Here is a 1,153,433-nt window from a genome sequence, read left to right on the forward strand (position 1 = left end):
CATAAATTCCACATTATTTTAGTTCTGTTAACACAAATGGTGACCACTCCCCGTGGGCACATTTCAGACATTACACTTTATTTCAATTATTAGCTCAAATTGTCATTATTTCTCATTAGTATGTATGCGCAAATCATTAGAATATTGTCATATAAGCATATCAGCTGCAACACTTACTAAGATTATTTATTTTGCATTTATTGCTGGAGCCCCAGCTTCACAGGTCCAAACTTATGCTAGTGATGTAGAATTGTAAAATGAATGTGATTTTTCTATATTTTTTAAATAGAGGAAAAATGATTGTGCAAAAACAACGGTATTGACCTGTGTATCAAACTCATGCAACTCAGCTTCTTTTTGTAGTTCCTTGTTTTGTTATGTTATATTGATTTGTGTAACACACTAATCACCCTAGAGGGTATACAGGTGCTCGGGCAGGTGTGTGGTCCCCAAGGTGCTTATACGAAGACCAGGTCTTCAGCTTCTTGCAGAACTCAGTAAGTAAGAAGGAGGCTCTGCTATGTTGAGGGAGGTTGTTCCATGTCTTGGGTGCGATGTAGGAGAATGAACGACCTCCAGTTATGCTTTTGCATATGTGGGAAATGTGTGCAAGTGAGAATGAGGCAGAGAGTAGGTGTAAGGAAATGGTTCCCTGTTGCAGTTACCCCCCACTTTTTGCCTGATACTGATGCTGACTTGACTGAGAAGTGTGCTGGAACCCTGCTAACCAGGCCCCAGCACCAGTGTTCTTTCACCTAAAATGTACCATTGTCTCCACAATTGGCACCCAGGTAAGTCCCTTGTAACTGGTACCCCTGGTACCAAGGGCCCTGATGCCAGGGAAGGTCTCTAAGGGCTGCAGCATGTCTTATGCCACCCTGGGGACCCCTCACTCAGCACAGACACACTGCTTGCCAGCTTGTGTGTGCTGGTGGGGAGAAAATGACTAAGTCGACATGGCACTCCCCTCAGGGTGCCATGCCAGCCTCACACTGCCTGTGGCATAGGTAAGTCACCCCTCTTGCAGACCTTACAGCCCTAAGGCAGGGTGCACTATACCACAGGTGAGGTATGCCCTTACAGTGTCTAAGCAAAACCTTAGACATTGTAACTGCAGGGTAGCCATAAGAGTATATGGCCTGGGAGTCTGTCAAAAACGAACTCCACAGCTCCATAATGGCTACACTGAATACTGGGAAGTTTGGTACCAAACTTCTCAGAATAATAAACCCACACTGATGCCAGTGTTGGATTTATTAATAAATGCACACAGAGGGCACTTAGAGATGCCCCCTGTATTTTACCCAATTGTTCAGTGCAAGACTGACCGGTCTGTGGCAGCCTGCTGCTGAGACACACCTCCCCCCTGCAGGAACTGTAACACCTAGCAGTGAGCCTCAAAGACTCAGGCTTCGTGTTACAATGCCTAAGGGCACTCCAGCTAGTGGAGATGCCCGCCCCCTGGACACAGCCCCCACTTTTGGCGGCAAGTCCAGGGGAGATAATGAGAAAAACAAGGAGGAGTCACTGGGCAGTCAGGACAACCCCTAAGGTGTCCTGAGCTGAGGTGACTCTGACTTTTAGAAATCCTCCATCTTGCAGATGGAGGATTCCCCCAATAGGATTAGGGATGTGCCCCCCTTCCCTCAGGGAGCAGGCACAAAGAGGGTGTACCCACCCTCAGGGCTAGTAGCCATTGGTTACTAAACCCCCAGACCTAAACACACCCTTAAATTTAGTATTTAAGGGCTCCCCAGAACCTAGGAACTCAGATTCCTGCAACCTAAGAAGAAGAGGACTGCTAAGCTGAAAAACCCTACAGAGAAGACGGAGACACCAACTGCTTTGGCCCCAGCTCTACCGGCCTGTCTCCCCACTTCTAAAGACACTGCTCCAGCGACGCTCTCCCCAGGGACCAGCGACCTCTGAAGCCTCAGAGGACTGCCCTGCATCTAGAAGGACCGAGAACTCCCTAGGGCAGCGGCCCTGTTCACCAAAGACTGCAACTTTGAAACAAAGCAGCAACTTTGAAACAACTTGTGTTTCCCGCCGAAAGTGTGAGACTTGCTACTCTGTACCCTATGCCCCCGGCTCGACTTGTGGAGAACAATCACTTCAGGGAGGACTCCCCGGCGACTGCGAGACCGTGAGTAGCCAGAGTTGCCCCCCCTGAAACCCCACAGCGACGCCTGCAGAGGGAATCCCGAGGCTCCCCCTGACCGCGACTGCCTGCTTCTAAGATCCGACGCCTGGTAAAGACTCTGCACCCACAGCCCCCAGGGCCTGAAGGATCCGAACTCCAGTGCAGGAGTGACCCCCAGGAGGCCCTCTCCCTTGCCCAGGTGGTGGCTACCCCGAGGAGCCCCCCCCCCCTTGCCTGCCTGCTTCGCTGAATAGACCCCTTGGTCTCCCATTGCTTTCTATTGAAAACCCGACGCTTGTTTACACACTGCACCCGGCCGCCCCCGTGCTGCTGAGGGTGTACTTTCTGTGTGGACTTGTGTCCCCCCCGGTGCCCTACAAAACCCCCCTGGTCTGCCCTCCGAAGACGCGGGTACTTACCTGCTGGCAGACTGGAACCGGGGTACCCCCTTCTCCATTGAAGCCTATGCGTTTTGGGCACCACTTTGACCTCTGCACCTGACCGGCCCTGAGCTGCTGGTGTGGTAACTTGGGGGTTGCTCTGAACCCCCAACGTTCGGCTACCTTGGACCCAAACTTGAACCCCGTAGGTGGTTTACTTACCTGCAAAAACTAACAAACTCTTACTCCCCCTAGGAACTGTTGAAAATTGCCACTATCTTACCTCTAAGGGGAACCCTTGGACTCTGTGCATACTATTCCTTACTTTGAAATAGTGCATACAGAGCCAACTTCCTACATTGTTGGATCAGCGGTGGGGTACAAGACTTTGCATTTGCTGGACTACTCAGCCAATACCTGATCACACGACTAAATTCCAAAAATTGTCATTAGAAGCTGATTTTTTAAATTTTAGCTATTTTTCAAAAAATTTAAAAGTCCTGCTAGGGCCTTGTGTTAGTCCCTGTTATCATTTCTTTTAGAGTTTAAAAGTTTTGTGAAAGTTTGAATTAAGTTCTAGAGATAGTTTTAGATTCTTAAAAAGTATTCCAACTTTTAGAAACAATGTCTAATGCAGAAGAGAGTGTGATGGAACTCGACCTCACACCTTACCTCCATCTTAGAATGAGGGAGCTAAGGTCTCTCTGCAAAATAAAAAAAATAAAAGTTGACACAAGCCCTTCCAAAGCACAGCTCCAGGGGCTGCTGGCAGAGTTTGACAAAGCCAACCCCTCTGAGGATGACCTCCCAGAGGATGAAGCTAGTGACTTGGAGGAGAATTCCCCCCTCCAGTCCTAATTAGGGAGATCAGGGCCCCTCAAGCCCTGACTCCAACTGTGATAGTCAGAGATGTTGCTTCCCTCACAGGAGGGTCCAGCACCTCTGTAATCACTGAGGATAAGCCTCAGTGAAGAGGACCTCCTGCTCGCCAGGATGGCCAAAAGATTGGTTTTAGAGAGACAGCTCCTACCCATAGAAAGGGAAAGACAAGAGATGGGTTTTGGTCCCATCAATGGTGGCAGCAACATAAATAGGGTCAGAGATTCTCCTGACATGTTGAAAATCCCAAAAGGGATTGTAACTAAATATGAAGATGGTGATGACATCACCAAATGGTTCACAGCTTTTGAGAGGGCTTGTGCAACCAGAAAAGTAAACAGATCTCACTGGGGTGCTCTCCTTTGGGAAATGTTCACTGGAAAGTGTAGGGATAGACTCCTCACACTCTCTGGAAAAGATGCAGAATCCTATGACCTCATGAAGGCTACCCTGATTGAGGGCTTTGGATTCTCCACTGAGGAGTATAGAATTAGGTTCAGGGGGGCTCAAAAATCCTCGAGCCAGACCTGGGTTGATTTTGTAGACTACTGTAGGAAAGTACCATCTTGCCTGGCATGTTACCCCCATTTTTCACTGTATATATGTTGTTTTAGTTGTATGTGTCACTGGGACCCTGTTCACCAGGGCCCCAGTGCTCATAAGTGTGCCTGAATGTGTTACCTGTGTAGTGACTAACTGTCTCACTGAGGCTCTGCTAATCAGAACCTCAGTGGTTATGCTCTCTCATTTCTTTCAAATTGTCACTGACAGGCTAGTGACCAATTTTACCAATTTACATTGGCTTACTGGAACACCCTTATAATTCCCTAGTATATGGTACTGAGGTACCCAGGGTATTGGGGTTCCAGGAGATCCCTATGGGCTGCAGCATTTCTTTTGCCACCAATAGGGAGCTCGGACAATTCTTACACAGGCCTGCCACTGCAGCCTGAGTGAAATAACGTCCACGTTATTTCACAGCCATTTTACACTGCACTTAAGTAACTTATAAGTCACCTATATGTCTAACCTTTACCTGGTAAAGGTTAGGTGCAAAGTTACTTAGTGTGAGGGCACCCTGGCACTAGCCAAGGTGCCCCCACATTGTTCAGGGCCAATTCCCCGGACTTTGTGAGTGCGGGGACACCATTACACGCGTGCACTACATATAGGTCACTACCTATATGTAGCTTCACAATGGTAACTCCGAATATGGCCATGTAACATGTCTAAGATCATGGAATTGCCCCCTCTATGCCATCCTGGCATTGTTGGCACAATTCCATGATCCCAGTGGTCTGTAGCACAGACCCTGGTACTGCCAAACTGCCTTTCCTGGGGTTTCACTGCAGCTGCTGCTGCTGCCAACCCCTCAGACAGGTTTCTGCCCCCCTGGGGTCAAGCCAGGCTTGTCCCAGGATGGCAGAACAAAGGACTTCCTCTGAGAGAGGGTGTTACACCCTCTCCCTTTGGAAAATGGTGTGAAGGCAGGGGAGGAGTAGCCTCCCCCAGCCTCTGGAAATGCTTTCTTGGGCACAGATGTGCCCAATTCTGCATAAGCCAGTCTACACCAGTTCAGGGACCCCTTAGCCCTGCTCTGGCGCGAAACTGGACAAAGGAAAGGGGAGTGACCACTCCCCTGACCTGCACCTCCCCTGGGAGGTGTCCAGAGCTCCTCCAGTGTGCTCCAGACCTCTGCCATCTTGGAAACCGAGGTGCTGCTGGCACACTCGACTGCTCTGAGTGGCCAGTGCCACCAGGTGACGTCAGAGACTCCTTCTGATAGGCTTCTTCAGGTGTTAGTAGCCTATCCTCTCTCCTATGTAGCCAAACCCTCTTTTCTGGCTATTTAGGGTCTCTGTCTCTGGGGAAACTTTAGATAACGAATGCAAGAGCTCATCAGAGTTCCTCTGCATCTCTCTCTTCACCTTCTGCCAAGGAATCGACTGCTGACCGCGCTGGAAGCCTGCAACACTGCAACAAAGTAGCAAAGACGACTACTGCAACTCTGTAACGCTGATCCTGCCGCCTTCTCGACTGTTTTCCTGGTGGTGCATGCTGTGGGGGTAGTCTGCCTCCTCTCTGCACTAGAAGCTCCGAAGAAATCTCCCGTGGGTCAACGGAATCTTCCCCCTGCAACCGCAGGCACCAAAAAGCTGCATTACCGGTACCTTGGGTCTCCTCTCAGCACGACGAGCGAGGTCCCTCGAATCCAGCAACTCTGTCCAAGTGACTCCCACAGTCCAGTGACTCTTCAGTCCAAGTTTGGTGGAGGTAAGTCCTTGCCTCACCTCGCTAGACTGCATTGCTGGGAACCGCGACTTTTGCAGCTACACCGGCCCCTGTGCACTTCCGGCGGAAATCCTTTGTGCACAGCCAAGCCTGGGTCCACGGTACTCTAACCTGCATTGCACGACTTTCTAAGTTGGTCTCCGGCGACATGGGACTCCTTTGTGTAACTTCGGGTGAGCACCATTTCACGCATCCTCGTAGTGCCTGTTTCTGGCACTTCTCCAGGTGCTACCTGCTGCTAAGAGGGCTCCTTGTCTTGCTCGACGTCCTCTCTACCTCCTGGTCCAATTTGCGACCTCCTGGTCCTTCCTGGGCCACAGCAGCATCCAAAAACGCTGACTGCACGATTTGCAGCTAGCAAGGCTTGTTGGCATTCTTTCGGCGGGAAAACACTTCTGGACAACTCTCCACGGCGAGAGGGATCCGTCCACCAAAGGGGAAGTCTCTAGCCCTTTTCGTTCCTGCAGAAACCTCAGCTTCTTCTGTCCAGTAGAAGCTTCTTTGCATCCACAGCTGGCATTTCCTGGGCATATGCCCATCTCCGACTTGCTTGTGACTTTTGGACTTGGTCCCCTTCTTCCACAGGTACCCTAGATTGGAAATCCACCGTTGTTGCATTGTTGGTTTGTGTCTTTCCTGCATTATTCCTCTATCACGACTTCTTTGTCTTTGGGGGAACTTTAGTGCACTTTGCACTCACTTTTCAGGGTCTTGGGGAGGGCTAATTTTCTAACTCTCACTATTTTCTAATAGTCCCAGCGACCCTCTACAAGGTCACATAGGTTTGGGGTCCATTCGTGGTTCGCATTCCACTTTTGGAGTATATGGTTTGTGTTGCCCCTATCCCTATGTGTCCCCATTGCATCCTATTGTAACTATACATTGTTTGCACTGTTTTCTAAGACTATACTGCATATTTTTGGTATTGTGTACATATATCTTGTGTATATTTCCTATCCTCTCACTGAGGGTACACTCTAAGATACTTTGGCATATTGTCATAAAAATAAAGTACCTTTATTTTTAGTATAACTGTGTATTGTGTTTTCTTATGATATTGTGCAAGTGACACTTGTGGTACTGTAGTAGCTTCACACGTCTCCTAGTTCAGCCTAAGCTGCTCTGCTAAGCTACCATTATCTATCAGCCTAAGCTGCTAGACACCCTATACACTAATAAGGGATAACTGGGCCTGGTGCAAGGTGCAAGTACCCCTTGGTACTCACTACAAGCCAGTCCAGCCTCCAACATTGGTTGTGCAGCGGTGGGATCAGTGCTTTGAGACTACTTACCACTCTTGTCATTGTACTTTTCATAAGAGAAAAATATACAAAACAAGTTCAGTGTGTGTACACATAACTAAAAAGTTTTGCATTTCCTCTTTTCACTCTTTTCTAAAGTGCTGAAAAGTACTTCTAAACTTTCAAAAAGTTCTTAAAAGTTTTAAAAGTTTTTTTTCTGTCTTTCCAAAAAGTTCTGAAAACTTTTTTCTCTTTTTCTATCACTTTAACTCTCTCTAAAAATGTCTGGCACAGGCCAAAATGTTGACCTGTCTAAAATTGCATATGATCACCTTAGCTGGAAAGGAGCAAGGAGTCTCTGCATAGAGAGAGGTTTGAGTGTAGGGAAGAATCCTTCCTTAGAACTGTTACTTAACATGCTTAGAGAACAAGATAAGGCTAAAAGTGCCCCATCTGTTGAAAAAGTAGCTAATGGTTCTCAATCTGATCCAGGGACTACCCCAGGAAAAGGTTCAGGAAAGAAACATCTTAGCCTGCCCATTACAAGACAGTCTAGCATAGTTGTTACTGAGGTGGAGTCACATCATACAGATGATGTTCTCTCACATTACACTGTCAGCCAAGCTGTTAGGGTGCCCTCTGTAAGGGACAGGTCTCCTTCTGTTCATTCCCATCATACCTCTGTATCTAGAAATGTCCCTCCCACCAACCCTGATGACAGATTGTTAGAAAGGGAACTCAACAAGTTGAGGGTGGAACAAACCAGACTGAAGCTTAAAAAGCAACAGCTGGATTTGGATAGACAGTCTTTAGAATTAGAGAAGGAAAGACAGAAGTTGGGTTTAGAAACCCATGGTGGCAGCAGCAGTATTCCCCATAGTCATCCTGCAAAAGAGCATGATTCCAGGAATCTGCATAAGATAGTTCCCCCTTATAAGGAGGGGGTTGACATTAACAAGTGGTTTGCTGCACTTGAGAGGGCCTGTGTTGTACAGGATGTCCCTCAAAGGCAGTGGACTGCTATCCTATGGCTATCATTTAGTGGAAAAGGTAGGGATAGGCTCCTTACTGTAAAAGAAAGTGATGCCAATAATTTTACAGTACTTAAGAATGCACTCCTGGATGGTTATGGCTTAACCACTGAACAATACAGGATAAAGTTCAGAGAAACCAAAAAGGAGTCTTCACAAGACTGGGTTGATTTCATTGACCATTCAGTGAAGGCCTTGGAGGGGTGGTTAAATGGCAGTAAAGTGACTGACTTTGAAAGCCTGTATAACTTGATCCTGAGAGAGCATATTCTTAATAATTGTGTGTCTGATTTGTTGCACCAGTACTTGGTGGACTCTGATCTGACCTCTCCCCAAGAATTGGGAAAGAAGGCAGACAAATAGGTCAGAACAAGGGTAAACAGAAAAGTTCATACAGGGAGTGACAAAGATGGCAACAAAAAGAAGGATGGTAAGTCTTCTGACAAGGGTGGGGACAAATCTAAAAATGAGTCTTCATCAGGCCCACAAAAACACTCTGGTGGGGGTGGTGGGTCCAAATCCTCCTTTAATCAAAACAAAGAAAAGAAACCATGGTGCTATTTATGTAAAGTAAAAGGCCATTGGACAACAGATCTCAGTTGTCCAAAGAAAAGCACCAAGCCTCCTACCACTACAACCCCTACTGCTACACCTAGTGTCCCTACTAATAGCAGTGGTGGTGGGAGCAAACCTACTAATAGCCAATCCAAGGGAGTAGCTGGGCTCACTATTGGTAACTTAGTTGGGGTTGGCCTTGTTAGGGAGGCCACAGAGGCTGTGTTAGTCTCTGAGGGGGCTATTGATTTAGCCACCTTAGTTGCTTGTCCCCTTAATATGGATAAGTACAAGCAGCTACCCCTAATAAATGGTGTTGAGGTTCAGGCCTACAGGGACACTGGTGCCAGTGTGACTATGGTCATAGAGAAACTGGTCCACCCTGAACAACACCTACTTGGTCACCAGTACCAAGTAACCGATGCTCACAACAACACACTTAGCCACCCCATGGCTGTTGTAAATCTCAACTGGTCCAAAGAAAGTTGTGGTAGCCACAGATTTACCTGTAGACTGTCTACTAGGAAATGATTTGGAAACATCAGCTTGGTCAGATGTGGAGTTGGAGGCCCATGCAGCAATGCTGGGCATCCCAGGGCATATTTTTGCTTTAACCAGGGCTCAGGCCAAAAAGCAAAAAGGACAGGGAAGCTTGGATCCTGGAACAATGGACCAAGTGCTCCCTAAAGCTAGGGCTAGTAGAAGCAAACCACTTCCTACTATCCCTCCCTCTACAGTGGATTCTACTTCTGAGGAAGAAGAATTCCCTCCATGTGCAGAACCTACACCAGAGGAGCTTGAAGCAGATACTGCTGAGCTTTTGGGTGAAGGGGGGCCTGCCAGGGAGGAGCTGAGTGTGGCACAGCAAACCTGTCCCACATTAGAGGGTCTAAGACAGCAAGCTGTCAAACAGGCTAATGGGGATGTCAGTGACTCTCACAGAGTTTACTGGGAGGACAACCTCTTGTACACTGAGCATAGGGATCCTAAACCTGGAGCTGCCAGGAGATTAGTGATTCCTCAGGAGTACAGAAAGTTCCTCCTAACTCTTGCCCACGACATTCCCCTAGCTGGGCATCTGGGACAAATGAAAACTTGGGACAGACTTGTTCCCTTGTTTCATTGGCCTAGGATGTCTGAGGACACAAAAGATTTTTGTAAGTCCTGTGAAACCTGTCAAGCCAGTGGCAAGACAGGTGGCACTCCAAAGGCACCCCTTATTCCACTGCCTGTGGTTGGGGTTCCCTTTGAAAGGGTAGGGGTTGACATCGTTGGCCCCCTTGACCCTCCTACTGCTTCAGGCAATAGGTTTATCTTGGTGGTAGTGGACCATGCCACAAGATATCCTGAAGCTATTCCTTTAAGGACCACTACAGCCCCTGCAGTGGCAAAGGCCCTCCTGGGAATATTTTCCAGGGTGGGCTTCCCAAAGGAAGTAGTATCAGACAGGGGAAGCAATTTCATGTCTGCATACTTAAAGGCCATGTGGAAGGAGTGTGGTGTAACTTATACATTCACTACACCCTATCATCCACAAACAAATGGACTGGTGGAGAGATTTAACAAAACTCTCAAAGGCATGATTATGGGTCTCCCTGAAAAACTCCGCAGGAGATGGGATATCCTGTTACCATGCCTCCTTTTTGCCTACAGGGAGGTACCCCAGAAAGGAGTGGGCTTCAGCCCCTTTGAACTTCTTTTTGGACACCCTGTTAGGGTTCCACTCACACTTGTAAAGGAGGGTTGGGAACAACCTTTAAAAGCTCCTAAGCAAGATATTGTGGATTATGTACTTGGCCTCAGATCAAGGATGGCTGAGTACATGAAAAAGGCCAGCAAAAACCTTCAGGCCAGCCAAGAGCTCCAGAAGCAATGGCATGATCAGAAGGCTGTTTTGGTTCAGTACCAACCAGGGCAGAAAGTGTGGGTCTTGGAGCCTGTGGCCCCAAGAGCACTCCAAGATAAATGGAGTGGACCCCACACAATTGTTGAGAAAAAGGGTGAAGTCACCTATTTAGTTGACTTAGGCACTGCAAGGAGTCCCCTTAGGGTACTCCATGTAAACCGCCTGAAACCCTACTATGACAGGGCTGATCTCACCCTGCTCATGGCAACTGATGAGGGACAGGAAGAAGACAGTGATCCGCTACCTGATCTCTTCTCTTCCACAGAACAAGATGCTCTTGTGGAAGGTGTAGTTTTGGCTGATTGTCTTACTGCTGAGCAGAAAGACCATTGCATAAACCTCCTAGATCAATTCTCTGAACTCTTCTCTACTGTGCCAGGTACCACTTCTTGGTGTGAGCACACTATAGATACTGGAGACAGCTTGCCTGTCAAAAGTAAGATCTATAGGCAGCCTGACCATGTCAGGGACTACATAAAGCAAGAGGTCCAGAAAATGTTAGAACTAGGAGTGGTTGAGCACTCTGAAAGTCCATGGGCTTCTCCTGTGGTACTTGTACCAAAACCCCATTCCAAAGATGGAAAGAAGGAAATGCGGTTTTGTGTAGACTATAGAGGTCTCAACTTGGTAACCAAAACTGATGCTCACCCTATACCCAGGGCAGATGAGCTCATAGATACACTGGCATCTGCCAAGTATCTAAGCACTTTTGACTTGACTGCAGGGTATTGGCAGATCAAATTGTCAGAAGATGCAAAACCTAAAACTGCATTTTCAACCATTGGAGGACATTACCAGTTCACTGTGATGCCTTTTGGTTTGAAAAATGCACCTGCCACTTTTCAGAGGTTGGTGAACACAGTCCTGCAAGGGCTGGAGGCTTTCAGTGCAGCATATTTGGACGATATAGCTGTCTTTAGCTCCAGCTGGGATGATCACCTGGTCCACTTATGGAAAGTTTTGGAGGCCCTGCAAAAAGCAGGCCTCACTATCAAGGCTTCAAAGTGCCAGATAGGGCAGGGGAAGGTGGTTTATCTGGGACACTTTGTTGGTGGGGAACAGATTGCACCACTTCAGGGGAAAATCCAAACAATTATTGATTGGGTTCCCCCTACCACTCAGACTCAGGTGAAAGCCTTCCTAGGCCTCACTGGGTATTACAGGAGGTTCATTAAGAACTATGGCTCCATTGCAGCCCCTCTTAATGACCTCACATCCAAGAAAATGCCTAAAAGGGTATTATGGACAGCAAACTGTCAGAAAGCTTTTGAGGAGCTGAAGCAGGCCATGTGCTCTGCACCTGTCCTGAAAAGCCCTTGTTACTCTAAAAAATTCTATGTCCAGACTGATGCATCTGAATTAGGAGTAGGGGCAGTCCTATCACAACTTAATTCTGAGGGCCAGGATCAACCTGTTGCTTTTATTAGTAGGAGGTTGACCCCTAGAGAAAAGCGTTGGTCTGCCATTGAGAGGGAGGCCTTTGCTGTGGTCTGGGCACTGAAGAAGTTGAGGCCATACCTGTTTGGCAATCACTTCATTGTTCAGACAGACCACAAACCTCTACTTTGGCTAAAACAAATGAAAGGTGAAAATCCTAAATTGTTGAGGTGGTCCATATCCCTACAGGGAATGGACTATACAGTGGAACATAGACCTGGGAGTAGCCACTCCAATGCAGATGGACTCTCCAGATATTTCCACTTAGACAATGAAGACTCATCAGGGCATGGCTAGTCTTATTGTTCTTCGTTTGGGGGGGGGTTGTGTAGGAAAGTACCATCTTGCCTGGCATGTTACCCCCATTTTTCACTGTATATATGTTGTTTTAGTTGTATGTGTCACTGGGACCCTGTTCACCAGGGCCCCAGTGCTCATAAGTGTGCCTGAATGTGTTACCTGTGTAGTGACTAACTGTCTCACTGAGGCTCTGCTAATCAGAACCTCAGTGGTTATGCTCTCTCATTTCTTTCAAATTGTCACTGACAGGCTAGTGACCAATTTTACCAATTTACATTGGCTTACTGGAACACCCTTATAATTCCCTAGTATATGGTACTGAGGTACCCAGGGTATTGGGGTTCCAGGAGATCCCTATGGGCTGCAGCATTTCTTTTGCCACCCATAGGGAGCTCTGACAATTCTTACACAGGCCTGCCACTGCAGCCTGAGTGAAATAACGTCCACGTTATTTCACAGCCATTTTACACTGCACTTAAGTAACTTATAAGTCACCTATATGTCTAACCTTTACCTGGTAAAGGTTAGGTGCAAAGTTACTTAGTGTGAGGGCACCCTGGCACTAGCCAAGGTGCCCCCACATTGTTCAGGGCCAATTCCCCGGACTTTGTGAGTGCGGGGACACCATTACACGCGTGCACTACATATAGGTCACTACCTATATGTAGCTTCACAATGGTAACTCCGAATATGGCCATGTAACATGTCTAAGATCATGGAATTGCCCCATCTATGCCATCCTGGCATTGTTGGCACAATTCCATGATCCCAGTGGTCTGTAGCACAGACCCTGGTACTGCCAAACTGCCTTTCCTGGGGTTTCACTGCAGCTGCTGCTGCTGCCAACCCCTCAGACAGGTTTCTGCCCCCCTGGGGTCAAGCCAGGCTTGTCCCAGGATGGCAGAACAAAGGACTTCCTCTGAGAGAGGGTGTTACACCCTCTCCCTTTGGAAAATGGTGTGAAGGCAGGGGAGGAGTAGCCTCCCCCAGCCTCTGGAAATGCTTTCTTGGGCACAGATGTGCCCATTTCTGCATAAGCCAGTCTACACCGGTTCAGGGACCCCTTAGCCCTGCTCTGGCGCGAAACTGGACAAAGGAAAGGGGAGTGACCACTCCCCTGACCTGCACCTCCCCTGGGAGGTGTCCAGAGCTCCTCCAGTGTGCTCCAGACCTCTGCCATCTTGGAAACAGAGGTGCTGCTGGCACACTCAACTGCTCTGAGTGGCCAGTGCCACCAGGTGACGTCAGAGACTCCTTCTGATAGGCTCCTTCAGGTGTTAGTAGCCTATCCTCTCTCCTAAGTAGCCAAACCCTCTTTTCTGGCTATTTAGGGTCTCTGTCTCTGGGGAAACTTTAGATAACGAATGCAAGAGCTCATCAGAGTTCCTCTGCATCTCTCTCTTCACCTTCTGCCAAGGAATCGACTGCTGACCGCGCTGGAAGCCTGCAACACTGCAACAAAGTAGCAAAGACGACTACTGCAACTCTGTAACGCTGATCCTGCCGCCTTCTCGACTGTTTTCCTGGTGGTGCATGCTGTGGGGGTAGTCTGCCTCCTCTCTGCACTAGAAGCTCCGAAGAAATCTCCCGTGGGTCGACGGAATCTTCCCCCTGCAACCGCAGGCACCAAAAAGCTGCATTACCAGTCCCTTAGGTCTCCTCTCAGCACGACGAGCGAGGTCCCTCGAATCCAGCAACTCTGTCCAAGTGACTCCCACAGTCCAGTGACTCTTCAGTCCAAGTTTGGTGGAGGTAAGTCCTTGCCTCACCTCGCTAGACTGCATTGCTGGGAACCGCGACTTTTGCAGCTACTCCGGCCCCTGTGCACTTCCGGCGGAAATCCTTTGTGCACAGCCAAGCCTGGGTCCACAGCACTCTAACCTGCATTGCACGACTTTCTAAGTTGGTCTCCGGCGACGTGGGACTCCTTTGTGTAACTTCGGGTGAGCACCGTTTCATGCATCCTCGTAGTGCCTGTTTCTGGCACTTCTCCGAGTGCTACCTGCTGCTAAGAGGGGTCCTTGTCTTGCTCGACGTCCCCTCTACCTCCTGGTCCAATTTGCGACCTCCTGGTCCCTCCTGGGCCACAGCAGCATCCAAAAATGCTAACTGCACGATTTGCAGCTAGCAAGGCTTGTTGGCGTTCTTTTGGTGGGAAAACACTTCTGCACGACTCTCCGCGGCGAGAGGGATCCGTCCACCAAAGGGGAAGTCTCTAGCCCTTTTCGTTCCTGCAGAAACCTCAGCTTCTTCTGTCCAGTAGAAGCTTCTTTGCATCCACAGCTGGCATTTCCTGGGCATATGCCCATCTCCGACTTGCTTGTGACTTTTGGACTTGGTCCCCTTCTTCCACAGGTACCCTAGATTGGAAATCCACCGTTGTTGCATTGTTGGTTTGTGTCTTTCCTGCATTATTCCTCTATCACGACTTCTTTGTCTTTGGGGGAACTTTAGTGCACTTTGCACTCACTTTTCAGGGTCTTGGGGAGGGCTAATTTTCTAACTCTCACTATTTTCTAATAGTCCCAGCGACCCTCTACAAGGTCACATAGGTTTGGGGTCCATTCGTGGTTCGCATTCCACTTTTGGAGTATATGGTTTGTGTTGCCCCTATCCCTATGTGTCCCCATTGCATCCTATTGTAACTATACATTGTTTGCACTGTTTTCTAAGACTATACTGCATATTTTTGGTATTGTGTACATATATCTGGTGTATATTTCCTATCGTCTCACTGAGGGTACACTCTAAGATACTTTGGCATATTGTCATAAAAATAAAGTACCTTTATTTTAAGTATAACTGTGTATTGTGTTTTCTTATGATATTGTGCAAGTGACACTTGTGGTACTGTAGTAGCTTCACACGTCTCCTAGTTCAGCCTAAGCTGCTCTGCTAAGCTACCATTATCTATCAGCCTAAACTGCTAGACACCCTATACACTAATAAGGGATAACTGGGCCTGGTGCAAGGTGCAAGTACCCCTTGGTACTTACTACAAGCCAGTCCAGCCTCCTACAACTACTCAGTGAAAACACTGGATGCTTGGGTAACTGGAAATGAAGTGCATGACTATGTTGGGCTTTATAATTTGTTTATGAAAGAACACATTTTAAGTAACTGCTTCAATGAAAAGTTGCATCAGTATCTGGTAGACCTAGGTCCAATTTCTCCCCAAGAATTGGGAAAAAAGGCAGACCACCGGGTCAAGACTAGGGTAACCAAAACTTCCACTGGGGTTGACCAAAAGAAAGGGGTTACAAAGCCTTCCCAGGAGAAAGTGGGTGGCACTAGAAATAAAGAAAAATAGTCCTCTGTAGGCCCCCAAAAACCAGACCAGGTGGGTGGGCCCCGAGACACAACCCAAAACAAAGGTGGGTACCAGGGTAAGAACTGGGATGCCACTAAGGCATGGTGCCAAAACTGTAGACTGACAGGGCACCACAGCAAGGACATTTCTTGTCCCAAAAACAAACCCCCTAGCAAAATACCAGGGGTGACCAGTGTAGCCATTGGGGATGACTCCTCAGATGAGGAGGTCTTCATAGCCTTCAACTGGAAAAAGGGCCAACAGGTGAGTTGGAGATCCCAGAGGGAAGTAGACACCTCCACCACCTACTGGTGAATGGAATCACAGCCACTGCCCTGAGACACTTGTGCCAGTCACACTATTGTGCATGACAGGCTGGTGTTCCCAAACCAGTACATCCCAGGTGAGACTGCCAGAATAAGAGTTAGCCCAGACAGGGTCACTGATAGGCCTGTGGCTTTGGTGCCCATAGAAGTGGGTGGAACTTTTAGCTGGAGAAGGGTGGTAGTCAGTACAGACCTCCCCCTTGATTGTCTCCTTGGAAATGACTACCCAGAGGTTAGTCAGAGCCCAAGAGAGGAACTGGTCCAGTGCCAGTCCTCTCCCAATGATTCTGGAGGTGCTACCTCTGCAGTAACTGCAAGTAGGCCCCAGAATAAAAAGAAAAGAAAACAGTGTAGGAAGGGTGGACAACCTTTAGCCAAGGTTCCAGCAAGCCAAGGAGATTCTGCTCCAGTAGGGGAGAACTCCACAAGTGGCACTGGTAAAGTCCAACCTGACCCACAAGAAGTCCTGGCTAGTCAGGCAATTGTTAAGCCTGAGTAGGTGGCTCCTCAGCTAACAGAAGTAAGAGTGGAAGAAGGGTGTTTACTACAAGATGTGGTAACCCCCCACTCTAATACAGCAGACAGGCACCCTGAACCCAAAGAAACCTGTAACTTAGCTCCTTCCCTTGTAGGTGAAGAGCTAAAGGTGTGGTTCTGGGCACTGACAGCTGTCAGTGGCCTCTGCTGGGTGTTGGCCTTTATGGCTGCACTATCCTTGGCATGGTGGTCTGACCCCATGCCAAATAGCAAGTTAGGCCCCCTGACCCTGTTGGTCATGCTGGGGTTACTCCAGCTCTGGGTAACCTCTTTGGGTAAGCTAGGGGTGACCCTGGCTAAGATAAGATTAGCAGAGGTGGATGCCTCTAACCCCAAAATATAGAGAATGCGTGGAGACATTAAAAACACAGACAAGAGGCAATTCAGACTATGTCCTATCACTGTGGAAGTGGGTCAGTTCCCCAGAGGGAATGGCCTGAACAGGAGGATATAAGGCAGAGTAGGCCCTGCAACAAACCAGCCTATTTCTTCTACTCTTCCTCGCCTGGCAGACTAGGAAGACTCTCCCAGCTTTGGCTGAGTCTCCTGGCCTGTGGGCTGGGGGGGGCTTGTGTAAGGAAATGGCTCCCTGTTGCAGTTACCCCCCACTTTTTGCCTGATACTGATGCTGACTTGACTGAGAAGTGTGCTGGGACCCTTCTAACCAGGCCCCAGCACCAGTGTTCTTTCACCTAAAATGTACCATTGTCTCCACAATTGGCACAACCCTGGCACCCAGGTAAGTCCCTTGTAACTGGTACCCCTGGTACCAAGGGCCCTGATGCCAGGGAAGGTCTCTAAGGGCTGCAGCATGTCTTATGCCACCCTGGGGACCTCTCACTCAGCACAGACACACTGCTTGCCAGCTTGTGTGTGCTGGTGGGGAGAAAATTATTAAGTCGACATGGCACTCCCCTCAGGGTGCCATGCCAGCCTCACACTGCCTGTGGCATAGGTAAGTCACCCCTCTTGCAGACCTTACAGACCTAAGGCAGGGTGCACTATACCACAGGTGAGGGCATAGGTGCATGAGCACTATGCCCCTACAGTGTCTAAGCAAAACCTTAGACATTGTAAGTGCAGGGTAGCCATAAGAGTATATGGTCTGGAAGTCTGTCAAAAACGAACTCCAAAGCTCCATAATGGCTACACTGAATACTGGGAAGTTTGTTATCAAACTTTCTCAGAATAATAAACCCACACTGATGCCAGTGTTGGATTTATTAAAAAAATACACACAGAGGGCATCTTAGAGATGCCCCATGTATTTTACCCAATCCTTCAGTGCAGGACTGACTGGTCTGTGCCAGCCTGCTGCTGAGAGACGAGTTTCTGACCCCGTGTGGTGAGGGCCTTTGTGCTCTCTGAGGACAGAAACAAAAGCCTGCTCTGGGTGGAGGTGCTTCACCCCTCCCCCCTGCAGGAACTGTAACACCTAGCAGTGAGCCTCAAGGGCTCAGGCTTCGTGTTACAATGCCCCAGGGCACTCCAGCTAGTGGAGATGCCCGCCCCCTGGACACAGCCCCCACTTTTGGCAGCAAGTCCAGGAGAGATAATGAGAAAAACAAGGAGGAGTCACTGGCCAGTCAGGACAGCCCCTAAGGTGTCCTGAGCTGAGGTGACTCTGACTTTTAGAAATCCTCCATCTTGCAGATGGAGGATTCCCCCAATAGGATTAGGGATGTGCCCCCCTCCCCTCAGGGAGGAGGCACAAAGAGGGTGTACCCACCCTCAGGGCTAGTAGCCATTGGCTACTAACCCCCAGACCTAAACCCCTTAAATTTAGTATTTAAGGGATTCCCAGAACCTAGGAACTCAGATTCCTGCAACCTAAGAAGAAGAGGACTGCTAAGCTGAAAACCCCTGCAGAGAAGACGGAGACACCAACTGCTTTGGCCCCAGCTCTACCGGCCTGTCTCCCCACTTCTAAAGACACTGCTCCAGCGACGCTCTCCCCAGGGACCAGCGACCTCTGAAGCCTCAGAGGACTGCTCTGCATCTAGAAGGACCGAGAACTCCTGAGAACAGCGGCCCTGTTCACCAAAGACTGCAACTTTGAAACAAAGCAGCAACTTTAAAACAACTTGTGTTTCCCGCCGGAAGCGTGAGACTTGCTACTCTGCACCCGACGCCCCTGGCTCGACTTGTGGAGAACAATCACTTCAGGGAGGACTCCCCGGCGACTGCGAGACCGTGAGTAGCCAGAGTTGCCCCCCTGAGCCCCCACAGCGATGCCTGCAGAGGGAATCCCAAGGCTCCCCCTCACCGCGACTGCCTGCTTCTAAGATCCGACGCCTGGTAAAGACTCTGCACCCGCAGCCCCCAGGGCCTGAAGGATCCGAACTCCAGTGCAGGAGTGACCCCCAGGAGGCCCTCTTCCTGGCCCTGGTGGTGGCTACCCCGAGGAGCCCCCCCCCCCTTGCCTGCCTGCTTCGCTGAATAGACCCCTTGGTCTCTCATTGCTTTCTATTGAAAACCCGATGCTTGTTTACACACTGCACCGGGCCGCCCCCGTGCCGCTGAGGGTGTACTTTCTGTGTGGACTTGTGTCCCCCCCGGTACCCTACAAAACCCCCCTGGTCTGCCCTCCGAAGACGCGGGTACTTACCTGCTGGCAGACTGGAACCGGGGCACCCCCTTCTCCATTGAAGCCTATGCGTTTTGGGCACCACTTTGACCTCTGCACCTGACCGGCCCTGAGCTGCTGGTGTGGTAACTTTGGGGTTGCTCTGAACCCCCAACGGTGGGCTACCTTGGACCCAAACTTGAACCCGGTAGGTGGTTTACTTACCTGCAAAAACTAACAAACTCTTACTCCCCCTAGGAACTGTTGAAAATTGCACTGTGTCTAGTTTTAAAATAGCTATATGTGATTTATGTGAAAAGTGTATATGCTATTTTGCTAATTCAAAGTTCCTAAAGTACCTACCTGCAATACCTTTCATTTGAAGTATTACATGTAAATCTTGAACCTGTGGTTCTTAAAATAAACTAAGAAAAGATATGTTTCTATACAAAAACCTATTGGCCTGGAATTGTCTTTGAGTGTGTGCTCCTCATTTATTGCTTGTGTATGTACAACAAATGCTTAACACTACTCCTTTGATAAGCCTACTGCTCGACCACACTACCACAAAATAGAGCATTAGAATTATCTCTTTTTGCCACTATCTTACCTCTAAGGGGCACCCTTGGACTCTGTGCATACTATGCCTTACTTTGAAATAGTGCATACAGAGCCAACTTCCTACAGATCACTTATACAAAGTAATGTTTGGTAATTCATGTGTTTTCCTTCCCTAACCTAACTGCTGCATCTCTTGACCTGATGTTATGATCTGTATCGCTTTTGCTCTGTGGGAATAACAAGTATATATCAAAATCTGTCTTAGATGGATGGGGAAGGTGTGTGTTTATGATGTGAAAAGTATGAGGATGTCTCATATTTACATTCATGATGCTTGTGGTTTGACAAATGCCTGTTTGGCACAATAGTACTGATTCATGTTATTTTTGGTCTAATGATGTGTTGTGCAATACAGTATATTTTAATATAACTAGTTGTGGAGTTTTCCTTGTGATGTATCTATTGTGTCACTGGTGTTGTATTTGTTGTGCAAACTCTTTACACATTGCCTCTGGAATGAGACTGCTTGTGCCAATTACCAAGGGGGTTACCACGGGTTATCTTGAGTGTGTAGCTCCCTTGCCCTGACTAGAGTGGTGGGTCCTGCCTGGCTATGGTGCTAACCTAGCCAACCAGGAACTCCATTTCTAAGAACTGTCAAGAAGAAAGGCCCAATAGAAGAGGGGGCAGTACATGGTAAAGAGTTGACATCAGGATTAATCATCCATTGCACTAATTCATGAATAGTACTTAGTAAGGATAATCACAAAGAGTACTAGGCCTTTGACATAATTAATTCTCCTCAATTCCAGATCATCTTCGGAATTCCATAGTTAGCTAAAAAGTACCCAAGGATTAACAGGGAGCAAGGTACAATACAATTTAAATCATCAAATTGTAAAAATATATGTCAACAAGATCTAGATTGTGCATCAGAAAACATTAGGACCCCATTTACAAATGGCAGTCATAGTGATTTTAGAAGATACTGAAGAATAGACTCATTTGCTTACAAATATCCCTAAGGATATCATAATTTTCTTTCATCGTTATAGTAAACGGCAAGCAAGATATTTGCCTTCTCACAGAGAGTACGATTGTATAATTGACCTTCAGCTTGTGGCCAAATTGCCTTGCAGCAAAATATTTGCATTAATAGATAAGACTGAATATTTGGAACTATGCATAGAGCAATTTCTGGCAAATTGTTTCATTAGACATCTTCTGTGTCCTCACCTCTGTTTTTGAACCTCAGAAAGAAGGAAATCTGCTTACTTGTCTTAACTATCATGCCCTGAACAAAGTTACCATGAAAAATCGTTATCCCCTTTCTTTGATCTTGGTAATGTTAGATCAGATCAGGGATGTTAAGATTTTATGAGATCGACCTTAACGGGGCTTATCATTTGCTAAGAGTTTGTAAGGGACTTGAGTGAAAGATAGCATTTTGTTCTTATTTTGGGTGCTATGATTATCATGTCACACCATGTGGTCTCTGCCATGTGCCTGCAGCATTTTGTTTTTTATTAATGACATCCTCACAGTATTTGCTGACATTTTTGTCACTTTTTACATTGATAGTGTTTTTATATTCTCAAACAACTGACAGGAGCACATTCAGCATATGTGCAGGGGTTTGCAAAAAATGCAGGAATAACATTTATATGCAAAGGCTAAAATTGTGAGTTTAATGTTTCTCAGGTAAAAGTATTAGGATTTCTGATTCCTCCAAAGGGATCAAAAATGGATAATAAAAAGACTCGGGCAATCATTGACCGGCCTATTCCAAAGACATTGAGAGTTTTTTAGGCTTTGCCACCTTCTATAGACGTTTTATAAAGAATGTTTTCCAGGTCATAACACCCATTATCAAGCAGTTTATGAAAGGGGTCCCACTTAAGTGGAATCAGGAGGCAGAAGAAGCGTCGAGGTAATTAAAAAACACATTTATTTCAAGGCCTACAGTTAAACATCCTGATACTAGTCTACCTTTCTATGAAGTTGATACATCAGATGTATCTTAAGGAGCAGCATTATCCCACAGACATCCAGCCACAAGTCAATTACATCTCCAGAGAACTTACTGATACTGAATAGAACTATACTATTTCTGTGAATGAGTTATGGGCTATTAAGTAACATTAACAGAATTAACAAACTATTTATTTGGAACACAAGTTTCAGTCAGGGTGGACACAGATTACCGTAATTATTTGTTGTTGCAATCAGCTAAAGAATTAACAGATGAGGTGGTCGATGTTTTTCTCAGACTGCAACTTTGTAATATCCTTCAAACTGGGAAACAAAATGAGAAAACTGACTCACACCTGTCTCTGGCAGCAGGCATTGTGACGTCAGAACTCAGCTGTCATACCTGATATTAGTTGAGTTGTGACGTCTTTTCTTTATAATCGGCAACTGGATGCGTCACAAGTAGCCGATTAGAAAGAAATTAGATTCTGCCATTTATAGGATGATTACAGAATCCCATGCATCATAAATAAATTGTGTAGCTGCTCAATTGTAATAACATATTACAGTTAAGATCTGAAGTCACAATGGCTACTGCCAGACTCTGTAGCTGAGGGGAAGAAAGGTCACAGATCATAATGAATGCTTCACTTTAAAAAATTAAAATGAAACGTGGCTTTTCTTTCTTCTGCTGTATTTTTATAGTTTCACAGTGACAAGCAGAAAGACATTTATGCAAATATGTTTATTTTTCCACATTTTAGGGAGATATAGGAATAATAGAAGCACTACCGGTTTCTACACATTCTGATCTACAGCTCCTTTAAATCTGACTTGTCCTAAATTGATTCTAATACCTTTTTGCAACAAACATCTAACTGCTCTGGTGTGTGTTAATTCTGAACTAAAGATTCTAATTTTATTCTTCGTGTTTACTAACATCTTCTTTTGCATGAAAGAGCAACAAACCAAGGATTTAATTGTTTTATGTGAAGGGTGCTGATGTGGCCATGTATTATAAGGAATAAAGCAACCCCTGGCACTCGGAGTTCCACAACCTTATACAGCAGGGATACTCAAAGTACATCCCGAAGGCATCTTGTGGCCACCCTGATCTTAACACCCATGGTGAACAGCAACACTGGCATGCTGTTTACTTGCAGAGCACTAAGATACTGAAAACTGATAAATGGGCAAGCATTTATGTACATGTTAACTAAAGTAAAGAAAAAGAAGCAAAGAAGGTTTCTTGTATCACTTATCTTTATGATCATGTTCATTTTTAAAGACATTGCACAACAAACAGGTAAACATATGGTAAACTCTTACCAAAATTCAAAAAAATATATTTCATTAACATGCAGAAGCATTTCACTTTAGTACGCATGATTATATCACCGCACTGGAAAGCATTAATCAAAACAAATGTTAAACATGAACTCAGAAATATTCATGGCACCCTCGCCATCATGACAATCCCATTAGAGAACAGAGAGGCAAGACATTTGCCATGTGCACCCTCTGGTTGTCCTAGGTTGCTATTACACTTCGAATAACATTATAGTTTATTAAATCAAACACAAGAGAAGGTTTTTTACAGAGCACATCCTGAACTTGTGATAATGAAAAAGGAGGCAAAGTGAAATAAAACAATTGCCTAGGGTCACACAATTTGCTCACATGGAAAGCCGGGATTAATTCCCAGTTTTTCTGGTTTCACATTGTGCAATTCAGCCACTAGATGGGTGTCTATTTCCCTCTCATGTTTTACAACAAAAGTTAATTCTTTATCTTTAATGTTTTGCGCATGAGGTTAGAGTGTGGTGGCAGACAGAAGCCATGTGAAGGTTCCCTTAGTTTTGGGCTCCAAGATCCAAGAGAAGATCCAGCTGCGCAAGAGCCAGGCATCTGGCATGAGCCTTCTGTGGCTTGCCCACTTCTATCACATAATGGACAAAGGCATAGGAAGGACTAGATTTGACCTTCAAAATAAGTCCAGGCCTCACTGTCAACATCATATATGTGCTTTATTTTTCCCATGCCCACCTTACACCACCCCAGTCCTCACACTGCTAACATCAATGCAGCCCTCACTCATGCCACAGACCATACTTTTTGGGGCCTGGTAAAACATTTGTGAGTAGCCATATTATAAAAGAACTCTACCTTTGGATCTTTGGATGTGTTTGAGAGAAATCCTATAGGCCTTAAGTTAGCGTGAGCTGTAGATTTAGCTGCCTGGCTCTCATATTAAAAGCATTTTTCTGTTTTTCAGAGTGCTGACTCGCAAAGGGCCATGACCCTGCAAATTTCCTTTTCTTCATTCCATTGTATCAGTACGGATTTTGTTCTCATCCGCATGCTTGCTGCTTTAGTATGATTCTAAATATAAAATGGAAACAAAAGTAGATTAATGTAATGTACAAGGACGTTAAACCATGGACAAAGGAACTCATGACCCGAGAAGACGTGCCAAATGGTGAAGTAACCCCCGGATGTGCCACCTCCGAAGACGTCAATTATGAAGACCAATCAAAATGTTATGAATTATCGTGGGGTGACAATTAGAATTACCTAATGTATAATTTGATAGGTTAAAGATAGTGGGGTATAGCAAATGTCCAATAGAATTTTGGGGGAAGGTATTACGAAAAAGGGATAAAAACCTATGTCACAGAAGGGTCGTCGGAACTAGGTAGGGAATGCTATTGATTTTATCCAGAAACTCTGTCACTCTGTTCGGTGACTTTGAGACTTAATAAACCATCCTCACCCATAGACTGCCCCCTTTACACTTCTCCTCTTTATGAGGGAAGTGTCCCCTGTCCTTTTGACGAGTTTAGACTGATGGCGTTTTGACTGATGTCCTGAAGACGAAGACTGATCCTGAGTGCTGATCTAATCCTTGGAGGGTAATTATGACAACGCAATTTGTAATTTGCCTGCTTGCTTTTCCTTTCTAGGTACCAACTGCTCATTTTGATAGAGACCATAGCTAGATGTTTTCTAAATTGGTGTTCTAAATTTTTTTGCATGAAGCCCAACATGCTGATGCTAATTAGTGGTTAGGATAGGAGTTCACTCTGACTGACGCAAATAGACAAATGACTGACGTTACGCTTTGCTGAACTGAGACGTATATGACATTTGTTATATTCTGATCTATGTTCGCGCCGTGCTATGTTCTTATGTTTGTGATTCTTGCATTAATTAAATCTTATCACAGTTGCCATATCGTGACTATGCTCTTATGCTTCTTGGTATTGAGATTAACTCTTCTACTCGTATATTGTAATCAATAGGGAATAAAATTCATAAAATTCAATCAAAAGGTGTGGTTATTCATGGCTGAAAGGTCATGGTTGCGTCGACAATTTGATTAATGTCTTTATCCAAAGTAAAGTGCATTGTGGTGGTAAATATTGATGACATTATTGATATATTGCTTGACATATTGATCAGTTATCTCGTCCTACGGTGTCTCTCCACTGGGTCACAAGATTCATTGGCCTAAAACGAGTCCTAATGTGTAATAAATTAACATAGAAGGACGCGTTAACATGTTCTTTTATATGGTCACAGAACTCCTAGGTGACTTGCGGTACCCTTATAATGGACGACCGGTGTACTTTATACCACATAAATTACCACTGAGTTTTGCATGCAAGTTAGGTATTAAGCTTTACATTTGTAATTATGTTTTTACTTCATGTACAGATAATGATATTATAAGTTTTTTATCAGTGCATTTATTTGATTGATACTATAATATACATATATAATATGTTAAAATTGTTAAGCACAAGTATTTCGGAAGAAAGGATAAAACGGGGGCTCATGGGTTAGATATGTGTGATTTGAACCGAACTGTTTTGAGATTGCATTTAAATAGCGCTTACTACCCATATTAAGCGTTGAAGCACTTTACCACTCGTATGTATGACTGAGTTGGGATAATAAGTTTGTGCACTACTTGAAGACATGAGATAGTTCAGTTTGTAGTGTGTGAATTATACTGACAGGCTGCTAACCCTGGGCGCTGGTGGCATCCTGCATAATATCGAGACAGTTTGCATCATCCTACAGAGGCTTTTGTACAACTGTAGAAGTATAGCCCATTGCCGAGGGCTTTACCAGTAGTTAAAGGCCCTCCGCCCAAGTCACAGGCTTGGACACAAGGGTCCTCGAGGGCAAAATGTTCCCAATTAAACAGCATTGGAATGTTCTAGCAAGAGGTCTATACCCGCCATTATTGGCCCGCTGCCACTCCATTGTCTCCAAGGGAACTCCCATAATTCCAGTGCTCTGTAAACTTTATGCCACTGGGGCGTGGCGACATGCATAACATGTAGCTAAAGGCAATGCATGGCAGAAATGTAAAGCATTGCAACAAAAACGACTTCGGTGTCGGGAGGGAGGGGAAATGTGGAGGCGCAGTGGGCATCGGTGCGTGCAGCCGCAGACATCTTATCTGTGTTTCTCTGTCTTGCGGAAGGTAATAACTTTTATGGCCCTGAGAAGGAAGTGCAGCGGTGGTATTGTGACGCTCTCTTTGAACCCCAGAAAACTGCCCTTTGTCATGCTAACTTTTACAAAAACCCCGTTTGCTGTCTCTTCACTTGCAAATCAGCTTCCTTTCTGCCCTCTCAGGGTGTACTGCGGCTTGCGACGTCAAAACAACCGTCTGAGGAGGACGCGGGCTTCATGTAGGCGTACGTTCCTTAAAGAAGTGGGGCTTTCGTCAGCGGAAGTGACCTATCATCAGATTAATCTTCTGTGCCGCCCGCGCCCGGCCATGCAGGGATTCAAGACCTGCACTCTGTCTGGTTTTGTGAATGCACTAATAAAATGCACATGCAATAGAACTACTGCAACTTCGTGGTATATATCACATCACAACTTGGTCTGCGTTTTCGTTTAAGTAGAGGTTTGCTTCATATTGTCATACATATACTCAACCGTGTAATACATAATCATGAAAAAGTTACAGGGTGTAAGGGCGGGATCAAGTTGAACACAATTCACATTAGCGCTGTAACCACACACCGGTGTCATCTATGTGTTCTATGCAACACTAGAGAGCAACAGACCCCTCACCCAGTCTCCTTAAAACTGGTGAGAATATTGAGAATGATTAATGAATATGGGGTACATCAGAGTGTGTAAAATACTAACTAGTTAAGAAACAAACTTGCTTTATTAGTGGTTGTGAGAAAGGCAAGAACGTATCACCAAACATGACATCATTGGTAAATCCAATTTATAACATGTTTCTTCCAATCTTTATAGTAACGTAGCGCTGTTATGTCCGGGTTGTACCTACTACCTAGACATCTGTATGTCTGTCTGTATGTTAAATAAAGCTTTTCATACTTAAAAATAGGATAGTCTGTTCCTCCTGAGGAGGAGACGTGGGCGGCGGCATGGCATCTGCAATGGTGAGGTGACATGATAGGAAAGAAAACACATGGATGAGGCACGCGCAGACAGCAGCATGCATCACACCCTCTGTGTATATTGGAGGTGGGGTCTGGTTCCCACCAGCCTCTACTGAGGCGGAGGGGACAGGCTCCAAGGCCGTAGCTATCAATTGTGCAGCAGGTGCAGTGCCACCGAAGCCAATGTTTACAAGGAGCCTACTGCACTCCAATCAGTGGCTGTTTTTCACTGCCAAATTAAGCGTTGGGTGCATCATTTCCTGGCTGGCACCGAGTCCCATTGAGTCCATGCTAGGAGACTCCCCCGTGCAGTCACGCATAAGGATAAGGACCCCCAAACCCCGGCAGAACATCATGTGTGGCCAGGTAGACTACCGCGTCTCACAAATCTTCATTCCTCTTGGGCCTGAATAGGGACCCCCAAAAGGGTTATCCCCACCAACAGCGCCGCAGGAGCCCCTGAGGTTCTTCGTGAGGCCTCAGGTCCCTGGTTGCCAGAGGCTGCCATCGGGCTCCCGGTGTTACATTTCCCGCCCTGCATCCTCCCAGCCCCGCATCACTGTCCACCTCCCCTTCCCCACGATATAAGGGCTGTAAACCAGGACACAGTGCGTGTCCGGCGCGTTCATTCACAAGTGGCTGAGGGGCGGCGAGGGGGGCGGTCCCGGGGCGGGGATCCAGCGGCCTCTGTCTCCCCGCGCTCCGGCTCAGCACATAGAGAGCAGGAGGCATCGCCAGGTTGCAGGCTCCCGGCTCCCGGCTCCCAGCAGCGGGGCCACATACCCGAACACCCCGAGGTACGTGCCGGCGGCTTCATTCCCACCCCCTGCGCGCACTGACCCCTCGCATATGAACCGGACCGGCCTCGCGTGCTCGAGGTCTGTCCGCCCGTCCAAAGCAGCATGAATGGGGCAAAACTGTCCAAACTTGCCTGGCCCTGGCACCGGGCTTCTGCATGGTGGTGTCTGCTCATGTAAGGGGGGCGCGCTCAGAATCCGGGTCATGTGTGCATCTTCTATTAGATCATTGCTCTTGGCATATATGGCATACGTCTTGCTGGGTGAAATCCGGGGAAAAAAAGTGCATTTAAAGGATGAAGAAAAAGTTGCATCTTCGGGAGAGATGCCGCCCCCTCCCCCTCGTCCGTGCCATCCTTTCCTCTCTGTCGAAGGTGCAGCTTTAAACGCAATATATACTGATGCCAGCTCTCCTTATTGAGGGACATTTTTTATTACCCGGAACTCTCCCACACAGTCTCCACGTTTCCCCGCGTTGTATTAGGTATTTTCACCATATATTTTTATTCAGTACATTGCCTGGGTGGATTAGCAAAATTCTACAAGTACAGTCACTGAGGCGCTGAAGGTGGCAACTCCTGTGAAGAAATATGACGTTAAATGCAAGAAAAGGGGGTGAAACGGGGTGCTCGCGCAGCAGCCCCTCTTGCGCTATTTCCTCCTCGTGTCCTCTTCCCCTGGAGGAAATAAACCGATACCCTCTCCCCCTCCAAACAAGGAGTTAGGAAGATCCTCTCGGTGTGAAGGGCCAGCATTGTTCCCTCCCTGGCGGAATGAATGTCCTGTCTCTCTAGTGTTAGTTTGCGGGGAGGAGGGGGCGGGGGGTCAGAGGTCAGGGCATGGGTGCAGCCCGTCCTCACGTTTCTTAGCTCCCGAGAGCTCAAACTAAGTTGCTAGTCTTGAGTGGTATTTTGAGAATTATCTTGAAGCGTGCAGAACTTGTTTTTGGGGGTTTTACTTTCCAGTCAGAACGGGTCACTGCTCGGAGAGGAGGAGTGCCATTTGGCTGTCAAACCTCTGAACGTGATACGCAGAGGGAAAGGTGACCATTTCATTCATAAATCCTTGCCTTTCTTCCGCCACCGCCAGCTGTAAGAGCTTTCTTTTCAGTTTTATGTGTTCTTTTTGTACTAAACGAACTTGAAAGCAAATATATAAAACGGACTGTGTCCCTGTAAAAAGTGAGTGTGTTTTTGTCTCCGTTCCTGTAAACCTCGCACTGTTTATTGGCATGGTGCTCCAGGAAGGGGACCAGGTAATCCCTTGCTTGTAAAGTCGTGCCTGAAACCTGGAAACAAAAGTCACGGGCTGATGCTATCGCTTTTATGCTGGCCCTATAACATGTGGCAAACGCGGCTTGAGTCTTTTCTTCCATTCAACAAAGGGAATGCATTTATTCCGAAAAGATTGCCCTCGCGTGGAAAATATGGAACTTGAGTTGCTTTTGACAACTACAATGAGTTATATGACTAATGACGTAGAAGTGTGATAAGTTGAGAAGACGATCTTTTTATGTTTGCGTATTTTGTGCCTGAAATCTACAGCATGCAATTAGTGGATATGTTATGTCATGTTATAAGAGTTTATGTAGCGCGTTTCTGCCATGTGTAAGGTCCTATAGCACATACATACTCAAGAAGAAGGCCTGTGGTGAGGTGCTTTGTTTCAGGTGTGCTGCTTGAATGCTAAATGGCAACCGATCCCCTGCTGACAATGGAAACCCATGCAAAATGCAACACTCGCCGCCTCCTCACAGTTCGCATGTTGACTACATGAACAGTGGAATCCATGTTGTCCATGGTATGTGCCAGTGGCATGCGTGTTTTCCATGGGCGCGCTGTGCCCGGTGCCAGTTAAACACGCAGATGCTTGAGGCTGCATGGCACAGACCACTCCTATATGTGTTTTTAGGAATGCCCTGATAATTCACACAGGCACGATGGTTACCTTTTGAATGATATTTTCTGAAACATTTTAACCATCACACATATTCTCAGCTGTACAGTGGACATGTACATCCAAGAGTCCTGTGAATACTGATGTGTATATGGGACTCATTCCTAATGCAACACTGTATCACTAGAAGGCCAGGCTAAAAAAAGTCAATTTTTAATTTTGTAGAGGTTCATATTAATCACAATGTTCCATTAAACATCACCATGAGCAAGGAGCGTCCATTGACGTAATAGAAAAAGTTGCCTTTCCCTGATCCCTCCCCCCACCGCAGAATATGATGTGGCCATAGACACCTATATCTCACAGGAATCCAAAGGCTTTATACTGAACGGAGGCTAGTGAGGACCCTCTCGGCTGCAGGGGTCTGCATTAGGTCCATGACAGCGTTAAATTGCATTGGATTGGGCACCACCTGCGAGAGCCATGTGTGTGGTGCTCTTGCATGTTGTGTTAATTTGACTGCATGCACGATGCGGGGAGTGTGCGGTTAAACAGTGCTTTGTGGGGTTTCCTCTACACATCACTGACGTAGGCTGTCTATTGCGCAACTGACTGGTACCACGGTCTTCACTGGTGTAGGTGCGGTCACTGCGAAAGGTGCTGAGGTGAGGTTGGTTGGTGCTAACTTAATGCTCTCTTCTTCAACGCACATATTTGTGGTTCTTATGCGCCCAAGAAGACCCTCAGTTTTTCGTAAACGCCCGTGACTGGCCCATGGTGTGCTTTATAACTATCCCTGTACAAATGCCACTTACTAATAACACCGGATAAGGGTTTAGTCTGAGACCCATGCCAGGATCTCAGACTAAACCCTGACCGTGTAATGACTTCTTTCCATTTAGATTAAGTACATATAAATTCCAATTGTGGGTGTTCTGAAAACGAGGAATGCACCTGCCCCCCTGACAACACATTGGTCACCCCTGTTCAGAGCTCCCAAGTTACCTAGCGTGGGTAGTTCTTCCAGATAAGGGATTTTCTTTGTATGCTGGGATTTGTAGTTCTGGTTTTGTAAAGGGTTAAACAGGAATACAAATCCCATCATGCAGTGGAAAAGAAACCCGGACTGGGAGAGCTACTCACGCATGGAATTGGATAAATTAACATTTCTAGTTCTTTTCTGTAGACTGTGGCCTGGGTACAGGACAGTGCGGTGTGCATGTCACCGACATGGAATATCTCAGGCCTGGGTGAGCTGAGATATAGATGATAGGCCCAGGCAACTTCTGATCTTATTGTGGAAGTGTGTGGAGTCAGAGAAGAAGTGGTGTGACAAAAACAACAAATCAGTTGTGGCCTTTCCCCACCTGGTCCACGCTGGCATTAACACATGGCCGTTTCAGGCCTCTCATGCATCACACACATAGGCCACTGACCACTGTTCAATCATAGGTAGAACAGCAAGGCACAGATCTCTTCACAAAGTGCGTATAGAGGCTGTTCTTTTACCGCCAGGTAGGGCCTTCAGAGCATACATAAGTGTATGTCCAGCAGCCTTGATAGGTGCATGCATGCCCGTACACCGAGTGAAGGCCCATGCTGCACTGAGAGGTACAGATGGCTAGTAGTTTAATAAAAAACACAAAGTCCCTGGTAACGTGTGTGGGATTTCAGGATAAATTATATTGACAAATATCTTAAATGACTCCCTTTGTCTCTGTGAGCTTCAATGCTTGATCTTTCACTTTTCCTTTTTTGCTTTGGTGCTCTTTTGAGCCATTGCTGGTAGGTTTTAGGCGCCTTTTTATGTGTTAGATTTCCCCCCGTTAGGCTCCAGAGATCAGGGTAGGTAAACAGCATGCAAAGGAGAATGCCCCAGAGCATCTTGGTTTGTCTGTTATCATTCGGATACCAGGCCTGGCTAGAGTTTCCCCAGCCTTCTGCGTGAAATGCGTTTTTAGACCTTCTTTCCCGAGGCTGATTTAGTCCCAACATTATTTCATTATTTATTTTTAGGACTTGTTTAAAGATCTATCTTTTATGTTTTATAGACATTCACGTAATCCTCTATCATGAGAGTCAAAAAAGTATAACGCATTTAGAAGCATTAGGGTGTGGGCCAACAAGTATGCTAATGGCATCACATGGGCTCTATTTTACCATGAACTGTCATTTACTACTAATGATGAAGGTGGAATTTGTCTTGGATCAAATTGTAGAAGGTCAGGAGGACGCCTCCTCATGCAAACGAGGGAGGAGTAAGAGTATCTAGGATGTAAGAAAACTATTGGGATCGCATGGAGGGGTGACGACGGAAGGTTATCATGACGTGGACCGATCCCCTCTTGTCAGTGCAGGGGCTGGCCAAGTGCTTTGTCTCTCGCCTTTGTATGTGCACCATGCTAGTGCGGGTAGGGTCCAGGAACAGAGCCTTTGGGATCTTGAGAGGGGCTATGGATGTGAACCCTCGCTTAATGTTTTGGCTTCGTTGGGCGTAGAAGGAGGAGGTGGAATCTGGGACTTTTAAAGGTTATCTTGTTTGTGCTCAGGTTGCCATCTTTGATTGCTCTTGCACTTGCTTCCTTGTTCTTGAGGTGTATTGGTTCAGCAGTAGGCAGTACCCTTGCCTTAAAATCATGAATGGCTACTACTCGTCATCAATTCCAATTCTTGCCCTTTGGCATCCTTTTACATTTTCAACACCATCTCTGCCTGGCACATTTTGCCTAATCGATTACCTTTCCTTCCCTGATTAGCCTTTTTTTGGTGTACGCAGTCTGAGCATGCAGCTGCTGTTAGGATCAGGATGGTGCCTATTTATTTTACTCCTTGTTATAATTATTATTATAGTATTTTTGCACCTCTATTTCTCACATACCCTCACCCATCAAATCAACAGGTGCTGTGTCCCGTACCACAATAACCACACCGCTGTGGTCATCACACATACAGCATGAAAACACTTTCCACATAGGCTCAAAACAAAAACAATAATCTTCCACCACACACACAATACACGGCATAGCATGCTATCAGTTTTGGTAAGCACCTCAGCACCCCACATAGCGGTAGTAAGTGCTATACAAATACTACAATACAATGGACACTTGCTGGGCCTTTAAGTAGAAATGTATCAAAGGAAATGTGCTTAATAGCAGTTATAGTAGTCATCAAACATTTGTACTAGAAGAGAAAATGTTTGATTCTGAATTTAAGAGCTGCTTGATATCTGATAATAAATTCAGAGCTGAATGACATTAGATAATGACTTTAAGTCATTAGATCCCTAAAGCGTCCACCAGACCTGTTACTTCATTCAGTCAGCTGTGATTATTGTCCCACATAGTCGCAACTAATTGACAAGGGAATAGTTTTTTGTCGGAGAGGTGTCTATGTTGTTCAGTATGGGCACTTATTTGATTCAGTGCTGACTTGCAGTAGGTCCGTTGTCAGATTTTCTTGGAAGACATTTTAGCCCTAATAACAGGACCAAGCATCTCTAATTTTGTTTGGTAGTCAACGTTAGTTGGTGCATCAAGTCACGTAATTCCATGACTGGGTGTCTTCAGGGTGATTGGCGTGCTAGCTAGCAATCTTTAAGAGCCCCGAGATGTGGGATAGGACCACCGAGTGACTAATGACACAGCAGAGAATGCATCAAGAGTAAACATTACCATAAAAAGCATAGGAAGTAAATCAAAAATAGAAAAGCCAACATATACATCTACAAATGTAGTAAAAACAGACGTATGTATTCCACCTAAATATGTCTGGGTGGGTCAAAATATTGAGACATAACCTAAAATGACCGTACACCCCGTAGGAATCCCCTTTGAATTAAGAATGGCTGGTCTGTGTTCACCCAGACATCAAGAATAAAGGGCAGTGAGTTAAGGTCAGATACCGCTGAACAGTGACTTCTTCCCTATCATTGATAGGACAAATTAATGAATGTATTGCTATAACACAGATGCTATGCCGATGCAACATCCAAAGAGTTACACAGATAACAAGATAAGAATCACCACAGTTTTACTTGTTTTTGGAAAAGCTCCCGTAAATTGTTAGGCAGACCATTAAGCCACACATCCCTGACCTGGGAATCTTATGTAGGATCAGCAGGTCTGCAGTTTATTGGTGTAACATTAGTGTAGGAGTGTAAAATTTGGGAATAGGTCAATGAACACCGTGATGATACATGAACAGACATTCTATTTTTTTAAAATCATCAATAAATACCTTATTATGACCAACCAGTCGGTTATTCTTCTGAGTTTCGACACCAACAATATTGTGGTAAAAGAATATCGAGGACAGAATATTGAGGGAAAAATATTGAAAGCTAAGTACGTATAGAGAAGTATATATTTACTATTCCTAACTCCACATCTACGTACTTTGAAGATATATGTACAGTATAGGTAGATAAGTGTGAAGTTAGGTATAAAATCTATACTTGCTAACCTGCAGATATTTTATTTTTGATATTCTTTCGTCGATACTGTGTCCGATCGATACTATTGTTTCTATATTCAAGGGGCACACCGATCCTTTCCACATAAACGGTACAATTAGTATACTCAATGCACCTATAAGAAAATAAACTATTAAAATAACCATAAATAAAATGATCAAGACATCACCATATACATCAAAATTCCAGGCTTTCACAAATCCTGCCCTGAAGAATTTTCCATTTAACAGCCCAACTACAGTTGATACTTTAGCTAAATCCATTGCAAATACAGATTTGAAAGCTCTTTCAGCAGTTCTAAAAATTGCCTCTCAGAATAAGGGTTTCGAAAACCTTTTTCTTCTGTCTCAGAATTGGCAAGCGGTTTATTATAAAATCGTGTGTTGTTTTCCTATTGTATAAAGAGCTTTAAAAGACCTATTTTTTTAGGTCGAGCTCGCAATTGCTCTGGCATGTTGTAATCTATCTGTGGGCTCTTCTCCACGCCAGATCTAATTATAGTCTCAAAAAAAGATCTAGCTGAATAAAGTGACTGGCCACATCAAAGGCTACATAAAAATATAATAGGATAAGGACAATCATATCTGTGTCATCCTAAACAAGACAGAGCTCATCTGGAGCAGTGACAAAATACATTTTCATCACTCAAACTGGGAATAGTTGGGCTTCAAGATAGTTGAAATGTTGTTAATGTCCAACCTATATAATGACATGGCTTACCGCTCCTCAGTGAAATATGACGTTGCTAGATGGCTGCTTAAGCAGTATTCCTGCATAAATAAGAGGCAAACAATAAAATATACAAGGGCAAAAGTGGATCCACATCAACATTAAAGAACTATTCAAATATTTTTGGTCAACCACACGTTGAATATATAAACAGTAGGTCATTCTGATAATCACTCTACTTAACTTGGTCCCGGCCTCCATATTCCTCTTGTACTTGAAGACTCAGTAAGGATTCTGAAAACGTAGGTTATTTATGTATCTGAGGAATATAATATTGTCATCCTGTCTGTGTTTTTTTGTTGTTGTATTGATTTCAATAATATTTGAACTAGAAAGTTCAGGCATGTTTTGGATAATTATTATGGTTGAGACAGGAATGTCAGAGTATGTACACCTTTCCTGAGTGAACCAGAAGTGTCGTGATTTAGACATGCACATGCTTGATGACTTGTCTGTGCAAGCACGTGCCTTCAAAAGGATGTAGGTGAATTTTATTTTATTTTGGATCAGTAAATAAAAAAAATACAAGTTCTATAGAAGCTCCTTTTCAGGCAGGCGGGACAACAGCAATTGGTTGTCTTGTCCCCCTATAAAAAACATTTTTGTTAGTTTTTTTTTTAAAAAGGGACTGTGTGGTTAAGAGCTACAAAGAAGTAGGCGGAGGGATGCAACATGGAGTCAGTGCACAGAGGGGAAAAGCAGAACATGATGGAGAGCACGCAGGGAGCGAGTGGAGAAGCATAAGAACAATAAAGAACAGAATTCAGGCCAGAAGCACATAAGGGAGAGCAAATCACAGAGAGATGGGGCAGAAGAGAAGCACATGGATGAAAGAGCAACACCAGGGAGACAGATGGAAAACACATACTCTCATGGAGTGCTTGACCAAAAGGAAAAAAAGTTCCCTAAAAGTGAGTAGTGAAAAGATAAAAGCGGCCAGTCAGAAAGATGGTGAGGATGCTAAGGTCAGGGGGAGGGGACAACAACAAAATGGGCAAGCTAGTACAAGGAAAGCTGTTGATTAAAAAGCAAGCAAATGCGAGTGACAACAATAAAGCCAGTCAATGGTAAGCAATGGGGCCGGTTGTAAGCACCTGTAAGTTCTTGCTAAGCCTGAAATAGATCTTTCAACTAGACAGCTTGCACTGTCTGGTTTCTCAACCTGAAAATGCCAACAGTTGATCCACAGATAACCTAAGGTGAGCTAATGCCCACTAACGACCAATTGCAATGCTGCTGGTCAAGCATCAATGTTGTGACCTTCACGATCAAATCCAAATCAATATATTTTATGACTAATTACATTCCAGCCCAATTACCCTCAAGTGTTTCAGCATAGGTATTCGAAAGATAACTTGTGTCTTGATTTAGAGTTGGAGGGTTACAGTTTGTCTGTGTCAACAACCAATTAAGAAAACGTTTAAATCATAAGGGGGGTCATTCTGACCCCGGCGGGCGGCAGTCGCCGCCTGCCTGGCGGGAACCGCCATTTGACCGCTCTGCGGTCAAAAGACCGCTGGCGGCATTCAGACCTTCCCGCTGGGCCAGCGGGAAGGGGGCCTGCAACATAGAAGCCGGCTCCGAATGGAGCCGGCGGTGTTGCAGGTGTGCGACGGGTGCAGTTGCACCCGTCGGGCTTTTCACGCAGGCTGGGGCCCTGTTAGGGGGCCCCAGGACACCCGTTCCCGCCAGCCTCTTCCTGGCGGTGAAAACCGCCAGAAACAGGCTGGCGGGAAGGGGGTCAGAATCCCCAAGGCAGCGCTGCTTGCAGCGCTGCCCTGGCGGATTCTCCCAGCTGGGGGAAAACCGGCGGGAAACCGCCGGACCCGGCTGGGCGACCGCGGCTGTACCGCCGCGGTCGGAATGACGTATGAAGCACCGCCAGCCTGTTGGCGGTGCTTCCGTCATTCGCAACCCTGGCGGTCTATGACCGCCAGGGTCGGAATGAGGGCCAAAATCTATTAACCCACAGCCATCTCCTTCCCCATGCAAATCTCTCTGATAACACATGACTATCCACTTTCTGGAGAGGTCGCTAAATTGAAAGGGATACATAAACAATTATCTTAAGAGTTATCACATCTGAGCCAGTAATAAAGTGAGGTCTCCCTATTAGATCATTAACTTCACATCCATGTCAAATGGGAGCTTCAATTAACAAAGCCACTTTCTAATCAGAGATATTTATTCTGTTTGTTAAGCCCTTGTGAAGTTAAAAAAGAATGCGTAATAGTGCATCAATGTAGCCACTGACCATAGTAATACACTTTTAATATCTTCCTTTGGCCCTTACCTCTTCCCTCTGCCTGCATCCACCTTGGAAACATATTATTAATTAATGTTTTGGCTTTTCACATATATGTTCTAACGGTTGTATGATGTTTGCTAGTCACCCATCCCGATTCATATATGTAATTGAGGAACACTGTCCAATCATGTCTGACAAGGCAGACTGGACTTTAGACCAGTATGTAGCCCATGCCAAGAGGAGGAAAGTCGCTTCCGGTGCACCAAAACAAGTGCATCTGGGGTCAACATCACATTAGTATCTGACTAGGTCCATTGGGTTGATGCATGCTCTGTGCAAGTATTTGTAATGTATCAATCTGCAATTGGGGGATACCTTCTTATTTTGCTGGCAGCAGAATTCCCACTGGCCATCTGTAATGCCCTACCCCAGATTGTCTTCCCACGCCCTACATATTCTGCTCAGGTGAGAGGCCCAGGAGCCCATTGCTGCGGTGTGCAGCTGGTGTATGAGACCAGAGGGCTGTGGATTAGTTAATAGTATGGTCAGGATCGATCTTTTCCTGGGGCTCCCCCAGATATATAGTGAACAGGCCCTTGGCTTCATGCGCCAGTTTAGCGTATGTAAGAACATCTCTCATATTGGCCGGAGAGTCCCCCACATAGTTCTGATCAGTTTTAAATTTACTGTCAAGAAATAAGTCTTCCAATGTAAGAATATGTTTTTTCCACAATAGTAACATCCCCCCAGGAGCCATGTCTAAGTGTAGTCCACGATAATGCCCAATTTGAACCTGCTTAGAATACATTATTGGGATATTGCATAGATTGGCAAGTCTATGCCATGCCCACATGGTGCAGTACAATGTGTGAATTTCTTGAGTGGGTCTGGGAGGTTTGGTAAATGGGACTGCCGGCAAGGGGGTAGGGTTCCTCAGACCCCTCTCCAAGATCACTTGGGGTGGGGCGCGTGCCTGCTGTTATGGAACCAGTGGTGAATGTACTGTATTTGTGCCACTAAATAGCAAAGTTCAAAATTAGGTGCAGCTAATCCACCCTTATTATATAGTAATTGTAAAGTGTTCCAACTGATGAGAGATTGTCTGCCCGCCCACACCAGCCTAATCATAAGGGAGCTGAGTTGAGCAAAAAATGCCTTATTGAGGGGTAGTGGGATATTCTGGAAGAGATATAACAACTTAGGAAGGATTACCATTTTTATTAGAACTACTCACCTTGCTAACGAAAGAGGGAGAGTTATCCATTTGTTTACACGTGTGCGCAGGGCCTCCACATATGTCACATAGTTTGCCTTCATGAGTGTGGGGATATCTGTATGGTAATATATACCTAGATACCTAACCAGCTTGGTCTGCCATTGCAGATGATATGAGGTATTTGATTTATTGGTTGCAGGTGTTAGAGGAAACATTATTGATTTGGATCAGTTTATCTTTTGGCCTGACCAGGTCCCATGGTCAATTATCTCCTGAATAATAGGGTTTAAGTTAGCTGCTGGGTCTTTAATCGGCAGCATTGCTTCATCTGTATACGTGGAGAGTAAGGTATACCAGAAGCCCATGGTTATACCCCATTTGTGATGAAATTTTTGCAATGCACAAGCCATAGATTTGACAGTGAAAAGAAGAGGCAACAGGGGACATCCCTATCGCATTCCCTGTGCATTCGCAAAAGGCTCCGATAATTCCCGTTCAAGCGAACCTTGGCACTTGGAGCCGTATATAGAAGCTGCACCCACTTCACAAATGATCTGCCCAGGCCCATTCTCCTCAACATTGCAGTGAGAAATGCCCACTTAACAATACCAAAAGCCTTTGCTGTGTCCCAAAAAGTTGCCACCACTGGTAATTTGGGATCCAGCTGGTGTGTAATCGCAAAGAGGGAGCGAAGGTTATTCATCGTAGAACTGCCTGGAATAAAACCTGACTGACCTCAATGGGTTAATGTAGGCATTAAAGTGTATACCTCTAATAATATGGGTGCCAATGCATCCACACAGGCTTTCTAAAACTAAACCGGGAGTCCATCACTTCCTGGCAACTTCCCATTTGCGAGTTGCTTAATGAGTTGCTTGATTTTTGTAAGTGTAAGGGGTTGGCATAATAGTTCCCTATGTGTTTGGTCTGGCCATGCTGCAGTAACCAGCCGAAGATATGTGTCTGTCTCCTCAAGGATGGTATGTATGCAGGAGGCTACAGATACTTGTAATATCTCTTCAGGTATGTGCTGAGATTTCTTGTCAGTTGAGCTGACTGTGTAAATGTAGGTCGCGGACCGGCAAGGTTTAAGTAACATCGCTGGTGTGTGAGTCGAGGCGCACTCAATTCATGGTAATATGTTACTCACAGGGTGCTATGCGGTGGTTCACCATGATGTTCTGCCCCCTGGGCCTCTCCGCTGTCCGGACTGTGGAGGGGGTGACACCTGCACAGCAACAGCTGGTAGAAAGGCTCAGGACCAGTAGGCCTTGGTGCGAGATGGCGACAGTGTGCTCACCCAACCAGGGGTGCTGACCAACCTGCGGCGCTATTTAATTTATTTTCTCAGTGACCATGGCACCCGCTGCTGCCTCAGTCTATTGCGGCTGGCGCTGCATCAAAGCGGTATGTTCCAGGACCCCTCGACCACCCTGTCCGGATACGGGCAGACCTCCTCTGGGCCTGAGCGCACACAGCCGCATCGGGACTCCTGTCCGCTGCTGCAGCGGAATTCCCATCCCCCACTGCATCAGATTTATGTGCAGGTGTGCATCGTCAGCCCCCTGGCTGGTCAAAAGGTGTGGCCGGCGCTGGGTGGCTTGCAGGATCGTGCTCCAACCGCCGGAGCCCTCTCAAAACGCCGCCATCCTTGTGCGGTGCTAAGCCACACCCCCTTGATCACTAGCTTTTAGTGCATAATTATGGCACTGCTGTTCCTTCTTTTTATTCATATTTTGTCCCACCTGTTGAAGCAACCATCACAGCCCATGACTTTTCAAACCACACAATGCATATGTTCTCTTGGGCTATATCCAAATCAATGATCTCAAATTGTCTAGTTCTAAGACATCTTACACCATCCCCCATATCAATAGATTGAGACTGCTGACAGAGCATGAGTATACAAATTTAGCAATATGCACAGTTTTATTTAATCCGAACATTTACGCTGTGGCTGGTAATGAAAGATGTCAGTTTCTATGTTTGTGGTACTACACCGAAAAATAAATATTTTTGTTGTCATTAGATGTCTGCCTAGGTGTGTTATCTGATCCCTTCTTACCCAGAGTCTGCTCCTCCCTGTCCTACACTCCCTTCAGGTTATCTCCCATCTATTGTCTGGACTGTACTCCTCAGCACTTGTATGTTGCTGGGACTTTTTTAGCTTTTTGAAATTGGACAGATACACAGGAACAGATTCACCATAATCTGATCTGGAGTAAACAAAGGCGCACACTACCAGGACAGGCCAGGTCAGCTGAATAAACAAATGACTAATCCTTCTGGGAAGTTTCAAGAGGAAAGTCAGTGTAGTGTGTATACTGCGCTCATATCAGCGTGCAGGCTAAAATGCCTCTGTACAGACATCTCCCTGGCACAGACGAAGCAGAGAGAAACAAGTTTAAGAAGTGTAGATACACAGCTTTTGTAAGCCAAAAAAAGTCAAATGATTGAATCCTTCCATAGGTCCTAATGATTGTTTATTCACCAGCATGTAGGGGGTAATGGAAGTGACATTTCACAACCTATGCCTGCACTCTTAAACACTCTACGCCCTTTAAGAACCTCTCTAGGTTAATAAAGAAACTATTTGCCTTTCTTTAAACTTTTATTTAGAAAAACAGAATCCTTCATCTGGATTTGTGTTTTGAGCGTTCAAATACAGGGATGTGAAAGGGAACTCAGCTGGTTTCGGGCTGCAATGTCTTACTCAAGGTTGCATTTTAAAGGCTCCAGTTTCACACTATTGCTGTTTCGTGTCAACTGGGGGCTGCAGTAGCTAATTCTAGTTGGCAAAACGTGGCCTCAGTGATAATGCCAATTAGAACGGCAAAATAATACATATTATTTTCAGTGATCATAGAAATGAACTTTTCTAGAGGTTAGTCTCCACTCCAAGTTGCTAAGACACTGCGCCACTGAAGGCTCAGGCCTGTCTCTTTCCGTGCTTTCTATTTATTCCTTACCTTATTACCCCAAAGTTCAAATCCTTTTTGGGTTCCTCTAAATGAGTAGTGAAGTTAGACACTGGAGTCCTTCATCTACAAACAGAGCCCTACCAGCATCACTTGACGCCCTGCACAATGCGAGTACCAGCACAGCGTGTAATGTGTTCTGGCACTGACTACATTAGTTGCAATGGTGCTGCTCACAATAGGCTTACGGGTGACTTATTTGTAGAAAAAGGGGAGTTTAAGGCTTGGCAAGTACTTTTAAATGCCAAGTTGAAGTGGCAGTGAAACTGCACACACAGGCCTTGCAATGGCAGGCCTGAGGCATGGTTAAGGGGCTACTTATATAGGTGGCACAACTATGCTGCAGGCCCACTAGTAGCATTCAATTTACAGGCCCTGGGCGCATGTAGTGCACTTTACTAGGGACGTACCAGTAGATCAAATATGACAATTGGGTATGAACCAATGTTACCATGATTTAAGGTAGACAGCATATGCACTTTAGCACTGGTTAGCAGTGATAAAGTACGCAGAGTCATAAAACCAGCAAAAACAGTGTCAAAAAAGTGGAGGGAGGCAGGCAAAAAGTTGGTGGTGACCACCCTAAGGCTGTCAGGTCTAACAGACACCTACCATCACCAGGGCATATCTAAAATCACAATTCAATTTCCCTATGGTTCCTATAAAATCTAAACAAACTGTGTGCCACGGGACACACGGATCACTTATTGCACCCATTGTGGCCTGCTCTCTCACTCTCAACCCCTCCCCCTCTTGCAATCATCACATCGTTCCACCCACTCATTCATCTCCTAATCCAAATCTGGCCACCAAAAATGTTCCTTCAGTCTCCTCTTAGTTGAAGTCTGACTAAAATGACCCTCATGTGCAATTCTAAATAACACATATCTCAGACCATCAGATGGCCCTACTCTATCCCCTCTTACAATGATCTTGTTATCGCACATCATCAACTCAACTATTACTTTTATATATGGTCTAACTGATGAAGGTACAGTACTCTCTCTCCTGCTTCCCTTGATCATCAAGTCCATGACCTGTTGCAAAATTACATCTTTGTCCATAGAGTCAAACCAGGTTTTTTCCTTCACCGATCCTTAAGTCCACTTCATCACATCATCTACACTTGCTACTGCACTCTCACTTTCACATGCTTCCACCTCTTCTTTATCTACCTCATACCACGGTAAGGGTGATCTGGACAAGCTATCAGCCTGAATATTCCTCCACCCCGGAATATATTCCACCATGTATTGGTATTCCTGTAAACGTGCCACCAACCTAGCCAACCTTGCAGACACCTTACAAGCTCCACTCAGCAACAAGACTCTCACTAATAGCTTGTGATCACTACGTATTATTATTGGTGACTTCCACACATACATCATGAAATATTCCACAGCCCATGCTGCTGCCAATGCTTCACTTTCTATAACAGCATAGTTGTGCTCTGTATACGTCAATGAGAGCGAAGCAAACAATACTGTCTTCTCTCCATTCCCATTCTTCTGTGTTAATACGGCTCCAAACCAATTGCATTAGCATCAACAGTTGTTATGGGTGTGCATCTCGTATCAAATGTAACCAAAATTCCTGCCGAACAAATTTCTTTCTTTGTCCTCAAAAGCCTTCTGCTGGTCATCCGTCCATTCATATCTATATCCCTTCCTCAACATCTTTTTTATACTTTCAGTTTTCTCTGTAAAATCTCTGACAAACTTTGAATAGAATTCAATAAGTCCCTGGAAGGATTTTAACTGGTCCTTGTCTAATGGGTGTGGTGCCTTCCTTATTGCTTCTAGTAAGTCTCTCTTCGGCCTCACTCCAGACGATGACAATGTGTACCCCAGATACTCCACCTCTTCAACATAAAATATACACTTTTCTTTTTTGAGTGTTAGTCCTGCTTCAATTACTCTATCCAACATTCTTTTAAAGACTGTGTTATGATTTTTGATGGTGTCTGAAAAAAACAAAATGTTGTCTTGGAAATACACCACTCCATCAATTCCTTTCAAGAGTTGACCAATCATCCTTTGAAAATCCCCCAGCTGCAGATGAAAGTAAAAAAGGCATCTTAGTAAACTGGAATACCCCTTCCCTTCCGTTGGTATAAATGCTGTAAGTTGTTTGGAATCATTATGTAACTTTATCTGATGATATGCACTTCTTAGGTCTAATTTGGAAAAAGTACTTCCCTCCTTTTAACATCAATTTTAGCTCATTAATATTGGAAAGTGGGAAGTTGTCTGTTATTATATTTTGATTCAATGTGCGTAAGTTCACACAAAATCTGAAGGTACCATCTGATTTTTTCGTGATGACAACTGGGGAAATCCAACATGAAGTCTCTATTGGTTCAATTATGTTTTGGTCCTCCATCTACTGAAGCATCCGTTTAACTTCTTGTCTAGCCATTATCGGAACCTTCCGCACTTTATGCTAAATTGGAATTGCTGAAGATTTAAGTTTTATTCTGTGCACATAGCCCTTGAGTTCTCCAGTTTTTTCCGAAAACGCTGCACTTGCCCCTTCCACTATTTGTGCTACCGTAATTTCATCAACTACCATGACTTGGTTTGGTACCTGGGGTTGATTATCAAATGAAGGTGGTATTGATGTTCCCATCCTAGTATTGGAGGTCCACTTTCTGCCACATACACCTTTCCCTGTATCCATTTGTCTTTAAACTCAATCTTAGCTGACATATATACCATTAGTTCTATCTTTTCTTCTTTATAACCTCCCGGATTCATATCTTTGGGAAGTAAACGTACTTCAGGCCAATGTATCTTAAACAAGGCTCTGGGTACAATCATTATAGGGACCTCGAATCTACCATCAACTGAATCTTTCTGTTTCTCACAACGAACATAGTCTGCGTTCTCCTGACTCTTGACAGGAGACAGAAGAAGGCCTGCACTGGAGAGTGCCAGGATGCAAGCAGGCAGCAGAAGCTGCTCAGTGGTCTGTCCCTCTGAGATCAATCAATCAATCAACTTATTTAAAGAGCGCTACTCATGGCGCTGTGGAGGTAGGTCCTCATGATTCAGTTAAAAAGCCAGGTCTTAAGGTCCTTCCTAAATTGAGGTAGTGATGGCAACTGCCTGAGGTGGAGAGGCAAGGTGTTCCAACCATTTGCCGCAAGGTAGGTGAAATATCTTCCTCCAGCCTCTTCCTCTCATTGTCATCTGTATGATCTGTCAATGAGAACAAGAGGAGTGTAGGATCATGGGGGCTTTACTGAGATACTATCAGGGCTAATGCTGAGAAATTGTCTCTCGCTGGATCCTGAAAAAAGTGTTCATTTGGCAGTGCCTGACTCTCACCTCGCTACCCCTTAGACAGTTATTGGGGTTTGCAGTATTAGGTTGACCATGAAGGTGCCATCCTCACAATCCCAGAGTGTCTTTACACAGCTCCTCTTCTGCCAGACTTGGCAGTTTTTATGAAGCAGACCGATCTGTCAGTTTCCTTGATTCTTGAGACTGGGCCCAAACGTCCCTATAGGCAATCCCCATTCATTCATTTTTTTGTTCACTCTCTTAACGTGAAAGTTTCAAATAATACTATTGAAGTGTAATAGCAAGATCTTCCACTAAGGGTCCCTGTACATTTTTTTTTAAATTTCCATTTCCTTTAACTCTGCTTTAATGTCTTACGAGAAGCGTGCTGCAGCGTGTATTTAAAAGTTCTTGCACTCTGTTCAGGGACCTAACAGCATCAGTGAAATGAGCCCTGTTAGTCACCGGCAGTGAAAATAAGGACCTAAGCCGAAGGGAAGGGAGTATAATGAAGGGATAAGGCAGTTCTATCGCCAGCCTGTGGGTAATGAGGCTCTTAGCACCGTTTTATTGTATGTTTTATGTCCCGGCGTCACACTCTCACTCAGCCTCGAATGCAGGCAAACAACAAATGTTCACGCCGGCATTGTAAGCATTCGGGTGGCTCGGCCAACCTTCGCATTCCGCAGAGGGTCGAATGGGCCTTCTATCTCTCTTGTGAGCATCTGTGTGGACATTTCCCAAAAACAGCTCAATGCCGTAGCCAAAGGGCTGGGTCAACGCTGCTGCAACCTCTCTAAAATAAAACAATCACTGTTTAAACTCCTCTCTGTATTTTAAAACGTCGCGTGTTTATTGTAGTGGTACGCACATTCGATGCAATATGAAGACATCCACGATAACACAGCCGTGGCCTCTGCGCTGCATTTAATTAGGTAAAAAGCTTGTCTTCCGAGTTGGACAGCCACACTTTGCTTGTGATGTGCCTTACACAAAATTACACGTAAATACCGAACATCGATTCAGCTTCATTTCAAGGGTTTGTTTTCCTAGTTGAGGAGCTCCTGTAACTGTCTTCTTTGAATTCCTGCCTAATTAGTTACCTTGACAACCAGTTGGCCATGTGTCCCTTATCTCCAGGCTGTTCCGTGCCTGAGCCTTGCGTCTCTAACTCCAGGGGATGGGACAGTCGTGGCTGGGGGAGGGGCAAGGGTCTATGTATGACCATTACTGCGACACTCCCTCCTTAGTCTGTCGTGTTGTCATAACCGATACGAGATGTATGAAACTGAGCGACTGTAAACACTGTTATAGCTGTTGCGTCATTGCTATAATTGTTAAAGATGAAATATATGTCGTTTGTTAATCACCATCTTGCTGACGTGGGTGGCTGCGGAAGGCTGGGGTTTGAGAAGTTATTTCGAGCAAGTAAAGGGAAGGGGTTAGGCCACTTAATTAATTTATTTAAAAACGAAGAACAGCGGTAGCAGTGGAAGAGTTTTAAGGGCCTATTTAATCATTTTGTGCGTGTGGCGTAAAGTGACGTAAAGCCACGTAAACCATTGCGTCAGTTTACTTACCTTTATAGAAGCCTGCGAGCGCCGTGCAGCGTTGACCAACACGACATTAATAAAGTCATAATGAATGAATACATGATTTTACAGCATTTTAAGAGCCATCTAACTAGGCTGCCACCCCCACACCCCCGTGGTTTCAGAATATTGTAACCAAATATCCTCTGACGGAAATTTCATGTCATAAATATCCTAAAAATATACCGCCTAATTGCGATTATTAATTGTAAATCTACAACCAATGTAGAAATATTTTTGTAAGCAATGTTTAGGACTTGGGGGTGGGGGGGAAGAATCAGAATACATGTATGAATACAGGCAGTAATACTGCAGGAGTACACTTTTACATATTCTTTTATGGCTTTGTGAATCTGCCCTAAAATGCCCAACTACTTATTAGTAAACGTTTAACAAGGCACACGCCTTTCTTTTTGTAGTAATTGCATATGAACAATCCCCTAATATTCTCAGATATTCCCATTTTATATGTTTTGGGACCACTTCGAAAATACATGTCATAATACAAAAAAAAGTATTATGGGAGTACTACTTTACTTACTCTAAAATGCCTTTGTGAATACACCCCAGTATTTCTTTCAGAATGTTTTTTCTAGCAGTCTCATTTCCTCTCCTACTTCATTCTTTGCTCCATCTTATTTCTTCTCACCTTCACTTGTAAATTGTTGTGGCTTTACAAGTTGGCATGGTGAAATGATTTTTGAAATGCAAAGTAGGCATACACAGTAGTTTATAAAACAATTTCATGTCAGCAGCAAGGAACCGCTTAATCGTATTTTACAGAAGTTATGTAACAATGGTTTTGAGCAGCAATTGGTGACCTTGAAAGATTAAAGAACAAATCTTCACAGAGTATTACTGTGGAGTAGCAATAACTGTCATGTACAGTGCTTAGAGCAAGTGCAGCAATGCTTAATTTGAGCCAGTGGTTGCAGGTGGGGCCACCGGGACTAGTTTCTGGGGAATAGCACTTATTTTTCCTCAGTAAATTTTGATCTGGAGGAACAGAGGTGAAGGAGGATGAGAAGAATAGAAAAACTGTGGCAAAGTGAGAATGTATAGGGATGGAAAAGAAACTGTAAGAGTGAGATAAAGAGCTAAACCTAATGTTGGTATGACGCTTTGTCACTGGAAGCTAGCGGAGTCAATATTGACTCACGAAACTCTTACAAAACACTACTGATTTTTATGGCTTCGCTGGATAAAATGTGCCCCTTTTCAGGCACATTAAGGCCCTGATTTTGCACTGACTTGCACCATTTCTGTGCACCAGCCGGGCACCATATTTATGGAATGGTGCAAGCCGTTGCAAAGGGTAGGCTAGCGTAAAAAAAATGACGTTAGTCGGGTGGGGCTGGCGGTATGGAAGAAGGGGGTTTTGCACCAAAAAATGGCGTAAGGCAGTTTAGAGTAATATAAAAATGACTCTAACCTGCCTGGAGTAATTTTCTGATGCAAAACCATCCATACCACATGACTCCTGTCTTAGAAAAGACAGGAGTCATGCCCACCACCACAGTGGCCAGCACAGGCCATGGCCATTGCACCCAGTGCCATGTAGGGGGGCCCATTTCAGGGCCCCCAATGTCACTTAAAAAATAAATAAAATACTTACCTGTACTTACCTATACTTACCTGGGATGGGGTCCCCCATCCTCCGCTGTCCCTCTGGTGTGGGTGAGGGTGTCCCTGAAGCCTGGGGAGGGCACCTGTAGGCTTATTCCATGGTGTCCCACCATGGAAATAGGCCCACAGGTCCCCTAACGCCTGCCCTGACCCAGGCGTTAAAAAATAGTGCAAAGCAAGCTTTGCACCATTTTTTGACCCTCCTTCCATTTGTGCGTGATTTTAGCACAGGGGGATAAATATGGCGCTAAGGCCATAGAGTCATTTTTTACATGGAAACGGCTACTTTGCATCTCATTGACGCAAAGTAGGTTTCCATTTCCAAAAAACGACTTTAACTCCATAAGTGTGGCGATAGACGGGTCTAGCACAAAAGTAGGGAGTTAGTTTTGCACCAAATTTGCGTTAAAAAAATTACACAAATTCGGCACAAAACAAGTATAAATATGCCCCTAAATGTACAAACATGCCCTTTCCTACTGAACATGGCTGGATTCCCAGACTGTTTTGCTTTGTGTCTCCAAGCAATCTTCATCGCATCGATAATATATGGTGTTGTTCCATTCCTATTAATCAATCAGTTAGGCCACCTGAGGCATGTATTCTGCTGCCCCGGCTGAATACAACCCACCAGATTTAGAGATGTATGTATGTATTTATGTGTGTGTATGTATGTATGTATGTTGTATTTCTATTGTGAAAGCATAGCCAAAAGGCAGCAGAAGTCTGTACAGAGTCAAAGACAAGTACAAAGTCAACAAGTGATAGGAGACATAGCTGGTTTAGGGATTGTTAATGCATTGTAATTAATACATTGTGATATAGTGTTCATTGAAGTGTCTTCAATTCTTTCATACATTGGAGTAGTTTTCTGATGGATAGAGGGATGTTGTTCCAGATTCTCAATGCATAGATGGAAAAGGCCTGCTGCTTTGTTTTCTCAATTACACTTCTTAGTCTGTAGTCTGATGGTGTTCTGGCTGCGGGTGTGCCAAGTACCACTAGAAATGGGGATTTTGCCTGTAAGATAAGTGTGGGTGCTTGCCGTGATTGCGTTGTAAATTATGGTGTGGGCCAGCAAGTGGAGCCAATGTGGTTCCATCAGGATGGGGGTGATGTGATCATATTTCTACATACCCTGGATGAGCCATACTGTGGAGTGTAGATGCAATTAGGGGTGCAAATGTGGAGTCTTGGAGGCAAGGGTTCAAAGCATTACCACCATCCAGATGTATGAGTACGAGGACTTGAATAGCAGTTCTGAAGTCACTTTCTGAATGCAATTTTTTCACTTTCTTTAGAAGAGAGAGCTGGTACCACTCCATTTTTATTTTATTGTCAATATGTTCCTAGAGGGTGAGGTTGTTGTCCAGGCTGAATCCAAGTGACGTGACAATCAGTGGAAGTTGGGGTTAGAAACTGTCAAGGTTCATGGCATTGTGCTAGGTTTACACCATTTCCTGCTTGTGCCTTTGCAAATAACAGGAATTTTGTCTTGGTTGGGTTGAACTTCAGGTAGCACGGAATCTCCAGCTCTGGCTGAAGTACAGGCATGTTTGAGGCACTGGATATCTGAAGCACAGGAGACTTTCAACAAGGACTTTGCATCATTAGGTTGTTTTCCGTGAGTTGAGCACCAAATATCTCCATAAAGGGGACAGAATGGAACACTGGGGGATGCCACAGGTCACAGGGATCGTTTGGGACCTGGAGGCCTCCATGTGAATAAACTGGTGTCATTTGGAGAGGTAGGAGAGTAACCTGTAAAGGATGTTTGCTGATAAACTCCATGTAAGTCTCCACTGTGCACAGGATGGTGGGATGGTCGACTGTCGAAGGCAGCTGAGAGGTCCTGCAATATCAAGCGACAAGCATCATCTACATCTGTGATCAGGTGGGTATTATCCACAGTGTGTAAGGAAGGTCTTGCCTATCAATCTGCTCAAGCTGTCTGTTTGCAGAAAGACCTACTGTCAAATTTCAGTAGGTTTAGAGCCCACCCGTTGCTTACTTGCCACTCCCATTTGCTTGCTTGTTATTTGTTAGATTCTGTGGGCTTTACTTCCTTGTCTTGTATTTTCTCTGCCCTGGTTCATGACCTCATTACTTGTGTCAATCTTGCTGGATACTGGGGGTAGAAAATAGTGTTTTATTTAGCACACAACAACGTTTAAATGAACCGCACAAGTATTTCAAATATATCAGAATTATGATCGCATAAATGGAGTACATTTGTTGTTATTTCTGAAGTGTGTTGCAAAAAAATACTTTAATATGTTCAAAAAGAATCATGAAACTAGGTGATGCAATTTTCACACATTTTCTTCTGTGCACTGTGTAGTTTTATTAGTAAATCTGAATGTCTGTGCAAATGTAATGGTCATTTACTCTGTAAGACTCAACTCATGCCCTGCACTCTACACCAATCCACTTTACGCCACTCTAATCTACTCTGCACCACTGCACTCTATGCCACTGCACTCTGCACCACTTTACGACATTACACTCTATGCCACTCTATGCAACTGCGCACAACCTTGCACCACTCCACTGTACGCCACTTCACTCGACTTTGAAACAATCTACGCTACACCACTCTATTCCACTCTGCGCTGCTCCACTCTATGCCACTGCACTCTCCACCACTCTACTCTTAACCACTGCACTCTATGCCAATGCACTCTACAAAACTGCACTCTGTCACTATTCTCTAGACCACTGCACTCTACTCTGCATTACTGTACATGACACCATTTCTCTCTACACCACTGCACTCTGATACTGTATTCTGCAACAGTGCCATGCCACTCTACTGTTCACTACTCCACTCTACACCACTGCACTCTATGGCTCCATACTCTACTCTGCACCACTCTATGCTACTCCATAACACTTTATGCCATTGCACTCTTTGCCACTAAACTGTACTCTGCACTCTACTCTGCTGCACTCTATGCCATTCGACTTTACTCTGCGTCATTGCCTTCTGCATCATCCAACTCTATGCCACTCCATTCTACATCACTCTATTCTATTCCACAGCACTTTACGCCACTCTGTTCTGCGCCACTCTATTCTATGCCACTCCACACTGTACCACACCACTCCACTCTGCACCACTCCATTCTACTATGCACCACTCTACTCTAGACTACTGAATTCTACAACGTTGCATTGTACGCTGCTAAATTCAGTGCCACTATACTCAATGCCACTGCACTCTACGTCACTATACTCTGCAACATCTACACCAATGCACGCTACTCCAGTCCACTCTACTCTGTGCCACTCCATGCATGCCACTCAATGCAACTCCAAACCATGCCACTCCAATAGACAGAACTCTCTGCCACTCCACCCTACAACCATCTACTCCACTCTTTGCCGTTCCACTCTAAGACACTCCACTGTCCTCTATGCCACTAACTTTTGCCATGCTGAACAGTATCCACGCTGGTGAACAACATGGCTACAACACATTGGCAGAGCCAATAGCTCTTGCATAGGGGAGACCTATTGGCTTTGCCAATCCATGTTCTTTTTGGTTGAGCACTTCATGAGAATGCATGTGTTTTTTTAGCTGTCTCACTCATGTGCTTCTGTTTCCCCCTGTGCCGTTACGATATCTTTCTCACCCGTGTGCTTATACCCCATTCCCTCTCTGTTGTGGGTTCCCTTGTCTGGTTCTGACACACATTGCTTTCTCTTACTTGTGCATCTCCCCCTGTCGACATTGCTTTCTCTTGTCCATGTGTTTCTCTCTCTGGTCTGCACTCAACATGTTTGTCTCTCATCAATGTTGCATACTTTTCCCTTTGCTCTCTATGCAGTTTCTACACAGATATCCTCAGTGATGTCATTTAACTTGTCAGGAGCGATGCAGTAGGCAATGTCGTAAGTGTTTCATGGCCTGGGTGCAAGTTATAATGAGATCACTAAACTATAACTTATGTGGTTTTTTAGTTTTTATGTTACTTTACACCTAACTATAACAGCAGTTTATCCTTTATTTTTCAGTTAATTTATAGGCTTTTTTTAATGCCAGCTATGATTTTATTACCAACCCTAACTATAATGCCACTTTGACATTTGTTTTCTTCAGTGACTTTCTTTTTTTTTTTTTACATAAGGTAAGTTCGTATTGCCATACTAACTATAAGTACAGTTTAACCTTTAGTGTTTTCAGTGAATAAAGGTGTTTTTGATCAGATTCACCCATCTATCTGGTTAAGCAAGGCCTTTGGCCATGCAGAAAGTGGGAGGTGGGTCGCAGACCCTGGCATATATCCAGGCCCTACTCCCATCCCCCATGGATGGCCAAAACTCCCCTGCTGCGCATGGCCTCCAGACAGGCCTTGTGTCCAACCCTGCTGTGGGCAGCCATGCTCCTGAGGACAACCAACCCTCTGCTGCACACATACTTTGTCTCTGTGGCCAGTTCTCTTTGGCTATGGTCAGCAGGGGTTGGCCACAGGACCTGGCCTCTCGCAAGGCCCTGTGCCCATCCCCATGTGGGTAGCCAACCCCAGCTGCCCATGACCAAGGGGGCTGGCCAAAGGGCCTGGTCCCGAGCCAGGCCCAGCAACCAACTCTCTGCAGATACCCACCCCGTTGCAGGGACCCAACCCACATGTTTTCCATATTACAGAGAGGGGACAAGCATTTCAAGTAAGATACACCCTCTCCAGAAGCATTTGGAGGAGGTTCTGACCTCAATATTTCTTTTTACCTGTCTTACAAAGGAAAGGTCACATCTGACTATTCTTGTGTTTAATTCACTAGACAGAATTATTGGGATAGTCTGATAAATGGTTGTACTACTGAATATCAACACCACCAATATTGTGGTACAAGAATATTTATGGGACAAAATATCAAAAGGTAAGTGTAAATAGAGATTATAGAATCCCCCATGCCCTACTTCCACATCTACATACATAGAAGATATATGTGCCACATAGGTGCATATATATGTGGAGTTAGGTTTAGAAAATCTAGATTTACTTATCTGGTGATATTTTATTTTTAATATTCTGTCCTCGATATTGTGTTTCATCCACATTGTGGTTTCAACAGTCAGGTGACATACCCTGATGAGTATTATCAAGCTATTCTTCATAGTTAAAATACATTTAACCTCATAAGTTTAACTATTGGGACAGATTCAAACGAATATGCTGCCTATTACTGAAACAGTTGCTTCCTGAGATTACAGTCAGGACTAGATCTATGTCTGAGGGGAGGCTGATTGTACATGTCTGAGAGCTTTACTAAATAATTATATGCCACTCTGTGGATATCAGTTGCCGTTTCAGGGCAATGGTTCTCAATCTGTGGTTTGGGGAGGGATCACTGGCGGTCTGTGTCATCTACTCAGGGAATCCGCGAGAGCTTAGAAAATAAAATGATATGAACAAAATAATGTAGATAAGTAAAGAAGCACACTGTCAAATTGAAGGTTTTAAAAATGTTTTGTAAATGTGAAGCTAAAAATTAAGTTGGATTGATTAATGGAAGCAGCCCAAGTGCATCAAACACCATATATAGAGTGATGACTGGTGGCTTCAACTGAATTTAGAAAAGCTCCAACCTTCCCTTTAAAATTTGTGTTTTTTTAAATGTTTGTTTGTTAATGTTTTATCATTTGTGTATTTGTTGAATACATTTTTGTTTCTGTAATTCTGTGTATTGTTTTGCAGTTGAAATCATCAAAATTACTTAGGCCGAGGTCCACAGATTCCGTAAGGACTCAGTGGGATTCCCTGGATTCTAGTATTAATTTAGTGGGCGTCCTTGGATCCCAGTAATAATTAAGTGGGGCTCCACAGAAGTCAAACGGTTAAGAAGCACTGGTTTAGGACAGTAGGAATGAAATATCTTGTAACCAGTCCAAACTACCTGAAAATGTTACCACGTTTGACATAGAAAGATTTGTTTAGTGTGGGGTGGGAGGCTCTGGAAATATCTTTTACTTGCACGCAGATGCTCTAAAGATTAGAGGGAAAGTTTTGGCCGCAAGCACTGATTAAGGAATACTATTCCAGGTTTGGCCCATCAGAAGCAGGACTGTATATGGTACTGTGTGTTTGAAGTGAAAACCTGTTTCCTAAATTGGAACAATTTGAATCAAGACAGGAAATTCTGGGTCACTGAAATTATGGGGTAAGCAGGATTCTCAAGTGTAGAGTGAAGTTTGCAAGTAAATTTGATGGATTAAACTCAACAGTTCATGGAATACTTAAAAAGCCACTCCATGAACAGCATGTTAGTAGTGAAGCTGAAAAAAGATTTGTATCCAAGGTGATTTTGAGTATTAAGTAAGCTTCAAACCTAGTCTTACTTGCCCACTATGCCAACAAAGTATGCTTTTTTTAAAATAGACGCGTAGTTGGAATGTTTATTGTCTTATGACTTGGCAGGTTAATGTTAAGGATAGCTACTGCAGATTTGTAGGTTGGTGGCATAATAGGGAGGGGAAGTTAAATCATTTTTAGTCTAGTGTCACCTAAATCCTATCGTGTCTGCTAACCTGCTTGTCGTAAAATTATGCAAGAGAAAGTCTTTTTGATGGGTTACTTTTTCCAGAGAGTGTGCTGTTTGATAGTAATTCATCTATTAAATATGTTTTTAAGTAACTGCACGAAATCGGTGTATTTCTTTACCTCCTTTTGTTTTTTGTTGATGGATCAATTTTTGTATTTAGTTCGAATGACAACTCATTTGTTGAGTAAAATTTCATTTGTACTTAAATAACTAAATACATAAAGGAAAATCATCCCCCCAGAACATACTTCCTAATGCACTATATACATTCTCTTACATCTGGCACTGATCAGGCAGGCATAGGTCTTCATCAGAACGTCAAAGAATATGTATGTCTGAATGAGTCCCGGCCATCAACGTGCAAGTTGGGGACAGAGTAGTCCCCGCCATACACCTACACGTTGGACACGAGAAGTAATTATACCTGTGGGGACTATAGGAATAGCAACCACCATAGTCCCCCTTTTGCTTGTCCACCTATAAAGGCAAACAAATGTGGTACAAGTAAAGGCAAATTAATGTGGTACAAGTTTTATGTGCAGTATTTTCTATTGCATTAATCACCAATTGTAAAGCACTTATAGTTCTTAATTCAAGCCTTTTGCAGTAAGGAGCCCAGTACTTCAGTGTGCCCTCTGGTCTTATTACCTGTCTCTGGAAATTGGCCTGTTGGGCGATATGCCACAGCTTGTCCTGTAGAATTACATTGATTTTCCTGCCAGTTATCCCTTAGCTTGTGTACTGTAACAGTCTGATCAGCAAGGCTATGCTGAAAAGAAAACTTTGCATGTGGTGTCTCAATTAAAGTTCTCACGGTTATGCAGTTACAATAGATGCAAAGTCTAAAGTGCACACACATATATTTCATTTACTTCATATGTCTTCCATATTCACTTAAATATTCACCATTGCACAGGTCCTGCAAGGTAGCATGTGAAGCTGTGATTAGGGTTGGATGACAGTTTTCTAGGGATGGCAACTGCTTCCATTGTCACCACTGGCTTTCCATTAGGCAGGGGTACCAGATCCAGAACACGGATTCTTCTTTTTGCTTCTTAAACGAGTTAACTATATTAACAAAATATTTCACACATCTTCATGCTACATCCCCAGAGATGTAGGTGCATGTTATTAGAGAGCATGCAAATCATGGACAGATTGAAGAACAGTATGAGTGGATCTCTAGTTTTCTCATCTTATTGACACGTAGCTCTATTTATTTTCGGTGGCTGAGAAATTAAACTGCAACTAGTATGTTTACCAACTTATTTAAGTAATAAAAATAAACTTACACTTTGATGTCTGTAGGAATTATGTGCACTAAACTATACTGTGAAACAGTACGGCCACATAAAAGCCTTAGGGGCAGATTTAAGGAAAGTGGCACTGCACCCAGTGCAGAGCCACTTCCCTTGCACCCCTTAGCCCCCCCACTGCCACCATGTGTGTGCCGAAACCATGGCACAGGGAAGGGGGCAACAACATCAACATTTTTGATGCTATTTGTAGGGAAGTGCCCTCTTTCTTGGCATGGGTACCCCCTTTTTTCTGCCTGTTGTCAGTGTGTTTGACTGTGTTCACTGGGATCCTGCTAACCAGGACCCCAGTGATTATGCTCTCTCCCTTCTAACTTGGTAAATGTACCTTTTTCTTCCCACAATTGGCATTCTGGTCCCCCCATGTAAGTCCCTAGTATATGGTACCTTGGTACCCAGGGCATTGAGGTTCCAGGGGATCCCTATGGGCTGCAGCAGTTATTCTGTCACCCACAGGGAGCCCATCCAAAGGGCTCTGCAGGCCTGCCATTGCAGTCTGCGTGAAACAGATTCATGCACTCGTTTTCAGTACAGGTCACTGCACCAGGGCACTATAAGTCACCCCTATGGTAGGTCCTGTCAGCCCAGAGGACAGGGTGCAGATACCTGTGTGTGAGGGCCATCTTGTTTCCAAGGTTGGCTTGGAACTCTGGGAGCATCTGAGTGGCCAGGCCAGGCAGGTGGCGTCAGAGCCCCATCCTGATAGGTGCCTATCTGGCTAGGTGACCAATCCTCCTTTCAGGGCTTTTTAGGGTCTCTCTCTTGGGTGGGTCCTCAGATTCTGCTTGCAAGATTCCAGCAGGACTCCTCTGCAACCTCTACTTCGGCCTCTGGAACTGCAACTGAATCCTCCAGGACCCGACAAGCTGCCTGCAAGAAGAAGAACCTTTCTGCAACATTGTTTCCAGGGCTCCTGCCAGCAACTGTAACATTTCCAATGGCTCTGCATCCACTGAGGGCGGCGTGTCATCAGACTGCACAAGAAGGAAGAAGGAATCTCCCTTAGAGTGAAGGAGTCACTCCCCTGCGTCATCGGTGGTGGTCCAGAGTAGTCCTCTTGGTCCTCTCTGCCAGCTATTCAACTTTGGTGGAGGTAAGCCCTTGCCTTCCCACGCAGGACAGTACCCCAGTGCACTGCATCTCTTGCAGCTGACAATGCTCCTCCAAGGGATCTTCAGGCGACGTGTAGCTCCAGTCCCCAGCACTTCTTCCTGTGATGCACAGCCCTCTGTGTGGTTCCCCGGCAGCGTGGGATCCCTTTCTGTAGTGCTGCGTGGGCTCCTTCTGCAACTTCAGTATACCCATCCTGTGGGACACCTGTGGGTGCTGCCTCCGCTCCTATAAGTCCTCTGTGTCGCTGAGGGTCCCCTGTAACTCCCCCTGTTGGGTTGAGTCCTCCTGGGCCTTGCTGGTCCCCGGCAGCACCACTTATCCACTAACCGTGAGTTTGCCTTTGCCAAGGCTTGTTGGTGAAATTCCTGCACCGACACCCGTCTGCAATCTTCACTCCAGCATGGGACATTTTCTGCATCCATCAGGAACTCTTCTCCAGGGCTGCAGTGCTGGCCTGCTTTTCCTCACCGTCGACCAACTCCTGCAAGTACAGCTGGGTGGGTAGTGGCTCCTACTCCTCCTGAACTCCACTATGACTTTTGGACTTGGTCCCCTCTCTCCACAGGACTTCTTCTCCAGGCATCCACCGATGGTTTCTCGCAGTCTTGTCTGGGTGTCCTCTTTTCTTCTTTTCCTTCCTTTTGGGTCGTTTGGGGAAATTCCAGTGATTTACTCCTGCTTTCCTGGTCGCTAGGGGGTACTGTGTTACTTACCTCTGTGGTTTCTACTACTCACAGCTCCCCTCTACACATTCCACTTACTTAGGTGGGGATTTTGTGTTCGCATTCCATTTTATTAGTATATGGTTTGGGCTCCCACTAGGGTCACTATTGGGTATTGCTATTTGCACTGTTTTCTAACCTTTTCTATGCCTATTACTGTTTACTAGTGTATATATTTAGTGTATTACTTACCTCCTATTGTAGAATGACCCTCCTAGTACGTTGTGGTATTGTGTTCCAAAAATGAAGTACCTTTATTTTTGTACACCTGAGTGTTTCTTTCATGTGTGTAAGTGCTGTGTAACTACAGTGGTTTTGCATGAGCTTTGCATGTCTCTTAGATACGCCTTGGCTGCTCATCCACAGCTACCTCTAGAGAGCCTGGCTTCTAGACACTGCCTACACTTCACTAATAGGGGATACCTGGTATGAGGTGTAAGTACCTTAGTTACCCACCACACACCAGCCTAGCTTCCTACACTATTAATGTACTGTTCGGGGTTAGCTCCAAAATGTTGGTGCTAACCCTGAACAGTACATAGGGGCCCATTGTAAACAATGGTGTTCCCCCCTTTTAACGCCTGCAGCAGGCATTAAAAGTGCCAAAAAAATGACACAAAGAAGTCTCTTAGATTTATTTGCACCATTTTTTCGACCCCCCCCCCTCCCAACAGGGAATGCCCCATTTGCATACATTACGCCTGGCGCAGGTATAATGTAGCGCATAGGGTTATAAAGTGGTTCAATGCACGTATGTAAATCTGGGCGGGGAAAAGGCCACCTTAGCATAAAAAAATTAAGGCTAAGGCGGCGCTACAGTGGTGCTAGGCCCTCTTAAATTAGGGCCTTGGTGTTGTAATACTAGCACATATACACATCTGCACTTATTTCAGCTTCTTTAGGAAATCTCCTTTTTTTTTCTGCTCTTATTTTACACAGCTATTTGCTGGGCAGCCATGATTCATAGGATAGCGAGATACCTATATGGAGACTTTGGGCCTGATTACAACTTTGGAGGAGGTGTTAATCCATCCCAAAAGTGACGGTAAGCTGACGGATTTACCACCAGCCGTATTACGAGTCCATTATATCCTATGGAACTCGTAATACGGCTGGTGGTATATCCGTCACATTTGGGACGGATTAACACCTCCTCCAAAGTTGTAATCAGGCCCTTTATGTCTGGCTTATTTCACTTTCAAAAACACAGGGTTTTGTACTGTATTTTTAAATAAGTATTAGCAAAAATGAAAAACTGGAAGCTTCAATTGCTAGCAGTAGATTGGAACATATCAGTTTTAACCTGTTAGTATGTAACAGATAAGGAAGTGTCAGTCCCTAGGCAAAAAAAAGTTTACAGTGCACCTGTGGAAATTGAGTGAGTCGTGTATAAGCTTTTCTAGTGGTCTTGGTGTGCAGAAAAAGCATTCATGTTTTTCTAAGAGGCTGCTTGGCCATTGCAACGAAAAGTGCTTTTTCAGAGGGACCACTGATCTGTGAAAAACATTGAAAAATTAAAAACACTATTTGTTTTTACTCGGATTGCTGTGAACGAATAGGTTTTTCTCCCAAAAACCTAAATGCATTTCAACGTGCGTCACAACACAGATAGACCATTGACAGCCAAATGCTACCTATTCTTAGCTAGAACATGCATAATTGAAGTACCTTTGTTCATATTAACTTTACTCAGTAATTTTTTTTTATTGATGTATGAACATAGTTCTAATGGATTATAGAGTGCTTTATAACACTGAAAACTCATTATAGTGCACAGAAGACCAAGGAAACAGCATTTATATCCAAGTATTTGATCAACTATTGCATTGAAAACCGTCAGAAGAGCCCTACTATTACTCCCTTTAGAAGTCTTCAAAATTGTAGGAATTTGGGTGGCATGGTTCAGTTCTCAAAATGAGTATTAAATTGAGAGGGCAGAAGAGCGGGAAGAAAGGGAGTTGTAATACAGAGGGGAAACTCTTCAACATTCCAAGGGCAGCAAACTGAGGCAGTAAGGTAGAGTGAACAGAATCATAGTTATGGTCTAAATTATCTGTGGATTATTATTATTTGTTTAGAATATAATTACAGAACCGTCTGCAAAAGCAGGTCTGTTTGGTCTAGTCTAATCTCTTTTGGTACCCATGCTTTTGGTACGGTATTCCGTATTCTTGGTGTAAATCATGAAGACGCAAGAGTTAAGATGGATGATTTTCTGAAATCTGATTGGTATACCACAGAGGGAGTGATAAGTGCAATGCTTTCTACAGCTGTCTGAGCCTTTGGGTTTATTGTGGAAATATTTGGGAATCGTATTCCATGTTGCTACAGATCACTCTATCTACCACATTTAAAACAGCTTTGACGGGGGCAGTGCGGAAGGCACGCAGGTGAGTTGGGACAGGTATTCCCTAACCTAAACGGCCGATGAATATTGCCTGAACAATTTGTCTAAGATCTTCTTTTGAGATTGATCTCAGTAGTCCTAACTGTTGGTAGCTGCTTTTGGCAGTAGCTACCAACATATATAAATTCAAATCAAGCTTGGTGTCACCTGTGGACCTTAAATATTTGGAATACTTGACTGTTAGAGCATATACCGGAGCTGCAAAGATGTTCTTGCCAAGAGGTTACAATGCTGCCCTAAGGATCACAAGTAATGATGAGGAATTATGTATGTAGGGTTGACTTTCAGCTTCCTCTGTCATTCAGTCTTGGTGAACAGTTCTTCATGCGAGTGATGGATGGTTTCTGGTTTAATATTAACTAATACACAGCTGAACAGAGTATTGTGATCAAAAGTGTTGAATGCTGCTGAGAGAATACAATCAGGACCATACCTCACTTTTACCAAGCATACAGTACACACCTTCTGCAGTTTTTAACATTGTAGTTTTAGCACTATGTCCTTGCTGAAAGCTATTAAGTAATTAGTTGTTATTAATTTGTTGGTTCAGTTACTGAGTTGTTCAATCTGTAGGAATTGTGCTAGAGATGTAGGGCTGGAGATATAGCACTAAGTTTTGTACTTTACAAAAGCTGCATCCATGCTTTTTAGAATATGCTTACTTTAATGGATGTGGTGACCTTGCTAAGCATCATTGAGAAGTGATAATGTTCTTTGAAAGCTGTATAAGGGACATGTGAGCAGCTTTCACCATCTTCAGGGTGACAGTATCTGATATATATGTAGTTTGAGGTTTTAATATTGGAGGATATTTCTAAATTCTTCTGATTCTAGTGCAATTTCCATGCCTTTTTTCCCAGCTATGAAAAGCATCATATGACTGGAATTGGATTGTGCCTTAATTACTTCCAGTTTATTGAACTGTTCTCCTGGCTTTGACTCTCTGTCAATTGAGATTTAGCTTCTTTTGGGTTTAGGCTTTATATTGTTTCTTCCTCTCTTTCAAAGTATTCAACAATTGTACAGAACAGTGTTTTCCCCTTTGAATCCTACAATTGTGTACTATGGTTTTGCTGCAGAGAGAATCACCCGTGGCTTATTTTTTTTGCTGTTTTCATAATAGTGAGTGTGGGGAGACCATTAACATCTTCATATTTGGACATGGCGGGAGAGTGATCCTGAACCAAATAGATAAGTTATGAGCCAGTGGTATGTGTTGTTCAGGAAGGTTGATCGATTTGGATGATATGAAGCAGCCGATTTAGAACTCGGCGGACGGGTTACTCTGTCACAACAGAGACAGATGTCCATCCAATGAAATCTAATTACCAATATATTCTATGGGATTTAGATTTCAGCGGACAGGATATCCAGCACCGTTGTGATGGAGTAACCCATACTCTGAGTTCTAAATCCGTCAATGTCTTTGAAGTATATGTGCATGAGTAAAGTGTGTAAGAAGTATGCAGAGGTGTTTGCCATCTCATTATTTTGAGTATAAATATTTGAAATGTTCATACGTTGGGAAAAATGGAGGGAAGAGAGAGTGGTTTGAATGTTTTGTGAATGTCCTTGAACTTCATCATAGTCAGTGTCACCTGTGCTATCTGGCGATATTGATGCAAGTCTCAGCGGTTTATTAAACCTCATTTTACTACTGTGCGCTATAAATACCATTGCAATTACACCGTGATACATAGTGTCTCATTTATAAGAAACCGGTGCATCGATCACTATGCGCTAGTTTTCTTGCGCTGCCCTGCACCCCCCTAATGACGCAATGGGAGCACTGTATTTACAATACAGTGCTCCAAGGCACAGTGTCCACAACTGTGTCAAAAATTCTGATCCACTTGTGGCGCTAAACCTTAGCATTGCTGGACTAGCGTCAAACATTTTGACACTAGTCCAGCAATGCTAAGGGGGCCCCATTGAAAACAGCACAGTGTCACTTTAACACCTGCCCTGAGCAGGTGTTAGGAAAATGACGCTGTGACAGCGTAGAATGGCGCAGTGAAATCTAGTAGATTGTACTGCACCATTACTGCAGGGCGTTTTGCTGGGAAACGCCTACCTTGCATACATTATACCTGGCGTAGGTATAATGCGGTGCTGCATTACAAACTGGCGCAATGGTACCAGCACGCAAAGAAAGCTGGAAGTGGGGAGCTGGGGACACAGGCCTTTTTAGGGTCGAGCCTGCGTCGCATGTGCTTGCGCATGCGTATCGCTAGCAAGACGCTTTAGGTATTAGAAAAGGGCTCGGAGCCCTGTCGACGTCATGTCAGTGTCTTTCATTGGCACGTTGGCTTGCCTGTTAGAATCTGCTTGCTTTGGAAGGCACGCATACGTCATGCCTTTTCCGGTGGTTACCCCTTCTCGAGTGCGGCGACCAAGTACAGAAAACATGCGAGGCTCGCTGTTTCCCGTCAGGTTTGTGGACTACTTTTTCTCTATTTTCGCAGCGCGATCTTGCTGGGCAGAAGTCGAGCGCTTTGTATACTATCGACCTTGTTACACATTTAATTGCGCTTTTGCCGGTTACGTTCATAATTGCACTTTTGCCGATAGGTATTATTACGAGTGAACTGTAGCAGCACGATCGCACTGTTTGTTTCTTTTAACGCAAGAAAATTCCGGCTGGGAGTTTACAACTGGGAATAGCTCTAACTCCGACAAATGCGAGACCCTAGTGCATTGCAAATGCTTGTTTACTTTTGAGGTGTCTTCGAGGGATTCAGATTACATTATTGATTCGGACAAGGTAAGGCATTTCAGGGATGTGATGTGGGCTGTTTGCTGGATCCTTGTTGAAAAGCATTCAGCTTTGAGGCATCCACTCAGCTCATGCAAAATTTAGAACATTGTTGGCAGTTTGGTTTCAGAAGCGATGACATTTCGTACAAAATTGCAAGCGTTGGCCTAGGGTTTGCAGGGAAAAGGGGGTATTTGTTTTTCTAAGTAAGAATTGAAGTTTGCAGAAAATGAAAGTGAACAGGTGTAGGTTATGGTAAGAAAATCTGCACCCAGTGTAGCAATATTTTGGTAAATGATATTTGGCCCACAACACATACCAGACAATGTTTTTGTTATTGCTATTCTGTCAGACAACAATAGGGTAATAAATGAGAGATGAATCATTATCTTTCTATTTTGATATATTATGTCCGCATTGAGTGTGCGAGCCAGAGATAAGGATTACCATCCTTACTCACATTACTCGTCCCATACCTCACTTAGGGCCAGATGTACCAAACAGTTTTGCCCATTCTGTGTCTATGGGAAAATGTGTTCGTACATATGGCCCTTAATGCAGTATTGAGCCTCACCCCATTCACACGTACCAAGAAACTTTGTTTCATTTCTATGCTAGAACACAACTCCTTTTACTATTAAAGAGGAGAGATTATGCCATTTCTGGTTTTTCTTTTACTTCTGCAATTGCAACAATGTATCTTTCAAACGATAATGTTGTGACCTGTGGTTTCTTTTTATTCTACATCACATGGGTGTTTGTTCCCTCTGTAGGGTAGTGCTTGGTATATAAATGCATATATATATATATATATACTGGTGCATTAGCCCATTCTTTTTATAAAAACACAGCGAAAGTTCAAATAAAGTCACGTTTCCTAGTGTTTTTTCTGTTATGTGTTTATTTTTTTTATTTACAGTGGTGCTTTTCCAAAGTTTTTAGAAAAAGAAGACCACAGAGTGTTTTATAATTTCAAGGTGCTGCGTGGTTGCCCTGACAAAAGCGTCATTTATCTTGTGTGATGGAGTCAGTGCTTTAGCCCATTTTGAACCTGATGTGTTCATACATTTCATGGTGGGTGGGGCTGCCTTGCCAAGTGCATCTTTTGCTTGTCGTTGGCTGATGCTGCCTAACTGGTCTGTGCTCACCGCTCACAGACGGGGTGTTGCCTGCTGTTTATGGTTCTTGGGGAAAACCCCGAGTGGTGCTTGGACCGCTGTTCCATATAAATGCACACAGTGGCCTTCTTTAGGGTACGGTGCTTCGGATGCCTTCCTAAAAAAAAAAAAAAAAATAGAAGCAAAAAACGTTGTTGGAAACTGTCGGAGGAGGATTGTTGGGATTCCGTAGGTTTTGTTGGGAGAAAGTCAAGGACAACTGGGTCACCCCGATCATTTCCACTAATCATGCCTTAGAATTTGTGCAGCTGCCACCTTGGGAAAATAGTGACACTGAGTCAGAATGTTATGATCCTGTGGCAGTGAAATGCAGTAGTTCCAGTACCGTGGGGAACAAGGCCAAGCCTGGCACTCTTGTTTTTTTTTTTTTTTTTTTTTTTTTTTTATAAAACATCTTCTGTGGAATTCCATATGATAATATGGTAATGATATGATAATAGATGTGAAGTAACTGACTGTATGTTTGAGAATAATTAATTTTTAATTTCAGTGAGACCATTTCTGCAAGATCAGGAAGATATGGCCGGTATTACCTGAAGCACTGTAATAGGGATTTGACATTCTTTGCACACTCTGATTTAATTTTCTTTCCTTTTAGGCAGCTGCCTTGTTTGTGGTTCCATGGGCCTGGCTCCATCAGGGTCCGACAGTATTACACATCCTACAGTTTCGTGACTATACCTCAAAGGATTTTGATGCCACAATTCTGGTGTTGGAGAGCCTTACCATGTGATGGCTAGACCTTTTCAATCTGGGAAAGGGATTTCCTTTATCTCCTCAGAATCAGTTGGTGCTAACAACAGATGCCAGCAAGAAGGGTTAGGGGTGTTTATGGGACTACTGACAGCCCAGAGAGTGTGGGCAATTCATCAAGGTACTACATTTCCAACTGTAGGAAATTGAGAGCAGTTTGGGGAGCTCTTCATGTTTTTCAGGGGGGATATGGGGACCATTTACAATGGGTCACCATCTCTCAGTCTCCTGGTCCAGATGATTTGTTGTCAGAGGAAAATCTGCTGTCTATCAGTGCAATTCGTATAATGGGAAAATACAGTCAGATAATTGGATACCCTAAGCTGAATCTTTCCCTCATCCCAGAATCTTAGTCAGTTGTTCTTGACCTTCAGAAAGATTTGCTGGAGGTTCCATAATTCAGAAATAGATCTGTTTGTGGATCATCCCAGTGCTCTTCTACCTCAGGTTTTCAAGGTTTCAGGCCCCTCTTGCTCCAAGGTTGGAAACATTATCATACCAATGGCCAAAAAAGCTGTTATAAGCATGCCTGTCCTTTGCTATATTTCCCCACCTTCTGGCAGAGATCAAGAGTAGGGGAGCTGAAGTGATTGCGGTTTGTCCATATTGGCCGTGAAGGCACTGGTTTTCTTTTGTAGGGGAAATAATGGTGGATCAGGTTCTTAACTTTATCCGCTGGTGCACCAAGCTTCAAGTGAGTTCATGGTGATATCTAATCTGAAAGGTCCTGAGTTATCCCTGGATGAGGTGCGAGAGCCAATCGCCCACAGTGTAGGAGGTAAGGCCTCAGGGTCGGACAGCTTCCCAGTTGATTTGATGAAGTTCATACCTGAGTTTTGGGCACCTTTGCTGGTAAACATTTTTAATGATCTAGCTCATAGTCCTCTACCGAGTTCATGGACAACCTCATAATTGTCCTAGTTTTAAAAGGGGGACCGGACCGTTCACAGCTGAGTTGCTACAAGCCAATCTCCCAGTTAAGGTCTTGGATAGAGCCCTATACAACAGGATAAGGGAGTGGTCTGAAGAGAGGTGCATCTTGCACCCCTGCCAGTACAGCTTTAGGAGTCATATCGGGACCATGGAGCAATGTCTAAAATTGTCTTAGGTGATTAGGAAGTACATAGTTGCTAAACGCTCCACCTTGTATTTGGCTTTTAAGGATTTGACCTCAGCATTTGATTGTGTAAATCGCTCAAAGCTGTGGCCAAATCTTTTAATCTATGGGATGGATGAAGCTCTGGTTCACTTTTTGGTTTATCTGCATATGAATATGAAGGCTGTAGTCAGATTCAATATGGATGGAGCGGTCACAAATGATATAGAGGTCCACCGAGGTGTGAGGCGAGGATGTGTTTTAGCCCCGCTTTTATTTATATATGAATAATCTTTAACCTTTTTTACAAGATCTAACCTCTGATATCCCATGCATTAATGGTTCTTTGTTGGCCCTTGCTGTTATATGCGGACTATGCCGTTTTGATGGCACACACCCCTAGAGCACTGCAGCTTTTAGTTCATGGACTTGTAAGTTTTATGGGTGATTTAGATTTACGGAATAATTTTATTAAATCCTATATTATGGCCTGTGGATCAAAGAAATATTGTTTGTCTACTATGGTGGTAGGCACCAATACCCTGAAATGCACCATCACTTTTCCTTACCTAAGGCTGATATTTGCAAATACCGGCACCTGGGAACCGCCCATTGCTCACTGTTGGGGTGAAGTTAGTGAAGGCAATTTCTTCCTTGTTCAGCCTACCACACCCTAGGGGTGGGGGTGCTGTTATCCCTCTTTTAGTCACCATGCATATCGTCAGTAACTTATGGAGCAGGGGTGTGTGGAATTCAAAAACGTGAGGTGAATCACCTTCAGGAGAATAGGTTTTGTAGAAGGGTTGTGGTGGCCCCTATTTCTTCTCCCAATCTGATTTGTCATAGGGAATTGGGCATTCAGTTTGTGGAAGATTATATTAGTACTCGCCCGCCCCTGTTATGGTTGACAGTCTAGAAGAACAAAGAAGCAAGTCTCACAAGAGATATTATAAAGGACTGCCTCAGTTGTGAGAAAGGTATGGAGATTCCCTGGTTAGCCTATGTGGCATCAAGCCTGCACAAGTTTGGTTTCCAACATGTTTTTAAGCATCCTAAGGGTGATATTAATATCAACAAAAAGCATTTCTGTTCGGCCTTATCCAACTTGACGGAGGCTGAAAAGCGGACCATAGAGAGGAAAAAGCCTAGTGTGGCTACCTATATAGACTCCCTAATGGCTAACCAGTTAGCAGGGTATATGAAAAGACTGATGTGCTGTTGGGAGCAGAGTTTGTTGTTCTGTTTTAGGGCAGGGACAATGAAATACCTATTATGTTTTCCCTTGGGTTTTAATGCCGGTCTTGACTGTATACCTTGCCCGTGCGATAGGAAGTCTGGCCAAACCATGACGCATTTTACATTTTTCTGTAAATATTATCCCATATATTCTAGGCTTTTTTGATTCCCCTTGTTAAGAGATGTGATATTAACAATTTTAGGGTTGCTCTTCGATTTTCTCTCAGCTGGATGATGATGATGTAAGCATCCATGATGGGGCATTTTTGATTGCAGCAGCTCGAGCCCGACGCACTATAACTACAGATTAAATCTGTCATATCATTTTATTGTAAAGCAACTAATTGCCTGTGCATGTTATTTTAGATTGTTTTAAGATTTATGTCACTTTCTTAAACTGATTATATTTATTGTGATGTTAATACTTTTATGGATACCTTCACTATTCAAATAAAGTTATCTTGATCTTGAATTCCCACCTAAAGTAAAAAAAAACATTTTTATCATACACTATTGATCATTGAAAGTGATGTATAGATTTAATTAAAAGTAATTCAATTATATTTTAATATAAAATGTTACATTAATTTATAAATTCATAAGGTTAAAATATTTTATAATTCAATAATAAATATGTTCAACTTTAGAACGTTTAAAAAAATAAATTATATGTATTTATATGTCTAATGATTTAAATAATTTACTTTATTTTAACATCATTTGCTATAGGGTTATAAAACCCTTCCTCCATTATTTTCTATGTGAGGATGTTGCAGTACCAATAGTTTGCCATGTGTGGTGCTGGTCTTACTACAGCTCTGAGCTGGAGTAATTTACTACTATTTCAGGTCCCTATTTGGCTGTAGTAACTTTAGAAGTGCAGGTTGTGGATAGCAATGGGCTTACTTTTTGTGGGGGCGTGTGTGTCCTTCTCTAACCCCTCCCTAATGCTTCTGAGACCCCTCTTTACTTCTCCCTAAACGTTCCAATTTAGAAGTATATAGCTCTTTTTTCTAGCCACTCTTACTGTTCTTCCCACATTAACTGCTAAGGTCCTGATTTAGATTTCGGTGGAGGGGTTTCTCTGTCACAATGGTCACAGGTGTCCCGTCCGCGAATCTAAATCCCATTGTTTGCTATGCGACTTAGATTTCAGCAGATGGGATATCCCTCACCGTTGTGATGGAATATCACCCTCTGACAAAATCTAAATCAGGACCTAAGCAGTAAACTTACATATGTGAGGGTCTCCACTTTGAAAGGATTGTAGTGGCGGAGGTGGAGATTTAAACTAGTAGGTTTGTGAATAGCATTTGAAGTAGTTTTAGTAGTACTATTGTAGTACTGCTAATATTACTACAAAGAGTTCTTTAGGAATAGGCCAAAAGATCAGAGAAAAGCAGTCTCATTTTGATGCTTCTTGGTGATACGTGGTATGGTTCTGAGAGTCCAATCTCTGGTGTCTGATGCACAGAACAGTGGAGTCCAAACGTTCAGTACTCTCCAGACCACAGGGGGGATCATGGATGTATCGGACTCAACCTTGGTGATAGATGGACAGGAATGAGCTTCCCATGGCCCCACGTGTCATCATTTTGTGGATCTTCCTTCCTGGGGTGCCGACTGTGGCAACCTCATGTTCTCTGGTGCGGATGCAGAATGTTGGTATCCTGTACATGTCCCTCTGGGCAGATGAGCTCTGCACTTCACTGAGGGTTGTCAGTCCTCACAGAGGTATTCCTGCGACTCAGACAGGTCATTAGGTGTTCCTCTCCATGGTATTCGGCAGCAGGAGTGATACCAAAGTATTTTCCAGAGACATACTAGTATCCAGGACAGAAAAAGTGGCATCAAGCAGAAGTAATATGCATGGATCATCTGTTCCTCAGATACAGTGGTGCATAGCTCCCAAGATGTTTAGAAATTGCTAAATCACAAAACAGTAACAGGATCTAGACCATGCACCTATCTGAGTTATAAAGGTTTTGTAACACTTTTAAGTTCTTGGGGATTCTGCCAATTCGGGAGGTGCATGACCTTGGAAGAACCCATTTGGCGTTTCAGATCAAAGAATGCTCACACACCATGAGCGTGTCTGCTTTACTTTTGCTGTGAGAGTTATTCCATTTCAAGTTCTAGAATCTTTACTTTCACATGGATTACACTAGGGCATGGGTACTTGCAAACATTTTCCCAGGGGCCACAAAGTGTGGTCTGTGGTGTGCCCGAGGGCCACACTAATGCCAGCATGGTCGGAGTGAGGCTTTGTGAGGGAGCTATTGCCAGCTTGGGAGACTCAAGTGTAAAAAGGAAGTCATTTTACTTATTTTTCCACATTTGTTGTAAAATGTCTTTAAAAATGAATACGTTCCTAGAGTTAAGTGTTGCAGGACACCTTATTTGCTTCTTCTCCTTTGGTTAGTTTAAATAAACGCTTGCCATTCACTTAACATATTTCTGAATGTTACTGCTCGCCCCCAGGCCTTACTTTGAGTACCCTCTGCACTAGGGCTTCAGAACTTCCTTACGCCACGCAGAGGTCTTTCATTGCAAAAGCATTACTGTAGGCTGACCTGAAATCGAGAACTGATATTTGAATGGAAAATAACTTTATCTGATCTGATATGTTCAAATTCAACAGGAAACCAAAGAAATAGGTATCATATTGATAGGACCTCTCTTACTGTCACTCTTCCAGCTCTTTCCTATGCAGTGAACCAACTTTACCTCAGCCTTTAAACCAATTTTCGCTAAATTTGCATCCTTCTCCAATCTTTCCTTAATACAGTACACCAAGTATGTTCAGGAAAAGCAACAGTTGTGTTGTTCGCTTTCTGCTAGCAGGAAATCAAACCAGTTGGATGTGGTTGGCCTAGTAGTGACTTGGGCTGGAAGCCATACAAGCTGTATATTTTGTTTTAAATTCTAAATATAGACAGTAGGCCATTGCATATGTGGGAGCTGGTAGTTTGACGTACGTTTGCAACTTTTCAAACGTTTTCGTTGTAGTAATAACATGACCTCGTTTGCAAGTTGTTCCTAAACTGCTGCCTAGTGTAGTCTTTGGCCACAAAAGTTTGTTTTTAATTTCATCCTTCTCACTTTGAAACAACATAGTCCTCAATAAATAAGTAAAGGCCAGCCAGTAAACTTTTCTTCTAAGGGGGAGTAAGGATTTATGGCGAACAACATGTAAAAAGGAGAGTGTTGGTTTTCTATTAAAACATTAGTCTGTTTGCTAAATCTTTACTGTGCGTATTTTATTTTACCAATGTTTGCATAGTACAGGCCTGTTTTCTGAGGACACCTTGGCACTTTTCAGAACAAAGGGCCTATATGCTGCTCAAAGAAGCAAAAACTAATCTTTATTAAGAATTAAGGATTAAACATGTGCAAGGAGGAAAGGCATCCACCTTTCCAAATGCAACCGAGGGACATATGTGGCTGAACTCACAGCACCGTGGGCAGTGGGTGGTTGGGTGGGCATTGAGAGAAGGCAGAGCTTTTCATTCTTTATTAAGTATATTCGTCTCCGATAAATAGACCGTTGTTTCTGTGTGCCTCTGGAAATTCACAGCAACCTGGAGTTCAGTTAAATTAACTATGTAGTGGTGTAAATATAGAATAAAATATTTGTGTGTGTTTTTGCTCGTTTCGTGACCGGGAGTCAAGCAAACCTATTTGCTCCAATACAAGTTAATAACATAAGCCTGAGCTAGTGCAAAAAGCAGATAAACTAAATGTGGTCCATTCTTGTTAAGTTTCCATAATAACCAACTTGACAGGTATACTATACTCACTGCAGTTTTACATTTTGCAAGATAAAAAGTGTGACACAAAGTTACTTGAGTATTTTTTTGGACAAATAGTATATAGCCTGGCCCCATAATCAAGATACATGTTTACGTGTTATGTATCTTACACGCCCTTTGTTAACTTGTGCTTTACAATGCGAGGAAAATCAACCAAACACCCGGCTTCGCCGGCACCTACGTGCCCTAAAGGCATGGAATGATCAGGTTACTTCGTGCCTAACTTAGTAGACGCCCAGCAGCACTACGCTCTGTCGCCTTTTCATAGCTGGACACCCCTGATTCGGGTAGAATGTTCCATTATTTTGCTGCGGGGGTGTTTGCATTGTTCGATGTTATTGTGCAGATGGCATTGATCCACTGCCCTGCGGTATAAGGAGGTGAAGAGGCTTCAGGACTGCTGTGCGCAGCTCCTTGGCGATGTCCAGCACATCACTGGGGGGCAGGGGCACCGCTGCCTTTTGATGTCCGAGCCCACTGCCCCGCAACGACAATGGAGACCTCTGGGGGATGCTGGGAATCCCGCCATTCTTCTGCCAGTCTTTTGATATCAGGAGGCCTCCGTCCTCTGACCTCTGCACTCCGGCACAATGATCCTTTCGAAGCGTTCCTCCTCAGCGTTGACAGGGCGGTTCTTTCTCCGCTGTCACCAGCTGCGCATCTTCGTTCCCTCGTCCCACTACTGAATTTTTTTTTTTGCTCTCTCACAGTTATGAACTTTTACTTAGCTATCTTTTCGACGGCCTTTTCTGTTCACTCTTATATATAAAGTGCCACATGCTAAAGTAGGTCAATACGTGCCAACTCTTTGGCTTAAATCGCTTTGTTTTAGCTCTGTCTCATAAATTGCCTTCCACTTGAATGGACAGTCAAATCACAGTTTTTTTCCCCAAATCTCACTCATCACTCCCTGCTTTTTCCCCAAATATCGGCTTGTATCTTTAATAGCCAAAACAGCAAAAAAATATCTTATGATAAAGGAACAACATGTCTTTCAGAAACATGTGAAAATAAATGTCTCATTTCATTTATCATTCGTGCTCAACATATCTCCAGCAAGACTGTTTACATACTCTGTGTAAAAGCTGTAGAGTTATTTCTACCACCGCATTTGTTTTGAGCTCCTGCCACTGGTTGCTGATGAGCAAGGTGTCGACATAAAGTAAGACACGAAGCACACCCAGGGTTACATGTACAACACACAGTTATATTAGGAGCAGGATAATTGTGCTAACTAGGGAATTCATTTGTCTCCTGTCTGAACCATAGCAATGCCTTGTGTGCCACGATGGAGCTTTGCTCAACAGTCTCTGCCTTGTGCCCTCGTTAACAGAGTTTAGTTATTATGAAAACCCTCAACACAGCATTAGCTGCTGATTTAGCCCAAACTACATTTAACAAGCATTTGCAATGCAATAGGTCTTGCATTTGCTTGAGTTATACCTAGTGGTGCTGTAAATGCATAAGTGGACTTTTCTTGCCACATAAATTGATCAGCCCTGCAGTATAATTTGGTCTGCTCTAACACATAAATCCAGTGGCCCCGCATATAACTAAAGCACTTCCATTTACCTTCTTCCTCTGTCTGCAGCAAAAAAATGAAAATATTGCCATTATTTAATATATTTATCTAGATGATTATTTTGGGGTTCCCCCCAACCTAGTGTGGGGACCCAAAGATGACCTAGACAGAAGGAGCATGTCCGGTTGACCATTTTGATGGTAGTCTCATTGTTCTACGACCACCACACAGTGAGTTATGAGCAAAAATACTTTGTAAAAGGAATGCCCTGTAAAGCATTATGGGGCGAGTGTCCGAGCGCAGCGAACATTGTAGTATCTTGACTGCAATGCTCAGGACAGCCCCTAGAGGGCACCGCTCTAAAAATAGCATTTGTAAGAAACATGGTCATAGTCAGCCACTAGAGAGCATAACCACATGAAAACAGAATGGCAGAACGTAATGCAATGTAACCATATATTTAGCCCCTAGAAGGCATAATGCATTACACATGTTCAGGCCTAGTAGACCTACTAGAATAATAATACAAACAAGGCCCTTAAAAAACACAAACTGCTCCCAGCTGTAAAACAAAAAGTTCCAACCATGAGAGAACTTAAAAGGACACTGACTGGTGGGAGGGGTTATTATTTTGCCCCCCCCCCTCAACCTAGTGTGGGGGCCCAGAAATGCATTGTCAGTTCTGTATACAGTCATTTCACTGCACTGCAAAGTGACAACAAGGAAAGAACACAAGGATGCACAAATCAGTTACAGCATGAGCAGCAGTTGTGCAAGAGGTCCCAAACTTGCCAACGACGTCCTGCTAAACAGTGATCGTACACAGTGCACATCAGGGTAGTAACAAACCTGCTACATTTAACAGTGTTGTTTCAGTGAGAGGCAATTTGTTCAAAGTGCACCTTAAAGCAGAAATGTGAGGCAATTAAATAATATCAGCCTGACACTTTGAGTAAGACAAGACACACAAATCACATTTTAAACTTGTTGACGCATAGAGCCTGATTTGTTTCACTTTAAATAGCAATAACACAATTAGAAGTTATTTATATTTTCAGGAAACGATACCCTGAACAGGGAAGAAGTCAAGCACTTTAAGTTGATCACACATTGTTAATGTCTGGCAAAAGACCTGTATGGGCCAAATACCAGTGCAGTCAAAGTGTGGGAACCACCTAGTATGTATCAAACAACGCACCAGCCTTGTTTACTGTAAAGATAAGACACATGAAGACAGCTGAGAAGACAGATGGGCAAAAACATACCAGCTAAGCATCAGTGCAGAGAAAGTAACCATGAGTAGCATTAATTGAAAATAGCACCACAAAACAAAGTGATTATGTACGTAAGCTCAAAGCCATTATGTTAAAATCATGATGTCAATTAAAAAAATGAAGCCCAAAAACAACATATACAACTTGTTGTACCTTCAAGGTTGCACATGCAGCTATCAAAGTACCACCTTAAACAAAAACGAAAATAGGCTCATGATCTGAGACAGTACCAGGAGAAGTTAATACACACACCAGAGCCACTCTTCGACACAGGAACATTGTAGTGTGATGGGTACTTTTCTGAGCACAAATGTCACAAACGAAAGCCTCAGAGCAGAGAATACAACCACTGGCAAAACGTAAAGAGATGTCAAAGGGTTGTATTCATGCAGGTGCATATACGACCATCCACACACAATCCTCCCCCACCCCTTTGACCTAAACTACTCCCTTAAAATGGTAATGTTTTGTTTTATTTATTTGTTTTATGAAGAGAAAAACGTCCCCCTTTGGTCACTTTAGAGTAGTATGAGAGAATGTCTCAGAAGCCATCTGTTTGTACTCAGATGGGATAGTTAGAGCCCAGTCAGTTGAAAAAACATCTTCCTAGCATCGTTGCCTGTTGTAGCTATTGCTGCAGAGCCTGGGGCAGCCAGATAGGGCTCAAATCTGCAGCATGGGATCTGCCAAACGATGCAAAATTGTCGCTCCTGGGAATGTCTTGGCCTCCATGCTCTGCACATATCCATCCTTGTTGAAAGATGATCCGAGTAAGTCAGTTTTGAAGGGCAGCCAGAACTGAAAATAGCTGGATGATGAACAAAGCTAAGACTGAAGAGTTTGTTCCTGAGTCTCAGGTCTCCACAACCAGAGATATGATTCAGTTGATACGTTTTTTTAAGGGGTGTTGTTGGATCGAATGTGAGATGACCAATCATAAGTCCCAAGCTGGAATCCACTAAGGTGCCTGATTTTGGGTTTTATGCAGCTTAGGCAACTAGACTTTATACTGTGGTTTCAAATATTTTTTATTCCACACCTGTGGTTCCATCCGGTTCTGTGTGCATGGAAAGTTGGTGAAGTTAATGCAGGAAGTTTTGAGACTATAGATTTTTGTGTTTGCTATGGGAGAGCCTATGTTAAATAAGCATTGGCAAAACCAACAGTTCTTGCCTATGAGAGCTATTGGCTTCAGCATTTCTTCGTAGGCATGTAAAGTAGTGAAGATGCTTTCCAGTATGGCTAAAATTAACTTTAAAAAGTGCTAAGACGCAACCAGGGCTAATATGTTTTTTTTTTAAGTGCTTTAGCGCTGGATGCATTATAGTATTTTTTTTATTATTATTTTTAGCCACGCTGCACAGTAGCCTCGCTGCTATACAGCATGGCTACAAATCATTGCCAGAGTCAACAATGTCCATGCTGTCCTGCTCGAACAAAAAGCAATGGGACATCCAATAGTCTCAAAGGTGAGGCCTATTGACTTTACTCATGCTTGTTAGGTCTTGGCACAACACCCCTGTGATTCTGAGTAGATCAATTAATCTTCTAATGAGTGAAAAAAAAATATGACATCTTGCAAAAATCCTATCACAATCAGAATGCAATTGCACCCATATCCATGTTTTATTGAAAATACATTTGGAAGCAGATAACATCCGTTGTCACAATAAAAGCAGAAAATCTCTGCTGTCACAATAAACATCTATTACAAAGGAGGAAAGAGCTTCTTTGAAGTGTGTGTGTCATAGTACAACATAGCTACAAATGGTATGAGGATCAACAAGGATGACAGGTAAGAAGAAAAAATAGAAGTAATGCCTCATATAGGGAAGTGTCACTTTTTGACATGGTCACCCCTACTTTTTGCTCACGGATACTGATGGTGTTGATCGGTAGTGCATTGCATTCCTTCTAACCAGGCCCCAGTGCCAGTGCTCTTTCCGCTAAAACAATACAAATGTTCAATTGTAACACAATTGGCAAGGACTTTAGCACCTCTGTATGTCCCTAGTAGATGGTACCCCTGGTGCCCAGGGCATGGGTACTAAAGAGGGTCTCGAAGGGCTGCAGAATGTATTATGTCACCCTAAGGGACTGACACACAAACTGCATGCAGACTGCCATCACAAGATGCGTGAAATTGTTAAAACCATTCTGAACACACAACTTGGCACACTCACTGTGTTCCATGCACATGTACACTGCAGGTACTATAGGTAAGTCACCCCTACAGCTGGCTTTGGAGCCCTAAGGAAGGGTGCACGGAATATCACAGTTGAGGGCACATCTGCGTGAGCAGATTTGTCCCTGTAATGCCTAGTTCAATTGCTGGGCATTGCAAGTGATCAGGAAGCTATCCTAGGGACATGTACTGGGCATTGGTCAATACAAGTTACCTAGCTACATGATGGCTTCACTGAAAATAGTGGTGTTTGGTGTCAAACACCTCGTCTTAATAAATCCATGCCGATGGCTGTATCGGATTTATGAAGACAGGCACCCAAAGGGAACCTTAGAGGTGCCCCCGTACCTCTACTAATCACTTAGTGTGCTGGATGACTAGTACAGTCCAGCCTGCCACAACACAAGTTTCTGACCCCCACAGGTGAGAGCCATGCTCCCAGAGGCCAGGAACAATGCTTGCCCAGAGTAGGGTGATTGATCACACCTCCTCCAGCAGGATGGCTTGTAAATTTAGCATATCAAGGCCAGAGGCTTCAAAGCCTCTGCCGCCTTTGAAATGCGACCATGGCTTCCCCCCAGGCCTGAGGAACACCACCCCCTGCCCCGAGGCCCATTTGGCACCACTGCAGGTGTGTACTTAGATATTCAGATGGCGTGTCACATTTGCAGGCTAGGCACACCCGCAAGGTGGGCCACCTGAAGTGGACAGTCGAGGAAGGCTTCACCATCTTGGTCTTGGTGAAGCTAGGAATTCTGGGTCAGGATTATGCCCACTCCTCACAGGAAGTGTTCATATAGAGTGTGTGGACATCCCAGGGGTAGGTAGCTCATTGGCTACTACCCACACTCCCCTTAACACACCTAAACTCAGTACTTAGGGGTCTCCCAACACAATAGAGACAGGTTTGTCTACCTGAGAACAGAATGAAGACAAAGAAGAGCAGACTTAGCGCCAAACCCTGCCTTGATACTGGTACCTCGAACATTGCACGACCTGACTTGGCCAAAAGCTGTGCATCTTCCCAAGCCATTGGAGGACTGTCCAACACTTTGCCAACCATCTAGCATCTCCTTTGGGGTGGAGGAGCCATCTCCTTGCATCTCCAGGCACTGATTGCATTTATCCGGGACATCATTTTGTTGGCCATTGGCGCACTGAGGGAGCATCATGACAGGAGGAGGTTTTTGTGGCTCTAGGAAGTCACCTCGTCTGTCTGCCAAGTGTTGAGATGCTAGACCCTCCAGGTGCCCCCCTGCACCAATGCTCTGGGTACCAGAGTACTTGCAGCAAGAAAGGCTTGTTTGTGCCCAGCCCAGACACCAGGGCTGCCAAAACTGACCTGCCGAACGTGGAACTTCAGGACTGACAAGGCTTACATCAAGAGTGGCCCTGCATCGAGAGTAGCCCTGCTGTTGTGTTTTCTTCCCCTCTACAGGTCAAACCAAGAACATTGAGGGTCTCCAACACAAGTGGCCAGCTGACCAAACATCTCTGCTCCTGAGTCCCACAGCCCAGGTTCACGACTACCGACTGCGTCCCCTTGCTCTAAAGACCCTCATGAGCTGAGCCCCCCTTGGAGTTCTGCCAAACTTGTCTTCAAGTCCCCCCTTGCAGCTTGTGTTCACAGGTGCCTATTGCTTTAGAGTGGTGTAGTGTTCAAGGCTACCAACCTGGCCAGCATCTCTGCACCTGGATACAGCAGGACAGTTAAACTGAAACTGTTGGTGATTCTTTGAACCTTGGCCCCCTAACACCTTAAGTTCCAAAGGGTAACCTGAACTTCACCTACAAGTACATGTTTGCAGCATATGTCTTCCCTCTCATAGGATAACATTACAATGTTCGAGGCTCCCACTCAAAACCGTTATTTGTGCATTTTATACTGTTTTCTTCTGAAGTTCCTAAAATACTTACTAGATATTGATGATCTTGGTATCTACAAATGTATAAAAATATGTGTTATGTTTATAAATTGGTTTTAGATTTCTTTTTTTAGTGTTTTTACCTATTCTGCGTGCAGCAAATGCTTAATACTCCCCTCTGATAAGGCAAAGCTGCTCGACCACACTACCACAATTAGAGCACTTGGGATTTGTAAAGTAAGCCCTGTAAACCAAGCTGAGGTCATCTGGTCTTTTTGCATGGTGTGCCCTTACATTGCCCGATTACATAAAAAGCCAGCTTCCTACACCTCAATCATATCGCAATCAGTGGAAGGACAGCAATCAAGCTAAAGCAATCAGTACTTGGTCCGTCCTCCAGCTAAAAGAAGAGGAAGTGAAGCCAGTGCACTCTGCCAATTAGAAAGCAGCAAATAAGAGCCGCAGTGAAAGTAATGAATGTTAAACAATGGGTGGGCCGCAAACCCTTTATAATATACAATAGCTCTCTCAAGCAGGCTTACATGCAGCGCATGAGCTTTCGCGGGGGAGGCCTAAAAAGAGCTCATAATACAACCTCGAAAGACAAACACATTAAACTTAGAAGTCCTCTCTAATATATAGAATAATGGTTATATGTAAAATATCAGTTTTATCATGGAAAGTGCAATATTCGCCATCTGCTTCTTTAGTACTGTCTACGTGCCGCTGCCTTTTGTGCCGGTCACATCTAGAATTTGTTTCAGTATTTTCTGTGAATGCATTCTACTCTACTCTAGTCTCTAGACTTCAATAGAACCATGTTCATTTAAATATTTTTGCAAAGTGCTTTAAACAGCAGAGGCTCTCTCTAAGCACTTTCTGTGGGGTGGAGAGGTTTACAAGGTACTAGAACTGGCAAAAACTATATGATGCACACACTTAATTGCCTTTGGTTTATGGATATTGCTGCATTGTCTTCATTTTCACCACAACCAGGCGACATTTAAATTCATTTTTCTTTGCATGATTTGGATCTGTGACTTACAGACTCTGTATTGACCACACAGGGTATGTTGGGTACACGGAGGACAGGACACAATAAAAAGACGCAGGCAGCAGGCTATCATATCTGTCGGACTACCTCTTGCGGGTGCTCCGACCACTTAGAACCTTAGTACTCAAAGTAGGGCCTGCAGGCCACCAGCGGCCTGGCAGACCTTTTCTTGCGGCCATCTGATCATCTTCTGGGACTTTTGAGAGTTCGTTATTGTCTAATTTGGCTAACCAGAAGCATCATTTTGTGATTCTGGGCTTGGTTTCTATATTTAGTTCCGCTTGTTTTATGAGCAGCTTTGGCCTGCTCATAAAACAAGCAGAAATGACTGTAGAAACAAAGCCTAGAATGAGAGACAGTAACCGAGGTTGCTAAGGCACATTTCTACTCTTTTAGTTATGGACTTTCTTTCTACAGCCATTTCACCTTCTACTTTCATCAAGGCAGACTTGCTTAAATTCTGTTTAAAAAAAAATAAAGGCAGACTTGCTCATTAGTGTAAGGTTAAATGAAAGGACTGTGAAAGTGCTTACAAAATGATGGAAAATGTTGTTGTGAGTAGAGCTGGGTCAGTGAATGTGGAGCGGGGTGCTAGAAAGGTAATTAAAAACATATATTTTGATCTCATTATAACTTACAGGTACCTGAATATATAATGTAATGCACACACCTTAAATGAAACAAGCATTTGCAATGCAATGGGTCTGGCATTTGCTCGAGTTAGAGCTATTAGCATTGTAAATTCATAACTGAACTTTTCTTGGCACATAAATTGAGAATGAAAAGTAAAACAGTTGACATAAGCAAGTCACTTCAAAGCACCACGGCCGCCATGAGCGTGAGCGCGAAGGAGACACAAAAAGAAAAATAAGTTCACTTGCAGTCAGACGTATCAGCAAATGTCCAATTATCCATGTAACAAGGTTGATGACCAAGGCGGTAACAAAACTGCCCCAAGGAGGGACAAACGTAAAGTATTTACCAATGATAACGAAGGATTTTTGAAAGGCAAGCCCATGAACGATTGATAATGACGGGCATACGATGGGTGTGGTTAAAAGCCCACAGATAGATTACAACATGTCAGAGCTCTTGCACGCTTGACCTAAAAAAGGAGTGCAAGTGAAACTGATCTATAAAAAAGCATTGCTTTTGGTAGGAAGGCACAGTTAGTTAATGCGATCTCTACAAAATTCACATCTAATAATCTATGTGTGGAACTAGAAGGTGGGTCACTAAGTTACATCTTGGTTGGTCCACTGGAGGAAAAGTGATATGCATAAATAATACTAGGAGGTCGCTCCCTGTGTCAGCACTGTGAATATGCCTGTAATTTATTTAAACATTTATTACACACAGTATAATCTAGCCTACACAATTTAAACTAATCTACAGGCTACGCACAGTATAAAATAAACTGCTGAAAAATGTTCAAATAGTGTTTTTAAATAAAACATTTCCTAGTTATATTTTGAAAAGGTACGTTTTTCTTTTCTGTCCGATCACTTCCTATTCTACCCCTCTCCTTGGGAATACCACAGCATCGATGCGGCCCTCGGGCACACCAAATAGAGAACATTTTGCCCCCCCTAGAAAATGTTATTGGACACCTATGACGTAGGACATGGGTCAAATCATGATAAACAAGCCATCCTGGGCCTGGTCAAGGAAAGGCTTGCGTGACGCGGCAGATCACTGCGCAAGTTTTTTTGGGTTTCGAGAGGATTTGGACTGCCTTCCTGACATTGTATTCCCCCTACTAAGTGCAGCTGAGAATTGGGATATATTTGGCTTCGTTATTACCATTTCTGTTTCTTTTCAGTTCAGTAACGCTACTCCCATCAGTCCCATCGGGCGGCAGCGAGGCCAACCGATCTGGCCTCGCCCTCCGAGTGGGAGGACAAACACCAGATGCTAAGTTTGTCTGACCTCCCTTCTAGAGCTCAGTGTCACCTTCATGTCACTCCTGACCCCGCGAGGCAGGTCCTGGCTGTCTCCCAGTTTTCCCACAGTGCCAGTGTCCGCAGACCGCCCCGGTCATTTGTTTGTATGAGGAAAGCTCGTGTATTGTGCACAGAGGCTTACCTCCCCTGGGATGTCCTTGGAAAGAAAATATGCGGAGATAGAACAAAAAGAGAGAGGGCTGATCCTTTCTGTGGATTGCCAAGTCCCTAGCAGAAATATAGTCGGAGGAAAGTGCTCCAGCCATCAATGTACATAAACTCCGATCTTTAAAAAAAAAGAAACTTTTTTCAAGAACAGCCTTCATTGTTGATACCGTTTTTTATTTTAACTGGTTCTTATCAAATTTTACATGTAATTGAATAAATAATATGCTGTATGTGTAATTTTGTCAGTCCTTCTGGTGTTTTGTAGCAAAGATTCCCTTCTTAAATTGAAATGGCTACGTGGAAGCAACGACTATGTGAACCAAACTTTCCCACTTAAGTGTGAAATGTTTTATCGAATTACTTCAACAGTTTGATGGTTGTGCATTGGGTTATAACCAATGTTGAACAAGTGTTAGAAAAGTGTATTTTATGGCAAAGGTTGTCCTAAATTAATACGTGAAACCTTTGAGGTTACATGATGAGGGGGCTTAAGTAAGGAGGTTTGGAATCGGTTTTCTAATATCCATATTAAAATATATTGATTGCTACCACCTTGTTAACAATAACGCATGTTTGAATTTTGACATATAGCTAGAAGAAATTTATCGAGTGGCTTCCATAGATATGTTTTCAGAAAGGGTAATTCCAATTATTGGCATCTATGCTCACATGTGAAATGTTTTTTAAAGTTTTATATAGTCAACATGACAAAATATTTCTTGTCAAAAGTTTACAACTATAAAAAAATCATTCTTAACAAAAATGTTAAACTGTTGCATAAAAGTGTTACACAAAAATACTCCTTTTCTTTTTATAAGCCGAGAAGATTTTTTTTCTGCTTGTATTGTAAACCAGTGGTTCCCAACCTTTTCACATATGTGGACCCCCACTTTACCATTACTGGAACCCGGGGACCCCCACTAAATCATTATTGGAATCTGGGGACCCCACACTGAGTCATTACTGACAGCTGGGGACCTAATCTGTTAATATTATTGAATTTTCTAAGCAGTCGTGGACCCCCTGAGGAGGCTTTGCGGACCCTCAGGGCTCCGTGGCCCGCAGGTTGGGAACCACTGCTCTAATAGAAATGTAAATGGATGTTTCACGTTATGATTTGCTGTGTTGTATATGACAGTCAGTACAGCCAAAAATAGTGTGTCTCTGCATCTTTATTCATTCCCGTCTGGAGTGCAGACAAAGTATGCAGGTGCTCATCCACTGATTGTGCCTTAGAGCTCAATCATGACCACGTCTTTTTATGGAATTCTTTATAGACCTGGAAACTAAAGTTTTTACAGAGTACATTAGCAATATCATAATGTTCTTCTAGATCCGGCTTCTCCAACGAGTTGCTTGTGAGCTACTGGTACTCAAGCTACCTGTAAGTTGCTCTGCTGAATGCAGCCCAGCCTACTAAATTGAAAAGATATTGTTTGCCTGAAATATATATCTATATCAATATTGAAAAGTGGGTATTTGAGACAACGATGTGCATTTTTAGAACTCCTAAACTGAAGCTTGGCGAAAAAATGGTTACATTTCCAAAATATATTCTAAATATATTTAAAGCGGATATTTGAGTGATAAATTATTTGTTGTTGGGGAGACTTACTACCCGTGCTTTAAATAGAAATATAAAAGTGTGTGTACTCACTGAGTACCTGTTAGCTCAGGAGAAGTGCCAGTACTCTCATTAAATGTATTGCAGCAGTGCTGGGAAGTGCAGGTACTACCCTTTCAAATGTAAGAAATGCTGGTACTCAGTACCAGTCAGTATTTGCCCATCTAAAGCACTGCTTAATACTAACATTATTACATTGGTGCCACTGGTGTTTCAGCAGTGACCAGTATGTGTGACCCATGTAAAGGCATTCAGATTGATAAAACCTTTATTATGTTCCTGCTTGTAACTCTGCCTAATGTACAGAGGTCATCACTTGTGCTAATCATGCATAGAGTGGCCACTAATATAATCTTGTCTGATGTGGTGATTATTACAACTTGGCAGCTCGGAATGATTTTCATTAAATATAAATAGCTCTTCCTAAAGAAAAGGTTGGAGATCCTAGAGTCTTACGTCTCTTTATGAATATTACTAAAATAGTTTTGTGCCACTTGTTTCACTGATCTGACAGTGCTACAAAACTAAGCCAGTTTGCAAGAACATATGGTTATTCAGACAACTATATTACTATTGCAGGTCTTGGAATCACAAATACAGATGTTACATGAATCTGTAGTTAACCTCTTTGACTTTGTTTCGACCTAACTTGCAAATGTTGCAACTATGATTACAATATGGAATGTTATGCAAATATCCTCATCATTTCAACTTTGCATAAGAGAAGATACTAGATATTGGATCTTAGATTTACAGTGTTTCCTGCTGCCCTTCATCATACAATACACAAAAGTATGCCTGGATAACATTTCAACTCATCTAAAAAAAACAAAAAAGAGTAGACAGCAGTAGCTTGAAGAAATCCATCCAAAGATTATACCTTTTTTGACAAAGCGGATACAATGCCCTGTGTAAAAAGATACTTATAAAAATAATATACAGTATTCCTGTATGAAACACAATGATATTAAAATATATTTCAATCAAAAACAACCCATTATGTTATGAATAGACTGCCTGTGACTGTAGAAATGTAGGTTGTGTGAAACTACCTAGCTACTGTGTGACATTACAGAGGATGAGTTCAAAGGCTGAATTCCATTTATGTCATAGAACTCCGAGGCAAATGGTAAATAGTTATGCGGTATGGTGATTGGTAGCTTACCCTGTCTAATATCCGAGCTGCAGGTGCTCACAGTCTGCTTAAGCAGACACCAATGGAGTAGCAGATTTGTAGAAAGAATGTCCCATGTCCTGCAGCCCCTCCAGAATTGACAGTGTTGGACAGAGGAAGCAGCACTCAGTTAGCTCCTGCTTTGTTTATAATGTCAGTTGGCTCAGATTGTGCAACAGTGGTGTATGAATATCTTATCATGTGCAGACGACACGCATCTTATGCTGGCATTTCAAGAGCTCGATGATTCTGTGGTTGGTGACTTCCAGGGCCGTCTTCCTGCTGATGCCCATTGGATGTACACCAGGTGTCTGCAACTTAACACGGATAAATTGGAAATGTTGTTTTTCAGTACTCCCTCTCCTGTTGATGCTACAAGATTATGGCCTCCCAAGTTGGGGCAAACACCTACTTCCTCAACAGTTGTCGGCAATCTTGGGGTGTTGTTGGATACAGCCTTATCTTTCAAACCCCAACTCCATGCTAGGGTTGCTACCTGTTTTGGGCTTTTAAAATCTCTGAAATGTTTTTTTAAATAGCTCTCTTTAGGCACCCAGAAGAGGATTGTACTTGCTTTGCTTCCAGTTTGCAGTTTGCAGCCCGGCCGGAACTAAATATATCCAAAAGACACTCTGTTAGGCTAGGCTTAAAACAACTGCATTCGCTGCCAATTAAGTCTAGAATTAAGTTGAAAATACTCTTGGTCAGGCACAGAGCATTCCATCAGAATGGCCCATTGTACATCCAGAACAGGTTTGTAAAATAGCTCCCACCTTGGGCACTCCCTTCAGCAAATCACAATCTGCTGTATGTCCCTAAGGTGCGAAAAGCCAAATCTGGTGGAAGCTGCTTTTTTATTTAGCCCCCGCATTTGGAACGCTTTACCACTGTATCTTCGTACTATTCCCAGTGAAAGTCTGTATAAGGCTCAACTGAAGACCTTCCTGTTCAGCAAACTGTAGATCCTGTGCTTCACTCCCAGGCTCGTCTCAATGGCAACACTCTTCTTATGAAGCTTGGAGGTAAAGGTTGGATTGGAATGTAAGTTGTGGAGGGGCTACCGCACCACATTACATTTTCGGAATAATGATTGATTATGTAAATGACATCGAATCAAATTTATTGTAGTTTTTTCTTTGCACTGCAATTCTGGAAATTAGCATAGAGCGAACTATACTGGATAACGTTGGAATCCCCTGTCTTAATCCTAATAAGTTTTTGTCTCTCATAAAGATATAATAATGATTAAACATCACTCTTCAAATATGGAGCTTTATGTGGTCACCAAGCTAACTCACCAAATTACAAACACGTCAATTCAATTTCTTCTACTGCTGGGCTCAATATGAGAAGTGCATTCTTAACAGCCTTTGACATAAATAGATCAGTCGTTTGGTACATTCATTAAAAAACACTGACGTCTCTTCTTTTAATATATTCAGTGTGTCATTTAGCAACTTAAAGGGGAACGTATCATGACATTTTGAATCCATTAATACAGAATGTATTCCCTGCATACACCAAAAATACATTAAATCTTATTTTATGTTTGTTTTCTTTTTTTAAATACTGTATTATCATCATTAGTTTCTTAAACATAACATTGATAAATATAGTGTTGCCTTTTTTGCTTTTTTAAAATTTTTAACAATATGCACATATACAATTTCCACCATCTGCATACTGTATTGTTAATAATATTATTTGAATTATCACTTGTATCACAGTTTTTACCATTCATAAGAAATGCAAATAGGTGTTGCTAACAGCAACTTAATGGTTCTCGGTTTATCAATCTCAGGAGGAAACAATGCCGAGTGAACCTACCGGGATTCCTACCTGTGATCTGCAGATAACACCTCTTGTCAGCAGCAAGCATTTTAAATCATTAAGCCATTTTACTTGATCTAAAAAAAACGTAAACAATATTAAATAAAGCCAGTGTTTAAAAATCAGTCTTGAAGAATTTCAAAACATATTTGAATATATTTCACATTTAGATGTGTGTTTATGTTAATGATATTATTAATGTCTTATTTTACTGGAGTTTAACACTATTTTCATCTTACTTTCAAAATTATTTTTTGTACAACTATGAGATGAAGAGCTGGTAATAGATGTAAAAGTACTCTAAGGTCAATTCACCGAATGTGTAAGTGGCCATGATGTGAATCTGTGATTGCAAATTGCACTCCACAATGCAAGAGAGAGGGATGGATACAAAGAGAGTTTGGTCTATGAAGGGAGATTTGTTCCTCCTATGAGACTGCTTCTGATATTGTAATTTTTTTACACAGTCTTGCAAGGGGCACGAGCAGAAGACTGGGACGCTGAAGAAGGAGTGTGTCTTTAAGATCCTGTAGATTGATTAGATCCTTCGTTCATAACACCATCATAAAAGATCATCACTGCATAGGGAGTATGTAGAAGTAGTGCATGGCACAGCATCAACACCCCCTGATCCAAACCATTGGCGTTGTTATGCTCATTCTTTGTGTTAGAAATAAAAGTTCTGCAAGGATAATTCAGTAACTTATGGGTAGACAGAACGATTCAGCATTGTACTTTTATACAGCGGTTGTTGCACTGAATGTTTTACAGAAGGCACAGAAGAGCCTGTCATGACTTGCGTGGCAAGCCAGTTATATATGTTAATGAGGTAATGCTAAATTGAAACATTGTATTTGAGTGCAAATGTGTGCATTTTCAGAAAACGTAAATGTGATCTGGGGACACTGTTTGCATTTCAAAAATACAATAAATTCTGATATATAAGTTGATGAGTAATAATTCTTGCTGATTTGGGAACGTGTATTACTGATGTTACTCCCAGAAGACCCTTGCTACTTGCTTTCGCTTTTATTTGGTTACTCACTGGTGGTATTCCATCATCGATGCCTCGTCAGGGGTAGTAAGCGCCATATAAATCAATACAATATATACACTGATAACACTTGTTATGACATTACTGTTGTCTGAGGCTCAAACCTGTAAGAATGGTGAAAACTCAGGCATATTCTACAGTATTCACAAATGACAGAAGAGTGGTATGGAACACTATATAAAAACACCAGTTATTATCATTATTAATCCAAACAGTACCTCGGGCTTCTGAACCAGTACATTCTTATAAACCGATGGGTCGCTCTGTTGTATGTGGTATGGAATTGTAAGACTTATTTCTCAGTACTCTTTTCAGTCTTAATATATGACCGAGTTTACTTGAATAAGTAAAGTTGAAGAATGGAAGCAGTTTATAGTCATAAGCAGTTTTATATTTTACACCCAGATGTTTTGATCTTCCAGTAAAAAAATGGCTTTTCAGACATATTTGGGTGCGGGTGAGGTGCTAAAAATGAAACATTATGTCTCTGATATTCTTTTATGTTGGGGAGGGGGTGAACTTTGTGTGTGGAGTGAGGCTTCCCTAATACATATATTTTATATGTAGTGTACTCACCATCTTTTAGCCAATTTAAGTGAACATTGCTATGTAAAGTGAAATATTTGACACTATTTATTTCAGATATTTTTCTCCGGTGGTGGAGTAGTGCACAGACCTTCCTGGAGAAAGTAGGGCTCCCTCAGTGCAATTCTGGACAGGCACCTATGTTGCACCACTTTCTAAGTTTACCAACAGATGCTGTCATTATGTGTCAGTTCAGCCCAACACCACTTAAGGCTACAACACCTCCTCCCCGGACATTGATTGAAAGTATTTTGGGAAATCTTGGAAAAGTAAGAGTAGTAGCATATGGCAGAGTCGATGAAGAAGATGTTTTTGGGTTCCGTATATCTGTGTTTGTCACACTTTCATAGATTTGTGCTTTACGTTATATGGGAAATGTTGTAAAACACAGCAATCCACAGCAAGAATGGCTTTTCTCTGTTTGCGGAATGTAGAGCAAACTCTGAAAATATCTCTGGTAATTTCAAATGTTCATTTGCGCGTACCGAGTTGTGGCCCCTGGGGCTTACCTTAAGAATGGTGCATAGTACAGCTTTCAAAGTTTGTTAGGTTTTATGTTTGTGCGTGTAACAGTGGTTTTGTACATAGCTGTACGTCACAGTACTTAAAAATATAAATTTACACATATACCGAATCCACAGTATCGGACCACATATTGCCCGAGTGGGCATACATACACCAGTGCAGGTTTAGTAGTCTTAATTCTATAGGTACTTGGGTTAATGATATTGTGGAGTCAATATACATCCAAGTCGATATTTAAACTTCTATATTGTGCTAGAACACCATTGTACATAAAGTGTTAAGGCAAGAACTCTAGTGGCGAAGAGTGCAGTATATATATTCTGATAAGTTCATAGAGGCTATTGTACCGTGCAGAAAGTCAAAGTAATGTAGTAGAATGTAACTACAACTGTATGCATAATTGAGTAAACAATCCGCTGTATAGCGCCAATGGAAAAGAATTGCACAGCAAGATGGTAGTCACTCATGTTACTCATGGCAGAAGTCTACGGGTCAGATTCCTTAATTAATCCTTTAGAAGAGCAGCCCTTTGGAGAAAGAAGTCGTTTGTTGCTCGTATGGTAAGAAGTGCGTGACGGAGGGTGAAGAAGGAAGATAGGGGCATATTTATAAGCTCCTAGCGCCACTTGCGCCACATTAGCGTCATTTGTTTTTACGCTAATGTGGCCCAAACAAGGCCAAAATCCTCGCGCCACATTTACATACATTGCACCACTTTGTAACTCTTTGCGCTACATTATGCCTGCAAAGGGGGTTTTCCCACTTTAGGAGGGCCGAAAAAATGGTGGAAGTAAATCTAACAGATTTCCTTGCATCATTTTGTGTGGCACCTTTAACACCTGCTCAGAGCAGACGTTTAAAGGGGGTGCATCAATAGGTTCATGAAAAATTATGCTATTGCCTCCGACCCTGCACCATGGTGCGCCGTAATTTAAATACGGTGCTCACATGGTGGCAGTAGGGGAGCGGTAAAGGGCGAAGAAAAGTGGCGCTGCACACAGTGCAGCACCACTTTACTTAAAAATGCCCCACTGTGTCTGTGGGTGAAGGTTTGTTCAGTGAGAGCTCTTGTAACAGTGGAATATTGGGGGTGTCAGTTTTGCACAGCTGCACAGTATTGTTTGTGTGATTGATTGTTAATTCTTGAATACCTGTGCCCGTATTAACTAACTGCAGGAGGTGAGCAAAGTACCAACAATTGGAAATATTTCAGGACTCATCATTGTTGGCTTGTGAAAAGCCAGTTAATAAACTCTGGAGACCAATGGTTAATAATATGTTCTGCTGTCAAAACACATCGTGGGAGAGGAGGCAAAAGTTTTACTAATGTTTGATGTTTTTTGCCAGGAGAAGTCATTGCGTTGTTGGTAATACTTTCAAAGTCACAGTGAACTCATGTTTTCCATCTCCAAACTTTTCTAAAAATATAAAGGGGTAAATCAAAGTTTGGTCCCTTCTCAAGTATTTACAGTTGTTCTTGTTTTACAGGATGTGGCAAGGCTGTGATTTACACTCTAAATAATTCCTCATGTTTCGATTGTTGTCAGAACTGCACTTGAATTGTCACCATTCTGCTGTATTTCCAGAGAGAATTATTGTTTTTTTTTAAATCCGCTTTACTCCATGAGTTAGCAACTCTGTTTTGGATTGACAGATTTGTACAAAATATTAATCTCTCTTTTTCATGTTTTCTAAAGAAAACTTCAGTTGTTTAAAGGATACACTCTAGGGTTTTTTAGTTGACCAGTCACCTGCCTCTATAAAATATATGCGCACAAATTTCTTTATATCACTTAAGATAGAATAACTGGCACAAACCAAAAGAAAAATCATTATTTTGTGCGATTTAAGCTTGTGGGCCATCCCACTCCAGCTAAAGACTACCATTTGCTTCTGTGTAAAACATGCAGTCTTTTGGGTTTAGCAAAATTGTCTTAGTTTGTGCTCACTTTTCATATAAATTTACGACTAGTCCGTACATCCACAGTGGTTGCCAGGTCACCCCCTTCTTTCTACCACACTTATCTGCTGCACCACCCCCATCTGCACATCAACGGAACACCATAACCTGTCTCAGTCAGATATTAATTTGTATGAGGAAGGGGCAGTGTGAAATTTTGTGGTCAATTATGAACGCATAAGCACTAGGAGGAAACCTAAAGCAAAATCAATGTATAACCCCCAAAGGCGTCTAAACCCGAAGTTTTGCCAGATTACGCCTCCTGTAATATTTCATCCAAAGCTGATGAATTAGCTTCATTTAGAACTTGAAAATCAAAAGCATAGATCAGCGGTCCCCAACCTGTGGTTCTGGGACTCCTAGAGGTCCGCGAAGCCTCCTCAGGGGGTTCACGACTGATTAGAAGATTAAATACTAATAATAGAGTAGGTCCCCAGCTTTCAGTAGTGACTCAGTGGGGGGGGGGTCCCCGAATTTTAATAATGATTCATGGGGGGTGCCCGGGTTCCAGTAGTGATAAAGTGGGGGTCCACAGAAGTCAAACAGTTGGGAAACACTGGCATAGATCACATGTACAACCATTTGGTATATTGCGGAACTAACGGGTATGAAGCATTGCATCTGTTACCTTAAACCTTACTGGTAAAAATTAATGACAGACAAAGACAAAATCTGATGCAAAAATCATAGTATTAACTATAATGGATATGACACATCAAAAGACTGAAGATGAAGCTTCCTCCATATTGGCTAAGTTGTTAATTTTGTTTAAGCGTAGTAACAGGTATCTACACACAGGGTATGCCCTCAGAAAATCTCCAGCCTTCACCACTAGAATCTTGCGGACTTAGGTTCTAAAACAAGAGTACACCAACAACGAAGGCGAGGGGAGTGCGGGGTGCAGGAAGAAAACTCAATTTGAGGAGGGAGGTTGGCAGCAAGGGGAACTGTAGGGGAGAAATATATACAAGAATTACTCATACAAGGATATAACGCTATCTATCAAAAATCTGTTGAGGGGGCCAAAACTGCCTACCTTGCCAAAAGCATTATTAGATCTTCAGTATTTATCAGGAATTCGCCATTCTGGATGCCCTAAAAGAATCCAGGTGCAAAGCACCAGAACTTCTCCAATCGTTTCCCTCTTCAACCTACTTTCAATTCTTTCCACTCAATTACTGAGGTAATAAATTGGAGTTGTCAAGTCTGGTACAAAAACAAGGGTCCAATCTTCCTGCCAAGCCCTGTGCAGCTGCTTGCATGAAGCAATCTTTCCATCTCTCTTGAGGGAGTCATCACCTGCATAATTAATATCTTCTTTTTTAAAGGAGGCCCCTTAAAGATTGCCATAATTATGCCACTCCTGCATAACCATCAGTCGACCTGACAAACTACCAAATGACCTCCACCTATAAACGCATCTTGTAAGACTGACCGCCCTTGAGGGTCTAGCCCATAAGGTGACAACATTAAAATTGCAAGAAAACATATCCACAAAAATTAGTGTTTGTGGAAGAACAGTCTTAGTGAAAATTGACTTTTAGTCTTAGAAGCATGCAAATGTTTTCGCAAGAGAAATTTCATTCTCCAAGAAGTTTACGTTTCCTGCTTTATCTTCTCATTTTCTTGAGCATGGTGTTTCTGGGCACTGCAAGATAATTTAATGTTAAATAATTTTCACTTTAGCATAACCGAGCTACGATGGAAAATGCATGCATACTTTTCTCTTGGGCAGTGTTTCTATGCTGAATATAGATTCTTAGGCCCATATTATTACTTTTTTTGCACCGCATTTGCGTCAAATAAATGCAATTATATTTTGTAGGTTTGCGCCACTTTTGGATCAAAAAATGACACAAATTCGTCGCAAAAAGCAAGTATAAATATGGGCCTTACTGTCTGCAAGCTGTCTTTTGTGACATAAATGTCGCTATAATCACGCAAATGTGAGAAAGTGTAAAAGTTTGAAAGATTTGTGAAGTTGCACAGATTTTATAGATCTTTGCGAACGTTGCAAATAAAACTGCTTGCCTTTAGTCTCACAAAGAGTATGTGTTGGGAAATTCTTCTGCAGTAAAGTTTTGAGAATTTTAAAAAGCCTTGCAACCTTTGCAAAGTGTGAATTGAAGCTCGTGAAATTTGCAGAAGAAATGTAAATTGTATCTACCGTCTGCCTCAGAACTGACAGGAAACATTCAGCAGGACCTTAATATTATGAGTCAATTATTGTTTCAGAATAGGTATTCCTTCCTGATAGGATATGCTACTTTTGCAGCAATTGCTGGGTTTACAATGTTTGAAGTGAAATTTGACATGCTTACTGCTTCATTCGGCTTCCAACTTTGGAGTTGTGGACGCAGTGCTTAATTTGTAAAAAACAGAAGTGACAGGGCCTCGTGTATTATTTAGGAGGGCACCCTAGCTCATTCTGCCCACTCATTGCCCCTGCCAGCTTTTCCAATTGCCAGATCCACCGCTAGCTGCTACCCATTAAACTCATGCATGTGTGACATTTTGGACTAGCCATGCTACCTGAAACTGTAAGAATTAATTTGATGTGCTAGTTTCATTATATAGTTGAAATTAAATAGAAGAAATAATTTACACCCTGCTTACCTAAAAAAAAAAAACAGAAAAAGTGCTACCATGAGGTGGAATGTTGTAACTAAGTGCCCAGGTTTAGAAATATGTTTTGGTACTAAGAACTGGCAAGCACCAGCACAAACTAAGCACTTGAGTGACAACCTGCCAGTCTTGACGACCCAGTTCAAACTAACACAATACTTTATACCGTGTACAGCATTTTTGTTGAGGTTTTGTATGGCTTCTGTCTCGTTTATACACATATTTGAAGTGGCAGAAAATATTTCCCATACAAATTGTAACTCTGACTGTGCTGGACTGACACATAGGTTGGAGCCTGGCCAGGAGCAAGCTGGACTGGTGGAAAAAACAGGGTTATTAAAGCATCAAGTCAGGCGTATTTCATCCTAGAGGCCAGGAAAACAAGAGATTTATGCATAGCCATGTGGCTATATTGTACTATGTTTGGGTGTTGTTGCAGCAAGAGAATATGTCTTCTTTTCCACTGGGACTGAAAAACATTCATGTCATGTCGACCTGACTGCATATTTAGCCATTTGTCCACTGAATAGGGAGCTTCGCATTCTTTATAAAAAACACTTGGACAGAAGGCCATCAAATCACAAGAAGCAAAACACATTAAAATAATTTAGTTACCCTTTCTGTAAATGCATTAACGCATCTGACGCCCACACAAATACTACCTACATTTTGATTAAGTCAATTACCAGGTCGTACTTCGGTGCATAGGTAAATACTTGTTTATTCCAACTATAAAATAGATAGTCTGCCTATCAATTTGAAATACTTCAAAGTGCTATTCTGCGAAAATGACAATTTCCCACTTATTGTCTTGCAGAATCTTCCATTCTGTGGTTGAGCCGCTTGATGCACCTTTGCATAATTTCCACAGTCATGTCTCTTCAGTGTTTCCTGCCACATTATTTTTCTCCCTTTGGAATCTAATTTTGTTAGAAAACCTGTTGAGGACTATTTGCGTGTCACTGAAAAACAGCCTCCAGAACTAACTATCTTACCCCTCCCACAGTTTTCATATATGTACGGAACTCTTGTGGAGTACAGTAGATAAAGGTGCGGAGTAATGTGCTTAGAGTTCCCCTTATAAGAGGCCTGCAAGGCTTTCAGGGGTAGGAACAATTCTTAATTTGTGGTGGTGCTTTCAGGTGATGAGCACTTTTTAGGACGAGGACTTATTTTGCAGTATTTATCACTAGACTTAACATAAGTGAGTGAAAGGACAAAGAAGGTGAAAGAACGAAGAATTGACCTGTAGGAAAAATAAGAAAGAAGAGAAAGATGGAGTGAAAAACCTGCAATAGTGAGGTAAAGATGGAGGAAATATATGGTGACAGAAGAAAGAGGCGTGAGGTGCAATCATGACTAGGCGGCCTTATTATTTGACAACACTGGCACTTGGCTGTTTCGGTTGTGGGCTTTTAAGAAAAACCTTAGACCCTTGCACTATTTTTTATAGATTAAGTACTGATACTGTTGCTTGGTCATCGTGTATGACCCAGTATATTCCAGCGGTAGGTCCTCTTAGCTTGAGTGACTCTTACACTAAGATTGGCTTCAAGGCTGTATTAACTCAGTGTGAGGGCGTTAAGCTTATGGCTACTGGAGTTCTCCTTCAGGAAGCCATTCTCACTGGAATTGGAACAGGATGGTGCTCCCTTACTTCATTTGTGCCACAGCGGACACAGAGTAGTATTTTTTGGAAATAAAATCATGTTCCAGCCTCACACCAATTTACTGAATCCCCACTGCACAGCAAAGTAGTGCATTCCCCATTCACACCAAAGCACTGCTGAAAGGACTGGAATGGGGGTAGCACAGGAGGTGTGTAAGCCAAAGACTTGCCAAGGCTTAGGAAAAATTTGAGCAGAGCTTGATCCAATACAAAGGTTGGCTGAGAGGAGATACAATGCCAGCCACAGTCCAGCCACCTGGGGCTGACAGGCACTGGAGATGGTAAGATATTTATATTGTAGTAAACCTCTCATACCTTTTGGCTTGGTTTGCTTCAAATAAATACCACGTACACACATACATAGCTGACACTGAATGAGCTGCCATTGTCTTATGGTTGGATTTTCTTGTCAGATGCACTCATCATCATTGTGAGGTCAGAAAGAAGAAGTTTTAACTTACCTTGCAAAAGACATATAAGTTAGCTTATGAATTCCCTCATGGTTATAGGAGAGGCCACTGTGAGATAAGAACTGTATGTTGTGCTCCATTGGAAAGCACCCAACCAATGCCAGCTCTCGTAGAGACCGGTGCTCGACATACCTCATTCATCTTGTTCCTTTTGCGATCCTTACTAACAGGCTTTGGCAAAGCCAATAGGTCTCCGTAGGAAGCTGGGTTCTGGTTGCAGCATCCCCCCACTTTTTGCATGTTTTTTGATGCAACTTTAACAGAAGTGCACTGGGTCCCTGCTAGCCAGGCCCCCAGTGCCAGTGTTCCTTCCCCAAAACAAGACACCTGGCCACTTGATCCCCAGGTGGCAATGCACTTTAGCACCTCTGTAAGTCCCTAGTACATTTTAGCCCTGGTACCTCTGCATGGTTCCTGAAGGGGGCCTCTAAGAGCTGCAGCACAACATGTGCCACTCCAGAGGTCCCAGCACCATCCTCATGCAGACTGCCATTGCAGACTGGGTAACCAGGTGCTCCCAAAAGTGAAAACACAACATAGCATACAGCCTGTGTGCCATGTCCCCTAGACACTGCGGGGCATATTTATACTCCGTTTGCGCCAAATTTGCGTCGTTTTTTTCGACGCAAATTCGCCGCAAAACTAACGCCATATTTATACTTTGGCGTTAGACGCGTCTAGCGCCAAAGTATGAGGAAAGAGCGTCATTTTTTTGCGTGAACGCCTTCCTTGCGTTAATGAGATGCAAGGTAGGCGTTCCCGTCCAAAAAAATGACTGCGACACAAATGCGTCGTATTTATACTCCCGGGCAAAAATCACGCCCGGGAGTGGGCGGGGCAAAAAACCCCGCATTTGCGCCTCTTTTTAACGCCTGGGTCAGGGCAGGCGTTAAGGGACCTGTGGGCTCAAAATGAGCCCACAGCTGCCCTCCCATGCCCCCAGGGACCCCCCCTGCCACCCTTGCCCACCCCAGGAGGACACCCAAGGATGGAGGGACCCATCCCAGGGACATTCAGGTAAGTTCAGGTAAGTATAATTTTTTTTTTTTTTGTTTTTGTTTTTTGGCATAGGGGGGCCTGATTTGTGCCCCCCTACATGCCTCAATGCCCAATGACCATGCCCAGGGGACATAAGTCCCCTGGGCATGGCCATTGGGCAAGGGGGCATGACTCCTGTCTTTACTAAGACAGGAGTCATGTAAATGGCGTCTGGGCGTCGTTAAAAATGGCGCAAATCGGGTGGAGGCGATTTTTTTGCATCAACCTGACTTGCACCACTTTAAGACGCCCTAACGCCATTTTCCCCAACGCCGGCGCTGCCTGGTGTACGTGTTTTTTTTCCACGCACACCAGGCAGCGCCGGTCTGCTAGCGCCGGCTAACGTCATTCAATAAATACGGCGCCCGCATGGTGCTTCAGAATGGCGTTAGCCGGCGCTAAACTTTTTGACGCTAAACTGCGTTTGCGCATTTTAGCGTCAAAAAGTATAAATACGGGCCTGCATGTCATATTTGTAAGTCACCCCTACAGTAGGCCTTACAGCCATGTGGCATGGTGCATTATATTACATGTGTGGACATATCAGAGTCCCCCTTTAAAACCTACCAACTGCTGGTGGGCTCACTGACTAGATTTAGCCAGCCTGCCACAACAGAAGAGATTCTGACCCCCCAAGTGTGAAAGCCTTTGCTCTCTGGAGGTCAGAAACAAGGCCTGCTCTGGCAGGGGTCTTACTTACCCATCCCAAGAGGATGACCTGCAAATCTGCATTCCAAGGTAGAAAGCTTCAAAGAAGACCACCGCCTTAGGTTTGGAGATCTGGCCTTCGCAGAGGAAAATGCCGAACACCCCGTCCCAGGGCCCATCTGGCACCTGTACAATTAGCTACGCAGGAGGTGTGTTGCATTTCCAGGCTGGACACACCCCTAGGGTGACCAGCCTGAAATGAACACATCCTTAGGAATTCCACCATCTTGTGTGTGGTGGAATTAGGAATTCTGGGAAATGGTGATGTCCACTCCCCACGGGAAGTGATCATCTAGGGGTGTGGTGACCCCAAGGTTAATGAGCCCATTGGCTACTACCTTTCACTCCCCTTAACTCCAATCAAGTGGAGTATTTAGAGGACCCCCTAATACCAGAACCTCAGATCTTCACTGGACACAAAAGAAGGAGTGGACAAGACACCTGCAGACCCGATAACCGAGGAGCATGACTGACTTGGCTCCAGCCTGCCTGTGGAGCAACTGGCCTCTCCTGCCACTGCACCCATCAGGAAACCAGGGGAGCTGCCAGTGCTTCGTAAATCACCAAGCAGAACTCACTTTGAGCAGAGGAGCTGTTTTCCTGCATCTACAGGCAACCCAAGAAAGAAGTGTGAGGACCGGGAGTGCTGAAACTTGACTCCGGACATCAACACTGCTCCTGCGCTGAAGTTGGCCAGTGGTGGTAATGTGGTCCCCACACCCACCAGAGAACAAGTCCACCTTGAGTTTGCCCACTGTGGACGTCTGGATGGCATCTGCAACCTCTTTCTGCAGACACCCTTGCAACCACGAGTGACCTGGAGATGAGAACCAATGCCTCAGGACACCTCTGCAACTGTCCACCCCGGACTGAGGAGAAGAGGCCCTCCCACCCCCTGCCATCTCCCAGCATTGTGAGACCTGAGCCCACTTGTTGGCTTAGTCGGGCTTGACCCCAAGTCCATGCTTACAGTCTGGTTCTGTAGGCCCTCTCCACCGGACCTGGTGCCAAAAGACACATCTCTGCCCTAGCCCCACAACCCGAGGAGAAGTGAACCAACAGTGTCCCCACATGCCAGAGGACCTCAAGGGTCAAGCCCCTGTGTAGGTTCCACCGGATTGGCCTAAGTCCCAACTTACAGCAACTTCCCTACTGGACCGTTTTCCATAGAAGTGAAAGTGACACCCAGTGTTGTAACACACCTCTCACCTGGATGCCCCAGAGAATCCCGAGGTGACCTGTTGGTGTAGCCTTGGACCCTGCTCCATACTCACCTTAAGTATCAGACAACAGTCCCATAAGTTGCTGTGAAGTGTCCGAATGCAGTACGTTTCCCCCAGAGGATAACAATACAGCACCCCAAAATTCAATTTTCAACTTTTAAAAACTGTAACAATTCCTATCTCAAAAAGTACTCACCTGATTCAAGTGATCTTGGTATCAAAGTTTATATGAAAGTACATGTTATTTGTATAAATTGGTGTCGGATTTCTTTATTGAGTATGTGTCTTACTTACTGTATGAGTGTGTGCCTTACATGCTTAGCAATATCCTCTGAAATGCCTTCCTGCTCAACCACCCTACCACAAACCAGAGCATTTGGGATGTCATTTGTGCCTCTGCGATACCTCTGGTGTTTCCCTGGACTTTCACCTATGCAAGAGTTATTGGCTTTCCAATGTGTTTTAGCCATGTTGTTCATGAGCGTGACTGCTGTTCAGCATAGCTAAAAGTTAGTGGCATAGAGGAGAATGGCATGGAGTGTGATAGTGTGGAATGGCAAAGAGTGGAATAGAGTATTGTAGAGGGCAGTGGCAGAGAGTATCGTGTATTGGAGTGGCATAGTGTGGAATCGTGTAGAGTGGCATACACTAGAGTGGCACAGAGTAGAGTGGACTGGTGTAGAATGCTTTGACGTAGAGTGTTGCAAAGTATAGTCAGGGCCACTGGAATTATGCAATTGTGCAGCGATTTTTACATATTTATAAATTTGCAGCATTTGCCACAAAATCCATCATCTGCCACATAATCTGCAGGTTTTAACAAAAAAAAGGTGTTTCTAACTATAATGGTTTTAAAGTTATTAAAAACGCAGCAACATGTGTTGCCGCACAGTGGAAGGCCCTTTGTAAAGCTGGACTGGTACATAGAGCGAGACCAAGTTTAAAAATGTCAAAATAATGTAATTATACCATTATAAAATGTGCCACTTTATTCCACATTATTTGGCTTTCTTTATGCATAATTGTAAAGAAATGGCTCCCTGTTGCAGTTACCCCCCACTTTTTGCCTGATACTGATGCTGACTTGACTGAGAAGTGTGCTGGGACCCTGCTAACCAGGCCCCAGCACCAGTGTTCTTTCACCTAAAATGTACCATTGTTTCCACAATTGGCACAACCCTGGCACCTAGGTAAGTCCCTTGTAACTGGTACCCCTGGTACCAAGGGCCCTGATGCCAGGGAAGGTCTCTAAGGGCAGCAGCATGTCTTATGCCACCCTAGGGACCCCTCACTCAGCACAGACACACTGCTTGCCAGCTTGTGTGTGCTGATGGGGAGAAAATGACTAAGTCGACATGGCACTCCCCTCAGGGTGCCATGCCAACCTCCCACTGCCTGTGGCATAGGTAAGTCACCCCTCTAGTAGGCCTTACAGCCCTAAGGCAGGGTGCACTATACCACAGGTGAGGGCATATGTGCATGAGCACTATGCCCCTACAGTGTCTAAGCAAAACCTTAGACATTGTAAGTGCATGGTAGCCATAAGAGTATATGGGCTGGGAGTCTGTCAAAAACGAACTCCACAGCTCCATAATGACTACACTGAATACTGGGAAGTTTAGTATCAAACTTCTCAGAATAATAAACCCACACTGATGCCAGTGTTGGATTTATTAAAAAATGCACACAGAGGGCATCTTAGAGATACCCCCTGTATTTTACCCAATTGTTCAGTGCAGGACTGACTGGTCTGTGCCAGCCTGCTGCTGAGAGACGAGTGTCTGACCTCATGCGGTGAGAGCCTTTGTGCTCTCTGAGGACAGAAACAAAGCCTGCTCTGGGTGGAGGTGCTTCACACCTCCCCCCTGCAGGAACTGTAACACCTAGCAGTGAGCTTCAAAGGCTCAAGCTTCGTGTTACAATGCCCCAGGGCACTCCAGCTAGTGGAGATGCCCGCCTCCTGGACCCAGCCCCCACTTTTGGCGGCAAGTCCAGGAGAGATAATGAGAAAAACAAGGAGGAGTCACTGGCCAGTCAGGACAGCCCCTAAGGTGTCCTGAGCTGAGGTGACTCTGACTTTTAGAAATCCTCCATCTTGTAGAAGGAGGATTCCCCCAATAGGGATAGGAATGTGACCCCCTCCCCTTAGGAGGAGGCACAAAGAGGGTGTACCCACCCTCAAGGCTAGTAGCCATTGGCTACTAACCCCCCAGACCTAAACACGCCCTTAAATTTAGTATTTAAGGGCTCCCCTGAACCTAAGAATTGAGATTCCTGCAACAACAACAAGAAGGACTGCCTAGCTGAAAACCCCTGCAGAGGAAGACCAGAAGACAACAACTGCCTTGGCTCCAGAAACTCACCGGCCTGTCTCCTGCCTTCCAAAGAACTCTGCTCCAGCGACGCCTTCCAAAGGGACCAGCGACCTCTGCATCCTCTGAGGACTGCCCTGCTTCGACGACGACAAGAAACTCCCGAGGACAGCGGACCTGCTCCAAAAAGACTGCAACTTTATCCAAAGGAGCAGCTTTAAAGAAACCCTGCAATCTCCCCGCAAGAAGCGTGAGACTTGCAACACTGCACCCGGCGACCCCGATTCGGCTGGTGGAGAACCAACACCTCAGGGAGGACCCCCGGACTACTCTACGGCTGTGAGTACCAAAACCTGTCCCCCCTGAGCCCCGACAGCGCCGCCTGCAGAGGGAATCCCGAGGCTTCCCCTGACCGCGACTCTCTGAAACCTAAGTCCCGACGCCTGGAAAAGACCCTGCACCCGCAGCCCCCAGGACCTGAAGGACCGGACTTTCACTGCAGAAGTGACCCCCAGGAGTCCCTCTCCCTTGCCCAAGTGGAGGTTTCCCCGAGGAAGCCCCCCCTTGCCTGCCTGCAGCACTGAAGACATCCCTTGATCTCTCATTGACTTCCATTGCGAACCCGACGCTTGTTCTAACACTGCACCCGGCCGCCCCCGCGCCGCTGAGGGTGAAATTTCTGTGTGGGCTTGTGTCCCCCCCGGTGCCCTACAAAACCCCCCTGGTCTGCCCTCCGAAGACGCGGGTACTTACCTGCTGGCAGACTCGAACCGGGGCACCCCCTTCTCTCCATTGAAGCCTATGCGTTTTGGGCACCACTTTGAACTCTGCACCTGACCGGCCCTGAGCTGCTGGTGTGGTAACTTTGGGGTTGCTCTGAACCCCCAACGGTGGGCTACCTTGGACCAAGAACTGAACCCTGTAAGTGTCTTACTTACCTGGTAAAACTAACAAAAACTTACCTCCCCCAGGAACTGTGAAAATTGCAGTGTCCACTGTTAAAATAGCTATTTGTGAATAACTTGAAAAGTATACATGCAATTGAAATGATTCAAAGTTCCTAATGTACTTACCTGCAATACCTTTCAAACAAGATATTACATGTTAAATTTGAACCTGTGGTTCTTAAAATAAACTAAGAAAATATATTTTTCTATACAAAACCTATTGGCTGGATTTGTCTCTGAGTGTGTGTACCTCATTTATTGTCTATGTGTATGTACAACAAATGCTTAACACTACTCCTTGGATAAGCCTACTGCTCGACCACACTACCACAAAATAGAGCATTAGTATTATCTCTTTTTACCACTATTTTACCTCTAAGGGGAACCCTTGGACTCTGTGCATGCTATTCCTTACTTTGAAATAGCACATACAGAGCCAACTTCCTACATTGGTGGATCAGAGGTGGGGTACAAGACTTTGCATTTGCTGGACTAATCAGCCAATACCTGATCACACGACAAATTCCAAAATTGTCATTAGAAATTGATTTTTGCAATTTGAAAAGTTTTCTAAATTCTTTAAAGTCCTGCTAGGGCCTTGTGTTAGTCCCTGTTAGCATTTCTTTTAGAGTTTAAAAGTTTGTAAAAGTTTGAATTAGATTCTAGAACCAGTTTAGTTTCTTAAAAAGTATTCCAACTTTTAGAAGCATAATGTCTAGCACAGATGTGAATGTGGTGGAACTCGACACCACACCTTACCTCCATCTCCAGATGAGAGAGCTAAGGTCACTCTGTAACATAAGAAAAATAACAATGGGCTCCAGACCTACCAAAGCACAGCTCCAGGAGCTGTTGGCAGAGTATGATAGAGCCAACCCCTCTGTGGATAACACAGAGGAAGATGATAGTGAACTGGAGGAAGAATCCCCTCCACCAGTCCTATCTAGGGAGAACAGGGCTTCTCAAGCCCTGACTCCAAAAATAATAGTCAGAGATGCTGGCTCCCTCACAGGAGGGTCCAACCTCTCTGAAATCACTGAGGATAACTCCAGTGAAGAGGACATCCAGTTAGCCAGGATGGCCAAAAGATTGGCTTTGGAAAAACAGATCCTAGCCATAGAAAGGGAAAGACAAGAGATGAGCCTAGGACCCATCAATGGTGGCAGCAACATAACTAGGGTCAGAGATTCTCCTGACATGTTGAAAATCCCCAAAGGGATTGTAACTAAATATGAAGATGGTGATGATATCACCAAATGGTTCACAGCTTTTGAGAGGGCTTGTGAAACCAGAAAAGTGAACAAATCTCACTGGGGTGCTCTCCTTTGGGAAATGTTCACAGGAAAGTGTAGGGATAGACTCCTCACACTCTCTAAAAAAGATGCAGAATCTTATGACCTCATGAAGGGAACCCTGATTGAGGGCTTTGGATTCTCCACTGAGGAGTATAGAATTAGATTCAGGGGGGGCTCAAAAATCCTCGAGCCAGACCTGGGTTGATTTTGTGGACTACTCAGTGAAAACACTGGATGGTTGGGTAACTGGAAATGAAGTGCATGACTATGTTGGGCTTTATAATTTGTTTATGAAAGAACACATTTTAAGTAACTGCTTCAATGAAAAGTTGCATCAGTATCTGGTAGACCTAGGTCCAATTTCTCCCCAAGAATTGGGAAAGAAGGCAGACCACTGGGTCAAGACTAGGGTAACCAAAACTTCCACTGGGGGTGACCAAAAGAAAGGGGTTACAAAGCCTCCTCAGGAGAAAGTGGGTGACACTAGAAACAAAGAAAAAGAGTCCTCTGTAGGCCCCCAAAAACCAGACCAGGTGGGTGGGCCCAGAGACACAACCCAAAACAAAGGTGGGTACCAGGGTAAGAGCTGGGATGCCACTAAGGCATGGTGCCATAACTGTAAACAGACAGGGCACCACACCAAGGACACTTCTTGTCCCAAAAACAAACCCCCTAGCAAAATCCCAGGGGTGACCAGTGTAGCCCTTGGGGATGACTCCTCAGATGAGGAGGTCTTCATAGCCTTCAACTGGAAAAAGGGCCCAACAGGTGAGTTGGAGATTCCAGAGGGAAGTAGACACTTCCACCACCTACTGGTGAATGGAATCCCAGCCACTGCCCTGAGAGACACTTGTGCCAGTCACACTATTGTGCATGACAGGCTGGTGTTCTCAAACCAGTACATCCCAGGTGAGATGGCCAGAGTAAGAGTTAGCCCAGACAGGGTCACTGATAGGCCTGTGGCTTTTGTGCCCATAGAAGTGGGTAGGACTTTTAGCTGGAGAAGGGTGGTAGTCAGTACAGACCTCCCCCTTGATTGTCTCCTTGGAAATGACTACCCAGAGGTTAGTCAGAGCCCAAGAGAGGAACTGGTCCAGTGCCAGTCCTCTCCCAAGGATTCTGGAGTGCCTGCCTCTGCAGTAAATGCAAGTAGGCCCCAGAAGAAAAAGAAAAGGAAACAGAGTAGGAAAGGTGGACAACCTTTAGCCAAGGTTCCAGCAAGCCAAGGAGATTCTGCTCCAGTAGGGGAGAACTCCAAAAGTGGCTCTGATAAAGTCCAACCTGACCCACAAGAAGTCCTGGCTAGTCAGGCAACTGTTAAGCCTGAGTGGGTGGCTCCTCAGCTAACAGAAGAAAGAGTGGAAGAAGGGTGTTTACTACAAGATGTGGTAACCCCCCACTCTAATACAGCAGACAGGCACCCTGAACCCAAAGAAGCCTGTAACTTAGCCCCTTCCCTTGTAGGTGAAGAGCTAAAGGTGTGGTTCTGGGCACTGATAGCTGTCAGTGGCCTCTGCTGGGTGTTAGCCTTTATGGCTGCACTATCCTTGGCATGGTGGTCTGACCCCATGCCAAATAGCAAGTTAGGCCCCCTGACCCTGTTGGTCATGGTGGGGTTACTCCAGCTCTGGGTAACCTCTTTGGGTAAGCTAGGGGTGACCCTGGCTAAGATAAGATTAGCAGAGGTGGATACCTCTAACCCCAAAATAGAGAGAATGGGTGAAGACCTAAAAAGCACATGTAGGAAGTTGGCTCTGTATGTGCTATTTCAAAGTAAGGAATAGCATGCACAGAGTCCAAGGGTTCCCCTTAGAGGTAAAATAGTGGTAAAAATAGATAATACTAATGCTCTATTTTGTGGTAGTGTGGTCGAGCAGTAGGCTTATCCAAGGAGTAGTGTTAAGCATTTGTTGTACATACACATAGACAATAAATGAGGTACACACACTCAGAGACAAATCCAGCCAATAGGTTTTTATATAGAAAAATATCTTTTCTTAGTTTATTTTAAGAACCACAGGTTCAAATTCTACATGTAATATCTCATTAGAAAGGTATTGCAGGTAAGTACTTTAGGAACTTCAAATTATCAAAATTGCATGTATACTTTTCAAGTTATTCACAAATAGCTGTTTTAAAAGTGGACACTTAGTGCAATTTTCACAGTTCCTAGGGGAGGTAAGTATTTGTTAGGTTAACCAGGTAAGTAAGACACTTACAGGGCTTAGTTCTTGGTCCAAGGTAGCCCACCGTTGGGGGTTCAGAGCAACCCCAAAGTCACCACACCAGCAGCTCAGGGCCGGTCAGGTGCAGAGTTCAAAGTGGTGCCCCAAAACACATAGGCTAGAATGGAGAGAAGGGGGTGCCCCGGTTCCGGTCTGCTTGCAGGTAAGTACCCGCGTCTTCGGAGGGCGGACCAGGGGGGTTTTGTAGGGCACCGGGGGGGACACAAGTCCACACAGAAATTTCACCCTCAGCAGCGCGGGGGCGGCCGGGTGCAGTGGAGAAACAAGCGTCGGGTTCGCAATGTTAGTCTATGAGAGATCTCGGGATCTCTTCAGCGCTGCAGGCAGGCAAGGGGGGGATTCCTCGGGGAAACCTCCACTTGGGCAAGGGCGAGGGACTCCTGGGGGTCACTTCTCCAGTGAAAGTCCGGTCCTTCAGGTCCTGGGGGCTGCGGGTGCAGGGTCTCTCCCAGGCGTCGGGACTTTAGGTTCAAAGAGTCGCGGTCAGGGGAAGCCTCGGGATTCCCTCTGCAGGCGGCGCTGTGGGGGCTCAGGGGGGACAGGTTTTGGTACTCACAGTATCAGAGTAGTCTTGGGGTCCCTCCTGAGGTGTTGGATCGCCACCAGCCGAGTCGGGGTCGCCGGGTGCAGTGTTGCAAGTCTCACGCTTCTTGCGGGGAGCTTGCAGGGTTCTTTAGAATTGCTGGAAACAAAGTTGCAGCTTTTCTTGGAGCAGGTCCGCTGTCCTCGGGAGTTTCTTGTCTTTTCGAAGCAGGGGCAGTCCTCAGAGGATGTCGAGGTCGCTGGTCCCTTTGGAAGGCGTCGCTGGAGCAGGATCTTTGGAAGGCAGGAGACAGGCCGGTGAGTTTCTGGAGCCAAGGCAGTTGTCGTCTTCTGGTCTTCCGCTGCAGGGGTTTTCAGCTGGGCAGTCCTTCTTCTTGTAGTTGCGGGAATCTAATTTTCTAGGGTTCAGGGTAGCCCTTAAATACTAAATTTAAGGGCGTGTTTAGGTCTGGGGGGTTAGTAGCCAATGGCTACTAGCCCTGAGGGTGGGTACACCCTCTTTGTGCCTCCTCCCAAGGGGAGGGGGTCACAATCCTAACCCTATTGGGGGAATCCTCCATCTGCAAGATGGAGGATTTCTAAAAGTTAGAGTCACCTCAGCTCAGGACACCTTAGGGGCTGTCCTGACTGGCCAGTGACTCCTCCTTGTTTTTCTCATTATTTTCTCCGGCCTTGCCGCCAAAAGTGGGGCATGGCCGGAGGGGGCGGGCAACTCCACTAGCTGGAGTGTCCTGCTGGGTTGGCACAAAGGAGGTGAGCCTTTGAGGCTCACCGCCAGGTGTGACAATTCCTGCCTGGGAGAGGTGTTAGCATCTCCACCCAGTGCAGGCTTTGTTACTGGCCTCAGAGTGACAAAGGCACTCTCCCCATGGGGCCAGCAACATGTCTCGGTTTGTGGCAGGCTGCTAAAACTAGTCAGCCTACACAGATAGTCGGTTAAGTTTCAGGGGGCACCTCTAAGGTGCCCTCTGTGGTGTATTTTACAATAAAATGTACACTGGCATCAGTGTGCATTTATTGTGCTGAGAAGTTTGATACCAAACTTCCCAGTTTTCAGTGTAGCCATTATGGTGCTGTGGAGTTCGTGTTTGACAGACTCCCAGACCATATACTCTTATGGCTACCCTGCACTTACAATGTCTAAGGTTTTGTTTAGACACTGTAGGGGTACCATGCTCATGCACTGGTACCCTCACCTATGGTATAGTGCACCCTGCCTTAGGGCTGTAAGGCCTGCTAGAGGGGTGTCTTACCTATACTGCATAGGCAGTGAGAGGCTGGCATGGCACCCTGAGGGGAGTGCCATGTCGACTTACTCGTTTTGTCCTCACTAGCACACACAAGCTGGCAAGCAGTGTGTCTGTGCTGAGTGAGAGGTCTCCAGGGTGGCATAAGACATGCTGCAGCCCTTAGAGACCTTCCTTGGCATCAGGGCCCTTGGTACTAGAAGTACCAGTTACAAGGGACTTATCTGGATGCCAGGGTCTGCCAATTGTGGATACAAAAGTACAGGTTAGGGAAAGAACACTGGTGCTGGGGCCTGGTTAGCAGGCCTCAGCACACTTTCAATTGTAAACATAGCATCAGCAAAGGCAAAAAGTCAGGGGGCAACCATGCCAAGGAGGCATTTCCTTACACAACCCCCCCCCAAACGAAAGAGGATGAGACTAACCTTTCCCAAGAGAGTCTTCATTTTCTAAGTGGAAGAACCTGGAAAGGCCATCTGCATTGGCATGGGCAGTCCCAGGTCTGTGTTCCACTATAAAGTCCATTCCCTGTAGGGAGATGGACCACCTCAACAGTTTAGGATTTTCACCTTTCATTTGCATCAGCCATTTGAGAGGTCTGTGGTCAGTTTGAACTAGGAAGTGAGTCCCAAAGAGGTATGGTCTCAGCTTCTTCAGGGACCAAACCACAGCAAAGGCCTCCCTCTCAATGGCACTCCAACGCTGCTCCCTGGGGAGTAACCTCCTGCTAATGAAAGCAACAGGCTGGTCAAGGCCATCATCATTTGTTTGGGACAAAACTGCCCCTATCCCATGTTCAGAGGCATCAGTCTGCACAATGAACTGCTTAGAATAATCTGGAGCTTTTAGAACTGGTGCTGAGCACATTGCTTGTTTCAGGGTGTCAAAGGCCTGTTGGCATTCCACAGTCCAGTTCACTTTCTTGGGCATTTTCTTGGAGGTGAGTTCAGTGAGGGCTGTCACAATGGATCCATATCCCTTCACAAACCTCCTGTAATACCCAGTCAAGCCAAGGAATGCCCTGACTTGAGTCTGGGTTTTTGGAGCTACCCAGTCCAGAATAGTCTGGATCTTGGGTTGGAGTGGCTGAACTTGGCCTCCACCTACAAGGTGTCCCAAGTAAACCACAGTTCCCTGCCCTATCTGGCATTTGGATGCCTTGATAGAGAGGCCTGCAGATTGCAGAGCCTTCAAAACCTTCCTCAGGTGGACCAGGTGATCCTGCCAGGTGGAGCTAAAGACAGCAATATCATCAAGATAAGCTGTGCTAAAGGACTCCAAGCCAGCAAGGACTTGATTCACCAACCTTTGGAAGGTGGCAGGGGCATTCTTTAAACCAAAGGGCATAACAGTAAACTGATAATGCCTGTAGGAAGTTGGCTCTGTATGTGCTATTTCAAAGTAAGGAATAGCATGCACAGAGTCCAAGGGTTCCCCTTAGAGGTAAAATAGTGGTAAAAATAGATAATACTAATGCTCTATTTTGTGGTAGTGTGGTCGAGCAGTAGGCTTATCCAAGGAGTAGTGTTAAGCATTTGTTGTACATACCCATAGACAATAAATGAGGTACACACACTCAGAGACAAATCCAGCCAATAGGTTTTTATATAGAAAAATATCTTTTCTTAGTTTATTTTAAGAACCACAGGTTCAAATTCTACATGTAATAGCTCATTCGAAAGGTATTGCAGGTAAGTACTTTAGGAACTTCAAATCATCAAAATTGCATGTATACTTTTCAAGTTATTCACAAATAGCTGTTTTAAAAGTGGACACTTAGTGCAATTTTCACAGTTCCTAGGGGAGGTAAGTATTTGTTAGTTTTACCAGGTAAGTAAGACACTTACAGGGTTCAGTTCTTGGTCCAAGGTAGCCCACCGTTGGGGGTTCAGAGCAACCCCAAAGTCACCACACCAGCAGCTCAGGGCCGGTCAGGTGCAGAGTTCAAAGTGGTGCCCAAAACACATAGGCTAGAATGGAGAGAAGGGGGTGCCCCGGTTCCGGTCTGCTTGCAGGTAAGTACCCGCGTCTTCGGAGGGCAGACCAGGGGGGTTTTGTAGGGCACCGGGGGGGACACAAGTCCACACAGAAATTTCACCCTCAGCGGCGCGGGGGCGGCCGGGTGCAGTGTAGAAACAAGCGTCGGGTTCGCAATGTTAGTCTATGAGAGATCTCGGGATCTCTTCAGCGCTGCAGGCAGGCAAGGGGGGGGTTCCTCGGGGAAACCTCCACTTGGGCAAGGGAGAGGGACTCCTGGGGGTCACTTCTCCAGTGAAAGTCCGGTCCTTCAGGTCCTGGGGGCTGCGGGTGCAGGGTCTCTCCCAGGCGTCGGGACTTTAGGTTCAAAGAGTCGCGGTCAGGGGAAGCCTCGGGATTCCCTCTGCAGGCGGCGCTGTGGGGGCTCAGGGGGGACAGGTTTTGGTACTCACAGTATCAGAGTAGTCCTGGGGTCCCTCCTGAGGTGTTGGATCGCCACCAGCCGAGTCGGGGTCGCCGGGTGCAGTGTTGCAAGTCTCACGCTTCTTGCGGGGAGCTTGCAGGGTTCTGTAAAGTTGCTGGGAACAAGGTTGCAGCTTTTCTTGGAGCAGGTCCGCTGTCCTCGGGAGTTTCTTGTCTTTTCGAAGCAGGGGCAGTCCTCAGAGGATGTCGAGGTCGCTGGTCCCTTCGGAAGGCGTCGCTGGAGCAGGATCTTTGGAAGGCAGGAGACAGGCCGGTGAGTTTCTGGAGCCAAGGCAGTTGTCGTCTTCTGGTCTTCCGCTGCAGGGGTTTTCAGCTGGGCAGTCCTTCTTCTTGTTGCAGGAATCTAATTTTCTAGGGTTCAGGGTAGCCCTTAAATACTAAATTTAAGGGCGTGTTTAGGTCTGGGGGGTTAGTAGCCAATGGCTACTAGCCCTGAGGGTGGGTACACCCTCTTTGTGCCTCCTCCCAAGGGGAGGGGGTCACAATCCTAACCCTATTGGGGGAATCCTCCATCTGCAAGATGGAGGATTTCTAAAAGTTAGAGTCACTTCAGCTCAGGACACCTTAGGGGCTGTCCTGACTGGTCAGTGACTCCTCCTTGTTTTTCTCATTATTTTCTCCGGCCTTGCCGCCAAAAGTGGGGCCTGGCCGGAGGGGGCGGGCAACTCCACTAGCTGGAGTGTCCTGCTGGGTTGGCACAAAGGAGGTGAGCCTTTGAGGCTCACCGCCAGGTGTGACAATTCCTGCCTGGGAGAGGTGTTAGCATCTCCACCCAGTGCAGGCTTTGTTACTGGCCTCAGAGTGACAAAGGCACTCTCCCCATGGGGCCAGCAACATGTCTCGGTTTGTGGCAGGCTGCTAAAACTAGTCAGCCTACACAGATAGTCGGTTAAGTTTCAGGGGGCACCTCTAAGGTGCCCTCTGGGGTGTATTTTACAATAAAATGTACACTGGCATCAGTGTGCATTTATTGTGCTGAGAAGTTTGATACCAAACTTCCCAGTTTTCAGTGTAGCCATTATGGTGCTGTGGAGTTCGTGTTTGACAGACTCCCAGACCATATACTCTTATGGCTACCCTGCACTTACAATGTCTAAGGTTTTGTTTAGACACTGTAGGGGTACCATGCTCATGCACTGGTACCCTCACCTATGGTATAGTGCACCCTGCCTTAGGGCTGTAAGGCCTGCTAGAGGGGTGTCTTACCTATACTGCATAGGCAGTGAGAGGCTGGCATGGCACCCTGAGGGGAGTGCCATGTCGACTTACTCGTTTTGTCCTCACTAGCACACACAAGCTGGTAAGCAGTGTGTCTGTGCTGAGTGAGAGGTCTCCAGGGTGGCATAAGACATGCTGCAGCCCTTAGAGACCTTCCTTGGCATCAGGGCCCTTGGTACTAGAAGTACCAGTTACAAGGGACTTATCTGGATGCCAGGGTCTGCCAATTGTGGATACAAAAGTACAGGTTAGGGAAAGAACACTGGTGCTGGGGCCTGGTTAGCAGGCCTCAGCACACTTTCAATTGTAAACATAGCATCAGCAAAGGCAAAAAGTCAGGGGGCAACCATGCCAAGGAGGCATTTCCTTACACAACCCCCCCCCAAACGAAAGAGGATGAGACTAACCTTTCCCAAGAGAGTCTTCATTTTCTAAGTGGAAGAACCTGGAAAGGCCATCTGCATTGGCATGGGCAGTCCCAGGTCTGTGTTCCACTATAAAGTCCATTCCCTGTAGGGAGATGGACCACCTCAACAGTTTAGGATTTTCACCTTTCATTTGCATCAGCCATTTGAGAGGTCTGTGGTCAGTTTGAACTAGGAAGTGAGTCCCAAAGAGGTATGGTCTCAGCTTCTTCAGGGACCAAACCACAGCAAAGGCCTCCCTCTCAATGGCACTCCAACGCTGCTCCCTGGGGAGTAACCTCCTGCTAATGAAAGCAACAGGCTGGTCAAGGCCATCATCATTTGTTTGGGACAAAACTGCCCCTATCCCATGTTCAGAGGCATCAGTCTGCACAATGAACTGCTTAGAATAATCTGGAGCTTTGAGAACTGGTGCTGAGCACATTGCCTGTTTCAGGGTGTCAAAGGCCTGTTGGCAGTCCACAGTCCAGTTTACTTTCTTGGGCATTTTCTTGGAGGTGAGTTCAGTGAGGGCTGTCACAATGGATCCATATCCCTTCACAAACCTCCTGTAATACCCAGTCAAGCCAAGGAATGCCCTGACTTGAGTCTGGGTTTTTGGAGCTACCCAGTCCAGAATAGTCTGGATCTTGGGTTGGAGTGGCTGAACTTGGCCTCCACCTACAAGGTGTCCCAAGTAAACCACAGTTCCCTGCCCTATCTGGCATTTGGATGCCTTGATAGAGAGGCCTGCAGATTGCAGAGCCTTCAAAACCTTCCTCAGGTGGACCAGGTGATCCTGCCAGGTGGAGCTAAAGACAGCAATATCATCAAGATAAGCTGTGCTAAAGGACTCCAAGCCAGCAAGGACTTGATTCACCAACCTTTGGAAGGTGGCAGGGGCATTCTTTAAACCAAAGGGCATAACAGTAAACTGATAATGCCCATCAGGTGTGGAGAATGCTGTCTTTTCTTTTGCTCCAGGTGCCATTTTTATTTGCCAGTACCCTGCTGTCAAGTCAAAGGTACTTAGAAATTTGGCAGCACCTAATTTATCAATGAGCTCATCAGCTCTTGGAATTGGATGAGCATCTGTCTTGGTGACAGAATTGAGCCCTCTGTAGTCCACACAAAACCTCATCTCTTTCTTTCCATCTTTGGTGTGAGGTTTGGGGACTAAGACCACTGGGCTAGCCCAGGGGCTGTCAGAGCGCTCAATGACTCCCAATTCCAGCATCTTGTGGACTTCCACCTTGATGCTTTCTTTAACATGGTCAGATTGTCTAAAGATTTTGTTCTTGACAGGCATGCTGTCTCCTGTGTCCACATCATGGGTACACAGGTGTGTCTGACCAGGGGTTAAGGAGAAGAGTTCAGGAAACTGTTGTAGGACTCTCCTACAATCAGCTTGCTGTTGGCCAGAGAGGGTGTCTGAGTAGATCACTCCATCTACTGTACCATCTTTTGGGTCTGATGACAGAAGATCAGGGAGAGGTTCACTCTCTGCCTCCTGATCCTCATCTGTTACCATCAACAGATTGACATCAGCCCTGTCGTGGAAGAGCTTAAGGCGGTTTACATGGATCACCCTTTTGGGGCTCCTGCTTGTGCCCAGGTCCACCAAGTAGGTGACCTGACTCTTCCTCTCTAGTACTGGGTAAGGGCCACTCCATTTGTCCTGGAGGGCCCTGGGAGCCACAGGCTCCAGAACCCAGACTTTCTGCCCTGGTTGGAACTCAACCAGTGCAGCCTTTTGGTCATACCAAAACTTCTGGAGCTGTTGGCTGGCCTCAAGGTTTTTGGTTGCCTTTTCCATGTACTCTGCCATTCTAGAGCGAAGGCCAAGTACATAGTCCACTATGTCCTGTTTAGGCTCATGGAGAGGTCTCTCCCAGCCTTCTTTAACAAGGGCAAGTGGTCCCCTTACAGGATGACCAAACAGAAGTTCAAAGGGTGAGAACCCTACTCCCTTCTGTGGTACCTCCCTGTAAGCGAAAAGCAGACATGGCAGGAGGACATCCCATCTCCTTTTGAGTTTTTCTGGGAGCCCCATGATCATGCCCTTTAATGTCTTGTTGAATCTCTCAACCGAGCCATTAGTTTGTGGATGGTATGGTGTAGTGAATTTATAAGTCACTCCACACTCATTCCACATGTGCTTTAGGTATGCTGACATGAAGTTGGTACCTCTGTCAGACACCACCTCCTTAGGGAAACCCACTCTGGTAAAGATACCAATGAGGGCCTTGGCTACTGCAGGGGCAGTAGTCGACCTAAGGGGAATAGCTTCAGGATACCTGGTAGCATGATCCACTACTACCAGGATATACATATTTCCTGAGGCTGTGGGAGGTTCTAGTGGACCAACTATGTCCACACCCACTCTTTCAAAGGGCACCCCCACCACTGGAAGTGGAATGAGGGGGGCCTTTGGATGCCCACCTGTCTTACCACTGGCTTGACAGGTGGGGCAGGAGAGGCAAAACTCCTTAACCATGTTGGACATATTGGGCCAGTAGAAGTGGTTGACTAACCTCTCCCACGTCTTGGTTTGTCCCAAATGTCCAGCAAGGGGAATGTCATGGGCCAATGTTAGGATGAACTCTCTGAACAGCTGAGGCACTACCACTCTCCTAGTGGCACCAGGTTTGGGGTCTCTGGCCTCAGTGTACAGGAGCCCATCTTCCCAATAGACCCTATGTGTTCCATTTTTCTTGCCTTTGGACTCTTCAGCAGCTTGCTGCCTAAGGCCTTCAAGAGAGGGACAGGTTTCTTGTCCCTTACACAGCTCTTCCCTTGAGGGTCCCCCTGGGCCTAAGAGCTCAACCTGATAAGGTTCAAGCTCCAAAGGCTCAGTTCCCTCAGAGGGCAGAACTTCTTCCTGAGAAGAGAGGTTCCCTTTCTTTTGCTGTGTTGCAGTTGGTTTCCCAACTGACTTTCCTGTTCTCTTGGTAGGCTGGGCCATTTTTCCAGACTCCAGCTCTACTTTTTCACCCTGTGCCTTGCACTGTGCTCTTGTTTTCACACACACCAGTTCAGGGATACCCAGCATTGCTGCATGGGTTTTTAGCTCTACCTCAGCCCATGCTGAGGACTCCAGGTCATTTCCAAGCAGACAGTCCACTGGGATATTTGAGGAGACCACCACCTGTTTCAGGCCATTGACCCCTCCCCATTCTAAAGTAACCATTGCCATGGGATGTACTTTTCTCTGATTGTCAGCGTTGGTGACTGTGTAAGTTTTTCCAGTCAGGTATTGGCCAGGGGAAACCAGTTTCTCTGTCACCATGGTGACACTGGCACCTGTATCCCTCAGGCCCTCTATTCTAGTCCCATTAATTAAGAGTTGCTGTCTGTATTTTTGCATGTTAGGCGGCCAGACAGCTAGTGTGGCTAAATCCACCCCACCCTCAGAAACTAGAGTAGCTTCAGTGTGGACCCTGATTTGCTCTGGGCACACTGTTGATCCCACTTGGAGACTAGCCATACCAGTGTTACCTGGATGGGAGTTTGGAGTGGAACCTTTCTTGGGACAGGCCTTGTCTCCAGTTTGGTGTCCATGCTATTTACAGCTATGACACCAGGCCTTTTTGGGATCAAAGTTTTTACCCTTGTACCCATTGTTTTGTGAAGAGGCTCTGGGCCCACCCTCCTGTGCAGGTTTTTGGGGGCCTGTAGAAGACTCTTTACTATTTTTAGTTTTGGTTGTCTCATCACCCTTCTGCTGGGGAGTCTTTGTGACCCCTTTCTTTTGGTCACCCCCTGTTGAAGTCTTGGACACCCTTGTCTTGACCCAATGGTCCGCCTTCTTTCCCAATTCTTGGGGAGAAATTGGTCCTAGGTCTACCAGATGCTGATGCAGTTTATCATTGAAACAATTACTTAACAGGTGTTCTTTCACAAATAAATTGTACAGCCCATCATAATTACTTACACCACTGCCTTGAATCCAACCATCTAGTGTTTTCACTGAGTAGTCAACAAAGTCAACCCAGGTCTGGCTCGAGGATTTTTGAGCCCCCCTGAACCTAATCCTGTACTCCTCAGTGGAGAATCCAAAGCCCTCAATCAGGGTACCCTTCATGAGGTCATAAGATTCTGCATCTTGTCCAGAGAGTGTGAGGAGTCTATCCCTACACTTTCCTGTGAACATTTCCCAAAGGAGAGCACCCCAGTGAGATCTGTTCACTTTTCTGGTTACACAAGCCCTCTCAAAAGCTGTGAACCATTTGGTGATGTCATCACCATCTTCATATTTAGTTACAATCCCTTTGGGGATTTTCAACATGTCAGGAGAATCTCTGACCCTATTTATGTTGCTGCCACCATTGATGGGTCCTAGGCCCATCTCTTGTCTTTCCCTCTCTATGGCTAGGATCTGTCTTTCCAAAGCCAACCTTTTGGCCATCCTGGCTAACTGGATGTCCTCTTCACTGGAGTTATCCTCAGTGATTTCAGAGTTGTTGGTCCCTCCTGTGAGGGAACCAGCATCTCTGACTATTATTTGTGGAGTCAGGGCTTGAGAAGCCCTGCTCTCCCTAAGTAGGACTGGAGGGGGGGAATTTCCCTCCAAGTCACTATCTTCATCCTCTGAGTTGCCATCCTCAGAGGGGTTGGCCTTTTCAAACTCTGCCAAAAGCTCCTGGAGCTGTACTTTGGTAGGTTTGGGGCCCATTGCTATTTTCTTTAGTTTACAGAGTGACCTTAGCTCTCTCATCTGTAGATGGAGGTAAGGTGTGGTGTCGAGTTCCACCACATTCACATCTGTGCTAGACATTATGCTTCTAAAAGTTGGAATACTTTTTAAGAAACTAAAACTGGTTCTAGAATCTAATTCAAACTTTTACAAACTTTTAAACTCTAAAAGAAATGCTAAACAGGATCTAACACAAGGCCCTAGCAGGTCTTTTAAGAATTTAGAAAACTTTTCAAATTGCAAAAATCAATTTCTAATGACAATTTTGGAATTTGTCGTGTGATCAGGTATTGGCTGAGTAGTCCAGCAAATGCAAAGTCTTGTACCCCACCGCTGATCCACCAATGTAGGAAGTTGGCTCTGTATGTGCTATTTCAAAGTAAGGAATAGCATGCACAGAGTCCAAGGGTTCCCCTTAGAGGTAAAATAGTGGTAAAAATAGATAATACTAATGCTCTATTTTGTGGTAGTGTGGTCGAGCAGTAGGCTTATCCAAGGAGTAGTGTTAAGCATTTGTTGTACATACCCATAGACAATAAATGAGGTACACACACTCAGAGACAAATCCAGCCAATAGGTTTTTATATAGAAAAATATCTTTTCTTAGTTTATTTTAAGAACCACAGGTTCAAATTCTACATGTAATAGCTCATTCGAAAGGTATTGCAGGTAAGTACTTTAGGAACTTCAAATCATCAAAATTGCATGTATACTTTTCAAGTTATTCACAAATAGCTGTTTTAAAAGTGGACACTTAGTGCAATTTTCACAGTTCCTAGGGGAGGTAAGTATTTGTTAGTTTTACCAGGTAAGTAAGACACTTACAGGGTTCAGTTCTTGGTCCAAGGTAGCCCACCGTTGGGGGTTCAGAGCAACCCCAAAGTCACCACACCAGTAGCTCAGGGCCGGTCAGGTGCAGAGTTCAAAGTGGTGCCCAAAACACATAGGCTAGAATGGAGAGAAGGGGGTGCCCCGGTTCCGGTCTGCTTGCAGGTAAGTACCCGCGTCTTCGGAGGGCAGACCAGGGGGGTTTTGTAGGGCACCGGGGGGGACACAAGTCCACACAGAAATTTCACCCTCAGCGGCGCGGGGGCGGCCGGGTGCAGTGTAGAAACAAGCGTCGGGTTCGCAATGTTAGTCTATGAGAGATCTCGGGATCTCTTCAGCGCTGCAGGCAGGCAAGGGGGGGGTTCCTCGGGGAAACCTCCACTTGGGCAAGGGAGAGGGACTCCTGGGGGTCACTTCTCCAGTGAAAGTCCGGTCCTTCAGGTCCTGGGGGCTGCGGGTGCAGGGTCTCTCCCAGGCGTCGGGACTTTAGGTTCAAAGAGTCGCGGTCAGGGGAAGCCTCGGGATTCCCTCTGCAGGCGGCGCTGTGGGGGCTCAGGGGGGACAGGTTTTGGTACTCACAGTATCAGAGTAGTCCTGGGGTCCCTCCTGAGGTGTTGGATCGCCACCAGCCGAGTCGGGGTCGCCGGGTGCAGTGTTGCAAGTCTCACGCTTCTTGCGGGGAGCTTGCAGGGTTCTGTAAAGTTGCTGGGAACAAGGTTGCAGCTTTTCTTGGAGCAGGTCCGCTGTCCTCGGGAGTTTCTTGTCTTTTCGAAGCAGGGGCAGTCCTCAGAGGATGTCGAGGTCGCTGGTCCCTTCGGAAGGCGTCGCTGGAGCAGGATCTTTGGAAGGCAGGAGACAGGCCGGTGAGTTTCTGGAGCCAAGGCAGTTGTCGTCTTCTGGTCTTCCGCTGCAGGGGTTTTCAGCTGGGCAGTCCTTCTTCTTGTTGCAGGAATCTAATTTTCTAGGGTTCAGGGTAGCCCTTAAATACTAAATTTAAGGGCGTGTTTAGGTCTGGGGGGTTAGTAGCCAATGGCTACTAGCCCTGAGGGTGGGTACACCCTCTTTGTGCCTCCTCCCAAGGGGAGGGGGTCACAATCCTAACCCTATTGGGGGAATCCTCCATCTGCAAGATGGAGGATTTCTAAAAGTTAGAGTCACTTCAGCTCAGGACACCTTAGGGGCTGTCCTGACTGGTCAGTGACTCCTCCTTGTTTTTCTCATTATTTTCTCCGGCCTTGCCGCCAAAAGTGGGGCCTGACCGGAGGGGGCGGGCAACTCCACTAGCTGGAGTGTCCTGCTGGGTTGGCACAAAGGAGGTGAGCCTTTGAGGCTCACCGCCAGGTGTGACAATTCCTGCCTGGGAGAGGTGTTAGCATCTCCACCCAGTGCAGGCTTTGTTACTGGCCTCAGAGTGACAAAGGCACTCTCCCCATGGGGCCAGCAACATGTCTCGGTTTGTGGCAGGCTGCTAAAACTAGTCAGCCTACACAGATAGTCGGTTAAGTTTCAGGGGGCACCTCTAAGGTGCCCTCTGGGGTGTATTTTACAATAAAATGTACACTGGCATCAGTGTGCATTTATTGTGCTGAGAAGTTTGATACCAAACTTCCCAGTTTTCAGTGTAGCCATTATGGTGCTGTGGAGTTCGTGTTTGACAGACTCCCAGACCATATACTCTTATGGCTACCCTGCACTTACAATGTCTAAGGTTTTGTTTAGACACTGTAGGGGTACCATGCTCATGCACTGGTACCCTCACCTATGGTATAGTGCACCCTGCCTTAGGGCTGTAAGGCCTGCTAGAGGGGTGTCTTACCTATACTGCATAGGCAGTGAGAGGCTGGCATGGCACCCTGAGGGGAGTGCCATGTCGACTTACTCGTTTTGTCCTCACTAGCACACACAAGCTGGTAAGCAGTGTGTCTGTGCTGAGTGAGAGGTCTCCAGGGTGGCATAAGACATGCTGCAGCCCTTAGAGACCTTCCTTGGCATCAGGGCCCTTGGTACTAGAAGTACCAGTTACAAGGGACTTATCTGGATGCCAGGGTCTGCCAATTGTGGATACAAAAGTACAGGTTAGGGAAAGAACACTGGTGCTGGGGCCTGGTTAGCAGGCCTCAGCACACTTTCAATTGTAAACATAGCATCAGCAAAGGCAAAAAGTCAGGGGGCAACCATGCCAAGGAGGCATTTCCTTACAATGCCCATCAGGTGTGGAGAATGCTGTTTTCTCTTTTGCTCCAGGTGCCATTTTTATTTGCCAGTACCCTGCTGTCAAGTCAAAGGTACTTAGGAATTTGGCAGCACCTAATTTATCTATGAGCTCATCAGCTCTTGGAATTGGATGAGCATCGGTCTTGGTGACAGAATTGAGCCCTCTGTAGTCCACACAAAACCTCATCTCTTTCTTTCCATCTTTGGTGTGAGGTTTGGGGACTAAGACCACTGGGCTAGCCCAGGGGCTGTCAGAGCGCTCAATTACTCCCAATTCCAGCATCTTGTGGACTTCCACCTTGATGCTTTCCTTAACATGGTCAGATTGTCTAAAGATTTTGTTCTTGACAGGCATGCTGTCTCCTGTGTCCACATCATGGGTACACAGGGGTGTCTGACCAGGGGTTAAGGAGAAGAGTTCAGGAAACTGTTGTAGGACTCTCCTACAATCAGCTTGCTGTTGGCCAGAGAGGGTGTCTGAGTAGATCACTCCATCTACTGTGCCATCTTTTGGGTCTGATGACAGAAGATCAGGGAGAGGTTCACTCTCTGCCTCCTGATCCTCATCTGTTACCATCAACAGATTCACATCAGCCCTGTCATGGAAGAGTTTAAGGCGGTTCACATGGATCACCCTCTTGGGGCTCCTGCTTGTGCCCAGGTCCACCAGGTAGGTGACCTGACTCTTCCTTTCTAGCACTGGGTAAGGGCCACTCCATTTGTCCTGGAGTGCCCTGGGAGCCACAGGCTCCAGAACCCAGACTTTCTGCCCTGGTTGGAACTCAACCAGTGCAGCCTTTTGGTCATACCAAAACTTCTGGAGCTGTTGGCTGGCCTCAAGGTTTTTGGTTGCCTTTTCCATGTACTCTGCCATTCTAGAGCGAAGGCCAAGTACATAGTCCACTATGTCCTGTTTAGGCTCATGGAGAGGTCTCTCCCAGCCTTCTTTAACAAGGGCAAGTGGTCCCCTTACAGGATGACCAAACAGAAGTTCAAAGGGTGAGAATCCTACTCCCTTCTGTGGCACCTCTCTGTAAGCGAAAAGCAGACATGGCAAGAGGACATCCCATCTCCTTTTGAGCTTTTCTGGGAGCCCCATGATCATGCCTTTTAATGTCTTGTTGAATCTCTCAACCAAGCCATTAGTTTGTGGATGGTATGGTGTAGTGAATTTATAAGTCACTCCACACTCATTCCACATGTGCTTTAGGTATGCTGACATGAAGTTGGTACCTCTGTCAGACACCACCTCCTTAGGGAAACCCACTCTGGTAAAGATACCAATGAGGGCCTTGGCTACTGCAGGGGCAGTAGTCGACCTAAGGGGAATAGCTTCAGGATACCTGGTAGCATGATCCACTACTACCAGGATATACATATTTCCTGAGGCTGTGGGAGGTTCTAGTGGACCAACTATGTCCACACCCACTCTTTCAAAGGGCACCCCCACCACTGGAAGTGGAATGAGGGGGGCCTTTGGATGCCCACCTGTCTTACCACTGGCTTGACAGGTGGGGCAGGAGAGGCAAAACTCCTTAACCATGTTGGACATATTGGGCCAGTAGAAGTGGTTGACTAACCTCTCCCACGTCTTGGTTTGTCCCAAATGTCCAGCAAGGGGAATGTCATGGGCCAATGTTAGGATGAACTTCCTGAACAGCTGAGGCACTACCACTCTCCTAGTGGCACCAGGTTTGGGGTCTCTGGCCTCAGTGTACAGGAGTCCATCTTCCCAATAGACCCTATGCGTTCCATTTTTCTTGCCTTTGGACTCTTCAGCAGCTTGCTGCCTAAGGCCTTCAAGAGAGGGACAGGTTTCTTGTCCCTTACACAGCTCCTCCCTTGAGGGTCCCCCTGGGCCCAAGAGCTCAACCTGATAAGGTTCAAGCTCCAAAGGCTCAGTTCCCTCAGAGGGCAGAACTTCTTCCTGAGAAGAGAGGTTCCCTTTCTTTTGCTGTGTTGCAGTTGGTTTCCCAACTGACTTTCCTTTCCTCTTGGTAGGCTGGGCCATTCTTCCAGACTCCAGCTCTACTTGTTCACCCTGTGCCTTGCACTGTGCTCTTGTTTTCACACACACCAGTTCAGGGATACCCAGCATTGCTGCATGGGTTTTTAGTTCTACCTCAGCCCATGCTGAGGACTCCAGGTCATTTCCAAGCAGACAGTCCACTGGGATATTTGAGGAGACCACCACCTGTTTCAGGCCATTGACCCCTCCCCATTCTAAAGTAACCATTGCCATGGGATGTACTTTTCTCTGATTGTCAGCGTTGGTGACTGTGTAGGTTTTTCCAGTCAGGTATTGGCCAGGGGAAACCAGTTTCTCTGTCACCATGGTGACACTGGCACCTGTATCCCTCAGGCCCTCTATTCTAGTCCCATTAATTAAGAGTTGCTGTCTGTATTTTTGCATGTTAGGCGGCCAGACAGCTAGTGTGGCTAAATCCACCCCACCCTCAGAAACTAGAGTAGCTTCAGTGTGGACCCTGATTTGCTCTGGGCACACTGTTGATCCCACTTGGAGACTAGCCATACCAGTGTTACCTGGATGGGAGTTTGGAGTGGAACCTTTCTTGGGACAGGCCTTGTCTCCAGTTTGGTGTCCATGCTGTTTACAGCTATGACACCAGGCCTTTTTGGGATCAAAGTTTTTACCCTTGTACCCATTGTTCTGTGAAGAGGCTCTGGGCCCACCCTCCTGTGCAGGTTTTTGGGGGCCTGTAGAAGACTCTTTACTATTTTTAGTTTTGGTTGTCTCATCACCCTTCCCCTGGGGAGTCTTTGTGACCCCTTTCTTTTGGTCACCCCCTGTTGAAGTCTTGGACACCCTTGTCTTGACCCAATGGTCCGCCTTCTTTCCCAATTCTTGGGGAGAAATTGGTCCTAGGTCTACCAGATGCTGATGCAGTTTATCATTGAAACAATTACTTAACAGGTGTTCTTTCACAAATAAATTGTACAGCCCATCATAATTACTTACACCACTGCCTTGAATCCAACCATCTAGTGTTTTCACTGAGTAGTCTACAAAGTCAACCCAGGTCTGGCTCGAGGATTTTTGAGCCCCCCTGAATCTAATCCTATACTCCTCAGTGGAGAATCCAAAGCCCTCAATCAGGGTACCCTTCATGAGGTCATAAGATTCTGCATCTTGTCCAGAGAGTGTGAGGAGTCTATCCCTACACTTTCCTGTGAACATTTCCCAAAGGAGAGCACCCCAGTGAGATCTGTTCACTTTTCTGGTTACACAAGCCCTCTCAAAAGCTGTGAACCATTTGGTGATGTCATCACCATCTTCATATTTAGTTACAATCCCTTTGGGGATTTTCAACATGTCAGGAGAATCTCTGACCCTATTTATGTTGCTGCCACCATTGATGGGTCCTAGGCCCATCTCTTGTCTTTCCCTCTCTATGGCTAGGATCTGTCTTTCCAAAGCCAATCTTTTGGCCATCCTGGCTAACTGGATGTCCTCTTCACTGGGGCTATCCTCAGTGATTTCAGAGGTGTTGGTCTCTCCTGTGAGGGAACCAGCATCTCTGACTATTATTTTTGGAGTCAGGGTTTGAGGGACCCTGTTCTCCCTAGATAGGATTGGTAGGGGGGAATTTTCCTCCAAGTCACTATCCTCTTCCTCTGAGTTGCCACCCTCAGAGGGGTTGGCCTTTTCAAACTCTGCCAAAAGCTCCTGGAGCTGTATTTTGGTAGGTTTGGGGCCCATTGTTATTTTCTTTATTTTACAGAGTGACCTTAGCTCCCTCATCTTAAGATGGAGGTAAGGTGTGGTGTCGAGTTCCACCACAGTCACATCTGTGCTAGACATTTTGCTTCTAAGAGTTGGAATACTTTTTAAGAATCTACAACTGGTTCTAGAATCTAATTCAAACTTTTACAAACTTTTAAACTCTAAAAAGAAATGCTAAACAGGGACTTAACACACAAGGCCCTAGCAGGACTTTTAAGAATGTAGAAAACTTTTCAAATTGCAAAAATCAATTTCTAATGACAATTTTGGAATTTGTCGTGTGATCAGGTATTGGCTGAGTAGTCCAGCAAATGCAAAGTCTTGTACCCCACCGCTGATCCACCAATGTAGGAAGTTGGCTCTGTATGTGCTATTTCAAAGTAAGGAATAGCATGCACAGAGTCCAAGGGTTCCCCTTAGAGGTAAAATAGTGGTAAAAATAGATAATACTAATGCTCTATTTTGTGGTAGTGTGGTCGAGCAGTAGGCTTATCCAAGGAGTAGTGTTAAGCATTTGTTGTACATACACATAGACAATAAATGAGGTACACACACTCAGAGACAAATCCAGCCAATAGGTTTTTATATAGAAAAATATCTTTTCTTAGTTTATTTTAAGAACCACAGGTTCAAATTCTACATGTAATATCTCATTAGAAAGGTATTGCAGGTAAGTACTTTAGGAACTTCAAATTATCAAAATTGCATGTATACTTTTCAAGTTATTCACAAATAGCTGTTTTAAAAGTGGACACAGTGCAATTTTCACAGTTCCTAGGGGAGGTAAGTATTTGTTAGGTTAACCAGGTAAGTAAGACACTTACAGGGCTTAGTTCTTGGTCCAAGGTAGCCCACCGTTGGGGGTTCAGAGCAACCCCAAAGTCACCACACCAGCAGCTCAGGGCCGGTCAGGTGCAGAGTTCAAAGTGGTGCCCCAAAACACATAGGCTAGAATGGAGAGAAGGGGGTGCCCCGGTTCCGGTCTGCTTGCAGGTAAGTACCCGCGTCTTCGGAGGGCGGACCAGGGGGGTTTTGTAGGGCACCGGGGGGGACACAAGTCCACACAGAAATTTCACCCTCAGCAGCGCGGGGGCGGCCGGGTGCAGTGGAGAAACAAGCGTCGGGTTCGCAATGTTAGTCTATGAGAGATCTCGGGATCTCTTCAGCGCTGCAGGCAGGCAAGGGGGGGATTCCTCGGGGAAACCTCCACTTGGGCAAGGGCGAGGGACTCCTGGGGGTCACTTCTCCAGTGAAAGTCCGGTCCTTCAGGTCCTGGGGGCTGCGGGTGCAGGGTCTCTCCCAGGCTTCGGGACTTTAGGTTCAAAGAGTCGCGGTCAGGGGAAGCCTCGGGATTCCCTCTGCAGGCGGCGCTGTGGGGGATCAGGGGGGACAGGTTTTGGTACTCACAGTATCAGAGTAGTCTTGGGGTCCCTCCTGAGGTGTTGGATCGCCACCAGCCGAGTCGGGGTCGCCGGGTGCAGTGTTGCAAGTCTCACGCTTCTTGCGGGGAGCTTGCAGGGTTCTTTAGAATTGCTGGAAACAAAGTTGCAGCTTTTCTTGGAGCAGGTCCGCTGTCCTCGGGAGTTTCTTGTCTTTTCGAAGCAGGGGCAGTCCTCAGAGGATGTCGAGGTCGCTGGTCCCTTTGGAAGGCGTCGCTGGAGCAGGATCTTTGGAAGGCAGGAGACAGGCCGGTGAGTTTCTGGAGCCAAGGCAGTTGTCGTCTTCTGGTCTTCCGCTGCAGGGGTTTTCAGCTGGGCAGTCCTTCTTCTTGTAGTTGCGGGAATCTAATTTTCTAGGGTTCAGGGTAGCCCTTAAATACTAAATTTAAGGGCGTGTTTAGGTCTGGGGGGTTAGTAGCCAATGGCTACTAGCCCTGAGGGTGGGTACACCCTCTTTGTGCCTCCTCCCAAGGGGAGGGGGTCACAATCCTAACCCTATTGGGGGAATCCTCCATCTGCAAGATGGAGGATTTCTAAAAGTTAGAGTCACCTCAGCTCAGGACACCTTAGGGGCTGTCCTGACTGGCCAGTGACTCCTCCTTGTTTTTCTCATTATTTTCTCCGGCCTTGCCGCCAAAAGTGGGGCATGGCCGGAGGGGGCGGGCAACTCCACTAGCTGGAGTGTCCTGCTGGGTTGGCACAAAGGAGGTGAGCCTTTGAAGCTCACCGCCAGGTGTGACAATTCCTGCCTGGGAGAGGTGTTAGCATCTCCACCCAGTGCAGGCTTTGTTACTGGCCTCAGAGTGACAAAGGCACTCTCCCCATGGGGCCAGCAACATGTCTCGGTTTGTGGCAGGCTGCTAAAACTAGTCAGCCTACACAGATAGTCGGTTAAGTTTCAGGGGGCACCTCTAAGGTGCCCTCTGTGGTGTATTTTACAATAAAATGTACACTGGCATCAGTGTGCATTTATTGTGCTGAGAAGTTTGATACCAAACTTCCCAGTTTTCAGTGTAGCCATTATGGTGCTGTGGAGTTCGTGTTTGACAGACTCCCAGACCATATACTCTTATGGCTACCCTGCACTTACAATGTCTAAGGTTTTGTTTAGACACTGTAGGGGTACCATGCTCATGCACTGGTACCCTCACCTATGGTATAGTGCACCCTGCCTTAGGGCTGTAAGGCCTGCTAGAGGGGTGTCTTACCTATACTGCATAGGCAGTGAGAGGCTGGCATGGCACCCTGAGGGGAGTGCCATGTCGACTTACTCGTTTTGTCCTCACTAGCACACACAAGCTGGCAAGCAGTGTGTCTGTGCTGAGTGAGAGGTCTCCAGGGTGGCATAAGACATGCTGCAGCCCTTAGAGACCTTCCTTGGCATCAGGGCCCTTGGTACTAGAAGTACCAGTTACAAGGGACTTATCTGGATGCCAGGGTCTGCCAATTGTGGATACAAAAGTACAGGTTAGGGAAAGAACACTGGTGCTGGGGCCTGGTTAGCAGGCCTCAGCACACTTTCAATTGTAAACATAGCATCAGCAAAGGCAAAAAGTCAGGGGGCAACCATGCCAAGGAGGCATTTCCTTACAGCACACACAAGAGGCAGTTCAGACTAGGTCCTATCACTGTGGAAGTGGGTCAGTTCCCCAGAGGGAATGACCTGAACAGGAGGATGTAAGGCAGAGTAGGCCCTGCAACAAACCAGCCTATTTCCTCTACTCTTCCTCGCCTGACAGACTAGGAAGACTCTCCCAGCTTTGGCTGAGTCTCCTGGCCTGTGGGCTGGGGGGGCTTGTGTAAAGAAATGGCTCCCTGATGCAGTTACCCCCCACTTTTTGCCTGATACTGATGCTGACTTGACTGAGAAGTGTGCTGGGACCCTGCTAACCAGGCCCCAGCACCAGTGTTCTTTCACCTAAAATGTACCATTGTTTCCACAATTGGCACAACCCTGGCACCTAGGTAAGTCCCTTGTAACTGGTACCCCTGGTACCAAGGGCCCTGATGCCAGGGAAGGTCTCTAAGGGCTGCAGCATGTCTTATGCCACCCTAGGGACCCCTCACTCAGCACAGACACACTGCTTGCCAGCTTGTGTGTGCTGATGGGGAGAAAATGACTAAGTCGACATGGCACTCCCCTCAGGGTGCCATGCCAACCTCCCACTGCCTGTGGCATAGGTAAGTCACCCCTCTAGTAGGCCTTACAGCCCTAAGGCAGGGTGCACTATACCACAGGTGAGGGCATATGTGCATGAGCACTATGCCCCTACAGTGTCTAAGCAAAACCTTAGACATTGTAAGTGCAGGGTAGCCATAAGAGTATATGGGCTGGGAGTCTGTCAAAAACAAACTCCACAGCTCCATAATGACTACACTGAATACTGGGAAGTTTAGTATCAAACTTCTCAGAATAATAAACCCACACTGATGCCAGTGTTGGATTTATTAAAAAATGCACACAGAGGGCATCTTAGAGTTACCCCCTGTATTTTACCCAATTGTTCAGTGCAGGACTGACTGGTCTGTGCCAGCCTGCTGCTGAGAGACGAGTGTCTGACCTCATGCGGTGAGAGCCTTTGTGCTCTCTGAGGACAGAAACAAAGCCTGCTCTGGGTGGAGGTGCTTCACACCTCCCCCCTGCAGGAACTGTAACACCTAGCAGTGAGCTTCAAAGGCTCAAGCTTCGTGTTACAATGCCCCAGGGCACTCCAGCTAGTGGAGATGCCCGCCTCCTGGACCCAGCCCCCACTTTTGGCGGCAAGTCCAGGAGAGATAATGAGAAAAACAAGGAGGAGTCACTGGCCAGTCAGGACAGCCCCTAAGGTGTCCTGAGCTGAGGTGACTCTGACTTTTAGAAATCCTCCATCTTGTAGAAGGAGGATTCCCCCAATAGGGATAGGAATGTGACCCCCTCCCCTTGGGAGGAGGCACAAAGAGGGTGTACCCACCCTCAGGGCTAGTAGCCATTGGCTACTAACCCCCCAGACCTAAACACGCCCTTAAATTTAGTATTTAAGGGCTCCCCTGAACCTAAGAATTGAGATTCCTGCAACAACAAGAAGAAGGACTGCCTAGCTGAAAACCCCTGCAGAGGAAGACCAGAAGACAACAACTGCCTTGGCTCCAGAAACTCACCGGCCTGTCTCCTGCCTTCCAAAGAACTCTGCTCCAGCGACGCCTTCCAAAGGGACCAGCGACCTCTGCATCCTCTGAGGACTGCCCTGCTTCGACGACGACAAGAAACTCCCGAGGACAGCGGACCTGCTCCAAAAAGACTGCAACTTTATCCAAAGGAGCAGCTTTAAAGAAACCCTGCAATCTCCCCGCAAGAAGCGTGAGACTTGCAACACTGCACCCGGCGACCCCGATTCGGCTGGTGGAGAACCAACACCTCAGAGAGGACCCCCGGACTACTCTACGGCTGTGAGTACCAAAACCTGTCCCCCCTGAGCCCCCACAGCGCCGCCTGCAGAGGGAATCCCGAGGCTTCCCCTGACCGCGACTCTCTGAAACCTAAGTCCCGACGCCTGGAAAAGACCCTGCACCCGCAGCCCCCAGGACCTGAAGGACCGGACTTTCACTGCAGAAGTGACCCCCAGGAGTCCCTCTCCCTTGCCCAAGTGGAGGTTTCCCCGAGGAAGCCCCCCCTTGCCTGCCTGCAGCGCTGAAGAGATCCCTTGATCTCTCATTGACTTCCATTGCGAACCCGACGCTTGTTCTAACACTGCACCCGGCCGCCCCCGCGCCGCTGATGGTGAAATTTCTGTGTGGGCTTGTGTCCCCCCCGGTGCCCTACAAAACCCCCCTGGTCTGCCCTCCGAAGACGCGGGTACTTACCTGCTGGCAGACTGGAACCGGGGCACCCCCTTCTCTCCATTGAAGCCTATGCGTTTTGGGCACCACTTTGAACTCTGCACCTGACCGGCCCTGAGCTGCTGGTGTGGTAACTTTGGGGTTGCTCTGAACCCCCAACGGTGGGCTACCTTGGACCAAGAACTGAACCCTGTAAGTGTCTTACTTACCTGGTAAAACTAACAAAAACTTACCTCCCCCAGGAACTGTGAAAATTGCACTGTGTCCACTGTTAAAATAGCTATTTGTGAATAACTTGAAAAGTATACATGCAATTGAAATGATTCAAAGTTCCTAATGTACTTACCTGCAATACCTTTCAAACAAGATATTACATGCTAAATTTGAACCTGTGGTTCTTAAAATAAACTAAGAAAATATATTTTTCTATACAAAACCTATTGGCTGGATTTGTCTCTGAGTGTGTGTACCTCATTTATTGTCTATGTGTATGTACAACAAATGCTTAACACTACTCCTTGGATAAGCCTACTGCTCGACCACACTACCACAAAATAGAGCATTAGTATTATCTATTTTTACCACTATTTTACCTCTAAGGGGAACCCTTGGACTCTGTGCATGCTATTCCTTACTTTGAAATAGCACATACAGAGCCAACTTCCTACAATAATCTACTCAACCCTTCTGCGCAATTTGCCCCCCTCTTGGCGCATAACTCCAGTGGCCCGGAGTATAGGGGCATAGAGTGCAGTGGAATTGACTGCAGTGTCATTTTATTCCGTGGTATACAATGCAGCATGGTAGAATGTAAAGGCGTAGATTAAAGTCGTGCATAGTAGAGTGCAGTGGTGTAGGGTGACACAGAGTGAAGTGGCGCAGAGCAGTGTGCCGTATAGTAGAGTGGTGTAGTATGGTGCAGATTGGAGTGGCGGAGAGCTGAGTGTTGCAGAGGGCAGTGGCGCAGAGTAGAGTTACGTGGCATAGAGTGCAGTGGTGTAGAGTGGTGCAGAGTAGGATAGCATGGAGTGGTGCAGCATGGAGTCTAGTGCCATTGAGTGCAGTGGCGTAGAGTGGTGCAGAGTTGAGTAGCATGGAGTGGTGCAGTTTAGAGTCTAGTGCCACAGAGTGCAGTGGCATAGTTCAGTGGCTTAGAGTGGAGTAGTACAGAATAGAGTAGCAGAGAGTTCAGTGGCGGAGAGTGCAAGATGCAGAGTAGAGTGTCAGAGTGCATTGATGTAGTGTGGAGTAGCGTGGTGTAGAGAGCCGTGGCATGGAGTACAGTGATGCAGAGTAGAGTGCAGTGGAGGAGAGTGGAGTGACAGTGCCCTTGTGTAGAGTGCATTGGCAGAGTGTGCAGTATTTAAGAGTAGGGTGCTGTAGAGTGTAGCATCATGGTGTGGACTGGCGCAGAGTGGAGTAGAGTGGCATAGAATGCAGTGGTATAGAGAAGTTTGTTTCAGAGTAGAGTGGAGTGGCGTAGAGTGGAGTGGTGCAGGGTGGAGTGCAGTTGTGTGAATTGGCATAGAGCGTAATGGCATAAAGTGGTGTAGACGTCAGTGGCATAGAGTGCAGTGGTGCAGAGTAGATTAGAGTGGCATACAGTGGATTGGCAAAGAATGCAGGGGCAAAGAGTTGAGTGTTACAGAGTAAAGTTCATTGGTATAGAGTCTATTAGTGTAGAATGCAGTGTTGCAGAGTGCTGTAGAGTACAGTGGCATAGAGTGGAATAGATTGGTGTGGCCTAGACTAAGTGGTGTTAGTTGCAGTGGTGAAGAGTGCCATGGTGTAGAGTAGAGTGGTAAAAAGTACATTGGCATAGAGTAGAGTGGTACATGGTAGAGTACAGAGGCATAGCATGAAGTGGCGTGGAGTGCAGTGCATAGAGTGGAGTGGTGCAGAGTTTAGTGCCGTGGAGTGGTGTAAAGTGGAATGTTGCAGAGTAGAGTGCAGTGGTGTGGAGTGGTGCAGGGTAGAAAGGAGTGGCATAGAGTGGAGTATTCATGGTGTGGTAGCACACTGCCATTACCGACAACACTTTTTCAATTGAAATGAACATTTCATTTGCACAGACATATAGTTTTACTAATAAAACTATACCGTGCACAGGCCAAAATATGTGGAAATTGCATCACGTAGTTTAATGATTCGTTTTGATCATATTAGAATATTTGTTTCCAAAGTACTTCAGAAATAACCAAAAATGTGCTTCATTTGTGTGTTCATAATTCTGATACATTCTGAAATACTTGCACAGTTCATTTAAATGTTGTTGTGCTAGAAAAAAACTCTTTCCTATCCTCAGTATCCAGCAAGATTGTCACATAAATCCTTTCACTTTGAAGTCAGAGAAAGAAAAGTAAACAAGCGCCCTTGGAAGACAGCACCTGACATTTGACCTCATTGGCCACAGCAAATGTGACAAGATGAAAATAAGATGTAAAGGCCTGTTAAAAGAACGTGAGTTTGTGGAAGGATATAGAAAATTTAGTTTAGGCAATGGGAGGGATGGACTGAACCTGGAGATCCTAAAGCAAGTAAAGCAGCAGAAGCAAATGGAAAGGCTAAAAGTGTGAGTTACAAACCACAAACCCAATTGTAATCAGTGTACTAATTGTATTCCTAGGTCAACTTTCTGAAAGTTCCTAAGATGTCTCTAGCAAACCTGACAGCTGTGCCGTCCGGTAGTATGCGACCTAAAAAGGACTCAGACCCGGCAAGTGTTATAGTTCTTTTGCAGCGAGTTTCAAGGCATCAGTGGCAAAAACACGCAGCCTGCTTTCTGTGTTTGGTGAAACCTCTAAGGCCCATATTTATACTTTTTAGCTCCGCATTTGCGTCATTTTTTGCAAAAAAAGTGGCGCAAATGCAGCACTAAAAAAGTATAGATATGGGCCTAGGTGTTTTTTACCAAGGCACTTTTAAAGAGGTTTAGTAAACATCATCATTGATGTTACCTTTATAGATAATAGAATCTATTAGTGTAAGGCTTTGTGTGCCAGGGGGCTTTATTGAGAACACCCTGGTGGTTCTATGGGCCCCTGTGCCTTCGTAATAAAGATCCTCATAAATGGAGATGCACTGAGTATTTGTGTACTCACTGGTGTACTCTGCCACTTGACAAAACCAATCTCACTGCAGAATGGGAATAGAAGGAGCATGTTCCGGAGGAAGGCCTCAGTCTCAATGACATTTGAATATTATCAAACTCTGCTGCAGTAGACTGTTAATTCTAATATTCTCCTCACAACTCTTTCTCAAGATCGATTATTTAGTGATACGTGATGGGCTGATGGACAAAAGGGTACTGCAAAAAATTGACAATGTACTGTTGATCTGTGTTTTGATGTAGCTGACAGCTGAAAATCATGTTTAAAAATAAGAATATTAAAACGGTATCGAAGACAATGAAGGCTCGGTACTTAGAGATATAGGGGGTCATTCTGATGTTGGCGGGCGGCAGGAGCCGCCCGCCAAGCGGGAACCGCCAGAAGACCGTACCGTGGTCGAAAGACCGCGGCGGTCATTCTGGGTTTCCCACTGGGCTGGCAGGCGACCGCCAAAAGGCCGCCCGCCAGCCCAGTGGGAAACAGCCTTCCCACAAGGACGCCGGCTCAGGATTGAGCCGGCGGAGTGGGAAGGTGCGATGGGTGCAGTGGCACCCGTCGCGTATTTCAGTGTCTGCAAAGCAGACACTGAAATACAAGGTGGGGCCCTCTTACGGGGGCCCCTGCAGTGCCCATGCCATTGGCATGGGCACTGCAGGGGCCCCCAGGGGCCACGCGGCACCCCCTACCGCCATCCTGTTCCTGGCGGGAGACCCGCCAGGAACAGGATGGCGGTAGGGGGTGTCAGAATCCCCATGGCGGCGGAGCGCGCTCCGCCGCCATGGAGGATTCTCAAGGGCAGCGGTACCGCCGACTTTCCGTTTCTGGCCGCGGCTGAACCGCCGCAGTCAGAATGCCCAGCGGTGCACCGCCAGCCTGTTGGCGGTGCTACCGCGGTCATTCGCCCTGGCGGTTTTTACCGCCAGGGTTAGAATGACCACCATAATGTTTAGTGTTTCTGCTTCTGAAGCGAAATAAAATGCAGGTGAATTCATATGGCTGAAAACAAGTTACATTGTGGGAGAGCAGTCACATATGTAACTCCGTGGATGAAGTATGAGAAAGGAAGCAGTTTGTGAAAGATACAATATGTTTTTTTCTCACTGAAAACAGAAGGTAAGACTCCATTAAGGATCAGACAGTCATTCTGAATGGAGGGGAAATGGGAATTTCCACCCCCGGCAAAGCTAATACCAACTGTCAGACGGTGAGAAAAAGATCAAGTAGTGTCATTTGACTCCCACAGACTGGGAAAATCACCAGGATACGGTGGGCTTACAGACAGTTTTTATGAAAATGTAGTTGGGAAAGCTGTGTGTGAAATTTCTAACAGAATCTTTGAAGATTTGTTTTCCGGCTAATTGTCTGAATAATATAACTGTCATCCCTAAAAAGATAAACTCTTGCGTGACTGTCCTACTCGCAGGCATGTTTTTATGCGTAATGTGAATAAGAAAACCTAATCAAAGGTTAAAAATATTAGAATTAGTGAAGTTGCAAAGCACTTGATGGGCGGATTAACATCATGCAGGTTTTAAACATAGTCAATTTTACTAAGAGTGTGGAATCCAGTGTGTTGTACAGAACCTGGAAAAGTATTGGATAATATTGCTTGGAAATTCAAGTGGCTTCATTGTGGGTGAGTAACCTTTAAATATGATTTCGACTAAGGTGCTTTGTTTGTAAATAGAACACACTAAAATGACAAAAATGCTAATTTATTGGTTTGAAAACTTAGATCAATTGTAGTCTAAATAAGCTAAGCTGACAAATAAAACTACAATTAAGCACCCATACTGGATCATAAAGAGCATTACTGTAGGAGGCTAGCCTGGTTTGTAGTGGGTACCTTGGGTACTCACACCTTACACCAGGTCCAGTTATCCCTTATTAGTGAAATGTAGTAGTGTTCTAGCAGCTTAGGCTCATAGAGGTAGCTATAGCAGAGCAGCTTAGGCTGAACTAGGAGACATGCAAAGCGCCTGCATTACCACTTATAGTTACACAGTACTTCTACACAAGTAAAGACAATACTCAGTGTTACCAAAAAATAAAGGTAGTTCATTTGGGTGACACAAGGCCAAAAATATCTTCGAGGCAATACTCCTTCTGGAGGTAAGTATTATACACAATATATTCACTAGACACCAAAATAAGGTAAGTAATTAGACATAGGATGGTGCAAACAATAGAAAATGCTATAGAAAGCAATGAGAGAAAATAGGTCTAGGGGCAACACAATCCATATGCATAGAAAGTGGAATGCGAATCACAAATTCCCCCCTAGACAAGTGTAGTGTGTAGAGAATTGCTGGGAGAGTAAGAATACAGCAGAGGTAAGTAAATTACCCCACCCCAGCGCCCAAGAAAGTAGGAGTAAAGTACTGCAAGTTTCCTTAGAACACAATGCGAGTTGTGATTAGAGTTATTGCAAGAACCAAGCAAGGCTGCAAACAACAAATGGTAGATTCCTGGTCCTGAAGACCTGCAAAGGAAGGAGACCATGTCCATAAGTTGGAAGAAGTTCCAGGAAGGACAGGAGCCTCTGCCAGCCCAGAAGAAGGTCCAAAAGAAGAGTCCCCGGTTGGACGAAGACTGCAGAAATGCACCCAAGGAAGTTGTTAGCAGGTTCCTGCATGATGCAATGGATGTCCCACGAAGAGATGTTGGAATCAGGCGAGTTTTGGTGCTGGATTTTCCAACAAACCTTGGTTCTGGCAAAGTCGCGTTTTGTGTCAAAGTGGTGCTGTCTGGACCCAGGAGGGACCAGGGGGCCTCAACTCTATGTGAGGAGGAAGAGAGGGCTCTCAGCACTTCAGAGAGCCCTCAGTCAACCAGACAGCACCCACAGGAGTCCCAGGACACGGGGACAAAGGAGGTGCAAAATGCAGTTGGTGCTGTACTACAAAGGAGGGTCCTATGCCGCTTGAGGTCAACTGGGGACCTGGGACAGGCTGTGCACGAAGGAATTTTGCAAATAGTGCACAGTGGCCTCGGGAGGTGAAGAAGACGCGGTGCACAGGGGTACTGTCATACTCGGGGAAGGCAAGCTCTTACCTCCTCCAAATTGGGACAGCAGGACCTTAGGACAGTCTGTGTCAAAGGGGTCTACCACCTGTGTTTCAAGGAGCACGCTCGTCGCCAGGAGAGGAGTCCAAGAGAACTGGTCGTGGACTTAGAAGGTGCCTGTGTGAGCAGGGAAGTGACTCCGTCACTCCACTGGAGATTTCTTCGGTCCTTCTGGTGCAGGGTGAAGACAGGGAGTCCCCAGAGTGTGCACACCATGGAAACTGTTGCAGTTGCTGGCTGGAGCTGAAGTTGCAGAGGAAAAGTAGCCCTTCTGAATACTTTGTTTCTGTTACAGTGGTTCCTGGAGCAGTCTGTGGTTGATCCGAGGTCAGAGGATGAAGTAGTAGTTGCAAAAGATTCCTGCTGGAAACTTGGAAGTAGAATATGAAGAGAAACCACCCACAGGAGAGACCCTAAATAGCCCTGAGAGGGGGTTTGGCTACCTTATTAGGAATGGACCTATCAGGAGGCGTCTCTGACGTCAACTGCTGGGGCTGGCCACTCAGAGACCTCCAAACTGTCCCCCCACCATGGAAAACAAGACGGCTGAAGTCTGGGACACACTGGAGGAGCTCTGGGCACCACCCCTGGGGTGTTGATGGACAGGGGAGTGGTCACTCCCCTTTTCTTTGTACACTTTCACGCCAGAGCAGGGACTGGGGGTCCCTGAACCAGTGTAGAGTGACTTATGCAAGGAGGGCACCATCTGTGCCGTTCAAAGCATTTCCAGAGGCTGGGGGAGGCTACACCCCCCCAGCTTGTAACACCTATTTCCAAAGGGAGAGGGTGTAACACCCTCCTCTCAAAGGAAATGCTTTGTTCTGCCTTCCTGGGACTGAGCTGCTCAGCCCCCAGGAGGGCAGATCCCTGTCTGTGAGGTGGCAGCAGCTGTAGCTGCAGTGCAAGCCTCAGAGAGCTGGTTTGGCAGTACTGTGGCTCCATGGTGGAGCCCCCAGGATGCATGGAATTGGCTCCCCAATACCAGATTTGGAATGGGGGGGCAGTTCCATGATCTTAGACACCTTACATGGCCATATTCGGAGTTGCCATTGTGAAGCTACATATAGGTATTGACCTATATGTAGTGCACACATGTAATGGTGTCCCCGCACTCACAAAGTCCGGGGCATTGGCCCTGGACTGCGTGAGGGCATCTTTGCTAGTGGAAGAGGGCCCTCACACTTAGTAACTTTGCACCTAGCCTTCAGTAAATGAAGGTTAGACATATAGGTAACTTATAAGTCACTTAAGTGCAGTGAAAATTGCTGTGAAATAGTGTGTGCACTATTTCGCGCAGGCTGCAGTGACAGTCCTGTGAAAGGGTTTGTCTGAGCTCCTTATGGGTGACAAAAGAAATGCTGCAGCCCATAAGGATCTCCTGGAACCCCAATGCCCAGAGAACCTAGGTACCATATACTAGGGACTTATAAGGGGGGGTCCAGTGTGCCACTTGGAATTGGTAAATGAAGTGACTAGCCAATAGTGACAAATGTAAAAGCAGAGACAGCATAAGCACTGAGGTTCTGGTTAGCAGAGCCTCAGTGACACAGTTAAGCACTACTGACAACACACACATTAGGCCACAAACTATTGGGGAATTGGAGAAATTGGGGTATTAACTTGGAAGGAGGGTACACCTGCCAACTCAATAAATCCACTTTGATTAGGTCAAAACAAAGCTCATCCTCTGGGAGCTATGGCACAAGCAGCAGGCAGTCAACAGAGAGATATATTTCAAGTTCTAACACAACCAACAGTTTTTTTAGTAATGAACACAAAAACGAATTATCATCCAAATAGGTTAAGGGGAACACAAGTCATGAATTTTTAAATTTTTAAGGCAGAAAACACATAGACAAAGTCAGTTACTGTGGAAAAACGAGTTAGTGGAGAACTGTGACCTAGGTGCAATTTCACACCAACCACAATAAAGCGGGATTTACACTTTGGGGGTTGTCCCAGTCTAAGATTTTACCTTCATACTTGGTCTCCAACTGCTGAGAAAGCTTATTCTGGTCAGTCCTGCAGCCTCTATTTCCTCAAGACAACCTATTGGGCACCTGGCCTCTCTTGCCAGGTCTTCTGCTGTGTTTAGTCCTCTTAGTCAGCTGGGCCCTCTTGGATTCAGAAGTCCTTCTGCTTTTTCTGTCCGAGAAGCAGGTAACCAGGATGCCAACCACTTGACCTTAGAAGACCTGTTCTAGTCCCTGGGTGCCAGCGGGTTTCAGGGTCCTAGAACCTCTGTGTGAGTTCTTCCAGTTGGAGCCAGGACTGAAAAGTCAGGATTCTTTTTTCCAGCAGGGCCTTCTTCAGATGGAGTCTTCCCATGTTCAGGAATGTTGTGAGGAGGAGGTGGTGGTGGAGGTGTCCAATTTATCTTGTGCACTAGCCAGTGATTGGAGAAATTCTACCACCCATGCCTAACAATTCCTGTCTTGCTCTTTTTTGCTTTCTACTCTGCGTGCCATTACAAAGAGGCACAGGTGAACAAAAGTAACTGGTGGAATGCTGAAGTGAATCTCAGCCACTGGTAGTTGCTCCTGGCTGCGTTGTAGAGCATTGCTTTTTGCTCACTGTGATACTTCAGATAAATGCAAAAAGGGCAGTTCAACGTGAACTGCTTTTGGTTAGTACCTCTCTGGAGTGGCACAGGGCAGGTAGAATTCTGACCCAGTCAGTCTGCAGGACCTATGCAATGTTTTTACCTCTTATCATTCTTATTTGTGTGATAGTAGGTGTGATGATGTCTGATCATTATAAGAAAAACTAAAACAACAAACTTTGCTAATACCAGCATGTCTGGCTTTGGCTAGCAGGTATATTTATTTATGTATTTATTATTTGTTTTGCATGCTTAGGCAATCTGCAAGGAAAATTGGCAAATGTATAAATAAATATACCAGACCTAAAAATGATTATGTTCCAACAGTGATTAGGGAAGTTGTGTTTAATTTGGTAGATATGTAGCTAAATGGGTTGCGACTTTTGGGCTGGGTTGGCTCTCCCACTGAATAATAAAATCCAGTCAGATTTTCAGACTGTCCCCAGGGAACATGTCTGTGGCAAATTTGCATATCATAAATTTCTGGAAATCATTTGCATATTTCTTGGTAATTTAGAAAATTCCACTGGATTTTTCTGTTGGGCAGTGGTAGGGGCCCATTACAAAGTTTACCGATCTGCTTTCTGCATCTGGTTAATTAAACGCAATAGTATGATACTATATACTTGCCATATTTTCTTATCCATGCATGATGTCCAGTTCTACCCATTTCTGCTGAGACTCAGAGCACATTGCCCTCACTTAGAACTGCACTCCAAGGGGCATATTTACATGAGAAACAGTGCTGTGCTGCGTCAGTTCTGAAACACAGGGATGCACTGTATTTATAACAATACAGCGCACCCCTGTGTTTCCCCTAGCACTGGAGCTAAATATAGCCACTAGCACCGCAGGCATCCTTGCACCATAGTTCAGGGGTGTCTGCGTTGAAGGGAATGATTGTTTATGTGCAGTAAGATGTCCTTTCCTGTACATAAACAATCTACAAGGGCGATTTGGCACTTCTATGTGTGCTGCATTGTGCACACATAGAAGTAGCAAATCATCATTATTGAATGATTGTTTATGTGCAGGAAGGGACGCATTACTGCACATAAACAATCATTAATGGCCTTTTGCTTTTTCTGTGTGTGCTGCAGAATGCAGCACACGTAGAAAAAGCAACAAGTATTTGCAATGCTCGAGTTAGAGTTATTAGTGTTGTAAATTCCTGACAAGACTTTTCTTGTCACATAAATTGAAAATGAAATGTAAAAGAGTTGACATAAGCAAGCCTATTCAAAGCACCATGAGCGTGAAGGAGAGACCCAAAAGGAAAAAGAAGTTTGCTCACAGTCAAACATATTGGCAAACGTGCAATTATCCATGTAACTGGGTCGGTCTTCACGGTGTAACCAAACCGCCCCCAGAAGGGACAAACGTAAAGCATTTATCAATAATGATAAAAGATTTCTAAAAGGCAAGCCCATGAACGAGTGGAAGTGATATGCATGTGGTGGGCGTGGTTAAAAGCCCACAGATAGATTACAACAGGGCAGAGCGCTTGCGTGCTCAACCTAAAAGTGAGGAGAAATAGTTGCGCAATGCTTATGCCACCCCTGTGGTGACGTTAGTTTTTGGCGCTGCTTCAGATTTACGATTCCTTGTAAATCTAGGGCGCCATCAAAAACCGTGGGTGTTGCGGTGAAACACCCACAGCAACACCCGTTGAACACCCCTCTGATGCAGACAACTGCGTCGGAGGGGGCCATACTTTCAAGATGGTATTAAGCCACAAAAAGTGACTTAGTGCCGCCCTGTAAATATGGTGCAGTGCACAGCGCCGCCAGTGCGTCGCTAAAAGTGCCGGTCTTGGCGCTAGGGGCTTGTAAAAATGCACCTAAGTCTGTTTTCGGTGCATGTTATCTGTGGCGGCTCTCTGTACGTTGGGGTGGCAACAGAAGCCTCGCTGGTGCTGAAGTGCGCAAGGGGGTTAGGGTATAGGACAAAGGGAAAGGGGCGGTCGGGGAGAGGGACTCTCAGGAAGTATCCCAGACACAGGACACCTTGCATGCATTCATAAAACAATTAGCGGGCGAGGTCTGGGATTGGGAACCAGACGGGAGTACTGAAAGGGAAACCTCCCCTAACGTCTAAACTGGCCGTTACCTTTCCAGCTGGAACTGAAAACAGATTTATTAATTCATCCAAATAAGCGGTGGCCATTCCTGTTCTCTTTCCTGAGGGCAGAGGGTGACAGGAGACGTCGTACTCCAAGCAGCTTTTTAAAAATACAGCTGCTGATTAGCAGCTCTTGAGTGCATTGTCTTGCTGTCGCGGTGTTAGCAGAGCCCAGATTTGCATACCACCCGCGCTCCTTGGAGAAGGCCCCAGCAGGCTCACCTGCAATCAGGGCATCTGGAGAAGAGAGGCATGTGCCCTCCTTTTCAGCCCAGTGCTGGCAACCTGCAGCGTCGAGACAAGGGGGTGAAGGCAAAACTGCAGGCTATCACAGTGCCCGGACACATATGCCGACTGCTCAAACGGGTCTGACCTGAATTGTGAGGCCTCTCTCCAGGGTACCCGTTGTATTGTATTATATTTATGATATATACGGGGCTATTAGAATTATGTGGCAAAGGAGGATCAACTTATGTTGCAGGGTTTACTAAATTATACGGCACGAAATGGCAAAGTGTGCGACGTAATGCAGCACATTTTGTGCTAGTAATATTGTATTATTTTGTCATTTTACACAGTATTGTGGCCTGGCCAAAAGTTTCACCTTATTCGAACCAGTTTAACACCCAAATACAGCAATTAGCAACAGAATGGTGACCAGTTGACGTTTCTAAAGGGCCCTTCACTGTACGTGTCATATTTTTAGTAACTTTTGATCCTGCATCTGGCAGATCTTTCCTATTGAACTTTTCTAACTTGACTTCATTGTTTTACTGTTTTATTTAACTGTCTGAATTAGGCTGTGTCTGAATTAGGCTGCTGGGCTTCTCCTGCAATACTGTGTTTATGTCACAGTAGACCATTGATATTAACATTAAATAGCGCGCTCTGTCACACACTTAACTGTGTATTGCGTAACACAGTGGAAGGATATGTTTAATCTGTGAAGTTTACTGCAGTGCCTTAATTACATGTTAAACAAGTGTCCTGGTTGTGTTTTTGCCTCCTTTGGGTTTGAATCAGTCAGTTTGCCTAACTTTTACCTAGTAAAATGTCTAATCTAGTATCAGATTGGTTTGGCTTATGGTTGGTGTATTATGCAAGTTGAGAGTTATCGAAATAAGTAACTTATGTCTTGAAAGGCCCCTTAGTAGATAGTGTTCTTCTTTTATATAAAACTCGAAAGAGGAAGTTATATTTTCAGGTGTCTGTATTGTCGACTGTGTGATTGAGAGATCTGGACTCACACCCAGGCAATCCCATAAGACCCAATTGTTTGTTGGTAGGCATATCAGTTTGCCTCACTGTTCCTCACTTCCTTGACAGGTAAATTTGGGAGCACCTAGAAGTAATACATTTTGGAGCGTGAAATATACAAAAACAGAATCCTTGTTCGTATATGATTTAATAAATTATTGTATCTTTCCGTACTATTTATGAGGTGTACGCCACATCAAATTGTCTCTTGGCCCACTCATAGTAACCTCGTCCAGACATTCTGGGGGGAGCATAGTTAGATTATTTCTTAGTCTGTCTATAAATAAAATCACAATTGTATTAAATCGTGCGCAATACAATCATATATGTTAATGTACTTGAATGAAACGCATACAATTGTTTTTACATAAATAGGTTTATAGTGTTTATGTAACTCTTCTGCCCATTAGCTCAGGCATATTTTACTGTTAGGGCAAAGCCCAAAATCCCGACTTGGCTCTCCTTAGTCTAGTTATAAATTCACTGGTTTGCCCACTTCTAGAAAGTTGTCTGCATACATCCATCCCATTACAGGTTTTAAAATGGCGTCCAGCATCAATTTGTAGTCGCCACGATTGCAGCCAGATCGCTGGAATTTTGTGATTATGTTATTCTGTGACTAGGGTGTTTTAAACAAAATTATGGATTTGACACCCACATAAATTGCAGATTTAAACAAAAATTAAATTCTAGTTCAGATGGATCATAAGTTGCCAACACATACTTGCCCCATGTGCTCCTGTGCAGTCGCAGGGCCTTTGCAGTGTAATAAGAGGTCGCCTTTTTTGCTGATTGCTACATTCAAGTGATAAACTGATACTGATGAGTAGCAACCTCTGCCGAGATAGTATTAACATTGTAAAAAAAATTATAACATTGTTAAGTAATACTGCCACAAATTTAGCTATTTTATGGCTCCCATTTTTCCTTGTTGCCACGTAATTTAGTTATCCCTGCCACGTAATTTCTTCCACATCTGACGCATAATTGCAGATACCCAGATTACACCCTGCGTCATTTCCACAGAAACGACTGCTGCTACTTTCAGTTCTGTGGCGCGAGGACACGGTGCCCTCGGGGAGTGCTTGAATAAGATGAATAGGTCTGACCCGACAGTCCGTGGTGAATTATTGAGGTAGTTTCCCGGGCAGTAAATTCCTGTAGTGTGCTCGCTTTGGCTGCTGAAGTGCTCGGTTTCCTCGGGCCTCTGCACAGCGCGTCCTCCTTAGCAGCGGGCAGCACTCGGTGTGTCAACCTGACATTGTCGAACGGTTTGTTTCGTGAACGAAAGCTGACATATAATGTGTCATTTTTTTCTCTCCTCTTGGACAGATGGGAAATTCGTATGCCGGGCAGCTGAAGACGACGCGCTTCGAAGAGGTTTTGCACAACTCCATTGAAGCCTCCCTCCGCTCTAACAACCTGGTGCCCAGGCCGATTTTTTCCCAGTTGTACTTGGAAGCTGAACAGCAGCTGTCATCGCTAGAAGGTACAGTTGTTCTTACTATGAATATATGCAGGGCTGCAGCTAAGGGGGCCGGCCCGGTTTGGTTTCCAAGAGTCCCCCCAAAGAAATGAGGGTCATATTTAAAAGGCGCTTGCGCCGTCTCTGCGTCACATTTTTTTTTTACCACTGGCGACGCCATGCTTCATGTTTACAAACTGACACATAGAGCCCAATGCGTTAGTTTGCAGAGGCCTGGGTCACATTATACCTGCGCCAGGTACAATCTATGCAGAGTAGGCTTTCCTACGTAAAAGCCATGTAGAACTCATGCAGTAAAATTGGCAATTTTTCACTGTGTCCTCTATGACTTGACTGCATCAGAGTCCTTATGCCTCCTCAAACCAAGCATGAGGATTGACGCAGGCTTTTAAAATGGGACTCAACTCTGTGTTCTGACTCACTGCTGGATTTGCGCCTGTTTTGTGAAGCAGCTCCAGCAATACGTCACTCTAACGCCAACAGATGCGTCAGAATTTCTGATGCATCCGTGAAAACTTGCACCATGGAGATCTGTATACAGCGCACCCATGGAGTCATTAGGGAATTTGCAGCATGTGCAAGAAATCAGACGCATCAATGCCGATGCATCAGATTCTTGTAAATATGCCCCTGAGTATTTAAGAACAGAGGTCGGCAAACTGTGGTCCGGTGACCCCTGGGAGTCTGCAAAGCCTTCTCAGGGGTGGTGTGGGACTGCTTAAAAAATTAAATAATATTACCAGATTTTTAAAGTATATATAAATAAAAAAAATGCATAATGGAAAAGTTTAAAACATCCTGTAACTGTGAAGGATTTTGAAATTGGAGTCTAAAAATTAAGTTAGTATCCTCAGATTGATTTGTGGGAGTAGTGCAAGTGCATCCAACAGAATATAGTATGGAGAATGAGTTGCCTCAATTGAATGTAGAAAATCTCCAACCGCCCTATTAAAATTGACCTTTGATTTTATTATATTTATTTATGAATTAAATAAAATGTTACATAATTTCTTTGTTTTATGAAAGCCCTCCCTTCCCGTGGTCTATTTAATGTTGATGCCGGGGTGGATGTGCTGCCATTTTTCCAGGCAAGAGAGCATTCTGTTTTTCTATGCCAAATACTTTGTGCTTTTCAACATTTGCTTTTTTTCACTTGTGCCATCCCTGCTTTCTGGTCCACTGCGGTCTTCCATTTGTGTGGCAGTAGCTTCTAGTGGATGATAATTACCCCACATACGGTTTTGGCTGCCACAGCGAAGTTCAGCAGTCTAGCTGCTCACTTCCTGTGGGCTATTTAAGGGCGATGCCGATGCAGATGTGCGCAGCGGTGTGCCAAAGGCCGCCTCTTTTGCACCTGAAGCCAAGTTCTCTACCAGAATTACTTACTCTCTTGAAGAGCTATTTATAATAAAAAATCAGTACAAAGCAGTCACTTCCTTTGGCTCTCTATGTAGGGTTACATTTTCCCTTTCACTAGAAGGCCCACCTTCTGTAGATATTGTAATTTCAAATGTCTCCTCAACACTTGGAATGTTATGCATGTACCTAGGCCACCGGTGATCAGTTACATACCTAGCTCCCCTTTACCTTCCCTGCCTCAGATATCTCTGCATCTAGACAGCTTTTTTATGTAATGTTAGATCCTTGCCCAAGTATACCACTGAAATCTGGGATTTGTTTTTCTCACTGTCAACCGAAGTTGGTTTCCTTCAGAAACCTGGTTAAGTCCTACCACTCTACCAGCTATGCAGGACAGGTGGAGGTATAGCCATTGTTTTTAAGGACATCCTCAAACTTTCATTGATAGACACTCTCCATGTCAATTGGGCTTGGATTTGTATTTTTTTTTTTTATAAATATTTTTAATTGGTTTTCAACAGGTGCATAGCATATCCAGTTAAAAATTACATCATAGTATGTCTTCAAGCAGCCGAAATAAGCAAATATGATGAACAATCCCCCCCCCCCCAAACCATCCCCAGACACATAAACCCACTGGTACTCCGAGCGATCACCAATTCCATTCCCCCCTCTGCCCACAGTATATTCCGGAGGGCATTCAGAGTTCCATAACATATGTCCCTCCCATTGGCCCATGGACCAGTACTCAACAAGCGGCTACACATCTAAGGAGTAGTATGCCAACCAGTCTCCTCACACCTTTTTGAACTTCCATGGGCAGCCTCTATTTATATAGGTCACCTTTGCCCCCATCATGAACCCATCCATTCCTCTCCTCCACACTTCCACAGAGGGACACATCTCGGAGCCCCAGAGGCGGGCAATATCTCTCTTTGCCACCATCAGTCCAAGTCTCCAGAGCAAAAGCTTCCTTCGGCAAATCAATGTCATTGGGTATTCCTAGTAGAATAAATTTGGGGTCGGGGGGATCTGCGCCGATACCACCCCTCCCATCTCTCCCATTATCTTATTCCAGTACTCCTGGATCACCGGGCACTTCCAAAGTGTATGTAGGAAGGTTCCAATGTTCCCTCTGCATCTAAGACAATTTGGATGCTGCGCCCTTCTCATCATATGTAAACATTGTCTATCATAATATACCCTGTGGAGGATTCTGAATTAATTTAGCCTTGATCGGATAGCCACCTTTCTTGGAAACATCAATGCTGCCTCCCAGTCTATGTCCTCTAGTTCCCCTAATTCAACCTCCCACCGCCTCCACAGTTTCAGAAGTGAGTCCTGCATGTTATTATTGATAGTCTTATACGTAAAAGTGTCCAAGCCTTCCATCAATAATATACCTTCTAGTGGGGCATAGTCAGGTATTCCCTCTCCCGGGAGACCCCCTGCCCTCCACACGTGTCGTAAGTGTACGTAATGGAAAGATTGAATCTTACTAAGCTCATACTCAGCCTGGAGGGATGCAAAAGGCATGATATCACCCTCCTCCAACACATCCCCCACCTTTGAGATACCAATTCGGTCCCAACTCTCGAAACCTGCCAGCTTCCCAATTTCTGGCAGCCAGCCTCCCTCCCAGAGGGGGGTCTCCTCGGTGGGGCAGCGGTGCCATCCCATGAGCTTAATGGCCCTAGTCCATGCCCTGAGGGCCACTCAGGTAGCCGGCAAGAGATGTCCACTCCCCCATATAGGTGGATATTACAGGATTTCCTTTCCCACTGCAATCTCTCAAAGTGGAAGGTAGGATGATCTCCTGGTAGAAATAGCCAATCATTTACGTTAACCAAGTGCGCTGCCCAGTAATACACCTCCGGATCTGGGAGGGAGAGTCCTCCCGCATAGTGGTTGCGCTGTAGCGTCTTGAGGGCTATTCTCGGGTGATTCCCTTCCTACAAAAAGAGCCACGTATCTCAATCTATGGTTGTGACAAGTCCCGAAGGGATCTGATAATATGTGTTTTGCATAGCATAGAGGAGCCTCGGAAGTTGGATCATCTTAACCATGGCTACCCACCCCATCAACGTGAGAGGAAGAGTTCTCCACCTCTCTAGGTTAGCCTGGCATTCTCTCACTCCCCTCCCCAAATTATTGGCATGACAAAGTTCTGTCCTGTGTGTCATATAAATCCCAAGATATTTGAATCCTTCAGTAGAGCTTTGCAGGTGTACTGGGAGGGAAGGGAGTACTACGTCCCCCTGCGAGGCATATAGTATTGATTTATCCCAGTTAATTTGATACCCCGAATGCTTCCCATATTCTTCAAACATATGAAAGGGTATCGGTAGGGATACCTCTGGGCATGTGACATAAAAAAGTATGTCGTCCGCACACAAAGAAATACTTTCTTCTTCCACCTCCACTCTCAGCCTAAAGCCATGGAGTACAGAACATGCCCGGACCCTATATGCCAAGGACTCCAGATTGAGGTCAAATAACAGGGGGGACAAGGGGCATCCCTGTCTAGTACCCCGGGCTATAGGGAATTCAGAAGAAAGGACCCCATTCACTCTTACTGCCGCCACTGGATTACACTAAAGCAGCCTCACCCATTCCCTGTATCAAGGGCCAAATCCAAATTGCTCTAATGTGGCCTCCAGGAAAGGCCAATGTACTGCATCAAATGCTTTCTTGGCATCAAGGGCTAAAAACAAGTGTGGATCTGGGTGGTCCAGTATGGTATTCAGCCAGTTATGCGCTTGCCTCAGATTGTGTCTTGAAGAGCGTCCCGAAATAAAGCCAGATTGATCCATATGGACTAGTGGGCAAATGACGCCATAAAGGCGGGTTACTAATACCATGGTCAGGACTTTCACCTCCACATTAAGAAGGAAGATCGGTCTGCAGGATGCACACGACCATTGGGGTCTCCTTCCTTGTGTATAACAACTATTTCAGCCCTTCTTAAATCCGGGGGGAGAGTTCCCTGTCTTCCGGCCTCTATAAACATATTTAAAAGATGGGGAGCTAGGACATTGCATAAGCTTTTGAATATCTTAGCCGGGAACCTATTGGGGCCCAGGAGTTTGCCCGGTCGGAGCAGTGTCAAAGCAGCTCTGACCTCCTCTAGGGTGAGATCTCCTTCTAGTGTTTCCTGGGTCTCTGCATCCAAGACGGGAACTGCTATATTTTTTTAATATTCAGCAATTCAGGCAATGTCTTCCAGTGGCCTCGCCCTATAAAAGTCCCTGTAGTAGCAGGCAAAGGTCTCCACAATGACTTTATCGGAGGACACCCTAACCCTCTCCAGGGTCTCCACTTCCTGCACCCACCTCGTTTCAGTCTCCTTTCTCCAAAGCCAAGCCAGGAGTTTTCCGGACTTGTCCCCTGCCTCATAAAGCCTATATTGAGTGGCCCGTAACTGACTCTTAGCCTCTCTCTCTGCAGTTTCTCAGTACTCAACTCTCACCAATTCCAGTTGGCGGAGTGCAGAAAGAGGATCTCCTCAAGTGCCAGCAGCTGGTGCTCCAGCTTGCTCCGGGTTTCTGTCTTTCTATTTCGCTTCTGGGCTACTAAGTTCTGAGCATAATCCCGAAGCACTGTCTTGTATACCTCCCACAGCACAACTGCAGACCCGACTGACCCCACATTGTCTCTAAAATATAACTCAGTGTCTATCCGAAGCCCACGTGCCATTTCACAGTCTTGTAGGTCCCAGGTACCCAACCTCCACCTTCTGTCCCTCCCATTTTGACTACCTAGATGCACCATTAGAGGGGAGTGGTCCGACAAACCTCTCGCTAAATAGTCCACCAGTTGTATAGTGCCTACCTCTCCTGCTGGGGTAAAAATATAATCCAGTCTAGAAAACACCTTGTGGGCCCCAGAAAAATAGGAATACTTTCTGTCTACGGGATGGGCCCTTCTCCACAGATCCGACAACCCCAGTGCTGTAACAAATTCATAGGGTGGGGTAGAAGGGCATGAAGGTTTCAGCATCCAGGATCTATCAATATCCGCCACCATCAAATCATTAAAATCCCCTCCCAGAACATGAATGTCTCCAACAGGGGGGCCTGGAGCCTAGGTGGGGCATATGCACTCATCAACAAAACCTCTCTCTGCCCCCAGAACCCTTTCACTCCCACATATCTGCCCTCCGGGTCTAACCATTGATGGGTGATGCGGAAGGGGGGGACCTAGAAATCAGGATCGCCACCCCTCTAGATCTAGGTGTATATCCTGCATGTGCCAGTGTGACATAGGGACCTCTGCCCAAAAAGGTACACCTTGTGCCCTTCAGGTGTGTCTCCTGAAGGAGTACGACGTCCGGTCACGGCCTCTTTATATATTGGGACACTAAACCATGCTTAACCTTGTCTCCCAATCCATTCACATTCCAAAGAGAGGACCGTAAGGCCCTGTGTGTCCCCCAAAGTAGACCTCGTCTCACCACTCGTGGGGCCATGTGGAGCTACAGGCAATAACTGAGCGGTTCCTCACTCTCCGGGACCCCCAGACACATAGAGGGGAAGCTCGAGAACCAACTGCATAATGAATAGTCCGATCAGCTACATGTGTCTGTAAGTTAACTTTGCAAACCTGAAACCGAAAAGGAACAAAACTCCCTTGAATGAAGCTCCATCCCACCCCATCCCCTCCTTCCCTTCAGAATCAGATGAATCTGTGCCCCCGCACTCCACTGGGGCAGCTACCATGGCGTGTCTTTTCCACCTCTCTGTCTTCGCCGTCCCATGAGAGACCACTCCTTGGGCCTCGCTCCCTCCTTTTCCTGGGGCCCATCATCAGTCCCTCTGCTCCCCTTCCCGGTGAACTGAGGGTGCTCCTCTAACCACATCCAGGCCTCCTCCGGGGTTCGAAAAGAGAACGCCCTCCACTGAAACAGTACCTTTAGCTTGGCCGGAAAGAGAAGCATGTACTGCATCTGGAGACCGCGAAGCCTGGCTTTGACAGAGTCAAAAGTGCTGTGTTGTTTTTAAACTTCGCTGGTATAGTCCGGTAAAATCTGGATCCTAGAGTTTTCATATCGGACTTCCTCCATTTTACGTACCTCCGTTAAAATCATATCTCGGTCCTGATAGTTTAGAAAGCGGCAATCACTGGTTGGGCGGGGGCCCTGGAGGGGGCTTCTCCCCCAACGATCTATGGGCCCGCTCAATAACAAAGCAAGTGAAAAACTTTTCAGGCGAAAGGACTCTCCTTGGCCATGTATCCAGAAACCGGTTCATATCTGTACCTTCGAGCCCACCGTCACACAATATCTTTATTAAGGACTCTGTTCTCTGAAATCTCCTTTCGCAGGTCTCTGATGATGTCTTCCAAATCTGAGATTCTTGTCTCCACTGTTGTAACTCTTTCTACTACATTTCGCAGAGCCTGTCGCAGAAGGGAGACCTCCGAACGTACCTCTCTCACTCGCCCCTCCAGGGCCTCCCTGGAGGCCTGTATTGCACAGAGAGGCGCAGCATTGTCTGGAGTGGCAGGAGGGTCAGAGGCCGGCAGCGGGGGAGGTCACCACTTTCGTATAACGATCCATTTTGCCCTGCCTAGGCGGCTTGGGCTCCTTGTCTCTCGCCATCTGAAGACTCCGACAGTCTTTCCAACCCCATTCGGCTGCAGCCTCCCAAACACTGTGCCTTGGTCACTGACAAGGCGGCCCCCTCAGGGTGTCGTTTTCTGCCCCCGGTACCTTGAGTCTAAAGGTCTTTTCACAGGGACCCCCCAATCTTCCTCCTCTCTCCAGGGCAACCCCACCATTCAAGCAACTCTTTCAGCCCTTTCTACCTCCCCTCAGCACGATCCCGCCGGGGAATTTGGGGTCTCACCCACATGCTTCATGCGTCTTTTATGTGGGGCCAGGTGGTCTCCTGACCAACTCCAGCGCTCGCCCCGACACACCAACCAACGAGGAGGGAGGTAGTGGGGGAAGGTGGGTGCCCTCCAAGCCGGAGCCCCAACCCTCCCCTCAATCCGCAGTGTGTATGCTGATTATCCCTTCCTGGGATCAGATCCCATCACCAGCTCTCCCCAGCACCCTTGGGGCTAAAGTCTTCAGGCGTAATCAAGCCGCGCAGGTCTCACGGCCGCCCAGGGGCGCTCCAATCTCTCTGTGGCTGCTTCTCTCTTGCCGTGATCAGCCGCTTCCCTCCACACAAGCACTTCAGAGGGCACTCCCCTGGCCCCGGGTCAAGTTGGGGAGCTGAAGCAGACGTGTTCAGGATTTGAGGGCCGGGGACCAACCCGTCCCTTAATGCACAGTGTCCTTGTTTTATACTCCTTCTTGGGGTCGGATCATGTCGCCAGCGCTCCCCAGCTCTCTTGGAGGGGGGGTGAAATGCTCCACATGTGGCCCAGTGGTGGGTCTACCTTCGGGCGGCCCACAAGGCACAGACCATCTTTGCCTCCGTCATTCCTTTTGTTGAGGCCCGCTTCCAAGGCGTCACGGGCCGGGAAGCCGCGTGGGTCCTGCAGCCGCTCAAGGAGCGCTCCTTTTGCTCAGTGTTGCTCAAACCGGAGAGTTAAGGATACTTAATCAGGATGTTTTGGGCAAAGGCAGTACGGAGCTCTTTCAGTGAGCATCCATCCCCAGTGCCATCTTGGCTCCGCCCCCCCATTAGATATGTATTTTTAAACTTGAGATCTTTCCCATTGATTGCAGGAAAGGTGCCTTAATATACCATCCCCCAGAACCAAAAGAAGATTTTAGTCACTGCCTTATGGAATATATAGCTACACATGTCCTGGCATCTCAACATTTTCTTTTACTTAAATATTTTAACTTTCATGCAGAGGACTCAATAAGTGTAGAGGTGGCACTGTTGGTTTATGATTTATCCACGCTTGGTCTCCCTCAGAAAGTTTCTGGACCTACCCACTCGGTAGGCCATACGCTGGATCGAATTTTTACGGATACTGCATCCTTGATCTGCGAATCCCACCAATCTTTGCTCTGGAAAGATCATTCTTTAATCCATTTCCAGATTCCTAAGAAAATTGTGATGGAGAATATGAAAACAGTCACAAAAAACATATCAAGACCTTGGTATAAAGTCACTCCGAATCATCCGAGAAAGTGTATGAATCCAATTCAGCGTCTGCTGACTTAGGTCCTGATTTAGATCTTGGTGCGAATGGTCCCGCTGTCATTTTTCTGACTGAAAACCCGCCAGATTTAGATATTGGTTGTCCCATAGGTGAAAGCCCGCACTCACCCCATCATCTCTGTCAAGAAACTTCACCCACATCGATGACGCCATTGGAAGAAGTGGCTGCCGGAAGGACCCCATCCACCTTTACCATTGTGCAGAGTTGGAAGTTGGATGTGCCCTAACCCCAAGCCAAAAGTGTTGGTCCATTTTCTACACTTGAGTTGGCAGATTTGGGGGGAAATGAGGTAAAAACATACCTTTCCCCCCGCATTAACTTCCATTTTCGACTAGAGGTGAGTGGACAAGACCTGCCATCACTGCTGCCAATGACCCTTGTAGAAAACATGGCCCCACCGGCAGTGGACTCGACAGTAAGGAATTGGAATTGCCACGGTATGTTGGGTAGGCACTGCACATGAGGTCGGGTCCACTACAGGCATATACATGTCACTGTCATTTTTTTAAATTACTATGACATGCATGTGTGGGGAACATGAGGTGGCAGACATGGATGGGTACACACTGGTGCATGACACATGTCACACCCATACACAACTGTCATTTTGATGTCAGTATTCATTGGCACCACAATGATGGTACATTCCAACCTGCCAACTGTGTCCATGTGTGCACATTGCAAGGGGACCTGTACCTATGATGTTGTGCATTCTGTAGTGCATGTGAGTCTGTACGTATATGTATGTGTGCGGTGCGATTGGCTGTTTGTGGTGGATGGAGCTGGAGTGGGTGATGTGGCTGTGTCAGTATGTGTGTCACGTGCATATGGGTATGATGTTATTGTGTATTGTGGGTTGTGTGTTGTATTGCTGTGTGTAACCTTCAGGTGAGTGTCACTGTTCTGTGGCGGACGTCATGATATGTGTGCCTGATGTGAGTGTGTTTAAGTAGCTGAGTGTTTAGTTGTGTTGGTTGTGCCGTGTGTGGGTGCAGTGTCAATGGTGTGTGTATGTTGTGTCATGGATGTATGTCAATGTGTGTTTTCAGCATTCACAGGTTGTGTCATGCTAATGGGTGATGGTGTGTATGTGGTGTGTTGTGTTTAGTGCTGGGGGACATGCATGGCTAAGGTACAGAGTGTACGTGTCGCTTACCTCTATTCCATAGCCACTGTCATTGTACAATGTCCATTGGGTCCTATGGCGATCTTGCTCCGTCAGCAACCTGTTGCTAATACACCGCCTGCAGAACAGTAACATCTAAACATGGCAGGCAGAACACCGTCTACTTTACGGTGTTCGCTGGTCTGTTGCCGACGCAGCTTGGCGGTAATACCGTCAAGATCTAAATCAGGCCCTTAGATGTGGATCAAGCATTACTACACTATCACAAAACCTTAACAATGGCGCTTGATAAGGTTGCCCCCTTAAAATCTTGTTCCTCATCTAAACATGGAGATCACACACCATGGTATACAGTAGATTTGAAAGCTGAGAAAGCCTCTTGCAAAAACTGGAGAGACAATGGCGTTGGACTCATAACCTAACCGACAAGAGACTTATTGAGCAGCCTTAATGATCTACTATCTCAATGTCAAAAAAGCCCAGAAGAGTCACATATCTAACCAGGCTAGTAACTCTTCAAAAGAGTTATTTAAAGTGCTTATTGACTTTGTCACCCCCGGGCCTGTTCACAAGCAATACCCGCATCACAAGCACTATATGACTCTGTTTCCAACTATTTTGAAAAGAAAGTTAATCTGACCTACCAGAATTTCTCTGACTCATTAAACCAAAGCTGTGAGGAGGCCAGTTTGAAACTACCTCCTCATAACTGTGATTGAGCAAGTTAAACGCTTTTACACCTGAGTCAATTAAGAAAGCACTTGCTACTGCAAAATCTGGTTCCCTGCTGGACATGTGCCCCCCAGGATCGCTGCCATCCTGTCCAATCAGCTTGCTCCTACTATATGCTCCCTGTTTAACTTAACTGGTAACGCAGGATGTATTTCCTCGGTCTGGAAAACGGCCCAGGTCATGGCAATCCAAAAAAGGCCAGTCTGTCTCTGATGAATTTAACCAGTTACTGACCGATTTGCCTGCTTTCTCTTCTAGGCAAGCTGTTGAAAGGTTCAGTTAATAAGCAATTTATGGATTATCTTGAGGCCAATAAGATTATGGGCCCATCAGAATTTGGGTTCAGGGCCTACTCACAGCACAGAGACAGCATTGGCTGCAGTTATTGGCCACATCAGATGCTCTTTCGATGCTCACCTTCCTTCTTTACTTGTGCTGCTGGACTTATCCACAGCGTTCAATACTGTGTCTCATTGCAGACTGATGCATAGCCTCCAGGAAATTGGAATCCAGGGCCTAGTGCTAAAATGGTTCAAGGATTTCATCAGTAATAAAACCCAAAATGTATTCTGGGCACTTGCATATTCCGGACCATGACACTGGACAAGGGGGTGCCACAGGGCTCTTGTCTTAGCCCTACACATCAGTGTGACGCCCCTGGCCAACCTTATCAAAGCCTTCGGTTTCAAATTTATATCTTATGCGGTTGATACTCAGCTAATAATCTCCTTTGATGAAAGTCTGGCCAGGGCAAAAGAACGGTTCTCATCTGAAATTAAAGCAGTAGCCAGCTGGATGACAGTGAATTATCTCCAGTTGAATACAGATAAAACTGAGATCATGCTGTTTGGAAAGGCCTAATAATATTGGGACACTGACTGGTGGCCTCCTGAGCTCGGTGTAGCTCAGATTCCAAGACAAGCTGTCAAAAACGTGGGTGTCTGCCTAGACCATACTCATTCAATGAAACAGCAGGTATAGTCAATCATAGGCACTTGCTTTCACACGATGCGTTTGCTAAAGAGAGTCTTCACTTTCCTCCCACTCTAAGCAAAGAAAACTCTAGTACAGGGGTTGGTCATTAGTCATTAAGATTATGACAGTGCCTTGCTGGCTTCTGCGAACGAAACGTTGCTATCAAAACTGCAAGTGGTACAGAATACTGCTGCCTGTTTCATCTTCAGCCTACATTTCTGGGCTGCATCTTCTCCCCTCTTACGCTCACTCCATTGGTTACAGGTCCGTAAAAGGATTATTTTTAAAACGTGTTGCCTAATACACTAGTCCCTGATAGGGAAAGGTCCCAACTACCTGTCTACTAAGCTTACCTTCTGTCGTCCATTCAGATTGTTAAGATCTAGTGAAAAAGCTATGCTAGTGGTCCCAAGAGTGAAAAGTACCCGAACAGGAGGAAGGTCCTTTTCCTACCTAGCCCCCTTGTATTGGAATATGTTACCTCTTCATATTTGAATGTGCATGGACTACTTTAAATTTCTCAAATCACTCAAGACAGTTCTATTCTAATTCAGTAGTTTTCGCTTTGTCTGGGATTTTTGCCATGCGCCTTTCAGGGATGATTTTGTGTTTGCTATAAATCATATTAACATAACATACAATGCTTGTTTTTGTATTTTTTGTGTTTTTTATTTTGTGGGTCAGACTATTGAAAATGCTTAGGCAGGGGTCCCGGCTTCTAGTAATTATTTAGTGGGGGGGGGGGGTAAGGGGATCACTGGATTCCAATAATGCTTCAGTGGGGATACACAGAAGTCAGAAGGCTAAGCAGCACTCTAGACTACCCCATGCCCTGCTTTTTTCAGTGCCACTTAAAATATAGAAACACCGCCAAGTACACATCACCACTTCAAGTACACATTACAACTTCAAGAAGTTCACTTCACCACTTCAAGAAGTATACATCACCACGTCAAGTGCACATTTCCATTTCAAGAAGTACACACCATCACTTCAAGTACACATCACCACTTCAAGTACACATTACAACTTCAAGAAGTTCACTTCACCACTTCAAGAAGTATACATCACCACGTCAAGTGCACATTTCCATTTCAAGAAGTACACACCATCACTTCAAGTACACATCACCACTTCAAGTACACATTACAACTTCAAGAAGTTCACTTCACCACTTCAAGAAGTATACATCACCACGTCAAGTGCACATTTCCATTTCAAGAAGTACACGCCATCACTTCAAGTACACATCACCACTTTAAAAAGTACACATCCCCACTTCAATAAGTGCACATCGCCATCTCAAATTCCGTAGCAACTCTCTAGCATGACTGCAAAATCCACAACTCACATTCCATAGTGCCAGACACATGACAATAATAAGCAATAGTCCTGGGTCTTTTTATGACAACGTTCTGCCGTAATGAATATTCCAAATTCACAACATGGTCCCAGTGATTGTTGTTTTAAAATTTTGCGTGCCTCTTCAACACAGATCTCAACAACAAACATGTTTTTCTCCCGTGTCCGTAACCCTAGCCCTAACCCTAACTATGTCCTAAACAGTTAGTCCTGTCTTAACATTACTGTAAAGTGCCCCCTGTCCTTAATCTAAACCTCATCCTTACACTACCCTTAACCTAAGACATAAAAAACCTGCTCTAAAATCTTACCACTACCCTAATATCTACATTATCCTAACCCTAAAAAAAAAATTCCCCAGGCGCATGGGTGTGATTACTCCATAGAGAAAGCCCCATTCTAGGCTATTAAAGGCCTTTTCGAGGTGAAATGCAAGCACAGCCGTCTCCCCCGACCATAGGTGGTAGCGTCCAATTATGCCAGAAGCCGTCTGGTCTGGATGTATCAGTTTAGTCATCAGCAGGAGGAGTCTGGAGGCTAGGATTTTGCTTAGAATCTTGTCATCGATGTTAAGCACCGGCAAAGGCCTGTATGCTTTTGCAATCATATGTGGGTTTCCTCGGCTTGGGTAGTGGTACCACTAGTGCCTCCCGGGTGGAATTCGGGGGACTACCTATATCCGTGGCTGCCCTGTAGAGGTCCACCAATATAGGAGCCAATTCCTCTGTGTAGATGGCATAAAACGCAGTTGGGAATACATCAGTTCCTAGTGTTTTACCCTGGCTACTCCCTTAATTGCTCCTTGACCTCTTGTAATGTGATGTCCCCACCCAATGTCTCAGCCTCTTCCTTAGTTATCCTTGGGAGAAGCATTGGTGATAGGAAGTCATGCAGGATCACTCCGTTCTGTGGTGTAGTGCTTCTATATAATTCACAGAAATACCTAAAGAAGCGGTGATTGATGTCTTCCTGAGAATAAAGCCTATTTCCCCCCTCAGATGCTACTTCTGCTATGACCGAGCCCCTCTTTGTGGGGTGTGCAAGCCAGGTCAGGAAAGTCCCAATGCTGTCACGCTTAGCATGCACCTTCTTCATGTAAGTTCCTTAATCGAAATACCTGAATCTCTTGAAGCGGTGGTTGATGTCTTCCTGAGTTTAAAGCCTGTTTCCCGTCTCAGAGCTACTTCCACTATGACCGAGCCCCTCTTTGTGGGGTTTGCAAGCCAGGCCAGTAAAGTCCCAATGCTGTCACACTCAGCATGCACCTTCTTCATATAAGTTCTATAATCAAAATACCTGAATCTCTTGTCATGTGTCACCACTTCCTCCTTAGTGTCTATTAAAGCCTGTTGTAGCTCAGGGTGCCCCGATTTTTGTTGTTCCACCTCCTGTAATTCTTGATCTCTCGCAAGTTCCTCCCACAGCAGTGTATTCTGAATTCCCATCGATTTGGCTATGCACTGACCCCTAATCACTATCTAAAACACATCCCACTCCACCTTAGAATTTGCCCCAGGGAAGTGGTGGTCTCCAGGGCTGGGGTCCGCAATGGACCCCGCCCCCCCTTTTATTAAATTCAGCCCAGGGGAGGTGGTGGTCCCTGGGGCTGTGGGGTTGGGCCCCCATTTTATAAAATATTTGCCCTGGGGAGCTGGCGGTCCCCGGGGCTGCAGTGGGGACCAATTAGTCCCCCCACATTCCATTTACTGTTTGACCCGGGGAGCTGGACGGTCCAGGGGGCTGCGTGGCCCCCACATTACTATATTATAACCTTGGAGATTGGGTGTTCCCCGGGACTAATCTATGCCCTAGGAGGAGGGTCCCGTGCCTCCCCTCCTTTTTCAATGCTCCTGTGAGCTGGCTGACCTGGGTGCTGTTTACAAAATAAGTGTGGTAGCTTGCTCTTTTTTTAAAAACTTTTGTCGAATCTACCGGGACTTTCTCCAAAAATGTTTAAAAGATGTCTTTTTGCTCTGAGGGTCCACCTGGGACACAAGCACCAAAAAGAAGGGGTCAGGATACCCTGGCCCCTTTTCTTGTTTTTTCTTTTTTTCTGGGACTCAGCTGAAGCAGAGTCCCAAGATGACGTCCAACACTTCCTTGTTGAAGTGTTGGCAGCAGTCAGATCTCAGCAAAAGATCGGGAAGGTTCCCGGAGCCTTCGCTTCCCTGTATATACAAATATGATTTTCTTTCATTTCTCAAAACAATGGAACGGATTTACACCAAATGACAAAAAGGGCGTTTTCAGGACCAAGAGCTACCTTTCTGCCAAATTTGGTTTAAATCTATCCAGTGGTTCGGCCACTATTCCTGTTCAAAATCCCAATAGAAAAATGAATGGGGAAAAAGCATTTTGGGACCCCGCTTTTTCTCAGCCCCGCTTGACAGATCACCCCAAAACTTTCCAGACAGCAGCTGAAGTGAGTATCGTATTTTTTTTGAGAATTTTGTGAAGATTCATCAAATGGCACCAAAGTTATTAGCAAAATAAAAAACGCTTTTTCTATAGAAACTAGGTCCTAACTATAACTACCTAGTGGCAACTGCCACTACGTATTATGTGTAGATAAACATTTATCTACACATACAAACATGATTGGTGGTTGCAGGCGTGCAACCTGAATGCTAATGGTGCCTCAGACATGCCATGAGCGCTGTCAGCGCCTCCAATCATTAAATCTCCAATGCCCAAATGCAGTAAAGAGCTATTATTGAGATTATTTCAATGCTCTGGAAATTAGCCAGGGAAAAAAAAACTAAAACATATTAAAGGTTGGAAATATTAATTTGAAAGGAAGAGGTGATTATTTAAAACTACAAATTTTGATTGAAATTAGTATGGTCATTTGAACAGTTTACTAATGGAAATGATTACCACGGGACATGATTCAGAGTTTATCAATGGACTCTTGAAAGAAACAGATTATGTCCCAGCTCTACAGATTATGAAACAGGACAGTATTCACTTTTACACCACACCTTCACTGCACCTCACCATTCACATCGGCAACCAGAAAAGATCTCTGCAAGGAGAACCCCAGTGGGGCCCTTTGGGCATTGCAGCACCATCCCAAAGTGGAAATGCCCGATGATGAAGCATGACACCCTTTGGGGTTTACTAATGGAAATGATAACCACGTGACATGATTCAGAGTTTATCAATGGACTCTTGAAAGAAACAGATTATGTCCCTGCTCTACAGATTATGAAACAGGACAGTATTACTGGTTAAAGATTTGGCAACACAATGCCTGTCATACATTACTCACGTCTGTTAATTAAACCTCTTTTATTTCTCTATGCCCAGCATATTCACGTCAGATATCTGCAAACCAATTTTCCAAATCGTATAGCAATTTAACCTGTTCTAATAATTCCTTGATATATTTTTTTAAAAAGTACACTTACCCTTGTGGGCATCTACATTATTTGCAGTAATAGAGAATGCCCATTTTGAAGAAATGATTAATATCTTAGTAATTTAAATGTAAAATCGGAAACACAGTGGGTGAAGACACAGAAACGTGTATTGTGCATGTGAATCAAATGTGCAGAGTCGCTGAGCACATACCCTGCACTGCGTTTGAGACACTAGGAATGTGTTCAGTACCATATCATTTATTGTAATTGCATTTATATAGTGCTTGCTAACCTTCGCAAGGTGTTGATGCACTTTACTGCAAGTAGCACTCTACCTTGGAACACAAGGTTAGTTGTTAATCAAGTGGTTAGTTATTATTTGATTAGTCTTGTGCTCTCAAGGGAGCCAGTCCATGCATTTACACCAGTTTCTTTGTGGTAGATTAAGTTAGTAGGAATAGGGTGAGATCATTAGGGTGGGGGGTTCATGCAGATAGCTGGTGGGGTGAATAGAGAGCCTAGAGGATGTTAAGGGGCATATTTAAGAAAAGTGGCACTGCACACAGTGCAGCGCCACTTTCCTTGTGCTCCTTAGAACCCCCCCCCCACCCCCACCATGTGCACGCTGTATTCAAAATATGGCGCACCCCTGCCCAGGATGGTGGCAATAGCATCATTATTTTTACACTATTGATATACTCAGCAGGAGCAGCGCCAACATTTTGGTGCTACTCCTGCACAGTACATAGGGGCCCATTGTAATCAACGCCGTGCCCTTTTTTAACACCTGCTCTGCGCCGGAGTTAAAAGTTCTGAAAACAATTACGCAAGGAAATCGCTTAGATTTCTTTGCACCATTTTTTTCGGACCCCCTGGCGGTGGAATGCCCCCTTTGCATACATTATGTCTGGCACAGGCATAAGGTAGCGCAAAGGGTTACAAAGTGGTGCAATGCATGGGCCACTTTGTAAATATGGCGCAGCATTTTTGGCCTTCTAACGCCACATAAGCGTAAAAAAATGATGCTAATGTGGCATTAGAATGGTGATAGGGGCTCTTAAATATGCCGCTAGGTCTTGTTAGGTTGCAGGGATATAGTTTCAGAGAAGAAGTTGTGATCTATGAAATGAGGCGTGGGCAGCTTGCAGAAAGACGGGAATGTCGTTTAAAGTGACTGCACTCAGATAGGGCATGCAAAGGAAGGAAGGCAGCGAGAAAGTCATTCGAAAGAAAGGCCCTGTAGCCTAAACAACTTCAATTGTTGATTGTTCACTAAAGAAGTGGTATTTGTATACGCATTGCAATTCAGGCCTGTGCAGATCTGCACCACCAAAGGAAGGAAAATGCCTTCACATGTCAACCTTAACTAACCCCTCATTGTGCAATGCTCATCCTACCAGGGAAGACATTATTAGTGACACCAGCAATCACAATAGCCGATGAACACAGCCTTAATAGCTATACTTTAAAAGTAGGTGACCTGCTGATTTGTTGAGTGTGCTCACCACATTCGCTCTCGGCATCCGCATGTCCATTTATCCCTGGTACCAGTATTCTATAAAGCCTCCTCCTTTGCACAACACGGGTGACTAGATAACACAGGAGCTAAGCACACCATGAATGAGAGATATTGGTGTACTGTGAGAGCAGGTCATGCTAAAGCCCGTATCCTGATGAAGATATCCCGAGTGGCACTTCCGCATGTCAAAAGCTGACTTCAAGATACAGAGAGAGAAAGAGAGCCAGAGAGAGGAAAAGAGACAAAAGAATGTGAGTAGACTTAGCCACACGATTCCTCAAAAGGCGAGTAAGGAATCAGCTGAGAATACTCCCTGCGTTATCCTCAAGTCAATAAGGTTTACAACAATAATCAAATATGCCCATTCAGGGATCCACAAAAAAATATTTTCCCTTAGTACATCAATCGAGACTGTGAAGTCAAGAACAAACGCACCTAGAGATTAAAATATGCTTAAATTGACTGTCACGTGCTGGTGGGACTGTAATTCACAGTTGTCATACAGATCCTCACTGTGACGGCCTAGAAGGAGGGTACTATCATATTTGATGACTTTAACCTTTAACCCTACAAGAGTCGGAATTTGTTGATTGTGATAAATAGTACATATTACAAGTTTCCCCCTGAAAATGAGGCATAACACGCAGGTTTCAAAGCCTTCAGCAGGTTGCAAGCAGGTATCACCATGTTATAGTAATTATTGGGTCTTTTTTCGGATTAAATCCCAGTAGGTTTCCTCTGACTATTGACCTTATCACATCCGATAATTACCTGTGGGATTAAGCCTTCGCCGCTCATAATTCCAACCCATGCGCAAAAAAACTGCCAGCCCACATGTAAAGGGGGCCATAATCTGGCTTTATTTGTATCTAATGCCAAACATTCATGTTGTGCAAGTATTTAAAAACATGTACTATGAAAAGCGTGAATTTCCATGTTGTTAATTGATGAGAAGAACTAAATAACGAATGTTAAATTTCATTGTTGAATTAAGTGAAGGCATAGTTTATCAGTGATGAAATATAGGCCAGAAAAGGTCATTGTAATGTTCTGTGATGTATCTATTTTTTTTATCTGCAATAAAGTGAAGGTTTGTCGCCTTTAAATTGCATTTATAAGTCCCTCTCCTACTGGTTTACACAGACCTTCATCTCATTACACCTACCACTGTACATGGTGGGATGTCATCAAGGTTACCCTTCTCAAAGGTGATGCCAATTTCCGATGTAATCAATGATGCCACTGGGAGGCTTTAGTGGAAGTTATTAATGAAGTCATCGAAGATGTCTCGGTATTGAAAAATAAAGTACATGGTCCTGGGTGCTGGAACTGGATCTCAAGTAATCGCTGAGAGTAACAACTTGCATGTTTTGATTTCACAGTGATAGGCGCTAATCTTAAAAGCTTTCGCCTCGGTATTTGACAGAACATCTCTGAGATGAACCAGACATAGTGAAATTTGGCAGAGTGAAGTTAGTTTTTTTGTTTTTTTGGCAGTGAAGTCTGCACCCTCCCCTTCGCACTGTCTCTTCAAGCTCTGAGTCTGTACACACTTCTGCTGCCTGTAAAAATGTTTTACATAAGTTATTTCACAATGCAATTTCTGCCAGTTTGGCCGCTGTCCTGACCAGAACATCTGAAAGATTGCAAGTGTTTGTTGCTGCAATTAATATTTTCTACAGTGATGCCTTTTCAAGCCAAAAGGTTTGTTTAATAAAATAGAGCTGGAGATAAAAACACAAACACACAATCATTGCCAAAGTCTGTAGGCCTGGGTTTAATGTGTTAAAAGCATGCAGCCTGAGAGCTAGCAGAGAGGACAATAGTTGTAAAATTCGTCACACAGTGCATTCCAAGCAATCAAGTGGAGACAGAATGGTACGCCAAAGCGTCCAATAGCATTAGGTGAAAGATGAGCACTCTATTGGGGCTGAGCCAAGATATGATTGCCAAAGTTTGCAGACAAAGGCTGCAAACGGCTAGTTGAAAAAAGCCAATAGTTTAAAGGGATGGATCCAGAACCTACTCTGTATATATTGGGCCAGTAGGCAGGGCCACTGGAATTATGCATCATGGGAGGAACAAATTATGTGGCAAGGCTAAGTTATGCAGCAAGAAAATGAAAATTGTGTAGCATAATGCAGCACATTTTGTGATAGTATTGAGTCATTTTTTAAAATATATTTACTCGTTAACACTGCCTGGCACATCATTAGTTCCAGTTTAACACTCAAATACAACAAAGGGCAACTGAAAGGTGATCAGTCCAACTTTCTTGAGGGTCTTCCACTGTGTTGCAACACGTATCACTCCATTTTTAATAACGTTTGATCCGATTGGGCTACAATCACATTTTGTAATGTTAAATCTACAAATTATGCAACAGATGGTATATTATGTGGCAAAAGCGGCATATAAACATTTATGTGCAAAACGCCATGGCCGGCGAATTGGATCTTTTCAGTGACCCTGGCAATAGGTCTTTTTGACAGGTGTGCTGTAAAAACAACAGCCCTAAAAAAAGTAAAATGAGCCAATTTATTTTTGTGTTTGATTCATCTGTGAGTCTATGAAGATATTTTATGTCTTAGAAAGAACTGGATTAGTAGCATTATGACGGCGTGGACATGGCAGGGGGTATGTTCTTTTTAGAATATCTGTGCTTTCAAATGTGTTTTCTGAACATATTATGTGTTGCTGTGACTGAAGTAAGGCATTTAGTTCCAGATTATGGATAGCACCCCTTTGGTGTTCTGCTTCTGACATCTTAAAGGTTTGTCGCACCATTCCTGGCTTCCTAGATATATGCTGGTTTATGTTTGAACATCCTAGGATGTTTAAAACTTGGGAGACAGATTAGGCTTTCAATGTCTTTTGTACCAAACCTTTTGTTTGTAATGTGGGGTTTATCCTGTGCCTCTTTGCTCTTTCAGTGAAGTTGCCAGCTACTGTGTAGATTGTATAGTTTGGTGTTTTTAGTACCAAGAACACACACACTGAGAATTTGACAGGTGGTTTGGGCCTTTTTCACCAAAATTGCTACTGTGACACAGTTCTAGCAGTTTCAGTAAAATGAAGAATGCTGGGTGTTCCACTGAGGCATGGCTGGCCAACTGCCATTTTTTATTGTACAAAAACAAACCACTTAATCAAGAGCATGTTTTTCGAAAAACAAAAAAAACAATGTCCCTTATGTTTTGTGACGTTTCTCTCAGTGCATGTGTCTATTCCGCCTGGCTACTCTAGAATGATGGGCATTTTTCTGTTTTAAAAAGGAAAACCCCCAAATGAAGGTTTTTGTTTCCGAAAACACAAAAAAATAGATTTCACCTGGATGTATGGTATATTGTTTTTCCTGTCCAGTACCACTGTACTCTGCTGTGAATAGCAGACACAAGGAGGGAAAAAGACGTCGAATAAATTGTCTGAAGTTTACCCTTACACCAGTTGACACCAGCTCAGCTTGCAGAGGCAAAGAGAGTGTTTCTGACATGGGGGTCCATGGTGGCTCTGCTGTTGGAAATGCAGCTCTTCTGGTTCCCTGAGGGTGGGTAGATTAAACGTTCATCACTTTTTATGGATACCCTGTGCATGATGAATCTAAATGAAACTATAAATGCGTCTGTAGCTTTTTGATACAGAGATATGGTCCACTGAGAGAAAATATAAATTCGAGATTATTGGCGCCCTCTGAAGCTCTGAGATAAACTTTGAATATGAGTGGTCAGTTTGTTGGAGTCTAACGGCCACTTTACTAGATATAGGGCCTCATTTACCATGTTTTGGTGCAAGACAGCTCTGCAAGCCTTTCTGCTGTGCTGCCCTGCGTCAAAACAAAAAGGCAGGAATGCGCCGTATCTATAAAATACAGCGCTTCCTGTTTTTGTTTCCTGAGCTGGTGTACAAATTGCTGCCTTGCGCCAATCCAGGCACCTTTTCATTGTGGTGCATGGGTGCCTGCATTGCAGAGATGATTGTTTATGTGCAGGAAGGGACACCTTCCTGCACATAAATAATCATTAATGGCGTTTTCCTCTTTCTATGTGTGCTGCAGTATGCAGCACACAGAAAGAGGAAAAACGGGGAGGAGCAATGTTATTTCTCCCCGTAGCCCACTTGAACGCCACCCCTGAGGTGGCGTAATCTGATGCATTCCCAGACTTGTAAATCTTCCGATTCCATCGGATTCCATGGGTGTTGCTGTAGGAACACCCAGAGCAACACCCACGGAATGCCCCTTTCTCGCAGTGTTATGCGTGGAAGGGGTCCATTTTTGCAATGCCATGAAAAGCCACGCATGGTGGCTTTGCATGGCCTTGTAACTATGGGCTGACTCTGAACCACCTGAGCGTCACAAAAATGACACTCTGGTGGTGCAGTGGGCCCGCTAGGGCCTCATAAATGAAGCCCAGAGTGTAGCCCATTTGGCTTATCCAGTGTTCACATTTACTTTTGGTAGAACTGTGCACACCTAGGGGGACTAAGGGTAGGGCTAGAGGAAAAACAAAGATTGTCTCCTCTGAAAGAATTACAACTAAACCCCAGGTATGAGGAAAGATACTTGTTGCTTTGGCAACATAGGAGAGAGAGGAAGGAAACTGACTGACACATTCAGACCCTGCCTCCTATTCCCTAGAGCTCCAAGTCCCGCTGACTCCTTGTTAAAGAAACGATCTTCAGTTCACGCAGAATGCCGAGAGCAGAGGCAAGTGCTAGTTGCTTAGTGTGACACTATCCTTCCTTCAAGCATGGAGGGCAAAGTCCCTCTGTACAACAAAGAACTGGGCAACAGCAAATATGAGTGATGCTCTGAGAGATGAGTGCTGCCAGAGCCATACAGTCCCAAAGTCTCTCAGCTCTCGGTATCGCAGAACAGCACTGCTTGCAATAACCCAGTCAGCAGTTCTGCACCCAAAAATGTCTAAGGTTTGTTCCAGATGCTGCGACCTCCTTTGTGCACTGCAGCTCAGTTGCAGTGTATGACACGTTGATGTGGCTTGCTTGAGTCATAGACCCACCTCCTGCGCAGATTCCGGAGAACCATCGGCCCTGTCTCAGTGTGGCGTTCAGGCAATTGTAGGCTGCCTGATCGTGTCCCAACTTCGCTGAGAGCCAAAGGTGCTCCAGAACTGCCATTGGTTGCCTGATTACAACACCATACCGGGACTTGAGTGAGCCCTTGAATAAGGGGGGGCTAGCCAGCCAGGTCTTCCTCCCAAGCAAGAATTTCGTCTGTGTCCAACAATCATTAACTATTACTTGGCTTCGGTATTTCCACGGACTAGAGCAGTAGTTAGAAGATTGCATAATTACTCTTCAGCTACACAAGTCCAAGAGAGCAGGCATGAATGCACATTTATACTACCATCTTGCAGGATTTCATACCTGGGCTGATGGAAAGCTGAATCCTTTTAATGGTGCGTATATTCACATCCCTGTACATCTCAAGCACAAGAGGTAGATCAGAATTATCATTGGTGCTAAGCGTCATCAGCTGAAAGTTTTACACATTAGGATAATGTCTTCCCCCAGGGTTTGTCTGACGGTGCTTGCCCCAATCTAAAAAGGCAAATTGAATGAGTTTTTTTACATATCCGACAGGATGCTGTAAGGAAATGCCTCCTTGGCATGGTTACCCCCTGACTTTTTGCCTTTGCTGATGCTATGTTTTGAATTGAAAGTGTGCTGAGGCCTGCTAACCAGGCCCCAGCACCAGTGTTCTTTCCCTAACCTGTACTTTTGTATCCACAACTGGCACACCCTGGCATCCAGGTAAGTCCCTTGTAACTGGTACCTCTGGTACCAAGGGGCCTGATGCCAGGGAAGGTCTCTAAGGGCTGCAGCATGACTTATGCCACCCTGGAGACCCCTCACTCAGCACAGACACACTGCTTACCAGCTTGTGTGTGCTAGTGAGAACAAAATGAGTAAGTCGACATGGCACTCCCCTCAGGGTGCCATGCCAGCCTCTCACTGCCTATGCAGTATAGGTAAGACACCCCTCTAACAGGCCTTACAGCCCTAAGGCAGGGTGCACTATACCATAGGTGAGGGCACCAGTGCATGAGCACTGTGCCCCTACCATGTCTAAGCCAAACCTTAGACATTGTAAGTGCAGGGTAGCCATAAGAGTATATGGTCTGGGAGTCTGTCAAACACGAACTCCACAGCACCATAATGGCTACACTGAAAACTGGGAAGTTTGGTATCAAACTTCTCAGCACAATAAATGCACACTGATGCCAGTGTACATTTTATTGTGAAACACACCCCAGAGGGCACCTTAGAGGTGCCCCCTGAAACTGTATCCAACTATCTGTGTAGGCTGACTGGTTCCAGCAGCCTGCCACACTAGAGACATGTTGCTGGCCCCATGGGGAGAGTGCCTTTGTCACTCTGAGGCCAGTAACAAAGCCTGCACTGGGTGGAGATGCTAGCACCTCCCCCAGGCAGGAGCTGTAACACCTGGCGGAGAGCCTCAAAGGCTCACCCCTTTGTTCCAGCACCGCAGGACACTCCAGCTAGTGGAGTTGCCCGCCCCCTCCGGCCACGGCCCCCACTTTTGGCGGCAAGGCCGGAGAAAATAATGAGAAAAACAAGGAGGAGTCACTGGCCAGTCAGGACAGCCCCTAAGGTGTCCTGAGCTGAAGTGACTCTAACTTTTAGAAATCCTCCATCTTGCAGATGGAGGATTCCCCCAATAGGATTAGGGATGTGACCCCCTCCCCTTGGGAGGGGGCACAAAGAGGGTGTACCCACCCTCAGGGCTAGTAGCCATTGGCTACTAACCCCCCAGACCTAAACACGCCCTTAAATTTAGTATTTAAGGGCTCCCCTGAACCTAAGAATTTAGATTCCTGAAACTACAAGAAGAAGACTGCTGAGCTGAAAAACCCCTGCAGAGGAAGAACAGAAGACACCAACTGCTTTGGCCCCAGACTTACCGGCCTGTCACCTGCCTTCCAAAGAAACCTGCTCCAGCGACGCTTTCCAAGGGACCAGCGACCTCTGAATCCTCTGAGGACTGCCCTGCTTCAAGAAAGACAAGAAACTCCAGAGGACAGCGGCACTGCTCCAAAAGAACTGCAACTTTGTTACAGAGGAGCAGATTTAAAGACCCCTGCAAATCCCTGCAAGAAGCGTGAACTTGCAACACTGCACCCGGCGACCCCGACTCGACTGGTGGAGAACCAACACCTCAGGGAGGACCCTCCGGCGACTCAGAGACCGTGAGTAACCAAAGTTGTCCCCCCTGAGCCCCCACAGCGACGCGTGCAGAGGGAATCCTGAGGCTCCCCCTGACCGCGACTGCCTGAACTCCATTTCCCGACGGCTGGAAAAGACCCTGCACCCGCAGCCCCCAGCACCTAAAGGAACGGAACTCCTGTGCAGGAGTGACCCCCAGGAGGCCCTCTCCCTTGCCCAGGTGATGGCTACCCCGAGGAGCCCCCCCTTGCCTGCCTGCACCGCTGAAGAGACCCCTTGGTCTCCCATTGAAATCCACAGAAAACCCGACGCATGTTTGCACACTGCACCCGGCCACCCCCGCGCTGCTGAGGGTGTACTTTTTGTGCTGACTTGTGTCCCCCCCGGTGGCCTACAAAACCCCCCTGGTCTGCCCTCCGAAGACGCGGGTACTTACCTGCTGGCAGACTGGAACCGGGGCATCCCCTTCTCTCCATTGAACCCTATGTGTTTTGGGCACCTCTTTGACCTTTGCACCTGACCGACCCTGAGCTGCTGGTGTGATAACTTTGGGGTTGCTCTGAACCCCCAACGGTGGGCTACCTTGGACCCAAAACTGAAACCTGTAATTGACTTACTTACCTGTTAAAACTAACAATACTTTACCTCCCCCAGGAACTGTGAAAATTGCAGTGTGTCCACTTTTAAAACAGCTATTTGTGTTTTATGTAAAAAGTATACATGCTAATGTAATGATTCAAAGTTCCTAAAGTACTTACCTGCAATACCTTTCACATGAGATATTACATGTAGAATTTGAACCTGTGGTTCTTAAAATAAACTAAGAAAATATATTTTTCTATAACAAAACCTATTGGCCTGGATTTGTCTCTGAGTGTGTGTTCCTCATTTATTGCCTGTGTGTGTGTACAACAAATGCTTAACACTACTCCTTTGATAAGCCTACTGCTCGACCACACTACCACAAAATAGAGCATTAGTATTATCTCTTTTTGCCACTATCTTACCTCTAAGGGGAACCCTTGGACTCTGTGCATGCTATTCCTTACTTTGAAATAGCACATACAGAGCCAACTTCCTACAGATGCTAAAGGGAAATCCTATGTTAATACTCTGAAGGCGTTCAATCTTTCACATTAATTGGGTTCACAATCATTAAGACGTTTTAATTCCCAGCTAAAAAATACTAATTGGGGGTAATTATAGATACACAGAGATCCGTTGCCTTTCCAACGGCGGAGAGTAATTTCCCCGTCTTGAAGAAGCCTCTCTTTTACCAGAGGTCACACTTTCTGACTGTGATTGAGGTATGAAAATTAGGGATAAAGACCTCCTGAAATTATCTAGTCCTGGTTGCGCGTCTGTTCATCAAAACTGCACAGGAATGGCTTCCTGGTCAATGGCTACAGAAGACTGTGAGTTAGGAGGTTCTGGTGCTGGTAACATGGGAGCTATAGAATTCTGGAGTCGGGCATCGGGTGGGGCAGAACCTTTCTGGACCAAAATACAGATTACTCTTGCTATATATGCATCGCTCCGAGATCTCATGACCCTTTACAAATGGTCAGTTTAAGAAAAATAAATGCACAGCACTGATTTGTATTCTCCTAGCCAGGCACTCGGCATCTCTAGGTGAAGATGCTGTAATCATTTGCCTTTCTCCTTCTTCTTTTGCTCCAATAAAGGTGATTTTTCACTGTGCTGCAGGTTTAGTAAGCAGGTCCCCGAAATGTGGCCATACTACACCAGTTTTGTTTAATATTCGTTGGGTATTCTTGGATTTTAGATTATTGTTTTTTTGTCTGCACGCTCCTGCACTTTTCCTTCCAGGATACTTAGCTTTTTGCCAATGGTTCCAGGGTTAATAGAATACAAAGTTTCTTGAAATGAGACAACCTATATTTCCTTATGGCTTAGTTCTTGTTTTGTATTTTTGTTCTATATATATTTATTGAATTTGTTGTTGCATGTTTAATTGTATATGATTTGTTTTCATTCATTCTAAGAACTTTGCTTTCAAATGTGAGGGCTGTGCTGCAGAAATAATGAAAACAAAACACAAATATTTCAATATAAGTCTAAGTTCAAGTGTGGAAGAATGATGAACAAGGCAGGGAATGGCAATGTCGCACCTTGTGTACAATTAAGCACGTCCAGTTGTACATAACCAGGGTATTGCAAGACATCTTGAAGATCTGAGAACTTCAGCCACTGAAGTTGGTATCTTGCATTAGTGTCTTGTACACAGGCTTATGTCCATTGAATAACAGCCAACTTTGTATTTTCTAACAGGCAGCAGAGTAGACCATGAGGAAGAAGAAGATGATGATGATGATGGCTCAGAATCAAACAGCCCTCCTCTCTCTTATCAAGTGAATCCCCCACCCGAAGGCTGCTGCACCATGGATGGTGAGTCTTTAGGTCTTACCTGCAGACACTTATAGCTGTCTGTTCTCGAAAGGCCTGCTGTAGACCATAGCAAAAACTTACTGCGGGATGTGGAAGATCCCATTGCTAATCCAGTAGTGGGCTTTCTTGTCACTCCATTATTTGCTTCTTATTTGATGCCTTCTTTCCTCTTGTGTGTTTGTCCCTCCCCTGGATTATAGATCCTTTACCATCCTTTTAACTGGATGACTTTTATTTCAGCACTCTATTTGAGTGCATGTTTGTTCTTGATCTCTCCCCCATTTCCTTCTTCTCCCACCAAATGCTTATCATCACCACACTTTTCATATTGCTCCTGTTCCTAGTTCATGCATTGCTTCAATATGCCTCTTGTGTGATTTTTATTTTTTAAAACCCCACACTCTCAAGCTTCTTGTTGATCTCCCACTTTGCAGTGAAAATGCACCTCTCCCCCCACCACCTCAGCAGGTGACATTAACCTTTTAAACCCTCTACTATCATATCTTCCACCGTTGATCCTCCAGTCTTCTACTGCTACTCTTCCACCCTTCCCAGCCCACTGGCCACTTTGTGGTGCATACTTGTCATTGTGCTGTTTTTCTTTCAAGAAGCATTTTATTTCTCCTTTTGCTATGCAACATCATCAAAAAGAATTGGAAAAATCAATAGGTTTGAAGTAATAGCCAAAATGGAGGAGATATTGGCTGTGCTAACACAACTAATATGGTTTTAAAATAGTGGTTAATTTACAAAGGGTTTTAATGACTTGAAGTAGAATATACCACCCAAAGTATATGTAAAACATTGATGGGAAACGTGCAATTTAGACAAAAGAAAGTAGAGATGCAATTTACATGCAAAAGTGTGTGGTAAATGTGTGTATTCACGAAATGCAACTATCGATTAATCCCACATTAATTCCTAATGGCGATGAATAAATAGTCTTTCCCAAGAAGTATCAGAGCAGTGGCTAACACCATGTCATGCCAAATTGTTTTCTAGCCAAAAACTGAAAACTTTTGGAACATTTAATAATAATCACAAATATATTTCCTGTGTTTATTTAAGCACTTACCTTACATCCACATAGACTCACCATACTTTGTGTATAATGGATGTTTGTAGGCAGGGCTACCCTCAAAGTACTGGTGTACGGTTAATTACTGTACAAATATCATACTCGTGAGGCGTTTTCAGAAAGCCCACTTGATGAAAAAAGTGAGTGACAAAAAACATTTTTAGCAATACAATTGTCATCTCAGGATGCAAAAGGTGTTTTTATATTAGATCAATTGATAAAGCAGACAGTCGCTGTTTCAATTCTTCGAACAGTCTGTGTAGTGGATTAACATCAGGACAAGTAGTTTTTGATAAAACTGCAATGAGGCCATTCCATGCGCCTCATAGATATAGGCCCACACTGGACAGCTAACATCAACCCCACAAAGGGTCTGATTTAGAGTTTGGTGGAGTGGGTTACTTAGTCACAAACATGACGGATATCCTGTCTGCCGTATTACGATCACATAATAGCATATGGAGATCGTAATATGGCGGACAAGATATCTGTTACATTTGTGATGGAGTAGCTTCTCCACCAAACTCAAAATCAGGCCCTAAGTTTCCATTTCTGGTACAAAACCTTTCTGACCCACAAATCCTCATATAAGGGCATTTTGGAAGAAGATAGGAGATTGCCTATTAAGTATGATTGTGACCTTGGTGAAGTTAATGATACAATTAACAGGGCTGGGGATCTGGAGAGACAATGATGTGTCAAAGTATAGGACAATAGTATACAACATTGGGCTGGTAGTAACAAGAAGAGATATTGTGGGACTATGGAGAACAGGGAAAACACCAGACTTGGATTCCTAGTGTGACAATATGAACTGTGTATTACTTCTGAGAAAGTTATTATGAAGAAAGGGGATGGGCAAAGAAATTCACTAACATTGGAGGTAAATGAGAGGAAGATCAGGTCGGATAATGAGATATAGAAAAGGTCAAATGCGCTATTGCCTTAACCAGTCAATGGATAAAGACAGGCGGGCTGAGATGTAAAAATACTTTATGGATAAAGGATTAACCCCTCCGTAAACAGTTGCTAGAGTGGTAATTAATAATACCAGACCAGGGTTTGAATTGTATGGCCTTCCTGCAGGAGGGAGGTAACACCTCTCTCCCATTCAGCCACTATTGTATCCTTTCCTGGGAGTTGTTCACGTCTTCTCAGGAGGGTAGAAAGCTGTCTGCAGGACAAGCCCCATGTACATCAGTAAGCAAGCTAGATTTAGCAAGAATCTTTCCTCACTCGTCTTTAGTTCTGGCTGTGGGGGATCAATTCGGAGGAAGTCTGCTGGATTTTTGTCATGTTTGGGTGCAATCCATTGGGGATGAATGGGTACTCAAGTTTCGTTAAGAGAGGATATGTTATAGAATTTATCAGAAAGCCTCTACACATGGGTACCATCGCCGCATCTATCCCCAAACATATTGTAAAGCAATGTTTTGCAATGCAGAGTTCAGGCTCTTCTGGATAATAGGGCAACTGTGGTAATTCCTCTGACAGAAATGAGGAATGGAGTCTATTCCATCTCTTTTTTGGTGCAGGAGGTCATTGGAGTGTACGCAGGGTAGTACTTCACTTCAGGATGTTATCCTTTCAGCAGGTTATTTCTTTGGTGTCAGAAAACAACTTCTTCTCCACAATACACTTACAAGACGCCTATCTCCATGACCACATGTGCCAGAGCCATGAAAAGTTCCTTCTGTTTGCAGTGGGTTCTTCACATTTCCAATTTTGAATGATGTCCTTTAGCCTAACATAGGCACCCAGGGTGTTTATGAAAGTCTGGCAGTTCTGGTGGGTGTGCTGCATCAGGATGCCATTGCCATTCTAGCTTACCTGGACTACTGTCTAGCAATCTTGGTATTTGGGTGAACATGAGGAAGTCTCAGCTGATGATGGCTCAGGACCAAAAGTTTGTTGGTGCAAGGTTTCAAACCAGCAAAGGGTCAGTCTCTCTGACAGAGAAAAGAATCACATGCTCCATACTCATTTGATGGAGATCATGGGTCAGGACATTCCAAAACTGGCAGTCTGGCTTCAGGTGCAAGGCACCTTAGTAGCAAACAATTTTCTAGTGCCTTGGGCCATGATTCATCTGAACAAGGCTGTGAGGTACATTCTGGCTCAGTGGACCCATCTGATGAGGAGCTGACTGTAATGATTGCTAAGACATTGGACAGAAGGAAGGAACTTTTATAGTATATACATTCATTATACATCTGGACTGGAGTCCAGTTGTTACCTTCGCAGCACAATACCAGTGCAACAGGATTTAGCATCTGGATAGGATGTCAGCAGGTCCAGGGCCACTGATCGAAGGTCCCACAGTTGAGGTCCTCCAACTAGAGGGAATTGTAAGAATTTTGCTGGCAGTGCTGGCTTTTGTTCCTCATCTGATGGACGGAGCTGTTCTAATCAGAACAACAAAGCCTATTGATACCTCAACAAACAAGGGGACATGAGATCACTAGCATTGTTGAGGATCTCAGATCAGATATTATAATGGGCACATGACAGGGACTTAGATTTGAGTGCAATCTCCACTAAGTGGAAATTAAATACCCGGGCAGACAGACTGAGAAGGGAGAAATGTACTCACAGGAGCTGTATCTGAGCATTCATGCATTCGCCAGGATTTGTCCGAGGTAGGATCTTCCAAAGAGGTATATATTTCTGTCTACGAGGAACACCCTGCTTCTGTTAAAAATTGAGGGAGGAGAAGGTTTTGGCAGTGGATGTCCTCTCTTGCCCTTGACCACAAAGGATTTCACTATGCTTTTCCACAATTCTCTCTTCTCAGGTTTCTGATCAGGTTAAGGCAGGAAAGGTCTATATTTATTTTGATAGCCAGCACGGCCCGCTCTGCTTGGTTCCATCTAAATCATAACATTGAAGATTAATTAGGCGTTTCTTCTTTCTGTATCCCCGTTTCCCCAAGCATTTCCCTGTCTTCAGAGAAAGATCTTGAGAACCATCAGGCTGACGGCCTGTAGGATGAGAAGTCAGGCATGACAGAGAAGGGTGTTTTGGATACAGTAGCTTCCTCTATTCAGGCTTCTGCAAGGACTTTCATGCTGTCTTCTTATGCAAGGCATTGGGGTTCGTTCCAAAGATGTTGTGGGTCCAAACACTTAATTCCTCAGACTGTTGAGTTGTTTAAGGTGCTGGATTTCCTGCAGGATGGGTTTGCTCTAGTATTGAAGCTTTCAACCATTACAACTCATTGTGCAGCCGTTTGGGTCTATAGACCCTCTTGGGGTTAATCTTCAGGATGAAAAAATGTCTTATTCAGAGGTCATTTACGGGGGTTTTTAGCTTTGGAATATGGGAAAGCAGGGATATCCTATCCAGCTGGTATAAAAGGTAGATTAACCAGAGATATGTCTACCTCTTTTGTAGAGTTGCAGAGAGCATTACTGACTGGCATTTGTGGAGCTGGGACGTAAGCTGTGCCCTCTAGTGTTGTTAGACATTGCAGGGTAATGCATGAACTTGACCAGGCACAGGTTTGGGGATCAAAGGTACTATCTTCGATTAGGCAACAGAGATAAAACTGCATTACAATTCAGTTGTCCTGGTCTATGTCACTGCTTGCTACATCTCAGTTTGTAATTAATTGTGGCAAAACGCGTACCGGTAATTGCATTACTTTGAGTGTATTTTTGCCTAGATTAATTAACCCCTCTCTCTCTCCCTGTTGTGACGAGGCCATCTGAATTATTTGGGGACCCGAGTCAACTAAAGCAGGAAATGGTGAGGGATGGAGGGGGCTTTGTACAGTATTACTTGTTACTGCATGCGTCTGTGAGGCACGGTGGCCTCTATGTAACAGATCTAGTCAAAAACGCAGTTGGAGTAATGCAATTGCTTCTCAGTATCTCGAACATTAGACACAGAGAATAGAGAGCTTTTTGCTCTCCCTTCTGGCCAGGTTGTAGAAATATATTGTATATACAAGAGCTATGCCTCTGCACAAGCACCAACCAGATGATAGGTATTTAGACATGCCAGACACAGTTTGCACATTAATGTTTCATTTTATAATTCTTACAGAATGTTCTGACTGTCTTATGGCCATATTGCTGTTGATGCGGGATAATCAATTTCTTTCTACTGTGATAATACACTGGGCAAAAATAACAAAAATTGAGTGTAGGAAGTTGTCTCTGTACATACTAGTTCAAAGTGAGAGATAGGGTGCACAGAGTCCAAGGGTTCCCCTTAGAGGTTGATAGTGGCAAAATTAGATAATACTAATGTTCTATTTTGTGGTAGTGTGGTCGAGCAGTAGGCTTATCAGAGGGTAGTGTTAAGCACTTGTACACAAACAGGCAATAATTGAGAACACACACTCAAAGACGTAACTCCAGGCCAATAGGTTTTTATATAGAAAAATATTATTTTCTTAATTTATTTTAGAACCTCAAGATTCAGAATTTAGGTAAGTACATACATTGTAAGGTACGTCACACAGATAAGTATGGAACTTTGAATTAAAACAGTAATGTACACAGTTTTGGCAAAAATGACAATAAGCTATTTTAAAAGTGGACACTGCAAAAATCAACAGTTCCTGGGGAGGTAAGTATTGGTTAGTTTTTTCAGGTAAGTAAAGCACTTACAAGTTCAATCTCCTGGGCATAGGCATCCCACCGTTGGGGGTTCAAGTCAACCCCAAAAACCCAGCACCAGCAACACAGGGCCAGTCAGGTGCAGAGGTCAAAGTAGGGTCCAAATAGTATAGGCGCCTGTGGAGAACAGGGGTGCTCCGGTTCCAGTCTGCTAGCAGGTAAGTTCCTGCGTCCTCGGGGAGCAGACCATAGGGGTTTTGTAGAGCACTGGTGGGGACACACACAGGCACACAAAATACACCCTCAGCGGCACAGGGGCGGCCGGGTGCAGTGTGCAAAGTAGGTGTTGGGTTTTGCTTTGAAAGCAATGGAGGGAGGGGTCACTCTGGTGATGCAGGCAGGACACCGGGGGTCTTCTCTGGCCAGCCACAGACTGGGATGCCTGCTGGTCATTCCTGCACCCATAGTTGGTTTCTCTCGGTCCTGGGGGCTGCGGGTGCAGTGCTTTGTCCAGGCGTGGGGTTCCTTTGTTACCAGGCAGTCAGGTCAGGGGGAGCCTCTGGATCCTCTCTGCAGGCGTCGCTGTGGGGGTGCAGGGAAGTCAACTCAGGGTGTCCAGATCGTTGGAGTTGCCTGGGGGTCCTTTTTGCAGTGTTGGTTCTCCTGAACTCGAGCCGGGGGCGTCGGGTGCAGCGTGTGAAGACTCACGCTTCCGGAGTGAGGCGGGAGTCTCTTTAAAGGACAGAGCCGCTGTCCACGGGAGGTTGTTGGTCCTTAAGGTGCAGGTCAGTCCTCTGAGTCCTCAGAGGTTGCTGGCCCCGCTGGGTGCGTCGCTGTGCAGGTTCTTTGATTCTGGAGACAGGCCGGTAGGGCTGGGAACAAGTCATTTGTTGTCTCCGTCGTCTCTGCGGGACTGTCAGGTCTGCAGTCCTTCTTCTTTCTTCGGGTTGCAGGAATCTGATTTCCTGGGTTCAGGGTCACCCCTAAATAATCAATTTAGGGGTGTGTTTAGGTCTGGGGGCTACTGCCCTGGAGGGTGGCTACACCCTCTTTGTGCCTCCTCCCTGAGGGGAGGAGGGCTCATCCCTATTCCTACTGAGGGAATCCTCCCGAACAAGATGGAGGATTTCTTAAGGCAGGGATAACCTCAGCTCAGGGCACCTTAGGGGCTGTCCTGATTGGCGGGTGACTCCTCCTTGTTTTTCTCATTATCTCCTCCGGACTTTCCGCCAAAAGTGGGGGCTGTATCCGGACCGGTGAGTATCTCCACTAGCTGGAGTGCCCTGGGGCACTGTAACACCAGGCTTGAGCCTTTGAGGCTCACCGCCAGGTGTTACAGTTCCTGCAGGTGGAGGTGAGAAGCACCTCCACCCAGTGCAGGCTTTGCTCCTGGCCACAGAGTGACAAAAGCACTCGCCCCATGTGGCCAGAAACCCGTCTGGATGTGGCAGGCTGGCAGGAACTGGTCAACCTAACACTAGGAATTGTACTAGTGTACAGGGGGCATCTTAAATCTCTGTGTGTATTTTTCAATAAATCCCACACTGCCATCAGTGTGGATTTATTGTGCTGAGAAGTTTGATACCAAACTTCCCAGAATTCAGTGTAGCCATTATGGAACTGTGGAGTTTGTGTTTAGACAGACTCCCAGACCATATACTCTTTATGGCCACCCTGCACTTACAATGTCTAAGATTTGGCTTAGACACTGTAGGGGCAAAGTGTTCATGCAACAATGCCCTCATCTGTGGTATAGTGCACCCTGCCTTAATGCTGTAAGGCCTGCTAGAGGGGTGACTTACCTATGCCACGAGCAGTGGGTTGTAGGCATGGTACTCTGAGGCGAGTGCCATGTTGATTCACCAGCACACACAAGCTGTGAGGCAGTGTGCATGTGCTGAGTGAGGAGGCCCCAGGGTGGCATAATACATGCTGCAGCCCTTAGAGACCTTCCCTGGCTACAGGGCTCTTGGTACCAGGGGTACCATTTACAAGGGACTTATCTGTGTGCCATGGCTGTGCCAATTGTGGAGACAAAAGTACAGTTTAGGGAAATAACACGGGTGCTGGGGCCTGGTTAGCAGGGTCCCAGCACACTTTCAATTATAACTAGCATGACCAAAAGGCAAAAAGTTAGGGGGTAACCGTGCCATGAGAGGCATTTTCCTACATTGAGCATCAGTTTAAGATGGACCTTGCTGTAGGGACAGATTTTGGAGCAATTTGCACATAATCACCATTTTCTGCAAAACCTTTTAACATAAGATTCCAATATGAAATTCCATATATAGACTCAGTTGGCTCTATCTGGTCCAGGAACTGTTCAAATACCATTGTTAAAAAATCTATGAACTTCTTGGTCAGAGAACCCAGATTCAAAATCTAACCACCATCTGGCCTGAGTATACAGACAATATCCAACAATAGCAGTTATTTCCTTGGAGATATAGTCAGGGTTACCCCTTACTTCATGGAAGTCCAACGTATAGAACGAGGACTTACATGACTTGAGCAAGACATGCTAATTTGCATATTTTAACCGTTTCTCTAATTTATTCAAAAGTCTTCTTATAAGAATATAGATATTTGTTGGACCACAATATCACCCAATAATGTAGGAACATGAGATTTGCTATACCTGCTACATACTTAAGTTTCAGATCCCTACGTATACACGTACCAGGATCATAGTGGTGCACTTTGGGGTAAATTAAGAAGTCCTGTCAGAAATCTGTTTTCTACCCCAAGAAGATCGGTTAAATTGCCATTGCTCCAAAGCTCAGGACCATAAAGAGCTGCCACAGCCCTTAAGCATGATATATCGTAAGTGCTGGTAATATAGTGCAGTAGATCAAAGATTGACGAGGCTCTCTGCTGGAGGGTCTGTTATCTTCTTAATATCTGGGGTGCCAAAGACAACACATTGGCCAAGTGCACCCACAGATAAACAAAATCCTATTCAATAAGACACTTTTCCAAAGCTATATGATAAAATGAAACATATGATCAATGGTGCTGGCGTGTATTCGAAACCCCGCCTGGAGATGTGATAAAACTTGTGAGTCATTGATGCATTCATGTACTCTGGCCGATAACTGACTGTAAATATTTTTTATATTTTGCCAATTAAGCTAATTGGTCTGTAGTTCCCTGGACTGTATCTACTTCCTTTAAAAAAAAATCTGAATAATCTTGGGCCCTCTCCAGGTCTCAGGGATACCATCTCCAGGTAAGATTGCATTGTAAAGAACATCTAAATATGGACCCCAGAAAGCATGCTCAGAACGATAAAGGCCCTCGAGGTTCCTATCCAAGCTAGGGATTTGCCAGCTTTCATGGTCTTAATATCTGCAAATGTTTCTTCTAGCATAAAGGAAACCGGAGACCATAGACCAGCAACAGCCAGAAGTTTTTTTTTTATCATGATCCTCAGTAAGGTTGTCTCTTCTAGCTGGAATAGAATAAAGATCTGAGAAGTATTCAAATCAGGACTATGGCTGGATATTAAATTCCTCATCCCTGGTTGTTTTTTAGATTACCATGTGTAAACACAGGCCAGAAAGATCTGGGGGCATATTTATACTCCGTTTGCGCCGAAATTGCGTCGTTTTTTTAACGCAATTTCGACGCAAAACTAACTCCATATTTATACTTTGGCGTTAGATGCGTCTAGCGCCAAAGTCCATGGAGTTAGCGTCATTTTTTAGCGTGGACACCTACTTGCGTTAATGATATGCAAGGTAGGCGTTCCCGTCTAAAAAATCGACTCCGAGGCATGTGCGTGGGATTTATACTCCCGGGCAAAAATCACGCCCAGGAGTGGGCGGGTCTAAAAAACCCGCATTAGAGCCGGATTTTAACGCCTGGGTCAGGGCAGGCGTTAAGGGACTGAATGAGCCCAGAGGTGCCCTCCCCTGCCCCCAGGGATACCCCCTGCCACCCTTGCCCACCCCAGGAGGACACCCAAGGATGGAGGGACCCACCCCAGGGACATTAAGGTAAGTTCAGGTAAGTATTTAAAAAAAAAAAAAATTGTGGCATGGGGGGCCTGATTTGTGCCCCCCTACATGCCACTATGCCCAATGACCATGCCCAGGGGACAGAAGTCCCCTGGGCATGGCCATTGGGCAAGGGGGCATGACTCCTGTCTTTGCTAAGACAGGAGTCATTTCAATGGGGGTTGGGAGTGAAAAAAAATGGCGCAAATCGGGTTGAGGCGATTTTTTTGCCTCAGCCTGACTTGCACCATTTGTGGACGCCCATATGCCATTTTCCCCCTACGCCGGCGCTGCCTGGTGTACGTCGTTTTTTTTACCGCACACCAGACAGCGCCGGCGGCTAACGCCGGCTAACGTCATTCAATAAATACGGCGCCCGCATGGTGCTTCAGAATGGCGTTAGCCGGCACTAATTTTTTTGACGCAAAACTGCGTTAGCGCAGTTTTGCGTCAAAAAGTATAAATATGGGCCCTGGTGTCATTGGTTTTCAGGGCGATAGCCAGATCTCGCCAGTGTCAGCGCTTAATTATCTCAGCCCTAATGTTGCTTTTTATTACTAAAAACAATGTTGATGTTGCCTTCCTGCAGCTACTATCAAATTGAGCTCTTCCATTTTTGTTAGAAGAGCTGTGACTTCATGATCCTAAGAAAACAATCTCTCTGCACATTAAACAAGATATGGTGAATATTCTGTATCGTGATCCTTAAAGCAAGGATATTTATACAATATTCAAGGGTGTCAGCAACAGTGGTATAACTATTGGCAAATATATATTTTCTTGCCTCTATTCAAGACCACTTCACACATCTCCTATTAGTATGCAAAATTGGCGTATCAGGTATATTGGTTGGTGCTGCCAGGTAAGGGTGTTGTTCATTAAAAGAGTAAGTGCATTATGATCACTGTCGTTTTTGTCAACCACTAACATATCATGTAGACTAGACCAAAGAAGTAGGTCAGGTTAAGTATAATTATTTTAGTAGTGTTTGTCCCCCTCTGAAATGTATGCACAGCATGCAAATCTGAATTAGATTGCCCGTTACAGGTTTGTAATCTTGAGTCAGGATAAGTGTTGCCAGCTGCAGAGCTGCGACAGACCAGTTCTTCAGAGGAGGGGCCACGAGTGCTGGAATACCCCATGCTTCATCTTCATCATGTATTATACTAAAGGGCTCATAGGTCTCTGTAAAATCACCAGACAAGGGAAGGCGGCAATTGCTACTACTCTGTTCCAGATGATCATCCATTAAAGTTATAGTGGAAGATCCATTGTTCTGGGTAAAACTGTGATTATGAACATTGATTAATCGATGACAGGGACCAATGGCAGAGAACAGGAGAAGCACTAAAATGTCGGGGGACCTTATGTCAAGCGATTGGATTTTAGAAGCTAGAAATGTTTACTCCAAATGGCTAATCCACTGGGTGGGCAAACAGCAACTGAAGGCCTCACTTCAATACTAACCAGTAAGCATCCTGATCTGTGCAATAGAGTTTATGCCCAGGTTTCTTGAAAAACACATATGTGGAATTTTATATGAAGGCACAGCATACTAGATCATTAAGTATAGAACTCAATTCCGCCACATTTCTTGATAACAGCCACATCCAGGGGTATTCGGTAGGCCATGCTGCAGATGCAGATGAACATTATCATTAGCCAAGCAGGACACACCGGGAGACCCTGGAGCATTGGCAATTTGGTTCTCTGTAGTGGTAATTAACAGGTTCCCAAAATTAAATTGAGTAATTACCTTCACTACGTAGATGTGACCAATGTTAATAGGAACTACTCCATGGGCAGCTAGAAGATGGCCATCGACATGTCAGTCTACCACAGCCATCGCTGAACTCAAGCTGGGTATTGATGAAGCTGCACTTAACATACACCTACAGGTATGATGTAAAACTTTATTAGGTTCATCAGATGGAGTTTTGGAGTATATTGTAAATGGTGGGTTAAACTTAAAATTAAATTGCAGAGCCATTGGGAGGGGTAGTCACCAGGCCTTCAGCTAACTCTTCACAGACCAGTCTCAGTGCTATATAATGATATAGCCCATATAAAAGATTGGATCCTTTGACAAAGCAGCAATGCTGCTATGTCTTATGCAGAAAATCACTTTGTTCCTCAATGAGTCATTATCTTCCCTTGCATTAAGTGGCAATTTAGAGTCATTGACCATAGGTAACACCCTACTTTTATTAAATACAAGGCAATGAGATGCAATGTGTTCCCCAGTTTTCCCTATGTACACAGGTTTTAATCGTGTGTTGTAGAAAATTATGCAGACTCGCTAGTTATAGGTATATTGGCTTTCCTTCCCTGGGGAAAGGTTTAGGATGAGGAATAGTTGGAAGGGTTATGACTATTAGATGATTTAATAACTGTGTAGCCGCAGTCTTCTCCCACCTGACCAAAGTTTGCTTTCCTCCTTATTTCTGGGTGGATATTGGCATTGCTATCAAAGTACATACTTGCATTATGTTGCCCAGTAAAGGGTGGCTCCTCCCCTTCACAGGTCTATTTTTTTTCTAAAATAAAGGCAGGACCACCTTGCAACAGTTTATTGATTTTTGTGGATAGCGCCAAGACTAATTCTTTTAGTGACTGATTTCAGACCTTATTGACTGGCTTATGCTTAACTTGTCAGCATTACTGTTAGAAATGGGGTATTTGGTTGGCTGTCAGGTTACCCCCTGTCCAAGCTACCCCAGACACACACCAGAGGGTTGAAGAATGCATTGTGTGAGGGCAGGCACAGCCCTTTCAGGTGTAAGTGACCACTCCTCCCACCCCTCCTAGCACAGATGGCTCACCCCAACTCCCTTTGTGTCACTGTCTAGAAAGAGGTGCAAACAGCCCAACTATCAAACTGACCCAGACAGGGAATCCACAAACAGGCAGAGTCACAGAATGGTTTAAGCAAGAAAATGCCCACTTTCTAAAAGTGGCATTTTCAAACATAATCAATCAATCAATCAGGAATTTGCAAAGGGCACTACTCACCCGTGAGGGTCTCAAGGCTCTGAGGAGGGGAGGGGGCAGAACGAGGATAGTAGGGGGAGGTATTTCAGCTACTGCTCGAACAGCCAGGTCTCGAGAAACACATAATCTTAAAAACAAGTTTACTAAAAGATGTATTTTTAAATTGTAAGCTCAGAGACCCCAAACTCCACGTCTATCTGCTCCCAAAGGGAATCTATGCTTTAATCATTTTAATAGGCAGCCCCAATGTTAACCTATGAGAGGGACAGGCCTTGCAACAGTGAAAAACGAATTTGGCAGTAATTCACTATCAGGACATATAAAACACATTACTGTATGTCTTACCTTAAACATACACTGCACCCTGCCCATGGGGCTACCTAGGGCCTACCTTAGGGGTGTCTTACATGTAGGAAAAGGGAAGGTTAAGGCCTGGCAAGTGGGTACTGTAGGAAGTTGGCTCTGTATGTGCTATTTCAAAGTAAGGAATAGCATGCACAGAGTCCAAGGGTTCCCCTTAGAGGTAAAATAGTGGTAAAAAGAGATAATACTAATGCTCTATTTTGTGGTAGTGTGGTCGAGCAGTAGGCTTATCCAAGGAGTAGTGTTAAGCATTTGTTGTACATACACATAGACAATAAATGAGGTACACACACTCAGAGACAAATCCAGCCAATAGGTTTTGTTATAGAAAAATATCTTTTCTTAGTTTATTTTAAGAACCACAGGTTCAAATTTAACATGTAATATCTTGTTCGAAAGGTATTGCAGGTAAGTACATTAGGAACTTTGAATTATTTCAATTGCATGTATACTTTTCAAGTTATTGACAAATAGCTACTTTAAAAGTGGACACAGTGCAATTTTCACAGTTCCTGGGGGAGGTAAGTTTTTGTTAGTTTTACCAGGTAAGTAAGACACTTACAGGGTTCAGTTCTTGGTCCAAGGTAGCCCACCGTTGGGGGTTCAGAGCAACCCCAAAGTCACCACACCAGCAGCTCAGGGCCGGTTAGGTGCAGAGTTCAAAGTGGTGCCCAAAACGCATAGGCTAGATTGGAGAGAAGGGGGTGCCCCGGTTCCGGTCTGCTTGCAGGTAAGTACCTGCGTCTTCGGAGGGCAGACCAGGGGGGTTTTGTAGGGCACCGGGGGGGACACAAGCCCACACAGAAATTTCACCCTCAGCAGCGCGGGGGCGGCCGGGTGCAGTGTAGAAACAAGCGTCGGGTTTGCAATGTTAGTCTATGAGAGATCAACGGATCTCTTCAGCGCTGCAGGCAGGCAAGGGGGGGCTTCCTCGGGGAAACCTCCACTTGGGCAAGGGAGAGGGACTCCTGGGGGCCACTTCTCCAGTGAAAGTCCGGTCCTTCAGGTCCTGGGGGCTGCGGGTGCAGGGTCTTTTCCAGGCGTCGGGACTTAGGTTTCAGAGAGTCGCGGTCAGGGGAAGCCTCGGGATTCCCTCTGCAGGCGGCGCTGTGGGGGCTCAGGGGGGACAGGTTTTGGTACTCACAGTCGGAGAGTAGTCCGGGGGTCCTCCCTGAGGTGTTGGTTCTCCACCAGCCGAGTCGGGGTCGCCGGGTGCAGTGTTGCAAGTCTCACGCTTCTTGCGGGGAGATTGCAGGGTCTTTAAAGCTGCTCCTTGAAACAAAGTTGCAGTCTTTTTGGAGCAGGTCCGCTGTCCTCGGGAGTTTCTTGTCTTTTTCGAAGCAGGGCAGTCCTCAGAGGATTCAGAGGTCGCTGGTCCCTTGGAAGGCGTCGCTGGAGCAGAGTTCTTTGGAAGGCAGGAGACAGGCCGGTGAGTTTCTGGAGCCAAGGCAGTTGTCGTCTTCTGGTCTTCCTCTGCAGGGGTTTTCAGCTAGGCAGTCCTTCTTCTTGTAGTTTGCAGGAATCTAATTTTCTAGGGTTCAGGGTAGCCCTTAAATACTAAATTTAAGGGCGTGTTTAGGTCTGGGGGGTTAGTAGCCAATGGCTACTAGCCCTGAGGGTGGGTACACCCTCTTTGTGCCTCCTCCCAAGGGGAGGGGGTCACAATCCTAACCCTATTGGGGGGATCCTCCATCTGCAAGATGGAGGATTTCTAAAAGTTAGAGTCACTTCAGCTCAGGACACCTTAGGGGCTGTCCTGACTGGCCAGTGACTCCTCCTTGTTGCTTTCTTTGTTCCCTTCAGCCTTGCCGCCAAAAGTGGGGGCCGTGGCCGGAGGGGGCGGGCAACTCCACTAAGCTGGAGTGCCCTGCTGGGCTGTGACAAAGGGGTGAGCCTTTGAGGCTCACCGCCAGGTGTTACAGCTCCTGCCTGGGGGAGGTGTTAGCATCTCCACCCAGTGCAGGCTTTGTTACTGGCCTCAGAGTGACAAAGGCACTCTCCCCATGGGGCCAGCAACATGTCTCTAGTGTGGCAGGCTGCTGGAACTAGTCAGCCTACACAGACAGTCGGTTAAGTTTCAGGGGGCACCTCTAAGGAACCCTCTGGGGTGTATTTTGCAATAAAATGTACACTGGCATCAGTGTGCATTTATTGTGCTGAGAAGTTTGATACCAAACTTCCCAGTTTTCAGTGTAGCCATTATGGTGCTGTGGAGTTCGTGTTTGACAGACTCCCAGACCATATACTCTTATGGCTACCCTGCACTTACAATGTCTAAGGTTTTGTTTAGACACTGTAGGGGTACCATGCTCATGCACTGGTACCCTCACCTATGGTATAGTGCACCCTGCCTTAGGGCTGTAAGGCCTGCTAGAGGGGTGACTGACCTATACTTGCATAGGCAGTGAGGGGCTGGCATGGCACCCTGAGGGGAGTGCCATGTCGACTTACTCGTTTTGTTCTCACTAGCACACACAAGCTGGCAAGCAGGGTGTCTGTGCTGAGTGAGAGGTCTCCAGGGTGGCATACGACATGCTGCAGCCCTTAGAGACCTTCCCTGGCATCAGGGCCCTTGGTACTAGAAGTACCAGTTACAAGGGACTTATCTGGATGCCAGGGTCTGCCAATTGTGGATACAAAAGTACAGGTTAGGGAAAGAACACTGGGGCTGGGGCCTGGTTAGCAGGCCTCAGCACACTTTCAATTGTAAACATAGCATCAGCAAAGGCAAAAAGTCAGGGGGCAACCATGCCAAGGAGGCATTTCCTTACAGGTACACTTTGCGAAGTCGAATTGGCAGTTTAAAACTGAACACACAGACACTGCAGTGGCTGGTCTGAGCCATGTTTACAGGGCTACTAATGTTGCATGCCCACTAGTAGCATTTGATTTACAGGCCCTAGGCATCTCTAGTGCACTGTACTAGGGACTTACCAGTAAATAAAATATGCCAATCATGGAAAGACAGTTACATACACATTTTATACAAGAGCTCTTGCACGTTAGCACTGGATAGCAGTGGAAAAGTGCCCAGAGTAACAAAAACCGCAAAAACATAGTCCAGTACACATCAACAACCTGGGAAACAGAGGCAAATGTTAGGGTAGACCACGCCAAGGATGCAAAGTCTAACAATTACCATTGAACTTAACTGTGGTGGTCATCTGCTTTGCCTATTATGTCAGTAGACATATTATTCACAGATATAACATCATATGGTTCATCAGCCAATAAGAGTGCAAAACTATTGGGAGGTACTTTTTTGGGGTGGATATAACTTGGAGATTGTGCTCCTGTAGCACGTTACTAGAAGGAGATGGTGCGGTGTCACACTGTGAGTGATCCGTATGGGCAATAGGCCCCTTATTCATAGGACTTGGAAAGCCACTTACCCTTTGATGTGAAGATGTAATCTATGTAATTCCCCCTTGTCAATAATCAGATATTTGCTTTGGTTTTTAAAAAAATACTAAGGACCTTGGGAACTGGTTTAGAGCCAATAGAAATCCCTTCAGTGATTTTGTCAGTAGTTGATTCAACCTCCTCAATGAGGTCATCGATTACCTCAAGCATACGATTCTCAGTAGCATATTTTGCAGATTTCTTATTCTTTCACGCAACTTGCAGGCTCTTTGCTGCTTTCCTTTTCTCCATCTTCAAACGCTATTTTTACAGAGAACCTTCTATATCCCTACTCGATGGACTGGTCAACCAAGCTCCTTACAGCAGTTATCAAAAACAACTTGCCAGTTGAGTCAAGGTTCATGAGAAGCCATCTGCAATGACCAGTTAGAACCAAATCTAAAGAAGGGATGTCGAACGGCAGTGTTCTTTGCTGCAAAACAGTTCAACAGGGACTATGCCATGTCTCAATCAAGCGAACCAGTTCACACAGGAATAATCACAAAAATATTGTACTCGGGTATACTCTATACATAACAGGGCCAGGATGTCAGTAAAAGTACTTGTTTTGCAGCATAAATATTTTCTGGATTCACACGCTGTGCATTATTCCTCCATCCAGAATTCTCCATTGTGTTAGTCCTTTCTCTTTCTTTTTTTTGGGGTGGACTGCCCCAACTTTTTTGTGCCTAATCCAGCCTCTCCTTACATCATATGTCCCTCCCGAAATCGTTCACGCATGGTAGCCATTTTCAGATTCTTTTTATCCACTGTTGGGTCAGGGAGCATTGCTGAAGCTTCTCCAACCACTGAAAGGAAGGTTTGCTTGAAAGTTTGTCGAGGAAGAAGCTAACCCACTAGAGAAATTCTGCCAAAGTGCCATCACCAGTTTGCACAAAAAGATAACTACCAGGTGTGCAACCTTTGTCTTCTGATAGACCACAGAAGTGACAACTGTGAGACCTATGCAAAGTCCCGTCACTAGTTTGCACATAAAGATAAACACCAAGTGTGCAACCTTTGCCTTCCGTTAGACCACAGAAGTGACAACTGTGAGGCCTGTGCTGACTTCAAACCGAAGACCTTAAAAGCGAGAGCAAACAGAGGCAAGCACGCTATGCCATTAAATGGCAACTGAGATGCTTGTGCAGACTTCAAACCGAAGACCTGAAATGCAAGAAGCAAACAGAGGCAAGCACACTACACCATTCAAGGGTAGAAGGAGACACCATCACGGAGAGACCTGAGGTTGTCAATCTAGGAGGAAGACAACATCGCTGAAGGAGAGGGCTCAGACACCGAAATAAGAATCATCAATTTTGAAAAAGAACAACAAAAACAGAAGGAGAGATGGTTGCAGGTAACTCTGAAGAAACAGATTGGGGGTGAGTCTCGAACAACAGACTGAAAATCAGAAAAATCTGCCCTGGCAGTGAAAATCTTGCCAACCAAAGGTAAGCAAAATGCCACAAGAGCCCCTCGGGTCCCACAACAAGGACACTGCAGGCAGACCAACTTCTAAGAAGCCAACGGTTTCGGAAGACGACCGAAGTTGAGAGAGGGTAAAAAAAGGGTTGATTGAGACACAGATGCCAGAAGCCTCGACATCGAAGATAATATCGACACCTATACTCAATGCCGAAGAACGCTCGACCGAGATCAAAAGGAGGAAGAGGTGCCTCGAAGCTGAACTGGCCGTGCACCTGCAAAAGAAGAAAGAGTTTGATACTACAGAATTTACCCAAAACATGTGATGGAGCAGACACAAAGGGCCAAGGACTAAGAAGATCTAGAGCCCCCAACGACCCCAGAATCACAGGATGAAGAGGAACAAGAAATCTTCGAAGAAGAAGATCCGGAGTGTTGGGGGGCGTGGCCGGCAGCCGATGAGGCTGCAAGCGTAACGCGGGGCTCTGGGGTGGCGAACGGGGCCCGGCCGTCATTAATATCCTGCAATGCACCCCGAGGTGGAAAATGACCGTAGGCACCTACTTTAATAAGCGGACAGCACCTGGGGAAGCCGTTTATTTTGAGCTTCCACCCTGGCAAACTTGGCAAAAAGTGAACTTCTCCGGAGACCGGACCGAAACAAAATGGCGACCGTATCCTCCGGAGCTGCCGATCGAGGGAGGAAAAGAGAAGCCGTGGAGTAAAAGACCCGTGACACATCAAAACTGATGCGAGTTGCCGGGGAATCCACCTGGCTTGACCAGACTTCCGAGGGGACTGGTTGAGTGGGGGACTCCTGTGGGAAGAGACCTGTGGCCCCACCTGGGTGGAGAGGAAAGACCCGGAACTCACCGGCGTGAGTGGCAAGATCGAGGGAGCGCCCGCGGGGCCGTGGCCCTTGGGCACAGCCGAAGATTGTTTTTGATCGGCTAAGAGACGCTGAGGCGGAGAAAACGGTGCGAGTCCTTGGCGGTGCCGGGGGCCGAGGGGCATAGCGGGAGATCGGTGGTGCCCCCGGCCCGGGCTTCCCCCCTTCTGGCTTGGTCCTGGGGGGTCCCGACGGCCTGTGAGCGGTGGACCGGGGGGGAAGTGCCCCTGCACCTACACCTACGCTGGACTGGGATGGGGCCGGCCAGCTTTAGTGATGCCCCACACTGCGATGAGGACAAAACAAAATATAGGAATATAAAATAACAGAGATCCCCGAGCGGGCCCGAGAACTGACCGCGTCTCTTGGGGATTTGGAGATTACTGGTGGGCCCTTGACCGGGTTACACTTGTTGCCTCCGGGTCGCGAACGGCGCTTGGGGCTTCATCCAGAGAGCGGAAATACCTCTGTCTCGGCGGCCGGGGGGCGGAATGGAACTCTGAGCGCGGCCACCTCCCTTGGTCCCCTAAGAACTGAGAGGCTCATACAATCATTACCTGAAAGTAGGGAACATAAAGCGGGGGAGGGGAGGTGTCCCGCCCGTCACCCCCGATCCACATCTAGAGGAGGAGGTGAGATCCCGGATAAGACTAGAGAGTCTAACCGAGTGGGCTCCATTGACTGGGACCCCCTCCCCGCTTCGACTGCCCATCTAATCACAGCTCTAGGTCAGACATGGGGAAAACCCAAAAACGCGAAGACCAGAAACAAGTGGAGCCCACGTTTAATCAATCTATTAACCCTGCAAACTTAGAGAGTCGGTCACAACAGGAAACAACGCTGGACACAATCCTCCTAGCCATTAAGGAGTCACGTGAAGCACTCGAACAAAAAATTGACAATCTATCATCTGACCTCTCACTGCTTCGAGATGACCACCAAAAGCTGAAGGAAAGAGTAGGAACAAACGAAAAGTCTCTCACCACGGTTTCTCTAACTCAACAAGCAGCAACCAAAGATATGGCGCAAATCACTTCTCGAATTAAAACATTAGAAACTAGAGCAGAAGATGCTGAAAATCGAGTGCGCGGAGTCCCGGAGGGCGCAGAATCCTCAGCAGATAATATGGAATCCTTCCTGGAAACTTGGATCAGGAACACGATAGATTCAGAGGGTCTATCAGCTTACTTTGCAATAGAAAGAGCCCATAGGATACCCAGTAGGAGACCCCCTCCGGGAGCAAGACCTCGTCCTGACATAGCGAAACTACTACATTACAAAGATAGAGACTATGGCCCTCATTCTGACCCTGGCGGTCGGCGGAGAGACGGCGGTCGGACCGCGAACAGACCGGCGGTATTAAAAATGGCATTCTGACCGCGGCGGTCCCCGCCGCGACCGACCGCCACTTCTCCACTCCGACCGCCACGGCGGTCATGACCGCGGGGCTGGAGTTTGCGCACTCCGGCCCGGCGGTCGTCCCAAGACCGCCAAGGGTATTATGACCCTGCCTACCGCCGCGGTTTCTTGCGGGCGGGAACCGCCGTGCGAACCATGGCGGTAAGCACTATCGGGGCCAGGGAATTCCTTCCCTGGCACTGATAGGGGTCTCCCCCACCCCCCACTACCCACCCGAGTCCTCCCCCCACACCCTCCACCCCCCTGCCACCCCCCAGAGGTGGTACGAACCCCCTCCCCACCCCCACCCCGACATGCACATACATGCACCGCGACATGCACACACCCCCAACATGCACATATACACACCCCCTACACACACATACACAACGGGGACACATACCCGCACACATACATGCAGACATGCGCACCTGCCGAACAGCACACATTACCCATAGACACAGCAGCACCCCCCGCCCGCATACACGCACTCACACACCCCCTCTACACACTCACACGCACACCCCCATGCACGCCCACATCACACAACACCCCCCCACCCCCTCCCCTCACGGACGGTCAACTTACCTTGTGCGTTGGTCCTCCGGGAGGCGACGGGAGCCATGGGGAGGTGACCGCCAACAGAAGACCGCCAACAGAAGACCGCCACACAGAAATGTGGGTCGTAATTCTGTGGGCGGTGTTCTGCTGGCGTGGCGGTGGAGGTTGACCAGTCTCCACTTTCCCGCCGACCGCCAGTGTGGCTGCTGGCGGTTTTCCGGCGGAACGCTCCCAGCGGTCAGAATGCGCACAGCGGCATACCGCCGCGGTCGGCGGTCTTCACCGCGGCGGTAACTCGGCGGTCTTGCGAAAAGACCGCCAAGGTCAGAATGAGGGCCTATATACTCTCACAATCTTGGCAACTTGGGGAAACCTTGTGCAATAATCAGCGGGTCATGATATTTCCAGACTTCACCAAAGAAACCCAGACGCAAAGGGCCTCTTCCTACGAACATAAACGCACCCTGCGGGAAAACAGAATAAAGTACGCAATGCTCTTCCCTGCTAAACTCAGAATAGAACATGACGGGAAAACATACTTTCTTTTGTTACCTCAACAGGTGGAGGAGTGGCTGGAATCGTGGGGCTTGACCTCCGCGGCCCCCCCCAGTTCATCTCCAAAGATGAGGAAACAACGCAGCAGATCTTTGAGGCGAATAACGGAAGCGGCCCCACCAAAGCACCAGTCCCTTCGGCAGATGCGGGACGCCGTAGATGCGGCCGTGGCCCTGAGTGGGGGGATGGGCCATCGACCCCGGACATCAGGTAGCCTCTCGGATTTTGACACCAGTTGCGGGGTCTCGTCCATTTCCTCACGAGACACTACTACTAGCTTACCCAAAATAACTCCTGGAACCTCGGAAGAAATTATATGATCCGAATGGACGAAATCTAACCCGTTCGTAAGTACCATAATAAAGTTAATGGCTTTTGACTATGGACCCAGGGCAACCTTTTCCCCATCTGGATAAGTAAAATCTTGGACAAAGTAGACGCTTCACAGAACTGAGCATGATGCGGCCGGGCCCTGTCTTTACAGTAGAAATGTTAAAGGTTTGGACGGGAAGAATTTTAGTTACTGGTCCTGGGGAGTGGGAGTTGGGATATCAGTTTGTTAAAGTAGTTTTAGGGTGATATCGTGCACTAGTTCTAAGTATGTTAAACAGAACTCGAAATAGATACCTGAAAGGTAATCGTAACAGAGGAAAGTCCCTGAGACTCTTCCCCTATAGCAACCAAAAACCAGTAAAAAAGATACTATGGCCTCAAGATACAAAGTGTTGACCTGGAATGTCAGGGGGTTAAATAATCTATCCAAAAGGTATAAAATATATAACTTCCTTAAACGCAGAGGGGCACACATACCCATACTGCAAGAAACCCATCTACTGGAACAGGAAGTAAGGGCACTCAAGAAAAGATGGAGAGGCCAAACATACGCAACTAATTACTCAGCATTTGCAAGGGGAGTTCTGATCTGGGTCCGCCCTGGTGTCCCATTCCAAGCTCTACACACAATCATTGATAAAGAAGGGAGGTATGTTGTGGTTATGGGAAGGCTAGATGGAAGAGAAATAACACCAGGGGGCCTATATGCCCCGAATTATGATCCAAAGAAATTCTTTGATAGACTTTCCCGGGAACTATGTCCGTATCTCACGAGCCAGAAAATGATAGGAGGGGACTTTAATTGTATAGCTGATATTAACATGGACAGATCACACCCACCCCTTTCACAAACACAAACACTAAAAGCTACTAAAGCATTCACAGAATGGCAACAACACTGGCAATTAGGAGACTGTTGAAGGGACCTTAACCCGCACAATAGAGAATATTCTTTCTATACGTCAATACATGATCTACATGTAAGACTAGACACAATACTAATATCCCCAGAACTACTAACCACTGTAGCAACAGCCGAATATCTCGGGCGCACTATATCAGATCATAATCCCCTGGTGGTCTCATTAGCTTGGAATAGAGAGTGCGCATCAATCCCTACTTGGTGACTTGGAACAGAGGTACTAGAGGACGAGGCCTTTAAACTCGCACTACACACTAGTATTGTAGATTATTTCAAGTTAAACTCAGGAACGGCTTCCTCCGAAGCAATATAGTGGGAAGCCTTTAAAATAGTAATCCGAGGCAACTGTATTGGAGAAGGTGTGGGAGTCTGCAGATCCATTGAATCAGAGCTCAAAAAACTTGAAGATTCCCTGAGAAATATTGAATGTAGGCTACCCGCTCACCCGGAGCTGACCCCCCTTATGAATGAAGCAAAAGCTAAAATAACCGAGGAGAACATAAGACTGTCTCGTTTCGACTATAAACAATACATTTGCAGACAACACGCTGAGGGTGACAAAGCAGGCGCCCTTCTGGCATGGCTAGTCAAACCCTCGAAACAACAAACAACCATAGTCGAAATTGAGAGAGTCCCAAGTGACAGAGTACTTACCCAAAAGGAAATAAACTCCTGCTTCTATGAATATTATTCTTCCCTATACGCAGCCCCCACTAACATTATCAGTAATTCCCAAGTTGAGGAATTGGAAGTACTTGCCCTCCCTAAAATAGGAAACAACGAGAGCATGTCTTTAGCGGGCCCTATAACAATAACTGAAATCAAGACAGCAATTCAGGGCATGGCAAAGGGTAAAGTGCCGGGAGCAGATGGACTATCCACAGAGTTTTACTTACAATACCAGGATATACTAGCTCCTGGACTCTGCACACTATATGTAGAAGCATGGCATAATAACAGATTACCCCAATCGACCAACGAGGCCATAATGATCCCACTATTAAAACCAGAGAAATCCCCCACAGAGGTCCGGTCCTACCATCCGCTATCCATGTTGAATCTAGACGATAAAATATTAAGTCGAATCCTAGCTAATAGACTCTTACCCCTTATGTCCTCCCTAATTCACCAAGGCCAGTCGGGATTCATCCCACAGCGCAATACAGTGCAAAATATCAGGCGCTTGATCACAGTACTCCATTCTGTACCCCCTACCACTCTACAAGCAGCAATAATATCAATAGACATAGAAAAAGCATTTGACAGCTTAAGATGGGACTACCTAGAACAAGTTATGTTGAAGCTGGGACTGGGAGAAGGTTTTACTCGCTGGACCAGATTATTATACACTAACCCCACAGGTAGAGTACGCACAGGCAGCACATTCTCCGAACCCTTTTCAGTGGGAAGAGGGACCAGGCAAGGTTGCCCACTCTCCCCTCTTTTATTCGCCTTAGCGTAGAACCTCTGGCGCAAACAGCTAGATCAAAAAAGTATTTTGAGGGCATCCCAATAAACAATTGGACACACTACATTGCCCTATACGCAGATGATATGTTACTCTTTCTCAAGAACTTGGTAGCGGACCTACCAGGAGTGATAACTATGTTAGAGAAATTTGGAGCAACCTCGGGCCTATGGATTAACTGGAGCAAATCCTCACTTTTCCCGATATTTAAGGACACTCCGAGACCCTCTGATACTATGGGGTTACCCTGGTGTCCGAGTACATTCAAATATCTAGGAGTGAACATTTATCACTCAGTGGATGACCTACTAGAGGGGAATGTGCATGGAGCAATTAGGGGAATTAAAACTAGCATGCACTTCTGGAGTACCCTGCCTCTAACAGTCGCAGGGAGAGTTGCCCTACTCAAAATGATTGTAGTGCCCAGACTTCTGTACTATTTCGCCACGCTTCCTCTCATAATCCCGAAGGCTGTATTTAAGAGCTTAGAATCTATAATTGCAAGCTTTATCTGGGGAACAAACAGACACAGAATAGCGCTGCAAACCCTTTAAAGGCCCACCACGGAGGGAGGCCTAGCCGTTCCAGACTTAGAAATATATTATTGGGCAGGGCAAATACAATGGTTGGCTAAATTAATTAACAAACCCCCAATCGCAGAAGAGTTACAGATTCCACTAAACTGTACACTAGAAAAACTATTACATATAGTTCTGAAACCTAGAAAACCAAAGGTGCCATTTCCATTTGAGTGGGAGGCTACGAGAGACTGCTGGGATCAATACTTAAGACGTTCACACATTAATATCCCTTACGCAGCCGGCATCCCTTTAAGAGCAATGAGTTGCATCCTGGGTAACCAGAGCGTCAGACACCTCAAAAAGCTAGCTCCATATAATATTACAACACTAGGAGACTTATATGACAATGGAAAGTTGCATTCTTATGCAGAACTACAAGAACGTTCTGCCCTCCCTCCCGGTTTATTTCTCACCCACAGCGCCCTCATTAGAACTATTCAAACAACATGGAGCACAGGTATATGCGAGCCCCCTACCCATGAAGGATGCAGCCTCCTCTGCACTATAGGAGACCAGAAGGGAGTAATTTCAGGGATTTATAAAGCAATACAGAACAACACTCGCTCCCCTCTAACTAAACTCAAGTCCAAATGGCAGTTAGATCTTAACACAACATTGGACGACTCTCAATGGGCCAGAATCACAGCTCATATCTATGCAGTATCTAGGAACGCTAGATTTAAACTGATAAATCTGTAAATTTATCATAGAGCCTATTTAACCCCCCACAGGATAACCAGAATATATAACACGAATAATTCCGGTTGCCCCCGGTGCGCAGAACTAGCAGCAGACTTAATGCACATGATATGGAATTGCCCCCCAGTTACCGCGTACTGGGTAGACGTTTTCAGGAAAATAGCCACCAGCACTGGAAGACCCCTAATTTCAACCCCACTAGTGGCAATCCTAGGGGATTTCCCTCGCCCTTCGGCGCATAAAATCTCAAATAAATTCACTGATTTGGCATTGATTTTAGCAAAAAGAGAAATAACCTCACATTGGAAAGACCCGGGCGGCCCACTAATAAATAGATGGCAGAGTGCACTGGAAAAATGGGCTGAAATAGAGGGCGCATGTAGGAAGTTGGCTCTGTATGTGCTATTTCAAAGTAAGGAATAGCATGCACAGAGTCCAAGGGTTCCCCTTAGAGGTAAAATAGTGGTAAAAAGAGATAATACTAATGCTCTATTTTGTGGTAGTGTGGTCGAGCAGTAGGCTTATCCAAGGAGTAGTGTTAAGCATTTGTTGTACATACACATAGACAATAAATGAGGTACACACACTCAGAGACAAATCCAGCCAATAGGTTTTGTTATAGAAAAATATCTTTTCTTAGTTTATTTTAAGAACCACAGGTTCGAATTTAACATGTAATATCTTGTTTGAAAGGTATTGCAGGTAAGTACATTAGGAACTTTGAATCATTTCAATTGCATGTATACTTTTCAAGTTATTCACAAATAGCTACTTTAAAAGTGGACACAGTGCAATTTTCACAGTTCCTGGGGGAGGTAAGTTTTTGTTAGTTTTACCAGGTAAGTAAGACACTTACAGGGTTCAGTTCTTGGTCCAATGTAGCCCACCGTTGGGGGTTCAGAGCAACCCCAAAGTCACCACACCAGCAGCTCAGGGCTGGTCAGGTGCAGAGTTCAAAGTGGTGCCCAAAACGCATAGGCTAGAATGGAGAGAAGGGGGTGCCCCGGTTCCGGTCTGCTTGCAGGTAAGTACCCGCGTCTTCGGAGGGCAGACCAGGGGGGTTTTGTAGGGCACCGGGGGGGACACAAGCCCACACAGAAATTTCACCCTCAGCAGCGCGGGGGCGGCCAGGTGCAGTGTAGAAACAAGCGTCGGGTTTTCAATGTTAGTCTATGAGAGATCAACGGATCTCTTCAGCGCTGCAGGCAGGCAAGGGGGGGCTTCCTCGGGGAAACCTCCACTTGGGCAAGGGAGAGGGACTCCTGGGGGTCACTTCTCCAGTGAAAGTCCGGTCCTTCAGGTCCTGGGGGCTGCGGGTGCAGGGTCTTTTCCAGGCGTCGGGACTTAGGTTTCAGAGAGTCGCGGTCAGGGGAAGCCTCGGGATTCCCTCTGCAGGCGGCGCTGTGGGGGCTCAGGGGGGACAGGTTTTGGTACTCACAGTCGTAGAGTAGTCCGGGGGTCCTCCCTGAGGTGTTGGTTCTCCACCAGCCGAGTCGGGGTCGCCGGGTGCAGTGTTGCAAGTCTCACGCTTCTTGCGGGGAGTTGCAGGGTTCTTTAAAGCTGCTTCTGGAAACAAAGTTGCAGTCTTTTTGGAGCAGGTCCGCTGTCCTCGGGAGTTTCTTGTCGTCGTCGAAGCAGGGCAGTCCTCAGAGGATTCAGAGGTCGCTGGTCCCTTTGGAAGGCGTCGCTGGAGCAGAGTTCTTTGGAAGGCAGGAGACAGGCCGGTGAGTTTCTGGAGCCAAGGCAGTTGTTGTCTTCTGGTCTTCCTCTGCAGGGGTTTTTCAGCTGGGCAGTCCTTCTTCTTGTTGTTGCAGGAATCTAATTTTCTAGGGTTCAGGGTAGCCCTTAAATACTAAATTTAAGGGCGTGTTTAGGTCTGGGGGGTTAGTAGCCAATGGCTACTAGCCCTGAGGGTGGGTACACCCTCTTTGTGCCTCCTCCCAAGGGGAGGGGGTCACAATCCTAACCCTATTGGGGGAATCCTCCATCTGCAAGATGGAGGATTTCTAAAAGTTAGAGTCACCTCAGCTCAGGACACCTTAGGGGCTGTCCTGACTGGCCAGTGACTCCTCCTTGTTGCTTTCTTTGTTCCCTCCAGCCTTGCTGCCAAAAGTGGGGGCCGTGGCCGGAGGGGGCGGGCAACTCCACTAAGCTGGAGTGCCCTGCTGGGCTGTGACAAAGGGGTGAGCCTTTGAGGCTCACCGCCAGGTGTTACAGCTCCTGCCTGGGGGAGGTGTTAGCATCTCCACCCAGTGCAGGCTTTGTTACTGGCCTCAGAGTGACAAAGGCACTCTCCCCATGAGGCCAGCAACATGTCTCTAGTGTGGCAGGCTGCTGGAACTAGTCAGCCTACACAGACAGTCGGTTAAGTTTCAGGGGGCACCTCTAAGGTGCCCTCTGGGGTGTATTTTGCAATAAAATGTACACTGGCATCAGTGTGCATTTATTGTGCTGAGAAGTTTGATACCAAACTTCCCAGTTTTCAGTGTAGCCATTATGGTGCTGTGGAGTTCGTGTAAAACAGACTCCCAGACCATATACTCTTATGGCTACCCTGCACTTACAATGTCTAAGGTTTTGTTTAGACACTGTAGGGGTACCATGCTCATGCACTGGTACCCTCACCTATGGTATAGTGCACCCTGCCTTAGGGCTGTAAGGCCTGCTAGAGGGGTGACTGACCTATACTTGCATAGGCAGTGAGAGGCTGGCATGGCACCCTGAGGGGAGTGCCATGTCGACTTACTCGTTTTGTTCTCACTAGCACACACAAGCTGGCAAGCAGTGTGTCTGTGCTGAGTGAGAGGTCTCCAGGGTGGCATAAGACATGCTGCAGCCCTTAGAGACCTTCCTTGGCATCAGGGCCCTTGGTACTAGAAGTACCAGTTACAAGGGACTTATCTGGATGCCAGGGTCTGCCAATTGTGGATACAAAAGTACAGGTTAGGGAAAGAACACTGGTGCTGGGGCCTGGTTAGCAGGCCTCAGCACACTTTCAATTGTAAACATAGCATAAGCAAAGGCAAAAAGTCAGGGGGCAACCATGCCAAGGAGGCATTTCCTTACACAACCCCCCCCCCCCAAACGAAAGAGGATGAGACTAACCTTTCCCAAGAGAGTCTTCATTTTCTAAGTGGAAGAACCTGGAAAGGCCATCTGCATTGGCATGGGCAGTCCCAGGTCTGTGTTCCACTATAAAGTCCATTCCCTGTAGGGAGATGGACCACCTCAACAGTTTAGGATTTTCACCTTTCATTTGCATCAGCCATTTGAGAGGTCTGTGGTCAGTTTGAACTAGGAAGTGAGTCCCAAAGAGGTATGGTCTCAGCTTCTTCAGGGACCAAACCACAGCAAAGGCCTCCCTCTCAATGGCACTCCAACGCTGCTCCCTGGGAAGTAACCTCCTGCTAATGAAAGCAACAGGCTGGTCAAGGCCATCATCATTTGTTTGGGACAAAACTGCCCCTATCCCATGTTCAGAGGCATCTGTCTGCACAATGAACTGCTTAGAATAATCTGGAGCTTTTAGAACTGGTGCTGAGCACATTGCTTGTTTCAGGGTGTCAAAGGCCTGTTGGCATTCCACAGTCCAGTTCACTTTCTTGGGCATTTTCTTGGAGGTGAGTTCAGTGAGGGCTGTCACAATGGATCCATATCCCTTCACAAACCTCCTGTAATACCCAGTCAAGCCAAGGAATGCCCTGACTTGAGTCTGGTTTTTTGGAGCTACCCAGTCCAGAATAGTCTGGATCTTGGGTTGGAGTGGCTGAACTTGGCCTCCACCTACAAGGTGTCCCAAGTAAACCACAGTTCCCTGCCCTATCTGGCATTTGGATGCCTTGATAGAGAGGCCTGCAGATTGCAGAGCCTTCAAAACCTTCTTCAGGTGGACCAGGTGATCCTGCCAGGTGGAGCTAAAGACAGCAATATCATCAAGATAAGCTGTGCTAAAGGACTCCAAGCCAGCAAGGACTTGATTCACCAACCTTTGGAAGGTGGCAGGGGCATTCTTTAAACCAAAAGGCATAACAGTAAACTGATAATGCCCATCAGGTGTGGAGAATGCTGTTTTCTCTTTTGCTCCAGGTGCCATTTTTATTTGCCAGTACCCTGCTGTCAAGTCAAAGGTACTTAAGAATTTGGCAGCACCTAATTTATCTATGAGCTCATCAGCTCTAGGAATTGGATGAGCATCTGTCTTGGTGACAGAATTGAGCCCTCTGTAGTCCACACAAAACCTCATCTCTTTCTTTCCATCTTTGGTGTGAGGTTTGGGGACTAAGACCACTGGGCTAGCCCAGGGGCTGTCAGAGCGCTCAATTACTCCCAATTCTAGCATCTTGTGGACTTCCACCTTAATGCTTTCCTTAACATGGTCAGACTGTCTAAAAATTTTGTTTTTGACAGGCATGCTGTCTCCTGTGTCCACATCATGGGTACACAGGTGTGTCTGACCAGGGGTTAGGGAGAAGAGTTCAGGAAACTGTTGTAGGACTCTCCTACAATCAGCTTGCTGTTGGCCAGAGAGGGTGTCTGAGTAGATCACTCCATCTACTGAGCCATCTTTTGGGTCTGATGACAGAAGATCAGGGAGAGGTTCACTCTCTGCCTCCTGATCCTCATCTGTTACCATCAACAGATTCACATCAGCCCTGTCATGGAAGAGCTTAAGGCGGTTCACATGGATCACCCTCTTGGGGCTCCTGCTTGTGCCCAGGTCCACCAGGTAGGTGACCTTACTCTTCCTTTCTAGCACTGGGTAAGGGCCACTCCATTTGTCCTGGAGTGCCCTGGGAGCCACAGGCTCCAGAACCCAGACTCTCTGCCCTGGTTGGAACTCAACCAGTGCAGCCTTTTGGTCATACCAAAACTTCTGGAGCTGTTGGCTGGCCTCAAGGTTTTTGGTTGCCTTTTCCATGTACTCTGCCATTCTAGAGCGAAGGCCAAGTACATAGTCCACTATGTCTTGTTTAGGCTCATGAAGAGGTCTCTCCCAGCCTTCTTTAACAAGAGCAAGTGGTCCCCTTACAGGATGACCAAACAGAAGTTCAAAGGGTGAGAATCCTACTCCCTTCTGTGGCACCTCTCTGTAAGCAAAAAGCAGACATGGCAAGAGGACATCCCATCTCCTTTTGAGTTTTTCTGGGAGCCCCATTGTAAAGAAATGGCTCCCTGTTGCAGTTACCCCCCACTTTTTGCCTGATACTGATGCTGACTTGACTGAGAAGTGTGCTGGGACCCTGCTAACCAGGCCCCAACACCAGTGTTCTTTCACCTAAAATGTACCATTGATCCCACAATTGGCACACCCTGGCATCCAGATAAGTCCCTTGTAACTGGTACCTCTGGTACCAAGGGCCCTGATGCCAAGGAAGGTCTCTAAGGGCTGCAGCATGTGTTATGCCACCCTAGAGACCCCTCACTCAGCACAGACACACTGCTTACAAGCCTGTGTGTGCTAGTGAGAACAAAATGAGTAAGTCGACATGGCACTCCCCTCAGGGTGCCATGCCAGCCTCTCACTGCCTATGCAGTATAGGTAAGACACCCCTCTAGCAGGCCTTACAGCCCCAAGGCAGGGTGCACTATACCATAGGTGAGGGTACCAGTGCATGAGCACTGTACCCCTACAGTGTCTAAGCAAAACCTTAGACATTGTAAGTGCAGGGTAGCCATAAGAGTATATGGTCTGGGAGTCTGTTTTACACGAACTCCACAGCACCATAATGGCTACACTGAAAACTGAGAAGTTTGGTATCAAACTTCTCAGCACAATAAATGCACACTGATGCCAGTGTACATTTTATTGTAAAATACACCACAGAGGGCACCTTAGAGGTGCCCCCTGAAACTTAACCGACTATCTGTGTAGGCTGACTGGTTCCAGCAGCCTGCCACACTAGAGACATGTTGCTGGCCCCATGGGGAGAGTGCCTTTGTCACTCTGAGGCCAGTAACAAAGCCTGCACTGGGTGGAGATGCTAACACCTCCCCCAGGCAGGAGCTGTGACACCTGGCGGTGAGCCTCAAAGGCTCACCCCTTTGTCACAGCCCAGCAGGGCACTCCAGCTTAGTGGAGTTGCCCGCCCCCTCCGGCCACGGCCCCCACTTTTGGCGGCAAGGCTGGAGGGAACAAAGAAAGCAACAAGGAGGAGTCACTGGCCAGTCAGGACAGCCCCTAAGGTGTCCTGAGCCGAGGTGACTCTAACTTTTAGAAATCCTCCATCTTGCAGATGGAGGATTCCCCCAATAGGGTTAGGATTGTGACCCCCTCCCCTTGGGAGGAGGCACAAAGAGGGTGTACCCACCCTCAGGGCTAGTAGCCATTGGCTACTAACCCCCCAGACATAAACACGCCCTTAAATTTAGTATTTAAGGGCTACCCTGAACCCTAGAAAATTAGATTCCTGCAAACTACAAGAAGAAGGACTGCCTATCTGAAAACCCCTGCAGAGGAAGACCAGAAGACGACAACTGCCTTGGCTCCAGAAACTCACCGGCCTGTCTCCTGCCTTCCAAAGAACTCTGCTCCAGCGACGCCTTCCAAGGGACCAGCGACCTCTGAATCCTCTGAGGACTGCCCTGCTTCGAAAAAGACAAGAAACTCCCGAGGACAGCGGACCTGCTCCAAAAAGACTGCAACTTTGTTTCAAGGAGCAGCTTTAAAGACCCCTGCAATCTCCCCGCAAGAAGCGTGAGACTTGCAACACTGCACCCGGCGACCCCGACTCGGCTGGTGGAGAACCAACACCTCAGGGAGGACCCCCGGACTACTCTACGACTGTGAGTACCAAAACCTGTCCCCCCTGAGCCCCCACAGCGCCGCCTGCAGAGGGAATCCCGAGGCTTCCCCTGACCGCGACTCTCTGAAACCTAAGTCCCGACGCCTGGAAAAGACCCTGCACCCGCAGCCCCCAGGACCTGAAGGACCGGACTTTCACTGCAGAAGTGACCCCCAGGAGTCCCTCTCCCTTGCCCAAGTGGAGGTTTCCCCGAGGAAGCCCCCCCTTGCCTGCCTGCAGCGCTGAAGAGATCCGTTGATCTCTCATAGACTAACATTGCAAACCCGACGCTTGTTTCTACACTGCACCCGGCCGCCCCCGCGCTGCTGAGGGTGAAATTTCTGTGTGGGCTTGTGTCCCCCCCGGTGCCCTACAAAACCCCCCTGGTCTGCCCTCCGAAGACCCGGGTACTTACCTGCAAGCAGACCGGAACCGGGGCACCCCTTCTCTCCATTCTAGCCTATGCGTTTTGGGCACCACTTTGAACTCTGCACCTGACCGGCCCTGAGCTGCTGGTGTGGTGACTTTGGGGTTGCTCTGAACCCCCAACGGTGGGCTACCTTGGACCAAGAACTGAACCCTGTAAGTGTCTTACTTACCTGGTAAAACTAACAAAAACTTACCTCCCCCAGGAACTGTGAAAATTGCACTGTGTCCACTTTTAAAGTAGCTATTTGTGAATAACTTGAAAAGTATACATGCAATTGAAATGATTCAAAGTTCCTAATGTACTTACCTGCAATACCTTTCAAACAAGATATTACATGTTAAATTTGAACCTGTGGTTCTTAAAGTAAACTAAGAAAAAGATATTTTTCTATAACAAAACCTATTGACTGGATTTGTCTCTGAGTGTGTGTACCTCATTTATTGTCTATGTGTATGTACAACAAATGCTTAACACTACTCCTTGGATAAGCCTACTGCTCGACCACACTACCACAAAATAGAGCATTAGTATTATCTATTTTTACCACTATTTTACCTCTAAGGGGAACCCTTGGACTCTGTGCATGCTATTCCTTACTTTGAAATAGCACATACAGAGCCAACTTCATACACCCATGATCATGCCTTTTAATGTCTTGTTGAATCTCTCAACTAAGCCATTAGTTTGTGGATGGTATGGTGTAGTGAATTTGTAAGTCACTCCACACTCATTCCACATGTGTTTTAGGTATGCTGACATGAAGTTGGTACCTCTGTCAGACACCACCTCCTTAGGGAAACCCACTCTGGTAAAGATACCAATGAGGGCCTTGGCTACTGCAGGGGCAGTAGTCGACCTAAGGGGAATAGCTTCAGGATACCTAGTAGCATGATCCACTACTACTAGGATGTACATATTTCCTGAGGCTGTGGGAGGTTCCAGTGGACCAACTATGTCCACACCCACTCTTTCAAAGGGGACCCCCACCACTGGAAGTGGAATGAGGGGGGCCTTTGGGTGCCCACCTGTCTTACCACTGGATTGACAGGTGGGGCAGGAGAGGCAAAACTCCTTAACCTTCTGGGACATATTGGGCCAGTAGAAGTGGTTGACTAACCTCTCCCACGTCTTGGTTTGTCCCAAATGCCCAGCAAGGGGAATATCATGGGCTAAGGTCAGAATAAACTCTCTGAACGACTGAGGCACTACCACTCTCCTAGTGGCACCAGGTTTGGGGTCTCTGGCCTCAGTGTACAGGAGTCCATCTTCCCAATAGACCCTATGTGTTCCATTTTTCTTGCCCTTGGACTCTTCAGCAGCTTGCTGCCTAAGGCCTTCAAGAGAGGGACAGGTTTCTTGTCCCTTACACAGCTCCTCCCTTGAGGGTCCCCCTGGGCCTAAGAGCTCAACCTGATAAGGTTCAAGCTCCAAAGGCTCAGTTCCCTCAGAGGGCAGAACTTCTTCCTGAGAACAGAGGTTCTCTTTTTCTGACTGTGTTGCAGTTGGTTTCCCAACTGACTTTCCTTTTCTCTTGGTAGGCTGGGCCATTTTTCCAGACTCCAGCTCTACTTTTTCACCCTGTTCCTTGCATTGTGCTCTTGTTTTTACACACACCAGTTCAGGGATACCCAGCATGGCTGCATGGGTTTTTAGTTCTACCTCAGCCCATGCTGAGGACTCCAGGTCATTTCCAAGCAGACAGTCTACTGGGATGTTTGAGGAGACCACCACCTGTTTCAGGCCATTGACCCCTCCCCATTCTAAAGTTACCATTGCCATGGGATGTGCTTTAGTCTGATTGTCAGCATTGGTGACTGTATAAGTTTTTCCAGTCAGGTATTGGCCAGGGGAAACCAGTTTCTCTGTCACCATGGTGACACTGGCACCTGTATCCCTCAGGCCCTCTACACTTGTCCCATTAATAAAGAGCTGCTGCCTGTATTTTTGCATGTTAGGCGGCCAGGCAGCTAGTGTGGCTAAATCCACCCCACCCTCAGAGACTAGAGTAGCTTCAGTGTGGACCCTGATTTGCTCTGGGCACACTGTTGATCCCACTTGGAGACTAGCCATTCCAGTGTTACCTGGATTGGAGTTTGGAGTGGAACTTTTCTTGGGACAGGCCTTGTCTCCAGTTTGGTGTCCAGACTGACTACAGTTTCGACACCAGGCCTTTTTGGGATCAACGTTTTTACCCTTGTACCCAGGATTGGTTTGTGAAGAGGCTCTGGGCCCACCCTCCTGTGCAGGTTTTTGGGGGCCTGTAGAAGACTCTTTACTATTTTTATTTTTGGCTGTCTCACCATTGATGGGTCCTAGGCCCATCTCTTGTCTTTCCCTCTCTATGGCTAGGATCTGTCTTTCCAAAGCCAATCTTTTGGCCATCCTGGCTAACTGGATGTCCTCTTCACTGGAGTTATCCTCAGTGATTTCAGAGGTGCTGGTCCCTCCTGTGAGGGAGCCAGCATCTCTGACTAGTATTTTTGGAGTCAGGGCTTGAGAGGCCCTGTCCTCCCTAGATAGGACTGGTAGGGGGGAATCTTCCTCCAATTCACTATCATCTTCCTCTGAGTTGCCACCCTCAGAGGGGTTGGCCTTTTCAAACTCTGCCAAAAGCTCCTGGAGCTGTACTTTGGTAGGTTTGGGGCCCATTGCTATTTTCTTTAGTTTACAGAGTGACCTTAGCTCTCTCATCTGTAGATGGAGGTAAGGTGTGGTGTCGAGTTCCACCACAGCCACATCTGTGCTAGACATTTTGCTTCTAAAAGTTGGAATACTTTTTAAGAATCTACAACTGGTTCTAGAATCTAATTCAAACTTTTACAAACTTTTAAACTCTAAAAGAAATGCTAAACAGGATCTAACACAAGGCCCTAGCAGGTCTTTTAAGAATTTAGAAAACTTTTCAAATTGCAAAAATCAATTTCTAATGACAATTTTGGAATTTGTCGTGTGATCAGGTATTGGCTGAGTAGTCCAGCAAATGCAAAGTCTTGTACCCCACCGCTGATCCACCAATGTAGGAAGTTGGCTCTGTATGTGCTATTTCAAAGTAAGGAATAGCATGCACAGAGTCCAAGGGTTCCCCTTAGAGGTAAAATAGTGGTAAAAAGAGATAATACTAATGCTCTATTTTGTGGTAGTGTGGTCGAGCAGTAGGCTTATCCAAGGAGTAGTGTTAAGCATTTGTTGTACATACACATAGACAATAAATGAGGTACACACACTCAGAGACAAATCCAGCCAATAGGTTTTGTTATAGAAAAATATCTTTTCTTAGTTTATTTTAAGAACCACAGGTTCGAATTTAACATGTAATATCTTTTTTGAAAGGTATTGCAGGTAAGTACATTAGGAACTTTGAATCATTTCAATTGCATGTATACTTTTCAAGTTATTCACAAATAGCTACTTTAAAAGTGGACACAGTGCAATTTTCACAGTTCCTGGGGGAGGTAAGTTTTTGTTAGTTTTACCAGGTAAGTAAGACACTTACAGGGTTCAGTTCTTGGTCCAAGGTAGCCCACCGTTGGGGGTTCAGAGCAACCCCAAAGTCACCACACCAGCAGCTCAGGGCTGGTCAGGTGCAGAGTTCAAAGTGGTGCCCAAAACGCATAGGCTAGAATGGAGAGAAGGGGGTGCCCCGGTTCCGGTCTGCTTGCAGGTAAGTACCCGCGTCTTCGGAGGGCAGACCAGGGGGGTTTTGTAGGGCACCGGGGGGGACACAAGCCCACACAGAAATTTCACCCTCAGCAGCGCGGGGGCGGCCAGGTGCAGTGTAGAAACAAGCGTCGGGTTTTCAATGTTAGTCTATGAGAGATCAATGGATCTCTTCAGCGCTGCAGGCAGGCAAGGGGGGGCTTCCTCGGGGAAACCTCCACTTGGGCAAGGGAGAGGGACTCCTGGGGGTCACTTCTCCAGTGAAAGTCCGGTCCTTCAGGTCCTGGGGGCTGCGGGTGCAGGGTCTTTTCCAGGCGTCGGGACTTAGGTTTCAGAGAGTCGCGGTCAGGGGAAGCCTCGGGATTCCCTCTGCAGGCGGCGCTGTGGGGGCTCAGGGGGGACAGGTTTTGGTACTCACAGTCGTAGAGTAGTCCGGGGGTCCTCCCTGAGGTGTTGGTTCTCCACCAGTCGAGTCGGGGTCGCCGGGTGCAGTGTTGCAAGTCTCACGCTTCTTGCGGGGAGTTGCAGGGTTCTTTAAAGCTGCTTCTGGAAACAAAGTTGCAGTCTTTTTGGAGCAGGTCCGCTGTCCTCTGGAGTTTCTTGTCGTCGTCGAAGCAGGGCAGTCCTCAGAGGATTCAGAGGTCGCTGGTCCCTTTGGAAGGCGTCGCTGGAGCAGAGTTCTTTGGAAGGCAGGAGACAGGCCGGTGAGTTTCTGGAGCCAAGGCAGTTGTTGTCTTCTGGTCTTCCTCTGCAGGGGTTTTTCAGCTGGGCAGTCCTTCTTCTTGTTGTTGCAGGAATCTAATTTTCTAGGGTTCAGGGTAGCCCTTAAATACTAAATTTAAGGGCGTGTTTAGGTCTGGGGGGTTAGTAGCCAATGGCTACTAGCCCTGAGGGTGGGTACACCCTCTTTGTGCCTCCTCCCAAGGGGAGGGGGTCACAATCCTAACCCTATTGGGGGAATCCTCTATCTGCAAGATGGAGGATTTCTAAAAGTTAGAGTCACCTCAGCTCAGGACACCTTAGGGGCTGTCCTGACTGGCCAGTGACTCCTCCTTGTTGCTTTCTTTGTTCCCTCCAGCCTTGCCGCCAAAAGTGGGGGCCGTGGCCGGAGGGGGCGGGCAACTCCACTAAGCTGGAGTGCCCTGCTGGGCTGTGACAAAGGGGTGAGCCTTTGAGGCTCACCGCCAGGTGTTACAGCTCCTGCCTGGGGGAGGTGTTAGCATCTCCACCCAGTGCAGGCTTTGTTACTGGCCTCAGAGTGACAAAGGCACTCTCCCCATGAGGCCAGCAACATGTCTCTAGTGTGGCAGGCTGCTGGAACTAGTCAGCCTACACAGACAGTCGGTTAAGTTTCAGGGGGCACCTCTAAGGTGCCCTCTGGGGTGTATTTTGCAATAAAATGTACACTGGCATCAGTGTGCATTTATTGTGCTGAGAAGTTTGATACCAAACTTCCCAGTTTTCAGTGTAGCCATTATGGTGCTGTGGAGTTCGTGTCAAACAGACTCCCAGACCATATACTCTTATGGCTACCCTGCACTTACAATGTCTAAGGTTTTGTTTAGACACTGTAGGGGTACCATACTCATGCACTGGTACCCTCACCTATGGTATAGTGCACCCTGCCTTAGGGCTGTAAGGCCTGTTAGAGGGGTGACTGACCTATACTTGCATAGGCAGTGAGAGGCTGGCATGGCACCCTGAGGGGAGTGCCATGTCGACTTACTCGTTTTGTTCTCACTAGCACACACAAGCTGGCAAGCAGTGTGTCTGTGCTGAGTGAGAGGTCTCCAGGGTGGCATAAGACATGCTGCAGCCCTTAGAGACCTTCCTTGGCATCAGGGCCCTTGGTACTAGAAGTACCAGTTACAAGGGACTTATCTGGATGCCAGGGTCTGCCAATTGTGGATACAAAAGTACAGGTTAGGGAAAGAACACTGGTGCTGGGGCCTGGTTAGCAGGCCTCAGCACACTTTCAATTGTAAACATAGCATCAGCAAAGGCAAAAAGTCAGGGGGCAACCATGCCAAGGAGGCATTTCCTTACAGCGCAGTACTACTGAGAGAACCATTACGGGGCCTAAGACCCAGAGACAATGCGACACAATGGGACTTGATGTTGTAGAGCCTAAAAACAGCAGATGCCCCCTCCGAAGAGGAGGACAATTCAGCGTCGGACTTGGACCCCGAACAGTCAGCTACAACTACCACATAGAATAACTGGGAACAGAGAGCTAATGCAGGACTTTGGAGTTTTGTTGCAACATGATCCTTATATGATGTACTAAGTGCATGTAGGGGGGTGGGAGAGGTTGTGTAGTTGGGGATTTTCTAAGTAACTTTCATGACTTTTGTGAACACTTTTATAAAAGCAATAAAATATATATATTTTTTTTAAAGAAGACCCGGAGTGTTCTAGGAGAAAGAAGGGTCTGAATACCTCAATACTCAATGGCAGGACCTCAAAGCTAATTCCCATGAGCAGGGGATAGAAACTAACCCGTTGAGGTCTTCACCTCCGGAAAACATGGCCATGTATAACCAGTTAATAAAGAGGGCTGCAGACAAGTATCCTGTACATCTGGAGGAAGAAAAACCTCAGTCTTGTTTTCTATTAGAGACATTGTTACCATCTCAAAATAGGCGTCAGTACTTACCCATGCTCCCAAGCATACTGGACCGAGGAAGAGAGGCCTTCAGGGAACCTGCAACATGAAAGTCAATAAAACCTAGGGCTGAAAAGAATTATAAGCTCTCCTCATAGGACTCTCCATACATTTGAGGGACTGCACAAGCAGACTCTATTATTGCTGCTACTGTAAGAAAGAGGGCAAACATCCCAACTGCCTCCGGACCACCCCCGGATAATAAAAGTAAGAAGATGGATATGGTGGGGAGAAAGTCTGAGACAGAAGCAGCAACACAATGGTGCATGGCCAATTCAAATGCCTTACTCAACAGGTATGCATATCAGCACTGGTAGGAGATGGCAAAGCTGATGAGACATCTACCGGAGAAATACCAGAGAAGAGTAGTGTCTCTTGCAGAAGAGGGGACAAATATTGCGAACACCTGCTTAAAATCTGCACCAGATGATGCAGACACAGCAAGTAGACAGATGATGGCCACTCTAGGAAGACATGCCTACCTAAGGCTGTCAGGCTTGAAGAAAGAGATACGAGCAAACATCGTTAATACTCCATTCAATGAAGAACAATTTTTTGGCAGTGCATATGATGAAACTCCGCAGCATTTTAAAAAGGATAATGACACAGCCAAATCAATGGGAACCCTGCATTTTAGGGGGCATCTAAAGTGAGGAACCATACCTAAAATCAGACCAGTTGGTAGAGGGAACTTCCACGGTACCACCACACACCAAGGTTTTCAAGTTGCAAGCCAGACGCAAATGCCAACTCAACAATGTTAGTACCAGACACCACTGAGTCAACCTTTTTGGGGACGTGCAAGAGGAAGGTAGCAGCCACAAAGAGGTGTGGCTGCACCAACCAGTAAGTGACTCAAAACAACAACATTGCCTCACAACACCAGTAGGGGAAAGAATAAGAGCCTTCTTCCAGGAGTGGAGGAAGGTCACTTCAGACAAGTGGATACGTAACATCATCCAATAGGGATATTGCATAGAACTAGTTAAGCAACTGCCAGTGAAGTGATCCTCACAAAGTAAGAAAAAACATAACTACAACAAGAAGTAAAAGAATTGCTACAGAGGAATGCAAAACAAACACTGCCCAAAAAGAAGAACAACCATGGAAGTTACTCTAGATATTTTTAGTACCAAAGCAAGACGGATCTCTACGTCCTAAACTGAACCTCTGTTTCTTAATCAAGTCCATAAAGATTACAAAATTCAGAATAACAGCACTGCAGGATGTCATTCCACAGATGCAACAAGGTGACTACCTAGCAACAATAGATCTAAAAGATGCATGCCTACACATCCCAATAAATCACCAAAAATGATTGCGCTTTGTTGTAGATGGAACACATAATCAATTCAAAGTGCTAGCATTCAGAATTAAGGGCCAGATGTATGACCTTTTGTTTTGCAACTCGCAATTTGTGATCCGTTTGGGAATCGCAAATTGTGATTTGCAAAACAAAATGTACAACAGTGTTTAGTACACTGTTTGCGATTCCCAATGGGGTCGCAAATGATCTACCTCATCAATATTCATGAGATAGGTTGCAGTTTGCGGCCCCATTGGGAATGCCCACACTCACAGGGATGGTGGCCTGCAGGGGACAGCAGACCACCATGTTTGTGACTGCTTTTTAAACAAAGAAGGTTTTTTTTAAATGTAGCTAATTTTCCTTAAAGGAAAATGAGATGCATTTCAAAAAGAAAAATGTTAAGTTTTCTTTTCAGTTTTTCAGAGTAGGCAGTGGTCCATGGGACCACTGCCTGCTCTGAAAACATATTTTTGCTACCATTCACAAAGAGGAAGGGGTCCCTTGGGACCTTTCCCCAGAATGACTGAGGTATGTAGTAGGGTGTGGTAAGGTACTTCTCTCCTCGCTGAGACCCCCCCCAGGATATTGGTGTTTGTAGTAGAATGTCAATTAGAATCTTCCCCAGGGTGACTGGTTTGAATAGTAAGGTGTGTGGATAGACTGGACTGTATGCTGAGACCTCTTCCCTAGAAGATGAATGTGCATAGTACAGTGTTGCAAGGGACTGGCCTCTCCACTAAACCCTCTTCCCATGGCGATGACTGTGCACACTACAGTATGTGGAGAGACTGACCTCTCCATGGGACCTCTCATCAGGGTGACAGGTGTGCATATCAGGGTGGGGTAGGAACTGGCCTCTGCACTGAGAGCCCTCCCCAGAACGACCAGCATTCCAACCAGGGTGTAGGATTGACTGGCTTTTCCACTGAGACCTCTCCCCTAGGCGATGAGTGTGCATAGTAGGGCATGTGGAGGGACGGGCTTATCCATTTTTTTCACAAGCCTGCAGGGTTCTCTTGAGAGTTTTCTACATACTCTTGTGGGATTGCAGAATTTCTTTCAGAATTTACAGCTTGCTTCATCATGCTCCTAATGCCTCATAGACCTGCTCTCAGTTACTCTTGGATCAGGATGGATTTTGGCTGCCTCCTCCTTTTTTCTGATAATTTTCACACCAGGATTATTTCCCTATATTCTGTAATGGTGGCCATTTCATTTCCATTTCTCAGGCAGCCAATCAGAGCGCAAGCTCATGTGGACTTGTAGGAGCCTCTCGCTCCCGTGAGTGCAAGATGGCTGTCAGGAAAACAAGCCCTTTCGGTCAATCAAGTGGCTCTTTTTTTTATTTTTCACGACCGCTGAACTCTCGCCAGATCCTTGAAAACCCAACCACCCAGATAACTAAACGGATTTACACAAGATCACAAAAAGCACTCTTTCTGCACCAAGATCTAGCTTCCTGCCAAATTTGCTGTAATTCTGTTCTGTCGTTTTGGCTGCAGGGCGTTCCAAACGTTTCTATGAAAATTGCATGGAGAAACTTTCCAGGAAGCAGCTGAGGTTCACCGAAAAAGCAAAGGTTAAAGGAACATTATAGTTGGGTGAAAATGTCAGTTAAAACAAAACATTTTAAACTAACATAACTACTGAAATTCGCTGTGCTCAGTGTTGTTATCATAGATGTAATTTCAGGAGTCATTAAGGATATTATCAATACAGTCACTGACCATGTAATGACTGATGTGCTCTATGACGGGACAAGCAGTGCATTGCAAGTGGGCGTGAGTTTTAGTCACATGCAATCTGTGAGAAAGTAAACATTGTTTTTCGCAGGTCAATTTTGCAGTACTGTGGTAATAAACTGGAATTTGACAGAAGTAATAATAATAGGCATATAATAGGACAGTTGGTCTAAAAAACGTTTTATTTGGACATATTTACTTTCACATCAAACACTATGAATGAGCCTTTAATAATGACGTAGTAATTGTCAGACCATTTTTCAATGCAAGTGACTAGATGACTCACCTTATAAATGATGTGTTGTGTTCTTTTCCAGGCTTTTGTCAAGCTGGCAAGGATTTGCGCCTTGTGTCAATTTGCTGTGATCCAATTGATGTGCCACCAGGGTTTTTACTTGTTGGTGCAAAATCACCAAACCTCACCGATCATCTTTTAGTGTGCACAGTGGACAAACGATTTTTACCCGATGACAATGGACATAATGCTCTATTAGGTAAGCTTACTGTAGCAAGTAAATCTGGCTTACGTGTATATAAAAATATTTGCTATTATGCTTTGTTACGCTTCTTTTGATAGTCAGTTGAGCTTTAAGGTGTTCTATATGTTAAGGAAATCTTTAAAGCAAATAATCTTTGAGAAAGGCTAAAAAATGCAAGTTCAAGAGGCATAGGATAGGATTTTCTCTGTTAAGCATGTATTGGGAACCCTTTAGCATAGGGCCTTCTCTCAGCTCCTCGTAAAATTTTCCCAGGTGCCCACTCAATTTGTATTACATCTTTGTGATATGCATAAAAGAAAGTTAAGAAATGTGAAGGAAGTCGGACATTTCAACCAGTGAAACAGTTAAATGAAGCAGATTTATGATGTTCTGGTAATGTTCATTAGAGCATAAAGGATGCAGATCTCTGATCATTGTGGATGTAGCAAAGACGAAAATGCCATGCTTTGATGGGTGAGTGGATGTTGAGTTTGTACGACTTGGCTTTTGGGAAACCACCACTCAACCTTCTGGGACATTAGTTACAATGTCAATAAAGTTCTCTGGATGGCATATAGTGAACTATGTCGGTGTAATTTTTCACATGAAATTCCTTGAAGATCAGTTCATTTTTCCTAAAGTTATAAGTATCAGAAAAAATTAATTTGTCATGGCACTGATAGTCTGGTCTTAAGTTTAGTCCCAGTAACAAGCAAGTATGTGATGCTGTAAAAAAACCCATCTACCCTTAGCTCCAAATCGAAGGAAGGAAGCTGTTGTCCTCGACTTTCTAAGATCTTTTTATCAAATGGTAGATTTTCTCCTCTGCTTGACTAGTTCACTGGAGGCCAAAACTGAAGCGGTTTGTTCGGAGGTGATGCTGTTGCGGCAAGATCTCTGTAATGCCGTAGAGAGGATCACGGAGGCAGAGTCTCGAGTCTTTGGGGTAGAAGACTCTATTGTGCTCTGCAGGCCACTGTCTCCAAATATACCTCTGTTACCAGGAAGTTGGCAGCACTCTTGGAGGACTCAGAAGGCGCGGCACGCCGCAATAACCTAAGATTTGTTGGTTTTACAGAGGGCTGTGAAGAAGCTTCTTTGGAATCTCTTTTGTATCTGTGGCCTGAGGGTACTTTCAACACCTGTTTTATGATTGAATGCACCCACCGGGTGTTGGTTCGTAAGCATCCTTGAGGAGCCCAGCCTTGCCCAGTAATTGCCAAACTTTTGAACTACATGGACAGAGACACTATTCTAAGGTATGCCCGCTCACAGGACAAATTGATGTATCAGTCTAATGCTATCATGATATTTCCTGATTATACGCGGCTGGTGCAGCAGCAGCGACAATCATTCCAGGATGCAAAGCAGCATCTCCGAGAATTAAATGTTAAATATATGCTTCAGTACTCTGCCAAACTCAAAGTAATATATCAATCATTGACACTCTTCTTCAACTCCCCAAAGGAGGTATTCCAGGATAAGTGTTTTTAATTAAGCTGCATACCCCACCGTGTCGAGACTCTTTCCTCGCAGAGAGACAAGCAAGCTAAATCCACAAAGATGTTGAGATTCCATCGCCATCCTTTTCATTCATCCTGGTGGAGCTGCATGAGGTTGGATGAGGTGCCTGTGGGCCGGGGGGGGGGGGGTGAGGTGGTAAGGGGGGACAGGTGTGTCTGTGTTTGTGTGGTGGGGGGTTGGTGTATCTCTCCGTCCTTCCGGGCCTCTGAGACACATCCCCCTGGTTGATCAAGGGGGCACCTGAGACTGGTACAGTTCCCTGGGGATATGAACATCCTTGTCTTCAGGGTGGACATACAGAGTGGTGTTCTCAAACCCACGCCCTCCAATATTTAGTTGATGTTGTGAAAAGGGATTTATTGGTGTGGGCCAGGGCTGACCCAGTGTTGGAGTCTGCAACCATCCCACTCCGCTGTAGATACTTCAGGAATCCGGAACAAAGGTTTGAGAAATTTGAAGTTTGGGGGTGGGTGGAAGAGTTGGGGTTGCTATTGTTCTCATTTCTTCTTTCTTTTATTTCTACACAAGGTGCCACCATGCACTTATTTCCAGGGTCTTGCACACCAGTTGCAGTTTATCTCCCGCGGCTCCTGATGGGTGATGTAGATTCTGCTTCCCCCATGGGGCATCATTGTGTTTTATCATGGAATGTGAGGGGGATGCTTGTTAAGGTTAACCGGGTAGCAGTCCTGGAACATGCCAAGCGTCTAGGCACAGATATCTTATTGTTACAAGAGACACACCTTCTTGGCACCAAAGCACCCCTGTCTGTCTCAGTATGGTTATGTACAGATTTTCAAATCTAGGTTTGCCAGGGGGTCATGGGACACTTGTATCTTGATTCAAAGTCACTTTTGTACCTACCCAGACATGGATAGATAACTATGGCAGATACACATTGGCCACAGTCTCTCTTCATGGTGTATCTCTTACATTATGCAGTGTTTATGCCCCTCCTTTGGGTCAGTCCTTTGTAGATCTTGTGATAAGACTGTTGGGGGGGGGGGGAGGTCTGCCTGGAGGCCTTACTCTTATCAGGGATGTAGGAAGTTGGCTCTGTATATACCTTCTCAAAGTGAGAGATAGTGTGCACAGAGTCCAAGGGTTCCCCTTAGAGGCTGATAGTGGCAAAATTAGATAATACTAATGCTCTATTTTGTGGTAGTGTGGCTTATCAGAGGGTAGTGTTAAGCATTAGTTGTACACACACAGGCAATAAATGAGGAACACACACTTAAAGACTTAGCTCCAGGCCAATAGTTTTTACATAGAAAAATATATTTTCTTAATTTTTAGAACCACAAGATTCAAGATTTGAGGTGAGTACATGAAATGCAAGGTACTTCACACAGGTAAGTATAGAACTTTGATCCAAAGCAGTAGTACAAACAGTTTTAGTTAAAATGGCAATAAGCTATTTTAAAAGTGGACACTGCAAAAATCAACAGTTCCTGGGGGAGGTAAGTTTTGGTTACGTTTCTCAGCACCAGCAACATAGGGCCGGTCAGGTGCAGAGGTCAAAGGAGGGCCCAAAACACATAGGTGCCTATGAAGAACAGGGGTGCTCCGGTCCTAGTCTGCTTACAGGTAAGTACCTGCGTCCTCAGGGAGCAGACCGGGGGGGGGGGGTTTGTAGAGCACTGGTGGGGGGACACAAACAGGCACACAAAATACAACCTCAGCGGCAGAGGGGCGGCTGGGTGTAGTGTGCAAAGTAGGCATCAAGTTTGCTATAGGAAGCAATGGAGGGACCCGGGGGTCACTTAGCCGATGCAGTCAGGGCACAGGGGGACTTTTCAGGCCAGCCACCGACAGGGCTACGAAGAGGGTCACCTGCTGATCACTCCTGCACTGGAAGGTGGTTCCTCTTGGTCCTGGGGGCCGCGGGTGCAGTGCTTGTTCCAGGCATCGGGTTCCTTGTTACCAGGCAGTCACGGTCAGAGGGAGCCTCTGGATCCTCTCTGCATGCGTTGTTGTGGGGGTACAGGGGGGCGACTCAGGTTACTCACATCGTCGTAGTTACCTGGGAGTCCTCTCTGCGGTGTTTGTTCTCTGGAGCTCGACCTGGGGGCGGTTGGGTGCAGAGTGAGAAGTCTTTAAAAGGTTCTAAAAAGTTGCAAGGTTGTTGCTGTTTTTAAACAGTGCTGTTGTTTTCGGGAGTTTCTTGGTTTGGGTTCAGGGCAGTCCTCTGAGTCCTCAGAGGTCGCTGGTCCCTGTTGGATGCGTCGCTGTGCAGGTTCTTTGAGTCTGGAGACAGGCCGGTAGGGCTGGGGCCAAGTCAGTTGTCGTCTGCGTCGTCTCTGCGGGGCTTTCAGGTCAGCAGTCCTTCTTCTTTCTTCAGGTTGCAAGAATCTGATTTCCTGGGTTCAGGGTCGCCACTAAATACTAAATGTAAGGGTGTGTTTAGGTCTGGGGGGCAGTAGCCAATGGCTACTGTCCTGGAGGGTGGCTACACCCTCTTTGTGCCTCCTCCCTGAGGGGAGGGGGGCACATCCCTATTCCTATTGGGGGAATCATCCAATCTCAAGATGGAGGATTTCTAAAGGCAGGAGTCACCTCAGCTCAGGGCAGCGTAGGAGCTGTCCTGACTGGTGGGTGGCTCCTCCTTGTTTTCCTCATTATCTTCTCCAGCCTTGCCACCAAAAGTGGGTGCAGTGGCCGGAGGGGCAGGCATCTCCACTAGCTGGGGTGCTCTGGGATGATGTAACAAAAGCCATGAGCCTTTGAGGCTCACCGCCAGGTGTTACAGTTCCTGCAGGGGGAGGTGAGAAGCACCTCCACCCAGTACAGGCTTTGTTCCTGGCCACAGAGTGACAAAGGCACTCACCCCATGTGTCCAGAAACTCGTGTGGTTGTGGTAGGTTGGCAGAAACTGGTCAGCCTAGCACTAGGAGTCGGACTGGTATTCAGGGGGCATCTCTAAGATGCCCTCTAGGTGTATTTTACAATAAATCCCACACTGGCATCAGTGTGCATTTATTGTGCTGAGAAGCTTGATACCAAACTTCCCAGATTTCAGTGTAGCCATTATGGAACTGTGGAGTTTGTGTTTGGTCAAACTCCCAGACCATATACTCTTTATGGCTACCTTGCACTTACAATGTCTAAGGTTTTGCTTAGACACCGTAGGGGCATAGTGCTCCTGCACATATGCCCTCACCTGTGGTGTAGTGCACCCTGCCTTAGGGCTGTAAGCCCTGCTAGAGGGGTGACTTACCTATGCCACAGGCAGTGAGCGGTGGGCATTGCACTCTGAGGGGGTGCCATGTCGACTTAGTCATTTTCTCCCCACCAGTACACACATGCTGTGAGGCAGTGTGCATGTGCTGAGTGAGGGGTCCCCAGGGTGGCATAAGATATGCTGTAACCCCTAGAGACCGTCCCTGGCAACAGGGCCCTTGGTACCCCCAGTGTTGATCGCTTGATGCTTCATCAGTTATGCCGAACTGCCTGCTGTGGTGACTTTGTGCCGCCGCTGCGGGATGTAGGGGAATGCTTACTGTCTGACCCTCACAAAGTGGCCCAAAACTTTGCCATACACTTCAGGGATGTACGTGCCAGCCATGAAAACTTGTCTCCAGCCCAAATTGCTGAATTTGTGGATGACTTACCTCCCCGGGCTCTCTCGGACTCAGTTCGGGCTCAGTTGTAGAAGGCGATTACTGAGGGGGAGCTCTCCTTGGCTCTGGCTGCTAGGAAGGCCCCTGGCCCCAGTGGTTTTCCCAGTGAATTTTTTAAAGCATATATGCATCGCCTGGGTTAGCACCTCTTAAATGTAATTCACTCTTCCGTTGGAAAGATGTCGCACCCACCGGATTGGTGCCATGCGGAACTTGTGTTTCTTCCTAAGCTGGGGTGTCCGCTGGAGAAGCACTCTTCATATTGCCCAATTTCTCTGCTAAATTTGGTGCTGAAACTCCTTGCTAAGACCCTGATCAACAGCCTAGTGAAGTTCATGCCAGACCTTGTTCACCCTGACCAGGCGGGTTTGATGCCGGCTCAGCCACATGTCATAATATCAGACAAGTCTATAATGCCTTGGCTTTGATGGGCCGCCTAGGGAGGTCAGTGACGGTGCTCCTGGCAGATATTGATAAACCATTCATCAGTTGGGAGTATCTGTTTGTACTTCTTCAGCAGTTAAACCTAGGTCCCGATTCTTATCTTATCTTTAATTGTTAAATACTGATTTATCGGCAGCGGTGTGGGTGGCAGGCATGGTGTCTACATCCTTCCCAGTTTGTTGGGGCATGAGGCAGGAGTGTCCACCCTCCCCGCTGTTGTTTGCGCTGGCCATGGAGCAGCTGGCCGCCTGGGTCTACATAGATGCCCAGAGGTGGGGTTTTGGATGTACTGTGGGCTTATCAAATAGAATTTCTCTTTACGAGGACGATGTACTTTTTTTCTCACAGATCCAGAGCTTTCGGTGCCCTGTATTTTACTAATTAAGCGAGTCTTTGGTGACGTATCCCGTCTATACATGAACCTGTCAAAATCAGTGGTGTTTTTGGTGGATGGTCGCGCAGAGGGGGTGGAGAGGACCTCAGGACCGACCTTGGCAGATGGGGGTTTCAAATGTTTAGGAGTATATATTTCTCCAGATGTGACATTCTCTTGGTCTTGTAATCTTGCCCCGGTACTGGCATGTGAGGGTATTTTTGCGGACATGGTCACTTCTGTCGCTATCGCTGATGGGCAGATCGGCAATTTTTAAGATGTTCTCTGTGCCCCAGTTGTTATATCTCCCAGTCATGTTTTTGTCTGATTAATTCTATTCTTAGTGAGTTCTTATGGAGAGGGGGTGTCCTGCGTATCCCCTCAAGACGTGTTTTCAATCCACATATTATGGGGGCATTGCTGCTGCTGATCTATTTTTTTACTACTGTGCCTCCCAGCTTCTTATTATTAATGAATGGTGGTTCAGTCAGCAGAATAATCCAGCTTATGCTGTGGAGAGATGGGTTATGAAACACATTTCTCTGTTAGATTACTTATACGGGGGAAGAGCTGTCGGTCCCTCCTACCCACGATGTGAACTGTGTGGTTTGCTGGAGTTCCCAGCAACGGATGGGATGGTGGGGTAAATTAATCAGGGAGACACAGCTGTGGCGACTTATGGTGCTTTAGTAGGTTGCACAACTTGAAGGCTTTCATATGTGGGACAATATTGGTATCTCCACTCTTGGGAATGTGATGTGCGGCTTAGTCGTTAAATTGTTTCAGGAGCTGCAGTTCGAATACCATCTACACTGTAGTCAACTCTATCGCTGATTGCAGCTTCGCCACGCTATTGACCCTTACATCAGGGATCTTCTGGCTCTCCGGACTTCAGTCCACCGGAGGGTAAACTCCTATGGGAGATCTTGGAGACCATAAAATTGCAAAAATATATCAGTCCTTAGTCACGGACAATACAAATACAGCACTCACTCACACTCAGATTGGCTTGGGAGGCTGACCTAGACACACTTGAGGATGATGACTGGACCGAGGCTCTGGGTGCCTGTCTCTGTCTGATCCAGTTAAAATATCTCCACAGGGCTTACTATATGAGTCGTTGTCTAATGTCTGCAATATACTGTGCTATGTGTGATGCATGGTGATCGGGGGTGTGATGGGTGGATTTTGTCGTAAATGTTTTATTGTTGTCGTGCCTTTCCTTTGAGTATACATATCTCAACATCCTATGTGCAATTTGTGGCCTCAGTGGCCAACTACATTTTTCTGAAACTCAATAAAATCTGTTATGAAAAAATGGAGTAGATCTGGCCCTTCTGTAGGTGCATTGGACACCCTTTTGCCTTTTCCAGAGCAACAGGAAGGTCACGAGTCACTTGCTACAATGAGGATGATCGATCTCCCAAATAAAGGATGTCCCACAGAGGTCCATCAGTGTCAAATGCATGCCAGATTTTAAGGATTTCTATGTAAGATATTTCTATCTATAGTAAATTTAGATTGAACATATTTAAATAGTCACTCGTGATATGGAAATTCTAGCATTGTTCTGACATTCCTGGATCTAGTTTGGATTTTCCTGCCCCATAACAGTAAAGCATTTGCTTAACAAATGTGGCAGCTGATGTTCAAGAAATAAAAATGTGCATTTCCTCAGCACATTAGTTTAGATTAAAAGTGCTTACGAGTGCGCACTAGGACAAAGTAATTAAAAAAAGATTGTGGCCTTCCATAGTAAGATATTCCCAGCAATGACTTTCAGAAGAAAAATAGGGTGCCCAATAGGAGTATTAAATAATTTTGCAGTAATGTTGAGTAATTCCATTAGAGCAGTTTTCTAAAAAAATATATATATTACGTTTTTTTAAATTATACATATGTGCGTGTTGGAATAATTGTGTATTATGTATGCTTTATGTTGAGGACATGTCATTCAATCAATCAGTTTTAGTTAAAGCGCAGCTACTCACCCGTGAGGGTCTCAAGGTGCTGGGGATAGGAGGGGCCTCATCCGAAGAGCCATGTCTTGAGGTTCTTCCTGAAGATGGTGAGCGATGGGCTTTGTGGTGAGCGATGGGCTTTGTGACTCTCGTTGAAAGTTCAAATACTGTATAATAAAAATCAATCAACTTGAAAAAAAATATTGCAAATATTTTCATGCTAAATTTTAATGTGAATTCATTTTATGTACTTTAAATGTAGAACAAAATAAAAAATGCTACAACACTATTCGATTTATTTTGAAGTAAAACATTTTTTATGGAAATATAAACGTTCTCAAAAGCGTAAACGTGTTCCAAAGTGCAGTTTATGAATCAAGCGCATGATGTTCTAGTGCTGGTCCGGAGTTATAAGCCATAACACAAAGGCAATTGTTGCTCTTGTGTTTGTCTCGTCGAGGTGTTCTGTGACTTGATCTTGGACTTTCTGTTTCTTGATTTGTGGAACTTGCAGAGAGCATCTAATTCAGCCTTACATTATCACATTCCCACATACTATATTTGGTCAGGATAGCCTATCAACAAAAGAGTAAACGTGTTTTTTTATTTAATTTTTGTGCACTATCTGCAGCCTTTCCAGTTTTTTTTTTTGTCACATGGTCAGTAAGCAGAAGGCTGAGAGCTGACGGATATCCTGAGGCTTGTTGATAAAGCCAGGTTATTTTGACCTAACAGAGTCACTGCGACCTTTAGCAACCTGTACACTGGAGCATGTGATGTGATAGGCCTGTTCCCTCAGCATCAGCCTGCATCACCGTGTCCTTACTGAAAGGTCCTGGTACCCATAGAAACCAGCCAGATGGCCACATGAATGGGGCCATGGGCTGCTCAGTCTGCCGAGCCTTTCTGAGTCAGAAATAGAAGGGTTTTGCAGTTCCAGGGAATGGAATCTGATTGTCATGTTCGCTTAGATTTTCCAGATCTGTAGTTTTCCGTGTTTTATTTCGAAAGGGGGTTATCGTTGCTTCATTAAAATATGAATGTAAGTACAGACCGAAGTAAGTCATGGACAACAATGTTCAAAAAGCAAATATATAGTTCACAAAGGAGTTAAACATGATGAAAAGGAGGTGTCGAGTCAGCACCAGCAAACAGACAGACAGTGCAGTGATGTTTTAGGATATATTTTGAACTATTTTAACAACGTTGACTTCTGAGTTTCTGTTAGAAGTCACTCGTCGTGAGACCAAACGAAAGACAAAGGTTATTTCCCAAAATGGCGCAGTGAAGAAAATGTGAAAGACCATCCAGTTGGTTGTTTCACTTAAAAATCACTTCAGATGGATGATTAGGCAGTTCTTTTGTCTCTTCGGCATAGCGAAATGTATGTGCATGAGTCTGTTCTAGAAATGGGCACCTCTTATGGTGGATGATAAACTGTATGGTTGCATCTGTCCCTACACTGAACACCACTCCTGGCTCAAGAAAGGATGTATGTTTGTGTCTGCCCCAAACTGAACACCTGTCTTGGCTCAAGAGGAGCTGTATGTTTGTGCTCGCTCTTCTGCCCTGTGCTCCTGTCCTGGCTCATGATGTGCTGTATGTTTGTGCTCGCTCTTCTGCATTGAGCTCCTCTCCTGGCTCATGATGTGCTGTATGTTTGTGCTCGCTCTATGTTTGTGCTCGCTCTTCTGCACTGAGCTCCTCTCCTGGCTCATGATGTGCTGTATGTTTGTGTTCACTCTATGTTTGTGCTCCCTCTTCTGCACTGAGCTCCTCTCCTGGCTCATGATGTGCTATATGTTTGTGCTCGCTCTTCTGCACTGAGCTCCTCTCCTGCCTCATGATGTGCTGTATGTTTGTGCTTGCTCTTCTGCACTGAGCTCCACTCCTGGCTCATGACGTGCTGTATGTTCGTGTCTGCCGCTGCACTGAGCTCCTCTCCTGGTTCAAGAGGTACTGTATGTTTGTGCTCGCTCTTCTGCACTGAGCTCCTCTCCTGGCTCATGATGTGCTGTATGTTTGTGCTCCCTCTTCTGCACTGAGCTCCTCTCCTGGCTCAAGAGGTGCTGTATGTTTGTGTCTGCCCCTGCACTGAGCTCCTCTCCTGGCTCATGATGTGCTGTATGTTTGTGCTCGCTCTTCTGCACTGAGCTCCTCTCCTGGCTCATGATGTGCTCTATGTTTGTGCTCGCTCTTCTGCACTGAGCTCCTCTCCTGGCTCATGAAGTGCTGTATGTTCGTGTCTGCCCCTGCACTGAGCTCCTCTCCTGGTTCTAGAGTTGCTGTATGTTTGTGCTCGCTCTTCTGCACTGAGCTCCTCTCCTGGCTCATGATATGCTGTATGTTTGTGCTCGCTGTTCTGCACTGAGCTCCTCTCCTGGCTCAAGAGGTGCTGTATGTTTGTGTCTGCTTCTTCACTGTGCTCCTCTCCTGGCTCATGATGTGCTGTATGTTTGTGCTCGCTCTTCTGCACTGTGCTCCTCTCCTGGCTCATGATGTGTGGTATGTTTGTGCTCGCTCTTCTGCACTGTGCTCCTCTCCTGGCTCATGATGTGCTGTATGCTTGTGTCTGCCCCTGCACTGTGCTCCTCTCCTGGCTCAAGAGGTGCTGTAGGTTTGTGCCTGCCCTACACTGAGCTTCTCTCCTGGCTCATGATGTGCTGTATGTTTGTGTCTGCCCCTGCACTGTGCTCCTCTCCTGACTCGAGAGGTGCTGTATGTTTGTGTCTGCCCCTGCACTGTGCTCCTCTCCTGGCTCATGATGTGCTGTATGTTTGTGCTCGCTCTTCTGCACTGAGCTCCTCTCCTAGCTCATGATGTGCTGTATGTTTGTGCTCGCTCTTCTGCACTGAGCTCCTCTCCTGGCTCATGACATGCTGTATGTTCGTGTCTGCCCCTGCACTGAGCTCCTCTCCTGGTTCAAGAGGTGCTGTATGTTTGTGCTCGCTCTTCTGCACTGAGCTCCTCTCCTGGCTCATGATGTGCTGTATGTTTGTGCTCGCTGTTCTGCACTGAGCTCCTCTCCTGGCTCAAGAGGTGCTGTATTTTTGTGTCTGCCCCTGCACTGTGCTCTGTTCTGGCTCAAGAGGGGCTGTAGGTTTGTGCCTACCCTACACTGAGCTTCTCTCCTGGCTCATGATGTGCTGTAGGTTTGTGTCTGCCCCTGCACTGTGCTCCTCTCCTGGCTCAAGAGGTGCTGTATCTTTGTGTCTGCCCCTGCACTGTGCTCCTCTCCTGGCTCATGATGTGCTGTATGTGTGTGTCTGCCCCTGCACTGTGCTCCTCTCCTGGCTTAAGAGGTGCTGTATGTGTGTGTCTGCCCCTGCACTGTGCTCCTCTCCTGGCTTAAGAGGTGCTGTATGTTTGTGTCTGCCCCTGCACTGAGCTCCTCTCCTGGCTCATGATGTGCTGTATGTTTGTGCTCGCTTTTCTGCACTGAGCTCCTCTCCTGGCTCATGATGTGCTGTATGTTTGTGCTCGAACTTCTGCACTGTGCTCCTCTCCTGGCTCATGATGTGCTGTATGTGTGTGTCTGCCCCTGCACTGTGCTCCTCTCCTGGCTTAAGAGGTGCTGTATGTTTGTGTCTGCCCCTGCACTGAGCTCCTCTCCTGGCTCAAGAGGTGTTGTATGTTTGTGCTCGCTCTTCTACACTGTGCTCCTCTCCTGGCTCATGATGTGCTGTATGTTTGTGCTCGCTGATCTGCACTGAGCTCCTCTCCTGGCTCAAGAAGTGCTGTATGTTTGTGTCTGCCCCTTCACTGTGCTCTATCCTGGCTCAAGAAGGGCTGTAGGTTTGTGCCTGCCCTGCACTGAGCTTCTCTCCTTGCTCAAGATGTGCTGCATGCTTGTATAATTCCTGCCTCTCCTGGACAGCAAATGCCATAGGGTGTATCTATCTCTTTCCTAGTTAAACGGGTGATACTGATTGGATCTGTTCCTGTGTTTAGTACCTCTAAACATACGTCGAGTTGGCTGTGTGTCTCTGTGAACGTTCCTACTGCTTAAACAGGTGCTACTGGTTATGTTTAGAATCTTTTCTAAATAAAGAGATGTTGTATAAGTTGGTGTGCGTCTATCTCAGTTCTCCTCCTAGTTAAGTAGGTGCTGCGTGGTTGGATTTGACCTTGCATTGATTTTCTCTCCTAGATAAACAAACCTTGAGTCAATGTCACTGTGCCTGTATCTTGACGTACAGCCCAGATATCTGTGTATCTGTGTTCTTAGCAATGCCCTTCTGTTTGGGTCTGTACTATGACTGATTGCCTCTACACCATAAAGAGATGCTTTATGGTGCAATATGTTGCAGTATCTGAGAGCTGTCCTGCACAGGGAGGTTCTGTACAGCTGCATCTGCCCCTGCACAAAAGCAAATCTTATAGCTTAAAATACACTGTATGGTTGGATCTGCCAATGCACGCGGGGATAAAGAAGTCATCTGTACTTTGATGTGTACCCCTTCTGGCCACATAAATGATGTATTCCTCCGTGAGCCCTCTTCTGAATAAACAACTTCACTTCCCATGATAAAGAACTGCTGTTTGATTGGATTTGACCCTGGCACCAGCACCTGACCTGAGTAAAGACAGTTTTGCAGCAACCCTTTTCTGGATTCACTTACTGTGCATTATTCCGCCATATAGTCGTTGGGTACGGAATATTCTTGTTAGTCCTCTTTTGGGTGCCATCTGTAGCTTTTTCGTTTTATGTCCATCCTTCTATGATGTCAGACGTGCGCCTCAGAAGCCCCTGTGTGTTGTCACCTTCTTCAGATTCTTTTTCTGCCATTGTGTCTGGACGAAAGAGATGAAGTTCTACTGACACCTAAGGAATCACCGGAGATAGTATTTGGACTGTCAAAAGAAATACAGAAAAATAAAAGGAAAGGAGGGTGAAAAACTGAAGATCACAGAAAACCGCAGAGCAAGTTACCGAGCATCATCGAAGAGAAGAACTGGATGTGTATATTGTCGACCACGCGGTTGGATGATGCATGGAACGGGTGAAGGAGCCACCAGGGCAATAGAAAACACTCCTGTTAGATTCTGCCATGACAAAGGTTGCCCAAAAGGACAACCATGAGGTTTGCAACTTCTGCCTACCGGAGGAACACGACACAATGAATGTGAAGCGTGCTCCGAGTTCAGACAGAAAACCCTGAGAGCAAGGGAGAAGCAAAGGTGAGAATAACAAGCAACCATGCAGACGCAAAGCAAAGGCAGCCATCAATAAAGGACATTGGTTTGTTGAGGGAGGAGGAGGACACCGCTGTGAAGACAGAAGTTTCTCAAGCAGGAACCTCTGACTTTGAGTGGAAGAGGTTGGCGAAGTCGAGGAAAAACAGCTGACAAAGAAACTCAGAGATGGGCAACTTCAAAAACACCAGGCAATGTTGAAAATATTAAAATGTTGGAAACACATTCTGTCTCAGTGGAGGACTTCGGACTCGAAAACTCACAAGACTGCCTCGGCAATGAAGCACTTGGTGACCAAAGAAAATCAAGAGAGAAATAACCCCACGGACCCTGACGTGGGAGAAACCTTTGACATCCAAAGAAGATCAAAAGAAGGAGATGTACAATGCCACGGTGAAGAGAGCAGCAGAGTAGTACAGAGCTCCATTAGAGAAAAAAAAAGACACAGACCTGTTTCCTTCTGGAAACATTCCCACCATCCCAGAGCAAAAGGCAATGCCTCCTCATGCTGCCAAGCATCCTAGGTCAAGGGAGGGAAGTGTTTAGAGAGCCAGCGTCTTGATAGAGGATAGAAAAGAAATACAAGCTCTCCTCGAAGGACCTTGTCAACATCAAAGGCAGTGCAGTGATGAACTTCATCACCGTGACCACATCAAGAAAGAGGGAGAATGTCCCAACATCTATGGCACCCCTGTCAGAGAAGGAAAGCAAGAGAGTGGAAATGGTAGGCTGAAAAGTAGAAAGGGGGCAGCAACACAATGGAGGATCACAAACCCGAACACGCTTCTCAACCACCATGCACACAGCCACTGGGAAGAGGGTTGAGAGCTCCTGAAACATCTTCCAGAACAGTAACTAAAGAGAGGAGCTGCAAGAGTAGATGCAGGCACAGCCATAGCCAACAAATGCTTGAATTTAGCTTTAGCTTCAAATGCAGCAGACACAGCCAGTACTGGTAACAGGAAAATCTATGAGGAGACGCGTTTGGCGAAGGGTTTCTGGATTCAAAAATTAGGTTCAAATTAACATCATAAACACACCCTTCTCAGTGCAGTGGACAACCTACTGCAGCAAACAAAAACCTGTAAACGACACAGCAAAGGCCATGGGGCATCGTAGTTTCACAGTCAACCAAGGAAGGGAAAGGAACTGGTGGGGTGGCCCACAGGCCAAGGCAGTTTCCAAGGCACAACACCGCACTCGTTCTTCAGCTAACTCCACACCAAGGAATAAAAAGCAACAGTGGAAGTTCACAACACAACAATGCCAGTCCCTTTCAGGGCAGAGCCAGAGGAAGGGGACAACCTTCCAGAGGAGCCAGCTCCTCCCAACAAGTGACTCCACTTACCAGCTGCCCCACCACATAACACAACTGGGGGGACAGGATCAAAGCCTTCCTCCAGAAGCAGGGGAGTGTCACATCAGAAAAAATGATCCTCAACATCATCCAACATGGCTACTGCATAGAACCAGTGAAAACACCACCTGATGTCAAACCAAAGAAAAGAACACATCTGGAGGAGTAAAAGTGCTCCCTGCTAAACAGACTGCAGGAGCTACTGCAAAAGAGGACAAGATAGAGAATGCCCACAGCAGAAACAACCAAGGACACTATTCAGCATACATCCTCGTGCAAAAAACACACAAATCACGAAGACCAATCCTGAACCTTCAGTTCCTAAACAAGTACGTAATGACACTAAAGCTCAAAATGACCACACTGCAAGGGGTCATCCCGCAGTTGTGGGAAAAGCACTATAAGGCAACCATAGACCTAAAAGGTGCTTATCTTCACATTCCCATGTACAGCAAACACAAATGGTATCTACAGGTTTTTAGTTGACAAGACACGCTACCAATTCAGGGTGCTTCCATTCGGGATCAAGTCAATACCCAAGGTATTCACTAAATGTCTAGCTGCAGTGATGGCCCACCAAATCTGTAAAGGAATACATATCTGCCCATACTTAGGCGACTGGCTACGTCACTCATAAGCACCTTTGTGAATCAGCCACAAAATGTCTATGTCCTTATTAGGAAAAGTGCAAAGAGGGAACAGCCCTTTCTACTTGTACTAATTGTTTATGAAAATCCCCTGACTATCACTATTTTATTTCCTTTTCAGACATTTTGGAGCCAACTCAAAGGCATTTAAGAGTATTTAAAATAGTACTATTATTATAAAAGTACTACTCCACATACTATTAAATGCCTTTGTGAATTGGCCCCTAAGTGTCTCGAGTGATCACTCCTACACTTAGGTGACCTTTTGAGAAGTGCAATACTCAGGGCCACTAGAATTACGTGATTCTACGGCGGTGGCATTTTTCATATAATTATGGATTCGCCGCATTTGCCACGCAATCTGTCATTTGCTCCATAATTTGGAGATTTTACACAAAATGTTATCTAGCTCAAACAAATCAAAAGGTATTAAAAATGCAATTATGTATTTTCGTTCTCTGCTACCTTTTTAGGTCTTGCCTGTGACAGCGCATGCGCTGCATGTGCTAGTTTGCAAGAGATATTGTATGCAACAAGGGGCTTTCAGCCCACCAGTTGCTTAACATTCTTTGGCTTCATTGTCACTCGTATTTGCTGCCTCTTAATTGGCTAGTGTGTACGCTTCTTTTTGCTGGTGGACGGACTAGGTACTGATTGTGTCAGCTTGATAGCTGTCCTTCCGCTGATTGCTCTGTGATTGAGGTACTCATTTTATTTTTTCTTCTTCCCTGTCCTTGTTGAACCTCGTGGTATTTATAGCCTTGTTTTCCTCTGCCATGCGCACTTCAAAGAAGCAGTATTCTCCTTTGAAACAAATGTTTATTGTGACATCTGATGTTATCTGCTTTCAAATGTTTTTTCACTAAGGGGTGCAATTGCTATGGGATAGGACTTTTTGCCAAATGTCATGTTTTGTTCTTTTTCACACATGGGGAGATTAAATGATTGGCTCAGAATCACAGAGGTGTGGTTCCAAGACCTAACAAGCATTGGCAAAGCTAATAATTCTAGTCTTTGAAATTATAGGATCTGCCATTGCCTTTTGTTCATGCTGTACAGCATGGTCATTGCTTACTTGGCAATGATCTGTAGCGGTGCTGTAAAGCAGTGTGGATGCTGTGCAGCATGGCTAGGAATAATAATAAAAAAAGGACTAAGTTGCATCCAGTGCTAATGCATTAGCGCTGGTTGTGTTATAGCGCTTTTTAGGTTGAAGCCTACCAGACAGAACAGCTGTCTGGTTTGCAAATGGCTTTTTGGGGATGTTCTGAAAGCTTCCCTGGGAATGCATTCTGCCCATTTCTTACCATTCACTTTGTGTTTTGTAACTCACATTTGCTTGCTTTTTGTTTGCTGGTTTTATTTGTTTTACACTGTCCAGCTTGAGTTTGTTGCTCCTGCGGAGCATAACCTATTTACTCTCCTTCTCTAAACAGACCTTTAAATCTTGTTCTCATCTTGTCACATTTGCTGTACATCCAAAGACAGAGGCCAAATGCCAGGCTGTCTTCCAAGAGAGCTTAGTGTTTCCTTTCTCTGACTTCAGAGTGGGAAGATTTATATGACAATATTGCTGTGAAAAGAAAGGCTTTTTTCTAGCACACAATAAAATGTAAATGTCTGTAAATAAAGTGTGCAGATATTTAATATTATATCAGAATTAGAATAGCACAAATGAAGCACTTGTTTTGTAATTCTGAAGTGTGGTATTAAAAGTATTTTAATATTATGATGGCCAACCAATACACTATGTGAAGACATTACCACACATTGTTGTGCGCTGTATACTTTTATCAGTAAAACTGTTTGACTGTGCAAATGTAGTGATCACTTCAGTTGAAAATGTGTTGTCTGTAATGGCAGTATGCTACCATACCATGCATACTCCACAATAAGCCACTCCACTCTACTCCGCTGTATGTCCCTCCTCTTTACGACACTCTACAACATGTCACTCCGTTCTATGACACGCCACTCCATTCCATGACACTCCACCCCACCCCACCCAAAGCCACGCCACATTACTCAACTCCACAGTATGACACTCCATGTCAGTCCGTTCTGTGCCATTCCACTATACAGTACGCAACTCCACTCTACAACATGCCACTCCACTCTACAATATGGCACTCAAATCGAATCTACGCCCCTTCACTCTAAGACATAGTACGAAACGGCGCACAATGACACACCACTCCACTCTGCTCTATGACATCCCACTCCACTCTACTCTACAACATGTCACTCCACTTAATGCCATTCTCCTCTGCACTCCTCCACTCTAAGACACTCTGGCCCTCATTCTAAGTCTGGCGGGCGGCGGAGGCCGCCCGCCAGACTTCCCCCCTCCAAAATACCGCTCCGCGGTCCAGAGACCGCGGAGGGTATTCCAACTTTTCCCCTGGGCTGGCGGGCGGCCGCCAAAAGGCCGCCCGCCAGCCCAGGGGAAAACAACCTTCCCACGATGAAGCCGGCTCGTAATCGAGCCGGCGGAGTGGGAAGGTGCGACGGGTGCTACTGCACCCGTCGCGTATTTCACTGTCTGCTATGCAGACAGTGAAATACTAGCGGGCCCTCTTACGGGGGCCCCTGCAGTGCCCATGCCATTGGCATGGGCACTGCAGGGGCCCCCAGGGGCCCCGCGACACCCCCTACCGCCATCCTGTTCCTGGCGGGCGAACCGCCAGGAACAGGATGGCGGTAGGGGGTGTCAGAATCCCCAAGGCGGCGCAGCATGCTGCGCCGCCGTGGAGGATTCATTTGGGCAGCGGGAAACTGACGCCCAATGGAGCACCGCCGGCCTGTCAGCGGTGCTCCCGCCCCTGTTGGCCCTGGCGGTTCTGTACCGCCAGGGTCATAATGAGGCCCTCTATGACATGCCGCTCTAAGACAAGCCACTCCACTTTACTCTACGACATGCCACTGCAGCCACTTCAGTCTACTTTACGACACACCACTCTAAGCCCCTTCACTCTATGCTGCTCCACTCTACATCACTCCACTCTGCGCCTCTCCACTCTACAGCACTCCACCCAATCACACTCTACCCTATGCCTCTCTATGGCACTCTACGTAACTCCCTCTACTCCATTTTATGCCACTCCTCCCCTACACCACTATGCTACTCCTCTCTATGACACTCTAAGCTTCTTCATTCTAAAACACTGTATGACATGCCACTCTGCACCACTCTGTGCCACTCCATGACACTCTTTGCCACTCCGTTCAATGACACTCCACTCTACAGCATGCTTCTCCACTCTGTGCAACTCTCTAAGCTACTCCACTCTACAACACTCTACTGCACTCTGACACTCCACTCTATGCCCCACCACGCTACACCACTCCATGCACTCTCTCCACTCTACTCCACTCGACCACTCTACCCCACTCTAAGCAACTGCATGACACTCTACGCCAATCTACAACACTGTCTTACACTCCATTTCATGACACTGTACTCCACTATATGCTACTCCACTCTACAACAAGATACTTGACTCTATGCCACAGCACTCTTCTCCACTGGACACAATGCCCTCTATGCTACAGTAAGCCACTTTACTTCACTCTTCGCCATTCCATTCTTCTCTGTGATGCTCTACTCCACTCTACACCACTCCACAACAATTTCCACCGTACAACACTCTACTTCACACTATGCCTCTCCACTCTACGCTTCTCCACTCTACGCCCTTCCACTGTTTTCCACACCAGTCTAGTTACTCACAACACTCCATGACACTCTAGCCACTCGACGGCACTCCACTCAACTCTTCGCCAATCCATGACAGTCTATATCACTCCACGACACTCCGCTCTATGCCACCTCACTCTACTATACACCATTCAGCTCTGCACCACTAACTTTTAGCCATGCTGAAAAGCAGCCACACCGGTGTACAACATGGCTAGAATCCATTGGCAAAGCCAATAGCTCTTGCAGAGGTGAGACCTGTTGGCTTTTCCGATGCTTGTTTTAGTTAGTTCTAGCAGCACTACAAAGCATCCACTCTGCTGTACAGCAAGTCTACAAAACATTGCCCAAGCTAATTTCTCCCAAAGGCAAGACATATTGGCTTTGCCAATACTTGTTACATTTACCTCTTACTCCCTCTTATGCTTACCAATTCTAAACCTTATCAAACCCTTAAAACACTTACAGCCCCTTACCCATCCCTGAGCCCTAAAAATGCCTTACTAGCCCATATCATTACCCATTGTATTGTATTGTAATAGTACTTATATAGCGCTTACTACCCCTGACGAGGCGTCAAAGCGCTTTTTGGCGAGTAGCACGCTACTCCGGAACCCAACTAGAATTAGTGATGGATTAGTATCGGGAAATATGAGTACAGTTTTAGTATTATTATGAGTTAATTTGAGCCGTGGATATGAGAGTTTGTTAGTTAGATTGACAGGAGTAATGGAGGGGTGGAGGAAGAAAGAAATCCAGAAGTGTTAATTGGGAGTATATCCCTCATTTACTCATCCCAGGTGCTTGGGATGAGTAAAGTGAGATGGAGGAGGGAAGATTCTGTGGAAGGGTTAGGGAGATCATAGTAGCAGGGTGAGATAAATGAGGGCGAATTTAGTAGGGTTATTTGGGAGGTCATGGTTGTAGTACGTGCCCGTCATCACTGAAGCACAACTAGTACCATTATGAACTAGGTAATGGAAGAGAGGATGATTAGTCCTGGGGTGGCGGGTAACCGATCAACATTGGGTTCACTCTGAACATTTTAAGAAGTGACTAGATGCTGTGTAAATAAAGTTGAACTTTTATTCCACTCAGTTACAACAACCCCTGGCTTGTCAGACATCATATCATTGTTCTCTTCTCCTCACCTCCATCATCATTGCAGAATCTTCCCCCAACATTCTTAAAAGTAATCCTTAACCACCCTCCACCACCTTACCAGCATTCCTTAACTCTCGTAGAGGTATACGTTCACATGTTCTGCATACTTCTGCCATCTAGTGCTGGGTCCGGAGTTGTGGAAGCTGTTTTTCTCCTTCGAAGAAGTCATTCGAGTCACAAGGTAGAGTGACTCATCTCTGCGATATTGCGCATGTGCATCAACTCCACTGTTAGATTGTTTTCCCACAGGCAAGTGAGAGAGAAGAAGTGAAAGGTATGTGTAAGAAAATGTGTTCTTAGCACTGCCTGGCCCACACTGGCGTGTTGGTGTGCTAAGACAACCATTCAATAGTCAAGGTGTGTGGTGTAGACCATGAAGCTGCCTTACAAATGTCCGCTAAGGGAAAGTTAAAGAAAGGTCATAGTGGCTCACTTTTTACAATTAGGGTGTGCTGTGGGCGAAACAGGTAAAGGTCTTAGTGTAGCAAGTGTGTATACACCTGTGACTTAATCTGGATGTGCTGGATTTGCATTTAAAGTATGAAGAGCTCTTTGCACAACAGAATTTGTTTGCAGGAAAAAGACTGGGAGCTCAATGGACCGATTGAGGTGAAAATGTGAAACTACCTTGGGTAGAAGTTTAGGATTAGTGCAAAGAACCACTTTGACTATGTATTTGGAAAAAAGTTTTTTCTAAGGCTAAAGCCTGGAGCGCACTCACATGCCTAAGTGAGGTGATGGTGACTAAGAATGCCACCTTCCGTGACAAACTGAAGTCGGCATGAGGGAAGAGACTCAAATGGGTAAACAATGAGTCCAGTGAGAACAATGTTAACGTTTGGAGAAACCAGAGGCGGAATATTTCATAAAAGCTTCAGTGCCTGGAATTTTGAATAGTGAGAGATGCTGTTATTCTGAAGATAGGCAGCCATTGCAGCAAGTAGTGTATGCTACATATGCCTTCTGCAAATGAAGCAGGTAGCAGGCAACGTCTTGCACCGCGGCTTTCATAGGATCAATTTGTTTGGGTTGGCAGTAGCAAACAAAACGCTTCCATTTTGCTTTCTAACAGGTTCTAATGGTAGGTCTGCGGGCTTCCTTGAGAATGTTCATACATTCTGGTGGTAAGCCAAGGTAGCCAAACTATAACCTCAGGAGCCAAATTGCTAGGTTGAGCATTTTTTGTGTCTGGGTGTCTCATCAGGAACTACTGCGAGATCTAGTAGTGTTGTGAACCTGGGCTGACGCACCCAATTGGGAACTACAAAGATCATGGTGAGACGTTTGCCTGAGCTTCCAAACCAGAAATGGAATGAGAGGGAAAGGTGTAATCATGGTCACCAGGCCCCAGCACCTGTGTTCCTTCCCTAAACTGTACCACTGCTTCCACAGTTGGCACACCTCTTACACACAGCCAAGTCCCTTGTAAAAGGCAACAGTGCTATGCGTGCTTCTCATGTGGCCAGGGACCTTTCTCCAGTTGTGCTGCATGGGCTCCCCTGCGACTCCTGGTTCCTCTTCCAGTGGGTCTCCTGTGGGGGCTGCCTTTTCTTCTGTGGGCTCCGTCTTGCCGAGGGTCCCCATAGGACTACCCCCCATGGGTATGCTACCTATGCCTTCTGCAAATGAAGCAGGTAGCAGACAACGTCTTGCACCGCAGCTTTCATAGGATCAATTTGTTTGGGTTGGCAGTAGCAAACAAAACGCATCCATTTTGCTTTCTAACAGGTTCTAATGGTAGGTCTGCGGGCTTCCTTGAGAATGTTCATACATTCTGATGGTAAGCCAAGGTAGCCAAACTATAACCTCAGGAGCCAAATTGCTAGGTTGAGCATTTTTTGTGTCTGGGTGTCTCATCAGGAACTACTGCGAGATCTAGTAGTGTTGTGAACCTGGGCTGACACACCCAAGTGGGAACTACAAAGATCATGGTGAGACGTTTGCCTGAGCTTCCAAACCAGAAATGGAATGAGAGGGAAAGGTGTAATCATGCTCACCAGGCCCCAGCACCTGTGTTCCTTCCCTAAACTGTACCACTGCTTCCACATTTGGCACACCCCTTACACACAGCCAAGTCCCTTGTAAAAGGCAACAGTGCTATGCGTGCTTCTCGTGTGGCCAGGGACCTTTCTCCAGTTGTGCTGCATGGGCTCCCCTGCGACTCCTGGTTCCTCTTCCAGTGGGTCTCCTGTGGGGGCTGCCTTTTCTTCTGTGGGTTCCGTCTTGCTGAGTGTCCCCATAGGACTGCCCCCCATGGGTTGAGTCCTCCTGGATCTTGCTGGTCCCCAGCAACTCCACTTTTGCTTCACTGCGACTTCTGCCTTTGCCAATGCTTGTTGATAGCTTTTCTACGCCACTGACGACTGCAATCATCCATCCAGCGTGGGACGTCGACTGCATCCTCCAGGAACTCTTCACCGACGCTGGGGCTGCATTGCTGACCATCTTCGTCCCACCGTCGACCAACTCCTGCAACCACAGACAGGTGGGTAGTGGCTCCTACCCACACTGGACACTTCTGTGACTTCTGGGCTTGGTCCCTTTCTTCCACAGGTCTTCCTCTTCAGGAATTTACAGCTGATTTCTTGCAATCCTGTCTGGTTGTTGCATTATCTTCTTTTTCGTCCTTTTGGGTGGTTTGGCACTGTGGTACTTACCTTTGTGGTTTCCTAATTCCTCCAGCTCCCCTCAACACATCCCACTCACCAGGATGGGGGTGAAGGGAGGTGGGGGGGGGGGAATGGGGTTCCTGCATTTGCATTCCATTTTTTTAAGTATATGGTTTGGGTTCCCCCTAGGGTCACTATTGCCTATTTTCTATTGCACTGTTTTCTATTGCTTTCGTTTGCCTAATTCAAATTATTAGTGTATATATCTTGTTTCCTACTTACCTTCTATTGGAGGGTTGCCTCTAGTATGTTTTGGTAACTGTGTCACTAAAATAAAGTACCTTTATTTTTGTAACACTGAGGGGGTGATTCCAACCCTGGCGGTCGGTGTTAAAGCGGCGGCCAACCCGCCAACAGGCTGGCGGTCAACAAAAATGGAATTCTGACCCTGGCGGGAACCGCCAACACAGCCCGCCAACTTAACACTCCGACCGCCACGGCGGGACACACAAACAGGTTGGCGGTCACCGCCAACAGGCAGGCGGCAGACAATGTAACGCCCACCCTATCACAACGCACCAATCCGCCACCTTTTCCGGGGCGGGAGCCCCGCCGATAAAAACACGGCGGAAACAGACTACGAACGGGAAAACGCTCACCGAAACACACTCCACGAGGACGGAGAACAGCATGGAACCCGAATTAAACATCCTACCAGCTATTGTCTACCTGCTCATCTACCACGAGTACGAACACCGGCGCAGAAGACAACCGTGAGTACTGCACCTACGACACAGGGGAGGGGGGAGGACGAAAGGTGACGTGCACACACATATGCGACCCCCCCTCCCCCCCCCCCCCCCCAAACTATCTACACACCAATGCAGAGCAACAAGTCACAGTGACACCACCCAAACCCACCGGAATAATGCAAAGACATAATTAAAGTGAGAAACAACATTTATGTATAAAATAGGTTCATTGAAGTCATGGTAAAATAGCAATATGAATTGAAATAAAATCAAGTAAGAACATTGCGAAACCGATAAATAGAGGCAATAAGTCCTGCACAGTCACTTAAATTTCCACTGTCCGTGGGCCAAAGTGTATCAACACACGGGCAAAGCCCACACAGGAGACCTGAGTCCGTTGGAGAGAACACTGCTGGGGCATCAGATGACAAAACTACAGGCACCTCAGGGGGAAGGGAAAGGGGGTCACCTCAGCCACATGAGTCCACGACGCCAGATCCACGAAGGGTCCACCATGCCCACTGTGCCATCCTGGGGAGTGCAAAGCCACAGTCTCACAAGTCTCTACAGTGGGTGGGCTGCCCACTGTGCCATCCTGGGGAGTGCAAAGCCACAGTCTCTCAAGTCTCTACAGTGGGTGGGCTGCCCACTGTGCCATCCTGGGGAGTGCAAAGCCACAGTCTCACAAGTCTCTACAGTGGGTGGGCTGCCCACTGTGCCATCCTGGGGAGTGCAAAGCCACAGTCTCTCAAGTCTCTACAGTGGGTGGGCTGCCCACTGTGCCATCCTGGGGAGTGCAAAGCCACAGTCTCTCAAGTCTCTACAGTGGGTGGGCTGGCCACTGTGCCATCCTGGGGAGTGCAGAGACATAGGCCATCAGGTGGATTACAGACTCCACAGGTATTGGAGGAGGCATCGTGCCCAGAGTGCAGCGTGAACACTAGCTCGACACAGAACCGGCACTGTCAATGGGCCAGCGGTGCTTGAGATGAAGGGCCCAGCGGAGCGGTGCTTGACAGGAAGGGCCCAGAGGAGCGGTGCTTGACAGGAAGGGCCCAGCGGAGCGGTGCTTGAGATGAAGGGCCCAGCGGAGCGGTGCTTGAGACGGCGGGGCCCAGCGGAGCGGTGCTTGACAGGAAGGGCCCAGCGGAGCGGTGCTTGAAATGAAGGGCCCAGTGGAGCGGTGCTTGACAGGAAGGGCCCAGCGGAGCGGTGCTTGACAGGAAGGGCCCAGCGGAGCGGTGCTTGAGACGCCGGGGCCCAGCGGAGCAGTGCTTGACAGGAAGGGCCCAGCGGAGCGGTGCATGAGACGGCGGGGCCCAGCAGAGCGGTGCTTGACAGGAAGGGCCCAGCGGAGCGGTGCTTGACAGGAAGGGCCCAGCGGAGCGGTGCTTGACAGGAAGGGCCCAGCGGAGCGGTGCTTGAGACGCTGGGGCCCAGCGTAGCGGTGCTTGACAGGAAGGGCCCAGCGGAGCGGTGCTTGAGACGGCGGAGCCCAGCGGAGCGGTGCTTGACAGGGAGGACCCAGCGGAGCGGTGCTTGACAGGAAGGGCCCAGCGGAGCAGTGCTTGAGACGGCGGGGCCCAGCGGAGCGGTGCCTTTCTGCACGGTGGGGCCCTCTTCAGCGGTGCCTATCTTCACGGCGGGGCCCTCTTCAGCGGTGCCTATCTTCACGGCGGGGCCCTCTTCAGCGGTGCCTTTCTGCACGGCGGGCCCTCTTCAGCAGTGCCTATCTTCACGGCGGGTCCCTCTTCAGCGGTGCCTATCTTCATGGCGGGGCCCTCTTCAGCGGTGCCTATCTTCACGGCAGGGCCCTCTTCAGCGGTGCTTGTCGTGTCTTTCAAGGGAGCCAGACCTGGCCAGGACTCCCTGCTTAGTCGCCCTCCGACCGTGCAGTTGCTGGACCCTTCTGTGACGGAGTCCTGGGCCCGTGGGTGTCCTCCGTCACACCCGGGATGGGGCTTGTGGGGCCCTCCTGGTCCGCGCCCCTGCTGGCTGACTTCTCCGCCCTGCTGCCCTTGCCCTCCTTAGATGAGGCTCTCTGGCCCTTGCCTCCCCTGGATGTTGTGGCAGGTGACGGCCCACGACTTTGCTCCTTGGGGGCAGCCGTGTCAGCCTTCTCGCGGCGGCCCTTGACTTTACGGGTCCTCTTTCAAGGGGGGGGGGCTGGCTGTCCCCTTGCTGCTGGCCGATGTGTCAGTGCTGGGAAAGGGTGGACTCCAAAAGCCCTGCACAATGTTGAGACTTGAAGCAGGGCTGGTGGTGGCTGAGGTGCTCTTGGGACTCTTCCCAGATGGAGGGGGTGGGTCAGGTGGGGCAAAGAGGTTAATTTTGGAGAGGTAAAGTTTTTTAGGACCAAGGTAAAGGGTAGGTGTAGTGGTTATGGGAGTGGAGGAAGAGGATGTGGTTGTAGGAGAGTCAGGTGTGCTGTCTTTGGGTGCAGGTGCTTGTGACGTAGGCTGTCGTGAGGTGGTTGGCTGTTGGGTGGGTGGCTGCCTGCGTTTGTGTGTCTTGGAAGAGGGGGTGACAGACACAGTGGGAGAGGACACAGGGGACGTGTAAATGGCAGTGGGGGTGGTGACTGCACGTGTGCGGACTGTACTGGAGGGTGTGCTGGTGGTGGAAGTACTGGCTGATGGTGGTGTGCATGCAGGTGTGAGTGGAGACGTCACAGGGAGGGAGGAGGGAGACGAGGAGGAGGGGGACACAGAGGTGGTAGTGACTGTTGGCATGTCTGCATCTGGGTGTTGCTTGGGTGAATGTTTGTGGGATCTGTGGTGCTTATGTCTGGATGAGCTGCCCTTGGGTGTTGAGGTGTGTGCAGGCTGGTCTGATGGTGTGGATGGGATAGGCTGAGGAACAGGAGACAGAGACAGGGTGGAGGCAGTTAGAAGAGGGAGGCTGGAAACAGGGACAATGGCTGCCGTCAATGCTGAGGCCAGAGCAGTGAACGATCGTTGATGGGCAGCCTGACCCGAATGAATGCCCTCCAGGTATGCATTGCTCCGATGCACCTCCCTCTCTACACCCTGGATGGCATTCAAAAGGGTAGACTGCCCAACAATGATGGTCTGTAGGAGGTCAATGACCTCCTCACTGAGGGCAGCAGGGGTAACAGGGGCAGGGCCTGAGGTGCCTGGGGCGAAGGAGATGCCCGCCTTCTTGGGCGAGCGGGCACGGAGCGAAGGCTGAGGGGCTGCTGGGAGGGCGGAGCTGGTGCGCTGGGTGGTGGCTGTACCTGTTGAGGCGGGGGGCCCGGATGTTGCCGCCACCGCTAGGGAGCTCCCATCCGAGGACGTGTCGGTGTCGCTGGTGTCACCACGGGTCCCCGTTGTGGAGCTCCCCTCGCCCTCCGTATCACTGGTGACCTCGGTGTCTGTACCATGGCCCACCGGGGCCTTGTGAGTTGCAGCTCCCTCGTGCTCCGATGCCAATTCTCCTCCGCCTGATGATGCTAATGCACACATGCACAAGACGATAAAGAAAAAGGGTGGGGGGAGACATAAAGACAGGTTGAGTACATGCATTGTCAACACCGTTGGCGGAGAGGACAGATACAGTAGCCTCATGCACTACGCCTCGCAATCGCGGTATACTACTCAGTACTTGTGACTAGGCCAACAGGTCTATGGACAACAAATGCGCACATGGGTGATGCTGGACCATCGATTGCTGTACTTGGCACCCTACAGAGGTTGGGGGCGGGGGCACAGGGCCATGCCTAAAGGAGGGGACTACACTACAGAAAGCGCCCTGGCCTAATGTCACCCACAGCCCTCCTCCCCCACCCAGACGCCTCCACTGCATTTTAAAATAGCAGAATGTACTGGTACTCACCCCCTTGTGTCTGCTGTGATGTCCTCACGCGCCCATCCAAATCGGGGTAGGCCACCGCCAGGATCCGGGACATCAAGGGGGTCAATTGTCGGCTGGCACCCCTCCTACGTTGGGAGGCCATCCCCAGCAGAGACTCGGCGGTCTTCCTGGTCCCGCGGCGGATGTCCTCCCACCTCTTTCGGCAGTGGGTGCCCCATCTGTTGTGGACCCCCAGGGCCCGGACTTCCTTGGCGATGGCACGCCAAATGTCGACTTTCTGATGGGCGCTGACCTATTTGACATGTACAGGGTGGAAAAGTAAATATCATTAAATTTCTGCATGTTAGATGGGATTGCCCCCCCCTCCCCAACCTTGCCATGTGGCACATGCTCTCATCTGTCGTGCCTTGCACTCCTCATTCTCTCCCCACCCCACCATCTTACATCCACCATACAAAACCCAGGCATAGCCCATTCAACGTGCACCCAGTGTACTTACCTGTTGGTCTGGAGGACCGTAGAGTAGCGCATACTGGGGGGGGACCCCATCCACGAGTTTCTCCAACTCTTCAGAAGTGAAGGCAGGGGCCCTTTCCCCAGTCGCAGCATCCATTGTCTCTTCCAGAACAGATTTCACAGCAGCACTTGCAGTATAGGTCCTCTCCTGTGGATGATCAGGTCTCGAGTGATTAATCAGATAGAAAATGGCGGTCACGCCCGCGGCGGTGCGTACCGCCGCGGTGCGTACCGCGACCGCCGGCGCACCTCGTCATTGGCTCATGAAACCCATAGGGTTCAATGTTAACCAATGCGGCTTCGCACTGCGGTCTTTGACCGCCTACCGCCACGGTGTGCCACGCCAGCGCATTGACCTCACATCCCATTGTCGCACTTCACAGGTCAGGCAGCCGCCATTTCAAGGGCCCACATGGCTTAATTTCTACTGCGTCACACAGGCCTAGGCCTTGCATGGCCACTTATACAAGCCTTACAATGCATAGCGATTCGTGTACTGTGCAAGCTGTGGTTACGTACCTGTGGGTTTCTTGACTCTGTACTCCATGTTGTCCTTCCTAAGCACCGTCCGCTGGGACTTGCGAGGAGAAGGAGGAATCCTCCTGTGTACCGACCGCTGGTGGACCTGTCGACAATGGAGGAACGTCATATAATACTTCGATACCGACTTGACAGAGCCACTATACATGAACTGTGTGCCCAGCTGGAGCCAGCCCTGATGTCCCCCATCCGCCAACCCACTGGAATTCCCCCTCTGGTGCAGGTTCTGTCAGTCCTCCATTTTTTGGCAAGTGGGTCATTTCAGACAACAGTGGCCATGTCATCAGGGATGTCTCAGCCTATGTTCTCAAAGATTTTGTCCAGAGTGTTGTCTGCCCTGATAAAATACATGCAGAGCTACATTGTTTTCCCTGAGGAGGGTGATTTGGCCACTGTGAAGGGTGATGTCTATGCCCTTGGACATATCCCCAACATCATTGGTGCCATTGATGGGACCCATGTGGCTTTTGTACCCCCAAAAGACAATGAGCAGGTGTACAGAAACAGAAAAAATTACCATTCTATGAATGTGCAGGTGGTCTGTTTGGCTGACCAGTACATCTCCCATGTAAATGCCAAGTTCCCTGGGTCAGTGCATGACACGTATGTAATGCGAAATAGCAGCATCCCTTATGTGATGGAACAGCTACAGAGACAACGTGTGTGGCTAATAGGTGACTCTGGTTACCCCAACCTGCCTTGGCTATTGACCCCAGTGAGAAATCCCCGGACCAGGGCAGAGGAACGGTACAATGAGGCCCATGGGCGTACTAGGAGGGTGATCGAGCGCACCTTCGGGCTCCTGAAGGCCAGGTTTAGGTGCCTGCATATGACAGGTGGATCCCTAATGTACTCACCAAAGAAGGTGTGCCATATCATCGTGGCCTGCTGTATGCTTCACAATCTTGCATTGCGACGCCAGGTGCCTTTCCTGCAGGAGGATGGTCCAGATGGTGGTGTTGTAGCAGCTGTGGAGCCTGTGGAGAGTGAAGAGGAGGAAGACGACGGGGACGACACGGACAACAGGGACACAGTTGTACAACAGTATTTTCAGTAGCACACAGGTAAGAATCACCCTCGCCATTTCACTTTTACTTGATGCCTCCTGCATCTCTACTTTCTGTGTTTCCCCCCAGTTCCTTTTAACTGATTTTTGACTTTCCCTTCCCTTTTCAGAGCTGTATGACCCACTGCGTGACTTTTGCTTTTTTTGCCCATGGAGTAAAGCACATTGACATTGGTATGTTGTCATCACAATGTAACTGTACATTTTTGAACCGTTCTGTGTAATACATTTGTTAAGAATACAAGCAGACTCCTGATTTTTGAAGTGCAATTAGTGATTTATTTTGAGTGCTACATATAGGTCCATGATAGTAAAACGGTGATGGGTGGGGGTGGAGTAATGTCCATGGCAGAGTCCAGTTCTCAGTTTCACAGGTGCATTGTCCATATGCCTGTGGAAGGATGGAGCAGGGGCTGTTTAAGGTTGGACAGGGTGACAATGTGGGACAGTGGGATGACATCAGGGGGTATGTTATGCTGGCGGGGGTCTTGGCATCCTACTCTGTCTTCTTTTGTGATCTCAGGTTCCTCTTGCGGGGTGGTTGGTCTTCAGCAGGAGGTGGGGTTCTGGTGGCCTGTCGTTGTGTGGGGGCCTCCTGTCCACTAGCGCCGGCGGAGGTGGTAGGCTGTTCCTGGTCCAGGCTGGTGACAGGGGCCCTTTGGGGTGCCACATGGTCCCGCAATGTGGTGACTATCTGGTTGAGGGCCAGGACCATGTTCCTGAGTTCGTCTCTGAACCCCATGTACCGTTCCTCCTGCTGTGCCTGGATCTCCTGGAACCTGGCCAGTACCGTCGCCATCATCTCCTGGGAGTGGTGGTAGGCTCCCATGATGGTGGTGAGGGCCTCTTGGAGAGTGGGTTCCCTGGACCTGTCCTCCCCCCCCTGTCGCACAGAAGCCCTCCCAGTTCCCCTGTTTCCCCGGGCCTCCGTCCCCTGGACCGTGTGCCCACTACCACTGCCCCCAGGTCCCTGTTGTTGTTGGGGTGTTGGGTCAGCCTGGGTGCCCTGTAGTGGTGGACACACCGCTGATTGACGCGTCCTGGAGACAGAGGCATGGGCCCGCTGGGTGGGAGCTGTGCTGATATTCCCAGAGGGGGTTAGGTCTGCTGTGGCCTGTGTCTGTGTGTGGGGAACCGACTGTCCAGAGGTCCCCGATCGTCCGGGCTGGTCATCAGGTTCTAGGTCGACAGAGCTGCTGTCCTCACTGGGGGCCTGTTCTGGGGGTGGGATGGACAAATCTGGACCCTCCTGGCCGGTGTGTTGGCGTTCGGGCCCTGCAGGGGTAAAAGAGTATGGTTATTGCTTCTGTGTGTGCCATGGCGTGCGATTTGTGGGTGCCCTTGTCCCCCAGTGCTGGCATTCCCTTGTGGGAGGAGTTGTGAGGGTGGTTTGTGGGGGGGGATGGGTATGTGCAGTGGTCATGCATAGGTGATGGGTGTCCATGGTTTGTGTTGGCATTCGGGGTTTGGTTTTGGGTTGGGTGGGTTGTGCTGGTGAGACATTGGCAGGGAGGATGTGTGCTGGGGGGTTGGGGGTGAGGGTGGGGGTGTGGGTTGGCATGCTGGTGGTTGGGGGGGGGTGAAGTAGTTGAGATTAGACTTACCAGAGTCCATTCCTCCGGCTACTCCAGCGAGGCCATCAGGATGCAGGATGTTAAAGACCTCTTGCTCCCATGCTGTGAATTCGGGTGGAGTGGGTGGGGGTCCGCCGCCAGTCTTCTGCACAGTGATGTTGTGTCATGAGACCATCGACCGCACCTTCCCCCGTAGGTCGTTCCAGCGCTTTCGGATGTCTTCCCGGTTTCTGGGATGCTGTCCCACAGCGTTGACCCTGTCGACGATCCTTTGCCATAGCTCTGCCTTCCTGGCTATTGTGGTGTGCTGCACCTGTGTGCCGAAGAGCTGGGGCTCTACCCTTATTATTTCCTCCACCATGACCCTGAGTTCTTGGTCCGTGAACCTGGGGTGTCTTTGGGGTGCCATGGGGTGGTGTGGATGAGGTGTGGGGTGGTGTTTGTGGTGATGTGAGTGGTGGTGTGTGGTGATGTGTGCGTAGATGTGGTGTGGTTGATGAAGTTGGGTTCCTGTGTGTGTTGTGCTTTGCATTCCCTGTGCTCTCTCTCTGTGTATTGCGCCTTCTCTCAGTAATTCTGGTCGTAGGGGGTTGTGGGTGATGTGGGTGTGTGTTTTATATGGTGATGGGTGTTTGGGAGTGTTGTTTGTATGTGTATCAGGTGTGTGTATTTCAAATTGTCCAATGTGGCTGTGTTTTGTATGGGTGTGTGTATTTTGAGCGCGGCGGTGTGTACCGCCAATGGAATACCGCGGTTGAAAGACCGCCGCGTGGATTTGTGGGTCGTAATGGCATGGGCGTGTTTGTGTTGGCGTGGCGGTGGAGGTTTGGTCATCTCCAGTTTATCGCTGCCCGCTGATGAGGCGGCCTTCCGTGGATGTCGGGTTTTTGGCGGTTTGGCAGTTGGAGGTCAGAATGACCGTGGTGGTTTACCGCGGCCGCGGCGGTGTAATGGCGGTCTTCTGACCGGCGGTAAGGGCCTTTTACCGCCGAGGTCAGAATGACCTCCTGAGTGTTTTCTTCCATGTGTGTAATTGCTGTGTGACTACAGCAGTATTGCATGAGCTTTGCATGTCTCCTAGATAAGCCTTGGCTGCTCATCCACAGCTAATCTCTAGAGAGCCTGGCTTCTAGACACTGCCTACACTACACTGATAGGGCATACCTGGCCCTGGTATAAGCTGTAAGTACCTTAGGTACCCAACACACACACCAGGTCAGCTTCCTACATATGTCCTGCCATCTTCAATTTCGAAAGGGGCTAACAGCTTGGCTCTTCAGTGTTACCTTTGTTGCTTAATTACCGCCTTAATTCCTCAGTGCCAAGGCATCATCTTTTGGGTAACAGAGGTAATACACAAATCTCTTTTCTTTATTCATTCATTCAAATACAATGCCAAAAAAATTGGTTTTCTAATTCCTATTCGAATTCCACCCCTAACTACTTGTTCAGGCTGCCATCTTGGAAAATCTATGAGGATTGCTTTGTTGCTGGAGCTGAGGGAGGGAGTTTGTATGCAAAGTTAGTAGGCTAAACTCTATGCAACGAAATACTGCTTACGTAGCCTCTGTCTTATAAATAAAATCATTCTAAAATAATTACCTTTATCCCGTGGATGCAAAAGTATGTGTGCTTTATTCTGAAGGGCAAAGTCACAACAGTGCAGCTGTCTAGAAGGGTTGAAACTTTTTTTTTTGGACTGAGCCCACTGAAATACTTATCTCTCAATACAGGGTAGATACAAGGCAAGAACGTAGAACACTAAAGTGAAACCAGCTAAAAAACATTTAATAGGAGTTGGCTTACACCAATTAACCAGAAAGTAAAATTCACCAGTCTATTTTGTCTACCAATAATGTTTTCAGATGTGAAATATCTGTTTTTAAAAAACTAACATGAAAGGCTAGAGTAATGTGAAAATAAAATATGGCACTCACACTTACCAAAAAACGTAGAGCATCGTCTTTTAATGTGCCACTTCGATAAATTTGGGTAGGATGCCTTAATTTAAAAAAAAGACTTCACCTAACATCCCTCTGTGATAAAAACTAAGTACCAAAAATGCCTGCGTGGTACTTACCTGAATGGAAAAGGCCCTTGTGGTAAGGTCCTGTAGGGCCAAGACAGTGGGGGTAAACACTGCAATCTTTCCACGTATCTTTCAGGCTTTTAAAAAATAATTCAGTGTGATGAAAGGTAGCCCTTCTTGATGACATCTTGGGCATTTAGCTCTACCTCCATACAGATTTTACTTAACTGTAATGTGGTTAAATAAACGTGATGTAAGTAATTAAACTGGATACATTTTAGTTTAGCAATCCTGGATACCCTGACCATGCACACTAGCATCATCGCAGCGCCCTGAGACCCTTACGGGTGAGTAGTGCTCTTTACAAATCCCTAATTGATTGATTGATCGCATCTCATATTCCTCATACGCCACAGGTCCATTCAAGTCTTCTGTCCATTTACTGCTCAAAGTGTCTGGTACAATCATAGTGGTACTGTGCATAAAAAACTGTCCTTTCGATACCACATACGCACCACCAATATTCTCAAACTTGCGTATCATCCGGATTACAATTTTGGCGGAGGGGGTTAATCCGTCCCAAATGTGATCGGTATCCCGCCCACCGTATTACGAGTTCCATAGGATATAAAAGACTCATAATACGGCGGGCGGTAAATCCGTCACATTTGGGACGGATTAACCTCCTCCGCCTAAATTGTAATCAGGCCCATAATCTCCTGGTGACTCCAATGTGTCAGATGCTGGCTTCTCCCTGTATGGCAAGATTCCTGAATATGGGCAAGCACCAAATTGTAAAATCTAAAGCATAAACTGCATTTTCTCTGCAAAATCTTTAAATACCTTGACAAGCGCTATTGGGCTGGTAGTAAAAGTCAAAACTCACGACTTTCTTATTTCACTTTTTGAATACTCTTTTACCAACTTTGGATTCACAACTGTCACCATAATTTGAGCCTCTGCCGAATGGACCACCCGTTGTAGCTGAGCAGCTAGGTAATACATTTTTAAATTTGGTACACAAGTTTTTAAAAACTTATGTAATACTACCTTCTTCACCTTGTGCCCTATGATAATCCATTAGAAATGAGCAAATAGTGAATGGACAATTAAAGTATGTTTGTTAATAAATAAAGGAGTCTTGGCAATATAACAATTTTTGGAATTCATACCCTTTTTATTATTGATGATGTTAACTTTTTCTTGATTCCCAACAAACCTTACAATGTTCGCAGTGCCCTGGATATATTGCTGTGTAGTGTATCATCAGATTTATGGTAAATATGTAGGATCAGATATTTAAACATACTCATCTTCCATTTTTAGCAGGGTAGTTTTAATGACTTGCAAATGTGTAATTGTTTTCTGGGACTAGCAGGAATAAAAACAATTTGTTCCAGTTGATTTTGCACCCTACATTTATGCAGAATTGTTTGACAATTGCCATTGTAGGTTCTAGATTCAACCCTACATTTCCAATATACATTTCCAGTGTGGAAGAGTACATTATCAGCATTTAGGAACATAGTATGCCAGCCTCCGGTTACCATGATTATTCTCTTTTGCCCTTCTGTTCCCACTATGCAGGACAATGGTTGCATGACTAATGTGAATAAAATGGGAGCCAGGAGGAAGTTATGTCTTGCTCCAATCTCCACTGTCCATTGTTCTGATATCATTTCACTGGTGCGGACAAAGGTTGTGGGAGTCATGTTCAGCAACCCAGTCCATTATAGTGCCCAGCATGGACACAAGTTGTTGGAGTTGTGCAAAACAGTCCTCAAGGATATTAGCTGTGACACAGGAGAGCCTATACAATTTTCGGGAAGTGTTGAGGGCTGGCATAAAACTGTTTGACCTACCTCTGGCTGTCTAAGTAGAATTTTCTGAAGACTGCTTGCTATAATGTTTCCTAATATTTTAAAATTTAAATTCAGCATTGGTAGCGGTTTGGAAGAGGTCTTGTCTCTGGCATCTTTGCCTGGCTTTTATAGTATAAGCATCACAGCTCATTCATTTGGTTGTAGGGGAACAACTGCCTTTTTCTCTAGGGGGTTTGTTAATTTAAAAACAAAACAAGGTTTTAGTATATCACTATAGGTATTGTACAAGTCTGTGGTAAGGCTATGTGAGCTAGGTGTGCTACCCATCTCCAGGGCTCTTACTAGCCTAAAGATCTTACCACAGGAAGTGGACATGTAATTTTCCCCTTAACTTTACTTTGAGTACATTTGTGCCCACAAATCTAACAAAGTAGTCAATTTTTTAAGCATATAGTGATGGTGGAGTAGTATGCAGGCCTTGTGTGTGGGTAAAGTGCAGTATTTCATGTGCAGGGACATTATAGATTAAGTACACACATTTGCTTTCAATAACCATGCTAGCAGGCTTCTTTATTCGTCCCATTTCTGTGTTCTTTTGTGATATTTTCCTTATAATTTCGACAATGTAGCATCTCTATTGTGGCTGCATGGTTTTTTTATATAGTTGTTTCTGTCAAAATTAATGTAGCCAACAGTTACTGCTGCCAGATTCTCCCACTGTTTAATGTTTTCCAGCGTGAATCTATTCTGGATTCACATGCTGTGTATTATTCTGCCATCTAGGGGTTGGGACCGGAATACCTTAGTCTCTTCACTTTTCTCTGTGTGTGGGAGTTGTCTGGTTCAATTTCATGTAAAGTCCAACGCCTTCTGACATCAGACTTGCACCCGTAAAGTTGTGCGTGGTCACCATCTTCAGATTGTTTTTGCCGCTGTTGGGTCTGGAAGCACTAACAAAGATCTTCAAATGTCGAGATTAATCTTTCAAACAAAGTCCTTGGATAGTCAAATAAAAACAAAGAAAAGAGTAGTAAAAATAACGAGAAAAAGTTGAAAGCCACATAACACTTGAAAACCACTGGAGATGTAACCGAAGATCACCAGAGAAGTAAGTGGACTGCGTAAAGTGTCAACTATGCAGAGAATGCACAGAAAGGGAGAATCACTATGGGAAATGCAAAATACTTCCTTTATATTCCGCCTTGAGTCACACAAAAAGTTTGCACAGAAGGACAACCACAAAGTCTGCAATCGCTGCCTGGCGAAAAAACACTCCATGAAAAGCTGCAAAGTATATGCAGAGTTTAGGCTGAAAACCTTAAAATCAAGGATGAAGCAGAGGCGGGACCACCACACCATTATGCAGACACGGAAGAAAAGGAACCTCTCACTGAGAAACCTAGGACTGTCGAGTGAGGAGGAGCACAATTCTGAGGACGCAGATTTGGGCTAAGTAGAAGGCTCTGATGTCGAAGTAGAACAAGTTGGCAAAATAGAAGCAAGCCAACCAGCAAAGATGCCTAAAGAGAGAGAACATCTAAACATACTCATGTAACTTCGCAAAAACATTCTAGGGCTAAGCTGAAAACTTCAGACTCAAAGCCACCTCAGCGACAAAACATTTGTTGACCGAAGGGAAGTTGAAACCAAAAGAACCCCACCAGTATTGAAAAAGAGACACCAGTGGTGGTCATCCCTTGGGCAAACCTTCAAAGTTAAATGGCCAAGGAAGACCCAGAAAGCATGCCAGACTTTAAAAAAAAGTTTGTCGAAGATGCTCTATGCCGAGTGATGAGCCCTCCAAATTAAGAAAAAGAAGAGGTAGCAGAATGCTGAAATGGCAGCGATCCTGCAAAAAAAGAAGTATTTTGATGGATTAGTGACGGATTGTTCTTCTATGAGGGTGTCACGGAGGACCAGGGGATCTTCCAGGATGCCAAAACCGGTGACAGCCTATGGCAGGTCCTTGAAGTAGTTACACTAGAGAGCGAGTTAATACAATCTCCTTGAGGCCATTGCCACCTGATGACATTGGGGTGTACAATGCTGTCTTAAAATGAGCAACATATAAGTACAGGGTACAGTTGGAGTATAGGGCATAGGCCTATTTCCACCTAGAGATACTTCTAACATCCCAGAGCAGAAACCAGTAACTCCCCATGCTCCCAAACATCCTTGATCAGGAAAGGGAAGCTTTCAGGGAACCAGCATCCTGCAAAGCAGTAACACAGAGAATTGAAAATAAGTATAAGCAGTCCTTGAAGAACCCAGTAAACATCAGGGGCAATGAGATGGCTTAGTCAGTCATAGGGGCCACTGCGAGAAAGAGAGCCTGTTGTGGGTCCATTTGTAGTTCCCTGTCTGGGCACAGTGATGACTTAGCTTAGGCCCGCGGCCTATGCCCTTTTACCCAGATAACATACTCTGAATTCATTTTTTAATTTTTATTAATTTTAGTTCAGCTTCTTTAGTGGTGCAGTTTTTATTTTCATAATCGGTCATTATTCTGCAAGAGCGTCATTAGCAGTGTTATGAATGACATACTTTGCATCATGTTCTTTTCCTCAGGTTCACAAGAACCGAATGCGAGGCACACAGATAACATTTTGTATTGCCACCACAAGACTACGTAAACTGTCCAGCACTTAGGTACATACTTGCGTCAGGCTTCTGTGCAAGACCATAAACATGTCCCTTATAAAAACAACTTGGAGGACAAAGGGTGTCAGGGGGGTTCCAGCCAGGACTTTCTATCCATACTTCATACCAGTTTGTGACCAACCTTAGCCTTTGTGTCTTCGGGGAGCCTGATCTCGAGACTGAAGGCCTCAACTTGTACCAAGGTAACAGGGGTGGGGCGTGCTTCTCATGGGACACTGCACGGACAGATTTGGCTTACAATGCCATGCTCTCGCTAAGGGGCTAGAGGTCAGGCTTTTAGGTAGAAATTGTATATCCACGTCATTGCAATATGTTGGGGTTGTTCATATTTACATCTCTGATTTTCACAATCCTTTGATTATCCTAATCATTGCAGGTCATGTATTTTATCGTAGATTGCAGTCTTTTCAATAAATGTAATGAAAACTGTCCTACATCTCATTTCTTGCCTATATGTGTTTGTGTAAGAGACTTGCATGTGGAGAGAAAAGGTTAAGGCTCGTTCCTCCAACGCATCACCCCTTTTGGGGAAGAGCTAAAGGAAAGGGACTACCCTCCCAGAGGAGCGAGCTCCTCTAGCAAGTGACTCCGCTCAGAAATGCCCCAACACAACGCTGGTGGAGGGCAGGCAGAAAAACAGACTTTTTCAAGGAAAAGTTGGTTTTAAACATCATACAACAATGCTTCTGCATAGAGCTAGTAAGAACACCACCAGCTACATGAGCAAAAAAGAACCTCTATGGAAAGAAGCAATAGAAAAGCTTCCCCACACAGACATCAACCAGGGAAACTATTCCACATACTTCCTGGTCCCAACACCAGACAAGTCACTCAGGCTAAATCTGGAATTTCGATTCCTAAACAAACTCACAAAGACACAAAAATTCAAGATGACTACACTTCAGAAAGTCATTCCACTGCTACAGGAAGAGGACTACAGGTCAATGATAGATTTGAAGGATGTCTACTTACACAACCCCATGAAATGAAGGCAAAAGTGAATTCTATGCTTTGTCATGAATCAAGTACGCTACCAATTGAAACTACTCCCATTTGGCATAAAATCAGCACCAAGACTCTTTACCAAATGTGTATACCCCTAATACATGACTGGCTAGTAAAGGGAATCTCATTCTCCATGTGCAAAAGGAGCATAAGAATGGTCATAAACACGTTGCCCAAGCTGGCATTCATAATTAATCTAGAAAAGTTATTGCCACTTCCTGAGCAAGAAAAGGCGTTCCTAGGAGCCAGGATCAACACTGTGGAGTCTTCCTAACCCTCAAGAAGATACAGGCAATAACTGAGCAAGCTCGCCTCTACCACAAAGGACAGTCTCTGATGGTGAGGGCAGTGGGATGGATAGGCATGATAGCCTCCTGCATTCCTCTGATCCACATGCACAATTACACATGAGACCACCCAGAAATGGATCCATAACCAATGGTCACAGGCAACAGACAGTTGGGAAAATTCTAGTGGTTGTAACACAAAGAGTGCGGTGGACCCGACGGTCAGTAAAACAAGAAACAGGGCAGTCACAGTTGATGCCTACTGGTGCATGGAAGTGGCTCCTCCATTCCAAGGGAGATGCAGAATGGTTGGCGAAGTGCTGGCAGGCCTTTGAGGCTGTTGGAGGATGCACAGCTGCAGGACAAGTTGGGTCTTTGAATTATCTATGCTGGAGCAGGTAGGCAGGGATTGGCGCTAGTCCACCATTGTTGTGCTGGTTGGCTCTTGCCGTTCTTCTTCAGTCCAATGAATCTGAGTTCCTGGTGTCAGGGGGCTACCTAATTAAGAGATGTTTAGGGGAATGTAGGGTAGAATCCAATGGGCAACTTACACCTGGAGTGACTACACCCACTAGATGACCACTTCCTGTAAGGAGTGGGTACAACCCTGTCCGGAATTCCTAAATCCACCAAAACCAAGATGGTGGAACCCTTCCTTCGTGGAGCACATCAGGCAGCCCACCTTAGGGGTGTGACTAGTCTGGTGGTGCAACACACCTACTTGCATATCTAATTTCCCACCAGTCCTGGTGCCAAATGGGCTTAAGGGCATGGGATGGCATCTCCCATGTCTGGGGGAAGCCAGGATTGCATATCAAAGGTAGCAGGGACTTCAAAGTCCCTTGCCTTGGTATACAGATTCACTATCCATCCTGCTGGAGGAGGTGTGAACACCTTACTGCATTGTTTCTATCCTCAGAAAGCGTGGGCTGTCAACCCCAGGGCATCAGAAGTTGTCTGTTGTGGCAGGTAGGTCAATACCTGACAGCCAACACACTAGAGGACTAGTAGGTTTTCAGGGGGCACTTCTAACGTTCCCTTTGGGCGCATGTCATAATAAATCTTATACTGGCATCAGTATGAATTTATTAAGACACAGTGTTTGATACTCAACATCATTATTTTCTCTTCAGCCATCATGTAGCAGGGGCTCTTGTGATGGCCAGTGCCCAGTACATGCCCTTAAGATGGCTGCCCAGTCACTTGCAATATCTAGGAATGGAACTAGACATCAGAGGGGCATATCTGCTCATTAAGATATGTCCTTACATAAAATATAATGCCCCCTACCTTAGGGCTTAAAGACCTGCTGTAGGGGTGACATACAGATATTGTATGCAATGATTTGGGCATTGGCACACAGTGTGTGCCATGTCATGTTTTCACTCATGGTTTTCTTAGATGCTCCCAGAATTCCCTGCCAACCTTGAAAACAAGATGGCAGAACCCAGGGACCCTCTGGAGGAGCTCTGAGCACCACCCCTGGGGTGGTGATGGACAGGGGAGTGGTCACTCTCCTTTCCATTTTCCAGTTTCATTCCAGAACAGGGACAGGGGGTCCCTGAACCGGCGTGGACTGGTTTATGCATGGAGGGCACCTAACATGGTGTTACCTCCCTCTCTCCCAAAGGAAATCTGTTATTCTTCCTTGCTGGGCTTGATCAGATCAAGCAGCAGGAGGGCAGAAACCTGTCTGAGGGGTGGCAGTAGCTTGGGCTGTCCGGAAAACCCTGTAAGACTGATGGTAGCAATGCTGGGGGTACTCTAAGGAGCCCCCAGAGTGCATGGATTCATACTTTCAATACTTGCAACGATACTGGAGTATGATTCCGACATGTTTGATACCAAACATGCACAGGTTCGGAGTTACCATTATGTAGCTGGACATAGGTAGTGACCTATGTCCAGTACATGCATAAAATGTTATCCCCGCACTTACAAAGTCCAGAAAAATTGATCTGGAGTTTGTGGGGGCACCTCTGCTAGTGCAGGGGTGCCCTCACACACAGGTACTTGCACCCTGCTGTCTGGGCTGGGAGGGCCTCCCCAGGGGTGACTTACAGTGACCTGATGCAGTGACCTGGTAGTGAAAGGGTGCATGCACCCTTCATACAGACTGCAATGGCAGGCCTGCAGAACACATTGCATGGGCTCCCTATGGGTGGCATAATACATGCTGCAGCCCATAGGGATCCCTTGGTACCCCAATGCCCTGGGTACCTAGGTACCATGTACTAGGGACTTACATGGGGGCACCAGTATGCCAAATGTGGGGTGAAAAAGGTTCCAGCAACCAGGTTTAAAGGAGAGAGCATAATCACTGGGGTCCTGGGTAGAAGTACCCAGTGAACACAGTCCAACACACTGACAAACATGCAAAAGGTGGGGGTAACCAAGCTACAAAGAGGCTACTTTCCTACAGGCATTTTCCTACACACTGATCTTTGTTGCTCCCCAGACAAGGCAAACTTGGTTTTCATGTCTGGCAGAGATGACTGAAAAAAACATAACAAGGCTACCAATATGCCACAATCTCAGTGAAAAAAGGGGGCTGTACTCCATCCAGAACCAGGCAGCCTAAGCTTAACAGCACGACTCCTGAGGACATAGAGTTTGGGCACCTAAATTTACCAACAAGATTAATGGAATGTCTGAATGGGGCTCGAAGGACGACCACAAGAAAAAGTTACACGGCTAAGTGGACAAGACACGGTTGGTGGTACAAAAAGCAACAGGTAGAAGAAAGCAGAATGCAGGATGCTGCTGTAATCAGATACTTAATTCATCTGTTGGACAAACATTTTATTACGCCTCACTTAAAGTACACCTTGCAGCAATAATGGGCAACGTAAGGGGTCATATAGGTAAACATTTCTTCACCACGCCAGTAATTAAAAGTTTTCTGGAAAGAGGAAAAAGAGTATCCCGCCCAGAGTGGCACTTGCCTCAATATGGAACCTCAATCTACACCTAATGAGGTCAATGAAGGAACCTTTTGAACCATTACACAAGGCAGAACTCAAGTTCTTAGCCTTAAAAACAGCAATCCTAATCACAATAACCTCACTGCGCAGGGTAAGCAAGTTACATGCATTACAAATCCAGGAACCCAACCTACAAATACACAAGGGCAGAATAGTGAAGAAAACAAACCTACACTTTCTTTTAAAGGTAATTTCACAGTTCCTTGTCAAGCAAGCAGCTTAACTATTGAGTGTTTTCCAAGGTCCAAGGACTAAAGCATAAAATACACTGCACAAACTAAATGTACGAAGAGCAGTGACAAATTACATAGAGAAAACAAAAAACTTCAGGAAAGGAAGCCAAATCTTTTTTTGCAGACCTAAAAAGGGTTTACTACTAAATAAAAGCACCATTGCAAGGTAGGTATTACAGAAAATCCAAACATGGCACAAAAAAATGAGTGTACATCGAGAGACAAGACCTAGGGCACACTCAACAAGAAATAATGGATCATCATCTGCCTACCCAGCATCTGTCCCGCTAAGTGACATATGTATGCAGCCACATGGTCATCGGTGCATACTTTTACCAAACACTACTGCATCAGCATTCAAATAGATAAGAAGTTGCAGATGGGACAGAGAGTAATAAAAAATGTGTCTGTCAGTTTATGCTCAGTTCAACAGAGTCTCCAAGGGTGAGCAAGGATACAACTACAAAATCACTGCATAGCATGAGGATCCAGAAAAGATTTATACTGCAAAACGAAATGGTTTCTTAGCTGTAGAAGTAGTTTTGCAGCTTGAAGAATTTTATGGACTCACATACAACCAACTCACATCCACAAGAAATGAGGCGCAACATGAACATGTAAACAAGGAGCAAAAGGACAAGAAAGAGCATGTTTAGCAAGTTAAAGGGAAGCCACAACAAACAGGAAATCAAGTTTCCAAGAAAGGCAAACAAGAGCGGATTTTGAAGATGGCTACCATGCACAGAGGCTTCCAGGGCGCACATCCGATGTTGCATGGGGATGGAATTGACAGCACCAGACAATACAATCCCCCCCCACACACACACACACAGAAAACGTGGTAAGACTAAGAAGTATTCTGGACCCAACCAGTAGATAGCAGAATAATGCACAACATGTGAATCCAGAAAACTCTTCACTCTGCAAAACTAATCCTACAGATAAGTAACCCTTTAGTTGTACACATTTTTCCATCTCCTGCCTGCGTACCATCTTGGCTCGACATGTAATTTTCATGCAAATATTACAAGTCATCACGTTGAATTCTTCCATTCAATACCAACACCCATACCGAACCTGAGATTCTCCTAAAATAGTCTAAAATTGCAATCCATACTTCCCCTCTGTGCTTCTATCATGTAGGTTTGTCCGTTGTAAAAGTCATGTCATTGTTTGGGTTAGTGGTCATACACACGTGGGAGTAGTAATAGGTTATGGTGAAAAAGTGTATTGCCCAGATATTCTATATCATACATTGTCTGTCTTATCTTTAGTGTGCGGAGAAACATGCATGTGTGGGTGGGCAATTCATGAATAGGTGAGTCGAGCAAGAGTTTTCTGCCTGTGAGTGAACTCACCATGTATTTAGCAATGCCCACTGTCCCATCTATATTTTGAATTCTTTCATCACTTTAATATTTTATCATTTCTGAATGAGGTAGGTGAGATCTTTGTGGTGTAATAACAGTGATATGATAAAAGCCGGAGGCCCTACTTAGAAGCTCTACTTGTGTTGAGTTTGGGGCAAAGCATAATAATATCAAATACTACCTAACCGTCCACCCTAAACAACCACATAACATTCTTCCAAGTCTACTGTCTCTGAGTATTTTTCAAATGGGCCTCCAGGTTTCACGCACGTCAGTGCTCCCCTTCAATATGTTGAGCAGGCTGTACAACATGTTTATCTCCCCCATTGTATTTATTTAAAGGTTTGTTGTCGTTTTATTGGTTCAGGCATTCCTCTTACATCGAAAGTCAGGAACTTATATGGATTCCACATGTTCTTCATGCCTAGTGAAATTTGTCTTGCAGTATATGATTACTGCCCATCATTATCTTTGGCCCGAGGCCCTATCAGCATAACACATTTTTGACATGTAGGGTAGAACAAAGCCCATTGGTGGTGTGGAATTTCTACTTAGTGCATGGTTGGAACTTTGATGCTTATTTTAGCCTTTTTCTTTTAGCCCTTCAACAACTCCCTCACTCCACCATGGGCCAGAAAAAAACATTCTACTCATAGAGAAACAGTAAATGGTGTTAGTTTGACTGATCCTTGAAAGCAGCAATGGGGGGAGGGGTCTGAAATGCAAGTACGAACACCGAATGTTCACATCCTTATAGACCTATTAAATCATCATTGCAGCATGCTCTTCGTAGTGTAAATACAATTTTACCCTATGCCATATATATGATTGAAGAGTCATGCGTGCCTAGAATATATGCATCTGACCAGTTAAAAGTCTCATATAACTTTGTCTGACATCTTGGGTGTGACTGGGAAGGTTCTGGTCCTCTCCCTGTGATTCTGTTTCATCTCAAACAAAAGCTATTAATTTGGTCACTAGCCTACTGTCCGAATTCATAGGTTTTGTTCCAATCTCATTGTTTGGGGGGATTGTAATGTCATGAGGCACTGGCTGCTTTTTGTACTTTTGCTCTTCTCTGTACTATTTGGTTTTAATTGCTGCCCCTGGTGTCCTGGGTTTGTGATTCACCTTCTACATTTAAAATGTCTGTATTCACGCTCTTCTGCCTGTCAGTTTGTCAGTTATTTATTTTAAATAATAATATATATTTTCATATATCGCATGTTACAAACTGAATTTCTTGTTCACACTGACAACTATTGTTAATCTTGAAACTTATTTTATCAACCTAAAAGACTGAGAAGCCGAGTTGTGCCTGTAAAAGTTCAAACCTGTGACAGTCAGGTCTAAGTATCAGCACTCTACTCGGCTATTTTATTGATGTTGGATTCTTCACTCTAGTTTGATTGCTGAGGTAGACTCCATAGGGGGCTGTATTATAGAAGGTGTGCTCCAGTTGTTTGTACCCCTTGGGTGCTTTATGATTACAGAACAGGCAGTCCCTAAAAATGTATTAGGTGTCTGCTGGGCCAGCAGGCATCTCTAAATTTGGCAGGCAGAGCAACTACCATGGTGACGATATAAACACAGTCTGACAAACTCTAAGTAAGGCCCTTAGTGGCCAATTCAGAGAGTATTTCTTTCAGCCAGTTGTTAGGTTGTACCAATGGAGAGGCATAAATAAAACAGTGTGAGGGGTAAGGATATTCTGTAAATTCAAAGTGCCCAGGGCTGACTCTATTTGTGATGCTTCCTCTTGTCATGTGGAGGAGGACCTCACAGGCTTTGCTAGGCTGATAAGGTCACTGAACACAGGGCTGTGAAATCTTCAGCCCGGTAAACCCTGATTTAGGCTGCCAGGCACCTGCACATTAGCACACATAAAGCTCCAGGTTGCCTAATCCTGACAAAGTGAGTGTCTCTCAGCCTGACCTTTCCTCAGCCTAAGATACTCATCATGCTTTGGAAAATGGAGGGGGCAAAGCCTGCCGCCCATATTGACTGGCTGGCCCTGCAAGGAAGATTCTGTTATCCCTTTCCTTAGAAATCCTAGTTCAGATGCAAATCACCTAACAAATTTCCTCCAGTATCGAATCTCCCTTACCCTGCAAAATGTGTTGGATATGCAATTCTATCTCAGTTGCAACTCTTTATTGGAAAGATGTTGTCACTTTAATTTTCGGTGACTGGAGATGGGAACTAAATGATTGCTAATCTGGTAGAAATGAGTATTTGGATTAAAGGCATTAGACTACCTAAGGTCCTTTCTTGAAGGATCCATCATTTAACCAATTCCTGTCTTCTTTTCAGGTTTGAGGTGTAATAGTGCTTGCACCATTCATGGCAAACATATAATATTCCATAATTTCTCAAAGAGGTTTTGGTTCAGTCTCCTTCAGCCACTGTCTTCTTGCCTTCCGCCATTGGCTTGAGAAATTGCCAGTCACGTCTCACATTCTTTCATTATGTTTAATGGGTATATCTTTTTGCCCCCAGTGGGATGACTGAGGGGCTATTATACCTCTAAAAACTACTCTCTATCATCAAACCTTTGTTTAGCTCACCTTTGAATTGTATTTGCAAACCAACCTTTTTTTTATTTGCACTGCCACCGGGATTGTTTTTTAGCTTTTATCAACGTTTGAGTGTGAGCGTCAAACCTATTGGCTTTGGTAGTGTTTGCTGTTCTAGAATTCAGAAGCTCTCTTGTGGTTTAAAGCATGCATCTGTGCGGCAACCATTACTTTTTAATTTGTATATTTTAGAATTGTCGGTCCTTTTGGCCTACGGTTTTATAAATAAACACATGACGTCTAGTTGATACTCAAGTGAAAATTTTGCTGTTTGGAATGCAGGCATTGCTTTTTTCACTAAGATAACTTGTGTTTTACTTTCTGGAAACTTTCAGTTTTGGATTAAGCTGGTATTTTCTCTGGTTGCATCACAACTAGAATATTCTAATACTGTATACCGGGGATACCGGTCTGTTTATGATACAGGCTTCTGAGACTGCAGCAGGCCCTGTCTCTCCAGCTGGGCACTTCACTGGTCCCTGCGAAGAAGCGTGTCCTCATTGCATGGTTCACGAGACACTGTGTGGGAGGACCACAATGTTCTGTGCAGAAAAAAAACAGCCTGCACCTTCCGTAAAAAACTCTTGCGATTAGGAGACCTTGGCTTAATTACAAACTCAAAGACTAAAATGTGTGGATACAACATGGAAGTGCCTTTTCTTTTCTGGTCGCCTGGGCTTGGAATAAACTACCCGGGGGCTTGAGATCGAAAGAGAATCTTTGTAGGTTGAATATGTCAGTGAAATTCCAATTATTTCAGATGTTTTGGGGGTAGTTCGGTTAACAGTGGAGTTATGTATGTTGGATGAATTGGTGTTTAGTGCCAAGAAGCCTTATGATATTAGCTCTACTTAATAGATTTATAGCACAACACTACACAACTATAGTGTAACAGAAACAGCTGCTGTGGAGTGAAAGTGGGTGTGTCGTGGTTCATGTTGTATGGAGAAAAGTGCTGTAAGATTTTTATGTTATAAAAATGTGTTTATTTTCTACTTGAAGCCTTGTGTTTTTTTTAACAGATGGATCACAGCGTTTTTAACCCTGACCTTCTTTGCATTTTGTTTCTCATTAATTGTAAATTACTTGTTTTTCTCCCAGGCTTCTCCGGCAATTGTGTTGGCTGTGGAGAGAAAGGTTTCCGCTACTTCACAGAATTCTCCAATCATATCAATCTTAAGCTGACAACACAGCCGAAGAAGCAGAAGCATTTAAAATATTACCTGGTCCGGAATGCTCAGGGAATGCTTGTGAAAGGATCCCTTATCTACTGGAAAGGCACAGGTAGGACAATTAATAGTGCTAGAGCATTTAATCAACCGACCGAAGTCACTAAAAGGCTTATACCGTGCCTAAAGTTAAGTGTATATATTTTTTAACTCTCGTAAAATTCTAGAAGTATTTCTGAGCACACAGGAGATTCACAGGAGTACTCATGTAACTATTTTCACTTATGGAAATGATGATGTGTATGTACATTTCTGCATACAGTAGTGTCAATATTAAGTGAATTGGTACTTTTAAACTTTGTTTGTTTCTCTACATGGAAGATATCTTCCCTGTGGAGAAATCGTGTCCACCTACAAGCATCCACGACAACGTATTTGATCCCACCCTTAGCAAAAGTTTTTGAACATCAATAAACTTGCTGGTTTGTAATTGTTCGTCAACTTTGACAGGAGTCAACGAGCTGGAATGCTTCCAAACATGCCCTCGTGAACAAATTTGATCACTCAGCACATTCTACCATAGTCTTTTATTTTTTTCATGCAAGGAAATCAATATACAGGTGCACTTCTACATTCTGGAGGTTTGCACTTGTTAATGGGGGTATTTACATACCTAAGTGTTACTTAAGTGTGAAAACGCTTTTATGGAAAGGACCCAACATTACTTATTCCAAGGATGCCCTCACTTCTGTGGAGGTTCACTGAATATGTGATTTTCAAACATGGCATACGGTTTATTTTGGTAAAATGGTGTAAGATTGTAGTTAAATATTTTGTGAAATACAATTCTAATAAAACTACATGTTCTGCACAACAGTCTAAGGGGGTCATTCCGACCCTGGCGGTCATGGACCGCCAGGGCCGGGGACCGCGGATGCACCGCCAACAGGCTGGCGGTGCATCCAGGCCAATTCTGACCGCCGCGGTCAGAAAAGGAAAACCGGCGGTTTCCCGCCGGTTTTCCCCTGGCCTGAGGAATCCTCCATGGCGGCGCTGCAGGCAGCGCCGCCATGGGGATTCCGACCCCCTTACCGCCAGCCTGGTTCTGGCGGTTTTGACCGCCAGAACCTGGCTGGCGGTAACGGGTGTCGTGGGGCCCCTGGGGGCCTCACCAAGATTTTCAGTGTCTGCATAGCAGACACTGAAAATCGCGACGGGTGCAACTGCACCCGTCGCACCCTTTCCACTCGAGCCGGCATCCTCGTGGAAGGGGGTTTCCCGCTGGGCGGGCGGGCGGCCTTCTGGCGGTCGCCCGCCCGCCCAGCGGGAAACTCAGAATAACCGCGGCGGTCTTCTGACCGCGCAGCGGTATTCTGGCGGCTCCCGCCGGCCCGGCGATTACCGCGGCCGGCGGGAGTCAGAATGACCCCCTAAATTTCTTTAGTTCTGTAGGGGCATCATGATGTTTTTTTTTAAACCTTCATGGATAAAGTTAAATCAGTCAATACAATATCTAGGGCCTTATTTAGAGTTTGGCTGACGGGATTATCCTTTAGAACATGCTGGATATCCCGACCCTTGTATTACAAGTGTCATAGGCTACAGTGATCTTGTGATACTGCAGGCGGGACATCTGCCACGTTTGTGGCAGAGTGTATCCTCTGTAACTCTAAACAAGCCTGTTTGTTAGAGTATGATTATTGTCAATCATGACTCTGGGAACAGTATTGGCAAGCATGGTGGTCACCATTAAGTGAGAAAGCCTCAGCGTCCTGTGACTTTTTTTTATCACTGTGAGTGGAGGGGTAAATAAATGCAAAAGTACCATCCAACTCCTACATCTCTTCCTCAACTCATGGTTGTAGTAGTGGTGCCCCATTGCTTAGCTTTAATGTCAGCTCTGTTTCCTTTTATTTACATAACTTTTCTAGAAGTATGTAAGATACCAGCAGTTTGACACTTTCAGTACTTTATCATTTTTTAACTATAGTATATTTTGCAATTTATATTAAATAAATGAGAGATGTTGACCTTATGAATTTTATATAAGTACTTTTAGGGAAAATGTAATTCATCGAAGAGAGTTTTGTTTCCCCAGAGATCAGAGGCCGACCTACAGCACCCAACGCTGGACCTATCATACCAGTCCAAGCTTCCAAGGGACCAGTATCGAACCTGACCAGGACCAATGACCCGGTGAATGCAGTCTATCCAAATGTTGTAAATGGCATGCAGCCGACAGGTAACAATTGCAGTTGACGCTCCATGATTTGTTTTCAGTAGCGCTCACAGGTGTTTTAGTAGCATGGGGACGCTTGCCATGAAACTATCTCTACGCAATTCACATTACTGTTAAAAGGGAAGTTCCATGGGCCATAGTATAAAATCTCAGAGCCATTATTTTTCCATTGTAACATTTGTCACTTTTTTCCAATTTAAAGGGCTGAAAGTTAACTCGTGGCTGTCACCATCTTTTAATCTCCTTGTTGTTTTATGACACATTACAAGTAGAAAGGAGGCGCATATTACTTTGTTACTTTATGTGGAGAACTCATTGTAGAATGACAAAGCATACAGACATTAAGTAACAAAGTAACATGGTCCTCTTCTCTACTTCTAATGTACCAGAGAGAGGCAAGAAAGAAGAAAGACTGCAGCTGCCAAGTGTGCCAAATAAACCTGCAAACAAGTGTCAAGATTTACAAAGTAACTATATGATTCAGGGGTTTTGTATTGTGGGCCATTCAGTACCCTGCAGAACGTGCTGTCTCGAACTTTCATTCTAATAAAACTAGTGGTTGTGACCCTTTACTCTGTATGTTGTATGCTAGAGCACACTTGCTTTATTCAGACACTCGATTTCTGCACTTGCTGCCAGTGGTGTAACAAAGGTTCCCGAAGCCCCTGCAGTGCACAGCACCTGGCCTGAGTGAGCCCAGAAGGGGGCCTCCTCCATGTTTTTTGCACGGAAGCCATCCACCAGTTTTGTTACGCCACTGCTTGCTGCATACATGTTTTTAAAAACATGGTCACCAGTGCTGTACCATTTGGCATTGAATATTCAGTTGCAGACCAATGTACCAGATGCAGTGTGACTGTCTCTGATGGAGGAGTGCTACCACGGTGGGGGTGTCTAAAGGGGGTGGTTGGGCATGTGAATTGCTGGGCTATTTTGAATGTGGAGACTGCTGCATCACACATTCCTATCACATATATAAGTTTGCTTGGAATTCATGCACAACAGCACCTAGGGGGTGGTTGAACCAAATTACATTCTTGATTTCAGAGTCTGCATGCTGTATTTGTTCAGCATTTTCTTTATTGTTACGCTGTTTGAGGCCAGAGATATACATTTCAAAGATACTTATAACAACCTACTACACATTAAAATAGGGGCTATCCTTCCACAGTGTCCCATCCTGTGGGCTTCTGACAATAGTCACCAGTGAACTGTACCAAAACCTAGACATGCCCACAAGCTGTCCCCATTTATTCTCATGTCATCAACACACAAATATTTACAGAACTCCCTTTAGTTTGTGTCTTCTCATAGTAATTTGGTTTTGTTCCACGGGACATTAGTATGAGCAGAATATGTGTTGCAGAAGACATTTTCTCCTTGAATGTTCTCTTGCCTTTGTTACGCTTCCCTTTTAAATGGAAAATATGCCTCATGTCCTATTTTTGGATGAGATGCTATGCAGAACTTTTCATGAAATTTTGAGAAATGTCACATATGCCTAATCTTAATCTTCCGTTAGACATAATAAAGTTAATGATAATTGTGAAGTATAACAAACATGATGGTTAATACTTTTCAGGTTTGACTCTTGACACTGGTTCTGTAACAGCATCTATCAACACAACAGTGTTAAATGTTAAAGACCCTATGAAGCAACAGCAACCAAATAAGAGCAACTCTACGGCGCCAACAAGACCCACTGTTTTAGGTATTTTCTCCGATTTTGCTGACTGTTAATGTTCTTTATTGTGATTGTATTTCTTTGTAAGTCTATAGTGTGGATACCTTTTTAAAAGTAAGGTAATGTCCTGCCATAGAGAGAAACTCAAGGTTAGAACAAGGTGTGCACATTGAGGGTTGAATTGCAGAAAATGCGCAATGGAGCGGCATATATTGAATTATGAGGAATACAGAGCTCTATTCACTTGTTGTGATCTCGAAGGATACTTATTTTCTTATAATGTTTAAAGGGGTTGAAATACTAGCTGAAGTAGCAGTGACAAGAAACATAGAATTATAGGTGGTTAACTTGATTTTCACTGGGGCTTCTAAGGGACATCAAATAAATTATGGAGAGTGAAGCTTAAGTTTTCGATGTTGACACTCAGAACCCTGAGGTGAAAAACATTCCTGTTATTCAACTTTTTCCTCATCTATAATTGTATGTCATGTATTTCCCTCCCAAATCCTTTGCCCCTGCTTTCAACTAATACCCAGGAACTGAGGAGTAGTAGGGCCGCCGTACAACATATTTCTTCTCCTTTCCGTCCCATATGTGAAAAAACACACCTGGCTTCCTGCCACGCACACCCACCATCCTTTGTACCTCCCCCCCTTCCCAAAGTTGTGCTTTCTGCTCTCCATCAGAGCCGAACGCAAGTGCTGCACTAACAAGCTCTCTGAGAGCCCAGTTAGAGGAGCCTGGAATTCCAGGAATACAACTTTTGGTTCCACTGTTGTTACACTATTGCAGTGAATAACCATAATCTGGAAGTGCTATTCATTCTAGAGGCACTAAGTGAGAGTGAGTCATAGATATCATAATGTTTGTGATGTGTGCTAGATAGCATATGCACTCCCTACCAAGCTGGATGAATTGGGTGTGTTATGCTGTTGAATAATATGCATACTGGGGCATGATCAGTGTGATCCAGAACTTATAAATGTTGAAATTCTCCAGTAATTGTTTATATGTAATGAAGAAATTATATGTAATGAAGAAGTACACTAGCCGTCCTATGTAAAGCTGTAAAGTTTGTGCACCCATATAGTTCAGCTTTAGGTCGCCTCACAATTTGCATCCTATACAATACTGCGAGGTATAACGTGCTATATATGCTCTCAGCCACTGACCTAGGGCCCTGTTGGTTTCACACACTCGGGGGCTTATTTATAAGCCCTGTGCACCGCCGATGCCTCGCTTTGTGATGCACCGGCGGTGCACAGTGCAGGCCCATATCGGCAAGGCTACACAAAGCCACTTTGCGTGGCTCTTCATGGCCTTGTAACTATGGTGTAAGGCAACACAGCGCAAGTTTCTGTGTTGCTGTACTGCGTCAAGGAGGTGTTGCCGTGGGTTTTCCCACACAACACCCATGGGCTTTGACACATTCCCAGATTTACAACGATCTGTAAACCTGGAAATGCGTCCAATCTTACGATTCACCAGGGGAGGCGCAATGAGGAGAAATATCGTTATTTCTCCTCATTTTTTCCTCTTTCTATGTGTGCTGCATTCTGCAGCACAGCAGCCATATAGCCAGAGGCAGAACCCTCCATGGATTGTTTTTGTGCAGGAAGGTGTCCTTTTCTGCACAGAAACAATGTGGTCTTCGATGCAGGTATTCTTGCACCATGGAGCAAGGGTGCCTGTGTCGACGTTAGGCAGCCCATTGTGCATCAGCTCATGGGGAGAAGACAGAAATGCATTGTATCTTTTAGATGTGACACATTTATGCCGTTTCCCTGTGGCGCAGGGCAGCGCAGTGAGGTCACTTGCTGCACTGCGCTGCCCTGCGCCACGGGGCTTGTAAATAAGCCCAGTAGTACTTTGGTAGTTTTGTATTTATTGATAATGCGCAAAAATACCAGGAAAGTCTAATTTCAGTGTTAAAAAAAAGAGAGTCACACTGCTTTTCTTGGTAGGTTGTCGGTCATAGAGACATTGGATGAAAATATGACTTTATGCTAATGAAATATAAATGCATTAATTTAGGTCATGGTGTTTCTGCCTACAGTATCTCAGGACTGATACTCAACCTAGCGGATGTGAGAAGTACTACTGTAACATTGTTTAGCTGTCTATGACTGTTGAGCATTTAGCAAATATGCACATATCAAGCCTGCATGTCATGTGGGTAGTTTTTGCTTTTTATGGAAGAACTCATCCTCCTTCATGGATTCTGGGTCATGTATAACTATGGGTCTGATTCAATGGCAGAGCACCCTGACACTATATTTTCAGTTGGACGACGATTATGTTTTTAACGATGGTGCCCAGCTTGGAGTGGAGTCCATCAGTGTTAGTGCATCAGACTGTCCACCCTATGAAACTCTGGGGTCTCTTAATATGATGGGCGGTAGTCTAGCCAGGGTGGCAGAGGAAAGTACCTCCGCCACCTTGATGGATGGCAGGCTGTCCACCGAAGTATAAGTTAGGCCCTAAGTCACGTTTAGCTGATCAAAGATTTTTTGTATGTAAAGTACGTTGTACAGAAAAATTGGAAACAGTGACCAAAAAAGAAGGTTTCAGGTTTCAATGTAAGTAAAGCAGGGGCCCTTTTTCACAAAAGTAAGACTCTCCCACAGGAGGTGAGTCTCAGCAGCCTTCTGTGGCTGCTTTGAAGGTTCACTCTTGAGCAAATATTAAATTTTCTGAGCATGGGTTGTGAGCGTGAACCTCCCTACCGCTCTGGGGAGTCCAGGTGGGCCTGTGACAGATGTTCTTTTATTTATCATTTAATGTAAATAAGTGATAAACACTGTTTTAAAAGCCAATTAACTTAGCTATTTTGACATGTAAATAAATGTGCCTCATTGCATTGGATTGGATTTGATATGGCATGGGTCTTCACTGAGACTGAGTGGTCTGTTTAAAGTAAGGCGGTTTTTGCTGTGTTAGCGAGATTTTGTGCAGGCTGTATTTTGATTTCTTCCACAGGTTTGGTGCTTTTGTATTCCCTTCTCCATCTTGCTTCTCCTCACCATGCTAGCAGGACCTCTCATAACATGAGTTTTCCACCCATGTCAGATGCTTTCCTGGACCATCCCTGCTTTGCTAGCGAGGATCTCACTCATGCACACCTACCGTGTTTAATTATAGGAGGTGCTGTGTTAGATCCATTGTGTCCCCTTGTCAACCTCCGTGAGTATTTAATCCTCCTCCCTTAGCATCCAGGTAAATGAAAGGTTTCTTCACCTTGCATTTTCGTTGTTGGGCTTGTTAGGGTATGGAAATGGCCCAAATTGAGGGTTTCCGCCTTCTCCCCTCGGACCACTCACTCCTGGATCCCTTGTTACTCCTGCGTGACCTCCGTAAAGTATTCTGTCTGTGGTTTACCAAAGCCTCCAAAGCATATAGGGTCACAGGGACCCTTAAACTGTAAACACAAACAGTCCTGGCAAAGATGCTCATATCAATCTCAAGCTGTACCAAATTGTGACTAGAATGGAGTCATGAGCGTATAGTTGGGTGGTGGTATCCATTCTTTCTCTGGAAGTAGCCCCCTAGCCTGCAGCAGACCTGGGAAATGTCAGAGTGCCACAACCGCCAGAACTTTCTTGGCTCTGGCACTGCGCGGGGTAACAAAAAGGTTCTTGAATTTGATTGATTATTTAAAGACGACAGCATCTCTTCTGGGCTGCGCCTCAGAAGCTCCTGGGTGGACTACCCGTGTAGTTTGCCAGTGCCTTTAATGAGAGGGGTCTCTATTGCTCCTGGTTTGACTCAAATATCACCTCCTTGTTGGTTAAACAACAACTCCAATGGGTGGAATCTTCTGATATGCCTGAGTGGATTATGTGTAGTACTCTTTGGGAGTATTCCATGTGCCACAATTGTTTGGGTTTTTCTGTGCAACTCATTAGACTTCATAAGCGCAGTGGATCTCAAGTGCTAAACCTTAACAACAGGCTCCACATTTGATTCTGTCCACCTGAAAGTGCGACAGTCTGTATTTCTCATACTCTCCACTGCACACGATTCTTGCGCCATGTTTCCATCACGTCATTCAAAACTCAAGCACCTCACTCATCAGACCTAGTATAGAAGAAAATGCAAGCAGCACCCTTTCAACCATGCAATCCAGTGGTTGCCAGAAGCACGATTCAAATTGGAGCACTTTGTAAGCTCACCACAGGTAACAAGTGCTGTATAAATAATGCAATCAGACCAGAAAGCACCTCTGGCCTTGCAGAGAGTATGACAACGGTATATAAATTGAAATACAGTGCACTACAGTGAGTAACTCTCACTCGTGTGTGCGGGCTGCTTGCTGTCCGCTGTTTGGTGACTTACAGGCTGTGGTGTGTAGTGCTTCCTTAGGAAGCAGCTTTACTGTTCTCATGTGAGCCTTGCACCTTTGCACTCTAATCTGATACCCTGCATGTGCAAGGAGTTCATCCACTGTCACTCCTTGGTGAGCTCTATGGAATTACTCCCTGTTTACTTAAGAGTGACTCCAATGGGTTTGGGCACATTACTGCATTGTTTGCTTAGCAGTGCTGTCTGTCGCTCCTGACAGCTATCAGTATAATTCTCACTGATAGCTTAATAGTGCCCCAGTGAGTTTGGGCCCTGTCTCTCCTAGGCAGGCTCATTACACTACTCCCTCAACTGGCTTAACAGTACCTTTGAGATGCGCTTCAGCCCCTCCTGGTATAGGGGCAGAAACCCCTTCGCATAGTACACCCTGACGGCTTAACTTTGCCGCAGTAGGTTAGGGCTCTGTCCCTTCTGGATAGATGCCATATAGTACTCACACTTGTGGTGGCTCTGCTGTGCGTCCTGTTGCTTCCAGGTGGATTCTGTTCAGTATATACCCCAGTTGACCCCAATGATGCATACCAATGGTGAACTCTACTTATGATACAGTCCACCTCTAGAGATGTTAAATAACTGCATGCACAGCTGCATCTATTCTCACATTTTCTGCAGCACCACATACATTTGTGCAGTGATATTTCCACAGCATGAAAGCTCTGCACCTCACCCTGATCCGAAATTACATCGCATGACACTGAGGTGAAAGCCTCCTGGGAGCCCAAGCACAGACAAGGAACCAAACTTGCTAGCAACAGAGCTGTTTCTGCAAGCCATTGTTCTTTTTGTTTCAAGAAATAAAAAAATGGCATGTTGAAATGAATGCCTTAATTGATACCGCCCTCAAAATTCTAATACCAATCCCATAAGGAGTCTGAAATCAAGACATGCCTCCTCCTGGTAGAGTAGCTTCTTCAGCCCTGCCACCAAAATAAATACAGGTGGCACCTGGTAGAGGATGGTCCTTTCCCCATGCCAGGAGGTACTTCTTAATGAAATCTGTGCCTCATGGCTCAGGGGATCGTGCCTCTCAAAGTGAACTGGAAGGTATGCCTTGAGCCAGGTTGCTCTATACAGAGCCACATATATCCTTATGTAAAGCTCTGAAATCAGACCTGTTGTTACCCATTACCGGGCAACACGTTCCCGCGTTTAATTGACAGACCCCTCGAATTAGGCTAGCTGTTTAATTTTTCTGTCAAATGGTTCCACAAATGGGAGAGCGGGTGAACCAAACATCAAGGACTACCCAGATCCTTTTCCCAGTTAGAACATTCTGCACCCTCCATATTAAAAATCCCCCTCTTTCCAAAGCTTCAGATCCCTGCTCAGGAACCTTCCAGATGAGGAGCTCTTGCCCCGCCTGTCTACATCACACTTTCAAGTTGAACACTATGGCCCTGATTCTCACCCTGGCGGTAATTACCACCAGGGCGGAGGTCGGCGGTAGCACCGCCAACAGGCTGGCGGTGCTCCGCCGGGCATTCTGACCGCGGCGGTACAGCCGCGGCCAGAAGCTGAAAGCCGGCGGGGTACCGCCGACTTTCCGCGGCCCGTCTGAATCCTCCATGGCGGCGGAGCGCGCTCCGCCGCCATGGGGATTCAGACACCCCCTACCGCCATCCTGTTCATGTCGGCTCTCCCGCCATGAACAGGATGGCGGTAGGGGGTGCCGCGGGGCCCCTGGGGGCCCCTGCAGTGCCCATGCCAGTGGCATGGGCACTGCAGGGGCCCCCGTAAGAGGGCCCCGCAAAGTATTTCAGTGTCTGCTTTGCAGACACTGAAATACGCGACGGGTGCAACTGCACCCGTCGCACCTTCCCACTCCGCCGGCTCAATTCTGAGCCGGCATCCTAGTGGGAAGGTTGATTTGCCCTGGGCTGGCGGGCGGCCTTTTGGCGGCCGCCCGCCAGCCCAGGGCAAATGTCAGAATCACCGCCGCGGTCTTTCGACCGCGGTGCGGTGTTCTGACGGCGGTACCTTGGCGGACGGCCTCCGCCGTCCGCCAAGGTCAGAATGACCGCCTATGTGCTCTCAGATAGTTACTACTTTGTGTCAATCATTCGCTGCCATACTTAATTATTTGTATTATACAAAGTCTTTAACCTCCCACCCCCACTCATAGAGTCTGCATTTTTCTTCTGCCAGTTACTTACTGTAGGAAGTTGGCTCTGTATGTGCTATTTCAAAGTAAGGAATAGCATGCACAGAGTCCAAGGGTTCCCCTTAGAGGTAAAATAGTGGTAAAAAGAGATAATACTAATGCTCTATTTTGTGGTAGTGTGGTCGAGCAGTAGGCTTATCCAAGGAGTAGTGTTAAGCATTTGTTGTACATACACATAGACAATAAATGAGGTACACACACTCAGAGACAAATCCAGCCAATAGGTTTTGTATAGAAAAATATCTTTTCTTAGTTTATTTTAAGAACCACAGGTTCAAATTTAACATGTAATATCTTGTTTGAAAGGTATTGCAGGTAAGTACATTAGGAACTTTGAATCATTTCAATTGCATGTATACTTTTCCAGTTATTCACAAATAGCTATTTTAAAAGTGGACACAGTGCAATTTTCACAGTTCCTGGGGGAGGTAAGTTTTTGTTAGTTTTACCAGGTAAGTAAGACACTTACAGGGTTCAGTTCTTGGTCCAAGGTAGCCCACCATTGGGGGTTCAGAGCAACCCCAAAGTTACCACACCAGCAGCTCAGGGCCGGACAGGTGCAGAGTTCAAAGTGGTGCCCAAAACGCATAGGCTTCAATGGAGAGAAGGGGGTGCCCCGGTTCCAGTCTGCCAGCAGGTAAGTACCCGCGTCTTCGGAGGGCAGACCAGGGGGGTTTTGTAGGGCACCGGGGGGGACACAAGCCCACACAGAAATTTCACCCTCAGCGGCGCGGGGGCGGCTGGGTGCAGTGTTAGAACAAGCGTCGGGTTCGCAATGGAAGTCAATGAGAGATCAAGGGATCTCTTCAGCGCTGCAGGCAGGCAAGGGGGGGCTTCCTCGGGGAAACCTCCACTTGGGCAAGGGAGAGGGACTCCTGGGGGTCACTTCTGCAGTGAAAGTCCGGTCCTTCAGGTCCTGGGGGCTGCGGGTGCAGGGTCTTTTCCAGGTGTCGGGACTTAGGTTTCAGAGAGTCGCGGTCAGGGGAAGCCTCGGGATTCCCTCTGCAGGCGGCGCTGTGGGGGCTCAGGGGGGACAGGTTTTGGTACTCACAGTCGTAGAGTAGTCCGGGGGTCCTCCCTGAGGTGTTGGTTCTCCACCAGCCGAGTCGGGGTCGCCGGGTGCAGTGTTGCAAGTCTCACGCTTCTTGCGGGGAGATTGCAGGGTTCTTTAAAGCTGCTCCTTTGGATAAAGTTGCAGTCTTTTTGGAGCAGGTCCGCTGTCCTCGGGAGTTTCTTGTCGTCGTCTAAGCAGGGCAGTCCTCAGAGGATTCAGAGGTCGCTGGTCCCTTTGGAGGCGTCGCTGGAGCAGAGTTCTTTGGAAGGCAGGAGACAGGCCGGTGAGTTTCTGGAGCAAAGGCAGTTGTTGTCTTCTGGTCTTCCTCTGCAGGGGTTTTCAGCTAGGCAGTCCTTCTTCTTGTTGTTGCAGGAATCTAGCTTCTAGGTTCAGGGAGAGCCCTTAAATACTAAATTTAAGGGCGTGTTTAGGTCTGGGGGGTTAGTAGCCAATGGCTACTAGCCCTGAGGGTGGGTACACCCTCTTTGTGCCTCCTCCCAAGGGGAGGAGGTCACATCCCTAATCCTATTGGGGGAATCCTCCATCTGCAAGATGGAGGATTTCTAAAAGTTAGAGTCACCTCAGCTCAGGACACCTTAGGGGCTGTCCTGACTGGCCAGTGACTCCTCCTTGTTATTCTCATTATTTTCTCCTGCCTTGCCGCCAAAAGTGGGTGCTGGGGCCGGAGGGGGCGGGCAACTCCACTAGCTGGAGTGTCCTGCAGTGCTGTGATAAAGGGGTGAGCCTTTGAGGCTCACCGCCAGGTGTTACACCTCCTGCCTGGGGGAGGTGTTAGCATCTCCACCCAGTGCAGGCTTTGTTACTGGCCCCAGAGTGACAAAGGCACTCTCCTCATGGGGCCAGCAACATGTCTCTAGTGTGGCAGGCTGCTGGAACCAGTCAGCCTACACAGATAGTCGGTTAAGTTTCAGGGGGCACCTCTAAGGTGCCCTCTGTGGTGCATTTTACAATAAAATGTACACTGGCATCAGTGTGCATTTATTGTGCTGAGAAGTTTGATACCAAACTTCCCAGTTTTCAGTGTAGCCATTATGGTGCTGTGGAGTTCGTGTAAAACAGACTCCCAGACCATATACTCTTATGGCTACCCTGCACTTACAATGTCTAAGGTTTTGTTTAGACACTGTAGGGGCACAGTGCTCATGCACTGGTACCCTCACCTATGGTATAGTGCACCCTGCCTTAGGGCTGTAAGGCCTGCTAGAGGGGTGTCTTACCTATACTGCATAGGCAGTGAGAGGCTGGCATGGCACCCTGAGGGGAGTGCCATGTCGACTTACTCATTTTGTTCTCACTAGCACACACAAGCTGGTAAGCAGTGTGTCTGTGCTGGGTGAGGGGTCTCTAGGGTGGCATAATACATGCTGCAGCCCTTAGAGACCTTCCCTGGCATCAGGGCCCTTGGTACCAGAGGTACCAGTTACAAGGGACTTATCTGGGTGCCAGGGTGTGCCAATTGTGGAATCAAAAGTACAGGTTAGGGAAAGAACACTGGTGCTGGGGCCTGGTTAGCAGGCCTCAGCACACTTTCAATTCAAAACATAGCATCAGCAAAGGCAAAAAGTCAGGGGGTAACCATGCCAAGGAGGCATTTCCTTACACAACCCCCCCCCCAAACGAAAGAGGATGAGACTAACCTTTCCCAAGAGAGTCTTCATTTTCTAAGTGGAAGAACCTGGAAAGGCCATCTGCATTGGCATGGGCAGTCCCAGGTCTGTGTTCCACTACAAAGTCCATTCCCTGTAGGGAGATGGACCACCTCAACAGTTTTGGATTTTCACCTTTCATTTGCATCAGCCATCTGAGAGGTCTGTGGTCAGTCTGAACTAGGAAGTGAGTACCAAAGAGGTATGGTCTCAGCTTCTTCAGGGACCAAACCACAGCAAAGGCCTCCCTCTCAATGGCACTCCAACGCTGCTCCCTGGGGAGTAACCTCCTGCTAATGAAAGCAACAGGCTGGTCAAGGCCATCATCATTTGTTTGGGACAAAACTGCCCCTATCCCATGTTCAGAGGCATCTGTTTGCACAATGAACTGCTTGGAGTAATCTGGAGCTTTTAGAACTGGTGCTGTGCACATAGCTTGTTTTAGGGTGTCAAAGGCCTGTTGGCATTCTACAGTCCAGTTTACTTTCTTGGGCATTTTCTTGGAGGTGAGTTCTGTGAGGGCTGTCACAATGGATCCATATCCCTTCACAAACCTCCTGTAGTACCCAGTCAAGCCAAGGAATGCCCTGACTTGAGTCTGGGTTTTTGGAGCTGCCCAGTCCAGAATAGTCTGGATCTTAGGCTGGAGTCGCTGAACTTGGCCTCCACCTACAAGGTGTCCCAAGTAAACCACAGTTCCCTGCCCTATCTGGCATTTGGATGCCTTGATAGAGAGGCCTGCAGATTGCAGAGCCTTCAAAACCTTCTTCAGGTGGACCAGGTGATCCTGCCAGGTGGAGCTGAAGACAGCAATATCATCAAGATAAGCTGCACTAAAGGATTCCAGCCCAGCAAGGACTTGATTCACCAACCTTTGGAAGGTGGCAGGGGCATTCTTTAAACCAAAGGGCATAACAGTGAACTGATAATGCCCATCAGGTGTGGAGAATGCTGTCTTTTCTTTTGCTCCAGGGGCCATTTTGATTTGCCAGTACCCTGCTGTTAAGTCAAAGGTACTTAAGAATTTGGCAGCCCCTAATTTGTCTATTAGCTCATCAGCTCTAGGAATGGGATGAGCATCTGTCTTGGTGACAGAGTTGAGACCTCTGTAGTCCACACAAAACCTCATCTCTCTCTTTCCTTCTTTGGTGTGAGGTTTGGGGACTAAGACCACTGGGCTAGCCCAGGGGCTGTCAGAGTACTCAATTACTCCCAATTCCAGCATCTTGTGGACTTCCACCTTGATGCTTTCCTTAACTTGGTCAGACTGTCTAAATATTTTGTTTTTGACAGGCATGCTGTCTCCTGTGTCCACATCATGGGTACACAGGTGTGTCTGACCAGGGGTTAGGGAAAAGAGTTCAGCAAATTGCTGCAGGACCTTCCTGCAGTCAGACTGCTGTTGGCTAGAGAGGGTGTCTGAGTAGATCACTCCATCTACTGAGCCATCTTTAGGGTCTGATGAGAGGAGATCAGGGAGAGGTTCACTCTCAGCTTCCTGGTCCTCATCTGTTACCATCAACAGATTTACATCAGCCCTGTCATGGAAGAGCTTAAGGCGGTTCACATGGATCACCCTCTTGGGGCTCCTGCTTGTGCCCAGGTCCACCAGGTAGGTGACCTGACTCTTCCTCTCTAGTACTGGGTAAGGGCCACTCCATTTGTCCTGGAGTGGCCGGGGAGCCACAGGCTCCAGAACCCAGACTTTCTGCCCTGGTTGAAATTCAACCAGTGCAGCCTTTTGGTCATACCACAACTTCTGGAGTTGTTGGCTGGCCTCAAGGTTTTTACTTGCCTTTTCCATGTACTCTGCCATTCTTGAGCGAAGGCCAAGTACATAGTCCACTATGTCTTGTTTAGGCTCATGAAGAGGTCTCTCCCAGCCTTCTTTAACAAGAGCAAGTGGTCCCCTTACAGGGTGGCCAAACAGAAGTTCAAAGGGTGAGAATCCTACTCCCTTCTGAGGCACCTCTCTGTAAGCGAAAGGCAGACATGGCAGGAGGACATCCCATCTCCTTTTGAGTTTTTCTGGGAGCCCCATGATCATGCCCTTTAATGTCTTGTTGAATCTCTCAACAAGGCCATTAGTTTGTGGATGGTAGGGTGTAGTGAATTTGTAAGTCACTCCACACTCATTCCACATGTGTTTTAGGTATGCTGACATGAAGTTGGTACCTCTGTCAGAAACCACCTCCTTAGGGAAACCCACTCTGGTAAAGATACCAATGAGGGCCTTGGCTACTGCAGGGGCAGTAGTCGACCTAAGGGGAATAGCTTCAGGATACCTAGTAGTATGATCCACTACTACTAGGATGTACATATTTCCTGAGGCTGTTGGAGGTTCTAGTGGACCAACTATGTCCACACCCACTCTTTCAAAGGGGACCCCCACCACTGGAAGTGGAATGAGGGGGGCCTTTGGGTGCCCACCTGTCTTACCACTGGATTGACAGGTGGGGCAGGAGAGGCAAAACTCCTTAACCTTCTGGGACATATTGGGCCAGTAGAAGTGGTTGACTAACCTCTCCCACTTCTTGGTTTGTCCCAAATGCCCAGCAAGGGGAATATCATGGGCTAAGGTCAGAATAAACTCTCTGAAACCCTGAGGCACTACCACTCTCCTAGTGGCACCAGGTTTGGGATCTCTTGCCTCAGGGTACAGGAGTCCATCTTCCCAATAGACCCTATGTGTTCCATTTTTCTTGCCTTTGGACTCTTCAGCAGCTTGCTGCCTAAGGCCTTCAAGAGAGGGACAGGTTTCTTGTCCCTTACACAACTCTTCCCTTGAGGGTCCCCCTGGGCCCAAGAGCTCAACCTGATAAGGTTCCAGCTCCATAGGCTCAGTTCCCTCAGAGGGCAGAACTTCTTCCTGAGAAGAGAGGTTCTCTTTTTGGTGTTGTGTTGCAGCTGGTTTCCCAGCTGACTTTCCTTTTCTCTTGGTAGGCTGGGCCATTCTTCCAGACTCCAGCTCTACTTTTTCACCCTGTGCCTTGCACTGTGCCCTAGTCTTGACACACACCAGTTCAGGGATACCCAGCATGGCTGCATGGGTTTTCAGTTCTACCTCAGCCCATGCTGAGGACTCCAGGTCATTTCCAAGCAAACAGTCTACTGGGATATTTGAGGAGACCACCACCTGTTTCAGGCCATTGACCCCTCCCCACTCTAAAGTTACCGTTGCCATGGGATGTACTTTAGTCTGATTGTCAGCATTGGTGACTGGATAGGTTTGTCCAGTCAGGTATTGGCCAGGGGAAACCAGTTTCTCTGTCACCATAGTGACACTGGCACCTGTATCCCTCAGGCCCTCTACACTTGTCCCATTAATTAAGAGCTGCTGCCTGTATTTTTGCATGTTAGGGGGCCAGGCAGCCAGTGTGGCTAAATCCACCCCACCCTCAGAGACTAATGTAGCTTCAGTGTGACACCTGATTTGCTCTGGGCACACTGTTGATCCCACTTGGAGACTGGCCATTCCAGTTTTAGCTGGATGGGAGTTAGAAGTGGTATCTTTCTTGGGACAGGCCTTGTCTCCAGTTTGGTGTCCAGACTGACTACAGTTTCGACACCAGGCCTTTTTGGGATCAAAGTTTTTACCCTTGTACCCAGGATTGTTTTGTGAAGAGGCTCTGGGCCCACCCTTCTGTGCAGGATTTTGGGGGCCTGTAGAAGACTCTTTACTATTTTTATTTTTGGCTGTCTCACCACCTTTCCCCTGGGGAGGTTTTGTGACCCCTTTCTTTTGGTCACCCCCTGTGGAAGTTTTGGACACCCTAGTCTTGACCCAATGGTCCGCCTTCTTTCCCAATTCTTGGGGAGAAATTGGTCCTAGGTCCACCAGATGCTGATGCAGTTTATCATTGAAACAATTACTTAATAGGTGTTCTTTCACAAATAAATTGTACAGCCCATCATAATCATTTACACCATTTCCTTGAATCCAACCATCTAGTGTTTTTACTGAGTAGTCTACAAAGTCAACCCAGGTCTGGCTCGAGGATTTTTGAGCCCCCCTGAATCTAATCCTATACTCCTCAGTGGAGAATCCAAAGCCCTCAATCAGGGTACCCTTCATGAGGTCATAAGATTCTGCATCTTTTTTAGAGAGTGTGAGGAGTCTATCCCTACACTTTCCTGTGAACATTTCCCAAAGGAGAGCACCCCAGTGAGATTTGTTCACTTTTCTGGTTTCACAAGCCCTCTCAAAAGCTGTGAACCATTTGGTGATGTCATCACCATCTTCATATTTAGTTACAATCCCTTTGGGGATTTTCAACATGTCAGGAGAATCTCTGACCCTATTTATGTTGCTGCCACCATTGATGGGTCCTAGGCCCATCTCTTGTCTTTCCCTTTCTATGGCTAGGATCTGTTTTTCCAAAGCCAATCTTTTGGCCATCCTGGCTAACTGGATGTCCTCTTCACTGGAGTTATCCTCAGTGATTTCAGAGAGGCTGGACCCTCCTGTGAGGGAACCAGCATCTCTGACTATTATTTTTGGAGTCAGGGCTTGAGAAGCCCTGTTCTCCCTAGATAGGACTGGTGGGGGGGACTCACCCTCCAAGTCACTATCATCTTCATCTGTGTTGCCATCCACAGAGGGGTTGGCTCTGTCATACTCTGCCAACAGCTCCTGGAGCTGTAGTTTGGTAGGTTTGGAGCCCATTGCTATTTTCTTTAGTTTACAGAGTGACCTTAGCTCTCTCATCTGTAGATGGAGGTAAGGTGTGGTGTCGAGTTCCACCACATTCACATCTGTATTAGACATTATGCTTCTAAAAGTTGGAATACTTTTTAAGAAACTAAACTGGTTCTAGAATCTAATTCAAACTTTTACAAACTTTTAAACTCTAAAAGAAATGCTAACAGGGACTAACACAAGGCCCTAGCAGGACTTTAAAGAATTTAGAAAACTTTTCAAATTGCAAAAATCAATTTCTAATGACAATTTTGGAATTTGTCGTGTGATCAGGTATTGGCTGAGTAGTCCAGCAAATGCAAAGTCTTGTACCCCACCGCTGATCCACCAATGTAGGAAGTTGGCTCTGTATGTGCTATTTCAAAGTAAGGAATAGCATGCACAGAGTCCAAGGGTTCCCCTTAGAGGTAAAATAGTGGTAAAAAGAGATAATACTAATGCTCTATTTTGTGGTAGTGTGGTCGAGCAGTAGGCTTATCCAAGGAGTAGTGTTAAGCATTTGTTGTACATACACATAGACAATAAATGAGGTACACACACTCAGAGACAAATCCAGCCAATAGGTTTTGTATAGAAAAATATATTTTCTTAGTTTATTTTAAGAACCACAGGTTCAAATTTAACATGTAATATCTTGTTTGAAAGTATTGCAGGTAAGTACATTAGGAACTTTGAATCATTTCAATTGCATGTATACTTTTCCAGTTATTCACAAATAGCTATTTTAAAAGTGGACACAGTGCAATTTTCACAGTTCCTGGGGGAGGTAAGTTTTTGTTAGTTTTACCAGGTAAGTAAGACACTTACAGGGTTCAGTTCTTGGTCCAAGGTAGCCCACCGTTGGGGGTTCAGAGCAACCCCAAAGTTACCACACCAGCAGCTCAGGGCCGGACAGGTGCAGAGTTCAAAGTGGTGCCCAAAACGCATAGGCTTCAATGGAGAGAAGGGGGTGCCCCGGTTCCAGTCTGCCAGCAGGTAAGTACCCGCGTCTTCGGAGGGCAGACCAGGGGGGTTTTGTAGGGCACCGGGGGGGACACAAGCCCACACAGAAATTTCACCCTCAGCGACGCGGGGGCGGCCGGGTGCAGTGTTAGAACAAGCGTCGGGTTCGCAATGGAAGTCAATGAGAGATCAAGGGATCTCTTCAGCGCTGCAGGCAGGCAAGGGGGGGCTTCCTCGGGGAAACCTCCACTTGGGCAAGGGAGAGGGACTCCTGGGGGTCACTTCTGCAGTGAAAGTCCGGTCCTTCAGGTCCTGGGGGCTGCGGGTGCAGGGTCTTTTCCAGGCGTCGGGACTTAGGTTTCAGAGAGTCGCGGTCAGGGGAAGCCTCGGGATTCCCTCTGCAGGCGGCGCTGTGGGGGCTCAGGGGGGACAGGTTTTGGTACTCATAGTCGTAGAGTAGTCCGGGGGTCCTCCCTGAGGTGTTGGTTCTCCACCAGCCGAGTCGGGGTCGCCGGGTGCAGTGTTGCAAGTCTCACGCTTCTTGCGGGGAGATTGCAGGGTTCTTTAAAGCTGCTCCTTTGGATAAAGTTGCAGTCTTTTTGGAGCAGGTCCGCTGTCCTCGGGAGTTTCTTGTCGTCGTTGAAGCAGGGCAGTCCTCAGAGGATTCAGAGGTCGCTAGTCCCTTTGGAAGGCGTCGCTGGAGCAGAGTTCTTTGGAAGGCAGGAGACAGGCCGGTGAGTTTCTGGAGCCAAGGCAGTTGTTGTCTTCTGGTCTTCCTCTGCAGGGGTTTTCAGCTAGGCAGTCCTTCTTCTTGTTGTTGCAGGAATCTAGCTTCTAGGTTCAGGGAGAGCCCTTAAATACTAAATTTACGGGCGTGTTTAGGTCTGGGGGGTTAGTAGCCAATGGCTACTAGCCCTGAGGGTGGGTACACCCTCTTTGTGCCTCCTCCCAAGGGGAGGGGGTCACATCCCTAATCCTATTGGGGGAATCCTCCATCTGCAAGATGGAGGATTTCTAAAAGTTAGAGTCACCTCAGCTCAGGACACCTTAGGGGCTGTCCTGACTGGCCAGTGACTCCTCCTTGTTATTCTCATTATTTTCTCCGGCCTTGCCGCCAAAAGTGGGGGCCGGGCCGGAGGGGGCGGGCAACTCCACTAGCTGGAGTGTCCTGCGGTGCTGTGACAAAGGGGTGAGCCTTTGAGGCTCACCGCCAGGTGTTACAGCTCCTGCCTGGGGGAGGTGTTAGCATCTCCACCCAGTGCAGGCTTTGTTACTGGCCCCAGAGTGACAAAGGCACTCTCCTCATGGGGCCAGCAACATGTCTCTAGTGTGGCGGGCTGCTGGAACCAGTCAGCCTACACAGATAGTCGGTTAAGTTTCAGGGGGCACCTCTAAGGTGCCCTCTGTGGTGCATTTTACAATAAAATGTACACTGGCATCAGTGTGCATTTATTGTGCTGAGAAGTTTGATACCAAACTTCCCAGTTTTCAGTGTAGCCATTATGGTGCTGTGGAGTTCGTGTAAAACAGACTCCCAGACCATATACTCTTATGGCTACCCTGCACTTACAATGTCTAAGGTTTTGTTTAGACACTGTAGGGGCACAGTGCTCATGCACTGGTACCCTCACCTATGGTATAGTGCACCCTGCCTTAGGGCTGTAAGGCCTGCTAGAAGGGTGTCTTACCTATACTGCATAGGCACTGAGAGGCTGGCATGGCACCCTGAGGGGAGTGCCATGTCGACTTACTCATTTTGTTCTCACTAGCACACACAAGCTGGTAAGCAGTGTGTCTGTGCTGGGTGAGGGGTCTCTAGGGTGGCATAATACATGCTGCAGCCCTTAGAGACCTTCCCTGGCATCAGGGCCCTTGGTACCAGAGGTACCAGTTACAAGGGACTTATCTGGGTGCCAGGGTGTGCCAATTGTGGAATCAAAAGTACAGGTTAGGGAAAGAACACTGGTGCTGGGGCCTGGTTAGCAGGCCTCAGCACACTTTCAATTCAAAACATAGCATCAGCAAAGGCAAAAAGTCAGGGGGTAACCATGCCAAGGAGGCATTTCCTTACACTTACCTTTAACCTTTAGCCTGGGAGTCCTTTATTGCTTATACTCCCACGGTGTGTGACTTTTATACCTGCATATTTATATATATTCCTGTGTCTTTTGTAATTGTACTCTGATAACTGCACCCCAGTCCTCTACTGCTGCTACGCTCCTACCGCAAGGGCAGTGGGTCCTGATGCACACTGCTGCTTTGTTTATTTATTTGTGTGATGTATCCATACTTCAATCACTGCCAATCGAAACTATATCCCTCTCTGCAATTATCTATCCTTCTATAGGAAGCTGGCTCTCTATATAGTGGACCAAAAAGAGGTACATTGTGTAAAGAGTCCAAGCAAACCTCAGAGGAATTACAGCGGCACAAATGATACCCCAAATGCTCACTTTTGTGGTAATGTTGGCAAGCAGTTAGGCATATCCGAGGGTAGTGCTAAGCATATATTTCACACACAAAGGCAGTAAGCGAGACATACACTCAAAGAAATCCGACACCACTTTATAAAAATAACACACACTTTTATATAAATTTTGATACTAAGATCATCGGAATTGGGTGAGTACTTTTCAAGTTATGATTTTTTTTATCGTTTTCAAAAGATGACAGTGCAATTTTTTGAGCGGTAATGCTATCCTATGGGGGAAATACATATACTGCATATGGGTACCTAGCAGCGACTTACAGGACACATCTTCTGGAGTTAAGGTAAGTATGGGACAAGGTCCAAGGCAGCACCAACAGGTCACTTCAGGAGGCACTGGGGCACCCGGGTTCAAAGGTGATTTTCAGCTTCGGATGCTCTAATGTTATCCTATGGGAAAAGAAACATATACTGCATTTGGGCACTTAGCAATGACCTATAGGACTACTATTCTGGAGTTAAAGTAAGTATGGGGCAAGGTCCAAAGCAGCACCAACAGGTGACTTAGGAAGGCACTGAGGCTTCTGGGCCCAGAAGTGCTTTTCAGCCACTGGTGCTCTAATGTTATCCTACAGGAAAGAAACAGAAAATGCATACGGGTACTTAGCAACAACTTACAGGACTGTTCTTCTAGATTTGAGGTGAGTAAGGGGTAAGGTCCAAGGCCACACCAACAGTTTACCTGGGGAGATCTGGTGCATCCAAGTGCAGGCGTGTGCTACAGTGTTGCGTGTCCGATTCAATGGAGATTAGTCCGGTCAGAAAGAGACTACAAGTAGGGACTGGGCGGCCAGTCTGGGGGAACCCCTAAGGGGGCTCAACCCTTGAAAGCCTCGGGCACATAGGTACACCATTGGCCCACTTCTCCTCGGGCTGTGGGGCTTGGGTGCAGTGGTGTCGGGTTCCAGTGCTGGGGATATTCGTGGTTGGAGAGGGCCTGCAGAAAGAGGCTGCAAGCACCATCAGGAAGTCCACAGTGGATGAACTCAAGGAGGGCTTTGTCTCTGGAGGGCCTGGGAACCATGTTGACACCATTGACCCACTTCAGCTCAGGCTAGGCAGCTCAGGTGCAGTGGTGAGGTCCAATGTCAGGTTTTTGGCAGTCCCGGTCCTCACAGTTCTGCCTTTGGTTGCTTGCAGATGCAGGGAAACAGCTCTTGGCAATTTGCAAAGCACTGGCACTTCTCACAGTTTCTTGGACAGGTTAGTTGCTCCTCCGGGGTGGGTGCAGCTGGCCAGCTGGCAGGGTTGGTGCCAAGTCAGTTGTGCTCCTCTGTTCTCGGGTCAGCAGGATTCTTTCTCCATTCTTTCTCCATTCCTTCTTTTGTGTCAAGCGAAGATCTAAAGTCCTGGTATTGGGAGTCCCCTAAATACTCAATTTAGGGGGCGTTAAGGAGAGTTAAGGGTAGTAGCTAATGGGCTACTTACTCTCGGGGTCACTACACCTCCTTGATGTCCTCTTCCTTTCGGGGGTGGGCATCACCCTGTTCCAGGATTCCTAATTTCACCACACACAAGATGACAAATTTCCTAAGGCTGTGTTTGTTTCAGGCATGTCACCCTAGGGTTGTGACCAGCCTGGAAATGCAACACGCCTCCCACAAAGCTAATATTCCCGCCTGTCCTGGTGCCAGACTGGCCTTGGGACAGGGGGTTGGCATCTTTCTCTGAGGAAGGGCAGATTTGCATACCGAAGGCAGTGGGCTTCTCCCTTGGAATGCATATTTGCAGGTCATCCTGTTGGGGGGGGGGGGGTTGTATAACACCCCTGCCAGAGCAGGCTTTGTTTCTGACCTTCAAAGAGGGAAGGCTCTCACCCTTATGGGTCAGAATTTGTCAGTTGGCGGCAGGCTGGCTAGAACTAGTCAGTGAGCCCATGTAGGAAGTTGGCTCTGTATGTGCTATTTCAAAGTAAGGAATAGCATGCACAGAGTCCAAGGGTTCCCCTTAGAGGTAAAATAGTGGTAAAAATAGATAATACTAATGCTCTATTTTGTGGTAGTGTGGTCGAGCAGTAGGCTTATCCAAGGAGTAGTGTTAAGCATTTGTTGTACATACACATAGACAATAAATGAGGTACACACACTCAGAGACAAATCCAGCCAATAGGTTTTTGTATAGAAAAATATCTTTTCTTAGTTTATTTTAAGAACCACAGGTTCAAATTCTACATGTAATAGCTCATTCGAAAGGTATTGCAGGTAAGTACTTTAGGAACTTCAAATCATCAAAATTGCATGTATACTTTTCAAGTTATTTACAAATAGCTGTTTTAAAAGTGGACACTTAGTGCAATTTTCACAGTTCCTGGGGGAGGTAAGTTTTTGTTAGTTTTACCAGGTAAGTAGGACACTTACAGGGTTCAGTTCTTGGTCCAAGGTAGCCCACCGTTGGGGGTTCAGAGCAACCCCAAAGTCACCACACCAGCAGCTCAGGGCCGGTCAGGTGCAGAGTTCCAAGTGGTGCCCAAAACACATAGGCTAGAATGGAGAGAAGGGGGTGCCCCGGTTCCGGTCTGCTTGCAGGTAAGTACCCGCGTCTTCGGAGGGCAGACCAGGGGGGTTTTGTAGGGCACCGGGGGGGACACAAGTCCACACAGAAATTTCACCCTCAGCAGCGCGGGGGCGGCCGGGTGCAGTGTCGAAACAAGCGTCGGGTTTGTAATGGAAGTCAATGGGAGATCTAGGGATCTCTTCAGCGCTGCAGGCAGGCAAGGGGGGGGGTTCCTCGGGGAAACCTCCACTTGGGCAAGGGAGAGGGACTCCTGGGGGTCACTCCTCCAGTGAAAGTCCGGTCCTTCAGGTCCTGGGGGCTGCGGGTGCAGGGTCTCTCCCAGGCGTCGGGACTTTAGGTTCAAAGAGTCGCGGTCAGGGGAAGCCTCGGGATTCCCTCTGCAGGCGGCGCTGTGGGGGCTCAGGGGGGACAGGTTTTGGTACTCACAGTATCAGAGTAGTCCTGGGGTCCCTCCTGAGGTGTTGGATCGCCACCAGCCGAGTCGGGGTCGCCGGGTGCCGTGTTGCAAGTCTCACGCCTTTTGCGGGGAGCTTGCAGGGTTCTTTAAAGCTGCTGGAAACAAAGTTGCAGCTTTTCTTGGAGCAGGTCCGCTGTCCTCGGGAGTTTCTTGTCTTTTCGAAGCAGGGGCAGTCCTCAGAGGATGTCGAGGTCGCTGGTCCCTTCGGAAGGCGTCGCTGGAGCAGGATCTTTGGAAGGCAGGAGACAGGCCGGTGAGTTTCTGGAGCCAAGGCAGTTGTCGTCTTCTGGTCTTCCGCTGCAGGGGTTTTCAGCTGGGCAGTCCTTCTTCTTGTTGCAGGAATCTAATCTTCTAGGGTTCAGGGTAGCCCTTAAATACTAAATTTAAGGGCGTGTTTAGGTCTGGGGGGTTAGTAGCCAATGGCTACTAGCCCTGAGGGTGGGTACACCCTCTTTGTGCCTCCTCCCAAGGGGAGGGGGTCACAATCCTAACCCTATTGGGGGAATCCTCCATCTGCAAGATGGAGGATTTCTAAAAGTCAGAGTCACCTCAGCTCAGGACACCTTAGGGGCTGTCCTGACTGGCCAGTGACTCCTCCTTGTTGCTTTCTTTGTTCCCTCCAGCCTTGCCGCCAAAAGTGGGGGCCGTGGCCGGAGGGGGCGGGCAACTCCACTAAGCTGGAGTGCCCTGCTGGGCTGTGACAAAGGGGTGAGCCTTTGAGGCTCACCGCCAGGTGTCACAGCTCCTGCCTGGGGGAGGTGTTAGCATCTCCACCCAGTGCAGGCTTTGTTACTGGCCTCAGAGTGACAAAGGCACTCTCCCCATGGGGCCAGCAACATGTCTCTGGTGTGGCAGGCTGCTGGAACTAGTCAGCCTACACAGACAGTCGGTTAAGTTTCAGGGGGCACCTCTAAGGTGCCCTCTGTGGTGTATTTTACAATAAAATGTACACTGGCATCAGTGTGCATTTATTGTGCTGAGAAGTTTGATACCAAACTTCCCAGTTTTCAGTGCAGCCATTATGGTGCTGTGGAGTTCGTGTTTGACAGACTCCCAGACCATATACTCTTATGGCTACCCTGCACTTACAATGTCTAAGGTTTTGTTTAGACACTGTAGGGGTACCATGCTCATGCACTGGTACCCTCACCTATGGTATAGTGCACCCTGCCTTAGGGCTGTAAGGCCTGCTAGAGGGGTGTCTTACCTATACTGCATAGGCAGTGAGAGGCTGGCATGGCAGCCTGAGGGGAGTGCCATGTCGACTTACTCGTTTGGTCCTCACTAGCACACACAAGCTGGCAAGCAGTGTGTCTGTGCTGAGTGAGAGGTCTCCAGGGTGGCATAAGACATGCTGCATCCCTTAGAGACCTTCCTTGGCATCAGGGCCCTTGGTACTAGAAGTACCAGTTACAAGGGACTTATCTGGATGCCAGGGTCTGCCAATTGTGGATACAAAAGTACAGGTTAGGGAAAGAACACTGGTGCTGGGGCCTGGTTAGCAGGCCTCAGCACACTTTCAATTGTAAACATAGCATCAGCAAAGGCAAAAAGTCAGGGGGCAACCATGCCAAGGAGGCATTTCCTTACACAACCCCCCCCCAAACGAAAGAGGATGAGACTAACCTTTCCCAAGAGAGTCTTCATTTTCTAAGTGGAAGAACCTGGAAAGGCCATCTGCATTGGCATGGGCAGTCCCAGGTCTGTGTTCCACTATAAAGTCCATTCCCTGTAGGGAGATGGACCACCTCAACAGTTTAGGATTTTCACCTTTCATTTGCATCAGCCATTTGAGAGGTCTGTGGTCAGTTTGAACTAGGAAGTGAGTCCCAAAGAGGTATGGTCTCAGCTTCTTCAGGGACCAAACCACAGCAAAGGCCTCCCTCTCAATGGCACTCCAACGCTGCTCCCTGGGGAGTAACCTCCTGCTAATGAAAGCAACAGGCTGGTCAAGGCCATCATCATTTGTTTGGGACAAAACTGCCCCTATCCCATGTTCAGAGGCATCAGTCTGCACAATGAACTGCTTAGAATAATCTGGAGCTTTGAGAACTGGTGCTGAGCACATTGCTTGTTTCAGGGTGTCAAAGGCCTGTTGGCAGTCCACAGTCCAGTTCACTTTCTTGGGCATTTTCTTGGAGGTGAGCTCAGTGAGGGCTGTCACAATGGATCCATATCCCTTCACAAACCTCCTGTAGTACCCAGTCAAGCCAAGGAATGCCCTGACTTGAGTCTGGGTTTTTGGAGCTACCCAGTCCAGAATGGTCTGGATCTTGGGTTGGAGTGGCTGAACTTGGCCTCCACCTACAAGGTGGCCCAAGTAAACCACAGTTCCCTGCCCTATCTGGCATTTGGATGCCTTGATAGAGAGGCCTGCAGATTGCAGAGCCTTCAAAACCTTCTTCAGGTGGACCAGGTGATCCTGCCAGGTGGAGCTAAAGACAGCAATATCATCAAGATAAGCTGTGCTAAAGGACTCCAAGCCAGCAAGGACTTGATTCACCAACCTTTGGAAGGTGGCAGGGGCATTCTTTAAACCAAAGGGCATAACAGTAAACTGATAATGCCCATCAGGTGTGGAGAATGCTGTCTTTTCTTTTGCTCCAGGCGCCATTTTTATTTGCCAGTACCCTGCTGTCAAGTCAAAGGTACTTAGAAATTTGGCAGCACCTAACTTATCAATGAGCTCATCAGCTCTTGGAATTGGATGGGCATCTGTCTTGGTGACAGAGTTGAGCCCTCTGTAGTCCACACAAAACCTCATCTCTTTCTTTCCATCTTTGGTGTGAGGTTTGGGGACTAAGACCACTGGGCTAGCCCAGGGGCTGTCAGAGCGCTCAATCACTCCCAATTCCAGCATCTTGTGGACTTCCATCTTGATGCTTTCCTTAACATGGTCAGACTGTCTGAAGATTTTGTTCTTGACAGGCATGCTGTCTCCTGTGTCCACATCATGGGTACACAGGTGTGTCTGACCAGGGGTTAGGGAGAAAAGCTCAGGAAACTGTTGTAGGACTCTCCTACAATCAGCCTGCTGTTGGCCAGAGAGGGTGTCTGAGTAGATCACTCCATCTACTGTGCCATCTTTTGGGTCTGATGACAGAAGATCAGGGAGAGGTTCACTCTCTGCCTCCTGATCCTCATCTGTTACCATTAACAGATTCACATCAGCCCTGTCATGGAAGAGCTTAAGGCGGTTCACATGGATCACCCTCTTGGGGCTCCTGCTTGTGCCCAGGTCCACCAGGTAGGTGACCTGACTCTTCCTCTCTAGCACTGGGTAAGGGCCACTCCATTTGTCCTGGAGTGCCCTGGGAGCCACAGGCTCCAGAACCCAGACTTTCTGCCCTGGTTGGAACTCAACCAGTGCAGCCTTTTGGTCATACCAAAACTTCTGGAGTTGTTGGCTGGCCTCAAGGTTTTTGGTTGCCTTTTCCATGTACTCTGCCATTCTAGAGCGAAGGCCAAGTACATAGTCCACTATGTCCTGTTTAGGCTCATGGAGAGGTCTCTCCCAGCCTTCTTTAACAAGGGCAAGTGGTCCCCTTACAGGATGACCAAACAGAAGTTCAAAGGGTGAGAACCCTACTCCCTTCTGTGGTACCTCCCTGTAAGCGAAAAGCAGACATGGCAGGAGGACATCCCATCTCCTTTTGAGTTTTTCTGGGAGCCCCATGATCATGCCCTTTAATGTCTTGTTGAATCTCTCAACTAAGCCATTAGTTTGTGGATGGTAAGGTGTAGTGAATTTATAAGTCACTCCACACTCATTCCACATGTGCTTTAGGTATGCTGACATGAAGTTGGTACCTCTGTCAGACACCACCTCCTTAGGGAAACCCACTCTGGTAAAGATACCAATGAGGGCCTTGGCTACTGCAGGGGCAGTAGTCGACCTAAGGGGAATAGCTTCAGGATACCTGGTAGCATGATCCACTACTACCAGGATATACATATTTCCTGAGGCTGTGGGAGGTTCCAGTGGACCAACTATGTCCACACCCACTCTTTCAAAGGGCACCCCCACCACAGGAAGTGGAATGAGGGGGGCCTTTGGATGCCCACCTGTCTTACCACTGGCTTGACAGGTGGGGCAGGAGAGGCAAAACTCCTTAACCATGTTGGACATATTGGGCCAGTAGAAGTGGTTGACTAACCTCTCCCACGTCTTGGTTTGTCCCAAATGTCCAGCAAGGGGAATGTCATGGGCCAATGTTAGGATGAACTCTCTGAACAGCTGAGGCACTACCACTCTCCTAGTGGCACCAGGTTTGGGGTCTCTGGCCTCAGTGTACAGGAGCCCATCTTCCCAATAGACCCTATGTGTTCCATTTTTCTTGCCTTTGGACTCTTCAGCAGCTTGCTGCCTAAGGCCTTCAAGAGAGGGACAGGTTTCTTGTCCCTTACACAGCTCCTCCCTTGAGGGTCCCCCTGGGCCTAAGAGCTCAACCTGATAAGGTTCAAGCTCCAAAGGCTCAGTTCCCTCAGAGGGCAGAACTTCTTCCTGAGAAGAGAGGTTCCCTTTCTTTTGCTGTGTTGCAGTTGGTTTCCCAACTGACTTTCCTGTTCTCTTGGTAGGCTGGGCCATTTTTCCAGACTCCAGCTCTACTTTTTCACCCTGTGCCTTGCATTGTGCTCTTGTTTTCACACACACCAGTTCAGGGATACCCAGCATTGCTGCATGGGTTTTTAGCTCTACCTCAGCCCATGCTGAGGACTCCAGGTCATTTCCAAGCAGACAGTCCACTGGGATATTTGAGGAGACCACCACCTGCTTCAGGCCATTGACCCCTCCCCATTCTAAAGTAACCATTGCCATGGGATGTACTTTTCTCTGATTGTCAGCGTTGGTGACTGTGTAAGTTTTTCCAGTCAGGTATTGGCCAGGGGAAACCAGTTTCTCTGTCACCATGGTGACACTGGCACCTGTATCCCTCAGGCCCTCTATTCTAGTCCCATTAATTAAGAGTTGCTGTCTGTATTTTTGCATGTTAGGCGGCCAGACAGCTAGTGTGGCTAAATCCACCCCACCTTCAGAAACTAGAGTAGCTTCAGTGTGGACCCTGATTTGCTCTGGGCACACTGTTGATCCCACTTGGAGACTAGCCATACCAGTGTTACCTGGATGGGAGTTTGGAGTGGAACCTTTCTTGGGACAGGCCTTGTCTCCAGTTTGGTGTCCATGCTGTTTACAGCTATGACACCAGGCCTTTTTGGGATCAAAGTTTTTACCCTTGTACCCATTGTTTTGTGAAGAGGCTCTGGGCCCACCCTCCTGTGCAGGTTTTTGGGGGCCTGTGGAAGACTCTTTACTATTTTTAGTTTTGGTTGTCTCATCACCCTTCTGCTGGGGAGTCTTCGTGACCCCTTTCTTTTGGTCACCCCCTGTTGAAGTCTTGGACACCCTTGTCTTGACCCAATGGTCCGCCTTCTTTCCCAATTCTTGGGGAGAAATTGGTCCTAGGTCTACCAGATGCTGATGCAGTTTATCATTGAAACAATTACTTAACAGGTGTTCTTTCACAAATAAATTGTACAGCCCATCATAATTACTTACACCACTGCCTTGAATCCAACCATCTAGTGTTTTCACTGAGTAGTCAACAAAGTCAACCCAGGTCTGGCTCGAGGATTTTTGAGCCCCCCTGAACCTAATCCTGTACTCCTCAGTGGAGAATCCAAAGCCCTCAATCAGGGTACCCTTCATGAGGTCATAAGATTCTGCATCTTGTCCAGAGAGTGTGAGGAGTCTATCCCTACACTTTCCTGTGAACATTTCCCAAAGGAGAGCACCCCAGTGAGATCTGTTCACTTTTCTGGTTACACAAGCCCTCTCAAAAGCTGTGAACCATTTGGTGATGTCATCACCATCTTCATATTTAGTTACAATCCCTTTGGGGATTTTCAACATGTCAGGAGAATCTCTGACCCTATTTATGTTGCTGCCACCATTGATGGGTCCTAGGCCCATCTCTTGTCTTTCCCTCTCTATGGCTAGGATCTGTCTTTCCAAAGCCAATCTTTTGGCCATCCTGGCTAACTGGATGTCCTCTTCACTGGAGTTATCCTCAGTGATTTCAGAGTTGTTGGTCCCTCCTGTGAGGGAACCAGCATCTCTGACTATTATTTGTGGAGTCAGGGCTTGAGAAGCCCTGCTCTCCCTAAGTAGGACTGGAGGGGGGGAATTTCCCTCCAAGTCACTATCTTCATCCTCTGAGTTGCCATCCTCAGAGGGGTTGGCCTTTTCAAACTCTGCCAAAAGCTCCTGGAGCTGTACTTTGGTAGGTTTGGGGCCCATTGCTATTTTCTTTAGTTTACAGAGTGACCTTAGCTCTCTCATCTGTAGATGGAGGTAAGGTGTGGTGTCGAGTTCCACCACATTCACATCTGTGCTAGACATTATGCTTCTAAAAGTTGGAATACTTTTTAAGAAACTAAAACTGGTTCTAGAATCTAATTCAAACTTTTACAAACTTTTAAACTCTAAAAGAAATGCTAAACAGGATCTAACACAAGGCCCTAGCAGGTCTTTTAAGAATTTAGAAAACTTTTCAAATTGCAAAAATCAATTTCTAATGACAATTTTGGAATTTGTCGTGTGATCAGGTATTGGCTGAGTAGTCCAGCAAATGCAAAGTCTTGTACCCCACCGCTGATCCACCAATGTAGGAAGTTGGCTCTGTATGTGCTATTTCAAAGTAAGGAATAGCATGCACAGAGTCCAAGGGTTCCCCTTAGAGGTAAAATAGTGGTAAAAATAGATAATACTAATGCTCTATTTTGTGGTAGTGTGGTCGAGCAGTAGGCTTATCCAAGGAGTAGTGTTAAGCATTTGTTGTACATACACATAGACAATAAATGAGGTACACACACTCAGAGACAAATCCAGCCAATAGGTTTTTGTATAGAAAAATATCTTTTCTTAGTTTATTTTAAGAACCACAGGTTCAAATTCTACATGTAATAGCTCATTCGAAAGGTATTGCAGGTAAGTACTTTAGGAACTTCAAATCATCAAAATTGCATGTATACTTTTCAAGTTATTTACAAATAGCTGTTTTAAAAGTGGACACTTAGTGCAATTTTCACAGTTCCTGGGGGAGGTAAGTTTTTGTTAGTTTTACCAGGTAAGTAGGACACTTACAGGGTTCAGTTCTTGGTCCAAGGTAGCCCACCGTTGGGGGTTCAGAGCAACCCCAAAGTCACCACACCAGCAGCTCAGGGCCGGTCAGGTGCAGAGTTCCAAGTGGTGCCCAAAACACATAGGCTAGAATGGAGAGAAGGGGGTGCCCCGGTTCCGGTCTGCTTGCAGGTAAGTACCCGCGTCTTCGGAGGGCAGACCAGGGGGGTTTTGTAGGGCACCGGGGGGGACACAAGTCCACACAGAAATTTCACCCTCAGCAGCGCGGGGGCGGCCGGGTGCAGTGTCGAAACAAGCGTCGGGTTTGTAATGGAAGTCAATGGGAGATCTAGGGATCTCTTCAGCGCTGCAGGCAGGCAAGGGGGGGGGTTCCTCGGGGAAACCTCCACTTGGGCAAGGGAGAGGGACTCCTGGGGGTCACTCCTCCAGTGAAAGTCCGGTCCTTCAGGTCCTGGGGGCTGCGGGTGCAGGGTCTCTCCCAGGCGTCGGGACTTTAGGTTCAAAGAGTCGCGGTCAGGGGAAGCCTCGGGATTCCCTCTGCAGGCGGCGCTGTGGGGGCTCAGGGGGGACAGGTTTTGGTACTCACAGTATCAGAGTAGTCCTGGGGTCCCTCCTGAGGTGTTGGATCGCCACCAGCCGAGTCGGGGTCGCCGGGTGCCGTGTTGCAAGTCTCACGCCTTTTGCGGGGAGCTTGCAGGGTTCTTTAAAGCTGCTGGAAACAAAGTTGCAGCTTTTCTTGGAGCAGGTCCGCTGTCCTCGGGAGTTTCTTGTCTTTTCGAAGCAGGGGCAGTCCTCAGAGGATGTCGAGGTCGCTGGTCCCTTCGGAAGGCGTCGCTGGAGCAGGATCTTTGGAAGGCAGGAGACAGGCCGGTGAGTTTCTGGAGCCAAGGCAGTTGTCGTCTTCTGGTCTTCCGCTGCAGGGGTTTTCAGCTGGGCAGTCCTTCTTCTTGTTGCAGGAATCTAATCTTCTAGGGTTCAGGGTAGCCCTTAAATACTAAATTTAAGGGCGTGTTTAGGTCTGGGGGGTTAGTAGCCAATGGCTACTAGCCCTGAGGGTGGGTACACCCTCTTTGTGCCTCCTCCCAAGGGGAGGGGGTCACAATCCTAACCCTATTGGGGGAATCCTCCATCTGCAAGATGGAGGATTTCTAAAAGTCAGAGTCACCTCAGCTCAGGACACCTTAGGGGCTGTCCTGACTGGCCAGTGACTCCTCCTTGTTGCTTTCTTTGTTCCCTCCAGCCTTGCCGCCAAAAGTGGGGGCCGTGGCCGGAGGGGGCGGGCAACTCCACTAAGCTGGAGTGCCCTGCTGGGCTGTGACAAAGGGGTGAGCCTTTGAGGCTCACCGCCAGGTGTCACAGCTCCTGCCTGGGGGAGGTGTTAGCATCTCCACCCAGTGCAGGCTTTGTTACTGGCCTCAGAGTGACAAAGGCACTCTCCCCATGGGGCCAGCAACATGTCTCTGGTGTGGCAGGCTGCTGGAACTAGTCAGCCTACACAGACAGTCGGTTAAGTTTCAGGGGGCACCTCTAAGGTGCCCTCTGTGGTGTATTTTACAATAAAATGTACACTGGCATCAGTGTGCATTTATTGTGCTGAGAAGTTTGATACCAAACTTCCCAGTTTTCAGTGCAGCCATTATGGTGCTGTGGAGTTCGTGTTTGACAGACTCCCAGACCATATACTCTTATGGCTACCCTGCACTTACAATGTCTAAGGTTTTGTTTAGACACTGTAGGGGTACCATGCTCATGCACTGGTACCCTCACCTATGGTATAGTGCACCCTGCCTTAGGGCTGTAAGGCCTGCTAGAGGGGTGTCTTACCTATACTGCATAGGCAGTGAGAGGCTGGCATGGCAGCCTGAGGGGAGTGCCATGTCGACTTACTCGTTTGGTCCTCACTAGCACACACAAGCTGGCAAGCAGTGTGTCTGTGCTGAGTGAGAGGTCTCCAGGGTGGCATAAGACATGCTGCATCCCTTAGAGACCTTCCTTGGCATCAGGGCCCTTGGTACTAGAAGTACCAGTTACAAGGGACTTATCTGGATGCCAGGGTCTGCCAATTGTGGATACAAAAGTACAGGTTAGGGAAAGAACACTGGTGCTGGGGCCTGGTTAGCAGGCCTCAGCACACTTTCAATTGTAAACATAGCATCAGCAAAGGCAAAAAGTCAGGGGGCAACCATGCCAAGGAGGCATTTCCTTACAGCCCACCAGCAGTTGGTAGGTATGCAAGGGACACGTCTAAGGTGCCTTTTAGGTGCATGTAGTTATAAACCTATCACTGGAATTAGTGAGGGTTTATTAATACAAGATGTTTATTACCACACATCCCTAGTTTCAGTGAAGCCATCAGGTAACTGAGGCACTCATATTGACAAGTGTCCAGCACATGTATTTAATATTGCTTCCCTGCACACTTGCTATGTGTAAAGAAATGGCTCCCTGTTGCAGTTACCCCCCACTTTTTGCCTGATACTGATGCTGACTTGACTGAGAAGTGTGCTGGGACCCTGCTAACCAGGCCCCAGCACCAGTGTTCTTTCACCTAAAATGTACCATTGTTTCCACAATTGGCACACCCTGGCATCCAGATAAGTCCCTTGTAACTGGTACCTCTGGTACCAAGGGCCCTGATGCCAGGGAAGGTCTCTAAGGGCTGCAGCATGTATTATGCCACCCTAGAGACCCCTCACTCAGCACAGACACACTGCTTACAAGCCTGTGTGTGCTAGTGAGAACAAAATGAGTAAGTCGACATGGCACTCCCCTCAGGGTGCCATGCCAGCCTCTCACTGCCTATGCAGTATAGGTAAGACACCCCTCTAGCAGGCCTTACAGCCCTAAGGCAGGGTGCACTATACCATAGGTGAGGGTACCAGTGCATGAGCATGGTACCCCTACAGTGTCTAAACAAAACCTTAGACATTGTAAGTGCAGGGTAGCCATAAGAGTATATGGTCTGGGAGTTTGTCAAACACGAACTCCACAGCACCATAATGGCTACACTGAAAACTGGGAAGTTTGGTATCAAACTTCTCAGCACAATAAATGCACACTGATGCCAGTGTACATTTTATTGCAAAATACACCCCAGAGGGCACCTTAGAGGTGCCCCCTGAAACTTAACCGACTGTCTGTGTAGGCTGACTAGTTCCAGCAGCCTGCCACACTAGAGACATGTTGCTGGCCCCATGGGGAGAGTGCCTTTGTCACTCTGAGGCCAGTAACAAAGCCTGCACTGGGTGGAGATGCTAACACCTCCCCCAGGCAGGAGCTGTAACACCTGGCGGTGAGCCTCAAAGGCTCACCCCTTTGTCACAGCCCAGCAGGGCACTCCAGCTTGCTGGAGTTGCCCGCCCCCTCCGGCCACGGCCCCCACTTTTGGCGGCAAGGCTGGAGGGAACAAAGAAAGCAACAAGGAGGAGTCACTGGCCAGTCAGGACAGCCCCTAAGGTGTCCTGAGCTGAGGTGACTCTAACTTTTAGAAATCCTCCATCTTGCAGATGGAGGATTCCCCCAATAGGGTTAGGATTGTGACCCCCTCCCCTTGGGAGGAGCTACAAAGAGGGTGTACCCATCCTCAGGGCTAGTAGCCATTGGCTACTAACCCCCCAGACCTAAACACGCCCTTAAATTTAGTATTTAAGGGCTACCCTGAACCCTAGAAAATCAGATTCCTGCGACAACAAGAAGAAGGACTGCCCAGCTGAAAACCCCTGCAGAGGAAGACCAGAAGACAACAACTGCCTTGGCTCCAGAAACTCACCGGCCTGTCTCCTGCCTTCCAAAGAACTCTGCTCCAGCGACGCCTTCCAAAGGGACCAGCGACCTCTGAATCCTCTGAGGACTGCCCTGCTTCGACGACGACAAGAAACTCCCGAGGACAGCGGACCTGCTCCAAAAAGACTGCAACTTTGTTTCAAGAAGCAGCTTTAAAGAACCCTGCAACTCCCCGCAAGAAGCGTGAGACTTGCAACACTGCACCCGGCGACCCCGACTCGGCTGGTGGAGAACCAACACCTCAGGGAGGACCCCCGGACTACTCTCCGACTGTGAGTACCAAAACCTGTCCCCCCTGAGCCCCCACAGCGCCGCCTGCAGAGGGAATCCCGAGGCTTCCCCTGACCGCGACTCTCTGAAACCTAAGTCCCGACGCCTGGAAAAGACCCTGCACCCGCAGCCCCCAGGACCTGAAGGACCGGACTTTCACTGGAGAAGTGACCCCCAGGAGTCCCTCTCCCTTGCCCAAGTGGAGGTTTCCCCGAGGAAGCCCCCCTTGCCTGCCTGCAGCGCTGAAGAGATCCGTTGATCTCTCATAGACTAACATTGCAAACCCGACGCTTGTTTCTACACTGCACCCGGCCGCCCCCGCGCTGCTGAGGGTGAAATTTCTGTGTGGGCTTGTGTCCCCCCCGGTGCCCTACAAAACCCCCCTGGTCTGCCCTCCGAAGACGCGGGTACTTACCTGCAAGCAGACCGGAACCGGGGCACCCCCTTCTCTCCATTCTAGCCTATGCGTTTTGGGCACCACTTTGAACTCTGCACCTGACCGGCCCTGAGCTGCTGGTGTGGTGACTTTGGGGTTGCTCTGAACCCCCAACGGTGGGCTACCTTGGACCAAGAACTGAACCCTGTAAGTGTCTTACTTACCTGGTAAAACTAACAAAAACTTACCTCCCCCAGGAACTGTGAAAATTGCACTGTGTCCACTTTTGAAATAGCTATTTGTGAATAACTGGAAAAGTATACATGCAATCGAAATGATTCAAAGTTCCTAATGTACTTACCTGCAATACCTTTCAAACAAGATATTACATGTTAAATTTGAACCTGTGGTTCTTAAAATAAACTAAGAAAAGATATTTTTCTATAACAAAACCTATTGGCTGGATTTGTCTCTGAGTGTGTGTACCTCATTTATTGTCTATGTGTATGTACAACAAATGCTTAACACTACTCCTTGGATAAGCCTACTGCTCGACCACACTACCACAAAATAGAGCATTAGTATTATCTATTTTTACCACTATTTTACCTCTAAGGGGAACCCTTGGACTCTGTGCATGCTATTCCTGGCGGGCCCTAGTCATACCTTAAGGACTAACAGACAGTAAGTAAAGTTAGATGAGTTTTATTACGGATAAGGGCCAAACTAATGCAAATGAATGGCAAAAACATTCTGTATAAGTACAGAATCACCAAGGGTGAACCACAGTGTCTGTTAAGGTTAAATCGCAATCGCATAAGGCATAGAAGCATTTTAGTGGATGTAATAAAAAAGGCAAGAATTAAAAACTGATGATCAGTGTTCACGGCTTGATACTCTTTTCTATGCATGAATAAATCTAAAGTAATCTAGATTAATTTTGAAGTAAGTTAAAGTCAGGAAACCCTAGTTAAATAGGAAGGTGTCAGCATAGTGGAAACTGCAGTAGTAGTTCTCCAGTCGAGGTGTTGCATAGCATAAAGCCACACAAAGAAACTAGGGGCATACAAGTCTGTACATCTCAAAGTCCAGGGAAAATCTCTTCTCTCTCGACAAACAATGTGAATACCAAATTAGACCCATTGAACCTTTGAGAATTTCACATCACAAATACCAATAGTTTTCCGTCTTCCCACAGTTTAAATAGGTGACTCCATTTGATTCTCCCATCCCACAGTCTGAACATTAGGGTGACCTTAAGTGTCTCCCTGCTCCTGATACAAAGTGAACAGGAGTCTTTTCTTCTTAGTTTGTTAGCGCCTCTCGTCCTGGCCAAGTATCCTCCAGGGCCTCACTATCTCTTATACACAATGGGCCTGATTCTAACTTTGGAGGACGGTGTTAAACCGTCCCAAAAGTGGCGGATATACCACCTACCGTATTACGAGTTCCATAGGATATAATGGACTCGTAATACGGTAGGTGGTATATCCGCCACTTTTGGGACGGTTTAACACCGTCCTCCAAAGTTAGAATCAGGCCCAATATGTCTTTCACTAACTGTAGAATCACATGAGCACACCTGCAAGGAAAGAACATTGCAGCGCAAACAAAACTTCACTTTGGAGGTTAAGAACTGGAAACCAAATGATTAAGGCCTTTGGTCATGATAACTTAGTAAAACAATAAATGCACATTTGGAATACATGATTATAAACACACCTCTACAGACAGAGAATGAATGCAAACATATATGAATGAAAACATGAGTACATAAAGGAAACTTAAATAAAGCAGTATAACTCAAAATGCATAAGTGCAAATGTGAATGAGAACTGCAACTTTCATGTTAAAGCTAAACTGTAAAACACACACATATATGAATCTCTAGTCTTCTCCATTATTAATGTGTTTAGGTGCTTCACATTACATTAATAATGTTACGGTCACAGTACATATGATGTTGGTTACATGTTTATATGATTTCTGTAGCATACAAGAGTGTAACCAAAACTACGCTTCTCCATAACCAATGCTTTATATAGCTTTTTACTGAAAGCCTGCGTACTGTACTGTACATAATATTTGCTTTATTATGTTTCCAGTCAGCACTTGGCTTGCTTATGCCTGGAGTTGACACACCATGATATGACAGCTCTGTGAATCCCTTTTGGGTGCAGTTTACACTATGTAAAATTAGCAAACAGACACAGGGACACGTCCAGGCCGCACTGTAACTAAAAGAAGCCCTGGCAAAGATGTTCATACCAATCGTAAAAGTAGGAAGTTGCGAGTAGAAGTCTTGAGGGCATAGTTTGGGTCATGGCTGTCCCTCTTTCTCTGAAAGCAGCTTCCTAGCCTGCAGTCTACCTGGGGAATTTTAGAATGGCACAATAACCAGTTCTGCCTTGGCTCTGTTGTGACTCTGAGTAACAAAGACGTTTTGGAATTTGATTGTTCTTAACTGCATCAAATTTGGATCAGGGCACTGGTATCATAACAATTTCATTATCTTACAAGTATTTTCGGACATGTTAAGCTGAAAAAGAAGAATGTATGTTTTTTTGCAGTACATCTGGGCTCACATCAAGATATGCACCACAAAGCTGTCTTTGATTTCACAGCAAAGGGCTAGGTGCGGCGTATGAGTAACGTCCTGATGTAGCAATGTATAGTGTGCACTTTTCAAGATATAGTATCCTTTGGATCAGCCTCCTTGCTGTTTTTAGGGCTGAACATGTGAGTGTATGCGCTAGTGCATGCGTCTTGCTTGAGAGACTCTATTGTGTACAGTAAAGGGCTTAAAGACCCCCCGTTGCTCACCATTTGTTGGCTTTCATGGCATTTCTTTACAGCCTCATAATTCGTCAAGGCAGGCCTAACATAATTTCCGTTCCACTGTGGAGCAGGGACCAAGCACTGATTAATTCAACTTAATCAGTGGCCGTTCTTTTCTCCCTGTGTGATTGAGGTACTGTTTTGGTCTTTTTAACTCCTATTGTTCTGCAAACAGAAGGCTTATGACTGGCATAAACGTGCCCAGCAGGACAAACAAAATTGCAAACTCCAAAACAATCTGCTGCACTCCAAATCCAAAACAATCTGCCCCTCATGAATCTGTCCCACTCCAATCCCAAACAATATGCCCCACTCCAACTCAAAGAAATATGCCCCTCTCCCATCTACCCCACTCCAATCTGCCCCATTCCAATCCAAAACAATCTGCCCCACTACAATCTGCTGCAGTCCAATACAAAACATTCTGACCCAATGCACTTCAAAACAATCTGCCTCACTCCAGTCCACCTCACTCCAATCTGCCCCACTCCAATCCCATACAATTTGCCCCACTCCAATCAGCCCCACTCCAGTCTGCCCCACTCCAATCCAAAACAGTCTGTCCCACTCCAATCAGCCCCACTCAAATCCAGAATAATGCGCCCACTCCATTCCAATCCACTCCCGGCTGCCCCACTCAAATCCAAAACAATCTGTCCAAATCCAGTCTGCTTCACTGCAGTTCAAAACAATCTGCCCCACTCCAATCCAAAAGTCTGCCCCACTCTAGTCTGTCTGACTCACTCCAATCTGAAACAATCTGCCCTACTCCAATCTGCCCACTCCCATTTCCTCCGCTCCAACCCAAATCAATCGGCCTTACTTGAATCCGCCCCACTCCAATCTGCTACACTCCAATTCACCTCACTCCAATCTAAAACAATCTGTCCCACTCCAATCTGCCTGACTCCAATCTGGCCTACTCCAATCCAGTCCTCCTCAACCCAGTCCAATCAACTCCAATCCAGTCCACCCCACTCCGTTCCAATTCACTGCGCTCCAATACACCCCGCTCCGATTCAATTCACCACACTCCTATCCAGTCCACCTCACACAATCCCAATCCACCCAACCCCAATCTTCCCATTCCAATCCAAAATATTATACCCCACTCCAATATTATCCACTCCCTTCTGCCCCACTCCAATCCAAAACAAAGTGCCCCAATCCAATCTGCCTCACTGCAATTCAAAACAATCTGGCCCACTCTAATTCACCCCACTCCCATCTACACCACACCAACCCAATCAATCTATTCTACTTGAATCCGCCCCACTCCATTATGCCGCACTCCAGTCCGCCCCACCCCAGTCTGCCCCACTCAGACCCCCAAAACAATGTTTCCTATTCCAATACGCCCCACTCTAATCTCCCCCACTCAAATCCAATCCTCTACACCCTAATCCAATCCACTCCAATCCAGTCCACCCCACTCCCATCAATCCTCCCCACTTAGATTCAGTCCACCCCACACATCCCATCCCATTCCACTCCTTTCCAATCCAATCCACCCCATTCCGATCCACCCCAGTCTCCTCCACCTTAAGTCTGCCCCACTCCAATCTGCCCCACTCCAGTCTGCCCCATTCCAATCCAAAAACAATTTGTTCTACTCCAATCCGCCCCACTCCAATATGCCCCACTCCAATCCAGTCCACCTCACCTCAGTCCAATTCAGTCCATCCCACTTCACCAAACTCTAATACACTCCACTCACATCCAGTCCACCCCACTCCCATCCAGTCCACATCACACAACCCAATCCACCCCTCTCCAATCCAATCCAATCCAATCAAATCCACGCCATTCCAGTACACCCCAATACAGTCTGTCCCACTCCAGTCTACCCCACTGCAATCCACAACAATCTGTCCCTCTCCAGTCCACCCCAATCCAAAGAAATCTACCTTACTCCAACTGGCCCAACTCCAATTCAAAATTATTTGCCCCAGTCCAACCTGCCGCACTCTAGTCCAAAACAATCTGCCCCACTTCAATCCAAAACAACCTGCCCCACTTCAACCTGCCCCACTCCAGTCCCAGATAACCCACTCCAATCCAAAACAATATTAGCCACTCTATTCCAGTCCACCCCAATTCACCCCATGTTATCCCAATTCACCCCATTCCAGTCCACCACAATCCACCCCACTAATGTCCAGTCCACCCATACCAATCTAATCCATCCCAATCCAGCCCAGTCTAATCTACCCCACTCCAATCCAATAACCTCACCCCAGTCCAGTCCACCCCACTCCAGTCCTATCCACCCTGCTCCAATCTAACTCACTCAATCCAACCAACCCCACTCAAATCCATCCCCCCAGCTCCAGTCCAACCCAACCCACCCCACTCCAATCAAGTCCACCGCTACCCAATCTACCTCACTCCAATCCAGTCCACCCACACCATCCCAGTCCATCTCACTCCAATGCAATCCACTTTCATCCACCCCACTCCAATCCAATCCATTCCAGTCCATGTTAATGCACCCCACTCTAAACCATTTTAAGCAACTCACTTCAATCCAGTCCACCTCTCTCCAATCAATCCACCCTATACCAATCCAATCCATCCTATAACAATCTAATCCACTCCACTCCATTCCATTCCAATCCACCCCACCCCAATCCACCCCACCCTATCCAATCCACCACACTCAATCCAATCCACCCTAATCACCCCACCCAATCCAATTCAACCCACTCAATCCAATCTACCTCACCTCAGTGCAATCCACCCCAGTCTAACCCACCCCAATCCACTCCACCCACCACACTCCAATCCATTCCACCCACCACACTCCAATCCATTCCACCCACCACACTCCAATCCATTCCACCCCTTCGAGTCCACCCCACCCCACCAATTCACCCTACCCCATTCAGTCCACTGTACCCCCCTCCAAGTCACCCACTCCAATACAATCCATCCCACTTTATTCCAATCCACCCCACTCTACCCCTATTCGGTCCACCACACCCCAGTTCAGTCCACCACACCACACTCCAATCCAATCCATCCAGCCTACCCATTCCAATCTACCCCACTTCAATCCAAGGCACTCCGCTCCAGTAAGCCCCACTACAATCGACTCCACCCCAATCCCATCCACATCACCTCATTTCAATACCCAACCCCAATCCAGTCCACCCACACCAATTCGCTCCACTTAATCCTCCCACTGTACCCCAATCCAGTCCACCTCACTGTACTCCAATCCAATCCACCCCACTACCTCAGTCCACTCCAACCCACCTCACCCTATTCCACCCAACTCCACTCTACGACTCTCTGCCACTGAACTCAACTCTACAACACTACTCCTCCTACTCCAGTCTCCGACATCCAAACAATCCACTATAGGACGCTCCTCTGCCCCAGTTCACTCCACTATCTTTTAACCATGCTGAACAGCAGTTAGGCAATGCGTTCGTACACGTTGCTTTGTAAATGAGTGGCTGATAAATGAATATTTGCTGCCACTACGTGGTGTAATTGCGAATAACACACAGCACTGACGGGAACGGTTCCAGCACGACCTGGTTTCAGATTATTCAAATAGGTAGCAGGGGCCGGAGCCATAGTCATCAAATAGGAAAATGAGGAATAAAATGCACAGTAGATTTTTTAACGTGTACAGGAACGAAGCGTGAAAACAGGCCACGAGACGGAACTTTATGAGGAATTGGCTGCTGAACCTTTTTCACTTCATACGGACCACGTCTGTTTTTTTCGATGACGGTGCGCACATGAAAGTCTCTGTGTAAAAATTATTACCAGCTGAGCTAACTAAATGTAAACTAAAAGTCGGACAAAGTAAAAACAGAATAGTTTAGAGAAGCATTTATAACATATATTTTCTGTAAGGAGGAATATATAATGCATGTACATATTTTCTGTTCGTATTCATGAAAGTGCAAGCCATTGTAACAGTAGTGTTTGTTTCCTGAATGGGCAGTAGGAATTTTACATACCCTACACTATAAACCCAGGGGAATATTTAAGAAAAGTGGCGGTGCACTGGGTGCAGCGCCACATTTTTTGCGCCCTTTACCCCCGACACCCAACGCCACCATGTGTGCACTGTATTTAAAATACAGCGCACCGTGGCACAGGGTAGGGGGCACTACTCCTGCAGAGTACATAGGGACTCATTGTAAATAATGGAAGCCCCCCTTTAAAAGTGCTGTACAAAATGACGCAAGGAAATCTTAGATATCCTTGCGCCATTTTTTTGGCCCGCCTAACAGGGGAACACCCCCTTTGCATACATTATGCCTGGCACAGGCATAATGTAGCGCAAAGGATTACAAAGTGGTGCAATGCATGCATTGGCGCTAGATTTTTGGCCTTGTTGGGCCCCATTAGCATTAAAAAATGACGCTAATGTGGGGCAAGGTGCCACTAGGGGCTTCTAAATATGCCCCCCCAGAGTCTTCTAGGCACCACAGCGTATTTAGGGCTTGACCTGGTGCTTGTGGTAAGTGCTGAAATAAAAACAGCTGATCTTAAAGTCTTCCACCTCGGTTCAAACTTCCCACATCACCCATTGCTAGCCAAGGCAATGTGTTGGTGACTGTGTGGTAAAATGGTCATTCGCTGCCTTGCATCTTTGCTGAGAATGCAAACAGGAGTAAGAATTGTAATGTAGCTTTTTTAGATTGCTATTTATTTGTCCTTTTTTGCAGGTACTTTAACTAATTCTGGCCCACCCAAAAAGCGTCATAAAGGATGGTCCCCCGAATCGCCAACAGCAGTCGATGCTAACAATGTTCTCAACACAAACAACAGAAACAAACCTGGTAAGTGTTTTATCAGATGCTTGAGTTGAGTAGGTCTATTACTGTCAGATCCATGCCAGAATCCAGGTAGCCACAAACATTAATTTACATTAGGAAAAGACATATTTGTCAAGGTTTTGTGTCGCCCTTGTGCCACGTAAGGGGACACAAGGGTGACGCAAAGCATAAATGAGATTTATCGAGCCACCTTGTGTGGCCCTGTGTAGCTTGATAAATGTAGAATAATGCCAGGCAGTGCATTTTGCTGCCTTATGCTCCTCTGCGGAAGTGAGGCGTGCTATGGGTGGAGTGTGGGTGTTCCCACAGATCCCCCCATGGATTCTGGCACATTCCCAGATTTACCAACATTGGTAGACTTGGAAATGTGTCCCCACCAAAGGCGCAACAAGGAGAAATATCTTGTTTTGTCCTTGTTGTTTCCTCTTTGTAAGTGTGCTGCATCTTGCACATGTGCCTGTGTTGGTGCTAGGCAGCCAAAAGGACAGGACTGTGCTGCATATTGGTAAATACTGCACATTCCTGCCCTTTCACACAGCGCAGCAAGGTGGCTTGCTGCATTCTGTTGCATGAACTTTTGATAGCTATGGCCCTTGGAATTTGGGTTCACTCCTGTAGAATTTCAGATGAGCATTTTACAACACTCCTCTGATTCTTCCATTTAATTTAATTCTTCGCTTGGAAGACCCTGCAATTGACCATTAGTCACAATTTTCCCAACACTTTATGAAGCAGTTAAAAGGATGAAATGAGATTCATTAAAAGTCCTTTAGCCACTCTTGACTGATAAAAATACTTAATCTGGGTCTTTAAGGTAAGCATTTTATAGTACACTTATTACCGCCCACATCACAAGCGAAAAAGGCCTTGGTTGGCAACCACCAAAGGTTGAAGCTGAATTCAAAACTCTGTTTCTTCTCCCCCATTCACATTACTTTGTCTGAACTGAATATGAGTGAGTTAGTCCACTTGCACTGGCACTGAAAATCTCTCATATTCTTAACTTTCAAGTAGAGGTCTCATCCACAGAGTTTGCTCACAAAGAAGGATATTGTAAGAAACTGGGTTATTAGTTAAGAGGGATAAGTACCCACCTCAAGTAATAACTGCAGTGCTTGTCTGAGTGCACCACGGAAGACACTAAATAAACCTGAGCTCAACCCCTGAGTAGCTGTGGCACAGAGCAGACAGGTTTAACTTAGAGGCAATATGTAAATTATTTATGCAGTATGTAGGAAGTTGGCTCTGTATGTGCTATTTCAAAGTAAGGAATAGCATGCACAGAGTCCAAGGGTTCCCCTTAGAGGTAAAATAGTGGTAAAAAGAGATAATACTAATGCTCTATTTTGTGGTAGTGTGGTCGAGCAGTAGGCTTATCCAAGGAGTAGTGTTAAGCATTTGTTGTACATACACATAGACAATAAATGAGATACACACACTCAGAGACAAATCCAGCCAATAGGTTTTGTTATAGAAAAATATCTTTTCTTAGTTTATTTTAAGAACCACAGGTTCAAATTTAACATGTAATATCTTGTTTGAAAGGTATTGCAGGTAAGTACTTTAGGAACTTCAAATCATCAAAATTGCATGTATACTTTTCAAGTTATTCACAAATAGCTGTTTTAAAAGTGGACACTTAGTGCAATTTTCACAGTTCCTAGGGGAGGTAAGTATTTGTTAGGTTAACCAGGTAAGTAAGACACTTACAGGGCTTAGTTCTTGGTCCAAGGTAGCCCACCGTTGGGGGTTCAGAGCAACCCCAAAGTCACCACACCAGCAGCTCAGGGCCGGTCAGGTGCAGAGTTCAAAGTGGTGCCCAAAACACATAGGCTAGAATGGAGAGAAGGGGGTGCCCCGGTTCCGGTCTGCTTGCAGGTAAGTACCCGCGTCTTCGGAGGGCAGACCAGGGGGGTTTTGTAGGGCACCGGGGGGGACACAAGTCCACACAGAAATTTCACCCTCAGCGGCGCGGGGGCGGCCGGGTGCAGTGTAGAAACAAGCGTCGGGTTCGCAATGTTAGTCTATGAGAGATCTCGGGATCTCTTCAGCGCTGCAGGCAGGCAAGGGGGGGATTCCTCGGGGAAACCTCCACTTGGGCAAGGGAGAGGGACTCCTGGGGGTCACTTCTCCAGTGATAGTCCGGTCCTTCAGGTCCTGGGGGCTGCGGGTGCAGGGTCTCTCCCAGGCGTCGGGACTTTAGGTTCAAAGAGTCGCGGTCAGGGGAAGCCTCGGGATTCCCTCTGCAGGCGGCGCTGTGGGGGCTCAGGGGGGACAGGTTTTGGTACTCACAGTATCAGAGTAGTCCTGGGGTCCCTCCTGAGGTGTTGGATCGCCACCAGCCGCGTCGGGGTCGCCGGGTGCAGTGTTGCAAGTCTCACGCTTCTTGCGGGGAGCTTGCAGGGTTCTTTAAAGCTGCTGGAAACAAAGTTGCAGCTTTTCTTGGAGCAGGTCCGCTGTCCTCGGGAGTTTCTTGTCTTTTCGAAGCAGGGGCAGTCCTCAGAGGATGTCGAGGTCGCTGGTCCCTTCGGAAGGCGTCGCTGGAGCAGGATCTTTGGAAGGCAGGAGACAGGCCGGTGAGTTTCTGGAGCCAAGGCAGTTGTCGTCTTCTGGTCTTCCGCTGCAGGGGTTTTCAGCTGGGCAGTCCTTCTTCTTGTAGTTGCAGGAATCTAATTTTCTAGGGTTCAGGGTAGCCCTTAAATACTAAATTTAAGGGCGTGTTTAGGTCTGGGGGGTTAGTAGCCAATGGCTACTAGCCCTGAGGGTGGGTACACCCTCTTTGTGCCTCCTCCCAAGGGGAGGGGGTCACAATCCTAACCCTATTGGGGGAATCCTCCATCTGCAAGATGGAGGATTTCTAAAAGTTAGAGTCACTTCAGCTCAGGACACCTTAGGGGCTGTCCTGACTGGTCAGTGACTCCTCCTTGTTTTTCTCATTATCTTCTCCGGCCTTGCCGCCAAAAGTGGGGCCTGGCCGGAGGGGGCGGGCAACTCCACTAGCTGGAGTGTCCTGCTGGGTTGGCACAAAGGAGGTGAGCCTTTGAGGCTCACCGCCAGGTGTGACAATTCCTGCCTGGGGGAGGTGTTAGCATCTCCACCCAGTGCAGGCTTTGTTACTGGCCTCAGAGTGACAAAGGCACTCTCCCCATGGGGCCAGCAACATGTCTCGGTTTGTGGCAGGCTGCTAAAACTAGTCAGCCTACACAGATAGTCGGTTAAGTTTCAGGGGGCACCTCTAAGGTGCCCTCTGTGGTGTATTTTACAATAAAATGTACACTGGCATCAGTGTGCATTTATTGTGCTGAGAAGTTTGATACCAAACTTCCCAGTTTTCAGTGTAGCCATTATGGTGCTGTGGAGTTCGTGCTTGACAAACTCCCAGACCATATACTCTTATGGCTACCCTGCACTTACAATGTCTAAGGTTTTGTTTAGACACTGTAGGGGTACCATGCTCATGCACTGGTGCCCTCACCTATGGTATAGTGCACCCTGCCTTAGGGCTGTAAGGCCTGCTAGAGGGGTGTCTTACCTATACTGCATAGGCAGTGAGAGGCTGGCATGGCACCCTGAGGGGAGTGCCATGTCGACTTACTCGTTTTGTCCTCACTAGCACACACAAGCTGGCAAGCAGGGTGTCTGTGCTGAGTGAGAGGTCTCCAGGGTGGCATAAGACATGCTGCAGCCCTTAGAGACCTTCCTTGGCATCAGGGCCCTTGGTACTAGAAGTACCAGTTACAAGGGACTTATCTGAATGCCAGGGTGTGCCAATTGTGGATACAATGGTACATTTTAGGTGAAGGAACACTGGTGCTGGGGCCTGGTTAGCAGGGTCCCAGCACACTTCTCAGTCAAGTCAGCATCAGTATCAGGCAAAAAGTGGGGGGTAACTGCAACAGGGAGCCATTTCTTTACACAAGCCCCCCCCAGCCCACAGGCCAGGAGACTCAGCCAACGCTGGAAGAGTCTTCCTAGTCTGTCAGGCGAGGAAGAGTAGAGGAAATGGCTGGTTTGTTGCAGGGCCTACTCTGCCTTACATCCTCCTGTTCAGGTCATTCCCTCTGGGGAACTGACCCACTTCCACAGTGATAGGACCTAGTCTGAACTGCCTCTTGTCTGTGCTTTTTATGTCTTCACCCATTCTCTCTATTTTGAGGTCAGAGGTATCCACCTCTGCTAATCTTATCTTAGCCAGGGTCACCCCTAGCTTACCCAAAGAGGTTACCCAGAGCTGGAGTAACCCCACCATGACCAACAGGGTCAGGGGGCCTAACTTGTTATTTGGCATGGGGTCAGACCACCATGCCAAGGATAGTGCAGCCATAAAGGCTAACACCCAGCAGAGGCCACTGACAGCTGTCAGTGCCCAGAACCACACCTTTAGCTCTTCACCTAAAAGGGAAGGGGCTAAGTTACAGGCTTCTTTGGGTTCAGGTTGCCTGTCTGCTGTATTAGAGTGGGGGGTTACCACATCTTGTAGTAAACACCCTTCTTCCACTCTTTCTTCTGTTAGCTGAGGAGCCACCCACTCAGGTTTAACAGTTGCCTGACTAGCCAGGACTTCTTGTGGGTCAGGTTGGACTTTATCAGGGCCATTTTTGGAGTTCTCCCCTACTGGAGCAGAATCTCCTTGGCTTGCTGTAACCTTGGCTAAAGGTTGTCCACCCTTCCTACTCTGTTTTCTTTTCTTCTTCTTCTGGGGTCTGCTTGCATTTACTGCAGAGGCAGGACTTCCAGAATCCTTGGGAGAGGACTGGCACTGGACCAGTTCCTCTCTTGGGCTCTGACTAACCTCGGGGTAGTCATTTCCAAGGAGACAATCAAGGGGGAGGTCTGTACTGACTACTACCCTTCTCCAGCTAAGAGTGCCACCCACTTCTATGGGCACTAAAGCCACAGGCCTCTTAGTGACCCTGTCTAGGCTAACTCTTACCCTGGCAGTCTCACCTGGGATGTACTGGTTTGAGAGCACCAGCCTGTCATGCACAATAGTGTGACTGGCACAAGTGTCTCTCAGGGCAGTGGTTGGGATTCCATTCACCAGTAGGTGGTGGAAGTGTCTACTTCCCTCTGGAATCTCCAACTCACCTGTTGGGCCCTGTTTCCAGTTGAAGGCTATGAAGACCTCCTCATCTGAGGAGTCATCTCCCATGGCTACACTGGTTACCCCTGGAATCTTGTTCTGGGGTTTGTTTTTGGGACAAGAAGTGTCCTTGGTGTGGTGCCCAGACTGTTTACAGTTGTGGCACCATGCCTTAGTGGCATCCCAGTTCTTACCCTGGTACCCACCTTTGTTTTGGGTTGTGTCTTGGGGCCCACCCACCTGTTCTGGTTTTTGGGGGCCTACAGAGGACTCTTTTTCTTTGTTTCTAGTGTCACCCACTTTCTCCTGGGGAGTTTTTGTAACCCCTTTCTTTTGGTCACCCCCAGTGGAAGTTTTGGTTACCCTAGTCTTGACCCAGTGGTCTGCCTTCTTTCCCAATTCTTGGGGAGAAATTGGACCTAGGTCTACCAGATACTGATGCAACTTTTCATTGAAGCAGTTACTTAAAATGTGTTCTTTCATAAACAAATTATAAAGCCCAACATAGTCACACACTTCATTTCCAGTTAACCAACCATCTAGTGTTTTTACTGAGTAGTCTACAAAATCAACCCAGGTCTGGCTCGAGGATTTTTGAGCCCCCCTGAATCTAATTCTATACTCCTCAGTGGAGAATCCAAAGCCCTCAATCAGGGTACCCTTCATGAGGTCATAAGATTCTGCATCTTGTCCAGAGAGTGTGAGGAGTCTATCCCTACACTTTCCAGTGAACATTTCCCAAAGGAGAGCACCCCAGTGAGATCTGTTTACTTTTCTGGTTACACAAGCCCTCTCAAAAGCTGTGAACCATTTGGTGATGTCATCACCATCTTCATATTTTGTTACAATCCCTTTGGGGATTTTTAGGATGTCAGGAGAATCTCTGACCCTATTTAAGTTGCTGCCACCATTGATGGGACCTAGGCCAATCTCTTTTCTTTCCCTTTCTATGGCTAGGAGCTGCTTTTCCAAAGCCAATCTTTTGGCCATCCTGGCTAACTGGATGTCCTCTTCACTGGGGTTATCCTCAGTGATTTCAGAGGTGTTGGTCTCTCCTGTGAGGGAACCAGCATCTCTGACTATTATTTTTGGAGTCAGGGTTTGAGGGACCCTGTTCTCCCTAGATAGGACTGGTAGGGGGGAATTGTCCTCCAAGTCACTATCCTCTTCCTCTGAGTTGCTACCCTCAGAGGGGTTGGCCTTTTCAAACTCTGCCAAAAGCTCCTGGAGCTGTATTTTGGTAGGTTTGGGGCCCATTGTTATTTTCTTTATTTTACAGAGTGACCTTAGCTCCCTCATCTTAAGATGGAGGTAAGGTGTGGTGTCGAGTTCCACCACAGTCACATCTGTGCTAGACATTTTGCTTCTAAAAGTTGGAATACTTTTTAAGAATCTACAACTGGTTCTAGAATCTAATTCAAACTTTTACAAACTTTTAAACTCTAAAAGAAATACTAAACAGGATCTAACACAAGGCCCTAGCAGGTCTTTTAAGAATTTAGAAAACTTTTCAAATTGCAAAAATCAATTTCTAATGACAATTTTGGAATTTGTCGTGTGATCAGGTATTGGCTGAGTAGTCCAGCAAATGCAAAGTCTTGTACCCCACCGCTGATCCACCAATGTAGGAAGTTGGCTCTGTATGTGCTATTTCAAAGTAAGGAATAGCATGCACAGAGTCCAAGGGTTCCCCTTAGAGGTAAAATAGTGGTAAAAAGAGATAATACTAATGCTCTATTTTGTGGTAGTGTGGTCGAGCAGTAGGCTTATCCAAGGAGTAGTGTTAAGCATTTGTTGTACATACACATAGACAATAAATGAGATACACACACTCAGAGACAAATCCAGCCAATAGGTTTTGTTATAGAAAAATATCTTTTCTTAGTTTATTTTAAGAACCACAGGTTCAAATTTAACATGTAATATCTTGTTTGAAAGGTATTGCAGGTAAGTACTTTAGGAACTTCAAATCATCAAAATTGCATGTATACTTTTCAAGTTATTCACAAATAGCTGTTTTAAAAGTGGACACTTAGTGCAATTTTCACAGTTCCTAGGGGAGGTAAGTATTTGTTAGGTTAACCAGGTAAGTAAGACACTTACAGGACTTAGTTCTTGGTCCAAGGTAGCCCACCGTTGGGGGTTCAGAGCAACCCCAAAGTCACCACACCAGCAGCTCAGGGCCGGTCAGGTGCAGAGTTCAAAGTGGTGCCCAAAACACATGGGCTAGAATGGAGAGAAGGGGGTGCCCCGGTTCCGGTCTGCTTGCAGGTAAGTACCCGCGTCTTCGGAGGGCAGACCAGGGGGGTTTTGTAGGGCACCGGGGGGGACACAAGTCCACACAGAAATTTCACCCTCAGCGGCGCGGGGGCGGCCGGGTGCAGTGTAGAAACAAGCGTCGGGTTCGCAATGTTAGTCTATGAGAGATCTCGGGATCTCTTCAGCGCTGCAGGCAGGCAAGGGGGGGATTCCTCGGGGAAACCTCCACTTGGGCAAGGGAGAGGGACTCCTGGGGGTCACTTCTCCAGTGAAAGTCCGGTCCTTCAGGTCCTGGGGGCTGCGGGTGCAGGGTCTCTCCCAGGCGTCGGGACTTTAGGTTCAAAGAGTCGCGGTCAGGGGAAGCCTCGGGATTCCCTCTGCAGGCGGCGCTGTGGGGGCTCAGGGGGGACAGGTTTTGGTACTCACAGTATCAGAGTAGTCCTGGGGTCCCTCCTGAGGTGTTGGATCGCCACCAGCCGCGTCGGGGTCGCCGGGTGCAGTGTTGCAAGTCTCACGCTTCTTGCGGGGAGCTTGCAGGGTTCTTTAAAGCTGCTGGAAACAAAGTTGCAGCTTTTCTTGGAGCAGGTCCGCTGTCCTCGGGAGTTTCTTGTCTTTTCGAAGCAGGGGCAGTCCTCAGAGGATGTCGAGGTCGCTGGTCCCTTCGGAAGGCGTCGCTGGAGCAGGATCTTTGGAAGGCAGGAGACAGGCCGGTGAGTTTCTGGAGCCAAGGCAGTTGTCGTCTTCTGGTCTTCCGCTGCAGGGGTTTTCAGCTGGGCAGTCCTTCTTCTTGTAGTTGCAGGAATCTAATTTTCTAGGGTTCAGGGTAGCCCTTAAATACTAAATTTAAGGGCGTGTTTAGGTCTGGGGGGTTAGTAGCCAATGGCTACTAGCCCTGAGGGTGGGTACACCCTCTTTGTGCCTCCTCCCAAGGGGAGGGGGTCACAATCCTAACCCTATTGGGGGAATCCTCCATCTGCAAGATGGAGGATTTCTAAAAGTTAGAGTCACTTCAGCTCAGGACACCTTAGGGGCTGTCCTGACTGGTCAGTGACTCCTCCTTGTTTTTCTCATTATCTTCTCCGGCCTTGCCGCCAAAAGTGGGGCCTGGCCGGAGGGGGCGGGCAACTCCACTAGCTGGAGTGTCCTGCTGGGTTGGCACAAAGGAGGTGAGCCTTTGAGGCTCACCGCCAGGTGTGACAATTCCTGCCTGGGGGAGGTGTTAGCATCTCCACCCAGTGCAGGCTTTGTTACTGGCCTCAGAGTGACAAAGGCACTCTCCCCATGGGGCCAGCAACATGTCTCGGTTTGTGGCAGGCTGCTAAAACTAGTCAGCCTACACAGATAGTCGGTTAAGTTTCAGGGGGCACCTCTAAGGTGCCCTCTGTGGTGTATTTTACAATAAAATGTACACTGGCATCAGTGTGCATTTATTGTGCTGAGAAGTTTGATACCAAACTTCCCAGTTTTCAGTGTAGCCATTATGGTGCTGTGGAGTTCGTGCTTGACAAACTCCCAGACCATATACTCTTATGGCTACCCTGCACTTACAATGTCTAAGGTTTTGTTTAGACACTGTAGGGGTACCATGCTCATGCACTGGTACCCTCACCTATGGTATAGTGCACCCTGCCTTAGGGCTGTAAGGCCTGCTAGAGGGGTGTCTTACCTATACTGCATAGGCAGTGAGAGGCTGGCATGGCACCCTGAGGGGAGTGCCATGTCGACTTACTCGTTTTGTCCTCACTAGCACACACAAGCTGGCAAGCAGGGTGTCTGTGCTGAGTGAGAGGTCTCCAGGGTGGCATAAGACATGCTGCAGCCCTTAGAGACCTTCCTTGGCATCAGGGCCCTTGGTACTAGAAGTACCAGTTACAAGGGACTTATCTGAATGCCAGGGTGTGCCAATTGTGGATACAATGGTACATTTTAGGTGAAGGAACACTGGTGCTGGGGCCTGGTTAGCAGGGTCCCAGCACACTTCTCAGTCAAGTCAGCATCAGTATCAGGCAAAAAGTGGGGGGTAACTGCAACAGGGAGCCATTTCTTTACACAGTACTAAAACAGTAATACACCTGAAATGGAAAACAATAAAATCCCAAAAACAAATTAGAGAAGTAGAGTAAAATGTAATAAACAAAATGATAACCAAACTAACAAAAATCCAATAAAGGAACCAGAGATGTGAGTTTTCAAAGTTTGAAATAGAACTAGCGCCAAGATGCACAATAATAGTCAGTGGTCACAGTAGAACAGGACCTAGGCAACATTCGATGCTAGATTGAATGAGAATTGAATACACTAACAATGTTTGTCCTGATCAAAGATGTTCGCTTCTTACTTTAGTCCTTTAAGTCCCAATCCACCACAGAAGTACCCTTCTAGAGCCCCCAGGACCTCACTGGATCACTTAGAGACTCACAGGTGTTGCAGAGACCACAGCACCTGTCAACTTGCCACTGGTCAGTTGGGCAGTTGCAGGAAAAGGTATTTTTGACCCTTGTAGTCCACTTCTGTGTCCTGGGTTCAAGAGAGAGAGCAGGTCCAGTCTTCTTGGCTATTTTCAAGTCTCAGATAGCAAGTGCACTCCTCTTCAGATTTCCGACAGTTCCCAGAGTGTGCTGAAGCAGGTGCCTGGAGATGCCACATTTATGCCTGGCACAAACTTGTGGGTGGGAACGACTCCTGGAGACCCCCAACCAGTGAGGTAAAGGTCCGGGGGCTAACCCTACCCACGTTGGATATTTTCAAGCTAGCAGAAGTCTTCAGCCACACTAAACCTGGGCTCTGTGGACTGGGCATGTGCATAGGGAGTGTACTATGGTACTCCCAGTGTCCTCCCACATCCAACACTAAAATCCAGTTTTAGGCAGTCTATGTACCTGTAACAAACTCAGGGACAGAAGTTTGGTAAAATCAATGCTGAGTTCTTAGCAACCGGACAGTGTATACAAAGAAAGAACCCCATTTTCAAAAAAGTGCCACAGTGCAGCAAGTCACTTTGCTGTGCTGCACTGCATTACTTGGAAAGGACAATAATGCGTTGTATTTAAGGAATACAGTGCATTCCTGTCCTTTCCTCTTGCACTGGCTCACTATGGGCTGCCTAGGGCCAATGCAGGCACCTTTGCATCATGGTGCAAGGGTGTCTGTGTTGCATGCAGGATTGTTTTTGTACAAGAAGGGGCACCTTCCTGCACAAAAACAATCCTGGGAGGCCTTTTCCTCTTTCTGTGTTTGCTGCAGATGGCAGCACACATAGAACGAGGAACAAGTGAGGAGAAATAAAGCTATTGCACCTCACCTGGGGAGGCGTAAGGTTTTGGCGCATCCTCAGGTTTACCTGGGGTTGGTAAATCAGGGGATGTGTCAAAATCCATGGGTGTTACATGGGAACGCCCACTGCAACTCCCATAGAACACTTCCCTACTACAAAGCAAGACAACGCAGCGAGTTGCACTGCCTTGCCTTACTCAGTATGTATGAGGCCATTCAAAGCATCACAAAGTGGCTTTGTGTGGCCTCATAGATATGGTTTCAAGGAATACACTACCGTTGTGTCACACAAAATGATGCAACAGCAGCTCAAGGGGTTCATAAATATGCCCCACTGTGCTTTGGCATTCCGTTTAGCTCCTTTGAAGTGTGCCCTAAATGTGATATATGAAACCCCAGCAGACCTGTTAAGATGGATGTGACATTTAGGCAGGATTTGGCACTCTAATCTCAAGGAGGATGCTCACAGCTGGATCCCAGTGCTCACTCTCAACCATTTCTTTGGCAGCTCTCACTCCCACAGGCGATTGCTGCCTGGCTGACTATGAGGACAAAAGGGGAGACAGAACCAGGTGCGAGCTACCTCTGCTTAGGACAGGACGGGCCCTTTTTTATGTGCTCCAGCGGTCTAGGCACAGCCCGCAGACCATCCTGTCAAGGGGACGACAACAACTCTCCATGCCCACGTCCGGGAAGTAGTTCACACCTCACTACAGGGTAGCCACAACGCTGCCAGGTGACAGTTGAATACTTACAGAAGGGCCTTCCAGGTTAAGTTTCCTAAAGTACCTTATTTTTACAAATTTGAAATTAGCATCATAAAGTGTTATAAAGGAGCTCAAGGTTTCCGTATGGAACCTTGCTATAGTGAAAATAGCTTGTATACTTTCACTGTAAGGACATGAGAAGTATTAAATTCTACATGTCCTACTTTTAAATACTGTGCACTCTACCCTATGGGCATTAAGCCTAACTTATTATTACTTAAAAGAAAGGCTTAAGCCTTTCAAAAGGGTTTATTTTTGACAAGTTGAGGTGGAAGTTTAAAACTGCACAACCAGAGACATGCTTTACTCTGTCACTGTATTGGTTGGCAGAAATGATGCTCCCTCATGTTCCCCCACTTCCTCCACTGGTGACATTTAACTTACCATCCCTGGGTACACTTTGGTACCATATACTAGGAATTTAGAGGTAAGTTAAATCTGGAAATGAATTTACTAATTTTACTGTGTTGAAAGGAGGAGCACAGCACATGCACTTTACTACTGGTTAGCACAAGTAAAGCCTGCACGGGCTCTATAGCCAGCAACAGTAGGGTTTAGCAAAAAAGCAAAAACATTGGAGTGACTCTACAAAAAGTGCACATTTCTAACAAATATAAATGCAAATATTTTGAGACTTTGCCAACATTTGTTTTTATTTGAGCTAAATATGTGATGTTAAATCTGTTTTGCCAGTGTTTTTGCCTATGAATATGAAAAGAGGCATCTTTTGAATTACTCTATGTCAATTTTAGAGAGTATTGGAACACCTTATGTGCAACATTCATCTTATGCTCAAGACATCACAGGATCAACTTACACACAACCTTCATCTCTTGGAGCATCTCTCCCATCACCAGTGGTTGCCTCTGGAGAGCCTGTTTCAGTACCTGACAATCTTCTTCAAAAATGCATGTGCAAGCCAGTCATATTTAAAGGTAAATTTGCTTAAAACTAGAAGTTAAGTGTTTTCTATTTTAAAGAATTGACATGTGACATACACTAGCACTGTATGGTGTTTGCCCTCTATTAGACACTGCATTATTAAATGTAAACATGTTTAATTTCTGTGTTCTGTTTATGCGTTTTTTATCTGCATTTATACGCTCAGTGTGTTTACATATATATTTTAGAAAATTGTCACACAGTTGTAGGCAATACCTATAGCAAAGAAGGTTCAGCGAATGCACAGAGTGACGAGATACATGTTTTGGATCACTTCTTAAGCATGGTGGGATTTGGAATATGTTCTAAATATCCTAGGAGAGATTTGGTACCTGATCTCATAACCTATTTATTCAATATGAATCCGTTATAGATTCTCCAATTTTGCAAACTCACGGCAGCTTCATGGCAAGACATAGAAACAGCACCTTGCAGCATAAACATAATCTGAGAGTGACTTGTGATTTATCACCCTTTTCAAGACTGTTTTTTTTTAAGTGCAACCACAAATGAGACAGTGATTCAGGACTGCAGTTATCTCCTAGTTTCAGTTTGACATTATGGGCATGTGTTACAATTGTAAACATTTTAATTCATTTTGTATGGTTTTTGAACATTTGCCAAGGCACAGGCATGTCAAACAATCAAATTAGTTTTTTTTCAAAAATGCAATCATGATTGTTTATTAGGGAACTGTCATAGCTGCTGTAATCATTGCTTTCCATTGAATCATGATTAGCTAACCCGGGGGAGCTATGGAAAGTTAGTATTTAGGGCTTGCTGGAAAGTGGTAAAGATATATTTGGAATGGAACATCATACTGCTCAAAGAGAATGTTTTTCTCATCCATATCCTTTGACCAGAGGCATGATGGCTACAAGGCACATCACTATCCTCCAGAAAGCAAGTCATGTTATGTAATCTCCATATTTCGAGTAGTGAGCCAGGACACCCAGACAAGATCAAGTCCACAGTGAAGAACATCCTCCTCCACAAACTGGTTGTAACAGAAAAAAGGTGTTCGGTGGCATGAGAAAACAGATTGACTTTTTTGGGAAAAAGGGAATTCAGTAGAAAGGCATTTTCAGTGAAGTGTGTGAGTGTGATTGAGGTTGGGGTAGGGAGAGTTATTGAGACAGGAAGAGAATTCGGAAAATGCTTAATCATTTTGAAAGGATATTACCATTACATTATTAAGTATACTAAATTTAATTTACTATGTTAAATGCCCTTTTCACTAATTTCACTTGTCACCTTAAAGGCAGAAATCTCTGCAGAAATACTGATGTGTAAATAACACAATTTAAGTGTTTCTTCAGTATCTACCCCTGTAATAATTAGCTGTAGAGAAAAAAAGGTGGCAAAAGAATACATTTGTTCAAAAAAGCTTTTTCACAGGAAAGAGATTGAAACTGAGCAACCTTAGTAGCTTAATTGTTAAATGTAATTGTAGGTATGTAAGAAAATATTGGGGGATTGTCTGCTTTATAGTGTGATAAAAACAGTTCATCAAAATTCATTAAAACAATGTAGAAAATGGCAATGAGCCTGAAAGCATGCCTTGATGGTAGTACAAATGTATATTTCAATGTCTTTGGTGTTAATATGATGATGTCACAGGATGGTTGTGCCTGAAGGCATAGATGAGCTCAGGAACACAGTAGTTCAATCTGGTTAATTATCTATGTTTGTCTGTGTGTTGTAGTCATGATGACTGAGGACTAATGTTCTTGTAATGCGAATATATATAATTGTAAGAATGTCTTATATAGTTGTTGCCATGTGCGTCCTAATTTTGTCTTACTGTTTCTTCTCTCAAATTGGTTTGGCTTTTTTGTTTTTTGTCAACAAATTGTTTTTCTGTCATATTATCAGCTGGTGTATTTGTCCTCTATTCCTGTGGTCCAATCTACATAGAGAGAGTGTGGAATGTGATTGCTAGTCTGTGTGCCAAAATTCATAAAAACAATTGTCCTTGACTGCATGAGGAAACAAGCATTGGCAAACCAATAGGTCTAGCTTATACAAGAGCTATTAGCTTGGCAATGTGTTTTGCCATGTTGTACACCTCTGTGGTTGTTGTTCAGCATGGCTAAAGGTTAGTGGCATGGAGTGTCATAGAGTGGAGTGAGGGTAGTGTTGTAGAGTGGATTTGTTGCAGTAGAGTGTCAAAGAGTGAAGTAAAGGGAGTAGAGTGTTGTACAGTTGAGTAGCAGGGAGTAGAGTTCAGTGGTGCTATGGCAGAGTGATTGTTGCTGAGTGCAGTGTCAGAGTGGAGTGCTGTAGAGTGGAGTGGGGTATAAACAGGGTGGAGTGAGTTGAAGTGGATTGAGGTAGAGTGGAGTGGATTGGGTGGATTGGAATGGGTCGACTATATGAGGTGGATTGGACTTGAAATGGGGTCAGGTTGATTAGATCGGGATGGATTGGAGTAGGGTGAATTGTATGAGGGTGGATTAGATTTGATTGGGGTGGGTAGACTGAATTTTAGTGATAGGACTAGGGTGGAGTGGTTTGTGGTGGGGTTGATTAGATTGGGGTGGTATGATTTGGAGTGGGGTGAACTGGAGTGGGTGGATTAGATTGGACTGGAGTGGGGTGGACTGGATTTAACTCGAGTGGGGTGGATTGGAGTGGAGTGGCTGGGACTGGAATAATTGGATTTGAGACGGGTGGATTGGACTAGGATGGGGTGGTTACGACTAGAGTGACATGGATTGGACTAGAGTGGGGTGGATTGGAGTGGAATGGATTAGACTGGAGTGGACTGGATGGATTGGATTGCAGTGGGGATTTACTGAACTTAGGTGTGGTGGATTGGACTGGGGTAGAGTGGGGTGGAATGGAATGGAATGGAGTGCAGTGGACTGGAGTGTGGTAGATTGGAGTGGGGTGGACTGGTTTGGAGTGGAGTGGGATGGATTACACTGAGGTGGGGTGGATTAGATTGGAGTGGGGTTGATTGGAGTGGTGTAAAATGCAATGGGTTGGACTGGAATGCAATAAACTGGATTGGAGTGGGGTGGGTTGGAGTGGAGTGGATTGAACCACTGGGGTGGATTGGATAGAAGTGAGGTGGATTGGATTGAGTGGGGTGGATTGGATTGAGATGGACTGCATTGGAGTAGATTGTATTGGGGTGGGCTAGATTGTATAGGGGTGGGGTTGATTGAAGTGAGGTGGATTAGAGTAGTATGTATTTTTGGAGTGGAGTGGATTGGAATGGAATGGGTTGGAGTGAGGTGGAATGGAGTGGTGTCGATGGGATTGGAGTGGAGTGGACTAGATTTTAGTGGACTGGATTTGAGTGGGGTGGATTGGGCTGGTGTGATGTGAATTGGATTGGAGTGGAATGGACTTTTTGGAGTGGGGTTGATTTTTGGAGAGGGATGGATCGGAGTGGGCTGGATTGGAGTGGGGTGAATTTGAGTGGGTTTGGATTGTATTGGAGTGCGGTGGATTAAGTTGGACTGGATTGGATTAGAGTGAGGTGGATTAAGGTCAACTTGATTGGAGTAGGGTGCAGTGGGTGGATTTGAGTAAGATGGATGAGTTGTGGTGAATTGGATTGGATTGGAATGGGGTGGAATGGATTTGAGTGGGTGGATTGAGTGGGATTAGATTGGAGTGGGTTGGATTAGACTGGAGTGGGGTGGATTGGATTGGAGTGGGGTTAATTGGGATGGAGTGGGGTAGATTGGACTGGACTGTGCTGGGTTGGTGTGGAGTGGACTGGAGTGGGTGGATTGTGGTGGATTGGAGTGGGCTGAAATGGGATTGAGTGGGGTGTATTGGATTAGGGTGAGAAGGATTGGATTGGAGTTGGAAGAATTGGAGTGGGGCAGATTAGTGTGGAGTGGATTCTTTAGATTGCAGTGGGGCAGATAGGAGTTGGGTAGATTGTTTTGGATTGGAGTGGGGCAAATTGTTTTGGATTAGAGTGGGGCAGATGGTTTGGGCTGGAGTGGGGCAGATTGTTTTGGATTGGAGTGAGTGTAGGAAGTTGGCTCTGTATGTGCTATTTCAAAGTAAGGTATAGCATGCACAGAGTCCAAGGGTTCCCCTTAGAGGTAAGATAGTGGCAAAAAGAGATAATACTAATGCTCTATTTTGTGGTAGTGTGGTCGAGCAGTAGGCTTATCAAAGGAGTAGTGTTAAGCATTTGTTGTACATACACACAGGCAATAAATGAGGAACACACACTCAGAGACAAATCCAGCCAATAGGTTTTGTTATAGAAAAATATCTTTTCTTAGTTTATTTTAAGAACCACAGGTTCAAATTCTACATGAAAGGTATTGCAGGTAAGTACTTTAGGAACTTTGAATCATTACATTAGCATGTATACTTTTTACATAAAACACAAATAGCTGTTTTAAAAGTGGACACTGCAATTTTCACAGTTCCTGGGGGAGGTAAAGTATTGTTAGTTTTAACAGGTAAGTAAGTCACTTACAGGTTTCAGTTTTTGGTCCAAGGGAGCCCACCGTTGGGGGTTCAGAGCAACCCCAAAGTTACCACACCAGCAGCTCAGGGCCAGTCAGGTGCAGAGGTCAAAGAGGTGCCCAAAACACATAGGCTTCAATGGAGAGAAGGGGGTGCCCCGGTTCCAGTCTGCCAGCAGGTAAGTACCCGCGCCTTCGGAGGGCAGACCAGGGGGGTTTTGTAGGGCACCGGGGGACACACGAGTCAGCACAAAAAGTACACCCTCAGCAGCGCGGGGGCGGCCAGGTGCAGTGTGGGAACACGCGTCGGGTTTCCAATAGTTTCCTATGGGAGACCAAGGGGTCTCTTCAGCGATGCAGGCAGGCAAGGGGGGGGCTCCTCGGGGTAGCCACCACCTGGGCAAGGGAGAGGGCCTCCTGGGGGTCACTCCTGCACAGGAGTTCCGTTCCTTCAGGTGCTGGGGGCTGCGGGTGCAGGGTCTTTTCCAGCCGTCGGGAAATAGAGTTCAGGCAGTCGCGGTCAGGGGGAGCCTCAGGATTCCCTCTGCAGGCGTCGCTGTGGGGGCTCAGGAGGGACAACTTTGGTTACTCACAGTCTTGGAGTCGCCGGAGGGTCCTCCCTGAAGTGCTGGTTCTCCACCAGTCGAGTCGGGGTCGCCGGGTGCAGTGTTGCAAGTCTCACGCTTCTTGCGGGGAGTTGCAGGGGTCTTTGAATCTGCTCCTTGAAACAAAGTTGCAGTTCTTTTGGAGCAGTGCCGCTGTCCTCGGGAGTTTCTTGTCTTTCGTGAAGCAGGGCAGTCCTCAGAGGATTCAGAGGTCGCTGGTCCCTTGGAAAGCGTCGCTGGAGCAGGTTTCTTTGGAAGGCAGGAGACAGGCCGGTAAGTCTGGGGCCAAAGCAGTTGGTGTCTTCTGTTCTTCCTCTGCAGGGGTTTTTCAGCTCAGCAGTCCTCTTCTTCTTGTAGTTTCAGGAATCTGAAGTTTTAGGTTCAGGGAAGCCCTTAAATACTAAATTTAAGGGCGTGTTTAGGTCTGGGGGGTCAGTAGCCAATGGCTACTAGCCCTGAGGGTGAGTACACCCTCTTTGTGCCTCCTCCCAAGGGGAGGGGTTCACATCCCTAATCCTATTGGGGGAATCCTCCATCTGCAAGATGGAGGATTTCTAAAAGTTAGAGTCACTTCAGCTCAGGACACCTTAGGGGCGGTCCTGACTGGCCAGTGACTCCTCCTTGTTGTTCTCATTATTTTCTCCGGCCTTGCTGCCAAAAGCGGAGGCCATGGCCGGAGGGGGCGGGCAACTCCACTAGCTGGAGTGTCCTGCGGTGCTGGAACAAAGGGGTGAGCCTTTGAGGCTCACCGCCAGGTGTTACAGCTCCTGCCTGGGGGAGGTGTTAGCATCTCCACCCAGTGCAGGCTTTGTTACTGGCCTCAGAGTGACAAAGGCACTCTCCCCATGGGGCCAGCAACATGTCTCTAGTGTGGCAGGCTGCTGGAACCAGTCAGCCTACACAGATAGTTGGATACGGTTTCAGGGGGCACCTCTAAGGTGCCCTCTGGGGTGTGTTTCACAATAAAATGTACACTGGCATCAGTGTGCATTTATTGTGCTGAGAAGTTTGATACCAAACTTCCCAGTTTTCAGTGTAGCCATTATGGTGCTGTGGAGTTCGTGTTTGACAGACTCCCAGACCATATACTCTTATGGCTACCCTGCACTTACAATGTCTAAGGTTTGGCTTAGACACTGTAGGGGCACAGTGCTCATGCACTGGTGCCCTCACCTATGGTATAGTGCACCCTGCCTTAGGGCTGTAAGGCCTGCTAGAGGGGTGTCTTACCTATACTGCATAGGCAGTGATAGGCTGGCATGGCACCCTGAGGGGACTGCCATGTCGACTTACTCATTTTGTTCTCACTAGCACACACAAGCTGGCAAGCAGTGTGTCTGTGCTGAGTGAGGGGTCTCCAGGGTGGCATAAGACATGCTGCAGCCCTTAGAGACCTTCCATGGCATCAGGGCCCTAGGTACCAGAGGTACCAGTTACAAGGGACTTACCTGGATGCCAGGGTGTGCCAATTGTGGATACAAAAGTACAGGTTAGGGAAAGAACACTGGTGCTGGGGCCTGGTTAGCAGGCCTCAGCACACTTTCAATTCAAAACATAGCATCAGCAAAGGCAAAAAGTCTGGGGGTAACTGTAAGGAAATGCCTCCTTGGCATGGTTGCCCCCTGACTTTTTGCCTTTGCTGATGCTATGTTTACAATTGAAAGTGTGCTGAGGCCTGCTAACCAGGCCCCAGCACCAGTGTTCTTTCCCTAACCTGTACTTTTGTATCCACAATTGGCAGACCCTGGCATCCAGATAAGTCCCTTGTAACTGGTACTTCTAGTACCAAGGGCCCTGATGCCAAGGAAGGTCTCTAAGGGCTGCAGCATGTCTTATGCCACCCTGGAGACCTCTCACTCAGCACAGACACACTGCTTGCCAGCTTGTGTGTGCTAGTGAGGACAAAACGAGTAAGTCGACATGGCACTCCCCTCAGGGTGCCATGCCAGCCTCTCACTGCCTATGCAGTATAGGTAAGACACCCCTCTAGCAGGCCTTACAGCCCTAAGGCAGGGTGCACTATACCATAGGTGAGGGTACCAGTGCATGAGCATGGTACCCCTACAGTGTCTAAACAAAACCTTAGACATTGTAAGTGCAGGGTAGCCATAAGAGTATATGGTCTGGGAGTCTGTCAAACACGAACTCCACAGCACCATAATGGCTACACTGAAAACTGGGAAGTTTGGTATCAAACTTCTCAGCACAATAAATGCACACTGATGCCAGTGTACATTTTATTGTAAAATACACCACAGAGGGCACCTTAGAGGTGCCCCCTGAAACTTAACCGACTGTCTGTGTAGGCTGACTAGTTCCAGCAGCCTGCCACACCAGAGACATGTTGCTGGCCCCATGGGGAGAGTGCCTTTGTCACTCTGAGGCCAGTAACAAAGCCTGCACTGGGTGGAGATGCGAACACCTCCCCCAGGCAGGAGCTGTGACACCTGGCGGTGAGCCTCAAAGGCTCACCCCTTTGTCACAGCCCAGCAGGGCACTCCAGCTTAGTGGAGTTGCCCGCCCCCTCCGGCCACGGCCCCCACTTTTGGCGGCAAGGCTGGAGGGAACAAAGAAAGCAACAAGGAGGAGTCACTGGCCAGTCAGGACAGCCCCTAAGGTGTCCTGAGCTGAAGTGACTCTAACTTTTAGAAATCCTCCATCTTGCAGATGGAGGATCCCCCCAATAGGGTTAGGATTGTGACCCCCTCCCCTTGGGAGGAGGCACAAAGAGGGTGTACCCACCCTCAGGGCTAGTAGCCATTGGCTACTAACCCCCCAGACCTAAACACGCCCTTAAATTTAGTATTTAAGGGCTGCCCTGAACCCTAGAAAATGAGATTCCTGCAACTACAAGAAGAAGGACTGCCTAGCTGAAAACCCCTGCAGAGGAAGACCAGAAGACGACAACTGCCTTGGCTCCAGAAACTCACCGGCCTGTCTCCTGCCTTCCAAAGATCCTGCTCCAGCGACGCCTTCCAAAGGGACCAGCGACCTCGACATCCTCTGAGGACTGCCCCTGCTTCGAAAAGACAAGAAACTCCCGAGGACAGCGGACCTGCTCCAAGAAAAGCTGCAACTTTGTTTCCAGCAGCTTTAAAGAACCCTGCAAGCTCCCCGCAAGAAGCGTGAGACTTGCAACACTGCACCCGGCGACCCCGACTCGGCTGGTGGCGATCCAACACCTCAGGAGGGACCCCAGGACTACTCTAAGACTGTGAGTACAAAAACCTGTCCCCCCTGAGCCCCCCACAGCGCCGCCTGCAGAGGGAATCCCGAGGCTTCCCCTGACCGCAACTCTTTGAATCCTAAGTCCCGACACCTGGGAGAGACCCTGCACCCGCAGCCCCCAGGACCTGAAGGACCGGACTTTCACTGGAGGAGTGACCCCCAGGAGTCCCTCTCCCTTGATCAAGTGGAGGTTTCCCCGAGGAACCCCCCCCCTTGCCTGCCTGCAGCGCTGAAGAGATCCCTAGATCTCCCCTTGACTTCCATTACAAACCCGACGCTTGTTTCTACACTGCACCCGGCCGCCCCCGCGCTGCTGAGGGTGAAATTTCTGTGTGGGCTTGTGTCCCCCCCGGTGCCCTACAAAACCCCCCTGGTCTGCCCTCCGAAGACGCGGGTACTTACCTGCAAGCAGACCGGAACCGGGGCACCCCCTTCTCTCCATTCTAGCCTATGTGTTTTGGGCACCACTTTGAACTCTGCACCTGACCGGCCCTGAGCTGCTGGTGTGGTGACTTTGGGGTTGCTCTGAACCCCCAACGGTGGGCTACCTTGGACCAAGAACTAAGCCCTGTAAGTGTCTTACTTACCTGGTTAACCTAACAAATACTTACCTCCCCTAGGAACTGTGAAAATTGCACTAAGTGTCCACTTTTAAAACAGCTATTTGTGAATAACTTGAAAAGTATACATGCAATTTTGATGATTTGAAGTTCCTAAAGTACTTACCTGCAATACCTTTCGAATGAGATATTACATGTAGAATTTGAACCTGTGGTTCTTAAAATAAACTAAGAAAATATATTTTTCTATATAAAAACCTATTGGCTGGATTTGTCTCTGAGTGTGTGTACCTCATTTATTGTCTATGTGTATGTACAACAAATGCTTAACACTACTCCTTGGATAAGCCTACTGCTCGACCACACTACCACAAAATAGAGCATTAGTATTATCTATTTTTACCACTATTTTACCTCTAAGGGGAACCCTTGGACTCTGTGCATGCTATTCCTTACTTTGAAGTAGCACATACAGAGCCAACTTCCTACATTGGTGGATCAGCGGTGGGGTACAAGACTTTGCATTTGCTGGACTACTCAGCCAATACCTGATCACACGACAAATTCCAAAATTGTCATTAGAAATTCATTTTTGCAATTTGAAATTTTTCTAAATTCTTAAAAGTCCTGCTAGGGCCTTGTGTGTTAAGTCCCTGTTGAGCATTGTCTTTTAGAGTTTAAAAGTTTGTTAAAAGTTTGAAATTAGATTCTAGAAACAGTTTTAGATTCTTTAAAAAGACTTCCAACTCTTAGCAAAATAATGTCTGATACAGAGATGAATGTGGTGGAACTCGACACCACACCTTACCTCCATCTTAAGATGAGGGAGCTAAGGTCTCTCTGTAATACAAAAAAATAACCATTGGCTCCAGACCTACCAAAATTCAGCTCCAGGAGCTGTTGGCAGAGTTTGAAAAAGCCAACCCCTCTGATGATGACCTCACAGAGGAAGAAATTAGTGACTTGGAGGCCAATGTCCCTCCTCCAGTCCTAAATAGGGAGAACAGGACCCCTCAAGTCCTGTCTCCAACTGTGTTAGTCAGAAATAGTGAGTCCCTCACAGGAGGGTCCCACATTTCTGAAATCACTGAGGATGCTCTCAGTGAAGATGACCTCCTGTTAGCCAGGATGGCCAAAAGATTGGCTTTAGAGAGACAGCTCCTAGCCATAGAAAGGGAAAGACAAGAGATGGGCCTAGGACCCATCAATGGTGGCAGCAATATAAATAGGGTCAGAGATTCTCCTGACATGTTAAAAATCCCCAAAGGGATTGTGACAAAATTTGAAGATGGTGATGACATCACCAAGTGGTTCACAGCTTTTGAGAGGGCTTGTGTAACCAGAAAAGTGAACAGATCTCACTGGGGTGCTCTCCTTTGGGAAATGTTCACTGGAAAGTGTAGGGATAGACTCCTCACACTCTCTGGAAAAGATGCAGAATCTTATGACCTCATGAAGGGTACCCTGATTGAGGGCTTTGGATTCTCCACTGAGGAGTACAGGATTAGGTTCAGGGGGGCTCAAAAATCCTCGAGCCAGACCTGGGTTGACTTTGTTGACTACTCAGTGAAAACACTAGATGGTTGGATTCAAGGCAGTGGTGTAAGTAATTATGATGGGCTGTACAATTTATTTGTGAAAGAACACCTGTTAAGTAATTGTTTCAATGATAAACTGCATCAGCATCTGGTAGACCTAGGACCAATTTCTCCCCAAGAATTGGGAAAGAAGGCGGACCATTGGGTCAAGACAAGGGTGTCCAAGACTTCAACAGGGGGTGACCAAAAGAAAGGGGTCACAAAGACTCCCCAGGGGAAGGGTGATGAGACAACCAAAACTAAAAATAGTAAAGAGTCTTCTACAGGCCCCCAAAAACCTGCACAGGAGGGTGGGCCCAGAGCCTCTTCACAAAACAATGGGTACAAGGGTAAAAACTTTGATCCCAAAAAGGCCTGGTGTCATAGCTGTAAACAGCATGGACACCAAACTGGAGACAAGGCCTGTCCCAAGAAAGGTTCCACTCCAAACTCCCATCCAGGTACACTGGTATGGCTAGTCTCCAAGTGGGATCAACAGTGTGCCCAGAGCAAATCAGGGTCCACACTGAAGCTACTCTAGTTTCTGAGGGTGGGGTGGATTTAGCCACACTAGCTGTCTGGCCGCCTAACATGCAAAAATACAGACAGCAACTCTTAATTAATGGGACTAGAATAGAGGGCCTGAGGGATACAGGTGCCAGTGTCACCATGGTGACAGAGAAACTGGTTTCCCCTGGCCAATACCTGACTGGAAAAACTTACACAGTCACCAACGCTGACAATCAGAGAAAAGTACATCCCATGGCAATGGTTACTTTAGAATGGGGAGGGGTCAATGGCCTGAAACAGGTGGTGGTCTCCTCAAATATCCCAGTGGACTGTCTGCTTGGAAATGACCTGGAGTCCTCAGCATGGGCTGAGGTAGAACTAAAAACCCATGCAGCAATGCTGGGTATCCCTGAACTGGTGTGTGTGAAAACAAGAGCACAATGCAAGGCACAGGGTGAAAAAGTAGAGCTGGAGTCTGGAAAAATGGCCCAGCCTACCAAGAGAACAGGAAAGTCAGTTGGGAAACCAACTGCAACACAGCAAAAGAAAGGGAACCTCTCTTCTCAGGAAGAAGTTCTGCCCTCTGAGGGAACTGAGCCTTTGGAGCTTGAACCTTATCAGGTTGAGCTCTTAGGCCCAGGGGGACCCTCAAGGGAGGAGCTGTGTAAGGGACAAGAAACCTGTCCCTCTCTTGAAGGCCTTAGGCAGCAAGCTGCTGAAGAGTCCAAAGGCAAGAAAAATGGAACACATAGGGTCTATTGGGAAGATGGACTCCTGTACACTGAGGCCAGAGACCCCAAACCTGGTGCCACTAGGAGAGTGGTAGTGCCTCAGCTGTTCAGGAAGTTCATCCTAACATTGGCCCATGACATTCCCCTTGCTGGACATTTGGGACAAACCAAGACGTGGGAGAGGTTAGTCAACCACTTCTACTGGCCCAATATGTCCAACATGGTTAAGGAGTTTTGCCTCTCCTGCCCCACCTGTCAAGCCAGTGGTAAGACAGGTGGGCATCCAAAGGCCCCCCTCATTCCACTTCCAGTGGTGGGGGTTCCCTTTGAAAGAGTGGGTGTGGACATAGTTGGTCCACTAGAACCTCCCACAGCCTCAGGAAATATGTATATCCTGGTAGTAGTGGATCATGCTACCAGGTATCCTGAAGCTATTCCCCTTAGGTCGACTACTGCCCCTGCAGTAGCCAAGGCCCTCATTGGTATCTTTACCAGAGTGGGTTTCCCTAAGGAGGTGGTGTCTGACAGAGGTACCAACTTCATGTCAGCATACCTAAAACACATGTGGAATGAGTGTGGAGTGACTTACAAATTCACTACACCATACCATCCACAAACTAATGGCTTAGTTGAGAGATTCAACAAGACATTAAAAGGCATGATCATGGGGCTCCCAGAAAAACTCAAAAGGAGATGGGATGTCCTCTTACCATGTCTGCTTTTCGCTTACAGAGAGGTGCCACAGAAGGGAGTAGGATTCTCACCCTTTGAACTTCTGTTTGGTCATCCTGTAAGGGGACCACTTGCCCTTGTTAAAGAAGGCTGGGAGAGACCTCTCCATGAGCCTAAACAGGACATAGTGGACTATGTACTTGGCCTTCGCTCTAGAATGGCAGAGTACATGGAAAAGGCAACCAAAAACCTTGAGGCCAGCCAACAGCTCCAGAAGTTTTGGTATGACCAAAAGGCTGCACTGGTTGAGTTCCAACCAGGGCAGAAAGTCTGGGTTCTGGAACCTGTGGCTCCCAGGGCACTCCAGGACAAATGGAGTGGCCCTTACCCAGTACTAGAAAGGAAGAGTCAGGTCACCTACTTGGTGGACCTGGGCACAAGCAGGAGCCCCAAGAGGGTGATCCATGTGAACCGCCTTAAGCTCTTCCATGACAGGGCTGATGTGAATCTGTTGATGGTAACAGATGAGGATCAGGAGGCAGAGAGTGAACCTCTCCCTGATCTTCTGTCATCAGACCCAAAAGATGGCACAGTAGATGGAGTGATCTACTCAGACACCCTCTCTGGCCAACAGCAAGCTGATTGTAGGAGAGTCCTACAACAGTTTCCTGAACTCTTCTCCTTAACCCCTGGTCAGACACACCTGTGTACCCATGATGTGGACACAGGAGACAGCATGCCTGTCAAAAACAAAATCTTTAGACAATCTGACCATGTTAAGGAAAGCATCAAGGTGGAAGTCCACAAGATGCTGGAATTGGGAGTAATTGAGCGCTCTGACAGCCCCTGGGCTAGCCCAGTGGTCTTAGTCCCCAAACCTCACACCAAAGATGGAAAGAAAGAGATGAGGTTTTGTGTGGACTACAGAGGGCTCAATTCTGTCACCAAGACAGATGCTCATCCAATTCCAAGAGCTGATGAGCTCATAGATAAATTAGGTGCTGCCAAATTCTTAAGTACCTTTGACTTGACAGCAGGGTACTGGCAAATAAAAATGGCACCTGGAGCAAAAGAGAAAACAGCATTCTCCACACCTGATGGGCATTATCAGTTTACTGTTATGCCCTTTGGTTTAAAGAATGCCCCTGCCACCTTCCAAAGGTTGGTGAATCAAGTCCTTGCTGGCTTGGAGTCCTTTAGCACAGCTTATCTTGATGATATTGCTGTCTTTAGCTCCACCTGGCAGGATCACCTGGTCCACCTGAAGAAGGTTTTGAAGGCTCTGCAATCTGCAGGCCTCTCTATCAAGGCATCCAAATGCCAGATAGGGCAGGGAACTGTGGTTTACTTGGGCCACCTTGTAGGTGGAGGCCAAGTTCAGCCACTCCAACCCAAGATCCAGACTATTCTGGACTGGGTAGCTCCAAAAACCCAGACTCAAGTCAGGGCATTCCTTGGCTTGACTGGGTATTACAGGAGGTTTGTGAAGGGATATGGATCCATTGTGACAGCCCTCACTGAACTCACCTCCAAGAAAATGCCCAAGAAAGTGAACTGGACTGTGGAATGCCAACAGGCCTTTGACACCCTGAAACAGGCAATGTGCTCAGCACCAGTTCTAAAAGCTCCAGATTATTCTAAGCAGTTCATTGTGCAGACTGATGCCTCTGAACATGGGATAGGGGCAGTTTTGTCCCAAACAAATGATGATGGCCTTGACTAGCCTGTTGCTTTCATTAGCAGGAGGTTACTCCCCAGGGAGCAGCGTTGGAGTGCCATTGAGAGGGAGGCCTTTGCTGTGGTTTGGTCCCTGAAGAAGCTGAGACCATACCTCTTTGGGACTCACTTCCTAGTTCAAACTGACCACAGACCTCTCAAATGGCTGATGCAAATGAAAGGTGAAAATCCTAAACTGTTGAGGTGGTCCATCTCCCTACAGGGAATGGACTTTATAGTGGAACACAGACCTGGGACTGCCCATGCCAATGCAGATGGCCTTTCCAGGTTCTTCCACTTAGAAAATGAAGACTCTCTTGGGAAAGGTTAGTCTCATCCTCTTTCGTTTGGGGGGGGGTTGTGTAAGGAAATGCCTCCTTGGCATGGTTGCCCCCTGACTTTTTGCCTTTGCTGATGCTATGTTTACAATTGAAAGTGTGCTGAGGCCTGCTAACCAGGCCCCAGCACCAGTGTTCTTTCCCTAACCTGTACTTTTGTATCCACAATTGGCAGACCCTGGCATCCAGACAAGTCCCTTGTAACTGGTACTTCTAGTACCAAGGGCCCTGATGCCAAGGAAGGTCTCTAAGGGCTGCAGCATGTCTTATGCCACCCTGGAGACCTCTCACTCAGCACAGACACACTGCTTGCCAGCTTGTGTGTGCTAGTGAGTACAAAACGAGTAAGTCGACATGGCACTCCCCTCAGGGTGCCATGCCAGCCTCTCACTGCCTATGCAGTATAGGTAAGACACCCCTCTAGCAGGCCTTACAGCCCTAAGGCAGGGTGCACTATACCATAGGTGAGGGTACCAGTGCATGAGCATGGTACCCCTACAGTGTCTAAACAAAACCTTAGACATTGTAAGTGCAGGGTAGCCATAAGAGTATATGGTCTGGGAGTCTGTCAAACACGAACTCCACAGCACCATAATGGCTACACTGAAAACTGGGAAGTTTGGTATCAAACTTCTCAGCACAATAAATGCACACTGATGCCAGTGTACATTTTATTGTAAAATACACCACAGAGGGCACCTTAGAGGTGCCCCCTGAAACTTAACCGACTGTCTGTGTAGGCTGACTAGTTCCAGCAGCCTGCCACACCAGAGACATGTTGCTGGCCCCATGGGGAGAGTGCCTTTGTCACTCTGAGGCCAGTAACAAAGCCTGCACTGGGTGGAGATGCTAACACCTCCCCCAGGCAGGAGCTGTGACACCTGGCGGTGAGCCTCAAAGGCTCACCCCTTTGTCACAGCCCAGCAGGGCACTCCAGCTTAGTGGAGTTGCCCGCCCCCTCCGGCCACGGCCCCCACTTTTGGCGGCAAGGCTGGAGGGAACAAAGAAAGCAACAAGGAGGAGTCACTGGCCAGTCAGGACAGCCCCTAAGGTGTCCTGAGCTGAAGTGACTCTAACTTTTAGAAATCCTCCATCTTGCAGATGGAGGATCCCCCCAATAGGGTTAGGATTGTGACCCCCTCCCCTTGGGAGGAGGCACAAAGAGGGTGTACCCACCCTCAGGGCTAGTAGCCATTGGCTACTAACCCCCCAGACCTAAACACGCCCTTAAATTTAGTATTTAAGGGCTGCCCTGAACCCTAGAAAATGAGATTCCTGCAACTACAAGAAGAAGGACTGCCTAGCTGAAAACCCCTGCAGAGGAAGACCAGAAGACGACAACTGCCTTGGCTCCAGAAACTCACCGGCCTGTCTCCTGCCTTCCAAAGATCCTGCTCCAGCGACGCCTTCCAAAGGGACCAGCGACCTCGACATCCTCTGAGGACTGCCCCTGCTTCGAAAAGACAAGAAACTCCCGAGGACAGCGGACCTGCTCCAAGAAAAGCTGCAACTTTGTTTCCAGCAGCTTTAAAGAACCCTGCAAGCTCCCCGCAAGAAGCGTGAGACTTGCAACACTGCACCCGGCGACCCCGACTCGGCTGGTGGCGATCCAACACCTCAGGAGGGACCCCAGGACTACTCTAAGACTGTGAGTACAAAAACCTGTCCCCCCTGAGCCCCCCACAGCGCCGCCTGCAGAGGGAATCCCGAGGCTTCCCCTGACCGCGACTCTTTGAATCCTAAGTCCCGACACCTGGGAGAGACCCTGCACCCGCAGCCCCCAGGACCTGAAGGACCGGACTTTCACTGGAGGAGTGACCCCCAGGAGTCCCTCTCCCTTGATCAAGTGGAGGTTTCCCCGAGGAACCCCCCCCCTTGCCTGCCTGCAGCGCTGAAGAGATCCCTAGATCTCCCCTTGACTTCCATTACAAACCCGACGCTTGTTTCTACACTGCACCCGGCCGCCCCCGCGCTGCTGAGGGTGAAATTTCTGTGTGGGCTTGTGTCCCCCCCGGTGCCCTACAAAACCCCCCTGGTCTGCCCTCCGAAGACGCGGGTACTTACCTGCAAGCAGACCGGAACCGGGGCACCCCCTTCTCTCCATTCTAGCCTATGTGTTTTGGGCACCACTTTGAACTCTGCACCTGACCGGCCCTGAGCTGCTGGTGTGGTGACTTTGGGGTTGCTCTGAACCCCCAACGGTGGGCTACCTTGGACCAAGAACTAAGCCCTGTAAGTGTCTTACTTACCTGGTTAACCTAACAAATACTTACCTCCCCTAGGAACTGTGAAAATTGCACTGTGTCCACTTTTAAAACAGCTATTTGTGAATAACTTGAAAAGTATACATGCAATTTTGATGATTTGAAGTTCCTAAAGTACTTACCTGCAATACCTTTCGAATGAGATATTACATGTAGAATTTGAACCTGTGGTTCTTAAAATAAACTAAGAAAAGATATTTTTCTATATAAAAACCTATTGGCTGGATTTGTCTCTGAGTGTGTGTACCTCATTTATTGTCTATGTGTATGTACAACAAATGCTTAACACTACTCCTTGGATAAGCCTACTGCTCGACCACACTACCACAAAATAGAGCATTAGTATTATCTATTTTTACCACTATTTTACCTCTAAGGGGAACCCTTGGACTCTGTGCATGCTATTCCTTACTTTGAAGTAGCACATACAGAGCCAACTTCCTACAGTAACCATGCCAAGGAGGCATTTCCTTACAGTGAGGCAGAGTTTTTGGGGGTTGGAGTGGGGCAGATTTGAGTAGGCCAAATTATTTTTTGTTGGAAGTTAGGCAGTCTTTTTTAGATTGGAGCGGGCAGATTGTTTTGGGATGGCATGGGCAGATTGGAGTGGGATAGATTGTTTGGGATAGGAGTCGGGTAGATTGGAGTGGGGCACATTGTTCTGGACTGGAGCAGGTTGGAATGGAGCAGACTTGAGCGGACAGATTTATTGGGAGTGGCGTGGGGCAGATTAGAATAGGGCAGATGTGTTTGTATTGGGGTGGTGCTTATTGGATTGGAACAGATTGGAATGGGGCAATTTGTTTTGGATTGAGTGGGGCAGATTGTTTTGGATTGGAGTGGGGCAAACTGTTTTGGATTGGAGTGGCGCAGATTGTTTTGGATTGGACTGGGGAAGACTGAAGTGGGTCAGATTGTTTTGCATTGGTGTGGGTCAGATTGTTTTAGATTGGAGTGGGGTAGATTCATTTAAATTGGAATGGGGCAGATTGATGTAGATTGGAGTGGGGCAGATTGTTTTGGACTGGAGTGAGACATACTAGAGCGGGCTAGACTGGAGTGGGGCAGATTATTTTGGATTGGAGTGGGGCAGATTGTTTTGGATTGTACTGGGGCAGATTGGAGGTGGTTAGATTGTTTTGGATTGAAGTGAGGCAGATTGTTTTGGATTGGAGTGGGGCAGATTTAAATGTGGCTGATGATTTTAGATTGGAATGGTGCAGATTGTTTTTGAATGGAGAGGGGCAAATTGAAGTGGGGCAGATGTTGCAGATTGGTGTGGTCTCGGTTGGGAGGATTGAAGAGTGGTGGATTTGGGTAAGTGGTTTGGGTTGGAGTGAGGTGGGTTAGAGTGGGGTTGATTGCACTGGTTTGGGGTCAATTGGATTGAGTGGGATGGATTGTTGTGAAGTGAGGTAGGGTGGATTAGTTTGGATTGAAGTGGGGTGGATTGGATTGGAATAGATTGAGGTGTACTGCACGATTATGTGTTAAAGCATAATTTCAGAAATTACACATAAGAAAGAAATAATGTTGTTTTGCAATATTTAGAACAAGATAATCGTCATCTTTTGAGAACAGCACCCACAAGCAATAAGAAACAAAACATGAGTGCAAAGTGAGAAAAGAAGATGTGGCAAAAGAAAAGAGTTTAGTATACAAAATAAAACTTTCCAATTTTGTTTGTCCTGCTGGGAATGTTTTTGCCAGCCACACACCTTCTGTTTTCAGGGCCCTAGGAGTTAAAAAGAAGTACCTTAATCACGTCGGGAGCAGCAGATGGGCACTGATTAAGTTGAATCAATCAGTGCTTGATCTCTACTCCACAGACAGGAACAGAATTGATGCTTGGCATACAGTAACAAATTGCGAGGCTTTACAGAAAATTGAAATGCAAGCCAACAAATGGTAAAGAATGGGCAGGCTCCAAGCCCTTTTGAGATAACAACAGAGTCTCAGTAGCGAGATGCATGTGCTAATATATGCTCTCGCAAGCTCGACCCTAAAAATGGATCTCAGTACAAATGTGTGATTTATGTTGTCAGCCAGCCAATAAAACGAAAATATTATATAAAATGTATAAATATCTGCATGCAGTTAATTGTGAAGATGAACGTGTTGTTTTTGTTATAATATCAAATATTTTTTGTATCTATTGCAGGACACGGAAACTTTCCTTATCTTTGTGGGAACCTAAGTGACATTATAGTGAGCCCACTTTTAAGTACTTGCTACCAAAACTCACAATGCATTCCTAAAGCTTACGAACAATACGGTGGCTCAGCCATTCTGCCAATATCGGAGGAAATGCAGCTCTTGCTCACGGTCTATTACCTGGTACAACTTGGTGAGAGTTGAAATTATAATCCAAATAATTATAATACAAATATTTGTTCTTGTTCTTCCTGCACCAAATATGTACAGATATGATCTATCCTCGAAATATGTTAGGTGAAAATGGAAAAAACTTTTTTTTTGCCTAGTTCTTAATCTTGACTTTCTGTTACAAATCCATGTAAACTATGCAAAACTAGTTTTTATACTTTATCAGATGTCCTAAAACTGATAAAGCTGTGCTGTTTATGATCAGGTGACTTAAGATTTGTCTGAGCCTTCAAATCTGGCATTACTGGAAAAACATGTTACTCCCTTGTTCATACTAGTATTGGCTGGCACGCTTGTCAGTTTCTGGAGTGAAGTTAAAGGTAGTGGATATCAGCATTTATCCTGAAGGTAAGAACATTTTTGCAGTGTGAATCTTTTCTGGATTGACATGCTGTGAATTATTCCATCATCTAGTGGTTAGGTCCGGAATTCTCCCAATTTTTGTAGTCCTTCTGTTTTGTTGTTGGTGGTGGGTGTTGATGAACCCCCATTTGGTGCCCTTTGTGACATCGTACTACTTCCTCCGGAAGCTCCCACCTTTGGTCACCATCTTCAGATTCTATTTTTTTGTGCAGTTGGGTCTGGATGTTTAATTGAGGGCCCTCCAACACAAGGAAGATTTGAGAGAAGTTTAGGGGAAGTTCGCCAAAAGTTCACTAAATTGAATTGAGAAGTGTAGGAAGTTGGCTCTGTATGTGCTATTTCAAAGTAAGGAATAGCATGCACAGAGTCCAAGGGTTCCCCTTAGAGGTAAGATAGTGGCAAAAAGAGATAATACTAATGCTCTATTTTGTGGTAGTGTGGTCGAGCAGTAGGCTTATCCAAGGAGTAGTGTTAAGCATTTGTTGTACATACACATAGACAATAAATGAGGTACACACACTCAGAGACAAATCCAGCCAATAGGTTTTTATATAGAAAAATATCTTTTCTTAGTTTATTTTAAGAACCACAGGTTCAAATTCTACATGTAATATCTCATTCGAAAGGTATTGCAGGTAAGTACTTTAGGAACTTCAAATCATCAAAATTGCATGTATACTTTTCAAGTTATTCACAAATAGCTGTTTTAAAAGTGGACACTTAGTGCAATTTTCACAGTTCCTGGGGGAGGTAAGTATTTGTTAGGTTAACCAGGTAAGTAAGACACTTACAGGGCTTAGTTCTTGGTCCAAGGTAGCCCACCGTTGGGGGTTCAGAGCAACCCCAAAGTCACCACACCAGCAGCTCAGGGCCGGTCAGGTGCAGAGTTCAAAGTGGTGCCCAAAACACATAGGCTAGAATGGAGAGAAGGGGGTGCCCCGGTTCCGGTCTGCTTGCAGGTAAGTACCCGCGTCTTCGGAGGGCAGACCAGGGGGGTTTTGTAGGGCACCGGGGGGGACACAGGTCCACACAGAACTTTCACCCTCAGCGGCGCGGGGGCGGCCGGGTGCAGTGTAGAAACAAGCGTCGGGTTCGCAATGTTAGTCTATGAGAGATCTCGGGATCTCTTCAGCGCTGCAGGCAGGCAAGGGGGGGATTCCTCGGGGAAACCTCCACTTGGGCAAGGGAGAGGGACTCCTGGGGGTCACTTCTCCAGTGAAAGTCCGGTCCTTCAGGTCCTGGGGGCTGCGGGTGCAGGGTCTCTCCCAGGCGTCGGGACTTTAGGTTCAAAGAGTTGCGGTCAGGGGAAGCCTCGGGATTCCCTCTGCAGGCGGCGCTGTGGGGGCTCAGGGGGGACAGGTTTTGGTACTCACAGTATCAGAGTAGTCCTGGGGTCCCGCCTGAGGTGTCGGATCTCCACCAGCCGAGTCAGGGTCGCCGGGTGCAGTGTTGCAAGTCTCACGCTTCTTGCGGGGAGCTTGCAGGGTTCTTTAAAGCTGCTGGAAACAAAGTTGCAGCTTTTCTTGGAGCAGGTCCGCTGTCCTCGGGAGTTTCTTGTCTTTTCGAAGCAGGGGCAGTCCTCAGAGGATGTCGAGGTCGCTGGTCCCTTTGGAAGGCGTCGCTGGAGCAGGATCTTTGGAAGGCAGGAGACAGGCCGGTGAGTTTCTGGAGCCAAGGCAGTTGTCGTCTTCTGGTCTTCCGCTGCAGGGGTTTTCAGCTGGGCAGTCCTTCTTCTTGTAGTTGCAGGAATCTAATTTTCTAGGGTTCAGGGTAGCCCTTAAATACTAAATTTAAGGGCGTGTTTAGGTCTGGGGGGCTAGTAGCCAATGGCTACTAGCCCTGAGGGTGGGGACACCCTCTTTGTGCCTCCTCCCAAGGGGAGGGGGTCACAATCCTAACCCTATTGGGGGAATCCTCCATCTGCAAGATGGAGGATTTCTAAAAGTTAGAGTCACCTCAGCTCAGGACACCTTAGGGGCTGTCCTGACTGGCCAGTGACTCCTCCTTGTTTTTATCATTATTTTCTCCGGCCTTGCCGCCAAAAGTGGGGCCTGGCCGGAGGGGGCGGGCAACTCCACTAGCTGGAGTGTCCTGCTGGGTTGGCACAAAGGAGGTGAGCCTTTGAGGCTCACCGCCAGGTGTGACAATTCCTGCCTGGGGGAGGTGTTAGCATCTCCACCCAGTGCAGGCTTTGTTACTGGCCTCAGAGTGACAAAGGCACTCTCCCCATGGGGCCAGCAACATGTCTCGGTTTGTGGCAGGCTGCTAAAACTAGTCAGCCTACACAGATAGTCGGTTAAGTTTCAGGGGGCACCTCTAAGGTGCCCTCTGTGGTGTATTTTACAATAAAATGTACACTGGCATCAGTGTGCATTTATTGTGCTGAGAAGTTTGATACCAAACTTCCCAGTTTTCAGTGTAGCCATTATGGTGCTGTGGAGTTCGTGTTTGACAGACTCCCAGACCATATACTCTTATGGCTACCCTGCACTTACAATGTCTAAGGTTTTGTTTAGACACTGTAGGGGTACCATGCTCATGCACTGGTACCCTCACCTATGGTATAGTGCACCCTGCCTTAGGGCTGTAAGGCCTGCTAGAGGGGTGTCTTACCTATACTGCATAGGCAGTGAGAGGCTGGCATGGCACCCTGAGGGGAGTGCCATGTCGACTTACTCGTTTTGTCCTCACTAGCACACACAAGCTGGTAAGCAGTGTGTCTGTGCTGAGTGAGAGGTCTCCAGGGTGGCATAAGACATGCTGCAGCCCTTAGAGACCTTCCTTGGCATCAGGGCCCTTGGTACTAGAAGTACCAGTTACAAGGGACTTATCTGGATGCCAGGGTCTGCCAATTGTGGATACAAAAGTACAGGTTAGGGAAAGAACACTGGTGCTGGGGCCTGGTTAGCAGGCCTCAGCACACTTTCAATTGTAAACATAGCATCAGCAAAGGCAAAAAGTCAGGGGGCAACCATGCCAAGGAGGCATTTCCTTACACAACCCCCCCCCCAAACGAAAGAGGATGAGACTAACCTTTCCCAAGAGAGTCTTCATTTTCTAAGTGGAAGAACCTGGAAAGGCCATCTGCATTGGCATGGGCAGTCCCAGGTCTGTGTTCCACTATAAAGTCCATTCCCTGTAGGGAGATGGACCACCTCAACAGTTTAGGATTTTCACCTTTCATTTGCATCAGCCATTTGAGAGGTCTGTGGTCAGTTTGAACTAGGAAGTGAGTCCCAAAGAGGTATGGTCTCAGCTTCTTCAGGGACCAAACCACAGCAAAGGCCTCCCTCTCAATGGCACTCCAACGCTGCTCCCTGGGGAGTAACCTCCTGCTAATGAAAGCAACAGGCTGGTCAAGGCCATCATCATTTGTTTGGGACAAAACTGCCCCTATCCCATGTTCAGAGGCATCAGTCTGCACAATGAACTGCTTAGAATAATCTGGAGCTTTGAGAACTGGTGCTGAGCACATTGCTTGTTTCAGGGTGTCAAAGGCCTGTTGGCATTCCACAGTCCAGTTCACTTTCTTGGGCATTTTCTTGGAGGTGAGTTCAGTGAGGGCTGTCACAATGGATCCATATCCCTTCACAAACCTCCTGTAATACCCAGTCAAGCCAAGGAATGCCCTGACTTGAGTCTGGGTTTTTGGAGCTACCCAGTCCAGAATAGTCTGGATCTTGGGTTGGAGTGGCTGAACTTGGCCTCCACCTACAAGGTGGCCCAAGTAAACCACAGTTCCCTGCCCTATCTGGCATTTGGATGCCTTGATAGAGAGGCCTGCAGATTGCAGAGCCTTCAAAACCTTCTTCAGGTGGACCAGGTGATCCTGCCAGGTGGAGCTAAAGACAGCAATATCATCAAGATAAGCTGTGCTAAAGGACTCCAAGCCAGCAAGGACTTGATTCACCAACCTTTGGAAGGTGGCAGGGGCATTCTTTAAACCAAAGGGCATAACAGTAAACTGATAATGCCCATCAGGTGTGGAGAATGCTGTTTTCTCTTTTGCTCCAGGTGCCATTTTTATTTGCCAGTACCCTGCTGTCAAGTCAAAGGTACTTTGGAATTTGGCAGCACCTAATTTGTCTATGAGCTCATCAGCTCTTGGAATTGGATGCGCATCTGTCTTGGTGACAGAATTGAGCCCTCTGTAGTCCACACAAAACCTCATCTCTTTCTTTCCATCTTTGGTGTGAGGTTTGGGGACTAAGACCACTGGGCTAGCCCAGGGGCTGTCAGAGCGCTCAATCACTCCCAATTCCAGCATCTTGTGGACTTCACCTTGATGCTTTCCTTAACATGGTCAGATTGTCTAAAGATTTTGTTCTTGACAGGCATGCTGTCTCCTGTGTCCACATCATGGGTACACAGGTGTGTCTGACCAGGGGTTAAGGAGAAGAGTTCAGGAAACTGTTGTAGGACTCTCCTACAATCAGCTTGCTGTTGGCCAGAGAGGGTGTCTGAGTAGATCACTCCATCTACTGTGCCATCTTTTGGGTCTGATGACAGAAGATCAGGGAGAGGTTCACTCTCTGCCTCCTGATCCTCATCTGTTACCATCAACAGATTCACATCAGCCCTGTCATGGAAGAGCTTAAGGCGGTTCACATGGATCACCCTCTTGGGGCTCCTGCTTGTGCCCAGGTCCACCAGGTAGGTGACCTGACTCTTCCTTTCTAGTACTGGGTAAGGGCCACTCCATTTGTCCTGGAGTGCCCTGGGAGCCACAGGCTCCAGAACCCAGACTTTCTGCCCTGGTTGGAACTCAACCAGTGCAGCCTTTTGGTCATACCAAAACTTCTGGAGCTGTTGGCTGGCCTCAAGGTTTTTGGTTGCCTTTTCCATGTACTCTGCCATTCTAGAGCGAAGGCCAAGTACATAGTCCACTATGTCCTGTTTAGGCTCATGGAGAGGTCTCTCCCAGCCTTCTTTAACAAGGGCAAGTGGTCCCCTTACAGGATGACCAAACAGAAGTTCAAAGGGTGAGAATCCTACTCCCTTCTGTGGCACCTCTCTGTAAGCGAAAAGCAGACATGGCAAGAGGACATCCCATCTCCTTTTGAGTTTTTCTGGGAGCCCCATGATCATGCCTTTTAATGTCTTGTTGAATCTCTCAACCAAGCCATTAGTTTGGGGATGGTATGGTGTAGTGAATTTATAAGTCACTCCACACTCATTCCACATGTGCTTTAGGTATGCTGACATGAAGTTGGTACCTCTGTCAGACACCACCTCCTTAGGGAAACCCACTCTGGTAAAGATACCAATGAGGGCCTTGGCTACTGCAGGGGCAGTAGTCGACCTAAGGGGAATAGCTTCAGGATACCTGGTAGCATGATCCACTACTACCAGGATATACATATTTCCTGAGGCTGTGGGAGGTTCTAGTGGACCAACTATGTCCACACCCACTCTTTCAAGGGAACCCCCACCACTGGAAGTGGAATGAGGGGGGCCTTTGGATGCCCACCTGTCTTACCACTGGCTTGACAGGTGGGGCAGGAGAGGCAAAACTCCTTAACCATGTTGGACATATTGGGCCAGTAGAAGTGGTTGACTAACCTCTCCCACGTCTTGGTTTGTCCCAAATGTCCAGCAAGGGGAATGTCATGGGCCAATGTTAGGATGAACTTCCTGAACAGCTGAGGCACTACCACTCTCCTAGTGGCACCAGGTTTGGGGTCTCTGGCCTCAGTGTACAGGAGTCCATCTCCCAATAGACCCTATGCGTTCCATTTTTCTTGCCTTTGGACTCTTCAGCAGCTTGCTGCCTAAGGCCTTCAAGAGAGGGACAGGTTTCTTGTCCCTTACACAGCTCCTCCCTTGAGGGTCCCCCTGGGCCTAAGAGCTCAACCTGATATGGTTCAAGCTCCAAAGGCTCAGTTCCCTCAGAGGGCAGAACTTCTTCCTGAGAAGAGAGGTTCCCTTTCTTTTGCTGTGTTGTAGTTGGTTTCCCAACTGACTTTCCTGTTCTCTTGGTAGGCTGGGCCATTCTTCCAGACTCCAGCTCTACTTGTTCACCCTGTGCCTTGCATTGTGCTCTTGTTTTCACTCACACCAGTTCAGGGATACCCAGCATTGCTGCATGGGTTTTTAGCTCTACCTCAGCCCATGCTGAGGACTCCAGGTCATTTCCAAGCAGACAGTCCACTGGGATATTTGAGGAGACCACCACCTGTTTCAGGCCATTGACCCCTCCCCATTCTAAAGTAACCATTGCCATGGGATGTACTTTTCTCTGATTGTCAGCGTTGGTGACTGTGTAAGTTTTTCCAGTCAGGTATTGGCCAGGGGAAACCAGTTTCTCTGTCACCATGGTGACACTGGCACCTGTATCCCTCAGGCCCTCTATTCTAGTCCCATTAATTAAGAGTTGCTGTCTGTATTTTTGCATGTTAGGCGGCCAGACAGCTAGTGTGGCTAAATCCACCCCACCCTCAGAAACTAGAGTAGCTTCAGTGTGGACCCTGATTTGCTCTGGGCACACTGTTGATCCCACTTGGAGACTAGCCATACCAGTGTTACCTGGATGGGAGTTTGGAGTGGAACCTTTCTTGGGACAGGCCTTGTCTCCAGTTTGGTGTCCATGCTGTTTACAGCTATGACACCAGGCCTTTTTGGGATCAAAGTTTTTACCCTTGTACCCATTGTTTTGTGAAGAGGTTCTGGGCCCACCCTCCTGTGCAGGTTTTTGGGGGCCTGTAGAAGACTCTTTACTATTTTTAGTTTTGGTTGTCTCATCACCCTTCCCCTGGGGAGTCTTTGTGACCCCTTTCTTTTGGTCACCCCCTGTTGAAGTCTTGGACACCCTTGTCTTGACCCAATGGTCCGCCTTCTTTCCCAATTCTTGGGGAGAAATTGGTCCTAGGTCTACCAGATGCTGATGCAGTTTATCATTGAAACAATTACTCAATAGGTGTTCTTTCACAAATAAATTGTACAGCCCATCATAATTACTTACACCACTGCCTTGAATCCAACCATCTAGTGTTTTCACTGAGTAGTCAACAAAGTCAACCCAGGTCTGGCTCGAGGATTTTTGAGCCCCCCTGAACCTAATCCTGTACTCCTCAGTGGAGAATCCAAAGCCCTCAATCAGGGTACCCTTCATGAGGTCATAAGATTCTGCATCTTTCCCAGAGAGTGTGAGGAGTCTATCCCTACACTTTCCAGTGAACATTTCCCAAAGGAGAGCACCCCAGTGAGATCTGTTCACTTTTCTGGTTACACAAGCCCTCTCAAAAGCTGTGAACCACTTGGTGATGTCATCACCATCTTCATATTTTGTCACAATCCCTTTGGGGATTTTTAACATGTCAGGAGAATCTCTGACCCTATTTATATTGCTGCCACCATTGATGGGTCCTAGGCCCATCTCTTGTCTTTCCCTTTCTATGGCTAGGAGCTGTCTCTCTAAAGCCAATCTTTTGGCCATCCTGGCTAACAGGAGGTCATCTTCACTGAGAGCATCCTCAGTGATTTCAGAAATGTGGGACCCTCCTGTGAGGGACTCACTATTTCTGACTAACACAGTTGGAGACAGGACTTGAGGGGTCCTGTTCTCCCTATTTAGGACTGGAGGAGGGACATTGGCCTCCAAGTCACTAATTTCTTCCTCTGTGATGTCATCATCAGAGGGGTTGGCTTTTTCAAACTCTGCCAACAGCTCCTGGAGCTGAATTTTGGTAGGTCTGGAGCCAATGGTTATTTTCTTTATATTACAGAGAGACCTTAGCTCCCTCATCTTAAGATGGAGGTAAGGTGTGGTGTCGAGTTCCACCACCTGCATCTCTGTATCAGACATTATTCTGCTAAGAGTTGGAATACTTTTTAAAGAATCTAAAACTGTTTCTAGAATCTAATTTCAAACTTTTAACAAACTTTTAACTCTAAAAGACAATGCTAAACAGGGACTTAACACACAAGGCCCTAGCAGGACTTTTAAGAATTTAGAAAAATTTCAAATTGCAAAAAATGAATTTCTAATGACAATTTTGGAATTTGTCGTGTGATCAGGTATTGGCTGAGTAGTCCAGCAAATGCAAAGTCTTGTACCCCACCGCTGATCCACCAATGTAGGAAGTTGGCTCTGTATGTGCTATTTCAAAGTAAGGAATAGCATGCACAGAGTCCAAGGGTTCCCCTTAGAGGTAAGATAGTGGCAAAAAGAGATAATACTAATGCTCTATTTTGTGGTAGTGTGGTCGAGCAGTAGGCTTATCCAAGGAGTAGTGTTAAGCATTTGTTGTACATACACATAGACAATAAATGAGGTACACACACTCAGAGACAAATCCAGCCAATAGGTTTTTATATAGAAAAATATCTTTTCTTAGTTTATTTTAAGAACCACAGGTTCAAATTCTACATGTAATATCTCATTCGAAAGGTATTGCAGGTAAGTACTTTAGGAACTTCAAATCATCAAAATTGCATGTATACTTTTCAAGTTATTCACAAATAGCTGTTTTAAAAGTGGACACTTAGTGCAATTTTCACAGTTCCTGGGGGAGGTAAGTATTTGTTAGGTTAACCAGGTAAGTAAGACACTTACAGGGCTTAGTTCTTGGTCCAAGGTAGCCCACCGTTGGGGGTTCAGAGCAACCCCAAAGTCACCACACCAGCAGCTCAGGGCCGGTCAGGTGCAGAGTTCAAAGTGGTGCCCAAAACACATAGGCTAGAATGGAGAGAAGGGGGTGCCCCGGTTCCGGTCTGCTTGCAGGTAAGTACCCGCGTCTTCGGAGGGCAGACCAGGGGGGTTTTGTAGGGCACCGGGGGGGACACAGGTCCACACAGAACTTTCACCCTCAGCGGCGCGGGGGCGGCCGGGTGCAGTGTAGAAACAAGCGTCGGGTTCGCAATGTTAGTCTATGAGAGATCTCGGGATCTCTTCAGCGCTGCAGGCAGGCAAGGGGGGGATTCCTCGGGGAAACCTCCACTTGGACAAGGGAGAGGGACTCCTGGGGGTCACTTCTCCAGTGAAAGTCCGGTCCTTCAGGTCCTGGGGGCTGCGGGTGCAGGGTCTCTCCCAGGCGTCGGGACTTTAGGTTCAAAGAGTCGCGGTCAGGGGAAGTCTCGGGATTCCCTCTGCAGGCGGCGCTGTGGGGGCTCAGGGGGGACAGGTTTTGGTACTCACAGTATCAGAGTAGTCCTGGGGTCCCGCCTGAGGTGTCGGATCTCCACCAGCCGAGTCGGGGTCGCCGGGTGCAGTGTTGCAAGTCTCACGCTTCTTGCGGGGAGCTTGCAGGGTTCTTTAAAGCTGCTGGAAACAGAGTCGCAGCCTTTCTTGGAGCAGGTCCGCTGTCCTCGGGAGTTTCTTGTCTTTTCGAAGCAGGGGCCGTCCTCAGAGGATGTCGAGGTCGCTGGTCCCTTTGGAAGGCGTCGCTGGAGCAGGATCTTTGGAAGGCAGGAGACAGGCCGGTGAGTTTCTGGAGCCAAGGCAGTTGTCGTCTTCTGGTCTTCCGCTGCAGGGGTTTTCAGCTGGGCAGTCCTTCTTCTTGTAGTTGCAGGAATCTAATTTTCTAGGGTTCAGGGTAGCCCTTAAATACTAAATTTAAGGGCGTGTTTAGGTCTGGGGGGTTAGTAGCCAATGGCTACTAGCCCTGAGGGTGGGTACACCCTCTTTGTGCCTCCTCCCAAGGGGAGGGGGTCACGATCCTAACCCTATTGGGGGAATCCTCCATCTGCAAGATGGAGGATTTCTAAAAGTTAGAGTCACTTCAGCTCAGGACACCTTAGGGGCTGTCCTGACTGGCCAGTGACTCCTCCTTGTTTTTCTCATTATTTTCTGCGGCCTTGCCGCCAAAAGTGGGGCCTGGCCGGAGGGGGCGGGCAACTCCACTAGCTGGAGTGTCCTGCTGGGTTGGCACAAAGGAGGTGAGCCTTTGAGGCTCACCGCCAGGTGTGACAATTCCTGCCTGGGGGAGGTGTTAGCATCTCCACCCAGTGCAGGCTTTGTTACTGGCCTCAGAGTGACAAAGGCACTCTCCCCATGGGGCCAGCAACATGTCTCGGTTTGTGGCAGGCTGCTAAAACTAGTCAGCCTACACAGATAGTCGGTTAAGTTTCAGGGGGCACCTCTAAGGTGCCCTCTGGGGTGTATTTGACAATAAAATGTACACTGGCATCAGTGTGCATTTATTGTGCTGAGAAGTTTGATACCAAACTTCCCAGTTTTCAGTGTAGCCATTATGGTGCTGTGGAGTTCGTGTTTGACAAACTCCCAGACCATATACTCTTATGGCTACCCTGCACTTACAATGTCTAAGGTTTTGTTTAGGCACTGTAGGGGTACCATGCTCATGCACTGGTACCCTCACCTATGGTATAGTGCACCCTGCCTTAGGGCTGTAAGGCCTGCTAGAGGGGTGTCTTACCTATACTGCATAGGCAGTGAGAGGCTGGCATGGCACCCTGAGGGGAGTGCCATGTCGACTTACTCATTTTGTTCTCACTAGCACAATCAAGCTGGTAAGCAGTGTGTCTGTGCTGAGTGAGGGGTCTCTAGGGTGGCATAAGACATGCTGCAGCCCTTAGAGACCTTCCCTGGCATCAGGGCCCTTGGTACCAGGGGTACCAGTTACAAGGGACTTATCTGGATGCCAGGGTCTGTAAAGACTCTGCACACGCAGCCCCCAGGACCTGAGGGATCCGAACTCCAGTGCAGGAGTGACCCCCAGTAGGCCCTCTCCCTTGCCCAGGTGGTGGCTACCCGAGGAGCCCCCCCCCTTGCCTGCCTGCATCGCTGAAGAGACCCCTTGGTCTCCCATAGGAAACTATTGGAAACCCGACGCGTGTTTGCACACTGCACCCGGCCGCCCCCGCGCTGCTGAGGGTGTACTTTCTGTGCTGACTTGTGTCCCCCCCCCGGTGCCCTACAAAACCCCCCTGGTCTGCCCTCCGAAGACGCGGGTACTTTCCTGCTGGCAGACTGGAACCGGGGCACCCCCTTCTCTCCATTGAAGCCTATGTGTTTTGGGCACCTCTTTGACCTTTGCACCTGACCGTCCCTGAGCTGCTGGTGTGATAACTTTGGGGTTGCTCTGAACCCCCAACGGTGGGCTACCTTGGACCCAAAACTGAAACCTGTAAGTGACTTACTTACCTGTTAAAACTAGCAATACTTTACCTCCCCCAGGAACTGTGAAAATTGCAATGTCCACTTTTAAAACAGATATTTGTGTTTTATGTAAAAAGTACACATGCTAATGTAATGATTCAAAGTTGCTAAAGTACTTACCTGCAATACCTTTCAAATGAGATATTACATGTAGAATTTGAACCTGTGGTTCTTAAAATAAACTAAGAAAAGATATTTTTCTATAACAAAACCTATTGGCTGGATTTGTCTCTGAGTGTGTGTGCCTCATTTATTGCCTGTGTGTATGTACAACAAATGCTTAACACTACTCCTTTGATAAGCCTACTGCTCGACCACACTACCACAAAATAGAGCATTAGTATTATCTCTTTTTGCCACTATCTTACCTCTAAGGGGAACCCTTGGACTCTGTGCATGCTATTCCTTACTTTGAAATAGCACATCCAGAGCCAACTTCCTACAGCCTCTAAAAGAGGTACTCCTGCAGTTGATGACGACGCCCTTCAAACCTATCCACAAGGCATCGCTAGAAATGCATACTATAAAAAAACAGCATTTTTGATGGCAATTACATCCCTGCGCAGGGTGAGTGAATTGCAGGCACTTGCACTTCAAGACCCATACTTTCAGGTTCACAAGAACAAGATTCTGTTGAGGACAGACCCACAGTTCTGGCCAAAGGTAATAGTGCAATTTCACATGAATCAAACTATACAAATACAAAGTTTATTCACACGCAGAAACAATATTACACACATTGGACGCTAGGCTTGCCATAAAGTATTATATAGAAAAGACAAAACTAAACAGAAAGACAAAGCAACTATTCGTCTCATCCGCAAAGACACTCAACCACAGGATAAAAACTATGTGCAAAACCTAGAGAACATTCCTCAAGGAAGACTGGAGCAACCATTGACGTTTTAGTGAATACACCCTTACGAGACATTTGCATGGCAGCAACATGGTCATCTGTACACATGTTCGTAAAACACTACTGTATAAACATTCTAATTAACAAGGAAGCCCACTTGGTACAAAAAGTCTTACACCATCTGTTTACCGATCAGTGCTTATCTTCAACCCAACCACCACAAAGTTAACAAAGCACTACAAAATCTATGCACAGCATGTGAATCTAGAAAAGATTCATGCTGCAAGATTTATAGTTTCTTGCCTGTAGGTGTAGTTTTGCAGTTCGGAGAGCTTTCTAGGTTCACAAGCAACCCATCCACCACCTCCACCGAGAAGATGGAAGGAAGGAACAAGATACAAAAAGAAAAAAAAAACATCTGAAGATGCCGACCAAAGGTGGGAGCTTCCAGAGATAGCATTACGACGAAACAAAGGGACATAAAATGGGGGTCCTCCGATGCCCACCAAAAATAGAAGAAGGACTACAAAAATTGGGCGAATTCCTGAACCAACCACTAGATGGGGGAATAATGTGCAGCATATGAATTCAGAAAAAATTTAAGCTGCAAAACTATACCTACAGATATGAAACTATATGTTTCTATACATTGTACATATTTTAGAAAAGAATAGTATCTGTGGCTGGTGAAATTTAGTGTAACGCTTGCTGTTAAATACAACAATTGCAGTATAACTATCATATGCATGGTGAAAAATTGGAACTGAGATCAGAATGTTTGCTTTGTTCACTGTATTGTTGCATCCATGCTATGATTCACTATTTTCAATAGTTTGGTCGTTCTGTGTGCAAACCTCTGTTCACAATTCTGCACTGAATTTGCCCAGCAAACAACATTTATTTGGGGCAGAGCAGCACTGTGCTTACCAGTATAGCATTTGTGAAGAGTTAACATGTTCTACAACAACATTAGTCATGTGTTGGTAGTTTTGCAGCATGAATCCTTTTTTTGGATTCACATGCTGTGCATTATTCTTCCATCTAGTGGTTGGGTCCAGAATTGTCATTTTTTTCTTCTTTTTTTTTGTCTGTGACAACAATTTAGTGGTAAGTCAATCCCTTCTGTGATGTCAGACTGCGCCCGATGTTCCTGTGTCTAATCGTCATAATCAGACTCTTTTTCCCGTCGTTGGGTCTGGAAGCAGTGGATGAACTTTGAAAGTTTTGTTGAAAAATCAAACGTTTTTGGAAGAAAACCAACCGATTCACCGAGGAAGAAGAGGGAGGTCAGAGTGTCAAAGTCATCTGGGATGAGGAGGGCTCACAGTTGACAGAAATTAAGTGGTAGGATTTATAGACAGACTCTTCTGAAGAGGGTATTGACAGTTACCCATTAAGACTATACCCACCTGATGACATCACCATGTATAGGCAGATAACACAGAGAGGAGCCGACAAATATGGTATAAAACCGGAAGAAGAAAAAAAACAATCATATTTTCTATTACAAACTCTTCTACCATCACAAACAAAGAACCAATTTTTGTCCATGCTCCCAAGCATTTTAGATAAAAGGCAGAGAAGCCTTTAAGAAGCCTGCAACATGCAGGGCCATAACACAACAAGCCGAGAAAAAATATAAACATTCTACCAAAGACCCAGTTTATATTAAGGGCACAGTGCCTGCTGGCTCAATTTTAACAACAACTGCAAGAAAAAGACCCAACATCCCGGCAACTTCAGGGCCACCCCCTGACAAAGAAAGATGGACTTGGTCGGGAGAATATTCAAAAGCGGTGCAGCTAATCAGTGGAGGATAGCTAATTCAAATGCCCTCCTTAACAGATATGCCTATCAGCAGTGGGAAGAAATTGTGGAATTAATGAAGCATCTTCCAGAGCAATTTAGAAAAAGAGCTGCAACAATTATAGAGAAGGGGGCAAATATCACCAATACATGCTTAAATCAGCACTAAATGCAGCTGACACAGCAAGTAGACTGATGATAGCTGAAACTACTCCAAGACACCAAGCATGGCTAAGAATTTCAGGCTTCAAGCTAGAGGTGCAAGCAAACATAATAAATTCACCATTTAATGCAGAACAACTATTTTGTAGTTCAGTAGATGACACACTTCAACAAATTGAGAAAGATGACATTACAGCAAAAATCAATGGAAGAATGACAATTTAGAGGCAATATAAGCAGAGGAAATCCTGTCATGAGAAGACCTTCAGGAAGAGGAAGATTTATTTCTGCTACCTCCCATCAAGGATTTCAAACCACTCCACAAACAGTCATCATCATGCAGTGGCAGCATATATGAAAAGACAGGGCATACATGTATTCCCTACTTAGACGACTGACTTTTAAGAGCAAATTGTTACAACAAATCCAAATAAGATATCCTAAAAGCGGTATCAACTCTATACAGTCCAGGGTTTTCAATAAATGTAGAAAAATTACAAAACCAGAACGAGAGGAGGAGCAAGAATCAACACAATAGAGGGAAGAGCTTACCCCAGCGAAAAGAGAAGAGAATCCATTCTACCATAAGGGTCAGTCTCTGACAGTAAGGACAGTGGGGAAAATACTAGGAAAGATGGCATCTTGCATACCTTTAATACCAAATGCGAGACTACATATGAGACCAATCCAGGAATAGCTCCAGTCACAATGGTCACAAACAAAAGGAAGTTGAGAAGATCTAGTGGTTGTAACTCAGAAGATACAGGAGGAAATGACATGGTGAAACCGAATTCACTTTCCAGAGGGAAGATTATTCCTACAACCAACTCCAACAGTTATCTTCACTATGGGCACCTCTCAGTTGGGTTGGGGTGCGCACATGGGCATTTTGAAAATCAGTGTAATTTAGAAGGAAAAAGAAGCAGTACAACATATCAACATCCTGGTACTTAAAACAGTGTTTCTAGCCCTAAAAGTCTTTCAGAAGCAGTTGTGGGGAAAGGTTATTCTAATCAAGACATGCAATACAACAGCAGTGTTTTATATCAACAAACAAGGGGAACTCAATCTTACCCTTTATCATAACTAGCACAAGAAATGTGGATTGGGGCACTAGAAAGGAAGATACACTTACATTCATCTTCCAGGAATTGACAATGTTGAAGTGGACAAATTAAGCAGAAAGGCTACATCCAGTCACAAGTGAGAGTTGAATTGATCAGTACTCAGATTTTTCATTCGTGGAAAACACCAGAGAAAGATCTATTCACAACATACACAAATGCAAAATGTCAAACTTTGCATCCAGGCACCCGCACCATCGGTCCATGGGGAATGCCCTGTTGATAAATTGGTCAGGGACATTTGCATACGCTTTTCCCCCAACTCATCTATGACACAGAGTAATCAACAAATGCAAACAAAAGAAAGTAAAATAATTCTGATTGAGCCACAATGGCCAAGACAAACTTGGTACTCAGAACTAATACAAATGTCTCAAGGAAACATTCTAAAACATCCAAAAAGACAAGATCTGCTATCATTGCAAAAAGGCAATGTGCTCCATCTGGAACCAGATTCCTTGAAACTAGCAGCCTGGCTTCCTAAGACATAGAATTTGGACATTTAAACTCGCCTGAAAAGACAATGGCAGTATTAAAAAAGGAAGACGATCAACAACCAGAAAGTGTTGCAAAGCAAAATGGCAAAAATACTCAAACTGGTGCAAAAATTCAGGATCATTACATCTGATCACTTCAGAGGTGAGAGTGCTTAAATACCTCTCACATCTCTTAGATTACAAACTTGCATATACCTCAGTAAGGGTACATTTGGTGGCAACTGTAGCATATACAAGGCGTTGTACAGGGAAAAGCTTCTTTACATCCCAAGTCATAAAACAATTTTTGGAAAGAGTAAAGAAAATAGCGCTGCCCAGACAGGTGCCAGTGCTAGCATGGAACGTAAATATAGTGTTACCTCAACTCATGACTAATCATTTTGAAACCTTTTCATGAAGCTTCTTCAAAAATGCTTACATATATAACTGTCTTTTTAGTGGCAATGACATCTCTCTGCAGAGTAAGCAAACTACAGGCACTTACAATACAGGAACATATTTTCAAATACATAAAAACAGAGTGGTCTTAAGAACAGACGCCCATTTTCTTCCAAAAGTAATTTCTCAATTTCATATTAATTAATCTATTCAAATACCAAGTTTTTTTCCAAAAAAACAAAAACTAAAGCAGAGAAAGCATTGCACACACTTGATGCAAGAAGAACAATCATGTACTATATTGAAAGAACAAATGCAGTTAGAACCCTCAGCGAGAACACAATCAGAGCTGCATTCAAAGAAGCTGCATTCAGTGCACTGCATAGCAAGACACACTTCTGCTGCATGTTCAAATGAGCACCACAACATTGAAAGACGGCTGCATGCAATTCAGAACCAGTTTGAATGAAAATGACCAGTTCAACTCCAGTTCTTCTAGGAGTGGTACTCCAAGGTACTGCGTTCACAACCCAGTTCGGCTGGTGGAAGCGCCATCATTTCTCATTGTTGTGATGTGACAGCCATTGCAAGTGAAAAACAGCAACAGTAGAATCCCACCAATCATTGCCAAAGTTTTTGGGAATCCCCCAAAGACACTTGAAAATAGTGAATGTATGGTTGAAGGTATTACGTCAAAGACAGTTTAAAAGGTGCTGACAAAACCAGCACCAACAGCCTTAAAAAAGTGTACAATCCCAACAGTGTTAGACACTATGAAGATGTGACAGATCAATTCACCAAGATGTTTTGGAAAGTTGTTTTTTAAAAGGGACAGTTTTCTCTGCCGACGACCTTGCAAATTTTAGATCATTGGTCTTGGGGGCAGATGTAAGCGCCACATGTTTTTGAAACAAAAGATCCTTAAGACTGCTCAACTTGTCAAAAAGCACATTCCCGAAACAAGTCACAATTTGGAGAGCAAAACCATGTAGGCGATTCCAGCCTGCATAGCACAACAGCTTTCATCATTCAGTATCACATAACTTCCATTCAAGAGCACCTGGAACGCCTCATGAATCAAAGCGACAGGAACACCCTTCAGATAACAAGCTAAGTTAGCTACTGAAGCATTGCATGCTCTGTTCAAAGACAGCTATTTACAAAGCATCGAATGGTTCACAGAAGTCTTGTTTTCACTTCCGCTAAGACTTCCTTCATGCCATTGAAACATTTGTATGTAAAGGGTAGCTCCAACAGCTCATGAATGTAACTATCTCCTAGCTGCTCAAATCTGCCTACTGGAATGTGTTTCAAACACAACGTGAATTGAAAGGTTGAAATGGGCAGAATAATCACTCCATGTATTAAATATACTCAGCCAAAGTAAAAGGCAACTTTTCTAACTTTTCGATGTTGAGCATGATGTAAGTTGCTTCTTTCTTAGTCACTGTCTGTTGTTTCTAAGTCATGTTAAATACGGCAAACACCTCCCTGGAGTTTTGATGTATTACCAGGGCACGCAGCCACTTTTCAGAACTTGTAATGTCCAACCCAACTGCATAATGGACCTAAGCTGACCTTGATGTAAAAAGACATGTTGTTTTGAATAATGTTAATTGCAGATGACACAATGTTTTTAGGGTGTAAATGCGATTGGATACTGTGTTCAGACCATTGTCAACAATGGCTAGAGCTTTCTGCAAATTATCTTGATCTATTTGCCTCAACCGGGCGACCGCTTCTTTTTTTAAAAACTTCCAAAAATTTTTTAGGATCGAACAAGAAATCTTTTCAGTCTGTATCTTTTAACAGGAGACTAAGGTGTTCTTTTATGGCTGTTAGTGTAGAAGATTTCAACCATTGTTGACATAGTTTGCCCACGCTATTTATGGTGATGATACCAGAGTATTGTGCGGTGACGTAACGAGGATCAGGTCAGCTCGCTCTGAAACCCTCTGTGGAGTTTACAAAACACGCATGACAACCATTTGTGCCCTGATGTGGGAACACTGGGCGCATTCAATTCCTTAATTTTTGCCAAGCCTAAGCAACTTGTTTGTTGTACAGTTTCAGTGAGAAATATAATTAGCACTGGAATAAGGCATGCTCTAAATAAAGCTTCCCTAGCCTGTATATGCCAGTCTCTAGTTTACCATACACTTTTTAACTCAATCGACTTCAACCAATATTCATAGCCTTCTATAGCCAACTGGGAAACAAAGGAATCTGAATAGATTAATTTTCTATCAGTTAACATAATCTTCCACAGCTTTGTAGGTGGCAATTAAAATACTAAAACTTTTCTACGTATGTTTTGGAACTCCCCACTGGCAGAGTCCGACAGTGTTCCCATTGTGTGTAATTATAAGCGGTTCTTGTGTGCTATTTCTGTGCACAAAAAAATGTCCGTAATGCTGCTATCAGAGCCCTGAAAGCATAGAATCAACTGTCTTTACATCCCAATCATCAGAAACAATCCCTTTCGTTATAATATAATTCATAGAAACTTTTAATACATATGGAATTTAAATAATTTTCGTCGGACCAAAGATACCTAACTGCACTTTATCCCAAACAATCCCACCTGGAATTGGAATAGCTGAAATGTTCACTAGGGACAAGTCTCTTCGGACCTTATGTGACGACAGGTAAGGTTTTAGAACCTCATCCACTAGTTCAACAACAGAGAATTCAGGAAGATAATGACCATGTATCAGCAGAAAGAAAACAATGACAAAACCAATCCAAAGAAGGAAGGCAAGCAAAGTCAGAAATATCCACAGAAAGTTCCATGGATGACTCAATTATTTTAAGCCAGTTGAAAAGCTTACATGTTCTTGATACAGGTACTGCAGAAGACACTGAAGAATTTGTAAATGAGTCGTTGATGTTGGCAAAATAACCAGAAGAAGTTCTTGCAAATACTGGAGCTATTGCAGGATGTATCCCTTGGTGGTTCTCAGTAAACTATTCCATCCGTTTGTGTTGAATTTGAATAAAATAAACAGAATTTCGGATAGTTCTTGTTGATGATGTGATGACAGGAACCAATGAAAGATCGCTTTCTACCCTCCCTATGCTTGGGGAAGTTTCTTTTTCATTGTTTAGTTGTTGCAGAGACACATCTTGATGGGCAGTGAGAGAGGTATGGAAACTACCCAGGAGTCCTCTTGACGTACTCTGCAGGGCTGGCCACATGGTTTAACTTGACATTGTTAATTGAAACAAAGCTGATTTCTTTAGAACCAGGCAACGGTGGTAAAAGGAAAGTTCTGGTACAGTGTATTCCCAGGATTGTAACCTATGCTCTATATGCTGAGCCACATTGTTTTTTTACATCAATTTTTTCTCAAACTAGATCCCAACTTTTGGAATCCAGCTGTTGACAAGTTCCTCATTCCCAAGGTTATGGCATGTGCAGATGAGTTTTGCAGCGTGAATCTTTTCTGGATTCACATGCTGTGCATTATTCTGCCCTCCTGTGGTTGGGTCCAGATTTTCTACTATTTTCCAAAAGTTTTTAGTCATTCTTATATTTTTTTTACCTTAGTTTATTGGTGGGCGTAGACAGAACCTGCATTTCATGTCTCCTTGTGACATTGTGTCACTTCCTCTGTATGTCTCCACCCTAGTTCGCCATCTTCAGATTATTTTTTCCTGCTGTTGGGTCCGGATGTTTTTGTGGAGACGTATTTGACTTATTGAGAAACTTCCAAGAATTACTGGAAAACTGCAAGGAAAGTCGACCAAGTAAGAAAATACATTCACAGAGCACCTTGGAGGATCGGGCGAAGGGAAGAGCCAAAGCATATTTATTTATTTTTTTCCTTTCTCTGACGGATCATTGAAAATGCCGGAACAGGGGGCTCCCTGGGTGGCGTGATGGAAAAAGCACTGTTTCAATTCTGTTACAATTGCCACCATAAATACACCCAAAAAGACAAACATCCAGTGTACAATCTTTGTCTTCCTGTTGACCACCAGAGCAAAAAGTGTAACCCCTGCTCTGTATTCGCACCAAAGACACTCAGGCTGAGACAAAAGCAGAGAAAGGCACGCCACATACCACAGGGACAAAAATAGGCACTGTTGCTTCGTGATCTGGGCCTTTCCAGCAACGACAATGAAAATATCGCAGAGGGCACTGAAGGAGAAACTTCAGAGGGTGATCAAGACATCTTAGAGGTCAGAGAAGAGGTGCTGGAAGAGAGCCAATAGGAGGTAAGAGAGTCCCCTATAAAGATACAAGAGTCTAAAAAAATCAGACAACGTTGAAACGATCACCGTCTACAGACAAGGCCCATGAAAGGGAGTCCCACGGAGCCTTCAAAGGGGTTTGTGTGGAGACAAACATGAGCTGTCAAAAAAAAGAAGGCAAAAGACACTGATTCCTCATCAAAAGGCCTCGACTCACCCACAAGCCATTGAAGCTCCCAATCTGAACAGAAAACAAAAGAAACTTCAACATCACCATAGAAAAGAAAGCAGTTGTCAACTAGTCCCGAAGACCAGGCCATCGAAATTGATAATAAGAGGAAGAGGCTTGAAGCCGAAATGTCTGTGCTAATCCAGAAAAAGAGGGAGTTCAACAAAAGTCTAAAAGGTTTCAGAATCCCACAGAGAACTTGGACCTCAAAGGAGTTTTCTGAGTCAGAAGTTGAGAAAATTCAACCCCCTCACATGTCTGAGCCTCAAGAGGAAGAGATCTATTATGAAGAGGAAGAGGAATAAGGTTATGTTCAACCTTGTGAAGAAGAAGAATACGGGGAGTGCCAATGGAAAGATCTGGTAGGGGACTCTCCTGGAGAGGATGTCGAGACCTATCCTTTGATGCCATCACTCACAGAAGATATTGGAATGTACAATATAGTAATAAAAAATGCAGCAGATAAGTTTAACGTGCAGTTGAAGAGGATAAACCCCAGTTCTGTTTCCTCTTAAAAACACTTGCCAATCTAGACAAGGAACCAATATCTGCCTGTGCTTCCTAGTATTCTGGACTAGGGCATGGAAGCTTTTAAAGAGCCAGTGACTTGTAGAGCAGTTACACTGAGGAAAGAGAAGAAATACAAGTTCTTGTCAAAAGATTCTCCCTACATAGAAGATACTGTCCCAGCAGACTCTATTATTACATCAAATGCAAGGAAAAGGGTGGATATCCCCTCAACACTGGGGCCACCCACAGATAAGGATAGTAAAGACATGGAGCTCATTGGTCGGATTCCAATGCTGTACTCAACAGGCACATACACCACCACTGGGACGAAATAGGGGAGTTAATGAAGCACCTCCCTGATCAGTATAGAAAGACGACAGCACATCTAGTGGAGATTGGCAAAAATATAAAAACACTTGACTGAAATCGGCCCTGGATGCAGCAGACATGTCAAGCCGCCAATGAATGATGGGGGTTACTCTAAGGTGTCTTTCCTGACTGACAATTATGGCATTCAAACCTGAGGTCCAGGGGAATATAATAAACACCCCGTTTAAAGGACAGCAGTTTTTTGGGAACTGTGGATGAATGCTTGAATCAGTTAAAAAGAGACAATGAGATTGCAGAATCTATGGGAGCTTTACAGTTTCCAGGATGATTTTGAAGGGGCTCCTTCCTTACAAGAAGAACAGCTTCTAAGGGTAGCTTCCAATCAGAAAATACTTATCAAAGTTGTCAGGGGAGCACCCAAAAAACACCTCCTCACAACAGAATTGGCAGTACCACCGACAATGGAGGAATTCCTTTAGGGGAAGAGTTAGAGCCAGAGGACAAAAAACAAGAGAAAGTTGAACTCCTGCAAACAAGTGACTGCACTGCAGCACCAAACAAAGCTTCAGTGATTCAAATCAACAACAAAACAAAGTTCTATCACAATTCACCAGTCGATAGAAGATTAAAACTTTTTTCTTTTAATAAAATTTGAATATTGCAAAGAATTAAAAAAATACCCGCCAGTGAGGGGGCCAAAGGAAAGGATACATTCACAGGAGGAGACAATTCGACTCCTTAAAGAAGTCAAAGAGTTGCTAGCCAGAAAACTATAGAACCGGTACCAAAGCACTAAAGCAACAAGGGAAATTACTCAACATATTTCATAATTTCAAAAGTGGACGGATCCTTGAGACCAATTTTAGTCCTCAGGTACATCAACAAATTCATAAAAACACAAACATTCACGACGCCAACTTTGCAAGAAGTTATACCTCAACTTCAAGAAAGGGACTACATGGCAACTATAGTCTTAAAGGATGACTACTTGCGCATACCAACGAATGCAAACCACAAGACGTATCTGAGATTTGTAGTAGACATAAAACATTACCAATTCAAGGTTCTAGCCTTTGGAATACAATTGCCACCATGAGTGTTTACAAAGTGCCTAGCTGTGGTAGCAGCACACCTCAGCAGGGGGATGGATACATATGTATCCGTACTTGGACGATTGGTTAGTAAGAGCACACTCTTACTAAAAATGCAAGCAGGGCAATTTAAGGGTGATGAAAACTCTGCACTCTCTAGGTTTCTTGTTGAAAATAGAGAAGTCATCTCCAGAACAGGAACAGGAGAAGTTGTTCTTGGAAAGGAGATTGAATTCCATTCAGGTGAAAGCGTTCCCCAGTGAGAAGAGGACTCAGTCTCTATTGGAGGAAACTCTCCATTACCAGAAGGGGCAAGCTCTGTCAATGAAGACTGTGGGGAAGTTGTTAGGAAAGATAGCATCATGCATATGGGATGAGAAGCCCACATGGGTTCTCTGAAGCTAAGAGGACTCTGGAACAATCAGGACACGGTACAACACATAAATTGGCTGGAGTTAAAGACTGTTGCTCTAGCATGAAAGCATTTCAGAAACACATTCTTGGATAGACAATATTAATTCAAATGGATAAACAGCAATGTTTTACATCAACAAACAGGGAGGGACTCAATCCCTGCCCCTCTTAGAATTAGCTAACAACTCTGGAAATGGGCATTTCAAAGAAACAGAGATTCAAGCGATTCATCTACCAGGGAATGAGAATTGCGAGGCAGATAAATTAAGCAGACAGGCCTCATGCTCACTTGAATGGGAGCTAAATCATAAAGTAGTGCAAAACATTTCCAAAAAGTGGGGAAGACTAAGAAAAGGCCTTTTTGCAATGCCCTGAAATGCAAAATTGCAAAACGTTGCCTCCAGGCAACCACACCCTCAATCTCAGGGGAATGCCCTTTTGATAAAATGGTCAGGGACATTTGCATACACCTTTCCACCATTACCACTGTTACACAGTGATCAACAAATGCAAGAGGAGCCACATTACACTGATTCGAATAGTGCCACATTGGGGAAGACAAACGTGGTACTCGGAGATAGTACAATTGGCTCAATGACATTTTCAAACTCTACCAAAAAGGCAGACTCTGCTGTCAATGGAAAACAGAAAAGTACTGCACCCAGAACCAGAATATTTCAAATTAAAGGTGTGGCTCCTGAGGACTTTGAATTCAGGCACATGGGGTTGCCAGAAAGTACAATGGTGGTACTAAGAGAGGCTAGAAAACCAATAACAAGTGTTATAATGCAAAATGGAAAAGATTTTCACTTTGGTGTGTGAGAAATAAATTAAACAAAAGGACCACAAGTGAAAAGACAGTTTTAAAATATTTAACTCATCTTTTACAAGAGGGGCTTACGTATTCTTCTTTGAGGGTTCATCTGGCCGCTATAGTGGCTTATACAAGCAGTCAAATGGGAAGATGTTCTTTCATAGCACCAGTGATGAAAAGATTTGTAGAAGGAGCAAAGAGGATAGCACCTCCAAGGAGGGTACCAACACCTACATGTAACCTAAATGTAGTTCTTACACAACTCATGAAAACTAAGTTCGAGCTATTATATAAAGCAACTTTGCAAATGTTAACAATAAAAACTGCTTTTTTAGTAGCTATTACTTCCTTACGCAAGGTCAGTGAGTTACAGGCACTCACTATTCAAGAACCTTTATTTTCAAATTCACAAAGACAGAATTGTCATGAGATCTACATTTCATACCAAAGGTGGTTTCACAGTTTCATATTAACCAATCCAAAAATTCAAGCAGAAGGAACTTTACACACACTGGATGCAAGACATTGCATCATGTATTACATTGATAGGACAAAACCTTTTTAGGAAAACTCAACAATTGCTTGTAGTGTTCTCAAAAAGCTATCTGAGAAGAGCAGTGTCAAAGAACACTATTGCAAGATGCATTGTGCAATTGATTCAATTATGCCACTTCAGTACAGAGGAAGCAGTACCTATGGCACAGGTAGTGCACTCAACACAGACAAAAGGAGCCACCATTGCCTTTATGTTAAACACTCCTTTACAAGAAGTATGCATGGCAGTAACTTGGGCATCAGTGCACACCTTTACAAAACATTATACAAATGAGCAAAGAAGCTCAGGTGGGACAAAGGGTGTTAAAGCATCTATTTACGAATTGTAGGAAGTTGGCTCTGTATGTGCTATTTCAAAGTAAGGAATAGCATGCACAGAGTCCAAGGGTTCCCCTTAGAGGTAAAATAGTGGTAAAAAGAGATAATACTAATGCTCTATTTTGTGGTAGTGTGGTCGAGCAGTAGGCTTATCCAAGGAGTAGTGTTAAGCATTTGTTGTACATACACATAGACAATAAATGAAGTACACACACTCAGAGACAAATCCAGCCAATAGGTTTTGTTATAGAAAAATATATTTTCTTAGTTTATTTTAAGAACCACAGGTTCAAATTTAACATGTAATATCTTGTTTGAAAGGTATTGCAGGTAAGTACATTAGGAACTTTGAATCATTTCAATTGCATGTATACTTTTCAAGTTATTCACAAATAGCTATTTTAAAAGTGGACACTGCAATTTTCACAGTTCCTGGGGGAGGTAAGTTTTTGTTAGTTTTACCAGGTAAGTAAGACACTTACAGGGTTCAGTTCTTGGTCCAAGGTAGCCCACCGTTGGGGGTTCAGAGCAACCCCAAAGTTACCACACCAGCAGCTCAGGGCCGGTCAGGTGCAGAGTTCAAAGTGGTGCCCAAAACGCATAGGCTTCAATGGAGAGAAGGGGGTGCCCCGGTTCCAGTCTGCCAGCAGGTAAGTACCCGCGTCTTCGGAGGGCAGACCAGGGGGGTTTTGTAGGGCACCGGGGGGGACACAAGCCCACACAGAAATTTCACCCTCAGCGGCGCGGGGGCGGCCGGGTGCAGTGTTAGAACAAGCGTCGGGTTCGCAATGGAAGTCAAGGAGAGATCAAGGGATCTCTTCAGCGCTGCAGGCAGGCAAGGGGGGGCTTCCTCGGGGAAACCTCCACTTGGGCAAGGGAGAGGGACTCCTGGGGGTCACTTCTGCAGTGAAAGTCCGGTCCTTCAGGTCCTGGGGGCTGCGGGTGCAGGGTCTTTTCCAGGCGTCGGGACTTAGGTTTCAGAGAGTCGCGGTCAGGGGAAGCCTCGGGATTCCCTCTGCAGGCGGCGCTGTGGGGGCTCAGGGGGGACAGGTTTTGGTACTCACAGTCGTAGAGTAGTCCGGGGGTCCTCCCTGAGGTGTTGGTTCTCCACCAGCCGAGTCGTGGTCGCCGGGTGCAGTGTTGCAAGTCTCACGCTTCTTGCGGGGAGATTGCAGGGTTCTTTAAAGCTGCTCCTTTGGATAAAGTTGCAGTCTTTTTGGAGCAGGTCCGCTGTCCTCGGGAGTTTCTTGTCGTCGTCGAAGCAGGGCAGTCCTCAGAGGATGCAGAGGACGCTGGTCCCTTTGGAGGGCGTCGCTGGAGCAGGGTTCTTTGGAAGGCAGGAGACAGGCCGGTGAGTTTCTGGAGCCAAGGCAGTTGTTGTCTTCTGGTCTTCCTCTGCAGGGGTTTTCAGCTAGGCAGTCCTTCTTCTTGTTGTTGCAGGAATCTAAATTCTTAGGTTCAGGGAAGCCCTTAAATACTAAATTTAAGGGCGTGTTTAGGTCTGGGGGGTTAGTAGCCAATGGCTACTAGCCCTGAGGGTGGGTACACCCTCTTTGTGCCTCCTCCCAAGGGGAGGGGGTCACATTCCTATCCCTATTGGGGGAATCCTCCTTCTACAAGATGGAGGATTTCTAAAAGTCAGAGTCACCTCAGCTCAGGACACCTTAGGGGCTGTCCTGACTGGCCAGTGACTCCTCCTTGTTTTTCTCATTATCTCTCCTGGACTTGCCGCCAAAAGTGGGGGCTGGGTCCAGGAGGCGGGCATCTCCACTAGCTGGAGTGCCCTGGGGCATTGTAACACGAAGCTTGAGCCTTTGAAGCTCACTGCTAGGTGTTACAGTTCCTGCAGGGGGGAGGTGTGAAGCACCTCCACCCAGAGCAGGCTTTGTTTCTGTCCTCGGAGAGCACAAAGGCTCTCACCGCATGAGGTCAGACACTCGTCTCTCAGCAGCAGGCTGGCACAGACCAGTCAGTCCTGCACTGAACAATTGGGTAAAATACAGGGGGTATCTCTAAGATGCCCTCTGTGTGCATTTTTTTAATAAATCCAACACTGGCATCAGTGTGGGTTTATTATTCTGAGAAGTTTGATACTAAACTTCCCAGTATTCAGTGTAGCCATTATGGAGCTGTGGAGTTCGTTTTTGACAGACTCCCAGCCCATATACTCTTATGGCTACCCTGCACTTACAATGTCTAAGGTTTTGTTTAGACACTGTAGGGGCATAGTGCTCATGCACATATGCCCTCACCTGTGGTATAGTGCACCCTGCCTTAGGGCTGTAAGGCCTACTAGAGGGGTGACTTACCTATGCCACAGGCAGTGGGAGGTTGGCATGGCACCCTGAGGGGAGTGCCATGTCGACTTAGTCATTTTCTCCCCATCAGCACACACAAGCTGGCAAGCCGTGTGTCTGTGCTGAGTGAGGGGTCCCTAGGGTGGCATAAGACATGCTGCAGCCCTTAGAGACCTTCCCTGGCATCAGGGCCCTTGGTACCAGGGGTACCAGTTACAAGGGACTTTCCTAGGTGCCAGGGTTGTGCCAATTGTGGAAACAATGGTACATTTTAGGTGAAAGAACACTGGTGCTGGGGCCTGGTTAGCAGGGTCCCAGCACACTTCTCAGTCAAGTCAGCATCAGTATCAGGCAAAAAGTGGGGGGTAACTGCAACAGGGAGCCATTTCTTTACACGAATCAATACCCATCTTCATCCCCACCACCACAGTAGTAGGAACTGCTTTAAAATCAATGCACAGCATGTGAATCCAAAAAAGATTCACACTGCAAAATGTAAAGTTTCTTACCTGTAGGTGTAGTTTTGCAGCTTGAAGATTTTCTGGATTCACAAGCTACTTACCCACCTCCTCCAAGAAGATGGGAAAGACAGAAAAAAAGAAAAGAAAAGAATCTGAAGATGGCAAACTAGTGTGACGACATACGGAGAAAGTGAGACAACGTCACGAGGAGACACCAAATGGAGGTTCAGTCGACGCCAACCAACAAACTAAGGTAGAAAAAGAAGACCGACTAAAAATTTTGGAAAATAGTCGAAAATCTGGACCCAACCACTAGATGGTGGAATAGTGCACAGCATGTGAATCCAGAAAATCTTCAAGTTGCAAAACTACACTTATAAGTAAGAAACTTTACGTTTTATTCATATTTTATGTTTCTGCCACCACCGCACCAGAGCCCTCAAGATCTGGGACATACCTGGGTATGCTGAACAGAACCTTGTATGGTGTACGCCCTCCCAAAGTCCTTCTGGGCAGATTATTTTGTGCTCTCTGGACTCCATACAGGTGGTTAAGCCAACTGCGAACTGTACCTAGTAATTTTGCAGTTAAGGACTGCCTTAAGTTTTTCCGCCCCACAACCGCATTTCCCTCAGGATGGTATGGCGATGAGAAATTGAGTTAAACACCCATTGTTTCCATGGTGTCATGGTCTGAATGGAATGTTGCAACCGTGTATGTCCTGATAAAGACTTGCAAATCTTTAATAACAGTTCAGGCATCAGCTGATCTTTGTGGCCATACCAATAGAAATCTGGAGCATGAATGAATAGTGACTAATATAAATTTGTATCGACCATCGGGTGCTAAGGGACCCAAGCAGTCCAGATACACACATGGTAGTGGTTTGTTCGAAATTAGGAGGAGTGTCTGTGGTGGATGTTTGACAGTGGACTCTTAAATTTGTTGACAGATGTCACAACAAAAGGCATACTCTTTGGTCTGCTTGTATAGACCTGGCCACCAGTAGTGTTTTGAAGTAATGAAATAGTAGCTGACACACCTGCATGGGTAGAAGCAACCCGCTCATGCACTGCTTTTATTAGATCTAGTCTCTGGTCTTGGTCGGGGATCACGCAATCACCCACCCTTGGTATTGTTGCAAATGCAACATTTTGGGAGCTTAAGTGGTAGGAATATTTGGCAGGATAGGCCTTTGGTAAGGCCTTGCTGGCAGCCTTCACAGAAGCTAGTGCATCATCATCCAACCTCATATGAGAATGAGTAATCGCAGCAACAGAAGCTGTGGCTGTTGCTGATTTGGCTGCCTCATCAGCCAAAGTGTTTCCTACAATGTGTAATCCTACACATTGGTGATCCAATGTATTTACTGCATGGGCCTTTGATAGCTTGTCTACCTGCTACCCTCCCTCACAAAAAATTGCGTTTGATGGTGTTCCCTTTGGAATCTCTGAACCCATTTTGGTTCCAATAATGCAGATGTTCGTTAAAGGGCTGGACACAGTAGTACAAATTGCACACAATCAATGTAGAAAGTTCAGGATCCTGTGTTCCAGTGCTAAGATTAAAGCCTTAAGCTCTGCAAGTTGTGCATTGCAGTCCCCTAGGGTCTGCGTGTAGGTATTTTGAAGGAGGAAAGCGCCACCCTTTATCACCCGCACACTTCTGCGCAAACGGTGGAGTATTGCTCTTTAGTTTCTACAGGTGGTTGAGCTTTAGCACTCGGGACCTAGCTTTGGCAACAGCCTCAAGGGCCAGTATGTGGGTAACATCAATTATATGTTTGCCCTGGGCACAGCCATTTGAACAGCGGTCAGAATGTTCTCAGTGGGAACCAAGCGCTAGAACAGTGTCACCTTCATTGTATGTTACATAGGTGAAACCAATGGCACCATCAATTACTCTGATTACCAAATTTGTTTTGTTAGCACATGTGTAAGTATTTTCCTTCAACCATGTCCTATTGCAATGCTCTAAGAGTGCCTGTATGTTCAGGTGTCAAGTGTTTGCCTTAAAAATCTGGACATATTAAGTCCTAAAGTAGTTTTATACATTGTGCATAATCTGGAATGTAAATTCTGCCAAACTTGTAAAAGCCCCACAATGATTGTAGATTTTTGATGGTATTAGGAGGTTGTAACTGTGCACACTTTTCTAGAAAGTGGGGTGCCAGACTCTTTCCTTCATCTGATAACTTGTATCCAAAAAATAGGACACTGAGAAAAGCAATTTTTGTTTTCTTAAAATTAAATTTGTAGCCTAATTTGGCAGATCTCACAGCACTGCGGTCAACCAATTTTTTATGTGTTCTGAGGTCATCATCTGTGAGGTAGATATCATCTACATAAGACAACGCCTCAGGATCAATATCATGTAATATTGATGTTACAGGGGCTGAGATCAGTCCTGGATTGTTTTTATACCCCTGTAGAAGTCAGCAAAAGTTTCTGTGAGAGCCAAGCACACTGAAGGCACTTAAATACCGACTTTCAGGCCTTAGATTTGGCCAGAAAAAAACACTGGAAGTATCCAAGGCTGTTTTGCCTTTTTTGCACACTTAATTGTTGTAAAGAAATGGCTCCCTGTTGCAGTTACCCCCCACTTTTTGCCTGATACTGATGCTGACTTGACTAAGAAGTGTGCTGGGACCCTGCTAACCAGGCCCCAGCACCAGTGTTCTTTCACCTAAAATGTACCATTGTCTCCACAATTGGCACAACCCTGGCACCCAGGTAAGTCCCTTGTAACTGGTACCCCTGGTACCAAGGGCCCTGATGCCAGGGAAGGTCTCTAAGGGCTGCAGCATGTTTTATGCCACCCTAGGGACCCCTCACTCAGCACAGACACACTGCTTGCCAGCTTGTGTGTGCTGGTGGGGAGAAAATGACTAAGTCGACATGGCACTCCCCTCAGGGTGCCATGCCAACCTCACACTGCCTGTGGCATAGGTAAGTCACCCCTCTAGCAGGCCTTACAGCCCTAAGGCAGGGTGCACTATACCACAGGTGAGGGTATATGTGCATGAGCACATGTCCCTACAGTGTCTAAGCAAAACCTTAGACATTGTAAGTGCAGGGTAGCCATAAGAGTATATGGTCTGGGAGTCTGTCAAAAACGAACTCCACAGCTCCATAATGGCTACACTGAATACTAGGAAAGTTTGGTATCAAACTTCTCAGAATAATAAACCCACACTGATTCCAGTGTTGGATTTATTAAAAAATGCACACAGAGGGCATCTTAGAGATACCCCCGGTATTTTACCCAATTGTTCAGTGCAGGACTGACTGGTCTGTGCCAGCCTGCTGCTGAGAGACGAGTTTCTGACCTCATGCGGTGAGAGCCTTTGTGCTCTCTGAGGACAGAAACAAAGCCTGCTCTGGGTGGAGGTGCTTCACACCTCCCCCCTGCAGGAACTGTAACACCTAGCAGTGAGCTTCAAAGGCTCAAGCTTCGTGTTACAATGCCCCAGGGCACTCCAGCTAGTGGAGATGCCCGCCCCCTGGACACAGCCCCCACTTTTGGCGGCAAGTCCAGGAGAGATAATGAGAAAAACAAGGATGAGTCACTGGCCAGTCAGGACAGCCCCTAAGGTGTCCTGAGCTGAGGTGACTCTGACTTTTAGAAATCCTCCATCTTGTAGAAGGAGGATTCCCCCAATAGGGATAGGAATGTGATCCCCTCCCCTTGGGAGGAGGCACAAAGAGGGTGTACCCACCCTCAGGGCTAGTAGCCATTGGCTACTAACCCCCCAGACCTAAACACGCCCTTAAATTTAGTATTTAAGGGCTCCCCTGAACCTAAGAATTTAGATTCCTGAAACTACAAGAAGAAGAGGACTGCTGAGCTGAAAAACCCCTGCAGAGGAAGAACAGAAGACACCAACTGCTTTGGCCCCAGACTTACCGGCCTGTCTCCTGCTTTCCAAAAGAAACCTGCTCCAGCGACGCTTTCCAAGGGACCAGCGACCTCTGAATCCTCTGAGGAGTGCCCTGCTTCAAGAAAGACAAGAAACTCCCGAGGACAGCGGCACTGCTCCAAAAGAACTGCAACTTTGTTTCAAGGAGCAGATTTAAAGACCCCTGCAACTCCCCGCAAGAAGCGTGAGACTTGCAACACTGCACCCGGCGACCCCGACTCGACTGGTGGAGAACCAACACCTCAGGGAGGACCCCCCCGGCGACTCCAAGACCGTGAGTAACCAAAGTTGTCCCCCCTGAGCCCCCACAGCGACGCCTGCAGAGGGAATCCCGAGGCTCCCCCTGACCACGACTGCCTGAACTCCATTTCCCGACGGCTGGAAAAGACCCTGCACCCGCAGCCCCCAGCACCTGAAGGAACGGAACTCCTGTGCAGGAGTGACCCCCAGGAGGCCCTCTCCCTTGCCCAGGTGGTGGCTACCCCGAGGAGCCCCCCCCTTGCCTGCCTGCATCGCTGAAGAGACCCCTTGGTCTCCCATAGGAAACTATTGGAAACCCGACGCTTGTTCCCACACTGCACCCGGCCGCCCCCGCGCTGCTGAGGGTGTACTTTTTGTGCTGACTCGTGTCCCCCCCGGTGCCCTACAAAACCCCCCTGGTCTGCCCTCCGAAGACGCGGGTACTTACCTGCTGTCAGACTGGAACCAGGGCACCCCCTTCTCTCCATTGAAGCCTATGTGTTTTGGGCACCTCTTTGACCTTTGCACCTGACCGGCCCTGAGCTGCTGGTGTGATAACTTTGGGGTTGCTCTGAACCCCCAACGGTGGGCTGCCTTGGACCCAAAACTGAAACCTGTAAGTGACTTACTTACCTGTTAAAACTAACAATACTTTACCTCCCCCAGGAACTGTGAAAATTGCACTGTGTCCACTTTTAAAACAGCTATTTGTGTTTTATGTAAAAAGTATACATGCTAATGTAATGATTCAAAGTTCCTAAAGTACTTACCTGCAATACCTTTCAAATGAGATATTACATGTAGAATTTGAACCTGTGGTTCTTAAAATAAACTAAGAAAATATATTTTTCTATAACAAAACCTATTGGCTGGAGTGTGTGTTCCTCATTTATTGCCTGTGTGTATGTACAACAAATGCTTAACACTACTCCTTTGATAAGCCTACTGCTCGACCACACTACCACAAAATAGAGCATTAGTATTATCTCTTTTTGCCACTATCTTACCTCTAAGGGGAACCCTTGGACTCTGTGCATGCTATTCCTTACTTTGAAATAGCACATACAGAGCCAACTTCCTACAATTGTTAAAAGGTACTGTGCTGTGTGCGCATAGTATCGCAAATATCCATGTGTGACTGTAAAGGTGTCTGTAATCTAAGACTGTTCTTTATGAATGTTCCGGCTTAGCTAGAGGAAAAAAAGGGTTGTACATTGGTAATACACAGGGTTACATTACATCCTGGTAATTGTATTAAGCATCTATCTATTTCTACTAAGTTAGTATATAGGCTGCGTACTTCCACTACCACGATGGTACATGCATTAGGGTGTGGGGTGTAGGTAGCCAGTTCTGGCCATGTAGCACCATCATTACTTAAAGTACCTAATACTCAAGTTGTGAGAGTATTTCTCTCACTGGTGCTTTAGCTTCATGTTTAATGGGATACTGTGGTTGAACCTGTGATTTTGATCTAATTAGTATTATATGGCAGTGGGGCTCTTTGTCCCATCCTACAGGGTTGCGCCAATGCCCAGTCTACAGCTTAAGCTTCTTTTAATGAATCTAGAACTAAGATGAAAAAAGATGGTGCAATTACATCTTCCCCTCATGGGAGATTACTGACAAATTCAGATGGCCAATCTTTTTCTGCCAGGGGAATATCATAATTAATCTTACCCAAAATATTTCTTTAATTGTGCACTCCATGTCGCCCTCTATTTGTATTTTCACTTTGTAAACCCGGTTCAGGGGGGAGGCATGCCTGTCCGCAGTTTCGACTTCTAAAAAGTTGTTAGTTGCTGTCACTGCCCATGTCCTGTTCTTCAGTAAATTTCTCAATATGTGTGGCATTCTTAGCTGAAATTGTTGCCCCCTTCTCTCCCTTTTTTATTGAAACTTCAGATGAGCTCTGTGAATCTTTTCATTGTTTCACGTACTGGTTTCAGTGTTCTGAGTGGCCTCCTCTCTCACTGCGTTTTTCCAGTGAGCCCGGAAAGGAACGAGATTGGCACACGTCAGTATATTGGTATCTATTGAAGCTTTGAAAGTTTCCCTATTTTTTAAATTATAGTGTGTCTCAGAGCTCTCCGATCACGGAGATTCTCCTCTTTGTTTTTGACTGTCTTTATTTTGTTTTTGTTTGTCCCACTATTTTTTAGAACCCTCTGGTGCTTGCTTGGTAGAATCCTTGTCGGATGTAATTGTGGTTTACCCGGTCTGGCTCCTAGACTATCCCTACCAATACTAGTATAGGTTTCGGCAATAATCTTTGTCAGCTTGCTTTCTTGATGCTGTGCAGAAAAGTCCCGGAGCCGCTGGCATACTGCCAAGGCTACTGGTTCCCCTTTAAGAGTAATTAATATTATTGAGGACACTGAGGCACAATTATCCATTAATTGCATCCCCAAGTCCATAGCTGGGGCTTCCCTGTATTTATCTTGACTCTGCTTTAAAACTTCTGGAAGATTTGCAATTGCTCGGTAGTGTAGAGTGCAGAAAATACTGTACCCCAAGTGGCACAGTTGTCCACCGAGGGAACCACCATCCCAGATAGCAAGCACATTGTGAGAATTCTGTGTTCATCTTGGGGTCCCCCATGGGAAACATTCCAAAGCGCTTATATTTTGTGCTTGCCAAAACTGAATTTCTTCACACTTGGTGGGTACCTTTCCCATTATTGAATGCACAGTCACAGGATTTATTCTTGCTGTGGCCAAATGTGGTTGTGCTGCAACTAACTGTTGCTGGGTCGGTGTTTAAATTCTGCATTACAAATTGTATTAAGCGTCTATATATTTCTACTAAGTTAGTAGGTAGGCGGCGTACTTCCACTACAACAATGGTACCTGCATTTGGGTATGGTGTGTAGGTAGCCACTTCTGGCCATGTAGGATCATTATACATAAAGGACCTAGTCTAATGTTCTGTGGAAGGTGGGGTAGGGCACCATCATGCCAATAATGGCGTTCTTGAAAACATAATGGTATTTCTAAATATGCGTATGGTCTGTATTGTGCGGGTGCATTTGCTATTGTGTAGGGTAGTGGTGAAATGTGTGTGTATTCCTATCTGCTGCTGGAAAGGTGACATAAGAATAAAGAACATCAGTTCTGTGTGCTGTGTGAGCATCAACAACGAATGTTACCTCCCCACCCTCAACGGGGAGCCCATGATTTAATTAATGTTGGGAGAGAGGTTGTCTCATGTTTGCTGCAATTGCTACCCGTTGAGGGTCTGCCGTTTTTTAAGAATGATCAGTTCAGAGATGGAAACACCAATTTGGGAAAATCCTTTTTTAAGGTTCAACCTTGAACAACCTACAACCTAGAACAGGTGCTGTATATTTAGCTGAGGAGAATATTCCCTAATGCCTTATGCATAAGGTAGTTAGGGTGTCCTTATCACGTAATGAGACAGAGTTACTTAAGAGATCCTTAAAGTTAATGCCTAACCAAAGTTGGTGATGCCATGTCGTAAGACTCTCTTCATGTGGACGAGACTGCTGGATTCGGGCGGCAGCTCCACAGTGTGTGAGGGACTGAGTCTGATCCCACACCATCTGATAGCTGCTGGCCTAATCCTTTCGGCTAGCTAGCAGCACCTTGCCACAATCCAAGAGTGAAGGTGGTTTGTGGCAGCCTGACGCATGACAATCTGTGACTTCTAAGGGAAGTCGTGGTGGAACAGATCTTACTCCTTTTTCTCAGTTACCCAAGTCTCATACATCCAAAAGACAGACAGAAGCAGAATTTGGTTCAATACAATTTATTGAAGCAACTGCGTTCTGTGTAAAAAGGCATGAATTATGATTATTAGGACAATGAAACACAGCACTATTATTGTGGTGACCAGAAAAGTGAAACAGATAAAAAGTCCCACCATACTGTCACAAAAGTGAGTCTAAAACCCCTGTATGCACTACTAAAAATATACATGAGAGCAATAGCAGTTTTAGCATTAATTTGCCCATCTAGACAATGCAAGGAAACCTAATCCCATACCTGTGCAATAGGTAGAGAAGACTTCTGTTGGTCTGCTGGCAGTCCTCCAAATAGATGGAAAGAAGACTCCGGGTTCAGCAGAACTGTGATGACAGGGTACAGTATAAGATGGCTGGCTGATTGGAATGTCCCTTCTAACCTGGTTTGTGGCAGATTGTTGTTTTATAACAAAATGTGTTGTTGTTTGGATAACTGCTCTGATGTGATGATATGTAATTTCTGTGCAGGGTAGACATTGTACTTTTCGGACCGGCAATACTCAGTAAATTATCATGTACAGCCTTGAACAGTCCTGGGCTGAGCACAAGATGAAAATGTTGTGCAAAAGAACTAATAAATCCTGTGTGGAAGGGCAGCTGATGAAAATAACAAAAAAACCTCTAAAGTGAAGCATTTGCTAACATAATAAAAGGAATAAAAAGAAATGCAACTATGTGAAACAGTACAGGCCTTAGGCACGAAACTAAAATAAATGTGCCCATGCAAAACGCTAAAATAACCCCACAACAGGCCAGGTATAGAACCAAACACACTGCATGGTTCTTGAGGACATAGAGGTTATTTACTTTAATCTACCAAGGAGAGCAATGAAGATTCTAAAGGAAGCAAGGCAACCAACAACAAGGAAATGATACAGCAACAAGTGGAAATGTTTTCAACAAAGGTGCAACAAGCCAAAAAAACAAGAAGACTGGGAACAGGATGCCACATTTTTTTGTTACTTGACACACCTGTTGGGCAAGCATCTATTCTATGTCTCTATCAAGGTTCACCTAGCAGCCATTATAGCATACGCAAGAGGTATACTAGGGAAAAGTTTTTTCACCACACCAGTCTTAAAACACTTCCTGGAGGGAGCAAAGAAGGTGGCACCCCTAAGAAGTGCACCATGCATGCATGTAACCTGAATGCAGTTTTCAGACAACTAATGGCATCACACTTTGAGCCAATGCAGAATGCAGAATTCAAATTCCTAACCCTCAAGACTGCATTCCTCATCACTATCACCTCACTTAGGAAGTTTAATTGAAATACAAGTGCCAACCACCAAGGAACCATATCTGTGGATGCATAAAGGCAAAGTAGAAATGAGAACAAACCTAAGGTTTCTACCTAAGGTAGTATTAAAGTTCCATGATAACCAAACCAATCCCTTACCAGCCTTTTTTCAAAAGCCTAAAACATGCACTGTGTTAAACACACACTAGGGCCCATATTTATGAGCGTTGCGACCCAAGGCAGCGCAGCGCTGCCCTGCGTCACAGGAAAAGGGCAGGTGTCATATTTATTCAATATAGTGCATTCCTGTCCTTTCCGCCTACACTGGCACCCTTTTGGCAGCCAAGCCCCAACGCAGGCACCTTTTCACCTTGAGTGCAAGAGTGCCTTTGTTTCATGCAGGATTGTTTTTGTGCGGGAAGAGACACCTTCCTGCACAAAAACAATCCTGAGAGGCTTTTGACATAGCACACATAGAAAGAGAAACAAACAAGGAGAAAGAAAGGTATTTCTCCTTCTTACGCTTCTCCTTGGGAGGCATATCTTTTTGGAGCATTCTCAAGTTTACAGGTTTTGGTAAATCTGGAAATGCGTCATGAACCATGGAAGATGGGGGGGAACACCCACCCAATGCCCATGGACGGCCTCCCTTTCACAGAGTAAGGCAGCACAGCCATTTGAAATGCCTTGCCTTACTCCATATTTATTAAGCCATGCAAAGTGGCTTTGCTTGGCTTCACAAATATGACTTATTGGTTTGTGCCATTCATGTACTAGTTCTTTGTGTCCTTCGCAAATGCAAGAAGGGGATCCCTGGACACCGAAAGAACTATCGGGAAATGGATAGTACAAAAATTCAATATTGTCACAAAGCAAGGGGAGCAAAAAAATGCAGGCACGTTCAACAATGAAAATTAAGTAACTCTCGCCTTGCTAGGCAGCGTACCAGTAGAAGACATTTATGCAGCTGTTACATGGTCATTGGTACATACCTTTATAAAACATCACTGCATGGACATTCTGATCAACAGGGAGGGAGAAGTGGGACAAAGGGTGCTGAAACATTTGTTTGTTAATATACACTCTAAAGGAACTAGTCTACGGTCGTGGTGGAGGGAGACCCACAGAACAGGCTGCAGACTTGGACAGGGAACCAGTCTAGCTGTATCAACATGTGGGTTCAAGTCTCACAAGCCTGGGGGATGCAGAGACACCAGTGGTCCTCTTCTCCTCGGTCCAGGGCATCTGGGTGCACAGGTGCAGTGGACCGTCAGGGGTGCCCTTACCACAGGTGGTCATGGTTTATGGGGGGGCCCGCACAAAGAGGCTACAGGCCTCAATGTGAAGGTTGCAGCGGAGAAACCCACGATGGACTTTGTTTCTGGAGAGGCTGGGGACCAGGTTGGCACTATTGGCCCTCTTCAGCATGGACTAGGAGGCGCGGGTGCAGTGGTGCTGTCCGGTGACATTTTTGGCAGTCCAGAGTCCTCTTCAGCGGTTGTTAGGTGCCTGCAAGGATGCAGGGGAGCAGTTCTACTACTCCACAGGAGTTCCCTGTGCTGAGGTGAAGGCTAGCAGTCTTCTAGGGCTTTTGGAAGTTTCAGCAGCTGGTGAGGCGTCTTTCTCGCAATTATCGAAGTCAACAGGCAGGTTGGCAGGGTTGGTGCAGAGTCCATCATGGATTTTCAGCTCTTTCCTTTTGCATCTCTGGAATGTCCTCCTTCTTCTGGTCAGCAGAGATCTGCTTCTATGGTGCGAGGGGCTTTCCTAAACATTAAATGTAGAGGTGTTAGGGGTGTGTAGAGTAGTAGCCAATGGGCTACTGACCCTTGGGGCACTACATACCCTATATGACCTCTTCTTGTGGGAAATGGGCATAACCCTGTCCCAGGATTCCTAGGAATGGCATCACAAAGATACTTCTGAAATTCCGTGTTCACCTCACAGTAGCCCACCTTAGGGGTGGTACTAGCCTGGAGGTGGCACGCCTAACCGACTAGCTAATTTTCCCACTTGGTCAGGTGCCAAATGGGCTCAAGAGAAGGTGGTGGCTTCCTCTCCTGTGAGTGGAGCCAGATTTCAAAGGCGGGAGCCCTTTGAGGCTTGCCGCCTTAGGAAGGCTAATCAGCAGGTCATCCGGTGGAGGGGTTGGTGGGTGTTACACCCTTTTCCCAGACAGGTTTGTGTTCTGAGCCTCCTGAAAGCAGAAGGCTCTCAACGTATGGGGCCAGACAGTGTCTCTGGTGGCAAGCTGGTAGAAACCAGTCAGTGAGCACACCAGAGGCTAATAGGGTTTCAGAGGGCACCTCTAAGCTGCCCTCTGGGTGCATGTATTGGTAAATCCAACACTGGCATCAGTGTGCGTTCACCAATACGAAATGTTTGATACCAAACATCCCTATCTTCAGTGAAGCCAACATGTAGCTGGGGAACTCTTGTTAACCAGTGTCCAGCACATGCATTTAAAGTGGCTTCCCTGGTCGCTTACTATGTCTGAGAATTGACAGAGACATAGCAGGAGCAGGGGCATATGTGCTTGTGCAGACATGTCCTCACATGTAATGGAATGCACCCTGCCTTTTGGCTGTAATACTTTCTAGAGGGGTGACTTACATATATTGCATGCAATGTTAGGGGACATGGCACACTGGTTGTGTGCCATATCGTGTTTTCACTTTTGTCTGCACCAAGACACGCAGCCTACAATGGCAGCCTGTCATGTGCTTAGCCAGGGGTTCCTTAGGGTGGCACGATTCGTGCTGCAGCCCTTAGGGACCCTCTTAAGCACCTCAGGCCCTAGGTACCAGGTGTACCATTTACTAGGGACATACATAGGGTGCGAAAAGATTTGCCAGTTGGGGAAACAATTGTACAGTTTAGGGAGATAGAACACAGGCACTGGGGACCTGATTAACAGGGACCCAGTGCACTATAGCCAAAGTTGCATCAAATACTAGGCAAAAAGTGGGGGAGGTACTGCAACAAAAAACCCAGATCCCTACAACTGGAATTTGTTATTTACATCCTCCTCAAGGTTTTAATGTACAGGATACCTGCATGTGATTCATACAACAAGTCTGAATATGCTGCCTAGGGTTACATTGAGGCCAGTGAGAGGCACAATTGGTGTCCCACCTGATCCTCGCTTCCTCCTAGTCATCCCTTCCCACCTACCTGTGGTCTCTCATATGCTTTCTCTTTCTGTCTCTCACTATTCTCTTTTACCTGTGCAGTCTTTGGACATTGACCCTGTAGGAAAGTGCCATCTTTCTAGCATAGTTACCCCCACTCTTTGCCTGATGTCGGTGTGTTTAGACTGTAGTTCACTGGAATCCTGCAAATCAGGACCCAGTGACTGTACTGTCTTCTGTAAATCTGGTTGCTGGTAACCTTTCTACACCCACTATTGGGATATGGTGCACCCATGTAAGTCTCTAGTATATGGTACTTAGGTACCAAGGGCATTGGTACACCACGGGTCTCCCATATGCTGCAGCATATATTGTGCCACCCATGGGAGCCCATGCAAACTGTGTCATAGGTATCCCCACTTTTTGCCTGATGTCAGTGTATTTAGACTGTAGTTCACTGGTGTAAGGAAATGCCTCCTTGGCATGGTTACCCCCTGACTTTTTGCCTTTGCTGATGCTATGTTTTGAATTGAAAGTGTGCTGAGGCCTGCTAACCAGGCCCCAGCACCAGTGTTCTTTCCCTAACCTGTACTTTTGTATCCACAATTGGCACACCCTGGCATCCAGGTAAGTCCCTTGTAACTGGTACCTCTGGTACCAAAGGCCCTGATGCCAGGGAAGGTCTCTAAGGGCTACAGCATGTCTTATGCCACCCTGGAGACCCCTCACTCAGCACAGACACACTGCTTGCCAGCTTGTGTGTGCTGGTGAGAACAAAATGAGTAAGTCGACATGGCACTCCCCTCAGGGTGCCATGCCAGCCTCTCACTGCCTATGCAGTATAGGTAAGACACCCCTCTAGCAGGCCTTACAGCCCTAAGGCAGGGTGCACTATACCATAGGTGAGGGTACCAGTGCATGAGCATGGTACCCCTACAGTGTCTAAACAAAACCTTAGACATTGTAAGTGCAGGGTAGCCATAAGAGTATATGGTCTGGGAGTCTGTCAAACACGAACTCCACAGCACCATAATGGCTACACTGAAAACTGGGAAGTTTGGTATCAAACTTCTCAGCACAATAAATGCACACTGATGCCAGTGTACATTTTATTGTAAAATACACCCCAGAGGGCACCTTAGAGGTGCCCCCTGAAACTTAACCGACTATCTGTGTAGGCTGACTAGTTTTAGCAGCCTGCCACAAACCGAGACATGTTGCTGGCCCCATGGGGAGAGTGCCTTTGTCACTCTGAGGCCAGTAACAAAGCCTGCACTGGGTGGAGATGCTAACACCTCCCCCAGGCAGGAATTGTCACACCTGGCGGTGAGCCTCAAAGGCTCGCCCCCTTTGTTCCAGCACCGCAGGGCACTCCAGCTAGTGGAGTTGCCCGCCCCCTCCGGCCAGGGCCCCACTTTTGGCGGCAAGGCCGGAGGAAATAATGAGAATAACAAGGAGGAGTCACTGGCCAGTCAGGACAGCCCCTAAGGTGTCCTGAGCTGAAGTGACTCTAACTTTTAGAAATCGATTCCCCCAATGGGGATAGGATTGTGACCCCCTCCCCTTGGGAGGAGGCACAAAGAGGGTGTACCCACCCTCAGGGCTAGTAGCCATTGGCTACTAACCCCCCAGACCTAAACACGCCCTTAAATTTAGTATTTAAGGGCTTCCCTGAACCTAAAGATTTAGATTCCTGCAACTACAAGAAGAAGAGGACCGCTGAGCTGAAAGACCCCTGCAGAAGAAGAAAAGAAGACACTAACTGCTTTGGCCCCAGACCTACCGGCCTGTCTCCTGCCTTCTAAAAGAAACCTGCTCCAGCGACGCTTTCCCCAGGACCAGCGACCTCTGAATCCTCAGAGGACTGCCCTGCTTCAAGAAAGACAAGAAACTCCTGAGGACAGCGGCTCTGCTCCAAAAAGACTGCAACTTTGTTACAGAGGAGCAGATTTAAAGACCCCTGCAAATCCCCGCAAGAAGCGTGAGACTTGCAACACTGCACCCGGCGACCCCGACTCGACTGGTGGAGAACCAACACCTCAGGGAGGACCCTCCGGCGACTCCGAGACCGTGAGTAACCAAAGTTGTCCCCCCTGAGCCCCCACAGCAACACCTGCAGAGGGAATCCCGAGGCTCCCCCTGACCGCGACTGCCTGACTGTAAAATCCCGACGGCTGGAAAAGACCCTGCACCCGCAGCCCCCAGCACCTGAAGGAACGGAACTTCAGTGCAGGAGTGACCCCCAGGAGGCCCTCTCCCTTGCCCAGGTGGTGGCTACCCCGAGGAGCCCCCCCCTTGCCTGCCTGCACCGCTGAAGAGACCCCTTGGTCTCCCATTGACTCCCATTGGAAACCCGACGCTTGTTTGCACACTGCACCCGGCCGCCCCAGTGCTGCTGAGGGTGTACTTTTTGTGTGGACTTGTGTCCCCCCTGGTGCCCTACAAAACCCCCCTGGTCTGCCCTCCGAAGACGCGGGTACTTACCTGCTGGCAGACTGGAACCGGGGCACCCCCTTCTCTCCATTGAAGCCTATGCGTTTTGGGCACCACTTTGAACTCTGCACCTGACCGACCCTGAGCTGCTGGTGTGGTGACTTTGGGGTTGCTCTGAACCCCCAACGGTGGGCTACCTTGGACCCCAATCTTAACCCCGTAGGTGGTTTACTTACCTGCAAAAACTAACATTACTTTACCTCCCCCAGGAACTGTGAAAATTGCACTGTGTCCACTTTTAAAACAGCTATTTGTGTTTTATGTGAAAAGTATATATGCTACTGTAATTATTCAAAGTTCCTAATGTACTTACCTGCAATACCTTTCAAATGAGATATTACATGTAGAATGTGAACCTGTGGTTCTTAAAATAAACTAAGAAAATATATTTTTCTATAACAAAAACCTATTGGCTTGGAATTGTCTCTGAGTGTGTGTTCCTCATTTATTGCCTGTGTGTATGTACAACAAATGCTTAACACTACACCTTTGATAAGCCTACTGCTCGACCACACTACCACAAAATAGAGCATTAGTATTATCTCTTTTTGCCACTATCTTACCTCTGAGGGGAACCCTTGGACTCTGTGCATGCTATTGATTACTTTGAAATAGCACATACAGAGCCAACTTCCTACAACTGGGATCCTGCTAATCAGGACCCCACTGACTGTGGTCTCTCCTCTAAATTTGGTTTCTGGTCACCTTATTATGCCCACAATTAGCATACTGGTGCACCCATGTAAGTCCCTAGTATATGGTACTTAGGTACCCAGGGCATTGGTACACAAGGGGTCTGCCATGGGCTGCAGCATATATTGTGTGACCCATGGGAGTCTATGCAAACTGTGTCTGCAGGTCTGCCATTGCAGCCTGCGTGAAATGGTGCATACACCCTTTCGTCACGAACCTGGTCACTGCCCTTAGACATTAAAAGTCACCCCTCTGGTAGGCCCTTCAACCCAAGGGCAGGGTGCATATCTCCAAGTGTGAGGGTACCCCTGTATGAGCAGGGTGCCCCTAATGACCTCAGGCCAATTTGTGGACCCTGTAAGTGCGGGGAAGCCATCTTAAGATATGTAGTGGACACTGGTCACACAAGTGCTCCAACTACATAATGGCTTTACCGAACCTAGGCATGTTTGATATCAAAATGTTGAAATCATGCAACTACACTGATTCCAGTGTTAGTTGCATGATACCATGTACTCTGGGGGTTCATTAGAGGATCCCCCAGTTCTGCCTGTGGGGCCTTATGGGGTCTAGCTGCTAGCCCACGCTGCTGCTGAACCAGACACTGTTCTGCCCTCCTGCTGGTGAGCCAGGCTCAGGCCAGAGAACCAGAACAAAGGATTTCCTTCAAGGGAGAAGTATGATAACCTCTTCCTGTGTATTAGGTGTCTAAGGGCTGGGGTGGGACGGTCTCTGAGGGCCAACAGACTGCTTTGAAGGGCACATTTGATGCACTCTTTACATAATCTGGTTTGTACCAGTTCAGGAACCCCCGGTTCCCGCTCTGGCGCAAAACGGCACAAGTGACCACCCCCCTATCCAGCTCCTCCCCTAGAGAGGTGCACAGAGCTCTGCCAGGTGGCCACTTGATTCTGCCATCTTGGAAATAAGATATGCAGAGGCCCTTGGGAGATTCTGACTGGTTAGGCCAGGTAGATGACGTCCCTGACCCCCTCTGATAAGTGGGTCACTTCAGAGAGTGACCAACCCCCTTTTAGCGTTACTTAAGGGATCCCCTGTGGGTGGGACCTCATATTCATCAAGCAGGACTCTCAAAGGAACTCTCTGCAGCACATCTTCTGCTCCTGGCCTCTGGAACCCCTGCTGGTTTGCTTTGGAACCAAAAATACGTCTGCTTCTGGTAGGAAGGCTCCCATAGCAACATTGTTTGTCTGGATCCTGCAAGAATTCTGCAACATCCAAGGCTGTGCATCCTTCAGGGTCACAAGGACTCTGCACCTGGAAGCACAAAGGAATCTCCCTTGGAGTGAAGGAGTCACTCCCCTGCATCCGCAGGCACCTCAAGACAACGTCGACGGGCTGGTGGGGTCTGCTGTCCAAAGGACATCAGAAGATCCTGCTTCACAGATAGTGAATCTGTGGGCTGCTCTGGGTCCTGCTTGTCTTCTAACCAACATGGGAGACTGTGGGCCCCTCCTCTTGTCACTGGACTGGAACCCCTGTGTTCTGCAACTGTTGCACTTGCCAAGGCTTGTTGACTCTTCCACCAGGAGATCTTCAGGCGCCAAGAAGCCCCGGCCTTCGGCACTCTGCAACTCAAAGCTCAGTCCCGGTCCTGCATCTCTTGCGATGTGAGACTTCTGAGTTTGTTGTGCTGGTAAGGCCTCCTTGTGACTCCCTGTGTTCATCGCCCGTGGGCCACTCGTGGGAGCTCCATCAACTTTTGCTGCCCTTCCTGTGTGCTGATGGCCAGTCCTGACTCCCCCCTCAAGTGTAGAGTCTACTTGACCTTGCTGGTTCCCAAACCTGCGCAAATACTTCTTCTGCTCCTGCTTGCATTTGTCAGTGCATCTTGGTGACCTGGATGGTCACTGACCCTCCTGCAATCTGGCGACCATTGAGGGACAACTCATAGGTGACTCCTGGGATCTTCTGCAGCTCCTAGACCTCACAGCTGGACTTCTTCTTCCACCAACCTGCAGTAACTTCACCTCCCAGAGCATGGGTACCCGCAAACATTTTCCCAGGGGCCAAAAAGTTTGGTCTGTGATGTGACCGAGGGCCACATCAATGCCAGTGGAATGGCGGTCGGGCAAGGGAGTTGGGAGGACTGGTGGTTAAGTATTGGTAGGTGAAGCGAAGGGTATACATCTAGTGGCTGAATTGAGCAATATGAAACTAGAAAACCTGGGATTAATCTTAGCTTCCCCACTTTTCCAAATTGTGTGATCCTAGGCAATGACTTAATTTTATGTTCAGGGTCTGCACAGTACAAATCTGCTTCTGTGTTTGATTTAATAAAATCCAATGCTGTTCATCTATAATAGGAACCCAGGCCACTCAAAAAGTGCACATAACATCTAACTTACTTGTTTAATTCACTATTGGCGTATTAGTCAGTGTAGAAGTGAAAATTAATGTTTCTAAATACTTGTTTGAAAACTATCACATTTAAATTAATACTTCTCATTGACCTGATACAATAAATTATACTTAGGTGAAATGGACTGCGTGTTAACTTAATACACTTTTTGAATTTTGAAGTGACTGTTATATTTATAAACTTTTGCTGCAAGATGTCTTTAAAAATGAACTTGCTTTTAAAGTGAAGCTCAGGACTCCCTGGTTACTTTCTTTCCTTAACACCAGTTAACCTTGAAATAAACCATTGCCTCTTTATTTACTATCAAGTTAGGAGCAACCCTGTACTCCTGTTGTCCAGGGGACCGCATGTAAAGGTCAAGTGAGCCGCATGCGGCCTCCGGGCCGTACTTTGAGTATCCATGTCCCAGAGGGTGGGCATTGCCACCCGCACCACCTGGGCACCTCCAAAGATGCTAGACTCTTCCCCCTTCTTTTGCAGGTCCTCCACATCCAGGAATCATCCCAGGGTTCCATCAGCCTGGTCCACGGATCGTGGCAGCAGCTGGACAATCCGAGGCATCCACTGACTTCAGAGAGAGTCCCTTCTCCCCTGTACATCTGGGTCCCATGGTACTCCGTCTTCTGGGTATCCTGTCTTGGGAGTCATCTCCAACCTTCCTCTTGTCTGCTGGTTTCCTTGGGGTCCATTCAGGAGGGTCCTGAATCCCACAAACTCCAACCACAACTCTGTGTGTTAGCCTATTGGACAACTGGGTGGGTAACTACCTTTCACCTGGTTGCTGGGGACATTTACAGAACTTACCTCTGGTGTAACTATCTGCCCCCAACTCATAGCTAACTACCACACTTTCCTTGGCTGGGTTCACTATTTCACATCCCACTTTTTTAGTATATGGTTTAGCCCTCCCATAGGGCCCTGTCTGTTTTTATGCTATTTGTTAAGGTTATTTTGAGTATATATTGTGTGTATATATATATTCAAATATAGATATACCAATGCTAGTATAGTAGTAGGGCTGTAATAAAGTATCCTTTATTTTTGCAACACTGTGATTCTCTCTTCTGGGTGAGTTACTGTCTGACTACTGTGGTGTTGCAAGTGCTTCACATTCCTCCTGGATAATCTTCATCCGCTCACCTCAGCTACTTCCTTGAGAGCTTTTTGCTATCTGGACACCTATTCCCTATCACTAAGGGTTGCCTAGACTTAGTAGAGTCTGCCACACCATAGGTGCACAGCATAAACTGAGCCATCCTCCTACAGACCCTTTCTAATTTTCTCCCATCCGACCTTTATACCCTCCAACCTGACCATCCAGGTAAACTGGATAGGTGAAGTGTGCCTTTCTGTGACATCTTCCCTGTTAGAGCCATGCAAGTCCTACGGACACAAACCATGCCCGAATCTCAGCTAATGCCTCTTGTAACTCTCCTAGTCTCTCCCATCCTTCTTCTTACCCTAACTATGGTATTTATTATCACACCTGTAAAATAAGATAAAGATATATTATTAAGTCATGCCCTTAAGATGTTCAAATTACAGGCACCATTTGCAGTGAGTCCACCATCTGATGAGGGGCAAGTAGTGCATATGTAGGACCCAAGCATGCACAGTTTAGAATGATGCACATCTTCCTTGAATGGAAAATGCACTTGCGCATAGCATACAATCTTGAATTACACTCCAAGGTTGTTAGCCCTAGCAGAATACTCACAAAACCATTGTGCAGAGAAGAACAGAGCTGTTGAAGTGGTCTGTCCAGCAGCAGTGTATTGCATTTTTATGACCAGGCAAGTTATCAGCGTTGATTCCCAAGGGGAGCTTTAAAATATAGCAAGTGAAGGTGACAGAAAACAACAGCCTGGACAGTCACTGATAGACGTTCAAGAATCTATCACATTGTTTCTACTAGTGAGATGAAACCAAAAGAGAAACAGATTTGTTCTACCAGTAAGTTGTGTGTAATTTTGGACTTTAGAGTTGGGCAGTAGCCTGGAATCCATCCTAAACTGACAGGATGTCCAAGTCCCCTTACTCTCAGTTTACCTGCCTTGTTTAGAGGTTTTCCTTTTTTTTGTGGCTGCTACATCAGTTTTTCTGATGGTGGAGCCACAGCCTGTGTTCTGTATTTTGAAGTTACCTGCTGTTAAATGCCCCCTAATTCTGCTGAGCATCCAGATGCTTGCATACACATTCATAAACCCATCTTTCAACTCTTCCTGCTTGCCAAAAAGCACCCTACAGTACATTATCCACAAATATTTGAAGGTTGAAGTTCTAAAAGTAAATGATCCTTTTCTTAAATATTTGGGCTGTTTTCAGTTCTTCCCCTCTCTTTGATCAGGGCAGGCATGGAAATATAGCTACTTCCAGGAGGCATGCACTCATCAGGGAGATTAATTGATTATAACACTGACTCTACTGCCTGTATCAATACTTATTATGTCTTTAGTTACAGAATAAGGGTGTTAACGAGGGTGTATTTATAACTATCCGGCTGACTTGCCTGTGCACCTGTCTCATTCGCATATGTGATTGTGTTTTCATTGACAATTGTTCCTTTACAGTTCCTACTGTAGTTTCCACTAAATAAATCATGCATTTTTTCTGTTTTCTAGCTTCAGATCAGATTCCACTAATTGAAGATCTGGAACAGATATTTATGCGCTCTTGGAGGGAATCCCACCTAACAGAAATTCGTCAGTATCCGCCGAACATGTCACATGGTTTTCCTCAAATGCCCAGCTATTTATCACTGGTCACCACAGCACAGCTGCCCTGGCTGGCCGGGCTAGCTGCCAGCTCTTGCAACGAATGTGTTAAGATTATTGAATGCAGCTACTCCCTAGCGGAGGGACTTTCAGAAATGTTTAAGCTGCTTATTGAAGGAAAACTAGAAAAGACCAATTATGTGGTAATGATATGTGCCACACGAGCCCGGAGTCTAGAATCATGCATTGCAGTGACTGGTGAGCTTTATAAGTACACTGTTGGTGTTGTTCAGAGGATATTATAAAATGTATATTGATTGACCCACTTTTTGCTACTTTTTTAGGTATTTGTTGTAACTGTTGCAATACTGGGGCAAGCGCACATTTTTGATGAGTGGCGAGGACTAAAATCTAAGCAAGTGAAAATCAGTTGGATCTTTGGTCGCTCCAGTCGGAGGACTTATAATGCTTAGGGACTGGGGAATTAAAAGGCTAGTACTGTGGACCTCTCCAAACACTTGCAAGTCAAAGGCTGCAAATGAGACTACAAGAGGTATGTTAAAAACTAGGAGTACTGTTGGGGTGTGAGAAATTGAGTCCTGCAGTGCATAGATTGCCAGACCGCCATATATAGAAAGGTGCACCACAGAAGACATGGGCGACTGGGCACTTCAATAGTGGCTCAAATACTAGAAACTGTGAGCGGGCTCCTCATCCCTGAGATGGCCATATGCTTAATTAAACTTCAGAAAGTGAGAGAAAACAGGAGCGTCAATGGACAGGATTAGCTTGAAGAAATGCGCAGAGGTGCATATTAGCGGCTGAGACATAGGTTACAGAGAAGCAGGATCCCTGATATCACATCATAGGAGACAGAACAGAGGCAGGATCCTAATTGTCCGTAAATTGACTGTGAACTTGCAGTAGCAGTTGCAGTTAATCTTAAAAGAAGTCCAACTGGAGACAAAGCCATGGTCATGATAGAGGAAGGAACTGATTTTCTAACCCATACACTAACGTGTCACAAATTTGGCAGGATAGTAGAGGGTGCCCAAAGTAACATCGAGTACTGCAGATGAAATTATATGAAAGGTGTAGGAAGTTGGCTCTGTATGTGCTATTTCAAAGTAAGGAATAGCATGCACAGAGTCCAAGGGTTCCCCTTAGAGGTAAAATAGTGGTAAAAATAGATAATACTAATGCTCTATTTTGTGGTAGTGTGGTCGAGCAGTAGGCTTATCCAAGGAGTAGTGTTAAGCATTTGTTGTACATACACATAGACAATAAATGAGGTACACACACTCAGAGACAAATCGCACACTTTCAATTGTAAACATAGCATCAGCAAAGGCAAAAAGTCAGGGAGCAACCATGCCAAGGAGGCATTTCCTTACACAACCCCCCCCCAAACGAAAGAGGATGAGACTAACCTTTCCCAAGAGAGTCTTCATTTTCTAAGTGGAAGAACCTGGAAAGGCCATCTGCATTGGCATGGGCAGTCCCAGGTCTGTGTTCCACTATAAAGTCCATTCCCTGTAGGGAGATGGACCACCTCAACAGTTTAGGATTTTCACCTTTCATTTGCATCAGCCATTTGAGAGGTCTGTGGTCAGTTTGAACTAGGAAGTGAGTCTGTAGGAAGTTGGCTCTGTATGTGCTATTTCAAAGTAAGGAATAGCATGCACAGAGTCCAAGGGTTCCCCTTAGAGGTAAAATAGTGGTAAAAAATAGATAATACTAATGCTCTATTTTGTGGTAGTGTGGTCGAGCAGTAGGCTTATCCAAGGAGTAGTGTTAAGCATTTGTTGTACATACACATAGACAATAAATGAGGTACACACACTCAGAGACAAATACAGCCAATAGGTTTTGTATAGAAAAATATCTTTTCTTAGTTTATTTTAAGAACCACAGGTTCAAATTCTACATGTAATATCTCATTCGAAAGGTATTGCAGGTAAGTACTTTAGGAACGTTAAATCATAAAAATTGCATGTATACTTTCCAAGTTATTGACAAATAGCTGTTTTAAAAGTGGACACTTAGTGCAATTTTCACAGTTCCTGGGGGAGGTAAGTTTTTGTTAGTTTTACCAGGTAAGTAGGACACTTACAGGGTTCAGTTCTTGATCCAAGGTAGCCCACCGTTGGGGGTTCAGAGCAACCCCAAAGTCACCACACCAGCAGCTCAGGGCCGGTCAGGTGCAGAGTTCAAAGTGGTGCCCAAAACACATAGGCTAGAATGGAGAGAAGGGGGTGCCCCGGTTCCGGTCTGCTTGCAGGTAAGTACCCGCGTCTTCGGAGGGCAGACCAGGGGGGTTTTGTAGGGCACCGGGGGGGACACAAGCCCACACAGAAATTTCACCCTCAGCAGCGCGGGGGCGGCCGGGTGCAGTGTAGAAGCAAGCGTCGGGTTTGTAATGTTAGTCTATGAGAGATCTCGGGATCTCTTCAGCGCTGCAGGCAGGCAAGGGGGGGGTTCCTCGGGGAAACCTCCACTTGGGCAAGGGAGGGGGACTCCTGGGGGTCACTTCTCCAGTGAAAGTCCGGTCCTTCAGGTCCTGGGGGCTGCGGGTGCAGGGTCTCTCCCAGGCGTCGGGACTTTAGGTTCAAAGAGTCGCGGTCAGGGGAAGCCTCGGGATTCCCTCTGCAGGCGGCGCTGTGGGGGCTCAGGGGGGACAGGTTTTGGTACTCACAGTATCAGAGTAGTCCTGGGGTCCCTCCTGAGGTGTTGGATCGCCACCAGTCGAGTCGGGGTCGCCGGGTGCAGTGTTGCAAGTCTCACGCTTCTTGCGGGGAGCTTGCAGGGTTCTTTAAAGCTGCTGGAAACAAAGTTGCAGCTTTTCTTGGAGCAGGTCCGCTGTCCTCGGGAGTTTCTTGTCTTTTCGAAGCAGGGGCAGTCCTCAGAGGATGTCGAGGTCGCTGGTCCCTTTGGAAGGCGTCGCTGGAGCAGGATCTTTGGAAGGCAGGAGACAGGCCGGTGAGTTTCTGGAGCCAAGGCAGTTGTCGTCTTCTGGTCTTCCGCTGCAGGGGTTTTCAGCTGGGCAGTCCTTCTTCTTGTAGTTGCAGGAATCTAATTTTCTAGGGTTCAGGGTAGCCCTTAAATACTAAATTTAAGGGCGTGTTTAGGTCTGGGGGGCTAGTAGCCAATGGCTACTAGCCCTGAGGGTGGGTACACCCTCTTTGTGCCTCCTCCCAAGGGGAGGGGGTCACAATCCTAACCCTATTGGGGGAATCCTCCATCTGCAAGATGGAGGATTTCTAAAAGTTAGAGTCACCTCAGCTCAGGACACCTTAGGGGCTGTCCTGACTGGCCAGTGACTCCTCCTTGTTTTTCTCATTATTTTCTCCGGCCTTGCCGCCAAAAGTGGGGCCTGGCCGGAGGGGGCGGGCAACTCCACTAGCTGGAGTGTCCTGCTGGGTTGGCACAAAGGAGGTGAGCCTTTGAGGCTCACCGCCAGGTGTGACAATTCCTGCCTGGGGGAGGTGTTAGCATCTCCACCCAGTGCAGGCTTTGTTACTGGCCTCAGAGTGACAAAGGCACTCTCCCCATGGGGCCAGCAACATGTCTCGGTTTGTGGCAGGCTGCTAAAACTAGTCAGCCTACACAGATAGTCGGTTAAGTTTCAGGGGGCACCTCTAAGGTGCCCTCTGTGGTGTATTTTACAATAAAATGTACACTGGCATCAGTGTGCATTTATTGTGCTGAGAAGTTTGATACCAAACTTCCCAGTTTTCAGTGTAGCCATTATGGTGCTGTGGAGTTCGTGTTTGACAGACTCCCAGACCATATACTCTTATGGCTACCCTGCACTTACAATGTCTAAGGTTTTGTTTAGACACTGTAGGGGTACCATGCTCATGCACTGGTACCCTCACCTATGGTATAGTGCACCCTGCCTTAGGGCTGTAAGGCCTGCTAGAGGGGTGTCTTACCTATACTGCATAGGCAGTGAGAGGCTGGCATGGCACCCTGAGGGGAGTGCCATGTCGACTTACTCGTTTTGTCCTCACTAGCACACACAAGCTGGTAAGCAGTGTGTCTGTGCTGAGTGAGAGGTCTCCAGGGTGGCATAAGACATGCTGCAGCCCTTAGAGACCTTCCTTGGCATCAGGGCCCTTGGTACTAGAAGTACCAGTTACAAGGGACTTATCTGGATGCCAGGGTCTGCCAATTGTGGATACAAAAGTACAGGTTAGGGAAAGAACACTGGTGCTGGGGCCTGGTTAGCAGGCCTCAGCACACTTTCAATTGTAAACATAGCATCAGCAAAGGCAAAAAGTCAGGGGGCAACCATGCCAAGGAGGCATTTCCTTACACAACCCCCCCCCAAACGAAAGAGGATGAGACTAACCTTTCCCAAGAGAGTCTTCATTTTCTAAGTGGAAGAACCTGGAAAGGCCATCTGCATTGGCATGGGCAGTCCCAGGTCTGTGTTCCACTATAAAGTCCATTCCCTGTAGGGAGATGGACCACCTCAACAGTTTAGGATTTTCACCTTTCATTTGCATCAGCCATTTGAGAGGTCTGTGGTCAGTTTGAACTAGGAAGTGAGTCCCAAAGAGGTATGGTCTCAGCTTCTTCAGGGACCAAACCACAGCAAAGGCCTCCCTCTCAATGGCACTCCAACGCTGCTCCCTGGGGAGTAACCTCCTGCTAATGAAAGCAACAGGCTGGTCAAGGCCATCATCATTTGTTTGGGACAAAACTGCCCCTATCCCATGTTCAGAGGCATCAGTCTGCACAATGAACTGCTTAGAATAATCTGGAGCTTTGAGAACTGGTGCTGAGCACATTGCTTGTTTCAGGGTGTCAAAGGCCTGTTGGCATTCCACAGTCCAGTTCACTTTCTTGGGCATTTTCTTGGAGGTGAGTTCAGTGAGGGCTGTCACAATGGATCCATATCCCTTCACAAACCTCCTGTAATACCCAGTCAAGCCAAGGAATGCCCTGACTTGAGTCTGGGTTTTTGGAGCTACCCAGTCCAGAATAGTCTGGATCTTGGGTTGGAGTGGCTGAACTTGGCCTCCACCTACAAGGTGGCCCAAGTAAACCACAGTTCCCTGCCCTATCTGGCATTTGGATGCCTTGATAGAGAGGCCTGCAGATTGCAGAGCCTTCAAAACCTTCTTCAGGTGGACCAGGTGATCCTGCCAGGTGGAGCTAAAGACAGCAATATCATCAAGATAAGCTGTGCTAAAGGACTCCAAGCCAGCAAGGACTTGATTCACCAACCTTTGGAAGGTGGCAGGGGCATTCTTTAAACCAAAGGGCATAACAGTAAACTGATAATGCCCATCAGGTGTGGAGAATGCTGTTTTCTCTTTTGCTCCAGGTGCCATTTTTATTTGCCAGTACCCTGCTGTCAAGTCAAAGGTACTTTGGAATTTGGCAGCACCTAATTTGTCTATGAGCTCATCAGCTCTTGGAATTGGATGCGCATCTGTCTTGGTGACAGAATTGAGCCCTCTGTAGTCCACACAAAACCTCATCTCTTTCTTTCCATCTTTGGTGTGAGGTTTGGGGACTAAGACCACTGGGCTAGCCCAGGGGCTGTCAGAGCGCTCAATCACTCCCAATTCCAGCATCTTGTGGACTTCACCTTGATGCTTTCCTTAACATGGTCAGATTGTCTAAAGATTTTGTTCTTGACAGGCATGCTGTCTCCTGTGTCCACATCATGGGTACACAGGTGTGTCTGACCAGGGGTTAAGGAGAAGAGTTCAGGAAACTGTTGTAGGACTCTCCTACAATCAGCTTGCTGTTGGCCAGAGAGGGTGTCTGAGTAGATCACTCCATCTACTGTGCCATCTTTTGGGTCTGATGACAGAAGATCAGGGAGAGGTTCACTCTCTGCCTCCTGATCCTCATCTGTTACCATCAACAGATTCACATCAGCCCTGTCATGGAAGAGCTTAAGGCGGTTCACATGGATCACCCTCTTGGGGCTCCTGCTTGTGCCCAGGTCCACCAGGTAGGTGACCTGACTCTTCCTTTCTAGTACTGGGTAAGGGCCACTCCATTTGTCCTGGAGTGCCCTGGGAGCCACAGGCTCCAGAACCCAGACTTTCTGCCCTGGTTGGAACTCAACCAGTGCAGCCTTTTGGTCATACCAAAACTTCTGGAGCTGTTGGCTGGCCTCAAGGTTTTTGGTTGCCTTTTCCATGTACTCTGCCATTCTAGAGCGAAGGCCAAGTACATAGTCCACTATGTCCTGTTTAGGCTCATGGAGAGGTCTCTCCCAGCCTTCTTTAACAAGGGCAAGTGGTCCCCTTACAGGATGACCAAACAGAAGTTCAAAGGGTGAGAATCCTACTCCCTTCTGTGGCACCTCTCTGTAAGCGAAAAGCAGGCATGGCAAGAGGACATCCCATCTCCTTTTGAGTTTTTCTGGGAGCCCCATGATCATGCCTTTTAATGTCTTGTTGAATCTCTCAACCAAGCCATTAGTTTGGGGATGGTATGGTGTAGTGAATTTATAAGTCACTCCACACTCATTCCACATGTGCTTTAGGTATGCTGACATGAAGTTGGTACCTCTGTCAGACACCACCTCCTTAGGGAAACCCACTCTGGTAAAGATACCAATGAGGGCCTTGGCTACTGCAGGGGCAGTAGTTGACCTAAGGGGAATAGCTTCAGGATACCTGGTAGCATGATCCACTACTACCAGGATATACATATTTCCTGAGGCTGTGGGAGGTTCCAGTGGACCAACTATGTCCACACCCACTCTTTCAAAGGGGACCCCCACCACTGGAAGTGGAATGAGGGGGGCCTTTGGATGCCCACCTGTCTTACCACTGGCTTGACAGGTGGGGCAGGAGATGCAAAACTCCTTAACCATGTTGGACATATTGGGCCAGTAGAAGTGGTTGACTAACCTCTCCCACGTCTTGGTTTGTCCCAAATGTCCAGCAAGGGGAATGTCATGGGCCAATGTTAGGATGAACTCTCTGAACAGCTGAGGCACTACCACTCTCCTAGTGGCACCAGGTTTGGGGTCTCTGGCCTCAGTGTACAGGAGTCCATCTTCCCAATAGACCCTATGGGTTCCAGTTTTCTTGCCCTTGGACTCTTCAGCAGCTTGCTGCCTAAGGCCTTCAAGAGAGGGACAGGTTTCTTGTCCCTTACACAGCTCCTCCCTTGAGGGTCCCCCTGGGCCTAAGAGCTCAACCTGATAAGGTTCAAGCTCCAAAGGCTCAGTTCCCTCAGAGGGCAGAACTTCTTCCTGAGAAGAGAGTTTCCCTTTCTTTTGCTGTGTTGCAGTTGGTTTCCCAACTGACTTTCCTGTTCTCTTGGTAGGCTGGGCCATTTTTCCAGACTCCAGCTCTACTTGTTCACCCTGTGCCTTGCACTGTGCTCTTGTTTTCACACACACCAGTTCAGGGATACCCAGCATTGCTGCATGGGTTTTTAGTTCTACCTCAGCCCATGCTGAGGACTCCAGGTCATTTCCAAGCAGACAGTCCACTGGGATATTTGAGGAGACCACCACCTGTTTCAGGCCATTGACCCCTCCCCATTCTAAAGTAACCATTGCCATGGGATGTACTTTTCTCTGATTGTCAGCGTTGGTGACTGTGTAAGTTTTTCCAGTCAGGTATTGGCCAGGGGAAACCAGTTTCTCTGTCACCATGGTGACACTGGCACCTGTATCCCTCAGGCCCTCTATTCTAGTCCCATTAATTAAGAGTTGCTGTCTGTATTTTTGCATGTTAGGCGGCCAGACAGCTAGTGTGGCTAAATCCACCCCGCCCTCAGAAACTAGAATAGCTTCAGTGTGGACCCTGATTTGCTCTGGGCACACTGTTGATCCCACTTGGAGACTAGCCATACCAGTGTTACCTGGATGGGAGTTTGGAGTGGAACCTTTCTTGGGACAGGCCTTGTCTCCAGTTTGGTGTCCATGCTGTTTACAGCTATGACACCAGGCCTTTTTGGGATCAAAGTTTTTACCCTTGTACCCATTGTTTTGTGAAGAGGCTCTGGGCCCACCCTCCTGTGCAGGTTTTTGGGGGCCTGTAGAAGACTCTTTACTATTTTTAGTTTTGGCTGTCTCATCACCCTTCCCCTGGGGAGTCTTTGTGACCCCTTTCTTTTGGTCACCCCCTGTTGAAGTCTTGGACACCCTTGTCTTGACCCAATGGTCCGCCTTCTTTCCCAATTCTTGGGGAGAAATTGGTCCTAGGTCTACCAGATGCTGATGCAGTTTATCATTGAAACAATTACTTAACAGGTGTTCTTTCACAAATAAATTGTACAGCCCATCATAATTACTTACACCACTGCCTTGAATCCAACCATCTAGTGTTTTCACTGAGTAGTCAACAAAGTCAACCCAGGTCTGGCTCGAGGATTTTTGAGCCCCCCTGAACCTAATCCTGTACTCCTCAGTGGAGAATCCAAAGCCCTCAATCAGGGTACCCTTCATGAGGTCATAAGATTCTGCATCTTTTCCAGAGAGTGTGAGGAGTCTATCCCTACACTTTCCAGTGAACATTTCCCAAAGGAGAGCACCCCAGTGAGATCTGTTCACTTTTCTGGTTACACAAGCCCTCTCAAAAGCTGTGAACCACTTGGTGATGTCATCACCATCTTCAAATTTTGTTACAATCCCTTTGGGGATTTTTAACATGTCAGGAGAATCTCTGACCCTATTTATATTGCTGCCACCATTGATGGGTCCTAGGCCCATCTCTTGTCTTTCTCTTTCTATGGCTAGGAGCTGTCTCTCTAAAGCCAATCTTTTGGCCATCCTGGCTAACAGGAGGTCATCTTCACTGAGAGCATCCTCAGTGATTTCAGAAATGTGGGACCCTCCTGTGAGGGACTCACTATTTCTGACTAACACAGTTGGGGACAGGACTTGAGGGGTCCTGTTCTCCCTATTTAGGACTGGAGGAGGGACATTGGCCTCCAAGTCACTAATTTCTTCCTCTGTGAGGTCATCATCAGAGGGGTTGGCTTTTTCAAACTCTGCCAACAGCTCCTGGAGCTGAATTTTGGTAGGTCTGGAGCCAATGGTTATTTTTTTGATATTACAGAGAGACCTTAGCTCCCTCATCTTAAGATGGAGGTAAGGTGTGGTGTCGAGTTCCACCACCTGCATCTCTGTATCAGACATTATTCTGCTAAGAGTTGGAATACTTTTTTAAGAATCTAAAACTGTTTCTAGAATCTAATTCAAACTTTTAACAAACTTTTAAACTCTAAAAAGAAAATGCTAAACAGGGACTTAACACACAAGGCCCTAGCAGGACTTTTAAGAATTTAGAAAAATTTCAAATTGCAAAAATGAATTTCTAATGACAATTTTGGAATTTGTCGTGTGATCAGGTATTGGCTGAGTAGTCCAGCAAATGCAAAGTCTTGTACCCCACCGCTGATCCACCAATGTAGGAAGTTGGCTCTGTATGTGCTATTTCAAAGTAAGGAATAGCATGCACAGAGTCCAAGGGTTCCCCTTAGAGGTAAAATAGTGGTAAAAAATAGATAATACTAATGCTCTATTTTGTGGTAGTGTGGTCGAGCAGTAGGCTTATCCAAGGAGTAGTGTTAAGCATTTGTTGTACATACACATAGACAATAAATGAGGTACACACACTCAGAGACAAATCCAGCCAATAGGTTTTGTTATAGAAAAATATCTTTTCTTAGTTTATTTTAAGAACCACAGGTTCAAATTCTACATGTAATATCTCATTCGAAAGGTATTGCAGGTAAGTACTTTAGGAACGTTAAATCATAAAAATTGCATGTATACTTTCCAAGTTATTGACAAATAGCTGTTTTAAAAGTGGACACTTAGTGCAATTTTCACAGTTCCTAGGGGAGGTAAGTATTTGTTAGGTTAACCAGGTAAGTAAGACACTTACAGGGCTTAGTTCTTGGTCCAAGGTAGCCCACCGTTGGGGGTTCAGAGCAACCCCAAAGTCACCACACCAGCAGCTCAGGGCCGGTCAGGTGCAGAGTTCAAAGTGGTGCCCAAAACACATAGGCTAGAATGGAGAGAAGGGGGTGCCCCGGTTCCGGTCTGCTTGCAGGTAAGTACCCGCGTCTTCGGAGGGCAGACCAGGGGGGTTTTGTAGGGCACCGGGGGGGACACAAGCCCACACAGAAATTTCACCCTCAGCAGCGCGGGGGCGGCCGGGTGCAGTGTAGAAGCAAGCGTCGGGTTTGTAATGTTAGTCTATGAGAGATCTCGGGATCTCTTCAGCGCTGCAGGCAGGCAAGGGGGGGGTTCCTCGGGGAAACCTCCACTTGGGCAAGGGAGGGGGACTCCTGGGGGTCACTTCTCCAGTGAAAGTCCGGTCCTTCAGGTCCTGGGGGCTGCGGGTGCAGGGTCTCTCCCAGGCGTCGGGACTTTAGGTTCAAAGAGTCGCGGTCAGGGGAAGCCTCGGGATTCCCTCTGCAGGCGGCGCTGTGGGGGCTCAGGGGGGACAGGTTTTGGTACTCACAGTATCAGAGTAGTCCTGGGGTCCCTCCTGAGGTGTTGGATCGCCACCAGTCGAGTCGGGGTCGCCGGGTGCAGTGTTGCAAGTCTCACGCTTCTTGCGGGGAGCTTGCAGGGTTCTTTAAAGCTGCTGGAAACAAAGTTGCAGCTTTTCTTGGAGCAGGTCCGCTGTCCTCGGGAGTTTCTTGTCTTTTCGAAGCAGGGGCAGTCCTCAGAGGATGTCGAGGTCGCTGGTCCCTTTGGAAGGCGTCGCTGGAGCAGGATCTTTGGAAGGCAGGAGACAGGCCGGTGAGTTTCTGGAGCCAAGGCAGTTGTCGTCTTCTGGTCTTCCTCTGCAGGGGTTTTCAGCTAGGCAGTCCTTCTTCTTGTAGTTGCAGGAATCTAATTTTCTAGGGTTCAGGGTAGCCCTTAAATACTAAATTTAAGGGCGTGTTTAGGTCTGGGGGGTTAGTAGCCAATGGCTACTAGCCCTGAGGGTGGGTACACCCTCTTTGTGCCTCCTCCCAAGGGGAGGGGGTCACAATCCTAACCCTATTGGGGGAATCCTCCATCTGCAAGATGGAGGATTTCTAAAAGTTAGAGTCACCTCAGCTCAGGACACCTTAGGGGCTGTCCTGACTGGCCAGTGACTCCTCCTTGTTGCTTTCTTTGTTCCCTCCAGCCTTGCCGCCAAAAGTGGGGGCCGTGGCCGGAGGGGGCGGGCAACTCCACTAAGCTGGAGTGCCCTGCTGGGCTGTGACAAAGGGGTGAGCCTTTGAGGCTCACCGCCAGGTGTCACAGCTCCTGCCTGGGGGAGGTGTTAGCATCTCCACCCAGTGCAGGCTTTGTTGCTGGCCTCAGAGTGACAAAGGCACTCTCCCCATGGGGCCAGCAACATGTCTCTAGTGTGGCAGGCTGCTGGAACTAGTCAGCCTACACAGATAGTCGGTTAAGTTTCAGGGGGCACCTCTAAGGTGCCCTCTGGGGTGTATTTTGCAATAAAATGTACACTGGCATCAGTGTGCATTTATTGTGCTGAGAAGTTTGATACCAAACTTCCCAGTTTTCAGTGTAGCCATTATGGTGCTGTGGAGTTCGTGTTTGACAGACTCCCAGACCATATACTCTTATGGCTACCCTGCACTTACAATGTCTAAGGTTTTGTTTAGACACTGTAGGGGTACCATGCTCATGCACTGGTACCCTCACCTATGGTATAGTGCACCCTGCCTTAGGGCTGTAAGGCCTGCTAGAGGGGTGTCTTACCTATACTGCATAGGCAGTGAGAGGCTGGCATGGCACCCTGAGGGGAGTGCCATGTCGACTTACTCGTTTTGTCCTCACTAGCACACACAAGCTGGCAAGCAGTGTGTCTGTGCTGAGTGAGAGGTCTCCAGGGTGGCATAAGACATGCTGCAGCCCTTAGAGACCTTCCTTGGCATCAGGGCCCTTGGTACTAGAAGTACCAGTTACAAGGGACTTATCTGGATGCCAGGGTCTGCCAATTGTGGATACAAAAGTACAGGTTAGGGAAAGAACACTGGTGCTGGGGCCTGGTTAGCAGGCCTCAGCACACTTTCAATTGTAAACATAGCATCAGCAAAGGCAAAAAGTCAGGGGGCAACCATGCCAAGGAGGCATTTCCTTACACAACCCCCCCCCAAACGAAAGAGGATGAGACTAACCTTTCCCAAGAGAGTCTTCATTTTCTAAGTGGAAGAACCTGGAAAGGCCATCTGCATTGGCATGGGCAGTCCCAGGTCTGTGTTCCACTATAAAGTCCATTCCCTGTAGGGAGATGGACCACCTCAACAGTTTAGGATTTTCACCTTTCATTTGCATCAGCCATTTGAGAGGTCTGTGGTCAGTTTGAACTAGGAAGTGAGTCCCAAAGAGGTATGGTCTCAGCTTCTTCAGGGACCAAACCACAGCAAAGGCCTCCCTCTCAATGGCACTCCAACGCTGCTCCCTGGGGAGTAACCTCCTGCTAATGAAAGCAACAGGCTGGTCAAGGCCATCATCATTTGTTTGGGACAAAACTGCCCCTATCCCATGTTCAGAGGCATCAGTCTGCACAATGAACTGCTTAGAATAATCTGGAGCTTTTAGAACTGGTGCTGAGCACATTGCCTGTTTCAGGGTGTCAAAGGCCTGTTGGCATTCCACAGTCCAGTTCACTTTCTTGGGCATTTTCTTGGAGGTGAGTTCAGTGAGGGCTGTCACAATGGATCCATATCCCTTCACAAACCTCCTGTAATACCCAGTCAAGCCAAGGAATGCCCTGACTTGAGTCTGGGTTTTTGGAGCTACCCAGTCCAGAATAGTCTGGATCTTGGGTTGGAGTGGCTGAACTTGGCCTCCACCTACAAGGTGTCCCAAGTAAACCACAGTTCCCTGCCCTATCTGGCATTTGGATGCCTTGATAGAGAGGCCTGCAGATTGCAGAGCCTTCAAAACCTTCCTCAGGTGGACCAGGTGATCCTGCCAGGTGGAGCTAAAGACAGCAATATCATCAAGATAAGCTGTGCTAAAGGACTCCAAGCCAGCAAGGACTTGATTCACCAACCTTTGGAAGGTGGCAGGGGCATTCTTTAAACCAAAGGGCATAACAGTAAACTGATAATGCCCATCAGGTGTGGAGAATGCTGTCTTTTCTTTTGCTCCAGGTGCCATTTTTATTTGCCAGTACCCTGCTGTCAAGTCAAAGGTACTTAGAAATTTGGCAGCACCTAATTTATCAATGAGCTCATCAGCTCTGGGAATTGGATGGGCATCTGTCTTGGTGACAGAATTGAGCCCTCTGTAGTCCACACAAAACCTCATCTCTTTCTTCCCATCTTTGGTGTGAGGTTTGGGGACTAAGACCACTGGGCTAGCCCAGGGGCTGTCAGAGCGCTCAATTACTCCCAATTCCAGCATCTTGTGGACTTCCACCTTGATGCTTTCCTTAACATGGTCAGACTGTCTAAAGATTTTGTTCTTGACAGGCATGCTGTCTCCTGTGTCCACATCATGGGTACACAGGTGTGTCTGACCAGGGGTTAAGGAGAAGAGTTCAGGAAACTGTTGTAGGACTCTCCTACAATCAGCTTGCTGTTGGCCAGAGAGGGTGTCTGAGTAGATCACTCCATCTACTGTGCCATCTTTTGGGTCTGATGACAGAAGATCAGGGAGAGGTTCACTCTCTGCCTCCTGATCCTCATCTGTTACCATCAACAGATTCACATCAGCCCTGTCATGGAAGAGCTTAAGGCGGTTCACATGGATCACCCTCTTGGGGCTCCTGCTTGTGCCCAGGTCCACCAGGTAGGTGACCTGACTCTTCCTTTCTAGTACTGGGTAAGGGCCACTCCATTTGTCCTGGAGTGCCCTGGGAGCCACAGGCTCCAGAACCCAGACTTTCTGCCCTGGTTGGAACTCAACCAGTGCAGCCTTTTGGTCATACCAAAACTTCTGGAGCTGTTGGCTGGCCTCAAGGTTTTTGGTTGCCTTTTCCATGTACTCTGCCATTCTAGAGCGAAGGCCAAGTACATAGTCCACTATGTCCTGTTTAGGCTCATGGAGAGGTCTCTCCCAGCCTTCTTTAACAAGGGCAAGTGGTCCCCTTACAGGATGACCAAACAGAAGTTCAAAGGGTGAGAATCCTACTCCCTTCTGTGGCACCTCTCTGTAAGCGAAAAGCAGGCATGGCAAGAGGACATCCCATCTCCTTTTGAGTTTTTCTGGGAGCCCCATGATCATGCCTTTTAATGTCTTGTTGAATCTCTCAACCAAGCCATTAGTTTGTGGATGGTATGGTGTAGTGAATTTGTAAGTCACTCCACACTCATTCCACATGTGCTTTAGGTATGCTGACATGAAGTTGGTACCTCTGTCAGACACCACCTCCTTAGGGAAACCCACTCTGGTAAAGATACCAATGAGGGCCTTGGCTACTGCAGGGGCAGTAGTTGACCTAAGGGGAATAGCTTCAGGATACCTGGTAGCATGATCCACTACTACCAGGATATACATATTTCCTGAGGCTGTGGGAGGTTCCAGTGGACCAACTATGTCCACACCCACTCTTTCAAAGGGGACCCCCACCACTGGAAGTGGAATGAGGGGGGCCTTTGGGTGCCCACCTGTCTTACCACTGGCTTGACAGGTGGGGCAGGAGATGCAAAACTCCTTAACCATGTTGGACATATTGGGCCAGTAGAAGTGGTTGACTAACCTCTCCCACGTCTTGGTTTGTCCCAAATGTCCAGCAAGGGGAATGTCATGGGCCAATGTTAGGATGAACTCTCTGAACAGCTGAGGCACTACCACTCTCCTAGTGGCACCAGGTTTGGGGTCTCTGGCCTCAGTGTACAGGAGTCCATCTTCCCAATAGACCCTATGGGTTCCAGTTTTCTTGCCCTTGGACTCTTCAGCAGCTTGCTGCCTAAGGCCTTCAAGAGAGGGACAGGTTTCTTGTCCCTTACACAGCTCCTCCCTTGAGGGTCCCCCTGGGCCTAAGAGCTCAACCTGATAAGGTTCAAGCTCCAAAGGCTCAGTTCCCTCAGAGGGCAGAACTTCTTCCTGAGAAGAGAGTTTCCCTTTCTTTTGCTGTGTTGCAGTTGGTTTCCCAACTGACTTTCCTGTTCTCTTGGTAGGCTGGGCCATTTTTCCAGACTCCAGCTCTACTTGTTCACCCTGTGCCTTGCACTGTGCTCTTGTTTTCACACACACCAGTTCAGGGATACCCAGCATTGCTGCATGGGTTTTTAGTTCTACCTCAGCCCATGCTGAGGACTCCAGGTCATTTCCAAGCAGACAGTCCACTGGGATATTTGAGGAGACCACCACCTGTTTCAGGCCATTGACCCCTCCCCATTCTAAAGTAACCATTGCCATGGGATGTACTTTTCTCTGATTGTCAGCGTTGGTGACTGTGTAAGTTTTTCCAGTCAGGTATTGGCCAGGGGAAACCAGTTTCTCTGTCACCATGGTGACACTGGCACCTGTATCCCTCAGGCCCTCTATTCTAGTCCCATTAATTAAGAGTTGCTGTCTGTATTTTTGCATGTTAGGCGGCCAGACAGCTAGTGTGGCTAAATCCACCCCGCCCTCAGAAACTAGAATAGCTTCAGTGTGGACCCTGATTTGCTCTGGGCACACTGTTGATCCCACTTGGAGACTAGCCATACCAGTGTTACCTGGATGGGAGTTTGGAGTGGAACCTTTCTTGGGACAGGCCTTGTCTCCAGTTTGGTGTCCATGCTGTTTACAGCTATGACACCAGGCCTTTTTGGGATCAAAGTTTTTACCCTTGTACCCATTGTTTTGTGAAGAGGCTCTGGGCCCACCCTCCTGTGCAGGTTTTTGGGGGCCTGTAGAAGACTCTTTACTATTTTTAGTTTTGGCTGTCTCATCACCCTTCCCCTGGGGAGTCTTTGTGACCCCTTTCTTTTGGTCACCCCCTGTTGAAGTCTTGGACACCCTTGTCTTGACCCAATGGTCCGCCTTCTTTCCCAATTCTTGGGGAGAAATTGGTCCTAGGTCTACCAGATGCTGATGCAGTTTATCATTGAAACAATTACTTAACAGGTGTTCTTTCACAAATAAATTGTACAGCCCATCATAATTACTTACACCACTGCCTTGAATCCAACCATCTAGTGTTTTCACTGAGTAGTCAACAAAGTCAACCCAGGTCTGGCTCGAGGATTTTTGAGCCCCCCTGAACCTAATCCTGTACTCCTCAGTGGAGAATCCAAAGCCCTCAATCAGGGTACCCTTCATGAGGTCATAAGATTCTGCATCTTTTCCAGAGAGTGTGAGGAGTCTATCCCTACACTTTCCAGTGAACATTTCCCAAAGGAGAGCACCCCAGTGAGATCTGTTCACTTTTCTGGTTACACAAGCCCTCTCAAAAGCTGTGAACCACTTGGTGATGTCATCACCATCTTCAAATTTTGTTACAATCCCTTTGGGGATTTTTAACATGTCAGGAGAATCTCTGACCCTATTTATATTGCTGCCACCATTGATGGGTCCTAGGCCCATCTCTTGTCTTTCTCTTTCTATGGCTAGGAGCTGTCTCTCTAAAGCCAATCTTTTGGCCATCCTGGCTAACAGGAGGTCATCTTCACTGAGAGCATCCTCAGTGATTTCAGAAATGTGGGACCCTCCTGTGAGGGACTCACTATTTCTGACTAACACAGTTGGGGACAGGACTTGAGGGGTCCTGTTCTCCCTATTTAGGACTGGAGGAGGGACATTGGCCTCCAAGTCACTAATTTCTTCCTCTGTGAGGTCATCATCAGAGGGGTTGGCTTTTTCAAACTCTGCCAACAGCTCCTGGAGCTGAATTTTGGTAGGTCTGGAGCCAATGGTTATTTTTTTGATATTACAGAGAGACCTTAGCTCCCTCATCTTAAGATGGAGGTAAGGTGTGGTGTCGAGTTCCACCACCTGCATCTCTGTATCAGACATTATTCTGCTAAGAGTTGGAATACTTTTTTAAGAATCTAAAACTGTTTCTAGAATCTAATTCAAACTTTTAACAAACTTTTAAACTCTAAAAAGAAAATGCTAAACAGGGACTTAACACACAAGGCCCTAGCAGGACTTTTAAGAATTTAGAAAAATTTCAAATTGCAAAAATGAATTTCTAATGACAATTTTGGAATTTGTCGTGTGATCAGGTATTGGCTGAGTAGTCCAGCAAATGCAAAGTCTTGTACCCCACCGCTGATCCACCAATGTAGGAAGTTGGCTCTGTATGTGCTATTTCAAAGTAAGGAATAGCATGCACAGAGTCCAAGGGTTCCCCTTAGAGGTAAAATAGTGGTAAAAATAGATAATACTAATGCTCTATTTTGTGGTAGTGTGGTCGAGCAGTAGGCTTATCCAAGGAGTAGTGTTAAGCATTTGTTGTACATACACATAGACAATAAATGAGGTACACACACTCAGAGACAAATCCAGCCAATAGGTTTTGTTATAGAAAAATATATTTTCTTAGTTTATTTTAAGAACCACAGGTTCAAATTTAACATGTAATATCTTGTTTGAAAGGTATTGCAGGTAAGTACATTAGGAACTTTGAATCATTTCAATTGCATGTATACTTTTCAAGTTATTGACAAATAGCTATTTCAAAAGTGGACACAGTGCAATTTTCACAGTTCCTGGGGGAGGTAAGTTTTTGTTAGTTTTACCAGGTAAGTAAGACAATTACAGGGTTCAGTTCTTGGTCCAAGGTAGCCCACCGTTGGGGGTTCAGAGCAACCCCAAAGTCACCACACCAGCAGCTCAGGGCCGGTCAGGTGCAGAGTTCCAAGTGGTGCCCAAAACGCATAGGCTAGAATGGAGAGAAGGGGGTGCCCCGGTCCCGGTCTGCTTGCAGGTAAGTACCCGCGTCTTCGGAGGGCAGACCAGGGGGGTTTTGTAGGGCACCGGGGGGGGACACAAGCCCACACAGAAATTTCATCCTCAGCAGCGCAGGGGCGGCCGGGTGCAGTGTAGAAACAAGCGTCGGGTTTGCAATGTTAGTCTATGAGAGATCAACGGATCTCTTCAGCGCTGCAGGCAGGCAAGGGGGGGCTTCCTCGGGGAAACCTCCACTTGGGCAAGGGAGAGGGACTCCTGGGGGTCACTTCTCCAGTGAAAGTCCGGTCCTTCCGGTCCTGGGGGCTGCGGGTGCAGGGTCTTTTCCAGGCGTCGGGACTTAGGTTTCAGAGAGTCGCGGTCAGGGGAAGCCTCGGGATTCCCTCTGCAGGCGGCGCTGTGGGGGCTCAGGGGGGACAGGTTTTGGTACTCACAGTCGGAGAGTAGTCCGGGGGTCCTCCCTGAGGTGTTGGTTCTCCACCAGCCGAGTCGGGGTCGCCGGGTGCAGTGTTGCAAGTCTCACGCTTCTTGCGGGGAGTTGCAGGGGTCTTTAAAGCTGCTCCTTGAAACAAAGTTGCAGTCTTTTTGGAGCAGGTCCGCTGTCCTCAGGAGTTTCTGGTCGTCGTCGAAGCAGGGCAGTCCTCAGAGGATTCAGAGGTCGCTGGTCCCTTTGGAAGGCGTCACTGGAGCAGAGTTCTTTGGAAGGCAGGAGACAGGCCGGTGAGTTTCTGGAGCCAAGGCAGTTGTTGTCTTCTGGTCTTCCTCTGCAGGGGTTTTCAGCTGGGCAGTCCTTCTTCTTGTTGTTGCAGGAATCTAATTTTCTAGGGTTCAGGGTAGCCCTTAAATACTAAATTTAAGGGCGTGTTTAGGTCTGGGGGGTTAGTAGCCAATGGCTACTAGCCCTGAGGATGGGTACACCCTCTTTGTGCCTCCTCCCAAGGGGAGGGGGTCACAATCCTAACCCTATTGGGGGAATCCTCCATCTGCAAGATGGAGGATTTCTAAAAGTTAGAGTCACCTCAGCTCAGGACACCTTAGGGGCTGTCCTGACTGGCCAGTGACTCCTCCTTGTTGCTTTCTTTGTTCCCTCCAGCCTTGCCGCCAAAAGTGGGGGCCGTGGCCGGAGGGGGCGGGCAACTCCAGCAAGCTGGAGTGCCCTGCTGGGCTGTGACAAAGGGGTGAGCCTTTGAGGCTCACCGCCAGGTGTCACAGCTCCTGCCTGGGGGAGGTGTTAGCATCTCCACCCAGTGCAGGCTTTGTTACTGGCCTCAGAGTGACAAAGGCACTCTCCCCATGGGGCCAGCAACATGTCTCTAGTGTGGCAGGCTGCTGGAACTAGTCAGCCTACACAGACAGTCGGTTAAGTTTCAGGGGGCACCTCTAAGGTGCCCTCTGGGGTGTATTTTGCAATACAATGTAAACTGGCATCAGTGTGCATTTATTGTGCTGAGAAGTTTGATACCAAACTTCCCAGTTTTCAGTGTAGCCATTATGGTGCTGTGGAGTTCGTGTTTGACAAACTCCCAGACCATATACTCTTATGGCTACCCTGCACTTACAATGTCTAAGGTTTTGTTTAGACACTGTAGGGGTACCATGCTCATGCACTGGTACCCTCACCTATGGTATAGTGCACCCTGCCTTAGGGCTGTAAGGCCTGCTAGAGGGGTGTCTTACCTATACTGCATAGGCAGTGAGAGGCTGGCATGGCACCCTGAGGGGAGTGCCATGTCGACTTACTCGTTTTGTCCTCACTAGCACACACAAGCTGGCAAGCAGTGTGTCTGTGCTGAGTGAGAGGTCTCCAGGGTGGCATAAGACATGCTGCAGCCCTTAGAGACCTTCCTTGGCATCAGGGCCCTTGGTACTAGAAGTACCAGTTACAAGGGACTTATCTGGATGCCAGGGTCTGCCAATTGTGGATACAAAAGTACAGGTTAGGGAAAGAACACTGGTGCTGGGGCGTGGTTAGCAGGCCTCAGCACACTTTCAATTGTAAACATAGCATCAGCAAAGGCAAAAAGTCAGGGAGCAACCATGCCAAGGAGGCATTTCCTTACAAAAGGCATCACGGGGCAAGGATTACAATAGATGACTACCATCTAAAAAATGGAATGACAGTCCTGACACCATTGAAAAGGATAAGTACAGAATAGAGTGCTATCAGGTTGGGCGGCTTGGGTTATAGCTAACGTACAGCGCCACTCCCTCTAAGGATTGTCTTATAGAAACCCAGAGATAGAATCCAGTGGCAGATGCAGTTGTGATTTTTTATTGCGTGTGGATTAGTGACCTTTATCGCCCTATACAGGGTTGGGAAAGTTGAGGAAGATTATAGTTCAGCAATGGTGGACACTCTGGAGGAGAATTCATAGCAAGAATGTGTTACACAGGGGAGATTTGGGTAGCTGGGATACACATGATGTAAGTGGTCGCCTTCTATACAAGCCAGGTAAGGGGAAAGAAAGGCATAGAAATACTGGATATGAGTGGAGAATCCCTAGTGGCTAGGTTAATGACTTGGAATGTATGAGGGTTCAATACCATGTCCAAAGGATATGGTGAACAGGCATATATAAAATGGAGAGGGGCACACATTGCACTGTTGCTGGAGACTCACCAAATACGGAAAGAAGGAAAGGCACCACAGAAAATATGTCAAGTGTATTTTACTGATTATTCAGCCTTTTCTAGAGGGGTACTTTTACTTCATTAATTTATTCTAGATTTACACACTGTGCGTTATTTGGTTATCTAGTGGTTGGATCTGGAATACTTTTGCTAGTCCTCTTTTAAAAAAAAAAAAGGTCTGTTGAATTCTTTGTTTTTCAACTTCCCTTCAGTCTACAAATCTTTCAGCACTGAGGCAGTCTTGTGGCACCTGGGATCCAATATTTTTTGGTTGGCTCCCTCCTTGTGTGTCCTCAGTGGAACCCTTGGCTCCAGGTCGACAACTTCCCCCTCGATTTCAGACCCTTTAGCTCGTACCACTTATGTGCCCACATTATCCTCCGCTGCTTCTGCAGTCAACTGGCTAAGCTTGTCACGGACAGACTCCCTTTTTCTATGTCTGTTTGGTGGTGAAGTGCCTGCCTCTGCTTTGCTCTAGTCCTCAGCGTCTTTGGGAGGAACCTGGTGCACAGTTTGCAGCCTTCGGCACTGTGATCTCTAGGCAGGCACAGGTTGCAGACTTGGTGGTTGTCTTTTTGGGCAAACTTATGTTTGACTTGGGACAAACCCTAACAGGAGTGTTCTCCATGTCCTTCGATGAATTCTGTCTGTTGCCCATGCATTCTCCGACCGCTTGGTCTCCCTTCCATGTGGTACACCTACTTTTTGTGTTTCTGTGTGTTCTTCGCTATTTCTCTCTACAAATGGCCTTCATAATGACTTTTTTCTCAGTGCCTTTGACATTTCGTCGACTTCGGTCTTCTTTTTTCCCAGTACCTACAGAGCTTTGGCTGATGCTTCCAGACCCAATGGCTGAAAAAAGAATCTGAAGATGGTAACCATGCACAGGAGCTTTTTGGGGTGCATGTCTGATGTCATAGGGGATAGACATAGCAACAAATGGCTGCAGACGAATGTCCAACAACAACAAATAAGAGAAAAAGAGGCCTAACAAATATTCTGGACCCAACCACTAGGTGGCGGAATAATGCACAGCATGTGAAAGCAAAAAAATCATCAAGGTGCAAAAGTACTTGTTGGAAGCTGGCCTGCTGTGTAGCGGCTACCTATGGTACTTACACCTTATACCAGGTCCAGGTATCCCCTTTCAGTGAAGTGTAGGCAGTGTCTAGAAGCCAGGCTCTCTGGAGGTAGCTGTGGATGAGCAGCGAAGGCTTATCTAGGAGACATGCAAAGCTCATGCAATACCACTACAGTCACACAGTACTTACTCACAAGAAAGAAAACACTCAGTTGTAGAAAAATAAAGGTACTTTATTTTTGGAACACAGTATCAGAAAATACTAGAGAGGCACCCTCCAATAGTAGGTATGTAAATACACTATATATATATATATATATATATATATATATATATATATATATATATATATATATATATATATATATATATATACACTAATAAACAGTAAGAGGCATAAAAAGGTTAGAAGACAGTGTAAAATAGCAATATGCGATAGTAGCCCTAGGGGGAGCTAAACCATATACTAAGAAAGTGGAATGCGAACACAGGGCCCCCACCTAGGTAAGTAAATCATGTAGAACGGAGCAGGGAGTACTAGGAAACTACACAGGTAAGTAATGTAGTACCCTCAAGTGACCAGGAATGTAGGAGTAAAACACTGGATTTCCCCAAAACCACTCCAATGGATGAAAAGGAGAAAATGAAGACACCCAAAACAGCCTGCAAGGAACCAGCAGTGTAAAAACGAAGATGGAAACCTGTGGAGAGAGGGGACCAAGTCCAGAAGTGTCTGTGGAGTCCAGGGGGAGTAGGAGATACTACCCACCCAGAGGTACCTTTTGGAGTTGGTCGGTGAAGAAGGAAGGCAGGTTAGCACTACAGCACAGAAGTTGGAGAAGAGTTCCTGATGCGTGCAAAAGGTGTCCCACGCTGGAAGCTGGATTGCAGATGGGTGTCGGTGAAGGATTTCCACCAACAAGCCTTGGCAAAGGCAAACTCGCGGTTGGAGGAAAAGAGGTGCTGGAGGGGACCAGCAAGGTCCAGGAGGACTCTACCCAGGAGTGGGAGTCACAGGAGACCCTCTGCACTGCATAAGGGCCACAGGAGCAGAGGCAGCACCCATAGATGTACCACAAGACAGGGACACAGAAGTTGCTGAAGCAGCCCACGCAGTACCACAGAAGTTGCTGCCACGTCGCTGGAGGACCAGCAAATTGCAGGTGGTCTAGAAGTTGCTGGAGGGAGTGCTGGGAGTCGGGCTACACGTCGCCTGAAGTTCCCCTTGGCGGTGAAGCAACAAGCCTTGGCCTTGGCAGCTGCAAAGGCCGCGGTGCACGGGAGTACTGTCTTACGTGGAGTGGAAAGGACTTACCACCATTAGAGTGCAACAGTTGGTAGAGAAGACCAAGGGCAACTCTCCGGACCACCATCTGTGATGCAGGACCCACGCCATTCAGGATGAGGGGAGATCCATGCAGCTGGCCGTCAATGCAGCCAGTTACCTGTAGTTACAGGGGAGTGATGCCTTCACCCCCAAGGGAAATTCTACTTCTCGTGCAGGCTGAAGATTTGCAGTCTTCTTAGGATGCACAGCCGGGGAAATGTTGCAAAGCTGGCAGGAGTTCCAGATACAATGTTGCAGAAGAGTCTTCCTCATGGATCTGATCTGCAGCTAGTAGATTCCTGGAGGGTCCAGTCGCGGTTCCCGAGGCCAGAAGTCAAAGCAGAGGTTGCAGAGGAGTCCTACTGGAGTCTTGCAAGCCGCATCTGAGGACTCACCCCAGAGGAAGACACTATATAGCCCAAAGAGGAGGCTTGGTCACCTAACCAGGTAACTGCCTATTAGACGGTGCCTCTGACGTCAACTGCCTGGCCTGGCCACTCAGATGCTCCCAGAGTTCCCTGCCAACCTTGGAAACAAGATGGCAGAACCCAGGGACCCTCTGGAGGAGCTCTGGGCATCACCCCTGGGGTGGTGATGGACAGGGGAGTGGTCACTCCCCTTTCCATTGTCCAGTTTCGTGCCGGAGCAGGGACTTGGGGTCCCTGAACCTGTGTGGACTGGTTTATGCATGGAGGGCACCAAAAGTGCCCTTCAAGACAAACAAGTGGCTTGGGGAGGCTACCCCTCCCAAGCCAGTCACACCTATTTTCAAAGGGAGAGGGTGTTACCTCCCTCTCCCAAAGGAAATCCTTTGTTCTGCCTTCCTGGCCTTGATCAAATGAAGCAGCAGGAGGGCAGAAACCTGTCTGAGGGCTGGCAGCAGCTGGGCCACCCGGAAAACCCTATAAGACTGGTGGTAGCAATGCTGGGGGTCCTCTAAGGAGTCTCCAGAGTGCATGGAATCATACTTCCGATACCTGCAAAAGTATTGGGGATTAAAAACCATTATTATTTGTTTCATGTCTACATATGTCTCTTCTTCCTCAATTAGAGCCGCCATTTTGAAATTTAGCAGAAGGGTTGTTCTAAGGAGTTATTTTCTGTCTCCTTAAGACTACTTGATCCCCAAAACCTATTTTTGACACTAAAATGAAGTATATAGGTCTCATGGTTTCTGAAATATTACATTATCACTGCAACATGTCAGCCATTTTTAAAACTGTCATCCAGAAAAAATCGGCCCGGATCAGCAATGTCTACCCAAGGTAAATTACTTCTCTAATGATCCAAAATACACAAAAAAAAAAAATATCTAAGCAACGATTTTTTTACAGAGGTATATCAGGGGGCCATGAATAAAAGTAGTACACAGAGTTTTACAAAGCCCTCAGTTTATTTATTTTTTCATAAAGCTACTGTCAGTTCTGGGCTCAATGAGTAATGACTGAGCAGTGTTTTCCATATGACTACATAAATGAAATAAAGTTACACAATTAAAAAGAAATCTATTTATTAGTTGTACTGCTTGCACTGCAAAATCACATTACGGTAACATTAGTGATCATGAAAGTTAGGAAAAGCAACAATAACCATTCACTTTCATTCTAATGATGGCCTTGTGACTCATATGCATATCAGAGTCATGGACAATATAAACAGTAAATTGCATTGTATGTTCAATAACAGGAGTAACTCAATAGGCACCCATCTAGACAGTGCACCCTCAACTGCAACATCACTGATGTCACCGTTCCACAACATAAACTTTATTACATATTGATAAGCTGTTGACAGTGCAGTGTTTGGATATTTTTGTTAATTCTCAATGTACATTTTACATTTTCGTAGTGCTTAGACTTTTTAGTCTCAACATTTGATAGCTCGTCCATTATTTTTGCAAAATGCTGTTGACTAATTATGGAAACAATTGAATGAATACAACATTGTATGAACGTCTTGTAAGGGAAGCTTTTAATGGTGCAATGAAAGATGTTTAGCTGTTATGGAGCGTCCTGCCTCTAATTAATTTTGATTCATATTCAAATGTAAAAACAGGTTACTACAATTCCATCTTTTTTCTTTTGTTTAGGGAAATACCAAGCAAGAATTCTGGCAGAAAGTATGTTGACCCCATCTGAGTACATAAAAGAAGTCAACTTTGAACTAATGTCTGGGAAAGTTGAAAGCTTGGGAGCTTTTTTCAGCACCTTGTGCCCAGGTGAGGGGCCTCTAACAATCAGACACCTGTGAGTCAAATTGCTTAGATTATAAGATATCAGAGACATATTAAATACTCATTTCAGATTTATAAGTGAAATGCTGCATTGCTGTTTTCAGCCTTTGTGCCCAATTCACAAAGGTAAACTTAGACCTGAATTCCAAGTTTAGACCTGATGTCCAAGAGCCTAATTCACGAAGTTAAACTTAGACTTTAGGTCTAAACTTAAACTTCAGGATTAAATTTACCTTTGTGAATCTGGCCCACAATATTGTGGTTCGCTCAACATACTGATAAGTTATTACAGATAATAATGGCATAAGTTTGGTAAGGTCTATCACAGAACTGTCTTATTTTTATTTTGCTTGCATTCAGGACAGCCAGCTGTACTCATTGCACAAAAGATGTGAGAACAAATATGTGTATGAAAAATGGCTAAGACATTCTGCTCCCTAAATCTTGGTAGCCTTCCCTTATATTATTGGTTAATATTAGTGCCTTTCTCTTATTTTAACACAAAAGGATGATGGACGGAGTGCTGAATAATGCAAACACTCACCCGAGTCACAGATCTGGGTTTAATCCATCGTTCTTTTGATCACCATGCCACCCCAGTTTGGACCAAGCCATATGCAAATAAGTCTTGACCCTGCTCCTCATGGGAACAGTCCAGCCCAAACTGCCAAGTCCTCCTTGGACTGAAACAAGCATCCTGGGACTGGTTTCAGAGTATCAGCCAGGCTAGCCTGAATCCAGTGGCACAGTGAACACAGGACCCACGTCTGGGCATCCTCCCCCCAACTTAGGGCAACTTTAGCAACACATAAGGATGATGGACGGAGTGGTGAACAATGCAAACATTCACCCCCAGTCACAGATCTGAGTTTAATCCATTGTTCGATTTTTCACCATGCCATCCCATTTTGGACCATGCCATATGCAAATCAGTCTTGACCCTGTTGCTCATGGGAACAGTCCACCCCAACTGCCAAGCCAGGTCCTCCCTGGACCACAAACAAGCATCCTGGGACCGGTTTCAGGGTATCACCCTTCATCAGCCAGGCTAGCTTGAATCCAGTGGCACAGTGAGCACGGGACCCACGTCTGAGTATACCCTTCCTGTAGGAAGTTGGCTCTGTATGCACTATTTCAAAGTAAGGAATAGTATGCACAGAGTCCAAGGGTTCCCCTTAAAGGTAAGATAGTGGCAAAAAGAGATAATTCTAATGCTCTATTTTGTGGTAGTGTGGTCGAGCAGAAGGCTTATCAGAGGGTAGTGTTAAGCATTTGTTGTACACAAACAGGCAATAAATGAGGAACACACACTCGCAGACAGTTCCAGGCCAATAGGTTTTTGTATAGAAAAATATCTTTTCTTAGTTTATTTTAAGAACCACAGGTTCAAGATTTACAAGTAATACTTCAAAGGAAGGTATTTCAATTAGGTACTTTAGGAACTTTGAATTAGCAAAATAGCATATACAGTTTTCACATAAATGGCATATAGCTATTTTAAAACTAGACACAGTGCAATTTTCAACAGTTCCTGGGGGAGGTAAGTGTTTGTTAGTACCACACCAGCAGTTTTTGCAGGTAAGTAAACCACCTACGGGGTTCAAGTTTGGGTCCAAGGTAGCCCACTGTTGGGGGTTCAGAGCAACCCCAAAGTTACCACACCAGCAGCTCAGGGCCGGTCAGGTGCAGAGGTCAAAGTGGTGCCCAAAACGCATCGGCTTCAATGGAGAAGGGGGTGCCCCGGTTATAGTCTGCTAGCAGGTAAGTACCTGCGTCTTCGGAGGGCAGACCAGGGGGGTTTTGTAGGGCACCGGAGGGGACACAAGTCCACACAGAAAGTACACCCTCAGTGGCACGGGGGCGGCCGGGTGCAGTGTGCAAACAAGCGTCGGGTTTTTGATAGAAATTAATGGGAGACCAAGGGGTCTCTTCAGCGATGCAGGCAGGCAAGGGGGGGGGGCTCCTCGGGGTAGCCACCACCTGGGCAAGGGAGAGGGCCACCTGGGGGTTGCTCCTGCACTGGAGGTCCGATCCTTCAGGTCCTGGGGGCTGCGGATGCAGTGCCTTTACCAGGTGTCGGGTCTTTGAAGCAGGCAGTCGCGGTCAGGGGGAGCCTCGGGATTCCCTCTGCAGGCGTCGCTGTAGGGGCTCAGGGGGGTCAACTCTGGCTACTCACGGTCTCACAGTCACCGGGGAGTCCGCCCTGAAGTGATTGTTCTCCACAAGTCGAGCCGGGGCGTTGGGTGCAGAGTGCAAAGTCTCACGCTTCTGGCGGAAAACGTGTGTTGGTTCAAAGTTGCTTCTTTGTTGCAAAGTTGCAGTCTTTGTGGAACAGAGCCGCTGTCCTCAGGAGTTCTTGGTCCTGCTAGATGCAGGGCAGTCCTCTGAGGCTTCAGAGGTCTCTGGTCCCTGGGGAACGCGTCGCTGGTGCAGTGTCTTTAGAAGTGGGGAGACACGCCGGTAGAGCTGGGGCCAAAGCAGTTGGTGTCTCCGTCTTCTCTGCGAGGTTTTTCAGTTCAGCAGTCCTCTTCTTCTTAGGTTGCAGGAATCTATCTTGCTGTGTTCTGTGAGCCCCTAAATACTCGATTTAGGGGTGTGTTTAGGTCTGGCGGTTAGTAGCCAATGGCTACTAGCCCTGAGGGTAGCTACACCCTCTTTCGGCCTCCTCCCTGAGGGGAGGGGGGCACATCCCTATTCCTATTGGGGGAATCCTCCAAAATCAAGATGGAGGATTTCTAAAGGCAGGGGTCACCTCAGCTCAGGACGCCTTAGGGGCTGTCCTGACTGGTGGGTGACTCCTCTTGGTTTTTCTCATTATCTCTCCTGGACTTGCCGCCAAAAGTGGGGGCTGTGTCTAGGGGGCGGGCATCTCCACTAGCTGGAGTGCCCTGGGGCATTGTAACACGAAGCCTGAGCCTTTGAGGCTCACTGCCAGGTGTTACAGTTCCTGCAGGGGGGAGGTGTGAAGCACCTCCACCCAGAGCAGGCTTTTGTTTCTGTCCTCCGAGAGCACAAAGGCCCTCACCATATGGGGTCAGAAACTCGTCTCTCAGCAGCAGGCTGGCACAGACCAGTCAGTCCTGCACTGAACAATTGGGTAAAATACAGGGGCCATCTCTAAGATGCACTCTGTGTGTATGTTTTAATAAATCCAACACTGGCATCAGTGTGGGTTTATTATTCTGAGAAGTTTGATACCAAACTTCCCAGTATTCAGTGTAGCCATTATGGAGCTGTGGAGTTCGTTTTTGACAGACTCCGAGACCATATACTCTTATGGCTACCCTGCACTTACAATGTCTAAGGATTTGCTTAGACACTGTAGGGGCATAGTGCTCATGCACCTATGCCCTCACCTGTGGTATAGTGCACCTGCCTTAGGGCTGTAAGGCCTGCTAGAGGGGTGACTTACCTATGCCACAGGCAGCGTGAGGTTGGCATGGCACCCTGAGGGGAGTGCCATGTCGACTTAGTCGTTTTATCCCCAATAGCACACACAAGCTGGCAAGCAGTGTGTCTGTGCTGAGTGAGCGGTCCCCAGGGTGGCATAAGACATGCTGCAGCCCTTAGAGACCTTCCCTGGCATCAGGGCCCTTGGTACCAGGGGTACCAGTTACAAGGGACTTACCTGGATGCCAGGGTTGTGGCAATTGTGGAGACAATGGTACATTTTAGGTGAAAGAACACTGGTGCTGGGGCCTGGTTAGTAGGGTCCCAGCACACTTCTCAGTCAAGTCAGCATCAGTATCAGGCAAAAAGTGGGGGGTAACTGCAACAGGGAGCCATTTCTTTACAGTAACTCAGAAACGGTGGAGCATTTTATGATTTTCTGCCCTGCTTTAGCAACACAGAAGGATGATGGACGAAGTGCTGAACAATGCACTAACTCACCCCCAGTCACAGATCTGGGTTTAATCCATTCTTCATTCGCTCACCATGCCACCCCAGTTTGGACACAGCCATGTGCATATCAGTCTTTACCCTGTTCCTCATGGGAACGGTCATGGGAAGTTTCTATTATTGTAAGCATAGGTAACACCTTATAATATATGCTTAGAACCCCGGTTACATCTGTGGTAGTTGTCCACCAGCACTTTACTCCTGAATGAACTCTATATTAAAGAGACAAATTCGCTTTGCAATTAAGGTTTTACCTGCAGTGCCTCCCCCCCGGATCCTGGTCAAGTCCCTGTCCTTCTGACTTTTAAAAGCCTATTCTACTTTTTAGCCTTCTGAACAAACACATAGCTGCACCATCCAAAGAGAGATTAAGGATCTGACCATATTGCTTTTCTGTAAATCCACTACTTGCATATGGGCTGCTATTCTCTACCATTAGTCAGTGCTGTAACATTTACCCAGATGTTGCCAGTGACATACGTCTGAGTTCAAGATCCACGCTGGTATAACATTTTGGTACCTAACAACCCCTCCAAGTAAAGATCCGGGTACAGATCATTAATATTTCATGGAACAAAGCAAGACAACTTGCTACGTTTCATTGAGTTAAATGGTCAGCAGAACTGCACCATATTTACTAAAATATGGCATACTTCTACTTCCTCTTAATCACTGGCACACTATGTTCTACTCAGTGCCAATGCGCTGTGCTGCAAGGGTGCCTGCATTTCAGGCAGGATTATTCTTTTATAGGAAGATATACCTTCCTGCACAAACAAAAAACCTAAGAGGCAATTTCCACTTTCGATGGGTGATGCATAATGCATCCAAATTTACCCAAACTCCTTTGCTACGTCCACCATTAGATTTGGCCCCTGCGAGTGCATCTGACCTTATTGGTTTCTTTATGTTAGTGTTAAGGGGACACGGTCAAGGGTCAATGGACCTTTTGACTCGTTAAAGAGGTTCACACCTTAAGTCAGTACATTTTTATAAACCATGACCCATTTGGTCACAAATAACCACACGTTTAGTATCAGTTAGAAAATGTATTTCCCTAGATTAACAATGCTAGTCTCACGTAAATTACTCTCAAAACCACATGATATAAGTATATAAACAACACTGGTTGACTGAATCTTCTAAAGAATCTAAACTTAAATAAAGCATTAATAACTAATCCCTTTAAAGCCAAAGTACAAATCAACAATAAGAATAATTGCACAATGGAAATAACATACATTTGAATTCAGCAATTGAGCAACATCAAATAGCGATTTAGTTGAGTGGAGGAGATCTCTGTAACATTAGATTAGCGTCAGCATTTTTGGGCTTCATGCAAAAAGATTTATTCAACATAACTTTGGAAAACATCTAACTATGGCTCTACCAAAAAGCAGCAGTTGGTACCTAGAGACAAAAGAAGAATCAACATTAAAGACATTAGCAATTTTATATACCTTTCCTTATGGGTCAGCAAGCTGTGATAATCTTCGTAAGGCAGACATCAGTTTGATCAGCAACGGGGCAAGAAAGGGGTAATGGTTCAGAATCGGGGACTCAAAGCTCTCCGAACCATTATAAGGAAATATCTAGAGCAGGCAACAAAGGCATCAGAAATCTAAGCAAAGTTAAAGATAAGTAAGAGAACCATCAGAGGTACTTACCCCTCATTGGGTCTGAATATCGGCAGTAGAACACAATAATGGGGTCACACCTCCGGTTAAGTTAAAATTGTCCCACATTGTCACTGGTCAAAGAACCGTTCGATAGCCATTAGTCCAATAAAATGTATATTTCAAACCTGAGATATAACTAAACAATCTTTCACACGTTGATGAATGGCTCCTTTTCTTTTGCGCACATTGTCCGACTCATCAAGAATCAATTTTCGACTTCCTCCCGTCCTTCCGTCAGTACATCCATTGTTAGTTCCTGGGAACATTGCTTTCTCTAACGCTTTGAGGTAACATTTGTAACAATTTGAGAACGTTTAGGTTTTACACACATTTCTTCACAAGAAAAACATTTTGCTACTAGTACGATTTGGTCAACCTTCAGTTAGCACAATACATCTTTATTATTCAGCAACCATGAGATCATATTTTATTCTGACATTGCATTTCTAATATGAAGCAGTGCATTATTAAGGCCCAGACCTTGCTAACTTGAGGCCTACAGTTAATGTAAGCAAAAGCATAGCATTTAATCGTAAGTATAACATACTACTACACTTTCCGCATTTATATAAGCTCTGAATAAACATTTAATATGCTTTTAATGAAACATTACAGAGTATATTACGGCCATTCAAGTGGGCACATTATTTAGGTTAATTCATTTTCAAGGCAAGTTCAAAATACAGAATACATTAAATATTTATTGGTAGAAATCTCAGTGCTCACACCCCCTCCTGATAACTATACCCTTATCACTTATATTATACTTCTTGCCATAAGCATCTTGAATTCTACCTCCTTACGTATAGTCAACTATGTGTCCTGTAACCATTCTTTGTGACCCCTTCCCCTTTGTGAATGGCAGTAAAAACATTTTTTTTCAGAGCAGGTAGTGGTCCTATGGACCACTACCTGCTCTGAAAAAATGAAATAAAAACGTTTCATTTTTTGTTTTTGAAATGCATCGCGTTTTCCTTTAAGGAAAACGGGCTACATTAAAAAAAAAAAAACTGCTTTATTTAAAAGCAGTAACAGACATGGTAGACTGCTGTCTCCAGCAGGCCACCATCCCTATGAGGGTGGCCATTCCCAAGGAGGTCGCAAATTGCGACCAACCTCATGAATATTCGTGTGGTAGTGCATTTGCGACCCCCTTGCGAATCACAAACAATGTCATTGACACTGTTCAACATAAGGTTTTGCAACTCACAGATTGCGAGTCGCAAAACAATTATTTCGTTCATGTAGCCCCAAGTTCCCATCATAGCACAATGAGCCTTTGTTATAACTTTTAAACAATCACATATACATACCCACCCCGCCTCTCAGAGCCACACTATCTGTCCTTAAACTGTTTATAAGGTTATCACTATATAGATAAATACTTGGTTCGATGGCATATGTTGCTGCAGATACACATGTTTAGCACAGTCCGCTGCCTGGTGTTGGGCTCGGAGTATTACAAGTTGTTTTTCTTCGAAGAAGTCTTTTTTGGTCACGGGACCGAAGGACTCCTCCCTCTTCGGCTCCATTGCGCATGGGCGTCGACTCCATCTTAGATTGTTTTTTTCCGCTGTCGGGTTCGGACGTATTCCTTTTCGCTCAGTGTTTCGGTTCGGAAAGTTAGTCAGAATCTCGGAAGAAAGCGTCGGTATTGTTCCGTTCGGTATCGGGATAGTTAGGTACATCGACACCGATCATCGGAAGACTTTGGGGTAGCTTCGATTCCCCCATCGGGGCCTGGTCGGCCCGACCGCGTGCGACATCGAAGCCGATGGAACGGACCCCGTTTCGTTTCTGCCCAAAATGTCACAGTAAGTATCCTTATACAGATCAGCACTTGGTCTGTAACTTGTGCTTGTCCCCCGATCACAAGGAGGATACATGTGAAGCCTGTCGAGCCTTCTGGTCCAGAAAAACACTCCGGGACCGAAGAGCCAGGCGTCTACAAATGGCGTCCACGCCAACAAAACAACGTTTCGACGACGAAGAGGAAACTTTCTCGGTTCCGGAATCAGAATCCGGAGACTCCGACGTCGAACAACTGCAACAAACAGTGAGTAAGACGTCGAAAATTAAAACCATCGAGAAGACAAAAGCCCAGGGGACGCCACTGCCAACAGGCCATGGCTCGACCCATAAGACCGGCGACCCGTCGAAGGCGCCGAAAAAGGGTACGCCCATAGCGAAGACACCCGACTCCGGTCGAGGGACCGCCATGGAGCAACCTCGGAGCCGAGATAGCGGCTCCGAGAGGCAAAAACAAGATGCCGGCACCGAAAAACCTCGGCACCGAGACACACTGCCGAAATCCACAAAAATTCTGTCGGTGCCGAAGCCGAAAAAAGATTCTCTCTCGGCGCCGAAAAGTTCCACACCTTCATCCTACACAAAGGAACAAGGAATAAGTGGCCAGATGCACAAATTTGGACAAGAGCTCCAAAGTGTAGAATCAGACTACACACAAAAGAGACTGTACATCCAGCAAGACACAGGGAAGATATCAACCCTTCCCCCAATAATAAGGAAAAGAAGGATCGGACTTCTTAAGGATGACGCACAACCACAAGCCAAAGTGGTTAAAAAAGTCACGCCTCCGCCCTCTCCACCACAACAGGCATCGCCGGCACAAACACCGCCACAAATGCACTCACCAGCGCAAACTACCATAAGTCAAGATAATCAGGATCAAGACGCTTGGGACCTATATGACACCCCAGTGCCGGACAATGATCCCGATTCATACCCCACAAAGCCGTCACCGCCAGAAGACAGTACCTCATACTCGCAACTGGTGGCTCGGGCTGCAGAATTCCACAATGTACAACTGCATTCCGATCCTATAGAGGATGATTTTTTATTTAACACTGTAAGGAAATGCCTCCTTGGCATGGTTGCCCCCTGACTTTTTGCCTTTGCTGATGCTATGTTTACAATTGAAAGTGTGCTGAGGCCTGCTAACCAGGCCCCAGCACCAGTGTTCTTTCCCTAAACCTGTACTTTTGTATCCACAATTGGCAGACCCTGGCATCCAGATAAGTCCCTTGTAACTGGTACTTCTAGTACCAAGGGCCCTGATGCCAAGGAAGGTCTCTAAGGGCTGCAGCATGTCTTATGCCACCCTGGAGACCTCTCACTCAGCACAGACACACTGCTTGCCAGCTTGTGTGTGCTAGTGAGGACAAAACGAGTAAGTCGACATGGCACTCCCCTCAGGGTGCCATGCCAGCCTCTCACTGCCTATGCAGTATAGGTAAGACACCCCTCTAGCAGGCCTTACAGCCCTAAGGCAGGGTGCACTATACCATAGGTGAGGGTACCAGTGCATGAGCATGGTACCCCTACAGTGTCTAAACAAAACCTTAGACATTGTAAGTGCAGGGTAGCCATAAGAGTATATGGTCTGGGAGTCTGTCAAACACGAACTCCACAGCACCATAATGGCTACACTGAAAACTGGGAAGTTTGGTATCAAACTTCTCAGCACAATAAATGCACACTGATGCCAGTGTACATTTTATTGCAAAATACACCCCAGAGGGCACCTTAGAGGTGCCCCCTGAAACTTAACCGATTGTCTGTGTAGGCTGACTAGTTCCAGCAGCCTGCCACACCAGAGACATGTTGCTGGCCCCATGGGGAGAGTGCCTTTGTCACTCTGAGGCCAGTAACAAAGCCTGCACTGGGTGGAGATGCTAACACCTCCCCCAGGCAGGAGCTGTAACACCTGGCGGTGAGCCTCAAAGGCTCACCCCTTTGTCACAGCCCAGCAGGGCACTCCAGCTTAGTGGAGTTGCCCGCCCCCTCCGGCCACGGCCCCCACTTTTGGCGGCAAGGCTGGAGGGAACAAAGAAAGCAACAAGGAGGAGTCACTGGCCAGTCAGGACAGCCCCTAAGGTGTCCTGAGCTGAGGTGACTCTGACTTTTAGAAATCCTCCATCTTGCAGATGGAGGATTCCCCCAATAGGGTTAGGATTGTGACCCCCTCCCCTTGGGAGGAGGCACAAAGAGGGTGTACCCACCCTCAGGGCTAGTAGCCATTGGCTACTAACCCCCCAGACCTAAACACGCCCTTAAATTTAGTATTTAAGGGCTACCCTGAACCCTAGAAAATGAGATTCCTGCAACAACAAGAAGAAGGACTGCCTAGCTGAAAACCCCTGCAGAGGAAGACCAGAAGACGACAACTGCCTTGGCTCCAGAAACTCACCGGCCTGTCTCCTGCCTTCCAAAGAACTCTGCTCCAGCGACGCCTTCCAAAGGGACCAGCGACCTCTGAATCCTCTGAGGACTGCCCTGCTTCGACGACGACAAGAAACTCCCGAGGACAGCGGACCTGCTCCAAAAAGACTGCAACTTTATCCAAAGGAGCAGCTTTAAAGACCCCTGCAATCTCCCCGCAAGAAGCGTGAGACTTGCAACACTGCACCCGGCGACCCCGACTCGGCTGGTGGAGAACCAACACCTCAGGGAGGACCCCCGGACTACTCTACGACTGTGAGTACCAAAACCTGTCCCCCCTGAGCCCCCACAGCGCCGCCTGCAGAGGGAATCCCGAGGCTTCCCCTGACCGCGACTCTCTGAAACCTAAGTCCCGACGCCTGGAAAAGACCCTGCACCCGCAGCCCCCAGGACCTGAAGGACCGGACTTTCACTGCAGAAGTGACCCCCAGGAGTCCCTCTCCCTTGCCCAAGTGGAGGTTTCCCCGAGGAAGCCCCCCCTTGCCTGCCTGCAGCGCTGAAGAGATCCCTTGATCTCTCATTGACTTCCATTGCGAACCCGACGCTTGTTCTAACACTGCACCCGGCCGCCCCCGCGCCGCTGAGGGTGAAATTTCTGTGTGGGCTTGTGTCCCCCCCGGTGCCCTACAAAACCCCCCTGGTCTGCCCTCCGAAGACGCGGGTACTTACCTGCAAGCAGACCGGAACCGGGGCACCCCCTTCTCTCCATTGAAGCTTATGCGTTTTGGGCACCACTTTGAACTCTGCACCTGACCGGCCCTGAGCTGCTGGTGTGGTAATTTTGGGGTTGCTCTGAACCCCCAACTGTGGGCTACCTTGGACCAAGAACTGAACCCTGTAAGTGTCTTACTTACCTGGTAAAACTAACAAAAACTTACCTCCCCCAGGAACTGTGAAAATTGCACTGTGTCCACTTTTAAAGTAGCTATTTGTGAATAACTTGAAAAGTATACATGCAATTGAAATGATTCAAAGTTCCTAATGTACTTACCTGCAATACCTTTCAAACAAGATATTACATGTTAAATTTGAACCTGTGGTTCTTAAAATAAACTAAGAAAAGATATTTTTCTATAACAAAACCTATTGGCTGGATTTGTCTCTGAGTGTGTGTACCTCATTTATTGTCTATGTGTATGTACAACAAATGCTTAACACTACTCCTTGGATAAGCCTACTGCTCGACCACACTACCACAAAATAGAGCATTAGTATTATCTCTTTTTACCACTATTTTACCTCTAAGGGGAACCCTTGGACTCTGTGCATGCTATTCCTTACTTTGAAATAGCACATACAGAGCCAACTTCCTACAAACACCCTCTCGGCTACACATAGCCAATATCAATGTCTCCCAATGCTACCAGGGATGTTACGGCACGCAAAACAAATTTTTGAAGAGCCCGTAAAATCAAGAGCCATCACCCCAAGGGTGGATAAGAAATACAAACCACCACCCACAGACCCAGTGTTTATTACTTCGCAATTACCACCTGACTCCGTAGTAGTAGGGGCAGCTCGCAAGAGAGCAAATTCCCATACATCTGGCGACGCCCCACCTCCGGACAAAGAAAGCAGAAAATTTGATGCGGCAGGAAAAAGAGTAGCATCACAGGCAGCCAACCAGTGGCGCATCGCAAATTCTCAAGCGCTGCTGGACAGATATGACCGCGCACACTGGGATGAGATGCAACTTCTCGTAGACCATCTTCCCCAGGAATACCAAAAAAGGGCGCAGCAAATAGTTGAAGAGGGACAAACAATCTCAAACAATCAAATCCGCTCTTCACTGGACGCAGCCGATACTGCAGCGAGAACGGTCAACACTGCTGTCACCATAAGGAGACACGCTTGGCTCCGCACTTCAGGCTTCAAACCTGAAATCCAGCAGGCTGTCCTTAATATGCCCTTCAACGAGAAACAACTTTTTGGCCCTGAAGTGGACACAGCCATTGAAAAACTTAAAAAGGACACAGACACGGCCAAAGCCATGGGCGCACTCTACTCCCCGCAGAGCAGAGGCTCTTTTAGAAAAACTCCATTTAGAGGGGGGTTTCGTGGCCAACCCACAGACACCACCAGCCAACAAACAAGAACCACACCATATCAGGGTTCATTCCAAAGGGGAGGTTTCAGGGGATATAGAGGGGGTCAATTCCCAAGGAGTAGGGGAAGATTCCAAACTCCAAAAACACCTCCACCTAAACAGTGACTTTCAAGTCACACAACCCCTTCACTCAACACCAGTGGGGGGAAGACTAAGCCAATTCTACCAATCTTGGCAGCAGATGACAACAGACAATTGGGTATTAGCAATAATCCAACATGGCTATTGCATAGAATTCCACAAATTCCCACCAAACATCCCTCCAAAAACACGCAAAATGTCACCACAACATTTAGAACTTTTAGGACTAGAAGTTCAAGCACTACTGCAAAAGGATGCAATAGAGTTAGTACCAGTACAACAAAAAAACACAGGAGTTTACTCCCTGTACTTTCTAATTCCAAAAAAAGACAAAACATTAAGGCCAATATTAGATCTCAGGACACTAAATACCTACATCATATCGGACCACTTTCACATGGTCACACTACAAGACATCATTCCACTGCTCAAACAGCAAGATTACATGACCACATTAGACCTAAAAGATGCGTACTTTCATATACCGATACACCCTTCTCACAGAAAGTACCTAAGGTTCGTATTCAAAGGAATACATTACCAATTCAAGGTGTTGCCATTCGGAATAACAACTGCACCAAGAGTATTCACAAAATGTCTAGCAGTAGTAGCAGCACATATCAGGAGACAACAGATACATGTGTTTCCTTACCTAGACGATTCAACCAACACAGTAAAAAAGTGCACAAACGACACCACATATGTCATACAAACCCTTCACAAACTGGGTTTCTCCATCAACTATACAAAGTCACACCTCGAACCGTGTCAGACACAACAATATCTAGGAGCAACCATCAACACATCAAAAGGAATTGCCACTCCAAGTCCACAAAGAGTGCAAGCATTCCACAAGGTAATAAGTGCTATGTTTCCAAACCAAAGGATACAAGCAAAATTTGTGCTAAAACTTCTAGGCATGATGTCATCATGCATAGCCATTGTCCCAAACGCAAGACTACACATGCGACCCTTACAACAGTGCCTAGCATCACAATGGTCACAGGCACAGGGTCAACTTCAAGATCTGGTGTTGGTAGACCGCCAAACATACCTCTCGCTTCTATGGTGGAACAGCAACAATTTAAACAAAGGGCGGACATTTCAGGACCCAGTGCCTCAATACGTTATAACAACAAATGCTTCCATGACAGGGTGGGGAGCACACCTCAATCACCACAGCATTCAAGGACAATGGGATGTACACCAAACAAAATTTCATATAAATTACCTAGAACTGTTAGCAGTATTTCTAGCGTTAAAAGCCTTTCAACCCATAATAACACACAAATACATTCTTGTCAAAACAGACAACATGACAACAATGTATTATTTAAACAAACAAGGAGGAACACACTCAACACAATTGTGTCTCCTAACACACAAAATATGGCAGTGGGCGATTCACAACCACATTCGCCTAATAGCACAATTTATTCCAGGGATCCAAAACCAACTAGCAGACAACCTTTCGCGAGACCACCAACAAGTCCACGAATGGGAAATTCACCCCCAAGTTCTGAACAAGTACTTTCAAATTTGGGGAACACCCCAGATAGATTTGTTCGCAACAAAAGAAAACGCAAAATGCCAAAACTTTGCATCCAGGTACCCACACCGCGAATCACAAGGCAATGCTCTATGGATGAGTTGGTCAGGGATATTTGCATACGCTTTTCCCCCTCTCCCTCTCCTTCCATATCTAGTAAACAAATTGAGTCAAAACCAACTCAAACTCATACTGATAGCACCCACATGGGCAAGACAACCTTGGTATACAACTGTACTAGACCTTTCACTAGTACCGCATGTCAAACTACCCAACAGACCAGATCTGTTAACACAACACAAACAACAGATCAGGCATCCAAACCCAGCATCATTGAATCTAGCAATTTGGCTCCTGAAATCCTAGAATTCGGACACTTAGACCTCACACAAGAATGTATGGAGGTCATAAAACAAGCTAGAAAAGCTTCCACTAGACCCTGCTATGCATCTAAGTGGAAAAGATTTGTTTGCTACTGCCATACCAATCAAATCCAACCATTGTATGCCTCTACAAAGGACATAGTGGGATACTTACTACATTTGCAAAAAGCGAATCTCGCTTTTTCATCTATAAAAATACACCTCGCAGCAATATCTGCTTACCTACAAACTACTCATTCATCGTCTCTATTTAGAATACCAGTTATTAAAGCATTCATGGAAGGGCTAAAAAGAATTATACCACCAAGAACACCACCAGTTCCTTCATGGAACCTTAACATCGTCTTAACAAGACTCATGGGTCCACCTTTCGAACCCATGCATTCCTGTGAAATGCAATATCTAACGTGGAAAGTCGCATTTCTCATTGCAATCACATCCCTCAGAAGAGTAAGTGAAATACAGGCATTTACCATACAAGAACCATTTATTCAAAAACACAAAAATAAAATAGTTCTAAGAACAAATCCAAAATTTCTACCAAAAGTAATCTCACCATTCCATTTAAATCAAACAGCAGAATTGCCAGTGTTCTTCCCACAACCAGATTCCGTGGCTGAAAGGGCACTACATACATTAGACATCAAAAGAGCACTAATGTACTACATTGACAGAACAAAGCTAATCAGGAAAACAAAACAACTGTTCATAGCTTTTCAAAAACCACACATAGGAAATCCAATCTCTAAACAAGGCATTGCTAGATGGATAGTCAGATGTATTCAAACATGCTACCTTAAAGCCAAGAGAGAATTGCCTATTACACCAAAGGCACACTCAACCAGAAAGAAAGGTGCTACAATGGCCTTTCTAGGAAACATTCCTATGAGCGAAATATGTAAGGCTGCAACCTGGTCTACGCCTCATACATTTACTAAACACTACTGTGTAGACGTACTAAATGCACAACAAGCTACAGTGGGCCAAGCTGTACTAAGAACATTATTCCAAACTACTTCAACTCCTACAGGCTAAACCACTGCTTTTAGGGGAGGTAACTGCTTTATAGTCTATGCTAAACATGTGTATCTGCAGCAACATATGCCATCGAACTGAAAATGTCACTTACCCAGTGTACATCTGTTCGTGGCATTAGTCGCTGCAGATTCACATGTGCCCTCCCGCCTCCCCGGGAAGCCTGTAGCCGTTTAGAAGTAGATCTTAAATCTTAAACATTTGTACATTTGTAAATAATTATTATAAACTTTTTATGTACATACGTATTCACTCCATTGCATGGGCACTATTTATAGCAAACAACTCCATCCTCACCCTCTGCGGGGAAAACAATCTAAGATGGAGTCGACGCCCATGCGCAATGGAGCCGAAGAGGGAGGAGTCCTTCGGTCCCGTGACCAAAAAAGACTTCTTCGAAGAAAAACAACTTGTAATACTCCGAGCCCAACACCAGGCAGCGGACTGTGCTAAACATGTGAATCTGCAGCGACTAATGCCACGAACAGATGTACACTGGGTAAGTGACATTTTCATTCAGTGGCATGTGTAGCTGCAGATACACATGCTGTGCACAGTCCGCCGTCTGGTGTTGGGCTCGGAGTGTTACAAGTTGTTTTTCTTCAAAGAAGTCTTTTCGAGTCACGAGACCGAGGGACTCCTCCCACTTTGGTTCCATTGCGCATGGGCGTCGACTCCATCTTAGATTGTTTTTTTTCCGCCATCGGGTTCGGACGTGTTCCTTTTCGCTCCGTGTTTCGGGTCAGAAAGTTAGTCAGAATCTCAGAAAAATTTGTCGGTATTGTTTCGTTCGGTATCGGGATAGTTAGGACAAATCGACACCGATCGTTGAAGAGCTCCGGTGGCCCTTCGGGGTAATTTCGATCCCCCGTCGGGGCCTGGTCGGCCCGACCGTGTGCAACATCGAGACTGATGGAACGGACCCCGTTCCGATTCTATCCTAAATGCCACAATAAGTATCCGTATACGGATCAACATTTGGTCTGTAACTTGTGCCTGTCCCCCGAGCACAAGGAGGATACGTGCGAAGCCTGTCGTGCGTTTCGGTCGAGAAAAACGCTCGGAGACCGAAGAGCCAGGAGGTTGCAGATGGCGTCCACGCCGACAGGACAACATCGGTTCGAGGAGGAGGAATAAGAAACTTTCTCCATCCACGAGTCGGATTCCGAAGAATTCGACGTCGAAGATCAACCAACCGTGAGTAAGACGTCGAAACAGAAAACACACGAAAAGACTGACAAAGCCCAGGGAACGCCACCGCCAACAGGCCATGGCTTAACCCGGAAAGTAGGTGACCGTCCATCGGCACCGAAAAAGGGCGAGCTCGTGTCCAAGTCGTCCGACTCGGGTCGAGACACAGGCACGCAGCAATCTCGGGCCCGAGAGAGTGGTGCAGAAAGGGGTCGACACCGAGACAGCGGCACCGAAGTTGCTCAACTCAGCGGCACCGAAGGTGGTCGGCACCGAGACAGCACGACACCGAAATGGAAAAAGATCTTTTCGGAGCCGAGAAAAGCCAAAGACACGGTTTCGGTGCCGAAACACCCGGCAAACGAACCGAAAACTGGTTCCTACTCAGAGGAACAAGGAATGTCCTCTCAACTGAAAAAACATAGGTTTCAGGAGGAATTACAAACATTAGAGCCAGACCACACACAAAAGCGGATCTTTATTCAGAAGGACACAGGGAAGATCAGCACTCTTCCCCCAATCAAAAGGAAGAGGAAACTTGACTTCCAGCAAGAAGACAAGCAACCACAAGCAAAAGTGGTAAAAAAGGTCACTCCACCACCCTCGCCGCCACCATCAACTCATGCATCACCGGCACAAACTCCACCGTTAACACACTCCCCAGCTCATACCACAATGAGCCAGGATGACCCAGATGCATGGGACCTCTACGACGCCCCGGTATCGGACAATAGCCCAGAGTCGTTCCCAACTAAACCGTCACCACCTGAGGACAGTACATCATATGCACAGGTGGTAGCTAGAGCAGCACAATTCCATAATGTGTCGCTACATTCGGAGCCTATTGAGGATTACTTCCTCTTTAACACCCTGTCATCCACCCATAGCCATTATCAAAGCCTTCCCATGCTCCCAGGAATGCTAAGACACTCGAAACAGATATTTCAAGAGCCAGTTAAAAGCAGAGCCATAACTCCAAGGGTGGAGAAAAAATACATGGCACCGCCCACAGACCCTGCTTTTATTACATCACAACTGACACCGGACTCTGTATTTGTGGGGGCAGCTCGTAAGAGAGCCAACTCGCATACATCAGGCGACGCACCACCTCCGGACAAGGAGAGCCGCAAATTTGATGCAGCGGGAAAAAGGGTTGCAGCACAAGCGGCAAATCAGTGGCGCATCGCCAACTCGCAAGCACTCCTAGCGAGATACAACAGGGCTCATTGGGATGAGATGCAACATTTCATCGAACACCTCCCCAAAGAGTTCCAAAAACGAGCGCAACAAGTGGTGGAAGAGGGGCAAAGTATCTCCAACAACCAGATACGATCTGCCATGGATGCAGCGGATACAGCTGCAAGAACAATAAACACTGCAGTCACGATCAGGAGGCACGCATGGCTGCGCACATACAACAGGCTGTGCTCAATATGCCGTTTAATGAACAGCAATTGTTTGGGCCGGAGGTGGACACTGCAATTGAAAAATTAAAAAAGGACACTGACACAGCCAAAGCCATGGGCGCACTCTATTCCCCGCAGGGCAGAGGCACATTTGGCACATTTCGTAAAACAACTTTCAGAGGGGGGTTTCGAGGTCAAGCCACAGAAGCCAGCACCTCACAAACAAGACCACCTACCTATCAGGGACAATATCAAAGGGGAGGCTTTCGGGGCTAATACAGAGGGGGCCAATTCCCAAGAAACAGGGGAAAATTTCAAGGTCCCAAAACCCCTCAAAATAAGCAGTGACTCACAGGTCACACAACCCCTTCACACAACACCAGTGGGGGGAAGACTAAGCCAGTTCTACAAATCTTGGGAGGAGATAACAACAGACACTTGGGTGTTAGCAATTATCCAACATGGTTATTGCATAGAATTTCTCCAACTCCCTCCAAACGTCCCACCGAAAACACACAATATGTCAAAACAGCATATAGACCTTCTAGGACTAGAAGTTCAAGCATTACTGCAAAAAGACGCAATAGAATTAGTACCAAGTCCACAAAAGAAAACAGGAGTTTACTCACTGTACTTTCTAATACCAAAAAAGGACAAAACTCTGAGACCAATACTAGATCTCAGAACACTAAACACATACATCAAATCAGACCACTTTCACATGGTCACATTACAAGACGTAATCCCACTGCTCAAACAGCAAGACTACATGACAACATTAGATCTAAAAGACGCGTATTTCCATATACCGATACATCCCTCGCACAGGAAATACCTAAGGTTCGTATTCAAAGGCATACATTACCAGTTCAAAGTGTTGCCATTCGGAATAACAACTGCGCCAAGAGTCTTTACAAAATGTCTAGCAGTAGTAGCTGCACATATCAGGAGGCAGCAAATACACGTATTCCCGTACCTAGACGATTGGTTAATCAAGACCAACACGCTAACAAAGTGTTCACACCACACAGATTATGTTATACAAACCCTTTACAAGCTGGGTTTCTCCATCAACTATGCAAAGCCACACCTTTTGCCGTGTCAAACACAGCAATACTTAGGAGCGACAATCAACACAACAGAAGGGATAGCCACTCCAAGTCCACAAAGGGTTCAAACATTTCACAAAGTGATACAAGCCATGTATCCAACACAAAACATACATGCAAAGATGGTATTAAAACTCCTAGGCATGATGTCCTCATGCATAGCCATTGTCCCAAACGCAAGATTGCACATGCGGCCCTTACAACAGTGCCTAGCATCACAATGGTCACATGCACAGGGTCAACTTCTAGATCTGGTGTTGATAGACCGCCAAACATACATATCGCTTCTATGGTGGAACAGTAAAAATTTAAACAAAGGGCGGCCTTTCCAAGACCCAGTGCCACAATACGTGATAACAACAGATGCTTCCATGACAGGGTGGGGAGCACACCTCAATCAACACAGCATCCAAGGACAATGGGACGTACATCAAAGAAAGTTTCATATAAATCACCTAGAACTGTTAGCAGTATTTCTAGCGTTGAAAGCATTCCAACCCATGATAACCCACAAATACATTCTTGTCAAAACAGACAACATGACGACAATGTATTATTTAAACAAACAGGGGGGGACGCACTCAACACAGTTGTGTCTCCTAACACAAAAAATATGGCATTGGGCAATTCACAACCACATTCGCCTAATAGCACAATTTATTCCAGGGATCCAAAACCAGCTAGCAGACAATCTCTCTTGGGATCACCAACAGGTCCACGAATGGGAAATTCACCCCCAAATACTGAACACTTACTTCCAAATTTGGGGAACACCTCAAATAGATCTATTTGCAACAAAAAAAAACGCAAAATGCCAAAACTTCGCATCCAGGTACCCACACCGGCAATCCCAAGGCAATGCTCTATGGATGAATTGGTCAGGGATATTTGCGTATGCTTTTCCCCCTCTCCCTCTCCTTCCATATCTAGTAAACAGATTGAGTCAAAACAAACTCAAACTCATACTAATAGCACCAACATGGGCAAGACAACCTTGGTATACGACACTACTAGACCTGTCAGTAGTGCCTCATGTCAAACTACCCAACAGACCGGATCTGTTAACACAACACAAACAACAGATCAGGCATCCAAACCCAGCATCGCTGAATCTAGCAATTTGGCTCCTGAAATCCTAGAATTTGGACACTTAAACCTCAAACAAGAGTGTATGGAGGTCATAAAACAAGCTAGAAGACCATCCACTAGACACTGCTATGCAAGTAAATGGAAAAGATTTGTTTGTTACTGCCATAATAATCAAATTCAACCATTGCATGCATCTCCAAAAGATGTAGTAGGGTATTTACTACATTTGCAAAAATCAAATCTAGCTTTCTCTTCCATAAAGATACATCTCGCAGCAATATCTGCGTACCTTCAGATTACTCATTCAACTTCCCTATTTAGAATACCTGTCATTAAAGCGTTTATGGAAGGCCTGAAGAGAATTATACCACCAAGGACACCACCTGTTCCTTCATGGAACCTCAACATTGTCTTAACAAGGCTCATGGGTCCACCTTTCGAACCCATGCATTCTTGTGAAATGCAATACTTGACGTGGAAAGTTGCATTTCTCATTGCCATCACATCTCTAAGAAGAGCAAGTGAAATTCAGGCGTTTACCATACAAGAACCATTTATTCAAATACACAAGAATAAGGTAGTTCTAAGAACAAATCCAAAATTCTTACCAAAGGTTATCTCACCGTTCCACTTAAATCAAACAGTAGAATTACCAGTGTTCTTCCCACAGCCAGATTCAGTAGAGCTGAAAGAGCACTACATACATTAGAGCACTAATGTACTACATTGACAGAACAAAACTAATTAGGAAGACAAAACAACTATTTATTGCATTTCAAAAACCTTATACAGGAAATCCAATTTCAAAACAAGGTATTGCTAGATGGATAGTTAGGTGCATCCAAACCTGCTATCTTAAAGCAAAGAGAGAGCTGCCTATTACACCAAAGGCACACTCAACCAGAAAGAAAGGTGCTACCATGGCCTTTCTAGGAAATATTCCAATGAACGAAATATGTAAGGCAGCAACATGGTCTACGCCTCATACATTTACTAGGCACTACTGTGTAGATGTGTTATCTGCACAACAAGCCACAGTAGGTCAAGCTGTACTAAGAACTTTATTTCAAACTACTTCCACTCCTACAGGCTGAACCACCGCTTTAGGGGAGATAACTGCTTACTAGTCTATGCACAGCATGTGTATCTGCAGCTACACATGCCACCGAACGGAAAATGTCACTTACCCAGTGTACATCTGTTCGTGGCATTAGTCGCTGCAGATTCACATGCGCCCACCCTCCTCCCCGGGAGCCTGTAGCCGTTTAGAAGTAGATCTTGAACATTTGTACATTTGTAAATATATTACATTAAACCTTCATTTTGTACATACGTATTTATTCCATTGCATGGGCACTATTATTAGCATACAAAGCTCCTACCTCACCCTCTGCGGGGAAAACAATCTAAGATGGAGTCGACGCCCATGCGCAATGGAACCGAAGTGGGAGGAGTCCCTCGGTCTCGGGACTCGAAAAGACTTCTTAGAAGAAAAACAACTTGTAACACTCCGAGCCCAACACCAGACGGCGGACTGTGCACACCATGTGAATCTGCAGCGACTAATGCCACGAACAGATGTACACTGGGTAAGTGACATTTTCCTTTTCAACCAAGTGCAGTTTATCTAATTTCGTGCTTCTTGATACACAAGTGTGCTAGCCATTATTTATTCTCCAAAAAGGATTCCCAGAGCACTATATACAATCATCAACAAACGTTCAAAAAGGCATGCATAAATAGAAGTTGAGTAATTTCAGATTTCAAATAGAGGTGCTAAATGTCATAGACTCTACTGATAACTATTAGGCGTTATTACACTTACCTAGGGGTGTTGTTTCTCCTCCTTAATTTCAGACATGAATCATGCATGTTTAAATTGAAAAACCCCTGTAAAGGGTCTTCCCCACATGCACTGGGGCACTGTTAATTGTATATGAATGATTGTAGACGTACAAAACTCCAGTTGTAAATATGTATTTTGACCTGTCAATAGTACCAAACCTCAAACTCCCAAACAGGCCAGACTTGCTGACAGAACAAACAGCAGATCAGACACCCCAATCGAGTGATGTTCAATCTAGCAATCTGGCTCCTGAAATCTTAGAGTTTGGCTATCTAAATCTTCCACCAGAATGTATGGAAGTCATTAAACAGGCAAGAAAACCAGACAGTGTTATGCTAACAAATGGAAAATATTTGTTTTCTACTGTCAAGCAAAACACATAACACCCTTAGATGCGTCCATACAAGACATCATAGGTTATTTACTCCACCTACAAGAAGCAAATCTAGCTTTTCCATCCATCAAAATACATCTCATAGCAATTTCTGCTTATTTGCAAAATAAACAGACCAAATCCCTATTTAGGGTACCAGTCATTAAAGCATTCATGGAGGGTCTAAAACAAATCATACCTCCAAGAACACCACCAGTACCCTCATGGAATCTTAACATTGTACTTACACGACTCATGGGTCCACCATTTGAACCCATGCACTCTTGTCAGATTAAATTCCTAACTTGGAAAGTAGCATTTCTAGTGGCAATCACTTCATAACAAAGAGTTAGTGAGATACAATCATTCACTATTGAAAAACCCTTTATATAAGTACATAAACATAAGGTTGTACTCCGCACAAACCCTAAATTTTTACCAAAAGTAATCTCACCGTTTCATTTAAACCAAACAGTGGCTAGCCCAGTCTTCTTCCCACAGCCAGACTCAGTGGCGGAAAGAGCACTGCATACATTATTAGATATTAAAAGAGCTCTAATGTATTACATCGACAGAACAAAATCATTTCGTAAAACTAAACAGTTGTTCGTCACATTCCAAAAACTCCATACTGGTAATCCTATATCAAAACAAGGCATAGCCAGATGGATAGTAAAATGTATACAAACTTGTTACCTAAAAGCTAAAAGACAACTGCTCATTACGCCAAAGGCACACTCTACTAGGAAAAAGGGAGCAACAGTGGCATTTCTGGGAAACATACCAATGAGAGAAATTTGTAAGGCAGCCACAACAAGCCACAGTAGGACAGGCTGTACTAAGAACATTATTTCAGACAACTTTAACTCCTACAGGCTGACCACCGCTTACGGGAGGATTACTGCTTTGTAGTCTATGCATAGCATGTGTATCTGCAGCTACACATGCCACCGAACGGAAAATGTCACTTACCCAGTGTACATCTGTTCATGGCATGTTCCGCTGCAGATTCACATGGGCCCTTCCTCCTCCCCGGGAGCCTGTAGCCGTTTAAGTTATAATTAAAATTTGTACATATGTAACATACCTTTATTTAAACTTTGTAGATACATCTTATAAGGAAATGCCTCCTTGGCATGGTTACCCCCTGACTTTTTGCCTTTTTGCCTTTGCTGATGCTATGTTTTGAATTGAAAGTGTGCTGAGGCCTGCTAACCAGGCCCCAGCACCAGTGTTCTTTCCCTAACCTGTATTTTTGTTTTCACAATTGGCACACCCTGGCATCCAGATAAGTCCCTTGTAATTGGTACCTCTGGTACCAAGGGCCCTGATGCCAGGGAAGGTCTCTAAGGGCTGCAGCATGTATTATGCCACCCTAGAGACCCCTCACTCAGCACAGACACACTGCTTACCAGCTTGTGTGTGCTAGTGAGAACAAAATGAGTAAGTCGACATGGCACTCCCCTCAGGGTGCCATGCCAGCCTCTCACTGCCTATGCAGTATAGATAAGTCACCCCTCTAGCAGGCCTTACAGCCCTAAGGCAGGGTGCACTATACCATAGGTGAGGGTACCAGTGCATGAGCACTGTGCCCCTACAGTGTCTAAGCAAAACCTTAGACATTGTAAGTGCAGGGTAGCCATAAGAGTATATGGTCTGGGAGTCTGTTTACACGAACTCCACAGCACCATAATGGCTACACTGAAAACTGGGAAGTTTGGTATCAAACTTCTCAGCACAATAAATGCACACTGATGCCAGTGCACATTTTATTGTAAAATACACCACAAAGGGCACCTTAGAGGTGCCCCCTGAAACCTAACCGACTATCTGTGTAGGCTGACTGGTTCCAGCAGCCTGCCACACTAGAGACATGTTGCTGGCCCCATGGGGAGAGTGCCTTTGTCACTCTGAGGCCAGTAACAAAGCCTGCACTGGGTGGAGATGCTAACACCTCCCCCAGGCAGGAGCTGTAACACCTGGCGGTGAGCCTCAAAGGCTCACCCCTTTGTCACAGCACCGCAGGACACTCCAGCTTAGTGGAGTTGCCCGCCCCCTCCGGCCACGGCCCCCACTTTTGGCGGCAAGGCTGGAGGAAACAAAGAAAGCAACAAGGAGGAGTCACTGGCCAGTCAGGACAGCCCCTAAGGTGTCCTAAGCTGAAGTGACTCTAACTTGTAGAAATCCTCCATCTTGCAGATGGAGGATTCCCCCAATAGGATTAGGGATGTGACCCCCTCCCCTTGGGAGGAGGCACAAAGAGGGTGTACTCACCCTCAGGGCTAGTAGCCATTGGCTACTAACCCCCCAGACCTAAACACACCCTTAAATTTAGTATTTAAGGGCTCTCCCTGAACCTAGAAATTAGATTCCTGCAACTACAAGAAGAAGGACTGCTGAGCTGAAAGACCCCTGCAGAGGAAGACCAGAAGACACCAACTGCCTTGGCCCCAGACTTACCGGCCTGTCTCCTGCCTTCCAAAGAACCCTGCTCCAGCGACGCTTTCCAAGGGACCAGCGACCTCTGAATCCTCTGAGGACTGCCCTGCTTCGAAAAAGACAAGAAACTCCCGAGGACAGCGGCACTGCTCCAAAAGAACTGCAACTTTGTTACAAGGAGCAGATTTAAAGACCCCTGCAACTCCCCGCAAGAAGCGTGAGACTTGCAACACTGCACCCGGCGACCCCGACTCGACTGGTGGAGAAGAACCAACTCAGGGAGGACCCTCCGGCGACTCTACGACTGTGAGTAACCAAAGTTGTCCCCCCTGAGCCCCCACAGCGACGCCTGCAGAGGGAATCCCCAGGCTCCCCCTGACCGCGACTGTCTGAACTCCATTTCCCGACGGCTGGAAAAGACCCTGCACCCGCAGCCCCCAGCCCCTAAAGAAACGGAACTTCTGTGCAGGAGTGACCCCCAGGAGGCCCTCTCCCTTGCCCAGGTGGTGGCTACCCCGAGGAGCCCCCCCCTTGCCTGCCTGCATCGCTGAAGAGACCCCTTGGTCTCCCATTGAAAACTGAAGGAAACCCGACGCGTGTTTGCACACTGCACCCGTCCGCCCCCGCGCTGCTGAGGGTGTACTTTCTGTGCTACTTTGTGTCCCCCGCTGTGCCCTACAAAACCCCCCTGGTCTGCCCTCAGAAGACGCGGGTACTTACCTGCTGGCAGACTGGAACCGGGGCACACCCCTTCTCTCCATTATAGCCTATGTGTTTTGGGCACCTCTTTGACCTTTGCACCTGACCGGCCCTGAGCTGCTGGTGTGATAACTTTGGGGTTGCTCTGAACCCCCAACGGTGGGCTACCTTGGACCAATAACTGAACCCTGTAAGTGCCTTACTTACCTGTTGAAACTAACAATAACTTACCTCCCCCAGGAACTGTGAAAATTGCACTGTGTCCACTTTTAAAACAGCTTATTGTGTTTTATGTAAAAAGTATACATGCTAAAGTAATGATTCAAAGTTCCTAGAGTACTTACCTGCAATACCTTTCAAAAGAGCTATTACATGTAAAATTTGAACCTGTGGTTCTTAAAATAAACTAAGAAAATATATTTTTCTATAACAAAACCTATTGGCTGGATTTGTCTGAGTGTGTGTACCTCGATTTATTGTCTATGTGTATGTACAAAAAATGCTTAACACTACTCCTTGGATAAGCCTACTGCTCGACCACACTACCACAAAATAGAGCATTAGTATTATCTCTTTTTACCACTATTTTACCTCTAAGCGGAACCCTTGGACTCTGTGCATGCTATTCCTTACTTTGAAATAGCACATACAGAGCCAACTTCCTACAGCTACCAACCAGTGTGGGCATGGTTATGCCCCCACCCCAACTGAAGGGGGTAGCAGTCTTTCAGCTCCCCCCGCACACTAAAACATCTTATCCCAAGGCAATCAAGAGGACATTTGATTATTTTGGGTTTTGGTTTTACATTTGGGCCATGAGAGCTTGTCTAACTCTCAAAATCGTCCCACTTGGAATGGTGAGAGCCGCACTTTTTGGACTTTAGGACACTGCCATGTAGAAAAATCTACAAGACCTAGACATATCTGAAAACTAAACCTCTGGGTGAGTCCAGGATGGTGTGCTTCACATGCACCCCGCACAATTTTCTTACCCACAATGCCCTGCAAATCTCCAACTTTGCTGGAACTCACCCATGTTTCCCACATTTTTGAGATGGAACCTTTCGGAATTTGCAGGAATTCACAAAATTCCTACTACCCAGCATTGTTGCATCTATACTGATATCAATTCTGCCCCACTTGTCAGCCTAAAAATGTTCTTTTTCAAACTGCCCTTTTGGACCCGCTTTGGTTCCCCCTCAATTTCAACATTATTGGCTCTTCCCTGTCACAGGCACTTGGCCCACCTACACAAGTGAGGTATCATTTTTACAGGAGACTGAGGGGAAGGTTGGGTGGTAGGAAATGTGTCCCGGTGCGGTGGTCCCACACAGAAATGTGGTTTGCTGAGGATTTTGGGTAAGAAAACAGTGGGGGATCCACGCAAGTCTCACCTCCCTGGACTCCCTCGGTGTCTAGGTTTCAGAAAAGGTTGGGTTTGGTAGGTTTCCCTATATGGCTGCGGAACCCAGGATCAAAAATGCAGGTACCCCTCCCCGCAAAAACAGGTGGTTTTGTATTTGATAATTTTGATGTGTCCACATAGTGTTTTGGGGCATTTCCTTTTGCGAGCACTAGGCCTACCCACACAAGTGGTAAGAGGTAACAGTATATTGCTTTCAAATCTGCCATAGCTGGAATAAGTTATAGAAGAAAATGTGGCCAGAAATGGCTCTTTTTTCAGCTAAATTTCAATATATTTTTATTTTAGCTGTTATAGGAAAAACCTTGAAGGATCTACACAAATGACCCCTTGCTGGACTCAGAATTTTGGCCACTTTTCAGAAATGGTTAGCTGTCAGGGATCAAGCATTGGATTAACACCTATTTCTGTCACTACCTGGAAGGAGGCTGAAAGCACAAAAATTAGTAAAAGATGGGGTATGTCCCAGTAAAATGCCAAAATTATGTTGAAAAATGTGGTTTTCTGATTCAAGTCTGCCTATTCCTGAAAGGTGGGAAGATGGTGATTTTAGCACCACAAACCCTTTGTTCATGCCATTTTCAGGGGAAAAAACACAAGCTTTTTTCAGCTGCCATTTACCAATTTTTCTGGGGAAAAAATCTAATTTTAGCTGTATTTTGCTAATTTCTTGGTCGGTCTCCTCCAAAGGGGGGGGTTAAATAAATAAATGTTTGCCCATTTGTTTAAAATTGTTTTAATCTTAGGGATGATTCGAATAAACAACAGCCTATCTGCTGCTGTTGACCAGGGGGCCACATGTAAAGGCAAGGAGGGCCTCATGGGGCCCCCAGGCCGTACTTTTAATATCACTGGTTTAATTAAATGTTATATTTCAGTAAATATGTTTTTGAAATATGTTGCTAAGATTTTCCATGTTATATTTATGTGTGTGTATATATCTAAATATATACTGAAAGTCACTAAAAAACAAAGGTTACAGTGATGTTATAGTTAAATTCTATAGCTATAACTCGTGCCCTAAGGTAACTATCACTTGTGACATCGCCATGCACAGTTTTCTCATCAATAATTTTACTGCAAATGTTACAGTGATATTATCAATGATGTCATAGAAGATGTAGTGAGTGATGTAATATCTGGGGTAATTAGCAGTGCATGGCGAGGGCACGAGTTATAGTTACTTAAAATAAATCCATGGCTGTGCACGGTGGTGATGATTGGGGGGCGCTGGACCAAGGGTCTGGCCTGGCATTGTGGTGTACCCGCCCAAGCTTGCTGCTTCTGCCCCACCCCCACCATCCATTTTCAAAGCCTATGCCTCTGCTCCCTCATTACAGCTGTGTGTGCCCGTTGTTCTGCTACTGCCCTTCCTTCCTGCCCTGAATAGTTAGGTTGCTGCCCCATCCACCAACTCCCTATCCTCTGTTGTCCGAGTCTATGCACCAGCCCCTTCCCTCTTGCCCTGCATGGTCCAATGTGTAGCCACTGCCCTCCATTTAGCTTGATATCCCTGCCCATTCCTCCTGCCCTCTGTTGCCCAATTCTATGCCCCATCATTGCCCTTCTGCTTAGCCACTGCGCTTAGCTTGCTGCCCTTACACTCCTCCCCCACCCTCTGATGTTTGTGTGCATTCCCCTGCTCCCTCCTTTTTGACCACCAGGTTCCATGGACCTGCCACTGCCCCTCCAATTTACTCTCACTGTTCTGTTGAGCTGACACTGCCCCCCCCCCACCTGCCTAGAATGCTCAGGTTGGTGCCGCCTGTCCCTGCCACCTCCACACTGCCTATCTGAGGTCCATGCCCCTATCCGCTCCCTCCAGTCCTCCATGGTCCGTTTGCTGCAGCTGCTCCTCCTGCCTGCCCTGCATGTTCTGTTGTGAAGCTCCTGCCCTTGCCCTCTCTTGTCTGTGTCCAGCCCCTGCCCTCCCTTCTGTCCTCCATGCTCCTTTGTGCCTGCCCCCTCTATCTTCCCCACCATGGCCGTTGTGCTACCACTAACCCTCCTGATTGGCATGCAAGGTCCTTTGTGCTGCCACAGCCCCTCTCACCTGCCCTGTGTGGTCAGCTTGCTGCCCTTGACCCCTTCCCACCTCCCCTCCGTTGTCTGTGTATATGCCATTATAGTCTCACTGTTGACCTCCATGGTGTGTTGTGCTTCCAGTGCCCACCCAGCCTGTCCTCCATGGTCAGCTTGCTGCTCGTGCCCCTTCTTCCCCTGCTCTCCGTTTTCCATGTGCAGTCCCCTATCCCCTCCCTCGTGCCTTGTCTGGTCCATTGTCATACCACTGCCCCCTCCCTACTGCCCTTAATTGTACCGTTATGCTGCAATTGTCCCTCCTGTCTGTCCATTATGGTCACCTTGCTGCCCTTACCTCTATCCCCTCTGCTCTCAGTTGTCCATGTGCATGCCCTTTCCACTCCCTATTTCTTTCCTTGGTCCATTGTGCTACATTGCCATCCTGCTTGCCCTGTGTGATGTATTGTGCTGGTGCAACCCCTGATGCCTTTCCTGTAAGGTCAGTTTGGTGCCCTTGCCCATCTCCTTTCTCCTCTCTGTTATCCGAGTCTATGTCCCTACCCCATTCCTCCTGCCCTCCGTGATCCAATGTACCATACTTGCCAACATTTTGAACTTGGTAATAGGGATATTTTGAAAACAAAAATCTAGGGAATTGATATTCCCCATTGACTTCCATTGAAAGAGAGGAGATTTTAGGCAGGAGAAAGATAAAATAAAACCCTTTTGGGCTTAAAAACATTGGTAGATTCCTGCCTGAATCAGGTATGTTGGCATGTATGGTTGTACTGCCACTGCCTCTTCCTTCTGCCCTTAATGGTCTGTTTTGTGGTAGTGTGGTCGAGCAGTAGGCGTATCAGAGGGTAGTGTTAAGTATTTGTTGTACACAAACAGGCAATAAATGAGGAACACACACTCAAAGACAATTCCAGGCCAATAGGTTTTTATATAGAAATATATATTTTCTTAGTTTATTTTAAGAGCCACAGGTTCAAGGTTTACAAACAATACTTTAAATGAAAGTTATTTCACTCAGGTATCTTACGAACTTTGAATCATCACAATAGCATGTACAGTTTTGGCAAAAATGGCAATAAGCTATTTTAAAATGGGACACAGTGCAAAATTCAACAGTTCCTGGGGGAGGTAAGTATTTGTTAGTTTTTAAGGTAAGTAAAGCACTTATGGGGTTCAAAGTTGGGTCCAGGGTAGCCCACTGTTGGGGGTTCAGGGCAACCCCAAATTTACCACACCAGCTGCACAGGGCCGGTCAGGTGCAGAGGTCAAAGTGGTGCCCAAAACGCATAGGCTTCAATAGAGATAGGGGTGCCCCGGTTCTAGCCTGCCAGCAGGTAAGTACCCGCGACTTCGGAGGGCAGACCAGGGATGTTTTGTAGGGCACCAGGGGGGACACAAGTCAGCACAGAAAGTACACCCTCAGCGGCACAGGGACGGCCGGGTGCAGAGTGCAAACAGGCGTCGGGTTTGCAATAGGTTTCAATGGGAGACCCGGGGGTCTCTTCAGCGATGCAGGCAGGCAAGGGGAGGGTGGGGGGGGGCTCCTCGGGGTAGCCACCACCTGGGCTAGGAAGAGGGCCACCTGGGGGTCGCTCCTGCAATGGAGTTCGGTTCCTTCAGGTCCTGGGGGCTGTGGGTGCAGTGTCTTTACCGGGCGTCACGTTCCTTGAAGCAAGCAGTCGCGGTCAGGGGGAGCCTCTGGATTCCCTCTGCAGGCGGCGCTGTGGGGGCTCAGGGGGGTTACTCTGGCTACTCACGGGCTCACAGTCACCGGGGAGACCTCCCTGTAGGTCGAGCTGGGGGCGTCGGGTGCAGAGTGGAAAGTCTCACGCTTCCGGCGGGTAACGTGTGGTCTTTAAAAGTTGCTTCTTTGTTGCAAAGTTGCAGTTCCTTTGGAACAGAGCTGCTGTCCTCGGGAGTTTTTGGTCCTTTTAGATGCAGGGTAGTCCTCTGAGGCTTCAGAGGTCGCTGGACCCTGGGGGACGCGTCGCTGTTGCAGTTTTTCTTGAAGTGGGGAGACAGGCCGGTAGGGCTGGGGCCAAAGCAGTTGGTGTTGCCGTCTTCTCTGCAGGGCTTCAGGTCAGCAGTCCTTCTTCATCTTCAGGTTGCAGGAATCTATCTTGCTTGGTTCTGGGGGCTCCTAAATACTCAATTTAGGGGTGTGTTTAGGTCTGGGAGGTTAGTAGCCAATGGCTACTAGCCCTGGGGGTGGCTACACCCTCTTTGTGCCTCCTCCCTGAGGGGAGGGGGGGCACATCCCTAATCCTATTGGGGGAATCCTCCATCTGCAATATGGAGGATTTCTTAAACTCAGAGTCACCTCAGCTCGGGACACCTTAGGGGTTGTCCTGACTGGCCAGTGACTCCTCCTTGTTTTTCTCATTATCTCCTCCGGCCTTGCCGCCAAAAGTGGGGCCGTGGCCGGAGGGGGCGGGCATCTCCACTAGCTGGGATGCCCTGTGGCGCAGTAACAAAGGGGGTGAGCCTTTGAGGCTCACCGCCAGGTGTTACAGTTCCTGCAGGGGGAGGTGAGAAGCACCTCTACCCAGTACAGGCTTTGTTACTAGCCACAGAGTGACAAAGGCACTCTCCCCATGTGGCCAGCAACATGTCTGGAGTGTGGCAGGCTGGCAAAACTAGTCAGCCCACACTGGAAGTCGGGTATGTTTTCAGGGGGCATCTCTAAGATGCCTGTAAGGAAATGCCTCCTTGGCATGGTTGCCCCCTGACTTTTTGCCTTTGCTGATGCTATGTTTACAATTGAAAGTGTGCTGAGGCCTGCTAACCAGGCCCCAGCACCAGTGTTCTTTCCCTAACCTGTACTTTTGTATCCACAATTGGCAGACCCTGGCATCCAGATAAGTCCCTTGTAACTGGTACTTCTAGTACCAAGGGCCCTGATGCCAAGGAAGGTCTCTAAGGGCTGCAGCATGTCTTATGCCACCCTGGAGACCTCTCACTCAGCACAGACACACTGCTACCAGCTTGTGTGTGCTAGTGAGGACAAAACGAGTAAGTCGACATGGCACTCCCCTCAGGGTGCCATGCCAGCCTCTCACTGCCTATGCAGTATAGGTAAGACACCCCTCTAGCAGGCCTTACAGCCCTAAGGCAGGGTGCACTATACCATAGGTGAGGGTACCAGTGCATGAGCATGGTACCCCTACAGTGTCTAAACAAAACCTTAGACATTGTAAGTGCAGGGTAGCCATAAGAGTATATGGTCTGGGAGTCTGTCAAACACGAACTCCACAGCACCATAATGGCTACACTGAAAACTGGGAAGTTTGGTATCAAACTTCTCAGCACAATAAATGCACACTGATGCCAGTGTACATTTTATTGTAAAATACACCACAGAGGGCACCTTAGAGGTGCCCCCTGAAACTTAACCGACTATCTGTGTAGGCTGACTAGTTTTAGCAGCCTGCCACGAACCGAGACATGTTGCTGGCCCCATGGGGAGAGTGCCTTTGTCACTCTGAGGCCAGTAACAAAGCCTGCACTGGGTGGAGATGCTAACACCTCTCCCAGGCAGGAATTGTCACACCTGGCGGTGAGCCTCAAAGGCTCACCTCCTTTGTGCCAACCCAGCAGGACACTCCAGCTAGTGGAGTTGCCCGCCCCCTCCGGCCAGGCCCCACTTTTGGCGGCAAGGCCGGAGAAGATAATGAGAAAAACAAGGAGGAGTCACTGGCCAGTCAGGACAGCCCCTAAGGTGTCCTGAGCTGAGGTGACTCTGACTTTTAGAAATCCTCCATCTTGCAGATGGAGGATTCCCCCAATAGGGTTAGGCTTGTGACCCCCTCCCCTTGGGAGGAGGCACAAAGAGGGTGTACCCACCCTCAGGGCTAGTAGCCATTGGCTACTAACCCCCCAGACCTAAACACGCCCTTAAATTTAGTATTTAAGGGCTACCCTGAACCCTAGAAAATTAGATTCCTGCAACTACAAGAAGAAGGACTGCCCAGCTGAAAACCCCTGCAGCGGAAGACCAGAAGACGACAACTGCCTTGGCTCCAGAAACTCACCGGCCTGTCTCCTGCCTTCCAAAGATCCTGCTCCAGCGACGCCTTCCAAAGGGACCAGCGACCTCGACATCCTCTGAGGACTGCCCCTGCTTCGAAAAGACAAGAAACTCCCGAGGACAGCGGACCTGCTCCAAGAAAAGCTGCAACTTTGTTTCCAGCAGCTTTAAAGAACCCTGCAAGCTCCCCGCAAGAAGCGTGAGACTTGCAACACTGCACCCGGCGACCCCGACTCGGCTGGTGGCGATCCAACACCTCAGGAGGGACCCCAGGACTACTCTGATACTGTGAGTACCAAAACCTGTCCCCCCTGAGCCCCCACAGCGCCGCCTGCAGAGGGAATCCCGAGGCTTCCCCTGACCGCGACTCTTTGAACCTAAAGTCCCGACGCCTGGGAGAGACCCTGCACCCGCAGCCCCCAGGACCTGAAGGACCGGACTTTCACTGGAGAAGTGACCCCCAGGAGTCCCTCTCCCTTAACCAAGTGGAGGTTTCCCAGAGGAATCCCCCCCTTGCCTGCCTGCAGCGCTGAAGAGATCCCGAGATCTCTCATAGACTAACATTGCGAACCCGACGCCTGTTCCTACACTGCACCCGGCCGCCCCCGCGCTGCTGAGGGTGAAATTTCTGTGTGGACTTGTGTCCCCCCCGGTGCCCTACAAAACCCCCCTGGTCTGCCCTCCGAAGACGCGGGTACTTACCTGCAAGCAGACCGGAACCGGGGCACCCCCTTCTCTCCATTCTAGCCTATGTGTTTTGGGCACCACTTTGAACTCTGCACCTGACCGGCCCTGAGCTGCTGGTGTGGTGACTTTGGGGTTGCTCTGAACCCCCAACGGTGGGCTACCTTGGACCAAGAACTAAGCCCTGTAAGTGTCTTACTTACCTGGTTAACCTAACAAATACTTACCTCCCCTAGGAACTGTGAAAATTGCACTAAGTGTCCACTTTTAAAACAGCTATTTGTGAATAACTGGAAGAGTATACATGCAATTTTGATGATTTGAAGTTCCTAAAGTACTTACCTGCAATACCTTTCGAATGAGATATTACATGTAGAATTTGAACCTGTGGTTCTTAAAATAAACTAAGAAAATATATTTTTCTATACAAAAACCTATTGGCTGGATTTGTCTCTGAGTGTGTGTACCTCATTTATTGTCTATGTGTATGTACAACAAATGCTTAACACTACTCCTTGGATAAGCCTACTGCTCGACCACACTACCACAAAATAGAGCATTAGTATTATCTATTTTTACCACTATTTTACCTCTAAGGGGAACCCTTGGACTCTGTGCATGCTATTCCTTACTTTGAAATAGCACATACAGAGCCAACTTCCTACATTGGTGGATCAGCGGTGGGGTACAAGACTTTGCATTTGCTGGACTACTCAGCCAATACCTGATCACACGACAAATTCCAAAATTGTCATTAGAAATTGATTTTTGCAATTTGAAAAGTTTTCTAAATTCTTAAAAGTCCTGCTAGGGCCTTGTGTGTTAAGTCCCTGTTTAGCATTTCTTTTAGAGTTTAAAAGTTTGTAAAAGTTTGAATTAGATTCTAGAACCAGTTGTAGATTCTTAAAAAGTATTCCAACTTTTAGAAGCAAAATGTCTAGCACAGATGTGACTGTGGTGGAACTCGACACCACACCTTACCTCCATCTTAAGATGAGGGAGCTAAGGTCACTCTGTAAAATAAAGAAAATAACAATGGGCCCCAAACCTACCAAAATACAGCTCCAGGAGCTTTTGGCAGAGTTTGAAAAGGCCAACCCCTCTGAGGGTGGCAACTCAGAGGAAGAGGATAGTGACTTGGAGGACAATTCCCCCCTACCAGTCCTATCTAAGGAGAACAGGGTCCCTCAAACCCTGACTCCAAAAATAATAGTCAGAGATGCTGGTTCCCTCACAGGAGAGACCAACACCTCTGAAATCACTGAGGATAGCCCCAGTGAAGAGGACATCCAGTTAGCCAGGATGGCCAAAAGGTTGGCTTTGGAAAGACAGATCCTAGCCATAGAGAGGGAAAGACAAGAGATGGGCCTAGGACCCATCAATGGTGGCAGCAACATAAATAGGGTCAGAGATTCTCCTGACATGTTGAAAATCCCTAAAGGGATTGTAACTAAATATGAAGATGGTGATGACATCACCAAATGGTTCACAGCTTTTGAGAGGGCTTGTGTAACCAGAAAAGTGAACAGATCTCACTGGGGTGCTCTCCTTTGGGAAATGTTCACAGGAAAGTGTAGGGATAGACTCCTCACACTCTCTGGACCAGATGCAGAATCTTATGACCTCATGAAGGGTACCCTGATTGAGGGCTTTGGATTCTCCACTGAGGAGTATAGGATTAGATTCAGGGGGGCTCAAAAATCCTCGAGCCAGACCTGGGTTGACTTTGTAGACTACTCAGTGAAAACACTAGATGGTTGGATTCAAGGCAGTGGTGTAAGTAATTATGATGGGCTGTACAATTTATTTGTGAAAGAACACCTGTTAAGTAATTGTTTCAATGATAAACTGCATCAGCATCTGGTAGACCTAGGACCAATTTCTCCCCAAGAATTGGGAAAGAAGGCGGACCATTGGGTCAAGACAAGGGTGTCCAAGACTTCAACAGGGGGTGACCAAAAGAAAGGGGTCACAAAGACTCCCCAGGGGAAGGGTGATGAGACAACCAAAACTAAAAATAGTAAAGAGTCTTCTACAGGCCCCCAAAAACCTGCACAGGAGGGTGGGCCCAGAGCCTCTTCACAAAACAATGGGTACAAGGGTAAAAACTTTGATCCCAAAAAGGCCTGGTGTCATAGCTGTAAACAGCATGGACACCAAACTGGAGACAAGGCCTGTCCCAAGAAAGATTCCACTCCAAACTCCCATCCAGGTAACGCTGGTATGGCTAGTCTCCAAGTGGGATCAACAGTGTGCCCAGAGCAAATCAGGGTCCACACTGAAGCTACTCTAGTTTCTGAGGGTGGGGTGGATTTAGCCACACTAGCTGTCTGGCCGCCTAACATGCAAAAATACAGACAGCAACTCTTAATTAATGGGACTAGAATAGAGGGCCTGAGGGATACAGGTGCCAGTGTCACCATGGTGACAGAGAAACTGGTTTCCCCTGGCCAATACCTGACTGGAAAAACTTACACAGTCACCAACGCTGACAATCAGAGAAAAGTACATCCCATGGCAATGGTTACTTTAGAATGGGGAGGGGTCAATGGCCTGAAACAGGTGGTGGTCTCCTCAAATATCCCAGTGGACTGTCTGCTTGGAAATGACCTGGAGTCCTCAGCATGGGCTGAGGTAGAACTAAAAACCCATGCAGCAATGCTGGGTATCCCTGAACTGGTGTGTGTGAAAACAAGAGCACAGTGCAAGGCACAGGGTGAAAAAGTAGAGCTGGAGTCTGGAAAAATGGCCCGGCCTACCAAGAGAACAGGAAAGTCAGTTGGGAAACCAACTGCAACACAGCAAAAGAAAGGGAACCTCTCTTCTCAGGAAGAAGTTCTGCCCTCTGAGGGAACTGAGCCTTTGGAGCTTGAACCTTACCAGGTTGAGCTCTTAGGCCCAGGGGGACCCTCAAGGGAGGAGCTGTGTAAGGGACAAGAAACCTGTCCCTCTCTTGAAGGCCTTAGGCAGCAAGCTGCTGAAGAGTCCAAAGGCAAGAAAAATGGAACGCATAGGGTCTATTGGGAGGATGGACTCCTGTACACTGAGGCCAGAGACCCCAAACCTGGTGCCACTAGGAGAGTGGTAGTGCCTCAGCTGTTCAGGAAGTTCATCCTAACATTGGCCCATGACATTCCCCTTGCTGGACATTTGGGACAAACCAAGACGTGGGAGAGGTTAGTCAACCACTTCTACTGGCCCAATATGTCCAACATGGTTAAGGAGTTTTGCCTCTCCTGCCCCACCTGTCAAGCCAGTGGTAAGACAGGTGGGCATCCAAAGGCCCCCCTCATTCCACTTCCAGTGGTGGGGGTTCCCTTTGAAAGAGTGGGTGTGGACATAGTTGGTCCACTGGAACCTCCCACAGCCTCAGGAAATATGTATATCCTGGTAGTAGTGGATCATGCTACCAGGTATCCTGAAGCTATTCCCCTTAGGTCGACTACTGCCCCTGCAGTAGCCAAGGCCCTCATTAGTATCTTTACCAGAGTGGGTTTCCCTAAGGAGGTGGTGTCTGACAGAGGTACCAACTTCATGTCAGCATACCTAAAGCACATGTGGAATGAGTGTGGAGTGACTTATAAATTCACTACACCATACCATCCACAAACTAATGGCTTGGTTGAGAGATTCAACAAGACATTAAAAGGCATGATCATGGGGCTCCCAGAAAAGCTCAAAAGGAGATGGGATGTCCTCTTGCCATGTCTGCTTTTCGCTTACAGAGAGGTGCCACAGAAGGGAGTAGGATTCTCACCCTTTGAACTTCTGTTTGGTCATCCTGTAAGGGGACCACTTGCCCTTGTTAAAGAAGGCTGGGAGAGACCTCTCCATGAGCCTAAACAGGACATAGTGGACTATGTACTTGGCCTTCGCTCTAGAATGGCAGAGTACATGGAAAAGGCAACCAAAAACCTTGAGGCCAGCCAACAGCTCCAGAAGTTTTGGTATGACCAAAAGGCTGCACTGGTTGAGTTCCAACCAGGGCAGAAAGTCTGGGTTCTGGAGCCTGTGGCTCCCAGGGCACTCCAGGACAAATGGAGTGGCCCTTACCCAGTGCTAGAAAGGAAGAGTCAGGTCACCTACCTGGTGGACCTGGGCACAAGCAGGAGCCCCAAGAGGGTGATCCATGTGAACCGCCTTAAGCTCTTCCATGACAGGGCTGATGTGAATCTGTTGATGGTAACAGATGAGGATCAGGAGGCAGAGAGTGAACCTCTCCCTGATCTTCTGTCATCAGACCCAAAAGATGGCACAGTAGATGGAGTGATCTACTCAGACACCCTCTCTGGCCAACAGCAAGCTGATTGTAGGAGAGTCCTACAACAGTTTCCTGAACTCTTCTCCTTAACCCCTGGTCAGACACACCTGTGTACCCATGATGTGGACACAGGAGACAGCATGCCTGTCAAAAACAAAATCTTTAGACAGTCTGACCATGTTAAGGAAAGCATCAAGGTGGAAGTCCACAAGATGCTGGAATTGGGAGTAATTGAGCGCTCTGACAGCCCCTGGGCTAGCCCAGTGGTCTTAGTCCCCAAACCTCACACCAAAGATGGAAAGAAAGAGATGAGGTTTTGTGTGGACTACAGAGGGCTCAATTCTGTCACCAAGACAGATGCCCATCCAATTCCAAGAGCTGATGAGCTCATTGATAAATTAGGTGCTGCCAAATTTCTAAGTACCTTTGACTTGACAGCAGGGTACTGGCAAATAAAAATGGCACCTGGAGCAAAAGAAAAGACAGCATTCTCCACACCTGATGGGCATTATCAGTTTACTGTTATGCCCTTTGGTTTAAAGAATGCCCCTGCCACCTTCCAAAGGTTGGTGAATCAAGTCCTTGCTGGCTTGGAGTCCTTTAGCACAGCTTATCTTGATGATATTGCTGTCTTTAGCTCCACCTGGCAGGATCACCTGGTCCACCTGAAGAAGGTTTTGAAGGCTCTGCAATCTGCAGGCCTCTCTATCAAGGCATCCAAATGCCAGATGGGGCAGGGAACTGTGGTTTACTTGGGCCACCTTGTAGGTGGAGGCCAAGTTCAGCCACTCCAACCCAAGATCCAGACTATTCTGGACTGGGTAGCTCCAAAAACCCAGACTCAAGTCAGGGCATTCCTTGGCTTGACTGGGTATTACAGGAGGTTTGTGAAGGGATATGGATCCATTGTGACAGCCCTCACTGAACTCACCTCCAAGAAAATGCCCAAGAAAGTGAACTGGACTGTGGAATGCCAACAGGCCTTTGACACCCTGAAACAGGCAATGTGCTCAGCACCAGTTCTAAAAGCTCCAGATTATTCTAAGCAGTTCATTGTGCAGACTGATGCCTCTGAACATGGGATAGGGGCAGTTTTGTCCCAAACAAATGATGATGGCCTTGACCAGCCTGTTGCTTTCATTAGCAGGAGGTTACTCCCCAGGGAGCAGCGTTGGAGTGCCATTGAGAGGGAGGCCTTTGCTGTGGTTTGGTCCCTGAAGAAGCTGAGACCATACCTTTTTGGGACTCACTTCCTAGTTCAAACTGACCACAGACCTCTCAAATGGCTGATGCAAATGAAAGGTGAAAATCCTAAACTGTTGAGGTGGTCCATCTCCCTACAGGGAATGGACTTTATAGTGGAACACAGACCTGGGACTGCCCATGCCAATGCAGATGGCCTTTCCAGGTTCTTCCACTTAGAAAATGAAGACTCTCTTGGGAAAGGTTAGTCTCATCCTCTTTCGTTTGGGGGGGGGTTGTGTAAGGAAATGCCTCCTTGGCATGGTTGCCCCCTGACTTTTTGCCTTTGCTGATGCTATGTTTACAATTGAAAGTGTGCTGAGGCCTGCTAACCAGGCCCCAGCACCAGTGTTCTTTCCCTAACCTGTACTTTTGTATCCACAATTGGCAGACCCTGGCATCCAGATAAGTCCCTTGTAACTGGTACTTCTAGTACCAAGGGCCCTGATGCCAAGGAAGGTCTCTAAGGGCTGCAGCATGTCTTATGCCACCCTGGAGACCTCTCACTCAGCACAGACACACTGCTACCAGCTTGTGTGTGCTAGTGAGGACAAAACGAGTAAGTCGACATGGCACTCCCCTCAGGGTGCCATGCCAGCCTCTCACTGCCTATGCAGTATAGGTAAGACACCCCTCTAGCAGGCCTTACAGCCCTAAGGCAGGGTGCACTATACCATAGGTGAGGGTACCAGTGCATGAGCATGGTACCCCTACAGTGTCTAAACAAAACCTTAGACATTGTAAGTGCAGGGTAGCCATAAGAGTATATGGTCTGGGAGTCTGTCAAACACGAACTCCACAGCACCATAATGGCTACACTGAAAACTGGGAAGTTTGGTATCAAACTTCTCAGCACAATAAATGCACACTGATGCCAGTGTACATTTTATTGTAAAATACACCACAGAGGGCACCTTAGAGGTGCCCCCTGAAACTTAACCGACTATCTGTGTAGGCTGACTAGTTTTAGCAGCCTGCCACGAACCGAGACATGTTGCTGGCCCCATGGGGAGAGTGCCTTTGTCACTCTGAGGCCAGTAACAAAGCCTGCACTGGGTGGAGATGCTAACACCTCTCCCAGGCAGGAATTGTCACACCTGGCGGTGAGCCTCAAAGGCTCACCTCCTTTGTGCCAACCCAGCAGGACACTCCAGCTAGTGGAGTTGCCCGCCCCCTCCGGCCAGGCCCCACTTTTGGCGGCAAGGCCGGAGAAGATAATGAGAAAAACAAGGAGGAGTCACTGGCCAGTCAGGACAGCCCCTAAGGTGTCCTGAGCTGAGGTGACTCTGACTTTTAGAAATCCTCCATCTTGCAGATGGAGGATTCCCCCAATAGGGTTAGGCTTGTGACCCCCTCCCCTTGGGAGGAGGCACAAAGAGGGTGTACCCACCCTCAGGGCTAGTAGCCATTGGCTACTAACCCCCCAGACCTAAACACGCCCTTAAATTTAGTATTTAAGGGCTACCCTGAACCCTAGAAAATTAGATTCCTGCAACTACAAGAAGAAGGACTGCCCAGCTGAAAACCCCTGCAGCGGAAGACCAGAAGACGACAACTGCCTTGGCTCCAGAAACTCACCGGCCTGTCTCCTGCCTTCCAAAGATCCTGCTCCAGCGACGCCTTCCAAAGGGACCAGCGACCTCGACATCCTCTGAGGACTGCCCCTGCTTCGAAAAGACAAGAAACTCCCGAGGACAGCGGACCTGCTCCAAGAAAAGCTGCAACTTTGTTTCCAGCAGCTTTAAAGAACCCTGCAAGCTCCCCGCAAGAAGCGTGAGACTTGCAACACTGCACCCGGCGACCCCGACTCGGCTGGTGGCGATCCAACACCTCAGGAGGGACCCCAGGACTACTCTGATACTGTGAGTACCAAAACCTGTCCCCCCTGAGCCCCCACAGCGCCGCCTGCAGAGGGAATCCCGAGGCTTCCCCTGACCGCGACTCTTTGAACCTAAAGTCCCGACGCCTGGGAGAGACCCTGCACCCGCAGCCCCCAGGACCTGAAGGACCGGACTTTCACTGGAGAAGTGACCCCCAGGAGTCCCTCTCCCTTAACCAAGTGGAGGTTTCCCAGAGGAATCCCCCCCTTGCCTGCCTGCAGCGCTGAAGAGATCCCGAGATCTCTCATAGACTAACATTGCGAACCCGACGCCTGTTCCTACACTGCACCCGGCCGCCCCCGCGCTGCTGAGGGTGAAATTTCTGTGTGGACTTGTGTCCCCCCCGGTGCCCTACAAAACCCCCCTGGTCTGCCCTCCGAAGACGCGGGTACTTACCTGCAAGCAGACCGGAACCGGGGCACCCCCTTCTCTCCATTCTAGCCTATGTGTTTTGGGCACCACTTTGAACTCTGCACCTGACCGGCCCTGAGCTGCTGGTGTGGTGACTTTGGGGTTGCTCTGAACCCCCAACGGTGGGCTACCTTGGACCAAGAACTAAGCCCTGTAAGTGTCTTACTTACCTGGTTAACCTAACAAATACTTACCTCCCCTAGGAACTGTGAAAATTGCACTAAGTGTCCACTTTTAAAACAGCTATTTGTGAATAACTGGAAGAGTATACATGCAATTTTGATGATTTGAAGTTCCTAAAGTACTTACCTGCAATACCTTTCGAATGAGATATTACATGTAGAATTTGAACCTGTGGTTCTTAAAATAAACTAAGAAAATATATTTTTCTATACAAAAACCTATTGGCTGGATTTGTCTCTGAGTGTGTGTACCTCATTTATTGTCTATGTGTATGTACAACAAATGCTTAACACTACTCCTTGGATAAGCCTACTGCTCGACCACACTACCACAAAATAGAGCATTAGTATTATCTATTTTTACCACTATTTTACCTCTAAGGGGAACCCTTGGACTCTGTGTATGCTATTCCTTACTTTGAAATAGCACATACAGAGCCAACTTCCTACAATGCCCTTTGGGTGTATTTCAGAATAAAATGTACACTGGTATCAGTGTGCATTTATTGTGCTGAGAAGTTTGATACCAAACTTCCCAGTTTTCAGTGTAGCTATTATGGTGCTGTGGAGTTCGTGTATGACAGACTCCCAGACCATATACTCTTATGGCTACCCTGCACTTACAATGTCTAAGGTTTTGCTTAGACACTGTAGGGGCACAGTGCTCATGCACCTATGCCCTCACCTGTGGTATAGTGCACCCTGCCTTAGGGCTGTAAGGCCTGCTAGAGGGGTGACTTACCTATGCCATAGGCAGTGTGAGGTTGGCATGGCACTCTGAGGGGAGTGCCATGTCGACGTAGTCATTTTCTCCCCACCAGCTGGCAAGCAGTGTGTCTGTGCTGAGTGAGGGGTCCCCAGGGTGGCATAAGACACGCTGCAGCCCTTAGAGAACTTCCCTGGCATGGGGGCCCTTGGTACCAGGGGTACCAGTTACAAGGGACTTACCTGGATGCCAGGGTGTGCCAATTGTGGAGACAAAGGTACAGTTTTAGGGAAAGAACACTGGTGCTGGAGCCTGGTTAGCAGGCCTCAGCACACTTTCAAATCATAACTTGGCATCAGCAAAGGCAAAAAGTCAGTGGTTAACCAATGCCAAGGAGGCATTTCCTTACACACAGCCTCTCTTGCCTGTCCTGCATGGTTGGCTTGTTGCTCCTGCCCCCCTTCCCACTGCCCTCTATGGACCGTTGTGCTGCCACTGCCCCTCCCGCCTGCCCAGCATGGCCAACTTGTTTCCTCTGCACCCTCCTTTCTGCCCTCAATTAGCAGAGTCCATGCCCCTGGCATCTGCCTCCCCACAGTATTCTAATGAACAGCTAGATTGCTAACATTCTATATTCATTAAAAAGTGTGGCACACCTGATGTAATCTTGATGTAATGAAAGCCATAATACCTAAAGGACTTCCTTTAGAATTATAAAAATGAGAGGGTCTTATTCCCATAGAACTTAAGGTTAGTGCTCTAAAAAAATTAGCACGTATTTTCGGAGTTTTCAAATAGCTACTGTTGGAAGCTGACACTTTATACTGCAAGAGCGCCTGGTCCTTAGTAAGTAAACTTACAAGGGGACACGTATAGGCCGATGAAGTTTTTGGATCGCATGGAGTATCCTAATCACGTAGTGACCAGTGGCATCAATAATCAATATAATCAATCGACAACCACTAAGAGAATCATTAGGTTCGATGGCATCTGTCGCTGTAGATACGCATGTTCTGCAATAGCTCGCCATCTGGTGTTGGGCCGGAGTGTTACAAGTTGTTTTTCTTCGAAGAAGTCTTTCGAGTCACGGGACCGAGTGACTCCTCCTTTTGTCTCCATTGCGCATGGGCGTCGACTCCATCTTCGATTGTTTTTTTTCCGCCATCGGGTTCGGACGTGTTCCTGTCGCTCCGAGTTTCGGAACGGAAAATTTGTTAATTTCGGAAGATTTTCGTCGGTATTGTTGCGTTCGGGATCGGCGTACTTAGATTTCACACCGCATCGAAGATCGAAGAGCTCCGGTGCCCTTCGGGGTAGTTTTTCGATCCTCCGTCGGGGCCTGGTCGGCCCGACCGCGTGCTGAAGAACGCCGATGGAACGGACCCCGTTCCGTTTCTGCCCCAAATGCCACAATAAATACCCCTACACAGACCAACACTTGGTCTGCAACCTGTGCCTGTCACCTGAGCACAGCGAAGACACCTGCGAGGCCTGTCGTGCGTTCCGGTCCCGAAAAACACTCCGAGACCGTCGAGCCAGAAGACTTCAGATGGCGTCCGCACCGACAGCCCAACGGGAGTTCGAGGAACAGGAAGAGGAAGGTACCTTCTCGATCCAAGACTCAGACTCCGAAGGATTCGACGATACACAAACCGTGAGTAAGACGTCGAAATCCACTCAGAGGAACATTTACAAGGCCCAGGGGACGCCACTGCCACCAGGCCATGGCTCGACCCATAAATTCGGTGACCGACCGTCGGCACCGAAAAAGGCCCAAACAGTGCCGAGATCGTCCGACTCCGGTCGAGACACCGGCACGCAGCCTTCTCGGGACCGAGAAAGTGCTGGACACAAGCCTCGACACCGAGATGCCGGTGTGGACACGGCTCGACGCCGAGACAGCGGCACCGAAACAGATCGACGCCGAGAGGTTTCGGCCCCGAAAAGGAAAAAAGTCACCTCGGAGCCGAAAAAACACGCAGACAAAGTTTCGATGCCGAAACAAACTGCAAGCGACCCAGCTTCAGGCTCTTATACAGAAGAGCACTCGCTAACCTCCCAAATGCAGAAGCATAGGTTTGAGGAAGAGCTACAAGCAACTGATGTGGACCATACGCAAAAGCGTATCTTCATTCAGCAGGGGACAGGAAAAATAAGCACCCTTCCCCCCATTAGGAGAAAGAGAAGGTTGGAGTTCCAGACGGAACAAACACCACAACCAAAAGTGGTGAAAAGAGTTACACCACCACCCTCTCCTCCGCCCGTGATTAACGTTTCACCAGCACAAACTCCGTCACACTCCCCAGCTCACACCACCATGAGCCAGGGTGACCAAGATCAGGACGCATGGGACCTATACGACGCCCCAGTGTCAGATAACAGTCCGGAGGCATACCCTACAAAGCCATCTCCACCAGAAGACAGCACCGCGTACTCTCAAGTGGTGGCTAGAGCAGCACAATTTCACCACGTAAGCCTCCACTCAGAACAGGTCGAGGATGATTTCTTATTCAACACACTCTCCTCCACCCACAGCTCATACCAAAGCCTGCCTATGCTCCCTGGTATGCTCCGGCACGCAAAAGACATCTTTAAGGAGCCGGTCAAAAGTAGGGCAATCACACCAAGGGTGGAAAAAAAGTATAAGCCGCCTCCTACGGACCCGGTTTTCATCACTACACAGCTGCCACCAGACTCTGTCGTTGTAGGAGCAGCTAGGAAAAGGGCCAACTCTCACACATCTGGAGATGCACCACCCCCAGATAAAGAAAGCCGCAAGTTCGATGCAGCTGGTAAAAGAGTCGCAGCACAAGCTGCAAACCAGTGGCGCATCGCGAACTCCCAGGCACTTCTTGCGCGCTATGACAGAGCCCACTGGGACGAGATGCAACATCTCATTGAACATCTGCCCAAGGACTTACAAAATAGGGCAAAACAAGTGGTTGAGGAGGGACAAACCATCTCCAACAACCAGATACGCTCCTCCATGGACGCTGCAGATACAGCTGCACGGACAATTAATACATCTGTAACTATCAGAAGGCATGCATGGCTCCGAACGTCTGGATTTAAACCAGAGATTCAACAAGCAGTTCTCAATATGCCTTTTAATGAAAAAGAACTGTTCGGTCCAGAAGTGGACACAGCGATTGAGAAACTCAAAAAAGATACGGACACTGCCAAAGCCATGGGCGCACTCTACTCCCCGCAGAGCAGAGGGAATTACAGCACATTCCGTAAAACGCCCTTTCGAGGGGGGTTTCGGGGTCAAAGCACACAAGCCAGCACCTCACAAGCCACACCGTCCAGTTACCAGGGACAGTATAGAGGAGGTTTTCGGGGACAATATAGAGGAGGGCAATTCCCTAGAAATAGAGGAAGATTCCAAAGCCCCAAAACCCCTACTACTAAACAGTGACTCACATGTCACTCACCCCCTCCACACAACACCAGTGGGGGGAAGAATAGGTCATTTTTACAAAGCATGGGAGAAAATCACTACAGACACTTGGGTTCTAGCAATTATCCAACATGGTTATTGCATAGAATTTCTACAATTCCCTCCAAACATACCACCAAAAGCACAAAATTTAACAACACACCATTCCAATCTCCTGGAGATAGAAGTGCAGGCACTATTGCAAAAGAATGCAATCGAATTAGTGCCAAACACACAAATAAACACAGGAGTTTACTCACTGTACTTTCTGATACCAAAGAAGGACAAAACACTGAGACCAATCCTAGACCTCAGAGTAGTAAACACTTTCATCAAATCAGACCACTTCCACATGGTCACACTACAAGAAGTATTGCCATTGCTAAAACTACACGACTACATGGCAACTTTAGACCTCAAGGATGCTTATTTCCATATACCAATACACCCATCGCACAGGAAATACCTAAGGTTTGTATTCAAAGGAATACATTACCAATTCAAGGTACTGCCTTTCGGATTAACAACCGCACCAAGAGTCTTTACCAAATGTCTAGCGGTAGTCGCTGCACACATAAGAAGGCAGCAAATACATGTGTTTCCATATTTGGACGACTGGCTAATCAAGGCCCATTCGTTCATACAGTGCTCAAATCACACAAATCAGATCATACAAACCCTCTTCAAACTCGGGTTCACCGTCAACTTTACAAAATCCAACATTCTGCCGCGCAAGGTACAACAATACCTAGGAGCCATAATAGACACATCAAAGGGAGTAGCCACTCCAAGTCCACAAAGAATTCTAAATTTCAACACCATCATACAACGCATGTATCCAACACAAAAGATACAGGCAAAGATGGTATTACAACTCCTAGGCATGATGTCTTCATGCATAGCCATTGTCCCAAACGCAAGACTGCACATGAGGCCCTTACAACAATGCCTAGCATCACAGTGGTCTCAAGCACAGGGTCACCTTCTAGATCTGGTGTTAATAGACCGCCAAACTTACCTCTCGCTTCTGTGGTGGAACAACATAAATTTAAACAAGGGGCGGCCTTTCCAAGACCCAGTGCCACAATACGTAATAACAACAGATGCTTCCATGACAGGGTGGGGAGCACACCTCGATCAACACAGCATACAAGGACAATGGAACGTACATCAAACAAAACTGCATATCAATCACCTAGAACTTCTAGCAGTTTTTCAAGCACTAAAAGCCTTCCAACCAATAATAGTTCACAAATACATTCTCGTCAAAACAGACAACATGACAACAATGTATTATCTAAACAAGCAGGGGGGGACGCACTCCACGCAGTTAAGCCTGCTAGCACAAAAAATTTGGCATTGGGCAATTCACAACCAAATTCGCCTAATAGCACAGTTTATACCAGGGATCCAAAATCAACTCGCAGACAATCTCTCTCGAGATCATCAACAGGTCCACGAATGGGAAATTCACCCCCAAATTCTGAACACTTATTTCAAACTCTGGGGAACACCTCAGATAGACTTGTTTGCGACAAGGGAGAACGCAAAATGCCAAAACTTCGCATCCAGATACCCACACAAACAATCCCAAGGCAATGCCCTATGGATGAACTGGTCAGGGATATTTGCTTACGCTTTTCCTCCTCTCCCTCTCCTTCCTTACCTGGTAAACAAACTCAGTCAAAGCAAACTCAAACTCATATTGATAGCACCAACTTGGGCAAGGCAACCCTGGTACACAACGCTGCTAGACCTATCAGTGGTACCCTGCATCAAATTGCCCAACAGGCCAGATCTGTTGACACAGCACAACCAAAAGATCAGACACCCAGATCCAGCATCGCTGAATCTAGCAATCTGGCTCCTGAAATCCTAGAATTCGGGCACTTACAACTTACCAAAGAATGTATGGAAGTCATAAAACAAGCCAGAATGCCATCCACCAGGCACTGTTATGCAAGTAAATGGAAGAGGTTTGTTTGCTACTGCCATATTAATCAAATACAACCATTACACACAACTCCAGAACATGTAGTGGGTTACTTGCTTCACTTACAAAAATCTAACCTAGCTTTCTCTTCCATTAAAATACACCTTGCAGCAATATCTGCATACCTGCAGACTACCTATTCAACTTCCCTATATAAGATACCAGTCATTAAAGCATTCATGGAGGGCCTTAGGAGAATTATACCACCAAGAACACTACCTGTTCCTTCATGGAACCTAAATGTTGTCCTAACTAGACTTATGGGTCCACCTTTTGAACCCATGCACTCCTGCGACATACAGTTCCTAACCTGGAAGGTGGCATTTCTCATCGCCATTACTTCCCTAAGAAGAGTAAGCGAGATTCAGGCGTTTACAATACAGGAACCTTTTATACAACTACACAAAAATAAAGTCGTCCTAAGGACCAATCCTAAATTTTTGCCAAAGGTTATTTCACCGTTCCATCTAAATCAAACAGTGGAACTTCCAGTGTTCTTTCCACAGCCAGATACCGTAGCTGAAAGGGCACTACATACATTAGATGTCAAAAGAGCATTGATGTATTACATTGACAGAACAAAAAACATCAGAAAGACTAAACAACTCTTTATTGCATTTCAAAAACCTCATGCAGGAAACCCAATTTCAAAACAAGGTATAGCCAGATGGATAGTTAAATGCATCCAAATCTGCTACCTTAAAGCTAAACGACAGCTGCCCATTACACCAAGGGCACACTCAACCAGAAAGAAAGGTGCTACCATGGCCTTTCTAGGAAACATCCCAATGCAAGAAATATGTAAGGCAGCCACATGGTCTACGCCTCACACATTCACCAAGCACTACTGTGTAGACGTGTTATCCGCACAACAAGCCACAGTAGGTCAAGCTGTATTAAGAACATTATTTCAGACTACTTCCACTCCTACAGGCTGATCCACCGCTTTTGGGGAAATAACTGCTTACTAGTCTATGCAGAACATGCGTATCTACAGCGACAGATGCCATCGAACTGAAAATGTCACTTACCCAGTGTACATCTGTTCGTGGCATCAGTCGCAGTAGATTCGCATGTGCCCACCCGCCTCCCCGGGAGCCTGTAGCAGTTTGGAAGTTACCTTCAATTATTTATATATGTGTCATCTCAACCTTAAATAGGTGCATACTTAGTCACTCCATTGCATGGGCACTATTACTACAATTCAACTCCTACCTCACCCTCTGCGGGGAAAAACAATCGAAGATGGAGTCGACGCCCATGCGCAATGGAGACAAAAGGAGGAGTCACTCGGTCCCGTGACTCGAAAGACTTCTTCGAAGAAAAACAACTTGTAACACTCCGGCCCAACACCAGATGGCGAGCTATTGCAGAACATGCGAATCTACTGCGACTGATGCCACGAACAGATGTACACTGGGTAAGTGACATTTTCATTATTAGACAAATATAACAACATTTCAGGAATAACCACAACTCCATAAAGCATTTAACCATTTTTTTCCCCCTATTGATAACAATACTAGATCATCAGGTTAGATCAAACTTTTTTTAATCAACTCAGAATTAGTTTATTAGCGACCACCAATAACACAATCTAATCAGAACTTGAGAAAACATGTGCTCAAAAGCTTCACCATAATCCAACAAAGTTGAATATATCGACATTAATAGCAGAGTTCAGCAAACAGTTCGTCAATCATTTGTCACTGTCAACGTCACCCAAAAGACCCTTACCTAACCCAGATTAGCAGTAGTATGTGGGACTTCATGCAGAACAATTTAGAAAAAAACATGAATTTGTAAAACATCTAGCTAAGAGTATAACTATAAAACAGCACGGTTGGTACCTAGAAAGAAAGGCAATAAAAGTTAGTCAGTCACATTGTCATAGCTACCTATCCACGGAATGGATCAGCAACAAAGCCAGTCTTCGTCTTTAGGTCATCAATAGATCAGCAACGCATCAGGCTCTCAAGAGCATGAGCCCAATGACAGAATCTCGGACCACGCCTCCTGACGTCATAAAATCTCCCCTCGTATCTCGCATCTGCCTAATTTCTCCCGCATCTGAAGTTTTAGCACCTTGTCATGACTTTTATTAGAGTTTTTCAGTCCATGCCCCTTATTTCTAATTGGTCAGTCAATCATCAGATATGACTCGAACCTATAATATTAATTGTACAAATCTATGAGTTCTAATATTTCTTTTTTCTCAGTTCATGGATTGGTCCACTGTACCATGTCTTCATCATCCAGCTCTTCTGGTACCGAAAATGTTGCATGTTCCTCTCCAGTCAGTGCTTCTATTGTTCAAGTCCTGGGAAAGTAAATTTAGCTTACTCTACACATAATTGTATCAAATTGACTTCATCATCTCCTGTCTGTCGGTACATTGCAGAAAATTCAAGCTAAGCACAAAGTTCATGGTCGGTTCATAGGCACTAACAACTTCTACAGCGTGCGTTTATTATTTCTACTTCTGCATGAGGCCTGGCAAGTAGGCCACAACTTCAGCTAAGTTAGCTTCTACCATACAATGCAAAACATAGGTTATACATCTCATTATGGTACATTACTACATTATTCTTACACATTTTCATTATTTCACACATTTTTTAATCTTTTAGTACAAGTTCGTATATGTGGCTGACATACCCCGTGGGCACATTTCCCAAAAACATGCACATTAGTTTTCTCTACGATTAATATCTCTATCAACTCTTATAAATCATAACATATACGTATTTATTAATAATTTCTAATTAGCATGTCTGCGTCAACAATATGATATGTCAAATGAGATATAAAGTGCAGAGTCCAGGGGTTCGCTTGCTAGTGGACAGGGGCTTGCTCTAGCATTTTTAAGGTGCTCTTTTTAGGGGGTAGTGTGGTCGAGCAGCCTTAAGCTTATCGGAGAGGAGTGTGAGACATCTGCAAATACACAAATAATCAATAAATGAGTCACACGACTCAAGAAGGAGATCCACACAAATCTACAAAAATAACAAGTATCTTTATATATGTTTTGGCACCAGAATCAATATGTTCAGGTAAGTACGTTTTCCAAGAGAAATCTTTACAGTTTTGAAAGGTTAACAGTGCAGTTTGTGGAAGCTGCAAGTTTGTCCCATGGAGGAAAAAAAAATACGGTAATCAGGTACAGTACAACGACTTACGGGACCAATTTCCTGGACTTAAGATAAGTATTGAGCAAGGGTCAGAGGACCACACCAATAGGTCAAACAGGGTGGCACTGGGGCAGCCAGGTGCAAAGGTGTAGTATGGCTTGGGTGTCCAATGTTAGTCAATGGAGATCGGTCTGGTTGAAAAGAGCCTGCAGGTGAGGACTAGGAGCCCAGAGGGGAACCAACAGGAAGGTTCAAATCTTGAGATGCTCAGGGATTTGGGGATGCCTCTGGTTCTCTTCTCCTCGGGCCAGGGGCAATGGGTGCAGAGGTGCTTTGAGGCATCAGGTTTTCTCCACCTGGAACACTTGTGGTTGAGGGAGTGTAAAGAAATGGCTCCCTGTTGCAGTTACCCCCCACTTTTTGCCTGATACTGATGCTGACTTGACTAAGAAGAGTGCTGGGACCCTGCTAACCAGGCCCCAGCACCAGTGTTCCTTCACCTAAAATGTACCATTGTATCCACAATTGGCAGACCCTGGCATCCAGATAAGTCCCTTGTAACTGGTACTTCTAGTACCAAGGGCCCTGATGCCAAGGAAGGTTTCTAAGGGCTGCAGCATGTCTTATGCCACCCTGGAGACCTCTCACTCAGCACAGACACACTGCTTGCCAGCTTGTGTGTGCTAGTGGGGACAAAACGAGTAAGTCGACATGGCACTCCCCTCAGGGTGCCATGCCAGCCTCTCACTGCCTATGCAGTATAGGTAAGACACCCCTCTAGCAGGCCTTACAGCCCTAAGGCAGGGTGCACTATACCATAGGTGAGGGTACCAGGGCATGAGCATGGTACCCCTACAGTGTCTAACCAAAACCTTAGACATTGTAAGTGCAGGGTAGCCATAAGAGTATATGGTCTGGGAGTTTGTCAAACACGAACTCCACAGCACCATAATGGCTACACTGAAAACTGGGAAGTTTGGTATCAAACTTCTCAGCACAATAAATGCACACTGATGCCAGTGTACATTTTATTGTAAAATACACCCCAGAGGGCACCTTAGAGGTGCCCCCTGAAACTTAACCGACTATCTGTGTAGGCTGACTAGTTTTAGCAGCCTGCCACAAACCGAGACATGTTGCTGGCCCCATGGGGAGAGTGCCTTTGTCACTCTGAGGCCAGTAACAAAGCCTGCACTGGGTGGGGATGCTAACACCTCCCCCAGGCAGGAATTGTCACACCTGGCGGTGAGCCTCAAAGGCTCACCTCCTTTGTGCCAACCCAGCAGGACACTCCAGCTAGTGGAGTTGCCCGCCCCCTCCGGCCAGGCCCCACTTTTGGCGGCAAGGCCGGAGAAAATAATGAGAATAACAAGGAGGAGTCACTGGCCAGTCAGGACAGCCCCTAAGGTGTCCTGAGCTGAGGTGACTCTAACTTTTAGAAATCCTCCATCTTGCAGATGGAGGATTCCCCCAATAGGGTTAGGATTGTGACCCCCTCCCCTTGGGAGGAGGCACAAAGAGGGTGTACCCACCCTCAGGGCTAGTAGCCATTGGCTACTAACCCCCCAGACCTAAACACGCCCTTAAATTTAGTATTTAAGGGCTACCCTGAACCCTAGAAAATGAGATTCCTGCAACTACAAGAAGAAGGACTGCCTAGCTGAAAACCCCTGCAGCGGAAGACCAGAAGACGACAACTGCCTTGGCTCCAGAAACTCACCGGCCTGTCTCCTGCCTTCCAAAGATCCTGCTCCAGCGACGCCTTCCAAAGGGACCAGCGACCTCGACATCCTCTGAGGACTGCCCCTGCTTCGAAAAGACAAGAAACTCCCGAGGACAGCGGACCTGCTCCAAGAAAAGCTGCAACTTTGTTTCCAGCAGCTTTAAAGAACCCTGCAAGCTCCCCGCAAGAAGCGTGAGACTTGCAACACTGCACCCGGCGACCCCGACTCGGCTGGTGGAGATCCGACACCTCAGGAGGGACCCCAGGACTACTCTGATACTGTGAGTACCAAAACCTGTCCCCCCTGAGCCCCCACAGCGCCGCCTGCAGAGGGAATCCCGAGGCTTCCCCTGACCGCGACTCTTTGAACCTAAAGTCCCGACGCCTGGGAGAGACCCTGCACCCGCAGCCCCCAGGACCTGAAGGACCGGACTTTCACTGGAGAAGTGACCCCCAGGAGTCCCTCTCCCTTGCCCAAGTGGAGGTTTCCCCGAGGAACCCCCCCCTTGCCTGCCTGCAGCACTGAAGAGATCCCGAGATCTCTCATAGACTAACATTGCGAACCCGACGCCTGTTCCTACACTGCACCCGGCCGCCCCCGCGCTGCTGAGGGTGAAATTTCTGTGTGGGCTTGTGTCCCCCCCGGTGCCCTACAAAACCCCCCTGGTCTGCCCTCCGAAGACGCGGGTACTTACCTGCAAGCAGACCGGAACCGGGGCACCCCCTTCTCTCCATTTTAGCCTATGTGTTTTGGGCACCACTTTGACCTCTGCACCTGACCGGCCCTGAGCTGCTGGTGTGGTGACTTTGGGGTTGCTCTGAACCCCCAACGGTGGGCTACCTTGGACCAAGAACTGAGCCCTGTAAGTGTCTTACTTACCTGGTTAACCTAACAAATACTTACCTCCCCTAGGAACTGTGAAAATTGCACTAAGTGTCCACTTTTAAAACAGCTATTTGTCAATAACTTGAAAAGTATACATGCAATTTTGATGATTTGAAGTTCCTAAAGTACTTACCTGCAATACCTTTCGAATGAGATATTACATGTAAAATTTGAACCTGTGGTTCTTAAAATAAACTAAGAAAAGATATTTTTCTATAACAAAACCTATTGGCTGGATTTGTCTCTGAGTGTGTGTACCTCATTTATTGTCTATGTGTATGTGCAACAAATGCTTAACACTACTCCTTGGATAAGCCTACTGCTCGACCACACTACCACAAAATAGAGCATTAGTATTATCTATTTTTACCACTATTTTACCTCTAAGGGGAACCCTTGGACTCTGTGCATGCTATTCCTTACTTTGAAATAGCACATACAGAGCCAACTTCCTACAGGGAGCCCCTCAGACAGAGGCTGCAGGTGGCAGTGGTGAGTCCACAGTGGGCAATTCCAAGGTGGGCTTTGTCTGTTGGGGACTGGGGGGACCACGTTGGCGCAGTTGGCCTACTTCAGCTGGGGCTAGGAGGCACAGGTGCAATGGTGCTTTCTGATGTCAGGTTTTCGTGGTCCAGGGTCCTCTCAGGTCTCTTGGGGTGCCTGCAAGATGCAGGGAAGCAGCTCTGCTGCTCCACAGGAGCTCCTGGGTCCTTGTTGAAGGCAGGGAACCCTCCAAGGCTTTTGGAGGCACAGCAGCTTGCAGGACAAGTCGACTTTGGTGCAAATTGATGGCAACAGCAGACAGGCCCATAGGGCTGTGGCCAAGTCAGGTGCTTCTTCCTTGGGCTTCGCTTTTGCGGCTCTTGTATGTCCTTCATCATGGGTCAGCAGGAATCTGATTTCCTGTGCCAAGAGCTCCCCTAAGTACCGAATTTAGGGGTGTTTCGGGGAGTGTGGTGTAGTAGCCAATGGGCTACTTACCCCTGGGGTCACTACATCCCCTATATGACCACTTCCTGTGAGAAATGGGCATGACCCTGTCCCAGAGTTCCTAATTCTGCCAACACCAAGATGACAGATTCCTAAATATGATGTCCACATCTGGCAGCTCACCTTAGGGGTTGGACTGACCTGAGGGGTGTACCCACCTTTCTAACTACTACATTTCCCACCTGTCTCAGTGCCATATGGGCCCTGGGGCAGAGGGGTCAGCATCTTTCCTTTGAGTGAAGCCAGATATGCATACCAAGGGCAGTGAGCTTCTTGGTAGCCCCCTGCCTTGGAATGCAGATTTGCAGGTCATCCTGTTGGGTGGTGTGTGTAAACACTTTGCCCGCAGCAGGCTTTGTCTGTGACCACCCAAGAGCAAAGGCTGCCACCTTAGGGGGCCAGGATCTTGATTGGTGGTGGAAGGCTGGCTAAAACTAGTCAGTCCCCACACAGGTAGTTGGTAGGTTTCCAGTGAGCACCTCTAAGGTGCCCTTTGGGTGCATGTATTAATAAAGCCATCACTGGCATTAGTGAGGGTTTATTAATACGAGTTGTTTGATACCAAACATCCCTATTTTCAGTGAAGCCATCATGTTGCTGGGGAACTCAAATTGACCAGTGTCCGGCACATGTACTTAAAATGGCTTCCCTGCTCACTCAGTATGTCTTAGAATCGACAAAGACATTGTAGGGGTGTATCAGTTCTTGCAGATATGCTCTAACATGTAATATAATGCACCCTGCCTTGGAGCTGTAAGGCCTGCTGTAGGGTGACTTACATATATTGCACACAGAGTTAGGGAACAGGGCAACGGAGTAGGACACTCTGGCACCAAGATCCCTAAAGGGATTGTCCAAAAATACAGGATGGTGATGATCTCACCAAAAGGTTCACAGCCTATGAGACGGACTGTGTTGCCAGAAAGCTTGACAACAACATTGGGGCTCTCTCCTTTGGGAAATGTTCTCAGGAAAGTGCAGGAGTAGACTCCTTACAATGCATGAGGCAGATACTAGGTCCTATTACCTCATGAAGAACACCCTGATTGAGGGATTTGGGCTTACTCTTGAGAAGTACAGAATCAGATTCAGGGAGACTAAAAAAAAAACAGAGTCTGTCCTGAGTAGATTTTGTGCATTACTTAGCAAAAATTCTAGGTAGCTAGTTGAAAGGTAACAATGTGTTTGGTTATGAGGGACTTTACCATTTAGTGCTGAAAGAGCTTTTGTTGAGTAATTGTGTTTAAAAGAGGTTGCCCCAGTACCTGGTAGACCTAGGTCCTCTTTCTCCTCAAGAATTAGGGAAGAAGGCAGCCCACTAGGTCAAAACAAGGGTGACCAAATCATCCACATTCTTGTGGTCCACTAGTGTGGGTGGGGTGGAACAGAAAGAGGCCAAAAAAACACCACAAGGATAAAGGTAAAGAGTCTTCAAAGGCCCTCCAAAGACCTGCACAGGAGGGTGGGCCACGACACTCTTGACAATCCAAGGGTGGATTCAAAGGGAAACATTAGGATTCCAAAATGGCTTGGTGCCATGGCTGCAAGGCTCTTGAACACCGAACTGGAGACCCTGCCTGTCCCCACAAAAAGAATGCCACTACTGTACCAGTACTACATGCAGTGGTAAGTCTTTGGATGGGATTCCAGGTAGGCCCTGACCATGTCAGTAAGCCTACTGAGGAAACTTTAGTCTCAGGGGCTGGGGTAGATGCAGCTTCCCTGGCTGCTTGGCCCAGTAATCTGGAGAGATACAGACAATAGCCACATATTAATGGAATTAAGGTTGAAGCACTGAGAGACACTGGTGACAGTGTCCCCATTGTGACTGAGCAACTTGTGTCCTTCGATCATCATCATCATCATCAACACAAGCTCTATTCGGTCAACATAACCATCAAAGCATCATCATATACAGTCAAAATACAGTAAAAAGTCCAAGGAAATATAACAAAAATATAACATTATATAACCATCTTATAAAATATAATCACAAGCATAAAATCTTTTAAAAAGATACTGTATGCTAAACATAATTCATAAAAACGACTATTTAAAAAAACGACTACGTATGTGCCATGCAGCCACAAGGAACTTGCTAACTGCCTCAATCAAGGGCTTAGAATTATCACTCCTTAAAATCCTCATTGCTATGCAACACTGATTCAGGCCCAAGTCTCGACAGATAGCACAAATCCACTTTGAGCGTGGAATAGGATAAGCAGGGCAGAAAATCATAAAATGCTCCACCGTTTCTGAGTTACTGTAAAGAAATGGTTCCCTGTTGCAGTTACCCCCCACTTTTTGCCTGATACTGATGCTAACTTGACTGAGAAGTGTGCTGGGACCCTGCTAACCAGGCCCCAGCACCAGTGTTCTTTCACCTAAAATGTACCATTGTTTCCACAATTGGCACAACCCTGACACCTAGATAAGTCCCTTGTAACTGGTACCCCTGGTACCAAGGGCCCTGATGCCAGGGAAAGTCTCTAAGGGCTGCAGCATGTCTTATGCAACCCTAGGGACCCCTCACTCAGCACATACACACTGCTTGCCAGCTTGTGTGTGCTGGTGGGGAGAAAATGACTAAGTCGACATGGCACTCCCCTCAGGGTGCCATGCCAACCTCACACTGCCTATGGCATAGGTAAGTCACCCCTCTAACAGGCCTTGCAGCCCTAAGGCAGGGTGCACTATACCACAGGTGAGGGCATAGGTGCATGAGCACTATGCCCCTACAGTGTCTAAGCAAAACCTTAGACATTGTAAGTGCAGGGTAGCCATAAGAGTATATGGTCTAGGAGTCTGTCAAAAACGAACTCCACAGCTCCATAATGGCTACACTGAATACTGGGAAGTTTGGTACCAAACTTCTCAGAATAATAAACCCACACTGATGCCAGTGTTGGATTTATTAAAAAATGCACACAGAGGGCATTTTAGAGAGGCCCCCTGTATTTTACCCAATTGTTCAGAGCAGGATTGACTGGTCGGTGCCAGCCTGCTGCTGAGAGACGAGTTTCTGACCCCATGCGGTGAGAGCCTTTGTGCTCTCTGAGGACAGAAACAAAGCCTGCTCTGGGTGGAGGTGCTTCACACCTCCCCCCGGCAGGAACTGTAACACCTAGCAGTGAGCTTCCAAGGCTCAAGCTTCGTGTTACAATGCCCCAGGGCACTCCAGCTAGTGGAGATGCCCGCCTCCTGGACACAACCCCCACTTTTGGGGGCAAGTCCAGGAGAGATAATGAGAAAAACATGGAGGAGTCACTGGCCAGTCAGGACAGCCCCTAAGGTGTCCTGAGCTGAGGTGACTCTGGGGGTGATTCTAAGTCTGGCGGGCGGCGGAGGCCGCCCGCCAGACTTCCCCCTCCAAAATACCGCTCCGCGGTCGAAAGACCGCTGAGGGTATTTTGGGTTTTGCACTGGGCTGGCGGGCGACTGCCAAAAGGCCGCCCGCCAGCCCAGTGCAAAACACCCTTCCCACGAGGACGCCGGCTCAGAATTGAGCCGGCAGAGTGGGAAGGTGCGACGGGTGCAGTGGCACCCGTCGCGTATTTCAGTGTCTGCAAAGCAGACACTGAAATACAAAGTGGGGCCCTCTTACGGGTGCCCCTGCAGTGCCCATGCCATTGGCATGGGCACTGCAGGGGCCCCCAGGGGCCCCACGACACCCCATACCGCCATCCTGTTCCTGGCGGGCGAACCGCCAGGAACAGGATGGCGGTATGGGGTGTCAGAATCCTCAATGGCGGCGCAGCTCGCTGCGCCGCCATGGAGGATTCATTTGGGCAGCGGTAAACCGGCGGGAGACCGCCGGTTTTCCGCATCTGACCGCGGCCAAACCGCCGCGGTCAGAATGCCCTGCGGGGCACCGCCAGCCTGTTGGCGGTACTCCCGCCAACCCTCAGAATGACCCCCTCTGACTTTTAGAAATCCTCCATCTTGTAGAAGGAGGATTCCCCCAATAGGAATAGGGATGTGCCCCCCTCCCCTCAGGGAGGAGGCACAAGGAGGGTGTAGCCACCCTCAAGGACAGTAGCCATTGGCTACTAACCCCCCAGACCTAAACATGCCCTTAAATTTAGTATTTAAGGGCTCCCCTGAACCTAAGAATTTAGATTCCTGCAACTTAAAGAAGAAGAGGACTGCTGAGCTGAAAAACCCTGCAGAGAAGAAGAAGACAACAACTGCTTTGGCCCCAGCCCTACCGGCCTGTCTCCCTCCTTCGGAAGAAAACTGCTCCAGCGATGCTTTCCCCAGGACCAGCGACCTCTGAATCCTCAGAGGACTGCCTTGCTTCCAAAAGACCAAGAAACTCCCGAGAACAGCGGCCCTGTTCAACAAAGACTGCAACTTTGTTTCCAGAGGAGCAGATTTAAAGACCCCTGCAATCCCCGCAAGAAGCGTGAGACTTGCAACACTGCACCCGGCGACCCCGAGTCGACTGGTGGAGAAACAACGCTACAGGGAGGACCCTCCGGCGACTTCGAGACTGTGAGTAACCAAAGTTGTCCCCCCTGAGCCCCCACAGCGACGCCTGCAGAGGGAATCCCGAGGCTCCCCCTGACCGCGACTGCCTGACTCTGAAATCCCGACGCCTGGAAAAGACCCTGCACCCGCAGCCCCCAGGACCTGAAGGATCGGAACTCCAGTGCAGGAGTGACCCCCAGGAGGCCCTCTCCCTTGCCCAGGTGGTGGCTACCCCGAGGAGCCCCCCCCCCTTGCCTGCCTGCACCGCTGAAGAGACCCCTTGGTCTCCCATTGATTCCTATTACAAACCCGACGCTTGTTTACACACTGCACCCGGCCGCCCCCGCGCTGCTGAGGGTGTACTTTTTGTGTGGACTTGCGTCCCCCCTGGTGCCCTACAAAACCCCCCTGGTCTGCCCTCCGAAGACGCGGGTACTTACCTGCTGGCAGACTGGAACCGGGGAACCCCCTTCTCCATTGAAGCCTATGTGTTTTGGGCACCACTTTGAACTCTGCACCTGACCGGCCCTGAGCTGCTGGTGTGGTGACTTTGGGGTTGCTCTGAACCCCCAACGGTGGGCTACCTTGGACCCCAATTTGAACCCCGTATGTGGTTTACTTACCTGCAAGAACTAACAATAACTTACCTCCCCTAGGAACTGTGAAAATTGCACTGTGTCCACTTTTAAAATAGCTATATGTGTTTTATGTAAAAAGTATATATGCTATTGTGATTATTCAAAGTTCCTAAAGTACTTACCTGCAATACCTTTCAAATGAGATATTACATGTAGAATTTGAACTTGTGGTTCTTAAAATAAACTAAGAAAATATATTTTTCTATACAAAAACCTATTGGCTGGAATTGTCTCTGAGTGTGTGTTCCTCATTTATTGCCTGTGTGTATGTACAACAAATGCTTAACACTACTCCTTTGATAAGCCTACTGCTCGACCACACTACCACAAAATAGAGCATTAGTATTATCTCTTTTTGCCACTATCTTACCTCTAAGGGGAACCCTTGGACTCTGTGCATACTATTCCTTACTTTGAAATAGTGCATACAGAGCCAACTTCCTACAGTTACCATAACATACGGGACATAAATCGGATAATGGAGTAGACCCCCAACAGCTTGAGAATGATAACAGTGGAAGATTCCCAAACCAAAAACATGCATACAACCCCTTTCCCCGCAGATCAGGTATACAATCAAAATATGGTTCAAACTGGGGAACCCACTTGAAATCCATAAAAGAGTTAGTGAGACATCCATTGGAGTTACTACGGATTAACTCCGTTCTTACATAGGACCAGGACCAGTTGATTTCAAAACAGAACTGTGAGTTTTTTCCAAGCTTTGGGGATTTTCCCAAAAACTAGTCAATCCCAGTATATGAAACCATTTAGACACATGTTTGACCCATGGGATGGAATTCACATTTGGTCTCTTTAAAAGATCACAAAAGGAATCCCTGTATATAGCAAGTTCGGGAACAGTCCAAATCCTTATCCAGTAAAGTAGAGGTCTTAAAATTATCACATCCGTTATACATTTGAACCCAAGATCCAAAAACAGTGGTATTAAAGGGGTACTACGCGGGCAAGCAGTTACAGCCCTGGCAAAATTATTTTCTCCCACTGATAGATTTTTACAATAAAAAAAAAAACATATTTCAGCACCATAGGCAGCCGCTCCCTGCGCCTTGGCCAAATAGATTTTAATGGCAGGAGGAACAGCTTTCGAGACCGAACTTTTATAAAAACGCAAGATAGCGGCTGCTCTATGCTGAAGAAACCCTACACTCTTGCCGATCTGGTCCTCCCAATGCAAATTACTTGATATCCTCACACCTAAGTAATCTATTAAGTAAACCCGAGTCAATAAAGACCCGTCCAAGTCAATGGTGCATTTCCCATGGGAACCTGGGCCAAGCACCATTAACTTAGTTTTGTTAGCATTCAACTCCAAACCATAATCCAAACAAAAAGATTTAAATTTATCAGCAACAATTTGAAGACCCATTTGAGTCTTAGAGATTAGGAGTGAATCATCGGCAAAGAGTAAAATAGGGATCTTTTGAGCATTCAATATAGGGGCATCATTCTGACAAGAGAGCATATTGGTACAACCTCATTGATAAATAAAGTCAATAAAAACGGGGCCATAACACAACCCTGGTGCACGCCCCTCTGAATGGGACACTTTTTCTGTCAGCTCTCCTTGGTTTCCCCACCTCACTTGTGCATAAGTGTTCTCATGTAATCGCCATAGAAGATCAACTATGTTAAATGGAACTTTTAGCCTAAGTATTACTTCCCATAGCTTCTCTCTCGGGACCAGATCAAAAGCTGATCATAAGTCCACAAAAACAACATATAAAGGTTGCTTGGCAGGAACTATGTACTTCCAATATAGAAGCACCAATCTAAATACCTGGTCTATTGTGCTGGTTTTGGGGTGGAACCCCGCCTGCAATGGAGAAAAAACCTGGTGATCTTGTGCCCAATTCGTCAGTCTCTCCAAAAGGTGTTTTGCAAAACTTTTCTGGAGATTATCAATGAGACTAATGGGTCTATAGTTAACAGGCAAGTTAGCATTTCCTTTTTTATAAATTGGAATTATTTCAGCACCTTTCCAGGTACTCGGGATAGCACCACCGCTGGCAATCTTATTTGAGAGCAGATTTATATACCAGGGCCAAATAGTTGGTTCTGATTTATATAAATCTCCAGGTATTTTGTCTGGTCCAGGCGCCTTGGCTGATTTGAAAGAATTAACCGCATCTAATGTTTCCTCAAAAGAGAAAAAAATGCAGTCAACTGGAGTATAAGTGTCCTGGCCAGATAGGTCAAGCCTATCACTGGAAGTAAGTGGTAATGAGGGTGTTGAATCACAAAAACTGCTGTTAGATGGATTCGGGGGAGCAGCATAAAGTTGGGAAAAGTGAGTTACCCAAGTCTCTGGTTGTATATGATTACTAATGCTGCACTTATTCCCTCTTTGTCTTTTGGATAGTAACTCCCAAAATAACGTATTCTTGTTTAATTTAATTGCAACAAGCAGATCCTGCCAGACAGAATCTTCACATACCTTTTTGGCGTGGATTGTGGCATTTTTGTATATACATCTAGTCGATCGAATCTCCCCAGGTAACCTTTTATGATTGCATTTTTTAGTGCCAACTTTGCCTTAGCACAATCCTCATTAAACCATACACTGGTAGCCATCATATTAGGAGCTAAAGTTTAGAAGAGATGTTTTTATAGAATAAACTCTTCAATTTCTTCAGCAAAGATTTATGAATGCTAAGGATGGTAATGTTGCTATCTTCATATTCTTCATAATCTGCCATCACATCGATAAAAGCTTTATAAATCCCAGTTATTAAATAGGGGTTGGACAATACCTTCGGCCAACAAACTCTTCTACGATTACTGCTCGGCAAAGGAGTAGGAACCACTGTACATTGAGTGTGTGAGGATTTCCTGAATACATCTCCACATAGGGTAAGAAGCAAGGGATTATGGTCGCTTTCGCAGTGGGGTTCCACCTTCATATCTTTCAATAGAGGCCACAACCTCACATCCACTAAGAAGTAGTCAATAGTACTGGAAGAGATACCTCTTTTGAATGTGGGCGCCATATGTAAATCTGAGTGCGTGCGTCCATGGCATACCTTAAGCCAGGGGTTCCCAATCTGTGCGCCGCGGCACCCCAGTGCGCCTTCATATCTCGCAAGGGGCGCCGTGCACCAAGCACACAGTTTAGGAACCACATTCCATTGTGAAAAACTCAGAATCGGGCTCTGACATCATTGCGCACTGAACATGGGGGCCCTACTGTTAATTTCCGCCCTGAATGCACAACAGAAAGACTTTCATCTGAAGCAGAACTGCCTCCTTCACAGGCTTCTCAAGAAAAGGTGAAAAGAGATTGTTAGCTGAGGCGCTGTCATGCTTGAGGCTCCTTTGCAGTAATGCCCAGTAATCGATGTTAAAAGACCGCACAATCCCGGCTGTCCATAAAGCAGATTTAGTTCACTTTTGCAGCTACTATGTTCAAACAAGCTTCCCAGAACACAAAGAGAGACTGGAAAGGTTGACAGAATGTCTCCCTCTGTCTTACTGGTGTAGCCAAATTTCGACAATTGTGTGTTTTTGGAATGAAATGACACGCACATCCTGCAGCATTATGTTTTTCAGGCCCCTGGATGTCTTGTTCTTTTCAGATTAAATATTTTGCTGAACAAATATAATTTTAATTTTGGGAGGATTGGTTGAAATGTCATTTTATGTGAAAAATAAAAAAGTTTGAAATGTACTAATTTTATGATAGAATATGAACGGAAATTATATAATAGTGTTCTATACCTAAGATGAGATCTCTGTGTTTCAGAAAATATTTTATAGCACGTGCTTCATAACAGACATTTACTTTTCTTCCAAATTAATAGATCTTCTGTGGTATTTAATTTGTGCTTTGTATCAAATGTTATTTTTCCTTGAGCAAAAGCATAAGCCTAGAACTGAACTAAACTGAAGGAGTATGATTAGAGAACTAGAGTAAAGTATACATTCCATGTATGGTTAGTAGAAACAAATGAAAAGTTTAGGAGGTGCCAGGCTAAATGTTTTGAAACATAATCTATTCCCAGACTATGTGTTTCATTTAATGAAAAAATCCATAAACAACTCTCACGAATCAGAAGCAGAAGACCAAAAGTAAATGATGGCATTGGTTAGACTAGAGCGCAGACACAGGCCTTCTCCATCAATGCACCCAGGATGTGAAACAGCACTCACAAACTCTGCTCAGGAATGAGCTATAGATACAGCTGTATAAAGAACACTACATCACAATGCAGTAACAGTTCACTTCTCTGAGAACCCCTTGTCCCTCCAATCAGTCGTTGACACAGCATGGGGTTTTGCAGTGGATAGAATAGGATTACATCTATAATTACAATACCTTCATGGGCTTCATCCGAATTATTTTGAGGGGAAAAAATTGAAACACTCCTAAGGAGGGGGTTACATCCCCTCACCCACCAAAAAAAGTGTAATAAAGGGGAGCCGCAGCCAATGGCCAATAGGTCAAGGGAGCCAGGGGTCGAAAAAGTTTGGGAACCACTGCCTTAAGCCCATATTTTAGACAAAGTGTAGCCAACTGAGTGGTCACAAGGGAATGAGTACATTCGCTGATATTCATTAATTGCAGGATTCCACACAATTCATCTTCTTCATCAGTTAACCCATTATTAATCATTGAGGGTTCAAAAGTGCAGTTCAAATCCCCACCTATTACTAACAAAAACGAGGGGTGCAAAGAATCCAAAAATTCAAACAACTGACTTAATGTCTACTCCAATCCCCAAGATACCGAACGAGCATAAACATTAATTAAAATGATCCTAAAATCCTGATGGAATGTAAGTTGATCTCCCATTATATCCACGAAATATATCTTTAATGGTGAATAGTCACAGTGTAACTTCTTATTTAATAACATCAATAAACCTCCTTGTATATATATCTGTTCCTCGGCCCAAGTTTCCTAAAGTAACCAAACATCCTGCCGATTAATATAGGTAATCCACTCTGGATCTCCTAGTTTTCTGCCTAATCCTGCTAGGTTCCATGACATCAACAGTATCTCAGCGTTAGGAGACCCAGAATTAACAATAGGAGTAAAAGGCCCCTCAGGATGTATAACCCCTTGAGATACCCTCAGAGGCACCTCCTGAGCAACATTTAGTCATCCAGAGACTATTGATGCAGGGGGCGTTCTAGGTTCCATATGAGATTGATGAACTGGAATGGGGATAGAGTACCTCATAGAACGAGTACAAGGAGGGTGGGGGGCAAGGCTAATACCAATCCCTCTCGAGACCCTTAAGTGATGAAAACGTGCTTCAAAATCCATTAATTGCTCCAAAAAGGTCTTTTTGGAAAAGCAAACTAAGAAAAAATCATACATAGACCCTGGAACGCAACATCTTTCCACCTTAAGAATATCAGAGCGGATAACTGAGAGACATTTGCGTCGGGTGCGTAGCCAATGAATGGCTATTAATCAAAGACTCATAGTTCTCAAAAGCACCAAGCGGTAACTTGGGCACATCAATCATATACATTGTACAATCACTACGTCCCATCCCCAACTTCTGATCGTACTGAGTACTAATATCAGTATAGGATTTGAAAAAATGGGCAGAGGGTATAAGGGAGTTATCCTTACTACCAGGAGGCAAGGGGATATCCTCTCTCCTTGGTCCATCATTAGTAACATGTAACTGAGTGGAAGCAGGGGCATGAAATCCCTCATGATTCCTAAAATTGGGAACTTGATTGTGCTTCCACCTGACATTGGCAGGTGCTACCTGGTTATCCCCAATGCTAGATGAAATTGGATTGCTTAAGGGCGGGGGCTGAGCTGACACTTGAGGTTGGGTGTCAATTTCTAGTCCTAACTTTAATGGAACAGTACTCCCATCCTCTTTTATCTCCCCATGTGGCTGCTGACATCTACAACTATTTTTCTGCATTATATTCTCCTTCATAAGTCCCATTAATTTTAACATCATGGATTTTATTTCATCAATTTTCTGGAGAACAATAGCTAAATCAGTCCCTTTACCCGAAAGATGTAATCCCTTGGGAATAGAAGGCAAGGTAGTCGATGTATTAATGCCAGTAGCAGTTCCTATTGCAGAATGTATTATGCAAGCCGGTGGATCTTCAACCTCTGTCAATAGCTCAAATCGATTTGAACACAAAATATTGGGAACCACCTTGACTACTGTGCTTAATGGAAGGGGGAAAGTCTCAGCACCAGTAGATAAAGCGTCCCTCTGACATGTCAAAGTTCCCAAATCACAATATGATGGTGCCAAAGGAGTGTGTGAGGGATTTCCCCCTAAAGCGTGGGTATCCTTAGTCATACTGGTCTCAAGAGGAGTAAAAATAGCTTGTGTCCTCTTGCTCTTTGAACATTTCAGGGATTTTCTCCTTCCTAGGCACTCCACTACGAGTAAGCGATAAATGAGAATTAGTTTTTAATAAGGCATTGACCTCTTCAAATAATAAATTAATAGCATGGATAGGGTTCAAGTCTTTGGGGGTGCCTGTGCTAACTTGGTTACTTACTCTTTTCCTAACTTTTTTTATACTGCTCATGGGGGCAGTGGTATCAATACCTTTCTGTTTCCCCATTTCAGATGGTTGAGTAAGTGGTAAACAAATCTTTAATTACCAAATAAAAATCTTCTGTACTTACTGCTCACATCAGAAATTAGCCGAGCCCAGCCTCTATCGGGCGATGACGGGCGAAGACGAGCAGCGTGAAGTGCACAATTAATTATGAGGTCATATATATGGAAAGGGAGCCTGGGGGATGAAGTCCCACCCCGGGCTTCAACGTCTCAGAGCTTCAAAGCAACAGCCAGCCAGGCAGTCACTTCATAAGTTGGCAGAGCAGAGCAGCACCGAAATCCTGCCCTAGGGCGTGCATCTCTCTTCCAAAGCAACTAGCTCAGTTTTCCGTTGCTGTGCGCATGCCCCTTCTCTGACAGCGCACAGACTGCTCCAAGGACTGGGATTTATCCTGATGTATGTTGTTGGCTCAAGCACGCGACACAGTTTTTCTAGTACTGTTCCTGACGCTTCCCTCTGTCAGGGCTCGCGCTCTAGTTCACGCCAGATGTTGGTCCTTTCCCCGTCAGTATTTCCTCTGCTTTGGACGCATTTGATTTAATTTCTCCAGCATCAGTTCGACCACCAAGGCTAGAGCCACTGTGGATAAAAGGGCCACCTGTCCGTGGGGCTCCTAACTCCAAGGTCCACCCTGCCCTGGCAGAGGGGCTCCAGCGGTGTGTGGGTAGCCCGTCTGGCTCCTGCAGTGCTGCTGGGCATCCACCCTCCTAGCTCCCGCTGGGATGTGGCGGCACCCACCCAAATCCTGCTGGGCTACTGCTGGACGCCCCTGTGCCTGGAGGCAATGGGGGGAGGTCTAGCCAACCCCTGCAGCATCGGCAGGCACCCACCCGGCCCTTCCAATGATGCTGACCCCGCAGGGTGTGCTAGGGTCTGCAGGGCAGATAACAATGCTTCCCTCCTTTGAACCGGCTCTTCCAGCCCTGGGAGAAGCCAAGGGGAGGAGCCTCAGTCAGAGTTCCTGTGTCCCGTCCTTTGTTGCACCTGTCACAGAGCCCTCAGTGTCCTTCGATCAATATTTGACTGGTGAGACATATACAGTCCTCAATGCTGATAATCAGGCTAAGGTAAATTCCGCGGTGATGGCATCCTGAGAATGGGGAGGGATTACTGGCCCAAAGAAGGTGGTCCCCTGCAATATTTGTACAATGTCTGCACAATGCCTGGAAGGAAATGATCTGGAGTCCTCAGCATGGGCTGAGGTCGAACGAAAGACTCATGCAGCTATGCTGGGTATACCTGAATGGTTGTACATCAAAACCAGAGCACAAAGCAAAGCCAGGGTGAAAAGGTAGAATTGGAGTCTGGAATAATGGCCCAACCTAGCAAGAGAAAGGGCAAGAAGAGTGGTGGACCAGCTTCAAAACAGATACCAGAGCAGGTATCCTCTCCTCAGGGAGAAGACATGTCAGCCCCAGAGGGAACTGAGTCCCAGGAGCTTGTGCCTTACACGGCAGAGCTTTTGGGCCCAGGGGGACCCTCTAGGAAGGATCTGTGCCAGGAACAAAGGACCTGTCCCACTCTTGAAGGCCTGAGACAGCAAGCACTTGGTCAGGAAAAGGGAGACATCAGTGGCTCCCACAGGACCTATTGAGAGAATGGACTCCTTTACACTGAGGCCAGACCTTGTGCCACTTGTAGAGTGGTAGCGCCTCAGTGGTTTAGAGAGGTTCTCCTCACGTTGGCCCATGATATCCCCCTTGCTGGACATCTTGTCCATTCAAAAACATGGAGTAGGTTGGTGAACCACTTCTACTGGCCAGGTAAGTCCCAGAAGGTGAAGAAGTTTTGTAACTCCTGTGCCACCTGTCAAGCCAGAGGTAAGACAGGTGGCCACCCAAAGGCCCTCTTAATTCCACTTCTGGTGATTGGGGTTCCCTTTGAAAGGGTAGGGATTGACATTGTTTGTCCTCTTGACCCTCCAACTGCATCAAGGAACAGATTCATGCTGGTTAGTGGATCATGCAACCAGGTACACTGAAGCATTTCCTCTGAGGACTACTACTGTCCCTGCAGTAGCTAGGGCCCTCACTGCTATATTTACCAGAGTAGGCGGTGTCAGACAGAGGTACAAACTTCATGCCTGGCTATAAACATGGGCTAAATGTGGTTTGACCTATATGTTCACCACCCCATATCACCCACAAGCCAATGGCTTTGTTGAGAGATTCAACAAGACATTAAAAGGCATGATTGGTGGACTCCCTGAAAAACTCAGAAGGAGATGGGCTATTTTACTGCCATGCCTGCCTTTTGCTTATAGGGAAGTACCACAGAAGCAAGTAGGTTTTTCCCCTTTAAACTTCTATTTGGGCATCTTGTGAGAGGACCACTTTGTCTTGTGAAGGAGGGATGGGAGAGGCCTCTCAGAGAACCTAAGCAGGATATTGTGGACTATGTGCTTGACCGTTGCTCCAAAATGTCTGAGTACATGGAAAAAGCATCCAAAACCTAGAAGCCAGCCAAGAGCTCCAGAAGCTCTGCACTGGTGGAGTACCAACCAGAGCAGAAGATGTAAATTGTGGAGCCTGTTGCTCTTAGGTCCCTCCAAGGCAAGTGGAGTGGACCCTACCCTATCCTAAAGAGAAAAGGGGAAATCACCTACTTGGTGGACATTGGCTCTTGCAGGAACCCCCCAATGGGTTATCCCTGTAAACTGCCTTAAACCCTATCACAACAGAGCTGAGATGACCATGATCATGGTCACTGATGAGGGACAGGAAGCTGAGAGTGAACCTCTCCCTTATCTCCTCTCCAGCAACCCAAAATATGGCTCAGTTGAAGGTTTAGTATTTTCAGACACCCTTACTGACCAACAACAGACTGACTGCAAAAGAGTCTTGCATCAGTATGCTGAGCTCTTCTCCTTTACCCCTGGTCGGACTACCTGGTGTACCCATGATGTGGACGCTGGGGATAGATCACCTGCCAAGCACAAAATCTATAGACAGTTTGATCATGTCAAAGAGAGCATCAAAGCTGAGATCAGCATGATGTTGGAAGTCATTGAGCACTCTGAGAGCCCCTGGGCCAGCCCAGTTTTTCTAGTCCCAAGGCTCATTCCCAGGGTGGAAAGAAAGAAATTAACTTTTGTGTGGATTATAGAGGTTTCAATGCTGTGAGCAAAACCGGTGCCCACCCAGTACCTAGAGCTGATAAACTGATTGACAGGCTAGGGTCAGCCAAGTATCTCAGTACTTTTGATCTCACATCATGCTATTGTCATATAGGCCTGACCCCTGGAGCAAAGGAAAAGTCAGCATTATCCCCTCCTGACAGGCGCTATCAGTTTACTGTTATGCTCTTTGGTTTGACGAATGCCCCTGCCACATTTCAGAGGTTGATGAACAAAGTCCTTGCTGGGTTAGAAGACTTTAGTGCAGCATATCTTGATGATATTGCTGCCTTCAGCTCTACCTGGCAGGATCACCTGATCCACCTAGGAAAGGTCTTTGAGGCTCTGAGAAAGGCAGGACTCACTATAAAGGCAAGCAAGCGCCAGATAGGGCAAGGCCAGATTGTATACTTGGGACACCTTGTAGGTGGAGGCCAAGTTCAGTCACTAAAACCCAAGATCCAGACAATTCTGGACTGGGTAGCTCCAACAACCCAGACCCAAGTGAGGATATACCTTAGGTTGACTGGATACTACAGGGGGTTTGTGAAAAGATATGGCACCATTGTGGCACCTCTCACAGAACTGGCCTCCGAAAAGATGCCCAAAAAGGTGAACTGGACAGTGAGCTGTCAAACGGCTATGGACACCCTGAAAGAAGCAATCTGATCAGTGACTGGTGTAAAAGCTCCAGATTATACAAAGCAGTTCATAGTGCAGACAGATGCCTCAGAGCAAGGGATAGGAGGAGTCCTGTCCCAAATCAATGACGATGGCCATAACCAACCTGTTGCTTTTATTAGCAGAAGGTTACTTCCCAGAGAGCAGCGTTGGAGTGCCATTGAAAGGAAAGCCTTTGCTGTGGTTTGGTCCCTGAAGAAGCTGAGGCCATACTTCCTAGTTCACACTGACCACAGGCCTCCCAGAGGGCTAATGCAAATGAAAAGTGAAAACCCCAAACTGTTAAGGTGGTCTATCTCCCTGCAGGGAATGGACTTTACAGTGGAACACAGACCTGGGAATGACCATGCCAATGCAGATGGCCTTTCCAGGTTTTTCCACTTAGAAGATGAAGACTCTCTCTGGAAGGGTTAGTTTCATCCTCTTTCGTTTGGGAGGGGGTGTAAGGAAATGCCTCCTTGGCATGGTTGCCCCCTGACTTTTTGCCTTTGCTGATGCTATGTTTACAATTGAAAGTGTGCTGAGGCCTGCTAACCAGGCCCCAGCACCAGTGTTCTTTCCCTAACCTGTACTTTTGTATCCACAATTGGCAGACCCTGGCATCCAGATAAGTCCCTTGTAACTGGTACTTCTAGTACCAAGGGCCCTGATGCCAAGGAAGGTCTCTAAGGGCTGCAGCATGTCTTATGCCACCCTGGAGACCTCTCACTCAGCACAGACACACTGCTTGCCAGCTTGTGTGTGCTAGTGAGGACAAAACGAGTAAGTCGACATGGCACTCCCCTCAGGGTGCCATGCCAGCCTCTCACTGCCTATGCAGTATAGGTAAGACACCCCTCTAGCAGGCCTTACAGCCCTAAGGCAGGGTGCACTATACCATAGGTGAGGGTACCAGTGCATGAGCATGGTACCCCTACAGTGTCTAAACAAAACCTTAGACATTGTAAGTGCAGGGTAGCCATAAGAGTATATGGTCTGGGAGTCTGTCAAACACGAACTCCACAGCACCATAATGGCTACACTGAAAACTGGGAAGTTTGGTATCAAACTTCTCAGCACAATAAATGCACACTGATGCCAGTGTACATTTTATTGTAAAATACACCACAGAGGGCACCTTAGAGGTGCCCCCTGAAACTTAACCGACTGTCTGTGTAGGCTGACTAGTTCCAGCAGCCTGCCACACTAGAGACATGTTGCTGGCCCCATGGGGAGAGTGCCTTTGTCACTCTGAGGCCAGTAACAAAGCCTGCACTGGGTGGAGATGCTAACACCTCCCCCAGGCAGGAGCTGTGACACCTGGCGGTGAGCCTCAAAGGCTCACCCCTTTGTCACAGCCCAGCAGGGCACTCCAGCTTAGTGGAGTTGCCCGCCCCCTCCGGCCACGGCCCCCACTTTTGGCGGCAAGGCTGGAGGGAACAAAGAAAGCAACAAGGAGGAGTCACTGGCCAGTCAGGACAGCCCCTAAGGTGTCCTGAGCTGAAGTGACTCTAACTTTTAGAAATCCTCCATCTTGCAGATGGAGGATTCCCCCAATAGGGTTAGGATTGTGACCCCCTCCCCTTGGGAGGAGGCACAAAGAGGGTGTACCCACCCTCAGGGCTAGTAGCCATTGGCTACTAACCCCCCAGACCTAAACACGCCCTTAAATTTAGTATTTAAGGGCTACCCTGAACCCTAGAAAATTAGATTCCTGCAACTACAAGAAGAAGGACTGCCTAGCTGAAAACCCCTGCAGAGGAAGACCAGAAGACGACAACTGCCTTGGCTCCAGAAACTCACCGGCCTGTCTCCTGCCTTCCAAAGATCCTGCTCCAGCGACGCCTTCCAAAGGGACCAGCGACCTCGACATCCTCTGAGGACTGCCCCTGCTTCGAAAAGACAAGAAACTCCCGAGGACAGCGGACCTGCTCCAAGAAAAGCTGCAACTTTGTTTCCAGCAGCTTTAAAGAACCCTGCAAGCTCCCCGCAAGAAGCGTGAGACTTGCAACACTGCACCCGGCGACCCCGACTCGGCTGGTGGCGATCCAACACCTCAGGAGGGACCCCAGGACTACTCTAAGACTGTGAGTACAAAAACCTGTCCCCCCTGAGCCCCCACAGCGCCGCCTGCAGAGGGAATCCCGAGGCTTCCCCTGACCGCGACTCTTTGAATCCTAAGTCCCGACACCTGGGAGAGACCCTGCACCCGCAGCCCCCAGGACCGGAAGGACCGGACTTTCACTGGAGGAGTGACCCCCAGGAGTCCCTCTCCCTTGACCAAGTGGAGGTTTCCCCGAGGAACCCCCCCCTTGCCTGCCTGCAGCGCTGAAGAGATCTCTAGATCTCCCATTGACTTCCATTACAAACCCGACGCTTGTTTCTACACTGCACCCGGCCGCCCCCGCGCTGCTGAGGGTGAAATTTCTGTGTGGGCTTGTGTCCCCCCCGGTGCCCTACAAAACCCCCCTGGTCTGCCCTCCGAAGACGCGGGTACTTACCTGCAAGCAGACCGGAACCGGGGCACCCCCTTCTCTCCATTCTAGCCTATGTGTTTTGGGCACCACTTTGAACTCTGCACCTGACCGGCCCTGAGCTGCTGGTGTGGTGACTTTGGGGTTGCTCTGAACCCCCAACGGTGGGCTACCTTGGACCAAGAACTAAGCCCTGTAAGTGTCTTACTTACCTGGTTAACCTAACAAATACTTACCTCCCCTAGGAACTGTGAAAATTGCCCTAAGTGTCCACTTTTAAAACAGCTATTTGTGAATAACTTGAAAAGTATACATGCAATTTTGATGATTTGAAGTTCCTAAAGTACTTACCTGCAATACCTTTCGAATGAGATATTACATGTAGAATTTGAACCTGTGGTTCTTAAAATAAACTAAGAAAATATATTTTTCTATATAAAAACCTATTGGCTGGATTTGTCTCTGAGTGTGTGTACCTCATTTATTGTCTATGTGTATGTACAACAAATGCTTAACACTACTCCTTGGATAAGCCTACTGCTCGACCACACTACCACAAAACAGAGCATTAGTATTATCTATTTTTACCACTATTTTACCTCTAAGGGGAACCCTTGGACTCTGTGCATGCTATTCCTTACTTTGAAATAGCACATACAGAGCCAACTTCCTACAGGGGGTCATCTAGGAAAGTGCCTCTTTTGACATAGTCACCCCCCACTTTTTGCCTGGTTTCTGGTGTAATTTCGACTGAAAGTGCACTGGGTTCCTGCTAACCAGGTCCCCAGTGCCAGATCCCTTTCCCCAAAACTGCACAGTCCTTTTTCCCAATTGGCAAAACCTTTAGAACCCCCTGTAAGTCCCTCGTAAATTGTACCCTTGCCTGGGGTACTAAATAGAGTACCTAAGGGCTGCAGCGCAAATTATGCCACTCTAAGGGACTCAGCACCAACCTCATGCAGACTGCCATTGCATTACTGCTTAATGCTATTTTGCGTGCCTTTTACATTGAGATATAAATGATGTTTAAATATTTTTCTGGCTTAGGCAACTCTTGCTATTATTGAATCTGTATTCATTAATTGCCCTGGTTTTAATTCTGAACTGTTTAACTTGTGTTGGGTGCTGCTTCACTGACACCTCCATCACTTCTGCAGAGAAGTAATGTGTTGTGTCCATTCGGTTGTCATTCTATTGAGCATTTGTGTCTTTAGAAGGTCATTCACTTTTCATTATGGGGGACTATTAATGACTGATTCTGATTCAGGGTCCATCTGACTCATTGTTTGTCCAGTTTGTCCATGTATGTGTGTAGGTGACAAAGAATTTCATAGGAAGTATACCAAGATACGCATACGCTCTTATAGTACATTCCTGCGTTTGTGTTAGGCAGCCAACTTTGCACCAGCGCAGGGGGAAAGGACAGGAATGCACCATATTTCATAAATACGGTGGATTTCGGCCCTTTCACATTGGCATAGGGGAGCGCAGCTAGAAGACTTGTGGCGCTGCCTTACGCCAATTCCCCATAAATATGGGCCTGAGTGTATAGCTTACATTTCCCATTTCTGTCTGTTAATTCCACTTGCTCTTTCAATGCATTGTCCTTTGTAATATTTCACCCAACTTTCGTCCTTCACTAGCCCTAGATAATGATTATAAGTATCATGGATGTTTGTTTTTTTGTTTTGGCAGAGGGTGATATTGATGTTTTGCTGGATACCTTCTATCAAGAAAACCAAGGCCACATTTCTTCATCTCTCAACCCTTCAATAAATAAATTGACACCAGCAACTACAGAAACAAATGGGAATGCTACATGCACTGGTGAGCACAAAACAGCTGCTGGGTTTACATACAGAATGGCTTACCAGGTGTCAGTGTTTCCTTTTTAGACTTTTACTCTGTCACTGCACATTTCGTACACTGTATTCCACTGTATAGCTCAACTTCACTGTGCCATAGACAAGCATGGTTTGTGTGTGCCCGGCTTATGAAAATGAATGTCAGAATTGTACAACTGTAGGAGATTTAAAAAATAGAAAGATTTGCTCCTGTCAATCTTCCCATATCATATATTTCAAAATGTGTGCTTCCATACCCTAACCCTATGCCTGGAGACTGTGCACTGGTAGAGCATTTCTTGGGTAAGGGCTAAGGGAAGTAAACATTTGCAAAACACCCCTGCTTCTTTTTCAAATAGAAAAGTTGTTTGATGAGGAAAATCCTTTTACATACACATGAAGGCTATTTGACACCATAAACGAATATTTATTGATTTTTTGGGGGGTAAACGTAGGTGTGCTTTGGGAATATTTGTGAATACCCACAGCGTTGCAACTTTTGATGTCTCTGTTTTTGCCCTGGTGCATTCCATTCCCTATTGCATAAGAAGCAAACATGATGACAAATGGATGTGTCTGGTTTTTCTGCACTTGTGCAAAGTTTCTTTGAAACGTTTTGGCCTTGTTCTCAAAATATTTAAACAACCTATATTTTGGAGAGCCATAAAACCTGGGGTTAAATGTCAATTTGTTGTTTTAAAGTTAACCATTTATGAGTTAGTAAATGCTGTTGCAGAAATGGCAACTCTAATGATGCTATATGACTGTTTCAATTCCAAAACTGTGAAAAAAGCATGTTTTCAAAATTAAAGAATAAGCAATAAAGCATATCCCATAATGCTGGCAGCAACGTATGATTGATGACAAATATCTACTAAATAGCTAATAAATGTCGGAATATATCAAAAGAAAGTTACTGGCACCCTGCTGGATACATGGAGTCCAGTTTGGCCAGTGTAAAATAGTACCTTTGTATCAATTTGGTTTTGCCTTTTAGTTATGAGTAGTTTTGAGTCCAATAAGTAAAACAATGAAAAGCCAACAGACATGAGTTCACCAGGTTATGTTCATGCTTTGACATCTCAACATTAGAAGAGATGCGACCATGAGTTGTAATTGAGTGAATTGTTGTCTTGACAGAATATCGTGGTAAAAAAAAAAATTGTAAAAAATATGGAGTCAAAAATTTTCTTTACCACAATATCGTGTTCCTATATATATATATATATATATATAATAATGGAAATGACAAAAAATACCAAGTCGGAAATATCGTCCAAAACAGGTAAAAATATTGCTTTTATTAAATATATATTTATGTCATGGCCAGACGTGTAGGAAACTGGACTCCCAATTTCCCCCCTTTAGAACTAATAGATGCTGGTTTTTTACAACAACAGTGCCCTGAGGCCTGATGCTAATCAGACCTCAGTGATAGTGCCCTTTCCCCTAAAACAAGTAAAGTCTAATTGTAAACTAACTGGAATGGGCTTTAGCATCCCTGTAAGTCTCTAGTAAATGGTACCCCTGGTTTCTAGGGCATAAGGAGGGCCCCTAAAGGCTGAAGCATGTTGTATGCCACCCTAAGGGACTCACACACAAAATTACACACAGACGACCATCAGAGGCTGCAGGACATGGTGCAAACTATGTTTGAAAACATGACATGACACACTCCAGTGTGCAATGCCAAAGGCACTGCATGGGCTATATGCAAGTCACCCCTACAGCTGGTCTTGGAACCCTAAGTCAGGGTGCACTGTAGCACATGTGAGGACATATCTGCATGGGCAGGTATGCCCCTGTAATGTCTAGTGCCATTACTAGATATCACAAGTGAGCAGGGGAGCCATCTTAAGGTATGTACTGGGCAGTGGTCAAAACGAGTTTCCCAGCTACATAATGGCTTTAACTGAAACGTATCGTGTTTAGTATTAAACACCTTGCATTAATACACCCGCACTGATTCCAGTGATGGAGTTATTAAAACCAGCACCCAGAGGGTACCTTAGAGGTACCTCCTGAAACCTACTAGTCTTTTAGGGTGCTGGTTGACTGGTAAAGTCCAGCCTGGGACCACAGACAGGTTTCTGACCCACTGCAGGTAAGAACTATCTGGGAAGCTGATTTCTGGTTGCCGTAACCCCCCACTTTTTGCCTGGCTTTTGATGCAGCTTTGACTAAAGTGCACTGGGTTCCTGCTAACCGAGTCCCCAGTGCCAGTGTTCCTTTCCCAAAACAAAGACATCTGGTCACTTGATTCCCAAGTGGCAAGGCCCTTTAGCACTTCTGTAAGTCTCTAGTAAATGGTACCTCTGGTACCTAGGACAAGGTTCTAAAGAGGGTCCATAACAGCTGCAGCATGACTTGTGCCAGTCTAACGGACCCAGCACCAAACTCATGCAGACTGCCATTGCAAGCTGTGTGACAAGGTGCTCCCAAAAGTGAAAACACAACATGGCATACAGCCTGTGCCCCCGAAAACACTGCATGTGACATTTGTAAGTCATCCCTACAGCAGGCCTTACAGCCCTAAGACAGGGTGCATTATATTACATGTGTGGGCATATCTGCAAGAGCAGATATGCCTCTTCCATGTCTTTGTTGATTCTTAGACATAGTAAGTGTGTAGGGAAGCCATTTTAAATACATGTGCTGGGCACTGGTCAATACGAGTTCCCCAGCTACTTGATGGCTTCGCTGATACTTGGGATGTTTTGGTGTCTAACATCTTGTATTAATAAACCCTCACTGATTCCAGTGATGAATGTATTAATACATGCACCCAGAGAGCACCTCAGAGGTGCCCCCTGAAAACCTACCAACTGCTGGTGGGCTCACTAACAAGTTCTAGCCAGCCTGCCATCAACAGATGAGATTCTGACCCCCAATGGTGAGAGCCTTTGCTCTCTGGAGGTCAGAAACAAAGCTTGCCCTGGCAGGGGTGTTACAAACCCCTCCCAAAAGGTTGATCTGCAAATTTGAATTCCAAGGTAGGAAGCTTTGAAAAAAGCCCACCCCCTTTGGTATGCAGATCTGCCCATCCTCAGAGGAGGATTCTGACCTCCCTGCCCCAGGACCCATCTGGCACCTAGACATGCAGGAAAATCAGCTATGCAGGAGGCATGTTGTATTTCCAGGATGAGCACACCCCTAGAGTAACCACCCTGAAATGAACACAGCCTTAGGAATTCCACCATCTTGTGTGTGGTGGGATCAGGAAATCTGGGACAGGGTGATGCCCACTCCCCAAAGGGAGTGGTCATCTAGGGGGTGTTGTGCCCCCAAAATTAAGGAGCCCATTGGCTACTACCCTTCACTATCTTAACACCCTCTAAATTGAGTATTTAGGGGACACCCCCTGATACCAAGATTACAGATCTTCGCTGTACACAAAAGAAGGAGTGGACAAAGAAGCCTGCTGACCCGAGAACAGAGGAGCACAACTGACTTGGCGTCAAGCCTGCCAGCTGCACCCGACCCTTAAGGAGCAATTGACCTGTCCTGTGGCTGCAGCATCCCAAGAAACCAGGAGAGCTGCCAGTGCTTCGCAAATCGCCAAGAAGAACTCCCTTGGGGTAAAGGAGCTGCTTCCCTACATCTGCAGGCAACCAAAGAAGAACCGTGATGACCTGTGTAAGGAAATGCCTCCTTGGCATGGTTGCCCCCTGACTTTTTGCCTTTGCTGATGCTATGTTTACAATTGAAAGTGTGCTGAGGCCTGCTAACCAGGCCCCAGCACCAGTGTTCTTTCCCTAACCTGTACTTTTGTATCCACAATTGGCAGACCCTGGCATCCAGATAAGTCCCTTGTAACTGGTACTTCTAGTACCAAGGGCCCTGATGCCAAGGAAGGTCTCTAAGGGCTGCAGCATGTCTTATGCCACCCTGGAGACCTCTCACTCAGCACAGACACACTGCTTGCCAGCTTGTGTGTGCTAGTGAGGACAAAACGAGTAAGTCGACATGGCACTCCCCTCAGGGTGCCATGCCAGCCTCTCACTGCCTATGCAGTATAGGTAAGACACCCCTCTAGCAGGCCTTACAGCCCTAAGGCAGGGTGCACTATACCATAGGTGAGGGTACCAGTGCATGAGCATGGTACCCCTACAGTGTCTAAACAAAACCTTAGACATTGTAAGTGCAGGGTAGCCATAAGAGTATATGGTCTGGGAGTCTGTCAAACACGAACTCCACAGCACCATAAGGGCTACACTGAAAACTGGGAAGTTTGGTATCAAACTTCTCAGCACAATAAATGCACACTGATGCCAGTGTACATTTTATTGCAAAATACACCCCAGAGGGCACCTTAGAGGTGCCCCCTGAAACTTAACCGACTGTCTGTGTAGGCTGACTAGTTCCAGCAGCCTGCCACACCAGAGACATGTTGCTGGCCCCATGGGGAGAGTGCCTTTGTCACTCTGAGGCCAGTAACAAAGCCTGCACTGGGTGGAGATGCTAACACCTCCCCCAGGCAGGAGCTGTAACACCTGGCGGTGAGCCTCAAAGGCTCACCCCTTTGTCACAGCCCAGCAGGGCACTCCAGCTTAGTGGAGTTGCCCGCCCCCTCCGGCCACGGCCCCCACTTTTGGCGGCAAGGCTGGAGGGAACAAAGAAAGCAACAAGGAGGAGTCACTGGCCAGTCAGGACAGCCCCTAAGGTGTCCTGAGCTGAAGTGACTCTAACTTTTAGAAATCCTCCATCTTGCAGATGGAGGATTCCCCCAATAGGGTTAGGATTGTGACCCCCTCCCCTTGGGAGGAGGCACAAAGAGGGTGTACCCACCCTCAGGGCTAGTAGCCATTGGCTACTAACCCCCCAGACCTAAACACGCCCTTAAATTTAGTATTTAAGGGCTACCCTGAACCCTAGAAAATTAGATTCCTGCAACTACAAGAAGAAGGACTGCCTAGCTGAAAACCCCTGCAGAGGAAGACCAGAAGACGACAACTGCCTTGGCTCCAGAAACTCACCGGCCTGTCTCCTGCCTTCCAAAGATCCTGCTCCAGCGACGCCTTCCAAAGGGACCAGCGACCTCGACATCCTCTGAGGACTGCCCCTGCTTCGAAAAGACAAGAAACTCCCGAGGACAGCGGACCTGCTCCAAGAAAAGCTGCAACTTTGTTTCCAGCAGCTTTAAAGAACCCTGCAAGCTCCCCGCAAGAAGCGTGAGACTTGCAACACTGCACCCGGCGACCCCGACTCGGCTGGTGGCGATCCAATACCTCAGGAGGGACCCCAGGACTACTCTAAGACTGTGAGTACAAAAACCTGTCCCCCCTGAGCCCCCACAGCGCCGCCTGCAGAGGGAATCCCGAGGCTTCCCCTGACCGCGACTCTTTGAATCCTAAGTCCCGACACCTGGGAGAGACCCTGCACCCGCAGCCCCCAGGACCTGAAGGACCGGACTTTCACTGGAGGAGTGACCCCCAGGAGTCCCTCTCCCTTGACCAAGTGGAGGTTTCCCCGAGGAATCCCCCCCTTGCCTGCCTGCAGCGCTGAAGAGATCCCTAGATCTCCCATTGACTTCCATTACAAACCCGACGCTTGTTTCTACACTGCACCCGGCCGCCCCCGCGCTGCTGAGGGTGAAATTTCTGTGAGGGCTTGTGTCCCCCCCGGTGCCCTACAAAACCCCCCTGGTCTGCCCTCCGAAGACGCGGGTACTTACCTGCAAGCAGACCGGAACCGGGGCACCCCCTTCTCTCCATTCTAGCCTATGTGTTTTGGGCACCACTTTGAACTCTGCACCTGACCGGCCCTGAGCTGCTGGTGTGGTGACTTTGGGGTTGCTCTGAACCCCCAACGGTGGGCTACCTTGGACCAAGAACTGAACCCTGCAAGTGTCTTACTTACCTGGTTAACCTAACAAATACTTACCTCCCCTAGGAACTGTGAAAATTGCACTGTGTCCACTTTTAAAACAGCTATTTGTGAATAACTTGAAAAGTATACATGCAATTTTGATGATTTGAAGTTCCTAAAGTACTTACCTGCAATACCTTTCGAATGAGATATTACATGTAGAATTTGAACCTGTGGTTCTTAAAATAAACTAAGAAAAGATATTTTTCTATATAAAAACCTATTGGCTGGATTTGTCTCTGAGTGTGTGTACCTCATTTATTGTCTATGTGTATGTACAACAAATGCTTAATACTACTCCTTGGATAAGCCTACTGTTCGACCACACTACCACAAAATAGAGCATTAGTATTATCTATTTTTACCACTATTTTACCTCTAAGGGGAACCCTTGGACTCTGTGCATGCTATTCCTTACTTTGAAATAGCACATACAGAGCCAACTTCCTACATTGGTGGATCAGCGGTGGGGTACAAGACTTTGCATTTGCTGGACTACTCAGCCAATACCTGATCACACGACAAATTCCAAAATTGTCATTAGAAATTGATTTTTGCAATTTGAAAAGTTTTCTAAATTCTTAAAAGACCTGCTAGGGCCTTGTGTTAGATCCTGTTTAGCATTTCTTTTAGAGTGTAAAAGTTTGTAAAAGTTTGAATTAGATTCTAGAACCAGTTGTAGATTCTTAAAAAGTATTCCAACTTTTAGAAGCAAAATGTCTAGCACAGATGTGACTGTGGTGGAACTCGACACCACACCTTACCTCCATCTTAAGATGAGGGAGCTAAGGTCACTCTGTAAAATAAAGAAAATAACAATGGGCCCCAAACCTACCAAAATACAGCTCCAGGAGCTTTTGGCAGAGTTTGAAAAGGCCAACCCCTCTGAGGGTGGCAACTCAGAGGAAGAGGATAGTGACTTGGAGGAAAATTCCCCCCTACCAGTCCTATCTAGGGAGGACAGGGTCCCTCAAACCCTGACTCCTAAAATAATAGTCAGAGATGCTGGTTCCCTCACAGGAGAGACCAACACCTCTGAAATCACTGAGGATAGCCCCAGTGAAGAGGACATCCAGTTAGCCAGGATGGCCAAAAGATTGGCTTTGGAAAGACAGATCCTAGCCATAGAGAGGGAAAGACAAGAGATGGGCCTAGGACCCATCAATGGTGGCAGCAACATAAATAGGGTCAGAGATTCTCCTGACATGTTGAAAATCCCTAAAGGGATTGTAACTAAATATGAAGATGGTGATGACATCACCAAATGGTTCACAGCTTTTGAGAGGGCTTGTGTAACCAGAAAAGTGAACAGATCTCACTGGGGTGCTCTCCTTTGGGAAATGTTCACAGGAAAGTGTAGGGATAGACTCCTCACACTCTCTGGACAAGATGCAGAATCTTATGACCTCATGAAGGGTACCCTGATTGAGGGCTTTGGATTCTCCACTGAGGAGTATAGGATTAGATTCAGGGGGGCTCAAAAATCCTCGAGCCAGACCTGGGTTGACTTTGTAGACTACTCAGTGAAAACACTAGATGGTTGGATTCAAGGCAGTGGTGTAAGTAATTATGATGGGCTGTACAATTTATTTGTGAAAGAACACCTGTTAAGTAATTGTTTCAATGATAAACTGCATCAGCATCTGGTAGACCTAGGACCAATTTCTCCCCAAGAATTGGGAAAGAAGGCGGACCATTGGGTCAAGACAAGGGTGTCCAAGACTTCAACAGGGGGTGACCAAAAGAAAGGGGTCACAAAGACTCCCCAGGGGAAGGGTGATGAGACAACCAAAACTAAAAATAGTAAAGAGTCTTCTACAGGCCCCCAAAAACCTGCACAGGAGGGTGGGCCCAGAGCCTCTTCACAAAACAATGGGTACAAGGGTAAAAACTTTGATCCCAAAAAGGCCTGGTGTCATAGCTGTAAACAGCATGGACACCAAACTGGAGACAAGGCCTGTCCCAAGAAAGGTTCCACTCCAAACTCCCATCCAGGTAACACTGGTATGGCTAGTCTCCAAGTGGGATCAACAGTGTGCCCAGAGCAAATCAGGGTCCACACTGAAGCTACTCTAGTTTCTGAGGGTGGGGTGGATTTAGCCACACTAGCTGTCTGGCCGCCTAACATGCAAAAATACAGACAGCAACTCTTAATTAATGGGACTAGAATAGAGGGCCTGAGGGATACAGGTGCCAGTGTCACCATGGTGACAGAGAAACTGGTTTCCCCTGGCCAATACCTGACTGGAAAAACTTACACAGTCACCAACGCTGACAATCAGAGAAAAGTACATCCCATGTGTAAAGAAATGGCTCCCTGTTGCAGTTACCCCCCACTTTTTGCCTGATACTGATGCTGACTTGACTGAGAAGAGTGCTGGGACCCTGCTAACCAGGCCCCAGCACCAGTGTTCCTTCACCTAAAAAGTACCATTGTATCCACAATTGGCACACCCTGGCATTCAGATAAGTCCCTTGTAACTGGTACTTCTAGTACCAAGGGCCCTGATGCCAAGGAAGGTCTCTAAGGGCTGCAGCATGTCTTATGCCACCCTAGAGACCCCTCACTCAGCACAGACACACTGCTTACAAGCCTGTGTGTGCTAGTGAGAACAAAATGAGTAAGTCGACATGGCACTCCCCTCAGGGTGCCATGCCAGCCTCTCACTGCCTATGCAGTATAGGTAAGACACCCCTCTAGCAGGCCTTACAGCCCTAAGGCAGGGTGCACTATACCATAGGTGAGGGTACCAGTGCATGAGCATGGTACCCCTACAGTGTCTAAACAAAACCTTAGACATTGTAAGTGCAGGGTAGCCATAAGAGTATATGGTCTGGGAGTCTGTCAAACACGAACTCCACAGCACCATAATGGCTACACTGAAAACTGGGAAGTTTGGTATCAAACTTCTCAGCACAATAAATGCACACTGATGCCAGTGTACATTTTATTGCAAAATACACCACAGAGGGCACCTTAGAGGTGCCCCCTGAAACTTAACCGACTGTCTGTGTAGGCTGACTAGTTCCAGCAGCCTGCCACACCAGAGACATGTTGCTGGCCCCATGGGGAGAGTGAAGAGATCCCGAGATCTCTCATAGACTAACATTGCAAACCCGACGCTTGTTTCTACACTGCACCCGGCCGCCCCCGCGCTGCTGAGGGTGAAATTTCTGTGTGGGCTTGTGTCCCCCCCGGTGCCCTACAAAACCCCCCTGGTCTGCCCTCCGAAGACGCGGGTACTTACCTGCAAGCAGACCGGAACCGGGGCACCCCCTTCTCTCCATTCTAGCCTATGCGTTTTGGGCACCACTTTGAACTCTGCACCTGACCGGCCCTGAGCTGCTGGTGTGGTGACTTTGGGTTTGCTCTGAACCCCCAACGGTGGGCTACCTTGGACCAAGAACTAAGCCCTGTAAGTGTCTTACTTACCTGGTTAACCTAACAAATACTTACCTCCCCTAGGAACTGTGAAAATTGCACTGTGTCCACTTTTAAAACAGCTATTTGTGAATAACTTGAAAAGTATACATGCAATTTTGATGATTTGAAGTTCCTAAAGTACTTACCTGCAATACCTTTCGAATGAGATATTACATGTAGAATTTGAACCTGTGGTTCTTAAAATAAACTAAGAAAATATATTTTTCTATATAAAAACCTATTGGCTGGATTTGTCTCTGAGTGTGTGTACCTCATTTATTGTCTATGTGTATGTACAACAAATGCTTAACACTACTCCTTGGATAAGCCTACTGCTCGACCACACTACCACAAAATAGAGCATTAGTATTATCTATTTTTACCACTATTTTACCTCTAAGGGGAACCCTTGGACTCTGTGCATGCTATTCCTTACTTTGAAATAGCACATACAGAGCCAACTTCCTACAACCTGGGACTGCTAAAACCTGACACCGGACATCACCACTGCACCTGAGCCATCTAGCTTAAGCTGAAGTGGGCCAACCATGTCACTGTGGTTCCCAGGCCATCCAGAAATGAAGCCCACCCTGAGTTTGCCAACTGTGGACTTCCCAATGAAGCTTGCAGTCGCTTTATGCAGGCCCCCTGCAACCGCGAGGAAACCCTTTACTGGAACCTGATGCAAAAAGACACCACTGTGCCTGAGCCCATAGCCTGAGGAGAAGTGGGCCAACGGTGTCCCTATGTGCCCGCAGATCTCATGGGTCAAGCCACCCTGTGGGTTCCCCCGGACTTGCTGCCCAGTCCCTGCTTGCAGCCTCTTTCTGACCAGACCAATCTCAATTAAAGTGAATGGGATACCTGACGCCGTAACACACCTTTGCATCCGGACGCCCCAGGCCCCACTCGAGATGAACTGTTGGCGTGGCCTCGGACCTTGCAGCATACTAACCTCAAGTCCAGACGAACAGTCCTGGAAGTCGTTGCGCTGTACCCGAATCCAATGTCGATTTCTTTCCTATAGAAAAACATTAGGGCACCCTAGGCTGAAAAGCACCTCTGCACCCCGACGCCCCAATCGCTCCCAAAGTCACCTTTTGGTATTACCTTGGACTTACCTTAAGCTCAGAAGAACAGTCCTGTAAGTCGTTGGCAAGTACCTATATGCAGTACATGTTTCTTTCCCATAGGATAACTCCTGAAAACTGGCGTGTAAGTCATTTCTAAGTGCCCGAATGCTGTTTATTTTCCTATAGGATAACATTAGGGCACCTGGATGCCCCAGAGCCAACTGAATTGACCTATTCGTGCTGCCTTGGACCCGGCCCCATACTTACCTTAACTCCAGAAGATTGGTCCTGTATGTTGCTTCTAAGTAGCTGTATGTAGTACATGTGGCTTTTCCCGTAGGATAACATTACCACATTAGAGTTAATACAAGTGTTTTTTATTGTGATTTAAAAACTGATAACTTGAAAAGTACATACCCAATTAAAATGATCTTGGTGTCTAAAGTTGTATAAAAATCTATGTTATCTTCATAAATTGGTGTCGGATTTCTTTTTTGAGTGTGTGTCTCACTTACAGGTTCTGTGTGTGCAATAAATGCTAAACACTATCCTCTGATAAGTCTAAACTGCTTGCCCGCACTACCACAACAAGAGAACATTTAGGAGTATTATTTAAACCCCTGTCAGCCATTAAGGGTCGTCTGTGCTATATGCATGGTGTACACCTACATTGGTCCACTACAAAGATAGCCAGCATCCTACAGGATTCTCAAGCTGGATCATTGCTGCTTCCGCTATCAACACTCAAAGCTCTACGAAATTCTAATAGCAACAAGGTCTGTTCTTACGGGAATATCAGACTATTTTAATCTTCGTGGCTACAAACACCTAGAAATTAAACTGAAACAAATAAAGTATTTTAAACACACTACTACACATGCAAGTCAGCATGGGCCATAATATTCAACTAAACATGTTTCCTTTGCTTTCAGGTTATAATGTTGAATGGCATGAAATCCGTCCTTCTCAGATAGCAATGGCACAGAAATTGCTGTCTCACATATGCTCGATTGCAGACTCCAGCACCTTGAACCTTGATCTGGGTTCTTTTGAAAAGGTTGATTTTCTTATTTGTGTTCCTCCATCGGAAGTGACTTATCAGCAAACACTGTTTCATCTTGCATATTCCGGTAGGTTGTCAGTATTGTGAGCTATTTTATACATCTTCCAAAATCACTTTCTGCTATGTTCACCATTAATGATGTTCACTTCTTCTCCCTCAATAGGAGTTCTTTCGGAGCTTGGTCTAGAGAAGGACCACTTAACAAAACAGCGGATGGAACAATATGTAACTAAATTAGACTCAGATGCTCAGACTAAATTTAAAGCTTTTCTACACAGATCCATGCAGAATCCACACACGTTATTTCTACTTATCCACGACCACGCACATTGGGATCTTGGGAGGTAAGGTCAGTCACAAGATTTGCATGGTGATTGGTTCATAGTCAGTTGATAATCTTTCCAGAAGATTAATAGCCAGAAGCTAAGAAATTTACTCGCATCCCACATGACTGTTTCTAGCTCCCATATAGATTGCCTTCAAAGATCACAGAGTTTTAATAGTGAACTGAATAATGCAGTGATAGTATGTACTCTTCTTGCATGAACACAATCAGCTGACACTCCTAGTAACAACCTATATCATTATATCAGACACTTTAGTCTAACACTGAAGAGAAGGGTGTACTGATATTTTCCAATATTTATGGTCAGAATGCAGAGTGAGCCACAATTTTGCTCAATACGTCTGCTTCTTTAACTCTGGAGTCTCACTTAGTGAAGGGATGGTGCTTGTAGGAAGCTGGCCTAGTGTGTTGTGGGTAACTAAGGTACTTACACCTTATACCAGGTCCAGGTATCACCTCTTAGTGAAGTGTATGCAGTGTCTAGAAGCCAGGCTGTAAGGAAATGCCTCCTTGGCATGGTTGCCCCCTGACTTTTTGCCTTTGCTGATGCTATGTTTACAATTGAAAGTGTGCTGAGGCCTGCTAACCAGGCCCCAGCACCAGTGTTCTTTCCCTAACCTGTACTTTTGTATCCACAATTGGCAGACCCTGGCATCCAGATAAGTCCCTTGTAACTGGTACTTCTAGTACCAAGGGCCCTGATGCCAAGGAAGGTCTCTAAGGGCTGCAGCATGTTTTATGCCACCCTGGAGACCTCTCACTCAGCACAGACACACTGCTTGCCAGCTTGTGTGTGCTAGTGAGGACAAAACGAGTAAGTCGACATGGCACTCCCCTCAGGGTGCCATGCCAGCCTCTCACTGCCTATGCAGTATAGGTAAGACACCCCTCTAGCAGGCCTTACAGCCCTAAGGCAGGGTGCACTATACCATAGGTGAGGGTACCAGTGCATGAGCATGGTACCCCTACAGTGTCTAAACAAAACCTTAGACATTGTAAGTGCAGGGTAGCCATAAGAGTATATGGTCTGGGAGTCTGTCAAACACGAACTCCACAGCACCATAATGGCTACACTGAAAACTGGGAAGTTTGGTATCAAACTTCTCAGCACAATAAATGCACACTGATGCCAGTGTACATTTTATTGTAAAATACACCACAGAGGGCACCTTAGAGGTGCCCCCTGAAACTTAACCGACTGTCTGTGTAGGCTGACTAGTTCCAGCAGCCTGCCACACCAGAGACATGTTGCTGGCCCCATGGGGAGAGTGCCTTTGTCACTCTGAGGCCAGTAACAAAGCCTGCACTGGGTGGAGATGCTAACACCTCCCCCAGGCAGGAGCTGTAACACCTGGCGGTGAGCCTCAAAGGCTCACCCCTTTGTCACAGCCCAGCAGGGCACTCCAGCTTAGTGGAGTTGCCCGCCCCCTCCGGCCACGGCCCCCACTTTTGGCGGCAAGGCTGGAGGGAACAAAGAAAGCAACAAGGAGGAGTCACTGGCCAGTCAGGACAGCCCCTAAGGTGTCCTGAGCTGAGGTGACTCTAACTTTTAGAAATCCTCCATCTTGCAGATGGAGGATTCCCCCAATAGGGTTAGGATTGTGACCCCCTCCCCTTGGGAGGAGGCACAAAGAGGGTGTACCCACTCTCAGGGCTAGTAGCCATTGGCTACTAACCCCCCAGACCTAAACACGCCCTTAAATTTAGTATTTAAGGGCTACCCTGAACCCTAGAAAATCAGATTCCTGCAACTACAAGAAGAAGGACTGCCTAGCTGAAAACCCCTGCAGAGGAAGACCAGAAGACGACAACTGCCTTGGCCCCAGAAACTCACCGGCCTGTCTCCTGCCTTCCAAAGATCCTGCTCCAGCGACGCCTTCCAAAGGGACCAGCGACCTCGACATCCTCTGAGGACTGCCCCTGCTTCGAAAAGACAAGAAACTCCCGAGGACAGCGGACCTGTTCCAAGAAAAGCTGCAACTTTGTTCCAGCAGCTTTAAAGAACCCTGCAAGCTCCCCGCAAGAAGCGTGAGACTTGCAACACTGCACCCGGCGACCCCGACTCGGCTGGTGGCGATCCAACACCTCAGGAGGGACCCCAGGACTACTCTAAGACTGTGAGTACAAAAACCTGTCCCCCCTGAGCCCCCACAGCGCCGCCTGCAGAGGGAATCCCGAGGCTTCCCCTGACCGCGACTCTTTGAATCCTAAGTCCCGACACCTGGGAGAGACCCTGCACCCGCAGCCCCCAGGACCTGAAGGACCGGACTTTCACTGGAGGAGTGACCCCCAGGAGTCCCTCTCCCTTGATCAAGTGGAGGTTTCCCCGAGGAACCCCCCCCTTGCCTGCCTGCAGCGCTGAAGCGATCCCTAGATCTCCCATTGACTTCCATTACAAACCCGACGCTTGTTTCTACACTGCACCCGGCCGCCCCCGCGCTGCTGAGGGTGAAATTTCTGTGTGGGCTTGTGTCCCCCCCGGTGCCCTACAAAACCCCCCCTGGTCTGCCCTCCGAAGACGCGGGTACTTACCTGCAAGCAGACCGGAACCGGGGCACCCCCTTCTCTCCATTCTAGCCTATGTGTTTTGGGCACCACTTTGAACTCTGCACCTGACCGGCCCTGAGCTGCTGGTGTGGTGACTTTGGGGTTGCTCTGAACCCCCAACGGTGGGCTACCTTGGACCAAGAACTAAGCCCTGTAAGTGTCTTACTTACCTGGTTAACCTAACAAATACTTACCTCCCCTAGGAACTGTGAAAATTGCACTGTGTCCACTTTTAAAACAGCTATTTGTGAATAACTTGAAAAGTATACATGCAATTTTGATGATTTGAAGTTCCTAAAGTACTTACCTGCAATACCTTTCGAATGAGATATTACATGTAGAATTTGAACCTGTGGTTCTTAAAATAAACTAAGAAAAGATATTTTTCTATATAAAAACCTATTGGCTGGATTTGTCTCTGAGTGTGTGTACCTCATTTATTGTCTATGTGTATGTACAACAAATGCTTAACACTACTCCTTGGATAAGCCTACTGCTCGACCACACTACCACAAAATAGAGCATTAGTATTATCTATTTTTACCACTATTTTACCTCTAAGGGGAACCCTTGGACTCTGTGCATGCTATTCCTTACTTTGAAGTAGCACATACAGAGCCAACTTCCTACATTGGTGGATCAGCGGTGGGGTACAAGACTTTGCATTTGCTGGACTACTCAGCCAATACCTGATCACACGACAAATTCCAAAATTGTCATTAGAAATTCATTTTTGCAATTTGACATTTTTCTAAATTCTTAAAAGTCCTGCTAGGGCCTTGTGTGTTAAGTCCCTGTTTAGCATTGTCTTTTAGAGTTTAAAAGTTTGTTAAAAGTTTGAAATTAGATTCTAGAAACAGTTTTAGATTCTTTAAAAAGTCTTCCAACTCTTAGCAAAATAATGTCTGATACAGAGATGAATGTGGTGGAACTCGACACCACACCTTACCTCCATCTTAAGATGAGGGAGCTAAGGTCTCTCTGTAATATCAAAAAAATAACCATTGGCTCCAGACCTACCAAAATTCAGCTCCAGGAGCTGTTGGCAGAGTTTGAAAAAGCCAACCCCTCTGATGATGACCTCACAGAGGAAGAAATTAGTGACTTGGAGGCCAATGTCCCTCCTCCAGTCCTAAATAGGGAGAACAGGACCCCTCAAGTCCTGTCTCCAACTGTGTTAGTCAGAAATAGTGAGTCCCTCACAGGAGGGTCCCACATTTCTGAAATCACTGAGGATGCTCTCAGTGAAGATGACCTCCTGTTAGCCAGGATTGCCAAAAGATTGGCTTTAGAGAGACAGCTCCTAGCCATAGAAAGGGAAAGACAAGAGATGGGCCTAGGACCCATCAATGGTGGCAGCAATATAAATAGGGTCAGAGATTCTCCTGACATGTTAAAAATCCCCAAAGGGATTGTGACAAAATTTGAAGATGGTGATGACATCACCAAGTGGTTCACAGCTTTTGAGAGGGCTTGTGTAACCAGAAAAGTGAACAGATCTCACTGGGGTGCTCTCCTTTGGGAAATGTTCACTGGAAAGTGTAGGGATAGACTCCTCACACTCTCTGGAAAAGATGCAGAATCTTATGACCTCATGAAGGGTACCCTGATTGAGGGCTTTGGATTCTCCACTGAGGAGTACAGGATTAGGTTCAGGGGCACTCAAAAATCCTCGAGCCAGACCTGGGTTGACTTTGTTGACTACTCAGTGAAAACACTAGATGGTTGGATTCAAGGCAGTGGTGTAAGTAATTATGATGGGCTGTACAATTTATTTGTGAAAGAACACCTGTTAAGTAATTGTTTCAATGATAAACTGCATCAGCATCTGGTAGACCTAGGACCAATTGCTCCCCAAGAATTGGGAAAGAAGGCGGACCATTGGGTCAAGACAAGGGTGTCCAAGACTTCAACAGGGGGTGACCAAAAGAAAGGGGTCACAAAGACTCCCCAGGGGAAGGGTGATGAGACAACCAAAACTAAAAATAGTAAAGAGTCTTCTACAGGCCCCCAAAAACCTGCACAGGAGGGTGGGCCCAGAGCCTCTTCACAAAACAATGGGTACAAGGGTAAAAACTTTGATCCCAAAAAGGCCTGGTGTCATAGCTGTAAACAGCATGGACACCAAACTGGAGACAAGGCCTGTCCCAAGAAAGGTTCCACTCCAAACTCCCATCCAGGTAACACTGGTATGGCTAGTCTCCAAGTGGGATCAACAGTGTGCCCAGAGCAAATCAGGGTCCACACTGAAGCTACTCTAGTTTCTGAGGGTGGGGTGGATTTAGCCACACTAGCTGTCTGGCCGCCTAACATGCAAAAATACAGACAGCAACTCTTAATTAATGGGACTAGAATAGAGGGCCTGAGGGATACAGGTGCCAGTGTCACCATGGTGACAGAGAAACTGGTTTCCCCTGGCCAATACCTGACTGGAAAAACTTACACAGTCACCAACGCTGACAATCAGAGAAAAGTACATCCCATGGCAATGGTTACTTTAGAATGGGGAGGGGTCAATGGCCTGAAACAGGTGGTGGTCTCCTCAAATATCCCAGTGGACTGTCTGCTTGGAAATGACCTGGAGTCCTCAGCATGGGCTGAGGTAGAACTAAAAACCCATGCAGCAATGCTGGGTATCCCTGAACTGGTGTGTGTGAAAACAAGAGCACAATGCAAGGCACAGGGTGAAAAAGTAGAGCTGGAGTCTGGAAAAATGGCCCAGCCTACCAAGAGAACAGGAAAGTCAGTTGGGAAACCAACTGCAACACAGCAAAAGAAAGGGAACCTCTCTTCTCAGGAAGAAGTTCTGCCCTCTGAGGGAACTGAGCCTTTGGAGCTTGAACCTTATCAGGTTGAGCTCTTAGGCCCAGGGGGACCCTCAAGGGAGGAGCTGTGTAAGGGACAAGAAACCTGTCCCTCTCTTGAAGGCCTTAGGCAGCAAGCTGCTGAAGAGTCCAAAGGCAAGAAAAATGGAACACATAGGGTCTATTGGGAAGATGGACTCCTGTACACTGAGGCCAGAGACCCCAAACCTGGTGCCACTAGGAGAGTGGTAGTGCCTCAGCTGTTCAGGAAGTTCATCCTAACATTGGCCCATGACATTCCCCTTGCTGGACATTTGGGACAAACCAAGACGTGGGAGAGGTTAGTCAACCACTTCTACTGGCCCAATATGTCCAACATGGTTAAGGAGTTTTGCCTCTCCTGCCCCACCTGTCAAGCCAGTGGTAAGACAGGTGGGCATCCAAAGGCCCCCCTCATTCCACTTCCAGTGGTGGGGGTTCCCTTTGAAAGAGTGGGTGTGGACATAGTTGGTCCACTAGAACCTCCCACAGCCTCAGGAAATATGTATATCCTGGTAGTAGTGGATCATGCTACCAGGTATCCTGAAGCTATTCCCCTTAGGTCGACTACTGCCCCTGCAGTAGCCAAGGCCCTCATTGGTATCTTTACCAGAGTGGGTTTCCCTAAGGAGGTGGTGTCTGACAGAGGTACCAACTTCATGTCAGCATACCTAAAACACATGTGGAATGAGTGTGGAGTGACTTACAAATTCACTACACCATACCATCCACAAACTAATGGCTTAGTTGAGAGATTCAACAAGACATTAAAAGGCATGATCATGGGGCTCCCAGAAAAACTCAAAAGGAGATGGGATGTCCTCTTACCATGTCTGCTTTTCGCTTACAGAGAGGTGCCACAGAAGGGAGTAGGATTCCCACCCTTTGAACTTCGGTTTGGTCATCCTGTAAGGGGACCACTTGCCCTTGTTAAAGAAGGCTGGGAGAGACCTCTCCATGAGCCTAAACAGGACATAGTGGACTATGTACTTGGCCTTCGCTCTAGAATGGCAGAGTACATGGAAAAGGCAACCAAAAACCTTGAGGCCAGCCAACAGCTCCAGAAGTTTTGGTATGACCAAAAGGCTGCACTGGTTGAGTTCCAACCAGGGCAGAAAGTCTGGGTTCTGGAGCCTGTGGCTCCCAGGGCACTCCAGGACAAATGGAGTGGCCCTTACCCAGTACTAGAAAGGAAGAGTCAGGTCACCTACTTGGTGGACCTGGGCACAAGCAGGAGCCCCAAGAGGGTGATCCATGTGAACCGCCTTAAGCTCTTCCATGACAGGGCTGATGTGAATCTGTTGATGGTAACAGATGAGGATCAGGAGGCAGAGAGTGAACCTCTCCCTGATCTTCTGTCATCAGACCCAAAAGATGGCACAGTAGATGGAGTGATCTACTCAGACACCCTCTCTGGCCAACAGCAAGCTGATTGTAGGAGAGTCCTACAACAGTTTCCTGAACTCTTCTCCTTAACCCCTGGTCAGACACACCTGTGTACCCATGATGTGGACACAGGAGACAGCATGCCTGTCAAAAACAAAATCTTTAGACAATCTGACCATGTTAAGGAAAGCATCAAGGTGGAAGTCCACAAGATGCTGGAATTGGGAGTAATTGTGCGCTCTGACAGCCCCTGGGCTAGCCCAGTGGTCTTAGTCCCCAAACCTCACACCAAAGATGGAAAGAAAGAGATGAGGTTTTGTGTGGACTACAGAAGGCTCAATTCTGTCACCAAGACAGATGCTCATCCAATTCCAAGAGCTGATGAGCTCATAGATAAATTAGGTGCTGCCAAATTCTTAAGTACCTTTGACTTGACAGCAGGGTACTGGCAAATAAAAATGGCACCTGGAGCAAAAGAGAAAACAGCATTCTCCACACCTGATGGGCATTATCAGTTTACTGTTATGCCCTTTGGTTTAAAGAATGCCCCTGCCACCTTCCAAAGGTTGGTGAATCAAGTCCTTGCTGGCTTGGAGTCCTTTAGCACAGCTTATCTTGATGATATTGCTGTCTTTAGCTCCACCTGGCAGGATCACCTGGTCCACCTGAAGAAGGTTTTGAAGGCTCTGCAATCTGCAGGCCTCTCTATCAAGGCATCCAAATGCCAGATAGGGCAGGGAACTGTGGTTTACTTGGGACACCTTGTAGGTGGAGGCCAAGTTCAGCCACTCCAACCCAAGATCCAGACTATTCTGGACTGGGTAGCTCCAAAAACCCAGACTCAAGTCAGGGCATTCCTTGGCTTGACTGGGTATTACAGGAGGTTTGTGAAGGGATATGGATCCATTGTGACAGCCCTCACTGAACTCACCTCCAAGAAAATGCCCAAGAAAGTGAACTGGACTGTGGAATGCCAACAGGCCTTTGACACCCTGAAACAGGCAATGTGCTCAGCACCAGTTCTAAAAGCTCCAGATTATTCTAAGCAGTTCATTGTGCAGACTGATGCCTCTGAACATGGGATAGGGGCAGTTTTGTCCCAAACAAATGATGATGGCCTTGACCAGCCTGTTGCTTTCATTAGCAGGAGGTTACTCCCCAGGGAGCAGCGTTGGAGTGCCATTGAGAGGGAGGCCTTTGCTGTGGTTTGGTCCCTGAAGAAGCTGAGACCATACCTCTTTGGGACTCACTTCCTAGTTCAAACTGACCACAGACCTCTCAAATGGCTGATGCAAATGAAAGGTGAAAATCCTAAACTGTTGAGGTGGTCCATCTCCCTACAGGGAATGGACTTTATAGTGGAACACAGACCTGGGACTGCCCATGCCAATGCAGATGGCCTTTCCAGGTTCTTCCACTTAGAAAATGAAGACTCTCTTGGGAAAGGTTAGTCTCATCCTCTTTCGTTTGGGGGGGGGTTGTGTAAGGAAATGCCTCCTTGGCATGGTTGCCCCCTGACTTTTTGCCTTTGCTGATGCTATGTTTACAATTGAAAGTGTGCTGAGGCCTGCTAACCAGGCCCCAGCACCAGTGTTCTTTCCCTAACCTGTACTTTTGTATCCACAATTGGCAGACCCTGGCATCCAGATAAGTCCCTTGTAACTGGTACTTCTAGTACCAAGGGCCCAGATGCCAAGGAAGGTCTCTAAGGGCTGCAGCATGTCTTATGCCACCCTGGAGACCTCTCACTCAGCACAGACACACTGCTTGCCAGCTTGTGTGTGCTAGTGAGGACAAAACGAGTAAGTCGACATGGCACTCCCCTCAGGGTGCCATGCCAGCCTCTCACTGCCTATGCAGTATAGGTAAGACACCCCTCTAGCAGGCCTTACAGCCCTAAGGCAGGGTGCACTATACCATAGGTGAGGGTACCAGTGCATGAGCATGGTACCCCTACAGTGTCTAAACAAAACCTTAGACATTGTAAGTGCAGGGTAGCCATAAGAGTATATGGTCTGGGAGTCTGTCAAACACGAACTCCACAGCGCCATAATGGCTACACTGAAAACTGGGAAGTTTGGTATCAAACTTCTCAGCACAATAAATGCACACTGATGCCAGTGTACATTTTATTGTAAAATACACCACAGAGGGCACCTTAGAGGTGCCCCCTGAAACTTAACCGACTGTCTGTGTAGGCTGACTAGTTCCAGCAGCCTGCCACACCAGAGACATGTTGCTGGCCCCATGGGGAGAGTGCCTTTGTCACTCTGAGGCCAGTAACAAAGCCTGCACTGGGTGGAGATGCTAACACCTCCCCCAGGCAGGAGCTGTAACACCTGGCGGTGAGCCTCAAAGGCTCACCCCTTTGTCACAGCCCAGCAGGGCACTCCAGCTTAGTGGAGTTGCCCGCCCCCTCCGGCCACGGCCCCCACTTTTGGCGGCAAGGCTGGAGGGAACAAAGAAAGCAACAAGGAGGAGTCACTGGCCAGTCAGGACAGCCCCTAAGGTGTCCTGAGCTGAGGTGACTCTAACTTTTAGAAATCCTCCATCTTGCAGATGGAGGATTCCCCCAATAGGGTTAGGATTGTGACCCCCTCCCCTTGGGAGGAGGCACAAAGAGGGTGTACCCACTCTCAGGGCTAGTAGCCATTGGCTACTAACCCCCCAGACCTAAACACGCCCTTAAATTTAGTATTTAAGGGCTACCCTGAACCCTAGAAAATCAGATTCCTGCAACTACTAGAAGAAGGACTGCCTAGCTGAAAACCCCTGCAGAGGAAGACCAGAAGACGACAACTGCCTTGGCCCCAGAAACTCACCGGCCTGTCTCCTGCCTTCCAAAGATCCTGCTCCAGCGACGCCTTCCAAAGGGACCAGCGACCTCGACATCCTCTGAGGACTGCCCCTGCTTCGAAAAGACAAGAAACTCCCGAGGACAGCGGACCTGCTCCAAGAAAAGCTGCAACTTTGTTTCCAGCAGCTTTAAAGAACCCTGCAAGCTCCCCGCAAGAAGCGTGAGACTTGCAACACTGCACCCGGCGACCCCGACTCGGCTGGTGGCGATCCAACACCTCAGGAGGGACCCCAGGACTACTCTAAGACTGTGAGTACAAAAACCTGTCCCCCCTGAGCCCCCACAGCGCCGCCTGCAGAGGGAATCCCGAGGCTTCCCCTGACCGCGACTCTTTGAATCCTAAGTCCCGACACCTGGGAGAGACCCTGCACCCGCAGCCCCCAGGACCTGAAGGACCGGACTTTCACTGGAGGAGTGACCCCCAGGAGTCCCTCTCCCTTGATCAAGTGGAGGTTTCCCCGAGGAACCCCCCCCTTGCCTGCCTGCAGCGCTGAAGAGATCCCTAGATCTCCCATTGACTTCCATTACAAACCCGACGCTTGTTTCTACACTGCACCCGGCCGCCCCCGCGCTGCTGAGGGTGAAATTTCTGTGTGGGCTTGTGTCCCCCCCGGTGCCCTACAAAACCCCCCCTGGTCTGCCCTCCGAAGACGCGGGTACTTACCTGCAAGCAGACCGGAACCGGGGCACCCCCTTCTCTCCATTCTAGCCTATGTGTTTTGGGCACCACTTTGAACTCTGCACCTGACCGGCCCTGAGCTGCTGGTGTGGTGACTTTGGCGTTGCTCTGAACCCCCAACGGTGGGCTACCTTGGACCAAGAACTAAGCCCTGTAAGTGTCTTACTTACCTGGTTAACCTAACAAATACTTACCTCCCCTAGGAACTGTGAAAATTGCACTAAGTGTCCACTTTTAAAACAGCTATTTGTGAATAACTTGAAAAGTATACATGCAATTTTGATGATTTGAAGTTCCTAAAGTACTTACCTGCAATACCTTTCGAATGAGATATTACATGTAGAATTTGAACCTGTGGTTCTTAAAATAAACTAAGAAAAGATATTTTTCTATAACAAAACCTATTGGCTGGATTTGTCTCTGAGTGTGTGTACCTCATTTATTGTCTATGTGTATGTACAACAAATGCTTAACACTACTCCTTGGATAAGCCTACTGCTCGACCACACTACCACAAAATAGAGCATTAGTATTATCTATTTTTACCACTATTTTACCTCTAAGGGGAACCCTTGGACTCTGTGCATGCTATTCCTTACTTTGAAGTAGCACATACAGAGCCAACTTCCTACACAGGCTCTCTAGAGGTAGCTGTGGATGAGCAGCCAAGGCTTATCTAGGAGACATGCAAAGCTCACGCAATACCACTGTAGTTACATAGCACTTACACACCTGAAAGAAAACACTTTATTTTTTGGAACACAATACCACAAAATACACAGTAGAAGGCCAACCCTCCACTAAGAGGCTAGTAGTACACTAAATCTATACACTAGTGTAAGGAAATGCCTCCTTGGCATGGTTACCCCCTGACTTTTTGCCTTTGCTGATGCTATGTTTTGAATTGAAAGTGTGCTGAGGCCTGCTAACCAGGCCCCAGCACCAGTGTTCTTTCCCTAACCTGTACTTTTGTATCCACAATTGGCACACCCTGGCATCCAGGTAAGTCCCTTGTAACTGGTACCTCTGGTACCAGGGCCCTGATGCCAGGGAAGGTCTCTAAGGGCTGCAGCATGTCTTATGCCACCCTGGAGACCCCTCACTCAGCACAGACACACTGCTTACCAGCTTGTGTGTGCTAGTGAGAACAAAATGAGTAAGTCGACATGGCACTCCCCTCAGGGTGCCATGCCAGCCTCTCACTGCCTATGCAGTATAGGTAAGACACCCCTCTAGCAGGCCTTACAGCCCTAAGGCAGGGTGCACTATACCATAGGTGAGGTCACCAGTGCATGAGCACTGTGCCCCTACAGTGTCTAAGCCAAACCTTAGACATTGTAAATGCAGGGTAGCCATAAGAGTATATGGTCTGGGAGTCTGTCAAACATGAACTCCACAGCACCATAATGGCTACACTGAAAACTGGGAAGTTTGGTATCAAACTTCTCAGCACAATAAATGCACACTGATGCCAGTGTACATTTTATTGTGAAATACACTCCAGAGGGCACCTTAGAGGTGCCCCCTGAAACTTTAACCAACTATCTGTGTAGGCTGACTGGTTCCAGCAGCCTGCCACACTAGAGACATGTTGCTGGCCCCATGGGGAGAGTGCCTTTGTCACTCTGAGGCCAGTAACAAAGCCTGCACTGGGTGTAGATGCTAACACCTCCCCCAGGCAGGAGCTGTAAGACCTGGCGGTGAGCCTCAAAGGCTCACCCCTTTGTCACAGCACCGCAGGACACTCCAGCTAGTGGAGTTGCCCGCCCCCTCCGGCCACAGCCCCCACTTTTGGCGGCAAGGCCGGAGGAAACAAAGAAAACAACAAGGAGGAGTCACTGGCCAGTCAGGACAGCCCCTAAGGTGTCCTGAGCTGAAGTGACTCTAACTTTTAGAAATCCTCCATCTTGCAGATGGAGGATTCCCCCAATAGGATTAGGGATGTGACCCCCTCCCCTTGGGAGGAGGCACAAAGAGGGTGTACTCACCCTCAGGGCTAGTAGCCATTGGCTACTAACCCCCCAGACCTAAACACGCCCTTAAATTTAGTATTTAAGGGCTCCCCTGAACCTAAGAATTTAGATTCCTGCAACTTACCTGAAGAAGAAGACTGCTGAGCTGAAAAACCCCTGCAGAGGAAGAACAGAAGACACCAACTGCTTTGGCCCCAGTCCTACCGGCCTGTCTCCTGCCTTCCAAAGAAACCTGCTCCAGCGATGCTTTCCAAGGGACCAGCGACCTCTGAATCCTCTGAGGACTGCCCTGCTTCAAGAAAGACTAGAAACTCCTGAGGACAGCGGCACTGCTCCAAAAGAACTGCAACTTTGTTTCAAGTAGCAGATTTAAAGACCCCTGCAACTCCCCGCAAGAAGCGTGAGACTTGCAACACTGCACCCGGCGACCCCGACTCGACTGGTGGAGTAACAACGCTTCAGGGAGGACCCTCCGGCGACTCTACGACTGTGAGTAACCAAAGTTGTCCCCCCTGACCCCCCACAGCGACGCCTGCAGAGGGAATCCCCAGGCTACCCCTGACCACGACTGTCTGAACTCCATTTCCCGACGGCTGGAAAAGACCCTGCACCCGCAGCCCCCAGCACCTAAAGGAACGGAACTCCTGTGCAGGAGTGACACCCAGGAAGCCCTCTCCCTTGCCCAGGTGGTGGCTACCCCGAGGAGCCCCCCCCTTTCCTGCCTGCGACGCTGAAGAGATCCCTTGATCTCTCATTGAAAACCATTACAAACCCGACGCGTGTTTGCACACTGCACCCGGCCGCCCCCGCGCTGCTGAGGGTGTACTTTTTGTGCTGACTTGTGTCCCCCCCGGTGCCCTACAAAACCCCCCTGGTCTGCCCTCCGAAGACGCGGGTACTTACCTGCTGGCAGACTGGAACCGGGGCACCCCCTTCTCTCCATTGAAGCCTATGTGTTTTGGGCACCTCTTTGACCTTTGCACCTGACCGGCCCTGAGCTGCTGGTGTGATAACTTTGGGGTTGCTCTGAACCCCCAACGGTGGGCTACCTTGGACCAAAAACTGAAACCTGTAAGTGACTTACTTATCTGTTAAAACTAACATTACTTTACCTCCCCCAGGAACTGTGAAAATTGCACTGTGTCCACTTTTAAAACAGCTTATTGTGTTTTATGTAAAAAGTATACATGCTAATGAAATGATTCAAAGTTCCTAAAGTACTTACCTGCAATACCTTTCAAATGAGATATTACATGTAAAATTTGAACCTGTGGTTCTTAAAATAAACTAAGAAAAGATATTTTTCTATAACAAAACCTATTGGCTGGATTTGTCTCTGAGTGTGTGTTCCTCATTTATTGCCTGTGTGTATGTACAACAAATGCTTAACACTACTCCTTTGATAAGCCTACTGCTCGACCACACTACCACAAAATAGAGCATTAGTATTATCTCTTTTTGCCACTATCTTACCTCTAAGGGGAACCCTTGGACTCTGTGCATGCTATTCCTTACTTTGAAATAGCACATACAGAGCCAACTTCCTACAACTAGCAATCAGAAATAGGCAAAGAAAAGTTAGAAAACAGTGCAAACAGCAATAAACAATAGTGACCCTATGGGGAGCACAAACCATATACTAAAAACAAATGGAATGCGAATATGGCACCCCCAACTAGGTAAGTAAAATATGTAGAGGGTAGCTGGGAGTACCAGCAAACCACAAAGGTAAGTAACACAGTACCCTCCAGCGACCAGGAATCCAGGAGTAAATCACTGGATTTTCCCCAAACCACCCAAAAGGAGGAAAAGAAGACACCCAGACAAGACTGCAAGAAAACCAGGGGTGGATTCCTGGAGAAAGAAGACCTGTGGAGAGAGGGGACCAAGTCCAAGAGTCACAGGGGAGTCCAGGAGGAGTAGGAGCTACTACCCACCTAGCTGTAGTTGCAGGAGTTGGTCGACGGTGATGAAGAACAGGTCAGCACGGGAGTCCTGGAGCCGGAAAAGAGTTCCTGATGGATGTTGATGACGTCCCATGCTGAAAGGAAGATTGCAGACAGGTGTTGGTGCAGGAATTCCACCAACGAGCCTTGGCAAAGGCAAACTCGCGGTTAGTGGAAAAGGGGTATTGCCAGGGACCAGCAAGGCCCAGGAGGACCCAACTCTGGAGAGGGAGTCACTGGGAACAGTCAGTGTTGCAGAGAGTCTACAGGAGCAGAGGCAGCACCTGCAGGAATCCCACAGGAGGTGGACACAGGAGTCACAGAAGCCCACACAGCACTACAAAAGAGGATCCCAAGCCGCTGGAGAACCACACATGAGGCTGTGCTTTGGAGAGTGGATTGCTAGGGTCTGGAGCTACATGTTGCTTGAAGATCCCTTGGAGGAGATGCAAACAAGCCTTGGCAGCTGCAAGAGACTTGGTGCATGGGGTACTGTCCTTTGTGGGAACGCAAAGGCTTACCTCCACCAAAGATGGACAACTGGCAGAGAGGACAAGAGGACTACTCCGGACCACCACCCGTGATACCTTTGTGGTTTTCTGGTACTCCCAGCTCCCCTCTACACATTCTACTTACCTAGGTTGGGCTCCTGTGTTCGCATTCCATTTTTTTAGTATATGGTTTTTTGCTTGCCCTAGGGTCACTATTGGTTATTGTTATTTGCACTGTTTTCTAAACTTTTCTATGCCCATTTCTGATTGCTAGTGTATACATTTAGTGTATACTTAGCTTCTATTGGAGGATTGCCCTTCTAGTAATTTGTGGTATTGTGTTCCAAAAATAAAGTACCTTCATTTTCGTACACCTGAGTGTTTCCTTTCGTGTGTGTTAGTGCTCTGTGACTACAGTGGTATTGCATGAGTTTTGCATGTCCCCTGGGTAAGCCTTGGCTGCTCATCCACAGCTAACTCTAGACAGCCTGACTTCTAGACACTTCCTACACTTCACTGCAGAGCACTCCCTTGCTGACTCCAGCGAACCAGTTCCTGCATCAGTTTAGGAAATTTAGGGGTACTCCACAGGGCTGGCGTACCAACAGCAAAAATCCACCCAGATGCTGCAGCAGTCACCTCAGTTCTTTAGAGGCTTAGGACGAGCGTCTGGCAAGTGCCGTGCAGGCTAGCAGGAACACTGATCCTTCAAGGGCCCCTTCCATGTGGCTACAGTCACTAAGCCACTTTAGTTTGCACCTAATGGCACATCCCATCCTGTGTGTGGGGTGCAAGATTCAGTACGTCTTCCCAGGATGGTGATCAATCATATCTGACAGATAAGTCATATAGATTGTTTGCTCCACCACATCTTGCCCCAATCGACTTTCAGAGGAGGACCTCTTCATTATGTTACAAGAGGTATGATTCAAAATTGTCACTTATGCCAGAGTTTGGCCTGGACCTACGAGACTGGATGATGTCCTTGAACATGCAGCATGCACATGTTCATATACTCATCCTGGAGTACCACATGCATTATCTGTAGTTCAAAGTTGGCGAGGGGCATTGCCAGTTTGCTTTGCTTCCGTTTGGCCTCACCAGTGCCGACCTGGTGTTAATGAAAGTGATGATGGTGGTTGCAGCACACCTTTGAAGGTTGGGGCTATCAGTCTTTGCCTACCATGACAACTAACTGTTGAAGGTGAACTCACTACAGTCAGTCGTAGACCACCTCTGTATAAGGGCAAACTTCTGACATCATTGGGGTTCATGACAAATAGGTAGAAGTTGCACCAGACTCCTTTGTAGAGGTTGCAATTAATTAGGGCTATCATGAGCACAGTGCAATTCAAAGTCATCCCTCCTTGACCACAGCAAGTCTGGGACATTTAGCCTATGATTTCAATGTTTCTGCCTCAGTCCAGGATCTCAGTGACAGCAGTTCTAAGGTTTCTATGACGACTAGCCTCCTGCATCTTACTGGTTGACCATGCAAGGTGGAACATGTTGACTCTGCAATGGAATTTGAGTTATAGTGATTTCAGTACGAAGGAAATCTATTGAACGCCTTACAGATTTCAGGAAAGAAGGCTCTGTGCCTCTTCGGCACTGTCGGAAACAAGCAGTGTCCAAAGTTTTGAGCACTGGAGTTTCTGTCAGAACACTTGCTAGGAAAACAATTCTGGCAAGAACAGGACAAGGATCTCTTATACACTTTAACTTATTCTTCCCCCTACTTCTGAAAAAAGATCAGGAACAGTTGGGCCCAAGTCATCATAGTGGCTCCATTGGCCAGGATCGTGTGATACACGGCACTTCTCAGGATGAGGATCTGTACTCCGATCAGGCTGCCACCTTGGGAGTATCTTCTGTTGCAGTAGCAGGGCAGGGACCTTCAGCCGAACCTGCACAATTTACACTTCCATGTGTGGAGATTGAGCAACAGCAGTTGACGGAGCTTGACCTGCCGCCTGAACTGATTAATGTCTTCTTTCCTTCCACGAAGTCCACTAATACCTGGCATGCAGACAAGCCAAGCTGTCGTGTGTTCCTTTTTGTTGTTTTGTCTTTGTCCTGTAAGGCCTTGCAGTGGGCAATGTTAAAGATTATTTGTCAGCCATTTTGGCATTTCGACTGCTGGACCAACTATCTTTGTTTAAATCACTTGTTGTGGTGAGATTTACAAATGGTTTTACACACATTGTTGGAAATGGCCCTTTTTGCAGGGTTATCTCCAAACTTTTTGCCTTCTTCCTCCTATTTTTTCAGGTCTGTTTTTGCTGGTTTATTGTCTCTGCGCACTTTACCACTGCTAATCAGTGCCAAAGTGCAAGTTCTCCCTATAGAAAGTGTACTGTTGACTGGTTTATCAATGATTGGCATATTTGATTTACTGGTAGGTCCCTAGTAAAGTTCACTAGAGGTGCCAAGGGCCTGTAAATCAAATGCTACTAGTGGGCCTGCCGCACAGGTTGTGCCACCCACATTAGTAGCCCTGTAACCATGGCTCAGACCTGCCACTGCAGTGTCTGTGTGTGCAGTTTTAAACTGCCAATTCTACTTGGCAAGTGTACCCACTTGCCAGGCCTAAAGCTTCCCTTTTTATACATGTAAGGCACCCCTAAGGTAGGCCCCAGGTAGCCCCATGGGCAGGGTGCAATGTATGGTTAAGGTAGGACATGTACTGGTGTGTTTTACATGTCCTAACAGTAAAATACTGCCAAATTCGGTTTTCACTGTTACAATGACTATCATCCTCATAGGTTAACATGGGGGCTGCCTTTAAATAACTTTAAAGCGCAGATTCCCTTTGGGAGCAGATAGAAATTTGGACTTTAGGGTCTCTGAACTCACAATTCAAAAATACATCTTTTAGTGAAGTTGGTTTTTAGATTGTTAGTTTGAAAATGCCACTTTTAGAAAGTAGGCATTTTCTTGCTTAATCCATTCTGTGACTCTCCCTGTTTATAGATTCCCCATCTGGGTCAGTTTGACAGTTGGGCTGTTCACACCTCTCCTCTAGACAGTGACACAAAGGGGGCTGGGGTGTAGCTTGCATATCCTGATGAGCCATCTGTGCTGGAACGGAGGGGAGGAGTGGTCGTACACACCTGAAAGGACTGTGCCTGCCCTCACACAATGCAGTCTCTGGCCCCCTGATGTGCGCCTGGGGCCTGGCCTGGACAAGAAAGGATCTTGCAAACACTTGAGACTTTGCTTTGAATTTTGCCACCTTCAAAGGCAGAGCAGGGTATAAGAAGAAGACCCAAAACCCAAGACTTTTAGAATCTTCCTGGAATCAAGAGGTACCTCTGCCATGGAGAAGAGATGAAGAGCTGGAGGAGGAGCACTGTCCCTTTGTTGTGTTGCTTTGCTGGACTGACCTGCAGTTGCTGCTTCTGCCTGAAAGGAGTGCAAAGGGTGAACTTTGCTGTGTGTCCTGCTTGATAAAGTTCTCTAAGGGCTTGGAGTACAGCTTGTCTCCTATTAGAAGTCTCATGGACACCAAAGACTTCAGTTTCCTCGACCTGCAGCACTGAGAACTGTGTTCAGTGCTGTACATGAAGATAAACCACTGCGCATGGAGTCACATTGCCCCGTTTTGCACTGCGACCCTGGTCTCACGACGCCATTATCAGATGACATCACCGAGCCGCTGCTCGCACCGCAGGCTTTGGGCCCCGCATTCCGACATCGCCTGCTCACACCGTAGGCTGGGTCTCCCCGACAATGACGCTCCTCCTGACACCGGCGCTGCTGCCTGCACCGTGGCCTGTGGACACCGCTTGTGGGAAGCACGAAGCACTGTCCCGTCCTGCACCGCAGCCCCGGTCCACCGACGCCAGCACCATCGACTCCAGTGTCGTCAGCCAGGAATCTCTGCCTGCTCCGTGGCCTGTGGACACCGCTCGTGACGGTCACGAAGCACCATCCCGTCCCACTCTGTTGGCTTAGGCCTACCGACGACAGCACTTCTGCAACAACGACACCGCTGCCTGCACCGTGACCTGTGGACACCGTACGTTGCACCACCCTGTTTCACACCGCAGCCCTGGTCTCACCGATGCCGCTGGACGCCGCAACATCAGTAAAATACTGCCAAATTCGTTTTTCACTGTTACAATGACTATCTCGCTCATACGCCACTCTCCGGAGGTCACCGCAAGAATCACAACACCCTACAAATCCAAGGTACTGTTTGCAGGTCTTCACAACACCGTAGCTGGCCCGCGACGCCCCGCCCGTCCTGAACTGTTGGTTTTGTTGCTCACGACGCCGTGATAGCCCCAGGTAGAGCTATTGACTTCAAGGAACTATACTTTCGAGTAAATCTTGCAGAATTCATTTTTTTTTTTACTGTATGTTGGATTTTTATCGTATTTGTTCTTGTTTAAATAGATAAATATTGGCTATTTTTCTAAAACTGGTGTGGTGTCCTTTTGTAGTGTTTTCACTGTGTTACTGTGTGTCGTGTGCAATTGCTTTACACATTGCTTCTGAGTTAGGCTTGACTGCTCGTGCCAAGCTACCAAGGGGGGAGCAGGGGTTATCTGAGCAGGTATGCCCCTTATCCTGACTAGAATAAGGGTCCCTACTTGGACAGGGTGCAAACCGACTGCCAACTAGAGATCTCATTTCTAACACATGCTCCGTCCAACTGTTTTAGATGCCATAATGCAACTTAGCTTTGATATTTTCATGTGTATGCCGTTGGAGCTCATACAAACTGCTCTCTGCATTTTCTGACCTTAAAGACTTTCATCCTTATTGGGATTACTTCTGCTTGTTGCATGAGTGAACTTTAGGCACTATCGGAGAAACCATCCTACATAAATCTTTTCCCGGGCAAATTTTTGTTAAGATCTCAAGTAGTCTTCTTACCTGTTGTGACTCCCTTTAACACCTACAAAGGTTCTTTGCTCACCATCTCCCCTCAAAAGAGGACAACAGGCTCCATCACCTGACCCCAAAAGGGCTTTAAGCTTTTGCACTGATTTTGCCAAGAATACCATTGGGGTGATCAGCTTTTTGAGGGTTCTCTGGGGCAAAATAAAGTACTGTAGACAGTGCAGAAAAGGACCCTGCCACGGTGGATAATTCTCTCTATAATGATCTGCTATGCACTGGCTAAGAAGATTCCTCTGTAAGGTCTAATTGAGCCCATTTCATCAGGGCTAATGCTATTACCACACGCAAAGTGCCTGTTTTTGGCATCTGCCATGCTGTGACATGGGTGTCAGAGCACATGTTCACGATGCACTACTGTGTTCATTGTAAAGTCCAGCACGAAAGGCATTTCACCCATTCGATACTGCAAAGCATTTTTGATCTGAGCGTCTTTCACAGACCCTTAATTTTAAGATGAAGAGTCTGCGGTTCGAAACATCGATCAGAAGAACAAGTTACTTCCTTTGGCAACACTCTTCTTTGTGAATCTAAATGCAGACTCCTCCTTGTTCTGTGAAATGGCCTCTTTTTAAAAAAGTCCCAAGTTAGAGATGAGCAAACTGGCACAAACAATTGTTCATACTTCATGTCTGAGAGTGTGGCACAGAGATAATAAACTGATGTCAGCAGGCAAGTGTGGCTGTTATATGCAATTGCGCTCTGCCACTTTTTGGCTAGACTATTTCTGGAAAACTCTAACATCAGTGCTCCTGCATGCCATGCCGGTAGGTGGCATCATACAACTCCGCCTCATGGTCTTGCTTTCATTCCACTGAGCAGACAGTTCCATCCTTAGTCCCAATGCCGCTCGAATTCCTGGGTTCGTCTCGGACATTACAGCGGGTTAAAGCTTTTCATGCTACACATCTTGACATGCTTCCAGCCCCATTGGGTGCACCATTGGGTCCCAAGGATCCGCAGGGGCCTCAAGGCCTATTACTACCTACGAATCCATCCTTGGTACCGTCTATGCCCCTTGAACCCACTTCAGGTTCGCACCAGTGTCAGTGCCAACTTTGGGCCCATCACTGAAATCTGCATTGGTCCCTCGAATGACAAGGTCAGCACTGACGCTGCCAGCACTGAAGGAGGAGCCACAGTTCATCAACTCTGTTACAACCCTTTGAAGACAGGACCATGGGCCGCACAGACAAAGACCAGACCATCAGGGGCAGTCTATTTTCCAATCACAAGTACCTCCAGCAGCGACCATAAAACCTCTTTAGTGCGACCTTCGTGGCACACACACAAACATTAGAGGCAGGGTCAGCTACGTCTTCCAGGTGTGTCAAAACATGACACCCATCAGGTGGATCCTTCAAATTGTCTAACAGGCTACTCACTGCCTTTCCTTTCTAACCTTCTGCACTTGTAACGTATGTCAGCGCAACTTTCGGAGGACCACCTTTCTGTTTTTCATCAGGTGGTGCGGGCTGTTTTGGCCAAAGAAGACACAGAGAGGGTCTCAGCCTCAGAAACAGGGATTAGATACTTCTGCTATTTCCTTGTGCCGATGAAGGACAGAAGCCTTCACTCTGTTTTGGAGATTTGCCCTCTCAATGCCTTCCTGCGCAATGGCATGCTCAAGGTGATCACGATGGCCCAGATTCTTTCTACCCTGGATCCTGGAGACTGGATGAAGATATTGAACCTGCAGGATGCCTATTTTTACAACCCTGTCCTTCTGGCCCATAGACGCTACCTACAATTCAGATGTGGGCCACCAGCACTTTGAGTTTGCCGTGCTCCTTTTGGGCTCACCAAGGTCCTTCGTTCTCCACAAAATGATGTAGGTGATTGTACCACATCTTCTGAGATTGTGTTTACCAGTCTTCCTCTACGTCAACTACTGGCCATTTAAGTTAGGATAACCACAGTCATGACCACCTCCGTACAACTGTGAACCTCGTAGGGGTTCTTGCTCAGTTTGCTAAAGTCACACATGATTCCTTCGCAGAGAGTCCCCTTCATCTGAGCCATCTTGGATCTGATGCACTTTTGGGGCTTCTTCTCGACTAAGAAGTCCAAGACATTCAGACTGTTCTTCTAATGTTTACACCTCTGTCCTGGGTCTCAGTCAGGATGGCTCTGAGGCTAATTGGCCTGCTAGCCTCCTTCATCCTGCTCGTCGATGGTGCCAGAAGGCATATGCGGACCCTGCAGTGGGATCTGAAGTCTCAGTGGGCCAAGAGCCAAGGAAACCTGTCAGATTCCATCCAGGTGTTGGAAGAGGCTGCAAAAGATTTGCAGTGATGTCTGATTGACTACAATTGGACCAGCGGCAGACCCCCTTCCCTATACCACCCAGATGTGACAGCGGTGATGCTTGCCTGGGTTGGGAAGGTCATATGCCAGGGGGGGAGTTCAGAAGACTGTGGTTTCTGGCACAGACCTGCTTCCTCATTGTAGGAAGTTGGCTCTGTATGTGCTATTTCAAAGTAAGGAATAGCATGCACAGAGTCCAAGGGTTCCCCTTAGAGGTAAAATAGTGGTAAAAATAGATAATACTAATGCTCTATTTTGTGGTAGTGTGGTCGAGCAGTAGGCTTATCCAAGGAGTAGTGTTGAGCATTTGTTGTACATACACATAGACAATAAATGAGGTACACACACTCAGAGACAAATCCAGCCAATAGGTTTTTGTATAGAAAAATATCTTTTCTTAGTTTATTTTAAGAACCACAGGTTCAAATTCTACATGTAATATCTCATTCGAAAGGTATTGCAGGTAAGTACTTTAGGAACTTCAAATCATCAAAATTGCATGTATACTTTTCAAGTTATTCACAAATAGCTGTTTTAAAAGTGGACACAGTGCAATTTTCACAGTTCCTAGGGGAGGTAAGTATTTGTTAGGTTAACCAGGTAAGTAAGACACTTAAAGGGCTTAGTTCTTGGTCCAAGGTAGCCCACCGTTGGGGGTTCAGAGCAACCCCAAAGTCACCACACCAGCAGCTCAGGGCCGGTCAGGTGCAGAGTTCAAAGTGGTGCCCAAAACACATAGGCTAGAATGGAGAGAAGGGGGTGCCCCGGTTCCGGTCTGCTTGCAGGTAAGTACCCGCGTCTTCGGAGGGCAGACCAGGGGGGTTTTGTAGGGCACCGGGGGGGACACAAGTCCACACAGAAATTTCACCCTCAGCAGCGCGGGGGCGGCCGGGTGCAGTGTAGAAACAAGCGTCGGGTTTGTAATGGAAGTCAATGGGAGATCTAGGGATCTCTTCAGCGCTGCAGGCAGGCAAGGGGGGGGTTCCTCGGGGAAACCTCCACTTGGTCAAGGGAGAGGGACTCCTGGGGGTCACTCCTCCAGTGAAAGTCCGGTCCTTCAGGTCCTGGGGGCTGCGGGTGCAGGGTCTCTCCCAGGTGTCGGGACTTAGGATTCAAAGAGTCGCGGTCAGGGGAAGCCTCGGGATTCCCTCAGCAGGCGGCGCTGTGGGGGCTCAGGGGGGACAGGTTTTTGTACTCACAGTCTTAGAGTAGTCCTGGGGTCCCTCCTGAGGTGTTGGATCGCCACCAGCCGAGTCGGGGTCGCCGGGTGCAGTGTTGCAAGTCTCACGCTTCTTGCGGGGAGCTTGCAGGGTTCTTTAAAGCTGCTGGAAACAAAGTTGCAGCTTTTCTTGGAGCAGGTCCGCTGTCCTCGGGAGTTTCTTGTCTTTTCGAAGCAGGGGCAGTCCTCAGAGGATGTCGAGGTCGCTGGTCCCTTTGGAAGGCGTCGCTGGAGCAGGATCTTTGGAAGGCAGGAGACAGGCCGGTGAGTTTCTGGAGCCAAGGCAGTTGTCGTCTTCTGGTCTTCCTCTGCAGGGGTTTTCAGCTAGGCAGTCCTTCTTCTTGTAGTTGCAGGAATCTAATTTTCTAGGGTTCAGGGTAGCCCTTAAATACTAAATTTAAGGGCGTGTTTAGGTCTGGGGGGTTAGTAGCCAATGGCTACTAGCCCTTAGGGTGGGTACACCCTCTTTGTGCCTCCTCCCAAGGGGAGGGGGACACAATCCTAACCCTATTGGGGGAATCCTCCATCTGCAAGATGGAGGATTTCTAAAAGTCAGAGTCACCTCAGCTCAGGACACCTTAGGGGCTGTCCTGACTGGCCAGTGACTCCTCCTTGTTGCTTTCTTTGTTCCCTCCAGCCTTGCCGCCAAAAGTGGGGGCCGTGGCCGGAGGGGGCGGGCAACTCCACTAAGCTGGAGTGCCCTGCTGGGCTGTGACAAAGGGGTGAGCCTTTGAGGCTCACCGCCAGGTGTCACAGCTCCTGCCTGGGGGAGGTGTTAGCATCTCCACCCAGTGCAGGCTTTGTTACTGGCCTCAGAGTGACAAAGGCACTCTCCCCATGGGGCCAGCAACATGTCTCTGGTGTGGCAGGCTGCTGGAACTAGTCAGCCTACACAGACAGTCGGTTAAGTTTCAGGGGGCACCTCTAAGGTGCCTTCTGTGGTGTATTTTACAATAAAATGTACACTGGCATCAGTGTGCATTTATTGTGCTGAGAAGTTTGATACCAAACTTCCCAGTTTTCAGTGTAGCCATTATGGTGCTGTGGAGTTCGTGTTTGACAGACTCCCAGACCATATACTCTTATGGCTACCCTGCACTTACAATGTCTAAGGTTTTGTTTAGACACTGTAGGGGTACCATGCTCATGCACTGGTACCCTCACCTATGGTATAGTGCACCCTGCCTTAGGGCTGTAAGGCCTGCTAGAGGGGTGTCTTACCTATACTGCATAGGCAGTGAGAGGCTGGCATGGCACCCTGAGGGGAGTGCCATGTCGACTTACTCGTTTTGTCCTCACTAGCACACACAAGCTGGCAAGCAGTGTGTCTGTGCTGAGTGAGAGGTCTCCAGGGTGGCATAAGACATGCTGCAGCCCTTAGAGACCTTCCCTGGCATCAGGGCCCTTGGTACTAGAAGTACCAGTTACAAGGGACTTATCTGGATGCCAGGGTCTGCCAATTGTGGATACAAAAGTACAGGTTAGGGAAAGAACACTGGTGCTGGGGCGTGGTTAGCAGGCCTCAGCACACTTTCAATTGTAAACATAGCATCAGCAAAGGCAAAAAGTCAGGGGGCAACCATGCCAAGGAGGCATTTCCTTACACAACCCCCCCCCAAACGAAAGAGGATGAGACTAACCTTTCCCAAGAGAGTCTTCATTTTCTAAGTGGAAGAACCTGGAAAGGCCATCTGCATTGGCATGGGCAGTCCCAGGTCTGTGTTCCACTATAAAGTCCATTCCCTGTAGGGAGATGGACCACCTCAACAGTTTAGGATTTTCACCTTTCATTTGCATCAGCCATTTGAGAGGTCTGTGGTCAGTTTGAACTAGGAAGTGAGTCCCAAAGAGGTATGGTCTCAGCTTCTTCAGGGACCAAACCACAGCAAAGGCCTCCCTCTCAATGGCACTCCAACGCTGCTCCCTGGGGAGTAACCTCCTGCTAATGAAAGCAACAGGCTGGTCAAGGCCATCATCATTTGTTTGGAACAAAACTGCCCCTATCCCATGTTCAGAGGCATCAGTCTGCACAATGAACTGCTTAGAATAATCTGGAGCTTTTAGAACTGGTGCTGAGCACATTGCTTGTTTCAGGGTGTCAAAGGCCTGTTGGCATTCCACAGTCCAGTTCACTTTCTTGGGCATTTTCTTGGAGGTGAGTTCAGTGAGGGCTGTCACAATGGATCCATATCCCTTCACAAACCTCCGGTAATACCCAGTCAAGCCAAGGAATGCCCTGACTTGAGTCTGGGTTTTTGGAGCTACCCAGTCCAGAATAGTCTGGATCTTGGGTTGGAGTGGCTGAACTTGGCCTCCACCTACAAGGTGGCCCAAGTAAACCACAGTTCCCTGCCCTATCTGGCATTTGGATGCCTTGATAGAGAGGCCTGCAGATTGCAGAGCCTTCAAAACCTTCTTCAGGTGGACCAGGTGATCCTGCCAGGTGGAGCTAAAGACAGCAATATCATCAAGATAAGCTGTGCTAAAGGACTCCAAGCCAGCAAGGACTTGATTCACCAACCTTTGGAAGGTGGCAGGGGCATTCTTTAAACCAAAGGGCATAACAGTAAACTGATAATGCCCATCAGGTGTGGAGAATGCTGTTTTCTCTTTTGCTCCAGGTGCCATTTTTATTTGCCAGTACCCTGCTGTCAAGTCAAAGGTACTTAGGAATTTGGCAGCACCTAATTTATCTATGAGCTCATCAGCTCTTGGAATTGGATGAGCATCTGTCTTGGTGACAGAATTGAGCCCTCTGTAGTCCACACAAAACCTCATCTCTTTCTTTCCATCTTTGGTGTGAGGTTTGGGGACTAAGACCACTGGGCTAGCCCAGGGGCTGTCAGAGCACTCAATTACTCCCAATTCCAGCATCTTGTGGACTTCCACCTTGATGCTTTCCTTAACATGGTCAGATTGTCTAAAGATTTTGTTTTTGACAGGCATGCTGTCTCCTGTGTCCACATCATGGGTACACAGGTGTGTCTGACCAGGGGTTAAGGAGAAGAGTTCAGGAAACTGTTGTAGGACTCTCCTACAATCAGCTTGCTGTTGGCCAGAGAGGGTGCCTGAGTAGATCACTCCATCTACTGTGCCATCTTTTGGGTCTGATGACAGAAGATCAGGGAGAGGTTCACTCTCTGCCTCCTGATCCTCATCTGTTACCATCAACAGATTCACATCAGCCCTGTCATGGAAGAGCTTAAGGCGGTTCACATGGATCACCCTCTTGGGGCTCCTGCTTGTGCCCAGGTCCACCAAGTAGGTGACCTGACTCTTCCTTTCTAGTACTGGGTAAGGGCCACTCCATTTGTCCTGGAGTGCCCTGGGAGCCACAGGCTCCAGAACCCAGACTTTCTGCCCTGGTTGGAACTCAACCAGTGCAGCCTTTTGGTCATACCAAAACTTCTGGAGCTGTTGGCTGGCCTCAAGGTTTTTGGTTGCCTTTTCCATGTACTCTGCCATTCTAGAGCGAAGGCCAAGTACATAGTCCACTATGTCTTGTTTAGGCTCATGGAGAGGTCTCTCCCAGCCTTCTTTAACAAGAGCAAGTGGTCCTCTTACAGGATGACCAAACAGAAGTTCAAAGGGTGAGAATCCTACTCCCTTCTGTGGCACCTCTCTGTAAGCGAAAAGCAGACATGGCAAGAGGACATCCCATCTCCTTTTGAGTTTTTCTGGGAGCCCCATGATCATGCCCTTTAATGTCTTGTTGAATCTCTCAACTAAGCCATTAGTTTGTGGATGGTATGGTGTAGTGAATTTATAAGTCACCCCACACTCATTCCACATGTGCTTTAGGTATGCTGACATGAAGTTGGTACCTCTGTCAGACACCACCTCCTTAGGGAAACCCACTCTGGTAAAGATACCAATGAGGGCCTTGGCTACTGCAGGGGCAGTAGTCGACCTAAGGGGAATAGCTTCAGGATACCTGGTAGCATGATCCACTACTACCAGGATATACATATTTCCTGAGGCTGTGGGAGGTTCTAGTGGACCAACTATGTCCACACCCACTCTTTCAAAGGGAACCCCCACCACTGGAAGTGGAATGAGGGGGGCCTTTGGGTGCCCACCTGTCTTACCACTAGCTTGACAGGTGGGGCAGGAGAGGCAAAACTCCTTAACCATGTTGGACATATTGGGCCAGTAGAAGTGGTTGACTAACCTCTCCCACGTCTTGGTTTGTCCCAAATGTCCAGCAAGGGGAATGTCATGGGCCAATGTTAGGATGAACTTCCTGAACAGCTGAGGCACTACCACTCTCCTAGTGGCACCAGGTTTGGGGTCTCTGGCCTCAGTGTACAGGAGTCCATCTTCCCAATAGACCCTATGTGTTCCATTTTTCTTGCCTTTGGACTCTTCAGCAGCTTGCTGCCTAAGGCCTTCAAGAGAGGGACAGGTTTCTTGTCCCTTACACAGCTCCTCCCTTGAGGGTCCCCCTGGGCCCAAGAGCTCAACCTGGTAAGGTTCAAGCTCCAAAGGCTCAGTTCCCTCAGAGGGCAGAACTTCTTCCTGAGAAGAGAGGTTCCCTTTCTTTTGCTGTGTTGCAGTTGGTTTCCCAACTGACTTTCCCGTTCTCTTGGTAGGCTGGGCCATTCTTCCAGACTCCAGCTCTACTTGTTCACCCTGTGCCTTGCATTGTGCTCTTGTTTTCACACACACCAGTTCAGGGATACCCAGCATTGCTGCATGGGTTTTTAGTTCTACCTCAGCCCATGCTGAGGACTTCAGGTCATTTCCAAGCAGACAGTCCACTGGGATATTTGAGGAGACCACCACCTGTTTCAGGCCATTGACCCCTCCCCATTCTAAAGTAACCATTGCCATGGGATGTACTTTTCTCTGATTGTCAGCGTTGGTGACTGTGTAAGTTTTTCCAGTCAGGTATTGGCCAGGGGAAACCAGTTTCTCTGTCACCATGGTGACACTGGCACCTGTATCCCTCAGGCCCTCTATTCTAGTCCCATTAATTAAGAGTTGCTGTCTGTATTTTTGCATGTTAGGCGGCCAGACAGCTAGTGTGGCTAAATCCACCCCACCCTCAGAAACTAGAGTAGCTTCAGTGTGGACCCTGATTTGCTCTGGGCACACTGTTGATCCCACTTGGAGACTAGCCATACCAGTGTTACCTGGATGGGAGTTTGGAGTGGAACCTTTCTTGGGACAGGCCTTGTCTCCAGTTTGGTGTCCATGCTGTTTACAGCTATGACACCAGGCCTTTTTGGGATCAAAGTTTTTACCCTTGTACCCATTGTTTTGTGAAGAGGCTCTGGGCCCACCCTCCTGTGCAGGTTTTTGGGGGCCTGTAGAAGACTCTTTACTATTTTTAGTTTTGGTTGTCTCATCACCCTTCCCCTGGGGAGTCTTTGTGACCCCTTTCTTTTGGTCACCCCCTGTTGAAGTCTTGGACACCCTTGTCTTGACCCAATGGTCCGCCTTCTTTCCCAATTCTTGGGGAGAAATTGGTCCTAGGTCTACCAGATGCTGATGCAGTTTATCATTGAAACAATTACTCAATAGGTGTTCTTTCACAAATAAATTGTACAGCCCATCATAATTACTTACACCACTGCCTTGAATCCAACCATCTAGTGTTTTCACTGAGTAGTCTACAAAGTCAACCCAGGTCTGGCTCGAGGATTTTTGAGCCCCCCTGAATCTAATCCTATACTCCTCAGTGGAGAATCCAAAGCCCTCAATCAGGGTACCCTTCATGAGGTCATAAGATTCTGCATCTTGTCCAGAGAGTGTGAGGAGTCTATCCCTACACTTTCCTGTGAACATTTCCCAAAGGAGAGCACCCCAGTGAGATCTGTTCACTTTTCTGGTTACACAAGCCCTCTCAAAAGCTGTGAACCATTTGGTGATGTCATCACCATCTTCATATTTAGTTACAATCCCTTTAGGGATTTTCAACATGTCAGGAGAATCTCTGACCCTATTTATGTTGCTGCCACCATTGATGGGTCCTAGGCCCATCTCTTGTCTTTCCCTCTCTATGGCTAGGATCTGTCTTTCCAAAGCCAATCTTTTGGCCATCCTGGCTAACTGGATGTCCTCTTCACTGGGGCTATCCTCAGTGATTTCAGAGGTGTTGGTCTCTCCTGTGAGGGAACCAGCATCTCTGACTATTATTTTTGGAGTCAGGGTTTGAGGGACCCTGTTCTCCCTAGATAGGACTGGTAGGGGGGAATTTTCCTCCAAGTCACTATCCTCTTCCTCTGAGTTGCCACCCTCAGAGGGGTTGGCCTTTTCAAACTCTGCCAAAAGCTCCTGGAGCTGTATTTTGGTAGGTTTGGGGCCCATTGTTATTTTCTTTATTTTACAGAGTGACCTTAGCTCCCTCATCTTAAGATGGAGGTAAGGTGTGGTGTCGAGTTCCACCACAGTCACATCTGTGCTAGACATTTTGCTTCTAAAAGTTGGAATATTTTTTAAGAATCTACAACTGGTTCTAGAATCTAATTCAAACTTTTACAAACTTTTAAACTCTAAAAGAAATGCTAAACAGGATCTAACACAAGGCCCTAGCAGGTCTTTTAAGAATTTAGAAAACTTTTCAAATTGCAAAAATCAATTTCTAATGACAATTTTGGAATTTGTCGTGTGATCAGGTATTGGCTGAGTAGTCCAGCAAATGCAAAGTCTTGTACCCCACCGCTGATCCACCAATGTAGGAAGTTGGCTCTGTATGTGCTATTTCAAAGTAAGGAATAGCATGCACAGAGTCCAAGGGTTCCCCTTAGAGGTAAAATAGTGGTAAAAATAGATAATACTAATGCTCTATTTTGTGGTAGTGTGGTCGAGCAGTAGGCTTATCCAAGGAGTAGTGTTAAGCATTTGTTGTACATACACATAGACAATAAATGAGGTACACACACTCAGAGACAAATCCAGCCAATAGGTTTTTATATAGAAAAATATCTTTTCTTAGTTTATTTTAAGAACCACAGGTTCAAATTCTACATGTAATATCTCATTCGAAAGGTATTGCAGGTAAGTACTTTAGGAACTTCAAATCATCAAAATTGCATGTATACTTTTCAAGTTATTCACAAATAGCTGTTTTAAAAGTGGACACAGTGCAATTTTCACAGTTCCTAGGGGAGGTAAGTATTTGTTAGGTTAACCAGGTAAGTAAGACACTTACAGGGCTTAGTTCTTGGTCCAAGGTAGCCCACCGTTGGGGGTTCAGAGCAACCCCAAAGTCACCACACCAGCAGCTCAGGGCCGGTCAGGTGCAGAGTTCAAAGTGGTGCCCAAAACACATAGGCTAGAATGGAGAGAAGGGGGTGCCCCGGTTCCGGCCTGCTTGCAGGTAAGTACCCGCGTCTTCGGAGGGCAGACCAGGGGGGTTTTGTAGGGCACCGGGGGGGACACAAGTCCACACAGAAATTTCACCCTCAGCAGCGCGGGGGCGGCCGGGTGCAGTGTAGAAACAAGCGTCGGGTTTGTAATGGAAGTCAATGGGAGATCTAGGGATCTCTTCAGCGCTGCAGGCAGGCAAGGGGGGGGTTCCTCGGGGAAACCTCCACTTGGTCAAGGGAGAGGGACTCTTGGGGGTCACTCCTCCAGTGAAAGTCCGGTCCTTCAGGTCCTGGGGGCTGCGGGTGCAGGGTCTCTCCCAGGTGTCGGGACTTAGGATTCAAAGAGTCGCGGTCAGGGGAAGCCTCGGGATTCCCTCTGCAGGCGGCGCTGTGGGGGCTCAGGGGGGACAGGTTTTTGTACTCACAGTCTTAGAGTAGTCCTGGGGTCCCTCCTGAGGTGTTGGATCGCCACCAGCCGAGTCGGGGTCGCCGGGTGCAGTGTTGCAAGTCTCACGCTTCTTGCGGGGAGCTTGCAGGGTTCTTTAAAGCTGCTGGAAACAAAGTTGCAGCTTTTCTTGGAGCAGGTCCGCTGTCCTCGGGAGTTTCTTGTCTTTTCGAAGCAGGGGCAGTCCTCAGAGGATGTTGAGGTCGCTGGTCCCTTTGGAAGGCGTCGCTGGAGCAGGATCTTTGGAAGGCAGGAGACAGGCCGGTGAGTTTCTGGAGCCAAGGCAGTTGTCGTCTTCTGGTCTTCCTCTGCAGGGGTTTTCAGCTAGGCAGTCCTTCTTCTTGTAGTTGCAGGAATCTAATTTTCTAGGGTTCAGGGTAGCCCTTAAATACTAAATTTAAGGGCGTGTTTAGGTCTGGGGGGTTAGTAGCCAATGGCTACTAGCCCTGAGGGTGGGTACACCCTCTTTGTGCCTCCTCCCAAGGGGAGGGGGACACAATCCTAACCCTATTGGGGGAATCCTCCATCTGCAAGATGGAGGATTTCTAAAAGTCAGAGTCACCTCAGCTCAGGACACCTTAGGGGCTGTCCTGACTGGCCAGTGACTCCTCCTTGTTGCTTTCTTTGTTCCCTCCAGCCTTGCCGCCAAAAGTGGGGGCCGTGGCCGGAGGGGGCGGGCAACTCCACTAAGCTGGAGTGCCCTGCTGGGCTGTGACAAAGGGGTGAGCCTTTGAGGCTCACCGCCAGGTGTCACAGCTCCTGCCTGGGGGAGGTGTTAGCATCTCCACCCAGTGCAGGCTTTGTTACTGGCCTCAGAGTGACAAAGGCACTCTCCCCATGGGGCCAGCAACATGTCTCTGGTGTGGCAGGCTGCTGGAACTAGTCAGCCTACACAGACAGTCGGTTAAGTTTCAGGGGGCACCTCTAAGGTGCCTTCTGTGGTGTATTTTACAATAAAATGTACACTGGCATCAGTGTGCATTTATTGTGCTGAGAAGTTTGATACCAAACTTCCCAGTTTTCAGTGTAGCCATTATGGTGCTGTGGAGTTCGTGTTTGACAGACTCCCAGACCATATACTCTTATGGCTACCCTGCACTTACAATGTCTAAGGTTTTGTTTAGACACTGTAGGGGTACCATGCTCATGCACTGGTACCCTCACCTATGGTATAGTGCACCCTGCCTTAGGGCTGTAAGGCCTGCTAGAGGGGTGTCTTACCTATACTGCATAGGCAGTGAGAGGCTGGCATGGCACCCTGAGGGGAGTGCCATGTCGACTTACTCGTTTTGTCCTCACTAGCACACACAAGCTGGCAAGCAGTGTGTCTGTGCTGAGTGAGAGGTCTCCAGGGTGGCATAAGACATGCTGCAGCCCTTAGAGACCTTCCTTGGCATCAGGGCCCTTGGTACTAGAAGTACCAGTTACAAGGGACTTATCTGGATGCCAGGGTCTGCCAATTGTGGATACAAAAGTACAGGTTAGGGAAAGAACACTGGTGCTGGGGCCTGGTTAGCAGGCCTCAGCACACTTTCAATTGTAAACATAGCATCAGCAAAGGCAAAAAGTCAGGGGGCAACCATGCCAAGGAGGCATTTCCTTACACTCATCAATTTGTTGGAGTTGAAGGCCTTCCTTCCACCCTCAACGAGAGGCCAGAGCTGGTACCTAATACCACCATGGTGTGAGACTGCAGCAAGCAGAGAAGGGTTGGGTCCTGGGTCCTGTGCTAGGATGCGCTACGTCTCTGGAAATGGTTGAATATTCTGAGCACTTCCTTGGTGGTTTCCACTTGGCAGGATCTTTAAAAACCAGGGGGCACAAACTCAGACGATGATGCCTTGCAGATCAGGAATGACAGTAACACCTAGATGTGGCGCTGGGAGTTTTCCAGTAGTGGGGAGACCATTGGCTCGATCGCTTCACCACCGTCCTTCAATTTCTCAGAGATGCCTTTTCCCCTAGACTGGGGCTTGGGACTCCTGTACACCTGCCTACTGCTTACATCTCCTGCCCCGTGTTCTGAAGAAAATCAGGAACCACCAGAGCAAAGTCATCCTAATGGCTCGGGTTGGACCAGGAGTCCTAAATTTCAGAGCATCTGCCCTCTAATCAGGCTGCCACTTTGGAATTATCTTCTGTCACAGTGTAGGAAGCTGGCTCTTTATATAGTATTCCAAAAAGAGGTGTTCGGTGGCATGTGTAGCTGCAGATACACATGCTGTGCATAGTCCGCCGTCTGGTGTTGGGTCGGAGTGTTACAAGTTGTTTTTCTTCGAAGAAGTCTTTTCGAGTCACGAGACCGAGGGACTCCTCCTACTTTGGTTCCATTGCGCATGGGCGTCGACTCCATGTTAGATTGTTTTTTTTTCCGCCATCGGGTTCGGACGTGTTCCTTTTTGCTCCGTGTTTCGGGTAGGAAAGTTAGTCAGAATCAACGGAAAATTTGTCGGTATTGTTTCGTTCGGTATCGGGTTAGGTTAGAATCGACACCGAATCTTGAAGAGCTCCGGTAGCCCTTCGGGGTAATTTCGATCCCCCGTCGGGGCCTGGTCGGCCCGACCCCGTGCAACATCGAGACTGATGGAACGGACCCCGTTCCGATTCTGTCCTAAATGCCACAGTAAATATCCCTATACAGACCAACATTTGGTCTGTAACTTGTGCCTGTCACCCGAGCACAAAGAAGAGACGTGTGAGGCCTGTCGAGCGTTTCGGTCGAGAAAAACGCTCCGAGACCGAAGAGCCAGAAGGTTGCAGATGGCGTCCACGCCGACAGGAAAACGACGGTTCGAGGAAGAGGGAGAAGAAGAAACATTCTCCATCCACGAATCGGATTCCGAAGAATTCGACGTCGAAGAAACCGTGAGTAAGACGTCGAAACAAGCATCACACGGAATAACAGACAAAGCCCAGGGGACGCCACTGCCAACAGGCCATGGCTCAACCCATAAAGTAGGTGACCGTCCATCGGCACCGAAAAAGGGCGAGCTGGTGCCGAGATCGTCCGACTCAGGTCGAGACACAGGCACGCAGCAATCTCGGGACCGAGAAAGTGCCGCAGAAAAGGGTCGACACCGAGACAGCGGCACCGAAGCTGCTCGGCACAGAGACAGCGGCACCGAAGCTGCTCGGCACAGAGATAGCGGCACCGAAGATGGTCGACACCGAGAGGGTACGACACCGAAAAAGAGAAAGATCTCGTCGGAGCCGAAAACAACAAAAGACACGGTTTCGGTGCCAAAACGCCCAGCAACCGAACCGAAAGCCAGTTCCTACTCAGAGGAACAATCACTGTCCTCCCAACTACAAAGACACAGATTTGAGGAGGAATTACAAACAACAGATGTAGATCACACGCAAAAGCGGATCTTTATACAAAGTGGTACAGGGAAGATCAGCACTCTTCCCCCAATCAGAAGGAAAAGGAAACTAGATTTCCAACAACAAGACTAGACACCACAAGCAAAAGTGGTAAAGAAGGTAACTCCACCACCCTCTCCACCACCGGCAACTCATATATCACTGGCACAGACTCCGCCACAATCACCAGCTCATACCACCATGAGCCAAGATGATCAGGACGCATGGGATCTCTATGACGCTCCAGTATCGGACAATAGCCCTGAGTCGTACCCCACTAAGCCCTCACCACCTGAGGACAGTACGGCATATGCACAGGTGGTAGCTAGGGCAGCAGAGTTTCATAATGTATCGCTACATTCAGAGCCTATCGAGGATGACTTCCTCTTTAACACCCTGTCCTCCACCCATAGCAATTATCAAAGCCTTCCTATGCTCCCGGGAATGCTAAGGCACGCTAAACAAATTTTTAAGGAGCCAGTTAAAAGCAGAGCAATAACTCCAAGGGTGGAGAAGAAATACAAGGCACCGCCCACAGACCCTGCTTTTATTACATCACAACTGACACGAGATTCAGTTGTCGTAGGAGCAGCTCGTAAAAGAGCCAACTCGCACACATCAGGCGACGCACCACCTCCTGACAAGGAGAGCCGCAAGTTTGATGCAGCGGGTAAAAGGGTTGCAGCACAAGCTGCAAATCAATGGCGCATCGCCAACTCGCAAGCACTCCTAGCGCGATATGACAGAGCCCATTGGGACGAGATGCAGCATCTCATCGAGCACCTCCCCAAAGAATTCCAGAAACGGGCAAAACAAGTGGTTGAAGAGGGACAGAATATATCCAACAACCAAATCCGTTCTTCTATGGATGCAGCAGATACAGCTGCAAGAACAATAAATACTGCTGTAACAATAAGGAGGCACGCATGGTTGCGCACATCCGGCTTCAAACCTGAGATACAACAGGCAGTGCTCAATATGCCGTTCAATGAACAACAATTGTTTGGCCCAGAGGTGGACACTGCAATTGAAAAATTAAAGAAAGACACCGACACAGCTAAAGCCATGGGCGCACTCTATTCCCCGCAGGGCAGAGGCACATTTGGCACATTTCGCAAAACTACTTTCAGAGGAGGGTTTCGAGGTCAAGCCACACAAGCCAGCACCTCACAAACAACACCGCCTACCTACCAGGGACAATATCAAAGGGGAGGCTTTCGGGGCCAATACAGAGGGGGCCAATTCCCAAGAAACCGGGGAAAATTTCAAGGTCCAAAAACCCCTCAAAACAAGCAGTGACTCACAGGTCACTCAACCCCTTCATACAACACCAGTGGGGGGAAGACTAAGCCAGTTCTACAAATCTTGTGAGGAAATAACAACAGACACTTGGGTCTTAGCAATTATCCAACATGGTTATTGCATAGAATTTCTCCAACTCCCTCCAAACGTCCCACCGAAAACACACAATATGTCAAAACAGCATTTGGACCTTCTACAACTAGAAGTTCAAGCATTACGGCAAAAAGACGCAATAGAATTAGTACCTGGTCCACAAAAGAACACAGGAGTTTACTCACTGTACTTTCTAATACCAAAAAAGGACAAAACTCTGAGACCAATATTAGATCTCAGAAAACTAAACACCTTCATCAAATCAGAACACTTTCACATGGTCACGTTACAAGACGTAATACCACTACTGAAACAGCAAGACTACATGACAACCTTAGATCTAAAAGACGCCTATTTCCATATACCGATACATCCCTCGCACAGGAAATACCTAAGGTTCGTATTCTAAGGAATACATTACCAATTCAAAGTGTTGCCATTCGGAATAACAACCGCGCCAAGGGTCTTTACAAAATGTCTAGCAGTAGTAGCTGCACATATCAGGAGGCAGCAAATACACGTGTTCCCGTACCTGGACGATTGGTTAATAAAGACCAACTCGCTAACAAAGTGTTCACACCACACAGATTATGTTAAACAAACCCTTTGCAAACTGGGTTTCTCCATCAACTATGCAAAGTCACACATTCTGCCGTGTCAAACGCAGCAATACTTAGGAGCGACAATCAACACAACAAAGGGGATAGCCACTCCAAGTCCACAAAGGGTTCAAAATTTTCACAACGTGATACAAGCTATGTATCCAACACAAAAAATATATGCAAAGATGGTATTAAAACTCCTAGGCATGATGTCCTCATGCATAGCCATTGTCCCAAGCGCAAGATTGCACATGAGGCCCTTACAACAGTGCCTAGCATCACAATGGTCACATGCACAGGGTCAACTTCTAGATCTGGTGTTGATAGACCGCCAAACATATATCTTGCTTCTATGGTGGAACAGTACAAATTTAAACAAAGGGCGGCCTTTCCAAGACCCAGTGCCACAATACGTGATAACAACAGACGCTTCCATGACAGGGTGGGGAGCACACCTCAATCAACAAAGCATACAAGGACAATGGGACGTACATCAAAGAAAGTTTCATATAAATCACCTCGAATTGTTAGCAGTATTTCTAGCGTTGAAAGCATTCCAACCCATGATAACCCACAAATACATTCTTGTCAAAACAGACAACATGACGACAATGTATTATTTAAACAAACAGGGGGGAACACACTCAACACAGTTGTGTCTCCTAACACAAAAAATATGGCATTGGGCAATTCACAACCACATTTGCCTAATAGCACAGTTTATTCCAGGGATCCAGAACCAGCTAGCAGACAGTCTCTCTCGGGATCACCAACAGGTCCACGAATGGGAGATTCACCCCCAAATCCTGAACACTTACTTCCGAATTTGGGGAACACCTCAAATAGATCTATTTGCAACAAAAGAAAACGCAAAATGCCAAAACTTCGCATCCAGGTACCCACACCAGCAATCTCAAGGCAATGCTCTATGGATGAATTGGTCAGGGATATTTGCATACGCTTTTCCCCCTCTCCCTCTCCTTCCATATCTAGTAAACAGATTGAGTCAAACCAAACTCAAACTCATACTAATAGCACCAACATGGGCAAGACAACCTTGGTATACAACACTACTAGACCTGTCAGTAGTACCTCATGTCAAACTACCCAACAGGCCAGATCTGTTAACACAACACAAGCAACAGATCAGGCATCCAAACCCAGCATCGCTGAATCTAGCAATTTGGCTCCTGAAATCCTAGAATTTGGACACTTAAACCTCACACAAGAATGTATGGAGGTCATAAAACAGGCTAGAAGACCATCCACTAGACTCTGCTATGCAAGTAAATGGAAAAGATTTGTTTGCTACTGCCATAATAATCAAGTTCAACCATTGCATGCATCTCCAAAAGATGTAGTAGGGTATTTACTACATTTGCAAAAGTCAAATCTAGCTTTCTCTTCCATAAAGATACATCTCGCAGCAATATCTGCATACCTGCAAATTACTCATTCAACTTCCCTATTTAGAATGCCTGTCATAAAAGCGTTTATGGAAGGACTAAAGAGAATTATACCACCAAGGACACCACCTGTTCCTTCATGGAACCTCAATATTGTCTTAACAAGACTCATGGGCCCACCTTTCAAACCCATGCATTCTTGCGAAATGCAATACTTAACGTGGAAAGTTGCATTTCTCGTTGCCATTACATCTCTAAGAAGAGTAAGTGAAATTCAGGCGTTTACTATACAAGAACCATTTATTCAAATACACAAGAATAAGGTAGTTCTAAGAACCAACCCAAAATTCTTACCAAAGGTTATCTCACTGTTCCACTTAAATCAAACAGTAGAATTACCAGTGTTCTTCCCACAGCCAGACTCAATAGCTGAAAGAGCACTACATACATTAGACATCAAAAGAGCACTAATGTACTACATTGACAGAACAAAACTAATTAGGAAAACAAAACAACTATTTATTGCATTTCAAAAACCTCATACAGGAAATCCAATATCAAAACAAGGTATAGCCAGATGGATAGTTAGGTGCATCCAAACCTGCTATCTTAAAGCAAAGAGAGAGCTGCCTATTACACCAAAGGCACACTCAACCAGAAAGAAAGGTGCTACCATGGCCTTTCTAGGAAATATTCCAATGAACGAAATATGTAAGGCAGCAACATGGTCTACGCCTCACACATTTACTAAGCACTACTGTGTAGACGTGTTGTCTGCACAACAAGCCACAGTAGGTCAAGCTGTACTAAGAACTTTATTTCAAACTACTTCCACTCCTACAGGTTGAACCACCGCTTTTGGGGAGATAACTGCTTACTAGTCTATGCACAGCATGTGTATCTGCAGCTACACATGCCACCGAACGGAAAATGTCACTTACCCAGTGTACATCTGTTCGTGGCATTAGTTGCTGCAGATTCACATGCGCCCACCCGCCTCCCCGGGAGCCTGTAGCCGTTTGGAAGTAATCTTCAACATTTGTACATTTGTAAATATATTACTTTAACCTTCATTTTGTACATACTTATTCATTCCATTGCATGGGCACTATTACTAACATACACAACTCCTACCTCACCCTCTGCGGGGAAAACAATCTAACATGGAGTCGACGCCCATGCGCAATGGAACCAAAGTAGGAGGAGTCCCTGGGTCTCGTGACTCGAAAAGACTTCTTCGAAGAAAAACAACTTGTAACACTCCGACCCAACACCAGACGGCGGACTATGCACAGCATGTGAATCTGCAGCGACTAATGCCACGAACAGATGTACACTGGGTAAGTGACATTTTCCATACTGTGCAAAGAGTCCAGGAATACCTTAAAGGGGCTTTCTCTAGCAATCCCCAGATGCTCTCTTAGAGGGTATTGTGGTTGAGCAGCCTTAGGAGTATGAGAGAGGAGTGTTAGACATCTGCTGAATGCACACAGTCAATACATGACACACACAACTCAATAAGGAGATGTAAGGAAATGCCTCCTTGGCATGGTTACCCCCTGACTTTTTGCCTTTGCTGATGCTATGTTTTGAATTGAAAGTGTGCTGAGGCCTGCTAACCAGGCCCCAGCACCAGTGTTCTTTCCCTAACCTGTACTTTTGATTCCACAATTGGCACACCCTGGCATCCAGATAAGTCCCTTGTAAGTGGTACCCCTGGTACCAAGGGCCCTGATGCCAAGGAAGGTCTCTAAGGGCTGCAGCATATCTTATGCCACCCTGGAGACCCCTCACTCAGCACAGACACACTGCTTGCCAGCTTGTGTGTGCTGGTGAGAACAAAACGAGTAAGTCGACATGGCACTCCCCTCAGGGTGCCATGCCAGCCTCTCACTGCCTATGCAGGTATAGATAAGTCACCCCTCTAGTAGGCCTTACAGCCCTAAGGCAGGGTGCACTATACCATAGGTGAGGGCACCAGTGCATGAGCACTGTGCCCCTACAGTGTCTAAGCAATACCTTAGACATTGTAAGTGCAGGGTAGCCATAAGAGTATATGGTCTGGGAGTCTGTTTTACACGAACTCCACAGCACCATAATGGCTACACTGAAAACTGGGAAGTTTGGTATCAAACTTCTCAGCACAATAAATGCACACTGATGGCAGTGTACATTTTATTGTAAAATACACCCCAGAGGGCACCTTAGAGGTGTCCCCTGAAACCTTAACCGACTATCTGTGTAGGCTGACTAGTTCCAGCAGCCTGCCACAACCGAGACATGTTGCTGGCCCCATGGGGAGAGTGCCTTTGTCACTCTGAGTCCAGTAACAAAGCCTGCACTGGGTGGAGATGCTAACACCTCCCCCAGGCAGGAGCTGTCACACCTGGCGGTGAGCCTCAAAGGCTCACCCCTTTGTGCCAGCACCGCAGGACACTCCAGCTAGTGGAGTTGCCCGCCCCCTCCGGCCCCGGCCCCCACTTTTGGCGGCAAGGCCGGAGAAAATAATGAGAAAAACAAGGAGGAGTCACTGGCCAGTCAGGACAGCCCCTAAGGTGTCCTGAGCTGAAGTGACTCCAACTTTTAGAAATCCTCCATCTTGCAGATGGAGGATTCCCCAATAGGATTAGGGATGTGACCCCCTCCCCTTGGGAGGAGGCACAAAGAGGGTGTACCCACCCTCAGGGCTAGTAGCCATTGGCTACTAACCCCCCAGACCTAACCACGCCCTTAAATTTAGTATTTAAGGGCTTCCCTGAACCTAAGAATTGAGATTCCTGCAACTTACCGAAGAAGAAGACTGCTGAGCTGAAAACCCCTGCAGAAGAAGAAAGAAGACACCAACTGCTTTGGCCCCAGTCCTACCGGCCTGTCTCCTGCCTTCTAAAGAACCCTGCTCCAGCGACGCTTTCTCCAGGACCAGCGACCTCTGAATCCTCAGAGGACTGCCCTACTTCCAAGAGACCAAGAAACTCCTGAGGACAGCGGCACTGCTCCAAAAGAACTGCAACTTTGTTTCAAGGAGCAGCTTTAAAGACCCCTGCAACTCCCCGCAAGAAGCGTGAGACTTGCAACACTGCACCCGGCGACCCCGACTCGACTGGTGGAGAAACAACGCTTCAGGGAGGACCCTCCGGTGACTCTACGACTGTGAGTAACCAAAGTTGTCCCCCCTGAGTCCCCACAGCGACGCCTGCAGAGGGAATCCCCATGCTCCCCCTGAGCGCGACTGTCTGAACTCCATTTCCCGACGGCTGGAAAAGACCCTGCACCCGCAGCCCCCAGCCCCTAAAGAAACGGAACTTCTGTGCAGGAGTGACCCCCAGGAGGCCCTCTCCCTTGCCCAGGTGGTGGCTACCCCGAGGAGCCCCCCCCTTGCCTGCCTGCATCGCTGAAGAGACCCCTTGGTCTCCCATTGAAAACTAAAGGAAACCCGACGCTTGTTTGCACACTGCACCCGGCCGCCCCCGCGCTGCTGAGGGTGTACTTTCTGTGTGGACTTGTGTCCCCCCCGGTGCCCTACAAAACCCCCCTGGTCTGCCCTCCGAAGACGCGGGTACTTACCTGCTGGCAGACTGGAACCGGGGCACCCCCTTCTCTCCATTATAGCCTATGTGTTTTGGGCACCTCTTTGACCTTTGCACCTGACCGGCCCTGAGCTGCTGGTGTGATAACTTTGGGGTTGCTCTGAACCCCCAACGGTGGGCTACCTTGGACCAAGAACTGAACCCTGTACGTGCCTTACTTACCTGTTGAAACTAACAATAACTTACCTCCCCCAGGAACTGTGAAAATTGCAGTGTCCACTTTTAAAACAGCTTATTGTGTTTATGTAAAAAGTATACATGCTAAAGTAATGATTCAAAGTTCCTAGAGTACTTACCTGCAATACCTTTCAAATGAGCTATTACATGTAAAATTTGAACCTGTGGTTCTTAAAATAAACTAAGAAAAGATATTTTTCTGTAACAAAACCTATTGGCTGGATTTATCTCTGAGTGTGTGTACCTCATTTATTGTCTATGTGTATGTACAACAAATGCTTAACACTACTCCTTGGATAAGCCTACTGCTCGACCACACTACCACAAAATAGAGCATTAGTATTATCTCTTTTTACCACTATTTTACCTCTAAGGGGAACCCTTGGACTCTGTGGATGCTATTCCTTACTTTGAAATAGCACATACAGAGCCAACTTCCTACAGGAGATCCACACCAATTTCTCAAAATAACACTTACCTTTATGTAATGTTGGGCACTAAAATCATCATGACCAGGTAAGTACGTTTCAAGTAAGAAATTCTTACAGGTTTGAAAAGTCAACAAAGTGAAAATTCTGAAGCACTAATGTTACCCTATGTAGGATAGTGAAGATGCTGATCTGAAAAAACTACCTAAGAGGATAGATTTAGAGGTTAAACTCTTAGCTACAGAAAATGAAAGACCTGAGCTGGGCCTAGGACCTATCTCTAGTGGCAGCAACATTTTAAACAGCGAGAAAGAATAAACTTTTGACTCTAAGATCCCATAAGGAGCTGTCCCCAAATGTACCGAAGATGATGATATCAACGAGTGGTTTACAGCCTTTAAGAGGGCTTGAAAATTGAGGAAACTCAGCCAAAAGTATTGGGGCTCTCTACTCTGGGAGCTGTTTTCAGGAAAATGTAGGGATAGGCTTCTGACACAGAATGAGGCAGATGCTGAGTCATATGACCGCATGAAAGATACCGTGATTGAGGGCTTTGGATTCACCACTGAGGTGTACAGAATCAGGTTCAGGGAGACTCGAAAAACCTTAAGTCAATCATGGGTAGATTTTGTTGACTTCTCAGTCAAGACACTAGGTGGCTGGTTAAAAGAGAACCAGGTGCAAGACTATGATGGGCTTTATATTCTTACTATGACAGAGCATCTGTTAAGTATCTTTATTTCTGAAAAATTGCATCAGTACCTTGTAGACATAGGTCCAGTTCTTCCCAAGAATAGAATTGGGAAAGAAGGCAGACAACTGGGTCAAGGCTAGGGTATCCAAGACAACTCATGGTAATAGTGACCAAAAGAAAGGAATTGCTAGGCCCCCCAAGGGAAAGATGGTAGCCAGTTTAAGGATAAAAACAAAGAGCCTTCTCAAGGCCTGCAAAAACCTGTTCAGGTGAGTTGGCATTGAGACAAGACACAGACTAAGGGTGGGTCCCACGGCCAGAACTGGGATTCCAAGAAAGCTTTGTGCTCTAATTGAAAAGCCAATGAGAACCAAACTGGAGAGCCTGTCTATCCCAAAAAGAATCCCCTAGTGCACTTGTAGCTGTGGCAGTGGTAAGACTCCAAATAGGATCCCAGGTATGCCCTGACCATGTCAGAGAGCACACAGAAGCAACTTTAATCTCTTAGTGTCTGGTGGGTGTAGCTGCCCTGGCTGTCTGGCCAAGTAACCTGGAGAAATATAAATGGGATCAGAGTTGAAGCACTGAGGGATACAGGTGCAAGTGTCACTATGGTTAATGCAAAAACTATATCCCCAGAACAGTATCTAACTGGTGAAACCTTCACAGTCTTCAGTGCTGACAACCAAGCTAAGGTATATCCAATGGCAATGGTGTCCTTAGAATGGGGAGGGGGTACTGGCCAAAAGAAGGTGGTGGTATCCTTTGCAGTTACTGTAGCCTGCCTGCTAGGAAATTATCTGGAGTCCTCAGCTTGGGCTGAGGTTGAAAGAAAGACCCATGTAACTATGCTTATTAAACCTGAGTGGGTGTGTGTAAAAGCAAGAGCACAATGCAAAGCCCAGGGTGAAAAAGAGGTGCTGGAGTCTGGAATAATGGCCAAGCCCTGCAAGAGAAAAGACAGGAAGTCTGGTAAGCCAGCTTCTGATCAGCCACAAACTCCGGTCCCCTCTCCTCAGGGAGAAGACCTGTCAGCCCTTAAGAGAACTGAGCCTCAGGAACCTGGGCCCTAGACAACAAAGCTTCTAGGCTCAGGAGGATCCTCTAGGAAAGAGCTTTGCCAGGGACAGAGTACCTGTCCCACTCTTGAGAGCATGAGACAGCAAGTTGCTGAACAGGATACGGGAGTGTTTGTCGCTTGCACCTAACCTAGTAGGAGGAGGGATTCCTGTATTCTGAGGCCAGAGACCCCAAACCAGTACTACTAGGAGAGTGGTAGTGCCTCAGAAGTATAGATAGTTCCTACTCACTTTAGCACATGACATCTCCCTGGCTGGGCATCTTGGCCAGACCAAAACTTGGCGTAGGCTAGTTCCTCACTTCTACTGGCCAGATACTTCCCAGAAAATGAAGGAGTTTTGTAACTCCTGTGTTACCTGTCAAGCCAGTGACAAGACAGGCGGCCAGCCAAAGCCCCCCTGAATTCCACTTCCAGTGGTTGAGGTTCCCTTTAAAGGGGTATGGGTTTGATGGGATTGCCCCCCTTGACCCTCCAACACCCTCGGGGAACAGATTAATTCTAGTGGTAGTGGATCATGTCACCATGTACGCTGAAGCTATTCCCCTTATAACTACCACTGCTCCTATAGTTGCCAGGGCCCTCTTGAGTGTGTTCACAAAAATGTGTTTTCCCATGGAGGTGTTGTCAGACAGAGGTAGTAACTTCATGTCTGGTTATCTTAAGGCCATGTGTAATAAATGTGGGGTGACCTACAAGTTCACCACCCCATATCACCCACAAACCAATGGTTTAATTGAGAGATTCAACAAAACCATGAAAGGCATGATTGCAGAACTCCCTGAAAAACTCCGAAGGAGATGGTGTAGGAAGCTTTCTTTTGATATAGTGAGGCAGAAAGAAGTACACTGTGTAAGGAGTCCAAGCAAACCCTAGAGGAATTACTGAAGCACAAATGTCACCCGTGGTACTCTTCTGTGGTAGTGTGGGCGAGGAGTTAGGCATATCAGAAGGTAGTTAGAAGCATGTATTGTACACACAAAGACAGTAAGTGAGACACACACTCAATAAAGAAATCCAACAGCAATTTATAAAAATAACACTTACTTTCATATAGATTTTGATACCAAGATCATAGTAGTCAGATGAGTACTGTTCACAGATTTCAAAAGTCGACACTGCAGCTTTTAGAGCGGTAATGTTATCCTATGGGGGAAGAATATATACTGTATACGGGTGCTTAGCAGTGACTTACAGGACCCATCTTCTGGACTTATGGTAAGTATGGGGCAAGATCCAAGGCAGCACCAACAGGTCACTACACTAGGGCACCAAGGTGCAGAGGTGCTTTTCAGCCTCGGTGGCCTGATGTTATCCTATGGGAAAGAAACAGAAACTGCATGCTGGTACCTAGCATCGACTTTAAGGACTGCTCTTCTGGGTTGATGTGAGTATGGAGCAAGGTCCAAGCCCACACCAGCAGTTCATCTTGGGGGGCTCTGCTGCGTCCAGGTGCAGGGCTTCGGATTCCGGTGCAGGAATACTCACGGTTGGAGGGGGTCTGCAGAAAGAGGCTGCAAGCGGCATTGGGAAGTCCACTGTTGGCAAACCCAAGGTGGGCTTTGGCTCTGGAGGGCCGGAGGCCCTCGGTGGCACTGTTGGCCTACTTCAACTCGGGCTAGAGGGCACGGGTGCAGTGGTGCTATCCGGTGTCAGGTTATGGTGGTCCAGAGTCCTCGTGAGTCTTCTTTTGTGCCTGCATGGTGCAGGGAAGCAGCTGCACTACTCCACGGGATATCCTGGTTACTTCTCGAAGTGCTGGCTGTCCTCCCAAGCTTTAGGAGGTAGAACAGCTGCCAGACAAGTCCTCTTTGGCAGAAGTGTCAAGAACAGCAGGCAGGCTGGAGGGGCTGGGGCCAGATAGGTTGCACTTCCTCAGTTCTTGCTTTTTGCGGCTCAGTCCAGCAAATCTGAGCTCCTGGTATCAGGGGGACCCCTAAATAATTAATAAGGGGTCTTAAGGGGAGTGAAGGGTAGTAGCCAATGGGCTACTTACCCCTGGGGTCACTACACCCATAGATGACCACTTCATTTGAGGGAGAGGGCATCGTCCTGTCCCAGAATTCCTAATTTCACCACACACAAGATTGTGGAATTCCTAAGGCTGTGTTCATTTCAGGCTGGTCACACTAGAGGTGTATCCAGCCTGCATATACGCCTCCTGCATAGCTAGGTTTCCTGCCTGCCCAGGTGCCAAATGGGCCCTGGGGTGGGGGGGGAGTCAGTGTCTCCCTTTTGAGGGAAGTCATATCTGCATACCAAGGGCAGTATACTTCTTTAAAGCTACCCCTGCTGTGGAATGCATATTTGCAGGCCATCCTGTTGGGAAGAGTTGTTAACACCCCTGCCAGAGCAGGCTTTGTTTTGCAGCGTGAATCTTTTCTGGATTCACATGCTGTGCATTATTCTGCCACCTAGTGGTTGTGTCTGGAATTTCTACTTCTACATCCAAAAACTAAAAACGTTTTGTCCGTCTTCCATTTCTACCCCTTTTTGCTGGTGAGCTTCAATGGAACCTCCAGTTGGTGTCTCCTTGTGACATCATCGTACTTCCTCCAGATGTTCTCACTTTCGGTCGCCATCTTCGGATTCTTGTTTTTTCTGCCATTGGGTCTGGATGTTTTTTTGCAGAGACACCCCCCTCTCGTAGGAAATCTGAAGAAGCACCAAATGGAGTGGTAGGAAACTTTACTGAAAGCAACTGAAACTCATCGACGGACAGCGGTTTGTGAAAGAAGGAAGAGAGCAAGAAGTAGGTTAGAAAGTCAGCCACCTCTGCTAAGGCGCTGGAGCCCAAAAAAACTAGTGGCCGCAAAAGGGAGCCTCAGCGTTGAAACACTCGCTGTCCGCAGGCACGCCCTATGAAAAGGAGTCGCGTGGAACCCTTGAAGGGGTCTCTGGTGAAGAAAGAACTCCAAAAAAGACACTTCTCAGCAAAAGACGGGAAGGCAAAGGATGCTTAGATGTTGAAAAGCCTGGAACCTCAAAGGGTTTGCCAAAGCTCCAACTCAGAGCAGTTGGTGAAGGAGGGTTCCCCCTTGAAGAGGAAATATCTCATGACCAGTCACAAAGACAAAGCCCTTGACATCAAAAACAAAAGAAAGAGGCTCGAGGTCGAAAGGGCTGCCCTGATTCAGAAAATGAAGGAATTTAACGAAAGTCTAAGAAGGTTCCAAATTCCACCTAAGGATGCAAGGTTGAAAGAGGTTTCGGAGACAGAAGTCGAAGACATTGACCCTACTCTCACACAAGAGCCTCAATAGGAAGAGGAAGAACTCTTTTTTGAGGAAGAGGAGGAATAGGCAACGTATCAACCTTTGGCGGAAGGTGAGTATGTAGAGATGCAGTGGGAAGATTTGGAGGGGGATTCACCAGAAGAGGTAGAAACGTATCCTTCCAAAAACTCTCCCCCTGGTGATATTGGTATTTATAATATGGCGATTAAAAATGCAGCAGAAAGATTTAATGCTCAACTGGAGGAGGAGAAACCCTAATCATGTTTCTTGTTATAGAGTCTGATGCCAAGCCAGCCAAGAAATCTGTATCTCCCCATTCCTCCAAGCATTCTGGATCAAGGCAGGGAAGCCTTTAAAGTCCCAGCAAACACAGAGCAGTAACATCAAGGGCAGAGAAAAAAATACAAATTTTCAACAAAAAATCCTGCGTACTTTAAGAGTACCATTCCAGCTGATTCCATTATAACATCCAAGGCAAGAAAGATGGCAAACATCCCATCAACATTGGGGCGACCACCGGGCAAAGAGAGTAAGAGTATGGAGCTTATGGGCTGCAGGATGGAGAGGAGTGTGGCAAACCAATGGTGCATTCCAAATTGCAATGCATTGCTCAACAGACATACAAATCAGCACTGGGATGAGATAGGAGTACTGCTGAAGCATCTCCCTGAACAGTACACAAAGTGGGCCATTCATCTGGTAGAGAGTGGAAAAAACATACTTTTGCACTTGCTTAAAATCTACGTTGGATCCAGCGGACACATCTAGCTGCCAATTGATGATGAGGGTTACTTTTTTCTTTTCTTGGTTAAGAATTCTGGGTTTCAAGCCAAACATAATAAATACACCATTTAACAGACAGCAATTGTTCGGAAATACAGTTGACAAAAGCCTCAACCAACTAAAAACTGGCAATGAAACTGCTAAATCTATGGGAGCATTGCAATTTCGGGGAGGAAACCAAAGGTGGTCTTTCACTACAAGGGAAACATCCTCTAGGGGAACATTTCAGGCGTGAGTCTCTCATCAGAGCTTTCAAAGTGGTGTCCAGGCCTCAGCAACACAACAAAGTTGGCAGTGCCAACAACATGGAAGGGGATTCTTTCATCGAAGTACCAGAGGAAGACGTCAATCAGCTAGAGGAGGTACAAGCTCCTCAAGTAAATGACTGCATTGCATCAGCAATAAAGGTCACAAAACCATAAGTGACAGGAAAAATAAAACCTTTGCAATACCTGTACAGCACACCAGCAAGTGGAAGACTACAGAATTTTCTCCAGGAGTGGAAAAGTAACTTCTGACAAATGCATACTAAACATAATACAATATGGTTGTTGCATAGAACTAGATAAATTCCCTCCAGCAAGAGGGCCAAAGAAGAAGAGACATTCTAAGGAGAAAACAGATTGACTTCTCAAGGAGGTCAGAGAATTGTTAAACAAACAAGCAGTAGAATAAGCCTCAAATCAAGAAATCAACAAAGGAAATGTACTCAACATAATTCCTAATTCCAAAGATAGACGGATCCCTGCATCCAATTCTAGGCCCCACGTTCATCAACAAGTTTATAAAGACAGTGAAATTTGAGATGACATCTTTACAAGAAGTTATTCCACAGTTGGAAAAAGGAGAATATATGGAAACAATAGATTTGAAGGATGAATACCTACACATACATATGAATGCAAAGCACACAAAATACCTAGAATTTATGGTAGAGGGAAAACATTATTAATTCAAGGTACTAGCCTTTGGAATAAAGCCATTGCCAAGAGTGTTTAAATAGTGCCTAGCTACAGTAGCAACACATCTCAGAAGAATGAGTATTCATGTATATCCATACCTTGACGATTGCCTTGTAAAGGCACACTCTTATCACAAATGCAAGCAGGACATATAAACAATGCTGGAGAAATTGTACACTCTAGTTTTCTCATTAAACATAGAGAAGTCATCTCCAGAACCAGATTTTCTTAGGGGCAGGATTGAATTTGCTTGTGGGGAAAGTGTTCCCAAGCGAAAAGAGGACACAGGAGGAAGTTCTCCATTACACAAAGGGTCAAGCTCTGACAGCGAGAACTGTAGGGAGACTATTAGAAAGATGGCATCATGCATTTCCTTGATCCCATATGTGAGACTTCATATGAGACCAATCCAGGAGTGGATTAAAATTCAATGGTCACAAGCAACAGGGAGTTGGGAACATCTAGTGGCTGGCACACAGAAGGGGCAGGAGGAAATTGTGTGCCTCAGAAAAATGAACATTATACAGGGACTCCACTGTGACTCTTGGACTTGGTCCCCTCTCTCCACAGGTCTTCTTTCTTCAGAAATTCACCGCTGGTTCTCTTGCAATCTTCTCTGGCTGTCTTCTTTTTATCCTATTGTGTGTTTTGGGAAAAATCCAGTGTTTTAATACTCCTGCATTCCTGGTCGCTTAGGGGTACTGTGGTACTTACCTTTGTGGTTTTCTAATACCCCCAGCACCCCTCTACACATCTTACTTACCTAAGTGGGGGTACCTTGTTCGCATTCCATTTTGTTAGTATATGGTTTGTGCTCCCATAGGGTCACTATTGGTTATTACTATTTGCACTGTTTTCTAACCTTTTCTATGCCTATTTCTGATTGCTAGTGTATATATTTAGTGTATTACTTACCTCCTAAGGCTGCGTCACCTGTCTAGTGATTTGTGACAATATGTGCCAAAAATAAAGTACCATTATTTTTGTATAACTGAGTGTTTTCTTTCATGTGTGTAAGTGCTGTGTGACTACAGTCGTATTCCATGAGCTTTGCATGTCTCCTAGATAGGCCTTTGGCTGCTTATCCACAGCTACCTCTAGAGAGCCTGGCTTCTAGATACTGCCCACACTTCACTAAAAGAATATACCTGGACCTGGTATAAGGTTTAAGTACCTTGGGTACCCACCACACATCAGGCCAGCTTCCCACACTCAGCAACTCTGGGAATGGGCAATTAAACTAAACAGAGATTCAAGCAGTACAACTTACAGGTAAGGAAACTTGTGAGGCAGATAAGCTGAGCAGGCAGGCCTCATGCTCACACTAATGGGAGGTCAATCAGACAGGTGATTCAAACGATTTTCAAGATGTGGGGCACATCAACAATATATGTGTTTGCAACCCCTTGGAACTCAAAATGCTAAAACTTTGCATCCAGGCAGCCACACTATCAGTCTCAGGGGAATACCCTTTCCTTAAACTGGTCTGGGATATTGGCATACGCTTTTCCACGAATTCCCCTGATACACAAGATCATCAACAAATGCAGAATAAGACATGTGACTATGATTTTAATTGCTCCTCAGTGGCCAAAACAGATGTGGTACTCAGAAGTTGTACAAGTAGCACAGGGAACCATTCTGACACTTCCAAGATGATAGGATCTGCTGTCAATGGAAAACAGAAAAGTACTGCATCCAGAACCCAAATGCTTCAAGCTGACGGCATGGCTCCTGAAGACTTAGAATTCGGGCACATGAAGTTACCGGAAAAGACAATGACAGTATTGAGAGAAGCTAGGAAACCAATAACAAGAAAATGTTATATGGCAAATGGAAAAGATTCACCTTTTGATGTGTTAAAAATAAAATGAGCATGAAGATCACAAGAAAAAAGGCAGTGTTAAAATATCTCACACACTTGTTACAAGACGGTCTAACATATGCATCTTTAAAGGTCCGTATGGCTGCAATTGTGGCCTATAAAAGAGGTCAAATGGGAAGAGGTTTCTTCACAGCACCAGTGGTTAAAAGATTCATAGAGGGTGCAAAGAAGATAGCAGCACCAAGAAGATTACCAGCACCCACATGGAATTTAAACTTAGTTCTTACACAACTCATGAAGAAATCTTTTGAGCCACTACACAAGGCTACTTTACAGATGCTGACTCTAAAGACTACTTTCTTAGTAGCCATCACTTCCCTGCATAGAGTTAGGGAGCTACAGGCACTCAAATGTAAGAACTACAAGGTTCCAAATCCACAGGGACAGTGTTGTTATGAGAATTGATTCAGAGTTTATACCAAATGAGGTTTCACATTTTCACACTAACCAATCCATTTAAATTCCAAGTTTCTTTCAAAATCCAAAGATGCATGCTGAAAGAACCTTACCCGCACTAGACGCAAGACTCTCTATTAAGTTTTACATTGAAAGGAGAAAACACATTAGAATGACCCATCAATTATTTGTATCTTCCTCAAACAGATACTTGGGGAAACCAGTTACAAATATCACAGAAGCAAGATGGATTGCACAAATAATTCTGTTAATTCACACCTGTGCATGTGAAACATTAACAGTAGCACCAGGAGCTCGCTGAACAATCAAAAAGGGTGCAACCATTGCTTTTATGTCAAATACTCCATCACAAGAAATCTGCATGGCAGCAAATTGGTCATCAGTGCACACGTATACAAAACATTATTGCGTTGACATTCAGACAAACAAGGAGGCTTAAGTTGGACAGAGTGTGCTAAGACATTTATTTACATTCACTGCTTATAACAGTTGTGTTTTCATTTTTTAGAGTACTTTGTCACGCAGCCTGCAGTGGCAGTCTGTATGAATTTGGGGCTGGGTCCCTTAGCGTGGCAAAAGCTGTGTTGGAGCTCCTAGGGGGTCCTCTTTAGTACCCCAGCCCTAGGTACCAGAGGCACCACTCACTACGGACTTACAGAGGTGCTAAAGGGCCTGGCCACTTGGGGATCAAGTAACTAGTGGTCTTGTTTTGGGGAAGGAACACTGGCACTGGGGTCCTGGTTAGCAGGAACCCAGTGCATTTTAGCCAAATTTGTATCAAAAACAAGCAAAAAGTGTAAGGGGAGGCTTCTGCAGCCAGAACCTAGTTTCCTACAGATGGAACATCTTGTTTCCTTGTATGCTTTTTGCATACAGGGAAGTGCCACAGAAGGGAGTAGGTTTTTCCCCTTTTGAACTTCTGTTTTGGTCATCCTGTAACGGGACCATTGTTTCTAGTCAGGGACTACGTTCAAGGACGCCTGAGTACATGGAAAAAGCATCCAAGAACCTTGAGGCCAGCCAAGAGCTCCAGAAGCTCTGGTATGACCAAAAGACTGCACTGGTAGAGTACCAACCAGGGCAGAAGGTGTGGGTACTGGAGCTTGTGGCTCCCAGGGCATTCCAGGACAAATGGAGTGGCCCTCACCCTATCCTTGAAAAGAAGGGGGAGGTCACCTATCTGGTTGACCTAGGCACTCCCTGGAACCCTCACAGGGTCATCTATGTGAACCGCCTAAAACCTTTCTATGACAGGGCTGATGTGGCCGTACTGATTGTCACTGATGAGGATCTTGCCGAAGACAGTGAACCTCTCTCTTACCTCCTATCCAACAGACACCCTCTCTGCCCAGCAGCAAGTTGACTGCAGGCAAGTCCTGAAACAGTATGCTGACCTGTTTTCCCTCAGCCCTAGTCAGACTAACTGGTGTGTCCACAATGTGGGCATTGTAACAACATGCCTGTCAAAAGTAAAGTATACAGACAGTCTGACCAAGTGAAGGAAAGCATCAGAGCTGAAGTCAGCAAGATGCTGCAGTTAGGGCTGATTAAGGCATCTGACAGTCCCAGGGCCAGCCCAATGGTCTTAGTCCCCAAACCTCATTACAAGGGAGGTAAACCAGAGCTGAGGTTTTGTGTGGATTATAGAGGTCTAAATGTCATCACGAAGACAGATGCACACCCTATCCCAAGGGTAGATAAACTTATTGACAGGTTAGGGACAACTACATTTCTCAGTACTTTTGGTTTGACATAAGGGTACTGGCATATTGGTCTGACCCCTGGAGAAAAAGAAGGATCAGCATTCTCGACCCCTGACAGACATTACCAATTTACTTTTATGCCATTTGGTCTAAAGAATGCCCCTGCTACCTTCCAAAGGATGGTGAACAAAGGCCTTGTTGTGATGGAGGCTTTTAGAGCAGCATATCTTAATGATATTGCTGTCTTTAGCTCCACCTGGCAGGATCGGTTGTATGATACAACCACGCATGCCTTAACAGCACGGTCGGAACCACAACCACACCTTTTTTCACACATGCCTTTACCATGCATGCCTTTTATGCTCAGTAAAGGAATATGTGGAAACGGCATCCATGTTTGTGTTATACAACCCCCCCTAGTACCCTAAAAAATGACCCCTAAACCCCCCCCCCATCTGCCCTGAGGCCCAAACCTACCCCCACCCCTAAAAACCTCCCCCTCCCCCTAAAAAAACCCTGACTCCTGTGTTGGAAAGTGCTCCTTTTGGCATGGTTACCTCCCCCACCCCCACACACACACCTTTGCTGATATTAATGCTGACTTGACTGAGAGTGTGCTGGGATCCTGCTAACCAGGCCCCAGCACCACTGTTCTTTCCCTAAAACTGTACCATTGTTCCCACAATTGGCATCACTCCCCTTCCCCCCCTCCCTAGGAACTGTAACACTTGGCGGTGAGCCTTAAAGGCTCAGGCCTCTTGTTACAGTGCCCCAGGGCACTCCAGCTAGTTGAACTGCCCGCCGCGGACAAAGCCCCACTTTTGTCGGCAGCAAGTCTGGTGGGAAAATTAGGTAAAACAGGGAGGAGTGACCACTCCAGCTAGGAACACCTCTAAGGTTTCCAGAACTGAAGTGACCTCCTACCTGCAGAATCCTATATCTTCGTTAGGAGGAAAGGGGCCAGTAGGGTTCGTAGTGTGCCCCCTTCCCCAAAGGGAGGGGACACAGGAAAGGTGTAGCCAGCTTCAGGGACAGTAGCCATTGGGTACTGCCCTCTGACACCTGTAACACCCTTAAATCTAGGATTTAAGGGCTCCCCTGAACCTAGCTTACCAGATTCCTGGCGACCTCAAGACAAGAAGAGAAGAAGGACTGCTAAGCCGACCCCCAGGTGTGAAGACTCCAGATGACAACTGAATTGGCCTCAGCCTTCCTGCCCAGTCTGCAGCTGCAAGGACTCTTCTACCAAAAGGCGACGCATCCAGCAGGACAAGTGACCTCTCCAAACCCCCACTGGACTGCCTGCCCACCAGAGGACCAAAAACTCCAGAGGACAGCAGCCCTGTTCAGAAGAAACCCTCCCAAAGGACTCCAGAACCTCCCCGTATCCACGGGTACTGCCCACTCTGCACCCGACGCCCACTGTCCCTGTCCAGGTGGCCCACTGGTCCACAGCGGGCCCCAGGTGATTCAAACCTTGTGTCCACCCTGGGTTGATCCTTCGTGGCCAACACGACGAAGCCTGCAGCCTAAATCCAGAGGATCCCCCTAACCGCGAGAGAACCAGACAAAGATTCCTGACGCCTAAAGGTACCCCTGCACCCGCAGCCACCTGGCCTTAAGGAATCTGACCACTGGTCCAGCAACATTCCATTCAGCAGGCGGCCCTCCCCTTTTTTTTGATGGCCTGTGGTTTCCCGAAACCGAGCCCCTGGACCCCACCTGCAGCATCTTTGTGACCCTTGGGGTCCCCTTGTTGAAAAACATTGGGGGCCCAATGCTGCGTTTTGCACCATGCACCCTGCCGCCCCTGTGCCTCTAAAGTTGTGTGTTTGGTGCTGATCTGTGGCCCCCACCCCCGGTGCTCACCTAAAGCCCCCAGATCTACCCTACGAAGTTGCGGGTATTTACCTGCAAGCAGATTTGTTTCCGCGTTCCGCCAGTCTTCTAAATCTAACTTCAACTTTGACCTCTGCACTCATCCAGCCCCGCGTTGCTGGTGGTGTAAGTTTGGGGTCATCCTAAACCCCGACCAGTGGACATCCTAAAACCCAGAGACTAGAACTGTAAGTCAAGTACTTACCTCAAAACTGCACTAAGACTTTCCCCCTAGAACTGTTCTGAAAATTGCAGTGTCAACTTTTAAAAGTGAAAAGTGTTACTTGATACAGATGTTTGATACTTACTTGCAAATGTACTTACCTGCAACAAGAACCTTTTTGGTTCTAGAAATAAAGTAAGAAAATATATTTTTCCAATATAAATCCATTGGCCTGGAGTTAGTCATTGAGTGTGTGTCTCATTTATTGGCTGTGTGTGTACAACAAATGCTTTGCACTACTAAGCCTAACTGCTCGACCACAATACCACAAAAGTGAGCAGTAGTATAATCCACTTTAGCCTCTGTTAAGCCTCTGGGGAGCACCTGGACTCTGTGCATACTATATTTCATTTTGATATAGTATATACAGATCCAGCTTCCTACAACTTTTTTTACATAAAAAAGCTACCTGACCCGCCCTGAGCCCTAAAACCTCTCCACCCCTAAACACTAAACTATCCCGGCACCCCCACCTGCCCTGAGCCCTAAAACCTTCCCCACCCCTAATAACTAAACTACACCAAACTTCCACACACCCTAAGCCCTAAAAAATAAACTACCCTGATACCCCCACCCGCCCCTAAAAAATAAACTACCCCAAACCACCCACCCACCCACCCACTCTTAGCCCTAAATCAACCACCACCGCTAAAATCTACCCCCCAACTCTGCCCCAGCCCCACTTACCTCACTGTGTCCTCTCCTGATCCTTACTCCTCTCCTTTCCACCCTTCTCCTGCCCTTCCTTAAACCTTCCCCTGCCTCTAAAAAATGAACTACCCTGTCCCGATCCCCTTAAAAAATAAACTATCCTGATAAGCCCCAAGTCCACCCCACCCCTAACAACTACACCCCCAACCCTCCCCCAGCCCCACTTACCTCGCCATGTTCTCTCCTGATCCTTCCTGCTCTTATCGCTGCACCAATAGACTGCTCTCTGCCTTAATCACGCATATATGTAGTTTAGGCACATGCATGGTTAAGGAAGAGAAAAAGGCAGTCGTGGTTACTCCAAGCAGTTCATACTGCAGACAGATGCCTCTGAACAGAGGATAGTAGCGATCCTTTCCCATACCAATGATGATGGCCATGACCAGCCTGTTGCTTTCAATAGCAGGAGGTTACTCCCCAGAGTGCAGCACCATTGAGAGGGAAGCCTTTGCTGTGGTCGGTCCCTGAAAAAGCTGAGGCCATTCTTGTTTGGTTCCCACTTCTTGTTCAAACTGACCACAGACTTCTCAGATGGCTTATGCAATGAAAGATGAGAACCCCAAACTGTTGAGGTGGTCCATCTCCCTACTGGGAATGGACTTAACAGTTGAGCACAGACCTTGGACTGACCATGCCAGTGCAGATGGCCTTTCCTGTTTTTTCAACTTAGATGACGAAGACTCTCTTGGGAAATATTAGTGTAAGGAAATGGATCCCTGTTGCAGTTACCCCCCACTTTTTGCCTGATACTGATGCTGACTTGACTGAGAAGTGTGCTGGGACCCTGCTAACCAGGCCCCAGCACCAGTGTTCTTTCAACTAAAATGTACCATTGTTTCCACAATTGGCACAAACCTGGCAACCAGGTAGGTCCCTTGTAACTGGTACCCCTGGTACCAAGGGCCCTGATGCCAGGGAAGGTCTCTAAGAGCTGCAGCATGTCTTATGCCACCCTGGGGACCCCTCACTCAGCACAGACACACTGCTTACCAGCTTGTGTGTGCTGGTGAGGACAAAACGAGTAAGTCGACATGGCACTCCCCTCAGGGTGCCATGCCAACCTCACACTGCCTATGCAGTATAGATAAGTCACCCCTCTAGCAGGCCTTACATCCCTAAGGCAGGGTGCACTATACCATAGGTGAAGGCACCAGTGCATGAGCACTGTGCCCCTACAGTGTCTAAGCCAAACCTTAGACATTGTAAGTGCAGGGTAGCCATAAGAGTATATGGTCTGGGAGTCTGTCAAACACGAACTCCACAGCACCATAATGGCTACACTGAAAACTGGGAAGTTTGGTATCAAACTTCTCAGCACAATAAATGCACACTGATGCTAGTGTACATTGTATTGTGAAATACACCCCAGAGGGCACCTTAGAGGTGCCCCCTGAAACCTTAACCGACTACCTGTGTAGGCTGACTGGTTCCAGCAGCCTGCCACAACCGAGACATGTTGCTGGCCCCATGGGGAGAGTGCCTTTGTCACTCTGAGGCTAGTAACAAAGCCTGCACTGGGAGGAGATGCTAACACCTCCCCCAGGCAGGAGCTGTAACACCTGGTGGTGAGCCTCAAAGGCTCACCCCCTTTGTTCCAGCACCACAGGGCACTCCAGTTAGTGGAGTTGCCCGCCCCCTCCGGCCACGGCCCCACTTTTGGCGGCAAGGCCGGAGGAAATAATGAGAATAGCAAGGAGGAGTCACTGGCCAGTCAGGACAGCCCCTAAGGTGTCCTGAGCTGAAGTGACTCTAACTTTTAGAAATCCTCCATCTTGCAGATGGAGGATTCCCCCAATAGGGATAGGATTGTGACCCCCTCCCCTTGGGAGGAGGCACAAAGAGGGTGTACCCACTCTCAGGGCTAGTAGCCATTGGCTACTAACCCCCCAGACCTAAACAAGCCCTTAAATTTAGTATTTAAGGGCTCCCCTGAACCTAAGAATTTAGATTCCTGCACCTACAAGAAGAAGAGGACTGCTGAGCTGAAAGACCCCTGCAGAAGAAGAAAAGAAGACACCAACTGCTTTGGCCCCAGGCCTACCGGCCTGTCTCCTGCCTTCTAAAGAAACCTGCTCCAGTGACGCTTTCCCCAGGACCAGCGACCTCTGAATCCTCAGAGGACTGCCCTGCTTCAAGAGGAACAAGAAACTCCCGAGGACAGCGGCCCTGTTCCAAAAAGACTGCAACTTTGTTACAGGGGAGCAGATTTAAGACCCCTGCAATCCCCGCAAGAAGCGTGAGACTTGCAACACTGCACCCGGCGACCCCGACTCGACTGGTGGAGAAACAACGCTACAGGGAGGACCCTCCGGCGACTCCAAGACTGTGAGTAACCAAAGTTGTCCCCCCTGAGCCCCCACAGCGATGCCTGCAGAGGGAATCCCGAGGCTCCCCCTGACCGCGACTGCCTGACTCTAAAATCCCGACGGCTGGAAAAGACCATGCACCCGCAGCCCCCAGCACCTGAAGGATCGGAACTCCAGTGCAGGAGTGACCCCCAGGAGGCCCTCTCCCTTGCCCAGGTGGTGGCTACCCCGAGGAGCCCCCCCCTTGCCTGCCTGCACCGCTGAAGAGACCCCTTGGTCTCCCATTGACTCCCATTGGAAACCCGACGCTAGATTGCACACTGCACCCGGCCGCCCCTGTGCTGCTGAGGGTGTACTTTTTGTGTGGACTTGTGTCCCCCCCGGTGCCCTACAAAACCCCCCTGGTCTGCCCTCCGAAGACGCGGGTACTTACCTGCTGGCAGACCGGAACCGGGGCACCCCCTTCTCTCCATTGAAGCCTATGTGTTTTGGGCACCTCTTTGACCTCTGCACCTGACTGGCCCTGAGCTGCTGGTGTGGTAACTTTGGGGTTGCTCTGAACCCCCAATGGTGGGCTACCTTGGACCCAAATCTGAACCCTGTAGGTGGGTTACTTACCTGCAAGAACTAACAATACTTTACCTCCCCCAGGAACTGTGAAAATTGCACTTAGGGGGTCATTCCGACCCTGGCGGTCATGGGCCGCCAGGGCCGGGGACGGAGGAAGCACCGCCAACAGGCTGGCGGTGCTTCAGGGGCAACTCTGACCGCGGCGGTAAAGCTGCGGTCAGAAAAGGGAAACCGGCGGTTTCCCGCCGGTTTTCCCCTGCCCCAGGGAATCCTCCCCGGCGGCGCTGCAAGCAGCGCCGCCATGGGGATTCCAACCCCCTTCCCGCCATCCTTTCACCGCCAGAAACAGGATGGCGGGAACGGGTGTCGTGGGGCCCCTGGGCCAGAGCCACTGGCATGGGCACTGCAGGGGCCCCATAACAGGGCCCCATTGAGATTTTCAGTGTCTGCAAAGCAGACACTGAAAATCGCAACGGGTGCAACTGCACCCGTCGCACACCAGCAACTCCGCCGGCTCCATTCGGAGCTGGCTTCATCGTTGCTGGGGCTTTCCCGCTGGGCGGGCGGGCGGCCTTTTGGCAGTCGCCCGCCAGCCCAGCGGGAAAGTCAAAATGACCGCCGCGGTCATTTGACTGCGGTGCGGTCTTTTGGCGGTCACCGCCTGGCGGGCGGCGCCCGCCACCCGCCAGGGTCGGAATGACCCTCTAAGTGTCCACTTTTAAAACAGCTATTTGTGTTTTATGTGAAAAGTATATATGCTACTGTAATTATTCAAAGTTCCTAAAGTACTTACCTGCAATACCTTTCAAATGGGATATTACATGTAGAATTTGAACCTGTGGTTCTTAAAATAAACTAAGAAAAGATATTTTTCTATAACAAAAACCTATTGGCTTGGAATTGTCTCTGAGTGTGTGTTCCTCATTTATTGCCTGTGTGTATGTACAACAAATGCTTAACACTACTCCTTTGATAAGCCTACTGCTCGACCACACTACCACAAAATAGAGCATTAGTATTATCTCTTTTTGCCACTATCTTACCTCTAAGGGGAACCCTTGGACTCTGTGCATGCTATTCCTTACTTTGAAATAGCACATACAGAGCCAACCTCCTACAACCATGGATAACACTCTTTATTCAAATCTGCTATGCACTAGCTAAGAAACAGCATCCCTAGGGTGAATTTCACCAAGGCTGCAGCTGCTACCACTGCGTTGGCATGTAGATTTCCTGTCCAAGTTATCCATCAGGTGGCTACATGGGCATCACTGCACATGTTCACGAAGCACTACTGTCTTGACAGTCAGGTTTGCTGAGATGGACAGTTTGCCTATTCAATGTTGCAGGACGTTTTGGTCTAAGCCATTTTACAGACCGACGACCGTGGGGTCTATTGCTTTGCATCTATTCATTGGGTGAGAAATTAGCAGTTAGAAGTATCCATCGGAAGAACAAGTTATTTATCATGGGTAATGATCTTTCTGATAGATATTTTATATCTAACTGCAGATTACTCGTCACCTTCGCATCTCCCTGTTCTCTATAGTGGTCAGGCTCTTTTCAATCTAAAATATTCCAATTTAGTAATCTGCACATTGGTCCCTCTGAATTGCTGATGGGCTCTGCCTCTGAGGGCGCAGACAAGCTTCAGAAAGAACCAACTTCAGTGCACATGGGTGGCGCTTTTATGCAGCTCCGCTCGTCACTTCCAGAGCGGAATAGAGTTAAAACAGAGTTGCACTATGCCATCTACTGGCACGCATGAGCACTGCTTTTAGAGTTTGCCAGATTCAGTCTGGTGCCTGGGGACAAGGTAGGCTATCTGCGGCAAGACAGAGTATGCACCAGTAAGAATGTTACCAAAGGTAAGTAACTTGTTCTTTAAGTTGGGTTTTGACATTTATTTTGAGTTCCACATGCTTTGTTTCCTTGCTGCAAATCAGTGATATTCTAAATGGCCATTGATGTTGCGCATACACTTAAATGTCTTCTGTGTCTTGTGGTGTTTCTCTTAGCAGCACAGTTCACAGTCCATACCCTCAAGCTGATATTTCTGTGGGACTGGTTGATAGACTTCTGAACTGCCGGGAAGTAAAGGAAGCTTCAAACATTGTCACTCTTCATGTGACTTCCTTCCCCTATGCTCTACAGACGCAGTTTACTCACATCAGCCCGTACAACGAAATTCACTGGCCTCCTACGTACAGCCATGTAAGAGTCAGATTGTCACACTCAGCATGTTTTTAAGATCACATGAATGGTATTTGAAAGTGTATTTGACAGTGATTTTAGCTTTCTGTTGCTTGCTTGCCTCGGATTTGCTTGTGAAATTCACTGTCTGTTTGTTGCATACTTTACATTTCTGAGAGATTACTGTTCAGTTGACAAATCTGACCTTTCTATTTATGGATTTCTAAATGATATGAGAATATCTTTTGATTGGATTGGTTGGAACATTAAAGTTACCAAGCTGATTCAAACTGTAGTCAAACCATGTTGTAGTTGCCTACATACGGTCAAAGGAGGCCCATTTGATTGCTAGTTTTAGGTTGATGATTTAGCCAAAATAAACCAACAGTGTGAACTTGCATTGAATTGTAAATGCACAGCATATAGATAAACTAGAGGGAAAAGAGCAATTGAATAATGGATTTTTGTAGCAGTAATGTTTGCTATTAACAATTAAATTAAGTGATTTGTTTTTGTGGCAGTGTAGTTCTGTTTGCTATTTGTGCCAATCTGAATGTTTTTCCTTTGTCAGCAGTATTTGTAGAGCATGCCAAGCATCCTGAATCTTTCCAATCAGAGTTAAGTTCCTATGTGTATGTATTTAAATTATGATACATCTTGTTTAATTATGTTTAATTATATCACTGGTAGAACATTCTTGGTGTCACATAAGAAACAGCTGAAAGACTGCATGAGCCATGTAAAACAAACTAAATAATTGATATAAATTGTTGGGGACCACCTGCCGTACTTCTAAAGTAGCATGGAGAGTAGAGACATTAAACTGGCATCAATAAATTGTGAGTGAAAGCAATTGGCTAACGTATAAATTAGGGGCATTATCTAAAGCTAGCTGACCCAATCATATTTAGCATTTTCTGGCAGGCAGCATTTCACCATACTACCACAGTTGCGTCAGCTCCTGACCAGTAGGCTATCTAAATGCATTTTTGCAGCCTGAATCTTTTCTGGATTCAGATGCTATGCATTATTCTGCCATCTAGTGGTTGGGTTAGGGGTTTCCAATAAAGCAGTAGAAGTAGTTCTTCTCTTTTTGTGTTTTTTTGTTGGGCGTCAGTAGCTCCACCATTTGGTGTCCTATCCAGCCTTCTCTGACATCATGCACCCTTCCCAGAAGCTCCCACTTGTGGTTGCCCTCTTCAGATTCTTTTTTTCCGCCGTTGGACCTGAAGCTGAAGGCTCTCTAATTTGTGAACAAGGAAGAAGTTTGGACAAAGTTTGTAGAAGAAAATCGGAAGAATACAACTTTTTGAGATACCGGAGAAGACCCTGTCAAAAATAGAGGTTTCTGAGTCAATTTGGAAAATGCCCGGCCTGGGGCCCCGTGTTGCATGATGGAGAAGACTCTCTTTCAATTCTGCTCAAAAGATCAACCTCTGATGTGTAACCTCTGTCTACCACCCGATCATCAGAGCGATGACTGTGAATCCTTTTCAGGTTTCAAGTCAAAAACGTTGAAGGCAAGGGAGAAGCAGAGACAGCCACACTATGCCATGCATGGACAGACGGAAACATCATCATTAAAATACCTGAGTGTGTTGAGTGAAAACAAAGATAACATCACAGAAGGATCAGAAGGAGAGCGGTTGGATGCCGAAGTGAGAATCATTGACTTAAAGAGAGATCTGCTCAAACACAAGGAGAAGAGATCCCAGGTAACGCCTAAAAAACAGTCAGGGTCGGAGTCTCGAACTCCAGACTCAAAGACACAAAAGGGAGCCTCAATGTCAAAAGAATTGTTGATCAAAGGCCAACCTAAACAGAAGGAACCCCTTGGATCCCTTGGCAGTGACACCGCAGGCGGCAAAACCCCTAAAGGACAACAACATCGAAAGACAATCGAAGTTGAGATGTTTCGACAATGAAAGATGAATGATCTCGGAATATGTAAAAAAAAATCGGCAAGCGATACATCATTGAAAGAATCTTCAACGTCAAAGAGAAAATCGACGCCTATACTCAACCCTGAAGAACACTCGGCCGAAATAAAAAAAGCAACAAAAGGGTGCCTCAAGGCTGAAATGGCAGCATTACTGCAAAAGAAGATGGATTACGACGCGTCCCTTTGTGACTTTGAATCCCACAAAAGGCTTCAACGCCAAAAGAGCAGAAAAGGAGGTTGAAGAATTAGACCCTCCTATGACACCAGAGCCACAAGAAGAAGAAGAAGAATTCTTTGACGAGGATGACAGAGAAAACTTGAGGGTGTTTCAGGAGCCGGAGGAGTCAGATTATGCTGACACACAGTGGCTGGACCTAGAAACAGATTCCACAGAAGAGGGGAATGACTTTTACCCTTTGAGGCCTTCCCCTCTGGATGATATTTCAATGTACAGACAGATCATAAAAAAAGCGACTGATGAATATGGGGTACAACTACAGGAGGAAAAGTCACAATTATGCTTCCTTCTTGAGACGTTGATGCCCTTGCAGACAAAAAAAAAACAGTTCTTACCAATGCTGCATAGTATCCTAGATGAGGGACAAGAGACATTCAAGGAGCCTGCAGCATGCAGAGCGGAGACACCACACGCAGAAAAGAAGTATAAACATTCACCTATAGACCATTTATGTATAAAAGGAACAATGCCAGCAGACTACATCATCACATCCACAGCACGGAAAAGACCAAATACACCAACAACATCTGGGCACCTGCCAGACAAAGAAAGCAAAAAGAGGTACCTGGTGTGGAGAAAATTTGAGAGAAGTGCAGCCAATCAATGGCGGGTAGCCTACTCAAACCCTCTCCTAAACAGGTCTGAATACCAACATTGGGAGGAAGTGGCACAGCTTTTGAAGCACCTACCGAAGCAGTACAAAAAGAGAGCAGCAAGCCTGGTGGAAGAAGGCAAGAACATTGCTAATACTTGTGTCAAGTATGAGCTAGATGCAGTAGACACTGCAACTCGCCAAATGATGGTTAAAACATCACATTTTGTAAGGAAATGCCTCCTTGGCATGGTTGCCCCCTGACTTTTTGCCTTTGCTGATGCTATGTTTACAATTGAAAGTGTGCTGAGGCCTGCTAACCAGGCCCCAGCACCAGTGTTCTTTCCCTAACCTGTACTTTTGTATCCACAATTGGCAGACCCTGGCATCCAGATAAGTCCCTTGTAACTGGTACTTCTAGTACCAAGGGCCCTGATGCCAAGGAAGGTCTCTAAGGGCTGCAGCATGTCTTATGCCACCCTGGAGACCTCTCACTCAGCACAGACACACTGCTTACCAGCTTGTGTGTGCTAGTGAGGACAAAACGAGTAAGTCGACATGGCACTCCCCTCAGGGTGCCATGCCAGCCTCTCACTGCCTATGCAGTATAGGTAAGACACCCCTCTAGCAGGCCTTACAGCCCTAAGGCAGGGTGCACTATACCATAGGTGAGGGTACCAGTGCATGAGCATGGTACCCCTACAGTGTCTAAACAAAACCTTAGACATTGTAAGTGCAGGGTAGCCATAAGAGTATATGGTCTGGGAGTCTGTCAAACACGAACTCCACAGCACCATAATGGCTACACTGAAAACTGGGAAGTTTGGTATCAAACTTCTCAGCACAATAAATGCACACTGATGCCAGTGTACATTTTATTGTAAAATACACCACAGAGGGCACCTTAGAGGTGCCCCCTGAAACTTAACCGACTATCTGTGTAGGCTGACTAGTTCTAGCAGCCTGCCACAAACCGAGACATGTTGCTGGCCCCATGGGGAGAGTGCCTTTGTCACTCTGAGGCCAGTAACAAAGCCTGCACTGGGTGGAGATGCTAACACCTCTCCCAGGCAGGAATTGTCACACCTGGCGGTGAGCCTCAAAGGCTCACCTCCTTTGTGCCAACCCAGCAGGACACTCCAGCTAGTGGAGTTGCCCGCCCCCTCCGGCCAGGCCCCACTTTTGGCGGCAAGGCCGGAGAAAATAATGAGAATAACAAGGAGGAGTCACTGGCCAGTCAGGACAGCCCCTAAGGTGTCCTGAGCTGAGGTGACTCTAACTTTTAGAAATCCTCCATCTTGCAGATGGAGGATTCCCCCAATAGGGTTAGGATTGTGACCCCCTCCCCTTGGGAGGAGGCACAAAGAGGGTGTACCCACCCTCAGGGCTAGTAGCCATTGGCTACTAACCCCCCAGACCTAAACACGCCCTTAAATTTAGTATTTAAGGGCTACCCTGAACCCTAGAAAATTAGATTCCTGCAACTACAAGAAGAAGGACTGCCCAGCTGAAAACCCCTGCAGCGGAAGACCAGAAGACGACAACTGCCTTGGCTCCAGAAACTCACCGGTCTGTCTCCTGCCTTCCCAAGATCCTGCTCCAGCGACGCCTTCCAAAGGGACCAGCGACCTCGACATCCTCTGAGGACTGCCCCTGCTTCGAAAAGACAAGAAACTCCCGAGGACAGCGGACCTGCTCCAAGAAAAGCTGCAACTTTGTTTCCAGCAACTTTAAAGATCCCTGCAAGCTCCCCGCAAGAAGCGTGAGACTTGCAACACTGCACCCGGCGACCCCGACTCGGCTGGTGGCGATCCAACACCTCAGGAGGGACCCCAGGACTACTCTAAGACTGTGAGTACAAAAACCTGTCCCCCCTGAGCCCCCACAGCGCCGCCTGCAGAGGGAATCCCGAGGCTTCCCCTGACCGCGACTCTTTGAACCTAAAGTCCCGACGCCTGGGAGAGACCCTGCACCCGCAGCCCCCAGGACCTGAAGGACCGGACTTTCACTGGAGAAGTGACCCCCAGGAGTCCCTCTCCCTTGCCCAAGTGGAGGTTTCCCCGAGGAATCCCCCCCTTGCCTGCCTGCAGCGCTGAAGAGATCCCGAGATCTCTCATAGACTAACATTGCGAACCCGACGCCTGTTCCTACACTGCACCCGGCCGCCCCCGCGCTGCTGAGGGTGAAATTTCTGTGTGGACTTGTGTCCCCCCCGGTGCCCTACAAAACCCCCCTGGTCTGCCCTCCGAAGACGCGGGTACTTACCTGCAAACAGACCGGAACCGGGGCACCCCCTTCTCTCCATTCTAGCCTATGTGTTTTGGGCACCACTTTGAACTCTGCACCTGACCGGCCCTGAGCTGCTGGTGTGGTGACTTTGGGGTTGCTCTGAACCCCCAACGGTGGGCTACCTTGGACCAAGAACTGAACCATGTAAGTGTCTTACTTACCTGGTAAAACTAACAAATACTTACCTCCCCTAGGAACTGTGAAAATTGCACTAAGTGTCCACTTTTAAAACAGCTATTTGTGAATAACTTGAAAAGTATACATGCAATTTTGATGATTTGAAGTTCCTAAAGTACTTACCTGCAATACCTTTCGAATGAGCTATTACATGTAGAATTTGAACCTGTGGTTCTTAAAATAAACTAAGAAAAGATATTTTTCTATATAAAAACCTATTGGCTGGATTTGTCTCTGAGTGTGTGTACCTCATTTATTGTCTATGTGTATGTACAACAAATGCTTAACACTACTCCTTGGATAAGCCTACTGCTCGACCACACTACCACAAAATAGAGCATTAGTATTATCTATTTTTACCACTATTTTACCTCTAAGGGGAACCCTTGGACTCTGTGCATGCTATTCCTTACTTTGAAATAGCACATACAGAGCCAACTTCCTACATTGGTGGATCAGCGGTGGGGTACAAGACTTTGCATTTGCTGGACTACTCAGCCAATACCTGATCACACGACAAATTCCAAAATTGTCATTAGAAATTGATTTTTGCAATTTGAAAAGTTTTCTAAATTCTTAAAAGACCTGCTAGGGCCTTGTGTTAGATCCTGTTTAGCATTTCTTTTAGAGTTTAAAAGTTTGTAAAAGTTTGAATTAGATTCTAGAACCAGTCTTAGTTTCTTAAAAAGTATTCCAACTTTTAGAAGCATAATGTCTAGCACAGATGTGAATGTGGTGGAACTCGACACCACACCTTACCTCCATCTACAGATGAGAGAGCTAAGGTCACTCTGTAAACTAAAGAAAATAGCAATGGGCCCCAAACCTACCAAAGTACAGCTCCAGGAGCTTTTGGCAGAGTTTGAAAAGGCCAACCTCTCTGAGGATGGCAACTCAGAGGATGAAGATAGTGACTTGGAGGGAAATTCCCCCCCTCCAGTCCTACTTAGGGAGAGCAGGGCTTCTCAAGCCCTGACTCCACAAATAATAGTCAGAGATGCTGGTTCCCTCACAGGAGGGACCAACAACTCTGAAATCACTGAGGATAACTCCAGTGAAGAGGACATCCAGTTAGCCAGGATGGCCAAAAGGTTGGCTTTGGAAAGACAGATCCTAGCCATAGAGAGGGAAAGACAAGAGATGGGCCTAGGACCCATCAATGGTGGCAGCAACATAAATAGGGTCAGAGATTCTCCTGACATGTTGAAAATCCCCAAAGGGATTGTAACTAAATATGAAGATGGTGATGACATCACCAAATGGTTCACAGCTTTTGAGAGGGCTTGTGTAACCAGAAAAGTGAACAGATCTCACTGGGGTGCTCTCCTTTGGGAAATGTTCACAGGAAAGTGTAGGGATAGACTCCTCACACTCTCTGGACAAGATGCAGAATCTTATGACCTCATGAAGGGTACCCTGATTGAGGGCTTTGGATTCTCCACTGAGGAGTACAGGATTAGGTTCAGGGGGGCTCAAAAATCCTCGAGCCAGACCTGGGTTGACTTTGTTGACTACTCAGTGAAAACACTAGATGGTTGGATTCAAGGCAGTGGTGTAAGTAATTATGATGGGCTGTACAATTTATTTGTGAAAGAACACCTGTTAAGTAATTGTTTCAATTATAAACTGCATCAGCATCTGGTAGACCTAGGACCAATTTCTCCCCAAGAATTGGGAAAGAAGGCGGACCATTGGGTCAAGACAAGGGTGTCCAAGACTTCAACAGGGGGTGACCAAAAGAAAGGGGTCACAAAGACTCCCCAGGGGAAGAGTGATGAGACAACCAAAACTAAAAATAGTAAAGAGTCTTCTACAGGCCCCCAAAAACCTGCACAGGAGGGTGGGCCCAGAGCCTCTTCACAAAACAATGGGTACAAGGGTAAAAACTTTGATCCCAAAAAGGCCTGGTGTCATAGCTGTAAACAGCATGGACACCAAACTGGAGACAAGGCCTGTCCCAAGAAAGGTTCCACTCCAAACTCCCATCCAGGTAACACTGGTATGGCTAGTCTCCAAGTGGGATCAACAGTGTGCCCAGAGCAAATCAGGGTCCACACTGAAGCTACTCTAGTTTCTGAGGGTGGGGTGGATTTAGCCACACTAGCTGTCTGGCCGCCTAACATGCAAAAATACAGACAGCAACTCTTAATTAATGGGACTAGAATAGAGGGCCTGAGGGATACAGGTGCCAGTGTCACCATGGTGACAGAGAAACTGGTTTCCCCTGGCCAATACCTGACTGGAAAAACTTACACAGTCACCAACGCTGACAATCAGAGAAAAGTACATCCCATGGCAATGGTTACTTTAGAATGGGGAGGGGTCAATGGCCTGAAACAGGTGGTGGTCTCCTCAAATATCCCAGTGGACTGTCTGCTTGGAAATGACCTGGAGTCCTCAGCATGGGCTGAGGTAGAGCTAAAAACCCATGCAGCAATGCTGGGTATCCCTGAACTGGTGTGTGTGAAAACAAGAGCACAGTGCAAGGCACAGGGTGAAAAAGTAGAGCTGGAGTCTGGAAAAATGGCCCAGCCTACCAAGAGAACAGGAAAGTCAGTTGGGAAACCAACTGCAACACAGCAAAAGAAAGGGAACCTCTCTTCTCAGGAAGAAGTTCTGCCCTCTGAGGGAACTGAGCCTTTGGAGCTTGAACCTTATCAGGTTGAGCTCTTAGGCCCAGGGGGACCCTCCAGGGAAGAGCTGTGTAAGGGACAAGAAACCTGTCCCTCTCTTGAAGGCCTTAGGCAGCAAGCTGCTGAAGAGTCCAAAGGCAAGAAAAATGGAACACATAGGGTCTATTGGGAAGATGGGCTCCTGTACACTGAGGCCAGAGACCCCAAACCTGGTGCCACTAGGAGAGTGGTAGTGCCTCAGCTGTTCAGAGAGTTCATCCTAACATTGGCCCATGACATTCCCCTTGCTGGACATTTGGGACAAACCAAGACGTGGGAGAGGTTAGTCAACCACTTCTACTGGCCCAATATGTCCAACATGGTTAAGGAGTTTTGCCTCTCCTGCCCCACCTGTCAAGCCAGTGGTAAGACAGGTGGGCATCCAAAGGCCCCCCTCATTCCACTTCCAGTGGTGGGGGTGCCCTTTGAAAGAGTGGGTGTGGACATAGTTGATCCACTGGAACCTCCCACAGCCTCAGGAAATATGTATATCCTGGTAGTAGTGGATCATGCTACCAGGTATCCTGAAGCTATTCCCCTTAGGTCGACTACTGCCCCTGCAGTAGCCAAGGCCCTCATTGGTATCTTTACCAGAGTGGGTTTCCCTAAGGAGGTGGTGTCTGACAGAGGTACCAACTTCATGTCAGCATACCTAAAGCACATGTGGAATGAGTGTGGAGTGACTTATAAATTCACTACACCATACCATCCACAAACTAATGGCTTGGTTGAGAGATTCAACAAGACATTAAAGGGCATGATCATGGGGCTCCCAGAAAAACTCAAAAGGAGATGGGATGTCCTCCTGCCATGTCTGCTTTTCGCTTACAGGGAGGTACCACAGAAGGGAGTAGGGTTCTCACCCTTTGAACTTCTGTTTGGTCATCCTGTAAGGGGACCACTTGCCCTTGTTAAAGAAGGCTGGGAGAGACCTCTCCATGAGCCTAAACAGGACATAGTGGACTATGTACTTGGCCTTCGCTCTAGAATGGCAGAGTACATGGAAAAGGCAACCAAAAACCTTGAGGCCAGCCAACAGCTCCAGAAGTTTTGGTATGACCAAAAGGCTGCACTGGTTGAGTTCCAACCAGGGCAGAAAGTCTGGGTTCTGGAGCCTGTGGCTCCCAGGGCACTCCAGGACAAATGGAGTGGCCCTTACCCAGTACTAGAGAGGAAGAGTCAGGTCACCTACTTGGTGGACCTGGGCACAAGCAGGAGCCCCAAAAGGGTGATCCATGTAAACCGCCTTAAGCTCTTCCACGACAGGGCTGATGTCAATCTGTTGATGGTAACAGATGAGGATCAGGAGGCAGAGAGTGAACCTCTCCCTGATCTTCTGTCATCAGACCCAAAAGATGGTACAGTAGATGGAGTGATCTACTCAGACACCCTCTCTGGCCAACAGCAAGCTGATTGTAGGAGAGTCCTACAACAGTTTCCTGAACTCTTCTCCTTAACCCCTGGTCAGACACACCTGTGTACCCATGATGTGGACACAGGAGACAGCATGCCTGTCAAGAACAAAATCTTTAGACAATCTGAGCATGTTAAAGAAAGCATCACGGTGGAAGTCCACAAGATGCTGGAATTGGGAGTCATTGAGCGCTCTGACAGCCCCTGGGCTAGCCCAGTGGTCTTAGTCCCCAAACCTCACACCAAAGATGGAAAGAAAGAGATGAGGTTTTGTGTGGACTACAGAGGGCTCAATTCTGTCACCAAGACAGATGCTCATCCAATTCCAAGAGCTTATGAGCTCATTGATAAATTAGGTGCTGCCAAATTTCTAAGTACCTTTGACTTGACAGCAGGGTACTGGCAAATAAAAATGGCACCTGGAGCAAAAGAAAAGACAGCATTCTCCACACCTGATGGGCATTATCAGTTTACTGTTATGCCCTTTGGTTTAAAGAATGCCCCTGCCACCTTCCAAAGGTTGGTGAATCAAGTCCTTGCTGGCTTGGAGTCCTTTAGCACAGCTTATCTTGATGATATTGCTGTCTTTAGCTCCACCTGGCAGGATCACCTGGTCCACCTGAGGAAGGTTTTGAAGGCTCTGCAATCTGCAGGCCTCTCTATCAAGGCATCCAAATGCCAGATAGGGCAGGGAACTGTGGTTTACTTGGGACACCTTGTAGGTGGAGGCCAAGTTCAGCCACTCCAACCCAAGATCCAGACTATTCTGGACTGGGTAGCTCCAAAAACCCAGACTCAAGTCAGGGCATTCCTTGGCTTGACTGGGTACTACAGGAGGTTTGTGAAGGGATATGGATCCATTGTGACAGCCCTCACTGAGCTCACCTCCAAGAAAATGCCCAAGAAAGTGAACTGGACTGTGGACTGCCAACAGGCCTTTGACACCCTGAAACAAGCAATGTGCTCAGCACCAGTTCTCAAAGCTCCAGATTATTCTAAGCAGTTCATTGTGCAGACTGATGCCTCTGAACATGGGATAGGGGCAGTTTTGTCCCAAACAAATGATGATGGCCTTGACCAGCCTGTTGCTTTCATTAGCAGGAGGTTACTCCCCAGGGAGCAGCGTTGGAGTGCCATTGAGAGGGAGGCCTTTGCTGTGGTTTGGTCCCTGAAGAAGCTGAGACCATACCTCTTTGGGACTCACTTCCTAGTTCAAACCGACCACAGACCTCTCAAATGGCTGATGCAAATGAAAGGTGAAAATCCTAAACTGTTGAGGTGGTCCATCTCCCTACAGGGAATGGACTTTATAGTGGAACACCGACCTGGGACTGCCCATGCCAATGCAGATGGCCTTTCCAGGTTCTTCCACTTAGAAAATGAAGACTCTCTTGGGAAAGGTTAGTCTCATCCTCTTTCGTTTGGGGGGGGGGTTGTGTAAGGAAATGCCTCCTTGGCATGGTTGCCCCCTGACTTTTTGCCTTTGCTGATGCTATGTTTACAATTGAAAGTGTGCTGAGGCCTGCTAACCAGGCCCCAGCACCAGTGTTCTTTCCCTAACCTGTACTTTTGTATCCACAATTGGCAGACCCTGGCATCCAGATAAGTCCCTTGTAACTGGTACTTCTAGTACCAAGGGCCCTGATGCCAAGGAAGGTCTCTAAGGGCTGCAGCATGTCTTATGCCACCCTGGAGACCTCTCACTCAGCACAGACACACTGCTTACCAGCTTGTGTGTGCTAGTGAGGACAAAACGAGTAAGTCGACATGGCACTCCCCTCAGGGTGCCATGCCAGCCTCTCACTGCCTATGCAGTATAGGTAAGACACCCCTCTAGCAGGCCTTACAGCCCTAAGGCAGGGTGCACTATACCATAGGTGAGGGTACCAGTGCATGAGCATGGTACCCCTACAGTGTCTAAACAAAACCTTAGACATTGTAAGTGCAGGGTAGCCATAAGAGTATATGGTCTGGGAGTCTGTCAAACACGAACTCCACAGCACCATAATGGCTACACTGAAAACTGGGAAGTTTGGTATCAAACTTCTCAGCACAATAAATGCACACTGATGCCAGTGTACATTTTATTGTAAAATACACCACAGAGGGCACCTTAGAGGTGCCCCCTGAAACTTAACCGACTATCTGTGTAGGCTGACTAGTTCTAGCAGCCTGCCACAAACCGAGACATGTTGCTGGCCCCATGGGGAGAGTGCCTTTGTCACTCTGAGGCCAGTAACAAAGCCTGCACTGGGTGGAGATGCTAACACCTCTCCCAGGCAGGAATTGTCACACCTGGCGGTGAGCCTCAAAGGCTCACCTCCTTTGTGCCAACCCAGCAGGACACTCCAGCTAGTGGAGTTGCCCGCCCCCTCCGGCCAGGCCCCACTTTTGGCGGCAAGGCCGGAGAAAATAATGAGAATAACAAGGAGGAGTCACTGGCCAGTCAGGACAGCCCCTAAGGTGTCCTGAGCTGAGGTGACTCTAACTTTTAGAAATCCTCCATCTTGTAGATGGAGGATTCCCCCAATAGGGTTAGGATTGTGACCCCCTCCCCTTGGGAGGAGGCACAAAGAGGGTGTACCCACCCTCAGGGCTAGTAGCCATTGGCTACTAACCCCCCAGACCTAAACACGCCCTTAAATTTAGTATTTAAGGGCTACCCTGAACCCTAGAAAATTAGATTCCTGCAACTACAAGAAGAAGGACTGCCCAGCTGAAAACCCCTGCAGCGGAAGACCAGAAGACGACAACTGCCTTGGCTCCAGAAACTCACCGGCCTGTCTCCTGCCTTCCCAAGATCCTGCTCCAGCGACGCCTTCCAAAGGGACCAGCGACCTCGACATCCTCTGAGGACTGCCCCTGCTTCGAAAAGACAAGAAACTCCCGAGGACAGCGGACCTGCTCCAAGAAAAGCTGCAACTTTGTTTCCAGCAACTTTAAAGATCCCTGCAAGCTCCCCGCAAGAAGCGTGAGACTTGCAACACTGCACCCGGCGACCCCGACTCGGCTGGTGGCGATCCAACACCTCAGGAGGGACCCCAGGACTACTCTAAGACTGTGAGTACAAAAACCTGTCCCCCCTGAGCCCCCACAGCGCCGCCTGCAGAGGGAATCCCGAGGCTTCCCCTGACCGCGACTCTTTGAACCTAAAGTCCCGACGCCTGGGAGAGACCCTGCACCCGCAGCCCCCAGGACCTGAAGGACCGGACTTTCACTGGAGAAGTGACCCCCAGGAGTCCCTCTCCCTTGCCCAAGTGGAGGTTTCCCCGAGGAATCCCCCCCTTGCCTGCCTGCAGCGCTGAAGAGATCCCGAGATCTCTCATAGACTAACATTGCGAACCCGACGCCTGTTCCTACACTGCACCCGGCCGCCCCCGCGCTGCTGAGGGTGAAATTTCTGTGTGGACTTGTGTCCCCCCCGGTGCCCTACAAAACCCCCCTGGTCTGCCCTCCGAAGACGCGGGTACTTACCTGCAAACAGACCGGAACCGGGGCACCCCTTCTCTCCATTCTAGCCTATGTGTTTTGGGCACCACTTTGAACTCTGCACCTGACCGGCCCTGAGCTGCTGGTGTGGTGACTTTGGGGTTGCTCTGAACCCCCAACGGTGGGCTACCTTGGACCAAGAACTGAACCCTGTAAGTGTCTTACTTACCTGGTAAAACTAACAAATACTTACCTCCCCTAGGAACTGTGAAAATTGCACTGTGTCCACTTTTAAAACAGCTATTTGTGAATAACTTGAAAAGTATACATGCAATTTTGATGATTTGAAGTTCCTAAAGTACTTACCTGCAATACCTTTCGAATGAGCTATTACATGTAGAATTTGAACCTGTGGTTCTTAAAATAAACTAAGAAAAGATATTTTTCTATATAAAAACCTATTGGCTGGATTTGTCTCTGAGTGTGTGTACCTCATTTATTGTCTATGTGTATGTACAACAAATGCTTAACACTACTCCTTGGATAAGCCTACTGCTCGACCACACTACCACAAAATAGAGCATTAGTATTATCTATTTTTACCACTATTTTACCTCTAAGGGGAACCCTTGGACTCTGTGCATGCTATTCCTTACTTTGAAATAGCACATACAGAGCCAACTTCCTACACATTTGGTTTATAATCCCTGGATTCAAACTAGAGGTGCAGGTAAACATTACAAACACTCCTTTTAATAGTGAGCAACTGTTTGCCACCACAGTAGATAAAACTCTGCAGCACCTCCAAAAGATATTGAGACTGCCAAATCAATGGGAGCGCTGCAATGCAGGGTAAACATGCAGAAGGGATCTACAACAGCATCAAGACCTGTAGGAAGAGGTAGTTTCCCAGGTGCCACATACCATCAAGGGTTTTAAGGTACAGGTCAATCCCAAACACAATAACAACAACAACAACACTGGCACAAGGACATCAAATATTTTGCGGAAGATCTCGAGGAAGAGCCGAGCCTCACTGATAAGTATCCTATTCAACAAAAAAGACCTTTCACACACAACACCAGTGGGAGGCAGAATAAAAGACTTCCTTCAGGAGTTGAGGAAGGTAACTTCAGACAATTGGATACTAAGAATCATAAAATGTGGATATTGCATAGAACTGGCCAGCAAACTGATAAAAGAAAAGGGTCCACTCAAGAGAGGAAACATCACTTCTGCTCAAGGAAGTAGAAGAGTTGCTGGAAAAGAAGGTGATAGAAACAGTGCCCAGAAAAGAGATCAACCAGGGAAATTACTCTGCATATTTTTTAATCCCAAAACCAGGCGGAACACTACGGCCTATTCTAGACCTCAGGTTTTTAAACAAGTTTATAAAGACACAAACATTCAAAATTGCAACACTGCAAGAAGTCATACCACAATTGCAAGAAGGGGATTACTTGGCAACTATAGGTCTAAAATATGCATACTTGCATATCCCAATGAATCCAAGACACAAAAAATACTTAACGATTTGTGGTGATAAAGACACATTATCAATTTAAAGTTTTGGCCTCTGGGAAAAAAATCTGCACCAGGAGTGTGTACAAAGGGTCTGGCAGCAGTGGCAGCACATGTAAGAAGGCAGGTGATGCATATGTATCCTTATCTAGATGACTGGCTACTAAGAGCAACCTCCCTAAGCAAGTGCAAATCAGACACACAAAGGGTGATAACAACGCTTTGCATTCTAGGTTTCTCAACATATATAGGCAAATCATTGCCAAAACCAGAACAAGAAAACATATTTCTGGGAGCAAAAATCAATAGATACAAAGGAATGCCCTGCAATAAAGGGGAAGTGTCACTTCTGCCTTTACCAAACTTGCCTTTATTAGAGGGGGAGGGTCTGACAGTAAGGACTGTGGGAAGAATTCAGGGGAAAATGGCCTCATGCATCCCTCCTATTCCACATGCAAAACTACATATGAGACCTATTCAGGAATGGCTGCAACATCAGTGGTCACAGGCTACGGGGAGTTAGGAAGATTTAGTGGTTGTCACGCAGAAAATTCAAGAGCAAATAAAGTGATGGAACACATCACATATAACAGTGGGTAGACAATTTACACAACCAGCTCGGCAATAACTCCAACAGTAACCATAACTACAGATGCCTCACATATGGGTTGAGGAGTTCATATGGGCTTAATCAAGGTCAGAGGTGTATGGAAAGAACAAGAAGCGGTCCAGCATATCCATGTCCTGGAACATAAAATTGTGTTCCTAGTCTTTCAGAAAAAGTTGTCGGAAAAATCAGTATTAATTTAAACAGGCACAACCACTACAATGTTGTACATAAACACGCAGGGTGGGACACAATCCTTAGCTCTATCAACAATGGCTCAAAAAATATAGAAGTGGGCAGTTCAGAGACAGATAGACCTAACAGCAGTTCACCTTCCAGGGAAGGACAATGTAAAAGCGGACAAGCTAAGCAGACAAGTATTAAGCTCACATGAATGGGAACTCAATCACGTTGTACTCAAACAGATTGTTAGAAGATAGGGAACACCAGTAGTAGATCTATCTGCAACCCCAACAAACAAAAGGGCAGAACTGTGCAACCACCAATACCTGTGGAATGCTCTTTCGATAAACTGGTCAACACTTTTCCCTCGATACTGCTGTTACACAGGGTAATCAACAAATGCAAACGAGGCACAATGACGCTGACACTAATTGCACCTCAGTGAACGAGGCACACACGGTACTCAGAATTAATAGAAATGGCACAGGAAAGTATTCACAAATTATCAAGATAACAAGACCTGCTGTCAATAGAAGGATGGAGAGTTCTCCATCTAAACCAGAGTCTGCCAGTTTGACAGCATGGCTCCTTAAAACTTAGAATTTGGATATCTAGGTTTACCTTTCTCCATTGTCAGAGAAGCAAGAAGGCCAACAAGAAAGTGTTACATAGCCAAATGGGAAAGATACTCATGGTGACACCAAAGAATGGATCTGTTACAGGAAGCTACTAAGGGCAAAACAGTTCCAAAATATACGCACCTATTAGACTGCAAACTAAATCATGCTTCACTAAAGGTACATCTAGCAGCAATTGTTGCCTACAAAAGAGGTCATATAGGAAGACGTTTCTTCACAACACCAGTATTAAATGGTTCCTAGATGGAACAAAGAGAATAGCGCCACCCAGATGGGTATCAGCACCCACATGGAACCTGAACCTAGAACTAACACAACTAATGAGGAAACCTTTGAGCCTAAACACAAAGCCTCATCAAAATGCTCATCCTAAAAACTGGCAATTACATCACTCCACAGGGTAATTGAACTTCCGGCTCTTACAATCCAAGAACCATATCTATATATCCACTAAGATAGAATAGTTATGAGGACACATCCTCATTTCTTAGCCAAAGTAATTTCACAGTTTCAGATAAATCAACCAATATGAATTCCAAGTTTTTTCCAGGAACCAAAAACTCTAGAAGAAAGAGCTAGATGCAAGAAGAGCAATTGTATACTACATAGAATGAAGAAAGGCAAAGCACTTATTTGTTTCTTTTGCAGAAACTAGTTCGGTAAAACCAGTGACTAAGGGTACAATAGCTAAATGAATATCACAAACCATTCAAGATTGTCACACAAGTGGAGGAATACAGTTAGATACAGTTAGAGTCTAAACCAAAGGTGCATTCTACACAGAGAAAAGGAGCAACAAATTGCCTTTCTAGGTGGGACCTCCAAACTTGTAAACAAGAATACAGTTTTGCAGGTAAGTACATGACTTACAGTCTTGGTTTTCAGGATGAAGAATCAGCACCAGGCAAGGTTTAGGTAAGTAGCAATTCTGCACTTTCAGCGGCACAGGGGCAGCCGGGTGGAGGGTTCAAACTCAGAATCTGGCGTCAATGTTATCCAATAGAGAGAGGGAGCAATCAAAGAGATGCAGCTCACAGGTGAGTAATGTGTTTTGGTATCCCAGTCTCCAGGGGTTAAGGTAAGCAAGGGGGGGCACAAGGCAGCACCAATCGTACACCCTCAGCAGCACAGGGGCGGCCAGCTGCAGAGTGCCAACATAGCATCAGGTGCCCAATGCCATCCAATGGGGGAGTTCAGTTTCATAAAAAAAGGCTGCATGCTCCTGCCAGGAGGCTGGGTGAAGACAACCCACATCTGCCCAGGTAACAAGAGATGTTAGGGGCGTAGGAGGACTGTTGGTCGTGCTCCCCAAGGCACAGGGGCTACAGGTGCAGGGGTGTTCTTAGGCATCAGAAAACTCTTATTGGCCAGGTCATGCTCTTTGGGTTGAGGCTGCAGATGTCGCTGTTGAGTCCAGCAGGGGTCAGCCCACGGTGCACTCTTGCTTAGAAGCACTGGATAGCCTTCACAGGACCAGTGGGTCACTTGGACTCAGGCCAGGGCATCAGGTGCAGAGGCGGGTCTGGCAGCAGTTTCGTGGTTCCTGAGAGTAGAGTTCTTTTTTCTTTAAGTTGGCTTCTTCTAGACAGGTTGGCTGTCGGGTGGAGAGCTTGGTCTTTATCAAAGGCAGGCAGTCCTCCCAGAGCTTTGGAGGTTCCTGGGCTGCAGGATGAGTCATCTTTTGATGCAGAATTGATGAGGGCTGCAGACAGGCCACTAGGGTTGGGGCCATGTCAGTTGGTGTCTGCAGTCTTCGCTGCTGGTGCGACGCTGTAGTGTCCAGCTCTTCTTATGTCGTGAGGAGCCTAGTTTCAGGGTCTGGGGGAACTGTCTAAATACTAGATTTAGGGGAGTAACAGGAAGGGACCAATGGGTACCTTACCCAGGGTGCCTACACCCACTATTAGGCCACACACCTGTGGGAGGGGGGCATAGTCCTGGCCCTGATGGGTTAAATACTACCATCTTCAGGATGGTGGGCACTGAAAAACGTGCTTCACTTTGCCTCCAGCACGTGGGGGGTAGAGTTGGCGAAAGTGGGCACACCTCCTGTTCTCACTTGGTTTTCCAGCTGATTCTCTCGCCAAAAGTGTGGTTTTGAACCGGGGGCGGTTATCTGCTGCTAGCAGCAGAGGCTGGGGTCTCAATACAAAGGTGGCAGGCCTTTGAAGCTTCCTCCTCGAGCACTGTGCTTTCATGGGGGAAGGAGATGTGACACCTCCGCCCAGGATGGGCTTTGTTTCTGGTTGCAGAGAGCAAGGGCTCTTACCCCATGGGTCCAGAAACATGTCTGGCTTTAGTAGACTGGCTACAACTAGTCAGGGTCCACACCATGGTTGGTAGGTTTTCAGGGGCCACCTCTAAGGGGCCCTCTGAATGCATGTTGCAATACATCCAACACTGCCATCAGTGTGGGTTTATTGAGAGGAGCTGTTTATTACCAAACACTCCTGGGTTCAATGAAGCCATCATGGTTCTGGGGAACTTGAGTTGTTGAGTTTCCAGCCAATGTACTCTCTATGGCTACACTGGCACTTAAAATATTAATAATATACTTAGATAGTGTAAGGGCACACCTGAGATATAGTGCACCGTGCCTCAGGGCTTGTAAGGCCTGCTAGAGGGGTGACTTACCTATATCTTAGGCAGTGCTGCTGGACATAGCACACAGGCAGTGTGCCATGTTGATTTAGTCGTTTGTCCCTGCACCAAGAGATATCAACTACGGTGGAATGGCCTTGGTGAGGGGTCCCTAGGGGACCTTCGTCAGTCGTGGTAGTTTTTGTGAAGAAGCACTGGCACAGGGGACCTGGTTGGCAGAGACTCTGTGCACTAAAATCGAAACACCATCATTTTCCAGCCAAAAAAGTGGGGGCTAACATTGTCAAAAGAGGCACTTTCTCACAGTGACCACGAGTGAGAGCTTCCAGCGAGGGTGTAAGATTTCAGAGAAGGCTGGATAGGACACCAGGTGGTAGAACCATTAACGCTAAAATAAAAAACACAAAAGGAGACTACTACTATATGGAAGAATTCCGGACCCAATCACTAGATAGCGGAATAATGCATTGCATGTGAATCCAGAAAATTCTTCTAGCTGCAAACCTACTCCTAAAGGTAAGAAACAATTTTGTAATTCAGTCTGTAGGGGTCATCTCAGTTCCATATTCCAATCTATGTATGTCCAAACACTGTATGACTGTCAAATTCTCTCCAGTTTCCTCTTGTGCTAGAGGTTCTCTGAGTCCTGCCTTGCTCCATCAGAATACTTTGCACTGCCATTATTTGTAATGTGCTTCACTTTCCTTGAGAGATTGGTTAGTCTTTCTAGAATTTCGTCTTAAACAGAAAATGTAGTTGACATATTGTAGGTCAAATGCTTTCACCTAAAGGTATGTTTGTGTCAGTGACGTCAGTGAGCACTTTGTGAGGATCGAAATTGCTATAGTGGCATAGCAACAGCCCTTGAAAGAAAATTGGGGTCTTCATGAAGACAAGGCATATCGATTACAATTTCTTTTGCTTTTCTTGACATCCATTATTGTGGGGTCTGTTCAGTATTACATTTAAAAATAGTTTGAAACAGATTTAAGTTATTGGACGATAAAATCATTTGCATTTTCTCTGTAGCTACACAAATCTCACAGAGAATATATCTATGATTGAAAAGTACTCAATGCTTCCTCTTCTAAAGTGACAAACACTTCAGTTCATACTTAGGAGAACAACGTTTTTAATTGGTGCTTTAGACAGTGGCATTAAAATTAGTATGAGGATGGGATCATTGTAGTGGAATATGTGGTGCAACGGTAGCTAGGTGTGGGTAGAAATACCATGTCTGGGTCTGATCCCTTAAGACCCATTTTTGATTTTGCAGTGGTGGTGCTTTGAGGAGTGTATTCCGTTAGGGTATTCATTCTATATGAAAGTACCCTCTTTTGGCATGGTTACATCCACTTTATGCCTACTGTCAGTGTGTTTTGACTGTGTTCACTGAGATCCTGCAAACAAGGAGCCCAGTGACTGTGCTGTTTGCTTAGGACTTAGTACACCCCACAATTAACATACTGGTGCCAGGGCATTGGGGCACTAGGAGTACCCCATGGTCTGCAGCATGTATTGTGCCTCCCATGGGAGCTCATGCAAAATTGCAGCCTGCGTGAAAAGGTGCATGCACCCTTTCACTACAAGTCACTGCACCAGGTCACTGTAAGTCACCCCTATGGCAGTTTACCTTTACCCAGTTGCATAATGGAACTCCGAATCTGGGCATGCTTGGTATCAAACATGTCAGAATCATACCCCAAATACTGTTGCCAGTATTAGTTGCATGATTCCACGCACTCTGGGGGCTCCTAGAGGTCTCCCAGCATTGCTCCTATCAGCATTGTGGGGTTTTCCGGGCAGCCCACGCTGCTGCCACCCCACCAACAGGTTTCTGCCCTCCTGCTGCTTAGCGTGCTCAAGCAGAGAAAGGCAGAACAAAGGATTTCCTTTGGGAGAGGGAGGCAACAACCTCTCCCTTTGGATTTAAGTGATTCATTGCTTGGGAGGGGTAGCTTCCCCATGCCACTGGTGTGCTTTTAAGGGCACATTTGTTGCCCTCCTTGCATAAGTCAGTTTGCACCAGTCAGGGGTTCCTGCTTTGGTGTGAAACTGGACAATGGAAAGGGGAGTAACCACTCCCCTGTCCATCACCACCCCAGGGGCGGTGCCCAGAGCTCCTCCAGGTGGCCACTTGATTCTGCCATCTTGAATCCAAGGTAGGTAGAGGCCCCTGGGAGAATCTGAATGGCCAGGTCAGGCAGGTGACGTCAGAGCCCCCTCCTGATAGGTGATCACCATGCTAGATGACCAATCCCCCTTCCTGGGCTATTTAGGGTCTCCCTCCAGGGTGGGTTTTCAGATTCGACGTGCAAGATTCCAGTTGGGCTCCCCTGCATCATTTAACAACTATCTGCAACTCCAGCGATGACTCTGTTTTGCAACATTGTTTCTCCTGCTCCTTCCAGCAACTGCAACATTTCTCCAGCTGTGCATCCTTTGAGGGTGATGAGTCTTCAGCCTGCTCACGAAGCAAGAAGGAATCTCCAGTGGAGTGAAGGAGTCACTCCCCTGCATCTGCAAGCACCAACTGCAACAATGACCTGCTGTGTGGATCCTCTCTCCTCTGGAACTACCTGGATCCTGCATCACAGGTGGTGGTCTGGAGTGGTCCCCTTGGTCCTCTCTACCAGCTGTCCAACTTGGGAGACGGAAAGCCCTTGCCCCTCCTTGCAGGACAGTACACCTGTGCACCACTACTCTTGCATCTACCAAGACTTGTTTTTTCCTCCTCCAAGGGATCTTCATGCTTCGTGTAGCCCCGCAAATCACAGTCTCCTGCCTTGCCTACTGCTCCAGTGACATCGGACTCTTAAGGTGTGCTGAGTGGGCCTCACTGCGACTCCTTTGCATGCAGCCTGTGAGTTGCCTGTGGGGGCTGCATCCTTGTCTTCGGACTCTCCTCACTGCTGAGGGTCACCTGGGACTCCACTCTGTGTGTTGAATCCCCCTGGACCTCGCTGGTCCCCAGCAGCTCTGCAACTCTTCATCTGCGACTTTTGCTTTTACCAAGACTTGTTGGCGGTTTTCCATCACCACTGACCGATTGCAACTTTTCTTCCGTTGTGGGACATCGCCTGCATCACTTCTGGAATTCTTCTCCTGCTCCAGTGCTGCACAACTGACTCCTTGTCTCCACCGTTGATCTTGTCCTGCATCTCCAGAAGGGTGGGTAGTGGCTCCTGACCCAAATGAAACCTTCAACTTGAACTGGACTTGGGCCCTTTCTTTTGTAGGTCCTTTTCTGTCAGGACCCATCTTTGGTTTCTTACAGTCTTGCTTGGGTCTTGCACCTTCCTTTTCCAAAGTGTGTTTACTCACCTCCTACTGCAGTATTGCCTATACAGTATTTTAGTATTTGTGTTAACATAATAAAGTGCCTTTATTTTTGTAACATTGTGTGGTTCTTTCATGTCTGTAAGTGATGTGTGACTTTAGTGGCACTGCATGTCTCCTAGATAAGTCTTGGCTGCTCATCCCCAGCTACCTCTAGAGAGCCCTGGCTTCCTAGACACTGCCTACACCTCACTAATAGGGGATACCGGGACCTGGTATGAGGTGATAACAACATAGGTGCATAACACACCAGACCAGCTTCCTACACCTTCAATCAGTTTGTCAAAAGTGGACAGACTCCTTCTTTGTTGGAGAGGTCATTAGGAAGCCCAGTCAATCAGTGAAATGGTTAGCTGTCTGCAAAATCAGGCTTAGCATTCCTTCTTGGTGCAAAGAAACTAATGGTGCAGGTCCTCACGGACCACACTACGGCTGTCCACTACAACAACAAAAAGGGAAGTGTAGGCTCCTTCTAGTTTTGTATCCAAGGCCTGACTCTATGAAATTGGTCAATGACTCACTAATGGCCCGAAATAGATTGCGGCAAATGGGTTGCTCCATCACATATGTGAAGGATATCCCTTCCTCTGAATTACAAGTGCTATAGGATATAATGCACTTTTAATAGAGCTGACAGGATATCCATCACGTTTGTGACAGATAACCCATCCACCAAAATCTGTATCAGGCCCTATATCTTATTATTATTGGTTCATTTATTTGACCCATTTGGTGCCCAAGCAGAAGTTATAAACAGGTTGCGACGTGCTTCCACGAGTGGGACTGATACACAAGACATCAACAGCTTTCCCTTTCTATAAACATGCTATAGAATTTGCTCTCAATAGTTTCTGCTCAAGGGGCGCTTCTCTTGGACCTGAATTTCATCCCTCAATACACATCATCTAAATCCCATTCTCGCTTTGCTTTTGTGCTATTTAAATTTCCACATTGAGGGTATGATATTATGTCATTAGAGTTGCACTATATTTAATTGAGTTGTATTTCATGATGGAATTGAGATGTATTTTGTGAGTATCACTGGATGAAATCTGGTGAAGCAAGTCTCTGCAAATAAAGACAAATTTTAAAAACTTTGGTTATTGGCAATGCAGCTCCCAGCATATACAAAGACACCAATCTAATTTAGAAAACAATAAAACAGTTCTGAATAGTACAGTTGTTAATTTGCAATTACTCCGTGTAATGACTAAAAAATTGTGTGCCGTGAAATTTACTGCTAAGTAATATACTCATCAATAGCTTTTTGATATAATGAGCAGTCTTTGGATTTACAGTGCTAACCTTGATTTACTGGGCATGTAAAAACCAAGTTGTCATGGCACTGCTGTAGGAAGCTGGCTCTTTATATAGTGGACCAAAAAGAAGTACACTGTGTACAGTGTCAAAGCAAACCCCAGAGGAATTACAGAGGCACAAATTACACCCCAAATACTCTCTTTTGTCGTGTTGCGGGCAAGCAGTTAAACATATCAGAAGGTAGTGCTAAGGAATAATTGCACACACAAAGGCAGTAGGTGAGACACATAAAGAACTCCGACACCAATTTATGGAAATAACGTTTACTTTTATATAAATTTGGATACCAAGATCATCGGGATCAGATGAGTACTTTTAGAGTTTTCAGAAGTCAACTGAATTTTTCTGTAGCTGCAATGTTACCCTGTGAGAGAGAAAACATGTACGATAAACAGATACTCCACAGCAACTTACAGGACTGTTCTCCAGGACTTAAGATGAGTATAATGCAAGGTCCAACGCCACACCAACGGGTCGCCTCAGGAGGCTCTGGGGCGTTCGGGTGCAGAGGTGTGTTGTAGTGCCAGGTGTCACATTCAAGTCAATAGGGGCCGGTCCGGTCACAAGGATGCTGCAGGTAGGGATTGTAAGTCCAGTCTGGGTGAACCACCAAGGAGGTTGAGGTCTTTTGATGCTCTGGATGTAGGGGCTCCAGTGATCCTCTTCCCCTCCATCCGGGGCAGCCGGGTGAAGAGGTATCTTGGAGCATCAGATTTCCGTCACTGGTGGCAGTTGCAGTAGAGGGGGCCCGTAGTAACAGGCTGCAGGCGTGGACTGGTGGACCAGTCCAGCTGAACCAACAAGTGGGCTCAGCTCGCATGAGTCTGGGGGATGTAGAACCACCAGTGGCCCTCTTCTCCTCAGTTCAGGACGTCCAGGGGCAGAGGTGCAGTGGACCATCAAGATTCCGTCACCAGGGGCAGTCGCGGTTGAGGGGGGCCTGCAGACAGAGGCTGCAGGTGCCGTCAGGAAGTCCACAGTGGGCAAACTCATGGTGGCTTAGTTTTCTAGAGGGCCTTGGAACCACGCTGACAGCATTTGTGCACTTCACCTCGGGCAAGGAGGCTCAGGTGCAGGGGTGATGTCCAGCATCGGGTTTTGTGCAGTCCTGGTTCTTCACAGTTCTTCTTTGGTTGCCTGCAGATGCAGGGAAGCAACTCCTCTGCTCCAATGGAGTTCTTCTTGGTGATTTGAAGAGGACTGGCAGCTCTTCTGGTTTCTTGGAGGTTGAAGCGGCAGGACAGATCAGTTGCTCCACAAGGGTCGGGTGCAGCAGACAGGCTGGCAAGGTTAGCGGCAAGTCTGGCATGTTCCTCGGTTCTCAGGTAAGCATGCTTCTTGTCCATTCCTTCTTTTGTGTTCAGTGAAGATCTGGTATCAGGGGGTCTCCTAAATACTCAATTTAGGGGCATTAAGGGGAGTGAAGTGTAGTAGCCAATGGGCTACTTACCCAGGGGGTCACTACGTCCCCTAAATGACCACTTCCTTTGGGGAGTGGACATCACCCTGTCCCAGAATTCTTAATTCCACTACAAACAAGATGGTGGAATTCCTAAGGCTGTGTTAATATCAGGCATGTTGTCCTGGAGGTGTGTCCAGCCTGCAAAGGCAAAAGGCCTCCTGCATACCTACGTTTCCCCCTGTCCTGGTGCCAAATTGACCATGGGACAGGGGATGTCGACATCTCCTTCCTGAGGGAAGACAGATCTGCATGCCAAGGTCAGTGGGCTTCTTTGAAACTCCCCTGCCTGGAATGCAGGTGTTCAGGTCATCCTGTTGGGAGGGGTGTGTTATCACCCCTGCCAGACCAGGCTTTGTTCCTGACCACCTGAGAGCAAAGGCTCTCACCCTTGGGGGTCAGAAACTCATCTGTTGGTGCCAGACTGATGGAAATTAGTCGGTCAGCACAACAGCAGTTTCTGGGGGCGCTTCTAGGGTATCCTCTGGGTGCATGTATTAATGAATCCATCACTGAAATCAGTGAGGGTTTATTAATACGAAATGTTTGATACCAAACCTCCCTATGTTCAGTGAAGCCATCATGGGGACCTCAGGCCCATATTTATACTTTTTTAGCGCCGCATTTGCGTCATTTTTTGATGCAAAAGTGGCGCAAACTTAGAAAATACAATTGTATTTTGTAAGTTTGCGTCACTTTTGCGTCAAAAAGCGCCGCAAATGCGGCGCTAAAAATGTATAAATATGGGTATCAGTGTCCAGCACATGTACTTAAAATGGCTTCCCTGTTCACTTACTATGCCTAAGAAGCGACAAAGACGTAGTAGGGGCATCTTTGATCATGCATATATGTCCTCCCCTGTAATATAATGCTCCCTGCCTTAGGTCTGTAAGGCCTGCTGTAGGGGTGACTTACAAATATTACAGGCAGTGTTAGGGGACATGGCACACAAGTGTATGCCATGTTGTGTTTCACTTTTTGGATGGTCTTGTCACGCAGCCTGCAGTGGCAGTCTTTATGAATTTGGTGCTGCAGCTCTTAGGGACCCTCTTTAGTACCTATGCCCTAGGTACAAGTGGTACCTTTAACAAGGGACTTACAAAATGTGCTAAAGGCCTGATCACTTGAGGATCAAGTGGCCAGTGGTCTTGTTTATGGGGAAGGAACACTGGCAGTGGGGATCTGGTGAGCATCAAAATCAGTCAAAGTTGCATCAAAACACAGGAGCAAAACTGGGGGGTGCTTCTGCAACAAGAACCTAGTTTCCTACAACAGCTTAGCAGTAAAATACTAATGCTCAAAAGTATATATTTTTTTAAGTTGTTTAAAGTATATTAAGCTGTTGAAGTTTATGGCCAATACATGCATTTTATGTTTAAATTACTTTGGATCTATAAGCGCAATAATATTTAGGGGCCACAGGTATTATCAGAATTGCATCCTGGAATATGTGGAGAAACCTCAAAGGGATGTCTTCTCTGGAGATAAAGGTCAACTAAAAGAGTTGCCCTTACCGTTTCAGAGGATATTTCTTTTTTAGTCAACAGTGCATGATGCCAGACATCCATAGTTCCTCAAGTTTATAATTTCTATTGGATGGATGCAAACTGGAGGACTTATAAGGTTATTTGAGTTGCTGATCTTGTAACAGATCAGGAATTCAGAAATACATCTGGTGGGTGTATGTGCCTCTACCACAAATGACATTTCAGTAAAACAAAACTGTTTCCATTGAGATGAATCAGTTGACAGGGCTCAGATTGCGATAGGTTTTTAACAGGATTAAAGAAGGATGGAGTTGCACCATGAGTCTTTAAAGTGTCAGGGAGTACCACAATTTGATTGATGGGTCACCCACTATCCTTGGCGGAAGCCTCCTTCTTGAGTAAGTTAATTGAACTGCAAGGGCTTATCAAATTGAAAGCCTAGTTACTTCAAGCGGCAATCTCTGAATAGCTAAAAAAAAACATAATGGCTAATCACTCTTTCATGGAGACATGCACTTTTTAAAACACATTTTACGAAAGTGCGCTCATGTTTTCTTCAAGTCTCCAATCATTAAGTTCATTTTTAATGTATCCTCTGAGTTAAGTCATTGTTGAACGACTGGAGTATATGAAGCACTGACAGACCCAATAGAGAGCACATTTGATCTAAAAAGAAAAACCACCTGTACAAGTCCTATTCTGTAGGTCCTGTGGTAGCCAATGTATATTGGATAATATCTATCTGTTATACAGATTGCTAGTTTCCCAGGGACCATTACATTATTGCACTCTGGGTGGCCAAGCTACTTCCCTTTTCAAAACTGATAGTAAACAGTTCTAAAGGGAGAAGGGGATTGTGTGAATTGTAGATTGTCCCTGACATAAGGGGGAGAAGCCCCCAGAATGTAATTTGTTCCGTCACAAACTAAGCATATCTAGGTTGAATAGCAGGTAGCAGAAGTGTTTTGGTCTTTATTCGTTTTCATTCAGAACTGTGGGTTAAATGTATGTTAACCAGACAAGAGTGAAACTGTTGCAGGCTCTGTAATGCAGTCTCAGGTGGCCATGCCCAACGGACAATGAAAGCTAACATTGACTAACTAGCCTTTCAGGTTCATTCTTGATTCCATGGGGAATCCATTTTTTAAAATCTGACCAAAGTATCTGTTCACTCTTGAATGATCAGTCACGTATTGTATGCATCTGTGTGTATGTGTGTGATGGTTAATTGTGTCATCAATAAAGCATCGTGTAGCAGAAATAGGGTCCATCATCTGCTTAATACACCATGAAACATTGCTCCATCAACTTTTTTTTGCATGATTTCTATAGTAGGCGGTAGTGAATATGACTACATTTACTAGTCGTAGAAGTCTACAAGCTATTGCATGACACATTATTATTTTATTTAAAATATGCTATTTGTCCTAGGGAGTGGACCTGTATCAGGAAACAAAGAAGTATTTTGGATTGTCGGAGTTTGTTGAATCGACACTGTCAGGGCACAGCCTTCCGATGCTACGTTACGATAGTTCTTTTGAAGCTATGATCACAACATTAGGAAAAAGGTACGCTCTTTTTTCAAAAGTGTTTCTTTTAAATGTCTCCAGTATTTGATTTTAGAATCTAATTGTTCTTATGTTTTCTTCTGTTTATAAAACTTCTCAATGAAACCTCTTGTGTCAGAAGAAAATGCCTCCTCAAAAGCGAACATTTTGAGTTAGTTTGAATGCTTTGTATCCTAAAGCAGCAGAGGTCATTTGGTGTGAATTGCCACAAATTGAGCTGCTGCAAGTGCTACTAGCCTCTTCTAGGAGTTTTCTTGTCCAACAAAGTTTCGGTAAACAAGGCAAAATTGATCACTTTCACTTTGTGAAACAGTAGTTTACAGTGTGTAGTCCTTATTTCACTATGTGGAGTACTGAAAGGCAAAGTCAGTGAGTTAGAAGCGCACTATGGACATAGTAAACAGATTGCCACCAACAGTGATGTTTACAATTCAGCAAACAGTTGTCTTTTTAGTATCAACATATCAAACAGACTGCTGCCCAAAAAATCAGCTCATGCCCAAGGCCAAATGCAGCCAATATGGTACTCAGTATAAGCAAAACATTTAAAATAATTATTAAAGAATGACATAAACTCTGTTGCCTTATGAGAGCCGTCACTGACAGCCCTTACATATAATTTTGAAAATGGTAGCTGCCATTCTGACATTACCTTCCTGAGCATAGCATCTATATAATATAAAAAGGGTACTGCCCTGTGGGTACTGACAAGCATATATAAATAAAAAGACAGACTGCCGAACAGTCAACAACCACCTTAGGTCTACATTAAAAAATAAATCACTGCACTTTCCAGCAGGAATCTTTGCATTGCTTACCAACACATGAAAATCACCTCAATCCAATGCTTAATTTGTGCTTGTTGTTTCCGGTGCTGAGCACCGGCACTTATTTTTGAGGGCCGGGGCTTATTGTTCTGCCTCAAGCATTTGCTGCGAGCAAAAACCTCATATGGGAAAGATGGAGGAAGAGAAAAACGAAAAAGCGTCAGAAAGGGAGAGGGCAGAAAGCTGCTAGAGTGAGCCCAGGGGCATGGAGTGGCTTTATATGGATTGAAGAGGCCCAAGATGGCTTCAGGACTAAGCTGCCTCAGTATTCGGTGTTCTCACATTTAATTGCGTCCGCCGCGTGTTTAAGAGGAGGGTTTTGGGCACCGGCATGTTTTTATTTACAAATTAAGCACTGCCTCAATCCCCCTTACTGGGTCCCAAGACAAACTCCAAATAATTTGAAAATCTGTATGACTCGAAGTTCAGCCGCATAAGCAGCTACTTTTGCATCCCCATGCCGCATGGGGCTAGAATGTGGTGGTTTTCCTTACAACAGATTAGCTGTCAGCTTCGACATCAACAAAACCTGTGCTTGCGACAGTTGCATCCCCTGATGTCTTCCCCCCTGATGGGGAATGGCCCTGATCTCCATTTTATTATGTGCCTCTTAAAATAGTCAACCTTTAAAAACGTATGAATGTGTAGCTTTTACATATACAAAGGTTTTAGAGGAGTTCATGTCTGGAACTATGAGGGCATTTTGTGACTCCCTACGTCTTTTGGTCTGAATTCTAATCTTTTTCTGTATTTAGAAATTGTTCTGCAATTTAGTTTCGTTAAGCAGGGATGGATATTTTTGGACATAATCTTAAAATGTGGCCATTGGGACATTGAAAGCTTATGCCTTGTACAATCCCTCAATTTTACTTTCAGTTAGTCTAGTAAAAGTTAGCAAACCCTGTGGCACTTGGGGTATTAGATAGGACTAACACAATGTTCAACATTTTTTCACAATAATCAAATCATTTTGGAGGTTCCAAACTGAAGCACCTAAGGAAATATTGGTTCTAAATATTGAAAAAACGTATGTATGCTTTCTTGGTGCGTTTCAGTCGGTTCCTTACAATAAGATGCTTGCTACGAATGCTGGTGTCTAATTACTAATACTTGAAGTGCTGTAGTGCTACGCCTGCTCTTCTGCATGTTGCTCCTACTCTGTCTGAGTAATGTAGTGCAAATAACAGCACAGTCTGCTTATTTACCGTGCATGCAAATAATGCCTGTTTCTTTTTTCTATGTGCATATGAATCATTTAAGAACAAAACTGTAAGGAAATGCCTCCTTGGCATGGTTACCCCCTGACTTTTTGCCTTTGCTGATGCTATGTTTTGAATTGAAAGTGTGCTGAGGCCTGCTAACCAGGCCCCAGCACCAGTGTTCTTTCCCTAACCTGTACATTTGATTCCCCAATTGGCACACCTTGGCATCCAGATAAGTCCCTTGTAACTGGTACCTCTGGTACCAAGGGCCCTGATGCCAGGGAAGGTCTCTAAGGGCTGCAGCATGTATTATGCCACCCTAGAGACCCCTCACTCAGCACAGACACACTGCTTACCAGCTTGTGTGTGCTAGTGAGAACAAAATGAGTAAGTCGACATGGCACTCCCCTCAGGGTGCCATGCCAGCCTCTCACTGCCTATGCAGTATAGGTAAGACACCCCTCTAGCAGGCCTTACAGCCCTAAGGCAGGGTGCACTATACCATAGGTGAGGGTACCAGTGCATGAGCACTGTGCCCCTACAGTGTCTAAGCAAAACCTTAGACATTGTAAGTGCAGGGTAGCCATAAGAGTATATGGTCTGGGAGTCTGTTTTACACGAACTCCACAGCACCATAATGGCTACACTGAAAACTGGGAAGTTTGGTATCAAACTTCTCAGCACAATAAATGCACACTGATGCCAGTGTACATTTTATTGTAAAATACACCACAGAGGGCACCTTAGAGGTGCCCCCTGAAACTTAACCTACTATCTGTGTAGGCTGACTGGTTCCAGCAGCCTGCCACACTAGAGACATGTTGCTGGCCCCATGGGGAGAGTGCCTTTGTCACTCTGAGGCCAGTAACAAAGCCGGCACTGGGTGGAGATGCTAACACCTCCCCCAGGCAGGAGCTGTAACACCTGGCGGTGAGCCTCAAAAGCTCACCCCTTTGTCACAGCACCGCAGGACACTCCAGCTAGTGGAGTTGCCCGCCCCCTCCGGCCCCGGCCCCCACTTTTGGCGGCAAGGCCGGAGAAAATAATGAGAATAACAAGGAGGAGTCACTGGCCAGTCAGGACAGCCCCTAAGGTGTCCTGAGCTGAGGTGACTCTAACTTTTAGAAATCCTCCATCTTGCAGATGGAGGATTCCCCCAATAGGATTAGGGATGTGACCCCCTCCCCTTGGGAGGAGGCACAAAGAGGGTGTACCCACCCTCAGGGCTAGTAGACATTGGCTACTAACCCCCCAGACCTAAACACGCCCTTAAATTTAGTATTTAAGGGCTTCCCTGAACCTAAGATTTTAGATTCCTGCAACTACAAGAAGAAGGACTGCCGAGCTGACAAACCCCTGCAGAGGAAGAACAGAAGACACCAACTGCCTTGGCCCCAGACTTACCGGCCTGTCTCCTGCCTTCCTAAGAACCTGCTCCAGCGACGCTTTCCAAGGGACCAGCGACCTCTGAATCCTCTGAGGACTGCCCTGCTTCAAAAAAGACAAGAAACTCCAGAGGACAGCGGCACTGCTCCAAAAGAACTGCAACTTTGTTATAAGGAGCAGATTTAAAGACCCCTGCAACTCCCCGCAAGAAGCGTGAGACTTGCAACACTGCACCCGGCGACCCCGACTGGTGGAGAACAACTAACTCAGGGAGGACCCTCCGGCGACTCTACGACTGTGAGTAACCAAAGTTGTCCCCCCTGAGCCCCCACAGCGACGCCTGCAGAGGGAATCCCCAGGCTCCCCCTGACCGCGACTGTCTGAACTCCATTTCCCGACGGCTGGAAAAGACCCTGCACCCGCAGCCCCCAGCCCCTAAAGAAACGGAACTTCTGTGCAGGAGTGACCCCCAGGAGGCCCTCTCCCTTGCCCAGGTGGTGGCTACCCCGAGGAGCCCCCCCCTTGCCTGCCTGCATCGCTGAAGAGACCCCTTGGTCTCCCATTGAAACCTGAAGGAAACCCGACGCGTGTTTGCACACTGCACCCGGCCGCCCCCGCGCTGCTGAGGGTGTACTTTCTGTGCTACTTTGTGTCCCCCCCGGTGCCCTACAAAACCCCCCTGGTCTGCCCTCCGAAGACGCGGGTACTTACCTGCTGGCAGACTGGAACCGGGGCACCCCCTTCTCTCCATTATAGCCTATGTGTTTTGGGCACCTCTTTGACCTTTGCACCTGACCGGCCCTGAGCTGCTGGTGTGATAACTTTGGGGTTGCTCTGAACCCCCAACGGTGGGCTACCTTGGACCAAAAACTGAAAACTGTAAGTGACTTACTTACCTGTGAAAACTAAAAATAACTTACCTCCCCCAGGAACTGTGAAAATTGCACTGTGTCCACTTTTAAAACAGCTTATTGTGTTTTATGTGAAAAGTATACATGCTAAAGTAATGATTCAAAGTTCCCAGAGTACTTACCTGCAATACCTTTCAAAAGAGCTATTACATGTAAAATTTGAACCTGTGGTTCTTAAAATAAACTAAGAAAATATATTTTTCTATAACAAAACCTATTGGCTGGATTTGTCTCTGAGTGTGTGTACCTCATTTATTGTCTATGTGTATGTACAACAAATGCTTAACACTACTCCTTGGATAAGCCTACTGCTCGACCACACTACCACAAAATAGAGCATTAGTATTATCTCTTTTTACCACTATTTTACCTCTAAGGGGAACCCTTGGACTCTGTGCATGCTATTCCTTACTTTGAAATAGCACATACAGAGCCAACTTCCTACATTGGTGGATCAGCGGTGGGATACAAGACTTTGCATTTGCTGGACTACTCAGCCAATACCTGATCACACGACAAATTCCAAAATTGTCATTAGAAATTGATGTTTGCAATTTGAAAAGTTTTCTAAATTCTTTAAAGTCCTGCTATGGCCTTGTGTTAGTCCCTGTTAGCATTTCTTTTAGAGTTTAAAAGTTTGTAAAAGTTTGAATTAGATTCTAGAACTAGTTTTAGATTCTTAAAAGCATTCCAACTTTTAGAAGAATAATGTCTAGTACAGAGATGAATGTGGTGGAACTCGACACCACACCTTACCTCTATCTCCAGATGAAAGAGCTAAGGTCACTCTGTAACATAAGAAAAATAACAATGGGCTCCAGACTTACCAAATTACAGCTCCAGGAGCTGTTGGCAGAGTATGATAGAGCCAACCCCTCTGTGGATAACACAGAGGAGGATGATAGTGAACTGGAGGAAGAATCCCCTCCACCAGTCCTATCTAGGGAGAACAGGGCTTCTCAAGCCCTGACTCCAAAAATAATAGTCAGAGATACGGGCTCCCTCACAGGAGGGTCCAGCCTCTCTGAAATCACTGAGGATAACTCCAGTGAAGAGGACATCCAGTTAGCCAGGATGGCCAAAAGATTGGCTTTGGAAAAACAGATCCTAGCCATAGAAAGGGAAAGACAAGAGATGGGCCTAGGACCCATCAATGGTGGCAGCAACATAACTAGGGTCAGAGATTCTCCTGACATGTTGAAAATCCCCAAAGGGATTGTAACTAAATATGAAGATGGTGATGACATCACCAAATGGTTCACAGCTTTTGAGAGGGCTTTTGAAACCAGAAAAGTGAACAAATCTCACTGGGGTGCTCTCCTTTGGGAAATGTTCACAGGAAAGTGTAGGGATAGACTCCTCACACTCTCTAAAAAAGATGCAGAATCTTATGACCTCATGAAGGGTACCCTGATTGAGGGCTTTGGATTCTCCACTGAGGAGTATAGGATTAGATTCAGGGGGGCTCAAAAATCCTCGAGCCAGACCTGGGTTGACTTTGTAGACTACTCAGTAAAAACACTAGATGGTTGGATTCAAGGCAATGGTGTAAATGACTATGATGGGCTGTACAATTTATTTCTGAAAGAACACCTATTAAGTAATTGTTTCAATGATAAACTGCATCAGCATCTGGTGGACCTAGGACCAATTTCTCCCCAAGAATTGGGAAAGAAGGCGGACCATTGGGTCAAGACTAGGGTGTCCAAAACTTCCACAGGGGGTGACCAAAAGAAAGGGGTCACAAAACCTCCCCAGGGGAAAGGTGGTGAGACAGCCAAAAACAAAGATAGTAAAGAGTCTTCTACAGGCCCCCAAAAACCTGCACAGGAGGGTGGGCCCAGAGCCTCTTCACAAAACAATTCTGGGTACAAGGGTAAAAACTTTGATCCCAAAAAGGCCTGGTGTCGTAACTGTAGTCAGTCTGGACACCAAACTGGAGACAAGGCCTGTCCCAAGAAAGATACCACTTCTAACTCCCATCCAGCTAAAACTGGAATGGCCAGTCTCCAAGTGGGATCAACAGTGTGCCCAGAGCAAATCAGGTGTCACACTGAAGCTACATTAGTCTCTGAGGGTGGGGTGGATTTAGCCACACTGGCTGCCTGGCCCCCTAACATGCAAAAATACAGGCAGCAGCTCTTAATTAATGGGACAAGTGTAGAGGGCCTGAGGGATACAGGTGCCAGTGTCACCATGGTGACAGAGAAACTGGTTTCCCCTGGCCAATACCTGGCTGGACAAACTTATCCAGTCACCAATGCTGACAATCAGACTAAAGTACATCCCATGGCTATGGTAACTTTAGAGTGGGGAGGGGTCAAAGGCCTGAAACAGGTGGTGGTCTCCTCAAATATCCCAGTAGACTGTTTGCTTGGAAATGACCTGGAGTCCTCAGCATGGGCTGAGGTAGAACTGAAAACCCATGCAGCCATGCTGGGTATCCCTGAACTGGTGTGTGTCAAGACTAGGGCACAGTGCAAGGCACAGGGTGAAAAAGTAGAGCTGGAGTCTGGAAAAATGGCCCAGCCTACCAAGAGAAAAGGAAAGTCAGCTGGGAAACCAGCTGCAACACAACACCAAAAAGAGAACCTCTCTTCTCAGGAAGAAGTTCTGCCCTCTGAGGGAACTGAGCCTATGGAGCTGGAACCTTATCAGGTTGAGCTCTTGGGCCCAGGGGGACCCTCAAGGGAAGAGTTGTGTAAGAGACAAGAAACCTGTCCCTCTCTTGAAGGCCTTAGGCAGCAAGCTGCTGAAGAGTCCAAAGGCAAGAAAAATGGAACACATAGGGTCTATTGGGAAGATGGACTCCTGTACACTGAGGCAAGAGATCCCAAACCTGGTGCCACTAGGAGAGTGGTAGTGCCTCAGGGTTTCAGAGAGTTTATTCTGACCTTAGCCCATAATATTCCCCTTGCTGGGCATTTGGGACAAACCAAGACGTGGGAGAGGTTAGTCAACCACTTCTACTGGCCCAATATGTCCCAGAAGGTTAAGGAGTTTTGCCTCTCCTGCCCCACCTGTCAATCCAGTGGTAAGACAGGTGGGCATCCAAAGGCCCCCCTCATTCCACTTCCAGTGGTGGGGGTCCCCTTTGAAAGAGTGGGTGTGGACATAGTGGGTCCACTGGAACCTCCCACAGCCTCAGGAAATATGTACATCCTAGTAGTAGTGGATCATGCTACTAGGTATCCTGAAGCTATTTCCCTTAGGTTGACTACTGCCCCTGCAGTAGCCAAGGCCCTCATTGGTATCTTTACCAGAGTGGGTTTCCCTAAGGAGGTGGTGTCTGACAGAGGTACCAACTTCATGTCAGCATACCTAAAACACATGTGGAATGAGTGTGGAGTGACTTACAAATTCACTACACCATATCATCCACAAACTAATGGCCTTGTTGAGAGATTCAACAAGACATTAAAGGGCATGATCATGGGGCCTTCCCGAAAAAATATCAAAAGCGGATGGGATGTCCTCCTGCCATGTCTGCTTTTCGCTTAGAGAGAGGTGCCTCAGAAGGGAGTAGGATTCTCACCCTTTGAACTTCTGTTTGGCCACCCTGTAAGGGGACCACTTGCTCTTGTTAAAGAAGGCTGGGAGAGACCTCTTCATGAGCCTAAACAAGACATAGTGGACTATGTACTTGGCCTTCGCTCAAGAATGGCAGAGTACATGGAAAAGGCAAGTAAAAACCTTGAGGCCAGCCAACAACTCCAGAAGTTGTGGTATGACCAAAAGGCTGCACTGGTTGAATTTCAACCAGGGCAGAAAGTCTGGGTTCTGGAGCCTGTGGCTCCCAGGGCACTTCAGGACAAATGGAGTGGCCCTTACCCAGTACTAGAGAGGAAGAGTCAGGTCACCTACCTGGTGGACCTGGGCACAAGCAGGAGCCCCAAGAGGGTGATCCATGTGAACCGCCTTAAGCTCTTCCATGACAGGGCTGATGTAAATCTGTTGATGGTAACAGATGAGGACCAGGAAGCTGAGAGTGAGCCTCTCCCTGATCTCCTCTCATCAGACCCTAAAGATGGCTCAGTAGATGGAGTGATCTACTCAGACACCCTCTCTAGCCAACAGCAGTCTGACTGCAGGAAGGTCCTGCAGCAGTTTGCTGAACTCTTTTCCCTAACCCCTGGTCAGACACACCTGTGTACCCATGATGTGGACACAGGAGACAGCATGCCTGTCAAAAACAAAATATTTAGACAGTCTGACCAAGTTAAGGAAAGCATCAAGGTGGAAGTCCACAAGATGCTGGAATTGGGAGTAATTGAGTACTCTGACAGCCCCTGGGCTAGCCCAGTGGTCTTAGTCCCCAAACCTCACACCAAAGAAGGGAAGAGAGAGATGAGGTTTTGTGTGGACTACAGAGGTCTCAACTCTGTCACCAAGACAGATGCTCATCCCATTCCTAGAGCTGATGAGCTAATAGACAAATTAGGGGCTGCCAAATTCTTAAGTACCTTTGACTTAACAGCAGGGTACTGGCAAATCAAAATGGCCCCTGGAGCAAAAGAAAAGACAGCATTCTCCACACCTGATGGGCATTATCAGTTCACTGTTATGCCCTTTGGTTTAAAGAATGCCCCTGCCACTTTCCAAAGGTTGGTGAATCAAGTCCTTGCTGGGTTGGAATCCTTTAGTGCAGCTTATCTTGATGATATTGCTGTCTTCAGCTCCACCTGGCAGGATCACCTGGTCCACCTGAAGAAGGTTTTGAAGGCCCTGCAATCTGCAGGCCTCTCTATCAAGGCATCCAAATGCCAGATAGGGCAGGGAACTGTGGTTTACTTGGGACACCTTGTAGGTGGAGGCCAAGTTCAGCCACTCCAACCCAAGATCCAGACTATTCTGGACTGGGTAGCTCCAAAAACCCAGACTCAAGTCAGGGCATTCCTTGGCTTGACTGGGTACTATAGGAGGTTTGTGAAGGGATATGGATCCATTGTGACAGCCCTCACAGAACTCACCTCCAAGAAAATGCCCAAGAAAGTAAACTGGACTGTAGAATGCCAACAGGCCTTTGACACCCTGAAGCAAGCTATGTGCACAGCACCAGTTCTAAAAGCTCCAGATTACTCCAAGCAATTCATTGTGCAAACAGATGCCTCTGAACATGGGATAGGGGCAGTTTTGTCCCAAACAAATGATGATGGCCATGACCAGCCTGTTGCTTTCATTAGCAGGAGGTTACTCCCCAGGGAGCAGCGTTGGAGTGCCATTGAGAGGGAGGCCTTTGCTGTGGTTTGGTCCCTGAAGAAGTTGAGACCATACCTCTTTGGTACTCACTTCCTAGTTCAGACTGACCACAGACCTCTCAGATGGCTGATGCAAATGAAAGGTGAAAATCCAAAACTGTTGAGGTGGTCCATCTCCCTACAGGGAATGGACTTTGTAGTGGAACACAGACCTGGGACTGCCCATGCCAATGCAGATGGCCTTTCCAGGTTCTTCCACTTAGAAAATGAAGACTCTCTTGGGAAAGGTTAGTCTCATCCTCTTTCGTTTGGGGGGGGGGTTGTGTAAGGAAATGCCTCCTTGGCATGGTTACCCCCTGACTTTTTGCCTTTGCTGATGCTATGTTTTGAATTGAAAGTGTGCTGAGGCCTGCTAACCAGGCCCCAGCACCAGTGTTCTTTCCCTAACCTGTACTTTTGATTCCACAATTGGCACACCCTGGCATCCAGATAAGTCCCTTGTAACTGGTACCTCTGGTACCAAGGGCCCTGATGCCAGGGAAGGTCTCTAAGGGCTGCAGCATGTATTATGCCACCCTAGAGACCCCTCACTCAGCACAGACACACTGCTTACCAGCTTGTGTGTGCTAGTGAGAACAAAATGAGTAAGTCGACATGGCACTCCCCTCAGGGTGCCATGCCAGCCTCTCACTGCCTATGCAGTATAGGTAAGACACCCCTCTAGCAGGCCTTACAGCCCTAAGGCAGGGTGCACTATACCATAGGTGAGGGTACCAGTGCATGAGCACTGTGCCCCTACAGTGTCTAAGCAAAACCTTAGACATTGTAAGTGCAGGGTAGCCATAAGAGTATATGGTCTGGGAGTCTGTTTTACACGAACTCCACAGCACCATAATGGCTACACTGAAAACTGGGAAGTTTGGTATCAAACTTCTCAGCACAATAAATGCACACTGATGCCAGTGTACATTTTATTGTAAAATACACCACAGAGGGCACCTTAGAGGTGCCCCCTGAAACTTAACCGACTATCTGTGTAGGCTGACTGGTTCCAGCAGCCTGCCACACTAGAGACATGTTGCTGGCCCCATGGGGAGAGTGCCTTTGTCACTCTGAGGCCAGTAACAAAGCCTGCACTGGGTGGAGATGCTAACACCTCCCCCAGGCAGGAGCTGTAACACCTGGCGGTGAGCCTCAAAGGCTCACCCCTTTGTCACAGCACCGCAGGACACTCCAGCTAGTGGAGTTGCCCGCCCCCTCCGGCCCCGGCCCCCACCTTTGGCGGCAAGGCCGGAGAAAATAATGAGAATAACAAGGAGGAGTCACTGGCCAGTCAGGACAGCCCTTAAGGTGTCCTGAGCTGAGGTGACTCTAACTTTTAGAAATCCTCCATCTTGCAGATGGAGGATTCCCCCAATAGGATTAGGGATGTGACCCCCTCCCCTTGGGAGGAGGCACAAAGAGGGTGTACCCACCCTCAGGGCTAGTAGCCATTGGCTACTAACCCCCCAGACCTAAACACGCCCTTAAATTTAGTATTTAAGGGCTTCCCTGAACCTAAGATTTTAGATTCCTGCAACTACAAGAAGAAGGACTGCCGAGCTGACAAACCCCTGCAGAGGAAGAACAGAAGACACCAACTGCCTTGGCCCCAGACTTACCGGCCTGTCTCCTGCCTTCCTAAGAACCTGCTCCAGCGACGCTTTCCAAGGGACCAGCGACCTCTGAATCCTCTGAGGACTGCTCTGCTTCGAAAAAGACAAGAAACTCCCGAGGACAGCGGCACTGCTCCAAAAGAACTGCAACTTTGTTACAAGGAGCAGATTTAAAGACCCCTGCAACTCCCCGCAAGAAGCGTGAGACTTGCAACACTGCACCCGGCGACCCCGACTGGTGGAGAACAACTAACTCAGGGAGGACCCTCCGGCGACTCTACGACTGTGAGTAACCAAAGTTGTCCCCCCTGAGCCCCCACAGCGACGCCTGCAGAGGGAATCCCCAGGCTCCCCCTGACCGCGACTGTCTGAACTCCATTTCCCGACGGCTGGAAAAGACCCTGCACCCGCAGCCCCCAGCCCCTAAAGAAACGGAACTTCTGTGCAGGAGTGACCCCCAGGAGGCCCTCTCCCTTGCTCAGGTGGTGGCTACCCCGAGGAGCCCCCCCCTTGCCTGCCTGCATCGCTGAAGAGACCCCTTGGTCTCCCATTGAAACCTGAAGGAAACCCGACGCGTGTTTGCACACTGCACCCGGCCGCACCCGCGCTGCTGAGGGTGTACTTTCTGTGCTACTTTGTGTCCCCCCCGGTGCCCTACAAAACCCCCCTGGTCTGCCCTCCGAAGACGCGGGTACTTACCTGCTGGCAGACTGGAACCGGGGCACCCCCTTCTCTCCATTATAGCCTATGTGTTTTGGGCACCTCTTTGACCTTTGCACCTGACCGGCCCTGAGCTGCTGGTGTGATAACTTTGGGGTTGCTCTGAACCCCCAACGGTGGGCTACCTTGGACCAAAAACTGAAAACTGTAAGTGACTTACTTACCTGTGAAAACTAACAATAACTTACCTCCCCCAGGAACTGTGAAAATTGCACTGTGTCCACTTTTAAAACAGCTTATTGTGTTTTATGTGAAAAGTATACATGCTAAAGTAATGATTCAAAGTTCCTAGAGTACTTACCTGCAATACCTTTCAAAAGAGCTATTACATGTAAAATTTGAACCTGTGGTTCTTAAAATAAACTAAGAAAAGATATTTTTCTATAACAAAACCTAATGGCTGGATTTGTCTCTGAGTGTGTGTACCTCATTTATTGTCTATGTGTATGTACAACAAATGCTTAACACTACTCCTTGGATAAGCCTACTGCTCGACCACACTACCACAAAATAGAGCATTAGTATTATCTCTTTTTACCACTATTTTACCTCTAAGGGGAACCCATGGACTCTGTGCATGCTATTCCTTACTTTGAAATAGCACATACAGAGCCAACTTCCTACATTGGGGGATCAGCGGTGGGGTACAAGACTTTGCATTTGCTGGACTACTCAGCCAATACCTGATCACACGACAAATTCCAAAATTGTCATTAGAAATTGATGTTTGCAATTTGAAAAGTTTTCTAAATTCTTTAAAGTCCTGCTAGGGCCTTGTGTTAGTCCCTGTTAGCATTTCTTTTAGAGTTTAAAAGTTTGTAAAAGTTTGAATTAGATTCTAGAACTAGTTTTAGATTCTTAAAAGCATTCCAACTTTTAGAAGAATAATGTCTAGTACAGAGATGAATGTGGTGGAACTCGACACCACACCTTACCTCCATCTCCAGATGAAAGAGCTAAGATCACTCTGTAACATAAGAAAAATAACAATGGGCTCCAGACCTACCAAAGTACAGCTCCAGGAGCTGTTGGCAGAGTATGATAGAGCCAACCCCTCTGTGGATAACACAGAGGAGGATGATAGTGAACTGGAGGAAGAATCCCCTCCACCAGTCCTATCTAGGGAGAACAGGGCTTCTCAAGCCCTGACTCCAAAAATAATAGTCAGAGATACTGGCTCCCTCACAGGAGGGTCCAGCCTCTCTGAAATCACTGAGGATAACTCCAGTGAAGAGGACATCCAGTTAGCCAGGATGGCCAAAAGATTGGCTTTGGAAAAACAGATCCTAGCCATAGAAAGGGAAAGACAAGAGATGGGCCTAGGACCCATCAATGGTGGCAGCAACATAACTAGGGTCAGAGATTCTCCTGACATGTTGAAAATCCCCAAAGGGATTGTAACTAAATATGAAGATGGTGATGACATCACCAAATGGTTCACAGCTTTTGAGAGGGCTTGTGAAACCAGAAAAGTGAACAAATCTCACTGGGGTGCTCTCCTTTGGGAAATGTTCACAGGAAAGTGTAGGGATAGACTCCTCACACTCTCTAAAAAAGATGCAGAATCTTATGACCTCATGAAGGGTACCCTGATTGAGGGCTTTGGATTCTCCACTGAGGAGTATAGGATTAGATTCAGGGGGGCTCAAAAATCCTCGAGCCAGACCTGGGTTGACTTTGTAGACTACTCAGTAAAAACACTAGATGGTTGGATTCAAGGCAATGGTGTAAATGACTATGATGGGCTGTACAATGTATTTGTGAAAGAACACCTATTAAGTAATTGTTTCAATGATAAACTGCATCAGCATCTGGTGGACCTAGGACCAATTTCTCCCCAAGAATTGGGAAAGAAGGCGGACCATTGGGTCAAGACTAGGGTGTCCAAAACTTCCACAGGGGGTGACCAAAAGAAAGGGGTCACAAAACCTCCCCAGGGGAAAGGTGGTGAGACAGCCAAAAACAAAGATAGTAAAGAGTCTTCTACAGGCCCCCAAAAACCTGCACAGGAGGGTGGGCCCAGAGCCTCTTCACAAAACAATTCTGTGTACAAGGGTAAAAACTTTGATCCCAAAAAGGCCTGGTGTCGTAACTGTAGTCAGTCTGGACACCAAACTGGAGACAAGGCCTGTCCCAAGAAAGATACCACTTCTAACTCCCATCCAGCTAAAACTGGAATGGCCAGTCTCCAAGTGGGATCAACAGTGTGCCCAGAGCAAATCAGGTGTCACACTGAAGCTACATTAGTCTCTGAGGGTGGGGTGGATTTAGCCACACTGGCTGCCTGGCCCCCTAACATGCAAAAATACAGGCAGCAGCTCTTAATTAATGGGACAAGTGTAGAGGGCCTGAGGGATACAGGTGCCAGTGTCACCATGGTGACAGAGAAACAGTTTTCCCCTGGCCAATACCTGGCTGGACAAACTTATCCAGTCACCAACGCTGACAATCAGACTAAAGTACATCCCATGGCTATGGTAACTTTAGAGTGGGGAGGGGTCAAAGGCCTGAAACAGGTGGTGGTCTCCTCAAATATCCCAGTAGACTGTTTGCTTGGAAATGACCTGGAGTCCTCAGCATGGGCTGAGGTAGAACTGAAAACCCATGCAGCCATGCTGGGTATCCCTGAACTGGTGTGTGTCAAGACTAGGGCACAGTGCAAGGCACAGGGTGATAAAGTAGAGCTGGAGTCTGGAAAAATGGCCCAGCCTACCAAGAGAAAAGGAAAGTCAGCTGGGAAACCAGCTGCAACACAACACCAAAAAGAGAACCTCTCTTCTCAGGAAGAAGTTCTGCCCTCTGAGGGAACTGAGCCTATGGAGCTGGAACCTTATCAGGTTGAGCTCTTGGGCCCAGGGGGACCCTCAAGGGAAGAGTTGTGTAAGGGACAAGAAACCTGTCCCTCTCTTGAAGGCCTTAGGCAGCAAGCTGCTGAAGAGTCCAAAGGCAAGAAAAATGGAATACATAGGGTCTATTGGGAAGATGGACTCCTGTACACTGAGGCAAGAGATCCCAAACCTGGTGCCACTAGGAGAGTGGTAGTGCCTCAGGGTTTCAGAGAGTTTATTCTGACCTTAGCCCATAATATTCCCCTTGCTGGGCATTTGGGACAAACCAAGACGTGGGAGAGGTTAGTCAACCACTTCTACTGGCCCAATATGTCCCAGAAGGTTAAGGAGTTTTGCCTCTCCTGCCCCACCTGTCAATCCAGTGGTAAGACAGGTGGGCATCCAAAGGCCCCCCTCATTCCACTTCCAGTGGTGGGGGTCCCCTTTGAAAGAGTGGGTGTGGACATAGTGGGTCCACTGGAACCTCCCACAGCCTCAGGAAATATGTACATCCTAGTAGTAGTGGATCATGCTACTAGGTATCCTGAAGCTATTTCCCTTAGGTCGACTACTGCCCCTGCAGTAGCCAAGGCCCTCATTGGTATCTTTACCAGAGTGGGTTTCCCTAAGGAGGTGGTGTCTGACAGAGGTACCAACTTCATGTCAGCATACCTAAAACACATGTGGAATGAGTGTGGAGTGACTTACAAATTCACTACACCATATCATCCACAAACTAATGGCCTTGTTGAGAGATTCAACAAGACATTAAAGGGCATGATCATGGGGCTCCCAGAAAAACTCAAAAGGAGATGGGATGTCCTCCTGCCATGTCTGCTTTTCGCTTACAGAGAGGTGCCTCAGAAGGGAGTAGGATTCTCACCCTTTGAACTTCTGTTTGGCCACCCTGTAAGGGGACCACTTGCTCTTGTTAAAGAAGGCTGGGAGAGACCTCTTCATGAGCCTAAACAAGACATAGTGGACTATGTACTTGGCCTTCGCTCAAGAACGGCAGAGTACATGGAAAAGGCAAGTAAAAACCTTGAGGCCAGCCAACAACTCCAGAAGTTGTGGTATGACCAAAAGGCTGCACTGGTTGAATTTCAACCAGGGCAGAAAGTCTGGGTTCTGGGGCCTGTGGCTCCCAGGGCACTTCAGGACAAATGGAGTGGCCCTTACCCAGTACTAGAGAAGAAGAGTCAGGTCACCTACCTGGTGGACCTGGGCACAAGCAGGAACCCCAAGAGGGTGATCCATGTGAACCGCCTTAAGCTCTTCCATGACAGGGCTGATGTAAATCTGTTGATGGTAACAGATGAGGACCAGGAAGCTGAGAGTGAGCCTCTCCCTGATCTCCTCTCATCAGACCCTAAAGATGGCTCAGTAGATGGAGTGATCTACTCAGACACCCTCTCTAGCCAACAGCAGTCTGACTGCAGGAAGGTCCTGCAGCAGTTTGCTGAACTCTTTTCCCTAACCCCTGGTCAGACACACCTGTGTACCCATGATGTGGACACAGGAGACAGCATGCCTGTCAAAAACAAAATATTTAGACAGTCTGACCAAGTTAAGGAAAGCATCAAGGTGGAAGTCCACAAGATGCTGGAATTGGGAGTAATTGAGTACTCTGACAGCCCCTGGGCTAGCCCAGTGGTCTTAGTCCCCAAACCTCACACCAAAGAAGGGAAGAGAGAGATGAGGTTTTGTGTGGACTACAGAGGTCTCAACTCTGTCACCAAGACAGATGCTCATCCCATTCCTAGAGCTGATGAGCTAATAGACAAATTAGGGGCTGCCAAATTCTTAAGTACCTTTGACTTAACAGCAGGGTACTGGCAAATCAAAATGGCCCCTGGAGCAAAAGAAAAGACAGCATTCTCCACACCTGATGGGCATTATCAGTTCACTGTTATGCCCTTTGGTTTAAAGAATGCCCCTGCCACCTTCCAAAGGTTGGTGAATCAAGTCCTTGCTGGGTTGGAATCCTTTAGTGCAGCTTATCTTGATGATATTGCTGTCTTCAGCTCCACCTGGCAGGATCACCTGGTCCACCTGAAGAAGGTTTTGAAGGCCCTGCAATCTGCAGGCCTCTCTATCAAGGCATCCAAATGCCAGATAGGGCAGGGAACTGTGGTTTACTTGGGACACCTTGTAGGTGGAGGCCAAGTTCAGCCACTCCAACCCAAGATCCAGACTATTCTGGACTGGGTAGCTCCAAAAACCCAGACTCAAGTCAGGGCATTCCTTGGCTTGACTGGGTACTATAGGAGGTTTGTGAAGGGATATGGATCCATTGTGACAGCCCTCACAGAACTCACCTCCAAGAAAATGCCCAAGAAAGTAAACTGGACTGTAGAATGCCAACAGGCCTTTGACACCCTGAAGCAAGCTATGTGCACAGCACCAGTTCTAAAAGCTCCAGATTACTCCAAGCAATTCATTGTGCAAACAGATGCCTCTGAACATGGGATAGGGGCAGTTTTGTCCCAAACAAATGATGATGGCCATGACCAGCCTGTTGCTTTCATTAGCAGGAGGTTACTCCCCAGGGAGCAGCGTTGGAGTGCCATTGAGAGGGAGGCCTTTGCTGTGGTTTGGTCCCTGAAGAAGTTGAGACCATACCTCTTTGGTACTCACTTCCTAGTTCAGACTGACCACAGACCTCTCAGATGGCTGATGCAAATGAAAGGTGAAAATCCAAAACTGTTGAGGTGGTCCATCTCCCTACAGGGAATGGACTTTGTAGTGGAACACAGACCTGGGACTGCCCATGCCAATGCAGATGGCCTTTCCAGGTTCTTCCACTTAGAAAATGAAGACTCTCTTGGGAAAGGTTAGTCTCATCCTCTTTCGTTTGGGGGGGGGTTGTGTAAGGAAATGCCTCCTTGGCATGGTTACCCCCTGACTTTTTGCCTTTGCTGATGCTATGTTTTGAATTGAAAGTGTGCTGAGGCCTGCTAACCAGGCCCCAGCACCAGTGTTCTTTCCCTAACCTGTACTTTTGATTCCACAATTGGCACACCCTGGCATCCAGATAAGTCCCTTGTAACTGGTACCTCTGGTACCAAGGGCCCTGATGCCAGGGAAGGTCTCTAAGGGCTGCAGCATGTATTATGCCACCCTAGAGACCCCTCACTCAGCACAGACACACTGCTTACCAGCTTGTGTGTGCTAGTGAGAACAAAATGAGTAAGTCGACATGGCACTCCCCTCAGGGTGCCATGCCAGCCTCTCACTGCCTATGCAGTATAGGTAAGACACCCCTCTAGCAGGCCTTACAGCCCTAAGGCAGGGTGCACTATACCACAGGTGAGGGTACCAGTGCATGAGCACTGTGCCCCTACAGTGTCTAAGCAAAACCTTAGACATTGTAAGTGCAGGGTAGCCATAAGAGTATATGGTCTGGGAGTCTGTTTTACACGAACTCCACAGCACCATAATGGCTACACTGAAAACTGGGAAGTTTGGTATCATACTTCTCAGCACAATCAATGCACACTGATGCCAGTGTACTTTTTATTTTAAAATACACCACAGAGGGCACCTTAGAGGTGCCCCCTGAAACTTAACCGACTATCTGTGTAGGCTGACTGGTTCCAGCAGCCTGCCACACTAGAGACATGTTGCTGGCCCCATGGGGAGAGTGCCTTTGTCACTCTGAGGCCAGTAACAAAGCCTGCACTGGGTGGAGATGCTAACACCTCCCCCAGGCAGGAGCTGTAACACCTGGCGGTGAGCCTCAAAGGCTCACCCCTTTGTCACAGCACCGCAGGACACTCCAGCTAGTGGAGTTGCCCGCCCCCTCCGGCCCCGGCCCCCACCTTTGGCGGCAAGGCCGGAGAAAATAATGAGAATAACAAGGAGGAGTCACTGGCCAGTCAGGACAGCCCTTAAGGTGTCCTGAGCTGAGGTGACTCTAACTTTTAGAAATCCTCCATCTTGCAGATGGAGGATTCCCCCAATAGGATTAGGGATGTGACCCCCTCCCCTTGGGAGGAGGCACAAAGAGGGTGTACCCACCCTCAGGGCTAGTAGCCATTGGCTACTAACCCCCCAGACCTAAACACGCCCTTAAATTTAGTATTTAAGGGCTTCCCTGAACCTAAGATTTTAGATTCCTGCAACTACAAGAAGAAGAACTGCCGAGCTGACAAACCCCTGCAGAGGAAGAACAGAAGACACCAACTGCCTTGGCCCCAGACTTACCGGCCTGTCTCCTGCCTTCCTAAGAACCTGCTCCAGCGACGCTTTCCAAGGGACCAGCGACCTCTGAATCCTCTGAGGACTGCCCTGCTTCGAAAAAGACAAGAAACTCCCGAGGACAGCGGCACTGCTCCAAAAGAACTGCAACTTTGTTACAAGGAGCAGATTTAAAGACCCTGCAACTCCCCGCAAGAAGCGTGAGACTTGCAACACTGCACCCGGCGACCCCGACTGGTGGAGAACAACTAACTCAGGGAGGACCCTCCGGCGACTCTACGACTGTGAGTAACCAAAGTTGTCCCCCCTGAGCCCCCACAGCGACGCCTGCAGAGGGAATCCCCAGGCTCCCCCTGACCGCGACTGTCTGAACTCCATTTCCCGACGGCTGGAAAAGACCCTGCACCCGCAGCCCCCAGCCCCTAAAGAAACGGAACTTCTGTGCAGGAGTGACCCCCAGGAGGCCCTCTCCCTTGCCCAGGTGGTGGCTACCCCGAGGAGCCCCCCCCTTGCCTGCCTGCATCGCTGAAGAGACCCCTTGGTCTCCCATTGAAACCTGAAGGAAACCCGACGCGTGCTTGCACACTGCACCCGGCCGCCCCCGCGCTGCTGAGGGTGTACTTTCTGTGCTACTTTGTGTCCCCCCCGGTGCCCTACAAAAACCCCCTGGTCTGCCCTCCGAAGACGCGGGTACTTACCTGCTGGCAGACTGGAACCGGGGCACCCCCTTCTCTCCATTATAGCCTATGTGTTTTGGGCACCTCTTTGACCTTTTCACCTGACCGGCCCTGAGCTGCTGGTGTGATAACTTTGGGGTTGCTCTGAACCCCCAACGGTGGGCTACCTTGGACCAAAAACTGAAAACTGTAAGTGACTTACTTACCTGTGAAAACTAACAATAACTTACCTCCCCCAGGAACTGTGAAAATTGCACTGTGTCCACTTTTAAAACAGCTTATTGTGTTTTATGTGAAAAGTATACATGCTAAAGTAATGATTCAAAGTTCCTAGAGTACTTACCTGCAATACCTTTCAAAAGAGCTATTACATGTAAAATTTGAACCTGTGGTTCTTAAAATAAACTAAGAAAATATATTTTTCTATAACAAAACCTATTGGCTGGATTTGTCTCTGAGTGTGTGTACCTCATTTATTGTCTATGTGTATGTACAACAAATGCTTAACACTACTCCTTGGATAAGCCTACTGCTCGACCACACTACCACAAAATAGAGCATTAGTATTATCTCTTTTTACCACTATTTTACCTCTAAGGGGAACCCTTGGACTCTGTGCATGCTATTCCTTACTTTGAAATAGCACATACAGAGCCAACTTCCTACATTGGGGGATCAGCGGTGGGGTACAAGACTTTGCATTTGCTGGACTACTCAGCCAATACCTGATCACACGACAAATTCCAAAATTGTCATTAGAAATTGATGTTTGCAATTTGAAAAGTTTTCTAAATTCTTTAAAGTCCTGCTAGGGCCTTGTGTTAGTCCCTGTTAGCATTTCTTTTAGAGTTTAAAAGTTTGTAAAAGTTTGAATTAGATTCTAGAACTAGTTTTAGATTCTTAAAAGCATTCCAACTTTTAGAAGAATAATGTCTAGTACAGAGATGAATGTGGTGGAACTCGACACCACACCTTACCTCCATCTCCAGATGAAAGAGCTAAGATCACTCTGTAACATAAGAAAAATAACAATGGGCTCCAGACCTACCAAAGTACAGCTCCAGGAGCTGTTGGCAGAGTATGATAGAGCCAACCCCTCTGTGGATAACACAGAGGAGGATGATAGTGAACTGGAGGAAGAATCCCCTCCACCAGTCCTATCTAGGGAGAACAGGGCTTCTCAAGCCCTGACTCCAAAAATAATAGTCAGAGATACTGGCTCCCTCACAGGAGGGTCCAGCCTCTCTGAAATCACTGAGGATAACTCCAGTGAAGAGGACATCCAGTTAGCCAGGATGGCCAAAAGATTGGCTTTGGAAAAACAGATCCTAGCCATAGAAAGGGAAAGACAAGAGATGGGCCTAGGACCCATCAATGGTGGCAGCAACATAACTAGGGTCAGAGATTCTCCTGACATGTTGAAAATCCCCAAAGGGATTGTAACTAAATATGAAGATGGTGATGACATCACCAAATGGTTCACAGCTTTTGAGAGGGCTTGTGAAACCAGAAAAGTGAACAAATCTCACTGGGGTGCTCTCCTTTGGGAAATGTTCACAGGAAAGTGTAGGGATAGACTCCTCACACTCTCTAAAAAAGATGCAGAATCTTATGACCTCATGAAGGGTACCCTGATTGAGGGCTTTGGATTCTCCACTGAGGAGTATAGGATTAGATTCAGGGGGGCTCAAAAATCCTCGAGCCAGACCTGGGTTGACTTTGTAGACTACTCAGTAAAAACACTAGATGGTTGGATTCAAGGCAATGGTGTAAATGACTATGATGGGCTGTACAATTTATTTGTGAAAGAACACCTATTAAGTAATTGTTTCAATGATAAACTGCATCAGCATCTGGTGGACCTAGGACCAATTTCTCCCCAAGAATTGGGAAAGAAGGCGGACCATTGGGTCAAGACTAGGGTGTCCAAAACTTCCACAGGGGGTGACCAAAAGAAAGGGGTCACAAAACCTCCCCAGGGGAAAGGTGGTGAGACAGCCAAAAACAAAGATAGTAAAGAGTCTTCTACAGGCCCCCAAAAACCTGCACAGGAGGGTGGGCCCAGAGCCTCTTCACAAAACAATTCTGGGTACAAGGGTAAAAACTTTGATCCCAAAAAGGCCTGGTGTCGTAACTGTAGTCAGTCTGGACACCAAACTGGAGACAAGGCCTGTCCCAAGAAAGATACCACTTCTAACTCCCATCCAGCTAAAACTGGAATGGCCAGTCTCCAAGTGGGATCAACAGTGTGCCCAGAGCAAATCAGGTGTCACACTGAAGCTACATTAGTCTCTGAGGGTGGGGTGGATTTAGCCACACTGGCTGCCTGGCCCCCTAACATGCAAAAATACAGGCAGCAGCTCTTAATTAATGGGACAAGTGTAGAGGGCCTGAGGGATACAGGTGGCAGTGTCACCATGGTGACAGAGAAACTGGTTTCCGCTGGCCAATACCTGGCTGGACAAACTTATCCAGTCACCAACGCTGACAATCAGACTAAAGTACATCCCATGGCTATGGTAACTTTAGAGTGGGGAGGGGTCAAAGGCCTGAAACAGGTGGTGGTCTCCTCAAATATCCCAGTAGACTGTTTGCTTGGAAATGACCTGGAGTCCTCAGCATGGGCTGAGGTAGAACTGAAAACCCATGCAGCCATGCTGGGTATCCCTGAACTGGTGTGTGTCAAGACTAGGGCACAGTGCAAGGCACAGGGTGAAAAAGTAGAGCTGGAGTCTGGAAAAATGGCCCAGCCTACCAAGAGAAAAGGAAAGTCAGCTGGGAAACCAGCTGCAACACAACACCAAAAAGAGAACCTCTCTTCTCAGGAAGAAGTTCTGCCCTCTGAGGGAACTGAGCCTATGGAGCTGGAACCTTATCAGGTTGAGCTCTTGGGCCCAGGGGGACCCTCAAGGGAAGAGTTGTGTAAGGGACAAGAAACCTGTCCCTCTCTTGAAGGCCTTAGGCAGCAAGCTGCTGAAGAGTCCAAAGGCAAGAAAAATGGAACACATAGGGTCTATTGGGAAGATGGACTCCTGTACACTGAGGCAAGAGATCCCAAACCTGGTGCCACTAGGAGAGTGGTAGTGCCTCAGGGTTTCAGAGAGTTTATTCTGACCTTAGCCCATAATATTCCCCTTGCTGGGCATTTGGGACAAACCAAGACGTGGGAGAGGTTAGTCAACCACTTCTACTGGCCCAATATGTCCCAGAAGGTTAAGGAGTTTTGCCTCTCCTGCCCCACCTGTCAATCCAGTGGTAAGACAGGTGGGCATCCAAAGGCCCCCCTCATTCCACTTCCAGTGGTGGGGGTCCCCTTTGAAAGAGTGGGTGTGGACATAGTGGGTCCACTGGAACCTCCCACAGCCTCAGGAAATATGTACATCCTAGTAGTAGTGGATCATGCTACTAGGTATCCTGAAGCTATTTCCCTTAGGTCGACTACTGCCCCTGCAGTAGCCAAGGCCCTCATTGGTATCTTTACCAGAGTGGGTTTCCCTAAGGAGGTGGTGTCTGACAGAGGTACCAACTTCATGTCAGCATACCTAAAACACATGTGGAATGAGTGTGGAGTGACTTACAAATTCACTACACCATATCATCCACAAACTAATGGCCTTGTTGAGAGATTCAACAAGACATTAAAGGGCATGATCATGGGGCTCCCAGAAAAACTCAAAAGGAGATGGGATGTCCTCCTGCCATGTCTGCTTTTCGCTTAGAGAGAGGTGCCTCAGAAGGGAGTAGGATTCTCACCCTTTGAACTTCTGTTTGGCCACCCTGTAAGGGGACCACTTGCTCTTGTTAAAGAAGGCTGGGAGAGACCTCTTCATGAGCCTAAACAAGACATAGTGGACTATGTACTTGGCCTTCGCTCAAGAACGGCAGAGTACATGGAAAAGGCAAGTAAAAACCTTGAGGCCAGCCAACAACTCCAGAAGTTGTGGTATGACCAAAAGGCTGCACTGGTTGAATTTCAACCAGGGCAGAAAGTCTGGGTTCTGGGGCCTGTGGCTCCCAGGGCACTTCAGGACAAATGGAGTGGCCCTTACCCAGTACTAGAGAAGAAGAGTCAGGTCACCTACCTGGTGGACCTGGGCACAAGCAGGAGCCCCAAGAGGGTGATCCATGTGAACCGCCTTAAGCTCTTCCATGACAGGGCTGATGTAAATCTGTTGATGGTAACAGATGAGGACCAGGAAGCTGAGAGTGAGCCTCTCCCTGATCTCCTCTCATCAGACCCTAAAGATGGCTCAGTAGATGGAGTGATCTACTCAGACACCCTCTCTAGCCAAGAGCAGTCTGACTGCAGGAAGGTCCTGCAGCAGTTTGCTGAACTCTTTTCCCTAACCCCTGGTCAGACACACCTGTGTACCCATGATGTGGACACAGGAGACAGCATGCCTGTCAAAAACAAAATATTTAGACAGTCTGACCAAGTTAAGGAAAGCATCAAGGTGGAAGTCCACAAGATGCTGGAATTGGGAGTAATTGAGTACTCTGACAGCCCCTGGGCTAGCCCAGTGGTCATAGTCCCCAAACCTCACACCAAAGAAGGGAAGAGAGAGATGAGGTTTTGTGTGGACTACAGAGGTCTCAACTCTGTCACCAAGACAGATGCTCATCCCATTCCTAGAGCTGATGAGCTAATAGACAAATTAGGGGCTGCCAAATTCTTAAGTACCTTTGACTTAACAGCAGGGTACTGGCAAATCAAAATGGCCCCTGGAGCAAAAGAAAAGACAGCATTCTCCACACCTGATGGGCATTATCAGTTCACTGTTATGCCCTTTGGTTTAAAGAATGCCCCTGCCACCTTCCAAAGGTTGGTGAATCAAGTCCTTGCTGGGTTGGAATCCTTTAGTGCAGCTTATCTTGATGATATTGCTGTCTTCAGCTCCACCTGGCAGGATCACCTGGTCCACCTGAAGAAGGTTTTGAAGGCCCTGCAATCTGCAGGCCTCTCTATCAAGGCATCCAAATGCCAGATAGGGCAGGGAACTGTGGTTTACTTGGGACACCTTGTAGGTGGAGGCCAAGTTCAGCCACTCCAACCCAAGATCCAGACTATTCTGGACTGGGTAGCTCCAAAAACCCAGACTCAAGTCAGGGCATTCCTTGGCTTGACTGGGTACTATAGGAGGTTTGTGAAGGGATATGGATCCATTGTGACAGCCCTCACAGAACTCACCTCCAAGAAAATGCCCAAGAAAGTAAACTGGACTGTAGAATGCCAACAGGCCTTTGACACCCTGAAGCAAGCTATGTGCACAGCACCAGTTCTAAAAGCTCCAGATTACTCCAAGCAATTCATTGTGCAAACAGATGCCTCTGAACATGGGATAGGGGCAGTTTTGTCCCAAACAAATGATGATGGCCATGACCAGCCTGTTGCTTTCATTAGCAGGAGGTTACTCCCCAGGGAGCAGCGTTGGAGTGCCATTGAGAGGGAGGCCTTTGCTGTGGTTTGGTCCCTGAAGAAGTTGAGACCATACCTCTTTGGTACTCACTTCCTAGTTCAGACTGACCACAGACCTCTCAGATGGCTGATGCAAATGAAAGGTGAAAATCCAAAACTGTTGAGGTGGTCCATCTCCCTACAGGGAATGGACTTTGTAGTGGAACACAGACCTGGGACTGCCCATGCCAATGCAGATGGCCTTTCCAGGTTCTTCCACTTAGAAAATGAAGACTCTCTTGGGAAAGGTTAGTCTCATCCTCTTTCGTTTGGGGGGGGGGTTGTGTAAGGAAATGCCTCCTTGGCATGGTTACCCCCTGACTTTTTGCCTTTGCTGATGCTATGTTTTGAATTGAAAGTGTGCTGAGGCCTGCTAACCAGGCCCCAGCACCAGTGTTCTTTCCCTAACCTGTACTTTTGATTCCACAATTGGCACACCCTGGCATCCAGATAAGTCCCTTGTAACTGGTACCTCTGGTACCAAGGGCCCTGATGCCAGGGAAGGTCTCTAAGGGCTGCAGCATGTATTATGCCACCCTAGAGACCCCTCACTCAGCACAGACACACTGCTTACCAGCTTGTGTGTGCTAGTGAGAACAAAATGAGTAAGTCGACATGGCACTCCCCTCAGGGTGCCATGCCAGCCTCTCACTGCCTATGCAGTATAGGTAAGACACCCCTCTAGCAGGCCTTACAGCCCTAAGGCAGGGTGCACTATACCATAGGTGAGGGTACCAGTGCATGAGCACTGTGCCCCTACAGTGTCTAAGCAAAACCTTAGACATTGTAAGTGCAGGGTAGCCATAAGAGTATATGGTCTGGGAGTCTGTTTTACACGAACTCCACAGCACCATAATGGCTACACTGAAAACTGGGAAGTTTGGTATCAAACTTCTCAGCACAATAAATGCACACTGATGCCAGTGTACATTTTATTGTAAAATACACCACAGAGGGCACCTTAGAGGTGCCCCCTGAAACTTAACCGACTATCTGTGTAGGCTGACTGGTTCCAGCAGCCTGCCACACTAGAGACATGTTGCTGGCCCCATGGGGAGAGTGCCTTTGTCACTCTGAGGCCAGTAACAAAGCCTGCACTGGGTGGAGATGCTAACACCTCCCCCAGGCAGGAGCTGTAACACCTGGCGGTGAGCCTCAAAGGCTCACCCCTTTGTCACAGCACCGCAGGACACTCCAGCTAGTGGAGTTGCCCGCCCCCTCCGGCCCCCACTTTTGGCGGCAAGGCCGGAGAAAATAATGAGAATAACAAGGAGGAGTCACTGGCCAGTCAGGACAGCCCCTAAGGTGTCCTGAGCTGAGGTGACTCTAACTTTTAGAAATCCTCCATCTTGCAGATGGAGGATTCCCCCAATAGGATTAGGGATGTGACCCCCTCCCCTTGGGAGGAGGCACAAAGAGGGTGTACCCACCCTCAGGGCTAGTAGCCATTGGCTACTAACCCCCCAGACCTAAACACGCCCTTAAATTTAGTATTTAAGGGCTTCCCTGAACCTAAGATTTTAGATTCCTGCAACTACAAGAAGAAGGACTGCCGAGCTGACAAACCCCTGCAGAGGAAGAACAGAAGACACCAACTGCCTTGGCCCCAGACTTACCGGCCTGTCTCCTGCCTTCCAAAGAACCTGCTCCAGCGACGCTTTCCAAGGGACCAGCGACCTCTGAATCCTCTGAGGACTGCCCTGCTTCGAAAAAGACAAGAAACTCCCGAGGACAGCGGCACTGCTCCAAAAGAACTGCAACTTTGTTACAAGGAGCAGATTTAAAGACCCCTGCAACTCCCCGCAAGAAGCGTGAGACTTGCAACACTGCACCCGGGGACCCCGACTGGTGGAGAACAACTAACTCAGGGAGGACCCTCCGGCGACTCTACGACTGTGAGTAACCAAAGTTGTCCCCCCTGAGCCCCCACAGCGACGCCTGCAGAGGGAATCCCCAGGCTCCCCCTGACCGCGACTGTCTGAACTCCATTTCCCGACGGCTGGAAAAGACCCTGCACCCGCAGCCCCCAGCCCCTAAAGAAACGGAATTTCTGTGCAGGAGTGACCCCCAGGAGGCCCTCTCCCTTGCCCAGGTGGTGGCTACCCCGAGGAGCCCCCCCCTTGCCTGCCTGCATCGCTGAAGAGACCCCTTGGTCTCCCATTGAAACCTGAAGGAAACCCGACGCGTGTTTGCACACTGCACCCGGCCGCCCCCGCGCTGCTGAGGGTGTACTTTCTGTGCTACTTTGTGTCCCCCACGGTGCCCTACAAAACCCCCCTGGTCTGCCCTCCGAAGACGCGGGTACTTACCTGCTGGCAGACTGGAACCGGGGCACCCCCTTCTCTCCATTATAGCCTATGTGTTTTGGGCACCTCTTTGACCTTTGCACCTGACCGGCCCTGAGCTGCTGGTGTGATAACTTTGGGGTTGCTCTGAACCCCCAACGGTGGGCTACCTTGGACCAAAAACTGAAAACTGTAAGTGACTTACTTACCTGTGAAAACTAACAATAACTTACCTCCCCCAGGAACTGTGAAAATTGCACTGTGTCCACTTTTAAAACAGCTTATTGTGTTTTATGTGAAAAGTATACATGCTAAAGTAATGATTCAAAGTTCCTAGAGTACTTACCTGCAATACCTTTCAAAAGAGCTATTACATGTAAAATTTGAACCTGTGGTTCTTAAAATAAACTAAGAAAAGATATTTTTCTATAACAAAACCTATTGGCTGGATTTGTCTCTGAGTGTGTGTACCTCATTTATTGTCTATGTGTATGTACAACAAATGCTTAACACTACTCCTTGGATAAGCCTACTGCTCGACCACACTACCACAAAATAGAGCATTAGTATTATCTCTTTTTACCACTATTTTACCTCTAAGGGGAACCCTTGGACTCTGTGCATGCTATTCCTTACTTTGAAATAGCACATACAGAGCCAACTTCCTACATTGGTGGATCAGCGGTGGGGTACAAGACTTTGCATTTGCTGGACTACTCAGCCAATACCTGATCACACGACAAATTCCAAAATTGTCATTAGAAATTGATGTTTGCAATTTGAAAAGTTTTCTAAATTCTTTAAAGTCCTGCTAGGGCCTTGTGTTAGTCCCTGTTAGCATTTCTTTTAGAGTTTAAAAGTTTGTAAAAGTTTGAATTAGATTCTAGAACTAGTTTTAGATTCTTAAAAGCATTCCAACTTTTAGAAAAATAATGTCTAGTACAGAGATGAATGTGGTGGAACTCGACACCACACCTTACCTCCATCTCCAGATGAAAGAGCTAAGGTCACTCTGTAACATAAGAAAAATAACAATGGGCTCCAGACCTACCAAAGTACAGCTCCAGGAGCTGTTGGCAGAGTATGATAGAGCCAACCCCTCTGTGGATAACACAGAGGAGGATGATAGTGAACTGGAGGAAGAATCCCCTCCACCAGTCCTATCTAGGGAGAACAGGGCTTCTCAAGCCCTGACTCCAAAAATAATAGTCAGAGATACTGGCTCCCTCACAGGAGGGTCCAGCCTCTCTGAAATCACTGAGGATAACTCCAGTGAAGAGGACATCCAGTTAGCCAGGATGGCCAAAAGATTGGCTTTGGAAAAACAGATCCTAGCCATAGAAAGGGAAAGACAAGAGATGGGCCTAGGACCCATCAATGGTGGCAGCAACATAACTAGGGTCAGAGATTCTCCTGACATGTTGAAAATCCCCAAAGGGATTGTAACTAAATATGAAGATGGTGATAACATCACCAAATGGTTCACAGCTTTTGAGAGGGCTTGTGAAACCAGAAAAGTGAACAAATCTCACTGGGGTGCTCTCCTTTGGGAAATGTTCACAGGAAAGTGTAGGGATAGACTCCTCACACTCTCTAAAAAAGATGCAGAATCTTATGACCTCATGAAGGGTACCCTGATTGAGGGCTTTGGATTCTCCACTGAGGAGTATAGGATTAGATTCAGGGGGGCTCAAAAATCCTCGAGCCAGACCTGGGTTGACTTTGTAGACTACTCAGTAAAAACACTAGATGGTTGGATTCAAGGCAATGGTGTAAATGACTATGATGGGCTGTACAATTTATTTGTGAAAGAACACCTATTAAGTAATTGTTTCAATGATAAACTGCATCAGCATCTGGTGGACCTAGGACCAATTTCTCCCCAAGAATTGGGAAAGAAGGCGGACCATTGGGTCAAGACTAGGGTGTCCAAAACTTCCACAGGGGGTGACCAAAAGAAAGGGGTCACAAAACCTCCCCAGGGGAAAGGTGGTGAGACAGCCAAAAACAAAGATAGTAAAGAGTCTTCTACAGGCCCCCAAAAACCTGCACCGGAGGGTGGGCCCAGAGCCTCTTCACAATAGAATTCTGGGTACAAGGGTAAAAACTTTGATCCCAAAAAGGCCTGGTGTCGTAACTGTAGTCAGTCTGGACACCAAACTGGAGACAAGGCCTGTCCCAAGAAAGATACCACTTCTAACTCCCATCCAGCTAAAACTGGAATGGCCAGTCTCCAAGTGGGATCAACAGTGTGCCCAGAGCAAATCAGGTGTCACACTGAAGCTACATTAGTCTCTGAGGGTGGGGTGGATTTAGCCACACTGGCTGCCTGGCCCCCTAACATGCAAAAATACAGGCAGCAGCTCTTAATTAATGGGACAAGTGTAGAGGGCCTGAGGGATACAGGTGCCAGTGTCACCATGGTGACAGAGAAACTGGTTTCCCCTGGCCAATACCTGGCTGGACAAACTTATCCAGTCACCAACGCTGACAATCAGACTAAAGTACATCCCATGGCTATGGTAACTTTAGAGTGGGGAGGGGTCAAAGGCCTGAAACAGGTGGTGGTCTCCTCAAATATCCCAGTAGACTGTTTGCTTGGAAATGACCTGGAGTCCTCAGCATGGGCTGAGGTAGAACTGAAAACCCATGCAGCCATGCTGGGTATCCCTGAACTGGTGTGTGTCAAGACTAGGGCACAGTGCAAGGCACAGGGTGAAAAAGTAGAGCTGGAGTCTGGAAAAATGGCCCAGCCTACCAAGAGAAAAGGAAAGTCAGCTGGGAAACCAGGTGCAACACAACACCAAAAAGAGAACCTCTCTTCTCAGGAAGAAGTTCTGCCCTCTGAGGGAACTGAGCCTATGGAGCTGGAACCTTATCAGGTTGAGCTCTTGGGCCCAGGGGGACCCTCAAGGGAAGAGTTGTGTAAGGGACAAGAAACCTGTCCCTCTCTTGAAGGCCTTAGGCAGCAAGCTGCTGAAGAGTCCAAAGGCAAGAAAAATGGAACACATAGGGTCTATTGGGAAGATGGACTCCTGTACACTGAGGCAAGAGATCCCAAACCTGGTGCCACTAGGAGAGTGGTAGTGCCTCAGGGTTTCAGAGAGTTTATTCTGACCTTAGCCCATAATATTCCCCTTGCTGGGCATTTGGGACAAACCAAGACGTGGGAGAGGTTAGTCAACCACTTCTACTGGCCCAATATGTCCCAGAAGGTTAAGGAGTTTTGCCTCTCCTGCCCCACCTGTCAATCCAGTGGTAAGACAGGTGGGCATCCAAAGGCCCCCCTCATTCCACTTCCAGTGGTGGGGGTCCCCTTTGAAAGAGTGGGTGTGGACATAGTGGGTCCACTGGAACCTCCCACAGCCTCAGGAAATATGTACATCCTAGTAGTAGTGGATCATGCTACTAGGTATCCTGAAGCTATTTCCCTTAGGTCGACTACTGCCCCTGCAGTAGCCAAGGCCCTCATTGGTATCTTTACCAGAGTGGGTTTCCCTAAGGAGGTGGTGTCTGACAGAGGTACCAACTTCATGTCAGCATACCTAAAACACATGTGGAATGAGTGTGGAGTGACTTACAAATTCACTACACCATATCATCCACAAACTAATGGCCTTGTTGAGAGATTCAACAAGACATTAAAGGGCATGATCATGGGGCTCCCAGAAAAACTCAAAAGGAGATGGGATGTCCTCCTGCCATGTCTGCTTTTCGCTTACAGAGAGGTGCCTCAGAAGGGAGTAGGATTCTCACCCTTTGAACTTCTGTTTGGCCACCCTGTAAGGGGACCACTTGCTCTTGTTAAAGAAGGCTGGGAGAGACCTCTTCATGAGCCTAAACAAGACATAGTGGACTATGTACTTGGCCTTCGCTCAAGAACGGCAGAGTACATGGAAAAGGCAAGTAAAAACCTTGAGGCCAGCCAACAACTCCAGAAGTTGTGGTATGACCAAAAGGCTGCACTGGTTGAATTTCAACCAGGGCAGAAAGTCTGGGTTCTGGGGCCTGTGGCTCCCAGGGCACTTCAGGACAAATGGAGTGGCCCTTACCCAGTACTAGAGAAGAAGAGTCAGGTCACCTACCTGGTGGACCTGGGCACAAGCAGGAGCCCCAAGAGGGTGATCCATGTGAACCGCCTTAAGCTCTTCCATGACAGGGCTGATGTAAATCTGTTGATGGTAACAGATGAGGACCAGGAAGCTGAGAGTGAGCCTCTCCCTGATCTCCTCTCATCAGACCCTAAAGATGGCTCAGTAGATGGAGTGATCTACTCAGACACCCTCTCTAGCCAACAGCAGTCTGACTGCAGGAAGGTCCTGCAGCAGTTTGCTGAACTCTTTTCCCTAACCCCTGGTCAGACACACCTGTGTACCCATGATGTGGACACAGGAGACAGCATGCCTGTCAAAAACAAAATATTTAGACAGTCTGACCAAGTTAAGGAAAGCATCAAGGTGGAAGTCCACAAGATGCTGGAATTGGGAGTAATTGAGTACTCTGACAGCCCCTGGGCTAGCCCAGTGGTCTTAGTCCCCAAACCTCACACCAAAGAAGGGAAGAGAGAGATGAGGTTTTGTGTGGACTACAGAGGTCTCAACTCTGTCACCAAGACAGATGCTCATCCCATTCCTAGAGCTGATGAGCTAATAGACAAATTAGGGGCTGCCAAATTCTTAAGTACCTTTGACTTAACAGCAGGGTACTGGCAAATCAAAATGGCCCCTGGAGCAAAAGAAAAGACAGCATTCTCCACACCTGATGGGCATTATCAGTTCACTGTTATGCCCTTTGGTTTAAAGAATGCCCCTGCCACCTTCCAAAGGTTGGTGAATCAAGTCCTTGCTGGGTTGGAATCCTTTAGTGCAGCTTATCTTGATGATATTGCTGTCTTCAGCTCCACCTGGCAGGATCACCTGGTCCACCTGAAGAAGGTTTTGAAGGCCCTGCAATCTGCAGGCCTCTCTATCAAGGCATCCAAATGCCAGAAAGGGAAGGGAACTGTGGTTTACTTGGGACACCTTGTAGGTGGAGGCCAAGTTCAGCCACTCCAACCCAAGATCCAGACTATTCTGGACTGGGTAGCTCCAAAAACCCAGACTCAAGTCAGGGCATTCCTTGGCTTGACTGGGTACTATAGGAGGTTTGTGAAGGGATATGGATCCATTGTGACAGCCCTCACAGAACTCACCTCCAAGAAAATGCCCAAGAAAGTAAACTGGACTGTAGAATGCCAACAGGCCTTTGACACCCTGAAGCAAGCTATGTGCACAGCACCAGTTCTAAAAGCTCCAGATTACTCCAAGCAATTCATTGTGCAAACAGATGCCTCTGAACATGGGATAGGGGCAGTTTTGTCCCAAACAAATGATGATGGCCATGACCAGCCTGTTGCTTTCATTAGCAGGAGGTTACTCCCCAGGGAGCAGCGTTGGAGTGCCATTGAGAGGGAGGCCTTTGCTGTGGTTTGGTCCCTGAAGAAGTTGAGACCATACCTCTTTGGTACTCACTTCCTAGTTCGGACTGACCACAGACCTCTCAGATGGCTGATGCAAATGAAAGGTGAAAATCCAAAACTGTTGAGGTGGTCCATCTCCCTACAGGGAATGGACTTTGTAGTGGAACACAGACCTGGGACTGCCCATGCCAATGCAGATGGCCTTTCCAGGTTCTTCCACTTAGAAAATGAAGACTCTCTTGGGAAAGGTTAGTCTCATCCTCTTTCGTTTGGGGGGGGGGTTGTGTAAGGAAATGCCTCCTTGGCATGGTTACCCCCTGACTTTTTGCCTTTGCTGATGCTATGTTTTGAATTGAAAGTGTGCTGAGGCCTGCTAACCAGGCCCCAGCACCAGTGTTCTTTCCCTAACCTGTACTTTTGATTCCACAATTGGCACACCCTGGCATCCAGATAAGTCCCTTGTAACTGGTACCTCTGGTACCAAGGGCCATGATGCCAGGGAAGGTCTCTAAGGGCTGCAGCATGTATTATGCCACCCTAGAGACCCCTCACTCAGCACAGACACACTGCTTACCAGCTTGTGTGTGCTAGTGAGAACAAAATGAGTAAGTCGACATGGCACTCCCCTCAGGGTGCCATGCCAGCCTCTCACTGCCTATGCAGTATAGGTAAGACACCCCTCTAGCAGGCCTTACAGCCCTAAGGCAGGGTGCAATATACCATAGGTGAGGGTACCAGTGCATGAGCACTGTGCCCCTACAGTGTCTAAGCAAAACCTTAGACATTGTAAGTGCAGGGTAGCCATAAGAGTATATGGTCTGGGAGTCTGTTTTACACGAACTCCACAGCACCATAATGGCTACACTGAAAACTGGGAAGTTTGGTATCAAACTTCTCAGCACAATAAATGCACACTGATGCCAGTGTACATTTTATTGTAAAATACACCACAGAGGGCACCTTAGAGGTGCCCCCCTGAAACTTAACCGACTATCTGTGTAGGCTGACTGGTTCCAGCAGCCTGCCACACTAGAGACATGTTGCTGGCCCCATGGGGAGAGTGCCTTTGTCACTCTGAGGCCAGTAACAAAGCCTGCACTGGGTGGAGATGCTAACACCTCCCCCAGGCAGGAGCTGTAACACCTGGCGGTGAGCCTCAAAGGCTCACCCCTTTGTCACAGCACCGCAGGACACTCCAGCTAGTGGAGTTGCCCGCCCCCTCCGGCCCCCACTTTTGGCGGCAAGGCCGGAGAAAATAATGAGAATAACAAGGAGGAGTCACTGGCCAGTCAGGACAGCCCCTAAGGTGTCCTGAGCTGAGGTGACTCTAACTTTTAGAAATCCTCCATCTTGCAGATGGAGGATTCCCCCAATAGGATTAGGGATGTGACCCCCTCCCCTTGGGAGGAGGCACAAAGAGGGTGTACCCACCCTCAGGGCTAGTAGCCATTGGCTACTAACCCCCCAGACCTAAACACGCCCTTAAATTTAGTATTTAAGGGCTTCCCTGAACCTAAGATTTTAGATTCCTGCAACTACAAGAAGAAGGACTGCCGAGCTGACAAACCCCTGCAGAGGAAGAACAGAAGACACCAACTGCCTTGGCCCCAGACTTACCGGCCTGTCTCCTGCCTTCCAAAGAACCTGCTCCAGCGACGCTTTCCAAGGGACCAGCGACCTCTGAATCCTCTGAGGACTGCCCTGCTTCGAAAAAGACAAGAAACTCCCGAGGACAGCGGCACTGCTCCAAAAGAACTGCAACTTTGTTACAAGGAGCAGATTTAAAGACCCCTGCAACTCCCCGCAAGAAGCGTGAGACTTGCAACACTGCACCCGGGGACCCCGACTGGTGGAGAACAACTAACTCAGGGAGGACCCTCCGGCGACTCTACGACTGTGAGTAACCAAAGTTGTCCCCCCTGAGCCCCCACAGCGACGCCTGCAGAGGGAATCCCCAGGCTCCCCCTGACCGCGACTGTCTGAACTCCATTTCCCGACGGCTGGAAAAGACCCTGCACCCGCAGCCCCCAGCCCCTAAAGAAACGGAATTTCTGTGCAGGAGTGACCCCCAGGAGGCCCTCTCCCTTGCCCAGGTGGTGGCTACCCCGAGGAGCCCCCCCCTTGCCTGCCTGCATCGCTGAAGAGACCCCTTGGTCTCCCATTGAAACCTGAAGGAAACCCGACGCGTGTTTGCACACTGCACCCGGCCGCCCCCGCGCTGCTGAGGGTGTACTTTCTGTGCTACTTTGTGTCCCCCCCGGTGCCCTACAAAACCCCCCTGGTCTGCCCTCCGAAGACGCGGGTACTTACCTGCTGGCAGACTGGAACCGGGGCACCCCCTTCTCTCCATTATAGCCTATGTGTTTTGGGCACCTCTTTGACCTTTGCACCTGACCGGCCCTGAGCTGCTGGTGTGATAACTTTGGGGTTGCTCTGAACCCCCAACGGTGGGCTACCTTGGACCAAAAACTGAAAACTGTAAGTGACTTACTTACCTGTGAAAACTAACAATAACTTACCTCCCCCAGGAACTGTGAAAATTGCACTGTGTCCACTTTTAAAACAGCTTATTGTGTTTTATGTGAAAAGTATACATGCTAAAGTAATGATTCAAAGTTCCTAGAGTACTTACCTGCAATACCTTTCAAAAGAGCTATTACATGTAAAATTTGAACCTGTGGTTCTTAAAATAAACTAAGAAAAGATATTTTTCTATAACAAAACCTATTGGCTGGATTTGTCTCTGAGTGTGTGTACCTCATTTATTGTCTATGTGTATGTACAACAAATGCTTAACACTACTCCTTGGATAAGCCTACTGCTCGACCACACTACCACAAAATAGAGCATTAGTATTATCTCTTTTTACCACTATTTTACCTCTAAGGGGAACCCTTGGACTCTGTGCATGCTATTCCTTACTTTGAAATAGCACATACAGAGCCAACTTCCTACATTGGTGGATCAGCGGTGGGGTACAAGACTTTGCATTTGCTGGACTACTCAGCCAATACCTGATCACACGACAAATTCCAAAATTGTCATTAGAAATTGATGTTTGCAATTTGAAAAGTTTTCTAAATTCTTAAAAGTCCTGCTAGGGCCTTGTGTTAGTCCCTGTTAGCATTTCTTTTAGAGTTTAAAAGTTTGTAAAAGTTTGAATTAGATTCTAGAACTAGTTTTAGATTCTTAAAAGCATTCCAACTTTTAGAAAAATAATGTCTAGTACAGAGATGAATGTGGTGGAACTCGACACCACACCTTACCTCCATCTCCAGATGAAAGAGCTAAGGTCACTCTGTAACATAAGAAAAATAACAATGGGCTCCAGACCTACCAAAGTACAGCTCCAGGAGCTGTTGGCAGAGTATGATAGAGCCAACCCCTCTGTGGATAACACAGAGGAGGATGATAGTGAACTGGAGGAAGAATCCCCTCCACCAGTCCTATCTAGGGAGAACAGGGCTTCTCAAGCCCTGACTCCAAAAATAATAGTCAGAGATACTGGCTCCCTCACAGGAGGGTCCAGCCTCTCTGAAATCACTGAGGATAACTCCAGTGAAGAGGACATCCAGTTAGCCAGGATGGCCAAAAGATTGGCTTTGGAAAAACAGATCCTAGCCATAGAAAGGGAAAGACAAGAGATGGGCCTAGGACCCATCAATGGTGGCAGCAACATAACTAGGGTCAGAGATTCTCCTGACATGTTGAAAATCCCCAAAGGGATTGTAACTAAATATGAAGATGGTGATAACATCACCAAATGGTTCACAGCTTTTGAGAGGGCTTGTGAAACCAGAAAAGTGAACAAATCTCACTGGGGTGCTCTCCTTTGGGAAATGTTCACAGGAAAGTGTAGGGATAGACTCCTCACACTCTCTAAAAAAGATGCAGAATCTTATGACCTCATGAAGGGTACCCTGATTGAGGGCTTTGGATTCTCCACTGAGGAGTATAGGATTAGATTCAGGGGGGCTCAAAAATCCTCGAGCCAGACCTGGGTTGACTTTGTAGACTACTCAGTAAAAACACTAGATGGTTGGATTCAAGGCAATGGTGTAAATGACTATGATGGGCTGTACAATTTATTTGTGAAAGAACACCTATTAAGTAATTGTTTCAATGATAAACTGCATCAGCATCTGGTGGACCTAGGACCAATTTCTCCCCAAGAATTGGGAAAGAAGGCGGACCATTGGGTCAAGACTAGGGTGTCCAAAACTTCCACAGGGGGTGACCAAAAGAAAGGGGTCACAAAACCTCCCCAGGGGAAAGGTGGTGAGACAGCCAAAAACAAAGATAGTAAAGAGTCTTCTACAGGCCCCCAAAAACCTGCACCGGAGGGTGGGCCCAGAGCCTCTTCACAATAGAATTCTGGGTACAAGGGTAAAAACTTTGATCCCAAAAAGGCCTGGTGTCGTAACTGTAGTCAGTCTGGACACCAAACTGGAGACAAGGCCTGTCCCAAGAAAGATACCACTTCTAACTCCCATCCAGCTAAAACTGGAATGGCCAGTCTCCAAGTGGGATCAACAGTGTGCCCAGAGCAAATCAGGTGTCACACTGAAGCTACATTAGTCTCTGAGGGTGGGGTGGATTTAGCCACACTGGCTGCCTGGCCCCCTAACATGCAAAAATACAGGCAGCAGCTCTTAATTAATGGGACAAGTGTAGAGGGCCTGAGGGATACAGGTGCCAGTGTCACCATGGTGACAGAGAAACTGGTTTCCCCTGGCCAATACCTGGCTGGACAAACTTATCCAGTCACCAACGCTGACAATCAGACTAAAGTACATCCCATGGCTATGGTAACTTTAGAGTGGGGAGGGGTCAAAGGCCTGAAACAGGTGGTGGTCTCCTCAAATATCCCAGTAGACTGTTTGCTTGGAAATGACCTGGAGTCCTCAGCATGGGCTGAGGTAGAACTGAAAACCCATGCAGCCATGCTGGGTATCCCTGAACTGGTGTGTGTCAAGACTAGGGCACAGTGCAAGGCACAGGGTGAAAAAGTAGAGCTGGAGTCTGGAAAAATGGCCCAGCCTACCAAGAGAAAAGGAAAGTCAGCTGGGAAACCAGGTGCAACACAACACCAAAAAGAGAACCTCTCTTCTCAGGAAGAAGTTCTGCCCTCTGAGGGAACTGAGCCTATGGAGCTGGAACCTTATCAGGTTGAGCTCTTGGGCCCAGGGGGACCCTCAAGGGAAGAGTTGTGTAAGGGACAAGAAACCTGTCCCTCTCTTGAAGGCCTTAGGCAGCAAGCTGCTGAAGAGTCCAAAGGCAAGAAAAATGGAACACATAGGGTCTATTGGGAAGATGGACTCCTGTACACTGAGGCAAGAGATCCCAAACCTGGTGCCACTAGGAGAGTGGTAGTGCCTCAGGGTTTCAGAGAGTTTATTCTGACCTTAGCCCATAATATTCCCCTTGCTGGGCATTTGGGACAAACCAAGACGTGGGAGAGGTTAGTCAACCACTTCTACTGGCCCAATATGTCCCAGAAGGTTAAGGAGTTTTGCCTCTCCTGCCCCACCTGTCAATCCAGTGGTAAGACAGGTGGGCATCCAAAGGCCCCCCTCATTCCACTTCCAGTGGTGGGGGTCCCCTTTGAAAGAGTGGGTGTGGACATAGTGGGTCCACTGGAACCTCCCACAGCCTCAGGAAATATGTACATCCTAGTAGTAGTGGATCATGCTACTAGGTATCCTGAAGCTATTTCCCTTAGGTCGACTACTGCCCCTGCAATAGCCAAGGTCCTCATTGGTATCTTTACCAGAGTGGGTTTCCCTAAGGAGGTGGTGTCTGACAGAGGTACCAACTTCATGTCAGCATACCTAAAACACATGTGGAATGAGTGTGGAGTGACTTACAAATTCACTACACCATATCATCCACAAACTAATGGCCTTGTTGAGAGATTCAACAAGACATTAAAGGGCATGATCATGGGGCTCCCAGAAAAACTCAAAAGGAGATGGGATGTCCTCCTGCCATGTCTGCTTTTTGCTTACAGAGAGGTGCCTCAGAAGGGAGTAGGATTCTCACCCTTTGAACTTCTGTTTGGCCACCCTGTAAGGGGACCACTTGCTCTTGTTAAAGAAGGCTGGGAGAGACCTCTTCATGAGCCTAAACAAGACATAGTGGACTATGTACTTGGCCTTCGCTCAAGAACGGCAGAGTACATGGAAAAGGCAAGTAAAAACCTTGAGGCCAGCCAACAACTCCAGAAGTTGTGGTATGACCAAAAGGCTGCACTGGTTGAATTTCAACCAGGGCAGAAAGTCTGGGTTCTGGGGCCTGTGGCTCCCAGGGCACTTCAGGACAAATGGAGTGGCCCTTACCCAGTACTAGAGAAGAAGAGTCAGGTCACCTACCTGGTGGACCTGGGCACAAGCAGGAGCCCCAAGAGGGTGATCCATGTGAACCGCCTTAAGCTCTTCCATGACAGGGCTGATGTAAATCTGTTGATGGTAACAGATGAGGACCAGGAAGCTGAGAGTGAGCCTCTCCCTGATCTCCTCTCATCAGACCCTAAAGATGGCTCAGTAGATGGAGTGATCTACTCAGACACCCTCTCTAGCCAACAGCAGTCTGACTGCAGGAAGGTCCTGCAGCAGTTTGCTGAACTCTTTTCCCCTGGTCAGACACACCTGTGTACCCATGATGTGGACACAGGAGACAGCATGCCTGTCAAAAACAAAATATTTAGACAGTCTGACCAAGTTAAGGAAAGCATCAAGGTGGAAGTCCACAAGATGCTGGAATTGGGAGTAATTGAGTACTCTGACAGCCCCTGGGCTAGCCCAGTGGTCTTAGTCCCCAAACCTCACACCAAAGAAGGGAAGAGAGAGATGAGGTTTTGTGTGGACTACAGAGGTCTCAACTCTGTCACCAAGACAGATGCTCATCCCATTCCTAGAGCTGATGAGCTAATAGACAAATTAGGGGCTGCCAAATTCTTAAGTACCTTTGACTTAACAGCAGGGTACTGGCAAATCAAAATGGCCCCTGGAGCAAAAGAAAAGACAGCATTCTCCACACCTGATGGGCATTATCAGTTCACTGTTATGCCCTTTGGTTTAAAGAATGCCCCTGCCACCTTCCAAAGGTTGGTGAATCAAGTCCTTGCTGGGTTGGAATCCTTTAGTGCAGCTTATCTTGATGATATTGCTGTCTTCAGCTCCACCTGGCAGGATCACCTGGTCCACCTGAAGAAGGTTTTGAAGGCCCTGCAATCTGCAGGCCTCTCTATCAAGGCATCCAAATGCCAGATAGGGCAGGGAACTGTGGTTTACTTGGGACACCTTGTAGGTGGAGGCCAAGTTCAGCCACTCCAACCCAAGATCCAGACTATTCTGGACTGGGTAGCTCCAAAAACCCAGACTCAAGTCAGGGCATTCCTTGGCTTGACTGGGTACTATAGGAGGTTTGTGAAGGGATATGGATCCATTGTGACAGCCCTCACAGAACTCACCTCCAAGAAAATGCCCAAGAAAGTAAACTGGACTGTAGAATGCCAACAGGCCTTTGACACCCTGAAGCAAGCTATGTGCACAGCACCAGTTCTAAAAGCTCCAGATTACTCCAAGCAATTCATTGTGCAAACAGATGCCTCTGAACATGGGATAGGGGCAGTTTTGTCCCAAACAAATGATGATGGCCATGACCAGCCTGTTGCTTTCATTAGCAGGAGGTTACTCCCCAGGGAGCAGCGTTGGAGTGCCATTGAGAGGGAGGCCTTTGCTGTGGTTTGGTCCCTGAAGAAGTTGAGACCATACCTCTTTGGTACTCACTTCCTAGTTCAGACTGACCACAGACCTCTCAGATGGCTGATGCAAATGAAAGGTGAAAATCCAAAACTGTTGAGGTGGTCCATCTCCCTACAGGGAATGGACTTTGTAGTGGAACACAGACCTGGGACTGCCCATGCCAATGCAGATGGCCTTTCCAGGTTCTTCCACTTAGAAAATGAAGACTCTCTTGGGAAAGGTTAGTCTCATCCTCTTTCGTTTGGGGGGGGGGGTTGTGTAAGGAAATGCCTCCTTGGCATGGTTACCCCCTGACTTTTTGCCTTTGCTGATGCTATGTTTTGAATTGAAAGTGTGCTGAGGCCTGCTAACCAGGCCCCAGCACCAGTGTTCTTTCCCTAACCTGTACTTTTGATTCCACAATTGGCACACCCTGGCATCCAGATAAGTCCCTTGTAACTGGTACCTCTGGTACCAAGGGCCCTGATGCCAGGGAAGGTCTCTAAGGGCTGCAGCATGTATTATGCCACCCTAGAGACCCCTCACTCAGCACAGACACACTGCTTACCAGCTTGTGTGTGCTAGTGAGAACAAAATGAGTAAGTCGACATGGCACTCCCCTCAGGGTGCCATGCCAGCCTCTCACTGCCTATGCAGTATAGGTAAGACACCCCTCTAGCAGGCCTTACAGCCCTAAGGCAGGGTGCAATATACCATAGGTGAGGGTACCAGTGCATGAGCACTGTGCCCCTACAGTGTCTAAGCAAAACCTTAGACATTGTAAGTGCAGGGTAGCCATAAGAGTATATGGTCTGGGAGTCTGTTTTACACGAACTCCACAGCACCATAATGGCTACACTGAAAACTGGGAAGTTTGGTATCAAACTTCTCAGCACAATAAATGCACACTGATGCCAGTGTACATTTTATTGTAAAATACACCACAGAGGGCACCTTAGAGGTGCCCCCCTGAAACTTAACCGACTATCTGTGTAGGCTGACTGGTTCCAGCAGCCTGCCACACTAGAGACATGTTGCTGGCCCCATGGGGAGAGTGCCTTTGTCACTCTGAGGCCAGTAACAAAGCCTGCACTGGGTGGAGATGCTAACACCTCCCCCAGGCAGGAGCTGTAACACCTGGCGGTGAGCCTCAAAGGCTCACCCCTTTGTCACAGCACCGCAGGACACTCCAGCTAGTGGAGTTGCCCGCCCCCTCCGGCCCCGGCCCCCACCTTTGGCGGCAAGGCCGGAGAAAATAATGAGAATAACAAGGAGGAGTCACTGGCCAGTCAGGACAGCCCTTAAGGTGTCCTGAGCTGAGGTGACTCTAACTTTTAGAAATCCTCCATCTTGCAGATGGAGGATTCCCCCAATAGGATTAGGGATGTGACCCCCTCCCCTTGGGAGGAGGCACAAAGAGGGTGTACCCACCCTCAGGGCTAGTAGCCATTGGCTACTAACCCCCCAGACCTAAACACGCCCTTAAATTTAGTATTTAAGGGCTTCCCTGAACCTAAGATTTTAGATTCCTGCAACTACAAGAAGAAGAACTGCCGAGCTGACAAACCCCTGCAGAGGAAGAACAGAAGACACCAACTGCCTTGGCCCCAGACTTACCGGCCTGTCTCCTGCCTTCCTAAGAACCTGCTCCAGCGACGCTTTCCAAGGGACCAGCGACCTCTGAATCCTCTGAGGACTGCCCTGCTTCGAAAAAGACAAGAAACTCCCGAGGACAGCGGCACTGCTCCAAAAGAACTGCAACTTTGTTACAAGGAGCAGATTTAAAGACCCTGCAACTCCCCGCAAGAAGCGTGAGACTTGCAACACTGCACCCGGCGACCCCGACTGGTGGAGAACAACTAACTCAGGGAGGACCCTCCGGCGACTCTACGACTGTGAGTAACCAAAGTTGTCCCCCCTGAGCCCCCACAGCGACGCCTGCAGAGGGAATCCCCAGGCTCCCCCTGACCGCGACTGTCTGAACTCCATTTCCCGACGGCTGGAAAAGACCCTGCACCCGCAGCCCCCAGCCCCTAAAGAAACGGAACTTCTGTGCAGGAGTGACCCCCAGGAGGCCCTCTCCCTTGCCCAGGTGGTGGCTACCCCGAGGAGCCCCCCCCTTGCCTGCCTGCATCGCTGAAGAGACCCCTTGGTCTCCCATTGAAACCTGAAGGAAACCCGACGCGTGCTTGCACACTGCACCCGGCCGCCCCCGCGCTGCTGAGGGTGTACTTTCTGTGCTACTTTGTGTCCCCCCCGGTGCCCTACAAAAACCCCCTGGTCTGCCCTCCGAAGACGCGGGTACTTACCTGCTGGCAGACTGGAACCGGGGCACCCCCTTCTCTCCATTATAGCCTATGTGTTTTGGGCACCTCTTTGACCTTTTCACCTGACCGGCCCTGAGCTGCTGGTGTGATAACTTTGGGGTTGCTCTGAACCCCCAACGGTGGGCTACCTTGGACCAAAAACTGAAAACTGTAAGTGACTTACTTACCTGTGAAAACTAACAATAACTTACCTCCCCCAGGAACTGTGAAAATTGCACTGTGTCCACTTTTAAAACAGCTTATTGTGTTTTATGTGAAAAGTATACATGCTAAAGTAATGATTCAAAGTTCCTAGAGTACTTACCTGCAATACCTTTCAAAAGAGCTATTACATGTAAAATTTGAACCTGTGGTTCTTAAAATAAACTAAGAAAATATATTTTTCTATAACAAAACCTATTGGCTGGATTTGTCTCTGAGTGTGTGTACCTCATTTATTGTCTATGTGTATGTACAACAAATGCTTAACACTACTCCTTGGATAAGCCTACTGCTCGACCACACTACCACAAAATAGAGCATTAGTATTATCTCTTTTTACCACTATTTTACCTCTAAGGGGAACCCTTGGACTCTGTGCATGCTATTCCTTACTTTGAAATAGCACATACAGAGCCAACTTCCTACATTGGGGGATCAGCGGTGGGGTACAAGACTTTGCATTTGCTGGACTACTCAGCCAATACCTGATCACACGACAAATTCCAAAATTGTCATTAGAAATTGATGTTTGCAATTTGAAAAGTTTTCTAAATTCTTTAAAGTCCTGCTAGGGCCTTGTGTTAGTCCCTGTTAGCATTTCTTTTAGAGTTTAAAAGTTTGTAAAAGTTTGAATTAGATTCTAGAACTAGTTTTAGATTCTTAAAAGCATTCCAACTTTTAGGAGAATAATGTCTAGTACAGAGATGAATGTGGTGGAACTCGACACCACACCTTACCTCCATCTCCAGATGAAAGAGCTAAGATCACTCTGTAACATAAGAAAAATAACAATGGGCTCCAGACCTACCAAAGTACAGCTCCAGGAGCTGTTGGCAGAGTATGATAGAGCCAACCCCTCTGTGGATAACACAGAGGAGGATGATAGTGAACTGGAGGAAGAATCCCCTCCACCAGTCCTATCTAGGGAGAACAGGGCTTCTCAAGCCCTGACTCCAAAAATAATAGTCAGAGATACTGGCTCCCTCACAGGAGGGTCCAGCCTCTCTGAAATCACTGAGGATAACTCCAGTGAAGAGGACATCCAGTTAGCCAGGATGGCCAAAAGATTGGCTTTGGAAAAACAGATCCTAGCCATAGAAAGGGAAAGACAAGAGATGGGCCTAGGACCCATCAATGGTGGCAGCAACATAACTAGGGTCAGAGATTCTCCTGACATGTTGAAAATCCCCAAAGGGATTGTAACTAAATATGAAGATGGTGATGACATCACCAAATGGTTCACAGCTTTTGAGAGGGCTTGTGAAACCAGAAAAGTGAACAAATCTCACTGGGGTGCTCTCCTTTGTGAAATGTTCACAGGAAAGTGTAGGGATAGACTCCTCACACTCTCTAAAAAAGATGCAGAATCTTATGACCTCATGAAGGGTACCCTGATTGAGGGCTTTGGATTCTCCACTGAGGAGTATAGGATTAGATTCAGGGGGGCTCAAAAATCCTCGAGCCAGACCTGGGTTGACTTTGTAGACTACTCAGTAAAAACACTAGATGGTTGGATTCAAGGCAATGGTGTAAATGACTATGATGGGCTGTACAATTTATTTGTGAAAGAACACCTATTAAGTAATTGTTTCAATGATAAACTGCATCAGCATCTGGTGGACCTAGGACCAATTTCTCCCCAAGAATTGGGAAAGAAGGCGGACCATTGGGTCAAGACTAGGGTGTCCAAAACTTCCACAGGGGGTGACCAAAAGAAAGGGGTCACAAAACCTCCCCAGGGGAAAGGTGGTGAGACAGCCAAAAACAAAGATAGTAAAGAGTCTTCTACAGGCCCCCAAAAACCTGCACAGGAGGGTGGGCCCAGAGCCTCTTCACAAAACAATTCTGGGTACAAGGGTAAAAACTTTGATCCCAAAAAGGCCTGGTGTCGTAACTGTAGTCAGTCTGGACACCAAACTGGAGACAAGGCCTGTCCCAAGAAAGATACCACTTCTAACTCCCATCCAGCTAAAACTGGAATGGCCAGTCTCCAAGTGGGATCAACAGTGTGCCCAGAGCAAATCAGGTGTCACACTGAAGCTACATTAGTCTCTGAGGGTGGGGTGGATTTAGCCACACTGGCTGCCTGGCCCCCTAACATGCAAAAATACAGGCAGCAGCTCTTAATTAATGGGACAAGTGTAGAGGGCCTGAGGGATACAGGTGGCAGTGTCACCATGGTGACAGAGAAACTGGTTTCCGCTGGCCAATACCTGGCTGGACAAACTTATCCAGTCACCAACGCTGACAATCAGACTAAAGTACATCCCATGGCTATGGTAACTTTAGAGTGGGGAGGGGTCAAAGGCCTGAAACAGGTGGTGGTCTCCTCAAATATCCCAGTAGACTGTTTGCTTGGAAATGACCTGGAGTCCTCAGCATGGGCTGAGGTAGAACTGAAAACCCATGCAGCCATGCTGGGTATCCCTGAACTGGTGTGTGTCAAGACTAGGGCACAGTGCAAGGCACAGGGTGAAAAAGTAGAGCTGGAGTCTGGAAAAATGGCCCAGCCTACCAAGAGAAAAGGAAAGTCAGCTGGGAAACCAGGTGCAACACAACACCAAAAAGAGAACCTCTCTTCTCAGGAAGAAGTTCTGCCCTCTGAGGGAACTGAGCCTATGGAGCTGGAACCTTATCAGGTTGAGCTCTTGGGCCCAGGGGGACCCTCAAGGGAAGAGTTGTGTAAGGGACAAGAAACCTGTCCCTCTCTTGAAGGCCTTAGGCAGCAAGCTGCTGAAGAGTCCAAAGGCAAGAAAAATGGAACACATAGGGTCTATTGGGAAGATGGACTCCTGTACACTGAGGCAAGAGATCCCAAACCTGGTGCCACTAGGAGAGTGGTAGTGCCTCAGGGTTTCAGAGAGTTTATTCTGACCTTAGCCCATAATATTCCCCTTGCTGGGCATTTGGGACAAACCAAGACGTGGGAGAGGTTAGTCAACCACTTCTACTGGCCCAATATGTCCCAGAAGGTTAAGGAGTTTTGCCTCTCCTGCCCCACCTGTCAATCCAGTGGTAAGACAGGTGGGCATCCAAAGGCCCCCCTCATTCCACTTCCAGTGGTGGGGGTCCCCTTTGAAAGAGTGGGTGTGGACATAGTGGGTCCACTGGAACCTCCCACAGCCTCAGGAAATATGTACATCCTAGTAGTAGTGGATCATGCTACTAGGTATCCTGAAGCTATTTCCCTTAGGTCGACTACTGCCCCTGCAGTAGCCAAGGCCCTCATTGGTATCTTTACCAGAGTGGGTTTCCCTAAGGAGGTGGTGTCTGACAGAGGTACCAACTTCATGTCAGCATACCTAAAACACATGTGGAATGAGTGTGGAGTGACTTACAAATTCACTACACCATATCATCCACAAACTAATGGCCTTGTTGAGAGATTCAACAAGACATTAAAGGGCATGATCATGGGGCTCCCAGAAAAACTCAAAAGGAGATGGGATGTCCTCCTGCCATGTCTGCTTTTCGCTTACAGAGAGGTGCCTCAGAAGGGAGTAGGATTCTCACCCTTTGAACTTCTGTTTGGCCACCCTGTAAGGGGACCACTTGCTCTTGTTAAAGAAGGCTGGGAGAGACCTCTTCATGAGCCTAAACAAGACATAGTGGACTATGTACTTGGCCTTCGCTCAAGAACGGCAGAGTACATGGAAAAGGCAAGTAAAAACCTTGAGGCCAGCCAACAACTCCAGAAGTTGTGGTATGACCAAAAGGCTGCACTGGTTGAATTTCAACCAGGGCAGAAAGTCTGGGTTCTGGGGCCTGTGGCTCCCAGGGCACTTCAGGACAAATGGAGTGGCCCTTACCCAGTACTAGAGAAGAAGAGTCAGGTCACCTACCTGGTGGACCTGGGCACAAGCAGGAGCCCCAAGAGGGTGATCCATGTGAACCGCCTTAAGCTCTTCCATGACAGGGCTGATGTAAATCTGTTGATGGTAACAGATGAGGACCAGGAAGCTGAGAGTGAGCCTCTCCCTGATCTCCTCTCATCAGACCCTAAAGATGGCTCAGTAGATGGAGTGATCTACTCAGACACCCTCTCTAGCCAACAGCAGTCTGACTGCAGGAAGGTCCTGCAGCAGTTTGCTGAACTCTTTTCCCTAACCCCTGGTCAGACACACCTGTGTACCCATGATGTGGACACAGGAGACAGCATGCCTGTCAAAAACAAAATATTTAGACAGTCTGACCAAGTTAAGGAAAGCATCAAGGTGGAAGTCCACAAGATGCTGGAATTGGGAGTAATTGAGTACTCTGACAGCCCCTGGGCTAGCCCAGTGGTCTTAGTCCCCAAACCTCACACCAAAGAAGGGAAGAGAGAGATGAGGTTTTGTGTGGACTACAGAGGTCTCAACTCTGTCACCAAGACAGATGCTCATCCCATTCCTAGAGCTGATGAGCTAATAGACAAATTAGGGGCTGCCAAATTCTTAAGTACCTTTGACTTAACAGCAGGGTACTGGCAAATCAAAATGGCCCCTGGAGCAAAAGAAAAGACAGCATTCTCCACACCTGATGGGCATTATCAGTTCACTGTTATGCCCTTTGGTTTAAAGAATGCCCCTGCCACCTTCCAAAGGTTGGTGAATCAAGTCCTTGCTGGGTTGGAATCCTTTAGTGCAGCTTATCTTGATGATATTGCTGTCTTCAGCTCCACCTGGCAGGATCACCTGGTCCACCTGAAGAAGGTTTTGAAGGCCCTGCAATCTGCAGGCCTCTCTATCAAGGCATCCAAATGCCAGAAAGGGCAGGGAACTGTGGTTTACTTGGGACACCTTGTAGGTGGAGGCCAAGTTCAGCCACTCCAACCCAAGATCCAGACTATTCTGGACTGGGTAGCTCCAAAAACCCAGACTCAAGTCAGGGCATTCCTTGGCTTGACTGGGTACTATAGGAGGTTTGTGAAGGGATATGGATCCATTGTGACAGCCCTCACAGAACTCACCTCCAAGAAAATGCCCAAGAAAGTAAACTGGACTGTAGAATGCCAACAGGCCTTTGACACCCTGAAGCAAGCTATGTGCACAGCACCAGTTCTAAAAGCTCCAGATTACTCCAAGCAATTCATTGTGCAAACAGATGCCTCTGAACATGGGATAGGGGCAGTTTTGTCCCAAACAAATGATGATGGCCATGACCAGCCTGTTGCTTTCATTAGCAGGAGGTTACTCCCCAGGGAGCAGCGTTGGAGTGCCATTGAGAGGGAGGCCTTTGCTGTGGTTTGGTCCCTGAAGAAGTTGAGACCATACCTCTTTGGTACTCACTTCCTAGTTCGGACTGACCACAGACCTCTCAGATGGCTGATGCAAATGAAAGGTGAAAATCCAAAACTGTTGAGGTGGTCCATCTCCCTACAGGGAATGGACTTTGTAGTGGAACACAGACCTGGGACTGCCCATGCCAATGCAGATGGCCTTTCCAGGTTCTTCCACTTAGAAAATGAAGACTCTCTTGGGAAAGGTTAGTCTCATCCTCTTTCGTTTGGGGGGGGGGTTGTGTAAGGAAATGCCTCCTTGGCATGGTTACCCCCTGACTTTTTGCCTTTGCTGATGCTATGTTTTGAATTGAAAGTGTGCTGAGGCCTGCTAACCAGGCCCCAGCACCAGTGTTCTTTCCCTAACCTGTACTTTTGATTCCACAATTGGCACACCCTGGCATCCAGATAAGTCCCTTGTAACTGGTACCTCTGGTACCAAGGGCCATGATGCCAGGGAAGGTCTCTAAGGGCTGCAGCATGTATTATGCCACCCTAGAGACCCCTCACTCAGCACAGACACACTGCTTACCAGCTTGTGTGTGCTAGTGAGAACAAAATGAGTAAGTCGACATGGCACTCCCCCTCAGGGTGCCATGCCAGCCTCTCACTGCCTATGCAGTATAGGTAAGACACCCCTCTAGCAGGCCTTACAGCCCTAAGGCAGGGTGCAATATACCATAGGTGAGGGTACCAGTGCATGAGCACTGTGCCCCTACAGTGTCTAAGCAAAACCTTAGACATTGTAAGTGCAGGGTAGCCATAAGAGTATATGGTCTGGGAGTCTGTTTTACACGAACTCCACAGCACCATAATGGCTACACTGAAAACTGGGAAGTTTGGTATCAAACTTCTCAGCACAATAAATGCACACTGATGCCAGTGTACATTTTATTGTAAAATACACCACAGAGGGCACCTTAGAGGTGCCCCCCTGAAACTTAACCGACTATCTGTGTAGGCTGACTGGTTCCAGCAGCCTGCCACACTAGAGACATGTTGCTGGCCCCATGGGGAGAGTGCCTTTGTCACTCTGAGGCCAGTAACAAAGCCTGCACTGGGTGGAGATGCTAACACCTCCCCCAGGCAGGAGCTGTAACACCTGGCGGTGAGCCTCAAAGGCTCACCCCTTTGTCACAGCACCGCAGGACACTCCAGCTAGTGGAGTTGCCCGCCCCCTCCGGCCCCCACTTTTGGCGGCAAGGCCGGAGAAAATAATGAGAATAACAAGGAGGAGTCACTGGCCAGTCAGGACAGCCCCTAAGGTGTCCTGAGCTGAGGTGACTCTAACTTTTAGAAATCCTCCATCTTGCAGATGGAGGATTCCCCCAATAGGATTAGGGATGTGACCCCCTCCCCTTGGGAGGAGGCACAAAGAGGGTGTACCCACCCTCAGGGCTAGTAGCCATTGGCTACTAACCCCCCAGACCTAAACACGCCCTTAAATTTAGTATTTAAGGGCTTCCCTGAACCTAAGATTTTAGATTCCTGCAACTACAAGAAGAAGGACTGCCGAGCTGACAAACCCCTGCAGAGGAAGAACAGAAGACACCAACTGCCTTGGCCCCAGACTTACCGGCCTGTCTCCTGCCTTCCAAAGAACCTGCTCCAGCGACGCTTTCCAAGGGACCAGCGACCTCTGAATCCTCTGAGGACTGCCCTGCTTCGAAAAAGACAAGAAACTCCCGAGGACAGCGGCACTGCTCCAAAAGAACTGCAACTTTGTTACAAGGAGCAGATTTAAAGACCCCTGCAACTCCCCGCAAGAAGCGTGAGACTTGCAACACTGCACCCGGGGACCCCGACTGGTGGAGAACAACTAACTCAGGGAGGACCCTCCGGCGACTCTACGACTGTGAGTAACCAAAGTTGTCCCCCCTGAGCCCCCACAGCGACGCCTGCAGAGGGAATCCCCAGGCTCCCCCTGACCGCGACTGTCTGAACTCCATTTCCCGACGGCTGGAAAAGACCCTGCACCCGCAGCCCCCAGCCCCTAAAGAAACGGAATTTCTGTGCAGGAGTGACCCCCAGGAGGCCCTCTCCCTTGCCCAGGTGGTGGCTACCCCGAGGAGCCCCCCCCTTGCCTGCCTGCATCGCTGAAGAGACCCCTTGGTCTCCCATTGAAACCTGAAGGAAACCCGACGCGTGTTTGCACACTGCACCCGGCCGCCCCCGCGCTGCTGAGGGTGTACTTTCTGTGCTACTTTGTGTCCCCCACGGTGCCCTACAAAACCCCCCTGGTCTGCCCTCCGAAGACGCGGGTACTTACCTGCTGGCAGACTGGAACCGGGGCACCCCCTTCTCTCCATTATAGCCTATGTGTTTTGGGCACCTCTTTGACCTTTGCACCTGACCGGCCCTGAGCTGCTGGTGTGATAACTTTGGGGTTGCTCTGAACCCCCAACGGTGGGCTACCTTGGACCAAAAACTGAAAACTGTAAGTGACTTACTTACCTGTGAAAACTAACAATAACTTACCTCCCCCAGGAACTGTGAAAATTGCACTGTGTCCACTTTTAAAACAGCTTATTGTGTTTTATGTGAAAAGTATACATGCTAAAGTAATGATTCAAAGTTCCTAGAGTACTTACCTGCAATACCTTTCAAAAGAGCTATTACATGTAAAATTTGAACCTGTGGTTCTTAAAATAAACTAAGAAAAGATATTTTTCTATAACAAAACCTATTGGCTGGATTTGTCTCTGAGTGTGTGTACCTCATTTATTGTCTATGTGTATGTACAACAAATGCTTAACACTACTCCTTGGATAAGCCTACTGCTCGACCACACTACCACAAAATAGAGCATTAGTATTATCTCTTTTTACCACTATTTTACCTCTAAGGGGAACCCTTGGACTCTGTGCATGCTATTCCTTACTTTGAAATAGCACATACAGAGCCAACTTCCTACATTGGTGGATCAGCGGTGGGGTACAAGACTTTGCATTTGCTGGACTACTCAGCCAATACCTGATCACACGACAAATTCCAAAATTGTCATTAGAAATTGATGTTTGCAATTTGAAAAGTTTTCTAAATTCTTTAAAGTCCTGCTAGGGCCTTGTGTTAGTCCCTGTTAGCATTTCTTTTAGAGTTTAAAAGTTTGTAAAAGTTTGAATTAGATTCTAGAACTAGTTTTAGATTCTTAAAAGCATTCCAACTTTTAGAAAAATAATGTCTAGTACAGAGATGAATGTGGTGGAACTCGACACCACACCTTACCTCCATCTCCAGATGAAAGAGCTAAGGTCACTCTGTAACATAAGAAAAATAACAATGGGCTCCAGACCTACCAAAGTACAGCTCCAGGAGCTGTTGGCAGAGTATGATAGAGCCAACCCCTCTGTGGATAACACAGAGGAGGATGATAGTGAACTGGAGGAAGAATCCCCTCCACCAGTCCTATCTAGGGAGAACAGGGCTTCTCAAGCCCTGACTCCAAAAATAATAGTCAGAGATACTGGCTCCCTCACAGGAGGGTCCAGCCTCTCTGAAATCACTGAGGATAACTCCAGTGAAGAGGACATCCAGTTAGCCAGGATGGCCAAAAGATTGGCTTTGGAAAAACAGATCCTAGCCATAGAAAGGGAAAGACAAGAGATGGGCCTAGGACCCATCAATGGTGGCAGCAACATAACTAGGGTCAGAGATTCTCCTGACATGTTGAAAATCCCCAAAGGGATTGTAACTAAATATGAAGATGGTGATAACATCACCAAATGGTTCACAGCTTTTGAGAGGGCTTGTGAAACCAGAAAAGTGAACAAATCTCACTGGGGTGCTCTCCTTTGGGAAATGTTCACAGGAAAGTGTAGGGATAGACTCCTCACACTCTCTAAAAAAGATGCAGAATCTTATGACCTCATGAAGGGTACCCTGATTGAGGGCTTTGGATTCTCCACTGAGGAGTATAGGATTAGATTCAGGGGGGCTCAAAAATCCTCGAGCCAGACCTGGGTTGACTTTGTAGACTACTCAGTAAAAACACTAGATGGTTGGATTCAAGGCAATGGTGTAAATGACTATGATGGGCTGTACAATTTATTTGTGAAAGAACACCTATTAAGTAATTGTTTCAATGATAAACTGCATCAGCATCTGGTGGACCTAGGACCAATTTCTCCCCAAGAATTGGGAAAGAAGGCGGACCATTGGGTCAAGACTAGGGTGTCCAAAACTTCCACAGGGGGTGACCAAAAGAAAGGGGTCACAAAACCTCCCCAGGGGAAAGGTGGTGAGACAGCCAAAAACAAAGATAGTAAAGAGTCTTCTACAGGCCCCCAAAAACCTGCACCGGAGGGTGGGCCCAGAGCCTCTTCACAATAGAATTCTGGGTACAAGGGTAAAAACTTTGATCCCAAAAAGGCCTGGTGTCGTAACTGTAGTCAGTCTGGACACCAAACTGGAGACAAGGCCTGTCCCAAGAAAGATACCACTTCTAACTCCCATCCAGCTAAAACTGGAATGGCCAGTCTCCAAGTGGGATCAACAGTGTGCCCAGAGCAAATCAGGTGTCACACTGAAGCTACATTAGTCTCTGAGGGTGGGGTGGATTTAGCCACACTGGCTGCCTGGCCCCCTAACATGCAAAAATACAGGCAGCAGCTCTTAATTAATGGGACAAGTGTAGAGGGCCTGAGGGATACAGGTGCCAGTGTCACCATGGTGACAGAGAAACTGGTTTCCCCTGGCCAATACCTGGCTGGACAAACTTATCCAGTCACCAACGCTGACAATCAGACTAAAGTACATCCCATGGCTATGGTAACTTTAGAGTGGGGAGGGGTCAAAGGCCTGAAACAGGTGGTGGTCTCCTCAAATATCCCAGTAGACTGTTTGCTTGGAAATGACCTGGAGTCCTCAGCATGGGCTGAGGTAGAACTGAAAACCCATGCAGCCATGCTGGGTATCCCTGAACTGGTGTGTGTCAAGACTAGGGCACAGTGCAAGGCACAGGGTGAAAAAGTAGAGCTGGAGTCTGGAAAAATGGCCCAGCCTACCAAGAGAAAAGGAAAGTCAGCTGGGAAACCAGCTGCAACACAACACCAAAAAGAGAACCTCTCTTCTCAGGAAGAAGTTCTGCCCTCTGAGGGAACTGAGCCTATGGAGCTGGAACCTTATCAGGTTGAGCTCTTGGGCCCAGGGGGACCCTCAAGGGAAGAGTTGTGTAAGGGACAAGAAACCTGTCCCTCTCTTGAAGGCCTTAGGCAGCAAGCTGCTGAAGAGTCCAAAGGCAAGAAAAATGGAACACATAGGGTCTATTGGGAAGATGGACTCCTGTACACTGAGGCAAGAGATCCCAAACCTGGTGCCACTAGGAGAGTGGTAGTGCCTCAGGGTTTCAGAGAGTTTATTCTGACCTTAGCCCATAATATTCCCCTTGCTGGGCATTTGGGACAAACCAAGACGTGGGAGAGGTTAGTCAACCACTTCTACTGGCCCAATATGTCCCAGAAGGTTAAGGAGTTTTGCCTCTCCTGCCCCACCTGTCAATCCAGTGGTAAGACAGGTGGGCATCCAAAGGCCCCCCTCATTCCACTTCCAGTGGTGGGGGTCCCCTTTGAAAGAGTGGGTGTGGACATAGTGGGTCCACTGGAACCTCCCACAGCCTCAGGAAATATGTACATCCTAGTAGTAGTGGATCATGCTACTAGGTATCCTGAAGCTATTTCCCTTAGGTCGACTACTGCCCCTGCAGTAGCCAAGGCCCTCATTGGTATCTTTACCAGAGTGGGTTTCCCTAAGGAGGTGGTGTCTGACAGAGGTACCAACTTCATGTCAGCATACCTAAAACACATGTGGAATGAGTGTGGAGTGACTTACAAATTCACTACACCATATCATCCACAAACTAATGGCCTTGTTGAGAGATTCAACAAGACATTAAAGGGCATGATCATGGGGCTCCCAGAAAAACTCAAAAGGAGATGGGATGTCCTCCTGCCATGTCTGCTTTTCGCTTACAGAGAGGTGCCTCAGAAGGGAGTAGGATTCTCACCCTTTGAACTTCTGTTTGGCCACCCTGTAAGGGGACCACTTGCTCTTGTTAAAGAAGGCTGGGAGAGACCTCTTCATGAGCCTAAACAAGACATAGTGGACTATGTACTTGGCCTTCGCTCAAGAACGGCAGAGTACATGGAAAAGGCAAGTAAAAACCTTGAGGCCAGCCAACAACTCCAGAAGTTGTGGTATGACCAAAAGGCTGCACTGGTTGAATTTCAACCAGGGCAGAAAGTCTGGGTTCTGGGGCCTGTGGCTCCCAGGGCACTTCAGGACAAATGGAGTGGCCCTTACCCAGTACTAGAGAAGAAGAGTCAGGTCACCTACCTGGTGGACCTGGGCACAAGCAGGAGCCCCAAGAGGGTGATCCATGTGAACCGCCTTAAGCTCTTCCATGACAGGGCTGATGTAAATCTGTTGATGGTAACAGATGAGGACCAGGAAGCTGAGAGTGAGCCTCTCCCTGATCTCCTCTCATCAGATCCTAAAGATGGCTCAGTAGATGGAGTGATCTACTCAGACACCCTCTCTAGCCAACAGCAGTCTGACTGCAGGAAGGTCCTGCAGCAGTTTGCTGAACTCTTTTCCCTAACCCCTGGTCAGACACACCTGTGTACCCATGATGTGGACACAGGAGACAGCATGCCTGTCAAAAACAAAATATTTAGACAGTCTGACCAAGTTAAGGAAAGCATCAAGGTGGAAGTCCACAAGATGCTGGAATTGGGAGTAATTGAGTACTCTGACAGCCCCTGGGCTAGCCCAGTGGTCTTAGTCCCCAAACCTCACACCAAAGAAGGGAAGAGAGAGATGAGGTTTTGTGTGGACTACAGAGGTCTCAACTCTGTCACCAAGACAGATGCTCATCCCATTCCTAGAGCTGATGAGCTAATAGACAAATTAGGGGCTGCCAAATTCTTAAGTACCTTTGACTTAACAGCAGGGTACTGGCAAATCAAAATGGCCCCTGGAGCAAAAGAAAAGACAGCATTCTCCACACCTGATGGGCATTATCAGTTCACTGTTATGCCCTTTGGTTTAAAGAATGCCCCTGCCACCTTCCAAAGGTTGGTGAATCAAGTCCTTGCTGGGTTGGAATCCTTTAGTGCAGCTTATCTTGATGATATTGCTGTCTTCAGCTCCACCTGGCAGGATCACCTGGTCCACCTGAAGAAGGTTTTGAAGGCCCTGCAATCTGCAGGCCTCTCTATCAAGGCATCCAAATGCCAGAAAGGGCAGGGAACTGTGGTTTACTTGGGACACCTTGTAGGTGGAGGCCAAGTTCAGCCACTCCAACCCAAGATCCAGACTATTCTGGACTGGGTAGCTCCAAAAACCCAGACTCAAGTCAGGGCATTCCTTGGCTTGACTGGGTACTATAGGAGGTTTGTGAAGGGATATGGATCCATTGTGACAGCCCTCACAGAACTCACCTCCAAGAAAATGCCCAAGAAAGTAAACTGGACTGTAGAATGCCAACAGGCCTTTGACACCCTGAAGCAAGCTATGTGCACAGCACCAGTTCTAAAAGCTCCAGATTACTCCAAGCAATTCATTGTGCAAACAGATGCCTCTGAACATGGGATAGGGGCAGTTTTGTCCCAAACAAATGATGATGGCCATGACCAGCCTGTTGCTTTCATTAGCAGGAGGTTACTCCCCAGGGAGCAGCGTTGGAGTGCCATTGAGAGGGAGGCCTTTGCTGTGGTTTGGTCCCTGAAGAAGTTGAGACCATACCTCTTTGGTACTCACTTCCTAGTTCAGACTGACCACAGACCTCTCAGATGGCTGATGCAAATGAAAGGTGAAAATCCAAAACTGTTGAGGTGGTCCATCTCCCTACAGGGAATGGACTTTGTAGTGGAACACAGACCTGGGACTGCCCATGCCAATGCAGATGGCCTTTCCAGGTTCTTCCACTTAGAAAATGAAGACTCTCTTGGGAAAGGTTAGTCTCATCCTCTTTCGTTTGGGGGGGGGGGTTGTGTAAGGAAATGCCTCCTTGGCATGGTTACCCCCTGACTTTTTGCCTTTGCTGATGCTATGTTTTGAATTGAAAGTGTGCTGAGGCCTGCTAACCAGGCCCCAGCACCAGTGTTCTTTCCCTAACCTGTACTTTTGATTCCACAATTGGCACACCCTGGCATCCAGATAAGTCCCTTGTAACTGGTACCTCTGGTACCAAGGGCCCTGATGCCAGGGAAGGTCTCTAAGGGCTGCAGCATGTATTATGCCACCCTAGAGACCCCTCACTCAGCACAGACACACTGCTTACCAGCTTGTGTGTGCTAGTGAGAACAAAATGAGTAAGTCGACATGGCACTCCCCTCAGGGTGCCATGCCAGCCTCTCACTGCCTATGCAGTATAGGTAAGACACCCCTCTAGCAGGCCTTACAGCCCTAAGGCAGGGTGCAATATACCATAGGTGAGGGTACCAGTGCATGAGCACTGTGCCCCTACAGTGTCTAAGCAAAACCTTAGACATTGTAAGTGCAGGGTAGCCATAAGAGTATATGGTCTGGGAGTCTGTTTTACACGAACTCCACAGCACCATAATGGCTACACTGAAAACTGGGAAGTTTGGTATCAAACTTCTCAGCACAATAAATGCACACTGATGCCAGTGTACATTTTATTGTAAAATACACCACAGAGGGCACCTTAGAGGTGCCCCCCTGAAACTTAACCGACTATCTGTGTAGGCTGACTGGTTCCAGCAGCCTGCCACACTAGAGACATGTTGCTGGCCCCATGGGGAGAGTGCCTTTGTCACTCTGAGGCCAGTAACAAAGCCTGCACTGGGTGGAGATGCTAACACCTCCCCCAGGCAGGAGCTGTAACACCTGGCGGTGAGCCTCAAAGGCTCACCCCTTTGTCACAGCACCGCAGGACACTCCAGCTAGTGGAGTTGCCCGCCCCCTCCGGCCCCCACTTTTGGCGGCAAGGCCGGAGAAAATAATGAGAATAACAAGGAGGAGTCACTGGCCAGTCAGGACAGCCCCTAAGGTGTCCTGAGCTGAGGTGACTCTAACTTTTAGAAATCCTCCATCTTGCAGATGGAGGATTCCCCCAATAGGATTAGGGATGTGACCCCCTCCCCTTGGGAGGAGGCACAAAGAGGGTGTACCCACCCTCAGGGCTAGTAGCCATTGGCTACTAACCCCCCAGACCTAAACACGCCCTTAAATTTAGTATTTAAGGGCTTCCCTGAACCTAAGATTTTAGATTCCTGCAACTACAAGAAGAAGGACTGCCGAGCTGACAAACCCCTGCAGAGGAAGAACAGAAGACACCAACTGCCTTGGCCCCAGACTTACCGGCCTGTCTCCTGCCTTCCAAAGAACCTGCTCCAGCGACGCTTTCCAAGGGACCAGCGACCTCTGAATCCTCTGAGGACTGCCCTGCTTCGAAAAAGACAAGAAACTCCCGAGGACAGCGGCACTGCTCCAAAAGAACTGCAACTTTGTTACAAGGAGCAGATTTAAAGACCCCTGCAACTCCCCGCAAGAAGCGTGAGACTTGCAACACTGCACCCGGGGACCCCGACTGGTGGAGAACAACTAACTCAGGGAGGACCCTCCGGCGACTCTACGACTGTGAGTAACCAAAGTTGTCCCCCCTGAGCCCCCACAGCGACGCCTGCAGAGGGAATCCCCAGGCTCCCCCTGACCGCGACTGTCTGAACTCCATTTCCCGACGGCTGGAAAAGACCCTGCACCCGCAGCCCCCAGCCCCTAAAGAAACGGAATTTCTGTGCAGGAGTGACCCCCAGGAGGCCCTCTCCCTTGCCCAGGTGGTGGCTACCCCGAGGAGCCCCCCCCTTGCCTGCCTGCATCGCTGAAGAGACCCCTTGGTCTCCCATTGAAACCTGAAGGAAACCCGACGCGTGTTTGCACACTGCACCCGGCCGCCCCCGCGCTGCTGAGGGTGTACTTTCTGTGCTACTTTGTGTCCCCCACGGTGCCCTACAAAACCCCCCTGGTCTGCCCTCCGAAGACGCGGGTACTTACCTGCTGGCAGACTGGAACCGGGGCACCCCCTTCTCTCCATTATAGCCTATGTGTTTTGGGCACCTCTTTGACCTTTGCACCTGACCGGCCCTGAGCTGCTGGTGTGATAACTTTGGGGTTGCTCTGAACCCCCAACGGTGGGCTACCTTGGACCAAAAACTGAAAACTGTAAGTGACTTACTTACCTGTGAAAACTAACAATAACTTACCTCCCCCAGGAACTGTGAAAATTGCACTGTGTCCACTTTTAAAACAGCTTATTGTGTTTTATGTGAAAAGTATACATGCTAAAGTAATGATTCAAAGTTCCTAGAGTACTTACCTGCAATACCTTTCAAAAGAGCTATTACATGTAAAATTTGAACCTGTGGTTCTTAAAATAAACTAAGAAAAGATATTTTTCTATAACAAAACCTATTGGCTGGATTTGTCTCTGAGTGTGTGTACCTCATTTATTGTCTATGTGTATGTACAACAAATGCTTAACACTACTCCTTGGATAAGCCTACTGCTCGACCACACTACCACAAAATAGAGCATTAGTATTATCTCTTTTTACCACTATTTTACCTCTAAGGGGAACCCTTGGACTCTGTGCATGCTATTCCTTACTTTGAAATAGCACATACAGAGCCAACTTCCTACATTGGTGGATCAGCGGTGGGGTACAAGACTTTGCATTTGCTGGACTACTCAGCCAATACCTGATCACACGACAAATTCCAAAATTGTCATTAGAAATTGATGTTTGCAATTTGAAAAGTTTTCTAAATTCTTTAAAGTCCTGCTAGGGCCTTGTGTTAGTCCCTGTTAGCATTTCTTTTAGAGTTTAAAAGTTTGTAAAAGTTTGAATTAGATTCTAGAACTAGTTTTAGATTCTTAAAAGCATTCCAACTTTTAGAAAAATAATGTCTAGTACAGAGATGAATGTGGTGGAACTCGACACCACACCTTACCTCCATCTCCAGATGAAAGAGCTAAGGTCACTCTGTAACATAAGAAAAATAACAATGGGCTCCAGACCTACCAAAGTACAGCTCCAGGAGCTGTTGGCAGAGTATGATAGAGCCAACCCCTCTGTGGATAACACAGAGGAGGATGATAGTGAACTGGAGGAAGAATCCCCTCCACCAGTCCTATCTAGGGAGAACAGGGCTTCTCAAGCCCTGACTCCAAAAATAATAGTCAGAGATACTGGCTCCCTCACAGGAGGGTCCAGCCTCTCTGAAATCACTGAGGATAACTCCAGTGAAGAGGACATCCAGTTAGCCAGGATGGCCAAAAGATTGGCTTTGGAAAAACAGATCCTAGCCATAGAAAGGGAAAGACAAGAGATGGGCCTAGGACCCATCAATGGTGGCAGCAACATAACTAGGGTCAGAGATTCTCCTGACATGTTGAAAATCCCCAAAGGGATTGTAACTAAATATGAAGATGGTGATAACATCACCAAATGGTTCACAGCTTTTGAGAGGGCTTGTGAAACCAGAAAAGTGAACAAATCTCACTGGGGTGCTCTCCTTTGGGAAATGTTCACAGGAAAGTGTAGGGATAGACTCCTCACACTCTCTAAAAAAGATGCAGAATCTTATGACCTCATGAAGGGTACCCTGATTGAGGGCTTTGGATTCTCCACTGAGGAGTATAGGATTAGATTCAGGGGGGCTCAAAAATCCTCGAGCCAGACCTGGGTTGACTTTGTAGACTACTCAGTAAAAACACTAGATGGTTGGATTCAAGGCAATGGTGTAAATGACTATGATGGGCTGTACAATTTATTTGTGAAAGAACACCTATTAAGTAATTGTTTCAATGATAAACTGCATCAGCATCTGGTGGACCTAGGACCAATTTCTCCCCAAGAATTGGGAAAGAAGGCGGACCATTGGGTCAAGACTAGGGTGTCCAAAACTTCCACAGGGGGTGACCAAAAGAAAGGGGTCACAAAACCTCCCCAGGGGAAAGGTGGTGAGACAGCCAAAAACAAAGATAGTAAAGAGTCTTCTACAGGCCCCCAAAAACCTGCACCGGAGGGTGGGCCCAGAGCCTCTTCACAATAGAATTCTGGGTACAAGGGTAAAAACTTTGATCCCAAAAAGGCCTGGTGTCGTAACTGTAGTCAGTCTGGACACCAAACTGGAGACAAGGCCTGTCCCAAGAAAGATACCACTTCTAACTCCCATCCAGCTAAAACTGGAATGGCCAGTCTCCAAGTGGGATCAACAGTGTGCCCAGAGCAAATCAGGTGTCACACTGAAGCTACATTAGTCTCTGAGGGTGGGGTGGATTTAGCCACACTGGCTGCCTGGCCCCCTAACATGCAAAAATACAGGCAGCAGCTCTTAATTAATGGGACAAGTGTAGAGGGCCTGAGGGATACAGGTGCCAGTGTCACCATGGTGACAGAGAAACTGGTTTCCCCTGGCCAATACCTGGCTGGACAAACTTATCCAGTCACCAACGCTGACAATCAGACTAAAGTACATCCCATGGCTATGGTAACTTTAGAGTGGGGAGGGGTCAAAGGCCTGAAACAGGTGGTGGTCTCCTCAAATATCCCAGTAGACTGTTTGCTTGGAAATGACCTGGAGTCCTCAGCATGGGCTGAGGTAGAACTGAAAACCCATGCAGCCATGCTGGGTATCCCTGAACTGGTGTGTGTCAAGACTAGGGCACAGTGCAAGGCACAGGGTGAAAAAGTAGAGCTGGAGTCTGGAAAAATGGCCCAGCCTACCAAGAGAAAAGGAAAGTCAGCTGGGAAACCAGGTGCAACACAACACCAAAAAGAGAACCTCTCTTCTCAGGAAGAAGTTCTGCCCTCTGAGGGAACTGAGCCTATGGAGCTGGAACCTTATCAGGTTGAGCTCTTGGGCCCAGGGGGACCCTCAAGGGAAGAGTTGTGTAAGGGACAAGAAACCTGTCCCTCTCTTGAAGGCCTTAGGCAGCAAGCTGCTGAAGAGTCCAAAGGCAAGAAAAATGGAACACATAGGGTCTATTGGGAAGATGGACTCCTGTACACTGAGGCAAGAGATCCCAAACCTGGTGCCACTAGGAGAGTGGTAGTGCCTCAGGGTTTCAGAGAGTTTATTCTGACCTTAGCCCATAATATTCCCCTTGCTGGGCATTTGGGACAAACCAAGACGTGGGAGAGGTTAGTCAACCACTTCTACTGGCCCAATATGTCCCAGAAGGTTAAGGAGTTTTGCCTCTCCTGCCCCACCTGTCAATCCAGTGGTAAGACAGGTGGGCATCCAAAGGCCCCCCTCATTCCACTTCCAGTGGTGGGGGTCCCCTTTGAAAGAGTGGGTGTGGACATAGTGGGTCCACTGGAACCTCCCACAGCCTCAGGAAATATGTACATCCTAGTAGTAGTGGATCATGCTACTAGGTATCCTGAAGCTATTTCCCTTAGGTCGACTACTGCCCCTGCAGTAGCCAAGGCCCTCATTGGTATCTTTACCAGAGTGGGTTTCCCTAAGGAGGTGGTGTCTGACAGAGGTACCAACTTCATGTCAGCATACCTAAAACACATGTGGAATGAGTGTGGAGTGACTTACAAATTCACTACACCATATCCTCCACAAACTAATGGCCTTGTTGAGAGATTCAACAAGACATTAAAGGGCATGATCATGGGGCTCCCAGAAAAACTCAAAAGGAGATGGGATGTCCTCCTGCCATGTCTGCTTTTCGCTTACAGAGAGGTGCCTCAGAAGGGAGTAGGATTCTCACCCTTTGAACTTCTGTTTGGCCACCCTGTAAGGGGACCACTTGCTCTTGTTAAAGAAGGCTGGGAGAGACCTCTTCATGAGCCTAAACAAGACATAGTGGACTATGTACTTGGCCTTCGCTCAAGAACGGCAGAGTACATGGAAAAGGCAAGTAAAAACCTTGAGGCCAGCCAACAACTCCAGAAGTTGTGGTATGACCAAAAGGCTGCACTGGTTGAATTTCAACCAGGGCAGAAAGTCTGGGTTCTGGGGCCTGTGGCTCCCAGGGCACTTCAGGACAAATGGAGTGGCCCTTACCCAGTACTAGAGAAGAAGAGTCAGGTCACCTACCTGGTGGACCTGGGCACAAGCAGGAGCCCCAAGAGGGTGATCCATGTGAACCGCCTTAAGCTCTTCCATGACAGGGCTGATGTAAATCTGTTGATGGTAACAGATGAGGACCAGGAAGCTGAGAGTGAGCCTCTCCCTGATCTCCTCTCATCAGACCCTAAAGATGGCTCAGTAGATGGAGTGATCTACTCAGACACCCTCTCTAGCCAACAGCAGTCTGACTGCAGGAAGGTCCTGCAGCAGTTTGCTGAACTCTTTTCCCTAACCCCTGGTCAGACACACCTGTGTACCCATGATGTGGACACAGGAGACAGCATGCCTGTCAAAAACAAAATATTTAGACAGTCTGACCAAGTTAAGGAAAGCATCAAGGTGGAAGTCCACAAGATGCTGGAATTGGGAGTAATTGAGTACTCTGACAGCCCCTGGGCTAGCCCAGTGGTCTTAGTCCCCAAACCTCACACCAAAGAAGGGAAGAGAGAGATGAGGTTTTGTGTGGACTACAGAGGTCTCAACTCTGTCACCAAGACAGATGCTCATCCCATTCCTAGAGCTGATGAGCTAATAGACAAATTAGGGGCTGCCAAATTCTTAAGTACCTTTGACTTAACAGCAGGGTACTGGCAAATCAAAATGGCCCCTGGAGCAAAAGAAAAGACAGCATTCTCCACACCTGATGGGCATTATCAGTTCACTGTTATGCCCTTTGGTTTAAAGAATGCCCCTGCCACCTTCCAAAGGTTGGTGAATCAAGTCCTTGCTGGGTTGGAATCCTTTAGTGCAGCTTATCTTGATGATATTGCTGTCTTCAGCTCCACCTGGCAGGATCACCTGGTCCACCTGAAGAAGGTTTTGAAGGCCCTGCAATCTGCAGGCCTCTCTATCAAGGCATCCAAATGCCAGAAAGGGCAGGGAACTGTGGTTTACTTGGGACACCTTGTAGGTGGAGGCCAAGTTCAGCCACTCCAACCCAAGATCCAGACTATTCTGGACTGGGTAGCTCCAAAAACCCAGACTCAAGTCAGGGCATTCCTTGGCTTGACTGGGTACTATAGGAGGTTTGTGAAGGGATATGGATCCATTGTGACAGCCCTCACAGAACTCACCTCCAAGAAAATGCCCAAGAAAGTAAACTGGACTGTAGAATGCCAACAGGCCTTTGACACCCTGAAGCAAGCTATGTGCACAGCACCAGTTCTAAAAGCTCCAGATTACTCCAAGCAATTCATTGTGCAAACAGATGCCTCTGAACATGGGATAGGGGCAGTTTTGTCCCAAACAAATGATGATGGCCATGACCAGCCTGTTGCTTTCATTAGCAGGAGGTTACTCCCCAGGGAGCAGCGTTGGAGTGCCATTGAGAGGGAGGCCTTTGCTGTGGTTTGGTCCCTGAAGAAGTTGAGACCATACCTCTTTGGTACTCACTTCCTAGTTCGGACTGACCACAGACCTCTCAGATGGCTGATGCAAATGAAAGGTGAAAATCCAAAACTGTTGAGGTGGTCCATCTCCCTACAGGGAATGGACTTTGTAGTGGAACACAGACCTGGGACTGCCCATGCCAATGCAGATGGCCTTTCCAGGTTCTTCCACTTAGAAAATGAAGACTCTCTTGGGAAAGGTTAGTCTCATCCTCTTTCGTTTGGGGGGGGGGGTGTGTAAGGAAATGCCTCCTTGGCATGGTTACCCCCTGACTTTTTTCCTTTGCTGATGCTATGTTTTGAATTGAAAGTGTGCTGAGGCCTGCTAACCAGGCCCCAGCACCAGTGTTCTTTCCCTAACCTGTACTTTTGATTCCACAATTGGCACACCCTGGCATCCAGATAAGTCCCTTGTAACTGGTACCTCTGGTACCAAGGGCCATGATGCCAGGGAAGGTCTCTAAGGGCTGCAGCATGTATTATGCCACCCTAGAGACCCCTCACTCAGCACAGACACACTGCTTACCAGCTTGTGTGTGCTAGTGAGAACAAAATGAGTAAGTCGACATGGCACTCCCCTCAGGGTGCCATGCCAGCCTCTCACTGCCTATGCAGTATAGGTAAGACACCCCTCTAGCAGGCCTTACAGCCCTAAGGCAGGGTGCAATATACCATAGGTGAGGGTACCAGTGCATGAGCACTGTGCCCCTACAGTGTCTAAGCAAAACCTTAGACATTGTAAGTGCAGGGTAGCCATAAGAGTATATGGTCTGGGAGTCTGTTTTACACGAACTCCACAGCACCATAATGGCTACACTGAAAACTGGGAAGTTTGGTATCAAACTTCTCAGCACAATAAATGCACACTGATGCCAGTGTACATTTTATTGTAAAATACACCACAGAGGGCACCTTAGAGGTGCCCCCCTGAAACTTAACCGACTATCTGTGTAGGCTGACTGGTTCCAGCAGCCTGCCACACTAGAGACATGTTGCTGGCCCCATGGGGAGAGTGCCTTTGTCACTCTGAGGCCAGTAACAAAGCCTGCACTGGGTGGAGATGCTAACACCTCCCCCAGGCAGGAGCTGTAACACCTGGCGGTGAGCCTCAAAGGCTCACCCCTTTGTCACAGCACCGCAGGACACTCCAGCTAGTGGAGTTGCCCGCCCCCTCCGGCCCCCACTTTTGGCGGCAAGGCCGGAGAAAATAATGAGAATAACAAGGAGGAGTCACTGGCCAGTCAGGACAGCCCCTAAGGTGTCCTGAGCTGAGGTGACTCTAACTTTTAGAAATCCTCCATCTTGCAGATGGAGGATTCCCCCAATAGGATTAGGGATGTGACCCCCTCCCCTTGGGAGGAGGCACAAAGAGGGTGTACCCACCCTCAGGGCTAGTAGCCATTGGCTACTAACCCCCCAGACCTAAACACGCCCTTAAATTTAGTATTTAAGGGCTTCCCTGAACCTAAGATTTTAGATTCCTGCAACTACAAGAAGAAGGACTGCCGAGCTGACAAACCCCTGCAGAGGAAGAACAGAAGACACCAACTGCCTTGGCCCCAGACTTACCGGCCTGTCTCCTGCCTTCCAAAGAACCTGCTCCAGCGACGCTTTCCAAGGGACCAGCGACCTCTGAATCCTCTGAGGACTGCCCTGCTTCGAAAAAGACAAGAAACTCCCGAGGACAGCGGCACTGCTCCAAAAGAACTGCAACTTTGTTACAAGGAGCAGATTTAAAGACCCCTGCAACTCCCCGCAAGAAGCGTGAGACTTGCAACACTGCACCCGGGGACCCCGACTGGTGGAGAACAACTAACTCAGGGAGGACCCTCCGGCGACTCTACGACTGTGAGTAACCAAAGTTGTCCCCCCTGAGCCCCCACAGCGACGCCTGCAGAGGGAATCCCCAGGCTCCCCCTGACCGCGACTGTCTGAACTCCATTTCCCGACGGCTGGAAAAGACCCTGCACCCGCAGCCCCCAGCCCCTAAAGAAACGGAATTTCTGTGCAGGAGTGACCCCCAGGAGGCCCTCTCCCTTGCCCAGGTGGTGGCTACCCCGAGGAGCCCCCCCCTTGCCTGCCTGCATCGCTGAAGAGACCCCTTGGTCTCCCATTGAAACCTGAAGGAAACCCGACGCGTGTTTGCACACTGCACCCGGCCGCCCCCGCGCTGCTGAGGGTGTACTTTCTGTGCTACTTTGTGTCCCCCCCGGTGCCCTACAAAACCCCCCTGGTCTGCCCTCCGAAGACGCGGGTACTTACCTGCTGGCAGACTGGAACCGGGGCACCCCCTTCTCTCCATTATAGCCTATGTGTTTTGGGCACCTCTTTGACCTTTGCACCTGACCGGCCCTGAGCTGCTGGTGTGATAACTTTGGGGTTGCTCTGAACCCCCAACGGTGGGCTACCTTGGACCAAAAACTGAAAACTGTAAGTGACTTACTTACCTGTGAAAACTAACAATAACTTACCTCCCCCAGGAACTGTGAAAATTGCACTGTGTCCACTTTTAAAACAGCTTATTGTGTTTTATGTGAAAAGTATACATGCTAAAGTAATGATTCAAAGTTCCTAGAGTACTTACCTGCAATACCTTTCAAAAGAGCTATTACATGTAAAATTTGAACCTGTGGTTCTTAAAATAAACTAAGAAAAGATATTTTTCTATAACAAAACCTATTGGCTGGATTTGTCTCTGAGTGTGTGTACCTCATTTATTGTCTATGTGTATGTACAACAAATGCTTAACACTACTCCTTGGATAAGCCTACTGCTCGACCACACTACCACAAAATAGAGCATTAGTATTATCTCTTTTTACCACTATTTTACCTCTAAGGGGAACCCTTGGACTCTGTGCATGCTATTCCTTACTTTGAAATAGCACATACAGAGCCAACTTCCTACATTGGTGGATCAGCGGTGGGGTACAAGACTTTGCATTTGCTGGACTACTCAGCCAATACCTGATCACACGACAAATTCCAAAATTGTCATTAGAAATTGATGTTTGCAATTTGAAAAGTTTTCTAAATTCTTAAAAGTCCTGCTAGGGCCTTGTGTTAGTCCCTGTTAGCATTTCTTTTAGAGTTTAAAAGTTTGTAAAAGTTTGAATTAGATTCTAGAACTAGTTTTAGATTCTTAAAAGCATTCCAACTTTTAGAAAAATAATGTCTAGTACAGAGATGAATGTGGTGGAACTCGACACCACACCTTACCTCCATCTCCAGATGAAAGAGCTAAGGTCACTCTGTAACATAAGAAAAATAACAATGGGCTCCAGACCTACCAAAGTACAGCTCCAGGAGCTGTTGGCAGAGTATGATAGAGCCAACCCCTCTGTGGATAACACAGAGGAGGATGATAGTGAACTGGAGGAAGAATCCCCTCCACCAGTCCTATCTAGGGAGAACAGGGCTTCTCAAGCCCTGACTCCAAAAATAATAGTCAGAGATACTGGCTCCCTCACAGGAGGGTCCAGCCTCTCTGAAATCACTGAGGATAACTCCAGTGAAGAGGACATCCAGTTAGCCAGGATGGCCAAAAGATTGGCTTTGGAAAAACAGTTCCTAGCCATAGAAAGGGAAAGACAAGAGATGGGCCTAGGACCCATCAATGGTGGCAGCAACATAACTAGGGTCAGAGATTCTCCTGACATGTTGAAAATCCCCAAAGGGATTGTAACTAAATATGAAGATGGTGATAACATCACCAAATGGTTCACAGCTTTTGAGAGGGCTTGTGAAACCAGAAAACTGAACAAATCTCACTGGGGTGCTCTCCTTTGGGAAATGTTCACAGGAAAGTGTAGGGATAGACTCCTCACACTCTCTAAAAAAGATGCAGAATCTTATGACCTCATGAAGGGTACCCTGATTGAGGGCTTTGGATTCTCCACTGAGGAGTATAGGATTAGATTCAGGGGGGCTCAAAAATCCTCGAGCCAGACCTGGGTTGACTTTGTAGACTACTCAGTAAAAACACTAGATGGTTGGATTCAAGGCAATGGTGTAAATGACTATGATGGGCTGTACAATTTATTTGTGAAAGAACACCTATTAAGTAATTGTTTCAATGATAAACTGCATCAGCATCTGGTGGACCTAGGACCAATTTCTCCCCAAGAATTGGGAAAGAAGGCGGACCATTGGGTCAAGACTAGGGTGTCCAAAACTTCCACAGGGGGTGACCAAAAGAAAGGGGTCACAAAACCTCCCCAGGGGAAAGGTGGTGAGACAGCCAAAAACAAAGATAGTAAAGAGTCTTCTACAGGCCCCCAAAAACCTGCACAGGAGGGTGGGCCCAGAGCCTCTTCACAAAACAATTCTGGGTACAAGGGTAAAAACTTTGATCCCAAAAAGGCCTGGTGTCGTAACTGTAGTCAGTCTGGACACCAAACTGGAGACAAGGCCTGTCCCAAGAAAGATACCACTTCTAACTCCCATCCAGCTAAAACTGGAATGGCCAGTCTCCAAGTGGGATCAACAGTGTGCCCAGAGCAAATCAGGTGTCACACTGAAGCTACATTAGTCTCTGAGGGTGGGGTGGATTTAGCCACACTGGCTGCCTGGCCCCCTAACATGCAAAAATACAGGCAGCAGCTCTTAATTAATGGGACAAGTGTAGAGGGCCTGAGGGATACAGGTGCCAGTGTCACCATGGTGACAGAGAAACTGGTTTCCCCTGGCCAATACCTGGCTGGACAAACTTATCCAGTCACCAACGCTGACAATCAGACTAAAGTACATCCCATGGCTATGGTAACTTTAGAGTGGGGAGGGGTCAAAGGCCTGAAACAGGTGGTGGTCTCCTCAAATATCCCAGTAAACTGTTTGCTTGGAAATGACCTGGAGTCCTCAGCATGGCCTGAGGTAGAACTGAAAACCCATGCAGCCATGCTGGGTATCCCTGAACTGGTGTGTGTCAAGACTAGGGCACAGTGCAAGGCACAGGGTGAAAAAGTAGAGCTGGAGTCTGGAAAAATGGCCCAGCCTACCAAGAGAAAAGGAAAGTCAGCTGGGAAACCAGCTGCAACACAACACCAAAAAGAGAACCTCTCTTCTCAGGAAGAAGTTCTGCCCTCTGAGGGAACTGAGCCTATGGAGCTGGAACCTTATCAGGTTGAGCTCTTGGGCCCAGGGGGACCCTCAAGGGAAGAGTTGTGTAAGGGACAAGAAACCTGTCCCTCTCTTGAAGGCCTTAGGCAGCAAGCTGCTGAAGAGTCCAAAGGCAAGAAAAATGGAACACATAGGGTCTATTGGGAAGATGGACTCCTGTACACTGAGGCAAGAGATCCCAAACCTGGTGCCACTAGGAGAGTGGTAGTGCCTCAGGGTTTCAGAGAGTTTATTCTGACCTTAGCCCATAATATTCCCCTTGCTGGGCATTTGGGACAAACCAAGACGTGGGAGAGGTTAGTCAACCACTTCTACTGGCCCAATATGTCCCAGAAGGTTAAGGAGTTTTGCCTCTCCTGCCCCACCTGTCAATCCAGTGGTAAGACAGGTGGGCATCCAAAGGCCCCCCTCATTCCACTTCCAGTGGTGGGGGTCCCCTTTGAAAGAGTGGGTGTGGACATAGTGGGTCCACTGGAACCTCCCACAGCCTCAGGAAATATGTACATCCTAGTAGTAGTGGATCATGCTACTAGGTATCCTGAAGCTATTTCCCTTAGGTCGACTACTGCCCCTGCAGTAGCCAAGGCCCTCATTGGTATCTTTACCAGAGTGGGTTTCCCTAAGGAGGTGGTGTCTGACAGAGGTACCAACTTCATTTCAGCATACCTAAAACACATGTGGAATGAGTGTGGAGTGACTTACAAATTCACTACACCATATCATCCACAAACTAATGGCCTTGTTGAGAGATTCAACAAGACATTAAAGGGCATGATCATGGGGCTCCCAGAAAAACTCAAAAGGAGATGGGATGTCCTCCTGCCATGTCTGCTTTTCGCTTACAGAGAGGTGCCTCAGAAGGGAGTAGGATTCTCACCCTTTGAACTTCTGTTTGGCCACCCTGTAAGGGGACCACTTGCTCTTGTTAAAGAAGGCTGGGAGAGACCTCTTCATGAGCCTAAACAAGACATAGTGGACTATGTACTTGGCCTTCGCTCAAGAACGGCAGAGTACATGGAAAAGGCAAGTAAAAACCTTGAGGCCAGCCAACAACTCCAGAAGTTGTGGTATGACCAAAAGGCTGCACTGGTTGAATTTCAACCAGGGCAGAAAGTCTGGGTTCTGGGGCCTGTGGCTCCCAGGGCACTTCAGGACAAATGGAGTGGCCCTTACCCAGTACTAGAGAAGAAGAGTCAGGTCACCTACCTGGTGGACCTGGGCACAAGCAGGAGCCCCAAGAGGGTGATCCATGTGAACCGCCTTAAGCTCTTCCATGACAGGGCTGATGTAAATCTGTTGATGGTAACAGATGAGGACCAGGAAGCTGAGAGTGAGCCTCTCCCTGATCTCCTCTCATCAGACCCTAAAGATGGCTCAGTAGATGGAGTGATCTACTCAGACACCCTCTCTAGCCAACAGCAGTCTGACTGCAGGAAGGTCCTGCAGCAGTTTGCTGAACTCTTTTCCCTAACCCCTGGTCAGACACACCTGTGTACCCATGATGTGGACACAGGAGACAGCATGCCTGTCAAAAACAAAATATTTAGACAGTCTGACCAAGTTAAGGAAAGCATCAAGGTGGAAGTCCACAAGATGCTGGAATTGGGAGTAATTGAGTACTCTGACAGCCCCTGGGCTAGCCCAGTGGTCTTAGTCCCCAAACCTCACACCAAAGAAGGGAAGAGAGAGATGAGGTTTTGTGTGGACTACAGAGGTCTCAACTCTGTCACCAAGACAGATGCTCATCCCATTCCTAGAGCTGATGAGCTAATAGACAAATTAGGGGCTGCCAAATTCTTAAGTACCTTTGACTTAACAGCAGGGTACTGGCAAATCAAAATGGCCCCTGGAGCAAAAGAAAAGACAGCATTCTCCACACCTGATGGGCATTATCAGTTCACTGTTATGCCCTTTGGTTTAAAGAATGCCCCTGCCACCTTCCAAAGGTTGGTGAATCAAGTCCTTGCTGGGTTGGAATCCTTTAGTGCAGCTTATCTTGATGATATTGCTGTCTTCAGCTCCACCTGGCAGGATCACCTGGTCCACCTGAAGAAGGTTTTGAAGGCCCTGCAATCTGCAGGCCTCTCTATCAAGGCATCCAAATGCCAGAAAGGGCAGGGAACTGTGGTTTACTTGGGACACCTTGTAGGTGGAGGCCAAGTTCAGCCACTCCAACCCAAGATCCAGACTATTCTGGACTGGGTAGCTCCAAAAACCCAGACTCAAGTCAGGGCATTCCTTGGCTTGACTGGGTACTATAGGAGGTTTGTGAAGGGATATGGATCCATTGTGACAGCCCTCACAGAACTCACCTCCAAGAAAATGCCCAAGAAAGTAAACTGGACTGTAGAATGCCAACAGGCCTTTGACACCCTGAAGCAAGCTATGTGCACAGCACCAGTTCTAAAAGCTCCAGATTACTCCAAGCAATTCATTGTGCAAACAGATGCCTCTGAACATGGGATAGGGGCAGTTTTGTCCCAAACAAATGATGATGGCCATGACCAGCCTGTTGCTTTCATTAGCAGGAGGTTACTCCCCAGGGAGCAGCGTTGGAGTGCCATTGAGAGGGAGGCCTTTGCTGTGGTTTGGTCCCTGAAGAAGTTGAGACCATACCTCTTTGGTACTCACTTCCTAGTTCGGACTGACCACAGACCTCTCAGATGGCTGATGCAAATGAAAGGTGAAAATCCAAAACTGTTGAGGTGGTCCATCTCCCTACAGGGAATGGACTTTGTAGTGGAACACAGACCTGGGACTGCCCATGCCAATGCAGATGGCCTTTCCAGGTTCTTCCACTTAGAAAATGAAGACTCTCTTGGGAAAGGTTAGTCTCATCCTCTTTCGTTTGGGGGGGGGGTTGTGTAAGGAAATGCCTCCTTGGCATGGTTACCCCCTGACTTTTTTCCTTTGCTGATGCTATGTTTTGAATTGAAAGTGTGCTGAGGCCTGCTAACCAGGCCCCAGCACCAGTGTTCTTTCCCTAACCTGTACTTTTGATTCCACAATTGGCACACCCTGGCATCCAGATAAGTCCCTTGTAACTGGTACCTCTGGTACCAAGGGCCATGATGCCAGGGAAGGTCTCTAAGGGCTGCAGCATGTATTATGCCACCCTAGAGACCCCTCACTCAGCACAGACACACTGCTTACCAGCTTGTGTGTGCTAGTGAGAACAAAATGAGTAAGTCGACATGGCACTCCCCTCAGGGTGCCATGCCAGCCTCTCACTGCCTATGCAGTATAGGTAAGACACCCCTCTAGCAGGCCTTACAGCCCTAAGGCAGGGTGCAATATACCATAGGTGAGGGTACCAGTGCATGAGCACTGTGCCCCTACAGTGTCTAAGCAAAACCTTAGACATTGTAAGTGCAGGGTAGCCATAAGAGTATATGGTCTGGGAGTCTGTTTTACACGAACTCCACAGCACCATAATGGCTACACTGAAAACTGGGAAGTTTGGTATCAAACTTCTCAGCACAATAAATGCACACTGATGCCAGTGTACATTTTATTGTAAAATACACCACAGAGGGCACCTTAGAGGTGCCCCCCTGAAACTTAACCGACTATCTGTGTAGGCTGACTGGTTCCAGCAGCCTGCCACACTAGAGACATGTTGCTGGCCCCATGGGGAGAGTGCCTTTGTCACTCTGAGGCCAGTAACAAAGCCTGCACTGGGTGGAGATGCTAACACCTCCCCCAGGCAGGAGCTGTAACACCTGGCGGTGAGCCTCAAAGGCTCACCCCTTTGTCACAGCACCGCAGGACACTCCAGCTAGTGGAGTTGCCCGCCCCCTCCGGCCCCCACTTTTGGCGGCAAGGCCGGAGAAAATAATGAGAATAACAAGGAGGAGTCACTGGCCAGTCAGGACAGCCCCTAAGGTGTCCTGAGCTGAGGTGACTCTAACTTTTAGAAATCCTCCATCTTGCAGATGGAGGATTCCCCCAATAGGATTAGGGATGTGACCCCCTCCCCTTGGGAGGAGGCACAAAGAGGGTGTACCCACCCTCAGGGCTAGTAGCCATTGGCTACTAACCCCCCAGACCTAAACACGCCCTTAAATTTAGTATTTAAGGGCTTCCCTGAACCTAAGATTTTAGATTCCTGCAACTACAAGAAGAAGGACTGCCGAGCTGACAAACCCCTGCAGAGGAAGAACAGAAGACACCAACTGCCTTGGCCCCAGACTTACCGGCCTGTCTCCTGCCTTCCAAAGAACCTGCTCCAGCGACGCTTTCCAAGGGACCAGCGACCTCTGAATCCTCTGAGGACTGCCCTGCTTCGAAAAAGACAAGAAACTCCCGAGGACAGCGGCACTGCTCCAAAAGAACTGCAACTTTGTTACAAGGAGCAGATTTAAAGACCCCTGCAACTCCCCGCAAGAAGCGTGAGACTTGCAACACTGCACCCGGGGACCCCGACTGGTGGAGAACAACTAACTCAGGGAGGACCCTCCGGCGACTCTACGACTGTGAGTAACCAAAGTTGTCCCCCCTGAGCCCCCACAGCGACGCCTGCAGAGGGAATCCCCAGGCTCCCCCTGACCGCGACTGTCTGAACTCCATTTCCCGACGGCTGGAAAAGACCCTGCACCCGCAGCCCCCAGCCCCTAAAGAAACGGAATTTCTGTGCAGGAGTGACCCCCAGGAGGCCCTCTCCCTTGCCCAGGTGGTGGCTACCCCGAGGAGCCCCCCCCTTGCCTGCCTGCATCGCTGAAGAGACCCCTTGGTCTCCCATTGAAACCTGAAGGAAACCCGACGCGTGTTTGCACACTGCACCCGGCCGCCCCCGCGCTGCTGAGGGTGTACTTTCTGTGCTACTTTGTGTCCCCCCCGGTGCCCTACAAAACCCCCCTGGTCTGCCCTCCGAAGACGCGGGTACTTACCTGCTGGCAGACTGGAACCGGGGCACCCCCTTCTCTCCATTATAGCCTATGTGTTTTGGGCACCTCTTTGACCTTTGCACCTGACCGGCCCTGAGCTGCTGGTGTGATAACTTTGGGGTTGCTCTGAACCCCCAACGGTGGGCTACCTTGGACCAAAAACTGAAAACTGTAAGTGACTTACTTACCTGTGAAAACTAACAATAACTTACCTCCCCCAGGAACTGTGAAAATTGCACTGTGTCCACTTTTAAAACAGCTTATTGTGTTTTATGTGAAAAGTATACATGCTAAAGTAATGATTCAAAGTTCCTAGAGTACTTACCTGCAATACCTTTCAAAAGAGCTATTACATGTAAAATTTGAACCTGTGGTTCTTAAAATAAACTAAGAAAAGATATTTTTCTATAACAAAACCTATTGGCTGGATTTGTCTCTGAGTGTGTGTACCTCATTTATTGTCTATGTGTATGTACAACAAATGCTTAACACTACTCCTTGGATAAGCCTACTGCTCGACCACACTACCACAAAATAGAGCATTAGTATTATCTCTTTTTACCACTATTTTACCTCTAAGGGGAACCCTTGGACTCTGTGCATGCTATTCCTTACTTTGAAATAGCACATACAGAGCCAACTTCCTACATTGGTGGATCAGCGGTGGGGTACAAGACTTTGCATTTGCTGGACTACTCAGCCAATACCTGATCACACGACAAATTCCAAAATTGTCATTAGAAATTGATGTTTGCAATTTGAAAAGTTTTCTAAATTCTTAAAAGTCCTGCTAGGGCCTTGTGTTAGTCCCTGTTAGCATTTCTTTTAGAGTTTAAAAGTTTGTAAAAGTTTGAATTAGATTCTAGAACTAGTTTTAGATTCTTAAAAGCATTCCAACTTTTAGAAAAATAATGTCTAGTACAGAGATGAATGTGGTGGAACTCGACACCACACCTTACCTCCATCTCCAGATGAAAGAGCTAAGGTCACTCTGTAACATAAGAAAAATAACAATGGGCTCCAGACCTACCAAAGTACAGCTCCAGGAGCTGTTGGCAGAGTATGATAGAGCCAACCCCTCTGTGGATAACACAGAGGAGGATGATAGTGAACTGGAGGAAGAATCCCCTCCACCAGTCCTATCTAGGGAGAACAGGGCTTCTCAAGCCCTGACTCCAAAAATAATAGTCAGAGATACTGGCTCCCTCACAGGAGGGTCCAGCCTCTCTGAAATCACTGAGGATAACTCCAGTGAAGAGGACATCCAGTTAGCCAGGATGGCCAAAAGATTGGCTTTGGAAAAACAGATCCTAGCCATAGAAAGGGAAAGACAAGAGATGGGCCTAGGACCCATCAATGGTGGCAGCAACATAACTAGGGTCAGAGATTCTCCTGACATGTTGAAAATCCCCAAAGGGATTGTAACTAAATATGAAGATGGTGATAACATCACCAAATGGTTCACAGCTTTTGAGAGGGCTTGTGAAACCAGAAAAGTGAACAAATCTCACTGGGGTGCTCTCCTTTGGGAAATGTTCACAGGAAAGTGTAGGGATAGACTCCTCACACTCTCTAAAAAAGATGCAGAATCTTATGACCTCATGAAGGGTACCCTGATTGAGGGCTTTGGATTCTCCACTGAGGAGTATAGGATTAGATTCAGGGGGGCTCAAAAATCCTCGAGCCAGACCTGGGTTGACTTTGTAGACTACTCAGTAAAAACACTAGATGGTTGGATTCAAGGCAATGGTGTAAATGACTATGATGGGCTGTACAATTTATTTGTGAAAGAACACCTATTAAGTAATTGTTTCAATGATAAACTGCATCAGCATCTGGTGGACCTAGGACCAATTTCTCCCCAAGAATTGGGAAAGAAGGCGGACCATTGGGTCAAGACTAGGGTGTCCAAAACTTCCACAGGGGGTGACCAAAAGAAAGGGGTCACAAAACCTCCCCAGGGGAAAGGTGGTGAGACAGCCAAAAACAAAGATAGTAAAGAGTCTTCTACAGGCCCCCAAAAACCTGCACAGGAGGGTGGGCCCAGAGCCTCTTCACAAAACAATTCTGGGTACAAGGGTAAAAACTTTGATCCCAAAAAGGCCTGGTGTCGTAACTGTAGTCAGTCTGGACACCAAACTGGAGACAAGGCCTGTCCCAAGAAAGATACCACTTCTAACTCCCATCCAGCTAAAACTGGAATGGCCAGTCTCCAAGTGGGATCAACAGTGTGCCCAGAGCAAATCAGGTGTCACACTGAAGCTACATTAGTCTCTGAGGGTGGGGTGGATTTAGCCACACTGGCTGCCTGGCCCCCTAACATGCAAAAATACAGGCAGCAGCTCTTAATTAATGGGACAAGTGTAGAGGGCCTGAGGGATACAGGTGCCAGTGTCACCATGGTGACAGAGAAACTGGTTTCCCCTGGCCAATACCTGGCTGGACAAACTTATCCAGTCACCAACGCTGACAATCAGACTAAAGTACATCCCATGGCTATGGTAACTTTAGAGTGGGGAGGGGTCAAAGGCCTGAAACAGGTGGTGGTCTCCTCAAATATCCCAGTAGACTGTTTGCTTGGAAATGACCTGGAGTCCTCAGCATGGGCTGAGGTAGAACTGAAAACCCATGCAGCCATGCTGGGTATCCCTGAACTGGTGTGTGTCAAGACTAGGGCACAGTGCAAGGCACAGGGTGAAAAAGTAGAGCTGGAGTCTGGAAAAATGGCCCAGCCTACCAAGAGAAAAGGAAAGTCAGCTGGGAAACCAGCTGCAACACAACACCAAAAAGAGAACCTCTCTTCTCAGGAAGAAGTTCTGCCCTCTGAGGGAACTGAGCCTATGGAGCTGGAACCTTATCAGGTTGAGCTCTTGGGCCCAGGGGGACCCTCAAGGGAAGAGTTGTGTAAGGGACAAGAAACCTGTCCCTCTCTTGAAGGCCTTAGGCAGCAAGCTGCTGAAGAGTCCAAAGGCAAGAAAAATGGAACACATAGGGTCTATTGGGAAGATGGACTCCTGTACACTGAGGCAAGAGATCCCAAACCTGGTGCCACTAGGAGAGTGGTAGTGCCTCAGGGTTTCAGAGAGTTTATTCTGACCTTAGCCCATAATATTCCCCTTGCTGGGCATTTGGGACAAACCAAGACGTGGGAGAGGTTAGTCAACCACTTCTACTGGCCCAATATGTCCCAGAAGGTTAAGGAGTTTTGCCTCTCCTGCCCCACCTGTCAATCCAGTGGTAAGACAGGTGGGCATCCAAAGGCCCCCCTCATTCCACTTCCAGTGGTGGGGGTCCCCTTTGAAAGAGTGGGTGTGGACATAGTGGGTCCACTGGAACCTCCCACAGCCTCAGGAAATATGTACATCCTAGTAGTAGTGGATCATGCTACTAGGTATCCTGAAGCTATTTCCCTTAGGTCGACTACTGCCCCTGCAGTAGCCAAGGCCCTCATTGGTATCTTTACCAGAGTGGGTTTCCCTAAGGAGGTGGTGTCTGACAGAGGTACCAACTTCATGTCAGCATACCTAAAACACATGTGGAATGAGTGTGGAGTGACTTACAAATTCACTACACCATATCATCCACAAACTAATGGCCTTGTTGAGAGATTCAACAAGACATTAAAGGGCATGATCATGGGGCTCCCAGAAAAACTCAAAAGGAGATGGGATGTCCTCCTGCCATGTCTGCTTTTCGCTTACAGAGAGGTGCCTCAGAAGGGAGTAGGATTCTCACCCTTTGAACTTCTGTTTGGCCACCCTGTAAGGGGACCACTTGCTCTTGTTAAAGAAGGCTGGGAGAGACCTCTTCATGAGCCTAAACAAGACATAGTGGACTATGTACTTGGCCTTCGCTCAAGAACGGCAGAGTACATGGAAAAGGCAAGTAAAAACCTTGAGGCCAGCCAACAACTCCAGAAGTTGTGGTATGACCAAAAGGCTGCACTGGTTGAATTTCAACCAGGGCAGAAAGTCTGGGTTCTGGGGCCTGTGGCTCCCAGAGCACTTCAGGACAAATGGAGTGGCCCTTACCCAGTACTAGAGAAGAAGAGTCAGGTCACCTACCTGGTGGACCTGGGCACAAGCAGGAGCCCCAAGAGGGTGATCCATGTGAACCGCCTTAAGCTCTTCCATGACAGGGCTGATGTAAATCTGTTGATGGTAACAGATGAGGACCAGGAAGCTGAGAGTGAGCCTCTCCCTGATCTCCTCTCATCAGACCCTAAAGATGGCTCAGTAGATGGAGTGATCTACTCAGACACCCTCTCTAGCCAACAGCAGTCTGACTGCAGGAAGGTCCTGCAGCAGTTTGCTGAACTCTTTTCCCTAACCCCTGGTCAGACACACCTGTGTACCCATGATGTGGACACAGGAGACAGCATGCCTGTCAAAAACAAAATATTTAGACAGTCTGACCAAGTTAAGGAAAGCATCAAGGTGGAAGTCCACAAGATGCTGGAATTGGGAGTAATTGAGTACTCTGACAGCCCCTGGGCTAGCCCAGTGGTCTTAGTCCCCAAACCTCACACCAAAGAAGGGAAGAGAGAGATGAGGTTTTGTGTGGACTACAGAGGTCTCAACTCTGTCACCAAGACAGATGCTCATCCCATTCCTAGAGCTGATGAGCTAATAGACAAATTAGGGGCTGCCAAATTCTTAAGTACCTTTGACTTAACAGCAGGGTACTGGCAAATCAAAATGGCCCCTGGAGCAAAAGAAAAGACAGCATTCTCCACACCTGATGGGCATTATCAGTTCACTGTTATGCCCTTTGGTTTAAAGAATGCCCCTGCCACCTTCCAAAGGTTGGTGAATCAAGTCCTTGCTGGGTTGGAATCCTTTAGTGCAGCTTATCTTGATGATATTGCTGTCTTCAGCTCCACCTGGCAGGATCACCTGGTCCACCTGAAGAAGGTTTTGAAGGCCCTGCAATCTGCAGGCCTCTCTATCAAGGCATCCAAATGCCAGATAGGGCAGGGAACTGTGGTTTACTTGGGACACCTTGTAGGTGGAGGCCAAGTTCAGCCACTCCAACCCAAGATCCAGACTATTCTGGACTGGGTAGCTCCAAAAACCCAGACTCAAGTCAGGGCATTCCTTGGCTTGACTGGGTACTATAGGAGGTTTGTGAAGGGATATGGATCCATTGTGACAGCCCTCACAGAACTCACCTCCAAGAAAATGCCCAAGAAAGTAAACTGGACTGTAGAATGCCAACAGGCCTTTGACACCCTGAAGCAAGCTATGTGCACAGCACCAGTTCTAAAAGCTCCAGATTACTCCAAGCAATTCATTGTGCAAACAGATGCCTCTGAACATGGGATAGGGGCAGTTTTGTCCCAAACAAATGATGATGGCCATGACCAGCCTGTTGCTTTCATTAGCAGGAGGTTACTCCCCAGGGAGCAGCGTTGGAGTGCCATTGAGAGGGAGGCCTTTGCTGTGGTTTGGTCCCTGAAGAAGTTGAGACCATACCTCTTTGGTACTCACTTCCTAGTTCAGACTGACCACAGACCTCTCAGATGGCTGATGCAAATGAAAGGTGAAAATCCAAAACTGTTGAGGTGGTCCATCTCCCTACAGGGAATGGACTTTGTAGTGGAACACAGACCTGGGACTGCCCATGCCAATGCAGATGGCCTTTCCAGGTTCTTCCACTTAGAAAATGAAGACTCTCTTGGGAAAGGTTAGTCTCATCCTCTTTCGTTTGGGGGGGGGGGTTGTGTAAGGAAATGCCTCCTTGGCATGGTTACCCCCTGACTTTTTGCCTTTGCTGATGCTATGTTTTGAATTGAAAGTGTGCTGAGGCCTGCTAACCAGGCCCCAGCACCAGTGTTCTTTCCCTAACCTGTACTTTTGATTCCACAATTGGCACACCCTGGCATCCAGATAAGTCCCTTGTAACTGGTACCTCTGGTACCAAGGGCCCTGATGCCAGGGAAGGTCTCTAAGGGCTGCAGCATGTATTATGCCACCCTAGAGACCCCTCACTCAGCACAGACACACTGCTTACCAGCTTGTGTGTGCTAGTGAGAACAAAATGAGTAAGTCGACATGGCACTCCCCTCAGGGTGCCATGCCAGCCTCTCACTGCCTATGCAGTATAGGTAAGACACCCCTCTAGCAGGCCTTACAGCCCTAAGGCAGGGTGCAATATACCATAGGTGAGGGTACCAGTGCATGAGCACTGTGCCCCTACAGTGTCTAAGCAAAACCTTAGACATTGTAAGTGCAGGGTAGCCATAAGAGTATATGGTCTGGGAGTCTGTTTTACACGAACTCCACAGCACCATAATGGCTACACTGAAAACTGGGAAGTTTGGTATCAAACTTCTCAGCACAATAAATGCACACTGATGCCAGTGTACATTTTATTGTAAAATACACCACAGAGGGCACCTTAGAGGTGCCCCCCTGAAACTTAACCGACTATCTGTGTAGGCTGACTGGTTCCAGCAGCCTGCCACACTAGAGACATGTTGCTGGCCCCATGGGGAGAGTGCCTTTGTCACTCTGAGGCCAGTAACAAAGCCTGCACTGGGTGGAGATGCTAACACCTCCCCCAGGCAGGAGCTGTAACACCTGGCGGTGAGCCTCAAAGGCTCACCCCTTTGTCACAGCACCGCAGGACACTCCAGCTAGTGGAGTTGCCCGCCCCCTCCGGCCCCCACTTTTGGCGGCAAGGCCGGAGAAAATAATGAGAATAACAAGGAGGAGTCACTGGCCAGTCAGGACAGCCCCTAAGGTGTCCTGAGCTGAGGTGACTCTAACTTTTAGAAATCCTCCATCTTGCAGATGGAGGATTCCCCCAATAGGATTAGGGATGTGACCCCCTCCCCTTGGGAGGAGGCACAAAGAGGGTGTACCCACCCTCAGGGCTAGTAGCCATTGGCTACTAACCCCCCAGACCTAAACACGCCCTTAAATTTAGTATTTAAGGGCTTCCCTGAACCTAAGATTTTAGATTCCTGCAACTACAAGAAGAAGGACTGCCGAGCTGACAAACCCCTGCAGAGGAAGAACAGAAGACACCAACTGCCTTGGCCCCAGACTTACCGGCCTGTCTCCTGCCTTCCAAAGAACCTGCTCCAGCGACGCTTTCCAAGGGACCAGCGACCTCTGAATCCTCTGAGGACTGCCCTGCTTCGAAAAAGACAAGAAACTCCCGAGGACAGCGGCACTACTCCAAAAGAACTGCAACTTTGTTACAAGGAGCAGATTTAAAGACCCCTGCAACTCCCCGCAAGAAGCGTGAGACTTGCAACACTGCACCCGGGGACCCCGACTGGTGGAGAACAACTAACTCAGGGAGGACCCTCCGGCGACTCTACGACTGTGAGTAACCAAAGTTGTCCCCCCTGAGCCCCCACAGCGACGCCTGCAGAGGGAATCCCCAGGCTCCCCCTGACCGCGACTGTCTGAACTCCATTTCCCGACGGCTGGAAAAGACCCTGCACCCGCAGCCCCCAGCCCCTAAAGAAACGGAATTTCTGAGCAGGAGTGACCCCCAGGAGGCCCTCTCCCTTGCCCAGGTGGTGGCTACCCCGAGGAGCCCCCCCCTTGCCTGCCTGCATCGCTGAAGAGACCCCTTGGTCTCCCATTGAAACCTGAAGGAAACCCGACGCGTGTTTGCACACTGCACCCGGCCGCCCCCGCGCTGCTGAGGGTGTACTTTCTGTGCTACTTTGTGTCCCCCCCGGTGCCCTACAAAACCCCCCTGGTCTGCCCTCCGAAGACGCGGGTACTTACCTGCTGGCAGACTGGAACCGGGGCACCCCCTTCTCTCCATTATAGCCTATGTGTTTTGGGCACCTCTTTGACCTTTGCACCTGACCGGCCCTGAGCTGCTGGTGTGATAACTTTGGGGTTGCTCTGAACCCCCAACGGTGGGCTACCTTGGACCAAAAACTGAAAACTGTAAGTGACTTACTTACCTGTGAAAACTAACAATAACTTACCTCCCCCAGGAACTGTGAAAATTGCACTGTGTCCACTTTTAAAACAGCTTATTGTGTTTTATGTGAAAAGTATACATGCTAAAGTAATGATTCAAAGTTCCTAGAGTACTTACCTGCAATACCTTTCAAAAGAGCTATTACATGTAAAATTTGAACCTGTGGTTCTTAAAATAAACTAAGAAAAGATATTTTTCTATAACAAAACCTATTGGCTGGATTTGTCTCTGAGTGTGTGTACCTCATTTATTGTCTATGTGTATGTACAACAAATGCTTAACACTACTCCTTGGATAAGCCTACTGCTCGACCACACTACCACAAAATAGAGCATTAGTATTATCTCTTTTTACCACTATTTTACCTCTAAGGGGAACCCTTGGACTCTGTGCATGCTATTCCTTACTTTGAAATAGCACATACAGAGCCAACTTCCTACATTGGTGGATCAGCGGTGGGGTACAAGACTTTGCATTTGCTGGACTACTCAGCCAATACCTGATCACACGACAAATTCCAAAATTGTCATTAGAAATTGATGTTTGCAATTTGAAAAGTTTTCTAAATTCTTTAAAGTCCTGCTAGGGCCTTGTGTTAGTCCCTGTTAGCATTTCTTTTAGAGTTTAAAAGTTTGTAAAAGTTTGAATTAGATTCTAGAACTAGTTTTAGATTCTTAAAAGCATTCCAACTTTTAGAAAAATAATGTCTAGTACAGAGATGAATGTGGTGGAACTCGACACCACACCTTACCTCCATCTCCAGATGAAAGAGCTAAGGTCACTCTGTAACATAAGAAAAATAACAATGGGCTCCAGACCTACCAAAGTACAGCTCCAGGAGCTGTTGGCATAGTATGATAGAGCCAACCCCTCTGTGGATAACACAGAGGAGGATGATAGTGAACTGGAGGAAGAATCCCCTCCACCAGTCCTATCTAGGGAGAACAGGGCTTCTCAAGCCCTGACTCCAAAAATAATAGTCAGAGATACTGGCTCCCTCACAGGAGGGTCCAGCCTCTCTGAAATCACTGAGGATAACTCCAGTGAAGAGGACATCCAGTTAGCCAGGATGGCCAAAAGATTGGCTTTGGAAAAACAGATCCTAGCCATAGAAAGGGAAAGACATGAGATGGGCCTAGGACCCATCAATGGTGGCAGCAACATAACTAGGGTCAGAGATTCTCCTGACATGTTGAAAATCCCCAAAGGGATTGTAACTAAATATGAAGATGGTGATAACATCACCAAATGGTTCACAGCTTTTGAGAGGGCTTGTGAAACCAGAAAAGTGAACAAATCTCACTGGGGTGCTCTCCTTTGGGAAATGTTCACAGGAAAGTGTAGGGATAGACTCCTCACACTCTCTAAAAAAGATGCAGAATCTTATGACCTCATGAAGGGTACCCTGATTGAGGGCTTTGGATTCTCCACTGAGGAGTATAGGATTAGATTCAGGGGGGCTCAAAAATCCTCGAGCCAGACCTGGGTTGACTTTGTAGACTACTCAGTAAAAACACTAGATGGTTGGATTCAAGGCAATGGTGTAAATGACTATGATGGGCTGTACAATTTATTTGTGAAAGAACACCTATTAAGTAATTGTTTCAATGATAAACTGCATCAGCATCTGGTGGACCTAGGACCAATTTCTCCCCAAGAATTGGGAAAGAAGGCGGACCATTGGGTCAAGACTAGAGTGTCCAAAACTTCCACAGGGGGTGACCAAAAGAAAGGGGTCACAAAACCTCCCCAGGGGAAGGGTGATGAGACAACCAAAACTAAAAATAGTAAAGAGTCTTCTACAGGCCCCCAAAAACCTGCACAGGAGGGTGGGCCCAGAGCCTCTTCACAAAACAATGGGTACAAGGGTAAAAACTTTGATCCCAAAAAGGCCTGGTGTCGTAACTGTAGTCAGTCTGGACACCAAACTGGAGACAAGGCCTGTCCCAAGAAAGATACCACTTCTAACTCCCATCCAGCTAAAACTGGAATGGCCAGTCTCCAAGTGGGATCAACAGTGTGCCCAGAGCAAATCAGGTGTCACACTGAAGCTACATTAGTCTCTGAGGGTGGGGTGGATTTAGCCACACTGGCTGCCTGGCCCCCTAACATGCAAAAATACAGGCAGCAGCTCTTAATTAATGGGACAAGTGTAGAGGGCCTGAGGGATACAGGTGCCAGTGTCACCATGGTGACAGAGAAACTGGTTTCCCCTGGCCAATACCTGGCTGGACAAACTTATCCAGTCACCAACGCTGACAATCAGACTAAAGTACATCCCATGGCTATGGTAACTTTAGAGTGGGGAGGGGTCAAAGGCCTGAAACAGGTGGTGGTCTCCTCAAATATCCCAGTAGACTGTTTGCTTGGAAATGACCTGGAGTCCTCAGCATGGGCTGAGGTATAACTGAAAACCCATGCAGCCATGCTGGGTATCCCTGAACTGGTGTGTGTCAAGACTAGGGCACAGTGCAAGGCACAGGGTGAAAAAGTAGAGCTGGAGTCTGGAAAAATGGCCCAGCCTACCAAGAGAAAAGGAAAGTGTAAGGAAATGCCTCCTTGGCATGGTTGCCCCCTGACTTTTTGCCTTTGCTGATGCTATGTTTACAATTGAAAGTGTGCTGAGGCCTGCTAACCAGGCCCCAGCACCAGTGTTCTTTCCCTAACCTGTACTTTTGTATCCACAATTGGCAGACCCTGGCATCCAGATAAGTCCCTTGTAACTGGTACTTCTGGTACCAAGGGCCCTGATGCCAAGGAAGGTCTCTAAGGGCTGCAGCATGTCTTATGCCACCCTGGAGACCTCTCACTCAGCACAGACACACTGCTTGCCAGCTTGTGTGTGCTAGTGAGGACAAAACGAGTAAGTCGACATGGCACTCCCCTCAGGGTGCCATGCCAGCCTCTCACTGCCTATGCAGTATAGGTAAGACACCCCTCTAGCAGGCCTTACAGCCCTAAGGCAGGGTGCACTATACCATAGGTGAGGGTACCAGTGCATGAGCATGGTACCCCTACAGTGTCTAAACAAAACCTTAGACATTGTAAGTGCAGGGTAGCCATAAGAGTATATGGTCTGGGAGTCTGTCAAACACGAACTCCACAGCACCATAATGGCTACACTGAAAACTGGGAAGTTTGGTATCAAACTTCTCAGCACAATAAATGCACACTGATGCCAGTGTACATTTTATTGTAAAATACACCACAGAGGGCACCTTAGAGGTGCCCCCTGAAACTTAACCGACTGTCTGTGTAGGCTGACTAGTTCCAGCAGCCTGCCACACCAGAGACATGTTGCTGGCCCCATGGGGAGAGTGCCTTTGTCACTCTGAGGCCAGTAACAAAGCCTGCACTGGGTGGAGATGCTAACACCTCCCCCAGGCAGGAGCTGTGACACCTGGCGGTGAGCCTCAAAGGCTCACCCCTTTGTCACAGCCCAGCAGGGCACTCCAGCTTAGTGGAGTTGCCCGCCCCCTCCGGCCACGGCCCCCACTTTTGGCGGCAAGGCTGGAGGGAACAAAGAAAGCAACAAGGAGGAGTCACTGGCCAGTCAGGACAGCCCCTAAGGTGTCCTGAGCTGAAGTGACTCTAACTTTTAGAAATCCTCCATCTTGCAGATGGAGGATTCCCCCAATAGGGTTAGGATTGTGACCCCCTCCCCTTGGGAGGAGGCACAAAGAGGGTGTAACCACCCTCAGGGCTAGTAGCCATTGGCTACTAACCCCCCAGACCTAAACACGCCCTTAAATTTAGTATTTAAGGGCTACCCTGAACCCTAGAAAATTAGATTCCTGCAACTACAAGAAGAAGGACTGCCCAGCTGAAAACCCCTGCAGCGGAAGACCAGAAGACGACAACTGCCTTGGCTCCAGAAACTCACCGGCCTGTCTCCTGCCTTCCAAAGATCCTGCTTCAGCGACGCCTTCCAAAGGGACCAGCGACCTCGACATCCTCTGAGGACTGCCCCTGCTTCGAAAAGACAAGAAACTCCCGAGGACAGCGGACCTGCTCCAAGAAAAGCTGCAACTTTGTTTCCAGCAGCTTTAAAGAACCCTGCAAGCTCCCCGCAAGAAGCGTGAGACTTGCAACACTGCACCCGGCGACCCCGACTCGGCTGGTGGAGATCCGACACCTCAGGCGGGACCCCAGGACTACTCTAAGACTGTGAGTACAAAAACCTGTCCCCCCTGAGCCCCCACAGCGCCGCCTGCAGAGGGAATCCCGAGGCTTCCCCTGACCGCGACTCTTTGAATCCTAAGTCCCGACACCTGGGAGAGACCCTGCACCCGCAGCCCCCAGGACCTGAAGGACCGGACTTTCACTGGAGGAGTGACCCCCAGGAGTCCCTCTCCCTTGATCAAGTGGAGGTTTCCCCGAGGAACCCCCCCCTTGCCTGCCTGCAGCGCTGAAGAGATCCCGAGATCTCTCATAGACTAACATTGCGAACCCGACGCTTGTTTCTACACTGCACCCGGCCGCCCCCGCGCTGCTGAGGGTGAAATTTCTGTGTGGGCTTGTGTCCCCCCCGGTGCCCTACAAAACCCCCCCTGGTCTGCCCTCCGAAGACGCGGGTACTTACCTGCAAGCAGACCGGAACCGGGGCACCCCCTTCTCTCCATTCTAGCCTATGCGTTTTGGGCACCACTTTGAACTCTGCACCTGACCGGCCCTGAGCTGCTGGTGTGGTGACTTTGGGGTTCCTCTGAACCCCCAACGGTGGGCTACCTTGGACCAAGAACTGAACCCTGTAAGTGTCTTACTTACCTGGTAAAACTAACAAAAACTTACCTCCCCCAGGAACTGTGAAAATCGCACTAAGTGTCCACTTTTAAAGTAGCTATTTGTGAATAACTTGAAAAGTATACATGCAATTGAAATGATTCAAAGTTCCTAATGTACTTACCTGCAATACCTTTCAAACAAGATATTACATGTTAAATTTGAACCTGTGGTTCTTAAAATAAACTAAGAAAAGATATTTTTCTATAACAAAACCTATTGGCTGGATTTGTCTCTGAGTGTGTGTACCTCATTTATTGTCTATGTGTATGTACAACAAATGCTTAACACTACTCCTTGGATAAGCCTACTGCTCGACCACACTACCACAAAATAGAGCATTAGTATTATCTCTTTTACCACTATTTTACCTCTAAGGGGAACCCTTGGACTCTGTGCATGCTATTCCTTACTTTGAAATAGCACATACAGAGCCAACTTCCTACAGAAAGTCAGCTGGGAAACCAGCTGCAACACAACACCAAAAAGAGAACCTCTCTTCTCAGGAAGAAGTTCTGCCCTCTGAGGGAACTGAGCCTATGGAGCTGGAACCTTATCAGGTTGAGCTCTTGGGCCCAGGGGGACCCTCAAGGGAAGAGTTGTGTAAGGGACAAGAAACCTGTCCCTCTCTTGAAGGCCTTAGGCAGCAAGCTGCTGAAGAGTCCAAAGGCAAGAAAAATGGAACACATAGGGTCTATTAGGAAGATGGACTCCTGTACACTGAGGCAAGAGATCCCAAACCTGGTGCCACTAGGAGAGTGGTAGTGCCTCAGGGTTTCAGAGAGTTTATTCTGACCTTAGCCCATAATATTCCCCTTGCTGGGCATTTGGGACAAACCAAGACGTGGGAGAGGTTAGTCAACCACTTCTACTGGCCCAATATGTCCCAGAAGGTTAAGGAGTTTTGCCTCTCCTGCCCCACCTGTCAATCCAGTGGTAAGACAGGTGGGCATCCAAAGGCCCCCCTCATTCCACTTCCAGTGGTGGGGGTCCCCTTTGAAAGAGTGGGTGTGGACATAGTGGGTCCACTGGAACCTCCCACAGCCTCAGGAAATATGTACATCCTAGTAGTAGTGGATCATGCTACTAGGTATCCTGAAGCTATTTCCCTTAGGTCGACTACTGCCCCTGCAGTAGCCAAGGCCCTCATTGGTATCTTTACCAGAGTGGGTTTCCCTAAGGAGGTGGTGTCTGACAGAGGTACCAACTTCATGTCAGCATACCTAAAACACATGTGGAATGAGTGTGGAGTGACTTACAAATTCACTACACCATATCATCCACAAACTAATGGCCTTGTTGAGAGATTCAACAAGACATTAAAGGGCATGATCATGGGGCTCCCAGAAAAACTCAAAAGGAGATGGGATGTCCTCCTGCCATGTCTGCTTTTCGCTTACAGAGAGGTGCCTCAGAAGGGAGTAGGATTCTCACCCTTTGAACTTCTGTTTGGCCACCCTGTAAGGGGACCACTTGCTCTTGTTAAAGAAGGCTGGGAGAGACCTCTTCATGAGCCTAAACAAGACATAGTGGACTATGTACTTGGCCTTCGCTCAAGAATGGCAGAGTACATGGAAAAGGCAAGTAAAAACCTTGAGGCCAGCCAACAACTCCAGAAGTTGTGGTATGACCAAAAGGCTGCACTGGTTGAATTTCAACCCGGGCAGAAAGTCTGGGTTCTGGAGCCTGTGGCTCCCAGGGCACTTCAGGACAAATGGAGTGGCCCTTACCCAGTACTAGAGAGGAAGAGTCAGGTCACCTACCTGGTGGACCTGGGCACAAGCAGGAGCCCCAAGAGGGTGATCCATGTGAACCGCCTTAAGCTCTTCCATGACAGGGCTGATGTAAATCTGTTGATGGTAACAGATGAGGACCAGGAAGCTGAGAGTGAGCCTCTCCCTGATCTCCTCTCATCAGACCCTAAAAATGGCTCAGTAGATGGAGTGATCTACTCAGACACCCTCTCTAGCCAACAGCAGTCTGACTGCAGGAAGGTCCTGCAGCAGTTTGCTGAACTCTTTTCCCTAACCCCTGGTCAGACACACCTGTGTACCCATGATGTGGACACAGGAGACAGCATGCCTGTCAAAAACAAAATATTTAGACAGTCTGACCAAGTTAAGGAAAGCATCAAGGTGGAAGTCCACAAGATGCTGGAATTGGGAGTAATTGAGTACTCTGACAGCCCCTGGGCTAGCCCAGTGGTCTTAGTCCCCAAACCTCACACCAAAGAAGGGAAGAGAGAGATGAGGTTTTGTGTGGACTACAGAGGTCTCAACTCTGTCACCAAGACAGATGCTCATCCCATTCCTAGAGCTGATGAGCTAATAGACAAATTAGGGGCTGCCAAATTCTTAAGTACCTTTGACTTAACAGCACGGTACTGGCAAATCAAAATGGCCCCTGGAGCAAAAGAAAAGACAGCATTCTCCACACCTGATGGGCATTATCAGTTCACTGTTATGCCCTTTGGTTTAAAGAATGCCCCTGCCACCTTCCAAAGGTTGGTGAATCAAGTCCTTGCTGGGTTGGAATCCTTTAGTGCAGCTTATCTTGATGATATTGCTGTCTTCAGCTCCACCTGGCAGGATCACCTGGTCCACCTGAAGAAGGTTTTGAAGGCCCTGCAATCTGCAGGCCTCTCTATCAAGGCATCCAAATGTCAGATAGGGCAGGGAACTGTGGTTTACTTGGGACACCTTGTAGGTGGAGGCCAAGTTCAGCCACTCCAACCCAAGATCCAGACTATTCTGGACTGGGTAGCTCCAAAAACCCAGACTCAAGTCAGGGCATTCCTTGGCTTGACTGGGTACTATAGGAGGTTTGTGAAGGGATATGGATCCATTGTGACAGCCCTCACAGAACTCACCTCCAAGAAAATGCCCAAGAAAGTAAACTGGACTGTAGAATGCCAACAGGCCTTTGACACCCTGAAGCAAGCTATGTGCACAGCACCAGTTCTAAAAGCTCCAGATTACTCCAAGCAATTCATTGTGCAAACAGATGCCTCTGAACATGGGATAGGGGCAGTTTTGTCCCAAACAAATGATGATGGCCATGACCAGCCTGTTGCTTTCATTAGCAGGAGGTTACTCCCCAGGGAGCACCGTTGGAGTGCCATTGAGAGGGAGGCTGTAGGAAGTTGGCTTGGTATGTGCTATTTCAAAGTAAGGAATAGCATGCACAGAGTCCAAGGGTTCCCCTTAGAGGTAAAATAGTGGTAAAAATAGATAATACTAATGCTCTATTTTGTGGTAGTGTGGTCGAGCAGTAGGCTTATCCAAGGAGTAGTGTTAAGCATTTGTTGTACATACACATAGACAATAAATGAGGTACACACACTCAGAGACAAATCCAGCCAATAGGTTTTGTTATAGAAAAATATATTTTCTTAGTTTATTTTAAGAACCACAGGTTCAAATTTAACATGTAATATCTTGTTTGAAAGGTATTGCAGGTAAGTACATTAGGAACTTTGAATCATTTCAATTGCATGTATACTTTTCAAGTTATTCACAAATAGCTATTTTAAAAGTGGACACAGTGCAATTTTCACAGTTCCTGGGGGAGGTAAGTTTTTGTTAGTTTTACCAGGTAAGTAAGACACTCACAGGGTTCAGTTCTTGGTCCAAGGTAGCCCACCGTTGGGGGTTCAGAGCAACCCCAAAGTCACCACACCAGCAGCTCAGGGCCGGTCAGGTGCAGAGTTCAAAGTGGTGCCCAAAACGCATAGGCTATAATGGAGAGAAGGGGGTGCCCCGGTTCCGGTCTGTTTGCAGGTAAGTACCCGCGTCTTCGGAGGGCAGACCAGGGGGGTTTTGTAGGGCACCGGGGGGGACACAAGCCCACACAGAAATTTCACCCTCAGCGGCGCGGGGGCGGCCGGGTGCAGTGTTAGAACAAGCATCGGGTTCGCAATGTAAGTCAATGAGAGATCAAGGGATCTCTTCAGCGCTGCAGGCGGGCAAGGGGGGGCTTCCTCGGGGAAACCTCCACTTGGGCAAGGGAGAGGGACTCCTGGGGGTCACTCCTGCAGTGAAAGTCCGGTCCTTCAGGTCCTGGGGGCTGCGGGTGCAGGGTCTTTTCCAGGCGTCGGGACTTAGGTTTCAGAGAGTCGCGGTCAGGGGAAGCCTCGGGATTCCCTCTGCAGGCGGCGCTGTGGGGGCTCAGGGGGGACAGGTTTTGGTACTCACAGTCGTAGAGTAGTCCGGGGGTCCTCCCTGAGGTGTTGGTTCTCCACCAGCCGAGTCGGGGTCGCCGGGTGCAGTGTTGCAAGTCTCACGCTTCTTGCGGGGAGTTGCAGGGTTATTTAAAGCTGCTTCTTGAAACAAAGTTGCAGTCTTTTTGGAGCAGGTCCGCTGTCCTCGGGAGTTTCTTGTCGTCGTCGAAGCAGGGCAGTCCTCAGAGGATTCAGAGGTCGCTGGTCCCTTTGGAAGGCGTCGCTGGAGCAGAGTTCTTTGGAAGGCAGGAGACAGGCCGGTGAGTTTCTGGAGCCAAGGCAGTTGTTGTCTTCTGGTCTTCCTCTGCAGGGGTTTTCAGCTAGGCAGTCCTTCTTCTTGTTGTTGCAGGAATCTAATTTTCTAGGGTTCAGGGTAGCCCTTAAATACTAAATTTAAGGGCGTGTTTTAGGTCTGGGGGGTTAGTAGCCAATGGCTACTAGCCCTGAGGGTGGGTACACCCTCTTTGTGCCTCCTCCCAAGGGGAGGGGGTCACAATCCTAACCCTATTGGGGGAATCCTCCATCTGCAAGTTGGAGGATTTCTAAAAGTTAGAGTCACCTCAGCTCAGGACACCTTAGGGGCTGTCCTGACTGGCCAGTGACTCCTCCTTGTTGCTTTCTTTGTTCCCTCCAGCCTTGCCGCCAAAAGTGGGGGCCGTGGCCGGAGGGGGCGGGCAACTCCCCTAAGCTGGAGTGCCCTGCTGGGCTGTGACAAAGGGGTGAGCCTTTGAGGCTCACCGCCAGGTGTTACAGCTCCTGCCTGGGGGAGGTGTTAGCATCTCCACCCTGTGCAGCCTTTGTTACTGGCCTCAGAGTGACAAAGGCACTCTCCCCATGGGGCCAGAAACATGTCTCTAGTGTGGCAGGCTGCTGGAACTAGTCAGCCTACACAACAGTCGGTTAAGTTTCAGGGGGCACCTCTAAGGTGCCCTCTGGGGTGTATTTTGCAATTAAATGTACACTGGCATCAGTGTGCATTTATTGTGCTGAGAAGTTTGATACCAAACTTCCCAGTTTTCAGTGTAGCCATTATGGTGCTGTGGAGTTCGTGTTTGACAATTTCCCAGACCATATACTCTTATGGCTACCCTGCACTTACAATGTGTAAGGTTTTGTTTAGACACTGTAGGGGTACCATGCTCATGCACTGGTACCCTCACCTATGGTATAGTGCACCCTGCCTTAGGGCTGTAAGGCCTGCTAGAGGGGTGACTGACCTATACTTGCATAGGCAGTGAGAGGCTGGCATGGCACCCTGAGGGGAGTGCCATGTCGACTTACTCGTTTTGTTCTCACTAGCACACACAAGCTGGCAAGCAGTGTGTCTGTGCTGAGTGAGAGGTCTCCAGGGTGGCATAAGACATGCTGCAGCCCTTAGAGACCTTCCTTGGCATCAGGGCCCTTGGTACTAGAAGTACCAGTTACAAGGGACTTATCTGGATGCCAGGGTCTGCCAATTGTGGATACAAAAGTACAGGTTAGGGAAAGAACACTGGTGCTGGGGCCTGGTTAGCAGGCCTCAGCACACTTTCAATTGTAAACATAGCATCAGCAAAGGCAAAAAGTCAGGGGGCAACCATGCCAAGGAGGCATTTCCTTACACAACCCCCCCCCCAAACGAAAGAGGATGAGACTAACCTTTCCCAAGAGAGTCTTCATTTTCTAAGTGGAAGAACCTGGAAAGGCCATCTGCATTGGCATGGGCAGTCCCAGGTCTGTGTTCCACTATAAAGTCCATTCCCTGTAGGGAGATGGACCACCTCAACAGTTTAGGATTTTCACCTTTCATTTGCATCAGCCATTTGAGAGGTCTGTGGTCAGTTTGAACTAGGAAGTGAGTCCCAAAGAGGTATGGTCTCAGCTTCTTCAGGGACCAAACCACAGCAAAGGCCTCCCTCTCAATGGCACTCCAACGCTGCTCCCTGGGGAGTAACCTCCTGCTAATGAAAGCAACAGGCTGGTCAAGGCCATCATCATTTGTTTGGGACAAAACTGCCCCTATCCCATGGTCAGAGGCATCTGTCTGCACAATGAACTGCTTAGAATAATCTGGAGCTTTTAGAACTGGTGCTGAGCACATTGCTTGTCTCAGGGTGTCAAAGGCCTGTTGGCATTCCACAGTCCAGTTCACTTTCTTGGGCATTTTCTTGGAGGTGAGTTCAGTGAGGGCTGTCACAATGGATCCATATCCCTTCACAAACCTCCTGTAATACCCAGTCAAGCCAAGGAATGCCTTGACTTGAGTCTGGGTTTTTGGAGCTACCCAGTCCAGAATAGTCTGGATCTTGGGTTGGAGTGGCTGAACTTGGCCTCCACCTACAAGGTGGCCCAAGTAAACCACAGTTCCCTGCCCTATCTGGCATTTGGATGCCTTGATAGAGAGGCCTGCAGATTGCAGAGCCTTCAAAACCTTCTTCAGGTGGACCAGGTGATCCTGCCAGGTGGAGCTAAAGACAGCAATATCATCAAGATAAGCTGTGCTAAAGGACTCCAAACCAGCAAGGACTTGATTCACCAACCTTTGGAAGGTGGCAGGGGCATTCTTTAAACCAAAGGGCATAACAGTAAACTGATAATGCCCATCAGGTGTGGAGAATGCTGTTTTCTCTTTTGCTCCAGGTGCCATTTTTATTTGCCAGTACCCTGCTGTCAAGTCAAAGGTACTTAAGAATTTGGCAGCACCTAATTTGTCTATGAGCTCATCAGCTCTAGGAATTGGATGGGCGTCTGTCTTGGTGACAGAGTTGAGCCCTCTGTAGTCCACACAAAACCTCATCTCTTTCTTTCCATCTTTGGTGTGAGGTTTGGGGACTAAGACCACTGGGCTAGCCCAGGGGCTGTCAGAGCGCTCAATTACTCCCAATTCCAGCATCTTGTGGACTTCCACCTTGATGCTTTCTTTAACATGGTCAGACTGTCTAAAAAAATTGTTTTTGACAGGCATGCTGTCTCCTGTGTCCACATCATGGGTACACAGGTGTGTCTGACCAGGGGTTAAGGAGAAGAGTTCAGGAAACTGTTGTAGGACTCTCCTACAATCAGCTTGCTGTTGGCCAGAGAGGGTGTCTGAGTAGATCACTCCATCTACTGAGCCATCTTTTGGGTCTGATGACAGAAGATCAGGGAGAGGTTCACTCTCTGCCTCCTGATCCTCATCTGTTACCATCAACAGATTCACATCAGCCCTGTCATGGAAGAGCTTAAGGCGGTTCACATGGATCACCCTCTTGGGGCTCCTGCTTGTGCCCAGGTCCACCAGGTAGGTGACCTGACTCTTCCTTTCTAGCACTGGGTAAGGGCCACTCCATTTGTCCTGGAGTGCCCTGGGAGCCACAGGCTCCAGAACCCAGACTTTCTGCCCTGGTTGGAACTCAACCAGTGCAGCCTTTTGGTCATACCAAAACTTCTGGAGCTGTTGGCTGGCCTCAAGGTTTTTGGTTGCCTTTTCCATGTACTCTGCCATTCTAGAGCGAAGGCCAAGTATATAGTCCACTATGTCTTGTTTAGGCTCATGAAGAGGTCTCTCCCAGCCTTCTTTAACAAGAGCAAGTGGTCCCCTTACAGGGTGACCAAACAGAAGTTCAAAGGGTGAGAATCCTACTCCCTTCTGTGGCACCTCTCTGTAAGCAAAAAGCAGACATGGCAAGAGGACATCCCATCTCCTTTTGAGTTTTTCTGGGAGCCCCATGATCATGCCTTTTAATGTCTTGTTGAATCTCTCAACTAAGCCATTAGTTTGTGGATGGTATGGTGTAGTGAATTTGTAAGTCACTCCACACTCATTTCACATGTGTTTTAGGTATGCTGACATGAAGTTGGTACCTCTGTCAGACACCACCTCCTTAGGGAAACCCACTCTGGTAAAGATACCAATGAGGGCCTTGGCTACTGCAGGGGCAGTAGTCGACCTAAGGGGAATAGCTTCAGGATACCTAGTAGCATGATCCACTACTACTAGGATGTACATATTTCCTGAGGCTGTGGGAGGTTCCAGTGGACCAACTATGTCCACACCCACTCTTTCAAAGGGGACCCCCACCACTGGAAGTGGAATGAGGGGGGCCTTTGGGTGCCCACCTGTCTTACCACTGGATTGACAGGTGGGGCAGGAGAGGCAAAACTCCTTAACCTTCTGGGACATATTGGGCCAGTAGAAGTGGTTGACTAACCTCTCCCACGTCTTGGTTTGTCCCAAATGCCCAGCAAGGGGAATATCATGGGCTAAGGTCAGAATAAACTCTCTGAACGACTGAGGCACTACCACTCTCCTAGTGGCACCAGGTTTGGGGTCTCTGGCCTCAGTGTACAGGAGTCCATCTTCCCAATAGACCCTATGTGTTCCATTTTTCTTGCCCTTGGACTCTTCAGCAGCTTGCTGCCTAAGGCCTTCAAGAGAGGGACAGGTTTCTTGTCCCTTACACAGCTCCTCCCTTGAGGGTCCCCCTGGGCCTAAGAGCTCAACCTGATAAGGTTCAAGCTCCAAAGGCTCAGTTCCCTCAGAGGGCAGAACTTCTTCCTGAGAAGAGAGGTTCTCTTTTTCTGACTGTGTTGCAGTTGGTTTCCCAACTGACTTTCCTTTTCTCTTGGTAGGCTGGGCCATTCTTCCAGACTCCAGCTCTACTTTTTCACCCTGTGCCTTGCATTGTGCTCTTGTTTTTACACACACCAGTTCAGGGATACCCAGCATGGCTGCATGGGTGTTTAGTTCTACCTCAGCCCATGCTGAGGACTCCAGGTCATTTCCAAGCAGACAGTCTACTGGGATGTTTGAGGAGACCACCACCTGTTTCAGGCCATTGACCCCTCCCCATTCTAAAGTTACCATTGCCATGGGATGTGCTTTAGTCTGATTGTCAGCATTGGTGACTGTATACGTTTTTCCAGTCAGGTATTGGCCAGGGGAAACCAGTTTCTCTGTCACCATGGTGACACTGGCACCTGTATCCCTCAGGCCCTCTACACTTGTCCCATTAATAAAGAGCTGCTGCCTGTATTTTTGCATGTTAGGCGGCCAGGCAGCTAGTGTGGCTAAATCCACCCCACCCTCCGAGACTAGAGTAGCTTCAGTGTGGACCCTGATTTGCTCTGGGCACACTGTTGATCCCACTTGGAGACTAGCCATTCCAGTGTTACCTGGATTGGAGTTTGGAGTGGAACTTTTCTTGGGACAGGCCTTGTCTCCAGTTTGGTGTCCAGACTGACTACAGTTTCGACACCAGGCCTTTTTGGGATCAAAGTTTTTACCCTTGTACCCAGGATTGTTTTGTGAAGAGGCTCTGGGCCCACCCTCCTGTGCAGGTTTTTGGGGGCCTGTAGAAGACTCTTTACTATTTTTATTTTTGGCTGTCTCACCACCTTTCCCCTTGGGAGGTTTTGTGACCCCTTTCTTTTGGTCACCCCCTGTGGAAGTTTTGGACACCCTTGTCTTGACCCAATGGTCCGCCTTCTTTCCCAATTCTTGGGGAGAAATTGGTCCTAGGTCTACCAGATGCTGATGCAGTTTATCATTGAAACAATTACTTAACAGGTGTTCTTTCACAAATAAATTGTACAGCCCATCATAATTACTTACACCACTGCCTTGAATCCAACCATCTAGTGTTTTTACTGAGTAGTCTACAAAGTCAACCCAGGTCTGGCTCGAGGATTTTTGAGCCCCCCTGAATCTAATCCTATACTCCTCAGTGGAGAATCCAAAGCCCTCAATCAGGGTACCCTTCATGAGGTCATAAGATTCTGCATCTTTTCCAGAGAGTGTGAGGAGTCTATCCCTACACTTTCCTGTGAACATTTCCCAAAGGAGAGCACCCCAGTGAGATCTGTTCACTTTTCTGGTTACACAAGCCCTCTCAAAAGCTGTGAACCATTTGGTGATGTCATCACCATCTTCATATTTAGTTACAATCCCTTTAGGGATTTTCAACATGTCAGGAGAATCTCTGACCCTATTTATGTTGCTGCCACCATTGATGGGTCCTAGGCCCATCTCTTGTCTTTCCCTCTCTATGGTTAGGATCTGTCTTTCCAAAGCCAATCTTTTGGCTATCCTGGCTAACTGGATGTCCTCTTCACTGGAGTTTTCCTCAGTGATTTCAGAGTTGTTGGTCCCTCCTGTGAGGGAACCAGCATCTCTGACTATTATTTGTGGAGTCAGGGCTTGAGAAGCCCTGCTCTCCCTAAGTAGGACTGGAGGGGGGGAATTTCCCTCCAAGTCACTATCTTCATCCTCTGAGTTGCCATCCTCAGAGGGGTTGGCCTTTTCAAACTCTGCCAAAAGCTCCTGGAGCTGTACTTTGGTAGGTTTGGGGCCGATTGCTATTTTCTTTAGTTTACAGAGTGACCTTAGCTCTCTCATCTGTAGATGGAGGTAAGGTGTGGTGTCGAGTTCCACCACAGTCACATCTGTGCTAGACATTTTGCTTCTAAAAGTTGGAATACTTTTTAAGAATCTAAAACTGGTTCTAGAATCTAATTCAAACTTTTACAAACTTTTAAACTCTAAAAGAAATGCTAAACAGGATCTAACACAAGGCCCTAGCAGGTCTTTTAAGAATTTAGAAAACTTTTCAAATTGCAAAAATCTATTTCTAATGACAATTTTGGAATTTGTCGTGTGATCAGGTATTGGCTGAGTAGTCCAGCAAATGCAAAGTCTTGTACCCCACCGCTGATCCACCAATGTAGGAAGTTGGCTCTGTATGTGCTATTTCAAAGTAAGGAATAGCATGCACAGAGTCCAAGGGTTCCCCTTAGAGGTAAAATAGTGGTAAAAATAGATAATACTAATGCTCTATTTTGTGGTAGTGTGGTCGAGCAGTAGGCTTATCCAAGGAGTAGTGTTAAGCATTTGTTGTACATACACATAGACAATAAATGAGGTACACACACTCAGAGACAAATCCAGCCAATAGGTTTTGTTATAGAAAAATATCTTTTCTTAGTTTATTTTAAGAACCACAGGTTCAAATTTAACATGTAATATCTTGTTTGAAAGGTATTGCAAGTAAGTACATTAGGAACTTTGAATCATTTCAATTGCATGTATACTTTTCAAGTTATTCACAAATAGCTATTTTAAAAGTGGACACAGTGCAATTTTCACAGTTCCTGGGGGAGGTAAGTTTTTGTTAGTTTTACCAGGTAAGTAAGACACTCACAGGGTTCAGTTCTTGGTCCAAGGTAGCCCACCGTTGGGGGTTCAGAACAACCCCAAAGTCACCACACCAGCAGCTCAGGGCCGGTCAGGTGCAGAGTTCAAAGTGGTGCCCAAAACGCATAGGCTATAATGGAGAGAAGGGGGTGCCCCGGTTCCGGTCTGTTTGCAGGTAAGTACCCGCGTCTTCGGAGGGCAGACCAGGGGGGTTTTGTAGGGCACCGGGGGGGACACAAGCCCACACAGAAATTTCACCCTCAGCGGCGCGGGGGCGGCCGGGTGCAGTGTTAGAACAAGCGTCGGGTTCGCAATGTAAGTCAATGAGAGATCAAGGGATCTCTTCAGCGCTGCAGGCGGGCAAGGGGGGGCTTCCTCGGGGAAACCTCCACTTGGGCAAGGGAGAGGGACTCCTGGGGGTCACTCCTGCAGTGAAAGTCCGGTCCTTCAGGTCCTGGGGGCTGCGGGTGCAGGGTCTTTTCCAGGCGTCGGGACTTAGGTTTCAGAGAGTCGCGGTCAGGGGAAGCCTCGGGATTCCCTCTGCAGGCGGCGCTGTGGGGGCTCAGGGGGGACAGGTTTTGGTACTCACAGTCGTAGAGTAGTCCGGGGGTCCTCCCTGAGGTGTTGGTTCTCCACCAGCCGAGTCGGGGTCGCCGGGTGCAGTGTTGCAAGTCTCACGCTTCTTGCGGGGAGTTGCAGGGTTCTTTAAAGCTGCTTCTAGAAACAAAGTTGCAGTCTTTTTGGAGCAGGTCCGCTGTCCTCGGGAGTTTCTTGTCGTCGTCGAAGCAGGGCAGTCCTCAGAGGATTCAGAGGTCGCTGGTCCCTTTGGAAGGCGTCGCTGGAGCAGAGTTCTTTGGAAGGCAGGAGACAGGCCGGTGAGTTTCTGGAGCCAAGGCAGTTGTTGTCTTCTGGTCTTCCTCTGCAGGGGTTTTCAGCTAGGCAGTCCTTCTTCTTGTTGTTGCAGGAATCTAATTTTCTAGGGTTCAGGGTAGCCCTTAAATACTAAATTTAAGGGCGTGTTTTAGGTCTGGGGGGTTAGTAGCCAATGGCTACTAGCCCTGAGGGTGGGTACACCCTCTTTGTGCCTCCTCCCAAGGGGAGGGGGTCACAATCCTAACCCTATTGGGGGAATCCTCCATCTGCAAGATGGAGGATTTCTAAAAGTTAGAGTCACCTCAGCTCAGGACACCTTAGGGGCTGTCCTGACTGGCCAGTGACTCCTCCTTGTTGCTTTCTTTGTTCCCTCCAGCCTTGCCGCCAAAAGTGGGGGCCGTGGCTGGAGGGGGCGGGCAACTCCCCTAAGCTGGAGTGCCCTGCTGGGCTGTGACAAAGGGGTGAGCCTTTGAGGCTCACCGCCAGGTGTTACAGCTCCTGCCTGGGGGAGGTGTTAGCATCTCCACCCAGTGCAGGCTTTGTTACTGGCCTCAGAGTGACAAAGGCACTCTCCCCATGGGGCCAGCAACATGTCTCTAGTGTGGCAGGCTGCTGGAACTAGTCAGCCTACACAGACAGTCGGTTAAGTTTCAGGGGGCACCTCTAAGGTGCCCTCTGGGGTGTATTTTGCAATTAAATGTACACTGGCATCAGTGTGCATTTATTGTGCTGAGAAGTTTGATACCAAACTTCCCAGTTTTCAGTGTAGCCATTATGGTGCTGTGGAGTTCGTGTTTGACAAACTCCCAGACCATATACTCTTATGGCTACCCTGCACTTACAATGTCTAAGGTTTTGTTTAGACACTGTAGGGGTACCATGCTCATGCACTGGTACCCTCACCTATGGTATAGTGCACCCTGCCTTAGGGCTGTAAGGCCTGCTAGAGGGGTGACTGACCTATACTTGCATAGGCAGTGAGAGGCTGGCATGGCACCCTGAGGGGAGTGCCATGACGACTTACTCGTTTTGTTCTCACTAGCACACACAAGCTGGCAAGCAGTGTGTCTGTGCTGAGTGAGAGGTCTCCAGGGTGGCATAAGACATGCTGCAGCCCTTAGAGACCTTCCTTGGCATCAGGGCCCTTGGTACTAGAAGTACCAGTTACAAGGGACTTATCTGGATGCCAGGGTCTGCCAATTGTGGATACAAAAGTACAGGTTAGGGAAAGAACACTGGTGCTGGGGCCTGGTTAGCAGGCCTCAGCACACTTTCAATTGTAAACATAGCATCAGCAAAGGCAAAAAGTCAGGGGGCAACCATGCCAAGGAGGCATTTCCTTACAGAGGCCTTTGCTGTGGTTTGGTCCCTGAAGAAGTTGAGACCATACCTCTTTGGTACTCACTTCCTAGTTTAGACTGACCACAGACCTCTCAGATGGCTGATGCAAATGAAAGGTGAAAATCCAAAACTGTTGAGGTGGTCCATCTCCCTACAGGGAATGGACTTTGTAGTGGAACACAGACCTGGGACTGCCCATGCCAATGCAGATGGCCTTTCCAGGTTCTTCCACTTAGAAAATGAAGACTCTCTTGGGAAAGGTTAGTCTCATCCTCTTTCGTTTGGGGGGGGGTTGTGTAAGGAAATGCCTCCTTGGCATGGTTACCCCCTGACTTTTTGCCTTTGCTGATGCTATGTTTTGAATTGAAAGTGTGCTGAGGCCTGCTAACCAGGCCCCAGCACCAGTGTTCTTTCCCTAACCTGTACTTTTGATTCCACAATTGGCACACCCTGGCATCCAGATAAGTCCCTTGTAACTGGTACCTCTGGTACCAAGGGCCCTGATGCCAGGGAAGGTCTCTAAGGGCTGCAGCATGTATTGTGCCACCCTAGAGACCCCTCACTCAGCACAGACACACTGCTTACCAGCTTGTGTGTGCTAGTGAGAACAAAATGAGTAAGTCGACATGGCACTCCCCTCAGGGTGCCATGCCAGCCTCTCACTGCCTATGCAGTATAGGTAAGACACCCCTCTAGCAGGCCTTACAGCCCTAAGGCAGGGTGCACTATACCATAGGTGAGGGTACCAGTGCATGAGCACTGTGCCCCTACAGTGTCTAAGCAAAACCTTAGACATTGTAAGTGCAGGGTAGCCATAAGAGTATATGGTCTGGGAGTCTGTTTTACACGAACTCCACAGCACCATAATGGCTACACTGAAAACTGGGAAGTTTGGTATCAAACTTCTCAGCACAATAAATGCACACTGATGCCAGTGTACATTTTATTGTAAAATACACCACAGAGGGCACCTTAGAGGTGCCCCCTGAAACTTAACCAACTATCTGTGTAGGCTGACTGGTTCCAGCAGCCTGCCACACTAGAGACATGTTGCTGGCCCCATGGGGAGAGTGCCTTTGTCACTCTGAGGCCAGTAACAAAGCCTGCACTGGGTGGAGATGCTAACACCTCCCCCAGGCAGGAGCTGTAACACCTGGCTGTGAGCCTCAAAGGCTCACCCCTTTGTCACAGCACCGCAGGACACTCCAGCTAGTGGAGTTGCCCGCCCCCTCCGGCCCCGGCCCCCACTTTTGGCGGCAAGGCCGGAGAAAATAATGAGAATAACAAGGAGGAGTCACTGGCCAGTCAGGACAGCCGCTAAGGTGTCCTGAGCTGAGGTGACTCTAACTTTTAGAAATCCTCCATCTTGCAGATGGAGGATTCCCCCAATAGGATTAGGGATGTGACCCCCTCCCCTTGGGAGGAGGCACAAAGAGGGTGTACCCACCCTCAGGGCTAGTAGTCATTGGCTACTAACCCCCCAGACCTAAACACGCCCTTAAATTTAGTATTTAAGGGCTTCCCTGAACCTAAGATTTTAGATTCCTCCAACTACAAGAAGAAGGACTGCCGAGCTGACAAACCCCTGCAGAGGAAGAACAGAAGACACCAACTGCCTTGGCCCCAGACTTACCCGCCTGTCTCCTGCCTTCCAAAGAACCTGCTCCAGCGACGCTTTCCAAGGGACCAGCGACCTCTGAATCCTCTGAGGACTGCCCTGCTTCGAAAAAGACAAGAAACTCCCGAGGACAGCGGCACTGCTCCAAAAGAACTGCAACTTTGTTACAAGGAGCAGATTTAAAGACCCCTGCAACTCCCCGCAAGAAGCGTGAGACTTGCAACACTGCACCCGGCGACCCCGACTCGACTGGTGGAGAACAACCAACTCAGGGAGGACCCTCCGGCGACTCTACGACTGTGAGTAACCAAAGTTGTCCCCCCTGAGCCCCCACAGCGACGCCTGCAGAGGGAATCCCCAGGCTCCCCCTGACCGCGACTGTCTGAACTCCATTTCCCGACGGCTGGAAAAGACCCTGCACCCGCAGCCCCTAGCCCCTAAAGAAACGGAACTTCTGTGCAGGAGTGACCCTCAGGAGGCCCTCTCCCTTGCCCAGGTGGTGGCTACCCCGAGGAGCCCCCCCCCTTGCCTGCCTGCATCGCTGAAGAGACCCCTTGGTCTCCCATTGAAACCTGAAGGAAACCCGACGCGTGTTTGCACACTGCACCCGGCCGCCCCCGCACTGCTGAGGGTGTACTTTCTGTGATACTTTGTCCCCCCCCCGGTGCCCTACAAAAACCCCCTGGTCTGCCCTCCAAAGACGCGGGTACTTACCTGCTGGCAGACTGGAACCGGGGCACCCCCTTCTCTCCATTATAGCCTATGTGTTTTGGGCACCTCTTTGACCTTTGCACCTGACCGGCCCTGAGCTGCTGGTGTGATAACTTTGGGGTTGCTCTGAACCCCCAACGGTGGGCTACCTTGGACCAAAAACTGAAAACTGTAAGTGACTTACTTACCTGTGAAAACTAACAATAACTTACCTCCCCCAGGAACTGTGAAAATTGCACTGTGTCCACTTTTAAAACAGCTTATTGTGCTTTATGTGAAAAGTATACATGCTAAAGTAATGATTCAAAGTTCCTAGAGTACTTACCTGCAATACCTTTCAAAAGAGCTATTACATGTAAAATTTGAACCTGTGGTTCTTAAAATAAACTAAGAAAAGATATTTTTCTATAACAAAACCTATTGGCTGGATTTGTCTCTGAGTGTGTGTACCTCATTTATTGTCTATGTGTATGTACAACAAATGCTTAACACTACTCCTTGGATAAGCCTACTGCTCGACCACACTACCACAAAATAGAGCATTAGTATTATCTCTTTTTACCACAATTTTACCTCTAAGGGGAACCCTTGGACTCTGTGCATGCTATTCCTTACTTTGAAATAGCACATACAGAGCCAACTTCCTACAAAAACCTTAAGCCAGTGCTATACCTGACAGAGAGGTCTGCTGTTCTCTTCTAGTTTTACTATTTATAGGTCGTGCTACCCTGCCTGCCATTTTCCTATAATGTTACATTATGCAGCAACAGTGTCCTAATTTGTGCAAAATAGTTTGCGCCCATGCATGGATTTTAATGTCTTGTATCACAGAGAGGGGCATATTCGTTAATTAATTATTATATCACAAAACAATACTGATAATGGGATTGGTGCTGTTGTAGAAGGTTTGCATTCTAGTTTCAACACTACCTTAGTTTTCTGGATCTTTGGGGACATATCTGCAAATATTACAATTTATTCTGGTCACTTATAACAGTATCCTCATTCTTCCATTCGTATCTTGTTGCAGGTTTCCAAAATTACACAGTGCCGTGATAAGGACATTTGTGCTGATACAGCACTATTCAGCAGCCTTGATGGTGGTGTGTGGGCTCTCACAGATGAAGAATTACACCTCGGTGGAAACGCTGGAAATCATTCAGAACCTCCTAAACTCCTCAAAGCAGTGTGCAAGTGGCCATGGCCTCATGGTTTTGCTAAGAGTGCCATGTGTCCCTCTGGCTACCTTGGCCTACGAGCGGCTCCGGCATGTGAGAGAAAAGCTAGCTCTTGAAAATCAATTTGAAATTATTTTAGGAATTCCAGACTCTGGGCTATCTTTAGGAAAACACTTTATTGAGAAACTAAAGGTTTGTCTCTCTTTAACATTTTGTAATAAATTAATCAGCACATTCAGTAAAATGCATCTCATCACCTAAAGCATAGCCTTGCTTATGTGTATGCTTATTCACCACATGTACTACCAAGATAGGGTCCTGACATATGTATCCATCATCAGACTGGTCTACTTGGCTTAATGAAGGCAGACTCTCATTGTAACTGTTGATATGTATGCCATCACAATACCAACACACTTAGAAGCTATTTTGTTATGGTAGGGGTGCTGTGTAAGGAAAAACATATAAACATCCATGAAATCCTTTTGTAGCACAGCAATTTATTTTGTTAAAAAATACAGAGGTTATATTTAAGATACTCTACCGAAGGGGAACTCCTGTTTGCATGACTCGTTCTTCCCTCATTACCAGATGGGCCACTGCCTTTTCATTAGCAGGCAGTTTCATGCATGGCCTTGCTGGCAGAGTCATACATTTTGGCCCTCATCAGAGGGCAATTCTTTTGGCTGGTAACGCAATCTCTATCTTAATAATTATGTCTGTGGTAAATCCACAGATCTGTTGTGATTCAGAGGCAGACTCCACCTGCTAAAAGCAGACTGCATTTCAGGATTTACATATGTGGACTAGGTGAAGGGGTGAGAAATAACCAGGGGAATCAGACCAGAATGACTGATTCCCCAGCATTTCCTGACATCACAGCGGACTGTTAGAGTCCCGCACATACAGGTGGGTAAGTTAGCCTTCGATAAAGGTATCGCCCAAGCCAGCGTTACTTGTAACAGTTCTTCACTTTGTGGGATAAATGCTTTTAAGGGTAGCTAGAATAGTGTAATTGGTTAAAGACATATTAAAAAATCTACTATTAATGATGCTTATAATGAGGTGTTTGAATTCAACAGTAGTTTAGCTTGTATTTTAAGAATATCTGTGAATGCACTGCACTGATCTGAAACAGAGTCTCTCCTGGGAAAAATGTGAACAAATATGATAATATCAGGCCATGAAAACCATTCTTTTAGTGAGAAAATGAATGTTGTAAATGGGATTTTCCTATGCTTTATGACAGGCCTGGCAGAGGACTGATGACACAGACTGGCGGCCTCAGACCTATGTAGAATTGGAAGGTCTGCCTTGCATCCTGATATTTAGTGGTTTGGATCCTCAGGGAGAGTCCTTGCCACGGTAAGATGACATTAATCCAACTAATATCTTCCTAAAACGTTATGTTTCCATCTGTATACTTTGTGACTAAATATTTGAGCTTGGCATCTTAAGGAGGTTGCATTAAAATGTATCTTTCACACACGAAATGCCACCATCATCTCCCCATCCCCTCAAATATATCCCTATTTTCAGAGTGTTTCTTTATATGTGCTTAATAACATTTTTCAAACAAGAGTTTCCCATTTCTGGAGAATGAGAGAGATAATTTGGGAATTTACAGTCCAGTCTTCTCCACATGAGACAGCAGACTGGCAGCACTTTACCTGCTTTACAACCCTCCTTTTGTTCATGTTGATCTTTTTTGACTGATAGAGTGTATTCACATAGGTTGGCATTAAATAGCAAGCTTTTAAGATATGGCCCTGCTGTTGGGTTGTAAGATTTCCTCCTAATTCCTATTAAACTATGTGGCTCCATTAGAAAATAAACACTCCCCAAATCCTTCTATAAATTTTTCTTGAATATCTAATCCTGGTCTTTTACATCTGGGGCAACAGTTATTGGATTTTATTAAATAAAGCTCACCAATCACATTTGTTTTCAACCTGTTTCTCTTCATTTGTATAACCACTCCAGGTGGCCACTATACATTTGTATAATTTTATTTTTCTATTTCCACATTTTTCATTTTGTAACCTCAACATATTAATGCATCTTAATACAAGATCATTTGAATCAAACAAGATAAAATTTCATAATTTCACCAATGATGAAATGTTTATGTTGAGCTGCCCGCCAAGAGCTGAGAGACTCGGTGACGGGCAGAGGGGAGGAAGAACTCACTGATCAGAGGCATTGGCAGGAGAGAGGGCTTGGGGACTGCAGGTCCCCCCCTAATCCCTCCCTCTTTTGTGAATGCCCAGAGTTGCCAACCCGTGCCCCCAGATGGCAGTTAGTGAGGCCTTGAAGAGGGCGGCTGCCTTGCCCTGGGGTATCACAAGGGCTGTGGGGGTGATGAGATGGTGTGCTTCACCACTGGAAGCCGGCTCTAGTGCTTGCTGCACTACAAGGTCCTGACGGACGCCTGAGTGCCCCAAGGACTTGCCTGTTGGCGGCAGAGGAGCACCTGGAGAGTGCTTCCTAGTCCTCCTAGCTTGTGGAGCTCTGGGGCCCTGGGAGGAAGTTAGCAATAAGCCCTGAGCTGTGAACAGGAGGGTCGGGCCCCAGGCTCACCTGCTTGGTTGGTTTACCAGCGGACATTGCTATCATTGACTATCAGGGTCTGACCGGCGAGGGCGACTGCTGAGCTGAGGCAGCAGGAAGGTGCGGCTTCTCATAAATGGATCACAAAGACTGCTAACTGTGAGACTCTGAGCAAGGGCCAACCACAGCTCACTGATATTTTGTCCTAGCACGATGCACTGGAACGCGCAGAGTGGGCTGTAAAGAGATACACTCTAGGAGGCACATTGATACTGGAGGTCGGCTCCTGACACCCTATTATGGGGAAAGACAAAACTTCAGGAACCCAACAACACAGGGGTACATTGACAAGTTCAGAGAATTCAGCACTCCACTAAAGGACAGAACCTCCCCACCACAGTCTAATGACCAGTTGGCCGCCATCCTACAAGCCATTGAGGACTCAAGATTCTCGTTGGAAGGGAAGATTTGTCTTTGTTGCACCAGGTTTCTGCAACACAACAGAGGTGGAGGTGAAGATATAAGAGATAGAGGATACATTGAAAATCCTACAAGCCACATTAGTGTATCTCAAACGGCAGGTCTATCAGCTGGAGGCAAGGGCGGAAGATGCAGAGGGGCGCTCCCGCTGTAATAACCTCTGGATTGTGGGACTACTCAAAGGTTCAGAAGGCACCCCTGCCACGTGTTTTCTTGCAGACTTGATACAGACATGGGTCTCCAAAGGAGAAGTGTCTCCTTGCTTTGTGTTCATACAAGCCCATCGGTCACTGGCCCACAAAGCCACACCAGTCTCCTCCATGCCCTATCACTGCCAGAGTATTCAACTTCACGGACAGGCACACAATACATAAGACTTCCCATGGTATTCCCAGGTTACACCTGTGAGATGCAGCAACAGAGACATTCCTTTCTTGAGGTGAAACAGAAACTGAGGCCCATGCAAATCCAATACATGTTACTTTTCCCAGCCCATCCCAAAGTGACTTTCAACAACACCACCCTCTTCTTTAACACACTGAAGGCAGCCTTCCTGCACTTCTCACTTCCGTGACTTGGGACTAGGGGAAATTGTGGAGCCCATAAGGTACAGTAACAATACCAGAGTGTGACCCAAAGTAACAAGAGTCATCACTGCTCCAGGGGCAGTTTGTCTGTGGACTTGGAGGCGCAGACGTTTCAGCCTTTGCATCTCAGCATTGGGCGATGGAAAATATTCCTCTTCTGCACCTACTGTATGGTAATTCTGGGATGAACCAACTTCCACCAGCCACCAGATGGGTACATCAGGTCTAGTGCGACACTCACAGAGCCCCTGGATGGTCGAGGCCCCTGACCGGAGACCCCTCTGATTGAGACCCCTGACCAGAGGACCCCCCTCCCACTTTCGCATGCAACTTTGTTAAGTCAAGTATCAGTCCTGAAGGGTCGCCAGGTTGGGTTGTTATGAGAGGCGTTATGCTCATGTCATTCACAGATCTCCAAGATTAATATGACATGTACAAAAGGCAATTCTTTCACTATTTACAGTTATGGCATGCACTTTTCCAATACATAGCTCCCCTCACTGAGCTCTTGGACTGTAACCCCATTGAGGCCAAAATTCTAAGAGGATCTGGCCACCCATAAGATTTCGAAGGTCTACCACAGACTTGAGATCAACCTCAAAGACACATTCCATACTCATGAGAGTGGCATGGGTCGTAGACTTGTGCCCCTTAATAGATGACGACTGGATGGAGGTACTTGCATACCTTATAGAGGCGGCAGATAGCCTTACAATATCGACTGATTCTTTTCAAATACTTACATCTTGTATACTTTACACAAGAACGATTATGGAGAATGGGAGCGGTAGCTTCCCTGCTGTGCCTATGTTGTGAAACGCACATGGGAGCTTTTCTTCACACAGTGTGGGAATGGGGGTGTAGGAAGTTGGCTCTGTATGTGCTATTTCAAAGTAAGGAATAGTATGCACAGAGTCCAAGGGTTCCCCTTAGAGGTAAGATAGTGGCAAAAAGAGATAATACTAATGCTCTATTTTGTGGTAGTGTGGTCGAGCAGTAGGCTTATCAAAGGAGTAGTGTTAAGCATTTGTTGTACATACACCCAGGCAATAAATGAGGAACACACACTCAGAGACAAATCCAGCCAATAGGTTTTGTTATAGAAAAATATCTTTTCTTAGTTTATTTTAAGAACCACAGGTTCAAATTCTACATGTAATATCTCATTTGAAAGGTATTGCAGGTAAGTACTTTAGGAACTTTGAATCATTACATTAGCATGTATACTTCTTACATAAAACACAAATAGCTGTTTTAAAAGTGGACACAGTGCAATTTTCACAGTTCCTGGGGGAGGTAAGTTATTGTTAGTTTTAACAGGTAAGTAAGTCACTTACAGGTTTCAGTTTTTGGTCCAAGGTAGCCCACCGTTGGGGGTTCAGAGAAACCCCAAAGTTATCACACCAGCAGCTCAGGGCCGGTCAGGTGCAAAGGTCAAAGAGGTGCCCAAAACACATAGGCTTCAATGGAGAGAAGGGGGTGCCCCGGTTCCAGTCTGCCAGCAGGTAAGTACCCGCGTCTTCGGAGGGCAGACCAGGGGGGTTTTGTAGGGCACCGGGGGGGACACAAGTCAGCACAGAAAGTACACCCTCAGCAGCGCGGGGGCGGCCGGGTGCAGTGTGCAAACACGCGTCGGGTTTACAATGGTTTTCAATGAGAGATCAAGGGATCTCTTCAGCGTCGCAGGCAGGCAAGGGGGGGGCTCCTCGGGGTGGCCACCACCTGGGCAAGGGAGAGGGCTTCCTGGGGGTCACTCCTGCACTGGAGTTCCGTTCCTTTAGGTGCTGGGGGCTGCGGGTGCAGGGTCTTTTCCAGCTGTCGGGAAATGGAGTTCAGACAGTCGCGGTCCGGGGGAGCCTGGGGATTCCCTCTGCAGGCGTCGCTGTGGGGGCCCAGGGGGGACAACTTTGGTTACTCACAGTCGTAGAGTCGCCAGAGGGTCCTCCCTGAGTTGGTTGTTCTCCACCAGTCAAGTCGGGGTCGCCGGGTGCAGTGTTGCAAGTCTCACGCTTCTTGCGGGGAGTTGCAGGGGTCTTTAAATCTGCTCCTTGTAACAAAGTTGCAGTTCTTTTGGAGCAGTGCCGCTGTCCTCGGGAGTTTCTTGTCTTTCTTGAAGCAGGGCACTCCTCAGAGGATTCAGAGGTCGCTGGTCCCTTGGAAAGCGTCGCTGGAGCAGGTTTCTTTTGGAAAGCAGGAGACAGGCCGGTAAGTCTGGGGCCAAAGCAGTTGGTGTCTTCTGTTCTTCCTCTGCAGGGGTTTTTCAGCTCAGCAGTCCTTCTTCTTGTTAGTTGCAGGAATCTAAATTCTTAGGTTCAGGGAAGCCTTTAAATACTAAATTTAAGGGCGTGTTTAGGTCTGGGGGGTTAGTAGCCAATGGCTACTAGCCCTGAGGGTGGGTACACCCTCTTTGTGCCTCCTCCCAAGGGGAGGGGGTCACATCCCTAATCCTATTGGGGGAATCCTCCATCTGCAAGATGGAGGATTTCTAAAAGTTAGAGTCACTTCAGCTCAGGACACCTTAGGGGCTGTCCTGACTGGCCAGTGACTCCTCCTTGTTGTTTTCTTTGTTCCCTCCAGCCTTGCCACCAAAAGTGGGGGCCGTGGCCGGAGGGGGCGGGCAACTCCACTAAGCTGGAGTGTCCTGCTGTGCTGTGACAAAGGGGTGAGCCTTTGAGGCTCACCGCCAGGTGTTACAGCTCCTGCCTGGGGGAGGTGTTAGCATCTCCACCCAGTGCAGGCTTTGTTACTGGACTCAGAGTGACAAAGGCACTCTCCCCATGGGGCCAGCAACATGTCTCTAGTGTGGCAGGCTGCTGGAACCAGTCAGCCTACACAGATAGTCGGTTAGGTTTCAGGGGGCACCTCTAAGGTGCCCTCTGGGGTGTATTTTACAATAAAATGTACACTGGCATCAGTGTGCATTTATTGTGCTGAGAAGTTTGATACCAAACTTCCCAGTTTTCAGTGTAGCCATTATGGTGCTGTGGAGTTCGTGTAAAACAGACTCCCAGACCATATACTCTTATGGCTACCCTGCACTTACAATGTCCAAGGTATTGCTTAGACACTGTAGGGGCACAGTGCTCATGCACTGGTGCCCTCACCTATGGTATAGTGCACCCTGCCTTAGGGCTGTAAGGCCTACTAGAGGGGTGACTTATCTATACCTGCATAGGCAGTGAGAGGCTGGCATGGCACCCTGAGGGGAGTGCCATGTCGACTTACTCGTTTTGTTCTCACCAGCACACACAAGCTGGCAAGCAGTGTGTCTGTGCTGAGTGAGGGGTCTCCAGGGTGGCATAAGACATGCTGCAGCCCTTAGAGACCTTCCCTGGCATCAGGGCCCTTGGTACCAGAGGTACCAGTTACAAGGGACTTATCTGGATGCCAGGGTGTGCCAATTGTGGAATCAAAAGTACAGGTTAGGGAAAGAACACTGGTGCTGGGGCCTGGTTAGCAGGTCTCAGCACACTTTCAATTCAAAACATAGCATCAGCAAAGGCAAAAAGTCAGGGGGTAACCATGCCAAGGAGGCATTTCCTTACAGGGGGGTTCTAAGGCCTTTCTCGGGTGCTAACCTGTTTGGGCTGAATATTGTGTTAGGTCCTACATGGGGATCCCAAGTTTACCCTATTGCACATCACCTTGGATGTTGACATTAGAGATATCAGAGCGCCCTTTAATGGCTGGGGTTGGTGGTGGCTAAATGTGACATTGCCAGAGCATGGAGAGATGTACATCCCAAGCTTTGAGATATAGTAGGCAAGTATTTATACGTGCATGAGCCGAGTAATTCACATTTATGCCGTGCGAGGCTGCCTGTGGAAACATCACAAAATATGGGCTATGCGGGCCCAATATAGAATGATCCCCATGGCACACCAAAAGTATAGACCCTTATACATCGATAAAGAAGTTACGAATATTAGGGCAAGTAGACTCCATAAGCTGGAGGAGGGGGGAAACGTGAGAACCTGGGTCTCTATGGCTCAGTTGTCTATGTCTATAGGTGAACTCTGAGGAGGGGGGCTAGAGGAGAGATTTCAATGCAAACATATATATACAATGGTTATGCAGTCTGTCTGTAGTATAGCTAATAAAATGTGTTATAAAAAATGTTTATGTTGACTTAGAAGACTTTTAATTTTGGTTTTATGTTGGAATATTATTATCGGAATATCGCCTGACATAAATATTGTGAACTAGAAATCATGCACGAAAATATAATTTCATTTACTGTAGATTTTCTTTTAATACCTACAAGGCAATATTTACAACATGTTATTTGTGTCAGACGATATTCTCACAACTATATCTAGTACCACACTGGTTTTTCACACAGTTTCCATCCCTGCAGGTCTTTAAGGTACTGTGATCTCCGTTTAGTGAATTCTTCGCCTTTAGTACGAACAACTTTGGAACAAGAGCTTGGCTTGGCATCCTATTTTGTTAGTCCCTGCCTATCAAGTGAAGCAGGCACAGCAAGCGATGTCCTGGAGAGTGATCCAGAGAAACTAAGTAGCACAGACAATGAGGATGAAGACTTAGGGACTGAAGGTATGTTTTTTGCTTCTGCATTTTTGTGCATGGCTTCTGCTATTGCAAAACACAGATGCAGAGAATAATGCAGTGGCCGTAATAGAAAAAAATGGAATGGAGAATCCTTTTCATTGATATCCTTTTTAGTATGCATGATTCACATTACCATCCAGTAGACTGATTAAGAAGTGTTCCTTTGTAAAATGTCACACATATGTCAATGTCACCCCTGTGTCACTTTGTAGAGCAATTAAATTATTATATGACACAGTTTGCTGGTCAGAAAAGCTGTCTAAAAGATGAGCACCACTAGCGGTGGGCCAGGTTGCTGGGACCTCTTGTTCCCCTACATGGTTTTCGAAACCTGTGTTGCCCTACCCTTGCATTTGTTTCTAAACAGCCTCATGACTGTCAAGCTCACAGTCAAGCTTCCTGTGTTCCTATGTTTGTACTGTGATGTCAAGAGGTCCCTCAAATTGTACCCCTACCCCTTGCACATGAGAAATGCTGTTGTCATTGAAACCCCAGTGGTGACTGGTGGTGAGGGTAGCATGATTCTAATCAAAGTGTGCAGGTAAAAACACCTGAATAATTGTTACCAGTACCCATGTGGGGAGGCTGCTTACCAACACTCACTGTAGTAGTCACTTCTGTTACTTTTGTCTTCACTGGAACATACATAGATGAGGGATGTTGTGAGTATGTGGCAAAAAGTGCAAACTAGTGGACTGTTGAATATTAGTATTCTTTTGTTTCAGTTTGTGCTGCACAAACCTCTGGTTTTTTTGTGCTAAGCATGTGGTGTCTATCTGAGACATCCCAGCCTGTCTGTTGGATCATGGTGTATATCTCATTAGCCTAAGTAAAACTCATCTGTTCTCCATTTCCTGTGTTTGAAACATATCTATTGGTAATAGGAAAAGATGTGAACATCCTGATGGTGGCATATACACGTCACAACTAGTGCATTTGAACTGATCTAACTGTGGACTCTTTGCAGAGAAGACTGCAAAATCTGGCCAGCAGCTGCAACCAGGTGCTCCTACAGGACTGAAGGAGACCATAAACGTTTAAAAGCTGCAGGCCATTTGGCTGGATCTGGAATACTTCCATACACTGGTCAACATGAGTTCTCTGATGTGGCGTCGCCTGTTCGAGAATGGAGTAAGATGCAGAGTGTCCAAGCTACCCTCTCCCATGGGGCCAAAAGCAATCACCAGCCTGAGCACCAGCACGAAACCACTCACGGCGGCTCTGGGGCAGCTCCTTTGAGAGCAACGGGTGGGTGGCCTCCTACTTCCGACAGATGACCATGCGGCAACCGTCCCCAGCTCCGCTCTAGTGCATGGTGCCATCTTGCTTCGGCCCGCCCGGGGGAGAAGTGCCCACCAAGGATGCAGACAAACTGCTTGTGACGCCTAAAGACATTGTGCCTTCCCTGCAGCCCCTCCGACCGGGGACCACCACCAGACAGAGCCGATTAGGCTCGGGGACCGGCAGGACGCATTCCCCCAACTGGGCTCCTGAAAGGACCGGGCCCATGCAGGAGTGACTTTCTCCCTTACCTAAGGTCTCAGCAGAGGTCACGGCTGACTGGGGACCTCACAGCCTTGCATTGGCAGCTTATCCGCGACAGTTTATCCGCGACATAAAAGTGAGACCTACTGCACACTGAGAGGCCCCGTCCCAAAAACATGCTGAAGTCTGCGCCATATCCACCACTGCAGGAGTGTTAGGCCTAGAGCCTGGGGCACTCTTCCGGACCGGCTGCCCTCATCTGAACTCCCCCCGGAGACTGGAAGAAATTGAAGCCTTGGACCTACCCCCTGCAAGAGATTACATACTGGCTCTCAACACCCCTGAGAGCCCCGGGCCCCTGAAGTGCCTCCCTGCCAGCTGGGAGGTGGTGGGCCTATTAACCAGGGTGCTCTGCGCTATCATGGGACATCAGGTAAGGGCCCCTCCTTTATTTGATCTAAGGCAGCGCTGATCCGGGTTTGGATAAGCTAGGGGTCTGGCATAGCCCCTGCTCTAAACTTTGCTGGGAGCCTAATATCAGAGTAGTTAAGGACTCCTACACCACTCTAGCTAGACATCATCTCTTCAGTAGAGCACACCTCTCCGGCCCTGGACTCTCAGTATGAGAGTCTAACTTTTCAAGAGTTGAGAAAGATGTGTGCATCTAGGAAACTGAAGACTGGGAGGAATCCCAACAGGAGTCTGCTTCTGGGCTTGCTCCTTCAGGCTGGTCAGGATACTCCTGAGAGCGAGGAGGAAGAGGAAGCAGAGTCTGATCCACCAATCCTAGATAGGCGAGATCAGGCACACACTGGGGATCATCACAGCCCTGTCAGAAGCCTAGTAGGTTGTGAGAAGGGGGGTCACACTAGTAGGGCCACCTTTACTCCTAAAGGCCTGGTTCAGAGGGTACCCTGTAGGAGGAATAGGTCCTCCTTTGCTAACTCTCACTTAACGTCAGTATCTGAGGGGATCCACTGTTCTAATTCAGGAAAGGAATCCCTAGGGAATTGAGACAACTGAGATTGGAGGAAGCTAAGCTGAGGCTGCAGCAGCAACAGCTTGCCCTAGATAGGGAGGCTCTGGCAATGGAGAAAGAAAGGCAGGGTTTGAGGTTAGTACCCCATGGTGGCAGCAATTTCAGTTTCCGGGACGCCAGGGTAAATGAGGAATCTTTTGACTCTAGAAACGTGAACAAGACAGTCCCACCTTACAAGGAGTAAGATTATATCTATAAATGGTTCACTGCCTTGGAGAGGGGCTGTAAGGTACAGAGGGTCCCCCAAATGCAGTGGGCAGCAATTTTGTGTCTCTCCTTCTCTGACAAAGGTAGAGGCAGACTCCCCACTGTCAGAGAACAGGATGCAGACAATTACACAGTTTCAAAAGCAGCACTGTTAGAAGGGTTTGTTCTAACTACTAAACAGTATATGTAGGATGCTGGCTCTATATACTATATAAAAATTAGATATTGGCCCTCATTACAACTTTGTAGTTGTAACCGCCATGTTGCCGCCAATGCGGCTGCACTCCCGCGGTGGCCATTATCACATCCCCGCTGGGCCAGCGGGGATGTCGGCGGCAACATGGGAGCCATCCATCACCACCCCAGGGGTGGTGCCCAGAGCTCCTCCAGTGTGTCCCAGACCTCTGCCATCTTGAATGCAGAGGTGTGAGGGCACAATGGAGACCTCTGAGTGGCCAGTGCCAGCAGGTGACATCAAAGACCCCTCCTGGTTCTGACCTGGTTAGGTAGCCAATCCTCCTCTGAGGTCTATTTAGGGTCTCTTCTGTGGGTTTTTCTTCAGCTAACGAATGCAAGAGCTCACCAGAGTTCTTCTGCACTTCACTCTTCGACTTCTGCCAAGGATCGACCGCTGACTGCTCCAGGACGCCTGCAAAACAGCAACAAAATAGTAAGACGACTACCAGCAACATTGTAGCACCTAATCCTGCCGGCTTTCTCGACTGTTTCCTGGTGGTGCATGCTCTGAGGGCTGTCTGCCTTCACCCTGCACTAGAAGCCAAGAAGAAATCTCCAGTGGGTCGACGGAATCTTCCCTCTGCTAACGCAGGCACCTAACTTCTGCATCACCGGTCCTCTGGGTCCCCTCTTGTAGGAAGTTGGCTCTGTATACACTATTTCAAAGTAAGGAATAGTATGCACAGAGTCCAAGGGTTCCCCTTAGAGATAAGATAGTGGCAAAAAGAGATAATACTAATGCTCTATTTTGTGGTAGTGTGGTCGAGCAGTAGGCTTATCAAGGGAGTAGTGTTAAGCATTTGTTGTACATACACACAGGCAATAAATGAGGAACACACACTGAGAGACAATTCCAGGCCAATAGGCTTTTGTATAGAAAAATATATTTTCTTAGTTTATTTTAAGAACCACAGGTTCAAATTCTACATGTAATATCTCATTTGAAAGGTATTGCAGGTAAGTACTTTAGGAACTTTGAATAATCACAATAGCATATATACTTTTTACATAAAACACATATAGCTATTTTAAAAGTGGACACAGTGCAATTTTCAACAGTTCCTGGGGGAGGTAAAGTAATGTTAGTTCTTGCAGGTAAGTAAACCACCTACGGGGTTCAAATTGGGGTCCAAGGTAGCCCACCGTTGGGGGTTCAGAGCAACCCCAAAGTCACCACACCAGCAGCTCAGGGCCGGTCAGGTGCAGAGGTCAAAGAGGTGCTCAAAACACATACGCTTCAATGGAGGTAAGGGGGTGCCCCGGTTCCAGTCTGCCAGCAGGTAAGTACCCGCGTCTTCGGAGGGCAGACCAGGGGGGTTTTGTAGGGCACCGGGGGGGACACAAGTCAGCACAGAAAGTACACCCTCAGCAGCACGGGGGCGGCCGGGTGCAGTGTGCAAACACACGTCGGGTTTTCAACAGATTTCAATGAGAGACCAAGGGGTCTCTTCAGCGATGCAGGCAGGCAAGGGGGGGGCTCCTCGGGGTAGCCACCACCTGGGCAAGGGAGAGGGCCTCCTGGGGGTCACTCCTGCACTGGAGTTCCGATCCTTCAGGTCCTGGGGGCTGCGGGTGCAGGGTCTTTTCCATGCGTCGGGATTTCAGAGTCAGGCAGTCGCGGTCAGGGGGAGCCTCGGGATTCCCTCTGCAGGCGTCGCTGTGGGGGCTCAGGGGGGAGAACTTTGGTTACTCACAGTCTTGGAGTCGCCTGGGGGTCCTCCCTGTAGTGTTGTTTCTTCACCAGTCGAGTCGGGGTCGCCGGGTGCAGTGTTGCAAGTCTCACGCTTCTTGCTGGGATTGCAGGGGTCTTTTAATCTGCTCCTCTGGAAACAAAGTTGCAGTCTTTGTTGAACAGGGCCGCTGTTCTCAGGAGTTTCTTGGTCTTTTGGAACAGGGCAGTCCTCTGAGGATTCAGAGGTCGCTGGTCCTGGGGAAAGCTTCGCTGACGCACTTTTCTTCTGAAGGAAGGAGACAGGCCGGTAGGGCTGGGGCCAAAGCAGTTGGTGTCTTCTTCTTCTCTGCAGGGGTTTTTCAGCTCAGCAGTCCTCTTCTTCGTAAGTTGCAGGAATCTGATTTCCTAGGTTCTGGGGAGCCCCTAAATACAGAATTTAGGGGTGTGTTTAGGTCTGGGAGGGCAGTAGCCAATGGCTACTAGCCCTGAGGGTGGCTACACCCTCTTTGTGCCTCCTCCCAAGGGGAGGGGGTCACATTCCTATCCCTATTGGGGGGATCCTCCATCTGCAAGATGGAGGATTCCTAAAAGTCAGAGTCACTTCAGCTCAGGTTGCCTTAGGGGCTGTCCTGACTGGCCAGTGACTCCTCCTTGTTTTTCTCATTATCTCTCCTGGACTTGCCGCCAAAAGTGGGGGCTGTGTCCAGGGGGCAGGCATCTCCACTAGCTGGAGTGCCCTGGGGCATTTTAACACGAAGCTTGAGCCTTTGAAGCTCACTGCTAGGTGTTACAGTTCATGCAGGGGGGAGGTGTGAAGCACCTCCACCCAGAGCAGGCTTTGTTTCTGTCCTCAGAGAGCACAAAGGCTCTCACCGCATGGGGTCAGAAACTCGTCTCTCAGCAGCAGGCTGGCACAGACCAGTCAGTCCTGCACTGAACAATTGGGTAAAATACAGGGGGCATCTCTAAGGTGCCCTCTGTGTGCATTTTTTAATAAATCCAACACTGGCATCAGTGTGGGTTTATTATTCTGAGAAGTTTGGTACCAAACTTCCCAGTATTCAGTGTAGCCATTATGGAGCTGTGGAATTCGTTTTTGACAGACTCCCAGACCATATTCTCTTATGGCTACCCTGCACTTACAATGTCTAAGGTTTTGCTTAGACACTGTAGGGGCATAGTGCTCATGCACCTATGCCCTCACCTGTGGTATAGTGCACCCTGCCTTAGGGCTGTAAGGCCTGCTAGAGGGGTGACTTACCTATGCCACAGGCAGTGTGAGGTTGGCATGGCACCCTGAGGGGAGTGCCATGTCGACTTAGTCATTTTCTCCCCACCAGCACACACAAGCTGGCAAGCAGTGTGTCCGTGCTGAGTGAGGGGTCCCTAGGGTGGCATAAGACATGCTGCAGCCCTTAGAGACCTTCCCTGGCATCAGGGCCCTTGGTACCAGGGGTACCAGTTACAAGGGACTTACCTGGGTGCCAGGGTTGTGCCAATTGTGGAAACAATGGTACATTTTAGGTGAAAGAACACTGGTGCTGGGGCCTGGTTAGCAGGGTCCCAGCACACTTCTCAGTAAAGTCAGCATCAGTATCAGGCAAAAAGTGGGGGGTAACTGCAACAGGGAGCCATTTCTTTACACCTCTCATCATGCAAGCGTGGTCCCTGGAACACAGGAGGTGGATCCAAGTGAACCAGACAGTCCAGTGGTCCTTCAGTCCAAATTTGGTGGAGGTAAGTCCTTCCCTTCCCACGCCAGACAGTAATCCTGTGTACTGCGTGAACTGCAGCTGCTAGGGCTTCTGTGCACTTTTGCAAGGATTCCTTTGTACACAGCCTAGCCAAGGTCCCCAGCACTCATTCCTGCATTGCTCAACTCGCTGAGTTGACCTTCGCCTTCGTGGGACCCTCTTTTGTTGTGCTGAGATGACCGCCATGCTGAGATCTTCTGAATGCCTGTTCTGGTGCTTCTGCGGGTGCTGCCTGCTTCTGCGTGGGTTCTCTGTGTTGCTGAGCGCCCCTTCTGTCTCTTCCTCCAAGGGGTGACCTCCTGGTCCTTCCTGGGCCCTGGCAGCATCCAAAACCTTCAACCACGACTCTTGCAGCTAGCAAGGCTTGTTTGCAGTTCTTCTGCGTGGAAACAACTCTGTGTCCTCCAGCGCGCCGTGTGACATCTTGTGACCAAAGGAGAAGTTCCTGGAACCTTCCGTTGTTGCAGAATCTTCCGCTTCTTCCACCTAGAAGCAGCCCTTTTGCACCTTCATCCGGGGTTTAGTGGGCTCCTGCCCCCCTGGACACTTGCGTGACTCTTGGACTTGGTCCCCTTCCTTTGCAGGTCCTCAGGTCCAGCAATCCATCTTCAGTGCTTTGCAGTCAGTTGTTGTCTTTGCAGAATCCCCTATCTCGACTTTACTGTCTTACTGGGGTAGTAGGGTAACTTTACTCCTACTTTTCAGGGTCTTGGGGTGGGGTATCTTGGACACCCTTAGTGTTTTCTTACACTCTTACACTCCCAGCGACCCTCTACATTAGGTCTGTGGTCCATTTGTGGTTCGCATTCCACTTTTGGAGTATATGGTTTGTGTTGCCCCTAGGCCTATTTTCTCCTATTGCATTCTATTGTGTTCTACAGTGTTTGCACTACTTTTCAAAGTGTTTTACTTACCTGATTTTGGTTTGTGTGTATATTTTGTGTATTTTACTTACCTCCTAAGGGAGTATATCCTCTGAGATACTTTTGGCATATTGTCACTAAAATAAAGGCCCATATTTATACTTTTTGACGCTAAACTGCGCTAACGCAGTTTAGCGTCAAAAAGTTTTGCGCCGTCTAACGCCATTCTGAAGCGCCATGCGGGCGCCGTATTTATGGAATGGCGTTAGACGGCGCAATCAGACCGGCGCTGCCTGGTTTGCGTGGGAAAAAACCACGTAGACCAGACAGCGCCGGCGTAGGGGGAAAATGGCGTATGGGCGTCTTAAAATGGGGCAAGTCAGGTTACGTCGAAAAAATCGTCTTAACCCGACTTGCGCCATTTTTTAACGACGCCCATCCCCCATCAACATGACTCCTATCATTGTAAAGATAGGAGTCATGCCCCCTTGCCCAATGGCCATGCCCAGGGGACTTCTGTCCCCTGGGCATGGTCATTGGGCATAGTGGCATGTAGGGGGGCACAAATCAGGCCCCCCTATGCCAAAAAAAATTATTAAAAAAAAAAAAAAAAATACTTACCTGAACTTACCTGAATGTCCCTGGGGTGGGTCCCTCCAGCCTTGGGTGTCCTCCTGGGGTGGGCAAGGGTGGCAGGGGGGGTCCCTGGGGGCAGGGGAGGGCACTCTGGGCTCATTTTGAGCCCACTTGTCCCTTAACGCCATGCCTGACCCAGGCGTTAAAAAGCGGCGCAAATGCGCCGTTTTTAGCCACGCCCACTCCCGGGCGTCTCTTTTGCCCGGGAGTATAAATACCACGTAAAGGCCTGGGAGTCATTTTTTAGACGGGAACGCCTCCCTTGCATATCATTAACGCAAGGAAGGGGTTCACGCTAAAAAATGACGCACATTCCGGGAACTTTGGCGCTATTCGCCTCTAATGCCATAGTATAAATATGGCGTTAGTTGGCGTTAGTTTAGCGTCGAATTTGCGTCGAAAAAAACGACGCAAATTCGGCGCAAACGGAGTATAAATACGGCCCAAAGTACCTTTATTTTTGGTAACTCTGAGTATTGTGTTTTCTTATGATATAGTGCTATATGATATAAGTGGTGTAGTAGGAGCTTTGCATATCTCCTAGTCCAGTCTAAACTGCTCTGCTATAGCTACCTCTATCAGCCTAAGCTGCTAGAACACTACTAATCTACTAATAAGGGATAACTGGACCTGGCACAAGGTGTAAGTACCACAAGGTACCCACTATAAGCCAGGCCAGCCTCTTACATGAGGGCATAACAGCAAGAGCAATATGCCCCTACAGTGTCTAAGTCCATTCTTAGACATTGTAAGCAGTGTAGCAATAGTGAGTATATGGTCTGGGAGTTTGTCATTACGAACTCCACGGCTCCATAATGACTTCACTGAATACTGGGAAGTTTGATATCAAACCTCTCAGCACAATAAACCCACACTGATGCCAGTGTGGGATTTATTGAAAAATGCACCCAGAGAGCATCTTAGAGATGCCCCTGTATGTTGGCCAAACTGCTAGTGCAGGACTGACCAGTCTGTGCCTGCCTGCCACTTTCAGACAAGTTTCTGACCACATGGAATGAGAGCCTTTGTGCTCTTTGTGGCCAGAAACAAAGTCTGTCCTGGGTGGAGGTGCTTCACACCTCCCCCCTGCAGGAACTGTAACACCTTGCGGTGAGCCTCAAAGCCTCAAGTCTCTTGTTACAGTGCCCCAAGGCACTCCAGTCAGTGGAGCTGCCCACCCCCCGGACACAGCCTCACTTTTGTCGGCAAGTCCGGCGGGAAAATTAGGGCAGGCAGGAAGGAGTGACCATCCCAGATAGGACCACCCCTAAGGTGTCCAGAGCTGAGGCGACCCCCTCCCGGCAGAATCCTCCATCTTGGTTTGGAGGACGGGGACCAATTAGGGTTAGGATTGTGTCCCCCTCTCCAAAGGGAGTGGACACAAGAAGGGTGTAGCCACCCTCAGGGACAGTAGTCATTGGTTACTGCCCACTGACCCCTGTAACACCCCTAAATTCAGGATTTATGGGTTCCCTGAACTCAAGTTGTCAGATTCCTGGTGACCTGACAAGAAAGATGAAGGACTGCTAAACTGAACTTCCAGCAGAGAAGAAGGAAGACGCAAACTGACTTGGCCCAGCCCTACTGGCCTGTCTCCTGCTTCAAAGAACCTGCAACAAGAAAACTATGCATCCTGCGGGGCTAGCGACCTCTGCCGAGCTCCAGAGGCCTGCCCTGCATCACCAAGGACCAGGAACTCCAGTGGACAGCGGCCCTGTCCAAGAAGAAACTACCAGTAAGGACTCCAAAGGCTCCCTGGATCCACAAGTCATGACCACCCTGCACCCGACGGCCACAGCCTGTGTCCAGGTGCCCCAACCCCCTGACCGCGAAAGCTCCGGACGAAGATATCCGCCATCTAAAGGTACACTGCACCCGCCTTGGAGAACCCGACCACTAGTGCAGCAACGTTCAGCAGGCAGCACTCCTACTTGTCCAGCCTGTGGTTTTCCCGAACTGACCCCCTGTGCCCAGCTTTCAGCATCTAAGTGACCCCTGCGGTTCCCTCATGGAAAAGCATTGGGAACCCGATGTTCTGTTTGCATCCTGCTCCCGGCCTCCCCTGTGCTGCTGAGGGTGTGTGTTTGGTGCTTACTTACTCCGGTGCACCTATAAACTCCTCAGATCTGCCCTCCGAAGACGCGGGTATTTACCTGCCAGCAGATCTGAAACCGAGTGTACCCAGTCTCCATGGGAACCCATGTTAAATTTACTTCAACTTTGACCTCTGCACCTGGCCTGCCTGTGTTGCTAATGGTGGGTGTCTGGGGTTATCTTGAACCCCAACCTGTGGACTTCCTAACCCCCGGAGAGTGGAACTGTAAATCAAGAACTTACCTGTAAATCGTACTAACTTTTCCTCCCCATAGGACCTGTTTCTGAAAATTACATGGTGTCAACTTTTAAAACAGATAATTGCCAATATTTCAAAAACTGTATGACTTATCGATTTCAAACAAAGAACTGTTGATATTTGTGTGAAATACTAATCTATTGAAGTACTTACTTGCAACTTGAATCGTGTGGTTCTAGAAAAGCTATTTTTGCTATATAAAAACCATTGTTCCGGAGCTAAGACATTGAGCGTGTGCTTCTCCTATTGTCTGTTTGTGTACAACAAATGCTTTGCAGTACCCCATGATAAGCTTAAGTGCTCAACCACACTACCACAAAAGAGATCATTAGTATTATCTACTTTAGCCTCTGTTAAGCCTCTGGGGAACCCCTGGACTCTGTGCACACTATGGGCCTCATTACAACCCTGGCGGTCAGACACGCCAGGGCTGTTTGGAGGTTGCACCGCCAACAGGCTGGTGGTGCAAACTCAGGGATTACGACTGCGGCGGAAGTGCCATGGTCACACCGCCGGGAGCGGTGGTTTTCCGCCACGTTTGTCCCGGCGGTTTTAATCCGCCAGGGCGGCGCTGCTTGCAGCGCTGCCAGGGGGATTACGAGTCCCCTCCCTGCCAGCCTTTCCATGGCAGTAGGAACTGCCATGGAAAGGCTGGCAGGAATGGGAGTCGCAGGGCATTTGGCATGGTCAGTGCAGGGGCCTGTTTGCACACACGGCTCCAGAATGGTATTGGGGTGACAATTCCATGATCCTAGACATGTTACATGGCCATGTTCGGAGTTACCATTGTGAAGCTACACATAGGTATTGACCTATGTGTAGTTCACAAGTGTAATGGTGTCCCCGCACTCACAAAGTCCAGGGAAATTGCCCTGAACAATGTGGGGGCACCTTGGCTAGTGCCAGGGTGCCCTCACACTTAGTAACTTTGCACCTAACCTTCACTAAGTGAGGGTTAGACATATAGGTGACTTATAAGTTACTTAAGTGCAGTGTAAAATGGCTGTGAAATAACGTGGTCTTTATTTCACTCAGGCTGCAGTGGCAGTCCTGCGTAAGAATTGTTTGAGCTCCCTATGGGTGGCAAAAGAAATGCTGCAGCCCATAGGGATCTCCTGGAACCCCAATACCCTGGGTACCTAGGTACCATATACTAGGGAATTATAAGGGTGTTCCAGTGTGCCAAAATTAGTCACTAGCCTGCAGTGACAATTTTAAAAGCAGAGAGAGCATAAACACTGAGGTTTCGGTTAGCAGAGCCTCAGTGATACAGTTAGGCACCACACAGGGAACACATACAGGGCACACTTTATGAGCACTGGGGTCCTGACTAGCAAGATCCCAGTGACACAGGCAAAAACAAACATACATATAAGTGAAAAATGGGGGTAACATGCCAGGCAAGATGGTACTTTCCTACACCTCACCTGTGGTATAGTGCACCCTCCTTTAAGGCTTTAAGACCTGCTAGAGGGGTGACTTACCTATGCCACAGGCAGTGGTTTGTGGGCATGGCACCCTGAGAGGGGTGCCATGTCGACTTTGCCTTTTTCTCCCTACCAGCACACACAAGCTGCAAAGGCAGTGTGCATGTGCTTGGTGAGGGGTCCCCCAGGGTGGCATAATACATGCTGCAGCCCTTGGGGACCTTTCCTGGCCACAAAGCCCAGGTACCATGGCTACCTTTTACAAGGGACTTAACTGTGTGCCATGGGTGTTTCAATTGTGGGAACAAAGGTACAGATTTTGGGAAGGAACACTGGTGCTGGGGCCTGGTTAGCAGGGTCCCAGCACACTTTCAGTCAAAGTTACCATCAATATCACGCAAAAAGTGTTGGCGGGGGTAACCATGCCAACAGAGGCACTTTCCTACAGTATAGGATCAAGTTCAGAGAAACCAAGAAAAAGTCCTCCCAGGATTGGGTAGATTTTATGGACTCTTCTGTGAAAGCTCTGGAGGGCTGGTTGCATAGAAGCAAAGTGAGTGACTAACAGGGTTTGTACAACCTAATTCTAAGAGAGCACATTTTAAACAACTGTGTATCTGATCAGCTGCATCAGCATCTGGTGGAGTCTGATCTGACCTCTCCCCAAGAACTGGGAAAGGAGGCAGACTAATGGGCCCGCACCAGAGTGAGTAGGAAGGCTCACACAGGGGGTGGCTACAAAAAGAAGGAAGCAGGTGTGTATCAGGATAAGGTGGGGACAACGATAAAAGTAAAGAGCATTCATCATGCCCACAAAACTCCACAGGGGGTGGGAATACATCCTCTTTATCTTCCTCTAAGTTCAGAAAGCCTTGGTGCTACGTTTGCAACAACAAAGGCTATAGGGCAGGGGACAGTTCCTGTCCTAAGAAAGGCACCAAGCCTTCCACCACTACTAACTCCACTTCTACTCCTAGTGCCCCTAGCAATAGCAGTAGTGGTGGGTCAGTCAAAGAGTATAGCTGGGCTCACCTTAGGGACTGTAGTGGGGTGTAGGCTGGTAAGGGAGACCACTGAGGCCTCTGATGGGGGCATTGACTTTGCCGCCCTTGCTAGTTTTCCCCTTAATATGGGTAAGTACAGCAGCATCTCGTGATAAATAGTGTTGAGGCTGAGGCCTACAGGCACACAGTTGCCAGTGTCACTGTGGTGACTGCAAACTGATGTCTCCTGAGCAACACCTACTTGGTCACACATACCAAGTGTCTGATGCACATAATAACACTTTATGCCACTCCATAGCAGTTATTGATTTCAGCAGGGGGGGTTACTGGCCCTAAAAAGGTTGTAGTGTCCTCTGATCTTCCTGTGAAATGTCTGCTTGGTAATGACTTGGAGACTTCAGCTTGGGCTGAAGTGGAATTGGAGGCCCATACAGCAATGCTGGGCATCCCAGGGAATATATGGACAGGCAAAGAAACAGAAAGAACAAGGGACTTTGGGGCCTGGAACAATGGCCCATGAGACTCTTAAAACAAAGAGCAGGAAGGGTAAAAAAGTACCCCCTGCTCCTGCTTCCAGTGAGGGAGAAGAATCCACTCCTTAGGTGGAACCTACACCAGAGGAGCTGCAAGCTGAGAAAGCTTGGCTCTTGGGTGCCGGGGGAGACACCAGGGAGGAACTCAATAAGGAACAACAGACTTGTCCCACACTGGAGAACTTGAGGCAGCAAACTGAAACACAAGAGGCAGGGGATATCAGCGGCACCCATAAGGTGTACTGGGAAATAAGTCTCCTATATTCAGAGTCAAGGGACCCCAAACCTGGTGTCACCAGAAGATTGGTAATCCCTCTGAAGTTTAGGGAGTTTGCTTTGACCTTGGTACATGAAATTCCCCTGACAGGCCACTTGGGACAAAGCAAGACTTGGGATAGGCTTGTCCTTCACTTTCACTTGCCCCTCATGTCTGAGGCCACAAAGGAGTTTTGTCGATCCTGTGTCACCTGTCAAGCCAGTGGCAAGGCAGGTGACACACCAAAGGACCCCTTACTCGCACTTCCTGTGGTTGGGATTCCCTTGGAGAGGGTTGAGGTGGACATCGTTAGCCCCCTGGGCCCTCCAACAGCCTCTGGGGACAGATCCATACTGGTGGTGGTGGACCATGCCACCAGGTACACTGAGACCATTCCTCTTAGGTCTGAAGAACCAGAACCTTATGGGCCTGGCGGCGCAGGGTACGCCTGAAATCTCCTTGGATTCACCTGCCTCAACTAACAGAGACACGGGACACTCTGTCAGGCGTAAAAGATCAGATTTTATTAGCTGCAGCTAGTACAGTTGTCCAAGAAGTACACAAGGTATGTTCTCAGGAGACTGCCACTTTACTTTGTGGCGCACAATCTTATATACCGTATAAAAACCATTTATTAACTACATACACTCCCAGAACACATAGAAAGGAGCCAGTAAGAATAATGTAAAGATAGAACAGAGCCAATAGAAATGTCGGAAAACAAGACAGCACCAATAGAAGGAATTGGAAAACAAAGTATCAAGTGACTTAAGGTTGCCTCCCCTCCAGCTGTGTTTGTCACCCCTCCCTTGAACTAATTCATTAACCGATCCACAACGAAGTTGCATGTGGTGCGATAAGTTTGTGTGCGTTTGGAGGACAGTTGTGAAATGAGAGAATACTAGCAAAGGACAGCGAAGGCCAGACGATAAGATAAGATCGGCGGAGAATAGTGTGAGCCTACAGATAGTTGAAACAAGGATTAGAAAACCAGACAGGGATTAGTGTACTCGGTCAGACCTTAATACCAGCCTTGTAAAGATAGAGGCAGAAGGCTGTTTTGAACACCATGTTGCAGAATAAGCAGAAAAGGCAGAATGGACTTCGTTCGCTGTGCTGCCTGAGTGAAGGCAACATAAAATGGCGGCGGGCCACAAAATGGCGGGTCGATACGATCGTATTAAAAATCGAATTTCCTCAGACCCTCCTTTTGCCAGAACTCAGGCAAGATACACAAACTCATGTTAATCTGAGTCGATGTCTATGGCCATGAGGTCATCAAGCTGTTGCTGTACCATCATTTTGATATTCTCTGCTCTTTGTGACTTGGGTTTGGGAATACATGCAGTAGCACATAGGTTGCAGATGGCAGGACCGCAGTGCATACAAAGACAACAAGAGAATATAAAAGCTAAAATTACTCCAAAGAATGTCAATACCTTCCAACCCCATTTGGACAGTAATTCCCAAAACCACTCTGAAAAGGACCAATCTCCTTCGTCCTGATGAATCGACTCGGAGATTATGTGTAACTTAGAGATAGCTTGGTATACTGTCGGAGCGTCATTAGGTATGAAAATACAGCAACTTGATCCGATCAATTTGCATACTCCACCACGGTCCGCAAGAACAAAGTCTAAGGCAACACGGTTCTGCAAGGTCATAAGACGATCAGCCTGTAGTTCAGCTGTAATGTTACTTAAAGCTCCTACAGTGATGTCTATGGTGGTTTCTACGACACGAACCAATTGCCTTATATTTCTGCTGTTGGCCATTGGACCCCAGAAGGGAAGAAATCCTTTGAGGAAATCTCCTCCCTCTTGTCCTGCTGTGTCTTTCGAATCCACAATCCCTCTGCCATATCTATTTTTATGATGGTTCGCAGGAGCGGTGTATGTAGGGGGAAGAAGAAAGGCTATATAACAAGTACCAGAGAAATCAGCTGGCAACCATGTATAAGCCCTATCGTGGCAAACGAAGTATGTACCTTGAGATGGTACTAACGGCAGTGAATTCAGAGCTGAATAAACATATGTATGGGAACATAAACTTTCTCTTTGTCCGGTGTTTGGAGTTCTACCATTTATTTGCAGACAGAAATTTCCTTGTTGGGGTATGACCCGTATCGGAGGAGATTTTCCTTGCTTAACCTTATCATTGAGGCTGGAAATGTAATTAGTTATGTTCCAATTGGTATATGCTTTTCTTTCATCTATTGGAGCTTCACTTTTTTCCATGATTTTAGCCATAGCTACCATTCCCTTTATCAATAAACTATGACTGAAATTTGAACCAACACTATGTGAACTGACAGGTTGTTTAATTTTACTTTGATATGCATTATTGAAAATGACAAAATAAGCCCAAGCGGAACCTTCATAGGAGAATGGAAGAACTAAATATGGCATTCCTTTTTCTACCGTATGTGGTATGAGTCCACACACCCAACAGTCAGTTGTATTGATCACTAACTGATGTTGATGTAACAACTGGACGAAGGAATTGTTAAAGTATTCAGTTCTTCTGATGAGTTCATGCTGGGGAAGAGTGTGAAATAGGTGCGGAGAGATAGTAGAAGAAGATGTAGAGGTAGGAGAAGAGACAACTTTTTGCTGCAGAGTAATAATGATCCAGTTTACAGATGCCAAAAGAATACACGACAATATAATGACGCATAGAGCAATACTACAACGACTATATATTTCTTTACAATTATTCTTTACATTTTTACTTTCTCTTTTATCTAATGTAGCCTCCATCTTTCTAAGTGGATGCTCACGGCAATCTTCCTCAATCACTGTAGTCACGATTATCTACCGTCCTATGACACTGTGAGGTCCTGCAGGCCTATTGCCACTTACTCAGGTCGTAACTAAGACTCCTACCGTGACCCTGCAACCGGGATAGAGTACTACATAGGAGAGAAATTTACAAGTTCTTTGGTCTTGGTCTCAAATTATAGCGTTCCTGTCCAGAGGCAGTCTGGTTTTGAAACAATGTTCCTGGATTTGTCGTGTTCAAGCGACGATGCGATGGTATTGCTTCTTGAAGGATGTCGTCGTCCTCTTTCTCAGAAAGTGTTCCAATTAGACGCGCATCACTGAATGGTACAAATTGCGGAACTTTCTCACTTTCAGAGTCACTGATGCCTCTACGGACCCACTGATCGAAAGGCAAGGGCAAAGGCACCCAGTTTTTCTTTCCTTCGACTTTAACTGCTGTTCTTGTGGTCAAAAGAACCAGGCGTGGCTCTCTCCATCTAGGCTCCAAATTTCTCTGTCGTTGGAAATTTTTCGTGCAGACCCAGTCACCTGGTCGGATGGAATGACCTGGGTCTGTGGAAGCCTCTGGTAGAGCACTCTGAACCTGTTGATGAAGAACACGCAATTTAGTTGTAAGGTCATGCAAGTAGTCAATCAACATCGGGTATGGCAAGTCTGAGTATTTCTTAGGGCGAGGAACTCCCCATACATTAGCTGGGCGACCAAATATCACTTCGTAAGGGCTAAGCCCCAAACGAGAGTGTACTGCTGTTCTGGTGGACAGAAGAGCCAATGGTAAAGCATCAGGCCAATTAAGTCCTGTGCTAGCTTGCACCTTAGCAATTTTAAGCTTCAAGGTTCCATTGTAGCATTCTACTAAACCAGCCGACTGTGGGTGATTCGCCGCGTGGAACTTCTGTTTTATGCCAAGACCTGCACAAACTTTTTGCATGACTTGACCCACAAATTCGCTCCCATTGTCACTCCAGACAATGCGCGGCAAACCAAACCTAGGGAAGAATTCTTTCAAAAGTATTTTGGCAGTTGATAAAGCAGTATTGTCCTTCAGAGGGTAGGCTTCTACCCATCTAGAAAAAGCACATACTACCACCAGAACATATTTGAGGTTGTTGCATCGTTCCATGTGAATATAATCGATCTGCAACACCTCAAATGGATATGTTGGAGGAGCAAAATGACCTGCTGGAGTTGGGGTTCCCTTTCCCGGATTGTACATCAAGCAAACAATACAATGTTTTACTACATTATTTGCACACTTTGGGATCCCCTCATTTTGCCACACTGGAGCCAGAAGTTTACATATTCCTTTTGCACTTAGGTGAGCTGGACCATGTGCCATAGTAACTACAGGTAGTACATAAGCATCTGGTAACAGCCAACGTTGATGTTCTGATAATTCAACCCAACATCCCATCTCATCTAACATTCCTGTACTTTCCTTCCACTTTCTCAACTCATTCTCCGTAGCCTCTCCTTGAATTGATTTCACACTCTCTACTGTATCTTCACACATTCCCTTTTCTCTTACGCAGTTTGCGGGACCTGCAACATACATTCGACTTGTGTTGTCTCTGGCTGTCTTTTTCGCTACCTCATCTGCAAATGCATTTCCTCGACCAACATCGTCCACAATCTTTTTGTGTGCACTACACTTCACGATCGCTATCTGAGTAGGCATTGTAAGTGACTCAAGAAGTTCAGTCACTAATTGACCATGTTGTATCTTAGTACCATGGGAAGTAAAGAATCCTCTTTCCTTCCATAAGCGCCCAAAGTTAAACGCTACACCAAAAGCGTATTGGCTATCAGTGTACACGTTTACTCTTTTTCCTTTGGATAACACACACGCTCTAGTTAAGGCTATCAATTCAGCTGCCTGAGCTGAATTATGTCTAATGCGTGCTGTCTCCACAATCGTATGCAAAGTAGTAATAGCGTAGGCTGAAACTGTATCTCCATTCGGGAGCTTGAAACAAGAACCATCTACCCATAGTGTTCCATCTGGATTCACTAATGGCGTGTCTTTTAGGTCAATTCTACCCTTAGTCTCTTCTTCAGTACGGAGAAAACAATCATGCTGTTCAGAGACATCTCTCTCTTCTGGAAGAGGCAACAAAGTAGCTGGATTCAGGGTATTACATCGTTTGATGTGTATGTGACTAGCCAAAAGCGTCAGCTCATATCCGGACAACCGAGCACTCGTAAGATGCTGCGTTTTTGTCCTATTTAGTAAAGTATCCACGGCATGTGGCACCATAACAATGAGAGTATTATCTAGCACTACTCCAGCAGACTGTCGAATAGAAATTGCTGCTGCCGCTGTCGCCTTAAGACAACTAGGCAATGCTTTAGCTACTGGATCTAACGTAGCTGAGAAATATATCGCATGGTCGCTGTTGATCTCCAAAACGCTGCGTTAAGACTGACAATGCACAACCCTCTCTTTCGTGGACATAGAGCGTAAAGGGCTTACTGTAATCAGGAGTACCCAATACAGGAGCAGAACACAAAGCAATACGCAAATCAGTAAAACTCTTCTGACATTCGTCAGTCCACGGAAGAGGCTGAGGCGTATCTTTTAAAGTTAGCGCCAACAGCGGTTTAGCCAATAAAGAGAAACTCGGAATCCACTGTCTACAATAAGAAGTAATGCCCAAAAAGGCACGTACCTCTCTTTGTGTGGATGGCACTGACATTTGTGCAATTGCCTGAATTCGTTCGGGGGTCAATCGTCGTCCCTCCTTTGACAAGAGATGACCCAAATAAGTCACCTCGCGACAGACATATTGTAATTTAGAAGGAGAAACCTTGTGATTCAGATCAAACAAATGACGCAACAGTGCAACGGTCACGTTTTTGCAAATCTCCTCTGAATCAGCGGCAACTAATAAGTCATCCATGTACTGAATGAGAGCGGCACCGGACGGTAAGGAAAAGGCATCAAGATGACATTTTAGAGCTTGACTGTAAATAGAGGGACTTTCACAATAACCTTGAGGTGCGCGTTTAAACCGGAAGCTTCGGCCTCCGAGGGAAAAACCAAAAATATCTCTACTCTCTTCGGCGATGGGAATACTAAAGAAAGCATTCTTTAGATCAATAACTGAAAACCAAGTCGCTGTAGAAGGTATCATCGTCAACAGAGCAGTGATATCTGGGACTACAGGAAACTGCGGTACGACAATCTTGTTTACCCCCCGAAGATCAATTACAAAACGATAAACAGGAGGCTGAGAAGGATCAGTGCGTTTAAGAACCGGAAGAACAGGACTGTTACATGTATTTCCTCTCGTTTCCTCAACCACACCCTTCTGAATCAAATCATGGACAATTTCCAGAAGTGCTTTCTCACCTTCAGTAGAGATTCTGTATTGCGGAATACGTGGCATTTCAGCATTGGGCTTAAGAGTAACAACATAAGGTGGGATCTCAAGACAACCAACGTCATTCGGACCCGTAGCCCAAAGCGTTTCGGGAAGAGAAAGCAATTCAGGTGGAAATTGATCTTTTGATAAGTACATTGGACTAGTCATTTTCTGTCCTAGAGTGAGGTATACACCAGAAGGTGAACAATATATCGTAGCATGCATTCTTTTTAATAGATCTAAACCCAACAGATTTTCACCACAACCATTCGTCAGAAGAAGCGGAGCTTCTAAATCATAAGGGCCTATTGAAACAGGCAAAGGGCAAGAAACTGGATTGCGAACAGGGGCGCCAGAAAATCCTACAGATACATTCGTTAAGCCAGACAAAGGTGCGCCAGGGAGTTTAGAATGAATGATAGAGCTTCTCATGGCACCAGTATCTAAAAGAAATGGCTCTGAAACACCCATTGTAGTGACATTAACATAAGGTCCATTCTGATCCACTGGAATTGACGTAACCCCCTTACTTTGTCCATGGCTGTCCTATTCAAAATGAAGACTTTCATTCCCTCCTTCAATATACTGATCCTCACTGTAATACTGTGTAGACCTAACATTTTGCTGGTCAAAGTAATTTCCGGAATTTGGAGGAACAAAAGAACGCTGCTCTTGGGTTAACACACCTCGACCTCTACCTCTATTTGCTGACTGAGAACCACCACGACCTCGTGAAGCAGATGTTGCTCCATTACGCTGCAACAATGCCGGACAACTGTTCTTAAAATGACCTTCCTCCCTACAATAAGCACATTGATTGGGACCTAGCAAAGGTCTTGGAATGAATGGTTCAGGCTTTTGATACAACCTCTGAAACTGCGGAGGCTGTTGAAACTGAGGCTGAACATAACGAGGAGGATAAGCCTGTTGCAAGAGAACTTTAGTTTTTAATTCTTTCGTCTTTTTCTCTTGTTTTTCCCTTTCTTCTTTGTCTCTATTTTCATAATATTGTGCAGTAGCCAATATCTGGGCGGAAGAAGAAACTGCCCATGAACTCTCGGAGTCTTTTAGCTTGTGTGATAGTTCAGGAAGCAAGTTATATACAAACTTATCCACAAATAATCGCTGTCCCCCTTCTGTAGCCATATCTTGACCACTGTGATCAATGAATGTCTCCTCGAATCGGGTAAAGAAATCGGAAACACTTTCATCTTTCTTTTGTTTACATGCTGCTAGCTTATCCCAATTAACTCTCAAAGCAGGCATCATTGTTTTCATTAATGGAATAATCCTACCAGGGAGTTCTGAGATCAAAGCGTCGGGCTTTGCACCACCTACTTGACCTCTATCTGCGGCAATAATAGCGTTCCAATCGCCGCCTAATTCTTGAGCGTGATCCTCTCTACGAATTTTAGCCCATATTGTCTGTGGAACTACATTTCCCATCAACATGTCAATATCTGCTAGATTCATAGTACATGCATCAACTGTTTGCGACAACTCTTTATAGTAACCAGCAGGATTTTTGCGTGAATCTGGTAGTGACTGTTTAAGTGCTAAAACTTCAGACCTTTTCCAGGGGACATGTATCCATATGCGCTGAAAATGCGCAGGAATAGCTGGATTAGCACCTGCTGCTGCAACTTCTTCCTTCCATATTGGAGAAACCTCTCTCATGGGATAGTTTTTCAGTGCTGTCCTAACTGAAGGATCAGAATCAGGAAAAGTCTGTGAGAACAATAGGGATCTGAAAGAAATAAGTGTTCTGACAGCGTTTTCAACCTTAGGACCCACAATAAGTCCTTTGTCAAAGTCAGCCTGAACATCTAACAGATCCTGTGGGACCGAACCCAAATTCATATCCTCCCATTCTTTAGCGAGAGTATCGCACATAACTTTAAAAACATATCTCTGCGTAGGTGCATTCCATTGCAGAAAGGTGGACATAATATCAGACGTACTATATTGGGGACCCTTCTTGATCCATCTACAAGCAAGTGAGTCCAATTTTTCTCGCTCTTCGGAGTCTGGGAATTGACTACGAGACTGTCTTCGAGAAAAAGCTGGAGACACATTTAAAGCTTCAAAGAAAGGTGATAAGAGACCAGAGACAGTATCTGCAAATCGCTTACGCATAGATGGAGAATTTGACATAAGGATAGGGGACAAGGTATTAGGTGAATTAACTAAAGGAGCATTAGGAATTGCCAAAGGAGCAGAAGGCAAAGGAGTTAAAGGCAAAGCTGGCATAGGCAATACTTGAGGAGGCAAATGTGGAAAAGCTGGAGCAGGCGGAAGCACAACTGGCGGCTGAATAGGCTGTAACATCGGGGGTGCATTAGCACCTTGTACATAGGGCGGAGGCAATTTCAATAAGTGGGACATTAAGGAATCTTCCTCAAAATCTTTTCTCTTATCAAGGGAAGAGATAGGCAACGTCGGATAGCATTTATCTATTGCCATTCGATGCTGTCTGTCTGAAATTTCCATTGCATTATCTATTTCATCATCTTTGAATTGCTGAGCAGCCTGTATAATCGTCATTCCCTGTGTTTTCCTATCTCGTTTCGCTTGTTTAATTTCTCTCTGTTTGGCTTCCTTACGCCAAAGGCGAAAAGAGTCAAACATTGCCGGCCGGGCTTTTCTTTTAAATAACGTTGCTTCTAAATTATCTAGCACATCAGTTTCGAAACTACCATTTTCTGGCCATTTTAAAACACCATCTTTCTTTGTATATCGGGTCCATGTCTTATTAAAGGCAATAGGACCAACACCATGTTTAGAATAGAGCTCATATGTGGGAGTTCCAACCGAAGGAATCGGACAGGAGTCCTCAAGCTGGGAGTCCCTATTACAACCAAAGCAACAAAGTTTTCCAAACTTAGTCAGACCAGACATCTCACGATTTTTACTGGCTGTTCACAAACATCAAGGGGGTAAAACTTTCAGTTTACACAGCACAAATGCACTTCCCCTCGGCTTTGGCCACTGCAATGGCCAAATCTAAGGACCTAAGGACAAAACAAAGACCAAAATTTGTGGGCGCGACCCACCAAATACTTAACTAAGGATGTCTTCTTACACCAACAGAGGCCCGTCTATCGTCTCGCTTTACCATACATCATCAAAGAAAGGGCCAAGGCAGGGCGGCAGTCAGGGCAGCAGTCGTCAGTAGCCGTCAGGAAGGAGTAACCGCGCTGAAAAAGACCTTCGGACCACTTCGACATACAGGGGTCGCTTGACGTGGCTCGCGATTCCTCCAGAATTTTCTTGCGGGGTTCCTCACGACCTTCAGGCAGAACCGGTACCGCTGAAGCCGCCCCACGTTGGGCGCCAGTTGAAGAACCAGAACCTTATGGGCCTGGCGGCGCAGGGTACGCCTGAAATCTCCTTGGATTCACCTGCCTCAACTAACAGAGACACAGGACACTCTGTCAGGCGTAAAAGATCAGATTTTATTAGCTGCAGCTAGTACAGTTGTCCAAGAAGTACACAAGGTATGTTCTCAGGAGACTGCCACTTTACTTTGTGGCGCACAATCTTATATACCGTATAAAAACCATTTATTAACTACATACACTCCCAGAACACATAGAAAGGAGCCAGTAAGAATAATGTAAAGATAGAACAGAGCCAATAGAAATGTCGGAAAACAAGACAGCACCAATAGAAGGAATTGGAAAACAAAGTATCAAGTGACTTAAGGTTGCCTCCCCTCCAGCTGTGTTTGTCACCCCTCCCTTGAACTAATTCATTAACCGATCCACAACGAAGTTGCATGTGGTGCGATAAGTTTGTGTGCGTTTGGAGGACAGTTGTGAAATGAGAGAATACTAGCAAAGGACAGCGAAGGCCAGACGATAAGATAAGATCGGCGGAGAATAGTGTGAGCCTACAGATAGTTGAAACAAGGATTAGAAAACCAGACAGGGATTAGTGTACTCGGTCAGACCTTAATACCAGCCTTGTAAAGATAGAGGCAGAAGGCTGTTTTGAACACCATGTTGCAGAATAAGCAGAAAAGGCAGAATGGACTTCGTTCGCTGTGCTGCCTGAGTGAAGGCAACATAAAATGGCGGCGGGCCACAAAATGGCGGGTCGATACGATCGTATTAAAAATCGAATTTCCTCAGGTCCACTACAGCTTCTTCAGTGGCAAAAGCCCTCCTTGGTATCTTTTCCTAAAGAGGTGCTATCAGACCGGGCTGCAAACTTCATGTCTGCTTACCTGAAAGCTATGTGGAAAGAGTGTGGTGTTGCTTACAAGTTCCCCACTCCTTACCACCCCAAAAACAAATGGCTTAGTTGAAAGGTTTAATAAATCTCTCAAGGTAATGATAATGGGGCTCTCAGAAAAGCTCAGAAGTAGGTGGGATGTCCGATTACCATGCCTCCTCTTCACCTAAAGGGAGGTCCCTCAGAAGGGTGTGGGCTACAGCCCATTTCAATTTCTGTTTGGGCACCATGTTAGAGGTCCCCTTGATCTTGTTAGAGAAGGCTGGGAGCAACCTCTCAAGGCCCCCAAGCAAGACATTGTGAACTATGTGGTTGGCCTCAGATCAATAATAGCTGTGTACATGAAGAGGGCCACTAAAGACCTTCAGGCCTGCCAAGAGTTGCAGAATCAATGGCATGCCCAGAAGGCTGTACTGACTGTAGACCAGCCAGGACAGAAAGTGTGGGTCCTGGAGCCTGTGGCTCCAAGGGCACTCCAAGATAGGTGGAGTGGTCCCCTTACCATTGTGGAGAAAAAGGGTGAGGTTACCTACTCGGTAAACCTTGGCACTCCCAGAAGCCCCCACAGGGTGCTTCATGTAAATTGCCTTAAGTCCTACCATGACAGGTCTGATATGACTCTTCTCATGGCAACTGATGAGAGACAGGAAAAAGAGAATGATCCTCTCCCTGACCTCTTCTCCCACAGTGCAGTTGATGGCTCAGGTGATGGGGTAGTGCTTGCTGACTGCTTCTCTGAGTACCAAAAAGAGGACTGCATAAACCTCCTAGGACAGTTCTCAGAACTGTTCTCCCTGACACCTGGTCAGACCACATGGTGTGAACACACTATTGACACGAGGGACAGCTCGCTTGTTAAGAGCAAAATTTACAGGCAACTTGATCATGTCAGGGAATGCATCAAGTCTGAAGTTCTGAAGATGCTAGACCTAGAAGTCACTGAACCCTCAGACAGCCCTTGGGCTAGTCCTGTAGTGCTGGTCCCAAAACCCCACTCCCAAGATGGCAAAAAGGAAATGAGGTTTTGTGTAGACTACAGAGGTCTCAACAAGGTTACTAAAACAGATGCTGTAGGAAGCTGGCCTGGTGTGTGGTGGGTACCTATGGTCCTTACACCTTATACCAGGTATCCCCTCTTAGTGAAGTGTAGGCAGTGTCTAGAAGCCAAGCTCTCTAGAGGTAGCTGTGGATGAGAAGCCAAGGCTTATCTAGGAGACATGCAAAGCTCATGCAATACCACTGTAGTCACACAGCACTTACTCACATGAAAGAAAACACTCAGTTGTGCAAAAATAAAGTGTAGGAAGTTGGCTCTGTATACACTATTACAAAGTAAGGAATAGTATGCACAGAGTCCAAGGGTTCCCCTTAGAGGTAAGACAGTGGCAAAAAGAGATAATTCTAATGCTCTATTTTGTGGTAGTGTGGTCGAGTAGTAGGCTTATCAGAGGGTAGTGTTAAGCATTTGTTGTACACACACAAGCAATAAATGAGGAACACACACTCAGAGACAATTCCAGGCCAATAGGTTTTTGTATAGAAAAATATATGTTCGATGGCATCTGTTGCTGCAGATACACATGTTGTGCACAGTCCGCCATCTGGTGTTGGGTCGGAGTGTTACAAGTTGTTTTTCTTCGAAGAAGTCTTCTGAGTCACGAGACCGAGGGACTCCTCCTCTTTGCTTCCATTGCGCATGGGCGTCGGCTCCATCTTAGATCGTTTTTTTTCCGCCCTCGGGTTCGGACGTGTTCCTTTTCGCTCCGGGTTTCGGGACGGAAAGATAGTCAAAACCTCGAAAAAAACTACGTCGGTATTGTTTCGATCGGGATCGGGATAGTTAGAATCGACACCGAATCGTGAAGAGCTCCGGTGGCCCTTCGGGGTAATTTCGATCCCCCGTCGGGGCCTGGTCGGCCCGACCGCGTGTAACAGCGACACCGATGGAACGGACCCCGTTCCGATTCTGTCCTAAATGCCACAGTAAATATCCATATACGGACCAACATTTGGTCTGTAACTTGTGCCTGTCACCCGAGCACAAAGAAGAATCTTGTGAAGCCTGTCGTGCGTTCCGGTCCCGAAAAACGCTCCGTGACCGTCGAGCCAGAAGACTACAGATGGCGTCCACGCCGACAGAGCACCGAGAGTTCGAGGAGCAAGGAGAAGAGGAGGAAGCCTTCTCCGTCCATGAATCGGACTCGGATGAATTCGACGTCGACCAAACTGTGAGTAAGACGTCGAAAAGCACACAGCACAAGAAAACAGACAAGGCCCAGGGGACGCCACTGCCAACTGGCCATGGCTCGACCCATAAAGGTGACCGTCCATCGGCACCGAAAAAGGCCGAACTAGTGCCCAGATCGTCCGACTCAGGTCGAGACACAGGCACGCAACATTCTCGGGACCGAGAAAGTGTTGCCGAAAAAGATCGACGCCGAGAAGGCGGAGCCGACGCTGCTCGACGCAGAGACAGCGGCACCGAGGATGATCGACGCCGAGAAGGCTCGACTCCGAAAAAGAAATTCGCCTCGGAGCCGAAAACGAAAAAAGATACAGTTTCGGTGCCAAGACAACCAGCAACCGAACCCACTACCGGCTCATATTCAGAGGAACATTCATTGTCCTCTCAAATGCGTAGACACAGGTTTGAAGAGGAGTTACAGACTACTGATGTAGACCATACACAAAAGAGGATCTTCATCCAGAGTGGAACAGGAAAGATTAGCACTCTTCCACCAATCAGGAGAAAAAGGAGACTAGAGTTCCAAACGGAACAACTAACACCACAAGCAAATGTGGCAAAGAAAGCAACTCCGCCACCCTCTCCTCCACCTGTAACTCAGATATCACCAGCACAAACTCCGTCACATTCACCGGCTCACACCACCATGAGCCAAGATGACCAAGATGCTTGGGACCTATACGACGCACCAGTGTCAGACAATAGTCCAGAATCATACCCTACCAAGCCCTCACCACCCGAGGACAGCACAGCGTATGCACAGGTGGTAGCTAGGGCAGCAGAATTCCACAACGTGTCGTTACACACAGAACCTGTCGAGGATGACTTCCTTTTTAACACCCTCTCCTCCACCCATAGCAACTACCAAAGCCTGCCTATGCTTCCAGGAATGCTAAGGCACGCGAAGCAAATCTTCAAAGACCCTGTCAAGAGTAGAGCGATCACTCCAAGGGTAGAGAAAAAATATAAAGCACCTCCCACAGATCCTGCTTTTATCACCTCTCGACTGCCACCAGACTCAGTCGTGGTAGGAGCAGCTCGCAAAAGAGCCAATTCACACACATCGGGCGATGCACCACCCCCAGATAAGGAAAGCCGGAAATTCGACGCAGCTGGGAAAAGAGTCACTGTACAAGCTGCAAGCCAGTGGCGCATCGCAAACTCTCAGGCGCTCCTAGCGCGTTATGACAGAGCCCATTGGGACGAGATGCAACATCTCATCGAGCATCTACCCAAAGAATTTCAAAAGCAGGCAAAACAAGTGGTTGAGGTGGGACAAAACATCTCAAATAACAAAATACGCTCCTCTATGGATGCAGCGGACACAGCTGCAAGAACGATAAACACTGCAGTAACCATCAGAAGGCACGCATGGTTACGCACATCTGGCTTTAAACCAGAAATACAGCAGGCGGTACTCAATATGCCATTCAACGAACAACAATTGTTCGGACCAGAGGTTGACACGGCGATTGAGAAGCTGAAAAAGGACACTGACACAGCCAAGGCCATGGGCGCGCTCTACTCCCCGCAAAGCAGAGGCACTTTCGGCACCTTCCGTAAAACAACATTCAGAGGGGGGTTTCGGGGGCAGGCCACACAAGCCAGCACCTCACAATCAACACCGTCTACCTACCAGGGACAGTACCAAAGGGGAGGTTTTCGGGGCCAGTACAGAGGGGGACAATTCCCGAGAAACCGGTGTAGGAAGTTGGCTCTGTATGTGCTATTTCAAAGTAAGGAATAGCATGCACAGAGTCCAAGGGTTCCCCTTAGAGGTAAAATAGTGGTAAAAGAGATAATACTAATGCTCTATTTTGTGGTAGTGTGGTCGAGCAGTAGGCTTATCCAAGGAGTAGTGTTAAGCATTTGTTGTACATACACATAGACAATAAATGAGGTACACACACTCAGAGACAAATCCAGCCAATAGGTTTTGTTATAGAAAAATATATTTTCTTAGTTTATTTTAAGAACCACAGGTTCAAATTTTACATGTAATAGCTCATTTGAAAGGTATTGCAGGTAAGTACTCTAGGAACGTTGAATCATTACTTTAGCATGTATACTTTTTACATAAAACACAATAAGCTGTTTTAAAAGTGGACACAGTGCAATTTTCACAGTTCCTGGGGGAGGTAAGTGTAAGGAAATGCCTCCTTGGCATGGTTACCCCCTGACTTTTTGCCTTTGCTGATGCTATGTTTTGAATTGAAAGTGTGCTGAGGCCTGCTAACCAGGCCCCAGCACCAGTGTTCTTTCCCTAACCTGTACTTTTGATTCCACAATTGGCACACCCTGGCATCCAGATAAGTCCCTTGTAACTGGTACCTCTGGTACCAAGGGCCCTGATGCCAGGGAAGGTCTCTAAGGGCTGCAGCATGTATTATGCCACCCTAAGAGACCCCTCACTCAGCACAGACACACTGCTTACCAGCTTGTGTGTGCTAGTGAGAACAAAATGAGTAAGTCGACATGGCACTCCCCTCAGGGTGCCATGCCAGCCTCTCACTGCCTATGCAGTATAGGTAAGACACCCCTCTAGCAGGCCTTACAGCCCTAAGGCAGGGTGCACTATACCATAGGTGAGGGTACCAGTGCATGAGCACTGTGCCCCTACAGTGTCTAAGCAAAACCTTAGACATTGTAAGTGCAGGGTAGCCATAAGAGTATATGGTCTGGGAGTCTGTTTTACACGAACTCCACAGCACCATAATGGCTACACTGAAAACTGGGAAGTTTGGTATCAAACTTCTCAGCACAATAAATGCACACTGATGCCAGTGTACGTTTTATTGTAAAATACACCACAGAGGGCACCTTAGAGGTGCCCCCTGAAACTTAACCGACTATCTGTGTAGGCTGACTGGTTCCAGCAGCCTGCCACACTAGAGACATGTTGCTGGCCCCATGGGGAGAGTGCCTTTGTCACTCTGAGGCCAGTAACAAAGCCTGCACTGGGTGGAGATGCTAACACCTCCCCCAGGCAGGAGCTGTAACACCTGGCGGTGAGCCTCAAAGGCTCACCCCTTTGTCACAGCCCCGCAGGACACTCCAGCTAGTGGAGTTGCCCGCCCCCTCCGGCCCCGGCCCCCACTTTTGGCGGCAAGGCCGGAGAAAATAATGAGAATAACAAGGAGGAGTCACTGGCCAGTCAGGACAGCCCCTAAGGTGTCCTGAGCTGAGGTGACTCTAACTTTTAGAAATCCTCCATATTGCAGATGGAGGATTCCCCCAATAGGATTAGGGATGTGACCCCCTCCCCTTGGGAGGAGGCACAAAGAGGGTGTACCCACCCTCAGGGCTAGTAGCCATTGGCTACTAATCCCCCCGACCTAAACACGCCCTTAAATTTAGTATTTAAGGGCTTCCCTGAACCTAAAGATTTAGATTCCTGCAACTACAAGAAAAAGGACTGCCGAGCTGAAAGACCCCTGCAGAGGAAGACCAGAAGACACCAACTGCCTTGGCCCCAGACTTACCGGCCTGTCTCCTGCCTTCCAAAGAACCTGCTCCAGCGACGCTTTCCAAGGGACCAGCGACCTCTGAATCCTCTGAGGACTGCCCTGCTTCGAAAAAGACAAAAAACTCCCAAGGACAGCGGCACTGCTCCAAAAGAACTGCAACTTTGTTACAAGGAGCAGATTTAAAGACCCCTGCAATTCCCCGCAAGAAGCGTGAGACTTGCAACACTGCACCCGGCGACCCCGACTCTTCTGGTGGAGAACAACCAACTCAGGGAGGACCCTCCGGCGACTCTACGACTGTGAGTAACCAAAGTTGTCCCCCCTGAGCCCCCACAGCGACGCCTGCAGAGGGAATCCCCAGGCTCCCCCTGACCGCGACTGTCTGAACTCCATTTCCCGACGGCTGGAAAAGGCCCTGCACCCGCAGCCCCCAGCCCCTAAAGAAACGGAACTTCTGTGCAGGAGTGACCCCCAGGAGGCCCTCTCCCTTGCCCAGGTGGTGGCTACCCCGAGGAGCCCCCCCCTTGCCTGCCTGCATCGCTGAAGAGACCCCTTGGTCTCCCATTGAAACCTGAAGGAAACCCGACGCGTGTTTGCACACTGCACCCGGCCGCCCCGCGCTGCTGAGGGTGTACTTTCTGTGCTACTTTGTGTCCCCCCCGGTGCCCTACAAAACCCCCCTGGTCTGCCCTCCGAAGACGCGGGTACTTACCTGCTGGCAGACTGGAACCGGGGCACCCCCTTCTCTCCATTATAGCCTATGTGTTTTGGGCACCTCTTTGACCTTTGCACCTGACCGGCCCTGAGCTGCTGGTGTGATAACTTTGGGGTTGCTCTGAACCCCCAACGGTGGGCTACCTTGGACCAAAAACTGAGAACTGTAAGTGACTTACTTACCTGTGAAAACTAACAATAACTTACCTCCCCCAGGAACTGTGAAAATTGCACTGTGTCCACTTTTAAAACAGCTTATTGTGTTTTATGACAAAAGTATTCATGCTAATGTAATGATTCAAAGTTCCTAGAGTACTTACCTGCAATACCTTCCAAACAAGCTATTACATGTGAAATTTGAACCTGTGGTTCTTAAAATAAACTAAGAAAAGATATTTTTCTATAACAAAACCTATTGGCTGGATTTGTCTCTGAGTGTGTGTTCCTCATTTATTGCCTGTGTGTATGTACAACAAATGCTTAACACTACTCCTTGGATAAGCCTACTGCTCGACCACACTACCACAAAATAGAGCATTAGTATTATCTCTTTTTGCCACTATCTTACCTCTAAGGGGAACCCTTGGACTCTGTGCATGCTATTCCTTACTTTGAAATAGCCCATACAGAGCCAACTTCCTACAGCATGTGACCAAAACTGTCTAATGCGACCCGTATAAACCCGCACCGGATGTTGTGCCTCGTTTCCAGGGAGGCACGGAATTTGCATCGCTTTATTGTGTATGACCGGAACTGTCTGGTGCGACTCGTATCCATACACTCCAGACGTTGTGCGCCTCATTTCCAGGCTGGCATGTAATTTATAACTCTTTGTTGTGTTTGATCGGATCTGTCTGGTGCGACCCAGATCAACACGCACCTGACGTTATGCCCGGATTGCTTGGGTGGGACTCTGATTGGCGTGTACCTGACGGGGTGCCTCTCTCTTCCAAGAGGCTCCCCTGCTAGATACCCCTTCATTTTAAGTTCCTCTTGAGCCCTCCTTGCGGCAGACTAACTACCCTCTCCCTACCCAGCCCCCAACTTCGTGTTGCTAGGTAGTATTCTACGGACTGGGCCTGGGTGGTGGTAGTAATAGACTGGGCTGAAGGAGCACATCTGAGAGGGATTGGAAGCGGGTCAAGAGATGGCGTGACCTACTCCCCCAGTGCTTTGCAGAACTGGGTTGGTGCTGGAAGGCACATTTTGGAAACCTTGGGTTGAACAAACTATTGACTAAGAGAAACATCAGCCTCGATCGGCCTAGTATCGGGGGAGGTTGATTTTTCTCTAACCCATGGATGTGGGGGAGTCGGGGTGAACTCGAGGGTGAAGGAGGGCTTGGACCATGGGGTCTGCATTGTGCTCTCAATTGACCTGCCGGATATCAGTTGCACCGCATTACAGTGCTGCGTGCATGTGTGTGTGCAAGTGTGTTTCATACGAACCTTTCTGAAATCTGGGGCATCGTGTATCGGTGCAGAGTGAGTGCATGGGAGTGACTGCCTGAAGACCACCTGTTAGCGATTACATCGGTCGGCGGTGTTGCTTTACACTTTCATTTCTTGCCAACAAAATACTGCATTTGACATTAGTTTTACCCGTGCGGCCCACGGTGCTGCTTAAGTGTGTTGTCTTTATCTGTGTGTACACATTTCTGATATCGCTGTGATCTGGGGTTCACCCTAAACTGTGTAGTATTGCATTATAGTAATTGCCAGGGTGGGCCTAGGGTTGACAACGTTAAGCACCGCATAATGGTTCTAGGGAGTGCTGCAGAATCTCTCCCCAGTGTGCAAACTACTGTCATTTTAACCCGAGTTTGAGCCTAGTACTGCTAGTAATATTTCCGAGAGTGATATATGTCCAGAAGTTCATGATGTCCAGATTGTTAATTAATGTGTATGTTGAATACAAACTTAATTTACATACCACATGTGTGAAGTCTATTTTGTGACGCTCAGTGCGTTTGTTGTGGGAGTGCTGTGCCAGTGCTTTACACATGGCCTCTGTGATAAACCTGGCTGCTCAGTGCCAAGCTACCCAATGGTGAGTGCAGGTTATACAGTGAGTGTAATCACCGACCCCTGATGGGAGAGTGGTAGGTTCTGCCTGGCTGGGGCACCACTACAGCCTCCCAGAACGGGCTGTTTTCAGCACTTCCAGATGGAATTCTCCTTCTGGAGTTATAATTTTGGTACATTATTTTATGACGGTTCTCTCATATTTCTGTTAATTGACTTGTTGTTGATGCTTCCTGCACTATATTGTTGTGAAATTTTCCTATGTGTTTACTTAAAGGCTTGACTGCTCATTTTGTGCATTCATTATAATACACTTATAATGTGACACCATTGTTTTCTTTACATATTTCTACTAAGTAGTATTGCTCGAACACATGCAAGGTTGGCTTCTAAGACTTGAAATATTTTGTTTTGCTAGAAATTGCTTTTTTTGGACTTCTTATTTTCTTCTTACACCTAACATTGTAAGCCTTTGTTTTAATCTTTCTACTAGTAGGCGATTACGGAAATAGATTATCTGTAGGAAGTTATATGTCTAAACCGTAATATGGTTACCAATGGACAATCTTGGTGCAGATGGGATTTTATCTGTCGGAAATGTGCCTACCAGTCGTGCTTGAAGTCCCGAAAAAAACACTTAATAAGTAGATAACTGATATCTTCGGACACTGGGGAAAATGTATTGGGCAGCAAGGTTTCCAGAACAAATATTGTTAAAATCTGAGGTAGATGGGCGACAATGCATGTGTGATTCATTGCCTCTAGGTATTCTTTCCTTCCTTGCTAAAACCTTAATCTTCACCAACCACATCTTTTACAGTCTCCGACGTAGGTAGCACATGCTGTAGTAAATTTCTGTTGTTTGCTTAAGGCACATTTAGAATATTTCTGTAACATGTTAGTATAATAGCTGTCCTTGAATTCATGTTTACATTTAACTTTTAAGTAAAATAATCTTTATGTTATGTCCCACTCCTAGAAAACAGAATGTTGTCTCTTGAGATAGTTTTGTCGTCTTGTGCATTTTTGGTTGCCTATTGTTTTTTTCTGTCAAGTTTGGTTTCATGCATTTCTTTGAGTATATTCTATTTATGGTAACTAATAAAATATCCCAGTATATATATATATATATATATATATATATATATATATATATATATATATAAAGAAATCTAAAAAATTTAAAATAATGTCAACAAAAAAAACACCAAACACAAATGTCTGTTTAGCGATTACACTAAATAACTACTGCAAGAGGTGAACGTAGCCTGGGAGTTCCATTGCTGAAGCCTAGGTTGTCACTTCTTGCCCTAGTAGTGACGGTACTTGTGGGAGGAAAGAGCGGTGATATAGTGTGCAAAGGTTCTGGGCAGAGAAGTAGCAATGGGGTACTGCTGAAGCCAGAATCGTGGGTAGAGGTTCCCGTGTGTTTCCCCTTTTACCATGACTGCACATTAAAGAGCAAAGGAGGCCCAAGTTCCTGTACAGCAGCTGCAGACCTGCGAGTGGGTTAGGGGTCAGAGAAGCCCAGCTCACAGTGGATTCTAAAGATCAAGTACAACCAAGCATCGGCTTCTCAACAAAATAAAGGCAAAAAGCCTAGTGTATTTGAAATAGGAGGAAAAGTGGAAAATAAAGACGAACCACAAAAACAAAAGACATAGTTTAGCAGTTCGAGTTTGCAGAAGGTTTCTCTGTGTCATAACAAAAAATATTAGTAATCATTGAGAAGTGTTTTTATTAAGGAACATTGCTAATAGATTTGTGATGCATATTCTTTGATGCCAATGGCGTGCCATTAATATTCATTCTTGATGTTTATTTTGTATGTTTAATTACATATCGCCACTGTATTTCCATTTGGGTTATTAGTAGCTAGAGCCCTATTCATAAATATGCTCTTACGTTCAACACTTTGGATTGCAAGCTGCCGAAGGGATATAACAATCTGTCCAAAAGGCAGTACAACAAACTTTAGTATCGAAATATATTTCTTAACTGTGTGTTCTGAAATAGACAACGCGTGAAAAAATGAATTCCTATCTATGTGTTCTTCCCAGCAGGCTCCACTTCGGATAAACGGAGTCCTGTTACCAGAGAGCGGTCACATTCACAGGATTCGGGCTCGTCATCTTTGTCTTCAAAAGCTTCAAGTAAATATTGGTTCCTTCATTTACAAAGCAAGTCAATAACAAGCCCTGGTACAGTGAGGTCTGCCTGGGGCTGATGCTTTACAAATTGATATTGTGCTGTAGCTTCATCAAAATGGAACATGTCAGACTTTTTGCTGAGTTGACGAATGCCTTTGTGTAGTGCACTTCCTTAACTGTAGGCCACCCCACTGTAGGCCACCCCACCTTGATCTTTGCTTAGACATAGTTTAATAATTTGTGAACGTTTCTTGAACTTAGTTAAGAAAGTCAAACTTTCATTGTATCACTCTGATAGGTTGCAGGCTAGAGCGCTGCTTTCGGGGCTGGATGGGCAACCTTGACCAAACCATGTCCCCAGGACACCATTCTAGTCCTCATTTTGGCATCCAGTCTGGTCCTGGCTGCATGTTTTGTGCTCAGTTCTTATTTTCCCTGCCACAATACATAAAAGTTCTATAACATGACAGCATTATTCAATGTCATTAGAACTTACAGTGACTAGTTATTTCCTTGTCTAGATGCCTTACTGTAGCAGCAGCCTTTTAAATTATGTGTTCGATGGCATGTGTGCCTGTAGATACACATGCTGTGCATAAGCTCACCATCTACTGTTGGATTCCGAGTGGTACAACTTTTTTTCTTAGAAAAATGTTTTCGAGTCGCGGGATCGAGTGACTCCTCCTCTCGGTGATAGTGCGCATGGGCATTGAGTCCTTAGTTTTTTCTCCGCCATCGGGTTCAGATGTGTGTCCCTCTCGCTGTGAGTTGTTGGCTAGATGCAATCCTAACTGGTTTCTCTCCATCTTTCTTTCTATGACGGTACTGTTTTCGAACATGTTTGGCTCTCATACTAAGCTTGGCTCTATTTTTTACTCTCTAAGTCGCCACTCACCCTTCGGGGCATTGGCGCTCCTTTTTGGATCTACATCTTACACAATGCTTCTTGATATGCTGCAGACCTGATGGATTGGACTCCATTTTGCTTTTGCCCTCGGTGTCATTTCAAGTTCCCACTCACATATCAACACCAGGTGTGGAATTTGTGTCTCTCCCCTGACCACAGCGAGCAAACCTGCGATGCCTGTCAATCTTTTGGGCTGAAAAAGACACTACGGAACAGAAGAGCTCATTGACTCGGCTTCTCGGACTCCAGACGACACACCAGATATTTTCATGGAGGACCATGCGCAGGAGGAACCACAGGGAGAGGAGGCCTCTTCAATCCAAGACTCCGACGTCCAGTCCGACATCAAGAGCCAAAAGTTTCCATTGGTGCACACCGTGAGTACAAAGGTTCCTGCACCCATGGCCAAAAGTGTGAAACCCACATCTAAAGAGGGCACCTGTCTGCCACTGCCTTCCAGTCATGGTCGGATCTGAGAAACTGTTTCAGATGCCTCGCTTTTCCTCTCTGCACCGAAAAAAGCCAAAGTTACATCTTTTGCATTTATCCTGGGGCCTACAAGCACCACCTTGCCATCGAGTCGACCAGCTGATCACCCTGCTTCGGTGCCGACCACAAAATTACCCTCCACTGTATCAGTGCCAACACCATTGTCCGTACCAATAACTTCAGAGCCGAAAAAATTAAAAGGGTGTGGCATTCCACAACCCCTTCACCGGTGGAACCAATTTTAGAAGTCATGGACGCTCTCAACGCCAGCTTCATATTCAAAAGGGAGCAGGCCGTAGTCTAGCATCACCCCCTGTCCCTATAAAGAGGAAATTGATTTTTCAGGAGGTGGTTGACATCTCTCCACCTCCAAAGAAGGCTAGTGGACATAAAGCACCACCTTTTCCACAGCCTTCTCCTCAAGCCACTCCACCACAAGACAAAGGGTTTACACCACCAAATTCACCCCCACATGGGACACAGGATTTAGGAGACAGACTAGATTACCAGTATCCCTGGGGCACATATGATCCGGATCGTATTGCACCTAATGATCCGGATCTCTACCCAGCTAGACCATCACTACCTGAAGATTCTACCTCATTCCAGCAGGTCATAGCTAGGGCAGCTGCATTTCATAATATAACAATGCACACAGATACAAATGAGAATTACTTTCTGTATGACACCCTTGCCACAAGGCATAAGGAAAGTAAATTCCTGCCAATGCTCCCAGGCATGCCTAGGCATGCTGATAAGATCTTCAAGGAGACAGTACGAGCATGCATTATCACACCCGAGTTGATAAAAAATATAAGGCTGCCCCCACTGATCCTTTGCTTATGAAAATGCAAATACCTCCATATTTCATTGTTGTGTCAACTGCACACAAAAGAGCCAATAGCCAATCTACAGTGGACACTCCCTCCGAGATAAATAAAGCAGAACGTTAGATGCAGCAGGTAAAAGGGTCACAGCTCAAGCAGTCAACCACTGGGGCATTGCAAATGCACAGACTTCACTGGCACGCTATGACAGGGCACACTGGGATGTCATAGAAGAGCTCCTTCAGTATCTCCCTCAGGAGCATAAAAAAAGGGTTCTGAAATTGTGGCAGAAGGATAAACCTTTACAAACAATTCCATCAGGTGCACATTAGATGCTGCTGATACAGCTGCATGCAGCATTAATACCAGCATCATTATCAGGCAGCATGCTTGGCTTAGATGCTCTGAATTTAAGCCAGAAGTTCAGCAGGCAAGTCTTAAACATGCACTTCGATAAGGAGCACCTTTTCGATACACAAGTCGACACAACTTTAGAAAAACAAAAAAAAGATAGCTAAACCCCAGAAGCAATGAGAGCCCTCCAAGCCACAACACAGCATGGCAATTATCGACATCCAGGTTTCGCAAGAGGGTTTAGGTCATCCTTTACAGACCAGTCTGCCACACAAGCCAAGAATACCTCTCAATCCTACACAAGGGTATTTTATAGAGGTTCCTACAGAGAGAACAATACTATAGGCAGAGGAAAAACATCTAGGGGCTCTACTCCACTGCAAAACAGTAACTGCCTCCACCCTCCACTGCCACACACCACTCCTGTGGGGGGAAGACTTCAACATTTTTACCCACAATGGGCAGATATCACCACCGACCAATGGGTTCTTTCCATTATCCAAAATGGTTACTGTTTGGAGCTCCTTTCCATTCCACCAAACATAGCCTCTCACACTCACAGACTTTTACAAGAACATTTCACTCTTCTCAAAGAGGAAATACAATCTCTTTTCCTCAAAGGAGCTGTTCAAACCTCAAGGTTCGGGAGTATACTCCCTATACTTTCTTATACTAAAAAAAACGGTTCACTCAGGTCACTTCTAGATCTCAGACCATTAAACCAGTACATTCTATCAGAGCATTTCCATATGGTCACTTTTCAAGATGTAATTTCCCTTCTCCATTGTGGTGATTTTATGACATCGTTAGATCTAAAGGACACTTACTTTCACATTCGCATCTATCCAGCACACCAAAAATACCTCAGATTTGTGGTGGCAGGAAAACATTACCAGTTCAAGGTCTTACCCTTTGGGGTCACAACCACTCGCAGAGTATTTACCAAGTGCCTTGCAGTAGTTGCCGCACACCTCAGAAGACAACACATTCATGTCTTCCCTTACTTGGACGACTGGCCTATCAAAGCCAGCACTATACTACAAAGCCAACATCATATGTAACTCACAATCAGTCCCCTACACAATCTCCTACACAATCTGAGATTCACAATCAATTATCTCAAATTCCAGCTCCAACCGCTTCAGATACAACCTTAGCTATGCAATTAGGACTAGCGTTCCCCAGCCCAGCCCATGTTCATACTTTTCACTCATTGATTTTTCATTTAACAGAAAACCAGTCATACACAGTAAGGATTTGCATGCACCTGCTAGAGACAGTGGCATCCTGTTTTGCCCTCGTACCTCATGCCAGACTTCATATGCGTCCCCTTCAAAACTGTCTCTCTCATCAATGGTCTCAGGCACAGGGTCAACAGGAAGATCTAGTGTTGTTGAACCGCCAAACTCATCTCTCTCTGCAATGGTGGAATATCACAAACCTTATGAAAGGGCGGCCCTTTCTCAACCATGTGCGTCAGGTCATTCTTACTACAGATGCATCACAGACTGGTTGGAGGGCTCATCTCCACAACCTTACAGTGCAAAGTCCTATGGAATTTCATAGCCCTTACACATCAGTCACCTGGAATAGCACACAGTCTTCCTAGCAATGAAGATGTTCCTTCCACACTTGCAACGCAAAGTAGTGTTAGTATGTACATGCAACATGACTGCCATGTAATATCTTCAAAAACAGGGGGGGACATGTTCATCTCACCTGTCCCATCTTGCACAGACAATATGGAAATGGACAATTCATCATCACATTCACATAGTGGCACAGTATCTCCCAGAAATTGACAATCAGTTGGCATACCTACTCAGCAGTATGCAGCAACAAGTCCACGAATGAGAACTCCATCCTACATCAGTACTTTCTAAAGTGGGGAACACCTTAAATAGACCTATTCACCCCTGTGCAAAACTCAAAGTGCCAAAACTTCATATCCAGGAACCCTCACCCTCAATCCAAGTGCAGTTGCTCTATGGATGAGTTGGTCAGGGATATTTGCTTACTCTTTTCTGTCTCTCCCACTCATTCCTTTTCTAGTTCGTAAACTCAAACAATCTTCCATCACCATGATACTTGCAGCTCCAACGTGGGCACGTCAGCCATGGTTCACAACACTTCTGGATCTTTCACGGGTTCCACACCAGAAGCTCCCCAACAGGCTGGACCTTCTAACACGGAATCAAGGACAAATAAGACATCCAGAACCCAAGTTACTCAACTTAGCAATATGGTTCCTGAGGTCATAGAGAATTGAGATATTTACAACTACTGCAAGAATGTATGGGCATTCTTAAAGGAACACGTAGACCTACAACTAAATAATGTTATGCAGCAATTGGAAACACTTTGGGCCTGATTACGACCTTAGTGGAGGGGATTACTCCGTCCCAAATGTGAAGAATATCCTGTCCGCCGTGTTACAGGTTCCATAGGATATATGGAAGTCCCAGTGCCATGCCAGAATCACAGCAGAAAACATGATGAGATCTCAAGCTGCCAACTGATGAAGAGAACCCCAGGGAAATTGGGTTGGGGCAAGCTAATTGCTCTCATGTTGAAGAAGTTAAATGGAGAGGCAGAGCATGTTAAAGAAAATGGCGAAGGACAGTGAGATGAAGAATATTCAGGTAACACCACAAGGGTGCCGGTGGGCAGAGCTGAAGCATTCAGACTCAATATACTCCAAAGTTATCTTGAAACTGAAACCACTGGTGATGTAGGGAAAGCATGAATACAAAGAACCCCTCAGGTGGAGGCCCATCCACAATGATAATGGTAAACCCTCTGAACCAGCCTGAACTCAGAAAGGGGTTAGGTGCGTACGAGGCGACAGGGACCTTCAAGAGAAGGAGGTCTCAGTGCTGAGGAGGGCCTCTACACTCACCGCTGAACAAAAATCTCTTGATGTCGAGAGGAAATAACGTAGACTTTAGAATGAGATGGATGTCTTAATGAGGTGGAAGAAGTCCTGGAAATCTGCATTCCACTGAAGCCTCAGAAGGAGAAAGGCCAGAAGAAAGAATACACAGAGCTGGTGCCTCAAATGACACTGTTGCCCTAAGGAGTGGGGTAAGAGGAAATTATCTGAGGAGAGGCTCTCAAAGAAGGTCAGTTTGAACACAGGTCATTTCATGACCTGGAATCAACGGAGGAGGACCATACCATTCCTGACGTTTAACCCCAACTACATTGCAGTGGAGAATGCCTTGTTTCTTTCTGAAGACCCTGCTACTATCCCAGTGAAGGAAACATCTCTTCACAATGATCCCCATCATCCTTGACCAGGGGTAGAGGCCTTTAGGAAGCCAGTCTCAGCTGAGTCCATGATGCCCAGGGTGGAGAAGAAGTATAGTTATTGGTCCCAGGACCCTGCTTATATCAAGGGCAGTGTGGCAGCAGATTCCATCGTCGGCATGCTAGAAGGCCACCCAATGCCTTAGGACCTCTACCCGACAAAGACAGCAAGAGAATGTAAATGGGAGGGTAAAAACAGAGATCAGCCCCCACCCAATGGTACATTGCCAACTTCAGTGTGCTGCTCAACAGTTTTGGACACCCAACAATAGGAGGAGGTGAAGGAGTTAATGCAACATCTCCGAGAGAAGTAATGGAAGAGGGCAAAGGTGATCATCCAGGAAGGTACCACCATTTCCAACACTTGCCTAAAACCTGCAATGGATGTGGCAGATGCAACCAGGAGCTATCTGTATGCAGGCACACATGGTTGAGGGTGTCGGGGTTAAAGCAGGAGGTGCAGGCGGCAGGACCGAACATGCCTTTCACAGGCAAGAATATTTTTGGCCCGGCAGTGGACATTTCACTGCTGATAATGAAAATGTATAGTAAGACTGCAATGGCAGTGGATACTGTGCAGTTCATAGACCTGATTCAAGGAGGGACAGCACCAAGAAGGAAGTTTCCTGCAGGAGAGGGTTTGAAGGCTTCACTCCACAAGCCAGCTCCCACAGTGTACCATTGCAGTGGCAATTCCTCCCTATGTAATGGCGGCCTATTCGAGGATGAGCTAGTGGGAGGGGTGGTGTACCACCCAATGGGGGTTAGGACACTAAAGCCAGTAGTTTGCTAATGATGCTGCTCCTGCATGCAGCACCAGTGTAGCAGAGTTGGAGGATTCTTTCAGCAAAGGAAGACAGTCACCTCTGACAAAGACACACCACATAATTCATCAGACACATATTTTAATATGGATATAGAACTGGTATGAACACCTCCAAACATCAGGCCAAAAGCAAGAAGTTGCAGCAAGGAAGAGATGCTGCCCCTGCTGCAAGAAGTCAAGGACCTTCTGAGCAAAAACAGGCAATAGTGTGGGTCAGAAAGGAAAAAACAGATCATGGGGTCTATTCTATTTATTTAATGGTGCCAAAGCCAAGCAAGACACACAAGCCCATTCTAGATTTGCATGCTTTAAACAAGTTAAATCAAGATACAATATTTCAAATGTTGCCACGCTGCAGGTCATCATCCTGCAACTTCAGAAAGAAGATACCTTCCTGCATGTGCCATTGTACACAGGACAAAAGGTTCCTGAGGGTTGTTGTGGACAAGTGACACTAGTGTACACTGGACAAAAGGTTCCTGAGGGTCGTTGTGGACAAGTGACACTACCAGTTCAGGGTGCTTCCTTTTGGAACACAATCTGCTCCAAAGATTTTCATAAAGTGTCCTACTGTAGTTGCAGTACAATTGGCACAGGGGATTCATGCCTACTAAACTTAGACAACTGGATGGTAAAGGCAAAATCATTGGGGGAGTTCCAGGAGAACATGAGCACACGTATGGAGACCCCCGCAGGAAGGCAAACGCATTCCCAGTTGCCAAGAGAATCCTGGCACTGATGGAGTAAACTCGCCTCTACCAGAAATGGCAACCTCTGTCAATGAAGACAGAAAGGAAACTAATGGGCATAATGGTATCTAGTATACCCCCAACCCACCCATGGCAGCTCACCCATGAGATCACTCCAGGAGTGGCTACAACATCAGTGGTCACAGATGACTAGAAGTTAGGAGAAAACACAAAAGAAGATACAGCAGTGCATCAATAAGAACATCGTAGTAGGTAGAACTTCAAACAACCAACTTCCTCATTAACCATCACAATAGATGCACCCCATACATGGTGGGGAGTGCACTTGAATAAACTGAACATCTAGGGCCTACAGAGCCCAGAAGACATTGTAAAACATTTAAATGTGCTGGAACTGAAGATAGTTTTCTTGGCCCTAAAAGCCTTCCAGACATAGTCCAGGATTTAGGATTTGAATTCATAATTCAAATGCTGACACACAATAAGACCATTATGATTTACCTTAACAAGCAGGGTGGAACAATGTTCCACACACTGTCCAAGCTAGCTCAGGACAAACGGAAATGGGCTATTCAGTTAAGAATAACACGAATGGCAGAACATCTAACAGGGTTCAAAGCGCAGCGGCGGGCAGGCTAAGCAGACAAGCAAACACCTCACACATGTGGTGTAGGAAAGTGCCCCTTTTTTACATGGTCACCCCCACTTTTTGCCTGGTATTCAATGCAATTTTGACCGAAAGTGCAATGGGTTACTACTAACCAGGCTCCCAATGGCAGATCTATTTTCCTAAAACTGTACATTTTTTCCCAATTGGCAATACCTTGGCACTCCTGTAAGTCCCTAGTAAATGGTACCCCAAGTAAAAAGGGCATTGGCACCAAAGAGTGTCCCTAAGGGCTGCACCATGCAGTGTGCCACTCTTAGGGACTTCCTCGCCTAGCACATGCAAACTGCTATTGCAGGCTGTGTGTCTTGGTGAGGCTAAACATGAAAACACGACATAGCACACAGCCTGTGTGCCATGCCCAATAACACTGCATGCAATATATGTAAGTCACCACTACAGCAGGCCTTCCAGTCCGAAGGCTGGGTGCATTATGTTACATGTGTGGTACATATTTGCAGGAGCATTTATGCCCCTGCTATGTCTTTGTCGATTCTTAGACATAGTGAGTGATCATTTTATGTACATTTGCTGATCACTGGTCAGTACGAGTTCCCCAGCTACATGATGGCTCCCCTGAAAACTAGGGATATTTGGTATCAAACATCTCATATGAATAAACCCTCACTGATTCCAGTGATGTATTTATTGATACATGCACCCAGAGGGTACCTTTGAGGTGCTCCCTGAAAACCTACCAACAGCTGTTGTACTGGCTGACTAGTTTTAGCCAGCTTGCCTCCAACAGACATGTTTCTGACCCCTAAGGTTGAGAGCCTCTGCTTTCCTGTGATCAGGAACAAAGCCTGCTCTGGCAGGGGTGTTAACACACCCCTCCAAACAGGGTGACCTGGAAAATCTCCATTCCAAGGCAGGGGGCTTCTAAGAGCTCACTGCACTAGGTATGCAGATCTGGCTTCCCTCAGAGAAGGAGATGCCAATCCCCTTGACCCAGGGCCCATTTGGCACCTGGACAGGTGGGAAAATTAGTAGTCAGAAGGGCGTGTCCACCCCTAAGGTGTGCTGCCTGATGTTGACTCGAACTGAGGGACCTCTGGACCACCAAAACCCAAAAGCAGAAAGCATCACTGCACCCGTGGCTCCTAGCCTGAGCTTAAGTGGGCCATTGGTGTCAGTGTGGTTCTCAGGCCCTCCAGAGACAAAGCCCACTTTGAGTTTGCCCACTGTGGACTTCCCGACAATGCCTGCAGCCTCTTTCTCCAGGCCCCCCTCTACTGCGACCGCCTCCGGTGACAGAAACCCAAAGGCCCTCTGCATCTCTGCATTCGGCTGCCCCGGACCGAGGAGAAGAGGACCACAGGTGTCTCCTCGTCCCTGAGTCTCAAGAGACCTAAGCCCACTTGTCAATTCAGTCGGACTGGATCCACAGTCCATGCCTGCAGCCTCTTTCTAAATGCACCCCTCTACTGCGACCACCTCCGATGATGGAGCCCCAACTGTCCAAGACGCCTCTGCACCTGGCCACCCCAGACCGAAGTTGAAGAGGACCAAAGGTATCCCCATGTCCTTGAGCATCGTAAGAACAGAACCCTGTTGCTGGTTCACCCAGACTGATCCCTCAGTCTCTACCTGCAGCATCTTTCTGACAGGACTGATCCTCATTGACTTCAACAGGGCACCCGATGCTAAACTTCACTACTAGACTCAGCCGCCCTACAGCTGCCTGAGGTGACCTGATGGTGTGGCCTAGGACCCTGCCCTGTACTCACCTTAAGTCTAGAAGATTGGTCATAGAAGTTGCTGTGGAGTACCTGTTTACCGTAAATGTTTTCTCTCCATAGAGTAACATTGCAGATTCAAAAAATTGAACTGTGACTTTTCAAAACTGTGATGATTTCTATTGCAAAACGTACTTACCTGATCATATTGATTTTGGTGCCTAAACATATATAAAGATACTGGTTATTTTGAAAATTTGTGTGATGTGTCTTGTTTATTAATTGTGTGCCTGTGGTAAATGTCTAACACTCCTCTTTGATAAGCCTAAGGCTGCTCGACCGGACTACCCCCTTAGAGAGCACCTTGGAATTGCTAGAGCAAGCCATGTCCACTAGTAAAGGAACCAGTGGACTCTTTGCTAGTATACCTCATTTTGGTTTACTGTATAAAGAGTCAGCTTCCTATATGTGGGAACTAAAACAACACATAGTGGATGAGAAATAGGCCAGCCACAGATAGTTCTTTGCAACACAGAACACAAAATGCCAAAACGTCTCATCCAGGCACCCGCACCAACGGACACTGGGGAAAGCCCTGTTATTAGGAGGGTCAAAGAAATATGCATACATTTTTCTCTCAATCTTGCTGATACCACTAGTGTTAAACAGGTGCAGAGGGCAATCATGACACTAATCCTGATCGCACCTCAATTGGTCAGACAGACACATTTCTCCAGTCTGTTGGAAATGGCACAGGAGACCCGCTACAAGCTCATCAGGGCTTGTTAACCACTGAAAGTGCCCAGTCTTCCTTCAGGCTCTTAAGACAGCAGGGCAGGCCTTCTTCTAAGTTGTTACAGGTTCATAGCTGTTGTGAGGATGTCTGTGGGTTCCATCTTAATGGTATCTACCAGCATGTGGGTGGAGGGCAAGCTTTAATCTAACCCCTAAACCAGTTCTGGTTAGTTCCTCTGCTCCTGCTGGGTTTGGAGCCATCCTGACTACAGAGAGAAAAGAAAGACAGAGACCTAAGTGTGAGCTTATTCTGTCAGTGGCAAGGAGTTTAAGAAAAGGCTGGGCAAAGCCCCCAGCCAATACTGTCAGGTAAGGATTACCCCTACCCCTAACCTAGAGTCCTTTGTTCACTGTCTGGAAGCCATACACACCCTACCACAGAGTAGTCTTCAGGGGTAAGATGACAGGTGGACACTGGCAGGTAAGCCTTTTGGTTTTAGGTAGGAAAATGACAACTTTCTAAAAGTGAAATTTCCAAAATAGTAATAGAAAATCCGAATTCACCTTTAAGTTAGATTTTAAAGTATTATTAAAATGAGTCCTTGAACCGTTTTTCTAGCTACTCCCAAAATAAGTTTTGGCCTTATTAAATGTAATAGTGTACACCAATGATACCCCTAGGAGAGCAACATTGCCACAGTAAACAAACATTTGCAGTGCAACAGGTCTCGCATTTACTCAAGTAAGAGCTATTAGTGTTGTAAACTTCTAACCTGACTTTTCTTGCCTTACAAATTAAAATTAATAAAACAAGCGCCATTGCGCTATGTAAAACACAGCGAGATCACGCTGAAATTGAAAACGAAAAAAAAACACTGCATGGAAAATAAAAAGATAAAGTAGTCCGGAAACCATGCTGAAAACATGGTGCCTCGTATGTTTTCAGTAGTTGGCCTGTGCGCTCGAGGAGGGCTAAACATCGGGAAAGGCATGACATATGCGTACCTTTCACTAATGAAAGCAAGCGAATTCTAAAAGGCAAGCCCACAAACCAATGAAAGTGACAGGTGTGACATGGGCGTGGTTAAAAGCCCAAAGAGAGATTACAATAGGGACGGAGCGCTTGTGCGCTCGACCCTAAAAACGACTTTGGAGAGTTTTCACTATCAGGACATGTAAAACATTAAATATACTTGTCCTATGTGTTAAATACTATACATTCTGATTCACAGGCTTTTAAGGCCTACCTTAAGGGGTGACTTGCCAGTTTTACCAAAGAGGTGAGCACTTTACCACTGGTTGGCAGAAATAAGATGCACAGAATACTGTAGCCAAAAAAACAGGTTCGGCAGCAGAAGACAAAAATCTGGGGAAATCGCAAGCAAAAGATGGTAATTTCTGACAAGAGTACATGAAAACATGCACATCATGTGTTGGAGTAGGAAACCAGTTCCTGTGAATAACCCCAAAATCAAATAATGATTGTTACAGCACAGAGAACTGGGAAACAATTCTAGCAAAGGCCAAGGAGAATACATGCAAAGCAGAGCTCATTGTCTCAATAAAAGCTGGTGTATAGAGTAGCGCTTAGACTCTGATGAGAAAAGTGGGCAGCAACTTGCAGGTTCAGAATGAATATAGATGCTTAACTTGTAAGGTTGGGAAGCACCTCACAGACCCAGGCTAAAGACCAGGCATGGTTAGCAGCTGACAAATTGGAAATCTATGGCTTGTACTCATGGCTGGGTTACCTACTGCCTCTAAAGAACTAGAAGGCATATTCCTTCCTAAGTGGGCTGGGATTAAAAAATAAATGAAAATTTGAAAAGAAAATAGTCGCCTAAATGTAGGAATAGTTTTGCAGCTTGAAGATTTTTTTGGAATCACATTCAGTGCTTCATTTTGACATCTAGTGGTTGGATCCTAAATGGTCTTGTCTCTCCGGGTAAGGTAGACCATTTGGTATCATGTTCATCTCGTTCTGACACCAAACTCACTCTCCAGAAGCCGCTTTGTGTGGTCGCTGTAGGAAGTTGGCTCTGTATGTGCTATTTCAAAGTAAGGAATAGCATGCACAGAGTCCAAGGGTTCCCCTTAGAGGTAAAATAGTGGTAAAAATAGATAATACTAATGCTCTATTTTGTGGTAGTGTGGTCGAGCAGTAGGCTTATCCAAGGAGTAGTGTTAAGCATTTGTTGTACATACACATAGACAATAAATGAGGTACACACACTCAGAGACAAATCCAGCCAATAGGTTTTGCTATAGAAAAATATCTTTTCTTAGTTTATTTTAAGAACCACAGGTTCAAATTTAACATGTAATATCTTGTTTGAAAGGTATTGCAGGTAAGTACATTAGGAACTTTGAATCATTTCAATTGCATGTATACTTTTAAAGTTATTGACAAATAGCTACTTTAAAAATGGACACAGTGCAATTTTCACAGTTCCTGGGGGAGGTAAGTTTTTGTTAGTTTTACCAGGTAAGTAAGACACTTACAGGGTTCAGTTCTTGGTCCAAGGTAGCCCACCGTTGGGGGTTCAGAGCAACCCCAAAGTCACCACACCAGCAGCTCAGGGCCGGTCAGGTGCAGAGTTCAAAGTGGTGCCCAAAACGCATAGGCTAGAATGGAGAGAAGGGGGTGCCCCGGTTCCGGTCTGCTTGCAGGTAAGTACCCGCGTCTTCGGAGGGCAGACCAGGGGGGTTTTGTAGGGCACCGGGGGGGACACAAGCCCACACAGAAATTTCACCCTCAGCAGCGCGGGGGCGGCCGGGTGCAGTGTAGAAACAAGCGTCGGGTTCGCAATGTTAGTCTATGAGAGATCAACGGATCTCTTCAGCGCTGCAGGCAGGCAAGGGGGGGCTTCCTCAGGGAAACCTCCACTTGGGCAAGGGAGAGGGACTCCTGGGGGTCACTTCTCCAGTGAAAGTCCGGTCCTTCAGGTCCTGGGGGCTGCGGGTGCAGGGTCTTTTCCAGGCGTCGGGACTTAGGTTTCAGAGAGTCGCGGTCAGGGGAAGCCTCGGGATTCCCTCTGCAGGCGGCGCTGTGGGGGCTCAGGGGGGACAGGTTTTGGTACTCACAGTCGGAGAGTAGTCCGGGGGTCCTCCCTGAGGTGTTGGTTCTCCACCAGCCGAGTCGGGGTCGCCGGGTGCAGTGTTGCAAGTCTCACGCTTCTTGCGGGGAGTTGCAGGGTTCTTTAAAGCTGCTTCTTGAAACAAAGTTGCAGTCTTTTTGGAGCAGGTCCGCTGTCCTCGGGAGTTTCTTGTCGTCGTCGAAGCAGGGCAGTCCTCAGAGGATTCAGAGGTCGCTGGTCCCTTTGGAAGGCGTCGCTGGAGCAGAGTTCTTTGGAAGGCAGGAGACAGGCCGGTGAGTTTCTGGAGCCAAGGCAGTTGTTGTCTTCTGGTCTTCCTCTGCAGGGGTTTTCAGCTAGGCAGTCCTTCTTCTTGTAGTTGCAGGAATCTAAATCTTTAGGTTCAGGGAAGCCCTTAAATACTAAATTTAAGGGCGTGTTTAGGTCTGGGGGGTTAGTAGCCAATGGCTACTAGCCCTGAGGGTGGGTACACCCTCTTTGTGCCTCCTCCCAAGGGGAGGGGGTCACATTCCTATCCCTATTGGGGGAATCCTCCTTCTTCAAGATGGAGGATTTCTAAAAGTCAGAGGCACCTCAGCTCAGGACACCTTAGGGGCTGTCCTGACTGGCCAGTGACTCCTCCTTGTTTTTCTCATTATCTCTCCTGGACTTGCCGCCAAAAGTGGGGGCTGGGTCCAGGAGGCGGGCATCTCCACTAGCTGGAGTGCCCTGGGGCATTGTAACACGAAGCTTGAGCCTTTGAAGCTCACTGCTAGGTGTTACAGTTCCTGCAGGGGGGAGGTGTGAAGCACCTCCACCCAGAGCAGGCTTTGTTTCTGTCCTCAGAGAGCACAAAGGCTCTCACCGCATGAGGTCAGACACTCGTCTCTCAGCAGCAGGCTGGCACAGACCAGTCAGTCCTGCACTGAACAATTGGGTAAAATACAGGGGGTATCTCTAAGATGCCCTCTGTGTGCATTTTTTAATAAATCCAACACTGGCATCAGTGTGGGTTTATTATTCTGAGAAGTTTGATACTAAACTTCCCAGTATTCAGTGTAGCCATTATGGAGCTGTGGAGTTCGTTTTTGACAGACTCCCAGCCCATATACTCTTATGGCTACCCTGCACTTACAATGTCTAAGGTTTTGCTTAGACACTGTAGGGGCATAGTGCTCATGCACATATGCCCTCACCTGTGGTATAGTGCACCCTGCCTTAGGGCTGTAAGGCCTACTAGAGGGGTGACTTACCTATGCCACAGGCAGTGGGAGGTTGGCATGGCACCCTGAGGGGAGTGCCATGTCGACTTAGTCATTTTCTCCCCATCAGCACACACAAGCTGGCAAGCAGTGTGTCTGTGCTGAGTGAGGGGTCCCTAGGGTGGCATAAGACATGCTGCAGCCCTTAGAGACCTTCCCTGGCATCAGGGCCCTTGGTACCAGGGGTACCAGTTACAAGGGACTTACCTAGGTGCCAGGGTTGTGCCAATTGTGGAAACAATGGTACATTTTAGGTGAAAGAACACTGGTGCTGGGGCCTGGTTAGCAGGGTCCCAGCACACTTCTCAGTCAAGTCAGCATCAGTATCAGGCAAAAAGTGGGGGGTAACTGCAACAGGGAGCCATTTCTTTACAGTCGCTATTTACAGATTAATTTTTTTCCCCAGCGACTTTTCTCCTTGTTGTTACTTTCTATTTAGTGTTATGTATTATTTACACACCTTTAGGTAGATTTACTAACCTTTTGCACTGGATTACAAATCAGCGCAAATTGTTTATTTTGAGTTTACTTTCCAGCGCAAACCTTGTTTTGTGCTGGAAAGTTGCCTTAAGGTAATGCAGAGCACCGTTACTTCATGAGGACTGTCCTGCATTGAGAAGAACCTCAAGGAAGACTGGACATGTTTACCTTGAACCTTGGATCCCAGAAGTGACTTCAAAGGTCAGTTGGCTGATATCCTGTTCAGCCTGCAAGTGAACAGCTGATCAGTTCCAGTTGGTTCTATCCTGTTCCCTGCTGCTGGCTTCTGCTGAAGAAACACCTAGTGCCCCCCAGATCCTGTGTCCTTGGCTGGTGTAATAGTGTACTCCTCTGCATAGATTTCAAAAGCTGGGAGTCAGAAACGTTTAGCCACCTTATCTCCAAAGAACAAGCAGGAAACTGGGACCGCTATCAAACCAGATACATTGACATTAAAATTACTGGTCAGATCCAACTTTCTGGTTTGCACACTGAAGGAAGTCCAACTTCCAAAAGAGTTTCCAAGTTCAAACATAGAGGGCTTTGCCCAGACAGAAGCCTAGCGAAGCGTCGGAGCCTTCCTAGGTACGGTTTCTGTTCTTCGCATGCTCAGAACTTGCTGTTCAGCAGCATTGTCAAACCCCACATTTGATTCAGCGTTCAGCTTACCCCGGTGACGATTCATCCATTAGCAACCACTGTTTCTCCATAAAAGTTTTACAAGGTAAACTTTCCATCAGTGCTAGCCTGGTCCCTGTATGCAACCCACATTCCATTGCAGTTGGCCTTAACTTTTGTCCTGGGCTGCATAAATACTTTACATATTGCTTCTGAGTTAATTCTGGCTTCTTTGCGGCAAACTACCAGAAGGTTAAGCATGGGTTTATTTAGTGACTTTAATGGTTCACCCTGACAAGGGTTTAAGGTGGGTTCTCACCCCTCTTCACTAATATTCCCATTTCTTACAACTTTGTTCAGCTGGTTGCTTTATTTCTCCGAGATTAAGTGGTGGTATATGTCCCTAGCGTTGCTTACATTTCTGAGCACAAAAGGCCCTACCACCAAAATTATTTAATAAAAATGAAGAAAAGTCATACTCCCTTCCACTAAAATGTGTTCTACTCTGTATTTGTGCAACTCTCCTGAGGTCTAGCCACCTCTAATTGAAATGTTCATGGAGGTCCACACTCTTGAAGGACGTGACACTATCGTTCTTACGCTTGTTGGGTCTGGTATTGCACAATAGCATGTACATATACCGTTCGCTATGAAGTGCATATATGAAAAGTGTAGGTTACAGGAAGAAAACATAAAACACACTGCACAGCTTTAAACTGCATTCATAGAGAAGTCGTCAACAAGGTATCATAAATCAGAAGGCATGTATTTAAGGGAGGGGAAAACAGAGGAAAGCACTGTATCCAGGCTTTAGCCATTCAATAAAATAGATAAAACCATCATTATACAATACATATTAATAAATACTAAAGTGAAAATAAAAATAAAACCTGCAAAATATTGCGTCCCTTCAAAGTACAGTTCTATTAGAAATTCTGGAGGATGTCTTTGAACATCATTGGACGTGGATCAGTGTGGTAGGCATTTAAAACACTGCTGGATCATGACTTCTCCATTAGCAAGCTGATTTAAATGGATTTCCTTGACCAGGCTAATTTAATACGACATGTTGCAAAGCCCACTGGACTTTTCACATTGATTACCTGGTGTTTGGCGTTTTTCTTTGAGACAGCCTCACTACCTGAGTCTCAAGCACAGTAAATTCACAGTAACTGGACTGAGACTGTTAGCCACCAGTGCCGCATTTTAAAATAAAGACCAATGCTGCGCTGCTAGTTTAGGAGGCTCTGGCTGGTCGCACGCTAAGAGAACATCCCCTTGCACATGTATGCTGGCTGCACATGTGAGATTACCGTCTTGTTCAGCCTGGTATCTGCACACAGGTAGTCTGTCACAGAAGGATCTTTCAGGGGTTGGTAATGTCCTGGGGCAGTCCTTCAAAATTAAGCGGCATTCATTTTGTAGGCCTGTAGTGCTTACTGATGGTCTGCTGTGCTTCAACTACATTACACATTATAGGTGAAATCTGCACTGAAGTACAGTACAGTCTTGCCCTACCGAGGCCTAGAGGCTCTAGCGAGGTTTCAATCCACAGGCAAACATGCATCCCGAGTGCAGATCCAAAGTCCGTCACATCATATTTAAACTCCTTATGTCACTTTAAAAATTGCCATATTTCCCTTGCTCAGCTTATAATCCTATTTTAGCCCTTTGCACCTATTACTTGGGCCAAATTAATTACTCTACTGCCCAACAGGAGAATCAAAGGCCTTCCCACACAATTGAACCATTAATAGTACTTGACGCAGTTTCTGGTTAGAAAGTAGCCTCCACACAAGCCTGTGTTCTCTTACCAGATCTTTTAGTGCTAGACCAGTTACCTAGGAATGGCCGTTTGAGTGCTTTATAAATGAACGTTTGTATATGTTGTATTTAGAAACCTTAAAATGATTTTCTAATTTTAAGATAAAGAATGTTTAACAGTTGTTGAGTAGTAAACTGTGGGACGTGTAATATCCCTTCATACATATATATATATATAACATTTATTTATAATTGTAGACTAAATGTGCAATAAAGTACCTCTATGAACATTTTGTATGTTTTTTTAATATAAGCATTTAAAAGAAACCTTGAAATATAGATATCCAAGTTTCACAATTCGAAATCGCCTGACAGGAGAATGGATCTAAGATAAGTAGTTATCAGTGCAGTGATCCACAAGTAGGAAGAATTGATTCACAAATTTGCAAGAAATAATATTCTGCATTTATTTTATGGTACATCCCTTCTGTGGTGCTAGAATATTCTCTGTTTTACACCTCGTGTCTGTAGTCCTGCAGTTCTAATGGTCGTCCGTGCCAGTGCAGACTAATTCACTCCAGAGTCATTGCTGATGTTATTGGTTCCTCCAGATAGGTAAAATATATATCACAATGTCACAGATAAATTGCCATGTAAGCAGGGGTGCTATCACCAAAAGTGACATCACTTTTTATTGCCAGAGGAGAGGTGTTCTCAGCTTAAGCGGTACCCTCAGTACAGTGCACGGATCAGCGATCAACGACTATTTGTCAGTGTTCTTAATTTGCCTGTCTTGCACCTGTTCACCTGCTCATGGAACTACCTGTTTGATGGCATGTATGGCTATAGATACACATGCGCTGCATACTCCTGCCATCTAGTGTTGGGTCTGGAGTGTTGCATGTTGTTTTTCTTGGAAGAAACATTTTTCGGAGTCACAGGGATGAGTGGCTTCTCCTTCTCAGTGATAGTGTGCATGAGCATCGACTCCTTTGTTAGATTGTTTTCTCTTCGCCGTCGGGTTCAGGCATGTGTATCTTTGCTCCGTTTTTCTACTCAGTGGGGTTCAAAATCTTTCTTACCTTCTTCTCTTTGTCAGCGATATTGTTTTTCAATCATGTATTCCCATCTCTGCGTTCGTCTTCACGCCTCAGTCGGGGCACTGACCGTGCGCCCTCCGGGGCGACCTCGTCCACTTCGGGTCTTCCTCACCACTCAGCACTGAAGATTATGCTGAGTTTATGAATCGGACACCTTTTTGTTTTTGGCCTCAGTGCCACACAAAATTCTCCCACACCAATCAACATCTGTTATGTAACTTGTGCCTCTCCCTCAACCACCAGGAAGCTACTTGCGAACCTCGTAAATCTTTCCAGTCAAAGAGGACCCTTTGAGACCAAAGAGCTCGTTCGTTGAAGATGAAGCACAAGACTCCAGGTGACACCCCAGACATCTTTGGGGGGAAACACGCCCAGGAGGAGCCAGAATAAGAGGAGGTCTTTTTGATCCAGGACTCTGAGTATGAAGTGCAGCACAACCTGTGAGTACCGTTGCCCCCTCTGCCCACCCTAAGACTTTTAAAAAGCCCCTTGTAGAGGTTGCCTGACCGCCACTGCCACCAGACCATGGCCAGATCTGAAAAACAGTTTCAGCTGCCCCACCCTCTGGCTCGGCTCTGAAAATAACCAAGGCAACACCTTTGGCGTCGACCTCGGGCACCTCTGTCTGAGACACAGTTGCCCTCTTGGTCCGAACTTCATCTCCGTGTACTTTGGCTCTGAGCCAACTACCTTCCACCTCTGCTTTGGTTTTTACGAAAGGACACCAACTGGAAACGTTGGCATCGAAAACTAGACTCCAGCCAATCTGCAGGTACACCATCACCTATTGAACCTATTTTGGAGACGATGGACGCTCAACAGCGTCGCCTCCAAATCCAGGAGGGTGTAGGGTGCATTATGTCTTCCTTCCCATTGTGCTGAAGAGGAAATAAATTGTCCTTCCAAGAGGCTTTAGACACTTCTACCTCTGAAGAAGGTGACCAAGGACAATGCTACCAGCACACCTCACAAGCCTTCTCCTTTTTATCCTCCTCCTGATCCACCTTCTCAACCTCCTCGACTCCCTGCTTCTCCACCTCCCTGCCCTCCTCATTCATGTGCCTCACCTAATGCAGGTGATCTGACACCTCAGGGTTCCTCTGTATACACTGGGGAAGATTTGCCTGGGACACAGCAGGATCCAGATCCAAGGGACACATATGACATTGGCCCAGATTTGTACCCCCACACAACCCTCCCCACCAGAGGATAGTACATCCTACCAGCAGGTAGTAGCTCAGCAGCCTCCTTCCATAATGTTGAGCTGCACAGGGACCCCATCTAGCAGGACTTCTTGTTCCATACCCTTACATCCACACATAGTGATACCCAGTTCCTCCCCATGCTCCCTAGCATGCTTTGTCACATAGACAACATGTTTAAAGAACCTGTCTGCTCTAGGGTTATCACCCCTAGAGTAGACAAGAAATATAATCCTGCTACCTCTGACCCACTATACAGCAGACCCCAGGTCCCTCCAGACTCTATAGTGGCCAAGACTGCATGGAAACAGGCCAATAGTCAGGCCACAGGGGGCTCTCCTACCCCAGACAAGGAGGATAAAGAAAAGCTGGGTGCTGCCAGCAAAAAAGTGACTGCACAGGCAGCCAATCATTGGCGTATCACCAACTCACAGGCCTTGCTAGCCAGTTAAGACCAGGCTCACTGGGATGGACTAGAGGAGCTCCTCCAATTTCTCCCAGATGAGCACCACAAAAGGCGACAGCAGATTGTTGTAGATGGGCCAACAACTCCATGCGCTGTACCCTAGATGCTGCAGACACAGCTGCACACTGTATTAACACTAGTTTTCTAATAAGGAGGCACGTGTGGGTTCGCTGCTCTGGGTTCAAACCAGCGGTCCAGCAAGCAGGGCTTAATATGCCCCTCAACAAGGAGCACCTTTTCGGCCCTCAAGTGGACTCCACGCTTGAGAAGCTGAAAAAAGATATGGACACTGCAAAAGCCATGGTTGCGCTTCAGTCCCTCTCACAAAGGGGCACTTTTCATCGCCCCACATTCAGAGGTGGTTACAAATCTACAACCTCAGAGGCATCTGCTTCCCAGCCCAGACAGCCTTCAGCCTCATATTCTAGGGGTTTCTTCAGGGGAGCTTGTAGAGGCAATAACAACCAAGGCAGAGGTAGGAGCACCGCCACCTGAGGCTCGACCGCCACTGCAAAGCAGTGACTACCTCTGTCTCCCCCCGCCCACTCCACACCTGTTGAGGGAATACTTCAACATTTTCCAACATGGTTATTGTCTGGAGCTCATTACCACTCCTCCAAACATTTCCCCTCACACTCGCAGACTATCCCACGATCACCTCAAACTCTCAAACAAGAGGTTTAGTCCCTTCTTCTCAAAGGGGCCATGAAGCCTGTCCTCTTACAACAACAATGATCCAGAGTATACACCCTATAATTTCTCATTTCCAAAAAGGACGACTATGTCAGGCCTACTCTGGGCCTCCGACCATTAAACCACTACATGCTCTCACAACACTTTCATATGGTTACTCTTCAAGATGTTATTCCGCTTCTACAACAGGGCGACTTTATGACAGCCCTAGATCTAAAGCGCCTACTTCCATATCCCCATCCACCCTGCACACGGAAATACCTAAGATTCGGGGTTGCAGGCAATCGTTATCAGTTCAAAGTCCTGCCTTTCGGAGTCAAGACTGCTCCCAGAATCTTCCCAAAGTGCTTAGCAGCAGTTGCCGCACATCTCAGAAGACAAAACATACACTTGCCCCTTACCTAGACAACTGCCTCATCAAAGCCAGCACACTACCACAGTGCCAATATCACAGTCAGATGACAGTGCACCTGCTTCACACGCTGGGATTCACAATCAACTTTGCCAAATCCCATCACAACCTCTTAAGATAAATCCTTATCTAGGAGCTTTTCTCAATGCAGAGTTGGGATTAGCATACACCAACCTGGCCTGCGTTCAGAGTTTTCAGTCTCTGCTCCCCCAGTTTCAGGAAAATAATACATACAGTACAGTCAGAACTATTATGTGCTTGTTACAGATGATGGTGTCCTGCATTGCTATTATTGCCCGTGCCATACTCCACATGCTTCCCCTACAGCTGTGTCTGTCTTGTCGGTGGTGTCAGTCACAGGGTCATTTGGAGAATCTAGTGTTGTGAGACTGCTATACTCACCGCTCTCTGCAATGGTCAAACACACCCAACCTGTTGAAAGAACGGCCTTTTCTGGATCCTGAGCCCCAGGTCATTCTGACCACAGACGAATCACTGATGGGTTGGGGTGCTCACCTTCAAGACCTCACAGTACAGGGCCCTGTATATCAGTTACCTCGAGCTTCAGGCAGTGTTTCTAGTCCTGAAAGCATTTCTCTATCACCTGTCTCACAAGGTTGCCTTAGTCTGCACGGACAACATGACAGCCATGCACTACCTAGTGATCAAAGTGGGGACACAGTTGTCCCAAATGTCACGACTCTCTCAGACAATATGTAAGTGGGCTCTCCACCACCATATTCAACTGGTGGCACAGTATCTCCCAGGAATGGACAACGACTTTGCAGCCTGCTAAGCAGCTTGCAGCAACAAGTCCACAAATCGGAACTGCTCAGATAGAACCTTTTCGCCACAGCAGAAAACGCAAAATGGCCAAGTCTTCGATACCCACGCCCTTTATCCAAGGGCAACACTCAATGGATGAACTTGTCAGGCATATTTGCTTATGCTTTTCCGCCTCTCCTTCCCATGAGAAGCTCCCCAACAGGCAGACCATCTTATTCAAAATCAAGGACAGATCAGACACTCAGACCCCCAGTCACTCAACCTTGCAATATAGCTCCTGAAGTCATAGAGTTTGTTTACTTAGAATTGCCTGCGGACATTCTCAAGGAAGCTCAAGACCCACAACCAGAGCATATTATGCTGCAAAATAGAAACATTTTGTATACTATTGCCAGCCCATTCGTTTACATCTTGCAGCTATAGCTGCATATCTACAGTGCAGACAACATAGGGGGTCATTCCGACCCTGGCGGTCATGGACCGCCAGGGCCGGGGATGGAGGATGCACCGCCAACAGGCTGGCGGTGCATCAAGGGCAATTCAGACCGCGGCGGTAAAGCCGCGGTCAGAAAAGGGAAACCGGCGGTTTCCCGCCGGTTTTCCCCTGCCCCTGTGAATCCTCCACGGCGGCGCTGCAAGCAGCGCCGCCATGGGGATTCCGACCCCCTTCCCGCCAGCCTGGTTCTGGCGGTTTTCACCGCCAGAACCAGGCTGGCAGGAACGGGTGTCGTGGGGCCCCCTAACAGGGCCCCACATTGATTTTCAGTGTCTGCCTAGCAGACACTGAAAATCGCGACGGGTGCAACTGCACCCGTCGCACATCAACAACTCCGCCGGCTCCATTCGGAGCCGGCTTCCTCGTTGCTGTTGCTTTCCCGCTGGGCGGGCGGGCGGTCGCCCGCCCGCCCAGCGGGAAAGTCAGAATTACCGCGGCGGTCATTTGACCGCACTGCGGTATTCTGGCGGGGGAACTTTGGCTGGCGGCCTCCGCCGCCCGCCGAAGTTAGAATGACCCCCATAATTCCTTGTTAGAGTCCCAGTCATCAAAGCTTTCATAGAAGGCCTTAAAAGGCTTATTCCACCCAGAGTGCCTCCTGCACCATCCTGTTACCTCAATATTGTGCTTACCAGTCTCATGGGCCCTCCTTTTGAGCCACCTCATTCATGTCCTCTTCAGTATCTTTCTTGGAAAGTGGCATCACTCAGATGTGTTAGTGAGCTCCAGGTCCTAGCCTTAAAAGAAGCTTTCTTCCAGATCCATAGAGACGAGGTGGTCCTTTGCACAAAGCAGAAGTCCCTTCCTAAAATGGTTTCCTAAATTCATATCAACCAATCCATTGAGCTACCAGCCTGACTCAGTTGTGGAAATAGCTTTTCACACTCTAGATTTTAAGCTAAAACTTATGTTTTATAGTGACAGAACCAAAGACTTTAGGGAGACCAAAGAGCTCTTTATAGCTTTTTCACTACCTCACAAAGGCAGTCCAATATTCAGAAACAGCATAGCCAGATGGATAGTAAAGTGTATACAATCTTGCTATGCTAAAGCAAAGAGAAAGTTACCTCTTACTCCTAGAGCACATTCTACTAGGAGAAAAGGAGCAACTATGGCTTTCCTCAGGAACATACCTATAGCTGACATTTGTAAGGCATCTACATGGGCTTCACCATATTAATTTACCAAGCACTACTGTGTTTATATACTCGCACGTCAGCAAACCATGTAGTTCAGGGTGCGCTACGAACGCTTTTTCAGTCAACTGCAACTCTCGCAGGCTAGCAACCGCTTTTATGGAGAGACTGCTTTACAGTCTATGCACAGCAAGTATACCTACAGCCACACATGCCATAGAACGGAAAATGTTACTTACCCAGTAATCATCTGTTCATGGTAAGTAGTGCTGTAGATTTACATGCGCACTCTCTCCTCCCCGGACGCCTGTGGCCATTTCAGTTACTTTATATTTGTATATACTTGTACATATGTAGTTACATTGTATGGACATCTCTTTCTCTATACTTTCTCTACACTCCTTTTCTCACCCACCTACGGAAAAACAATCTTAACAAAAGAGTCAATGCCTATGCGCAGTATCACCAGGATCGAGGAGCCACTCGGTCCTGTGACTCAGAAAAATGCTTCTTCAAAGTAAAACAACTTGCAACACTCCGGACCCAGCACTAGATGGCAGGAGTATATAGAGCATGTGAATCTACAGCACTACATGCAACAAACAAATGCCTACTGGGTAAGTAACATTTTCCTTCCATTTTCTGGCACAATAATATTAACTTTTAAGCTGAACTGTGTACAGTATAGCATGTGATGCCATAGCGCTGGGTATTACTGTTTTTTGTAATTGTATACAGGTTAATCAAAGGAAATGTTGGTTTCCAGTAACCAGATTTTGTAGTGTTTTTCTATTGTGAAAGAGGAGAATGAAGGTATTTGTAAGTTGTACATTTTTAGCTGACATTGTGCATACACCTCACAGCTAACATTTGTCTCTTTTTATTGTAGGCCTGGCATTCTGTGGTGAATTGTCTATTTCACTCACCACAGAAGAAACAGTGAAATATCCCCACCAAGCAGTAATCAGCAGCACAGAAGATGGTGTAATGTCATGTGAAAGACTCGCAGGAGACAAAAGTGGCCCTATGAATGTAAACAAACTATCTCCAGCTGCAAGTGAACAATTTGAGAGCAGCAGCCAGAAACAAAGTGTAAAGCCTTCTTCTGTGTCTATTACCTCATCATCGTCATCCTCTCCTTCTTCCTCATCCTCAAATCCTGCCCAAAAGGCATTTGTTTTACAGACGCCACAGTGTTCCATGACTAAAGGAAACAAGCAGCCACCTGTTGTCTTTCTCCCTAAATCAGTGTATGACATTGTTACATCCACTGATAGCAGTGGACTGCCAAAGTCCTCTTCTTTACTACCGCATCATTCTGTGATGTGGGCAAGTTCATTCCGTCCTCTCCTAAGCAAAATGATGACTTGCACGGAGCAGTCTCTTTACTACCGCCAGTGGACTCTTCCCAAACAGCTCCATATGGACCACAGCAACAGAGGAGATGGCCGCATGGACACTTTCCATCCTAGGAGGCTTCTGTTGAACGGGCCACCACAGGTATGCATTCCGAAAAAATGGGTGCACTTCATGAAATTCTCCAAAACTAGTACGCAAGTTTGTTGAGCTGCTGTCTGGAAAGTTTCAGGGTGATATGTCAATCGGGGGCCGAGAAAAACATCCCAAAACATCCCAAAAACATGTCCCAAAACATTTGGCTAATGACTGTCTTTACAAAAGTGTAAGGAAGCTATCTAGTTTTCAGCTCGAGTTTCCCTGTGTGCTGCATTACGCCTTTCAATGTAGGTAATTATTAGGTTTGCTATTTTTTCCAATACCTATTACCATTTTAGTAAAGTGGTAATAGGGAAAATATTTATAACTTTGTATATGTATATATAGTTATATATATATATATATGTATATGTGTTTTTAAAAAATCGGGGAGTAGCACAGTACCACAAATCAAAAAACAGTAAAAAAAAAAAATGTAATTGGAACTACACTGTAAGACATTCCATTTTATTAATATAGTATGCTAAAGTGTATTTTCAATTTTTTAAAACGACATTTAAAAAGTGTACAGAGTCAGACGATAAATACTAAAAATGACTGCACTACTTTAAAACAAATACACTTCCCCATGCAGTTGTGTAAAAATGTTGAAACATTTATAAAGAACAATGTTAAATTTGGAAAAAAACGTTTTAGGGGGTACCACAGTGTTGATATGCTGCACCATACGTTTTGAAAAAAACATATGGACCCAGATCTAAGAGTGCCTAGTGCCACTCAGCACTACCATGGCGTACATTTTCCATCTCTAGCAATGTTTAACATTCAAACGCAAGTAAATAAACAGACACACTGCAATGATTTACCAGGATTTAAACCTTCAAACTTCTGAATGGCAGTCCAAGAGCTTTAACAGTGGGCCAGAAGTGACACTGCTCCATTGAGCATCAAAATGTAACTATAACATTTGCTTGAAACATCATGCTAGTGTGACGCTTAAAAATCATTTTACACAGAGATTATTGAAATAACAATCTCTCTCTCTCATCCAGCCCATTATAGGAGGGAAGAGAGAGAGACAGAAAGTGACAGGACTGCAGGTTCCAGCCAGCTCCCTGCCTCCTGTGGGAGCCAGCATTACTCCTACATGCAGGGAGCTGCTAAAAATGCAGCTTCCAGCGTGAGGGAGCAATCATTTCATCTCTTTCCCTGCCCGCATGCATGCGGGCAGGAAAAGAGATGAAAACTCCACTTCCAGCAAGCAGGAGCAGTTTTTACAGCTCCCGCTTGCTGGGAGCGCAGTTATGTTTGCTTTTGTTTGGTGGGTGCTGTGACAGCTCCTGCCAAGCAAAAGCAAACAGCTATCTCCCGAGGGTGGGCAGGTAGCAGGAGCCAGCCCTGGGGAGTAATGGTCTGCCGGACATATATGGCCCCGCCTTGCACAGTTTTTTTTATGAATAGAAGAGAGAGATAGAAAGTGACAGGTCTATGGGGGGAGCCTCAAGGCCCCCGCGGTCCCAGTCAGGTTCCTTCTCCTGCGGGAGCCGGCATCACTCCCGCAAGCAGGGAGCTGCTTTAAATAGTAGCTCCATGCTTGTGGGAAAAATGTTTGCATCTCTCTCCTTGCGCGCAAGAGATGAAAACTCTGCTTTCAGCAAGCGGGAGCTGTTCCTGAAAGCGGAGTTATGTTTCATTTTGCTTGTTGGGAGCTGTCGGCTTCAGCAAGCAAAAGCAAATAGCTACCTCCTGAGGGTGAGCACCTCAGGAGGAAGCAGGAGCAGGTCCTGGGGGGGGTGGCGGTCCCCAGTGACATTAATGGTTGTAATAGGACGGCTGTGCAGCCCACCTCCTTCATTCAATTTTGCCCTGGGGAGATGGTGGTCCCTGGGGCCAGGGATCCACGATAATACCCCTCCCTTAAGTTATTTGAGCCCTGGGGAGATGGTGGTCCCTGGGGCACGAGGAATTATGATTTATGTGGATTTGCCCCAGGGAGGCAGCAGTCCCCTGGGTGCGGGGATACTTGCAGCCCCACACCCTGCACTTTATAATACTCTTGCCCTGTGGAGGTGATGGTCCTTGGGGCTTTGATAAGCCCTAGAAGACGGGGCCCCTGCACACCCCTCCTATATTTTATTAATGCCCTGGGGACCTGGCCCATCCGGTGGCAAACCTAAAACCAGGCGCTGGAGACCACGCTCGCTTTTTTAATTTTTTTAAATCACCAGCAAACTCTGCAAATATTTGCGATTTTCACCAATAATTTTTTTAAAATAATTTTTGCCCTGGAAGGGAGGCGTCTGGGAGACCCCTGGACCAAGGCTAGGGGCATTAGAGTAATGGTTGGCAGCCAATCAGATCTCTGCACAAGATAGGGAGGATTTGCGAACCCTTCCCGCCTCTAGATATAAAGATTTGGTTTCCTTTGAATATTCAAAAACTACTGAACTGATTTACATTAGTTAACAAAAAAGCTTCTTTCAGGAACAAAAGCTACCTTTCTGATAAATTTGGTGTTATGCCGTCCAGCAGTTCGGGCTTTAGTCGTGTCCAAAATCCAATATGGGATTTATTATGGGAAATACACTTTTTTTTAACTCCCACCCACCTTTTCTTGGCCCTGCTTGACAGATCCTCCTGAAACCTTTCCATGCACAACAAGACCCAACTAGACACTCTATTTTTCAGAAATATTTCGTAAAGATTTGTCAAACGGTGCCAAAGATATAGTCAAGTCAAAAAACGCTTTTTCTATGGAAACTGGGTCCCAACTATATCTACGCACACTCAAAATGGCATACCTATAAATATGAGGACCGGCAATGGACCATAATAAAGTGTGTATTTACTATTCTAAATCTACACGCACTTTGGTTATAAAGCAGACAAAGTCAAACATAACTGAACTTTTACTTTCTGATGCACTCGCTCAAAACTACCTAAACACACTACGGGGAACGGTTCTGACAAGGATAGTGTTTGTCTGGAACTGACAATGTTTACCCACGCTATGAGGACCAAACCGGTCCTCACAGCGTAAGCTATACATGCCCATACACACATGCATATTATATTGCAAACCACTTATAACATTTGCATTAAATGACTGCAATTGGTTCTTCTGCCATTAAAAAAGTACTTTTCATAAACTAGTTTAATGAGTTCGATCATCATTCAGAAAGCATTTTTTTTGCACTAATATTGATTTTAGTTCCTAAAAAATAATAGCTTGATGTGCCTAAAATCCCAGTCCTGATTTTACAAAATCACGATTTCTAAGGTGTATCTCCCAATGTGGACTTTCCTGAACCCAAATGTGTGTATTGTGAGCTATGGATTTGTGAGCCTTCCTGCGTGGAACACATTAGTGAAAAAAGACAATTATGAAAGCAGTGAATCCCGTACGTGCTTACCTGTTTCCATTTAATACATTATTTGTTTTCATAGCTGTTATTTGTCCTCTAGGATATCTAGAGGAAATATTTCAACAAAGCCCATTCATTAGCAAGCATTAGGTATTTTCTTGAACTGCGTTGTTTGTTATGAAGTAACAACATGTTAGTTGTGGTGCTATGCATGAAGCTTGTTTGTAAGGTCCTAGGACCAGCAGATTTGCCAAACCTGTGCAGACAATGATCTGCATAGTGTATGAAAGGATTTTGCGGGAGAGCATGGAAACTGGATGAGCAAAAGAGCAGATGTACTCTCTCCCAAGCTAATTAAGCAATTATAGTATCGGGGAGGGGGCTTGTGCAAAAAAAGGCATGCAGTCACCTTCACTGTGGATGAAGACAAGCTTGCAGGGTCACCAGTGATTGCGCAGTATCACACACCTGGCCCGCAAATTGATAACAGCACTCCAATAAATGGTGTTCCAGTTCCACAAAGTGTACAATAGCCCCCACACACACATCCCATGAAGGCAGAGTACCACTGGGCAATGTTTCTTCCATAGATGCGGGTAAAAAGGCTAGTGACCCTTAAACTATACCCCCCTGGTATGTGGGAGCAGGAGCAGTAACCACCATTGGCTAGGTTTATGGGATGCACTTTCAGAGTATCCTCTTTAGGGAGAGCCTTATATATATGTCGTTCAGTGCCTTCAGTTAAAATGTGAATGACCTCCAGTGGGCTTAAAAATTGTTGCGCTCACCCAGATGAAAATCGTAAAGCAGGCCAGAAAAAAGAAAATTGCAGGGCAGCACAGCTTTTCCAAGATACACGTAGGAATTTGTGTTCCACAATTTTGCCTCATTAGTTCAGTTGCTGCAGTCACCATGCCCTGTAGTTACTTCATTTAACTTTTCTAACTCTGGACTTATTCACAGGGGCTTGGGGAAAAATTTTAGAATTATGTTTCCATTAAAGAAATCCTAAATTTGGAGCAACTTGTATAACATACAAAAGGAGGATCACAAAAAGTTACAAATTTTCTCCTGCATCAGTTTTACCACTAGAACAAATTTCCAAGTTTGACTGAATTTACAGAGGTCCCGGAGTATACTTGGAAGTTGGTGAAAGGTCTTGATTTCCAGCAGTACTCTACTGTTTAAAATTTATATTTGCAAGATGTACATCTGACGGAACATTTTGCATGAGTAAATCATGCAAAAAGTTGCTTTTGCTATTACTCTTTTTTTTTCTCTACAGGAATAACATTTTCCCTCTGGGAAAACAGCCTAAACACACATGAAATATTTGAGTGTCCTTTCCTCCGCCTGACCCTGTAAAGGCATTTACTGTGTCCTGAACATGGGCAGATTTGTGTACATCCCAGTGGTGGTAAAAAATGTCCAATCGTTAAGTAAATGCATTTAAATCTGGATGCTCTGCTACTTTTGTGGGGGGGGGGCTACTCATCGAAACAACCACATATTTCACTTTCTCTTTTTATTTGAGGATGAGGAAAATCACCAGGCTAACAGATTTTCTGTGTTCATAAATTTAGTTTAGGTATATTGCGTGTGTAGTGTGTGTAATGATTTTGTGAAGCAGTATTTGGAATTTGCCCTTGCAAATTCCTGTATTTGCACACCTTAAATATGACTTTGGTGCACAAAAACGTCAGAGCCAGAGATTCCGAATATTACACCTGGAAATCCACCACAGTCATAGATTCTAAAGAATCCTCACATATGCAAAATATTTGCATGCTTTATTTCCGCCTAATTGACAGTTCATTACGAGTAAGTCAGGAGGGAAAGCATTTTCTTCAAAGGGCAAATTGGTTTCCACATGGAGACTTCCCTTCCTACTACACCCCCATGAACTATGAGAATGCTTGTGCCTGTTTTCTCACCTTGGAAATGTACTTATTCCTGCATCTGAAAGGAGCAAATTTGCAACTCGTGGTAGGATATTTGGATAGTAAGAAGAATAAATAATGCCGGAATGCTCAAACTTTCTCCTCCTGTCCTGCATGTGCAAATGTGGAAAGGATACCATACAGGCAAATTTACCCTGTTCATTAGTACATTTTGTAGGGTTAAATTCCACACATCCTGACTTCATGAATGTGACTATGCCAATCATTTTGTGAATTTAAACATGGTCTGACCCTATTTCTTTTAGTGTATTCTCTCTACTCGCTCATTCGAGTCCCAGGAGATCTTAAAATCAAGCACATGCTAACAGGGTCTCTTGAAATGAAGACTATGTAATTTGTCTGCACAAAAATGGTAAGAGTAAGATTTTGTAACCTCTTTTCACCTCTTGGTGTCTGCAACACGATCTGTAAGTACCTAATGAAGAAAACATTTGATCATTTATTGTAAAAAAAAAAACTATAATACGATTATACTTGGTTTGTAAAGTGGTAAGTACAGGAAAACACAATAAAAAATGTAATCACTGCTGTGTTAACATAAAACTCAGCATTGGCAAAGGTAATAGGTCTCGCCATTTGGCTTTGCTAGTCTTTTTTGCTAATGTTTTCCAAAAATAGAAAACTCAGCAAGACACGTCAAATGTTTCATTGTCTGGAGCCATCCCAAAAATAATGTAATCAAAAACATTTAGGGTGAGTTAGCATTTTTAAACAAATAAATACAAAAACACTCATTATTTTTAAACATTGAGTGTGGCAGCTTCTTTGGAAATAGTTTATGAGTTGTTAGGAACAGAGAATTTCCCATCGGAGTCATAGTAGGAAGTGACTTCAACCTGACACAGGTGCACTATTACGGAAATACCGCAACATGTTGCAGGGGTCTGAGAATCTCAGCTACTTCTAGTGTAACATGGACGGGCAAAAGCACAAGACAAGTTAAAAGAATGAGAAAACATTGTGGATTAATGAATGTACAGCTCCTCTTGCAGCAAACAGAGGTTTTTCGCAGAGGAAGAGAATGCCATAAAAAACAGACTGGCCTAAAATTATAAAAGTAGGGGGAAATTTAGACCAGTTGACCACATCAGTGACAATTAAACAAGCAAAACTGAAATCCTTTATGAAATCAAACCATTTTATGCAAGGGAGCAATAAGTAGTAGACAGTTACTCTAAATATACTTTAACAGCATCACAGCAAGATGAGAGCGAGAAAAGACATATGCTCCCATGGAGTGCTGGAAGAAGAAAAAAGTACTTGGCTGAATGTGAAAGGTGGAATTATACATGGCATACACTTAAATGGATGGTAAACAAGCCACACTCCAGAGCAAGGGCAAACTCAAGAGGAGGAGGGGAAAGCCATTGAAAAAGAAGTAGACAAATGAGACTGACAACAAAACTAACCAGTGATAAGCAATAGTTGGACCCAAAAACCAATTAAAGTATTGCCACTCTACTCAATATGTCTTTTGACAACATATAGCGGTGTTGGGACTAGATAAGACCTAATTTACATGGCGTTGAATTTTAATTATGTGCTTGCACCCATGTGGAAAATATTTACATTATATGAAGCCCTTATCTTAAAGAAGCCCACAGTTTCAGCAGGGATCTCTTAACTGCACAAGCGTAATTCTGTGGATATTATTTTATGATGAATTACAGATATCAGTATTAAATTCTGATTTCTGTCTACTCAGATTGGAAAAACTGGAGCGTATCTTCAGTTCCTCAGCATCTTGTCCAGAATGCTAATTCGATTGACAGAAGTGGACGTTTATGATGAGGAGGAGATCAACAACAGTAAGTAATTGTCTGCAAGCTTTTTCATTGTTACTCAGAGAGGACTAATATTTAAATCCCCTGGGATCATTAACATTTAAATCCCCTGGTAAAATGCTACGCCTGTACTACAGCCTTTTAGCTGTGTTGCTGTCTTCTAAAGTAAAATAAATGTTGTACTTGCCATGTCTGACATACAAAATACATCTAAGGCCAAAATGTCATGAAATCAGATTTCATTCCCACATATTATTAAAACAAAACACATATTGAGATCTTCAATGTTGTTGGAACATTGCTTGATGTTATGTTATGTTAAATTAATTTGTTTAGGACACTTTTACTAGTTCCCACTAATGCTTTTGGAACGTGGAAACCCTTTATGGTTGTGGGATTCTCACTGACCAGAGTGTAAATGGTCTTTTGCTATTTAATTTAGTTATGTTTCTTATTGTTTAGAGATGAGTCATAATGATTAGTAGGTGTCAAGGTTGGAGTCGATTAATGTATTGTGTACTTATTGATTTTATATCCCATATAATGAATACCATAAACAATGACAAATATCAGGTTTACTAATGCAATGTAGGTTTACTAATGTTACTTTCTACACCTTTTAGCATCTACCTAACCATTTGTTAGATTCTCTATTTCATCCATATCATCATATCAAGTGGGAAGGATGTACACATAATACCCATGATGTTGAAGGCATCCTGTATTTTATGAGATCTACCATATGGCTAGGACATACCATGTTCAGCTACATAAATTCTAACTTTGTTTTTATCTCACAAATGTTCTCTTAATAAGTTCTGCATTTTAAACAAGCTTTTACTGAAAGATTGCAATTGTGTTCATTTTGTAATCTTTCTTAGGGTCTATTTCACAAATTTCCACATGTAAAAATAATTTGACTTTCTTTAGGAAAATTCATATACTTGGTTTTGTGCATATTCACAAAGTGCACTCTTTAGCCTATACCTGAATATATAAGAAGTGTGATTTCCTCATAAAGCATTGGAAAGTGCAAAAAAAATTCCCCCATTTTCCCAGGTTGTGTGTAGGAAGGGAATCATTTACATTGGAGAATGTCTTTACAAAAGGTCACAAATCAGAGGGCTTTGACACCTTCACTGAATTCTAGACAAACACACCCATGCCTAGAGAGAAGAAGAGGTGGACACACTATGTCATGGCACAGGTGCAAAAGCACAACTCAAAGAAGGAAACAAAGGCCTTCAGCGACAAAGAGATGCACGAGGACACCAAAATGGCACAGAGAGAGAACTCCAATGCCAAGCCCACACAGACACCAAAATCCACTGAGGTGAAAAGCAAACACAAAAGCAAAGAGTCCCTCGATCCAAACCCTGCGATTCTATAGGTGGAAAGTCTTCAGAACTGGCATGACTCCAAAAGGCAATCAAGAGCAAGGGAAGGAGAAGAAATTCTGTGAAGCAGAAACTACAGTGCTAAAATGAAAATCTTCAACACTTGACATTGCCCAGAAGCCACTCAACATTGAAAAGAAGAATAGGTGTCTCAAGGCTGAAATAGAGGCCATGATCAGGAGGAAGAAGGAGTTTAAGTACTCCATGAAGGGCAATAGCATTCCCCTCTAATCTTCGAAGGAGAAAGCAAATTTGAAGGACAGGAACCGGAACTGCCAATGACACCAGAACTAGTGGAAGAGCAGGAAGAGAAAATCTTGTAATACAAAGAGGATTTTGAGGGTAGGTGACAGTTGAAAGAGACACCTCTGAGAAAGCATGGCTGGAACCCAAAGCTAACTCACCAGAAGAGAGTGTTAACCCCATCTCTTAGAGACCCTCACCACCGGAAGACATTGCTATTTATAATGCACTTGTATGACACCTACAGTATTGAGCATGAGGAAGAGCAGACTGAATCCTGTTTCTTGTTGGAAGCACTGCTGCCCTCTCAGAGGAGATGCCACATCCTTTCCATGCCTCTTCATGTACTGGACAGGTGGGGAAAGCATTCAGGGGGGCTGACCACAGCAAAAATGTTTACACCAAGAGTAGAGACAGCTCTTATGAGAGAGGGCCCAAGGCAAAGAAATGCATCAAGTCATGTTGGACATACTGTCAAGTGATTGAAGAGTGGAGGTCCCCGGACACATAACACTGGTAGGGGGCAGAATTGGAGACTTTCTCAAGGAATGGACCAACATCACCTCTGATAAATGGATACTCAACATCATCCAACACGGATAATGCATAGAACCCATGAAGCTACCGCCCAACATCAAAACAAAGCCAATAACACTTCAAATTAGATCTATTACAAGTCATACTAAAAGTGGCAGATTTGATGCATAAAAAGGCAATAGAAATAGTTTCAGAAAGAGCAAGGGGATAAGAACTCCACTCATTCTACTTTCTGGTTCCAAAGCTTGACAGATCCTTCTGACTCATTTGGACCTTAAGACCCTCAACAGGCTCATCCAAGATAAAGAAGTTTCAGAGAACAACCCTGTTGGAAGCTATCCCATATCTTCAAAGAGGTGATTACAAGCCTACTGCTCGACCACACTACCACAAAATAGAGCATTAGTATTATCTCTTTTTCCCACTATCTTACCTCTAAGGGGAACTGTAGGAAGTTGGCTCTGCATGTGCTATTTCAAAGTAAGGAATAGCATGCACAGAGTCCAAGGGTTCCCCTTAGAGGTAAAATAGTGGTAAAAATAGATAATACTAATGCTCTATTTTGTGGTAGTGTGGTCGAGCAGTAGGCTTATCCAAGGAGTAGTGTTAAGCATTTGTTGTACATACACATAGACAATAAATGAGGTACACACACTCAGAGACAAATCCAGCCAATAGGTTTTGTTATAGAAAAATATCTTTTCTTAGTTTATTTTAAGAACCACAGGTTCAAATTTAACATGTAATATCTTGTTTGAAAGGTATTGCAGGTAAGTACATTAGGAACTTTGAATCATTTCAATTGCATGTATACTTTTCAAGTTATTGACAAATAGCTATTTCAAAAGTGACACTTAGTGCAATTTTCACAGTTCCTGGGGGAGGTAAGTTTTTGTTAGTTTTACCAGGTAAGTAAGACACTTACAGGGTTCAGGTCTTGGTCCAAGGTAGCCCACCGTTGGGGGTTCAGAGCAACCCCAAAGTTACCACACCAGCAGCTCAGGGCCGGTTAGGTGCAGAGTTCAAAGTGGTGCCCAAAACGCATAGGCTATAATGGAGAGAAGGGGGTGCCCCGGTTCCGGTCTGCTTGCAGGTAAGTACCCGCGTCTTCGGAGGGCAGACCAGGGGGGTTTTGTAGGGCACCGGGGGGGGACACAAGCCCACACAGAAATTTCACCCTCAGCAGCGCGGGGGCGGCCGGGTGCAGTGTAGAAACAAGCGTCGGGTTTTCAATGTTAGTCTATGAGAGATCAAGGGATCTCTTTAGCGCTGCAGGCAGGCAAGGGGGGGCTTCCTCGGGGAAACCTCCACTTGGACAAGGGAGAGGGACTCCTGGGGGTCACTTCTGCAGTGAAAGTTCGGTCCTTCAGGTCCTGGGGGCTGCGGGTGCAGGGTCTTTTCCAGGCGTCGGGACTTAGGTTTCAGAGAGTCGCGGTCAGGGGAAGCCTCGGGATTCCCTCTGCAGGCGGCGCTGTGGGGGCTCAGGGGGGACAGGTTTTGGTACTCACAGTCGTAGAGTAGTCCGGGGGTCCTCCCTGAGGTGTTGGTTCTCCACCAGCCGAGTCGGGGTCGCCGGGTGCAGTGTTGCAAGTCTCACGCTTCTTGCGGGGAGTTGCAGGGTTCTTTCAAGCTGCTTCTGGAAACAAAGTTGCAGTCTTTTTGGAGCAGGTCCGCTGTCCTCGGGAGTTTCTTGTCGTCGTCGAAGCAGGGCAGTCCTCAGAGGATTCAGAGGTCGCTGGTCCCTTTGGAAGGCGTCGCTGGAGCAGAGTTCTTTGGAAGGCAGGAGACAGGCCGGTGAGTTTCTGGAGCCAAGGCAGTTGTTGTCTTCTGGTCTTCCTCTGCAGGGGTTTTCAGCTGGGCAGTCCTTCTTCTTGTTGTTGCAGGAATCTAATTTTCTAGGGTTCAGGGTAGCCCTTAAATACTAAATTTAAGGGCGTGTTTAGGTCTGGGGGGTTAGTAGCCAATGGCTACTAGCCCTGAGGGTGGGTACACCCTCTTTGTGCCTCCTCCCAAGGGGAGGGGGTCACAATCCTAACCCTATTGGGGGAATCCTCCATCTGCAAGATGGAGGATTTCTAAAAGTTAGAGTCACCTCAGCTCAGGACACCTTAGGGGCTGTCCTGACTGGCCAGTGACTCCTCCTTGTTGCTTTCTTTGTTCCCTCCAGCCTTGCCGCCAAAAGTGGGGGCCGTGGCCGGAGGGGGCGGGCAACTCCACTAAGCTGGAGGGCCCTGCTGGGCTGTGACAAAGGGGTGAGCCTTTGAGGCTCACCGCCAGGTGTCACAGCTCCTGCCTGGGGGAGGTGTTAGCATCTCCACCCAGTGCAGGCTTTGTTACTGGCCTCAGAGTGACAAAGGCACTCTCCCCATGGGGCCAGCAACATGTCTCTAGTGTGGCAGGCTGCTGGAACTAGTCAGCCTACACAGACAGTCGGTTAAGTTTCAGGGAGCACCTCTAAGGTGCCCTCTGGGGTGTATTTTGCAATAAAATGTACACTGGCATCAGTGTGCATTTATTGTGCTGAGAAGTTTGATACCAAACTTCCCAGTTTTCAGTGTAGCCATTATGGTGCTGTGGAGTTCGTGTTTGACAAACTCCCAGACCATATACTCTTATGGCTACCCTGCACTTACAATGTCTAAGGTTTTGTTTAGACACTGTAGGGGTACCATGCTCATGCACTGGTACCCTCACCTATGGTATAGTGCACCCTGCCTTAGGGCTGTAAGGCCTGCTAGAGGGGTGACTGACCTATACTTGCATAGGCAGTGAGAGGCTGGCATGGCACCCTGAGGGGAGTGCCATGTCGACTTACTCGTTTTGTTCTCACTAGCACACACAAGCTGGCAAGCAGTGTGTCTGTGCTGGGTGAGAGGTCTCCAGGGTGGCATAAGACATGCTGCAGCCCTTAGAGACCTTCCTTGGCATCAGGGCCCTTGGTACTAGAAGTACCAGTTACAAGGGACTTATCTGGATGCCAGGGTCTGCCAATTGTGGATACAAAAGTACAGGTTAGGGAAAGAACACTGGTGCTGGGGCCTGGTTAGCAGGCCTCAGCACACTTTCAATTGTAAACATAGCATCAGCAAAGGCAAAAAGTCAGGGGGCAACCATGCCAAGGAGGCATTTCCTTACACAACCCCCCCCCAAACGAAAGAGGATGAGACTAACCTTTCCCAAGAGAGTCCTCATTTTCTAAGTGGAATAACCTGGAAAGGCCATCTGCATTGGCATGGGCAGTCCCAGGTCTGTGTTCCACTATAAAGTCCATTCCCTGTAGGGAGATGGACCACCTCAACAGTTTAGGATTTTCACCTTTCATTTGCATCAGCCATTTGAGAGGTCTGTGGTCAGTTTGAACGAGGAAGTGAGTCCCACAGAGGTATGGTCTCAGCTTCTTCAGGGACCAAACCACAGCAAAGGCCTCCCTCTCAATGGCACTCCAACGCTGCTCCCTGGGGAGTAACCTCCTGCTAATGAAAGCAACAGGCTGGTCAAGGCCATCATCATTTGTTTGGGACAAAACTGCCCCTATCCCATGTTCAGAGGCATCTGTCTGCACAATGAACTGCTTAGAATAATCTGGAGCTTTTAGAACTGGTGCTGAGCACATTGCTTGTTTCAGGGTGTCAAAGGCCTGTTGGCATTCCACAGTCCAGTTCACTTTCTTGGGCATTTTCTTGGAGGTGAGTTCAGTGAGGGCTGTCACAATGGATCAATATCCCTTCACAAACCTCCTGTAATACCCAGTCAAGCCAAGGAATGCCCTGACTTGAGTCTGGGTTTTTGGAGCTACCCAGTCCAGAATAGTCTGGATCTTGGGTTGGAGTGGCTGAACTTGGCCTCCACCTACAAGGTGGCCCAAGTAAACCACAGTTCCCTGCTGTAAGGAAATGCCTCCTTGGCATGGTTGCCTCCTGACTTTTTGCCTTTGCTGATGCTATGTTTACAATTGAAAGTGTGCTGAGGCCTGCTAACCAGGCCCCAGCACCAGTGTTCTTTCCCTAACCTGTACTTTTGTATCCACAATTGGCAGATCCTGGCATCCAGATAAGTCCCTTGTAACTGGTACTTCTAGTACCAAGGGCCCTGATGCCAAGGAAGGTCTCTAAGGGCTGCAGCATGTCTTATGCCACCCTGGAGCCCTCTCACTCAGCACAGACACACTGCTTGCCAGCTTGTGTGTGCTAGTGAGGACAAAACGAGTAAGTCGACATGGCACTCCCCTCAGGGTGCCATGCCAGCCTCTCACTGCCTATGCAGTATAGGTAAGACACCCCTCTAGCAGGCCTTACAGCCCTAAGGCAGGGTGCACTATACCATAGGTGAGGGTACCAGTGCATGAGCATGGTACCCCTACAGTGTCTAAACAAAACCTTAGACATTGTAAGTGCAGGGTAGCCATAAGAGTATATGGTCTGGGAGTTTGTCAAACACGAACTCCACAGCACCATAATGGCTACACTGAAAACTGGGAAGTTTGGTATCAAACTTCTCAGCACAATAAATGCACACTGATGCCAGTGTACATTTTATTGTAAAATACACCCCAGAGGGCACCTTAGAGGTGCCCCCTGAAACTTAACCGACTGTCCGTGTAGGCTGACTAGTTCCAGCAGCCTGCCACACTAGAGACATGTTGCTGGCCCCATGGGGAGAGTGCCTTTGTCACTCTGAGGCCAGTAACAAAGCCTGCACTGGGTGGAGATGCTAACACCTCCCCCAGGCAGGAGCTGTGACACCTGGCGGTGAGCCTCAAAGGCTCACCCCTTTGTCACAGCCCAGCAGGGCACTCCAGCTTAGTGGAGTTGCCCGCCCCCTCCGGCCACGGCCCCCACTTTTGGCGGCAAGGCTGGAGGGAACAAAGGAAGCAACAAGGAGGAGTCACTGGCCAGTCAGGACAGCCCCTAAGGTGTCCTGAGCTGAGGTGACTCTGACTTTTAGAAATCCTCCATCTTGCAGATGGAGGATTCCCCCAATAGGGTTAGGATTGTGACCCCCTCCCCTTGGGAGGAGGCACAAAGAGGGTGTACCCACCCTCAGGGCTAGTAGCCATTGGCTACTAACCCCCCAGACCTAAACACGCCCTTAAATTTAGTATTTAAGGGCTACCCTGAACCCTAGAAAATTAGATTCCTGCAACTACAAGAAGAAGGACTGCCTAGCTGAAAACCCCTGCAGAGGAAGACCAGAAGACGACAACTGCCTTGGCTCCAGAAACTCACCGGCCTGTCTCCTGCCTTCCAAAGATCCTGCTCCAGCGACGCCTTCCAAAGGGACCAGCGACCTCGACATCCTCTGAGGACTGCCCCTGCTTCGAAAAGACAAGAAACTCCCGAGGACAGCGGACCTGCTCCAAGAAAGGCTGCAACTTTGTTTCCAGCAGCTTTGAAAGAACCCTGCAAGCTCCCCGCAAGAAGCGTGAGACTTGCAACACTGCACCCGGCGACCCCGACTCGGCTGGTGGAGATCCAACACCTCAGGAGGGACCCCAGGACTACTCTAAGACTGTGAGTACCAAAACCTGTCCCCCCTGAGCCCCCACAGCGCCGCCTGCAGAGGGAATCCCGAGGCTTCCCCTGACCGCGACTCTTTGAATCCTAAGTCCCGACGCCTGGGAGAGACCCTGCACCCGCAGCCCCCAGGACCTGAAGGACCGAACTTTCACTGGAGAAGTGACCCCCAGGAGTCCCTCTCCCTTGCCCAAGTGGAGGTTTCCCCGAGGAACCCCCCCCTGGCCTGCCTGCAGCGCTGAAGAGATCCCGAGATCTCTCATGGACTAACATTGCGAACCCGACGCTTGTCTCTACACTGCACCCGGCCGCCCCCGCGCCGCTGAGGGTGAAATTTCTGTGTGGGCTTGTGTTGGATGCCTTGATAGAGAGGCCTGCAGATTGCAGAGCCTTCAAAACCTTCTTCAGGTGGACCAGGTGATCCTGCCAGGTGGAGCTAAAGACAGCAATATCATCAAGATAAGCTGTGCTAAAGGAATCCAAGCCAGCAAGGACTTGATTCACCAACCTTTGGAAGGTGGCAGGGGCATTCTTTAAACCAAAGGGCATAACAGTAAACTGATAATGCCCATCAGGTGTGGAGAATGCTGTTTTCTCTTTTGCTCCAGGTGCCATTTTTATTTACCAGTACCCTGCTGTCAAGTCAAAGGTACTTAAGAATTTGGCAGCACCTAATTTATCTATGAGCTCATCAGCTCTAGGAATTGGATGAGCATCTGTCTTGGTGACAGAATTGAGCCCTCTGTAGTCCACACAAAACCTCATCTCTTTCTTTCCATCTTTGGTGTGAGGTTTGGGGACTAAGACCACTGGGCTAGCCCAGGGGCTGTCAGAGCGCTCAATTACTCCCAATTCCAGCATCTTGTGGACTTCCACCTTAATGCTTTCCTTAACATGGTCAGACTGTCTAAAGATTTTGTTTTTGACAGGCATGCTGTCTCCTGTGTCCACATCATGGGTACACAGGTGTGTCTGACCAGGGGTTAGGGAGAAGAGTTCAGGAAACTGTTGTAGGACTCTCCTACAATCAGCTTGCTGTTGGCCAGAGAGGGTGTCTGAGTAGATCACTCCATCTACTGAGCCATCTTTTGGGTCTGATGACAGAAGATCAGGGAGAGGTTCACTCTCTGCCTCCTGATCCTCATCTGTTACCATCAACAGATTCACATCAGCCCTGTCATGGAAGAGCTTAAGGCGGTTCACATGGATCACCCTCTTGGGGCTCCTGCTTGTGCCCAGGTCCACCAGGTAGGTGACCTGACTCTTCCTTTCTAGCACTGGGTAAGGGCCACTCCATTTGTCCTGGAGTGCCCTGGGAGCCACAGGCTCCAGAACCCAGACTTTCTGCCCTGGTTGGAACTCAACCAGTGCAGCCTTTTGGTCATACCAAAACTTCTGGAGCTGTTGGCTGGCCTCAAGGTTTTTGGTTGCCTTTTCCATGTACTCTGCCATTCTAGAGCGAAGGCCAAGTACATAGTCCACTATGTCTTGTTTAGGCTCATGAAGAGGTCTCTCCCAGCCTTCTTTAACAAGAGCAAGTGGTCCCCTTACAGGGTGGCCAAACAGAAGTTCAAAGGGTGAGAATCCTACTCCCTTCTGTGGCACCTCTCTGTAAGCAAAAAGCAGACATGGCAAGAGGACATCCCATCTCCTTTTGAGTTTTTCTGGGAGCCCCATGATCATGCCTTTTAATGTCTTGTTGAATCTCTCAACTAAGCCATTAGTTTTTGGATGGTATGGTGTAGTGAATTTGTAAGTCACTCCACACTCATTCCACATGTGTTTTAGGTATGCTGACATGAAGTTGGTACCTCTGTCAGACACCACCTCCTTAGGGAAACCCACTCTGGTAAAGATACCAATGAGGGCCTTGGCTACTGCAGGGGCAGTAGTCGACCTAAGGGGAATAGCTTCAGGATACCTAGTAGCATGATCCACTACTACTAGGATGTACATATTTCCTGAGGCTGTGGGAGGTTCCAGTGGACCAACTATGTCCACACCCACTCTTTCAAAGGGGACCCCCACCACTGGAAGTGGAATGAGGGGGGCCTTTTGGTGCCCACCTGTCTTACCACTGGATTGACAGGTGGGGCAGGAGAGGCAAAACTCCTTAACCTTCTTGGACATATTGGGCCAGTAGAAGTGGTTGACTAACCTCTCCCACGTCTTGGTTTGTCCCAAATGCCCAGCAAGGGGAATATCATGGGCTAAGGTCAGAATAAACTCTCTGAACGACTGAGGCACTACCACTCTCCTAGTGGCACCAGGTTTGGGGTCTCTGGCCTCAGTGTACAGGAGTCCATCTTCCCAATAGACCCTATGTGTTCCATTTTTCTTGCCCTTGGACTCTTCAGCAGCTTGCTGCCTAAGGCCTTCAAGAGAGGGACAGGTTTCTTGTCCCTTACGCAGCTCTTCCCTTGAGGGTCCCCCTGGACCTAAGAGCTCAACCTGAGAAGGTTCAAGCTCCAACGGCTCAGTTCCCTCAGAGGGCAGAACTTCTTCCTGAGAAGAGAGGTTCCCTTTTTCTGACTGTGTTGCAGTTGGTTTCCCAACTGACTTTCCTTTTCTCTTGGTAGGCTAGGCCATTTTTCCAGACTCCAGCTCTACTTTTTCACCCTGTGCCTTGCATTGGGCTCTTGTTTTTACACACACCAGTTCAGGGATACCCAGCATGGCTGCATGGGTTTTTAGTTCTACCTCAGCCCATGCTGAGGACTCCAGGTCATTTCCAAGCAGACAGTCTACTGGGATGTTTGAGGAGACCACCACCTGTTTCAGGCCATTGACCCCTCCCCATTCTAAAGTTACCATTGCCATGGGATGTGCTTTAGTTTGATTGTCAGCATTGGTGACTGTATACGTTTTTCCAGTCAGGTATTGGCCAGGGGAAACCAGTTTCTCTGTCACCATGGTGACACTGGCACCTGTATCCCTCAGGCCCTCTACACTTGTCCCATTAATAAAGAGCTGCTGCCTGTATTTTTGCATGTTAGGCGGCCAGGCAGCTAGTGTGGCTAAATCCACCCCACCCTCAGAGACTAGAGTAGCTTCAGTGTGGACCCTGATTTGCTCTGGGCACACTGTTGATCCCACTTGGAGACTAGCCATTCCAGTGTTACCTGGATTGGAGTTTGGAGTGGAACTTTTCTTGGGACAGGCCTTGTCTCCAGTTTGGTGTCCAGACTGACTACAGTTTCGACACCAGGCCTTTTTGGGATCAAAGTTTTTACCCTTGTACCCAGGATTGTTTTGTGAAGAGGCTCTGGGCCCACCCTCCTGTGCAGGTTTTTGGGGGCCTGTAGAAGACTCTTTACTATTTTTATTTTTGGCTGTCTCACCACCTTTCCCCTGGGGAGGTTTTGTGACCCCTTTCTTTTGGTCACCCCCTGTGGAAGTTTTGGACACCCTAGTCTTGACTCAATGGTCCGCCTTCTTTCCCAATTCTTGGGGAGAAATTGGTCCTAGGTCTACCAGATGCTGATGCAGTTTATCATTGAAACAATTACTTAACAGGTGTTCTTTCACAAATAAATTGTACAGCCCATCATAATTACTTACACCTCTGCCTTGAATCCAACCATCTAGTGTTTTTACTGAGTAGTCTACAAAGTCAACCCAGGTCTGGCTCGAGGATTTTTGAGCCCCCCTGAATCTAATCCTATACTCCTCAGTGGAGAATCCAAAGCCCTCAATCAGGGTACCCTTCATGAGGTCATAAGATTCTGCATCTTTTCCAGAGAGTGTGAGGAGTCTATCCCTACACTTTCCTGTGAACATTTCCCAAAGGAGAGCACCCCAGTGAGATCTGTTCACTTTTCTGGTTACACAAGCCCTCTCAAAAGCTGTGAACCATTTGGTGATGTCATCACCATCTTCATATTTAGTTGCAATCCCTTTGGGGATTTTCAACATGTCAGGAGAATCTCTGACCCTAGTTATGTTGCTGCCACCATTGATGGGTCCTAGGCCCATCTCTTGTCTTTCCCTCTCTATGGCTAGGATCTGTCTTTCCAAAGCCAATCTTTTGGCCATCCTGGCTAACTGGATGTCCTCTTCACTGGGGTTATCCTCAGTGATTTCAGAGTTGTTGGTCCCTCCTGTGAGGAAACCAGCATCTCTGACTATTATTTGTGGAGTCAGGGCTTGAGTAGCCCTGCTCTCCCTAAGTAGGACTGGAGGGGGGGAATTTCCCTCCAAGTCACTATCTTCATCCTCTGAGTTGCCACCCTCAGAGGGGTTGGCCTTTTCAAACTCTGCCAAAAGCTCCTGGAGCTGTACTTTGGTAGGTTTGGGGCCCATTGCTATTTTCTTTAGTTTACAGAGTGACCTTAGCTCTCTCATCTGTAGATGGAGGTAAGGTGTGGTGTCGAGTTCCACCACAGCCACATCTGTGCTAGACATTTTGCTTCTAAAAGTTGGAATACTTTTTAAGAATCTAAAACTGGTTCTAGAATCTAATTCAAACTTTTACAAACTTTTAAACTCTAAAAGAAATGCTAAACAGGATCTAACACAAGGCCCTAGCAGGTCTTTTAAGAATTTAGAAAACTTTTCAAATTGCAAAAATCAATTTCTAATGACAATTTTGGAATTTGTCGTGTGATCAGGTATTGGCTGAGTAGTCCAGCAAATGCAAAGTCTTGTACCCCACCGCTGATCCACCAATGTAGGAAGTTGGCTCTGTATGTGCTATTTCAAAGTAAGGAATAGCATGCACAGAGTCCAAGGGTTCCCCTTAGAGGTAAAATAGTGGTAAAAATAGATAATACTAATGCTCTATTTTGTGGTAGTGTGGTCGAGCAGTAGGCTTATCCAAGGAGTAGTGTTAAGCATTTGTTGTACATACACATAGACAATAAATGAGGTACACACACTCAGAGACAAATCCAGCCAATAGGTTTTGTTATAGAAAAATATCTTTTCTTAGTTTATTTTAAGAACCACAGGTTCAAATTTAACATGTAATATCTTGTTTGAAAGGTATTGCAGGTAAGTACATTAGGAACTTTGAATCATTTCAATTGCATGTATACTTTTCAAGTTATTGACAAATAGCTATTTCAAAAGTGGACACAGTGCAATTTTCACAGTTCCTGGGGGAGGTAAGTTTTTGTTAGTTTTACCAGGTAAGTAAGACACTTACAGGGTTCAGGTCTTGGTCCAAGGTAGCCCACCGTTGGGGGTTCAGAGCAACCCCAAAGTTACCACACCAGCAGCTCAGGGCCGGTTAGGTGCAGAGTTCAAAGTGGTGCCCAAAACGCATAGGCTATAATGGAGAGAAGGGGGTGCCCCGGTTCCGGTCTGCTTGCAGGTAAGTACCCGCGTCTTCGGAGGGCAGACCAGGGGGGTTTTGTAGGGCACCGGGGGGGGACACAAGCCCACACAGAAATTTCACCCTCAGCAGCGCGGGGGCGGCCGGGTGCAGTGTAGAAACAAGCGTCGGGTTTTCAATGTTAGTCTATGAGAGATCAAGGGATCTCTTTAGCGCTGCAGGCAGGCAAGGGGGGGCTTCCTCGGGGAAACCTCCACTTGGACAAGGGAGAGGGACTCCTGGGGGTCACTTCTGCAGTGAAAGTTCGGTCCTTCAGGTCCTGGGGGCTGCGGGTGCAGGGTCTTTTCCAGGCGTCGGGACTTAGGTTTCAGAGAGTCGCGGTCAGGGGAAGCCTCGGGATTCCCTCTGCAGGCGGCGCTGTGGGGGCTCAGGGGGGACAGGTTTTGGTACTCACAGTCGTAGAGTAGTCCGGGGGTCCTCCCTGAGGTGTTGGTTCTCCACCAGCCGAGTCGGGGTCGCCGGGTGCAGTGTTGCAAGTCTCACGCTTCTTGCGGGGAGTTGCAGGGTTCTTTCAAGCTGCTTCTGGAAACAAAGTTGCAGTCTTTTTGGAGCAGGTCCGCTGTCCTCGGGAGTTTCTTGTCGTCGTCGAAGCAGGGCAGTCCTCAGAGGATTCAGAGGTCGCTGGTCCCTTTGGAAGGCGTCGCTGGAGCAGAGTTCTTTGGAAGGCAGGAGACAGGCCGGTGAGTTTCTGGAGCCAAGGCAGTTGTTGTCTTCTGGTCTTCCTCTGCAGGGGTTTTCAGCTGGACAGTCCTTCTTCTTGTTGTTGCAGGAATCTAATTTTCTATGGTTCAGGGTAGCCCTTAAATACTAAATTTAAGGGCGTGTTTAGGTCTGGGGGGTTAGTAGCCAATGGCTACTAGCCCTGAGGGTGGGTACACCCTCTTTGTGCCTCCTCCCAAGGGGAGGGGGTCACAATCCTAACCCTATTGGGGGAATCCTCCATCTGCAAGATGGAGGATTTCTAAAAGTTAGAGTCACCTCAGCTCAGGACACCTTAGGGGCTGTCCTGACTGGCCAGTGACTCCTCCTTGTTGCTTTCTTTGTTCCCTCCAGCCTTGCCGCCAAAAGTGGGGGCCGTGGCCGGAGGGGGCGGGCAACTCCACTAAGCTGGAGGGCCCTGCTGGGCTGTGACAAAGGGGTGAGCCTTTGAGGCTCACCGCCAGGTGTCACAGCTCCTGCCTGGGGGAGGTGTTAGCATCTCCACCCAGTGCAGGCTTTGTTACTGGCCTCAGAGTGACAAAGGCACTCTCCCCATGGGGCCAGCAACATGTCTCTAGTGTGGCAGGCTGCTGGAACTAGTCAGCCTACACAGACAGTCGGTTAAGTTTCAGGGAGCACCTCTAAGGTGCCCTCTGGGGTGTATTTTGCAATAAAATGTACACTGGCATCAGTGTGCATTTATTGTGCTGAGAAGTTTGATACCAAACTTCCCAGTTTTCAGTGTAGCCATTATGGTGCTGTGGAGTTCGTGTTTGACAAACTCCCGGACCATATACTCTTATGGCTACCCTGCACTTACAATGTCTAAGGTTTTGTTTAGACACTGTAGGGGTACCATGCTCATGCACTGGTACCCTCACCTATGGTATAGTGCACCCTGCCTTAGGGCTGTAAGGCCTGCTAGAGGGGTGACTGACCTATACTTGCATAGGCAGTGAGAGGCTGGCATGGCACCCTGAGGGGAGTGCCATGTCGACTTACTCGTTTTGTTCTCACTAGCACACACAAGCTGGCAAGCAGTGTGTCTGTGCTGGGTGAGAGGTCTCCAGGGTGGCATAAGACATGCTGCAGCCCTTAGAGACCTTCCTTGGCATCAGGGCCCTTGGTACTAGAAGTACCAGTTACAAGGGACTTATCTGGATGCCAGGGTCTGCCAATTGTGGATACAAAAGTACAGGTTAGGGAAAGAACACTGGTGCTGGGGCCTGGTTAGCAGGCCTCAGCACACTTTCAATTGTAAACATAGCATCAGCAAAGGCAAAAAGTCAGGGGGCAACCATGCCAAGGAGGCATTTCCTTACACAACCCCCCCCCCAAACGAAAGAGGATGAGACTAACCTTTCCCAAGAGAGTCCTCATTTTCTAAGTGGAATAACCTGGAAAGGCCATCTGCATTGGCATGGGCAGTCCCAGGTCTGTGTTCCACTATAAAGTCCATTCCCTGTAGGGAGATGGACCACCTCAACAGTTTAGGATTTTCACCTTTCATTTGCATCAGCCATTTGAGAGGTCTGTGGTCAGTTTGAACGAGGAAGTGAGTCCCAAAGAGGTATGGTCTCAGCTTCTTCAGGGACCAAACCACAGCAAAGGCCTCCCTCTCAATGGCACTCCAACGCTGCTCCCTGGGGAGTAACCTCCTGCTAATGAAAGCAACAGGCTGGTCAAGGCCATCATCATTTGTTTGGGACAAAACTGCCCCTATCCCATGTTCAGAGGCATCTGTCTGCACAATGAACTGCTTAGAATAATCTGGAGCTTTTAGAACTGGTGCTGAGCACATTGCTTGTTTCAGGGTGTCAAAGGCCTGTTGGCATTCCACAGTCCAGTTCACTTTCTTGGGCATTTTCTTGGAGGTGAGTTCAGTGAGGGCTGTCACAATGGATCCATATCCCTTCACAAACCTCCTGTAATACCCAGTCAAGCCAAGGAATGCCCTGACTTGAGTCTGGGTTTTTGGAGCTACCCAGTCCAGAATAGTCTGGATCTTGGGTTGGAGTGGCTGAACTTGGCCTCCACCTACAAGGTGGCCCAAGTAAACCACAGTTCCCTGCCCTATCTGGCATTTGGATGCCTTGATAGAGAGGCCTGCAGATTGCAGAGCCTTCAAAACCTTCTTCAGGTGGACCAGGTGATCCTGCCAGGTGGAGCTAAAGACAGCAATATCATCAAGATAAGCTGTGCTAAAGGAATCCAAGCCAGCAAGGACTTGATTCACCAACCTTTGGAAGGTGGCAGGGGCATTCTTTAAACCAAAGGGCATAACAGTAAACTGATAATGCCCATCAGGTGTGGAGAATGCTGTTTTCTCTTTTGCTCCAGGTGCCATTTTTATTTGCCAGTACCCTGCTGTCAAGTCAAAGGTACTTAAGAATTTGGCAGCACCTAATTTATCTATGAGCTCATCAGCTCTAGGAATTGGATGAGCATCTGTCTTGGTGACAGAATTGAGCCCTCTGTAGTCCACACAAAACCTCATCTCTTTCTTTCCATCTTTGGTGTGAGGTTTGGGGACTAAGACCACTGGGCTAGCCCAGGGGCTCTCAGAGCGCTCAATTACTCCCAATTCCAGCATCTTGTGGACTTCCACCTTAATGCTTTCCTTAACATGGTCAGGCTGTCTAAAGATTTTGTTTTTGACAGGCATGCTGTCTCCTGTGTCCACATCATGGGTACACAGGTGTAAGGAAATGCCTCCTTGGCATGGTTGCCCCCTGACTTTTTGCCTTTGCTGATGCTATGTTTACAATTGAAAGTGTGCTGAGGCCTGCTAACCAGGCCCCAGCACCAGTGTTCTTTCCCTAACCTGTACTTTTGTATCCACAATTGGCAGACCCTGGCATCCAGATAAGTCCCTTGTAACTGGTACTTCTAGTACCAAGGGCCCTGATGCCAAGGAAGGTCTCTAAGGGATGCAGCATGTCTTATGCCACCCTGGAGACCTCTCACTCAGCACAGACACACTGCTTGCCAGCTTGTGTGTGCTAGTGAGGACAAAACGAGTAAGTCGACATGGCACTCCCCTCAGGGTGCCATGCCAGCCTCTCACTGCCTATGCAGTATAGGTAAGACACCCCTCTAGCAGGCCTTACAGCCCTAAGGCAGGGTGCACTATACCATAGGTGAGGGTACCAGTGCATGAGCATGGTACCCCTACAGTGTCTAAACAAAACCTTAGACATTGTAAGTGCAGGGTAGCCATAAGAGTATATGGTCTGGGAGTCTGTCAAACACGAACTCCACAGCACCATAATGGCTACACTGAAAACTGGGAAGTTTGGTATCAAACTTCTCAGCACAATAAATGCACACTGATGCCAGTGTACATTTTATTGTAAAATACACCACAGAGGGCACCTTAGAGGTGCCCCCTGAAACTTAACCGACTGTCTGTGTAGGCTGACTAGTTCCAGCAGCCTGCCACACCAGAGACATGTTGCTGGCCCCATGGGGAGAGTGCCTTTGTCACTCTGAGGCCAGTAACAAAGCCTGCACTGGGTGGAGATGCTAACACCTCCCCCAGGCAGGAGCTGTGACACCTGGCGGTGAGCCTCAAAGGCTCACCCCTTTGTCACAGCCCAGCAGGGCACTCCAGCTTAGTGGAGTTGCCCGCCCCCTCCGGCCACGGCCCCCACTTTTGGCGGCAAGGCTGGAGGGAACAAAGAAAGCAACAAGGAGGAGTCACTGGCCAGTCAGGACAGCCCCTAAGGTGTCCTGAGCTGAGGTGACTCTGACTTTTAGAAATCCTCCATCTTGCAGATGGAGGATTCCCCCAATAGGGTTAGGATTGTGACCCCCTCCCCTTGGGAGGAGGCACAAGGAGGGTGTACCCACCCTCAGGGCTAGTGGCCATTGGCTACTAACCCCCCAGACCTAAACACGCCCTTAAATTTAGTATTTAAGGGCTACCCTGAACCCTAGAAAATTAGATTCCTGCAACTACAAGAAGAAGGACTGCCTAGCTGAAAACCCCTGCAGAGGAAGACCAGAAGACGACAACTGCCTTGGCTCCAGAAACTCACCGGCCTGTCTCCTGCCTTCCAAAGATCCTGCTCCAGCGACGCCTTCCAAAGGGACCAGCGACCTCGACATCCTCTGAGGACTGCCCCTGCTTCGAAAAGACAAGAAACTCCCGAGGACAGCGGACCTGCTCCAAGAAAAGCTGCAACTTTGTTTCCAGCAGCTTTAAAGATCCCTGCAAGCTCCCCGCAAGAAGCGTGAGACTTGCAACACTGCACCCGGCGACCCCGACTCGGCTGGTGGCGATCCAACACCTCAGGAGGGACCCCCGGACTACTCTGATACTGTGAGTACCAAAACCTGTCCCCCCTGAGCCCCCACAGCGCCGCCTGCAGAGGGAATCCCGAGGCTTCCCCTGACCGCGACTCTTTGAACCTAAAGTCCCGACGCCTGGGAGAGACCCTGCACCCGCAGCCCCCAGGACCTGAAGGACCGGACTTTCACTGGAGAAGTGACCCCCAGGAGTCCCTCTCCCTTACCCAAGTGGAGGTTTCCCCGAGGAACCCCCCCCTTGCCTGCCTGCAGCGCTGAAGAGATCCCGAGATCTCTCATAGACTAACATTGCGAACCCGACGCTTGTTTCTACACTGCACCCGGCCGCCCCCGCGCTGCTGAGGGTGAAATTTCTGTGTGGACTTGTGTCCCCCCCGGTGCCCTACAAAACCCCTCTGGTCTGCCCTCCGAAGACGCGGGTACTTACCTGCAAGCAGACCGGAACCGGGGCACCCCCTTCTCTCCATTCTAGCCTATGTGTTTTGGGCACCACTTTGAACTCTGCACCTGACCGGCCCTGAGCTGCTGGTGTGGTGACTTTGGGGTTGCTCTGAACCCCCAACGGTGGGCTACCTTGGACCAAGAACTGAACCCTGTAAGTGTCTTACTTACCTGGTAAAACTAACAAATACTTACCTCCCCTAGGAACTGTGAAAATTGCACTAAGTGTCCACTTTTAAAACAGCTATTTGTCAATAACTTGAAAAGTATACATGCAATTTTGATGATTTGAAGTTCCTAAAGTACTTACCTGCAATACCTTTCGAATGAGCTATTACATGTAGAATTTGAACCTGTGGTTCTTAAAATAAACTAAGAAAATATATTTTTCTATATAAAAACCTATTGACTGGATTTGTCTCTGAGTGTGTGTACCTCATTTATTGTCTATGTGTATGTACAACAAATGCTTAACACTACTCCTTGGATAAGCCTACTGCTCGACCACACTACCACAAAATAGAGCATTAGTATTATCTCTTTTTACCACTATTTTACCTCTAAGGGGAACCCTTGGACTCTGTGCATGCTATTCCTTACTTTGAAATAGCACATACAGAGCCAACTTCCTACATTGGTGGATCAGCGGTGGGGTACAAGACTTTGCATTTGCTGGACTACTCAGCCAATACCTGATCACACGACAAATTCCAAAATTGTCATTAGAAATTGATTTTTGCAATTTGAAAAGTTTTCTAAATTCTTAAAAGTCCTGCTAGGGCCTTGTGTGTTAAGTCCCTGTTTAGCATTGTCTTTTAGAGTTTAAAAGTTTGTTAAAAGTTTGAATTAGATTCTAGAACCAGTTGTAGATTCTTAAAAAGTATTCCAACTTTTAGAAACAAAATGTCTAGCACAGATGTGACTGTGGTGGAACTCGACACCACACCTTACCTCCATCTTAAGATGAGGGAGCTAAGGTCACTCTGTAAAATAAAGAAAATAACAATGGGCCCCAAACCTACCAAAATACAGCTCCAGGAGCTTTTGGCAGAGTTTGAAAAGGCCAACCCCTCTGAGGGTGGCAACTCAGAGGAAGAGGATAGTGACTTGGAGGACAATTCCCCCCTACCAGTCCTATCTAGGGAGAACAGGGTCCCTCAAACCCTGACTCCTAAAATAATAGTCAGAGATGCTGGTTCCCTCACAGGAGAGACCAACACCTCTGAAATCACTGAGGATAGCCCCAGTGAAGAGGACATCCAGTTAGCCAGGATGGCCAAAAGATTGGCTTTGGAAAGACAGATCCTAGCCATAGAGAGGGAAAGACAAGAGATGGGCCTAGGACCCATCAATGGTGGCAGCAACATAAATAGGGTCAGAGATTCTCCTGACATGTTGAAAATCCCTAAAGGGATTGTAACTAAATATGAAGATGGTGATGACATCACCAAATGGTTCACAGCTTTTGAGAGGGCTTGTGTAACCAGAAAAGTGAACAGATCTCACTGGGGTGCTCTCCTTTGGGAAATGTTCACAGGAAAGTGTAGGGATAGACTCCTCACACTCTCTGGACAAGATGCAGAATCTTATGACCTCATGAAGGGTACCCTGATTGAGGGCTTTGGATTCTCCACTGAGGAGTACAGGATTAGGTTCAGGGGGGCTCAAAAATCCTCGAGCCAGACCTGGGTTGACTTTGTTGACTACTCAGTGAAAACACTAGATGGTTGGATTCAAGGCAGTGGTGTAAGTAATTATGATGGGCTGTACAATTTATTTGTGAAAGAACACCTGTTAAGTAATTGTTTCAATGATAAACTGCATCAGCATCTGGTAGACCTAGGACCAATTTCTCCCCAAGAATTGGGAAAGAAGGCGGACCATTGGGTCAAGACTAGGGTGTCCAAGACTTCAACAGGGGGTGACCAAAAGAAAGGGGTCACAAAGACTCCCCAGCAGAAGGGTGATGAGACAACCAAAACTAAAAATAGTAAAGAGTCTTCTACAGGCCCCCAAAAACTTGCACAGGAGGGTGGGCCCAGAGCCTCTTCACAAAACAATGGGTACAAGGGTAAAAACTTTGATCCCAAAAAGGCCTGGTGTCATAGCTGTAAACAGCATGGACACCAAACTGGAGACAAGGCCTGTCCCAAGAAAGGTTCCACTCCAAACTCCCATCCAGGTAACACTGGTATGGCTAGTCTCCAAGTGGGATCAACAGTGTGCCCAGAGCAAATCAGGGTCCACACTGAAGCTACTCTAGTTTCTGAGGGTGGGGTGGATTTAGCCACACTAGCTGTCTGGCCGCCTAACATGCAAAAATACAGACAGCAACTCTTAATTAATGGGACTAGAATAGAGGGCCTGAGGGATACAGGTGCCAGTGTCACCATGGTGACAGAGAAACTGGTTTCCCCTGGCCAATACCTGACTGGAAAAACTTACACAGTCACCAACGCTGACAATCAGAGAAAAGTACATCCCATGGCAATGGTTACTTTAGAATGGGGAGGGGTCAATGGCCTGAAACAGGTGGTGGTCTCCTCAAATATCCCAGTGGACTGTCTGCTTGGAAATGACCTGGAGTCCTCAGCATGGGCTGAGGTAGAGCTAAAAACCCATGCAGCAATGCTGGGTATCCCTGAACTGGTGTGTGTGAAAACAAGAGCACAGTGCAAGGCACAGGGTGAAAAAGTAGAGCTGGAGTCTGGAAAAATGGCCCAGCCTACCAAGAGAACAGGAAAGTCAGTTGGGAAACCAACTGCAACACAGCAAAAGAAAGGGAACCTCTCTTCTCAGGAAGAAGTTCTGCCCTCTGAGGGAACTGAGCCTTTGGAGCTTGAACCTTATCAGGTTGAGCTCTTAGGCCCAGGGGGACCCTCAAGGGAAGAGCTGTGTAAGGGACAAGAAACCTGTCCCTCTCTTGAAGGCCTTAGGCAGCAAGCTGCTGAAGAGTCCAAAGGCAAGAAAAATGGAACACATAGGGTCTATTGGGAAGATGGGCTCCTGTACACTGAGGCCAGAGACCCCAAACCTGGTGCCACTAGGAGAGTGGTAGTGCCTCAGCTGTTCAGAGAGTTCATCCTAACATTGGCCCATGACATTCCCCTTGCTGGACATTTGGGACAAACCAAGACGTGGGAGAGGTTAGTCAACCACTTCTACTGGCCCAATATGTCCAACATGGTTAAGGAGTTTTGCCTCTCCTGCCCCACCTGTCAAGCCAGTGGTAAGACAGGTGGGCATCCAAAGGCCCCCCTCATTCCACTTCCAGTGGTGGGGGTGCCCTTTGAAAGAGTGGGTGTGGACATAGTTGGTCCACTGGAACCTCCCACAGCCTCAGGAAATATGTATATCCTGGTAGTAGTGGATCATGCTACCAGGTATCCTGAAGCTATTCCCCTTAGGTCGACTACTGCCCCTGCAGTAGCCAAGGCCCTCATTGGTATCTTTACCAGAGTGGGTTTCCCTAAGGAGGTGGTGTCTGACAGAGGTACCAACTTCATGTCAGCATACCTAAAGCACATGTGGAATGAGTGTGGAGTGACTTATAAATTCACTACACCTTACCATCCACAAACTAATGGCTTAGTTGAGAGATTCAACAAGACATTAAAGGGCATGATCATGGGGCTCCCAGAAAAACTCAAAAAGAGATGGGATGTCCTCCTGCCATGTCTGCTTTTCGCTTACAGGGAGGTACCACAGAAGGGAGTAGGGTTCTCACCCTTTGAACTTCTGTTTGGTCATCCTGTAAGGGGACCACTTGCCCTTGTTAAAGAAGGCTGGGAGAGACCTCTCCATGAGCCTAAACAGGACATAGTAGACTATGTACTTGGCCTTCGCTCTAGAATGGCAGAGTACATGGAAAAGGCAACCAAAAACCTTGAGGCCAGCCAACAGCTCCAGAAGTTTTGGTATGACCAAAAGGCTGCACTGGTTGAGTTCCAACCAGGGCAGAAGGTCTGGGTTCTGGAGCCTGTGGCTCCCAGGGCACTCCAGGACAAATGGAGTGGCCCTTACCCAGTACTAGAGAGGAAGAGTCAGGTCACCTACTTGGTGGACCTGGGCACAAGCAGGAGCCCCAAAAGGGTGATCCATGTAAACCGCCTTAAGCTCTTCCACGACAGGGCTGATGTCAATCTGTTGATGGTAACAGATGAGGATCAGGAGGCAGAGAGTGAACCTCTCCCTGATCTTCTGTCATCAGACCCAAAAGATGGTACAGTAGATGGAGTGATCTACTCAGACACCCTCTCTGGCCAACAGCAAGCTGATTGTAGGAGAGTCCTACAACAGTTTCCTGAACTCTTCTCCTTAACCCCTGGTCAGACACACCTGTGTACCCATGATGTGGACACAGGAGACAGCATGCCTGTCAAGAACAAAATCTTTAGACAATCTGACCATGTTAAAGAAAGCATCAAGGTGGAAGTCCACAAGATGCTGGAATTGGGAGTCATTGAGCGCTCTGACAGCCCCTGGGCTAGCCCAGTGGTCTTAGTCCCCAAACCTCACACCAAAGATGGAAAGAAAGAGATGAGGTTTTGTGTGGACTACAGAGGGCTCAATTCTGTCACCAAGACAGATGCCCATCCAATTCCAAGAGCTGATGAGCTCATTGATAAATTAGGTGCTGCCAAATTTCTAAGTACCTTTGACTTGACAGCAGGGTACTGGCAAATAAAAATGGCACCTGGAGCAAAAGAAAAGACAGCATTCTCCACACCTGATGGGCATTATCAGTTTACTGTTATGCCCTTTGGTTTAAAGAATGCCCCTGCCACCTTCCAAAGGTTGGTGAATCAAGTCCTTGCTGGCTTGGAGTCCTTTAGCACAGCTTATCTTGATGATATTGCTGTCTTTAGCTCCACCTGGCAGGATCACCTGGTCCACCTGAGGAAGGTTTTGAAGGCTCTGCAATCTGCAGGCCTCTCTATCAAGGCATCCAAATGCCAGATAGGGCAGGGAACTGTGGTTTACTTGGGACACCTTGTAGGTGGAGGCCAAGTTCAGCCACTCCAACCCAAGATCCAGACTATTCTGGACTGGGTAGCTCCAAAAACCCAGACTCAAGTCAGGGCATTCCTTGGCTTGACTGGGTATTACAGGAGGTTTGTGAAGGGATATGGATCCATTGTGACAGCCCTCACTGAACTCACCTCCAAGAAAATGCCCAAGAAAGTAAACTGGACTGTGGACTGCCAACAGGCCTTTGACACCCTGAAACAGGCAATGTGCTCAGCACCAGTTCTCAAAGCTCCAGATTATTCTAAGCAGTTCATTGTGCAGACTGATGCCTCTGAACATGGGATAGGGGCAGTTTTGTCCCAAACAAATGATGATGGCCTTGACCAGCCTGTTGCTTTCATTAGCAGGAGGTTACTCCCCAGGGAGCAGCGTTGGAGTGCCATTGAGAGGGAGGCCTTTGCTGTGGTTTGGTCCCTGAAGAAGCTGAGACCATACCTCTTTGGGACTCACTTCCTAGTTCAAACTGACCACAGACCTCTCAAATGGCTGATGCAAATGAAAGGTGAAAATCCTAAACTGTTGAGGTGGTCCATCTCCCTACAGGGAATGGACTTTATAGTGGAACACAGACCTGGGACTGCCCATGCCAATGCAGATGGCCTTTCCAGGTTCTTCCACTTAGAAAATGAAGACTCTCTTGGGAAAGGTTAGTCTCATCCTCTTTCGTTTGGGGGGGGGTTGTGTAAGGAAATGCCTCCTTGGCATGGTTGCCCCCTGACTTTTTGCCTTTGCTGATGCTATGTTTACAATTGAAAGTGTGCTGAGGCCTGCTAACCAGGCCCCAGCACCAGTGTTCTTTCCCTAACCTGTACTTTTGTATCCACAATTGGCAGACCCTGGCATCCAGATAAGTCCCTTGTAACTGGTACTTCTAGTACCAAGGGCCCTGATGCCAAGGAAGGTCTCTAAGGGATGCAGCATGTCTTATGCCACCCTGGAGACCTCTCACTCAGCACAGACACACTGCTTGCCAGCTTGTGTGTGCTAGTGAGGACAAAACGAGTAAGTCGACATGGCACTCCCCTCAGGGTGCCATGCCAGCCTCTCACTGCCTATGCAGTATAGGTAAGACACCCCTCTAGCAGGCCTTACAGCCCTAAGGCAGGGTGCACTATACCATAGGTGAGGGTACCAGTGCATGAGCATGGTACCCCTACAGTGTCTAAACAAAACCTTAGACATTGTAAGTGCAGGGTAGCCATAAGAGTATATGGTCTGGGAGTCTGTCAAACACGAACTCCACAGCACCATAATGGCTACACTGAAAACTGGGAAGTTTGGTATCAAACTTCTCAGCACAATAAATGCACACTGATGCCAGTGTACATTTTATTGTAAAATACACCACAGAGGGCACCTTAGAGGTGCCCCCTGAAACTTAACCGACTGTCTGTGTAGGCTGACTAGTTCCAGCAGCCTGCCACACCAGAGACATGTTGCTGGCCCCATGGGGAGAGTGCCTTTGTCACTCTGAGGCCAGTAACAAAGCCTGCACTGGGTGGAGATGCTAACACCTCCCCCAGGCAGGAGCTGTGACACCTGGCGGTGAGCCTCAAAGGCTCACCCCTTTGTCACAGCCCAGCAGGGCACTCCAGCTTAGTGGAGTTGCCCGCCCCCTCCGGCCACGGCCCCCACTTTTGGCGGCAAGGCTGGAGGGAACAAAGAAAGCAACAAGGAGGAGTCACTGGCCAGTCAGGACAGCCCCTAAGGTGTCCTGAGCTGAGGTGACTCTGACTTTTAGAAATCCTCCATCTTGCAGATGGAGGATTCCCCCAATAGGGTTAGGATTGTGACCCCCTCCCCTTGGGAGGAGGCACAAGGAGGGTGTACCCACCCTCAGGGCTAGTGGCCATTGGCTACTAACCCCCCAGACCTAAACACGCCCTTAAATTTAGTATTTAAGGGCTACCCTGAACCCTAGAAAATTAGATTCCTGCAACTACAAGAAGAAGGACTGCCTAGCTGAAAACCCCTGCAGAGGAAGACCAGAAGACGACAACTGCCTTGGCTCCAGAAACTCACCGGCCTGTCTCCTGCCTTCCAAAGATCCTGCTCCAGCGACGCCTTCCAAAGGGACCAGCGACCTCGACATCCTCTGAGGACTGCCCCTGCTTCGAAAAGACAAGAAACTCCCGAGGACAGCGGACCTGCTCCAAGAAAAGCTGCAACTTTGTTTCCAGCAGCTTTAAAGATCCCTGCAAGCTCCCCGCAAGAAGCGTGAGACTTGCAACACTGCACCCGGCGACCCCGACTCGGCTGGTGGCGATCCAACACCTCAGGAGGGACCCCCGGACTACTCTGATACTGTGAGTACCAAAACCTGTCCCCCCTGAGCCCCCACAGCGCCGCCTGCAGAGGGAATCCCGAGGCTTCCCCTGACCGCGACTCTTTGAACCTAAAGTCCCGACGCCTGGGAGAGACCCTGCACCCGCAGCCCCCAGGACCTGAAGGACCGGACTTTCACTGGAGAAGTGACCCCCAGGAGTCCCTCTCCCTTACCCAAGTGGAGGTTTCCCCGAGGAACCCCCCCCTTGCCTGCCTGCAGCGCTGAAGAGATCCCGAGATCTCTCATAGACTAACATTGCGAACCCGACGCTTGTTTCTACACTGCACCCGGCCGCCCCCGCGCTGCTGAGGGTGAAATTTCTGTGTGGACTTGTGTCCCCCCCGGTGCCCTACAAAACCCCCCTGGTCTGCCCTCCGAAGACGCGGGTACTTACCTGCAAGCAGACCGGAACCGGGGCACCCCCTTCTCTCCATTCTAGCCTATGTGTTTTGGGCACCACTTTGAACTCTGCACCTGACCGGCCCTGAGCTGCTGGTGTGGTGACTTTGGGGTTGCTCTGAACCCCCAACGGTGGGCTACCTTGGACCAAGAACTGAACCCTGTAAGTGTCTTACTTACCTGGTAAAACTAACAAATACTTACCTCCCCTAGGAACTGTGAAAATTGCACTAAGTGTCCACTTTTAAAACAGCTATTTGTCAATAACTTGAAAAGTATACATGCAATTTTGATGATTTGAAGTTCCTAAAGTACTTACCTGCAATACCTTTCGAATGAGCTATTACATGTAGAATTTGAACCTGTGGTTCTTAAAATAAACTAAGAAAAGATATTTTTCTATATAAAAACCTATTGACTGGATTTGTCTCTGAGTGTGTGTACCTCATTTATTGTCTATGTGTATGTACAACAAATGCTTAACACTACTCCTTGGATAAGCCTACTGCTCGACCACACTACCACAAAATAGAGCATTAGTATTATCTCTTTTTACCACTATTTTACCTCTAAGGGGAACCCTTGGACTCTGTGCATGCTATTCCTTACTTTGAAATAGCACATACAGAGCCAACTTCCTACAACAGGTGTGTCTGACCAGGGGTTAGGGAGAAGAGTTCAGGAAACTGTTGTAGGACTCTCCTACAATCAGCTTGCTGTTGGCCAGAGAGGGTGTCTGAGTAGATCACTCCATCTACTGAGCCATCTTTTGGGTCTGATGACAGAAGATCAGGGAGAGGTTCACTCTCTGCCTCCTGATCCTCATCTGTTACCATCAACAGATTCACATCAGCCCTGTCATGGAAGAGCTTAAGGCGGTTCACATGGATCACCCTCTTGGGGCTCCTGCTTGTGCCCAGGTCCACCAGGTAGGTGACCTGACTCTTCCTTTCTAGCACTGGGTAAGGGCCACTCCATTTGTCCTGGAGTGCCCTGGGAGCCACAGGCTCCAGAACCCAGACTTTCTGCCCTGGTTGGAACTCAACCAGTGCAGCCTTTTGGTCATACCAAAACTTCTGGAGCTGTTGGCTGGCCTCAAGGTTTTTGGTTGCCTTTTCCATGTACTCTGCCATTCTAGAGCGAAGGCCAAGTACATAGTCCACTATGTCTTGTTTAGGCTCATGAAGAGGTCTCTCCCAGCCTTCTTTAACAAGAGCAAGTGGTCCCCTTACAGGGTGGCCAAACAGAAGTTCAAAGGGTGAGAATCCTACTCCCTTCTGTGGCACCTCTCTGTAAGCAAAAAGCAGACATGGCAAGAGGACATCCCATCTCCTTTTGAGTTTTTCTGGGAGCCCCATGATCATGCCTTTTAATGTCTTGTTGAATCTCTCAACTAAGCCATTAGTTTGTGGATGGTATGGTGTAGTGAATTTGTAAGTCACTCCACACTCATTCCACATGTGTTTTAGGTATGCTGACATGAAGTTGGTACCTCTGTCAGACACCACCTCCTTAGGGAAACCCACTCTGGTAAAGATACCAATGAGGGCCTTGGCTACTGCAGGGGCAGTAGTCGACCTAAGGGGAATAGCTTCAGGATACCTAGTAGCATGATCCACTACTACTAGGATGTACATATTTCCTGAGGCTGTGGGAGGTTCCAGTGGACCAACTATGTCCACACCCACTCTTTCAAAGGGGACCCCCACCACTGGAAGTGGAATGAGGGGGGCCTTTGGGTGCCCACCTGTCTTACCACTGGATTGACAGGTGGGGCAGGAGAGGCAAAACTCCTTAACCTTCTTGGACATATTGGGCCAGTAGAAGTGGTTGACTAACCTCTCCCACGTCTTGGTTTGTCCCAAATGCCCAGCAAGGGGAATATCATGGGCTAAGGTCAGAATAAACTCTCTGAACGACTGAGGCACTACCACTCTCCTAGTGGCACCAGGTTTGGGGTCTCTGGCCTCAGTGTACAGGAGTCCATCTTCCCAATAGACCCTATGTGTTCCATTTTTCTTGCCCTTGGACTCTTCAGCAGCTTGCTGCCTAAGGCCTTCAAGAGAGGGACAGGTTTCTTGTCCCTTACACAGCTCTTCCCTTGAGGGTCCCCCTGGGCCTAAGAGCTCAACCTGATAAGGTTCAAGCTCCAAAGGCTCAGTTCCCTCAGAGGGCAGAACTTCTTCCTGAGAAGAGAGGTTCCCTTTTTCTGACTGTGTTGCAGTTGGTTTCCCAACTGACTTTCCTTTTCTCTTGGTAGGCTGGGCCATTTTTCCAGACTCCAGCTCTACTTTTTCACCCTGTGCCTTGCATTGTGCTCTTGTTTTTACACACACCAGTTCAGTGATACCCAGCATGGCTGCATGGGTTTTTAGTTCTACCTCAGCCCATGCTGAGGACTCCAGGTCATTTCCAAGCAGACAGTCTACTGGGATGTTTGAGGAGACCACCACCTGTTTCAGGCCATTGACCCCTCCCCATTCTAAAGTTACCATTGCCATGGGATGTGCTTTAGTTTGATTGTCAGCATTGGTGACTGTATAAGTTTTTCCAGTCAGGTATTGGCCAGGGGAAACCAGTTTCTCTGTCACCATGGTGACACTGGCACCTGTATCCCTCAGGCCCTCTACACTTGTCCCATTAATAAAGAGCTGCTGCCTGTATTTTTGCATGTTAGGCGGCCAGGCAGCTAGTGTGGATAAATCCACCCCACCCTCAGAGACTAGAGTAGCTTCAGTGTGGACCCTGATTTGCTCTGGGCACACTGTTGATCCCACTTGGAGACTAGCCATTCCAGTGTTACCTGGATTGGAGTTTGGAGTGGAACTTTTCTTGGGACAGGCCTTGTCTCCAGTTTGGTGTCCAGACTGACTACAGTTTCGACACCAGGCCTTTTTGGGATCAAAGTTTTTACCCTTGTACCCAGGATTGTTTTGTGAAGAGGCTCTGGGCCCACCCTCCTGTGCAGGTTTTTGGGGGCCTGTAGAAGACTCTTTACTATTTTTATTTTTGGCTGTCTCACCACCTTTCCCCTGGGGAGGTTTTGTGACCCCTTTCTTTTGGTCACCCCCTGTGGAAGTTTTGGACACCCTAGTCTTGACTCAATGGTCCGCCTTCTTTCCCAATTCTTGGGGAGAAATTGGTCCTAGGTCTACCAGATGCTGATGCAGTTTATCATTGAAACAATTACTTAACAGGTGTTCTTTCACAAATAAATTGTACAGCCCATCATAATTACTTACACCACTGCCTTGAATCCAACCATCTAGTGTTTTTACTGAGTAGTCTACAAAGTCAACCCAGGTCTGGCTCGAGGATTTTTGAGCCCCCCTGAATCTAATCCTATACTCCTCAGTGGAGAATCCAAAGCCCTCAATCAGGGTACCCTTCATGAGGTCATAAGATTCTGCATCTTTTCCAGAGAGTGTGAGGAGTCTATCCCTACACTTTCCTGTGAACATTTCCCAAAGGAGAGCACCCCAGTGAGATCTGTTCACTTTTCTGGTTACACAAGCCCTCTCAAAAGCTGTGAACCATTTGGTGATGTCATCACCATCTTCATATTTAGTTGCAATCCCTTTGGGGATTTTCAACATGTCAGGAGAATCTCTGACCCTAGTTATGTTGCTGCCACCATTGATGGGTCCTAGGCCCATCTCTTGTCTTTCCCTCTCTATGGCTAGGATCTGTCTTTCCAAAGCCAATCTTTTGGCCATCCTGGCTAACTGGATGTCCTCTTCACTGGGGTTATCCTCAGTGATTTCAGAGTTGTTGGTCCCTCCTGTGAGGGAACCAGCATCTCTGACTATTATTTGTGGAGTCAGGGCTTGAGTAGCCCTGCTCTCCCTAAGTAGGACTGGAGGGGGGGAATTTCCCTCCAAGTCACTATCTTCATCCTCTGAGTTGCCACCCTCAGAGGGGTTGGCCTTTTCAAACTCTGCCAAAAGCTCCTGGAGCTGTACTTTGGTAGGTTTGGGGCCCATTGCTATTTTCTTTAGTTTACAGAGTGACCTTAGCTCTCTCATCTGTAGATGGAGGTAAGGTGTGGTGTCGAGTTCCACCACAGCCACATCTGTGCTAGACATTTTGCTTCTAAAAGTTGGAATACTTTTTAAGAATCTAAAACTGGTTCTAGAATCTAATTCAAACTTTTACAAACTTTTAAACTCTAAAAGAAATGCTAAACAGGATCTAACACAAGGCCCTAGCAGGTCTTTTAAGAATTTAGAAAACTTTTCAAATTGCAAAAATCCACTTCTAATGACAATTTTGGAATTTGTCGTGTGATCAGGTATTGGCTGAGTAGTCCAGCAAATGCAAAGTCTTGTACCCCACCGCTGATCCACCAATGTAGGAAGTTGGCTCTGTATGTGCTATTTCAAAGTAAGGAATAGCATGCACAGAGTCCAAGGGTTCCCCTTAGAGGTAAAATAGTGGTAAAAATAGATAATACTAATGCTCTGTTTTGTGGTAGTGTGGTCGAGCAGTAGGCTTATCCAAGGAGTAGTGTTAAGCATTTGTTGTACATACACATAGACAATAAATGAGGTACACACACTCAGAGACAAATCCAGCCAATAGGTTTTGTTATAGAAAAATATCTTTTCTTAGTTTATTTTAAGAACCACAGGTTCAAATTTAACATGTAATATCTTGTTTGAAAGGTATTGCAGGTAAGTACATTAGGAACTTTGAATCATTTCAATTGCATGTATACTTTTCAAGTTATTGACAAATAGCTATTTCAAAAGTGGACACAGTGCAATTTTCACAGTTCCTGGGGGAGGTAAGTTTTTGTTAGTTTTACCAGGTAAGTAAGACACTTACAGGGTTCAGGTCTTGGTCCAAGGTAGCCCACCGTTGGGGGTTCAGAGCAACCCCAAAGTTACCACACCAGCAGCTCAGGGCCGGTTAGGTGCAGAGTTCAAAGTGGTGCCCAAAACGCATAGGCTATAATGGAGAGAAGGGGGTGCCCCGGTTCCGGTCTGCTTGCAGGTAAGTACCCGCGTCTTCGGAGGGCAGACCAGGGGGGTTTTGTAGGGCACCGGGGGGGACACAAGCCCACACAGAAATTTCACCCTCAGCAGCGCGGGGGCGGCCGGGTGCAGTGTAGAAACAAGCGTCGGGTTTTCAATGTTAGTCTATGAGAGATCAAGGGATCTCTTTAGCGCTGCAGGCAGGCAAGGGGGGGCTTCCTCGGGGAAACCTCCACTTGGACAAGGGAGAGGGACTCCTGGGGGTCACTTCTGCAGTGAAAGTTCAGTCCTTCAGGTCCTGGGGGCTGCGGGTGCAGGGTCTTTTCCAGGCGTCGGGACTTAGGTTTCAGAGAGTCGCGGTCAGGGGAAGCCTCGGGATTCCCTCTGCAGGCGGCGCTGTGGGGGCTCAGGGGGGACAGGTTTTGGTACTCACAGTCGTAGAGTAGTCCGGGGGTCCTCCCTGAGGTGTTGGTTCTCCACCAGCCGAGTCGGGGTCGCCGGGTGCAGTGTTGCAAGTCTCACGCTTCTTGCGGGGAGTTGCAGGGTTCTTTAAAGCTGCTTCTGGAAACAAAGTTGCAGTCTTTTTGGAGCAGGTCCGCTGTCCTCGGGAGTTTCTTGTCGTCGTCGAAGCAGGGCAGTCCTCAGAGGATTCAGAGGTCGCTGGTCCCTTTGGAAGGCGTCGCTGGAGCAGAGTTCTTTGGAAGGCAGGAGACAGGCCGGTGAGTTTCTGGAGCCAAGGCAGTTGTTGTCTTCTGGTCTTCCTCTGCAGGGGTTTTCAGCTGGGCAGTCCTTCTTCTTGTTGTTGCAGGAATCTAATTTTCTAGGGTTCAGGGTAGCCCTTAAATACTAAATTTAAGGGCGTGTTTAGGTCTGGGGGGTTAGTAGCCAATGGCTACTAGCCCTGAGGGTGGGTACACCCTCTTTGTGCCTCCTCCCAAGGGGAGGGGGTCACAATCCTAACCCTATTTGGGGAATCCTCCATCTGCAAGATGGAGGATTTCTAAAAGTTAGAGTCACCTCAGCTCAGGACACCTTAGGGGCTGTCCTGACTGGCCAGTGACTCCTCCTTGTTGCTTTCTTTGTTCCCTCCAGCCTTGCCGCCAAAAGTGGGGGCCGTGGCCGGAGGGGGCGGGCAACTCCACTAAGCTGGAGGGCCCTGCTGGGCTGTGACAAATGGGTGAGCCTTTGAGGCTCACCGCCAGGTGTCACAGCTCCTGCCTGGGGGAGGTGTTAGCATCTCCACCCAGTGCAGGCTTTGTTACTGGCCTCAGAGTGACAAAGGCACTCTCCCCATGGGGCCAGCAACATGTCTCTAGTGTGGCAGGCTGCTGGAACTAGTCAGCCTACACAGACAGTCGGTTAAGTTTCAGGGGGCACCTCTAAGGTGCCCTCTGGGGTGTATTTTGCAATAAAATGTACACTGGCATCAGTGTGCATTTATTGTGCTGAGAAGTTTGATACCAAACTTCCCAGTTTTCAGTGTAGCCATTATGGTGCTGTGGAGTTCGTGTTTGACAAACTCCCAGACCATATACTCTTATGGCTACCCTGCACTTACAATGTCTAAGGTTTTGTTTAGACACTGTAGGGGTACCATGCTCATGCACTGGTACCCTCACCTATGGTATAGTGCACCCTGCCTTAGGGCTGTAAGGCCTGCTAGAGGGGTGACTGACCTATACTTGCATAGGCAGTGAGAGGCTGGCATGGCACCCTGAGGGGAGTGCCATGTCGACTTACTCGTTTTGTTCTCACTAGCACACACAAGCTGGCAAGCAGTGTGTCTGTGCTGGGTGAGAGGTCTCCAGGGTGGCATAAGACATGCTGCAGCCCTTAGAGACCTTCCTTGGCATCAGGGCCCTTGGTACTAGAAGTACCAGTTACAAGGGACTTATCTGGATGCCAGGGTCTGCCAATTGTGGATACAAAAGTACAGGTTAGGGAAAGAACACTGGTGCTGGGGCCTGGTTAGCAGGCCTCAGCACACTTTCAATTGTAAACATAGCATCAGCAAAGGCAAAAAGTCAGGGGGCAACCATGCCAAGGAGGCATTTCCTTACAGGAACCCTTGGACTCTGTGCATGCTATTCCTTACTTTGAAATAGCACATACAGAGCCAACTTCCTACAGTGTTATTTGAAATTCATATTAGTTAGATGCGGTCTGCAATGAGTCAAAGTAGGGATAGAGGAGGGAAGATCAAGAAAGGAAGATCCAACGGGCTGCGTGGCCTGCACTCAACAGGTTATTAAAGAGACCTTGGTGAACCGCCTCTGCATTATCAGGCATTGCGCTAACCACTGAGGTGCTGGCATACCTTGATATGTTGCCACTAACAATGCTGGAGGGCCCTTAATGGACAGAACTGGAGGCTCTACTCACCATACAAGAGATTATACAGGCGATTGATTCTCTTAAAACAGCAAAGGCTCCAGCCATTGATGGGCTCCCCACTGAGCTCTATTGTGTTTTCTCTGAGACTATGGCCGATAGATTGCTCCCAGACTATCAGGAGGCCCTAGAACGAGGAGAGCTTACCACATCCATGCGCGAATCAATAATTGTGCTCATCCCCAAACCTGGGAAAGACACTATGGAGGTGGCCTTTCTTTGGGCCCACATCTCTCCTGAATGTGGACAAAAAGATTCTAGGACAGCTCTTGGCGAGGCGTCTGCTTCGTCCCCTCCCTGGACTGGTTCACCCTGACCAGTCCCGCTTCATACCACACAGCAATACCCTTTGTAATCTTCGACGGTTGGCTTATATGCTTCATGCCCCTTTCTTAGCCTAGGACCAATATACTCTTGCCTTTCTCGACATAGAAAATTCATTCAATTTGGTCTGCTATGACTATATGTGGCAGGTGCTGGATAGACTGCGGTTGGGTACCAAATGTATTGCCTGGGTGAAGCTGCTGTATACTAAATCGCTGGCCCAAGTGCCCACTGGAGTTTGGTGAACTCTCTGGCCTCTGTGTGAACAAATCAAAGTTTGTGCTGTTTCCTTTGGGTCAGTTGTAGGGACTAGGGGTTGCCCTGCTCCTTGAGTTGGGAATGGGCCACCACTAGCGTTCACTACCTCGGTATGCATGTGGCACATAGGGCACAGCTATGCCATATTTTAAATAGGGGACAAGTGATCAATAGTTTGAAGTTTTCCATTAAGTTCTGAAACACCTTCAAATGTTCCCTGATAAGGAAGCAATACCTGTGCATAAAGGGGCATTCCAGCAGACCGACAGATTCACCTCCGCTAGCACCACAAAGCCACCTCCAGTATTAACCCCGGTCAGGGAAGCACCACTGCTCTGTTAAGAAATTTTGCTAGCAGGACGTCCTGATTACTCTCCATCCCTACGTGTCCCAGTTCTTCAAGATGTGCTCCATCCAGCCGCTGAGTAATCCATTGCAGCTGCGTCACCAGGTAATATAATTTCAAAATCTGGGGCGCCCAATCCCCCATAGTCTGGTGGATGCCGGAGAATTTCCAATGAGACCTGACTACATCCACCTTCCCAAATGAGTTCCCGGAGGAGTGAGTGTAATCGTTTAAACCAAGTAGATGGAATCTTAATCAGTTGATTGACAACAAAATATAATAATCTAGGCAACATTATCATTTTGGTTAAGGAGATACATGCCGTGACCAGTAGTTTCAAGGATCTCCAAAATTTTACACATGATCTGAGTAACCTAACAGCTATGCCTAAGTTAGCATCCTGCAAATCAACCAGAGAATGAAACACTTGAAAGCCAAGGTATTTAAAGGACACTGGAGACCAGAACAGGTCCTGTGGAAGAGTTTGGGGTCATGTGGCTCCCGCTGCCAGAGGGAACAAATAACAAATAAGATTTAGTTGCATTTACATGTATGCTAGCGTGAGTTGCAAAGTCCCTCAACAGGGACAACTCATTTGTTGCTCCTCGGATATCGTCTTCAAAGTAAAGCAGCAAGTCATCTGCATAGAAGTATATGATATGTTCCCTGCCCTCTAGCCTCACCCCATATCCTGTCCCTTTCAGGTGGAAAAGTCCTGCCAGAAGCTCAATGGCTAATGCAAAATGGAGGGGGGATAATGGGCCTTGGTAGATCGCAAATTGCGCGGAGACCTTGTCACTTGTTTTCACCCTGGATGTGGGGTGAGTGTAAACCAACCTGACCCATTTCACCCAATCCTCCCCTAGTCCATAACAGCAAACAGAAAGTCCCAGGGGTTAAAGTCGAAGGCCTTTTCAAGGTCCACCGACATCAGGGTTGCATTTGGGTGAAGGTGCACTTCCAGGTGGTTCAGTATATACTACATTCTGCAGATGTCAAGGGAAGGGCTCTTGGATGGGATGAACTCATTAGGATCTGGTTATTAAGGTTTGCATATGGGGCAGTAGTTGCAGGTGTAATATGTTACTGAGAATTTTAAAGTTCATATTCAGCATAGAAAGGGGGTGGAACACCGATGGAGGTGTGCCCGCTGCTGTGGACTTGAGTAGAGGGCTCACCAGCGCATCTCTGGTTGATTCCGGTAGGACTCCCTATCGCAGGGATTCCTCATAAAGTATCATTAACTTAAGGGCCAGGACATTAGAGAAAACAGCATAAAATTCTGCTGGCAGACCGTCTGATCTGGGATCTTACCAAATGCCATCTCTCTAATGGCTGTTTTAATCTCTTTTAAGTGTCACTGGGCCACCAAGTATTTCCCGAGCTTCAGGGTCTACCTCTCTCAGGGGTATGGAGGCCAGGAAATCAGTCACCACTCTCACTAAGAGATGCTCTTGGTCCCCATACATTTCTCATAGTATTCCTGAAAGGCAGTGTTGATGTCCCTTGGAGAATATGAGAGGGTTCCATCTCTTGTCAGTATCTGTGTAATGGGTCTACCCCAAGTGTCTGACCTAACCAGCGATGGCAATAATCTGCCTGCTCTGCCATTTTAATTGTGCGCTATGTATTCCGTATAATCAGGACAGCGTAGGTGTTCAGGTGCCACATGGTATTTTTTCCTTGTCTCTTTGTGTAGTTCCTGGGCTCCTTCCTCCAACCCCAACAGATTATCAAGTTCATGCAGCCAGGCCTCCAATGTTTTAAGTTCATCAGTGAGTTCCCTCCGAATCCCACCCTCTGCCCAATGCCATGAATTCATACCAAAACCTTCAATTCATCCTATTCTATAAGAGTAATGGATGCTAATCCCTTATTATGTTCAAAATAGAAAGAGCTGTCTGCAGGGAGTCTTTAAAACAATATCTTCCAGCATCAGAGGGTGAAGCCTCCATAAGGGCATCGCTGGATGATCAGTAACAAATGTCTGTGGTCCAACAATGTACTTCCCAAATACTGTGTGTGTAGTACATGTGTTTCCAGTGTGTTAGAACATGTGAACATATAAAGCCTGGTGTGTAAGTTATATATGTGTGAATAATATCAGTATTTGCGTACCTGGTCATGTTGTACGCTCTAGCTCCCTGAAAGGTCTCAGTGGTGGAGCCATTGCCTAAATCCCTGTAAGACATTACAAACCAGGGCTCCTGACAGAGGAGGTGTGCACCTGTCCAAATTTTCATCCACCACACAGTTAAAGTCACCACCAAGTACAAAATCCCCTCTACCCATGGTGGCCAGGGGGCTGGACAACCCTTGGAGTCACGCCATCTGGTCTTGGTTCGTGGCATATATACATCCCAGAGTGATTTCTTCACCCATCAATCTGCCCTTGACCGATACACATCGACCCTCTTTGTCAGTCGAGGAGTATATATACTCAAAGGGTGTTCCCACCCTTATCCATATCAGCACTCCTTGGGAATAAGCAGAGTAAGAGATTGCATAAATCTGGCTCCACCACCTATGACACAACCGCTCTATTTCTGCATTCAGTAAATGCGTCTCTTGTAGCATAACTATCTGTGCACCACACCTTCTCAAATACCTATGAATATTATGACATTTGGAAGCAGATCCATTCCCCCTAATGTTCAAGGAAATATAAAAGTAATTGCGTTCCTCAGCTCATCCATCTGTGCAGCAGACACACAGAGGCCTGATATATAATTCGGCCCCAACACCCCACCCCTCCAACCTGCAGGCTACACAGTAACCCCTGAGGATCAGCAACAACAGTTCCCACTACAAATGCCTGCACCAAAGGGCAGCCCAGCAATGACCGGCTGTCCAAACCTGTAACTCAAAAACATTGTTTGAACATCACCACCTCCAGTTACTTGGCAAGGGCAATCCTCCCGGGCTTTCAAAATAGGAATTTTCCTCTGGATTCCGCCCTAGCCAGAGATGTCTCAAGTAAAGATGCTGTAAGATCCCATGGGATCTAGGCCTCTGCCAGCCCCTCATTCAGTGATCTCAGTACCCTATGGGTTCCCCAGCTCCAAAACATGTTCAGGGTTGAAGTGTCCTCAATCCACTGAGTCCCGGATCCGCATCTGCCTGGCCCCCTTGACTATCCATCATATCAAATCAAATCTTCTGCAGTCTGAGGAGTTATATTAGGTAGGGTATCTCCTTTAGAGCTAGAGGCCTCCAAAGCAGAGGCGTTCGGGCCATGTTCCAAAGTTGTTTCATCCACTCCCAGGTCATTTGTGTTAACACTATCTCCGCCACCACTTGGAGCGCTGCTGCTCGTTCTTGCTCAGTCTGAGAGGGAGACGGTTTCATCAGTGAGGAAAACCCGTAGCCACCTCTGGTTCTTTTCCTAGGGCATTGTCTGGGGCCTTGGGGTCTGAATCTAGGCCTAGGGAGTGGTGCTTTCAGCCATGTCCACGTGTCTTCCGGCGTGCTGAAGAAGTTAGTGGCCCCATCTAGGACAATCTGTAGCTTCGCCAGGAACATCAACAAATATTGTATAACTTTCTTGCGGAGGGCCAATTTGATTCCCTGATAGGACGCCTATTGGGCCTGAACCTTTGCCATGAAGTCTGGAAACACCAGCACCTTTCCGTTGCCTGCCACAAAATGGCCAATGTCCCGAGCCTCCTGAAGGATGATATCCTTGTCTCTTAAGTGCAGGAGTCACTCCACCACTAACCATGGGGGATGGCATGGCGCCTATAGCCGCGCCGCCACCCTGTGCTCCCTCTCCAGAGCAAAGAATGAGGTAAGGTGGTTAGTGGCTGTAAGGAAATGCCTCCTTGGCATGGTTACCCCCTGACTTTTTGCCTTTGCTGATGCTATGTTTTGAATTGAAAGTGTGCTGAGGTCTGCTAACCAGGCCCCAGCACCAGTGTTCTTTCCCTAACCTGTACTTTTGATTCCACAATTGGCACACCCTGGCATCCAGATAAGTCCCTTGTAACTGGTACCTCTGGTACCAAGGGCCCTGATGCCAGGGAAGGTCTCTAAGGGCTGCAGCATGTATTATGCCACCCTAGAGACCCCTCACTCAACACAGCCACACTGCTTACCAGCTTGTGTGTGCTAGTGAGAACAAAATGAGTAAGTCGACATGGCACTCCCCTCAGGGTGCCATGCCAGCCTCTCACTGCCTATGCAGTATAGTTAAGACACCCCTTTAGCAGGCCTTACAGCCCTAAGGCAGGGTGCACTATACCATAGGTGAGGGTACCAGTGCATGAGCACTGTGCCCCTACAGTGTCTAAGCAAAACCTTAGACATTGTAAGTGCAGGGTAGCCATAAGAGTATATGGTCTGGGAGTCTGTCAAACACGAACTCCACAGCACCATAATGGCTACACTGAAAACTGGGAAGTTTGGTATCAAACTTCTCAGCACACTAAATGCACACTGATGCCAGTGTACATTTTATTGTAAAATACACCACAGAGGGCACCTTAGAGGTGCCCCCTGAAACTTAACCGACTCTCTGTGTAGGCTGACTGGTTCCAGCAGCCTGCCACACTAGAGACATGTTGGTGGCCCCATGGGGAGAGTGCCTTTGTCACTCTGAGGCCAGTAACAAAGCCTGCACTGGGTGGAGATGCTAACACCTCCCCCAGGCAGGAGCTGTAACACCTGGCGGTGAGCCTCAAAGGCTCACCCCTTTGTCACAGCACCGCAGGACACTCCAGCTAGTGGAGTTGCCCGCCCCCTCCGGCCCCGGCCCCCACTTTTGGCGGCAAGGCCGGAGAAAATAATGAGAATAACAAGGAGGAGTCACTGGCCAGTCAGGACAGCCCCTAAGGTGTCCTGAGCTGAGGTGACTCTAACTTTTAGGAATCCTCCATCTTGCAGATGGTGGATTCCCCCAATAGGATTAGGGATGTGACCCCCTCCCCTTGGGAGGAGGCACAAAGAGGGTGTACCCACCCTCAGGGCTAGTAGCCATTGGCTACTAACCCCCCAGACCTAAACACGCCCTTAAATTTAGTATTTAAGGGCTTCCCTGAACCTAAAGATTTAGATTCCTGCAACTACAAGAAGAAGGACTGCTGAGCTGAAAGACCCCTGCAGAGGAAGGCCAGAAGACACCAACTGCCTTGGTCCCAGACTTACCGGCCTGTCTCCTGCCTTCCAAAGAACCCTGCTCCAGCGACGCTTTCCAAGGGACCAGCGACCTCTGAATCCTCCGAGGACTGCCTTGCTTTGAAAAAGACAAGAAACTCCTGAGGACAGCGGCACTGCTCCAAAAGAACTGCAACTTTGTTACAAGGAGCAGACTTAAAGACCCCTGCAACTCCCCGCAAGAAGCGTGAGACTTGCAACACTGCACCCGGCGACCCCGACTCGACTGGTGGAGAACAACCAACTCAGGGAGGACCCTCCGGCGACTCTACGACTGTGAGTAACCAAAGTTGTCCCCCCTGAGCCCCCACAGCGACGCCTGCAGAGAGAATCCCCAGGCTCCCCCTGACCGCGACTGTCTGAACTCCATTTCCCGACGGCTGGAAAAGACCCTGCACCCGCAGCCCCCAGCCCCTAAAGAAACGGAACTTCTGTGCAGGAGTGACCCCCAGGAGGCCCTCTCCCTTGCCCAGGTGGTGGCTACCCCGAGGAGCCCCCCCCTTGCCTGCCTGCGACGCTGAAGAGATCCCTTGATCTCTCATTGACTTCCATTGAAAACCCGATGCGTGTTTGCACACTGCACCCGGCCGCCCCCGCGCTGCTGAGGGTGTACTTTCTGTGCTGACTTGTGTCCCCCCCGGTGCCCTACAAAACCCCCCCCGGTCTGCCCTCCGAAGACGCGGGTACTTACCTGCTGGCAGACTGGAACCGGGGCACCCCCTTCTCTCCATTGAAGCCTATGTGTTTTGGGCACCTCTTTGACCTTTGCACCTGACCGGCCCTGAGCTGCTGGTGTGATAACTTTGGGGTTGCTCTGAACCCCCAACGGTGGGCTACCTTGGACCAAAAACTGAAACCTGTAAGTGCCTTACTTACCTGTTGAAACTAACAATAACTTACCTCCCCCAGGAACTGTGAAAATTGCACTGTGTCCACTTTTAAAACAGCTTATTGTGTTTTATGTAAAAAGTATACATGCTAAAGTAATGATTCAATGTTCCTAGAGTACTTACCTGCAATACCTTTCAAAAGAGCTATTACATGTAAAATTTGAACCTGTGGTTCTTAAAATAAACTAAGAAAATATATTTTTCTATAACAAAACCTATTGGCTGGATTTGTCTCTGAGTGTGTGTACCTCATTTATTGTCTATGGGTATGTACAACAAATGCTTAACACTACTCCTTGGATAAGCCTACTGCTCGACCACACTACCACAAAATAGAGTGTAAGGAAATGCCTCCTTGGCATGGTTGCCCCCTGACTTTTTGCCTTTGCTGATGCTATGTTTACAATTGAAAGTGTGCTGAGGCCTCCTAACCAGGCCCCAGCACCAGTGTTCTTTCCCTAACCTGTACTTTTGTATCCACAATTGGCAGACCCTGGCATCCAGATAAGTCCCTTGTAACTGGTACTTCTAGTACCAAGGGCCCTGATGCCAAGGAAGGTCTCTAAGGGCTGCAGCATGTCTTATGCAACCCTGGAGACCTCTCACTCAGCACAGACACACTGCTTGCCAGCTTGTGTGTGCTAGTGAGGACAAAACGAGTAAGTCGACATGGCACTCCCCTCAGGGTGCCATGCCAGCCTCTCACTGCCTATGCAGTATAGGTAAGACACCCCTCTAGCAGGCCTTACAGCCCTAAGGCAGGGTGCACTATACCATAGGTGAGGGTACCAGTGCATGAGCATGGTACCCCTACAGTGTCTAAACAAAACCTTAGACATTGTAAGTGCAGGGTAGCCATAAGAGTATATGGTCTGGGAGTTTGTCAAACACGAACTCCACAGCACCATAATGGCTACACTGAAAACTGGGAAGTTTGGTATCAAACTTCTCAGCACAATAAATGCACACTGATGCCAGTGTACATTTTATTGCAAAATACACCCCAGAGGGCACCTTAGAGGTGCCCCCTGAAACTTAACCGACTGTCTGTGTAGGCTGACTAGTTCCAGCAGCCTGCCACACCAGAGACATGTTGCTGGCCCCATGGGGAGAGTGCCTTTGTCACTCTGAGGCCAGTAACAAAGCCTGCACTGGGTGGAGATGCTAACACCTCCCCCAGGCAGGAGCTGTAACACCTGGCGGTGAGCCTCAAAGGCTCACCCCTTTGTCACAGCCCAGCAGGGCACTCCAGCTTAGTGGAGTTGCCCGCCCCCTCCGGCCACGGCCCCCACTTTTGGCGGCAAGGCTGGAGGGAACAAAGAAAGCAACAAGGAGGAGTCACTGGCCAGTCAGGACAGCCCCTAAGGTGTCCTGAGCTGAAGTGACACTAACTTTTAGAAATCCTCCATCTTGCAGATGGAGGATTCCCCCAATAGGGTTAGGATTGTGACCCCCTCCCCTTGGGAGGAGGCACAAAGAGGGTGTACCCACCCTCAGGGCTAGTAGCCATTGGCTACTAACCCCCCAGACCTAAACACGCCCTTAAATTTAGTATTTAAGGGCTACCCTGAACCCTAGAAAGTTAGATTCCTGCAACTACAAGAAGAAGGACTGCCTAGCTGAAAACCCCTGCAGAGGAAGACCAGAAGACGACAACTGCCTTGGCTCCAGAAACTCACCGGCCTGTCTCCTGCCTTCCAAAGAACTCTGCTCCAGCGACGCCTTCCAAGGGACCAGCGACCTCTGAATCCTCTGAGGACTGCCCTGCTTCGAAAAAGACAAGAAACTCCCGAGGACAGCGGACCTGCTCCAAAAAGACTGCAACTTTGTTTCAAGGAGCAGCTTTAAAGACCCTGCAATCTCCCCGCAAGAAGCGTGAGACTTGCAACACTGCACCCGGCGACCCCGACTCGGCTGGTGGAGAACCAACACCTCAGGGAGGACCCCCGGACTACTCTACGACTGTGAGTACCAAAACCTGTCCCCCCTGAGCCCCCACAGCGCCGCCTGCAGAGGGAATCCTGAGGCTTCCCCTGACCGCGACTCTCTGAAACCTAAGTCCCGACGCCTGGAAAAGACCCTGCACCCGCAGCCCCCAGGACCTGAAGGACTGAACTTTCACTGCAGAAGTGACCCCCAGGAGTCCCTCTCCCTTGTCCAAGTGGAGGTTTCCCCGAGGAACCCCCCCCCTTGCCTGCCTGCAGCGCTAAAGAGATCCCTTGATCTCTCATAGACTAACATTGAAAACCCGACGCTTGTTTCTACACTGCACCCGGCCGCCCCCGCGCTGCTGAGGGTGAAATTTCTGTGTGGGCTTGTGTCCCCCCCGGTGCCCTACAAAACCCCCCTGGTCTGCCCTCCGAAGACGCGGGTACTTACCTGCAAGCAGACCGGAACCGGGGCACCCCCTTCTCTCCATTATAGCCTATGCGTTTTGGGCACCACTTTGAACTCTGCACCTAACCGGCCCTGAGCTGCTGGTGTGGTAACTTTGGGGTTGCTCTGAACCCCCAACGGTGGGCTACCTTGGACCAAGACCTGAACCCTGTAAGTGTCTTACTTACCTGGTAAAACTAACAAAAACTTACCTCCCCCAGGAACTGTGAAAATTGCACTGTGTCCACTTTTGAAATAGCTATTTGTCAATAACTTGAAAAGTATACATGCAATTGAAATGATTCAAAGTTCCTAATGTACTTACCTGCAATACCTTTCAAACAAGATATTACATGTTAAATTTGAACCTGTGGTTCTTAAAATAAACTAAGAAAAGATATTTTTCTATAACAAAACCTATTGGCTGGATTTGTCTCTGAGTGTGTGTACCTCATTTATTGTCTATGTGTATGTACAACAAATGCTTAACACTACTCCTTGGATAAGCCTACTGCTCGACCACACTACCACAAAATAGAGCATTGGTATTATCTATTTTTACCACTATTTTACCTCTAAGGGGAACCCTTGGACTCTGTGCATGCTATTCCTTACTTTGAAATAGCACATACAGAGGCAACTTCCTACATTGGTGGATCAGCGGTGGGGTACAAGACTTTGCATTTGCTGGACTACTCAGCCAATACCTGATCACACGACAAATTCCAAAATTGTCATTAGAAATTGATTTTTGCAATTTGAAAAGTTTTCTAAATTCTTAAAAGACCTGCTAGGGCCTTGTGTTAGATCCTGTTTAGCATTTCTTTTAGAGTTTAAAAGTTTGTAAAAGTTTGAATTAGATTCTAGAACCAGTTGTAGATTCTTAAAAAGTATTCCAACTTTTAGAAGCAAAATGTCTAGCACAGATGTGACTGTGGTGGAACTCGACACCACACCTTACCTCCATCTTAAGATGAGGGAGCTAAGGTCACTCTGTAAAATAAAGAAAATAACAATGGGCCCCAAACCTACCAAAATACAGCTCCAGGAGCTTTTGGCAGAGTTTGAAAAGGCCAACCCCTCTGAGGGTGGCAACTCAGAGGAAGAGGATAGTGACTTGGAGGAAAATTCCCCCCTACCAGTCCTATCTAGGGAGAACAGGGTCTCTCAAACCCTGACTCCAAAAATAATAGTCAGAGATGCTGGTTCCCTCACAGGAGAGACCAACACCTCTGAAATCACTGAGGATAACTCCAGTGAAGAGGACATCCAGTTAGCCAGGATGGCCAAAAGATTGGCTTTGGAAAGACAGATCCTAGCCATAGAGAGGGAAAGACAAGAGATGGGCCTAGGACCCATCAATGGTGGCAGCAACATAAATAGGGTCAGAGATTCTCCTGACATGTTGAAAATCCCTAAAGGGATTGTAACTAAATATGAAGATGGTGATGACATCACCAAATGGTTCACAGCTTTTGAGAGGGCTTGTGTAACCAGAAAAGTGAACAGATCTCACTGGGGTGCTCTCCTTTGGGAAATGTTCACAGGAAAGTGTAGGGATAGACTCCTCACACTCTCTGGACAAGATGCAGAATCTTATGACCTCATGAAGGGTACCCTGATTGAGGGCTTTGGATTCTCCACTGAGGAGTATAGGATTAGATTCAGGGGGGCTCAAAAATCCTCGAGCCAGACCTGGGTTGACTTTGTAGACTACTGTAAGGAAATGCCTCCTTGGCATGGTTGCCCCCTGACTTTTTGCCTTTGCTGATGCTATGTTTACAATTGAAAGTGTGCTGAGGCCTGCTAACCAGGCCCCAGCACCAGTGTTCTTTCCCTAACCTGTACCTTTGTATCCACAATTGGCAGACCCTGGCATCCAGATAAGTCCCTTGTAACTGGTACTTCTAGTACCAAGGGCCCTGATGCCAAGGAAGGTCTCTAAGGGCTGCAGCATGTCTTATGCCACCCTGGAGACCTCTCACTCAGCACAGACACACTGCTTGCCAGCTTGTGTGTGCTAGTGAGGACAAAACGAGTAAGTCGACATGGCACTCCCCTCAGGGTGCCATGCCAGCCTCTCACTGCCTAGGCAGTATAGGTAAGACACCCCTCTAGCAGGCCTTACAGCCCTAAGGCAGGGTGCACTATACCATAGGTGAGGGTACCAGTGCATGAGCATGGTACCCCTACAGTGTCTAAACAAAACCTTAGACATTGTAAGTGCAGGGTAGCCATAAGAGTATATGGTCTGGGAGTCTGTCAAACACGAACTCCACAGCACCATAATGGCTACACTGAAAACTGGGAAGTTTGGTATCAAACTTCTCAGCACAATAAATGCACACTGATGCCAGTGTACATTTTATTGTAAAATACACCACAGAGGGCACCTTAGAGGTGCCCCCTGAAACTTAACCGACTGTCTGTGTAGGCTGACTAGTTCCAGCAGCCTGCCACACCAGAGACATGTTGCTGGCCCCATGGGGAGAGTGCCTTTGTCACTCTGAGGCCAGTAACAAAGCCTGCACTGGGTGGAGATGCTAACACCTCCCCCAGGCAGGAGCTGTAACACCTGGCGGTGAGCCTCAAAGGCTCACCCCTTTGTCACAGCCCAGCAGGGCACTCCAGCTTAGTGGAGTTGCCCGCCCCCTCCGGCCACGGCCCCCACTTTTGGCGGCAAGGCTGGAGGGAACAAAGAAAGCAACAAGGAGGAGTCACTGGCCAGTCAGGACAGCCCCTAAGGTGTCCTGAGCTGAGGTGACTCTGACTTTTAGGAATCCTCCATCTTGCAGATGGAGGATTCCCCCAATAGGGTTAGGATTGTGACCCCCTCCCCTTGGGAGGAGGCACAAAGAGGGTGTACCCACCCTCAGGGCTAGTAGCCATTGGCTACTAACCCCCCAGACCTAAACACGCCCTTAAATTTAGTATTTAAGGGCTACCCTGAACCCTAGAAAATTAGATTCCTGCAACTACAAGAAGAAGGACTGCCTAGCTGAAAAACCCCTGCAGAGGAAGACCAGAAGACGACAACTGCCTTGGCTCCAGAAACTCACCGGCCTGTCTCCTGCCTTCCAAAGATCCTGCTCCAGCGACGCCTTCCAAAGGGACCAGCGACCTCGACATCCTCTGAGGACTGCCCCTGCTTCGAAAAGACAAGAAACTCCCGAGGACAGCGGACCTGCTCCAAAGAAAAGCTGCAACTTTGTTTCCAGCAGCTTTAAAGAACCTTGCAAGCTCCCCGCAAAAGGCGTGAGACTTGCAACACGGCACCCGGCGACCCCGACTCGGCTGGTGGCGATCCAACACCTCAGGAGGGACCCCAGGACTACTCTAAGACTGTGAGTACAAAAACCTGTCCCCCCTGAGCCCCCACAGCGCCGCCTGCAGAGGGAATCCCGAGGCTTCCCCTGACCGCGACTCTTTGAATCCTAAGTCCCGACACCTGGGAGAGACCCTGCACCCGCAGCCCCCAGGACCTGAAGGACCGGACTTTCACTGGAGGAGTGACCCCCAGGAGTCCCTCTCCCTTGCCCAAGTGGAGGTTTCCCCGAGGAACCCCCCCCTTGCCTGCCTGCAGCGCTGAAGAGATCCCTAGATCTCCCATTGACTTCCATTACAAACCCGACGCTTGTTTCTACACTGCACCCGGCCGCCCCCGCGCTGCTGAGGGTGAAATTTCTGTGTGGACTTGTGTCCCCCCCGGTGCCCTACAAAACCCCCCTGGTCTGCCCTCCGAAGACGCGGGTACTCACCTGCAAGCAGACCGGAACCGGGGCACCCCCTTCTCTCCATTCTAGCCTATGTGTTTTGGGCACCACTTTGAACTCTGCACCTGACCGGCCCTGAGCTGCTGGTGTGGTGACTTTGGGGTTGCTCTGAACCCCCAACGGTGGGCTACCTTGGACCAAGAACTAAGCCCTGTAAGTGTCTTACTTACCTGGTAAAACTAACCAAAACTTACCTCCCCTAGGAACTGTGAAAATTGCACTAAGTGTCCACTTTTAAAACAGCTATTTGTGAATAACTTGAAAAGTATACATGCAATTTTGATGATTTGAAGTTCCTAAAGTACTTACCTGCAATACCTTTCGAATGAGATATTACATGTAGAATTTGAACCTGTGGTTCTTAAAATAAATTAAGAAAAGATATTTTTCTATATAAAAACCTATTGGCTGGATTTGTCTCTGAGTGTGTGTACCTCATTTATTGTCTATGTGTATGTACAACAAATGCTTAACACTACTCCTTGGATAAGCCTACTGCTCGACCACACTACCACAAAATAGAGCATTAGTATTATCTATTTTTACCACTATTTTACCTCTAAGGGGAACCCTTGGACTCTGTGCATGCTATTCCTTACTTTGAAATAGCACATACAGAGCCAACTTCCTACATTGGTGGATCAGCGGTGGGGTACAAGACTTTGCATTTGCTGGACTACTCAGCCAATACCTGATCACACGACAAATTCCAAAATTGTCATTAGAAATTGATTTTTGCAATTTGAAAAGTTTTCTAAATTCTTAAAAGACCTGCTAGGGCCTTGTGTTAGATCCTGTTTAGCATTTCTTTTAGAGTTTAAAAGTTTGTTAAAAGTTTGAATTAGATTCTAGAACCAGTTTTAGTTTCTTAAAAAGTATTCCAACTTTTAGAAGCATAATGTCTAGCACAGATGTGACTGTGGTGGAACTCGACACCACACCTTACCTCCATCTTAAGATGAGGGAGCTAAGGTCACTCTGTAAAATAAAGAAAATAACAATGGGCCCCAAACCTACCAAAATACAGCTCCAGGAGCTTTTGGCAGAGTTTGAAAAGGCCAACCCCTCTGAGGGTGGCAACTCAGAGGAAGAGGATAGTGACTTGGAGGACAATTCCCCCCTACCAGTCCTATCTAGGGAGAACAGGGTCCCTCAAACCCTGACTCCTAAAATAATAGTCAGAGATGCTGGTTCCCTCACAGGAGAGACCAACACCTCTGAAATCACTGAGGATAGCCCCAGTGAAGAGGACATCCAGTTAGCCAGGATGGCCAAAAGATTGGCTTTGGAAAGACAGATCCTAGCCATAGAGAGGGAAAGACAAGAGATGGGCCTAGGACCCATCAATGGTGGCAGCAACATAAATAGGGTCAGAGATTCTCCTGACATGTTGAAGATCCCTAAAGGGATTGTAACTAAATATGAAGATGGTGATGACATCACCAAATGGTTCACAGCTTTTGAGAGGGCTTGTGTAACCAGAAAAGTGAACAGATCTCACTGGGGTGCTCTCCTTTGGGAAATGTTCACAGGAAAGTGTAGGGATAGACTCCTCACACTCTCTGGACAAGATGCAGAATCTTATGACCTCATGAAGGGTACCCTGATTGAGGGCTTTGGATTCTCCACTGAGGAGTACAGGATTAGGTTCAGGGGGGCTCAAAAATCCTCGAGCCAGACCTGGGTTGACTTTGTTGACTACTCAGTGAAAACACTAGATGGTTGGATTCAAGGCAGTGGTGTAAGTAATTATGATGGGCTGTACAATTTATTTGTGAAAGAACACCTGTTAAGTAATTGTTTCAATGATAAACTGCATCAGCATCTGGTAGACCTAGGACCAATTTCTCCCCAAGAATTGGGAAAGAAGGCGGACCATTGGGTCAAGACAAGGGTGTCCAAGACTTCAACAGGGGGTGACCAAAAGAAAGGGGTCACAAAGACTCCCCAGCAGAAGGGTGATGAGACAACCAAAACTAAAAATAGTAAAGAGTCTTCTACAGGCCCCCAAAAACCTGCACAGGAGGGTGGGCCCAGAGCCTCTTCACAAAACAATGGGTACAAGGGTAAAAACTTTGATCCCAAAAAGGCCTGGTGTCATAGCTGTAAACAGCATGGACACCAAACTGGAGACAAGGCCTGTCCCAAGAAAGGTTCCACTCCAAACTCCCATCCAGGTAACACTGGTATGGCTAGTCTCCAAGTGGGATCAACAGTGTGCCCAGAGCAAATCAGGGTTCACACTGAAGCTACTCTAGTTTCTGAGGGTGGGGTGGATTTAGCCACACTAGCTGTCTGGCCGCCTAACATGCAAAAATACAGACAGCAACTCTTAATTAATGGGACTAGAATAGAGGGCCTGAGGGATACAGGTGCCAGTGTCACCATGGTGACAGAGAAACTGGTTTCCCCTGGCCAATACCTGACTGGAAAAACCTACACAGTCACCAACGCTGACAATCAGAGAAAAGTACATCCCATGGCAATGGTTACTTTAGAATGGGGAGGGGTCAATGGCCTGAAACAGGTGGTGGTCTCCTCAAATATCCCAGTGGACTGTCTGCTTGGAAATGACCTGGAGTCCTCAGCATGGGCTGAGGTAGAACTAAAAACCCATGCAGCAATGCTGGGTATCCCTGAACTGGTGTGTGTGAAAACAAGAGCACAATGCAAGGCACAGGGTGAAAAAGTAGAGCTGGAGTCTGGAAAAATGGCCCAGCCTACCAAGAGAACAGGAAAGTCAGTTGGGAAACCAACTGCAACACAGCAAAAGAAAGGGAACCTCTCTTCTCAGGAAGAAGTTCTGCCCTCTGAGGGAACTGAGCCTTTGGGGCTTGAACCTTATCAGGTTGAGCTCTTAGGCCCAGGGGGACCCTCAAGGGAGGAGCTGTGTAAGGGACAAGAAACCTGTCCCTCTCTTGAAGGCCTTAGGCAGCAAGCTGCTGAAGAGTCCAAGGGCAAGAAAAATGGAACACATAGGGTCTATTGGGAAGATGGACTCCTGTACACTGAGGCCAGAGACCCCAAACCTGGTGCCACTAGGAGAGTGGTAGTGCCTCAGCTGTTCAGAGAATTCATCCTAACATTGGCCCATGACATTCCCCTTGCTGGACATTTGGGACAAACCAAGACGTGGGAGAGGTTAGTCAACCACTTCTACTGGCCCAATATGTCCAACATGGTTAAGGAGTTTTGCCTCTCCTGCCCCACCTGTCAAGCCAGTGGTAAGACAGGTGGGCATCCAAAGGCCCCCCTCATTCCACTTCCAGTGGTGGGGGTTCCCTTTGAAAGAGTGGGTGTGGACATAGTTGGTCCACTGGAACCTCCCACAGCCTCAGGAAATCTGTATATCCTGGTAGTAGTGGATCATGCTACCAGGTATCCTGAAGCTATTCCCCTTAGGTCAACTACTGCCCCTGCAGTAGCCAAGGCCCTCATTGGTATCTTTACCAGAGTGGGTTTCCCTAAGGAGGTGGTGTCTGACAGAGGTACCAACTTCATGTCAGCATACCTAAAGCACATGTGGAATGAGTGTGGAGTGACTTATAAATTCACTACACCTTACCATCCACAAACTAATGGCTTAGTTGAGAGATTCAACAAGACATTAAAAGGCATGATCATGGGGCTCCCAGAAAAACTCAAAAGGAGATGGGATGTCCTCCTGCCATGTCTGCTTTTCGCTTACAGGGAGGTACCACAGAAGGGAGTAGGGTTCTCACCCTTTGAACTTCTGTTTGGTCATCCTGTAAGGGGACCACTTGCCCTTGTTAAGGAAGGCTGGGAGAGACCTCTCCATGAGCCTAAACAGGACATAGTGGACTATGTACTTGGCCTTCGCTCTAGAATGGCAGAGTACATGGAAAAGGCAACCAGAAACCTTGAGGCCAGCCAACAGCTCCAGAAGTTTTGGTATGACCAAAAGGCTGCACTGGTTGAGTTCCAACCAGGGCAGAAAGTCTGGGTTCTGGAGCCTGTGGCTCCCAGGGCACTCCAGGACAAATGGAGTGGCCCTTACCCAGTACTAGAGAGGAAGAGTCAGGTCACCTACTTGGTGGACCTGGGCACAAGCAGGAGCCCCAAAAGGGTGATCCATGTAAACCGCCTTAAACTCTTCCACGACAGGGCTGATGTCAATCTGTTGATGGTAACAGATGAGGATCAGGAGGCAGAGAGTGAACCTCTCCCTGATCTTCTGTCATCAGACCCAAAAGATGGTACAGTAGATGGAGTGATCTACTCAGACACCCTCTCTGGCCAACAGCAAGCTGATTGTAGGAGAGTCCTACAACAGTTTCCTGAACTCTTCTCCTTAACCCCTGGTCAGACACACCTGTGTACCCATGATGTGGACACAGGAGACAGCATGCCTGTCAAGAACAAAATCTTTAGACAGTCTGACCATGTTAAGGAAAGCATCAAGGTGGAAGTCCACAAGATGCTGGAATTGGGAGTCATTGAGCGCTCTGACAGCCCCTGGGCTAGCCCAGTGGTCTTAGTCCCCAAACCTCACACCACAGATGGAAAGAAAGAGATGAGGTTTTGTGTGGACTACAGAGGGCTCAATTCTGTCACCAAGACAGATGCTCATCCAATTCCAAGAGCTGATGAGCTCATTGATAAATTAGGTGCTGCCAAATTTCTAAGTACCTTTGACTTGACAGCAGGGTACTGGCAAATAAAAATGGCACCTGGAGCAAAAGAAAAGACAGCATTCTCCACACCTGATGGGCATTATCAGTTTACTGTTATGCCCTTTGGTTTAAAGAATGCCCCTGCCACCTTCCAAAGGTTGGTGAATCAAGTCCTTGCTGGCTTGGAGTCCTTTAGCACAGCTTATCTTGATGATATTGCTGTCTTTAGCTCCACCTGGCAGGATCACCTGGTCCACCTGAGGAAGGTTTTGAAGGCTCTGCAATCTGCAGGCCTCTCTATCAAGGCATCCAAATGCCAGATAGGGCAGGGAACTGTGGTTTACTTGGGACACCTTGTAGGTGGAGGCCAAGTTCAGCCACTCCAACCCAAGATCCAGACTATTCTGGACTGGGTAGCTCCAAAAACCCAGACTCAAGTCAGGGCATTCCTTGGCTTGACTGGGTATTACAGGAGGTTTGTGAAGGGATATGGATCCATTGTGACAGCCCTCACTGAACTCACCTCCAAGAAAATGCCCAAGAAAGTAAACTGGACTGTGGAATGCCAACAGGCCTTTGACACCCTGAAACAGGCAATGTGCTCAGCACCAGTTCTCAAAGCTCCAGATTATTCTAAGCAGTTCATTGTGCAGACTGATGCCTCTGAACATGGGATAGGGGCAGTTTTGTCCCAAACAAATGATGATGGCCTTGACCAGCCTGTTGCTTTCATTAGCAGGAGGTTACTCCCCAGGGAGCAGCGTTGGAGTGCCATTGAGAGGGAGGCCTTTGCTGTGGTTTGGTCCCTGAAGAAGCTGAGACCATACCTCTTTGGGACTCACTTCCTAGTTCAAACTGACCACAGACCTCTCAAATGGCTGATGCAAATGAAAGGTGAAAATCCTAAACTGTTGAGGTGGTCCATCTCCCTACAGGGAATGGACTTTATAGTGGAACACAGACCTGGGACTGCCCATGCCAATGCAGATGGCCTTTCCAGGTTCTTCCACTTAGAAAATGAAGACTCTCTTGGGAAAGGTTAGTCTCATCCTCTTTCGTTTGGGGGGGGGTTGTGTAAGGAAATGCCTCCTTGGCATGGTTGCCCCCTGACTTTTTGCCTTTGCTGATGCTATGTTTACAATTGAAAGTGTGCTGAGGCCTGCTAACCAGGCCCCAGCACCAGTGTTCTTTCCCTAACCTGTACCTTTGTATCCACAATTGGCAGACCCTGGCATCCAGATAAGTCCCTTGTAACTGGTACTTCTAGTACCAAGGGCCCTGATGCCAAGGAAGGTCTCTAAGGGCTGCAGCATGTCTTATGCCACCCTGGAGACCTCTCACTCAGCACAGACACACTGCTTGCCAGCTTGTGTGTGCTAGTGAGGACAAAACGAGTAAGTCGACATGGCACTCCCCTCAGGGTGCCATGCCAGCCTCTCACTGCCTAGGCAGTATAGGTAAGACACCCCTCTAGCAGGCCTTACAGCCCTAAGGCAGGGTGCACTATACCATAGGTGAGGGTACCAGTGCATGAGCATGGTACCCCTACAGTGTCTAAACAAAACCTTAGACATTGTAAGTGCAGGGTAGCCATAAGAGTATATGGTCTGGGAGTCTGTCAAACACGAACTCCACAGCACCATAATGGCTACACTGAAAACTGGGAAGTTTGGTATCAAACTTCTCAGCACAATAAATGCACACTGATGCCAGTGTACATTTTATTGTAAAATACACCACAGAGGGCACCTTAGAGGTGCCCCCTGAAACTTAACCGACTGTCTGTGTAGGCTGACTAGTTCCAGCAGCCTGCCACACCAGAGACATGTTGCTGGCCCCATGGGGAGAGTGCCTTTGTCACTCTGAGGCCAGTAACAAAGCCTGCACTGGGTGGAGATGCTAACACCTCCCCCAGGCAGGAGCTGTAACACCTGGCGGTGAGCCTCAAAGGCTCACCCCTTTGTCACAGCCCAGCAGGGCACTCCAGCTTAGTGGAGTTGCCCGCCCCCTCCGGCCACGGCCCCCACTTTTGGCGGCAAGGCTGGAGGGAACAAAGAAAGCAACAAGGAGGAGTCACTGGCCAGTCAGGACAGCCCCTAAGGTGTCCTGAGCTGAGGTGACTCTGACTTTTAGGAATCCTCCATCTTGCAGATGGAGGATTCCCCCAATAGGGTTAGGATTGTGACCCCCTCCCCTTGGGAGGAGGCACAAAGAGGGTGTACCCACCCTCAGGGCTAGTAGCCATTGGCTACTAACCCCCCAGACCTAAACACGCCCTTAAATTTAGTATTTAAGGGCTACCCTGAACCCTAGAAAATTAGATTCCTGCAACTACAAGAAGAAGGACTGCCTAGCTGAAAAACCCCTGCAGAGGAAGACCAGAAGACGACAACTGCCTTGGCTCCAGAAACTCACCGGCCTGTCTCCTGCCTTCCAAAGATCCTGCTCCAGCGACGCCTTCCAAAGGGACCAGCGACCTCGACATCCTCTGAGGACTGCCCCTGCTTCGAAAAGACAAGAAACTCCCGAGGACAGCGGACCTGCTCCAAAGAAAAGCTGCAACTTTGTTTCCAGCAGCTTTAAAGAACCTTGCAAGCTCCCCGCAAAAGGCGTGAGACTTGCAACACGGCACCCGGCGACCCCGACTCGGCTGGTGGCGATCCAACACCTCAGGAGGGACCCCAGGACTACTCTAAGACTGTGAGTACAAAAACCTGTCCCCCCTGAGCCCCCACAGCGCCGCCTGCAGAGGGAATCCCGAGGCTTCCCCTGACCGCGACTCTTTGAATCCTAAGTCCCGACACCTGGGAGAGACCCTGCACCCGCAGCCCCCAGGACCTGAAGGACCGGACTTTCACTGGAGGAGTGACCCCCAGGAGTCCCTCTCCCTTGCCCAAGTGGAGGTTTCCCCGAGGAACCCCCCCCTTGCCTGCCTGCAGCGCTGAAGAGATCCCTAGATCTCCCATTGACTTCCATTACAAACCCGACGCTTGTTTCTACACTGCACCCGGCCGCCCCCGCGCTGCTGAGGGTGAAATTTCTGTGTGGACTTGTGTCCCCCCCGGTGCCCTACAAAACCCCCCTGGTCTGCCCTCCGAAGACGCGGGTACTCACCTGCAAGCAGACCGGAACCGGGGCACCCCCTTCTCTCCATTCTAGCCTATGTGTTTTGGGCACCACTTTGAACTCTGCACCTGACCGGCCCTGAGCTGCTGGTGTGGTGACTTTGGGGTTGCTCTGAACCCCCAACGGTGGGCTACCTTGGACCAAGAACTAAGCCCTGTAAGTGTCTTACTTACCTGGTAAAACTAACCAAAACTTACCTCCCCTAGGAACTGTGAAAATTGCACTAAGTGTCCACTTTTAAAACAGCTATTTGTGAATAACTTGAAAAGTATACATGCAATTTTGATGATTTGAAGTTCCTAAAGTACTTACCTGCAATACCTTTCGAATGAGATATTACATGTAGAATTTGAACCTGTGGTTCTTAAAATAAATTAAGAAAAGATATTTTTCTATATAAAAACCTATTGGCTGGATTTGTCTCTGAGTGTGTGTACCTCATTTATTGTCTATGTGTATGTACAACAAATGCTTAACACTACTCCTTGGATAAGCCTACTGCTCGACCACACTACCACAAAATAGAGCATTAGTATTATCTATTTTTACCACTATTTTACCTCTAAGGGGAACCCTTGGACTCTGTGCATGCTATTCCTTACTTTGAAATAGCACATACAGAGCCAACTTCCTACAACTACTCAGTAAAAACACTAGATGGTTGGATTCAAGGCAGTGGTGTAAGTAATTATGATGGGCTGTACAATTTATTTGTGAAAGAACACCTGTTAAGTAATTGTTTCAATGATAAACTGCATCAGCATCTGGTAGACCTAGGACCAATTTCTCCCCAAGAATTGGGAAAGAAGGCGGACCATTGGGTCAAGACTAGGGTGTCCAAAACTTCCACAGGGGGTGACCAAAAGAAAGGGGTCACAAAACCTCCCCAGGGGAAAGGTGGTGAGACAGCCAAAAATAAAAATAGTCAAGAGTCTTCTAAAGGCCCCCAAAAACCTGCACAGGAGGGTGGGCCCAGAGCCTCTTCACAAAACAATCCTGGGTACAAGGGTAAAAACTTTGATCCCAAAAAGGCCTGGTGTCGAAACTGTAGTCAGTCTGGACACCAAACTGGAGACAAGGCCTGTCCCAAGAAAAGTTCCACTCCAAACTCCAATCCAGGTAACACTGGAATGGCTAGTCTCCAAGTGGGATCAACAGTGTGCTCAGAGCAAATCAGGGTCCACACTGAAGCTACTCTAGTCTCTGAGGGTGGGGTGGATTTAGCCACACTAGCTGCCTGGCCTCCTAACATGCAAAAATACAGGCAGCAGCTCTTTATTAATGGGACAAGTGTAGAGGGCCTGAGGGATACAGGTGCCAGTGTCACCATGGTGACAGAGAAACTGGTTTCCCCTGGCCAATACCTGACTGGAAAAACTTATACAGTCACCAATGCTGACAATCAAACTAAAGCACATCCCATGGCAATGGTAACTTTAGAATGGGGAGGGGTCAATGGCCTGAAACAGGTGGTGGTCTCCTCAAACATCCCAGTAGACTGTCTGCTTGGAAATGACCTGGAGTCCTCAGCATGGGCTGAGGTAGAACTAAAAACCCATGCAGCCATGCTGGGTATCCCTGAACTGGTGTGTGTAAAAACAAGAGCACAATGCAAGGCACAGGGTGAAAAAGTAGAGCTGGAGTCTGGAAAAATGGCCCAGCCTACCAAGAGAAAAGGAAAGTCAGTTGGGAAACCAACTGCAACACAGTCAGAAAAAGGGAACCTCTCTTCTCAGGAAGAAGTTCTGCCCTCTGAGGGAACTGAGCCTTTGGAGCTTGAACCTTATCAGGTTGAGCTCTTGGGCCCAGGGGGACCCTCAAGGGAAGAGCTGTGTAAGGGACAAGAAACCTGTCCCTCTCTTGAAGGCCTTAGGCAGCAAGCTGCTGAAGAGTCCAAGGGCAAGAAAAATGGAACACATAGGGTCTATTGGGAAGATGGACTCCTGTACACTGAGGCCAGAGACCCCAAACCTGGTGCCACTAGGAGAGTGGTAGTGCCTCAGTCATTCAGAGAGTTTATTCTGACCTTAGCCCATGATATTCCCCTTGCTGGGCATTTGGGACAAACCAAGACGTGGGAGAGGTTAGTCAACCACTTCTACTGGCCCAATATGTCCCAGAAGGTTCAGGAGTTTTGCCTCTCCTGCCCCACCTGTCAATCCAGTGGTAAGAAAGGTGGGCATCCAAAGGCCCCCCTCATTCCACTTCCAGTGGTGGGGGTCCCCTTTGAAAGAGTGGGTGTGGACATAGTTGGTCCACTGGAACCTCCCACAGCCTCAGGAAATATGTACATCCTAGTAGTAGTGGATCATGCTACTAGGTATCCTGAAGCTATTCCCCTTAGGTCGACTACTGCCCCTGCAGTAGCCAAGGCCCTCATTGGTATCTTTACCAGAGTGGGTTTCCCTAAGGAGGTGGTGTCTGACAGAGGTACCAACTTCATGTCAGCATACCTAAAACACATGTGGAATGAGTGTGGAGTGACTTACAAATTCACTACACCATACTGTAAGGAAATGCCTCCTGGGCATGGTTGCCCCCTGACTTTTTGCCTTTGCTGATGCTATGTTTACAATTGAAAGTGTGCTGAGGCCTGCTAACCAGGCCCCAGCACCAGTGTTCTTTCCCTAACCTGTACTTTTGTATCCACAATTGGCAGACCCTGGCATCCAGATAAGTCCCTTGTAACTGGTACTTCTAGTACCAAGGGCCCTGATGCCAAGGAAGGTCTCTAAGGGCTGCAGCATGTCTTATGCCACCCTGGAGACCCCTCACTCAGCACAGACACACTGCTTGCCAGCTTGTGTGTGCTAGTGAGGACAAAACGAGTAAGTCGACATGGCACTCCCCTCAGGGTGCCATGCCAGCCTCTCACTGCCTATGCAGTATAGGTAAGACACCCCTCTAGCAGGCCTTACAGCCCTAAGGCAGGGTGCACTATACCATAGGTGAGGGTACCAGTGCATGAGCATGGTACCCCTACAGTGTCTAAACAAAACCTTAGACATTGTAAGTGCAGGGTAGCCATAAGAGTATATGGTCTGGGAGTCTGTCAAACACGAACTCCACAGCACCATAATGGCTACACTGAAAACTGGGAAGTTTGGTATCAAACTTCTCAGCACAATAAATGCACACTGATGCCAGTGTACATTTTATTGTAAAATACACCACAGAGGGCACCTTAGAGGTGCCCCCTGAAACTTAACCGACTATCTGTGTAGGCTGACTAGTTTTAGCAACCTGCCACAAACCGAGACATGTTGCTGGCCCCATGGGGAGAGTGCCTTTGTCACTCTGAGGCCAGTAACAAAGCCTGCACTGGGTGGAGATGCTAACACCTCTCCCAGGCAGGAATTGTCACACCTGGCGGTGAGCCTCAAAGGCTCACCTCCTTTGTGCCAACCCAGCAGGACACTCCAGCTAGTGGAGTTGCCCGCCCCCTCCGGCCAGGCCCCACTTTTGGCGGCAAGGCCGGAGAAAATAATGAGAATAACAAGGAGTCACTGGCCAGTCAGGACAGCCCCTAAGGTGTCCTGAGCTGAGGTGACTCTAACTTTTAGAAATCCTCCATCTTGCAGATGGAGGATTCCCCCAATAGGATTAGGGATGTGACCCCCTCCCCTTGGGAGGAGGCACAAAGAGGGTGTACCCACCCTCAGGGCTAGTGGCCATTGGCTACTAACCCCCCAGACCTAAACACGCCCTTAAATTTAGTATTTAAGGGCTACCCTGAACCCTAGAAAATTAGATTCCTGCAACTACAAGAAGAAGGACTGCCTAGCTGAAAACCCCTGCAGAGGAAGACCAGAAGACGACAACTGCCTTGGCTCCAGAAACTCACCGGCCTGTCTCCTGCCTTCCAAAGATCCTGCTCCAGCGACGCCTTCCAAAGGGACCAGCGACCTCGACATCCTCTGAGGACTGCCCCTGCTTCGAAAAGACAAGAAACTCCCGAGGACAGCGGACCTGCTCCAAGAAAGGCTGCAACTTTGTTTCCAGCAGCCTTGAAAGAACCCTGCAAGCTCCCCGCAAGAAGCGTGAGACTTGCAACACTGCACCCGGCGACCCCGACTCGGCTGGTGGAGATCCAACACCTCAGGAGGGACCCCAGGACTACTCTGATACTGTGAGTACCAAAACCTGTCCCCCCTGAGCCACCACAGCGCCGCCTGCAGAGGGAATCCCGAGGCTTCCCCTGACCGCGACTCTTCGAATCCTAAGTCCCGACGCCTGGGAGAGACCCTGCACCCGCAGCCCCCAGGACCGAAAGGACCGGACTTTCACTGGAGAAGTGACCCCCAGGAGTCCCTCTCCCTTGCCCAAGTGGAGGTTTCCCCGAGGAACCCCCCCCTTGCCTGCCTGCAGCGCTGAAGAGATCCCGAGATCTCTCATAGACTAACATTGCGAACCCGACGCTTGTTTCTACACTGCACCCGGCCGCCCCCGCGCTGCTGAGGGTGAAATTCCTGTGTGGGCTTGTGTCCCCCCCGGTGCCCTACAAAACCCCCCTGGTCTGCCCTCCGAAGACGCGGGTACTTACCTGCTGGCAGACTGGAACCGGGGCACCCCCTTCTCCATTGAAGCCTATGTGTTTTGGGCACCACTTGGAACTCTGCACCTGACCGGCCCTGAGCTGCTGGTGTGGTGACTTTGGGGTTGCTCTGAACCCCCAACGGTGGGCTACCTTGGACCAAGAACTGAACCCTGTAAGTGTCCTACTTACCTGGTAAAACTAACAAAAACTTACCTCCCCCAGGAACTGTGAAAATTGCACTAAGTGTCCACTTTCAAAACAGCTATTTGTCAATAACTTGAAAAGTATACATGCAATTTTGATGATTTGAAGTTCCTAAAGTACTTACCTGCAATACCTTTCGAATGAGCTATTACATGTAGAATTTGAACCTGTGGTTCTTAAAATAAACTAAGAAAAGATATTTTTCTATATAAAAACCTATTGGCTGGATTTGTCTCTGAGTGTGTGTACCTCATTTATTGTCTATGTGTATGTACAACAAATGCTTAACACTACTCCTTGGATAAGCCTACTGCTCGACCACACTACCACAAAATAGAGCATTAGTATTATCTATTTTTACCACTATTTTACCTCTAAGGGGAACCCTTGGACTCTGTGCATGCTATTCCTTACTTTGAAATAGCACATACAGAGCCAACTTCCTACATTGGTGGATCAGCGGTGGGGTACAAGACTTTGCATTTGCTGGACTACTCAGCCAATACCTGATCACACGACAAATTCCAAAATTGTCATTAGAAATTGATTTTTGCAATTTGAAAAGTTTTCTAAATTCTTAAAAGACCTGCTAGGGCCTTGTGTTAGATCCTGTTTAGCATTTCTTTTAGAGTTTAAAAGTTTGTTAAAAGTTTGAATTAGATTCTAGAATCAGTTTTAGTTTCTTAAAAAGTATTCCAACTTTTAGAAGCATAATGTCTAGCACAGATGTGAATGTGGTGGAACTCGACACCACACCTTACCTCCATCTACAGATGAGAGAGCTAAGGTCACTCTGTAAACTAAAGAAAATAACAATGGGCCCCAAACCTACCAAAATACAGCTCCAGGAGCTTTTGGCAGAGTTTGAAAAGGCCAACCCCTCTGAGGGTGGCAACTCAGAGGAAGAGGATAGTGACTTGGAGGACAATTCCCCCCTACCAGTCCTATCTAGGGAGAACAGGGTCCCTCAAACCCTGACTCCAAAAATAATAGTCAGAGATGCTGGTTCCCTCACAGGAGAGACCAACACCTCTGAAATCACTGAGGATAACCCCAGTGAAGAGGACATCCAGTTAGCCAGGATGGCCAAAAGATTGGCTTTGGAAAGACAGATCCTAGCCATAGAGAGGGAAAGACAAGAGATGGGCCTAGGACCCATCAATGGTGGCAGCAACATAAATAGGGTCAGAGATTCTCCTGACATGTTGAAAATCCCTAAAGGGATTGTAACTAAATATGAAGATGGTGATGACATCACCAAATGGTTCACAGCTTTTGAGAGGGCTTGTGTAACCAGAAAAGTGAACAGATCTCACTGGGGTGCTCTCCTTTGGGAAATGTTCACAGGAAAGTGTAGGGATAGACTCCTCACACTCTCTGGACAAGATGCAGAATCTTATGACCTCATGAAGGGTACCCTGATTGAGGGCTTTGGATTCTCCACTGAGGAGTACAGGATTAGGTTCAGGGGGGCTCAAAAATCCTCGAGCCAGACCTGGGTTGACTTTGTTGACTACTCAGTGAAAACACTAGATGGTTGGATTCAAGGCAGTGGTGTAAGTAATTATGATGGGCTGTACAATTTATTTGTGAAAGAACACCTGTTAAGTAATTGTTTCAATGATAAACTGCATCAGCATCTGGTAGACCTAGGACCAATTTCTCCCCAAGAATTGGGAAAGAAGGCGGACCATTGGGTCAAGACAAGGGTGTCCAAGACTTCAACAGGGGGTGACCAAAAGAAAGGGGTCACAAAGACTCCCCAGCAGAAGGGTGATGAGACAACCAAAACTAAAAATAGTAAAGAGTCTTCTACAGGCCCCCAAAAACCTGCACAGGAGGGTGGGCCCAGAGCCTCTTCACAAAACAATGGGTACAAGGGTAAAAACTTTGATCCCAAAAAGGCCTGGTGTCATAGCTGTAAACAGCATGGACACCAAACTGGAGACAAGGCCTGTCCCAAGAAAGGTTCCACTCCAAACTCCCATCCAGGTAACACTGGTATGGCTAGTCTCCAAGTGGGATCAACAGTGTGCCCAGAGCAAATCAGGGTTCACACTGAAGCTACTCTAGTTTCTGAGGGTGGGGTGGATTTAGCCACACTAGCTGTCTGGCCGCCTAACATGCAAAAATACAGACAGCAACTCTTAATTAATGGGACTAGAATAGAGGGCCTGAGGGATACAGGTGCCAGTGTCACCATGGTGACAGAGAAACTGGTTTCCCCTGGCCAATACCTGACTGGAAAAACTTACACAGTCACCAACGCTGACAATCAGAGAAAAGTACATCCCATGGCAATGGTTACTTTAGAATGGGGAGGGGTCAATGGCCTGAAACAGGTGGTGGTCTCCTCAAATATCCCAGTGGACTGTCTGCTTGGAAATGACCTGGAGTCCTCAGCCTGGGCTGAGGTAGAGCTAAAAACCCATGCAGCAATGCTGGGTATCCCTGAACTGGTGTGTGTGAAAACAAGAGCACAGTGCAAGGCACAGGGTGAAAAAGTAGAGCTGGAGTCTGGAAAAATGGCCCAGCCTACCAAGAGAACAGGAAAGTCAGTTGGGAAACCAACTGCAACACAGCAAAAGAAAGGGAACCTCTCTTCTCAGGAAGAAGTTCTGCCCTCTGAGGGAACTGAGCCTTTGGAGCTTGAACCTTATCAGGTTGAGCTCTTAGGCCCAGGGGGACCCTCAAGGGAAGAACTGTGTAAGGGACAAGAAACCTGTCCCTCTCTTGAAGGCCTTAGGCAGCAAGCTGCTGAAGAGTCCAAAGGCAAGAAAAATGGAACACATAGGGTCTATTGGGAAGATGGGCTCCTGTACACTGAGGCCAGAGACCCCAAACCTGGTGCCACTAGGAGAGTGGTAGTGCCTCAGCTGTTCAGAGAGTTCATCCTAACATTGGCCCATGACATTCCCCTTGCTGGACATTTGGGACAAACCAAGACGTGGGAGAGGTTAGTCAACCACTTCTACTGGCCCAATATGTCCAACTTGGTTAAGGAGTTTTGCCTCTCCTGCCCCACCTGTCAAGCCAGTGGTAAGACAGGTGGGCATCCAAAGGCCCCCCTCATTCCACTTCCAGTGGTGGGGGTGCCCTTTGAAAGAGTGGGTGTGGACATAGTTGGTCCACTGGAACCTCCCACAGCCTCAGGAAATATGTATATCCTGGTAGTAGTGGATCATGCTACCAGGTATCCTGAAGCTATTCCCCTTAGGTCGACTACTGCCCCTGCAGTAGCCAAGGCCCTCATTGGTATCTTTACCAGAGTGGGTTTCCCTAAGGAGGTGGTGTCTGACAGAGGTACCAACTTCATGTCAGCATACCTAAAGCACATGTGGAATGAGTGTGGAGTGACTTATAAATTCATACACCTTACCATCCACAAACTAATGGCTTAGTTGAGAGATTCAACAAGACATTAAAAGGCATGATCATGGGGCTCCCAGAAAAACTCAAAAGGAGATGGGATGTCCTCCTGCCATGTCTGCTTTTCGCTTACAGGGAGGTACCCCAGAAGGGAGTAGGGTTCTCACCCTTTGAACTTCTGTTTGGTCATCCTGTAAGGGGACCACTTGCCCTTGTTAAAGAAGGCTGGGAGAGACCTCTCCATGAGCCTAAACAGGACATAGTGGACTATATACTTGGCCTTTGCTCTAGAATGGCAGAGTACATGGAAAAGGCAACCAAAAACCTTGAGGCCAGCCAACAGCTCCAGAAGTTTTGGTATGACCAAAAGGCTGCACTGGTTGAGTTCCAACCAGGGCAGAAAGTCTGGGTTCTGGAGCCTGTGGCTCCCAGGGCACTCCAGGACAAATGGAGTGGCCCTTACCCAGTACTAGAAAGGAAGAGTCAGGTCACCTACCTGGTGGACCTGGGCACAAGCAGGAGCCCCAAGAGGGTAATCCATGTGAACCGCCTTAAGCTCTTCCATGACAGGGCTGATGTGAATCTGTTGATGGTAACAGATGAGGATCAGGAGGCAGAGAGTGAACCTCTCCCTGATCTTCTGTCATCAGACCCAAGAGATGGCACAGTAGATGGAGTGATCTACTCAGACACCCTCTCTGGCCAACAGCAGGCTGATTGTAGGAGAGTCCTACAACAGTTCCCTGAGCTTTTCTCCCTAACCCCTGGTCAGACACCCCTGTGTACCCATGATGTGGACACAGGAGACAGCATGCCTGTCAAAAACAAAATCTTCAGACAGTCTGACCATGTTAAGGAAAGCATCAAGGTGGAAGTCCACAAGATGCTGGAATTGGGAGTGATTGAGCGCTCTGACAGCCCCTGGGCTAGCCCAGTGGTCTTAGTCCCCAAACCTCACACCAAAGATGGAAAGAAAGAGATGAGGTTTTGTGTGGACTACAGAGGGCTCAATTCTGTCACCAAGACAGATGCCCATCCAATTCCAAGAGCTGATGAGCTCATTGATAAATTAGGTGCTGCCAAATTTCTAAGTACCTTTGACTTGACAGCAGGGTACTGGCAAATAAAAATGGCACCTGGAGCAAAAGAAAAGACAGCATTCTCCACACCTGATGGGCATTATCAGTTTACTGTTATGCCCTTTGGTTTAAAGAATGCCCCTGCCACCTTCCAAAGGTTGGTGAATCAAGTCCTTGCTGGCTTGGAGTCCTTTAGCACAGCTTATCTTGATGATATTGCTGTCTTTAGCTCCACCTGGCAGGATCACCTGGTCCACCTGAGGAAGGTTTTGAAGGCTCTGCAATCTGCAGGCCTCTCTATCAAGGCATCCAAATGCCAGATAGGGCAGGGAACTGTGGTTTACTTGGGACACCTTGTAGGTGGAGGCCAAGTTCAGCCCCTCCAACCCAAGATCCAGACTATTCTGGACTGGGTAGCTCCAAAAACCCAGACTCAAGTCAGGGCATTCCTTGGCTTGACTGGGTACTACAGGAGGTTTGTGAAGGGATATGGATCCATTGTGACAGCCCTCACTGAGCTCACCTCCAAGAAAATGCCCAAGAAAGTGAACTGGACTGTGGACTGCCAACAGGCCTTTGACACCCTGAAACAAGCAATGTGCTCAGCACCAGTTCTCAAAGCTCCAGATTATTCTAAGCAGTTCATTGTGCAGACTGATGCCTCTGAACATGGGATAGGGGCAGTTTTGTCCCAAACAAATGATGATGGCCTTGACCAGCCTGTTGCTTTCATTAGCAGGAGGTTACTCCCCAGGGAGCAGCGTTGGAGTGCCATTGAGAGGGAGGCCTTTGCTGTGGTTTGGTCCCTGAAGAAGCTGAGACCATACCTCTTTGGGACTCACTTCCTAGTTCAAACTGACCACAGACCTCTCAAATGGCTGATGCAAATGAAAGGTGAAAATCCTAAACTGTTGAGGTGGTCCATCTCCCTACAGGGAATGGACTTTATAGTGGAACACAGACCTGGGACTGCCCATGCCAATGCAGATGGCCTTTCCAGGTTCTTCCACTTAGAAAATGAAGACTCTCTTGGGAAAGGTTAGTCTCATCCTCTTTCGTTTGGGGGGGGGTTGTGTAAGGAAATGCCTCCTGGGCATGGTTGCCCCCTGACTTTTTGCCTTTGCTGATGCTATGTTTACAATTGAAAGTGTGCTGAGGCCTGCTAACCAGGCCCCAGCACCAGTGTTCTTTCCCTAACCTGTACTTTTGTATCCACAATTGGCAGACCCTGGCATCCAGATAAGTCCCTTGTAACTGGTACTTCTAGTACCAAGGGCCCTGATGCCAAGGAAGGTCTCTAAGGGCTGCAGCATGTCTTATGCCACCCTGGAGACCCCTCACTCAGCACAGACACACTGCTTGCCAGCTTGTGTGTGCTAGTGAGGACAAAACGAGTAAGTCGACATGGCACTCCCCTCAGGGTGCCATGCCAGCCTCTCACTGCCTATGCAGTATAGGTAAGACACCCCTCTAGCAGGCCTTACAGCCCTAAGGCAGGGTGCACTATACCATAGGTGAGGGTACCAGTGCATGAGCATGGTACCCCTACAGTGTCTAAACAAAACCTTAGACATTGTAAGTGCAGGGTAGCCATAAGAGTATATGGTCTGGGAGTCTGTCAAACACGAACTCCACAGCACCATAATGGCTACACTGAAAACTGGGAAGTTTGGTATCAAACTTCTCAGCACAATAAATGCACACTGATGCCAGTGTACATTTTATTGTAAAATACACCACAGAGGGCACCTTAGAGGTGCCCCCTGAAACTTAACCGACTATCTGTGTAGGCTGACTAGTTTTAGCAGCCTGCCACAAACCGAGACATGTTGCTGGCCCCATGGGGAGAGTGCCTTTGTCACTCTGAGGCCAGTAACAAAGCCTGCACTGGGTGGAGATGCTAACACCTCTCCCAGGCAGGAATTGTCACACCTGGCGGTGAGCCTCAAAGGCTCACCTCCTTTGTGCCAACCCAGCAGGACACTCCAGCTAGTGGAGTTGCCCGCCCCCTCCGGCCAGGCCCCACTTTTGGCGGCAAGGCCGGAGAAAATAATGAGAATAACAAGGAGGAGTCACTGGCCAGTCAGGACAGCCCCTAAGGTGTCCTGAGCTGAGGTGACTCTAACTTTTAGAAATCCTCCATCTTGCAGATGGAGGATTCCCCCAATAGGATTAGGGATGTGACCCCCTCCCCTTGGGAGGAGGCACAAAGAGGGTGTACCCACCCTCAGGGCTAGTGGCCATTGGCTACTAACCCCCCAGACCTAAACACGCCCTTAAATTTAGTATTTAAGGGCTACCCTGAACCCTAGAAAATTAGATTCCTGCAACTACAAGAAGAAGGACTGCCTAGCTGAAAACCCCTGCAGAGGAAGACCAGAAGACGACAACTGCCTTGGCTCCAGAAACTCACCGGCCTGTCTCCTGCCTTCCAAAGATCCTGCTCCAGCGACGCCTTCCAAAGGGACCAGCGACCTCGACATCCTCTGAGGACTGCCCCTGCTTCGAAAAGACAAGAAACTCCCGAGGACAGCGGACCTGCTCCAAGAAAGGCTGCAACTTTGTTTCCAGCAGCCTTGAAAGAACCCTGCAAGCTCCCCGCAAGAAGCGTGAGACTTGCAACACTGCACCCGGCGACCCCGACTCGGCTGGTGGAGATCCAACACCTCAGGAGGGACCCCAGGACTACTCTGATACTGTGAGTACCAAAACCTGTCCCCCCTGAGCCCCCACAGCGCCGCCTGCAGAGGGAATCCCGAGGCTTCCCCTGACCGCGACTCTTCGAATCCTAAGTCCCGACGCCTGGGAGAGACCCTGCACCCGCAGCCCCCAGGACCGAAAGGACCGGACTTTCACTGGAGAAGTGACCCCCAGGAGTCCCTCTCCCTTGCCCAAGTGGAGGTTTCCCCGAGGAACCCCCCCCTTGCCTGCCTGCAGCGCTGAAGAGATCCCGAGATCTCTCATAGACTAACATTGCGAACCCGACGCTTGTTTCTACACTGCACCCGGCCGCCCCCGCGCTGCTGAGGGTGAAATTCCTGTGTGGGCTTGTGTCCCCCCCGGTGCCCTACAAAACCCCCCTGGTCTGCCCTCCGAAGACGCGGGTACTTACCTGCTGGCAGACTGGAACCGGGGCACCCCCTTCTCCATTGAAGCCTATGTGTTTTGGGCACCACTTGGAACTCTGCACCTGACCGGCCCTGAGCTGCTGGTGTGGTGACTTTGGGGTTGCTCTGAACCCCCAACGGTGGGCTACCTTGGACCAAGAACTGAACCCTGTAAGTGTCCTACTTACCTGGTAAAACTAACAAAAACTTACCTCCCCCAGGAACTGTGAAAATTGCACTAAGTGTCCACTTTCAAAACAGCTATTTGTCAATAACTTGAAAAGTATACATGCAATTTTGATGATTTGAAGTTCCTAAAGTACTTACCTGCAATACCTTTCGAATGAGCTATTACATGTAGAATTTGAACCTGTGGTTCTTAAAATAAACTAAGAAAAGATATTTTTTTATATAAAAACCTATTGGCTGGATTTGTCTCTGAGTGTGTGTACCTCATTTATTGTCTATGTGTATGTACAACAAATGCTTAACACTACTCCTTGGATAAGCCTACTGCTCGACCACACTACCACAAAATAGAGCATTAGTATTATCTATTTTTACCACTATTTTACCTCTAAGGGGAACCCTTGGACTCTGTGCATGCTATTCCTTACTTTGAAATAGCACATACAGAGCCAACTTCCTACACATACCATCCACAAACTAATGGCTTGGTTGAGAGATTCAACAAGACATTAAAAGGCATGATCATGGGGCTCCCAGAAAAACTCAAAAGGAGATGGGATGTCCTCTTGCCATGTCTGCTTTTCGCTTACAGAGAGGTGCCACAGAAGGGAGTAGGATTCTCACCCTTTGAACTTCTGTTTGGTCATCCTGTAAGGGGACCACTTGCTCTTGTTAAAGAAGGCTGGGAGAGACCTCTCCATGAGCCTAAACAAGACGTAGTGGACTATGTACTTGGCCTTCGCTCTAGAATGGCAGAGTACATGGAAAAGGCAACCAAAAACCTTGAGGCCAGCCAACAGCTCCAGAAGTTTTGGTATGACCAAAAGGCTGCACTGGTTGAGTTCCAACCAGGGCAGAAAGTCTGGGTTCTGGAGCCTGTGGCTCCCAGGGCACTCCAGGACAAATGGAGTGGCCCTTACCCAGTGCTAGAAAGGAAGAGTCAGGTCACCCACCTGGTGGACCTGGGCACAAGCAGGAGCCCCAAGAGGGTGATCCATGTGAACCGCCTTAAGCTCTTCCATGACAGGGCTGATGTGAATCTGTTGATGGTAACAGATGAGGATCAGGAGGCAGAGAGTGAACCTCTCCCTGATCTTCTGTCATCAGACCCAAAAGATGGCACAGTAGATGGAGTGATCTACTCAGACACCCTCTCTGGCCAACAGCAAGCTGATTGTAGGAGAGTCCTACAACAGTTTCCTGAACTCTTCTCCTTAACCCCTGGTCAGACACACCTGTGTACCCATGATGTGGACACAGGAGACAGCATGCCTGTCAAAAACAAAATCTTTAGACAGTCTGACCATGTTAAGGAAAGCATCAAGGTGGAAGTCCACAAGATGCTGGAATTGGGAGTAATTGAGCGCTCTGACAGCCCCTGGGCTAGCCCAGTGGTCTTAGTCCCCAAACCTCACACCAAAGATGGAAAGAAAGAGATGAGGTTTTGTGTGGACTACAGAGGGCTCAATTCTGTCACCAAGACAGATGCTCATCCAATTCCTAGAGCTGATGAGCTCATAGACAAATTAGGTGCTGCCAAATTCTTAAGTACCTTTGACTTGACAGCAGGGTACTGGCAAATAAAAATGGCACCTGGAGCAAAAGAGAAAACAGCATTCTCCACACCTGATGGGCATTATCAGTTTACTGTTATGCCCTTTGGTTTAAAGAATGCCCCTGCCACCTTCCAAAGGTTGGTGAATCAAGTCCTTGCTGGCTTGGAGTCCTTTAGCACAGCTTATCTTGATGATATTGCTGTCTTTAGCTCCACCTGGCAGGATCACCTGGTCCACCTGAAGAAGGTTTTGAAGGCTCTGCAATCTGCAGGCCTCTCTATCAAGGCATCCAAATGCCAGATAGGGCAGGGAACTGTGGTTTACTTGGGCCACCTTGTAGGTGGAGGCCAAGTTCAGCCACTCCAACCCAAGATCCAGACTATTCTGGACTGGGTAGCTCCAAAAACCCAGACTCAAGTCAGGGCATTCCTTGGCTTGACTGGGTACTACAGGAGGTTTGTGAAGGGATATGGATCCATTGTGACAGCCCTCACTGAACTCACCTCCAAGAAAATGCCCAAGAAAGTGAACTGGACTGTGGAATGCCAACAGGCCTTTGACACCCTGAAACAAGCAATGTGCTCAGCACCAGTTCTAAAAGCTCCAGATTATTCTAAGCAGTTCATTGTGCAGACAGATGCCTCTGAACATGGGATAGGGGCAGTTTTGTCCCAAACAAATGATGATGGCCTTGACCAGCCTGTTGCTTTCATTAGCAGGAGGTTACTCCCCAGGGAGCAGCGTTGGAGTGCCATTGAGAGGGAGGCCTTTGCTGTGGTTTGGTCCCTGAAGAAGCTGAGACCATACCTCTTTGGGACTCACTTCCTAGTTCAAACTGACCACAGACCTCTCCAATGGCTGATGCAAATGAAAGGTGAAAATCCTAAACTGTTGAGGTGGTCCATCTCCCTACAGGGAATGGACTTTATAGTGGAACACAGACCTGGGACTGCCCATGCCAATGCAGATGGCCTTTCCAGGTTCTTCCACTTAGAAAATGAAGACTCTCTTGGGAAAGGTTAGTCTCATCCTCTTTCGTTTGGGGGGGGGGTTGTGTAAGGAAATGCCTCCTTGGCATGGTTGCCCCCTGACTTTTTGCCTTTGCTGATGCTATGTTTACAATTGAAAGTGTGCTGAGGCCTGCTAACCAGGCCCCAGCACCAGTGTTCTTTCCCTAACCTGTACTTTTGTATCCACAATTGGCAGACCCTGGCATCCAGATAAGTCCCTTGTAACTGGTACTTCTAGTACCAAGGGCCCTGATGCCAAGGAAGGTCTCTAAGGGCTGCAGCATGTCTTATGCCACCCTGGAGACCTCTCACTCAGCACAGACACACTGCTTGCCAGCTTGTGTGTGCTAGTGAGGACAAAACGAGTAAGTCGACATGGCACTCCCCTCAGGGTGCCATGCCAGCCTCTCACTGCCTATGCAGTATAGGTAAGAAACCCCTCTAGCAGGCCTTACAGCCCTAAGGCAGGGTGCACTATACCATAGGTGAGGGTACCAGTGCATGAGCATGGTACCCCTACAGTGTCTAAACAAAACCTTAGACATTGTAAGTGCAGGGTAGCCATAAGAGTATATGGTCTGGGAGTTTGTCAAACACGAACTCCACAGCACCATAATGGCTACACTGAAAACTGGGAAGTTTGGTATCAAACTTCTCAGCACAATAAATGCACACTGATGCCAGTGTACATTTTATTGCAAAATACACCCCAGAGGGCACCTTAGAGGTGCCCCCTGAAACTTAACCGACTGTCTGTGTAGGCTGACTAGTTCCAGCAGCCTGCCACACCAGAGACATGTTGCTGGCCCCATGGGGAGAGTGCCTTTGTCACTCTGAGGCCAGTAACAAAGCCTGCACTGGGTGGAGATGCTAACACCTCCCCCAGGCAGGAGCTGTAACACCTGGCGGTGAGCCTCAAAGGCTCACCCCTTTGTCACAGCCCAGCAGGGCACTCCAGCTTAGTGGAGTTGCCCGCCCCCTCCGGCCACGGCCCCCACTTTTGGCGGCAAGGCTGGAGGGAACAAAGAAAGCAACAAGGAGGAGTCACTGGCCAGTCAGGACAGCCCCTAAGGTGTCCTGAGCTGAAGTGACTCTAACTTTTAGAAATCCTCCATCTTGCAGATGGAGGATTCCCCCAATAGGGTTAGGATTGTGACCCCCTCCCCTTGGGAGGAGGCACAAAGAGGGTGTACCCACCCTCAGGGCTAGTAGCCATTGGCTACTAACCCCCCAGACCTAAACACGCCCTTAAATTTAGTATTTAAGGGCTACCCTGAACCCTAGAAAGTTAGATTCCTGCAACTACAAGAAGAAGGACTGCCTAGCTGAAAACCCCTGCAGAGGAAGACCAGAAGACGACAACTGCCTTGGCTCCAGAAACTCACCGGCCTGTCTCCTGCCTTCCAAAGAACTCTGCTCCAGCGACGCCTTCCAAGGGACCAGCGACCTCTGAATCCTCTGAGGACTGCCCTGCTTCGAAAAAGACAAGAAACTCCCGAGGACAGCGGACCTGCTCCAAAAAGACTGCAACTTTGTTTCAAGGAGCAGCTTTAAAGACCCTGCAATCTCCCCGCAAGAAGCGTGAGACTTGCAACACTGCACCCGGCGACCCCGACTCGTCTGGTGGAGAACCAACACCTCAGGGAGGACCCCCGGACTACTCTACGACTGTGAGTACCAAAACCTGTCCCCCCTGAGCCCCCACAGCGCCGCCTGCAGAGGGAATCCCGAGGCTTCCCCTGACCGCGACTTCCTGAGACCTAAGTCCCGACGCCTGGAAAAGACCCTGCACCCGCAGCCCCCAGGACCTGAAGGACCGGACTTTCACTGGAGAAGTGACCCCCAGGAGTCCCTCTCCCTTGCCCAAGTGGAGGTTTCCCCGAGGAACCCCCCCCTTGCCTGCCTGCAGCGCTGAAGAGATCCCGAGATCTCTCATAGACTAACATTGCGAACCCGACGCTTGTTTCTACACTGCACCCGGCCGCCCCCGCGCCGCTGAGGGTGAAATTTCTGTGTGGGCTTGTGTCCCCCCCGGTGCCCTACAAAACCCCCCTGGTCTGCCCTCCGAAGACGCGGGTACTTACCTGCAAGCAGACCGGAACCGGGGCACCCCTTCTCTCCATTCTAGCCTATGTGTTTTGGGCACCACTTTGAACTCTGCACCTGACCGGCCCTGAGCTGCTGGTGTGGTGACTTTGGGGTTGCTCTGAACCCCCAACGGTGGGCTACCTTGGACCAAGAACTGAACCCTGTAAGTGTCTTACTTACCTGGTAAAACTAACAAAAACTTACCTCCCCCAGGAACTGTGAAAATTGTCCACTTTTAAAGTAGCTATTTATCAATAACTTGAAAAGTATACATGCAATTGAAATGATTCAAAGTTCCTAATGTACTTACCTGCAATACCTTTCAAACAAGATATTACATGTTAAATTTGAACCTGTGGTTCTTAAAATAAACTAAGAAAAGCGAAAGCGGTCGCAAATCAACTCGCAGTTACCATCCACTTGAAGTGGATGGTAACTCATTCGCAAACGGGAAGGGGTCGCTATGGGACCCCTTCCCCTTTGTGAATGCTCACAAAATTATTTTTTCAGAGCAGGCAGTGGTCCTATGGACCACTGCCTACTCTGAAAGAACCCAAAACAAAAAGGTTTCGGTATATTTTTCTATTTGGAGCTCGTTTTCCTTTAAGGAAAACGGGCTGCAAAGAGAAAAAAAAATGCTTTATTTAAAAGCAGTCACGGACATGGTGGTCTGCTGTCTCCAGCAGGCCACAAATCCCCGTGAGTGCCTAGACTCGATATGGGGTCGCAAACTGCGACCCACCTCATAAATATTTATGAGGTGGGTCTTTGCGACTCCATAGCGAGTCACAGAAGGTGTCTGAGACACCTTTCTGCATACCAATTTGCAACTTGCAAATTGGTTTCTACCTACATCTGGCCCTAAATCCTCTGGTAGTCCTTCCTGACTGTCCACAGCTGTTGTCCCCCAAATCCATTGGCTAGTGAGTCCTCCCCTCTCACAAACATGAAGATGGCATAAAAGTGGCATCCTGGGCCCTCAGTCCTTAAATCACTACTAGGCTGGAAAGAAGACATGTCAAGGACTGCCCTGTTGCTCCCTGAATCCAGCAGAGAGGCTGCACTGGACTGCACCTGAGGGGCCCACAAAGAGGAATGTGCCCACTCATGGGCAAGAACTCCACTTGTGCAAGCACTGAAGAAGTGACTCCAAGGACTATGTAGCTACCCTACAGAATACTGAACCCTCAAGAGCCCAGCTGCCCAGGAACGCCTCCCTGCCACTCGTAGCCAAAAAACAGCTTTCTAGATTGTTTAACCCACAAGCAAAGTCAGAGTAGACTGTGGATCTCGGCCAAGAAAGATTTACTTATCTACAGGTAACCACTGAGACTGCTGTAACCTCAAGACCTGTTGACCAGTGGCGACTGGAACTGCACTGGATTCCACTGGTGCACAGTGGGAGATCGAGACCAGAGAAGGCCACTGAAATTTGTGGACCCAAGGGTGGCCTCAGGAGGACTCACCACATCTCTTCAGCATCTGTAACACCCTCAGCATCATGCACCCTCAGTATCAGGACCACTTCTTTGCTGGACTCGGGTAATGGATAAAAGTACAGTTAGGACCCTGAAACTGCTGGATCCAACTGGTAACTGTTTCCCTGGCCCGAGTGGTCTCTGATTGTCTCCCAACTCGATGAGCCACTTGCAACAATTTGTTTCATCTTAAAGGATTGAACTACAGTAATTTATTTTAAGTTTGAAAAATCAAATCTCCAGTTTCCTTCAATGGATTTTTGTGATTTTGATGTCTATTTAAAGATGGAAATATACACAGGTTTTATAAATTGGTGTTGGATTTTTATTGTGTTGTGTTTATTACTTGTTGACTTCTTTTGGCACTTCTAAATGCTTTGCACTTGTTCCTTTGATTAAGCCTGACTGCTCTGGGTCATAGCTACCTAGGACCGAGCTAAGGGTTTTTTAAAGAACGTAATTGGACCTGACAGAGATTGTTACAGCATTATATGGTGATATCTCCCAACCACACCACAAAATGATTCACTTACCTATCTACAATTATTATTGTACAAGTTTAGCAGTTATGTGTTCCGTTCCTTGTAGTGTTGCTACAAATATATAAGAAAAGTAAAAAACACACTTCTCAATAGTATGTGTGCCTATTACCTTGTTCTCTCATTTCCCCAGTCAGAAGGGCAGTTTCCTATTTCTTCTGGATTTCTGTCTGTCCTTCTTTCTGTTCGTATCTTTTCTTTCCTGTTGTAATTTTGCATATCGAACAGTATATGAAAGGGTGTTTTCATAATCACCCACTGCAGTAGATACTACACAACTACAGCGAGAATCTCCAAAAAAACACATATTTTATGGCTATAAATAAAAAAATAAAATGGGTTATTTTCAGAAAGATATATTCCGTCCTAAATTCAGTTTTACAACCATATTTACCCTGTTCCTGCCTGCCAGGAATTCACAGCCATTAATTCTACACAAATGGTGGATAGTTGGTGTTCCTAGGCATGGTTTACCTTGGAAGTTTGGGAATGTCTACTAACATTTACACTTGTGGATGTTGGCAAACTCCTCTCCTTTCCCTTTCCACCACTGAAAGCTTGTAAACATACTCCAGTGCAGGGCTGATGTAACTTTCCTTACATGGTGGAAATACGAACAAATCACCCCAAGAGTTTGTAGGTGTGTAGCAAAGGGGCTTTCTCCACGTAGAAATATATATTCCCTATAGAGAAAGAAAAGTGTGCATTTGCACTGTGGATCTTATTTGCCCCATTGAGGACTTCTCTACTATGGAGAGAACATGCACACATTCAGAAAACAGTTGTTTACTTGATTTTGGCTTTTTTGTAAATACATATCAACATTGGCAGTAAAATTGTTTGTCTTTGCTTAATCTTACTATGCCAGAAAAAGTATTTAAATACAGAATTGCAGCATGTCTTAGACTCAGACAATCACCTTCATCTGATATGTTACTCCAGACCATTAGTAACTCCATAATTCATTTTATGAGTGTCTGTGAGATGTTAGGTAGTTAAGCAACACATAGAGCAAAAATAATTTTGATAGATTCAATTATGAATACCACGTAAGGCTTATTTAATTTCTTGTGATATTTACTATTTATTCAGTAATAATATAGCTCTAACAAGATGTGCACTATCTGTGGGAATATACAAAGAGTCTGTTCACGCTGTCTGAGTTGTAGGCAGTTCACTGCCCTTCATTTACAACAAAGGTTGGGACAATTTTAATGCGTACACTAAATGCTGTCTACACATTGTATGGAATTTTACTAACATTGTAGACCACAGAGATGAACCCGATGCATGTTATCACCAGCCTGGGGATGTGTGGCCTGAATGGGAAACCATGAAGAAGATGCCATTTGACTACACTATCCACGACCCGAAATACAAGGATGCAAGTTTGATCTGCTCAATTCAGCTAAACATCAAGACTGATGGTTAGATATTTCTTTTTATTAACGATTTTTATTGCTTTTGCATGCAAATGTAATGATACATAAAGCTAAAGTACAGTGTACAAAGAGAACAAAAAACAAAACATCAAGTAACTGATAAGAATGAATTCAAACATACAGTTCATACAGATAAACATATAGAAAACACATGCAGAAAGGACTGAATAAGCTGTCCACCAAAACATTCATGTAGTCTATTAGAAATGTCGATGTGCCACTTTTGTATTCTTATTTTCCATTCATTCTTACAAGGCATCCTCTTCAAATCAGCTAAATTTAGCATACTCTCTAACTAAGATATCTATCACATACCGATTGAAATGCCAATATCATCTTTAATCTGCCCCTGTTATTTGCAGAACATTGAGTCATGGATATTTTGACAATCCCCTTTTTCAATGTCTGGGACCTGTACTGTAAGAGGGACTTTGAGCCTGAGATGATTTAATTAAGTTGTTGAGCTTATCACCTCTAGGATCCAACTGTGTCTGTTAGAAGAGTTAACACCTGGTGTAAACGTTGTCAAAAGGGCAGGATGGTTTCTTCATCTTTCTTTGCACTCTATAGCATTTTTGTTACCTCCCTGTATTACTATTAAATGACAAAGCAAATCCCAAGCATTTTACTGCTCTTGAAATCTACAAATATCTATGTGTAAATGACAAATACATTTAATCAAGAAATGAGACAATAGAATAGAAAAATTGAGGGCAATGAATGGAAACCTGGGCAGATTTCACACACTTAAACAATGTAACAGAAAGAAAAGACAGGCAGGAAGAACTAGCCAATGGTAAACTGGATGAAAAAGTCAAACGAAAACAAAATAAAAACACACTGGAGGAAAAACAACCAATATTTTAGAGGAGTTATTTTGAAAGACGGTATGTCTAAAGAAGCTGGTAAACATTGAAAATAGCATTAGCAATATCAACATGTTTGGCTTGCCTGTAATTAATAGAGAAGACATAGGGGGTCATTCTGACCCCGGCGGTCTCAGACCGCCGGGGCCAGGGTCGGCGGGAGCACCGCCGACAGACCGGCGGTGACCCGCAGGGCATTCTGACCGTGGCGGTTCGGCCGCGGTCAGACTAGGAAAACCGGTGGTCTCCCGCCGGTTTTCCGCTGCCCTACAGAATCCTCCATGGCGGCGGAGCGCGCTCCGCCGCCATGGGGATTCTGACACCCCCTACCGCCATCCTGTTCCTGGCGGGTCTCCCGCCAGGAACAGGATGGCGGTAGGGGGTGCCACGGGGCCCCTGGGGGCCCCTGCATGGCATGGCACTGCATGGCATGGCATGGGCACTGCAGGGGCCCCCGTAAGAGGGCCCCACTTTGTATTTCAGTGTCTGCTTTGCAGACACTGAAATACGTGACGGGTGCCACTGCACCCGTCGCACCTTCCCACTACGCCGGCTCAATTCTGAGCCGGCGTCCTCGTGGGAAGGTTGATTTGCCCTGGGCTGGCGGGCGGCCTTTTGGTGGTTGCCCGCCAGCCCAGGGCAAATCCCAAAATACCCTCAGCGGTCTTTCGACCGTGGAGCGGTATTTTGGTGGGGGAAGTCTGGCGGGCGGCCTCCGCCGCCCGCCGGACTTAGAATCAGCCCCATATTGTGGAAACATTATTGCATTTATGAGAAATAGTGAACCTGGCATTGCAGCCACTTCACCGATGACATAACAGAGTCAATGTCATAATGTATATATCCGTGATTTGCTGTGGCTCACTGTTGAGATTATCAATAGTTAACCAGCAGACAGCTAAAGCCCTCTGAATCCTTACCCTCAAAAAGTACAGTGAACTACAAGAGAAAGAATGGAACATCTCAACTATGGTGGAAACCCATACCAAGAGAGTTGTCTAAGGACATCATTATGAGTGGGCCACAAAACAGCCTGCCAAGCATGTCGCCACACAGAGTTACCAGTACCAAAAATATTAAAGTTTAGAGTGAAATTACTCCTTTGATAAACTGGAACCCTAAGAAATGGGGAATTATCTTTTAAATCTGGAATACCAAATTATGTGGTAATTACCTATTTCTCCCACAATTTTATCTGGACATTTTGGCTGTTGAAGTGCTCAGGTGAAAAACCCCAAAGCCTCGGGTTACTGTTGGTTTCATGATACTTGACAGTGCCAATAACGCCAATTACTGCCCCATCCAGATAACAGTAGAACTTGTAACGAGGACCTATGTGGCAATCAATTAACTAGCACAAGGCGTACTGGGAGGTTCACTGCATAAGTAGGACCAAAAACTGCCCAAAACTGAAGACATTATGGAAGCACTCTCAGGTGTGCTTAGTCTGTAAAAGAAAAACAATTAGGGAAGGTAAAAATAAAAACTTATATACTGTGTTAAGAATCCTCCCTGTTACACTCTGTTCTTTTTTAAGGAGTTGAATTCTTCTGTTGACTGTCAGTGATTATTTCATCTTGTTTAGGTTGTAAAGTAATGCTGTAGCACAATTATGGAATATCTGATAGTGTGAAATATGTGGCAGGCATATGCAAATTTCCCCTCATTCAACCAGACGTTTGCGCAGCAGCACGTTGTATGTAGGGCTACTTAACATTTTTTGCCTGTACACCATGACAGAGAGGCAGCCTCTCCCAGTGATCTGTGAGGGTATACAAAAGGAGAACCTCAGCCTTTGACTTTGAGGGCAAGCCTCAGCATTCCCACAGGAAAGGATGCAGTCATGATACCATATATACTCACTCTCAAGTGATTCAAATGTGTATGTGGTCATTTGTGTTCCTGACTCTCATATCCTTTTACCCATCCATTGATGCCCTAAGTTGAGGATTGAGAAATAAAGGGAGAGCCAGGTGAGCATAGCTCCCCAGTAGCACTCTCTAGGTTAATCAAAATTATGCTGCTGCACATACATTGCAACAGGCATTACACAGAATGTTTAATCTATCTTGTCATGTACTACAAAGCATTCAATTTGTATGCACTCTTTATCTTTCAAGCTATGAATTGTGACAGATCACAGAGGTATGATTTAGAATTATGCTTTTAATTTGTGCTCATTCAGACTTTTGGTATGGGTGCTGCATACAAACTCAGATGTAGAGTACGAATACAAATTTACTTTAATTATGCTCGTATTTTGTGCCCCTTTGTACTAGGAGCATGGGTGCTGCATAATAACTCAGACGTAAATAGAGTGAGAATACAGATTTACTTTAATTATGTCTGTATTTTTTGTACAATCATACTAGTGGAATGGGCGCTGCATAATAACGCAGATGTAAAAAGCATAAGCATACAAATGTATTATTTCTGCACATTTTCCAAGCTGTACATTAACATGTCAGTGTGTTCATAGATACCTTCATGAACAGAAGGCAGGAGGATATGTATATGAGACGTAACACTACCCGGATGAGGCTATCGAAGTATTCAGCCTATAACACATACCATCACTGTGAGCAGTGCTATCAGTACATGGGCTTTAACCCCAAGTATCAAGTAAGTATTATTATCTCATTGTATATATTGTGCTCCACATTCAGATGCAGATGGGTTGGGTGCAAGATTTAGACTCGAGCGTGTACGTGGACATGAATATATATCCACATTGAAGTCTAGGAGGTAGAGACTTCCTGACTTTAAAAACAATAGAGTATGAGACTTGAGGTTCTGCTTTAGGAACTAAGCAGGCTTCTGTTCATCTAAAGGTTGCTTAGATCCTAATTCAATTGCCTAATTGATTGTCATATGAAGGTATACCTCTACTCACAATAGATCATCTGATTTAAATAGACTTATTTTCAACCAGTTGAAGCAGATATACTGATGTGGAAAGATCTTGTTCCCTTGAGAGGATAGAAAGAATGGAAGGGTCACCTAATCAGGTTCCACATGTTATTTTAAGCTTAGTTTGTAGGGGGGTGAGCTAGCTGGCTGTATGCTGTCTATGTGTCTGGTACCACAAGATGAAGAATTCTGAAATACTAGGTGAATGTAAATTAAAGTTGTGCCTCTGTGTGTGTCAGTGCAATTGCCCCTCTGAATGTGTTGATTTGGCATCTGCTTACAGGTCCTGTGATGTCCCTGTTCAAAATGGATTTTGAGAAATTCAGTGTACTTAGAAATTTGAGTCATCTGATGATCTTTCACACAGAGTCTGATTCACAAAAAATAGGAAATGTACTTATGCAGGGTTCCTTCTAAAATTGGAGTAAATGTTAGGTTTTTACCAAAGTCACAAAGGACTTGGGTATGCCTGGAAAGCTGCAATAGTCATGAGTTCCCAAAAGATGTTTAGATCTCTGCTAAAGTATATTTGTATGGGCTCGCATAATGCTTGAGTAAATGTAACATGCAAATTGTTGTTAATGTTTCTGTTTGACCACACAGAAAATATTTTGTTCGTTTAGAAATCTATTGCCCCACCCGACAAATATTATGGTGCTCCATTCCCATCCCCAGCCTAACAACAGATAAAACCCTGAACAGGAGTAAATCCCCAACGAACTTCCAGCATGGAAATGGGCCAGGGAAAAGCTTGCGGAAAAAACAGGGTTGGTTGTTTGTGCTATGGGACAATCTTTCCAAAACATCCCAGGCCTAGAATGGCCACTCCCACTCAAGAGAGAAGATTTGCTTACACCGGAAGGTATCAATGAAAAAATATTTTTTCTGGTGAAATAATTTTTTGTGGGCCATACATAGGGATTCAGCCTTATACAAAGGCCATTTGCATGAGGATTTAAAGGAACATGCAGAAATTGCTTTGTGAATAGGGCCATCAAATTGTCTTGATGACAGAAATACCTTCGTTGTAGATATTCAGTAAATGTGATATAAGGTAATTACTCACAGGACCTAATATTTTATAGGTTTCTTGTGTATTTTGTGTTCCAATCCACAGTGTTTTTCTGTTCTGTCAAGCACTGCACTGCCTGGCTTCCAGTTATTTTCAAATTCGTTTTTATGCTAGATTCATCAGCATCATAAACAACATAGTATATTTTAAGAAAATACTAGTCTCCTCTATCTCTTAGTGGTCCACCACTCCCCATATGAAACCAAGAACACTCTGAATATCCATAGATAGATTTTCAGTTTTCCCATCAAGCCTACTGCTTCCTGTGGCGTGGCAGTAAGGGACGAGTTTGCTCATGTTAAAACGCAGTTCTGACGACGATGACAAGGATGAAGCAACCCCCATAAGCAGTACTCAACATAGGATGGACGACAGAATCCAAAGTTTGCCTCATAACTGTCTGTATCTTTTAATCTTAATATGTAGTAGACTGGACTTATTACTGAAATTGTTATGTGGTGTCAGGTAACTGACACTGCAGTTGTGGGGTTCCTGTAAGTATTCTAGACATGTTTTATGCGTCCCCATTTTGCAAGAGCAAATTGCTGCTAGTTTTCCATATTAACAAGGCCTATCATAGTCTGTAGACAAAGAAAATTATTACAACTGCAAAGTCCATATTCTCCACATTCTTCCTGGAGATATTCTGAGATATGTTTAGTTGAATAAGAAGGAGAGACATTTTCATCAGGTTATCATTTTATCAGGTTATCATTTGTAAGGATATATAAAGCTGCTGCTTAGCTTTCTGGCTGAAATTGACAGTCATGTTTTAACTATCACTGATTCCCTTTCCAGCTTTATGAGTCCACTCTGCATGCTTTTGCATTCTCTTATTCAATGCTTGGGGAAGAGATTCAGCTCCATTTTATTATACCCAAGTCGAAAGAACACCATTTTGTCTTCAATCAACCTGGAGGACAGCTAGAAAGCATGAGGTTACCACTTGTGACAGATAAAGTAAGTGAAAATTTTAACTCTGTGTTAAAGTCCCATTGTTTGTTAAACGTCTTACCATTTTCATTTCTTTCTGAGAACAGTCCACCCCCCAATATTATTCATTCCCATCATGCCCTGCAACAAAAACAATGGCCTAATTCCCTTGTCATATAATCCTTCGGTGTCAGATGAAAACAAAAACATTTTACAAAAGCCTAAAGCACCAGATTACAGTCACAGGTTGTTGTAAAATAGGCAATGCTTAATTTGGAAAAAATAACTGTTGGTGCTGCCAATGGCATTGCAAAATACCAGAGATGCCTAGTTTAGATTTTCCTCATTCCTTTCTTTCACCATCCTACATTTCCTGTCTCGGCAATACAGGTTCCTTTTAATCCCTGTTTTCACCCTTTGTCACTGTTTTCCTATCTTCTTCTTACTACTTCTTTCTCTCTTTCCTGCCTTTTTTGGCTTGACTCTGGGTCAAAGTCTGGTGATGAAAAACAAGTCCACTAAATTAAAGCACGTCACATGATAGTAGTTCCAGTAGGTTGCTAACCTAGCTCTCTCACAACTCGTGGAGATTGAAAGACTTTTAGTAGTCACTCCTATCCCATCCTTTCCAGAAACTTCTACAACTACACAGCCATTTATTGTGAATGTTTTCTTCTTCTTCCGTGTGTCGGATGAGCTGAAATTTGCTTTGCAGTCCCTGTACATAAACTATGGATCTAGCATTTGGTAATCATCATGGCTGCTGCTGCTCTCAGCAAGGAAAGCCTTACATCCGGTAGAACTGTGATTGGTTTTGGCATATGGTCTGTATCTACAGGTGAATGAGTTCATTGTGTGCATGTTGCAAGCTACGTATATAACACACAACACAATCCTAGGAAACTGGACTTGTTTGCAGATATCCCCCCACCTTTTGACCCTTTTAGAACTACTAGATGCTGGTTTTCAACTCTGACAATGCACTGAGGCCTGCTAACCAGACCTCAGTCCCAGTGCTCTTTCCTTAAAAACAAGTGATGTCTGATTGTAGCACAATTAGCACAGCACTTTAGCACCCCTTTAAGTAGCTAGTAAATGGTATCCCTGGTACCTAGGGCATGGGTTCTAATGAGTGACCCTAATGGCTGAAGCATATCTTATGCTACACTAAGGGACCCACACACAAATTGCACACAGCCAGCCATTGCACACTGCATGTCAGGGTGCAAGCCCTGAGTGAAAAGACGACATGGCACTCTCATTGTGTGCCATGCCAAAGTCACTGCATGAATTATATGTAAGTCACCCCTCCAGCAGGCCTTAAGAGCTCTAAGGCAGTGTAGGAAGTTGGCTCTGTATGCACTATTTCAAAGTAAGGAATAGTATGCACAGAGTCCAAGGGTTCCCCTTAGAGGTAAGATAGTGGCAAAAAGAGATAATACTAATGCTCTATTTTGTGGTAGTGTGGTCGAGCAGTAGGCTTATCAAACGAGTAGTGTTAAGCATTTGTTGTACATACACATAGACAATAAATGAGGTACACACACTCAGAGACAAATCCAGCCAATAGGTTTTGTTATAGAAAAATATCTTTTCTTAGTTTATTTTAAGAACCACAGGTTCAAATTTTACATGTAATAGCTCATTTGAAAGGTATTGCAGGTAAGTACTCTAGGAACTTTGAATCATTACTTTAGCATGTATACTTTTTACATAAAACACAATAAGCTGTTTTAAAAGTGGACACAGTGCAATTTACACAGTTCCTGGGGGAGGTAAGTTATTGTTAGTTTTCACAGGTAAGTAAGTCACTTACAGGTTTCAGTTTTTGGTCCAAGGTAGCCCACCGTTGGGGGTTCAGAGCAACCCCAAAGTTATCACACCAGCAGCTCAGGGCCGGTCAGGTGCAAAGGTCAAAGAGGTGCCCAAAACACGTAGGCTTCAATGGAGAGAAGGGGGTGCCCCGGTTCCAGTCTGCCAGCAGGTAAGTACCCGCGTCTTCGGAGGGCAGACCAGGGGGGTTTTGTAGGGCACCGGGGGGGACACAAATTAGCACAAAAAGTACACCCTCAGCAGCGCGGGGCGGCCGGGTGCAGTGTGCAAACACGCGTCGGGTTTCCTTCAGTTTTCAATGGGAGACCAAGGGGTCTCTTCAGCGGTGCAGGCAGGCAAGGGGGGGGCTCCTCGGGTTAGCCACCACCTAGGCAAGGGAGAGGGCCTCCTGGGGGTCACTCCTGCACAGAAGTTCCATTTCTTTAGGGGCTGGGGGCTGCGGGTGCAGGGTCTTTTCCAGCCGTCGGGAAATGGAGTTCAGACAGTCGCGGTCAGGGGGAGCCTGGGGATTCCCTCTGCAGGCGTCGCTGTGGGGGCTCAGGGGGGACAACTTTGGTTACTCACAGTCGCAGAGTCGCCGGAGGGTCCTCCCTGAGTTGGTTGTTCTCCACCAGTCGAGTCGGGGTCGTCGGGTGCAGTGTTGCAAGTCTCACGCTTCTTGCGGGGAGTTGCAGGGGTCTTTAAATCTGCTCCTTGTAACAAAGTTGCAGTTCTTTTGGAGCAGTGCCGCTGTCCTCGGGAGTTTCTTGTCTTCTTTGAAGTAGGGCAGTCCTCAGAGGATTCAGAGGTCGCTGGTCCCTTGGAAAGCGTCGCTGGAGCAGGGTTCTTTGGAAGGCAGGAGACAGGCCGGTGAGTCTGGGGCCAAGGCAGTTGGTGTCTTCTGTTCTTCCTCTGCAGGGGTTTTTCAGCTCAGCAGTCCTTCTTCTTGTAGTTGCAGGAATCTAAATTCTTAGGTTCAGGGGAGCCCTTAAATACTAAATTTAAGGGCATGTTTAGGTCTGGAGGGTTAGTAGCCAATGGCTACTAGCCCTGAGGGTGAGTACACCCTCTTTGTGCCTCCTCCCAAGGGGAGGGGGTCACATCCCTAATCCTATTGGGGGAATCCTCCATCTGCAAGATGGAGGATTTCTAAAAGTTAGAGTCACTTCAGCTCAGGACACCTTAGGGGCTGTCCTGACTGGCCAGTGACTCCTCCTTGTTGTTTTCTTTGTTTCCTCCAGCCTTGCCGCCAAAAGTGGGGGCCGTGGCCGGAGGGGGCGGGCAACTCCACTAAGCTGGAGTGCCCTGCTGTGCTGTGACAAAGGGGTGAGGCTTTGAGGCTCACCGCCAGGTGTTACAGCTCCTGCCTGGGGGAGGTGTTAGCATCTCCACCCAGTGCAGGCTTTGTTACTGGCCTCAGAGTGACAAAGGCACTCTCCCCATGGGGCCAGCAACAGGTCTCTAGTGTGGCAGGCTGCTGGAACCAGTCAGCCTACACAGATAGTCGGTTAGGTTTCAGGGGGCACCTCTAAGGTGCCCTCTGGGGTGTATTTCACAATAAAATGTACACTGGCATCAGTGTGCATTTATTGTGCTGAGAAGTTTGATACCAAACTTCCCAGTTTTCAGTGTAGCCATTATGGTGCTGTGGAGTTCGTGTAAAACAGACTCCCAGACCATATACTCTTATGGCTACCCTGCACTTACAATGTCTAAGGTTTTGCTTAGACACTGTAGGGGCACAGTGCTCATGCACTGGTGCCCTCACCTATGGTATAGTGCACCCTGCCTTAGGGCTGTAAGGCCTACTAGAGGGGTGACTTATCTATACCTGCATAGGCAGTGAGAGGCTGGCATGGCACCCTGAGGGGAGTGCCATGTCGACTTACTCGTTTTGTTCTCACCAGCACACACAAGCTGGCAAGCAGTGTGTCTGTTCTGAGTGAGGGGTCTCCAGGGTGGCATAAGACATGCTGCAGCCCTTAGAGACCTTCCCTGGCATCAGGGCCCTTGGTACCAGAGGTACCAATTACAAGGGACTTATCTGGATGCCAGGGTGTGCCAATTGTGGAATCAAAAGTACAGGTTAGGGAAAGAATACTGGTGCTGGGGCCTGGTTAGCAGGCCTCAGCACACTTTCAATTCAAAACATAGCATCAGCAAAGGCAAAAAGTCAGGGCGTAACCATGCCAAGGAGGCATTTCCTTACACAACCCCCCCCCCCCCAAACGAAAGAGGATGAGACTAACCTTTCCCAAGAGAGTCTTCATTTTCTAAGTGGAAGAACCTGGAAAGGCAATCTGCATTGGCATGGGCAGTCCCAGGTCTGTGTTCCACTATAAAGTCCATTCCCTGTAGGGAGATGGACCACCTCAACAGTTTTGGATTTTCACCTTTCATTTGCATCAGCCATCTGAGAGGTCTGTGGTCAGTTTGAACTAGGAAGTGAGTACCAAAGAGGTATGGTCTCAACTTCTTCAGGGACCAAACCACAGCAAAGGCCTCCCTCTCAATGGCACTCCAACGCTGCTCCCTGGGGAGTAACCTCCTGATAATGAAAGCAACAGGCTGGTCAAGGCCATCATCATTTGTTTGGGACAAAACTGCCCCTATCCCATGTTCAGAGGCATCTGTTTGCACAATGAATTGCTTGGAGTAATCTGGAGCTTTTAGAACTGGTGCTGTGCACATAGCTTGTTTCAGGGTGTCAAAGGCCTGTTGGCATTCTACAGTCCAGTTTACTTTCTTGGGCATTTTCTTGGAGGTGAGTTCTGTGAGGGCTGTCACAATGGATCCATATCCCTTCACAAACCTCCTATAGTACCCAGTCAAGCCAAGGAATGCCCTGACTTGAGTCTGGGTTTTTGGAGCTACCCAGTCCAGAATAGTCTGGATCTTGGGTTGGAGTGGCTGAACTTGGCCTCCACCTACAAGGTGTCCCAAGTAAACCACAGTTCCCTGCCCTATCTGGCATTTGGATGCCTTGATAGAGAGGCCTGCAGATTGCAGAGCCTTCAAAACCTTCTTCAGGTGGACCAGGTGATCCTGCCAGGTGGAGCTGAAGACAGCAATATCATCAAGATAAGCTGCACTACAGGATTCCAACCCAGCAAGGACTTGATTCACCAACCTTTGGAAGGTGGCAGGGGCATTCTATAAACCAAAGGGCATAACAGTGAACTGATAATGCCCATCAGGTGTGGAGAATGCTGTCTTTTCTTTTGCTCCAGGGGCCATTTTGATTTGCCAGTACCCTGCTGTTAAGTCAAAGGTACTTAAGAATTTGGCAGCCCCTAATTTGTCTATTAGCTCATCAGCTCTAGGAATGGGATGTGCATCTGTCTTGGTGACAGAGTTGAGACCTCTGTAGTCCACACAAAACCTCATCTCTCTCTTTCCATCTTTGGTGTGAGGTTTGGGGACTAAGACCACTGGGCTAGCCCAGGGGCTGTCAGAGTGCTCTATTACTCCCAATTCCAGCATCTTGTGGACTTCCACCTTGATGCTTTCCTTAACTTGATCAGACTGTCTAAATATTTTGTTTTTGACAGGCATGCTGTCTCCTGTGTCCACATCATGGGTACACAGGTGAGTCTGACCAGGGGTTAGGGAAAAGAGTTCAGCAAACTGTTGCAGGACCTTCCTACAGTCAGCTTGCTGTTGGCCAGAGAGGGTGTCTGAGTAGATCACTCCATCCACTGAGCCATCTTTAGGGTCTGATGAGAGGAGATCAGGGAGAGGCTCACTCTCAGCTTCCTGGTCCTCATCTGTTACCATCAACAGATTTACATCAGCCCTGTCATGGAAGAGCTTAAGGCGGTTCACATGGATCACCCTCTTGGGGCTCCTGCTTGTGCCCAGGTCCACCAGGTAGGTGACCTGACTCTTCCTCTCTAGTACTGGGTAAGGGCCACTCCATTTGTCCTGAAGTGCCCTGGGAGCCACAGGCTCCAGAACCCAGACTTTCTGCCCTGGTTGAAATTCAACCAGTGCAGCCTTTTGGTCATATCACAACTTCTGGAGTTGTTGGCTGGCCTCAAGGTTTTTACTTGCCTTTTCCATGTACTCTGCCATTCTTGAGCGAAGGCCAAGTACATAGTCCACTATGTCTTGTTTAGGCTCATGAAGAGGTCTCTCCCAGCCTTCTTTAACAAGAGCAAGTGGTCCCCTTACAGGGTGGCCAAACAGAAGTTCAAAGGGTGAGAACCCTACTCCCTTCTGAGGCACCTCTCTGTAAGCGAAAAGCAGACATGGCAGGAGGACATCCCATCTCCTTTTGAGTTTTTCTGGGAGCCCCATGATCATGCCCTTTAATGTCATGTTGAATCTCTCAACAAGGCCATTAGTTTGTGGATGATATGGTGTAGTGAACTTATAAGCCACTCCACACTCATTCCACATGTGTTTTAGGTATGCTGACATGAAGTTGGTACCTCTGTCAGACACCACCTCCTTAGGGAAGCCCACTCGGGTAAAGATACCAATGAGGGCCTTGGCTACTGCAGGGGCAGTAGTCGACCTAAGGGGAATAGCTTCAGGATACCTAGTAGCATGATCCACTACTACTAGGATGTACATATTTCCTGAGGCTGTGGGAGGTTCTAGTGGACCAACTATGTCCACACCCACTCTTTCAAAGGGGACCCCCACCACTGGAAGTGGAATGAGGGGGGCCTTTGGATGCCCACCTGTCTTACCACTGGCTTGACAGGTGGGGCAGGAGAGGCAAAACTCCTTAACCTTCTGGGACATATTGGGCCAGTAGAAGTGGTTGACTAACCTCTCCCACGTCTTGGTTTGTCCCAAATGCCCAGCAAGGGGAATATCATGGGCTAAGGTCAGAATAAACACTCTGAAACCCTGAGGCACTACCACTCTCCTAGTGGCACCAGGTTTGGGATCTCTTGCCTCAGTGTACAGGAGTCCATCTTCCCAATAGACCCTATGTGTTCCATTTTTCTTGCCTTTGGACTCTTCAGCAGCTTGCTGCCTAAGGCCTTCAAGAGAGGGACAGGTTTCTTGTCCCTTACACAACTCTTCCCTTGAGGGTCCCCCTGGGCCCAAGAGCTCAACCTGATAAGGTTCCAGCTCCATAGGCTCAGTTCCCTCAGAGGGTAGAACTTCTTCCTGAGAAGAGAGGTTCTCTTTTTGGTGTTGTGTTGCAGCTGGTTTCCCAGCTGACTTTCCTTTTCTCTTGGTAGGCTGGGCCATTTTTCCAGACTCCAGCTCTACTTTTTCACCCTGTGCCTTGCACTGTGCCCTTGTCTTGACACACACCAGTTCAGGGATACCCAGCATGGCTGCATGGGTTTTCAGTTCTACCTCAGCCCATGCTGAGGACTCCAGGTCATTTCCAAGCAAACAGTCTACTGGGATATTTGAGGAGACCACCACCTGTTTCAGGCCATTGACCCCTCCCTACTCTAAAGTTACCATTGCCATGGGATGTACTTTAGTTTGATTGTCAGCATTGGTGACTGGATAGGTTTGTCCAGTCAGGTATTGGCCAGGGGAAACCAGTTTTTCTGTCACCATGGTGACACTGGCACCTGTATCCCTCAGGCCCTCTACACTTGTCCCATTAATTAAGAGCTGCTGCCTGTATTTTTGCATGTTAGGGGGCCAGGCAGCCGGTGTGGCTAAATCCACCCCACCCTCAGAGACTAATGTAGCTTCAGTGTGACACCTGATTTGCTCTGGGCACACTGTTGATCCCACTTGGAGACTGGCCATTCCAGTTTTAGCTGGATGGGAGTTAGAAGTGGTATCTTTCTTGGGACAGGCCTTGTCTCCAGTTTGGTGTCCAGACTGACTACAGCTACGACACCAGGCCTTTTTGGGATCAAAGTTTTTACCCTTGTACCCAGAATTGTTTTGTGAAGAGGCTCTGGGCCCACCCTCCTGTGCAGGTTTTTGGGGGCCTGTAGAAGACTCTTTACTATTTCTGTTTTTGGCTGTCTCACCACCTTTCCCCTGGGGAGGTTTTGTGACCCCTTTCTTTTGGTCACCCCCTGTGGAAGTTTTGGACACCCTAGTCTTGACCCAATGGTCCGCCTTCTTTCCCAATTCTTGGGGAGAAATTGGTCCTAGGTCCACCAGATGCTGATGCAGTTTATCATTGAAACAGTTACTTAACAGGTGTTCTTTCACAAATAAATTGTACAGCCCATCATAATTACTTACACCACTGCCTTGAATCCAACCATCTAGTGTTTTTACTGAGTAGTCTACAAAGTCAACCCAGGTCTGGCTCGAGGATTTTTGAGCCCCCCTGAATCTAATCCTATACTCCTCAGTGGAGAATCCAAAGCCCTCAATCAGGGTACCCTTCAGGAGGTCATAAGATTCTGCATCTTTTTTAGAGAGTGTGAGGAGTCTATCCCTACACTTTCCTGTGAACATTTCCCAAAGGAGAGCACCCCAGTGAGATTTGTTCACTTTTCTGGTTTCACAAGCCCTCTCAAAAGCTGTGAACCATTTGGTGATGTCATCACCATCTTCATATTTTGTTACAATCCCTTTGGGGATTTTCAACATGTCAGGAGAGTCTCTGACCCTATTTATGTTGCTGCCACCATTGATGGGTCCTAGGCCCATCTCTTGTCTTTCCCTTTCTATGGCTAGGATCTGTTTTTCCAAAGCCAATCTTTTGGCCATCCTGGCTAACTGGATGTCCTCTTCACTGGAGTTATCCTCAGTGATTTCAGAGAGTCTGGACCCTCCTGTGAGGGAGCCAGCATCACTGACTATTATTTTTGGAGTCAGGGCTTGAGAAGCCCTGTTCTCCCTAGATAGGACTGGTGGAGGGGATTCTTCCTCCAGTTCACTATCATCCTCCTCTGTGTTATCCACAGAGGGGTTGGCTCTATCATACTCTGCCAACAGCTCCTGGAGCTGTACTTTGGTAGGTCTGGAGCCCATTGTTATTTTTCTTATGTTACAGAGTGACCTTAGCTCTTTCATCTGGAGATGGAGGTAAGGTGTGGTGTCGAGTTCCACCACATTCATATCTGTACTAGACATTATTCTTCTAAAAGTTGGAATGCTTTTTAAGAATCTAAAACAGGTTCTAGAATCTAATTCAAACTTTTACAAACTTTTAAACTCTAAAAGAAATGCTAACAGGGACTAACACAAGGCCCTAGCAGGACTTTAAAGAATTTAGAAAAAAATTTAAAATTGCAAAAATCAATTTCTAATGACAATTTTGGAATTTGTCGTGTGATCAGGTATTGGCTGAGTAGTCCAGCAAATGCAAAGTCTTGTACCCCACCGCTGATCCACCAATGTAGGAAGTTGGCTCTGTATGCACTATTTCAAAGTAAGGAATAGTATGCACAGAGTCCAAGGGTTCCCCTTAGAGGTAAGATAGTGGCAAAAAGAGATAATACTAATGCTCTATTTTGTGGTAGTGTGGTCGAGCAGTAGGCTTATCAAAGGAGTAGTGTTAAGCATTTGTTGTACATACACATAGACAATAAATGAGGTACACACACTCAGAGACAAATCCAGCCAATAGGTTTTGTTATAGAAAAATATCTTTTCTTAGTTTATTTTAAGAACCACAGGTTCAAATTTTACATGTAATAGCTCATTTGAAAGGTATTGCAGGTAAGTACTCTAGGAACTTTGAATCATTACTTTAGCATGTATACTTTTTACATAAAACACAATAAGCTGTTTTAAAAGTGGACACAGTGCAATTTTCACAGTTCCTGGGGGAGGTAAGTTATTGTTAGTTTTCACAGGTAAGTAAGTCACTTACAGGTTTCAGTTTTTGGTCCAAGGTAGCCCACCGTTGGGGGTTCAGAGCAACCCCAAAGTTATCACACCAGCAGCTCAGGGCCGGTCAGGTGCAAAGGTCAAAGAGGTGCCCAAAACACATAGGCTTCAATGGAGAGAAGGGGGTGCCCCGGTTCCAGTCTGCCAGCAGGTAAGTACCCGCGTCTTCGGAGGGCAGACCAGGGGGGTTTTGTAGGGCACCGGGGGGGACACAAATTAGCACAAAAAGTACACCCTCAGCAGCGCGGGGGCGGCCTTGTGCAGTGTGCAAACACGCGTCGGGTTTCCTTCAGTTTTCAATGGGAGACCAAGGGGTCTCTTCAGCGGTGCAGGCAGGCAAGGGGGGGGCTCCTCGGGGTAGCCACCACCTAGGCAAGGGAGAGGGCCTCCTGGGGGTCACTCCTGCACAGAAGTTCCGTTTCTTTAGGGGCTGGGGGCTGCGGGTGCAGGGTCTTTTCCAGCCGTCGGGAAATGGAGTTCAGACAGTCGCGGTCAGGGGGAGCCTGGGGATTCCCTCTGCAGGCGTCGCTGTGGGGGCTCAGGGGGGACAACTTTGGTTACTCACAGTCGTAGAGTCGCCGGAGGGTCCTCCCTGAGTTGTTTGTTCTCCACCAGTCGAGTCGGGGTCGCCGGGTGCAGTGTTGCAAGTCTCACGCTTCTTGCGGGGAGTTGCAGGGGTCTTTAAATCTGCTCCTTGTAAAAAAGTTGCAGTTCTTTTGGAGCAGTGCCGCTGTCCTCGGGAGTTTCTTGTCTTCTTCGAAGTAGGGCAGTCCTCAGAGGATTCAGAGGTCGCTGGTCCCTTGGAAAGCGTCGCTGGAGCAGGGTTCTTTGGAAGGCAGGAGACAGGCCGGTGAGTCTGGGGCCAAGGCAGTTGGTGTCTTCTGTTCTTCCTCTGCAGGGGTTTTTCAGCTCAGCAGTCCTTCTTCTTGTAGTTGCAGGAATCTAAATTCTTAGGTTCAGGGGAGCCCTTAAATACTAAATTTAAGGGCGTGTTTAGGTCTGGAGGGTTAGTAGCCAATGGCTCCTAGCCCTGAGGGTGAGTACACCCTCTTTGTGCCTCCTCCCAAGGGGAGGGGGTCACATCCCTAATCCTATTGGGGGAATCCTCCATCTGCAAGATGGAGGATTTCTAAAAGTTAGAGTCACTTCAGCTCAGGACACCTTAGGGGCTGTCCTGACTGGCCAGTGACTCCTCCTTGTTGTTTTCTTTGTTTCCTCCAGCCTTGCCGCCAAAAGTGGGGGCCATGGCCGGAGGGGGCGGGCAACTCCACTAAGCTGGAGTGCCCTGCTGTGCTGTGACAAAGGGGTGAGCCTTTGAGGCTCACCGCCAGGTGTTACAGCTCCTGCCTGGGGGAGGTGTTAGCATCTCCACCCAGTGCAGGCTTTGTTACTGGCCTCAGAGTGACAAAGGCACTCTCCCCATGGGGCCAGCAACAGGTCTCTAGTGTGGCAGGCTGCTGGAACCAGTCAGCCTACACAGATAGTCGGTTAGGTTTCAGGGGGCACCTCTAAGGTGCCCTCTGGGGTGTATTTCACAATAAAATGTACACTGGCATCAGTGTGCATTTATTGTGCTGAGAAGTTTGATACCAAACTTCTCAGTTTTCAGTGTAGCCATTATGGTGCTGTGGAGTTTGTGTAAAACAGACTCCCAGACCATATACTCTTATGGCTACCCTGCACTTACTATGTCTAAGGTTTTGCTTAGACACTGTAGGGGCACAGTGCTCATGCACTGGTGCCCTCACCTATGGTATAGTGCACCCTGCCTTAGGGCTGTAAGGCCTACTAGCGGGGTGACTTATCTATACCTGCATAGGCAGTGAGAGGCTGGCATGGCACCCTGAGGGGAGTGCCATGTCGACTTACTCGTTTTGTTCTCACCAGCACACACAAGCTGGCAAGCAGTGTGTCTGTGCTGAGTGAGGGGTCTCCAGGGTGGCATAAGACATGCTGCAGCCCTTAGAGACCTTCCCTGGCATCAGGGCCCTTGGTACCAGAGGTACCAGTTACAAGGGACTTATCTGGATGCCAGGGTTTGCCAATTGTGGAATCAAAAGTACAGGTTAGGGAAAGAATACTGGTGCTGGGGCCTGGTTAGCAGGCCTCAGCACACTTTCAATTCAAAACATAGCATCAGCAAAGGCAAAAAGTCAGGGGGTAACCATGCCAAGGAGGCATTTCCTTACAGGCAGGATGTATTATAATACATGTGAGGGCATGTCTGAATGAGCAGATATGCCCCTGTGCTATCTAATTCTATTTCCAGATATTCCAAGTGACTGGGCAGCCATCTTAGACCATGTACTGGATACTGGTCATCACAAGTGACCCAGCTACATGATGGCTGCAGGGAAAATAATGGTCTTTGGTATCGGACACCTCATCTTTATAAACCCACCCTTGTGCCAGTGTTGGATTTATTATGACATGCCGCCAGATGGCATCGTAGAAGTGCCCCCAGACACCTACTAGTCCTCTAGTGTGCTTGCTGACTGGTATCGATCAGCTTGCCACCACAGATGAGTTTCTGACCCTCTGGAGGTGAGAGGCCCTGTTTTCAGAGGTCAGAAACAATGTCTGCTCTGGCAGGGGGTGTATCACTTCCCCCAACAGGATGGCTAGTAAATCTGCATACCAAGGCCAGGGACTTCAAAGTCCCTGCCACCTTTAAAACGCAACCTCAGCTTCCCCCAGACCTGGGAAAGGCAACCCCTCCACCCTGAGGCCCATTTGGCACCAGCACAGATGGGAAAATTAGATAGTCCGGAGGCGTGTTGCACTTGCAGACTGGACCTGAAGTGAACACGAAAAGGAGAATTTCACCATCTAGTGTGTGGTGGAATTAGGAACTCTGGGTAGGGTGATGCCCACTCCCCACAGAAAGTGTTCATCTAGGGGGCGTGGTAGTCCATTGGTTACTACCCTTCACTCCCCTTAATGCCCATAAATTGAGTATTTAGGTGGCCCTCTGACACCAGGAAAACAGATCAAGTCAAGACTTTGACTACTGGGATCGGAGGGAGAAAGAAGAGGGACTGAAGAGAGCGAGAACTGAACACCTGCACCAGAGATTGGCACAAAACCCCACCAGGCTGCTTGTACTTCGACAGTCAGTGGGACCATCTTTGCAAAACACTGGACAACCTCCCAAAACCCTTGGAGGACTGCTCAGCACCTCAGCAACCAAGAAAGATCTCCCTTGGAGTAGAGGAGCTACTCCCCTGCATCCGCAGTCACAGCAAGCAGCTATCCGGTCCACTGTGTTACTGACCATCGGATCCACAGAGGGAGCAAGCTACCAGGAAGAGGTGACCAAGGCTCTTGGAGGTCAGCCCTGTCTCACCAGCATGTTTCGACATATTGACCCCTCCAGGAGTCCCACAGCACCAATATCCTGAGTACTGGATAAGTTGCAGCCACCAGGGCTTGTTGTGTCCATTCTGGGCATCAAGGCCAAGGAAAACCGACTTGCATGTCAAGGGACTTCAAGTGTGCCCAGCTGTCCTGTTTGCCACTCTTCTGCTGAATCAAGACAGAGTAAGTCTCTGACCACCACAACCTGATGCCTCAAAGCACCCCTACACCTGATTCCCACAGCCCGAGTCCGAGTGAGGTGATGTGCCAAGTCCTGAGATCCTCTGAAGCTGAGCCTACCCTTGGGTTTGGCCAGTCTGGCACCACCAGTCGCCGCCTGCAGACCCTTTCTGCAGAAACCTAACAGCGCAACCGACACCACTGCACACAAGCCCCACAGCCTGAGTTTGAGTGGACCGACGGTGTCCCTGCATACCCAAGACCCTCAAGACCTTTGGGTTCAGGCATACTGGTCACCCAGTCTCTACTTGCGGCTTCTTTTCAGCAGGACCATTTCCCAGTAAAGAGAAAGGGGCACCCTGTGCTGTAACATACCTATGCACATGGAAACCCCAGTGTTCCCGAAGTGACCAGTTGGTGTTGCCTCGGACCATGGCCCTATGCTGACCTTAACCCCTGAAGACTGGTCCTGTCAGTCGTTGCTAAATGCCCAAATGTAGTATATGTTTATTCCCCATAGGATAACATTACCTTAACAGCCACAGTACCTGATTACTGGGATCCTGGTGTCTAAAGTAATATAAAAAACGGTGTTATTTTTATAAATTGGTGTTGGATCTCTTTATTGAGTGTGTGTCTCGCTTACTGGCTCTGTATGTGCAAGAAATACTTAATACTATCCTCTGATAGGCCTAACTGCTCGTCCACAATACTACAAAATAATGTTTTTAGGATTATTATGTTAAACCCTGTCAGCCAATAAGGGTCGCTCAGAACTAACTACATAGTGTCCCAGTACATTAGTACACTACATAGATAGCCAGAGTCCTACATCAACCATCAATGAAAATCAGTCATTTGAGAGAACACAGTTTATTAGTTAAGTACACAAACACCCAGTTCTGTTAATTTGTACTGCTACTATGCAAACCGAAACAACCGAAGCATGTTAAAGTTAATAGCATTTTGACATGGTGTTTCATGTTCTAATTGTTCATAAGTCTCTTTCAATACAGATTTGTTGTACGTTCGCTCAGATTTATGGATAATATCGTTTTTTTGTCTTCCATTCTAAACAGAATCTTGATTATGTAAGAAGCCCTATTTTTACACCTACTACTGGTCGGCATGAGCATGGACTATTTAACTTGTACCATGCGATGGACGGTGCCGGACACTTGCATGTTCTCGTTGTCAAAGAGTATGAAATGGCAATATATAAAAAATACTGGCCAAACCACATTATGTTGGTCCTCCCAAGTATATTTAACAGTGCTGGAGTAGGTAAGGACTTCAATTTCTTTGCTTCTTTGTGTTTTTAAAAGTCACCTGCATATACTTGATGATTATATCAACTGTACCTTACCTAAGTTATGGTGCCCAGTGCTTCACCATACAGTCAAGTTCACATAAAATCTTGCAGTCGATGTACTTAACAACTTTGCTTTTATATACCCTGTGATTTGCTAAACCACAGGGTTGGTAAATGTAAAAATGTTAAATGGCACAAACTAAATCAATTTTACGAGTCATAAAAGCTGTTTTGACTTACAAAATGGTGCATTTATTCCACCATTTAGTGGTTGGGTTCGGAATCGTTCTGTATAGTAGTAGTCCTTCATCTCAGTTTTTTTTAGGGGGGAATAAGTTTGTTGGGCATCGACAGTCCCAGCATTAAGTGTCTAATCCAGTCTCTCCTGACATCATACGCCCTACTCTGAAGTTTCTACACATGCTCACCATCTTCAAATTCTTTTTTTTTACGCGATTGGGTCTGGAAGCTTCACTGAAGGCTCTTCAGGCATCGAAAAGAAGAATGTTTTCTTCAAATATTTCTCGAAGTAAGAACACAAGAGATTGGAGATAAACATCGGTTTGGTGTCATCGTGTATCTGCACACCAGAGAAAAAGCAGAGAATGTCTGGGCAGGGGGCCCCCTGTTCCATATAACATGGGAAACACACTGTTTTGCTTCTGCCCCAGTTGCCACCACAAGTTTGCACAAAAGGATCGCCACCGAGTATGCATCCTGTTTCCCAATAGCTCGCGAAAGCGACAACTGCAATGCCTGTGCAGTGTTTAAGCCCAAGGCTCTGAAGGTGAGAGAGAAACAGGGGCAACCACACTATGCCTTGCAGGGCCAGAAAGAAACTCCGTCGCAGAAAGACCTGGGGTTGTCAAACGAGGAGGAGGATAATATGGCGGAGATAGCCAAAGGTGAGGGCTTCGACATCAAGATGACGGTCATCGACGTTGGGAATTAACATTGCTTTTTGAAGAAGAAACAATTGCAGGTAACACTGAAAAAACATGCAGGTGAGTATTGCTCAACAGACTCCAAAATAACAAAAACTGCCTAGGTGCAAGCAGAAGCCAAAAGCACCTAAATCCTCGGGTCCCTTTCAAAGGATATCGCAGGCGGAAGAGCTTTGGAGAAGGCTACAGCATCAAGGGATGACTGAAGTCAAGAAGGGGCAAAAAAGCAGTTGAGGGAGACACCAGCAACAGAAAGCTCAATGTCGAAGAGGAAGTAGACACCCCCAGTTGAAAGTCAAAGATCGTTTGGCCGAAATCAAACGCAAGAAAAGGCTTCTCAAAGCCAAAATGGCAGCAATTCTTCAGAAGAGAAAAGAGTTCGACATCGCCCTTAAAATATTTAGAATTCCTCCAAAGGCTTTAACAGAACAGACTGAAGGGACAAAGGAAGTCGATGAACTCAAGCCCCCAACAACACCAGAGCCTCTGGAGGATGAAGAAAAAAAGATCTTCTTCAAGAACAGGAAGACCTAGAGTCACAGGGCATGGTCCAGGACACAGAAGGGTCTGAATATCTTGAGACCCCGTGGCAAGACCTCGAAGCAGACTCCCCAGAAGAGGGAATGCACACTGACCCATCAAGGCCATCACCTTCAGACAACATCGCCATGCATAATAAGCTCACTAGAGGGCTTCTGAAAAATACAACATACAACTGGAGGAAGAAAAAGCACAGTCGTGCTTTTTACTGGAGACTATGCTACCATCTCAACGTAACAGTAAATGTAAATTAGCATTTGTATAGCACACTACTCACCCGTTAGGGTCTCAAGGTGCTGTACTCATACCGCTATGGAACCCCTCCTGGCTTTTCCCTGTGAGGAACCCACTCCTGAGCACCCCCAGGGTGAAGCCAGGCATCCAAGCACTGTTGGGGCCCTTGTGGAGATTAAGCAAGCTATTGCCCAGAGTTGCAGAGTGGGACCCATGAATTAGATTAGGCACCGAGGCGAGAATTATCTGGTCAAGGGGAATTGAGCCCAAGACCTGCCGAAGCAGGACTTGAACCCTGGTCTTGAGCCAGATCTCTGCTTCAGGGTCTGCCGCTCTAACCATTGAGCCACACTTCTCCACTCAGTATCTCCCTATGTTGCTAAGTATACTGGACCAAGGTTAAGAACCAGGAACATGCAGGTCTGTAACACCATGGGCCGAAAAGAAGTGTAAACATTCATCTAATGACCCAGCATATATCAGAGGGGCAGTACCAGAAGACTCTATTATTGCAGCAACAGCAAGAAAGAGAGCAAATATCCCAACATTTGGCCTGCCTCGAGACAAGGAGAGCAAGAAAATTTTGAAGGGGCGCTGCTACGCAGTGGCACATTGCCAACTCTAATGCACTGCTAAACAGGTATGCTTCTCAACATTGGGAAGAGATGGCAGAACTTATGAAACACCTCCCTGAACAATACCAGAAGAGAGCTGCATACCTCACAGAGGATAGAAAAAAATATTGCTAATATTTGCCTACAATCAGCTCTAGATGTTGCAGATACAGCAAGCAGGCACATGATGGCAGGTACTACCCTAAGAAGACACTGTTGTCTAAGGTTTAAGAGAGAGGTCCAAGTTAATATAATTAACACCCGCATAATGTCAACCCTTTGGCAGTCCTGATGATGAAATACTATAACAGCTGAAAAAGAATAATGAAACCAGGAAATCCATGGGGGCATTACAATTCAGGGGAAACCTAAGAAAAATATCCACGGCTTCCAAAAGACCTGTAAGCAGAGGGAGTTTCCAAGGTGCAACTTCACATCAAGCGATGCAGAGTGCAAGCCAACCACAATCACCAGTGTAACAATGGCAGTACCAGTCTACACCAGAACAGGCCTTTTGAGGGTGAGCAACAGGGAGACCACAGCAACAAAGGTGAGCAGTAACGCCATCTAATAAGTGATTCAACAAAACGGGCATCCTCACACACCACTCTAAGAGTAGAACTATACTTCTTGATACCAAAACAGGATGGAACTCTCTATCCAATTCTAGATCTCAGATTCCTAAACAAATTCATAAAGACACAGAAATTCAAAATGACAACTCTTCAGGATGTTATACCACAACAAGGAGATTTTATGGTGACAATAGACATACAAGATGCATATCTCCACACCCCAATGAACCACAAGCACAAGAAATGCTTGTGTTGTGTGTTAAACTGAGAACACTGTCAGTCCAAGGTCATGCATTTGGAATAAACTCAGCTCCAAGAGAGTTCACAAAGTGTCTGGGAGCAGTGGCAGCACATTTAAAAAGACTCAGAATACATGTATATCCTTATTTATATGATTGGGTAATAAAAGCAAATTCCCAACATAAATGCAAAGAACACATAGACACAGTGATATCAATGCTGCACAACGTGGGGTATTCTTGAAACAGGGAAAAATCATCACCCAAACTGAAACAAGAAAAACAGTTCCTGGAAGCAAGAATCTATTCAATCGAGGCAAAGCAACCTGTTGCAAGAAAAGGATAATTTCCTTAGTACGAGAAACTCACTGAGTCCAGAAGGGTCATTCTCTGACAGTGAGGACTGTAGGGAAAATGTTGGGGAAAATGGCCTCCTGCATACTTTTCATACCATATGCAAGGGTACATATGAGACCAATCCTGGAATGGGTTCAAACTCAATGGTCACAAGCCACAGGGAGTGAAATGGTGGAACAAGACAAATATAGCAATTGGAAGACCTTTCTTAGAAACAACGCCCATGGTAACCATTACCCGACCAGCACCTCTGCACCCGGATGCCCCAGGGAAGGTGACAAATAACTGCCAGTGGTACTTTGGATCTTAGCCCCCATTGGCCCTAGGTCCCGAAAAAGAGCCCCAGAAACCAACTGTAAATAACTGTATGCAACATATGCCTTTTTCCCCTTGGGAACGCACAGCTGCGTAAAGACGCATTTAAGTGAATGTAAAGAAATGGCTCCCTGTTGCAGTTACCCCCCACTTTTTGCCTGATACTGATGCTGACTTGACTGAGAAGTGTGCTGGGACCCTGCTAACCAGGCCCCAGCACCAGTGTTCCTTCACCTAAAATGTACCATTGTATCCACAATTGGCAGACCCTGGCATCCAGATAAGTCCCTTGTAACTGGTACTTCTAGTACCAAGGGCCCTGATGCCAAGGAAGGTCTCTAAGGGCTGCAGCATGTCTTATGCCACCCTGGAGACCTCTCACTCAGCACAGACACACTGCTTGCCAGCTTGTGTGTGCTAGTGAGGACAAAACGAGTAAGTCGACATGGCACTCCCCTCAGGGTGCCATGCCAGCCTCTCACTGCCTATGCAGTATAGGTAAGACACCCCTCTAGCAGGCCTTACAGCCCTAAGGCAGGGTGCACAATACCATAGGTGAGGGTACCAGTGCATGAGCATGGTACCCCTACAGTGTCTAAACAAAACCTTAGACATTGTAAGTGCAGGGTAGCCATAAGAGTATATGGTCTGGGAGTCTGTCAAACACGAACTCCACAGCACCATAATGGCTACACTGAAAACTGGGAAGTTTGGTATCAAACTTCTCAGCACAATAAATGCACACTGATGCCAGTGTACATTTTATTGCAAAATACACCCCAGAGGGCACCTTAGAGGTGCCCCCTGAAACTTAACCGACTGTCTGTGTAGGCTGACTAGTTCCAGCAGCCTGCCACACCAGAGACATGTTGCTGGCCCCATGGGGAGAGTGCCTTTGTCACTCTGAGGCCAGTAACAAAGCCTGCACTGGGTGGAGATGCTAACACCTCCCCCAGGCAGGAGCTGTGACACCTGGCGGTGAGCCTCAAAGGCTCACCCCTTTGTCACAGCCCAGCAGGGCACTCCAGCTTAGTGGAGTTGCCCGCCCCCTCCGGCCACGGCCCCCACTTTTGGCGGCAAGGCTAGAGGGAACAAAGAAAGCAACAAGGAGGAGTCACTGGCCAGTCAGGACAGCCCCTAAGGTGTCCTGAGCTGAGGTGACTCTGACTTTTAGAAATCCTCCATCTTGCAGATGGAGGATTCCCCCAATAGGGTTAGGATTGTGACCCCCTCCCCTTGGGAGGAGGCACAAAGAGGGTGTACCCACCCTCAGGGCTAGTAGCCATTGGCTACTAAACCCCCAGACCTAAACACGCCCTTAAATTTAGTATTTAAGGGCTACCCTGAACCCTAGAAAATTAGATTCCTGCAACTACAAGAAGAAGGACTGCCTAGCTGAAAACCCCTGCAGAGGAAGACCAGAAGACGACAACTGCCTTGGCTCCAGAAACTCACCGGCCTGTCTCCTGCCTTCCAAAGATCCTGCTCCAGCGACGCCTTCCAAAGGGACCAGCGACCTCGACATCCTCTGAGGACTGCCCCTGCTTCGAAAAGACAAGAAACTCCCGAGGACAGCGGACCTGCTCCTAGAAAAGCTGCAACTTTGTTTCCAGCAGCTTTAAAGAACCCTGCAAGCTCCCCGCAAGAAGCGTGAGACTTGCAACACTGCACCCGGCGACCCCGACTCGGCTGGTGGCGATCCAACACCTCAGGAGGGACCCCAGGACTACTCTAAGATTGTGAGTACAAAAACCTGTCCCCCCTGAGCCCCCACAGCGCCGCCTGCAGAGGGAATCCCGAGGCTTCCCCTGACCGCGACTCTTTGAATCCTAAGTCCCGACGCCTGGGAGAGACCCTGCACCCGCAGCCCCCAGGATCTGAAGGACCGAACTTTCACTGGAGAAGTGACCCCCAGGAGTCCCTCTCCCTTGCCCAAGTGGAGGTTTCCCCGAGGAACCCCCCCCTTGCCTGCCTGCAGCGCTGAAGAGATCCCGAGATCTCTCATAGACTAACATTGCAAACCCGACGCTTGTTTCTACACTGCACCCGGCCGCCCCGCGCTGCTGAGGGTGAAATTTCTGTGTGGGCTTGTGTCCCCCCCGGTGCCCTACAAAACCCCCCTGGTCTGCCCTCCGAAGACGCGGGTACTTACCTGCAAGCAGACCGGAACCGGGGCACCCCCTTCTCTCCATTCTAGCCTATGCGTTTTGGGCACCACTTTGAACTCTGCACCTGACCGGCCCTGAGCTGCTGGTGTGGTGACTTTGGGGTTGCTCTGAACCCCCAACGGTGGGCTACCTTGGACCAAGAACTAAGCCCTGTAAGTGTCTTACTTACCTGGTTAACCTAACAAATACTTACCTCCCCTAGGAACTGTGAAAATTGCACTGTGTCCACTTTTAAAACAGCTATTTGTGAATAACTTGAAAAGTATACATGCAATTTTGATGATTTGAAGTTCCTAAAGTACTTACCTGCAATACCTTTCGAATGAGATATTACATGTAGAATTTGAACCTGTGGTTCTTAAAATAAACTAAGAACAGATATTTTTCTATATAAAAACCTATTGGCTGGATTTGTCTCTGAGTGTGTGTACCTCATTTATTGTCTATGTGTATGTACAACAAATGCTTAACACTACTCCTTGGATAAGCCTTCTGCTCGACCACACTACCACAAAATAGAGCATTAGTATTATCTCTTTTTGCCACTATCTTACCTCTAAGGGGAACTCTTGGACTCTGTGCATACTATTCCTTACTTTGAAATAGTGCATACAGAGCCAACTTCCTACAGTGAACATTTTACTTATCTGTAAAAATCAATATTTTAAAAAAGTGCTTCCTTGATAATTAAGTTAAGTGTATCAAAATGCACATAAAATATGTGTTATTTTTCTCAATGGGTCTCAGATGTATTCTTCGAGTGTGTCTCATTTATTACCTCTGTGAGTACAACAAATGCTTAGCACTACCCTGTGATACGTCTAAACTGCTCACCCACACTACCACAAAAGAGAGCATTTAGTATTATCATTTCTGCCTCTGTAAACCAATAGGGATTTGCTTGGACTCTTTACCTCGTACCTCGTTTTGGTCCAACATATAAAGTGCCAGATTCCTACAAAGGTCATATTTTTTCACATAAATAAATCAATTCAAATACCATGGGCCTGATTTAGATATTGGCAGATGGATTACTCTGTCACAAGGGTGACGGATATTCCATCCGTCGAAATCTAGATCCCTTAGGAAATAATGGGATTCAGATTTCAGCAGACGGGATATCCGTCACCGCTGTGACTGAGTAACCCATCCGCCAATTTCTAAATCAGGCCCCAGGTTTCTTCCAAGATCCAAAACGACAGCAAAGAGAGCACTAGACACATTAGACACCAGAAGGGCAATAATGTATTATATGGAGAAAATGAGACCAATCAGGAGAGGAAAACAACTCTGTCATTTGCAAACAACAACAAAGGAAAACCAGTTACAAAAGTACTATTTCTAGATGGATCTCACACACCATGCAAATTTGACATGAAACAGCATGAGTACAACCCCAGATAACGATCGGAGATGCTGTTCTTTTCGGTCAAAGAAGACGTTTAGAGACCAAAGGGCTCGTAGTATGGAAATGGCGTCTCGACAGACAGAAAATGCACTGAATATCTTCGGAGACGAGCACGCACAAGAAGATGTGGAACAATAGGGGGTCTTTTCCGTTCAAGATTGGGACTCTGATGTGCAGTCGGACATCGAGAGTCAACCTTTACAACCAGCGTAAACTGTAAGTAAAAAAAAACCTTTCCCATTGATAAGACAAAAGAGGTCACCAGTCTGCCACTGCATTCCAGCCACGGTCGGAGAAGAGAAACTTATTCGGATGCCCCGCATACCAGCTCGGCACCAAAAAAAGCCAAAGATAAGACTTTGGCATCGACCTCTAGTAGCTCAGTTTTGGCACAGACAAAACAAAAATTAAACCAACCGCTTCAACACTGAAAAAGAAACACCAAACAGCTACAATTTTGGCACCAAAAACGTTCTGTCCCAAAAAAACTTTGGAACCGAAAAAACACCAAAAGACTCTCAGTGACTCTGGAGAGTCTTTAACATCCCCTACACCACAGGTGGAGCCAATTTTGGAAGTTATGGAGGCTAGACTGCGCCAACTTCAAATTCAGCAAGGAACAAGGTGGATTATAACATCACCTCTGCCACTTCTAAAGAGGAAATTAACTTTTGAAGAAAGTCTTGATTCCTCTGCACCTTCGAAGAAGACTGCCAAAGAAAAGGCTTCTTCTCATACTTCGCCATCTCCACCTTTATCTACTTCTCCACAACATACTCCACCAAAATCTCCCACTCACGTAGGGTTCACACCACCAAGTGGGTCACATGATATAGGGGATACATTGGAAGATCAAGACCCATGGGATGAGTATGATCCGGATCCCATTACACCAAATAATCCGGATCTTTACCTGGCTAGACCCTCACTTCCTGAGGATTCTACATCATACCAACAAGTGATAGCAAGAGTAGCTGCATAACACAATGTAAATATGTACACTGACCCGATAGAGGAGGATTTCTTATTTGACACCCTTGGCGCAGCACATAAGGAAAGCCAATTACTTCTAGTGCTTCCAGGAATGATCAGACATGCAGAAGAAATATTTAAAGAGCATGTTAGAGCAAGGATTATCACTCCTAGAGTTGATAAAAAGTTAAGAGCTGCATCCACTGATCCTCTATATATAAAAGCACAAATTCCTCCAGACTCTATTGTGACATCTACTGCAAGAAAAAGAGCTAATAGCCAGTCAACAGGAGACACACCTCTTCCTGACAAGGGAAGTAAAAAATTAGATGCTGCAGTGAAAAGAATAGCAGCTCAAGAAGCCAATCATTGATGAATCGCTAATGCTCAAGCTTTACTTATGACAGAGCTCACTGGGATGCTATGGAGGAATTTTTAGAATACCTACCAGAAGAACATTGTAAAAAAGGGGTAGAGATTTTAAATGAGGGACAATAAATATCCACTAACTCCATTAGATGTGCACTTGATGATGCTGATACAGCAGCACGTAGTATTAATACAAGTTTCATCATAAGTCGTTGTAAGGAAATGCCTCCTTGGCATGGTTGCCCCCTGACTTTTTGCCTTTGCTGATGCTATGTTTACAATTGAAAGTGTGCTGAGGCCTGCTAACCAGGCCCCAGCACCAGTATTCTTTCCCTAACCTGTACTTTTGTATCCACAATTGGCAGACCCTGGCATCCAGATAAGTCCCTTGTAACTGGTACTTCTAGTACCAAGGGCCCTGATGCCAAGGAAGGTCTCTAAGGGCTGCAGCATGTCTTATGCCACCCTGGAGACCTCTCACTCAGCACAGACACACTGCTTGCCAGCTTGTGTGTGCTAGTGAGAACAAAACGAGTAAGTCGACATGGCACTCCCCTCAGGGTGCCATGCCAGCCTCTCACTGCCTATGCAAGTATAGGTCAGTCACCCCTCTAGCAGGCCTTACAGCCCTAAGGCAGGGTGCACTATACCATAGGTGAGGGTACCAGTGCATGAGCATGGTACCCCTACAGTGTCTAAACAAAACCTTAGACATTGTAAGTGCAGGGTAGCCATAAGAGTATATGGTCTGGGAGTTTGTCAAACACGAACTCCACAGCACCATAATGGCTACACTGAAAACTGGGAAGTTTGGTATCAAACTTCTCAGCACAATAAATGCACACTGATGCCAGTGTACATTTTATTGCAAAATACACCCCAGAGGGCACCTTACAGGTGCCCCCTGAAACTTAACCGACTGTCTGTGTAGGCTGACTAGTTCCAGCAGCCGGCCACACTAGAGACATGTTGCTGGCCTCATGGGGAGAGTGCCTTTGTCACTCTGAGGCCAGTAACAAAGCCTGCACTGAGTGGAGATGCTAACACCTCCCCCAGGCAGGAGCTGTAACACCTGGCGGTGAGCCTCAAAGGCTCACCCCTTTGTCACAGCCCAGCAGGGCACTCCAGCTTAGTGGAGTTGCCCGCCCCCTCCGGCCACGGCCCCCACTTTTGGCGGCAAGGCTGGAGGGAACAAAGAAAGCAACAAGGAGGAGTCACTGGCCAGTCAGGACAGCCCCTAAGGTGTCCTGAGCTGAGGTGACTCTAACTTTTGCATATCTTGCAAATCTTGCAGATGGAGGATTCCCCCAATAGGGTTAGGATTGTGACCCCCTCCCCTTGGGAGGAGGCACAAAGAGGGTGTACCCACCCTCAGGGCTAGTAGCCATTGGCTACTAACCCCCAGACCTAAACACGCCCTTAAATTTAGTATTTAAGGGCTACCCTGAACCCTAGAAAATTAGATTCCTGCAACAACAAGAAGAAGGACTGCCTAGCTGAAAACCCCTGCAGAGGAAGACCGGAAGACAACAACTGCCTTGGCTCCAGAAACTCACCGGCCTGTCTCCTGCCTTCCAAAGAACTCTGCTCCAGCGACGCCTTCCAAAGGGACCAGCGACCTCTGAATCCTCTGAGGACTGCCCTGCTTCGACGACGACAAGAAACTCCCGAGGACAGCGGACCTGCTCCAAAAAGACTGCTACTTTATCCAAAGAAGCAGCTTTAAAGAACCCTGCAATCTCCCCGCAAGAAGCGTGAGACTTGCAACACTGCACCCGGCGACCCCGACTCGGCTGGTGGAGAACCAACACCTCAGGGAGGACCCCCGGACTACTCTACGACTGTGAGTACCAAAACCTGTCCCCCCTGAGCCCCCACAGCGCCGCCTGCAGAGGGAATCCCGAGGCTTCCCCTGACCGCGACTCTCTGAAACCTAAGTCCCGACGCCTGGAAAAGACCCTGCACCCGCAGCCCCCAGGACCTGAAGGACCGGACTTTCACTGCAGAAGTGACCCCCAGGAGTCCCTCTCCCTTGCCCAAGTGGAGGTTTCCCCGAGGAAGCCCCCCCTTGCCTGCCTGCAGCGCTGAAGAGATCCCTTGATCTCTCGTTGACTAACATTGCGAACCAGACGCTTGTTCTTACACTGCACCCGGCCGCCCCCGCGCCGCTGAGGGTGAAATTTCTGTGTGGGCTTGTGTCCCCCCCGGTGCCCTACAAAACCCCCCTGGTCTGCCCTCCGAAGACGCGGGTACTTACCTGCAAGCAGACCGGAACCGGGGCACCCCCTTCTCTCCATTCTAGCCTATGCGTTTTGGGCACCACTTTGAACTCTGCACCTGACCGGCCCTGAGCTGCTGGTGTGGTGACTTTGGGGTTGCTCTGAACCCCCAACGGTGGGCTACCTTGGACCAAGAACTGAACCCTGTAAGTGTCTTACTTACCTGGTAAAACTAACCAAAACTTACCTCCCCCAGGAACTGTGAAAATTGCACTGTGTCCACTTTTGAAATAGCTATTTGTGAATAACTTGAAAAGTATACATGCAATTGAAATGATTCAAAGTTCCTAATGTACTTACCTGCAATACCTTTCAAACAAGATATTACATGTTAAATTTGAACCTGTGGTTCTTAAAATAAACTAAGAAAAGATATTTTTCTATAACAAAACCTATTGGCTGGATTTGTCTCTGAGTGTGTGTATCTCATTTATTGTCTATGTGTATGTACAACAAATGCTTAACACTACTCCTTGGATAAGCCTACTGCTCGACCACACTACCACAAAATAGAGCATTAGTATTATCTATTTTTACCACTATTTTACCTCTAAGGGGAACCCTTGGACTCTGTGCATGCTATTCCTTACTTTGAAATAGCACATACAGAGCCAACTTCCTACATTGGTGGATCAGCGGTGGGGTACAAGACTTTGCATTTGCTGGACTACTCAGCCAATACCTGATCACACGACAAATTCCAAAATTGTCATTAGAAATTGATTTTTTTGCAATTTGAAAAGTTTTCTAAATTCTTAAAAGACCTGCTAGGGGCTTGTGTTAGATCCTGTTTAGCATTTCTTTTAGAGTTTAAAAGTTTGTAAAAGTTTGAATTAGATTCTAGAACCAGTTTTAGATTCTTAAAAAGTATTCCAACTTTTAGAAGCAAAATGTCTAGCACAGATGTGGCTGTGGTGGAACTCGACACCACACCTTACCTCCATCTACAGATGAGAGAGCTAAGGTCACTCTGTAAACTAAAGAAAATAGCAATGGGCCCCAAACCTACCAAAATACAGCTCCAGGAGCTTTTGGCAGAGTTTGAAAAGGCCAACCCCTCTGAGGGTGGCAACTCAGAGGATGAAGATAGTGACTTGGAGGGAAATTCCCCCCCTCCAGTCCTACTTAGGGAGAGCAGGGCTTCTCCAGCCCTGACTCCACAAATAATAGTCAGAGATGCTGGTTCCCTCACAGGAGGGACCAACAACTCTGAAATCACTGAGGATAACCCCAGTGAAGAGGACATCCAGTTAGCCAGGATGGCCAAAAGATTGGCTTTGGAAAGACAGATCCTAGCCATAGAGAGGGAAAGACAAGAGATGGGCCTAGGACCCATCAATGGTGGCAGCAACATAAATAGGGTCAGAGATTCTCCTGACATGTTGAAAATCCCTAAAGGGATTGTAACTAAATATGAAGATGGTGATGACATCACCAAATGGTTCACAGCTTTTGAGAGGGCTTGTGTAACCAGAAAAGTGAACAGATCTCACTGGGGTGCTCTCCTTTGGGAAATGTTCACAGGAAAGTGTAGGGATAGACTCCTCACACTCTCTGGAAAAGATGCAGAATCTTATGACCTCATGAAGGGTACCCTGATTGAGGGCTTTGGATTCTCCACTGAGGAGTATAGGATTAGATTCAGGGGGGCTCAAAAATCCTCGAGCCAGACCTGGGTTGACTTTGTAGACTACTCAGTAAAAACACTAGATGGTTGGATTCAAGGCAGTGGTGTAAGTAATTATGATGGGCTGTACAATTTATTTGTGAAAGAACACCTGTTAAGTAATTGTTTCAATGATAAACTGCATCAGCATCTGGTAGACCTAGGACCAATTTCTCCCCAAGAATTGGGAAAGAAGGCGGACCATTGGGTCAAGACTAGGGTGTCCAAAACTTCCACAGGGGGTAACCAAAAGAAAGGGGTCACAAAACCTCCCCAGGGGAAAGGTGGTGAGACAGCCAAAAATAAAAATAGTAAAGAGTCTTCTACAGGCCCCCAAAAACCTGCACAGGAGGGTGGGCCCAGAGCCTCTTCACAAAACAATCCTGGGTACAAGGGTAAAAACTTTGATCCCAAAAAGGCCTGGTGTCGAAACTGTAGTCAGTCTGGACACCAAACTGGAGACAAGGCCTGTCCCAAGAAAAGTTCCACTCCAAACTCCAATCCAGGTAACACTGGAATGGCTAGTCTCCAAGTGGGATCAACAGTGTGCCCAGAGCAAATCAGGGTCCACACTGAAGCTACTCTAGTCTCTGAGGGTGGGGTGGATTTAGCCACACTAGCTGCCTGGCCGCCTAACATGCAAAAATACAGGCAGCAGCTCTTTATTAATGGGACAAGTGTAGAGGGCCTGAGGGATACAGGTGCCAGTGTCACCATGGTGACAGAGAAACTGGTTTCCCCTGGCCAATACCTGACTGGAAAAACTTATACAGTCACCAACGCTGACAATCAGACTAAAGCACATCCCATGGCAATGGTAACTTTAGAATGGGGAGGGGTCAATGGCCTGAAACAGGTGGTGGTCTCCTCAAACATCCCAGTAGACTGTCTGCTTGGAAATGACCTGGAGTCCTCAGCATGGGCTGAGGTAGAACTAAAAACCCATGCAGCCATGCTGGGTATCCCTGAACTGGTGTGTGTAAAAACAAGAGCACAATGCAAGGCACAGGGTGAAAAAGTAGAGCTGGAGTCTGGAAAAATGGCCCAGCCTACCAAGAGAAAAGGAAGGTCAGTTGGGAAACCAACTGCAACACAGTCAGAAAAAGAGAACCTCTCTTCTCAGGAAGAACTTCTGCCCTCTGAGGGAACTGAGCCTTTGGAGCTTGAACCTTATCAGGTTGAGCTCTTAGGCCCAGGGGGACCCTCAAGGGAGGAGCTGTGTAAGGGACAAGAAACCTGTCCCTCTCTTGAAGGCCTTAGGCAGCAAGCTGCTGAAGAGTCCAAGGGCAAGAAAAATGGAACACATAGGGTCTATTGGGAAGATGGACTCCTGTACACTGAGGCCAGAGACCCCAAACCTGGTGCCACTAGGAGAGTGGTAGTGCCTCAGTCGTTCAGAGAGTTTATTCTGACCTTAGCCCATGATATTCCCCTTGCTGGGCATTTGGGACAAACCAAGACGTGGGAGAGGTTAGTCAACCACTTCTACTGGCCCAATATGTCCCAGAAGGTTAAGGAGTTTTGCCTCTCCTGCCCCACCTGTCAATCCAGTGGTAAGACAGGTGGGCACCCAAAGGCCCCCCTCATTCCACTTCCAGTGGTGGGGGTCCCCTTTGAAAGAGTGGGTGTGGACATAGTTGGTCCACTGGAACCTCCCACAGCCTCAGGAAATATGTACATCCTAGTAGTAGTGGATCATGCTACTAGGTATCCTGAAGCTATTCCCCTTAGGTCGACTATTGCCCCTGCAGTAGCCAAGGCCCTCATTGGTATCTTTACCAGAGTGGGTTTCCCTAAGGAGGTGGTGTCTGACAGAGGTACCAACTTCATGTCAGCATACCTAAAACACATGTGGAATGAGTGTGGAGTGACTTATAAATTCACTACACCATACCATCCACAAACTAATGGCTTAGTTGAGAGATTCAACAAGACATTAAAAGGCATGATCATGGGGCTCCCAGAAAAACTCAAAAGGAGATGGGATGTCCTCTTGCCATGTCTGCTTTTTGCTTACAGAGAGGTGCCACAGAAGGGAGTAGGATTCTCACCCTTTGAACTTCTGTTTGGTCACCCTGTAAGGGGACCACTTGCTCTTGTTAAAGAAGGCTGGGAGAGACCTCTTCATGAGCCTAAACAAGACATAGTGGACTATGTACTTGGCCTTCGCTCTAGAATGGCAGAGTACATGGAAAAGGCAACCAAAAACCTTGAGGCCAGCCAACAGCTCCAGAAGTTTTGGTATGACCAAAAGGCTGCACTGGTTGAGTTCCAACCAGGGCAGAAAGTCTGGGTTCTGGAGCCTGTGTCTCCCAGGGCACTCCAGGACAAATGGAGTGGCCCTTACCCAGTGCTAGAAAGGAAGAGTCAGGTCACCTACCTGGTGGACCTGGGCACAAGCAGGAGCCCCAAGAGGGTGATCCATGTGAACCGCCTTAAGCTCTTCCATGACAGGGCTGATGTGAATCTGTTGATGGTAACAGATGAGAATCAGGAGGCAGAGAGTGAACCTCTCCCTGATCTTCTGTCATCAGACCCAAAAGATGGCTCAGTAGATGGAGTGATCTACTCAGACACCCTCTCTGGCCAACAGCAAGCTGATTGTAGGAGAGTCCTACAACAGTTTCCTGAACTCTTCTCCCTAACCCCTGGTCAGACACACCTGTGTACCCATGATGTGGACACAGGAGACAGCATGCCTGTCAAAAAAAAATTTTTTAGACAGTCTGACCATGTTAAGGAAAGCATTAAGGTGGAAGTCCACAAGATGCTGGAATTGGGAGTAATTGAGCGCTCTGACAGCCCCTGGGCTAGCCCAGTGGTCTTAGTCCCCAAACCTCACACCAAAGATGGAAAGAAAGAGATGAGGTTTTGTGTGGACTACAGAGGGCTCAATTCTGTCACCAAGACAGATGCTCATCCAATTCCTAGAGCTGATGAGCTCATAGATAAATTAGGTGCTGCCAAATTCTTAAGTACCTTTGACTTGACTGCAGGGTACTGGCAAATAAAAATGGCACCTGGAGCAAAAGAGAAAACAGCATTCTCCACACCTGATGGGCATTATCAGTTTACTGTTATGCCCTTTGGTTTAAAGAATGCCCCTGCCACCTTCCAAAGGTTGGTGAATCAAGTCCTTGCTGGCTTGGAGTCCTTTAGCACAGCTTATCTTGATGATATTGCTGTCTTTAGCTCCACCTGGCAGGATCACCTGGTCCACCTGAAGAAGGTTTTGAAGGCTCTGCAATCTGCAGGCCTCTCTATCAAGGCATCCAAATGCCAGATAGGGCAGGGAACTGTGGTTTACTTGGGCCACCTTGTAGGTGGAGGCCAAGTTCAGCCACTCCAACCCAAGATCCAGACTATTCTGGACTGGGTAGCTCCAAAAACCCAGACTCAAGTCAGGGCATTCCTTGGCTTGACTGGGTATTACAGGAGGTTTGTGAAGGGATATGGATCCATTGTGACAGCCCTCACTGAACTCACCTCCAAGAAAATGCCCAAGAAAGTGAACTGGACTGTAGAATGCCAACAGGCCTTTGACACCCTGAAACAAGCAATGTGCTCAGCACCAGTTCTAAAAGCTCCAGATTATTCTAAGCAGTTCATTGTGCAGACAGATGCCTCTGAACATGGGATAGGGGCAGTTTTGTCCCAAACAAATGATGATGGCCTTGACCAGCCTGTTGCTTTCATTAGCAGGAGGTTACTCCCCAGGGAGCAGCGTTGGAGTGCCATTGAGAGGGAGGCCTTTGCTGTGGTTTGGTCCCTGAAGAAGCTGAGACCATACCTCTTTGGGACTCACTTCCTAGTTCAAACTGACCACAGACCTCTCAAATGGCTGATGCAAATGAAAGGTGAAAATCCTAAACTGTTGAGGTGGTCCATCTCCCTACAGGGAATGGACTTTATAGTGGAACACAGACCTGGGACTGCCCATGCCAATGCAGATGGCCTTTCCAGGTTCTTCCACTTAGAAAATGAAGACTCTCTTGGGAAAGGTTAGTCTCATCCTCTTTCGTTTGGGGGGGGGTTGTGTAAGGAAATGCCTCCTTGGCATGGTTGCCCCCTGACTTTTTGCCTTTGCTGATGCTATGTTTACAATTGAAAGTGTGCTGAGGCCTGCTAACCAGGCCCCAGCACCAGTGTTCTTTCCCTAACCTGTACTTTTGTATCCACAATTGGCAGACCCTGGCATCCAGATAAGTCCCTTGTAACTGGTACTTCTAGTACCAAGGGCCCTGATGCCAAGGAAGGTCTCTAAGGGCTGCAGCATGTCTTATGCCACCCTGGAGACCTCTCACTCAGCACAGACACACTGCTTGCCAGCTTGTGTGTGCTAGTGAGAACAAAACGAGTAAGTCGACATGGCACTCCCCTCAGGGTGCCATGCCAGCCTCTCACTGCCTATGCAAGTATAGGTCAGTCACCCCTCTAGCAGGCCTTACAGCCCTAAGGCAGGGTGCACTATACCATAGGTGAGGGTACCAGTGCATGAGCATGGTACCCCTACAGTGTCTAAACAAAACCTTAGACATTGTAAGTGCAGGGTAGCCATAAGAGTATATGGTCTGGGAGTTTGTCAAACACGAACTCCACAGCACCATAATGGCTACACTGAAAACTGGGAAGTTTGGTATCAAACTTCTCAGCACAATAAATGCACACTGATGCCAGTGTACATTTTATTGCAAAATACACCCCAGAGGGCACCTTACAGGTGCCCCCTGAAACTTAACCGACTGTCTGTGTAGGCTGACTAGTTCCAGCAGCCGGCCACACTAGAGACATGTTGCTGGCCTCATGGGGAGAGTGCCTTTGTCACTCTGAGGCCAGTAACAAAGCCTGCACTGAGTGGAGATGCTAACACCTCCCCCAGGCAGGAGCTGTAACACCTGGCGGTGAGCCTCAAAGGCTCACCCCTTTGTCACAGCCCAGCAGGGCACTCCAGCTTAGTGGAGTTGCCCGCCCCCTCCGGCCACGGCCCCCACTTTTGGCGGCAAGGCTGGAGGGAACAAAGAAAGCAACAAGGAGGAGTCACTGGCCAGTCAGGACAGCCCCTAAGGTGTCCTGAGCTGAGGTGACTCTAACTTTTGCATATCTTGCAAATCTTGCAGATGGAGGATTCCCCCAATAGGGTTAGGATTGTGACCCCCTCCCCTTGGGAGGAGGCACAAAGAGGGTGTACCCACCCTCAGGGCTAGTAGCCATTGGCTACTAACCCCCCAGACCTAAACACGCCCTTAAATTTAGTATTTAACGGCTACCCTGAACCCTAGAAAATTAGATTCCTGCAACAACAAGAAGAAGGACTGCCTAGCTGAAAACCCCTGCAGAGGAAGACCAGAAGACAACAACTGCCTTGGCTCCAGAAACTCACCGGCCTGTCTCCTGCCTTCCAAAGAACTCTGCTCCAGCGACTCCTTCCAAAGGGACCAGCGACCTCTGAATCCTCTGAGGACTGCCCTGCTTCGACGACGACAAGAAACTCCCGAGGACAGCGGACCTGCTCCAAAAAGACTGCTACTTTATCCAAAGAAGCAGCTTTAAAGAACCCTGCAATCTCCCCGCAAGAAGCGTGAGACTTGCAACACTGCACCCGGCGACCCCGACTCGGCTGGTGGAGAACCAACACCTCAGGGAGGACCCCCGGACTACTCTACGACTGTGAGTACCAAAACCTGTCCCCCCTGAGCCCCCACAGTGCCGCCTGCAGAGGGAATCCCGAGGCTTCCCCTGACCGCGACTCTCTGAAACCTAAGTCCCGACGCCTGGAAAAGACCCTGCACCCGCAGCCCCCAGGACCTGAAGGACCGGACTTTCACTGCAGAAGTGACCCCCAGGAGTCCCTCTCCCTTGCCCAAGTGGAGGTTTCCCCGAGGAAGCCCCCCCTTGCCTGCCTGCAGCGCTGAAGAGATCCCTTGATCTCTCATTGACTAACATTGCGAACCCGACGCTTGTTCTTACACTGCACCCGGCCGCCCCCGCGCCGCTGAGGGTGAAATTTCTGTGTGGGCTTGTGTCCCCCCCGGTGCCCTACAAAACCCCCCTGGTCTGCCCTCCGAAGACGCGGGTACTTACCTGCAAGCAGACCGGAACCGGGGCACCCCCTTCTCTCCATTCTAGCCTATGCGTTTTGGGCACCACTTTGAACTCTGCACCTGACCGGCCCTGAGCTGCTGGTGTGGTGACTTTGGGGTTGCTCTGAACCCCCAACGGTGGGCTACCTTGGACCAAGAACTGAACCCTGTAAGTGTCTTACTTACCTGGTAAAACTAACCAAAACTTACCTCCCCCAGGAACTGTGAAAATTGCAGTGTGTCCACTTTTGAAATAGCTATTTGTGAATAACTTGAAAAGTATACATGCAATTGAAATGATTCAAAGTTCCTAATGTACTTACCTGCAATACCTTTCAAACAAGATATTACATGTTAAATTTGAACCTGTGGTTCTTAAAATAAACTAAGAAAAGATATTTTTCTATAACAAAACCTATTGGCTGGATTTGTCTCTGAGTGTGTGTATCTCATTTATTGTCTATGTGTATGTACAACAAATGCTTAACACTACTCCTTGGATAAGCCTACTGCTCGACCACACTACCACAAAATAGAGCATTAGTATTATCTATTTTTACCACTATTTTACCTCTAAGGGGAACCCTTGGACTCTGTGCATGCTATTCCTTACTTTGAAATAGCACATACAGAGCCAACTTCCTACATTGGTGGATCAGCGGTGGGGTACAAGACTTTGCATTTGCTGGACTACTCAGCCAATATCTGATCACACGACAAATTCCAAAATTGTCATTAGAAATTGATTTTTTTGCAATTTGAAAAGTTTTCTAAATTCTTAAAAGACCTGCTAGGGGCTTGTGTTAGATCCTGTTTAGCATTTCTTTTAGAGTTTAAAAGTTTGTAAAAGTTTGAATTAGATTCTAGAGCCAGTTTTAGATTCTTAAAAAGTATTCCAACTTTTAGAAGCAAAATGTCTAGCACAGATGTGGCTGTGGTGGAACTCGACACCACACCTTACCTCCATCTACAGATGAGAGAGCTAAGGTCACTCTGTAAACTAAAGAAAATAGCAATGGGCCCCAAACCTACCAAAATACAGCTCCAGGAGCTTTTGGCAGAGTTTGAAAAGGCCAACCCCTCTGAGGGTGGCAACTCAGAGGATGAAGATAGTGACTTGGAGGGAAATTCCCCCCCTCCAGTCCTACTTAGGGAGAGCAGGGCTTCTCCAGCCCTGACTCCACAAATAATAGTCAGAGATGCTGGTTCCCTCACAGGAGGGACCAACAACTCTGAAATCACTGAGGATAACCCCAGTGAAGAGGACATCCAGTTAGCCAGGATGGCCAAAAGATTGGCTTTGGAAAGACAGATCCTAGCCATAGAGAGGGAAAGACAAGAGATGGGCCTAGGACCCATCAATGGTGGCAGCAACATAAATAGGGTCAGAGATTCTCCTGACATGTTGAAAATCCCTAAAGGGATTGTAACTAAATATGAAGATGGTGATGACATCACCAAATGGTTCACAGCTTTTGAGAGGGCTTGTGTAACCAGAAAAGTGAACAGATCTCACTGGGGTGCTCTCCTTTGGGAAATGTTCACAGGAAAGTGTAGGGATAGACTCCTCACACTCTCTGGAAAAGATGCAGAATCTTATGACCTCATGAAGGGTACCCTGATTGAGGGCTTTGGATTCTCCACTGAGGAGTATAGGATTAGATTCAGGGGGGCTCAAAAATCCTCGAGCCAGACCTGGGTTGATTTTGTTGACTACTCAGTAAAAACACTAGATGGTTGGATTCAAGGCAGTGGTGTAAGTAATTATGATGGGCTGTACAATTTATTTGTGAAAGAACACCTGTTAAGTAATTGTTTCAATGATAAACTGCATCAGCATCTGGTAGACCTAGGACCAATTTCTCCCCAAGAATTGGGAAAGAAGGCGGACCATTGGGTCAAGACTAGGGTGTCCAAAACTTCCACAGGGGGTAACCAAAAGAAAGGGGTCACAAAACCTCCCCAGGGGAAAGGTGGTGAGACAGCCAAAAATAAAAATAGTAAAGAGTCTTCTACAGGCCCCCAAAAACCTGCACAGGAGGGTGGGCCCAGAGCCTCTTCACAAAACAATCCTGGGTACAAGGGTAAAAACTTTGATCCCAAAAAGGCCTGGTGTCGAAACTGTAGTCAGTCTGGACACCAAACTGGAGACAAGGCCTGTCCCAAGAAAAGTTCCACTCCAAACTCCAATCCAGGTAACACTGGAATGGCTAGTCTCCAAGTGGGATCAACAGTGTGCCCAGAGCAAATCAGGGTCCACACTGAAGCTACTCTAGTCTCTGAGGGTGGGGTGGATTTAGCCACACTAGCTGCCTGGCCGCCTAACATGCAAAAATACAGGCAGCAGCTCTTTATTAATGGGACAAGTGTAGAGGGCCTGAGGGATACAGGTGCCAGTGTCACCATGGTGACAGAGAAACTGGTTTCCCCTGGCCAATACCTGACTGGAAAAACTTATACAGTCACCAACGCTGACAATCAGACTAAAGCACATCCCATGGCAATGGTAACTTTAGAATGGGGAGGGGTCAATGGCCTGAAACAGGTGGTGGTCTCCTCAAACATCCCAGTAGACTGTCTGCTTGGAAATGACCTGGAGTCCTCAGCATGGGCTGAGGTAGAACTAAAAACCCATGCAGCCATGCTGGGTATCCCTGAACTGGTGTGTGTAAAAACAAGAGCACAATGCAAGGCACAGGGTGAAAAAGTAGAGCTGGAGTCTGGAAAAATGGCCCAGCCTACCAAGAGAAAAGGAAGGTCAGTTGGGAAACCAACTGCAACACAGTCAGAAAAAGAGAACCTCTCTTCTCAGGAAGAACTTCTGCCCTCTGAGGGAACTGAGCCTTTGGAGCTTGAACCTTATCAGGTTGAGCTCTTAGGCCCAGGGGGACCCTCAAGGGAGGAGCTGTGTAAGGGACAAGAAACCTGTCCCTCTCTTGAAGGCCTTAGGCAGCAAGCTGCTGAAGAGTCCAAGGGCAAGAAAAATGGAACACATAGGGTCTATTGGGAAGATGGACTCCTGTACACTGAGGCCAGAGACCCCAAACCTGGTGCCACTAGGAGAGTGGTAGTGCCTCAGTCGTTCAGAGAGTTTATTCTGACCTTAGCCCATGATATTCCCCTTGCTGGGCATTTGGGACAAACCAAGACGTGGGAGAGGTTAGTCAACCACTTCTACTGGCCCAATATGTCCCAGAAGGTTAAGGAGTTTTGCCTCTCCTGCCCCACCTGTCAATCCAGTGGTAAGACAGGTGGGCACCCAAAGGCCCCCCTCATTCCACTTCCAGTGGTGGGGGTCCCCTTTGAAAGAGTGGGTGTGGACATAGTTGGTCCACTGGAACCTCCCACAGCCTCAGGAAATATGTACATCCTAGTAGTAGTGGATCATGCTACTAGGTATCCTGAAGCTATTCCCCTTAGGTCGACTACTGCCCCTGCAGTAGCCAAGGCCCTCATTGGTATCTTTACCAGAGTGGGTTTCCCTAAGGAGGTGGTGTCTGACAGAGGTACCAACTTCATGTCAGCATACCTAAAACACATGTGGAATGAGTGTGGAGTGACTTATAAATTCACTACACCATACCATCCACAAACTAATGGCTTAGTTGAGAGATTCAACAAGACATTAAAAGGCATGATCATGGGGCTCCCAGAAAAACTCAAAAGGAGATGGGATGTCCTCTTGCCATGTCTGCTTTTTGCTTACAGAGAGGTGCCACAGAAGGGAGTAGGATTCTCACCCTTTGAACTTCTGTTTGGTCACCCTGTAAGGGGACCACTTGCTCTTGTTAAAGAAGGCTGGGAGAGACCTCTTCATGAGCCTAAACAAGACATAGTGGACTATGTACTTGGCCTTCGCTCTAGAATGGCAGAGTACATGGAAAAGGCAACCAAAAACCTTGAGGCCAGCCAACAGCTCCAGAAGTTTTGGTATGACCAAAAGGCTGCACTGGTTGAGTTCCAACCAGGGCAGAAAGTCTGGGTTCTGGAGCCTGTGTCTCCCAGGGCACTCCAGGACAAATGGAGTGGCCCTTACCCAGTGCTAGAAAGGAAGAGTCAGGTCACCTACCTGGTGGACCTGGGCACAAGCAGGAGCCCCAAGAGGGTGATCCATGTGAACCGCCTTAAGCTCTTCCATGACAGGGCTGATGTGAATCTGTTGATGGTAACAGATGAGGATCAGGAGGCAGAGAGTGAACCTCTCCCTGATCTTCTGTCATCAGACCCAAAAGATGGCTCAGTAGATGGAGTGATCTACTCAGACACCCTCTCTGGCCAACAGCAAGCTGATTGTAGGAGAGTCCTACAACAGTTTCCTGAACTCTTCTCCCTAACCCCTGGTCAGACACACCTGTGTACCCATGATGTGGACACAGGAGACAGCATGCCTGTCAAAAACAAAATTTTTAGACAGTCTGACCATGTTAAGGAAAGCATTAAGGTGGAAGTCCACAAGATGCTGGAATTGGGAGTAATTGAGCGCTCTGACAGCCCCTGGGCTAGCCCAGTGGTCTTAGTCCCCAAACCTCACACCAAAGATGGAAAGAAAGAGATGAGGTTTTGTGTGGACTACAGAGGGCTCAATTCTGTCACCAAGACAGATGCTCATCCAATTCCTAGAGCTGATGAGCTCATAGATAAATTAGGTGCTGCCAAATTCTTAAGTACCTTTGACTTGACTGCAGGGTACTGGCAAATAAAAATGGCACCTGGAGCAAAAGAGAAAACAGAATTCTCCACACCTGATGGGCATTATCAGTTTACTGTTATGCCCTTTGGTTTAAAGAATGCCCCTGCCACCTTCCAAAGGTTGGTGAATCAAGTCCTTGCTGGCTTGGAGTCCTTTAGCACAGCTTATCTTGATGATATTGCTGTCTTTAGCTCCACCTGGCAGGATCACCTGGTCCACCTGAAGAAGGTTTTGAAGGCTCTGCAATCTGCAGGCCTCTCTATCAAGGCATCCAAATGCCAGATAGGGCAGGGAACTGTGGTTTACTTGGGCCACCTTGTAGGTGGAGGCCAAGTTCAGCCACTCCAACCCAAGATCCAGACTATTCTGGACTGGGTAGCTCCAAAAACCCAGACTCAAGTCAGGGCATTCCTTGGCTTGACTGGGTATTACAGGAGGTTTGTGAAGGGATATGGATCCATTGTGACAGCCCTCACTGAACTCACCTCCAAGAAAATGCCCAAGAAAGTGAACTGGACTGTAGAATGCCAACAGGCCTTTGACACCCTGAAACAAGCAATGTGCTCAGCACCAGTTCTAAAAGCTCCAGATTATTCTAAGCAGTTCATTGTGCAGACAGATGCCTCTGAACATGGGATAGGGGCAGTTTTGTCCCAAACAAATGATGATGGCCTTGACCAGCCTGTTGCTTTCATTAGCAGGAGGTTACTCCCCAGGGAGCAGCGTTGGAGTGCCATTGAGAGGGAGGCCTTTGCTGTGGTTTGGTCCCTGAAGAAGCTGAGACCATACCTCTTTGGGACTCACTTCCTAGTTCAAACTGACCACAGACCTCTCAAATGGCTGATGCAAATGAAAGGTGAAAATCCTAAACTGTTGAGGTGGTCCATCTCCCTACAGGGAATGGACTTTATAGTGGAACACAGACCTGGGACTGCCCATGCCAATGCAGATGGCCTTTCAAGGTTCTTCCACTTAGAAAATGAAGACTCTCTTGGGAAAGGTTAGTCTCATCCTCTTTCGTTTGGGGGGGGGGTTGTGTAAGGAAATGCCTCCTTGGCATGGTTGCCCCCTGACTTTTTGCCTTTGCTGATGCTATGTTTACAATTGAAAGTGTGCTGAGGCCTGCTAACCAGGCCCCAGCACCAGTGTTCTTTGCCTAACCTGTACTTTTGTATCCACAATTGGCAGACCCTGGCATCCAGATAAGTCCCTTGTAACTGGTACTTCTAGTACCAAGGGCCCTGATGCCAAGGAAGGTCTCTAAGGGCTGCAGCATGTCTTATGCCACCCTGGAGACCTCTCACTCAGCACAGACACACTGCTTGCCAGCTTGTGTGTGCTAGTGAGAACAAAACGAGTAAGTCGACATGGCACTCCCCTCAGGGTGCCATGCCAGCCTCTCACTGCCTATGCAAGTATAGGTCAGTCACCCCTCTAGCAGGCCTTACAGCCCTAAGGCAGGGTGCACTATACCATTGGTGAGGGTACCAGTGCATGAGCATGGTACCGCTACAGTGTCTAAACAAAACCTTAGACATTGTAAGTGCAGGGTAGCCATAAGAGTATATGGTCTGGGAGTTTGTCAAACAGGAACTCCACAGCACCATAATGGCTACACTGAAAACTGGGAAGTTTGGTATCAAACTTCTCAGCACAATAAATGCACACTGATGCCAGTGTACATTTTATTGCAAAATACACCCCAGAGGGCACCTTAGAGGTGCCCCCTGAAACTTAACCGACTGTCTGTGTAGGCTGACTAGTTCCAGCAGCCTGCCACACTAGAGACATGTTGCTGGCCTCATGGGGAGAGTGCCTTTGTCACTCTGAGGCCAGTAACAAAGCCTGCACTGGGTGGAGATGCTAACACCTCCCCCAGGCAGGAGCTGTAACACCTGGCGGTGAGCCTCAAAGGCTCACCCCTTTGTCACAGCCCAGCAGGGCACTCCAGCTTAGTGGAGTTGCCCGCCCCCTCCGGCCACGGCCCCCACTTTTGGCGGCAAGGCTGGAGGGAACAAAGAAAGCAACAAGGAGGAGTCACTGGCCAGTCAGGACAGCCCCTAAGGTGTCCTGAGCTGAGGTGACTCTAACTTTTAGAAATCCTCCATCTTGCAGATGGAGGATTCCCCCAATAGGGTTAGGATTGTGACCCCCTCCCCTTGGGAGGAGGCACAAAGAGGGTGTACCCACCCTCAGGGCTAGTAGCCATTGGCTACTAACCCCCCAGACCTAAACACGCCCTTAAATTTAGTATTTAAGGGCTACCCTGAACCCTAGAAAATTAGATTCCTGCAACAACAAGAAGAAGGACTGCCTAGCTGAAAACCCCTGCAGAGGAAGACCTGAAGACAACAACTGCCTTGGCTCCAGAAACTCACCGGCCTGTCTCCTGCCTTCCAAAGAACTCTGCTCCAGCGACGCCTTCCAAAGAGACCAGCGACCTCTGAATCCTCTGAGGACTGCCCTGCTTCGACGACGACAAGAAACTCCCAAGGACAGCGGACCTGCTCCAAAAAGACTGCTACTTTATCCAAAGAAGCAGCTTTAAAGAACCCTGCAATCTCCCCGCAAGAAGCGTGAGACTTGCAACACTGCACCCGGCGACTCCGACTCGGCTGGTGGAGAACCAACACCTCAGGGAGGACCCCCGGACTACTCTACGACTGTGAGTACCAAAACCTGTCCCCCCTGAGCCCCCACAGCGCCGCCTGCAGAGGGAATCCCGAGGCTTCCCCTGACCGCGACTCTCTGAAACCTAAGTCCCGACGCCTGGAAAAGACCCTGCACCCGCAGCCCCCAGGACCTGAAGGACCGGACTTTCACTGCAGAAGTGACCCCCAGGAGTCCCTCTCCCTTGCCCAAGTGGAGGTTTCCCCGAGGAAGCCCCCCCTTGCCTGCCTGCAGCGCTGAAGAGATCCCTTGATCTCTCATTGACTAACATTGCGAACCCGACGCTTGTTCTTACACTGCACCCGGCCGCCCCCGCGCCGCTGAGGGTGAAATTTCTGTGTGGGCTTGTGTCCCCCCCGGTGCCCTACAAAACCCCCCTGGTCTGCCCTCCGAAGACGCGGGTACTTACCTGCAAGCAGACCGGAACCGGGGCACCCCCTTCTCTCCATTCTAGCCTATGCGTTTTGGGCACCACTTTGAACTCTGCACCTGACCGGCCCTGAGCTGCTGGTGTGGTGACTTTGGGGTTGCTCTGAACCCCCAACGGTGGGCTACCTTGGACCAAGAACTGAACCCTGTAAGTGTCTTACTTACCTGGTAAAACTAACCAAAACTTACCTCCCCCAGGAACTGTGAAAATTGCAGTGTCCACTTTTGAAATAGCTATTTGTGAATAACTTGAAAAGTATACATGCAATTGAAATGATTCAAAGTTCCTAATGTACTTACCTGCAATACCTTTCAAACAAGATATTACATGTTAAATTTGAACCTGTGGTTCTTAAAATAAACTAAGAAAATATATTTTTCTATAACAAAACCTATTGGCTGGATTTGTCTCTGAGTGTGTGTATCTCATTTATTGTCTATGTGTATGTACAACAAATGCTTAACACTACTCCTTGGATAAGCCTACTGCTGGACCACACTACCACAAAATAGAGCATTAGTATTATCTATTTTTACCACTATTTTACCTCTAAGGGGAACCCTTGGACTCTGTGCATGCTATTCCTTACTTTGAAATAGCACATACAGAGCCAACTTCCTACAGTCGTCATGCATGGCTTAGATGTTCAGGCTTCAAACAAGAAGTACAACAGGCAGTTCTAAATATGCCCTTCGGTAAGGAGCATTTATTTGCTCCACAAGTGGATACTTCACTTGAAAAATTAAATAAGGACAATCATCTGCCCTAGCTAAGGGAGCTTTGCAAGCCAGCACACATAGGAGTAATTCTCGTCATGCAGGGTTTAGTAAATGATTTATGTCATCATTCCAAGAACCCACCACAAATCAAAATAAACCCACCTCTCAATACACCAGAGGTTTTTCCAGAGGATCATATAAAGGAAACAATAACAAAGGAAGAGGAAAACCATCTGCATCTAGAGGTTCCTCATCAGTCACTAAACAATGACTCAACAAATACAGCACTAAGGGCCACATGTACAAATATTTGGATTTGCAATTTCCTAATTGCGATTCCATGTGAAAAAGAAAGAAAATGAAACGTTTCAGTTTCATGTTTGAAGAGTAGGCAGTGGTCCGTGGAACCACTGCCCGCTCTTCAAAAACGTTTTCGCGAATGGGTTAGCACCAATTTGAAATTGGTGATAACTGCGATTGCTTTGCAACCACATTCATGGTCACAAAACAATCATACATACCATTTAGATTCGGTATTAGGAAGGGACGCCCTGGACATGCCCCTTCCTGTTACCGAATCGCCAAACCAAAATTGTGATTCGGTAACAAGTTACCGAATCGCAGTTTGTATTTTGTACATGTGGCCACATCATTCGTGTAGGGAAAAGATTACAACTCTTTTACCCCCAATGGACTCAAATTACCACAGATCAATAGGTACTTTAAATTATCCAAAATGGTTATTGTCTGGAGCTCATTTCCACTCCACCAAGTATACCCCCTCGTACACACAAACTCTCACAACATCATCTTACTCTCCTCAAAGAGGAAGTAAATTCCCTTCTTTTAAAAGGGGCTATAGAAACAGTACCATTGCAATTCCAAGGAACAGGAGTTTACTCCCTGTATTTACTAATTCCCAAAAAGGATGGGTCTCTCAGACCAATATTAGATCTCAGACCCTTAAATCAGTACATCCCATCAGAACATTTTCACATGGTCACTCATCAGGATGTTATTCCTTTATTACAAATAGGAGACTTCATGGCAGCCCTAGATTTAAAGGATGCTTTCTTTCACATTCCCATTCATCCGGCACACCGTATATACCTAAGATTTGTTGTAGCAGGAAAACATTACCAATTCAAAGTGTTACCCTTCGGAGTCACAACTGCTCCTAGAGTATTTCAAAATGCCTTGCAGTGGTGGCAGCACATCTCAAAAGAAAACAAATTAATGTTTTCCCTTATCTGGACGATTGGCTAATCAAAGCCAATTCATTCCCTCAGTGTCAAAAAGATACTCAATCTACAATAAGCCTCCTACGTTCTCTAGGATTCACCATAAACTACGTCAAATCCCATCTTCAACCTCTGCAAACACAACCATACCTAGGAGCTATCCTAAATACACAATTAGGAATAGCATTTCCCAACCAAAACAGGATCCAAGCTTTTGAAACATTATTGCAACATTAAAACAGAACCAAACATACACAGTAAGAACTGTTATGAAACTGTTAGGAATGATGGCATCTTGTATTGCTATCGTGCCTCATGCAAGACTTCATATGCGTCCTCTTCAACAGTATCGGGTCTCAGGCACAGCGTCAAATGAAAGATCTAGTGTTGTTGGACCGCCAAACTTATCTCTCTCTGCATTGGTGGAATACCACAAACCTTTTAAAAGTGTGGCCCATTCCAGACCCTGTGCCTCACATCACTTTCACAACAGATGCCTCAAACAACGGTTGGGGAGCTTTTCTCCTCAACCTAACAGTTCAGGGAATATGGGACGACACCCACCGGTCTCTTCATGTCAATTACCTGGAACTACAAGCAATATTCTTGGCAACGAAAGCATTCCTACCACAATTGCAACACAAAACAGTGTTGATACGTTCAGACAATATGACTGCCATGTACTATATCCAGAAACAGGAGGGACGCAATCTCAACAACTGTCCCAACTAGCACAGTCAGTATGGAAATGGGCTATTCGTCACCATATTCACATAGTGGCACAATATCTGCTGGGGACAGATAGCCATTGAGCAGACCTGCTAAGCAGGATACATAAACAAACACACAAGTGGAAACTCCACCCACAAGTCTTTCAACAATACTCCACAAAATGGGGAACACCTCAAATAGATCTGTTCGCAACAAAACAAAACAAAAAATGCCAAAAGTTTCCCTTCAGGTACCCACACCCTCAGTCCAAGGGCAATGCTTTACGAATGAGTTGGTCAGGGATATTTGACTTCTCTTTTCCCCCTCTCCCACTCTTACCATTCCCAGTACGGAAGATAAAACAATCTTCACACAGCATGACAGTGGTGGCCCGACATGGGCATGTCAACCATGGTAAACAACGCTTTTGGAACTTTCAGTTGTTCCTCATCAAAAGCTTCCCAACAGACCAGATCTTCTGACACAAAAACAGGGACAGATAAGGCATCCAAATCCAAAATCCCTCAACCTAGCGATATGGCTCCTGAAGTCTTAGAATTTGAATATTTACCACAAGAATTTATGGATATCCTAAAACAAGCACGCAAACCTACCACTTGACCGTGCTACGCAGCAACATGGAAACGTCTTGTTTGTTATTCTCAAACAAAATACATTGCCCCTTTTACCCAACAGTACAGGACATTGTACAATATTTATTACATTTACAAAAGGCAAATTTAGCCTACACATCTATTCGCTTACATTTAGCTGCTATAGCTGCATATCTGCAAAATAGACAACATATTTTCTCGTTTGGAATTCCAGTTAACAAAGCATTTATGGAAGGACTAAAAAGAATAATTCCACCAAGGACTCCCCCAGCTCCATCTTGGAACTTAAATATTGTACTCACAAGACTCATAGCTCCACCATTTGAACCACTCCACTCCTGTCCATTGCAATACCTTTCATGGAAAGTAGCATTCTTAATTGGTATCACCTCTCTCAGGCATGTCAGTGAGCTTCAGGCACTAACTTTAGAGGAACCCCTACACACTAGCCACCGCTTTATGGAGGGACTGCTTTACAGTCTATGCACAGCACGTGTATCTACAGCTACGCATGCCATTGAACAGAAAATGTTACTTACCAGTAGACATCTGTTTGTGGCATGTAGTGCTGTAGATTCACATGGACCCTCCCTCCTCCCCGGAAGTGTGTATAGATTGCAATTTAATTTTATAGATAATATATATATGTACATATGTAAATACATTGCATGGATATCTTTTGTAGGAAGTTGGCTCTGTATGTGCTATTTCAAAGTAAGGAATAGCATGCACAGAGTCCAAGGGTTCCCCTTAGAGGTAAGATAGTGGCAAAAAGAGATAATACTAATGCTCTATTTTGTGGTAGTGTGGTCGAGCAGTAGGCTTATCAAAGGAGTAGTGTTAAGCATTTGTTGTACATACACACACGCAATAAATGAGGAACACAAATCCAGCCAATAGGTTTTGTTATAGAAAAATATCTTTTCTTAGTTTATTTTAAGAACCACAGGTTCAAATTCTACATGTAATATCTCATTTGAAAGGTATTGCAGGTAAGTACTTTAGGAACTTTGAATCATTACATTAGCATTCATACTTTTTACATAAAACACAAATAGCTGTTTTAAAAGTGGACACACTGCAATTTTCACAGTTCCTGGGGGAGGTAAAGTATGGTTATTTTTAACAGGTAAGTAAGTCACTTACAGGTCTCAGTTTTTGGTCCAAGGTAGCCCACCATTGGGGGTTCAGAGCAACCCCAAAGTCACCACACCAGCAGCTTAGGGCCGGTCAGGTGCAGAGGTCAAAGAGGTGCCCAAAACACATAGGCTTCAATAGAGAGAAGGGGGTGCCCCGGTTCCAGTCTGCCAGCAGGTAAGTACCCGCGTCTTCGGAGAGCAGACCAGGGGGGTTTTGTAGGGCACCGGGGGGGACACGAGTCAGCACAAAAAGTACACCCTCAGCAGCGCGGGGGCGGCCGGGTGCAGTGTGTAAACACGCGTCGGGTTTCCAATAGTTTCCTATGGGAGACCAAGGGGTCTCTTCAGCGATGCAGGCAGGCAAGGGGGGGGCTCCTCGGGGTAGCCACCACCTGGGCAAGGGAGAGGGCCTCCTGGGGGTCACTCCTGCACAGGAGTTCCGTTCCTTCAGGTGCTGGGGGCTGCGGGTGCAGGGTCTTTTCCAGCCGTCGGGAAATAGAGTTCAGGCAGTCGCGGTCAGGGGGAGCCTCGGGATTCCCTCTGCAGGCGTCGCTGGGGGGGCTCAGGGGGGAAACTTTGGTTACTCACGGTCTTGGAGTCGCCGGAGGGTCCTCCCTGAGGTGTTGGTTCTCCACCAGTCGAGTCGGGGTCGCCGGGTGCAGTGTTGCAAGTCTCACGCTTCTTGCGGGGAGTTGCAGGGGTCTTTAAATCTGCTCCTCTGTAACAAAGTTGCAGTTCTTTTGGAGCAGTGCCGCTGTCCTCGGGAGTTTCTTGTCTTTCGTGAAGCAGGGCAGTCCTCAGAGGATTCAGAGGTCGCTGGTCCCTTGGAAAGCGTCGCTGCAGCAGGTTTCTTTGGAAGGCAGGAGACAGGCCGGTAAGTCTGGGGCCAAAGCAGTTGGTGTCTTCTGTTCTTCCTCTGCAGGGGTTTTTCAGCTCAGCAGTCCTCTTCTTCTTGTAGTTTCAGGAATCTGTTTTCCTAGGTTCAGGGAAGCCCTTAAATACTAAATTTAAGGGCGTGTTTAGGTCTGGGGGGTTAGTAGCCAATGGCTACTAGCCCTGAGGGTGGGTACACCCTCTTTGTGCCTCCTCCCAAGGGGAGGGGGTCACATCCCTAATCCTATTGGGGGAATCCTCCATCTGCAAGATGGAGGATTTCTAAAAGTTAGAGTCACTTCAGCTCAGGACACCTTAGGGGCTCTCCTGACTGGCCAGTGACTCCTCCTTGTTTTTCCCATTTATTTTCTCCGGCCTTGCCGCCAAAAGTGGGGCTGTGGCCGGAGGGGGCGGGCAACTCCACTAGCTGGAGTGTCCTGCAGTGCTGGAACAAAGGGGTGAGCCTTTGAGGCTCACCGCCAGGTGTTACAGCTCCTGCCTGGGGGAGGTGTTAGCATCTCCACCCAGTGCAGGCTTTGTTACTGGCCTCAGAGTGACAAAGGCACTCTCCCCATGGGGCCAGCAACATGTCTCTAGTGTGGCAGGCTGCTGGAACCAGTCAGCCTACACAGATAGTTGGTTAAAGTTTCAGGGGGCACCTCTAAGGTACCCTCTGGGGTGTATTTCACAATAAAATGTACACTGGCATCAGTGTGCATTTATTGTGCTGAGAAGTTTGATACCAAACTTCACAGTTTTCAGTGTAGCCATTATGGTGCTGTGGAGTTCGTGTTTGACAAACTCCCAGACCATATACTCTTATTGCTACCCTGCACTTACAATGTCTAAGGTTTGGCTTAGACACTGTAGGGGCACAGTGCTCATGCACTGGTGCCCTCACCTATGGTATAGTGCACCCTGCCTTAGGGCTGTAAGGCCTGCTAGAGGGGTGACTTATCTTTACTTGCATAGGCAGTGAGAGGCTGGCATGGCACCCTGAGGGGAGTGCCATGTCGACTTACTCATTTTGTTCTCACCAGCACACACAAGCTGGCAAGCAGTGTGTCTGTGCTGAGTGAGGGGTCTCCAGGGTGGCATAAGACATGCTGCAGCCCTTAGAGACCTTCCCTGGCATCAGGGCCCTTGGTACCAGAGGTACCAGTTACCAGGGACTTACCTGGATGCCAGGGTGTGCCAATTGTGGATACAAAAGTACAGGTTAGGGAAAGAACACTGGTGCTGGGGCTTGGTTACCAGGCCTCAGCACACTTTCAATTCAAAACATAGCATCAGCAAAGGCAAAAAGTCAGGGGGTAACCATGCCAAGGAGGCATTTCCTTACACCTCCCCCCCCCCCAAACGAAAGGGGATGAGACTAACCTTTCCCAAGAGAGTCTTCATTTTCTAAGTGGAAGAACCTGGAAAGGCCATCTGCATTGGCATGGGCAGTCCCAGGTCTGTGTTCCACTATAAAGTCCATTCCCTGTAGGGAGATGGACCACCTCAACAGTTTTGGATTTTCACCTTTCATTTGCATCAGCCATCTGAGAGGTCTGTGGTCGGTTTGAACTACAAAGTGAGTACCAAAGAGGTATGGTCTCAGCTTTTTCAGGGACCAAACCACAGCAAAGGCCTCCCTCTCAATGGCACTCCAATGCTGCTCCCTGGGGAGTAACCTCCTGCTAATGAAAGCAACAGGCTGGTCAAGGCCATCATCATTTGTTTGGGACAAAACTGCCCCTATCCCATGTTCAGAGGCATCTGTTTGCACAATGAATTGTTTGGAGTAATCTGGAGCTTTTAGAACTGGTGCTGTGCACATAGCTTGTTTCAGGGTGTCAAAGGCCTGTTGGCATTCTACAGTCCAGTTTACTTTCTTGGGCATTTTCTTGGAGGTGAGTTCTGTGAGGGCTGTCACAATGGATCCATATCCCTTCACAAACCTCCTATAGTACCCAGTCAAGCCAAGGAATGCCTTGACTTGAGTCTGGGTTTTTGGAGCTACCCAGTCCAGAATAGTCTGGATCTTAGGCTGGAGTGGCTGAACTTGGCCTCCACCTACAAGGTGTCCCAAGTAAACCACAGTTCCCTGCCCTATCTGGTATTTGGATGCCTTGATAGAGAGGCCTGCAGATTGCAGAGCCTTCAAAACCTTCTTCAGGTGGACCAGGTGATCCTGCCAGGTGGAGCTAAAGACAGCAATATCATCAAGATAAGCTGCACTAAAGGATTCCAACCCAGCAAGGACTTGATTCACCAACCTTTGGAAGGTGGCAGGGGCATTCTTTAAACCAAAGGGCATAACAGTGAACTGATAATGCCCATCAGGTGTGGAGAATGCTGTTTTCTCTTTTGCTCCAGGTGCCATTTTGATTTGCCAGTACCCTGCTGTCAAGTCAAAGGTACTTAAGAATTTGGCAGCACCTAATTTGTCAATCAGCTCGTCAGCTCTAGGTATGGGATGGGCATCTGTCTTGGTGACAGAATTGAGACCTCTGTAGTCCACACAAAACCTCATCTCTCTCTTTCCATCTTTGGTGTGAGGTTTGGGGACTAAGACCACTGGGCTAGCCCAGGGGCTGTCAGAGTGCTCAATTACTCCCAATTCCAGCATCTTGTGGACTTCCACCTTGTTGCTTTCCTTAACTTGATCAGACTGTCTGAATATTTTGTTTTTGACAGGCATGCTGTCTCCTGTGTCCACATCATGGGTACACAGGTGTGTCTGACCAGGGGTTAGGGAAAAGAGCTCAGCAAACTGCTGCAGGACCTTCCTACAGTCAGATTGCTGTTGGCCAGAGAGGGTGTCTGAATAGATCACTCCATCCACTGAGCCATCTTTAGGGTCTGATGAGAGGAGATCAGGGAGAGGCTCACTCTCAGCTTCCTGGTCCTCATCTGTCACCATCAACAGATTTACATCAGCCCTATCATGGAAGAGTTTTAGGCGGTTTACATGGATCACCCTCTTGGGGCTCCTGCTTGTGCCTAGGTCCACCAGGTAGGTGACCTGACTCTTCTTTTCTAGGATTGGGTAAGGGCCACTCCATCTGTCCTGAAGTGCCCTGGGAGCCACAGGCTCCAAAACCCAGACTTTCTGCCCTGGTTGAAATTCAACCATTGCAGCCTTTTGGTCATACCAAAACTTCTGGAGCTGTTGGCTGGCCTCAAGGTTTTTACTTGCCTTTTCCATGTACTCTGCCATTCTTGAGCGAAGGCCAAGTACATAGTCCACTATGTCTTGTTTAGGCTCATGAAGAGGTCTTTCCCAGCCTTCTTTAACAAGAGCAAGTGGTCCCCTTACAGGGTGGCCAAACAGAAGTTCAAAGGGTGAGAACCCTACTCCCTTCTGAGGCACCTCTCTGTAAGCGAAAAGCAGACATGGCAAGAGGACATCCCATCTCCTTTTGAGTTTTTCTGGGAGCCCCATGATCATGCCCTTTAATGTCTTGTTGAATCTCTCAACAAGGCCATTAATTTGTGGATGATATGGTGTAGTGAATTTATAAGTCACTCCACATGTGTTTTAGGTATGCTGACATGAAGTTGGTACGTCTGTCAGACACCACCTCCTTAGGGAAGCCCACTCTGGTAAAGATACCAATGAGGGCCTTGGCTACTGCAGGGGCAGTAGTTGACCTAAGGGGAATAGCTTCAGGATACCTAGTAGCATGATCCACTACTACTAGGATGTACATATTTCCTGAGGCTGTGGGAGGTTCTAGTGGACCCACTATGTCCACACCCACTCTTTCGAAGGGGACCCCCACCACTGGAAGTGGAATGAGGGGAGCCTTTGGATGTCCACCTGTCTTACCACTGGCTTGACAGGTGGGACAGGAGATGCAAAATTCCTTAACCTTCTGGGACATGTTGGGCCAGTAGAAGTGGTTGACTAACCTCTCCCACGTCTTGGTTTGTCCCAAATGCCCAGCAAGGGGAATATCATGGGCTAAGGTCAGAATAAACTCTCTGAAACCCTGAGGCACTACCACTCTCCTAGTGGCACCAGGTTTGGGATCTCTTGCCTCAGTGTACAGGAGTCCATCTTCCCAATAGACCCTATGTGTTCCATTTTTCTTGCCTTTGGACTCTTCAGCAGCTTGCTGCCTAAGGCCTTCAAGAGAAGGACAGGTTTCTTGCCCCTTACACAACTCTTCCCTTGAGGGTCCCCCTGGGCCTAAGAGCTCAACCTGATAAGGTTCCAGCTCCATAGGCTCAGTTCCCTCAGAGGGCAGAACTTCTTCCTGAGAAGAGAGGTTCTCTTTTTCTTTTTGTGTTGCAGCTGGTTTCCCAGCTGACTTTCCTTTTCTCTTGGTAGGCTGGGCCTTTCTTCCAGACTCCAGCTCTACTTTTTCACCCTGTGCCTTGCACTGTGCCCTTGTCTTGACACACACCAGTTCAGGGATACCCAGCATGGCTGCATGGGTTTTCAGTTCTACCTCAGCCCATGCTGAGGACTCCGAGTCATTTCCAAGCAAACAGTCTACTGGGATATTTGAGGAGACCACCACCTGTTTCAGGCCATTGACCCCTCCCCACTCTAAAGTTACCATTGCCATGGGATGCACTTTAGTCTGATTGTCAGCGTTGGTGACTGGATAGGTTTGTCGAGTCAGGTATTGGCCAGGGGAAACCAGTTTCTCTGTCACCATAGTGACACTGGCACCTGTATCCCTCAGGCCCTCTACACTTGTCCCATTAATTAAGAGCTGCTGCCTGTATTTTTGCATGTTAGGGGGCCAGGCAGCCAGTGTGGCTAAATCCACCCCACCCTCAGAGACTAATGTAGCTTCAGTGTGACACCTGATTTGCTCTGGGCACACTGTTGATCCCACTTGGAGACTAGCCATTCCAGTGTTAGCTGGAGTGGAGTTTGAAGTGGTATTTTTCTTGGGGCAGGCCTTGTCTCCAGTTTGGTGTCCAGACTGACTACAGCTACGACACCAGGCCTTTTTGGGATCAAAGTTTTTACCCTTGTACCCAGAATTATTTTGTGAAGAGGCTCTGGGCCCACCCTCCTGTGCAGGTTTTTGGGGGCCTGTAGAAGACTCTTTACTATTTTTGTTTTTGGCTGTCTCACCACCTTTCCCCTGGGGAGGTTTTGTGACCCCTTTCTTTTGGTCACCCCCTGTGGAAGTTTTGGACACCCTAGTCTTGACCCAATGGTCCGCCTTCTTTCCCAATTCTTGGGGAGAAATTGGTCCTAGGTCTACCAGATGCTGATGCAGTTTATCATTGAAACAATTACTTAACAGGTGTTCTTTCACAAATAAATTGTACAGCCCATCATAATCACTTACACCACTGCCTTGAATCCAACCATCTAGTGTTTTTACTGAGTAGTCTACAAAGTCAACCCAGGTCTGGCTCGAGGATTTTTGAGCCCCCCGAATCTAATCCTATACTCCTCAGTGGAGAATCCAAAGCCCTCAATCAGGGTTCCCTTCATGAGGTCATACGATTCTGCATCTTTTCCAGAGAGTGTGAGGAGTCTATCCCTACACTTTCCTGTGAACATTTCCCAAAGGAGAGCACCCCAGTGAGATTTGTTCACTTTTCTGGTTACACAAGCCCTCTCAAAAGCTGTGAACCATTTGGTGATGTCATCACCATCTTCATATTTAGTTACAATCCCTTTAGGGATTTTCAACATATCAGGAGAATCTCTGACCCTATTTATGTTGCTGCCACCATTGATGGGTCCTAGGCCCATCTCTTGTCTTTCCCTTTCTATGGCTAGGATCTGTCTTTCCAAAGCCAATCTTTTGGCCATCCTGGCTAACTGGATGTCCTCTTCACTGGAGTTATCCTCAGTGATTTCAGAGAGGTTGGTCCCTCCTGTGAGGGAACCAGCATCTCTGACTATTATTTGTGGAGTCAGGGCTTGAGAGGCCCTTTTCTCCCTAGATAGGACTGGTGGGGGGGAATCACCCTCCAAGTCACTATCATCATCCTCAGAGGGGTTGGCTCTTTCAAACTCTGCCAACAGCTCCTGGAGCTGTAGTTTGGAAGGTCTGGAGCCCATTGCTATTTTCTTTAGTTTACAGAGTGACCTTAGCTCTCTCATCTGAAGATAGAGGTAAGGTGTGGTGTTGAGTTCCACCACATTCACATCTGTGCTAGACATTATGCTTCTAAAAGTTGGAATACTTTTAAAGAAACTAAAACTAGTTCTAGAATCTAATTCAAACTTTTACCAAACTTTTAAACTCTAAAAGAAATGCTAACAGGGACTAACACAAGGCCCTAGCAGGACTTTAAAGAATTTAGAAAAAATGTCAAATTGCAAAAATCAATTTCTAATGACAATTTTGGGAATTTGTCGTGTGATCAGGTATTGGCTGAGTAGTCCAGCAAATGCAAAGTCTTGTACCCCACCGCTGATCCACCAATGTAGGAAGTTGGCTCTGTATGTGCTATTTCAAAGAAAGAATAGCATGCACAGAGTCCAAGGGTTCCCCTTAGAGGTAAGATAGTGGCAAAAAGAGATAATACTAATGCTCTATTTTGTGGTAGTGTGGTCGAGCAGTAGGCTTATCAAAGGAGTAGTGTTAAGCATTTGTTGTACATACACACAGGCAATAAATGAGGAACACACACTCAGAGACAAATCCAGCCAATAGGTTTTGTTATAGAAAAATATCTTTTCTTAGTTTATTTTAAGAACCACAGGTTCAAATTCTACATGTAATATCTCATTTGAAAGGTATTGCAGGTAAGTACTTTAGGAACTTTGAATCATTACATTAGCATTCATACTTTTTACATAAAACACAAATAGCATTTTTAAAAGTGGACACAGTGCAATTTTCACAGTTCCTGGGGGAGGTAAAGTATGGTTATTTTTAACAGGTAAGTAAGTCACTTACAGGTCTCAGTTTTTGGCCCAAGGTAGCCCACCGTTGGGGGTTCAGAGCAACCCCAAAGTCACCACACCAGCAGCTTAGGGCCAGTCAGGTGCAGAGGTCAAAGAGGTGCCCAAAACACATAGGCTTAAATGGAGAGAAGGGGGTGCCCCGGTTCCAGTCTGCCAGCAGGTAAGTACCCGCGTCTTCGGAGGGCAGACCAGGGGGGTTTTGTAGGGCACCGGGGGGGACACGAGTCAGCACAAAAAGTACACCCTCAGCAGCACGGGGGCGGCCGGGTGCAGTGTGTAAACACGCGTCGGGTTTCCAATAGTTTCCTATGGGAGACCAAGGGGTCTCTTCAGCGATGCAGGCAGGCAAGGGGGGGGGGCTCCTCGGGGTAGCCACCACCTGGGCAAGGGAGAGGGCCTCCTGGGGGTCACTCCTGCACAGGAGTTCCGTTCCTTCAGGTGCTGGGGGCTGCGGGTGCAGGGTCTTTTCCAGCCGTCGGGAAATAGAGTTCAGGCAGTCGCGGTCAGGGGGAGCCTCGGGATTCCCTCTGCAGGCGTCGTTGTGGGGGCTCAGGGGGGGACAACTTTGGTTACTCACGGTCTTGGAGTCGCCGGAGGGTCCTCCCTGAGGTGTTGGTTCTCCACCAGTCGAGTCGGGGTCGCCGGGTGCAGTGTTGCAAGTCTCACGCTTCTTGCGGGGAGTTGCAGGGGTCTTTAAATCTGCTCCTCTGTAACAAAGTTGCAGTTCTTTTGGAGCAGTGCCACTGTCCTCTGGAGTTTCTTGTCTTTCGTGAAGCAGGGCAGTCCTCAGAGGATTCAGAGGTCGCTGGTCCCTTGGAAAGCATCGCTGGAGCAGGTTTCTTTGGAAGGCAGGAGACAGGCTGGTAAGTCTGGGGCCAAAGCAGTTGGTGTCTTCTGTTTTTCCTCTGCAGGGGTTTTTCAGCTCAGCAGTCCTCTTCTTCTTGTAGTTTCAGGAATCTGTTTTCCTAGGTTCAGGGAAGCCCTTAAATACTAAATTTAAGGGCGTGTTTAGGTCTGGGGGGTTAGTAGCCAATGGCTACTAGCCCTGAGGGTGGGTACACCCTCTTTGTGCCTCCTCCCAAGGGGATGGGGTCACATCCCTAATCCTATTGGGGGAATCCTTCATCTGCAAGATGGAGGATTTCTAAAAGTTAGAGTCACTTCAGCTCAGGACACCTTAGGGGCTGTCCTGACTGGCCAGTGACTCCTCCTTGTTTTTCTCATTTATTTTCTCCGGCCTTGCTGCCAAAAGTGGGTGCCGTGGCCGGAGGGGGCGGGCAACTCCACTAGCTGGAGTGTCCTGCGGTGCTGGAACAAAGGGGTGAGCCTTTGAGGCTCACCGCGAGGTGTTACAGCTCCTGCCTGGGGGAGGTGTTAGCATCTCCACCCAGTGCAGGCTTTGTTACTGGCCTCAGAGTGACAAAGGCACTCTCCCCATGGGGCCAGCAACATGTCTCTAGTGTGGCAGGCTGCTGGAACCAGTCAGCCTACACAGATAGTTGGTTAAAGTTTCAGGGGGCACCTCTAAGGTACCCTCTGGGGTGTATTTCACAATAAAATGTACACTGGCATCAGTGTGCATGTATTGTGCTGAGAAGTTTGATACCAAACTTCCCAGTTTTCAGTGTAGCCATTATGGTGCTGTGGAGTTCGTGTTTGACAAACTCCCAGACCATATACTTTTATGGCTACCCTGCACTTACAATGTCTAAGGTTTGGCTTAGACACTGTAGGGGCACAGTGCTCATGCACTGGTGCCCTCACCTATGGTATAGTGCACCCTGCCTTAGGGCTGTAAGGCCTGCTAGAGGGGTGACTTATCTATACTTGCATAGGCAGTGAGAGGCTGGCATGGCACCCTGAGGGGAGTGCCATGTCGACTTACTCATTTTGTTCTCACCAGCACACACAAGCTGGCAAGCAGTGTGTCTGTGCTGAGTGAGGGGTCTCCAGGGTGGCATAAGACATGCTGCAGCCCTTAGAGCCCTTCCCTGGCATCAGGGCCCTTGGTACCAGAGGTACAAGTTACCAGGGACTTACCTGGATGCCAGGGTGTGCAAATTGTGGATACAAAAGTACAGGTTAGGGAAAGAACACTGGTGCTGGGGCTTGGTTAGCAGGCCTCAGCACACTTTCAATTCAAAACATAGCATCAGCAAAGGCAAAAAGTCAGGGGGTAACCATGCCAAGGAGGCATTTCCTTACATCTTTTATATCCTACTATATACTCTTTCCACTACTTCACTGTCCCGCCTGCGGACAAACAATCTAACAAAGGACTCAATGCCCATGCGCAGTATTACCGAGAGGAGGAGTCACTCGATCCTCTGACTCGAAAACTTTCTTAGAACAAAAACAAGTTGTACTACGAACTCAACACTAGATGGTGAGCTTATGCATAGCATGTGAATCTACAGCACTACATGCCACAAACAGATGTCTAATGGTAAGTAACATTTTCCTTCTTTGCTTGCGCCACAGTGCCTTTGCGGTTTTGTACTCCTTTATGGAGAAAGTTGCTATATAAATCAACTAATTTGAGTGCAAGGCAGATCTTCTTGGGGGTTTTCTAGAACTGCTATCTGATTTCTTACTGATTTTTCTGCACATTTGGGACTTACATTTCTCTAATTTTGTCACTATTCTGTATAATCCCGAATTGATGGCTTTTATGGCAACTGAATTATCTGTAAATCAGTAGTTTATGCATTCCGTTACCCTGTATTGTAGACTTGAATTTTTTAATAAACTTTTATGGTTTCTCTGAATTTCGCCCTGGAGCCGACATATTAAGTCAATCCTTTATTACTGACAGTATTCTTTAATGCTTGTTTGAACCTTGTCTCTAGGATATGTTGCCTCATGATTAACACTGCTCACGATCCAACAAATTGTTGGGCGTGCTTTTGAGTTTTATGACTTTAGAGGTAAAGCGTGCCCACACGTGCATACACTCTACAAATGTTTGGGGACATATCTTGGCTCTAGACGTGCTTCACCTTAAGGTTCGGTTTGTGTATAATATTTTCAATAGCACTTTTTAATTAGGTTATTTATCTTTGAAGATATAATACAAGCTGTACATTTAGGGGCATATTTATACTCTATTTGTGCCATTTGTGCATCATAATTTTTTTTCTCGCAAAAAAGGTACAAACTTAACTCCATATTTATATTTTGACGCTAGAGCCAAGTGTTCCTGTCCAAAAAATGACTCTAAGCCCGTAGTGCCTTATTTATCCCCCGTGCAAAATTGGTGCAAGGGTGAGAGGCGGGCCTAAAAAATGGCGCTAATCCTGCTTAGCGTCAGTATTTAACCCCTGGGTCACACCAGGCATTAGGGGACCTGTAGGCCCATTTCCATGGTCAAACACCATGGAATGGGCCCATAGGTGCCCAACCCAAGCCCCAGGAACACCCCTACCCTCACCAGAGGGCCCAACAAGGGGTGCAATGGCCATGCACAGGGGACCATTGTGGTGGTGGGCATGACTCCTGTCTAAGACAGGAGTCGTGTTAGGATGGTTGTGCATAAGGAAATAGCACAAGGGGGGATAATGGCATTTTGTTTGCCTCTAACCAGCCGAGCATCATTTTTTGAGGCAAAACCCCTTCACCCCTATCGCCACCCCCACCCGGCTAACGTCATTTTTTCTGACGGTAGCCCAAACTTAGCACCGGATTGCAGCATTACATAAATTTGGTGCCTTGCTGGCTCTTTGGAATGACGCAAGCCGGCTGTAAGGAAATGCCTCCTTGGCATGGTTGCCCCCTGACTTTTTGCCTTTGCTGATGCTATGTTTACAATTGAAAGTGTGCTGAGGCCTGCTAACCAGGCCCCAGCACCAGTGTTCTTTCCCTAACCTGTACTTTTGTATCCACAATTGGCAGACCCTGGCATCCAGATAAGTCCCTTGTAACTGGTACTTCTAGTACCAAGGGCCCTGATGCCAAGGAACGTCTCTAAGGGCTGCAGCATGTCTTATGCCACCCTGGAGACCTCTCACTCAGCACAGACACACTGCTTGCCAGCTTGTGTGTGCTAGTGAGAACAAAACGAGTAAGTCGACATGGCACTCCCCTCAGGGTGCCATGCCAGCCTCTCACTGCCTATGCAAGTATAGGTCAGTCACCCCTCTAGCAGGCCTTACAGCCCTAAGGCAGGGTGCACTATACCATAGGTGAGGGTACCAGTGCATGAGCATGGTACCCCTACAGTGTCTAAACAAAACCTTAGACATTGTAAGTGCAGGGTAGCCATAAGAGTATATGGTCTGGGAGTTTGTCAAACACGAATTCCATAGCACCATAATGGCTACACTGAAAACTGGGAAGTTTGGTATCAAACTTCTCAGCACAATAAATGCACACTGATGCCAGTGTACATTTTATTGCAAAATACACCCCAGAGGGCACCTTAGAGGTGCCCCCTGAAACTTAACCGACTGTCTGTGTAGGCTGACTAGTTCCAGCAGCCTGCCACACTAGAGACATGTTGCTGGCCCCATGGGGAGAGTGCCTTTGTCACTCTGAGGCCAGTAACAAAGCCTGCACTGGGTGGAGATGCTAACACCTCCCCCAGGCAGGAGCTGTAACACCTGGCGGTGAGCCTCAAAGGCTCACCCCTTTGTCACAGCCCAGCAGGGCACTCCAGCTTAGTGGAGTTGCCCGCCCCCTCCGGCCACGGCCCCCACTTTTGGCGGCAAGGCTGGAGGGAACAAAGAAAGCAACAAGGAGGAGTCACTGGCCAGTCAGGACAGCCCCTAAGGTGTCCTGAGCTGAGGTGACTCTAACTTTTAGAAATCCTCCATCTTGCAGATGGAGGATTCCCCCAATAGGGTTAGGATTGTGACCCCCTCCCCTTGGGAGGAGGCACAAAGAGGGTGTACCCACCCTCAGGGCTAGTAGCCATTGGCTACTAACCCCCCAGACCTAAACACGCCCTTAAATTTAGTATTTAAGGGCTACCCTGAACCCTAGAAAATTAGATTCCTGCAACAACAAGAAGAAGGACTGCCTAGCTGAAAACCCCTGCAGAGGAAGACCAGAAGACAACAACTGCCTTGGCTCCAGAAACTCACCGGCCTGTCTCCTGCCTTCCAAAGAACTCTGCTCCAGCGACGCCTTCCAAAGGGACCAGCGACCTCTGAATCCTCTGAGGACTGCCCTGCTTCGACGACGACAAGAAACTCCCGAGGACAGCGGACCTGCTCCAAAAAGACTGCAACTTTGTTTCAAGAAGCAGCTTTAAAGAACCCTGCAACTCCCCGCAAGAAGCGTGAGACTTGCAACACTGCACCCGGCGACCCCGACTCGGCTGGTAGAGAACCAACACCTCAGGGAGGACCCCCGGACTACTCTCCGACTGTGAGTACCAAAACCTGTCCCCCCTGAGCCCCCACAGCGCCGCCTGCAGAGGGAATCCCGAGGCTTCCCCTGACCGCGACTCTCTGAAACCTAAGTCCCGACGCCTGGAAAAGACCCTGCACCCGCAGCCCCCAGGACCTGAAGGACCGGACTTTCACTGCAGAAGTGACCCCCAGGAGTCCCTCTCCCTTGCCCAAGTGGAGGTTTCCCCGAGGAACCCCCCCCTTGCCTGCCTGCAGCGCTGAAGAGATCCCTTGATCTCTCATTGACTTCCATTGCGAACCCGACGCTTGTTCTAACACTGCACCCGGCCGCCCCCGCGCCGCTGAGGGTGAAATTTCTGTGTGGGCTTGTGTCCCCCCCGGTGCCCTACAAAATCCCCCTGGTCTGCCCTCCGAAGACGCGGGTACTTACCTGCAAGCAGACCGGAACCGGGGCACCCCCTTTTCTCCATTCTAGCCTATGCGTTTTGGGCACCACTTTGAACTCTGCACCTGACCGGCCCTGAGCTGCTGGTGTGGTAACTTTGGGGTTGCTCTGAACCCCCAACGGTGGGCTACCTTGGACCAAGAACTGAACCCTGTAAGTGTCTTACTTACCTGGTAAAACTAACAAAAACTTACCTCCCCCAGGAACTGTGAAAATTGCAGTGTCCACTTTTGAAATAGCTATTTGTCAATAACTTGAAAAGTATACATGCAATTGAAATGATTCAAAGTTCCTAATGTACTTACCTGCAATACCTTTCAAACAAGATATTACATGTTAAATTTGAACCTGTGGTTCTTAAAATAAACTAAGAAAAGATATTTTTCTATACAAAACCTATTGGCTGGATTTGTCTCTGAGTGTGTGTACCTCATTTATTGTCTATGTGTATGTACAACAAATGCTTAACACTACTCCTTGGATAAGCCTACTGCTCGACCACACTACCACAAAATAGAGCATTAGTATTATCTATTTTTACCACTATTTTACCTCTAAGGGGAACCCTTGGACTCTGTGCATGCTATTCCTTACTTTGAAATAGCACATACAGAGCCAACTTCCTACATTGGTGGATCAGCGGTGGGGTACAAGACTTTGCATTTGCTGGACTACTCAGCCAATACCTGATCACACGACAAATTCCAAAATTGTCATTAGAAATTGATTTTTGCAATTTGAAAAGTTTTCTAAATTCTTAAAAGACCTGCTAGGGCCTTGTGTTAGATCCTGTTTAGCATTTCTTTTAGAGTTTAAAAGTTTGGTAAAAGTTAGAATTAGATTCTAGAACCAGTTTTAGATTCTTAAAAAGTATTCCAACTTTTAGAAGCAAAATGTCTAGCACAGATGTGACTGTGGTGGAACTCGACACCACACCTTACCTCCATCTACAGATGAGAGAGCTAAGGTCACTCTGTAAACTAAAGAAAATAACAATGGGCCCCAAACCTACCAAAGTACAGCTCCAGGAGCTTTTGGCAGAGTTTGAAAAGGCCAACCCCTCTGAGGGTGGCAACTCAGAGGATGAAGATAGTGACTTGGAGGGAAATTCCCCCCCTCCAGTCCTACTTAGGGAGAGCAGGGCTACTCAAGCCCTGACTCCACAAATAATAGTCAGAGATGCTGGTTCCCTCACAGGAGGGACCAACACCTCTGAAATCACTGAGGATAACTCCAGTGAAGAGGACATCCAGTTAGCCAGGATGGCCAAAAGATTGGCTTTGGAAAGACAGATCCTAGCCATAGAGAGGGAAAGACAAGAGATGGGCCTAGGACCCATCAATGGTGGCAGCAACATAAATAGGGTCAGAGATTCTCCTGACATGTTGAAAATCCCTAAAGGGATTGTAACTAAATATGAAGATGGTGATGACATCACCAAATGGTTCACAGCTTTTGAGAGGGCTTGTGTAACCAGAAAAGTGAACAGATCTCACTGGGGTGCTCTCCTTTGGGAAATGTTCACAGGAAAGTGTAGGGATAGACTCCTCACACTCTCTGGAAAAGATGCAGAATCTTATGACCTCATGAAGGGTACCCTGATTGAGGGCTTTGGATTCTCCACTGAGGAGTATAGGATTAGATTCAGGGGGGCTCAAAAATCCTCGAGCCAGACCTGGGTTGACTTTGTAGACTACTCAGTAAAAACACTAGATGGTTGGATTCAAGGCAGTGGTGTAAGTAATTATGATGGGCTGTACAATTTATTTGTGAAAGAACACCTGTTAAGTAATTGTTTCAATGATAAACTGCATCAGCATCTGGTAGACCTAGGACCAATTTCTCCCCAAGAATTGGGAAAGAAGGCGGACCATTGGGTCAAGACTAGGGTGACCAAAACTTCCACAGGGGGTGACCAAAAGAAAGGGGTCACAAAACCTCCCCAGGGGAAAGGTGGTGAGACAGCCAAAAATAAAAATAGTAAAGAGTCTTCTACAGGCCCCCAAAAACCTGCACAGGAGGGTGGGCCCAGAGCCTCTTCACAAAACAATCCTGGGTACAAGGGTAAAAACTTTGATCCCAAAAAGGCCTGGTGTCGAAACTGTAGCCAGTCTGGACACCAAACTGGAGACAAGGCCTGTCCCAAGAAAAGTTCCACTCCAAACTCCAATCCAGGTAACACTGGAATGGCTAGTCTCCAAGTGGGATCAACAGTGTGCCCAGAGCAAATCAGGGTCCACACTGAAGCTACTCTAGTCTCTGAGGGTGGGGTGGATTTAGCCACACTAGCTGCCTGGCCGCCTAACATGCAAAAATACAGGCAGCAGCTCTTTATTAATGGGACAAGTGTAGAGGGCCTGAGGGATACAGGTGCCAGTGTCACCATGGTGACAGAGAAACTGGTTTCCCCTGGCCAATACCTGACTGGAAAAACTTATACAGTCACCAATGCTGACAATCAAACTAAAGCACATCCCATGGCAATGGTAACTTTAGAATGGGGAGGGGTCAATGGCCTGAAACAGGTGGTGGTCTCCTCAAACATCCCAGTAGACTGTCTGCTTGGAAATGACCTGGAGTCCTCAGCATGGGCTGAGGTAGAGCTAAAAACCCATGCAGCCATGCTGGGTATCCCTGAACTGGTGTGTGTAAAAACAAGAGCACAATGCAAGGCGCAGGGTGAAAAAGTAGAGCTGGAGTCTGGAAAAATGGCCCAGCCTACCAAGAGAAAAGGAAAGTCAGTTGGGAAACCAACTGCAACACAGTCAGAAAAAGAGAACCTCTCTTCTCAGGAAGAAGTTCTGCCCTCTGAGGGAAATGAGCCTTTGGAGCTTGAACCTTATCAGGTTGAGCTCTTAGGCCCAGGGGGACCCTCAAGGGAGGAGCTGTGTAAGGGACAAGAAACCTGTCCCTCTCTTGAAGGCCTTAGGCAGCAAGCTGCTGAAGAGTCCAAGGGCAAGAAAAATGGAACACATAGGGTCTATTGGGAAGATGGACTCCTGTACACTGAGGCCAGAGACCCCAAACCTGGTGCCACTAGGAGAGTGGTAGTGCCTCAGTCGTTCAGAGAGTTTATTCTGACCTTAGCCCATGATATTCCCCTTGCTGGGCATTTGGGACAAACCAAGACGTGGGAGAGGTTAGTCAACCACTTCTACTGGCCCAATATGTCCCAGAAGGTTAAGGAGATTTGCCTCTCCTGCCCCACCTGTCAATCCAGTGGTAAGACAGGTGGGCACCCAAAGGCCCCCCTCATTCCACTTCCAGTGGTGGGGGTCCCCTTTGAAAGAGTGGGTGTGGACATAGTTGGTCCACTGGAACCTCCCACAGCCTCAGGAAATATGTACATCCTAGTAGTAGTGGATCATGCTACTAGGTATCCTGAAGCTATTCCCCTTAGGTCGACTACTGCCCCTGCAGTAGCCAAGGCCCTCATTGGTATCTTTACCAGAGTGGGTTTCCCTAAGGAGGTGGTGTCTGACAGAGGTACCAACTTCATGTCAGCATACCTAAAGCACATGTGGAATGAGTGTGGAGTGACTTACAAATTCACTACACCATACCATCCACAAACTAATGGCTTAGTTGAGAGATTCAACAAGACATTAAAAGGCATGATCATGGGGCTCCCAGAAAAACTCAAAAGGAGATGGGATGTCCTCTTGCCATGTCTGCTTTTTGCTTACAGAGAGGTGCCACAGAAGGGAGTAGGATTCTCACCCTTTGAACTTCTGTTTGGTCATCCTGTAAGGGGACCACTTGCTCTTGTTAAAGAAGGCTGGGAGAGACCTCTTCATGAGCCTAAACAAGACATAGTGGACTATGTACTTGGCCTTCGCTCTAGAATGGCAGAGTACATGGAAAAGGCAACCAAAAACCTTGAGGCCAGCCAACAGCTCCAGAAGTTTTGGTATGACCAAAAGGCTGCACTGGTTGAGTTCCAACCAGGGCAGAAAGTCTGGGTTCTGGAGCCTGTGGCTCCCAGGGCACTCCAGGACAAATGGAGTGGCCCTTACCCAGTGCTAGAAAGGAAGAGTCAGGTCACCTACCTGGTGGACCTGGGCACAAGCAGGAGCCCCAAGAGGGTGATCCATGTGAACCGCCTTAAGCTCTTCCATGACAGGGCTGATGTGAATCTGTTGATGGTAACAGATGAGGATCAGGAGGCAGAGAGTGAACCTCTCCCTGATCTTCTGTCATCAGACCCAAAAGATGGCTCAGTAGATGGAGTGATCTACTCAGACACCCTCTCTGGCCAACAGCAAGCTGATTGTAGGAGAGTCCTACAACAGTTTCCTGAACTCTTCTCCCTAACCCCTGGTCAGACACACCTGTGTACCCATGATGTGGACACAGGAGACAGCATGCCTGTCAAGAACAAAATCTTTAGACAGTCTGACCATGTTAAGGAAAGCATTAAGGTGGAAGTCCACAAGATGCTGGAATTGGGAGTAATTGAGCGCTCTGACAGCCCCTGGGCTAGCCCAGTGGTCTTAGTCCCCAAACCTCACACCAAAGATGGAAAGAAAGAGATGAGGTTTTGTGTGGACTACAGAGGGCTCAATTCTGTCACCAAGACAGATGCTCATCCAATTCCTAGAGCTGATGAGCTCATAGATAAATTAGGTGCTGCCAAATTCCTAAGTACCTTTGACTTGACAGCAGGGTACTGGCAAATAAAAATGGCACCTGGAGCAAAAGAGAAAACAGCATTCTCCACACCTGATGGGCATTATCAGTTTACTGTTATGCCCTTTGGTTTAAAGAATGCCCCTGCCACCTTCCAAAGGTTGGTGAATCAAGTCCTTGCTGGCTTGGAGTCCTTTAGCACAGCTTATCTTGATGATATTGCTGTCTTTAGCTCCACCTGGCAGGATCACCTGGTCCACCTGAAGAAGGTTTTGAAGGCTCTGCAAACTGCAGGCCTCTCTATCAAGGCATCCAAATGCCAGATAGGGCAGGGAACTGTGGTTTACTTGGGCCACCTTGTAGGTGGAGGCCAAGTTCAGCCACTCCAACCCAAGATCCAGACTATTCTGGACTGGGTAGCTCCAAAAACCCAGACTCAAGTCAGGGCATTCCTTGGCTTGACTGGGTACTACAGGAGGTTTGTGAAGGGATATGGATCCATTGTGACAGCCCTCACTGAACTCACCTCCAAGAAAATGCCCAAGAAAGTGAACTGGACTGTGGAATGCCAACAGGCCTTTGACACCCTGAAACAAGCAATGTGCTCAGCACCAGTTCTAAAAGCTCCAGATTATTCTAAGCAGTTCATTGTGCAGACAGATGCCTCTGAACATGGGATAGGGGCAGTTTTGTCCCAAACAAATGATGATGGCCTTGACCAGCCTGTTGCTTTCATTAGCAGGAGGTTACTCCCCAGGGAGCAGCGTTGGAGTGCCATTGAGAGGGAGGCCTTTGCTGTGGTTTGGTCCCTGAAGAAGCTGAGACCATACCTCTTTGGGACTCACTTCCTAGTTCAAACTGACCACAGACCTCTCAAATGGCTGATGCAAATGAAAGGTGAAAATCCTAAACTGTTGAGGTGGTCCATCTCCCTACAGGAAATGGACTTTATAGTGGAACACAGACCTGGGACTGCCCATGCCAATGCAGATGGCCTTTCCAGGTTCTTCCACTTAGAAAATGAAGACTCTCTTGGGAAAGGTTAGTCTCATCCTCTTTCGTTTGGGGGGGGTTGTGTAAGGAAATGCCTCGTTGGCATGGTTGCCCCCTGACTTTTTGCCTTTGCTGATGCTATGTTTACAATTGAAAGTGTGCTGAGGCCTGCTAACCAGGCCCCAGCACCAGTGTTCTTTCCCTAACCTGTACTTTTGTATCCACAATTGGCAGACCCTGGCATCCAGATAAGTCCCTTGTAACTGGTACTTCTAGTACCAAGGGCCCTGATGCCAAGGAAGGTCTCTAAGGGCTGCAGCATGTCTTATGCCACCCTGGAGACCTCTCACTCAGCACAGACACACTGCTTGGCAGCTTGTGTGTGCTAGTGAGAACAAAACGAGTAAGTCGACATGGCACTCCCCTCAGGGTGCCATGCCAGCCTCTCACTGCCTATGCAAGTATAGGTCAGTCACCCCTCTAGCAGGCCTTACAGCCCTAAGGCAGGGTGCACTATACCATAGGTGAGGGTACCAGTGCATGAGCATGGTACCCCTACAGTGTCTAAACAAAACCTTAGACATTGTAAGTGCAGGGTAGCCATAAGAGTATATGGTCTGGGAGTTTGTCAAACACGAACTCCATAGCACCATAATGGCTACACTGAAAACTGGGAAGTTTGGTATCAAACGTCTCAGCACAATAAATGCACACTGATGCCAGTGTACATTTTATTGCAAAATACACCCCAGAGGGCACCTTAGAGGTGCCCCCTGAAACTTAACCGACTGTCTGTGTAGGCTGACTAGTTCCAGCAGCCTGCCACACTAGAGACATGTTGCTGGCCCCATGGGGAGAGTGCCTTTGTCACTCTGAGGCCAGTAACAAAGCCTGCACTGGGTGGAGATGCTAACACCTCCCCCAGGCAGGAGCTGTAACACCTGGCGGTGAGCCTCAAAGGCTCACCCCTTTGTCACAGCCCAGCAGGGCACTCCAGCTTAGTGGAGTTGCCCGCCCCCTCCGGCCACGGCCCCCACTTTTGGCGGCAAGGCTGGAGGGAACAAAGAAAGCAACAAGGAGGAGTCACTGGCCAGTCAGGACAGCCCCTAAGGTGTCCTGAGCTGAGGTGACTCTAACTTTTGCATATCTTGCAAATCTTGCAGATGGAGGATTCCCCCAATAGGGTTAGGATTGTGACCCCCTCCCCTTGGGAGGAGGCACAAAGAGGGTGTACCCACCCTCAGGGCTAGTAGCCATTGGCTACTAACCCCCCAGACCTAAACACGCCCTTAAATTTAGTATTTAAGGGCTACCCTGAACCCTAGAAAATTAGATTCCTGCAACAACAAGAAGAAGGACTGCCTAGCTGAAAACCCCTGCAGAGGAAGACCAGAAGACAACAACTGCCTTGGCTCCAGAAACTCACCGGCCTGTCTCCTGCCTTCCAAAGAACTCTGCTCCAGCGACGCCTTCCAAAGGGACCAGCGACCTCTGAATCCTCTGAGGACTGCCCTGCTTCGACGACGACAAGAAACTCCCGAGGACAGCGGACCTGCTCCAAAAAGACTGCTACTTTATCCAAAGAAGCAGCTTTAAAGAACCCTGCAATCTCCCCGCATGAAGCGTGAGACTTGCAACACTGCACCCGGCGACCCCGACTCGGCTGGTGGAGAACCAACACCTCAGGGAGGACCCCCGGACTACTCTCCGACTGTGAGTACCAAAACCTGTCCCCCCTGAGCCCCCACAGCGCCGCCTGCAGAGGGAATCCCGAGGCTTCCCCTGACCGCGACTCTCTGAAACCTAAGTCCCGACGCCTGGAAAAGACCCTGCACCCGCAGCCCCCAGGACCTGAAGGACCGGACTTTCACTGCAGAAGTGACCCCCAGGAGTCCCTCTCCCTTGCCCAAGTGGAGGTTTCCCCGAGGAAGCCCCCCTTGCCTGCCTGCAGCGCTGAAGAGATCCCTTGATCTCTCATTGACTTCCATTGCGAACCCGACGCTTGTTCTAACACTGCACCCGGCCGCCCCCGCGCCGCTGAGGGTGAAATTTCTGTGTGGGCTTGTGTCCCCCCCGGTGCCCTACAAAATCCCCCTGGTCTGCCCTCCGAAGACGCGGGTACTTACCTGCAAGCAGACCGGAACCGGGGCACCCCCTTTTCTCCATTCTAGCCTATGCGTTTTGGGCACCACTTTGAACTCTGCACCTGACCGGCCCTGAGCTGCTGGTGTGGTAACTTTGGGGTTGCTCTGAACCCCCAACGGTGGGCTACCTTGGACCAAGAACTGAACCCTGTAAGTGTCTTACTTACCTGGTAAAACTAACAAAAACTTACCTCCCCCAGGAACTGTGAAAATTGCACTAAGTGTCCACTTTTGAAATAGCTATTTGTCAATAACTTGAAAAGTATACATGCAATTGAAATGATTCAAAGTTCCTAATGTACTTACCTGCAATACCTTTCAAACAAGATATTACATGTTAAATTTGAACCTGTGGTTCTTAAAATAAACTAAGAAAATATATTTTTCTATACAAAACCTATTGGCTGGATTTGTCTCTGAGTGTGTGTACCTCATTTATTGTCTATGTGTATGTACAACAAATGCTTAACACTACTCCTTGGATAAGCCTACTGCTCGACCACACTACCACAAAATAGAGCATTAGTATTATCTATTTTTACCACTATTTTACCTCTAAGGGGAACCCTTGGACTCTGTGCATGCTATTCCTTACTTTGAAATAGCACATACAGAGCCTACTTCCTACACCGGCGATAAACCTTTTGACACAAAACTGCGTTAGCACAGTTTTGCACCAAAACGTATAAATATGGGCCTTAGTCTGAGTGTTATTTACTCCTTTGTTCTATACCTGGGCCACTAACCACTGCCACATCCTAAATCAAGCCTTTATTATTTGACTTGGGTACTCCCGCAGAGTCAAATACTTAAAGTGACTGACTTACTTCTCCAACTGAAGTACAGTGGTATTGGTGACCCTGGGACATCAGAGGAAAACAGCACTTTTTACCAAGGAGATTGCATAGTAACCCCCAATTTAACTGTAACTCCAGACATAGGCACCACAATCACTTATGAACATCTGGAGTTATTTAGTGTCAGAAAAGGGGTATTATAATACATTGGCCTAAAGCATAAAGAAGTCCACACCTCACAAAACAGCTTGTCATTGTTTCAGGGCCAAGTAGCATGAAGGCATTTTCTGATTTCTGCCTCATGTCTTTGGTTAAACCAGAAGGGCTGTCAATCTTTCTTGTTACACATCTTTTTGAATCAGGTCATTTTAAGACATTGCGACAATGAAGTCACTCTTTGCAACTTTAAATATACAATTTACAGAGTGACATTATATTGTTGTGCTTACCTATTCTATATATCATTTGAAACAACCTTGACCAAAACTTAATTTTCACCCATTCAGATTGGATCATGTTCGGCAGATTTCTTTCCACTAAAGTACAGGGAAGTGAAAAGAAAATGCTGAATGCTGAATAATGACACTTATTCTAAACCCATGAGCCAGTCATGAGAGATTGAAAAATATATATTTTGTGTTTAGATTACATGAGATGTCCATGGCATTATGCAGCTGTGCAGCCTTGTCTTACACAGTTCTGGACAGCCCTGTGTGTTTTCCATCACTGAGCTTGAAAACGTATATGAGTCCACTGGAGTTTTTTCCTTTACTGTACATTTTTGTCAGCATTAGAGTTGTGCTTTGATGCCAGAGGACACCCAAAGTGTACCTGTTTGTATGCGAGTGGCTATTGCAGGCTATGTTGTGACCGGGTGTTTAAAGTCAGAGGCACATACCATTTACCTGTACCAATGTGGGGGGACAGCTAATGGTTGTCCCACGTAATAGTCCGTTCAGTTCCCATAACTGGAGTCCTTTGCCTTCATCAGGTATAGGACATACATGAAGGGATACATGGAAGGTGTGCAGTGCGTGTTTTACTGCCTTTGTGTTGCTAAACTAGTGGGTGCTAGGTTCCATTGGATCCCACCTCCACCTGCATGTTTTTGCAAGATGGTGGTCTCCTTTGTGCTGGACTGGCTATGTCAGTATTGGCATTCCACCTGTAGAACAGACTTCACCCCATTCTATTAAGCTGGCATACCTGGTGATGGTGAAGACAGTTAGCCCAGTCTCTTTATTGTAGTGCAAGTGTCTGCATTCTGAGAGTCAAGCCCAATCCCTTATTCACTGTGATGTGGTTGTGTCCCATAGTATTGGGTCTTCAGACAAAGGGCCAAAATGACCTATACTGATTGTTCAACAAACCTCTGACTTCAATTTTTGGCTAAGTCTGAAACAGTATTTTTTTGCAAAAATAATATGTGGATCACAGAACCAGAAAGGTATCCTCCTTACACCTGCAATGGAGACAAGCTCCTGAAGACAAAGAAGGACACACATAATAATACACACATATATACACTATTGCACAAGTTTCTAATATTCAACATGACTATGGGGGTGATTCTAACCCCGGCGGTCTTAGACCGCCGGGGCCAGGGTCGGCGGGAGCACCGCCGACAGACCGGCGGTGCCCCGCAGGGCATTCTGACCGCGGCGCTTTGGCCGCGGTCAGTGCAGGAAAACCGGCGGTCTCCCGCCGGTTTTCCGCTGAGGGGATTCCGACCCCCCCTACCGCCATCCAGTTCCCGGCGGTCCGCCCGCCGGGAACCGGATGGCGGTAGGGGGGGTCGCGGGGCCCCTGGGGGCCCCTGCAGTGCCCATGCCACTGGCATGGGCACTGCAGGGGCCCCCGTAAGAGGGCCCCTAAATGTATTTCACTGTCTGCTGCGCAGACAGTGAAATACGCGACGGGTGCAACTGCACCCGTCGCACAGCTTCCACTCCGCCGGCTCGATTCCGAGCCGGCTTCATCGTGGAAGCCTCTTTCCCGCTGGGCTGGCGGGCGGCCTGAAGGCGGCCGCCCGCCAGCCCAGCGGGAATGTCAGAATTACCGCCGCGGTCTTTCGACCGCGGAACGTTAACCTGACGGCAGGACTTTGGCGGGCGGCCTCCGCCGCCCGCCAAGGTCAGGATGAGGGCCTATGTCCTCACTAAGATACGGCAGTTGCACTAGTACAACAATTTAGCTGAGCAAACTTATTTCTAAAAACCTGACCGAGATGGTTCACACCTCGTCTCAGACACTGGTCCTCCAGTCAACAGAGCCAGCACAAGAAGAAAATATGGAAGTTATAAGCTATTGTAATCAAGCTTTTTGCAAAGTAACGTGTTTCATTTCAAAAGGTTATACCTGAGCACCTTCCCATTTCGGTCTTCAATCCCCTTTGTTGAATCTTGGGTAGAGATGACCATTCTGACTCTGGAACTAACAACAGTATGACCACGGCACACAGGATAGTATAATCACAGTTCGTATTAAGGACAAGTGTCCCTGGTGTTCAGGTTCCGGACGTGGATAACAAATCTGAAAAGTCCTCAGTTGATGATGCAATTGTCTTTATTTGTAGGCCCAATTCGCCACAGATTTGCGTTGTCTTAAAAAAACAGCCAACACGTGTTTCGTCACACAAGTGACTTTATCAAGGCTGGGCCATTTGGCCAGGAATGTGAGTTTTGGGTAGAGTCGATGGTGTTGTACGCGAGTAGTAGAGATTTGAACGGCTGGCAGTAGGTAAATGGCGATCCAGTAAATGAAGGTGAGCAAGGTAGGCCTTGATAAGCCTCGGTTCGGGACCCTGTTGGGGCGGTGAGCCGGTCGTTGTCTGCAGATCAAGCGCGTCTCGGTGTGACTCTGGAACTATGTGAACTGTCATTCTTTCCTTAGCAGTTCCAGAGTTATCGCTGGTTGAAATATGGTCCTCTGTCAACTCTATCTAACCCGCAGCCAGTGAATATCAGACACATCGGGACTGCTGTGGGTGCTGTAGTTCCTGTGACTGTCTCTCTACTGGAAAATCTCTACCATGACCCATAGACAAAAATAACGAGGCACCTGAACTTTTTGAGCACTACCTAATATTGGGAGCTGCACACTATTTTGTTATCAGTCCCTAATTTTTACTTAAGGGAGCAGTTGGGCGTTTCACTGCTTCCAGGTACACTATGACTTGGTTTCTGACATTTCATGAGGATAGGAATTCTGGTGCTTGGGTCATGGACTTTGAGATATGCATTATTTAAGGTTATTGGTATGAACCATTTTTAAGGGGCTGTCCTTTAATTTAGGATCGATTTCGTGTACCAAAAACTTCTAGAACTAAGTAGAGCCTGAGAACCAGATTCCTGTATTCCATCACTCCAATTTATATTTTTAGAAAGAGACCAGATCTGTTGCAGATATTACTGAGCTGACCAGAAGCATCCCCCATAGGTTAATATTGGCCGTGTGCCTTGGTGTTAAACAGTGTGATGGAGCTTGAAAAATGTTTAGAGTTGGTTCTCTAGCCCAGAAGGTGCTAAGATCGTCTTGATTTCTTTGTGCATTGCATTGTTGAGGATGCTGTTATACGCACCTGGTAGCAAAGTCCTGGGCATTCATTTATTAAGTATTGTGTTATGCTGAATTCCGAGGCTCTGCGGGCCTCAGCCTCATGAAGTTAGCCCAAACTCCTTACCCTTGGTAACCTGAGAGAGTCAAGTGCAGAAGGGAAGTTCTTGGCTATCCAGTTTGGAGTGCACCAGTATCGTGACTGTGGGACACCAGTGGTAAACAACATTAAACCAAAATAAATGATACTATGTAAACATTGATTGACCCAATGTGCATTTGGAACTTGCTTGTTAAGTGAATTTTCCATGAGAACGTTGTCCGTTTGTTGTTTTAGGTGCTGCTCACTTTTTGATCAAAGAGCTGTCTTATCATAACCTGGAATTAGAGCGTAATAGACAAGGAGAGCTTGGCGTGAAGCCACAAGACATCTGGCCTTTCATCATAATTGCTGATGATTCGTGTGTTATGTGGAACGCTGTAGATGTCACCACTACAGAGTACAGAAACAGGTACGTTTTGAGTAGGGTTGGAACCCACATTTTTTTAATTTATAATTTGTAGTTAACAAAAGGTTCTACTTGTGACCAGAAAAAGGCATGTTCCACATAAGCACCATGGATGGAACGTTAGGAACCGTCCAGTTAGTCATAATGCTCCCTCTGAGGGCCTGATATGGGAGCATTCTGCCTTTTCCCAGCTCACAGCATCCCTCTGGTGCAATATTAGCCATGGGAGTACTCCAGGAGCAGCAGCTGCCTCTTACAGACAGGCAGAAAAACGATTTTAGACATTTCACTACCGGGGCAACACCAACACTATCCCAGCACCAGTTTTTGTTTTTGTTTTTTGTTACTTACCCCAGCTCCAAGCCCCACCCTGTATATGCATTTTGCCACCAAAAACTGCAGCGTTGAGTAATTAGGCGCAGTAGTACAACAGGCAAAATTTCCGTCTGCAAAATAAACGTGGCGTGCCTGCAAACCAAAAAAACATCCCCATTTCCTTCTGTGATGCTCCATGAGTGAGCCGCTACAAATGCAGAGGTTGCTTCATAAACGGTTGCCTGACGGGGCCCTCTCCCTGCTTTTAATGAGAGACACCCAATCAGACAAAAAAAAATAGAAAAACAAACAGTTTTGTACTTTTTTAAGCTGTTTAGGATTCCCTCTCAATAAAATCAAAGGGAGGATCCTGGACAGCTGTCTGTGATTCAGTGGCAGAATTAGAAGAGACGGGTGAATGGAGCAGTTTTTCCAGGCCTGTCTTTAAGGTAAGAGGCGGCTCCTTCCCAGCAACTCTGCTTATTGTTAAGGGAGCAGGTGATAATAAATCTACTCCCCTTACCTGCAGGGCAATAACGTGTTTTAATTACCCCCTCCTCCCATTATGGCCGCTTGTGTGTGGCTCACTTAATTATATTTAGTAGTATATTGTACCAAATGTCTATTTTTTTTAGGAGTCCCTAGAGAATTATCCCTTTGCAACAATGTTTGAAAAAGTAATTCTCAGTGTAGCTCTTTGTAGCACCTGCAAACCGGGGCCTTATTTTAGATTACATTTGTATCCTCCATGTTACAAACTAGAGTACATTTAAAGATACCCCAAGCCCTCCACACTGCCACACATCTCCAGGACATGGACGTGTTCCCCATTTATAATTTAGCAAGCAACCACTCTCTTTTTGGCCTTGATGGCTGGCCAGGAGATTCTCCTCCTTGCTAAGCGAGGTCAGTCTATCAGGGTTCTGCAAAGTCGGTCCTGGAGAGTGGGGTTCATGACAGATTTTTAGCATATCCACATTTAGAAAAATGTATATTTCTGAAACATCTTGTTTCTAAATGTGGATATGTTAAAAAAAATCTGGCATGGACCCGGCTCTCCTGGACTGACTTTTCAGAACCCTTGTCTAGATAGAGGAAACAATGATGAATTCAGGGCAGATGTGGCTTGGGGGAGGTATTTGCTAGTTTCTTTCATTGTAGGACACATTGCTGCTGAAGGATGTGTGCATGCTTTGCATGTCACAGGTGTGAGTCGTGGCAGAACTGAATGAGCCTTACATTGGATGTTAGAAGTATTTTTCATTTAAAATGTTCTGGAATGGCAACATTTTAAGATTGTGTATGTTTTATGATTATAAAACACAGCATTTATGAAGTAATAAAATATACTGCTTATAATAAATTACTTTCAAAATATATAGGTCCTTAAAAACAGCATGCACCACTTATGGGCTGAGGCCTTGCATAATTATACTTTGGTAGCAAGTTCTGGGATGCTTAGGAGACAAACAGTGGTTAAAGGTAGGGAGGGATCGCTTTGATTTGTAACAGTCTGATTTATTTCCTTCATTCTTCTGTCTTTTCTAAAATTTGACAACTTGGCCATGTGTGCACACAATGATGCTTCCACTCACACATGTATCATGAAGATACCTCTCTGGAAATGTTCACTATAGATTTGTATGAGTGAGGTTGGAAGATTTTGTCTTGTTATGTACCTCCTCCTCTCTTTTAGGGAACATCCAGTTTCAGAAAGGAATGTGTCTCTGAAGTATGTGCTGCAGCACATGGAGGCTGCCCCAAACATTACCCTTCATGCCTTGATCGGGATGCGCAAATGGTCAAGTAAAGCGAAGAGCTGTGACATCAAGGAGCCTTTCTCCCGCTGCCACCTGCATGATTTCATCCTCCTGAATGTGGATCTCACACAAAATGTACAATACAACCAGAACAGGTGGGTATTCCAGCGCTCGCTGTCCTCATGCGACAGGTCTTTTTATAGCTCAGCACATCATGTACTGATCTCGTTGGGTCTATATGAGTCAAGCATGGTAGGTATTTGAGTTGTGCAAATGTCCCAGTGTTGTCTCTTGCTGTAAGTGTAGGCCAGTTGAGAGATGAGGACCGGAAAATATTATTTAAATCCTGTGAATGAAATAGTTCTGTTAGAGGTACATGGACAATGAAATTATATTGAAAAGTGAACCATGTTCTAGCCTTTTCAGAGGTATTGATGTACATATCTGGTTTAGTACTCTACACCTGTTTCGCCACCAAATTACTTCACTTTACTCAGTTTATATCTTGCTAGTCTCTAGTAATTGTTCCTTATTAACATGGTTTATTGTGTAATGTGAATATTATATAGGTTTGATAGAGCATTTTGGTACAATATGTTTGATACAAGGCTTAAATACTAGTCAAAGAAACAAGTGTATAACTTTTTTCGAAGCATGGTATTTGTTAATACAATTAGGGGCATACTTAAGAGCCCTTAGTGGCGCTATGCCCATGTGCCGTATTTACAAGGTGGGGTTAATCCACTTTTTGTGGCTTAATGCAAACTTGTAAATATGGCCCCTTCACATGCAGCCCTTTGCCTGGAAGGGGCGTGCAATGAGTGTTGCTGTGGGCATGCCAAAGCAACACCCATTGCATTTTGACGCTGCCTCATATTTACGAGATTTCGTAAACCTGAGGCAGCACCAAAATCTAATACTAACCCTGCACAACGAGGAGGAATAACTTTATTCCTCTTCGTTTTTTGCTTTTTTTATGCGTGCTGCAGAATATAGCATGCATAGAAATAGCAAAATGCCAAACACAATTGTTTAGGTGCGGGAAGGTGCCCCTTCCTGCACGTAAACAATAATTTCAAAATTACGCTTTGGCACTTCTGTGTGTGCTGCATTTTGCAGAACACACAGAAGTGCCAAATCGTCATTAATGATTGTTTATGTGCAGGAAGTGACACCTTCCCACACATAAACAATCAAACCCCTCAATGCAGACATCCTTGCACGATGGTGCAAGGATGCCTGAGTTGGTGCTAGGCAGCTCAATTTAGCGCCAGAGCAGGGGGAAATGCACGGGTACACCTTATTCAATTAAATACGGTGCATCCATGCGTTGTGAAAATGATGGAGCGTGGCATCATTTTCTGTTGAATTTGGGACTTAATGCCTTAATCGGAGGGCCACAGAATTTTGGGTGAAAATGGCGCATCTGGTAAAAAAAGGACAGTGGATTATGGTATTTATCAAGTGCTATTTGTGCCGCGCACCATTCTTAGTTAAAAATGGGAAAGTGTTCTAATTATGCAAGTTTTTTCACTTCTGAGATAAGTATACCTTTTGGTAGACTTGCACAATTTTGCACATCTTCTCTTTACTTTGCAGCAGGTTTATCTCGTGAAAATCTTACCGGCAAAATCACTTGGGATCAAGTGAGGAGCTCAATTATAACACTTTTAACTTTTTCTCAAATGTTTTCTGGTGCATCAACTTCCTTGTGGGACTCACTGCCACCGGTCTTTCGACCCATTCATTCCAAGCTGTTTACATTTTACAAAAACCTGATCGCTTCTCTTCTCACTTCATTTATTAGCTGATTGTTTGAGTGCCACTATCATGGCTATTGTATTGGTATGTGTGTTATGTCAGTTTTAAAGTGTTATATATGTTAAATTGTAAGTGATGAAGTGCATGTGGCCTGCTCTGTGCTAAGGCAATGTGCCTAAAAAAATAAATGATGAAACAAAAAGACAGCCAGGAAATATATTCTAAATGGTCCTCCAAAAGTGGAGGTGAAGTGACGTTCACCATTTCAAAAGAGGATATTTAGAACAATCTAGCATGTATGGCTAGCCTCTCATTTAACTATATGGCTAGATGCGGCACAATCAGTTTAATTTCTTTCTTGATCACAACCGTGGAGCACATATTAAGGGCATTTCTGTAATGTGAACCTCAACACATGGGCAGCTGACTTCTTTACAATGAACATGCATCACTGGCTAAGAAATTAGGTCTGAGTTAATATGCTAATGCCTAAGGTGTTAGCACAATAGCGCAAGGCACACAAGAGGGAGCCAGCAAAGAAGAAAGCAAGGACTGTGGTTGTAAGGTAGCCCCTCATGCAGTGTAACACAAGCACTCAAGAGGAGGCTGAAGGATACACTCTCACAGCCAGTAGCATTAGGTGAGAGATGAATACTCTGCTCAGCTGGGTCACAATGTGATTGACAAGAGAATGGCTGAAAAAGGCAGTACTCAAAAGGTGGGATTACTCTTGGCGAGTCTGTAGGGGCCTGCAACAGTAAAGCAAATTATGACCTAAATAAAGCTCTTTTGGAAGAACGGTCCTCATTCTTTAGGCTTTTAATGCTAATGCTTGTTTTACTGTCTTTGTTATCTTGCTATGTTGGAATTTCTAGGAGAGCTAAGGTTTGCGCCTAATAGTTTGGCAGTCTCCAAAGATGAGCTGTCACAACTGGTACAAAAAGTGTCATGAAAAAATATTTAGTCACTTACCTGTTTTGATCTGAGTCTGCAAGAGAATATAAAAAATTCCCATGCCCCACTTTAACTTCTAATATCTGAGATTGTGATAATTTAATCAGAATAGATTTAGGAAGCCAGAGAGGAAGTGGATTGGATAAGAAAAAGAAGAATTGATCTATTAATCTGGCCTTCAGATGGTCTGCAAAGTCTCTTGTGCATCACACGGTCTTCATAATGAACATAACTCTTCAGATCAAGTGAGATACGGTCTTTAATTAATAGTAAACAAGGCGAGGGATTTACTGGTTAAAAGCGTAACCAGTGTATGCCTACTACACTTGCTGATTCTTGTTTTCATACTTTTGTGTCTTTAATTACCAGAAGTACACAGGAATCATCAAGGAGGAACGAACAGTCTAAGCTTTGCACAAGCAGGCTATTGTTTACTAATATGCTAAAGTTTGATTCTAATGCTGCAACTAACTTTATGAAACATTTTATATCAATACCTGTACATCTTTAATTAACAGCATGCCAGGAGTCATGCATCTAATTCTGTTACATCACAGAATAATTACATTTGAGGCTTGGCAAAATGTTAACAACTGCGCACAGTTATTCTAAAAAAGGTAAATTAAAACACTTCCGTGTTATTAAAAGATGCTAGCTGAAGTTCTTCACAGAACAATATCTCAGGTAGAGATGCGTTGAGCCGATAAGTCATGTAGTGAGAAATAACTTGAAAGTGAGGTTGGAGATCTGAGGAAGCAGCTGAGAGAAACAATGGCCTTTTTAAAGCCAAATGGCGAGGAAGGTCTTGAAAGGGAAGACAGAGGTATGAAAATGGCAAGAAGAGGCACACAGAGCTTTTGGAAGCCATGAAGTGAGTAATGGCGTATAATGTAAAGTAAAAGGAAACAAGCAATAAGCAAGTACAATAAACAGGAAACACTTAAGTATGCCAGAAACAGGTACATTCAGAATCGAAAGCAGCCTTTTTCTTGAAAGTTTGTTTACTACGCTGCATTCTTCATCAACATTTGTGTTGCAAAGGAATACTATAAGATGCAGTGTGATGCCAGTCTTACTGCAGCATCGCCGAAGGGAAGAAGAAGCTAGAGTGCAACCATCCACCTGTTTCTCCACATTATGATACAGGGGGGGCTTGACATAAACGGTTTGTAGTAGGTTAGTCCCTGCAGTAATGCCTTAGCCAAAAATCCTAAAAGTTTCTCTGCCTACCTGCCCTGCACAGAAACATCACCTGCACATTGGACCTAGTAACAGTTTTCTGGAAAAGGCAAAAATTATATATTAGGGTATCCAAGAAATTGTATAGACTACAGTTAACTAACCCCAAATGTATGGTTAAATGCCACTATATTGTGGTGAACTACCACTATATTGTTAAAGTAAGTAAATATCTAATCTTCTTACCTTGATGATATAGTAATAGTTGATACAGTGGATGCAGTGTTTTTGTAGGTAGATACTTTGACCGTGACACCAAAAGTAACACATTGGAAAATTTAACATTAAAAGCATATAGCTTATGTAGGAAGTTGGCTCTGTATGCACTATTTCAAGTAAGGAATAGTATGCACAGAGTCCAAGGTTTCCCCTTAGAGGTAAGATAGTGGCAAAAAGAGATAATACTAATGCTCTATTTTGTGGTAGTGTGGTCGAGCAGTTGTCTTATCAAAGGAGTAGTGTTAAGCATTTGTTGTACACTCACAGGCAATAAATGAGGTACACACACACTCAGAGACAATTCCAGGCCAATAGGTTTTTGTATAGAAAAATATATTTTCTTAGTTTATTTTAAGAACCACAGGTTCAAATTCTACATGTAATACTTTGCATGAAAGGTATTGCAGGTAAGTACTTTAGGAACTTTGAATAATCACAATAGCATATATACTTTTCAAGTAAAACACATATAGCTATTTTAAAACTAGACAGTGCAATTCTCACAGTTCCTAGGGGAGGTAAGTAATTGTTAGTTCTTGCAGGTAAGTAAACCACCTACGGGGTTCAAGTTTGGGTCCAAGGTAGCCCACCGTTGGGGGTTCAGAGCAACCCCAAAGTTACCACACCAGCAGCTCGGGGCCGGTCAGGTGCAGAGTTCAAAGTGGTGCCCAAAATACATAGGCTTCAATGGAGAAGGGGGTGCCCCGGTTCCAGTCTGCCAGCAGGTAAGTACCCGCATCTTTGGAGGGCAGACCAGGGGGTTTTTGTAGGGCACCGGGGGGGAACACGAGTTAGCACAGAAAGTACACCCTCAGCAGCACGGGGGCGGCCGGGTGCAGTGTGCAAACACACGTCGGGTTTTCAATTGGAATCAATGGGAGCCCAAGGGGTCTCTTCAGCGATGCAGGCAGGCAAGGGGGGGGCTCCTCGGGGTAGCCACCACCTGGGCAAGGGAGAGGGCCTCCTGGGGGTCACTCCTGCACTAGAGTTCCGATCTTTCAGGTCCTGGGGGCTGCGGGTGCAGGGTCTTTTCCAGGCGTTGGGATCTGGGAGTCAGGCAGTCGCGGTCAGGGGGAGCCTTGGGATTCCCTCTGCAGGCGTCGCTGTGGGGGTTCAGGGGGGGCAACTCTGGCTACTCACGGTCTCGTAGTCGCCGGGGAGTCCTCCCTGAAGTGTTTGTTCTCCACAAGTCGAGCCGGGGGCGTCGGGTGCAGAGTTGCAAGTCTCACGCTTCTGGCGGGAAACGCAGTTGTCTTGAAGTTGCTTCTTTGGAAACAAAGTTGCAGTCTTTGGTGAACAGGGCCGCTGTTCTCTGGAGTTTCTTGGTCCTTTTAAAGCAGGGCAGTCCTCTGAGGATTCAGAGGTCGCTGGTCCTGGGGAAAGCGTCGCTGGAGCAGTTTCTTCAGAAGGGGGGGAGACAGGCCGGTAGAGCTGGGGCCAAAGCAGTTGGTGTCTCCGTCTTCTCTGCAGGGTTTTTCAGCTCAGCAATCCTTTTCTTCTTAGGTTGCAGGAATCTAGTTTCCTAGGTTCTGGGGAGCCCCTAAATACTGAATTTAGGGGTGTGTTTAGGTCTGGGAGGGCAGTAGCCAATGGCTACTGTCCTTGAGGGTGGCTACACCCTCTTTGTGCCTCCTCCCAAGGGGAGGGGGTCACATTCCTATTCCTATTGGGGGAATGCTCCTTCTGCAAGATGGAGGATTTCTAAAAGTCAGAGTCACCTCAGCTCAGGTTGCCTTAGGGGCTGTCCTGACTGGCCAGTGACTCCTCCTTGTTTTTCTCATTATCTCCTCCGGCCTTGCCGCCAAAAGTGGGGCCGTGGCCGGAGGGGGCGGGCAATTCCACTAGCTGGAATGCCCTGTGGTGCAGTAACAAAGGGGGTGAGCCTTTGAGGCTCACCGCCAGGTGTTACAGCTCCTGCAAGGGGGAGGTGATAAGCATCTCCACCCAGTGCAGGCTTTGTTACTAGCCACAGAGTGACAAAGGCACTCTCCCCATGTGGCCAGCAACATGTCTCGAGAGTGGCAGGCTGCTAAATCCAGTCAGCCTACACAGGTAGTTGGTTAAGGTTTCAGGGGTCACCTCTAAGGTGCCCTCTGGGGTGTATGTTACAATAAAATGTACACTGGCATCAGTGTGCATTTATTGTGCTGAGAAGTTTGATACCAAACTTCCCAGTTTTCAGTGTAGCCATTATGGTGCTGTGGAGTTCGTGTTTGACAGACTCCCAGACCATATACTCTTATGGCTACCCTGCACTTACAATGTCTAAGGTTTGGCTTAGACACTGTAGGGGCACAGTGCTCATGCACTGGTACCCTCACCTATGGTATAGTGCACCCTGCCTTAGGGCTGTAAGGCCTGCTAGAGGGGTGACTTATCTATACTGCATAGGCAGTGTGCGGTTGGCATGGCACCCTGAGGGGAGTGCCATGTCGACTTACTCGTTTTGTCCTCACCAGCACACACAAGCTGGCAAGCAGTGTGTCTGTGCTGAGTGAGGGGTCCCCAGGGTGGCACAAGATATGCTGCAGCCCTTAGAGACCTTCCCTGGCATCAGGGCCCTTGGTACCAGGGGTACCAGTTACAAGTGACTTACCTGGATGCCAGGGTGTGCCAATTGTGAAAACAAAAGTACAGGTTAGGGAAAGAACACTGGTGCTGGGGCCTGGTTAGCAGGCCTCAGCTCACTTTCAAATCAAAACATAGCATCAGCAAAGGCAAAACGTCAGGGGGTAACCATGCCAAGGAGGCATTTCCTTACAGCTTAACATTGACATAACATTGGGAAAATGAGTAGGGATTATTGCCGAAGTGCTATCAGAAAGGCGAAAAGACACAGAGTACAATGCTGATCAGGGATGTTTTTGTTAGATTTCACTGGCAACGTTCATGAAATCATTCACTAAAAAGCATCAGCAGCACTCCTGTAAAAAGTGCAGAAATCCTTAGCCCATTTGAAAATGTTCTAAACTAAGAGCTTTTCAGTTTAAGAACGTCCTTAAAAAGGTTTGCCATTCTGAGATAGGTTTTCAATATATAATTCAATAGTGTTTCTTTTTTCATGAAAAGTGTTCCCAAGCAAAATGGAGATTTTTCAGGAATCCTACAGTGCTTTCAGAACATTTTCATATAAGTCCATATTACATTTTACCCCATGGAAATATATTCATAAAATGAAATTTCTACCGAATGTGTGGCAAATTCCCAGTGTGTTTACAGAAATATGGGTATTTAGACAAAATATCGGGAAAAAAATATTGTTTGGACAAAATATTGTGAGGAGAATGTCGAGGACAAAAGTATTGTGAAGGTAAGTTTCTATGGGTCAGCAAAGTTTTACTGTATATAACTCCACATATATGTACCTGATGAAATATATATCTTCAAGGTACGTATATGTGTAGTTAAGAATAGTAAATTTATAGTTACTTATATGAGCTTACCTTCTCAATATTTTGATCCTCAATACTTTTGACACAATATTCTGTCCACATAATATTTTTGTTCCTGATATTCTGTTAGTGATCCAGAATATGTGTAGAATGCTAAGAGTGAAGTGAACAAAATAGGCATTAATTTCCTTTGTAACTACATATTGCAGACTTTTATTGAAATATTCAGCATGTTAAAATGGTATCTGCATTTACCCAGAATTTCTGCAGCATAGAACACGCCCACACAGCAGGAAAGTTCAATTCTGTCAATGTCACAGTAACTTACTGGTAATCTTTACTTCTTACAGTTTAGGCATGTTAGTAATAGTGCTTCCAAGCCTCCTCCTTTTGGCATCTATACTCCAGCGTCTCTTGTGTGGTAAACACAGGAAGCTTCTGGAACCATGCAAAAGTTCGACCTGAAGAAGAGGTGGCTTACAAAATAATATAACTGGCAGGTGAATTTTCTGTCTCCTGGAAAGGACTCACCTCACACATCCGGACTGTGATGAGAAAAAGAGACTAGATGGTCACCCCTGCCCATTCTTAGTTAAACCACAAAAGTATGTTATTTTTATGACAGACATTGTGTTTATTAATTGGAAGTGCTGTGGTACCAAATATCATAAAAACAAGTTCCATCAACTAAATCCATAATTTGGATATTGAATAACGAAATATACTGAAAGCATGCCAAACAGAGTGACTTCAACTTTATGCTAACTTACTTTCTTTACAACTTTATTATTATAACAAATTGCTAAAATAAAATGTCAGTCGTTGAAAAGGCTACTTCCCCCCCACTGTCAAAATTTGCATAATATTGTACATGGAATTACTTACTTTTGCTGTTATGTTCTCCTTTATATGCAAATGTATATAACAGAAGAGGGGTGAACTCAAGTAGTGCCATTAAGTCTTTTTTCCCTTTCCTTTTAATTATGGATTTCTCAGTTAATTATTTCCTCTGTATAAACCAATTACATGTAAATGAATGTCATGGTTAATATGTATGTGGGAGAGCAATTGGTATCAGTGAAAGAGAAGGTGGGTGTTTCCATTTAAGTGCTAATGCTTTTTTGGTATTCTTTTTTATTTAGGTTTACCTGCAATGATGTTGACTTCAATTTGCGAGCACACAGTTCAGGGCTTTTGATCTGTAGGTTCAATCATTTCAGTGTAATGAAAAAGCAAATTGCAGTCGGAGGGCACAGGTCCTTCCATATCAAACCTAAGGTAAGTGAAAAGAAGGGTTGTGGCTTTGTCAATGCGATACTGTGTGTACTGTTTTTTCCCCAAAATCCTGATTATTTTCCCATTCTTTTTCATTTGAAGGAATACTGAAAATGAATTTACATTGGGAGCATTCAATATTTTAATCAATACTGTAACGTACAAGTTATTATAACCCAATGACAATGTTACAAACTTTCTAAAATGGCAAGTTACTCACATTTCTTAGCCGGCCTTGAATATACAGAACTTTAAACACACAAAAAGTGATGGGAGCAATGCATGTAAATAGTCTAACCACTGGCAGTCACTCGGAGTAGCATTCCAACCCATCATTGTTATACCCAAAATGCCACCTCATATTACACCCAGCCAAATTCAAACCAGCCTTGGTCCTACTCAAATAGTAACATTCCACCATGAACGGCCAAATCAGGTCCTCTCTGAAACAGAACACAAGCAACCCAAGACCAGTTGCAACCTCTTTGGGTCTCTGCAGTGGGGTGCAGCTTGGTTCCAGTAGCTCAGTGAGCACAGGACTCATGTCTAGGCATACCCTTGGCCAGTCAGGGCATTTAATCAAACACACAAAATGTGATGGGGTAATACTTGTAAAAGTCTAACCACTGGCAAACATTCAGGATACCATTCCAACCCATTATTTTGTTTTGGGGTGGCATAGTAAGCAAAATAACTGTTCCTACTGGAGAAGGACCAAGGCTGATTTGCATACAGCTGAATCTAATCTGAGGTGGCATATTGGGCAAAAAGAGGGATTTGAATGCTGCCCTGAGTGATTGCCTCTGGTTATATCACTTGCAGGCATTCCTCCATCACCTGTTATGTGTTTGATATACAGATTTTAAAATATAACAGACACAAAGCTAACTCAAAATAAAAAGTAACTTATTAAAATGTTTACAATAAAAGTTAATATTATACCAACATTTATATCCACCACCTAACCGCATTATAGTAGATATGTTTCTACTATAGGTCTTATAGTTTTTAAGGACTGCCCTATATATTTCACAAAAACAGAATAACAAGAAATGCACACAGTTTGCTTTAATTCCACTGAACAAGGCCAAATAGGGGTACCATGAACAGTAGTTTGTAAATCCACATATCTTGATAATATGCAATTTGCCCCATCGATATAGTTATTACAATCTTAAAATTGTAGATTTCAGACTTACCTCAAATGCTGCTTGGGACTCCAGTCTTAAAAGCACTTATGTTACTTATATTTCTTTTGATATTTTTCTGCAATATTTGTTCTCTATTAGCTGTACAAAGTCGATGTGAGCCCCTCACCTACTGAACTAAAAAGTCACAGTTATAGAGAGAGTGTGCTTTAGGGCTACCTGCCACCCACCTTATAATAGCAGCCAAATTCCTGGTACTCCTTCATTTTTCATTTTATAGTAAATATACTATCACAAAATAGGCAAGCCTTACATTGCAACTTTTAAATATACATTATTTCTACATTATATTTTCAAACCTAGAGTCAGGGTATAGTAAAAGTATTTCGGATTCCAGCCTTGCGCAGTGCTCATAAATCTATCCCCTTCCTTACAGTCCATCATTATACAAAGAGTAAATATTGGAACTGAACATTAAGAAAGTAAAAACTCAAGCTTGTAGTATACCCTTGATTCCTTCGTCACAGAGTTGCCCAGTTCTGTTATGTTGTATGCTCTCCATGCGTATTATATTGGACAGAACTGTGGATAGGCTTTTTTAATTCCTTTGTATACATGAAGAAATTCTCTCATTGCATTCTTTGAACGGGATGATAAACATTTTTGTGTGGGCCATCTATAGGCAATATATAAGAAAAGTAAATGTACCATGGCCTCTAGAGCACTGATATTGCATTGGAATTTTGACTGTTATTGTACAGACCACTGTCCTCCCAAACTCTTAATGCTAGAGTGCCCAGTTGCATTTCCAGGCAATCAAAAGTTTTCTTAGAAAAACACTATGAGATAGTTGTTTTTTTCCAGACACCAGATGAGTTTCAACTCAAAATATCTAAGACCCATACTGCTACTAGCAGCTTTTCCAATAATAGTTTTTTTGACATGTACCCATGACTCCCCAAGTCATCCTTTGTAATCATATTTAGGGCACTCTAGCATCCTTCCCATTGTAACCAAATACTTACTGTTTTAATGTAATTCAGCCATGATGTTGATGAAAATGTAGGGGTAACTAATGTTTTTCTTCAGTTTATCCCTTATCATAAGCAGCTCTTCTCTCTACCAAGGGTGTGTATTATGTTTGGGTGCACTGTCTCCGTTTGCACCATGGTACAACTTTAAGTGGATGTTCTATTTGCAAACAGGGACTGTATGCCCTATACTTGATAACGTGCTTCTCCCAGGGCAGCTGTAAACTCGTGCTGCTTTAGGAACAGTGCATTAATTAAAGGCAGACTGGCTGATTGAAGGAGGCTGTGCGCCTTTCGCAGTTGATGAAATCACCCTTTAAATCAATGTATAAAGCTACGCTAAACATTTTATATTAAAAAAACAGTCTTCCTTTAGAGGAGTATGTGAAATACAAACCCTAACCACCCACATACCATATTGCAAGTAGATAAAAATAAGAATATAATGAGGACACACATCAGCTTCATACCCAAAGTTGTTTCACTTTAATCACTCCATTCACCTGCCTGCCTTTTTATAACAACCAAAAACGCAAGGCGAAACATCTTTACATACACTAGCAGTTAGAAGAGCAATGCACTTCTTACAAATAAGAAAAATCAGCATTTTCTGTAGCACATGCTTCAAACACAAAGGGGAAACTTGTATACAAGAGAACAGTAGCATAATGGATAGTGTAAGCTACTGGATTATGCTCTTATTTAGGATTATGCTCTTATTTAGTGAGGAACGTCTAAAAGGGTAACCCAGAGCCTATTGCACACACAAGGAAGCAAAGGCTTCAGTGTATTTCATAGGAAACACATCCCTACAAGACCTTTGTAGAGCTGCCACATGGACTTCAGTGCTCATATTTATTAAACACTTTTGTACACATGTAAAATCAAGAAGAGATTTTCAGGTCAGACAAAAAGTACTTACGCAATTATTTGTATGTACACACTTCAAGGCCCTCCACCAATTAAAGGTGATAGTGCTTTAAAAATAATGTGTAAAGAAATGGCTCCCTGTTGCAGTTACCCCCCACTTTTTGCCTGATACTGATGCTGACTTGACTGAGAAGTGTGCTTGGAACCTGCTAACCAGGCCCCAGCACCAGTGTTCTTTCACCTAAAAATGTACCATTGTCTCCACAATTGGCACAACCCTGGCACCCAGGTAAGTCCCTTGTAACTGGTACCCCTGGTACCAAGGGCCCTGATGCCAGGGAAGGTCTCTAAGGGCTGCAGCATGTCTTATGCCACCCTAGGGACCCCTCACCCGGCATAGACACACTGCTTGCCAGCTTGTGTGTGCTGGTGGGGAGAAAATGACTAAGTCGACATGGCACTCCCCTCAGGGTGCCATGCCAACCTCACACTGCCTGTGGCATAGGTAAGTCACCCCTCTAGCAGGCCTTACAGCCCTAAGGCAGGGTGCACTATACCACAGGTGAGGGCATAGGTGCATGAGCACTATGCCCCTACAGTGTCTAAGCAAAACATTAGACATTGTAGGTGCAGGGTAGCCATAAGAATATATGGTCTGGAAGTCTGTCAAAAACGAACTCCACAGCTCCATAATGGCTACACTGAATACTGGGAAGTTTGGTATCAAACTTCTCAGAATAATAAACCCACACTGATGCCAGTGTTGGATTTATTAAAAAATGCACACAGAGGGCATCTTAGAGATACCCCCTGTATTTTACCCAATTGTTCAGTGCAGGACTGACTGGTCTCTGCCAGCCTGCTGCTGAGAGCCGAGTTTCTGACCTCATGCGGTGAGAGCCTTTGTGCTCTCTGAGGACAGAAACAAAGCCTGCTCTGGGTGGAGGTGCTTCACACCTCCCCCCTGCAGGAACTGTAACACCTAGCAGTGAGCTTCAAAGGCTCAAGCTTCGTGTTACAATGCCCCAGGGCACTCCAGCTAGTGGAGATGCCCGCCCCCTGGACCCAGCCCCCACTTTTGGCGGCAAGTTCAGGAGAGATAATGAGAAAAACAAGGAGGAGTCACTGGCCAGTCAGGACAGCCCCTAAGGTGTCCTGAGCTGAGGTGACTCTGACTTTTAGAAATCCTCCATCTTGTAGAAGGAGGATTCCCGCAATAGGGATAGGAATGTGACCCCCTCCCCTTGGGAGGAGGCACAAAGAGGGTGTACCCACCCTCAGGGCTAGTAGCCATTGGCTACTAACCCCCCAGACCTAAACACGCCCTTAAATTTAGTATTTAAGGGCTCCCCTGAACCTAAGAATTTAGATTCCTGCAACTAACAAGAAGAAGGACTGCTGAGCTGAAAAACCCCTGCAGAGGAAGAACAGAAGACACCAACTGCCTTGGCCCCAGACTTACCGGCCTGTCTCCTGCCTTCCAAAGAAACCTGCTCCAGCGACGCTTTCCAAGGGACCAGCGACCTCTGAATCCTCTGAGGACTGCCCTGCTTCGAAAAAGACAAGAAACTCCTGAGGACAGCGGCACTGCTCCAAAAGAACTGCAACTTTGTTACAAGGAGCAGATTTAAAGACCCCTGCAACTCCCCACAAGAAGCGTGAGACTTGCAACACTGCACCCGGCGACCCCGACTCGACTGGTGGAGAACAACCAACTCAGGGAGGACCCTCCGGCGACTCTACGACTGTGAGTAACCAAAGTTGTCCCCCCTGAGCCCCCACAGCGACGCCTGCAGAGGGAATCCCCAGGCTCCCCCTGACCGCGACTGTCTGAACTTCATTTCCCGACGGCTGGAAAAGACCCTGCACCCGCAGCCCCCAGCCCCTAAGGAAACGGAACTTCTGTGCAGGAGTGACCCCCAGGAGGCCCTCTCCCTTGCCCAGGTGGTGGCTACCTCGAGGAGCCCCCCACTTGCCTGCCTGCATCGCTGAAGAGACCCCTTGGTCTCCCATTGAAAACTGAAGGAAACCCGACGCGTGTTTGCACACTGCACCCGGCCGCCCCCGCGCTGCTGAGGGTGTACTTTTTGTGCTGACTCGTGTCCCCCCTGGTCTGCCCTCCGAAGACGCGGGTACTTACCTGCTGGCAGACTGGAACCGGGGCACCCCCTTCTCTCCATTGAAGCCTATGTGTTTTGGGCACCTCTTTGACCTTTGCACCTGACCGGCCCTGAGCTGCTGGTGTGATAACTTTGGGGTTGCTCTGAACCCCCAACGGTGGGCTACCTTGGACCAAAAACTGAAACCTGTAAGTGACTTACTTACCTGTGAAAACTAACAAAACTTTACCTCCCCCAGGAACTGTGAAAATTGCACTGTGTCCACTTTTAAAACAGCTTATTGTGTTTTATGTAAAAAGTATACATGCAAATGAAATGATTCAAAGTTCCTAGAGTACTTACCTGCAATACCTTTCAAATGAGATATTACATGTAAAATTTGAACCTGTGGTTCTTAAAATAAATTAAGAAAAGATATTTTTCTATAACAAAACCTATTGGCTGGATTTGTCTCTGAGTGTGTGTACCTCATTTATTGTCTATGTGTATGTACAACCAATGTTTAACACTACTCCTTGGATAAGCCTACTGCTCGACCACACTACCACAAAATAGAGCATTAGTATTATCTCTTTTTACCACTATTTTACCTCTAAGGGGAACCCTTGGACTCTGTGCATGCTATTCCTTACTTTGAAATAGCACATACAGAGCCAACTTCCTACATTGGTGGCAGCGGTGGGATACAAGACTTTGCATTTGCTGGACTACTCAGCCAATACCTGATCACACGACAAATTCCAAAAATTGTCATTAGAAATTGATTTTTGCAATTTGAAATTTTTCTAAGTTCTTTAAAGTCCTGCTAGGGCCTTGTGTTAGTCCCTGTTAGCATTTCTTTTAGAGTTTAAAAGTTTGGTAAAAGTTTGAATTAGATTCTAGAACTAGTTTTAGTTTCTTAAAAAGTATTCCAACTTTTAGAAGCATAATGTCTAGCACAGATGTGAATGTGATGGAACTCGACACCACACCTTACCTCCATCTCCAGATGAGAGAGCTAAGGTCACTCTGTAAACTAAAGAAAATAGCAATGGGCTCCAGACCTTCCAATCTACAGCTCCAGGAGCTGTTGGCAGAGTTTGAAAGAGCCAACCCCTCTGAGGATGGCAACACAGAGGATGATGATAGTGACTTGGAGGGTGATTCCCCCCCCACCAGTCCTATCTAGGGAGAACAGGGCCTCTCAAGCCCTGACTCCAAAAATAATAGTCAGAGATGCTGGTTCCCTCACAGGAGGGACCAACCTCTCTGAAATCACTGAGGACAATCCTAGTGAAGAGGACATCCAGTTAGCCAGGATGGCCAAAAGATTGGCTTTGGAAAGACAGATCCTAGCCATAGAAAGGGAAAGACAAGAGATGGGCCTAGGACCCATCAATGGTGGCAGCAACATAAATAGGGTCAGAGAGAATACTGACATCCTAAAAATCCCCAAAGGGATTGTAACAAAATATGAAGATGGTGATGACATTACCAAATGGTTCACAGCTTTTGAGAGGGCTTGTGTAACCAGAAAAGTGAACAGATCTCACTGGGGTGCTCTACTTTGGGAATTGTTCACTGGAAAGTGTAGGGATAGACTCCTCACACTCTCTGGAAAAGATGCAGAGTCTTATGACCTCATGAAGGGAACCCTGATTGAGGGCTTTGGATTCTCCACTGAGGAGTATAGAATTAGATTCAGGGGGGCTCAAAAATCCTCGAGCCAGACCTGGGTTGATTTTGTTGACTACTCAGTAAAAACACTAGATGGTTGGGTAACTGGAAATGAAGTGCATGACTATGTTGGGCTTTATAATTTGTTTATGAAAGAACACATTTTAAGTAACTGCTTCAATGAAAAGTTGCATCAGTATCTGGTAGACCTAGGTCCAATTTCTCCCCAAGAATTGGGAAAGAAGGCAGACCACTGGGTCAAGACTAGGGTAACTAAAACTTCCACTGGGGGTGACCAAAAGAAAGGGGTTACAAAGCCTCCCCAGGAGAAAGTGGGTGACACTAGAAACAAAGAAAAAGAGTCCTCTGTAGGCCCCCAAAAACCAGAACAGGTGGGTGGGCCCAAAGACACAACCCAAAACAAAGGTGGGTACCAGGGTAAGAACTGGGATGCCACTAAGGCATGGTGCCACAACTGTAGACAGACAGGGCACCACACCAAGGACACTTCTTGTCCCAAAAACAAACCCCCTAGCAAAATCCCAGGAGTAACCAGTGTAGCCATTGGGGATGACTCCTCAGATGAGGAGGTCTTCATAGCCTTCAACTGGAAAAAGGGCCCAACAGGTGAGCTGGAGATTCCAGAGGGAAGTAGACACTTCCACCACCTACAGGTGAATGGAATCCCAGCCACTGCCCTGAGAGACACTTGTGCCAGTCACACCGTTGTGCATGACAGGCTGGTGTTCTCAAACCAGTACATCCCAGGTGAGATGGCCAGGGTAAGAGTTAGCCCAGACAGGGTCACTGATAGGCCTGTGGCTTTTGTGCCCATAGAAGTGGGTGGGACTTTTAGCTGGAGAAGGGTGGTAGTCAGTACAGACCTCCCCCTTGATTGTCTCCTTGGAAATGACTATCCAGAGGTTAGTCAGAGCCCAAGAGAGGAACTGGTCCAGTGCCAGTCCTCTCCCAAGGATTCTGGAGGTGCTGCCCCTGCAGTAACTGCAAGTAGGCCCCAGAAGAAAAAGAAAAGAAAACAGAGTAGGAAGGGTGGACAACCTGTAGCCAAGGTTCCAGCAAGCCAATGATATCCTGCTCCAGTAGGGGAGAACTCCAAAAGTGGCACTGGTAAAGTCCAACCTGTCCCACAAGAAGTCCTGGCTAGTCAGGCAACTGTTAAGCCTGAGTGGGTAGCTCCTCAGCTAACAGAAGAAAGAGTGGAAGAAGGGTGTTTACTACAAGATGTGGTAACCCCCCACTCTAATACAGCAGACAGGCACCCTGAACCCAAAGAAGCCTGTAACTTAGCCCCTTCCCTTGTAGGTGAAGAGCTAAAGGTGTGGTTCTGGGCACTGACAGTAGTCAGTGGCCTCTGCTGGGTGTTAGCCTTTATGGCTGCACTATCCTTGGCATGGTGGTCTGACCCCATGCCAAATAGCAAGTTAGGCCCCCTGACCCTGTTGGTCATGGTGGGGTTACTCCAGCTCTGGGTAACCTCTTTGGGTAAGCTAGGGGTGACCCTGGCTAAGATAAGATTAGCAGAGGTGGATACCTCTAACCTCAAAATAGAGAGAATGGGTGGAGACATTGAAGACACAGACAAGAGGCAATTCAGACTAGGTCCTATCACTGTGGAAGTGGGTCAGTTCCCCAGAGGGAATGACCTGAACAGGAGGATGTAAGGCAGAGTAGGCCCTGCAACAAACCAGCCTATTTCCTCTACTCTTCCTCGCCTGACAGACTAGGAAGACTCTCCCAGCTTTGGCTGAGTCTCCTGGCCTTTGGGCTGGGGGGGGGCTTGTGTAAAGAAATGGCTCCCTGTTGCAGTTACCCCCCACTTTTTGCCTGATACTGATGCTGACTTGACTGAGAAGTGTGCTGGGAACCTGCTAACCAGGCCCCAGCACCAGTGTTCTTTCACCTGAAAATGTACCATTGTCTCCACAATTGGCACAACCCTGGCACCCAGGTAAGTCCCTTGTAACTGGTACCCCTGGTACCAAGGGCCCTGATGCCAGGGAAGGTCTCTAAGGGCTGCAGCATGTCTTATGCCACCCTAGGGACCCCTCACCCTGCATAGACACACTGCTTGCCAGATTGTGTGTGCTGGTGGGGAGAAAATGACTAAGTCGACATGGCACTCCCCTCAGGGTGCCATGCCAACCTCACACTGCCTGTGGCATAGGTAAGTCACCCCTCTAGCAGGCCTTACAGCCCTAAGGCAGGGTGCACTATACCACAGGTGAGGGCATAGGTGCATGAGCACTATGCCCCTACAGTGTCTAAGCAAAACATTAGACATTGTAAGTGCAGGGTAGCCATAAGAATATATGGTCTGGAAGTCTGTCAAAAACGAACTCCACAGCTCCATAATGGCTACACTGAATACTGGGAAGTTTAGTATCAAACTTCTCAGAATAATAAACCCACACTGATGCCAGTGTTGGATTTATTAAAAAATGCACACAGAGGGCATCTTAGAGATGCCCCCTGTATTTTACCCAATTGTTCAGTGCAGGACTGACTGGTCTCTGCCAGCCTGCTGCTGAGAGACGAGTTTCTGACCCCATGCGGTGAGAGCCTTTGTGCTCTCTGAGGACAGAAACAAAGCCTGCTCTGGGTGGAGGTGCTTCACACCTCCCCCCTGCAGGAACTGTAACACCTAGCAGTGAGCTTCAAAGGCTCAAGCTTCGTGTTACAATGCCCCAGGGCACTCCAGCTAGTGGAGATGCCCGCCCCCTGGACCCAGCCCCCACTTTTGGGGGCAAGTTCAGGAGAGATAATGAGAAAAACAAGGAGGAGTCACTGGCCAGTCAGGACAGCCCCTAAGGTGTCCTGAGCTGAGGTGACTCTGACTTTTAGAAATCCTCCATCTTGTAGAAGGAGGATTCCCCCAATAGGGATAGGAATGTGACCCCCTCCCCTTGGGAGGAGGCACAAAGAGGGTGTACCCACCCTCAGGGCTAGTAGCCATTGGCTACTAACCCCCCAGACCTAAACACGCCCTTAAATTTAGTATTTAAGGGCTCCCCTGAACCTAAGAATTTAGATTCCTGCAACTAACAAGAAGAAGGACTGCTGAGCTGAAAAACCCCTGCAGAGGAAGAACAGAAGACACCAACTGCCTTGGCCCCAGACTTACCGGCCTGTCTCCTGCCTTCCAAAGAAACCTGCTCCAGCGACGCTTTCCAAGGGACCAGCGACCTCTGAATCCTCTGAGGACTGCCCTGCTTCGAAAAAGACAAGAAACTCCCGAGGACAGCGGCACTGCTCCAAAAGAACTGCAACTTTGTTACAAGGAGCAGATTTAAAGACCCCTGCAACTCCCCGCAAGAAGCGTGAGACTTGCAACACTGCACCCGGCGACCCCGACTCGACTGGTGGAGAACAACCAACTCAGGGAGGACCCTCCGGCGACTCTACGACTGTGAGTAACCAAAGTTGTCCCCCCTGAGCCCCCACAGCGACGCCTGCAGCGGGAATCCCCAGGCTCCCCCTGACCGCGACTGTCTGAACTTCATTTCCCGACGGCTGGAAAAGACCCTGCACCCGCAGCCCCCAGCCCCTAAAGAAACGGAACTTCTGTGCAGGAGTGACCCCCAGGAGGCCCTCTCCCTTGCCCAGGTGGTGGCTACCTCGAGGAGCCCCCCCCTTGCCTGCCTGCATCGCTGAAGAGACCCCTTGGTCTCCCATTGAAAACTAGAGGAAACCCGACGCGTGTTTGCACACTGCACCCGGCCGCCCCCGCGCTGCTGAGGGTGTACTTTTTGTGCTGACTCGTGTCCCCCCCGGTGCCCTACAAAACCCCCCTGGTCTGCCCTCCGAAGACGCGGGTACTTACCTGCTGGCAGACTGGAACCGGGGCACCCCCTTCTCTCCATTGAAGCCTATGTGTTTTGGGCACCTCTTTGACCTTTGCACCTGACCGGCCCTGAGCTGCTGGTGTGATAACTTTGGGGTTGCTCTGAACCCCCAACGGTGGGCTACCTTGGACCAAAAACTGAAACCTGTAAGTGACTTACTTACCTGTGAAAACTAACAAAACTTTACCTCCCCCAGGAACTGTGAAAATTGCAGTGTCCACTTTTAAAACAGCTTATTGTGTTTTATGTAAAAAGTATACATGCAAATGAAATGATTCAAAGTTCCTAGAGTACTTACCTGCAATACCTTTCAAATGAGATATTACATGTAAAATTTGAACCTGTGGTTCTTAAAATAAATTAAGAAAATATATTTTTCTATAACAAAACCTATTGGCTGGATTTGTCTCTGAGTGTGTGTACCTCATTTATTGTCTATGTGTATGTACAACAAATGCTTAACACTACTCCTTGGATAAGCCCACTGCTCGACCACACTACCACAAAATAGAGCATTAGTATTATCTCTTTTTACCACTATTTTACCTCTAAGGGGAACCCTTGGACTCTGTGCATGCTATTCCTTACTTTGAAATAGCACATGCAGAGCCAACTTCCTACATAATGCACATAATGTGAACCTAAAAAAGACTGGGGTAAATTACAATAGCATTGTGGATTGCAAGTTCTCTAGATTCACATATGAGCATCCCCCCTCCTCTAGAGAAAATTCATGCTGTAGAAAAAATGGGCTACTTACAATAGTTCTCAGGCTTGGAACTCCTCTAGATTCACATGTGACCCACTATTCTCTCTAGTTAAGATGGGGAGTAGATGCAAACAAAAAAAAACAAAAAGAGTAGAAAATAGATTATGGCATTGTGGGCTTATGTTTAGCATTATACATAGGCATTGCTGATAGCCACAAAGAAACAACTTTTACCTTTATGCACAGTTTCTGGACCCAACCACTATATGGCAGAATAATGTGTAGCAAGTGAATCTAGAAGTGATTGAAGCTCCATAACTATTGTTACAGATAAGTAACCAGTTTCTTGCCATTGCTAGTGTACCAGTTGGTTTGCAGTAGGAATTAAGCTTTCACTTGGAGCACTGAAATCTAATAAAATAAAGAAATGGTGATTGAGTCCCTTTAATTCAGAAAGTACAGTGATACATTGGCTTGTCATAAAGGCTTTGCAGTGCTTCTGAATAAGTGGAGAGGCTGCAGAATATAGTCAAATGAAAAAAATGCTAGTCAATGCCTTCTATCATTGACATCATGTAGGATGTTGCATCTAACACAATGAAAACAACATTCTTCATAATAGTTTGTCATCCATTGTAAGTTTAACTTATATGAAATACCTGTGCTTTCTTTCTCTCAGATGTTAGACACTCCAGTTTCTATTGCACCTGCTCAATATATTTGTGCTCCAGACAGCAAACATACTTTCTTGGCTGCACCGGCTCAGTTGCTACTTGAAAAATATCTTCAGTATAACAGTCATCGCTTCTTCCCTCTCTCACTGAAGAATTATAGCCATCCAGTGCTGTCAGTGGATTGCTATCTCAACCTAGGACCACAGGTAGTGTATGCAAGCCAACACCTTGTGCAAGTATATAAAGAATTAAATCAGGTTTATTGTAACACTTGGACTTGTGGATTATGTAATTCTCACTAAATGTTTCGGCTTGTTATAAAGCCAATGAAAAATGATTGAGTAGTCTGTTGCGTTTGACGTTGCACACCACTCACTATATTATAACCTCTCACTATAGGAATACAGCAATTACTTATTAATTTTGAATTCATTTGTAGTTTTGTGCAGTTCTTCTACTGTGATTTCAAACAAAAGGTATGCCAATGTCATTTAATAGTGAAATATTGTATTATTACGTTAGTTGGTATCAATTTATATGTTCTTTCACAATGCCTTTTTTCCACCCTGTTTTCAGATTGCTGTCTGCTATGTAAGTTCGCGGCCTCACTCAATAAACATCAACTGCTCTGGTCTGGTATTTAGCGGCCTTGTCTTGCACCTGTGTGACTCCTTCGTAGTGGCCAGCTTTTTGAAACAGTTTCATTTTTTGAAAGGTAAGGTACCAAGCCTTTTCTCATGATGTTAAGCCAGTAGTGCAGGTCCAGTATTAATTATCCTGGTAGGAATAGCTGCACTGTCTTTCAAGAATAGCCTGGACTAGGGTGGGTGCTGGTAAACACAGAAAATGTTATGTTTTCCAGCTGCAAAGGTTACTCTTCCTATAACGCAACCTTTTCTCAAATTAATGTGGAAGGAAATGGGTACAGGGAATGTTGTATAAAAATTAGATCAATGTTAAGCCATAAGTTGTACTTGTTTTTATTACTTTTGCCATGACTTTTACAGCTGCTCTGTTTTGCATTTCACTGACTGAAATACACAAAACTAGGAAAGCACATCTTTGGTGCAGTGGAGTCACAACCGAAGGAAAAATTCATTGTCTGCTATATCTTGTTCTTTTTTAGGTTGAGCTCCCAAGCGCTCTGGCCTGTTAGAATCTATCTGTGGGCTTTTTAATCATGCCCACCGCACGCCCATCACTATCACTTGTTCATGGTCTTGCCTTTCAAAAATCCTATCTTATCATTGGTAAATACTTTACCTTTGTCCCTCCTTGGGGAAGTTTTGTTACTGCCTTGGCCATCGACCCTGTTACATGGATAATTGCACTTTTACCAATACGTTTGACTGTGAGCAAACATCTTTTTCCTTTTGTGTCTCTTGTTTGCGATCATGCTCATGGCAGCCGTGGCACTTTGAATCGGCTTGCTTATGTCAACTGTTTTACTTTTCATTTTCAATTTATGTAGCAAGAAAAGTCCAGTTAGGATTTTACAACGTTAAAAGCTCTAACTCAAGCAAACGCGAGACCCATTGGATTGCAAATGCTTGCTTTACATTTATTTTTATTGATTTCTGTGCCATACAGCACAATTTGATTAGACAGCTAAATAACAGTGCCCAAAATCCCCTCCCACTGCCCAGTCCATGAAGTTCCAGTACATTGCATATGACAAAACATCACCAACAGCACAATCACAACATAGTGCTTGGGCACAGACATGGGTATCTGGTCCATAGTTGCTAAACTAATTTTCCCCACCCTCAGGGAACAATTGACACAGCCACTCACTTTAAATTTTACCATATTCAGTTGGACAACCGCTGGCACTGTACACTACCTCTTCAGCCACTGCACAGAAGTCCATGCCTCGGTACCAATCTGCAGTAGGAGGGGCAGTGGGGGCTCTTCAACATTTCTCAGTGTCCCTCATAGCAAGCATCAGGCCCATAATCACAAATCGCCTCCTAGTCCATTTACTTTCCTCATCAGCCATGATCTTAAGTAGGGCAAGTTGCAGATCAGCATTCGGTGGCTTCCCACGGCCTCTGCCAGGGCCTTGTGTATTCATGAACAATAAACGTGTATTACCGGGCATTCACACACCACGTGATAAAAGGTGCCCCTGTGCACATTGGCTCTAAGACTGAGTGTAAAGAAATGGCTCCCTGTTGCAGTTACCCCCCACTTTTTGCCTGATACTGATGCTGACTTGACTGAGAAGTGTGCTGGGACCCTGCTAACCAGGCCCCAGCACCAGTGTTCCTTCACCTAAAATGTACCATTGTATCCACAATTGGCACACCCTGGCATTCAGATAAGTCCCTTGTAACTGGTACTTCTAGTACCAAGGGCCCTGATGCCAAGAAAGGTCTCTAAGGGCTGCAGCATGTCTTATGCCACCCTAGAGACCCCTCACTCAGCACAGACACACTGCTTACAAGCCTGTGTGTGCTAGTGAGAACAAAATGAGTAAGTCGACATGGCACTCCCCTCAGGGTGCCATGCCAGCCTCTCACTGCCTATGCAGTATAGGTAAGACACCCCTCTAGCAGGCCTTACAGCCCTAAGGCAGGGTGCACTATACCATAGGTGAGGGTACCAGTGCATGAGCACTGTGCCCCTACAGTGTCTAAACAAAACCTTAGACATTGTAAGTGCAGGGTAGCCATAAGAGTATATGGTCTGGGAGTCTGTTTTACACGAACTCCACAGCACCATAATGGCTACACTGAAAACTGGGAAGTTTGGTATCAAACTTCTCAGCACAATAAATGCACACTGATGCCAGTGTACATTTTATTGTAAAATACACCACAGAGGGCACCTTAGAGGTGCCCCCTGAAACTTAACCAACTATCTGTGTAGGCTGACTGGTTCCAGCAGCCTGCCACACTAGAGACATGTTGCTGGCCCCATGGGGAGAGTGCCTTTGTCACTCTGAGGCCAGTAACAAAGCCTGCACTGGGTGGAGATGCTAACACCTCCCCCAGGCAGGAGCTGTGACACCTGGCGGTGAGCCTCAAAGGCTCACCCCTTTGTCACAGCCCAGCAGGGCACTCCAGCTTAGTGGAGTTGCCCGCCCCCTCCGGCCACGGCCCCCACTTTTGGCGGCAAGGCTGGAGGGAACAAAGAAAGCAACAAGGAGGAGTCACTGGCCAGTCAGGACAGCCCCTAAGGTGTCCTGAGCTGAAGTGACTCTAACTTTTAGAAATCCTCCATCTTGCAGATGGAGGATTCCCCCAATAGGGTTAGGATTGTGACCCCCTCCCCTTGGGAGGAGGCACAAAGAGGGTGTACCCACCCTCAGGGCTAGTAGCCATTGGCTACTAACCCCCCAGACCTAAACACGCCCTTAAATTTAGTATTTAAGGGCTACCCTGAACCCTAGAAAATTAGATTCCTGCAACTACAAGAAGAAGGACTGCCTAGCTGAAAAACCCCTGCAGAGGAAGACCAGAAGACGACAACTGCCTTGGCTCCAGAAACTCACCGGCCTGTCTCCTGCCTTCCAAAGATCCTGCTCCAGCGACGCCTTCCGAAGGGACCAGCGACCTCGACATCCCCTGAGGACTGCCCCTGCTTCGAAAAGACAAGAAACTCCCGAGGACAGCGGACCTGCTCCAAGAAAAGCTGCAACTTTGTTTCCAGCAGCTTTAAAGATCCCTGCAAGCTCCCCGCAAGAAGCGTGAGACTTGCAACACTGCACCCGGCGACCCCGACTCGGCTGGTGGCGATCCAACACCTCAGGAGGGACCCCAGGACTACTCTAAGGCTGTGAGTACAAAAACCTGTCCCCCCTGAGCCCCCACAGCGCCGCCTGCAGAGGGAATCCCGAGGCTTCCCCTGACCGCGACTCTTTGAACCTAAAGTCCCGACGCCTGGGAGAGACCCTGCACCCGCAGCCCCCAGGACCTGAAGGACCGGACTTTCACTGGAGAAGTGACCCCCAGGAGTCCCTCTCCCTTGCCCAAGTGGAGGTTTCCCCGAGGAATCCCCCCCTTGCCTGCCTGCAGCGCTGAAGAGATCCCGAGATCTCTCATAGACTAACATTGCGAACCCGACGCTTGTTTCTACACTGCACCCGGCCGCCCCCGCGCCGCTGAGGGTGAAATTTCTGTGTGGACTTGTGTCCCCCCCGGTGCCCTACAAAACCCCCCTGGTCTGCCCTCCGAAGACGCGGGTACTTACCTGCAAGCAGACCGGAACCGGGGCACCCCCTTCTCTCCATTCTAGCCTATGCGTTTTGGGCACCACTTTGAACTCTGCACCTGACCGGCCCTGAGCTGCTGGTGTGGTGACTTTGGGGTTGCTCTGAACCCCCAACGGTGGGCTACCTTGGACCAAGAACTAAGCCCTGTAAGTGTCTTACTTACCTGGTTAACCTAACAAATACTTACCTCCCCTAGGAACTGTGAAAATTGCACTGTGTCCACTTTTAAAACAGCTATTTGTGAATAACTTGAAAAGTATACATGCAATTTTGATGATCTGAAGTTCCTAAAGTACTTACCTGCAATACCTTTCGAATGAGATATTACCTGTAGAATTTGAACCTGTGGTTCTTAAAATAAACTAAGAAAAGATATTTTTCTATACAAAACCTATTGGCTGGATTTGTCTCTGAGTGTGTGTACCTCATTTATTGTCTATGTGTATGTACAACAAATGCTTAACACTACTCCTTGGATAAGCCTACTGCTCGACCACACTACCACAAAATAGAGCATTAGTATTATCTATTTTTACCACTATTTTACCTCTAAGGGGAACCCTTGGACTCTGTGCATGCTATTCCTTACTTTGAAATAGCACATACAGAGCCAACTTCCTACACTGAGGTTATCTGTACATGTAAGGAAATGCCTCCTTGGCATGGTTGCCCCCTGACTTTTTGCCTTTGCTGATGCTATGTTTACAATTGAAAGTGTGCTGAGGCCTGCTAACCAGGCCCCAACACCAGTGTTCTTTCCCTAACCTGTACTTTTGTATCCACAATTGGCAGACCCTGGCATCCAGATAAGTCCCTTGTAACTGGTACTTCTAGTACCAAGGGCCCTGATGCCAAGGAAGGTCTCTAAGGGCTGCAGCATGTCTTATGCCACCCTGGAGACCTCTCACTCAGCACAGACACCCTGCTTGCCAGCTTGTGTGTGCTAGTGAGGACAAAACGAGTAAGTCGACATGGCACTCCCCTCAGGGTGCCATGCCAGCCTCTCACTGCCTATGCAGTATAGGTAAGACACCCCTCTAGCAGGCCTTACAGCCCTAAGGCAGGGTGCACTATACCATAGGTGAGGGTACCAGTGCATGAGCATGGTACCCCTACAGTGTCTAAACAAAACCTTAGACATTGTAAGTGCAGGGTAGCCATAAGAGTATATGGTCTGGGAGTTTGTCAAACACGAACTCCACAGCACCATAATGGCTACACTGAAAACTGGGAAGTTTGGTATCAAACTTCTCAGCACAATAAATGCACACTGATGCCAGTGTACATTTTATTGTAAAATACACCCCAGAGGGCACCTTAGAGGTGCCCCCTGAAACTTAACCGACTATCTGTGTAGGCTGACTAGTTTTAGCAGCCTGCCACAAACCGAGACATGTTGCTGGCCCCATGGGGAGAGTGCCTTTGTCACTCTGAGGCCAGTAACAAAGCCTGCACTGGGTGGAGATGCTAACACCTCCCCCAGGCAGGAATTGTCACACCTGGCGGTGAGCCTCAAAGGCTCACCTCCTTTGTGCCAACCCAGCAGGACACTCCAGCTAGTGGAGTTGCCCGCCCCCTCCGGCCAGGCCCCACTTTTGGCGGCAAGGCCGGAGAAAATAATGAGAAAAACAAGGAGGAGTCACTGGCCAGTCAGGACAGCCCCTAAGGTGTCCTGAGCTGAAGTGACTCTAACTTTTAGAAATCCTCCATCTTGCAGATGGAGGATTCCCCCAATAGGGTTAGGATTGTGACCCCCTCCCCTTGGGAGGAGGCACAAAGAGGGTGTACCCACCCTCAGGGCTAGTAGCCATTGGCTACTAACCCCCCAGACCTAAACACGCCCTTAAATTTAGTATTTAAGGGCTACCCTGAACCCTAGAAAATTAGATTCCTGCAACTACAAGAAGAAGGACTGCCTAGCTGAAAACCCCTGCAGAGGAAGACCAGAAGACGACAACTGCCTTGGCTCCAGAAACTCACCGGCCTGTCTCCTGCCTTCCAAAGATCCTGCTCCAGCGACGCCTTCCAAAGGGACCAGCGACCTCGACATCCTCTGAGGACTGCCCCTGCTTCGAAAAGACAAGAAACTCCCGAGGACAGCGGACCTGCTCCAAGAAAAGCTGCAACTTTGTTTCCAGCAGCTTTAAAGAACCCTGCAAGCTCCCCGCAAGAAGCGTGAGACTTGCAACACTGCACCCGGCGACCCCGACTCGGCTGGTGGCGATCCAACACCTCAGGAGGGACCCCAGGACTACTCTGATACTGTGAGTACCAAAACCTGTCCCCCCTGAGCCCCCACAGCGCCGCCTGCAGAGGGAATCCCGAGGCTTCCCCTGACCGCGACTCTTTGAACCTAAAGTCCCGACGCCTGGGAGAGACCCTGCACCCGCAGCCCCCAGGACCTGAAGGACCGGACTTTCACTGGAGAAGTGACCCCCAGGAGTCCCTCTCCCTTACCCAAGTGGAGGTTTCCCCGAGGAATCCCCCCCTTGCCTGCCTGCAGCGCTGAAGAGATCCCAAGATCTCTCATAGACTAACATTGCGAACCCGACGCCTGTTCCTACACTGCACCCGGCCGCCCCCGCGCTGCTGAGGGTGAAATTTCTGTGTGGACTTGTGTCCCCCCCGGTGCCCTACAAAACCCCCCTGGTCTGCCCTCCGAAGACGCGGGTACTTACCTGCAAGCAGACCGGAACCGGGGCACCCCCTTCTCTCCATTCTAGCCTATGTGGTTTGGGCACCACTTTGAACTCTGCACCTGACCGGCCCTGAGCTGCTGGTGTGGTGACTTTGGGGTTGCTCTGAACCCCCAACGGTGGGCTACCTTGGACCAAGAACTGAACCCTGTAAGTGTCTTACTTACCTGGTAAAACTAACAAAAACTTACCTCCCCCAGGAACTGTGAAAATTGCACTAAGTGTCCACTTTTAAAACAGCTATTTGTCAATAACTTGTAAAGTATACATGCAATTTTTATGCTTTGAAGTTCCTAAAGTACTTACCTGCAATACCTTTCGAATGAGATATTACATGTAGAATTTGAACCTGTGGTTCTTAAAATAAACTAAGAAAAGATATTTTTCTATACAAAAACCTATTGGCTGGATTTGTCTCTGAGTGTGTGTACCTCATTTATTGTCTATGTGTATGTACAACAAATGCTTAACACTACTCCTTGGATAAGCCTACTGCTCGACCACACTACCACAAAATAGAGCATTAGTATTATCTATTTTTACCACTATTTTACCTCTAAGGGGAACCCTTGGACTCTGTGCATGCTATTCCTTACTTTGAAATAGCACATACAGAGCCAACTTCGTACATTGGTGGATCAGCGGTGGGGTACAAGACTTTGCATTTGCTGGACTACTCAGCCAATACCTGATCACACGACAAATTCCAAAATTGTCATTAGAAATTCATTTTTGCAATTTGAAAGTTTTCTAAATTCTTAAAAGTCCTGCTAGGGCCTTGTGTGTTAAGTCCCTGTTTAGCATTGTCTTTTTAGAGTTTAAAAGTTTGTTAAAAGTTTGAATTAGATTCTAGAAACAGTTTTAGATTCTTAAAAAAGTATTCCAACTCTTAGCAGAATAATGTCTGATACAGAGATGCAGGTGGTGGAACTCGACACCACACCTTACCTCCATCTTAAGATGAGGGAACTAAGGTCTCTCTGTAATATCAAAAAAATAACCATTGGCTCCAGACCTACCAAAATTCAGCTCCAGGAGCTGTTGGCAGAGTTTGAAAAAGCCAACCCCTCTGATGATGACCTCACAGAGGAAGAAATTAGTGACTTGGAGGCCAATGTCCCTCCTCCAGTCCTAAATAGGGAGAACAGGACCCCTCAAGTCCTGTCTCCAACTGTGTTAGTCAGAAATAGTGAGTCCCTCACAGGAGGGTCCCACATTTCTGAAATCACTGAGGATGCTCTCAGTGAAGATGACCTCCTGTTAGCCAGGATGGCCAAAAGATTGGCTTTAGAGAGACAGCTCCTAGCCATAGAAAGGGAAAGACAAGAGATGGGCCTAGGACCCATCAATGGTGGCAGCAACATAAATAGGGTCAGAGATTCTCCTGACATGTTGAAAATCCCTAAAGGGATTGTAACTAAATATGAAGATGGTGATGACATCACCAAATGGTTCACAGCTTTTGAGAGGGCTTGTGTAACCAGAAAAGTGAACAGGTCTCACTGGGGTGCTCTCCTTTGGGAAATGTTCACTGGAAAGTGTAGGGATAGACTCCTCACACTCTCTGGAAAAGATGCAGAATCTTATGACCTCATGAAGGGTACCCTGATTGAGGGCTTTGGATTCTCCACTGAGGAGTACAGGATTAGGTTCAGGGGGGCTCAAAAATCCTCGAGCCAGACCTGGGTTGACTTTGTTGACTACTCAGTGAAAACACTAGATGGTTGGATTCAAGGCAGTGGTGTAAGTAATTATGATGGGCTGTACAATTTATTTGTGAAAGAACACCTGTTAAGTAATTGTTTCAATGATAAACTGCATCAGCATCTGGTAGACCTAGGACCAATTTCTCCCCAAGAATTGGGAAAGAAGGCGGACCATTGGGTCAAGACAAGGGTGTCCAAGACTTCAACAGGGGGTGACCAAAAGAAAGGGGTCACAAAGACTCCCCAGGGGAAGGGTGATGAGACAACCAAAACTAAAAATAGTAAAGAGTCTTCTACAGGCCCCCAAAAACCTGCTCAGGAGGGTGGGCCCAGAGCCTCTTCACAAAACAATGGGTACAAGGGTAAAAACTTTGATCCCAAAAAGGCCTGGTGTCATAGCTGTAAACAGCATGGACACCAAACTGGAGACAAGGCCTGTCCCAAGAAAGGTTCCACTCCAAACTCCCATCCAGGTAACACTGGTATGGCTAGTCTCCAAGTGGGATCAACAGTGTGCCCAGAGCAAATCAGTGTCCACACTGAAGCTACTCTAGTTTCTGAGGGTGGGGTGGATTTAGCCACACTAGCTGTCTGGCCGCATAACATGCAAAAATACAGACAGCAACTCTTAATTAATGGGACTAGAATAGAGGGCCTGAGGGATACAGGTGCCAGTGTCACCATGGTGACAGAGAAACTGGTTTCCCCTGGCCAATACCTGACTGGAAAAACTTACACAGTCACCAATGCTGACAATCAGAGAAAAGTACATCCCATGGCAATGGTTACTTTAGAATGGGGAGGGGTCAATGGCCTGAAACAGGTGGTGGTCTCCTCAAATATCCCAGTGGACTGTCTGCTTGGAAATGACCTGGAGTCCTCAGCATGGGCTGAGGTAGAACTAAAAACCCATGCAGCAATGCTGGGTATCCCTGAACTGGTGTGTGTGAAAACAAGAGCACAATGCAAGGCACAGGGTGAACAAGTAGAGCTGGAGTCTGGAAGAAAGGCCCAGCCTACCAAGAGAACAGGAAAGTCAGCTGGGAAACCAACTGCAACCCAGCAAAAGAAAGGGAACCTCTCTTCTCAGGAAGAAGTTCTGCCCTCTGAGGGAACTGAGCCTTTGGAGCTTGAACCTTATCAGGTTGAGCTCTTAGGCCCAGGGGGACCCTCAAGGGAGGAGCTGTGTAAGGGACAAGAAACCTGTCCCTCTCTTGAAGGCCTTAGGCAGCAAGCTGCTGAAGAGTCCAAAGGCAAGAAAAATGGAACGCATAGGGTCTATTGGGAAGATGGACTCCTGTACACTGAGGCCAGAGACCCCAAACCTGGTGCCACTAGGAGAGTGGTAGTGCCTCAGCTGTTCAGGAAGTTCATCCTAACATTGGCCCATGACATTCCCCTTGCTGGACATTTGGGACAAACCAGGACGTGGGAGAGGTTAGTCAACCACTTCTACTGGCCCAATATGTCCAACATGGTTAAGGAGTTTTGCCTCTCCTGCCCCACCTGTCAAGCCAGTGGTAAGACAGGTGGGCATCCAAAGGCCCCCCTCATTCCACTTCCAGTGGTGGGGGTTCCCTTTGAAAGAGTGGGTGTGGACATAGTTGGTCCACTGGAACCTCCCACAGCCTCAGGAAATATGTATATCCTGGTAGTAGTGGATCATGCTACCAGGTATCCTGAAGCTATTCCCCTTAGGTCGACTACTGCCCCTGCAGTAGCCAAGGCCCTCATTGGTATCTTTACCAGAGTGGGTTTCCCTAAGGAGGTGGTGTCTGACAGAGGTACCAACTTCATGTCAGCATACCTAAAGCACATGTGGAATGAGTGTGGAGTGACTTATAAATTCACTACACCATACCATCCACAAACTAATGGCTTGGTTGAGAGATTCAACAAGACATTAAAAGGCATGATCATGGGGCTCCCAGAAAAACTCAAAAGGAGATGGGATGTCCTCCTGCCATGTCTGCTTTTCGCTTACAGGGAGGTACTACAGAAGGGAGTAGGGTTCTCACCCTTTGAACTTCTGTTTGGTCATCCTGTAAGGGGACCACTTGCCCTTGTTAAAGAAGGCTGGGAGAGACCTCTCCATGAGCCTAAACAGGACATAGTGGACTATGTACTTGGCCTTCGCTCTAGAATGGCAGAGTACATGGAAAAGGCAACCAAAAACCTTGAGGCCAGCCAACAGCTCCAGAAGTTTTGGTATGACCAAAAGGCTGCACTGGTTGAGTTCCAACCAGGGCAGAAAGTCTGGGTTCTGGAGCCTGTGGCTCCCAGGGCACTCCAGGACAAATGGAGTGGCCCTTACCCAGTACTAGAGAGGAAGAGTCAGGTCACCTACTTGGTGGACCTGGGCACAAGCAGGAGCCCCAAAAGGGTGATCCATGTAAACCGCCTTAAACTCTTCCACGACAGGGCTGATGTCAATCTGTTGATGGTAACAGATGAGGATCAGGAGGCAGAGAGTGAACCTCTCCCTGATCTTCTGTCATCAGACCCAAAAGATGGTACAGTAGATGGAGTGATCTACTCAGACACCCTCTCTGGCCAACAGCAAGCTGATTGTAGGAGAGTCCTACAACAGTTTCCTGAACTCTTCTCCTTAACCCCTGGTCAGACACACCTGTGTACCCATGATGTGGACACAGGAGACAGCATGCCTGTCAAGAACAAAATCTTTAGACAGTCTGACCATGTTAAGGAAAGCATCAAGGTGGAAGTCCACAAGATGCTGGAATTGGGAGTCATTGAGCGCTCTGACAGCCCCTGGGCTAGCCCAGTGGTCTTAGTCCCCAAACCTCACACCACAGATGGAAAGAAAGAGATGAGGTTTTGTGTGGACTACAGAGGGCTCAATTCTGTCACCAAGACAGATGCTCATCCAATTCCAAGAGCTGATGAGCTCATTGATAAATTAGGTGCTGCCAAATTTCTAAGTACCTTTGACTTGACAGCAGGGTACTGGCAAATAAAAATGGCACCTGGAGCAAAAGAAAAGACAGCATTCTCCACACCTGATGGGCATTATCAGTTTACTGTTATGCCCTTTGGTTTAAAGAATGCCCCTGCCACCTTCCAAAGGTTGGTGAATCAAGTCCTTGCTGGCTTGGAGTCCTTTAGCACAGCTTATCTTGATGATATTGCTGTCTTTAGCTCCACCTGGCAGGATCACCTGGTCCACCTGAGGAAGGTTTTGAAGGCTCTGCAATCTGCAGGCCTCTCTATCAAGGCATCCAAATGCCAGATAGGGCAGGGAACTGTGGTTTACTTGGGACACCTTGTAGGTGGAGGCCAAGTTCAGCCACTCCAACCCAAGATCCAGACTATTCTGGACTGGGTAGCTCCAAAAACCCAGACTCAAGTCAGGGCATTCCTTGGCTTGACTGGGTACTACAGGAGGTTTGTGAAGGGATATGGATCCATTGTGACAGCCCTCACTGAACTCACCTCCAAGAAAATGCCCAAGAAAGTAAACTGGACTGTGGAATGCCAACAGGCCTTTGACACCCTGAAACAGGCAATGTGCTCAGCACCAGTTCTCAAAGCTCCAGATTATTCTAAGCAGTTCATTGTGCAAACTGATGCCTCTGAACATGGGATAGGGGCAGTTTTGTCCCAAACAAATGATGATGGCCTTGACCAGCCTGTTGCTTTCATTAGCAGGAGGTTACTCCCCAGGGAGCAGCGTTGGAGTGCCATTGAGAGGGAGGCCTTTGCTGTGGTTTGGTCCCTGAAGAAGCTGAGACCATACCTCTTTGGGACTCACTTCCTAGTTCAAACTGACCACAGACCTCTCAAATGGCTGATGCAAATGAAAGGTGAAAATCCTAAACTGTTGAGGTGGTCCATCTCCCTACAGGGAATGGACTTTATAGTGGAACACAGACCTGGGACTGCCCATGCCAATGCAGATGGCCTTTCCAGGTTCTTCCACTTAGAAAATGAAGACTCTCTTGGGAAAGGTTAGTCTCATCCTCTTTCGTTTGGGGGGGGGTTGTGTAAGGAAATGCCTCCTTGGCATGGTTGCCCCCTGACTTTTTGCCTTTGCTGATGCTATGTTTACAATTGAAAGTGTGCTGAGGCCTGCTAACCAGGCCCCAGCACCCGTGTTCTTTCCCTAACCTGTACCTTTGTATCCACAATTGGCAGACCCTGGCATCCAGATAAGTCCCTTGTAACTGGTACTTCTAGTACCAAGGGCCCTGATGCCAAGGAAGGTCTCTAAGGGCTGCAGCATGTCTTATGCCACCCTGGAGACCTCTCACTCAGCACAGACACACTGCTTGCCAGCTTGTGTGTGCTAGTGAGGACAAAACGAGTAAGTCGACATGGCATTCCCCTCAGGGTGCCATGCCAGCCTCTCACTGCCTATGCAGTATAGGTAAGACACCCCTCTAGCAGGCCTTACAGCCCTAAGGCAGGGTGCACTATACCATAGGTGAGGGTACCAGTGCATGAGCATGGTACCCCTACAGTGTCTAAACAAAACCTTAGACATTGTAAGTGCAGGGTAGCCATAAGAGTATATGGTCTGGGAGTCTGTCAAACACGAACTCCACAGCACCATAATGGCTACACTGAAAACTGGGAAGTTTGGTATCAAACTTCTCAGCACAATAAATGCACACTGATGCCAGTGTACATTTTATTGTAAAATACACCACAGAGGGCACCTTAGAGGTGCCCCCTGAAACTTAACCGACTGTCTGTGTAGGCTGACTAGTTCCAGCAGCCTGCCACACCAGAGACATGTTGCTGGCCCCATGGGGAGAGTGCCTTTGTCACTCTGAGGCCAGTAACAAAGCCTGCACTGGGTGGAGATGCTAACACCTCCCCCAGGCAGGAACTGTGACACCTGGCGGTGAGCCTCAAAGGCTCCCCCCTTTGTCACAGCCCAGCAGGGCACTCCAGCTTAGTGGAGTTGCCCGCCCCCTCCGGCCACGGCCCCCACTTTTGGCGGCAAGGCTGGAGGGAACAAAGAAAGCAACAAGGAGGAGTCACTGGCCAGTCAGGACAGCCCCTAAGGTGTCCTGAGCTGAAGTGACTCTAACTTTTAGAAATCCTCCATCTTGCAGATGGAGGATTCCCCCAATAGGGTTAGGATTGTGACCCCCTCCCCTTGGGAGGAGGCACAAAGAGGGTGTACCCACCCTCAGGGCTAGTAGCCATTGGCTACTAACCCCCCAGACCTAAACACGCCCTTAAATTTAGTATTTAAGGGCTACCCTGAACCCTAGAAAATTAGATTCCTGCAACTACAAGAAGAAGGACTGCCTAGCTGAAAAACCCCTGCAGAGGAAGACCAGAAGACGACAACTGCCTTGGCTCCAGAAACTCACCGGCCTGTCTCCTGCCTTCCAAAGATCCTGCTCCAGCGACGCCTTCCAAAGGGACCAGCGACCTCGACATCCTCTGAGGACTGCCCCTGCTTCGAAAAGACAAGAAACTCCCGAGGACAGCGGACCTGCTCCAAAGAAAAGCTGCAACTTTGTTTCCAGCAGCTTTAAAGAACCTTGCAAGCTCCCCGCAAAAGGCGTGAGACTTGCAACACTGCACCCGGCGACCCCGACTCGGCTGGTGGCGATCCAACACCTCAGGAGGGACCCCAGGACTACTCTAAGACTGTGAGTACAAAAACCTGTCCCCCCTGAGCCCCCACAGCGCCGCCTGCAGAGGGAATCCCGAGGCTTCCCCTGACCGCGACTCTTTGAATCCTAAGTCCCGACACCTGGGAGAGACCCTGCACCCGCAGCCCCCAGGACCTGAAGGACCGGACTTTCACTGGAGGAGTGACCCCCAGGAGTCCCTCTCCCTTGCCCAAGTGGAGGTTTCCCCGAGGAACCCCCCCCTTGCCTGCCTGCAGCGCTGAAGAGATCCCTAGATCTCTCATAGACTAACATTGAAAACCCGACGCTTGTTTCTACACTGCACCCGGCCGCCCCCGCGCTGCTGAGGGTGAAATTTCTGTGTGGACTTGTGTCCCCCCCGGTGCCCTACAAAACCCCCCTGGTCTGCCCTCCGAAGACGCGGGTACTTACCTGCAAGCAGACCGGAACCGGGGCCCCCCCTTCTCTCCATTCTAGCCTATGTGTTTTGGGCACCACTTTGAACTCTGCACCTGACCGGCCCTGAGCTGCTGGTGTGGTGACTTTGGGGTTGCTCTGAACCCCCAACGGTGGGCTACCTTGGACCAAGAACTGAACCCTGTAAGTGTCCTACTTACCTGGTAAAACTAACAAAAACTTACCTCCCCCAGGAACTGTGAAAATTGCACTAAGTGTCCACTTTTAAAACAGCTATTTGTCAATAACTTGAAAAGTATACATGCAATTTTGATGATTTGAAGTTCCTAAAGTACTTACCTGCAATACCTTTCGAATGAGATATTACATGTAGAATTTGAACCTATGGTTCTTAAAATAAACTAAGAAAAGATATTTTTCTATATAAAAACCTATTGGCTGGATTTGTCTCTGAGTGTGTGTACCTCATTTATTGTCTTGTGTATGTACAACAAATGCTTAACACTACTCCTTGGATAAGCCTACTGCTCGACCACACTACCACAAAATAGAGCATTAGTATTATCTATTTTTACCACTATTTTACCTCTAAGGGGAACCCTTGGACTCTGTGCATGCTATTCCTTACTTTGAAATAGCACATACAGAGCCAACTTCCTACAGGCACCTCTTTGACCTTCGCACCTGACCGGCCCTGAGCTGCTGGTGTGATAACTTTGGGGTTGCTCTGAACCCCCAACGGTGGGCTACCTTGGACCAAAAACTCAAACCTGTAAGTGACTTACTTACCTGTGAAAACTAACAATAACTTACCTCCCCCAGGAACTGTGAGAATTGCACTGTGTCCACTTTTAAAACAGCTTATTGTGTTTTATGTAAAAAGTATACATGCTAAAGTAATGATTCAAAGTTCCTAGAGTACTTACCTGCAATACCTTTCAAAAGAGCTATTACATGTAAAATTTGAACCTGTGGTTCTTAAAATAAACTAAGAAAATATATTTTTCTATAACAAAACCTATTGGCTGGATTTGTCTCTGAGTGTGTGTACCTCATTTATTGTCTATGTGTATGTACAACAAATGCTTAACACTACTCCTTGGATAAGCCTACTGCTCGACCACACTACCACAAAATAGAGCATTAGTATTATCTCTTTTTACCACTATTTTACCTCTAAGGGGAACCCTTGGACTCTGTGCATGCTATTCCTTACTTTGAAATAGCACATACAGAGCCAACTTCCTACAATTACTCCAGTCACTGTCGCTTAGGAGGCCCAGGATCATGTTCTGTTTTTAAAGAAAGTACTTAGCGACAAGCAATGAAAACCATTTATTATTTGTTTGAGAAAATTTCATGAGCTCATAGCTGCCTTCTACATACTTCAGAGGTGAATGGCACTTTTTGAGAAGATTTAGTTTAAGTGGGTTTAAATTGATAATACAAAATGCACATGTGTGCAACAAATCAGTGTTCTGGATTAAAAGAGATACATATTGTTCATTATTTTGTAGTTTTCTATATAGAGCAGACCTGCCTCAAGGTGTCAAATACAGAGAAAGTTAATAGACAATAGTACATCAGCTGCTGGTAAGCGGTTACAGAATCACTCCAGGGAAATTACATAGATCTGAGACACATGAATACAGTAATGTTTGAGGGATAGGAATGGAAAGAGAGGAAAATAAGAAGTCTGCCACCAGGAGTGGGACTCAATGACTCACCCAGCTGGTGGCAAGTGATTAGAGAAAATGTTCTGTTTTAAGTTTTTTGCTAGCATGTTACTGGGATTGGGGAGTATAAGATACAGGGAACGTTCGGGAGAGATTAGAGAAGAGGGCTTCATTCAAAGTTGTTTCTTTTTGTGGTTCTGGATATCCATTTACAATTAGGTGGCCACTTGACTTCATGTCACCACAAACACCATTTTCATTTCTGGGACTTAGGCCCTCATTCCAACCCTGGCGGTCATGGACCGCCAGGGTAGAGGGACACGGAAGCACCGCCAACAGGCTGGCGGTGCTTCAATGCCCATTCTGACCACCGCGGTCAGAAAAGGGGATCCGGCGGTTTCCCGCCGGAATACCCCTGGCTGGGCTGAATCTCCATGGCGGCGCTGCTTGCAGCGCCGCCATGGAGATTCCGACCCCCTTCCCGCCATCCTGTTTCTGGCGGTTTTTACCGCCAGGAACAGGATGGCGGGAACGGGAGTCGTGGGACCCCTGGGGGCCCCTGCACTGCCCATGCCGCTGGCATGGGCAGTGCAGGGGCCCCCTAACAGGCAACTGCACCCGTAGCAGCCCTGCAACACCGCCGGCTCCATTCGGAGCGGCTTCATTGTTGCAGGGCCTTTTCCGCTGGGCCGACGGGTGCTCCTTTGGCGGGCGCCCGCCGGCCCAGCGGGAAAGCCAGAATGGAGCGGCCAAATGGCGGTGACCGCATGCCGCGGTCAGAATGACCGCCTTAATGTTGTGATTAAATGCATTCTGAGTGTTGTAGTCCTAGTTTGCTTCCATTGAAGTAAATAGACTAACACACCTTATAACAATGATTTGTGGATTAAAACAACACATAAATAATGTCGCTGATGACATGAAGTGAGGTAGTCATTCTGAGTCCAGGAAAAGTGTGCTACAAGTTGTGCATAGATCACTTGGTAAATTAATTTCCATGCAAGGTCATCTGGATCCCTGGATGCTTGTTTTTTAAGTCAAAGAGCATGATTTGAATTTGATGCATGCTGGTTGGGGAAATAAATGGTGTTATTTTGTTGTGGTGGTGATGTGGTCACATTTTATTTGATGTAGGGTCAGGTAGGCAGAAGCATGCAGGATGATTAACAATGGACACCACAATGTTTCAGGGAGGCCTGTCGGCATGGAATTGCCATCATCCGTATGGAGCAGATTAAGAGTCTGGATGGTCTAGCAGAATTTGTTTAAAGCCAGGAAGGGTTTCATACTGAATAGGAGGTTCTGTGGAAAGTTTGCTATGTTGGTTGCATTCTTTATGTGATTCTTAAAAGACACTTTCTTTCTGTATATGATAGAATCACCCAGTGGCATTCCAGATCTTCCCTAGCCACATGCTTATGGTAGTCTCAAACTCTGCTATCCATTTGGGAACTACATTTTAGATCAGTGTTTCTATGATGCTTTTTAGGAATATAAATACTCTCAAAGTTAGACTGAATTGCTGATCTATTTAGCAAACATCCATATTTGGGTGGTGTTAGAAATGGATGTTGTTAAAGTAGAATGTTGTGTTGTTTGGTGACAGCTTACTTACAACTTAATTGAAAGAAAACAGCTTGATGAGTCTGTTGAGAATACCTTAAAAACAGTGTAAACATTAAAAAAAGGAGAGGGTCTAAGCATGAAGCCCCAGACGACTAAACCTTTGAGATGTCTAAAGGTAGACTGCATTGATGCTAAAGCAAGTGCTTGAGAATTACCAATTTCAAGCCCCATGATTGCACCATGGTCCTGATGCCAGGTGAGTGCCACCTGGACATTAGGATAGAGAGCGGTTTTTGAGGGCAGCTCACAAATCGAGAAAAATGTCATCTAGGGCCACTGTCAGCATTTCATTGCTGTAGGCTCAAAGGAAATCCACATGGACAGCATCTAGAGCATCTATGTCATCCAAGTATGTCATGTGTTTAGTACTCATCATTTGCTTAAGGACTTTTGCAGCAGCCGTAAGAAGTAAAATTAGGATATGGTGTGCTGAACTTTCCAGATCACAGAGTAGCCTGCTTCAGGGTAGGAAGGACAACAAATGAGAGAAAGTATTGATTATGAATAAAACAAAGGACCGTTGCAATTGATTCCACTTCTTTTTTGATCTGACTGTTAAGGCATGGATCAGAATCGGAGCAGTACTTGACATTTGCTAGACTGATATATATATAAAAATATATACCCACTCCAGGATAAGAAAAAAAGGCATTACATTGCTTCAGACTAATATGTCAGTATGGAGTATGTTTCAGGCAGGTCGCTCCCCTTCACCGCTGCCTCTGTTCCAGGTGCCGGGTTTTGGATTTTGGATTTTACTTAGTTTTTAAAATTTTCCCGCTCCCTGCCACTACATTCCCGCGTCCCCGCCCCCCTCCCTCCACCTCAGTTCTCTTTCTCCCGCCCTTGCGTCCCTTCGGCACTGCCCCCCTGCTCTCCCATTCGCTGTTTCCCCTCCCTCCTCCCTGCTGCCACTCCCTCCCACCTCCCCTCATATGGCAGCCATGGAGCAGATGCACCGCTGGCGCGCCAAAGGCGTGCCTAAGGCAAGCCCGTCTGCGCCCAGACCGCGCCCAGCGCCAGTCGCCCTGGCCCACGCGCCCCCCTCACCACCAATCACTGCTACACAGCCAATGACCTCCACGCCCTCAATCCAGGACGCTCCACCATCTGCTTCCAGTCCACTCCGAAGCACACCAAAGGACCCTTCTCCTGCAGAGCCTGCAACTTCACCTGCACCCTAACCACCAAGCTCCTACCCAGAGCCGCAGACAACCACCTTAGCTGCATTCTGCTCAACACCCGTTCCGTCCAGAAGCATGCAATCGAACTATGGGACCTACTGACCTCATCATCACGTGACGTCGCATTTCTCACCTAAACCTGGATAAATTCGGCCTCGGAACCAGACATAGCCATAGCCATACCTGAAGGCTACAAGATCACCAGAAGAGACCGCACCAACAAACCAGGAGGAGGAATCGCCATAGTCCACAAAAGCACCATCAGAGTCTCCACCAGCTCCCACGACACCATCAACTCCGCTGAGCACCTCCATTTCAAAATCCACGTCAACGCCAACACCACCCTCAGAGGAACACTAGTCTACAGACCGCCGGGCCCCCCATCTCACTTCTGCGATGACATCGCAGACATCATCAGCACCCAAGCCCTCACCTGAACTGACTACATCCTCCTCGGTGACCTGAACTTCTACCTAGAAAACAACAGCGATATCAACACCACCAACCTACTCGCCAACCTTGGCCTCAAGCAACTCGTCAAGTCGCCCACCCACACCGCAGGACACACACTCGACCCCATCTTCTCAGCCAGCAACCACGTCTCCTTCAGCCACACCACCGAACTCCACTGGACCGACCATCGCTGCATCCATTTCTCCTTCCAGAAGCCGGTCACTCACCACTCAACCCCGCCGCTATTGGAACAGAACTCGACAGAACATCTGATCTCCATCCTCGCCCAGGCACCTCCTCCTATGACCTGGGACCCCAACTCAGCTGCCAACAACCTGCATCAATGGATAGACGACTGCACCAACACCCTTGCACCACTCAAACAACCCTCGGACATCCACCACAGATCCAAGGCCAGCTGGTTCACCCCCGACCTACAGGCCTCCAAACAGGAATGCAGAAGAATGGAGAAAACCTGGCGCCTTGTCCCTACCGAATCCAACCGCATCGCCCTAAAGACTGCCATCCGCAAACATCACCAGCTGATCCGCACCACCAAAAGAACCTACTACAAAAGCCACATAGACACCAACGCTCACAACAACAGAGAGCTCTTTGGCATTATCAAAGAACTCTCCAACCTTAAGCCCTACTCCTACGAACCCCTGCCATCACAGGAGCTCTACAACTCCCTCGCCACTTACTTCAGTCGAAAGATCAAAGACATCCAAAACAGCTTCAAACCCCAGACCCACCAGCCAACCACAGGCAGCCCCGAACCCAACGGACCAAGCAACGTTAACCCTCTATATGCCTGGACCCACGTCAGCAATGAAGACACCATCAACACCATGGCCTCCATCCACTCCGGCTCCCCCTCGGACCCCTGCCCACACCAGATCTTCAACAAAGCCAGCGACATCATCACCCCCCCATCTCCGCGCCATCATCAACAGCTCCTTCGAGACAGCCACCTTCCCGGAGAGCTGGAAACACGCCGACGTCAACACACTGTTGAAGAAACCCAAGGCAGACCCAGATGACCCCAAAAACTACTGGCCCATCTCCCTCCTCCCCTTCCCAGCGAAGGTCATTGAGATAATCATGAACAGCCAACAATCCAGCTTCCTGGAAGACAGCAAAGTGCTCAATACCTCCCAATCCGGATTTCGCAAGAACCACAGCACTGAGACCGCACTCATTGATGCTACAGATGACATCAGGAACATGCTCGACGAAGGCGAAACTGCAGCACTCATCCTCCGGGACCTCTCCGCAGCCTTTGACAGCGTTTGTCACCACACCCTTCGAACACGCCTCCACAACGCCGGGATCCGCGGCAAGGCCCTCCAATGGATCTTTTTATTCCTCTCCGGCAGAACCCAGAGAGTCCGCCTTCCGCCTTATCTGTCCGAATCCTCCAAGACCATCTGTGGCGTCCCCCAGGGATCCTCTCTCAGCCCAACACTTTTCAAGGTTTACATGGCTCCTCTCGCCAACATCGCAAGATCCCACCACATCAACATAGTATCCTACACAGACGACACCCAGCTGATCATCTCCCTCACGAAAGACCCTACAACAACAAGAAACAACCTCCACAATGGACCTCACGACATCGCCAACTGGATGGAATCAAGCCGCCTCAAGTTAAACACAGACAAAACAGAGATTCTCATCTTCAGCAGCAACCCCTCCGCTTGAAATGATTCCTGGTGGCCTACCTCCTTAGGAGCCGCACCCACACCCGCCACCCAAGTACAAAACCTAGGAATCATCTTGGACTCAGCACTCATCATGACTCAGCAGGTCAACGCAGTCTCCTCTTCCTGCTACAACACCCTTCGCATGCTCCACAAGATTTTCAAGTGGATTCCCATTGAAACCAGAAAGACTGTCACCCACGCCCTGGTCAGCAGCAGACTGGACTACGGCAACGCACTCTATGCAGGAACCACGGCCAAACTACAAACGAAAATGCAACGTATCCAAAACGCCTCTGCCCAACTCATCCTCGACATCCCACGCCGCGACCACATCTCTGCCCACCTCAGAGACCTACACTGGCTAGCCGTATCGAAGAGGATTACCTTTAAACTACTCGCCCACACACACAAAGCCCTCCACAACACAGGTCCGGCCTACCTCAGCAGCAGACTCACCTTCCACACTCCCGTCCGCCAGCTCCGCTCCGCCAGCCTCACCCTCGCCTCCGTCCCCCGCATTCGCCGCACCACTGCCGGAGGAAGATGCTTCTCTCACCTCGCCACCAAGACCTGGAACTCCCTACAGCTCCACCTACGCCAGACCCAGGACCTCCTGACTTTCAGGAAATGCCTCAAAACATGGCTATTCGACCAGTAGTTTCCACCCCCCCCAGCGCCTTGAGACCCTGACGGGTGAGTAGCGCGCTTTATAAATTGCGTGATTGATTGATTGATTGATTGGAGATTAGTGAATGACAGCATAACATGTACACAGAAATTTGGGAAAGGTTGACTCATGACTGCAGCCCTTCATATGTGGCAAGCGTCATCCTTCTAGGAGCCACTTGAGATTAGATTCAACTGGTAAATTAGGTGGAGTGGAGATTAAAATTTTGTATTTAATGCAAGTAGACACGGCTCTGTAGGTGATTCCTGTATTGAACAATGTTTTCACTCTAATAGTGCTAATGCTCAACCCTGTCCATGTATTGAGGTTAAATGTTTCAGCTGTGTATACTTACTCTAAAAGAAAATAAATACTGGAAGAAAAAAGTATTAAAAAAAGAACCAACTTTTACAGAGTTGACAATGTCTGTCAAATAATAGGACTCTGAACAACATAAGTCTAACAGGTATGTACATTTCTATTTATTCTCGTGGCTTGCGTTATATATTTGACTGCATACACATTCTTTTATTTGATTTCTTTTTCAGTCACTGGTAAAAAATAATGTATTGTAGGATGAAGGGAATGTCAGTTTAAAAAAGTGCAGCTGTGCTATTGAGGTGAAAGGTAGAATTCCAGTTTATGCTTTTGAAAGGAGTGTCAAAGCTTATCCTTTAATTAGCTGTCTTGTTCATGGCAGTAGTTGGTTTTTACCTTTTCAAATTCAATTTGCCTGCTTGACCTAGCCATGTCATTCCGTTCACGGTCTTTAGAATCTATGGCTTTAATAAAATGCTTTCCTGATCATGCATTGGTACTATGTTGGACCATAGTATCATTTACTTAGAAGATGTTCATTCTTTTGTGAGCATTGCCAGCTGATTGTAACGAAAGTGAACAATCTTCTTCTTCTAGTCTTGTAATTTGATGGAAATGACTGTTTTCTCCCCAGATGCCACATTGTGTGTGATTTGCCAGGACCGCAATTCTCTGCGTCAGACTGTGGTTCGGCTTGAACTGGAAGACGAGTGGCAGTTCCGTCTAAGAGATGAGTTTCAAACTGCTAATTCCAAAGAAGACCAACCCCTTTTCTTTCTGACTGGGAGACATGTTTAACCGGATACCTCACAGTGACAGCGCTAAATAACCAAAACATGCCATTGGACAAAGGTTGCGTTTGTTTCTTGTTGACATCGGTTTGCAACTTAATATGGACATGTTGCACAACAAGTCATCAACCAGAGCCAACTGAGTAACTTCATTTGTTAAAAATGAGAATGGTCCTATTTGTGAGCTCTTCTGTTTCCTACATTTTAGAAATGTGTTTCAGATTAGAGATGTGGCCTGGTAACTTATTATACCAGGAAAAGGTTTTAAATGTAAAATGATATCATTTTTTTTCATTGTACCTAATTTTTATCATTTTATTGTATCATGTATGTACAAAAAGGAAGCATCCACCAAAGTGAAAGGGAAACTTTCAACACTGCCATTTCGATACGCCACTGGTGTGTTCTTAATGTATTGTGTAAAAAGCAGCATTTTATTTTATTTTGGAGAACAAGTTAATGGGAAAGACATATATTTTTGGGCTGGATGGTAACAGATAAGAAACTCTTAAGTACTGTTTTCTTCAAGCTAAAATATTCAGCTATTTCCATGGATATTGTTATCTTGGTGGCTGCCAACTTTTTTTAATGGCCTAGCACTGGTTGGGTTCTCCAGAAACCTTTTCCCAAAGAGGTTTTACTCCGAGGCACTGGTGATACCAAGTCCTCCTTGGGTCTACTGGTGTCTCTGAAAATGATTACATTCTGAGTGTACATTAAGCAGAGCCTATGCATCAAGGTTTTTGTTTTCTGTGCAAATGGAGGGGGACATTGAAAATTGTGCCTTAATTCCCACCTGATTACCGGCCAAGGTGATCCCGATCCTGGCTTCTCCCAGCACAGCCTGTAACAAGTGCCACAGTCAGTGTCACCTCATTGCGGTATACTTGTAGCACATAATGATTCTACCACTTCGCATTTCAGAATTTGCACAGAAATTGCTAATGGCTATATCACATGTGGATACGCACCGTGCATGTTGTGCATGCACACAACCACAGTACTAAATGAGTGGACTACAGCAGATTTAAATTCACCAGCCCCATGCCAAACTCCCCATGTCACAGCCCATACCACTCCCCAAGACTGAGAGATCTTGGTAAATTGCAGTTTGTTTCCAGCAAAGAAAATGTTAACAACTATGATGCAGAAGGAGGAGTACAGTGAGAAGCCAGGTTGTGTAATAATTGTGAGCACTGCCGAGATCCAGTATATTCATCCTAGACAATGATGGGCTATATATAATATCCAATACTTGTCATTTGTGAAGTGTGAAAGGACTGACCCTTTATTCTGTCCTTCAGGTAATACACGCCAGATTATACAGTATGATAGTGAAACACCATCTCGAAGAGAGACCATAACTGTGTTACTCATGCAGAGTGGCCTAATCATGACCTTTAAAATGTAGATTTTTCTAGTTTTTAATGACGGAAAGTCTTAATTTTATTAAAGACACGGAGGCGAGTATTATGCGTTCTTTTCTTGCTTTAATTTAGACAGCAGCAAGTGAAAAAACTACAAATCCCATGGGTGCAGAAAAGATCTGCCAATGGGAAGCATTCTGAAGTACATAAACGATAACCAATGAACATGGATGTATGGCATTATGACGTAACTGGACTGCAAGCAGCCCTCTTTTCTTGCGCTAAACATTTCAACTAGTACGAAATAAAGGAACAATAGAAGCCAAAATGAGAACAGCCATAATAAACGATAACAACTCTGAGCAAAAGTTCATAAGTCTAGGAAACTGATGGTGAAGAGAAGCACAGTGATGATCCGCCAGGCAGAGAAGAGGATAAGGAGATATGGAAGACGTTGAAGGGTTATCCACATCATGACTGTAGAGTTTAGGTAGCAGGTTGGACTGACGATGTTGACACTAAGGGGATGGGAAAGAAAAAATAAACAATAGTTACTACGTAAGGGTGGGATAATACTCGCCTCCGTGTCTTTAATAAAATTAAGACTTTCCGTCATTAAAAACTAGGAAAATCTACATTTTATGACAAGACCAGAGGCTCCTATTATGCGAGTTTAAAGCAAATTAATGACATTTGAAGACATATTACCTACTGGTTTACAATAAAATACTCTAAAAACATTGTCATTAGACCAATCTGCAGATCTAAGAATGTCCTCAAGGCGGGAACCCGTCCAAAAAGCTTTGGACGCCATCGTACCTCTGGCAGAGTGAGCTCCAAAAATAGAAGTGTCAATATCAGCCAAGGACATAATCCACTTAACCCAGCGAGCCAAAGTGGGCGACGACACCGGTTTATGAGGTTTCCTGAAGGAGATAAGCAATTGATGGGTTGAGGACGTTCTTAGATGAGCAGTCATAAGTTTATAAGCTTTTAAACATTGTGCAACACATAATTTAGGATGATCAGGAAAATATGGATAAAAATCAGACTGTAAATTTGTTTTTGTTCTACGAGACACGGTAAAAGTTACACCAGACGGAGTAAACTGTCTTGCGGAGATATCTAAGGCTTTGACATCAGAAATTCGTTTGATAGAAACAAGACACAAAAACATGGTGAGTTTAGCTGACAACATCTTCAAAGAAAGGGAAGAATTATCAGGCCATGAGAGGAAAAAATGTAGAACTACATTAACATCCCATAAAAATCTGTACTTAGGTAACGGAGGATTGGCAAACTTTACTCCCTTTAAAAGACGACAAATAAGTGGGTGTTCTCCCACCGGTTTTCCGTTGACAAAGTTGTGATGAGAAGAAATGGCTGATCTGTATAGATTAATAGTACGATATGCTTTGCCCTTACTGCCCTCAGCGGCGAGGAAGTTTACTATAAAGGAGACATCTGTTGAAAGGGAATCGATGTGTTTTCCCAAACACCAGCTATGCCATAAAGCCCAAGCTGATTTGTAAGCTTTCGATGTTCCAGGAGCCCAGGATTGTCTGATGTATTCTGAAGCTTGTGCCGAAATGAGAGGGAAACTTCGGGAACCCCAGAAATTTTCCATGCAGAAAGGGACAGGGCGTTGTCGAGAATGAGGTTGTGGGGATGTTGCAGGGGATCTAAAAGAAGTTCCGGGAAAGAAGGGATGAGAAGGGGAAAGTCTGTAGTTAATTCCAGAAGGGTTGGAAACCAAATCTGAGATTGCCAGAAAGGTGCAATGAGAATTAGAGTAGCTTGCTGACGGCGGACTTGAGCTAACACCCTGCTGATCATGACGAAGGGGGGAAAAGCGTGTGAGAGGAACTTGGACCAATCTTGAAGGAATGCATCCGAGGCCAGGGCCAAAGGATCCGGACGCCAACTGAAAAATTAGGGAAGTTGTGAGTTGAGACGAGATGCGAACAAGTCGATCGTCATGGGTCCCCATTTGTTTTGAAGGAAACGGAAGAACGATGGATGTAGCATCCAATCGCTCGAGTCGTGGAGATGACGTGAGTGCCAATCGGCGACAGAGTTGAGAGTTCCCGGAAGATATTCTGCATGAACCGAAATTTGGTTTGTAAGGCAAAATTCCCAAAAGCTCTTTGATAATTCTGCTAGAGGTTTGGATCTTGTTCCTCCAAGATGGTTTATGTAGCGGACCGCAGAAATATTGTCCATTCTGAGAAGAATAGCGCAACAGACCCTGTTCTTTGCGAGGCTTCTGATTGCAAAGGAGCCTGCAAGCATCTCTAAACAATTGATATGCAATTTGGACTCCTCTAACGACCATAAACCTCCAGTCGAGATTGAGCCACAGCGGGCCCCCCAGCCGGTTAGGCTTGCATCTGACTCTAATACAAGATCTGGGGCTGATGGAAAAATATTATTAATGGGGATATAACATGTTTAGCCTTAGCCTTTCGTTTTAGTGATGTACCATCAGGCGTATTATTCTCCTTACTTGGAGTCTTTTGAGGAGCTGCGTCCTCTGCCATGGGTAAGGACCCCTCACCAGTCTTTAGCGCCAATTTTTTTACACTTTTTGACTTGGGGGAAAGGCGCTGTCTGCAAACCCCTGCAGACTGGGTAGATAAAGTCTTGTTTAACATTTTCAACATTGAACCTTCTAAATTTTTTGTTAATTTGTTCATAGAAGTATTTACAGCTTGTTGTACAGAGTTCTGAATAAACATATTAATATCTTGTTTAATGGCAGACACTTCCTCCTGGTCAACCTGAGGTGAAGGGGAACTGCCAGACTCCATTTTTGCCAACAAAGTAAAATATTAGGAAAAAAAGAAACAAACTTCTCAGAATACCGCTTAAGGGTTAATGGAAAAAGAGGGGGAGTGTAAATAATCAATAAGCCCCGCCCCGGGGTGTAGACTAAGACGTTTCTGAGGAAGGTGAGCTGAGGCAGAACAACGAGAGAAGAAAAAGGAAAACCGGGCCGGTAAGAAAACAAATTTCCTTGAAAACACGGTTGAAAAAGGGCTATCCGGGACGTGCGACGGCAGGAACTCCTCTCTCCTCAAGCGCGAGCCGAAATAACGTCTGACCGCTTGAGGAGCGGGAGAAACGCTGGGAAATGCGGCGCGCGTGCGAAGGGAGCGAGAAGCAGGGAAATAAAAATGTTTCATAAACGTGCGGCAACTTGCCGACTGAGCAAGGACGTGACGGAGACAAATAAATGCATTCGCGTGCCTAACCACGCTTCAATATAAAAAACGACATTTAGTAAAACAAAAATAGTACAGAATAGAAAGAAAATATGACTTAACTGGCTTGTGAGCAGCAAGAAAAGAGGGCTGCTTGCAGTCCAGTTACGTCATAATGCCATACATCCATGTTCATTGATTATCGTTTATGTACTTCAGAATGCTTCCCATTGGCAGATCTTTTCTGCACCCATGGGATTTGTAGTTTTTTCACTTGCTGCTGTCTAAATTAAAGCAAGAAAAGAACGCATAATAGGAGCCTCCGGTCTTGTCATAAAATCTTCTGCATTCAGAACTTTGTGGTTTTTATGTCACAGGTTTAAATCATAACAGGATAAGGGGAGATCTTTATCCTTTGTGGTCAATTAAAGAGTACCAATGTATTTTGTGTGGTAATAATTGCATATAAAAAGTATTGTTCTATGTAAATGTCCATAGACTTAAACATTCATAAATAATAGATTATTATTTTGTCAAGTTTGAGAGGTAGACTTGAGTATATATCTTCTGCTTTGTCTGTGACTTTGACTCATTCGCATTCAGTCACTAGAACTTTAATCTTGCCTGGTCTGCTATAAAACAGATGAGAACGTGTATTTAAAAAAAAATCTTCCAGCCACCACTATAGAAAGAGTAAAGTTGCCCACACAGGCAGAAATATCTTTGGGAAGTATTGCACCATTTTTAGACACAAGCCTATTGACAAATGGGCAGTAATCTGAGTGAGGACGTCTTCTATTCAAATGTGCTATGAACTAAGTTGCTGACCATTTGCAAAAAATCTCACTACCTATGAAGATCTGCTGCAGAAGATCTGCAGGGAAGCAAGACGGACTTACTTATCTAACTATGTTGGGAAAATGATGCTAACGTGACTTCTGTTGCTTGGCGAGAGACTATGTTAGACAGCTTGGCGTTCTCAAATTCCTTGTGTCTTGTCATCTCAGTTGACAAGAAAGGTTATGAAAATCATTTTAAAACTTGAGAACCTCCTAGAACACAGTGCCAATTTGAAGGCTAGTACATAGAAACGTATTTTTCTGATGGAAAAGATTGTATTCCTTTTTGCGCTTTTGGTTATCATTGAAATGATCATTGTCAGGGATATAAATATATTGGAGGAGCTAAGGTTTTGTCATATAGCCAGTCTTGTCACACAAAAGTAAACCGTTGGCACCAACCACTTTGTGGCCTGCTGAGAATTTTCAGGTTGTGCTGTGTGATACTGCAAACGGATGACACAGGACGTACATATATTTTTGTTAATCAAACTGGCAGCTCACTTCTTTCAACACATACAATAAAGATAAAGAGGCAGATTTATCAAGGCTCTGTGTGGATGGAAAATCATACAGAGGGACTCCAAGGGCAAAAAGTCTTTATACGGTGTATACTTTCTATGCAAAATGGTTTTGCATTAGAATAGTGCCCTTTTTACCACAAATAGTGCTTTGTGCTGTTTTAAGTCGGTGTGTTCCATGGGTGGTGCCGGGCATACCAGGGCAACCAACCCTTGTTCTTGATGCAAAGCCCAGTTTACTAATATTGACACACCTTGTCTTGTATACAAAACTAATGCTTCCTATAGACTGGCATAAAGTTTTAGAAATCTTGTTATGTCTACTAACATTTCTTACATTGTATGTGTGCTGCAATTAATAGCACAAATTCAATGAGTGAAATTTTGAATGTTTTCTAGGCATAACATCATGCACAATCCTTGGCACAGTTCTGCAAAGATGTGTGTGTGGAACAAGTAGACATCCTGTTTATGTACCAAGGCAGTCGTAGAAAGCAGCAGCAGGCCATATTTAGTGAATATGGCTCTGCCCTGCTTTCTCCCTCTACAGCAATGCAGCGCTGTAACTTTGGTTTTGGTACTGTGTTGCGCTATAATTAGGTATACTTGCCACAAGCAGTAGTGGTGGTCAGATTCTATTAAGGAGGTTGCCCCGCAAAACAGATAAAAAGCACTTGTTACTATGCTTAAGTTAGTTTCAGCTATATGTTTATTGCAGGATAGAGTCAAATTGTCTCTCGTCCATGTATTCCTAGTTATTTTAGTGCTATTCTAGCTAATACGTTACACTTTACTGCATAATCATTAAACCTTCAGGCTCTTTTCATAATCACCTCAGGATTTTTGTCGTTCCACATGTTAAGCCAGGCGCTACAAGCGGGATGTACTGTTTTTTTCTCTTTAACAAAGACACTCCCAATCGAAATGAGTGAAGATACTTTTGTGCAGTTCTCAAACAAGCAGGTTGAAGCATCTGCTGTACGAAGCCCATTCATAGAGGTCTGCTCACTCCAGCAGTTGTGTATATAGTGTTCATTTAATTTCCTGCACAGCCTAACAACTGTTTACCTTTTCTGAATTTAGCTAATCTAATTCCAAAGATAAATACTTTGCAATCACTTCATTGCTATACAGATTTGAGCTCTGCTCCAACTTTCTTACCTGCTGTTTGAGTATCACTTGCCGAGGTGCCTACTCCGTATCAGAAAACATGCAATATGTTTTCTAATTCTTACACTGGATAAACAGCTCATCTTCATGAGCTTTAGAAATCTCACAAAATAAGTTTATTTTGGCAGATAAACTAGTTGCAATGTAACTTTGAATAGTACGACTGTGCCAAAGCTAACCCCAGCATAGATGTATTGACTGAAAGCTTTAGCTTGATGTTTACACAAGTATTTTGTTAGACAATGGAATTTGTACATTTTAATTTGCTTATTTTTCCTTTGTGGAAGAAGTGTTGTGTTTTTAGTCAATATGTTTTATTGTACATAGCATATTCTGTGAATTTTATTTCACTGTTCATTTCTGTTTGGTTGGTTAATTTAAATACATTTAAATAAAAATGTTACATTAAAATCGGAGTCCTTTGTCATTAATACAACTACAAACAAATTGTTACATCATTCTAGTTGTATTTAATTGCCCTACTATGCATAATTCAGCAGTTACACATACAATATTTTGACTTGAAGTAAATCAGAATAAATTGCATCAGTATGAAAATACCAGCATCAGCTAGCCAACCGTGGATGCCCGCAAGCTGCATTATTAATTACTCTGATTGAATGTGAGTAGTTCATTCGAATTTGGGGCCAGATGTAGCAAAGGGTTTGTGCCTCGCTAACAGCGAAAAACACCGTTTGCGAGGCGCAAAAGCCTCTTTGCTATGCAGAAATGCATTTTGCGAGTCGGATCCGACTCGCAAAATGCATTTCCGACTCGCAAATAGGAAGGGGTGTTCCCTCCCTATTTGCGACTCGCAATGCAATTCAATTCCATTTGCGGTCGCAAATGGAATCGCAGTTACCTTCCATTTGAAGTGGATGGTAACCCAGTCGCAAACGGGAAGGGGTCCCTATGGGACCCCTTCCCCTTTGTGACTGAAAAAAATAATATTTTTTCAGAGCAGGCAGTGATCCAATGGACCACTACCTGCCCTGAAAAAATCCGAAACTAAAGGTTTCGAATTATTTTTCACAGTGCAGCTCGTTTTCCTTTAAGGAAAACGGGCTGCACTTTGAAAAAAAAAAACTGCTTTATTAACAAGCAGTCACGGACATGGTGGTCTGCTGTCTCCAGCAGGCCACCATTCCCGCGAGTGCCCATACTCGCAATGGGGTCGCAAACTGCGACTCACCTCATTAATATTAATGAGGTGGGTCTTTGCGACCCCATTGCGAGTTGCAGAAGGTGTCTGAGACACCTTTCTGCATTCCAAATTGCGAGTTGCAATTTGCGAGTCGCAGGGACTCGCAAATTGCAAGTCGCAATTTGTTTTTTTGCTACATCTGGCCCTTGATGTTTTTGTTACGCTGGAGCTCTCCTAGACCAAATCTCAAATAGATTTAGATTCCCTTTTCAGTCATGGGTCAGATTTCATATATTTTCATGCAGCGCAAATGTGTTGCCCTGCACAGCGTTATGCAAGCAGTGAACAGCACAGAGTCATACCTACTCACAGTAGCCTGCTGCTGCTGCCACCCCCTACACTGTCCCTCTAATAAGGCTATCTTGCTTGAAGCACAGCCTTGCACCTTGGTGCAGAGGCGACTGTGCACGGTCTAGCATTATATTTGTTTTGAAGCCTACTGTGCCTGTACACATTCCTATGTGTACAGAACATCACAAAGGTTGCACCCATTGGATGTGTGCTCTGCACTTCAGTGCACAGCCAGTGCATGTTTTGTTTGAGAAATTAACACATTTCCCCTTGTTAACTCGAGGAGGCTTTATTTTTTAATGCTGAGCCAGGATTGGCTATCTTAATAGATCAGGCTTTTTGTGTCAAAACCTAGGTGTGTTTATGATGACATACCCAAGTAATGCCTACCTAGATGCAAAGTCGCACAAAGCACTTATTGCACTCAGAAAATGGCACCCCTTGTGCTAGAAAGTAAATATCCATGCACTGCTTTGCATCACTTCAGAACAGTGCGAAGCCATAGTAAACCTAGGCCTTTGTTCACAATTCGCTTCCCCTTCTAGCTTCATTGTGAGTTTACTTCCTGTTTAGCCTGTCTGCTTTACTTAGAAATATCCTAATGAATGCTAGAGAGTGATGAAGAATATCACGGCTTTCCAGTAACCCTCATTGTTAGGCCATAGCCCAAATGTTTCCCTCCTTTGTGTAAAAATACACCAATGTCCTGCTTTTACCCTCCAATATATTTTTCCAGTGCAATGTATGTCAATGGAACATTCGTGATGTACCAGGATTTCAATTACAAAGACCCTTATTTATAACAACGGTGAAAACGTTGAGAAATATTCAATGCACCTACAACTGGCCTGATTACTTAGCTGTAGTCTACGTATTTTCAAGTCTGGTTATTCTTAGTCATGGCCCTTACAAATGAGATAAATCCCTCGTCTGAGACAGAAAATGCCCATGGAAACAACTAGGGAAGACTTATTTCCCAGTGGATACAATTCTTAATTACTTGTGGCGCCCGCCTGCCATTGTATGTGTCTCTTTGTAATGTATGTGATGTAATTTGTAAGTGTTTTCTTATTGGTTCAATCAGTGTTCCTAGGTCGAGCGTACTCTGTTTTCACTTGAAAGGATTCATTTATGCACTGGCTTCTGGACGTTTTGAAGTTGTCTTCTTACGTTCCTGTTATCTCAATAAATATTCAAAATGAACAATTTGTGCCCAGGGATACGTTTGGATTAAGGTACTGTTTTTTGCTACATAGTTCATATCTCTTCCAAAGTCTCTACGCTGCCGTTTTCATTACAAAAGTACAGACATCATAGCCCCCCCACTGGCTATTGATTAATCATTTTCCAAGAAACACAAAACAGTATTCAAATATTGTATGTGGGAAATACATTCATTTATCAGTTTTTATCCTTTGCAAGGCCTCCTTCAAGGAGTTCCTTAAAAACTTCTAGACTTATAACACATTTTACACATGAAGACAAAACCTAGGCCAAAGGTTTCAGGATGGAATTGTTTCCTGAGATAATGAGCCTCCCAGGTGGATTTTGTGAGTCCTTATGTTTCTTAAAGAGGACATGTGTCCTTGGCTTTTTATTCTTGAGGAATCCGTGTTCTTTGCCAGCAAGCCAGCCACCCGTTATCCCTTGCTCAATAAGTTGTTTATTCTCTACTTTCAAAGTAGGGGTTCGATCGCCTTCCATTTGTCTATAATATGCCTCTTGTTGAATTTGGCATAATGCTTCTTGTTCATATGTTGATCGATCCATGATCACAATAGATCTACCTTTGTGGGCTGGCTTGACAGCGATGCGTTGTCCCTTTGCACTAGAGATGGCCATAAAGTTTATGGCAATCTCGGAACACAAATGGATATATAATGAGAATCCTTTTAGAAATATTATTACAACTTGGAAAAGATACTTCGACAATATCTTCCTAACGTTGAGAGGGGAGGTGAGCATGCTTTTGCAATTCGTTGATTGGTTGAGCAATAGATCACCTGATATTAAGTTCACATCAACATGGAGCAGAGAAGCAATACATTTTCTTTACCTCATCATCAAGCATGATGGAACTCAGCTTTACACTACCCCATACACTAAGGAAACTGATAGAAATACCTTTTTGCACTACTCCAGTCATCATCAGAGGAACCTCAAAGACAATTTACCATATAGTCAATTCTTAAGGATCAGGAGAAACTGTGCAAAAAAAGATGACTTCTTTCTGAATGTGAATCTGCTTGTCCAAAAATTAAAGTTAAGAGAGTATCCTTATAGACTCCTCAAAAAGCAGTGAAATGAGCCTGGTACACTGAGGGAATGTCTCCTTGAACATCAACAAAAAGAAACACCTGAAAAACTGGTTTGTGTCACAAGGTTTAATTGTAATACGCATAAGATCAAACAAATTGTACGTGAGCGTTGGAGTATGGTTTCCACATAGACACCCTTTAAGGAATTACCATTAATTGCTTAAAAAAGAGACAGGAACATTTAAGATCAACTTGTCCATTTCAATACGGAAAAAAATAGACAGTAGCAGGATTTCAAAAACCATTCTAGGGTTACCACCTATGACAGGCCACCATAAGTGCGGATACTCTATTACACATGACTCAACTATGGAAGGCAATTCATTTGTATACAATGGTGTCGAAATTAAACATAATACATTTAACAATTGTTGATCTAAAAATGTGGCATACTGCATTCTGTGCCCCTGTAAGAAGGCATACATAGGCCAGACGAGCCAAGAAATCAGTCATCGGATCAGACAGCATAAGTCTAGAATACAGTGTAAAACTATGTCTGCTCCAATGGTCCAACATTATATTCAGGACAACCATAAAGTGTCTGATACGCAATGGACAATCTTACAACATATTAAAACTGGGAATGAAAGTACACTACTAAATCAGGAAGCCTTCATGATAATGAAATTACAGACCCCTGAAAGTGGCCTCAAGGAGGTGACAGAGATAGAGCGTGTCTTCTGAAGCGGATTCCACAGGAGGCATGCATTTTGAATGTTCTTTTTCAATTACATGTACTGTACATCAAGATTGCATAACATATAGGCCCATATTTATACTTTTTGACGCTAAACTGCGCTAACGCAGTTTAGCGTCAAAAGATTTTGCGCCGTCTAACGCCATTCTGAAGCGCCATGCGGGCGCCGTATTTATGGAATGGCGTTAGCCGGCGCAAGCGGACCGGCGCTGCCTGGTGTGCGTGGAAAAAAACCACGTACACCAGACAGCGCCGGCGTAGGGGGAAAATGGCGTATGGGCGTCTTAAAATGGGGCAAGTCAGGTTACGTCGAAAAAATCGTCGTAACCCGACTTGCGCCATGTTTTTTCGACGCCCATCCCCCATCAACATGACTCCTATCATTGTAAAGATAGGAGTCATGCCCCCTTGCCCAATGGCCATGCCCAGGGGACTTCTGTCCCCTGGGCATGGTCATTGGGCATAGTGGCATGTAGGGGGGCACAAATCAGGCCCCCCTATGCCACAAAAAAAAAAAAAAAATACTTACCTGAACTTACCTTAATGTCCATGGGATGGGTCCCTCCGTCCTTGGGTGTCCTCCTGGGGTGGGCAAGGGTGGCAGGGGGGGTCCCTGGGGGCAGGGGAGGGCACTCTGGGCTCATTTTGAGCCCACTTGTCCCTTAACGCCATGCCTGACCCAGGCGTTAAAAAGCGGCGCAAAAGCGCCGTTTTTGGCCACGCCCACTCCCGGGCGTCATTTTTGCCCGGGAGTATAAATACCACGTAAAGGCCTGGGAGTAATTTTTTAAGACGGGAACGCCTCCCTTGCATATCATTAACGCAAGGAAGGGGTTCACGCTAAAAAATGACGCACTCTCCGGGCACTTTGGCGCCCGAAGCGTCTAACGCCATAGTATAAATATGGCGTTAGTTGGCGTTAGTTTAGCGTCGAATTTGCGTCGAAAAAAAACGACGCAAATTCGGCGCAAACGGAGTATAAATACGGGCCAGAATTCCCCATGTATAAGAAGAGGTTAACAAAATAGATATTGACAATGGAGTATTGGACAACTTTGTGGCGATTAATGCCTAGAAGAAGACCTTTTAATAAAACTACAATTAGGGAGTTAACTCAACGGGTAAGTACTTTCCCTGCATTGCTTTTAAGTGAATGATACAGCTGGTAGTAAAAAAACTGGGGATCACACCTTTTTGATGTTTTTTTGAAGGAAATACGAATCCCAGGTTGTAAGGAAATGCCTCCTTGGCATGGTTACTGTAGGAAGTTGGCTCTGTATGTGCTATTTCAAAGTAAGGAATAGCATGCGCAGAGTCCAAGGGTTCCCCTTAGAGGTAAAATAGTGGTAAAAATAGATAATACTAATGCTCTACTTTGTGGTAGTGTGGTCGAGCAGTAGGCTTATCCAAGGAGTAGTGTTAAGCATTTGTTGTACATACACATAGACAATAAATGAGGTACACACACTCAGAGACAAATCCAGCCAATAGGTTTTTATATAGAAAATTATCTTTTCTTAGTTTATTTTAAGAACCACAGGTTCAAATTCTACATGTAATATCTCATTCGAAAGGTATTGCAGGTAAGTACTTTAGGGACTTCAAATCATCAAAATTGCATGTATACTTTTCAAGTTATTCACAAATAGCTGTTTTAAAAGTGGACACTTAGTGCAATTTTCACAGTTCCTAGGGGAGGTAAGTATTTGTTAGGTTAACCAGGTAAGTAAGACACTTACAGGGCTTAGTTCTTGGTCCAGGGTAGCCCACCGTTGGGGGTTCAGAGCAACCCCAAAGTCACCACACCAGCAGCTCAGGGCCGGTCAGGTGCAGAGTTCAAAGTGGTGCCCAAAACGCATAGGCTAGAATGGAGAGAAGGGGGTGCCCCGGTTCCGGTCTGCTTGCAGGTAAGTACCCGCGTCTTCGGAGGGCAGACCAGGGGGGTTTTGTAGGGCACCGGGGGGGACACAAGCCCACACAGAAATTTCACCCTCAGCAGCGCGGGGGCGGCCGGGTGCAGTGTAGAAACAAGCGTCGGGTTTGTAATGGAAGTCAATGGGAGATCTCGGGATCTCTTCAGCGCTGCAGGCAGGCAAGGGGGGGGTTCCTCGGGGAAACCTCCACTTGGTCAAGGGAGAGGGACTCCTGGGGGTCACTCCTCCAGTGAAAGTCCGGTCCTTCAGGTCCTGGGGGCTGCGGGTGCAGGGTCTCTCCCAGGTGTCGGGACTTAGGATTCAAAGAGTCGCGGTCAGGGGAAGCCTCGGGATTCCCTCTGCAGGCGGCGCTGTGGGGGCTCAGGGGGGACAGGTTTTGGTACTCACAGTATCAGAGTAGTCCTGGGGTCCCTCCTGAGGTGTTGGATCGCCACCAGCCGAGTCGGGGTCGCCGGGTGCAGTGTTGCAAGTCTCACGCCTTTTGCGGGGAGCTTGCAGGGTTCTTTAAAGCTGCTGGAAACAAAGTTGCAGCTTTTCTTGGAGCAGGTCCGCTGTCCTCGGGAGTTTCTTGTCTTTTCGAAGCAGGGGCAGTCCTCAGAGGATGTCGAGGTCGCTGGTCCCTTTGGAAGGCGTCGCTGGAGCAGGATCTTTGGAAGGCAGGAGACAGGCCGGTGAGTTTCTGGAGCCAAGGCAGTTGTCGTCTTCTGGTCTTCCTCTGCAGGGGTTTTTCAGCTAGGCAGTCCTTCTTCTTGTAGTTGCAGGAATCTAATTTTCTAGGGTTCAGGGTAGCCCTTAAATACTAAATTTAAGGGCGTGTTTAGGTCTGGGGGGTTAGTAGCCAATGGCTACTAGCCCTGAGGGTGGGTACACCCTCTTTGTGCCTCCTCCCAAGGGGAGGGGGTCACAATCCTAACCCTATTGGGGGAATCCTCCATCTGCAAGATGGAGGATTTCTAAAAGTCAGAGTCACCTCAGCTCAGGACACCTTAGGGGCTGTCCTGACTTGGCCAGTGACTCCTCCTTGTTGCTTTCTTTGTTCCCTCCAGCCTTGCCGCCAAAAGTGGGGGCCGTGGCCGGAGGGGGCGGGCAACTCCACTAAGCTGGAGTGCCCTGCTGGGCTGTGACAAAGGGGTGAGCCTTTGAGGCTCACCGCCAGGTGTTACAGCTCCTGCCTGGGGGAGGTGTTAGCATCTCCACCCAGTGCAGGCTTTGTTACTGGCCTCAGAGTGACAAAGGCACTCTCCCCATGGGGCCAGCAACATGTCTCTACTGTGGCAGGCTGCTGGAACCAGTCAGCCTACACAGATAGTCGGATAGGTTTCAGGGGGCACCTCTAAGGTGCCCTCTGTGGTGTATTTTACAATAAAATGTACACTGGCATCAGTGTGCATTTATTGTGCTGAGAAGTTTGATACCAAACTTCCCAGTTTTCAGTGTAGCCATTATGGTGCTGTGGAGTTCGTGTTTGACAGACTCCCAGACCATATACTCTTATGGCTACCCTGCACTTACAATGTCTAAGGTTTGGTTTAGACACTGTAGGGGTACCATGCTCATGCACTGGTACCCTCACCTATGGTATAGTGCACCCTGCCTTAGGGCTGTAAGGCCTGCTAGAGGGGTGTCTTACCTATACTGCATAGGCAGTGAGAGGCTGGCATGGCACCCTGAGGGGAGTGCCATGTCGACTTACTCGTTTTGTTCTCACTAGCACACACAAGCTGGCAAGCAGTGTGTCTGTGCTGAGTGAGAGGTCTCCAGGGTGGCATAAGACATGCTGCAGCCCTTAGAGACCTTCCTTGGCATCAGGGCCCTTGGTACTAGAAGTACCAGTTACAAGGGACTTATCTGGATGCCAGGGTCTGCCAATTGTGGATACAAAAGTACAGGTTAGGGAAAGAACACTGGTGCTGGGGCCTGGTTAGCAGGCCTCAGCACACTTTCAATTGTAAACATAGCATCAGCAAAGGCAAAAAGTCAGGGGGCAACCATGCCAAGGAGGCATTTCCTTACACAACCCCCCCCCCAAACGAAAGAGGATGAGACTAACCTTTCCCAAGAGAGTCTTCATTTTCTAAGTGGAAGAACCTGGAAAGGCCATCTGCATTGGCATGGGCAGTCCCAGGTCTGTGTTCCACTATAAAGTCCATTCCCTGTAGGGAGATGGACCACCTCAACAGTTTAGGATTTTCACCTTTCATTTGCATCAGCCATTTGAGAGGTCTGTGGTCAGTTTGAACTAGGAAGTGAGTCCCAAAGAGGTATGGTCTCAGCTTCTTCAGGGACCAAACCACAGCAAAGGCCTCCCTCTCAATGGCACTCCAACGCTGCTCCCTGGGGAGTAACCTCCTGCTAATGAAAGCAACAGGCTGGTCAAGGCCATCATCATTTGTTTGGGACAAAACTGCCCCTATCCCATGTTCAGAGGCATCAGTCTGCACAATGAACTGCTTAGAATAATCTGGAGCTTTTAGAACTGGTGCTGAGCACATTGCTTGTTTCAGGGTGTCAAAGGCCTGTTGGCATTCCACAGTCCAGTTCACTTTCTTGGGCATTTTCTTTGAGGTGAGTTCAGTGAGGGCTGTCACAATGGATCCATATCCCTTCACAAACCTCCTGTAATACCCAGTCAAGCCAAGGAATGCCCTGACTTGAGTCTGGGTTTTTGGAGCTACCCAGTCCAGAATAGTCTGGATCTTGGGTTGGAGTGGCTGAACTTGGCCTCCACCTACAAGGTGGCCCAAGTAAACCACAGTTCCCTGCCCTATCTGGCATTTGGATGCCTTGATAGAGAGGCCTGCAGATTGCAGAGCCTTCAAAACCTTCTTCAGGTGGACCAGGTGATCCTGCCAGGTGGAGCTAAAGACAGCAATATCATCAAGATAAGCTGTGCTAAAGGACTCCAAGACAGCAAGGACTTGATTCACCAACCTTTGGAAGGTGGCAGGGGCATTCTTTAAACCAAAGGGCATAACAGTAAACTGATAATGCCCATCAGGTGTGGAGAATGCTGTCTTTTCTTTTGCTCCAGGTGCCATTTTTATTTGCCAGTACCCTGCTGTCAAGTCAAAGGTACTTAGGAATTTGGCAGCACCTAATTTATCAATGAGCTCATCAGCTCTTGGAATTGGATGGGCATCTGTCTTGGTGACAGAGTTGAGCCCTCTGTAGTCCACACAAAACCTCATTTCTTTCTTCCCATCTTTGGTGTGAGGTTTGGGGACTAAGACCACTGGGCTAGCCCAGGGGCTGTCAGAGCGCTCAATCACTCCCAATTCCAGCATCTTGTGGACTTCCACCTTGATGCTTTCCTTAACATGGTCAGATTGTCTAAAGATGTTGTTTTTGACAGGCATGCTGTCCCCTGTGTCCACATCATGGGTACACAGGTGTGTCTGACCAGGGGTTAAGGAGAAGAGTTCAGGAAACTGTTGTAGGACTCTCCTACAATCAGCTTGCTGTTGGCCAGAGAGGGTGTCTGAGTAGATCACTCCATCTACTGTGCCATCTTTTGGGTCTGATGACAGAAGATCAGGGAGAGGTTCACTCTCTGCCTCCTGATCCTCATCTGTTACCATTAACAGATTCACATCAGCCCTGTCATGGAAGAGCTTAAGGCGTTCACATGGATCACCCTCTTGGGGCTCCTGCTTGTGCCCAGGTCCACCAGGTAGGTGACCTGACTCTTCCTCTCTAGCACTGGGTAAGGGCCACTCCATTTGTCCTGGAGTGCCCTGGGAGCCACAGGCTCCAGAACCCAGACTTTCTGCCCTGGTTGGAACTCAACCAGTGCAGCTTTTTGGTCATACCAAAACTTCTGGAGTTGTTGGCTGGCCTCAAGGTTTTTGGTTGCCTTTTCCATGTACTCTGCCATTCTAGAGCGAAGGCCAAGTACATAGTCCACTATGTCCTGTTTAGGCTCATGGAGAGGTCTCTCCCAGCCTTCTTTAACAAGGGCAAGTGGTCCCCTTACAGGATGACCAAACAGAAGTTCAAAGGGTGAGAATCCTACTCCCTTCTGTGGCACCTCTCTGTAAGCGAAAAGCAGACATGGCAAGAGGACATCCCATCTCCTTTTGAGTTTTTCTGGGAGCCCCATGATCATGCCTTTTAATGTCTTGTTGAATCTCTCAACTAAGCCATTAGTTTGTGGATGGTAGGGTGTAGTGAATTTATAAGTCACTCCACACTCATTCCACATGTGCTTTAGGTATGCTGACATGAAGTTGGTACCTCTGTCAGACACCACCTCCTTAGGGAAACCCACTCTGGTAAAAATACCAATGAGGGCCTTGGCTACTGCAGGGGCAGTAGTCGACCTAAGGGGAATAGCTTCAGGATACCTGGTAGCATGATCCACTACTACCAGGATATACAGATTTCCTGAGGCTGTGGGAGGTTCTAGTGGACCAACTATGTCCACACCCACTCTTTCAAAGGGAACCCCCACCACTGGAAGTGGAATGAGGGGGGCCCTTGGATGCCCACCTGTCTTACCACTGGCTTGACAGGTGGGGCAGGAGAGGCAAAACTCCTTAACCATGTTGGACATATTGGGCCAGTAGAAGTGGTTGACTAACCTCTCCCACGTCTTGGTTTGTCCCAAATGTCCAGCAAGGGGAATGTCATGGGCCAATGTTAGGATGAACTCTCTGAACAGCTGAGGCACTACCACTCTCCTAGTGGCACCAGGTTTGGGGTCTCTGGCCTCAGTGTACAGGAGTCCATCTTCCCAATAGACCCTATGCGTTCCATTTTTCTTGCCTTTGGACTCTTCAGCAGCTTGCTGCCTAAGGCCTTCAAGAGAGGGACAGGTTTCTTGTCCCTTACACAGCTTCTCCCTTGAGGGTCCCCCTGGGCCTAAGAGCTCAACGTGATAAGGTTCAAGCTCCAAAGGCTCAGTTCCCTCAGAGGGCAGAACTTCTTCCTGAGAAGAGAGGTTCCCTTTCTTTTGCTGTGTTGCAGTTGGTTTCCCAACTGACTTTCCTTTCCTCTTGGTAGGCTGGGCCATTCTTCCAGACTCCAGCTCTACTTGTTCACCCTGTGCCTTGCATTGTGCTCTGGTTTTCACACACACCAGTTCAGGGATACCCAGCATTGCTGCATGGGTTTTTAGTTCTACCCCAGCCCATGCTGAGGACTCCAGGTCATTTCCAAGCAGACAGTCCACTGGGATATTTGAGGAGACCACCACCTGTTTCAGGCCATTGACCCCTCCCCATTCTAAAGTAACCATTGCCATGGGATGTACTTTTCTCTGATTGTCAGCGTTGGTGACTGTGTAAGTTTTTCCAGTCAGGTATTGGCCAGGGGAAACCAGTTTCTCTGTCACCATGGTGACACTGGCACCTGTATCCCTCAGGCCCTCTATTCTAGTCCCATTAATTAAGAGTTGCTGTCTGTATTTTTGCATGTTAGGCGGCCAGACAGCTAGTGTGGCTAAATCCACCCCACCCTCAGAAACTAGAGTAGCTTCAGTGTGGACCCTGATTTGCTCTGGGCACACTGTTGATCCCACTTGGAGACTAGCCATACCAGTGTTACCTGGATGGGAGTTTGGAGTGGAACCTTTCTTGGGACAGGCCTTGTCTCCAGTTTGGTGTCCATGCTGTTTACAGCTATGACACCAGGCCTTTTTGGGATCAAAGTTTTTACCCTTGTACCCATTGTTTTGTGAAGAGGCTCTGGGCCCACCCTCCTGTGCAGGTTTTTGGGGGCCTGTAGAAGACTCTTTACTATTTTTAGTTTTGGTTGCCTCATCACCCTTCCCCTGGGGAGTCTTTGTGACCCCTTTCTTTTGGTCACCCCCTGTTGAAGTCTTGGACACCCTTGTCTTGACCCAATGGTCCGCCTTCTTTCCCAATTCTTGGGGAGAAATTGGTCCTAGGTCTACCAGATGCTGATGCAGTTTATCATTGAAACAATTACTCAATAGGTGTTCCTTCACAAATAAATTGTACAGCCCATCATAATTACTTACACCACTGCCTTGAATCCAACCATCTAGTGTTTTCACTGAGTAGTCAACAAAGTCAACCCAGGTCTGGCTCGAGGATTTTTGAGCCCCCCTGAACCTAATCCTGTACTCCTCAGTGGAGAATCCAAAGCCCTCAATCAGGGTACCCTTCATGAGGTCATAAGATTCTGCATCTTTTCCAGAGAGTGTGAGGAGTCTATCCCTACACTTTCCAGTGAACATTTCCCAAAGGAGAGCACCCCAGTGAGATCTGTTCACTTTTCTGGTTACACAAGCCCTCTCAAAAGCTGTGAACCACTTGGTGATGTCATCACCATCTTCAAATTTTGTCACAATCCCTTTGGGGATTTTTAACATGTCAGGAGAATCTCTGACCCTATTTATATTGCTGCCACCATTGATGGGACCTAGGCCCATCTCTTGTCTTTCCCTTTCTATGGCTAGGAGCTGTCTCTCTAAAGCCAATCTTTTGGCCATCCTGGCTAACAGGAGGTCATCTTCACTGAGAGCATCCTCAGTGATTTCAGAAATGTGGGACCCTCCTGTGAGGGACTCACCATTTCTGACTAACACAGTTGGAGACAGGACTTGAGGGGTCCTGTTCTCCCTATTTAGGACTGGAGGAGGGACATTGGCCTCCAAGTCACTAATTTCTTCCTCTGTGAGGTCATCATCAGAGGGGTTGGCTTTTTCAAACTCTGCCAACAGCTCCTGGAGCTGAATTTTGGTAGGTCTGGAGCCAATGGTTATTTTTTTGATATTACAGAGAGACCTTAGCTCCCTCATCTTAAGATGGAGGTAAGGTGTGGTGTCGAGTTCCACCACATTCATCTCTGTATCAGACATTATTTTGCTAAAAGTTGGAAGACTTTTTAAAGAATCTAAGACTGTTTCTAGAATCTAATTTCAAACTTTTAACAAACTTTTAAACTCTAAAAGACAATGCTAAACAGGGACTTAACACACAAGGCCCTAGCAGGACTTTTAAGAATTTAGAAAATTTTCAAATTGCAAAAATCAATTTCTAATGACAATTTTGGAATTTGTCGTGTGATCAGGTATTGGCTGAGTAGTCCAGCAAATGCAAAGTCTTGTACCCCACCGCTGATCCACCAATGTAGGAAGTTGGCTCTGTATGTGCTATTTCAAAGTAAGGAATAGCATGCGCAGAGTCCAAGGGTTCCCCTTAGAGGTAAAATAGTGGTAAAAATAGATAATACTAATGCTCTACTTTGTGGTAGTGTGGTCGAGCAGTAGGCTTATCCAAGGAGTAGTGTTAAGCATTTGTTGTACATACACATAGACAATAAATGAGGTACACACACTCAGAGACAAATCCAGCCAATAGGTTTTTATATAGAAAATTATCTTTTCTTAGTTTATTTTAAGAACCACAGGTTCAAATTCTACATGTAATATCTCATTCGAAAGGTATTGCAGGTAAGTACTTTAGGAACTTCAAATCATCAAAATTGCATGTATACTTTTCAAGTTATTCACAAATAGCTGTTTTAAAAGTGGACACAGTGCAATTTTCACAGTTCCTAGGGGAGGTAAGTATTTGTTAGGTTAACCAGGTAAGTAAGACACTTACAGGGCTTAGTTCTTGGTCCAAGGTAGCCCACCGTTGGGGGTTCAGAGCAACCCCAAAGTCACCACACCAGCAGCTCAGGGCCGGTCAGGTGCAGAGTTCAAAGTGGTGCCCAAAACGCATAGGCTAGAATGGAGAGAAGGGGGTGCCCCGGTTCCGGTCTGCTTGCAGGTAAGTACCCGCGTCTTCGGAGGGCAGACCAGGGGGGTTTTGTAGGGCACCGGGGGGGACACAAGCCCACACAGAAATGTCACCCTCAGCAGCGCGGGGGCGGCCGGGTGCAGTGTAGAAACAAGCGTCGGGTTTGTAATGGAAGTCAATGGGAGATCTCGGGATCTCTTCAGCGCTGCAGGCAGGCAAGGGGGGGGTTCCTCGGGGAAACCTCCACTTGGTCAAGGGAGAGGGACTCCTGGGGGTCACTCCTCCAGTGAAAGTCCGGTCCTTCAGGTCCTGGGGGCTACGGGTGCAGGGTCTCTCCCAGGTGTCGGGACTTAGGATTCAAAGAGTCGCGGTCAGGGGAAGCCTCGGGATTCCCTCTGCAGGCGGCGCTGTGGGGGCTCAGGGGGGACAGGTTTTGGTACTCACAGTATCAGAGTAGTCCTGGGGTCCCTCCTGAGGTGTTGGATCGCCACCAGCCGAGTCGGGGTCGCCGGGTGCAGTGTTGCAAGTCTCACGCCTTTTGCGGGGAGCTTGCAGGGTTCTTTAAAGCTGCTGGAAACAAAGTTGCAGCTTTTCTTGGAGCAGGTCCGCTGTCCTCGGGAGTTTCTTGTCTTTTCGAAGCAGGGGCAGTCCTCAGAGGATGTCGAGGTCGCTGGTCCCTTTGGAAGGCGTCGCTGGAGCAGGATCTTTGGAAGGCAGGAGACAGGCCGGTGAGTTTCTGGAGCCAAGGCAGTTGTCGTCTTCTGGTCTTCCTCTGCAGGGGTTTTTCAGCTAGGCAGTCCTTCTTCTTGTAGTTGCAGGAATCTAATTTTCTAGGGTTCAGGGTAGCCCTTAAATACTAAATTTAAGGGCGTGTTTAGGTCTGGGGGGTTAGTAGCCAATGGCTACTAGCCCTGAGGGTGGGTACACCCTCTTTGTGCCTCCTCCCAAGGGGAGGGGGTCACAATCCTAACCCTATTGGGGGAATCCTCCATCTGCAAGATGGAGGATTTCTAAAAGTCAGAGTCACCTCAGCTCAGGACACCTTAGGGGCTGTCCTGACTTGGCCAGTGACTCCTCCTTGTTGCTTTCTTTGTTCCCTCCAGCCTTGCCGCCAAAAGTGGGGGCCGTGGCCGGAGGGGGCGGGCAACTCCACTAAGCTGGAGTGCCCTGCTGGGCTGTGACAAAGGGGTGAGCCTTTGAGGCTCACCGCCAGGTGTTACAGCTCCTGCCTGGGGGAGGTGTTAGCATCTCCACCCAGTGCAGGCTTTGTTACTGGCCTCAGAGTGACAAAGGCACTCTCCCCATGGGGCCAGCAACATGTCTCTACTGTGGCAGGCTGCTGGAACCAGTCAGCCTACACAGATAGTCGGATAGGTTTCAGGGGGCACCTCTAAGGTGCCCTCTGTGGTGTATTTTACAATAAAATGTACACTGGCATCAGTGTGCATTTATTGTGCTGAGAAGTTTGATACCAAACTTCCCAGTTTTCAGTGTAGCCATTATGGTGCTGTGGAGTTCGTGTTTGACAGACTCCCAGACCATATACTCTTATGGCTACCCTGCACTTACAATGTCTAAGGTTTGGTTTAGACACTGTAGGGGTACCATGCTCATGCACTGGTACCCTCACCTATGGTATAGTGCACCCTGCCTTAGGGCTGTAAGGCCTGCTAGAGGGGTGTCTTACCTATACTGCATAGGCAGTGAGAGGCTGGCATGGCACCCTGAGGGGAGTGCCATGTCGACTTACTCGTTTTGTTCTCACTAGCACACACAAGCTGGCAAGCAGTGTGTCTGTGCTGAGTGAGAGGTCTCCAGGGTGGCATAAGACATGCTGCAGCCCTTAGAGACCTTCCTTGGCATCAGGGCCCTTGGTACTAGAAGTACCAGTTACAAGGGACTTATCTGGATGCCAGGGTCTGCCAATTGTGGATACAAAAGTACAGGTTAGGGAAAGAACACTGGTGCTGGGGCCTGGTTAGCAGGCCTCAGCACACTTTCAATTGTAAACATAGCATCAGCAAAGGCAAAAAGTCAGGGGGCAACCATGCCAAGGAGGCATTTCCTTACACAACCCCCCCCCAAACGAAAGAGGATGAGACTAACCTTTCCCAAGAGAGTCTTCATTTTCTAAGTGGAAGAACCTGGAAAGGCCATCTGCATTGGCATGGGCAGTCCCAGGTCTGTGTTCCACTATAAAGTCCATTCCCTGTAGGGAGATGGACCACCTCAACAGTTTAGGATTTTCACCTTTCATTTGCATCAGCCATTTGAGAGGTCTGTGGTCAGTTTGAACTAGGAAGTGAGTCCCAAAGAGGTATGGTCTCAGCTTCTTCAGGGACCAAACCACAGCAAAGGCCTCCCTCTCAATGGCACTCCAACGCTGCTCCCTGGGGAGTAACCTCCTGCTAATGAAAGCAACAGGCTGGTCAAGGCCATCATCATTTGTTTGGGACAAAACTGCCCCTATCCCATGTTCAGAGGCATCAGTCTGCACAATGAACTGCTTAGAATAATCTGGAGCTTTTAGAACTGGTGCTGAGCACATTGCTTGTTTCAGGGTGTCAAAGGCCTGTTGGCATTCCACAGTCCAGTTCACTTTCTTGGGCATTTTCTTTGAGGTGAGTTCAGTGAGGGCTGTCACAATGGATCCATATCCCTTCACAAACCTCCTGTAATACCCAGTCAAGCCAAGGAATGCCCTGACTTGAGTCTGGGTTTTTGGAGCTACCCAGTCCAGAATAGTCTGGATCTTGGGTTGGAGTGGCTGAACTTGGCCTCCACCTACAAGGTGGCCCAAGTAAACCACAGTTCCCTGCCCTATCTGGCATTTGGATGCCTTGATAGAGAGGCCTGCAGATTGCAGAGCCTTCAAAACCTTCTTCAGGTGGACCAGGTGATCCTGCCAGGTGGAGCTAAAGACAGCAATATCATCAAGATAAGCTGTGCTAAAGGACTCCAAGCCAGCAAGGACTTGATTCACCAACCTTTGGAAGGTGGCAGGGGCATTCTTTAAACCAAAGGGCATAACAGTAAACTGATAATGCCCATCAGGTGTGGAGAATGCTGTCTTTTCTTTTGCTCCAGGTGCCATTTTTATTTGCCAGTACCCTGCTGTCAAGTCAAAGGTACTTAGGAATTTGGCAGCACCTAATTTATCAATGAGCTCATCAGCTCTTGGAATTGGATGGGCATCTGTCTTGGTGACAGAGTTGAGCCCTCTGTAGTCCACACAAAACCTCATTTCTTTCTTCCCATCTTTGGTGTGAGATTTGGGGACTAAGACCACTGGGCTAGCCCAGGGGCTGTCAGAGCGCTCAATCACTCCCAATTCCAGCATCTTGTGGACTTCCACCTTGATGCTTTCCTTAATATGGTCAGATTGTCTAAAGATTTTGTTTTTGACAGGCATGCTGTCCCCTGTGTCCACATCATGGGTACACAGGTGTGTCTGACCAGGGGTTAAGGAGAAGAGTTCAGGAAACTGTTGTAGGACTCTCCTACAATCAGCTTGCTGTTGGCCAGAGAGGGTGTCTGAGTAGATCACTCCATCTACTGTGCCATCTTTTGGGTCTGATGACAGAAGATCAGGGAGAGGTTCACTCTCTGCCTCCTGATCCTCATCTGTTACCATTAACAGATTCACATCAGCCCTGTCATGGAAGAGCTTAAGGCGGTTCACATGGATCACCCTCTTGGGGCTCCTGCTTGTGCCCAGGTCCACCAGGTAGGTGACCTGACTCTTCCTCTCTAGCACTGGGTAAGGGCCACTCCATTTGTCCTGGAGTGCCCTGGGAGCCACAGGCTCCAGAACCCAGACTTTCTGCCCTGGTTGGAACTCAACCAGTGCAGCTTTTTGGTCATACCAAAACTTCTGGAGTTGTTGGCTGGCCTCAAGGTTTTTGGTTGCCTTTTCCATGTACTCTGCCATTCTAGAGCGAAGGCCAAGTACATAGTCCACTATGTCCTGTTTAGGCTCATGGAGAGGTCTCTCCCAGCCTTCTTTAACAAGGGCAAGTGGTCCCCTTACAGGATGACCAAACAGAAGTTCAAAGGGTGAGAATCCTACTCCCTTCTGTGGCACCTCTCTGTAAGCGAAAAGCAGACATGGCAAGAGGACATCCCATCTCCTTTTGAGTTTTTCTGGGAGCCCCATGATCATGCCTTTTAATGTCTTGTTGAATCTCTCAACTAAGCCATTAGTTTGTGGATGGTAGGGTGTAGTGAATTTATAAGTCACTCCACACTCATTCCACATGTGCTTTAGGTATGCTGACATGAAGTTGGTACCTCTGTCAGACACCACCTCCTTAGGGAAACCCACTCTGGTAAAAATACCAATGAGGGCCTTGGCTACTGCAGGGGCAGTAGTCGACCTAAGGGGAATAGCTTCAGGATACCTGGTAGCATGATCCACTACTACCAGGATATACAGATTTCCTGAGGCTGTGGGAGGTTCTAGTGGACCAACTATGTCCACACCCACTCTTTCAAAGGGAACCCCCACCACTGGAAGTGGAATGAGGGGGGCCCTTGGATGCCCACCTGTCTTACCACTGGCTTGACAGGTGGGGCAGGAGAGGCAAAACTCCTTAACCATGTTGGACATATTGGGCCAGTAGAAGTGGTTGACTAACCTCTCCCACGTCTTGGTTTGTCCCAAATGTCCAGCAAGGGGAATGTCATGGGCCAATGTTAGGATGAACTCTCTGAACAGCTGAGGCACTACCACTCTCCTAGTGGCACCAGGTTTGGGGTCTCTGGCCTCAGTGTACAGGAGTCCATCTTCCCAATAGACCCTATGCGTTCCATTTTTCTTGCCTTTGGACTCTTCAGCAGCTTGCTGCCTAAGGCCTTCAAGAGAGGGACAGGTTTCTTGTCCCTTACACAGCTTCTCCCTTGAGGGTCCCCCTGGGCCTAAGAGCTCAACGTGATAAGGTTCAAGCTCCAAAGGCTCAGTTCCCTCAGAGGGCAGAACTTCTTCCTGAGAAGAGAGGTTCCCTTTCTTTTGCTGTGTTGCAGTTGGTTTCCCAACTGACTTTCCTTTCCTCTTGGTAGGCTGGGCCATTCTTCCAGACTCCAGCTCTACTTGTTCACCCTGTGCCTTGCATTGTGCTCTGGTTTTCACACACACCAGTTCAGGGATACCCAGCATTGCTGCATGGGTTTTTAGTTCTACCCCAGCCCATGCTGAGGACTCCAGGTCATTTCCAAGCAGACAGTCCACTGGGATATTTGAGGAGACCACCACCTGTTTCAGGCCATTGACCCCTCCCCATTCTAAAGTAACCATTGCCATGGGATGTACTTTTCTCTGATTGTCAGCGTTGGTGACTGTGTAAGTTTTTCCAGTCAGGTATTGGCCAGGGGAAACCAGTTTCTCTGTCACCATGGTGACACTGGCACCTGTATCCCTCAGGCCCTCTATTCTAGTCCCATTAATTAAGAGTTGCTGTCTGTATTTTTGCATGTTAGGCGGCCAGACAGCTAGTGTGGCTAAATCCACCCCACCCTCAGAAACTAGAGTAGCTTCAGTGTGGACCCTGATTTGCTCTGGGCACACTGTTGATCCCACTTGGAGACTAGCCATACCAGTGTTACCTGGATGGGAGTTTGGAGTGGAACCTTTCTTGGGACAGGCCTTGTCTCCAGTTTGGTGTCCATGCTGTTTACAGCTATGACACCAGGCCTTTTTGGGATCAAAGTTTTTACCCTTGTACCCATTGTTTTGTGAAGAGGCTCTGGGCCCACCCTCCTGTGCAGGTTTTTGGGGGCCTGTAGAAGACTCTTTACTATTTTTAGTTTTGGTTGCCTCATCACCCTTCCCCTGGGGAGTCTTTGTGACCCCTTTCTTTTGGTCACCCCCTGTTGAAGTCTTGGACACCCTTGTCTTGACCCAATGGTCCGCCTTCTTTCCCAATTCTTGGGGAGAAATTGGTCCTAGGTCTACCAGATGCTGATGCAGTTTATCATTGAAACAATTACTCAATAGGTGTTCCTTCACAAATAAATTGTACAGCCCATCATAATTACTTACACCACTGCCTTGAATCCAACCATCTAGTGTTTTCACTGAGTAGTCAACAAAGTCAACCCAGGTCTGGCTCGAGGATTTTTGAGCCCCCCTGAACCTAATCCTGTACTCCTCAGTGGAGAATCCAAAGCCCTCAATCAGGGTACCCTTCATGAGGTCATAAGATTCTGCATCTTTTCCAGAGAGTGTGAGGAGTCTATCCCTACACTTTCCAGTGAACATTTCCCAAAGGAGAGCACCCCAGTGAGATCTGTTCACTTTTCTGGTTACACAAGCCCTCTCAAAAGCTGTGAACCACTTGGTGATGTCATCACCATCTTCAAATTTTGTCACAATCCCTTTGGGGATTTTTAACATGTCAGGAGAATCTCTGACCCTATTTATATTGCTGCCACCATTGATGGGACCTAGGCCCATCTCTTGTCTTTCCCTTTCTATGGCTAGGAGCTGTCTCTCTAAAGCCAATCTTTTGGCCATCCTGGCTAACAGGAGGTCATCTTCACTGAGAGCATCCTCAGTGATTTCAGAAATGTGGGACCCTCCTGTGAGGGACTCACCATTTCTGACTAACACAGTTGGAGACAGGACTTGAGGGGTCCTGTTCTCCCTATTTAGGACTGGAGGAGGGACATTGGCCTCCAAGTCACTAATTTCTTCCTCTGTGAGGTCATCATCAGAGGGGTTGGCTTTTTCAAACTCTGCCAACAGCTCCTGGAGCTGAATTTTGGTAGATCTGGAGCCAATGGTTATTTTTTTGATATTACAGAGAGACCTTAGCTCCCTCATCTTAAGATGGAGGTAAGGTGTGGTGTCGAGTTCCACCACATTCATCTCTGTATCAGACATTATTTTGCTAAAAGTTGGAAGACTTTTTAAAGAATCTAAGACTGTTTCTAGAATCTAATTTCAAACTTTTAACAAACTTTTAAACTCTAAAAGACAATGCTAAACAGGGACTTAACACACAAGGCCCTAGCAGGACTTTTAAGAATTTAGAAAATTTTCAAATTGCAAAAATCAATTTCTAATGACAATTTTGGAATTTGTCGTGTGATCAGGTATTGGCTGAGTAGTCCAGCAAATGCAAAGTCTTGTACCCCACCGCTGATCCACCAATGTAGGAAGTTGGCTCTGTATGTGCTATTTCAAAGTAAGGAATAGCATGCGCAGAGTCCAAGGGTTCCCCTTAGAGGTAAAATAGTGGTAAAAATAGATAATACTAATGCTCTACTTTGTGGTAGTGTGGTCGAGCAGTAGGCTTATCCAAGGAGTAGTGTTAAGCATTTGTTGTACATACACATAGACAATAAATGAGGTACACACACTCAGAGACAAATCCAGCCAATAGGTTTTTATATAGAAAATTATCTTTTCTTAGTTTATTTTAAGAACCACAGGTTCAAATTCTACATGTAATATCTCATTCGAAAGGTATTGCAGGTAAGTACTTTAGGAACTTCAAATCATCAAAATTGCATGTATACTTTTCAAGTTATTCACAAATAGCTGTTTTAAAAGTGGACACAGTGCAATTTTCACAGTTCCTAGGGGAGGTAAGTATTTGTTAGGTTAACCAGGTAAGTAAGACACTTACAGGGCTTAGTTCTTGGTCCAAGGTAGCCCACCGTTGGGGGTTCAGAGCAACCCCAAAGTCACCACACCAGCAGCTCAGGGCCGGTCAGGTGCAGAGTTCAAAGTGGTGCCCAAAACGCATAGGCTAGAATGGAGAGAAGGGGGTGCCCCGGTTCCGGTCTGCTTGCAGGTAAGTACCCGCGTCTTCGGAGGGCAGACCAGGGGGGTTTTGTAGGGCACCGGGGGGGACACAAGCCCACACAGAAATTTCACCCTCAGCAGCGTGGGGGCGGCCGGGTGCAGTGTAGAAACAAGCGTCGGGTTTGTAATGGAAGTCAATGGGAGATCTCGGGATCTCTTCAGCGCTGCAGGCAGGCAAGGGGGGGGTTCCTCGGGGAAACCTCCACTTGGTCAAGGGAGAGGGACTCCTGGGGGTCACTCCTCCAGTGAAAGTCCGGTCCTTCAGGTCCTGGGGGCTGCGGGTGCAGGGTCTCTCCCAGGTGTCGGGACTTAGGATTCAAAGAGTCGCGGTCAGGGGAAGCCTCGGGATTCCCTCTGCAGGCGGCGCTGTGGGGACTCAGGGGGGACAGGTTTTGGTACTCACAGTATCAGAGTAGTCCTGGGGTCCCTCCTGAGGTGTTGGATCGCCACCAGCCGAGTCGGGGTCGCCGGGTGCAGTGTTGCAAGTCTCACGCCTTTTGCGGGGAGCTTGCAGGGTTCTTTAAAGCTGCTGGAAACAAAGTTGCAGCTTTTCTTGGAGCAGGTCCGCTGTCCTCTGGAGTTTCTTGTCTTTTCGAAGCAGGGGCAGTCCTCAGAGGATGTCGAGGTCGCTGGTCCCTTTGGAAGGCGTCGCTGGAGCAGGATCTTTGGAAGGCAGGAGACAGGCCGGTGAGTTTCTGGAGCCAAGGCAGTTGTCGTCTTCTGGTCTTCCTCTGCAGGGGTTTTTCAGCTAGGCAGTCCTTCTTCTTGTAGTTGCAGGAATCTAATTTTCTAGGGTTCAGGGTAGCCCTTAAATACTAAATTTAAGGGCGTGTTTAGGTCTGGGGGGTTAGTAGCCAATGGCTACTAGCCCTGAGGGTGGGTACACCCTCTTTGTGCCTCCTCCCAAGGGGAGGGGGTCACAATCCTAACCCTATTGGGGGAATCCTCCATCTGCAAGATGGAGGATTTCTAAAAGTCAGAGTCACCTCAGCTCAGGACACCTTAGGGGCTGTCCTGACTTGGCCAGTGACTCCTCCTTGTTGCTTTCTTTGTTCCCTCCAGCCTTGCCGCCAAAAGTGGGGGCCGTGGCCGGAGGGGGCGGGCAACTCCACTAAGCTGGAGTGCCCTGCTGGGCTGTGACAAAGGGGTGAGCCTTTGAGGCTCACCGCCAGGTGTTACAGCTCCTGCCTGGGGGAGGTGTTAGCATCTCCACCCAGTGCAGGCTTTGTTACTGGCCTCAGAGTGACAAAGGCACTCTCCCCATGGGGCCAGCAACATGTCTCTACTGTGGCAGGCTGCTGGAACCAGTCAGCCTACACAGATAGTCGGATAGGTTTCAGGGGGCACCTCTAAGGTGCCCTCTGTGGTGTATTTTACAATAAAATGTACACTGGCATCAGTGTGCATTTATTGTGCTGAGAAGTTTGATACCAAACTTCCCAGTTTTCAGTGTAGCCATTATGGTGCTGTGGAGTTCGTGTTTGACAGACTCCCAGACCATATACTCTTATGGCTACCCTGCACTTACAATGTCTAAGGTTTGGTTTAGACACTGTAGGGGTACCATGCTCATGCACTGGTACCCTCACCTATGGTATAGTGCACCCTGCCTTAGGGCTGTAAGGCCTGCTAGAGGGGTGTCTTACCTATACTGCATAGGCAGTGAGAGGCTGGCATGGCACCCTGAGGGGAGTGCCATGTCGACTTACTCGTTTTGTTCTCACTAGCACACACAAGCTGGCAAGCAGTGTGTCTGTGCTGAGTGAGAGGTCTCCAGGGTGGCATAAGACATGCTGCAGCCCTTAGAGACCTTCCTTGGCATCAGGGCCCTTGGTACTAGAAGTACCAGTTACAAGGGACTTATCTGGATGCCAGGGTCTGCCAATTGTGGATACAAAAGTACAGGTTAGGGAAAGAACACTGGTGCTGGGGCCTGGTTAGCAGGCCTCAGCACACTTTCAATTGTAAACATAACATCAGCAAAGGCAAAAAGTCAGGGGGCAACCATGCCAAGGAGGCATTTCCTTACAGTTACCCCCTGACTTTTTGCCTTTGCTGATGCTATGTTTTGAATTGAAAGTGTGCTGAGGCCTGCTAACCAGGCCCCAGCACCAGTGTTCTTTCCCTAACCTGTACTTTTGTATCCACAATTGGCACACCCTGGCATCCAGGTAAGTCCCTTGTAACTGGTACCTCTGGTACCAAGGGCCCTGATGCCAGGGAAGGTCTCTAAGGGCTGCAGCATGTCTTATGCCACCCTGGAGACCCCTCACTCAGCACAGACCCACTGCTTGCCAGCTTGTGTGTGCTGGTGAGAACAAAATGAGTAAGTCGACATGGCACTCCCCTCAGGGTGCCATGCCAGCCTCTCACTGCCTATGCAAGCATAGATAAGTCACCCCTCTAGCAGGCCTTACAGCCCTAAGGCAGGGTGCACTATACCATAGGTGAGGGCACCAGTGCATGAGCACTGTGCCCCTACAGTGTCTAAGCCAAACCTTAGACATTGTAAGTGCAGGGTAGCCATAAGAGTATATGGTCTGGGAGTTTGTCAAACACGAACTCCACAGCACCATAATGGCTACACTGAAAACTGGGAAGTTTGGTATCAAACTTCTCAGCACAATAAATGCACACTGATGCCAGTGTACATTTTATTGTAAAATACACCCCAGAGGGCACCTTAGAGGTGCCCCCTGAACCCTAAACTGACTATCTGTGTAGGCTGACTGGTTCCAGCAGCCTGCCACACTAGAGACATGTTGCTGGCCCCATGGGGAGAGTGCCTTTGTCACTCTGAGGCCAGTAACAAAGCCTGCACTGGGTGGAGATGCTAACACCTCCCCCAGGCAGGAGCTGTAACACCTGGCGGTGAGCCTCAAAGGCTCACCCCTTTGTTCCAGCACCGCAGGACACTCCAGCTAGTGGAGTTGCCCGCCCCCTCCGGCCACGGCCCCACTTTTGGCGGCAAGGCCGGAGAAAATAATGAGAAAAACAAGGAGGAGTCACTGGCCAGTCAGGACAGCCCCTAAGGTGTCCTGAGCTGAAGTGACTCTAACTTTTAGAAATCCTCCATCTTGCAGATGGAGGATTCCCCCAATAGGATTAGGGATGTGACCCCCTCCCCTTGGGAGGAGGCACAAAGAGGGTGTACTCACCCTCAGGGCTAGTAGCCATTGGCTACTAACCCCCCAGACCTAAACACGCCCTTAAATTTAGTATTTAAGGGCTTCCCTGAACCTAAGAATTTAGATTCCTGAAACTACAAGAAGAAGAGGACTGCTGAGCTGAAAAACCCCTGCAGAGGAAGAACAGAAGACACCAACTGCTTTGGCCCCAGACTTACCGGCCTGTCTCCTGCCTTCCAAAGAAACCTGCTCCAGCGACGCTTTCCAAAGGACCAGCGACCTCTGAATCCTCTGAGGACTGCCCTACTTCACAAAAGACAAGAAACTCCTGAGGACAGCGGCACTGCTCCAAAAGAACTGCAACTTTGTTACAGAGGAGCAGATTTAAAGACCCCTGCAACTCCCCACAAGAAGCGTGAGACTTGCAACACTGCACCCGGCGACCCCGACTCGACTGGTGGAGAACCAACACCTCAGGGAGGACCCTCCGGCGACTCCGAGACCGTGAGTAACCAAAGTTGTCCCCCCTGAGCCCCCACAGCGACGCCTGCAGAGGGAATCCCGAGGCTCCCCCTGACCGCGACTGCCTGAACCTAAAGTCCCGACGGCTGGAAAAGACCCTGCACCCGCAGCCCCCAGCACCTGAAGGAACGGAACTTCTGTGTAGGAGTGACCCCCAGGAGGCCCTCTCCCTTGCCCAGGTGGTGGCTACCCCGAGGAGCCCCCCCCTTGCCTGCCTGCACCGCTGAAGAGACCCCTTGGTCTCCCATTGAAATCAACAGAGAACCCGACGCTTGTTTGCACAGGCACCCGGGCGCCCCCGCGCTGCTGAGGGTGTACTTTCTGTGTGGACTTGTGTCCCCCCCGGTGCCCTACAAAACCCCCCTGGTCTGCCCTCCGAAGACGCGGGTACTTACCTGCTGGCAGACCGGAACCGGGGCACCCCCTTCTCTCCATTGAAGCCTATGTGTTTTGGGCACCTCTTTGACCTCTGCACCTGACCGGCCCTGAGCTACTGGTGTGGTAACTTTGGGGTTGCTCTCAACCCCCAACGGTGGGCTACCTTGGACCCAAAACTGAGACCTGTAAGTGACTTACTTACCTGTGAAAACTAACAATACTTTACCTCCCCCAGGAACTGTGAAAATTGCACTGTGTCCACTTTTAAAACAGCTATTTGTGTTTTATGAAAAAAGTATATATGCTACTGTAATTATTCAAAGTTCCTAAAGTACTTACCTGCAATACCTTTCAAATGAGATATTACATGTAAAATTTGAACCTGTGGTTCTTAAAATAAACTAAGAAAAGATATTTTTCTATAACAAAACCTATTGGCTGGATTTGTCTCTGAGTGTGTGTTCCTCATTTATTGCCTGTGTGTATGTACAACAAATGCTTAACACTACTCCTTTGATAAGCCTACTGCTTGACCACACTACCACAAAATAGAGCATTAGTATTATCTCTTTTTGCCACTATCCTACCTCTAAGGGGAACCCTTGGACTCTGTGCATGCTATTCCTTACTTTGAAATAGCACATACAGAGCCAACATCCTACACAGGTATTCTGGCTCACCATGTTATGTTATACGTTCAAAGTCACGTCATGGGTTCAAAGTGTGTGGGCAGAATAGGATTCCAGTAATTCAAGAGTACGGCGAAGATGCCGAATAGATAACAGTATAATCTTCAGGTGAAGAGGAAAATATGCCGCCCATTTCCCCGTAAGCAGTTTCAAGATGCCGACATACAGGACTACCACAGAGAGTGTAGGACAGAATGAGAAAAATACACCAGCAGCCGAAAATGAGGTATAACAAATAACCTTTTGCAGTCCATAATGAAGGATGAGGCAATTTGTTTTCAAAGACTGCTGTGGCTTAATGACTATTTCCCTTCTAGTGCTCACTTAGCCTAGCCCAGTCCAGTAAGAAAAGATGAACTGGTCAGCGGATAAAAAATTTTTTCTCACTATGTTTTTTTAACCCCCTGGGAGCACAAATAGGAATGGTTGGGATTAATGGTGGTCCTCCTTTGTCTATATACGGTGTGACCTAGTCACCTGACCGGACTTTTAGCACGTGCTAATACATTATTAGTATATTGATAAGGTAACCAATGCAGGTATCACTAGATAATGCAGACATTTTGCCTTTTATTACCCAAATCATGGTGAATTCAGTAAAAAAAATGTGCACAAGTGATATGTTTAACGGCATGGGTAGCCAATGTAAATATCTACAATACTTTTCTTGCTTTCCCCATCCCTTTTGTTTTCCATAGTTGAGTCCGCATCACGGGTAGTTAAAGGACAAAGTCCTGATGTTGACTCCGTTTTGACAGCTGTAACCCATGTCACACCGAGGTTGAAATGCGTTGGCTGTGGTATACAGGAGGATTGCTTCATAATTCTCCTGATATGGCATCAACTGCGCTCCCAAAAAACGGACTGAAGAGACAGCAAAGTTTATTAAGAAAACGCTTGTTAATAAATACACATGGATTTTTATGCCTCTTGTGTCATTAGGCTTAAAATGATAGGAGCCCCTGAAGAGTTATGCATGGATAGCCTCCTGTCAGTGAGAGCAATAGCTTCCTCTGTTTCCCTGCCCCGAAATGTTCACTTCCAACTGGCAGGAGCAATTTAACTGCTCCTGCCGGCTAGAACCTGAGTGTTTGTTGTGACTTGGCTGGAACTGTCAAAGCTCCGCCAGGTCACAGCAAACAGCTGTGTCCCGGGGGTTGACTCCTCGAGAGGGGCTGCGGCCCCCCCTCCAACATTTGAATTTGCACCGGGGAGGTGGTGGTCCCCGGGATTGGGGGGACCATGTGGCTCCCGCCGCATATAATCCAATAACCCCGGGTAGGTGCCAATCTCAAGGGCACAAAGTGGGGTCCACAGAACCCCCCCGAATCTAAGAAAGGCATTTTGCCCTAGGGAGTTGGTGATCCCTGGGGGGCAGGGCCCCCCCACATACTACTGAATTAAAGCCACAGTGTGGTGGCAGTCCCTGGGGCATAAATAAGACTGGTGTGGTGGGCCAGTGTGCTCTCCTCCTTTATTTTTTATATGCCACAGGGACATGGCCCACCTGGGGGCTCTAATAGAAAAAGCAAAGGAGACCGCACTTGTTTTTTTTATTTTTATTTTGGCGCAAATTTGTGGCAAACTGTAAGGAAATGCCTCCTTGGCATGGTTGCCCCCTGACTTTTTGCCTTTGCTGATGCTATGTTTACAATTGAAAGTGTGCTGAGGCCTGCTAACCAGGCCCCAGCACCAGTGTTCTTTCCCTAACCTGTACTTTTGTATCCACAATTGGCAGACCCTGGCATCCAGATAAGTCCCTTGTAACTGGTACTTCTAGTACCAAGGGCCCTGATGCCAAGGAAGGTCTCTAAGGGCTGCAGCATGTCTTATGCCACCCTGGAGACCTCTCACTCAGCACAGACACACTGCTTGCCAGCTTGTGTGTGCTAGTGAGGACAAAACGAGTAAGTCGACATGGCACTCCCCTCAGGGTGCCATGCCAGCCTCTCACTGCCTATGCAGTATAGGTAAGACACCCCTCTAGCAGCCCTTACAGCCCTAAGGCAGGGTGCACTATACCATAGGTGAGGGTACCAGTGCATGAGCATGGTACCCCTACAGTGTCTAAACAAAACCTTAGACATTGTAAGTGCAGGGTAGCCATAAGAGTATATGGTCTGGGAGTTTGTCAAACACGAACTCCACAGCACCATAATGGCTACACTGAAAACTGGGAAGTTTGGTATCAAACTTCTCAGCACAATAAATGCACACTGATGCCAGTGTACATTTTATTGCAAAATACACCCCAGAGGGCACCTTAGAGGTGCCCCCTGAAACTTAACCGACTGTCTGTGTAGGCTGACTAGTTCCAGCAGCCTGCCACACCAGAGACATGTTGCTGGCCCCATGGGGAGAGTGCCTTTGTCACTCTGAGGCCAGTAACAAAGCCTGCACTGGGTGGAGATGCTAACACCTCCCCCAGGCAGGAGCTGTGACACCTGGCGGTGAGCCTCAAAGGCTCACCCCTTTGTCACAGCCCAGCAGGGCACTCCAGCTTAGTGGAGTTGCCCGCCCCCTCCGGCCACGGCCCCCACTTTTGGCGGCAAGGCTGGAGGGAACAAAGAAAGCAACAAGGAGGAGTCACTGGCCAGTCAGGACAGCCCCTAAGGTGTCCTGAGCTGAGGTGACTCTAACTTTTAGAAATCCTCCATCTTGCAGATGGAGGATTCCCCCAATAGGGTTAGGATTGTGACCCCCTCCCCTTGGGAGGAGGCACAAAGAGGGTGTACCCACCCTCAGGGCTAGTAGCCATTGGCTACTAACCCCCCAGACCTAAACACGCCCTTAAATTTAGTATTTAAGGGCTACCCTGAACCCTAGAAAATTAGATTCCTGCAAACTACAAGAAGAAGGACTGCCTAGCTGAAAACCCCTGCAGAGGAAGACCAGAAGACGACAACTGCCTTGGCTCCAGAAACTCACCGGCCTGTCTCCTGCCTTCCAAAGAACTCTGCTCCAGCGACGCCTTCCAAGGGACCAGCGACCTCTGAATCCTCTGAGGACTGCCCTGCTTCGAAAAAGACAAGAAACTCCCGAGGACAGCGGACCTGCTCCAAAAAGACTGCAACTTTGTTTCAAGGAGCAGCTTTAAAGACCCTGCAATCTCCCCGCAAGAAGCGTGAGACTTGCAACACTGCACCCGGCGACCCCGACTCGGCTGGTGGAGAACCAACACCTCAGGGAGGACCCCCGGACTACTCTACGACTGTGAGTACCAAAACCTGTCCCCCCTGAGCCCCCACAGCGCCGCCTGCAAAGGGAATCCCGAGGCTTCCCCTGACCGCGACTCTCTGACACCTAAGTCCCGACGCCTGGAAAAGACCCTGCACCCGCAGCCCCCAGGACCTGACGGACCGGACTTTCACTGGAGAAGTGACCCCCAGGAGTCCCTCTCCCTTGCCCAAGTGGAGGTTTCCCCGAGGAAGCCCTCCCTTGCCTGCCTGCAGCGCTGAAGAGATCCGTTGATCTCTCATAGACTAACATTGCAAACCCGACGCTTGTTTCTACACTGCACCCGGCCGCCCCCGCGCTGCTGAGGGTGAAATTTCTGTGTGGGCTTGTGTCCCCCCCGGTGCCCTACAAAACCTCCCTGGTCTGCCCTCCGAAGACGCGGGTACTTACCTGCAAGCAGACCGGAACCGGGGCACCCCCTTCTCTCCATTCTAGCCTATGCGTTTTGGGCACCACTTTGAACTCTGCACCTGACCGGCCCTGAGCTGCTGGTGTGGTGACTTTGGGGTTGCTCTGAACCCCCAACGGTGGGCTACCTTGGACCAAGAACTGAACCCTGTAAGTGTCTTACTTACCTGGTAAAACTAACAAAAACTTACCTCCCCCAGGAACTGTGAAAATTGCACTGTGTCCACTTTTAAAGTAGCTATTTGTGAATAACTTGAAAAGTATACATGCAATTTAAATGATTCAAAGTTCCTAATGTACTTACCTGCAATACCTTTCAAATAAGATATTACATGTTAAATTTGAACCTGTGGTTCTTAAAATAAACTAAGAAAAGATATTTTTCTATAACAAAACCTATTGGCTGGATTTGTCTCTGAGTGTGTGTACCTCATTTATTGTCTATGTGTATGTACAACAAATGCTTAACACTACTCCTTGGATAAGCCTACTGCTCGACCACACTACCACAAAATAGAGCATTAGTATTATCTATTTTTACCACTATTTTACCTCTAAGGGGAACCCTTGGACTCTGTGCATGCTATTCCTTACTTTGAAATAGCACATACAGAGCCAACTTCCTACATTGGTGGATCAGCGGTGGGGTACAAGACTTTGCATTTGCTGGACTACTCAGCCAATACCTGATCACACGACAAATTCCAAAATTGTCATTAGAAATTGATTTTTGCAATTTGAAAAGTTTTCTAAATTCTTAAAAGACCTGCTAGGGCCTTGTGTTAGATCCTGTTTAGCATTTCTTTTAGAGTTTAAAAGTTTGTAAAAGTTTGAATTAGATTCTAGAACCAGTTGTAGATTCTTAAAAAGTATTCCAACTTTTAGAAGCAAAATGTCTAGCACAGATGTGACTGTGGTGGAACTCGACACCACACCTTACCTCCATCTTAAGATGAGGGAGCTAAGGTCACTCTGTAAAATAAAGAAAATAACAATGGGCCCCAAACCTACCAAAATACAGCTCCAGGAGCTTTTGGCAGAGTTTGAAAAGGCCAACCCCTCTGAGGGTGGCAACTCAGAGGAAGAGGATAGTGACTTGGAGGAAAATTCCCCCCTACCAGTCCTATCTAGGGAGAACAGGGTCTCTCAAACCCTGACTCCAAAAATAATAGTCAGAGATGCTGGTTCCCTCACAGGAGAGACCAACACCTCTGAAATCACTGAGGATAACTCCAGTGAAGAGGACATCCAGTTAGCCAGGATGACCAAAAGATTGGCTTTGGAAAGACAGATCCTAGCCATAGAGAGGGAAAGACAAGAGATGGGCCTAGGACCCATCAATGGTGGCAGCAACATAAATAGGGTCAGAGATTCTCCTGACATGTTGAAAATCCCTAAAGGGATTGTAACTAAATATGAAGATGGTGATGACATCACCAAATGGTTCACAGCTTTTGAGAGGGCTTGTGTAACCAGAAAAGTGAACAGATCTCACTGGGGTGCTCTCCTTTGGGAAATGTTCACAGGAAAGTGTAGGGATAGACTCCTCACACTCTCTGGAAAAGATGCAGAATCTTATGACCTCATGAAGGGTACCCTGATTGAGGGCTTTGGATTCTCCACTGAGGAGTATAGGATTAGATTCAGGGGGGCTCAAAAATCCTCGAGCCAGACCTGGGTTGACTTTGTAGACTACTCAGTAAAAACACTAGATGGTTGGATTCAAGGCAGTGGTGTAAGTAATTATGATGGGCTGTACAATTTATTTGTGAAAGAACACCTGTTAAGTAATTGTTTCAATGATAAACTGCATCAGCATCTGGTAGACCTAGGACCAATTTCTCCCCAAGAATTGGGAAAGAAGGCGGACCATTGGGTCAAGACTAGGGTGTCCAAAACTTCCACAGGGGGTGACCAAAAGAAAGGGGTCACAAAACCTCCCCAGGGGAAAGGTGGTGAGACAGCCAAAAATAAAAATAGTCAAGAGTCTTCTAAAGGCCCCCAAAAACCTGCACAGGAGGGTGGGCCCAGAGCCTCTTCACAAAACAATCCTGGGTACAAGGGTAAAAACTTTGATCCCAAAAAGGCCTGGTGTCGAAACTGTAGTCAGTCTGGACACCAAACTGGAGACAAGGCCTGTCCCAAGAAAAGTCCCACTCCAAACTCCAATCCAGGTAACACTGGAATGGCTAGTCTCCAAGTGGGATCAACAGTGTGCCCAGAGCAAATCAGGGTCCACACTGAAGCTACTCTAGTCTCTGAGGGTGGGGTGGATTTAGCCACACTAGCTGCCTGGCCTCCTAACATGCAAAAATACAGGCAGCAGCTCTTTATTAATGGGACAAGTGTAGAGGGCCTGAGGGATACAGGTGCCAGTGTCACCATGGTGACAGAGAAACTGGTTTCCCCTGGCCAATACCTGACTGGAAAAACTTATACAGTCACCAATGCTGACAATCAAACTAAAGCACATCCCATGGCAATGGTAACTTTAGAATGGGGAGGGGTCAATGGCCTGAAACAGGTGGTGGTCTCCTCAAACATCCCAGTAGACTGTCTGCTTGGAAATGACCTGGAGTCCTCAGCATGGGCTGAGGTAGAACTAAAAACCCATGCAGCCATGCTGGGTATCCCTGAACTGGTGTGTGTAAAAACAAGAGCACAATGCAAGGCACAGGGTGAAAAAGTAGAGCTGGAGTCTGGAAAAATGGCCCAGCCTACCAAGAGAAAAGGAAAGTCAGTTGGGAAACCAACTGCAACACAGTCAGAAAAAGAGAACCTCTCTTCTCAGGAAGAAGTTCTGCCCTCTGAGGGAACTGAGCCTTTGGAACTTGAACCTTATCAGGTTGAGCTCTTAGGCCCAGGGGGACCCTCAAGGGAGGAGCTGTGTAAGGGACAAGAAACCTGTCCCTCTCTTGAAGGCCTTAGGCAGCAAGCTGCTGAAGAGTCCAAGGGCAAGAAAAATGGAACACATAGGGTCTATTGGGAAGATGGACTCCTGTACACTGAGGCCAGAGACCCCAAACCTGGTGCCACTAGGAGAGTGGTAGTGCCTCAGTCGTTCAGAGAGTTTATTCTGACCTTAGCCCATGATATTCCCCTTGCTGGGCATTTGGGACAAACCAAGACGTGGGAGAGGTTAGTCAACCACTTCTACTGGCCCAATATGTCCCAGAAGGTTAAGGAGTTTTGCCTCTCCTGCCCCACCTGTCAATCCAGTGGTAAGACAGGTGGGCATCCAAAGGCCCCCCTCATTCCACTTCCAGTGGTGGGGGTCCCCTTTGAAAGAGTGGGTGTGGACATAGTTGGTCCACTGGAACCTCCCACAGCCTCAGGAAATATGTACATCCTAGTAGTAGTGGATCATGCTACTAGGTATCCTGAAGCTATTCCCCTTAGGTCGACTACTGCCCCTGCAGTAGCCAAGGCCCTCATTGGTATCTTTACCAGAGTGGGTTTCCCTAAGGAGGTGGTGTCTGACAGAGGTACCAACTTCATGTCAGCATACCTAAAACACATGTGGAATGAGTGTGGAGTGACTTACAAATTCACTACACCATACCATCCACAAACTAATGGCTTGGTTGAGAGATTCAACAAGACATTAAAAGGCATGATCATGGGGCTCCCAGAAAAACTCAAAAGGAGATGGGATGTCCTCTTGCCATGTCTGCTTTTCGCTTACAGAGAGGTGCCACAGAAGGGAGTAGGATTCTCACCCTTTGAACTTCTGTTTGGTCATCCTGTAAGGGGACCACTTGCTCTTGTTAAAGAAGGCTGGGAGAGACCTCTCCATGAGCCTAAACAAGACATAGTGGACTATGTACTTGGCCTTCGCTCTAGAATGGCAGAGTACATGGAAAAGGCAACCAAAAACCTTGAGGCCAGCCAACAGCTCCAGAAGTTTTGGTATGACCAAAAGGCTGCACTGGTTGAGTTCCAACCAGGGCAGAAAGTCTGGGTTCTGGAGCCTGTGGCCCCCAGGGCACTCCAGGACAAATGGAGTGGCCCTTACCCAGTGCTAGAAAGGAAGAGTCAGGTCACCTACCTGGTGGACCTGGGCACAAGCAGGAGCCCCAAGAGGGTGATCCATGTGAACCGCCTTAAGCTCTTCCATGACAGGGCTGATGTGAATCTGTTGATGGTAACAGATGAGGATCAGGAGGCAGAGAGTGAACCTCTCCCTGATCTTCTGTCATCAGACCCAAAAGATGGCTCAGTAGATGGAGTGATCTACTCAGACACCCTCTCTGGCCAACAGCAAGCTGATTGTAGGAGAGTCCTACAACAGTTTCCTGAACTCTTCTCCTTAACCCCTGGTCAGACACACCTGTGTACCCATGATGTGGACACAGGAGACAGCATGCCTGTCAAGAACAAAATTTTTAGACAGTCTGACCATGTTAAGGAAAGCATCAAGGTGGAAGTCCACAAGATGCTGGAATTGGGAGTAATTGAGCGCTCTGACAGCCCCTGGGCTAGCCCAGTGGTCTTAGTCCCCAAACCTCACACCAAAGATGGAAAGAAAGAGATGAGGTTTTGTGTGGATTACAGAGGGCTCAATTCTGTCACCAAGACAGATGCTCATCCAATTCCCAGAGCTGATGAGCTCATAGATAAATTAGGTGCTGCCAAATTCTTAAGTACCTTTGACTTGACAGCAGGGTACTGGCAAATAAAACTGGCACCTGGAGCAAAAGAGAAAACAGAATTCTCCACACCTGATGGGCATTATCAGTTTACTGTTATGCCCTTTGGTTTAAAGAATGCCCCTGCCACCTTCCAAAGGTTGGTGAATCAAGTCCTTGCTGGCTTGGAGTCCTTTAGCACAGCTTATCTTGATGATATTGCTGTCTTTAGCTCCACCTGGCAGGATCACCTGGTCCACCTGAAGAAGGTTTTGAAGGCTCTGCAATCTGCAGGCCTCTCTATCAAGGCATCCAAATGCCAGATAGGGCAGGGAACTGTGGTTTACTTGGGACACCTTGTAGGTGGAGGCCAAGTTCAGCCACTCCAACCCAAGATCCAGACTATTCTGGACTGGGTAGCTCCAAAAACCCAGACTCAAGTCAGGGCATTCCTTGGCTTGACTGGGTATTACAGGAGGTTTGTGAAGGGATATGGATCCATTGTGACAGCCCTCACTGAACTCACCTCCAAGAAAATGCCCAAGAAAGTGAACTGGACTGTGGAATGCCAACAGGCCTTTGACACCCTGAAACAAGCAATGTGCTCAGCACCAGTTCTAAAAGCTCCAGATTATTCTAAGCAGTTCATTGTGCAGACAGATGCCTCTGAACATGGGATAGGGGCAGTTTTGTCCCAAACAAATGATGATGGCCTTGACCAGCCTGTTGCTTTCATTAGCAGGAGGTTACTCCCCAGGGAGCAGCGTTGGAGTGCCATTGAGAGGGAGGCCTTTGCTGTGGTTTGGTCCCTGAAGAAGCTGAGACCATACCTCTTTGGGACTCACTTCCTAGTTCAAACTGACCACAGACCTCTCAAATGGCTGATGCAAATGAAAGGTGAAAATCCTAAACTGTTGAGGTGGTCCATCTCCCTACAGGAAATGGACTTTATAGTGGAACACAGACCTGGGACTGCCCATGCCAATGCAGATGGCCTTTCCAGGTTCTTCCACTTAGAAAATGAAGACTCTCTTGGGAAAGGTTAGTCTCATCCTCTTTCGTTTGGGGGGGGGTTGTGTAAGGAAATGCCTCCTTGGCATGGTTGCCCCCTGACTTTTTGCCTTTGCTGATGCTATGTTTACAATTGAAAGTGTGCTGAGGCCTGCTAACCAGGCCCCAGCACCAGTGTTCTTTCCCTAACCTGTACTTTTGTATCCACAATTGGCAGACCCTGGCATCCAGATAAGTCCCTTGTAACTGGTACTTCTAGTACCAAGGGCCCTGATGCCAAGGAAGGTCTCTAAGGGCTGCAGCATGTCTTATGCCACCCTGGAGACCTCTCACTCAGCACAGACACACTGCTTGCCAGCTTGTGTGTGCTAGTGAGGACAAAACGAGTAAGTCGACATGGCACTCCCCTCAGGGTGCCATGCCAGCCTCTCACTGCCTATGCAGTATAGGTAAGACACCCCTCTAGCAGGCCTTACAGCCCTAAGGCAGGGTGCACTATACCATAGGTGAGGGTACCAGTGCATGAGCATGGTACCCCTACAGTGTCTAAACAAAACCTTAGACATTGTAAGTGCAGGGTAGCCATAAGAGTATATGGTCTGGGAGTTTGTCAAACACGAACTCCACAGCACCATAATGGCTACACTGAAAACTGGGAAGTTTGGTATCAAACTTCTCAGCACAATAAATGCACACTGATGCCAGTGTACATTTTATTGCAAAATACACCCCAGAGGGCACCTTAGAGGTGCCCCCGGAAACTTAACCGACTGTCTGTGTAGGCTGACTAGTTCCAGCAGCCTGCCACACCAGAGACATGTTGCTGGCCCCATGGGGAGAGTGCCTTTGTCACTCTGAGGCCAGTAACAAAGCCTGCACTGGGTGGAGATGCTAACACCTCCCCCAGGCAGGAGCTTTGACACCTGGCGGTGAGCCTCAAAGGCTCACCCCTTTGTCACAGCCCAGCAGGGCACTCCAGCTTAGTGGAGTTGCCCGCCCCCTCCGGCCACGGCCCCCACTTTTGGCGGCAAGGCTGGAGGGAACAAAGAAAGCAACAAGGAGGAGTCACTGGCCAGTCAGGACAGCCCCTAAGGTGTCCTGAGCTGAGGTGACTCTAACTTTTAGAAATCCTCCATCTTGCAGATGGAGGATTCCCCCAATAGGGTTAGGATTGTGACCCCCTCCCCTTGGGAGGAGGCACAAAGAGGGTGTACCCACCCTCAGGGCTAGTAGCCATTGGCTACTAACCCCCCAGACCTAAACACGCCCTTAAATTTAGTATTTAAGGGCTACCCTGAACCCTAGAAAATTAGATTCCTGCAAACTACAAGAAGAAGGACTGCCTAGCTGAAAACCCCTGCAGAGGAAGACCAGAAGACGACAACTGCCTTGGCTCCAGAAACTCACCGGCCTGTCTCCTGCCTTCCAAAGAACTCTGCTCCAGCGACGCCTTCCAAGGGACCAGCGACCTCTGAATCCTCTGAGGACTGCCCTGCTTCGAAAAAGACAAGAAACTCCCGAGGACAGCGGACCTGCTCCAAAAAGACTGCAACTTTGTTTCAAGGAGCAGCTTTAAAGACCCTGCAATCTCCCCGCAAGAAGCGTGAGACTTGCAACACTGCACCCGGCGACCCCGACTCGGCTGGTGGAGAACCAACACCTCAGGGAGGACCCCCGGACTACTCTACGACTGTGAGTACCAAAACCTGTCCCCCCTGAGCCCCCACAGCGCCGCCTGCAGAGGGAATCCCGAGGCTTCCCCTGACCGCGACTCTCTGAAACCTAAGTCCCGACGCCTGGAAAAGACCCTGCACCCGCAGCCCCCAGGACCTGACGGACCGGACTTTCACTGGAGAAGTGACCCCCAGGAGTCCCTCTCCCTTGCCCAAGTGGAGGTTTCCCCGAGGAAGCCCCCCCTTGCCTGCCTGCAGCGCTGAAGAGATCCGTTGATCTCTCATAGACTAACATTGCAAACCCGACGCTTGTTTCTACACTGCACCCGGCCGCCCCCGCGCTGCTGAGGGTGAAATTTCTGTGTGGGCTTGTGTCCCCCCCGGTGCCCTACAAAACCCCCCTGGTCTGCCCTCCGAAGACGCGGGTACTTACCTGCAAGCAGACCGGAACCGGGGCACCCCCTTCTCTCCATTCTAGCCTATGCGTTTTGGGCACCACTTTGAACTCTGCACCTGACCGGCCCTGAGCTGCTGGTGTGGTGACTTTGGGGTTGCTCTGAACCCCCAACGGTGGGCTACCTTGGACCAAGAACTGAACCCTGTAAGTGTCTTACTTACCTGGTAAAACTAACAAAAACTTACCTCCCCCAGGAACTGTGAAAATTGCACTGTGTCCACTTTTAAAGTAGCTATTTGTGAATAACTTGAAAAGTATACATGCAATTTAAATGATTCAAAGTTCCTAATGTACTTACCTGCAATACCTTTCAAACAAGATATTACATGTTAAATTTGAACCTGTGGTTCTTAAAATAAACTAAGAAAAGATATTTTTCTATAACAAAACCTATTGGCTGGATTTGTCTCTGAGTGTGTGTACCTCATTTATTGTCTATGTGTATGTACAACAAATGCTTAACACTACTCCTTGGATAAGCCTACTGCTCGACCACACTACCACAAAATAGAGCATTAGTATTATCTATTTTTACCACTATTTTACCTCTAAGGGGAACCCTTGGACTCTGTGCATGCTATTCCTTACTTTGAAATAGCACATACAGAGCCAACTTCCTACACAAACATTTTTTTAAAGAAAGTGCTTTTATGCCCTGACCCCAGCACCAGAGCTAATGGCTCAGGGTGTCTCTACACGGCCCCTTTTTTTTTTTCTTTCACTCTTTTTCTGGGACCCAGCTGAAGCCGAGTTTCATGATGGCTGCCAACACCTCCTGGTTCAAGTGTTGGCCAGCCAATAAGAGCTCTGCAGATCTTGGCACGAGCTCTTGTTATTTGCAGAGTCGTCAGGGAGGAACTGAGGCCCTTGATATACAAATTTGGTTTTACTTTAATTTCTCTTAAACTACTGAAAGGATTTACACCAAATAACAAAAAGAGTACTCCGTGGACCAAAAGCTAACTTTCTGCCAAATTTGGTGTAATTCCATCCAGCGTTTGGGCTGTAGTCATGTTCACAACTCCTATGGGAAATGACAAGGGAAGTGCATGTTTTTTTACCACTCTTTTCTCTTGGCCCCCACTTGACTGATGACTCCAAAACTTTCCATGCGCAACAAGAATCACTGGCGCACTTTTTTTGGTAAAATGTAATGAAGATTCATCAAACGTGCCAAAGATATAGGCAAGTAAACAAATTATTTTTCTTAGGAAACATGGTCCTAACTATGACTTCCGACTGACGACTGCCAGTAGGTTTTATGTATATGTATATATGTTCGGTGGCATGTGTAGCTGCAGATACACATGCTGTGCATTATCCTGCCATCTAGTGTTGGGCTCGGAGTGTTACAAGTTGTTTTTCTTCGAAGAAGTCTTTTCGAGTCACGAGACCGAGTGACTCCTCCCTTTCGGCTCCATTGCGCATGGGCGTCGACTCCATCTTAGATTGTTTTCTTTCCACCATCGGGTTCGGACGTGTTCCTCTTCGCTCCGTATTTCAAATCGGGAAAGTTAGCTAAATTATCGAAAATTCGACGGTATTGTTATCGTTCGGTACCGGGTTAGTGTTAGTATATCGGCACCGACATCAAGAGCACTCCGGTGGCCCTTCGGGGCTTCCGTTCTTCACCGAGGCCTGGTCGGCCCGACCGCACCCTTCGTCCCAGACTAATGGACCGGACCCCCTTCCGCTTCTGTCCTAAGTGTCATTCGAAGTATCCTTATACAGACCAGCACCGGGTCTGTAATCTGTGTTTATCACCTGAACACAGGGAGGATACTTGCGAGGCTTGTCGAGCATTTCGATAGAAAAAGACCCTAAGAGATCAGCGAGCAAGAAGACTGCAAATGGCGTCGACACAGAAAGAGCAACTCGACGTAAGAGTGGAGGAAAGCATTTCCATCCAGGAGACGGACTTGGACGAATCCGAAAGTGACCGGACCTCGATGGTGCAGCGAATAGTGAGTAAACTTGCCCCGTCCAAAACTCACACAAAGATATTTAAGGCCTTGGGGACGCCACCACCAACAGGCCATTGCTTAACCCACCGAAAGGAAGGTGACCAAACATCGGCACTGAAAAAGGCCAGGGATTTGCCGAAGACTTCCGACTCCGGTCACGATTCCGGCACCGAACGATCTCGACACCGAGAGTTTGACTCACCCAAAGTGAGAAAAATATCTTCGGAACCGAAAAAGACTATGGCCCATATTTATACTTTTTGACGCACAACTGCGGCAACGCAGTTGTGCGTCAAAAATTTTAACGCCGGCTAACGGCATTCCAAAGCGCCATGCGGGCGCCTTATTTATTGAATGACGTTAGCCGGCGCAGCTGACTGGTGTGCGTCAAAAAAAATTACTCACACCAGGCAGCGCCGGCGTAGGGGAAAATGGAAGTTGGGCGTCAAAAAATGGGGCAAGTCAGGTCTGAGGTAAAATTTTGGCCTCAACCCGATTTGCGCCATTTTTTTTACGCCCAACCCCCATTGAAATGACTCCTGTCTTAGCAAAGACAGGAGTCATGCCCCCTTGCCCAATGGCCATGCCCAGGGGACTTATGTCCCCTGGGCATGGTCATTGGGCATAGTGGCATGTAGGGGGGCACAAATCAGACCCCCCTATGCCACAAAAAAAATACGAAAAAAAATACTTACCTGAACTTACCTTCCCTGGGATGGGTCCCTCCATCCTTGGGTGTCCTCCTGGGGTGGGCAAGGGTGGCAGGGGGTGTCCCTGGGGGCATGGGAGGGCACCTCTGGGCTCCTTCTGAGCCACAGGTCCCTTAACGCCTGCCCTGACCCAGGTGTTAAAAAACGGCGCCCATCAGGCTGGGCGCCGTTTTTTAAGGCCTGCCCCCTCCTGTGCGTCAAAATGACGTCACAGTATAAATATGGGGCACAGGCCTTAAAGTCATTTTTTGGAAGGGAACGCCTACCTTGCATATAATTAACGCAAGGCTGGTTCCCCCTTCTAAAAAATGACGCACATGGTGGAACTTTGACGCCCGCGGGGTCGGATGTCAAAGTATAAATATGGGGCAGTGTTTGCGCCAATTGACGCACATTCGGCGCCAAGAGAGTATAAATATGCCCCTATATCTGAAACCTCAGTACCGAAAAAAGCAGCTTCGGAGCCGAAAAGAGGCTTTTATACAGAAGAGCAAGGACTTTCCAGCCAAATGAAGGAAAGACATAGATTTGAGCAGGAATTAAGTATGGAAGAACCGGACCATACACAAAGGAGGTTACATATCCAGAAAGAGACTGGAAAAATACAAACTTTACCTCCAATCAAATCTAAAAGGAAACTTGCATTTCTGGAGACAGAAATGCAGCCTAAGGCAAAGGTGGTTAGAGACAGATCCCCACCACCAAGGGTATCACCTCAGCCGTCCCCGCCGCACTCACCACAACTGTCACCAGTGGGAACACCTCCAATGCAGTCACCCACACATACAGGGATGACACAGGATGATGCTGATGCATGGGTCTTATATGATGCACCAGTATCGGATAACAGTCCGGATTGTTATACAACCAACACGTCACTTTCAGAAGACAGTACTGCATATACACAGGTACTATCCAGGGCAGCTATGTTCCAGAACGTAGCAATGCACTCAGAGCCAATAGAGGATGATTTCCTGTTTAACACCTTGGCATGCACCCACGCTTCCTATCAGAATCTGCCAATGCTCCCGGATATGCTCAAACAAGCAAAACAAGTCTTCCAGGAGCCAGTTAAGGGAAGGGCTATCACACCTAGGGTTGAGAAGAAGTACAAACCTCCCCCAACAGATCCTGTGTTCATAACACAACAACTTACACCGGACTCAGTGGCTGTAGGAGCAGCAAGAAAGAGAACAAACTCTCAATCGTCAGGAGACGCTCCACCGCCTGACAATGAGATCAGAAATGTTGACACAGCGGGCATACGAGTGACAGCACAAGCAGCCAATCAATGGCGGATTGCAAATTCGCAAGCCCTACTTGCTCGTTACGACAGGGCACACTGGTATGAGATGCAACACATCATACAGCACTTGCCCAAGGAACTTCAGAAACATGCTCAACAGGTTGTGGAAGAAGGACAGGCCATATCTAACAACCAGATAAGGTCCGCACTGGACTCGGCAGGCACAATAGCACGAACGGTCAACACGGTGGTAACCATTCGCAGGCATGCATGGTTAAGAAGTTCTGGCTTCAAGCCAGAGATCCAACAAGTGGTGTAGAACATGCCATTTAATCAGGAACAGTTGTTTGGGCCGGAAGTTGACACAGCAATTGAAAAGTTAAAAAAAGACACAGACACGGCCAAAGCCATGGGCGCGCTCTATTCCCCACAAGTCAGAGGCACCTTTAGGAAACCACAATTCAGAGGAGGTTTTCGACAGCAAACACCAGAGCCTTCCACCTCACAAACCAGACCCACCTATCAGGCACAATATCAAAGGGGAGGGTTTTGTGGTTCCTATAGAGGACAATTCCCAAGAGGAAGGGGAAAGTTCCAGGCAACCAAACCAAGCCAGACCAAACAGTGACTTCCATGTCACAAAACCCCAACACTTATCACCAGTGGGGGGAAGGCTAAACGCATATTATCAAAACTGGACACATATTACCACAGACGCATGGGTCCTATCAATTATCCAACATGGTTATTGCATAGAATTCACAAAATTCCCGCCAGATGTGCCACCAAGAACACACAATCTGTCCAAACAACACTTAGACCTATTACAAATAGAAGTCCAAGCACTATTACAAAAACAAGCAATAGAGCTAGTACCAAATCATCAGAAAGGAACAGGCGTCTACTCACTATATTTCCTAATTCCAAAAAAGGACAAAACGTTAAGACCTATCTTAGATCTCAGAACACTGAGGCCCATATTTATACTTTTTTAGCGCCGCATTTGCGTCATTTTTTGACGCAATAGTAGCGCAAACTTAAAAAATACAATTGTATTTTGTAAGTTAGCGCCGTTTTTGCGTAAAAAAGCAGCGCAAATGCAGCGCTAAAAAGTATAAATATGGGTGTGAATCTCTTCATCAAATCAGACCACTTCCACATGGTAACACTTCAAGACGTGGTTCCCTTACTAAAAAAGGAGGAATACATGTCAACATTGGATCTCAAGGATGCGTATTTCCACATACCCATCCATCCTTCTCACAGAAAATACTTAAGGTTTGTAATGCATGGCGTACACTCTCAATTCAAAGTGCTACCGTTCGGGATAACAACGGCCCCAAGGGTTTTCACAAAATGCCTAGCAGTAGTAGCCGCTCACATAAGGAGACAGCACATGCACGTATTCCCATATTTAGACGACTGGCTAATAAAAACCACCACTCAACAACAGTGTCTTCTTCACACGCAATACGTCATAGAAACTCTACACAAACTATCCCTGACCTTGACTTAGTTTGTTGACCAGATAAGGAATGAGTGGGAGAGGAGGGAAAGCGTAAGCAAATATCCCTGACCAACGGATCCATAGTGCATTGCCCTCTACACGAGGGATATTTGCTTACGCTTTCCCCCCTCTCCCACTCATTCCTTATCTGGTCAACAAACTAAGTCAAAACAAACTCAAACTAATACTCATAGCACCAACCTGGGCTCGCCAACCGTGGTACACAACACAGTTGGACTTATCAGTAGTACCCCACATCAAATTACCAAACATACCAGATCTGTTAACACAACACAAACAACAGATCAGACACCTGAATCCAGCATCGCTCAATCTAGCAATCTGGCTCCTGAAGTCTTAGAATTCGGACATTTTAATCTTACACAAGAATGTTACAAAAGTCTGATCTAGCATTCTCTTCCATTAAAATAAATCTCACTGCAATATCTGCCTATCTGCAGATTACACATAGAACATCGCTTTTTAGAATCCCAATCATTAAAGCATTTATGGAGGGACTAAAAAGAATCATACCCCCAAGGACACCACCAGTACCTTCGTGGAACCTTAATATTGTATTAATACGACTCATGGGCCCACCATTCGAACCCATGTATTCTTGTGAAATGCAATATCTGACTTGGAAAGTAGCCTTTCTAATAGCTATCACATCACTTAGAAGAGTAACTGAGATACAAGCATTTACTATTCAAGAACCCTTTATACAAATACACAAACATAAAGTGGTTCTCCGAACAAATCCAAAATTCTTACCAAAGGTCATATCACCATTCCACTTAAACCAAACTGTGGAACTCCCAGTCTTCTTTCCGCAACCAGACTCAGTAGCTGAAAGAGCCTTACATACATTGGACATAAAAAGAGCACTAATGTATTATATTGACAGAACAAAACAATTTTGTAAAACTAAACAATTGTTTGTAGCTTTCCAAAAACCTCATGCAGGTAATCCTATATCCAAACAAGGCATCGCCAGATGGATAGTTAAATGTAATCAAACTTGCTATATTAAAGCAAAAAGAGAATTACCTATTACATCAAGAACACATTCCACTAGGAAAAAACGCTCCACAATGGCTTTTCTTGGGAATATACCTATGACAGAAATTTGTAAGGCAGCCACCTGGTCTACGCCTCATACATTCACCAAGCATTACTGTGTAGATGTGTTAGCAACGCAACAAGCCACAGTAGAACAGGCTGTATTAGGAACATTATTTCAGACAACTTCAACTCCTACAGGCTAAACCACCGCTTTTTGGGGAGATTACTGCTTGGTAGTCTATGCACAGCATGTGTAGCTGCAGCTACACATGCCCCCAAACGGAAAATGTCACTTACCCAGTATACATCCGTTCGTGGCATGAGACGCTGCAGATTCACATTCGCCCTCCCACCTCCCCAATAGCCTGTAGCCGTTCTTAGTTGAATGAAAATTGTAAATTTGTAAATAAATATTCTTTTGATACACATCAAGTACATACAAACCTACTCCATTGCATGGGCACCTCTAGCATACTCACAACTCCTACCTCACCCTCTGCGGGGAAAACAATCTAAGATGGAGTCGACGCCCATGCGCAATGGAGCCGAAAGGGAGGAGTCACTCGGTCTCGTGACTCGAAAAGACTTCTTCGAAGAAAAACAACTTGTAACACTCCGAGCCCAACACTAGATGGCAGGATAATGCACAGCATGTGAATCTGCAGCGTCTCATGCCACGAACAGATGTACACTGGGTAAGTGAAATTTACCATATATATATATATATATATATATATATATATATATATATATATATATATATATATATATATATATATATATATATATATATATGTTTGATGGCATGTGTAGCTGCAGATACACATGCTATGCATATCCCTTCCGACATCTAGTGTTGGGCTTGGAGTGTTAAAGTTGTTTTTCTTCTAAGAAGTCTTTTCGGAGTCATGGGATCGAGTGACTCCTACTCTCGGTTCCATTGCGCATAGGCATCGACTCCATTGTTAGCTTGTTTTCTTTCCGCCGTCTGGTTCGGACATGTTTCCTCTTGCTCCGAGATTTCAATTCGGAAAACCTTAGAAAACCTTCTTATTCGTTGGTATTGTTTCGATCGTGTTTTCCATCTAACATCGAACCAGTAGTACAGTCGGAACCTTCTTTTTCACCCTTCTGGGTGCATGCTCCCAACTCGGGCCTATTCGGGCCTACCGTGTGGAAAGCGGGATGGATCGGACTCCATTCCGATTCTGCCCTCTGTGCCACGTAAAGTACCCCTATACAGATCAGCACTTGGTTTGTAATTTGTGCCTTTCTCCAGACCATCGGGAGGAAAATTGTGAGGCCTGTTGATCATTTAGTTCAAAGAAGACTCTCAGAGATCGCAGAGCTAGAAGACTCAAAATGGCGTCGAAAAGCAGTGAACATCTTGATGTCGCTGAAGAAGAGCAGGCGCAGGCAGCAGTCTCTATCCGAGACACAGACTCCGAACAGGAATCGGAGGATGACAGACCCATCACAGCTGGACAGTATGTGAGTACGTCTGCCCCTACACCCCTTCACAAAAGATATTTAAAGGCCTTGGGTAAACAACTTCCAAAATGCCATGGTTCGGCCCAAAAAAAGACTGTCGGCAACCATCTTTCGGGGTCGGAGCTGAAAAAGGCCACTCCTCCGTCTACTTAGGAGTCGAGTAAATCTGTCAAAGGCTCCATTTCGGACTCCAGTGAAAAAGACCATTCCTCGAAGTCGAAAATTCAGCAGCCGTCTTCGGAGCCAAGACCTTCCACTACCTTTTCGGGCCGAAAAAACAACAAAATTCGGAGCTGAAAAAAATCCTCCTATACAGAGGAACAAGGACTTTCAAGAAAATTGAGAGAAAGCCATAAAACCTCTGAGGAAGAGCCTGACATTGAGCCCATTTTACAAATTATGGATGAAAGACAATCCAGAATACACATCCATAAATAGACAGGAAGAATTGTCACTGCACCTCCTTTAAAAACACAAAGAAAGCTGGCTTTCCAAGAGGAACTGGACTCAGTTCAGCCACCAGCAAAGGTGCAAAAACAAAAGGAGAAGCCAATACCTCTTCACACTTCTCCTCCTTATTCTCCACAATGATCTGTCTCACCTCACACTAGCCCACCACCAATGCCTTCTCCGAAACATTCACTATCTTCACAGGGAGATACAGCAGACCCATGGGATCTTTCTGACCCCGATCCCATCCCAGATAATGACCCAGATACTTACCCATCAAAACCATCTCCACCAGAAGATACCACTGCATACAACCAGGTCACATCCAGGGCAGCAGCTTATCATGGGGTAACCATGCATTCAGAGCCACTGGAAGAAGATTTTTTATTTAATACACTATCTTCTACACATTCCAAGTACCAATGTCTCCCAATGTTACCAGGCATGGTAAAACACGCAGACCAAATTTTTAGCGAGGCTGTAAAAGCTAGGATTATCACACCTAGAATCGATAAAAAGTATAAGCCTGCACACTCTGACCCAGATTACATTACTCACCAGGTCCCTCCAGATTCAGTGGTGGCCAGGGCAGCAAGAAAGATGGCAAATAGCCTGTCTTCAGGAGATGCACCTCCTCCTGACAAAGAGGGCAGAAAATTTGACGCAGCAGGAAAAAGAGTTGCTACACAGGCAGCAAATCAGTGGAGAATTGCGAATTCTCAGGCACTTCTAGCTTGCTATGATAGGACCCATTGGGATGAAATGCAGGATATTATACAGCATCTCCCAGAAGAGCACCAGAAGAGGGCACAGCAAGTAGTAGAAGAGGGACAAGCCATTAGTAATAATCAAATAAGATCTGCCCTTGATGCTGCTGATACAGCTGCAAGGAGCGTAAACACTGCCATCACAATCAGAAGACATGCATGGCTGTGCTCCTTTGGTTTTAAACCAGAAATTCAACAGGCTGTCCTTAACATGCCTTTTGATAAAAAGAACCTCTTTGGCCCAGAAGTGGACACCACTATTTAAAAACTGAGAAAGGACTCAGATACTGCGAAAGCAATGGGCGCTTTGTACACCATCCCATATTGAGGTTCATTTTGTAGGCCACAGTTTCGAGGAGGTTTTAAACCACAATCCTCAGAGGCTTCCACCTCCCAAACAAAGCAACCACAACAAACCCAGTATCAACAAGGTGGGTTTAGAGATTCCTATAGAGGTCAATACTTTAGAAATAGAGGTAAATTCCAAACCTCTAAACAAGCATCATCACAACCTAAACAGTGACTTCCTTCCCTCCCTTCCACTCTACACATCTCCTGTGTGGGGAAGACTACAGCAGTTCCATTCTCATTGGCAAAATATCACCACAGACAACTGGGTATTATCAATTATCCGCAATGGTTATTGCCTAGAATTGATAACCACCCTTCCAAACATTCTGTCAAGATATCACAAGTTGTCCCCCGAACATACAGTTCTGTTACAAGAGGTACAATCTCTACTGTTCAAACAAGCAATAGAATTAGTTCCACATTCCCAACAAGGAACAGGAGTATACTCACTGTACTTCCTAGTTCCCAAAAAAGATGGCACCCTCAGCCTCATATTATACCTCAGGCCCCTCAATCTATACATCTTGTCAGAGCATTTTCACATCGTAACTCTGCAAGTTGTTATCCACTACTGCAAAAACAAGATTTTATGACTGCTCTAGACCTCAAGGATGCATATTGACACATACCCATCCACCCAGCTCACAGAAAATACCCCAGGGTTGTCATAGCAGGAAAACACTACCAGTTCAATGTGTTGCCATTTGGCATAACAACAGCTCCAAGGGTGTTCACAAAGTGTCTAGCAGTAGTAGCGGCATACGTAAGAAGACAACACATCCATGTCTTTCCATATCTAGATCATTGGCTAATAAAATCAAGCAATCTTACACAATGCCAAAAACATACTCGTTATGTGATAGAAACTCTGCACACTCTAGGATTTTCTATAAACTACCAAAAGTCACACCTTCAACCAGCACAAGTACAGCCTTATGTAGGTGCTATCCTAAATACTCAACTCGCTCTAGCAGATCCAAATATACAAAGGATACAAGCTTTCCAAAATGTAATACCACTCACACAGCCAAATCAACAATACACTGTAATATTTATCATGAAGATTCTAGGAATGATGGCATCTTGCATAGCAAAAGTCCCACATGCAAGATTAAACATGAGGCCCTTACAACAGTGCCTTGCACAACAATGGTCACAAGCACACGGTCAGCTTCAAGATATAGGCGGTCACCGCCGAATGACCGCACCGCGGTCAAAAGACCGCGGCGGCCATTCTGGCTTTCCCGCTGGGCCGGTGGGCGACCGCCAAAAGGGAAAGACCCAGCCACGATGAAGCCGGCTCCGAATGGAGCCGGCGGAGTTGCTGGGGTGCGATGGGTGCAGTGGCACCCGTCGCGATTTTCAGTGTCTGCAAGGCAGACACTGAAAATCATTATGGGGCCCCCAGGGGCCTCATGACACCCGTTCCCGCCATCCTGTTCCTGGTGGTTTTTACCGCCAGGACCAGGATGGCGGGAAGGGGGTCGGAATCCCCATGGCGGCGCTGCAATCAGCGCTGCCATGGAGGATTCACTGGGCCAGGGGTAAACCGGCGGGAAACCGGTGGTTGCACTTTTCTGACCGCGGCTTTACCGACATGGTCAGAATGGCCCAGGAAGCACTGCCAGCCTGTTGGTGATGCTTCCGCGGTCCCCGGCCCTGGCGGAATGACCCCCATAGTGTTGATGGACCGCCAAACACATATGTCCCTTCAATGGTGGAATCGCAGCAATTTAATGAAGGGGCGGTCGTTTCAAGACCCTGTGCCTCAGACCATAATTACAACAGATGTATCAGTGATTGGTTGGGGAGCTCACCCAAACAATCAGACCATTCAAGGGCAATGGGAAGTCAAACAGAAACAGCTACACATAGAGCTCTTAGAATTAATAGCGGTGTTCTTTGCCCTAAAAGCATTTCAACCTCTTCTCAAACAGAAGAATATTCTCATAAAAACAGATAACATGACAACCATGTATTATCTCAACAAACAGGGAGCGACACATTCATCTCAGCTGTCTCTTCTAGCCCAAACAATTTGGAAATGGGCAATTCACAATCAAATTCATCTACTAGCACAATACATTCCAGGAACAGACAATCAGTTGGCAGATCTCCTCAGCAGAAATCACCAACAGACACACAAATAGGAAATTCACTCCCAAGTACTTCAAAAGTACTTTCAAAGGTGAGGAACACCAGACATAGATCTATTCGCAACAAGCGAAAACACAAAATGCCAAAACTTTGCATCCAGACACCCACATCCCCTATCCAAGGGCAATGCTCTATGGATCAATTGGACAGGGATATTTGCTTACGCTTTTCCACCTCTCACACTCCTTCCATTTCTAGTCAACAAATTGTGTCAAATGTCACTCAACATGATACTCATAGCACCAACATGGGCATGCCAGCCTTGGTACACAACACTATTAGACCTATCTGTAGTACCTCACTCCAAACCCCCAAACACACCAGATTTGTTAACACAAAACAAAGGTCGAATCAGGCATCCAAACCCCAATGCTCTCAATCTAGTGATTTGGCTCCTGAAGTCATAGAATTTGGTTATTTAAATCTTCCATCTGAAGGTATGGAAATAATTAACAAGCACAAAAACCGACTACTAGACAGTGCTACGCAAACAAGTGGAAAATATTTGTCTACTATTGTCAATCTAAGACCACAGATCCACTTACAGCATCTATACAAGATATTGTATGCTGTTTATTTCATTTACAGAAACAAATTTGGCTTTTTCATCCATAAAAAACACCTTACTGCAATATCTGCATACTTACAAACTATTCAACATACTTCTCTATTCAGAGTTCCTGTTATCAAAGCCTTCATGGAAGGATTAAAACGCATCATTCCACCAAGAACACCACCTGTTCCATCATAGAATTTAAATATTGTACTTACCAGACTCATGGGACCACCTTGTGAACCCATGCACTCTTGCCAAATTCAATTTTTAACATGGAAGGTTGCCTTCCTTGTGGCTATTACTTCTTTAAGAAGAGTTAGTGAAGTACACGCATTCACTCTTGAAGAACCTTCTTTCCAAGTGCACAAAAATAAGGTTGTACTAAGAACAACTCCAACATTTCTACCAAAGGTAGTATCTCCTTTTCACATCAATCAAACAGTGGAATTGCCAGTCTTCTTTCCACAGACAGATTCTGTGGCAGAAAGAGCTCTTCATACCCTAGATGTCAAAAGAGCTCTTATGTACTACATAGACAGAACTAAAGATTTTAGGAAAACAAAACAACTTTTTGTTGCTTTCCAACAACCACAAGCAGGCAATCCTATATCAAAGCAAGGTATAGCAAGATGGATTGTTGGATGTATACAAACATGTTATATCAAAGCAAAAAGACAACCTTTGATCATTCCTAAAGCTCATTCTACAAGAAAGAAGGGTGCAACAATGGCTTTTTTAGGAAATATACCAATGGTTGACATAAGCAGCTATATGGTCAACCCCTCATAAATTTACAAAACACTACCGTGTTGATGTATTCTCACAGCAACAAGCCACTGTAGGCCAAGCTGTCTTAAAGACATTATTCCAAACAACTTCAACCCCTACAGGCTAGCCACCGCTTTTTGGGAAGACTAACTGCTTTGTAGTCTATGCATAGCTTGTGTATCTGCAGCTACACATGCCATTGAACGGAAAATATCACTTACTCAGTGTACATCTGTTCGTAGCATGTAGTGCTGCAGATTCACATGCAGCCTCCCTCCTCCCCGGAAGCCTGTAGTCATAAGTTACTAACATTTGTACATATGTATATACGTTTACATTTGCATGGACATCTCTTTTATTTTCTATACTCTATCACTCCTTTCTTCACCCGCTGCAGGAAAACAATCTAACAATGGAGTCGATGCCCATGCGCAATGGAACCAAGAGGAGGAGTCATTTGATCCTGTGACTCCGAAAATACTTCTTTGAAGAAAAACAACTTGTAAAACTCCGGTCCCAACACTAGATGTCGGAAGGGATATGCATAGCATGTGAATCTGCAGCACCTCATGCCACGAACAGATGTACACTGGGTAAGTGACATTTTCCATATATAGATATATGATACCCACAATTTATTTTTCCACATCATGATGCAAATGATTCCTTTAGGAGCCTGATCAATCTCCCTTGAAGTGGTGCATTTGGTTCAGATGCTTTAACGCTTATCTGGTGCTAATGATAGTGCTAAACGTGAACCTGATCACAAAAGAAGCATATTATATTACTACCCTGGAGTGGAAGGTCAAAACATTTTTTTTTACCATCTGCCAGATTTTGTACCTACTGTTGATGATGACGTTCTATACAAATTTCAGGTTTCTGTCAAACAAATAGAAAGGCAGTAAATCTTGATGTGCGCAGACATACACTTTTCACTATATTGTAGGGTCCAAACAATTCCACACGTACATATGTGACCACTTTAAAAGTATTAGCTATTTACGTTGAATTTGAAAATTTTACTTTACAATTGATTAGGGACCAAATAGTATCAAGATGCAATTCTAAAAAAGTTCAATAGAAACATTTGGCTTGAAAAAGGTTAAATGAAGCTGTGGACATTGCCAAAAGTTTTTTTTGTTCTCAAGAACATTCAAAGCAACTAGATTCATGTTGTATTCAAGTTGCCAAAATCAACAGTTACAGCAAAGCACCCATTCAGGATAAAATACTGTAATAACAAAGGGAAAGGTTTAAATTGTTTAGGTTCAAACACATTGGCCCTCATTACAACCCTGGCGGTCAAAGACCGCCAGGGCTGTTTTGGAGGTTGTACCACCAACAGGCTGGCGGTACAAACTCGCGGATTACCACCGCGGCGGAAGCAGCGCTGCCCAATGGATTACGAGTCTCTTTCCTGCCAGCCTTTCGCCATGGAAAGGCTGGTGGAAAGGGGAGTCGCGGGGCCCCCTGGCACAGCCCCACACAGCTTTTCAATGTCTACATAGCAGACAGTGGAAAGCGCGACGGTTGCAACTGAACCTGTCGCACGGCCGCAACACCGCCACTCCATTTGGAGCCGGCTCCCCTGTTGCAGCCCACATCCCCGCTGGGCCGGCGGGGATGTCATAATGGGCACCCCGGGAGTGTGGACGCATTAGGGGCCGCACAGCGGTTACAACTTGGCGGGCGGCAACCGTTGTAATGAGGCCTATTGTGTTTTAGATGTGGTTCACTTGCTCATTTGTCTAATTTGCAAACTTGTCCCACAGCTAACCAAGAATGTTGGAAATATAATAAAATGGGCCCATTTGGAAAAGTGTGTACAGGAAGGTAAGCGTAATGGTGTCAGATTAATTCAAAACTGAGTGTTTTCTGATGAAGTTAGTATTGTCAAAAATAAAATTGATGAATTAGTCTTGTCTATTGAAGTGATGGAATTTAGCAGGGTTGGTAATATGGTTAAGATTTGCAGTGATCCACGAGTCAATAGGCAGACAATGAAAGAGTACAAGAAAATAATTGGGAAATTAAAGATAAAGGACAGAGAAGAATGCTGGAAATGTATACATGCATTGATGTTACCAAGGAAAAGCAGAGAATTTTGGGATTATGTCAACACTCTGCTACATAAATCTGCCAGCAAAGATAGTGTGGTTTCTGCCTGTGATTAGGAAAGCCATGTGGAAAAACTTTAAGTGGATCCAGAATATGTAGAGGCTCATGACACCATGGGCTGCAACATGTATTAGACAACCTTGACAACAGATCGCTAAATGTCACTGCCAAATCAGTGCAAGTCGTACTTGACAATATTTGGCGTGATGGGGCTCCAGGACCAAACAGCCTCCCAGGGAGTATCTTCAGAGACAACCATGATTTCTGGGTTGAGCCTTTGACTATTTTATTTAATGATTGTCTACATTTTTCTGTGGTCCCAGAGGCCTGGAAAGCGTCAACATTGCATCCAATTCACAAAAAAGGGGATATTACCTGACCCGAAAATTATAGGTTGATAGGACTATTGGACGTGAACAGTATGGCCTTTGCAAAGGTGCACCTACAAGAGCTTTATAATTGGATCACTGAATACAAAATCATACTAATATACCAGACTGGCTTTAGATCCCACTCTTCTACTTTAGACAATGTACTTGCCCTTTCATACCTAGGACAGAAAGCACAGAAGTCTCCATCCCAGCCACTTTTTTCCTGTTTCATTGATTATAGTGCAGCTTTTGGTGGTTAAAAGACATCAAATAGACTGGAACCCTTGCCCTCTAAAAATAGAGATGGAAACTAAATATCATTACCTCGGAGTTTGGATATCAAACTCATGGAATATCTAATTTCAGGCAGTGGCAGCAAAAGTGGAGAGAATTACGTTTGCCCTGTCCAAACTTTACCATCAGCTTAAATCTCCGACCTCAGAGGCAATTAGGATAGTCATTAAGGCAAAACTACTACCAACAATTTCCTATGGGCACCTTACATATCCCAGCAGGCTTACTGCATTGCTTGAGAACTGCCAGGTAAAAGCCTATTAAAAGATATTTCAGATTCCTAGATCTACCAGGCATGCAGGGATACACCTGGAATTTGACCTAGTAAGGATGATATGGAATGTAAAATGGATGTAATCAAGTTTTATCATCGCGTTTCCAGGGCCTACACTGATAGTTTGAGAGGGTCCTTGAATGTAATATTTACAGATAATACCAGGAATTGGACCATCTATCTTAGGAGTGCCAAGGAATCTCTTAACTTGGCTCCTTCCTATGCATTAGACCCTCTTATAATGTTGGCTCTGCTAAAAAAAGACTTTGAAGGAACATGGGGTGCGAGCCTCAAGGGAAAGTGATATTGCTAGCATCAGGAAAATCAGTGGCCTTGAGGGTCTAGCAGAGTCAAATGCGACCATAAATGGCCAACCATATATGAAAGCAGCATTGAGAGCTCGCGCCTTTCAGAGTATTTTTTTTCGGATGCGGCTCTTAACTCTCCCTGCTTGGGACTACAAACGCATTAGAAGTCTCCACATAGTCATCAGTAAGAATGTACCTTGTGCAAATATCATACTGAATCAATAATCCATCTCGTATGCTGCTGCCTAGGCTTCGACTCAGAAACACGCTTACTACTAAAACTCCTATTTTTGAAACATGGCCTTAGAACATGTAAAGAGGCCCTAAAATACATATTTACAGCAGTGGCCCCCATGGAGCTGGCCTGCTTTGAGACATTTTTTGCTAGAGCCAGCAAAGCTCTACAGGATGCACATGGTCAACAAAAGTTAGCTACTGGCAGGGGCAGCTTGGCCCGAAAGGAACCTCACTACTAAAATGACTGCTACCTTCACGCTAACTCTCTATTTTGTCTAGGATGGTACTGTTTACTGTATTCTAATACTTTTGCTGTAAACAATATACATGAATACTGGTCATGCAGATGACCTGTATCCATATATACCAGGAGGATGAACACAAACGTTATGTAGTATTTACGCATTTCGATCCCTACATCAATTTAACGCTTAGCAAGGAGGCTAAGTGTCAGGGTTTTGAGTCTTAAAATCTACTACTCTTTTTTTGCACATTTACCTTATCCTATTTTAAGAGGATGAATGAAAGACAATATGTAATACTTATGCACTTTACCTGTCTATTTTAGGAGAACGTTTGTATGGTATGCAGTTTTAATCTAATCTATTTTTAGACTCCTATGTCAATGTGAATAAGATAGTGTCTGATAGAGTCATGGTACCTCCTTAATTTAGGGAAATGATTTGAAAGATAGATTACATTACCTATGTACTCTATTGGCCTATCCTAGGGGGATGACTTGAGAGATGGAAAGAACTGTTTATGCATTGAAAGATAGCATGCATTGCCGTTAGACTTTTGAGTTTATGCATGGTCATCCCCAATCTTTTTGCCTCCTGCCTCCTATTTTTTCTGACCTGTTGCTGTTGGCTTTTGATCTCTGAGCACTTTACCACTGCAAACCAGTGCTAAAGTGCATATGCTATCTGTGTGAATTGTATGTAATTGGTTTATCCATGATTGGCATATTTAATTTACTAAGTAGGTCCCTAGTAAAGTGCACTAGAGGTGCCAGGGCCTGTAAATCAAATGTTACTAGTGGGCCTGCAGCACTGGTTTGCCACCCACATAAGTAGCTCTGTAATCGTGTCTCAGACCTGTCACTGCAGTGTCTGTGTGTCCAATTTTTAAAAGTAAATTCGACTTGGCAAGTGTACCCACTTTCCAGGCAGAAACCTTCCCTTTTCTTACATGTAAGGCACCCCTAGGGTAGGCCCTAGGTAGCCCCAAGGGCAGGGTGCAGTGTATGGCTAAGGTAGGACACATAGGCCCTCATTCTGACCCTGGCGGTCGGTGATAAAGCGGCGGCCAAGCCGCCAACAGGCCGGCGGTCTAAAATATGCAATTCTGACCCTGGCGGGAACCGCCAACACAGCCCGCCAACTTAACACTCCGACCGCCATAGCGGTACAAACAAACAGCGCGGCGGTTCCCGCCAACAGCCCGGCGGCAGACAAAGTACCGCCCACCCTATTACGACCCACCAATCTGCCACCTTTTCCGGGGCGGGAGCACCGCCGATAAGAACACGGCGGAAACAGACTACGAACGGGAAAACGCTCACCTCTACGCACTCCACGCGAGATTCCGGCAGTATGGAGCCAGAGTTACAGGTCATCCCCGCACTCCTATTCCTCCTCATATACCAGGAGCACGCCCGGCGGCGCGGAAGACATCGGTGAGTACTGCACCTACGACACAGGGGAGGGAAAAGATTACCGGCACACACCCACCCACCCACACCCACTACAACACACACATCAATGCATTCCCACAGATCACTGTCACAACCCACAAACCACCCCCCTCCGAAATAATGCAAAGACCAAAAGAAGAGATCATAAACGGGCAGATATATTGAAATATGTACGCCATTAATCACAAAAAATAAATAAACTATGTACAAAATATATACAGCTACTAAATGTAGTCCAACCACTGTCCGTGGATCACAGGGGTCCTGTGCAAAGGGGCAAGGCCCAGTCCCACGACAAGAACTCCACGGAGAGAACACTGCAGGGGCATCAGAAAGAAAATAGGACAGGCACCTCAGGGGGAAGGGAAGGGGGGGCACCTCAGCCACTTGAGTACACGACGCCAGATCCACGAGGGGACTCCATGACCACTGGGCCATCCTGGGGAGAGCAAAGCCACAGTCCATACAGTCCATACAGTGGGTGGCCTGCCCACTGGGCCATCCTGGGGAGAGCAAAGCCACAGTCCATACAGTCCATACAGTGGGTGGCCTGCCCACTGGGCCATCCTGGGGAGAGCAAAGCCACAGTCCAAACAGTCCATACAGTGGGTGGCCTGCCCACTGGGCCATCCTGGGGAGAGCAAAGCCACAGTCCATACAGTCCATACAGTGGGTGGCCTGCCCACTGGGCCATCCTGGGGAGAGCAAAGCCACAGTCCATACAGTCCATACAGTGGGTGGCCTGCCCACTGGGCCATCCTGGGGAGAGCAAAGCCACAGTCCATACAGTCCATACAGTGGGTGGCCTGCCCACTGGGCCATCCTGGGGAGAGCAAAGCCACAGTCCAAACAGTCCATACAGTGGGTGGCCTGCCCACTGGGCCATCCTGGGGAGAGCAAAGCCACAGTCCATACAGTCCATACAGTGGGTGGCCTGCCCACTGGGCCATCCTGGGGAGAGCAAAGCCACAGTCCATACAGTCCATACAGTGGGTGGCCTGCCCACTGGGCCATCCTGGGGAGAGCAAAGCCACAGTCCATACAGTCCATAACAGACCCCACTGCCACTGGAGGAGGCAAGTTGGCCAGAGGACATCCTGCAGCCCTGCCCGAGATAGATCCTGCCCTGCCACGTCTGCCAAAGGGCCAGCGGTTCTTGCCCTGAAGGGCCCAGTTCAGCGGTTCTTGAGACGGCGGGGCCCAGTTCAGCGGTTCTTGCCTTGAAGGGCCCAGTTCAGCGGTTCTTGCCTTGAAGGGCCCAGTTCAGCGGTTCTTGAGACGGCGGGGCCCAGTTCAGCGGTTCTTGAGACGGCGGGGCCCAGTTCAGCGGTTCTTGAGACGGCGGGGCCCAGTTCAGCGGTTCTTGAGACGGCGGGGCCCAGTTCAGCGGTTCTTGCCTTGAAGGGCCCAGTTCAGCGGTTCTTGAGACGGCGGGGCCCAGTTCAGCGGTTCTTGCCTTGAAGGGCCCAGTTCAGCGGTTCTTGAGACGGCGGACGGTCTATAGCCAACTGCTAAATGCCTGGTGGTGCCCTCCTGGGCAGCGGGGATGGTGCTCCTTCACTGCCCACCTGGGCTGTGGGTGGTGGGGCCCTCCTGGCCAGCTGGGCTGGGTCCTCCCTGGGCAGCGGCTATGGGGCTGGTGGGCTCTCCCGGGGCAGCTGTGCCGGTTCCTCCCGGGGCAGCGGCTATGGGGGTTGTGGGCTCCTCCTGGGCAGCAGGCCTGCTGCCTGACCTCTCCAACTTGCTGCCCTTGCCCTCCTTAGTCGTCGGCCTGTGGCCCTTTCCTCCCTTTGGAGCTGTGGCTGGTGACTGTCTCTGGGTGGTGTCCGGGGGGGATGTAGAAGGCGGGCTCCTGCGGCGCCCCTTCCGCCTTCTGCTCCTCTTCCCAGGGGGTGGGCTGGCTGTCCCCTTGCTGCTGGGCGAAGATCCAGACATGCGGGCTGGCGGGCTCCAATACCCCTGCACCCTTGTCAAGGGGGCTGCAGGGCTGGTGGTGGCTGAGGTGCTCTTCTTACCCCGACGAGAAGGAGGGGGGGGCTCAGGGTCAGGAAAGAAGTTAGTAGTGGCGAGGAAGAGCTTCTTGGGACAATGGAGAGTGGTAGGTACAGTGGGAATGGGAGTGGAGGGAGAGGATGTGGTTGTAGGTGAGTCACGTTTGCTGTCTTTGGGTGCAGGTGCAGGAGGGATAGGCTGTCGTGAGGTGGATGGCTGTTGGGTGGGTGGGTGGCTGCGTTTGTGTGGTGTGGAAGAGGGGGTGACAGACACAGTGGGAGAGGACACAGGGGACGTGTAAATGGCAGTGGGGGTGGTGACTGCACGTGTGCGGACTGGAGTGGAGGGTGTGCTGGTGATGGAAACACTGGCTGATGGTGAGGTGAATGGAGGTGTGAGTGTAGACGTCACAGGGAGGGAGGAGGGAGACGAGGAGGTGGGGGTCACAGAGGTGGTAGTGACTGTTGGCATGTCTGCATCGGAATGTTGCGTGTGTGAATGTCTGCGTGATCTGTGGTGCTTATGTTTGGATGAGCTTCTCTTGGGTGTTGAGGTGTGTGCAGGCTGGTCTGATGGTGTGGGTGGGACAGGCAGAGGAACAGGAGACTGGGAGGAGGGAGTTAGTAGAGGCAGGCAGGAGACAGGGACAATGGCTGCCGTCAGTGCTGAGGCCAGAGCCTGGAACGATCGCTGATGGGCAGCCTGACCCGAATGAATGCCCTCCAGGTACGCATTGCTGCGATGAACCTCCCTCTCCACCCCCTGGATGGCATTCAAAAGGGTAGTCTGCCCAACAATGAGCGTTCGGAGGAGGTCAATGACCTCCTCACTGAGGGCAGCGGGGGTAACAGGGGCAGGGCCTGAGGTGCCTGGGGCGAAGGAGATGCCCGGCTTCCTGGCAGAGCGGGCACGGGGCGAACGCTGAGGGGCTGCTGGGAGGGCGGAGATGGTGCGCTGGGTGGCGGCTGTACCTGTAATGGCGGGGGGCACGGATGGTGCCACCCCCGCAAGGGAGCCCCCTTCCGAGGACGTGTCCGTGTCGCTGCAGGCTCCAGTCGTCCCCGTCGTGGAGCTCCCCTCGCCCTCCGTCTCACTGGTCCAGTCTGACTCTGTGGCATGGCCCTCCTGGGCCATGTGAGATGCAGCTCCCTCCTGCCCCGATGCCACTTCTCCTCCGCCTGATGATGCTGATGCACACAAGCACAGAAAGACAAACAAAAAGGGGGGGGGAGAGAGAAATAAAGGGATATTGATTACATGGATCTCCGGTACAGTTAGCGGACATGACAGACACAGATGCCCCCTGCACTAAGTTGCGCACTTGGGGTCCGCTACGCATTCCGTGGAACATGCCCTACACGCCTAGAGTTGACAACTGCACCCATGGATGACACGGCCCAGGGATGGCTGTACTGACACACTACTGAGGGTGGTTGCTGGGGACACAGGGGCTTACGGGGGTGCCCAGCCTACAGATATCGCCCTGGCCTAGGGGGACCCACAGCCCTCCTCCCCCACCCAGACACCTCCACTGCGCAACAACAGAGTAGATAATGCTTGGACTCACCCCCTTGTGTCTGCTGTGCTGCCCTCACGCGCCCATCCAAATCAGGGTAGGCCACCGCCAGGATCCGGAACATCAGGGGGCTCAGTTGACGGCAGGCACCCCGCCTACGTTGGGAGGCCATCCCCAGCAGAGACTCGGCGGTCTTCTTGGTCCCGCGGCGGATGTCCTCCCACCTCTTGCGGCAGTGGGTGCCCCGTCGATGGTGGACCCCCAGGGCCCGGACTTCCTTGGCGATGGCACGCCAAATCCCGTTCTTCTCATGGGCGCGGACCTATGTGACACGTACAGGGAGGGAGAAATACCACGTTCAAGTTACTCAGCATTTTCCTTTCCAGTGGCCCAACGCCCCCCATCCCCGCCAGGCCCCCCGCCATGCCCAACATGCCCCCCATCCCCGCCAGGCCCCCCGCCAGGCCCCCGCCATGCCCAACATGCCCCCATCCCCGCCAGGCCCCCCGCCATGCCCAACATGCCCCCCATCCCCGCCAGGCCCCCCGCCAGGCCCCCCGCCAGGCCCCCCGCCAGCCCCCACATGCCCCCCATCCCCGCCAGGCCCCCCGCCAGGCCCCCCGCCATGCCCAACATGCCCCCCATCCCCGCCAGGCCCCCCGCCATGCCCAACATGCCCCCCATCCCCGCCAGGCCCCCCGCCATGCCCAACATGCCCCCCATCCCCGCCAGGCCCCCCGCCAGGCCCAACATGCCCCCCATCCCCGCCAGGCCCCCCGCCAGGCCCCCCGCCAGCCCCAACATGCCCCCCATCCCCGCCAGGCCCCCCGCCAGGCCCCCCGCCATGCCCAACATGCCCCCCATCCCCGCCAGGCCCCCCGCCATGCCCAACATGCCCCCCATCCCCGCCAGGCCCCCCGCCAGGCCCCCCGCCATGCCCAACATGCCCCCCATCCCCGCCAGGCCCCCCGCCATGCCCAACATGCCCCCCATCCCCGCCAGGCCCCCCGCCAGGCCCAACATGCCCCCCATCCCCGCCAGGCCCCCCGCCAGGCCCCCCGCCAGCCCCAACATGCCCCCCATCCCCGCCAGGCCCCCCGCCATGCCCCACATGCCCCCCATCCCCGCCAGGCCCCCTGCCAGGCCCCCCGCCATGCCCAACATGCCCCCCATCCCCGCCAGGCCCCCCGCCATGCCCAACATGCCCCCCATCCCCGCCAGGCCCCCCGCCAGCCCCAACATGCCCCCCATCCCCACCAGGCCCCCCGCCAGGCCCCCCGCCATGCCCAACATGCCCCCCATCCCCGCCAGGCCCCCCGCCAGGCCCAACATGCCCCCCATCCCCGCCAGGCCCCCCGCCAGGCCCCCCGCCAGCCCCAACATGCCCCCCATCCCCGCCAGGCCCCCCGCCATGCCCAACATGCCCCCCATCCCCGCCAGGCCCCCCCGCCAGGCCCCCCGCCATGCCCAACATGCCCCCCATCCCCGCCAGGCCCCCCGCCATGCCCAACATGCCCCCCATCCCCGCCAGGCCCCCCGCCAGGCCCCCCGCCATGCCCAACATGCCCCCCATCCCCGCCAGGCCCCCCGCCATGCCCAACATGCCCCCCATCTCCGCCAGGCCCCCCGCCAGGCCCCCCGCCAGCCCCAACATGCCCCCCATCCCCGCCAGGCCCCCCGCCAGGCCCCCCGCCATGCCCAACATGCCCCCCATCCCCGCCAGGCCCCCCGCCATGCCCAACATGCCCCCCATCCCCGCCAGGCCCCCCGCCATGCCCAACATGCCCCCCATCCCCGCCAGGCCCCCCGCCAGGCCCAACATGCCCCCCATCCCCGCCAGGCCCCCCGCCAGGCCCAACATGCCCCCCATCCCCGCCAGGTCCCCCGCCAGGCCCCCCGCCAGGCCCAACATGCCCCCCATCCCCGCCAGGCCCCCCGCCAGGCCCCCCGCCAGCCCCAACATGCCCCCCATCCCCGCCAGGCCCCCAAGCCAGCCAGTGGCCCCAAATCCAGATAGAATTAAACTCACTTGTTGGTCTGGAGGACCGTAGAGTAGCGCATACTGGGGGAGGACCCCATCCACAAGTTTCTCCAACTCCTCTCCAGTGAAGGCAGGGGCCCTTTCCCCAGTCGCAGCAGCCATTGTCCCTTCCAGACCGAGGTCACAGCAACACTTGCAGTATAGGTCCTCTCCTGTGAAAGTTCAAGTCGCAAGTGGATAACTAGATAGAAAATGGCGGTCACGTCCGCGGCGGTGCGTACCGCGGCGGTGCGTCCCGCCACCGCCGGCGCCCTTCGCCATTGGCTCCTGAAACCCATAGGCTTCAATGTTAACCAATGCGGCTTCGCGCCGCGGTCTTCGCCCGCCGCCCGCCGCGTTGTGCCACGCCAGCGCATTGACCTCACATCCCATTGTCACACTTCACAGGTCAGGCAGCCGCCATTTCCAGGGCCCACATGGCTCAATTTCAACTGCGTCACACAGGCCTAGGCCTTGCATAGCCACTCAGACACGCCATTCACTGCATAGAGAATCGTATACTGTGCTAGCTGTGAGTACGTACCTGTGGGTTGCCTGACTGTGTGCTCCATGTTGTCCTTCCTAGGCACCGTCCGCTGGGTTGGGCGAGGAGACGGATGAATCCTCCCGTGTACCGACCGCTGGTGGACCTGTCGACAATGGAAGAACGCCACATTATCCTGACCTACCGTCTTAACCGTGCCACTATCCATGAACTGTGTGCCCGGCTGGAGCCCGACCTGATGTCCCCCATCCGCCAACCCACAGGGATTCCCCCTCTGGTGCAGGTCATGTCAGTACTCCATTTCTTGGCAAGTGGGTCATTTCAGACAACCGTGGGAATTGCTTCCGGGATGTCTCAGCCCATGTTTTCAAAGGTGTTATCCAGAGTGTTGTCTGCCCTGATGAAATCCGTGAGGAACTACATCATTTTCCCTGAGGTGGGCGAATTGGCTACAGTGAAGGGTGATTTCTACGCCCTTGGACATATTCCCAACGTAATTGGTGCCATTGATGGGACCCATGTGGCTTTGGTTCCCCCAAGAGACAGGGAGCAGGTGTACAGGAACAGAAAAAGTTACCATTCCATGAACATCCAGGTGGTGTGTTTGGCTGACCAGTACATCTCGCATGTAAATGCCAAATTCCCAGGGTCAGTGCATGACGCCTACATCCTGAGGAATAGCAGCATCCCTTACGTGATGGAACAGCTACAGAGACACCGTGTATGGCTAGTGGGGGACTCTGGGTACCCCAACCTGTCGTGGCTACTGACCCCAGTAAGGAATCCCCGGACCAGGGCAGAGGAACGGTACAATGAGGCCCATGGGCGTACTAGGAGGGTGATCGAACGCACCTTTGGCCTCCTAAAGGCCAGGTTTCGCTGCCTGCATATGACCGGTGGATCCCTAATGTACTCACCTAAGAAGGTGTGTCACATCATCGTGGCCTGCTGCATGCTTCACAACCTGGCTTTGCGACGCCAGGTGCCTTTCCTGCAGGAGGATGGTCCAGATGGTGGTGTTGTGGCAGCTGTGGAACCTGTGGAGAGTGACGAGGAGGAAGACGACGGGGCTGAAACAGACAACAGGGACAGAATCATTGAACAGTACTTCCAATAGGACACAGGTAACATTTCAAAGATAATTTAGTAAATGTTAACTACTCTGCAGCATCTCTGCTGCCTGTCTATTTGCCCCAGTGTATGATGACTGAGTTTTGGCTTTTCCCTCCCTATTTCAGATCTGGGGTCCCCACTACGAGTCCTGTGCTTCGTTTCCCCATGGACTACAGCTTTGTGGCAGCTGTTTGTTGACTTCACCATGTACAAGGACATATTTGCACTGTCATGTCAATTACAATCTATTGAAATCACAGCCAGACTCCTGATATTTTGGTGCAAAATAGGTGTTTATTGAAGTGCTCAAAATGGGATGGGTGGTTTCAAGTGGGTGGGGGCTATGGTGAAGGAATGTCCATGGCAGAGTCCAGAGTAACAGTCACACAGGTGCATTGTCCAGAGGCCTGTGGAGAGATGGAGCATGGGCAGTTCGAGGATGGACAGGGTGACAATGTGGGACAGTGGGATGACATCAGGTGGTATCCATTGCTGGCGGGGGTCTTGACATCCTACTCTGTCTTGCGAGATCTCAGGGCCCTCTTGCGGGGTGGTTCTTCTCCTGCAGGAGGTGGGGGTCTGGTGGGCTGCTGCTGTGCGGGGGCCTCCTGTCCACTAGCGCCGGCGGAGGTGGATGGCTGTTCTTGGTCCAGGCTAGTGGCAGGGGCCCTTGGGTGTTGTTCAGTGTCCGCCCTGCTGTTTACGAGGTCCTGCAGCAGCCCTACCATGGTAACCAGGGTGGTGTTGATGGCTCGGATGTCCTCCCTGTACCCCCGATAGTGTTCCTCCTGCAGCACCTGGATCTCCTGGAACCGGGCCAGTACCGTCGCCATCGTCTCCTGGGAGCGGTTGTATTCTCCCATGATGGTGGTGAGGACCTCGTGGAGAGTGGGTTCCCTGGGCCTCTCCTCCCCCCCCTGTCGCACAGCTGCCCGCCGAGTTGCCCTGTTTCCCTGGGCCTCTGCCCCCTGGCCGGTGTGCCCACTACCACTGCCCCCAGGTCCCTGTTGTTGTTGGGGTGGTGGGTTATCCTGGGTGCCCTGTAGTGGTAGACACACCGCAGATTGACGCGCCCTGGAGACAGAGGCATGGGCCCGCTGGGTGGGAGCTGTGCTGGTGTTCCCAGAGGGGTTAGGGTCTATAGTGGCCTGTGCCTGTGTGAGGGGAACCGACTGTCCAGAGGTCCCCGATGGTCCGGGCTGGTCATCGGTGTCCAGATCGACAGAGCTGCTGTCATCGCTGACGGCCTCTTGTGTGGGGGGTGTGGATAATTCTGGCCCCTCCGCCGCGGTGTGTTGACGGTCGGGTCCTGCAGGGGTATAGAGGTATGGTTATAGTTTCAATGTGTGGCATATGGGTGTATCTGTGGGTTCCCGTGTCCCCAAGTGCTGGCATTCGTGTGTGGGGGCTTTGGTGAGGGTGGCTTGTAGGGGGGATGTGTATATGCATTGGGCATGCTTTGGTGATGGGTGTCCATGCTTAGTGGACGCATGCAGGCCTAGGTTTTGGGATGTGTGGGTTGTGATGGTGAGACATTGGCGGGGAATAGGTGTGCTGGGGGTGGGGGTGAGGATGGTGGTGGGGGTGAGGATGGTGGTGGGGGTGAGGGTGGGGGTGAGGGTGGGGGTGGGGGTGAGGGTGGGGTTCGAGGATGGGGGTGAGTGTTGGGGTCTGATTTGGCATGCAGGTGGGGGGGAAGCAGTATTGAAGCTTCAACTTACCAGTATCCATTCCTCCGCCGACTCCTGCGAGGCCGTCAGGATGCAGGATGTTCAAGACTTCCTCCTCCCATGATGTGAATTGTGGGGGTTGAGGTGGGGGTCCTCCGCCAGTCTTCTGCACGGCGATGTTGTGCCTGGATACCATGGAACGCACCTTCCCCCGTAGGTCGTTCCATCGCTTCCTGATGTCTTCCCGATTTCTGGGGTGCTGTCCCACTGCGTTCACCCTGTCGACAATCCTCTGCCATAGCTCCGTCCTCCGGGCAATGCTGGTGTATTGTATCTGTGTGCCGAACAGCTGGGGCTCTACACGAACGATTTCCTCCACCATAAGCCTGAGTTCTTCGTCTGTGAAGCGGGGTTGTCTTTGGGGTGCCATGGGGTGGTGTGTATGATGTGTGGGGTGGAGTATGTGTATTTAAGTGAGTTGAGTGTGGTGGTGTGTGTTGTTTTGTGTGTGGATAGTGTGTGGGTGATGGTGTTGAGTGGCTGTGGCTGTTATGTTTTGGATGCTGGTGTCTCGCTCTTGCCTTCTTTACGAATTTTTTAGCGTAGGGGTTTGTGGGTGATGTGGGTGGGTGTTTTATATTGTATTGTGTGTGTGGGAGTGGTGTGTGTATGTGTATCAGGTGTGTGGGATTCAAATCGTCCAATGTGGGTGAGTTTTGTTCGTTTGTGTGTATTCTGACCGCGCCGGTGTGTCCCGCCAATGGAATACCGCGTTTGAATGACCGCCGCGTGGATTCGTGGGTCGTAATGGCATGGGCGTATTTCTGTTGGCGTGGCGGTGGAGGTTTGGTCACCTCCACCTTTCCGCCGACCGCTGGTCTGGCGGTCTGTTGTGGCGGTCGGATTTTCGGAGGTTTGCCTTCTGCGGGTCAGAATGACCGTGGCGGGTTTCCGCGACCGCGGCGGGATTATGGAGGATTTCTGACCGGCGGTAGGCGCCTTTTACCGCCGAGGTCAGAATGACCACCATAGTAATGTGTTTTATATGTCCTGACAGTGAAACATTGCTAAACTCGTTTTTCACTGTTGCAAGGCCTGTCCCTCTCATAGGTTAACATGAGGGCTACCTTTAAATCTGATTAAAGTGTAGATTCCCTTTGGGAGCGGATGGGCATGTGGAGTTTGGGGTCTCTGAGCTCACAATCTAAAAATACATCTTTTAGTAAAGTTGATTTTAAGATTGTGTGTTTGAAAATGCCACTTTTAGAAAGTGAGCCTTTTCTTGCTTATACCATTTCTGGGAATCTGCCTGTTTGTGGATTCACTTTCTGGGTCAGTTTGACAGTTGGGCTGGTTGCACTTCACACTAGACAGTGACACAAAGGGAGCTGGGGTGTTGTCTGCATTTCCTGATGAGCCATCTGTGCTAGGAGGGAGGGGAGGAGTGGTCACTCACACCTGAAAGGGCTAGGTCTGCCCTCACACAATGCAGTCTCTAACCCCCTGGGGAGTGTGTGGGGCCTGGTCTGGGCAAGGCAGAATTTCACATTTAAAAGAGACTTTACTTTGAAGTAGGCCTACTTCAAAGGAGAAATTGGGTATAAGAAGGGCACCCAAAACCACAGACTTTAGAACACTTCTGGAAACCAAGAGGAACCTCTCCCTGGAGAAGAGCTGAAGAGCTGAGGAAGAAGAGCTGCCCTGCCTGTGACTGTGCTTTGTGGAGCTATCCTGCAGTTGATGCTTCTGCCAGCGTAAGAGGGCAAAGACAGGACTTTGTGTGCCTTCCATCTTGTGAAGATCTCCAAGGGCTTGATTTAGAGCTTACCTCCTGTTGTTTGAAGTCTCAGGGACAGCAAAGACTTCTCTCTGGAGAGACTCCTACTCTACCCTGTGGTGCCCATCCAGTTCCTGGGACCCTGAAAGGAGAAGCTGGCAGCCTAAGAGGAAGAAATCCACGCACAGAATGCCGTGAACAGATCGACGCAACTTCGGTCTACGGCTGGGAAATCGACGCGCCGTCGGCTTCGCGGCTGAAAATCTACGCTCTCGCCTGTAACGCGACCAAAGAATCGCGGACGGGGACAGGGAAATCTCAACCTGTGCTGCGTGGTTTTCAGATCATCGTGCGGCTGGATCTCCGATGCAAACACCACTGGGCGTGTAAAAACAACGCAAGGCCTGCCCGGACCCGATAGTGCTGACCAGATCAATGCATCGCTCTCCTGCGGAGAGAAGAAACAACGCGCACCGACCCGATGAAAGGAGAAACAACGCAAGGTCTCGCTCGTGAGTGAAATCGATGCATCGCAAGTACCTTTTTGACGAACACTCGCCCGTGCTGGGTTATTTTTGATGCACCCAAGGTACATTTTCACGCTAACAGTGTTAGTGTGTGTTTAAAACCACATTAAGACTCTTTTTGCATTTTTGTGTGATAACTTGACTTGTGTATTGTGGATTTTTGTTGTTTTGGTCTTGTTTTGTTTAGATAAATATTTTCTATTTTTCAAAACCTGTGTTGTCATTTTGTAGTGTTTTCATTACGTTACTGTGCGTTGTGGTACAAATACTTTACACCTAGCACTCTGAAGTTAAGCCTACTGCTTGTGCCAAGCTACCAAGGGGGTAAGCAGAAGTTAGCTAAGGGTGATTCTCTTTTATCCTGACTAGAGTGAAGGTCCTTGCTTGGACAGGGGGTAACCTGACTGCCAACCAAAGACCCCATTTATCACAATTACCTATGTACTTTATTGACCTATCCCAGGTGGATGACTTGAAAGATGGAAAGAACTGTTTATGTGTTTGCACTATGTCAATCTACAATAGGATAGTAACTAATAGAGTTATAGTAGCTTCTTAAATTATGGAATTGAATTGGAAAGATAGCATGCATTACTTACTCACTTTATTGGCCTATCCTGGATGGATGACTTGAAGGATGGAAAGAACTGTTTATGCATCTGCACTTTTACTCTTTTCATTGATTTTAGGTTTCTATGATAGTGCATGACAACACACAATGGGTCACATTTATACTTTTTGACGCAAAACTGCGCCAACGCAGTTTTGCGTCAAAAAGTTTAATGCCACTAACGCCTTTTCTTTGCGCCACCCGGGCGTCAAATTTATACTTCGACGCACTGTGGCGCAAACCACGGGTTAGAGTCATTTTTTTTACTCTAACCATTGCGCCACGTCGTAAAGCAAAACAACGTTAATGCAGAGAAAATGAATCTAGTCCAGTTTACGATATCGCAAACCGGATACGTGCCATTTTGCCCCGCAATAGCATCAAAAAGCGGCGCAAACACAGCAAACAGTGCTAAGAAGCCCCAAAATAGATCCCAGAAGCCAGGAGAGACCCCAGGGAGACCCCAATCGACCAGGAACCAGCCAGGAGGACCCAGGCAAGACCCAGGAGAGGGAGAAGAAGAAAAGGAAGTGTTGTGTCAGTGCAGAGGAACAGGAAATAGTGGTCAGAGAGGTGACGGAACACCAGCATCAACTTTTTGTCACCTCAAAATTGCCAATTGGGAGGAGGGAGGCAATTTGGCAACAAATTGTCGACAAGATAAACAGTGTGGAAGAGGTACAGAGAACAGTCACTGAGTGCAAGAAACGCTGGCATGATGCAAGCGCAGGACCAAGGAAAAAATGACAAGGAACAGGAAGGCAGCACTGCAGACTGGAGGTGGGAGTCCAGCACCGCAGGAGGCCCTGGACCAGATGGAGGAGATGGTGACAGCCATCATCCCAGAGGAGATCATCACAGGAATTCAAGGATAGGACAGCGCAGACTACCAGGAAATAACACAGATGCAGGGTAAGTTGCATAAGGGACAAAAATGCCTAAATGTTAACTGCAAGAAGGGGAGGTGCATACTTACTACACAATGCATGTCAGCCGTGGAAATCAGGCAATGGAAAGGGCAAAGGGGCACGGGACGGGTGCATGGGCTGTGCAGGGGCAACCAGGGGCACAGCACAACACTACACCAACAACCTTTGCATGGGGGTACTCTGCCATGCCAAGACTATTGGAAAGGCCAAGCCAGTCCAGGAGGGTAGGGTAGAACATAAAACTGGCCTGCTGTCACAGGACAGCTGGTATTGTCACAACATGAACTAGGGCTCAATTTACAGTCTCAGGCCATATCCACAAGTAGCATACACCATTGACAACAGTTGCCACTACCACCTGTGCTGTGTGTGCTGGTCAAGTAGCAAATGGCAGTTAGGTGCCCATGGATCAAACACACCCATAATAGAGGGTTCAGGGTGACAACGTTATCAATCCCCTTTAATTCCTACCAAAGTGTAAATCCTGTCAATGCTCATGTCTATAGGCGCCATAAACATCAGGTATTGTTACTTACATTATGAAGTACACAGCAGTAATGTCATACCCATGCTGCCCATTCCAGGGTCCACCCCGTGCCTGTGTTACAATAGCTGCAATGCCACCTTGCAACATCCCAACTGTCATACTGCTAAGACAACAGCATTGAGGGGGAGGACATATGTGTCTAGCTAATTAAACACACCCACACCGTCATAAGAGGAAATGGAACACTGCCAGGCCCATCAGTGCAATGCAATGTAGCACACATTTGCAAACATCAACATGACACACTACCAATTCTGACACCTGTATCGTGCCATGCCAATGCTATACATAGAATGTGCTTGGTCTCAGCAACATATAGGTGTATGTGGAATATCAGAGACTGGGTCAGTCCCATATTGTTAAGTGTGGTGCAAGTGGCACCAGAACACCCACGGCCATTGCAAGGCCTCATCATGCTAATGGAAGTAGAGGGAGGGTTGAGTAGGACAAGAAGGTGGCAACACACAATTTGGACCGAACCTACACCTAGAGGATGTGATGCAGAAAATTCCCCAAATTGCCCACACTACATGTGACATGCAGGTGGGGCATAGGCCTGTGAGAATGCTAATATTAATGACAGGAACAATGAACAGGAACCAAGATTACAATGTCTCACTAATAGGAAGTCAGTGACATCACATTACAACTGCCACAACACAGACACACTAATTGTACAATATCTCATTGCAGAGGACGATGGCTCTCCTGTGGATATTCCTGTCCTGGACTTCCCTGATGACATGGATGACAAGCTGATAAACATTAGGCAGCAAACCCTCCAAGATGTCCATGGAACCCTCCAGACCCCACCTTCAGTCGCAAGGAGGAGCACAGATGCAGCAACCATCACAGAGGACCCACCCACTACCCCAATAGTACGACCTGTCAGCTCCAACCCAGCTGAGGTCTCTGATGACACTGGTACCATCTTTGAGAGGACAGTAGTGGGAGTACAGCGGGAGCTGGCCAAGGAGGTGCGGGTGGGGATGCAAAATATTGCAGGCAGCCTTGAGGGGATACACATGTGCATGATGTCATCTGCAGAACAGTCAGCAGCCATGCAAGTACAACAATCCCTACTGCAAGGACTACAACAATGTGTGAGGGATTTCACCACAGCAGTTAGGGAGTTGCCACAACACCTGGCATCCCAAACATTTCACTGCGTGCATGACTGCAATCATGACCCCCTCAGGGCCGACCTGGCTGCCTACCACAGTGATGTAGCTGCTATACTCAAGAACCAGCATCTCCTCCTTGCTGCAGTAATGCCCTTAATAGCCCCACAGTTGGCAGCTACCGGGAATTCTGACTCCACGTCTTCAAACACTGAAGTGTGTTGCCCCTTCAAACCCACCACCACCAATGGCAGAGGAGACAACACACACATCAGAAGATGAAGACATGGAACAGATCACCTTGACCCATAAGAGTACCCGGTAGCACCAGTCCTATGTCCTGTGCTTGTTAACTTGCCAGTCTTGCTACAGTTGGTAACATGCACTGTTCTCCAGCACACTGTTTACCTTACTACTATGCACCGCAATTGTCTCTCACTACCTCATTGGTAATTCATGTTCCTCTGCACTGAATGACACTTCACCACAGCATGTCCAATGACATGTCCCTCACCATTGCACTTGTGTTGCATCACAATAGAAGGCGTCACACTAATGGGCTTACAATCCTGGACTATGTAAATATTGCACTACAGCACTTTAAAATAAATAGCACAGGCAGATTTCATCACAACATTTGTACACAGGGTGGGCTCTAAAATTCCCACTGCAACAGGGAACATCAGCCTCTGTGCTGATTAATCTCACAGCTAGTCACCATGCAAGCCCCATCAGAAGGTGGCGGCAGAAGTGAATCTGTGTCTGGACCATCAGGGCACAAACATGTTTTGTACTTACATACACATTAGCAACCCTTGTTTGTTGTGCTGTAGGCACCGTACCAAATCCATGCATTCAGCCATAGCACACTGTCACTGTTTGGCACTAATGAATACATGCAAAACCAGACAAGGGATGGGGGCTGGATTAGACCATTTGAATACATGTCCCAGAACAGAATATGATAAGTAAACTGATTAAAGTGTACTATACATTTGAGGATTCATCGTAGACCTACCAGACACAATACCCCAGGAGGAAACAGAGGGCATGGAAAGCAACTATGAGACAAATGTAGCCAAAGGGAACCTCTATGGTTAACGCAAAGACTGGAACCAGTCTAGCTAACAGGATGCAGGCTCAGTCGTCAGGAACAAACATGAACAAGGCAAATACACAGTGAGCAGACTCTGACTGGGACAAGCAGGAATAACACTGTGGGAACAAAAAACAGTTTCTGCTGTGGTCTGCACTGTTACACAATCCCCCAAGGGCTCTGGTACACAAGTGATTTGTTCGCCAATGCACAACAAGGAGATTCAGAAAATGGCAGCTTCTAAGCAGTTCCAGGCAGCAGCAAGGGCAGGGCAGGTTCAAATGGCTGGTCTGCATGGAAGTGCTCACAGGTGTGTGCACCTTCAGTCTCTCACAAGTCCTGGAGTTGGGAATCAAGTTCAAAGGACCAACTGGACCTTTCACATGGGAAGCAATGGACAGCTGATTACAGGTCTTAGCGACTACCAGGCAGTGCATTATCTGACCTGAAGTCCATGCAGACTGATGAACTATGACTATGGCATGCCATACTGAAGAGGGAAGCACACTGCAGTCAGAATGGGAGTCTGGGTGAGAGTAGATGAAGATTCTCAGGGTACAGATAGTCCATTTACAGCGCCCCCTAGAGAAGGGTGGGGAGAGACTTAAAACATGGCAGTGGCAGGACTTATTACCTGGGATGGACTGTGGAGGGCATGTCTTGTGAGCAATGCTTGTCATACCTGGGGCACTTGTGCTATCCATTTTGAGGTTTAATGCACTTCTTGTCACATATGCTCCTTGCAAAGATAGCTGATGTCACACTTACTGCTGTCAAGGGTCTGATCGTACATTCCTGTTACCAGTGCAATCGCACATCCACTGCCTCATGTATGAAGCACTTTTTTTACCTTATGACTGATGGTGTCTTAGTTGGGTGTCATATGCTGGAATGGACCATGTTGGCAACATGGATGTGTCTCATAGCTGTGGTCCTCTGATATTGCCCTTCAAATGTGAACTAGACAGGATAAATGTCATTAACACTGTGTGTGATGTTTGCTGTACATTCATACCCATCAAATGTGATGTGGCTTTTCCAGGATGCAAATTTGTATTTCTGCAATGCTCCATGAGGCAAAACTCTGATTATGATTCCTAAAGATCATGTGATGCATACATAATTACCCAGAGCATGATTGAGTGATGAAGTGAGGTGTTTAATTACATATGATAACAAAGTGGTGATGGTAACTATAGTTAGAAGAAGTTCGTACGATGTGTTGTCTCCAATGAAATCCTGCACCTGTGTTTGGATGTTCCCCCTCATTTTCACAGACAGCATCCTCCTCTTCCTCCTCTTTAGTCATTTGTTAATCCAGTTCTCCAGGGGGAAAAAAATCACAGATAAACAAAAAGGAAATTATTATAATGATGGGGATAGCGTGGAGATTTGGGACAGACAAAACAATATCTATACAAGGGGGGGGATAGGGAAGTTAAGGGGCAACGAGATGAGGGAAGGGAGGATTGGATGAGTGATGACAGGCCACTAAGGATAAGAATGAGGGATTGGCGAATCCACGGGAAACTGTATGATAGTTTTCTATCGGGGATCATGATTGGATTATGGGGGTACAGTACGATAGTGGGTGGCTGTGTATATTTCGGTGTTGTAAGGGGCACGTTCCCGTTGTGTGGGTTGGTTGAGATTTCATTGAAGAGGGTTTAGTCCTGTGGCCCTGAGAGAAAGGGTGACCAGGTCTGTAGTAACACTTCTGTTCTATCCTGTAAGCTATAAATGAGTTGTTCATGTGTGGCTGCTTGGTACATTGCCACCAACCATTCATCATGGGAGGGAGCGGCCGCTGCAAACCAGTGTCTGAGAATACATAATTTTGAGGTGGCCAGCGCTGTATGTAGTAGTCGGCTTTGTGTTCGGGAAATATTGTAGAGCTCTCCAGTATCGTGCAGCAATAGGAGAGATGGGGTGAGGAGTGGTGGAAGAGGTAGGGCTTCCCGGAGAGTGTTTCCCACTGACCACCAAAAAGGTTGGATCGCCGGACAATCGTGTAAGATGTGAATTAGATTGCAGCGTGTGTGCGGGCATCTCCAGCAGGTTGCATGGGGTAGGAGTCCTGCTGCGCGTAGTTTCTGTGGGGTCCAGTACCAGTCATGAAGGGTCTTAAAGAGACAGAACTTTAGGCGGGCTTCACGTGCTCCTCGATCTCTGGCTTCGATCAAGTCAGCCCAGTCCTCTAGGTCATAGTCGGTCTGTAGGCGTGTCTGCCATTTATTCTTAAGAGAGTTCAGGAGGGGGAGTGAAAAGAGGTGTCGGTTCAATAATGCCTGCAGTCCTTATATTGCTCCCTTCAGTTGCCCCCAAGTTTCCAGGTAGTATAGTACTGGGGAAGGTGGGAGTCATTGGGGGTAGGGTCCTAGCCGCTGTATCAGACAATGTCAGAGTTGGAGATAGCACCATGAATAATATTCCGGGAGATCGAATTCTGCCTGGAGTTCCCTGAATGTTTTCCAGGTGTCCCCCGATATGAGTTGGTCTACTCGCATGATACCTCTTTGATGCCAGTCCCTCCAGACAATGGTCTTCCCCCGATCTGAAACCCTTTATTGCCCCATAGTGGGGATCTGTCATGTAGATGGGGGTCTATTTTAAGGGATCGGTGCACCTGTGGCCAAACTTTCCTCATGGCTCCTATCATGAGGTTGGTGGGTCAGGGGCCCATCTGGCCTGTATCATAGAGCATCTGAAGGCCATAGGAGGCTCCTGTAATTGCTTGTTCTACGTCCATCCATAGCGGTGGGTCTCTTGCATTCAGGAGTAGGAAGACCAGTTGTGAGAGGTGTAGCGCGGAGTCATAATGTTCAACCAAGGGGAGGTTTAGCCCACCACATTCACGTCGGGCTAACAGAGTGGATCTAGGTAGTCGTGGGCGCATGGATCCCCAGGCGAAAGCGCGGATGCGGCGGTCTATCTCTCGTAGCATAGGTAGGGGTATATGTAGGGGGGAGCAAAAACAACAAGTGATGGACGGAATGCTGAACATTGTCAAACATTCAACCCCAGTACAGTGATCTGGGCCTAAATCCATCGTTTTTTTTGCTGCCCATGCCATTCCAGTTTGGACCCAGCCATATGCAAATCAGTCTTGACCCTGTCCCCCATGGGAACAGTCCAGCCCGAACTGCTAGGCCAGGTCTTCCCTGGACTGGAAACAAGCATCCTGGGACCGGTTTCGGGGTTTCACCCCTCATCAGCCAGGCTAGCTTGAATCCAGTGGCATGGGAAGCACGGGACCCACGTCTGGGCATACCCTTCCCACTTAGGGCGACAAAGCAAAAACAACAAGCGATGGACGGAATGCTGAACATTGTCAAACATTCACCCCCAGTACAGTGATCTGGGCCTAAATCCATCGTTTTTTTGCTGCCCATGCCATTCCAGTTTGGACCCAGCCATATGCAAATCAGTCTTGACCCTGTCCCCCATGGGAACAGTCCAGCCCGAACTGCTAGGCCAGGTCTTCCCTGGACTGGAAACAAGCATCCTGGGACCGGTTTCGGGGTTTCACCCCTCATCAGCCAGGCTAGCTTGAATCCAGTGGCATGGGAAGCACGGGACCCACATCTGGGCATACCCTTCCCACTTAGGGCGACAAAGCAAAAACAACAAGTGATGGACGGAATGCTGAACATTGTCAAACATTCACCCCCAGTACAGTGATCTGGGCCTAAATCCATCGTTTTTTTGCTGCCCATGCCATTCCAGTTTGGACCCAGCCATATGGAAATCAGTCTTGACCCTGTCCCCCATGGGAACAGTCCAGACCGAACTGCTAGGCCAGGTCTTCCCTGGACTGGAAACAAGCATCCTGGGACCGGTTTCGGGGTTTCACCCCTCATCAGCCAGGCTAGCTTGAATCCAGTGGCATGGGAAGCACGGGACCCACGTCTGGGCATACCCTTCCCACTTAGGGCGACAAAGCAAAAACAACAAGCGATGGACGGAATGCTGAACATTGTCAAACATTCACCCCCAGTACAGTGATCTGGGCCTAAATCCATCGTTTTTTTGCTGCCCATGCCATTCCAGTTTGGACCCAGCCATATGCAAATCAGTCTTGACCCTGTCCCCCATGGGAACAGTCCAGCCCGAACTGCTAGGCCAGGTCTTCCCTGGACTGGAAACAAGCATCCTGGGACCGGTTTCGGGGTTTCACCCCTCATCAGCCAGGCTAGCTTGAATCCAGTGGCATGGGAAGCACGGGACCCACATCTGGGCATACCCTTCCCACTTAGGGCAACAAAGCAAAAACAACAAGTGATGGACGAAATGCTGAACATTGTCAAACATTCACCCCCAGTACAGTGATCTGGGCCTAAATCCATCGTTTTTTTGCTGCCCATGCCATTCCAGTTTGGACCCAGCCATATGGAAATCAGTCTTGACCCTGTCCCCCATGGGAACAGTCCAGCCCGAACTGCTAGGCCAGGTCTTCCCTGGACTGGAAACAAGCATCCTGGGACCGATTTCGGGGTTTCACCCCTCATCAGCCAGGCTAGCTTGAATCCAGTGGCATGGGAAGCACGGGACCCACGTCTGGGCATACCCTTCCCACTTAGGGCGACAAAGCAAAAACAACAAGTGATGGACGGAATGCTGAACATTGTCAAACATTCACCCCCAGTACAGTGATCTGGGCCTAAATCCATCGTTTTTTTGCTGCCCATGCCATTCCAGTTTGGGCCCAGCCATATGCAAATCAGTCTTGACCCTGTCCCCCATGGGAACAGTCCAGCCCGAACTGCTAGGCCAGGTCTTCCCTGGACTGGAAACAAGCATCCTGGGACCGGTTTCGGGGTTTCACCCCTCATCAGCCAGGCTAGCTTGAATCCAGTGGCATGGGAAGCACGGGACCCACGTCTGGGCATACCCTTCCCACTTAGGGCGACAAAGCAAAAACAACAAGTGATGGACGGAATGCTGAACATTGTCAAACATGGCATGGGCAGCAAAAAAACTATGGGTTTAGGCCCAGATCACTGTACTGGGGGTGACTGTTTGACAATGTTCAGCATTCCGTCCATCACTTGTTGTTTTTGCTTTGTCGCCCTAAGTGGGAAGGGTATGGCCAGACGTGGGTCCCGTGCTTCCCATGCCACTGGATTCAAGCTAGCCTGGCTGATGAGGGGTGAAACCCCGAAACCGGTCTCAGGATGCTTGTTTCCAGTCCAGGGAAGACCTGGCCTAGCAGTTCGGGCTGGACTGTTCCCATGGGGGACAGGGTCAAGACTGATTTGCATATGGCTGGGTCCAAACTGGAATGGCATGGGCAGCAAAAAAACGATGGATTTAGGCCCAGATCACTGTACTGGGGGTGAATGTTTGACAATGTTCAGCATTCCGTCCATCACTTGTTGTTTTTGCTTTGTCGCCCTAAGTGCGAAGGGTATGCCCAGACGTGGGTCCCGTGCTTCCCATGCCACTGGATTCAAGCTAGCCTGGCTGATGAGGGGTGAAACCCCGAAACCGGTCCCAGGATGCTTGTTTCCAGTCCAGTGAGGACCTGGCTTGGCAGTTCGGGCTGGACTGTTCCCATGAGGAACAGGGTCAAGACTGATTTGCATATGGCTGGGTCCAAACTGGGGTGGCATGGTGAGCAAAAGAACGATGGATTAAACCCAGATCTTTGACTGGGGGTGAGTGTTTGACAATGTTCAGCATTCCGTCCATCACTTGTTGTTTTTGCTTTGTTGCCCTAAGTGGGAAGGGTATGCCCAGACGTGGGTCCCGTGCTTCCCATGCCACTGGATTCAAGCTAGCCTGGCTGATGAGGGGTGAAACCCCGAAACCGGTCCCAGGATGCTTGTTTCCAGTCCAGGGAAGACCTGGCTTGGCAGTTCGGGCTGGACTGTTCCCATGAGGAACAGGGTCAAGACTGATTTGCATATGGCTGGGTCCAAACTGGGGTGGCATGGTGAGCAAAAGAACGATGGATTAAACACAGATCTGTGACTGGGGGTGAGTGTTTGACAATGTTCAGCATTCCGTCCATCACTTGTTGTTTTTGCTTTGTCGCCCTAAGTGGGAAGGGTATGCCCAGACGTGGGTCCCGTGCTTCCCATGCCACTGGATTCAAGCTAGCCTGGCTGATGAGGGGTGAAACCCCGAAACCGGTCCCAGGATGCTTGTTTCCGGTCCAGTGAGGACCTGGCTTGGCAGTTCGGGCTGGACTGTTCCCATGAGGAACAGGGTCAAGACTGATTTGCATATGGCTGGGTCCAAACTGGGGTGGCATGGTGAGCAAAAGAACGATGGATTAAACACAGATCTGTGACTAGGGGTGAGTGTTTGACAATGTTCAGCATTCCGTCCATCACTTGTTGTTTTTGCTTTGTCGCCCTAAGTGGGAAGGGTATGCCCAGACGTGGGTCCCGTGCTTCCCATGCCACTGGATTCAAGCTAGCCTGGCTGATGAGGGGTGAAACCCCGAAACCGGTCCCAGGATGCTTGTTTCCGGTCCAGTGAGGACCTGGCTTGGCAGTTTGGGCTGGACTGTTCCCATGAGCAACAGGGTCAAGACTGATGTGCATATGGCTGGGTCCAAACTGGGGTGGCATGGTGAGCAAAAGAATGATGGATTAAACCCAGATCTGTGACTGGGGGTGAGTGTTTGACAATGTTCAGCATTCCGTCCATCACTTGTTGTTTTTGCTTTGTCGCCCTAAGTGGGAAGGGTATGCCCAGACGTGGGTCCCGTGCTTCCCATGCCACTGGATTCAAGCTAGCCTGGCTGATGAGAGGTGAAACCCCGAAACCGGTCCCAGGATGCTTGTTTCCGGTCCAGTGAGGACCTGGCTTGGCAGTTCGGGCTGGACTGTTCCCATGAAGAACAGGGTCAAGACTGATTTGCATATGGCTGGGTCCAAACTGGGGTGGCATGGTGAGCAAAAGAACGATGGATTAAACCCAGATCTGTGACTGGGGGTGAGTGTTTGACAATGTTCAGCATTCCGTCCATCACTTGTTGTTTTTGCCCCGTATATGTAGGGGGAACATACCTAGGACGTACAGAAATCTTGGTAAGGTCATCATTCGCACCACTTGCACTCTGCCCCACATAGAAAGGCCCAACTGGCTCCACTTCTCGAAATCCCGTTACTAAGCAGTGGGTCTAAATTATCCGTCACTATGTTATCCAGCCCCGTGTTTATGTCAATACCTAAGTACCGGAGATGGGATTGTTTCCACTTGACCGGAAGGCCTTGTGTTGAGGTGCTGACTGTGACTGGGGATAGTGGTAGGGCTTCGCTTTTATCCCAGTTGATCCCGTACCCCGAACGATGTTCAAATTCCGTTAGTATCTCTCTAAGGGCTGGAAGGGAGTTAGGTAAATCTATGAGGGTAAGTAAAATGTCATCTGCATACAAAAAAGATGATGGAGTTTCCACCTGGTAGCGGAATTCCTGATATAAGGTTGGAGCTACGGATAACCGCTGCTAAGGGTTCTACGGCTAGTAGGAATAGAAGGGGGGACAGTGGGCAGCCCTGACGTGTCCCTCTACGAATCGAGAAGGTATCCGAGAGAAACCCTCCACAGTTCACCTGGGCTGTCGGGGAATCATATAATAGAATGCTTTTTCGGCATCCAATAAGAGGGCTAAGGCTTCCTCTCGCTTATCTCGTGCTGACCAGATAGCATGAAAGAGTGTGCGGAGATGATTCCTTGAAGAGCAGCCCGGTACAAAGCCTACTTGGGTGTGGTGAATTAGAGAGGGGATGACTTTTTTGAGACGGGTAGCCAATATCCCCGCCAGTATCTTAATATCCCTGTTAAGAAAGGAGATGGGGCGGTAGCTTCCGCTGAGAAGTGGGTCTTTTTTAGGTTTTGGTAAGACTTTGATGGAGGCTTTATTAGATAGAGGGTGTGAGGAGCCCTCCTGGTCTGCCCCTTTGAATGCCTCGTATAAGGCTTCCACTGTGTCGGTTCCCGTCCATTTATAGAATTTGGATGTGAACCCATCCTCTCCCGGTGCTTTGTGATATGATAGGTTGGCTATTGCCTGTTGTATTTCTACCTTACTGATGTCGCCTTCTAAAAGGGCCCTGCCATCAGCTGAGAGGCAGGGTATTTGTGCCCCCTATAGGAAGGCGGCTAGACGAGTAGTGTCCTCGACCGTTTCTGGTGTATATAGGGCTTGATAGTACCGGCCGAATTCAGCCGCGATTGCCTGGGGATGTGTGATAAGTGTGTTATCTTGGGTGCGTATTGCCGGTATGGCTAGTGCGGTTTCTCGTTGGCAAATTTGGGCTGCCAGCATGTGGCCTGCTTTCTCCCCGTGTTCATAGTGTCGGCCCTTCAACCTTTGAAAGGCATATTCCGCTTGTGAGGTATAGATAGAGTTAAGCTCCATTTTGGCCTGTTCTAAATGGCGGCGGTTGGATGGGGTGGGGCTTCTTGTGTATTCCCTGGTGGCATGGGCTATTCTATCTTCTAACGTGCGCTATTGGTCCCTTCTATGGGCATTGGCAATGGCTGAGTCCCTCATTAGCTGCCCTCTAATAGTTGTCTTCGCCGCCGCCCAGAGAAGTTGCGATGAGGTTACCAAGCCCTTATTTTCATTCAGGTATGTGGCTTTATGTGTTTTGAGTTATTCCTTTCCTTTCGGGGTTCGGTATCTGGGGTTAGAGAGGTGCCAGGGCTTGCGGCCGGGTGTAATCATCCCGAGTTCAAGGGTTAATAAAACCAGGTAGTGATCCGATAGTGCGGCCACAAGGATTTCTACTGATCTAATCGATTGCATCATCCGATGATTGAGTAGAAAATAGTCGAGCCGCGATTGAGTCCCATGAACCGAGGAGACAAAGGTATATTTCTTATTGGAGGGGTGGGAAAGACGCCAACAGTCTAGTAGGCCATGATCTGAAAGGATGTCTTTTAATAGGGCTCTGTCTGCGTTGTTGCCTGAATCAAGACCGCTTGAGCGGTCTAGGATAGCGTCTTGGACTATGTTCCAATCCCCTCCTAGTATATATTGTGAGGCGCCTATCTGCGTTAGCAAACGACTGAGGGAGGGAAAGAAGGAGCGTTTGGAGCCGGTGGGGGCGTATATTGAGCCTATACAGATTGTGGAGGATCCTACCACGAGTTTGGCGAGGACGTAACGCCCCTCCGGGTCATGCCATGTCTTAAGTAATCAGAATTGTAGTGAGCGACGAAGAAGTATTGCCCCTCCACATCTCCTTCCCGTTCCCTGTGTACCTTCCGGTACAGGCGGTATTCTGCTATAAAGTGCCTTGCCTACCCAGTCTCTGTGGAGTTTCTCTGATTCTGCCGGGGAAAGATGTGTTTCCTGTACTAGGGCAATGTCAGCATGTTTGGAGCGAGATAAGACAGTACCTTTTGGCGTTTAATATAGTGGGTCATACCGTGTACATTCCAGGAGAGGACTGTGAGTGGAGTCGTCGGTCCGATGAGTGTATAATAGTTTGTGGTTTATGGGGTGTCGAATGTTCTACGCTCAGTGAGAAAGAACTAGAGGAGGGGGAAAGATAAACCTGAAATGCAGACAGGGGGGACCTCTGTTTGGGTGTGTGATAGGGAAGGAATGGGGAAGGGGAATAAAATAAGAATAATGAAACTAACACACCTCAGTCACAGAGAAGGAAAAAAAATCAAATAGATGAGAGGACCAATTAGAGGAATAGAATATGTTGTAGGTAGGATGATATGTAAGAACAAAAAAAAGGGGGGGGGTGAGGTAGAATACCCAGATGATCAGGGAGTGACTGCTACGCTAGTGTGTACAGGGGCGGGGTGGAGATGAACAGGGTCTAAGAATCGGAATAGAAAAAAGGAAATATATGATAGTAAATAAAGAGAAGGGAATAATAGTCGTAGTGAGTAAACACTTGCTACTAAAGTCCTGCTAACCTGCGGGTATTAACCTGTAGGGCCTGCGCGCCAGGGAGATATTATCATATCATAAAGGTGTGATGGGGGAGTTCGTGGTTTACTCATAGTTTTGTAAGACCTCTTAGGAGCCTCATAGCCGGGTAGTCATTTATGATAATGGGTAGGGTACTGAGGGTTATTGATACGGATATAGGGCCGAGATTTGAGGCTTTAAGGGGGGGAGTATGAATGACGAGTCACGGGACATATCAGTACATATTCCGTGGTTGCTGGATGTTAGAATGGCATAGGGTGTAAAAAATTATGATAAATGGGGCTGTGTTTCGGATGGTTGTCCATGTGGGTGTTTCGTGGGGTCCGACCCGGAACCGCTGGAGGCGGGACGTGTGAATGTGGGTCTATGAAGCTGTGTCGTCACTGTTACCCCATCCAGAGTAATTAATATGTGAGGAGGCTGCCTTAGTGGTCGAGGGGTGTGGCTTCATTTGTTTGCTCTCGGGGTTAAGGGTGTGGGGTTAACTGTTGGATTTGTCTATGAGTTATCCTAAGGGGGTAGAAAGGTCCCCTGTAAGTTAGTCCTAGTGCTGTGGGGTTTAGTGTGTTTGGGTATGAGTTACTGAATACTCTTCCAGTCCGCTCTTTGTATGAGAAGGGGGTAGTCGGTGGAAGAATGACTTCCCCTTTGGGTAGGATGTAAGATACGTTGAGGGGGGCGTGGAGTGTATGTACATGTTTGTATTTGTCTTATGGGGACATGCAGGTAGTCTTGTAGTGTCTATGTTGGGAACCTCACGCCGTTGAAATGAGGATTTATGTGTTAACCAATGGACAGGTGTTTTGTCCTTGTTGTACTTTTTCTCTCTGTTTCCTTCCCCCTTTTTTCTCCCCCATCCTCCTCTCTTTCCCCCAGCCATGCATCGGGTCCCGGGTTGATATAGCTGTAGTGTTGAGGATGGCTGCCGATGTATTAAATTTAACCTATACACTAAAAGGAATTTGGTGACCACGTCTCTAACAGATCCCCTCCCTCCCTTAAGTAATCATCATTTAGGTTAATTGAGTTTGCCACTTAGCTGTCCGGAGGCGGGGGGTATAATGTCCGGTAACGGACTCGGTCCTGAAGTCTTCCGTGTCTCTGTTATATTAGTGTTCTGTATCGTGATCGTCTGGCGATGGTTTCAGGGGGCAGCAGGATTGGTCTCTGCCCGCGTCCTGTGTGTGATCGATTACTGCTTGGAGGATGTGTTCACAAGCATCCTGGGATTTTGGGGGTCGCTCGTACATACGGCCTCTCTTTTGTGAGGATGAGCGCTGGGACTGGGGCCGTGGGGATGGGGTAAGGAGAGCAGTCCCTGTATGTGATGGGACGGATTCCAGGTGTTCGGAGGCGATGTCCATGGATTGCGAGGCCAGGTCTCTCAAAAAAGTGCCGAGGTCTTCTGGTTCAGTAAAGTCTCTGGATGTGCTGTGATATGTGATCCACATACGTGCCGGTTCAAAAAGGCCATATTTAATATCCATGGATCTGAGTTGTGGACGGAAAGCTAGAAATGTCCTTCTTTTGTCATTTGCTAGCCTAGAAAAATCTGCCCCGCTCTAATCTCATGTTCTTCCAGGGAGACCGGGCCTTGTGTTTTGGCCGCAGAGATAACCTGGTGGGCTTGTTCATGGCGTAAGAAACATGCTATAATAGGACGTGGTTTGCTAGCGGACGCTTTATGGGGAGGTCCAATTCTGTGCACTCTCTGGAACTCTGGAGGCGGTGAGAACTCTATGCTGAAGTGGTCGGTCAGAAGTGATTTGAGGAAGGCTTTGATATCAGATCCTTCTTTTTGCTCCAGGACACCAAAAAAGTGTACGTTGTCCCTGCGACTCCGGTCCTCTAGGTCGGTGATTTTCGCTCGAAGTGATCTTAGCTCCTCTTCCTGGTCGGGGATTGCCGCTACTTGGTCTTCCACAGTTGTTAAGCGTTGGTCCATATTAGTTACTGTCTCTCTGAAGCTAGCTATGTCAGTGCAAATAGAGGAGGAAGCCACAGTGAGGTCTGTTATTTTTAGATCCATTACCTCTAGACGGCGTCCTACCGAGGTTATCTCTTGCAATATGCGGTCTGCCGCTTCCAGCGGAGGTGGGTCTGCTGAGGAGGGTACAAGTCCCGGTGGTGCCGCCTGTGTCGTCATGGTTTTTGGTTGTGCAGTGGCTTCTGAGAACAGCAACAGACAGGAGTGTTTGCCTGCAGCTTTACCGTTGGGCATTTCTCTCACCGTATGTGAGCCTAACGAGAGGCACTTTTAATGAGTGTATGTAAGTTGGGTCCAGGTCACGTTTTTCTTAGTTCAGTCACTCAGGTTGTTTCCCCTTCTACTGGGGGTGGGTTGATCGTTGGGTTGAGAGATTTGCGGGTGATACACCTACTTGATCCTTTAGGCAGTTTGAACCCTCGTGGGTCCCAGATCCTGTTTCATCTAAGGCAATCTATGGTGTATCAGGATCCGCCTCCGAATTTCCACCAGGAGCTGGGGTAGAGACGGAAAGAGATGCGATCACTGGTAGAAGGCCAGAGGGAGGGAAAGGTGTCTGCAGTTTCGGGCAGGCTCCGTTATAGACCAATGGAGGGTTTCTCCCCTATGTGCTGTTCCAAGGGGGTCATCTGTCTCGTCACCTGACATGGGATTCTCCTTAGGGGCTGCTGAGGTAGGAGCCGGGGTAGTTCATAAACAGGATTCTGTTTGGGGTGGTGTTCCCCTTGGTTTCTCTCTACCCTCCTTCCTCTTTCTCCTTTCTCTTTTCTTCTCTCCTCTTTTTTCCCCCTCCTTCCTCTTTGCTTCTTTTTTGTTTTGCCCCTTGTTTCCTCTTTCCTCTCTTTTCTTTCTCTTCCCCCCTCTCTCCCCTCCTCCACGCTCCTTCTCTGAATGGCAGTGGCGTGTTGAGGGTCTCTTTTGTTGCTCCTTTCCAAAAATGAGGTACCAAAAGTCCTGGTGTCTGTTCGTTTATAGGGGTATTTCCTAGGTCGGTGGTGTGCTGGCCTCTGGATTCTCAAGTCCCTGTGTCATATAATAGCCGTGTTAGGATTTGGGGTGAGATAAGCAGTCTTATTTGTAATTAGAGAGGAGGTCGTTTGGGGGTTAGCGGGGATAGGAGGTATGTCCCTTGGCTTCCTCACTTGTGGGTTCTCTTGCAGGTTTTTATTTGTTGAAAAAGAAGAAAAAAGAAAGAAAAAAAAAGGGATCATTCCATTTAGGTTGGCCTCGTGCGCTGACTTGAAGGGGACAGCGTCCCCAACCTCTCCCGTGTGTGCCCCCACTCCTGATTGTTTCCGGGCACCTATAATCGCGGCGCGGTCCACCACCGCAGGACGCCTCCTCGCCGGTTCGCCGGCTCCCGACAGCACCATAGGAACCGCTCTGGGCCACGGCGCCCCACCCCTCCCCAGGCCCGTCTCCCCCCCAGCTCCAAGGGGAGTGCGCCGCACGGTACAGATGAGTGAGTGACGGCAGCGAGGGAAGTTAACTCATTCGGCTATGGGGAGCGGCGGTCTTTCTTTTCCTCCAGCGTGCTCTCGCTCCTGGGCTGGCACCGTGCTGCAGTCCACAGCTTCGTGGGTCTCAGCAGGCCGTGCCCGATCCAGTGTCCGTAGTTACGGCAGCAGCTGATCTGGCCATAAAATCTCATTGTTCTTTGGGTCCGTCTCCTCTACAGCAAGGAGAGGCCGCAGGGGAAGTTGAAAGCGAAGAAGAATTCCCCCCGTTTTGTTGGGTGGCCTGCCCGGCGCGCGGAGCTCTCCTTTCAGGCGGCCAGACCACACCCATGCTTGTTTTATTTTACTGTGCCCGTCTCCTCCTGTCCTTCCTGCAAGAGTTTCGCTCTAAGCTGTATCCCGAGCGAGCGTGCAAACTCACTCATAGTGCACAGACACTGTCTCTCATCCTCTTTGGTTGGTATCCCCTCTCCTCACTGTGTGGTTTTAAATTGGTCACGTGTGGCTCTAGAGTGCCATCTATTGTTATTTACATCCGTCATTTGTCCATAGGTGTGTATCCCATTGGGTCAGGATATCGAACATGACTACCAGTGTCACACCTCAGTGCCTAGGAGGTGTCAATGTAGTGGTGTATGTGTTGTGTGTCCTACAGGGTTGCTGTGCTGTGTGTAAATTACTAGGTTTATGTACTTACCAACAAGTAGGCCACTGCCATATCGTCCATCCTGGAAGTGCCGATTGATGGTGCTGTGGCGGAAGATGAATGAATCATGTACACTCCCAGGATACTTTGCCATGATGTTGGTGAACAATCCACGGTGATCCACAATGGCCTGCACATTGATGGAGTGTGTGTGCTTCCTGTTGCGGTATAGGTTCTCAGTTGCAGCAGGTGGCACAATCCGGACATGTGTGCAGTCAATGGCACCAAGCACGTGCGGGAAGCCATGAATTTGATAAACCCCCAGTTCGGTCTCCTGCCGCTTCTGCTGTGTGTTGGGGAAGCTGATGTGGCGGGGTGTGAGGGAGATGATTCAGGCACAGAATGAGGGCTGTGAGATCATGGCAACCAGGGCACCAGGTTTTGAAAAGAGCCACTTGCCAACATGTGCAGGACAGCTAGCAGCTTGGTCTCCAGTGGAATGATGTGGGGTGTCTGTAAGCTGGGTGCCAACTGTGGCTCAATGTGGCGAGGCAGCAGCTGTATGGCTTGCCAGTTTAGTCTGTACCTCCAGATGATGTCATGTTCCCTGAGGCCCTGAAGGGTTGTCCTGGTCCGGAATATCCTCTCCTGCCTTCTGCGTTGCCTTTGGGGTCCATGTTGGTGTGGTGGTAGCTGCTGCTGTTGCTCCTGTGCTCTGCGCCTTTGTGCATGCTGCACGAGTATCACCTCCATGTCTTCCTTTTTGAGCAATGATGTTGCTTGTGTGAGTTTTCCTTAAGTAGTGGTGTGTTTGCCCCATTTTAACACCTGCCCTGACTCAGGCGTTAAAATTTGGCGCAAATCGGGATTTGCGCCATTTTCCGACTACCTACCAGACGTGCGCCATTTTTGAGCAGTTAGATAAATATGGCGCACAGGTGTTTAAGTCATTTTTTGGATGGGAACGCCTACCTTACATCTCATTGACGCAAGGCGGTTTCACGCATTCAGAAAATGGCGCATACTAGGATATTTTGACGTTAGATGGGTCTAGCGTGAAAGTATAAATATGGTGTTAAGTTTGCGCCGGATTAGCGTAAAAAAAATTACGCTAATCCGGCGCAAAGGGAGTATAAATATGGGCCCATGTTTCAACATTTTGTGTTGGTGGGATTGTCAAGCGGTTTATATCCTATAGCAGGTAGCTGATTTCTGGCACTTTGCTAATATTGCAGTATGTGCACTCTCGATGGTAACACATTTTTTTGTCTTTTCCATCAACCGTTGATAAGTTAGCTACATCAAAATGGGGTACTCTTGACTGTTCACAAATAGGCATGGGGATATATAGTGATTTTATTCTGTTTTATCTGTGTAATATAGTGTGTTATATATAGATAGATATGAGTTTTGATGTTGGAATGTATTAACAATTACTTGTGCAATGATTTTAAGTAATCACACAATAAACTTACTACTACTACTACTTTTTCTTTTGATGGGTCAAATATACCACAATTTCTTGACTCAGGGGCAAGAATTGGTATCATAGCTATATATAAAAATAAAGAGAAATGTCTTCATAAACAATTCTCGCTTCCCGATGTTATCACTCCTGCTTTTGAAGGTAGTAGAATTGATTTACTTGGATATGTTTTGGCTACTATTGGATTTCAGTTTAGGCTTATCAAGGACAAGTTATATGTACCACAAAAAAGAATAAATACATTGGGGTGGTGGAACCAAGCAGATTCTGGCATGGTAATCAGACCTGGAAGCAAATGTCTAGTGACTTTAGAAAATCATTCTCAAATCTCGGCAGTTACTTCTTGTATGAGCCATCAGTGGGTGTCAAAATGTATTGTTGTTTTACAAGAAGAGATTGGTTTGATCAAACGTTTTACACATGAGATTAAATTGAAAGACGGATGTGCCCTTATTAAACATAATCTACGTTATGTTCCTTTGAGTGTTAGAGAGGAACTCACATGGAGCACTATTAAAATAGAGGAAGACAGTATAATTGAAGCTGTGGATGCCAGATTATGGCTTTCTCCAGTTGTTTTAGCGAACAAAATGTAGAGTTGTGGTTATACATTGACCTTAAATGTCCTAACAGCAATATTTGGGTTGAGAATTTTCCACTTCCTCGTACTGAGGATTTAATAACATTGCTGGGTCAGTCCAAATGGTTCAGCAAAATTGACTTGCAGACAGCCTACCATCAGGTGAAAATGGATAAGTGTTCACATCATCTCAGTGCCTTTATGACATCTGATGGTGCATTTCAGTTTTGCAGAATGCATATCAATTTGGCCTCTGCTGTATCTGTATTCCAGAAGGTCATGACCAAGATGTTGCAAGGAGTTCAAAAGTTGTTGTGTTCAAGACAACATTTAGGGTTTCCTCAGACGTTAGAAAAGCATGATGTTGTCTTGACTAACAATCCTGATGTGTTGTTAGATAATGGAGTCACACTTACAAAAGACAAGTGTATTTTTGCTGTCAACGAAGTGGAGTAACTTGTGCATGTGTTTCTCCAAGCTATAATTAAACAAGGATTCTCCTGTAACAGTAGCTTGGAGAATTGGCATTTTATGTCATGACAGGAAGCTAGCATTTTGCCTGTTGAAAAACATTCAAAGCCATTTCTGCCATGTGCGCCACATGTTTGAAGTAAAACCTGCTAAAATCTTCTGCAGCAGACCAGCCTTCTGGTTCTAAGAATTCCTTCCAACCTTCCATTTGGAAAAAAAACACCTTTCTTGCCATTGCACCTCTCACTGACATACTGAATGATGTTTGAAAATGTCCAAATTCAGAAATGCTTTAATCATTACCACCTTCATCCACCTAACAATAGTAACTGCTGAAAGTGCCTTAAATGCTTTCACATATGAGATCAGCAACTGAGTTTCTCTCTCAACTCTGTTTTCAAACATCTCATCACACACAAACTTGGATGCTCATCAACATTTGGCTAAACACAGGTTGACTCATAGGGCCAGATTTATACTTTTTGATGCAAAACTGCGCTAACGCTGGCTAACGTCATTTCTTAACGCCACCCCTGCAGAAAATGTTGTACTTTGACTCATGGTGGCGCTAAGAACAGGTTAGAGTAATTTTTTTTTAAGCTAACCATTGCGCCTTGTCGTAAGGCAAAATGACGTTAACGCAGGAAAAATGACTCTAATCCTGTTTGCGACATGGAAAACGTCGCAAAACGGATATGCGCCATTTTTCACCACAATAGCATCAAAAAGCAGCGCAAACGCAGCAAACAGTGCTAAGGAGCCACAAAATGGATCTCAGAAGCCAGGAGAGACCATAGGGAGACCTCAATCAACCAGGAACCAGCCAGTAGGACACAGACAAGACACAGGGGAGAGACAAGAAGAAGAAGAAGTCTTGCTTCAGCTCAGAGGAGCATGAAATTCTGGTCAGAGAGGTGATGGAGCACCAGCATCAATTATTCATCACCTCTAAATTGCCAATTGGTAGGAGAGAGGCAACTTGGCAACAAATTAAGGACAAGATAAACAGTGTGGCTGAGGTCAGGAGAACTGTCACCGAGTGTAAGAAATGTTGGCATGACTGCAAGCTCAGGACAAAGGAGAAAATGGCAACGAATAGGAAGGCAGCACTGCAGACCGGAGGTGGGAGTCCAGCACCGCGAGAGGACCTGGACAAGATGGAGGAGACGGAGGAGACGTCACAGGAATCAGAAGACAGAACAGCGCAATCTACCAGTATACAACACATAGGCCGGGTAACTTGCATGGGGGCCAAAACAATGCATGTCAGCCCTGAAAATCAGGCAGTGGAAAGGGCACAGGGACACGGCATGGGTGCATTGTCTGTGCAGGGGCATCGAGCGGTACAGCACAACACAACACCAACAACCTTTGCATGGGGGTACACTGCCATGCAAAGACTGCTGGAAATGCGAAAGAAGAACGGGAAGGGAAGAACGTAAAACGGCGCTACTGTAACAGGACAGCTGGTTTTTCAGAATGTAAGCTAGGGAACAAAGCCCAGTCTCAGGCCATTGGCTCAAGCCCCATTTACCATTGACAACACTTGCCACTACTACCTGTGCTGTCTGTGCTAGTCAAATAGGAAATGGCAGTTAGGTGCCCATGGCACAAACACATCCAAAATGAGGGATCAGTATGACTACGTGATCAATCCCCATCAATCCCTATCCAAGTGCAACTCCTGTCAACTGCTCATGTCCATAGACTCAATAAACATCAGGCACTGTTACATACATTATGAAGTACACAGCAGTAATCTCATACCCATGCTGCCCATTCCAGGGTCTATCCTGGCGCCTGTGTTACAATAGTTGCAATACCAACATGCAACATCTCAGGTGTCATAGTGCTTAGGCAACTGCATTGAGGGGGAGGACATATGTGTGTAGCTAGGAAAACACACCTGCACAATCATAAGAGGAAATGGAACTCTGCCATGGCCCATCAGTGCAATGCAACATAGCACACATATGCAAACATCAACTTGAGAAACTACCAATGGTGACACCTGTATTGGTTTATTGAAATGCAATACATTGTATGGTGCTAGGTCTCAGCACCGTATAGGTGTATGTGAAAAATGATAGACTGGGACAGAGCCAAATTTGTATGTGTGGTGCATGTGGCACCAGCACACCAACACGCATTGCAGGGCCTCACCATGCTAACGGAAGCAGAGGGAGGGTTGATTAGGACAAGAAGGTGGCAATCCACAATTTGGACAGAAACCACACCTAGAAGATGTGATGCAGACAAATCCCCAAACTGCCCACACTACATGTGACATGCAGGTGGGGAATAGGCCAGAGAGACTGCAAACATTAATTACAGGAACAATGCATGGGAACCAAGATTACAACGTACCATCAATAGGAAGTCAGTGACGTCACATTAGAACTGCCACAACACAGACACACTAATTGTACAATATCTCATTGGAGAGGACGATGGCTCCCCTGTGGATCTTCCTGTCCTGGACTAACCTGATGACATTGATGACCAGCTGACAACCATCAGCCAGATGTCATGGGAACCCTCCGGACACCACCTCCAGTTTCAAGGAGAAGCACACATGTATCATCCATCCCAGAGGACCCACCCACCACCACAATTGTACGACCTGCCAGCTCAAACACAGCTGAGGACTCTGATGAAACTGGCACCACCTTTCAGAGGATATTTGTGGGAGTACAGCCTGAGCTGGCCAAGGAGGTGTGGGTGGGGATGCAAACTATGGCAACCAGCCTTGACGGGATGCGCAAGTGCATGATGACATCCGCACAACAGTCAGCAGCCATACAACTCACCCAATCACAACTGCAAGGAGTCCAACAGTGTGTGAGGGACCTCACCACTGATGTGAGGGAGTTGCAACAACACCTGCCCTCATGATCTTGCAGCTGCATGCATGACAACAAGTTGAACTCCCTCAGGGCATATATGGCTGCCTACCACAGGAATGTTGCTGCCATCTTCAATAATCAGCAGCTCCTCCTTGCTGTAGTTATGCCATATCTAGTTACACAGATGGCAGCTGCCGGGAATTTGGAGTCCACTTCTCCAACCACTGAAGTGTGTGTTGCCCCCTCAAACCCACCACCACCATTATCAAGGGCAGAGGAGACGACACACACATCAGAGGATGAAGATGTGGTACAGATCACCTTCACTCGTAGGAGTACCCGGTAGCACCAGCCTATGTCACAGGGGCACTGTTTTTCCTTTGTCCTGTGCTTGACAACATGCCAGTGTTGCTAAAGTTGGTGACATGCACTCTTCACCCACACACTGTTAACCTTACCACTATAGTCTGCAATTGTCTCTCACTACCCAATTGGCAATTCATGTTCCTCTGCACTGAATGACACTTCATCTCAGCATGTCAAATGACATGTCCCTCAACCTTGCACTTGTGTTGCATCACAATATAATGCTTTACACTAATGGGTTCACAAACCTAGACTATGTAAATATTGCACTACAACTTTAAAATAAACAGCACCTACACAACCACTTTGTCTCTGTGTAATGTGACACATCTACTTTGCTGGAGATTTGTGATGCATGTAACATGTCAGTGGTCACAGAGTGTCAATACTAGAAAGCAGAAACAATGTGGCGCAGATATTTATGCACAAGGGTCAGGATTTTTAAATCATCTGTGCTGCCTGTGCCTCATTTCTGAAGTAAAAGCAGTACAAACTTACAAAATATAATCGTAATTTGTACGTTTGCGCTGATGTTGGGTTAAAAAATGAGGCAAATGCTGTGTAAAAATAATATACTTCAGGCCAAAGGTATCAACAAGATTAAACTCAATGCTGGCCACATCCCCTACAAGACAATCATTGTTTATGTCACATTTGACTCAAAACATACATGCCACACCAACGACATACAGCAGGAACAGCTATGTGGGAGTGTTTGGGCAATACCTTCAGCTGGGAGTACAATTAACACCCTTAGGTGTGAATTTTGTATACTTCACCTCATCAGAAATTGACAGCACTTAGTTTATCAGGGTTCACATGAACATCAGGCTGCAGACAGATGTCCCACAGTGTCCAAGATTCCAACACAGGACCCAAATGAGGACAGCTTTAAAATCACATCTACCTGTCCAATACATGGGAATCATAGTCACCTTGAGTGGTGGGTACAATGGATGGCAGATGCATAGAGATGTAGCTTTGTTGTAGCTGCCAATGTGACAGCTTAGTTGGAAGTAGGAATTAACATGTTAAGAGTGGGATGTGGATGCAGGACGGAATACACAGGCCAACACAAAATTGGCACTGTACACTCATGCAGGGACCCAAATCCCCAAGCATATGACACATTCCGTAAAGGAGCACCGAAAACGTTAATAACTATGTGTTAGACTTTTCATCCTTGGGGTGGTCTCCCTTAACTATTTTGCCTCTATTTCCCAGGTTGTTGATGTGTGCACTTTGCTTTTGCTGTTTTTTGTTACTCTGCGCACTTTACCACTGCTATCCAGTGCTAAAGTGCAAGTGCTCCTATACAAAAGGTGTATGTAATTGGTTCATCTATGATTGGCATATTTGATTTACCGGTGAGTCCCTAGTGCACTAGAGGTGCCCATAGCCTGTAAATCAAATGCTACTGGGCGACTTGGCAAGTGTGCCCACTTGTCAGGCCTAAACCTTCCCTTTTCTTACATGTAAATCACCCCTAAGGTAGGCCCTAGGTAGCCCCATGGGCAGGATGCAGTGTATGTTTAAGGCAGGAGATATACTAATGTGTTTTATATGTCCTAACAGTGAAATACTGCTAAATTCGGTCTTCACTGTTGCAAGGCCTATCTCTCTCATAGGTTAACATGGGGGCTGCCTTTGAATATGATTAAAGTGTAGATTTCCTCTGGTGTGTGTCTGGGGCCTGGCCTGGGCAGGATTTCACAAACAAGAGAGACTTTGAAGTAAGCCTACTTCAAAGGGCAAAATGGGTATAAGAAGGGCACCCAAAACCACAGACTTTAGATCACTTCTGGAAACCAAGAGGAACCTCTGCCTGGAGAAGAGCTGAGGAAAAAGAGTTACCCTGCATGTGACTGTGCTTTGTGGAGATATCCTGCAGTTGCTGCTTCTGCCTGTGCAAGAGGACAAAGATTGGACTTTGTGTGCCTTCCTGCTTGTGAAGAACTCTCCAAGGGCTTGAATCTGAGTTTGCCTCCTGTTGTTGAAGTTTCAGGGACAGCAAAGACTTCTCTTTGCCAGCACCTGGAGCCTCTGCAGAGACACACCTGCCCTGCCAAGTGGTGCCCTATCCAGTTTCTGGGGCTTTGACAGGTGAAGCTGATGGGCCAAGGTTGAAAATCCACTCACCCATCACTATGTAGGGAAATTTCCGACGTAACCTCCGAGAGCGGCTAAAGAAACGACGCACCGCCGGCTCTGTGGCTGAAATTGACACGGTGCTTGCAGCGTGGCTGGGAAATCGATGCCCGCGGCTGGAGAAATGACGCTCTGCATCGCTGATGGAGTCTGCAACAACGCAACATCACTGGGCGTGGAAAAAGAAAGCAAGCCTGCCCGGACCCGAGGTGTTTTGTCCGGATTGAAGTATCGCTCTCCTGCGGAGAAGAAACAACGCACGCCGATCGGACCAGAGAAGGAGAAACGACGCAGAATCTTGCTTGCGGGTGAGAAATCGATGCACCACTTACCTTTTTCGATGCACACTCGCCCGTGTGGGTTATTTTGATGCAACCCAGGTACATTTTCACGCTAACAGCGTTAGCGTTGTGTTTAAAAGAACATGAAGACTCTTTCTGCATTTTAATTAATAACTAATTTGTGTGTGGTGGATTTTTGTTGTTTTGGTCTTGTTTTGTTTAGATAAATATTTTCTATTCTTCTAAACCTGTGTTGTGTCATTTTGTAGTGTTTTCATTGAGTTACTGTGTGTGTTGGTACAAATACTTTACACCTAGCACTCTGAAGTTAAGCCTGCCTGCTCGTGCCAAGCTACCAAGGGGGGTGACCGGGGGTTAGCTGAGGGTGATTCTCTTTTTCCCTGACTAGAGTTAGGGTCCTTGCTTGAACAGGGGGTAACCTGACTGCCAACCAAAGATCTAATTTCTAACACTATGTATAAAAGAGAACTTAAAACTATGTCACACACCTATACTAACCTAACCTATCCTAACTATACATTACCCACAACTGGCCCTAACTACCCTATGCTAATCGTACACATCACATTTAACTAAACACTCTAAACATTTACCCCTCCACCCCCTTATATGACGGGATACATGTAGGACAACATATACTAACATAAACAGATACTAACTAATACTAAAAAAAAATATATTTTTTTGTATTTAATTGTTTTTTATTAGAATACACAAAAGCCCTAAAATCATCCCCACCCACCACCCATCCACAAACTAACATGTAATAATATAACCCTACCCACCCCCCAACCTACTTATCTTATCTAAACTACTAGCCTACTCTAACCTATCACTAAACCCCCTAAACCTACTAATAAACAGGATAAGGAAAGAGGAGGGAGGGAACAGAATTAGGGGTGAGGCAATGCAGGAGTTCAGAGGTTTGCCCTCTTGAAAGTGTTTTTTAATAGATTTTAGCCTCTGGCTATTCCTATCCACGTCCCGCTGGAGAGTGTCAATCTTCCTTAGGACCTTTCTCATGTCCCTCTGTAGCTGGCTGATTGCGGCCATGTCCAAAGCAGCTGCTGTGGTGGTCTGAGTCCCTGATGTTGTCGCTCCTGCAGGTGCCGTGGTCGGGGGTGCTGTAAGTGAAGGTGCAGCAAATGTTGTGGCTGTAGCTCCCAAGGTTGAGGGTGCAGCAGGTGGGGCTGATGTTCTGGTGGCTATTGTGCCACTGGCTGCAGTCGTGATCGTGGCAACACCTGTTGTGACCAATACCTTGGCTGAAAGTCCGCCATGCTCCTGTGGCTCTCTCCCGACGATAGCGTCTTGCCATCATTCTGAACCCAGACTCCACATCCAAGATATGCCTGTATCTCACTGCCCGCCTCTGGAACTCCCTATCTCAGCTGCATTCATGTTGGCAGCTGTAGAAATGAGACAGGCAACCATTAGTGTCATCTTTGTATGATGCATGTACAGATGATAATCTAACACTCTCGCTCAAATTGCACATGCAGTCCAAATCACAGTACAGATGATACATTGTCCCTGAGGAATGACATGCAATGCGGCCTGGCCATCAAGTATTTAATAGCACAGCAAAGCACAACAAGGTGTGTACCAAATAAAGTGATCTGTGCATTTATGTAGGGTAATGTGTCACAATGCAAATGTAGCAAGTACTTAACATGGGCAGGCTGACTAATCCCTATCATCTGGATCAACTTCAAAGCACACAAGACCTGTGATTTGTATAAGTAATTGGCAGGGTAGAATACAGTTGCTAATCATAAGGGGTCAGTATTGTTTGGGGCACATGCATGCTTGAATTAAATGTCTGTTATCTATACTGTGCAGACAGTGAAAAGCTGGCCGGGGCCCTGTTAGGGGGCCCCTGCACTGCCCATGGCATGGGCAGTGCAGGGGCCCCAGGACACCCCTTACTGCCAGCCTCTTCCTGGCGGTGCAAACCGCCAGAAACAGGCTGGCGGTAGGGGTGTCATAATCCCCAGGGCAGCGCTGCTTGCAGCGCTGCCCTGGCGGATTATCACCGCCGGAGCTAAAACGGCGGGAAACCGGCGGCCCCGGTGGTGCGACCGCGGCGCTACCGCCGCAGTCGTAATAAGGGCCTCCGTACCGCCAGCCTGTTTGCGGTACGGATGCTACATTACCCCTGGCGGTCGTAATGACCCCCTATGTGCCAGCTCATTATATCTTGCAATTAGTCCAACACACAAGAGAAAAATCACACACCAACCGCAATCACTACGCAGGACAAACATTTTCACACTTACTGGATACGTCTGGGTCCTCAAATCGAGCCACTTCCCTGATGGTATAGGGGGCAGGTCCACCTGCAAGACATGTGTAGGAAGTTGGCTCTGTATGTGCTATTTCAAAGTCAGGAATAGCATGCACAGAGTCCAAGGGTTCCCCTTAGAGGTAAAATAGTGGTAAAAAGAGATAATACTAATGCTCTATTTTGTGGTAGTGTGGTCGAGCAGTAGGCTTATCCAAGGAGTAGTGTTAAGCATTTGTTGTACATGCACACAGGCAATAAATGAGGAACACACACTCAGAGACAAATCCAGCCAATAGGTTTTGTTATAGAAAAATATCTTTTCTTAGTTTATTTTAAGAACCACAGGTTCAAATTTTACATGTAATATCTCATTTGAAAGGTATTGCAGGTAAGTACTCTAGGAACTTTGAATCATTACTTTAGCATGTATACTTTTTACATAAAACACAATAAGCTGTTTTAAAAGTGGACACAGTGCAATTTTCACAGTTCCTGGGGGAGGTAAAGTTTTGTTAGATTTCACAGGTAAGTAAGTCACTTACAGGTTTCAGTTTTTGGTCCAAGGTAGCCCACCGTTGGGGGTTCAGAGCAACCCCAAAGTTATCACACCAGCAGCTCAGGGCCGGTCAGGTGCAAAGGTCAAAGAGGTGCCCAAAACACATAGGCTATAATGGAGAGAAGGGGGTGCCCCGGTTCCAGTCTGCCAGCAGGTAAGTACCTGCGTCTTCGGAGGGCAGACCAGGGGGGTTTTGTAGGGCACCGGGGGGGACACAAGTCCACACAAAAAGTACACCCTCAGCAGCGCGGGGGCGGCCGGGTGCAGTGTGCAAACCAGCGTCGGGTTTCCTTTAGTTTTCAATGGGAGACCAAGAGGTCTCTTCAGCGGTGCAGGCAGGCAAGGGGGGGGCTCCTCGGGGTAGCCACCACCTGGGCAAGGGAGAGGGCCTCCTGGGGGTCACTCCTGCACAGAAGTTCCGTTTCTTTAGGGGCTGGGGGCTGCGGGTGCAGGGTCTTTTCCAGCCGTCGGGAAATGGAGTTCAGACAGTCGCGGTCAGGGGGAGCCTGGGGATTCCCTCTGCAGGCGTCGCTGTGGGGGCTCGGGGGGGGGGCAACTTTGGTTACTCACAGTCGTAGAGTCGCCGGAAGGTCCTCCCTGAAGCGTTTTTTCTCCACCAGTCGAGTCGGGGTCGCTGGGTGCAGTGTTGCAAGTCTCACGCTTCTTGCGGGGAGTTGCAGGGGTCTTTAAATCTGCTACTTGAAACAAAGTTGCAGTTCTTTTGGAGCAGTGCCGCTGTCCTCGGGAGTTTCTTGTCTTTCTTGAAGCAGGGCAGTCCTCAGAGGATTCAGAGGTCGCTGGTCCCTTGGAAAGCGTAGCTGGAGCAGGTTTCTTTTGGAAGGCAGGAGACAGGCCGGTAAGTCTGGGGCCAAAGCAGTTGGTGTCTTCTATTCTTCCTCTGCAGGGGTTTTTCAGCTCAGCAGTCCTCTTCTTCTTGTAGTTTCAGGAATCTAAATTCTTAGGTTCAGGGAAGCCCTTAAATACTAAATTTAAGGGTGTGTTTAGGTCTGGGGGGTTAGTAGCCAATGGCTACTAGCCCTGAGGGTGAGTACACCCTCTTTGTGCCTCCTCCCAAGGGGAGGGGGTCACATCCCTAATCCTATTGGGGGAATCCTCCATCTGCAAGATGGAGGATTTCTAAAAGTTAGAGTCACTTCAGCTCAGGACACCTTAGGGGCTGTCCTGACTGGCCAGTGACTCCTCCTTGTTGTTTTCTTTGTTTCCTCCAGCCTTGCCGCCAAAAGTGGGGGCCGTGGCCGGAGGGGGCGGGCAACTCCACTAAGCTGGAGTGTCCTGCGGTGCGGTGACAAAGGGGTGAGCCTTTGAGGCTCACCGCCAGGTGTTACAGCTCCTGCCTGGGGGAGGTGTTAGCATCTCCACCCAGTGCAGGCTTTGTTACTGGCCTCAGAGTGACAAAGGCACTCTCCCCATGGGGCCAGCAACATGTCTCTAGTGTGGCAGGCTGCTGGAACCAGTCAGCCTACACAGATAGTCGGTTAGGTTTCAGGGGGCACCTCTAAGGTGCCCTCTGTGGTGTATTTTACAATAAAATGTACACTGGCATCAGTGTGCATTTATTGTGCTGAGATGTTTGATACCAAACTTCCCAGTTTTCAGTGTAGCCATTATGGTGCTGTGGAGTTCGTGTAAAACAGACTCCCAGACCATATACTCTTATGGCTACCCTGCACTTACAATGTCTAAGGTTTTGCTTAGACACTGTAGGGGCACAGTGCTCATGCACTGGTACCCTCACCCATGGTATAGTGCACCCTGCCTTAGGGCTGTAAGGCCTGCTAGAGGGGTGTCTTACCTATACTGCATAGGCAGTGAGAGGCTGGCATGGCACCCTGAGGGGAGTGCCATGTCGACTTACTCATTTTGTTCTCACTAGCACACACAAGCTGGTAAGCAGTGTGTCTGTGCTGAATGAGGGGTCTCCAGGGTGGCATAATACATGCTGCAGCCCTTAGAGACCTTCCCTGGCATCAGGGCCCTTGGTACCAGAGGTACCAGTTACAAGGGACTTATCTGGATGCCAGGGTGTGCCAATTGTGGAATCAAAAGTACAGGTTAGGGAAAGAACACTGGTGCTGGGGCCTGGTTAGCAGGCCCCAGAACACTTTCAATTCAAAACATAGCATCAGCAAAGGCAAAAAGTCAGGGGGTAACCATGCCAAGGAGGCATTTCCTTACACAACCCCCCCCCCCAAACGAAAGAGGATGAGACTAACCTTTCCCAAGAGAGTCTTCATTTTCTAAGTGGAAGAACCTGGAAAGGCCATCTGCATTGGCATGGGCAGTCCCAGGTCTGTGTTCCACTACAAAGTCCATTCCCTGTAGGAAAATGAACCACCTCAACAGTTTTGGATTTTCACCTTTCATTTGCATCAGCCATCTGAGAGGTCTGTGGTCAGTCTGAACTAGGAAGTGAGTACCAAAGAGGTATGGTCTCAGCATCTTCAGGGACCAAACCACAGCAAAGGCCTCCCTCTCAATGGCACTCCAACGCTGCTCCCTGGGGAGTAACCTCCTGCTAATGAAAGCAACAGGCTGGTCAAGGCCATCATCATTTGTTTGGGACAAAACTGCCCCTATCCCATGTTCAGAGGCATCTGTTTGCACAATGAATTGCTTGGAGTAATCTGGAGCTTTGAGAACTGGTGCTGTGCACATAGCTTGTTTCAGGGTGTCAAAGGCCTGTTGGCACTCTACAGTCCAGTTTACTTTCTTGGGCATTTTCTTGGAGGTCAATTCTGTGAGGGCTGTCACTATTGATCCATATCCCTTCACAAACCTCCTATAGTACCCAGTCAAGCCAAGGAATGCCCTGACTTGAGTCTGGGTTTTTGGAGCTACCCAGTCCAGAATAGTCTGGATCTTGGGTTGGAGTGGCTGAACTTGGCCTCCACCTACAAGGTGTCCCAAGTAAACCACAGTTCCCTGCCCTATCTGGCATTTGGATGCCTTGATAGAGAGGCCTGCAGATTGCAGAGCCTTCAAAACCTTCTTCAGGTGGACCAGGTGATCCTGCCAGGTAGAGCTGAAGACAGCAATTACATCAAGATAAGCTGCACTACAGGATTCCAACCCAGCAAGGACTTGATTCACCAACCTTTGGAAGGTGGCAGGGGCATTCTTTAAACCAAAGGGCATTACAGTGAACTATAATGCCCATCAGGTGTGGAGAATGCTGTCTTTTCTTTTGCTCCAGGGGCCATTTTGATTTGCCAGTACCCTGCTGTTAATTCAAAGGTACTTAAGAATTTGGCAGCCCCTAATTTGTCTATGAGCTCATCAGCTCTAGGAATGGGATGGGCATCTGTCTTGGTGACAGAGTTGAGACCTCTGTAGTCCACACAAAACCTCATCTCTCTCTTTCCATCTTTGGTGTGAGGTTTGGGGACTAAGACCACTGGGCTAGCCCAGGGGGACTGTCAGAGTGCTCTATTACTCCCAATTCCAGCATCTTGTGGACTTCCACCTTGATGCTTTCCTTAACTTGGTCAGACTGTCTAAATATTTTGTTTTTGACAGGTATGCTGTCTCCTGTGTCCACATCATGGGTACACAGGTGTGTCTGACCAGGGGTTAGGGAAAAGAGTTCAGCAAACTGTTGCAGGACCTTCCTACAGTCAGCTTGCTGTTGGCCAGAGAGGGTGTCTGAGTAGATCACCCCATCCACTGAGCCATCTTTAGGGTCTGATGAGAGGAGATCAGGGAGAGGCTCACTCTCAGCTTCCTGGTCCTCATCTGTTACCATCAACAGATTTACATCAGCCCTGTCATGGAAGAGCTTAAGGCGGTTCACATGGATCACCCTCTTGGGGCTCCTGCTTGTGCCCAGGTCCACCAGGTAGGTGACCTGACTCTTCCTCTCTAGTACTGGGTAAGGGCCACTCCATTTGTCCTGAAGTGCCCTGGGAGCCACAGGCTCCAGAACCCAGACTTTCTGCCCTGGTTGAAACTCAACCAGTGCAGCCTTTTGGTCATACCACAACTTCTGGAGTTGTTGGCTGGCCTCAAGGTTTTTACTTGCCTTTTCCATGTACTCTGCCATCCTTGAGCGAAGGCGAAGTACATAGTCCACTATGTCTTGTTTAGGCTCATGAAGAGGTCTCTCCCAGCCTTCTTTAACAAGAGCAAGTGGTCCCCTTACAGGGTGGCCAAACAGAAGTTCAAAGGGTGAGAATCCTACTCCCTTCTGAGGCACCTCCCTGTAAGCGAAAAGCAGACATGGCAGGAGGACATCCCATCTCCTTTTGAGTTTTTCTGGGAGCCCCATGATCATGCCCTTTAATGTCTTGTTGAATCTCTCAACAAGGCCATTAGTTTGTGGATGATATGGTGTAGTGAACTTATAGGTCACTCCACACTCATTCCACATGTGTTTTAGGTATGCTGACATGAAGTTGGTACCTCTGTCAGACACCACCTCCTTAGGGAAGCCCACTCTGGTAAAGATACCAATGAGGACCTTGGCTACTGCCGGGGCAGTAGTCGACCTAAGGGGAATAGCTTCAGGATACCTAGTAGCATGATCCACTACTACTAGGATGTACATATTTCCTGAGGCTGTGGGAGGTTCTAGTGGACCAACTATGTCCACACCCACTCTTTCAAAGGGGACCCCCACCACTGGAAGTGGAATGAGGGGGGCCTTTGGATGCCCACCTGTCTTACCACTGGCTTGACAGGTGGGGCAGGAGAGGCAAAACTCCTTAACCTTCTGGGACATATTGGGCCAGTAGAAGTGGTTGACTAACCTCTCCCACGTCTTGGTTTGTCCCAAATGCCCAGCAAGGGGAATATCATGGGCTAAGGTCAGAATAAACTCTCTGAAACCCTGAGGCACTACCACTCTCCTAGTGGCACCAGGTTTGGGATCTCTTGCCTCAGTGTACGGAGTCCATCTTCCCAATAGACCCTATGTGTTCCAGTTTTCTTGCCTTTGGACTCTTCAGCAGCTTGCTGCCTAAGGCCTTCAAGAGAGGGACAGGTTTCTTGTCCCTTACACAACTCTTCCCTTGAGGGTCCCCCTGGGCCCAAAAGCTCAACCTGATAAGATTCCAGCTCCATAGGCTCAGTTCCCTCAGAGGGCAGAACTTTTTCCTGAGAAGAGAGGTTCTCTTTTTGGTGTTGTGTTGCAGCTGGTTTCCCAGCTGACTTTCCTTTTCTCTTGGTAGGCTGGGCCATTCTTCCAGACTCCAGCTCTACTTTTTCACCCTGTGCCTTGCACTGTGCCCTTGTCTTGACACACACCAGTTCAGGGATACCCAGCATGGCTGCATGGGTTTTCAGTTCTACCTCAGCCCATGCTGAGGACTCCAGGTCGTTTCCAAGCAAACAGTCTACTGGGATATTTGAGGAGACCACCACCTGTTTCAGGCCATTGACCCCTCCCCACTCTAAAGTTACCATTGCCATGGGATGTACTTTAGTTTGATTGTCAGCATTGGTGACTGGATAGGTTTGTCCAGTCAGGTATTGGCCAGGGGAAACCAGTTTCTCTGTCACCATGGTGACACTGGCACCTGTATCCCTCAGGCCCTCTACACTTGTCCCATTAATTAAGAGCTGCTGCCTGTATTTTTGCATGTTAGGGGGCCAGGCAGCCAGTGTGGCTAAATCCACCCCACCCTCAGAGACTAATGTAGCTTCAGTGTGACACCTGATTTGCTCTGGGCACACTGTTGATCCCACTTGGAGACTGGCCATTCCAGTTTTAGCTGGATGGGAGTTAGAAGTGGTATCTTTCTTGGGACGGGCCTTGTCTCCAGTTTTGTGTCCAGACTGACTACAGCTACGACACCAGGCCTTTTTGGGATCAAAGTTTTTACCCTTGTACCCAGAATTGTTTTGTGAAGAGGCTCTGGGCCCACCCTCCTGTGCAGGTTTTTGGGGGCCTGTAGAAGACTCTTTACTATTTTTGTTTTTGGCTGTCTCACCACCTTTCCCCTGGGGAGGTTTTGTGACCCCTTTCTTTTGGTCACCCCCTGTGGAAGTTTTGGACACCCTAGTCTTGACCCAATGGTCCGCCTTCTTTACCAATTCTTGGGGAGAAATTGGTCCTAGGTCCACCAGATGCTGATGCAGTTTATCATTGAAACAATTACTTAACAGGTGTTCTTTCACAAATAAATTGTACAGCCCATCATAATTACTTACACCACTGCCTTGAATCCAACCATCTAGTGTTTTTACTGAGTAGTCTACAAAGTCAACCCAGGTCTGGCTCGAGGATTTTTGAGCCCCCCTGAATCTAATCCTATACTCCTCAGTGGAGAATCCAAAGCCCTCAATCAGGGTACCCTTCATGAGGTCATAAGATTCTGCATCTTTTCCAGAGAGTGTGAGGAGTCTATCCCTACACTTTCCTGTGAACATTTCCCAAAGGAGAGCACCCCAGTGAGATTTGTTCACTTTTCTGGTTACACAAGCCCTCTCAAAAGCTGTGAACCATTTGGTGATGTCATCACCATCTTCATATTTTGTTACAATCCCTTTGGGGATTTTCAACATGTCAGGAGAATCTCTGACCCTATTTATGTTGCTGCCACCATTGATGGGTCCTAGGCCCATCTCTTGTCTTTCCCTTTCTATGGCCAGGATCTGTCTTTCCAAAGCCAATCTTTTGGCCATCCTGGCTAACTGGATGTCCTCTTCACTGGAGTTATCCTCAGTGATTTCAGAGGTGCTGGTCCCTCCTGTGAGGGAGCCAGCATCTCTGACTAGTATTTTTGGATTCAGGGCTTGAGAGGCCCTGTCCTCCCTAGCTAGGACTGGTAGGGGGGAATCTTCCTCCAATTCACTATCATCTTCATCTGTGTTGCCATCCACAGAGGGGTTGGCTCTCTCATACTCTGCCAACAGCTCCTGGAGCTGAAGTTTGGTAGGTCTGGAGCCCATTGTTATTTTCTTTATCTTACAGAGTGACCTTAGCTCTCTCATCTGTAGATGGAGGTAAGGTGTGGTGTCGAGTTCCACCACATTCATATCTGTACTAGACATTATGCTTCTAAAAGTTGGAATACTTTTTAAGAAACTAAAACTAGTTCTAGGATCTAATTCAAACTTTTAACAAACTTTTAAACTCTAAAGGAAATGCTAACAGGGACTAACACAACGCCCTAGCAGGACTTTAAAGAATTTAGAAAAATTTCAAATTGCAAAAATCTATTTCTAATGACAATTTTGGGAATTTGTCGTGTGATCAGGTATTGGCTGAGTAGTCCAGCAAATGCAAAGTCTTGTACCCCACCGCTGATCCACCAATGTAGGAAGTTGGCTCTGTATGTGCTATTTCAAAGTAAGGAATAGCATGCACAGAGTCCAAGGGTTCCCCTTAGAGGTAAAATAGTGGTAAAAAGAGATAATACTAATGCTCTATTTTGTGGTAGTGTGGTCGAGCAGTAGGCTTATCCAAGGAGTAGTGTTAAGCATTTGTTGTACATACACACAGGCAATAAATGAGGAACACACACTCAGAGACAAATCCAGCCAATAGGTTTTGTTATAGAAAAATATCTTTTCTTAGTTTATTTTAAGAACCACAGGTTCACATTTTACATGTAATATCTCATTTGAAAGGTATTGCAGGTAAGTACTCTAGGAACTTTGAATCATTACTTTAGCATGTATACTTTTTACATAAAACACAATAAGCTGTTTTAAAAGTGGACACAGTGCAATTTTCACAGTTCCTGGGGGAGGTAAAGTTTTGTTAGATTTCACAGGTAAGTAAGTCACTTACAGGTTTCAGTTTTTGGTCCAAGGTAGCCCACCGTTGGGGGTTCAGAGCAACCCCAAAGTTATCACACCAGCAGCTCAGGGCCGGTCAGGTGCAAAGGTCAAAGAGGTGCCCAAAACACATAGGCTATAATGGAGAGAAGGGGGTGCCCCGGTTCCAGTCTGCCAGCAGGTAAGTACCCGCGTCTTCGGAGGGCAGACCAGGGGGGTTTTGTAGGGCACCGGGGGGGACACAAGTCCACACAAAAAGTACACCCTCAGCAGCGCGGGGGCGGCCGGGTGCAGTGTGCAAACCAGCGTCGGGTTTCCTTTAGTTTTCAATGGGAGACCAAGAGGTCTCTTCAGCGGTGCAGGCAGGCAAGGGGGGGGGCTCCTCGGGGTAGCCACCACCTGGGCAAGGGAGAGGGCCTCCTGGGGGTCACTCCTGCACAGAAGTTCCGTTTCTTTAGGGGCTGGGGGCTGCTGGTGCAGGGTCTTTTCCAGCCGTCGGGAAATGGAGTTCAGACAGTCGCGGTCAGGGGGAGCCTGGGGATTCCCTCTGCAGGCGTTGCTGTGGGGGCTCAGAGGGGGGCAACTTTGGTTACTCACAGTCGTAGAGTCGCCGGAGGGTCCTCCCTGAAGCGTTGTTTCTCCACCAGTCGAGTCGGGGTCGCTGGGTGCAGTGTTGCAAGTCTCACGCTTCTTGCGGGGAGTTGCAGGGGTCTTTAAATCTGCTACTTGAAACAAAGTTGCAGTTCTTTTGGAGCAGTGCCGCTGTCCTCGGGAGTTTCTTGTCTTTCTTGAAGCAGGGCAGTCCTCAGAGGATTCAGAGGTCGCTGGTCCCTTGGAAAGCGTAGCTGGAGCAGGTTTCTTTTGGAAGGCAGGAGACAGGCCGGTAAGTCTGGGGCCAAAGCAGTTGGTGTCTTCTATTCTTCCTCTGCAGGGGTTTTTCAGCTCAGCAGTCCTCTTCTTCTTGTAGTTTCAGGAATCTAAATTCTTAGGTTCAGGGAAGCCCTTAAATACTAAATTTAAAGGCGTGTTTAGGTCTGGGGGGTTAGTAGCCAATGGCTACTAGCCCTGAGGGTGAATACACCCTCTTTGTGCCTCCTCCCAAGGGGAGGGGGTCACATCCCTAATCCTATTGGGGGAATCCTCCATCTGCAAGATGGAGGATTTCTAAAAGTTAGAGTCACTTCAGCTCAGGACACCTTAGGGGCTGTCCTGACTGGCCAGTGACTCCTCCTTGTTGTTTTCTTTGTTTCCTGCAGCCTTGCCGCCAAAAGTGAGGGCCGTGGCCGGAGGGGGCGGGCAACTCCACTAAGCTGGAGTGTCCTGCGGTGCGGTGACAAAGGGGTGAGCCTTTGAGGCTCACCGCCAGGTGTTACAGCTCCTGCCTGGGGGAGGTGTTAGCATCTCCACCCAGTGCAGGCTTTGTTATTGGCCTCAGAGTGACAAAGGCACTCTCCCCATGGGGCCAGCAACATGTCTCTAGTGTGGCAGGCTGCTGGAACCAGTCAGCCTACACAGATAGTCGGTTAGGTTTCAGGGGGCACCTCTAAGGTGCCCTCTGGGGTGTATTTTACAATAAAATGTACCCTGGCATCAGTGTGCATTTATTGTGCTGAGAAGTTTGATACCAAACTTCCCAGTTTTCAGTGTAGCCATTATGGTGCTGTGGAGTTCGTGTAAAACAGACTCCCAGACCATATACTCTTATGGCTACCCTGCACTTACAATGTCTAAGGTTTTGCTTAGACACTGTAGGGGCACAGTGCTCATGCACTGGTACCCTCACCCATGGTATAGTGCACCCTGCCTTAGGGCTGTAAGGCCTGCTAGAGGGGTGTCTTACCTATACTGCATAGGCAGTGAGAGGCTGGCATGGCACCCTGAGGGGAGTGCCATGTCGACTTACTCATTTTGTTCTCACTAGCATACACAAGCTGGTAAGCAGTGTGTCTGTGCTGAGTGAGGGGCCTCCAGGGTGGCATAATACATGCTGCAGCCCTTAGAGACCTTCCCTGGCATCAGGGCCCTTGGTACCAGAGGTACCAGTTACAAGGGACTTATCTGGATGCCAGGGTGTGCCAATTGTGGAATCAAAAGTACAGGTTAGGGAAAGAACACTGGTGCTGGGGCCTGGTTAGCAGGCCTCAGCACACTTTCAATTCAAAACATAGCATCAGCAAAGGCAAAAAGTCAGGGGGTAACCATGCCAAGGAGGCATTTCCTTACAACATGGAAAGGAGATATATGCTCAATGTCTGATCACTGTACAAACATGTGGACAACATATCACAGTGTGTGACATTTTATATGAGTGAGCTGCCGATCCTGCATGTAGACACTCCAACAGACATACCACTGCAAACTTGCATTGACACTGACACTCCAGTGAGTGACAGACACACATATGCACACATGCACTGGGCCTAACAATCATGTGGTGCTAAACCTGATACAAGGTTTTGTGGCTAATCCATTTCATATGGTACTCCATGTCATGATTTGTAATTGGGTGACAATTGCAATGGCACTTTCCTGGTGTACTGCAATACAAGTGACTCAGGTATTGTGGCTTTTGCATCAAGGGACAATGATTAATTGTAACTGTGTGATCGACCTGTTTGTCAATTTTCAGTCAGCAATTATTGCACATTTAGTGGTCCATAACAGATGTGGTACAGTTGTATGTAGGTAACAAATGCCCCATTGGCAGTGTCCCCTAAGCCATATATGCTCCCAATGCCAACATGATGGCAGGGATCATGTTTGTGTAATGATGACAATGTAGCGCTAAACATGGATAGCCCCCTTTGTTGTCCCAAAACTGTGAAATATGGTATGCTGACAGTATCTTAGCTGATCATCATTGACAGAATTCATAGGCACAGGTGTAGTCATTGCACCTCAAATGTGTCACTCAGGGCCTTATGTACCTATATCGGGGTTTGTGAGTCACATATTGCGAGACTTAGCAACGAGCAATTAGCAAGTAGGATGATCTGAGGTAGAACACTCAAAATGACACTGTTTGCAATTCAAAAATGGGGTAGCAAATATCCGACCTCTTGAATAATGATGAGGTAGGTCTCATTTTGCAAACCCCTTGGGAATGGCGGCACTCACAGGGATGCTGGCCTGCTGGGCTCAGCAGACAACCATGTCTGTGACTGCTTTCATATGGAATGTAAATATTTGTTTAATTGCAGCCTTACGTCAGCAGGGGTAAACGGAAAGTATTTCAAAAACCTATTTTATTACTGAAAAATATTTTTGGAAGCAGTCAGTGGTCCCCAGCACACCTTCCTGCTCAGAATATATTTTTGGCCATGCATTCACAAAGAGGAAGGGATCCCATGGGGACCCCTTCCCTTTTGCAAATGGGTTAGCACCAACTTGAAACGGATGGTAACAGCAATTGCTTAGTGCCAGCATTAGTGCCCAAGAAAAAAACAATTAGACACCTGCGACTCGATAATAGGATAGGAAAACATATTTCTAAATGCCACTATAAAACCCTGCTTTGTTATTGTGCAATGTGATAGCAGAATGGCAAAATTGGGGTTGTGCATTTGAAACAATATTTGTCCTGACGTAAACACAAAAATTAATAAAACTAGGCCATTTGTGAAAGTTACAAAAAGCTTGGTACATATGGCTCAATGAAACTCTGAACAGCATTGTTAACATGTATAACATGTATAAACATGTGCAATACATCTCAGTACTTGTACACTAACAGTTTGTTCAACTTGCATTCCACATGGCCACAAGCATTGCATGCAGCACGGCAAGACATCTGCTACTGTCACTCAGGAGCATTCTACTGTTCACATTTGTCAATGTGATACTCACCAACAGGACCACCGATCACCACACTCAGGTGGTCCAGCAGGTCATGTCCTCGTGCCACCAGGTCAGCCCAGCGATGCTTCAGCTGGTGCTCGTTCCAAGAGGTGTTGAAGACACGTTTCAGATGGAAGAGCACCTTCACCAAACGCAGCCGCCTTGCCTCCGTGTGATGCCCCTGTATCACACAGCCCCCGCCTCCAGCATCATTGGAAGAAAGTGGCACACCAGCCACACAAATGCCCCAAGCTCCTCCTCACCCACGCTGCTCAGCCTCGCCCTTCCCAACATGGTATAGTACAGAATTTAAACAAAAAAAGTTACAAATAAAGGAAAAACAAAAAGAGAAATGGAAACTTACAAACCCAAATTACAGACCCCAAATAACTCAACTAATCTAACCCCCAAGCAGACACCCGACAGTACAAATACAAAACAGACAACAATAAAATACCCAAAAGCACTTACACAGGTACAATATACAAATAGGATACACCAAAAGACAAAAGATAGACACCACAAGATACAATATACACAATCCAAATGAGAGCAACACCAACACACAGCCACACAGTCAAGAAAAATCACAGACTGCAAAGTGAAAGTGAAAGTACACCCACTGTACCATGTCTGTAAACAGGATTTCATATTACTTCACTTTCTGCCCCTTTGTGCCTCGTTTTCCGTCTTGCGTGTATTTTTTTGGCGCATACGCAGTTTGCTTGAATATATTCAACGCATAAACTACATGTGAGGCAAAATACCACGCATTACCGGGAAAATACTATTTTTATGGATATCCGCATACATGGGATGCGCAGGTGGAATTAACGCTAGAGACCCATTGATGTTTAGTATGCGTTCGCATGTTTTTTCAAAGCATTTGCTTAGAAATTTCTGACTCAAATTGTGTTTGTGTGATTTTTTATTATTTTACATGCATACAGCCTGTATCTAGATAAAGATAGGATGGTATGGCCTGCAGTGTGTTATAGTGTTTGGCCACATGTGGTAGACCATGCAACTGCGGCCCACATTTATACTATCTTTGCGCAGGATTTCCTTTTTCTTTCTGACGCAAAAGCAGCGCAAAGTTAGGAAATTCTATTTTTTAAGTTTGCGCTGACTTTGCATCAATAAATGACAGCAAGCCTGCACTACAAAAGTATAAATCATAGCCTGTATGTTTTGTGCGTTAATTGACTGTTACAACTATGTGTGTTCTTCTGATGGAAAGGCATGCAATACATTTGGCGTAATGGTCATGTATCAATGTGTTACATATGGGTATCAACATCAATCAATGATGTACAACAGTCATAATATGTGTTAGTAATATGTGTTGACTCATTTGATGTGTGTGGTTGTGTGACTTTGGGGACATTACATTTCCCACAACAAGCAATACCCAGGGAAGCTTGAGAAAGGCTGATGAGGGCTATGTAAGTTATGTTACCCCTCAAATGTCATTAATGGTTGGCTACGACTTCGTGGTGACTTGTGTGTAAACTATTCATGTGTCGGGCATTTGAACATGTTTGGTAGGTACAGTGTTTGCGACACTGGGCCTCAATTCCAATCATAAAATTGTTATGTACACATCAGTTTGACTAATGTAAATTACCTATGTTCCTCCTGTGGTGGACCTGCAGCCCTGGCTGCATGTGTTCACATATTTTCAGAGGTACATTGCACAAAAGTGTTCAGTTTAACTGAGTGGGCATGTGTACCCTGTGTCAGTATTGGGCTCCATGGTGTTATGGTTTTGTTCAGGTCTAGGCAGGAGTCTGTTGGGGCAACCCTTGAGTTCACAGAGTATCTTGCAAGGCAGATTTGTCCTAAAGCAGAATATCTGCTAAAGGCACACAAGGGGATAGGGCAGCTATGGCACAGCAGATAATACAGAAGAGTGAATACAGAGCAACCTTAGTGTGGACAAATATGTAACGGGTCGGTAATGGACAAACACACAGGTCTCATCACTACATTTGTGCACAGAGTAGGACTCAGAACTCCTACAGCAACAGGGAACGTCAGTGCCTCTGTGCAGATTAATCTCACAGCTAGTCACCACGCAAGCCCCATCAAAAGGTGGCGGCAGAAGTAAATCTGTGTCTGGACCCTCAGGGCACAAACATGGATTGTCCTTACATACACAAGACTAGCCTTTGTTTTTCGGGCTGGAGACACAGTAACAAATCCAATAATACAGCCATAGCACACTGTCACTGTTAGTCACTAATGAATAAATGCAAAACTAGACAAAGGATGGGGGCTGGATTAGCCTCCTGGAAACCAGGTGGCAGAACAAATACAAAATTAAACAATTCTATACAGTTGAGGACTGATAGTACACTTACCAGACACGATACCCTAAGAGGAAACGGAGGGCAAGGGAACCAACTAGGAGGCTAATGCAGGCACGGGGAACAGGTTCTGGTTGACACAAAGACTGGAACATGTCTGGGTAACAGAAAGCAGGCTCTGTCAGGAACAAACATGAACAAGGCTGAAAAACAGGGAGCAGAGTATGGCTGGAACAAGCAGGAACAGCACTGTGTAAACAGAGAGCAGTTTCAGGCGTAATCAGGACTGTAACACAATCCAACAAGGGATCTGGTACAGAAATGAATTGTGCTCCAATGCACGACGAGGAGCTTCAGGGAATGGCAGCTTCTAAGCAGTTCCAGGCAGCAGCAAGGCCAGGGCAGAGTCACAGGGCTGGGCTGCACGAGAGAGCTCACAGGTGTGTGCAGCTTCAGTCTCTCACAAGTCCTGGAGAAGAGACTCCAGTATAAGGGGGCAACCAGACTTTTCCCATAGGAAGGTATGGACAGAAGATTACCGGTCTTACCAACTACGAGGCAGTGCATTATGGGACCTGAAGTCCATGCAGGCTAATGTATTTGTTCTATAGCATGCCATATAGAAAAGGAAAGCAAACAGGAGTCACAATGGGAGTCTGGGTGAGTGTTAACGATGATTCCCAGATTACAGATAGTCCATTTACAGCGCCCCCTAGAGAAGGGAGGGCAGAGACTTAGCACATGGCAGTGGCAGGACTTATTACCAGGGATGGAGTTCGCAGAGCATATGTTGGGACAACTGCTTGTCATACCTCATGTCACACAAGTTCCTTGCAGAGATAGCAAATGTCACACTTACTAATGTCAGGGATCTGTTCATACATTCCTGTTACCAATGTTACTTCACATCCACTGCCTCATGTATGATGCGCTTATTTACCTTATGATTGAAGATGTCATAGTTGGGTGTCATGTGCTAGAGTAGACCATGTTGGCAACGCGGATGTGGCATCCTTCATACGTGAAACTGAAAATATTTTTTTGTTTTTAAAAAGGTATGTGATGTTTGCTGTACAAGCAAACACATCACGTGTGATGTTGCATCAGAAGTAGTCAGATTTTTCTTTGTGAAATCCTCCCTGAGGTAATACTCACATTCCTAAAGAACATGTGATGCAGAAATAAGTAACCAGAGCAGGACTGAGTGATAAAGTGAGGTGTTAAATACATACATACATATCGTTACAATGTGTTTAGAGTGACTATTGTTGAAAAAGGTTTTGAACTATCTGCTGTCTGCGACGCATTCCTGCAGCTGTGTTTGAATGTTCCCCCTCATTTTCCCTGGCACCATCCACCTCTTCCTTCTCCTCAGGCAGTTCTTGTTCGGGTTCATATAGGAGGATGTTCCTCCTAACACAAATGTTGTGCAGGATGGCACAAGTCAATGTGACATTGCAGACCATTCCTGGGGAATATAAGAGGCTGTCTCCGGTGATGTCCAGGCACCTGAATCTGGACTTCAGGATGCCAAAGGTCCGTTCCACAATGATGCATGACCTCTGATGTGCCTCATTATAGGCACACTCTTCTGCTGTGCTTGGGTTGGGGAATAGGGTCATCATCCATGGCTGGATCCCGTAACCCTGATCAGCTGAAAAAGAAAATAGGAGTAAGTATTTTGTTGTTGCTTGCACCAGGACTGTCATGTAGCATGGCGGTTGATACCTTGTGTCGTCTGTGACTCATATGTGTTTGTGGCATTGTGTGAGATCCTGGGCTTCTATGAGGTTCTTTCTGCGTTGGGTTGATTGACTTGACAACTTGTGTTTGGCTCATTGACCTGATATCTATGGTTTAGTTTCCAAACTGCAGTTCGGTATTGATGTACCTTGTGTTGTGTAATGAGCAACATGTTTTAGTATGCTTTCATTGGAGGGGACATGATACTTCCACACACACAATAGATTCCAATGTGGTGGTAACATGGTTGCACTACATGGCCTGGACATCCCATCCACTTCGACATGTTATTTCAGATGAAATCCAGGAGTGAGGCCCTTTGATTAGGCTTGGTGATAATGCCCAAAACATCTCCCTAAGTTGGCAGCACGGAGGTGTTCAGTATTGACAATGCACAGTTGCCCCATGTGTGGCTTAGTTCTATGTAGACCTTTGTGGTTCCCTCTGCCAGTGGTTCATGTGCAACCGTGCACCTACACTACCGAACTTGCTCCAGGTAACCTAGCTAACTGCCTTGTGGAGGTGGATGTATCTGTGCAGGAAGGGCCATCTCCCTGTACATCTGTTATTTTGATGGACAATGGGCTCTTTCAGTTTGTGCATCAGTGTGCAGTTTGCATCAGTGGCACATCAATATGTGTTCATAGCACAGTCCACTTCCCTATTGCTAGCTGGCAACGTCACCCCAGGAGTGATGTTGGGACTGCATCAGTATTTCCATGTCACCTATATGTGAGTCAGCATCATCATGCTATGTGCCTCATCGTGTTTGACCTGCAGCAGCTCAGATTGCACACCCCTTCCACAGTACCAATTGCTTGGAACGGTGTGGGATTGACTATGTGGCCTAATGTAATAGTATATGGTTCATCTTCCAAATTGTACTTCCAGGGCAGGCCATGTCACTGTCACTGTGTGCTTTGACATTGGTCCCTTGTAGCTCTAAAGTGACATCTATTGTTATTGGCAGCTGTCATTTTTCCATAGGTGTGTATCGCATTGTGTCAGGATGTCCAACATAACAACCTGTGTCACACCTCAGTGTCTTCCTGCCCACGTTTCAATGTAGTGGTGTATGTATTGTGTGTCCTACAGGGCTGCTGTGCTGTGTGTGTATTGCTAGGTTTATGCACTTACCAACAAGAAGGTCATTGCCATATTGTCCGTCCTGGAAGTGCAGATTGATGGCACTGTGGCGGAAGATGGAGGAATCATGTACACTCCCAGGACACTTGGCCAAGATGTTGGTGAACAATCCCTGGTGGTCAACTATGGCCTGCACATTTATGGAGTGGGTGTACTTTCGGTTCCGGTATAGATGCTCAGTTGCAGCAGGTGGTACAATCCGGACATGGGTGCAGTCAATAGCACCAAGCACATACGGGAAGCCATGTATTTGGTAAAACCCCTGTTTGGTCTCCTGCTGCTTCTGCTGTGTGTTGGGGAAGCTGATGTGGCGGGGTGTGAGGGAGATGATGGCATCAAGGACCTTGGGAAGGAAGGCAGAGAATGAGGGCTGTGATACTCCAGCAACCAGGGCACCCGTTGTTTGGAATGAGCCACTTGCCAACATGCGCAGGACAGCTAGCAGCTTGGTCACCGGTGGAATATTTTGGGGGTCTTCAGGCTGGCTGTTATCTGTGGCTCAATATGGCGCAGCAGCTGCTGTATGGCTTGCCAGTTGAGTCTGTACCTCTCGATGATATCCTATTCCCTGAGTCCCAGGAGGGTTGTCCTGGTCCTGAAGACCCCCTCCCGCCTTCGGTGTTGCCTTTGGGGTCCACGTTGGTGTGGTGGTAGCTGCTGCTGATGGTCCTGCGCTCTGCATCGTCTGGCATGCTGCATGAGTCGCACCTCCATGTTGTCCTTCTTGAGCAATGAAGTTGCGCGTGTGTGTTTTCTTTAAGTAGTGATTTGTTTGCCACATTTTAACGCCTGACCCAGGTGTTAAAATTTGATGCAAATCAGGCTTTTGGTCATTTTTCGAGTCCACATCCTACCCATGCGTCATTTTGCCCGGGTGGATAAATATGGCCTGCGGGTGTTTGAGTCATTTTTTTTACGGGAACGCCTACTTTGCATCTCATTGACGCAAGGCGGTTTCACGCATCCTTAAAATTAGGCAAACTCGGATATTTTGACGCCAGACAGGTCTAGCGTTAAAATATAAATATGGAGTTAAGTTTGCGCCAGATTTGCATAAAACAAATGACATAAATCCAACGCAAACAGAGTATAAATATGCCCCATAGTCTTTCTTCTTCTTCTACAAATATGAGGATATACTGCATTTGAATGAAAAACTCTATCCTTTTCATACAGTGCCTTGACATCAGAAACTGTTTTAAACAATATTAGACAAACTAAGTGTAGGAAGTTGGCTCTGTATGTGCTATTTCAAAGTAAGGAATAGCATGCACAGAGTCCAAGGGTTCCCCTTAGAGGTAAGATAGTGGCAAAAAGAGATAATACTAATGCTCTATTTTGTGGTAGTGTGGTCGAGCAGTAGGCTTATCCAAGGAGTAGTGTTAAGCATTTGTTGTACATACACACAGGCAATAAATGAGGAACACACACTCAGAGACAAATCCAGCCAATAGGTTTTGTTATAGAAAAATATATTTTCTTAGTTTATTTTAAGAACCACAGGTTCAAATTCTACATGTAATATCTCATTTGAAAGGTATTGCAGGTAAGTACTTTAGGAGCTTTGAATCATTACATTAGCATGTATACTTTTTACATAAAACACAAATAGCTGTTTTAAAAGTAGACACAGTGCAATTTTCACAGTTCCTGGGGGAGGTAAAGTATTGTTAGTTTTAACAGGTAAGTAAGTCACTTACAGGTTTCAGTTCTTGGTCCAAGGTAGCCCACCGTTGGGGGTTCAGAGCAACCCCAAAGTTATCACACCAGAAGCTCAGGGCCATTCAGGTACAAAGGTCAAAGAGGTGCCCAAAACACATAGGCTTCAATGGAGAGAAGGGGGTGCCCCGGTTCCAGTCTGCCAGCAGGTAAGTACCCGCGTCTTCGGAGGGCAGACCAGGGGGGTTTTGTAGGGCACCGGGGGGGACACGAGTCAGCACAAAAAGTACACCCTCAGCAGCGCGGGGGCGGCCGGGTGCAGTGTGTAAACACGTGTCGGGTTTTCAATGGTTTCCTATGAGAGACCAAGGGGTCTCTTCAGCGATGCAGGCAGGCAAGGGGGGGGGGCTCCTCGGGGTAGCCACCACCTGGGCTAGGGTCTTTTCCAGCCGTCGGGAAATGGAGTTCAGGCAGTCGCGGTCAGGGGGAGCCTCGGGATTCCCTCTGCAGGCGTCGCTGTGGGGGCTCAGGGGGGACAACTTTGGTTACTCACAGTCTTGGAGTCGCCGGAGGGTCCTCCCTGAGGTGTTGGCTCTCCACCAGTCGAGTCGGGGTCGCCGGGTGCAGTGTTGCAAGTCTCACGCTTCTTGCGGGGAGTTGCAGGGGTCTTTAAATCTGCTCCTTGAAACAAAGTTGCAGTTCTTTTTTAGCAGTGCCGCTGTCCTCGGGAGTTTCTTGTCTTTCTTGAAGCAGGGCAGTCCTCAGAGGGTTCAGAGGTCGCTGGTCCCTTGGAAAGCGTCGCTGGAGCAGGTTTCTTTTGGAAGGCAGGAGACAGGCCGGTAAGTCTGGAGCCAAAGCAGTTGGGGCCATATTTATACTTTTTGACGCAAAATTGCGCTAACGCAATTTTGCGTCAAATAAATTAGCGCCGTCTAACGCCATTTGGATGCGCCATGCGGGCGTCAAATTTATACTTTGACGTACGGCGGCGCAACCAACAGGTGGGAGTCATTATTTCGTGACGCAGACAGCGTCGGTCTGTCGTAAAGGAAACCAACGTAAATGCGACGCACATCACTGTGGGTCGATTTACGACAGCGCAATCGTGAAAACGCCATTTTTTTTCACGCAATTGCGTCACTTTTTTGCGCAAAAACTGCCCTTTCAGGAGAGGAGACCCAAAATGGATCCTAGATGCCCCAACAGACCCCAGGAGGATGAGAGCAGACCAGGAACCAGCCAGGAGGAAGCATACAGGAACCAGGAAATTTTTTTTTAAAAAAGAAAGTGTCGCTTCAGTTCAGAGGAGCAGGAAATCCTGGTGAAAGAGGTGACGGAACACCAGCACCAACTTTTCATCACCTCCAAATTGCCACTCAGTAGGAGAGAGGCCATCTGGAAACAAATTGTGGACAAGATTAACAGTGTGGCTGAAGAACGCCGGACAGTCACCGAGTGTAAGAAACACTGGCATGACTGCAAACGTAGGACCAAAGAGAAAATGGCCAGGAACAGGAAGGCAGCAATGCAGACTGGAGGGGGGAGTCCAGCACAACAGGAGGCCCTGGACCACATGGAGGAGATGGTCGCAGCCGTCATCCCGGAGGAGCTCGTCACAGGGATTCAAGGACAGGACAGCGCAGACTACCACGACACTACGCACATGCAGGGTAAGTCGCATGGGGAATCATAATACAATAATGGGGACTGTAAGCAGGGGGGGATACCTACTACACAATGCATGTAAGTCAGCACATATATGAAGTGGCATGGGGAAAGGGGCACGGCAGGGGGGCATGCCCAGTACTGACCGAAGATGGGGCACGACAAAATACAGCTACAACAACAGTCCCACGGGGACATCCTGTAATTACAACAAGAGAGCCAAGGGAAAGCAGTGACAGGTGGGAAGGACACTACCTCAAATCCACATCCAGGCACTTGTATTGCAAAACCTATTCCCCATCAACTAGGTCCCTACCTGTAATGCAGTAGCAAATACAACAACTGTAACTTAACTGCAAACACAGTTGACAATAACACCTCTCATCTCTGTGCAGCTATAGTACCAAATGGCAGGAACCCCACCCTGGAACATACATACCTAAATTAGGGGGTGAGGGTGACATCTGCAATTACTCCTAGAAATAAGACAAAGGTACCAGTACACTCAAATGCCGAATGTCCATAACTGACACATACATAAGCCTAAGTAAACAGCAATAGGAGCCACACAGCACTAACGATACACACATGCTGCATACGTCAGGGTCCCTCACGTGCCTGGCTAACAAGGCTACATCACTAATGTCATACTGCTCAGACAACAACATTGAGGAGGGGACACAGGCAACTGGTCACTGAAACACATCTGCACAGTCTTACAAAAAAATAGGACATTCATACGATAAACAGGCCAATCCAGTAAGACACACATGATACCCCATCATATACAAACATCAACAATGTTTACATCCATACCACATCCTAACATTGACATGCATAGGTAATGCCACGTGACATGTACAGATCATGCAATGTGAATAAAAAGTGTATGGGGCAGGGCCTGAGAGGCAAGTGTGCTGCCAGGGCAGTCACAACACCCACAGTCAGTCAAAGTGTAGTGTGGCAAGTGAAACGTATACTTTGCGCATTAGCCTCAGGCTGGAGGCCTTTGTGCATCTTACCCTGAATGTACTTATACTCATTTGCTCACATCTAAGTGCCTCAGAGCAATTTGCACTAAATGATTCTCATTGCCCTTCCTATCAGTTAATGTAGCAAATAGTCAGTCCTAAGGTGTTGTCAATTAGTCAAATCACACTGTTTTGCCTACTTCTGCACTGGAGTTTGCCAGAACATATTCACTCTGTGCCCCAGTCAAGGATACCGTCTGGTATGTTGCTGATAGATGTGGTAGGGGTCAAGGTTTGGCATTCCTGCGTAGGGAAACTTTGTCATCACCATGACATATGTCTTTTACATTCACTCCCTTGTCCCAAGACACGCATGGGGGAGTTTCCAAACAGAAATTCACAACTAGATGCTGCCTGCCTTGCTGCTGATGCACAACCAGATCCTAGCCCATTCCTCATATATGAGGGATGATGTCTCCCCTGTGATTCTGACAGGCAACCTACAAACTTAACAAGCTGTGCTATACATAGAACATGCAGGGGGAGAGTAGAAACAGTTAGGCACCATGATAGCTGTGTACTAATGTATTACTCTCCTGCGGACTATTTCAATTCTAACAGTGTGTATTGTTTGTGTAATTGGGGCTCACACCAAAATTCCTACAAGTCAGTTGTACAATGAAACTTCATATCAAACTAATACTGTCTTTGTCATTTGTGTATGGGAACATACCGGAAAAGATAGAAATGTGTAGGACCTGAGTGACCACCACTTCCCTGAGAAGTTCCAAAGATGTCATGCGCTCGGATGTCTAAACATTCCTTTGATGTGGGAGACCAGATGCACTGCTAGTTAGTCTTAGCTAAATTGAATATCTGGGTGACAGAGTTATTTACAAGTGGGTCAAACTTAGTCCCCCACACCATTAGCTATTCTGCTGCCTAGAAAGCCAAGAATCACATGTTGGATAATGAGAGCCCACCCTACAAAATGTCCCTCCATAACAATAGTGAAACACTGAGTGAGGAGTAGGAGAAACAAACGCATATTCCTAAATAATTACAAAGCAACACCTAGAGGCGACCTGGCAGACATGTCTGAAAGATCCATATCAAACATGTGACACACAGGTGGGCCATAGGCCCACAACAATGCCCTATGACGGACAGCAGATACCTAGACAAACACAGAGTACAATGTTAAGGCATCCAAAGGCTTGTATCTTACTGCAAAATTGTCACAACACAGACACACTAATTGTACCCTGTTTCATTGCAGAGGAACACGGATCTCCTGCTGATCTGCCTGTCCATGAGTTCCCTGATGACATGGATGACGAGACCATCAACCTCCCACAAGAGACCATTGACATGGTCCTTGAAAGCCTCCAAACCCCACCTTCAGTCACAAGGAGGAGCACAGAAGAAGCAGCCACCACAGTAGAACCACCCGCCACCACAATTCTAAGACCTGCCAGCTCCAACACAGCTGAGGACTCTGACGACACTGGCACCAGCTTCGAAAGAACTGTTGTTGGGGTCCAGCGGGAGCTGGCCAAGGAGGTGCGGGTGGGGATGCAAAATATGGCAGCCAGCCTTGAGGGGGTGCGTTCGTGCATGTTGTCAACTGCTGATCAGGCAGCTGCTATGCAAGCCAGAACATCGCTCTTGGAGGAACTTTTAAAAACACAGAAGGAAATCTGCACAGCTGTCATCCAGTTGACACAACAACTCAAACTGCAAGCCACTCAACGTGTGCACGAATGCAACATAGAACCCCTCAGGGCCGACCTGGCTGCCTACCATCGTGATGTGGCTGCCATTCTCAAAAACCAGCAGGCCCTCCTTGCTGCAGTACTGCCCTTCCTTACTCAACAGGGATCAGCCCCCGGGATGTCTGCCTCCATGTCTTCTAACACTGAGGTGTGTGTTGCCCCTTCACAACCAACAACAACAAGGACAAACCAGGCAACACACACATCAGAAGAAGACATGGAACAGATAACATTCACACGCAAGAGTACCCGGAAGCCCTAGTCCCTGCACCATGGCCTACTCTGACCAAGGTACTACGTTTTGACACATGCCAGTCTCACTACAACTAACCTCAATGACTGTTCGGCAATCCACTGTTTGACTTGTCCACCTTGCCAGTGAATGTTTCTCTCCTACCATTTGGCATTTCATGTTCCTCTGCACTGTCTGTGACATCACCCCAGCATGTCAGGAGCATCATCCACACCCCTTCTGTAGGATCACCATGTAATGATGCACCAGAAAGGAGTCAGCAAACATGGTGAATGGACATTTTGCACAACACCACTTATAAATAAATATCACTTGCACACCTATTGTGTCTCTGTGTCATTTCAAAATTCAACTGTGCAGTAGAGAACTCCAAAGCGGCTGTGTGGAAACCATGTCGATTCTCTATACTACTGTCCTGATTTCATGTATACTGAAACATCTGTGCAGTGGCCAGGATTGCATCATAGCTTTACTATACTGAGGAAAATAACTGATGAAGGGACTAAGCACACACAATCATGCTGTGTTGGACAGAATGATGCACCATCTATAGCTATTCTACACAACTAATGGTGGCTGAGAAATGTAGGCACCATGCAATACTAAAATTTGAAATTATGCTGTAGAATGAAAGGAATGATAAACAAATTACACTGCATCAATCACCCTTACGGCGTATACTTCCATGAAGGAAAGTCATGCTGAATCAGTACTCACATGATGTAGGTCAGCAATGATAGCAACAAGACAAGAGTGTGAACAAATCATCATCTATAAAGCTCTCCCTGAACTTCACAATGCTGTCCGACCTATCTATTTACCTACAATAACAAGTCTGGAAGCACTCTTTGTGAAGTAGGATACATACCAACACAAAACCTTGATGAGCAATGCACACTACCAATGGTGGCTCTCCAACATGGTGGATACTTACCAAGTTAGCACATGGGTAGCTGGCATGTTAAACCTCATAAGCCTGGGGATAGGGAGCATGGAACACAAATGTCATACTTTACATTTCTGCTACACTGATGTCAAGGCCATGAAAAGGTAGCACCTAACGCATCAGGTAAAGGGTTAACAAATTTTTTATTTAAAAGTAGTAATAAAAGAGGCAACTAAGGGAAAGGTAAACCTACACTAATCTAACCTGACTACTACTAACCCACAACTGTCCCTAACTAACCTAAGCTAAACTTACTCTACACATGTAACGAAACGATCTAAACATCAACCCCCCACCCACCATTAAGAGACAAGACACATGCAGGACAACACTTACTAACCTACACACATACTATACTATCCTAAACAAACATATATTTTTTTGTATTTTTTATTTTTTATATTATTATTATTATTATTTTTTTTTTTATTAAACAGCAATCCCAACATTGCATCCCACCCACCCACCCACACAAAAATATTAGATAGAAAGAACAAGGACCCCCCACCCTCTTACCTAACACTAACTAAGCTAATTACCTATACTTATCCTATAACTAACCCCCCAAACCCAACTAACAGTATGAAAAGAGGAAAGAGGGGAGAGGGGAGGGGTAAAAGTTCAGGAGGCGCAAAATAACTAAAGATTTGCCCTCCGAAGTGTGCGCCGGATGGAGCGCACCTTCTTTTTAACCTCCGCCATGTCCTCCGTCAGGTTGTCCACCTTTCGAATTAACCTGTCCAGTTTCCTAGACAATGCCTGGAAGGCTGCAGGGTCAATTGGAGGGTCACTGCTGGTCTGCGTGCCGGTGGAGGTGGAGGTTGTCGCTGGAGTGGAGTGGCCACGGGACAGCCCTGCTCCCAAACCACGGCTGGGTCCAGGTCTTGAGGAAGATGGCTGGTCCGTCGCTGGGTCCCCTTGGGCAGACCTGGTGGTTGTAGGTGGCACCGTTGGTGGAGCCTGTGGTGTGGCATACCACGCCCCGGAGGCCCGATCGGAATTGTATCTGCGGGCCATCCTCCGATACCCACACTGCACCTGCAGGATGTGCCTGTACCTCATTGCCCTGCGCTCAAAATGGTTGCGCTCTGCGGCACTCAGGTTTGCAGCTGTGAAGAGAAAAGGGAAATATTGAGCATTGAATTTACAGTGGGTTGAATACCCCAATGGCTCATTTGTCCATTACTATAAATATATTGTATGCAGCAATTCTTACAACATAGTTCACGGAAATGCACAGAGGAAGTACATGTGAATCATGCATCCCTAAGGTCATATCACACCTAGCATATCCATGTCTCTACATGATGGATGACATCACCCTAAACTACTCATCCAAATCATACCTAAGGCATTTGACATTATGGCACCAGCTCTTCCGCATACTGACTTCAGTACATATGTCATTCTATGTGATAACACTCACACTCTTCACTCAATAGCATTTTTAATTAGTTGTGTGCTAAGATTGAACCCCTGGCCCAGAATCATGTGTCCACACTAGGTGTCAGATGTAGGAATTATGGAAAATCAACTAGCAATTTGCAAAGCAGAACGGTGTCTCTGACACCGTCTGCGAGTCGCTATGGGGTCCCTAAAACCCACCTCATGAACATCAATGATGTGGGTTCCAAGTTGCCCCACCTTAGCAACATGGGCACTCACGGAGATGGAGGCCTGCTGGGACCAGCAGAACTCCATAGACGTGACTGTTTTTTAATTAAGCAAGTTATTTCTCCCCAAGTGTAGGCCGTTTACCGGAAAGGAAATTGAGCTGCAATTATTTTTAAATCACAACAATTGTACTAGGACATTTTCACGGTAATTATTGGTCCCTTAGACCACTGGCTGTTTTGCGCAGGATTTTTTTAGTCCACTCACAAAGGCTGAAGCTTTACAATGAGGACCCCTTCCAGTCAGCAAGGTGGTTACCATCCACTTCAAGTGGATGATAACAGCTACTCACTTTGCAACCACGTACTCGGTTGCAAATGGGATTGCCTACCACTGTGAATTGCAAGTAGGTCTGGTAAAACCCTTTATTATATCAATTTTGAAAAGCATTTTCCTCATATGTACATGACCACCAAATACATTTTGGATTAGGAAACAGAAGTTTGCAAATCCCACACATATATTTATGCCATTTGCAACGTGTAGACATTTTTCTCACTTTGGCCTAAGGTACTAACTCAAGTCACAAAAGGTGTTAAGTACGTGTAACATACTGGTTGCTACAGTCCTAGTTACCCGGTTTCACAGTAACATCCCAGTCTTTGTGGGTGGTGTGGGAAGAACAACCAACAATCCCATGTTCAATGCACACCCAGGAGTGTACAGAAAGTTCAACAATTATGTGCCTTCACACACAACACCTATGAAGGGCTAGCAACACGTTGTAGTCAGCCCAACCTTGTCACATCCCAGGTCCACACATGTCAAAATGTTATGACTTAGCCCAACATAACATACTATTATTGAGGCATGTTTAACAACACACACAGGGGAGGTAGTACACCCATTCACATGATTCAACTGAACACCTAGGGCATTGCACTCAAGTCACACACACTTCGAGTTCACCTTGTGGAAGTACATGCCCACGGAAGATCCAACCTACAGTGTACACAGTCCATCCTCAACTAGGAAGAAGCACTTGTCATCAATGCCATGTGCCTAAGCTATCTGGGAGACTGTCAGTCTGATATGCAGACTCAGTTCATGGCAAGTCCCTGACCAAGTCTAACATTGACCAGTCTATTCCAAATGAGTCATACCATTCCCAATTGCCACCCTAATTGAATGGGCTACAGCCCCTCAATCTGAGAGATGACTACGTATTGCTTTGCTGAAACATTATTCAAATTTGATATCACACTAAAAGAACAAAGCCAATGAACGTCCAGCACATCAAATCATGAATTCTCTTGAACACACAGTAATCCATCATGCGTCATTACCAAACAATGTAAATAGCACTCAGGCGACACTCACTGTAGGTATCGGGGTCGTCAAAATGGGCCACCTCTCCCACGGTGTACAGGGCTGGTCCACCTGTAAAGCATGAAACAAAGATTATACTCAGACTGTGTGAACGGACAAAAGATTTCTGTTACAATGACACTGTGTGAAAATGACATGGTAATGATAGACTTTCACACATGCTCATCCTGCATGGATCACTTTGTATTCAACATTAACATTGGATGAGTCTCCTGCTCCAGTGTCACACCCTACTACACTCATGCAGTGGTCAGGACAGTCATGTGTCGTCCAAGTTAATCCTCCATTAGTATGCCCCAACAATAATGTTATCCATACATCTCAGCATGTGCATCCCCGAGAGACATTCCAAAACTGGTTCAATGAGGACTGCATGACCACTCACAATTAAACAGGCTATTTGGACAGGGTCAACAGACAGCAAACAGACACACATGTGACATATGTGTGAACAACATGACTAACTTCATGTGACGTGACGGCAACACACATGTATAGCATCATCATGTGTTTCCAATTTTCTGTCTAGCTATGGCGTCTGCATATGTAGGTATGTTGTTTCTACATGACGTACTCACTGGCCATTATGACCAGTGGAGTACAAATAGAGCCGTTCACGTGTTGCTTTTCTGACACAAATGCAACACTACATTACATGCAGCTACAGGCATCTGGTATGTGTTGCAAAAATGAGCCATCGGACTGGTAGCATAGGTCTTCATACACATTCTGCAACAAATACACATTAGGACACATATGTATACCTTTGTAGTGCAGCATTTGAAACATTTTGGGACGCAGAGAGGGGGCGACTTAGCAAAATACAAATAGATGTTGGATTTATAAAGCTGTCATTGCGTGTACATGTGTTGCAAGAATGGGGATTAATGTGTATAACCATGGGCCTAGGTTTCCCTGGCATTACACACACTCAGCTACTTATTTTGCAGATTCGCTAACAATCATCACATGTTCACACACCGATTTCTGTCATTCCCTTGTAATTGTTTTTTACTCACCAACATGGCCACCAATCCGGAGTCCCAGGTGGTCCAGCAGGTCCTGTTCCCTGGTGATCAGATCTGCCCAGCGGTGCTTCAGTTGGTGTACATTCCTGAGACTCCCATAGACCCGGACCAGGTGATGGCGCACCTTCTCCCACCGGATTTTCCTGGCCTCCGTGTGATACCCCTGTATCACACGGCCCCCAGCTTCCAGCATTAGTGGGAGGAAATGGCTTACGAGCCATATGAACCCCCCCAATTCGTCTTCCCCCATCCTGGACAGGCGAGGCCTACCTGACATATTGAGAGGGATAAGAAGGTACCAACAAAATATAAAATAAAAAGGGGGAAATGGGGAAAGGTAGAGGTGTGAAAGAAAAAGAAGAAGTAGAAAAATAGCCCAACTAACCCCCCAAACTATGCTACCCACAACAGACTCCCACAGACAATACAAACTATCACAGGTATAGACAAAATAACACTAAACAGACTGAGACAATGTAATACAACAATAAGAGATTGACACTAAGACAAAATACAAGGCACACAGGACACAAAAGCAGTAAAACACAGGATAACACCTTTCACACAACCACACAGTCTAGAGAAATCTGAGACTGCAAAGTGAAAGTGAAAGTTACCTCCCAGTACAGATTTTGTAAACAGGATATCCTATTACATCACTTCCTGCATAAAATGGCCGCCGTTTTTATTTTCCCGTTATGCGTCATATTTTCACGCATACACAGTTGTGCGTCATTTTTTTTTGACGCCTTACAGTGCACATGATGCGGAGTGAAAAAATATGATATGATTATTAATAATTAATACTGTACATGAAATGACCTACATATTGTCCATGTAGCGTCAATTTCACCACGCATACATCATGGGCGTCGTTTTTTTTACACGTACAGTAGTGCACATGATGCGGAGTGAAAAAATATGATATGAATATTAATAATTAATACTGTACATGAAATGACCTACATATTGTCCATGTAGCGTCAATTTCACCACGCATACATCATGGGCGTCGTTTTTTTTACACGTACAGTAGTGCACATGATGCGGAGTGAAAAAATATGATATGAATATTAATAATTAATGCTGTACATGAAATGACCTACATATTGTCCATGTAGCGTCAATTTCACCACACATACATCATGGGCGTAGTTTTTTTTACACGTACAGTAGTGCACATGATGCAGAGTCAAAAATATTGTGGATGTAAATAATATTTTGAAGGCGAAATATCAAGACACTTTTGCATACATTTGTATCTGACTCTGCATTGTGTGCACTCATGTACGTGAACAAATTATGACGGCCATGCTGTATGCGTAGAATATGGAGCAAATTTATCCAAATGTCTTCATGTGTTTAGCTTTGGAAAGGTGATGTGTCATGGTCAAACGGTGCGATGTGAGACACATTTGTGTTTGTATATGACAAATGTCCGTACTTTTATGTATAGACGGCCTTCACACTGTGATGTTTGGGATACGTTAACTAATGTATTGACCATATTTGACAACATATTTGGTGTAATTGCTGATGGCTATTTTGAAATGATGCCTTTGATACCATTATGTATTCCGTCTCCAAAATGTGCCCACCTTTATGATGGGGATGCTTTTATCTGTAGTCCTAACAGGGAGTGGGAGAGTCACTTTCAGTTTTTATGGGGCTGACCATGTCCCATTATGATTTAGTGTTTCATATTTGTGTAGGACTTGTGACATGGAGGCCACACATGTGCCTTATGCATGTGTTTAGTTCACAAGTACATGATTCTTGTATGTTTTGGGGGCGGTAGAGGTGGACTTAGGCCCCCAGCACCCTAGGATTTGACCATCCAGAATAGCTACTGTATCCATGGAGTATTTTTATCATATCATGGCAAACCTGCAGCAGCGTGCTAATGTAAGGCCATAAGGGAAGAATGACTGTTGACCATTCATTCATCTCATTAGCCCATTTGACGTTTGCAGTAATGATGATTTGGAGCTAAGTTGCATACAATTTTCATATGACTAAGTTTGCAAGACTCTCAGCGTTCACAATGTGATAATGCGAAGAATTTTTTTGTTGTCTGTGTCCCTTTCTGCATAAACTGGTTTAGTGTCATGTTACAATCTTCCTGCTAGGTTCAAACTGGGACACAACTGTGATGGTCTACTTTCAAATATTATGTTGGTTGTATGACATATGTGTACATGTGTGTGGGAATGTGGATCCAGTATGACCTGTCTGTGTGTATGTTGTCACTGTAACTTCAAGGTCTCCTCCTGAGTTAGTGGCAGCTGATGTTGTTGCAATTGTGTATTGCTCACATCATACACTTGAGAGAAGCCATTGATGACATGTTCACGTACACATGGATGGTCCCACCCTGTCTCTGAACACGTGTGATGTGACTTTCAAATGATCTCCAATTTTGGGCTGGATGAGCGACTCTTTCAGTTGTTTGGATCCGGCATGTGTAATTGTCACATTTGTACTCTTGTTGGGCTCTGTGTATGGTATTGTAACATGTCACATCCTACCCTCTGTGCATACAGTTGTGATGTTTATTTTTGGTGTGATGAATTTTAATGGCATTCTTGATCAATGAGACGACATTCATCTTCAGCTATTTCAAACTAAAGGTGGTCAGAAATGAATAGGCCAAAGCATGATGTGGTGTTTGTTATCTGTGTTTATTTACAAGTGTGGAATACAAGTGATTATAATAACTTAAGTAAAAAAATTGTTGACAAGCTGTTGGCGCCTATGCACTCCTGCTGCCGTGTTAGGTTGTTCCCCCTCCTGTTGCAGGCCAGCATCCTCCTCATCATCATCCTCAGGCATGTCTTGTTCCGGTTGAAGGAGGGGAATGTTCCTTTTTACACAAATATTGTGTAATATGGCACAAGTGAGTATGATCTTGCAGACCATCTCTGGGGAGTATAGTAGGCTTCCGCCAGTGATGTCAAGGCAGCGGAACCTTGACTTTAGGATCCCAAAGGTCCTCTCCACAATGCTGCGTGTCCTCTTGTGGGCGTCATTGTATGCCCGCTCAGCAGCAGTAGTGGGGTTCCCATATGGTGTCATTATCCAAGGCTGGATGCCATACCCCTGATCAGCTGAAAGAGAAACACAGAATGGTATCAATTAGATGTAGGAGGCACTGTTGTACGTATCTTTGATGGCAGTAGTTGTGTTGTGTTGTCTGAGACTATTTTGTGTACTAATGTGACAACCTATGGTTGTTGGTGGAAACTTTGGCATTGTTTTTTTTCCTTGCTGAGCAAGTGTTTGTTGGCTAACTGTTTGTCAGCAGGATGTATTGGTTTCTCAAGTACAGTGTGCCCTCCCTTGCATTGTGACTTGTGACACAGGTGTCCGTGTGTCCTCACTGGGGGTGTGATGATAGTTCCATGCAGAGTTGAAACATGAAAGGGTATTAGAAACGTTCATATGAACATACCCAGGCCATCCCATCCCTTAAAAGTTATGCATTGTATTAGTGTACAGGTTATTGTGAGCCTTCCAATTTGCAAGGTGACATTTAGGCAACCACAGTCATGAATGTCTTCACACTAAGCTGTGGAGTAAATTCAAATGTGTGAGAGGTTCAATGGTGACTTGTGACACATGGCTAGTGATGTGAGTACCTCCGTGTGTTCCTGTCTAGGTGTTGCTATTGTGGTGTATGTGTTGTTTATCCTAGAGGGTTTCTGTGCAGTGAGTATATAAGTAGATTTTTGTCCTTACCAACAAGTAGTCCATTGCCATACCGTCCATCCTGGAAGTGTTGGTTGATGGTGCAGTGACGGAAGATGAATGCGTCATGTACACTCCCAGGATATTTAGCCACAATGTTGGTGATCAGTCCTTGGTGATCGACTATGGCCTGCACGTTGATGGAATGTGTGTGCTTCCTGTTGCGGTAGAGGTGTTCAGTCGCAGCAGGTGGCACAAGACGTACGTGTGTGCAGTCGATTGCACCAAGGACGTGCGGAAAGCCACTGATGGTGTAGAACCCCTGTTTGGTTTCCTGCTGCTTCTGCAGTGTGTTAGGGAAGCAGATGTGGCGGGGTGTCAGTCCAATGATGGCATCCAGTACTTTAGGCAGGAATGCGGAGAAAGATGGTTGTGATATTCCACCAACCAGGGCACCAGTTGTCTGAAAGGAGCCACTTGCCAGCATGTGAAGTACGGCAAGCAGCTTTGTTTCTGTTGGGATAGTGCGTGGAGTCACTAAAGTGGGGGCCAATTGCTGTTCTATATTTGTCAGCAGCTGCTGAATGGCCTGCCAGTTCAACCGGTACCTCTGGATGATGTCTTGTTCCCTGAGGCCATGCAGGGTTGTTCTTGGGCGGAATATCCTCTCCTGCCTTCTGCGCTGTCTTTGGGGTCCCTGCTGTTGTTGTTGTGGCTGCTGTTGTTGCTGCAGGGCTCTGCGTCTACGTGCACGTTGAAGAAAAATCACCTCCATGTCTCCCTGTTGCTGCTCTGCTGCTCTGCTGCTCTGTTGTTTGTTCTGTGTGTTCTGATTAAGTACAGGTGTGTTTGCCCCATTTTAACGCCTGCCCTGACCCAGACGTTAAAATTTCACGATATTCGTGCTTTGCGCCATTTTTTTGCGCCGCCTGCCGCGCGGGAGTGATTTTTGCCCTGGAGCATAAATACCACGCAACGCTATGTGCGTCTGTTTTTGGACGGGAACGCCTACCCTGCATGTCATTAACGCAGGGCGGGGTGCCGCTTCCAAAAACTGGCGCACATAGCGCCATTATCCTGGTGCGCCGGATCGGGCGTCAGGGTTTAAATATGGGGCAACGTTTGCGCTGAAAGTGCGTCAAAATTTTTGACGCACATTCGGCGCAAACGGAGTATAAATATGCCCCCTGGTGTCTTCTGTTCTTCCTCTGCAGGGGTTTTTCAGCTCAGCAGTCCTCTTCTTCTTGTAGTTGCAGGAATCTAAATTCTTAGGTTCAGGGGAGCCCTTAAATACTAAATTTAAGGGCGTGTTTAGGTCTGGGAGGGCAGTAGCCAATGGCTACTGTCCTTGAGGGTGGGTACACCCTCTTTGTGCCTCCTCCCTGAGGGGAGGGGGGCACATCCCTATTCCTATTGGGGGAATCCTCCTTCTACAAGATGGAGGATTTCTAAAAGTCAGAGTCACCTCAGCTCAGGACACCTTAGGGGCTGTCCTGACTGGCCAGTGACTCCTCCTTGTTTTTCTCATTATCTCTCCTGGACTTGCCGCCAAAAGTGGGGGCTGGGTCCAGGGGGGCGGGCATCTCCACTAGCTGGAGTGCCCTGGGGCATTGTAACACGAAGCTTGAGCCTTTGAAGCTCACTGCTAGGTGTTACAGTTCCTGCAGGGGGAGGTGTGAAGCACCTCCACTCAGAGCAGGCTTTGTTTCTGTCCTCAGAGAGCACAAAGGCTCTCACCGCATGGGGTCAGAAACTCGTCTCTCAGCAGCAGGCTGGCAGAGACCAGTCAGTCCTGCACTGAACAATTGGGTAAAATACAGGGGGCATCACTAAGATGCCCTCTGTGTGCATTTTTTAATAAATCCAACACTGGCATCAGTGTGGGTTTATTATTCTGAGAAGTTTGATACTAAACTTCCCAGTATTCAGTGTAGCCATTATGGAGCTGTGGAGTTCGTTTTTGACAGACTCCCAGACCATATATTCTTATGGCTACCCTGCACTTACAATGTCTAAGGTTTTGCTTAGACACTGTAGGGGCATAGTGCTCATGCACCTATGCCCTCACCTGTGGTATAGTGCACCCTGCCTTAGGGCTGTAAGGCCTGCTAGAGGGGTGACTTACCTATGCCACAGGCAGTGTGAGGTTGGCATGGCACCCTGAGGGGAGTGCCATGTCGACTTAGTCATTTTCTCCCCACCAGCACACACACGCTGGCAAGCAGTGTGTCTGTGCTGAGTGAGGGGTCCCTAGGGTGGCATAAGACATGCTGCAGCCCTTAGAGACCTTCCCTGGCATCAGGGCCCTTGGTACCAGGGGTACCAGTTACAAGGGACTTACCTAGGTGCCAGGGTTGTGCCAATTGTGGAAACAATGGTACATTTTAGGTGAAAGAACACTGGTGCTGGGGCCTAGTTAGCAGAGTCCCAGCACACTTCTCAGTCAAGTCAGCATCAGTATCAGGCAAAAAGTGGGGGGTAACTGCAACAGGGAGCCATTTCTTTACACTAAGCATACCAACTTCGCGGACAGAGCACAAATAGGTAAAAATGAAAAGAAAAGCAGATTCACAGGTCACAATGAGGTATATCTAGCATTTTGATTGAATGCCTTTCATGATTCTGCAAGCCACCTACATTTTTCCTGCAGACACACCTTTTACTTGTGAATGTCCTGGTGCAATTGTTCACCAATAACAATTAATAGTTCCATAAGCCAAATTTTTCATAAATAACTCAGACAAAAAACTATGATAACTTCACCTGCCTGCGTGGTATCCAAATATCTCTCCAAACAACAAATAAACCAATACTTTCTAAGTACTACTGAATCTTTTCTTTGTCCCTGTATACTAGGATTAATTGGGAAACTTAACAGCTTCTCTCAAAAGACTTCCAAATCTACTTGGTTCCCTGACATATTTTAAACAAGAAAGTTAATTATAATCGACTCTCCCAAAGTATGCTTCTGTTCTTTCCAACCTGCTAATAGTCCTTTTGATGCATGAACCATGTAAGGTTTCTACACTGCTAACTCTTAAAGTGAAGTAACCAAAGGTGAGAGGCACAAAAAGGAGTTACTAGGATCAATTTAAAACACCTTCTCCCCACTAGCAGTAACATCCTTTGAGTTATTCAAAAAGGAGGAAAAGAATACCCCTTTACATTTTTCCAATTTTGATTGAATGCTTCCACTGCCACAGCCCCAGGATCTGGATGCCAACTTAAATACTTCTCCATTTCTTAAGTCACTAAGAAACAAAAAGATCCATCGCTAGTGGACCCCACACTTTCTTGATCGGTAGAAAGAACGCTCTTCTCAGCTTCAATTTAAGTCATTGTCTGAATATATTACATCAGCATTTAATTTATTGCTCTAATACACGTATTAAAAATCATATTGCGCATGGTTTATCTGCCCTCTTTGTGTGCCGCTTAGGACAGCGTTTCCACATATGCAGCCAGGAGCAAGCTACTAGTTTGTCCTTCATATATGGCCCCAATAACATTTATGAACGTTCCTGTCATCATCTGAAAGTGTCCAATAAAAATGATCGTCTTTGCTACCTCCCTTCCGTTATTACTCACCACTCCCCGCATGGCTTTTGGGACTGAATACTTCACCTGCTTTATAATTAGTAAGTAACTTTTTTTATTATTATTAATTAAAATCTTACAAAGGAAAACATCAATAATTAAAATCCGTAGCAAAACATTAAAATTGAATTTGCAAACGGAGCAGAGATGGGGAGACATCATAGTTTGTGCCACTTAGTGGGTATGGGGTCCAAGCGGGTTGAAGGCTGTGTTGGAGTACATAAGTGCTGTCAAATGCGTAACGTGACTAGAGGCCTCCCGAAACCTAGTTTAAAGTGCAAGTGTGCTGAATTAAAAGGTGTTAACGAGCTGCCTCATGAAGTTAAAAAACGGCACAGCTGTCCTGCTTTATAATTATTATTTTTATCATTTCCTTTGGCATCTACTAACTAGAAGAATTACTCTCCTGAACAGACATACTCTAATCTAATGTATATATTACCATTGGTGACTGACTTCTTTCCAAGATATACTTTAAAAAATATATTGTTTCACTCTAATTAAAACCTTTGGGAAATCCTTTCCTTTTCTTATATTTTAAATTTGTTTTGAAAATACAATTGCAAAATGTGAAATTATCCTTATTCCTCCGTTTGATCTAAATCGCTCATCCAACTAACCGTAAGAGGCATGGTGGCATAAGCCGCAATGACAACTAATAAGTCCCACAACATTCTCAAAATCAAGATGGCAACGGTAGTCTCAGGAGTCCCTTCAGCTTGTGTCTCTAGCTTGAAGGGAACCTGGGGCCAGATGTAGGAAACAAAAATTTAGCGACTCGCAATTTGCGAGTAGGTGCGACTCGCAAGCGAGTCGCTAATGGAAATGCAGGTACAATGTCAGTGTTCAAATAGCGACTCGCACCCGGAGTCGCAACGCAGAGAGCGAGTCCGCTGTTTGCGAGGTCGCTTTTTGCGAACGTGCAAAAAACGAACTCGCAATTTGCGAGTGGGTGTCGCAAATTGCGAGTTGCATGTAAATTGCTTACAGGTGCTGCAGAACACTCCAGAAACCACTCCAGAACACTCTGGAAACACTTCCTGGCACATGATGATGACATCACAGCCAGGAAGTTTACAAATACACCTGGGAGGAGGGAGGACCACACCCTTTTTAACTGCTGAACTGCACACAGGAGAAACAGCAGCTGCAATGGAAGGAACTCCTAGAAAAAGAAAACTTAAATTCTCAGAGAAGGAGCTGGAGGTGCTGACAGATGAATGCTGTCAGCACTATGACGAATTATTTGGAAAGGCAGCCCTCAATGGAGAGGGTGGCTGAAAGGCTCCGGGAGATGAGAGGCACAGGGGGGGGACCATCTTCACTACCACCACCCACACCCCTGGAAGAAAGGGTGGAGGAGACCCTGGAGCAGGAGGCAGTGTCAGGATTTGGAGACCTGGACACCTCAGAGCCCACCACATCAACCGGTGAGTACCATGTGACATGCCTGTACCCCTATTAATGCCATACCCCCACCCACCATGTACACAGGGGCATGCTCAACCAAGATTGCTCCATTTCAGGGTAGCAAACACCAGAATGATGCATTATGGGAAATGTAGTCAAGTAGGCAGTTCATAGGCAATTGTTTATTAGGAAGTGTGCAATAGATAGTAGACACTGACAGTCTGTTCCCCATGTCCCACAGGTCTCCCCCAAGACACCACCACAACCCACAGCAGCCAGCCCCATGAGGACAGCTCAGGAGCCGCCAGCACTCCCACCTGCACGGCCAACACCATCCCTGTTATGTCCACACCTGCTGCAACTGTGTTCCAGGAGGCTGCGCCAGCAAGAGGCAGGAGTGATACAGTTGAGCACACAGGGCAGCCACCGCTGCGCAGGCGACGCAGGTACAGGAGATCAGGGCTGCAGGCTGCGTCCGGCCGTCAACCTACCAGCAACAGTGAGGCACAGCTGCTGCGTGGTCAGCGCCTGCAAAACAACATATTAGGGCGGATTAGTGGTGTGCTGCACCACTTTGTCAGAAATAACGAGGCCAGCATGCAGCATCTGAATTCCAGAATTGACATTATTGCCACAAACACTGGGGACCTAGCCCTGTCCATGAGGGATCTGGCGGCAGGACTACTGGCAAAGGCCGAGGGTGGGCGGCGCAGGGACCGTCAGCTCCTACAAAGACTAGATAGGATGGCCACATCAATTGGCAGACTGGCTGTGAACACCACTGGCCTGTCGAGGAGGACAGTTGGCCTCCAGGTCGAAATGGGCCATTTTGCTGGAGATGTGGCTAGGGGCCTGGGCCGTATCACACACGTGATAGACTTAATGGAGGCACAGCATCTGTCCAGGGTCACAGGGGAAACACCCCAGGACAGCGAGGAGGGCTCTACAGTGAGCAGTGTCTCTGCCACTGACACTAGGGTGCTCCGGAGTACCAGTACCAGGCAGAGCACTGCAGAAGCACCAGGGACCAGCCAGGCTGGCAGGGGCCGCCGAAGGACATAGACACTACCCTGTCCCTGTTGATATGGCACATGACATCAATGTGCCCCATGCATGGTTTGCATTTAGATGACCATGAACAGTTATTATTTGTAAATAGTTGTATTTCTGCACAAATTAAATAGTTTTTTGGTTCCACTTAACAAATGGAGTTTTTGGTCAATAGGTGAGTATGGTTGGAGTTGACACATACCGTCCAAAGTATTGCCTTGCGATGTGTTCCCGTCTCAGTCTGCCTTGATTAGCTATACTCCGATCCCCATGATGGCGATGTGGTTGCTCTTGCTCTTAATCCTCAGGATCTGGGTCTGCAGGGGTGAGAGGTAGCCCACGTCGGGTGGCTATATTGTGAAGGATGGCGCATGCGACCACAATTTTGAATGCTGTAATGGGGGTATACTGGAGGGCACCTCCACTGCGGTGGAGGCATCTGAATCTTGCTTTCAGTAGTCCGAAGGTGCGTTCGATAAGAATCCTGGTCCTCTTAAGTGCATTGTTGTATCGCCTCTCACATTCATTGCTGGGTGTTAAAAACGGAGTCATAATCCATGGCCGTAGAGCATATGCACTGTCACCTGTTGGGCACAAACATTACACTGTTAGAAAGTCCTGGTTGGTGTGCACAGTGACCTGTCTGTATGTCTGCAAGGTGTATGCAGCTCTACCTAGGAGGTATCCGTCTCCAAACTCCCCACGTTCCAGGCGTTGGTGTATCCCACTGTGCCTAAAAATGTAGGAGTCATGGGTACTGCCTGGAAACTTAGCTACAATGTCAGTGATGACATAATGGACGTCACAAACAACCTGAATATTCAGGGAGTGGGTACACTTTCTGTTGCGGAAAAGATGTTCCAGGTTTGCAGCGGGGCATATTTGAATATGTGTCCCATCTACACATCCTATGACATGGGGAAAGTTGGCAATCCGGTAAAAGTCCAGCTTGGTGCTGTTTATTTCTGCCTCATTCCTTGGTAGGTATATGAAGTGAGACATGTGTGTGACTAAGGCATCTAGGAAGGCCCTGAGGAACCTTGACACTGAACTTTGAGATACCCCACCTGCCACAGCAATGACCCCCTGATAGCTCCCTGAGGCCAAGAGGTGCAGTGAGCATAGCACTTGCACATGCGTAGGGATGGCGCAGCCGCGCAGAGTCTGGTGTTCTAGCTGTGGTTTTAGTAAATCAATTAATTCTAGTATGGCTGCGCTGCTAAGGCGGTATTTGTCATAGATCTCTTCCTCAGTTTGCTGAAAAAGAGTCTGCCTTGTTCTATATATCTTCTCCTGTCTGTGGCCCCTCCTCCTCCTCTGCTGGGCGGCGTGGACTCTCCTCCTCACTGCTATCAGGTATATCTCCGCCATTTTGAGTAACCCAGATGCCTTCTGGGTCTCCTTTTATACTTTGGTTATGGTTACCACCTGCTCTGAGTTAGTGGTAAATTGCAAGTGCAAACTGGGCTTTTTGCGACTAGTCGCAATTTGCGAGTTGCAATTGCATAAGGTTTTCGACTCGCAAATAGCGACTTGCTATTTGCGGGTCGCAAAATGGGGTCGCACATTTTGCGAGTCGCTAACGGCTCGCATCGCTTTTTGCAAGTCAGAAATTGGGTTTTTGCATCCCATTTCCGATTTTGCACAGTCGCAAATAGCGATTCGGGCCATTTGCGACTCGCAAAACTTTGCTACATCTGGCCCCTGGTTACGTCCACCAGACAGGATCGGTGCGAACAACGGGTGCAAGTCTCACTATAAATCCAATGAAGCAGTGTGTCAACGGGTCAGGAATCAAAGACTCCAACTCCGGGAATGATTTCCAAAGATTTCATGCCAGCTGCACGTTGCAACATTACGGTCTTCCTCACGGCCTGAGTAACTTAGTGCACTTGCACCCCTGAAAGGAGTGTGACAAAAAAAGACAGAAGTGATATATCTATGTCAGTGCTTTGCAAAACATGAATGAAGTTCAAATTGAACAAAACAAAAGCATAATGCGGGGAACAGTTTCATAGTTCCTCAATGACTGCATGAAAACAAATTGCGATACATTTCATTGTGCTGTACATGATGATTTCAAAGAGGTCTAGCTTGCAGGAATGCTGATACATTGTATTCTGGTTGCCTCCAAGTAGCCTCTTAGTAACCAACAAAAAAAGCAGTAAGTTATACAGCAATAGGTTCAAAAATATACGCTTCAAAAATATATACGATTCAGGCCCAGGGGCCTCATTCAAACTACCATAGCACGTTAACTCCAAAACTAGAACCAACTGAAAGATAATAAGAATACAAATATATGAGCACATTATTACTGATCTCAATGACTGCATGAGACAAAAATTCGAAAATGTGATACATTTGATGTGCAGTATATGGCGATTTCAAAGAAGTCTAGTTTAAAGGATATACATCTACATGGGAGTTGGCTAAGGTGCCTGCGGCTTTGAGATAGTGGCATCACTGTATTTGAGTATGTGTTGTGCAGAGCGTGAGAATAGACCCATCTTTAATGTGATCTTTATTATAAAGCCGGAGTCACTGTTCATGAGGATCAGTGGGATCCACAAGTAATATACAGTATTGTTCTACGAAGGCCTTCGAAAGACCCCCAGCGCCCTGTAAAGCATATGACGCAGGGGGTTAGACTGTTCCCCCTCCAGGCACGGTTAAACACCCAGAGAATACTATGTGGAGTTCCCCCAGAAGAGATACAAGCTCAACCCCAGGATACACAGTTAAGTAGTCAGAATATTACATGAAGTCCAGCTGTGACATAAGTCAAGCCATTAGAGGCAGGTTCAGGCAACTAGAGAATACCAATGCCCAAACGTATTTGGAGAATAACATGGAAATATAGGTGCTTACAGTACAAAAATCCATCTGCCAGGCATTTGTCTGATGTTGAATTCTGGCAGGCTTGACTTGTGGACATTTAACTCTAGGGATTGGACTGTGATGCACCCAGTGATTGCCAAGTGTGATAAAGTCCACTTAACTTATAATAACGAACCCTGTACAAACAGGGCCTTATTCAGTGCTCTCCTAATGGGGGCCAGAGAGTCCACCTTGGAGCGATGCATGCCCAACCCCGAAGGCATGGTTAAGCAACCAGAGAATACTATCTGAAATCCACATTGAGGTGAAACAAGCCCAGCCAATAGAAACACTGTTGAGAAACCAGAGACTACTATATGGAGTCCACCAACTATTATGCAACCAACCACAATAAATCCAATGTGTAATCCTTTCAGGAGCAGTGGAAGCAAATCACAGGAATGCAAATTATATAGTCTTATGCGTGTATGCGGTGAGAGTACTACAAAGGAGTTGTGCTACCCAAATGCTTCGGTGTAGGTGGCATCAAGGAAACCGAAGAGATTCTGTCAAACAAATGCATTTTGATTAACCTACAACAAAGGATAAATGAGGGAGAGTGGCTTTAGAAAGGATACAAGGGGATTGAAACAGGAAAGGGGTTATTGCAATAGACCTACGATACACCAGTATCCACAAAGAGGGAGGGCATTCTTAACTTCTCAAATCTTCACCCACACTCAGAGTGAATGCCCTCAAAGGGGAGGGTAAGCAGGGTAAATTGCAGGGGAGCAGTCGACAGTCATGTGATCCATATAGGGGCCTATGGGCAGACAGCAAAGAACAACATACACTTCAGTGGCCTGGTATACAGCCAGAGTTCTCAAAGGAAATCCACAATCTTATGCAACTTGAATACAAGGACGAAATCAAATCCAACAAAGTCACCAGTGAATCTTTCAATCTCACACGCACATGCCACATACACACATGCGCACCCCACTCATGTTGAAGACAAGGGACACCACTTTTTGGGGCCGAATGGACATTTAACCGGAAGGAGCCAGTTTGAAATTTTGCTGCAAGGTTACAAGTAAAACGGCCTGTGCATAGATTGCAAATCTGCTATAGTTTGAATGAAGGATTGTCTCTCAAATCGAGGAACTGTTTGCAGGTATCAGTCCACACAAGTGCATCAGGCCACCTTCCAAATCGTGACCGCCACTATTCCTGATATCAGGATTGATAGCAATACCTCATGAATCCACATTTTGCTACGACCCTGCTGCTTTTTTTGTCATCTTGTATGTAATGTCCAGGTACTGACACACCATAGGAGATGGCATGTGATAAGACCCTTAAGACCTGCTTGATGTAGTGACCTCTGTGAACTCTAACTCAGCACACAGGCTAAGGTCAACAACCTTCACCTTCCAGGGTGGTGCCTTGAGGTTTTGCCTCTTCATCTGTAATGCTATCATGCTCATACTCACAGGGCCATTTAGAGGACTGGAGGTTGATTATTTTCACAGGGAAGTGAAGCAGGCTCATACACCAGGAGCACTCTTAACAAAGCGTTCACCCATGAGGTTCTGTACTTTTACCCTACTTGGATGGCATGTTTCCAGGAATCAGTCTGTACACCTGGGGACTGGCAACTTACATCCAAGAACTGTGCAGTTTTCCTTTTCATACCCCTAATACTGAGAGTATTCTGCATTCTCTTAATGGCCTGAAACCCGTGCATGGTATTAGGACTGGTGGCGAGGTAGCTTCTCTGAAATGATATATAAGAGGTATTTATAGAACATAAACATGCACCCTTGGGTCTCTTTGTGCTAACAGAAATACAGAGAGGATGGAAAGAGAAAAGAAACGGCTAGTTGGAAAAACAGAAATATTTTGAGTTATTTCCTGATTAGGAAGTCAGAAATGATTGATTTTAAAAAGGGGCAAACAGTTCTATAATGGAGGAGCTAAGGTGAAGAAAGAATTTCCATTGAAAGATTATTTCAGGACAATGGAACCTTTAACAGCCTGAACAAAGAAAGTGCAGTGGCTTATAGATGGTTGGTTTAGAATTAAAAGGAATCAGTGTAGGGACAACAGATGCATTTATCAACAAGAAATAAGGTTTAAATGTAACCCTTTTCTCAATGATTAGCTAGTGACGTTTAGCCAGACCAGAGTGCAGAGGAGCCAAAGTTATAAGTCTAGTAGCCTGATTTTGGATAATCTGTAATTTATGGATATGTTTGTTGGAAATGCCTAGATACAGGGCATTACAATAGTCAAATGCAGATCTAATAATGATGGCCATTGTAGATGTTTTGCCATGAAAGAAGAAGGCAGATGAGCTTCAACCTCTACAGATGGATGGAAGAAGTATGCCAAGACTACATTAGTGTTGTAATGAAACCACATTGTACTAATTCCAATACACGTAACTTTGTTAGAAAAGGGTTTATTCCAAGTTAAATGCATGAATGACTTCACCAGGAGAAGATGTAACTTCCAGCTCAGCTCTGATGACACTAGCTAACTACCTGCCAAGGAGCACCCATTACCTTAGTATTTTATGACATTGCGAGGTATCTCAACAGGCAACACACCACAAGCGGAGACTTGGACATCCATTTCAAGTTTACATTCATATCTTACACCTAAATGTTTGATAGAGGTATTAGGTTGGGTGAAGGGGCAAGGAACATCTAGCCAAAATGGACACAACATTAAATTATCATCACATACTACTAAAATGTCCTTTTTTCCAAGTTTATCTTGAGCCATTTAGAGCCCATCCATTTTCTTAATGATGCATAAACAGTCGATCATCGATTAATGTTGGACGTAAAGGCAATTTAGCTAGAAGATCAGTTGTCGATCATCAGAGTAGATGTTGAAATCACAGCTGCACTTCTAGATTAAACAAGCCAGGGGAAGGATGTAAATGTTAAACAGATAAGGTGAAAGTATGGAACTGTGGGCTACGCCAAAGTTAAGGAAGGACGATGGGTATGTAAAATCATCAACATCACTCATTGGGGTTGGTTTCTTAGAAAAGAGTTTAATTATGTCACGGTGGTACCTGTTATATCACACTGCATACATGATGGTGTTCAAGACTTTATGATCCACTACTTAAAGGAAAACAAGAAAGAGGGATTAACTATTTGGTGAATAGAGGTAATAATAATGCACTCCTGAGGGGTCTAAAGTCATTAGAATAGATGATTTTTGCGTCTAATTCAATGAAAGATGAAAATTCTGATCCAAGAAAGGGATATAACAAATGTCCCCTGGTCCCGTCAGGTCTGCATCGGCTTAGACAGCCTGCATTTTGCACACCACTGCACATGCCTGCTGTGTGTTTATTGTACTGACAAGCTGGAAATTCATTTAAATAATGTGGACAACACATGTAGAATAAACAATAAAAAGACTGATAGACCTAGTTTCCAATTTGGAGCTAATGGTGTGTATAGGGAACCTGCCTTTTCTGCGTGGTGACCCCGTTTTTTGTGTTTTTAGCTGGACCGTATATTTTTGCTGATTTTACAACTCTGTGCACATTAACCCTGCTAACCAGTGGCAAACATGCCTGTGCTCCCCCTTTAAACATGGTCAACTTGGCATATTCCTAATTGGTATACTTAACTTACATGTAAATCCCTATCATATGGTACCATATGAAACCATATGTTACCAGGGTCTGTAACATAAAAATGTTACTAGAGGACAGTAGCACCTAATGTATCATTCACTACAGTGACAGTATAAAACATGGCTTCAGGCCTAGCACTGTAGCCTGATTATAGCGTATAAAAACTGCAATTCAAACTGTCAAAATAAACCTAAATAACAACTGTTGTAACTAAATAAACCACTGTTGTCAGGTCAAAACCTCCAATCTGAATGTTAAAAAATAGCCCTTTGTAGGCCTTGTAAAACACATGGCAGGGATCATGGTATTTAAAAGTACTAGAACATGTAATATGTTTAATGATAACATGTCCTTACAGTGACTGGCTCCCAAAAGCTATTTTTCACTGTGGCAGGCCTAGCTGTCCTAAGTAGCAAATCGGAGTACCTCAGCTATTAAAATAAACAACACATTTTTAGTAAATATTTAAAATCCAATTCAATGGTGAAGTCATATTTTATATAGATATCAAGGTAAAGTAACTTTTAGAAAGCTACTTTTTCCTTGCTTGAAGTTCTGAGAGGCTAATTTGCATTTGCTCTCACGCTTCTCCCAATCAGTGATTAGCGTTTGAATAGGTGTGAAATACATCTCAGGAGAAAACAATAGACTGACCTGAATGGCCAGAGATGACTCCTTCAAACCTCCCAGAATTTGTGTGGGTGTGTTTGGGGGGGGGGGGGAGGAGGGCGGGGATTGAATACTCAAGTCCTGCTTGAATATTAAATTCTGCTTGATTTGTCTGCTGGGTTTCCATATAACACTTTGGGAGCACTTGAAAGGAAGAGAAGCAGGCTGCCAAAACAATTATTTTGTGTCCACTGTCTGGTTACTGGTAAATCCTACCTTCTGAATATCAGATGTCTGTCTCTGAGTTTATTGTGGGTACAGTGGCTGCCCCAACCCGGATTTTAGTGTTAGATGTGGGAGAACATTAGGATTACTATAGTACATTCCCCACACACATCCGAGCCCTCAAAGCCCGTGTTTAGTTTCAAGATTATTGTGGCTGAAGAATTCTTTTGCCTTGAAAATGCCCAAACTGCTTAGGGTTGGCCAGGGAACATTTTTCTAATTGTACCAGGCATAATGTTGCAACTCCAGCCAATCAGAAGGTTAAATCTTTGCCAAGGACAAACCAGTTGGTGTATCCAACACACAGTCCATCACGGTCAGCAACAAACTGAGCCTACATCCCGGTCTACCGCAACCACTGATTGCCCATGGCACTTCTTGGTGCTATTTCTACTTAAAAACGGTAAAGATCAATATCTCCAGATCTGGTTTTGCCATTTTAGTGTCATTTTGTTAATTACATTTTACTCAGTTTTTTAATGTTGTTTGGGATTGTTATTATTTTGCATTTTGACTTTACTAGTGTTTTATGTACTGCATAATAGTTTACACATTGCCCTAAGGTAGGCCAGTCTGTTCTGTGCCGTAGCTATGAGAGGGTTGATATAAGGTTAACTTAGTGACTTTGAGAGTTCACCCTGACAAGGGTTGTGATTATTCCTTGAGGTGGTTAGTGGAAACACACACAAATAATCATTTGTTAACGCAGAATTCTTCTTTCAATATGGCACTGTGAGAAAACCCAAAGGAAGTGCTGTTTGAAGTCGGCCAGGGATGAAAGCCACTTACAAGCAGCATTTCATGGGCCATAAGTATAATTTGTGCAAATCACATGACTAGTAAAGTGCAGTTAAATGAAACCATGGGCCATATTTATAGGCCCCTAGCGCCAAAGGAGCGTCACTTTTAGTAGACACTTCCCACACAGCACTGTGCGTGGAAGATGCGTGCAATGGGTGTTGTGTGGGCGTGCCATAGCAACACCCATTGCATTTTGACGCTGCCTCAGAGTTATGAAATCTGAGGCAGCGCCAAAATCTAACGCCACCCCCAGGGGTGGCATTAGGAGGGTGCAATGAGGAGGAATACTTTTAATCCTCCTCGTTTTGCTATACGTGCTGCATTCTGCCACATGCATAGAAAAGGCAAAATGCCAGAAATTATTGTTTATGTGTGGGAAGGTGTCCCTTCCTGCACATAAACAATAATTTGAAAATTACGCTTCGGCACTTCTGTGGGTGCTGCATTGTGCAGCACACACAGAGGTGCCAAAGCACCACTAGTGATTGTTTATGTGCAGGAAGGGACACATTCCCGCACATAAACGATCACACCCCTCAACACAGACATCCTTGCACAATGGTGCAAGGATGCCTGCGTTGGCAGCTAAATTTAGTGCCAGTGCAGGGGGGAAACGCAGGGGTGTGCTGTATTCCCTTAAATACGGCGCATCCCTGTGTTTCTAAAGTGACGCAGCATGGCCCTGCCAATTTTGGCGCTGCGCCACTTTTCTTTAAATCTGGCCCTATGTCTCTCTGATTCTCAAGTATTGTCTAAAGCCCCCACCCCACTCTTCCTGGAGGAATCAGATTCTATTTTTTTTTAAACATGTAACATATCTCTTCTACAGGGGTGTGTCTTGAATTTGCTGGTTCTCAATTATGTCTAAATCTGGTTATAGCTTGCAGACGTCTTCCTTGAATGTACCTTCATCTGCCAGCATCTCAGGTAGAACTGGTAGATCCCCAGATTCAAAAGGATGAGCTTTACCTCCAAACATTTGGGCACAAAAGGTATTTCTTCCCTGTCTGGACTGCCAACTCTGTGGCCATCTTGCCCATTTACTTCTCCAGCCTTGTTACAATTTCGACTTTATGGTGCTCCTTACTCCAAGAGCCTTTTTCTACATTCCTGAGCAGTCAAAAAGGCACAGCATACATTTTGTCATCAATTCTGGAGAAGACACCAGCCTACTTCTGGCCATTTCTCCTTTTGTTTAGGTTTTTTTGTTTTAGTTTGAGTACCTTTACTCTGATCTTTGGAACTCTCACACTACTAATTGATTCCCTCTAGATGCACTGATGCGGTCTGAATAGCTTAGCATGGTAGGGTTAGCTTAGAATCTTTAGGGACATTGATTTAAAACACATTAATGAAACCCCTTATTCACTCAGTGGGAGTCCATTTACCCTTTCTAGTCTCCTTTTGACACTCTATGCATCTTAACCAAACTATCCATCACCAAATCTGTGTCCCTTCTCCTAGTCTGTGGTCTTTATTTCCTTTTGTTGCTCACCACCGGTCAGAGTTCTATGCCATGCTACCTTTTCAAAGTGCTAGTTCAGCCTGATCTTTCCTGTGAGACACAATTCTTGACTAAAATGAAGGACTGTCCATAGACACTGACACTGTCCATATACTTGCCCTCTTGCCCTGTCCTGCCTTGCTCTACTCTATGTGCAGTTCTGAAGAGTAAATAATACAGAGTAGATCCTGCTGATATCTTGTCCTGTTACAGCAGCAATACCACAAGGTAACAAACACCTTTATTAGAAACCACAGTTTTTTGCACACCCACTACGTCCTGCAGGCCACTTACATTGATATAAATCAATTCTGATAAAATCTGCCAAATATGATGCTAGGTTTGTGTGATCTATTTTAGGATTGAAGGGAAGAACTATGTACAGCATAAGCTTGTTCTGCACTATCTACTGATTTACCTCTATCTTACAAGGCCCAGCAAAGTGGAGGTATTCCTTTTGCATAGTAAGAACTTCTGGCAACCCTTGGCAGCTTTGAAATAAATTCAGAAATGAGATGAATGAAGAAATCAAAGCAAGCCCTTGACTTTCCCTGATTTTCACTGTAGGCGTGCATACAATAAACACAGAAAAACAGTGGAAAAGACAGGACTTAAAAAAAGTATATGTACTTTCAATGGATTTTAAATTGTAAATACACATCCTGTGCACACATAATAACACAGCACATGGTTTCCCTGTTATAATTACTATCCATCACCTAAAAGCTGACTTCCACATGCATGGCTTTTGCTAATAACCTTTAGGAATGTTTTTGCATGATTCTCTGGGTGCTTAAAGATGCCCTGGCAATATCTCCCAAGATCAACCTTTCTTACAATGCTTTTACTAATACGCTACGTTACAATTTTAAGTTCAAGGTTCATTCTCTGTTGACATATCAGGCATCTATTTGCCCGGGACAGATATGTTATTAGGTGGCATTGCATATTTACTAAGTTCCATTTAACTGAGTAGATAATTTGCTTAATCTTTCAATATTATCCTGTGTTCGAAACCCTTCACCGTGCCCAGCCTGTCTTCAAACAGAACCCTGTGGGTGTCTAGCAACTTGTTTATAGACTTTTCACAATAGTCACTCACATCATCAAATAGTACATGTTGTACCTTCCCTGAGAACCATCTAAAGCTCTCCTTGACCTCTCCACCCCAAGATATTGTAACCTCTCTTGGCTACACAGACCTAAGTGAACATCACTCTTTGTACTTAACTTTCCAATGAAAATAAACCAACATATTTATAGTAAAAACTCCAAACGCAACAGTGCGAATATCAGGAGGCTTCGTGAGCACCTTTGGTGGCCAGGGATGGATACCAATGTTAAAGCATTTATACTGGATTGCATGGAATGTAAGGAGGCAGACAAATCTCTTTGCACATGCAATACTCTCTTTGCACCAGTGGATTTTCCTGAGAAGCCATGGTAGAAATTAGGAATAGGCTTCATTGGACCCATGAACAGTTTGCAAGAGAACCTGAAGTATGTGTTGATCATGGTTGACTATCATTCCAAGTGAGTTGAATGTAAGTTCATGAGAGAACATATACGAAGAGTGTCATAGAATTCTTAAGGAACATTTTTTAGAAAGAAATAATTCCAATATATTAAACGCCGAACAATGAAATGCAATTCAATTTGATTGTTTTTTATTTCACATGCATAAAGCATTTATCTGTAGCATTATACAACCCTCAAGGAAATGGTATGGTTGAGCGAGTGAACTGTATGATAAAAAATACTATTCAAATGGTGTTGATTTCAGGGTTGGATGCTCGAGGAAGAGGGGAAGAAGAGGTTGTGGAATTATCATAAGACTCCCCATTCTTCTACAGGTGTTTCCCCTTTTATGTTGCTGAAGGATAGACACTTGTCCAATGAATTGTGTCCAATGCAGGTTCTGGACAGAATTATTTACAGTAGATTATGCTGTAACTAATTTGGAAGAAATATTGTGCAGAGTTAAGATGGCCCAGGCTAAAAGCAAAGCTAGGTATGATGAAATCAAATATAGCCTTTCCAATCCCACAAGAGGAGTTCTTCAAACAATACGGGCTTCCCAGAGGCCAATTCCCGACATACAAAGTGTTGATAAAGTCTTATATGGAATTATGGGTTAAAGGGAGAGAACAGCCTCTATGAAACTCAGTCTTTCAGTTATTACTGTCACTTGACTCAGTGAAACGAAAAGTAACTTGGCTGTATAAAGCTCTGAATGTCATGGGACAGAGACCCTTGGATGCTCTCAGGGCTCGTTTTGAGGGCATCCTGGGCTGCAAACTCCCAGATAAGGAATGGGACAGAATGATAGTGTATTACCAAAATGTTTCCCATAATACAAGACTGAAATATATCCAGTTAAATTTTTTACATGTGACGTATCTTCCCCCGCACCAACTACAGGTAATATATGATGGGGAGGCCAGGGAATGCTCATGATGCCCCATGTTAGATGCAGACTTCACACAAATGACTTGGGGTTGCCCTAAGCTCTAGGCTTATTGGACTGCCATCTTACAATGCCTTCATGAGGCGCTAGGATGCATATTGTCTTACACTATAGAAATTAGTATTATGGTGAGCTTTCCCAGACCCTAGAAACGCAGAATGGGTACTAGATTCTTGGACCAGGCCTTTATGTCACTTTGGCATGGAAGTCTAGGACAGAGTCAGTGGTGGGGACATGGGAGAGGAGTGTTATCACTTGGACTTCGGAGACAACTTATGGCAGGATTGTGGGTGTGGATACTAAAAGGATGGGAACATCCAGATGTGAACTCTATCAGACTGATGCAGAGGATGGATGATAACACTGATAGTGAGGCACACAGCGCTGAACTGGACGATGGTGGAGGAAATACACCACAGGCTCCAGACTGAAATCAGAGAAAAAGATCATTCAATCCCCCTAGATATTATATGCACCACACATTGCCCTCCTGGTGAGATGAATTACATTACAGGAGATACGCTGTTCTCCCCCTGCTAAGCTCAGAGATACGTCACCCCAATCTTACTTGTACACTCTACTGCTGCAGGGGCATGCTACAAATACCACCCTGTCTACATACACCACTTCACAAAGAACTTAAACATCAGAGACAATAACCCCCGTATTTATAATTGCTTTGGGCCAAGTTTGCATCATTTTTTTGTACGCAAATTTGGCCAAACCTAACTCCAAATGTATACTTTGGCGCCAAAGTTTTGGAGTTAATGTCACTGTTTGCTTGTGGGAGACTACCTTGCATCAATGAGATGTAAGGTAGGCATTCCCGTGCAAAAAAATGACGATATGGCCTTAGCGCCATATTTATCCCCGGTGCTAAAATGACGCAGGGGGAAGGGAGCCTTAAATAATGGTACTAAGCTTCCTTAGTGCCATTATTTAACGCCTGGTCAGGGCGGGCATTAGGGGACCTGTGGGCCTATTTCCATGGTCAGAGACCATGGAATGGGCCCACAGGTGCCCTTCCCTAACCCCAGGGACACCCCCACCCACACCAGAGGGACGCCAGAGGATGGGGGACCCCATCCCAGGTAAGCAAGGTGAGTACAGGTAAGTATATATATATATTTTTAAGTGCCATACGGGGGGGCTAACTTGCCCCCCCCCCTTGCATAGCACTGGGACCAATGGCCATGCCCAGGGGACATATTTCCCCTGGGCATTGCCATTGGGGTGGTGGGCATGACTCCTGTCTTTAATTAGACAGGAGTCATATCCATGGGGGTTTTACGTCAAACAATTATGCTAGTCTGGTTAGAGGCATTTTTTATACCTATGTCCATACTAGCGTCGTCCTTTGACGCACAACCTGCTGTTCCCCCTACACCTTCCTCACCCGGCTAGCCTCCTTTTTTATGACGCTTTCTGGTCCTTACCGCCGGCTACTGTCATTTTTCATAAATATGACGCCTGGCCGGTGTCTTGGAATAGCGCTGGCCGGTGGTATGCTTTTTCACACAAAAATGCCCCTAAGTTTGTTATGTTTGTTGTTGTATCTTCAGGTAGGTTACTTGAGACAAACTTTGTCACTAACAACCTTTCCCCCACTGCACTAACTCAGAGCAGTATTTAACTATAACCTTATGAGCCCATAAACCAAACGTCAAAGCCAAGTCTAATTTAGGCCGATATGACCCCTGTGCCATACTCAAATATCAGACAACACATGTCATTGTACTGATGAGACTGAATCAAAGAAGCAAGATTATGGGGACAGACTTCCATTGGAGAATTAATATGTGTATGAAATCACTAACTGCTGTTGGTTCCTATAGAGATATTAAGGCTGGAAACTGTTCATTAATGCTTGAAGAACATACTGTATGTTAATAAAGATATGTTAACAAATGTTTTTGTTTTATTTTAAAGTTCACCACATATCTAGGAATTGTTTGTAAGAGGAGAGGTGTCTTATATATACTATTTAGTCGTTATTACCATGTTAACTAATTGAGTGCATTACCTCTTTAACCAAAGCTAGCCTGGTTAGAATTATTGTCCTGGCCTCTGAGGACATTAGGTTCTGTTCTATTTTGGTGAAATTAAACATGTTAAAACCCCACTGGAGTGTCCTTCATGTGTTTTTCTTTACCACACTCTACCTCCCCTGTATCTTCTCCCAGCTATGTGCCTACTTGGGTTTTCCCCCTGTACAACGCTCCATTGGTAGCCAGCTAAGTTTATATTTTCGAAATGCCAAAATAAAACATGGCGACCTCAGTTTTCACGACCTAGCGGGCTACTGGAAAGTTGAAGAGTGCTGGATAGCTACAGAGTGCTTTTAGGTTTGATCATTATAGACCTGGCTGTAGTGACTTGAATGATTTACAACAGACCCTTTCTGGCTCCCTGAGGAATCCGTATCAGTGTGTGATGTAATTGCTAGCAGTGGCGGCCGGCAGCTTTAGGAGGGAGGGGGACGGGCGGAAAGCACACACACATGCATGCACGCACATCCATTAACAACACTCATAACATTCATACATGCACGCACGCAGGCACCAAAGATTAATTTTAAAAGATCACACACACTCATTCTTTGACACACACACGCACGCATGCACGCACATCCATTAACAACACTCATAACATTCAAACTTGCACGCACGCACCAAATGTTAATTTTAAAAGCTCACACACACATCCTCATTCTTTCACACACACACGGACGCACGCACGCACGCACATCCATTAACAACATTCATAACATTAAAACATGCAGGCATACATCAAACATTCATTTAAAAAGATTACACACTCATTCTTTCACACACACACGCATGCACATCCATTAACAACACTCATAACATTCAAACATGCACGCACATACTAAACATTCATTTTAAAAGATCGATAACACACACACGCACACACACTTACCTTCAGCCTCGGAGGTCCCAGGAGAGTTGGGACTGCTGCCTTCCCTCTGCTGCAGAAGACCTCTCATTCAGAAAGGGAGATTTGGTGATCGCTCAACAGCTCTGGAAAAGAAAATCTGCTGCTCTTTACAATGCTGAACCTTTACAAGTAGTGGCTACCGAAAGGCACATTATGCCTGCACAACAACCTAGGAAGTCCCTTCCCAGAGACTCTTCTCACTTCAATGCCTGTGTTTCATAGGTCTTCAACTCAAGGTGATTAAAGAAAGACTGACTGAAAACTCAATGACTGTTGCTGATTTATTACCATCATTGGCAATTTTTGACAAAGAAGCCGACAGTTTACAGCTTCCAGTACCAGATCAGGTCGATAAATCAAAGCGCCAAGATTAATTGGCATAGTTGTATATGTTTCTGTGTATGTAGATATTTGTGTCTGACTAATGATTTTCTAATTTTTTTTTAATTTTTCCTATAACAGAGGGGGAGATGTAGTGCCTTACATGATTTAGAACTAAGGCCCATATTTCTACTTTTTTAGCGCAGCATTTGCGTCATTTTTTGACGCAAAAACTGCAAAACTTGCAAAATACAATCGTATTTTGTAAGTTTGCACCGTTTTGCATCAGAAAGCGGCGAAAATGCGGTGCTAAAAAATTATAAATGTGGGCCTAAACCTTTCTGGATCCCCGGAGACTGTGTGATGTAATTTCTAGAATAGAATGTATGAAAGCTTGCTTTAGAATGATGGAGTTCAGAGGTACACTCAGAGGAATAAAGACATGTGATTTACATCTCTGTGTGTGGCTTCGTCATTTAGCGGGTACCAGGCTGGTGAAGACCATACATCGATGTTGGCTCCCTCCGAATATTAGGCAAAAACCATGTTATATGAAATTTAGGAAAATGGTAAAAACTTGGCTCTTTCCTCGCTAACCTTCTGGTATATCAAGATCAGGGCTTTTAATTATTTTGTTTTTGTCTTTTATTGGATGTTTTTCTATTATTATTAATTTCGCTCTTTTCTTTTTTTCTTCTAGTACGTGCTCTCCTCCCAGCGCTTCGAAGCTCTTTTGAGTAGGAACGCGCTTTATAAATATTAAATTTCATTACATTAAATTACATGTTGCTTCCTCTTGAATAGTTTCAGGGCAGGAAGCTATCCCTTAATGCACAAAAACTATTCTGACCACAACGCAGGCACCCTTCTGTCATGGCGCAAGGCCTCCTGCATTGGTGCTAAGCTGCCGCAAGAGCGCCGAGGCAAGGAGAGAGCAGAAGTGCACCATATCTTAGTAAATATGGCGCATTTCCACGCTCTCCCTTTCACGCGACTCAGCACAGCAACGTCCCTTGCTGTGTTGTGTTGTGCTGTGTTGCGTTGCGTGAAGGTGCCGTAAATCTGGGCCTAAATGCTCTCGGATCAGAATCGGCATCTCCTGAATGGTGAAGCGGCGTGAACGTGGATTCACAGGGAGATATTGGTGATTTTAGACTCGAAAAATAGAAGGTCTTTATAATGCTGACTTGTCTTTAATGGAGTAAATCACAAAACGAGAAGATTCCCAACCTTTAAAACAAGCTTTCTTGTTCATCCTTTGTAAATTAGCATTGAAGACTTGCAACCCGAAATTCCACGTTGTGTTGAAATTGCACTTTTTTCTGTTTGGAATACCACGAAGTCGCTGATGTGGACATTCATTCCCTTGTAGTATTCCACATGGGCCTTTCGCAAGTGCGAGGACAATGAGCCTAGCCAGTAAAACTGACTCCAGCCAGGAAAATCGCTTTGAGAAAGGGCTGGTTCGCAACTCGGAGCCGTTTGTGGCACACGGGGCTTAGGGAGAAAACCTGCAGGAAAACGGGCAGGAAAAACCAGGCCTGCAAATTTGTTCTTCAATTCATAGTCTAATTACATTGTAAGAATTTCAAGCGGAAATTCCAACCGACATCGGTAATTCCAGCTGCGTTAAATCTCCAAATGGAATTACTTGTCATTTTAGGGACTACATTCAATTTATTTCAGTTGTAGAAACATAATTCAATTGGCCTTTGGAGGGCGCTAAATACACAAAAAGATATCGGTCCAGCTCATGAATGTTCTTTTCATACATACAGTAAGTAATTCATTCAGTTAAAGCAGTGGTTCCCAAACTGTGCGCCGCGGCACCCTGGTGCGCCGTTAAAAGTTGCCAGGGGCGCCACGCACATTTTGGAAACATGAATTGAACATTTTAAAAAGATTTATGTGCGCAGTTTATAAATGACCTGTTTACGACAAGTTTAAAGTATTTTGCGGCCATGTAACTCTTTAGCATTTTATGTGGGAGAGTTACATAAGCCCCACCTGTCAAGGTCTTGCCCTCTGCAGCATGGTTTCACCAAACGTGATTAGTTCTTAAATAAAAGCCGAAATTCAGAAGAGAGCACTGGAATGTTATTGCTCCCGTGGGATCCTCTTGAAGTGCACATCGGACGTGTTCCTTGTTGAATTTACAATAATCAGGTAATTATAGTTATTATTATTAGGATTTCTAATCTAGGGTGAGAGAGAGGGCACCGCAGGACCGGAGATCACAGGAATGTGCAGGAAATTCTCCTAAGCAGAACCGATATAGTAATTATAGTATTATTAATAACTAATGTTCTGTTTTTAAAACAGATGGATATTTCCCAGGGGCGAGCACGAGGCCCCTGTGTAGTTTCGGGACAGAAGAAAACTGCTAACAGCTTGATTCAGCACACACACAGAGGTTGAGTTTGTTTATTTAGGTTAGAAGACATTATTAGAATTATTAGTTCCTTGTTGATGACAAGTCCAGGGGAAAATTGCAGCATTTCTGCTTTGTGAAAGATTAACCTTCCACCCTTTTCTTATTACTAAGCACACCTTTCCTTTTTTCCCCATTTGTGTTTACTAAATGCTAGTAAATTGTTAAAAATAAATTATAGGACCACAGTCCTCCCTCACTTGCATGCCCAAATCAGATTACTTACTGAGTCTTACTGCCAGGGGAAGGCAATTTTCGTTGGGATGCCAGAAAAACGGCTATGGGAGGTACAGACCAAGTGGAACTTGGAAAGCACAGTTATCAAAAGCTGAAGCCTTTGAAATAATTTAAGGCAGCGGTGCCTCCTAAATTCTCAAGAAACTGCAGAGTGGGAGTGTGAACGGCAGTGCTTAATTTGTAAATAAAAACGTGCCGGTGCCCAAAGTCCTCCTTTTAACCATGTGGCTGCTGCAATTAAATGTGCGAAAATTGAATACTGAGGCAGTGTAATACTGAAGCCATCTCAGGCCTCTTCAATGATTTTAAAGCCACTCCCTGCCCCTTCAGCTCACTCTTGCAGCTGTTTTCTCCCATTGTGACACTATTTCGTTTTTCTCTTCCTTGCTTAGCACCGGAAACAACAAGCACAAATTAAGCACTGGTGAATGATCAAGTACTGTTAAGTAGTTTTAGAGGAGAAAGTGTCCAGATTGAAGGCAGAATGTGTGCACCAAAGGTGAGGTGTGATATGTGTGTGTGGTCAAGGCAATGTAATGACGTTGTAAACAGAGAAGAAAACACGTGCATGGAGGACAGCAATTGTGACACAGGGGGGAGATGTGGCTACATTGTTTAGACGTTTAAGAATGAGAGGTTGAATTGGAGGAGATGTGGTCTAGCAGGGAGGAGGAAACATACAAAACATCCATGTTATGCTCGTTGATATAATTAAAGTACTCCTGAGGCTGGGCTTACATCGCCCACCCGAAGAAAAAAAAAAGTAACATAATGGGGAGCCGCGGGCAATGGCAAATATAGATGTAGGGAGCCGCGGGTCGAAAAAGTTTGGGAACCACTGAGTTAAAGCGTGGTGGTTTGTATCCGTAGGTTGGGGGCTGTAAGGGAAAGCGGATGTATGCTTCCTTTCTTTTCTTTCAGACTGTTGTTTTTCAATCCTGTCTGTGGTAGAGCCGATTGGTGTACTAGTCACATACTGTAAACTGCCTCGAAACACTAAATAAATAGTTTTGGTCCCTTTAAAGGCAGAAGAGGGTTGATGTGAGCTTCTAGTTACAGCCAGTGGTCGAAGTGCATTAAAAAATTGTGGAACTGTGATGCAGCATGCAGTGGGGGCGGGGTCAAAAGTGTGGCAAAAAACGAAAATATTCTGTACTTTTTTTGGTCTTTCACTAGTCAGGTGGCTACATATAATATAACATGCAGCTTAAATGAAAAGTAAATAAAGTTGTTACTCATTTGGAAATGCAGTATAGTACATTATGAAGCCTCCATTAGTTCATGCACTGCTGAGGTCTGTGTGTAACCAGACAGCCACAGAATGAAGGCCCTCATTATGACATTGGCAGTAAATACAGCCTACCGCCGTGGCGACGGCTGGCAAAAGACCGTCGCTGCGGCTACCAGCTGTCTGCCATATTATGACCACAGCTGCATTTCCGCCAGAAGGATGGCGGAAATCCGTCTGTGGCCATGCCGGCAGATGGCGGTAAGGTGGCGCTGCTGCCACCAGCAGCACCACGCCAGTAGACCGCCGCCAGCCGTATTATGACCCATAATACAGCCCGGCGGTGTTCTGCTGGTGGCTGCAGCGCCCTGTCCTGTCTCCTGCCAGAGGACCCCATAAATACAGGTAAGTGGGTGCTCCAACGGGGAGGGGGTGTTGTCTGTGGGTGTGTGTGTGACTGTTTGTGCATGCGTGTATGCGGGTGTGTGTTCATGTTGAATGTGTGTGCATGCATGGAGGTGTGAGTGCGTGTATGTTGTGTTCTGTGAATGCATGTCTGTGTGTATGTATGAAAGTGTGTGTGGATGTGTGTGTAAATGGATGTATACTTGTGTGGATGAATGTGAGAATGGGTGTGTGTGTGCGTGTGTGAAGGGGGTGTGAATGTAGGGGGGTTTGGAGAGGAAGTGGGGTGGGGATAATCTGGGGAGAGGTGTGGGGTGCGAAAGACCTCTATCAGTGACAGGGAAGGGATTCCCTGTCACTGATAGTGCCTCCGGCCATGGTTTTCGTGGCGTTAAGGGAGCCACTGAAACCATGGCGGTAGGCGGGGTCATAACCCAGCAGGCGGTACAGTGACGGCCGCCGGGTTGGAGATTGATATCTCCAGCCCGGCGGACATTACCGCTGTGGTGGTTGGTGTGGTACATTGGCGGTTTGGCATTAGCCAAACCGCCAATGTCATAATATGGTGGAAAGTACCGCCAGCCTGTTGGCAGTACTTTCCACCATATTACCGCCGACCACCAGGGTCATAATGAGGGCCTAAGTCTTGGTTTGTGCAGTTGAGAAAAGAGATGTGTGTTTGTAGTGCTATGAGGTCAGAGCATGTGACAGAAAGCATTGTGAATATGTAATTCATTATTTTAAACTTGCATTACACATAAGTACAAGATAAAATGCAACAAAATGTGTAAAATGTTTAAGATAAAATGGTACTTTCAAAATATATGTTTTAGTAATACGCAGAGTGTCCCTTCAACACTTACAGGTGTAGTAAGCACACTATAAATACAATTACAATTAAAAGCAAATACTTCACAGCCCAGAGTTATGAGTGCCATCCATCCCCTACATAACCGATAAAGCCCAGACTCCCTCACAGCAATAGATAATGTCCAGATGTAATGCCCAGATCATTGATAAAACTGCTGCTCACCTGGCATAATACTCAGATCCATTCTATTTATGATCTGTCCCACTCCCACCTTTAGTTAACACTCATATAACAGATGCAGTGCTGATAACGACATTAATTAGTGGTAAATCCTTTTAGGCTGCATATAATGCCCCCACAATGTCAGAGCCCTTTCAAAGTCACCAAGTTAGCACTTCACAGCCCAGTTGTTAATCTTTGCACTACCGTTCAAAAATAATAAATCTTTGTCATCACAAAGCTTCGAGTGATTAGGTCCATTAAAGCCAGTACCAGCTCCAAAGCATCCTTTACATTTGCAGATTATCTCTTAGCGCACATTTACATTTCTTTCAGGCAAGCAGGCACCCTGGCAGGAAGATTTGTTTACCTGTCTGGTGCTGGTTTCACAATACAGGACACTCACTTGAATAACACTTCAGCTGAGGCATTTAAACTGTCGTTATTAACCATCCTGGGACGGTTGTCTATTTTATAAAAAAGTAGGGGAATGGTGCTCCATAGATCATAAAAGTATGGGCACCTTATGCCCCTCTGATCCCGCCCACTTTGACCACTGGTTACAATCCAACAGTGAATATATATATGGTTGTACTCTACAAGGCACTCCCCCTCTACAAACATTTTGGAGGTACTGCTTGTTTACATTAAAGTAGATGCCTTTAATTTGCTTTATATTTCTCATTTCCACGTGAGTCGCAACCACCCTCTCCATTTATATTGTGCATCCATCCTCTTCTCTACCTACCCTACCTAATTTAGTCATATTGATTAATTCACCATTCATCCACAACCTTCTTCTCAACCACTTGTCAGCAACTGCCATTTTCCACATTTATCCGCAACCAGGACACAAAACAAGAAGTGGGTGGGACTAACCAAGCTAGGCAGTATGCAAAGTCACATCATGGTGCATGAATGTGTGTGACATCACTGAAAGTGGCATCACAGCACTTTACCTCATAGAAAGTGACATCACAAGAAGTGACATTGGATCTTAGGACCTTCCACGTTAGCAGGTCTATCATGAGTAAATTTGAGTGCTTGAAGGGATTTAACAAAGGAAAGTTGATCAGTATTTAAGTCTGTGTCTTGTGTCCCGTGCCTGAAGGAATTAGCGGCTCAAATGTGGAAACATTTGGTGACTAACTAACTATATACTAGATAAGCCACTAATACTACAAGTAAGGCACACTAAACCTGGCACCAAGAACAAAGTTTGTGCATTGCATTAAAATGCTATAAACTATAATTCTGAATATTAAAACTATAAAATGTATTCACCTACCTAGCATACCACCATTATATATACTGACAATTTTTCCGACTTTGACCATTATCAAAAAAATGCAAGTTGAACACTGCAAATGGTGTTCCAAGCATGCCAAACAATAGTCCCTATGAAACATACTGCTATAATTGAATATTCTGCACATATATTAATTCAGATATGAACCATGCTATACTGCCACAGGAGTTTTATGAAATTAGCAACCAGTGACACCTTTCACATCACTGAACCCATAACATGTAGCAAAATCACTTAAAAAGTACCATGGGGCATATTTATACTCCGTCTGTGCTGATTGTGCGTCAAAGATTTTGATGCACAATCAGCGCAAACGTTGCCCCGTATTTAAACTTTGACGCCCGAGCCCGCGGACCACAAAATTCCGCTGTGTGCGTCATTTATTGGATGCGGCAACCTGCCTTGCATTAATTATATGCAAGATAGGCGTTCCCATCCAAAAAAATGGCTTAATGGGCCGTGCGTCGTATTTATGCTTTCGGGCAAAAATGACGCACAGCTGGGAGGCGGGGCCAGAAAATGACATACAGCCCGTTTTGCATCAAAAATTAACGCCTGGGTCAGGCGTTAAAATGGGGCAAACACACCTGTATTTAATCAGAACACACAGAACAAACAGCAGAGCAGCAGAGCAGCAACAGGGAGCCATGGAGGTGATACTAATCCAGCATGCACGCAGACGCAGAGCCCAGCAGCAACTACAGCAGCTACAACAACACCAGCAGGGACCCCAAAGGCAGCGCAGAAGGCAGGAGAGGATATTCCGCCCAAGAACCACCCTTCAGGGCCTCAGGGAACATGACATCATCCAGAAGTACCGGTTGAACTGGCAGGCCATTCAGCAGCTGCTGCGCAACATTGAACAGCAGTTGGCCCCCACTTTGGTGACACCCGTACGATTCCAACAGAAACCAAGCTGCTTACCGTACGTCATATGCTGGCAAGTGGCTCTTTCCAAACAACTGGTGCCCTGGTTGGCGGAATATCACAACCATCATTCTCCGCCTTTTTGCCCAAAGTACTGGATGCCATCATTCGATTGACACCCCGCCACATCTGCTTCCCTAACACACTGCAGAAGCAGCAGGAAACAAAACAGGGGTTCTACCTCATCAGTGGCTTCCCACACGTCCTTGGTGCAATCGACTGCACACATGTACGCCTTGTGCCACCTGCTGCAACTGAAAACCTCTACCGCAACAGGAAGCACACACATTCCATCAACGTACAGGCCATAGTCGATCACCTGGGATTTATCACCAACATCGTGGCTAAATATCCTGGGAGTGTACATGACTCATACATCTTTCGTCACTGCACCATCAATGAACACTTCCAGGATGGACGGTATGGCAATGGACTACTTGTTGGTAAGTAAAAAAAACTACTTTTATACACACTGCACAGCAACCCTCTAGGACACACAACACATACACCACAACAGCAACAAGTCGACAGGATCACACTGAGGTTGTGACATCGCTAGCCATGTTTCTTAGGTCACCATTGAACCTGTCACACATCTGAAATTAGTGTACAGCCTAATGTTAAGACGTCAAAGATCACAAAGTGTCGAGTGGGTTGCCTAAATGTCACATTGCAAATTGTAAGTGTTCCAATGACCTTTACATTAATCCATTGCAAAAGTTTCAAGGTATGGGATGTCCAGGGTACATTGATATGAACGTGTTAACAACACTTTCAATTTTAACTGTGCATGGAACTATCATCTCACCCCCAGTTAAGACACACGGACACCTGTATCACAAGTCACAATGCTAGGGATGGCCCACTGTACTGCAAATCCCAAAACATACTGCTGACAAACGGTTAGCAGACAAACACTCGTTCAGCCAAGGAAACAACACAATGCAGATGGTACAGCCTACAAGCATAGGATGCCACATTAGTACACAAAAGAGTCACAGACAACACAAGACAACTACTGCCATGAAAGGTCTTTTCAATAGTGCCAGCTACATCAACATGATCCCATTCATTTTCTCTTGCAGCTGATCAGGGGCATGGCATCCAGCCATGGATTATGACACCATTTGGCAACCCAAGTACTGCTGCAGAGTGTGCATACAACGACGCCCATAGGAGGACACGCAGCATTGTCGAGCGGACCTTCGGCATCCTCAAGCGAAGGTTCCGCTGCCTCAACATCACTGGTGGTAGCCTCCTATATTCCCCCGAGATGGTCTGTAGGATCATCCTCACATGTGCAATATTGCACAACATTTGTATCAAAAGAAACATTCCCCTCCTGGAACCAGAGCCACACATGCCTGAAGAGGAGGAAGAGGAGGATGCTGGCCTGCAACAGGAGGGGGAACTACAGAACACAGCCGCTGGTATACGCAGGTGGCAACAGATTGTAAATAATTTCTTCTGAATATGATCACCTTCACCACTTTAGTTAACAAATTGAAATAAACACCTATTCTAATCACCATATCATGGTCTGGCTATTCCTTTTTGAACACCTTCATCTCTACTTATCAGAATAAGAGTGTTGCCTCATGGAGCATTGCTGAGATACTGAGTAGGACACGGAACATCCCAGAGCTAATGTGATGCCTAACATACAATGGTCACATACACACACACTCTTAATGACATATATCATGTACATATCTCCTTTGAAGGCCAATAGAAGAGGACCACAACTATTTCACACATACATGTTGAAAGCAAGGTCCAACGCAGCATATGGCACACAACTAAGACACCATCACTCAATAAGGGGAAAACAAGCCTCATACATGAGGCAGTCGATGTGCTTTGGCATCAGTAATAGGAATGCCTGACCAGACCCTTGACAGCAGTAAGTCCAACTGCATCCAATATTTGCAAGGACTATCTGTGACTAGAGTTCCCTAGAAGCAGAATATAGATAGCACAAGTACCACACATATGACATGCATTGCGCACATGACATTCCATGTACATGTCAGCCCATTTCCTAACTCCTGACACACCCATGCACCTGGTCACAACCCACCTGTCGGAAGAGGTCCCTGGAATACTAAGATGTGTACCCTGATATTACCTCCTCTACACACACAGACCAACATTAGCAAACCAGTGTGCTACACCCTTTCCTATGGTATGCCATTGTCATAGGACATCTGACTGCAAGGACGTCAGGTCAATTTATACACTGTCTTCTAGTTTCAAAGCCCTGTTAGCACATGTAGATTGCTTCCCCTTGTGAAAATGTCTGTTGGCCCTTAGAATGCAAGTCTCACCTACAGGTCTGGTGAGAAACAGATGCAGCCCACACCTGTGATCACCTCCATGCACAGCACTCATTTAAAAAAGCAGTGCCCCTGATGATGCCTGGAAAAGTATTGGAGTTGCCATTATGTCAAATACACCGCCAAGCATTGATACTAATTAAGCTGTGTAACACAGCCCTTGGGTTCATTTGTCACCTTCAAAAACAGACGTACACAGTTTGACATGTCAACTGTCTAGTTTGTCCTCAAAACAGTCTCAGTCAGACCACTGATTACGTAACTTGTCAAGTAACTGGATCCTGAATCACCTTGCATTCTGTCATCCTGACTGGCAACTGTCTGTGCGTCACACTAAAGTATCCCTGTGTCTACATATGTACCACACTTGCGTTAGCAAACCTCTCATTCATCAGGGGGCATTGGGCATGGGCTTCTTCCATGCATACCCAAATACATTGTATAGCATCATCTGCCTTTTAACTGTACCATTTGAGTTACATCCTCTTGGAAAAGCAAAATTCATGGCCCATCCCTTGTCTGGGTTGCATTTATGCATGAATGACAAAGTGTGACAGTGTCCCAGGGCCATAGGCAGGGATTGGGAACGGGGCTTTCAGCACAACCAGCAACCTCTGATAATGTCCATGAATAATACACAAATGTCAGGACCCTGACAGTTCACACACAGCATCACAGTGCGCACAACATAGTGATGGGCCGTGTGTGGTGAATAGCTGCGAGAATAATCAGTACAGAGGCCATGATGTTCCCAGATGCAGTGGGAAGTGCAGAGGCCAACCTGTGTACAAATGTTGTAATGACACCTGCCGGAACATGACACCTGAGACATTATCTCACTCAGCACACCAAGGTTGCCCTGTTGACTGTCTCATTACACGTCTTTAGTGACAGGGTGGGACCATCCACATGTTGGTTCACATGTCCACATCTACTTTACTCACATTGATCAACCAAGGATACTCAGTAGATACAGGAATAGCTGCCACTGACTCATGATGAGTCCTGGACCGAACTGTGACAAATTACATGCCAAGCAATCTACAGGATTATCATTGGACCACACACATGAACAAGACACCTATGTGGAATTGATCACTGGAAATAAGTGGACATGTGCTGTCTTGTATGCTGGTCCACCATAGCCACTTGATAGTTGGGGCTCACTTCTATGGCCTCAACTGTGGTGTCATCATACATATGAGATTCACCCTTGTCTGTCTGTGAAAACAACATGGTACCCACTTCCTCAATGCATGTGTATGACTCACTGTGGGATTCTCCAAGTAGTGCATAGGAAGCTCTTACCAATACTCTAGGACATAGGATGTAGGAAATGTGGACCATTGACATGAACAAGCGTTTGCCATCCATCTGGTGCATGCTTTGTCACATGTGGTGTCTACGTGACCCTAAAACTTGGAAGTACACTTTACGGGTGTTGTTACATGTATGACTAACACATGCCCTCGCTCATTTTCAATTTGACTTGCATCTAAGGATTGAACACATGGACGTCACATTCATACAAGCATATGTACAATTATGCTTCATGTGATACACACACACTTGGTCAACCACCACATTAGTTGTCAAAGCACACACTTTGAGCCAAAGGCATTTAGGTATTGTACATATGTGAGTCACATTGCTATCCTCTCCTTATGCCAAACATGCACAATTTGTGCAACACATACATGTAGGCCACACTTATGACCATCTATTGCGTCAGCCAACTGTAAAAATACTGTGAAGGGTGTAGTGGATCATGTTCAGCTGCAGTATGATGTCACACATGTGAACATACACCATCAACACCATACTGTCTTCAATTAGCCAATCTCTGATGTGTTCCAAATGTAAAATAACCAAAAAACAAGTAAAAATGCCCCAAACCAGTTAATGCACTGTAATTTTGACGTCCCTAGCGGTGTGCGTCATTTTTTGACAAACAAAACTGTATTTGCGTCATTTGTTTTTGACGCACAGGAGTGAAATTTAGCCCGCATCCAGATATTTGTACAGTCTATGTATCATTATGTGGATGCGGGTTAATTTTCACGTCTGTGCGTCAAAAAAAATGACGCAAATACAGTTTTGGTAAACAAAAAATTACGCATAACGCGAAAAAGGCGGGACTTTTCATACAGGAAGTAATGTAATAGGATATCCTGTTTACAGATCATGTACAGTGGTGTACTTTCACTTTGCAGTCTATGATCCTTCTAGACTGTGTGGCTGTGTAAAGAGTGTTGTCCTGAGATTTTGTGCAGTTTTTGTCCTGTGTGCTATCTGTAAAGTCCATTTGTGAAATAAATATTGTTTGTGTATACTGTACTACTGTGTTTTGTCTACATTTGTCCATTTATCTTGTGTTTTTCTTGTTTGTGGGAGTCTATTGTGGGTAGTGTTAGTTTGGGGATAGTTGGGCTCTTTTAGGGCCATATTTATACTCTGGTTGCGCCGAATTTGCGTCGTTTTTTTCGACGCAAATTCGACGCAGAACTAACGCCAACTAACGCCATATTTATACTGTGGCGTTAGACGCTTCGGGCGCCAAAGTGCCCGGAGTGTGCGTCATTTTTTAGCGTGAACCCCTTCCTTGCGTTAATGATATGCAAGGGAGGCGTTCCCGTCTTAAAAAATGACTCCCAGGCCTTTACGTGGTATTTATACTCCCGGGCAAAAGAGACGCCCGGGAGTGGGCGTGGCCAAAAACGGCGCATTTGCGCCGCTTTTTAACGCCTGGGTCAGGGATGGCGTTAAGGGACAAGTGGGCTCAAAATGAGCCCAGAGTGCCCTCCCCTGCCCCCAGGGACCCCCCCTGCCACCCTTGCCCACCCCAGGAGGACACCCAAGGACGGAGGGACCCATCCCATGGACATTAAGGTAAGTTCAGGTAAGTATTTTTATTTTTATTTTTTGTGGCATAGGGGGGCCTGATTTGTGCCCCCCTACATGCCACTATGCCCAATGACCATGCCCAGGGGACAGAAGTCCCCTGGGCATGGCCATTGGGCAAGGGGGCATGACTCCTATCTTTACAATGATAGGAGTCATGTTGATGGGGGATGGGCGTTGAAAAAAAATGGCGCAAGTCGGGTTACGACGATTTTTTCGACGTAACCTGACTTGCCCCATTTTAAGATGCCCATACGCCATTTTCCCCCTACGCCGGCGCTGTCTGGTGTACGTGGTTTTTTTCCACGCAAACCAGGCAGCGCCGGTCTGCTTGCGCCGGCTAACGCCATTCCATAAATACGGCGCCCGCATGGCGCTTCAGAATGGCGTTAGACGGCGCAAAATTTTTTGACGCTAAACTGCGTTAGCGCAGTTTAGCGTCAAAAAGTATAAATATGGGCCTTAGTGTTTAGGTTTACTTTTTTCTGTCTTTGTACCCCTACTTTCCCCCTTTTCCTCTTTCTATTTCTTTTACTCCTATTCCATATCATCACTTATATGTATGTCTGGTAGGCCACGTCTTGGCAGGATGGGGGAAGAGGAATTGGGGGGCTTCATCTGGCTGGTGACACATTTCTTACCGCTCATGATCCAGGCAGGGGACAGGGGGATACAGGGGTATCCCACAGAGGTGCACAGAATCCGGTGGGGAAAGGTGCTGCATCACCTGCAGTGTGTGTATGCCAGCCAGAGGAGTGACCACCAGCTGAAGCACCGGTGGGCTGACCTCAACACCAAGGAGCAGGATCTCTTGGACCACCTGGGAATCATGATTGGTGGCACTGTTGGTGAGTACGAATTATGTTAATGTGCACGATTAAACGCTCTGTAGTGACATCAGGGGATTAGTGCAATGCCTGCCAGCTAACTTGCTGACTGTGTGTAATGCTGGGGAAATATAAGGGGATCATTGATGCACTATGGCAAGGATCACAATTGCTAGCTGTCAGGTAGCACGTGCTCAGCAAACTTACAGGTTACTTTTCCATGAAGGATATTGGTGCGGCCTTTTTGTCTGAACAGCTAACAAAATATGAGCCAATCATGTCTATATAGGGTACTATTGACAAAGAAGTACAGATGTACCAACATTTAGGCCAACTATGTTGATGCAATTGCTAGACTGACTTTAGAATCACTACATGATGCTGAAAATGAGTGCTGCCTTCACGTCAATTGATAATAGCAAAGTGGCTCAGACATATGTCTCTTGTCAGTCTGGTGAGTGTTGAAGGAAAGCGTTCACAGAAGTACTATGAATGTGTGGGATTATTGTGTTCCTTGATCTTTTTGGATACATGTCAGTTCTTGATTTGAAAACATTGTGAAAAGGTGTAAGGTGCCCTCAGCTAACATCTTAAGATGTTTGTTGGAATTAGTTGAGCCACAATCCAAATATGGATGGCAGTCCAAGTGTATGCACATGGCCTCACATCTCCATGGTTGGTGCAAATCACCATAGCTGGGCCACATCAATTGACTATACCTTAACAACAGGATGGCTTACAAAAGTCCCTGCCCCTTCCTCTGTACATTGGGCCTATGTGCAATAAATGTGTCATGGCCACAAGGCATGTTTGACTGGTAATGCAGTCCTCAAGTAACCAGGCTTTGGATGTCTCTCTTGGATGCACATGATGAGACGATTACACTCCATATTTTTTAGTGCTCATCAATTATGGGGCATGTTTGCAACCGCATGATAGTTAGGGCCAATGTATGTGTGCAGATATGTGTGTAACTGTCACAGGAGACCCATGCTATGTACAAGTTGGCCGTGATATATCATATCCAGTACTATCATGTCTGAATGGCTGCCATTTCATTATTAAGCCTACACATTGTAAATGTTTATGAAATTGTTGCACTGTGCACAGATTTTGAGCACATTTCTTCCTACCATACCTTGCAGGTGGACTGGCACCCTACACTGTGGGAGAGGTGGCGACATTTGAGGACCCTGACCACTCCAGTAAGTGTTGATATGTCTGTTATGTGTTGTGTTTGCTGGTTATGGGCTTGTGTGAGTTGGATGCATAGCAAGGTGTGATGCGTTGGGCAAGCTTTTCTCTTGTTCCATGAGTGGGAATGCAGTTCTCACAAGTTTTGAGTTTGCCAATGCATATCCAATGGTATCATGTAGGGATTGTAGGACATCCCTGTAGTCCCCACTGTGAGTACAGGGGATAGTCATGTGTATGACACTTGTATCACCAAGAGTCGCAATGGAAGTCAGCCCCAATTTAGTCAGCCTGTCAGACCCACATTCTCTAAGATTGGTAGAGCTAATAGCTTTTCAATAGACATTTGCTTCCCTATTTACCTACGTTATTTTGAAACAGTAGGTAGAACCTCCTAGCAGCATGTACTTCCACATGTAGTGCAACAAGTCTGTGGAGCCTGAGTGCAATGGCCTAGGTGTGTATGCAATTCATGATCATGGGTGTTCTAGCAACTCTGTGTCTGATGTAAGTCAGGCCTCACTGGAAGTATATGTTGTGTACTAAGTTCTGCATTTCCTGACATGTCTGACCCTATGAGTGCTCTAGGGTTTGCTGACTCCTAATTGTAGATAGACCTTACCTGTGGTGTGTCTGTAGAGACAAACATGTGTGGAGTTTCTTATACACTCCTCGGTGTACATGTTGTTGGCAAATTATAGTTGTGTATCCACCGCCCCCCCTCAAACACGGCCATGGGTTTGTAAATGGGGTACCTAGTACTGATGCTACCAGTATGTTACACATACATGTGAATAAGTGACGGTTTGTTTGCATACTAGTATACACACTCAGATTTGGCACTTGGTACTATACTGGCAAGTCCAGTTACAACTTGCAGACCATGTGGCTTTAGTTTTGCTTTCCGTACACTGACATGTGTAGCCCAGCTCTTGGCGGAGGATATGATTCTTAGATGATAACTGTCAGAACTCAGATTGCAAGTCAAAGCCAGTTATTACCCATCTTGTAGGTTATGGATGTGCTTTGTGTGATGTGACCTTTGTAGTCTGGCCTGCCATATACTTCCTCAGGGACATTCAATGCTCTGTATTGTGATATTGCTGTGCCATTTCACACAATGCGGTTACTAATGTAGAATATCTGCATTTGTCTTCACAGCTGCTTACATGACTCCAGACCAGGTCCGTGAATTTCAGCGCTGGGCGCTGCGATATCAGCACATCCTGTTGGTGGAGTCGGGGTTCCGGAGGATGGCCCGGCGATATCGCTATGAACGGGCCTCCAGGGCATGGCGAGCCTTCCCACAGGGTGGGCCTACTTTGCCCACCACAGCCACCACCAGCACAACCACCAATCAGAGCCAGGTGGCCCCACCCACAGCTGCCACTGTTGGTCCAACATCTGCTGGACTTCCTGGCCCCAGCATTGCCACCGGTGCAGGACAGCCCACTAGGCCTGGCACCACACCCACACAGACCTCCTCCACCAGTACCCAGACTGCCACTGCTCCATCTGTTGACCCTGCAGCCTTCAACAGAATGGAACATAAGATGGACAAAGTGCTGCGCAAGTTGAACCACCTGAGCCGGGACGTGTGGCACATTAACCGGTGGGTCAAGTCCATTAAGAGGACCCTCCGGAGTGCCAACCTCTAGACACTTTTTTTGATGGACATGAATCCCTCCCCTCCCTCCTCTTTCCTTGTTCTTATAGTTAGTGGGCTTAGTGTTAGGTTATTATAGGCTGTTAGTTTAGTTAGTGTTAGTGGGTGGGGGGTCCTCCTTCTTTATATTTTTACCTATTAAGTGTGTTGGCTGGGCTATGTTCGGGTTCTTGTGTGTTAAAAAAATAAAATAATAAATAAAAATAAAATACCAATAAAATATATATTTGTTTAGGATAGTATAGTATGTGTTTAGGTTAGTATGTGTTGTCCTCCATGTGTCCCGTCTCATAAGGGGGGTGGGGGGTAGAACGTTTTGTTACAAGTGATAAGTAAGTGTAGCTTAGGTTAGTTAGGGACAGTTGTGGGTAATGAGTAGTCAGGGTAGATTAGGGTAGGTAAGATTTTTCCCTCAGTTTCCCCATCTGTGGTTAGCATTTAATAAATATTTGGTTACCCTTTAATAGTATGTGTTGAATGGTACTTGATCGTGGGTTTGGATTCAGTGTACATCAAATTGGTACTATAACATCTGTGTCCTATGCTACAAATAAATCCCAACTGAGGTGTACGATTGGTAGCTAGCCCAGAGTTACCTTGCAAAGTGTCGACCCTTTGTTGCAACCACCAATCACAGTTAATATGGATCCCAATGTGTTTCTGTTGATAAGTGTGATTTCAAAGTCACTAACAGTGCTTCCAGACTTGATATTGGGGAAACAGTTTTAGGTCTGACTGCAGTGTGATGATCATGCACACCCTTATAAGATGAGTTCTCATTGGCAATCTTGTATTCTTGTCTTCATGACCCTCATACATCATTTGTGACACAGTTCGGCATGATTACCTATTTGTATGTTAACTCAGACACCTTCATTTGTGCAGTATTTGTAGTGTTTACTTAGATTAGTGTGGCATGTTTATTGTGTTATTTTTGGATGTTTACAACATTTTGCGGCCACTATTTGATGACTTAGTTATCCCCTGAGGAAGCATTCTTCTGTCCAACACAGCATGGGGGTATATGGTTTCTCACTTCATCCGATTTGTCCCTCAGGAAGGGCAGAGTATGATGCAATCATGGGCACTGTGCAGAATTCTCTGACTACATATAATCAGGACAGTTGTATTGACAAGCTACGTAATTTTGACAGTAGGCACATTTCAGTTATCTACTTCACAGTTGATATGTCACATTACCCAGAGAGAGATTTGTTGTGTAAGTGCTATTTATTGAAACGTGCTGTAGTGCTATCTGTACATTGTCCATGATTGTGAGTCCATTATAGTGACATTTTAAATTGGGATCCAACACAAAGGGTTACGGAAATGCTTTTGACATGCTGGGGTTGATGTTTCAGACAGTGCAGAGGGACAGGATTTGGCAATGAGTAGGAAAGAGACAATCACTGGGCTGGGTGACAAGATATACAGTGGTTTGCAGAACAGTGCTTGAGTAAAGTTGTTGCAAGACTGGCAAGTTACAATGCGCAGGACCTTGGTAAATGTGGGCCACGTGGCAGGGACTAGTGCTTCCGGGTCATTTTCCTTATGAATGTGATCTGTTCCATGTCTTCTTCTTCTGATGTGTGTGTTGCCTGCTTTGTCCTTGTTGTTGGTTGTGAAGGGGCAACACACACCTCAGTGTTAGAAGACGTGGAGTCAGACATCCCGGTCGCTGCTCCCTGTGAAGGTCTTAAGGGCAGTACTGCAGCAAGGAGGGTCTGCTGGTTCTAGAGAATAGCAGCCACATCACGATGGTTGGCAGCCAGGTCGGCCCTGAGGGAGTCATGATTGCATTTGTGCATGCAGTGGAAGGTTTGGGGTGCGAGGTGTTGTGGCAACTCCCTTACTGCAGTGGTGAATTCCTTGACAGTTTCTTGTAATCCTTGCAGTATGGATGTTAGGGCTTGCATAGCTGCTGCCTGATCTGCAGATGACATCATGCACGAACGCAACCCCTCAAGGCTGGCTGCCATAGTTTGCATCCCCACCCGCACCTCCTTGGCCAGCTCCCGCTGTACTCCAACTACAGTTCTCTCAAAGCTGGTGCCAGTGTCGTCAGAGTCCTCAGCTGTATTGGAGCTGGCAGGTCTTACAATTGGGGTGGTGGGTGGATCCTCTGCGATGGCTGCTTGTTCTGTGCTCCTCCTTGTGACTTAAGGTGGGGTCTGGAGGGTTTCAAGGACCTTTTGGATAGTCTCCTGGGGAATGTTTATCGGCTCGTCATCCATGTCATCAGGGAAATCTGGGACTGGCATATCAGCAGGAGAGCCATCTTCCTCTGCAATGAAACAGGGTACAATTAGTGTGTCTCTGTTGTGGCAATTTTGATGTGACGTGCCTGCCTTTTGATGAATTCACTTTGTGATCTTGTTTTGTGTTAATTTCTCCAGTCCTTCAGATGGGCGTTCTTCCAGGCCTATGGCCCACCTGTGTGTCACATGTATGTTATTGAGTTATCAGACTTGTCAGCCTCATTGCCTCTAGGTGTTGATTTATGCCAAACAGAGAATAGCCACCTTCTTTTCCTACTCGACCATCCGTGTACATCCATTCTCATGGTGAGACCTTTCACTGGCTGTGGGTGTACTGATGGCCCTGGCAGCACACTTAACAATCTGGACCTGCCCCAATCTCTGATCGTTCACATCCACTTAAATGTAATTGACATGTGGCATATCCTATGCATGGCAATGTTATGATCCGATATGGATGTTGACATTGTTAATGTGTCCTGCTGAATGGGAATGTGTGTTACATTGGATTGCCCTGATAGTCGTATCAGTGTCCTATTTCATCCTCTGACTGCGCAGGTGTATTTCAGTGACCAGTTACATGTGTCCTCTCCTCAATGCTGTTGTCTGAGCAGTATGACATTTGGGATGTTGCCTTGTTACCCAGGCACAGGATGGACCCTGACATATGCAGCATGGGTGTGTCCTTAGTGCTGTGTAGCTCCTATTGTTGTTTACATTGGCTGATGTTTGCGTGAACTATGGGCATTGACATTTGAGGGTACTGGGGCCTTTGTCTTGTTTCTGGGGATTGTTACAGTTGTCATCCTCAACCCATAATTTAGGTGTGTATGATGCATGGGGAGGTTACTGCCATTGGCTACTTGAGCTGCACACAAAGCAGAGGTGGTAGTGGCAACTGTTGTCGCAGTTACATTCCAGTTGTCGGTATGGCTAGAGGATTGCTAATAGGGCCCTAGTTAATGTAGGGAGTATGTTGGCTGACGTGTGCCAGGATGTCATTTTGACCTAGTGGCCTTCCCTCCTTGCGTGGCTTTCCCTTTGCTCCATCGTTGGCATGACAGCATGCCCCCATGGGACTGTTGTTGGTGTTGTGTAATGGTGTGCCCCAGGTCTTCTCAGAACGGGCCATGCCCCCCTGCCGTGCCCCTTTACCCATGCCACTCCATGTATTAGATGACTTCCATGCATTTAGTGGTCGGTATCCCCCCCCCGGTTGTAGATGACATTATTGCTTTTTAATTCCCCATGCGACTTACCCTGCATGTGCGTTATCTCCTGGTAGTCTGCACTGTCCTGTCCTTGAATCCCTGTGACGATCTCCTCAGGGATGACGGCTGCAACCATCTCCTCCATGTGGTCCAGGGCCTCCTGGTGTGCTGGACTCCCCCCCTCCAGTCTGCAGTGCTGCCTTTCTGTTCCTGGCCATCTTTTCCTTGGTCCTGCGTTTGCAGTCATGCCAACGTTTCTTGAACTCGATGACTGTTCTGCGTACTTCAGCCACACTGTTAGACTTGTCGGCAATTTGTTGCCATATGGCCTCTCTCCTACTGATTGGCAACTTTGATGTGACAAACAGTTGGTGCTGGTGTTCCGTCACCTCTTTAACCAGAATTTCCTGCTCCTCTGCACTAAAGTGACACTTTCTTTTCTTCTTAAAAGTGTCCTGGTTCTTGTGTGGGTCCTCCTAGCTGGTTCCTGGTCTGCTGTCATCTTCCTGGGGTCTGTAGTGGCATCCGGGATCCATTTTGGCTCTCCTCTGGTGAAAGTGCGCAAAAAAAACGGCGCATATCTGGTTTGCGGTGTTGTAAATCGACCCACAGTCATTTCCGCCATGTTAACGTCGTTTTCCTTTACGACTTGACGCCGCGGTGTGCGTAAACAATAATGACTCCCACCTGTTGTTTGCACCGCCGTGCATCAAAGTATAAATATGACCAAAATGGCGTTAGCCGGCGCTAATATTTTTGACGCAAAACTGCGCCGCCGCAGTTTTGCGTCAAAAAGTATAAATATGGGCCCACGTATCTTGCATCTTTGTTGTGACGGGTAGTAGGATCTACCATCCTACACTGAGTATCATTGACATGGCGATGAGCAGTCAGACATATGTTAACACATGCTAATGGATTCCAAAGAGGCAGAGAAGGGTTCATGAGACCTATAGACATTCATGAAGAAAGGTATGCACTACCAAGGCAGTTTTATAAGTGTGGCATTATCAAGTTCATGGTACTGAAACTTCATTTGGAGTCACAGGAAGTGTGCGTATTGCCCTCCAAACAGGTTGCAGTTGTTCTGTAATCTTATTTCCAACATTGTCAATATAGTCTCTGAAACATTTTATTATGAGTTTATAATTAGGAGAGAATGTCCTGCACAGGTCAATACATTAACACAACTACACACGCTCCAAATTACTCTCTTGTGCATTTGATTGCAGGGCCTGATGCAGGGTGTTCCTGTAGCCACTAGTGTAGTCTGGGTCCTGAATCACATGGGTGCCAGAACGTGCTGTGCATGCACTGTGGGCGTTACTCTCTCAGATTTAACCCCATACCTTACAATGTCCTCATAGAAAGTAGCAAAAGAATATAGAAAGAACATTGCTGAATCCAACAATCAAGACGTCAACATTATTAAAGAAAACATATAAAACATAAAAAATATGGGGGGATTTTAACCAGCGTGTTGAACTGATCATTTAGCTATTTGAGTTAAAAGTCTGCTACTGCAGAGGCCTATTTGTAGCCTGTAGACTCGTTTGAATCATAGCTATGCCACCTCAAACATTCACCATAGTGACACATTGATGTGATTAGAACCACAGAGTTGAATTGGGTACATCTTATGAGGTAGGTACAATGATTAAAGAAAGACCCTAGTAATTTCAGAAAACAGTGCTAAAACGTGTCAGACAGAACACTGGCCAAGGCATGGGACACAAACTTGAAAGCCTCAACAGCATTAATTCTGTATCACTTTATTTCAGACTCCCGTAATAAACCCCTTTAGGTTTTCATCTATCCAGAACACAAATATTTACTGGGCCCAATCAATTTACCCTATTTACTAATACATTGTATTTGCTGATTGTTTTATGTTTGGGAGGTGTCTTAACATGGTACACATTGCCTGATGAAATGAAGATTTAATACCATGTGCTAGCCAGTGAAATGTGCGAAATCTGATTGTGGTCAATTTTGAGGTGTCCAGATTTTGGGGTATACTATTTTGCTCCCACGGCTCCCTCTTTGCCATGTTTGAAAATGATGCAGCATGCTTGCAGTCATTGTGATATGCCACACTTTGGAGCACTTATGAAGTGAAGAGACAGCTCGTATCTATGCCAACACTCCTGATTTAGGCAGAAAACTTGTGCTTTTGTAACACACATCATACTACATCCACACCATTCATATCAGTGCTCTGAATAAAAGGTATATGGTAAATTATGTTATAATTCGAATTGGCAATGACAGACCCTCTAAGTCCCTAGCAGATAATAGGGCAAGGGGGATTCAAACTACCTATACGTCCCTAGTATATAATAGGTCCTGGAGGTTTAGAGGCCCAGTAGATTTTTTGCACTGGAATGTGCACTGCTGTGTGCCTGCTGTCCCTTTCAAAGGTAGCTCTGCTTTGCAGACTGTCTTTAAAAAGTAAAATGAATACAAATTCGACTTTGGAATTAAGGGTACTTCCAAAGTATTAATCTACCTTATTTTTACATAAGTCACCCCCAAGGTCTCCCCTAGATGCCCCAGGGGCTGGATGCCATGTAACTAAAAAGAGGTGCATTATATTATAAAATATGTTTTATATGCCATTGTGAGGGAAAACTGCACCTTTTCATCCCCCCCATTGTAGAAAGTCAACCCTATAGGCTATAATGAAAATATGTTTCATAAGCTTAAGTATGGCTAGGAAAACATAAAAATGTCATAAGTGGACTCAAATAAATGGTAATGATAAATGCAACAATTTGTCATTGTTGAATTTATCATCATTTATACAGAAAAGCAGTTATAAGACTTTTTTTTCTGTAAACCAAATTCCAGACTGCTAGGGGTCTCTCCTGATTGGTCAGCCCTAACAGGATTAGCCAAGGTCCTTTGATTAGGTGATAAGTGGCCTGCTCTAAGCAGAGGTTATCTGACAGGGTAGGCAGATGTTGAACCAGGCAAGGAAGGGGGCTGGGTGAAGCAAGCTGAGGATTCAAAAGGATACCAGTCAGAAAGTAATGTAACTAGGCCTGCCCTCTCACCCCTGTGCTCCACAGATAGATGATAGGCTTCAGAAAGGAATTTGCAGGTGTCCAGCTGAGGATCTGATGGAAATGAGCTACACCTGGGGATTGATTTAGCCAGGTCTTGCTCCTCTGGAGAGAAATACACCATCTACAAATGTTAAAGTGCAGTGCTTTATGGAACAAGAAGATGCCACACTTTGGAGGACGTTGTCATACCTCTGGGTGAATCCTGCAGCTCGCTGGGCAGGAGTAACCACTGACTGTCCCCCAAGATGATGGAATACAAATGGCTGATCTACACTGGAATTCAAATCAGCTGCCTGAAACCACAAGAAGAAGAAGGACTGCCCTGCTGAAACCCTGGTTTGCAACCCAAAGGCCTGCACACTTAAGGACTGCCTGCTGCACACTGGAACCACAGCCCAAAGGACACTGCCTTGCTTTAAAAAGGGCTCAGACATGGGCTCCCTGAAGCAACAGGTTAAAATAGCGTCCCTGCACCAACCTCCACAAAAGTCCCCAGCCTGGAGTGCGTTCAGAGGACTTGCAAGGATTTGGCCAGGTGAATTGTGGGAACTGTAGCCCCAACATCCCAAGAAGCAACACAGAGATTCTGGAATCTTTTATTGAGGTTGTGGATCACTTTCCTGCATCAAACTTGTACAAACGCCTCCAGCCTGGAGTGCGTCCAGTGGACCTGCACAGATTTGGCCAGGTGAACTGTGAGAATTGTAGTTCCAATGTACCAAGGAGCAACTCAGAGATTCTGGAGCCTTGAAGTAGGATTGTGGACCACTTTTCAGCATCAAGAAACACTTCTGGAGGTAAGTGTGTGGTGTTACATTGCAGGTGGCTGGAACTCTTGACTGTGGCCTGGTCCAGTGCAACCTTCTTTCTAAGCGCTATAGACTTCTAACTACTAGTTACTTTTAATCTTTGAAAATTCATATCTCTGGTTCCCTATATCGGACATTTGGTGTTTTGGTGTCATTGTAAAGATAAAAATATTTACTATATTTATAAATTGGTGTGGGACGTTTACTGTGTGTTGTGTCTTACTTATTTACTGTATTGGTGTATTTAAATGCTTTACATACCTGTAAGCCTGACTGCTCGTTGCCAAGCTACCAGGGATTGAGCCAGGAGCTACGTTTTGGGACCTTGACTGGGCACAACACTGTCTTGGGATTGTATTGCTAGTGGTAGGTGTGTACTTACCCCTACTAATACCCCTACCAATACCCAGCCTCTAACACTTTATATAACATATTATTGTCTTATAGTGCTATCAAACATTCTCATAATTTTCTTTGAATTATAATATTGTACGTTTGCCACGTCTCTACACTCTGTCATAATATTGTACATTTGACAGATTTCCCATGCTGTGCCATTGCGTGTTTCAGTGTTAAACAACTCTTAAGTCATTCATCTTCCTCAGGGCACCAAGCAATTACCATCAAATAACATTCCACCATAAAGGACCTCAAAGAGGGCAGGAAGCAGCCTGTAGATTTCAGTGTAGGAGTCTCAAAAATAAAAAGGAAGGTTCGTAAGACATGTGTCCAGCCGACAGTGCTGGATAACCAAACAGTACTTTTTCAGAAATGAAAGATAATATTGAATCAACTACTCCTTCTCTGCAACAAATAGTCCACTAATTTGGAATACATCCAAAAGTTCAAATTCTTGGTAGGTGGCCAGTCATTCGGCACAGTGAATGAAAGCATCCAAGTGATCAGCTGGTAAATTTCAAGGTCTGGGTGAATCGGTACCCTCCCAACAAGAACCAGTAGGATAGCCTGCTGCCCACACTGAGAGCCAATGTGAACATCCAGTTAACCCGACTCTTGACACTACAGCAAACACTAGTGATGACTGGCAACACGAGATGTGCACCTTACACTATAACAGGGAAAGCCCATGGTATCTGCCAATGCAGTGCTTTAGCAATGCCCATCCACAACATCCGACAGGATCTTCATGCTACAGCAATGGCCGCCCATGACCCCTGGCCTGCTCTTCCCGCCACAGTGACGACAATATGCAATGCTCTCCCTGCTCCTCGTAGCTTCCTTCTTTCCAAAGAGGACTCTTCTAGCCAGACGCTGAGAAGGTAACTTTTTCTGCGGGACTACCGTAGTTCCAGCATTGGCTCATGCTCCATCACAGTGAGCCTAAACTTGTGATTTTTCCTTGGTCTAGCACGATCAGATGTGCTTTTAGGCACTAAACTTACCTAAATCATTGAAGTTGCATATTTTCTGGTTGTACTGATTGGATTTTAGTCATTTTGTTTATGAAATTATAATCTATATTTCTGAATTGGTTTGGGATTTTTCATATGTTGTGTTCTCATTTTATCACTGTTTGTGTGCTGCATAGATACTTTACACATTGCCTTCAAGTTAAACCTGACTGTTTTTGTGCCAATCTACCAGAGGGTTGAGGTCAGCTTATTTAGTGACTTTTTTGGTTCACCCTGACAAGCAAGGTTGTTGCTTGCTAAGGGTTTTCATCCCCCTCACTCAGTAACCTAATTGACCACACCCATCTAGTGGCAGAATTACACCTGGGATCAATGCCGACTTCTCCACTTGAGCAAACTGTGAGACCCTAGGCAGAAATTTGTCTTGTGTTTAATTTAATACCAGTAGTGTTGTAGAACCTGGATGAATTCAACTCCTCTATGCCAGCTATCTCTGTTTTTTTAATCATATTTGTACTGGCATTTTCATGAAGGAAGCATAATAAATCACAATATACAGTTATATCTAATCATCATCACCTTTAACTACAGTCTGTTTCATTTTTGTCATTGCGGATGTGTTAGTCATATAAGCATAGTTGTTATATTATATCATGGGATATCATGTAGTAGTGTGAAACATTGTACATCTCATTTGCCTCATGACTTGGTAATCCTTGTGATCTCATATATATAGTGGCCAATATGTATCAAACTTTGCTACAAACTAATAACATATTAGAACAAACTAAGTCTCAGTTTAGTCATAATCAGAGGCTATGTGCTATTTACGTCTACTGTCACCATAGTAGCATGTTGATGATTTTTTTCCTTTTCTGAAGGGGAAGGCCATGATATCTGCTCATGTTTTGTGTCTCCTTTGTCTTGTAATTCCTTTGTGAAATCAAAAGTTGGTCTTGGGATCTATGCGTCACAACTGTTAATTTCACTCATGTGGTTCCTTCAGGGTCTTGTGCTGAATTGGATTCTGTACTTGTGTCTTCTATTGGCTCTTCTCCCTGATGTTCCCAAATGTCTAGTATGTCAGACCAAAGCCCCACCAGTGGACGTCTCTGTATTCCCTTCATGTCATCTCTAATCAGGGCTCTCTCTTATACCCTCGCCAATATTGCCACTTCTCCCAATCTGGTAACTTCTGACCCATCAATGATTTCCATTGTTTTGCTATGAAGCACTTGGCCACTACCATGGCCAAATTCACAAACCTACTGCCTACTTTTTTAGGTCTATGTTTAGGGTACAATCCCAATAAACTGGTCTCAGGTATGCATTGAAGGGTGTGATTAAGGACCTCATTCAATATGTCAACAACACTCTCCAAGAATCTATGAATTACTGGGCAGGTCCATATCATATTAACAAAATCTGCTTCCAGGGATGAACATCTTGGACACTATCCAGGGGTGCCCCCGTATATGACTTGTAGTGTAAGAGATGTTAAATACGTAATGTGTAAGTAATTAAACTGGGTATATTTCAATCTTGTGTTTCTAGAGACCCGGCGCGTGTAGGCCAACACTTTTTTCCATTCTGAATCTGATAGGTCCCGTCCTAATAATGTCTCCCACCCTTGTTTGATCTTTGATAGGGGTTTCTTGACTGTGTGCAACAATGCTTGGTAAATCCATTTTAACGAATGTCTACTCTTCCCTAGTTTTAAAAGACTCTACAGTAGTAGGTGAGTGTCACATTCTTGATCGTTACCCAGCCACAAACCTTCAAATGTATGTGCTAAGGCTTGGTAAGTTAAGAATTGGCCTGGAGGCAAGTCATTTTGTTCTATCAGGTCTGCTAGGGGTATAAGCATCCCTTGTTGAAAGCAATCCCCTACTGTTGTTAGACTTTCCTCTGTCCAGTGTGCAAGTTACTTATGCGTAAAAATAGTTAATTGGTCCCCTTGTGGCAGTCCCACCAGAGGTAGTGCCAGCACAAACATGGGAGTCCCCTTAGATCTACAAAGGCACCTCTTCCAGCACCATAAGGCTGCCTCCAACAGTTTCTGTGGTTTGGGGGTTTCTACAGTTTTGTTAAGTAATTTCGCTAGTAGAAGCCACTGGTAATACATATCCCCTGGATGTCCTTATTCATCTAGATTTCTGTAGTCAAGCCATTGTGCCAACCATTGCAGCTGTGCCGCTATGTAGTATAACAAAAAAAATGGGGCACCCAACCCTCCTTCATCCGATGTGCAACGAAGAACCTCCAGAGAGACACTATTCCGACTGCCATTCCAGATTAAGTCACGCCGGAGTAAGTCTAGTTGTTTGAACCATGAGGACTGTATCTTAACTGGTAAATTTACAAAATGATACAATACCCATAATCAGTAGTTTCAGGGACCTCCAGAAGCTTACATAGGATCAAAGCGACCTAAGGGTAGTGCCTAAGTTAGCTTCCTGCAGGTCTGCCAGGGAGTGAAAGATTCTAATGCCCAGGTATTTAAAGGAGATAGATGACCAGATTATGTCCTCTGAAATGCAAGAGGCCGTTGTGTATCCACTATTAAGGGGAATAAGTATGCTTTGGTCTTATTTACATGCAAGTCGGAATAGGTTGCAAAGTCCCCTAACAAGGGGATCGCCTGGTCACCCCTCGAAGGCCCTCTCTCAGGTAAAGGAGCAGGTCTTCTGCATAGAGGGATATAATATGTACTTTACCATCCAATGTGATCCCCTGCTCCCTTCCTCTTTGGCAGAACAGTGCTGCTAATGGTTCCTATGTGGATTTTGTATTGAGCAGAGACTGTACTGCCTGCCCTCACTCTAGCCATGGGGGATGTATATAGCAGCTTGACCCACTTCACCAATGCCTCACCAAGCCCCATTTGAAGCATAACAGCAAATAAGAAGTCCCATCTGATAGAGATGAAGGCTTTTTCGAGATTGACAGACATTAACAGAGCATTTGGGTGGAGGGCTACATCTGGATGATACATTATATGGTACAGTCTGCATAGGTTAAGGGAGGTGTTTCTTGTCAGGATTAACCCATTCTGATCAGGGTGTATTAAGGTTTGCATATGTGGCACCAGTCTCATGGCCAGCACTGTACTCAATGCCTTAAAATCCAGGTTTAACATGGTAAGGAGTGGAATGTCGATGTGGGGGCTCTGGGGTTTTCAGATTTTAGGAGCGGGACCACTAGTGCGTCGCTAGTAGACTCTGGCAACCTTCCAAGCCTACGTGAGTCTGCATATAGTATCTCTAGTTTGAGAGCCAATATAGAGGAGAAGGCAGTGTAAAATTCTGCTGGCAGTCCATTGGGACCAGGGGATTTCCCGTAAGCCATCTCCTTGATAGCTAGCCAGACTTCTTGATAGGTATGGTACGGTATGGGCCAGAATTTCAGTAACAGGGGGCTGTGGTCTGACAATATGCTTCCTAGGTATTCCGTATGTAATGCGAGGATTCCCTGTGTGGATGAGCACATGAACATGTCTAATCTAGTGTGTAGTTTGGAGACTGGAGAATCATATGAATATTCACACACCTGATCATGTTGAGCCCTCCAAATCTCTAATAAATCCCAATTACTTAGCCATTGCCTCAATCCCTCTGAGAGCTTATGAGCCGGGGGCCCCAATATTGGAGGGGTAGATATATCTAGTTCTACATTCACTACAAGTTGAATTCACCTCTTATGAGCAAACTTCCTACTCCCATGATGTCCAGGGGCTTGGATAGCTCCTTGAGAAATGTCACCTGATCTAGACTTGGGGCATTTATAGATCCAAAGGTTATCTCTTTATCCATGAGCCTTCCTTTGACTAGGACATATCGCCCTTTCTGATCTATCAATGTGTGTATGTGCTCAAAGGGAATACCAGCCCTTATCCATATCAATACGCCGCATGAGTAAGCCGAGGTGGGGTTGCATAAATGTGTCGTCAATATCTATGGCGAAGCCACTCTATTTCGTCACGTGTTAAATGTGTTTCTTCAACATGACTATTTGTGCCTCTCGTCTTCTCAGATATCTATGGATATTATGCCTCTTGGCAACTGATCCCATCCCTCTAATATTTCAGGTTATAATTGACATTGCAGTTCCCGGTTCAACCATTTTGGGTGGTATTCATGTGTAGGTTCGGCATGTATCCACAATCTCCCCTATCCCATCCCTCACTTTCCACCTATAAACCGATGACCCCAGGACCAACAAGAACAGTTACCATTACAAACTCCCACACTCAAGGGCAGTCCAGCAATGGCTATAAAACAAAAATATCATTATGAGATCACCACTTCCAGTTCGTAGTCAGGGGCAATCTTCCTGAGGTATTCAGGGAAGGAGTTCAATTCAGGCTTCTGCTCCAGCCCTATGGATCACAGATAAAATTGTCGTATGATCCTACTGGAAGCAGACTGCCATTGGTGCACCCCTGTGCAGCCAGTTCACCATTGGTCACACCTCCAACTGTTGGAGTAGGGGCTGGGTTCATGTGGCCAGCATTGTCGACTGTTTAGTTCCTTTGGAGATTCATCTCAATGTTTGGTTATCATAACAGTTCTTCGGTTGTTTGAGCAGTCACAGCAGGCACCGCCCCTCCTGATATCTTTGAGGCCTCCGAGCCGGACATGTTCAAGCTATGCTCTGATGAAGTGACAGTTCCTTCCTATGTCTTTTGAGTTAGTGCTATTTCCGCCACCACTAATAGTGCTGCCGCCCTTTCTTGTTCAGTCTGGGACAGGAGGGTTTCTTCCGAGAGGTTCTCTCAGGTCTTCCCCCTGTTTTTTTCCTAGATCTTCACCTGGATTCTCTGGGTTTAGTTTTGGGCAGTGGATGGGATGTTCCTGTTCTGTACGTTTTGAGCCAAGTCCAAGCTTCATCTGGTGTGTTACAGAAGTGTGTACTTCCATCCTGGATAATCCACAGTTTCACCAAGAACATCAGGGAATATTGCAATCCTTTGTCACAGAGGGCTTTCTTCACTGTTAGATAGGATGCTCTCTGGGCTTGCACTTTTGCAGTGAAGTCTGGGAACACCAATACCTTTCAGTTTCCCAGCACATAGGGGCCATTGTTGCGTGCCTGGCGAAGTATAACATCCTTATCTTTGAAGTACAGAAGTTGTGCAACCCCTGGCGATGGGGACGTCCTGAGGCCAAGGGTAATGCTGGCCCTCTCTGAGCTCTCTCTACAGCAAAGAAGAGAGTGAGACAATCAGGTGCCACCTCTGTTTGAAGCCAGTTTTCTAGAAACGCCACTATGCCTGCACCCTCCGAGCCTTCCAGGAGCCCTACCACTTGTATATTGCTGCGGCGATTACAGCCTTCTGCATCCTCTGCTCATTCTAGCACTTTCACCCTCTCCTCAAGATTGAATAAGGTGCATGAGAATGTAGCCTGTTCTGGTTTAATCTCCTCCACTGTGCTTTCTACATTCTTGACCCTCTCAGCCAACTTATGGAGTTCCGCTCGTAACAGGCCTAAGCCCACTGAGACTGCACTGATGTCCAACACTTTATTTAAGTGTGAGTGGATAGATACCTCACTGGTTTCCCTGTTCTCCCCTTCCTCCTGCAGTGGTGGAGAAATCTATTCTGGGTCATGTGTGGTAGCTATTGTTTTATTTCGTGCTTTGCCCATGATGTACTCCCCTGTTGTGTCAGCTATCTTCCTGGATTATACCAATACTGGGTCCGTCCCTGGGAGTGGCAACTGATTGCCAGAGGTATATGGGGAAGGGGTCTTCAGTCAGCAACCTGACATAAGGTGTAAGTGCTTCTATGCGAGGGGCCAGATATTCAGATCGTACCAGGTAGGTGATAACAATGGGTAGCCCTTCACCAAGGTGCCCGATCCTCAAAGCAGATAATAAATCAGAAATTTCCACAGTGCTTAAAATGCAGTAGCGATGTGTTATTATGCAGGATTGTGTTTCCCCTTTGAGCCGCTCTCGACTGCGCATTCTTTTGCCTTGCAGAGTAGGTTCTGGCCTACCGGCGGTCCATTGCTTCAACCTTCCTGGCAATCAAGGCCCTACCTTCCTCCCTGAACAAAAACTCCATGCAGTTAAGGCAGGCAGCGAGCAGTCAGCCGGTCCAGCTCCTGCTCCAGTATCATGGGCAAAACAGGTGGTGCGGTCTGCTTCTTCTGACTAGGATATGGTTTAGCCACATGAGTTAGTGTCACTCACAGCCCTTTTGTCTTTGTATTAGGAGGAGGTCATCTTCTTCAAGTCACAGCTCAGTTATTGTTCCTGGGCAGTTAGTTCCCGTAGCACCGCTGGTGCGTTTCCTCGATCCTTCGCAGCTCTGGTGCTAGCGGTTTTGTCACGGCGGTTTCAACTGCTACAGGCCACCTGTGCCATTTTGTTTTCCGGGTGCCAATTTTCCGATCTCGCCTCGTGCTCTTTTCTGCCAGTAGACAGGGAAATACAGCAAAGGAACTCCAGTTAGGGTCTACTACGTTAAATATTGCATGGGGTGCTTCCCAAGAGGGCCTTAATCTAATTTTTACAGGTTGTTTGTCGGGCTGGAGCGGAGATCTCCGCTCACGCGTCCGCCATTGCTGGCGTCCAAGCCATGCCCGCCAGGTATCACTGTTGGGCTTCTTTTTTCCTTTTTCTGTCCGTGTAAACTATTTGCTACAGCTCCAATGGAAAAGAAGACACAGGAGGGCAAAAGCAGGTGTAGGAGCTCAGGACCAAAAAGACCAACATTTTGGCTGCCTACCTTATTAAATGGTGTGCAACAAACGTTAATCTTCTGACATTCTGATTTGTTGCATACTGGGAGAATCACAGAATGGACATTTTTCTATGTTCTTCCTGCTGATGACTTCCAGGCTTCTGACACTGGGAATGCTGTGAAAAATCACAGAGTGGGCAAGAGGTAGATTTGAAACAGTTTTCCTGCCTTGCTACTGCCCTGTGCGTAATCCTTACGGCAGTGGTGGGACTGGAAAAACTTTACTCCAGGAACACATACATTGGGAGTCAAGGTATGGCAATCAAAAGAGGAGATGGAGTCAGAAGGACGGAATCATAAAAAGCAGTCTGAAAGTCAAATTATATATATTTGTTTTAAAACTGTGCCACAAAGAAATTGGCACCAAGGAGAAATACCACAGTAAATTTATTCCGGCTTAATTGGTCGCAAAGGCTGCATTAAAAAATATCTTATGGGTTTGAGGCACCTAGTGCAGATATCTTTACATGCCCAGTAAATCTCAATAATAATAATAATACCAATAATAATAATAAGATTACTCTACTGGTTAACCTTTTAGGTGCGGGCGTCGGCCACTGGCTGACGCCCACACACCCTCCCTGGTGCGGGTCACGACCAGTGGCCGACACCAGGAAGGGTATAAATAATATCCGCGTCGCACCCGAGGATTTTTTTTTTTTTTTTAAACTTCCCTCGGGAGACACGGAAGCTTCCGTGTCTCCCCTCGCCCCCTACCCGCCCCTTTGTGACGTCAGTGCGCCTTGAGGCGCGCAGACGTTTCAAAGGTGTTTTCCCCATCAAAGCAGGAAGCAGCCTTGCTTCCTGCTTTGATGGGGAAAACGGCCTTTTACGCGTTCGGGAAGGCCTCGTAAGAAAGGGGAGAGTCTCCCCTTTCTTACGGGCCTTCCTGAAAGTGTTTCCTGGCCTCCGATCGCAGCACAGCTTCAGAAGGCCTCGTAAGAAAGGGGAGAGTCTCCCCTTTCTTACGAGGCCTTCTGAAACTGTTTCCTGGCCCCCGATCGCAGCACAGTTGCGATCGGGGGCCAGGAAACACCACTAGACACCAGGGATTTCACTTTGGGGGGGCGGCCCCCCCGGAAAACGGGCCGCCCCCCCCGGCATAATTTTAGAACAAAAAAAAAAGGTAGGTGCCCCCCCAGGGGATTTTTTTTTTTTTTTTCAAAAAAATGAAATGACAGGGGGTCGCCCGTGGGCAGGGTGACCCCCTGTGGGGACAATATTTTTTTTTAGATGTTGTAGGGTTTCCCTGGGGGCCATTTTCGCCCCCAAGGAAACCATACAAAAACTAAAAAAAAAATATATGTATATATAGATCTATATATATCTATGTAGATAGATATATCTAGGTACATGGATATATCTATAGATATATCTATGTAGATAGATAGATATATATATATATATAGAGGTAGATCTATATCAAAGAGATTTATAAAGCGCGCTACTCACCTGTGAGGGTCTCATGGCGCTGGGGGGGGGGGGGGATGGGGGGAGGGAAAGGGGCTGGGAGGTTCACTGTTCGAAAAGCCAGGTTTTGAGGCCCTTCCTGAAAAGAAGTAGGTTTTGGGTCTTGCGAAGGTGGGTTGTGAGGGCGTTCCAGGTTTTGGGTGCAAGGTAGGAGAAGGATCTGCCCCCGGTGGTGGTGTGTTTGATGCGGGGGACAGAGGCGAGAGAGAGGTCAGCTGAGCGGACATTTCGTGTGGGGGTGTGGAAGGTGACTCTCGTTGAGGTAGGCAGGGCCTGTGTTGTGGAGTGATTTGTGTGCGAGGATGAGGATCTTGAAGGTGATCCTTTTGTCAATGGGGAGCCAGTGGAGGGATTTGAGGTGTGGAGAGATGTGTTCGTGTCGGCGGAGGTCAAGGATGAGTCGTGCTGCTGAGTTCTGGATGCGTGTAGTTTGCGCTTGAGTTTTAGAGTGGTGCCGGCGTAGAGGGCGTTTCCGTAATCAAGCCTGCTGCTGATGAGTGCGTGAGTGACAGTTTTTCTGGTCTCTGTGGGGATCCATTTGAATGTTTTTCAGTATACGGAGTTTGTTGAAGCATGAGGAGGTAAGAGCGTTGATTTGTTGGGTCATCGAGAGGGAGGAGTCTAGGATGATGCTGAGGTTGCGTGCGTGGTTGGCGGGGGTGGGTGCAGGGCCTAGCGTGGTGGGCCACCATGAGGGGTCCCAGGTGTTTTTGTGTGGGCCAAAGAGGATTATTTCGGTTTTGCTTGAGTTGAGTTTCAGGTGGTTGGCTGTCATACAGTATATATATCACTTTTGTCAATATGTGTGTGGTTTCCCTGGGGGGAAAAGGGTCCGACTTGTCTAGTGGCAGTTTTAGTGCCATAAAGAAGCGCAGAAGGTTTATATGCCTACTGCAAAGAGCACATCTGTATTTTATGTAAATAGCTGAGTACATTAGTAAAGTCTATGGAGAGATGAAGGGCACTTTTGCTGGGTGGTAATGAGGGAATCCGAGGAGGAGGGAGTGGGAGCACCAATAATGATTGTTGGACTGGGCGCAGGAGGTGCTAAAGACTGTGACGAATGGTATGTGACAAGGTGTTTTTTGAGTGTCTTGAAAGTACGTGCTGATTGAGGGAAGAAGCGCAGGTAAGGTGGCCTCTAGTGTTGCACGTATCTCACACACACCATCGATTTTGTGACTGTCTACGTAGGCTAGTGTTTTAGAGCAACAGTTTAGCCAATAGCAGAGATGGCATCTTGATGGATGACTGCTGCCTGCACTCGGGTTATAGAGGACCGCTCTGACATAGGATCAGAGACTGAGACATCAGATACTGAGACAGCATCTGAGGGATAGGACAATGGCGCAGACTCTGGGAGTGATTTTTCAGTCAGAGGAGTCCCATTCGATAACTCCTCTTCCAGTACATTATGAGGGAGGTGATGAGGACAGTCCTGCTGTCCCTTCGCAAGCTGTTCGTGCAACTGGGTAATAGTGGGTTAGGCCAACCCAGAGAGCAGGTGAATGCGGCGGCAAGCAGAGAGAGAGTGCTCTCTTGGGACCTCCCCAATTTAGTTCAGCCCCAAATTCCACCACCCAAATCATATTGTGGAGACATCAAAATTGTCTATGGCAAAACAAACTGGTTTTGTAAGACAGGCACCTGTGTTTTTGGTCCTGGATTCGGCGGCCATATAGAGAAACACACTAAACCCAAACATTTCTGGAAACTAGACATCCGGGGGAGTCCACAGAGGTGTGACTTGTGTGGATTCCCCAAAGTTTTCTTACCCAGAATACCCTGCAAAGCTGAAATGTTGAAAAAAAACTAAATTTTTCTCGCATTTCTGTCACACAAACTACAGGAATATGCTGGGATCCACAACATTCCTACCACCCAGTGACTCCTCACCTGTCCTGATAAAAACACTACCCCACTTGAGTGCCTATACCTAGTGCCTGTGTCAGGAATGGATCACCCCAGGGTCAACAGCTGCCTCACGTAAGGGCCAACATTGACCGTTGTGTGATCTATTCCTGTCACAGGCACCAGGCCTAACCACACAAGTGAGGTATCATATTTATCGGGAGACTTGGGGGAACGCTGGGTGGAAGGAAATTTGTGGCTCCTCTCAGATTCCAGAACTTTCTGTCACCGAAATGTGAGGAAAACGTGTTATTTTAGCCACATTTTGAGGTTTGCAAAGGATTCTGGGTAACAGAACCTGGTCCGAGCCCCACAAGTCACCTCATCTTGGCTTTCCCTGGGTTTCTAGTTTTCAAAAATGTGCTGGTTTGCTAGGTTTCCCCAGGTGCCGGCTGAGCTAGAGGCCAAAATCCACAGGTAGGCACTGTTTTCTATGAAAAAATGTGATGTGTCCACGTTGTGTTTTGGGGCATTTCCTGTTGCGGGCGCTAGGCCTACCCACACAAGTGAGGTATCATTTTTATCGGGAGACTTGGGGGAACGCTGGGTGGAAGGAAATTTGTGGCTCCTCTCGGATTCCAGAACTTTCTGTCACCGAAATGTGAGGAAAACTTGTTTTTTTAGCCACTTTTTGAGGTTTGCAAAGGATTCTGGGTAACAGAACCTGGTCTGAGCCCCGCAAGTCACCCCTCCTTGGATTCCCCTAGGTCTCTAGTTTTCAGAAATGCACAGGCTTGGTAGCTTTCCCTAGGTGCCGGCTGAGCTAGAGGCCAAAATCTACAGGTAGGCACTTCGCAAAAAACACCTCTGTTTTCTTCCAAAAATTTGGATGTGTCCACGTTGCGCTTTGGGGCGTTTCCTGTCGCAGGCGCTAGGCCTACCCACACAAGTGAGGTATCATTTTTATCGGCAGACTTGGGGGAACGCCGGGTGGAAGGAAATTTGTGGCTCCTCTCAGATTCCAGAACTTTCTGTCACCGAAATGTGAGGAAAACTTGTTTTTTTAGCCACTTTTTGAGGTTTGCAAAGGATTCTGGGTAACAGAACCTGGTCCGAGCCCCGCAAGTCACCCCTCCTTGGATTCCCCTAGGTCTCTAGTTTTCAGAAATGCACAGGTTTGGTAGGTTTACCTAGGTGCCGGCTGAGCTAGAGGCCAAAATCTACAGGTAGGCACTTCGCAAAAAACACCTCTGTTTTCTTCCAAAAATTTGGATGTGTCCACGTTGCGCTTTGGGGCGTTTCCTGTTGCGGGCGCTAGGCCTACCCACACAAGTGAGGTATCATTTTTATCGGGAGACTTGGGGGAACGCTGGGTGGAAGGAAATTTGAGGCTCCTCTCAGATTCCAGAACTTTCTGTCACCGAAATGTTAGGAAAACTTGTTTTTTTAGCCACTTTTTGAGGTTTGCAAAGGATTCTGGGTAACAGAACCTGGTCCGAGCCCCGCAAGTCACCCCTCCTTGGATTCCCCTAGGTCTCTAGGTTTCAGAAATGCACAGGTTTGGTAGGTTTCCCTAGGTGCCGGCTGAGCTAGAGGCCAAAATCTACAGGTAGGCACTTCGCAAAAAACACCTCTGTTTTCTTCCAAAAATTTGGATGTGTCCACGTTGCGCTTTGGGGCGTTTCCTGTCGCAGGCGCTAGGCCTACCCACACAAGTGAGGTATCATTTTTATCGGGAGACTTGGGGGACCGCCGGGTGGAAGGAAATTTGTGGCTCCTCTCAGATTCCAGAACTTTCTGTCACCGAAATGTGAGGAAAACTTGTTTTTTTAGCCACTTTTTGAGGTTTGCAAAGGATTCTGGGTAACAGAACCTGGTCCGAGCCCCGCAAGTCACCCCTCCTTGGATTCCCCTAGGTCTCTAGTTTTCAGAAATGCACAGGTTTGGTAGGTTTCCCTAGGTGCCGGCTGAGCTAGAGGCCAAAATCTACAGGTAGGCACTTCGCAAAAAACACCTCTGTTTTCTTCCAAAAATTTGGATGTGTCAACGTTGCGCTTTGGGGCGTTTCCTGTCGCGGGCGCTAGCCCTACCCACACAAGTGAGATATCATTTTTATCGGGAGACTTGGGGAACGCTGGGTGGAAGGAAATTTGAGGCTCCTCTCAGATTCCAGAACTTTCTGTCACCGAAATGTTAGGAAAACTTGTTTTTTTAGCCACTTTTTGAGGTTTGCAAAGGGTTCTGGGTAACAGAACCTGGTCCGAGCCCTGCAAGTCACCCCTCCTTGGATTCCCCTAGGTCTCTAGTTTTCAGAAATGCACAGGTGTGGTAGGTTTCCCTATGTGCCGGCTGAGCTAGAGGCCAAAATCTACAGGTAGGCACTTTGAAAAAAACAGCTGTGTTTTCTATAAAAAAAATAGGATGTGTCCATGTTGTGTTTTGGGGCGTTTCCTGTCGCGGGCGCTAGCCCTACCCACACAAGTGAGATATCATTTTTATCGGGAGACTTGGGGAACGCTGGGTGGAAGGAAATTTGTGGCTCCTCTCGGATTCCAGAACTTTCTGTCACCGAAATGTGAGGAAAACTTGTTTTTTTAGCCACTTTTTGAGGTTTGCAAAGGATTCGGGGTAACAGAACCTGGTCTGAGCCCCGCAAGTCACCCCTCCTTGGATTCCCCTAGGTCTCTAGTTTTCAGAAATGCACAGGCTTGGTAGGTTTCCCTAGGTGCCGGCTGAGCTAGAGGCCAAAATCTACAGGTAGGCACTTCGCAAAAAACACCTCTGTTTTCTTCCAAAAATTTGGATGTGTCCACGTTGCGCTTTGGGGCGTTTCCTGTCGCAGGCGCTAGGCCTACCCACACAAGTGAGGTATCATTTTTATCGGCAGACTTGGGGGAACGCCGGGTGGAAGGAAATTTGTGGCTCCTCTCAGATTCCAGAACTTTCTGTCACCGAAATGTGAGGAAAACTTGTTTTTTTAGCCACTTTTTGAGGTTTGCAAAGGATTCTGGGTAACAGAACCTGGTCCGAGCCCCGCAAGTCACCCCTCCTTGGATTCCCCTAGGTCTCTAGTTTTCAGAAATGCACAGGTTTGGTAGGTTTACCTAGGTGCCGGCTGAGCTAGAGGCCAAAATCTACAGGTAGGCACTTCGCAAAAAACACCTCTGTTTTCTTCCAAAAATTTGGATGTGTCCACGTTGCGCTTTGGGGCGTTTCCTGTTGCGGGCGCTAGGCCTACCCACACAAGTGAGGTATCATTTTTATCGGGAGACTTGGGGGAACGCTGGGTGGAAGGAAATTTGAGGCTCCTCTCAGATTCCAGAACTTTCTGTCACCGAAATGTTAGGAAAACTTGTTTTTTTAGCCACTTTTTGAGGTTTGCAAAGGATTCTGGGTAACAGAACCTGGTCCGAGCCCCGCAAGTCACCCCTCCTTGGATTCCCCTAGGTCTCTAGTTTTCAGAAATGCACAGGTTTGGTAGGTTTCCCTAGGTGCCGGCTGAGCTAGAGGCCAAAATCTACAGGTAGGCACTTCGCAAAAAACACCTCTGTTTTCTTCCAAAAATTTGGATGTGTCCACGTTGCGCTTTGGGGCGTTTCCTGTCGCAGGCGCTAGGCCTACCCACACAAGTGAGGTATCATTTTTATCGGGAGACTTGGGGGACCGCCGGGTGGAAGGAAATTTGTGGCTCCTCTCAGATTCCAGAACTTTCTGTCACCGAAATGTGAGGAAAACTTGTTTTTTTAGCCACTTTTTGAGGTTTGCAAAGGATTCTGGGTAACAGAACCTGGTCCGAGCCCCGCAAGTCACCCCTCCTTGGATTCCCCTAGGTCTCTAGTTTTCAGAAATGCACAGGTTTGGTAGGTTTCCCTAGGTGCCGGCTGAGCTAGAGGCCAAAATCTACAGGTAGGCACTTCGCAAAAAACACCTCTGTTTTCTTCCAAAAATTTGGATGTGTCAACGTTGCGCTTTGGGGCGTTTCCTGTCGCGGGCGCTAGCCCTACCCACACAAGTGAGATATCATTTTTATCGGGAGACTTGGGGAACGCTGGGTGGAAGGAAATTTGAGGCTCCTCTCAGATTCCAGAACTTTCTGTCACCGAAATGTTAGGAAAACTTGTTTTTTTAGCCACTTTTTGAGGTTTGCAAAGGGTTCTGGGTAACAGAACCTGGTCCGAGCCCTGCAAGTCACCCCTCCTTGGATTCCCCTAGGTCTCTAGTTTTCAGAAATGCACAGGTGTGGTAGGTTTCCCTATGTGCCGGCTGAGCTAGAGGCCAAAATCTACAGGTAGGCACTTTGAAAAAAACAGCTGTGTTTTCTATAAAAAAAATAGGATGTGTCCATGTTGTGTTTTGGGGCATTTCCTGTCGCGGGCACTAGGCCTACCCACACAAGTGAGGTATCATTTTTATCGGGAGACTTGGGGGAACATAGAATAGCAAAACAAGTGTTATTGCCCCTTATCTTTCTCTACATTTTTTCCTTCCAAATATTAGAGAGTGTGTAAAAAAGACGTCTATTTGAGAAATGCCCTGCAATTCACATGCTAGTATGGGCACCTCGGAATTCAGCGATGTGCAAATAACCACTGCTCCTCAAAACCTTATCTTGATCCCATTTTGGAAATGCAAAGGTTTTCTTGATACCTCTTTTTCACTCTTCATATTTCAGCAAATGAATTGCTGTATACCCAGTATAGAATGAAAACCAACTGCAGGGTGCAGCTCATTTATTGGCTCTGGGTACCTAGGGTTCTTGATGAACCTACAAGCCCTTTATATCCCCGCAACCAGAAGCGTCCAGCAGACAAAACGGTATATTGCTTTCAGAAATCTGACATCGCAGGAAAAAGTTACAGAGTAAAACATAAAGAAAAATGGCTGTTGTTTTCAGCTCAATTTCAATATTTTTTTATTTCAGCTGTTATTTTCTGTAGGAAAACCTTGTAGGATCTACACAAATGACCCCTTGCTGAATTCAGAATTTTGTCTAGTTTTCAGAAATGTTTAGCATTCCGGGATCCAGCATTGGTTTCACACCCATTCCTGTCACTAACTGGAAGGAGGCTGAAAGCATCAAATATAGTAGAAATGGGGTATGTCCCAGTAAAATGCCAAATTTGTGTTGAAAAATTTGGTTTTCTGATTCAAGTCTGCCCGTTCCTGAAAGGTGGGAAGATAGTGATTTCAGCACCAGAAACCCTTTGTTGATGGCATTTTCAGGGAAA

The 1,153,433-nt window shown here is 47.1% G+C and overlaps 1 protein-coding gene across 4 annotated transcripts; it reads left to right on the forward strand.

Annotated features, from left to right (window-relative positions):
* The first annotated feature begins 27,567 nt into the window (after positions 1 to 27,567).
* Positions 27,568 to 960,443, forward strand: GREB1 (growth regulating estrogen receptor binding 1). 4 transcript variants are annotated; one of them, XM_069235945.1, is made up of 33 exons: positions 27,568 to 27,670; positions 140,039 to 140,195; positions 167,251 to 167,367; positions 209,501 to 209,677; positions 256,588 to 256,770; positions 258,754 to 258,897; positions 260,477 to 260,605; positions 300,022 to 300,135; positions 312,267 to 312,449; positions 331,264 to 331,449; positions 379,492 to 379,842; positions 404,504 to 404,632; positions 478,425 to 478,556; positions 489,871 to 490,068; positions 490,165 to 490,345; positions 550,684 to 550,879; positions 578,197 to 578,333; positions 681,842 to 682,181; positions 683,239 to 683,354; positions 689,964 to 690,163; positions 724,539 to 724,631; positions 749,510 to 750,120; positions 757,107 to 757,209; positions 832,087 to 832,245; positions 835,606 to 835,748; positions 837,907 to 838,068; positions 852,252 to 852,456; positions 909,463 to 909,637; positions 911,646 to 911,864; positions 920,417 to 920,552; positions 932,626 to 932,826; positions 933,197 to 933,335; positions 955,532 to 960,443. In XM_069235945.1, exons 2-33 carry the CDS (start codon positions 140,039 to 140,041, stop codon positions 955,693 to 955,695), a joined length of 5,880 nt encoding a protein of 1,959 aa, XP_069092046.1. In that variant the 5' UTR covers positions 27,568 to 27,670; the 3' UTR covers positions 955,696 to 960,443. The 4 variants fall into 4 exon arrangements, with proteins under 4 accessions (XP_069092046.1, XP_069092047.1, XP_069092048.1 ...); XM_069235946.1 differs by having other exon boundaries at positions 724,542 to 724,631; XM_069235947.1 differs by having other exon boundaries at positions 550,687 to 550,879.
* Positions 960,444 to 1,153,433: the final 192,990 nt, after the last annotated feature.

This window comes from Pleurodeles waltl, chromosome 5, assembly GCF_031143425.1.
Source record: "Pleurodeles waltl isolate 20211129_DDA chromosome 5, aPleWal1.hap1.20221129, whole genome shotgun sequence".
Taxonomy (NCBI): domain Eukaryota; kingdom Metazoa; phylum Chordata; class Amphibia; order Caudata; family Salamandridae; genus Pleurodeles; species Pleurodeles waltl.

Bases quoted from the DNA above. Each gene is read 5' to 3' on its own strand.
- GREB1 (XM_069235945.1), top strand. From the start codon at position 140,039: ATGGGAAATTCGTATGCCGGGCAGCTGAAGACGACGCGCTTCGAAGAG. The intron at 724,632-749,509 runs GTAAATATTGGT...TTTTTATTGTAG, and splicing joins TTTGTCTTCAAAAGCTTCAA to GCCTGGCATTCTGTGGTGAA. The intron at 852,457-909,462 runs GTAAGGACTTCA...TTGTTGTTTTAG, and splicing joins ATTTAACAGTGCTGGAGTAG to GTGCTGCTCACTTTTTGATC.